Genomic DNA, 1,153,433 nt, shown 5'->3' on the forward strand with positions numbered 1-1,153,433 from the left:
ATCGCCAGCCGTGGGCAGGGATTGCCGTTTTGCTTGTTTTTGTTTTGGAGAATGCCAAGCGTAACGTGCAGCATTTTAATAAACTAAAAATAATAATTTTAATTTGGGGGCTGTTTTTTAATCAGCGTCTGGATGATTTCTGGCAATGCGTTTCATTCTTTTAATATAGAAGCTGCCATGGGAGGGGTGGGGTGTTTTTTTAAAAAAACCCTTAAAGGTGGCTAATAAATATTTTGGATAAATAACTGAACAAGCTAAGCAGAGATTGCAAACAGTGGTGTGGAAAATGGTAGTGTTTACTGAGGTGGTCAACCCTTGACTGGGCTATATTAATTCAGGAGGCGGGTGTGGTTTCACATAACTGAATGTCTCTCCTTAAACATTTTTAGAAAGCCCTTAACACAGAGCACTGGAGTTCCGTCGTACCTGACATATTCATTTCCTACGTGGGTTTTCTAAAATAGTCAGCTCAGCCACTTCTTGCAGTCTGAAGGGGTGCAGTCTTGGCCCAGGCTGTCTGAGAACTAGGCCTTATTTGGTTTGGCCTTAAGTACCAGTTTTAAAAAAGAAATTAAAGAAAATCAGATATCCTGGAAATCAGGATATCTGTTAGAGAAGTCTTGCCTCAGCCCAGACAAAGGTTTTGGGTGTTAAGCTCTGGTTCCTCAAGGATGAGAAACCTTCCATGTGATGAGAAATTATCTTTGAATGTTCCAGGACTGAGCAGAATGGTGAGCAATGTGAACTTGCTTAGGGCAGTGATCTCTCTTGGGGAGAGAGCCTCGCTCCTTTCTTGACCAAGAAAAAGAAGAAAAGCAAAAGTCCCGTTTACCTACCTGGATTCAAATCCCAGCTTCAGCCATAAAGCGCTGTTATAAGAATTTTAAGGTCCCAAATATAAAATAAGCGTTCATAAATGTACAGGCAAACACATACATAAGTATATATAAACCATGTGTCTGAAATAGTACAGGAGGTAAAGGTAAAGGTACCCCTGCCCGTACGGGCCAGTCTTGACAGACTCTGGGGTTGTGCGCCCATCTCACTTAAGAGGCCAGGGGCCAGCGCTGTCCGGAGACACTTCCGGGTCACGTGGCCAGCGTGACATCGCTGCTCTGGCGAGCCAGAGTCGCACACGGAAACGCCGTTTACCTTCCCGCTGGTAAGCGGTCCCTATTTATCTACTTGCACCCGGAGGTGCTTTCGAACTGCTAGGTTGGCAGGCGCTGGGACCGAGCAGCGGGAGCGCACCCCGCCGCAGGGATTCGAACCGCCGACCTTTCGATCGGCAAGCCCTAGGCGCTGAGGCTTTAACCCACAGCGCCACCTGCGTCCCTAGTACAGGAGAGCAATCCTGAAACCATTTTGACTCTCCCAGTGACCTCAAATATTTCTCTGCAAGGAGGAAGGAAATGGGAAAGCCTTGTATTTTGCTTACCTGTCTTTAGGACGTATTTGAGTACGAATAGGGTGAGCCAGTGACCCGGATTCAAGTATTTACCATCACAAAAGAATGGCCAAGCTGCCCAGGTAAAGCAATCAGTGACCATTAACAGATACCCTGGCAAACAGGATTTCTGCTGTCGACCGCCTCCTGTGATGTATTTCTGCTGTAGACCACCTCCTTCTGTGATGTATGTATGATGTTTAGCAGGCTGGCCTTGGGCTGCTACAGGGTGGGCAATTTCAAGAGGGTTGCACACCATTGTTCTGGGTTCCTCCTCGCTCCTGCATGTGGTGAGTGGGGACCCTGTTGCAACGGTTTAATAAAGATCAAGCTTACTAGCTGCTGTGTTTCTCAGTATTCTCTGGTTGGCCTCTGTTGTTTTCTCCTACCAATAGGGAACCCACTTTAGGACTCTTGGATATCCTATAAGGGAAAAGGAGCTGTTTTTTTCCTATAACAGCGCAATTGGCGAATTTGAGTCAATCACGCTCTCTCAGCCTAACCAATCTCATAGGGTTGTTGTAGGAATAAAGGAGGGTAGTCCTGTCCACCGACACCCCAGCCTTGCTCCTTTGTGGTAAGGTGGGATATAAATGTAATTAGTTGTTGGCCTCTGTCTCAGGAGACCGTGGAGGAGTGCGCCTTTGGGGGTGAAGTCAAACCATTGGAGAGTTAACAGTGCCTGTTGTGGCTGCGGAGAGAGACTGACATGGGACAGACATGTTTTATTGCAGCTGGGGCAGGATGAAGATGTCTGGTTGTGCTGCTGTACAGGCAACCCACGATTTGCACAGGGATTGCGTTTGTCCCCTGTGTGCGCATAAGCCCACCCCATCCTGCCCCCCATTACTCTCCTCTTCAAGGTCTAAAATGACCCACACGTCAGTGGCCCCGTGTCAATTGAACATGCATGAAAGGGTTGCCGCCAGTAGTAATAGTAATAGTAATAGTAATAGTAATAGTAATACAAAATAAAAAAATTCCTTCCAGTAGCACCTTAAAAATGGCTTACATTTCTTGTAAAGTAGCTGTTCTATTACAAAGAATTTCAGAAATAGACTGAAAAGAGAAGCTGCTGAATTGCAACTTATTACCAAACTTAAAACCATGGAGAGACCTGGTCTGAACAGAGACATTGGATTCTTATCTCATTATACATGACAAAGCCATTTTTCACCTTTTCACCCCTTGCTTTTTCCTGTAAGACCTATTGCAGTCGTTAAGAGTCGTCACCAGGCTCATCACAGCTATCTGCCAATCACCCAATCCCACCACCCTTCTGAGTAATACCCCTCCCCACCTTCTCACTATATAGAAGGGTCTGGTGACTTCTGTTTCAGTGTATCTGAAGAAGTGTGCATGCACACGAAAGCTCACACCAAGAACTAACTTAGTTGGTCTTTGAGGTGCTACTGGAAGGAATTTTTTTATTTTGTTTTGACTATGGCAGACCAACACGGCTACCTATCTGTAACTAGTAATAGTAATAGTAATAGTAATAGTAATAGTAATAGCAGCAGTTTGATCAGATATTATCCAGAGTTTGCAACTAACTGCAGTGTGGAGGTGCCCGGTGACTGTGGCAGATAACCAGCCACAGATCGAAATGAGCAGGATTGTGCAAGCTCTAACCCTAAAGCATGACGCACGTGGGATATATAAGTGTTCTTTATTCCTACAGCGAGAAGAGTTCTGTGAAGCCCAAGTTCCAATGGAAGAGTCGGAATGTATTGATTAATTAAACAACTTTCTAAAGTATTCCCACGCCGTAATAGAAATCTGGAAGAATTTCAGCAGTTCCTCCAAGATCACATGGACTTATGAGAGACAAGAAAAACCTAAGTGAGGCTTCCAGAACCAGGAAGGAAATCAAAGTGTGTGCCAGTCAGATGGGAGGAGTGATCCCTGACCAGGGAGGTGCCATTAATGGAATGGCAGATGTCTTAAACAGGTAAATTGATCTATTTGATTGTGTCATCTCTGAACCAGAAGGGAGAAACCAACTGCAAGTCACACACAGAATAGGTTGTTTAGGTTCCAGAGAATTCCTACTTCCGAGTTTCTTATTTTACTCACCCACTAAAAACACCCCCTCCACTTTTTGCAGCCCTACCTAGGAATGTGGTTTGTTTAAATGACTTGAACAAAATGTGAAAGTGCTAGAAACCAACAGTTTAGCATCTCCTGGTAATCCTGTTTTTGTGCTGTCAGTTCTGGGTCTGCAAAATTCAAATTCTGCTGCACCAAGCAAATGGAATGGATCACTTGGCGTAATCATAACAGCAAGCCTACGTCTGTGTACTCAGAAGTGAGTTCCATAAAGTTCAACAGACTTTACTCCCAGGTAAGTAGGTGAGGAAGCCGATTTCTGGTTTTTGTTTTTTTTTAGTTGGACCATTTATTTCGCAAAATGTAACAGAAACACAGAATTAAACGAAAGTGCCCAAGCTACTCAGTGTCATTCCTAGCAGTGCAACTCCCTCCAGTTCCCCACATGCTCTCAAGGGAAACCACCCCACAGGCAGCCTCAGTTTCCCCAGGAGCCGGCCAGCCCCCCTCTTGGAGGAAAAGGTCTACCCTACACTCTCGGCTGGTGAGGAGGGGCAGAGGACCCTGGAGAGAAGAGCAGGACGTGGATTCAGCAGCAACAGGACCCTCTCCTCCTCCTCTGCTGGCTATAGGAAAGAGGAGGAGGAGGAGGAAGGGGGATTCTGCCTATTTGGCCGGTCTCTCCAGGGTCCTTTTGCACCGCACACTTTGCACACACAACAACTTGGTCCGTGCAGGTGCCATAGCAAAGGCACACATGATCATGGTTCTTCTAGGCTCAGGGGATCAGGCTCACGGCTATGTCCACATTTTGCTCCTTCAGGGGGAGAAATCAACACAGTGCATGAAAATCTTTAGCAACCTCCCCACCTGCCAACGTGCTTCCCAGCAGTTAAGTGACTTCTCCAAACCTTCCCTTTCCTTCCACACCCCTCTCTCACTTCAGAGCCTTCTGTTCTGCAGTGCTTGGAAGGCTGAACGCCCAGTCTTCAAAGATTCACCGATATGAATGATTAGGAGAGAAACTAGAAAGGCGGCGGCTGTACCAAAGACAATTTGCACCAGAATTTTAAGTAATTATATAAACCTTGGGATATACTGATTTTGATCACTGTACAAAGATCCTACGAGAACACGGAAGTTTCAAAGTTCATTCCAGGCCTCTGGAAATTCTGGTGGACAAGTCCTGAAGATGTTTCTTGACCTTGTAGCCCAGCTCCTTGGTCTTCTCCTCCAACATGGCGGTCTTCTCCTTGTTGCGGCTGAGATGCTCCTCGTCTCCCATCCCTTCGATGTGCCTCATCTTCTGGTGCGAAATCTCCAGCTGCTTCTGGTAATGGTGGTGCTTCTCCACCTTCGCTTCAAAGTGTTTGAGCTCTTCCCGAAGTGATTCCAGCTCTTTCTCTGTGAAATTGGTGGATTTCGCCAGATCCCACAAGTCAATCACTCGGGGCTCCTCAAATTCGCTCGAGTCGTCATAGCCCTGGTGGGTGACCCTGCGCAGCCGCTCAAAGCCCTGGTTGATGCTGTGCAGCTTCTCCTTGAGCTCAGAGTGCTTCTGGTGCAGCAGGTCGTGCTTGCGGGGAACCTCCTCCTCTTCCAGGCCAGAGATCATGTTCTTGTGGATGTCTTCTGTCCGACTGACGGTCTCCAGCAGGATGTTGTAGTCCTGGACTTTCTCTTTGTGGTGCCTGAACTCCCTCCACAGCTTGTCCAGCTCTTCCTCGGTGAACTTCCCTGAAGTTTTGGCCTTGTTCCAGAGCTTCTCCAGCCGGGGATCATCGAGCACATCGTTCTCCAGGCTGCCTTTGATGTAGTTTGTGTCTCCCAGCTGCGCGTCTTTCTTCCCATCCATCCCATACTTGGCCAGAATCACATTTAGATTGCGCCTGAGCTTGGCTTCCTTCTCTCCGTCCTCGTCCAGCCCTTCGGCCTTCAGTTTCTTCCAGCTCAGCTCATCCTTCTCCTGAATTTTTAGATCACTGTGTAGCTCTGCCAATTTAACAGCAGAGAGGTGGAGCCGCTGCGCCTTCGCCCACACCTGGCTCAGCTTGACCAGGCGGAATTCCGCGGGGGGCGCCGCCGCCTTCTCCGCCGCCGCCGCCTTGGCCTCCTCGTTGGCCTCCCGCGAGTACTTGCCTCCCGCCGCCGCCTGCACGGCCAGCGCCGCCGCCGCCGCCAGGAAGACCCGATTTCTGGTTTTGATACTTGCGCAAAAGGCACAGAACCTGAATGCCCCAAGCCCTGGAACTGTCATTCCACCTCTTCTCTGATTTCTGCAGGTATTGCTTGCTAGATGGTGTGTGTGTGTAAATCTCTAACTTTTGTATGGGTGGAACCCATTTTCCTGACCCCTGTTGCCTCTGGCCTTCCCACCACTGGTGTGCACCCCCCCCCAGCCAATTATGCAGGAGGGGATGTGACCTTAGACTAAAAAAGACACCTCAATCACAACCAACACCAAGCCCTGCCTAAGATGTCATTACCAAGGCTAACTCCCACCCAAAGAGAAGTATTGCTTTGGCGCTTGTCTTCGGTTATTTCAGCAGCTGATCTGTTGGTACTATGCTTGGGAAATAGTTAATAAATCCTTAAAAGCAGGGGCAGTAGCAACTGTTTTGGGTCCTGAACACTCCTGCTCAAGTTGCAGAAAACAGTGCAGTAAAAGGAGACAGAGATAATGGCTGCAATTAAAGGTAAAGGTAAAAGACCCCTGACAGTTAAGTCCAGTCGCGAACGACTCTGGCGTTGTGGCGCTCATCTCGCTTTACTGGCAGAAGGAGCCGACGTTTGTCCACAGACAGTTTTTTCCAGGTCATGTGGCCAGCATGACTAAGCCGCTTCTGGTGGAACCAGAGCAGCGCACAGAAACACTGTTTACCTTCCCGCTGGAGTGGTACCTATTTATCTACTTGCACTTTGACGTGCTTTCGAACTGCTAGGTTGGCAGGAGCTGGGACCGAACAATGGGAGCTCACCCCGTTGCAGGGATTCGAACCGCCGACCTTCTGATCGGCATGCCCTAGGCTCAGTGGTTTACAGCATAGTGCCACCCACGTCCTGTATGGCTGCAATCAGCCATGCAAAATAAGACAATAAAAATGCACCGGCACTAACTAGCGGTTCTCAACCTGTGGGTCACCAGTTGTTGTTGGACTACAACTCCCATTATCCCTGAGCTCTGGCCTTGTTGCTAGGGGTGATGGGAGTTGTAGGCTGTGTACTTTGGTAGGAAATACCACCCATAACATGGGTTTAGACAGATGGGTGTCAGGACGGAGAATTTCCATTCACCATGTCCATTAAAGGGACTATTATTAAGACAACTCTTTGGAAGAAGCCACCAACCATGATCTGACCTAGCGACAAAACAAAAGAATCTGAAGAGGACCAGAAAGCTCTTAGAACAGGGTGACGTACGTGCATCTCTGGCCAACAAGGGGTGTCTAAGGTGGAGGGAGGATGCCAGGAAAAAGAGACTTTTTTCTTCCAAAGATGTCCCTGCACTCTGGTTTCCCACTCACTAGCCCCCACCACCACTGAAACAGTGACGAGACTCAGTAAGAGCCAGAAACCAGATACATCAAAAACTGTGGTCATGTTGCATTTTGGTCAGTGCGAAACAGACAGGAAGAGGGGACAGCTGGGGACACAGTAGGTTAATGGGGGAGATCCCACGTGGCTCCTCATCGCAGTAGTGACCACTTGATCTGTTCCTTTGCTGACTGCAGCACCTGCAGACGGAAGTTGAAGGATTCAGATTTTTTTCAGCCTGCAGGATTCGGTTGAAACACACTCTCCACTAACCCAACCCTTTTGTGGTTAACAGGAAACACCTTGGTGGCAAATGCCTTAAATACTATCTGGAAAAGGATTCGTACTGCATGCACACATACAAACATTGCCACCACCAGCCACAGCTGTACATCACTAAAAATGCATATTCCCCTGTGACACTTCTGGAAAGGGGCTGAGCGACTTGCTTTTTCCAAAATGCAATGCCTGATATCTAAAAGCACTGGGGGCATTTCCTATGCACTGCACTTAAGCTCAGCCCTTTCACCAGCCAAGATTCTGCTTAGGCTCCCTTTGGCTTGTGAGATTTAATCAACAGGTCTCCATACTTATTTCTATAGCCATAAGGACTAAGAAGATTGGGTTGCTGTTCTTTCTTTTTTTGGCAGGCAAGAATATCAGCATATTAAATTCTGCATCAGACGCCAAAAACGTATTTGTGGGATGCAATAGGCAGACGTCTACTCCTAGCATGCCTCCTCAATTATTATTTATTTTACTTCATAAAATTTATATACCGTTTGATTGTAAAAATCTCAAGGTGATTATTAGTGTTCATCTGGCAACAAGGATAAAAAGATGAACACCAAAATAGGCCAGAATCATACCACATTATGATCAAATCAAGATCCAAATGCAAGGGTAAACAGAAATGTTTTTGGCTGGCACATCAAGTTAAACAAAGTTGGTGCAATATCCCAGAAGCTTCAGGGAAAAGGGGAGGGGGAGGAGACATGTAGAAAAAGTGGTACCAGCAGCATTTAATGAAAGGTACCCAGTGAGATCTAGGCAGAAGACTTACCTGTGACACTGTCTGCTCTGTAAGAGGGACATCCTCTCCCTGAAATACAAAGAGGGGAAACCACAAATTCAATGGTGTGCAGAAATAATAAAGCAATTGAAAGCAGGCCTGACTGCAGGATGCTGTATACAGACTTTCAGCCTGATACAGCAAGGCTCTTCTAGATCTACTGACTCCTGAAAGGAGATCCCACTCCTCTCTACTACATATCTGCTCTTGAGTTCTCAGCTCCTACCCAGGAGTTATGCATTGCTCAGAAATCTACCGCCCAATGTCACTTAGTCTAACCACTAACCAGATTACCAGCAGCAGCCTCCTCTTCCTTCCCCCCATCAACCTATCGTATTTTTCGCTCCATAAGACGCACCTGACCATAAGACGCACCTAGTTTTTAGAGGGGGAAAGCAAGAAAAAAAAATTATGCGTAGAGCATGCAAGCAGCTCTCGCTGTTCTTGCTTTAAAGAAAGCAAAGTGAGAGCCGCTTACATGGCTTCTCTCCCGCTTTGGGCAGCTCTCACTTTGCTTGCCCATCCCTCCTCCCACCTCGCTGTAAAAGAGGAGGAGGAGACACTTGTTTGCTTTACAGTGAGGCAGGAGGAGGGATGGGCAAGCAAAGTGAGAGCTGCCCAAAGCAGGACAGAAGCCATGAAAACGGCTCTCGCTTTGCTCGCTCCCGTCCGTCCCTCCTCCTGCTTCGCTGAGAAGCCAGCAGAGCAAGAGCCGCTCAGCGCTCCCTTTAAAGAGCCGCGCCAAGCCTGTGTGTGGCTCTTGCTGGCTTTTCCGGGATGTAGGGAAGGGACGGAGGGCAGCCCGTCTGCCCTTTCTCCCACCTCAGGGAAAAGCCAGCAAGAGCCGAACACAGGCTCGGCGCCACTCTTTAAAGGGAGCGCTGAGCAGAGCCTCCTGCCTGCATTTGCTCCATAAGACACACACACTTCCTCCTCTACTTTTTAGGAGGAAAAAGGGCGTCTTATGGAGCGAAAAATACGGTATGCAATTTGGCTTAAAAATATATTTTATTAGATTTCAAATATGTTAAGGGGGGGGGAAGAAAACAACATATACCAAAAAAAAAAAAAAAACCCACACCCATCTCCCCAACTCTGCAATTGGTTGATTTCTTTTGTCATAAAATGGGTTCTGTGCCCTTCAGCGGGGACAGAGGTCAGCAGAGAGGTCATGCCTACTGAAGAGGCATTCAAGGAAGAAGAGGAGAGATGGGTTTCACTTACCCGCACAGCAACTCTATGTAGTACCTGCTGGGGGTCACTCTCAAGAATCACCCTGTAAGAGATGAAGAAGCAATCACTCACTCAGCTGGGCTACGGTCCAAGGGCAGGGCAGGAGCAATAGAAGAGTCATGCAAATGCAAGGGCCACCATTAAGAATGCACATTCTGTCAACGCACGCACACACATACACACATGTATCAGAGCCTGAAAAGAGCTGCGAGAAATCAAGAAGTTTAGCGTAGTTGCTGGACTTACCCGCCATCCACAATTTCATCCACTGCCAGGAAAAGGCCCTCCATGTTTTCCATAAGTGCTCGCTTCTCCACATTCTTCCTACAGAAGGACAAACCAGATTCTGCTCAGTTGAGAAGCTGAGCGTCTAGGTCTCATCTTACCACGCGGGGCATCTCACAACCTAGCTCACTGTCAGAGCCTTAGGCCCCTTACTCAGACGTGCCCCACATTTAAAAGCTTTGCTGTGCAATCGCAAGGACGATGAAGGGGCTGGGTGAGATGCAATGAGGCTTTAAAAGGGATTTGGGCAAATTCCTGGAGGATAATGAACCACAAGTGGGGAGACTGCCGTTACACTCATGTGTTGCTTGAGAGTTCCCCCAGGCATCTGGTTGCACATCTGGCTGTGAGAACAAGATGCTGAACTAGATGGGATTTTGGACTGATCCAGCAGGGCTCTAATGACTAGCAACTTGATGATAATCTCAGGATTCTTTAATTCTGCCCCGGATACCAGGGCCTGTACCCTGAACCATGGGACACACAAAACCATACCCAAAGGCCTTCCTTTAAATGGGGCATGAGCATACACATGTATTATGCACCACCACCACCACCACCCACACAAAGAAATTGCAATTCTACAGTAATAAAAGCCGTATTCCAGAACCTAAATAAATATGGACAAGTATGTATTTAATACAGGAGCAGGGGGGTTGGAGCTCCCTCCCAGCTCAGATTAGAAAGGCCCTCTCCCCAATTGAGCTTCAGTTGTCTGACCAAGACCTTTCCTTTTAAGTAGACATTTTAAGGAATTTTTCTGTTTTTAAGACTACTTGTAATTGATTTTATCCATTGTATGCTTCTAGTAATTTTTATGTACGCCACTTACGAGATGTCGGCAATTAATTATCTTCAACAAATAAATATATACTATAGTTAAGGCAAGCAGTGCAATCATCTATTCATTGCCATGAATATATTCCACTTCTGCTTAGACGTGGGTTAGGAAGCCAGAAGATGTGATGTGTATGTAAGGTTTTAGTTCGCCTCTAGCAGCTTCTAACCACCCCAATACTTCCCTTCTAAAGAACAAAAGCCACAATTTTTAGAGGCTTGATTCTGTGCTTTTACTGTGACACAACAGACACGCCTAGCACATCATCTTTATTATTGATGAAAAAGGAAAAAGGCACGACAGGACCCATATCCTGCACATCTGCCTCTGCCAAGGAAACCTTCCCTCTCTACTCACATGTGGCTGCCAGCTGGACCCTTTTATATGCTCTTATCCCAGCTTACACACCTTCCTGAATAACCCATAACTGAGGTTGCAATCCTAAACTCACTTATATGTGGGAGTATATCCCACCGAACTTCAATGGGCCTTTTTAATCTGTTGAAGACAAGTCTTCATTATTCTGAGTCCAATTATAAATAACTATTTACATCATAAAACATGATGAGATGATACTATGAGGCAGCAGCTAAATGTGTTGCCCAAATTAAATTGCCCAGGGAAAATGTATTGGTCTGTAAGTGCTGGTGCCAGCCTTTATTTCTGGGTAAACATGCACGGTATAGCACTAGGGGTCACTTAATCCATTTTGGAGACAGGAGGCTGAAAATAGACTTTCAATTGATTTTATTGTGACTTAAAACATCCGGAGGTTGGGGGTGGAATCCAAACAATGAAGTACTTTTTTTTTCTTCACTTCCAACACATTAAAAAATTAGGAAGCGCTTTTGTTCTCAGTGGTGTAAAAGGTAAAGGTAAAGGTACCCCTGCCCGTACGGGCCAGTCTTGACAGACTCTGGGGTTGTGCGTCCATCTCACTTAAGAGGCCAGGGGCCAGCGCTGTCCAGAGACACTTCCAGGTCACGTGGCCAGCGTGACATAGCTGCATCTGGCGAGCCAGAGCCGCACACGGAAACGCCATTTACCTTCCCGCTGGTAAGCGGTCCCTATTTATCTACTTGCACCCGGAGGTGCTTTCGAACTGCTAGGTTGGCAGGCGCTGGGACCGAGCAGCGGGAGCGCACCCCGCCGCAGGGATTCGAACCGCCGACCTTTCAATCGGCAAGCCCTAGGCGCTGAGGCTTTAACCCACAGCGCCACCTGCGTCCCTCTCAGTGGTGTACCCAACCCCAAAATGAATGCATTTGAGGCACAAAAAGAATTCCCACATTTCACCCTGTGCAACCATCTCAGCTACTACCAGAAAGCAGATTCTTACCGCAGCATCTGACTGAGTGAGTCGAAGAGACAGTTCAGCACAGCCATTAGCATTAGCTGCAAAGGAGAAGACAAAAGTTTCAGAGCAAAGGAACCACACACACATGCACACAATCCATGCAATCGCATACACAAGTGGCTCAAGGCAAAGCTGGCTTTGGAGCAATTTGGGGGGTAATTCCTACAGGGCAATAGCATGGCACTGATTGCCAGCACCCCCACCCACCCCAAGGACATAGAAATCCAGGCTCTTCTTGCTCTGTTGAAGGCATCCCTCTTAAAGCAGGGCTATGAAATCCATGCCCTCAATATTCTCTACAACTCCCATCAACCTCTCACTATCAGCCATGCTGGCTGTAGCTGATGTTAGGTAGAGTCACACAACAATTGAAGAACCACACATTCCCCACCTCTGCCTTCAAAGACTCCTGTGAGACTGTCAACTATTTTCAGGGAGGGTGGAGGAGTTCAACAAATCTCCCTCGCCTCAGCACCGCAGTAGCAATCAGCGTTGCAAGCATGCTTTGTACTAGAGAAGAAGCCAAGGATCTCAAACAGCCCAAAGATCATGACCGACATAACCTTCAGCAGGGAAGCCAGGATAGTCAAACCCACCCATGAATCATTTCTGCAGAAAAGCCTCTTTGCCACTTAAGTATATGCACACCTCATTTTCATAGGAGCTGCCGATGACGTAGAAATACAGGTCAATGCTGCTCTTGTAAACAACTGTCAGTCCCTCTAGGAGAGCAATCTCACCTAGGCGGAGAGAGAGAGAAAAGGAATAAAATAACAAAAATAATAAGAGCTAGAAGAGAACATGAAGACTACAAGAAAAGCAGCACTCTTCGAATTTTTCTCAATAGCTGCTAAGCAAGAAAGCAACATCCAGAGTCCTCACAAAATCTTTGGGCAAGTTTGCACCGCTATAGGAAGATCTACCTGATTCAGGAGAGGGGGGTTGCTGTTTAAATTGGACTACAGTCTTTTAACTGGCAGCACTTGCTGCATAGTGCAGACACCGCCAGCAATCATGGCCACATGCAGCACACATTTACACAAACAAGGTGCACTCTGCCAAACATCCAAGTGCAGAATCCGCTGACTGAATTGCGCTAGCTCAGCTGCACAAGCACAAATAGAACAGCTTCTTTATGAGAAGGAAAACTGAATGAAATGTCTTCTTTCAAGTGTTATCGCTGCTGCTTATGGCCTCCATGCACTCTGGAAGAGGCTGGAGGAGACTGAATTCGACTGGAATGTCGTTTCTTAATTTAGAATAGAGTCAGTTTTCCCCTGATGAAGAACATTTATATTCAAAATACATTGGGGTATGTCAAAGATCTGCTTCTTTATCAATCTTTCTTGTACTGTCATTTTGATTTCTCATCACATACTAGTGTAGATGCTGCTCTCCAATCAAAGCAAAGCCACTATAATCATGGTTATACACCCATGGAGCAGCCAAACAGCTGCGGAGCAGGTAAAACTTTTGCCACCTCCCTGCTCTGCATTTGCTGCTGCTGTCTTTGCAAGAGAGGAGAACTGCTGGACTACCCCTGGAGGAGGACTCGCATCAATATTCACCCACTCCAACCTCTGGGTGGAGTGGGGAGTATTTTAAAAACCAGATAGACAAACAAAGAAAGCCATGTAGATGTGTCTGAGTCTTCTGGGTGAAGGATTCCAGGGGGAGCCCTGTTTTAAATATGCATGTATATACAGTGGTACCTTGGGTTAAGTACTTAATTCATTCCGGAGGTCTGTTCTTAACTTGAAACTGTTCTTAACCTGAAGCACCACTTTAGCTAATGGGGCCTCCTGCTGCCGCTGCACCACTGCTGCATGATTTCTGTTCTCATCCTGAAGCAAAGTTCTTAACCCGAGGTACTATTTCTGGGTTAGCGGAGTCTGTAACCTGAAGCGTCTGTAACCCGAAGTACCACTGTATTGCAGTCCCAGGTGCCTTCTCCCATCATGCTCCCCAGCGGAACCTACTATCTGTCCGGTGAGTTTTGTTGAAAATATTCTTCTCAAAGGCCTTCTGCTCCTTGACAGTGGGGTAGGTGTCATCATAGTACTGCAGGGGAAAAGAAAGTATGCTTGTTACATGAGAGGCAGGCGACCCAAACCACTTGTCAGGGTCAACTGCTGCTCATGCGAGCTGCACAAACATGACACTCAAACATTTATTTATTAAGCTTTATATTTTGTAAAGTTGTCTGTGCCTTTGAACAACTCCTAAGAGATCCCCTACAATACAAGAACGGCTAAGGAATATTTGGGAAATCTTTTTAGTGACAAAACTATGAAAGAAGAGCAATAAGCAACAAAAAGGCAATATTTATATAAATTTTATCTCCCTTTAGAGGGAATAAAATAATGACCAGATAGTACTATACAATTCTTTTTCACCAATATGATCTTTCGCTCTTACCACCTAATTTTTGCGAAAGCATTCAAAAATCTAATTCTTTATCCTTCCACTTAACTTAAGCTCTTAAAGCACAGGAAAATGCTATCATGAGGCAATCCAATGGGACTACGTAAGTGACAAACCAGAGGCTCTCTCTGAGCTATATAAAATATACATATAGTAACGAAATTTTGTGTGATGGTTCCTGAGATCAAGGAGCAGGTTTTTGTCTATGTTTGGATACAAACTGGACACTGTTTTGAATAAAAATAGCAGAATGAACCTTTCAAAATTGCACTGGGTTTTGGGCGCTTCTTAGAATTCCTGAGCAGCACTGAGCGCAAGGCTCCTAGTCTGCCACACACACACAACACAAGTAATAGTGTTAGTTTCCCATCATAACAGCTCTCACAGAAAAGGCTAAAATGCAGGACACTTTCCTATTTTATACAGCGGCAGAGGCAGAAGCAGAGTCCTCTGGTGAGTGTGTGGCTCAGCGGGGATTTTAACCCAGGTCCCACAGCCTCCCCCCCAAAAAAAAAGTGGATTATGTCACCTGAAGGAGCATCTCCACCCCCATCGTTCTGCCCAGACACTGAGGTTCAGCGCTGAGGGCCTTCTGGTGGTTCCCTCGCTGCGAGAAGCCAAGTTACAGGGAACCAGGCAGAGGGCCTTCTCGGTTGTGGTGCCCGCCCTGTGGAACTCCCTCCCACCAGATGTCAAAGAGATAAACAACTATCTGACTTTTAGAAGACATCTGAAGGCAGCCCTGGGCGGTTTCCAACAAAATATTAAAATACAATAGTATGTTAAACATTAAAAGCTTCCCTAAACAGGGCTGCCTTCCTGCAAGGAAGATTTTGCCCAAATAAATGGAGCCTCCAGATGCTGTTGGACTACTCCCATCAGCCAGCAGGGCCAATGGACAAGACGAGATGGATGCTGGACATCTGGAGGGTCACAGGTTCTCCACACTCCCGCGTAAAGGAGTGCCAGGTATCAGAACACACCGGATAGGCGTCTACTAGCAAGAGTTAAGATAGATCACATGCTGCCTCAATGAGCACGGGTGACTGGACTAATGTCCTTCTTGTTCAGAAAGCAGGGGCTCAGTTAACAGTCCATAAGAGCTCCCCAGTTCTCAATGACAACTCTGCCAGGCTGCTTTGCTCAGGCCCCTTACAGCCTTGTACCTTCCCGCTCCTTCCAGATCCCCCTGAAAACTTACCTTGGCAAACAGACGGTCTCCATCGTTGTCCAAGATCAGGATGGCTTTCACAGTGTAGAGAGATGGCTCCTGCAAAGGAAAGCACAATGTCTCAGGTCCATTCAAACAACACCATGTGCTGCTTCCTCCGACCGCAGCCTGACTGCTGACCTACCCAGGGGTAGGACTACAGCTTCTGATGGGTGGCCCTAAGAGCTGTTACAAGAAGGAGGGCTGTGCATATACTATGCTCCTCCATACCAATTCCTCCAGGCTGGCAGCAGTGTTTGAAATTAGGCAGGCGCCAGGCTTGTTTTGCTACTGGTGCAGGTCCAATTGCAACTACGTGGAGATTTCTGTGTGCCAAGCTGGCAGGAGCAAACCTCTGCTTTGCTCCATAGTTAATACCATTTTCATTTTCACTGTGTGTGTGCTTCCTTCTTGCATACTGAAACAAGTGAATTGTTGCAAGAGCAAGCTATAGTCAAGCAATTTAATTGAGATCATAGAATTGTAGTGTTGGAAGAGATCCCAAGGGTCATTAAGTCCAACCCCTTGGTGAATAAACATTCCATTGTGGCGTCCGCAACCTAGACTGAAGGTGCCATTTGGCACGTAGCTTATATACCTGAATTTTTAACACTGCAGAGCTTGTAACACACTCAGTGGTTCCCATGTCTGACAATATTGAAGGCAACCACACTACACCAAACAGCAGCTCACAATGAGCTCCAGATCAGGTATCAGCTTGTCAGGACTAGGACCATAGTCTAGGACCTAGATAGCCCAAAATGCAGAGCAAATGTCACATCCCTATCCCAAGGTAAAGGAGAGATTAAGAATGTGTTGTATGTAAAAGGAGAAAATGGAGGCCACCTCCCTGCCATGTCTGCGGCTGAATGAGATTCTGCGGCTTAGTGCTTACAAGGAGGGCATGCTTGGGGCAAGAGAAAGGACCAGAAAGAGATGCAGCTCCTCCGTGCTGGACGCTTGAAAGCTCTCGAGACAAAGTTCTGTGATGCACTGACTTCCACATAGCCACAGTCGGAGTGTATAACAGAACTTCACCTCAAGTGCTGCAACAGGAGCTGCAGGCTCATCTATGGAGTAGACTCTGGCAGGCGGATCCACCACTCCACAGAAACTCTACGTCTGGCCACCCCATTCCAAACAACTGACTGAGACAGCACTACGCATGACTTTTCTCAAATTTTGAGACAGCCATAGGAACAGAAGGTTCTCTTATCTCTGAATCACCTAGACAGGACCCATCATAAGAGCAGCCAGCCATCATTCTACTGGAGAACAGCCTGGGTCTAATGCAGAGCTTTTCATACAACGGTCTGAAGGATCCAGGGATTCCTCAGAGATCAGTAATGGCAACCAAGCATTCCTGAATGACAGCTCACCCACCACTACCTAAATTATCTACTAACTTTCAGACCTGCTCTAGGGTGCACTTTCAGTTCATGCAATGGTGAAGCCCAACAGGACTGGCCAGCACTCTGCACAGAACTGAGTGAACACCTTAAAACTCTTCCCAGAATCATTTGCAAGAAGCAAGAGCTCTTTGGTGACCAATACTGAAACACGTTACCCAGCAGGTGAGTCCATTTGAAGAGGGATCTGTGAAGCTAGACAGCATGAAAACCACTGCTCTCAAGGTCTCCATTTTACAAAGGGGGTCTCACTGTTCCAACAGAAATTGCATGCCTCACACCATAAAACGGAAGAGAAGAAAACAGACCAGGTCTTCCTCTCTCTCTCTGACATGCATACACACACAGAGTGGCTCATCCATTATCATGTGGATGAGCAATAATGTAGACAAATTTAGAATCTCCTTCTGTTGCCTTCGTCCTTATTCGCACACGTACATACATAAATTTGCCTGGCAAACTTTGCAGGCAGGCAGATGTGCAGAGGGAAATTTCCTACTCTCCTATCATATTTCACCAGTCCCCTGGGCAATGGCTGTTTTACAGCACAAATCCTTGCTTTGCAGTAAGAATAAGGGGGTCTAAACTCCCCCCCCCCATGAAGGCCTGTGAAAATTGTAAGTGCAACATGTCAATGCCCCAAAGCTAAGCAGACAATTTGCTATACAAATACTGTCAGAGGAATACCCCCATCCCTGACCTAGATTGAATGAAGCCACAGATGAGATGGGCAAAAGTAAGAATAGATGCTTACCATACAAGCATCAGAGGAGAATTTATACATCTCTTTGCCAGAGAGACAAGCTTCTACTGGAGAGGTAGCTAATAAACACACATTTTAAATCTATAATGAGCGCTGACTGGAAGGCCAGAAGCGGCATAAATTCCTCTCTGGAGGCTTCCAGTTCAAGCCACGGGCTGCCTCGAGCAATCAACCATTAAAACAAGACGTTAAGAGTTACTGCACAGTTTATTCTGATCATTTAATTCTGAAGTTTCAATAAATTAAACTTCAATCAATTAAACTAGGTGTGCAACGGCCCAGATGGTCAGCACGATAGCAGCAGCATTGCCATAAAGATTTTACAGCTGCCAGGACCTCGCGGAAGGGGAGCATTTGGCAAGGGAGAGGAGACGACAAGAAATATGTCCGTGCTGGGTTTTATCTGCAAGAGGCAATTGGGAGAGCCACGGGGAGGAGGCAGGGCTATTCCCATCGAGGGAATGCACAGCTCGCAAGCCAAGCCAAGGCATTTCCTCCAAAGAGAGAAAGCATATTGCAAGGGTGCTGCTACCCCAAATCACACCACACCAAACCTAGCAATAGCCACGTGCTGCACAGCAAAATGGCATCCGGTGTCTTTGCCAATGCAGTTGTGCTGCTGAACTTAAAAATAAATTCAAATCCCAAATCCTCTCCTCAGCAGGTGATGGCACTGGCAGGTTTTTTTTAAACTGGATATCCCAGTTGCAGTTCATTGGCGTCAGAAAAGGTTTTGCCTTTTGCCCTCCAGATGCTGTGGAACAACCAACTCCCATCACCCCTGACAACGCTGATGGGAACTGGAGGACCACAGGTTCCTCAACCCAGAGTCAGCATATCTCCCACTCCTCCAAGAGCTTCGCAAACAAATGACTTCTCCACCCCCCGCCCAAAAAAAGACTGAGGATGGAGTTTGCTTCACATTCAGGATCTAATCAATCACCAAAATCAGGGATGAGGAGTTTTCTCCCAATTGACTCCAATCTTCTGTATAGTTTTTATTTGAAGGGAGGAGTGGGCTGGGGAGGTAAGAAAACTATTTTAGCTACAGTGTTCAAAAGGCAATTTGATGTACTGTGCCTTGCAGCTGAGTCCAAAGTCAGCCCCACTGAGTTAGGCTTGCTTCAAATTAAGTGTGCATAGCACATGCTACAAAATGCAGCGCTTCCTATAAGTGGATGGTTCTCACCACATAGATCAAGGGTCAGCAAACTTTTTCCGCAGGGGGCCGGTCCACTGTCCGTCAGACCTTGGGCAGGGGGACGATGAAGGCTGGCTCCAGAGAGGGGCTGCTTAAAATGGTGTTCAGCCAACAAAGCCCAGCCGTTCCTCCTCTAGGCAGGGTGGGGAGAAGCCAGGGGGAGGGAGGGAAGAGGCAGCGCCACCACAGTGTGTGGGGGGGGGGTTAAAAATGGCGCAGCCCGAATGATCAGAATCCCCACACCGATCCACATGGCGATTCCCGGACCATCCATGGGCCGGATCTAGAAGGCAATTGGGCCAGATCTGGCCCCCAGGCCGTAGTTTGCTGACCCATGACATAGATTCACAATAGCCCCAACTAGCAACACAGAGACACTGTATGAGCCTGCTATTTAAGCCCCCTCTACTGCACTAAAAAAAAAAAAAGCCCATGTAAAGTTAGTCAGGTTTCCTCTTGTGCAACACAAAACTGTATGGGCAGTCCTTTTAAAATGGGCCAAGGTCTTCAGATTCTGGCCTATTTTCACTAAAGTGTCAAACCTGTGTCTGTGCTGTACAGTTTCAGACCAAAGGTGCAGACCCCACCTGACTAAATATTCCTGTTGTTGTTGTTGTTTAGTCGTTTAGTCGTGTCCGACTCTTCGTGACCCCATGGACCAGAGAACGCCAGGCACTCCTGTCCTCCACTGCCCCCCGCAGCTTGGTCAGACTCATGCTGGTAACCTCGAAAACACTATCTAACCATCTCGTCCTCTGTCGCCCCCTTCTCCTTGTGCCCTCCATCTTTCCCAACATCAGGGTCTTCTCCAGGGAGTCTTCTCTTCTCATGAGGTGGCCAAAGTACTGGAGCCTCAGCTTCACAATCTGTCCTTCCAGTGAGCACTCAGGGCTGATTTCCTTCAGAATGGAGAGGCTTGATCTTCTTGCAGTCCATGGGACTCTCAAGAGTCTCCTCCAGCACCATAATTCAAAAGCATCAATTCTTCGGTGATCAGCCTTCTTTATGGTCCAGCTCTCACTTCCATACATCACTACTGGGAAAACCATAGCTTTAACTATACGGACCTTTGTTGGCAAGGTGATGTCTCTACTTCTCAAGATGCTGTCTAGGCCTGTCATTGCCCTTCTCCCAAGAAGCAGGCGTCTTTTAATTTCGTGGCTGCTGTCACCATCTGCAGTGATCATGGAGCCCAAGAAAGTAAAATCTCTCACTGCCTCCATTTCTTCCCCTTCTATTTGCCAGGAGGTGATGGGACCAGTAGCCATGATCTTCGTTTTTTTGATGTTGAGCTTCAGACCATATTTTGCACTCTCCTCTTTCACCCTCAATAAAAGGTTCTTTAATTCCTCCTCACTTTCTGCCATCAAGGTTGTGTCATCTGCATATCTGAGGTTGTTGATATTTCTTCTGGCAATCTTAATTCCGGCTAGGGATTCATCCAGCCCAGCCTTTCGCATGATGAATTCTGCATATAAGTTAAATAAGCAGGGAGACAAAATGCAGCCTTGTCGTACTCCTTTCCCAATTTTGAACCAGTCAGTTGTTCCATATCCAGTTCTAACTGTAGCTTCTTGTCCCACATAGAGATTTCTCAGGAGACAGATGAGGTGATCAGGCACTCCCATTTCTTTAAGAACTTGCCATAGTTTGCCATGGTCGACACAGTCAAAGGCTTTTGCGTAGTCAATGAAGCAGAAGTAAATGTCTTTCTGGAACTCTCTAGCTTTCTCCATAATCCAGCGCATGTTTGCAATTTGGTCTCTGGTTCCTCTGCCTCTTCTAAATCCAGCTTGCACTTCTGGGAGTTCTTGGTCCACATACTGCTTGAGCCTTCCTTGTAGAATTTTAAGCATAACCTTGCTAGCGTGAGAAATTAGTGCAATTGTGCGATAGTTGGAGCATTCTTTGGCACTGCCCTTCTTTGGGATTGGGATGTAGACTGATCTTCTCCAATCTTCTGGGCACTGCTGAGTTTTCCAAACTTGCTGGCATATTGAGTGTAGCACCTTAACAGCATCATCTTTTAAAATTTTAAATAGTTCAGCTGGAATACCATCACTTCCACTGGCCTTGTTATTTGCAGTGCTTTCTAAGGCCCATTTGACTTCACTCTCCAGGATGTCTGGCTCAAGGTCAGCAACCACACTACCTGGGGTATATGAGACATCCGTTTCTTTCTGGTATAATTCCTCTGTGTATTCTTGCCACCTCTTCTTGATGTCTTCTGCTTCTGTTAGGTCCTTTCCACTTTTGTCCTTTATTATGGAAATCTTTGTACGAAATGTTCCTTTCATATCTCCAATTTTCTTGAACAGATCTCTGGTTCTTCCCATTCTATTGCTTTCCTCTATTTCTTTGCATTGCTTGTTTAAGAAGGTCTTCTTGTCTCTCCTTGCTATTCTTTGGAAATCTGCATTCAATTTCCTGTATGTTTCACGATCTCCCTTGCATTTTGCTTGCCTTCTCTCCCCCGCTATTTGTAAGGCCTCATTGGACAGCCACTTTGCTTTCTTGCATTTCCTTTTCATTGGGATGGTTTTCGTTGCTGCCTCCTGTATAATGTTACGAGCCTCCATCCATAGTTCTTCAGGCACTCTGTCCACCAAATCTAAATCCTTAAACCTGTTCCTCACTTCCACTGTGTATTCATAAGGGATTTGACTTAGATTGTATCTTACCGGCCCAGTGGTTTTTCCTACTTTCTTCAGTTTAAGCTTGAATTTTGCTATAAGAAGCTGATGATCTGAGCCACAGTCAGCTCCAGGTCTTGTTTTTGCTGACTGTATAGAGCTTCTCCATCTTTGGCTGCAGAGAATATAATCAATCTGATTTCGATGCTGCCCATCTGGTGATGTCCATGTGTAGAGTCGTCTCTTGTGTTGTTGGAAAAGCGTGTTTGTGATGACCAGCTTGTTCTCTTGACAGAACTCTATTAGCCTTTGCCCTGCTTCGTTTTGATCTCCAAGGCCAAACTTGCCAGTTGTTCCTTTTATCTCTTGACTCCCTACTTTAGCATTCCAATCTCCTATAATGAGAAGAACATCCTTCTTTGGTGTCACTTCTATAAGGTGTTGTAAGTCTTCATAGAATTGGTCAATTTCAGTTTCTTCAGCACCAATAGTTGGTGCATAAACTTGGATTACTGTGATGTTAAAAGGTCTGCCTTGGATTCGTATTGAGATCATTCTATCATTTTTGAGATTGCATCCCAGTACAGCTTTTGCCACTCTTTTGTTGACTATGAGGGCCACTCCATTTCTTTTACGGGTTTCTTGCCCACAGTAGTAGATATGATGGTCATCCGAACTGAATTCACCCATTCCCGTCCATTTTAGTTCACTGATGCCCAGGATGTCAATATTTATTCTTGCCATCTCATTTTTGACCACCTCCAACTTACCCATGTTCATGGTTCTTACATTCCAGGTTCCTATGCAATATTTTTCTTTACAGCATTGGACTTTCCTTTCGCTTCCAGGCATATCCGCAACTGAGCGTCCTTTCGGCTTTGGCCCAGCCGCTTCATCAGCTCTGGATCTACTTGTACTTGCCCTCCGCTCTTCCCCAGTAGCATGTTGGACGCCTTCCGACCTGAGGGGCTCATCTTCCAGCGTCATAACTTTTATATGCCTGTTGTCTTTGTCCATGGAGTTTTCTTGGCAGGGATACTGGAGTGGCTTGCCGGTTCCTCCTCCAGGTGGATCACGTTTGGTCAAAACTCTCCACTATGACCTGTTCATCTTGAGTGCCCTGCTCGGCATAGTTCATAGCTTCTCTGAGTTCTTCAAGCCCCTTCGCCACGGCAAGGCAGTGATCCATGAAGGGGAAATATTCCTACAGCCACACAAAAATTCCTTCCTCATAATAAAGCCGAGATGACCAGGTGAATAGTTGTACAGCAAAGCCTTTCCCCCAACATCTATTATTATAATTATTTATATATTGATTTTTTTTATTTAACAGAATGTATATATTACTTGATTGTAATAAAACCTCGAAGCAATTTACATAAAAAAACACATTAAAATGATCAGTAAAAACAATTAAAAACATTTTATAGCAGCAAAAGTTTAAAGCATGTCAACAGCTACATATCTGCATAGGCTCACCTAAATAAAAATGTTCTAGGTGCTGAAAAGAGTGCAGGGGAGGTCAATAGGCAGGGAGTTCCAAAGTGTAGGTGCTGCCTATATTGCTCAATTTCTCACCACTGCAGAACAAGTACTATGTGGCACCTGAACAACACTAGTTTTGGTTTTCCACCATACTAATTTCCGATCAGCAAGGACCTTTTTTTCATGAGGAAGCTTTTGTGTGCAGTCTGAAGTGGAATACTCCACTCACTAACTACCTCAGTGAGAACTAGGACAAGACTTTTTGCAGGCCCAATCTAAACTTCAGTATAGATACAACTAGCTCTCTGACCACTCTAGGACAATGTCTCAGCATAATGCGTTTTCTGGAGTCTAGAAAAGCAGGGGATTTGGATTTGTGATGCTGTGGGTTTCCTGTGTAACTCGGGGAAGTTACTGCTTCAATCGTGGCCAATCATGTGGCCTAACAGATGTTACTGGACTCCAGTTTCCATCAGGCAATGTGGCCAACAGTTGAGGGTGATGGGAATGGTAGTCCAACATCGTCCAGAAAGCTGCAGATTCCTCAGCCCTGTTAAACTGGAATCAGCTATAACAATCCTCGATTCTCTTCACATATTTTTGTGAGGATGAACCAAATTAGGGGGTCTTAAGGATTGTGGCAAAGGGACACGGGTGCTTGCCAATCAGAAGGTCGGCGGTTCAAATCCCCACGACAGGGTGAGCTCCCCTTGCTAGGTCCCTGCTCCTGCCAACCTAGCAGTTCGAAAGCACGGGAAGGTAAATGGCATTTCCATGTGCTGCTCTGGTTCGCCAGAAGCGGCTTAGTCATGCTGGCCACATGACCCGGAAGCTGTACACCAGCTCCCTCGGCCAGTAAAGCGAGATGAGTGCCACAACCCCAGAGTCGTCCCTTTACCTTTAAGGATTGTGGCACGCAAGGGTGAGCAGAAACAAAAATTAATAAAAATGTTAAATTTGAATGGCGGCCCTCAGCTAAACAGCAGAAGGAAACAAATTCTCATGGGGGCAAATGTTGTTTATTTGTGCTTCATTTCTGTTTGTTGCATTAGTTCAGCTCAGTCATCCAACATTCAGGACTACAACTCCCATCACCCCCTGACCATTGGCCACACTGACTAGGGATTTTGGAAACTGGAGTTCAAGAACCTCTGGAGGGTACAGTTGGGAAAGACTGCACTAGGTGCATTGCCTTTCCTCCAAGGAGCTTAATTCACAATACATGGATGTCAGGGAACTGCCATCAGTACTGCAGGGGGAGAGCAAAAGCCAGAGGGATTCCAGAGAGCGTCCAAGGATCGGGAGGAGCAGCCCATCTTCTGGGGAAGAGAATCAGCGTAGCACCAGTGGAGAAGGGGGGCAGCTGGGGGAAGTGGCGACGCGGTCTCATGACTCCTATTGTTCAGCCCGGACACTGAGATCCAGTGCCGAGGGCCTTCTGTCAGTTCCCTCATTGCGAGAAGTGAGGTTACAGGGAACCAGACAGAGGGCCTTCTTGGTAGTGGTGCCCACCCTGTGGAACACCCTCCCTTCAGATGTGAAGGAAAAAAGCAGCTATCCTATCTTTAAAAGACATCTGAAGGCAGCCCTGTTTAGGGAAGTTTTTAATATTTAATGCTGTACTGTTTTTAACATTTGATTGGGAGCCGCCCAGAGTGGCTGGGGAAACTCAGCCAGACGGCGGGGTATAAATAATAAATTATTATTATTATTATTATTATTATTATTATTATTATTATCATCACATTACGTAACATCATAGCCTCTTATTTTATCTCTTTGGCTCAACTGAGCCTAGTGACTTCCCTCCTTCCCGTCTACAGTGGTACCTCGGGTTAAGTACTTAATTTGTTCTGGAGGTCTGTTCTTAACCTGAAACTGTTCTTAACCTGAAGCACCACTTTAGCTAATGGGGCCTCCCGCTGCCGCTGCATGATTTCTGTTCTTATCCTGAAGCAAAGTTCTTAACCTGAAGCACTATTTCTGGGTTAGCGGAATCTGTAACCTGAAGCGTATGTAACCCGAGGTACCACTGTAATGGTTTACAAAATTAAACTTTGCATCGTTACATTTCATTTTGTTTCTTACACACACAGACAAATATATATATATATACATACATATGTACATATATAGATACACACACACATATATATAGATAGATAGATATATATATATACATACACAGAGAGAGAGAGAAAGGAAGTAAGTTCTTTTTTCTTTTACTAGGGCACAGAATGGGAACGAGCGTTTCACCCCTGCCTTTCCTATCAATCCCCACAGTAGAATTTCACAATAAAATGGACTAAATAGTCCTTTGCCTGCAGTTGAATCCGTTTGCTCTACACCTTCAGGAGACAGGACAGCAGGGGCAGCTCTGCTGTCTGCCATACGGGCCGGCCCAGCCTCTTGGAGGCCCCCGCCAGGTAGCTGGGCCTGGGCCCCGCCCGAAGAACCGAGCCCGAGCCTCAGGAGGCCCCAGCCGAAACCTGCCAGCCGCCTGCCCGTCTCCATAGCAACGGGCGCCCCCCCCCCCAGCAATTCCCCCTCGCCCCTTCGGCTCCTACCAGGATCAGCGCCTCCATCTTGGTCGCCCCGGTGCCGACGTGGAGCATCAGCCGCGTCTGCCAACGGCATTGGCTGGCCCCGCGCCAATCTTTTCCCCAGAGCCCGCCCCCTCCCTCCAACTCGGCCGCTCATTGGCTTGTGCTCGCTTTCCTCGGCTAACCTGCCCGTCCCGCCTCCCTACCTTTTTCATGTCCAGCGAGTCGGCGAGTTTCTAGGGAGAGGGCGTGGCTCACCTCGAAACCCCGCCTCTTGCCCGCGATTCGACAAAAGGGCTGTCGGTCACTTTGCCGGAAGAATGGGAGAGTTCCCATGGTGAACAAGGAAGCGGCTGGAGTGCTCCGTTGCTGAGCAACGATTGGACCAGCCATCGTCATGTGACCGGATAAAGCGCGATTGTTTCCTGAAAATTAGATTCGATGAGGGTTCTTTCCGGGTATTGGCTAACGCGGAGCGTGATTGATTGATGGGAGAATTGTTGCCATGGTGACTGCAGGCTGTGCGAGTCCCTGAGATCCTAACTGTGGCATAGTGATCCATGATATTTATCTGGGGGTGGTGTGAGGAGGTCAAAAAAGTGATCAAGCAGTCAGGCTTCTTCAGGGCTTACCCTCCAACATTTCTCCAATGAAAATAGGGACGGCTTATTATTATTATTATTATTATTATTATTATACCCCACCCATCTGACTGGGTTGTCCCAGCCACCCTGAATGGCTTCCAACGTATATAAAAACATAATAGGAAATTAAACATTAAATAATTTCCCTATACGGAGCTGCCTTCCGATAATAATAATAATAATAATAATAATAATTTATTTATACCCTGCCCACTCTGGGCTGCTCCCAACAGAATATTAAAAACACAATAAAGCATCAAACATTAAAATATTCCCTAAAGAGGGCTCCCTTCAGGTGTCTTCTAAAAGCAAGATAGTTGTTTATTGCCTTGATATCTGATGGGACAGCATCTTAAAAAGCAGAGACATCACGTTGCCAACAAATGTCCGTCTAGTTAAAGCTATGGTTTTCCCAGTAGTGATGTATGGAAGTGAGAGCTGGACCATAAAGAAGGCTGATTGCCAAAGAATTGATGCTTTTGAATTATGGTGCTGGAGGAGACTCTTGAGAGTCCCATGGACTGCAAGAAGATCAAACCTATCCATTCTTAAGGAAGTCAGCCCTGAGTGCTCACTGGAAGGACAGATCCTGAAGCTGAGGCTCCAATACTTTGGCCACTTCATGCAAAGAGAAGAGTACCTGGAAAAGACCCTGATGTTGGGAAAGATGGAGGGCACAAGGAGAAGGGGACGACAGAGGACGAGATGGTTGGACAGTGTTCTCGAAGTTACCAGCATGAGTTTGACCAAACTGCGGGAGGCAGTGGAAGACAGGAGTGCCTGGCGTGCTCTGGTCCATGGGGTCACGAAGAGATTATTCGTGTCCGACTCTTCGTGATTCCAGCTTCGTAATTCAAAAGCATCAATTCTTCGGTGATCAGCCTTCTTTATGGTCCAGCTCTCACTTCCATACATCACTACTGGGAAAACCATAGCTTTAACTATACGGACGTTTGTTGGCAAGGTGATGTCTCTGCTTTTTAAGATGCTGTGTAGGTTTGTCATTGCTTTTCTCCCAAGAAGCAGGCGTCTTTTAAACGTGTGGGGTAAAGACTGCAATTCTTTGTGCGCTTGCATAGGCATAAGCCCCATTTAACACAGTGTGACTTACTTCTACGCAAACACCCACCATGTTACATGTCTGTTCTCTTGCTAGGAAACACTGCTCAAGTTGACGGGAACAGCAGCTTACCCGTGAGCAACATACAGTTATTGTGCAATGAACCCACACTAGAAATGGCGACAGCAGGAATCCCTCCTGAACCAAGGTAACTGACTTGGGTGTTAAGCAGTAATAAAACTGCAAAGTGTTGATAAAGCCACTGTTTCTTTTCAGAGGAGGAGGATAAGGAGAGAATCAGAACAGGTGGAATCCACACAACTTTTCTCCCAGCAGAGAAGCAACTATGACAGCAGGGACCCCTTCTAAACCAAAGTAAGACATATTTCAGTTTAGTTGGGTCCTTCACAAGGGAAGAGGATGGAGAAAAAAAATCAGAACTTGGCATACCCCTGGGACCTCACTAGCCACATTCTGTGACTTCCCAGCAGCCCTGCCAGGTCCAGTGGGCACCAACCACCAGTGATTACACAAGATACCAAAGCATGTCACATTTCTGCTTTCTGTAAACTGTTCACTGGCTAAAATGTGCATTATATATCCATTTTGTCTTCTGAACAGCACTGACAGCATTCATTCACAGGCCCAGTATACCTGAAGGAGCGTCTCCACCCCCATCGTTCTGCCCGGACGCTGAGGTCCAGCACCGAGGGCCTTCTGGCGATTCCCTCATTGCGAGAAGCAAAGCTACAGGGAACCAGGCAGAGGGCCTTCTCAGTAGTGGCAGCCGCCCTGTGGAATGTCCTCCCATCAGATGACAAAGAGATAAACAACTACCTGACAAATTTTTTTTTTCAGAAGACATCTTAAGGCAGCCCTGTTCAGGGAAGTTTTTAATGTGTGACATCTTAGTGTATTTTTGGTCTTTGTGGAACCCAGCCAGATGGGCGGGGTACAAATAATAAATTATTATTATTATTATTATTATTACACATGCAAATAGTGAGAGATGGGCTTGGGGCCATTTCTCCTGCAATGTGTGAAAATGCCCTAAAACCTGAGCTAGGCATTCTGCTCCCTGCCACCACTGTCACCTCCTGCCACTTTTTAAAGGGCTTTAGTTCAAATACCAAACAGGCCAAACCCTTCTTGCCCTACAAATCCGAAGCTTAGCAGCTGTCTCCACAGGAGCCACTGCAAGAAATCAACCACCAGAGGGCAGACAGCTTTAACTTCAGAGAGAAAGCCCCATGAGCTATCCCTGGATTCCTGGAAATGCCATTGCAACAACAGCAGCAGTAAAAAGGGATTTTTAGTGCCAGCCTGATTCAGAGCTTAATTTTAGTCTTCATGCACTCACTAGAATTCTTCAGAAGAGAGAAATAAGCAGGAGAAACTCAACCCCTCCTCTCACCCCTGCTGCCATTTACGGGCACTTCAATCGGGCAACCCTTTCCCTGTAAAAACAAAACAAAACACCAGTGTTGAGGCAATTCTGACTGACCTCTCCCTTTTCCCAGAAGACCTCCTGCACCCCATTGTTGTCGCTGCTCACAGAAAGAGAAGGCAAGAAAAACTTGTGAAAGGCTCAGCAATTTTACCCCAGTTTTGCACAAAAACTGTAAAGCTATTACAGGGATGTGAGAAGGAAATACTTACCAATTTCTTGTTTTGGTTACATTGATGGCCTTTCTTCCCCTCAGCTCTGAAGTCCTGCTACAGTTTGAAGGCAAACAAAAGGTCAGGTGCAATGAGAAATTGCTTGTCAATTTTACTCAATTCTGATTTAATTTCTGCCTTTACGTTGCAGCAGCATAATTCTAACCAGGTCTGCTCAGAAGTGTTTTGAATTGAATGAAACTTAGTCCCAGGTAACTGGGGTTAGGTTACAATTGGAGCCTTAAGAGCTCAATACCATTTCTGTGCTAGGAGCTCCATAGCAGAATGACTCCATTTTTAAAGAGCTAATGGTGAGAGTAGCAGCCAGGTAATGGAGGGAGGTGAGATTATATACCAGCCCTAAGAGCATCATAAGCTTTAATTCAAGTTGCAGATGGGCCATAACTCAGCATAAGAGCATCTGCTTTGCAAAGGTCCCAAAGTCAATCTGCAGGTAGTGTTTGGAATGTCTCCTGCCTGAAACCCTGGGAACTTGTTGCCAGCCCTTGTGAACAATCCCAGGCTGGAAGGAACAATAGTCTGACTCAATTTAAAGCAGCTTTCCAATGAGTTCCTTTGGGATAGATGTGACACGGGAAGCACACACACTATACATTTAAAGAACATGACTTCTCCCAAAGCATATTGGGAACTGCAGTTTGTTGAGAGTGCTAGGAATTGTGGCTCTGTGAGGAGTAAACTATAATTTTCAAGATTCTTTGAGATGTGGGAAATGTACTTTAAATTAATGGTGCTGTAGTCTAAACCACTGAGCCTCTTGGGCTTGCCGATCAGAAGATCGGCAGTTCAAATCACCATGAAAGAGTGAGCTCCCGTTGCTCAGTCCCAGCTCCTGCCAACCTAGCAGTTCAAAAGCACACCCAAAAGTGCAAGTAGATAGATAGGTACTGCTCTGGCGGGAAGGTAAACGGTGTTTCCGTGTGCTGCTCTGGTTTCGGTGTTCCATTGTGCCAGAAGCAGCTTAGTCATGATGGCCACGTGATCCAGAAAAACTGTCTGTGGGCAAACACCGGCTCCCTTGACCTGTAAAGCGAAATGAGTGCCGCAACCCCAGAGTCGTTCACGACTGGACTTAACTGTCAGGGGTCCTTTACCTTTACCTTTTACACAGCCAAGCTGTTGCAGGAAAAGCAATAACAGACTTGTGTGTTACTTTAAAAGTCAGCAGAGTTACTATGGCATAAGCTTCCATAAGCCCATGTCATTCACAGAGCTCTACTCCTCAAAAGATTTTCCCCAATCTGTTAATCTTTAAGATATTGTTAGGTGAGACAGTAGCGCTACGTTAGCTTGCATATGTACATTGGAAACTCTCAAGATTGCTACAAACCAGCAGTTAGAAACCTCACACAGTGAAGCCATCTGAGGAAAGAACAGGACTGCTATGGTTTGGGAGAAACTTAATCTAGCTTTTTAGAAATAATTGAGTTAGCAAATAAGGACAGTACTTGACAAAAATGTACGGCATATGGTTGAGGCACCTGCAGAATTGGCTTCATCTTCACTGAAAGAGGATGTTGTGGGGAGCGGAGGAGCCACTGGGCCAAGTGCAAGCCAGGACAAGCAGCTTTGCCAATAGTGCCACTAGATTGCAAAATGGAAGAAGTTCGGTGGGGTCGATTGCACAATGAGTTAGAAAAATAAGACTGTTGCTCCCACTTAACAACCAATAATGGTGTGGCTGCTGGTGTTTCTCATGCTTTTTACAGTGAGGAAATACCCAAGCTTCTGGAAAGTGTTGCTCTAGCATCTGGCCATGCTTAGATTTTAGCACACACTCAAAAAACATAAGCCCAACTGGAAGATCCCAGGGTAATTCCAAGTATACAAGAAAAAACATTAACAAAGGGAGCATAGATGTCTGGAAGAACTTTTGCAGGGGAAGTTGCAAAGTAAAACAACAAAGGTGGGGAGCAGGCTAGTTTATTGCACAAACAATAGTCTCTGTACATTTTGCCACATATCTTTATTTCTGTAAATCCTAGAAACTTGGGGCTCATCCATACTTGTTTATTGTGGGTAGTAAGTTTCCTGTGACGCGGGTGGCGCTGTGGGTTAAACCACAGAGCCTAGGACTTGCCGATCAGAAGGTCGGCAGTTCGAATCCCTGTGACGGGGTGAGCTCCCATTGCTCAGTCCCTGCCCCTGCCAACCTAGCAGTTCGAAAGCACATCAAAGTGCAAGTAGATAAATAGGTACCGCTCCGGCGGGAAGGTAAAAGGCGTTTCCGTGCGCTGCTCTGGTTCACCAGAAGCAGCTTACTCATGCTGGCCACATGACCCGGAAGCTGTACGCTGGCTTCCTCGGCCAGTAAAGCGAGATGAGCGCCACAACCCCAGAGTTGGCCACGACTGGACCTAATGGTCAGGGGTCCTTTTACCTTTTAAGTTTCCTGTACATTAATTCTCCATTGTCCATATGGCATTCTCCTCCAAATCGCTGCCTTCCCTCACTTTCTCCACCCTCGATCCTGATTTTCTCAAACTCTCTCCTTTTCAGAGTATCTCTGGTACAAGAAAATCCAGACCGAGGAAAGGGAAAGCAGTGATTTGGAAGTGAACATCATATGGTCAACTGAGAATCAATGGAGATGCAGGACTAGCTTATGAAACAACAATATGAACGAACCCTTATTCTTTTTTAAAAAATCAAAGCTGGGAAGCGGGGGCATTGCAGTCTATTGTGGGGGGGCGGGAATGACTCTTCCTACTTGAATCTCCATGAAAGGGCTGCTTCCACTCTGGTCATTTACTGTGGAATAGCTGCATTTTATTTTTTTGACTTTTTATAGGGTATCTGCATGACATCATGAACGAAACATCCCCTTCTCATGTTTTCCCTCTTCAGCTTCCAGCCCCTCCTCCACCCCAAGATATCAACAGATCCAACCTTTTGTTTTTAAAGCTCAATAGAATAGTTGTGCATTTTTGTCAGGTTTAGATATCATCTCTTGTTGCTATTCTCACTAATTCTGGCCCGTAGACATTCTTCTCTATGGTTCACCTCTCTTCTCTAGCCATAATTCCTAACTCTTCCCTTTCCAAATAGCATAGCCTTTATATCAGTTTCTCCCGCCCTAGTTAAATTGCAGTGGTGGGAGGAATCATGTGATGTACTTAACCCTTTCCCTACACAGTGGTCCCATTGAAAATACAGTGGTACCTCTGGTTAAGAACTTAATTCGTTCCGGAGGTCCGTTCTTAACCTGAAGCTGTTCTTAACCTGAAGCACCACTTTAGCTAATGGGGCCTCCTGCTGCCGCCGCGCCGCCGGAGCACAATTTCTGTTCTCATCCTGAAGCAAAGTTCTTAACCTGAAGCACTATTTCTGGGTTAGCAGAGTCTGTAACCTGAAGCGTATGTAACCTGAAGCGTATGTAACCCGAGGTACCACTGTAACTCAGTTGTCTGCATGGCTGATACTAATGGTGAATAAATAATTATTCGTCTGTTCATTAGTCAGTTCATGTTCCCCAGTTTTATTGCTGATTTCCCTTTCTTTTTCCCACTCAGCCATGAAGCTCACTGGATGACCTTGGACCAGTCACCATCTCTTAGCCTAACCTACCTCACAGGGCTGTTGTGAGGATGAAATGGGGAAGAGAACCATGCACTCCACCTTGGGATCATTGGAAGATAAAGGTGGTATATAAATATGAGAAATAAAATAATAATATAGCACTGTATTATACTGCCGTGTGGAACAACTCTCAAAATGCCAGCTGATTATGGGGGATGAATCTCTTGGTGCTAAAGGGCCCCAGCATGAAATTGGGGGAATGATGATCTCATACCTGCTCCTCTGCTGTGGCGTCATTCTTGCTCTTGCTCCTGTGCACTTCACACACACACACACAGAGAGAGAGAGAGAGAGAGAGAGAGAGAGAGAGAGAGAGCTCAATGAGGACTGAAGATGCTCAGTCAACACATTAACGTACTGGAAAACACCAAAAACTTTATACACCAAATATGTACAGTGGTACCTCGGGTTACATACACTTCAGGTTACCTACGCTTCAGGTTACAGACTCCGCTAACCCAGAAATAGTACCTCGGGTTAAGAACTTTGCTTCAGGATGAGAACAGAAATCGTGCTCCGGTGGCACGGCAGCAGCAGGAGGCCCCATTAGCTAAAGTGGTGCTTCAGGTTAAGAACATTTTCAGGTTAAGAATGGACCTCCGGAACAAATTAAGTACTTAACCCGAGGTACCACTGTACTGAGAATTTACAATTGCTTTCATTCCCCCCGCCCAACATGCTACTCAGGAGCTTAGCCTTTTATAAAATGTTTTCTTTTGATCCCTCTGGTTTGCACTCACCCCAAAAAACATCCAGTCATACGTTGAATCCCGAACGCCCTGGTACTCAGACGTTTTGCCTTCCGAATGCTGCAAACCTGGAAGTGAGTGTTCTGGTTTGCGAACATTCTTTGGAACCCGAACATCTGACAAGGCTTCTGCGGCTTCCAATTGGCTGCAGGAGCTTCCTGCAGCCAATCAGAAGCCGTGGTTTGGTTTCCAAATGCTTTGGAAGTCGAAACGGACTTCTGGAACGGATTCCATTCGACCTCCAAGGTATGACTTGTTGGGGGGGGGGGAGGGAAATCTAGGTGCAAGGCTGCTCAGTCACCCAGCTCGTCGGGCAGAGCCCGCAGGTCCCTACGGAATAAAGGAAGGAGTCCAGCCAACCGGAGCAAATAGCTGTAGACCAAAGTTTATTGCGCAATAGGTTCAAAAAGCAAATTTTGAACCCCGAGGATGGGGTGACAAAGACTTTTAAAACTTTCCCACCACATCCCAGAATACAGTTCGAAGGGGAGGGGTTAACCTTGGCAAACATGTCCCGACAAGTCCTTGGTAAAAGATTAGCATAAACAGACATGGCAGGGCAAGACTCAGGTATAAGATTAGCATAGACAAATATGTCTTAAGTACCCACCACCCAAAAGAACGTGGGACGCAGGTGGCGCTGTGGGTTAAAGCCTCAGCGCCTAGGACTTGCCGATCGAAAGGTCGGCGGTTCGAATCCCTGCGGCGGGGTGCACTCCCGCTGCTCGGTCCCAGCGCCTGCCAACCTAGCAGTTCGAAAGCACCTCCGGGTGCAAGTAGATAAATAGGGACCGCTTACCAGCGGGAAGGTAAACGGCGTTTCCGTGTGCGGCTCTGGCTCGCCAGAGCAGCGATGTCACGCTGGCCACGTGACCCGGAAGTGTCTCCGGACAGCGCTGGCCCCTGGCCTCTTAAGTGAGATGGGCGCACAACCCCAGAGTCTGTCAAGACTGGCCCGTACGGGCAGGGGTACCTTTACCTTTACCTTACCCAAAAGAACAATAGAAGTTCCTTTGCATGTCTGGAGCCTGAGGCGAGTCAGGTGATGAGATTTGGCTTCCTTTGGCTAACAATGAGCCCAGCAATTGTCACCCCTGAGAACTTCCTGGGGTCCTTTGGAAGGGGAAAATAGCTTTGGAATGGTGGGAACTGGGAAAGGAGATGATTTTATATTATTTTTAAAGCTAGGTGACTTCCCTGAGCTGTCAAGTTGGAAGGATATATTCAGGCATAATATTTGTAATATTTAACTTTAAAGATGTGGGCCCCCCCCCTGTAATTTCCGTAACAGACTGTACAAGCATATTTACAATTGCCTGACTGTGTGCTTTGGCACATTTCTTGGGCAGGGGAAAAAATATCAACATACCCGCACAGCTATCTGCATACAGGACTTTATTGATATAATAAAATGAACAAATGAGGAGGCAGGGACAAAAAAAGTGGAGCCACCTACTGATAGGAACAGGAAAGACCTAGCTTGCTTCTCATATCCAAATTCAATTATGTGTCGGAGTGGACTGTGCTGGTCTAATTTGAATATGGGGTTGGGGAGTGGATTAAAAGCTAAATAATGCTCAAATATGGACAAGCCCATAAAATCCAAATCCTACATTGGATTCCCACCCCATACAATTTGCAGTCACATGATGAAGAATAGTTTGGATTTGATATCCCGCTTTATTACTACCTGAAGGAGTCTCAAAGCGGCTAACATTTTCCTTTCCCTTCCTACCCCACAACCAACACTCTGTGAGGTGAGTGGGGCTGAGCATGAATGAGGGAACTGATGATAATGGTGATTATATTATTATCGTCATCTCTCTTTCTTTTTTTTTTATACATATTTATTAAAGTTTTTTGAGTACAAATGCATAAACAATAAACAACATTACTTATATCATAACATAATTTCGTCACTTCTTTGGACTCCCTCACGTCTCCCGCTCGCACTTACATCATTACAAAAAAATTTTTCCAAGCAAGTAACTCTCTTGTTTGCAATCTTATCTCCGCTCATTTAAATAAAAACCTAGCAATTCCCCAAAAAGTTTGTATTTTCCTTAATCTCACTTATCGTCAAATTCAGATCTAATTCAGTGGTGGGCAATTATTTATGATCTAGCATCCTTCTTAACATTCAACCAAATTACAATATTTTTGTAAGTAAATCTTGAATTTCCTCCAGTCTTCCTCAACCCTCTCCTGTCCCAGGTCTATCTCTTTCTCATTTTTAAGCCACACCTGCTAAGTTTCTGTGTGCCGTGCACAGAAACAGCAGAGAGAGTAAACCAGTAGCGTCTCTAAGTGCCTTGCTTAGAAGCTGCTTTCAAGCAACTGAATGAGAAAGTGAAAGTAAAACTTACTTCCAGAGTGCAGGCATGTTTCGTCAGGTCACTGGATTTGCCTGGTTTTAAGAAAACGGGATTGGTACGTACAATGAGCCGCGACGATATATTTTATCTTTTATGTTAGAGATAAAAGCAAGACCCTACTCCCGGGGGGGCCTGCCTGGTGTTAGCCTGTGTGCACTTTGGATCCTGCAGTTCGATTGAACCCAGATGGCAGAAAGTGCAGAGTCCTCTGTTTCTGAGCGGGGCCTCACCTTCTTGAAGGATGAGTTGCTGGACATTACAATCCTGAAGCTATCTGGCGCAGACGACGCCCCGCTATATCACGTCCATCAGAAGAACGGCGTGCCGATCTGCGACAACTTTCTGCTGGGATGCTGCTATTTGCAGGAGAAGTGCCCTTGCCATCACACCCCATTCCCCTACCACTGGCAGTGGCGCCGCCAAAAAGACAAAGTGTGGCTTAGTTTCAGTTTCTCAGCTCAGCATCATCTGGAGAAGCTCTACTGTAATCAGGAAGTCCCCACGGCGCAACTGAGGGACAGGTAAGGTCCATAACATCTTTCTCCTTTCAGCTTTCAGTCGGAAAGAGCCCCAGGGCCAGGTTCAACTCCCGAACGTACTTGCGATCCCTGGGTTCTGCCCCAGAACTTGTGAAGCAAGTGATAAAAGGGAATGCCTGTCCTTAAGGGCTCACTAAGAAATCAGCCTTGTTTCCTTCACATCCCTCATTATGGGGCAGGGATTATGGTAAGGGCTGGTTGAAATCCTGACATCCATACAGTGGTACCTCGGGTTAAGTACTTAATTCGTTCTGGAGGTCTGTTCTTAAACTGAAACTGTTCTTAACCTGAAGCACCACTTTAGCTAATGGGGCCTCCCGCTGCTGCTGCACGATTTCTGTTCTCATCCTAAAGCAAAGTTCTTAACCTGAAGCACTGTTTCTGGGTTAGCGGAGTCTGTAAACTGAAGCGTATGTAACCTGCAGCGTATGTAACCTGAGGTACCACTGTACTTGTAAAATTTAGGTGTCTCAGGGGTTTTCAAAGTGTGTTCCAGGGAAACAGCACTTCAAACACTTTTCAGTGGTTTCTTGAAAAAGGAAAGTTGCCTGTCACAACCATTTGTGTGCCTTCTGGACACAATTTAGGCTTGTATGGATGTTTAGCTGGACACAATTTAGACTTGTATGGATGTTTAGCCGTCCAGAATCCCTGAAGGATCACGTACCTCCATATCCGCCTGCCACTACATCAGAGTCTGTTTTTCGGGTGCACCTAGATATGGTAGGTAGAGAGGGTGCCACTACACTTTTGAAGCACATCTCCCCTCTCAGAGAACTCTGGGTGCTGTAGTTTTTTAAAGGCTGTTGGGAATTGTAACTCTCTGACTGGTAAACTACAGTGCCCAGAATTCTTTGCAGAAAAGATTGAGCTTTGAATGTGCTTCAGAGATATAATGTTCATGTTTCCCTAGTGGCACTAATAGTGACATCCTGTCTCTAGGGAAGTTCACCTGATGCAGAATTTCTAGATTTTTTTCTGTAAGCTAAAGACCTTTTACAGTATTTCTCCAGTCCTTTTACAGAACATTTAGCTCTCAATTGTGTGTTTTGATTCTGCCTTTAACTGCCGTTTTTTATTTGTATTTTGTTGTAATAACCTTGTTTAATCTCATCTGGTGTATTAGTAGTGCCAGTGTGAATCAGTCATAAAGGTTCAAGAGGCAGCACATAGCATTAAGTGTGGGACAGCTTCCAAACAGACTGGCATGAGAAATGCATCTCCTATGGAAATATAGACAACTGGACCAGATAGGAGGAGCTTTTTCTTTTCTTTTCTTTTTTTGGTAGGGTCAGAGCCAGATAACTATGTATAGCCCCCAAAGCTGTTGACTTTATAATATGCGTCGAAAAGGTAGGGACACCTGCAGTGTATGGGTCTTGCATGGACAGATCACAGAAGAAATAGGAAAGATCCCAGTAGACAACTTTGCTGTCATTGAGTGTGTGGTACAGAATAGGTTTCAGCAAGGAGGTGAAGCTACACCAAGGCAAGGTACATGTTGCACATGTACTATAGTGAAGACTTGTTGGCATCCGTCAGCGTGACTGAAGACAGTGCGTAGGGCACAGTACCGTGGCATTATCTCATACCACAGAATTCACACTTGCTAAGAATCATCAACGGGAATGTATATTTAGGTGAGTATTTTCTAAGAAGTGGAGCTCTGATTGAGCTTGTGAATAAGGGTTAATAACTTTTTAGCAACTCTTCTACAGTGGTGCCTCGCAAGACGAAATTAATCCATTCCGTGAGGCTCTTCGTCTAGCGGTTTTTTCGTCTTGCGAAGCAAGCCCATTGACAGCTTAGCGGATTAGCGCTATTAGCGGTTTAGCAGCTTTTAGCGATCAGTTGTTAAGCGGCTTATCAGCGGATCAGCTGATAAGCGGCTTAGCGGCTTAGGAAAAGGGGGGGAAAGGGAAAAAAAAACCGCAGGAACTCGCAAGACATTTTCATCTTGCGAAGCAAGCCCATAGGGAAATTCATTTTGCGAAGCGCCTCCAAAACGGAAAACCCTTTCATCTAGCAGGTTTTCCGTCTTAAGAGGCGTTCGTCTTGCGGGGCACCACTGTACTAGCTTTTACAGCAGTTTGATACGAAGGTGTTGTTTTTTTAAACTAGATGAAGATACTTATATAAAAAATACCATTACCCATGCGGTGAAAAGCTTCACCAGCTGTTTTCAGTAAATCAAGTTAAAGGCGAAAGAGCAAAGCCAGGCATTCCCTTCCTGTCAGTTGGCAACCGTAGATCCTCGCCCTCTGGTGATGGTTACCTTCCTTCCCTTACAGGAAGGGCAACGTGTATTTCTTAAACTTTAACACTATGGCTCTCTCACCGATACTGCTGTATGACCAAGTAAGGCGACTGTCCAACAGCAGCAGCCCTGATTGCAGTCCCTACCTCTTTACAGAGTGGAAGGTTTACTACAATGAAAGTGACCATTGGCTGGAATACGATGAGGTAAGAGGATCCAGAGATTTAAAAAAAAAAATGATTATGGAGCCATCTCATTGTTTGGTTTCCTTCTATCACCCTCTAAAATTAACTGGGAGGGAAACAGGCACACTTAAGTCCTGTTGAAATCAGCCAGATTTGGGGTACTTCAATTACTGTGCAATTTCATGACAAACCTAGAAAAATCGTTTTCAAAATGATGGCTTCAAATAGGGCTATGCAAGCTCCACTGTATTGTGCCTAGCTGGGAGGATAGTCAACAAGTTGGGCAGGTGTGTTTCATAAAGGGCTTTCCTATGATTTTCCTTACAGTAATTGTGTGCATGGGGCGCGGGTGGTGCTATGGGTTAAACCACAGAGCCTAGGGCTTGCCGATCAGAAGGTCAGCGGTTTGAATCCCCGCGGTGGGGTGAGCTCCTGTTGCTCGGTCCCTGCTCCTGCCAACCTAGCAGTTCGAAAGCACATCAAAGTGCAAGTAGATAAATAGGTACCACTCTGGAGGGAAGGTAAACGGTGTTTCCGTGCGCTGCTCTGGTTCTCCGGAAGCGGCTTAGTCATGCTGGCCACATGACCTGGAAGCTGTATGCTGGCTCCCTCGGCCAATAAAGCGAGATGAGCACTGCAACCCTAGAGTCGGTTACGACTGGACCTAATGGTCAGGGGTCCCTTTATCTTTAATTGTGTGCATTGCATTAATGTGATGTGAGAAAACCCCAAGAGTTGGCCTCAGGGTCTAGCATAGTCATGCTAATAAGAACCTTTGGTGTGCCTGGATAGTGTTTCTCAAATGGTGGGTCAGGGCAGGAGGACCTCGGACCGCTTTCATGTGGGCCTCAGTGCCACAACCCGCCTTGTCCCCTAGCTGTGTCATAACATTTTGGTTGGGCCAACGTCAGCACCAGCAACTGAGTAAAAGTGGCCCGGAGACAGAACATTTCTGAAGAGTTCCCTCTCCCGAGGGGAAAAGAGCCAGAGGAGGTATCGAAAGAAATTGCAAAGTGAGATAAAAGGTTAATATTAATTATTATTACATTAATTGGAAAGAGAAAGGAATAAGAGAGGAAAGCTGTCTAGGAGGAAGAAGTGACTGAAAGGAGCAAGGGGGAGGGATGAAAGAAACCAACAGAAAGGTCTGTGTATAAGGTACAAGTTGTTTGTGAGAGGAGAATGGGAGAAGACATTACAGGAGATGGGCGAAAATACCACATTTTTTGCTCTATAAGACTCGCTTTCCCCCTCCTAAACAGTAAGGGGAAATGTGTGTGCGTCTTATGGAGCGAATGCAGGCTGTGCAGCTATCCCAGAAGCCAGAACAGCAAGAGGGATCATTGCTTTCGCTGCGCAGGGATCCCTCTTGTTGTTCTGGCTTCTGAGATTCAGAATTTATTTTTTCTTGTTTTCCTCCTCCAAAAACTAGGTGTGTCTTATGGTCTGGTGCATCTTATACAGCGAAAAATGCGGTACATTGAGAGGCATGTAGGGATGAGAAGGGGGGGGAATATAAAAGAAAAAAAGTCTTCTCCAATTAGAGCTTCTCTGGATCAGCAACTTCCACCTGTAAAAGGGAGGCTGATTCACATTTGCCTCCAGAGCAAATGTCTGAATTTGGTTTGAGGAAAGCCAAGTGAGGGAACTCCTTGCTGCAAGGAAAATGCTGTGGCAAAAGAACTTCACAATTTCCAAAAAAATTGTTGTTGTTCTCATCCGTCTGTCTCAAGAGACAATGGAGGGTGAAGTCAAACCGCTAGGTTAGCAACACAGAAGAGACATCCTCAAGGCTCAAGACTGGCTAGTGTGTGTGGAGGTCTTGATGCCAAGCCCCTTCTCTCTTGGCCTCACTGATACTGTGAAAGCAGAGCAAGACGTTTGGCACCAACTTGACTGCGGGAGTTGCTGGAAAGAAGGTCTTAGGAACTGCGCTCTGGATTTGTGTAGGGCTTCCATAGAAAGTGAAGTTAGCAATTGCCAGCTGATTATTCAAAACTCTGCATCTACCTGTCGCCATTCTGTGACGGGCTTTTCCTCTGTGCCACGATTTTGTGTCTGGTGGGCCTCGGTTATTTTCAGCCACCTCAGGTGGGCCCCAAGCGTAGAAAGTTTGAAAAAACACCTGTTCTGGAGGATGGGAGGAATTCTGGTGTTTTCTCTCCATAGCCTATTGCACAGGAACTCGTCGCTGCTTTCGAGCGGGGCATGTGGAACCATGCCTTCCGTGTGCAAGATCAAATCTACAATGTAGACCTCAAACAGTTTATCCAGCGCAACGTAAAGATGGGCTTCACCCGTGACATCACGTTCCGACCCGTCTGGCGCTCAGCTGACATTACCGTGCGCTGCTTGCGGTGAGTTTGGACCCAGATCTTCCTCCTCAGAGTTTCTGGACCGAAGAGCACATGTCTAATCCTTCTGCAGAACACTGTATATTTTTGTGTAAGGATGTTGCCGATGTGCAAGTTAACTAGTGAAGAACTTAGAGTTCTGATTGTAACTTAAAAAAAAAAAAACTTAACCCCTGAAGAAATTTAAGAAAATGGTATAGTAGTAGGAACTTAGTACAGGCAGGGCATTTTTTCAGCCCAAACTCACCAGAACTCAGTTCCATTACCTCTCAGATGGGCGCCTTGCCATTATAAGAGAACAAGGGAGGCAGTTGTGGTGATTCTGACACTGAGTTACATGTACTGAGTTACAGGTACCTTTTTAAAGGGTACGCGGGTGGCGCTGTGGTCTAAACCACTGAGCCTCTTGGGCTTGCCGATCAGAAGGTCGGCGGTTTGAATCCCTGCAGCAGGGTGAGCTCCTGTTGCTCTGTTCCGGCTCCTGCCAACCTAGCAGTTCAAAAGCATGCCAGTGCAAGTAGATAAATAGGTACCACTGCGGCATAAAGGTAAATGGTGTTTCCATGCTCTCTGGCTTCCGTCGCGGTGTTTCGTTGTGCCAGAAGAGGTTTAGTCATCCTGACCCCATGACCTGGAAAGGTGTCTGTGGACAAACGCCGGTTCCCTCGGCCTGAAAGCAAGATGAGCGCCGCAACCCCATAGTTGCCTTTGACCAAGGGTCCTTTACTTTTTACCTTTTATCTTTTTAAAACAGGAGTGAGGAACCTTGGGCCCAGGAGCTGATTGCAGCCTTCTAAGCTTCTCTGACTAGGCTTTGAAACTCTTCCTAAACTGTGCTCCTCAGCAGCCCTGCTCTGTGTTTTGCTTGACTGGAATGTGTCCTTGAAGTGTGATCATGCTTTTTGCTTGCCTGGCTGGAGAGGGGTATCTGTGTTTGTTTGTGTGTGTAAACCTGACTTCTGCATAGCTAGAATGTAGCTCCCAGTACAAAAGTAAGAGCCACAACTGTTGCTCTGCTCAATTTTGCCTCTGACCCCGTCCACCACTGTGCGGCCCCCAGAGGGTCTTTTAAGAGGGAATATGGCCTTCGGCTTGAAAAAGGTTCCCCACCAGCGTTTTAAAGTGTGTATTGTGGGGAGCAGGGTTGTCCTGATTTCAGTGTGTGTTTGGACTGCACAGTCTCACTAGTATGTAAGACTCATACTAGTGAGACCCATACTTGGTTTGGGCAAACGGAAGATGGGTGTGGGGTGCATGTCTAGATTTTGGAGTGCAGCCATGTATTGGATAAGTTACACGACATTAAAAGTAGATAATACATACATCTGACTTGTAATGTGCTAAGGAGCTTTGTGATGCTGGTGAAGCCACCAGCAGTGATTGGTTGAGTGGCCCTAATGTTGCAGGAGGAGTGGGGCAGCCAGAGAGTAGGGAGGGGCTGAGGGAGATAGAAGGCTTGGTGGAGCTAGATAAGCGGTTGGAAGAGGGCGTTGGTGTAGGAAAATGCTAAGCAAGTGGCAAACTGGGAGAGAGAAAGGGCAGAGGTGAGAGAGATACACAAAGCCAAGATTTCTTGACCCCTGAGGAAGTTCCCCAGTTCATTGCTTCAAAACCAATCAAATGTTTGGGGTGACTTAATCAGTGCAGAGGTTCCCAGTTAGCTAAATACTATGGACCCCGTTGTTTTTCAAAAACCAAGCCATGGACTCCCTTCTTATGAAAATTCTGGTATCTCTATGGTAGTTTTTGTTATGTGAATGCTGCCACAGGCAGGTCACAAGGACCCCCGATTGGGAACCACTGAGTTAGTGCAATTCATGATGTTGAATGTGTCAGTGTTTGTGTCAGTGAGATCAGCTGGTCAATAATAAGTTTGCACAGTCACCTCTCTCTCTCCCTCTCCCTCTCTCTCTCTTCCACCCCTCTATTAAAATATAGGCAGAACCAGAGGCAGTTGATCCTGTTTCTTTGTCCTTTTTCTCTTCCAGGTCGCTTGCTCCACCCCTGACCACTTTGGCTCTCGCAGGAGAAGACCCTCTGGATTTGTTCTGTGGGCCTTATCCTGCGGCCTGCGTCCCTCCACCTCAAGGGGGCTCTTCTTTCACAATGGCAGAAGTGACTCTGTCAGAAGTAGCCCATCAGATGGTGAGGAAGCTGTTCCATGCCAAGTTGCCCGAGGATCAGGCGTTGGTGCTGGCTATCTACCGCATACGCAATGACCAACTCTGGGATATGTATATGAGGTGAGGAGCCTAGTATACACACCACATACAGTAATGCTTTCCTAGTGCTGGCCAGTGGGTTTGGTTTGCCTCATATAGCAGGAGTTGCTAATACAGTGGTGCCTCGCAAGACGAAATTAATTCGTTCCGCAAGCTTTTTCTTCTTGCGAAGCACGGTTTCCCATAGGAATGCATTGAAAATCAATCAATGCGTTCCTATGGAAACCGCCTTCAGACCAGGTCCGGGGACAGTCTGTCCCCCGACCTCTTCTGAAGGCTGGGTGGGGGGGGGGACAAGGGCTTTTCTTCCCACCGCCAGCCTTCAGAAGGCTGTTCTGAAGGCTGGCGGTGGGAAGAAAAGCCCTTCTCCCCACCTCCCGCCCCGCAAGCTCCGGGGAAAGGAGGGCTTTGCTTCCGACCCCCAGCATTTTAAAAGCCCCCGGGACAGCGGAGGTCTTCTGAAGGCAGGCGGTGGGCGAAAGTCTTTGCTCCCCCACCGCCTGCCTTCAAAAGCCGTCCGGGATAGCGGAGAAACGCGCTGCGCTTCTCCGCTATCCCGGGAAGGCAGGCGGGGGGGAGCAAAGACTTTTGCCCCCCGCCGGCCTTCAGAAGAGGTCCAGGACCTCTTCTGAAGGCCGGCGGTGGGCGAAAGTCTTTGCTCCCCACCGCCAGCATTTAAAAGAGGTCCCTGGAGATTTCCCTATGGGCTTTCTTCTTGCGAAGCAAGCCCATAGGGAAATTCGTCTTGCGGAACGACTCAAAAACGGAAAACTCTTTCGTCTTGCGAGTTTTTCGTTTTGCGAGGCGTTCGTCTTGCGAGGCACCACTGTATGGTGCAATGGTCCCCTTGAAGTCTTCCCTTGGAACCCACAAACCCTCTGAGCCCCCTCCCTCAGGGGACTGACTTGTAAATCAGCCAGTGCTTCTTCCTTCCATGGGGACTGACTGGTCTTGGCCTGGCATCTGTTCCTCTGTGATATATTTTTATGACACCGCGGTGTATAGACCATTTTTATTAATAAATAATTAAAATAAAATAAAACAATCCACTTTCTTTTTCTCTCTCTTTCCCATCAGCCAGAAGAGGCTCATGTTCCAGGTACGCTCAGCAAAGGAGCATCCCTCAGTGGAGAGACATCTCTTTCACGGCACAGCTGCATCTCGGATCAAGTCTATTTGCATAGGCAACTTCAACCCTGACCTGGCAGGATCAGTCCATGGCGCAGTTTTTGGCCGGGGTGTTTACTTTGCTAGGGATGCCTCCTACTCAAACACCTACGCCTTAGCAGCCAAGAACAATGTGCGTCACATGTTCCTGGCCAAAGTGCTGACTGGCCGCTGGTGGAGAGGCCACTCATGTTTAAGGCAAACTCCCCCCCATTTTGACTCCTGCACAGATTGTGTCCGTGACCCACACATTTTTGTCATCTTCAGAAGCTGCCAGTGCTACCCCTACTTCCTGATTCGCTACAAGGAAGTGAAGACACCTGTAGCTGTGGATATGTGAGAAGGGCCACTCCTCCTCTACATCTCTTCTGCTGCGATGGTCCGTACTTTGGGTCAGAAGTACATGACTCAATAAGGCTAGTTTTTCCTTTACTGTATTTACAACATGCAGCTGAAGCCCTTGTTGGGTGGGTGAGGGAGTATTTTAAACCCTTGACCTCTGGTGTATCTTTAATCAAACATGCCTCCACAGCAGAAGAAGAGTTTGGATTTGATATCCCGCTTTATCACTACCCTAAGGAGTCTGAAAGCGGCTAACAATCTCCTTTCCCTTCCTCCCCCACAACAAACACTCTGTGAGGTGAGTGGGGCTGAGAGACTTCAGAGAAGTGTGACTGGCCCAAGGTCACCCAGCAGCTGCATGTGGAGGAGCGGGGACGCGAATCTGGTTTCCCAGATTACAAGACTACCGCTCTTAACCACTACACCACACTGGGACATTGTAGGATCAAATCAGAAACTGGGACATCTTCTGCAAATCTGGGACTGTCCCTGGAAAATAGGGACACGTCGAGGGTCTGCAGTAGCAGCCACCACAGCCACATGATGAGAACCTAGCTACCTTAGCAGCAGTGGAGTTGCTGCTAGTTTAATCATCTGCCTTGGAGCGTGAGGTTGAACGAGATCTTCCTGTTGGCTGTTCCAGCTCTGCAGTTTAGCCTGCACTGTTCCCCAAGCTTGGCAGATAACAAGGACTCTCAAAGCGGCTAACACTTTCCCTTCCTCCCCCACAACAAACACTCTGTGAGGTGAGTGGGGCTGAGAGACTTCAGAGAAGTGTGACTAGCCCAAGGTCACCCAGCAGCTGCATGTGGAGGAGCGGGGAAGCGAACCCGGTTCACCAGATTACGAGTCCATTGCTCTGAACCACTACACCACACTGGCTCCAGCAGGTGGTAACACATGATTTGACTGACCATAACGTGTGCCTTAGCTCTTGGAGAGGAAACAAAAAAACTGGGTTGGGGAACAAGTGACCTCGCAGGTATTGCTGGACCTCAAGTCCCATCAGCCTCAGGCAGCATGGCCAATGGTCAGGGTTGATGAGAGCTGGAGTCCCAACAACATCAGGAGGGTCACAGTAAGACCTTGCTTGAGTTTGCACAGCCAACACCATGCCAGGTTTTCTTTCCTTCACCATTAGGAAAATTGTGTTTCAAAGACTGGTCATATCTAAACAGTTGATGACTCTGCTAGGCATTGCCTATTCAGACCCCATGAGCCTTAATGTGAAATTGTTATTATCAGTGCTTTTTTCCCTGGGGGTACTTCAAGAGTACGCAGTACTGACATCTGTGGTACTTACTGTAACAACTTCGTGGTGACTGCCAGCACAATTTTTTCTTAAAGCACTTATTATTATTATTATTATTATTATTATTATTATTATTATTTGTCCCAGAAATCTGATGCACTTTACGCTTCTTTAAACTGAATTGCATTTGCCATTTTATGGCCCATACACTCCGTTTGGACTTGAGGCGAGCCCAAGATGCCATTGTGTAAAATGTGGAATTTGAACACTAATATATTGGCCCATACACTCCGTTTGGACTTGAGGCGAGCCCAAGATGCCAGTGTGTAAAATGTGGAATTTGAACGCTAATATATTTGTATCTTCTCTTGTGCCTTTTTTCTGATGTCATTCAAGTTTTTTGTCCCAAAGATAACTTGAGATGAGCCAAAGATGCCAATGTTTTAAATGTGTAATTTGTCCAATGTTTATATGTTTTTATCTTGAAAATACAGACACAAATCATGTATTGATCAGTATTATCTTTTTATCGCACTACCACCAGCCCACTTCCCTAAATCTCCCTGCTGCTATTGATGTCCTCTCAGGCTCCTCCACACAGCCTGTTTATTCAGCGTCCATCCTGATTTGCATGAAGAGGTTAGATTATATCTCCTCTTTGTTAAGCAGTTGGTCTGATTTATTTATTTTTTTGCAGAGAGATTATACGTAAAATATAAAGAGAGATTATAAAACGTAAGATAAGGTAAAGGTAAAGGTACCCCTGCCCGTACGGGCCAGTCTTGACAGACTCTGGGGTTGTGCGCCCATCTCACTTAAGAGGCCAGGGGCCAGCGCTGTCCGGAGACACTTCCGGGTCACGTGGCCAGCGTGACATCGCTGCTCTGGCGAGCCAGAGCCGCACACGGAAACGCCGTTTACCTTCCCGCTGGTAAGCGGTCCCTATTTATCTACTTGCACCCAGAGGTGCTTTCGAACTGCTAGGTTGGCAGGCGCTGGGACCGAGCAGCAGGAGCGCACCCCGCCGCAGGGATTCGAACCACCGACCTTTCGATCGGCAAGCCCTAGGCGCTGAGGCTTTAACCCACAGCGCCACCTGTGCCCCGGGTTAGGGGGCACAAATTACTTGCCTTGCTGTACAACCCACGCTATGCCGCTGGTGTGTGTGGGGGGGTGAGCTTTAACTGCTGAATAGCTGCCTGTCACCCAGCTGTCCACGTCATGTATTTGTACTCAATAAACTGCATCCTGCAGCAAAGCCCACAGAATAGGGTGGACAATCATAAATAACTTTAATACATAAGAGGGTTATGGAGTAAAAGACCACCTCAGACTGCAGCTTGCAATGCAGAACCAAAAGCACAGTCCCCAAGACCTAACATTCTGATACGGCAAGCCAGGAAGGCCAGTACACCACACAATCCAAGCTGCTTGGAATTTCTCCTGTCCTTTATGGCTGAAAAAAGATCTTAATTTGTTTTTGTGGCCGGAAGGCTAAAGTGGAAATTGTTCTGGCTTAATTAATTCCAAATATAATGATGCGTTGGAGGGAACGCAGGTGGCGCTGTGGGTTAAAGCCTCAGCGCCTAGGACTTGCCGATCGAAAGGTCGGCGGTTCGAATCCCTGCGGCGGGGTGCGCTCCCGCTGCTTGGTCCCAGCGCCTGCCAACCTAGCAGTTCGAAAGCACCTCCGGGTGCAAGTAGATAAATAGGGACCGCTTACCAGCGGGAAGGTAAACGGCGTTTCCGTGTGCGGCTCTGGCTCGCCAGAGCAGCGATGTCACGCTGGCCACGTGACCCGGAAGTGTCTCCGGACAGCGCTGGCCCCTGGCCTCTTAAGTGAGATGGGCGCACAACCCCAGAGTCTGTCAAGACTGGCCCGTACGGGCAGGGGTACCTTTACCTTTACCTATAATGATGCGTTCTGCTCCTATGCTATGCTTTTATACGCATAAAAGCATTCAGTCATTTGCATAAAAATAGCATCCTAGTACAGTTGACTTGGGTGGCGCTGTGATCTAAACCACAGAGCCTAGGGCTTGCTGATTGGAAGGTCGGCGGTTCGAATCCCTGTGACGGGTTGAGCTCCTGTTGTTCAGTCCTAGTTCCTGCCCACCTAGCAGTTCGAAAGCACGTCAAAGTGCAAGTAGATAAATAGCGTTTCCGTGTGCTGCTCTGGTTCGCCAGAAGCGGCTTAGTCATGCTGGCCACATGACCCGGAAGCTGTGCGCCGGCTCCCTCGGCCAATAAAGCGAGATGAGCGCCACAACCCCAGAGTCATTCGCGACTAGACCTTTACCTTTACCTATAGTTGCCACTTAGAATCATTGCCCATCTCTACACTTGATGATGGAAAGTGGGGAAGTTTGCTCTTCCAAGTAGCTCTCTAGCTACTCTTCCCCAACTTGGTGCTCTCAGGATGTTGCTGGACTACAACTCTCATCAGCCCCATGGTCAGGGATGATGAGAGTTGTAGTCCAAAACTTCCAGAGGGTTCCAGGTTAGCACAACTATAGTCGAGTTTCCAAACGAATAGGCATTTGGTAAGTTAAACTTTTAAAACTTTTTTGGGGGGTTTTGGATTTTGGGTTGGGGTGTTTGGAATTCAAGGACTTGGTTCTGGATTTGAATTTCTGTGTGGTGGGTGGCTGGGTGCTTTTGAATTTTTTGGATGTGAAGCACTGGTTTTTTTTGTGTGTGTGAGTTTACGAAGGTAGGAGCTGTGCTGCCATGGGACCCAAGAAGACTGCTGCTGCAGAGGCCGGCGAGAGGAAGAAGGAGAAGGTGACACTGGAAATGAAGAAGGAGATCATCCGGAAGCACGACGGTGGAATGCGTGTGACAGACCTCGCCAGGGAGTATGGGAGGAATCCATCGACCATTGGGACCATCCTGAAGATGAGGGAGAAGATCCTGGCGACTGATGCAGCCAAGGGAGTCACCAGGATCGCGAAGAACCGCCCAGCTGTTCTGGAGGAGTTGGAGAAGTTGCTGCTCATCTTGTTAGAAGCAGCGTGCAGGGGACACAGTGACTGAGGCCGTCATTTGTGAGAAGGCCAAGGCCTTGCACGCAGACCTCGTCTGGGAACAGCCAGGAACCTCAGGCGAGCCAGAAGTCTTCAAGGCAAGCAGAGGTTGGTTTGATGGGTTCAAGGCAAGATCTGGAATCCACAGCGTGGTCAGGCATGGAGAGGCTGCCAGTTCTGATGTTCCTGCGACTGAAGACTTTGCAGCGGAGTTCCTGGAGGTTGTGAAGACGGAGGGCTACGTTCCACAGCAGGTCTTCAACTGCGACGAGACCGGGCTGTTTTGGAAGAGGATGCCCAAAAGGACTTTCATCACACAGGAGGAGGCCAAGTTGCCTGGCCACAAGCCCATGAAGGACCGTCTGACCCTGCTCTTCTGTGCCAACGCAAGCGGCGACCTGAAGATCAAGCCCCTGCTGGTGTACCACTCGGAGAACCCACGGGCCTTCAAGAAACACAAGGTCGACAAGGAGCAGCTGAGTGTCATGTGGCGATCCAACAGTAAGGCTTGGGTCACACGTGTGCTGTTTGTGGACTGGGTCAATCTTGCTTTTGGCCCTGCTGTCAAACAGTACCTGCTGGACAACGACCTGCCGCTGAAGGCTTTGCTTCTGATGGACAATGCTCCTGCTCATCCTAAAGGCCTTGAGTTGGACTTGTTGGAGGAGTTCAGCTTCATCAACATCATGTTCCTGCCGCCTAACACCACGCCACTGCTCCAGCCGATGGATCAGCAGGTCATCGCCAATTTCAAAAAACTCTACACCAAGGAGCTTTTCAGGTGATGCTTCGAGGTGACTGATTGCACCACCATCACCCTGCGGGAATTCTGGAAGGACCACTTCGACATCATCACCTGCTTGAAGATGATCACCACGGCCTGGAACGGGATCAGCCAGAGAAATTTGAATTGCGCTTGGCGCAGCCTGTGGCCGGACTGTGTGGCACCAAGTGACTCTGATGCACCAGAGTCAACAGTGGTGCAGGACATTGTTTCCTTGGGGAGGACCATGGGCCTGGAGGTCACAGAGGAGGACATCAGCAAGCTGGTGGAGGAGCACGACCACGAGCTGACCACCCAGGAGCTGGTCGAACTGCAGGCAGAGGCTGCGCAGGAGCAGGCCTCGCTGGAAGAGGAGGAAGCAACTGAGGAACGGCTGTCCTCCAAAGACCTGAGGGACATTTGCCTGAAGTGGAAGGATGTGCAGGCTTTTGCACAGCGGCACCACCCTGACAAGGACCTGGCACATGACCTTGTGAACACTTTTGATATGAGGGTCATGTCGCCTTTCAGGGAGGTGCTGAAAAGGCGGATGAAGCAGCAGACCATGGACAGGTACTTCAGCAAGAAGCAAAGAGTGGAAGAGGAACCTTCTTCGAGTTGTCCCCCAGAGTCTTAGAAAATGTACTGTACACTTTGTTGATTTTTAAATGTTTTTCTGTCATGTTTAGAAACTTAATTTATTGCTCCTTCAATTTTTGAAATGCTCTTTACAGTATGTGTGACTTTAAAGAGCAGTTAATAAACTCTTTTTGTACCAAATTTGGCTTTGTTTGGCTTTTTTTGACCATAAAGGTAAAGGTAAAGGTACCCCTGCCCGTACGGGCCAGTCTTGACAGACTCTGGGGTTGTGCGCCCATCTCACTTAAGAGGCCAGGGGCCAGCGCTGTCCGGAGACACTTCCGGGTCACGTGGCCAGCGTGACATCGCTGCTCTGGCCAGAGCCAGAGCCAGAGCCGCACACGGAAACGCCGTTTACCTTCCCGCCGGTAAGCGGTCCCTATTTATCTACTTGCACCCGGAGGTGCTTTCGAACTGCTAGGTTGGCAGGCGCTGGGACCGAGCAGCGGGAGCGCACCCCGCCGCAGGGATTCGAACCGCCGACCTTTCGATCGGCAAGCCCTAGGCGCTGAGGCTTTAACCCACAGCGCCACCTGCGTCCCCTTTTTTGACCATAGGAACGCATTAATTGAATTTCAATGCATTCCTATGGGATTTCGTGCTTTGGAAGACGAAAAATTCGCTAGACAAAAAAACTCGCAGAACGAATTAATTTCATCTTGCGAGGCACCACTGTATAGGGGGGATCAAATTTTGGCAGGGCACAGGGTACCACTAAAATTTTAAAGCTCTGCCACTGCTCTAGATACTGCTGAGCTACAACTCCCAGCAAGCATGGCTATTGGCCAGGGATGGTGGGAATTCTAGTTCAGCAACATTTGGAGTGCCAAAGGTTCTCCACACCTGATGTAGGTTGTTCTTCAGCTAACCTGCTAATGTTTAGGCTTTAAAGATGATCACCAACTCTTTAAATATGGCACAGAATCACCCTGGTAACTGGTGTAGCCAGCAAGCAATAGGCAGTATTTTAGCCTTGTAAATGTCTAGTACGTCTTGGGAGACAGTCTGAGCTCTGCACACCCTCTCACCCCGGCTCATTTTGCTTTGGGTTTGCTGATAAGGTTGCCAGGGTCACACCATTCCAGGGAACCTCCCAGGGAGGAGGAGCAGGAAAAACATATAACAGCCTAGTGTGCTCTTGCTCTTTCAACAACGGCATTCTCTGCAGTAATCAACCCAAGTCACTTTTTAAATGACAAGCAAAGTTGGGTAATTTTAGACGAGGGAGACAACAGTCTTACAGAGGGGCCATTCTTTGGCTGGAAAGATGTAGTGCTTCACTTACATCAAAATGTGGTGTGCCAACTCTGCTGTGCTTGGAGGGGCTCCCTCCTGGTCGTCCTGCTGAGATGGGGCACTTGAGAGCACTACATGGTGTGAATAAGCGCCAGCCTCTGCCAGTATCTGCAGAACCCACTGCTGTTAAAAGCACAGGGGCGGAGACCAACAACAAAGTTGGCAGTGCTAGACAAAAAGTCTTCAAGGATTGTGTAGGTGTCTGGGGTCTTAGGGCAAGGGTGAGGAACTGAATGCAGGGGGAGGGATTCAAGTATTTTCTCAAGGACTCTGTTCTGTTGGATTCTCAGCCAAAGGGAGCAGCGAGGAAGCCAATGAATTCTAGCACTTAGAAAAAACCGAGGAGCAGGATTGTCAGCTCCAGATCCTACGTGGGTTCGTACAACTTTACAAGTTGAACAGAAAGGATTTTTGCTTCTTGTTGTTTTAGTATGGCCTCTGAAGATGGTTTGGAAATTCAGCTAGTGCAGAATTCAACGGCCAGGTTGCCCACCAGAGCAAGACAGTTTTAGCATATTACACTGATCCTGGTCTGACTGCACTGGCTAACAGTTAGTTTCCGGGCCCAATTCAAAGTGCTATAAAGCCTTAAACGGCACAGGACCGCAATACCTCAAGGACCGCCTCTTTCCATATGAACCTACACAGACCCTGAGATGACCTTCTGAGGCGCTCCTTTGTGTGCTTCCTCCTCGAGAGGTCCGGAGGGTGGCAATATGAAAACAGGCCTTCACTGTAGTGGTTCCCCGTCTGTGGAATGCTCTCCCTAGGGAAGTTCGCCTGTCGCCTTCATTATGCACCTTTAGGCGCCAGTCAAAAATGTTCCTTTTTAACCAGGCCTTTGGTTGACCTGATTTGCATCCTATGCCCTTTTAAAATGTGTTTTTGTGGGGGGGGGGCGACTATTGGGTTGTTGTTTTTCTTTTTATCATGTATTTTGTGGTTTTATGTCTTGATTTTATTCTGTGAACCGCCCTGAGACCTCCGGGTATAGGGCGGTATATAAATTCAATAAATACCGTATTTTTCGCTCTATAAGATGCACCAGACCACAAGACGCACCTAGTTTTTGGAGGAGGAAAACAAGAAAAAAAATATTCTGAATCTCAGAAGCCAGAACAGCAAGAGGGATCGCTGCGCAGCAAAAGCAGCAATCCCTCTTGCTGTTCTGGCTTCTGGGATAGCTGCGCAGCCTGCATTCGCTCCATAAGACACACACACTTTCCCCCTTACTTTTTAGGAGAGAAAAAGTGAGTCTTATAGAGCAAAAAATACGGTAAATAAATGGCTTCTGCTCTCGTGCTTAATGCAGTGGTGGCAGAAGCTACTCTATCTGGCATAATGTCCCCCTTTCCGTGCAGTTCAGAAAGCTGCAAATGCCATATTTCAGGAACAGAGCTGCCAACCCTAGGAAAGAATTAGGAGCTGGCCACTCACAACCATGTCTACTCAGAAGTAAGTCTCACTGATTTATTTAGTTATTGTTTTGTGGACTTACTCCCAAGTTAAGTATGCATAGGACTATAGCCCTAAGGATTTTTTTCTGTTTCTGCTGCAAGGACATGTATACATGTTGATGGGTGAGGGTCTCTATCCCTAGCCCCTCCTGGCACCTCTGCCCCCAGAGCATCATGATGCGGTGAGGATATTCAGCTGGGTCTGTCTCTGGGGGATCCTGACTGTTGGTGGGGGGAAGCGTCTGGCTTAGGAATAACTGCCGCAGAAGCCTGTCAACCAGTTGCACAGGAAGTTAGGAAGGCGGATGCCTTGTGAGGAGCTGATAACTCAACACAAGGCTCCTTCCTGGCCCTGCCAGCTGCCTCCTCCCCTCCTCCCCTTCTGGTTTCATAATATCCCACAGACTGTGGGGAGTGGCCTTGGCAGATAGAGGCTTCAGAGAAGGTTAGATTGGGGCCCTTTCCAATTGCCGTTCTGGACTTCTGTGTCCCCCTTAAGGCCCTGTTCGCTTAAGGCTGTTCACACATTACATTCAACATGTGTGCTGATCTGTACGCACATGCTGTTTCGTCACACATAACATGCAGCGTCTAATTCTGATGCCCTTCAAACCCAACATGCATACAGTCTGTGTGCAAATAACATGTTGCTAGAAGGGACTGGACTGATTTTGGCTCCATTTGTTGCATGAACACACCAACAACTAAGTAATGCCTTTTAGCAGGGGGAAGGTACTCATCACCCCGAACCAAAACAGCCCACCATGCCACGCTGGGAGACAAGGGATATGTTCACATTCGCGAAGGTCATCCACTCTCCCCACCGTGTTTCAAGCCCCATTTGCACAATGTTGTTCACACCAGAGAGGGGGCAGAGATCTCGTCACCCAACTCACATGGCCTTTTTGGGTTCCCTGCCCCTTACAACCCGCCCAGAACTCCTTTTCATGAAGCTATCTTTGCCTGCACACTTATCTGCACATGTGCAACGGCTGTCACAAATGTTCATTCCATTCTGAAGCATGAAGTGAATATTGCTTAAGTTTGCTTGGACTGAAACTGGTGGGGGAGACTGCGTCCAACAGCAATATTTGTTAAGAAGCTGCAGAATCAATAGAGATTGTGGCTAACGTCACATGAAGATAACTTCAAAAACCAGCAGTGGGAGTGTCAATGCGAACATACCCGGAATGTTCACACTGGAAAGCCAAGTCTCTCCCTTCATTCAGCTGCTTTAAGGCACTGGATTGAATCTTACAGGGGAAGGGTTGCAAGCAAGCCTACATAGGTGGCAACCACTTGATAGCCATGCCTACAATATTCTTTCAAATACCGGCTTCTTGCTGCCTTCAGAATCAATGGGCAGCCAAAATAATCTTGCCTCTGGAATTTCCCTGTGAAGTGCAACAGGATTGCAATACACACAGCTCTCGTGACAGTGACATCCTTCTCTGTCTCTCTGCCCAAATTCTTGTGTTGCATGCAAAGACGCCTACAGGGAATATCCAGAAATAGATCCAGCCCCTGGGGAACTTTTTGTGTGTTTTTTTTAAGTTGTCCATATGGCAGAAAGAGACAGGAGGAGCCACAGAAACCACAGTAACGACCTTCCTGCGCTGGGCAGTGTTGTGGGATGTTACTGTGGTTGCTAGTGCAGGGTGGGAAAAGGACCTTGAGCAGGATAAATGCATCCCTTCCTAGGCCATGTTTTGGCTATCCACCCCCCCCCCCAACAGACACACTTGGCCAGCTTCTGTTCCCCATTCATGGCAAGCTGCAGACATTTTACTGCAGCAATTCTACCCGGGTCGTACAATTTCCCCACATTGTGATGGCATCCTGCTTTGTAAACATGCAGCCCAACAAAAGGAGGCAGCTTCTGGAACAGGTTTTATCCATCTGGGTGGCTGCCGTCAGAGTTGCCCTATAGCAGGAGTGGGGCCAGAGAGGGCTACATTTCCTTATGGGGGTCATGTTCCAGTGATGGGCAGGACCAGATGGAAAAGCAGGTGGGACAGTGGAGGTGACTCTTCCCTTTGGATGTGGCTGCACTTCAGCCACGCAAAAGTCAGAGGGTTCTACGGACACCCATTCGCTTCTCCAGTCTCAATCCAGGAAAGCGAGAGCCTTTGCCGCAGTTAGAGGGTACATTTCAGCCAGGCCAGAAGCACTAGAGGAGGTTGCAGAGTCGGGCCAGGGGATGGTGTGAGCTTTAGAGAGTGTTGACACCCAAAATACTGGGCGAAGTGCCTTCAGCCCCCAGGCCTGAGGTTCTCTCCCCCTGCCTCTTTATATTATGTGGCATAATGTGATCAATCCAAGCAAACCATGCTTTAAAACAGTGGTTTTTTGAGCCATCTAAAAAGGATTGGATTGCACACATCATTTGTAGGTATTTGGGAAGTGGGTCAGATATTCAGCTATAGCCACACAGTCAGAAGTGCCCACAATTCTGGGCATGCTTACTAGGGAGACGGTCCCACTGAACACAATACTTTATAGTTTTGTGTAAGGGTGCTTCCAGATGGGGTCCTTATGTTGCAAACAGGTTGTTGAAATACGTTTGTTTCTGTTCACTGTGGGCTAAAGGGAGTCTCATGCTTTTCGGACAGGAGCAACATCTATCTCCATTTGTTGTTGTTTCTTGAAAAAAAAATATGTACGTATAGAGTGGTGTTGCACAAGACTAGCATTTAGCTCTACCAAAATCCTGAAAAAGAGGTCTTGCACAAGCTCTTCAAAGTCCCCGTATATGTACTGCAATTAAGAAATTCTCCGCATGGCGTGAGACCTCGAGAGAACAACTCCTCCAAACTGTTGTTTGTTGAAATTCCGATGTGCTACTGGAAAAAGGCACGCTGCTGTCCTTTGGGCTGCCGGGAACAAAAATAGGTACATCAAAGAGCAAATGGAAGTCAATGTGTGCTGATGTACAGACCACCCAGCGGAACATCACTGCTCATGTGACAAACTGTGCACCCCCCAAAAAAATATGCTAATGACCTTCTAAGCCGGCAATTGATACAGATGTATGACCGGTTCTTTTAACTTAATTAATTTAACATGTGACTATGTTTGGCAGCAAAGCGGGATGCGGGTGGCACTGTGGGTTAAACCACAGAGCCTAGGACTTACCGATCAGAAGGTCGGCGGTTCAAATCCCCTCAACGGGGTGAGCTCCAGTTGCTCGGTCCCTGCTCCTGCCAACCTAGCAGTTCGAAAGCACATCAAAGTGCAAGTAGATAAATAGGTACCGCTCCGGCGGGAAGGTAAATGGCGTTTCTGTGTGCTGCTCTGGTTCGCCAGACGCGGCTTAGTCATGCTGGCCACATGACCCAGAAGCTGTACACCGGCTCCCTCAGCCAGTAAAGCAAGATGAGCGCTGCAACCCCAGAGTTGGTCACGACTGGACCTAATGGTCAGGGGTCCCTTTACCTTTACCTTTATGTTTGGCAGCACAGGGTGGGAAAAGGACCTTGAGCAGGAGAAATGCATCCCATCCTAGGTTTTATTTCGGCTGCCCATTCCCGCCCCCAAACACACACACTCTGCCACCTTCCGTTCCCCGACCATGGCAAACTAAAGATATTTTACTGCAGCGATTCTGCCTGGGTCATACAATTTCCCTACATTGTGATGGCATCCTGCTTTGTAAACATGCAACCCGACAAAAGGAGGCAGCTTACGGAATGGGTTTTATCCGTCTGAGTGGCTGCCATGAGAGTTGCCCTATAGCAAGAGTAAAAGGTAAAGGGACCCCTGACCATTAGGTCCAGTCGTGGCCGACTCTGGGGTTGCGGCGCTCATCTCACTTTATTGGCCGAGGGAGCCGGCGTACAGCTTCTGGGTCATGACCAAGCCGCTTCTGGCGAACCAGAGCAGTGCACGGAAATGCTGTTTACCTTCCCGCTGGAGCGGTACCTATTTATCTACTTGCACTTTGACGTGCTTTCGAACTGCTAGGTTGGCAGGAGCAGGGACTGAGCAACGGGAGTCCTAAGCTCTGTGGTTTAACCCACAGTGCCACCCGCATCCCTCTGTAGCAAGAGTGGGGAACATTTATTAGCCAGAGCGGGCCATGTTTCCTCATGGACAACCTTCTGGGTTTCCGTGGTGGGCAGGGGAGGTGGGACAACTGCAGGTGGAACTCTCAACCGACTTTTAAAATAATATTAAGCAAATAGAACAGAAAGTGGGCAGCAGCAGTGTTGTAGGGAGAGGCATGACCAGGTTGGAAGCATATTGTCTGGCCATCCAAGCATCCACCTGCTACAAGAGGGGCTCCCTCCCCATGGAGCGATCCCACTCCTGAGTGGGGAAACAAAGACCTCTTTTATTACCCCCAGTAAACATTCCGGATGTTTACAGGCACAGGCCTATTAAAGGCACAGGCATCTTTTCCATGCCCTAGCGTGGGTAGGTAAACTAAGGTCTGGGGGCCGGATCCGGCCCAATCGCCTTCTAAATCCAGCTTGCGGTCAGTCTGGGAATCAGCGTGTTTTTTGTGTCATTTTGTTTAAAATGCATCTCTGGGTTATTTGTGGGGCATAGGAATTCGTTCATTTTTTTTTTTTTTTCAAAATATAGTCCGCCGTCCGCCCCCCGCAAGGTCTGAGGGACAGTGGACTGGCCCCCTGATGAAAAAGTTTGCTTACCCCTGAGAGGTTTCCAGTGAGCAGAACAACAGGCAGAGTCCCTTCTATGCCAAGACACATGCACAGAAGGCCACATGTATTGGCCACAAACATCAAGGCAAGAAACCACAAGCCTTAACTTGTGGGAAGTGTGTAACAGTAGATGTCCACAGCTGGATCATGTTTCAGGGCATCATTTTATTTTATTTTATTTTATTTTATTTTTATTTTTTGCTATAATTTTGTTTATTGCATTTATAGAACACATTTTCCTCCAAGTCACTCCAAATGGTGTAGGCGGTTCTCGTCCTCCTCGTTTTCTTCCCACAACAACCCTGGCAGGGAGGTTAGACTGAGAGGCAGTGACTGGTCCATTCTACTAGCTCTGCTCTTCAGCCTTGAATGACAGCTAGACAGGCCGGAATGAAGCAGGTGAAGCTTTTATGCACGTGGAGGTAAGAGCTGGGGAGGGCTGCACCTGTTTGATTTCTGCCTGTCGGGATGCTATGAAAAGGCAGAGGATCCAGTCTTGCAGAAATTGTAGATTTATTTATTTATTTATTTATTTATTTAATTTGTACACCGCCCTTCATCCGCAGATCTCAGGGTGGTTCGCAACATAGAATTACAATATGAAAATGACAAAATACATAGTAAAAAAAACAAAAAACCAGCAACGAACCAATAATCTCCCCTGCCACAACACATTTAAAAGGGCATCAGATGTCAATCAGCCAAATGCCTGGTTGAAGAGGAATGTTTTTGCCTGGTGTGTACCCTCCAATATTCCTCCAATGACCTCCCATTCCATAATGATAATTTTACTATTTATACCCCACACATCTTATTGGGTTGCCCCAGTACTCTGGGCAGCTTCCAATACTGTATATATATAAAACAATTCAAAGAAGAACTTCTACAAAACAAAGAGAAACTTTTGTCTAAAATGTATAATCTGTTATTAGAATGGAAAACAAAAGACAAGCTTGTTAAGGCCTCAATGACACACTGAGCAATAGATATAGGACACAATATAGATATTAACCTCTAGGACAAACTCTGGGAAAGTGACTTGAAATTTACAGCATGTTATTCTTTGAAGGACAACTGCCTGGAAATGATTCACAGACTTGATAAGATGTACAAGACAGAATCAGATAAGCCCTGGAGATGCAAAGAGGCAGAAGGAACATTCCTTCATATGTGGTAGACATGTAAAAGGGTAAAAGAGTATTGGGAAATGATCTATAATGAATTGAAAAAATGTTTAAAAGTACTTCCCCTCCCAAAACAGAGTCCTCTGCTGGCGTCTAATGATGGCACCAGCCGAACCTCCCTGGGGAGAGCATTCCATAAATGGGGAGCGACTGTAGAAAAGGCCGGTTCTCATGTTGCTACCGTCCAGACCTTTTTCGAAGGAGGCGCTAATTAATTTCAAAACTAAACCCTAATGGAGAGAGAGAGAGAGAGAGAGAGAGAGAATCTGACAGGAGGAGGAGTTGTCAGGAGCATATTTTGTATGGAACTCTTGAGAGGGATGTTCATTTATTTTTATTTTTTAAGTTTTTATATATTTTTTATTAAAGATTTCTTAGTTTACAAAAATACGTGCATTGTTTCTTTTTTCAAGTTTATGAGAGCATGGAACATAGTGAGCAAGAGAGAATGATATGTGCAAGACAGTGAGAATGACATGGAACTGGGTGGGTATGTCTCCACTATTACTGTAATCTAGTGCACTGTCATGGTTTCCCTCAAGAAACCCTGGGAATGTATAAAACATGTAACAAGTGTTGGAAATGTAAAGAAAAGGAAGGGTCGTTTTATCATATGTGGTGGGAATGTAAGAAGGTGAAGGGCTTCTGGGAAATGATATACAATGAGTTGAAAAAGATGTTTAAATATACATTTGTGAAGAAACCAGAAGCTTTTCTGTTAGGAATTACAGGAAGAGAAATTAACAAAAGTGATTATAAACTTTTTCAATATGCAGTGACTGCGGCAAGAATCCTAATGGCCCAAAAATGGAAACAAGAGGAACTACCGACATTGGAAGAGTGGAGGCTGAAACTAACGGACTTTGCAGAATTAGATAAAATGACTGGAAAAATTAGATACCAGAAAGATCACAAGTTCACTCAGGACTGGAAAAAGTTTACGATTTATCTGGAAAATATTTGTGATGAACAGACAACGCTAGTTGGATTTAAGGAGGCTTTGTGATGAGAAAGGGTATTGTAAAGAGAAAATGAGATGTAAGGATATTAAAACTGGCAATATATTATAAAGGAAATGCGGAACAAATATAAAAACATGAGGATTGTGGGAGGAGCTGGTGGAAGCCAAAAACTTGTAAATTGTTGAATATGGTTATGTTTGAACAATTTGTAAAAAAAAAATCTTTAAAAAATTAATAATAAATATAAAAAAAAGAAACCCTGGGAACCGTAACCCCATGACAGGATTAAGACGTTCACCCAGGAATGCTTAGCATTGCCACAAAACGACCATTCTCAAGAAACCCCAAGAACACTTAAAGCCTGGAAAAAAATAATTCCTCGGGTTTGTAGCATAGCCACAACCTCTGATTCTCTTTGTGTGTTTCTTAAATGACGGCCTTGTATCTGAAATGTAACCTCTCCTCACGCCCAGGACAATCTTGCAGTGTGTCCCTGTGGAGTGTTTGTCATGACAAGCATTGTCACGCTGCGTCCAGTTATTCCTTGCAGGTGGGAACACTTAGGTTGTGTCACAGCATGAGTGTGACCTGCACACTCGGGACCAGTGGAAGACATTCCGCCGCCTGAGGCAAAGGACAAGATGGCGCCTCACCACCTCCACCAATTCCATATACAGAAACCGACAAGAAGCAACAGAGATCACCCGCCACTATACTTGGGTGCAGCAGGCTAGTTTAGGGGGCGCAGGGCAGGCCGTGTGACACACGTCAATCCATCTTCTCCCAGCCCCTCATTATCTGCCGCCTGAAGCAGCTGCCTAACCCCACCTAACGACAAAGCCGGCCCTGTGCAGTGTATTGAAGCGCAGTCTTGCGTGTACTCTGCTTGTCTTCCCTCATTTTATTCCTTTCTCTGGCATCCCTGTTCATTTATATCTGTTTGCAGTGTATGTTTCTGCCTGGGTAGCCTCAGAGCGGCAGATACCCTCTCTCTCATTTTCTTCCTTCGTGGTGTGTGTGTGTGTGTGTGTGTGTGTGTGTGTTTGTGGTGTTCTGTGGACTCTCTTCCTTCGAGCTCTGTAAGTGCAGATAGGAGACGGCTCTGTGGCCTTTCTTGGAAAGGCAGGGTGCAACACAAGGTTTTGTGGGAGGGAAGAAAACCCTTGAGCCATCGCCGCACCGGCCCTGTGGTTTCCCTGCCCCTTGCACAGGGGCGGCTCCTGTTATGTAATATCAGCAGCCCCCAGTGAGGCGAGGCGGAACACACACTGTACAGCTCTGGCCACCTGGAGTCTGTGGGACCGACTGCTGCAGCGATGGAAGCTCCTTGAGGGCCTTTTTCGAGCAGCCCTAGCCCGTCAAGGGAAAACGGCACCCACCCACCGCTTGGAAAACTGGGGGGTCCTTTCTCCTGCACATCCCAGAGGAGACCCTCTTTTCCCCCCTTTCTGCTTCCTCGTCCACCCTCTCTGGCTGCACACCTGGCCCAGGCAGCTAGGAATTCCAGCAGGTAAGGAGCCATGCCGCCACTGCCTCAAAGGGTACCATTGTTTGCAGCCCCCTCTAGCAAGGCGGGGGCTATTTGTCTCCTTGGTTGCGTGGCCAGGTGAGAGCGAGGGGTGAAGGCTGTAGCAGGAGCAAGAAGAGGGGGCAGGATCTCAAACCGAGCCGCTCTTCCTACAGAAGCCCCCCCCCCCTTTCTCAAATGAATGTTAGAAATTCTAGGGCCAGCCATTTCCCTGGCCCATGGGGTAGACAGGCATCACCTTCAAAACTCTCCCTCTACCCACCCCCAGAAAACTCTGGTTCCTGACAGAAGTCCCTCAAGCTCTCTGCATGTCAGGTCCTTCGCTATTTTGGGCAGGTAGCTTTTTCAGAAGGACTTAACTCATACAACATGGGCTCCAGGGACTTTTTTGTGTTTGTGTCTCATGATGAGGAGCAAAGAAGCTTCTTTCCCTCAGCTGACCATATCCAGTGTTGAAGTTGCAGGTCCGTTTATGGGGTGTTTTGATCAGGAACCTTAATGGCTTGTTCCCGTTGAGTCTCTTTTTTTCTGAGCAACTGTGTCTCATTTTGCAAGGGAAAATGTAATTATTTCCTGAACCCCCGGGGTGGAAGGTAGCAGAACATTTGTACATACAAATGACGCACACCAAGGTCACATTTGCACCATGCTCTTAAAGCACTATTGCACCTCTTTAATGGTTGCACAGAATCCTGGGAACTGTAGTTTGTTAAGGGTTCTATTCTCAAAGAGCTACTGTTCCCAGCAACCTTAAGAAACTACAGTTTCCAGTATTCCCTGCGGCTTTGAATATATGGTCTGACTGTGGCATTAGGCTGCAGCATTCTCCTGTGGGGCAGAGAGGTAATTTTAGACTCTGGGTTATGATGTTAAATGGCTGTGTGTACTGTATTTGCTTGCTGCAAAATATTTGTAAACTAGACTTTGCTTGCTGCAGTTGTTGGTGCACACACACACACACACACACACACACACACAGACCCTGCACCTGTTCATTCTGCACGGGCATTTTTGAAGTGTGCAGGTTCACTTGCAAACAGGCCACCAACAAGCAGCCTTGTGCACAAACACAACTCAGCAATACAGAACCACACAGATGAAGAGAAACATCCTTCACCTATTCCAGGTCTTGTGCGTGTACATTTGTGTTGCAAGCCAACACAACCAGCCTGTGTGAGGATGAAAGAAAGCGGCTGTCACAGCCGTTATAACAGCGGGGGTGGGAAGTTGGGCATTTGCAAAAGGAAACATCCCCATACCTCTTGAGCTGGGCTATGCAATTGCTTCATGCATGCTTGTGAAGGCATTTCCCCCCATATTATAATGCAAGATGACCTGTGGGAATCCTGGAGTAAGCACAAACCTTTGGGTCCATGATAGATGGAAGTTGTTTAGGGAGGTGTGTAGCCGGCCAACTCTCTCTGGAATGAGCCACCCGGGGTTAATTTGAATCCAGGGCTGAGGTGCAGGTATTGGATTTGGGTGTTGTGGCTCAGGGTCCCTCCAGACTGATGTTTTATTTGGTGTGTTTTCTTGCAGCATGTTCCTGACACAATAACAGGGTGTTGGTGGTGGTCTTATTCTGCTTTATTAGCTGTGATTTTCTTATTTATTTCACAATATTTACTGCTTGATTGCCATAAAGCATCAAAGCGGTTTAGAAAAAAGGAATAAATTTAAAAATAAGTGGAAAAACCAGTTAAAAACAACTATTTAAACCACTCAAAAATAATAGAAATCAACAAGCTAAAAAAACCACAATTAAAACACGTGCCAGCTAGCCTTTTCTAAACAAAAACATTTTTTTTAGCAAAGAGAACAGTGAAGGCTGCTGCCTGATGTCAATAGAAAAGGAGATCCATGATGCTTTCCCAGTGCTATTGCTGTTTGGAGGGGCTATCGTGCACTAAAAGTGAGGCAACCCGATCCCTCAGATTTTTGTGGTATGAAAAGTTATGGGATTTCAGCGCATGTACTGGTGGGAAATGAAGCAGTATAACTGCCCAAAGACTTTTGCAAGAGCAAATAGTATTGAAGGTGGGGTTGTGTCTGACAGCCCTGACAGCAGCACGAACACAAATCATCACAAACGCCCTATAGAAAATATGTCTCTTGAGTCTGGGAATGCGTGAGGTACATGAGCCAGAGCAATGTAGTGGAGCGCTGGATTTGTGTGTGAGATTCAAAGCCTTGCTTAGCTATGAAGTCCCGTGGGTTACCTTAACCAAGTTAGTTTGAATAACGTTGACTAGAGAGATAGAGAGATGGTAGTGTTTGTTTGCATGGCGGAGAGAAAGACACAAATACGCACAGAGAAAGAGAGAGAGGGAGAGGGAGAAAGAATGAGAGAGGCTTATATATAGTGCTTTTTTTCTACAAAAAAAATGTTTAGGGGTACTCTCATTTTGACTCACTTTATAGTTCAAATCGGGGGAAATAAATACAGATTCACAAAATGTTTAGGGGTATGCATCCCGCTGTGTCCCCGGCCCCCCAGAAAAAAGCACTGCTTGTATACATAAATGTATATTAAATTGTTTGGTTTGTATCATTGCCCTTTTGCCTCTGCTGAAGAAGTTATTTCTTATTTCAGAAACCTGCAAAACTTATTTATCCAGAGGCAGCAGCAGCAAGCCAAAAGGAACATTTGTGTGCATTGCATAAAGCAAAACCTCTCTCAAACCGCTTTCAACCCTCCTAAAAATTGTAGCTTGGCTCCTGGCAGTATGGTCCTGGCAAGTCGCAAGGAGGATTTTACCAGTACCCTTCTCAGGCTAACAGATGTGTTGATGTTATGCTAAAAGGCCACCCTAAGCTCCTTGGAAGATGGCAGGAGTAAAAAGGAGTGCCTTTGAGCATGTTTAGAGTGCCTTCCATGCGCTCCCAACCCCTCATCTGCAGTTTGGGATAAGGGCTTCCAGAGCAAAGGGACTTTCAGGATGTCTTTTGGTTTTAGCTCCGACAGGTCCTATTTTACATGTTAAGTGTACAGGGGATTGGGGCTCGGACCTTGTTTATTTCCCCTTTATGGTTTGTGATGGTGCATTAATCTACATGATCCAAACTGTCTAGTCAACCTGCTTGCCGGAGGTGTCATTGTGTAATAGGAATGTGACTGTGTGTGTGTGTGTGTGTGTGTGTGGAGGTCCCTCTGTTAACATGGAAGTTTTAACTTGACTGTCTTGCAGATCTGATCTGCTTCTTTCTCCTGAGCAGGCTTCTTCTGTTGTTGTTTTTTAAAAAAATAATATTTATTAAGATTTTGGAAATTACAAAAATAAAAAATAAAAAATTAAACATACAAAAACAGAAACAAAAACAAAAACACTACATAAAACATTAAATTAACAAAACAAAACAAAAACGATTAAAAACACTTCCAATCTTTTCGATCTTAACTTTCATACACTTGTTTCATTGACTTCCTCAACACCTCCCTTTTTGTATTCCACTTCAATTAACTATTTCAGCAAATCCTTTCCATCTTCATCTATTTTCTGTCTTATAGTTAATTTTAACATATTGTAACCTAGTTTTTTCCCTTTTAATGCATTAACAATCTATCTGTACCTAGTTCCTTCTAACATTTCTGCCAAAGCCATATACAGTAGCTTCATTCCACCTTTTTTCTAAAGCTCCTTAATTTTACAGTATTTCTGTAAATAATCTTTAATTTTTTTCCAATCTTCTTCCACCGACTCTTCTCCCTGGTCTCGGATTCTGCCAGTCATTTCCGCCAGTTCCATATAGTCCATCAACTTCATCTGCCATTCTTCCCGAGTGGGTAAATCTTGTGTCTTCCAGTACCTCGCGATGAGTATTCTTGCTGCTGTTGTGGCTTCTTCTGATCTTCGTGTACCTTATCACTCCTCTCTGCCATGCTGTGTCCTCCTGTGTTGTGCGCAGTGGCGTCTGTCAATAGCACCACAAATTACTCCCTGCCCAATCTGTGTTGGTGGAGATGGGCAGCACACACACACTACCTGGGTGGTATGGTGGTATGGGAACATTCCAAAATGTGTGTGTGTTTCTCTGTGCATGTATATTCCACATAGAAATATGAATAACACACGTGTGTGTTCATGTATGCATGTACACATGTTCTAGTCTAATGCCCTCTCCTGGATAGAACCAGAAGTCTTTGCGTTATATCTGCTTTCTGTTGTAAATGATTTTTATTGGTTTTACATATAATCACATTACGTAACATTGTACCCTCTTATTTTAACTCTTTGGCTCAACTGAGCCTAAGGACTTCCCTCCCTCCCGTCTGTTGGTTTACAAAATTAAACTTTACATCTTTACATTTCTCTTCATTTCCTATCCTTGTTATAAAAGGTAAAGGGACCCCTGACCATTAGGTCCAGTTGTGGCCGACTCTGGGGTTGCGGCGCTCATCTCACTTTATTGGCCGAGGGAGCCGGCATACCGCTTCCAGGTCATGTGGCCAGCATGACTAAGCCGCTTCTGGCGAGCCAGAGCAGCGCACGGAAATGCTGTTTACCTTCCCGCTGGAGTGGTACCTATTTATCTACTTGCACTTTGACAGGCTTTCGAACGGCTAGGTTGGCAGGAGCAGGGACCGAGCAACAGAAGCTCACCCCGTTGCGGGGATTCGAACCGCTGACCTTCTGATCAGCCAGTCCTAGGCTCTGTGGTTTAACCCACAGCACCACCTGCGTCCCATCCTTGTTATATCATTACCTAAAATATTATATTACTCAACCTGAACAGGTAGCAATTTCATCTTACAAATCTTCAGATAATCCTGCTAATGGTGTTAATTGCTTACAGTTGTCCTTCCAATATAATATAAATTTGTTCCTGTCCTTTTGGAATGCTTGGTCTCGCTGGTTCCGGATTCTTCCCGTCACTTTCGCCAGTTCTGCAAAATCCATCCACTTCATCTGCCACTCTTCTTTTGTTGGTAACTCCTGTTGTTTCCATCTTTGGGCTAACTAAATTCTTGCCACAGTTGTTGCATATAAGAACAATTCTTTATCTTGTCTCAGTAGCTCTCTACCCACTATACCCAATAAGAAAGCTTCTGGTTTTTTTAACAAAAGTGTTTTTAAACATTTTCTTTAACTCATTATATATCATTTCCCAGAAAATTGTTACCTCTTTACATGTCCACCACATGTGGTGAAAAGTACCATCCTTTTCCTTACATTTCCTTACAGTTCATTTTTGTTCTATACATTTTAGCCAGTGTTATAGCTGCGTTCTGGACCACAGAACTCTCTGCGCTGCTTCGCTTTCTGCCCTGGCGACAGAGTGGGAGTCATTCCCTCCTATCAATGTGTGGGTCCTATATGTAACTGTGGGTACGTATGCATCAAGCACACACATGTCATTCAGATCTTACACACCTGGGGCCATTGTAAGCAGGTTCCACCTGAATAAAGGCTCTGCATGTGTGTCTAGGACAGGGGTGGAGATCTCAGAACTCTTCTCAGGCCACAAGTCCACTCTCTGTGCCACTCATGGCCACGGCTTTCCACCGCAGATGTTTTGGCCTGGCTGGAAAGTATCCTTGATCTCTGATGGTGCCTTTTGCCTGTCCAGATGGAAGATAGAGAGTGTTGTTTGAGTGTGTATCTGCAAACTAGCCTACTGTACAAAGGTAAAAATTACATGCATGGCTCCACCTACTTTTGCCTATGGCTCCGCCTACCATTCTGGAATGATGTGGCCCCTGAAAGGCTTCACAGAAGGGAATGCGGCCCTCGGTATTGTCTCTCCAGGGTCTCAAGCCAGGAGATGTTTTCCCCATCACCTATAACCAGAGCCTGCTAACACGACTCTGGTTGTTGCTGGACTCTCTCCAGTTCCCATCAGCCTCAGTTGTCATGTGCAGTAGTCAGAGATGATGGGAGGTGTAGTTCAGCAGCAGTTGGAAGGACCACAGGTCTCCCACCTGTTTAAACTGCAGACATTGGGGATTGAGTCTGGCAGCTCAGACATGCAAAGCATGGGTTTATGACAGAGCCAGGCCAATTTCCAAACGCCTGGTGTGGCTGGTACACCACCCTCTGAGAAGTGAAAGGGAAGTCTTGCCCCATTCGGGGGATCTTTGGTTGGGCCAGAGATGAGCTTGTTTAGAATGGAGAAGCCTTGCTTAGCATGAGAGCCGCATTCTGTCCTGGGTAAAGCTATGTACCAGTGATCGGCCAGAAGCAAAAATGGGCAGAGCAAGTAGTGTAAATCGTCTTTCTACCGGCTGATTTTCAGCCATGCAAAAGCCAGAGGTTTCAACATACACCCACACCCCTCTGTCTTCCTTCCAGACAAGTGTGAGGCATGATCGCAGTTCAGTAACATATTCCAGCCAGGCAGAAATACATGGCGTGTGAAGCAGAGGGGGGCTTGGGGAGAGGGGTAGTAGACTGAGGAGAGCCAGTGTGGTGTAGTGGTTAAGAGCGGTAGACTCGTAATCTGGTGAACTGAGTTTGATTCCCTGCTCCTCCACATGCAGCTGCTGGGTGACCTTGGGCTAATCACACTTCTCTGAAGTCTCTCAGCCCCACTCACCTCACAGAGTGTTTGTTGTGGGAGAGGAAGGGAAAGGAGCCGCTTTGAGACTCCTTAGGGTAGTGATAAAGCGGGATATCAAATCCAAACTCTTCTTCTTCTTCCTGAGAGTTGGAGAAAGAGACTTGTAGGGCTACATCTGAACCTTAGAAGACCAAAGGTTCCTCACACCTGGTTTAATCCAACCCTTAAAAAACCAACTCTAATGTAGGGAACAAGCAGCACACCATGTGATAATGAATGCCACAAGTCAGCAAGAACTAAGAACCACCTTACTGAGTCTAGCTTCACGTCATTGTCAAAAGATTCTGGTAGACACATAACACAATTGCTCATCCCCTGTTGTTTGGGCCCAGGATCTGGTGTTCAGAGGTATTCTGCATCTGCATTTGGTGATTCCATTTTGCACCCATAATGCTGGCAGTTTTTGCTTCCTCCATCGCCTCTTCGTTTTCCTAACTTGCCAGATTACCGTATTTTTCGCTCTATAAGACGCACCAGACCACAAGACACACCTAGTTTTTGGAGGAGGAAAACAAGAAAAAAAAATATTCTGAATCCCAGAAGCCAGAACAGCAAGAGGGATCACTGCGCAGTGAAAGCAGCAATCCCTCTTGCTGTTCTGGCTTCTGGGATAGCTGTGCAGCCTGCATTCGCTCCATAAGACGCACACACACTTCCCCTTACTTTTTAGGAGGGAAAAAGTGAGTCTTACAGAGCAAAAAATATGGTACCTATTCTTAGGATGGGAGAAACGAATTGGGGATTTTGTAGTTTAGAAATCCCGCTGAAGCCTTGCTCATATTAATATATTTTCTCTCCCCCGTCACCACCATCGGCCTCAGAAGACTTGAGGTGTCTCAGGAGCTCTGGGTGTGGGGGTTTTTTCCCCTCTTCTTCTTCTTCTTATGCAACATCCCAGCAGAGGATCGGAAATTGCAGGGCCAGTCTCTGTCGAAATGTGCACGGGAAAAGCAAAGGGCGAGAGGCGATAGCAGACCACAGAGAGAGGTTCCGGGGTGGGGTAGGCGGGAGGAAGAGAGCAGAGCAGTTTCAGATCCTTGGGGCCTCCCACAATAACAGTACTTTGCCTATGAGTGCATCACACACCAGAAATGTCCCCAGGGAGAAGGAGCGTACCACAGTTACATTGGAGAGCATGGCCAGAGCGATGGATGGCTCAAATCAACGAAGGATGGGGGCATCACAAATGCAACGCACACATATACAGAGGCTACTGGGCTTGAAGACTCCAGCCTAGTGGTTCTCAACCTGTGGGTCCCCAGATGTTCTTGGACTACAACTCCCATCATCCCTGAGCTCTGGCCTTGCTAGCTAGGGGTGATGGGAGTTGTAGTTCAACAACATCTGGGGACCCACAGGTTGAGAAAGGCTGCAAATCTAGCCTGAGATGTGTAGTGGACAAGCACAGATGTCTTTTCCATTGTGCTTTCATGAAGATTTGTGCTTACGATGGTGCTGGGGTGGCTACCATTGACCCCACTTCCGATACTGTTTACACCTGCAAAAGTTTTGGGGCGAGCGTACTGCTTCACCTCCAATCAGTGCAATCCCATGACATCCCCCTGAAATCTTGGAACTTTTAACAATGAGAGATTCATTCTACTCCAAACAAAATAAAAAAATTCCTTCCAGTAGCACCTTAAAGACCAACTAAGTTAGTTCTTGGTATGAGCTTTCGTGTGCATGCACACTTCTTCAGATACACAGTGTATCTGAAGAAGTGTGCATGCACACGAAAGCTCATACCAAGAACTAACTTAGTTGGTCTTTAAGGTGCTACTGGAAGGAATTTTTTTATTTTGTTTTGACTATGGCAGACCAACACGGCTACCTATCTGTAACTCATTCTACTCCATATTTCTAAATTTCTTTTTACCTCAAGCCAAAAAAAATTTCATAGTTATTTTTAAATAGGTTTATATTTCTTGATGTTAACCAAATCTTGGAACTTTTCATACCACATATATTCTTGGCAGTGGGGAGGGAGGGGTTGGAAGAGCAATATTTCAGATAACAGTTGTTTTGAAAAAGATGCCCAAATCCCTGCACTCCAATCACATGAGTAGACTGTGGTTTTTAATAGTTCTGCCTAATCCCTCTCCCTCCTGCTGTTGGCAAGGAAATGGAATTTTTAAAAGCCTTACATAGCATAAGGTGCATTAGCCAGATGGGCGAGGTGGAAATAATGAAATTATCATTAAATTATTATTAACTGATTGCAGTCACGGGGTGCAATTTTACTACAGTGCAATGGGTGGTCCCAAACTAGGCTAAATTTCTGTTTTTGACTGACTGACTCCAGCTACGAAAGCTGACGATGCTGAACGCTCCCTTGAGCTGGGATATTGTTTAGGGCAGGCTTCTTCAACCTCAGACCTCCAGATGTTTTGAGAGTTCCCATCATCCCTGACCACTGGTCCTGCTAGCTAGGCCAAAAACATCTGGAGGGCTGAGGTTGAGGAAACCTGGTTAGGGGGTTGTGCTGCTGCTATGTATACTTTTTTTGTATCTTTATTTTCAGATACTATGATTTGTATAGAGGTCGTTCAGTTGGGTTGTGTACTTTCTGATGTGTTTTATTTCATGGTTTATGACTACTTTTGCTATGTTTGTAATTATGTAAATCTTTTCGCATTGTAAGCCGCTTTGAGCATGGTTTTAACTATGGAAAGGCGGCCTACAAATAAGACGATGATTATTGTTATGTACCGAAGTTCTCACCCTGGGCCAGCAGGGGGATACTGTAGATAGTTCAGGTCCACATATGCAAATAAGGGATCGAAAGTGACGTTCAGTGATTGGATAGTTACAGAAAGTTGTTACAGTTACGTTGTACTGGAGCTCTATATAAGCAGGCTGACTGAACCCTTCAGTTCAGTTCTGTTCTGACCTGTGAATAAACAAGAGCTGTTTGGAGAATCGCTGTGTCATCTGAGATGTTCACCCACAACTTAACAATTATTGTTCCACTTTTGTTGTGCTATAGAGCATGGGCGCTCCTCCAAATGGCAATAATGTGGTAACACTGGAAAATCATCACCTGACATATAATAAAGGAGAAGGATTTGTAGGTGGTTCAGGATAACTCCAGCGATGATGAACTATTATTGTGTCAGCAGCATGTTGCAGTCCAAAGGGGACCCTTGGGCTATTTTCTACTCTGTTCTGATTGGCAATGGCTCTCCAGAATCTCAGGCAGAGGAAGGACTTCACCATCACCCGCTGCTGTTGCTGTTGTTGTTTCTCAACTTGAGATGCCAGCAGTTGAACTTGGAATTTTCTGCATGTAAAGCACATGCTCCATGTTCTTCAGCCTTGAGCCCATCAGCAGCACTCATCCTAGCCAATGGGCAAGGATTATAGGAGTTGTAATCCAACAGCATGCAACTACATCATGCAACACTGCTCTGGACTACCTCCCCTCCCCAAACTTATTTTCACAGAGCTTCTCTCACAGCCCCTCCCTGGACCTATTTTTTTTTACTGCGCATTCATGATGATTTGTTCTCATGATGCTATTGGAGCAGTCACATGCAATCTGTCAGGCTTCAGGGAATCAGCTTCCTCCCCCATGGCAGTAGATAAGCAGAACAAAGGAAAAGGAGTCTTCTTACCAGTTAGAAACTTTAATAATCACAGTGAGAGAACAAAGAAGAACATCTCCTAGAAATGGCGGTGCTCCCAATTAAGGATGACACTCCCTTCCGTCCCTATTAATCTACGTCACTTGTACATCTTGTAATCTGAGCTTGTACCCTCTGTGCTTTCTGTGCTGCCACTTTCTGAGATCTCTGTGATTTTGGAGAAGGGGTGTGAATGCTGTCCAGAGACTGTGAATCTGTTAACCCGCTCTCTTTCAGTGTTTATTCTCTCAGCTGTTCCCCATCCAGTATTTCCCAGCTTCTTCCTTCTGATCTCTGTCCCTCTGCAAACCGCTGTTCCAAACCTATACTGTCCTCCTGCTCCTGGGAAAATTCATGATCCGGAGCGGGAGGCTCCCACCATTCCTCCTCAGTGTAGCCCTCCTCAGTCCCTGACACAATCTTGCTTTCAATACAGTTTGTGCCTGTAAACGTTTTGGGGATGTCACATTGTTTCACTTGCAATCTGTGTATATCCCATAGCTTCCTGCTGAAACCCCATCACTTTTTCTACCACAAACGCTCTGGTTTATTTTTGTCCCGCTTTTGTTGCACTATAGCCCCCCTTGGACAGCACTAACGTTGTAGCATTGGGGAATCATCACAGAGCAAACTAAAGCAGAACAAATCTATGGCCGATGCACTATTATTGTATCAAGAACATGTTGCAGAATACAGCCACAATTATAAAAAAAACCAGTCTGGAGGGGCCCTCAAAGGCCTGGTTTAACAGTCATTATTTCTTCCCAGAGAATGCTGGGAGTATTGTAGTTGTTGGTGATCTCTAACCAAAAATGTGCAGAAAGCTTTGACCCCCAAGACCCTTTGGAGGCGAAGACTGGTGGTTGTTGGTACAATGGTTGCCAAAACAGCAAAATGTCCTGTGGCAGGGCTCTAAGGATAGCCTTGGGAATTTTATTGCGGTGGTATTAGTGTTTGTGAGCCAGCACTCATGGAAGCTTTTTATGCCACAATATTCAAAGACTTCAAAGGGCCACAGGAATCTTTTCATAGAATTGTGTTGTTGTTTAGTCGTGCCCGACTCTTCGTGACCCCATGGACCAGAGCACGCCAGGCACTCCTGTCTTCCATTGCCTCCTGCGATTTGGTCAAACTCATGTTAGTAGCTCATAGAATTGTAGAATCATAGAATTGTAGAGTTGGAAGGGACCACAAGAGTCATCAGTGCCTGCAATGCCAGAATCTTTCTTCCCATGTGGGGCTCAAACCCACAACCCTGAGATTAAAGAGGCCCGTGCTCTCCTGACTGAGCTGTCCAGGAGTCCTTTATAATGAAGGCTCCATTTTTTCCTGACAACAGACTACATAGCTATTCCTCTGCGATTTGTCACAGTAGTAACATGAAAGTTGTGGCTATGCCTCCATAGATAAGCCAGTCTACCAGCTTCATTCGGTACGCCAGCTGAGACCCTACCTGCCCACGCACTGTCTTGCCAGAGTGGTTCATGGACTGGTTATCTCCTGCTTGGAGTACTGCAACACACTCTACATAGGGCTACCTTGGGAGGTGACTTGGAAACTACATCTAATCCAGAACGTGGCTGCCAGGCTAGTGACTAGGAGCAGCCTCTGGGACCGTAGAACACTGGTCCTAAAGGATCTTCACTGGCTCCCAGTACATTTCTGAGCACAATTCAAAGTGTTGGTGCTGACCTTTAAAGCCCGAAACAGCTTTGGCCCTGAAGGAGCATCTTCACCCCCATCGTTCAGCTCGTACACTGAGATTTCAGTTCCGAGGAGGGCCTTCTGGCAGTTCCCTCACTGCGAGAAGTGAGGTTACAGGGAACCAGGCAGAGGGCCTTCTCGGTAGTGGCACCCACCCTGTGGAATGCCCTCCCATCAGATGTCAAGGAAATAAACAACCATTTGACTTTTAGAAGACATCTGAAGGCAGCCCTGTTCAGGGAGGATTTTAATGTTTGATGTTGTATTGTGTTTTAATTTGTTGGAAGCCGCCCAGAGTGGCCGGGGGAACCCAGTCAGATAGGTGGCGTAAAAATAAATAAATAATGATGATTATGATCTTGACAGTGGATGGGTTTAATGGTCGCACTGTCTTCTAGGCAACCAGCTAGGGGCCACGCGTCAGACCGGTGTGTAAGGATAGAGGGGAAAGTGGGGAGAGCAATTAATATGAATTCTACCTTTATACGGGTGGCGCTGTGGGTTAAAGCACAGAGCCTAGGACTTGCCGATCAGAAGGTCGGCGGTTCGAATCCCCACGACAGGGTGAGCTCCCGTTTCTCGGTCCCTGCTCCTGCCAACCTAGCAGTTCGAAAGCTGTATGCCTGCTCCCTCGGCCAATAAAGCGAGATGAGCGCCGCAACCCCAGAGTCGGTCACGACTGGACCTAATGGTCAGGGGTCCCTTTACCTTTACTTACCTTTATACAGTAGGCTACTTTCTATGCATTGCCAGCGTTCAAGGACAATTCCAGCCAGGCAAAAACATGCAAAGTAAGACTGGTTGGAGGGTGTGGCCTGTGGAGAGTCCCAAGGGCCAGAGAGCTAGGACTAGAGGGCCACATATGGCTCTGAGGTTTCCCATCCCTGCTTTAGCACACAGGTTTTCTCAGTCCTCTCAAAGATGCCAGCTAGCTAGACAATGCTCAATGACTTCCCCAATTCAGCCACCTGGCAAGCGGAAGTGAACACAGCATGCGGCTGCCTAAGAGGTTTCTGCTGTCCCTGCGTGTGCCTTCCTTAGAGGAGCAATTTCAAATCCTTGGATGAGCAGGAAGTACTGACACGGTCCCACTCTGTATTTTATCTTTCTTGGCATATGCTTCCCCTCCCAGCTTCCTGCAGAAATATAGATAGGTTTGTAATCCACCAGGCTCTGGAGTGGGCAACAACATTTTGAAACAGTAGGCTCAATCCAGCAAAAGTTAGTCGTGGCTAAGTGTGGTTTTCGACTAAGGTCTGGGAATCAGCAAGTTTTTACATGGGTAGAGTGTGTCCTTTTATTTAAAATGCACCTCTAGGTTATTTGTGGGGCCTGCCTGGTGTTTTTACATGAGTACAATGTGTGCTTTTATTTAAAATGCATCTTTGGGTTATTTGTGGGGCACAGGAATTTGTTCATTTTCCCCCCAAAATACAGTCTGGCCCCCCACAAGGTCTGAGGGACAGTGGACTGGCCCCCTGCTGAAAAAGTTTGCTGATCCCTGACTTAGAGGCTCGCCCCAAAGAGAGCCAACATGCCTAACTTTCCCTCCCATTCCCCCCCCCCCTCCACCCAATTTTAATCTCTTCCTGGAATGAATGGCAATTTCCAAGCAGGCTGCTAATTTGTACGATCTACAAGGGGTATCCATTGAATTCATTTGAGGCTGGTTTGAAGGGCTGTGAGGGTGTGTGAAGAGCTGTCCTGCCCAAGTCCGGTTTGAAGATCGAGAAAGGAGAGGGGCCTTGAAATTGCCCATCAACACTGTGCACCCTCTCATTTACATCCAGCACACTTCCACCACTGCTATGGGAAACGATAGTGCGCATGGTGCTAGCCACAAATTATATCTATCTTCTCATTTCTTAGATAATACTGGATGTCTCCCTAAACCAGCTTCGAACCGAATGGGGGAAAAGAAAGACCTAACTGCATTTCAAGCTGGTAATTTCATGGCCTAGGACCCTTGTAGCTACGGGACCGCCTCTCCCGGTATGCCCCACGGAGAGCCTCAAGGTCCATAAATAGCAACACCCTAGTGGTCCTGGGCCCTAAGGAAGTTAGATTAGCTTCAACCAGAGCCAGGGCCTTTTCAACACTGGCTCCAGCCTGGTGGAACGCTCTGCCTCATGAGACCAGGGCCCTGCAGGATCTGATTTCTTTCCGCAGGGCCTGTAAGACAGAGTTGTTCCGCCTGGCCTTTGGCTTGGAGCCAATTTGATTCCCTCCCCCTCTTTCTTTTTTCTTTTGCCTTTCTCCTCCTGCGATGAGGCTGCATTTTAATGTTTCAATATTTTAATTGTTGTATTTTAATCTTGTTTTTAAGTTGTATTCATTCAACTTGTTTTTATTATTGCTTGTTAGCGGCCCTGAGGCTGGCCTTGGCTGGGGAGGGCGGGGTATAAATAAAAATTATTATTATTAATGTGTACACAGCCTTTGTGCTTGGGCAGCAGAGGGAGCAGCGGCAAAAGCTACCTGGCCACAGCCTTGCCCGCTACGGTGTGATATATTGTAGCTGGGGTTGTGTTTTTATGGCTCAAAAGGGGAGAAGAGGCCTGGGAACGCAGGACTGTGCATATTCCATGTGCAAAAACAGGGACGAATGTTGCAAAATTCATTCTTTTGTTAATCAAGGGGAGTGGTACATTTCCACCCTTAACCACAGGAAATCTTATTCAACAGCTCCTCAGGCTTCTGATGAAATTTCGCCCACTTATTTTTAAGCATACTTTTGCAACCATAAGGTCTAGTAACTTAGTGTGTTTTTTTGGAGGGGGGGGGGAAGCTTGGTACAGTACTGAGATTCTCGGAAATCCAGTAGCCAAAGAAGCATTCCTGGGCTTTCTCGGTGTGCAGTTCCCTGGAATCACAGAATATACAGTGGTACCTCGGGTTACATACGCTTCAGGTTACAAACGCTTCAGGTTACAGACTCTGCTAACCCAGAAATAGTACCTCAGGTTAAGAACTTTGCTTCAGTATGAGAACAGAAAACGTGCGGCGGCAGTGGGAGGCCCCATTAGCTAAAGTGGTAAAAGGTAAAGGTAAAGGGACCCCTGACCATTAGGTCCAGTTGTGACTGACTCTGGGGTTGCGGCGCTCATCTCGCTTTATTGGCCGAGGGAGCAGGCGTACAGCTTCCAGGTCATGTGGCCAGCAGGACTAAGCCGCTTCTGGCAAACCAGAGCAGCGCACGGAAACACCGTTTACCTTCCCGCTGGAGTGGTACCTATTTATCTACTTGCACTTAGACGTGCTTTGAACTGCTAGGTTGGCAGGAGCAGGGACCACGCAACGGGAGCTCACCCCATCACGGGGATTCGAACCTGCTAGGTTGGCAGGAGCAGGGACCGCCGAGCAACGGGAGCTCACCCCATTGCAGGGATTCGAACCAGTGACCTTTTGATCGGTAAGCCTTAGGCTCTGTGGTTTAACCCACAGCGCCACCTGCGTCCCAGCTAAAGTGGTACCTCTGGTTAAGAACAGTTTCAGATTAAGAACGGACCTCCAGAATGAATTAAGTTCTTAACCCGAGGTACCACTGTACATAGACATGGCAGAGAATATGGTTCAGCTGGGGATCCCTGTGCTTAAAGCAAGATTCTTCTTCTGTGGCGGTTGCCTCGCCATACCCCAGAAACAGCTGCATTCCATTGTTATCAGCCTTTGATGGTAATCATGGAAGAAGCAAGAACTCCCAATGATCCTCTTTCATTCAGGGCTGGCACCCAGTCAGAAGGGCTGCTGCTGGTGCAATCCAGACACAGCCAATCTGCTTCTCCAGATTGCCTTTGCGGGGTCATAAATCAACTCTGACAGCATCGCGGGCACATGCGCAATGAGCAGGCAGGTACTTTGTCATCTTGGAAGCCGCTGCAGGAGCAGAGCAGTGTGGGCTGTGGAATCTTAACACTTTATGGGGTGGTATCTTTGAGGCTGCTTTCTACTTTTGCAGGGACATAGAAAAGCGGCCTCAGGACTAACCCAAGCAGTCTGTTTCTCAAGCGTTCATCCTTATTTGCTTGCACAAAGCTTAGGTGGATTATTATATGCGGCCTTCGCTGAGCATTTATCCTGATTTGTTTGCATGGTGATCATACAACATGGGTAGGCAAACCAAGGTCCGGGGACCAGATCTGGCCCAATCTCCTTCTAAATCCGGCCCGCGGACAGTCCAGGAATCAGCGTGTTTTTACATGAGTAGAATGTGTCCTTTTATTTAAAATGCATCTCTGGGTTATTTGTGGGGCCTGCCTGGTGTTTTTACATGAGCAGAATGTGTGCTTTTATTTAAAATGCATCTCTGGGTTATATGTGAGCATAGGAATTCTTTCATTCCCCCCCCCCCCAAAAAAAAATATATTCTGGCCACCTACAAGGTCTGAGGGACAGTGGACCGGCCCCCTGCTGAAAAAGCTTGCTGACCCCTGTCTCAGTCAGTTTTATTGCACATAGCCAAAGGCTGCTGCAATGTACACAGAATTATTTGACAATTAAAAGAAAATATACTGAATTGATAAAAAAAAAAGACTTAAAACTGACCCCTGTCACAATGAGCATTTATCCTGCATTCACCCATATTTGCTTGTGGTGCATTTACCTGTCTTTCTATTAATCATTTGTTTCCTGCGTTTCCACACTTCCTTTGTGCAAAAATCCAGTTTTGATGCCTCTGAACACCAGGTGCTGTGGACCAATAAGAGGGTGTGTGTGTGGATGGATGGCTTTCGTTCTCCTGCCCTGCTTGTGGACTTCTCTAAGTTGTATCAGGCTGGCCGCAGCTCCAATTTTTTACCTGCCCTTCAACATCAGGTCCTTCGACGGGTTTCAACAATTTAAACCACAATATCAAAAGCAGCTAAAATTAAATTCAAGTCACAAGAATAGGCAAGTTGAGGGACCAGCCCAAGCAAGGGACTGAACCCAGGTCTTCACCAACCAAAGCCCAGCAATCTTAAAGAGGATGGCAGGGCCCGACAGAATTTGGGTCTGTTCCAGCAGTGTTCTTAGGTGCACAATGATGTATTTGGTTGTCGTTGCATAATAGGCTTGTCAGCTGCCTTGAGTACCATAATGTAGAAAGGCAGTACAGTGGTACCTCAGGTTAAGTACTTAATTTGTTCCGGAGGTCCCTTCTTAACCTGAAACTGTTCTTAACCTGAAGCACCACTTTAGCTGATGGAGCCTCCTGCTGCCGCCGGAGCACGATTTCTGTTCTTAACCCGAGGTACTATTTCTGGGTTAGTGGAGTCTGTAACCTGAAGCGTATGTAACCTGAGGTACCACTGTATACAAATTAAAAAACTAACATGAAAAATCCAGTCTCCTAGGCAAGAAAGGAAGGAAGGAAGGAAGGAAGGAAGGAAGGAAGGAAGGAAGGAAGGAAGGAAAAAGCAGTGGGAAGACAAATCTTGCCCTGCCCTATCCCACCAAATTCCCAGAAACATTCTCTCTTTAACCTGCTCTTTAACCTCCCTGCGGGACGCAGGTGGCGCTGTGGGTTAAAGCCTCAGCGCCTAGGGCTTGCCGATCGAAAGGTCGGCGGTTCGAATCCCTGCGGCGGGGTGCGCTCCCGCTGCTCGGTCCCAGCGCCTGCCAACCTAGCAGTTCGAAAGCACCTCCGGGTGCAAGTAGATAAATAGGGGCCGCTTACCAGCGGGAAGGTAAACAGCGTTTCCGTGTGCGGCTCTGGCTCGCCAGAGCAGCGATGTCACGCTGGCCACGTGACCCGGAAGTGTCTCCGGACAGCGCTGGCCCCTGGCCTCTTAAGTGAGATGGGCGCACAACCCCAGAGTCTGTCAAGACTGGCCCGTACGGGCAGGGATACCTTTACCTTTACCTTTAACCTCCCTGCAGGGGAGAAACTAGGCTTTATTTCACCTGAGTCGAAGACTCAGTTTGGCAAAAGCAAAAACAGAAAAGCCACACACACACACACACAGAGAGAGAGAGAGAGAGAGAGCCAGCCCTCAATGGCACCCCTCTGGAGGCTACACCCAGGGCAAAAAATGATGGCTCTGCCTCCCTGTATTGATCTCTGCCCACTCTCTTCTAGGCCTGCTGCCTTACCAGTCCACAGAGCCCCCAAACCCCAACCCTTCTCTCCAGGGCAAGCGCTCTGTGGCTTATAAGAAGGCTGTTTATCTTTCCCTTGCAGAAGCAGAGTTGGGCACCCTCGTGGCTTCATGAATGTCTAATCCAGGCGGCTGCACGCTGCAGATTCACAGAGCCAGCTCTGAGGTAAGAACCAGTGGGGAGCAGGGGGAGTTTTATCAAGGACCAGATGGGCAGTCCCACCCATGCCAAGCTGAGACTAAGACATGGCGCGGGGTGTGTGTGTGTGTGTGGAAGGTTTATAGGAAATAGACCCCAAAACACAGGTTCCTGTCTACCACTAACCTTGCTGGCTGCTACCCCAAGTCCCCGGAAAATGTTGGTGCTTCCAAAAACTATAGAGCCGTGTTCACATCTGATTCAGTCCATTTTCATCTGTCATTTTCATTGCCCAGGTTCATTACATGTTTCCCATATACAGTGGTACCTCGGGTTAAGTACTTAATTCGTTCCATAGGTCCGTTCTTAACCTGAAACTGTTCTTAACCTGAAGCACCACTTTAGCTAATGGGGCCTCCCGCTGCTGCCGTGCGATTTCTGTTCTCGTCCTGAAGCAAAGTTCTTAACCTGACGTAATATTTCTGGGTTAGCGGAGTCTGTAACCTGAAGTGTATGTAACCTGAAGCATATGTAACCTGAGGTACCACTGTAGTGGCATTTTTCTTCTGGGTAGGAGGTGTGGGTTGAGGTTTTATTTCAGGTTCCCTCCCCCCATCTCTGAAACAAAAGCTGATTATTATTTTTACCTGTTGTAGTTATGTACAGTAGTACCTCAGGTTACATACGCTTCAGGTTCCAGACTCCACTAACCCAGAAATAGTACCTCGGGTTAAGAACTTTGCTTCAGGATGAGAACAGAAATCGTGCTCCGGCAGCAGGAGGCCCCATTAGCTAAAGTGGTGCTTCAGGTTAAGAACAGTTTCAGGTTAAGAACAGACCTCCAGAACGAATTAAGTACTTAACCCAAGGTACCACTGTACACTGAAATAGATTTGATGCGTAACTGAGTGGTTCTCCAATGTTCACCTTTCAGATACTGCTGACACGTCAATGTACCTGCCAAGGAACATCCTTAAATAGTTGCAAAGGATTCTGGGAAATGTGCTAAGGCATGCACTCGGTTCACATTGCCTTGATGTGCAGATAGGTCATTTTAGATGTGGACTTCATGGTCTTTTACCTCTGCTCCCCTTTTCAGAAGGCCTTGCTTCATTTAGGCTGCTTCCAAACAGCTGTATGTTGTGGGATGACGTGACACTGTTGGAGCCCATTGGAAAAGCATAGGCCTCACATGAGGAAGGTCCAAGGTCAGTCTGTAGATAGGGCTGGGAGAGACCCTGGTCTGAAACCCTGGAGAGCTGCTGACAGTCTGTGTAGGCAGTATGGATGAAATATACTCAGAGTCGAGAGTGGATTTCATGCTCTTTATTCAGCTCATAGTAGTGAGGAATGGAAGTTCCCCCACAATATCTGCTTTATATACATTATTTACACAATGGGCTGCATGTGATTGGCTAATTCCGGGATTCTCCTGTAGGCCAATCAGGTTGTGGATTCACTTCCACCTGGGGCTGGATTGGGTGGCTCCTGCGGACCAATCATACTGCTGCATTGTTCTAGGACCAATCAGACTGCTCCATTCTGAATCCTATTGTTCTAGGACCAATCAGACAGGTCCTAGAACAATAGGATCCAAAATGTAGCAATCAGACTGCTGCATTTTGGATCCTATTCAACTCAGTACATAACAATGGAGCTAGATAGACCAACGTCTTCTTCCTATGAAAGATTCACAATGGTTGAGTTCCACCTGACCCTGTTTTCTCTTTTTGCATTGCAGAACTTTGCTGCCACGGCTAATTTTGGGGGGACCCAGCTGGAGCAGAGGCTGGGCAGGGCCCGGCCTGACAAAATGCCCCCTTTCCCACCCCAGCAAGGATGGGCTCGGGGAACCTTCCTCCCCTTGTACAATCCCCTGGCAGGGGGGGAGCTTGGCCCCCAGGGAGAAATGGAGCTTACCTGGCAAGAAATCCTCTCCATCTCAGAACTGCAGGTAATTTGAAATGTGAAAAACTTTATTGTCACTTGTACAACTTGTATACAGTGAGATTACACAAGTACCCCCCACTCAGCTCTCTTAGTCTTAATTCCCCTCGTTTACTGACACACACACACCAAACCCGAAATTCAGTTGCCCTGTTGTTATCTTTTCATTCAGCAGCCTAACAGCCCACAGATAGAAGCTGTTCTTTATCCTGTTGGTGCGACTAATCATGCTTCTATATCTTCTGCCTGAGGGCAGGAGATCAAGAAAGTGCCGGCCAGGGTGTGAATCATCCCTGGGAATTTTCCTCACTCTCCTGAGGCAACGTTCTTCTGCTGTTTCATCCAGCAGATTCACGGGACAGTCCATAATATCTTATGCTGTATTCACCACCCTCTGTAGACACTTCCTATCAGATGATGTCAAACCAGCGTATCACACCGTGATACTTTCTGTTGTTGACCGGTAGAAGGAGATCATCAAATGTTGATTGACATCATTCTTCCGCAATACTCTGAGGAGATGGAGTCTCTGTTGGGCTTTCTTAACCACCTGGGTTGTATTTATTTTCCAAGTAAGGTCTTCACTGAGATAAACTCCTAGGAATTTAAAGGAAGAGACTTTCTCCACACAGCCCTCCCTGATGTACAGCGGGGCTAGTTCTCCTCTCTTCCTCCAAAAGTCCAACACCATCTCCTTTGTCTCGCTGATATTAAGGTGCGAGTTGTTCCCTAGGCACCATGTAGATATTTTTTGCACCTCCCCTCTATACGCTGATTCGTCTCCACCTGTTATTAAACCCATTATGGTGGTGTCATCTGCAAACTTAATAATTGCAGTAGACAGGTCAGATGATACACAAGGTATCAGGTAATGTGTATCAGATAAGCAGGCATGTTGCAGTTGAGATCGGGAACAACTTTATGGAGATGATAGCATGGAGTTACTTAAACTGGCCAAGGCAGCAGCTAAGAGAAGGTTTTCGCTGCAATTAGCAATTGGTGGGGATTGGAAGCGAACAAGAGGGGAGATGAAGAAAGGGCATGTGGTTACTGCACGAAGAACTCTCTGTCCCACTGCTATTCCCAGAAAGTAATTGTCTCTCCAACTGAAGAACAAGTGCTGGATCTCAGCCTTCACCCTGCTTATGTTTTGACTGGAACTCCTATCAGTCCCAATGCTGATAGGGTCTGTAATCAAAACATTCAGAGCCCACCAGCCCATCAGAAAGCTCCCTATGCAGCCACACTGCTTTCTTTAGCTGCCGCCTCCTTCAATTTCTTGTCGTAATGGTTTGCAACTGTGCCTTCAATATCTCACCTTTTAAGAAACTCCCATCCATCTTAATCTCTCTGAGTATTTCTGACTAGGGGATCTCACTTGGTAGTTCCTTAAGATTTAAAAAATCTGTTTTCTTAAAATCCAGAGTTTGTGCATCCGACTACACTCAGCTTTCCCCTCCCTTTGCATAATGGATCCCAGTATATCACTTCCACCCAAGCTTCTCACTACATAGGTGAGGATCAGGTCCAAGATAGTCAATCCTCTTGTTGCTTTTTCCACCTTCTGGGAAATGAAATTTTCAGCAAGGCAATTGTGAAATTTGTTGGACCTTACATTTTTTTTGGCAGAGTTCGAGTCCCGACGGATTGCAGGGTAGCTGAAGTCTCCCATGACTACTATATCTCTGAATGTTTGGTAATCTGCTATAATAAGACGTCATCCCATGTTTTGTCTGGCTTTGGAGGTTTATAGCAGACTCCCACACTGAAGATACTGTTGTTTGCCTCTCTCATAATTTTTACCCAAATAAGAGAGTAAGGCAAATGTTCAAACAGAATACCGAAAAACAAAAAGAACCCAGTCACTCCAAATTTTGACGAATTCTAACCTATTTACTAACACCGCAGTGTTCTCAGTCTACTTATGAATAAGCAGTGAGGGTGGTCAGTTTCCCAGTGAGTGGTCAAGGTCTGTACCCCTGATGATGGGACGGGACAATGCTGCATAGGACAGCCTCTTTTTTTTTTAAAGGACTCCCCCCCCAATTTTCTATTGATTTTTACAGTTTACATTTATATTCAAATAATAATCATAATCATACATACAAAGGATTCCCTTGGACTTCCCTCTGCCCCTCCATGAGTTCCGTCAACATTCCTTTTTTCAACTAGTAGCACCTTAGGTAAAGGTAAAGGGACTCCTGACCATTAGGTCCAGTTATGGACGACTCTGGGGTTGCGGCGCTCATCTCACTTTATTGGCCGAGGGAGCTTCCGGGTCATGTGGCCAGCATGACTAAGCCGCTTCTGGCGAACCAGAGCAGCGCACGGAAACGCCGTTTACCTTCCCGCCAGAGTGGTACCTATTTATCTACTTGCACTTTGACGTGCTTTTGAACTGCTAGGTTGGCAGGAGCAGGGACCGAGCAACGGGAGCTCACCCTTTTGCGAGGATTTGAACTGCTGACCTTCTGATCGGCAAGCCCTAGGCTCTGTGGTTTAACCCACAGCACCTTAGAGACCAACTAAGTTTGTTCTTGGTATGAGCTTTTAGTATCTGAAGAAGTGTGTATGCACACGAAAGCTCATACCAAGAACAAACTTAGTTGGTCTCTAAGGTGCTACTAGACAATTTTTTAAATTTTTAATATATATTTCTACTGCGCCAGACCAACACGGCTACCACCTGAATCTTTTTTCAACTGCATCTTATAAAATTCTCCTTTTTCTTAAAAATCCCTGTTTTCCCATAGTTCTTGTTTCGTTACAAGTGTTGTTACAATCCTACCAAAGTTTTTAGTTGTTTACAGTGTTCTCCAAGATAAATTATACATTTTTCCCATTCCTTAGTAAAATTTCTATTTTCTTGATTTCTGGTCATTTTCACCATTTTGACGTAATCCGTCATCTTTATCAGCCATTCTTCTCTGGTTGTGACTTTGTCTTCCTTCCATCTCTGGGCCAGAGAAGTTTGTAAAGGACTCTCTGAGCCCGGATTGGATTTGGTGACACCTGGCTCCTTCTGACCAATGAGAGCCAATGTCACATTTCTCAGCTGAACATGGGAAAGCTTTCAGAAGACTTGGAAAGGTGACAGACATTCACTGGCACAGAGGGAGATGGGCCATCTCCAATGTAAATCAAACCTTGAGTCCCCCCTCCCAACACCTTTCACTGCTAGACACCTTAAATATTGTCCTGTGAATTGGAATAACTGGCAAGCAAGTGAGCAAGGATTTCTTGACAGATACAACCCACATCAATTGCTATTACTTATGCTAAGGTATATGCACCAGAGTAAAAAAAGGTAAAGGACCCTTGACAGCTAAGTCCAGTCTCAACGACTCTGGGGTTGCAGCGTTCATCTCGCTTTACTGGCCAAGGGAGCCAGAGTTTGTCCGCAGAGAGTTTTTCCAGGTCATGTGGCCAGCATGACTAAGTCGCTTCTGGCGAAACCAGAGCAGTGCACGGAAATGCCGTTTACCTTCCCGCCGGCGTGGTACCTATTTATCTACTTGCACTTTGACGTGCTTTACAACTGCTAGGTTGGCAGGAGCAGGGACCGAACAACAGGAGCTCACCCCATTGCGGGGATTTGAACCAGCGACCTTCCGAGTGGCAAGCCCAAAGCTCAGTGGTTTAGACCACAGCGCCACCTGCGTCCCCTATGCACCAGAGTAAGACATGCTAAAACTTCCTGGTGTAGTCAGGTATTATAATGTAAACCTATAGGCAGTTCCTCCAAGGTGCAAGACAGGGGAACCAGATGTCCTAGATCCTGCAGCAATCAATCATAGTCTGATGCAGTTCTTCAAGGTTCCAACAGGCGAAGTGGGGTGACGTTCAGGATTTTCCTCTGCACTCTCAATGCTGTGCTGCTCATTTATCTTATGTCAGAGACAACAAAGGAGATATGTGCCTTTTATTTCTCCGACTTCCCCATACCTCCCTTTTACTGCATCCTTAATTTTTAACCTTTTTTTTAGCAATTCTCCAATAATTATGAAATTATACAGGATTATGAAATTATACATGTTGTATATGTTTTTGTTTGTGTATGTGAATGTGTTGTTTGTTTTTATTTGTGTTGGAAAACCAATAAAAATCATTTTAAAAAAAACCAAAACAAAAAAACAAAGGAGATATGTGCACAACTCACCTACAATAGGGGGGTGATCATACTGGCTTACCTTAACAGGCAGTTGTGCTACTTGAGAGACAGTAGTGAAAGTACTGTGAACATTTTGCAAGCCCCCCACCAGTGTTCAAGTTCTGTGACATAACAGTGGACAGAGATGGGATTGGCTGCTGATGTCACAATAGCCCTTAACTACGCATTGAGTGATGCTTTTCCTTTGCTGCAGTTTTAAGGTTACCAGATTATTTTCAATGAATCCGGGGATACTTTTCAACTTCAATGGATTTTGTATGAGGACTGGTTTGTAAATCCGGGGACTGTCCCCGGGAAACGGGGATGTCTGGTCACCTTATTTACGAGGTTGTGGCATTTGGGCAAGGGCAGCCTCCCCTCCCCCCCAGGCTCCTTCCCATCCCTCTCGGCTTCCTGTTTCTTTCTCCCGCTCAGGCTAGCAAAGAGCTTTAGAAGGAGATGGAAGCACTGTCATCTGCAGCATTAGTATTAGAGATTATAAAACTAGCAAGTGAAACCACCAATGAATATCTGCAGTGTATCCTTGCCCCATGGGATGCGGGTGGTGCTGTGGGTTAAACCACAGAGCCTAGGACTTGCCAATCGGAAGGTCGGTGGTTCAAATCCCCGCAACGGGGTGAGCTCCCATTGCACGGTCCCTGCTCCTGCCAACCTAGCAGTTCAAAAGCGCATCAAAGTTCAAGGAGATAAATAGGTACCATTCCGGCGAGAAGGTAAACAGCGTTTCCGTGCGCTGCTCTGGTTCTCCAGAAGCGGCTTAGTTATGCTGGCCACATGACCCAGAAGCTGTATGCCGGCTCCCTCGGCCAATAAAGCGAGATGAGCGCTGCAACCCCAGTCGGACACGACTGGACCTAATGGTCAGGGGTCCCTTTACCTTTACCTTTACCTCCTAAAAGAACTCCAGCCATTCCCTTCAAGGAGGGCATTCCACTATATTCTTCCTCCTCCTTTTCCATTACTCATCCCTGCTGCTGGGGGGAGCTGCCTTCCTTTTATCATTATTTGTCCTTTTGCAAAACCTCAGAAGAATGCAAGATTGAAACCCTCCCATGTCTTGCATGAGCGTGACAGCCCAGCTCCTAAACACTGCTTCCAGGGAGAAAATCAACAGGGTGTCCAACTTTTTCATTCCTTTTTTTTTTATTGCTAAGGAAACTTTTTGCTGAAGCAATGATGGCAGCCCTCTCTGCATTTGCCTGGGAATAGGTCTCCTCGACCTCCGCGGAGTTTCCTTCAGAGCAAACGTGCAAAAGGAGCTGTTAGGGAGAGGAAGGAGGAACATGCAGTACCCTAGACAGCGCTGCATCTCTGCATGGGGGTTTAGGTTCTCCATGGAGGCGTGGACCAAGTCAGTGGCAGAGTGGCAGGCATCCATTGCGCACAGTTGCCTCCTTCATGGTGACTCTCCCAACACTGCCCCATTCAGCACCTGACCCTGGGGAGATGCAAGGTGGGGAGGAACGGTGCACAATGCGGGATCTGTCTGATGAGATGAATCGCCCTTTTGTTCTTAGGGGGAATGCTATCAACCCATCCGTCTCCGCCAGGTAGGCACCTGCGCAGGGGCTCCTTCGCTCCTCTTCTTCCGCCCCTGCATAGCGTGCTATGCCGCAGAAGGCCGTGCCAATGAGTAGGTGAGGGTTGTGACTGAGGGATGCTCAGACTGGAACACCACCTATTTAGTCATCAAAGAGCAACGTGCTGGGTAAATAGATGGCTGGGGAGAGCAAATTGTTAGGAGAAAGCTGCTACCTACGGAGGCCTCTGTTGGAAAAGGAACCGGAAGGTGTAGGTGGAATCGAATGAGTTAAACCGAGAGGGGGGACAGGAGTTCATTTGCATCGAAGTTGGAACTTAAGGGATCAGCAGTCGGGAAACAGCTTAGAACAAGAGGCAGAATTCCTGGGTTCTAAGTTTTGCTTTCTAAATCTCTGGATAATGGGTAGGCAAACTAAGGCCTGGGGGCCGGATCCGGCCCAATCACCTTCTAAATCCAGCGAACGGTCCAGGAATCAGCGTGTTTTTACATAAGTAGAATGTGTCTGTTTCCTTTTATTTAAAATGCATCTCTGGGTTATTTGTGGGGCATAGGAATTCATTCATCCCCCCCAAAAAATATAGTCCAGCCCCCCACAATGTCTGGGGGACAATGGATCGGCCCCCTGCTGAAAATGTTTGCTGACCCCTGCTCTGGATCTTGATTGGTGTCTCCCTCCTCCTAAGCCCCAGCTATGACTCTATGCCCTTTTATGCAGGGAAATCTGTGTGAACTTTTAAGCCTGTGCTCAGCACCTCTCTCTCACCCCTGCAGGGCCTTGAGATGCCAGCTGAAAGCTGCTATGACCCTGCCTTATGCGGCCATGCACAACCAGTAGTGCCACCTCCCAGCTATGGGCCGTGCACAGAGATGGGGGACTGTTCGATTTCCTACAGCCATCCTGCTCCACCATACGAGCGCCCCTTCCCAGAAACTCTGCCAGGCCCTTGCACTGTCTACAGCTACACCGGCATGCTGATCTCGTCCTCCCTTGAGCCTCCTGGACCTGCCATTCTGGGTGAATGTAAAGGGGCACCAGGGATGGTGCTGGAGAGGGACTTGGCCAGTTGCTATGGGCCACAAGGCCCTTGCAAGCCCCAAGAGGACTTGGAATCAGACTCTGGCTTGTCCCTTAACTACAGCGATGCAGAGTCCCTAGAAGCAGAGGGGCTGGAGAGGGCAGAGTATGCACCACTGTACCCCATGGACCATGCACCACCCTACCCAATGTTGCCCCCTGTGCCAGAGTTGCCCTGCGCCAACCCACCCCTGGAACATTCTTTGGAGAAAGGGCGGAGCCCACGTGGGGAGCTGGTGGGCAGTCGGGATGAGCGGCGGGCCCTTGCCATGAACATCCCCTTCCCAGTCGAGAAGATCATCAACCTGCCGGTGGACGACTTCAACGAGCTGGTGACACGCTTCCCGCTGAGCGAGCCTCAGCTGGCTCTGATCAGAGACATCCGCCGGCGCGGCAAGAACAAAGTGGCGGCTCAGAATTGCCGCAAGCGCAAGCTAGAGACCCTGGTTCACTTGGAGCGGGAGCTGGAGGAACTGAGCTGCGAGCGGCAGCGGCTGCTACGGGACCGAGGAGAGTTTAACAGGACCCTGGCGCTCACCAAGCAAAAGTTGGGGGCTCTCTACCACCAAGTCTTTTGCATGTTGCGTGATGAAGCTGGCAACACTTACTCCCCTGAAGAGTATGTGCTGCAACTCGCTGCAGATGGCGGAGTCTTCCTGGTACCGCGAAATAACCAGCCAGACAACCCCATTGACTGAACAGAGCAGATTCTGGCGGGAGGAATTGCAGGGATTGAATAGACCCAAGATAAGCAACCCTGCACTGTTTTCAAGGAGACTCAAGGAGCCTCCACCTCAGGCTTTGAAGCTACCCAAATAGAGGAGCACGGTCTATTGCAAGCCACATGGCAAATGAACGCATATACATGTTTGTAACTGAACAAATGCCATTGCTTCTGAACTTAAAAGTGCTTATGACTGTATCTAGGCCGTTCTTTAAATACACAACCGATTTACAGAACGGGGAGAGGGAAACAGCTCTGGGAGCTTGAAGGCAACTAGAATCTATCCAAAGAACTATTGACCTAGCCAAACTAATCACTTTTGTTAGCTTGACATTATTTGCTTCATCCACACACCATTTCTAAGGTTAGTCTTTCCCAGAGATTGTTTACTGAAGGCAGTACAGTTGTACCTTGGATCTCAAACAGCTTAGTTGCTGAATGTTTCGGCTCCCAAACAATTGAAAACTGGGAGTCTTCCGGTTTTTGGAAGCCAAATGTCCAGCGCAGCTTCCAGTTGGCTGCAGGACTCCCAGAAGGCATTGTTTGGCAACCAGGCTACGACTGTATTCCCAGACCATTATGGCAGGGAGTGGGGAAGCCCAAGCCAGGGACCAACCAAATCTTCCTCCAAGCCTCTTTATATGGCCCTCTGAAAATTATGCACGGCCTTGTGCTTTATACCTCAAGTGCTGCCTCAGTGAAACATGCCCAAGAATTCTTGCTTACCTGAGTGGAAAGGTTGGACTAATGACCCTTGGGCCCCTTCCAACACTTAAAATTCTATTATTCTACTGTGCAAAAGCAAACTTGCATTCACTGTTCCTCCTACTTTTGCCCCTGCCCCCACCCACCCGCTGGCATGCAGCACCAAGACTGAAAAAAGATCTGTATGGTGGTGTTAGATCTGTCTCCTAACAAAAGGTCTAGCAACTCGTTTAATTCTGATCAGAATTGTATTTGTGGCAAGGAAAAGGAACACTGCATGTTCTCAGGTATTTCTGTAAAAGGGGGCGTTATGGGCAGGGTTAGTGCTTGCTACACATTGCTATGAGGGCTCAACACATATCAACAGTACCTACAGATTTCTCCACCCACCCTGCCTTCCTGGTCTTGGAAACTACAAGGTCTCTAGAACAGTGAGGGGAAACGTAAGGTCTTCCAGATGATGGACTTCAGCTCACAACAAGCTCAGGAAGCAAGCCCAATGGCCACTGATGTTGGGAACTGGGAGTCTAGCACAGAGGGCCTGTTTCTTAAATTTACTCTAGAGGGCCAAATGAATTGGCACTAGTGGAGTTGAATCCAGTGTTTCTCAAAAGGGGTTGACATACCCTCCAGTGCAGAATATTAAGATCAGGGGTAGGGGAGTGCTTCCAAAATGTAAGTGGAAAAAATAGGAGCCACTTTTACCAGGAAAACCCACTGTTTACTGTTGAACCAGAACAAACATCAATCCACAGAAAATCCAACTGATATTTGTTCCGATTCAGTGGTGAACAGGTTTTCCTGCAGAAAGTGTAAAGACACACACACAAAAAACCCCAGACCTGTGCGTAGAAATTACGAGACAAAAGTGAGTGAACCCTTCCACAAAAAAACTGCATGAAGGAACCAAAATGGTTCTATTACCCGTGCTCTGCTAGAATAAATTATGCAAGCCTATTTGACACGCGGGGCACGCGGGTGGCGCTGTGGGTAAAAGCCTCAGCGCCTAGGGCTTGCCGATCGAAAGGTCGGCGGTTCGAATCCCCGCGGCGGGGTGCGCTCCCGCTGCTCGGTCCCAGCGCCTGCCAACCTAGCAGTTCGAAAGCACCCCCGGGTGCAAGTAGATAAAAAGGGACCACTTACTGGTGGGAAGGTAAACGGCGTTTCCGTGTGCTGCGCTGGCTCGCCAGATGCAGCTTTGTCACACTGGCCACGTGACCCGGAAGTGTCTCCGGACAGCGCTGGCCCCCAGCCTCTTGAGTGAGATGGGCGCACAACCCCAGAGTCTGTCAAGACTGGCCCGTACGGGCAGGGGTACCTTTACCTTTACCTATTTGACTAAGGCTCAGGAAAGAGCAGAGGCTTTTAAGACCCAGGTGCTGCCCTGGGATCTTACTGTCGCTTCCAGATTGTCAAGGCGCAGTACAAAATTGTTTTAAGCCAACTACATATTACAAACCTGAGTTTTAGCAGGGAGGCTAGCTTGTGACTCAAGAAGTTTGAAGCCTCTGTAAATGCTACAACAGCTTATGGGACAGGCTTGCACTAGCTCTGGCAGACTGCCCATTGCTCTTTACCCATGGAAATCGACAATATAATGTGGTCTCTTAAAATGCATGCTGCTTTCCAGAATTACAGGCCACCTGCATCCCCCAGAATAAGTGCACCAGGGTGTTGGGCAGAACACGCTTGTGCAGGAGAAGACTGTGGCATCAAAGTACATCTGGCCTGCAAAGCAGCATGGCCACTCATAATGTGTAAATAAGTTGCACTTAAATCTTTCTACAGAATAAACTTGTTTGGTTAAATCGTGCCTCATGTTGCATTTCCCTTTGCATTGTAGCATCAGTATTTTAAGTCATTTTGGTTTTGTGCATCAAAGGTTTGTGGGGCGGTTGTGTTTTACAAACCCGAACGAGCTGGCTGCTAGAGCAAATACATACACCCAGTGTATTTCAGGGAAGCAGGATGATTTCAACAAAGCTGTGTGTGCACTGTGTAAGGAGCAGAGCGCCTCAACAGAGTTATCTGTGTCCATCCCTGCTTGAAAAACGAGGCTAAGAAATGCAAATAATGCTCATTTTATTAAGATGGGGTTTTTGGCCCCAGTCATTTTATTTATGGAAGGGAGAAACTGTAGGTGTTGAGCACCTGAAATCTGAAGACATAACTGTAGGTCTACTTGAATAAATTCTGCAATGAAGTGCACAATGAAGTAGAGTTCAACCCTGTTTTTATATGAAGGCCAAGAAGGCTGTGTCAGAATATTATGGAATTCACTAGTGCCTTAGAAGTTGACAACTCTGAAAATGCAACCCAGTTGCTACAAAAAAATTACTTAACAGCTATTCACATGAATAGTTTATGTATATAGCTACCCAGTAGCCATTTAAACTTTCTTGGAAAGCTTTGTGGTACGTGAAGTTGAAGAGTCCTGCAAGAAAAGAACAAAGGATGAAACACAGGGAACATTTGAACACACATTTGTATTACTCTTCATTCCTAGATGCAGCCTAGTATTTGCCTATCAATCTAGAAATAAAACAAAATACTGGAATCCACTGAAAGTTAGCCCAGTTGATTAAGAGCAGGCATGTCCAAAGTCCGTTTTGTGGGCCTAATCCTGCCCGTCGGTCAGTTTAATCTGGCCCATGGCAGTTTATTTCCTGGGGTAAAATCCTTAAAAAAAAAACCTCAATAACTTTGGTCAGCCCTCATGGCCCTTTACTTCATCAAATCTGGCCCTCTTTGAAAAAAGTTTGGACACCACTGATTCGAGTGTGTGGTGCTCATACTGCCTCGGTTATAGGTTCATTCCGTATAGCAACTACCTGGCATATTTCTTCATTGCAGGGGGTTGCACTAGATCAGGCATAGGCAAACTCGGCACTTCAGATGTTTTAGGACTACAATTCCCATCATCCATGACCACTGGTCCTGTTAGCTAGGGATCACGGGAGTTGTAGTCCCAAAACATCTGGAGGGCTGAGTTTACCTATGCCTGGACTAGATGATCCTTGGGTCCCTTCCAACAATTCTATGATTCTATCCTACAGCTAACTATCAAGTGCTTCTTGTATTTTATTGTGCCCAGTCACTTCACCACATTCTGCCTCACCCACCTTCTTAGGATTGGTTGGTTTTACCTTTTAAACAGAAAAGGAGATTCAGGGGAATCCTAGTCCATTTGTCTTGGGAGCAGGTGTTTTAGCACTTGACAGCTCTTCTCCTATAAAAAGGAAGATGTGTTAAAATACTCAATACGACCTCACCCTATTACATTTAACAGGTACTTTGCATGGGAGTCCCCTCCCCCCAAAGTAGTCTGCATTTACTGCAGTATAGCCAGTGCATTGTGGTACTATGCTTTTATAAGTCCACAAGGCTACCCGAGGAAGAGATAAGAGGCAGTGCTTTCATTAAGTACATTTCATCACCCATGTTGTGACTAATTTTTTTTTAATAAAAAAAATGCAAGTCAATATTATGTTCTACCCATCTAATGCTTATTTTTACAGCACTGGGAAAAATTTAAGTAGCTCAACTAGTATTTACAAGGTAAACTCAGCCTCTGAGAAAAGTTTAGCAGGATAACAAAACTGTATAGGACATAAGTAAAATCTGTTCTTACCTACCAGTACAGTAATATAACCTTTCCTTCCTTCTGCGTCTGACTGCTAGTCCTAAGAGCAAGGATCCTTACTCTCGTCTGCCTCCTTCCGATGGTCACTGAGCACTTTTCTAGTCAGCAGAAGCCTGCACCTGGCTTATCTGTCCACTCGACTCAACACGCGTCTACTCTCAGCTGTGGTAGCGTCTGAGCTGGAAGCCATTCGGAGCTATGCTTGCTAGCCGTTCCTAGTAGCTCAACCATCTGCAAGCCTCCCGGATTTTGTAACGCTACTTAGTTTTCGGATCCTGGCGTGCTCTCCTCTGTTGTGGTTATGCTACCATGCCAAAACCGAGCATTACTTCGTGAATCCTGAGGTCTCGTCTCCCTCAACAGAATAAGGATCCGCCTGCTATTGCAAACTCAGCCACGTAAAAACCCATCAGGACTATCAGTTTTGCATTCTAAATTAAGCCATTCACCAGTCAAACAAAATGATATATATACAAACACCATTGCAGCTTTAGAAAAAGGTTTAAGCACACGTTAAAACTGGTCTTATTTCAACAAGAGGCTAGGATGGAAATCCTTCATAAGGTGTGCTCAGGTCTCAGTGAAGATTAACTGGACCAATATACTAGGGTTTCCCAAACTTGGGTCTCCAGCTGTTTGTGGACTACAATGCCTACCATCGTTGGCCACTGGTCCTGCTAGCTAAGGTTGATAGTTGTAATCCAAAAACAGCTGGAGACCAAATATTGGGAAAACCCGCACTATACAAACCCTCCCACCCTCCACTTTTAAGTGCAGTTTTGGCTCCACCTCACAGAATGGAAAGGTAGACCAGAAAGCAGTTTTAAGTCATTACAGCCAAGAGGCCAATATTCTACTGTCAACTGCACTGGGGAGGGAGAAATGCCTGGAACTGTTTCTTCAAAAAACAAAATACACACTATCCCCAAAATGGGCTGCAGAGTTCCAGTGCATCTAAGCCACTATGTGAGACAGAACGTATTGGCTGTCCCACTCAGATTAGAAGATATAGGAATAATGAAGTTACCAAAGTGCTTTTAGCAGACAAGTAGTTGTCTTCAATGCCCACAAGACTAAGGCCCCATCTGCACTATACCATTCAAAGCAGTACCATCCCACTTTAAGTCATTATTTTCCCCAAAGAATCCTAGGAACTGCCATTTGTTAGGGGTGCAATCCCTTAACCAAAGACCCCAGGATGCTTTGGGGGAAAGCCATGACCATTAAAGTGGCATGATGCTGCTTTAAATGTTTAATGCAGATGGGGCCTTATTTAGCTTTACTTTATTAATCCAAAGAATTTAAAAGCATTAAAGCTGACAGAAAAGAGCTGCTCTTCCTAGACAAGGGCCAGGAAACTGGAGGAGCCTTGTTGGGGAGCTGCCTCGTATACCAGTTTCACATGTGCACTGCTTTTCTTAAGGCACCAGCATTAACCAATGGCCCTATGGAGTTTTCCTGCGTTCTAACCAGGAAAGCTTTGTTTATTAACCCAGCAAGAACGTTCAGACCCATTTCTTTTGTATGCTGCAATGTTGCATCCCATCAGCACAAGTATTTCCACTTGCACAACAGAAATCCCCATCTGTTCAAGGGTTTGTGAGCAGATTTGGGTAGGAGAAGGGGAGGAGAGAGTTGTTGTTACACGTGGAAATCCTTGTACTGGTGGTTCACTTCACAGCACTATTTTAAACACAACTGCTTCCAGTAAAAAATTCTAATCAACCATAAAGACAGAGGCTACACAACTGTGGAGTCTTTACCCAGATTCTACAGCTTTTAAAAGCTTTTGCCCAACATACACAAACTAATATAATTCGGGTGTCTAGCTATTTAGTAAAGAACTCAACTTGTTTTGTTCCAATCTTCACCAGTTAACTAGGATGCTCAATGCCTTCTTAATAATTGTAGTATTTCACAGACCAACCCCAAACATTTAGCTAGGAGCAGATGAGAAGTCATATTTTACTAGCCTCATCGGTTATGGAAACAAATCCCACCCCCATTAGGAACAGGTTGCAAAAACCATTTGGACCTGGCATTAGCTCCAGTATTGGAGATTTTACAACCCTCAGCAGACTCAATCAACTAGCCCTGGCTTTAAGACTTTTAAAAGGTGTGGAATTTAAAAATACGCAGGGCTGATACTGGTAGCGTATCTGTGGCAATCCAGAACCAGCTAGATTTCACAAGTTATCACAGCATACCCCAGTATAAATATTACTACTATGAGTCCAAAGTGCCATTTCAAGGGTTCAATGGCAGGTGCTTATACTGCCATTGCAATTGTGGGCAGCATTGCTATTTGGTCTTTGTTACGGTATTATAGTAGACCTGTCAACAGGCATTGACACCCTTTAAACTAAGCCTGCACAGCAACTATGCAGCTAAAACCAGTACATATTGACTTACAGTGAAACTTAACTTATACACGGCACATTTTAAAAAAGACACATTTATTCAGCGTCATGATCAGTCTATTACAGTTAGCAATCAACAGCATGGGTGTGGAAAAAAATAATCATCTACATAAAACCCTTGTTGGAATGCTTTGCACTTTCCACAGAACACAAAAACTAAAATATCCTGTTACAGATAGTCACAAATACAGTCCTGATGTTTGCAAACAAGCGCTTGTCTAACACATGTCTTCATGAGGCAGTTCTACCCTGCCACAACTGTGTTTGGCTGAGTTCACAACTGTGGTAACCTGTAGCTTCCCTGTCACTTCTCTGGCTCTCCTCTCCTGCTAAGCTTTGTTTCCTGTTGAATAATACGGAATAAAGTTGTTAATCTAAACACATTTGAGACTCAAAGCTACAATCCAATAGCAAGCTTCTTCCCACCGACTGCCAATCCATATATTAGCTTTTAACATCTGTATTTTAGTCCAAGTAAGCTTAAACTACAATAACTTTGCTCAGCTAAATTAAGAGTTACAATTAAATTTCATCAGCACTGCATATTTCTTCAATGGTTAAAAGGAAGATTCTTACCTAGGAATTAAAACCGCCTTCCGCCGCCATAGCTACTGCCACTACCAGAGCCACCGTAGCCACCTGAAATAATCAAAGTTGCATTTTCAGAGAGGTGCATAGACTTATCCCCGCCCCCCCCCCCGCAATCCCTGTGATCAAGGAACAAAACAGAAGTTCATGCGGTTCAACTTTACTACAGTTTTAAGACGCCTACCCCCACTTCCACCATATGGCCCAGAGCTCCTGCCTCCAAAGTTTCCTCCTTTCATGGGCCCAAAGTTTGAAGACTGGTTGTTGTAACTGCCAAAGTCATTGTAGCTTCCACCTCCTCCAAAGCTGCTTCCTGTATAGAGTAAGAAGCAATGATTTTCAACAAGTTACTTGCATCTACCAAACTAGGAACAATTTGCTATCCCTGTCTATTATACCCAGCATCACATGAAGATATACATACTGCTTATCTTCTCCAGAGACAATTTTGCAAAATGCGGAATTACATTGTCTACCCTAGGTGGTCTTTTTTATTTAAGCTACTGCATTCAAAAAGCGCCTTATTAAAAAAAATAAAAATCAAAGCATAAAGATCCCCTGCTACCAACACAAAAAGTTCAGTTAACCCAAAGCAGTCTCATGTGTGCATCAAGACCTTTAAAGCTTATACTCACTGCAGTCATAAAAGGCAATACTGAACTATACAAGGATTGGCATTCATAGACTTTTTTGTATTTAGTCCTTTTGACAGGATCGTCTTTATGTCTCTTTGCCTTGAAGCATGCCAGTTAGCTCAGTTGGTTAGTCTGATACTGATAATGCCAAGATCACAGGTTTGATCTTCTTGGTGGCCACCTGCATATTCCTGCATTGCAGGGGGTTGATTACACGGCCTGAGTGTCCAATTCTGCTTCTATTATTCTAGTTGCTACTATTTTAATTAAGTGAAGATGTGCCATATGGCAACAGGTACTGAAGCAAATGTGAAATTTAATGCCAATGGAAATTGCAGAGTTTTGAGAAATTAAAGAGTAAAGTACGAGATTGGCTTCATTACTATCAGATAATGGAGGTATATAAAATGGACAAAAAAATCGGATTCCAGGTGGAAAAATCGAAACTAGAAACAGAATTGTTAGAACCTAAAACTAAGAATCTGTCTAAGATGTATAACTTGCTGTTGAAATGGAACACTCAGGATGAAACTGTGAAATCTGTTATGATTAAATGGGCACAAGACGTTGGTCACAACATTATGTTTGCTGACTGGGAACAGTTATGGAACACCGGTTTGAAATTTACGGCTTGTAATGCCTTAAGAGAGAATGTTATGAAAATGATTTATAGGTGGTACATAACTCCAGTCAAGCTTGCAAAAATTTATCATTTGCCTGATAACAAATGTTGGAAGCGTAAAGAAACCAAAGGTACATTCTTTCACCTTTGGTGGACTTGCCCAAGGATTAAGGCCTTCTGGGAAATGATATATAATGAATTGAAAAAAGTACTTAAGTACACTTTCTTGAAGAAACCAGAGGCCTTTCTTCTGGGCATGGTCGGCCAATTGGTGCCAAAGAAGGACAGAACCTTCTTTATGTATGCAACAACAGCAGCAAGAATACTGATTGCGAAACATTGGAAGACACAAGATCTACCCACTCTGGAAGAATGGCAGATGAAGATGATCGACTATATGGGACTGGCAGAAATGACCGGCAGAATTCGAGACCAGGGAAAAGAGTCGGCGGAAGAAGACTGGAGGAAATTTAAAGATTACTTGCAGAAATATTGCAAAATTAATGAATGTTAGAATGTTGTTGGACAGAAATTAAGTGGTTACCAGCTGTAAAGTAAAAGTGGAGTAATAAGCGAAAAGTTATATAAGGATTTGCTGAACTAAGATTCGAACGGGAATACAAAAGGGGGGGGTGAGAGGAGGTTCGAGAAATAAGGTAATAGAAATAAGCTTTGGAAATTATATTTGTTTTGTTTTGTTTTCTCTTTTTTGATTATGTACCTTTGTATTTTTGTATTTCTGTTTTATGTGCTAAATTGGAAAATCTAATAAATATCTATTATAAAAAAAAAGAAGAAAGAAATTTAATGCCAAGACCACACTGGGAATTTGTCAAAACCAAAGTAATGATCCGCACTGTGCATGCAGCTGATTATTTTACCACCCAAATGTAACACTTACCACCACTGCCGCCACCAAAGCCGCCACCTCCATTGTTATAGCCGTCATAGCTGCCACTGCTGCCATAACCTCTGCTTCCTCCAGAGTATCCGGGTCCACTACCTCCATAGCCTTTAAGAAAAGGACATGTTCTTGTTCACAGCATAAAGTTCTCAATTAGCATGTGTGGGGAAAAAAATTTTAAGAACTTGAAGAGGAAGGGAAGCTGGGGAAGGTATCAAAGACTACCTCCCCCCCAACCGCAGGTTTATCCATTGCCAGCTGTCATGGGGGAGGGTCCAGTTAGGCTGCTGGGTTTTGATAATTGTCTTTTGATGTTAAGTGCCTTTCAGTTTAATTTGTAAGCCACTTTGGAAAGATCTGCACAGTTGATGCAAACTTACCATCGTTGCCAAACCCATTGTAGCCATCTCCGCTGCCTCCATAGCCGCCGCCACCACCTCCGCCACTGCGACTGCCAAACCCTCCTGAGAAAGAGAACTACTGTTAGTACTGGGATCAGTTCCTTAAGATGTCGGGTGATTAAATTTTAGCTGATTTATTAAAATACAGCTATTATAAACACATTCAAAGCAGGCTATGAAGAAAACATTTTCCAACCATTTCTCTTACTATCTTTCTAGAGAAGTTAAGCAAGTTATTCCTGCAAATCCTCAACCAGAATACAGAGGTCTGGGAATTTGTCTTCTAGATGAGTTCTTATACCTTAAAAGACAGACAAACAACCAAGCTGGGGCATTGCTCCTTTATTTCTTGTAGCATGGTCGTTAAGCTGATGTTACAACCCACCTCAAATCAGGCTAAAAACTAGTAGGGATTCCTGACCAACCAGCTGAAGACCAATGTTCTGGCTGGTATACCCCTCCTGCACAAGAGATAGGTAAATATGAACATGCAACTTCCATCTATTTGAATCAATAACTAGACACTGAAATAAGGTTTCTTCTCCCATTTTAGTACAGTTGGCTTTGGGGTGGGTTATAAAACATGAGCCCTGGACAGATTCTTTGGAATAAGTATTTGAAGTCGTTGAAGCCCTCGTGTCAACATTAAATCTTGAAACTAACCAGTAAAATTGTCCTTACCACGGCCACCAAAGCTGCTGCCACGGTTGAAGTTCTCACCACTGCCAAATCCGCCTCCACGGCCACTCCCAAAGCTGCCAGAGCTACTACGACCTAACAAAAAGAAGAACAATGTTCAGCACTACAAAGAGGCACTAGAAGTCTAGGTTCATTTCAATCAAAGCCACAAAACTCACCTCTTTGGCTGGATGAGGCACTGGCCATTTCCTGCTTTGACAAGGCTTTCCTGACTTCACAGTTATGCCCGTTCACAGTATGGTATTTCTGGACTATATAAAGAAGACAAAGTGTTGTCAGTATTTCCCTTGCAACTCTAAAACTGGAAGTCAAACCAACTCAAATAATACACTTACTGACAATTTTGTCCACAGAGTCATGGTCATCAAAAGTAACAAAGGCAAACCCCCTCTTCTTGCCACTGCCACGGTCAGTCATTATTTCAATAACTTCAATTTTGCCATACTGTTCAAAGTAGTCCCTTAAGTGGTGCTCTTCTGTATCTTCTTTAATTCCCCCAACAAAGATTTTTTTTACTGTTAAGTGGGCTCCAGGCCTTTGAGAGTCCTAGAATAAGACAGGATAAATGCAATGTTAGGTTTGGATTATCAATTGTGAGCCAGTAGCTATCATTTTATTCTCCCAATCACTGCTATGCAACTCTCTGTACTGGAGAAAGCTATCATACAGAGAGCATGTTTAGGTTAAGTTGAAGACTGGTGTATATTTTACATCAAGGCTATGTGTTGTAGTTCAGAGACAGCCAACAGATGCTCTTTAGAGGTTGTGGGACTACAATTCTCATGAGTTCCAGCTGGAGAGCACCACAAGTATGCACCACTGAATTTGGGGTGGGTGGGGGAGAAGGACACTTCTAAATAAACATGAATTGCTCCACACTAAACAAATCCTAAACAAATCCAGAACCAGGAATTGACCAGAGCCACATACTGGATTACAGCATTACATGAATACCAACCAACAGAATAGTTGCTCTTATGGCCATGTAAAATATAGCAATGCACAGGGACCCTGCATACCACCAAAGACTTTCAGGATTAACTATAATGGTTGAAAAAAAACAAAAAGATGCAACAGGTTAAATATTCCATGACCTACTGGCACTGAAAGTATAGTTTTAATTACATCGTACCTTCCCTACCGTAAGCTGATTTAAATCCAATAAACCAAACACTGCACTAAAAAAGGTCATCAGTGAACTGAGAATGGTATTAATATAGTTGCTTTAACTGCAGTTCTGGATAACCAGATACATGAACACAATGTTTATGGTCTTCAGCTACACGAAACTAATACAGTGGTACCTCGGGTTAAGAACTTAATTCATTCCGGAGGTCTGTTCTTAACCTGGGTACCACTTTATCTAACGGGGCCTCCTGCTGCTGCTGCGCCGCCGCATTATTTCTGTTCTCATCCTGAAGCAAAGTTCTTAATCCAAGGCACTATTTCTGGGTTAGTTGAGTCTGTAACCTGAAGCGTCTGTAACCCAAGGTACCACTGTACAGCACTTTGGCACATTCCTCACTAGTGCAGCCGACAGCAGCTCTCACCTCTCTGGATACAGCTCTTTTTGGTTCAACAACTCTCCCATCAACTTTGTGGGGCCTGGCATTCATGGCAGCATCAACCTCTTCCACTGTTGAATAAGTGACAAATCCAAAGCCCCTGGAGCGCTTAGTGTTTGGGTCTCTCATCACCTAGGATAAAAAAGCCAAGTCAGATTATTTCACTTTGTTCTAAGGATACAATGCACATCATAGCATGCCATGGAATGCATGATTCTTACAGGAATCAAAAACATTCATTTGTCTTGGGTAATGCCATCTACAGTACCAAGTTAGAAACGTCCTCAACAAAATTAAAAGCCAATCCCCATATGAAAACTTACCACACAGTCTGTAAGAGTTCCCCATTGTTCAAAATGATTGCGAAGGCTTTCATCTGTCGTCTCGAAACTTAGGCCGCCAATGAACAGTTTGCGTAGCTGTTCAGGTTCCTTGGGGGACTGAAAAAGAGAAGAGTAGGGAAATATAGAACAAGGAAGGTGGCACTGCAGGACTCTCCCATCGAACTACAGCTTCATGTAGATAAACAAGCCTACTAATGCACAATAATCCCTGGATGAGTTAGCACACTTGTTACCCATTTCCCTGCTAGCACCCTAACTGGTATCAACATGCCAGCAAAACTTCTCAACAAGAGTAGGGGCACACTCCAATCCTGCATTTGTCACTATTTCATATAATCACTATATCCCAAATAACCAAGGACTGCCTTTTATTCTTGTTCTGACAGTACAGCTACACATTATGATGTAGTAAAGCAATAGGAAACGCATCAGCTATGTATTTTACTGCTTAATTTTCTAACACACAAGTATGCTTTCCAAGTCTTGTTGAGAATATTGCTCTTCCTTCACTTAAATCTGCCCGTCTACAAATAAACACACTTCTAACGAAGACTACAAGCTACCTATCAGAATCCATTTGTAAGAAAAGGAAAAAAAACCTAAAGGGGGCAGGAAAGCAGCATGTCTATTTTCAGCTACAGGATGGCAACATTGTAGTATTTTAGGTCTCTTGGCAGAGCCCGAAACTTTGTAGCCCTAAAATGGCCAAGATTTTCAAGCTGTTCGCTAAATAGTAGCGCCCCAAGTTCTACATACCTAGTTGGGAGTAGTGTGCTTACGGAAGGCAGGCCTCCCTACTGAATGATAAACATGCATTATGTACACGAATCCCAAGAAAATGATCACCCAAGAGACAGGGGCGAAAGCGTGAAAGACATCCACGGTTGCAAGGGAAAGTTGGCGAAAGGAGAAACTGGCGACATTTGCGCGGGGGGCGGGGTGGCGGAGAGACTGCAGACAAAGCAGGAGAGCACGTGGTCTACGCACGTCCCCATCCCCCACGCAACTCGAAGAAGGGGAACCGGAGGCCAGTGCGCAGGCGCGCGCCAATCCTCCTGCCCGCAGAGCGCAGGCGCAGCCATTCCAAGCGTCGGGGAAGAGCAGCGGCGACCGCCACGCACTGTGAAACATGGCGCCTGCCCTGGAAAGCCAGCGCGCATGCGTAGCCCGAGGGGAGGTGGGGGGGGAAAAAAGAGGCCAGGCGGCAAAGGAAGGAAGGCCGACCGGAGACTATTAGGCCTTGAAGCAGAAGGCGAGGCAAATGGCGGGGAAAGAGAGAAAACGATTCCGGGATGGGGATAAGGAATATATACATTTTTATTTTTTTTTAGACTTACTTCGTGAGGAGACATATCGCACCCGTAATCGGACGATCCCTAAAGGCAAAGGAAACATAATTCCACAAAAACAAGCCACAGGTTGAGGGTCGAAAGAATGGAACTAAACCGCCCGTAATCAGGGCTCTTACCTCAGACTTCGACATGGCGGCGGCGTTATTACAGGCAAGGCCTAGCCCGGCTTCCCCACAAAGCGACGCTGCCTCTCGCTGAAGCCGAGACGAAAAGGGGCCGAGTCACCGAGTGCGCCGCCGCCTCGCTAGTAACGCCCACACCGGCCCCATTTCATTGGGCAGGCTTCTCGGCTTCCTCGCCTCTCACTGGACAACGGCCAGATTGCTCTGCTTCCATTGGAAAGCTCTCGTAGTGACCCCACCCTTTTCACTCCGTTATCCGTACCCCTGTTGGCTTTCCGTTGGTTGGGTTTTTTGTCACTCTTCCGACTCCGACGGAATTCCCCGCCCTTTACTCCTCAAATAACCACTCGCAAGAGCTTCTCTTTCATTGGGCAGTTCGGAACGCAGGTTTCTTGCGATTGGCTGGGATCAACGGATACCCTTTTTGGGGGGGTTGGTTAGCTTTTTATTCATTCATTCTAATAGAGGCGGGAATTAAGTTGGTATTCCTGAGCGTTTTTTGTGTTGGTGGTTGGTAGGATGAAGGCGCGAGCCGGGCTGGGCTTGGGGTGCGGGAGGAAAGAGAGTTCAATACGTGCAACTTGCCTCTGAGGCGAGCCTACGCTGAAGCGCGCTGCACACCTTGCGCATGCGCCACAAAGTCTTGCTTCTGACGAATAACGGGGAGGGGAGGAAGGGAGAGGGGATAAATGCGCGCGCCTCACGCCGGCGCAGTGAGGCTGGGAAGGGGGACGGAGGGGCTGGCGCGTGCGCACTGGACGGGGTTTTTGGCGGGCGTTGCGCAGAAGCGGCGGCTGTGAGGGGTTACAAACCAGGGAGGGGGAAGTTGCTTCCGCTCCGAGCCCGCTACTTTCCCCAGGTGAGCGACCACGGGAAACAATCTTGGCGGGGCCGCGTTACCGGGAGCCAGCGGTTCCGAGGGAGGGGGGGCGTGGTTTTGGCGTGATTGGGGAGCCTGTCCGTGCTGTGAGGTACCGTTGGAAAGGGGGCGGGGCGCTGGAATCTGAGTGACAGCCTCATAGGTCGAAGGGTTGAGGCAGTTGGGAGGGTTAGACCATTGAGGGTCGGAGGGTGGAGTGGCAGCCGGTTTATCCAACGGGGAAGCCGCTTTTGCTTGTGGGGCGGGTGGTTTAGTGTAACTGTTTGATTGGCGCGGAGGATGGCCAATGGCGAGGGGCCTCGGTACTATGGCGCTTTTCTTTAGGAGTGGGAGGCTTTCCCGCCGTGAGCTTTCCCTCAGTCTCACCCACCCCAATTCATGTCTTTGACTACATATGGCCTTGCAGTATTTTGTCCCGGCCCGTAATTTTCAAAGCTGTACACCTCCGCGAACTTTTTTTAGAGAAACCTCTTTTAGTCTGCCGTCCACGTTCAGCCCATTCACGCCGGAGCAAGTCTTCGTGCCTTAGTCGCTCGAGGATAAGTGGCTGTGAGGTGCTGGAGTTTTGCCTTTCGTGTTTTCCACGCTCCTTCGCTCCCGACCCCGGAGACAGTCCAAGCCAACCAGCCTTGCACGTTCCCCTCTACTTGAGTTTCCAAAGCCCGAAATCCCAGAAACTTTCCATGAAATATAACCGCCCCCCGTTGAAGAAGACTGGAAGAAATTCAAGATTTATTTACAAAAGTATTGTAATTTGGTAGAAGGCTAAGAAGGATGCTAGATCATAAATAACTGCCTACCATTGAGTTAGATTTGAATTTGACGATAAGTGAGATGGAGGAAAATATAAAATTTTTGGAGAATTATTAGATTAAGTTAATTGAACGAAATTTAAGAATGTAAACAAGATGATAAATTGCTGGAAAAAGGTCATAATGATGTAAGTGGGAGTGGGAGATGTGAGGGAGTCCAAAGAAGTTTTGAAAAATGTGTTATGATTCATGTTATATTGTTTATCATTTTTGCATTTTGTATTTAAAAAAAATCTCAATAAATATTTATATATATATAAAAAAAGAAATATAACCGCCCCCCCCCATGGTAGATAATTCCCAACTTATTTGGTGCCCAATGTATATATAGCACAGGCAAGTTCGGGGAATTTTCGGGTATCATTGTATTGGGTTATTAATAATAATAAATAATAAATTTTTATTTATACCCTGCCCTCCCCAGCCAAGACCGGGCTCAGGGCGGCTAACAATAATAGAAACAAGTGGATTAAAATACAATTTAAAAGATTAAGTTAAAACATTAGGATGCAGCCTCTTCATAGGAGGAGAAAGGAAAAAGAAAGCGGGGGAGGGAATCAAACTTGAACTTATTAGTGCTCCGCCTTTTCCCCCTGACTGGACTCCAGGCAGTTTACAACTAAAGAACCGCTGAAAACACAGTGGGAGGAAATAGTCATTTAAAAAAATAAAATACTGTATTTTTCGCTCTATAAGACGCACCAGACCACAAGACGCACCTAGTTTTTGGAGGAGGAAAACAAGAAAAAGAATATTCTGAATCTCAGAAGCCAGAACAGCAAGAGGGATCGCTGCGCAGTGAAAGCAGCAATTCCTCTTCCTGTTCTGGCTTCTGGGATAGCTGCGCAGCCTGATTTCGCTCCATAAGACGCACACACATTTCCCCTTACTTTTTAGGAGGGAAAAAGTGAGTCTTATAGAGCAAAAAATACGGGAAACGTTGAGAATTGGGTGTTGAGTGGGAAGTCTGCAGAGGAAGGACATAGTCCATAAACCCAGGTTCACACTTCAGCAAGTTTGGGTGTTGCTATTGTGGTTGCTGTTGGAGAGTAAGGAGCGAAGGGGCCCCCTTCACATTCATTCACATTGCCCCTTCGCAGTTGTTTTGCTTATTCTGATAGCTGGTTGGACTGAAAAAAAGAGTCCTAAAATAATAATAATGATTTCTTCTTTACAAGACTTCTGTTGGTCTTTACAGCAATTCCATGTTAAGATACTATGCTTGATCCAACATGAGGGAATGAGAGTGCATACTTGGATTTGCTGGCTGCAAGCCATAGAGAATATCTTATTGTGCATAACAATTGATAAAGAAAGAAATGTCCAAATATATATGTTACCGTTTTCTCAAATAAAATCAATGTTATTCAATCCAGAGAGCTGGAGTATCTGTAGGTGTAATGGCACTTAATGCTTTGGATTACTGTCGACAGTAAGATTTGAAAATTGGCTTAGCGCTTTTTGCCCAGCTGTTTGTCCCATGAAGAAAGAAAATTAAAATCTTGCTGCACACAGTGTAGGGCTGCAATGTTCTATTGTGAAGAACAACTATAGTTTTAAATACAACCTCAGCAGATCACCGAGTCACCTTCCTACTGCTGGGTAGTTTTCTTCACACCAGGGCTGAGTCTACACAAAGGTCATTAGTGATTTGTGCAGATGATGAATTCATTATGTGTGGATCCCAAGCACAGACATGTTGTAGAATATACATTGAATTATGGGTATCTAGAACTTGAAATGGCAGCTGGGATGCTGAGGAGCTTGTAGTTGGCTCTCAGCCACACTTAGGTGGAAGCTGATTTAAATGAGGTACACAAATGCTGCACATATAGGGGTGACCCTCAGCATAGGTAGAATTTTTTCCATTCTTGCCATCTTGTTTAACTTGGCTGGAAGAAAAAAACTGAGTAATGTGAAGATGAAAGCAGCTATATCTGCTACAAATGGGTAGATAAACAATAAGCAGAGTGGTATAGAGACCTGAAGAGAAGTGACTGCTCAATGTCTTTTTTCAGTGTCTTGTCAGGTATCTAGTTGCTGTGGGTTGCTAGTCCCTGAGAAATGTTGGAAGAGAAGGCTCTAGGCTTTAAAAATAGATTCAAGATCAAAGCTGTCCACTTACTGAAATTCATTTCCTTCCTGAACAAGCTTTCATACTAATAGATACCATAACAAATAAAACATGGTTTGCAGCTAAATAATGCCTTTACATAGACAGAATCAAAACTCTTTGCTCATGTATCCCATGTACTTTTTGCATTGTATTTTTTTTCCTGCTTAGAGATAAGACAAGATAGATTTCTCTCTGTACACATGTAAGTCTATTAAGCAAAATCCATTTCCTTGACTAAAGTGGTGAAACCTATGTACATGTATTGAGAAGTAAATCCCATTGAACAAAGTGGGTGAGTAAACATGTATAAGATTAACTGCAAGTTTTCATACTTTCCATGATGCAAGGGTTAGTTACTGTGCAAAATAGTATTTCTTCCTGAGATAGAAAATAATTGCATTTCATTCATAACTTGAAACTGAACACACTGAACTGGTTCGCACCTTACACTAAACCAGAGTTCTAGAATTATGTGCACGAACAGGAAAGAGCTGCTGTGAGCCTGAGGTTTGCACACTTGCCTCTTCCCGCATGGCCAGAAGGAGGATTTGAGCAATTGCACTTTGCCTGAATATTGGCTTGTTGTGGTGACTTGATCTGGTTTATTTCAAAAACACTACTCTTGGCTGTGTCATTTGCAGTACAGTTGTACCTTGGATCCCGAACACCTTGGCACTTGGATGTTTTGGCTCCTGAACGCAGCAAACCTGGAAGTGAGTGTTTCGGTTTGCGAATGTTCTTTGGAACCCGAACATCTGACAGGGCTTCTACGGCTTTCGATTGGCTGCAGAAGCTTCCTGCAGCCAATCAAAAGCCACACTTTGGCTCCAGAACGGATTCTGTTTGACCTCCAAGGTACGACTGTATTTTTAAAAATATACATTGTTTCCCTTGTGGTTTACTGAAAAATGAAATATTTAATTCATTCTATTTGGTAGGTAGCTGTGATACTGGTTTTAGGAAGTTTAATGTGTTTCTAGTAAATGTTTAGATTTCCTTTTGAACTAGATTATATAAGACACTTGGGTCTTTAAAAAAACGAAATGGTAAAAAAAAAATCATTTAAAAAAAATCATCTAGTTTGGGGGATGAACTCTTTTTTAGCCAGACAGCAGAATAGTGATTAGCAAGTCCACCTTTGTCACCCCATGACTTGAAAAGCACTAAGCTAAACATGCAAATTGTAAATTACTTGTTAATTCTATTCTTTTCTATTCCTCCCCATTTATGAATTGCATTACTTGTACAGTGGTACCTCGGGTTAAGTACTTAATTCGTTCCGGAGGTCCGTTCCTAACCTGAAACTGTTCTTAACCTGAAGCACCACTTTAGCTAATGGGGCCTCCTGCTGCTGCTGCGCTGCCAGAGCACGATTTCTGTTCTCATTCTGAAGCAAAGTTCTTAACCCGAGGTACTATTTCTGGGTTAGCGGAGTCTGTAAACTGAAGCGTATGTAACCCAAGGTACCACTGTATACAAGGTGATACATACATGTGCATGCTTGTGTGTATGCAATATGAAAGCTAAATTTCAAGTACCTTAGAATAACAAAAAAGTAGCAGAATTTAAACATTAAAACATCTTGGGAAGATTTTCACTTATTTAAAGTTGCACCATGGGCTGCATCTACCTCTACGGCATGAGAACATGGCCTGGTTCTAGTGGCAGAGAAGATTGTGGCAGCTTCATCGTGTCAGTGGACGCAATTGGTTTTTTTCTTCCTCTCCTTCCCTCTTAAGCCCTCCTTAACCCTGATTTCCTCCAGAAGTTTTCCCAACAATCCAAAACATATTTGGGGAGCAGAGGAAAGGGAAGTCCTGCTGTGTGGGTGGAAGTTGCCATTTACCCATTCAAAATCAATGGAAGCAGGCATCTTTCATTACTGATGCTGTATGTGAGTTTATTCCACAATTGTATATCTACACATGGATACAAAAGTGGAATTTTTGCCCTCATACTAACAAGAACAATATCCAAAACTCAGGACCCGATTCCTTTTTCAAATTCTGCGCCTTCTCTGTTTGCACAGTAACTATTGTGAAAATGATAAAATCTTATGCTACAACATAGACTTTTATTTCTTAATGAATTCCCCCCCACACACATGTTAAAATAGAAGCCAATTAAGTTACAACAGGCAAATTGTCTACTATCATTTACCCTTGTATTTTCTTTTACAATATAACTTTTTTCTAGTTATTGTATATTGTCTTCCCCAGCATGCTGTCTGAGCACTTCCTGAACAAACAGACAGATCTGCTTATTAACTGTCCAGAGCAACTTGAAATATGCAACCAAACATCTGTATTCCTGATTTGCTGTACTAATAAAACCATTTTCATATCCTACCAGAAGTAATTCAGTAATTTAAGTAGTTGAACTGCAAATGACTTGTGATATTTTTAATTTAAATTAATGCATCTGTCAAAATATTAAATAAATGTTTAAGAACTTGAGCTCTCAATTGTTTTGCAGTCTAGTTCACATCTGCGTTGCTTCTTAGCAAGTTGGCTGCTGCTAGTTTGGGGGTCAGAAATGATCACTGTTTAATATTTTTTGTGGCATACTGGGTTGTTGTTAAAGGTGGTGAGACCATCAAACATCAAAGTTAAACTGGGTGTTTTGAGATAAAATTATTTGTATATGTGCTTTTGCAAAAAGGCAAAATAAATTGCTTCAGGACATTCCAGCATGGTGAATAGTGTAAGATGTGGATGCAAAACTCGCCAAATTACTCATCGGGCTCCAGCGATAGGACACTCTGTATTGTAGTCACATCATTGCCCCACATTTCTTCTTCCTCTCATTCTCTCTTGGCCTGCTTCAATCAACAGTGTGTGGGCCAAGAAATTCAAACTGCGTATTGCTAAGCACTTCAGTGGCTTCTGAGGGAAGTACAGTTGTACCTTAGAAGTCGAACGGAATCTGTTCCAGAAGTCCTTTCGACTTCTAAAACTTTTGGAAACCAAAGCTGCAGAAACCACACTAGACATTCAACTTCTGAAAATCATTCGAAAACTGGAACACTCAGTTCCAGGTTTCGATCGTTCAGAAGCCAATTTGTTTGGGAGCCAAGATGTTTGAGATCCAAGGTACGACTGTACAGCATTCATGCACACCTGTACTGAAGTCACTGAAGGATCTGGTTAAAGGCAACAGCATATTGTGGGATTGTGGGAGAAAGAACAAGCCCAATATAAACAAGAAAGCAACTTTTCTATGTGTATTTCTGATACAATATAAAAAATATACTGAACTAATATCCAATGGATTTTAAAAAATATTCTAGTGCAATACTAGCACATCAAAAACCATACTTGATACAAGAGCCTACAAAGTTATTTTTACTACATAGTTATGTGTACTACATAGTTTTTATAGGATATTTTTCTGAACTTATACTGAACAGAATATATAGATGTTTCATGCATGTACCCAAACTTTTGCAACCCCTCGTCCACCACCTCCAGCTGCTTCAAAGTAGGATTCAATGTAGTATTAATATCTGCCAATGAAAGGAAACCCCAAAAAGACAACCCCTTTTCCAACAAATGGAGAGCTTTTTACTTGCACACAGTGGTATTTAGATCCAGGCCATTATGTCTTGTTTAGCGCAAAGCAACACTTGTGTTTGAAAAGTATTTGACGCTATCCTTCAAATTTATTGGATGTGTGCTTTGTTTAAAATTTACACGATTGCATTACACAACTGATCCAAAATTATGATGGATTTCTCTCTGATCATACCAACTATGTGGGTAGGTTACCAAATTTTCAAACCTCTTTCCAGGTTCTCTTCAAAGTGAACTGAATAAAATGGATGTTATAAGAAATAGTGGGCCTTTTACCACACAGCTACATAGTGGAGTGTAGAATAGGATGGTGTTGATTTTTAAGATATTTGCATATACTAAACGCTTCAGGAAAAGCTACAGGAACAAAGAATGTTTTCTTCTACATACAGCTCTCTTCTTGTTTTTACCTTCACGATTTAGTGCTTAATCCACACCCCTGAAAAAGTATTTGCACATACAAAAGGGAGTGGCCAAAAAATCTCTCATGGGTTCTTTCCTCCAATAAAAATAAAGAATCTCTGTTACACTACCAACACCTGCTGGATACTGCAGGAAGCAGCAGCATAAAGTTCCAAAATGTTCAAATCCAGGTTTTAGAACCTAAAGTAACAGCACCTGAGATTTCCATCAAAGGATTGTGTGCAGCACTGAAACCTTTCTGCCATTCCTAGAGTTTAAAAGGCCACAATATGGTGTAATTTAGAGCTGACTTTTTATTTTGAAAATCTCCCTTTCTGCCCTCCCCGGTCACTTGGATCTCCATTATGTAAATTCATCCTGTCATATCCAGCATAAATATGCCAATCTTGTAAATTGGGAAACGGCTGGAGAGCATCTCCTCTTCTATCAACTCTTTACTTTCTAGATTTGTTCAAGATCTTTTATCTGTCTCCAGTATTTAAATATGTGCCTTTCTGGAGCGCCATAAAATAATTAAAGGACAGATTAACTTGGTGCTCACAGAAAAGCAAGACTGAAACTCACTGGCTTGACTGCAGCCATGGCCTAGGGTGTGTGAAAGGCTCTTTCCCTTGTGCACAATTGGTTTCCTGTGGTGCCAAATTGTATGCCAGTCCAGAATGTTCTCCTGATGGAGTAGCTTATTGCTGGCACAAGAGACAGTGAGTTGTATAAGTGGAATGCTGCTTATTTTTCTTTGGATATAAGTTACAATGTTCTGCTTAAAATCTTGCTGGTACAGTATAGTGACATCCTAACATCTTTTTTCCTATACCACTCCCTTTCACAACCCCTTTTCCAACAAATGGAGAGCTTTTTACTTGCACACAGTGGTATTTAGATCCAGGCCATTATGTCTTGTTTAGCGCAAAGCAACACTTGTGTTTGAAAAGTATTTGACGCTATCCTTCAAATTTATTGGATGTGTGCTTTGTTTAAAATTTACACGATTGCATTACACAACTGATCCAAAATTATGATGGATTTCTCTCTGATCATACCAACTATGTGGGTAGGTTACCAAATTTTCAAACCTCTTTCCAGGTTCTCTTCAAAGTGAACTGAATAAAATGGATGTTATAAGAAATAGTGGGCCTTTTACCACACAGCTACATAGTGGAGTGTAGAATAGGATGGTGTTGATTTTTAAGATATTTGCATATACTAAACGCTTCAGGAAAAGCTACAGGAACAAAGAATGTTTTCTTCTACATACAGCTCTCTTCTTGTTTTTACCTTCACGATTTAGTGCTTAATCCACACCCCTGAAAAAGTATTTGCACATACAAAAGGGAGTGGCCAAAAAATCTCTCATGGGTTCTTTCCTCCAATAAAAATAAAGAATCTCTGTTACACTACCAACACCTGCTGGATACTGCAGGAAGCAGCAGCATAAAGTTCCAAAATGTTCAAATCCAGGTTTTAGAACCTAAAGTAACAGCACCTGAGATTTCCATCAAAGGATTGTGTGCAGCACTGAAACCTTTCTGCCATTCCTAGAGTTTAAAAGGCCACAATATGGTGTAATTTAGAGCTGACTTTTTATTTTGAAAATCTCCCTTTCTGCCCTCCCCGGTCACTTGGATCTCCATTATGTAAATTCATCCTGTCATATCCAGCATAAATATGCCAATCTTGTAAATTGGGAAACGGCTGGAGAGCATCTCCTCTTCTATCAACTCTTTACTTTCTAGATTTGTTCAAGATCTTTTATCTGTCTCCAGTATTTAAATATGTGCCTTTCTGGAGCGCCATAAAATAATTAAAGGACAGATTAACTTGGTGCTCACAGAAAAGCAAGACTGAAACTCACTGGCTTGACTGCAGCCATGGCCTAGGGTGTGTGAAAGGCTCTTTCCCTTGTGCACAATTGGTTTCCTGTGGTGCCAAATTGTATGCCAGTCCAGAATGTTCTCCTGATGGAGTAGCTTATTGCTGGCACAAGAGACAGTGAGTTGTATAAGTGGAATGCTGCTTATTTTTCTTTGGATATAAGTTACAATGTTCTGCTTAAAATCTTGCTGGTACAGTATAGTGACATCCTAACATCTTTTTTCCTATACCACTCCCTTTCACCGGAGTGATGTCCATTCAAAAGAACTAAAAGAGACTGATTAGGTTGCAAAACAGTGGTCTAAGGTCACCCAATGTTGGAAACTGGGATTGAAAAGCTAGGACTTCTGGAACCTGGGTTTTGGACCCCCAAACAGACTGTCTAGTCACCACTGGTACCATGCTTCAGTTTGCAAAACACTCTACTCTTTATTATTATACTCCTTAACATGTTGTTTATCCTTAACATGTACTTCAAGGCTTCAAAGCACATACATTTCGGTAATCCTTGAGTGTCAGCCAGGTGCAAAAAATGGTGCAAAAAATGGAGAGTCTTTAGGCACAAAATGCACCTGGCACCCTGCTAATTTCAAACCCTGAGGCCACCCAGTGAGCCCCGTGGCCAAGGGAATTGGACCATGTCTTAATTTGGTTTCAGTTCTTTGCATGATGTGGGGTTATGCTGTGGTCATGAGAAGTTTCCTGAGGCCTAATGGATCTTTCAGTGTCTTCCAGTGGGAAACAATGGGGAAATGGCAATACTGATTCTGCATGTTTATTTGATTGGAATCTGTGTGGAAATGTACCTCCTTTTAATCCAGTATGGATGAATAGGAAACTAATACAAGTACTTTAGTATCATCCCTGAAATGGCCATGTTCATATTTTAGATGGAAAATATTTCTCAGTTTCCTGTGCTCCATAAGATGGGAAACTTGTCAAGGCAAAGTAAATGCCTCGCAAATCAGAAAAGACTACAGCAATATCTGGTTGAATTAGAAACTTCAGAGCACATCTGAGTGTGAGTATCCCCCCCCCATCCTATCTTGATACATTTGTATATATTAATACACTTTTAAAAAATTATACCAAACTTTAAAATCTTTTCATTTGTGTTTTTATCCTGCAGTTTTGTTTCAAAGAATCCATGCTACTAAAGCACCTCAATCAGAATCTTACAGGGCAGCACGAAACCACCTGAAGATCAGGTAACCTGAAAATGGAGTGAAGATGCATATTGTTGAGTGGGTTTTAAGCATCATTGCAAGATGCCAAAATAGGCGCAATGTGCTTTAAAGAGGCCGCTGTTTTACAGTAAGAAACTGACCCATTTATAACAGCCAAGGGCATAACTGCAAAAGCAAGATCTCTGTGTTTATGGCTGCTTATAGCCTTCATCAGTGCTGATTGCTTTCCTGCCAGAAGAAAATTGGGGTGCCTAATAATGATGATTTATGTACAATTGAGTCATATTCTGACACTTCATATACAAAGTTCACTCAGGTCAAAAGGTTACATTTGTACATTTTTTAGGTTTAAATAGAAACACTGATGATACTATCACAAGATGAACACTAATCAGGCACATTGATGACAACTATTCTGTAGTGCAAAGCAACTTTAGGAAATGTCTTTTTATTTATTTATTTTATTGATTGATTGATTTTATATACTGCCCTGTACCTGGAGATATAGAGGTTGATATTTGTTTCACATTAGTTTAGAAGCTGATATTCGGTTCATAAGCACTCACAGTATTCTGGGTATTTTCATATGGCACTATAACTAACCAATTAAAGAGGTAGGATGTTGGTAACTCTCTCTGAGAACTTTATGCTGAAAGCTCAGTAAATCTCTAAACAACAACAACAGTAAAACCCAGCTGGATCTATATAGTGAAAGCCTTAGAATGCTCGCACAGAGGGACTTTCCCATCCCTTCCTCTCCTCTGCAGCCCCTTTGGCTTCTGAAAAATTTCTCTGGGGTCAAGGAGTCTTCCAGAAAACTGTGGGTTGGGGTACAGGGACTGGAGTGGGGAGTGGGGATTTGACTGTTGTATAGAGGTTCTTCTGTGAGTGTCTTTACACTTGTGCTTCTCTGGATCCAACCCATAAATAGTCCTAAAATTGTTGTTTCCTTCAGTTGTGTTAAATATGCCTTATTTTTTGTTTCGTACAGTTTCTTGCAAAACAGGCTCTACGTATACTTATAACATGTATATGAGTTCCCCGTATTAATAAAATATTTTGCTGAATGTAACTGTATTCGGTGCTTTATTTTGGAAATACATTATTGACTCTTGTATTTTGGTATTTGATATGCTTCCTGGTGAAAGTATTTGGATTTGAAATAGTTCAATGGAGGTTGTCATTGAGAGCCTCCTGACACATTTAATAAAATTATTTGAATCTCAAACAGGATGCTTTTGAAAATTATATTTTGTGGGTAGCAAGGCATAAATGCTAACTTTTTTTCTCTAGCAAAAAAATACCTTTCAGAAATCTTATCACTTATGTTTCAGTTGGAGTTTTATGCCCTTGGCTTTGTCCCTTTCTTCTAACATTCCCTTTTCTGGTGTGATTTTATTGTAATCTGCTCTTCTTGTCTCTTTCCCCCATGAAGTATAGGAAACCTAGTTAAGCAAGTTAAATTTCTAGAAGCTTAGTAGCACATAGAGAACTCATTGCAGTTTAACGAATGTTCTGACACACCATACAGAAACATAGCCTCGCTCTCTTGTTACATTAATCTTGGTACTAATTCTTTCCTTGTATTTAAGTAGGCAACATTTATTACAGAATAGAGTAAAATCAACTACACCTTCAAGAGTTCATACACCTCCAGAGTGGCATGTCATTGATTGCCAGCAGTACCATTCTGTGGCTTACTTTGAACAAAGTAATATCTGCATAATAAAAACGACACAAATCAGACACAACAAATCACAACACAGAAAAACAAACAGATGAACATCTCATACTCCCATGACCCTATGTTTCTTATCTCAAAAAAGGTGGGTGGGAGACAGGCAGAGTGAAATACTAAAATTTCTGGTGGCTTGAATCATGTCCTAAATTGATGAAAATTCACTCACGTATGATGTCACACAAACGGAGCACTAACCAGCAAGGATTGGGTATACCTGGATCCATCTTTATTGATGGAGCTGTTGTTACTTTAGGTCTTGGACACGGGTGGCACTGTGGTCTAAACCTCTTGGGCTTTCTGATTGCAAGGTCAGCAGTTCGAATTCACCCAACGGGGTGAGCACCCGTTGCTCTGACCCAGCTCCTGCCAACATAGCAGTTCAAAAGCATACCAGTGTGAGTAGATAAATAGGTACCACTGCAGTAGGAAGGTAAACGGTGTTTCTGTGCGCTCTAGCACTTGTCATGGTTCTCCATGCGCCAGAAGTGGTTTTGTCATGCTGGCCACATGACCTGGAAAGCTGTCTATGGACAAATGCTGGCTCCCTTGGCCTGAAAGTGGAGACGAGCGCTGTGCCCCATAATCGAATTTGTCTGGATTTAACCATCCAGGGGCCCTTTACCTTTTACCTTTACCTTAGGTCTTGTTTACTTAACTTTGCTTTCAGTATGCATTGACTTTTTAACATCTTACCTTTCCAAGCAGTTTTTCTCTCTGGCCATCTGTGTATGTATACATTCTCAATAATTTTCACTATACTTCATACGTGAAGTAAGAGCCACTCTTGCCTACAAAAGCTCCTGACATGATAACCATTAGCTTTTATGGGTTACATCTCCTATGGGTTACATGTACCATGGCTGACACCCTGAGGTGTTTTTTGTACCATCTAGTTTAGCTCTCAGATTACCTTTAACTTCACCATTGTTGTTCCTTTCTCCAGGCTGTTATTCCAACAGCAAGTGAAGTTCTTCAGCCTCCCTTGAGTTGCAAGAGAGCTTTGCTCTGCAGCAGGGAAGAGACAGCACGTTCTTGACGAGGCAGAGAAACAGTGCATAGCTTGGGCTGTTGGCCTGTGATCAGGACAGAAGGGAACATAGTATACACCACCTCTGGCATAAGAGGACTGCACCTCCGCAGAATTTGTCTGTGCTGTGGAGACGCAACTCTTGCTTTATGACCAGTGGCTTAACATTCCCCAGAAACCCATCTATCAAATGAGACCAATACAGTGGTACCTCGGGTTAAGTACTAAATTCGTTCCAGAGGTCCGTATTTAACCTGAAACTGTTCTTAACCTGAAGCACCACTTTAGCTAATGGGGCCTCCTGCTGCCGCTGCGCCGCAGGAGCACAATTTCTTTTCTCATCCTGAAGCAAAGTTCTTAACCTGAAGCACTATTTCTGGGTTAGCAGAGTCTGTAACCTGAAGCGTATGTAACCCGAGGTGCCACTGTATAATAATCTTGTGAGCTGGACATTTCTGGGTGTGTTTTTTTAAGGTTAAGCTTGCATTTCATCAAACCATAAGAATCAAATAAAAAATGTTTTGAAAGACATAGGGCATGACACTAGTGTTTTGTGGCTTTATAAGGCGGCAGCATGTCAAATTTATAAATTGGGTGGCTGATCTTTCAAATGTTGAACTGCACCAGTGGTTTTCAAATAGTGTGCTGTGGCACCCTGGGGTGCCTTGAAAGATGGTCAGGGGTGCTATGGGCAACACTGGCCTCTGCCCCACTGTCCTTCCCTGCCTCCTCGGATTCCCTCTTGCATCTCTGCCTCCCAATGCCTTACAAACTATTTGTTGCAGCAGCCCTGGCTACAAGCTCCCCAGGCAAATGGTGCCTCTGGGTCTGACCAGGGGTTGCTTCCTAGGTCCCTGTGGGGCAGTGTGATGAGGCATCTCTCTTTGGGGCGGGGGGCCAGCTTAGAGATCAGGGGCAGAAGCTGCAGCTGCCCAAAAGACTCCCAAGGAGAGGGAAGAAGAGAGGACGCTGAGGGAACACACCGCAAGGGAGGGTGTTTGAAAAAGGATGAAAGGCTGTCAGCTCTGCCGGCAGGGGGTGACATAGCTGGGCTCCTGAGCCCCACAGGGATGCCGCAGAAAGAGTGTAGTTGGTTAAGGGAGCCGTGGACTCAAAAAGGTTGAAAGCCTCGGAGCTACACCATCATGCTGCATTTTTAAAAGGCATCTTATGCCTGAAGGTGCCATAGCACCTGATATGTCACTCAAGTGCTATCTTGCAGGATGTTGCTACTAAAACCCAGGATCTCCAGAGGGGGAACAGTGTTCTTTGTTTTTCTGCAGAAGACTAGGTCTTGCAGCACCTTAAATTTATGGGGTAAGCTTTCATGGAATAGAGTCCTTTATCAGGTACATGAAGTGTTGCCCTAAAGGTGGGTAAAGGCAAAGGTACCCCTGACCGTTAGGTCCAGTCGCGAACGACTCTGGGGTTGCGGCGCTCATCTCACTTTACTGGCTGAGGGAGCCGGCGTACAGCTTCCAGGTCATGTGGCCAGCATGATTAATCCACTTCTGGCGAACCAGAGCAGCGCACGGAAACGCCGTTTACCTTCCTGCCTATTTATCTACTTGCACTTTGATGTACTTTCAAACTGCTAGGTTGGCAGGAGCAGGGACCGAGTAACGGGAGCTCACCCCGTCGTGGGGATTCGAACCACCGACCTTCTGATCGGCAAGCCCTAGGCTCAGTGGTTAAGACCACAGCACCACCCGCATCCCACGTCCTAAAGGTAGCAAGCATTTAAAAAGTGATTGGGACACCCCTTCTCTTTATGATGAGCTAACGTGAAGACTAAGTGAAATAATTGTGCTACATATCCTCTATATATGCTAAATGTGAAGTGTATTCACATTGCTTCGTTGGTGTTAAAATATTTTTTTTCTTTTCTGTTATGCAAAGAAAATGCTGGCAAGTTTCTATAGATTCCTAGTAATTTCCCTACGTTTTGTTGTTGTTATTAGCTCAATACTGCATATTTAAAAAGAGGCAGAGGCACTAGTCCCCAGACAGGCGGCTATGGATCTATGTCTTCTAAACTACAGCAGTTTATCAGATTAAAATATGGCATTCTCTTCTTCCTTGTGAGTTGAAAATTTTTATTTCTTCTATATTATAAAACAGTGGAGCTTTTTGTTTAGGCAGGAAAAATTGCTTACAGTTAAAATCAAGCACAGGAACAATTCAGCTGGAAATAGACCTATACAGTTATTCACATGTGAAATAAAGATCTCGTGGTAGCTGCATTGCAGTAATTTCGTTGCAGTGGTCCATGTTGACCCAAATGGTTAGATAGCATTTCTGATTCCTGTGGCTTAATTGTAGGGTCTAGATCCGTTTTAGCTTTTCATCCCTCCCCACCTGTCCTTCACAGCAACAGAAGTGTGCATTTACAGAAAATGACATTTTAATCACTAATGGTGTCCATAGCTGGTATTCAGTACTTCAGCGCCCTACAGGATATTATAAAATGATGATAATCATACCTCAAATTTATGTAGTGTTTCTTGAGCATTCAAATAACTTCACCTTCCAAATTTCAGCAATCCTTATAACTGATACAGTATTTTTATCATTGCCATATTGCAGATACAGGGCTGAGAATAAGCTTGGTTCAGACATAGCTGAGCCATGGTTTGTTTAACAAACCAGAAGTTAGCAATGAGTTAACCCACAGGTGATCAAACAAAATTATGACTAGCTTGGTTTGTTTCCCAGCTGCTCTTGTCTCCAACATACCTTTGTATATGATCATGTGTATATGTATGTGTGTGTTGCTAATGTTTAATTGTTTTCAAACATTGCTTTTTAAATACATTTAAATACAGTAATCTAGTTTAGTTGTTAGCCACATTGAGTCCCTGTTTGGAAAAAAGCATGCTATAAATCAATATGCTATTTTGTAGTTTCTGGGGTGAGGTGGTCAAACTATGGTTAGGGAAATGCTGGATTCAAATGTAATATTAAGCCATAGTGAAAGTAAGCCAGGTTTGTAAGCCAGACACAAACCATGGTTTTAGATTGTGGTTTTTTTTGCAGTCGACAAACCATAGTTAACCTGCAGGGCAGGGTTTGCACATAAAACTAAGCCATGGTTTAATAAACCACAGCTTGATTTGTCTAAAGTTATCTACTAGAAGTAATGTCTGTCACTGTGCTACAGCAGCTGCCTCTCTACTCTCCCACAGTCTACACTATCATATACTTTTTCCTTCCAAACCATAAACACGCACTGGCCACAGCTCATTCTCTCAACTGCTTTCAAAGAATGCCTAGAGAAGATCTTGATGAGTAGTTATGGAGCCAGCTGCTTCATGCTCTGGGCCCTCTGGACTTTTTTGACTGCTTCTGTTGGAACAAAAGTGTTTTACCAGCTGTGTGAGCACTTTACGGACAGAGATATGGTTTGCGCTCCTTGTAACTCCTAAATTCATCAGGGTGGATTCTCAAATATCTCCTTTACCAAAGCAACATAACAACATTCAAAGGAGAATTCCTCCAGTAACTCCAGTATTTCTTGGGCTTTGACTGTTTCTAAGTAACTGATGCTTGTGTTAACCAAAAGTAGCAAGACAAGCAATTATGTGAAATATAGGGGAATGGTGTGGGAAAGATGGAGGGGTGGTTTAGACAAAGCTTCTGGGCAAAAAGATCACCTTTTGTGTCTGGTATTTATAGCCATATGCATGGAAATTGCATCAAAACGAGGTGTAAATTTCCCTTATTTATCTCAATAGAGTGTTAATGGTAAGGCTTAGTTGTCACAATTTAAATGCTAATGCTCTAAGACAGTGGCCCATCTTGAGTCACTGGAATGTGGCTGTAAATCACCTAGTGGAGACTTTGCTGTGAACTTTTGAAACTGATAGATGTAGAAGCTAAGGGTTGTGCATGAAGGTGATATTCTACTGATGTTCTTAAATTTCTTCTATAGAACAAAGACCTGTCGAGGCTTGCACAATTTTTGGTCTGAGTCTGAAGTATCTCACACTCCTTTTGTGTTAAGGAGAGGCTACCCAGATCCTAGTTTGGTAAAGTCTTTGTAAAGGAAAGCTGTCAGGCTAACATTGTACCTTAGAAACAACGAAGATGAACACCTTAAAGATGCACAAGTTAGGGCATCAGCTCAGGGTTGGAGACTAAAAATGTAAAGACATGGAAGAAAATGGTGTGGGGTTTCTCCAAAGCTAGTTCCCCCCCCCGTCCCCCCAAATTGAAAAATGGGGTGTGTGTGAAATATTTTATTTTCATTTTACACGAATAAAATATTTAAGAGCAGGTGACCATGTAGAATCATAGAATCATAGAATCATAGAGTTGGAAGAGACCACAAGGGCCATCGAGTCCAACCCCCTGCCAAGCAGGAAACACTATCAGAGCACTCCTGACATATGGTTGTCAAGCCTCTGCTTAAAGACCCTCCTCTATGTGACATCCTTTTATATATTTGAACATGGCTATCATATCACCCCTTAACCTCCTCTTCTCCAGGCTAAACATGCCCAGCTCCCTTAGCCGTTCCTCATAAGGCATCATTTCCAGGCCTTTGACCATTTTGGTTGCCCTCCTCTGGACACGTTCCAGTTTGTCCGTGTCCTTCTTGAACTGTGGTGTCCAGAACTGGACACAGCACTCCAGGTGAGGTCTGACCAGAGCAGAATACAGTGGCACTATTACTTCCCTTGATGTAGATGCTATACTCCTATTGATGCAGCCCAGAATTGCATTGGCTTTTTTAGCTGCCGCGTCACACTGTTGGCTCATGTCAAGTTTGTGGTCTACCAAGACTCCTAGATCCTTTTCACATGTACTGCTCTCAAGCCAGGTGTCACCCATCTTGTATTTGTGCCTCTCATTTTTTTTACTTTACATTTCTTAACTCCTCAAAATTATTGTTACTCTTTCAAAACAAAGAACAAAAAAACCCGGGTAACTGGAAGATTGCTATGTAAGTACAGTATCAGATCATTACAGTTCCTGTACACTGAGGACAATCAAGTCTCAAATGCAAGCGCAAAATACATTCCTGCCTCTAGGGCACACTGCCATTGTCACAAGAGAAGTTGCGTCTTCATCTTGTAACAACACAGTGGGTGGATCTGTCTCTGTCCCCTTGGCTTGTCTGGGCCTCAAGAGAACTGGGAGTAGGGGAACGTACAGAGCAACAGAAATTTGTTGCTGCTGCAAATCTGTTGGATCCAAGATTCAAAGGCAGAAATGTAAGTGATGATAGCACTGCTACTGCATTTGACTGGATTACAAAACAAGCAGAACACTTAGGACCAGATGTGCTTTCAAATGTTGCAGAATCCAGAACATCTTTAGTTACTTAGAGCAGGAATGCAGATTGGGATTCTGTCAAACCCATCCCTCCTGCAACATGGTTGCAAGCCTTTCCGCAGCACAACCTCTGACTCCTCTTGCTTCTCGCCTACTTTGTAACCCTCCATCTTTTGCAGCATGTAGAAGAAGGGGGTCTATGCTTGGAAATACACCAAATCAATAAATAAATGGACACATGAAAGGGTAGAGCAAGTCTGGGGGAACCTTTGGGCCTCCAGATGTTGCTGAACTTACAACTCCCATCAGCCCCAGCAAGCATTGTCAATGGCCAGGCATGATGGGAGCTGTAGTTCAGCAGCAGCTGGAGGGACAAAGGTTCCCCACACCTGGGGTTAAGAAACTTGTTTCAATCTGGACATACCCCCAGTTTTCAGGTCCATTATAAATCCAATGACAAATATAAACAACTGATCGTGATAGCTGGAAAAAAAAGATAATGATTGAATTTCATGTCGTATTCATTGCCTTTTGGTCCTCTCCTCCCTGCCACTCTTTTTCTCAGCTTTTTATAAATGGAATTACTAAGTGCTTTATGTCTGCTTGACACAGGAGGGCTGAAATATTTTTTCAGAAGACGTAATTTGTTTTACTTTACTGAAACTGGCAAAAGCAAAAGGGATGCTAGGTTCCTTATAGTTCAGCAGGTTGTAACACCGTTTGTAACAAAAAGTAAATTCAGCTTGTAATTATTGCCTTAATAAACTGTACTTTTAATAAACCAAAGATGATAATTTTATGGGAAACCAAATTGCAGATAATACGTTTTATGTTCCTAAAGCAACAAAGTCATTTCCAGTAAAGGGTGCTAAAAAAAGGAGTACTGCATATTTTCCCCTTTCCTCCAAAGTTTCTGTTCTTCCTGGTGGGGGTTGGTTTGGTTTTAATTTTGCATCTTTACTTGGGGCTTTACTTTGGCTGCCTCCCCCAGGCCACATTTCACTGACCCTGCTTCAGACTTTCTTTGAGTGTCTTTGGCTGGCTGGAATGTGCCCTTGAGCGCTGAATTGAAGGATAGAGAGGCATGTGTGAGTATGTGTAGAAACTAGCCCACTGTACAAAGGTAAAGATTTGTACAGAAAGCAACATGGTCCTTGGGACTGACAAAGGTCCACTCCTCCCATAAGCCTTTGTGGACTATCTTGAATTGCAGATAGATAGATAGATAGATAGATAGATAGATGATACATACATACATACATACATACATACATACATACATGGCACACACATCCATACATGGTTTTTGTAGGGGGGAGGTTTTGTTTACAATGAGTTCATAGGGAAATGACAGTGCAGCAAAGTACTTAATAGTGGCAATTCACAAAACAGTTCTTAACACAGACATCCTGACATTGGTAAGCCAATTAACATATATAATATGCTAAAAATCCTTTGCAAAAAGGATAGAGTTGAATCCTTCGAAGTGTTGTACTTCAGTGGTTTTGTGTCCCAGTTTTCCTTTGAACCTCCTTTACTCCAAGATCACTTTACAGAGTGTCCTGGGAATCTGAAATGGTCCTCCGCTGGCTTCGAATAGTGTCATTTCTACTGTCAGACTCATGGCCATTTATTATTTTGTGTGGAGGCAGGCCTGTTTTGTCCTATGTGAAATGCAGAAAGACATTGCTGCAGATGATGGCATATATCACCTTGGAAAGATGATCAGGTGAATGAATCCCTGATGTCGATGGCAGCATTAGGTTGTGCTCTAGTGTTACCAGAGTGGATGGGGGGGGGGCAGAGCTGGCAATTTGGATGTAGCACCAGGCAGAGGCGTAGGAAGGTCAGGTGGTACCCGGTGCAGAAAATTTCTTGTCACCCCCCCACACATTGATTTTTATTATTATTATTATTATTTTGCCTGCAAAAATGGTTTTACGTTATTTCATATTTTCTTCCAAAGGAATGTGGATTCTGGGCCTCTGATAACAAGTAGGCATCTATGGACATATACTTAAATCTACAGGATGGACTGTGTTTTGGCTTGTGTTATTTTATTTATATTTATTGTTTATTTATTTAATAAAATTTATTTTTAAAAACATGCAAAGTGGTTTAAAGGTAAAGGTAAAGGTACCCCTGCCCGTACGGGCCAGTCGTGTCCGACTCTAGGGTTGTGCGCCCATCTCACTTAAGAGGCCGGGGGCCAGCGCTGTCCGGAGACACTTCCAGGTCACGTGGCCAGCGTGACAAAGCTGCTCTGGCGAGCCAGCACCAGCGCAGCACACGGAAACGTCGTTTACCTTCCCGCTATAAAGCGGTACCTATTTATCTACTTGCACTTAGGGGTGCTTTTGAACTGCTAGGTGGGCAGGAGCTGGGACCGAAAGACGGGAGCTCACCCCGCCGCGGGGATTCGAACCGCCGACCATACGATTGGCAAGTCCTAGGCACTGAGGTTTTACCCACAGTGCCACCCTCTGTATGTCCGCAAAGTGGTTTACCAAAACAAAGAAACACCCACAGCAGTAAAATCAAGAAAAATGGGCTGCGTGCAGGGCAAAGGCAAAGCAAGGCCTAATCTACTCGGCCTAGTCTCATTTTCTTCACATAGGTCGACTTTCCAGGACCTGGGAAGCCCAGCAGAGGGTAGGGCAGTAGGGTGCTTCATAAAAAACTTTTTTTGTTAAGTGCCTGCTCCAAAGGTCTTATTAAACTAGGGATTATATAGCTATATCTGAAATTTCATGCATATCAGTTAATATCTTGACCCTGTTCCACTGAATTGAAATTTCAGCCTCCACGACATAGGAAAACGGCCAACTAAACAGCTATTTTCATGGAGGAGGGTCAAGATATTAACTGATATGCATGAAATTTCAGATATAGCTATATAATCCCTAGTGTAGTAAGATAAGACCTTCGAAGGAGGCATTTTTTTAAAAAAAGTTTTTTATGAACCGTCCTAGTAGGGCAGTAATTGTTCCTTGACATTATGGCACCTGGGGCGGCCCCCCGGCCCCCCTTTCCTATGCCCCTGGCACCAGGAGGTGGGGGTACTGCAGGTGTGGTGGGAAATGGGTGAAAAATGCCCTCGCTGTTCCTCTGCTGGCAGGTTCCTCTGCTGGATTCTCAGTCCTGTCTGTGAGTAGTAGAAGTCCTTCAGTTAGTGCAGGGCTGGCCAACTCCCAAGAGACTGCAATCTACTCACCAAGTTAAAAACTGGCAGTGATCTACTCCTTTTTGGGGGTTCAGGTCAAAGTTGCTGAGCTTTTTTTAGGGAGGAGGAAAGCCCAGTGATCTAGATCACAATCTACCTGTTGGACATGCCTAACCCCTAGTTAGGATCCAAATAATATATTAGTTTCTTTATCTTTTTCTTAAGGGTACCTGGTACAAAAGTTTTGGGGGTATTCTTTTCCTTCTGACAGAAATATGGGCTATTGTAGACCTTATTGATAATAAAACATAATGCTAGAGACTGGGAAGATCTGGTCTCCATCCAGAACCTTAGGAAGTTGCATATGCAGTTTTAATTCTATGACACTAGTCTTTGTTTGGGATCAGGTAGAAGAGGGTTGACTTGTGACAGAAGTCCTACAAGGCACACAACACTAGTCTTAGGTATTTCATCTCAGGATTGTGGCCAAGCCATTCATTGCAGTGGTAAATGCAGCAGAAGAACGGTCATGTGTTTTAGCAGGAAGCAGAAATAGTTTTTAATAAATTGTGAAATGAATTCTTCTATAAATTAATTTTTTTAAGTCCACATTGCACCATTTGTTCATAAACTACACTTCTGAGATTGAAGTCTGTTGGATTTTTCTGTTTGTGAACCAAGTGAGCGATAAGCAGGGTGTGTGTGTGGGAACCATTTGTATCAATTTTCTAAATTAAGTAACTGAAATTCCTATTCCACAGCAGCAAGGTTATAAGAAAGCTTTCTCTTTCTGTAAGATGTAGCTACCTCTTCTTTGGAGCTGATTTTTTTTGGGTGCCATTTAAATAACAATATATCTGCAACACTGAGCACATTTTATGATATTGTGGCACAATAACTCACACTTAAATGTCAATAGAGACACTTGAGAGAACCTACAAGGTTCAATAACTTCTGGTGTGGTTTGTTTCTCCTGTCATCGGCCATTATATTTTTTACAGCTTTTAAATTGCTACAGAGAGAAATTGCTTTGGATTATAATGGATGGTTAAGAGGCTGCCAAGGGTACCCTTGCACGGGGTGGATGAAAGTTCAATACTATTTTGGTTTTATGTGTCTAAGTTCTAGGCTATATAGCTTAAATGTAATTTGTTTGACAAATGCATTGGAGTGATACTGGAGTACAAAACTATACTGCGCATTAAAAGAGGCACTGCCAAACCCTTCATCAAATTTTTGGTAGAAGATTAAACTTCAGCCATTATCTTAGTTTTCTGAATATTTGCTTAGAACTTCTACGGGCATTGTCAGGCATGTGACTGTTTTGTGGGCTCTGTCAGGGAGTGGGCCCAAGAACTGAACTTAATACAAGCTTTTTTTCCTTTGATAATTGTTACTACAAACAAGGATACTGATTTATTGCATAGCTGTTATCCCACTGTCGATTTGTGAAGGATTGTTGACAGGATCCAAAAAGTTCATCAGGTTTCTTAAAAGCAGACTGTTAGCTTAATTAGCAGGTAACATTTGTGTAATTTAGTGAAATTGCCTTTTTATACCAGGGTAATTTCCGATATCCTTCTTTTTGTCCTTACAACAACCATGTGAGGTAGGTTAGACTGTCGGATAGTGAGTTGCCCAGGGCCATGCAATGAACTTCATGGTTGAACAGAACTTTGAACCAGACCCTCTCTATCACCAAGCTTCATATGCACTCAGCATAGTTTTGCTCAAAAGGAAACTGCAAAGTAGACTCGACTCCAAAGATTGCACTGGACAAATGAAAAATAATTTCTCTGTTCTCTCCTCCAAAAAAACAAAACAAAAACAAAACCCAATTATGGAGAGTCCTCTGATAATCTGAAGCCAATCTGGGGATATGAGAGAGGGAGAGAGAGAGAGAAGAAAACAATCCTCCCAGTTAGTAGAATGGTCTTCACACACAGTGGAATTTTTGGATCCAAAGGCTGTGGAATTCATACTTTTGATTTACAACAACTCTCTGCTTATGGGTAAGCGTCTATTTCAGTATGCCCCAAAGATTTTTATTTATTTATTTATGTAAATATTTATTTCTATACCGCTTTATATTTTTAATAAAAATCTCAAAGCGGTTTCAGCATAATAAATCAATAAAACAATAGCTGGGCGATTCCTCCCGCCTCCTCCTCTTCAGACTAAAGTTTTTTTTTTAAATAGAAACTAAAGAGATAGTAATTGAGAAATAGCAGATTTTGTTAAAAAATAACAGATTATTCTTAGATCTACATGGCATCCAGAAGCAGAAAAACTCCTGTCAGGCAAAGATTTCAGTTTGAATCTGCAGTTTTTAAATGGCCTTAATTTAATTGTCCTGTGTCTCACCAACAGAAAACCCCACTTTTTCTTTTCTGCACAGTGATTTGCCTCAAGAAAGAAAGAACTTTAGCAGATATATCACATGCATTTTCTTTGGGATGTCTAAAGCATGTTTGTAAAGATTAGCTATGTTTGTAAAGATTGAATTTGGAGAAATACAATAACGGTCATTGCAGCAACAAAATCTACCTAGAAGATACATAACTTAGAACCATTGCTTAGGAAATGGGAATGGGTGCAGAATCACGTATCTCTCTATTCTGTCCCTTCCCTTTTGTACTGAAATTTCCCTGTCTTCTCCTAACCTGGTTTGGAATTACGGTAAGTGCGCCGATTCGGCATAGCTGAAAGTTGTCTAAATACAGTGTAGAAATAAAATAAAATACGTGATCGTGTAAATGTGTAGTGTACAATGTAGGATGACTTTGGGTGAATTTGTATGAGTAGGGGTACATGATCTTTCAGCCAGGTACCGAATCCCTATGCTATGGTACATTATTAAATGCACACTGATCAAATGATTTGTAAATACAGGAAGTTTGACAAAATGGTGATCTTACTTAGTTCTAACAAAAATATTTAATTACAATGAAAATATTTAATTTAACGCTGTTGCATTTGTGCCCTGCTGGCAGGCTTCCCATAGACATTTGTTTTAACATGTTTTTAATCTTGTATTTTTAAATTTCTATAACTCACCATGAAACCTTATGGTGAGGGGCAGGTAAGTGATTGAATAGAAAATAATAATTTGTTTGGTTATTGTGGGAACAGGATTCTGAACTAGATGGGCCTTTGGCCTGAACTCCTTGGGTTCTTACTTAATTACTGCTTTTTAGCCATACTATTTTTTCTTGTTGTGTAATAGGGCTTCAGGCATTTCTTCGATATATAAACTTTCTGGTACATGGGCAGACTTAACAGAGCTTTTCTTTCAGTCCATTGGCGGGGGTTATGTTAGCGTTTAAAATTTTAAGTGTGAGACATTCGCAGGGATTGTTTTTGCATCAAATAGCACAATGTGAGTGTTGCTGGAAACATAACAAAACTTTATGGACTGGGAATGACTATAGGAAATGCATATCTTGATTATGTTTTTGTAACTAAATGTTTAAATCTTAAATGCTCTGTTATAGGGATTGCTTTACAGTATCACCAGAATATTGTAAATGCCAGCTCCATATGGCTTACAAATAACAGATGGCACTGGGGCTTATATAAAACATACGAAATTCTAATTATTATTTTCTTTTCTTCCATTATCACTTTCCATAGACGTATAGAAGACTTAGTAATAGTTGTGTTTGTGTTGCTGAATAAAGCCTAAGGTTTATGGTCTGGTCTTTCAACTGCAAGTAAAAACGCTGCTTGTAAACTTTATTTTTCTTTATCCAGGCCTCAGTGCTGTACTTGCTATTTTAGCACCAGCCTCCCCTCTTACTGGGCCAAAAGACTAGCAACAACCACATCAGTTTCCTCCAAATGTTAAGTAAAATTTGCACCCCGTAATGTTGACAAAAACACATGCATTAATAAAGAGTTTATCTATGCAGATGAAGCTGTAAGGAATGGGTGCTCTTATGTTGGATTGCACCATGTTATTGGATCTTGTTCATTTCAGTGGACTGAACCTTTTATTTATTTACTTTTAAGATTTCTTACCTGCTGCTCACCACAAGATCCCAGGGCATATAAAAACATAAAGACCATTTGTTCCTTTATCTTTATCCATGGGCGTAGCCAGGATTTTTGTTGGGGGGGGGGGGCAGAACTGATGTGATTGACCAGTTAGCTAAGTATTTCTATTGTTTTACTTTATCTAGGGGGGGCGGCTGCTCTCCCTGCTCCCCTTGGCTATGCCCATGTCTTTATCTCATGTGCTGGGGGTCTGAGGAAGTACCGTAGTTGTTTTGTCTGCCAGAGTTAATATACGTACTATTAAATGTGTTAGCATGTGCTGTAGGACTCTCTCTCTCTCCCCCCCCCCCCCAATTATTAGGTATATCCAGAGTTATAAGCTTATTCTTCTCTTAAGAATTTAGAAATAAATGTCCCTAAGATATACCACCCAGAAATCTTTCCTTAAGTCACTTTGGCTCCGGGATCCAGAAGCATCTACAGGCTTTTAAACTTAATTACAAGGGTGGTTTGGCCCTATAAAGATAATTATCCCTATCTTCTCTAAGTCACAAGGCGTGCTAACAATTGCATTCGGCCTCAGTGGGTTGGCCTGCGTCCATTTCTCAACCATTGTATGTTAGATGTTACATCTTTGTGTGCGCTTTGTGTTAGGCATACATATGGTTTGACAAGCATATTAATTTTCCTCTTTTAGGTATTTGCAGGATATTGATTATCATAGTGGTACAGTGTCATAAAATATTTCAGCTGCAGTACAGTAAATGCCAATTAAAGATTTTATCATACTTATCTTGGCATATATGTTTCAAATCATTCAAACAGACCTCCTAAAAACTGGACACCACTAATTTGTCTAACTTTACAATTTATCACAGCTACCTTTAAATTATGAAGGCATTTAGCAGTGGTTGGGCCTGTAGACTTGTTTGACATGCATAAACGAACACTGATAAGGGTGTAGAGAATGGTTATTCTCTGCCATGGGAGCATATTCACCCAGTGCTTTTCAAGCTGCACTGGCTCCCGGTGGAGTACAGGGTCAGATTTAAGGTGCTGCTTTTGACCTTTAAAGCCCTTCACGGCCTAGGACCCTCGTACCTACGGGACCAACTCTCCTGGTATGCCCCACGGAGAGTCTCAAGGTCCATAAATAACAACACCCTAGTGGTCCCAGGCCCTAAGGAAGTTAGATTGGCTTCGACCAGAGCTAGGGCCTTTTCAACTCTGGCTCCGGCCTGGTGGAACGCTCTGCCTCATGAGACCAGGGTCCTGCAGGATCTGATTTCTTTCCGCAGGGCCTGTAAGACAGAGTTGTTCCGCCTGGCCTTTGGCTCGGAGCCAATTTGATTCCCTCCCTCCCTCTCTCTCTCTCTCTCTCTCTCTTTTTTTTTCCTTTTCCTTCTCCTCCTGCGATGAGGCTACATTTTAATATTTTAATGTTCCATTATTTTAATGTTGTATTTTATTTTTGTTTTTAAGTTTGTAATCATTCATCTTGTTTTTATTATTGCTTGTAAGCCGCTCTGAGCCCAGCCTTGGCTGGGGAGGGTGGGGTATAAATAAAAAATTATTATTATTATTATTATTATTACTACTACTACTACTACTATGCTCTATGTTCTAAGTTGACAGTATCTGAGCCCTATTTTAGCCCTGAGTCAAAGGAGTGTCTTAGGGAACTTGACAGCATACTAGCACCATTGCAAGCTAAACTTCATGTTGCTGATCCTCATTAAGAAAATTGGTTGTCCCATTAGTGCAAGGACTTCTGCTTGCACAATGGGACTTCCTCTCAACCTGTTCTGGGGTTTTCCCCAGGCCTCCAGATCAGGGGACATGTGGGAAGAGGAAAGAGAAGTCATCCCATTCTTCAGGCAGAGTGAGTCCTTGCACGAATAAGACTACTTTGTTGAATGCAACCCAAGAGTTGATTGGTGTTGGTCACAATCTGAAGGCTGCTCAGCCTGCCCATGTTTTGTTGATCCCATTCCCACAGTTATTGGAATTTTGCAGTGTAGATACATTTATTTAAGGCTACTCAAACACAAAGGTTCTGTATGAACCTGTGGCACAGATTTCCCCTTCCTCTCCTCTCCACTGCTTGCACCCCCCTTCCAAATCACTCTGTCCTGTAATGTTTCAAAGCTGCAGATGGGAGAAGAGTCCAGTTGTTCAAGTGGAAGTCCATTGCGCTAGTGGACAGGCACAGTTGACTATCACGAGAAACATGAGAATTATTGCTGACAGTAGTAGTCTTATCCCTGCACTGCAAGATGATGTAGTAAGGGGGACAGAGGCCTCTATGTCCTGTCACTTAGTGTTCATTAGCTAAAATACCATGCTCTGGGTTTACAAATTATAAAACCATGGTTTAAATGTACATGGTTCTTTTTCAGTACCCACTCGCTGGAATATTTTATGGAATTGTAGCCTTCTGAAGATATACTAAACAGATCCTATTTCCAGGCAGGGAGATACTTAACTCCTTAGGTTTTGCAAGATACTATAGAGTGTAAAGCACTATTATGGTTACATACAGTGTTAACTCAGTTGGTTTTAATGTGGTCATTACTACTGCAAATGCTTCCATTGTAGAGAGACAAAGTGGCTAACAGCATGTCGTTAACATTGTGTAAAATGCTAGCATAATCTCAGCCTTGTTGGCAGTTTCGTTGATCTGTCAGATGGAGCAGAACCCCCCCCCCTTTCATTTCTTTTGCTCTCCTAGAGCTTTAGTCTCAGAAGCCATAGCAGGAATAAAGTGCATTATTTCTGTCCATTGCATGGGGAAGATGGTAGAAACCTGTTACTTTTAGATAGCTGCCTTTTGACAATAGCACAAACACTTTTTTGCATGGTGTCTTCATCCATGTGATCTTTCTCCCTATATAGGATGTTAGCTTTGCATAATCTGTATAGTACAGTGGTGCCCCGCAAGACGAATGCCTCGCAAGATGGAAAACCCGCTAGACAAAAGGGTTTTCCGTTTTGGAGGTGCTTCGCAAAATGAATTTCCTGTGGGCTTGCTTCGCAAGACGAAAATGTCTTGCGAGTTCCTGCGGGTTTTTTTCCCTTTCCCCCCCTTTTTCTAAGCCGCTAAGCCGCTTATCAGCTGATCCGCTAAGCTGCTTAACAGCTGATCTGCTAAGCCGCTTAACAGCTGATCCGCCAAGCCGCTTATCAGCTGATCCGCTAAGCCGCTAATAGCGCTAATCCGCTAAGCCGCTAATGGGCTTGCTTCGCAAGACGAAAAAACCGCAAGACGAAGAGACACGCGGAACGGATTCTTTTTGTCTTGCGAGGCACCACTGTAAATGACAACATGCCCACAACTACATACTGTTTGGGATTGTACTTGCACACATTTTGTTCAGGCTGCACTGGTTACTATGTTGCTTTTGCCCTGGGACAGGCCTGCCAGGCAGACTCCTATGGGCAAAGAATCTGTTAAAATAACCGTTTAATATGTTAGCTGTCTGACCTAAACTGACACAAGTCAGGAAATTCCAGCTAAGAAATGGGAGCCTGCTTCAACATGGAATTTCCTGGTTTCCGTCAAAATAAGTCTCTCTGTTGTTGTTGTGTTAATTCCTTTTAAAAACACATTTAATAGCCTTATAAAAATATGCACTTTCCAGGGAACTTGTAATGTGTCTCCATTTGGAAAATTATTAAGAACTTCCATTTATAAGCCCTCTTACTGTGTTTTGTTCAAGACTGCAACACCTAATTTCATGTCTGCATATGGAATGTGCAATTAATTGTGATAGGGGTGCGCATGTTTCACAATGGCAAATATTTGCAGTAGGGGTAGAGCTGTGAGGGCAACCCGTAAGTGAAAGTTAAATAAAATTTCTGCTAAGCACAGCTGGACCACACAGTGTTTATGAACTAATCATCTGCTAAATTCAGACTTGTTAAAATTGGAAGCTGTGTAATTTATAAGAGCGCAAAGCAACTGTAACTACTTTTTTTTCAGTCTTGTAACTCAAATGGTGTAATTGATTTCTCTTCCACAGACACATACCTTTTTTGGGTGGTATTAAACTTCACTCAGGGTCTGAGACCTCATAAGCCCATATTTCAAGCTGCAGTGAATTTTTATAGCCAAGTTATGAATCCCTGGAAAAATATGCCTTTTTATAACTAGCTGTGACAGAACTTTAACTACTGATCCATGAATACCAGCATGACCACAGTCCAGTTTATTGTAGCCGTAGCAGTGAGGCACTAGTGTGTTGAAAGAATCAATCCATTTCAGTTTTTCGTCATTTCAACTCTGCTTTTGAGAAGAGTTTCTCTTGTTAATGTGAGGTTTCTAAGTAATTTTATTGGCACGTTACTTGCATCACACACTCACCAGTTAAAGACTGCATACTCAGAAACGTGTCTGCAACTTTTGTTCTGTGGGTATAAATATCTTAATTTTTTACAGTGGCAATATCCAAATTTCAGATAATGTCATCAGCTTTTAACATTTCAGAAGTGGGGCTACATTTGAATGTTAAGTGGGGCTACAAGTAATGTTAAATGGGGCAGAAAAATTTAAAAATCCATCCTTTTGTTCCACAAGAGTATTTCTCATTTGTTACCCCCACCCCACCCCCAGCACAGAGGTGGCTTACATGTGGCTCTCAACATGTTGGACTCACATCTTCCATCTGCTGCAGCCAGCATGGCCAGTGTTGAGAGATAGGGGGAGTTGTAGTCCAAAAATGTCTGGAGGACCACAGGTTAGTCACACTCGAATATATTTTCCTGTTCATTTTTTTTTTTAATGTACATTTAGTAAAGGTAAAGGTAAAGGTACCCCTTCCCGTACAGGCCAGTCTTGACAGACTCTAGGGTTGTGCACTCATCTCACTCTAGAGGCCAGGAGCCAGCGCTGTCCGCAGACACTTCCGGGTCACGTGGCCAGCGTGACAAGCTGCCTCTGGCGAGCCAGCGCAGCACATGGAACGCCGTTTACCTTCCCGCTAGTAAGCGGTCCCTATTTATCTACTTGCACCCGGGGGTGCTTTCAAACTGCTAGGTTGGCAGGCGCTGGGACCGAGCAGCGGGAGCTCACCCCACCGCGGGGATTTGAACCGCCGACCTTCTGATCGGCAAGCCCTAGGCTCTGTGGTTTAACCCACAGCGCCACCAGTGTCCGTAACGTACATTTACATTATTTTAATTTGCCATTGAAACAAAATAAAGTGCCGGGCCAACTATCTTACCTTTCTTTTCAAAGTTATTTTTAATGTTAAAAAAAAAGTGTGTGTGACAAGAAGTTGCAGCAGAACAAAGTTGAGTTTCATTCTTTTCCGTTTTTCTTTTTTAAAAATTTTCTGCATCATTCCTCTTTGAAGCACCTGCTTTCTCTCCCCTCATATTCCTGAAATCCACAGCTGATAGGCACCTATGCCCCTGCCATAAGTTACTGTCCCACAAAGTGATAGATCTAATCTTCTCTTTGGAAATAGCATGCAAAATAGGGGGAATCTAGGGATACGAACCAATTTTTCTCTACATTCATGCAACTGGTGTAAGTTACAAAACATTTCCTAGATCGCAGCTTCCAGTTCTTCAGTAACAAGGCTTGTGCATTCCAGCATGGCTTATTTTATGATCCGTCCCTCCTCACATTTGGCCCTAGAGAAACATAGTAGCTGGAAGTGTCTACACCATGGGTAGGCAAACTAAGGCCCGGGGGCCGGATCCAGCCCAATCGCCTTCTAAATCCGGCCCGCAGATGGTCTGGGAATCAGCATGTTTTTACATGAGTAGAATGTGTCGTCTTATTTAAAATGCATCTCTGGGTTATTTGTGGGGCATTGGAACTCGTTCATTTTTCCCCCCTTCAAAATATAGTCCGGCCCCCCACAAGGTCTGAGGGACGGTGGACTGGCCCCCTGCTAAAAAAGTTTGCTGACCCCTGTACACTGTGCAGATTTACGCCCACTTAATCAGGAGTTTGAGCACAGGTGCTCTTTCTGTTCAGTATAGACCCAGTAGCATGATCCTAAACCTGTTTTCTCTGAGCTTTTGCCCTCCTAAATAATGTTTTAAGCCTAACGTGCCTTCCTGGTCTGAGCCAAGGTGCTTTTAGCCTTGCTGAAACAGGTATCTGCTCACTTCTACAGTATCCAACATTTGTAGTGTACATCTGTTTTGTCATTTTTAGGGTTCACTTCACAGTGGGTCCAGTGCTGAATCTGGGTTCCAAGCTGGACTCTGCCATTGCATGCACTTGTTGCATAGCCTAGTTCTAGTTTTTAGCCTTGTATCCCAGTCTGCAAAAAAATGAAACAGTTGAAGGACTGCTGTAAAGTCCAAATGAGAAGAAGAAGGTGGTAAATCATTTTCCTTGCTAAAAGCTGTATATGTGTGATAAAAATTAAAACATAGTAGCTCAAATGGAAGTTCTGCTCCTTTTTAGAAGTGACTAGCTACTGCAGGAGGAGAGAATAAATTACTATATGCTGTTGAGGGGAATTCTGTTTTGAAGCATACAGCTTACCTACCCACCAGTAGTTTCATATTCATAATGAGCACCCACGCAATTCTTTCGCTCTCTTTTTTTTTAATAAATAATCTTTATTAAAGATTTTCTTGAATTAGCTCCAGTTTGACCTGCTACACTAAGAGCTGGTATTTAACACCCTGTGAAACAATCTTATGCCATGCCTGTTTATTTATCTTGAGATAAATGCAGCCTCCTTTCTTGCTACTGAGCATCGCAATTTGTTCAGTTGGGACAATGCTTATTGACTAGTAGCAGTACGGTTGATATTTCAGGTGAATATGGGTAGGTTTGGCATAAAATGTGGCTCTGTGGAATTGTTACATTTGTATCATGCACCTTAAAAATAGCCTGGAAGAAAAGACCTAATGCTTCATTTGTTTATTCCCTTCTTCCTTTAAAATAGCTTATTTATATACTAATTGTTAGTCTCCTCTGCCCTCAGACCCCCCTTGTAGCCTTGACTGTTAGCCAGCAGACAGTGAAACATTTGAGAGATGTGCCGTTACAGAGTGGGTGATGCACTGTGAGATTTCTGGAAACAGAAGCCCGTTTTCAGTTATCGCCAATTAACGTTTCCCTTCCGATTTGCAGGAATTGGGTAGCCTTTGTGCATTAGGTGCAACTTCTGCGCTATGGGAAAGAGAAACAGGAGGACAGCAGATAGTTCGTCCTCTGAAGAGGAGGAGGAATATGTTGTGGAGAAGGTTCTAGACAGGCGTGTTGTGAAGGGTCAAGTGGAGTATCTTCTCAAGTGGAAAGGATTCTCTGAGTAAGTCCAACTTTCCTTCTGACGTGGGCTTTGAGCTTTCTTGTTAGCAGAGCTCCAGGCAGTGCTTCAAATTTAACTTTTGTTGCCCTCTTTCAAGCTTTCCTTAAAAACAAAAAAACCTTCATGGGTGGGAGCTCGCTTTCCTCACTCCAGACAAGAGTGGCGTGCATCCATTTAAATGAGTGGGTCACGAGGCGAGGGCCTGGGACCTTAAAGCGTGTTTTGGAAATCCTGGCATCTGCGTTCCCTCTCTCACTTCACAGAGTTGGTAGTTCCACTTGAGTTATTCACCAGCACTATTGTCTAAATAGTTTTCCTCCTCATGTGAGGTTTCTGATTTGGGAGGGCATTTTGATCAAATACTCTTGTGGATTGCTTTAAACTGCTGCTTTGGAAAAGGAATGTTAATCCTCTTCCCCTCCCTTCAGGGCTGTGTTGTCCAAGCACAGAATTTGGTGCTGGGTGTGAAATTTGAGTATCCCGAATATCTCTGCTATGATTTTTGATTTTTCAAAAATACAACTTTCTAGCTGTTAAGGATATTAAGATAAGCTTGAAAGTTGTCAGCAAAGGTTGTTGAATCTCAAACACCGAGGTGAGCTGAGAAGAATTTCCAGGAACCAAATCAGTAGCTTCAGCATACTTTGGCCCTCTCCACAATTACCAGAATTGAAATAGATTTATACAAAGCAAAAATATGCAAAATGCATAATTTGCACAGGGTGCAGAGCTTAAGTTAACTTAGTATGTCATTTTGATTGATTTCATATTTTTCTTAAAGCACAGCCCTTCTCATTAGTCCCAGTACAAAAGAACTGCTCTAAAAGGATTTTTGTTGATGTATGTGTTTGTATGTATATGTACCCTGGGTATTTGTCCTGGGTTCTGGCAGCCGGTTTTACGGTTCCATGAAGGACAGCCGTGATTCATTATGTAAGAGTCCAGATTTGAGGCCACGGTGTTTAAATGGATGCACACTACCTGATTCTGGGAAGGCAAGTTATCAAGCAGACACTGACACATTGCCCTGCTGTGCAGCATTTGAGAGGGTATTTCTTCATCAGCACCACATCAAAAAAGAGCACTTTGGGCTTGCAGTGATTCAGTTGTTCAAAATGATTCTGTGTCCCTTAGACCATGCTCAGTTTGAAAATATAAAAGTAAATAATTTTCAAGGGAAATAGCCTTAGATCCAGCTCACACATAATGCTAAACTGTTATTTAGTGCTATGTGGATGAGCCTCTCCGAACCTGAGCAAAGTGTTCTGCTTGTGTGCTTCTGCCTTATTTCTCCTTTTGTGGGGCTGGGAGGAGTCCTTCCGTTTAGTTTAGCTTCACTGTCAAAGAACCTTGACTTAGCATTATGTATGAACCAGGAATCCTGGCTTGCAGCTCATGGTGGTTCATTGCTAAACGAAGCCAGCCTCAAAGTATGGGCTTTTTTAACTAAGAATTGCTTTAAACTGGGATCCCTGGTTTGTATGCAACACTAAACTGAGATCCTTTGAAAGCAAAACTAAACTTGCCAAAGGTCTTCCTTCTGGTTGAAGAAGAGGTGGGGACTTGAGAGGCTAACACTTTGTTTGGGCTTGTGGAGAGTCAGCCACATAGCACTAAACTGTGGTTGAGCATTGTGTGGAATCGTAACCATTGCTTCAGTGTTTCAATATGCTTTTGCTGCAACCTGCAATCTCATATACTGGACACAAACTAACCTAGTTAGTCTAAAGTGACCTTTTCCTCTATTACCACCCAACTTTTTCCTTTTTCCTTTGTTTAAACATCAAGCCTGAAAGAGGGCTCTTTGAAATGTGAATGTTTGCTCATTTAGTTGAACCTAATAATGATATGATTAAACTGTTCCTATTTAATCTGTGTTCAGTTAGTATCTCTGGTACTGTTCTTAGAACAGCTTGTATCTAAGACAAGGCTATATTCTCAGAAATAAATCCCTTGCATTGTAGGCATTCTTGCAGCTATGGTGTATAAGGAAGCCTCCCTGTATGTAAGTGACGGTGTAATTAATTCCTTTATTACAAATATCTCTAAACGCTGCTAATGTTGTTCCTAATGTAAAAATGGGGAAATCTCTCATAGAGTATGTAACCCTTTAAATAAAAATACCTCCTAGAACCAGGGCTGGTAAGATGTTTCAAATGCAAGTGTTAGAAACCGATTTTTTTGGAAACAGTCCTGTGCGAGGGTCAAGGTGGCTGGGAAGAATAACAATTTCTTAAGCAGCTGCATTGGATTTTTAGAAATCAGGGCAATGTTGTGCTTAGAATTCTTCCCACTGCAGCTGAAACCAATCCCAAATTGCCACAGAATTCTATTTAAGCCCTCAGAGATTCAAGCAACTCTTACTCTGAGTAATTCATCATGAGGATCAGGTCTTCTGAATTGGTTTTCTAAGTGTCAGGTCTTCTCTAAAAACCTGGAACAGTTTTTTCTCCATACACAGATTTTCTTGTGCAGGGTAATTCTTCACTCAGTTCTTAATTGATGTCTGTGATTACTAAATGGGAACTTTTTCAATTTTTTCTGTTTGTTATTTTGTCCCCCATTGTTGTCTTTCTTTTACTATATCAGGGAGCATAATACTTGGGAACCTGAGAAGAACCTTGACTGCCCTGAACTGATTTCTGAGTTTATGAAAAAATACAAAAAAATGAAGGAAGGTGAGAACAAGCCTCGGGAGAAATCAGAGAGTGCCAAGCGGAAGTCAAGCCTTGCCAACAATACTGAGGACATCAAAGCCAAAAAGAAGAGAGAGGTGAGCTTTTCGCCTTGGCATTTTTCACTTCCAGAGGTTTGCCCCATCTCAGTGATTCCAGCACTGGATGTATGTGTGCATGCTGGTGGCACTCGACTTGGTAGTTTAAAATTTCATCCTAAAAAACCTTAGGATTTTAAGTTTAAAAATCAAGGACTTGAGATGTTGCGTCCCCAGAGCAAAGCTTCAGGCTGGCTGTGCTTCATTGTGCCAATTTTCATACCCCTCTCAGGGAAAACTACCCTGTAAAACAGGATGAGCTAATTGTCACCACTCATTGTAAAGAAAAGAATCGCTAAAATAATTATGGCCTTTAAAATATAATAAAGATTAACAATCAAGCAGGGAGCCTCACAGTACTATCTAGAGCAGATTAAGATCGGAAGAAATGCAATTTACTGTTTGAAGGCCTTGCTAAAGCAAAATCCTTTTTAATGCACTCTTCTAACTGTGACAGTAAACAAGCTCACAAATCAACGCAGAGAGTTGTGTGTGTGTGTTTGGGAACAGCTTGTTTTTTTGTGATTGTGTTCTGCTGAATTTTCTGTTACTTTTCTTTGGAAGGAGTAGCCTTAACATAAAAGAAACTGGGGGGGGGGGGGAAAGGGAGGGGAAGCAATTTCAAGACCCATGGTTCAGGAATCACCTGCTAAGAATGTACTGCCCAAATGGCTAACCTCTGCTGCTGTAACAGCAGGGTGCTCAGAGCAGATGTGCCACAGCAGGTAAGGAAGGGAAAGCTTGTTCTGAAGTTAGCCTCATATGAGTTCTGAAGCCAGACCCTGCACTGAGTGAGGTAGAATAGATCTTTCACAACTGCTGTGTCCTTACAGTCACAGGTCTTCCTTACCTTTGAGAGGGTCACAGAAGAATAATATTTCAAGATTACTTGGTGTTATGCTGATATTTTATTAGGTAGTTTGTTATTGAAATATTATCATGGATTGTTTAACTTGTGTTGAATTAATAGAATCTTAATAGTTTTATGGAATTGTTTTGATATTTTTGCTATTACTGCTTTTAATTTTGTGTTGGCTGCATTGGGCTTTCTACAAAAATATTAGATATTTCAATTACAGTTATGGAGGGGAGGACATAATACACCTCTCTAAGCGACTGAGAGTTTTCCAATACGTATGCAACAAGTAGATTGGGTCACAGTTTTACAACTAAAAGTTGAAATTCTGAGTGCTGCAGTATATGTGTCTGGAAAATCTTGGCAAAGAAAGAGAGTAAATGCTGTGGATATAAGGGCAGGCCAGGTGGTGGCTTTGAATGGTCACAGACGTGCTTTCTGGCCACATTCATCAGTCCATACATGTTGGTCCTTCTAGTTTGTGCTGGTCATTTGCTGCAGTTTGTACTGCAGGTTGTAATGGATACAAGGCTAATGTGGACCAGACAATCTATTGATACTCTAATAGAGAGAGAAAAGGCTACGTTTTCTTTCTCCTACTTCCATAATTCTAGCATAGTGTACAGAGAGTGCGGGTAGCTATGATCTGGATGAAACTTTAGGTGAACGTTTCAAAGTTATGTTCAGAGAAAAGCCTCTTTTGAGATAGGCAAGATAAAGCCTGTTGTATCTTTACTAGGAGTCATTACTCCATATTTCAAACCCTTATATGATTTTCACGAGGCATGCAAGCCAAAAAGAATTTGAAGGATAAATTCTTACAATTCACTTAGAAAACGCAAGCTGCCTCAGTATGATCAGGCCTGTGTATACTCTGCTGAGAAGAATCAAAATTATATGGGTTGCATCCAAAGCTCTGCTTCTGCAACTGGTCTTTCCTGTCTTCCTCTGGGCAGCCATCTGTACAATGTGAAAAGCATTTCCAAAATGTCAGAGGGACATATCAAATGTTTTGGGCTGAGTCTTTTGGGGCTGTAGTGGGAGGGGGCAATTGCAGATCTACACAGCTCACAATATTTGATATACCGGTACTCCCCTGGCTCTCTAGAGATGCTTTTCGAAGATGCAGGAGGGCAGGGAAAGACTGGCTGTGTGAGCTGCTTTCCACTCCTGTAGCTCAGGGTACAACCTATGTCCTGTGTACACAATACCAATATATTTTCCACATAATTAATTCTGCAAATGACCCAATGTGGGGCACTGAAGTTCTGCTCCCTCCGTTCTTCCCACTTCTGAGATTTCATGAGGAATTGTCCACACACTTTACTTTCTGGCTTATCTTTTTTTTTAAAAAAAATAATATTTATTTAAAATTTAAAAGGTTACAAAAAGAAAAAGAAAAAACACCAAGTTAAACAAAACCTTCACAATAAGGAAAAAAGAAAATAGAAAAAACAGAAAAATAGAAAAATAGAAACAATTTAAAAAAAAAAAGACAGAGCGAACCTTCCCATAACTTATCTTTCATTTACTTGTTTCCTTGACCTCCTCACACCTCCCTTTTTTATATTCTAGTTCGATTAGCTATTTCAGCAAATCCTTTCCATCTTTCCCAATTTTTATCCTGTAATTTATCTTAATATAATGTAACTTTACCTTTCCTCCTTTCATCCATTAACAGTCTATTTTTGCTTAATTCTTTATAATATTTCTGCTAAAGCCACATAACTTCATTCCAGCCTCCTTCTAACATTCCTTAATTTTACAATGTTTCTGTAAATAAATTTTAAATTTCTTCCAATCTTCTTCCACCGACTCTTCTCCCTGGTCTCGGATTCTGCCAGTCATTTCCGCCAGTTCCATATAGTCCATCACCTTCATCTGCCATTCTTCCCGGGTGGGTAGATCTTGTGTCTTCCAGTACTTTGCAATAAGTATTCTTGCTGCTGTTGTAGCATACACTGTCTGGCTTATCTTTGCATTCTTACATTAATTTGAGGTTCTAAGGATGATGGTTTCCGTGCCCTGCTCCATGCTTGCACACTGGGGCCTTCAAATGACAGAGCACACACCGCTCTATATATGATGTTGTAAAGACAATGCTCTTGCTGACTAAGTTACAGGTATTGGAAATACTGTGAAGGTCAAATGTATCACCTTGATTGGTTAAAGCTTAATGGCATTTCTCCCCTTCATTTTAAAATTTGCCGAATTCACTAGCCAATGCATGAGGAGACATGAGAACATGGGTTATTAAAACATCTTTATAGGGGAATGTGAACATATGAAATTTGGTATAAATGAGGATCTGTTGAGTGGCATTTTATGTCTTGTCTTTCCTTTCCTGGAGGAGAAAAATCTTCTGCAGTTCTGTGTGTTCGTTATTTTTTTATAACCTTATTTGAAGAAATGCCCTGCCCTTTACAGCTGTGTCTGTACAAAATTATGGCTAAGTCACTAGAGATTCAAACCTGCACTGCTACTGTGGGTCCTTAATGAAATCATAAGGGGTAATAAGGTCGTATATTTCATATCCAGCAGGTTATCCTTAGTGCGTTTGGATTACAGTTTTATAACCCATTATGTATTCTCCTTAAAGTTTGAGAAGTAAAACTGTCCACTGTGAAAATAAGTGGTTTGGTTCCTGCCGAAACATCCTGTCTCCTCCAGCATTTTAACATGCCACGATTCCCCTTGGACATAGTGCCTCAGGTTTTTAGGACTTGTCCATTAGGGCCAGTTGCAGACATAACACTTAACCGTAGCTAGTGGTAACCACAGTTTAGAATCCTATCAGCAGTTAAGATTTAAAGCATACAGTCAAACGACAGTCTAGGCTCTGCCTCAGCAGTCAAAATGCTCAGGTGCTGGGACCTATGAACCAGCAAAGTGTCCACCACTGATCAGACCACCATCTTTGTAGACCTCATGTTAATGGACAGTGAGTGACATTTTGGTAGCCAATGTGGGGATTATGAGGTTCTGTTGCTCTGGTAACATTTATCAAAGACAATAGCAAGTGGGGGTGCATCACAGTGGTGGTATCTTTGTTAAATGTACAAGCCAACTGCAGCTATTCTTACCACTGCCAAGAGAGGGGAACAGTGATGATGATTTCCTTGGCATTTTCTTCCCCAAAGGGGGAAAAATGTGGGACATGTTCAAAGGAGGCTGGCTAGTGTGGATTGGATACTGGTAGAAGGAGGCTGTTGCTGCATCTTTACATATCGCCTCTACTCAAGTGAGGCCTGGCTTGGGCAGATTTCTGCTGGCACTTCAATGCATTGGGACTGAATGTGTGGTGACGAGTTAAAGGACAGTGATTGCCTGTCGCGCTCTCTTGCAGTATTGCTTCCTGTCCACCTTCCTTGGGCAACCGTATTCAGAACAGAGGACAGACTACATTCCAAGGTACAAACCAGACTGGTGCTGCCCTCCTGACAGAGGCAATTGGCCTGGCAGTACCAACTTCAGCAACAGTGGCACCCAGGAGGTGGGAGAATGGTGGCAGGCAGGTAGAGGGTGTGTGTGAGTGAGTGAGTGAGTGAGTGAGTGAGTGACCGACCGACCGACCCATGGATTCACCGTCCAAGGTTTCACTTTCCCACTTGCCCACACTGCTCAAGTTTTCTCCAGTGTACCTGGCCTGGACTCAATCAGCAGTTAGCTGTGCTGAGCCGCCCTGACTGTGTGCATAGGAGGAAAGAGGGACTGTTCCTCCGCAGCTTTCAATGGTGCCCTTTGTCTCACCTGCCTTCTTCAGGAGCCCCAGATGCTCTTTGACCCTGCTCTGTTTTGCCTAACTGAGGGCAAAGCAACATCATACAAGTTAGCATTGTACCATTGGCAGGCAGATGAGCCAAGGGCATTCCCCCTTGACAACTTCTGGGCAATTCTCAGCTTTTCACCTCCTGTTCAGGTGTTTCACTTCCAATTCCTAGTACTACCCACCCAAGTACCCTTCCCCAAGTTTGTAGACCAACGTACCCTAAACAGTGGCATCTAGTATTCCCTGTAATTCAGGCCTCTCCTTCACATCCCTGTTTTTTCCTCCCAGGCATGCTTTCTTTAGAAATGTTAAGGGGTTATTTCTGCTACTCTTCTTCCTGTGGCTGTAGCAGATTATCGGCCTCCTCCACCCACAACCATAGAGGTGCTAAGACCCATAAACTGAATCAATGCTCGTGTGCCATCTAGGGACACACATGGTTGCTCTTTCCCTGTTTGCTGAGAGAGACGGGAATGGGGAAATATTAATTGTGCAAAAAATTAGCAAGAGACATAGGAATTTAAAGGGAAGTGGGTTATCTTGAAATGCTACAGGCACCTCACATTTAAGTACCTGCTAAATGAGGTGCAGGGGAAATTCCAACTACACGTATGGAATGTTTAGTTGGGAGTTGCAAGCAAACAGGAAATTAGTAGAGAATGTCAGGTGCCTGCCACTGAGCACCTTCCAACTGTTGCCTTCCCTGAGTCTGTGATGCCTTTGATAAACTCCATTCTAGGAGCAGGGTGAAGTTTCATCAAGGATCTGTGGCTCCAGGCATCTTAATCACCTTGGCAATACCTCAAGTGACACTGATTCATTCCAAAGAGTTGAGAGTGTTCATTGTCATGTTCAAAGTCTACTAGCAACAACCCCACACCCCTGGTGCTCTTTCCCATCCCCAGCAAAACACAGGATTTGTTTCGGAAGGTGTGGAGTCAGAGAAATGTTGGAACCCACAGCAATACTATTCCTTTGTCTGCAATCCTGTGGCTTCTCTTGAAGCAGGCACTAAATGGTAACTTCTTTCATTTCCTTTTCCCCATCCTGTTGGACACTTCAGATGGCTTCTGGTCCAGAACGGAGATTGTGAACTGCCACTGCATTTCTCCCTATACTGACTAGAGCAGGGATGTGAGGCCTCTGGTCCTCCAGATGTGGCTGGACTCCATCAGCCCCTGCCTTCATAGTCAATGATTCAGGGTGATGGGAGTTGTAGTCCAGCAACACCTGGAGGGCCAGAGGTTCCCCACCTGTTAGCATGAGGCTCTGTTGTAGCCTTTCTTTGCTATCTCTTAACAGCTAGATAAAGAGAGCCAGTGTGGTGTAGTGGTTAAGAGCGGTGGACTCGTAATCTGGGGAACTGGGTTTGCTTCCCCGCTCCTCATATGCAGCTGCTGGGTGACCTTGGGCCAGTCATACTTCTCTGAAGTCTCTCAGCCCCACTCACCTCACAGAGTGTTTGTTGTGGGGGAGGAAGGGAAAGGAGAATGTTAGCCGCTTTGAGACTCCTTCAGGTAGTGATAAAGTGGGATATCAAATCCAAACTCTTCTTCTAAAGGTAGTCTTTTTTCAGAGCTGGGTTTGCAGACGTTCCTGCATATTCTTGCTCACCTCCATGTCAACAAGCTCCCTGGTCTCCTTGTTTCACTACAGTGATGCTTTTGTATCGTTTAAGAAGGAATAGGTCTGATCTCTCTGTTGATAATTTTTCAGCTCTAGGTCATGGGCTGCAGCAGATGTTTTCTGGGCTCTCTGCTGGACTGCTGGGACAGACATATCAGACAGTCACAAATTGTAGGCACAGGCTGTTGCTGGTTGAGCCCAGGGGTGCCAACTTGAATAAATATTGTGGGGGCCCAGGTAAGCCCCACCCTGCATAATTGATCACATGACACAGTGCACACACACCATTTGAATGGGAATGCCCATCAACTGGGGGGGGGGATCAGCCCCTCAAATATTTTATTGTGGGAACTGAAGCCCCCATGGACCCTAGGAATTGGCTCCTATGATTGAGCCAGATTCCAGGCATGAGGTGTAGATGGAGGCTGAGTCACAGATAGAAAGAGGAAGACTGTAAATATTAGTTTGGAAAAGATCTGCTTTTTGACTTGCAGTATGTCTACTCGGCATTCCCATCTCTCTGGTGTCGTGGCCTGCGCATGCAGGGATGAAACCATAGACGCCGTGACTGCGATTAGCAATCTTGCTTTAAGTCATGCTTTCACATTTTAGTTTGCAGCTGATGAGAACCCAGATAGTAAGTCTAAGGCCATTTGTTATGTTTAATCATGGTTAAGCATCATGTCTGCACCAGCCTTGGAAGAGGCTAGAAGCTCAGTTCATAGTGCTCCCATTTTGGAAGCCAGTATGCGGCGGGGTGCGCTCCCGCTGCTCGGTCCCAGCGCCTGCCCACCTAGCAGTTCAAAAGCACCCCTAAGTGCAAGTAGATAAATAGGTACCGCTTTATAGCGGGAAGGTAAACGACGTTTCCGTGTGCTGCGCTGGTGCTGGCTCGCCAGAGCAGCTTCGTCACGCTGGCCACGTGACCTGGAAGTGTCTCCGGACAGCGCTGGCCCCTGGCCTCTTAAGTGAGATGGGCGCACAACCCCAGAGTCTGTCAAGACTGGCCCGTACGGGCAGGGGTACCTTTACCTTTACCTTTATGGTATAGTAGTGGATGAAGCATGGGATTTGGACCACAGGCTCACTAGTTGACCTTGAGCAAGTTACTCTGCTTCTCTTAGTCTAACTTACCTCTCAGAATTGTGAGGATAAAGTGAGATTGCATTGAACAGCATCTGCAGGATATAAATGTGATGAGCAAGCGGGGAGCTGGAAAGGCATTCAAACATCCATCTAGCCCCGTTCCAGAGTTTAGGATAGCTGACAACTAAACATATATATTTAAAATGTTTTAAATAATAAATCACATATAAAACACATCTTGTGAAAATCCCATATCTGTCTGACCTAGCCACTGAAGCCACATCAAAAGATGCGATTTTCAAGAGAGGAAGTTTGCAGCGGTACAGCATTATTCTTTCTTGGTATATGCTTTGGTTATCAAAGCTCAGTGCACTTATGATTATCTCTACACTAGAGCCTGTGGTGCTCTTTAAGGGAGAGGAACACAGGGAGGCCTGTGAAAAAGATGGGTCTGTGTCTATGTGTCATATAAGAGATCCTGTATCTCAGATTAAGACTCTGTTGTGTGTTCCTGGCTGCTCACAGTTTCAGCAGTGTGCTCAAAGATTAGTTGCGCTATTGGATTATTGTTGTTTTTATATTTGTTGTTAACCTTTTTTGTTTTTCTCATTTTCTTGCAAGCCACCCTAGGAGTTCTACTGAAGGGAGGCATAAAAATATTTAAATAAATAAAATAAGTGTATGAAACTTTCTGTCGTGAGGGAGATTTGATAGAGGTGGGTTGGTAGTCAGCTAAGTTTTACTTGAAGTACACTCATTGGTATTGGCGAACATGGCTAGGTTAGGTCCATTAATTTCAGTATGTCTTCTCTTAAGTAAAACTTAGATTAAAAAAATAAATGAACAAATCTCCATGTGCAGCTAGGCTGCTTGGTAAGGCAGAGTGAGACAGCACTGAGCACTGGTCTCAGTTCCAGCCCAGACTGCTTTTTAACTTAGTTGGTAATCCAAGGCAAAACTATGTTTAATGGTGGCTTGTAGCCTGTGTCTCCTCCATGGGTCTCCTCCAGTCATATGTAAGGTGGGTGGGGCATGTGATTTTAAAGCACAAAAGGGGCATGGGGAGAATGCACATGTCCTTTGTATCGAAATCTCTCTCTCTCTCTCTCACTCACACACACACACACACACACACACACAAAAAAAAAACATTCCCCTCTTTTTAAAGCCATGTGTAGCTTTGGCCCTTATATTGAGCCATCTGCTAGGGTCTTGCTAACACTGTGACTGTTTTAGAGATCACAGCAAATAACAATAGCTACTGGAGACTCAATAGTTCAAAAGGAGAACACTTTTGCTTGTTTGTTTTGGCTAGCGCACTATCCAATTACTGTTCGCACAAGAGATTCTCTTCAAGCAACAAATCTTTCCTTTAAAGCAGTTATCCTTTTCTACCAGGCTGTTGGGAGTTGTAACAGCTATGCGTAGATCTGTCATGGCCATCAGCACTTTGGGGAGTAAGAAGTTTTTTTAAAAATGCCCACATACATACCTGTTGAGTTAGATATTTGTTGTAAGGGCTCAGTAATCTTAGTGGCCAGTTTTGACTAAGCCCCCTCCCTCCAATTTTTTTTGGGGGGAATAGGGGCCCCCCTCATATGCTACAATTTCCCACACAATCATGATCTTGTTCTGGCCCTGTTACGAGTTCAATTTAAAGTGTTCTTAACTAAAGCCAGAGGTGATTGTTAGTCCAAACTGTCCTAAACCAGGAGTTTGGTCTGGATTTCTTACGCAATATGAAGAAGCTGAGAAATGAAGTGTTGTATTATATTATTACATGATTTGTGGATTCATTAGTTCCCCCCAAGGTCCCCTAGAGTTGTCGTCTGTATTCAGTCTGTATTCACACACACAGATTGATTTTAAAAAAATATATTTCCTCTTCTTCCTCTTCATTTGGCAATTGTTTTTATTTCCTCAAAAAAGTCAAGCCGCCTGCCTCTTTGTTAACTGCTTGCTCTGCCTAGCCGCATCTACCAGACAGTATGTGTGGGCAACAAATGTGTGGATCTCCCTGAGAATAGCGTGTGGCGGTGCTGCTGCTGCTGCAAAGCAGGGAGAACACGCTCGCTCCAGGCTTGCAGCAACTGAACGCTGTTACCAGCCTTCAGATGGTATGTGCAGAGGGAGCTGACCGACCCTTGTCTGGGGCCCCGGCGGTTTAAGCTCCCTCCTTGCAAACAAAAAAACAAACCAAAAAAAGCGCCCCAACTGCATGAATGGGACACACCCATTGACGGCACCGGCACAAAGACCTCGAGGACCGTGTGAGAGCCCGTAGAGGTGGTGCGCTCTGGAGCGGGGGAGGCGTAGCAGGGATGGGGAGCCTTGGAAATCACGAATGGCTGCTGCTACTGCTGCTGCAGCAGCTGCAAAGGCAAGATGACTTAATTCCCTAGATCTATCCATCGCTTTGCTAGCCCATTTTAATGGCGACTCTTTATTTCTCTTCTCTCTCTACCTCTCTCTCCCTCCCCCCTCCTTTTGGGTTTCTTTCCCCTTTCCCCCTCTCCCCAAACATTTCATAAAGAAGATATGTCAAAGAAAAGGGAGAAGAAGAAAAGATGATAAGGCCTCTTCCCTCATCTGCTAATTACCATCAAGCCATGTACCACATCTGTTTATCACCTGATTCTCGGTGCCCTTTGAAGCCCCTCTGCCTCATGGTTGAGGGAGTTTAACAAATGGCCAAAGAACGGGAGGAGGAAAGAATTGTTTTTGTAACTGTCTTTCTCTTTCTCTGTCTTTCTTTCCACCAGAGCACCGATATTGCCAGGGGCTTTGAAAGAGGATTGGAGCCGGAAAAGATCATTGGAGCCACAGACTCTTGCGGCGATTTAATGTTCCTAATGAAATGGTGAGTGTGCTTCTTTCTTTCTTTTTTTTAATATTGACTCTGTTATCTGGTTTTCCTGCTCTCGGCGGCCCTTCTTAAAGCAGCCAATAAATTACCAGAACATGTTAGGGTGAGGTGCTGTGGCGAAATGGCCCAAGGACACTTCATTCTGCTTCTCTGCTAAGGCTTTGTCTTCCCTCTGCTCTGCAAAATGCTGTACACCTGGAGCTTGTATATCATGCTTTGCAAGATACACAAGCCCCTTCCCTTCCACATCTCTGCCTCCCTCCCCGCCCCCCAAAAGAAGAAGAAATACTAGAGAGCACAGGAAATCCTTCTGGGAAGGTTTTGACTTGCCTCTTGTTTTTGCTCCTGGGCTTATCTCAGCTGGAAGCCTCTCTGGGCAGAGAGAGAGAGAGAGAGAGAGATGGCCGTGCTGCATATGCAGCAGCCCCTCCCCCACCAGCAGCCCGAAACAAAGAGCTGGGAGAGTCTGGTTTATCTGCCTGGCAGAGGTTATAGCACAGCTGTGTTCAAGGGAGCTGCTTGTTGTTCCTCAGCTCCCCTCCGCCACCCCCAGCCCCGCAAGATTTCGATACTGGGTCCTCCTCCCCTGTAGCAATGCAGCAGAGATAATAAGCCCTTGTCCTGGGCTTTGCTGTCTCTGAAGCTGGCGGGGTTGAGATGGATGGTGCCCTCTCCTCTTGAGACAGGGTGGGGGAGGGGAGCCAGCGGCACACAGCGCCTTGGAGGAGGGGGCTGGAGGGAACACAGAGACAAGGAACACGGCGAGGAGAATTGGTAGATTCACCTCTCCCTGGTTCATTCTTCCTGGTTCAGTACTCTCAGGGGTATTTCCTGGCAACCTCTTGGTCGCGGAAATACACCCCCATACCCTGTAAGGGCTACAATCCCAAACTGGAGAACTTCACCTTTGGTAAATCACCTATGTGGAACAATCCCTGTTTTTTTGTTTTGTTTTGTTTTTTTTTTAAAAAGTCATTTATATGAGGCCCAGGTCCAATGGTAGTTTGGTCCCAGGCCCAAGGAGGCAATGATTAATAGCTGATGAATATCCAATCTTGAAATTTCCAGCTCACTAGAATTCTGTAGAGCAAGGAATCTGTTCAATGAGACAAATACTTTGCAGATTAACACGATGATATTTTGTAGACGGTTTTGAATGTGCAAAGGTTATTTACAGTGCTCAGCACCATTCAGCCCTGTGAACTATTTTGCTGTGATTGCTGTTTTACAAATGGAAGCTGAGTTTAAGGGAATGTCGCTTGTCCAAGGCTTTGGTTTGAAACCTGGGCTTATAGGTACACAACCAAATCATCCCCTGGATCACATTTGCTATCATTGGGTAAATTAATTACTTCAAAAGAACTAATCTCTTTTTAGGCAGTGGGAATAATTTCGATTGCAAAATACTGCAGAAACAGATTGTGAAGTTTAACTACACTAATTTTAATTAATCTGTACTCTGCGTTGGATCACTTTTAAATCTTACCTTTGCAACTGACATCATTCAGTGGTCATTAATGAAACGTGTTTGCTATCTGGCATTTAAACGAATTCTATTGAATTAAGGTTGCAATCCTGTATCCATTTACTTGGGAATTGCATTTACTGAATTGCACTCAGTTGGGACTTACAGTGCACCTTATATCTACTCATAAATATTTTGCTATAATTACTTATTATATTTATTGCTTTTCTCAGAAAGGTAAACTCAAAGTAACTTTTGAAAACAAATATTAAAAAAAGAATAAAAAGAACCTAAAATGCTCACCAATAATATGCATAATAGAGCAGTAAATTTATCTAGATTGACAAAATGTAAAACTTGAATGATTGTTTTGTTTTGGGGATCTTGAAGCGAAGAGAAGTAGCTTATAAATTAATAAATAATGTATTGTTTAAGGAAAGGCAATTTGTCAATATTTTATTTTTCATCAGCTTAATAATAAAAAGCAAGTAAAAGTCAGGATTACCAGCTTCAGTTTCTGAGCTGTTGTGAAAACCTTTGCCTCCCAGGGCGTAACTGTTAATGTTGGGCACAGACACGAGGAAAAGCAGTCTGCAAATTTACCTTTATCAAATGTGGTGCAGGATGGAGCCAGCATAGCTGTGAAGTCTCCATAATGGCAGGCTATTGAAGTGTTCTGGTCCCAGACTGTTTAGTTGCTATAGCCTCTCACTAATACCATTGTGTATGTGTTGGGGGTGGAGGTTAACTGGTAATGAAGCCTTGAGTTGATTGCACCAGTTAATTAATTAAAAAGTTTGTAGCCCTAATCTGTGCTAGGTAGTAAATGTCATGGGATACGCAACGTCTAGCAACTTTGTAATGCCTTTGCAGAAAGCTCAGGAATTGGTGCAGGTATCACCAGAAGCTTTTAAACTCAAAGCAAGGCATAGAAAATGAGAGTGGATGGACATCCAGGCTATATTGCCCATTTCTGTTCTTGTTATTGTAGTATACCGGTCAAGCTAAATTGTCCTCTTTGTATACCCTTGCCTTACCTCTGTTTTGCCTTTGCCTATCCCTATTTTCTAAAAAAAAGATGCTAGATTACAAAGCAAGCTTACATTTCATCTCGTGGCATTGTACATTCTACTATATGATTGCTTCATCGGTTGCACGCAGTTCCCTTGAGATATTAAAATAGGGAATGCATTTTAAAATAGGAATCTCTAATATACACACAGCGCAAGTCTCCAGTCCTGCCAATAAAGAAAGAAATAAAAATCCTGGGAGTTGACCTTTTGGAGCACAACATTTTAAGCATTGTAAATAAATTGAAACAAAGTTAAGTTGAAAAAAATAACTAAAAAGTTTGCTTATAGTAGCAGTTTTCAATATGCTGTGCCATCAAACGATTGGGTGGACAAATACAGGAGCCAAATTCTATGCTTCTAGAGATCCAGGAAAAGTGGGCCCCTTTTTGTACTGTATTTAGCTCCTAGTATGTTAGGTGGAAACATTTCAAACTCGGTCTGCCATTTACCTTAGTCAACCATTTATCAGTTGCTCAACAGTAATAGTTTTCTGGGTGGTGTAAAAAAAATAAAATTAGGGATTAATCATTAATTAATTATTAATTATTAATCAATTAAATTTGCATAGGGGTGAAACAAAAAAGAAAACCATACGTCCTTTGATTTAAATCAGGGGTTTCCAACATGGCATTCCTGGGCAAACCTGTGCCCAGACAATCTTTCCTCTGCTGCAATTAGACTTGAAAGAATCATTCAATTTTAGTCAATAGTATTTCCTGCGGTGTGTGCTTGGTTGTGCTGTATGCAATCAGATGCACATTTTTAACCAGTTGGAGTATTTTTTATTGATTGATCTAACCAATTAATTGATTGAATGTAGCACTCCTACCCATAACACTACAATTCCTAGAAAGCTTGAGGGCGAGGCACTGCTCTGTTGCTTCCTCTCCCCACTTCTCATCCTTTCGATGGGAAAAGAAGTGCACAGTGTCGCTTTCTTTTGGCAACCCAGCCTTAATCTTAAAGTCACCTCTTGGAGAAGGGGTACAGCAGAGAAAATTGTGTTTGCGCCTCTCATCAATCGGAGCAGGAAAAAGGGAGAAATGCAGAGATTTCTATTGGATTATGCATTCAAACACTGGTTAGAACATCCGTGTTACTGCACTAGGATTGGGTTCAGCAACTGGAGGCACTTGAGTCAGATTGGGTACCCTGGGAGGTGCCAACCTGGCCCTCCAGTTACCAGCCTAGAGGATAAAAGGCAACTGTGGCAAAATAAATGTTTGGCAGGCATTCCTTGCTCCCTGAAAGAGTCCTCTGGAAAGCCAGTTGCTGACCAGGACATTAAGTAGTATATAATGAGAGTTGTCAGTCTTTTTTTTAAGTTGATAAACCACCTGTGCTTCAATCAATTCATTGTGATATTGGAAGAAATTAAGTTAAATTAACCATTTATGAACAAGATATTATTATTATTATTATTAGAATTTATATACTTCCCTATACTCGTCTCAGGATGGTTCAAAGACTAAAATCAAGATATAAAAAAACAAAATACATAATAAAAACAAAAACAACCTAATTAATAGGAAATGCCACCTTTCAATCTTTTTCTTCCCCTCCCCACCCAACTTTTATTCCTTTTTGTAAAAGATTCCACAACCAAAACACCTTGAAATGTAAAACAAGGATGGCTTTAATTCAGTCTCATTGATTTAAAATTGCTCCCATTAATCAACTAAAGATTTAGTTGATTCATTTATTGATTATGCCTGTCGACACTTGCAGCCTGTTATAAGTATTGCATATGTATATTTTATTTATAAATTGCTTCTTCACTAAAAAAAAGTCCCTTAGTTGACAATTAATGTATGCAGCACACACACACACCACTGGGGTTGCAGTAGCTGCCTTCCTCCTTCTCCCAGTTAATTGACAGCTTCAATGTATCTGAAGAAGTGTGCATGCACACGAAAGCTCACACCAGTAACAAACTTAGTTGGTCTCTAAGGTGCTACTGGAAGGAATTTTTTTATTTAGCTTAAATACCGTATTTTTGGGACGCAGGTGGCGCTGTGGGTTAAAGCCTCAGCGCCTAGGGCTTGCCGATCGAAAGGTCGGCAGTTCGAATCCCTGCGGCGGGGTGCGCTCCCGCTGCTCGGTCCCAGCGCCTGCCAACCTAGCAGTTCGAAAGCACCTCCGGGTGCAAGTAGATAAATAGGGACCGCTTACCAGCGGGAAGGTAAACGGCGTTTCCGTGTGCGGCTCTGGCTCGCCAGAGCAGCGATGTCACGCTGGCCACGTGACCCGGAAGTGTCTCCGGACAGCGCTGGCCCCTGGCCTCTTAAGTGAGATGGGCGCACAACCCCAGAGTCTGTCAAGACTGGCCCGTACGGGCAGGGGTACCTTTACCTTTACCTTACCGTATTTTTAGCTCTATAAGACGCACCAGACCACAAGACACACCTAGTTTTTGGAGGAGGAAAACAAGAAAAAAAATATTCTGAATCTCAGAAGCCAGCACAGCAAGAGGGATCACTGTGCAGTGAAAGCAGCAATCCCTCTTGCTGTTCTGGCTTCTGGGATAGCGGTGCAGCCTGCATTCACTCCCTAAGATGCACACACATTTCCCCTTACTTTTTAGGAGGGAAAAAGTCTTATAGAGCAAAAAATACGGTATATGTTTTCTCCTACTCTGGTGCTGCTTCCTTCAGGCAGGTTACTTGAGCCCAGGTCCCCTTTTTTCATGTACCAATCAATTGGGGGGGGGGTATGTGACTGCTTGATCAACTAGTGACGAGTCCTTCTCTTGTCGTCCTCGCTTACCTCTTCAGGAAAGACACGGATGAGGCTGACCTGGTGCTAGCGAAAGAAGCCAACGTCAAGTGCCCTCAAATTGTGATAGCGTTTTATGAAGAGAGACTGACCTGGCACGCGTACCCAGAAGACGCCGAAAGCAAAGAGCGGGAAGCAGTGAAAAGCTAAAGTGGCCAGGGTCCTCTGTCCGTCCATAGTTGTACATATCCACCCTCCTTTCCCCTCCACCCAAATGCATCCATGAAAATGTGCTTATTACTGTGCTCCACAGGAGAAATGTTGATATTGGTTGGGTTAGCCATAACATTAATGGTGTGAGTCACGTTTGGTTTCACTCCAAAAGATTGACATGGTGTGTGTGTGTGTATGTGTGTTCCTTGTTCCCCTTATCTCACAATCCCCCCAAAATCTGTTCTCACTTTGAAATCCCTCTGAGTCTCCAGGCCATTTGTCTCCCCCCCCCCCACCCTCCACCCCGGGTTCCTCACTTTCGCATCATTTTGAGAGTGAAGGGTTATTCTTTCCCATTGGCCTAAAAGAAGACTGTAAAACTGACAGGGGGTACCGGGAAGACCTATCTGACTCAGAACACTCTTTGGATTCTGAGATTACCCAAATAATTCTCAAGCCAGGACATCATGGGGCCATTTTTGTTGTTTTAGGAATTGCTGACCTTTTGCTGGAATTGGGTTCCAGGATGCTGGGTACCGATTTTCATCCTGACTCCCAATGCCAATGTCACTTTCACCAGCTCCACTCAGCCAACACTCCGTTTTCTAGCTGCAGGGCAGGAGCAGGTAATTTGGGAAGACAACCATTACAAACTAATTAGCTAGCAAGGACAATTTCCTGCTTTTTCAACCAGTCCTTTCGTGCAATCAAAATCTAGTATCCTACCACCTCTTTCCTTCTGTTTTTCATATCTTGCAGTACATGGGTAGGACTAGCAGCCCGGCCAAATTTTGTGCCATACTGGAGAGCCTTCTTTGTTGTGGCTGTTCCAAAGACAGCTGGAAATCATGGTTCCAAAATTGGATTATTTTCTGGGCTCTCTAGCTCTCTTCATATGCAGCAGGCATCTCTGGCATAATAACCTCTGCTGTGAGACGTGGGCAAACTCTTTTATTTCCACCATTTACCCCAGGTATGTTTGTTTGTTTTTTTAAAAAAGAAAATTGGCCACTTAGAGGAGCTGTCTCGTATGAGCATGCTTTCCTTTCAATCACCTGGTTATACGTAGCACACGGATCTAGATGCAAGAATTTTCTGGACAGACTTTTTTTTTTGGTCTCTCCTTGGCTGCCCCCTGAAAAGTATCCCATTTCTCTGCACCAGCAATGTGGCGGCTAAGTAATTATTCCACGCTGAGGGTGTTGGGATTGTTTAACCCTTAGAAGTCCTTTCGGCAGTTGATTTCCCCATCTTGTTCCATATGGTGAGCGGCTGGAGGACCAAGTCACAGAAAGCAGGTAGCAGTCTTCCCCTCCTTCGCGCCCTTCTCTCATGACAATGCCCATGCATGTTTTTTCACATGGAATGTCTGTATTGTATTGTGTAGTATATAGATAGGACTTTAGGGCCCTTTAGAGTTTTGACACTCACTAATAGCTTCATCTTCCCTCTTTGCAGACAGATTTTGGTGCAACTCCCGGCAATAAAAGGGAAAGCTTGACAGTATTAGCATTGATTGCTGCTGGCTTCTCACCAGCTGCGTTTTTGGATACCTAAGGACAGATAAGCATCGTACAACTTTGTAAGAGAATTGATGGGAGCGTGCAAAAGAATCAGTTTGAAGTAGGCTAGCCTTCTGCCGTGGAAGTGAAATGCCACTAGTTCTTGCATTTCCTGCTAATTTCCTTTCAGGGTCTAGGAGTTGACTCTTTTGCTCCCTGCCTGCCCCCCCCCCCCGCGCGCGCACCTCTTCTCCCAACCACTTTTGTCTTGCTTTTTATAGGGGAGAAGGGTGAGGAGTGTTTGCACCAATGCAAGTCCCAAGCCTGGCACTGTGAGGTTTCCAGCTTTGTCTTTTCCTACAGCAGACAGTCAAAGCGGTTCTGCATCATTCCATTTTGTGCCTCTGTATGCTGAGCCCTGTCACACTGTCAAGAACCGCTTCTTGCGGATGGTTTGGATATGGTGTGGTGGCAGGAGCTGACTTGGTGCTATTGCTTGTAACTCCTATGCCACTAGAGACTTGCCCATCTCCCATCTCTTCTGACTCCACCAGCATTTCTGTGTTTTGGCATCTTTTCACTCAGTCCCCAAAACACATGCATCTTGAACAGGTAGAATATAGCAGCTGCTAAGCAGGATTTGTGAGGAAAGATGGGTTTCATGCTCCACTTAAATTTGATCTGCGCCACTTTTGCACCGTGAACAAATAATCACTTGGAGAGTTCTTTGAGAAGGTTCTGATCTTCGAATATAGTTACTTTAAAGGGGGGAAAGTTCCTGTTTGTTTCCCTACACTCCTTCACAGAAAGCTTTCTTCTCTCTCCCCATCCCCCTTCCCTAGTTACAACTGTTGGAAAGGGCCAGTTGGATAATTATAATTTTTTTTGCATTGTATTCTGTAAAGATAGAAAGAACAAATGGTTTAAAATAGCCGTCTTCTTATTTTCGTTATTATTGCTTTTGTTGTTAGCCATCTGTTTGAATTAAAACAGCAGGAAAAATAAAGCTGCTGAATGACCCAAATTTTATTTATGCACCTGAAGGCATTACTGATATGAGGCTCACCATCTTGGGTGGGGGCTGTGACTCATTATAGCTTCTGCCTTCCACTTAACAATAACAACAACAACAACAACAACAACAACAACAACAACAACAACAAAAGATGGGAGGGGAGGACTGAGGAGTAGGAGTCGGGAAGAATTGCACCTGGGAAGGCAATATTGAAAGCTAGATGCCATTAATCAGCCAGCAAACAGCTCTCAGCCTCTGAAGTCCCATTTCAGTTTAGAAGCAGCACAGCCTTATGCTTTCCTAGAGGTCAGGCTGCCTTGTGTACTGACCCTTTTCCCTGGTCCTTCCAATAGGCTGTTGGACCTTCTTCTTTGCCACTAGTTATCTCCATGTGGTCTGGAGTTTGGGGAAGTGGACAAAGAAGTAAAGAGGTAGCTGGAGTCCACAGCAAGGGACCACATCTAAGCCCACCGCTGAATACAAGAAGCTTTGAACGAACTGCAGTCTACCGTTTGGAACATCTTTCCTGTGCTGCAGTTCTGCACAGCGTCAAAGCATTCCCCGCTTGCAACTGGGGCATGTGCAGGGCACACTGTGGGGGTGGAGCCATGGGTGGGGCGCACCACCAGAGCAATCCCTGCCCACTGCTACAAAGTGGGGCGCGCTCATGGCACCCTGCAAGCCCAGCATCGCTTTGTGAGACTTGCAAAAACGAGGCGGGGCTTGCGGGGTACCGCAAGCAGATGTGCGCCCTGGCCCTCCCTTCGAGCCCAGTGCTGCTTTTGCAAGCAGCGCTGGGTTCACAGGGAGGGCCAGGGCGCATGTATGTTGCAACAGCTCACAGTGGGGCATGGTGCCATGTAAAAGGTAAAGGGACCCCTGACCATTAGGTCCAGTCATGGCCGACTCTGGGGTTGCGGTGCTCATCTTGCTTTATTGGCCGAGGGAGCCGGCGTACAGCTTCCGGGTCATGTGTCCAGCATGGCTAAGCCGCTTCTGACGAACCAGAGCAGCGCACAGAAACACCGTTTACCTTCCCGCTGGAGCGGTACCTATTTATCTACTTGCATTTTGACATGCTTTCAAACTGCTAGGTTGGCAGGAGCAGGGACTGAGCAACGGGAGCTGAGGCACCCCCCAAAAAACTGTGTGCAGGTTGATGGCCCCTTCAGCTCCCCCTACTCTACATCACTGGTTCTGTGGACCAAAATCTGCAATATCGAAACTTTGAGTTTCCATATTGTGGCCGCCTTCTTTAGCTTCCCAGGCCAAGCCTCTAGCAGCAACATTGCCTGGTATGGGCCAAGGTGGGTGTGTTTAGTTCAGGTAGGGGTGGCCAGGTGCAAAACAGAACAGGGCTCCTGTCCCTTATGATAGCTGCGTAGAAGAGTGAATCGTCTGATAAATTACACCTGCTGAAATTCCCTCTTCCACACAACTGTCAAAGGTGCAGGTGCCCTGACCTCTTACAGCTGGACATCCTGCCAGTAGGGCGCAGGCTAAATAAGAGAGCCTTCCCTTCATAAGGATAATTCCCAGATCCTCTCTGTGAACGTCCCCCCTCTCCCCGCTTCTTACCCCTGTAAACCTCGCGGGAAGAGCATTGAGAGCACTAGAAGCACATATTTTCTTTATCCTCCACCCCGTTGCAGCATAAACACTATCCTTTTTGCCAGCTGCTGCTAATAGATGTTTCTATCTAGAGCTGAAAATGAGGACTTCTGGTGATTATAATCACTTGTGTGTCAGGCTAAAAAAAAAAAAAGCAAAGACATCTGTTGGGGATATTAGTAGGTATTTGATAATACCACTGTCCAATACCACTGTATTGAAACCATTTCGAGCAAAACACGCTAGCACTTCTCTTCCTTGCAAGTATATGTGCTACGATTTCTCAGTGGTGCATTTGTTGGTTTGCATGTGTGTTTTTAAATATCTACTCCCATATGCAGCTTTCCAGGGAGGAGAAAAGTTAAAATAACTAGAATGTCATTCTGTTTTTCCTCTTTCAACTTTTTAAAAAATGCACTTTTAGTCTGAGGTAGTACACAACACCCGTCACAGTTGGACATTGTATGTGGTACTTAAAGCTCCCTTGCCAAGCTAAACATACCCACAAAATGGGTCAGCTGCCTAACCTGCTAAGAGACAGAAACTGAAAATCCCTTTTAATCTTCTCAGTAGGCAGAAATGTAAGGAAGTAGACCTTAGCGAGTTTCACAATGTGAACTGATGATATGCTGCAGCACTGTTCAGAAAGACACTTCTTTTTTAAAAAAGAGAAAGCTCTTTTAAATATATCCCAAAAGCATGGCTGGATTCTTGGATACCAGCCATGTGCGCACACCCCCCCCCCCCCACCGCCACCCCAGTTCCCTCCAGTCAGCTGAACATCCTGCAAGGTGTATGGAACTTGCCAGCTGATTGAAAACATCTTAGGATCTCTAAGCCATTCATGCTGCGTTTCAGTGGCTTCTGAAATGATCCTACCTCCTCTTTGGCTCCTGGTCTCAATGTTTCAGTGGCAAAACAAAAGCATTTTGATGTTAGCTTTTTTGGTGTCTTGCATTTGGAAGTTGTGGGGAAATGTATGTCTGATGAGTTGATGGGGGAGGTTTGAATTTTAGATCTGGGCTTTTATTAGAGGTTTGTAAATGGTGTGCATGTGTGCATGTCTGTTTGGGGCTTTAAAAAACTCTAAAGATTCCCCCCCCCCGCCCGCCTTTAAATTGAGTACTTCCTGTCTGTATTCATCATGGGTTAAGTTCATGGTGAGACATTCAATTTGCAGGTGCAGTCTTCTGACGCATCTTCTTCTTAGCATGCTGTCAAGAAGTGAATTGTTATCCCAGTCGCCTAGAATAATGAAATAAAATTCAGAGAGAGAAAATTAATTTTATTTTAATTAAACTCATTAATTTTTTGATTAACGGTCTAATTTTTACCTGGGGTGGCATCTAAATCTTTCATTGGCAACGTGCACTGTAATGACACTGCCTCGTCCCCTCAGTGGGAAACAGTGAAGAAGGCAGCAGAAGGAAGGGAGAAGCCAGGCATCCACCCAGTGCGATCTGAATTTTCTTGGATCCCCCAAACTGGAGAGGCCTTCTGTTTGTGAACGAGAGCATTAGATCTTACCTGCAACTTTTGCAACAACTTTAGGCTTTGCAACTTGCTGCTTAGCTTACAGCAGAATAGCAGGCTGTGTTTTGGATATGGTCAATTCCTGTTCTCTGAAGCCTTTTGAAAAAAGCATTTGAACCATTTTGAGCTAGATCCTAAATTTATTGTGTCAGATCTGAATTTCTTGTTTATCAGAAACAAAGACCACAGGTCACAAAGAAGTGAATTTTAGCTGCACAAGAGAGACATCCAAGACAATACCTTATGTCATCATTTCAAAATCCAAAGCCAGCTCTCAAAGGAAAAGAAATCTGGTGCTTCACTGCATTTACCGTATTTTTTGCTCTATAAGACTCACTTTTTCCCTCCTAAAAAGTAAGGGGAAATGTGTGTGTGTCTTATGGAGAGAATGCAGGCTGCGCAGCTATCCCAGAAGCCAGAACAGCAAGAGGGATCACTGCTTTCGCTGCGCAGCGATCCCTCTTGCTGTTCTGGCTTCTGGGATTCAGAATATTTTTTTTCCTGTTTTCCTCCTCCAAAAACTAGGTGCGCCTTATGGTCTAGTGCGTCTTATAGAGCGAAAAATACGGTACTTTTTTCCACCTTGCCTGGATGCAGCCATCATTTGGGTGCATAAGGTTGCCTGAATCCGTTCACAACAAACTGAAGCCTGTTGTGAAGCCTTTCGGAGAGAGGCTGTAAAATTGTAGCTTTTGCTTTATAGCAAACAGTTCAGACGACATGAATACTTTGGTCGGATCCGAGCAGAAAAAAACAAGCTCAGCCACATGCAGAGTGGTTGTGTGAAAGGACCTTGAGAGTTTCCTGTGGGGCAAGGAAGTGAAGCATATCAAGGTTCAACTTGATCAGTGTTAAAAGTTCCAGTGAACGCTGGAAGGAGGCCTTACTGGGGCGATGTGTCCACTCTTCCCTTTTCACCCCAGTAATATGCTGCCGTCCACAATAAAACGTTGATTAACTTTGCAGGGGGGGTGTACATGTGAGCTTCCCTTTTGGTGACGTTTTAGCCAAGCTCTTTGATTCTCCACTAATGTATGTTACACTGTTTTTTAAAGTGCGAAAATTGATTTTTAAGCGAAGGAGCTATTTGTCGTACAGTTTGACGTGTTACAAACAAACCTCTCTCCTCTGCCCTGTGTTCCTCATCCCCACTCTTTCATACTTCTTGTATTGGTTCTAATAAATGGTTACTTTTCAGAACAGGCTCTTGTCCTTTTCTTTAGCTCCTCCGGTGTCTGCTTTTGAATCTGGTTGCTGCATCGATCGAGAAGCTGTCCTAGAGAGGAGGAGCAGAGCATTGGAGGAAACCACCAACAGCAGAAGCACAGCAGGCGTGAGCAAAATTGGCTGTTTCTCCCATCGTAGCTGAGACCTGTGGTCACTATATAATATATAATATGTAATATATAATATATAATATATTGTATATAGTATATAATATATTGTATATTGTATATTATTTGGCCCATGGTCTTCAGCTTTTTGAGAACCCATCTTTAAGGTAAAGGTAAAGGGACCCCTGACCATTAGGTCCAGTCGTGGCCGACTCTGGGGTTGCGGCGCTCATCTTGTTTTACTGCCAAGGGAGCCAGCGTACAGCTTCCGGGTCATGTGGCCAGCATGACTAAGCCGCTTCTGGCGAACCAGAGCAGCGCACGGAAACGCTGTTTACCTTCCCGCCAGAGTGGTACCTATTTATCTACTTGCACTTTGACGTGCTTTCGAACTGCTAGGTTGGCAGAAGCTGGGACCGAGCAACGGGAGCTCACCCTGTCACGGGGATTCGAACTGCGACCTTCTGATCGACATGTCCTAGGCTCTGTGGTTTAACCCACAGCACCACCTGCGTCCCTAAAGAACCCATCATTAACCTCAATATATTTAACCTTTCCCTCTCTCTGAGGCTCTGCTGCTGCTTCATTTGCAGCCTAACAAGGGGTCTTTGCTACTGTTAAGGAAAATTCCGGGTTGAGAGACTACTCAACAGCCCAGCTCGCCGGGGTACAAGTCCCCGTGGGGCCATGTGGTCAGTAAAATAAGGAAGTTCCAGCCAAGTAATTTGGAGCAAAACAGCAGTCAGTAGACTTAGATTCTTTATTGTCGCACAATAGGTTCAAACAGCAGCGAGTGAGCCCTGAGCATGGGGTGACATTGACTTTTAAAACTTTCTCACCATACAGTGGTGCCCCGCAAGACGAACACCTCACAAGACGGAAAACCCGCTAGACGAAAGGGTTTTCTGTTTTGGAGGCGCTTCGCAAAACGAATTTCCCTATGGGCTTGCTTCGCAAGACGGAAATGTCTTGCGAGTTCCTGCGGGTTTCCCCCCTTTTTTCCCCCTTTTCCTAAGCCGCTAAGCCGCTTATCAGCTGATCCGCTGATAAGCCGCTTAACAGCTGAACCGCTAATAGCGCTAATCCGCTAAGCTGTCAATGGGCTTGCTTCGCAAGACGAAAAAACCGCTATACGAAGAGCCTCACGGAACGGATTAATTTCGTCTTGCGAGGCACCACTGTATTCCAGAATACAGTTTGCACAGCATCATCAATACATCATTGCTACATCACTAAAATGTCAGAAAGGGGAGATTAGCATAGGCAGATATGTCAGGGCAACACCCAAGTATAAGATTAGCACATGCAAACATATCTTAAGTACCCACCACCCAAAGTACAATAGAACTTCCTTTGCATGTCTGGAGCCTAAGGCAAGTCTGGTGATGAGATTTGGCTTCCCTTGGCTAACTATGAGCCCAGCAATTGTCACCTCTGGGCATTTCCTGGGGTAGGAGGTGTGTATACATCTCTTCACACTTGGGGAGCATTTCCTGGGGTAGGAGGTGTGTATACATCTCTTCACACTTGGGGAGGTGGCAGGGGGAAAAGTCCTTTTTCCAAGGGCAAAATAGCAAAGGAGTTGATTTTATATGATTTTTGAAGCTAGGTATCTAGGGCACAAGGAGAAGGGGACGACAGAGGACGAGATGGTTGGACAGTGTTCTCGAAGCTACCAGCATGAGTTTGACCAAACTGCGGGAGGCAGTGGAAGACAGGAGTGCCTGGCATGCTCTGGTCCATGGGGTCACGAAGAGTCGGACACGACTAAACAACATCTTCCCTGAGCTGTCAAGTTGAAAGGATACATTCAGGCATAATATTTGTAACATTTAACAACTTTAAAGATGTCCCCCCCCCCGTAATATATATAAAATGCTGCCCTATAACATTGGTCTCTGCAGACAGCTTCCAACATAGAAATGACATATATGATAATCTAAAATAAAAACTTCCAGTGTAGCAAAGAATAAAAGCAGATAAGCATTGATTCCAGAACTTGAAAAACAGATTGATTGGTGTGTGTGTTTGTTTTATAAAAAAAGGAATGGCGGCATCAAAACCTAGAGGAAGTTCTCCATGTTAGGGCAGGGGCGTATTCCTGGCCCCAAGCCATTCAAGGGTTTAAAGATTTTTAAAAAGCTGTACTTTGAATTAAATCTGGAATGGAGGCTTCCGGTTTTTTCCACCTTCCGTTGTGGGTGTGCTTTGCGGTTTCTCCGTGTTCAGCAGCTGATAGAGGAAATTTTGGGGGGCAACACGGAGGCTATGCGACCCCCAAAAAGGGCCTGGGGGTGACCCAGAACTGACAAGGTCCAGCAGCGTTAAAGAAAAGGAACTCTCTGAAGTTCACGTCCCATCTAGGAGGCGAGGCGACAGAGCGAACCTAGATGCGAGGACACGAGCAATCCTCATCAGCAAGCCTCAAAACCCCAAATGGTAAGAACAGTGGCAAAATTTCCAACTTCCTCAATCCCCTTAACTAAGGACTAAGCAAATAAGGAGAGATTATTCAGGTCCTGTATACCTGAAGGAGCGTCTCCACCCCATCGTTCTGCCTGGACACTGAGGTCCAGCTCCGAGAGCCTTCTGGCGGTTCCCTCATTGCGAGAAGTGAAGTTACAGGGAACCAGACAGAGGGCCTTCTCGGTAGTGGCACCTGCCCTGTGGAACACCCTCCCTTCAGATGTGAAGGAAATAAGCAGCTATCCTATCTTTAAAAGACATCTGAAGGCAGCCCTGTTCAGGGAAGTTTTTAATTTTTAATGTTGTACTGTTTTTAACATTTGATTGGGAGCCGCCCAGAGTGGCTGGGGAAACTCAGCCAGATGGGCGGGGTATAAATAATAAATTATTATTATTATTAAGGAGAAGGGGGTCTGCTGGATTTATATAAAGAAAGTGAACTGCCTAGTACTTTAAAGAGACCCTGAAAGATCAGTGCATAAGGAGCAAAGATCGGGAGACTATATTTTAAATACATTGGAAATCCTTCTCATTATACTTAAATAACAACGCCGTGTGGGCCAATTCTGTAACTGGCGAGTAAGCAGAAGAGTCTCAGCCGTGGAAGAATAGCATTGCCTAGTAACATAGCACTATAGTGAGTACCATGTAGAAAACCCTGTTTTGATTCTACTTTCTGGTTGATGGTGGGAAGAAATTGCCTCATAGAATCATAGAATCATAGAGTTGGAAGAGACCACAAGGGCCATCGAGTCCAACCCCCTGCCAAGCAGGAAACACCATCAGAGCACTCCTGACATATGGTTGTCAAGCCTCTGCTTAAAGACCTCCAAAGAAGGAGACTCCACCACACTCCTTGGCAGCAAATTCCACTGTCAAACAGCTCTTACTGTCAGGAAGTTCTTCCTAATGTTTAGGTGGAATCTTCTTTCTTGTAGTTTGGAGCCATTGCTCCGTGTCCGCTTCTCTGGAGCAGCAGAAAACAACCATTCTCCCTCCTCTATGTGACATCCTTTTATATATCTGAACATGGCTATCATATCACCCCTTAACCTCCTCTTCTCCAGGCTAAACATGCCCAGCTCCCTTAGCCGTTCCTCATAAGACATCCTTTCCAGGCCTTTGACCATTTTGGTTGCCCTCCTCTGGACACGTTCCAGTTTGTCAGTGTCCTTCTTGAACTGTGGTGCCCAGAACTGGACACAGTACTCCAGGTGAGGTCTGACCAGAGTAGAATACAGTGGCACTATTACTTCCCTTGATCTAGATGCTATACTCCTATTGATGCAGCCCAGAAATGCATTGGCAATTCACCCATGGCCTCACCCATGCTAATGGACCTTGATGTGGAACCAATCCAACTAGGGGTGTGGGGGTGGATGTGTGAGCAGGGGCGTCTTACCCATAGAGGCTAGTGGCACGGGGCGCCGGGGCGCCAAGTTCTGGAGGGCACCAGGGAAGAGGCGGAGGCTGGATGCGTCGCATCCCGGCATCAGCTCGCCGCCCTCACCCACCTCCTGCATGCAGCTGTACCCAGAGCCTCTGTCTGCCATGGCCACCACGGCACGAAGTGGCCAGCTGAGCCGGGAGGTGCCACGTCCAGCATCTTCATCTTCTTCGCCGGAGGAGCCACACTCCAGCCACTGCCCACCTCCCAGTGGCGTAGCGTGGGTTGTCAGCACCCGGGGCAAGGCAAGTAATTTGCGCCCCCTAATCCTGGATTTGCGCCCCCTAACCCTATCCCTAACCCTAACCCCCAGATGTTGCGCCCGGTGCGGCCGGCACCCCCTGCACCCCCCACGCTACGCCACTGCCGCCTCCTCCAGCCCCGTCGGAAACACAGTCCTCCCTAAAAAGCTCTGGGAAACTGTGCATCCATATAAAATAAAGAAATAAAATGTGAAAGCCTGGCTTTGAACACCTGTGCGGTTTGTCCTTTCCCTCTCCCCTTGTTTAAAGTAGATAAAAATAATTTACACACAAAAAAAGCAAAAGCGTGGCTTTGAACGTATGGGGGCAACGCTTGCAGAAATCTCCAAAAGCCAGGATTGCCAGTGCTCAGGAATTGTGCTTCTTTGCCCAGCAGCTTCTCCCACTCACCAAAAAACCCAACATCTAGTAGAAGTGGAATCTAATGAACAAACGAACACAAATCAGATTCTGTCCATCACTTTCCTGTGTGACCAAGAAAGAGAAGAGTGAAAAGGTGGGACTGTGCAGATCCAAGCACACTTCGCTCCTAATGGCCGAGTTCGGAGGGAACAGGCGGTAGGTAAGTGTTATATACCGTGTTTTTCGCTCTACAAGATGCACCTAGTTTTTGGAGGAGGAAAACAAGGGAAAAAATATTCTGAATCTCAGAAGCCAGAACATTCGCTCCATAAGACGCACACACATTCCCCCTTACTTTTTAGGAGGGAAAAAGTGAGTCTTATAGAGCAAAAAATACGGTATGTAAGGACAATGTTGAGGTGGGGAATCAATTTGCCTTTACTCCTGACAGTGACAGAGGACGGCGCTCACTGACACGGATTTTCACAGCATTTTGCATGCCTGTACACACGCATGTGGGTGGCGCTGTAGGTTAAACCACAGAGCCTTGGGCTTGCCAATCGAAGGTCAGTGGTTCAAATACCTGTGACGGGGTGAGCTCCTGTTGCTCGGTCCCTGCTCCTGCCAACCTAGCAGTTCGAAAGCACGTCAAAGTGCAAGTAGATAAATAGGTACCGCTCCGGCAGGAAGGTAAACGGCATTTCCATGCGCTGCTCTGGTTTGCCAGAAGCGGCTAAGTTATGCTGGCCACATGACCCGGAAGCTGTACGCCGGCTCCCTTGGCCAGTAAAGCGAGATGAGTGCCACAACCCCAGAGTCGGCCACGATTGAACCTAATGGTCAAGGGGTCTCTTTACCTTTACCTTACAGATGTGGGATCGAGGCTGCATGTGAGAAAGTGCTTTTCCTAAACTCAGTGGTTTGAAGGCAACATGATGAGGCAACCATCTTGTTGAAGTCAAGCAGGTCTTGCTGTGATCCTTAACTGGTTGGGAAATCAAAAAAAAATTCCTTCCAGTAGCACCTTAAAGACCAACTAAGTTAGTTCTTGGAGAAGTGTGCATGCACACGAAAGCTCATACCAAGAACTAACTTAGTTGGTCTTTAAGGTGCTACTGGAAGGAATTTTTTTTGTTTTGACTATGGCAGACCAACACGGCTACCTATCTGTAACTGGTTGGGAAATGACTTGCAAACCCCATGCCTTCAGCTCTGCAGAAGAAAAGTTGGCTATAAGGTGAGAAGAAGAGACTTCCTGCCTGGATCAGAACTATGGAAGGAAAGAGAGGGCTTACACTGGCCTGGAGCAGCTTTGAAGGATGCTGCACACAGCCCCTTTACCAGTAGTGCTTAAATGCTCAGCTCAATGCACTAATAAAGTCTATTGCCACCTTTAGTTCCTGGAAGGAGAAGTGGGAGCAAAAGGGGTTCTCTGAGCTTTTCCTCTAGTGCCACCCGGTGTCCAAAGTGGTACTCTGCAATGCAGACAACACTTCAGTAGCCATTGCTTCTCTGGTCAAGCCTCTTATTATGCAAAGAATGGGATGCACCCAACCTTTACGATGCAAAACCAAATATACAATGGTTCATTATGCAAAGGAGGTGGTGAAAAATTATGGAAAATGCACAAGGATGTAAGATTGGGAGAAAGGAGAAAATGCAGCGTAAGAATTTTCTAACATCTCCCCTCCAAAAATAATAATTAAGGGCTCTTTAATAATAAGATAAAAAATCTCCAGAAATGTATTACCTAGATTAAAAGTAGATTATAAAATTATCTAAAATAGACTATAAATCAAATTTGAGCAGAATCTACAGATAATAAGTGACACTAGTAAGCCAGCTTGTCTTGTGTTTTTGGGTCAGATCCCCATTTTATTTTAAGTATTCACATACTGTTTACCACCAAGTTCTCAGGGTGAATTACGATGAGAGCAAAAGCCAATTAAGAACACATACAATAAAACAGAATCAGTAGTGAAACATATAGTGAAATCAATATAAAAAGGTGGACGGAAAGTAAATTATAGCCGGAACAAATTGAAATCGTTGGGGAAATTTTAAAAAGGTATTTTTGCCTGCTGCTTAAATGACATCAAAAATATGTCTCAGTCAAGCCTCACTGGGGAGGGCATTTCATTGCCAAGGAGCCACCGCTGAAAAGACACCGCACCAAATATTTAAAACACTCTTCTGCCACTTCAACAGTCATGGAGAATCCGGGGAAGTGTATTTTGTGAATGTGCTGGGAATTGTAGCTCTGTGGGGTGAGCACCCTTAGCAAAATGCACTTCCTAGGATTATTTGGGGGAAGCCATGACTGTTGAAGTGGTATCAGAGTGCTTTAAATGTATAGTTTTATTTAGCTCTATTGTGTGATTTAACTTTTTTTTTTTTAAAGGCAGTCTAAAAAGTGCTTTTGTGCCAATTGTAAGGTTAGCAAAATAAAGAAACAACGTACACGTTTCTGTTAAGCAACGAACTGGAAAGGCAACATGTTTTTATTAAAAAAAAGAGTTTTGCATGAAAACAGTCCCTTGCTTAATTGTGAATGTGTGTGTGTGTGTGTTACACACATAGTAAAATATCTATCAATTAAATAGACAACACCCCCAAACCTTAAACGATTGAAACAGGCAGCAGCAGAACTTAAAATCTGATAGCAGTGGATTTGAAACCTAGAAGATACCCTAAAAAGCAGTGTTAAACAAAAAGACATTTGCTAAAAAGCAGGATGGGAGGAAGAGGGCTAATCTCATTGCTTTTCTTCAGCTTAAAGAAAGTCCAAAGGGCCATAGCTCCAGGAGCTTCATACTGTAGTAGTAGAAAAAGAAGAGTTTGGATTTGATATCCCTCTTTATCACTACCCTAAGGAGTCTCAAAGCGGCTAACATTCTCCTTTCCCTTCCTCCCCCACAACAAACACTCTGTGAGGTGAGTGGGGCTGAGAGACTTCAGAGAAGTGTGACTGGCCCAAGGTCACCCAGCAGCTGCATGTGGAGGAGCGGAGACGCGAACCCGGTTCACCAGATTACGAGTCCACCGCTCTTAACCACTACACCACACTGGCTCTCAAAATTTCATGTTGTTTCTGCCCGGTTTCAAACCGGGGACCTTTCGCGTGTTAGGCAAACGTGATAACCACTACACTACAGAAACTTAGTTCAGGGATAGCAGCCATGTGGAGCCCTCCACTTGTTGTTGTTGTTTAGTCGTGTCCGACTCTTCGTGACCCCATGGACCAGAGCACGCCAGGCACTCCTGTCTTCCACTGCCTCCCGCAGTTTGGTCAAACTCATGCTGGTAGCTTTGAGAACACTGTCCAACCATCTCATCCTCTGTCATCCCCTTCTCCTTGCGCCCTCCATCTTTCCCAACATCAGGGTCTTTTCCAGGGAGTCTTCTCTTCTCATGAGGTGGCCTCTGCTAGCACACTTGAAATGGACGGGAGCACCACGGCTTAGTTCAGATTGAGGGTATTCTGCTTTGCTTGCAGAAGGTACAGATTCAACCCATGACCGGTCAAACTAAAAACAATCCTGTCCCTGGTGGTGTGAAAGACTCTCTACCACGGGTCGGCAAACGTTTTCAGCAGGGGGCCGGTCTGCTGTCCCTCAGATTTTGTGGGGGGCCAGACTATATTTTTTTGGGGGAAATGAACGAATTCCTATGCCCCACAAATAACCCAGAGATGCATTTTAAATAAAAGCACACAGTCTACTCATGTAAAAACATGGTGATTCCCGGACCGTCCACGGGCCAGATTTAGAAGGCGATTGGGCCGGATCTGGCCCCTGGGCCTTAGTTTGCCTACCCATGCTCTTTACCTTAGAGTCACAGTTGTCAATTAGAGTGGACAATACAGACAGCTTCCTGTGTTCCTTAAAAAAAAGTTGTGCCTGTTCTATTTTTTCCTTTGGTGGAGGCTGGTCTACAGAGGCAAATGGGGCACTGCCCCGCCAATCTCAGCCAGCCCCCACCTGCTTGCTTTCCAGCTACTCAGTTTGGTCCTCCTCATCTGTCTCAGCATTACCCTTGAAGAATTCAGCAGGGAGGATGCAGGGAAAACTAGGATTTGTGGGCTTTGCCTGTCATTGGCTCTGGTTGCCCCTACATTTTGGACTCCACGCCTTCTGCTCCATCAGTCAGAATGGGCCCCAGCCACAGACCTGCCTCGACCTTGAAATGACCTTTGGATGTCCTTCTCCAGGTTCCTCTGCCTATTGGAATATGGAAGGTGGCGCCTAAAATGAAGGGCCTTTTCAGTAGTGGCACCCTGGTTATGCAATACCTTCCCAAGAGAGGCTTGCTTGGTGCTCATGCTATACTCTTTTTAGGCACCAGGTGAAGATCTTGCTCTGCCTTTTAATCACAAGTCATCTAGTGCTTCGGATATTTTTTTTCCACCAAGGTTCCTCTGCTGGGGATTATGCTGGTTTTGTAAACTGATTAAATTATTCCAGCCTCTGCGTTTTATGCCGATTCCGGTTGCATGCATCCTTTTGCAGCTGCTGAGATTTATTTTGCTTCGGTTTATTGTGAATTGGTTTGTTTTATTGAGAATGGTATTTTGTATTTTATGGCTTATGCAGACCACCCAGTATGCGCTATGCAAATGGGGCAGTATGCAAATGTATATTGCCTGTTTGTATACTTGGCTGGACAGTACACAAATGTAATCAGACTTATCAATCAATAAAAGCACTAGGTGGCAATCCATAAAAGTGACAGATCTTTCTTTGCTCCCGAACTGCTTTGCTTACATTGTCCTCAGCTTCTCGTATCGAGCATCGCATGTTATCGCCGATATTGAGGGTGATGTTGAAAGGTTGCAGTGATGGGTACCAGAATGAAGCATTTGGATTAGATCTGCTGTCCTCTGTGCACATTCACTACTGAAGTTATTCTCAAGGAAATGGGCATACAACTCCTAGAGTGTCCCTCCCGTTGCTCCTACACCTCAGAGCCCCACCATGTTCGTGTCGGAATCTGGGGGGGTCATAAGGCCAGCTGGCTGAGCCCCAGCTGGAGTGCTTCCCTTCAGCCTTGCCGCTGTGGAGATTAATCGACCTCTGCTCCGACGTGATCAGTGACTCAAGCTTGCAGACTTGAGCACACTTTACTCAGCAGTGTAAACTGCACAACAGAAGAGGCTTGAGGCTGTAGTTACATACTAAAACTACGGATTTATTATACATAAACCAGGACAAAAAAACATGTCGTCTCTCCTTGCTGTCTTTTCGGAAAGAGACCAAAAACAAAAGCAATACAGTGGTACCTCGGGTTACATACGCTTCAGGTTACATACGCTTCAGGTTACAGACTCCACTTTAGGTTAAGAACTTTGCTTCAGGATGAGAACAGAAATCGTGCTCCGGCGGCGCGGCAGCAGCAGGAGACCCCATTAGCTAAAGTGGTGCTTCAGGTTAAGAACAGTTTCAGGTTAAGAACAGACCACGAGAACGAATTAAGTTCTTAACCCGAGGTACCACTGTACACAGAGCGGAAGTTCCACTCACAGGACCCAGCAATCTGTGCTGGAATGTAAACAGACACGTGACACGCAACAATCCCATGTCTGCAACGAAAGGTGGAATGGAATCCCAACAGTTTGTGGAGACTGGGGCCCCTCTGGCTCTGGGGGTGGATCCTGCTGCTCTGGTTCCTGTGCACTGACCCCCTTGTCACCCTCCATCACCCCGTGAGTATTTCCTACACCAACCTCTCCTTCCGCATCCCCAGCTTGTGTCTCAATCCCGGCTACACACCTCGCCAGGACCCTCTTCCTCTTTTCCATTGTCCAGCCACTTCAGGACACAGATGGTCTCAGGTTCAGCCCCTGGGAAAAACCCCTGCTTGAAACCCAGAGAGTTGCTGTCTGTCAATGTTGACAATATTGACCTAGATGGGCCAATGACTTGGCTTGGTCTGAGGCAGCTTGCGATTTTTGTAGGTGGTCTAAAGACAATGGCGTCTTTGCATTTATGCACATGGTGGCCGCGACGATTTTATTAATAAAAGTTACCGAGAGCTTTAACATCAATGTAACAAGTAAATTAAAAGCGCTGCCATTTAAAGTGTCTCAAATGGCTTGAAAGCCCGGCATATTTTACACCATTCAGTTACACTGTACAACAGCAGAATCACACACACACACACATACACGTAGATATAATGTGATGAAAAAGCGAAGCAGGAAACGTAATTGGGATATAACAAACTCTTTTACTATCGGTAATATTTTATATCCTTGGTATTTATATGCTTTTAATCTACACCATAGATGCCTGGGATTTATGGCGACTTTATAGTACACAGAAACTTTATGAATTTACCGTGCATATTTATTAATTGTCAGATATTAATCAAGTTGACGTGGCTTTGTCAACAGATTGGGCTTGCTGCTCTCCAAGTGGCCACCAGGTGGCACTTGTGCCTGGAGGAAACCAGGGGATTCCTGCGGATATGCGCATGAGGCCAGGCTGAAAACTGGCTGTTCACCCACAGCCATTGTGAAGCTGCTAGTCAAGCAAGGCTCCTCGCTAGTATTGCAGGCCGTTTCTGCAATACAAGAAGGAACAAAAGTCACCCATTCTCAAGATTAGCCCCTGAGCTTAAGATATTTCTAATAAATACTGTATTCATCCTCTCTGGGCTGTGTCGATCTGACACCCCACAACCCCTGCAAAGCTATAGTGTTTTCATGTGACAGTGTTGAGACCTCTGTCTGGTGTCTACCAGGTGCCAGCAGGGGGAGACGGGCAGCGCTTTGCATGCTGATGTTCCCCCCCCAATTCAATTCCCGGGCACCTCCAGTTATAAAAGGACCAGTCAGGAAGGGTTGCTTTCAGCTCTCAGGCCTTACGTTGCCTGTTCCTGTAGTAAAGGAAGGTGGCGTAGCGTGGGGGGTGCAGGGGGGCCCGGCCGCACCGGGTGCAACATCTGGGGGTTAGGGTTAGGGGGCGCAAATCCACGGGTTAGGGGCGCAAATCCACGGTTTAGGTAAAGGTAAAGGTACCCCTGCCCGTACGGGCCAGTCTTGACAGACTCTGGGGTTGTGCGCCCATCTCACTTAAGAGGCCAGGGGCCAGCGCTGTCCGGAGACACTTCCGGGTCACGTGGCCAGCGTGACATCGCTGCTCTGGCGAGCCAGAGCCGCACACGGAAACGCCGTTTACCTTCCCGCTGGTAAGCGGTCCCTATTTATCTACTTGCACCCGGAGGTCCTTTCGAACTGCTAGGTTGGCAGGCGCTGGGACTGAGCAGCGGGAGCGCACCCCGCCGCAGGGATTCGAACCGCCGACCTTTCGATCGGCAAGCCCTAGGCGCTGAGGCTTTAACCCACAGCGCCACCTGCGTCCCGGTTTAGGGGGCGCAAATTACTTGCCTTGCCCCGGGTGCTGACAACCCACGCTACGCCACTGGTAAAGGATAATTTCCTGTGTGCAAAACTGTGTGAGCTACATGCCAGAGAGCATAGCTGTCAACTTACAGATTTGAAAATAAGGGACCAGCAGCCTCGAAAATAAGGGGCCAGCAGCCAAAATAAGGGATTTTGCTTAGCTTGTACAGAAATCCGGCACTGATGGAGCCATGCTGCTTTTGCTGCAGCTGACTGTGTTTTGCAGGGGGTTGGACTAGATGATCCTAAGGGTCTACAACTCCCACCAAAGAAGAGTGGCAGACAAGGAATGGGGAAAGTTTATAATTTAGTTGAAAAGCTATTGTAAAAAGTTACATACATTGGTAGAATTGACAGAAAACTTGTAGTAAAAATTTGAACTATGGATGGACAAATGATTTATAAAAATAGAGTTATAAAAGGGATGCCGAGGGGGAAATCACTACATTAAGATGCTGCACTGGTTGGAGGGGATGCTAAGCAGCACGTCGGGGCTGCTGTCGTCCTGGCGCGAGGAGTTCCATCGGCCCTTCCCCACCTGAGAGAGGGAGGGAGGGAGAGAGACTCTCGCCCACGCTGCCTGCGAGCCCGGCATGAGGCGGTTGTGGCGCGGCGGTGGCCGATGAAGCGCCGCTCTTCTGTGTCCCTCCCCATCCCCTCCTCTTCCTCCTCCCCCAGGCCGCCTTCTCAGCCGCCGCTGCCGCCTCCGGCTTCCCCTGGCAGCGTGGCCGAAGTCTCGCAAGAGAGGGGCTGCCTGCCTGCCCACCACCACCCGTCTCCTCACAACGCGCCCCTGAGGGGGAAAAGGGAGAGACAGAGACACGGCAGCTCGTGCGCACTTTCTCTCTCGTGGCCCTTGAGGACCCCGAGCTGCTGCTTCCCTCCCGAGCTGGGCGAGAAATTTAAGGGACATCATCAATAAGGGACAGCAGTGGGACATGGCGCTGGGATAAGGGAGTTTCCCGCCAAATAAGGGACGGTTGACAGCTATGCCAGAGAGTCCCTGGTTCAAGTGTCACCCCACACATGAGTTTGCTGGATAAATAAATGGATAGAAGTGATCTCAAGTCTGTTAGATTGGGGGTGCTTCCAGACTGTCACTGATATCGGATGGGGTTCAGTCACGTACCTGCAAATTAAGGTTGCGCCATTATAGTTGGTGGGGAGGCAACAGACCTAACTCTAAAAGAACGAACTTTTTTTCACGATCAGGAAATTGCAGGATAACACTCGCTTTGATGCAGGCACAGGCAAACTTGGTGCTCCAGATGTTTTGGGACTACAACTCCCACCCTCCCTAGCTAACAGGAGCAGTGGTCAGGGATGATGGGAATTGTAGTCTCAAAACATCTGGAGCACCAAGTTTGCCTATGCCTGCTTTGATGCAATGTCTAACCCAGCCACCCCCAACCTCGGCCCTCCAGATGTTTTGGGACTACAACTCCCATCATCCCTAGCTAACAGGGTCAGCGGTCAGGGATGATGGGAGTTGTAGTCCCAAAACATCTGGAGGGCCGAGGTTGGGGGTGCCTGGTCTAACCTCCCTACAAACAAATGAATCCCCAAGAAATAGCCAGCATCATCTAATCTCCCTGAAAAACAAATCCTGATAAGGAAGCTCCCTGGGGCAATTAAGTAGAAATGGGCTGTTACATTGTTGCTGCTGAAAATTAATATGCAGGAAATGCCACGCACTTCTTTGAGCTGGCCCAGACCAATAGACTGTGTACAGATGGGCAGAGCAAGCAGGAGTCCTGATCTGCTGCGCTAGAGGGAATTAGGATGCTTGGCGGTTGTGGGGGGGGGGATCCAGGCAGGTGTAAATGACTACAGTGGTACCTCGGGTTAAGAACTTAATTCGTTCCGGAGGTCCGTTCTTAACCTGAAATTGTTCTTAACCTGAAGTACCACTTTAGCTAATGGGGACTCCCGCCGCCGCTACACAATTTCTGTTCTCACCCTGAAGCAAAGTTCTTAACCTGAGGTGCTATTTCTGGGTTAGCGGAGTCTGTAACCTGAAGCGTCTGTAACCTGAAGCATCTGTAACCCGAGGTACCACTGTACTGGAAGCAGCCAATGTAAATTCCCAAGATGTGATGCCCAGAGGTGAAGAGGTAGTGGAACTGCGCTGGTCAGGGATCTCCTGGATCCTAACTTAGTTCCCCTTCTAGAGATGGGCCTGGCTGAGCTTGGTTCAACTACAGTGGTACCTCAGGTTAAGTACTTAATTCGTTTTGGTGGTCCGTTCTTAACCTGAAACTGTTCTTAACCTGAAGCACCACTTTATCTAATGGGGCCTCCCGCTGCTGTTCTCATCCTGAAGCAAAGTTCTTAACTCGAGGCACTATTTCTGGGTTAGCGGAGTCTGTAACCTGAAGCGTATGTAACCTGAAGTGTATGTAACCCGAGGTACCACTGTATCTGGTGATAGGCTCTCAATTCAGCCTTATCACTGCACCCCCTGTTTCCAACCCTGGCCAAAACGAGCAGCATCAGATCTCTGTTTGCGGCAGTGCTCTGTTCAGCCCTGCTGCTCCCAGCTGGGTGTTATGATTGCTCTTTAAATTAGCCCGACTTAGGTCCCATTGACGCAGGTGGCGCTGTGGGTTAAAGCCTCAGCGCCTAGGGCTTGCCGATCAAAAGGTCAGCGGTTCAAATCCCTGCGGCGGGGTGCGCTCCCGCTGCTCGGTCCCAGCGCCTGCCAACCTAGCAGTTTGAAAGCACCTCCGGGTGCAAGTAGATAAATAGGGACCGCTTACCAGCAGGAAGGTAAACAGCGTTTCCGTGTGTGGCTCTGGCTCGCCAGAGCAGCTATGTCACGCTGGCCACGTGACCCGGAAGTGTCTCCGGACAGCGCTGGCCCCTGGCCTCTTAAGCGAGATGAGCACACAACCCCAGAGTCGGACACGACTGGCCCGTACGGGCAGGGGTACCTTTACCTTTACCTTTAGGTCCCATTGAAACCAACAGGGCTCCTGTTAAGTCGTGACAAATGTGGCCCATTGATAGCAGTGCGACCTAAGTTCAACTACGTTGCTTTGTGACATAGGGATTTGTAGTGTCTATGCATCAGCAGACGTTTTCACTTAGCTATGAATCCCTGCTTTAGAGCGCTCCTCACACTTAAAGCAACCACACTGGGACTTTTGAGTATGAAAATAAGAAAGCTATGTTTATTATAGGGAGTACATGTTTGATAGAGAAGAGTTTCTGTCTAAACTGGAGATGCAGAGTCATGCTTACTATTTGATCTTTGCAGGAGAGACAGAGATCATGGAAATAATGTCTTCTTTCCCAAAGTGAGTCTTAGTACACATGGGGAAAGGACGCTAGGTGAGAGTCTAACACAGGGGTAGATAACCTAAGGCCCGGGGCCGGATCTGGCCCAATCACATTCTAAATCCGGCCTGTGGACGGTCCAGGAATCAGCATGTTTTTACATGAGTAGAATGTGTGCTTTTATTTAAAATGCATCTCTGGGTTATTTGTGGGGCCTGCCTGGTGTTTTTACTTAAGTGGAATGTGTGCTTTTATTTAAAATGCATCTCTGGGTTATTTGTGGGGCATAGGAATTTGTTCATATTTTTTTTCAAAATATAGTCTGGCCCCCCACATGGTCTAAGGGACGGTGGACCGGCCCATGGCTGAAAAAGGTTGCTGACCCCTGTTTTAACACTTTAGGAAAGGCCAACACAAGTTAGGTCAGGAAGAGTGTTTAGGAAGTTTGTCCTCTCTGGACTCACCTAAAGGTAAAGGTAAAGGTACCCCTGCCCGTACGGGCCAGTCTTGACAGACTCTGGGGTTGTGCGCCCATCTCACTTAAGAGGCCAAGGGCCAGCGCTGTCCGGAGACACTTCCGGGTCACGTGGCCAGCGTGACATCGCTGCTCTGGCGAGCCAGAGCCGCACACGGAAATGCCATTTACCTTCCCGCTGGTGAGCGGTCCCTATTTATCTACTTGCACCCGGAGGTGCTTTCGAACTGCTAGGTTGGCAGGCGCTGGGACCGAGCAGCGGGAGCGCACCCCGCCGCAGGGATTCGAACTCACCTATACAGCTGCAAATAAAATGTTTTAAGTGTGTTGTAAAGTGCATTATACAAATGCAACACTAGATGGTGATGGTGAGCTATGGCAAACTCAATGTATTATTTCATAACGTTTTTTAAAAAAAGTATTTTCACAATGTTTTTTATATGTGCCTAGATTCCACCTCTGTGCCTTCTTTCTCCTATGCAAACCCACCGGCTGAGTTGCATCCCAAAGCTTTTAACCTGTGGAAGGTGATTAATAAACAACAACTACTAACTTAGTCTGGATTCAAGTCAATCAATTCAGCTGCTTGGAGTTGTCAATTTTACCAGGTGCTCGTGGGCTACTTTGCAGTAATGGCTCCCAGTCACACCCTCACCCCAATGAATGCCTTGCTTCATTCACTGGTAGGGCAACCATGACTTCACACAACCTGTCTGATCCAGTGCAACAAGCTATTTTCATCCAAGGCAACAAGATAGTTTGAGCCAGTCCTGCTCTGAGTTATTGCAGAAATTGGCCCTAGAGCTGAAATGTATGTAGTAGAGAGAGGGATTCTGAAGTTTTGAGTTTGTTATGTGGGAAATGTGACTCAGATTTACTTTCCATTATATTTAACTTTTTATTAATTTGAATATAATTAAAGAAACACATCCCCAAGGCTGGAAAACATATAGCCCAAAGGTACATATACAACCGAGTCCACAGTATAAATCAGCAACAAGCTATTCAGCTGCAGAGGCAACAAATCAAACTCCAAATCATCATAATACTTTCTTGAGCTCCGATTCTTAAACTTTCCTGATAACATTAAGCACATACTTCTCTCAAGATTAAGGAACCAAAGGGATGTCTATCTCAAATTCTTTCCCCCTTGCAGCCACAAAGGAGAATTAGAGCAGTTATGTCTTTCTCCTAACAGTTTTGAAGCTAGACTTTGCATTACGTAGGTTGCCAAAAACATGGATTGCAAACCTCAGTTTTAAATTTAAATTTTAAATTCAGTATTCAGGGAAATAGTTGAGTTAGCGAGAGCCAACACACAGGACCAACCAGCTGGGGTGAGGAAAACGCCCCAGAATAGGGCTGCCATGCATCTGGGAAATTGTGTGTTTCTGGCATTTTCATCAAAAAAGCTCAATAACTTTCTGTGGTTTTGGGGGTTAGGCTGAATGACTGTGTTGGGTCCAGGGTCACCCAATGAACTTCAGGGGCAAGTGAGGATTTGAACCCTAGTCTTAAAAAGCAGAGACATCACCTTGCCAACAAAGGTCCATATAGTTAAAGCTATGGTTTTCCCAGTAGTGATGTATGGAAGTGAGAGCTGGACCATAAAGAAGGCTGATCGCTGAAGAATGGATGCTTTTGAATTATGGTGCTGGAGGAGACTCTTGAGAGTCCCATGGACTGCAAGAAGATCAAACCTATCCATTCTGAAGGAAATCAGCCCTGAGTGCTCACTGGAAGGACAGATCATGAAGCTGAGGCTCCAATATTTTGGCCACCTCATGAGAAGAGAAGACTCCCTGGAAAAGACCCTGATGTTGGGAAAGATGGAGGGCACAAGGAGAAGGGGAAGACAGAGGTCGAGATGGATGGACAGTGTTCTCGAAGCTACCAGCATGAGTTTGACCAAACTGCGGGAGGCAGTGGAAAACAGAAGTGCCTTGCGTGCTCTGGTCCATGGGGTCACGAAGAATCGGACACGACTAAATGACTAAACAGCAACAACTCCCAAGTCCACAACCCAACACCCTGACCTGGGGTAACCAAACTGGTGCTCTCCTGCTGTTACTGGACCATGCCTGCTCCACCAGCCCTACTCAAAATGGTTAATGGTCAGCGATGATGGGAGCTGTAGTTGAACAACATCTGGAGGGTATCACCTGCTCTAACCACTACACCCTACTGCCTGTATTGTCCAGTCCTGCTTTCTGCAACCGAACCTGGGACCTTATCATGCAAAGCAACACACACAGGCAGTTTTAGCGTAGCGAAACTGGTTTGGCTGCCCTGCAAGGGGAGGCCGCAACAGTGCTGTAGAACTGAGTGTCAGAGGTGGAGGGGGGAATTTTAGTATCGTGGAGGGCGCCGCTGAAATTTCAGACTCCAATGTCCACCACTGCCACACATCACAGGTGGCAGGAACTGCAAGACCAGCATGGACTGAGCAATTTAATTTTAAGCATAATTCCATTCTTTTGGCTACCAGCACGGACTGTGCAATTTAATTTTAAGCATAATTCCATGCTTTTGGCTACTACCTCCCACTGGTTCCAAATACCGTTTTGGTTAACTTTCTAGGTGGCCAGGGTTTTTCTTTTGCAAACCCTGAACTATAGTTCTTGGCAAAATGTAAGACAAAAGGGGCAGCAACAAAGCTGGGAGAACTGGTGGCGGACTTTGGTCACATGGCGCCCTGAGCAAGGACAAAATTGGGCATCCCCCAATAAATTATTATTTTCACAAAAATCCATTTTTTATTAATTATGATTTTGCGCCTCCTTGGCTCAGCACCCTGTTCAGGGGAACTGCCTGCACCACCCTAAATCCAGCACAGAAAGCAGACTTTGAACAGTTTCTCCCCCCGCCCCGCCCCCAACTGCCCCCTTTTGTTAAAGCTTTTAAAATCTCAAAGCCTTCTCCAGTTTCCACCGTGAGCTCCACGCAACCTTGTGCTCCTTTACGCCGCCCCCTTTCTTATCGCTTTCTCTCACTCTCACGCTCCCAGCTGAAATATGGGTAACGCTGCACACAGCTCTTGTAAAATATTATGAAGACATCTGTAGCACTGCCTGGGTTTATGATACGTGACCCTCGGTTGCTCGCAGTAAATGCACCGGCTGTGCTGGGGCGGCATCTGGGAGCTGTCAGCCGTGTGGCTTCAGGCAAATTCCTCAGGTGTTGGTCAGAAGGGGAGAAAGAGAGAGGGGTTTCTTTTCGCTCATGGGTAGATTGATCTGGGAGAGGGGAGACTATGGACCTGCCTGTCATTCACTCTGGTTCATGGTTTCACTGGCGGTCATAACAACTGCTCAGCTTGAGAGGGGAGAGAGCTGCCCTTCCGGGTCACCAATCTCTGGCATGCCAATGGGCAAAGGCGCTGTGGGTTAATCCAGTGTTTCCCAACCGTGGGCCTCCAGATGTTTTTGGCCTACAACTCCCATCATCCCTAGCTAGCAAGACCAGTGGTCAGGGATGATGGGAATTGTAGTTCAAAAACAGCTGGAGGCCCAAGGTTGGGAAACACTGGGTTAAACCACAGAGCCTAGGACTTGCTGATCAGAAGGTCGGCGGTTTGAATCCCCGCGACGGGGTGAGCTCCCGTTGCTCGGTCCCTGCTCCTGCCAACCTAGCAGTTCGAAAGCACGTCAAAGTGCAAGTAGATAAATAGGTACCGCTCCGGCGGGAAGGTAAATGGCGTTTCCGTGCGCTGCTCTGGTTCGCCAGAAGCGGCTTGGCCACATGACCCGGAAGCTGTACGCCAGCTCCCTCGGCCAATAAAGCGAGATGAGCGCCGCAACCCCAAGTCGTCCGCGACTGGACCTAATGGTCAGGGGTCCCTTTACCTTTACCTAAGCTCATTTAAATAGGATAGACACAAGCACTTCATTTGAGGCACACATAAAAATTGGCTTTTCGGAGGAAGGGCTCGTCAGGAAGCCAGTTGCAGAACTTCTTATCCATGCCAGGGCCTCAGCACGGGGAGGAATAATGAAGGCCACCTCTGAGCATGTGCAGAGTATAAAGGTAAAGGGACCCCTGACCATTAGGTCCAGTTGTGGCCGACTCTGGGGTTGCGGCGCTCATCTCGCTTTATTGGCCGAGGGAGCCGGCGTACAGCTTCCGGGTCATGTGGCCAGCCGTTTACCTTCTCGCTGGAGCGGTACCTATTTATCTCCTTACACTTTGACGTGCTTTCGAACTGCTAGGTTGGCAGGCGCAGGGACCAAGCAACGGGAGCTCACCCCGTTGCGGGGATTCGAACCGCCGACCTTCTGATCGGCAAGTCCTAGGCTCTGTGGTTTAACCCACAGCACCACCTGTGTCCCTGTGCAGAGTGTAGAGTTGCCATATTTCAAAAAGTTTTTGAGACACAAAAGTTGTTGAGCTTTTTCTGCGAAAAAGGGGGGGGGGTGTTGAGCTACCAACATGGGCTGCCATACATCCGAACATTTCAGAAATTTCCACCTGGGGGCTGAATACCAGCAGTTGTAACACACAAGCTTTGTATGCAGGTGCTAGGGCTGGGCGATATCTGCTTTTTTCAACATCGTAATATAGCAGCAGTTAATCATCGCAATACACCAATACGGTGGTACCTCGGGTTAAGAACTTAATTCGTTCTGGAGGTCTGTTCTTAACCTGAAACTGTTCTTAACCTGAAGCACCACTTCAGCTAATGGGGCCTCCCGCTGCTGCCGCGCCGCCAGAGCCCGATTTCTGTTCTCATCCTGAAGCAAAGTTCTTAACCCGAGGTACTATTTCTGAGTTAGCGGAGTCTGTAACCTGAAGCGTATGTATCCTGAAGAGTATGTAACCCGAGGTACCACTGTATATCATGGTGTCTGAAATAAGGATGGAGCTATGTAGAGGCATGTGCTGGCTTCATGGTTTTCCCCACCTTGTGATCCCATAGCCTCGCAAAACGGCAGAGTGCTGGCTTGGGGAGGGCAGTGCGAGCAGCGTGTGCAAACCTCCCCCCCGGAAAATGTGCCCTGGGGCAATGGCCCTGGCAGCCCTCCCTTCCTCCCACGCTATGCCCCTGCTAAAATGTGCATGAAAAGAAAATTCAACTTCAGTCTTACAAACTGTATGGCCATGCATCAAACATAGGAACGAAATTTCTAAAACACAGCGTTTATGATAGGAAGTTCTCTTTAAAATAGTTCAAAAATTTCAATGTTATTTGAGATGCCCCCCCCAAAAAAAACTTTGCCAAAAAAAAAAAAAAAAGCTAAACAACTTTTCTGTCCGAATTTTCACTTTTTGAAATACGGCAACCCTAGTTTATAATAGCAACAGAATGATACCTTCACATCAAGCTAATGTGACAAATAATGATAAAAATTAAGGCTAAAGACCAAACATTTTTCAACCAAGGACACTTCCTCAGTGGTCAATGAATGTTGTCACCAGAAGTTAATCATTTGGCTGATCTATATAAGGTGAGCTGATCAGTCATATGTGCAGGATTACTGTGTATAGGCTGATATAAAAGGTGGTTGTCAGGGACTCAGCGGGAGCGCAGGGAGGAGAGGAGATGGAAAGCGAGGGGGAGCAATCCGAGGGCAGCGTAGGAGAATATGACAGCAGCCCGATAGATTCCATGAGCCTCTCCAGCGAATCGGAAGATTCACAGAAGGGGGCGCCGATGGGCAGGGCAAGGGGCGACCCAAGGGGGACACCCCAGAAGCAAGGGGCCAGCGGGGACTCCCAGAGCAGCAGTTGGAAATCAGGAACAGCTTCCCCACCAGAGCGTTGTGGGGGGGAGGAGTCCCAGGTGTCAGAGCCCACATATGCACCACCAGCGAGAGAAGAGGAGTCAGGGTTGACCACGCCTCCATCGGAGAGCGAGTTAACGGTTAAGAGGAAAGTTGCAGGCTGGGCGCGCGCGCCAAGTTCAAAGGTACAGGCGAGCGGCACAGAAGGTAGCCCGGATAGGGAACCAGGTCCTAAAGCCTGCCGGAAGGAGGGGCAAGAATCGTCAGGGTCAGCGTCAGAGGAGTCCAGGAAGGATGAGACCCTAGTGGGCAGGAGGGCCCAGAGGAGAAAGGAACTTAGGAAGAGGTGGAGCAAAGCGAGAGTCTTAAACTGGTGTGGAGGGGGAGGAGACTCAGACAGGACTTCGCCGGTCTAAGGTCGGGACGTAGAGCTGCACGCTGCGGCTTTAAAATGGAGACTGAATCTCAATAAAGACTTTTGTACATAACTACAGCCTAGCGTTGGTCCTCTGTGAGCTGGGACCTGGAGGCAGCTCTGACAGTGGTCTTTTTCACAAACATCAAGAATCAGGAATTTGGAAGACGCCCTAAAAACATGTGTGATTGGGCACAGCCAAAGTTCCTTGCACTAACAGAACTACAGTAGTTTGTGGGATGCCTGCCATGTTTCTAACTTCCAGGCACTTTCTTGCTGCTTCCACCTCTTCTATTGCCCATGCAAGATTGCTGCTCCAGTCCACAAATCCTTGCATGCAGTAGCTGCCCATATGCACAGCTCTGCATATTTATCTATAGAACAGATTATCGGTACTGGTTGGGGTATGGAGAAGGTAGACACAGAAGATTTTAAAAGGATGACCAAATGCAAAAAGCTGGAAAATCACTATAGACGAGAGTGCAGGAATTGTCTGACTTGGTATAAGGCAGCTTTATATATAGGCCATTGTTGTTGTTGTTGTTGTTGTTGGTTGTTGTTGTTGTTGTTGTTGTTGTTGTTGTTGTTATTATTATCAACCTGCTGCATGTACAGAAGGTGTGCATGTTTTTACACGGAATGATTCACCCCAGGTCACAGGCTAAAAAGGTTTGCATCTAAGTTTCTTAGATCCACTTATTTTACTATAACCTGTGTGTTACTCTGGCTGCCATCCCAGCACACTGAAATATAATTACTGGCAGCAATAAAAGAGAAATGGAACATATATATTCTTTATGTACATACCAAGGGGCAACAGAAATGTGGGTGTGAATAAGGAAGCAGGCAGCCTCCTCCTTTAGTTACTGGCCAGTGTTTAGTCTCATTTCACATTTAAAGGCATGAGCAATCTCTTGAAGCAACTACAGTAATCCAGGACCAACACATATATCCTTCCAGCACAATGCAGCCATCGATTTTACAACAGCCCTTGCAATCACAGCGTTGTGCAACAGTGTAGATCTCATGGGCTGGTTGTGCATCTGACACTCAATTGTAGACCCACGGATTTGGGTGAGGGCCAGCAGACCACCATCACCAGCCCAAAACGGCCTGGCCTGCAAGAAGTGTGCAGGATCAATCCCTCCTTTCTCTCTATGTCTATGTAATAACCTGCCTCGCAGACTTCCAAGTGGCCAGAAGGTGGCGTTGCTCATTAAAGTGGAAAGCTTGAAAAAGGACAAAGGGATGCTATCTCTGCAATTGTCTGTGTCAGGGAATGAACAAGAATGAGAAGCATGGATTTCTTTCAGACAATGGCCCCATCTGCACTAGATAGTCAAAGCATCGTCATATTACTTTCAACAGTCATAGCTTCCTTCCCAAGAATCCTGGGAACCAGAGTTGCTGAGAGTCAGTAGGAGAGCGCTATTCCCCTCACAAAGCTATAATTCCCACACTGGGAAGAGGGATTGATTGTTACTCTCAGCACCCTTAAACTATAGTTCCCAGGATTCTCCGGAGGAAGTCGTGACTTTTGAATGCAGTATGATACTGCTTAATGCAGATGGGGCCAATGCTTCGAACTTTCAGGCACTGAGAATCCAGTCAAAGGGCAGTTTATCAATCATTCAAGGCTGAATTACTGCAAAGAGATCTATGTGAGACTTACCATTGAGGTTGCTCCAGAGGTCACAGCTAGTGCAAAATGCAATGACTAGGCTGTTTGTGGGGACAAACTACTGCCAGCATGCAACACCTTGTGAAATATACTCAGAGTCACAAAGTGATTTCATGCTCTTTATTCAGCTCATAGTGGTGAGGAGGAATGAATGAAAGTCCCCTCAAAGTATCTGCTTTATATACATTATTTACACAATGGGCTGCACATTATTGGCTAATTCTGGAATTCTACTGTAAGCCAATCAGGTTGTGGATTCACTTATATCTGGAGCATGATTGGGTGGTTCCTGCCAACCAATCATACTGCTGCATTGTTCTAGGACCAATCAGACTGCTGCATTCTGAATCCTATTGTTCTAGGACCAATCAGACTGCTGCAATTTGGATCCTATTGTTCTAGGACCAGTCAGACTGCTGCAGTTTGGATCCTATTCAACTCAGTGAGGCATCTAATCATAAGCCTGCATTTTTATCAAAGCTTATATTTTTGATTAAGGCCTGTATATTAAGATGAGCTTAAAGATTTTCAAATGTTTCATGCCAGGCAGAAGACCAGCTGCCTAAGAACCTTGGCAATGTTTATTCTCCTGGACAAGGGGGCCCCCTGATTTATAGCAGAAAACAATTCTCAAAGTCGTAAAAAGGGAATTACAGGCTGAGAGCCAAGGTTACACTGACCCTACATATTACAGAAGATAAAAAAAAGAGATAAACATAATTAAGAGTGGGTAAATAGTAAAATAAAACCATGTGCCTCCCATTAAACTTGAGCCATATTTTCCTAAGGTTAAAAGGCCAAGAGCATCTGGCTGGCAGAAAGGAAGAGAGTATTTTGGGAAGTCTTTTTCTAAAGTTGTTTCTTTCTTAAACTGAGATCCTTTTAAGATTTCTTTTCCTTTTAAAAGGTTATTTATGTTATGTATTAAATATATTGGCTTAAATGTAATTATGCAAAGGATTTAGAAACTAAGAAATGTTAAATCCTTATGCTAGATTCTTATTTCATATAGTTGGAAGAGATCACAGGGGCCATCAGCCACCAGCCCAGCCCCCCTGCCAAGCAGGAAACATCATTAGAGCACACATATGGTTGTCAGGCCTTTGTTTAAAGACCTCCAAGAGAAGGAGATCTTTCAATGATGATGTGAACTCAAGATCCTTGACATCTGTTTAAGATAAAAATTTAAGATTAACCATTTGTTTTGGAGGGCAATAGGGCAAGGAGGGCAAGAGGTGAGCTGGTAATTAAGGTTCCTTGTTGAGACACATGTAAGATATATTACTATTTATTTGTCATTTATAGATAGAAGAATATATAGCTTTTTGTTTCCCATAAAAGGGCAAAAGGAAATGGGTGTATCTTTTGTGATTGGTTCTAGCAAACAGCCAATAGGAATTTCAACCAGGCTGATTGGACAGAGGCAGCCACAGGAGGAGCAAGGGGGCTGGATTAAGGAAATATAAGTGCTGGCCAGAATGGCAGGAGGCCAGGCCGGAGCTTGGTAACCATATACCACTGTGCCTCTCATTTATTTGTCTGACAAATAAATTATTATTTTAATTTCTCTATTGCTGCGTTGAATATTTCATTCCAGCTAAGCGTTAACCACAAGCAGGGTGCTACATCAGTACATAACACCTTGGTTTTCAGGATTTGCACTCCCTACCCATCTTCTGCTGAGCCAAGTTCAAGGTGTTGGCAGTGGCAGAGCTTCATGCTCTGGCACTGGAGGGGGGGGCGGAGAGCAGGCGGGGGGGAGGGGCTGGCACACATCGCGGGGGTGTGGTGCCCAGCGTGGGCGGGGAGGGCAGCCACGATGGCACCCCACTGGGATTGCACTGCTGGGGGTGGTGCGTTCCCCCAGCACTCCTCTTCCTCCACCAGTGGGTGTTAGTACTAACATATAAGTCGCTATGCAGCTCAGAACCACATTAGGTGAGAGACTGCCTCATACCTAGTTCTGCAAGAGAGTTTCTCCCTCAAGGCCCTTAAATATTAGAAGCCCAGTATGCAGAAAGACACAGGTGGGGGCGCGGGTGGCGCTGTGGGTTAAACCACTGAGCCTAGGACTTGCCGATCAGAAGGTCGGCGGTTCGAATCCCTGTGACTGGGTGACCTCCCGTTGCTTGATCCCTGTTCCTGCCAACCTAGCAGTTCGAAAGCATGTCAAAGTGGAAGTATGGTAGATAAATAGGTACCACTCTGGCAGGAAGGTAAATGGCGTTTCCATGCGCTGCTCTGGTTCGCCAGAAGCGGCTTTGTCATGCTGGCCACATGCCCTGGAAGCTGTACACCGGCTCCCTCGGCCAGTAAAGCGAGATGAGCACTGCAACCCCAGAGTCAGCCACGACTGGACCTAACGGTCAGGGGTCCCTTTACCTTTATGCAGAAAGAGCCTTCAACGTGGCTGCTTCTGTTTTGTGGAACAGCATCCCTGCTGAGATAAGCCCCTATTATCTGTACTATTTGGAAACAATTGAAAACATTTTCACTCTGACAACCTTTCCCAGTTGGATGAATAGATCTCTGCCAATGAGTGTCTGCTTTGTATTGTTTTCAAACCTATCTTTAGTTGCTCCCCCCCCCATTTGAAAAAGTGTTTCCAGCTGTTTTGAAGGTATGCTTTAAAATTTCATTTCACTTTTAATTTGTATACTGCCTTTCTATATTAATATACACAGGGCAGTTTACAACAACCAACCAATTAGACAGCAAATAGCACACAAGTGATAACAATCAGATCCAATACAAACAAGTGACAATAACTTTAAAATAAGCAGCTTATATCAAATAAAGCAATATTCAATAATCCATTACTGTATAATAGTAAATAGTAAAATTAAATATCAGCAAATAATAATTAAACAATTTACACTTATCAACTTCAAGAAATAATGGTGGCGCTGTGGTCTAAACCACTAAGCCTAGGGCTTGCCGATCGGAAGGTCGGCGGTTTGAATCCCCGTGACAGGGTGAGCTCCTGTTGCTCGGTCCCAGCTCCTGCCAACCTAGCAGTTTGAAAGTACCCCAAAAAGTGCAAGTAGATAAATAGGTACTGCTCCGGCGGGAAGGTAAACGGTGTTTACATGCGCTGCTCTGGTTCGCCAGAAGCAGCTTAGTCATGCTGGCCACATGACCTGGAAAAACTGTCTGCGGGCAAACACCGGCTCCCTCGGCCAGTAAAGCGAGATGAGCACCGCAACCCCATTGTTGTTCGTGACTGGCCTTAACTGTCAGGAGTCATTTACCTTTTTATAAGCAATAAAAATAACGGCAAGTCACAATGCATAAAATTCCACAAAACATAACAAAAAAAACATGTAAAAGGATCAAATAGAGAAATAAGGACACACAACCTATATTTTGTTTTTAAAAAATATCCCTGAACTTGGCTTCTGTTTCCCCAGCTGCCTCTGCCGTTCTCAAAGTCATTGTCTGGGAAAGGCTCCTGGGGCTGAATGGTGGGGCAAGGCAGGTGGAAAAAGCCATTGCCTGATGAATGACAGAAAGACCCTCTCCCCTCGCCTAAAGACACATGCAAAAGGAGATTCGTAAAACAACAAGAACCACTTGGATGATCAGGGACTGAGCTTTGGGAGGTGCCCTTCTGTCCCAGAGACCAAGTCTCTCTATACTCAGAACAGACCATCCAGTGGAGATACAGTAGTACCTCGGGTTAAGTACTTAATTTGTTCTGGAGGTCCATTCTTAACCTGAAAGTGTTCTTAACCTGAGGTACCACTTTAGCTAATGGGGCCTCCTGATGCCGCCGCGCGATTTCTGTTCTCATCCTGAAGCAAAGTTCTTAACCCGAGGTACTATTTCTGGGTTAGCGGAGTCTGTAACCTGAAGCGTCTGTAACCCGAGGTACCACTGTACATAGAAAGATAGGGAAACAGGGAGCTGCCTTATACAAAGACCCAGTGGCGTAGCGTGGGTTGTCAGCACCCGGGGCAAGGCAAGTAATTTGCGCCCCCTAACCCATGGATTTGCGTCCCCTAACCCATGGATTTGCGCCCCCTAACCCTAACCCCCAGATGTTGCGCCCGGTGCGGCCGGCCCTCCCTGCACCCCCCACGCTTTGTTGTTGTTGTTTAGTCGTTTAGTCGTGTCCGACTCTTCGTGACCCCATGGACCAGAGAACGCCAGGCACTCCTGTCCTCCACTGCCCCCCGCAGCTTGGTCAGACTCATGCTGGTAACCTCGAAAACACTATCCAACCATCTCGTCCTCTGTCGCCCCCTTCTCCTTGTGCCCTCCATCTTTCCCAACATCAGGGTCTTCTCCAGGGAGTCTTCTCTTCTCATGAGGTGGCCAAAGTACTGGAGCCTCAGCTTCACAATCTGTCCTTCCAGTGAGCACTCAGGGCTGATTTCCTTCAGAATGGAGAGGTTTTTTATTATTTTATTAATCAGGCATCATTGAAAACAAACAAGATGAAAATAAAAAGAGCCATCCTAATACCATCAAATCTCAATAAGGGCCTGATTCCCACCACACCTCCAATATATCTCTGACCCACAGGCAATCATGTTCTGGTCTTATGTTCTTATGTTCAGGCCTCCTGCCACTGCTCTCCAACTTCAGCTCACAGCAGTAATATGGGGGCACTGGAGAAGAGGTATTTTTTATTTTGTCATCCTTGGCCAGATCTCAGTGTTTGAGAACAGGTGTTTATTCCTTCTATTCTCGCTAGTACAAACATAGCCAGACCTATAGGCCTTTGTCCCAAACCACAAAAAGCATCTCTTCCGTTATTCAGTGGGAAGGGGAATACATGCTCAGAGGCATCTGTCCTATACTATATTTTTACATGATCACAGGTTGCGTCCAATGAATGAAAATAGGTTCTAGAGTGGGGTCTCACAATCCAGGTATTTATTTGTTTTAAGATATTTATGAATTGCCCATCATCCTCAATCTCTAAGAGATTTACAGCAAAAATAAAGTACAGAGTTAACATGCGCCACAAATAAAACAGTAGAGTATGAGGAAAGTGACCAGATAAAATTAACGTACCGGAAATGCTTGCTGAAATAAAAATGTTTTCACAGCATGGCGGAATCCATACAGTGTCAGCATCCATCTCACCTGGAAGAGTATCTGTTTTGCTCACAGAAGGTCCCAGGTTCAGCCATTCACTCTCAGTTCAAACACTCAAGTCGAGCAAACAAAACCTTTGACTGCCACCTCAGGATCTTAAAAACAGCTCCATTGGATTTGACCAGTCCCAGATCCCGTTTCCTGAAGCAGTCAACCAGTTGTTTGCAGGAAGTCCATAGGTAGTGTGTGATAGAAATAGATCTCACCTATAATATACCGCCCTGCCCCCTGCATTCTGAGGAATATTACCTCTGGATATAGAGATTCTGTTTATGGCTAATATATGTTCCCATATGGTTCTTATCATCCACAGATTTATTTAAACGCCTTGTGAATCCTGCTAAGCTAAATGGATGAATGGTCTTTGCAGTGGCGTAGTGATCCCTTCATGGATCACTGCCTTGCCGTGGCGAAGGGGCTTGAATAACTCAGAGAAGCTATGAGCTATGCCGTGCAAGGCCACCCAAGATGGACAGGTCATAGTGGAGAGTTTTGACCAAACGTGATCCACCTGGAGCAGGAACCGGCAAGCCACTCCAGTATCCCTGCCAAGAAAACTCCATGGACAAAGACAACAGGCATATAAAAGTTATGACGCTGGAAGATGAGCCCCTCAGGTCGGAAGGCATCCAACATGCTACTGAGGAAGAGCGGGGGACAAGTACAAGTAGATTCAGAGCTGATGAAGTGGCTGGGCCAAAGCCGAAAGGACGCTCAGTTGCGGACATGCCTGGAAGCGAAAGGAAAGTCCAATGCTGTAAAGAAAAATATTGCATAGGAACCTGGAATGTAAGAACCATGAACCTGGGTAAGTTGGATGTGGTCAAAAGTGAGATGGCAAGAATAAATATTGACATCCTGGGCATCAGTGAACTAAAATGGACGGGAAGGGGTGAATTCAGTTTGGATGACCATCACATCTACTACTGTGGGCAAGAATCCCGTAAAAGAAATTGAGTGGCCCTCATAGTCAACAAAAGAGTGTCAAAAGCTGTACTGGGATGCAATCTCAAAAATGATAGAATGATCTCGATACGAATCCAAGGCAGACCTTTTAACATCACAGTAATCCAAGTTTATGCACCAACTACTGGTGCTGAAGAAACTGAAATTGACCAATTCTATGATGACTTACAACACCTTATAGAAATGACACCAAAGAAGGATGTTCTTCTCATTATAGGGGATTGGAATGCTAAAGTAGGGAGTCAAGAGATAAAAGGAACAACTGGCAAGTTTGGCCTTGGAGTTCAAAACGAAGCAGGGCAAAGGCTAATAGAGTTCTGCCAAGATAACAAGCTGGTCATCACAAACACTCTTTTCCAACAACACAATAGACGACTCTACACATGGGCAGCATCGAAATCAGATTGATTATATTCTCTGCAGCCAAAGATGGAGAAGCTCTATACAGTCAGCAAAAACAAGACCTGGAGCTGACTGTGCCTCAGATCATCAGCTTCTTATAGCAAAATTAAAGCTTAAACTGAAGAAAGTAGGAAAAACCACTGGGCCGGTAAGATACAATCTAAGTCAAATCCCTTATGAATACACAGTGGAAGTGAGGAACAGGTTTAAGGATTTAGATTTGGTGGACAGAGTGCCTGAAGAACTATGGATGGAGGCTCGTAACATTATACAGGAGGCAGCAACGAAAACCATCCCAATGAAAAGGAAATGCAAGAAAGCAAAGTGGCTGTCCAACGAGGCCTTACAAATAGCGGGGGAGAGAAGGCAAGCAAAATGTGAGGAAGATAGTGAAAGATACAGGAAATTGAATGCAGATTTCCAAAAAATAGCAAGGAGAGACAAGAAGGCCTTCTTAAACGAGCAATGCAAAGAAATAGAGGAAAACAATAGAATGGGAAAAACCAGAGATCTGTTCAAGAAAATTGGAGATATGAAAGGAACATTTCGTACAAATATTTCCATAATAAAAGACAAAAGTGGAAAGGACCTAACAGAAGCAGAAGACATCAAGAAGAGGTGGCAAGAATACACAGAGGAACTATACCAGAAAGAAATGGATGTCTCGTATACCCCAGGGATTGTGGTTGCTGACCTTGAGCCAGACATCCTGGAGAGTGAAGTCAAATGGGCCTTAGAAGACACTGCTAATAACAAGGCCAGTGGAAGTGATGGTATTCCAGCTGAACTATTTAAAATTTTAAAAGATGATGCTGTTAAAGTGCTACACTCAATATGCCAGCAAATTTGGAAAACTCAGCAGTGGCCAGAGGATTGGAGAAGATTAGTCTACATCCCAATCCCAAAGAAGGGAAGTGCCAAAGAATGCTCCAACTACTGCACAATTGCACTCATTTCACACGCTAGCAAGGTTATGCTTAAAATTCTACAAGGCAGGCTTAAGCAGTATGTGGACCGAGAACTCCCAGAAGGGCAAGCTGGATTTCGAAGTGGTAGAGGAACCAGAGACCAAATTGCAAACATGCGCTGGTTTATGGAAAAAGCTAGAGAGTTCCAGAAAGACACCTACTTCTGCTTCATTGACTATGCAAAAGCCTTTGACTGTGTCGACCACAGCAAACTATGGCAAGTTCTTAAAGAAATGGGAGTGCCTGATCACCTCATCTGTCTCCTGAGAAATCTCTATGTGGGAAAGAAGCTACAGTTAGAACTGGATATGGAACAACTGATTGGTTCAAAATTGGGAAAGGAGTACGGCAAGGCTGTATATTGTCTCCCTGCTTATTTAACTTATATGCAGAATTCATCATGCGAAAGGCTGGGCTGGATGAATCCCAAGCCGGAATTAAGATTGCCGGAAGAAATATCAACAACCTCGGATATGCAGATGACACAACCTTGATGGCAGAAAGTGAGGAGGAATTAAAGAACATTTTAATGAGGGTGAAAGAGGAGAGCACAAAATATGCTCTGAAGCTCAACAAAAAACGAAGATCATGGCCACTGGTCCCATCACCTCCTGGCAAATAGAAGGGGAAGAAATGGAGGCAGTGAGAGATTTTACTTTCTTGGGCTCCATGATCACTGCAGATGCTGACGGCAGCCACGAAATTAAAAGACGCCTGCTCCTTGGGAGAAAGGCGATGGCAAACCTAGACTACATCTTAAAAAGCAGAGACATCACCTTGCCAACAAAGGTCCGTATAGTAAAAGCCATGGTTTTCCCAGTAGTGATGTATGGAAGTGAGAGCTGGACCATAAAGAAGGCTGATCGCCGAAGAATGGATGCTTTTGAATTCTGGTGCTGGAGGAGACTCTTGAGAGTCCCATGGACTGCAAGAAGATCAAACGTATCCATTCTTAAGGAAATCAGCCCTGAGTGCTCACTGGAAGGACAGATCATGAAGCTGAGGCTCCAATACTTTGGCCACCTCATGAGAAGAGAAGAGGGCACAAGAAGAAGGGGACGACAGAGGACAAGATGGTTAGACAGCATTCTCGAAGCTACAAACATGAGTCTGACCAAACTGCGGGAGGCAGTGGAAGATAGGAGTGCCTGGCGTGCTCTGGTCCATGGGGTCACAAAGAGTCGGACACGACTAAACGACTAAACAACAACAACATTATCTTGTGTTAACCCCCAGAGCACATTTTCTGGAGTGGGACTGTGGCTGGAGTTTAGCATAGCTGCCATGAGAAGAAACCTTATCACAGTCCTTGTGTCACTGTGCGCCTGATATTTCCTTTTGCCTGATCGGCTCCTGTGTGGGAATGACTGCAATCCTTTCCTGATAAGGCACTGTACTGGGAGCGGGTGGGGACAATGGGTGCTACCAGACTGCTTGCTGTTTCAGGGTAGGGTTCAGTCATAGGCTGGCAAATTCAGGGTGCACATTTATAGTTGGCTGGGGAAGCAGTTTGCTCTGCAAGACCTCCCAAAGGATTGGACTTCTTGCAATAAGTGAAGTGATGGGAGGATGCAGTGGAAAGTGTGTGTGTGTGGGGGGGACACTTGCTTTGATGCAAGGTCATCTTACCTTCTCTGGGGGCATTCTGATGCCAAATTTCTAGCTTGCAGCAGTGCACTTGTGGGGGTGGGAGGCTCTGGAACATAGCTGTCAACAGTCCCTTATCTGGCGGGAAAGTCCCTTATCCCAGTGCTGTGTCCCACTGCTGTCCCTTATTGATGATGTCCCTTAAATTTCCCGGGTTTCAAAGGAAGCAGCTCCTCTCCCTGCCGGCCAGGGAGGAGGGAGGCTCCAACTGTGTTGCTTGGCTGCGTTGCTCACCCAATAAGGAGTCTAAGAACGCCTGGGGGGGTTGGAGCTTGCATGCCTTGTGCCGATCAAATTGGCTGCGTTGCCTGGGGACTTGCCTTTGCTCAGCGCTTCCCAGCGGAGAGGTGATGGTGGTTTGCCTTCCTGCATCCCCTTTGCTGGGTTGCTGCGCTGTGGGAACCACCGCCTGAGGCTTCGTTTGGCTGCTGACTGGGCTTTCTGCCTTTGGCTCGGAGGGGCTCAGAAGTTGAACATACCTGTGCTTGGAAAATCCCTTATTTTGGCTGCTGATCCCTTATTTTCGAGGCTGCTGGTCTCTTATTTTCAAATTTGTAAGTTGACAGCTATGCTCTGGAATACACATGCAGTCTTGCTTAAATTATGTGAAAATAACTGCACTGCAGGAGTACGTACCAAGTTGTTCTATGCCAAACTGGTCAGAGACCTGTATTTCCCTGGAGACATCACGCAGGAAGGAGCCTCCTCACTACTGTGGACTGGCCTCCCTCTTTTTTTGCTCTGCTCAGGCACAAAGGTCTTCTTGATTGTGAATCTGCAAAACCTTCAAGTCCTGAACTCTGTGGAAGAGAATCCCTTCCAAATCTGCAACCAAAAACGTGCATTTTGAAATATTGCCCTGATCCTGACCCAGCCTGAAAATCATCTTGAGGTAGGCCAGCTCGACAGCAGCTCCTTGCCATATTTTTTTTTTAAAGAATTCCTAGGGTATTTAGGCAAAGTAACATCCCAAACAATCCCAGTAGAATAAAGTATATTTATTAGTTAACAGTGGAGACATTCATCAAAGTATATTTATTAGGTGTCAGTGAGGACATTAATTTAACAGAGTGCAGAGCTGCACAGACCAGACTGCACTAGAGCCAAGTTTGACCTATTATTATTAATTATTATTAATTATGATTAAGCCTGGGGAGCAGTATCCATTGTAAGGTCTGACTCCAGGCACAATGATCTGATAGCTGCAGTCTTCCGTTTGCTTGAATATTGTAACATGGGGAGCACTTATAGCTCCATGCTTTCTGTGCAGACTGTCTCCAGAACTGATCCCTGGCATCTCCAGTTAAAAGTCTCCTTGGATGGGAAAGACCCTTCTCTAGCTGAGACCCTCAAGAGCTGCTGTCACTTAGTGTACTAGATCAGAGGTGGGAATCAGAGGAGGGCTAAATTGACAGGTGAGTGGGGCTGTCGGCTTGTCAATTGCCTGACCTTTGGGACATGAAAGCACAGTCTGGGGCTGTTTGAAAGCCCTTTTGCAAACAGCCCCATAGTGCTCTTTAAACCACTGGGTTTTGGAAGTTTAAAGAACAGCACAGGGATGTTTCCAAAAGGGCCATAGCGCTGTCTTTGACGGTGAGTTTTTGTTCCCAGTAGGGGAACAGGCATATGCATCCAAACTGAGCAGGAATGAACTTATTGGCTGAAGAATGTTTACTGGCTGCAGGAGTCTGCTTTGCCAGTGCAGTCCTTGTAGGGAATGAGCTGGCAAGGCAAACCCGGTTATGCTTGAACCTCACCATCTAGCTCTTCGACAGACGTCACAGCAAGTGAATGTAGTTTATTATTATTATTTATTGAATTTTTATACTGCCCTATACCCGGAGGTCTCAGGGCGGTTCATAGAGCAAAATCAAAATATAAAACCACAAAAGACATAATCAAAATAAGAACAACAACCCAATAACCCTGCAAGCTGGGGCCCGCAGACTGATCTTGGCCGATGGGCTAGAGCAGGATTTCCCACACTTGGTTCTCTAGCTGTTTTGGGATTACAACTCCCATCATCCCTAGTTAGCAGGACCAGTGGTTAGGGATGATGGGAACTGTAGTCCAAAAACAGCTAGAGACCCAAGTTTGGGACTAAAGAGTCCTCATTTCTATACCAGATGGACAAAGAGTCTGATCTGGTATAAGGCAGCTTCCTAAAACGTATATTGATTATAGGTAGAATGATAACATTAAAAACCCATCAGAATATCTGGTTGGTTGGCATCCATTTGTCTCGGAAGACAATGGAGGAGTGTGCCTGCTTTGACTGTTTTGTTGCAGCTGGGGCAGGTGAAGGTGTCTGCTTGTACTGTTGCAGATGCACCAGGGTGTTCCTTAGTAGAAATGCTATAAGAAGTTAAGCTTAAATAAGTATATTAATTTTAATGGAAATAAGATTAAAAATGTTAAGACATTTATATGATAGTAAATGGAGAAAGATGGAAAGGAATTGCTAAAACAATTAATGGAAGTGGAATACAAAGAGCGAGGTGAGAGGGGGTCGATGATATAAGGAAATGAAAGTTAGAATATGGAAAAGGTGTGGTGTATGTTTTTGGATTGTTTTGTTTAGTTCATTGTGTTGGGTGATGGGTTGAGGTTGTGTTTTGTATGGTTTGTATATTGTATTGTTTTTTCTTGCTCTTGTTATTTTTTTCTTTTTTCTTTTTTCTTTTCTCTCTTTTTCCTTTTTAAAAAGTAATAAATATTTTTTTTTTAAAAAAGGACATGTTTTGTTGCAGCTGGGGCAGGTGAAGGTGTCTGCTTATACTGTTGCAGATGCACCAGGGTGTTTCTTCTCTCTGCACTCCTCCCAGCGGTCATTCCTCCTATGGTCACTGCTATGGGTGCATGACTTGAGAGTCTGTCTCCATCAAAATATCAGGCCTTACCTAAACATTATAGGCATTACAACTCGCCATAGTGAGGAAGAGTGCAACCGAGTGCCTTGTGGAGTCTGTTGTTCAGGTGTAATGGTACCTACCTGAGAGGTGCTGAAACTGTGCGTCAGCTGAAAAAAAGCACCGATAAAATGGAGATGAGGAAGATCACTACCTCGGATTTCCTGGAAGAAAGGCTGGAATGTAAATGTAAGAAAAGAAACAGCTACAGACAGAGCTTGGTAGAAACTGGATTTTACTGGCTTTTCAGCCCACAATATTGGTTCTTGACAGAATTTGGGTTTCCTGCTTGGGCCAGCAAAATACTGGCAAGGTGCATGACACTATTCACAACCTGGACATGCATTTAAAAAGGGATGGTGAATCTGGAATAGTAGCTCCTACTGCGCATTGGCCAGGCTGTCTGTGGTTGTTGGGAGCTGGAGTTCACCAATCTATGGAGGGCAACCCGGTCCAAAACATCCCAAATGCACAAAGGCGTCAACCTGTTTAGTAGTTTTTGCCTTATAATGACAGTGTGAAGCGGTTTCCGTTCCCTAGAGCTGGCAGCAAACAGGTGTCAGGAATCTCCGTCCGTCAGCTGAGGCTCCTGGACTCTGTCCCATGCGTGTAGCTGCTTGGAGGAGCTGGCATGGCCCTAGCCTTGTTTATGATGTGCCACTGTTTAAAGTGCCTGTTTAAAGCAGTAGAATTATTAGGTCTCTCTCTCTGCGTGTGGAGCTGGCCAAAGGCACTTGAGGGCTTTAACTGGATGATGCAAAGTGATCTGTCACTGGGGTAAAGCTGTGCCAAGGCAGGCCGTTACACCAATCATTGCCTCCCTTGCAACACTGCTGTGCAAACAGCCATTTACATTAAAAGGCAATGGGGTGCTTCCCCCATTTACACAGTGGCAGTTTCCTTCGGGGATGGGAGGGAGGGCATAGAGGGGAAACCAGTCCAGATGGAAGGATGCAGACTGTGAAGACGACTGACTCATGGAGAGAGAGGCTGGCGGCAACAGCTGGAATGTTGAGTTGCCGTCTTTTTTTTAATAATAAAAAAAACCCTGTGCCTTCATCTGTAGCTACCTGACCCAGATAAATCGACCCCATGAATATTTTCCTGGTATGAAGATAAATTGGAAGGGAAAATTCTGCCTACTAAATTTCCATGTGTCAGGCAGCTGCTGGAAGCCGCTTTCTGCCTCTCAAGTTGTCAACTCCACAGAGGTGCTGTGCTTTTGACAGTTGTGTGATGTGCAGAAGTTTGAAGCTGGCATTTCACAGAATGGAAATGGGTGCGTGTGTGCATTGGGGGGGGGGGGCACACCAGTCCTGCCTACGTTTTGCTGGCTGTGCGATCAGTCTGCAGGCTGTGGGCACATGCCGGAAGCGGCTGTTTATATCCTGTAAAACAAGGTGGCTTCCTGACTGACACAAAGGATGACCAATCAGCACTGTGCACAGGCTAGCTTTTACGGGGGAAATTCCCATGAAATGCACTAAATTTCATTCTGTTCTGTTGTGGATGCAGGTTTGTTTTGGTTACTTTCCCTAAGTTTTTGGGATGGAGCAGGTGATAAATCTGCACACTTACAGGGCTGACCTATGGAAATCCAAATAATAATAATAATAATTTATTATTTATACCCCACCCATCTGGCTGGGCTTCCCCAGCCACTCTGGGCGGCTTCCAAAAAATATTAATATACTGTAATACATCAAAGTGGCACTCCTGAAATATACTCTGAGTCCTGCAGTGATTTCATGCTCTTTATTGCAGCTTGTAAAGTGATTAAATTCCCCCCAAAACCTGAAGCTTTTATATACAGTGGTACCTCGGGTTACATACTCTTCAGGATACATATGCTTCAGGTTACAGACTCCGCTAACCCAGAAATAGCACCTCAGGTTAAGAACTTTGCTTCAGGATGAGAACAGAAATCGTGCTCCGGCGGTGTGGCAGCAGCAGGAGGCCCCATTAGCTAAAATGCTGCTTCAGGTTAAGAACGGACCTCCGGAACGAATGAAGTACTTAACCCGAGGTACCACTGTACACATTATTTACACAATGACTCCCGCCTGATTGGCTGATTCTGCTTCCCTCCTGGAGCCTGATTGGTCTTCTCCTGCAGGCCAATCAGTTGTTGCATTCTATTTTTTTTTAAAATAATATTTATTAAAGTTTTAAAAGTTACAGAAAGAAAAGAAAAAGAATAAAACATAACAATACAATACAATACAAAGACAAAAATACTACATATACATAACAAAAACAAAACAAAAACAGTTTTTTAAAAAACAAACATATCCAATACTTTCAATGTTGTTAACTTTCATTTACTTGTTTCAGCGACCTCCTCACACCTCCCTTTTTTTGTATTCCACTACAATTAATAGTTTCAGCAAATCCTTTCCATCTTCCTCAATTTTCTGTCCTATCATTTATCTTAACACATTCTAACATTTTTTCCCCTTTAATCCATTTACAATCTATTGTACTTAATTCTTTATAGCATTTCTGCTAAAGCCATGTAACTTCATCCAACATCTTTCTAACAGTTGTTGCATTCTATGATCCTACTAGCCTAATAGGCTGATTAACTTCCTCTTGGAGCCTGATTGGTCTTCTCCTACAAGCCAATCAGTTGTTGCATTCTAGAATCCTACCTGCCTATTGTTCTAGGATCCAAGCTTAGTTCATAACAGCTCCATAAATCTCTTTGAGCTAATCTAAGTTCTGGGTCATGTTCACCTAACTTGGAAAACGGATCAGTGAGGTTTCCCACAGCTTACAGTGGGTACAGTGTGCTGGTATGTCAGCCTGACCCTCCCTTATTATTATTTTTTGCCTTCCCCAGTAATGTGAGGTTTGCTCACTTGAGGCTACATGGTTGCTTCCATAATAAGCTTCAACTCTAGAATTTCCACATCTTGTTCACTCACTTTTTCTTGAATCATTTGCAAAAGAGCAGTAAGAATTTCTGACTCCCAATTGTAGCAACAGCCAACAGCTTCCCCTTGAAGTTAGGCTGCTGAAATGAAGGCAGCTTCCAATTACCGTATTTTTTGCTCTATAAGACTCACTTTTTCCCTCCTAAAAAGTAAGGGGAAATGTGTGTGCGTCTTATGGAGCGAAATCAGGCTGCGCAGCTATCCCAGAAGCCAGAACAGCAAGAGGGATTGCTGCTTTCACTGCACAGCGGTCCCTCTTGCTGTTCTGGCTTCTGAGATTCAGAATATTTTTTTTCTTGTTTTCCTCCTCCAAAAACTAGGTGCGTCTTGTGGTCTGGTGCGTCTTATAGAGCAAAAAATACGGTACGTATTTATTGAGTACTCATCCCGGTTTGTTTGTTTTTTTAGAGACATTAGACAAAGTTGACTATTTAATGAGCATTAATTCTGACACACACACCCCGACTATTCAGGCACATTCAAAGACTATGCCTGCTTTATCTCTAGGAAAAGATCACCCTCCTTTTTAAGAAGGAGTGTTTAAAGGGATAAGGGGACCCTGACCATTAGGTCCAGTCGTGGCCGACTCTGGGGTTGCGGCGCTCATCTTTCTTTACTGGCCGAGGGAGCTGGCGTACAGCTTCCGGGTCATGTGGCCAGTTTCCGGGTCATGTGGCGCACGGAAATGCCGTTTACCTTCCCGCCGGAGTGGTACCTATTTATCTACTTGCACTTTGATGTGCTTTTGAACTGCTAGGTTGGCAGGAGCAGGGACTGAGCACCCCGTGGTGGAGATTTGAACCGCCGACCTTCTAATCAGCAAGTTCTAGGCTCTGTGGTTTAACCCACAGCGCCACACAGTAAACTCTGGTGTGGACAAGCCCTTTGGGAGTTGTAGGTGGTATAGAATCGCAGAAGGGACCACAAGGGACATCTAGTCCACCCCCCTGCAATGACGGAATCTCTTGCTTAACGTGGGGCTCAAACCCACAGCCCTGAGATTAAGTGTCCCGTGGTCTACCGACTGAGCTATCCCAGCAGTTGTCATCAGCCCAAAGCTTTTGTGGCTTCCTAATGCCACATGCCACTGCTGGTTACCATGGAGAGGAGGAAGAGCTTGAAGTCTGCCCAGCTTTGACAGCAAATCAGCAAATTATTGTTCCCCCGCACCAAGCGTCATCCATTTCGAGAGCTCACAAAATCTGAATTTCTGGAAGGAACAAAACAGCACCACAATCTCCACCTGTGCAGATTGCCTTGGTGCTGCTTGTCAGTCTTTGTAAAGAAGGGTGAGCAGCTTTGATGTGTGCAGTGACATTTTGGACAAATGAGCCCTATCATCATCCCCCCGCCCCCCAGCACATGTTCCACTATTTATTTTCTGCTCCAGCACCCTTTTAGCAGCATGGGTTGTTTTTAAAATTATTTTAAAATTTGTGTTTTGGTTATTTTGCCCGCATTAGCAGATGTTAAAATATTTGCGTGAGAGTTTTCGAAGCTGGGATGGGGGATATTTATTTTATATTTTGCAGTGATACCCCACCTTTTTCTCTAAGGAGCTCAAGGTGGCTTCCGTGGTCGTCGCCCCCCACATTTTACCGTCACAACAAGCCTGTGAGGTGGGTTAGGCTGGGAGACATTGACTGGCCCAAGGTCAGCCAGTGAGTTTCAAGGCCGAATGGGGATTTGAATCCAGGCCTTCTTAGTACGACACTCTAACCACTACACCACACAGTCTCTCCTGTAATATAGGAGGTCACAGGATAGTGTGACCTCAGCCCCAGCAAGCATGGTCAGTAGTAAGGGATGATGGCAGCTGGATCATCACAATATCTGATGGGCCACAGGTTCCCCATCCGTGTCTTGTATTTTAAAGGTGTCCTAAAGGTAAAGGTAAAGGGATCCCTAACCATTAGGTCCAGTTGTGACTGACTCTGGGGTTGCGACGCTCATCTCGCTTTATTGGCCGAGGGAGCTGGCGTACAGCTTGACATGTGGCCAGCATGACTAAGCCGCTTCTGGCAAACCAGAGCAGCGCACGGAAACACTGTTTACCTTCCTGCCGGAGTGGCAGTACCTGTTTATCTACTTGCACTTTGACGTGCTTTCGAAATGCTAGGTTGGCAGGAGCAGGGACCGAGCAAGGGGAGCTCACTCCATTGCGGGGATTCGAACCGCCGACCTTCCGGTCGGCAAGTCCTAGGCTCTGTGGTTTAACCCACAGCACCACCCGCATCCCTAAAGGTGTCCTAGTAGAAAGTTAAATATACAGTAGTACCTCGGGCTACATACGCTTCAGGTTACAGACTCTGCTAACCCATAAATAGTGCCTCGGGTTAAGAACTTTGCTTCAGGATGAGAACAGAAATCGTGCTCCGGCGGCACAGCAGCAGCAGGAGGCCCAATTAGCTAAAGTGGTGCTTCAGGTTAAAAACAGTTTCAGGTTAAGAACGGACCTCCGGAACGAATGAACTACTTAACCCAAGGTACCACTGTATAATAAAAAAGGCATGCTAAAAAGGGAAGTGCATTGTGTAGGTGTACCTGTTTTGCATTCCAGCTGCTTCTACTCTCTCTGTCTCTCTTCCTACCTCCCCACTCCAGAAAAAGTCCCCCGTCTAACTAGCTCCCCCAAATTGTCAACAATTAGGTTTGGCGAGAGCGAGGCCCAAAGCTGCGGTCTCTGGGAACAGCCAGGGTTTCTGTCTCAGGACCCATCTTGGAGGCTGCTAGCAAAGCTCCTTGTGCTTTTAGGATGGCAGATGTTGCCATGGCAACGCCTGCTACTTTGGAGCTGTGCCCACAAATCCTTATGCTTGCATCGTTAACTCTTACAAGCCTGCGTGTCCCAGAGCACATCAGGGTGGAAATTAGGAATAAATTTGAAGAAGAGAGCTGTTTCCTCTACTTTATGTTGCACCCGACGCTTGTAATCATAACAACGGGCATCTCCCCCCCGGCAGGTAGTTAACCTTGCAGAACCCCTGTAGAATCCTGTTGTGCTCACATCCAAGGTGCTCAAAACATGCCCTCCAGTATTTCACAGATGGAAAGAGGGACACACTCTCACACATACTTAAAGGTAAAGGGTAAAGGTACCCCTGCCCGTACGGGCCAGTCTTGACAGACTCTGGGGTTGTGCGCCCATCTCACTCAAGAGGCCAGGGGCCAGCGCTGTCCGGAGACACTTCCGGGTCACGTGGCCAGCGTGACATCGCTGCTCTGGCGAGCCAGAGCCGCACACGGAAACGCCGTTTACCTTCCCGCTGGTAAGCGGTCCCTATTTATCTACTTGCACGCGGAGGTGCTTTCGAACTGCTAGGTTGGCAGGCGCTGGGACCGAGCAGCGGGAGCGCACCCCGCCGCAGGGATTCGAACCGCCGACCTTTTGATCGGCAAGCCCTAGGCGCTGAGGCTTTAACCCACAGCGCCACCTGCGTCCCCTCACACATACTTAGAATGCCTCAAACCCAAGATCAGTGCTGGCACCCCCATTGTTAATACTATTGCCTGAAATTGTTGAATGGCATCATGCTGCTGTTTGTTCAGTCTGTAACAGACTGTAAGCCTCTGCTGGCTTCTGAAGCAAGTATGTTAGTAAACTGACCATAAGAATTTAACTTTTTTGTTTATCCTCATTTAAAAACTTTACTAACTTCTGGCCCTCCATTTGTTGCTGAACTACAACTCCCATGAATAATAATAATAATAATAATATTTATATACTGCCCTATACCCGGAGGTCTCAGGGCAATTCACAGAACAAAATCAAAATATAAAACCACAAAATATACAATCAAAATAAAAACAACCAACCCAATAGCACCCCCCCAAAACCCCCACATTTTAAAAGGGCATAGGATGTCAATCAAATTAACCAAAGACCTGGTTAAAACCCCATGCTGGCTGGGGTTGATGGGCACTGCAATCCTACAGTATTTGGAGGACAAGTTTTTCTGCCCCTGTTTTAAGCCCTCTAAGAGCTCAGTTTAAAAACAAAACACAGCAACTCAAAAGGGTTCAAGACTGCAGTCCTATATACACACTGACCTGGAAGTAAATCCCATGGAACTCAGTGGGACTTATTTCTGAGCAGAAAGGCGTAGGATTGCACTGTTCCTCCTGCACTGGGGCAGGATGTCTGTCTGGCATTTAAGCACTGTGTTTTTAAACAGCAAAATGTGATGTACAGCCAGTCCCCCATTGTGTCATCACGCTCTGTATTGCACGCTTTGGGGTAGTGTGACGTCATATAATGTGGGTCAAATGTGACTGGCCAATATAGCATTTTGGGTGCATCCCAGAGATATTTTTTTGACAGCAATAACAGCTTTGACAGCTGTGGGATGGCAGCCTCATAAAAACATAGGAAGGAAGCTGGCTTATATACTGAGTCAGACAGTTGGTCCATCTCTAGATTACCATTTTCTACACGGACTGACAGCGACTCTGTAGGGTTGCAGATGCAGGATATTCCCACCCTATGCAGGATGGAACCTGGGACATTCTGCATGCAAAGTGTGTGCTCTGCCACTCAGCCACATCCCTTCCTCAAGCAAGCAGGGAAACGGACAATGGTGATTTTGGCAGGTAAAGGTAAAGGGACCCCTGACCGTTAGGTCCAGTCGTGACCGACTCTGGGGTTGTGGCACTCATCTCGCTTTATTGGCCGAGGGAGCCGGCATACAGCTTCCGGGTCACATGGCCAGCATGACTAAGCCACTTCTGGCAAACCAGAGCAGTGCACGGAAACGCCATTTACCTTCCCGCTGGAGCGGTACCTGTTTATCTACTTGCACTTTGACGTGCTTTCAAACTGCTAGGTAGGCAGGAGCAGGGACCGAGCAACGGGAGCTCACCCTGTTGCAGGGATTCGAACCACCGACCTTCTGATCAGCAAGTCCTAGGCTCTGTGGTTTAACCCACAGTGCCACCCCCTTCCCTTTTGATTTTGGCAGGAGGAGATGCTGAATAACTGAGGACAGAATGGGGTAAAGAATGCAGTCTTTTCCCAGCAAGAATTGATGATAGAAAATGGTGCGAAGAAGCCATTTTGAGCAAATTCTTCCCCGCAGTGTATTTATAAACTTTATAAACACATTGGGGATGGGATCCCTTGAAATAAAAGCATAGTATCTTAGATTTCTTCTCTTCTTGAAATACCATACTACATCCCTGAGTAGTACAAAAATACCATGCAGCACAGAAAAATCATTCCCAGATGCCTCTACCTACCTCAGGACCAGTGTACCCTTCCTCCCCCCAACATACACACATATTACATTGGGCTAAGCAACTCAGACTCTGCACTGGCATGTTTCCAGTCGGCCTGCAAGCAGTTGTTGCCCCACTACCTGGTTTGCTTGCCAGCCATTCATCGCAGAAGGCACTAAACATCAGCGAGCAGTTTTTTAATAAGCAATTGGTATTTAACTGGCTAAAAGGTACTAAATGTCAGATCGGGGGAACTCCAAATCCATCGCAGGTTTAATGGACTAGGAATGCAATCCATTAATTGCTTCTGCTTTATGTTAATTACACTACGCCAGGATTGATGGCTGGGCTGCCCTGCCAGCCATGCTGGCAACACTGTGCGGCGCTAGGAGGTTGGTGATGGTGGGGCGATGAGGACTCAAATGTGCCAACTTGAGAGTCTCTCCCAGTACCCTGTGCAATCCCCTGTATTGAGGGTCTGTTGATCATTGCTCAGTGCCCCCCTCCCCATTTTTGTGAGAGATAGGAAGTTGAAGCTTTTCCAGAGTCGGTTTCCTTGTGATGAGAGAGTGCTGGAGGCTTTTTTTTCTTTTCTTTTCTGGAATTTTTGCAATAATCTGTTGCAGAATCTCTTGGGGTTTACAAGCTGAGCATGGGGGAGCAGGCAAGCACTGAGACAGGCACTGCTAGCCTTTAAAGCATCATTGGTTCCTCCAAAAATTGTGCAGTTTTGTGCAGAAGCCCACAAAGGGCTGCCTCTTCCCAGCCAGCGGCCAAGCTCAGACTTCTGTCTCCTTCAGCAAACCTTTGTTGTTGTTTAGTCGTTTAGTCGTGACCGACTCTTTGTGACCCCATGGACCAGAGCATGCCAGGCACTCCTGTCTTCCACTGCCTCCCGCAGTTTGGTCAAACTCATGCTGGTAGCTTCGAGAATACTGTCCAACCATCTTGTCCTCTGTCGTCCCCTTCTCCTTCTGCCCTCAGTCTTTCCCAACATCTAGAGATTGGTTATTCCTTCACCTGCCACAACAGGTGCAGTTCTTGCAAGACAAGAACTTTATTCTGGAAATGAACAACTTTCACTCTAATGGTCCACCCATTAGACAAATTTGTCCTGCCCACCCTAGAGAGGGGTAAAAAGGTAAAGGGACCCCTGACCATTAGGTCGAGTCGTGACCGACTCTGGGGTTGTGATACTCATCTCTCTTTACTGGCCGAGGGAGCTGGCGTACAGCTTCCGGGTCATGTGGCCAGCATGACTAAGCTGCTTCTGGCAAACCAGAGCAGCGCACGGAAACGCCGTTTACCTTTCCACCGGAGTGGTACCTATTTATCTACTTGCACTTTGACGTGCTTTCGAACTGCTAGGTTGGCAGGAGCAGGGACCGAGCAACGGGAGCTCACCCCGTTGCGGGGATTCGAACCGCTGACCTTCTGATCGGCAAGTCCCAGGCTCTGTGGTTTAACCCACAGCACCACCCGCATCCCTTAGAGAGGGGTAGTTTTGCTATATTCCCCCTGGGAAAGGGGTTCTGTTATTTGAAAAAGGCAGAAGAAAAGGCATACTTTGCAGGGATGGGTATCTTTGTGTGAGCAGCCATGGCTAACTGCTGTCCTGCTTCAGAGCATGTAAAGACAAGAGTGGTGGGTGAGTAGCCAAGTTCCTGGGCGCAGCTGGTACTTCAAAACAAACAAGCAGTCCTAGTTCTGCACCTGTGCTTCTTGCAGCTGCTTAAGGTACATTAATGTAGCACAGGAAGCTTTTCCTCACATGAATGAAATGATGGGAAACGTCTCATCCAGTTCAGTTTTGGTATGTTACAGCCCTGCCTCCTTGGCTGACATAGCTTAATATTTTTCCCAAGAGGGTCCTATGCTTTTAATATTTGTGCAACAAACAGAAATCCAGCAAGTGAAGCTTTTTGCATCACAGCACTGGCATGTCAGCAGACGCTTCCCTGTCTGTATTTCTACGTGGCTTTGCAATGAAGCACCTGAGGCAAAAAATACGGACTGGGCCAGTGAAATACCCAGTGATGGCAACCTGCGGTGTTGTTTGGGGGGTGGTTCTGGGGTAGCAGAGCCTCGGGTCTTTTTTCATTAGTCCCTGGATCTCCTGCCCCTTCTCCCTTTTCAACAAAATTACTATACAGTATATCTATATTAAGGGATGGGGGTGGCGCTGTGGGTTAAACCACAGAGCCTAGGACTTGCCGATCAGAAGGTCAGCGGTTTGAATCCCCGTGATGGGGTGGGCTCCCGTTGCTCAGTCCCTGCTCCTGCCAACCTAGCAGTTCAAAAGCACAAAGTGCACGTAGATAAATAGGTACCGCTCCGGCGGGAAGGTAAACGGCGTTTCCGTGCGCTGCTCTGGTTCGCCAGAAGCGGCTGAGTCATGCTGCTCACATGACCCGGAAGCTGTACGCCGGTTCCCTCAGCCGATAAAGCGAGATGAGCACCACAACCCCAGAGTCGGTCACAACTGGACCTAATGGTCAGGGGTCCCTTTACATTTTATATCTATATTATGGGTCAGCCTGGATAGCTCAGCTGGTTAGAGTGTGGTGCTGATAACACCAAGGTTGCAAGTTCAATCCCCGTATGGGACAGCTGCATATTCCTGCGTTGCAGGGGTTGGACTAGATGATCCTCAGAACCCCTTCCAACTCTACAATTCTATGATACACATTTCATTTTCAGGGCCGGTCCAGAGAAATCCCAACCTCCCACTGCCTTCATTTGTGGAGGGCCTAATCCACGTAGTGTCGTGGGCCCAGAAAATCCCCATAGCTAAGAGTAAGCCCTGATGGCTGGTTCCCACCCTACCTCAGAAAGCCAGCCTATTTTTGCATTTGTGCATACAGATTTGCCTGCGCAAACGTTACACAATTGTGTGCCACAGGCCTTTGGTCCCAAGGCTTAGATGTGCCTAGCCAACACCCCCTGGTGCCAACCTTAATGTTCCATACAGCACCTCTGATTTTTAGGAATTAAGAGCCCCTTTCCTCCATCCCTCCCACCCACTCTCTTCTCAATGCCATTTGTGCATACAGATTTGCCTGTGCAAACGTTACACAATTGTGTGCCACAGGCCTTTGGTCCCAAGGTTTAGATATGCCTAGCTAACACCCCCTTGTGCCAACCTTAATGTTCCATACAGCACCTCTGATTTTTAGGAATTAAGAGCCCCTTTCCTCCATCCCTCCCACCCACTCTCTTCTCAATGCCATTTGTGCATACAGATTTGCCTGTGCAAACGTTACACAATTGTGTGCCACAGGCCTTTGGTCCCAAGGCTTAGATGTGCCTAGCCAACGCCCCCTTGTGCCAACCTTAATGTTCCATACAGCACCTCTGATTTTTTAGGAATTAAGAGCCCCTTTCCTCCATCCCTCCCACCCACTCTCTTCTCAATGCCACATTCTTCTTGCATTCGCTCCCCCCCCCACTTTTGTTCCATCCATCCGGTTCCTGCCAGCTGGGGCCTGCTCCCCCTCCCCTGCGGCTGGTGTTTGCAGCCGCGCTCCCCGCTTTTAATCGGCACGCAGCCGAGCTCTACATATTTAACTCCCTTAATCTGCCTCCATAACTCAGTCCCACCAGCCTCCTTCATCATTTTTGTAGCCGCTCTCCCAACTGCTTCCAGTTTATCAATATCTTTCGGGTAATGAGCTGCCTTTGCACAGGAGGAGGAGGAGGAGGAGGAAGCCGAGGCAGCCTGTTGGGAGGAGTGCAAAAGGACAGAGAGAACGTGGCAGTTTCGCAGCGTGATGAACAATGCCGATTTGGTGCTTGAAAATATGATCGCGCAAGATCATGTGTCCCTTTTAGGATGCGGGTGTGATTTAGTGAACGGGCCAATGGCACCTATATATACATACATGCATGTGCAAACAGCAAATGGATTAATTAGCCTCAGGGCTTAGCCAGGGCCACTTTCGACCAAGCCTGGAATGTATGAAGTCAGAATAGATTATGGGGTCATGGAACATGTACAGAGTGCGTCACCCCTCCCCACCAAGGAAGCTACAAGCCACAGTAAGCAAAAAGAATAAGTAAGGGCGATCGTCCCAGGCAGACCAATGCCCTGCTATCACTTGTATAGAAATTAAGCACTGCTGCCCTCCTGAATCCCCACATAAAAGCTTAAGGGGTGATGGACACATTATCACTTAAAGGTCTTTGAAACAGACTCTATGCATACGGCTGCCTCCACTAGAGCAGCACTAGAGATGCACAGTTGACTAGGATTGTATGACTGCAATCCTGTGCATAATTTCATGGGAGTAAACTCCATTGAATGCAGTGGTGCTCTCTTCGGACTGCATAGGTGTTGTCTACTCTGACTGGCAACAGCTCTCCAGGATCTTGGGCAGAGAGTCTTCACCTCACCCTTTCATGAAGCTTTCTACAACAGGGCGGGTTGACCTGTGGGCACCTTTGACCCTCCAGAAGTTGTTGGACTCCAACTCCCATCGTCCTTGCCCATTGTCCATGCTGACAGGGGCTGATGGGAGTTGGAGTCAAGCCACATCTGGATGTCCATAGCTCTCCCAGGTCTGCTACATGCAGAGCATGTGCCTTATCCCTGAGCTGTGGCCCCTCCCCATAACATGGCACACTAGGCCACATCCACACCCTTTATCCGTGCCCCTTTAAAAGTCATGGCTTCCCCCAAAGAATCCTGGGAGTTGTAGTTTACCCCCTCACAGAATTATAACTTGCATTGTATTTTTGTTTATTGTACTTTCTTCTTCTTTCTTATACAGTGGACGCTCGGGTTGTGAACATGATCCGTACAGGAAGCACGTTCGCAACCTGCAGCGTCCGCAACCTGCAGCGCCGCGTCTGCGCGGGTCACAATTTAGCGCTTCTGCGCATGCACAAGCGCCAAAATCCGGAAGTAACCCGTTCCAGTACTTCCAGGTTTGGCGCAGTGCACAACCCGAAATCATGGAACCCAAAGCATGTACACATCTTTGTTTTCTCTTTCACATGCTTTCCCTTCTTTTCTTCGTATCACTTCATTTCTTTCTAATTGAAATTATTTCGATAAAATTAAATAATAATAAAAAACCTATAACTCCCAGAAACCTTAGCAAACCACATTTCTCGGGATTCTTGCAGAGGGTGGACAGCCATGCGCTTTAAATGTATAGCATGGATGCGACCATAATTTGCAAGCTGCTGTTGGTTCAGAGCGGTGGAGGCAGCTCACCATCAAGATATAATACCAGGGTTGGAAGCTCAGCAGCGGTGGGCAATATGCTACCAAGCCGGATATACAGTGGTACCTCAGGTTACATACACTTCAGGTTACATACACTTCAGGTTACACACTCCGCTAACCCAGAAATAGTGCTTCAGGTTAAGAACTTTGCTTCAGGATGAGAACAGAAATTGCGCGGTGGCGGTGTGGCGACAGCAGGAGGCCCCATTAGCTAAAGTGGTGCTTCAGGTTAAGAACAGCTTCAGGTTAAGAACGGTCCTCCAGAACGAATTAAGTACTTAACCTGAGGTACCACTGTAATTTTGACATAAAGGCCCTGCATATCTTGATGTGCACTTGACCCTTCGTAGACGCCCTGAACATTGGGGCCAGATACCTGAAGCACTGTCTTCTCCCTTCCACACCTATCCAGACTTTTGAGGTCATTGGGGGACGCCTTTCTCTCAGTGTCTCTGCTCTTTGAGCATGTGGTGGCTAGTGAGAGGGTGTTCTGAGTAGCGGCACCATCACTTGGGGTGTGCTCAGTGCTGTTTTTCTAGAAAAAGAGGTGCCAGAGCTCTCCATGAACGCCTCCCTTGTTGTCTTACAATGACAATGGCGCCCACCTGCTTTTCCGACTGAAAAAAGCCTTGGGTGTGCTTATGGGAGTTTCTACATCGGGGGAGATGGGAGATGTTCACCCCATCTCTTAATGTGCTGCTGCTTCTTGCTTGGCTGAGGTAATTTTATTGTTGTTATATTGTGTGGGCGTTTTTTGGGGTTTTTTTTTTTACATTTAATTGTATTTAAATGACATATTGTTTTATCATGTTTTTAATGTTGCCTCTGGGATTCGCTTGAAGAATGCAGAGCAGGTTATAAATAAAATTAATAAAACGTGTGTCCCTCTGAAGGTTGTACGCCAGCACACACACCCTGGCGCACCTGTATGTAAAGCAAGGAGGGGAAAGGAAGGATGCACAAAACATTGTCGTGTGATGTGTGAAGCAAGGCCTCTCGAATGTTGTGATTTACTAGTTTCATTTGATTCCTATCCCACCTTCTTCCCAAAGGCTTGCTGGAGGTAATGGGAGGGGGATGTTCAGTGGTAGAGCTCATGCTTTGCATGTATAAGAGCTCTGGTTCAACCATAGGCACCTTTGGATTTATAATATTGGAATCACAGAATTGTAGTGTTGGAAGGGACCATGAAGGTCATCTAGTCCAACCCCTGCAATGCAGGGATCTCTTGCCCCAGGTAGGGCTCGAACCCACGGCGCTGAGATTCTGAAATCTCCCACTTGTTGTTGTTTAGTCGTTTAGTCGTGTCCGACTCTTCGTGACCCCATGGACCAGAGCATGCCAGGCACTCCTGTCTTCCACTGCCACCCGCAGTTTGGTCAGACTCATGTTCGTAGCTTCGAGAACACTGTCCAACCATCTCATCCTCTTTCGTCCCCTTCTCCTTGTGCACTCCATCTTTCCCAACATCAGGGGCTTTTCCAGGGAGTCTTCTCTTCTCATGAGTATTGGAGCCTCAGCTTCAGGATCTGTCCTTCCAGTGAGCACTCAGGGCTGTTTTCCTTCAGAATGGAGAGGTTTGATCTTCTTACAGTCCATGGGACTCTCAAGAGTCTCCTCCAGCACCAGAATTCAAAACCATCAATTCTTCGGCGATCAGCCTTCTTTGTGGTCCAGCTCTCACTTCCATACATCACTACTGGGAGAACCATAGCTTTTACTATACGGACCTTTGTTGGCAAGGTGATGTCTCTACTTTTTAAGATGCTGTCTAGGTTTGTCATTGCTTTTCTCCCAAGAAGCAGGCGTCTTTTAATTTCATGGCTGCTGTCACCATCTGCAGTGATCATGGAGCACAAGAAAGTAAAATCTCCCACTAGCAGAGCTAAAAAGGCTCTAACCCCATGAGACTTTCTCTAGGCCAGTGGGGCTGGCAGTGTCCTATTCTGGGAGGCCTGGAGAGGCAGTGGGGTGTTGGAAGGACAGAGCTGTGTGTCCCAAGTAGCCTTGCCTTCTAAGCTACCCTGCTGGCTGCCCTCGGGGGTGCTGGAGGATGGTGTCTCATCACCAGGGCAAGCTAAGGTTCAACCTCCACTCTGGTTGGCTTCTGCATGTAGAACGAGCCATGTTGCTACTTGCCTTGGGCATCAAAATGTTTTGAGCTGGCCCTGCCAGGCCTGGGTAGGCAATACTGAGCTTAGCAATGGTCTGACTCAGTGTAACACAGCTTCCTTTGCTAGTGAGTAAAAAGTTAAAGCATAAAGCAAATTGCAGTAAAAAAGAAGTGGAAAATACCCAGTTAACATTACAATCACTCCACATTAACATTGCCTTGATTTTTGACTGTCAGCCCAAAGAGGTAAGTTGCATCATTAAAAGGTAAAGGTAAAGGGACCTCTGACCATTAGGTCCAGTCGTGGCCGACTCTGGGGTTGCGGCGCTCATCTCGCTTTATTGGCCGAGGGAGCCGGCGTACAGCTTCCAGGTCATGTGGCCAGCATGACTAAGCCGCTTTTGGCGATCCAGAGCAGCGCACGGAAATGGCGTTTACCTTCCCGCCAGAGCGGTACCTATTTATCTACTTGCACTTTGACGTGCTTTTGAACTGCTAGGTTGGCAGGAGCAGGGACCGAGCAACGGGAGCTCACCCAGTCGCGGGGATTCGAACCGCCAACCTTCTGATTGGCAAGTCCTAGGCTCTGTGGCTTAACCCACAGAGTCACCCGCGTCCCAAGTTGCATCATTAATCTAGACAATATTCAGGCTTTTTGAGCTTCCCAGGGCACCTAGTTGGCCCGTGTGGGAACAGGATGCTTGATCAAGGTGCCTACGGAGGGCCTGTTCAGCATTCATCCTGATTTGTTTGTACACTGCTTATGTAGCTGGTAGTTGGGCTATATCTGGCAGCCCTATAAACAGGCTGCCTTGTTTAGGGAAGTTTTATTCTGTTTTTAGTGTTTTGTTGGGAGCTGCCCAGAGTGACTGGGGAAACCTAGCTAGATAGGCAGGGTATAAATAATAAAAGTATGTATGTATGTATGAGAGTCCCATGGACTGCAAGAAGATCAAACCTCTCCATTCTGAAGGAAATCAGCCCTGAGTGCTCACTGGAAGGACAGATTGTGAAGCTGAGGCTCCAGTACTTTGGCCACCTCATGAGAAGAGAAGACTCCCTGGAGAAGACCCTGATGTTGGGAAAGATGGAGGGCACAAGGAGAAGGGGGCGACAGAGGACGAGATGGTTGGATAGTGTTTTCGAGGTTACCAGCATGAGTCTGACCAAGCTGCGGGGGGCAGTGGAGGACAGGAGTGCCTGGTGTTCTCTGGTCCATGGGGTCACGAAGAGTCGGACACGACTAAACGACTAAACAACAACAAATGTATGTATGTATGTATGTATGTATGTATGTATGTATGTATGTATTTAGGGACGCAGGTGGCGCTGTGGGTTAAAGCCTCAGCGCCTAGGACTTGCCGATCGAAAGGTTGGCGGTTCGAATCCCTGCGGCGGGGTGCGCTCCCGCTGCTCGGTCCCAGCGCCTGCCAACCTAGCAGTTCGAAAGCACCTCCGGGTGCAAGTAGATAAATAGGGACCGCTTACCAGCGGGAAGGTAAACGGCGTTTCCGTGTGCGGCTCTGGCTTGCCAGAGCAGCGATGTCACGCTGGCCACGTGACCCAGAAGTGTCTCCGGACAGCGCTGGCCCCTGGCCTCTTAAGTGAGATGGGCGCACAACCCCAGAGTCTGTCAAGACTGACCCGTACGGGCAGGGGTACCTTTACCTTTACCTTTTATGTATGTATGTATGTATTTATTATTTGTTCTCATTTGTTTATGGGGCGGGTGCATGACAATGGGCATTTGTCCTGATTTGCATGCAGGGTGTCTATACAGTTTCCTATTACTGGTGTGTGCATCCCACACTTTCTGATGCATTTGGCCATTCATTTCCAAACTCTGTATACTGTGGAATTGTTGTGCTAGGCCAACAGAGTACTTTAACCCACTTTAAATGTGCAAACTCAAAAATCTGATATGCCCTTGAATCCGTCTGCAAAATCCCGAGTCTGGCGTCAACCCCCAGATCACACGACCTGATTTAGCACGGCTCTTTCTATTCCTGTGACAGGCAGCCTAGGGACCGGCGGGTGTGCTGTCCAGAGAGTCACCTCTCTGAGTGATCTTGGTGCCTGTGACAGCACAAAGGGGAAAGAAGGTGGTTTCTTGACATGTCTGGGGCTTCAAGCAGTCAGTGGAGGGGGAGCGAAAGTGACCAGATGGTCTGTGGCAGAGTGGTGGTCCACAATGCCAAGCTCTACAGGAAGGAGTCTTGGCCAGCTTTTTACGGCATGTTGCATCCTTGTGAGAAAGTTCTCTGCCCGTAATCTCCTTGCCCTTCTTAATGTTTTCTTTGCCTTCACTCTCTTTAATAAATGGCTTCTCTGCCAGCACCCGAGCCGCGGTTTATGGCGCCGTCACCTGCGCCTGAACTCGCTGCTGTAATAAAGCAGCATTAAAGGGGGAAGCGGGTGGCATGAAGCCGTTTGTTATTTCCCCCTGCCTCTGCTGTGCGCTCAGTAACTAATGCTGCCTTGGCGTGGAAGGGAGGAATGGGAGGGGTGGGGGCCCACTGCCTCCCTCTCCTGCCCTGTAACCAGGGCAGCCCCTGGATCATGAGAGAAGCCGGATCTCTGGGGCTGGAATAAATTGCTCGGCACTGTAACATCAGCGAGGAGTTTCTCTTTGTGTGTGGCTCTAAATGTTAAATGCAATGGTGCTGCTGTTGCTGTGCTGGGGTAGGAGCAGTTGATGTCACTGCGGTGTTGCTGGGGAGATCAGGGCGGCTGTCCATGCAGCATTGCTGAGATGCTTCTGGAGGGTGTTGCCAGGGCCATCTGAAGCATATCTGGCACCGTGGTGCAAAGATCCCTCCGGCGTCCCTCCCTTTCCAGAATTGTCAACCTTTATTAGGGCTGGAGGAGGCGGGCAGCAGCTGGAGAGTGGCTCCTCTGGTGGGGAAGAGGTGGAGGCTGGCCGCGGTGCTTCCCGGCTTGGCTGGCCACTTCGTGCTGTGGTGGCCATGGCAGGCAGCACACAGAGCGAGTGAGCGGTTTGGTTTTTCCCCTTTTAGCCTTCTGGCGCCCCGCAGAATTCGGCACCTGCAGGCTAAAAGGGAAAAAACCAAGCCGATGCTCAGCCGGAGTGGCGCATGCACCCTTGCTCACTCATCGCGCTCATTCTGTGTTCCCTGGACTCTTGCCTGGCGCCCTCCAGAACTTGGCGTCCTGGCGCCCCGCGCCACTAGCCTCTATGGGTAAGACGGGCCTGGGTGTTGCTGTCATTGCACCAAGTTGCAACCATGTTCCCCAACAACGCTTATGCAGTCATTCTCAGTTCTTGCCATTTCCTTTCTCCTGCAGCCTGTTCTGAACAGCCTTTGAACCATCTCCCAGCTCTCCCTTTCTGTTGCCTGGTTTCGCTTGCATTTAAGTCTCTTTGTACGGAATGAATTTGCTTCCAAAGCATTCTAAAAAACAAACAAACCTGTTGTCTTTCTCTGTGTATATTCTTCTATCCCATTGTGCACTGTTATATGCCCATTATGAAATCTGGCCAAAGGTGAGAATGGACTACAGATCCCCTCCCCCATCACTGGGCTCATGTCCAGGCTAGACAAACAGCAGATCACATGATTAAGTTATTTATGGACAATAAACCACTTGAGACTACAGGTTGGGGATTGCAGGCTTGAATGACCTTCCAGTGTGAGTGTATTGGGGAGGGGGATATTCTTCTCTAACAGGACTGTTCTATGTGCATGGAGGTTTTGCTTTTTAATATGGGAAAAACATTCAGCCAGCAGATTCCCTGAGCCACAGTGGTAAAGTGCAGGCACAGAATACCAGATACTGAGCTGTTTGTTTAGGCCAGGAATGAATGGGGGGAAATATTTCTTTCTGAAAAAGCCATTGCTTTTGCTGATACTCCATATATTTCTCTTCCTGTTCACTGTAAAATGAACTCTGAAACATTCCAGTTCTTGTCTCACCCCACAGACCACGTGCCCCAAATCTTTTAAAACAATCTCTGTTGGGTTTTTCTCTGCATCCCTCTCCAGTTCAGGGGTTATAATGGTTTAAGGCAGGGTTAGAAAACCTTTGGTCCTCCAGATGTTGCTGAACTAGAACTCCCATCATTGCTGGCCATTTGCCCATGCTTACTGGGATTGATAGGAGTTGTAGTTCCGCAACATCTGGAGGGCCAAAAGTTTCTCACTCCTGATTTAAGGAAACCAAGCGAATATAGTGCTTTCAAGCCCAGTAGCTGCCAAGGGGTAGAGCAGTAAAACTACCTTCTAGATTATGGAGTTTATGATGGATAATGGGAAAAAGCGAGGGAAGAGGAAGAGGGGAACGTTCCGTTCCCTATCTATGAAAAGTTTTCAGTATTTAGACTTTAGAATTCTAAGCATCTGTACAGTCCCTGAATACCCTCCCCGCAAACAGCCACAACCTTGAAACAGACATTTTGCAGAAATATCAGTGAGTCTGTCATCTCTCTGGGTTCAAGGCACAATTTTGCTCTCCAAACCGTTCCCCATTTTCCTTGGTTCATCATGCGAAATGGTTAGCCCTGGGTGTTTTTCATTGGTAATGAACACTGGTAATTGCCATTTGTTTTGTGAATGTGCCGATAAGTTTTAGGGCAAATCTACACTACAAACCTGTATATTGGTTTTATTGCAGTTTTAACTGTCCTGGCTTTCTCTCGAAGAATCCTGGGAGCTGTAATTTTGGTGAAGGTGCTGAGAGATTCCTACAGACAGAGCTGTAGTTCCCCGTGTGTCCCGAGGAGCTGGAATGACTGTTAAATCAGTTTTAAGTCTGTAGTGTACATGTGCCTTTTGTTAGAAAGCCCAACAGCTTTAAACAGAACTGCAACTCACAGCATCCCTTGAGTGGGAGCCACATCTTGTTTGAAATGGGCAGAAACTAATATTGTAGGATACAGTGGTACCTCGGGTTACATACGCTTCAGGTTACGTATGCTTCAGGTTACAGACTCCACTAACCCAGAAATAGTGCTTCAGGTTAAGAACTTTGCTTCAGGATGAGAACAGAAATCGGGCTCCGGTGGCAAGGTGGCATTAGGAGGCCCCATTAGCTAAAGTGATGCTTCAGGTTAAGAACAGACCTCCGGAACAAATTAAGTACTTAACCTGAGGTACCACTGTATTTAGGTTTGAGGTGGAGAAGGTGTCCTAGTTTCTATGTTTGCTTATTAAGAGGCTGTGACAAAATTCTAGGTTGATATTGCTTATAGTTTCATTGGAGATTGGCTTCCAAAGAGATGGTGATCTCATTTCTTCCTGCAGGGACCACTCAAGTCCATGGGGGGTGGGGTGTTCTTTGTAGTCCTCTTTAGATCCCTGCTCTCAAGAGGTCACTCATTATCGCCGCTCTTCCCCATGCAGTGTGTTCAGCTGAAGTCTCCCCTGCAACCTGTGTCAAGAGTAGCAAAATCATCAGCCCAGCTGGGAACCATATTTGGACTCCTCTTTTGGAAGCGCAGGAGTGCTGGGTCAGGATGATGACCCAGCTAGCTAAGCGGTCAGTTCTTTGGCAATGAAGCATTTGGCTGGATCCTGTTGCTAGCCTAGATGAACTTGTGATCTGATCTAGCCACGTTCTTCTTAAGTCCTTACACTTAAAGGCCAGGCAGATGCAGCAGCAGAGAAGCATCTCTGTAGACAATATCAAAGTTGTCATCTCTTGCCTCGGACATCTGACATTGCTCTTCACATCTCCAGCTGAAGTGGCATAAAATACCAGCTTCTTTCTGTTGTCTGCCCCTACTGTGTCTCCAAGGTCTCCAAGTGTGCTGCCCAGCAGGTGAGGAGAAGACCCAGGAAGGAATGGGACAGAGGAGCACTGCCTGCTTTTTCTTTGCTTCAGCTGGAGATAAGCAGAATTAGTTTCCTGGCTCTGGCCCCACCTAGTGTCTGTCTCCCTAGCCAGTCATATTGGGCACACCAGCCTCTACTGCCCTTAACTAGTACAACATGCATCTCCAGAACTTTAAAGCTCCACTTCATAGGTAGCTGTGTTGCTTACCTCTGTGCAAACAGGTAAAAGTCACTGACGTCCTGGTACTGCAGCAGCTTCCTCCTATTCTTGATCAGGACAGCAATGCAAAGCAGCACTTCAAACGTGATTTCCTCCCGATCTACAGATGTGAAAGGGCCTGGCAGGGGCTCCTCACCTATTGGCAGAGAATATTGTATGCTTTCTCCAAGACTTCTTTTGGATTGTGTACCTAAACTAATTCAGGGAGCTGTTTGGGAGTGAGGCACCAGGGGAACTCAGTGATGGGAGACCTGGGGGTGGGGATGAGTTGTGGAGCAAGGTTGCGTAAAGGGGCTTTTCCTTGATAAAGTCCCCTCTGAGGAAACCAGCAACTCCCTGCTCTCCCATTAGAGCTGAAGCAAAGATTCACACAGATTCAAAATTTCGTAGCACCTTATAATTTGACTCCCTCTTAGAATTTGACTCCCATTTCGATCATTTTCTAATGTTGCCACTGAAATTGTACTGAAGGATGCATTTCACTTACCAAGACAATCTGAGGCAAGAAAATAAAAATGGTGCCAAAATGGTGCCAATTGTAGAAATAAAAACTGTAGATCATCACTTTTTTTTTTGAGTGAGTTGGTGGCTTGCAAAAATAAATAAACATTAATTAACTGACCACCTGCTGCCTTTAAATTGTATGCTGAAACCTAGTTCCCTGCTTTGTAATAGTTTATCCCAGAAACGTGCTAAGAGGAAATTGGCAAATCCACACTGTGATGAACTCCCGTCCGGAAACCAATGTCCCCACTGTGGAAGGATGTGTGGATTCAGAATTGGCCTCCACAGTCACTTATGGACTCATTGTTAAAACCGTGTTTATGGAAGACAATCTTACTCTGCTACGAGCGATCACCAACGAAGAAGAAGATCCCAGAAACACCTTTTCCTTCTCCCTAAGACATTTCTGGCCTGGTATAAATGCACAGTGAAAGGAGGCGGCAGAATGCTCACATGGCAGAATGAAGTGCACCATTCTTGTCCCCAGGTGGAGGAATCGCAGTTTATGCTACTGCTGTGCCTCCAGGGACCTGCTTCCCAAGAGCACAGGGCTCACCTTCCCTACGAGTCAGCCAGATCCAGGCTCCAAAATTCATCCTCTCAGATTCCAAGGCGCTGATCTCTAGGACCCTCACAGCATCAGAGTGGTCCAGGTCCTTCTGGAAAAGTAGCAGCAGCCACCTGACATAGAAGCACATAGAGCAGGGGTCAGCAACCTTTTTCAGCCATGGGCCGGTCCACTGTCCCTCAGACCTTGTGGGAGGCCGGACTATATTTTTTTTTGGGGGGGGGGGGAATTAATGAATTCCTATGCCCCACAAATAACCCAGAGATGCATTTTAAATAAAAGTACACATTCTACAGAGGATGAGATGGTTGGACAGTGTTCTCAAAGCTACCAGCATGGGTTTGACCAAACTGCTGGAGGCAGTGGAAGACAGACGTGCCTGGCATGCTCTGGTCCATGGGGTCACGAAGAGTCGGTCACGACTAAACAACTAAACAAACAAAACACATTCTACTCTTGTAAAAACACTCTCATTCCCAGACCGTCCATGGGCTGGATTGAGAAGGCAATTGGGCCGCATCCAGCCCCTGGGCCTTAGGTTGCCTACCCCTGAGCTGCAAGGGTTGCAAGAGGTGATGAATAAGGAAAACTGACGGTCTCAGCCTTTCATCTTACACTGACAAAAGACCACTTCTTTACAGACCCCTCTAGCAAGAGTGGAAGGCCTAGTGTAGTATATAGGGAAAGAAACACACAGATAAAGCTTTGTATTTTAAAGAGGTCTTTGCATGGGTGCTAGCTTCCATCTCTTAGAGACATAGATGCTGATTATGCAAAACTTGTGTCTGCATAATCAATTATTCAGGATGGGCTTAATTTGTATGATTTATGCAGGTCACAAAATCAAGCTCTTGTTGCAGAATTTGGTCACCTCTGCATGCTGGCTGAGAGCCATCCCTTCAGTGGGGATCTCTGCAGTTTGCTCCCTCCTCCTTGTCCAGGGTTTGTAGGGAGGTGGGTTTTTTTTTTTACCTGAGGCAAAAGAGCAGCTTGTCACTGGACACGCTCTCGATGTGGTCATACAGTTCTGGGTCCACGTGTTTCAGAAGCTCCTCACAGATTTCTGTGCAGGCAGGAGAAAGGTAAAGGTAAAGGGACCCCTGACTGTTAGGTCCAGTTGTGGCCGACTCTGGGGTTGCAGCGCTCATCTTGCTTTAGTGGCCAAGGGAGCCGGCATACAGCTTCCAGGTCATGTGGCCAGCATGACTAAGCCGCTTCTGGCAAACCAGAGCAGCGCACGGAAACGCCGTTTACCTTCCCGCCGGAGTGGTACCTATTTATCTACATGCACTTTGACGTGCTTTCAAACTGCTAGGTTGGCAGGAGCAGGGACCGCCGAGCAACGGGAGCTCACCCCGTTGCGGGGATTCGAACCACTGACCTTCTGATCGGCAAGCCCAAGGATCAGTGGTTTAACCCACAGCGCCAAAAGAATGCCTCAAATCATGCACTCAACCAACCAACCCCATGTCCCCATGCCATCTTTGCCCTCAACAAACTGCTCTCTGGAGAGGGACAAAACTGGGACAGGTGGTGACAAAGATCCTGATTTGCGAAGGTTGCCAACATGTCAAAAGAGGTGTTCTCACCTGGGGGAAACATTACATGCACATCATGAGCAATGCCTGGTAAAATGTCCAAGGCCGGTGGACTTTGCTGGGGTGGGGAGAGGAGTTTCTTTTTCTTCCCCATGACTTGCAAAAGCTGAACAAAGTAGATTCTTTAGCAAATGTATGCCCTTTGGCTTCATTCAGTTTGCAGTGTTTAGCTTTTCTTAGCACAGGATAGTCTTTTTCTTTTTAATTGCACACAGCTCTGCCTATCAATACCCTCTCTCCTTCAATCTAAGACCTAATACATGATCCCTAGCTAACAGGACCAGTGGTCAGAGATGATGGGAATTTTAGTCCCAAAACATCTGGAGGGCCGAGTTTGCCTATGCCTGACCTAATAAACATGGTCCAGCAAATAGAAGCCAGGAGACCATATACCTCCTCTCAGTGGCATAGCGTTGGGGGGGGGAGGGAGTTGAGAGGGGCAGTTGCCCTGGGTGCATTGGGGGTGCATATGCTTCCCTCTCTCTGTTGGCGGTGGGAGCAGCCTAGGCCCATGGTGAGCAGGCATAGATGGAGAGAGGCGGGCAGGGGGCAGCCTCAGCATGGCCTAGCTCGGCTCTCCTCTTTGCAGGCATCAGGGTGATTCGTCTGCCAAGAGTCATGTCAGCTGGGCGGGCTCGCCCTGTGCGTGCAGGTAGGCGGTGCAGCATGGTCCTTCTTGGCTCTGGTGGGGGGTTGCTCCATTGTCAGCTTCAGCTTGCCTGCCCGGGATGCCAGCAACCCATGCTACACCACTGCCTCTTCTCTCCCAATGTCCCTTTCCGCTGCTTAGTTAACTGCCCACTCCCATATTTCTTTTTCCCTGGCTGAAGACAGTTAAAATATCTAGAGAGGCCACAGCTAGGTTCTTCACGCATGGTGTGAGCGAGGTTTCTTCCTAATTTTGCAATTTGCATGGCAGATCTGCATTCTAACAAATGGAACATGGGGTGAGCAATGGTTGTGCCTCTTCCCCTATGCCACATGTATGTTTACCAATTCATATGTTAATTCTAAGGCATTTAAAGGGGGGGGGCAGTTGCAAAATGACACAGGCAGCATTCAGTTGGCGCTTTCCACAATCCACATTCCCTGAAAATTTTCAGAACAGTCCATTCCTCCCTAGTGCTTAAACCTGGAGAGGATAATGTATGTTTGCATCAGATGTTGTGGGGAGGTGTTTTTTCCTCTCCCTCCCCGCTCTCTCACGTGTCTTGCGGCGAACACCCATGGTGGTGAAACTCCATGCTGAACGTCTCATGTAGCCCACAAAGCACCAGAAGGCTTCAGTCTCATTTTCCAGGGTCTCCAGAAAGCGGCTGGCAAAATCATTCATGCCCTGGCAATATCCAATGTCTGCAGAGGAGGAAAGAAACCAGCAGCAGTTGGCACCCGGAATTGCCAGCCCACCTTGCAGCTATTCAGGGGGGAAACATGGCATGTGCAAAGTGTCATGCAATAAAAGGAGTAGCAATAGCTCAGAATATCACAGAATCATGAATCCTCTACTGTTCACAGAGGAGAAAAAGATATACAGTCATACCTCGGGATGAATACGCTTCAGGTTAAGCATTTTTGGGTTGCACTCTGCGGTGACCCGGAAGTAACGGAGCGCGGTACTTCTGGGTTTCGCCACTCGCGCATGCGCAGATTCTCAAAATGATGTCACGCGCATGCGCAGAAGCGGTGAAACGCGACCTGTAGACGTGCAGTTGCGTGTTACGTTCACTTCAGGATGTGAACGGGGCTCCGGAATGGATGCCGTTCGCATCCAGAGGTACCACTGTACTTGTGTAGTTGGAATCCCCAAAGATCACAATCTGAGCCCACTCCTGCAATTACCCATTGCTGACTACATCTTTGCATCCCTTTACTCTGCAACAACCCTTTTTACTCTTGCACTGCTTTAAAAGCAGAGAAAGAACCTATTGTTACAGAGGTTGTGAGCCACCCCAACCTCTGCCAAGCGGTAGCAAGATTCCAGGGGGTCCAGGCACATGCCCAGCTATTGTGTTTCTGTTGGGAAAATTGAGGCTAGTGTCATGAAGGAAATGGGGTTTATTTTACACATATTTACACCTAAAGCCTTCAATGGAGGGTTGCAGAACATTCTACCCCAAGTGTGTCTCTCATTGCTCCTCTCATAGCTTCAGCAAGTTGGGGTCCAAAGCAACAGTCAGTCATGGCTCCTGGTTTCTCGGTGCAGCTTCCTCCAGCTAGCAAGCATGGAGTTCAAGGCTTCCTGCAGCCCCTCTCGTGCCTCTGTCCCAGCCTGCCAAGGTGGTTTTGCCCTTCGTGGCTTAAATCCTGTCTACTTCCTCCTGCACCTTTAGATTTCCAAAAGGACACTTTTTCCTGTGACAACATGCTCCTGCCACTTTGGCTACCTGCCAGATCTCCTTTTGCTGTCCACTCCTAAGAGCAGGGGGGAAGGATAGCTTTTTGCATTCCCAAGGGCTGTTAATGGTTTTGTCCCTGGCTCCCTTGTTGTTTTTTCATGGCTCTGCACTTAGCTAGCCCAGCCAAGCTGTTTCGCATAAGGCTAGTTCAGGAATTTATTGCGTGGCACAGTTCTGCAGCTTGTATTCTCCCTTCATGTTCCAAATATTGTCTAAATAAAGCTAAAGGTAAAGGGATTCCTGACTATTAGGTCCAGTTGTGACCGACTCTGGGGTTGCGGCGCTCATCTCGCTTTACTGGCCGAGGGAGCCGGTGTACAGCTTCTGGGTCATGTGGCCAGCATGACTAAGCCACTTCTGGTGAATCAGAGCAGTGCACGGAAATGCCGTTTACCTTCCCACCAGAGCGGTACCTATTTATCTACGTGCACTTTGACGTGCTTTCGAACTGCTTGGTTGGCAGGAGCTGGGACTGAGCAACGGGAGCTCACCCCGTCGTGGGGATTCGAACCACCAACCTTCTGATTGGCAAGTCCCAGGCTCTGTGGTTTAACCCACAGCGCCACCTGCGTCCCATTGTCTAAATACTACCCTTTATTAATTTCTACACTTCACAGACTCTGGTACACTAGATCTATGACAGAAGTATACTATTGGCAAAATTGGTCTGGATGTCATCTTTGTGTCTGCGGTTTTATATTTTCATGATGGGATTCTGTAGAAAGCGAGGGTGCTAAGGTCACATCCATGGCATATATTTAAAGCACCATTTTAACAGCCCTGGCTCCCCCCTGCTCCAAAGAACCCTGCTAGCGTGTGTATGAATACACATGAGCGGTGGACACGCATGTGGGCTTAGACACGTGAGTCTGATGCATACAAAGTGGGTCTAGTGAGTCTTGCACATTCCTTCTTGTGCGAAAATGTACGCACTATATCTAGCACGGTCTGCACTGCTGGCTGTGGGACGTTTAGCAGAGACCTCCTGAGGGGAAGGTCTGTTCCGCCCCTGAACTGCCTTGAGAAAAGCCCTACGCCTCTTTGAGAAACAGTTTGGGTTGAAAAGGACGTGGCAAATTAAAAGCACCATATAAATGATGAATGGCAGGCCTGTAAAGTGTCAGGAATGGATAGAGGGGTGGAGGTGAATGGAGCAGGGAAGCTGGCAGGCAGACATCTGATGCCATCAAGTGAGATTCCTGGAAGTGGGTCGAGTACAGCAGTTTCCTCACCTTGGTGGAAGGCCACGTACGTGACGAGAATTTCCCGGAGGTAAAGCAGATTCACTAGTCCTTCGCGTCTGGGGAGAGAGAGAGAGAGAGAGAGAATAAATCCATACGCTAGGTATTATGGTGGTGGCCCTGATCATGAGTGTACCCCAAATTAGTTCTAAAAAGAGAGGTGAAAGCATCTGGGACAGCTTTGAGTGGCCAGTTCCTTAGATCCATTAGCTGGGATTATTCACTGGCAAGGGAAAGGCACTTGGTACATACTCAGAGGAGCGCCCCCCCGCCCAGTCAGAGCCCTAGAATTGAAGTCAATTCAATAGTGCAGTAGGAGAGCTGGGGGGGGAAATCACATCTGGCAACCAATGCGTCCCTTTGGTTTCAGATAGTACATGGGTAGCCCAGGACACAAATGTTCACAGCTCTCTAGCACAGGCATAGGCAAACTCAGCCCTCCAGATGTTTTGGGACTTCAACTCCTATCATGCCTAGCTAACAGGCCCAGTGGTCAGGGATAATGGGAATTGTAGTCTCAAAAGATCTGGAGGGCCGAGTTTGCCTATGCCTGCTCTAGCAGTTCGGTTGGCTCATTTACCAGAAGTAAGGTAAAGGGACCCCTGACCATTAGGTCCAGTCGCGGATGACTCTGGGGTTGTGGTGCTCATCTCGCTTTACTGGCCGAAGGAGCCGCCATACAGCTTCCGGGTCATGTGGCCAGCATGACTAAGCTGCTTCTGGCAAACCAGAGCAGCGCATGGAAATGCCGTTTACCTTCCCGACGGAGCGGTACCTATTTATCTACTTGCACTTTGATGTTGCTAGGTTGGCAGGAGCAGGGACTGAGCAACGGGAGCTCATTCTGGAGGTATATACTTTGTTCTGACCAAACTGTCTGATACCAGAGGTGAAATATATTGGCCTTATTTTCATCTCTCCTGCCGCACTACTGGATGTATCAACACTGTCAACAACTATTCCGGCTCTTCAAGGAGGCTTGGTGGACAGTAGCAGTGAGAATAGGGATTTCCAATGGAGAATTCTCAACACTAACCAAACTACAACCCCCAGCATTCTTTGGGGGAGGCTACGTTAAAACCTGTATATAAACGATAGAGGTTTGGAGGGTAGAGAGTATTCCCCAATTGCTGCCTCAAAGCTCTGCTGTAGTACAGGAATTACAAACAGTGGCGTAGCGTGGGGGGTGCAGAGGGGGCCAGCCGCACCGGGCGCAACATTTTTTTGGGGGGGGGGGCGCTCGCAGCTCTCTGCCCCTACCTGGCTTACTCACTCTCTCTCACTGCAGTGCTGGCTGTGCGAATCTGATCCGAGCTGCCGGGTCGCCACCCACTGTGGAGGGGGAGGGTGCCAGGTGTGCGTTGCGTTGCGGAGCGGAGAGAGAGCGAGGGAGGGACTATCTGGGGGAGGGACAGTGCAGCGGCCGCCCAGCGCAGCGCTGAGCGCGGGAGAGAACCACACCTGACCAGCCCAGGCAGCAGCAAGAAGAAGCTGGCAGCGGCGGCAGGTTAGGGGCTAGGGGTGTAAATTACTTGCCTTGCCCCGGGTTAGGGGGCGCAAATTACTTGCCTTGCCCCGGGTGCTGACAACCCACGCTACGCCGCTGATTACAAAAGATATTCAGGACCAGAGAGGGCAGGAGAAGAATGTAACTGGAAAGGGCTGGATGTGTGATAATGGAAAGCAGGGAGGAATCTAACAGTAGGTACTACAAAAAGATTGGCAAGTCTGCTTGTACAGGGCAATTTGCGTAAAAGGTATATACGTAGGTGTAGCAGGTTCTGCATGGGGATAACCTGAAACCTGATTATCTCAGGTCCAACACAGGAGTGACAATTTCTGATTGGATTTTTCAACTTAAAATTATAATAATAATAATATTTTTAAAAAAACACCCTTCGAAACAGTTCTCTCTGTGTGTGTGAGGGGGTTTCTAGTTTTGCCTGGAGGAGTGATGCTAGATTAGGGAATGCTTAACCCTTTGCCCTGCCCTGCTTTCCTGATCTAAATCCCATCCACCCACTGGTGCTAACAGCAGTGTCATGGTAGATTTAGACCAGCAAAACATCACAGGAATGGGAATGTTTAAAAACTCCTTCTACTAGCGCCATTGCTCTCTGAGCAAAAATCAGAGCTGCTTTTAAGATAAAACGAATACAGTGGTGCCCCGCAAGACGAACGCCTCGCAAGATGGAAAACCCGCTAGACGAAAGGGTTTTCCGTTTTGGAGGCGCTTCGCAAAACAAATTTCCCTATGGGCTTGCTTCGCAAGACGAAATGTCTTGCGAGTTCCTGCGGGTTTTTCCCCCTTCCCCCCTTTTCCTAAGCCGCTAAGCCGCTTATCAGCTGATCCGCTAATAAGCCGCTTATCAGCTGATCTGCTAAAAGCCGCTAAGCTGCTAATAGCACTAATCCGCTAAGCTGTCAATGGGCTTGCTTCACAAGACGAAAAAACCGCTATACGAAGAGCCTCACGGAACAGATTAATTTCGTCTTGCGAGGCACCACTGTAATGAAAAGGAGATGTGATACTGGAGATGGATGATCAGATGTTTCTTGGCCAAAAGTTTTCATTTTGAGGTGTGGTGTGGGGTTCCCCCTCCCCCCCAGATTGTGGGGAGCAGGGCACATTCTAGCTTTTGATGAATGCTGACAGCTTAGTAATGTGACCTGAGTTTTGGAGAAGTCCTATATGTCAAATTCCTCTGCTTTTACAAGCCAAATATTCCCAGGAAGAAATGTTCTGTGCACTTCTTCCTGAAGGAGAGGGCAGATTTGACCATGTTTGGGTATAATCTGTTGGGGTATTACAATATTTGACTTCAGACCTGCGCAATGCCTACCAAACTAAATGAAAACTACCAGGAATGGGCGGCAACCCTCCAGTAGATTTGATTCCTGCCTGCCTGGGTTTGCAAAAATGGATGTATGTATGTGTGAAGACAGGGCCTGGTGAGCTGATTCCAGCTTGTGGAGGAAGCGGTGGTCATAGTTTACACAGGCCTGTACATCATTCAGGAAATCCACCCTTTGAATTTTCAGAATCTGAATTTTCAAAATTTGCTGGAAGTCCCAACTTTTTGTTTTGCCTCGGCTGGGGAGGGCCAGCTTCTCACTGGAAGAATGTCCGGTGTCTGTCCGTCTGGGGTACATCGGCATCAATGTCTTGCAGCGCCTTTTGGAACTGTTGCTCGTTAATGTGCGAGAAGGGCAGGCTATGCTGACGAAAGACAGAATTGCATTGACGTTAGAGTGGGAGATGATAAGGAAGGGCTACGTAGCACACTGACGCTTGGAAGCATATTTTGTGAGTTCTCAGCTCCACCCCATGTCTGGGAACGGAGTAATTGTGTGCTGGATTAGGCCAAGAGCCAGCCTGGTCCAGGATTCTTTGGCCAGTAGATGCTTCTGAAAACCTTCTCAAGATAGAGCCCTGTACTCTATGGCCATTGTAAAAGAGGAGATAAGACATCAGGAGATCTCTTCCTTCCATCAATCCCTTCTCAAGAGTCAAGATCCATTTCCTTGAAAGTGAAAAGCAGCCATGCAGGGTGAGGGTGGATTGGGACAAGAACTCTGGGGTAAGGCGGGGCTTAATTCCTCCTTCTGCTGTTGTTTTCCTGATCTAACTGCCACCCTCCCACCTGCCACCATTTTCCAGATGTGGGAAACATACAGAGTGTAAAGGGACAAAAACACACACAACTCCGCTCCTCCCCCAGTGTCATGGCTCTGAAGTGGTTCACCTCTCCCTACAGCTGCTTTTAGCTAACAAAAACCAATCTTGCAGGACACCCACTCTGTGGATCTTACACTGTCTTGTCATCTGGTTTGGTCCTAAGAGTTAAAAACATGCATGGGGAACACCACATGTAGCATCCATTGCTGGGCTGCACCATTTCAAACTGCAGCCAGGCGTTTAAATGTTTTTCTCCACAAAGAATATAAGAATTACAATGTCTGGAAGAAGATTTGGGGTAAGTCTTTTCTTTGATGCACTGGCTTCGAATGTGCAGGCAGTGGTTTATTTTACACCACCCTTTGTTGAGAGTTAAAAGGCAGAGATTTCCAAGTCATTACAATTGCCTTTAAAAAAAAAAAGGAGGAAGGAAGGGGCGTTGGGCCTCAACACCACTTGGAAGAAATGTCCTCTGATGTGGAAGCCTCTAACTCAGTGTTTCTCAAACTTGGGTCTTCAGCTGTTTTTGGACTACAGTTCCCATCATCACTGGTCTTGCTAGCTAAGGATGATGGGGATTGTAGTCTGAAAAAGGCTGGAGACCCAAGTTTGTGAAACACTAACTCTAGGTGTCCTCTGGCTGGTAATAGTCACTTTGTGGTAACTGGAAAATCTTCACTCTGCATGTGTTTAAAACCTGAGTCTTTTTTTTAAAAAAAAGAAACAGTCTTCCCAGGGTTGTGTCACCATCATCATCATCATCATCATCATATATTTATACCCTGCCCATCTGGCCAGGTTTCCCCAGCCACTCTGGGTTGCTTCCAACAAAATATTAAAATACAGCGGTCTGTTAATAATTAAAAGCTTCCCTAAACAGGAATGCACTGAAAACAAATTTTAGGACTAAGCTTTGCCGAGCTTGAGTTAAATTACGCCTTGCTCACCAGCTCATTACCCTACCCGCCTCAACATCCTTAATTAATGTCTACTTCAAGAAAGTCAATATCTACTTCATATCTCACCTCATCAAAGATATCTGTAGGAGGACTGGCTGTTTCAGCTTCCCTCCATTGTTCGTCATGTCTCTGGATCGCCAAGGAAAGCTCCACTATAGGAGTAAGTGAAGAGTAAACAACGCATCATTTGCCAGGCGTGGTCCCTTTAGGAGGCGGAGCCCTGTTGCTCCACCCAGTGGGAGGGATGAAGCAGGGTCCAAAGCCAGCAGGCATTGGTTGTACTTACAGTCGGAATGAACCTTCATTACGGCAGCCCAGGGGAAGTGCTGTTTCCACGAGCGCTTCATCCACCGATACTGAGAGGACATTTGCTGGTCCAGCTCTTTCCTCTCTTCAGTTGTGGATTTCTCCGGGTACACCCCAAAGAGAAACTTCCAGGTGATCTTTCTCTCACTGGGATGTGTGCCTAAGAAAAGACACACATTACCCTACATTGACACCCCCCCCCCCAGTGTAGTAACACCAAACCACAGTTTTAAATGGGTCCCCATCCAGTTGAGATGCCTGATGGATAGCACTGCAGTAGTGGTGGGGCAGAATGAGAGTTGGGGTTAATCTTGTAAGCATGTGTCTAAACCTGAGAAGGAAGAGGATGCAGATTTACGGGAAGCACAGAAAAAAGTTGCTAGGGGAAAGGGTTAAGCATCCCTCCCCAATACTGCTTTTCAGCTCAAAACTGCTTTCTTCTCCACTTCCTACACAAAAATCCAGGGCTTTAGTACTAATCAAACACCCAGGAAGCTGAATTTAGTGTCCTTTCATCACATTCTCTGTGTGGTCCCCCCCCCCCCCCAGTGCTGTGCAAAAATGACCTCCCAAAATTCTCCACTGTGTTTGAAGAAAATGTGGTTTGGGGCTGAAAAAGGTTCCTCACCCCTGGGCTAAAAAGGTGAAGGTAAAGGACCCCTGACAGTTAGGTTCAGTCACAGACGACTCTGGGGTTGCGGCTTTCATCTCGTTTTACAGGCCAAGAGAGCCGGCGTTTGTCCGCAGACAGTTTTTCCTGGTCATGTAGCCAGCATGACTAAGCCTCTTCTGGCGAAACCAGAGCAGCGCACAGAAACGCCGTTTTCCTTCCTGCCGGAGTGGTACCTATTTATCTACTTGAATTTTGGGCATGCTTTCGAATTGCTAGTTTGGCAGGAGCTGGGACCGAGCAATGGGAACTCACCCCATCGCGGGGATTTGAACCGCCGACTTTCTGATTGGCAAGCCCAAGAGGCTCTGTGGCTTAGACCACAGCGCCACCCGCGACCCCTGGGGCTAAAGGATGCCAAAAACAGGCTTCCCCCTTCCTGCCCCCACCGGCATCTCCGCAGTGTATATTGTATGGCTACCTCTCTCGTATACCAGCTTGCGCATGCGGAAGACATCCAGCCGCCCATCTTTGTCAAATAAGGTGTAGATTGACTGAGAGGGCAGAGATGTGTTCTCTCTTGTGGAGCGGGAGGGAAATGCTGCGTCATCTTTGTTCCGGTGGTTCTTAGTGGGATCTTTTTGGCTACTGCCTGCTGTCTCTTCTTGGTTCTTGCTGGGGCTTGTTGTGAGCTCAGCAGAACTTATGTGTTGGCTTCTTGAGACCAGGAAAGGAAAAATAGAACATTTCAGATTTTTTTAGACTCCATTTCTGTAGGCGATCGGCTGATTCTTAGGATGAACTTAGCTGTACAGTGGTACCTCGGGTTACATACGCTTCAGGTTACATACGCTTCAGGTTACAGACTCCGCTAACCCAGAAATAGTACCTCAGGTTAAGAACTTTGCTTCAGGATGAGAACAGAAATCGCACGGCGGCAGCGGAAGGCCTCATTGGCTAAAGTGGTGCTTCAGGTTAAGAACAATTTCAGGTTAAGAACAGACCTCCGGAACGAATTAAGTACTTAACCCGAGGTACCACTGTAGTACAAAATGAAGAACTGAAACATCATGCAAATTTGAAAACTGGCTAGCCCATTCTCCAGACTGAAATGTTGTGGCATTTACCGTATTTTTCGCCCCATAGGACGCACTTTTTCCCCTCCAAAAATGAAGGGGAAAAGTGTGTGCGTCCTATGGGGCGAATGCAGGCTTTTGCTGAAGCCTGGAGTGCAAGAGGCATCGGTGCGCAACGACCCCTCTCGCTCTCCAGGCTTCAGGAAGCTATCCGCAAGCCTTGCAAGCCCAGCGGGAGTTCCCGCGGGCTCACAAGGCTTGCTGGCAGCAGCCTGCAGCCCCGGCGAGTGTCTGCAAGCCTTGCGCGCCCGGCAGGAGCTCCCGCCGAGTGCGTGAGGCTTGGGGCTCCCCGTGCTTCGGGCGAGTGTCTGCAAGCCTTTCTTCTGCCTCTAAAGTTCACAAATCAAACTGCATCCACAAGAGGGGATTTTGTGATATATAAAATAGAAATCATAAGATGTACAACCACATTTCAGTCAGTAAGGTTTGAAAATTCCTTATACAGTCGTACCTTGGAAGTCGAACAGAATCCGTTCTGGAAGTCCGTTGGACTTCCTAAATGTTTGGAAATGAAAGCGGGCTTCTGATTGGCTACAGGAAACTCCTGCAGCCAATTGGAAGCCGTGGAAACTGCGCTGGACATTTGGCTTCTGAAAATCGTTCGAAAACTGGAACGCTCACTTCTGGGGTTTGGTCGTTCGGGAGCCGATTTGTTCAGGAGCCAAGGCGTTTGAGATCCAAGGTACAACTGTATATTTATTTTCTGTACTTTGAATTGTCATGTACCTTGATAGGAACCGAAGAAACTATGAAGCTGAGTTTCTTTATACTAGACTCCTTATTTTGTACCCTCCTGTGTTTTGTTTTTTTGCTGAAACACATTTAAATTTCCTTCCTGCCTCATCAAGGACTAGACATCTATTTTAAAAGCTGAAATTATTGGAACTTTATCAAAAGTGACTTAGGATTTGCTCAGTGTCTCCTCTTTGTGCCATATGAACATCATCCATACAATCACAGCTGTGATTCACCATCTCCTTCTTCCCCCACCCTACCCCCATTTTCTTCCTTGCAGAAGCTCTGACCTTGCAAAGGATTCCAGACATGGGAACAGGGCCTTCAGGACACAATAACTGGCAGCCGTTTGAAGTAACCATTGGGTCTGATCTTCTGCAAACTGCAACAGGATTGCAATGGTCTCTCTGTGGGGCATAAGCATTTGGTTAGCTCTGATCATCAGAGACAGGGATAAGGAGCCATGTGGAAGCTGGCAGGAGCAATTCATGAATGAGAGAAGCTAGACGACAGAGAGCAAGTTTTGAGGTGACAGCATAGGAATATAAAAACGGCCGTGCAAGTTTGGACCAAAGGTCTGTATGTAACCCACAGTCGCCAGCCAGATGCTTTCAAGAGTCCTGTAATTAGAGCAGTAACTGGTGGTTGAAGGCACATTCCATCTGAAGATGGTGCCTCAAACGCTCTGGCTATCTGCTTGCTGGACCACATGGTCCCTTGGCCTGATCCAGCAGGCTTTCCTTATGCTCTTATGGCAAAGCCATATCTTCCATTCATATCTCTAACTCCCTTTTGAAGCCATTGCAGATGGTGGCCATCAGCTGCCGTCAACACATCTTGTAGCACTGAGTTCCATAAGTTAATACCACAATGAGTAAAAATAAAAGTACATTTTTTGTCTCCCAGTTTCAGAGGTTGACTCTGAGTTTCTGGCATTATAACTTACCGGATGGCTCGTAACCAGCTCCCGAGGAGCTGAGACACAAGACCTTTGGGCTCTGCGACCTTCATCCCCTGCCTCCCGGCGCCATAGGCATGGGGGCTATTCATGGATACAGGTGCACATGGCCCAGGATGCTCTCCTTGCCTGTTTACCTGCCTGCCTGGGCACCTCTGCCTGCTGACGGCATTGTGGAACCCCTGTGACCTCATAATGGCTCTTTGTGCTGCTAGACCAGTGATGGCCAAACTTGGCCCTCCAGCTGTTTTGGGACTACAACTCCCATCACCCCTAGCAAACAGGAGCAGTGCTCAGGGATGATGGGAATTATAGTCCCAAAACAGCTGGAGGGCCAAGTTTGGCCATCACTGTGCTAGACTCTGGACTCAGCTATATTGGCAAAGATAAAGCGCGTAACAGTATATACATTGTTTATGCATTGTAATGCTGTGACACCAGATGGCGCTGTGTAGTTCCATTTTTGCTAACCCGATTTCCCATACAAAGTTTGCAATGCATTTAACGGAAACTTATTTGATCTAACCTCTGTAGCCTTTCCACTTGCCCTGTTTTATAGCTGCCTGACCAAGCTTCTCGCTTGCCACCGCCTTGTTTCGTTTAAAGGGAGATGAAAAGGAGGCAAAGGGAGGAGGTGAGAAGGGATGGAGTGCGCTGGGACAAAGAGGGATCTGGGAATTGGCTAACAGAGAGACATGAGTGAGGACATGAGTGAGGAAACTCTGGCCCTCCAAATGTTGAACTACAACTCGACATCAGCTCCAGCATGTATGGCCAATGGCCAGGGATGATGGTGTATGGGCAATCTTTCTGGAAAATAATTGTAATTTCAAGGAGTTAGTTGATCTAGCATGGTCATCTCTTCCTGCCTCTGTTTACTTCCCTCTCTATCTTTTGTTAAAATTCTTTGATGGCTGAGAGCAGTCTTTAATGTATAATCTGCAGGAAGGAAGATGCAGTAGTGATGGGTCCTTTCTGACCTTCTTTGATGTAGAAGCATTGGGAAGAGGGTGATTAATGAATGACCTGCACATAGGCAGTTGGGCAAGCCATACAGGCTAGCTATCAATAATCTATAAATCAGATCTTTTTTGGGCAGAGTGCTGAGAACCTCGTGCACAGACTATCGGCCGTGGGGCTGTTCAAAAACTGAGGCTACCTGGGGGAGTCTCTTCACCACTTCTTGAGGGCTTCCCAGTGGCAAATTGAAGGGTTGCTTGGTAATGTATATATTGCTTGCTGTTTAGAATAAAACCATTAATCTTCTCACTCACTTGTGTTTGGGCGTTGTAGTTCAGCAGCATCTGGAGGGCCAAAGGTTCCCCATACCCAATCTAGGGCAAAGGTAGCCCAGATTTTAGTGGCTCAACCTTGACTGACTAGTCCCACAATGCTTCAAATAGGTGGGGGCAACTGGATTGTGATGCTGTAGCCTATGCTGCAGTTGCTCTGTTCACAATAGGCCATTCCAGCAGGTCATCTTGAGCCCATGTGCACAACTGCCCTGTTTGTCATCCCAGGGCTCTGCTTATGCTTATAGCAGGTGCTTGCTGGGGTGAACATCAGGTGAGGTTTTGCCAGTCACCACAGGACTCTTCATTATAAAGGTAAAGGGACCCCTGACCATTAGGTCCAGTCGTGGCCAACTCTGGGGTTGCGCGCTCATCTCGCTTTATTGGCCAAGGGAGCCGGCGTACAGCTTCCAGGTCATGTGGCCAGCATGACTAAGCCACTTCTGGTGAACCAGAGCAGCGCACGGAAACGCTGTTTACCTTCCCGCCGAAGCGGTACCTATTTATCTACTTGCACTTTGGCGTGCTTTTGAACTGCTAGGTTGGCAGGAGCAGGGACCGAGCAACGGGAGCTCAGCCCGTTGTGGGGATTTGAACCGCTGGCCTACTGATCGGCAAGCCCTAGGCTCTGTGGTTTAACCCACAGCGCCACCCGCATCCCTACCTCTTCATTATAGGGCAAGCCTAATGTAGGATAAGTTTCAAAACACACACGCAAGGCAAATTATCCCTTTGCCATAAGAAAGCAGAGCAGAATTGCATTAAAAAGGCCTGTTGCCAGCAAGGAGGGTCTTCTGTACAGCTCCTTGGTGTGGGTGTGTCAGTCAAGTTGCTCTCAGTGGATGAGGCGGAACATGCCTGCCTGCCTCTTGGTGGGGCACATAATAGGGGAAGATGTGCTCATGGTCTTCCAAGAGCCTGAAAGGCTGTCAGTGCGGAAGATGGAGCAGACTGCTAGAACCAGCACTGAAGCAGAATTCAGCTGAACATCCAGAGAAGCTTCCTTGTGGTAAGAAATAGCCTGCATTGTTGAAAGATGGTTGCGCTCTTAGTTTTGCGGAAGCAATAGAGCAGAGGCTGTACGGAGCCATCTGTCAACTGTGGTTGCTTCCTGCATTGCAGATTCTGCACTGAACAGAGGGTTTGGGTGAGTTCAGCGGCGTAGCGTGGGTTGTCAGCACCCGGGGCAAGGCAAGTAATTTACGCCCCCTAACCCGGGGCAAGGCAAGTAATTTGCGCCCCCTAACCCGGGGCAAGGCAAGTAATTTGCACCCCTAAGCCCTAACCTGCCGCCGCTGCCAGCTTCTTCTTGCTGCTGCCTGGGCTGGTCGGGTGTAGTTCTCTCCCGCGCTCAGCGCTGCGCTGGGCGGCCGCTGCACTGTCCCTCCCCCAGATAGTCCCTCCCTCACTCTGTCTCCGCTCCGCACCACAACGCACGCCTGGCACCCTCCCCCTCCACAGTGGGCGGCGACCCGGCAGCTCGGATCGGATTCACACAGCCAGCACTGCAGTGAGAGAGAGTGAGTGAGCCAGGTAGGGGCAGAGAGCTGCGAGTGCGAGCGCGCCCCCCCCCAATGTTGCGCCCGGTGCGGCTGGCCCCCCCTGCACCCCCCACGCTACGCTACTGGGTGAGTTGGCCTCCAACCCTGCGATTCCTCCTTACTGTTGGTGATACTTCCCCCCCCCCCATGCCTCTCCCTCTGGGTCCCATCTACAACCACCTGCCAGCGAGGGAACAAAGCATGCAGGTGTGATGGGAATTTATGGTCTTAGAGATACGGTAATGTTCATAAGTGTACCAACCAAGCACATACATAGATCAGCACAGGAAGGCCAACCTGGAACCATTTTGATTCCTAAACTGAGCAAAATGTTTTCTCTGCAAGGTCAAAGTGGCAAACCTCCCCATTGTCTCTTTCCTCACAAATCCTGTCTTAATGGCACATTTAAGATATCAAGTAACCTGCCAGAGAGGAGATAAACAATGACAGGAGAAAAACAACATTCAAATTTCTGTTTTAAGACTGCCTTTGCTGTGATGTAGGTATGATGTATCTGGGGGGTGGTCTTAGGTTACACCCCTTCTGTGACGTATGTATGATGTTTCTGGGGGTGGTCTTGATCTACAGGGTGGCAATTTCAAAAGTCTTTATAAGGCCTTGCGCGCCATTTTTCTGGGTTCCTCCTCCTCTCCTGCATGTGAGGGGAGCACCCTGTTGCAACAGATCAATAAAGATCAGGCTTACTAGCTGCTTTGCTTCTCAATATTCTCTGGCTGGACTCTGTTATTCTCTCCTACCAATAGGGAACCTACGTAAGGACTCTATATGGGCTCTTGGATACCCCATAAGGGAAAAGGGAAATTTTTGTTTACAACACGGGGATCCAGTTCCTCCTCCTCCCACCCCTTCCTCCTCTTCCTCGCTCTTCTCTCTCTCTCTCTTTTTTAAAAAAATAATATTTATTAAGAGTTTGGAAATTACAAAAAGAAAAAAGAAAAATTAAACATAACAATATAATAAAATGCAAAAACAAAAACAAAAACGCTACATAAAACATTGAGTTAACAAAACAAAACAAAAACAATTAAAAAACACTTCCAATATTTTCGATCTTAACTTTCATTCACTTGTTTCATCGACTTCCTCAACGCCTCCCTTTTTGTATTCCACTTCAATTAACTGTTTCAGCAAGTCCTTTCCATCTTCATCTGTTTTCTGTCCTATAATTAATCTTAACATATTGTAACCTAGTTTTTTCCCCTTTTAATGCATTAACAATCTATCTGTACCTAGTTCCTTCTAACATTTCTGCCAAAGCCATATAGCTTCATTCCACCTTTTTTCTAAAGCTCATTAATTTTACAATATTTCTGTAAATAATCTTTAAATTTTTTCCAATCTTCTTCCACCGACTCTTCTCCCTGGTCTCGGATTCTACCAGTCATTTCCGCCAGTTCCATATAGTCCATCAACTTCATCTGCCATTCTTCCCGGGTGGGTAAATCTTGTGTCTTCCAATACCTCGCGATGAGTATTCTTGCTGCTGTTGTTGCATACATAAAGAAAGTTCTGTCCTTCTTTGGCACCAATTGGCCGACCATGCCCAGGAGAAAGGCCTCTGGTTTCTTCAGGAAGGTATATTTAAATACCTTTTTCATTTCATTATAAATCATCTCCCAGAATGTCTTAATCCTTGGGCATGTCCACCAAAGGTGAAAGAATGTACCTTCAGCCTCATTACATTTCCAACATTTATTTTCGGGCAAGTGGTAAATTTTTGCAAGCTTGACTGGTGTTATGTACCACCTATAAATCATTTTCATTAAATTCTCTCTTAGGGCATTACATGCCGTAAATTTCATACCTGTGGTCCATAACTGTTTCCAGTCAGCCATCATAATGTTATGTCCAACATCTTGTGCCCATTTCATCATAGCAGATTTCACCGTTTCGTCCTGAGTATTCCTTCTCTTCCTCGCTCTTCTCATAGCTCGCTCCCTTGGCTGGCAAATAAGCAGCAAAAGCAAGGAGAAGGAGTAGCAAGGCCGGGCACCCCTTGGGGAAGGATCCCTGCCTGAGAGTCTTTGGAGAACTGTTGCCTGTCAGAGTAGACGATACTGGGCTAGATGGACTAGTGCCTTAATTCAAAGCAGTCATTGGTGTGGGAATGTTCTGGGGTGCAGGAGAGGATATATTGTGAGATTATATCCTAATCCAACTTGTGCTAACAAGTTCCCAAAATATCAGCAGAGTTTATAGACGTTCCCCTTTAAGTTTGCAACAGTAATGCTTGCACAGGTTTGCTAGAACCTCTATAGTAATTACTCTGGTAATTTCCCCTTTGTTCCCTCTTAAAATACAAGACACGACACAGTCTTTATAAAAGTATAAAAGAGTTTACTCACGTTCTGTTCACAATATGATCCCAGAAGGCAGACAGCTTAAAAAAGGTAAAATACACTCAGAATCTATCTTATAGGAAGATTGTACTGTCCTCTCTTGGCTGAGAGCCAAGAGGGCATGTTGCTCCTTCAGAAGATGAAGATGAGAGAGAGAGATATGGCTGCCTGCCCTGTGCTTTTATCATTTACCTGCACAGGTGAGGCCACACCCACCTCTGGTCACATGCGGAGGAAGTCCGTCCCCAGGAAGTTTACCTGCTTGCTAGACAGACATCCCTCCCCATGTTCTAACATGTACACTCTAGGAATGTTGTCATTGACTGCTCCTGTGTTTACATCCCACAATTGGGACTGCAGGGCAAAAGGTTTTCAGCTTCTCTCTCCTCCCTCCCCTCTCCTCTGTCACTGCACCACTACTTCTTCCACAATTTGCAATGCACTCCTTTTCCTTTCCAAGCTTTGTGGTTTGAGGTCACTGGTTAGATATTTGCAGAGACAATGCATTAGTTAATTCCGCATTCAGCCGCTGAGTTCATTAGTGCTTATTGCCTGGGGCAGGGGAAAGCGTGCTTCAGCAAAAGTGGGAAGCATTTTCTTGCTAGCAGATTGCTCTTTAAAAGAAGAAGTCCGTTTCCTGAGTGCATGGTTTGTGTGCATTCTTGTGGCATGTCTGTGCCAGAGTTCAGGGAAATTGCAGGGGGCATGAATGAATGTAACAAGCTAACAGGAAAGAACTGACTGGAATCCCCAGAAATTCCTGAATGGGAATTTGTGGTTGTGTCTTGAGTCGGATCACCACGGGGAAATTATTTTGGGCAAGCATGCAGAGGAGATGAACACAAATAACAGGGAAAGGCAGTAGCTCAGTGGGCAGAGCATGTGGTTTGCATACAAACTTCAGTCCCCTACATCTCCTACAACAACGTAAATGTATTTGGTGTGCAGCCTATATCTTGGGTGTAGCTGGAGGTTAAGATAAAGGTAAAGGGACCCCTGACCATTAGGTCCAGTCGTGGCCGACTCTGGGGTTGCGGCGCTCATCTCGCTTTATTGGCCGAGGGAGCCAGTGTACAGCTTCCGGGTCATGTGGCCAGCATGACTAAGCCGCTTCTGGTGAACCACAGCAGCGCACGGAAACGCCACATACCTTCCCGCCGGAGTGGTACCTATTTATCTACTTGCACTTTGACGCGCTTTCGAACTGCTAGGTTGGCAGGAGCAGGGACCGAGCAACGGGAGCTCACCCCGTTGCGGGGATTCAAACCGCCGACCTTCTGATCGGCAAGTCCTAGGCTCTGTGGTTTAAACCACAGCGCCACCCGCGTCCCAGGTTAGAAGGCGCTGGAGGTTAGAAGGTGTCATTGATGACTGAGGTGGCAGCCGTGCTCCACCCAAGACATTTTCTTGAGGTGAAATAGTTAATGGTGCTGATGTGTGAGAGAGAAAGAGTGAGAGGTGATGGTGAAGGAGGAACAGGGCCAGACCAAGAGATGCTACTCCCTAAGGCTAAGACTAGGATGCCCTTTCCCATGCAGTTTCATGTAGAGAATCTGCCTTGACTGGCAGTTCAATCTGACTTCAATACTGGTAAAGGGGACGGTGTCTGGCCCCTCACCTGAAGGCAGCCTGCTATCCCACTGGTAGAGCATTTGCCTTGCATGCTGTACATCCCAAGTTGAACCCCCAGCATCTCCAGATTGGGCTAGGAGGCACTTCTGTTTGAAAACCTGGACAGCTGCTGCCAGTCAGTGTAGACAGTACTGATTCAGATAGGCTTGTGGTCTGACTCAGCATGTGGCAGGTTCCTATGCTTTCTCAACACCTCACTACCATTCCCTGACCCAGAGGCACCTGCCTCACGATAGGCCCAGCCTTTGTAGAGTCTTACCTAGCAAGATACTGGACTACTGTAATGCAAAGTAAGTGAGGCTGCCCTTGAAGATGGTCCAGACCAGGGGTCTGCAACCTTTTTCATCCGTGGGCTGGTCCACCGTCCCTCAGACCTTGTGGTGGGCCGGACTATATTTTTTGGGAAAAAAATAAATGAACGAATTCCTATGCCCCACGAATAACCCAGAGATACATTTTAAATAAAAGGACACATTCTACTCATGTAAAAACACGCTGATTCCCAGACCGTCCATGGGCCGGATTGAGAAGGCAAATGGGCCACATTCAGCTCTGATGCCTTAGGTTGCCTATCCCTGGTCCAGACTCTGCCGGTAGAGTGCAGCTGGTAAGTGAGGCAGCCTGATAGGGCCATGTGCTGCCACAGGTCTTGAAAACGTCACGCTGGCTGCCATTGAATTACTAGGCCCAAAGCAAGGTGTTCATAATTGTTAAGTTGTGGGCGAACATAGCAGACGACACAGCGATTTCTCCAGAGCAGATCTTTACTTGCAAGCTGGACAGAACTGAACAGCAAACAGCTCAGCCGGCCTGCTTTTATAGGCAGCCGGCTGTCAACATTGTAGCAACAACAACCCAGAGTTTCCCGCCTAAAATAACTGACGTGGACCTGAGTGAAAACTATCTACAGACCTGAGTGAAAACTATATACAATATCCCCCTGCTGGCCCAGGGAGAAACTTCACTACATAACAATAATAGTGTCATATAAAGCCTTAAATGGTTTGGGACCCAAGTCCCTTAAACAGCACTTTCCTCCTATGACCCTAGAGAAGGCATCTGAAAGTAGCCCTGTATAGGGAAGTTTCTTTTTAATGTTTAATATTTTTATATGTTGGAAGCTACCACCAGTGGCTGAGGCACCCGGTCAGCTGGGCAGGGTACAAATAATAAAATTGATGTTGATGTTGATGTTGATGTTGATGATGGAATAGGATGTCCCTATTTTCATCAGAGAAAAATTGGAGGGTATGATACTGGCCCCCAGACAATTGCCAGCCAAACTCGTGGTGGGTGGAGCTAGCCTGGATTTCCACAGAGAAAGCCTCAAAACAGGCCCTTGCTTGTCACATGTCTGTGAGGGATCCTCACTTCTGTCTGTCTGTCTGATATTTCTGCCTGGCAGCGTTGCATCTTCACAGGTTCTGGTGCTCACACAAAGCCCCCAAATTCTGTGCCGCCTCACTGAGGATCCTAACCAGTTGCTTCAAAAACACGCACCCTTCCCTCCTCCTCTCCCTCTCATCCGGCACCATCCGTGGCGGCAACAGCAGCAACACAGCACTGCTACCCTCTAGCTGCCTAGCAGGTTCGTTTGGGGAGCCCAGAGCACCGCTAATTGTGCTAATTAATATGGAGCAGATGCAGCAGGAAGTGGGTGGAGGGAATATTTCAGCAGGCAGAGGCGGCTGGATTTATGAGGGAGGTAATTCCCGGCTTCCTTTGCTGTGCAGCCGCAGGGTAAAGGAGCTGCCATGTGGAGAGTAATTTAAAGACAATTTTCCTGGGTGGCAGAAGGAGGGAGGAGGGCCAGAATTGGCAGCAGGGCCACTTCTGCAGCGAGACAGTCTTAAGATGGTGGTTATCAAACTGCGTTCCGGGGAGCCCTTGATAAGATGATCCGTACAGGCGGAAAAGCTTCCCAGTGTTCGCCCACTGCTAAGAAGATTCCCTGCAGTGCTCAGTGGGAGGGAGGCTGTGGGCAACATTGGCTGTCCTGCGTTGGAGGCTGCATGCTCAGGACAAATGTGTGTGGCATTCGGCAGGCCTCACCAATAGACTGTGCGAATGCCTAAGGCTGGCACACAGTATCCGGCTTCCTGAATGCACAGGAAAGGAAAGAGGACAGTTCTTCTTCTCCTCATGACTCCTTGAATTGTTGTATAGGGGAGCGGATTTCAGCAGGTGGAGTTTGTCTCACACCGGCCGCAGCTGCTGAAATTCCAGCACTGTTAGGAAAAGGTGCAGGCAGGAGCCCCTGCCCTCTTTTGCACCTGGCCAGCATACATAAGAGGCCCAAGAGCCTCTGTTAAACAGAAAAGCTGGCAACCTTACTAGAGAGGGAGAGCAGTTGGCTCTAACAACCAAGTATTAATGCAACTTACTCTGAATATACTCAAACACTCATCAGCAAGTCCTGACTCACGTAAGTTAGTCCCTGTTAGTGCATTTGCTTCCACGCACAGAAATCTTTCTCTGGCATGGAAATTCAGAAAAGATGTACCAGTTGCACAGATGTCAACTTATTAATAGTAGTATGGCAGACTATTAAAAGCAGGGCGGTAAAGTTTTTTTAAAAAATTGGCAGCCCCATTTAGCATGACCTTCATCGCTTTTTCCCCTTCCATTTTATTTTAAAGAACAAAACTTCATGTACCTTCCTGTCAATCAAATGAAGAAACGGCCCTTCTTCAAAATTCTTTTTCAAAATCATCCCCCATAATTTTGAGATCGCCTCTTACAATGGCAAAATTGGGATGGGTACCACTTTCATTTCTCCATAGTTGTCCTAATGCCCCAGTTTGTCATCCTCACTTATCTCTCCGACATGCACACATCCTTCCCCCCGATGCCATCTTCTGGATTTTTTTTCTGGGGGGTGGGGGTGCTGCCAGTGTGCAGTTTGATCCCTTGAGGTTGAGAGAGCTTTGAGCAGCTGCTGCCCCCCACTCCTGTATAGGCATTTCAGGATGGGACCCCCCACCCTGAAGGGAACAAGAGCCAAAGGGATTTATATTGCAGCAGCTGGAGACTCATAAAACCACAGCCCACCTGCCCCACTGATCCCTAGTCTGGAACATGGGTGGGCTTGCTTGGGAAGCGGAGGCCAGAGCCTAGCATCTGTCACTGCTCAGTCTGAGCCTCTTGAACTGTGCCTGCTAAGCTCCCCACCTCCGTGCTCAGATTTATGTGGACATTCACATGGTGCCGGGTTTCTGCGGCTTTTGCTCCTACCTGGAAGTGTGATCTATTAGCAGGGAGCAGAGTTAAGCCTCTTCCCGAGGTTCCTTTCCACAGCCCTCATATATGTTTCCCACTCCCGTTCCCCAAAGCCTTTGACCACGCCGTTCTTCTTATGCCTGAAACAGCCTCCTTGCCTCCGTGATGTTTAAATTTTTTAAATGGAGCGCACATATCTGCAGAGGCCATAACAAACAATACATCATAGGAACGTAAAAGGAACCCCGCTAGGTCCCCAGAGGTCCATATCTAGCCCAGAAAGGCTAAAGGACAAGCAGCCTATTGCCTTCAAAGAGCAAAAGTAAAGATCTGCAGCAGTGGACGGATTCTCCAGAGATTAAATATATATGTAACATGCCCTGGTTTCGAAGACAGTGACAGGAGAGAGGGGGGGGGAGGACCAGTTTCTGTAATAGCTGTTTTCCAATAGTATTGTGAGCATTCTGCGGAACTTTAAAGCCCTAAAGGTTCTGTGATCTCTTAAATTAAGGAAGCTTGTAAAACAAAAGACTGTTGTTAGACACGGCTTTATCTCAGTCCCTGCCATTCTTCAAGTCCACACTTGAGTTCCAGGTGGCATTTGTTTTCACTAGATGATCAAGGCAACTGAGCATCATGCTTTGATGCAGAGTTTGAGTTTTGAATTGCATGTATCCGTTGTGAATGTTAGGGTGTTTATGTTTTCCCGGACTTTGAAAACATTAATGGACGGATTTCAGCAGCATAACCTGGGCTTTGCTTGATTCTAGTAGTCTGAATTTGGAAAAAGTGATCCACCCCTCCGTGGTTCAACATTAATTGTACGCAGTTTTAAAGCATATTTGCCTTGGTTTTTGTAAAACAAATCGGTTTCCTCTTTTTATGTTTGGTTTCTCTTTTCCATCATCATCGATTTGGGGGGACAGACACAAAGACCATGCTTGCGATTCCTGAGTTAGCCACAGGGGGGCCTCTTTGTGCTACCAATTTTGATAGATTCCTCATTGCCTGTGGGGCTGCTGCTCACCTAGGATCAAATCCCTGGGTGAAGTCGGTGCTACTGCTACTAGCAGACATGGGAGGGGATCAGATTTGCATCTCATTCTTCCCTTGATATTTGAGTCTCACCTTGGAAAGAAGATTGCGTGTCTGCTGCCCTTCTGCAAGAACAAAGGCTTGCATGTATCCACTGAAATTCTGATAGCATACTGCCAAGATTTCTTAAGTAGACTATTTTAGGCTTGCTATTGCAGCCTGCGCAGTTGGCAGAGAGATTGAGGCTGCTTAGTTCCTGCGTACAAAAAGCGAAAATCCGTCTCTGGCTTTTAGGATTTCTGCAGGCCTTGGCTTTCAAGCATATATTTGCAGCCATGAGGTTTCCAACCTGCTTCTTGTTAAAAAGGAAAGCTAAGATGCTTTGAAAGCATCCTGCAGTTTTTCTGTGCTTCCGTGCACACATCCCTGGGTAAGTGCCTCTGCACCAGAACACCTGGCTATGCTAGACTCCCTTGGCAGCATGGCTCAGGGAAGCTTCCCTGTCTCTTGACAGCCACAGGTGCAGTGGAATCTCCTTGGCCCCATGGTGGAGGGAAGTGGCTCAGCAGGTGATTTCCCCTGGTTAATTTCATGGCATTTAACGAGCTTGGCATTAGACGCAGCTCATCCATCGGTTACTGATTGCTCCCTGACTGCTAATGATCTGCTTTCATTCACTGGAAAATTTGCCCGAGAGGAGGAGGGAGCACGAAAGCATGCCGGGGGAAGCCCTGCTTGGAATAGCTCCCCACAGGAGCCTGCCACTGCTGCCAGCATCTGTCTGCCTGCACTTGCTGTTGGTACCGCGATTTGCCCAGCCATCACACTGGCCACCCAGCAAAGGGCAGGGGGATGTGAAGCACATCTGGGGGTTATTTTGGAAAAGAGACAAGGGACGCTAGGGTAGGGTGGAAAATGAAGTACAGTGGTACCTCGGGTTAAGAACTTAATTCGTTCCGGACATCCGTTCTTAACCTGAAACTGTTCTTAACCTGAAGCACCACTTTAGCTAATGGGTCCTCCCGCTGCCGTCGCGCCGCCAGAGCACGATTTCTGTTCTCATCCTGAAGCAAAGTTCTTATTTCTGGGTTAGCAGAGTCTGTAACCTGAAGCATCTGTAACCTGAACCATATGTAACCCGAGGTACCACTGTACAGTGGATTGCATGGGCCTGTACGGAGGTTTTATTTTGGTATGAGGTTGCCCACCTATCAATCACTGGGTAATGGGCAGATTGGTGTGTCTCAACCCTGCTGAGTATTGGTTGTCTGGGGAGGTGCAGAGAGCAGGATTGAACATTCCACTCATCAGCTGATGAGCAGAGAGTTCATTCCTGCTTCCCCAACAGTAAATGGACTACTGCAATGCACTCTACGTGGGGCTACTTCTGAAGGTGACCCAGAAACTGCAATTAATCCAGAATGCGGCAGCTAGACTGGTGACTGGGAGTGGCCGCCGGGACCGCATAACACCGGTCCTGAGAGATCTGCACTGGCTACCAGTACGTTTCCAAGCACAATTCAAAGTGTTGGTGCTGACCTTTAAAGCCCTAAACGGCCTCGGACCAGTATACCTGAAGGAGCATCTCCACCCCCATCGTTCAGCCCGGACACTGAGGTCCAGATCCAAGGGCCTTCTGGTGGTTCCCTCATTGCAAGGAGTGAGGTTACAGGGAACCAGACAGAGGGCCTTCTCGGCAGTGGCGCCCGCTCTGTGGAATGCCCTTCCTTCAGATGTGAAGGAAATAAGCAGCTTTCCTATCTTTAAAAGACATCTGAAGGCAGCCCTGTTCAGGGAAGTTTTTAATATTTAATGCTGTACTGTTTTTAACATTTGATTGGGAGCTGCCCAGAGTGGCTGGGGAGACTCAGCCAGATGGGCAGGGTATACCATATTTTTTTGCTCTATAAGACTCACTTTTTCCCTTCTAAAAAGTAAGGGGAAATGTGTGTGTGTCTTATGGAGCGAATGCAGGCTGTGCAGCTATCCCTGAAGCCAGAACAGCAAGAGGGATTGCTGCTTTCACTGCGCAGCGATCCCTCTTGCTCTTCTGGCTTCTGAGATTCAGAATATTTTTTTTCTAGTTTTCCTCCTCCCAAACCTAGGTGCATCTTGTGGTCTGGTGTGTCTTATAGAGTGAAAAATACGGTTAATAATAATAATAATAATAATAATAATAATAATTTCATGTTTTTACATATTTCTATGTTGCTTTCGGCCCAAGAATAAATACAAATAATCAGCACGCAGCAAATACATTCCTGGAGGACATGGTGTTTCAGCCATAAAGGCTAAGAATTGAACTTCCATGTTCAGGGGCAGTCTATAATACCTCTGATTCTCAGATGCTGGAAACAGGGGGTGTGCCTTGCATGCTAGCTTCTCAAGGACATCTGCTTGGCTGCTACTGGCAACAAAACATTGAGGCAGTTTGGGGTTTACCCAGCACGACTCTTCTATACCTTAAGCCCTTTCATCCCAGAGAGATGTGAACTATAGTTAGCAGGGTGAGATCAGAGCCACAAAGAAGACTGAGAATCAAAGGAGATGCCGTCAATGCAGGAGAAGCAAGGAAAAGTAGCGGCAGCGGCTTCCAGGTTCTGGCAACAGCCTTGCGAGATCTCATGGAACTGTCACAAGATTTCACAAGTGCTCTTGTGAGATCTTGTAGGAGCTCTTGCAAGATCTTGCCAGAACCCAGAAGCTGCAGCCATGCAACCGTGGTGAGTGTAGCAGAGGCGCAGGGCGTCACATTCCTGTTTTGCCCCAGGCGGTGAAACACGATCGGTCGCCCCTGGGTGAAATTAACTTTGCACATGCACAGAGGTGCTTGTCTCATGCTGAGTCCCGCATCACACCCTGGCCTAAGCTTATACCCTGGGAAGCACTTTTTCTAACTCATTCTGGCGTTGTAAGCAATACACATTTCAAGCTAGGTAGGCAACGACACACCCACCCACCACAGATCTCAGCTTAAAATGAACCGGAGGATTTTGTGCTGTGTCATATTTTGGTTTGCTTGTGTCTTTTCCTCAGTGCATGACCCCAAAGTTTCTCATTTGTGCCCATATTTGCATGAAAATTTGGGCAGGCAATGCTTTCATTCATTCATTCATTCATTCGTTCGTTCATTCTTTTGTTCCTCCCAAATATTTATAGTCTGCCTGTGTAGCAACAACACTGAATTCAATTTAAAACAACTATCTGATTCGTAAAACAAGGAGCAGATGAAGTCATAAATAACACCTCTCCTCTTAAAAGCGCAGAGCGGCGACCTACCTTAATAATAAGCCGCACACAAAATAATTCATAAAAGCCTGAGAAAACAGCCAGGGCTTGACCTGGAACTGCTACAAAGCCAAGGTTGGCATCAGGCGAACTTTGAAAGAAGAGGATTCCGTAACTGGGATCCCACCATAGCGAAGACCACCCCTCATTCCTGCCCTCCATGTGTGAGCCAGCACACACCGCCACTCCGGATTGTACACAGTCAGGAAGGATCTCGTACGTGAATCATATAGTTGGAAGGGTCCCTGGTGCAACCCCCTGCTCAGTGCAGAATCTGCAAAGCAGGATGCAACTATGCCATCCCTGACAGGTGGCTACCCAGCTTATATCGAAACACCTCCAGCAAAAGGAGAGCCCAAGGCAGTGTGTGTTCACTGTTGAGCACTGTTGAAAAAGCTTCTAGTCTTTTACTGAAACTTGTTTCTCTGCGGTTGTTTCTCCTCCTGCCCTCTGAAGTGATAGCGACTGATGAAAGACCTCTGTTTATTTCAGAACTTTCTTGCATGTGCAACCTCATGAGATTATGCCAACAAGGAAACAGTCAGTCCCCAGGTTGCTGCTGCCAACATTCCTAACCACTGGGCATGTTCACTGGGGCTGATAAAGAGTCCAACAACATTTGGGGGGGGCAGCTTCCCCACCCCTGCCGCAAATGCTTTACTTTACATAGCCATGTGACTTTCTGTTTGTGTCACGCTTCGCCAGTTGAATTTCTGCCTGGTGCAAGCTGCTAAATGCCCCAAAGCCTCGCCAGAAAAAAATGTCAAGCTTAACTCCCCCTCATTGATACTACTTTCCTCAGAGCTTGACATCTTTATTCGCCAGTGGATTGGGGCTGGGAAGAGGATGGAGCTTTTTGGAGCCATGAGGTGAGTGAGAGAAGGGGCTGATGTTTCATCCCCTGGGGCAAATCAACCCCTTTTGAGTTAACTGTGTGTGCAGTTTTCTTCCTAGTACAGTGGTACCTCTGGTTACAGACACTTCAGGTTACAGACTCCGCTAACCCAGAAATAGTACCTTGGGTTAAGAACTTTGCTTCAGGATGAGAACAGAAATCGTGCTCCAGCGGCACAACAGCAGCAGGAGGCCCCATTAGCTAAAGTGGTGCTTCAGGTTAAGAACAGTTTCAGGTTAAGAACAGACTTCCAGAACGAATTAAGTACTTAACCCGAGGTACCACTGTATGGTGTTGCACTGGAGAGGGTGGGGGTGGGGTATTGCATTAATTAATTTATTAATAGCATTTCTAATCCACTTAATGCTTTAAAATCTCTAAGCAGTTTGCAAAATAACATTTGGAAAGAAAAAAACAACAACCCAGTAACACAGCACAAGATTGAGGAGTAAAAACAGGAATTCGGAGATAGCAGGGCCAAATTTTATGGGTCAGGAAAAGGCTGGGCAAAAAAAAGAAAAAGAGAGAGAGATAGGACTTCACAAAGGAGTTTGAAGGAATCAGCAGATGATGCTTTGCAGATATGGCAGAGGAAAGGGAGCACTGTTTTTTGGGGAAAGAATGCCCCATTACTGCAGCATAGCGCCCCCCTGTGGTTTGGCACACCGCTGAGATTTAAGATAGCATGAAACCACTAGAGGGGAGTTCGCCTTTATGAGCTTCCCAGATCGCACAGCAGCGGCACTCAGGTGTTCTCTGGAGGCCTCTCGGTTGACCCCATGCGCTGGGTGAGATCAGAGGCATTTGGTGCCTGAGGTCTTTTAGCCACTGCCTGGCCTGTTCTTCCAGCAGCCTGCTTATTTACATGCTACACGGGTGCCATGCTAAAACGCAGGGCTAGCTCTCAGCATCTCACTGCCTTCAGAGCCATTCCTAGACCTGCATGTGGCTTTCTGCCCCCTTCCACCAAAAATGTTTCATTCTTTCCTTGCTTCCCCCACTAGAACTTGACCAAAGTGATCGTGGAATGCAAACCCCTCACCCTGTACCCTAGGGGATATAACAGGGTGCAAATCCATCATTTGCACAGACACTACTTTGCACCCCACCTAGATGGACTCGCTTTCTTGGTATCCATATAATCACCCCAAGGAAAAGCAGTGGAGGAATAAGCAGTTGCTCTGTTCCCAGTACAGTGGTACCACAGGTTAGGCACTTAATTCATTCTGGAGGTCTGTTCTTAACCTGAAACTGTTCTTAACCTGAAGCACCATCGCTTCTCGGCCTTTTGGCTAAGATCAAGTGTAGAATCTGTTCTTATCAGTTTTAACCTGAAGCACCACTTTAGCTAATGGGGCCTCCTGCTGCTGCCGCGCTGCCGGAGCACGATTTCTGTTCTCATCCTGAAGCAAAGTTCTTAACCTGGGGTAATATTTCTGAGTTAGCGGAGTCTGTAACCTGAAGCATATGTAACCTGAAGCGTATGTAACCCAAGGTACCACTGTATCTCTGGATGTACTTTTTTTTGCTAACAACGACATTAAATATAAAATTCTGATTCTCTCAAGCAAATTAACAATACTGCTTGGAATTCCGAACTGCATCATTTCCACCTGCAGGAGGAAGGGGTGAAGAAAAAGCTCTGAGTGGAGGGGCCCCCACTTTCCCTGTCCTATGGACCCCCTGAAAAACTCCACAAACCTTGCTGTACCCGGAGATTGGTGTGGAGAGTGCAGCCGAATGGGACACAGCTGTGGGCAGCCAGAGGAAGCAGCATCCACTTTGGGTTTGCCCATAAAAAGCAAGTCTAGAGTGAGAGATCAGGGTGTTTCCAGGAACTCTTCTTGTTGTGGAACTTTTGTGGATGAGTTGAGAGTTCATTGGACCCTGGGTGAGAACCCGGAAGCTGAGTGGGAGGGTGTGTCAGAAGGAAAATGAATTCATATTGATTTATATATCTATTTGTATAAGCTTTTGGGGCGGGGTGGTGTGGTGTATTTTAAATGTTTGGTGGGTATTCAGCCCCTTATATCATCAGCTGATACAGACGCGGGTGGTGCTGTGGGTTAAACCACAGAGCCCAGGAGTTGCCAATCAGAAGGTCGGAGGTTCGAATCCCCACAACAGGGTGAGCTCCCGTTGCTTGGTCCCAGCTCCTGCCCACCTAGCAGTTCGAAAGCATGTCAAAGTGCAAGTAGATAAATAGGTACCACTCCGGTGGGAAGGTAAATGGCGTTTTCGTGCGCTGCTGTGGTTCACCAGAAGCGGCTTAGTCATGCTGGCCACATGACCTGGAAGCTGTACGCCGGCTCCCTTGGCCAATAAAGTGAGATGAGCACCGCAACCCCAGAGTCGGCCACGACTGGATCTAATGGTCAGGGGTCCCTTTACCTTTACCTTTATCATCAGCTGAAATATCTCAGATTGCAGAGGTGGTAGAATCCTCTGTCCAAAACCCCATAGACCTGGAAGGCAGCAGGCTGAGCAGATACCTTTGCCCAGGGGAAGAGATGGGGTGGATGTAGGAGGAGGGTGGACGTCTGCACAGCCAAAGAAGTACTTTCCACTTTCAACAGTGGGCACGCTTGCTAAAGCAATTTGCTTGTTGCAGTTGGGGGTGGGTGTCTTGTGTTGTCTTTAAGCAGGCATTTGGTTAAATTGAAAATCCTCATTGCTGTATTAGTGGCTGTTTAGCTTTCCTGATGGGAGGCTGTTGATTTGGTCATTACTTCCTGGATTTGTTTTTTTATGGATTCTGTAATTTTCGTATATTGCTGTGTCCGGGAGCGTTCGGTAAAGCGGGGCAGAACTGAGCACCCGGTTGTGGAATTGCTGGGAGAGGGGCAAGGCGGCAGGGAGATTGGCACTGTGTGGGCATGTTGGCAGAGCCAATCTAGAGTTCAGCCTCCCAGGCACTCCCTACTCACCACTTTATTCAGGGCAAGTGGTATCACCGCTCTCTTACCCACCATTTGTATTACTTTTGTGTGTGTGTGTGTAAATTTTCCATGTTTTATTTCATTGTTCCCCAGTCTGGGACTGGATTATTAAATGAAGATGGGGGTTAAGCTGCAATCTGATACTTATCTGGAATTAAACCCCATCAAATTTAATGTGGCTCTTGGGGCAGATCCACACCATACATACACCGCACATTAAAAGCACATAAAGGTAAAGGGACCCCTGACCATTAGGTTCAGTTGTGGCCGACTCTGGGGTTGTGGCGCTCATCTCGCTTTATTGGCCGAGGGAGCCGGCGTACAGCTTCCAGGTCATGTGGCCAGCATGACTAAGCCGCTTCCAGCAAACCAGAGCAGTGCACGGAAACGCTGTTTACCTTACCGCCAGAGTGGTACCTATTTATCTACTTGCACTTTGACGTGCTTTTGAACTGCTAGGTTGGCAGGAGCAGGGACTGAGCAACAGGAGCTCACCCCGTCGCAGGGATTCGAACCGCCGACCTTCTGATCGGCAAGTCCTAGGCTCTGTGGTTTAACCCACAGCGCCACCCGCGTCCCTATTTAAAAGCACATGGGTTTCCCCAAAGAGTCATGGGAACTGTAGTTTCCCAACATAGAACTATGGTTGCCAGCCGCCTTAACAAACTACACTTCCCAGGACTCTGACAGAAGCTATGGAATTTTAAAACCCTTTAAAACTTTTGGTTGCACTGTAATTGACGTATGTCAAAATAATTTGAAAATAATATATTTTTGTAAGACAGTAAGCACATTTTTGGGGTGGGGGACCCAAATAGCGAGTGCTGGCTGATTTTCTGGGTTTTTAAAATTTGTTGCTCCCATTTTCAGCCATGATCCTTAAAACCTTGATGAAGGGGATGCAGCCTGTAAATTATGGAAATTCAATCCATGAACTGATTGCCCAGTTAAAAGCCAGACTATGAACTGATCACAGCATCTTGAATCAAACACAGTTGGTGCTTGGAGCATAAGAAACGGTTCTAGTATTGACAAAGAAACCGTGTATGGTACTAAATTTCTCAACCCAGGCTGTTCACCATCAGGACACTAGAGGGCAGTGAAGGGCTTCGCCTCTGAACTGCTGGCTCTTTGCAGTGGCAGACTCCAAAATGGCTAATAAATAAGGGAAGAATGGGACTTTGCGTATAATGTGCTCATTAATGGGGATAATTGGCATAGTTTAGAGAGGGCACCCTCATGGAGGAGGGGTGGCAGTGAGTTGTCTGCCTGCTGCTTTCCTGTGTACGTGTGTGCCATAGGCCGGGGCCAGGGGGAGTTCACAGCTGTCCCATCTGCACTTGCCACCTTTCAACTTGACATTTTCCCTTATTTTCTAACACTTGCGTGAAAGGCAGAAATTCAACAGGTGAAGATATAGGAAAGCTTTTCATGCTGGGTGCTGCTAAAGGCACAGGAGGCCTAGTTGGGAGAGAACAAAATGTACGTTTGTTATCAGCTGTCTTGTATAATATGGGATTGTCCCGTATCTCAATGTAAAACGCTATGTCCTGTATTGATCTAGTTTTGCCCTGTATTTCAAGTCCTCTCTCTCTCTCGCTCTGCCAAGTTAGGGATCTTCTTCAAATGGATGTGTTTGAAAGGCTGTGTGAAAGGTCATGTGTTTAAGCTCTGGGTAGCCAAGCAGAGACAGATTTACAAATTCATGTACAACCCCTTTACTAGGTTCCTTTAACAAGTCCCTGTTGCTGTGCCCTCAGCTGCATTTTGCTGTGCAGACGTTAGTGAGTGGCGTTTAATCTCTATGCTTAACTTGCTGCTTCCTCACTTGTGCTGTTGAAAGCACAAGAGCAGAGTTTCTCTCCCCAAGCCATCAGTTGGCAACCCATACTTTCACCACTGTGGTTTAAAGCAGCATTCATAACAATGCTAACTTTCACCTGCAACAGTTCTTGGACAGTTTAAGTAGAAAACAAATTTGGAGCATTTTTTTTTTTTTAAGTCGGGGGTAAGTTGGGGGGGAAACAGCTTTTACTGTATGCTGGTGTAATAAACGAAAATCTGCCCTTATTCCCTTATGGGGGACACAAGAGCCCTTATAGAGTCCTTTGTAGGTTCCCCATCAGTCGGAGGAAAAAACAGAGGCCAACCAGAGAATACAGTGGTACCTCGGGTTACATACGCTTCAGGTTACAGACTATTCCAGAAATAGTGCTTCAGGTTAAGAACTTTGCTTCAGGATGAGGACAGAAATCGTGATCCGGCGGTGCGGCGGCAGCAGGAGGCCCCATTAGCTAAAGTGGTGCTTCAGGTTAAGAACAGTTTCAGGTTAAGAACGGACCTACCAGAACAAATTAAGTACCTAACCTGAGGTACCACTGTATTGAGGGACGCAGGTGGCGCTGTGGGTTAAAGCCTCAGCGCCTAGGACTTGCCGATCGAAAGGTCGGCGGTTCGAATCCCTGCGGCGGGGTGCGCTCCCGCTGCTCGGTCCCAGCGCCTGCCAACCTAGCAGTTCGAAAGCACCTCCGGGTGCAAGTAGATAAATAGGGACCGCTTACCAGCGGGAAGGTAAACGGCGTTTCCGTGTGCGGCTCTGGCTCGCCAGAGCAGCGATGTCACGCTGGCCACGTGACCCGGAAGTGTCTCCGGACAGCGCTGGCCCCTGGCCTCTTAAGTGAGATGGGCGCACAACCCCAGAGTCTGTCAAGACTGGCCCGTACGGGAAGGGGTACCTTTACCTTTACCTTTACCACTGTATTGAGAAGCAAAGCAGCTTATAAGCCTGATCTTTATTGAACTGTTGCAACAGGGTGCACCCTTCACACACAGGAGAAGGAGGACCCAGAACCAAGGTGTGTCCACCATTATATAGACATTTTAAATTGCCCACCTTGGAGTCAAAGACCACCCCCAGAAACATCATACCTACATCACAGAAAGGGTGGTCTACAGCAGAAATCTGAGTTGGTTGTTTACCTCCTGTCTGGCAAGTTACCCGTTAATGTTTACTGGACTGATACCCTGGGGAGCCTGGCCAGTCTTTTGTAGAGATAAGTACTTAGTTCCTGAGCCAAGCGACAGGCTCACCCTAGCCATACACAGACATACCCTTAAGACAGGATTTGTGAAGGAAAATTGTTATGTACTGGGTTGAATAGGATCCAAACTGCAGCAGTCTGATTGGCCCTAGAACAATAGGATCCAAAAGGCAGCAGCCTGATTGGTCCTAGAACAATAGGATTCAGAATGCAGCAGTCTGATTGGTCCTAGAACAATGCAGCAGTATGATTGGTTGGCAGGAACTACCCAATCATGCTCCAGATAGAAGTGAATCCACAACCTGATTGGCTTACAGTAGAATTCCGGAATTAGCCAATCATGTGCAGCCCATTGTGTAAATAATGTATATAAAGCAGATACCTTGAGGGGACTTTCATTCATTCCTCCTCACCACTATGAGCTGAATAAAGAGCATGAAATCACTTTGCGACTCTGAGTATATTTCACTGGCGACGAAGGTGGGATCCCGCTGAGCTGACTGCCACACACAGCACCGCAGCACCGCCACCTGCCGCATCGCTGCCTCGCACCGTGTATCCAGGCTTCAGCTCCGGGACACAAGGAACTCAGAATGGCAACCAACAGCAGCTTTTCGCCGTTCAACCCAGCATCTGGAGACTGGGAAGCATACGCCTCCCGTTTCACCTTCCTCCTAGAAGCCAAAGGGGTCACCGATGAAGAAGACGCCAAGAAGAGGGCAATATTCTTCAGATACCTTGAGGGGACTTTCATTCATTCCTCCTCACCACTATGAGCTGAATAAAGAGCATGAAATCACTTTGCGACTCTGAGTATATTTCAAAAATACAATGGGGAGGCTCCTCCATTTGACCTTGCAGAGAAAACACTTGGTCAGCCTGGGAGTCAGAATGGCTCCATGGCTGCTCTCCTGTGCAGCTTCAGACATGTGGCCTCTAGATCTATGTATGTGTTTGCTTGGTACATTTATGAACCTTTATTATATACGTAAGACCTTAATTTATTTATTTCACTGGGAAGAAGCGGATGTTTTGCAAAGCTTCAGCAGAGGTTCTGAGGATCAAGGTTGATCAAGCCACAGGAGACCTTAACTCAAGGGCGGGGAATTTTGAGAACCACACCACAGCCTTGCCAGGACCACAGAACAGTGGTAGGTGGGACCTGGGCCAAAAGTGGATGGGGCAATGAAAACAAATGTTAGAACCGTAGGCTGATAATGTCTGTGCACCCCTCTCTTTGTCCCACGTCCAGGCATGATCGGAGTTCAAGGGCACATTCCAGGCAGGCAAAAACATTCAAGGAGAATGCAAAACATGGGTGTGGCTTGGGGAGGAGGCGTGGCCTGGGAGAGTTCCAAGGGCCAGGTAGAGAGGTCTGGAGGGCCGCATTCAGCTTCTGGGCCTGAGGTTCCCCATTCCTGCCTTTATTTTGCATGTCACTGGGGTGCGACTCTTGGGCAGTGACCGAAAGCTCTGGATATGCTTAAGAGGACATGTTTCTTTGCTTGTTCCCAGGCTTGGTACATTTTCAAAATCTTGTCCCCTTCCCAGCTCACATGAACCCTAGATGCAGCACAGCGGATAAAGGTAAAAGGAAGACTGTGAGACTGGACACATGTTGAATGGTTACTTGGGAGCAGTGGAAACTGCTTCTAGTTCACTTACAAACTGATGTTGTATGGGGGAAGGACCGAAGTTCCTCTCTCCTGTCGTTCGCATTGCTCCTCAAAGCCCCCCTTTGGCTCAGTCCCTTAGTCCTCAACCAAAGCATCACCAAAGTACATGCATATCCCTCACCTGATCACACTCCATCCTTTGTTTAAATTCAGACAGCATGATGAAGTACTACAGATTTAATTGTGCTCCACCTCGACCACTGAGAACTTCTGAAAGAGCACTTTTGGTGGCTCCTTCTTTCCACCAAAGCCCCTGAGGTTTGGTCATCCATTCCCAGGGACCAAGCCTTTAATGTGGCAAGCCTTTCCCTGTGGAACTCATTGCCAGCAGAAGTTTGGCAGGAGTCATCCCTGCTTTCTACAGTGGTACCTCAGGTTACAGACGCTTCAGGTTACAGACGCTTCAGGTTACAGACTCCACTAACCCTGAAATAGTGAAAACAAAATAAAAAAATTCCTTCCAGTAGCACCTTAAAGACCAACTAAGTTAGTTCTTGGTATGAGCTTTCGTGTGCATGCACAGTGCTTCAGGTTAATAACTTTGCTTCAGGATGAGAACAGAAATCGTGCTCTGGCGGCGCGGCGGCAGCGGAAGGCCCTATTAGCTAAAGTGGAGCTTCAGGTTAAGAACAGTTTCAGGTTAAGAACGGACCTCCGGAACGAATCAAGTACTTAACTCGAGGTACCACTGTATAGGTATTTTTTATTAGGTTTTACATCACAAATTTCAATTTAAACATATCATTCACCTTCACATTTAGGAAAATCAGAATCCCTTGACTTCCCACCGCCCTGGTTTCTGTTATCAATCCCTTTCTTCCTTCAGCTTATCCTATTTTCTCTAATTTGTTAGAAATATTAGTAATATTTAGAATGTGATGATTTTTTTAAAAAAAACCCAGCCTGTTTTTATAGATATGCTATTGTTTGTACGTTGGGGATGCGGGTGGCGCTGTGGTCTAAACCACAGAGCCTAGGGCTTGCCGATCAGAAGGTCGGCAGTTCGAATCCCTGTGACGGGGTGAGCTCCCGTTGTTCGGTCCCAGCTCCTGCCCACCTAGCAGTTCGAAAGCACGCCAACTGCAAGTAGATAAACAGGTACCACTCCGGCGGGAAGGTAAATGGCCTTTCTGTGCACTGCTGTGGTTCTCCAGAAGTGGCTTAGTCATGCTGGCCACATGACCCAGAAGCTGTCTGCGGACAAATGCAGGCTCCCTTGGCCTATAGAGCGAGATGAGTGCGCAACGCTAGTCGTCCGCGACTGGACCTAATGGTCAGGGGTACCTTTACCTTTATTGTTTCTACATGTGTTATGGTGGTGTGGTATTCTTATGCCATACAGTTTCTACAAAAATGTTGCTTGTAATTATTTAAATAAATAAATGGAAATGTCTAAATTAATACCGTACTTTTCTGTGTATAAGATGCCCCCATGTATTTTTGTGGACTCAAATTTAAGAGGGAGGGCGGAGATGGCACAGAGTTATTGAACTTTTTTTTGCAGAAGATTGAGTTGTTGAGCTTTTTTTTTTTTGGGGGGGGGATGGAATTACCCAGGGCTGTTCAGCTCACCTGCACGTGTCACAACATCCGTCTCTCGCCTGACCCCTCACCACCAATCGTCCACCTAATTGCCGCAGCATCAGCCAATCAACACCAGCCATTGACGCTGCAACCAAGAACATGCCCAATAACTGCTGACAGCCACGGCTGCAACCAGTTGAACGTCCACCCTATGCACTATCCATGGATAAGATGACCCCAACTTTTTAGCATAATTTTTAAAGAAAAAAACCTAGTCTTGTACATGGAAAAGTACGGTAAGTTTTGCTGGACTGCAGTGGGGGTCTGGATGAGTCCAGGATTCTTTGCAAGAATCCCAGCGATTAGCATACATTCTTTGGCAGTCCACCAGGAACCGGTCAATGGAGCCACAGGACCAATCTTCTACACATCCCTTCTGAAAATAGCAAGGGAGCGCTCTCTCTCTCTCTCTCTGCATGTATGGACCAGCAAACTGGCTCCAGGAGTAAAGGGAGGGCTTGTCCTCCTGTTAACCCTCTGTGGAGGATAACAAGAGGTGTTTATCTTGGAGGGGAAGCCAACTTGTCTGTCCTGCTGATCCTGCCACATTCCATCATCATTTCTCCTCTCCCCCGCATTGCCAATTCTTCCTAGCTGGCCCAGCACATGCATTTAGCCTCTCTCCCAAAGGCGACGGCTTTGCTCATTCCCTCCAGCCATAAATCAAGTCTCTTTCCCTGGGAGTAAGTGGGATCAGGGAGGCCAGTCTGAAGTGCTACAGCCACAGAACTCCACCTTTGCCTCAGTAAGGCCACCAGATCGCCTTGAGCACTTCTGAGCGTCGTCTTCCTTCTCTTCTGGGTGCCCGGGGAGCAAAGTCGTCTTCTCTGATCTATTTGTTTTGGAATGTGTGGCCTGCTTTTCCATACGAGTATACCAAATATTGTTTTTTAAAAATGTGCAGGAAAATTGTGATCAGATCTCTCCCCCCCCCCCATTTTTAAAAAATAGCTCTGGAGGTTTCCTGTATTGATCAGAGTAGTAATTATGGAGAGGGAATGTTTAATCCTTTCTCCTCAATTCTTGCACAGTTAAATTCAGCCCCTTCCCTGAAAGCTACTTTTAGCCTCGCTGGGGACAGCAGACTGAAATTGGGCAGGCCGACACTATACTTTTAGAGCACATCTAACGCATAATTGAAGCACACACGGCTTCCCCCAGTGAATTAGCGGAACTGTAGTTTCCCTCACATAGAGCTAATTCCAAGCAACTAGAGTGACCAGGACATGTGCTTTAAAAGTGCATTAAAGGTAAAGGGACCCCTGACCATTAGGTCCAGTCATGGCTGACTTTTGGGTTGCAGCGCTCATCTCACTTTATTGGCCGAGGGAGCCGACGTACAGCTTCCGGTTCATGTGACCGGCATGACTAAGCCGCTTCTGGCGAACCAGAGTAGTGCACGGAATTGCTGTTTACCTTCCCGCCGGAGTGGTACCTATTTATCTACTTGCACTTTGACGTGCTTTCGAACTGCTAGGTTGGTAGGAGCAGGGACGGAGCTCGCGGGGATTTGAACCGCCGACCTTCTGATCGGCAAGTCCTAGGCTCTGTGGTTTAACCCACAGTGCCGCCCGCGTCCCAAAAGTGCATCAGATGTGCTTTAAATGCTTGGTGTGGATCTGCCCAGGCTGAGCCTGTTTCCACAAAGCACTTAATCCTTACAGAGAGGTGTTGCATTTCAGGCTTGCCTGGAAGACCTGTTGCCTAACCTCAGGTGTTGATTCAGGTTTCCTGACCCCTCTACTGTACTGCACTGGCCGGGTGGGCTGCAAGAAAGAGGCTCCCTGTTCATGATCAGAGCAGAGGAGACTGTTCCATTAGGGTGAGCAGGGCCCTGCTCCACCAACCTCAGCCTGCCTTCTGCCAGCCCCTGCCTACCTGCCTGCCTTCCTACTTACAACCAGCCCAAGGGGGTGGCATAGCTTGTCAGCTTCCTCTCCTCCAGTTTTGCCCTTGTAGAACCCAGCGGGGAGGAGGATGGGGACAAAGCTGGAATTAGTTGGTGCTGCCTGACATTGGCTTCTCTGCCTTCTGCCCAGAGGGCACTAGCTGGGTCAGAGGTTGTTCTTAATCATTACTGCAGGTTTCTGCTCCGAGCCCTGACGTTCACAAGAAGTTTGGGTCTGAGCTCCACTAATCCTCTAGTCCACAAGATCAAACCCTTCAAACGCAGGTCTGGCTTCCACCTTGGTCTTGCTGCTCGTGCAGGTAGCTGCTCTGGAAGGGCCAGAAATGCGCACGGATTTGTAACGTCTATCAGGCCGCGGTCCTGCCTTGTCTGTTCTGCCGACCAGCAGCCAGCCAGCCTGCCAGACTAACTCATGCTGGACGAGCATTTGGAATCCAAGGAGGTCAGAGGCCGGCTGGTGAGAGCCATCTGCAGGGGATCAGCGACGGTGTTTACACAGGAGGCTTTGCTGGGAAGGTGTCTGGCCCGAGAGATTGGCGATGGCAGACTCCCCCAGCCAGCCATCCGGCAGAAGGCGAGAAAGCACCAACCGCCATGTCTATCAGTCAGTCTGTCTGTGTTTGGGCCAGCCATAAATTGCCAGCGAGACGGTGGGAGGGGAAGAGGCATTGCAAGGGCCCGGTTTTATGGCTGCCCTTGCTGTGCAAAAGGCATGATTGTGCTGCTGCCTTTCCCAGAGAAACAACCTTTGCTGCCATCTTTGGTCTCCTGTTGGGCTGGACCAGGCAAATCCCCCAGGGCCAGCCTGCTCAAGTATCATCATCATCATCATCATCATCATCATCATCATTTTTAATTTGTATGCCGCCTTTCTATCTTACAGTACCCAAGGCGGTTTACAAGTTGAAGAAACAAAAAAGGTACATCTTATAACAATCTAATGCAATACAAAAATGTGATAATAAAACATAACTTTAAAATAGGCAACCTCCGTCAGAAAAGTAACATTCAACAATCATTAAAGGTAAAGGTAAAGGTACCCCTGCCCGTACGGGCCAGTCTTGACAGACTCTGGGGTTGTGCGCCCATCTCACTTAAGAGGCCAGGGGCCAGCGCTGTCCGGAGACACTTCCGGGTCACGTGGCCAGCGTGACATCGCTGCTCTGGCGAGCCAGAGCCGCACACGGAAACGCCGTTTACCTTCCCCTGGTAAGCGGTCCCTATTTATCTACTTGCACCCGGAGGTGCTTTCGAACTGCTAGGTTGGCAGGCGCTGGGACCGAGCAGCGGGAGCGCACCCCGCCGCAGGGATTCGAACCGCCGAACTTTCGATCGGCAAGCCCTAGGCGCTGAGGCTTTAACCCACAGCGCCACCTGCGTCCCTATAGGCAACCTCCATCAGAAAAGTAACATTCAACATTCATTAGACTAGTATAAAATAAAAGTAACATTCGACAATCATTAGACTAGTATAAAATAATATCAACATATAAAAGTTAAACAGAAATCCACTCAACAGTTACAATAGTATCTAAACTATAATCAATAAAACAACGGCAAGCCACAGTACATAAAACAATATAATACACATTGAGAAGCAGAGGGTAGAGCAAGGCAGGTGGAAAGAGGCCTTGCCTGATGGAGTCTCTCCCCTCAGCCACCACTAGACACCTACTGGAGAGCAAGCAAAGCCTTGTGAATACTAGCCTTGCTTCTGTGCAGTGTGATCTTCTGCAATGTTAACTTAGAAACTGGCCCCACTAAGTACAATGGGATTTATCCCCAGGTCACAGGCCCTTGAAGGTGTGTAGCTATAGCCCTTTAATAATGATGCAGACGACACTGTTGGTAATGTGATCACCGGAATAATTATTATAATGATTATCTGTCAAGTGATAACCAAGTTGTATACAGACTGCTGATGATAACATGGGGATTGCCTGCTACTGGGGCTGCTCTGTACGCTGTGAGTGCCCCACCCAGCAGCTATTATTAGACCATAAAAGATGTTATCTTCACATTTTATTTGGCCAAATATCCGCAGGGGACTATAATAAGGGATTCTAATCTGGGGTTATGATTGACATATTGCTGGAGCCTGTGGGGATGGAGTGAGCTAGAAAGCAAGCAAGCAATTACATGATCCAAACATTACTTTCAGAGATAAAAATAAGAAAGCAGGCAGCCCAGTGCTATCTGCTCTGACTGGCAACAGCTCTCCAGCATTCCAACCTCATGGTACCCAAGGTCCTTTTGAGTGACGATGTAAGAAAGTCTTGCTGTTATCAAGGGGCTGCATGAGGTTCAGGCACTCAGCCTTACTCTCTTCCCTTGAGGTCATCAGTGGGCTCTGCTGCCTAGTGGGTAGAGGCCAAAGAGAGGCCAGTGTGGTGTAGTGGTTAAGAGCGGTAGTCTCGTAATCTGGGGAACCGGGTTCGCGTCTCCGCTCCTCCACATGCAGCTGCTGGGTGACCTTGGGCCAGTCACACTTCTTTGAAGTCTCTCAGCCCCACTCACCTCACAGAGTGTTTGTTGTGGAGGAGGAAGGGAAAGGAGAATGTTAGCCGCTTTGAGACTCCTTAAAGGGAGTGAAAGGCGGGATATCAAATCCAAACTCTTCTTCTTCTTCTTCTTCAGGATAAAGGCAGGAAATGCCAGCTGAATAACTCTGCCAGCCAAGGGCTAACCTGTTGCTGAAACCAGACTTATATGTGATTTTATTCTGAGAGACCTTTGAAAGTCATTTTAAGAGCCTCCCAGGGCTTTAAAGCAGGATATTAGTATTCTAAGCAAAATAAATAGAAAGAACATGAGATATTCTACTTGCAAAGTATGTGCTTTGCCAATGAGTTTCAGTCTCTTACCAGACCGGAGTAGTCATTATAGATATAATAGTACCCTTATACATGATTTGGTGGGTGGGTGGGGAAACCAGTGTCTAAAAAGGGATTTAGGTACCAGAACCTCACAATAGATATATATATATATTTAAGGGACTACAGGTGTGATTCCTAAACATTTGACTGGCAGCACAATCCTATCCATTTCAACTCGGAACCAGAAGTCTGTCCTATTGATTTCATTGATGTACTCCAGGCACGTGGGTTTAGAATTGTGGCCTAATTGCTTTAAAAATGTGTGTGTGTGGGGGGGGGGTGGTTCCTAGCCCACAGCTTGAGACCTTAAGACAGCGATTCCCATACTGTGTATCAGAGCACATCACATTAGTGTGCCTCGACTTCCGAGTGGGGCTAAGTTGTCCCTTAAACTAGGAAGCACCCACCACTCTTTGCCATTCAGGGCAGGAAGGCTGATGCAGTATTGATTCCCCCTATTTCTGACCGTAATTGACAATTTTTGTCATTCTGGAGGAGGAGTAAGGATGCACCTGGGTTCCTTGAACCATCCTCTGCTGCAGCCAACAAGTAAGGAGCAATCGCAGAAGCATCCCCTTGTCCCAGCCAGACCTGTTCCAAACATGCATTTGGTGTGGTGTGTCTGCAATGGCTTGAGGAAGGAAATGGCAAGCATATAAAGGATGAAGCAACCCCTTCACAACTCCAACCGCCTCTTTCCAAAGCTGTTTTTCCTATTGGACTTTCTATGCCTAAGATGGGCTTTTAGCGTAAAGTACCCCCCCAACACACACATATTAATTCGCAAGCAACATCCCTCCACCCCAGGGTATTTTTCTGAGCACTGTTACCATGTTATGGTGGTTACAGAAGGCATTTTTTTTATTTATAAATAATGAGACAGAAATTTCATGGTTTGCTGGCCTTTTTTACCTAACAATGGTTATATGAGTAACCAAAAATAGCAGTGCTATTTTTACAAAGCAGATAAACCTCTGACAGCAAAAAGAATTAGATCCCCAATGTCAAATATTCCCTCTTCTTGTCACGCATACAAAAAAATCAAGACTGCCATCCTGTACAGGATTAGCGGGGAGCAAGTCTCATAGAACTCAATGGCAATTACATCCGAAAAGCCAAGGGTTGCATACACATAATACATTTAAAGCACACCCTAAGGATCCTGGGAACTGTAGTTTACCCATCACAGATCTACAATTCCCAGCACCCTTAAAAAACTGTTCTTGGTTTGTGTGTGTGTGGTTTAAATGTATAGTGTGTATGCAGACATATATAGGCTTTAGTTTTTGATGCAGCTTAAGAAATTGATGTCACCTGAATCCACTTACTGGTACCTGGCAGTAACCCCAATGAGCTCAGTGGGATGTAGTTCAAGTTAGGTGTGTATAGGATTGTAATGTCTTCCTGTGTAGACAGCTAAATGTACCTCAGTGCACAGAAATGTGCAAAGAAAGACAGGCCTGAAAGATTTCTCCCATGCACATGCATTCATGCACACATACAAATGACAGTACAGTGGTACCTCGGGTTACATAGGCTTCAGGTTACATAAGGTTCAGGTTACAGACTCCGCTAACCCAGAAACAGTACCTCGGGTTAAGAACTTTGCTTCAGGATGAGAACAGAAATCGTGCAGCAGTGGCGCAGTGGCAGCAGCAGGAGGCCCCATTAGCTAAAGTGGTGCTTCAGGTTAAGAACAGTTTCAGGTTAAGAACGGACCTCCAGAACGAATTAAGTACTTAACCCGAGGTACCACTGTACTGAACATGAAAGGATGTATACTCTGCAACAGACTTCCTTCAAAATTCTGCAGCCACAATAAAAAATTAAAACTAAGCTCAATTTGCATGCACATATTTATTTTGCAAGGGACGTGGGTGGCGCTGTCGGTTAAACCACAGAGCCTAGGACTTGCCGATCAGAAGGTCGGCGGTTTGAATCCCCGCGACGGGGTGAGCTCCCATTGCTCGGTCCCTGCTCCTGCCAACCTAGCAGTTCGAAAGCACGTCAAAGTGCAAGTAGATAAATAGGTACCGCTCCAGTGGGAAGGTAAACGGCGTTTCCGTGCGCTGCTCTGGTTCGCCAAAAGCGGCTTAGTCATGCTGGCCACATGACCCGGAAGCTGTACGCCGGCTCCCTCGGTCAATAAAGCGAGATGAGCGCCGCAACCCAGAGTCGGTCACGACTGGACCTAATGGTTGGGGGTCCCTTTACCTTTAACCTTATGTTGCATACACAGGCAAAAATGCACATGCCCTTGAGGTGAATGGGTCTTCCTTGTGCACAATGGTAGCCATATTACCACATTCAATGGCGGAATCTAGGAATGATAGAAATGTTGATCTGGGGGTCACCTTGAGATGATCTTTTGCACCATCTCTCTTCTCATTCTGAGGTAGGATTACTGGAACGTAAACCACCCTTGACAGATGTTTATCTAGCCTGTTTACAAAACTCCCAAACTTGGAGTCTCCTCAGCGGTTGACCGCCTTCTTTTTTAATAGCACCCTTTTAATGTATCCTGCCCATTATAAATCTTTTCTTACTGTGAGTAAACACTCCTGGGCCCTTCCCCTTTCCTTTCTCCTAGATCCTTCTGCCGCCCCCCAGAACTCTTTATCACTTCCATTGCTGCCCTCTGAACCCTGACCAGTGTTTCTACATTGTTTTTAAAGGCTTCAGGACCCAAATGTGTATCCATTACTCTCAGTGAAGCCTCACCAGTACCAGTTAGGTCAAAATTAGGATTGTAATCTTTTCTGAAAACAATTCAGCTCTCAGCGTGTCCATCAGAACACGTGGGATAGGGCTAGGGATGCCAAGGGCCTGAGATTGCCCTGGACAATTTAGGAAACAATGGTGTAGATTACTGGCGCCCAAAATTTTATAGTGTTGAACTTGGATAGATATTTTTTGCCTTTTGTATAAGGTATGGTCACCGATACAGAATTGTCTTTGCTGCATGGATGTAACCTTTGGTGGGAGGTGAGGTTACCATGTGACTTTATAGAGTTCTTTATTCATAAATGAATCCTAGAAGTAAATCTCGCTGCATTCAATAGAATTCAATAGAATTCAATAGAATTTACTCCTGAGTGCTTCGGACTGCAGTTGCAGCACCCATTTCAAAATGTGGCTCCATATGTCCATAGGATGCTATCCACACAGGGTAGGCCCAAGGATGCATAGAAAAGCCTCCCTCAAGTAATTTTTTTTTTATAGACAAGGGCAGCTGATACATAAATTGTGCCCCTGCACATGAGAACAGAAACCCTGCTCCGGTGGCACGGCAGCAGCAGGAGGCCCTATCAGCTAAAGTGGTGCTTCAGGTTAAGAACAGTTTCAGGTTAAGAACAGACCTCCGGAACGAATTAAGTACTTAACCCGAGGTACCACTGTAATGCCAAATGCACTAATATGCTCCTGCCTCCATCTTGCAGCTTTCACATGTTGTGGACGTTAGCAACTTCCACTTGCCCTAAATGTGGCACAGAGGCGATTGCCGAAAAAAGGCCTTCCTGGGTGAGCTCTTTGCTCGACCCACCAGAGGGCACCATCCTTCAGACCAGGTTGTGGAGCCAATGAGGCAGACTGCAGATGGGGAGGCAGGCGTCAGTTGCAGAAGTACACGGGTGCATGTGAAAATTTCCCCTGCGTGGTGGAATTGTGCATTGTGTTTAAAGCATGCCAGTGTGCAAATCTATGGGTTGTTCCCTGTTTGCGTTACTCTCTGCTTGCAAACCGGGTTGACGGTGGAGATGCCTCTTTTGCTGTACAAATTGTGCTCATTCATCCCTTGGTGGATCAGACCCGTCATTTCTGCAAGGGCAGAACTGGATCCTTCCCTGGGAGAGGATATTCTAAGGTGTGTGTGTGGGGGGGGAAGTCACAAAGGAGCACCCCTCTGGGTGGGGAAAGCAGATGGGATAATTGCCTTTGGTTCAAAGGGGCTGAGGGGCTGTGGGGTTCCCTTCCAATGAGGCCTAGGAGGGGCAATTCTGTGTGAAGAGCGCCGCTGCAGATGGGGCTGAGCTCAGCGAGACAACAGGCTCACAACCAAGTGCAATAAAAGGCCAGCAGCAGGCAGCCATAAATACCTTCGCAGGAGGCCTGGCGGCGGAATGCAACTCCAGAGCAAGCTGGGTTTCCCCTCCATCTCCTGAGCCTCTCAGCCCTAGCCTGGGTGAGGCCGGCGTTGGGTGGGTGGCTGGGTGTCGGGGAGGCCAGACACTTTGTTCCTCTTCGCTCTTCAACAACAAAGTGCAGGCCCGGAGATGTTTATCTGCGGTGACTGGGCTTTGGGGGCCTCTGGGGAGCTTTGAGAATGAGGCAATTACGAGGCAGACCGTGATGGGTTTATGGTCTACTCTGGGGAGGAGGTTGGATGGGCAGGGGTGAGGGAGGGAAGAGGCCTTGCCAAATCTCTCGCATGGGAGAAAGGCTGGCCCACCAGTTTGGGGGAGAAAATACAATACAGTGGTACTTTGGGGGAGAAAATACAATACAGTGGTACATACACCTCAGGTTACAGATGCTTCAGGTTACAGACTCCGCTAAACTAGAAATACAGTGGCGCCCCGCAAGACGAACGCCTCGCAAGACGGAAAACCCGCTAGACGAAAGGGTTTTCTGTTTTGGAGGCGCTTCGCAAAACAAATTTCCCTATGGGCTTGCTTCGCAAGACGAAAATGTCTTGCGAGTTCCTGCGGGGTTTTTTCCCTCCCCCCCCCTTTTCCTAAGCCCTAAGCTGCTTATCAGCTGATCCGCTAAAAGCCGCTAAACCGCTAATAGCGCTAATCCGCTAAGCTGTCAATGGGCTTGCTTCGCAAGACGAAAAAACCGCTATACGAAGAGCCTCACGGAACGGATTAATTTCGTCTTGCGAGGCACCACTGTAGTATCTTGGGTTAAGAACTTTGCTTCAGGATGAGAACAGAAATTGTGCTCCGGTGGCACGGTGGCAGCAGGAGGCCCCATTAGCTAAAGTGGTGCTTCAGGTTAAGAACAGTTTCAGGTTAAGAACAGACTTCCAGAACGAATTAAGTACTAGGCTGACACTCTAACCACTGCACCTCACTGTCTGCTTCCGATAATGAGATGCATAAAAAGGTGCATTCAAAGGAGATCACAGATGATGTGCTTTTAATAGACAAGACGGGCCAGAGTAATGGTAAGACACATAGTTTCTAGGCAGACTGGGAAGCCAGTTTTTATTTGGGCGGTGGAATTGTATTAAATTAGTATTAATTTGGCATTGATGTGTTATACATTTGAAAAATGAATAAAAATTAATTGGCAAAATAAATAAATGTGTGTCTGCAGAAATTTCTGGTTTCCCATGCACTTGAGAAGAAGGGAGGGGCTATACATTGAAGTATATGTCAAAGCATCCCATCTCAGTGCCCTATAAGTGCATCAGCTGCTGCCATAGAGAAGTGTTGTTATATGATACTGCGGCATTTTAGGTCTTGAATTGGCTAAGGGCCAGTGATCAAACAGAGGTGGAGTTTGTGTAGAAAAGGTGAGATACTTCTGACTGAGGTGCTGTGCACCAAAGAGGCCAGTAGGGGGCGATCAGGATTATGTGACACTTTCTGTCTTTTTGCCAGGCTGGTAAAAATTTGATGTTGGTTCCCTGCAGGTTGTATATCTGTCAAACAAAGGTCCCCCAGTTGCCTTCAGCCTAGCCCACACATTTCAACTTGCAGAAAAAGATGCCTGAGCATATGGTCACTCTGGCAACAGCTCCAATTTCGCTGGGATTCTCCGGAACCGCTCTGGAACAGCAGCTGAGAAAGGAGATGGAATTACTGGCAATTCTTTAAATGAGCCATATGCTTTTAAACATATCTCTTTATATAATTTTCTTTTTATTTCGTCCTGGGTGATTTGTAATAATAATAATAATAATAATAATAATAATAATAATATCCAGCAACTGTCAGATTTAGATACTGTATTTCCTTTTCGTCATAAATATATATACAGTGGTACCTCGGGTTACATAGGCTTCAGGTTACCTAAGGTTCAGGTTACAGACTGCGCTAACCCAGAAATAGTACCTCGGGTTAAGAACTTTGCTTCAGGATGAGAACAGAAATCGTGCTCTGGCAGCGCGGCAGCAGCAGGAGGCCCCATTAGCTAAAGTGGTGCTTCAGGTTAAGAACAGTTTCAGGTTAAGAACGGACCTGCCGAACGAATTAAGTACTTAACCCGAGGTACCACTGTATAGACGTGGGACACGGGTGGCGCTGTGGGTTAAACCACAGAGCCTAGGACTTGCCGATCAGAAGGTCGGCAGTTCGAATCCCTGCGACGGGGTGAGCTCCCAATGCTCGGTCACTGCTCCTGCCAACCTAGCAGTTCAAAAGCACATCAAAGTGCAAGTAGATAAATAGGTACCGCTCCGGCGGGAAGGTAAACGGTGTTTCCGTGCGCTGCTCTGGTTCGCCAGAAGCGGCTTAGTCATGCTGGCCACATGACCTAGAAGCTGTACGCTGGCTCCCTCGGCCAATAAAGCGAGATGAGCGCCATAACCGCAAAGTCGGGCACGACTGGACCTAATGGACAGGGGTCCCTTTACCTTTTACCACTGTATAGGCAATGGTACACAATACTCAAAATAATGTGTTCCACTCAGTAGTCTTTAGTTTGTGGATCGGATTAGAGGATTTGGTGAAAGCCTATAGTCTCTCCTGTCTTGTGAAGGTGAATCCTGAAACTAAGGTTTCTAGCTAGACTGCACACACCCACACCTGGAGATTCTGTGCCAGAAAACATCTGGCTACACTTTGTGGGTCCCATGACACACCTGGTAACCCATCCACAAACACCTGGAAACTAGAAAGAAGTCCTCAGACATCTGGAACCCCCTATAGATGTCAGCCATTGGGTCTGGAAGCGTTGACTCTTCCCTGCAAAACAGATGTGGCACTCTGTGGAGCCCATCTGTCAGTCAGAAGGACGAGCAAGCAGATGTTCATCTCTGCAGATGAGATGTGGACAAGGGAGAAGTCACGATAATCCACTTTGAATTCAATCTGGAAATCCTCGGCGCTAGTGCAATATTTAATCATTAAAAGTCGTGTCTCACCTTTCCACATCTCCAGTACATTTCCAAAGTGACTCACGTCAAATATTTTTTTAAATGGAATGCAACCAACAGGCCTCAATTTGAAAGAAGCCGCAGACTAAAACACATGAGCCATATCAGCAGATAAGTGTATAGCCAGCTCCTCCAAATGTTTGTTGAAATTAGTGTCTTGGTCAGCCCTGACCAAGAGTGGGACTGTGCAGATAGGAGTTCACCTGGTTGCAAATAGCTCCCATTCATGTCTTTGGAGGTGTGTGAGTGGTTTGCAGTTGGCAACACTGTTGTGCAACACCCCCAAAGCTCTGATGGTGTCACTAAATAGGCACATGTGTTCTATGAAATGATGAGTTTGTGAATGGTTGTCTTTCGCTCTAATGGGAAAAAATATTTGGGAATTATTTTTTCTGTCTTGAGCCACGGCTGCATTTGAGTCCCTCCCCCCAAAAATAAAATATCTCCCCAGGATTGCTTTGTTAGAATTTTTATTCTGCCACGATCCTTTGACCCAACTGGAAAGCAAGTCAATGAAACAAAAATATATAACGTGTTGTATTTGCTCAGATTGTTATTTCCTAAGAGCATGCTTAAAGCAAAAGAATACCCACTTTATTTCTGCCACGTTTTAAGGCTGAACAGCAGTTTGTATCTTGGTTCCTCTGTCTTGTTTGTAGATTTTAATCTTTAATTTACAGTTGATTATGTGCAAGGCCTTATCTGGCTTGAACAGGAGTTAAGGGCTTTGCAAGGAGTTCTTCTTCCATCTTGCAAAAACTTTTTCTAATTATGGCCTGGAGGAAGTGTTTCATTTTGCTCTGCTTTCATCTTGCAGTGTTTGACCTACTGTTAGTTAAAACAGTAAGCAACCAGGAAACAGTGCTTTTGTGAAGCTGCTTAATATTGTGTTTGAGACCTGGCTCACTGTGGCAGGGCTTTAAGACGGCATGCCCATGATAGTTAAATCCATTTAGGCTTGTAGTGTAGTTAAGAGTATGCTACAAACAGGGATTTTGCTGTTCTGCTCCCAGATAAGTTGGAACCTCCAGTGACTATCACTAACAGTGTTGCATTGTCTTCCATATTATGCCAAATGGAACATCTGAGTAGCCCCATCAAGCAATATTGGTTAAAGGGTCAGTATTAACGGCTTTCTCAAATCTATAGATTCACCGTTGATACCATTTTACGCTGATCTGATCTTGGGTGACCACTTACGAATTGCAAAAATGCAGAGGATACAGATTTGCATAAAATTTGCATATACTAATTGATAGATATATGCAGGTGCAAAATTAGAAGTAATTACTGGTACTCTAATTCAGAGAGATACAATACATCTCACCATAGTGGGGAAAGACTGGGACCAAGCAACTTATGTGATTGCTCAGTCTGCTCTCTCCAGCTGTTAACGAAGTGCAAGCACTTATTTATCTTTAAGTCAGACTTGGACAAGGTAGCCTTTCAAGTACTAGAGGACTTGGTCTCTAGATTGCCCTTCAAAAAAAGGCTTGTCAAACAGAGGACTTTTCCTGCAACATTCCTTCAAGCGGAAGATTGACCTCTGTAAAGTAAGATGCACAGCCACTCTGTTACGATGTGAATGTGGTTATTTTGCAGCAGTGGACCGTCTTTTGAGGGAGTGTGGTACATGTCAAGTCAAAACAGCTTCAGATAGCACAACTCTGAGGACACAGGCAACCCCCTCCCTTGGCAGGATCGCTCCTCTAGCCAGGACTTTTCAAATATTGTATCTCAAGGGGACCCTGAACTTGTTTGCTAAGGAAGCCCCTGCATTTCAGCCTTGGGACTTCTGTGTGCTGCAAAGGATTCTGGAGCAACTTCTCAAGAGCATGCTCTGGTCATGGCTGGGGATTTGGGGTCTAGAACACACCCAACATTCCGTGGAAGCAGGGGCGGCTCATCCTGTTCTGCCGCCAGAGGTGAAACAGGTAGGTGCGCTTCCCCCTCCACCAAAAGCATCGCTCTCTGGAGTTGCATGGCCACCAATTCTCCAGTGCTGCTCCGTGGGATTCCACAGCCTGAGGCAGCTTCCTCAGCTCACCTCATGGGCAGGCTGGCCCTGCCTGGAAGTCATAGAATAATAGCATTGTAGCGTTGAAGAATTGATGCTTTTGAATTCTGGTGCTGGAGGAGACTCCTGAGAGTCCCATGGACTGCAAGAAGATCAAACCTCTCCATTCTTAAGGAAATCAGCCCTGGGTGCTCCGTGGAAGGACAGATCCTGAAGCTGAGGCTCCAATACTTTGGCCACCTCATGAGAAGACTCCCTGGAAAAGACCCTGATGTTGGGAAAGATGGAGGGCACAAGGAGAAGGGGATGACAGAGGACGAGATGGTTGGACAGTGTTCTCGAAGCTACGAACATGAGTTTGACCAAACTGCAGGAGGCAGTGGAAGACAGGAGTGCCTCCATCTTTCCCAACATCAGGGTCTTTTCCAGGGAGTCTTCTCTTCTCATGAGGTGGCCAAAGTATTGGAGTCTCAGCTTCAGGATCTGTCCTTCCAGTGAGCACTCAGGGTTGATTCAAACCATATTTTGCGCTCTCCTCTTTCACCCTCATTAAAAGGTTCTTTAATTCCTCCTCACTTTCTGCCATCAAGGTTGTGTCATCTGCATATCTGAGGTTGTTGATATTTCTTCCGGCAATCTTAATTCCGGCTAGGGATTCATCCAGCCCAGCCTTTCGCATGATGATTTCTGTATATAACTCGAGTAAATGGGTACAGGGTTGCCAGCCTCACAGGCGATCTGCTCAGAAGTCCAATGGGGCTTGCTTGCTCTCAGGTAAGCACATGTAGGATTAAGGTAAAGGTAAAGGTACCCCTGCCCGTACGGGCAAGTCTTTGACAGACTCTGGGGTTGTGCGCCCATCTCACTTAAGAGGCCAGGGGCCAGCGCTGTCCGGAGACACTTCCGGGTCACGTGGCCAGCGTGACATCGCTGCTCTGGCCAGAGCCAGAGCCAGAGCTGCACACGGAAACGCCGTTTACCTTCCCGCTGGTAAGCGGTCCCTATTTATCTACTTGCACCCGGAGGTGCTTTCGAACTGCTAGGTTGGCAGGCGCTGGGACCGAGCAGCGGGAGCGCACCCCGCCGCAGGGATTCGAACCGCCGACCTTTCGATCGGCAAGCCCTAGACGCTGAGGCTTTAACCCACAGCGCCACCTGCGTCCCTTCACATGTAGGATTACATCATCATTATTTTGGGGAACGAGGCGCCTACTTTTCAGCAACCCCATCCTCTTCCAAAAAGCGGAGTTTATCATAGGAACAACCCCCGGCCCAGGTGGTGATAAGCCTGCTGGCGCTGCTCCCGCCAGACTTCCCTATCTCAATATTGTGATCGTGCAAAAGCAGCCTGGGTCGCCGCACTCTTTTGACTGCTGAGATCTGCTTCCCCGCCCGCCCCTTTGATGTAGGGCCAAGAGTGGCTCTAATGGGAGCTGCTTAAATTTTACAGTCCCATAAACCATAATGGAGAGACACTAAACGCCCGTTTATGGGTCGGGAGCGAGGCCGGACGGGAGAGAGAACGGCCTCTTTGCTTGTGTGAAGTTTCCTTTCCGGGCTCACTCAAGCTTGCAATCAAACGTTTCCCTGGGAAATTCCTCCAGTCGCCTCAATTCCCAATGGCTGCATTTCAGCAACCTGAAATTTTGCAATCCGAATCAGGGGGTGATTCTGCTCTCCGTGTTGCAGTGCATGCGAAAGGCGATGGGAATTCTCGACACCCACCCCCATCGACGGCGGACATTTGCATAATCGAGGCGAGGTCTTATAACACTGTGCAAAAAACGTGGGAAGTGAGACCCTGTGCTCCGTTGTTCCCGTGACTGTCCAGCAGGGGGCAGCATACGCCTGGCCTGAAAAGGAACTAACTGGGACAGGAAGTTACTATATTTTGTAAGCCCGGGCTAGGAGGGTCACCTGGCTTGGGTGGGTGTGTTTGCGCATGTGCTTCTATCCCCCCCCCCCCAATTTCAGTACATTAGTATTGTGATTAGATAAGGGGTTTCTTGCAAATCCTGCTGAACTAGAAATTAATGGCAATGACAAAGACACTGGCAAAATAGCCAACTTGGAGCACGTTTACTAGGGAGAAAGCCCAATGTGAATATAATTAGGATGGCACTGCAGAGATTGGGCTTTGACTTGTTAGGGAAACAAGAAGTTGCCCTATAGCAAGTCTGGTCGTTTGTTCCATGTATAGGGTTGCCATATTTCAGAAAGTGAAAATCCAGACAGAAAAGTTGTTTTTTGCCAAAGTTGGTGGCCATCACTACATCCAGGATGAACCTGGGACTTTTTGAATGTAAAGAACATGCTCCGCTGCTGAACTGTACAGTGGTACCTCTGTTTACGTACTTAATTCGTTCCAGAGGTCCGTTCTTAACCTGAAACTGTTCTTAAACTGAAGCACCACTTTAGCTAATGGGGCCTCCCGCTGATGCCGCGCAATTTCTATTCTCATCCTGAAGCAAAGTTCTTACCCCGAGGTACTATTTCTGGCTTAGCAGAGTCTGTAACCTGAAGCGTATGTAACCTAAAGCGTATGTAACCCAAGGTACTTCTGTAGTCCCTTTCCATTTGTGTACACTCATAATAACAGATTGCGTATAAACGGAAAGGGATAATGACAATAATAATGCACTGCAAGGATTTTAACCTGAGTTTGTGTGATCACTTGGTCCCCAGCCACTCTGTCCACAGCCCCATAACTCCTGCTGGGATGTAACATCATGGGAGGGGGTTTTCCGGCTACCCCACCCCTTGGCCTATGGAAGCCTTGCAAGAAATGACTGTGAGAAACATCATGGGACAGGTGTTTCTAGGACTAAGGTAAAACAATGATGCTCCCTTGCTAATTTTGCTGTTGGTGTGCTGCATGTTGTTCATGTGATATTGTTATGTTTATAGTATCAAAGTATGGCTTTTCATATGTTATTCTATTTTTAGCTGTTTTGCTGTGTTACGAAATTGTTAATATATTACATTGTTTTGCTATGTTGTTATGAAATTGTTTTTGTAGTGTTTGTTTGAAATGCATTTCTGTTTTCTTTGCTGTAAGCTGCCTTGAGCATGATTGTGTGTGTGTGTAGAAAAATGTGTTACAAATAATATCTTCTGATGGCACACAACTGTATCTGGTGCTTGGTGCCACACTCCAGCAAAAACCCAGATGTTAATAGGTTATCAACTTTTCAAGTGGCCTCTGTAGTTTTACCTTGAATAAGCTGATCTGTAGCAATTAGCAAGAGAGGCAGGAGACGACTTTATGCTAGGAAATGTCTTGTCTGCTGATTCCTGCTGATGTTTATGGCGCTGCGCATAAGTTGGCAACCTTAGATGTGTGGGTGGTGGTGAATTCACACAGATATTTATAAGCCAATGGTTGTGAGGTGTGTAGCCAATCAGGGCTGACATTTTCAAGGGATTTTGGCACAATGCCTATGATGTTGTTTTCACATTTTGGTAGTCCATTTTTTAAAATTTCGTTCCCATAAGGCGAGGGTTAGCCCAGGACACTTCAGTCTCCATCAAGACTCTTGCATTTAGAAGTTCATTATTACCCTCTCAGCATCTTGAATGCATATGCACAATAGATCTTGGGTGTACCCAACCACACACAGGGCCTACTCATGTCAACATCTTTTACTTGGTAATTACAGGATGAGTTCGCCAACAGCTATCTTGTTATAACTGAGATCAAAATTATAGATAATGCAGCTGAAACAAATTTGCCGCAGGAACTCTCTGCCAATTTTATGTTGGTTATCCCAACAGAGGCCAAATATTAACCAGATAGTTGATCTCTGCAAGAATGTGTGAGTTTTCATTGCCTGTCTATATAGATAGCTATTCCTGAGGGTAATAGCAATTTTATAGCCTGTTATCTATTTTTGTATATATAAATCAGTTACTAGCCTGCCAAAAAAAGAAGAAAAAACAGTTAGCCTGCTATGAAGTTAGTACCCTGTGTTTGCATGCTGAGCAGTGACCATGGAAGAAGGGAAGTTCAATCTTCTCACTTGTCTGAATGAAATTCCAGGTTGCCTATGGCTATCAGGTAAAGGTAAAGGGACCCCCAACCATTAGGGCCAGTCGTGACCGACTCTGGGGTTGTTTGCTCATCTCGCTCTATAGGCCGAGGGAGCCGGCGTTTGTCTGCAGACAGCTTCCAGGTCATGTGGCCAGCATGACTAAGCCGCTTCTGGCGAACCAGAGCAGCAAACGTAAACACCGTTTACCTTCCCGCCAGAGCGGTACCTATTTATCTACTTGCCCTTTGACGTGCTTTCGAACTGCTAGGTTTGTCACCTTGTCAACAAAGGTCCGTATAGTTAAAGCTATGGTTTTCCCAGTAGTGATGTATGGAAGTGAGAGCTGGACCATAAAGAAGGCGGATCGCCAAAGAATTGATGCTTTTGAATTATAGTGCTGGAGGAGACTCTTGAGAGTCCCATGGAAGGCAAGAAGAGCAAACCTATCCATTCTTAAGGAAATCAACCCTGAGTGCTCACTGGAAGGACAGATCCTGAAGCTGAGGCTCCAAGACTTTGGCCACCTCATGAGAAGAGAAGACTCCCTGGAAAAGACCCTGATGTTGGGAAAGATGGAGGGCACAAGGAGAAGGGGAAGACAGAGGATGAGATGGATGGACAGTGTTCTTGAAGCTACCAGCATGAGATTGACCAAACTGCGGGAGGCAGTGGAAGACAGGAGTGCCTGGCGTGCTCTGGTCCATGGGGTCACGAAGAGTCGGACACGACTAAACGACTAAACAACAACAGCCTCTTCTAAAAGGAGCTGGCTCTGTTCAAAGCCCTCTCTTGAACTTTAATGCTGGATCAAAATGCTCAGCCAATGCTGCAGATGTCAGAGTAGTATTTTCGGACTGGGAAAAATAGGCATCTTGGTGACAGCAGTGAATCTCAAGGGCAGGGGGTGCAAAATTCACAGGTACTGCTTCTGGCTCCCCGTTGCTGACAGCCATCATTTCCCCCTCCAGAATGCCATAGAACAGAACAATATTTTGACGCAGGTCCGTCAAATCGTGGAGCATTCTGGGGAGACAAACACAGTGTCTAGCAACAGAGGAGCCATTCCTCCATAAATTTGTCTAATCCTCTCTTAACGCCATCCAAGTTGGTGGCCGTAACTGCATCCCCTTGGACAGATTTCCTTAGCTTAGCTATGCACTGTGCAAGACAACCTCTGAGATCAGCTACAAGTGCGCTGCTAAGTTTAATACGTGTGTGACACAAATGACTACGACAACAATGGAAAGTGATGTGTTCCAAGTCATTCATTAAGAGAGCCAGTGCAGTGTCGTGTTTAGAGTGTCTGACTAGGACCTGTGAGACCACAGTTCAAATTTCTCCTCTGCCACTAAGCTGACTGAGTGATCTTGGGTTAGTCACTGTCTCTCTGCCTTACCTACCCCACAGGGTCATTGTGTGGCTAAAATAGTGAACGGGAGAGCCATATATCGCACCTTGAGCTCACTAGAGTAAAGTCAGGACATACCATATTTTTCACTCTATAAGACGCACCGGACCACAAGACGCACCTAGTTTTTGGAGGAGGAAAACAAGGAAAAAAATATTCTGAATCTCAGAAGCCAGAACAGCAAGAGGGATCGCTGCACAGTGAAAGCAGCAATCCCTCTTGCTGTTCTGGCTTCTGGGATAGCTGTGCAGCCTGCATTCGCTCCATAAGATGCACACACATTTCCCCTTACTTTTTAGGAGGGAAAAAGCGAGTCTTATAGAGCAGAAAATATGGTAAGTAGTTAAACAAATTGCCCAGGCTTCTTCTAGATTCTATTTCTTTATTTTTCAAAATGTTCAACTTTAAAAAGCACACAAGGTCCATTTCAGCAACTCATCCTATTAAAGAACCTCAATTAAAGGAACTGCAAAACAATTCCCCAATTAAAGAAATGGCGTAAGTCTTGAAAGTTAAGAAGAAGAAAAAAAGTAAAGTTGTGATTTTCTACGATAGTAATGTTGTAATCTTTTGCATACTTGCTTGGAAGTAAGCCCCACTGGATGGACTGGTGGTTGGGGGGGGGGGGCAGATGTTAAATTCAGTTCACATTTAAAGGTGAGTCTACATAATTCACTCTTTCCAAAACACTCTGCAAACTGAAACTCAGCCATCCTTCAAAATTTGCTCTTCTCTGAATTTTGCAGTGCAGTGTTCCAGCTGAGTGAATAAAACGTGCATAAAAATGCATATATTAGTGATAACAAAATATGATAATGCATTATGTTAAGCAAAATATAAATATATAGGGAAATACGCTTTCCAAAATATGCATATTATGCAAAACTGCATACAAGCACTTGTATGGTAAGAGAAATTTGGATAAAAATGCTGCTGGAATTTCATGGGGTGTTTTTTTTTTTTTTAAAGAAATCACAAACTGACGTGGAAATGTGGAGAACTGAATTTAAGATTGGAAAATGAGAAACTGAAATAGACATATTTGCCCTACCTCTGCATAAGCCAGCATCGGACCACACTGTAAATCAGATCCTGTTCCCAACAGCTGGCTGGTAGTAACCCAAGAACTGCAAATCGAAAAGCTAGAAAATGCAAAAAGCCATTAAGAGGCTCAGGAGGTTTAAAAGGCTTAGGTGCTTGGTGGTCTTCTGTGGACATATTCCAAAAGTAGGAGTAGTAGAGCTTTGAATATCCTATAGTGCTGTTGAGATGCTTGCTTGCTTATTCATTTTTCAATCAAATAATTACCGTATTTTTCGCTCTATGAGATGCACCAGACCACAAGACGCACCTAGTTTGTGGAGGAGGAAAACAAGAAAAAAAATATTCTTGCTGTTCTGGCTTCTGGGATAGCTGCGCAGCCTGCATTCGCTCCATAAGACACACACACATTTCCCCTTACTTTTTAGGAGGGAAAAGGTGAGTCTTATAGAGCAAAAAATACGGTAATTAAAACCTCACGAGGTTTGCCCTAGAGAGGAAAATCTAGAGATGGAGCACCATCCTTGCTTTGAAATGACCCATTGTTTGGGTTTTCAGAGTCCTGAGGAGGCAGAACACAGAGCAGATCCTCACTTGGGCTTGGTTATGGTTGGCCCAAGAGATGTCCTTTGCTCAGACAAATGGCACCATCCCCAACCCCTATTCCACTTAGAGGAGCTGACGGGAGTGGCAGTCAAATCTTTCTTTGGTCATGTACATGCCATACATTTAACGCACGTGTCTCCTCTGCCAAGGAATCCTGGGAACTGTAGTTTGTTAAGGGTGCTGGGAGTTGTATCCCTGCAGGTGCTAAAGCACAGAATGAACTCAGGCTTGCTAGAGAGGTTAGAAGCAACAAAAAAGGATTTTATGAGTATGTTCGTAGCAAAAGGAAGAACAAAGAAACAGTGGGGTCACTCAGAGGAGAAGCTGGTGAAATGCAAACAGGGGACACAGAAAGGGCTGAACTCCTCAATGCCTTCTTTGCCTCAGTCTTCTTTGATAAAGAAAACAATGCCCGACCTGAAGAATTTGGAGCAAATGATTCAGCAGAGGAAACACAGCCCAGAATAACTAAGGAGATAGTACAAGAATACTTGACTAGTCTAGATGTATTCAAGTCTCCAGGGCCAGATGAACTGCATCCAAGAGTAGTAAAAGAACTGGCAGATGTGATCTCAGAACCACTGGCAGTCATCTTTGAGAATTCCTGGAGAACAGGCGAAGTCCCGGCAGACTGGAGGAGGGCAAATGTTGTCCCTATTTTCAAAAAGGGGGAAAGAGAGGACCCAAATAATTACCGCCCAGTCAGTCTGACATCAATACCAGGGAAGATTCTGGAGCAGATCATTAAGCAAACAGTCTGTGAGCACCTAGAAAGGAATACTGTGATCACCAATAGTCAGCATGGATTTCTGAAAAATAAATCATGTCAGACTAACCTGATCTCGTTTTTTGACAGAATTACAAGCCTGGTAGATGAAGGGAACGCAGTGGATGTAGCCTACCTTGATTTCAGCAAGGCATTTGACAAGGTGCCCCATGATATTCTTGTAAAGAAGCTGGTAAAATGCGGTCTTGACTATGCTACCACTCAGTGGATTTGTAACTGGCTGACTGACCGAACCCAAAGGGTGCTCATCAATGGTTCCTCTTCATCCTGGAGAAGAGTGACTAGTGGGGTGCCACAGGGTTCTGTCTTGGGCCCGGTCTTATTCAATATCTTTATCAACGACTTGGATGATGGACTCAAGGGCATCCTGATCAAATTTGCAGATGACACCAAACTGGGAGGGGTGGCTAACACCCCAGAGGACAGGATCACACTTCAAAACGACCTTGACAGATTAGAGAACTGGGCCAAAACAAACAAGATGAATTTTAACAGGGAGAAATGTAAAGTATTGCACTTGGGCAAAAAAAAATGAGAGGCACAAATACAAGATGGGTGACACCTGGCTTGAGAGCAGTACATGTGAAAAGGATCTTGGAGTCTTGGTTGACCACAAACTTGACATGAGCCAACAGTGTGACGCGGCAGCTAAAAAAGCCAATGCAATTCTGGGCTGCATCAATAGGAGTATAGCATCTAGATCAAGGGAAGTAATAGTGCCACTGTATTCTGCTCTGGTCAGACCTCACCTGGAGTACTGTGTCCAGTTCTGGGCACCACAGTTCAAGAAGGACACTGACAAACTGGAACGTGTCCGGAGGAGGGCAACCAAAATGGTCAAAGGCCTGGAAACGATGCCTTATGAAGAACGGCTAAGGGAGCTGGGCATGTTTAGCCTGGAGAAGAGGAGGTTAAGGGGTGATATGATAGCCATGTTCAAATATATAAAAGGATGTCACAGAGAGGAGGGAGAAAGGTTGTTTTCTGCTGCTCCAGAGAGCGGACACGGAGCAATGGTTCCAAACTACAAGAAAGAAGATTCCACCTAAACATTAGGAAGAACTTCCTGACAGTAAGAGCTGTTTGACAGTGGAATTTGCTGCCAAGGAGTGTGGTGGAGTCTCCTTTGGAGGTCTTTAAGCAGAGGCTTGACAACCATATGTCAGGAGTGCTCTGATGGTGTTTCCTGCTTGGCAGGGGGTTGGACTCGATGGCCCTTGTGGTCTCTTCCAACTCTATGATTCTATGATTCTATGATTCTAGGTGTGTAAACTGCAGTTCCCTAGATTCTCTGTGGGAAAGTCATGTGCTTTAAATGTATGATGGGATGGCTTCTGCTGCTGCACCTGAGGGCAGCAGGCTACCTTAGGGGATTCAAGGTCAGCTGTGAGGCACGCACAGCACTGGTACAGCTGAGGGGCTTGTGAAGAACAGCTGGGTGTATGTTTGTGCAGCCACCCCCTCCATTTGCCTAGCAAATGCTTCCTTGGTCTGTCTAATGTTAGGGCCGTCCCTTTGCCTAGTCTGTTCATATAGAGCAGCTTTTTTCAAACTCGGCCCTCCAGATATTTGGAGACTACAATTCCCATCATCCCTGACCACTGGTCCTGTTAACTAGGGGTCATGGGAGTTGTAGGCCAAAAACATCTGGAGGGCCGAGTTTGAGGAAGCCTGATACAGAAGAATGAAGTGGTAGAATGGACTGAGCCATTTCAGACTGCAGGTCAGATCCCATTTCTGGAGGCTTCCCTATGCCAATTACGTAACTCTGCAAAAAGGAAAACCAGCATAGCAGGCAAAGGACTTGGTTAGGAGATTGAACTCCCTGCTATGTTAGTATTGTATTTTCAGTGATTTTGTTGCATGGGGGAGCATTCAGAATTGGTATTCCTCACCTGTAATCTGAAGTTGCACACTGGTTCTTCCACTTCAGTCTGATGGATGTGTGGCTAAGGCTTTGCGTGGACCCTGATAAGCGGCCTGGCTTTTACAGAAGGCAGTACTCCCTAACACTATCTACTGATCTTTTGTAGAGAGCTAGGTTTCTCTATCGCACAGAAGCCCTGCTTCCTTCACCTTTGCACCTGTAATGACATGCATCCAGGAAGCTCCTCTCCACCCCCCAGTTGAGGTAGTTGTTATCTTCACCGCTTGCACATCTGTGTGCCCATCTGCTCATATGTTTCTCCAGTTCTTTATCTTATTTGTTCGTGGTTTAAAAATCATTCCGGAGTGGTGGCTTTGTGATTGACATAAAGGACAGCCATTCAGTGTTGTGTACCCTTAGTGCAGGCATCCCCAAACTCGGCCTTCCAGATGTTTTGGGACTACAATTTCCATCATCCATGACCACTGGTCCTGTTAGCTTGGGGCAATGGGAGTTGTAGTCCCAAAACATCTGGAGGGCCAAGTTTGGGGATGCCTGCCTTAGTGTATGTGTCATGTGGCTTTGTGATGGACACAAATCTTGACCAATTAGTGTCCTGCAAGTCCAACTTCTAAAAATTAGGAGAACTGATTCCCCCCCGAACTCAATTGGTGACAGTGCAGACACCAGGGAGATTTTATATGTGCCCCAAATGCAGTGAGCATGCTTTCACAGTGGGCTAATCACTAATATTATGTATCTCTGGACACACCCGCTGATACGCAGTGCTTCCTAGCTTATAACTAGAACCTTTAACCATGCTGCAAGCAAATATTGTATTTTTTGCTCTATAAGACTCACTTTTTCCCTCCTAAAAAGTAAGGGGAAATGTGTGTGCATCTTATGGAGCGAATGCAGGCTGCACAGCTATCCCGGTGCAACCCCAAGGACAGGAGCCAGAAAGCTAAAATCGGGGGAATTATGCCATTCCCACTTTTGTGCAGGAACTCAAAGCCCCTTTTGAAAAAGCACTGCCATGAGTCACATCTCCCACCCAGAGCAGAGAGGTGGCCTGAGCGGTCAATCCTCATTGCCATGAAAGGTTAACAGGAGAGGCCCAAAGGTTTGATGCAGTGTCTGCTGCTCAATATATTCATTTATGATCCGGAGAAGGTGGGGAGGAGAATGAGTAATGAGTTGGAGAAAGCTGGCGATGACACCCAATTATTTAGGGCAGCACAGCTGGCGGAAGGGCCAGGCATGCCGCTGCTCTTTGAAGACTCTGCTGGAGATACCAGCCGAAGAACCAAAACTGGGAGGGCCAAGCGATAGATGTATCTTGGTCCTGGGCTGAGAGCTCGCCAGGTAGCTGTAGGTGTGGAACAAGATCCAGCTGCTAGGAGAGAGGCTGAACGTCAATGAACTTTGACAGGGAATTGAGGCTGCTAGTCACCTGCTCTCTCCATGATGTCAGGTGACTCAACTTTAACTAGGAAGCAGATTCCAATTCTTTCCACCCTTCCTTTTCTGTCAGGCTTTAAAGCTGGGCTACTGAGGGAGAGGGACGCGGGTGGCACTGTGGGCAAAACCTCAGTGCCTAGGACTTGCCGATCGCATGGTCGGCGGTTCGAATCCCCGCGGCGGGATGAGCTCCTGACTTTCGGTCCCAGCTCCTGCCCACCTAGCAGTTCGAAAGCACCCCTAAAGTGCAAGTAGATAAATAAGTACCGCTTTCTAGCGGGAAGGTATACGGCGTTTCTGTGTGCTGCGCTGGTGCTGGCTCGCCAGAGCAGCTTCGTCACGCTGGCCACGTGACCCGGAAGTGTCTCCGGACAGCGCTGGCCCCCGGCCTCTTAAGTGAGATGGGCGCACAACCCTAGAGTCGGACACGACTGGCCCATACGGGCAGGGGTACCTTTACCTTTACCTTTTTACTGAGGGAGAGATATCCTAGAAGAAAGCAGGGAATGACTGCAACAGGGAATTCCTGAGCAGGAATTCCATAGAGAAGCCAACCCCCTGCGGGGCTTGCTGTAAGCACCTATCAGCTGATTGGCAGTTGCAGCAAGACCCGTTTGGGACAGGGGTTGGCTGTGCTGTGACGTCCTGTCTGGCATATTGTCTGCCTAAGGAATATTTTTCCTTTCATTGTCAAAGCTGTGGATACAGAGGAAGAACTTTGCGCTACCAGCTTCAATTCAAGATGGAACTACAGTGGTACCTCGGGTTACATACGCTTCAGGTTACATACGGTTCATGATAAAGACTCCGCTAACCCAGAAATAGTACCTCGGGTTAAGAACTTTGCTTCAGGATGAGAACAGAGATCGTGCTCCGGCGGCGTGGCAGCAGCGGGAGGCCCCATTAGCTAAAGTGGTGCTTCAGGTTAAGAACAGTTTCAGGTTAAGAACGGACCTCCGGAATGAATTAAGTACTTAACCCAAGGTACCACTGTATGGAACTTTTCCCCTTTTGGGGTGGGACTTGAGTCTCCCCAGCATGGGAAGTTCTGGGCCAGATGATAGGGGAGAGGGAGAGAGAGAGAGAGATGCACCAACTTTTTGATTCAATAGAAGACTCTACAGCAAACTTCATTTTAGTGGTGGTTTGAAGTTTCCAAGGCCCGCTGTCATACAGCACAAGGCGAGGGAAAGTTGGGCATGGTTTCCACAGAACACGCTGGTGGGCCAGAGACCTGGTTGAACTAATTAGGACCATGGGCTTCAGGTTCTCCACTCCCTCTGCCAGTCCACTGTGTTTCCATACTGGTCATGGAAATGGAAAGCCGACCCCCTCATCTCTGCCAGTCTGTTTGGTAGAAGGCAAGTCTTAAAAGGTAGATGGTTTTTTTGGACTTCAACTAAAGCCAGGTACAAAATACAGTGGTACCTCAGGTTAAGAACTTAATTCGTTCTGGAGGTCTGTTCTTAACCTGAAACTGTTCTTAACCTGAAGCATCAATGGGGCCTCCTGCTGCCGCTGCGCCACCGCCGCACGATTTCTGTTCTCATCCTGAAGCAATGTTCTTAACCCGATGTACTATTCCTGGGTTAGTGGAGTCTGTAACCTGAAGCATATGTAATCTGAAGTGTATGTAACCTGAGGTACCACTGTACTTATACAGTGGTACCTTGGGTTACAAACACCTCGGGTTACAAACACTTTGGGTTGCAAACTTTGCCCTGGGATGAGAACGGAAATCGCGTGGTGGCGCAGCGGCGGCAGCAGGAGGCCCCATTAGTGAAAGCGTGTCTCAGGTTAAGAACGGTTTTGGGTTAAGAACGGACCTCCGGAACGAATTGAGTTTGTAACCCGAGGTGCCACTGTAGTTGGAATTTGGACTGACCCAGCTATTTGGCAAAGTGATGCAATCACCTAAGACTACAGACGTTGGAGGGCAATAATAGTTCCTCCTCCATAGCCAGTCATCCCGAGCTCCCTGGACACCCCCCTGTGTTGGAGATCAGAGTTAAGAGTGCTACAAGCGCTGCTTTAAAGGTAAAGGTAAAGGTACCCCTGCCCGTACGGGCCAGTCTTGACAGACTCTGGGGTTGTGCGCCCATCTCACTCAAGAGGCCAGGGGCCAGCGCTGTCCGCAGACACTTCCGGGTCACGTGGCCAGCGTGACATCGCTGCTCTGGTGAGCCAGAGCCACACACGGAAACGCCGTTTACCTTCCCACCAGTGAGCGGTCCCTATTTATCTACTTGCACCCGGGGGTGCTTTCGAACTGCTAGGTTGGCAGGCGCTGGGACCGAGCAGCGGGAGCGCACCCCGCCGCGGGGATTCGAACCGCCGACCTTTCGATCGGCAAGCCCTAGGCGCTGAGGCTTTTACCCACAGCGCCCTCTCAACTAGCCTGCTACCCTCGGAGCAGTGGAGGATGCCATCTTGCTGCCAGTCCTACAAGTCAGCCTGGGTCAGCATCTGCACATGAAGTGGATGGGATTGGGGAGGCGTCAACTTGTCCTTTGCTTCAGGCAGCAACATTTCTTGAGCTGGCCTGGGCCTGGTTAGAATTATTTATTGATTAAATAACTTTATATCCTGCCCTTCTTCCTTCAGTAGGCAACAATGGAATTAAAGAACTGAATTGAGTTCTCACAGACGTCCATGCATGGGAGTAGCCAGGATTTTTTTAATGGGGGCAAGCCTTTTGTGCGTGGCGGCGGCGGGGGGGGGGGGGAGGAACCTCACTTAGCTATATATTTTTATTGATGGGGGGGGGCAGCTCCGCTTCTGGTTGCTCCAAATTTCCTTTGTCTCCGCACCTTTATTTAAGGGAAGCTGTGGGAAGTGGCATGTGAGAAACCCTTGCTGATCTACTGCAAATCACCTTGAGATCTACCAGCACATCCTGATCTGCCTCTGCCCTGCTTTAAATTTCCATCCCTTTTTTACGACTTCAGGAGCAAGCTGCATTTTAACACAGAGGTATTAGGCACGTCTAGTAAGCCCCAGAGCGGCTTTAAAATCTAATGCGGTTAACTAAGAGTGTATATTGCATAATGTGGAATCCAAATCTTCTCCACTAGGTGGCACCTTGGACCATCATCCTAAGCTAAGCAGTGCTTGCCAGGCAGATTGAGAAATGTTTGACACTGCCAAAGGTGGATGAGCAGAATTTTGGGCTGGTGAACAAGATCCTGCCCATCTGCCTGCTGGCATCTTGGAAAAGCAGCGAGATTCAAAATTCACAGAAATTTCAAAGCCTGGTTTTTGCATCTAGGAAATGCTTTACAAATGACTAAATATGTCTCTACGTTTTGCTTGTCTTCTGGCTTTTAGACACTTAAACTCAGCCTTTTCTCAGATGAAAACAAGGGAGAGATCTTGATTATTATTTATTTATTTTTTAAAAAATCTGTAGAGATAGGAAAAGGTAATGGCACATGGTCCAAATGTTGGTGGTCTCACTGAAATGCAGAGAGAAAACTGGTGAGATTGTAAGTTTTCAATGGATATGCACTTTGTCTTGCAGGAAATATATTTTGTTGTGAAGGGTGGAGCTCCAATTTCAAACTAGGCGTCCGAATTTTCCCGGTCCATTCCTCAATTCTTTCCCCCTCTAGAACCTGAGTTTTTCTAGTTGCTTCCATTTCACATGATATTGTTGTTGTTGTTGTTTAGTCATTTAGTCGTGTCCGACTCTTCGTGACCCCATGGACCAGAGCACACCAGGCACTCCTGTCTTCCACTGCCTCCCGCAGTTTGGTCAAACTCATGCTGGTAGCTTCGAGAACACTGTCCAACCATCTCGTCCTCTGTCATCCCCTTCTCCTTGTGCCCTCCATCTTTCCCAACATCAGGGTCTTTTCCAGGGAATCTTCTCTTCTCATGAGGTGGCCAAAGTATTGGAGCCTCAGCTTCAGGATCTGTCCTTTCAGTGAGCCCTCAGGGCTGATTTCCTTCAGAATGGATAGGTTTGATCTTCTTGCAGTCCATGGGACTCTCAAGAGTCCTCCAGCACCAGAATTCAAAGGCATCAATTCTTCGGTGATCAGCCTTCTTTATGGTCCAGCTCTCACTTCCATACATCACTACTGGGAAAACCATAGCTTTTATACCAGGTGTTTAAACATGCGCAAATGATGGAATTTCACCGATCAGATAAGGTTGGAGGGCAGAAGATTCATGATCGGTGTTTTCCCCCAACGCACAGTTACCAAGGCCTGTTTTGGGCAGACAGTTTTTCAAGGGTGTCAAGTCAAGAAGCATATAGACAGCAGGGCTGTCCTTATGAGCTGCTGTGAAACGAGAGATTCCCAATTCCTCCCTCACAAAGATACCGTTCCCAGGGATGAGGCAATTACTGTAAAATTAGGTATAAAGTCTGTAGTGTGGCTATATCCCAAGGCTACAATTTCAGGTGCTTCCTTGAAAGTTAACATTGCCGGGACTTACATGCTAAGCACGCTTGAGACAAGATGTCATAGATTGTTCTTAAACCTTACAGTGTTGAAGCCAAGCTACACATTGTGCTATAAAGGTAAAGGTAAAGGGACCCCTGACCATTAGGTCCAGTTGTGGCCGACTCTGGGGTTGCGGCGCTCATCTCGCTTTATTGGCCGAGGGAGCCGGCGTACAGCTTCCGGGTCATGTGGCCAGCATGACTGAGCCGCTTCTGGCGAACCAGAGGAGCGCACAAAAACGCCATTTAACTTCCTGCCAGAGTGGTACCTATTTATCTACTCGCACTTGGATGTGCTTTTGAACTGCTAGGTTGGCAGGAGCTGGGACCGAGCAACGGGAGCTCACCCCGTCGCGGGAATTCGAACCGCTGACCTTCTGATCGGCAAGTCCTAGGCTCTGTGGTTTAACCCACAGTGCCACACGCGTCCCTCTTACATTGTGCTATAGGTACTTTTAACCAATACGTTCAGAAATGGTCATGCCTGGGGCTTTTTTTCAGCCGGAACTCAGTCCTGGCAGTTCCCAGATGGGGGCCATTGCCATTATAAAAGAACAAGGGAGGCGTTCACCGTGAGTTCCAGCACCTCTCTTTCTAGAAAAATAGCACTGGTCAAGCCCCTTTCTTTGGAAAAAGCAGCTGCACAAGGAAGGGGGGTTCCAAACTGGGACCATAGCTATGGGGGAGGAGGGGATTAACCCATCTCAGTTTAAAGTGGTAATTTTCAACAGGGAAACAGTGGAGGGTGGGGGTTAATCTCCTTACACTATTTCATGGGTAGGCAAACTAAGGCCCGGGCGCCGGATCCGGCCCAATCGCCTTCTAAATCCTGCTCGCAGACAGTATGGGAATCAGTGTGTTTTTACATGAGTAGAATGTGTGCTTTTATTTAAAATGCATCTCTGGGTTATTTGTGGGGCATAGGAATTCGTTCCTTTATTTATTTTTTCAAAATATAGTCCGGCCCCCCATAAGGTCTGAGGGACAGTGGACCAGCCCCCTGCTGAAAAAGTTTGCTGACCCCTGCACTATTTCATAGCACACAGACACACCACCATGCTTTGGTTCTGAACAGTGATGCAATTTAAGTAATTTTACACTCTGGACTTAACGGTCTTACAGCTGGGCATTGGCACTCCTTAGATAGTAATGTGCATTCCTTAAAAATGTGGGAAGCTAGCAGGGTTTTGGGGGGCCTTCCTGCTCCATCTGTTGAGCAGAGCCCCGGCTTTCCACCCCAAAGTCCCACCCTGAAAGCACCAGTGCTCCTGAGTCTGTTTTGGCAGGGAGCCGCAGGCCCGCTGGTTTAAAAGCTGCTTTTAATGCAACAGAGAGTTTGTTCTCTTCCTGGGTAGGAATGCCAAAGTGTTTTAAAGTGCTTAATTTGAAGGGTGTCCAGAATTTGCAGGCGATATTCTTCAAACTGTGTGGCAGCAGCCCATTCAGTTTTGGATACAAAATGGAGAGATGAATCTCCCTCTGGGCTTTCGTCTATTGCCTGCTTGTTGAAATTGATAGAGGACAACAGATGCTCAGTTAACAGGGCCAAGATATACCTTAAGAATGTGTAATGCTTGAGACAGAATATTGCCCCTCAACCAATTGGAAGCCAAGGGGTCGGGGAAGAAATCGGGGAAGATGAAGCTAAGACACAATATGATCTATGCAAAACATTTCATATCCCTTTAATACCACTGAGAATTTGAGCTTTCTCTCCCAAAGAATCACAGAGATGGCACAACTTCCCAGGTTTTCCTGGGATGGGAATGGGGAAGAGGGACTGTTAAATCCTTTGGGGAAGTCCATAGCTGAGAGGTAAAGGTATCACATACAGAAGCTGCCATGTTCAATCCTCGACACTTAAACAGGATCAATTGGCAGATGACAGGAAAGGCTATTTCTGATACCTTGCTGGCCTGGTTTGCATGTATCACTAAGCAGTGGTTTGTTTACCAAACCCCAAGTTAACTTTGTGTTGTCCCACAGATGATCAAGTAAACCATGACTTGTTTGTCCGAAGTTATGTTTGTTTTCCAGCTTTGTAGTTTGGTGAGTGCGGGGGGGGGGGGCAGGGAGGTCAAACAAACCCTCCCATCCAGGCTATTAAGGGCGTGGAGTCTGCTGGAGCCGAGACAGTGGTTTCAGAAATTTGCTCTTTCAGCTTGCTTTGCTACCATAAAAGCTGAAAAAAAAAGTTTCTTAAAGCGTTACTAATAATGGCTACTGACCAATTCTTCAGCCATTGGCTCCTGCGTCTTGGGATGGTAGTGGCTGCACAGGGTGTGATCTTCTGAGTCTTGAAGGGTAAGGTAACAAACACATCGCCTTCCAGCCTGGGATATCCTAGAGTTGTGAGTGGCAGCTTCCTGAGAGGCACCTCTAACTACTCTTACTTCTACTGAGGTTGAGAGAACATGATCTTGCAGGAAGGATTCTGATGGCTTTTTACATGTTGATATTTGTGTGTGTGTGTTTTTTAATGAAAATATATAGTCTAGTATTTTTTTTGCAAGTTACCTTGGAATGATTTATACCCTGAAAGGTGGTGGAATATAAATACAGTGGACCCTCGGGTAACATAACTTTTGGGTTGCGAACGTGGCAAACCCAGAAATGTATACTTCTGGGTTTCGCCGTGTGCGCATGCGCAGAAGCGCTCTATCGCACCATGCGCATTTGCAGAAGCGGCGCCTCTAGATGCGGACTTTTTGCGGTATGTACAGACCCCCGGAATGAATTAAGTTCCTATCCAGAGGGTCCACTGTAATGGAAATGAAAGAAGAAAAAAGGTTGGTTGGATGGATGGATGGATGGGGGAGGGAGGGAGGGAGGGAGGGAGGGAAGGAAGGAAGGAAGGAAGGAAGGAAGGTGGGATGGAGGGTGGATGATGGGTTAACACTTCAGACTGTGGTTTGTTGGCATTAAACAAGCCATAGTTATGTCACTGGGCAGCATTTGCACTTAACATTAAGCCATGGTTTAATAAACCAGTTTTACTAAACCATAGCTTAGCATTATGTTTCAATCTGCTGAGCTCAGTGGCCAGGTGGTTTGAGCTTGTACAAGGCAGCTTCCTGTGCTCACATCGTCTGCAGTGTCGTTCCTGCAGAGAGAGCACTGAGAGAGGACGAAGTGAAACTAACAAACCTGTTCTCCTTCCCACTTCAAAAGGGCATGTATCCCTACTGGTGTTGGAGCACCAAGTAGTACATGAACAGTAACAGACTATGCAAATATTTAGCCATAGATTTGGCCGTCCAGGAGGGATTGCTGAAACCGACAAGGCTTTCCTGCGACCCTTGCAGTTTCACTGGAGATCAGGGAGAGGAACAGTGAAGGAGAGTTGGCAGTGGGTTGAGCTGGTAATGGAGAAAAGGATTTTACATACAGGTAGATAGCATCTTAAGTGGGGGTTACGTTCCTGGCCATCCTGTTATATAAGCAAGATCGTGTAAGGCCAGAACAACCCTTTGAAACCCATTTTAAGAGCATTTTTTAATTTATTTATTTTTTTGCGCTTACTGGTGAGGGACAAATGCAACTCCTAGTCCTCCTTCTCTCCCTTGCTGGATGATGCTTCAGATGATATGAGGACCCGGGGTTAACCAGTAGTCAGAAGTAGTGCTTGGCTGTGGTTCAGATCCAGAGGTGTGTTACATGCACACATCTGCTGCTGGTGGTTTATTTGTGAGGAACATGGTGATTGGCAGCAGCTGCTGCTGTCTCTTGAGCTCATCAAACATTTCATTGTGCAGTCTGAGTGTCTGTAATGCCATGGATGATCCTGAGGCTGCAAGGGGCTAAACTCTTCAATCAGTTCATTTCCGAGTACATTTCCCAGTACGTTTCCAAGCACAATTCAAAGTGTTGGTGCTGACCTTTAAAGCCCTAAACTGCCTCGGTCCAGTATATCTGAAGGAGCATCTCCACCCTCATCATTTTACCCGGACACTGAGGTCCAGCACCGAGGGCCTTCTGGCGGTTCCCTCACTGCGAGAAACCAAGTTACAGGGAACCAGGCAGAGGGCCTTCTCGGTAGTGGCACCCTCCCTGTGGAACGCCCTCCCACCAGATGTCAAAGAGAACAACAAGTACCAGACTTTTAGAAGACATCTGAAGGCAGCCCTGTTTAGGGAAGCTTTTAATGTTTGATGTATTACAGTATTTTAATATTTTTTTGGAAGCCACCCAGAGTGGCTGGGGAAGCCCAGCCAGATGGGCGGGGTATAAATAATAAATTATTATTATTATTATTATTATTATTATTATTTGCATGCTTTATGGCTTGGAAGAGTTGAGAACATTTCTGGAGGTTCCAGTTTGCTTGCCTCATGCTTTCCATCCTCATCCCTGTCCTCCCATTCTGAGCTTGAACTGACCAGTTCTTCAACAATTGATACCTCTTGACCCTAAATTAGTTCTTCCAATTCATCCTGGATGAGGTCAACAGAACCATCACCACCTACTTACCAGGCCATCTGCACAATGTCCTCAGTGGCAATGCTTGGAAATCCCTTGAAATCGTGCGCAGATTCCTTCCATAGGTCCCGCAAGCATGCATGTGATACAATAAGCAATGTTGAAGGACTTCCAGCATGCTGTGAAGTCAAGATCTATATCCGCATCCATTGCGTTGATCATCCAGGAGAAGGTGAGCATCCTTGCAGCAATGTATCACACCTTGATCCAGAGGCTGGATAAGGAAGCTCATATTAGCAGGGAGGGAGGGGAGACAACCTCACTATGTGCAAAGTGGAGCCTCTCGGGATGCCCAGGAGCATTGTCCACAAGCAGCATCTCTTTAAACTGCAGATGTTTCTCCTCTGGAATGAATCAGCTGTGGAACCAGTACAGAAATGACGAAGAAGTCACTCAGGACTTTTTGTTGGGTTGCTAAACACAGGAAGCAGATTCTTGTTCTTGCCTTTTAGGACAACACAGTAATGGCTTTATTAAGTGTCCAGCTGCATTGCACAGTCAGGCGATCCTTTGCAGCTTTGAAGCCACAGCCTTGCTTTTCAGCTTCGGCAGTTTAAGCCTGCTCAGGCATTTTCTTCCAGAAAAGCTGCGTCTCGTCTGCATTGAAGACTTGCTCTGGAATATATGCCCTGTTGTCCAGTAGCTGCTTTAGTTGCACAGGGTATTTTGTTACAGATAGGTAGCCGTGTTGGTCTGCCATAGTCAAAACAAAATAAAAAAATTCCTTCCAGTAGCACCTTAAAGAATCTGTATCTGAAGAAGTGTGCATGCACACGAAAGCTCATACCAAGAACTAACTTAGTTGGTCTTTAAGGTGCTACTGGAAGGAATTTTTTTATTTAGGGTATTTTGTCTCAGCCTCTTTGTCTGCAGATGTAGCCTCCCTGTTATCTGGACAATCTCCAGGTTGAAGCAGGTCATTCAGCTGTTAAGCCAACCTGGGATGGCTTTAAATTCTTTGACAGGCTGGTCCCCATCTGTTGCAGAAGAAGAAGAGTTTGGATTTGATATCCCGCTTTATCACTACCCTAAGGAGTCTCAAAGCGGCTAGTCTCAGAGCCCTTTGGCACAAGATACCGCCATCCACAGGAACATGTTTCTGGTTCATGTATTCCAGCCACAAGTTCAGTATCTTCTCCATCTTCACCAAAGCATTGTCCTGCATCTGGCTGGTCACCTTTGCAGTCCAGGGCAGCCAACTTCTCTTCCAGCATGGGAACCACCCTCCAGTGCTTTGGTTTTTCAGCAGCTGATGATGATGATCACAATACACTGCATTTTGAGGCCACCTCCTCCACACTCAAAACACCACCTCTGCACTCCAAATCCCGCCATTGTCTCTCCAAACCCATCTGTAGTTTCTCTGGCTTCCTCCAATCACCCTCTCCAACTGCCTCTTCCACAACCAAACATTCTCATGAAGGCAATGCACATAAAGCTGCAAGCTTTAAATAAGTCTAAGAAATGAATTACCTGTACTTGGACTGTAACCAATCATGTTGTTGTAGGATCATATCAGTCGAAGTGGGTAGCTCAGTTGGTTAGAGCATGGTGCTGATAACGCCAAGGTTGCAGGTTCGATCTCTGTGTGGGACAGCTGCATTGCAGGGGTTTGGACTAGATGACTCTCATCTAGTCATCTCAGCTCTACAATTCCATGATTGTGTGTGTGTGTTTGTGTTCAAATGCATTGAAAGAATGCCCCCATGTGTGTAGTCTGGCGCCAATACAGCTACCAGTGTAGCAGCCACATGCTCTGTAGTGTCATCCAGCTATTGACTGGCATGTGCAGTAAGGTTACCAGATTTTTTTCAAAGAATCCAGGGACACTTTTCTTTTTAAGAGGAAAACAGTTATTTAAAAAAGTTATTTTTTTAAAAAAAATAAGAAGTAATATCTTCTCTTTTGTGGTCTCTTCTGTTGCACAGCCTTCCTCTGGACTCCGGCCTGCTCTTTTGGAGTGCTAACCGCCGTGGAGTAGGCTTGGGTCGGGCCTGGGCTCAGCCATGTGTCCTTGCCCTTCTGGTGCTCTCCTACTTCTCCTCCTCAGCGGTGGTGGCAGCAGCAGCGAGGAAAGGTTGGGGCTCCCCTCTTTTTTCTCCTTCCTCTTCATCTTCCTTCTCCTTCTCCTCTCCTCTTTCTCCCTGCATCGGCTCTGGGGTTTTCCTGGCCCCAGAGCACAGCTGGGCTGTCGGCCGGGTGTCTGGGTGCTTTTGCACCTAGCAAAAGATTTGGGTCATGGGGGGTGTCAGCGGTTCCCCCAGTTGACATGCTGGGCGTCCCCGGTTCCCCCTCAGCAGTGGCAGTGCCAGCCTCAGCAACCCGGAGCCAGCCTGGTAGCGCAGTTGGCTCTGGCTGGCTTCAGGAGTTGCTCGCTGCCGTAGCACCCGCCATTTTACTTTGCTAGCTGAGGCTCCAATACTTTGGCCACCTCATGAGAAGAGAAGACTCCCTGGAAAAGACCCTGATGCTGGGAAAGATGGAGGGCACAAGGAGAAGGGGACGACAGAGGATGAGATGGTTGGACAGTGTTCTCGAAGCTACGAACATGAGTTTGACCAGACTGCGGGAGGCAGTGGAAGACAGGAGTGCCTGGCGTGCTCTGCTCCATGGAGTCATGAAGAGTTGGACACGACTAAACGACTAAACAACAAGAAAAGTGCCATTGAACCAATCATGCAACATTCATTCCCTACTAATAAATCTACTACAACACTTAAAATATAAATCCGAGGACATTAAATGAAATCCGGGGACATTCCGGGGATGGATTTTGTCCGGGGACAGATTTGTAAACCCAGGGACTGTCCCCGGGAAACAGGGACGTCTGGTAACCATAATGTGAAGGGGCTCTGTGCATGAGCCTACACATGTTCCTTGGTCATGCTCCAAGCATATGGATGGGGCACGGCCACTAGTGCCATCACTGGAACATTCTTCAGAGTTTGGGGAAGGTTTTCTGGAGCCCCCTTTTTTCCTTGCAGGGCAGCATTTGTAGGCAAGCATGTGGCATTTCTCCTGCACTAGCTGAAGATGGTGTGGTGACATTTAAATCAGGCAATACTGAATAATTTGTGAATTGAGGTAATGTGCATTAATTGAAGCTTCCTGAGTGGTGATTGAAAATGCAGGTGAGATTGCAGCCGAAGGCTTCATCCTGATGCACTTGGCAGTGCGTCCTGTTGAATACTGTGCAGTTGTGCTGTAAAAGGCTGCAGTCCTAAGCCCTGCTTCTTAGAAGTCTTATCAAATCAATAGGGCATGAGTCTGAATTAAGATTACAAGGAAAGGCTAGGTTGTTTGTTTTAAGAACTTGCAAAGTGCTGGGGTGGTTATGTTGGTGCTGTCAGTGCCCTTCCTTATGCACCCTTGTAGCACTTGTACATGTGCAAAGGGACATCATATTACAGGATTACAAACACCCCTTAAGCCTCTGGAATTCTCTTCTCCAATGGAAATTGGTCCTGTAATTAAAAGCTGAGTGAGATTTCCCAAATCTTGACGGAGGTAGACTGTGAAGACATGTCATGGGTCCCTGTTTCCCTCAAAACTAAGGCACCCCAAGGAAGCAATCTATTTCTCTGTGATCCAGGAGATGTAGGCATGGTTTTTTAAAACAATAATACAGAAATGCTATAAGTTGTATCCAGATATATGCAGTTGTGTCCAAAGGTGTTGCTCGGCTAACAGTGAGATTTCCATCAGGGTGGGAGATTTTTGGTGGTCACTACTTGCCCCTGTGGGGACGCGGGTGGCGCTGTGGGTTAAACCACAGAGCCTAGGACTTGCCGATCAGAAGGTCGGCAGTTCGAATCCCCGTGACGGGGTGAGCTCCCGTTGCTCGGTCCCTGCTCCTGCCCACCTAGCAGTTCGAAAGCACGTCAAAGTGCAAGTAGATAAATAGGTACCGCTCTGGCGGGAAGGTAAACGGCGTTTCCGTGCACTGCTCTGGTTCGCCAGAAGCGGCTTAGTCCTGCTGGCCACATAACCTGGAAGCTGTATGCCGGCTCCCTCGGCCAATAAAGCGAGATGAGCGCCCCCACCCCAGAGTCATCCATGACTGGACCTAATGGTCAGGGGTCCCTTTACCTTTACTCGCCCCCTGCAGTTCCACCCCTCTAGACCTGCAAATTTGAGGGGTGGGGACTGTAGGGGGATTGGCAAATAGCCCCAAACTGCTTCTCTCTTTCTCTTTCCTGCTGGTGCAAATGCCTGGACAGAGGTACTGGACTGCTCTTTATAAATGCACCAGTCCCCTGCCCCATGTACCCTGGGGAGCCATACATACCCTCGGAGTCATCCAACCATCTTCTGAAATGCAGAAATCTTTCTCGTCCACTGCATACAAACAGGCAGACTGCTTCTCCCTCATGAAAGCAAGTGGAACATCACTAGTTGCCTAGTTGCCACCAGCCATCAATACTTACAGTGGTGCCTCGCAAGACGAAAAGAATCCGTTCCGCAAGTCTCTTCGTCTAGCGGTTTTTTCGTCTTGCGAAACAAGCCCATTAGCGGCTTAGCGGCTTTTAGCGGCTTATCAGCGGCTTATCAGCTTAGCAGATAAGCAGGTAAGCGGCTTAGTGGCTTAGAAAAAGGGGGGGGGGGGAGGGAAAAAAAGTCGGAAAAACTCGCAAGACATTTTCGTCTTGCGAAGCAAGCCCATAGGGATATTTGTCTTGCGAAGCACCTCCAAAACGGAAAACCCTTTCGTCTAGCGGGTTTTTCATCTTGCGAGGCGTTCGTCTTGCGGGGCACCACTGTACTTCAATCAGCCTCTTCCAGCCGTCAGTGCCAGTTCCAGAACTATCTTTACCTTTCAGCCATCCAGAAGTCTAGATTGGCCTCTCTCTCTCTCTCCGCTAATTTCGGAATTTCCTTGTGACACGTTCAGCCCACCATGCCTGGCTTGGCTTGGGGCTTGTTTTGCTTCGAGTTTGGAGCCCACTTCACTTCCATGAACACCCTCCTGGACTTGGGGCCATGCCTGGATCCTAATTAATGAGCCTGACACCTGCCTGTGAGTGCCGGCTTCCCCTTAAGCTGAGACGCAGTGTTTTATGACATTCTCGGCCTGGTTTATGGTTTTGCTGCCTCGCTGTTCTCAGCAAAAGCAGTAAAACACAGGAAGGAACCAGCCTTTGGGGGGTTGCCTTACATGGCTCCCATAATTAAACAAGCACGCAAAGCCGAGAAGCACGCAGGCTTGCGTGGGGCTGGGGGGAGAGCTGTGGTACACTCAGCCATATGGTTCACATGCCAGTTGTTTGAGGGGTGGGATGAGGGGAGTGGGGAAAGGAGGAGGCGGGAGGGGAGAATATTTTGGACCCAGCTTGCGGTTGGGGCTGCCGCACTGCCTGATCGTTGCAAGATGTAGTAGCTGGACAGAGGGGTGAGATGGGTGTGTGTGTGGTGTGGTGGCGCTGTGGGTTAAAGCCTCAGCGCCTAGGGCTTGCCGATCAAAAGGTCGGCGGTTCGAATCCCTGCGGCGGGGTGCGCTCCCGCTGCTCGGTCCCAGCGCCTGCCAACCTAGCAGTTCGAAAGCACCTCCAGGTGCAAGTAGATAAATAGGGACCGCTTACCAGCGGGAAGGTAAACGGCGTTTCCGTGTGCGGCTCTGGCTCGCCAGAGCAGCGATGTCACGCTGGCCACGTGACCCGGAAGTGTCTCCGGACAGCGCTGGCCCCTGGCCTCTTAAGTGAGATGGGCGCACAACCCCAGAGTCTGTCAAGACTGGCCCGTACGGGCAGGGGTACCTTTACCTTTACCTTTATGTTAATGGACTGGCAAAGTGATAATCCGAGCAGAAGCAGAGAGGGATAATTGGATAGCTTGGTGCTCAAAGGCGTCTAAATGAAGAGGGAGGGAGGAGGAGGAAGGAGTCCTGGTTGAATAAGCTCCCTCTAAACTCCGCTCCATATTGAGCACAGGAATCACGAGCAATGTGCTATCTGGGGTAACTGTCACATTTCCCCCCATGTACTGCACCCACTCCCCCAACGCAACAGCGGCAACATCACCAGGTAAATGTGGCTTCCCCAGTTCTCTTTCCCCTTATACGTTTACAGTCACTGGATTGGAACCAACCAAGAGATGCCCAAGCTGAAACCAAGCTGTCTGTTTTGTGTTATTTGTGAAGCTGTTGTGTTCTGAAAATAAGGAGCTGCTAGTTATTTCCCACTAAACTTTGGTTTGCACAAGGTTGGACCTGGATACAGGACCCACAGACATGAGGACTAGGATCGTGCTCTTATTAAAAACAAGAAAAGGAAGATGATCCTGTGAGGTGTATTTCAAATTCCACCATGGCTACCAGCTGCACGTAAGTCACTGCCTCATTTCAGCTCCTCAAAGTTTCACAGGAATACAGACTAGACAGCGTGGCTCCATGTCTCTTCGTTTTTGCCTTTAAAAAATCTAGAAACCCTAAAGCCATATTCATGGGGAAAGAAAGATTTTGGGGGTGGGTAACTCCCAGCTGCTGTTCATCTCCTGGACACATTATTATTTGCAGTGGGAAGACGAGGGCAGGGAATGTGGGTCTGTCATCTGGGATTGATGTGTTGTTAGAGAGAAAATACCAGTTCCTCCGGGGGGGGGGGTGCATCCCTTGCTTCACCACGTGCCTCGAGTTGTCCCTTGCTTCCAGGCCAAAGAAAGGCAGAATCCACAATGGGATGACCCACAGCTACAGTGAACCAAACATTTGCCCCGGGCAACCTGTTCAAATCCTAATTAAGTCTTCAGGCTGCAGTCCTGTGTGCACTGATTCTCAAGGCAGTCCAGTTGAACTCTGCAGCAATTGTTTTGCAAGTTAACATCTTGAGGATCAGAATGCGGAATCTAATAAACAAAGTATTAGTACTGCAGCTCCCATCAGAGTGAGGGGTGGGGGGGGGGCAGGATGGCATGATATGCTGGGATGTTATGCTGCACAAGCCGCATTGAAATGAATGAAACCTCAGAGCCGGGCGGGGGGCAGGGGCTTCCTGGCAAAAGTGTGGCCAAAAGGCTCAAAATGCAGGGCAAGGCAAGGTGAGTCACACCTGTTACCCTAACCTGGATACTGCTGAACCTGGAAGCCAAAAGATTCCCACAGCTGACAGGCAAACACAATATGCTGCAGTTACAGCTTTCAATTTAGCTGAGCCTTGATTTACTAGCAGGAGGTGTTTTCAGGAGAAATACTTAGAGCCCGTTTCCCCACTCAGAAAAAGGCATGCAATATAGACCCTCTCCTTCTGCCTTACCCACAAAGTTATACAGTGGTACCTTGGGTTACATACGCTTCAGGTTACATACACTTCAGGTTACAGACTCCACTAACCCAGAAATAGTACCTCAGGTTAAGAACTTTACCTCAGGATGAGAACAGAAATCGCGCAACGGCAGCAGAGAGAGGCCCCATTAGCTAAAGTGGTGCTTCAGGTTAAGAACAGTTTCAGGTTAAGAACGGACCTCCGGAACGAATTAAGTACTTAACCTGAGGTACCACTGTATAGGGACATGACGGGGAATTGAAATGGCAGCTAGACCGAGCCACATTGTGCTGCTTGGAGCTTCTGCCTTGGGAATACTTTTTGTTTGTTTGTTTTAAAAAAGGTGGGTTCGGGGCAGGCATAATTGGTGCATGCTGCCAGGCTGCTAGGACCCTGTCCAGAAACACAGATAAGCCTCTCTTGCCATGATGAGCCTACAGCTTCTGGCGACCCGCATTGCCCATCAAATGCCCCTTCCGAATTCTCCCAGCCTCATCCATCTCCTGCCCTGCCCCTTACCCACATTGGCTCCCGGACCCCTCATTTATTTGACTTAATGGCTGTGTTTTGTCCAGCAAGTCTGTGAGCACTTGTGTTTACAAGCAGAGTGACATGGAGAAGTGGTCTCCTCGGCAGCCTGCATAGGCTCCAGAGGGAGTAAAATTAGTAGCTGGAGACAAGCATGGGGGTCCCCATCTCAGAGTTGCGAACACAGACTAGTGGATTAGAAGGGAAGAGGAAGGGCTTGCGCAGCTGCTGTGTGCCCACAGCTTTAAGGCACTGGTGTGTGAGTGTGTGTTTGTTCTCAAGGAACTGCAGTTCTTCTGGGTAACCCCTCCTCCCAATTTAAACTTTTGATAACGAGAACCTAGACTTTACAGTTTCACAGCTGATCCCCTCTAGCTGTGTTGCAGCCTTTTGACTGCACTGCCAGCAGCAGCAAGGAGGAATACAGTGGTGCCTCGCAGGACGAAATTAATTCGTTCCGCGAGTTTTTTCGTCTTGCGATTTTTTCGTCTTGCGATTTTTTCGTCTTGCGATTTTTTCGTCTTGCGATTTTTTCGTCTTGCGAAGCACGGACTTTGGAAAAGCTTCAAAAATCAGCAAAGTCTTCAAAAACCTCAAAAAAGGCTACCACACCGCGTGCTATGAGTTGCTCCTCGAAGTGAATGCACGGTTTTAAGAAAAAGGAAACAAACTTGCAAGACAAAGGAAACAAACTTGCAAGACGTTTTCATCTTGCGAAGCAAGTCCATAGGGAAATCCGTCTTGCGAAGCAACTCAAAAAACGAAAAACTCTTTCGTCTTGCGAGTTTTTCGTCTTTCGAGGCATTCGTCTTGCAAGGTACCACTGTACTCTGCCTGTGTGGTATATAGAAATGTTTGGCAACAAGTATTGGTTAGACAGTGAGGCTGTAGCAATGTGGAATCGAAGAAAGAATTGAAGGAGAAGGTAAGAGAGAAATTGGACAGAGCAGCCAGCCAAGTGTGAGGAAAGGACATAGCTGTCAACTTACAGATTTGAAAATAAGGGACCAGCAGCCTCGAAAATAAGGGATCAGCAGCCAAAATAAGGGATTTACCAAAAACAGGTATGTTCAACTTCTGAGCCCCTCCGAGCCAAAGGCAGAAAACCCAGCCAGCAGCCAAACAAAGCCTCAAGCGGTGGTTCCCACAGCGCAGCAACCCGGCAAAGGGGATGCAGCAAGGAAAACCACCATCACCTCTCCGCTGGGAAGCGCTGAGCAAAGGCGAGTCCCCAGGCAACGCGGCCGATTTGATCGGCACAAGGCATGCAAGCTCCACCTCCCAGTCGTTCTTAGACTCCTTAGTGGGTGAGTAACGCAGCCAAGCAACACAGTTGGAGCCTCCCTCCTCCCTGGCCGGCAGGGAGGGAGGGAGAGGAGCTGCTTCCTTTGAAACCCGGGAAATTTAAGGGACACCATCAATAAGGGACAGCAGTGGGACACGGCGCTGGGATAAGGGACTTTCCCGCCACATAAGGGACGGTTGACAGCTATGGGAAAGGAAGAGAGGGAGGGAGGGAGAGAACAAGAGGTGAAAGCGGCAGATGGACCAAGGGACTGGGAAAAGGAGAAATAGTGTCCAGAAAGTGGAAGTTAGATGTCAAGATGAGATAATGTCATTAGTTGCCAGTGGATTCTGCCCAACAGCATCTTGAATCTGCCTGTCATTTTGCAACTGGCCCTGCCCTTGCAGCATAATTTTGTGACTGGTGGTCCTCTGTCATTTTTAGCCCAATCAAATGAGTTCTGGGGATAGGAAATGTGAGAACTCTGGGGCTATATAAAGGGCTCGGTGGACAAGGATTGGCCTGTGGGGATCACCTGACCAAATCTCTGTTATAAGGGGGAAAAAATAGCTCCTTTTCCCTTATGGGGTTTCCAAGAGCCTGTGTAGAGTCCTTAAGTAGGTTCCCTATCCCTAACAGAGGCCAACCAGAGTATATTGAGAAGCAAGGCAGCTAGTAAGCCTGATCTTTATTAACTGTTGCAACAGGGTCCCCACTCACCACAAGCAGGAGGGACCCAGAACAATGGTGCGCAAGCCCTTATATAGACTTTTGAAACTGCCCACCCTGTAGCTCAAGACCACCCCCCAAAACATCATACATATGTCACAGAAGAAGGCGGGTCTACAGCAGAAATACATCACAGGAGAAATCCTCTTACCTGGAAACCAGTTTATGGTCACTGATTGCCCTACCTGGGCAGCCTGGCCATTCTTTTGCGATGGTTAATACTTTAATTCTTGAATAAAATACTTTAATTCCTGAATCCAGGTCACGGGCTCACCCTATTCGTACACAAATACACCCTTAAGACAGGTAAGCAAAATACAATGGAGAAGCTTTCCCATTTCCTTCCTCCTTGCAGAGAAATATTTGAGGTCACTGGGAGAGTCAAAATGGTTTCAGGATTGCTTTCTTGTACTATTTCAGACACGTGGTTTATATATACTTATGTATGTGTTTGCCTTGTATGTTTATGAATGCTTATTTTATATTTGGGACCTTAGAATTCTTATAACATCTCAGAGCTCCTTAGTCTTGCCCTCCTTGCCAAAGCATTTGTGATTGTCTGAATCAACACTTTTGCCCTTCTTTAGAGAACCCCGTTGTGAATTGGGAGTAGGAGCTAGCAGTTACTAAATGATAAGCTTAAAGGTAAGGTAAAGGTAAAGGTACCCCTGCCCATACGGGCCAGTCTTGACAGACTCTGGGGTTGTGCGCCCATCTCACTTAAGAGGCCAGGGGCCAGCGCTGTCCGGAGACACTTCCGGGTCACGTGGCCAGCGTGACATCGCTGCTCTGGCGAGCCAGAGCCACACACGTAAACGCCGTTTACCTTCCCGCTGGTAAGCGGTCCCTATTTATCTACTTGCACCTGGAGGTGCTTTCGAACTGCTAGGTTGGCAGGCGCTGGGACCGAGCAGCGGGAGCGCACCCCGCCGCAGGGATTCGAACCGCCGACCTTTCGATCGGCAAGTCCTAGGCGCTGAGGCTTTAACCCACAGCGCCACCTGCGTTGTAAACTTTCTATTAAAAAAAAGTTTTCTGCTTAAACTTTCTATTAAAAACCAACAGGTACTGTGTGCTCAAGCTGCAAAAATGCTTTTACCTGTGATCATATGTCATCATATAATAACTGTAATGATCAGAAGTCAGCCCTGAGAACTATTCTTTCCTGTTAGATAAGGGCTTCTCATGAGGTGGGACTGTGGGACATTATCCTGCTACCTTTTGATCTCTTTACACTGTCCTCTTTGATGCTCCATCTTCCTGATGCCATTGGCTGAGTATTGCAGGTATCATATAGGAAGCTGGGCGGGGGGGGGGGGCAGAAAGCCAAGGGTCTAGGGGCAACTGAGCACCTAGATACTGCTGCTCTTTCACATGACGCTCCAGTGCAAATTGATGCACTGGTTTTAGAGCTTTTTGATTAAAACCAGCATGAATATGACACTTGCTGCTTATGGCATGTGATGGGTGGTAATTATTTATTACGTCCATGCATGTAAAGCGGTGTCCGGGCCCCAGTGGGTGTTCCCATTCTGGCAGTTTTTGCCTGCGGGTGGTAGAAATCCTTCTTGCGCCAACCCAAATATCGCACCTTCTTTACTTTTGATTCATGCTTCCTTTTGTCTACAAAGGAACCTTTAGCAATGATGCTGTGTGCATGTATATAAATATATATAGGGGATGAGGGCGGTGGTGATCGGCTTTGATGATAGGAAATAAAACTGAGATTCTCTTGAGAGTCTGGAAAGCTTCCCCAGCAAAACTGGTTATGATACTTTTGTTGCTCTCAAATCACCATCTTCCTCCCCGCATTCCCCCCTGCAGCTTCAGTTGACAAAGGATCTGTCTTCACTTCCCCTCCTAAATTGTGTACAACTGCTGTTAAGCAGGTGTCAAATTCCACCCGAGAGGCTGCATCGCTGCAGGAGTGATGCGCTTAACTGGTCTGTAATGATTTAAGGACTCTTTAGCTTGATCCACAAGCCGGTTGAACTGAAATGCTTGGATTTTAAACCAAAGCACACCTATATACAGTAGTCATATATATTAAACTGTGATATCTGCGCATAGCTGCGAGCATGGGTGTACACACAGTGACGTGTGCTGCTCAGGTATCATATCAGGGCTTGGGCATGAGCTGACTCAGCTCTGAAACCTGTTTTCAGTAATGGGGCTTAGCCCTGGAACATACGAAGTTATAATTTTAAAAGAAGAAGAAGAGTTTGGATTTGATATCCCGCTTTATCACTACCCGAAGGAGTCTCAAAGCGGCTAACATTCTCCTTTCCCTTCCTCCCCCACAACAAACACTCTGTGAGGTGAGTGAGGCTGAGAGACTTCAGAGAAGTGTGACTGGCCCAAGGTCACCCAGCAGCTGCAAGTGGAGTAGCGGAGACGCGAACCCGGTTCACCAGATTACGAGTCCACCGCTCTTAACCACTACACCATGCTGGCTCTCAAAGCGGCTAAGATTCTCCTTACCCTTCCTCCCCCACAACAAATACTCTGTGAGGTGAGTGGGGCTGAGAGACTTCAGAGAAGTGTGACTAGCCCAAGGTCGCCCAGCAGCTTCATGTGGAGGAGCAGGGAAGTGAACCCGGTTCACCAGATTATGAGTCCAGCGCTCTTAACCACTACACCATGCTGGCTCTCAAAGCGGCTAAGATTCTCCTTACCCTTCCTCCCCCACAACAAATACTCTGTGAGGTGAGTGGGGCTGAGAGACTTCAGAGAAGTGTGACTAGCCCAAGGTCGCCCAGCAGCTTCATGTGGAGGAGCGGGGAAGTGAACCCGGTTCACCAGATTACGAGTCCAGCGCTCTTAACCACTACACCACACTGGCTCTCTAAAAACAGAGCTTCTCCAAGCAAGCAAGTGCAGTGTTCTCTCTTCTTGATGTGAAGTGAGCATATCATATGCCTCTAGGCCATATAGGAAGTCAGTTGTGCAGGGCATGGAAATGACAAAGTGGAATTCAGGGGCGGGGAGGAGGGGAGAGTTTTATCTCACATGTTATATTTCTGAAAGAGAAATGAGGGTACATGTCACATGAACTCTCCCGTCCCAAACATTTTCTTTTTAAAGATGTCCTCCTGATTTTCATGGAGTTAGCTTTCAAGGAACCATGTGGTATTGCTTGACTGCCCAGTTTAGAATTCATTTATGATTTCCAGGGGCTGGTGAGTGTTATCCCCCCACCCTTGTCTGGGATGTGCACACTCATCATTTCCTAGTACAGTGATACCTCGGGTTACAGACACTTCAGGTTACAGACTCCGCTAACACAGAAATAGTACCTCAGCTTAAGAACTTTGCTTCAGGAGGAGAACAGAAATTGCATGGGCGTGGCAGCAGCGGGAGGCCCCATTAGCTAAAGTGGTACCTCAGGTTAAGAATGGACCTCCAGAATAAATTAAGTTCTTAACCAGATGTACCACTGTACCATTCAACATGTACTTAGTAGCACCTAGAACATGCTCAGAAACACGCTTAAGCCACAGATTCCATTGTACCCTGACAGGTTCTTGGGGCCAGAATTCCTTTCATCTCTTTAAGTATTTCTGTTGAATCTTTTCCAAACCTGCTTGAGGCAGCTAACTCAAATGCCTAAAAATAATAAATAATAATAATTTCAAATACATTAAGAGGTCTCTGCATTTTGTTAAATAAAACAGATAAATAAATATTTCTCATTACAATAGATCAGGCATGTTCAACAGGTCGATTGCGATCTACTGGTCGATCGCAGGGTGCCCCTGGTCGATCGTGGTAGATCTTGGTACCCCCAGCTACTTAAAAAACCCTGGCCAATCCTCCAATGACAATGGGTAGATCACTGTCATTATTTTTTTTTTCATTTTTTCCCCAGGATAATCTTTATTGGTTTTTCAGTTACATCCTACACATACACATATTGTGTTACATTTTACATTTATACTTGCTCTTCAAAGCTGACTTCCCTCCTTCCTCCTTCTGGCTTTTTTTATATCACCTCTAAATTTTTCGTATTGCCTTTTTCCATTTTGTATATTGTTGTTCTTCTTCCACATTTGTCCATAAAGTGTCTGTAAACAAATAAATCCTTCTATAGATACAATTCTTGTTGTCTGTCTATGTTCATTTACAACTACTATTAGTTACATTGATCACATTGTACATTTTACTTCTTATTGTTGTTGTTGTCCAGTAAAATTCTTCGTATTTCACATTATGAGGTTTAGTCCAGTCATTATTTTTAGACAGTGGTACCTCGGGTTAAGTACTTAATTTGTTCCAAAGGTCAGTTCTTAACCTGAAACTGTTCTTAACCTGAAGCACCACTTTAGCTAATGGGGCCTCCCGCTGCTGCCACTGTGCCGCCGGAACATGATTTCTGTTCTCATCCTGAAGCAAAGTTCTTAACCTGAGGTACTATTTCTGGGTTAGCGGAGTCTGTAACCTGAAGCGTATGTAACCTGAAGCGTATGTAACCCGAGGTGCCACTGTACTGTGAGTAGATCGCAGTCTCTTGGGAATTGGATGTGCCTGCAGTAGATTATGCCTATAGGAGACCTGTCACCCTCTAGAAGTTGTTGGACTCCAACTCCCATCATCCCCAGCCAGTATAGCCAATTGCCAGGGATGATGAAAGATTTTTTTTTTAAAAAATATTTATTAAAGTTTCAAAAAAGTTACAAGAATAAAAAAAGAAAAGAAAAAGAAGCAAAAAATACAAAATACAAAAAAGTAAAAACAATTAAAAACAAATCAACCTTTCCATGTCTTGACTTTCATTTACTTGTTTCCCTGACCTCCTCGCACCTCCCTTTTTTGTATTCTAGTTCAATTAGTTATTTCAGCAAATCCTTTCCATTTTTGCTTTTATCTTAATAATTTATCTTAATATATTATAACTTTACATTCTCACCTATTAACAATCCATCTTTAAATACTCCTTTATAACATTACTGCTAAAACCACATAACTTCATTCCAACATCCTTCTAACATTCCTTAATTTTACAATGTTTCTGTAGATAGTCTTTAAATTTCTTCCAATCTTCTTCTACCGTCTCTTCTCCCAGGTCTCGGATTCTGCCAGTCATTTCCGCCAGCTCCATGTACTCCATCACCTTCATCTGCCATTCTTCCCGGGTGGGTAGATCTTGTGTCTTCCAAGACTTTGCGATGAGTATTCTTGCTTCTGTTGTGGCATACATAAAAAAAGTTCTATCCTTCTTTAACACCAATTGGCCGACCATGCCCAGGAGAAAGGCCTCTGGTTTCTTCAGGAAGGTATATTTAAATACCTTTTTCATTTCATTACAGATCATCTCCCAGAAAGCCTTAATCCTTGGGCACGTCCACCAAAGGTGAAAGAATGTACCTTCAGTCTCTTTACATTTCCAACATTTATTATCAGGCAAATGATATATTTTTGCGAACTTGACTGGTGTCATGTACCACCTGTATATCATTTTCATAATATTCTCTCTTAAGGCATTACATGCCATAAACTTCATACCTGTGGTCCATAACTGTTCCCAGTCAGCCAGCATAATGTTGTGTCCCACATCTTGTGCCCATTTTATCATAGCGGATTTCACCATTTCATCCTGAGTGTTCCATTTCAACAGCAAGTTATACTTTCTTGACAGAATGGGATGATGAAAGATTGTTGTCCAGCTACAAGGAGTTGTGGGAGCCTGAAATGTCTCCTCCCTCTAGAAGGGAGAAGGAGGAGCTGAGAGCCAAAAATTGGCAGTAGGGAAGGATCATTACAAACCTCCTTCCCACGAAAGGATGGAGAGGAAGCCACAGCTCCAAAGTTCTTTACTGCAGTTATATCGCCAGCATATGAAAGTGAGGGGAGCTCTGCTGTTTTGTGTAGGCATTTGGCAATTTGCTAGTTATATGTTGATCAGGCATTGCAGAAGCTAACATGCAGACTGCACTACCATTATTTGTCTCTTTATTTATTGGTTTGTTAGATCCACTTACATAATGCTCTTGACTGGAAAATCACAGAGCCATTCACAAATAAGAATATTAAAAGCATGATGAAACTACAAAAGCAAGCCCTTTTTAAAAGAAAATCACATTGAAGCTTAAAGCAGTGCATAGGCTGGTCTGCAAATCAAGAGCCAGTGTGGTGTAGTGGTTAAGAGCGGTAGATTCGTAATCTGGGGAACCGGGTTCGCGTCTCCGCTCCTCTACATGCAGCTGCTGGGTGACCTTGGGCTAGTCACACTTCTCTGAAGTCTCTCAGCCTCACTCACCTCACAGAGTGTTTGTTGTGGGGGAGGAAGGGAAAGGAGAATGTTAGCCGCTTTGAGACTCCTTAAAGGGAGTGAAAGGCGGGATATCAAATCCAAACTCTTCCAAACTCTTCTTCTTCCGAAGCCAATGAAACAGCAACCTCGGGAAGACCCAGAGAGACCTGAGTGAAGAACTACATCTTCAATACCTGACAGAACTGACATGCACATTCAGAAGTGTCATGTGGTACAGCCCTTCCTGGATCTCTTTTTAAAAAGTCTTTATGCATAAAAAGCTAGTCACCTTGTCAACAAAGGTCCGTATAGTTAAAGCTGTGGTTTTCCCAGTAGTGATGTATGGAAGTGAGAGCTGGACCATAAAGAAGGCGGATCGCCAAAGAATTGATGCTTTTGAATTATAGTGCTGGAGGAGACTCTTGAGAGTCCCATGGAAGGCAAGAAGAGCAAACCTATCCATTCTTAAGGAAATCAACCCTGAGTGCTCACTGGAAGGACAGATCCTGAAGCTGAGGCTCCAAGACTTTGGCCACCTCATGAGAAGAGAAGACTCCCTGGAAAAGACCCTGATGTTGGGAAAGATGGAGGGCACAAGGAGAAGGGGACGACAGAGGACGAGATGGTTGGACAGTGTTCTCGAAGCTACCAGCATGAGTTTGACCAAACTGTGGGAGGCAGTGGAAGACAGGAGTGCCTGGCGTGCTCTAATCCATGGGGTCACGAAGAGTCGGACACGACTAAACAACAACAACAAAATGCACACACTGGAATGCCAGATAGACAAGCGAAGAGAGCTAGCCCAATTGATCAGGGGTTATTGCCTTTATGCTATCACTCACCTGACGGTGCAGTTAGGTGGTTTTCCCCCTCTACGCACTGGTTTTAATGATCTTATGGCCTCCTCACTTCCTCATATGATGGCAATGTAAGCCATCCCTGCTGCATTCTGGGGCCCTCTTGCTAATTCGGCTGAGTGGGGACCTGAACAATCTGCTCCAGCCCTGATCGCATCATTGCTCCAGCAGCTTTCCCTTCAGTTTCACCCTGCAGCGGGACGCCTGCCACATCTCCTGTCTCAAAGTGTGGACCTTTTATCATTACTTTCTGAGCTTCCTTCTTCCCAGGGGCTAATGGTGGCTGCAGCAATATTGCTGTCTCAATGCAGCAAGGATTTCCTGCAGCAAGCAGCCCCCCCCTCCTTGCTCCATTCTTTAATATGCAGAATGGAAATCGCACTATAATCTTTGGGAATGCTTCACTAAGTTAAAACATGGTGGGATCTGTGAAAACACCCTAGTTCTTGAGTTTTATCCCTAAGGCGGAAAATCCCTGACATCACCACATGATGGCGCTGTCAAAGGAAACAGTTGCCGCTTGAAATTGTCAAAGGAAAGCCCACGTCAAGCCTCTAGCAGTCCCTTGGTGTGGCAAATTCTTTTCCTGAAACTCTGCTCCCTCGGATCACATAGAAAGTCTCAGTGTCAAAAGAGTGTGAGAGAAACGAACTTTGACGTCGTGGTGGGAAAGGATATGCTTTGAAAACGAGTGCCCTTCCCTTGTGAAAACTGGGAAGAGAGGACTGTGACCTATCGATTTCGAATGGCCCTCCACACACTCTGGTGTGCTGCTGTTTTATCAAAAAAGTAGCTGTGCTCTCTTGCGTAAAACTCACGCTCTCTTTCTCTCCGGTTCCAATCCTGCACGCACACGCGTACGTAATTGCACCCTGCCCTCTTCTGAGTGATAGAATGGGTGAATTGTCTCCCTTCCCTCTGCTAGGGCTCCCAAATGCAACATGAAAAACAAAGGAAACCCCCTTTTACTGATTCTCCCAACACCCTCCCTCAGTAAGAGATGTTTCCCTTCCTTCGCTCCAAGTCAGCTGCTTAGGAAAGCAGTTCAACACCACCACTTTTGCTGAAGTGAGCTCTGGAATTGGCTTCCATGGGGAATCCAATTGAGCCACACACTATCCATAGCATTCAGAACAGGGCTGGTGATCCTGTGGTCCTCTGGATGTTCCTGGATCCAGTGGCGTAGCGTGGGGGGTGCAGGGGGGGCCGGCCGCACCGGGCGCAACATCTGGGGGTTAGGGAAATCCACGGGTTAGGGGGCGCAAATCCACGGGTTAGGGGGTGCAAATCCATGGGTTAGGGGGCGCAAATTACTTGCCTTGCCCCGGGTGCTGATAACCCACGCTACGCCACTGCCTGGATCACAGCTTCCATCACCCCTAACCATTGACCATACTGGCTGGGGCTAATGGGAACTGGAATCCAACAATTCCCGGAGGGCACCAGGTGCCTCCACGTCTGCTTTAGGGCCAATTCCTTGCAACGGTGCACTGTGACTTTCTCTCATCACCAAGGCAGACACACATAGAATCATAGAACTGTAGAGCTGGAAGGGACCACAAGGGTCATGTGGAATTAGAGAGAGAGTGTTGGATTGGACTGGGGAGTTACAGGGTTGAACCCCCACTTGACAATACAGTTTCACTGGGTGGCCTTGGGCCAGGCACTATTCCTCAGCCTAGCCTACCTCACAGGATTATTGTGAGAATGGGGTTACTCTGAAGCAGCAAGTCCATACCTTAGGGGTACTTCTGCATCCATCCCTGTTGCTTCAGGCTCAAGTGGCCTTGGTGGTGCAGAGTGACTTCCATCAGCTTTGGCTGGACAGGGCTAACCTAACTTCTCTTGCCTATGCTATGGGAACCAATAGGTTAGATCAGGGGTCAGCAAGGTTTATCTTGCCTGGGCTGGATTGGTCCCGCAGAGATCCTTCCGTGGGCCGGATCATGTGCGTGCCCGCGATTTTTTGCATTGTGCGTGCACACCCACGATTATTGGTGTCTGCATCTGTGCAGACTCTATTTTCAGCACCGTGGAAGCGAGTCCCCATGCTGCGCTTTGCTGGTTTACCACAGCACGCGAGTGGGCAGCTCGGTTTGGGCGCAGCTCATGGACCAGTCAAACAACCTCCACGGGCTGCTTCTGGCCCATGGGCCTTTGGTTGCTGACCCCTGGGTTAGATTAATGCAATGTGTTATACATGGGGCTGCCATAGGAGAGGCCCTTGCCTGAAATCCCAGAGTTCAGCTGCCAGTGATTGCAATCAGTACAGTGGTACCTTGGGTTAAGTACTTAATTCATTCCAGAGGTCCGTTCCTAACCTGAAACTGTTCTTAACCTGAAGCACCACTTTAGCTAATGGGGCCTCCTCTTGTTGCTGCGCCGCCGAAGCAGAATTTCTGTTCTCATCCTGAAGCAAAGTTCTTAACGTGAGGTAATATTTCTGGGTTAGCGGAGTCTGTAACCTGAAGCGTATGTAACCTGAGGTACCACTGTACTGAACTAGATGGACCAACGAGCAGTCTGGCTCCGTATGAGGCAGCTTACTGTGTTCTCAACTTTGGGGGAAGGGCTGTAGACAGTGGAAGGGAATGTGCCTTACATGCAGAACATCCCCTGTTCAATCCCAGATTGATCTAAGAGTGTTCCCTGCCTGAAATCCTTGAGAGCCACTGCTGGGAGTACTGAGCTAAAAGCACCAATGGTTTGACTCAGTATAAGGCAGCTTCCTGTGTTCCTGTGTGAGCTGCCAATGAGCCTGGGGGAAAGAAAGTTCCACTTGTTCCAGGACCCTATGCCCCCTGGATCCTATGTTCCCATACCTCACAAGGTATATATAGTTTGAGAACTGCTGCTCCAAACTGAACATGGACTCCCATACCTTTGGAGATACAGCTTTGGTAGAAACAGATCCGAATTACAACATTGGACTAGTGAGAAATTTGCATGGAGATGGATGGGAACAGTACCATCATTATCGCTATGCATTTTTATGTTGTCATGTAGATTAATAGCAATCTCAGTTGTCCAGTGCCAACCCCTGTGTAGCAAAGCTGCACCACTCTGGCACAAGAGAGTGGCTTCAGCATACTCAGGGGATTCCCAGGATTTGCAGAAGTACAAGTTTTAGGGGGAAACTACTATTCCCCCAGGGACACGGGTGGCGCTGTGGGTTAAACCACAGAGCCTAGGACTTGCTGATCAGAAGGTCGGCGGTTCAAAATCCCTGCAATGGGGTGAGCTCCTGTTGCTCGGTCCCTGCTCCTGCCAACCTAGCAGTTTGAAAGCACGTCAAAGTGCAAGTAGATAAATAGGTACCACTCCGGCGGGAAGGTAAACGGCGTTTCCGTGCGCTGCTCTGGTTCGCCAGAAGTGGCTTAGTCATGCTGGCCACATGACCCAGAAGCTGTATGCCGGCTCCCTTGGCCAATAAAGCGAGATGAGCGCCACAACCCCAGAGTCGGCCACGACTGGACCTAATGGTCAGGGGTCCCTTTACCTTTACCTTTAATATTCTCCCAAAGAGCCTGGTGAAGACTGAGCATGTTCAGTGGCCATAGAAGCCAAATTAAGCCCTGGGAAATAATGAGGCTTGAGACTCCTCAATTCACTTAGAAGTTGCTGTCTTGGTGTATCAGAAATCAGCATGACCATCCCTTCCCCAACCTCCTATGCTAGGTTTTCTTTTTTATGTTTATTCCATTTCCATGCCAGAGGCTGTTCTGGTGCAGTTGTGGGATGAATCCTCTGGTGCTAGAACACAACCTGTTTTGGAGAGGAATGTTGTAGCGCAAGACCATGCTGCTTCTGGGTGCTACTCTAGCGCTGACGCTGCATCTGATGCCCACATGTGTAGGGCTTGTTTGTGCTCAAGAGTAAGCATGGACCAATGGTACCAAATAGTATGGGAAACAGCCTTACTAGAAAAATTAACCAATAAACTGAAACTGACATAAGGACAAACAGAAGAAGACGCCTTCACCCCGGTATGGCTCCCCTTTATCACACACACAGCCCAACAAGACAAGGACAAAAATCCACCAACAGCATACAAATCAATATGGCTAACCTGATCCAAAACACCCACCCACCCCACTCACACACGAAAACAAAAACCACCACAGCCAACCACAAATGAACAACCACACTCTAGGCCAACCCCAACCTCTCTCACCACCAAAGGAACACAAGTGAACAGCAGAGAACCTGCACAAGCAACACTGACACCAAACCCTACATACATTAAGCAAAATAGAAACATCGCCTCCCGACCCCCCCATCCCCACCCATCTCCCTGCCCTCCACCTCTTTCCCCCTTTTCTTCCTAATGTCTCAACAAATGAAACTGATTTGTAAAAATGTTACATGGGGAAAAAATACGAGAGACATCGCACACACTTTTGTAAATCAAGAAAGTCTTTAATAATAATATTAAAAAGAGTGTGTTGGGTTACACAAGATGCATAACAAATCTACACAGGTCTAAAGGTGTATTCGTCCTTCCCTTTATACACCGATGCTTTCTTTTCCATTACTTTTGCTGCCATTTTAATTTCTTTTGGTAGCCAAACGTCAGTTGTGAATAGGTAAGGAAGGGGCCTTTGTCTGTGGCATGCAGTACTCTTGAAGGAAACAAATGTTCTAGATCCATTTCAATCAGAATTCAGGTCTGGTTTTGGTACAAAAACTCCCTTCATTGCCCTGTACAATGTCCTGCAGAGGTGTTGTGCCCTTGGAAATGAGCTGTGTTGGCTCACCCCTCTCCAAAAAGGCCACCTTTGTGCCGTGGTGCGAGAAGGATGGGAAGCTTCTCCCAGCGCATTTAATCTTGCCACAACAGTGTTGACGCTTCACCACACATATGTGTCATCAATTCTGTGTTAGAGACTGATATATGAAAGCTAGGAGCTAAATGGCACCTTAAACCTAGGTTATGGGTGCAAAAACAGAATGTCTCGGCACGCTTTTTTATAACGAGAATGCAAAGCTGAAAATGAATGAATTGCAGCTAAAATATTCTATAAAAGATTAAAGGTAAAGGGACTCCTGACCATTAGGCCCAGTTGCAGACGACTCTGAGGTTGCGGCACTCATCTCGCTTTATTGGCCAAGGGAGCCGGTGTACAGCTTCCGGGTCATGTGGCCAGCATGACTAAGCCGCTTCTGGCGAAATCAGAGCAACGCTGGTTACCTTCCTGCCAGAGTGGTACCTATTTATCTACTTGCACTTTGGCGTGTTTTCGAACTGCTAGGTTGGCAGGAGCAGGGACTGAGCAACGGGAGCCCACCCCGTCACAGGGATTCAAACTGCCGACCTTCTGATCAGCAAGTCCTAGGCCCTGTGGTTTAACCCACAGCGCCACCCGCGTCCATATAAAAATTATATACAATATTTTTCAAATGGTCTAGTCTAGGGCAGGGCAATATCAGCTTTTCAACATTGCGGTGTATTGCCAGCCAAACATCTTGGTTTGGTGATAAACCGTGATGTTGAAAAAACAAGATGCATTGGCCTCTGCCTGCAAGACACCAGGTGAAATTGCTCTCACCTCGGGAACTGAGGTGGTTTCACTAAGGCTTGTGGACTGGGACAATGCAGCTTGTTTCCACTGCTCAGCTGGGGGGAGGGAAGGGAAGGTTCACCCCCCCAGCTGTGACAGCCCCAGTGGTCTTGTTGCTCTTCTGAGAGTGGGCAGAGCATCGGGGCTCCTTTAACTGCTCGCGGCGGGGAGCAGCAACAGCGCTCTCCTCAGCCGAGTAGTTTCACAGAGCCCCCATTCTTGCCACCGACTTGCGGGAGCCAGCGCCAGACTGGGGGCTCCTTTAACTGCTTGACTGAGGCAAGGGCAAGCTGCACACTCCTCAGTTGAACAGTTTAAAGATGGAGGAGGAACAAGCTGTAGTGGCATCTTCCCAATACAGCTTGTTCCTCTCTCTCTGTTTGTATGAGGGCAGAATGGGATGGCGGTTTCACTCGGCGATATATCGCTGGTGAAACCACCACCAGCGCCCGCTGGAGGAAGGAACTATTGACTCCTTCCAATGGATGCTGCTAGCAGAGGGACTTGAGACCAGCGGCTGTTTCACCAGTGATATACCGCTGAGTGAAACCGACATTGCAGTCTTCTCCTCATACCGGTCCTATTGATAGTAACCTATTGAAGTGAATGGCAAGTGGGAACCCAAGGGGAGGAGTTAGAGTTAGTGTTGTTAAGGAGTCAGTGGGGTGTTAGAGAAGAGTGAAGGAGGATAAGTCTGTGGGTTGGGATAGTTTGATGTGAGAGAGTGAGAGAAGAGGAGTCAGATAGACAGTTGGGATAATCAGTTAGAATTTATTAGGAAGGTATAGGCCGGTAAAGAAACTAAAATTAAGTAACTGATAAGAAAAATTATCTGAAACCATAAACTTGTTAATGCTTATAAAATAAATTCGTTTATTTGGTTTAATGTTAACAACTGTCTGGACTCCGTGTGTACCCGAAATAGGTTTGTGGCAGCGGGGAAGCAATCACAGTGGTGGCACAAGGATCAATAGACCGTCAAACGTCCAGGGACCCTTTGTGATCGCCACAGGTCTCTTCTCCAATCTTCAGAGAGTGGCTGGAAGTGGGGAGGCAGAAAAGGGTCCACCTTTCCTTCCACTCTGCAGTTTTAAATCTGAAATCTTAGCCGCAGTACTGTGCCCAGAGCTCAGAAACTGCTCATGCTAATGAAATTCCCTGTCACAAAATGCGCCTAGAACAATGGGAGTTTCGAACACTCCATACACTCCATAGATGGATGGGTTATCTTTGAGTGCCCCTGGGCTTGTGCCCCGGCAGGAGCTGGTTTCACCAACCCCTAGATACGCTTCTGATGACCTGTGTCAGGAGAAAGACAGGGAGTGTCATCTCTGAGTGGCTTCTGTTACCATCAGCCAAAAAGCATCCTTCTGAGGCGACTGTCTGAGCTGGGTATTAGGGTTACCACATTGTAGTGGTTTCACTCTTGCTTGGCTGAACAACTCCAGAAGGGAAGCATTACTTACTCGGTGGATTCTCCAGTATGGAGTCCCTCAGGGGCTGATTCTGTCTCCCCTGTTGCTTAACATGTCCACGAAATTGCTGAGTGGGACCATACAGAGTTTTGGAGTGCATTGTCATCAATATACTCCTTTTCATCTTCTGCAGGTGAGGCAGTGGATGTGCTGAATCAGTGCTTGGTTGCGATAAAGAACTGGAAGAGAGCCAGAAAAGTGAAGCTTAATTCAGACAAGACTGAAATGCTCTTAGTGGGTGGTTCCTCTGACCAACTGAGTGATGTGTGGCTTGTTCTAGATGAGGCCATGTAGTTGGCTCTCCTGGATCCATTGCTGACACTTGAGACACAGCTGGCCTCAGCGGTGTGGAGGGTCTTCCATCAGCTTAGGTGGGTGGTCCAGTTTCAAGCTTATCTGGATGGGGGCAACTTGACATTGGTAATCTATGCTCTAGGAACCTCAACACTGGAGTATTGCATTGTGCTTTACATGGAACTGCCTTTGAAAACCGCCCAGAAGCTTCAGTTTGTGCAGAATGTCACTGCCTGTTGACAGATCATATGACACCAATTCTGCTCCAACTGCACTGCCTGCCTGTATGCTTCTGAGCTAGTTTTGCCCTATAAAGTTCTTTATGGCTCAGGACTCAAATGTCTTGTGAAATGCTTCTCCAGATATAGATCTTCTTGTGAGGGCCTTCTCCAGGTCCCTGCTCTGAGGGTTGTGACCAAGGAGAGGACCTTTTCACTTGTGGCTCCCTGTCTGTGGAATGCTTTCCCCAATGAGGTTCACCTAGCCCCTTCATTAACATCTTTTCAGTACCAGTTAAAGACTTTTCTTTTACCCTAGACATCTGATAGACTGAGATTATGCTGTTTTGCTATTAGTATGCTGCCAAGCTATTATCCTTTGGGTTGTTTTGTTCTGCTTTTATGTGTTTATGTTTCTAATACAGTGGTACCTCGGGTTACAGACGCTTCAGGTTACAGACTCCGCTAACCCAGAAATAGTACCTCACGTTAAGAACTTTGCTTCAGGATAAGAACAGAAATCGTGCTCCGGCAGCACGGCAGCAGCGGGAGGCCCCATTAGCTAAAGTGGTGCTTCAGGTTAAGAACAATTTCAGGTTAAGAACGGACCTCCAGAACGAATTAAGTTCTTAACCCGAGGTACTACTGTATGTAACTTGTAAGTTACTTGCAGATCTTTGGGTCACAAGCAACTAATAAGTTATCATCATCGTCATCATCTCCCTCCCCCCTCTCTCTTTGCCATTTTCCCCATTGTCTGTTTTAGCTTGGAAGCTCATTGGAAGTAGATGCATGGCTATGTAGCTCCATTGTATATTGATGGCACAGTATGAATAAATTAGAAACGTATCAATGATCCACTTGTGTCTCCTTCACATTTATGAACCTCAATCCAAAAGAGAAACCACATAGAATCTTGTGGCACCTCAAAAAATTATAAATTGATTACACTGTAAACTATTCTTTGACTAGAGTGCACTTCATCAGATGCACAGAATATTATACCAGTCTGTATTTCTTGCGATACATTAACCTGACCTCACTGATAACATTTTGCCACACATATCCCTTCTCAGAGTGAGTGTGGGGTTGTGGATAGAGTCTTAGACCTAGGCCTGGATTTGAATCCCAGCTCAGCCACCAAGTTTACTGGCTCATCTTGGACCCGTCACTCTTGGTCTAATCTAGTTCACTGGGCTGTTGTCACTCATGTATGTCACTCTGAGCTCCTTGATGGAAGGATGGAGTATAAATATTATACATTGGCTAATACAAGCAAGCTGTGTGTATGCACTGGTGTATGTACACAAACACTCATTTAGATTAAAGTTTCATCACTGCGATCAATGGATTCTGCACCTGGATTGATTTATTCAAGATTTAACTTTCCCATTGTTCTCCTTAGGTTCAGTGACAGAAAATCTGGCAACCCAAGAGGGGTCTCTCTTTCTGTACATTGCTAATCTTAGCACACAGCATGTGCTCTCACTCAGCCTTTAGGAATTTCACTTGCCTTATAGGATTTGATAAAAATTAAAAATCAACAGAGCAGAGATCTCCTCAGCCAGCTCTTTTTGAACTCTTGGGTACAATTTATCCCAGCCTGCTGATTTTAAAATGTTTATTCCTGGTAGATGCTGTTTAACATCCTCCCTAGGTGCAGTTTGCAACGGAAGATGGTTCATCATCATTATGGGATATGGATGTATCACTCTGCTTCTTCCCAAATACAGAACAGAAATATTTATTGAACACTTCTGCCTTCTCTGTGCCATTAATAACAATTTTCCCCCCATCACCGTCTAGTAATGCCTCTGCATCATTGTTAGGGTTTCATTTGTTCTTGATAAAACTTTTTAAAGATCCCTTCCTATTGTCCTTAGCCCTGTCAACTCGGAGTCTTTCTCCAATACTTGTCGCTTCTCTTATTAACTTTGTACATTTCCTAATTGATAATTTATATTGATTCCTTGCCCATTCATTTCCTCATTTGCTATGCCATTTTACTTTTTTCTGAGGTTTTAACCAGAGAAAACAGTTCTGCTTTTGCTTTGAAGAAACATTTTGATCACAAAAAGGCTGATAACAGCCCCCTTACTATGTGGGTGTTTTGTTTTTTTATTGGCTACCATGTTTTCCAAGAGTATTCTAACACAATATTGGCATCAAGTAATGGCTGCATATCACCATTCATATCCATACCCATATTGTGCTATCCGTCTGTATACCCACTGTGGTCATCCGATCCTTCCTTTATTACATCTACCACTAGACAGCAGTAAGGTAAAGGTACCCCTGCCCGTACGGGCCAGTCGTGTCCGACTCTAGGGTTGTGCGCTCATCTCACTTACGAGGCCGGGAGCCAGCGCTGTCCGCAGACACTTCCGGGTCACGTGGCCAGCGTGACGAAGCTGCTCTGGCGAGCCAGTACCAGCGCAGCACACGGAAACGCCGTTTACCTTCCCGCTATAAAGCGGTACCTATTTATCTACTTGCACCTAGGGGTGCTTTCGAACTGCTAGGTGGGCAGGAGCTGGGACCGAAGGACGGGAGCTCACCCCGCCGCGGGGATTCGAACCGCCGACCATGCGATCGGCAAGTCCTAGGCACTGAGGTTTTACCCACAGCACCACCCGCATCTAGACAGCAGTAGTAGTACTTAAACTCATCCCGCATTTACTTAATATGGGCAGCATACAGAAACATACCATACTTCCAGTGGAAGAATCTCCAATTCACCCATAACTATATAGTTGAAAGGGCACATGGTTAGAAAACGTGCTCTTTTACCACCAGGGATTGTGCATATGCCAAATTAAAGAGTAACACATCTGAGTTGGTGATCTTGAACATGTTGCTATGTGCTGGCCTTGTAATATGTATTTAGTTTAACCTGATCCTACATAGCACCTAGTTTTGCCAAATCTCTCCACCCACCCATAGAGACCACCATATCCTCCTAGGAGTGGCTGTGCAGTTTCTGCCTCCACCAGTTAGTGAAAGCCACATGGGCTCCCTTTTCCCCTTCTCCACTATGTACAATTTGGATTAAATCTTAATCAGCCATGAAAGAAAATCAACAAAAGATGTAGCAGCATGTTAGTGATTAAACCACACTTTGAATGAGGAAAAATACAGCTAGGTTGAATGAAATATGAAAATACTGTTACGAAATATTTCATATAGACTCTAGCACATTGGGGTAAATAGAAAAGGAGGAAATAAGCAAGTTTGCAAAACTGATATTCTTCCCCAGGACCCCTTAAACTTGGCACAATTTTCAAGGTTGACAATTTAAACTTTTCGGTATTCATCTGAGAGTGTGATGTGGTTATAACACTTTATAAAATTTCTTAATTTCACTTGTTCCTTTATAGCCACCATCTGTGGTACTCCAGATGTTGCCAGACCACAGGTCTCATCATCCCTGCCCACTGGCCATGCTGGCTGGGGGCTGATGGAATTGAATTCCACATCTGGAGGAGTAGAAGTTCCCATTTCTGCTCTAGATACCCAGAACCTTCTGTCTTGGGTACTTTCTTGAGTCAGACCTCAAGTCTCAAGGATACCAGCGATGAAAAGCTACCCAAGCTCAGTTTAAGCCCCATTGTTTTCAATAGGATTTTCAATAGGATCTAATTTGGATTGGATGGGGGGCTTTTTTTTTTTTAGTCCCCTCCATTCCTCCCCCCACTTCTACCCCCAAGCCAGGTTAGAAACTGAAATAAAGAAGCAAAGTGAAACAAAGCAAAGTCCTGGTATACAGGATGAGGATCATCACCCAGGCGGGCATTTTGCTTGCAAACAGCCACAGCCACAAGTGGAAGCTGAAGGATGCCGTGCGCGCGCAAAGCATCCTTTCCCCGTCCCTCGCTCTCCATCCATCTCCTTGCCTACTCCACCCTTCCCATCCTCCCCCCAGCCCTGGCTCCTCTCCTGCCAAGGCTGGCCAATGCGGCCTCCCTCTCCAAAGGCCGGCCACTGTCTGCCCGCAGCAGCAGCAGCAGCAGCAGCATCCCCTCTCCCCATCACCGTGATGGAGAGACCCTTCTCCTTTCTAGCCTCGCCCTGCCTGTCTCCCTTCCAGAAACACCCCATTCCCCTCCGCGCACCCTTTCGCTGTCTGCCTGCCTGTCCCCCTCCCTCCCTCGTCTCCTTTTGTCTCTCCAGGACAGACACCGCGCTGTCTGCGAGAAACATCCTTCTCCTTCCCTCTCCCCCAACCCCCCCCCGGCTTGGCTCTCCTCCCTCCTGATGTATGAGCTGCGGAGGAAAATGTCAGGGAAGATTCTAAATTGGACACGAGCGACTGCGCGGTAGGGAGGGTGGGGCCCAGCGCGCCTAACGAGTCTTCTCCCGCCCCCCCCTCTGCTTAGAAAAGAGGGGGGAGGGAGAGGAAATGCCCCAATTCTGCATGGTGCTGGCTCATAGCTCCCCCCACCTCCACCAAGTGCCAAGCGGGGGGAAGGAGGGATCGGGCCAAAGAGGGGAGCGTGGGCGTGGATCGCCGGATAATCAAGCAAGCGGCTGCGAAGCCAAATGAGATTTTTGCAAGGTGGCGGCGAAGCGTGTTGGGGGGGGGGGGTGGAGGACGGGGGGGGGGGCAGCAGCAGCAGCAGCCCCGGGCTGCCAGCGACCGAGGCGAGCATGCGAAGAGGAGCGAGCGAGCAAGCGCCCGCCGCTGATGGATGGCGCTTTCATAACTTCCTCTGTATTAAAGTGCGGGTTCACCGCGAGGGCAGGCCCATCCATCACGCCGCTGAATGGGCCTTTGATTTGCTGAGAGCACCAGGCGCTGCGCTGGCTGTCTGCTCTGCCGGCGCGGTTAATATCTATCGCTGCAGCCGTGGGGGAGATGATGACGCGAGGAGGGAGAGGGAGGGAGGGAAGGAAGGGGGGGGGAAGGGATGGGTAGGGGGCTGGCCACGGCGGCGGCGCGGAAGGTGGCAGGAAAGATGCAAAGGCAAGGAGAGGAAGAAGGGGCTTGGCGGTGCGCGCGCGCGCCAGCGGTCCCCTTTCGGAGGGCGTGCCGCGCGGAGTTGCACACACGCAGCGCCGCCATCCCCACTTTGGAAAGCACGTGCGCATCTAGGGCAGCTTCAGGCAAACAGAGGAGAGGCGTTTGCAGCGCCAACGCCAGAAAAGCATCGTCTGTCCGCCCTACTCGGCTCACTCTGTCTCTCTGTGTGAACGATGGAAGTGCAGACATGTGTCTGCAAACGTACTAAAACCACGCGTGTCTGGGAGCCGCGGCCGTTTTGTGCAGACAAAGCGTCTCCCGTGCTTAATTTGCGGGCGCGGCGGAGGGGGGAAATGTAGGACCTCAAGTGTGGCTGCCGGCAACAAGCCCTTGACATCTAGATGCGTCCTCTTTCCCCTAAAATGCCAGATGCATGCATAGGTTTCAGTTGAACTCTCTGTAATTGTTCGGCGGTGAATGCAATGCACTCTGTACCTGCTCAAAGACATTTTCTTCCGTCCCTCATCTAGTCTCTTCAGGAGAGTGGGAATCAAGTGTATGAGAATAGATGAAAGTACCCCCCCCCCCATCTAATTAGACAGGATAATTTGTACTGTCATTTTGAAAGTGGGAGGGGGAAAACATTTAGGGGGCAAAATGTCCAGAGACACCCACAGGATGGGTTTTGTGGAGATTTCAAGGAACACATACAAAAGGTGAAAACTTCTTGGAATTGAGTCTTTTTTTTTTTTTTCTTTACAAAAAAGGACCAACACAAATTTTAGCCATGGGTTTGCCTTTTGGCAAACTACTCAGATCATGTATTTTAAGGAAGCATTTCCACATGCATGCATCTGTGGAAATTCATTCAAAAGCGACCTTGTTGGTGTAAATTATATTACATCAGTTCTGGCTCATACATTTACATATGGTCCGTGCCTGACTGATTTATGTAATGAACAAGTTTTCAGCTTCTAGTGGATTGAATGCGGTAGAGATGAGGACCCTGCAAAAATGTCCTGCCCTCACTAGCAAAGTTTGTCATCTGCATGATACCGCTGTGTATGGTTTAAGCATTAGCCAGAAGATTTTTCTAGAGTATGGCCATGGTCAGATTAGTGGTGTCCAGCTGCCCAACTGTTCCAGGACATAGATGTGCATAATACTTTCTGGATGTTAAGTAAAATAGTCCTCGAAGCTTCATAGAAAAAGATGTGGCGCAGAGGGGGTGGAGGAGAATGGTGCAAGGATTGTTGGACATAAACACAACCCTGCATTTCCCCTTGGATGCACATTGCTACACACAAATTTAGAGATGTGCCCTCTATTCAGAAAGACAGAAAAGCACAAGCCTTCTCTAACACAATGCACACCTGTCCTGCATGTAGCAGAACCTTCCACCTGCACAGTTTAGGTGAAATGCTGTGGATTTTGGCACCATTTTTTTGTAATCTGGAATTTTCCATCAGCTACATTGCTTGTTTTGCAGAGGTGGCGGTGGGAGTGAACCAGTGTTCATTTCAGAACTTTGATTTTGTTCCTCCTTCAGCACAGACAATTTGAGCTCTGTAATTACAGCACATTACATTCTTAAATTGACATGGAGCTTTTGAGCAAGGGTCTAGCTAGCCTGAAAGCTGGTTGACAGGATAAACAGCCCAGTTATCAAGAAGGCAATGTGGCAGGGTGCCATTGGTGATCTCAGATTTCAGAGTGGGGTGGTATTTTTTTTTTTGGGGGGGTGTTACGGCATGGAAAAGAAGATTCAGTAGGGTTCAAAGTCTGGCTATTCACTACCACTGCAAATGGCAATTGATTGCAAGAACATACTTCTGGGATCATGTAGGAAAAAAGTATTTAGGCATCACTGTACTTGTTTTATCAATGCACTCACCCCATCCCCATTATTTTGGTTAAAGCAATGTATGCTTGTGGCACAACAGCCTTTAAATATTCTGTGAATAAAGATAAGTGACTTCAAACACCAAGGAAGGGTGCATCTTTCCTAAATGTTGCCCCAGTGGTCTCATGAAGTTGAGAGCTTGGCAGGTTTTGAAACCTACAGAACATATGGTGGGACTTGGGAGGATTGTTACAAAGAACACCTTCCACACCACAGTTTACTGTGGATTTGGTGCTGTTCAGGCACCCAAGCTTTGTTCACATAGCACTGTCCTATTTCATACCCCCCCCCCCCGAATTTAATCCCAATGTATTCAGCATTGGTCCTTATTAATTTTTTTGTTGGATTAGCATTTTTATGTATTGTGGACAGCTAGTGTTTTAAATTTTCTTTGGTTTTAAATTCTTTTCGTGTGCTTTTTTTGTCTAGTCACTTTGAGACTTTTTACTGTAAAAAGCAACTAATACATGAAAAAAAAAATACCGTATTTTTCGCTCTATAAGACGCACCAGACCACAAGACGCACCTAGTTTTTGGAGGAGGAAAACAAGAAAAAAATATATTCTGAATCTCAGAAGCCAGAACAGCAAGAGGGATCGCTGCGCAGTGAAAGCAGCAATCCCTCTTGCTGTTCTGGCTTCTGGGATAGCTGCGCAGCCTGCATTCGCTCCATAAGACGCACACACATTTCCCCTTACTTTTTAGGAGGGAAAAAGTGAGTCTTATAGAGCAAAAAATACGGTAGTAAGAGTACAACTTCAATGTTGTACAAAGGTAATCGTTCCATCAGGGCAAGTATTTTGTCTTGCCAGACGGAACAATTCCCCTTCTCCTCCCCACCATGTGCTGTTTCAGGGTTCTCCTGACCCCCCCACCCCACCATGGGGGGTGTTTTGCAGAAGGAGAGAAGAGGAAAGCCAAGTTGCACAAGAGGAAGTCCTTGCACAGGTTTCTGCTGCTGACAGGAATGTTTAGCTGAATCTGGCCCCCCCCCAAATAATAATTTACCATTTCACTTTATTATTTTAAAATGAAGCACTTCCAGATGACCTGTTTATTGAGCATTCATCCTGATTTGTTTGAGGGGGAGGCTAGATGACACTGCGTTGAACACGGGCGGATTTATAATGGTGCAAACGTTGCACCATTGCAAGAGAGACAGAGATTTCAATGAAAAAGAAGAAACAACCCTTTAGCCCTAGTAGAAGGAAAGTTAAAAAGCAAAGTGTATAGTTTGCGTTCATTCTGATTGGACAGTGGGCAGATCCACACCATATATATATATTTACAAATTTCCAAAAATCATATAACATACTTTCTTATCTTATACAATGTTTTGGACTTCCATCAACCGCATCTGAAGATTTTTCAGTCTTTATCACTTAATCTACATTTCTTAATTTCTCTATTACTTTTAATTATCCTTAACTAATAACTCTCTTCATAATCTTCTCTGCAATACGTCACATAATCCTCCTTACAGAACTTCTTGGAGTCCTACTAGCGTAATCTGTTTATTACAATTGCTTTTCAAATAGTTCAAATATTTCCTCCAGTCCTCTGAGACTCTCTGATCCCGCAGGTTTCGGATCCTTCCTGTCATCTAATTCTGCATAGTCCATTAATTTCGTCTGCCATTTTTCTTTCATCGGTAGTTCTTCTTGTTTCCATTTCTGTGCCACATCCACACCATATATTTAATGCACATTTAACGCCCCAGAGGATCCTGTGAATTGTAGTTTGTTAATGTAACTGAGAATTGTAGCTCTATGCAGGGACAACTACACTCCCCAGGATTCTGTGGGGAGATTTGTGTGCTTTAAATGTGCATTCGTTACGCTTTAAATGCTTGGTGTGGATTTGCCCTTATTTGTGGGGAAGTTAGACACTGGGCTCATCCAGACTTCCTTTTGTGCTGTGTTTCTGGGCTTTAAAGCTCCATGTCTGAGCTTTCCCCAGGAAAACCAGAGTAAAAGGAAGTCTGGATGAGCCCAGTGCTGTGTTATCCCCACACTTTCCAGTGCATTTTCCTCCCACTTTTCTTGCTTGAGGATGCATGTTTGTTGTGCAGGATCTCCCAATCCACTGCAACTGAGATCTGAATTTGCCAGCATGCGATTGAATCCCACCCCAAAATAATGGCAGTCTGGAGGTGCCATTAGCGAATTTTCTGCATAAACAGTAAATCCAGATTCAGCTGGAAAAGTACACGGGGCGTTTTGATGAAGACGGTGCTGTGCAAGGGCTGTGCAAGACTTGTGTGCGTGAATAGCACCGAGACCGCAATGAACTGTACGTGAGCAGAGGCTAGGAAGCAGAGAACTGAGAAGGCGAGGAAGGACGGAGCAGAGGACAGGCTCAGCCACAGCGGTGTGGGCCAAGGAAGAAGGAGGGTGACAACTTAGTCTCCATTCTGAGCTGATGGGAAGACAATGAACCATAACGGGTCCATGTAGCCAATCCTGGACTCACATGGCAAGTGGTGTGCTCTGTAACAATGCGTAACAACATCACAATGCCACTGTGCCTCACAGTGGCGTAGCATGGCTTGTCAGTACCCGGGGCAAGGCAAGTAATTTGCGCCCCCTAACCCGTGGATTTGCGCCCCCTAACCCGTGGATTTGTGCCTCTTAACCCTAACCCCCAGATGTTGCACCCGGTGCGGCCAGCCCCCCTGCACCCCCCACACTACGCCACTGGTGCCTCAGGAAATAGAGAGCACATGGATGAATGTGGCCGATAAGACATCACACAGCACATGGAATGACATTGCATAATGACACATGATGTCAAGGTGGTACTGAGAGTCGAGGGCTGCCGAAGGATTCAAACAATCCACAATTTAAGGGTGGGCAGGTAGGGAGCTTTTAATTTTGGGGGGTGGGGAGGGAAAGGGACATGGCTTCATGCTAGTGAGTGAATGGCAGAGTACATTCCCCAGTGTAGAGCAGGAAGCTCGTTGGTATATTCGTTTGAATCTCTTTACTTAAGCAATCTAATCTGGCTTGTCCAGATTGGGTTTGTTCCCGGTAAATCACCTTTGTTCCCTCTTTAAAAGAATAAAGACACAACAGTCATCTATTAAAAGTAATGATAAGAAGTTTACTTACATTCAGTTCACAGTAGGTTCTCCGATGGGACGCAGGTGGCGCTGTGGGTTAAACCACTGAGACTAGGACTTGCTGATCAGAAGGTCGGTAGTTCGAATCCCTGTGACAGGGTGAGCTCCCATTGCTCGGTCCCTGCTCCTGCCAACCTAGCAGTTCGAAAGCACGTCAAAGTGCAAATAGATAAATAAGTACTGCTCCGGCAGGAAGGTAAACGGCATTTCCAGTGCGCTGCTCTGATTCGCCAGAAGCGGCTTAGTCATGCTGGCCACATGACCTGGAAGCTGTACGCCAGCTCCCTCGGCCAATAAAGCGAGATGAGCGCCACAACCCCAGAGTCGGTCACGACTGGACCTGATGGTCAGGGGTCCCTTTACCTTTACCTTTTAGGTTCCCTGAAGGCAGGCTTTAGCTTGTAAGTTACAGTGGTACCTCAGGTTACAGACACTTCAGGTTAAAGACTCCGCTAACCCAGAAGTTGTACATCAGGTTGAGAACTTTGCTTCAGGATGAGAACAGAAATCGCATGGCAGCAGCGTGGCGGCAGCAGGAGGCCCCATTAGTTAAAGTGGTACCTCAGGTTAAGAACAGTTTCAGGTTAAGAACGGACCTCCAGAACAAATTAAGTTCTTAACCCGAGGTACCACTGTACAGAAGCGAGAGTGGGTTCATCCCATGATACATCAAGATGGAATAAAACAAAGAAGGAGGGAAGATGGCTGTGTGACCAGCTCTTTTATGGGGTCTTCCAGGGTCACGCCCATCTACCTGGTCACATGCAGGGGGAGGATGCTCCCGACAAGCATGACAGGAAGTCCAGCATTAAAAATCTGCACAATTAATCCTGGCATCGAGTTAAAGCTGATTCAGTCTGCAGACTTTGTGGATTTAACATCACACCAACTTTCTTCTCCTTCCCAATTTTATTTACCATATTTTTCGCTCTATAAGATGCACCAGACCATAAGACGCACCTAGTTTTTGCAGGTGGGAAACAAGAAAAAAAATATTCTGAATCTTAGAAGCCAGAACAACAAGAGGTATCGCTGCGCAGCGAAAGCAGCGATCCCTCTTGCTGTTCTGGCTTCTGGGATAGCTGTGCAGCCTGCATTCGCTCCATAAGACGCACACACACTTCCCCTTACTTTTTAGAAGGGAAAAAGTGAGTCTTATAGAGCAAAAAATATGGTAACTTCTCATCTGATATCCTACAGGTCTGGCAGGGTTTTGAAGGGCTACACATGCCTGGAAAGCCTGTTTATTAGAAACAACATTAGAAGCTCGGTTCAAGCAGCAGGCAGTGATACTTCCTTCATAGCAGATTCAGCCAGGGGCAAAACTAGGCTTTATTTCACCTGGGTCAAAGACTGAGTTTGGCACCCCTGCCGCGCACATTTGCGCACACACATACACAGACTAAGAGACTCAGAGGCCTCCGGAGGCTTCACCTGGGGCCAAAAACCTGCTAGATCACAGCTACAGCTCTGCCTGCAACCCAGGGGCATAGGATTTATTTTAGGGGGGTCAGGTTTTATGTTGTGGGGGGCAGAACCGAGTTATGTGCAACACAATTGGTCAGTTAGTTAGTTTTTTTAATTTACTTGATTTTTTGGGGGGGCCAGCTGCCCCCTGCCCCCTCCTGGCTACACACATGCCTTCAGCTCTGAAGTACGCTTCAAGGTAAAAGTGGATTACAACCCTTGCTCCCTGGCCTGCATTGCAAACAGGAGAAAAAGCATTATATTCTCCCTCTGCATCTTTTTGCAGATTGTGAGGACAAAAGGAGTTAAAGCATGCTACTTTGTTTGCATGGCAATCCTGAGGAACAGCTCTCTGCCATGTGTCCTTCACAGGCATGTATACATAGGCAACTGTGTTTGTACACCCTGAGGCAAAAACAGGCGTTCAGAGAGGCAGACATAGACATCTTATCAGTCATGGAAATATTTGATAGGAATCCTTTTGGGAATCAAAGTGAGACTCAGGCTTTGTGCATGCTGTGTGAGTGTATGAGCGTGTGCGAGCAAGCGTAGGTGTGCGCGCATACACACACAAACCACGACAGCAAGAGTGTGTGAGCAAGCATTAGTATGCGCCCATAGCTGCCAAGGGGAAATTTTCCAGCTTAAGAATTGCAACTCTGTCCTTCACTGGGATACACGCACAGACTGCATGCCCAGGTGGCAAAGAACCACCTTTTCTCTGGATTTTTTAAAAACAGAGGTGGATAGGATCTTTTGAGCCCAGGCAAGACACTGCAAGAAGTTAAGGAAAATCTTGAATTGTGTGTTTGTAGACCACATCTTTCGGGACGCGGGTGGCACTGTGGGTTAAACCGCAGAGCCTAGGACTTGTCAATCAGAAGGTCAGCGGTTCGAATCCCCGCAACGGGATGAGCTCCCGTTGCTCGGTCTCAGCTCCTGCCAACCTAGCAGTTCGAAAGCACGTCAAAGTACGAGTAGATAAATAGGTACCGCTCTGGCGGGAAGGTAAACGGCGTTTCCGTGCGCTGCTCTGGTTCGCCAGAAGCGGCTTAGTCATGCTGGCCACATGACCCGGAAGCTGTACGCCGGCTCCCTCGGCCAATAAAGGGAGATGAGCGCCGCAACCCCAGAGTCAGCCACAACTGGACCTAATGGTCAGGGGTCCCGTTAGCTTTTTCTAGAGCACATCTTAACTCCTATATAGCCAACACAGCACCCTTGAAATCCTGTTGGACTCCAGCTCCCATCAGTCCCAGTCAGCATGGCCAATGGTTAAGGAAGATGGGAATTGTAGTCCATGTGTTGGGGGAGAGGGCAGACCATGTTTGCTACCTCTGCCTTAACTATTAACTGTTACAGACACATCCCTGGGTTTGGTAGCAACAACTTTAGGGGCAAGAGAACATAATGCCATGCCTACATAAGCTTTTTATGTGCTGACAGCTTGGGTCTTGCTGGAAGGAGGGTATGTACCATGTTGCATGGCATCCCCTCCCCACTGGAACAATATTCCCCAGTCCAGTGTACCTTGTGGGGTGATGGTGGGAAATCAGCACATCTGCCGGATGGTTTGTGGGAAGTGAGCAACATCTGGGCACTGAAACCTCTCCCCCAACCCGAGTGAACATACAACAATATGATGATGATGGTGGTGATAATACTTAACATTTCTAAAGGGCTTCCAAGTATTATACATGCTTTGATTCTGTGCAATATCTTGCTGCAGTCCTTACAACAAAGATGTAAGGAGGGTGATTCTTGGCAGCCACATCTTGCAAATTTGGGGATGGAGAAGTGAAGCTCAGAGGGAGTAGCTTCCCTAAGGCAGTCTGGTGAGCTCTTGCTAGAGGTGATAAACTAGAGGACCTTGAGCACTCCTTCTTGACAGTGTACACATGAACAGGGGGTCACCAACTTTTTAAGGTTCATGGGCACCTTTGGCTTTTTGAACAAGTGTCATGTGTGCTCCCTGTTTGGATCGCTTCCCATGGGGACAGAAAGTGTGTGCACATGCACACTTGGCTTTTCTGAGCCAGATGTGTCAAAGCTGGGTCCAGCAGAATTAGTATGAGCCTTGAAAATGATGCAGTGGCAAAAAGGAGGAAGTGGGAAAGAACGACACTCTTCCAACTTCCTCCTATGTACTTTGCAAGGAGGAGAAAGCTAACCATTTTTAAAAGAAATAAATAAAACCCTGCTTGTCATGCTCCCTTCCCAATAGCACAGGCGTCCTTTTCTCCCGTTGCTCCATGTGATGAATTCTCCCAGCTGCTTGGGCTCCTTGGTTCCATAATATGGAAGCAACTGCAGAAAGAGGCTTCAGGGCATCATTTTATTTCAGGTCGGGCTTCTTAACACTAAGAAGAGTCCTGCTGGATTAGGCCAGTAGCCCATCTGTCCCAGCACCTGCCCTAAAAATGGCTAACCAGATGTGTTTGGAAAGCCTGCAAGCCGGACATGAACACAACAGCACTCTCCCCCTCTGGCCATTTCATGCACCTGGTGACAGTGGAGGCAAGACGCATCCATCAGAGCGAAAAATCATGGATAGCCTTGCAGACCCTACAAGTGTCCCTATTTTCCAGACACAGTCCCAGATATACAGAATCCATCCCAGTTTCTGATTTTATCCCGGAATGTCCCACTTTTCCTTAGGAAGTCCCTATTTTTATCAGAGAAATGTTGGAGGGTATGGAGTTATGCAACCCTGGAGCCAAGTAGATGACGACGATGTTGTTGTTGTTTAGTCATTTAGTTGTGTCCGACTCTTTGTGACCCCATGGACCAGAGCACGCCAGGCACTCCTGTCTTCCACTGCCTCCTGCAGTTGGTCAAACTCATGCTGGTAGCTTTGAGAACACTGTCCAACCATCTCGTCCTCTGTCGTCCCCTTCTCCTTGTGCCCTCCATCTTTCCCAACATCAGGGTCTTTTCCAGGGAGTCTTCTCTTCTTATGAGGTGGCCAAAGTATTGGAGCCTCAGCTTCAGGATCTGTCCTTCCAGTGAGCCCTCAGGGCTGATTTCCTTCAGAATGGATATGTTTGATCTTCTTGCAGTCCATGGGACTCTCAAGAGTCTCCTCCAGCACCGTAATTCAAAAGCATCAATTCTTTGGCGATCAGCCTTCTTCATGGTCCAGCTCTCACTTCCATACATCACTACTGGGAAAACCATAGCTTTAACTATACGGAGCCAAGGAGATACGCACCTATAAAACCTTTTGAAGACATCTGAAGGCAGCTTTGTATAGGGAAGTTTTTAAAAAATGTTTCATGTTTCATTATGCTTTTATATATGTTGGAAGCCACCTAATTTCATCAGAGAAATGTTGGAGGTCATGGCCTTAACCTCCATGCATTTGCGTAATTCTCTCTTGAAGCCATCCAAGGTGATAGCAGTCACTGCCTCCTCTGTGAGTGCCATAGTTATTCACGGTGTGAATAAGTTCTTCCTTTAGTCCTCCTGAATCTTCCAAGAGTGGGTATTCCCCGAGTGTTATTATGACAGAGGGAGAAAACCATTTCTCTCTTTTTTAAAATATTTTTTTATTGATTTTCAATACAAATAAGCATATCATCCATATCAAAATTTTCTACAGATTATCTCTTTCCGACTTCCTTCAGCGTCTCTGCCAATCATCCATATTTAATTTTTAATTACGCATTTCCTTAATTTAGTATTGCCTTAACACCTACCCTCCCAATCAAATTTCTTTTTGACAATACTCCTCAAGTTTCACAAAGCTTCTTGAAACCCGACCAACGTTGTTTGCTCATCACATATACTTTTCAGATACTCTACAAATTTTCCCCAGTCCTCGATGAACTTTTGGTCTCGTAGATATCTAATTTTCCCAGTTAATTTGTCCAATTCTGCATAGTCTATCAGTTTCATTCTCCATTCTTCAAGTGTCGGCAACTCCTCCTGTTTCCATTTTTGGGCCAATAATATTCTTGCTGCTGTTACTGCGTATTGGAAAAGTTTGCAGTCCTTTCTGTTTATTTCATTACTTACTATTCCTAAAAGAAAAGCCTCTGGTTTCTTTACAAATGTATATTTTAACATCTTTTTCAATTCATTATATATCATCTCCCAGAAGCTTTTCACTTTCTTACATTCCCACCACATATGGTAAAATGTCCCTTCTTTTTCTTTACATTTCCAACACTTGTTACATGTCTTAAACATTTTTGCTAATTTTACCGGTGTGATATACCATCTATATACCATTTTCATAACATTTTCCTTTAACACAGTACATGCTGTACATTTTAGATTTTCCTTCCATACTTTTACCCAGTCATCAAATTGGATATTATATCCAAAATCTCTGGCCCAGTGTATCATTACCGATTTAACTTCCTCATCCTTCGTATACCATTCCAACAGCATCTTATACATTTTTGACAAAATTTTCGAGTCATTATTTATTATTTCTGTTTGAAATTTTGAGTCTTTTCCTGCATATCCACTCTCTTTTATGTCCTTTTTAAACATTTCATTAACTTGAAAATAGTGCAACCAATCATATACAGAGAAAACCATTTCTCTATCTGCTTTCTCCATGCCATGCATGATTTTATACACTGCTGTCATGCTCCCCCTCTTACCTGCCTTTGCTCTGAACTTAAAAAAAACCCCCTGAATATTGTAACCTTTCCTCATAAGGGAGTTGTTCCATCCCCTTGAGGCAGTGCAATCAGAGAGAGAAGTTGAAAGGAGTAAGAAAGGTAAGGCTGCCCTTTGATCATCTCTGGGTTTTTAAAACCCTGTCATGAATATCTCTTGCAAAACTATACAGTAGGGGTGGGAAACCTGTAGCATAGGAAGTTTCTCCTAATATTCTGTTGAAATCTGCCCTTCTGTGTGGAGGTAGGGCTCATGCAGAAGGTCCTAGTCATAATTTACCGTATTTTTTGCTCTATAAGACTCACTTTTTCCCTCCTAAAAAGTAAGGGGAAATGTGTGTGCGTCTTATGGAGCGAATGCAGGCTGTGCAGCTATCCCAGAAGCCAGAACAGCAAGAGGGATTGCTGCTTTCACTGCGCAGCGAACCCTCTTGCTGTTCTGGCTTCTGAGATTCGGAATATTTTTTTTCTTGTTTTCCTCCTCCAAAAACTAGGTGTGTCTTGTGGTCTGGTGCATCTTATAGAGCGAAAAATACGGTACATGCTTCTAGTTGTGCTTTTAGGGACGCGGGTGGCACTGTGGGTTAAACCACAGAGCCTAGGACTTGTCGATGAGAAGGTTGGCGGTTTGAATCCCTGTGACGGGGTGAGCTCCCATTGCTTGGTCCCTGCTCCTGCCAACCTAGCAGTTCGAAAGCACGTCAAAGTGCAAGTAGATTAATAGGTACCGCTCCAGCAGGAAGGTAAACGGCGTTTCCGTGCGCTGCTCTGGTTCGCCAGAAGCGGCTTAGTCATGCTGGCCACGTGACCCGGAAGCTGTACGCCGGCTCCCTCAGCCAATAAAGTGAGATGAGCGCCGCAACCCCAGAGTTGGTCACGACTGGACCTAATAGTCAAGGGTCCCTTTACCTTTAGTTGTGCCTTTGATGAGGCCAATATCCAGCTGTGGATCCTGACAGTGGCGTAGCCTGGCTTGCTGGCACCCAGGGCATGCATAAATGGAGTATAAATAGAGCCCATTGTGCCAGCCCAGCCCTCACCAGCGAAGGTGCTGGATCGAACCCTCACCAGAGAAAAAAAGGGGCTGCGCTGCCGGACCGCACAGGGGGAGCCCGGCCGGATGATGCAACCCTTGGCAGGCGAATCCCCCTGAAGCCTGCGGAGACAAGTGCTGGGCTGGGCCATTCTGAGATCTCCCCTTGCCCGTCTCCCTCCTTCCATGTCCGCTCACCGACTGGGGACTGCACCAAGCAAGAGCAAGTGAGTGCTGGCCTGGCAGCCATTCAGCAAGGGGGCCAGGGTCGCAGAAGCGAGGACAGGCTGGTCTCCGGGGCCCAGAGACCCCCAGCACCAGACAGGGAAGGATGGGGAGCCGAGGACAGTGCCTGCCAGGATGTGCCTGTCCGGGACAGGGATCACCTGGTTCATGCCCCCTCAAAATTGTGCACCTGGGGCTATGGCCCCCTGCCCCCCCACACACTATGCCCCTGGCCCTGGGACCAGTTGAAGACTAGTGATGTACAAAATACTGAGCTGGACCAAAGGCCTTGACTTGGTATAACACATTTTCCTAAGATCTAATCCTTCCCTCTGGATCTCTTCAGGGAGATGGCAGGTTATTTACAGCCAGTCTAACAAGGACAAAATCTATAGCATAGCTTGAAAAAGGCACAAAGAAGGCAAGAGGGATGCCATTGTGGTTAAGCGTCACACAGTCCCTTGTTTATTTATTACTTGCCCTCCTCCTGCAAGGTCCCAGGTGGGTCACAACATTTAAGCGCACAATTAAAAACAGTTTAAAAGAAGTTGCAATCATAACAGTGGGTGGGTCCTGAAAAGATATGTACACCTCAAGTGTCAAAAGCCAGGTCAAGGATAAAGGTCAAGTGACTTCCTTCCCCCGCCAAAACCATCTTCCAAATGACATCAAATGCAGAGATGTAGAATTATCTGCCCTTAGAAGAGGCTCATGAGAGGGACAGAAGGGCAGGACAGTAAATTACAGCACACAGGACTGAAACAGAAACCCTCCTCTGCAGATTTGGCCTCAGCGCTGCCTTTCATGATTTAAGGCATTTCTCACAGCTACCCTGCTGTCTTTTGAACCAGCCCTTTTACCTGTCCTGTCCCTTTAAAAGTCGCTGATCTGCAGCGATTAGCAGGTGGGCCCTGCTTTATCTCCCAAGCTATGGAAAGTTTCACCTATTGCTTTCTGCAAATCAAACCTCTATTAAAGGTACAGGAGCAAGTCAGGATGTTCCTTGCTTGTGTCCCAACTTTCCTGGCCAGCTGGCATTCCTGACTGACCGTTGCAGGACGGAAAACTGAAGGGAATGGAATGTCCTGCAAAAGGGCGTGTCTGTCTGTCTGAAACCCTGAATAGAAACGCTCTATACGGCAACATTTTTTGGGGTGGGAAGAGGCAGGAACGGAAAAACCCGTGCAAAATGGTCACCGCCTGTACGCTAAGACACTGCAAGAGCCTGGGCGCAAGGCGCACACCAGTATTTACTTGGCACCAATGTGGTGAGAGCTTCAGCAACACCCACTTGCAAAGGGAGGGTAAAACCACAAAGGGGAACACCCCCACAGAGAAGAAGGCGGCTGGGATTCTTGCAGCGAAGGCTGAATTAATGCGTCCGGAAAAACCACTTCTTCTGCTCTTAAGCGAGTGTGCATGCTCAGGGTCACTTATCGCCCATTCTGCTTTTGCTTTTGAAAGATCACAAGCACGCACCCTGACTTTGTAAATTGAAAGCACATCTGTGGGCCACAGGAAAACCCATATATATGCTTTGTTTTAAAGGAGAAGACCACTCTAAGGCAGTCCACCCCCACGGCTAATGTTCAAGTATGCATGCACTAAATTAAAATGCTGTAGGCTTTTACTCAGAAGAAGAAGAAGAAAGAAGAAAATCCGGCTTTACTGAAAAACAATCAGGCAATACCATGATTCCACCCTGCAACATTTATAGCACCAGGCTTAGGGGTAAAAAATAGATGTCTGGTTGGCATTTGTCAACTCACTTAGAATTGTGGAATTGTAGAGTTGAAAGGAAGGGACGCGGGTGGTGCTGTGGGTTAAACCACAGAGCCTAGGACTTGCTGATCAGAAGGTCGGCGGTTCGAATCCCACGACAGGGTGAGCTCCCATTGCTCAGTCCCTGCTCCTGCCAACCTAGCAGTTCGGAAGCACGTCAAAGTGCAAGTAGATAAATAGGTACCACTCCAGCGGGAAGGTAAATGTCCTCTGCACATGTACCAGCTTTTCAATATCCTCCTTAAATTGAGGTGCCCAGAACTGGACATGATATTGCAGGTCTGACCAAGGCAGAATAGAGTAGTACTATTGCTTCTCTTTTTTCTGGACACTATACTTCTGTTGATGCATCCTAGAATAGCATTTGTTTTTTGTTGCTGCTGTGTCACACTGTTGACTCATTTTAAGCTTGTGGTCCATGAAGACCCCTAGAGCCTTTTCACACGCACTACTAGCAAGCCTCCATCTTATATTTGTGCAGTTGCTTTTTCCTGCCTAAGTGCAGAACCCTACATTTGTCACTTTTGAAATTCATTTTGTTAGTCTGGGCAGTTCTCGAACCTGTTAAGGTCATCTTGAATCCCAGTTCTGTCTTCTGTGGCATTAGCTACCCCTCCCAGTTTGGTGTCATCTGCAAGTTTGATTAACATCCACAGATTTGGACTATAAAGAAAAGACATAAAATCCACACAGAAACATTTACTTAAACTCACTTGCTGAATGAACGCAGAGGCTGTTGAAAATAACGAAGGATTAACATCAGAATGTCTTAAGGGAATTATTGTAATATTTTGAAATGCAGTAGAACGATGAGATGATTAGGTCCCAGGTGGGGACCTCTGATCTTGTCAGCTAAAAAATAATAATTATTATTGGATAAGTTGTATAATTTGGAATATATTATTTGGTTTGATTCCTTTCCCCCTTTTTTGAAGATGGGGACATTTGCCCACAGGAAAACTTGCCTGTTCTCCAAGAATTCTCAAAGATAATAGACAGAGGCTCTGAGATTAAACGCTAAAGGCAGAGAGAATTTAAAGAAAAAGTCCCAATGAAGAAATGTTCAATGCACAAGTATGAAATGTTCAGTGTCATTTGGAATGGAGTAGCCTAGAGTTGGGCATGGATCGCAGGCTGGGATCTTGAACAGAAACACTTCTGATAGAAAGTAAGGTTCTAGCTGTGTTCTGATGTTCTTGGGAAGTTTCCTGTGCTGTCAAATGCAGCTGCCCATTCTCACTTACTGCCTCTTTTGCCTGAAACGCCACCCCCTTTGTGAAACCAACCCCCACTTCTTTCCCATGGTTCCTGTCATAGCTGTCAACTTTCAGATTTAAAAATAAGGGATCAGCAGCCTCACCTGTTCCGGGGACAGTCCACGGGATATCTAACAATCTGGGATAGCAGCGGGAAACGGCGCTGGAATAAGGGAATTTCCTGCAAAAAAAGGGAAGGTTGACACCTATGCTTCCTGTAAAACTCACCTTTTCAGAGAAGCCTGAACTTAAATGAAGCCCATGCGCTTATTGCTGCATCTGTGCACATTCACCACTCATAAAGCTAGCTTGATTGTTCAATTCCATCCTTCTCTATGCCCCCTCTTGTTAGCTTTGCACACTGTCAACATTTAGATTGACAGTGCTCTGTCTTTTTGCCTGTAATACTCTTGTGAAGTGCTATATACACAACACTAATAACTATTCCCAAATACCACTGGGTCATCCCTCAATACCACTGGGTCATCCTTGTGGGACGCAGGTGGCGCTGTGGGTTAAAGCCTCAGCGCCTAGGGCTTGCCGATCGAAAGGTCGGCGGTTCAAATCCCTGCGGCGGGGTGCGCTCCCGCTGCTCGGTCCCAGCGCCTGCCAACCTAGCAGTTCGAAAGCACCTCCGGGTGCAAGTAGATAAATAGGGACCGCTTACCAGCGGGAAGGTAAACGGCGTTTCCGTGTGCGGCTCTGGCTCGCCAGAGCAGCGATGTCACGCTGGCCACGTGACCTGGAAATGTCTCCGGACAGCGCTGGCCCCTGGCCTCTTAAGTGAGATGGGCGCACAACCCCAGAGTCTGTCAAGACTGGCCCGTACGGGCAGGGGTACCTTTACCTTTAATAACTATTCCCAAATACCACTGGGTCATCCCTCAACTATATCGGGCAAGCCTAAACACCTGGCATCTTTACATCCCTCACTTCATTCATTCATCATGAGTTGTTAATCATCTTATATGGAATGTTATATATACGGTAGCTTCAGTCGTATTCCACTGGATGGCTCAGTTGGTTAGAGTGTAGTGCTGATGACACCAAGTTTGCAGGTTCGATCCCCATAAGGAATAGTTACATATTCCTGCACTGCAGGGGGTAGGACTGGATGATCCTTGGGGTCCCTTCCAACTCCATGATTTTATGAACCCAGTTTCAAGGTGATGCACCATCTTAAGAATAAAAGGTAAAGGGACCTCTGACCATTAGGTCCAGTCATGACCGACTCTGGGGTTGCGGCGCTCATCTCGCTTTATTGGCCGAGGGAGCCGGCGTACAGCTTCCGGGTCATGCGGCCAGCATGACTAAGCCGCTTCTGGCGTACCAGAGCAATGCACAGAAACGCCATTTACCTTCCCACCAGAGCAGTACCTATTTATCTACTTGCAGTTTGACGTGCTTTCAAACTGCTAGGTTGGCAGGAGCAGGGACCGAGCAACGGGAGCTCACCCCGTCGTGGGGATTTGAACCGCCGACCTTCTGATCGGCAAATCCTAGGCTCTGTGGTTTAACCCACAGCGTCACCCGCGTCCCTGTCTTAAGAATAGTATCCACGAATTACAAAATGTAGTAGTTAAAACACAATGAAGAAATTTACTACGACTATCATATCAATAACTTATCACACAACAAATAATTTCCAGAATATTAAGGGAGAGAAATTGTCCATGCATATTAAAATCTCTTTGCAGAAAACAGCGGGAGGGGCAAAATTATCACTCCCCTAACCAGCACAGTTCCAGTGTTGCTGTTTCATGCATATCAAATACATGTGTGTACGCATACATACACCCGCGTAACATGCATAAATGCCAGCTGGCAACACTTGCCAGGAAGAGTCTGGAATATGCCGCTGAGTTGCATCAGGCCTAGCAGATGCCGGGTGTTCCTCAGGCCAATAGATGGCGCCCTCTGCACAAGGCAGCTCTTAGCGGCCAGGGAAGGTGGGGGAAGCGACTTCCACGCAGCAGCTGGAAGAAAACCTTAACCCTTTCTGTTTCTCAGCTGTGCTGGGAGCAACACAATTTTTCAGGGCTTGCAGAGCAAAGGAAAGTTAGTGGCACTAGATGCCAACCCTCCCACAGGAAGGGGAATTAGCTAGGTGGGACCCTTATCTACCTGTGCATAGCTGCACACACCTCTTGCCAAAGTTATCTGTCCTGCGGACCTCTTGAATTTAATAAATAAAAATAAAGCCATGGGAGTCTTCTCTTCTTTTGCAGCTGGGCACCCTGTCAGCAGTTGCCTTGATGAAGTTGTGCCTCTGAAGCTTAGATCTGGGAATCACTGGCCAGCCCTGGAATAGCAGGCCATGCAAGAACAATATCTGTGCCACCGCAAGCCCCTTGGAGGAAGGTTGCCATTCCATTTCCCCTTATTTCAAATGTTCAGGTGTGAGTGCCATTGTTTATACAGCCGAAACAGCTCGACCCACAAAAGGGAGATGTCGGCAGACATGGAGAAATCCTGAGATCTGCAGTAGAACAAGTATATATATTTTGGAGGAAGACAAAGCTAAATCATAAGGATGGGATAAAACCCCAACGTGGTCCAACTGAGCATGCTTAGTTGCTACAGAATGATGACTCGTCGGGATGGAATGAAGTAAGTTGGAGAGGGCATGGCTTACTGACTCGAACATGCCATGCTGCAACATTTTGTTGCAGCAGGACACCTTTGTACATGCAATTTCAGAAGCGGTATACGAACTTCTCAACTCTTAAGTGGCACTGCCAGCAGCCAAGTCATGCTGAAAAAAGAAAGTTGTGAGAAAATGAGGTGCTTTCAGGGTACTGTACTCAAGCAGTGACCCATTACATCCTGTGCTATTTAGGCAAATACACTTTGCTTATGCTCAGAGGGGCACTTTGATTTTTTCCCCACACATTCTAGAATGGAATACTTGTACTAAAAATAGATCTCAAGGGCAAAGCTCTGGCTCAGCCCGAAGCCTGAATTTTAACAGGAACGAGAAGGGCTGTCTCCAATTCTTGCATGTCATGACTGATAATGGCGAGCGTTTGTTCTCTTATTCTGTTATCTTACTGCAGGGGCTGGAGGCAGTGTGCTTCTGCAGATCAGTTGCTGGAAACTGAAGGAGGGGAGAGGCCTGTGCGTAAGCTCCTGTTTGTGGGCTTCCCATGGGCATCTAGTTGGTCACCGTGAGAAGAGGATGCTAGACTAGGTGGGCCACCGATCCAATCCACTGGGGTTATTTGAATGTTCTTGAGAACTTCACAGCGTACAGAACAGTTGCATTCATATCCAAATGCGGTGGGGAACCAGGGACCCTCCAGATGTTATTGGACTCCAAATCCTATCAACCTCAGCCAGCATGGCTGATAGTCAAGGATGTTGGGAGTTGTAGTCCAACAACATTCGGAGGGGGGCATAGCTGTCAACTGTCCCTTATTTGGCGGGAAACTCCCTTATCCTAGCGCCGTGTCCCGCTGCTGTCCCGGATTGATGATGTCCCTTAAATTCCCCAGGTTTCCGGCTCGGGAGGGAAGCAGCGGCTCAAGGTCCTCTGCTGCGAGAGCGCGCACACGAGCTGCCGCATCTCCGTCTCTCCCCTTTCCCCCTCAGGGGCGCATCGTGAGGAGACGGGTGGCGGCAGGCGGGCAGGCAGCCCCTCTCTTGCGAGACTTCTGCCGCACTGCCAGGGGAAGCTGGAGGCGGCTGAGGAGGCGGCCTGAGGAAGGAGGAAGAGGAGGGGATAGGGAAGGACGCTGAAGGGTGGCGCTTCAGCGGCTGTCACGGCGCCGCAATCGCCTCATGCCAGGCTCGTGGGCGAGAGTCTCTCTTCCTCCCTCCTTCTTTCTTGGGTGGGGAAGGGCCGATGGAACTCCTCACGCCAGGACGACGGCAGCCCCGACGTGCAAAAGCTAAGCAAAGTCCCTTATTTTGGCTGCTGATCCCTTATTTTCAAGGCTGCTGGTCCCTTATTTTCAAATCTGTAAGTTGACATGGGGGGGGCAGGTCCCCCACTTCTGATATACCACCGGCAGATCATCGCCAAAAAAGCACAAGGAGGAACACAACCTTCTCCACTCTATTCACACACCATGTATTTTCTACTAAAGTCTATTTTGTCATTATTTTGTCATCACCTCTTTATTCCACTTTTCCTCCAAGGAGCTCAAGGTAGCATATATATGTCCCTTCATTCTGTCTTCACAACAACCCTGGAAGGTAGGTTGGACTGAGATCAGAATGACTGGTCCAAGCACACTGAGTGAGCTTTGTGGCTCTATGAGAAAATTGACTCTCCCTTGTGTTATTTTTACCTCATCTAACAGCTACACCCCATATGCCAGACTTGTAACCCAGATATTGTACCACCTTTACCTTTAACAATGCATAGCCAGGGGAAGATGGGGCTCCCTGCCCAGTTCCTTCCATCACCCATCCTTCTCTCTGCAAAAATGGGGTTCTGCTTGGTTTAATAGACAAACTTGTTTCAGCCATCCTTTTACAAACACGGTGATATAAACATGTGGATTTCATAGGTCACTAGAATGCCCAAAGCATTTTTCATTCATTAGCTCACCAGTCCTTAGCACAGCCCTGCAAGGTAGGTCAGTATTATGTCGTCCCCCATTTTGCAGATGTGGAGGGTGGCAGCTACTGCAAATCCTTCAGACAGGACCAAGAACTGGACCATACATCAGTCAGCGTTCCAGTCCTTTCCTACAGCTGCGCAAAGCTGGACTGGCGTCAGCTGCTCTCAGGATGGTGTATTGATTTTTGGAAACAGTTCATTTATAACCATTGGGTAGTTGAACTTTCACCCTGTCATTTCCTCCTGATGTTTCTGGGAATTGCTGGAGAGAGGGCTTTGGGGCTTATTTAACAGGAGGTTACAGGAGCCGAGCAACAGCAAGCAAGGCATGTTGGTGGTTTAACACACACTTGCCTTCCTGGTGAGGGTTTGGCGAGGGCAGCCAGCCCAGGCAGAAGGTGGCACTGGCTACAGGCGTGGCTGGAGGAAAACTGACAAAGTGGGAGTTTAGCCACAGGCCAGCATTATTATTCTTTGCCAGTTTGGTTTAGTTTTTAGCCACAGGTGGGCTTAGCCCATGTCCGAGATTTCCATTGTTCTATACAGCTCAGCAAGTGGATGCCAAACTGAAAAATCTGCTTGCCAAATGGCAAAAGCTCTTTGCAGGCTGAGTTGAGAGATCTTAATGGGTGTTAGAAGATTTCACTTGAAGGTGCTTTGACATTTATAGATGAATTTGTATATCTATATTTAGCTGTATAAGCAGTGATGGCTGGAGCACATTGAGGCTGGTAGGGTGGAAAGCGGGGAGCTCAACAGAAGGTGAAATCAAAGACAGTGACAAGCCGTGCCACTCCCTGGGCCTGCTGTAAGTACGAAGGCAGGCAGGTGGTGGCTGGCTGAGGACAGACTGAGGCTGGTGGAGCAGTGCCCCATTTGCCCCTAATAAACTTGCCCTGCATATAATGCAATTCTCTTTAGCCCAGGGATGAGCAACTTGGGGCTCTTCAAGATGTCAGGTAAAGGTAAAGGTAAAGGTAAAGGGACCCCTGATCATTATGTCCAGTTGTGGCCGACTCTGGGGTTGCGGCGCTCATCTCGCTTTATTGGCGTACAGGTCATGTGGCCAGCATGACTAAGCCGCTTCTGGCGAACCAGAGCAGCGCACGGAAACGCCGTTTACCTTCCCGCCGGAGTGGTACCTATTTATCTACTTGCACTTTGACGTGCTTTCGAACTGCTAGGTTGGCAGGAGCAGGGACCGAGCAATGGGAGTTCACCCCGTTGCGGGGATTCGAACCTCCAACCTTCTGATTGGCAAGCCCTAGGCCCTATGGTTTAACCCACAGCACCACTCGCTGGATTGCAACCCCTCTCCACTGACAGTGCTGACTGAGGCTGATGGGAGTTGTAGTCCAACAACATCTGGAAGGCCGCAGGATCCCCATTCCTGCTCTAGGAGACACTGCGCTGAACAGAGTCCTTAAAAAAACCCCAATAAGGTTATGGAGATCTTCCAAAGCAGACCAGACAAACACCTGCCTAGGATGTTGGGACAGGGATCCTTATACTCTAGAATACAGAGTCAGAGGCATGGGATACATATAACCTGTTTGCTCTGTTCAGCCACTGTGATCCCAAGTTTTGACACAAGCTGCTGCCTTAAATGGATGCTTGGTTCCATTTAGCCCAGCTCTGCCTGTTCTGATGGGCGGCAGCTCTCCAAGATTGCAAGCAAAGGTCTTTCCTCGTGCTGTTACTGCTGAGATGCTTTTAATTAGGTGCTAGGCATCGAGTCTGTCAGACAAAGCACCTGCTCAGTGCTGGGCTAGTCTCCTTCAGCCAGATGTCCTTTCGCTCATCAGAAGGCCTGTCAGTACCTTGAGATGGCACAAGCCAGGAGGAACCGCTCTCGAGAGGCCAGCAGGGTATCTGCACCTTCAAAATATTTGTGTCTCAGAGTGACTCACAGCTCTGATCCTTTAAACACCTACTTGATGCTAGCAACCCTGCACACAAGAGGCCATTGCTGGGGAGAGGGGAGTCTGTTACGACAGAACTGATAAGGCCTGAGTGTTGACAGAAGCAATAACGAGGCCTGTCCACTTCTGCTCATTATCAGGTGGCGGCAGGGATTATTCTGGAATGCAAAGGGAGCGAAGGCAGCATGTGCAGATCAACACGCTCTTCATTCCCTGGATTCTCTCCGTTATGAGGACCTTTGGAGAATGAGAACTGCTGCGGAGTCCTGACTTGGGAATCCCATCATTTAACAATGCTAGCTGCATTCTTCACACATGAGCAGTTTGGGTGCAGTAAACATGCTTTCCTCTGTGAGATGTTCAATGCACTTTTGTTTTGCAGACTGATTAGCTGTACCTAGTATTCTGCTATGCAACTCCTCCCATCCTCCAAATGGCTTGGCGTTAGGTGCAGGTCACAAAGGATTTGCAGTCCAACAGCCTGATCCTATGGTCAGCCGTGCCCATCAAAGCCTAGGCAGAATCAGGTCCTATTATTACCATGAATTTCTTAATTGCCTTCTGAGCCACCGTCCGAAGGTGATTTACACATAAATCATAGTATTACACATGCAGGCAAAGTCCATGGAAGGAATTATGTGTCAGTTTGCATGAATGGGGTGTCAGGTCTGTGTGTACGTATGTCAGGACCAATTGCAAATTCCTGGTAGCTGAAAGATAACCAAGAAAGGTAACCTTTTAGAGCTTTCCCCAACCTGGTGCCCTCCACATGTTTTGGACTACAACTCCCATCAGCTCCTGCTGGCACATTTTGACTGCCACCAAAGGAAGCATAATCCAAAACATATGGTGGGCACCAGGTTGGCGAAGGCTGGTGCGTGTATGAGATTTCAGCCTAAGTAGAAACATGCTGGTCCTCTTTTTCACGCCCACATTCCGTTTTCCTAATGCAGTCAGGTAGATCAGTATCTGGGTTTATTTCTGAGATCATTTATGTCTGCCTGTATTTATACTCAGGTAGGTAGCCGTGCTGGTCGGATAAAGTCGAAATATATAAAAAAATTAAAAAATTGTCCAGTAGCACCAGTCCAACTAACTTTGTTCTTGGTATAAGCTTTTGTGTACGTTTTGGAGTATGGCTCCTTTGGTGTCAGTCAAAATGTGTCAAATTATCTATCTATCTATCTATCTATCTATCTATCTATATCTCGACTGTATTTATACTGTTGGACCCAAGCACTGAAGGCTACGTGGATGGAAGACACGGCCTCCAGCCTAGCCTAAACAGCGCTCATTCATTTATTGTGATAGCTGATCCCCAAAGCAGTGAACTAGGTCTCTGCACATGCTCAGATGCACCCCTGCCGTTTGCAAATTCCGGGCTCGTTCCTAGCTCCATTCATGCCTCGCTCACCTCCATTCATTCCAACCCCCCTCCTGCCTTTCGCTTCCGTAGGCGTTACATTTCCCCGGAGATCTCGCAAGCTCCTGTTTTCTTCAGGAGGATGCTGGGAGTTGCAGTGTCGAGGAGGATGGCCCCTCCTAACTGCTCGGGGTATTGCGGGAGGGGAAAGACTACAGCTCCCAGCAGCCACCGCACAGGAAATGGGAGAGGCGCGTGGCCCGAACCGAGCATTGTAGGTAAAGTAGACCGGGAGTCTGCGGAGGGGGCGGAAGGGGGGTTCATTCACTCAGCTTTCATTGGCATAATTTAGACAATATAGTGGCGGAGGTGGGGAGGTGGTGCAGATGGGATGAGAAAAAGACGACATTCGTCCTCTTGGTTTTTTAACTGTTTAAATCAAAACATTTTTGCGTTTGCACATGGCTTGCAAAGCTACTTTTCCACCTGTCGGGGTGCAAAGCGCCCCGCGGATGATGATGATGATGATGATGATGATGATGATGAAAAGCTACTTTTCCACCTGTCGGGTGATAATAATAATATGATAATAATGATGATAATAATAATAATAATAATTTATTTATACCCCGCCCATCTGGCTGGGCTTCCCCAGCCACTCTGGGCGGCTTCCATAAAAACCAAAAATACAGTAAAATATCACACGTTAAAAACTTCCCTTAAGATGTCTTCTGAATGTCAGGTAGTTGTTTATCGCTTTGACATCTGCTGGAAGGGCGTTCCACAGGGATGGTGCCACTACCGAGAAGGCCCTCTGCCTGGTTCCCTGTAGCTTTGCTTCTCGCAATGAGGGAACCGCCAGAAGGCCCTCGGCGCTGGACCTCAGCGTCCGGGCTGAATGATGGGGGTGGAGACGCTCCTTCAGGTATACTGGACCGAGGCCGTTTGGGGCTTTAAAGGTCAGCACCAACACTTTGAATTGTGCTCGGAAACGTACTGGGAGCCAATGTAGGTTTTTCAAGACCGGTGTTATGTGGTCTCGGCGACCGCCCCCAGTCACCAGTCAAGAAAGTAATGGCTAAATCACACCAAACATCCATGATAATCTAATCCGGCAGCTTTGCGACCCAACGGTAGCCAGTCCGTTGTCACAGGATGTTCACAAGCAAGGCATGATTTAGGCAGCTGCCTCCCCTGTTCTTTGTCCCCAGCGTCTGCTAATCTCAGGTATACTTCCTTTGAGCATGGAGGTTCCTTTGTTAGCAGTACAGCTTTATAGCCCCAGACTGCTGGTGTCTTTTTATTTTTGGCCACTGCGTCCTCAAATCACCCTGCAGTATCTCGCCTGAGTCTCGGAGGGTTGTCTGCTGCCAACTATTTCCTTTTGTCTTTCCCTTTTATCTGTCACCATTGTGGCTTTTATTTTATTTATTGTTGGGTTCATACCCCGGCTTTCCTCCAAGGAAAACCCATGGTTCTCCCCGTCTCCACTGTACCCTCACAACAACCCTTCGAGGTAGTCGAAACAAAATAATAGTAATAATAAATTCCTTCCAGTAGCACCTTAGAGACCAATTAAGTTTGTTATTGGTATGAGCTATCGTGTGCATGCACACTAGTTGGTCTCAAAGGTGCTACTGGAAGGAATTTATTATTATTATTTTTGTTTCGACTATGGCAGACCAACACGGCTGTTGTTGTTTAGCCGTTTAGTCATGTCCGATGCTTCGTGACCCCATGGACCAGAGCACGCCAGGCACTTATGTCTTTCACTGCCTCCCGCAGTTTGGTCAAACCCATGCTGGTAGCTTCAAGAACACTGTCCAACCATCTCGTCCTCTGTCGTCCCCTTCTCCTTGTGCCCTCCATCTTTCCCAACATCAGGGTCTTTTCCAGGGAGTCTTCTCTTCTCATGAGGTGGCCAAAGTATTGGAGCCTTAGCTTCACGATCTGTCCTTCCAGTGAGCCCTCAGGGCTGATTTCCTGCAGAATGGATAGGTTTGATCTTGCAGTCCATGGGAGTCTCAAGAGTCTCCTCCAGCACCAGAATTCATGTCCATGGAGTTTTCTTGGCAGGGATACTGGAGTGGCTTGCTGGTTCCTGCTCTAGGTGGATCACATTTGGTTAAAACTCTCCACTATGACCTGTCCGTTTTGGGTGGCCCTGCACAGCATAGCTCATAGCTTCTCTGAGTTATTCAAGCCCCTTCACCACTGCAAGGCAGTGATCCAAGAAGGGGACCAACACGGCTACCTACCTGTAACTAAACCTTTGAGGTAGGTTAGGCTATGAGGCAGTGACGGGCCCAAGCTTCCTGGTTGTCTTGGGATTCAAATTCTGTTGTCCAAGGTCTAACAGTTACACCATGCTGACTTTTATTTTTTAGAATGGCATCAGTTCAAGGCTAAGGAATGGGCAGCAGAGAGCAAGTACAGGCCAGGGAAACTGGAGGGGGCTTGCGTAGCCTTGACCCAGATGTTATGAATTGAAAGTAGCCTTGGGTGATCAGTGGCACTTCTGTATCTTTAAGGTTGCAATCTTCAGCAGGATTAAAAATGCAATTCTACCCTGCCATGTTGATGGCTGATGTGGTTGGGTGGTGTGCATTTGCCTCTCCAGTTGGCAGAGAGGGCCACCGTTGGATTGTATGTGTGTGTGTCTGCCTGCTGTACCAGCAAGTCTCTCTCTACCTAAGTGGGCAGTAACTACCAGCAGTGTAAAGCCCTGAAGCATTGTGGGGATGGAGTGGTTGCAGGCTTTGGTGCCAAGTCCCACGGATTTCCTGAAGCTGGCATGGTGAAAATTAGGGGACCGGAATGCCTTCCATTCTGTCCTGGCAAGCACAAACCGTGAAGGGCTTCAAATGTGAAGGATCTGCTTGCTCCATATATTTCATTAACTTGCTATGTTAACTGTTCTCTGACCTGTTCATCCTAAAGTCGGGCGACCCTTTCAGGTTCATGCGTAAGTCGGCCAACTTCTAAGTAGGAAAATAAGAACTTTGAGCTTAAAAATCAAAATTCTGTGTCAAGCTAACCAAACCCTGCAAGGGGAGAAGCTACGTGTTTTCAACTAATTTTTTTTTTTTTAAAGCATAATGTTCTGCATAATTAACATTGCAGTTAATTTTGCATTTGCAATTATCATGGGGAGGGGCATTGAATTTCTGCTTGTTCCTTTCTGCAAATCTTGATCAGCAGCTCCTCTGGCTTTTGAGATTTTTTTAACAAATGTTCATAGAATCATCTAGTCTAACCCCCCCCCCCTGCAATGCACATTGAACCATGAGTGCTAGAAACATGCCTTTTAAAAAATGAAGGTTGATTGGATCAGATCATATACCCATGAGAGCTAGAAGCATTAAAAAAGAAGATAAAGACTTATATTCTCATGGAGCAGAGTGCTGTGATCAATATTGTTTTTGGTCTTTTCTCACTGACAGTAGCAGTTCAACCTGAGAGTTCTGATAAAAAAAGTAAATTCCTGAAAATTCTCTATATACCCCTCTCTGGTGAAAACAGACAAGGTTGGAGAAAGCTTCTCAATTTCACCCAATACTGATTTCTTTCAACTTTCCTTTTCCTTACTTTTGGCAGAACTGCAGCAGGGAGGTTAGTGACTTATAAATGTCAGTCTTTTAAAAACTTAAAATAGCGTCTTATGCACCAGAGATGGCTTTGTGTGTGTGTGTGGTTTTTTTTTAAGGGTGGGGGTGGGGCAGGGAAAACAACCACCCCACCAGTGAAATTGTCAAAATATTTCCCCCAAAGTTATCAGTTTCACCAGAGACCAGACTGGGGGACTGGATGGTTGAAATACCATTTAAAATCCACATTCCTTCATGTCCATCAATCAGTTTTAAAAATCTGATTACAAGCACACGCACACATGCATTCCAACAGAGAGCCAGGGGTCTGGGGGTGTCGATTGTGCTGTGTGGCATGTGTGAAATTGGTCATGGATATCACAAATCTATACATTTTTTATTATAGTATACAAATATTAAGTCCCTGCTGCTATCCTTTTCATTTTAAAAACTTAACCAATGAATGGAAAATCTCAGTGGATACTGGTGCACTTGTGAGCTCTTTCTCCCTAAGTACCGTACAGAGTTGGTGTTCCTTCAGCTACAGTACATTGAACAAATACAGCTCTGGTGCTAGGTGCAAAACAGCTGCCACTTTTTTTTTAACTGGACAGAGGCCAAGTGCTTTTAAGAGCAACACAGCTGGCACAAATCCAACAGGTAAAGCTTCACCTGTCTCTGTCCCTTAAAAGAGTGGCAACTATTGATTCAGTGCCATGCTAAGTTAGTTGCCGTGCCTGTTGTGAGTTAGTGGCCAGAGGGTTGGGCTAAGACCTGGGAGGTAAAGGTAAAGGGACCCCTGACCATTAGGTCCAGTCGTGACTGACTCTGGGGTTGTGGCGCTCATCTCGCTTTATTGGCTGAGGGAACCGTCGTACAGCTTCTGGGTCATGTGGCCAGCATGACTAAGCCGCTTCTGGTGAACCACAGCAGTGCATGGAAATGCCGTTTACCTTCCCGCCGGAGCGGTACCTATTTATCTACTTGCACTTTGACGTGCTTTCAAACTGCTAGGTTGGCAGGAGCAGGGACCAAGCAACAGGAGCTCACCCTGTTATGGGGATTCGTACCACCAACCTTCTGATTGGCAAGTCCTAGGCTCTGTGGTTTAACCCACAGCGCCACCCACATCCCAAACCATGGAAACCAGGGTTCAAATCCCTTCTCAGCTGTAAAACTCACAGGGTAACCTTGTGCCCGTCGGTCAGTCAGCCAAACCTACCTCACAGGGTGGTTGTGCTGAAAGGTGGGATACAAATGGAATGAGCAAACAAACCCATTAGCACTAGGAGGGCATGTTGTGGATGATGATGACTTCAACTCTCATCATAAAAAGATGACCAAAGTGTTCTTTCTCTCCACTTCTCCGGTCCTTCCCTTCTCATCTGGAACACTGAGATTTTAAGGACGATTTTAAGAGGTCCTTCCCTTCTCATCTGGAACACTGAGAATGTAAACGTGCTCCTGTGGTGGGTATAGAAGGATCACTGGGAAGTTTTACTGTAGAAACTTGAGACCAGGACAATCCTATTCACCTGCTGAGGAAATGCAACCCCTCGAATGACCCTTTGTAGGGGAGATGCCCTCCTGCTCTCCACCCCTTCTCTCAAGCCCCTTGTTAAATGCTCAGGCATGCTGGGACGCCACTGCCTGCGAATGGGATGCTGTTAATTTGTGCTCTGGGAGCACGGAGTTTTCAGGCTGTTAACATCCGGAGCTTCGTAGATTTACACCCCATGCAGTTGGCAAGACAATTAAATCTCTCAGCAGCCGTGGCTTTTTATGAGATGACGTTCCTTCTGAGGATTTGAAATAAGGCTAAGGAGAGGGAGGGCCCCATTTTCACACATTGCCCCTCCGAGGAAAGTGTGGGGCAAGTGGGTCGCCCTTTCCTCCCAGATAATTTTTGGATTTGCTCCTTTCCCCTTTGCAGCGTTCCCCCCACCATCCAAAACGTAGCTGACTGTGATCAAGGGGGAAGCATGGACTCTTTAGGAGAGCACTGTGAGACTCTTGAATGTTCAGTTTATTGAAAGACCAAGCGCCTGGTCCGCATGGATGCTTTGGAAAACAATGTCTATGCAGAGAGGAGTTGTGCCTGCATGACCAGAAATGTACATGTGTGCCGACCTGCAGGGCATATAGGCATGATGGGAGTGTGGGTATTTGTAGCAGCATGATAGAAGGTTTCATTAGTGCAGGGCAGTGCAAAAAGCATCTTGTCCATGAGCAGGACAGGTTAGGACTTCCATTCATCAATGCAGTGCCCTGCTGTGGTCCCAACAGATCGATCAAGCCTCAGTCTCAGCACTGTATACCTTACCCTCCAACATTTCTCCAATGAAAATTGGAATACCCTATTCCATTATTATTATTATTATTATTATTATTATTATTATTATTATTATTACCCCACCCATCTGAGTGGGTTTCCCCAGCCACTATGGGCAGCTTCCATCTCATCTCATCTCATCTCATCTCATCTCATCTCATCTCATCTTATCTTATCTTATCTCATCTGTCTATCTATCTATCTATCTATCTATCTATCTATCTATCTATCTATCTCCTTCAGATGACTTCTAAAGGTTGTATAAGTTACTTATCTTTTTGGCTCAGGGGTTGCTTAACTCCATACCCTCCAATGAAAATAGGGACATCCTAAGGAAAAGTGGAGACATTCTGGGATCAAGTCAGAGACCAGGGCAGCTTCTGTAAATCTGGGACTTCCCTTGGAAAATATGGACACTTGGAGGGTCTGGTATGGTTGATCCATGGGTGAGTAATAATAATAATAATAATAATAATAATAATAATAATAATAATAATATCTTTGCTCGGCCAGTGTTCTTCAGATGGGGGGTGGATGTTCCTGCCTGCAGGTGGTGATGTGAAACAAGCAAAAGTGGGTGCAGTTTTGCAACTCTCATTGATAAGAGGCCTATTGCCAGTGGTGGGCGGTGCCCATTGAGAGTGGCAGAGCAGAAGTCAGGGAGACGAACAAGAGGTGGAGCCAGAACCAATGGCAGACGTAACCACAGCCAACAATCGGCAGAGTCAACCAACTCTAGTATTTCCCAATTCTCTTTCTTTCTGAATTCTAAGGTCACATTCATGCCATACATCTAAAGAGCTATGAGGCCACATTAAACAACCATGGCTTCCCCCAGGCTATTGTGTGAGTTGTGGTTTGTCAAGGGTGATGAGATTTGTTAGGAGGTCCCTATTCTGTTCCCAGAAGAACTCTGAGAATTGTAGCTCTTGGAAGGAACAACTTTCAGCATCCTAAACTAACTACAGATCCTAGAATTCTTTGGGGAAAACCATGAAGAGGCATGGGTAAGAGTGGCAGGGAAGTGTGTATAGTGAGTACATTCAGAAGTGAATTATGCGCCGGAGATGATGGGAAAAGCCGTGCCAACAACAGCAGAAGGGCATTAGGCATATTTCTTAAGTAATGACCTGAGCAGTGTGCCGTCAACTTGTTTGCCCCTATATATTTACTAAGTAAAGAGGGTAGATAATGTTTTCTTTTAATTGGGAAACTAAAAACTTGGGGAGGAAGGTTCAAATATTGCAGAGAGAGGCCCCTACAGAGTACACCCCTGAGTGTCTCTCAGATCATTTCCTTTTGTTGCCTCACAAAGAAACTTCCCCAAATATGTGCCGCCCCAACTGAGTGCTTGGACTGTTTGATTGGTCAGTGCTACCCTACCGCTGCTGTATGACTCCTTGCTAAAAACAATCTAGACTAGGAACGGGGCAGCTGTGTGTCACCAGATGTGGTCACACTCCATCTCCTATCAGCTCCAGCCAGCATGGCCAACAGTCAGAGGTGATGGGAATTGTAGTCCAGCAACATCTGTTGGGCCAATGGGTGCTCCATCCCTGTTCTAGATCCTGCAAAAGCTCCAAATCTGATCCTAGATTCGGTGCGGAGTGTGGCACCATGTAAAATAAAACAGTCAACTCTTAGCTTACATACCTTTGAGTTTGGGGGATGCAAATGTGGAATTATTTTGGAGGCAAAGGGGCACACAGAGCAGGAGCAAAGAGCTTGGTTTATGGCCCAGTCAATGTTCAGACTCCCAGTATTCACCTGCCAGCGAGCCCTTTGTGAGCTAATTTTCTCTCTGCTGAATTGTGGCTCTTGAGTTTTATTTTCTCTCTCTCTCTCCAAGATTGCAAGTGAGCACACGTGTGGAGGTGGTTGTCTTTCTTTAATCACAGCACAGAGCATTTATAGGTTATTTACAGTAATGTTTTGTATCTTGAGTGAATGCTTTACTAATTATGGTAATAAAAAAGGCAATAAAAGGAACATTCCCCATGGAGGAATATATTTGGAGGCCTCGCCTGGTTCACTTGTAAGCAGAGCTATGATAGAAATCGCTCATCCACTCGGTGGGGTAAGAAATAAGGCTGTTAAGGAATAGGCTGCAATGGATTGAGGTGTGACATACAGAGTTTTACCATTTACGAGGCAGGTCCCGGTACTTATAAGAGACTGGGTGGCTGGAGAAGACAAGGGAAAGCAGGCAGGTAGAGTTCGGTCTGAGTTCTGCTTCAAGGGGTAGTTGGATAGGATGGTCAACCAATTTCAGCTTGCTACTCCATGACCCCCTCCAAGTGCTTTAAACACCTGTATAGTGGGCAGAAATTCAACTGGTGATGCTATTTCTTACCATGGAGATGCAGCAATTGGGGAAAGTGATATCTGTTGCATTTCTCCCTGTTGTATGCAGATGTTGAACCATTCTTCCAGAAAAAGTTAGCAAACCTTTACCTACTTAAGATGGCTTAAATGACAAACTTTCAGCTGTATGAACAAACTGAAATTCATTCACATCATAGCAAAACCTCAGTGAAGATGCCGTTATGAAATTTCTGAAACAAAGGATATGATTCATCTTAAGGTGAAACAAAGAACTACCAGCCATTGTTACAAGGCGAGACCATATTTAATAGTTTCTGTGTTTTCACATTAGGAAATAGTTTTATTTAGTAAACTTGTGTACTGCTTTTTTGATTTTAAAAAAGCACATTTCCCCAAAGTGGTTTGTTTATAAGCCACAGGTCAGGCATAATAAAATACAATTTAACACCTTACAACATGAAAAGCCTTCAAAGCATTATTTTAAAACACTACTAAAACACTACTAAAAGTCAAGTGCTCCAGTACTAATTGAATATAATGTAAAAATATCCCGTTAAAGTAAAATGCTGAAGCCAAAATAGCTTTCGAAAAATCAATCATAGAATAATAGAGTTGGAAGAGACCACAAGGGCCATCGAGTCCAACCCCCTGCCAAGCAGGAAACACCATCAGAGCACTCCTGACATATGGTTGTCAAGCCTCTGCTTAAAGACCTCCAAAGAAGGAGACTCCACCACACTCCTTGGCAGCAAATTCCACTGTCAAACAGCTCTTACTGTCAGGAAGTTCTTCCTAACGTTTAGGTGGAATCTTCTTTCTTGTAGTTTGGATCCATTGCTCCGTGTCCGCTTCTCTGGAGCAGCAGAAAACAACCTTTCTCCCTCCTCTATGTGACATCCTTTTATATATTTGAACATGGCTATCATATCACCCCTTAACCTCCTCTTCTCCAGGCTAAACATGCCCAGCTCCCTTAGCCGTTCCTCATAAGGCATCGTTTCCAGGCCTTTGACCATTTTGGTTGCCCTCCTCTGGACACGTTCCAGTTTGTCAGTGTCCTTCTTGAACTGTGGTGTCCGGAACTGGACACAGTACTCCAGGTGAGGTCTGACCAGAGCAGAATACAGTGGCACTATTACTTCCCTTGATCTAGATGCTATACTCCTATTGATGCAGCCCAGAATTGCATTGGCTTTTTTAGCTGCTGCGTCACACTGTTGGCTCATGTCAAGTTTGTGGTCAACCAAGACTCCTAGATCCTTTCACATGTACTGCTCTCAAGCCAGGTGTCACCCATCTTGTATTTGTGCCTCTCATTTTTTTTGCCCAAGTGCAATACTTTACATTTCTCCCTGTTAAAATTCATCTTGTTTGTTTTGGCCCAGTTCTCTAATCTGTCAAGGTCGTTTTGAAGTGTGATCCTGTCCTCTGGGGTGTTAGCCACCCCTCCCAGTTTGGTGTCATCTGCAAATTTGATCAGGATGCCCTTGAGTCCATCATCCAAGTTGTTGATAAAGATGTTGAATAAGACCGGGCCCAAGGCAGAACCCTGTGGCACCCCACTAGTCACTCTTCTCCAGGATGAAGAGGAACCATTGATGAGCACCCTTTGGGTTCGGTCAGTCAGCCAGTTACAAATCCACTGAGTGGTAGCATAGTCAAGACCGCATTTTACCAGCTTCTTTACAAGAATATCATGGGGCACCTTGTCAAATGCCTTGCTGAAATCAAGGTAGGCTACATCCACTGCGTTCCCTTCATCTACCAGGGTTGTAATTCTGTCAAAAAATGAGATCAGGTTAGTCTGACATGACTTATTTTTTAGAAATCCATGCTGACTATTGGTGATCACAGCATTGCTTTCTAGGTGCTCACAGACTGTTTGCTTAATGATCTGCTCCAGAATCTTCCCTGGTATTGATGTCAGACTGACTGGGCGGTAATTATTTGGGTCCTCTCTTTTCCCCTTTTTGAAAATGGGGACAACATTTGCCCTCCTCCAGTCTGCCGGGACTTCGCCTGTTCTCCAGGAATTCTCAAATATGACTGCCGGTGGTTCTGAGATCACATCTGCCAGTTCTTTTAATACTCTTGGATGCAGTTCATCTGGCCCTGGAGACTTGACTAGACTAGCCAAGTATTCTTGTACTATCTCCTTAGTTATTATGGGCTGTGTTTCCTCTGCTGAATCATTTGCTCCAAATTCTTCAGGTTGGGCATTGTTTTCTTTATTGGAGAAGACTGAGGCAAAGAAGGCATTGAGGAGTTCAGCCCTTTCTGTGTCCCCTGTTTGCATTTCACCATCTTCTCCTCTGAGTGACCCCACTGTTTCTTTGTTCTTCCTTTTGCTACGAACATACCCATAAAAGCCTTTTTTGTTGCTTTTAACCTCTCTAGCAAGCCTGAGTTCATTCTGTGCTTTAGCTTTTCTGACTTTGTGTCTACACGTGCTGGCTATTTGTTTGAATTCCTCTTTGGTGGTTTCCCCCCTTTTCCATTTTTTGTACACATCCTTTTTTAATCTTAACTCAGTTAAAAGTTCTTTAGATAGCCACCCTGGCTTCTTTAGGCACCTTCCATGTTTCCGTCTCATTGGTATTGCCTGAAGTGCTGCTTTTACTATCTCCCTCTTAACAAACTCCCAGTCATCATGAACTCCCTTTCCTTTTAGTATTACTGCCCATGGGATCTCACCCAGCACTTCCCTAAGTTTTATGAAGTCGGCTTTCTTAAAGTAGAAATTGAGTCCTAGTATGCTTGGCTGCTCCTTTCCGCTGTATAGTAAACTTCAGAAGAGCATGATCACTCGCGCCTAATGATCCTTCCACTTCTACCCCACTAACCAGGTCATCAACATTGGTTAGGACCAGATCTAAAATGGCTGTTCCTCTTGTTGCTTCTCCCACTTTCTGGACAATGAAGTTGTCTGCAAGGCCAGTGAGGAATCTGTTTGACCTTATGCTCTTGGCTGAGTTTGACATCCAACAAATATCCGGGTAATTGAAGTCCCCCATTACTACTATCTCCCTTCCTTTTGCATGCTTGGCCATCTGTTCCAGGAAGGCATCATCTATGTCCTCCGTTTGGCTTGGGGATCTATAGTAAACTCCCACAATGAGGTCACTGTTATTCTTCTCTCCCTTAATTTTGACCCAAATGCTCTCACTTTGGCTTTGAGGTTCTAAATCTTGGATCTCTTCACAGGTATACACATCCCTGACATATAACGCCACTCCTCCTCCTTTCTTATCTGGTCTGTTTCTCTGAAATAGATTGTATCCCTCCATTATTACATTCCAATCATGGGACTTATCCCACCAGGTTTCAGTGATGCCTATTATGTCATATTTAGTTTGCTGTACCAAGAGCTCAAGCTCATCTTGTTTATTTCCCATGCTTTGCGCATTAGTGTACAGACATTGAAGTCCATTAATCATTCCCCCGTGTCTCTTATTTAAGGATTTTTTCCTCCCACCACTAGGTCTGCGTGCTGTTTGCTCCATTTGGTCTATGACATTTGGATGATCATCTTCATCAATTGATAGACTCCTACCTTCAGGAGCACTGTCTCCCTCCCCCACATTAGTCAGTTTAAAGCCCTCCTGATGAGATTTCTGAGATTTTTGGCAAAAACATTCCTCCCAACCGTTGTGAGGTGCAGCCCATCGCTTGCCAGAAGTCCATCTTCAAGAAACTGCAGTCCATGATCTAAGAATCCAAACCGTTCCTGTTTACACCATTTGCGAAGCCAGCTGTTCACTTCCACTATTTTTCCCTCTCTCCCTGGGCCACGTCGTTCAACTGGGAGGACAGATGAGATGACAATTTGTGCATTTAATTGCTTCAATTTCCTGCCCAGAGCCTCGTAGTCTCTTTTGATCTTCTGGAGGCTATTGCTTGCAGTGTCATTGGTTCCCACATGAACCAAGAGGAAGGGGTATTTGTCAGTGGGTTTTATGATTCCTTACAGTCGTTCAGTTACATCTTGGATCTTAGCCCCGGGGAGACAGCACACTTCCCGAGACATCTTGTCAGGCCCACAGATCACTGCTTCTGTTCCCCTTAGTAGGGAATCCCCTATCACCACTACACGCCTCCTCTTAGGTCTGGTCGGGGTTCTTCTGTGAGCTGTCCGTTCCAAGGTCGCCTGCACATTCCCTGAGGACTGACTTTGCTGCTCGTCTTCATATACCTGATCGACTGTAATGAGGGAGAGATCCTCAAATGGAATCTGCTCTTCGTCTTCCATGCTAGGGGAGAGGACCTCAAAGCGATTGTGTATTTCTAAACAATCAGAGTGAACCCTGGGCCTCCTACTTCTTTGAGTCACGTTTCTCCATATATCTGGCTCCTGTGTTGGTGAACTAGCCTCCTTCTTAGGGGAGTCCCTTGTCTCCTCCTTGGTGGAGACGGTGTGCTCTGTTGCTTCCAAGAAGAGCTCCAGCTCTCTAATTCTTTGGAGCGTAGCTACATGTTCCTCCAGTTGCTGGACTTTGTCTTCTAAGAGGGCAATCAACATGCAATTGCTGCAGGCCTGCAACCTTTGGCAAGATGGCAAACATTGCGCAGGAACCGCAGGCGACTGCAGCTGTTCCCTCACCCTCCATCTTGAGAACGTGTCGTTGGGCATGGCTACAGCGGTCCTCCATCATAAAAAGCGTGAAGACAGGTCAAATAACTCCCCCCCAAAAAACCTAGGTCTCCCCCAACCAATGTTTGAGACTAGCTCCCCTAAATCTAAAAGATGGATCAAACTGCGCGTGCCACTAGGCGCGTGCCGCTGCCCTGCAAGCTCTGATAAGCTCCTCCCACAGCTAATCACCTGCCTCAACAGAAACCCTGTCCCCTCTGACCTTTGCACAGGGAGAGCAGCTAATCAGCCACAAAGAAACACACACACAAGAAAACCCTTTTTGCTCCTTCTTCAGCTGCTGCCCATCATGTTTCCCTGTCTTTCAACAGAGCATTTCAGTGGGTGATAACAGTTTCATGACATGCTGCCACGTTGCTGAAGCCAAGTGTTGGGAGTGTGCTTCTAGGGGTGTCTCCTGGCTTCTCAAGAAAAGACTCAGCCAGGTGAGTGGAGTAAGAACAGAATTTATTGTATTACACGTGTGTGCAAATGCTGCAGCTATCCCTGTTTACCTGGATACTCCCTGCATTCTAATACCTGTCAGGAACATAGAAAGCTGCCTTCTACAAGGTCAGACTATTTGCCCATTATTCTATTATACTCTGGCTCTAGCAACAGTTCTTAAGCAGAGAGGCTTTTGCACAGTGTGCTACCCGAGAGCCTTTTTAAAAACGGAGATCCCAGCATTGAACACTTTGTCTGCAAAGCAAGTACTCTTGCTCTGAACTATGGTCTCTTCTTCTCCTGAACTATGGTCTCCTGCCTGTTCCAGGGAACCAGGCGGAGGGCCTTCTCAGTAGTGGCACCCTCCCTCTGGAACGCCCTCCCATCAGATGTCAAGGAAATAAACAACTACAGTGGTACCTCGGGTTACGTACTTAATTCGTTCCAGAGGTCCATTCTTAACCTGAAACTGTTCTTAACCTGAAGCACCACTTTAGCTAATGGGGCCTCATGCTGCCGCCACGCCGCTGGAGAACGATTTCTGTTCTCATCCTGAAGCAAAGTTCTTAACCCAAGGTACTATTTCTGGGTTAGCGGAGTCTGTAACCTGAAGCATATGTAACCTGAAGCATATGTAACCCGAGGTACCACTGTATCTGACTTTTAGAAGATATCTGAAGGCAGACCTGTTTAGGGGAGTTTTTAGTGTTTGATTTTTATCTTGTTTTTAATATTCTGTTGGGAGCTGCCCAAAGTGGCTGGGGAAACCCAGCCAGATGGGCAGGGTATAAACAACAACAACAACAACAACAACAATTATTATTATTCCTACTCAAACTTGCTTTGTTTTCTTGTGCAGGAATGCCCTGTTAATTTATAGTTACTAGTGTTGTCGTTCTCCAGTGTACAGATTCCTGCCCTCTTATCCAGGGTCTCTAGAAGTTTCTTATGTGAGTGGGGTGGGCAATGGAATGAATGCATCCGCTGGCTAGTGCCCATAGCCAAAAACGCACAGGCGAGAGTTGTTAAGGTACCACTCAGGGTAAAAGGTAAACGGATCCCTGACCATTAGGTCCAGTCGTGGATGACTCTGGGGTTGCGGTGCTCATCTCGCTCTATATGCCGAGGGAGCCGGCGTTTTTTCTGCAGACAGCTTCCGGGGCATGTGGCCAGCATGACTAAGCTGCTTCTGGCAAACCAGAGCAGCGCACGGTTTACCTTCTCACTGGAGCGGTACCTATTTATCTACTTGCACTTTGACGTGCTTTCAAACTGCTAGGTTGGCAGGAGCAGGGACCAAGCAACGGGAGCTCACCCCGTTGCGGGGATTCGAACCGCTGACCTTCTGATCAGGAAGCCATAGGCTCTGTGGTTTAACCCACAGCGCCACCCGCGTCCCTTAGCACTCAGGGTACAGCCTTCCATTTCACTTGTCAAAGCTGCCAAGGTCTTTATGTAGAATTTTAAGCTGATGTGCTTGTGATCCAGTGAGAAATTAGGCTGCCTCCAAAGAACGCACATACCCACCAGCAGAATGTGGAACCTAATGTATCATAGCTGTATAGCCCATATCCCATGACTCAACCATCCATTCTCCGGCCCAGGAATCAAAGAATTGTAGAGTTGAAAGAAACCCTGAGGGTCATCTAGTCCAACCCCCTGCAGTGAAGAAATCTCAACCAAAGCATCCATGGTAGATGTCCACCCAACCTCTGCTTTTCTCATTTACCAGGCAGAGCTCCGATGAACTCCTCAGAGGCTCCCGTGAGCTTTTTCGAGGGCGATGGCTTGGCCGAGCAGTTTCTTCGCATAGAGCGAGAGCAGACACTCCGCCTGAAGGAGCTCAGCTTCCTCGAGCCCATTGAGTACGTTTACAACCCCTTGGAATATGCCTGGGAGCCCCACGAAAACTACGTGCGTCGATACTGTCAGTTCCGCAAGAAGGTGCTGTTTCTTGGTATGAACCCAGGGCCTTTTGGAATGGCCCAGACTGGGGTAAGAAGGCAAGACGAGGTGGGGGGAGAGTAATTTGAGCTTGACAGGATTTGGAACTTAATCTGCATCAGGGCTTCACCTCGTAAGCTCTTATTTAAGGCTGCGGGACTCTGCCCTGGGTCACTTGTAGAAATAATAGTGAAGCGAGGGCCTTTGAACATGTTCAGAGTGCTGTTTTTATTACTTGGAGCAGTTGCAACAAGACTCCAGGCATCAGGGATTAGTGGAAAGGATATTCGGATGAGACTTCAAGGCCTAGTATGTGGATCAACTTTAACAAATAACTCAGGCCCGTCTCTTTGGCTCCCCATCAAGTCAAAAGACTAGCCAAGTTTTCAGAGGCAGAAAATCCCCATTTTGCCCTCCCTGGCACTAAAAGTACAGTGGTACCTCGGGTTAAGAACTTAATTCATTCTGGAGGTCCGTTCTTAACCTGAAACTGTTCTTAACCTGAGGTACCACTTTAGCTAATGGGGCCTCCTGCTGCCGCTGCACCGCTGAAGCACAATTTCTGTTCTCATCCTGAAGCAAAGTTCTTAACCTGAGGTACTATTTCCGGGTTAACAGAGTCTGTAACCTGAAGCGTCTGTAACATGAAGTGTCTGTAACCCGAGGTACCACTGTACAGTGATCATAATGTACCACTTGCATGATGCCTAAAATCTGTTGCCTGTGGTGAATGCCTAACTTTGCCTAAGGGTAGGGCCAGCCCCAAGTCCTCTGCCATATACACAAGGCCCATACATATTACAAATGGGATAACTGCCACCCCTGTCAGTCACATCAAGGTTTTTCTGCAGCTGACTTGGGACTGAGCTGCAGGGCAATCCTATGCACCTCTAACTGAGAAGTAAGCTCCATTGAGTTCAGAGGAGTCTCAGGTAAGAGTGTATGAAATTGGAGCCTTATACGCTGTCTGTGCAGACGTGCCCATATGAGCAATCCCAGACATCCTTGCAATGTGGTCAGTAGTGAAGGCAGGACAAACCATTGTAGCAGCTGCTTCCTTTCTTCCTGGTCTTTGCTTGCCACATTTGCAGAACACAGTTCTCTGTGCAATGGGCTGGGACTGCTCATATATCCACAAGCAAAACGATCCATTTACCACTTTTCTGGGCAACTCTTTCAGAATAAGCACATTTTGCAAGATGCTGGCCATTTCCAAACAGTACGGCAGGGATCTGCTGGTGTGGCTTGGTGTGGCGGTTTGAATCCTCGCGACGGGATGAGCTCCCGTTGTTCAGTCCCTGCTCCTGCCAACCTAGCAGTTTGAAAGCACGTTAAAGTGCAAGTAGATAAATAGGTACCACTCCGGCGGGAAGGTAAACGGCGTTTCTGTGCTCTGGCTTCACCAGTAGCAACTTAGTCATGCTGGCCACATGACCCGGAAGCTGTATGCCAGCTCCCTCGGCCAATAAAGCGAGATGAGCACCGCAACCCCAGAGTCATCCGCGACTGGACCAAACAGTCAGGGGTCCCTTTACCTTTACCTTTAAAGGACCCCTGACAATTAAGTCCAGTTGCTAACGACTCTGGGGGTTGTTTTATTGGCCGAGGGAGCCGACGTTTGTCTGCAGACAGTTTTCCCGGGTCATATGGCCAGCATGACTAAGCCGCTTCTGGCAAAACCAGAGCAGAGCATGGAAAGGCTGTTTACCTTCCCACTGGAGCGGTACCTATTTATCTACTTGCACTTTGATGTGCTTTCAAACTGCTAGGTTGGCAGGAGCTGGGACCGAGCAACGGGAGCTCACCCCGTCGTGGGGATTCGAACTGCCGACCTTCTGATCGGCAAGCCCTAGGCTCAGTGGTTTAACCCACATTCCATGAGATTGAATTACCCGCCCCTAATTGAGATCACCCCCTGCAGATTTAGGTGAGTTACTGCTTCTGGTGTGCCTTCCCATAGCAACTGCCCAAGTGGTAAAATCACAGCAAATCCACTCCCCCATGTGAAATGAAGACACTGGACACATTATTTAAGGTTAATGGGCATAAAAAGGCCACAACTTTATTGATTACAAAATTGAAAGGTATTGGCCTTAGGCATTGGCTCCTATCGACTACCCGGCATGGAGACCGGGAAGGGTTTTCCACCAGCCGTGGGAGTCCTGTTGAAGTACGCCAACTAGGATCCCACGGGTGTCACCGCTCAGGGGCATGCCGGAGGCCCTTACCTCCCTAGGTTTCGGACAAGGCAACGCCCCCCGGAGTCCTCTACCGGACTACCCTTTTTTCATTGGGGGAAGGTGATGGCGCTTCCTCCCCCCCTCATTTGCATAACAATCAACCCCCTGCCAATGCCTAACCGCCAAGGCCGCAGAAGTTGTGACGTTTGCTACGAGGTAGGCGAAAAAAACAAAAGGCTAGAAGTGCGCCAAATTGGAAAAATTCCTACCAGGCCCCTTGCGGCGACCAACCGAAGTCCATAGCAAGGTCATAGCTAGCTAAGCCTAAAGGGTGGGTGGGATGGGAAAAAACCGCTCAGCTGGAAAGGGGGAAAGAGGGCGGTCCCCGGGTGTGACTGGCCTTAAGTAGGCTAGGGCCCGCCTCCCCAGCCCGCGGATTGGCGGGCTGGGTCGAAGTCACGCCCGGGGATTCCTTATTCTCGCGGGGGCAAAAGGCCAGCCCTCGCGTGTGTGGGAGGGGGAAGCCCGCAATACCCTCTCTTCCCAAGGTAAGAAATGGCTTTCTAAAAGGGCTCTGTGTGTTGTTAAGAATGAAATGTGGCTCCCGATTTAACTAACAAAAAACAGGTAAATGTATATGACAGCAGTGCCCCACACCGAATGTAACTGAGCTGCAGAAAGGACTCTATGAATTGAAAACAGAGATGTTGTATGTATTCTTGCTATCTATGAAAATCCTTTAATAAAAACAATTTTTTTAAAAAACAGGTTGCATCCAGTGCTAGTCCTACTCAGAACAGACCCATTAAAATTAATAGACATGACTCACTGAGGTTCATTAATTTTAATGGGTCTTCTCGGAGTAGGACTAGCATTGGAGTGAAACCCAGTGCATTTTACGTGCTGCAGATTTGGGAAAAGTATGGCTTCGAGTCCAGCAGTGGCAGTGTAAGCACCTGGTATGCTAAGGGTTGTTGTTGCAAACCACAGCAGCTAGATATAGGTATAACATAAAATCACAGCGGCTCTCTAACTTGTTTGGATGGTGGGGCCTCCAGGTTGCCTGTCTGTGAAAAGGAACTCAGTGGTAGCTAGATGGTGGTGGTGGTGGGCGTTAATACAATGACCCCAGGTGAGAGCAGGGCTTCCTGGCCAGTTCTTGTGTGCGAACGAACTGCATGATTCCAGCGGAGATACTTCTCTGCTGAAGAAGTCTTCCTTGTTATCTCTCTAGTTTCCTGCACGTGGCTTGGGCCTCGTGGGTGGAGCTGGGGTGTCCTGACTTGTCCCATCGTAGCGGAGTCAACACCCAGACAAATAGCTTCGCGTCTGCTTTGATGCTGAGCCAGGAAAGGAAAGCAGTAGGGAAATTGATAGGGTGGCAAAGTGCTTGCTGCGATATTGCGAAGACCTAGCTGAAACATGCATGGGTGGGTAGGTGTAAACTGACTGATTCGCCTCCCCCCCACCCCGTGATGTTAGAAGCAGTTACCTCTACAATGTGGATGTAGACACAACTCTTCTAAAGGGCAGCAGGTGTGTGTGTAGGGGGAAAAGCTGTTTCTTTAACTTAAGCTATGATAACACAGGAATTAGTCTGGAGATCACAGTAAAACAACTGCTTCTGTTTCCTGTGGTCTGCCCACGCTGCAGACAAGCTGGTTTAATAGTCATTCCTCCTCCGTCTGAGGAATCCTAGGAATTATAACTGGGGGGGGGGTGGCTCTAGCAAAATCTTCAGCACCCTGAGACAAAGCTGCTGAAGATCAGACCATTGTTCCATCTTGCTCAGAAGTTCCCAAACTTATTTGGCCTCTCGTCCCCTTTTCAGGGGGGAAAAAAAGCACTCACTACCCCCCTGGAAATCTACCTTCTTTAAGCGAGCAAACAAAAAGATGCAGTGACAAATTTGCATTCTTTTATGTATCTGTATTTCTACATACAAGGGACGCGGGTAGCGCTGTGGGTTAAACCACAGAGCCTAGGACTTGCCGATCAGAAGGTCGGCGGTTCGAATCCCCGCCACGGGGTGAGTTCCCGTTGCTCGGTCCCTGCTCCTGCCAACCTAGCAGTTCAAAAGCACATCAAAGTGCAAGTAGATAAATAGGTACCGCTCCAGCGGGAAGGTAAATGGCGTTTCCGTGCGCTGCTCGGGTTCGCCAGAAGCGGCTTAGTCCTGCTGCCACATGACCCAGAAGCTGTATGCCGGCTCCCTCGGCCAGTAAAGCGAGATGAGTGCTGCAACCCCAGAGTCGGTCACGACTGGACCTAATGGTCAGGGGTCCCTTTACCTTACCTTATTTCTACATACCTACATCCTACAGCATGGGTAGGATGGCGGATCCAGCCCAATCGCCTTCTAAATCCGGCCCACAGACGGTCTGGGAATCAGCATATTTTTACATGAGTAGAATGTGTACTTTTATTTAAAATGCATCTCTGGGTTATTTGTCGGGCATAGGAATTCGTTTACTTTTTTTCTAAAATATAGTCCGGCCCCCCACAAGGTCTGAGGGACAGTGGACTGGCCCCCTGCTAAAAGTTTGCTGACCCCTATCCTACAGCATAGTTCTTGTAAATAAAACACCTTGAAGCTTCAAATTACAAAATTATTTACAGCTCAGTTGGTTAGAGTATGGTGTTGATAATGTCAAGGTTGCAGGTTTGATCCCCATACAGTATAGCTGCATATTCCTGCCTTGTAGCGGGTTGGACTAGATGGTCCTTAGGGTCCCTTTCAACTCTACAATTCTATGAAAACCTATAGGCGGGCCAGAGTGAAGCCTGTTAGCTCAGTCCAATCCACCGCAGTGTTGGGGCCAGTGCCACAGCCCACCTGCCGTTGGCCAAAGAGGCAGGCAAGCTGTGATCCACTTCCCAGGCCTGGGTGAAGCTGAAAAGGTTCCACTTAAGCCTGGGAAAACCCTTTGCCTGCAGCACGACCGCAGGATCCAGGAGAGGTGTTCTTGCCATGCTGCAATGGCTCAACCTTGCGGTAAGCAGCATTGCACAACAGATGAAACATGTCCTGAAAGACCTACGTTGGCTCCCAGTACGTTTCCGAGCACAATTCAAAGTGTTGGTGCTGACCTTTACAGCCCTAAATGGCCTCGGCCCAGTATACCTGAAGGAGCCTCTCCAGCCCCATCGTTCAGCCCGGACACTGAGGTCCAGTGCTGAGGGCCTTCTGGCGGTTCCCTCACTGTGAGAAGTGAGGTTACAGGGAACCAGGCAGAGGGCCTTCTTGGTGGTGGTGCCCTCCCATCAGATGTCAAGGAAATAAACAACTATCTGACTTTCAGAAGACATCTGAAGGCAGCCCTGTTTAGGAAAGTTTTTAATGTTTGATATTTTATTGCTTTTTTATTCTGTTGGGAGTAGCCCAGAGCGGCTAGGGAAACCCAGCCAGATGGGCGGGGTATTATTATTGTTGTTGTTGTTATTACTAATACTAAATTTATTATTATATTTATTATTATTATTATTTACAAATGGTTTTTCAACATTTTATTTCTTCTTTCTTTATGCTTTCACCACCCCATTATTTTTAATCAACTCCTCCCAATTGCACCCAGGGCTACTACCTCCCCCCGGGATCATTCCAGCGCCCCCCCAGGGGGCAATATCACCCACTTTAGAAACACTGGTCTAGCTACATATTATCTACGCTGACTGGCAGAGGCTCCCCAGGATGTTCGGGGAGGAGTTTTTCCTAGTTCTACCTACAGAGGCTGGGAAATTCTGCATGCTCTTTGAAAACTGAATTAAATCCCAAAGTCTTATCATTCCAGTGGAGAGACCATGCATGGCATTAGAAGCCCCATTCCGTGCTGCACACATGGTCACTTCCATTCTTATTTCCCTTTGGCCTGCCTTTTGAAAACCCAATCCATTTTGTGGCCTGTGTGAGCATTTAAATTTTATGGAGATCAGCGTCTGATAACGATAGACGGATTAGCCTCTCATCACGAAGGCTTATCCCACTCCCCTCCCCAAAGAAAAGATACTGGTAGATCCTTTTCAGTGCAGCAGCTGGGCTGAGCTGGAAAACAGGAGGAGAGGTCTGTATTTAGCTGGCCTCCCATCCAAGAAAAACTTTAATAAAAACAATTTAAAAGAGAAGAAGCCCCTGTCTCTGTTGTTCACAATTAAGGCTTGTAAAGCAAAAGGCTTTGCTGCACAGCCAGGTCCCCTGTAAGCTCATCTCACAATCCTATATATGTTTACTACACAGAAGTAAGACTCATGGGGTCAATTAAGTTTCACTCAGAGGAGTCCTGTTGAAACTAATGAACAGGACTAAGTTAGGTCCATTGATTTCAGTGTGTCTGCTCTGAGCAAAATCGAGTTGAATACCACTCATGGTATAAGATCAGTTTTTCCCAACCTTGGGTCTCCAGCTGTTTTTGGATAATACAATTCCTATCATCCTTGACCACTGGTCTTGCTAGCTAGGGATGATGGGAGTTGTAGTCCAAAAACAGCTGGAGACCCAAGGTTGGGAAAAACTGCTTAGATGAATAATGATTCCCAAAACCCCATGTCTCAGGAGACATCCATTTTTATTCATCTACCCTTGAATTTCCTACTTATTATTATTATTTATACAAGGCATAGGTACACTTGGCCCTCCAGATGTTTTGGGACTACAACTCCCATCATCCCTAGCTAATAGGATCAGTGGTCAGGGATGATGGGTGTTGTAGTCCCAAAACATCTGGAGGGCCGAGTTTGCCTATGCCTGATTTATACAGTGGTACCTCAGTTTAAGAACAGCCCTGTTTACAAACTATTTAGTTTACGAACTCCGCAAAACTGGAAGTAGGGTCTCGGTTTGCGAACTTTACCTCAGTCTAAGAACGGAAGCCAAACGGTAGAAGGGCACTGGCGACGGGAGGCCTCGTTAGGGAAAGCGCGCCTCAGTTTAAGAACGGTTTCAGTTTAAGAACGGACTTTCAGAACAGATTAAGTTCGTAAACTGAGGTACCGCTGTATATGGCTTTTCTTCCAAAATGAATCATAGAATCATAGAATCATAGAGTTGGAAGAGACCATAAGAGCCATCGAGTCCAACCCCCTGCCAAGCAGGAAACACCATCAGAGCACTCCTAGCATATGGTTGTGAAGCCTCTGCTTAAAGACCTCCAAAGAAGGAGACTCCACCACACTCCTTGGCAGCAAATTCCACTGTCAAACAGCTCTTACAGTCAGGAAGTTCTTCCTAATGTTTAGGTGGAATCTTCTTTCTTGTAGTTTGGAGCCATTGCTCCGTGTCCGCTTCTCTGGAGCAGCAGAAAACAACCTTTCTCCCTCCTCTATGTGACATCCTTTTATATATTTGAACATGGCTATCATATCACCCCTTAACCTCCTCTTCTCCAGGCTAAACATGCCGAGCTCCCTTAGCCGTTCCTCATAAGGCATCGTTTCCAGGCCTTTGACCATTTTGGTTGCCCTCCTCTGGACACGTTCCAGTTTGTCAGTGTCCTTCTTGAACTGTGGTGCCCAGAACTGGACACAGTACTCCAGGTGAGGTCTGACCAGAGCAGAATACAGTGGCTCTATTACTTCCCTTGATCTAGATGCTATACTCCTATTGATGCAGCCCAGAATCTTACAGTGGCACAAGAACATAAAAGAGTCCTGCCAGAGGAGGCCAGAGGCCTATTTAGTCCAGCATCTTCCTCTCACAGCAGCCAATTCCCTATGGGAATCTCGCTAGCAGGACCTGAACGCAACAGCTTCCCCCATTGTGATTTCCAGCAGATGTTATTCAGAAGCTTCCTGCCTCTGGCATATGTAGTCTTCACAGGCACTAATTAGACCTAGACCTCTTCTTAGGAGATCTTGAGCAGCTATGCAAGGAAATAATTGTGGTACCCCCATGGAGTAATCTGGATTCTCTCAGTGGTGAAGATCCCTAGTGGAGGTTTCGCCATGAAGAGGTCTTCTTCTTTGTCTCTGAACAGCCTCCTCAGGGACTGTGCTGAGGAGGGCTGCACTGAATGGTGGGAGCCTCCCCTTCCCCCTGCTCCTGCTCCTAAATCTTCCCAGGAGCAAGAGGTCAGTATAGATTTCGAACAGTGGTTTGCAGAGGGACATAGTTCAGAAGGCAGAAGCTGGGAAATACTGGATAGGGAACAGCTAGGAGAAGAAACACTGGAAGAGAGAGGGTTATCAGTTTCACAGTCTCTGGACAGCATTCCTGCACTCAGCCCAAGGTCAAGAAGAGCTCAGAAAGTGTCAGAACAGAAAGCACAGAGGATACAAACTCAGATTACAAGATGTAGGAGTGACGTAGATTAATAGGGATAGAAGGGAGTGTAATCCTAAATTGGGAGCACCGCCATTTCTAGGAGATGTGTTCTTTGTTCTCTTGCTGTTATTATTAAAGTTTATAACTGGTAAGATTACCCAAAGCCTTACATCTGTCTAGTCTTGGGGCTACTTGCTAAGGACGTTGTGGTTTAGCTTGTTTATTTCCCTCCTCTCTGAAATAGATTGATTTGGGGGCGCCTTTTCTGACAAATTGGGAGTCCCACAGAAATCCCAAAGTAAATGCAGATCTGTCAAATCCTATGGAGTCAGACTTTCCCCTCAGATTCTGGTTCCCATGTGATGGTTCTTGCTCCATTGCAGGTGCCCTTTGGAGAGGTGCAGCTGGTCCGAGACTGGCTCCAGGTCCATGGGCAGGTGTCCAAGCCACCAAGGGAGCATCCCAAGAGACCTATCCGGGGCCTGGAATGCCCCCAGACGGAGGTGAGCGGCGCCCGCTTCTGGGGCTTCTTCCGCTCCTTGTGCGCCGAGCCCGAGGTGTTCTTCCGCCACTCTTTCGTTCACAACCACTGCCCGCTTCTCTTTCTTAGTCACAGCGGACGCAACTTGACTCCGGCCGACCTGCCGGCCGCCAAGCGTGAACAGCTTCTGCAGGTCTGTGACGACGCTCTATGCGAAGCCGTCAAGCTCTTGGGCGTCAACATGGTGATCGGCGTGGGGCGCTTTGCTGAGCAGCGCGCCCGCAAGGCCCTGTCGGCTGCTGGGATCCCAGTGCGAGTCGAGGGGGTGATGCACCCATCGCCCCGCAACCCCCAGGCCAACAAGGGCTGGGATGCCATCATCCGAGCAAAACTGGAGGAACTCGGTGTGCTGGCTCTCCTTGTGGAATGATTGCTTGCGGAACCTCAGTTGCCCTTGGGTGACTTGGCCTCACATGCCAATCACATTGGATGTGCCAATGACTCTGGACTCATTTTTCATAGACCAGCCCAGGCTTGGGCTACGAAAGCTACTATTATATTGTTGGGTTGACACTACCATTTTTTAACACTACTCTTTTTTTGTGCTCCTGAGATATACTCATAATTCACTTCTTCAGGTTCTTCTGGAGACCCCCGTTGGGTCTTTCCTGGAATTTGGGTTTCCATTTCAACTCCACGTATTGGTGCTAAACCTCATCTGGGGTGATATCTGGCAGATCTTGTAGCAGCAGCTGCCACTCTGCTAGATGCTTCTGGCTCCTCCATGATCAAACTCAGGTTAGACATTGAAGTGGGGAGTTTTGGCCCATGGTCTTCAGTCTGGCTTTTTGCCAAACCTCAGTTCTTTGTGGGTGGAGGCATGTTAACATATTAAGATGTCTTAGTAACCATTGGCTTAACTAGCCACCGTGATGCACTCCAGATGCCTTGGACTACAATTCCCAGCATCCCTGACCATTGGCCATTTTGATTACGACTGATGGGAATCAGACTCCAACAACACCTTACAGGGTACTATGTTGGCTACTCCTGATCTAGCCCATTGGTCAAAACCTGCATTGGTCAACACCAGCACTACCTCCATACACACACATTTAAAAAATATGCATATAATGAATAGGTCCCCAAACACATGTTTGCGTTAAAGGTGGGTCCCGTGTTGGAAAAGGCTGTGGGCAACTGGTCAAGCCCCCTTTTGCTTACTCTGTGTAGTTCTCTTAAGTTCAAGACCCACCACCTGAGTGGAGATGTAGGAGAATTGCGTGCAAAATCTTCCGTATGGCGGACGTGCCGTGTCACTGAGCTACAGCCCTCAGAGTTCAGGTAAATCAAGCAGGTGGCAATCAAAGTGGCCGTCTGGTCGAGGCACTTCTGCAATGTGGGGGCTGCCTCCCCATAGCTGCTTCCCGGGCAGCTTCAACTAGGGTGTGCACCCCCAAAAGAAGTCACGGGGCCTGCTCATGGGCAGAGCATATGGAAACATTGCACACTCTCCTCTCTTTGCCAGAGCTGCTGGGCCGGAGAGGGTGGCCCAGGGATGGAGGTGCGAGGCTGGCAGCCTCTCCGCTGTGGTGGAGCTGCATGTGGCATAGCCGAGGAGAGGGGTGGCAGACGCTCCACTCCACTCCCACGTCCTGCAGCTGGGCGCGAGGAAGATGGTAGCCTCTTGTGGGGGTGCCTAGTCACTCCCCCTCCAGAAAATGCACTCGGGGGGACGGCACACCCAGCCCTCCCCACACTGCACCCCTGGACCTGCTACCATGCCACTGTCGGAATCTCCACTCGGCCAAGCTGATAAAGCTCCATTTTCCAGCCAAGTCTCCGGAATCGCCTCCGACGAATAATTAATGACCTCAAGCCTTTGATGAGGCTCCAAGGCACATTCTATTCAGCAGAGTTTCCAGCACAGGGAAGAGACGAGAGGTTTGGCTACATGCTATGTATTTCTAAGCTACGCAGAGAGCAAAGAAAAATACATCCTCTCTCTATGAAAGCAGAGAGCAACCTGAACAAAGGAACAAAAGAAACAGGAAACCACTAACGTCACATCCGTCTCTCTTCTCCCATGAGACTTCCAATAGCCTGGAATACCTGGAATGTAAACAGAGTCCTGTGACTCCAAGCAGCTGCTCAGTGGCAAACAGAAACTAACAGCCACTGGAGTACAGCATGTTTGGTCCTTGGGGGTATATAGGCATGTTAGCCAAAATCTTCGCCATGAATTCGCACCAGGGTAAGAAGCGACTGAACCCTAGGATAGATGTGGCCCATGGGGCCTCTTCTCTTTTAGTCTTAAAGGAGAACTAGGTCTGTACAAAGCAGCTTCATATGCTCATAAGTCATTTCTGGTCCAGCTGATTTAATCAGTTTGGGTTTTTTTAAATTAAAAATTGGCATTAATTTCAGCTTATTCCTTTTGGTTCCCTCCCACCTCTGTTCGGTTTCCATAACCAAACACAAAAGTGGGAACTTTTGCTTCCTGTTTATATCCAATGCTAGCAGATATTTTGAACTAGGCTGAAACCACTGTGGCTTCCCTTTGAGGACTAAGAATTGCAGGCAACTCACAGCTGCAAGGGAGAGCTCTCCCTTAAAACCAGTTGTCTGGATCTTCTGCTTAATGCTGATTGTTCACTTCTTTTGAATCCACATTGCTTCTGGTGTGTGATAAGAGAATATTCTGCATTCCATAACCTTCTCTGATGGAAAGAGAAAATATCAAAGTTGGCGCTGCCTTTGAACACTGAGCATTTATGTTTTTGTTGATTAAATTGTAAGCTACCTCACACCCCAGGAAAGGTATGCTCGTCCTTTAGCAAACTTAAGAATATGTCAGAGGGTTGTCAGTATGCAAAATTTATTAAATGTAACTTGAATTTTGGAGATAAATTCTAGAGTTTAGCTGTGTAATGTGTGAAAATGCACTGTCTTTTGTCTGTCTTGAATCTTCCATCATTAAGCTTCATTGAATGTCCACAAATTCCAGCGTAATGAGAGAAGCAGGAATGTTTTCTCTGTCAACTTCGTGCACATCATTTGTGTCTTCTGCATATATTTCATGTTCCCTCACCCCCACCTCTCCTTTTTTCTGAACTAAAAAGCCCTGAATGTTGTTGGCTTTTCTGAATTGTTCCACCTCTTTGATAATTTTAGTTCTCCGTTTCTGAATCTGCAATATCCTTTTTGAACTGAGGCGACCAGAACTGTTCATAGTATTCCAAGTGTGATTGCACCATAGATTTTCAAAAACAATTACATTTTCTGTCTCTTTCCTAATGATACCTAGTGTGGAATTTGTGGAATTTGCTTTTTTCAAAGCTGCCACTCACTGGGTTGGCATTTTCATCAAGCTGTTCACCATGACCCAAATATATCTCTCCTGGTCAGACCTCGTAAGAGGTATATGTGAAGTTGCCAAAAAAAACCCCTTTCTTTTCCCTTTATTTAAAATTTAATAATATTATGTTGTAACAATATGCAGCAAAATCTATTATATCTCATGTAAAGGGAAAAAAACAAGGAAATTACATATGAAGAGGAGAGAGAGAGACAACAAAACTCTATAATACCTTGAAGAAATTAAAAGGAAAAATATCACTTGCTTTGTTAACTCCTGAACTGTAAAAACAAGGCGCAACTCTCAATAAAAAAATATTTTCTTGATTATTTAGTAATGCATTTCTCTTGTATGGAAGTTTTTTCCTTAAGATTTGCCAAGTTTCGCTTAACCAATCAGTTATGGTAGAGGGATCTTTATTTTTCCATTTTTGTGCAATACCCTGTTTTGCTGTTGATAGCACTGCAGTAATCGGTTATAAATCGGTATTAATAACTTCAGGAAGTGAAGTTGCAATGTTTTAACCCCAGTGTGCATCACTGAATCACACTTGCCATTTTAATGTTCATTCACAGCATGAAGAAAGTGTTTTGGACCCTCTTGCAATCCCTTTTGGCTCTTTCCAGCTGGAACCCTCTGGTGTCATCAGCAAACCTGGTCATGCCTAATTCCAGGGCATTTATGAGCAAATTTCAAAACATGGTTCCAATATCAATCCTTGGAAGACGCCACTTTCTCCATTGTGAGAACTGTTCATTTATTCCTTCTCTGTTTCCTGTTCTTTAACCGGTTACATATCCAGATGATAACCTCTTTTGTTATTCCATGACAGCTAAGTTTAGTCCTAGGTGAGGGACTTTATGAAAAGCTTTTTGAAAGTCAAAGTACGTAATGCCTATCAGGTCAGGCCTATCCATATGCTTATTGACACCAATAATTCAAAAGTATGTAAGGACTTCTGGGAAAAGATTTATAATGAGTTGGAAAAAATGTTGAAAAATACATTTGTTAAGAAACCAGAAGCCTTTTTACTTAGACTAATAGGACTGGAATTGCCCAGAAAAGACGTTAGATTATTTTTGTATGCCACTACAGCGGCAAGACTGCTATTAGCTAAAAACTGGAAATCTCAAGAAATACCAACTGTAGAAGAATGGCAGATGAAGGTGTTGGACTTTTTGGAGCTGGCCGACCTGACTGGAAGAATTTGCGATCAGAAAGAAGAGGAACACCAAGAAGATTGGAAGAAATTTAAAGACTATCTAGCTAAATATTGTAATAAAAGATAATTAGAAGTCACTTGAAAGTATCAGTTAGGTTTAGGATTAGAATAAGAAGGAGTTGTAAAGAACTGTGGATTTAGACTAATAAGAAAAGAGAAGAAGATAGTAAATTGAAGGAGTTAATTTTATTAGAGGATTTTGGAAAACTTACAAGGTGATACAATGGAATTCAGTTAGGGGGGTTTGAGGAAGTCAGATAACAATGAAAGATAAAATGGGTTCTAGAAGTAATAAGTGTTTATATTTTTTTGTCTTTTAGTATTGTAATATCTTTTCTTTTGTGTGTATTATATGTTATATTTGTCATAAATGTGGGATTTTTTTTTTTGGAAAAAAAATAATAATTCAAAAGCATGTGAGAAAACATTCCCTTCATGGGGAAAAAAAACAGTACTTTTTGTTGGGGTTGGGGATAAATTCTGCACATGCTCAGAGACGTTCATGCCTGTGTACCTGAATTTCTGCAAACAAAAGCTCACCACCGGAGCAAGAAGACTAAAGGACACTCAGCTGACAGCTTCCAGGACGGCTCTCCCATTTATTCAGCAGGTGGGTTGCTCTAGATGCAGAATCCCTTCTAAATCCATTAAATACGATGCATCAGTTTCCTCTTTAAAGGAAGATGGAGGAATTCCATGTTAATGTAAAAAGCATTAAAAGATTTGCAGCTTGGAAGATTTGTAACCTGCTTCCGCTGTGCTTATGTGCGTTAGGGAGTGTAAGGAGGTGTTGGCAAGTGTCCCTCCTCCCTGGCTGCCCTGTGGCTTTGAAGTCTTTGACACGAGATGTGCATCAGATCTCCTGCACCCTCTTTCAATTTAGGGGGTATAAGCGCCTCTCTGCTGTAATCCTGTATCTTGAGATGTAATGTCGCCGATAGCCCAGTGCTGAGAGCCGCTGTGGCCGGTGTGTTCCTGCAGTTCTAAGCACTGTCAGAGCTGGTGATGGATGGCTCAGAGCCGAGTGGACAAAAGCAATCTGCGCTCCCTTGTAACTCAATCCACAGCTCCAAGAGCAGCTGTCGCTGCAGCCGCTTATCGGCTTGCTCCACTTCTGGAGGCCTGGGGAGACCAAATCGCAAAGTGCCTTCGTGCTTGTAGGGGAGGTTGAGTTTAGCACAAAAAAGACCCTCCAGGGAGCCTAGCAAAATCCACCTTGCTGCAATTGATCACAGCGGAGCACAGAATACAGCTTTTAACTTGGCGTCCGAAACTCTTTCCTTGGAATCAGGGCTTTTATATAACAACGAGTTTATAGTCCTCGTGGTTTTGGAGGAACAACCTTCTTCTTCAAAGTCCATGACACCTTTGATGAAGGCTGTTCTCCAACTGGAGCGCTCGCTGGCCAGTGTTTCCCAGTTGTCAGTGTTTATACTACATTTTAAAAGATTTGCCTTGAGAGACTCATTAAACCTCTTTTGTTGACCACCAGCATCATGCTTTCCATTTTTAAGTTCGGAATACAGTAGTTGACCACCACCTTGATAACTCAGGAGAAAACCCTAATGAGCTGTAGGAAGTTTTTTTTCTGGAATAATCATAGGTTGTACTGGAGTGGTTTCCTGGAGAAGAAAGTTAAGCCTAGTGAGAAACGTATGTGCAAAAGCTTGGCACTTTAATTTACAGCTGCTGTGAGAATGGTCTCATCCTATCTATAATGAAGCTCCATGCCTCTTGTTGCTGGTAGAAGAACCCAGTTTTGACTAAAACCTTTATTTTCAATTCCGATGGTTCCAGTACAAATAAACCCCCTTTCCCCTAAAACATTACTTTGATAACGTTCTAGATTGGATCTCATTGGCTGTCACAGCCTTCATTCTATTCATTACGAGGTATGAGAAAAATCTGGTGGAAAGGTATTTAGTTCTATCTAGCTAATTCACTCCCTGGTGGGGTTGGTTTGTGTACATGTGTATTTTTATGTGTTATTATTTTGTGCCAGGAGAAGATGCAACATCTCAGATGGACCTCATAGATATATGAGTATTGGCTATCAGCTTTGGCATTCCGCCAACTCTTGAAGACACACACCTGTAAACATAGGCATTCCCCTGATCTTGACCCAAGTCTCCTGTTTCTTTTCAATTGCTGTATTGTCATCATGTGGTTATTTTAGCATATGTTAATGATGGATGTTAATGTTTTAATGGGACTGTTTTATTGTGTACTTTCGTTATGGCTGTTTTCTATTTCAATTTCTGTATAACAGGTTTTTATACTTTGTAAACTGCTTGCGAGTTGATTCTGCCAATAAGTGGCCTATACATTTATAAATAAGAACAGTTTATTTCACCTGTTGTCATTGAGATTCTTCAAAGTGGGTTGCACAGTAAATAATGCATCACAATGCACTAAACAATTATTTTTTGGTTCCATGATTCATAATCCAGAGCTAAAAGTATCTGGTAGGGCCTCTGTCAGGATTTCAACCACCCATCCCTTGATTTAAGTCATGTGTTGTATATCTGAAGAATGTGCTTTTAAATGTCCTGTCTTGATAGCTACAGGGTTTTTCCAGAGATATTCCTCTGTTCCCCATACTCAACAGTGGGCGGTCCTCCGTGGAATATTCCTATGCTGTGTTTTCTGGTCCCCTCAGCCGCTACTTTTCTCCCCCCCCCCCAATCTTTTCCCATTCTGGGCATACGGGCAGGTATTTCTGTATTTGTGTGCCCACCCTCTTTAAAAACAAGAACAACAACACACACAGGAAGTGTGCAAGAGCAGAAGAGTGAACATTATCAGTCTCTTGTTACCATGTTTCACAATGAAGCCTTGTGGGTTGTTGTTTAAGTCAAGGAGTGTCCATTTCCATTCTGCTTTCAAAATATATGCAGAGGTTTTGCATTCCGTTTCTCTATATTCTGATAAAGAGATCTTGTGCAGAAATTCAGTATGATTAAAAAAAATGAGAAAAAAAATCCCCTGATGCATCTGCTGTGATTACAGTCTCCATGGTAACCCTTACATGAGATCTTGAGCGAGCAACTTCTCCAATTGCAGTTGTTGAAACTGAAACTTCATCAATGTTTGAGGAGCAAACTTTGACACATAGGGCAAACCACCTTCCCCTCCCAGAAGAAAAGAGCTAACAAGCTTTCACTACCAGTAGTAGCTGCATAGCAGGTTACTTCTGCATAATAGGCTTTCCATCAAATGACCTGGCATTTTGGACAACTGTGCCATTATGCAGACAGTGTGAAAAACCTGGGTGCATAAAGAACACGAATTCCACAGTAAACATCCATTATCTAGTCTATGGGTAGACAAACTAAGGCCTGGGGGCTGGATCTGGCCCAGTCGCCTTCTAAATACGGCCCGTGGACAGTCAGCGTGTTTTTACATGAGTAGAATGCGTGCTTTTATTTAAAATGCATCTCTGGGTTATTTGTGGGGCATAGGAATTCGTTCATTTTTTCCCTTCAAGATATAGTCCAACCCCCCCCCCCCAAGGTTTGAGGGACAGTGGACCGGCCCCCTGCTGAAAAAGTTTGCAGACCCCTCATCTAGTCCAACCCCTTGCAACACAGGTTTATGCATCTGTCCCAAGCTGGGATTGAACCTGCAACCTTGGCATTATCAGCACTGCACTTTAACCAACTGAGCTGCTATGGGCATCCCCACCTGTCTGAATGGTGGCCGGAGAAAGAAACAATTGTAATGGAGCCAGGAATGGACACAAGAGCTCAGGTTTGGCAGCTGGCAGGAGGTTGGTGGTTCAAGCCCACCCAGGGATGGTTGTGGGCAGGTTTCCTGCATTGCAGTGGATCGGACTAGATGACCCACAGGGTCCCTTCAAACTCTCTAGTTCTATGATGTTAAGAAGCCTAGGTGGTGGTGGTGGTGGTAGGGTTTCTCAAGCACATACCGTATTTTCCGCTCTATAAGATGCACCCGACCATAAGACGCAACTAGTTTTAGAGGAAGAGAACAAGAAAATATATATTCTCCCTCTCTGCACAGCGCCCCTTCAGCGAAGCAGCAGAAGAAATGGAGTGCAGCTCTCCCTCTCTGCGCTGCGCCTCTGCAGCGAAGTGAAGTCAGTACAGCAAGAGGGATTGCTGCGCAGCTAAAGCAGTGATGCCTCTTGCTGTTCTGGCTTCTGGGATAGCCATGCCAAGCCTCTTCAGGGCAGGGGGAGCGTTCCTCCCGTTGCCCTGAATAGGTTTCGTGCGGTTATCCCAGAAGCCAGAACAGCAAGAGAGATTGCTGCTTTCGCGATCCCTCTTGTTGTTCTGGCTTCTGGGATAGCTGCACGACCTGCATTTGCTCCATAAGACGCACACACATTTCCCCTTACTTTTTAGGAGGGAAAAAGTGTGTCTTATAGAGCGAAAAATACGGTGCGTGTGGGAGAAGTGGTGCTGTTTTAAAGAAGTAGGCTGTTCTGGGTGCCCACCCACGTGCAGTTTGTATCTTTGTGAATAAACAGATCTTGCCTTGTAACAAATAACAGGAAAAGCACACGTTCATCATGCTCTCTCTTTTCAAGGAAATGGACCCTATACAAGGCTGCCCCCCCCCCATGGCACAGGCTGGCTACATCCTGCTGCTGTGCTGAGTCCCAAGGGGCTTCTCTCCCTAGAATTTTAGGCCATTACCTCATCACTACCTCATCCCGGCTCCCCTCTCCACCCCACCTGCCCCACACAGCTTTTGATCTCCCGTGACATTAACCTGAAATTTGAGATTTCGCTCTGGAACTAACAGATGGGGGCTGAGAGCTGGAGGGGAAGCCACAGGGCTGGGGGGTGGGCGGCGAAATCAAAAGGACCCGCTACCTCTCGCAGGAGCCTGCATCAAAGATCAGCTGTATCGGATTGTCTGCGTCCCCCAGCATCTGGTGAGAATCACTTTTTGGACCAGGCAAAACCGAGTTCTAAGTGTCAAGGTGATGAAAGCATCTAATTTTCTGACCTCGTCTCTTATAATATCATCCAGTCTCGGATGCAGTAAGCCAGCCGCTCCATTTGGAGGCTTAAACGTCGCAAAAGACAGGTGGGAAGAAGGGCAAAACAAGGTTCTTTCCAATGTGACTCTCGGAAGATGCTTTCAAGTAACAGATCCCAACCTTTTCAGACACACAGAGCGCTATGCCTTTCAGGGTCCAGGACTCAGTTTCTACCACATCTGTCCATCCATCCTTCTCGTTTTCCTTCTCTCTCCCTCTCAGGCTTTTATGCTCCTTTTTCATTCCCTTACTCTCTTTCTCAATCTCTTACAAAAGGAAGGAAGGAAGGAAGGAAGGAAGGAAGGAAGGAAGGAAGGAAGGAAGGAAGGAAGGAAGGAAGGAAGGAAATAGTAGCTGTGGAGCAACTCACTGGTGGAAGATGTGTGCTTTGAACATGTGGCTGGCTACTCTCAAGCAACACTATATTCTTCCCTGCTGAAAGAAGGCCATTTGAGCCCAATATTCAGAAGCGTTGTAAAACATTCTTTTTTTATGCAGGCTTTCAGAGGGTGTGTAGTTGTAAACGGTAATCGTTACAGATGGTTTTGTTGACTTTACTGGTTTAGACTTTTATTGATTCGCACTGTATGTTTTTATTTAACTTTTATATTTTCACTGTTGATTTTTTTATTTTATTAGGGCTGTTGTAAGCCACTCAGAGCTACACTGAATTAATAATCCTAACAACAAGGAGTCCTGTGGCACATTAAAGACTGACACCTTTATGGTTAGTTATTGCTGGTCTTTAAGGTGCCATGGGACTCTTAGTTGTTCCTGCTGTGACAGACCTAACCACACAGCTATCCTTCTGTAACAACCACAGCTCAGCAGGAACAAGGGAAGTTGGTGTCGACGTTCGCCTTTTATCCCTTTTCACTTTTCATCATTCTGCAGACGGGTCTAAAAGTGTCCCACTCATTCAGAGTGAGGGCAAGAGGCATTACCCCCACTCTGAATTGAGTTTGGGGAGGTTCACATTAATAATAATAATAATAATAATAATAATAATAATAATAATAATAGAAAAGGTAAAGGTACCCCTGCCCGTACGGGCCAGTCTTGACAGACTCTGGGGTTGTGCGCCCATCTCACTTAAGAGGCCAGGGGCCAGCGCTGTCCGGAGACACTTCCGGGTCACGTGGCCAGCGTGACATCGCTGCTCTGGCGAGCCAGAGCCGCACACGGAAACGCCGTTTACCTTCCCGCTGGTAAGCGGTCCCTATTTATCTACTTGCACCCGGAGGTGCTTTCAAATTGCTAGGTTGGCAGGCGCTGGGACCGAGCAGCGGGAGCGCACCCCGCCGCAGGGATTCGAACCGCCGACCTTTCGATCGGCAAGTCCTAGGCGCTGAGGCTTTAACCCACAGCGCCACCTGCGTCCCAATAATAATAATAATAATAATAATAAATAAATGCCCTGCCTATCTGGGTGTGTAGAAACAATCATGGGGTTGAGTAGGTGGTAATATTACCAATTGTTTGAGACATAAGCCAGTGAAAACCATATACCATTTGGACCAGCGTAACAGGGCTCTCTCGTCTGGGACAACTCCTTAAACCAAAGGCCTTTCTTATTCATTAAAAGTGGTCCCACAAAGCTCTGTAATGTGGAAGTCAATGCATGTGAGAGCCTTTCTCTGTCGTGATTGGTTGTTGATGCTGCTTTATAAATATTAATGATAAAAATATTACAGTTTTTGTTTAAGAAAGGGGTATTATCAAATTTTGGTGGTGGTGCGGAAGTGACGAGGCATCAAGTGATGGACCTACTTGTGTGAAGTCACTTACCTTAAGTGGAATGTTCCTGTATGCCTCCCACTTGCCTGTTCCCTCAGTGGATATTCCAGCAAGGTAGGACACATCTCCAGATTTTTAGAGCATCGCCACCAGGTGGCTTGTGGTTTATTTATTCTTTTAATTGCAGGAGGAGATGCTGGCGCTGAGATTTTCTACTCAGCTGCACAGTGAAATTTACATACCCATTCGTTGGAAAACAGCTTGGAGAGTATCATTAGCAGGCAATGGTTCCCATAGGTTCTTCCTGGTGGAAAAGTCGTCTGCACCATTGATGCAGAGATGTTCCTAAAGGTAAACTGGCTAGGCGCATCAACACCTTTGTGTAGCACTGACCCCCTCAAATAATTTGTTTGACCCTGAAGTAATTGTCATTGATCTCCATGTTGAAGTAGACACAGCCTGCAGTTTCCCTCTGGTGGAGTTAGTTGGAGCCAAGATTGTGAGATGAGCTTCCAATGGCCTGTGGGTGGCCAACTCCCAAGAGACTGTCATCTACTTACCATATTTTTCGCTCTATAAGACGCACTTCCCCCCCTCCAAAAATTAAAGGGAAATGTGTGTGCGTCTTATGGAGCGAATGCAGGCTCCATGGCTCCATGGCTTCAGCGATAGCAACGCGAAGCCTCCGAAGCGCAGTGGAAGGCTTTGTGTTGCTTTTGCGTTGCTTTTGCTGAAGCCTGGAGAGTGAGAGGGGTTGGTGCGCACCGATCCCTCTTGCTTTCCTGGGTTTGCTTCGCTGGAGAGGCACTGCACAGCTTTCCCTCTCTGCGCAGCGCCCCTTCAGCGAAGCGGGAGGAGAAATGGAAGGGGCTCCATTCCTCCTGCCGCTTCGCTGAAGGGGTGCTGCGCAGAGAGGGAGAGATTCCCTCCCCCTTGTTCTCCCCCTCTAAAACAACGTACGTCCTATGGTCGGGTGCGTCCTATAGAGCGAAAAATACAGTACAACATTGCCTTGAGAGAGAATATTATGAAAATGATTTATAGGTGGTACATGACCCCAGTCAAGCTTGCAAAAATTTACCACTTATCAGATAATAAATGTTGGAAATGTAAAGAAAATGAAGGTACAGTCTTTCACCTCTGGTGGACATGCCCAAGGATCAAGGCTTTCTGGGAAATGATATATAATGAAATGAAAAAGGTATTTAAATATACCTTCTTGAAGAAACCAGAGGCCTTCCTCCTGGGTATGGTTAGCCATGTGGTGTTAAAGAAGGACAGAACTTTTTTTATGTATGCCACAACAGCAGCAAGGATTCTTATCGCAAAGTATTGGAAGACACCAGATCTACCCACTCTGGAAGAATGGCAGATGAAGATGACTGACTACATGGGACTGGCGGAGATGACTGGCAGAATCCGAAACCAGGAGAAAGAGACAGTGGAAGAAGATTGGAAGAAATTTAAAGATTATTTAAGCAAATATTATAATATTAATGAAGGTTAGAATTGACATGAGTTTTAAAATTTTGTGGTTTTTCAGGGGCGTTGATTAAGGAAAAAGAACAGAATTATTAAAAATAATGGGAAATAAGGGAATGGATTTGCTGATTAGATAAATGGAATTTGAATACAGAAGGGGGAGGTGTGAGGAGGTCGAGGAAATTAGGCTTAAGAAATAAGATTTGAAATTATACATGTTTCTAGTATTGTGTCTGTGTATGTTTTTATTGTTGTTTGTGTTTATATGTCTTAATTTGGAAACTTTAATAAATATCATTTAAAAAAAAACAAAAAACTGGCAGTGATCTATCCCCTTTTTGGGGATTTGGGTCAAAGTTCTTGAGGTTTTTCAGGGAGGATGTAAAATGTTGAGCTTTTTTTAGGGGAGCCACAGTTGTTCAGCTTCTTTGTGGGGAGCCAATGATCTACCAGTGATCTACCACAGATGTCCAGTGATCTACCTGTTGGACATGCCTGCATAGGTAAATACAGAGGTGAATAGGTGAAATGTAGGCCTAGTTTCAGGTGGTATACCTGTGTTTGGACTATACCGCTTCAACCTGCAGGTGATCATGATGGCTGAGTGCTCTTCCATGCAAGAATTTATTTTTTAATTTGTATGGAGCAGCATTCAGTTGAGGCATCTAATCATAAGCCTGCATTTTTATCAAAGCTTATATTTTTGATTAAGGCCTGTATATTAAGATGAGCTTAAAGATTTTCAAATGTTTCATGCCAGGCAGAAGACCAGCTGCCTAAGAACCTTGGCAATGTTTATTCTCCTGGACAAGGGGGCCCCCTGATTTATAGCAGAAAACAATTCTCAAAGTCGTAAAAAGGGAATTACAGGCTGAGAGCGAGGACACTGACCTTGCATGTTGCAAAGTACAATTAAGCTGTAAGAGTGGTTAAATTAAGAGTTGGTAAATAGTAAAATAAAACCATGTGCCTCCCATTAAACTTGAGCCATATTTTCCTAAGGTTAAAAGGCCAAGAGCATCTGGCTGGCAGAAAGGAAGAGAGTATTTTGGGAAGTCTTTTTCTAAAGTTGTTTCTTTCTTAAACTGAGATCCTTTTAAGATTTCTTTTCCTTTTAAAAGGTTATTTATGTTATGTATTAAATATATTGGCTTAAATGTAATTATGCAAAGGAATTAGAAGCTAAGAAATGTTAAATCCTTATGCTAGATTCTTATTTCATATAGTTGAAAGAGATCACAGGGGCCATCAGCCCAGCCCCCCTGCCAAGCAGGAAACATCATTAGAGCACACATATGGTTGTCAGGCCTTTGTTTAAAGACCTCCAAAAGAAGGAGATCTTTCAATGATGAAGTGAACTCAAGATCCTTGACATCTGTTTAAGATAAAAATTTAAGATTAACCATTTGTTTTGGAGGGCAATAGGGCAAGGAGGGCAAGAGGTGAGCTGGTAATTAAGGTTCCTTGTTGAGACACATGTAAGATATATTACTACTTATTTGTCATTTATAGATAGAAGAATATATAGCTTTTTGTTTCCCATAAAAGGGCAAAAGGAAATGGGTGTATCTTTTGTGATTGGTTCTAGCAAACAGCCAATAGGAATTTCAACCAGGCTGATTGGACAGAGGCAGCCACAGGAGGAGCAAGGGGGCTGGGTTAAGGAAATATAAGTGCTGGCCATAACAGCAGGAGGCCAGGCCAGAGCTTGGTAACCATATACCACTGTGCCTCTCATTTATTTGTCTGACAAATAAATTATTATTTTAATTTCTCTATTGCTGCGTTGATATTTCATTCCAGCTAAGCGTTAACCACAAGCAGGGTGCTACACAGTCACATGACCCTCCTCTCATAGTTCCTGACCCTATTTTCCAGGGACAGTCCTGGATTTACAGAAGCTGTCCTGGTTTCTGATTTGATCCCGGAATGTCACGCTTTTCCTTAGGACGTCCCTATTTTCATCAGGGAACTATTGGAGGGTATGGAGTTAATGTGACCCCAAGCCAATAAGATAAGTAACTATACTGTTTTCTGCTGCTCCAGAGAAGCGGACACGGAGCAATGGATCCAAACTACAAGAAAGAAGATTCCACCTAAACATTAGGAAGAACTTCCTGACAGTAAGAGCTGTTCGACAGTGGAATTTGCTGCCAAGGAGTGTGGTGGAGTCTCCTTCTTTGGAGGTCTTTAAGCAGAGGCTTGACAACTATATGTCAGGAGTGCTCTGATGGTGTTTCCTGCTTGGCAGGGGGTTGGACTCGATGGCCCTTGTGGTCTCTTCCAACTCTATGATTCTATGACTCTATACAGCCATTAGAAGATATCTGAAGGTGGCCCTGTATAGGGAAGTTTTTGCATGTTTAATGTTTGATTATGTTTTTATATATGTTGGAAGCCGCTCAGAGTGGCTGGGGCAACCCAGTCAGATGGGCAGGGTATAAATAATAAAATTAATGTTGTTGTTATTATTATTATGGAATAGGATGTCCCTATTTTCATTGGAGAAATGTTGGAGGATACACTTGATTGTTCAGCAATCCCACAAGACGCTCTTCACTGATAAGGGACACAGTATATTCCTCATCATGCGGGTGGCGCTGTGGGTTAAACCACAGAGCTGAGGGCTTGCCGATCAGAAGGTCGGCGGTTCGAATCCCCGTGACGGGGTCAGCTCCCATTGCTGGGTCCCTGCTCCTGCCAACCTAGCAGTTCGAAACCACGTCAAAGTGCAAGTAGATAAATAGGTACCGCTCTGGCGGGAAGGTAAACAGCGTTTTCGTGCGCTGCTCTGGTTCGCCAGAAGCGGCTTAGTCATGCTGGCCACATGACCTGGAAGCTGTACGCCGGCTCCCTCGGCCAATAAAGCGAGATGAGCGCCGCAACCCCAGAGTTGGCCACGACTGGACCTAATGGTCAGGGGTCCCTTTATCCTATACCTATATTCCACACTGCATAGGCCTGACGGTCTCCTATGCAGGAACCTGCATTTACAATATGGGATTCAACCTCACCTGATCCTCTTCGCACAATCATTTCCTTTTATGGAGAACTGGTGCTGTTGAATTCAAGCTTCCATCAGTTCCAGCAAGCATGGTCCATGGGCATGGGCTGTGTGAGTTGCAGACCACACTGGAAGTTGGACCTTGTTTTGACACTGCTAGCGGGGCACCATCTTCCATTGCATTTGAGATCAGCAGGTTGCAAGGAGGGGAGAGAGTTCAGGTCACCTGGCACACAGAGATATGTCCACCAACAGAATGAAATGGGCAGGGTCTACAGCTGCTGCTTCCATTGCGTGGCGATTCCCGCCCCGCCCCCCAGTTGGATAGAAATAAAGACACAGGACGCCATAATTTAAGGTTAATGGGCAAAAATTGGCCACAACTTTATTGATTACAGGTAAGAGCGGTATTGGCTTAAGGCATTGGTCCTATCAGACTATCCGGCACAAGACCTGGAGGGGTTAACTTCAACAGGGGGAGCCCCTGAGATGCACATCCCTAGGTGCTCCCCGCGGGGTTACCGCTCGGGGGCGCGCTTTAGGCCCTAGCCTCCATAGGTTTCGGATGAGGCAATGCCCCCCGGAATCCTTTATCGGACTACCCCATAGCATTTGGGGGAGGTGATGGCGCTCCTCCCCCCATCTCATCAGCATAATAATACCCCTACCAATGCCTAACCGCCAAAACCAAAGGTGTTGTGACGTTTTGCTACGAGGTAGGCGAAAAAACCAAATGGCTTTAAAATCAATGCCAATTAGCCAAAATGGAAAAACTCCTACCAGGCCCCTTGCGGCAACCAACCGAAGTCCATAGCAAAGTCAGATGAAACCTAGAGGGTGGGTGGGTGGGAAACTGCAGCTGGAATGAAGAAAGAAAGGGGCGTTCTCGGGCCGCGCTGACCTTAAATTACCCCAAGCCCTGCCTCTGCAGCCAGCCGATTGGCTGGCCCAGGCAATGACGCGGCCTGAGGATTCCCTAGATTGCGCGGGGCTGCAACCAGCCCCGCATGGGTGAAGGTGGGCGTGAGCCCGCACCCCCCCCCTGATGTCAGGAGAGGCTTTGCCATTCCATCTACCACCACCTCACTTTGACTAATGATAGGGCCAGCCCTGGTGGGTAGGAAGCGGCGAGAAATTTCCCTTGCACAAGCACAGAATTAGATGCAGCCCATTGCTTAGGAGACAGTCGGAGGAGATGAAATAGATTAGGAAGAGAGGCAGCCAAGAGATCAGGTTTCAGAGTAATCGGCCCTAAAACTGCAAGCGTCTGCTCAAAACAGGAGAGTTGGCCAGATCTGAGGTACCCTGGTTTTGAGATTTCAACCAGGAATCTTGAAATATACTCAGAGTTGCAAAGTGATTTCATGCTCTTTATTCAGCTCATAGTGTTGAGGAGGAATGAATCAATGTCCCCTCAAAGTATCTGCTTTATATACATTATTTACACAATGGGCTGCACATGATTGGCTAATTCTGGAATTCTACTGTAAACCAATCAGGTTGTGGATTCACTTATATCTGGAGCATGATTGGGTGGTTCCTGCCAACCAATCATACTGCTGCATTGTTCTAGGACCAATCAGACTGCTGCATTCTGAATCCTATTGTTCTAGGACCAATCAGACTGCTGCAATTTGGATCCTATTGTTCTAGGACCAATCAGACTGCTGCAGTTTGGATCCTATTCAACTCAGTACATAACAAATCTCCTGACCTACGTTTGGGGCAACCTCAGCTTGTCATAAAAGCGGTATGGAACATTGACTTTGGTCATTGGCTGGCAGTACGAAGCCTCTGGATTGGCCAGCTGGATTGTAAATTTTGTGAACCTGTCCACTTTCCTGCTCAGTGAAGTGGTACCTATTCTCTGTTGTTGCATTCAACGCTTCAGACTTGGAAGCCCATGCTGTTTCCTACAACATGGCCTGGCTCCGACAGCATGCTCCTCTCACCTCCTCCTCGAGCCACCTTGTACTTTGCCTGAACTTCCCAGCCATTGATGGGGGAGAGGGGAGCCTTCCCCCACTCTGCTTCTCTTCCCCGAGGGGTGGATGTTTAAGCAGACTGACAACCTCACCTGCAAAATGTACTAACTAGATAAATGATTGTTCTTAAGCGTTGCCTCCCATCTTTGGAAGATAATTAGAGCTTCCTGTGAAATAGAATGGCGAGGCCTGCTCACCGCAAGCTATGTTCTGTCCAGGGAAATTGCTTTCATGCAGGAGTAATTTTGCTCCGAGCTATAGGAGCCCGACAGTGATTAATTATTGCACAGCTGGGATGCTCAAGAAGGGTCCACATAGCTCTCGATGGGAGGCAGGAAGGTCCCATTAGCACCCATCAGAGTCGCTGGCACAGCCTCATTGGCAATGATGAGAATCAGTTTTCCTCAGTTATCCCATGCTGAAGTTGACCAAAATCACAAGCTCTTTTTGTGCTGTTAGGGTGCCTTGACCTTTGAAAGTCCTATCAACTGTAGATTATTATTTTTTTTATTACACAAAAGCCTGACGTCATTCATAGGAATTCTCCCCAAAGCACAGGACATCTGCATCAGGGTTAATGACTGAAAACGCATCTTCTCTGTAAAGTTTTTTCAGATGTCACCAGGTGCTGGTTTTAGGTTCTTATTCCAACAATCAAGTTGTGTCATTCGCTCATAAAGGAGGACTGAGATCAGCATACAGTGGTACCTCGGGTTACAGACACTTCAGGTTACAGACTCCGCTAACCCAGAAATAGTACCTCGGGTTAAGAACTTTGCTTCAGGATGAGAACAGAAATCGTGCTCCGGTGGCGCGGCAGCAGCAGGAGGCCCCATTAGCTAAAGTGGTGCTTCAGGTTAAGAACAGTTTCAGGTTAAGAACGGACCTCCAGAACGAATTAAGTACTTAACCCGAGGTACCACTGTATTCATAGAATGTGTGTGGTTGAGTACACACTGCGCTCAATTCTTCGCTCAAAGAATTCTCAAAACTGCAGTTTACCCCTCGCAGAACTACGACTCCCTGCACACTTAAACTACAGCTTCCAGGAATCTTTGAGGCAAATGTGCTTTAAATGTGTGGTGTGTGTGAGATGCAGCATGTGCATGAGGGTAAATGTGAGTGTGCATATAAATGCCCATTCTTGGCTGGCAAGTGAGTGGGAGAGAAAACATGGCTAGGATCTACCAATTTCAGTGGGACCAGCTTCCAGTCCGTGTTTACTGAGCCAAATGGGTCGTCCTGTATTCCATTTCATAGAGGATTGCCTTATGAACCTGGATGTCCCCAGCTCAAATCTCCCCGCTGGCAAGGAACTTGCAGAGGGCTACTCTCTCTCAGCCTCAGCCCCTCCATCTGTGACATCAATGGTAGCAATAGTGATGCGTCTGGCAGTGACTATCAAAGAGTGCCTGTATTGCACTTTGAGCACCCTACAGCAGGCTTGCAAACAGTCACTCCCCTATGGCGAGTAACATGTGTCTCCAGGTGAGTAAGCAGTTGATGTTTGTGAAACTGGAAGAGAATGGGCAGTTGGGCTACATTTTTTAAAAAAGGTGGTTGTGGGCTGGTATCTTCTGTGTATTGGCAAAGCTGCTCTCAAGCGCCATATAAATGCGAACCTATTCTTCCTTCATGTTAGATGGATGAGCATTGCGTCTGTGTTGTTTACACAAACATATTGAGGGTCTCTGAGTAAGTGTTTCCACCGTAAAGACGGAGGGTGGGGAGGAGGGGGAAATTAAACTCATAAGGCCTTGTATGTCTCAATAAATTCCCTCGTTAGGAGCAGCGAGAAGCGAGGGCTGCCTGCCCGCCGCCAGCGCTCTCAGAATTTTGATTACTCGTATGCGGCTCCCAGCGTTCCGGCTGGTGCGCTGGCCCGCAGCTACTCGTCAACCCAATTAAATAACATTTAAATGCATAACAATCCCGCCAACATCCAACGATGATGGAAATTGTCAGCTCGAAAAGTGGAGCCTGCCGCTGTCCCACGTTTTGTGCACTCAGCAATTCTGCCAGCAATTTCGCGGCGAGCAAACGCACCGCTTTATTGTTGCACTTTTGTTCTTTAGGAAACTTTTGAAGATCATTCTGCCACGGTGCTAATTAATTTGCAAAACGCTGGCACACCAGATGATTTCAGTCTCTGCATATATCCTCATCCCTCCTTCCCCACATCTCTCCTTCTCCCTCCCTCCCTCCCTCCCTCCCTCCCTCCCTCTCTCTCTCTCTCTCTCTCTCATCGACTCTCTGTTGGATCTGCCAACTCTTCTAATGCCTCTTATAATTGCAGGCTGCAATCCAGAGGGCAGCTCTCCCTTCTCACTCCCTTTTGGATCTTAATTTCTTCTTTTTTTATTATGGTCACTTTAATCCAAAAATGTCCCAAATCATTAACCTTTCCATCATGCTTTCCTAAACCATGCTATTAGGGATTTAGAACAAGCAAGATAAGCTGTGCAGGAACTGAACTGCTACAGTAAAGCAGAGTTCTGTGCAAGAGATCACCTTCGCCCTTAACACAATTTGCTCTGGGATCCCACCCATGTTTATCTGGAAATACGTAAGCTCCCTTGAACATTGTAGTACCAAACTTCTGAGTAAGTATGCTTGGGGTCACACTGTCCTACACATTTTTCAAACTATGTTCTGAATGTACAAACAGAACAAAGCAAAGGGGCCAGTCTTGTACAATACCTAAAAATAAGAAGTGTGTGTGTGTGTGTGTGTGCGCGCGCATATATTCTTAGGCATGATCTGGAGGGATGCAACCAATGGAAATTTAGCAGAACTGTCATTTAGGTACTGGTATGTTATACAGCAGGGCTCAGCAAACTTTTTCAGCACGGGGCCGGTCCGCTGTTCCTCAGACCTTGTGGGGGGCCGGGCTATATTTTGGACAAAAAAATGAATGAATTCCTAAGCCCCACAAATAACCCGGAGATGCATTTTAAATAAAACCACACATTCTACTTGATTCCCGGACCGTCTGCAGGCTGTATTTAGAAGGTGATTGGGCCGGATCTGGCCCCCGGGCCTTAGTTTGTCTACCCATGTTATATGGCAAGTTTGTCTATCCATGTTATATGGCAAGCTAGCTTCTGGGGCTAGCTGCCATTTTCATGTCCCAGCATGCCCCAAAGTGATACTTTGTCAGGGGCATTGTGGGAAATTTAAATGGCGGCTAGCCCCAGAAGCTCTGTGCTGTTCAGAGCACTGCTGCCTGCCAGGCCTCACAGGAGGGGGCTCTGCCTAGGGGGCTTACTCCAACCTAGACGTGAAGCCCTGAGGGAGATGTTTAATTTTGGTGCGGTCAGGCTTTAACTGTTGCAAGTTTAATGGAAAACTGTTGGGGAAGGAAGGTCTGTAAATATGAAGATGTTAACTACTGTCTTCCTATAAAGACAGAGAATAGTAGTAGTAGTAGTAGTAGTAGTAATAATAATAATAATAATAATTTATTTATATCCCGCATATCTGGCTGGGTTTCCCCAGCCACTCTGGGCAGCTTCCAACAAAAGATTAAAAATACATTAAAACATTAAAAAATCTCTCTGACAGCCACCGTCCTCTGATCATCTTTTAGGAACCAGCTAACACGCAGCTTTGCATTATGGGACCCCAAAGTTTGAGTCTGATGTGGTAAAACATCCATTCCTACCAGACTCCTGGGTGCCTTTCACCTACCAACTAGTCCCTGAGCCGGGACGGGGACACCAGAGGAGATTGATAAACCCAAGCAAGACATCTGCAAGGATCATTGAGCTAATTAACAACCCGGCAGAAAGAAAAATGCTCCTCGTTAGGGAGCGGCGCAGGCTTCCTTGTAAACAGGGCGTGTCGGTTACTGGGGAGGAGAGAGAAGGGGAATGGCGTCTCCCACAATCGTCCTCTGGAACAAGAGCAGAGGCTCCGCAGGGGCCTTTGACGACTGGACAGCAAGATCGGGCTAAGACTGCCCATTCATCTCAGCATCTCCTTGCCTTACCAAGGACCGGTTTCTCAGTGCATCCAGGGAAGCAGCTAGCTAGAACGGGCAACCTTTCAAATGACTTTGGTTGCTGTATTCCAGGCATAGGCAAACTTGGCCCTCTAGATGTTTTGGGACTACAACTCCCATCATCCCTAGCTAACAGGACCAGTGGTCAGGGATGATGGGAATTGTGTTAAGTTGTGGGTTGACATAGCAGACGACACAGTGATTTCTCCAAGTAGCTCTTTATTTTGTAAGCTGGAATAGAACTGACTGCAAACAGCTCAGCCGGCCTGCTTTTATAGGCAGCCGGCTGTCAACATTGTATCAACAACAGCCCAGCGTTTCCCGCCTAAAATAACTGACGTGGACCTGAGTGAAAACTATCTACAGACCTGAGTGAAAACTATATACAGTATCCCCCTGCTGGCCCAGGGTGAAACTTCACTACATAACACCCCTCCCCACCGAGATAAGGCGTTAGTTACAATCGTAATGGTTTCCTTATATACAGCACTACGCTTAATGGTTCAATTAGGCACAAAAGCATATCGATTACATTTCCCATACTTAGACCAACAGTGATACATGTCCAACAACATAGTCCTTTAAATAAGTTGGGCGCTTGGAAACTCTGCCAGACCGCCGGGGACTGGTAGCCAAGTCCGGAGGGCCACACAGTTCTTGCTGAGGCTGTGGTGCGACCCTAGGTGGCGTTGGAACCAACTCCCCTGGATCCGCTGCTGTGGGCGGAGCCTCCGCAAGTGGAGTGGTCTGAGTCTGTGGTAAGTCTGGCAGACCCTCTGAAGCGGCTTGGTTCGGCTCCACGCTGGCAGTTTGCGAGGGAGGTGTAGGTGGGGCCTCGCCATCTGTACGTGTCTCTTCTTGAGCCGCAAGCGCAGTTGGGGGCACCACGGTAGTGTCCAAGTCCCCAACCCTGCGCCTAAGCTGGTCTATGTGCCGTCGCCACAAGCGTCCGTCTTCGAGTGCCACCTGGTACGAGCGAGGTCCAGTGACTCCCACTACTGTGGCTGGCACCCAAGGAATGTCCCCACTTAGTTCCGGGCAAAGACCTGGTTTCCTGGGACAAATGACCGTGGCGCGTTGGCACAGCCTGGGGGTTCAGCCACGGCAAAGTCCGGGTGTAGCCGGTCGAGCGGTGACCTGAGGAGGCGGCCCATAAGCAGTTCAGCAGGACTCCGCCCTGTGGCCGCATGAGGGGTGATGTGTTGCCCGAAGAAGTATTCGGCGACCCGCTCATGCCAGTCTCCCCGGTCCAGCCGCGCCAGTGCCTCTTTTGCCGAGCGCACCATTCTTTCCGCTTGCCCGTTGCTGGATGGATGAAAGGGTGCCGTTAGGGCATGGCGGATGCCCAGTCCCAAAAGATACCGCTCAAACGTGCCTGACGTGAACTGCGGTCCGTTGTCAGAGACAAGGACATCAGGACACCCATGCGTTGCAAACAGGCCTCGCAGCACCCGGATGACGGCTTCGGTAGTGGTGGAGGGCATCAGGGCGACCTCCAGCCATTTGGAATAGGCGTCCACCACTACCATAAAGGTCCGGCCATGAAAGGGGCCAGCCAGATCGATGTGCACCCTCGACCAGGGTGTCTTTGGCGTCTCCCAGGTGTGTCCCTTAGCTGCCGGTGGTGCAGGCCTCAACTCTCGGCACGCTTGACAGGCGGACACCCAGGCAGTGATGGCATCGTCCATATTAGGCCACCAGACGTAACACCGAGCCAACGCCTTCATTTTGACAATTCCCGGGTGGCCAACGTGCAGAGCCTCCAGGACGCGCTGACGGAGTCTCTGGGGAATCACGACGCGGTCACCCCACAGCAGACAGCCGCGATGAGCTGAGAGTTCATGTTGTCTGGTTGCGAAGGGCTGGAACTCCAATGCAAAAGGGCCTTGTGGCCACCCCCTCCACACCCAGTTGAGCACCCGGCTGATGGTGCGATCCTGGGCAGACGTGGAGGCCACAGTGGCAGCCGATACAGGCGCTGCCGGAAGATCCTCAATCAGAAGGAGCGATGAAGCTGGAGCCGGGTCTTCCACAAATGCTGGAAGGGGGCAACGGCTGAGGGCGTCGGCATGGCCCATCGATTTCCCGGGGCGATGGATGAGCCGGTAGTGGTAGGCAGCTAGGAAAACAGTCCATCGCAGCATGCGTGGCGAGAGGACCGGTGGAGTTGGACGATCACCGGCGAGGAGGCCCAGGAGTGGCTTGTGGTCAGTGATGAGGTCAAAAGTCCTGCCATAGAGGTATTCATGGAACCTCTTCACTCCAGCCACAAGTGCCAGTGCCTCCTTGTCGAGCTGGCTGTAATTCCGTTCCGTCGGAGATAGCGTCCTGGAAAAGTAGGCGAGCGGTGCTTCTCTTCCGTCTGGAAAATGGTGACTAAGGACAGCACCGATGCCAAAAGGTGAGGCGTCGCAGGCAAGGACCAGCGGCCTGGATTCACTGTACTGTACCAGCACACTGTCTGATGAAAGGAGAGCCTTGACCGCGTTGAAGGCCGCCGTCTCCCGATGACCCCAGGCCCAAGGCGTCTTTGTGCTAAGGAGTCGGTGAAGAGGCTCAGCCACTGTGGCTTTGTGGGGCAGGAACATGTTATAAAAGTTCAGCAGCCCCAGGAACGCCTGCAACTCCGTCTTGTTCTTTGGGGTGGGGGCCTGCTGGATAGCGCGGATCTTGGATGTGGTCGGGTGAAGGCCGGAGGCATCGATAAGATAGCCCAGGAACTCTACCTGTGGAACGGCGATCTGGCACTTTTCCCTCTTTACCTTGAGCCCAGCCTCTTGGAACCTGGTCAGCACGGCACGGAGGCACTCGAACAGCTGCTGGTGTGAGTCTGCAGACACCAAGACGTCATCAAAATATGGTACCACGCCCGGAAGCCCTTGCAGGAGACGCTCCATAAGGCTTTGGAAGATGCCAGGAGCCACACTCACCCCGAACTGCAACCGGCGGCAACGGAATGCCCCCTGGTGGGTGACGATCGTCTGGGCTTCAGCAGTGGCATCATCGACGGGCAGTTGTTGATAGGCTTGGGCAAGGTCCAGCTTAGCGAAGACCTTACCCTCACCCAGGGAATGCAGCAGGTGTTGGACAACAGGAACCGGATAAGCGTGCTGCTGAAGTGCCTTGTTGATCGTGCACTTGTAGTCAGCGCAGATTCTCACTGACCCATCTGGCTTGACAGGCGTGACGATGGGGGTTTCCCACTTGGCGTGGTCAACCGGCTCCAAAACTCCTTGGGCGATCAGTTTGTCCAGTTGTTCGTCCACCTTAGCCTTGAGAGCAAAGGGAACCCGGCGTGGCTTTAGCTTGATGGGGGCGACTTGTGGATCAAGGCTAAAGGAGATGGGCGTACCTGTATATTGCCCCAAGGTGCCGTCGAAAACCTCGGCAAAGTCTTTGACCAGACCCTCAGTCTCTGCGTTAGAGGTGCAGTTGATGCCGGTGACTTCCAGGCCGAGGGCATCAAACCGGTCTAGCCATAGGAGGCTTGGCCGCTGACCTTCGACCACCACCAACCGGAGCAGGCCCAAAAAATCCTTAAAGGCAATCCGGAACCGGCCAACGCCTACCACGGGAATGTCGTTTCCCTGGTAGTCTCTCAGGTGTACGCGGTGAGAGTCGAGTTGCCTTTTGGACACTCTGGGTACCAGTCTTTTGATGGTGCTCCATGACACGATGGACAGGGCAGACCCGGTGTCGATCTCCATGTCACATGGAGCTCCTTCAATGAGCACCGTGACGTTCAGCTTGCATCGCGTAGGCGAGTCGGTTTGGCCAATCGTGGTTCCAGACGGGCAGCGAAACAACTTTCCTTGGCAGACTGGAGTGAAGACTTGGACTTGCGAGTCGATGAAGGGGGGGTGTCAGACGGAGCCGATCGGCAGACCTTAGCCATGTGGCCCCTTCTGGAACACTTCCTACAGATGGCATCTCTGAATCGACACTTGGCACGGGAATGGTTGCCTCCGCAGCCGGCACATTCCGGTTGGCCCTTGGACTTCTGTTGGAACTTCCTGCGCTCCCGCTTTGTCTGGTGCACGTCATCGTCTTCACTGGAGGATGCCTCATCACTGCTGGCCTCTTCATGATGCACCGAAACTGGCTCCCTAGCAAGACGCGGGCTGCTGGACTTGCGGATCTCCTGGGCGGAGCGTTCAGCAGCTTCTGAGGCCACAGCCTCATCAATGGCTTTCTGTAGCGTGAGGTCTGGATTGGCGAGGAGACGCCGTTGCAGATGGATGTCCCGGACCCCGCAGACGATTCGATCCATCAGGGCATCGTCTAAGTCTCGGAACTCACAGTGCATTGCAGCCTGTCGCAGGGCGGTGGTGTAGTTGTTGATTGACTCCCCCTCTGCCTGGTTCCGGTGGTAGAACGCATGGCGGGCAGCAATCTTGGACGGCTTTGGTGCGTAGTGGTTGCGGAGCTTCTCTTGGATCGTGTCCCATGGTGTTGCCTGGACTGCTTCAGGCGCAACCAATGCTCGGGCCGTCTCAAACACCTCAGGCCCACAGAGGCTGAGGAGTAGGCCCCGCTTCCGATCCTTTGATACTGCTGTCAGCTCGTTGGCTTGGAGGTAGCAGTCGAACCGAGTGAGGTAGGAGTCCCATGATTCAGAGGTTGGCGCAAACGGTGGCAGAGGCACAAGTGAAGCCATGATTCCGATGCCGGCGTGAAGGGCGATGGATGGAACACAGTGCTCTTAGCCAGAACAGTCAGCTCTGCATTGGTTCTGTCCAGTGATTTCGCTCTGTGATTTCGCTCTGTGATTCAGCTCAGTGATTCAGCTCAGTTCAGAGGCTGGCCGCATCTGGCTGTGCTCTGATGTCCATCGATCCCACCTTCGTCGCCAGTGTTAAGTTGTGGGTTGACATAGCAGACGACACAGTGATTTCTCCAAGTAGCTCTTTATTTTGTAAGCTGGAATAGAACTGACTGCAAACAGCTCAGCCGGCCTGCTTTTATAGGCAGCCGGCTGTCAACATTGTATCAACAACAGCCCAGCGTTTCCCGCCTAAAATAACTGACGTGGACCTGAGTGAAAACTATCTACAGACCTGAGTGAAAACTATATACAGTATCCCCCTGCTGGCCCAGGGTGAAACTTCACTACATAACAAATTGTAGTCCCAAAACATCTGGAGGGACGAGTTTGCCTATGCCTGCTGTACTCTCTCGCAGGAGTTTTATCTGTTAGTGTTGATCAAGCTGCTCTTAAAGGCATTGAAACAGCCACAATGCCATACCCTCCAACATTTCTCCGATGAAACTTTTGTTGTTTAGTTGTTTAGTCATGTCCGACTCTTCGTGACCCCATGGACCAGAGCACGCCAGGCACTCCTGTCTTCCACTGCCTCCCGCAGTTTGGTCAAGCTCATACTGGTAGCTTCAAGAACACTGTCCAACCATCTGGCCCTCTGTCGTCCCCTTCTCCTTGTGCCCTCCATCTTTCCCAACATCAGGGTCTTTTCCAGGGAGTCTTCTCATGAGGTGGCCAAAGTATTGGAGCCTCAGCTTCAGGATCTGTCCTTCCAGTGAGCACTCAGGGCTGATTTCCTTAAGAATGGAGAGGTTTGATCTTCTTGCAGTCCATGGGACACTCAAGAGTCTTCTCCAGCACCATAATTCAAAAGCACCAATTCTTCGGTGATCAGTCTTTTTTATGGTCCAGCTCTCACTTCCATACATCACTAGAAGAAGAAGAAGAAGAAGAGTTTGGATTTGATATACCACCTTTCACTCCCCTTAAGGAGTCTCAAAGCGGCTAACATTCTCCTTTCCCTTCCTCCCCCACAACAAACACTCTGTGAGGTGAGTGGGGCTGAGAGACTTCAGAGAAGTGTGACTGGCCCAAGGTCACCCAGCAGCTGCATGTGGAGGAGCGGAGACGCGAACCCGGTTCCCCAGATTACGAGACTACCGCTCTTAACCACTACACCACACTGGCTCTCTACTTGGAAAACCATAGCTTTAACTATACGGACCTTTGTTGGCAAGGTGATGTCTCTGCTTTTTAACAACGACAACAACAGTAATATTCATATCCCACCCATCTGACTGGGTTGCCCCAGCCACTATGGGCTGCTTGCAACATATATAAAAACATAATAAAACATTAAACATTTTTTAAAAAAACTTCCCTATACAGGGCTGCCTTTAGATGTCTTCTAAAAGTTGTATAGTTGCTTATCTCCTTGGCTTGGGGGGTCGCATAACTCCACACCATCCAACATTTCTCCAATGAAAACAGGGACGTCCTACCATACTCTCCAAAATTTCTCCGATGAAGCTAAGGAAAAATGGGACATTCTGGGGTCAAATCAGGAACTGGGATGGCTTCTATAAATCCAGGAACTGGGATGGCTTCTATAAATCCAGGACTGTCCCAGGAAAATAGGGTCACTTGGATGGTCTGCAATGCCCCCCCCCCCCATTTGTGAATTGATAATCTGACAGGAGAGACAGGCAGCCTCGGTCATTTTAACATGTTGAGTGAATCTGGAGATTTAACTACACCTTTTTTTTGCCTTTGTAAAATAGATCTCTAAGCTCAGTCTCCCTCCTTTGCAGTAACTGATAGTGGTGTAAGCCAATGTAACATGGTGTTATCGCCAGCATCATTGTTCTGCATGCTTTTTTAAAACTTCCACGAAATCCTCTCCACATGATCTTGAAACACCCTGTCTGCGTGATGTGGGGGCCTGGACTGTTTCTGAAAACCAGCAAATGCATCTCCTCCGAGAGGAGCTGAATATGGCATCAGATTAGAAACATTAGAGGAGATGAAACAAAAGATGCTTCCTGCTATTAAAAGGGAATCCTTTTAAAATGTGGTATGGGAGACATTTAATCCTGTGAATTACCAGCAATAACTGGGTAATAAAATTTAGGCTGGGCTGGAGGTAATGAAATATACCCAGATTAAATACATATGTGGAAAAACTGTGAGAAGGCACTGGGGGAAGAGTTAATTCAGCACAATTCTATACATGGTTCATCCAGAAGGAAAACCCACTGACTTCAATGACGCTTACTCCTAGGTAGGGATGTGGAGACATCCTATTCAGTTCATCAGTTCACATTTAAAGGTGAATTTATCAAATAGGCACTTTCTGAAACAATATGAAACCTGCAACACAGCCATACTTTGAAATTGGTACTTATCTGAATTTTGTTTCCCAGCCAACCAGTGTTTTTCAAAATGCATATATTTGGGAAAATATGCTTTAAAATTGAAATATAGTTGAAAATAGCATTCTATTAGGGGAAATTGCTTGCAATAATGGGTGCATGAGTCAAAACCGCATACAAAAATGTGTTTATTACAAGAAATTTCCACTAAAATGCTGATTAATTTTCATGAGGATTAGAATCATAGAATCTTATAGTTGATGACCCAAGGGTCATCTAGTCCAACCCCTGCAATGCAGGAATCTCAGCTAAAGCATCCCTGACAGATGGCCATCCAACCGTTGCTTAAAAACCTCCGAGGAAGGACAGTCCACCACCTGTCGTCGGAGTCTGTTCCACTGCTGAACAGCTCTTCCTGTTTGAAAGTTTTTCTAAACGTTTCATCGGAATCTCCTTTCTTGTAACTTGAAGCCATTGGTTCAAGTCCAATTGTTAAATTGCAAATTGCTGCAGAAATGTGGATCACCAAATCTGAGATCAGAAAAATTGGAAACTGAGAGAACTGAAATGGACAGATCCTTCCAGCCCTGCTTCTTAGCTAAGTGGATATAGGATTGTAACCTCAGTATTTTTGAAATCTGGTCGTTTTCTTAAAGGTAAAGGGACCCCTGACCATTAGGTCCAGTTGCGGACGACTCTGGGGTTGCGGTGCTTGGCCTAGGGAGCACAGAAACGCCGTTTACCTTCCCGCCAGAGTGGTACCTACTTATCTACTTGCACTTTGACGTGATTTTGAATTGCTAGGTTGGCAGGAGCAGGGACCAAGCAATGGGAGCTCACCCCGTCGTGGGGATTTGAACCGCCGACCTTCTGATCGACAAGCCCAAGAGGCTCAGTGGTTTAGACCACAGTGCCACCCGCGTCCCTCCTTTCCCTCCTATTGTTTTCTTAAATAGGGCCAAATCCACTGGAAGTCCATTGCACCAGTGGAGGTGTCTAGCACTGAAGAAGTAAGAAAAGTAAAGACAGGCGTGAAACTAGAGAGGAGCTGATCATAATGAAAAATAATTGAGAGAAAGGGAAACTGACTGACAGTTTTTGAATGGCTCTGACAAATGTGGACAGCTTTCAAAGTAATTGCTTGGCAGCTTTGGAATGTTGAAATATTGAAAGATATGCAATTTTGCAACACAGTCCCTCTTCATCTATACTCAGTCAGGGTTATGTGTCTCTGTGTTCAACAGCCCTATTCTCAGGAAAATGCACGTATAGGACTGCAGCCTTAAATGGGCCTGAACCTATATTTAGAATATGATGGAGTTGAAGAAATGTGGTGTTTACTGTGAGAAGCAAAACAAAACAAAACAAAACTGAGGGGGTGACATTTTGCTCCGATAACTGCTGCAGGCCCATTGTAGACCGGCTTTGCAAAGGTGGAGAACTTATGAATGCAAATGTATATCTTGCCCCGTCCAAAAAGGGAGGGATGGGCAACAATGAATGAAAATAGATCTGACAACAACTTGTTAAAATATACCATATAAGCCCCTCTATTGCTATTAGACAGTGTGAAATGTACTTGCCCCCTCCCCCATGCCAAGTGAATCCAAGCATCTGAAAAGTCATGGGGGTAAAACAGATTCTTGAAAGGCTGGGCTGTAATGGTGCGCTTGGAACAATTGCATCATCATCATCATCATCATCATCATCATCATCATCACCACCACGTTTAATTTGTATACCGTCTTTCTATTTTACAATACCCAAGGCGGTTTACAAGCTGAAGAAACCAAGAATGTACACCTTATAACAATCTAATGCAATACAAAAAATGTCATCATAAAACATAACATGCATGATGGCCCATGCTTGCAATGGGGCCCGACTCTTAACTTAAACAAAAAAACCCCCAAGCCTCATAATGAGAGTTATGAAGCAAAATGTGCAGGCAACTTTCTAAGCTGGGGCTTGTCAGCCTGGTGTCAAGCTGATTGGAGATTTTTTTAAAAATGCAGTGACTCAGAGACTGAAGGAAGCTGCCTTAGCTGAGCAACTCTTGGGCAAGAGTGGAAGTAGAACTGTAGATCTGACAAATCTGGGTTCCGGATGAGTCTGGAATTTAGGGATGGATGATTCTGTTTCATTTTCTCATTTTTCCAATCTTCAGTTCTCTTTAACAGTTGGCAATTATTATTTTTTAAAGTCCTCCCAAAATTTCAGCTGTGTTTTTAGTTTCATCTGTGTTTTTGTATTTTTGTGTGCATTCTTGCTTAAAAAATACACTTTTGCAAGCAAATTCCCTGATATTATAATGCATCTCTGCATTATAATATATTTCACCCATAGTATTTATTTATTTGTCTATTTATTGCAGAAAATAATTTTGTCTATAGTTTGTCTAGAGGTCTATAATCATAAAAAAACCAGTAAGCCATTTACATAAAATATAAATTTAAAATGATCAATAGAAGCCAGAATAGTTTATATATTGTCAGAGCTGCCTCTAGGTCCCAGCTCACAGAGGACCAACGCTAGGCTGTCGTAATGTACAAAAGTCTTTATTGAAGTTCAATTTCCATTTCAAAGCCGCAGCACGCAGCCCTACATCTTAAACCCTAGATCGGCGAAGTCCCGTCTGAATCTCCTCCCCTCTGACACCAGTTTAAGATCCTAGCCTTGCTCCACCTTTTCCGCTGCTCTCTTCTCCTCTGGGTCCTCCTGCCCGCTGGGGCATTCCCCTTTCTGGACTCCTCTGACGCTGAGTCGCTTAGCTCCTCCCCCTGCCTCCGGCGGGCTTTAGGACCCGGCTCCCAATCCTCATTCTCTGCTGTCCCACGCTCCTGTACATTTGAACTTGCCTCTCGCGCCAACCCAGTGACCTTCCTCCTGACCGTTACACTACTTCTGTCACTGCTTCCCTCTTCCGGGATACTGGCCGGATCTGACCCCCCCCCCCATTGTCTGACTCTCCGATGGAGGCGTGGTCAGCCCTGACTCCTCTCCTCTCCCTGCTGGGGGAGACGCTACTCCCGATACCTGTGACTCTTCCCCCCCACTATGTTCTGGTGGGGAAGCTGGTCCTGATTTCCAACTGCTGCTCTGGGAGTCCCTGCTGCCCCCTTGCTCCTGGGGCGTTCCCCTTGGGAACCCCCTACCCCTGGCCACTGGCGCCCCCTTCTGTGAATCTTCCGATTCGCTGGAGAGGCTCATGGAATCCCTCGGTCCACTGTCCTCTTCTCCTACGCTCCCCTCGGATTCTTCCATCTCCTCTCTTCCCTGTGCCTCTGCTCCTGAGCCCCTGACATATATGAATTCCTGTGTGAACTTTCCCCTAACCTGCCCATTTTTTGCACACATTACAGTCATACCTTAGATCTCAAATGCCTTGGCTCCTGAACGATTGAAACCTGGAAGTGAGTGTTCTGGTTTTCAAATGATTTTCAGAAGCCAAACGTCCGGCGCAGCTTCCGTGGCTTCCGATTTGCTGCAGGAGCTTTCTGCAGCCAATCAGAAGTCGCATTTTGGTTTCTGAACATTCTGGAAGTCGAACAGACTCCCGGAATGCATTCTGTTCGAGAACCAAGGTACGACTGTATTTGGTTGGGGGACTGCACTGAAAGAAGTTGTGGAAGCTGAAATTTTTGAATTTTGAAAAATAGCTGCGTTTTGGTTGAACCTCGTGAAAATGCCAGCCGAGTAGAATTTCTCCCCCGTCCCTCACCTAGATCCCAGATGGCGACCTCCACTTTTCTGCCAGTCTGTGGGTTTGTGTTCCCTCTTCTTGACTTCCGCCGTCCTGCCCCCTTGCTAGACTGGCTCTCTTCTCATGCTGGAGATGATTGGTGGGAATGTAAAGCCAGCAGCCGGCTGGTTAGGACACAGCGATCACTTGTGTCCCCACTATGCACGTCCGCAAGGTGTGATTTATCGCGACATGTTTGTGATTTACTCCCTGCTGTTGCTACTGTCATAAATCGCCTGTGCAAGTGGCTGGCTCTGTATCACAGTGGCCGACAGGCAGCGTAATGAACTGGCACGCATGGTGCGCTGCTCAGAATGGGCATTGTTTTCAGGGGCTGCATGCCCCATGCCTCTCCAAGACAGGATGGGTGTCGTGGGTTTGCACCCCACCCCAGCAACATTTTCTTTAGGAGGAAAACACCCCCCCCAAAAAACCCATGATCAGTCGGTTTTGCTTAACAGTCCACATGGTCACCCATCCTTTGGGATGAAAAAGGATTTATTCTCACCCTGGGTCTGATTGGTTAATTAATGATTTTAACCTGTGTTAAACCCTCCCTCTCCCCACACTCTCCAGTTTGATACCCACATAGAAAAGGCAAGATCCTCTGCACAGTGAAAGGAAATTAAAGGCTCACACATTAATAGATTCACAGGGTTTGAGGCATTGCCTGTCCCGCGGAACGAGACCGGTGATAAATCCTTGTGGGATTAGAGGCAACGTGGATCAAGAGACAACCCCACAATTGATGTGATCTTAGGTTTGGGTTGAGGGGCTGGGCGCAGGCTCGACAAGCGCTAGCCCAGAGACTGCGAATTAGCGATACCATATCGGGTTGCTGCCATTGATACTAGCAGAAGGTTTGCAAATGTACACACGATGAACAGTGATCCCTCTTCCAAGTTGCCTAGAGCACGGGCCAGCTGGCTCAAGCTGTCTGCAGCCTCTCAATCTTTTCTCAAAAACCAAAATCTGCCAGAATTCTTTCTGTAAAGGCTCGTTTCCACTTCAGCATCTGAGAATCTGGTGGCACCTTAAAAGACTAGCCAATTTATTACGGCATAAGCTTTCGGGGATTGCAGTCCATCAGACACATGAAGTGTTATCCTGAGTAGCAAGTACTGTGCCTATACAGGGATGGAAGGCAGGGCCAATAAGGAAATGCCAATAATGGTAATTTCCCCATTAACAGTAGGCATTCACCAAAAAAACAGTGGTCGACATCCTAGCATCGGTAAGCCAATTAACACAAGTAGCGTGATAAAGTTATCTGGTCCCAATTCAATCCTCAAGTGTCAAACCTTTTGTAATTTAACAGTTTCGCATTGCAGTCCCCCTTGGATGTTCCTTTGTTCAAGGTTGGTCCCCTTGAGGTCCGTTATAGAGTGTCTTGGGGAGTTGAAATGTCCCCCCATTGGCTTTTGCTTATTGCCATTTCTGATGTTACGATTTGCATGGACACTGGCCTGTCTTGTCCTATGTGGAATAATAATAATAATAATAATAATAATAATAATAATAATAATGATAATAATAATAATAATAATTTATTTATACCCCGCCCATCTGGCTGGGTTTCCCCAGCCACTCTGGGCGGCTTCTAACAAAACACTAAAATACAATAATCTATTGTTAAAAGCTTCCCTAAACAGGGCTGCCTTCTTACGTCTTCTAAAAGTTTGGTAGTTATTTTTCCCTTTGACATCTGGTGGGAGGGCGTTCCACAGAGTGGGCGCCACTACCGAGAAGGCCCTCTGCCTGGTTCCCTGTAACTTGGTTTCTTGCAGCGAGGGAACCGCCAGAAGGCCCTCAGCGCTGGACCTCAGTGTCTGGGCAGAACGATGGAGGTGGAGACGCTCCTTCAGGTATACTGGACCGAGGCCTTTTAGGGCTTTAAAGGTCAGTACCAACACTTTGAATTGTGCTCGGAAACGTACTGGGAGCCAATGTAGGTCTTTCAAGACCGGTGTTATGTGGTCTCAGCGGCCGCTCCCAGTCACCAGTCTAGCTGCCACATTCTGGATTAGTTGTAGTTTCCAGGTCAACTTCAAAGGTAGCCCCACGTAGAGCGCATTGCAGTAGTCCAAGCGAGAGATAACTAGAGCATGCACCACTCTGGCGAGACTGTGGGCAGGTAGGGTCTCAGCCTGCGTACCAGATGGAGCTGAAAAACAGCTGCCCTGGACACAGAATTGACCTGCGATTCCATGAACAGCTGTGAGTCCAGAATGACTCCCAGGCTGCGCACCTGGTCATTCAGGGGCACAGTTACCCCATTCAGGACCAGGGAGTCCTCCACACCCGCCTGCCTCCTGTCCCCCCAAAACAGTACTTCTCTCTTGTCAGGATTCAACCTCAATCTGTTAGCCGCCATCCATCCAGCTGCCAGACATTGCTGGCTTCTCTGCCTGGCTGCTGGAACTTTCCCCCCAGCCACACACCCTCTTCTAAAGCCTCACATCCTTCAGTGGTCCTCATTTGCACCGTCCCACCCCGTGAGGTTTTTGCCTGGCTGGAATAGGTCCTTGAACTCTGATTATGCCTCCTATGTGCCTGGATGGAAGGAAGAGAGGGGCGTGTGAATGTGTGGAAACCAGCCCAGTGGTGTAGCGTGGGGGGTGCAGGGGGGCCCAGCCGCACCGGGCGCAACATCTGGGGGGGGGCGCGCTCGCCGCCTCCGGAGTCGCCGAAGAGCCTCGGGCGCAGGCTGTAGCAGAGCCCCATGTCTCGCGGAACCAACGAGCTGTGCGCGCGTCCGGCCTGAAGGCGTCCGGCAGGCAGCGGCTCTCAGCGCTCGCCGCGGTCCCCGCGCGTCAGGGCCGTGGAGGGCGTGCCAGGCAGCCCCTCCTCACAGCCCCGCCGCCGCTGCTGCAGCTGCTGGGCCATGTTGCATTTTCCTCGCCTCTCTGCCCTCCTCCTCCTCCGGGCAAGCAGCGTCGTTTGGGCAGCAGCGCCAGTGGCAACTCGCCTCAGATCACCTGACACGGACCTGCCCCCGCCGCCGTGGCTACCTTACCGTAAATACCCCAGCCCAGGCAGCAGGAAGAAGAAGCTGGCAGCGGCTCTAGGTTAGGGGTGCAAATTACTTGCCTTGCCCTGGGTTAGGGGGCACAAATTACTTGCCTTGCCCCGGGTGCTGACAACCCATGCTACGCCGCTGAACCAGCCTATTGTACGAAAGTGAAAATTTACATTCACTTTTGCTTCCGACTCCACCCACCACTGGCATGTTGCCATTGGCCAGAAGGAAATGTGGCCCTAAGGTTGAAGAAGCTTGACGTAGGTAGCTTTTGGAGGAACTGATACTGCTTCTGGTTTCTGCCTAGGTGCCTGCTACTCATCCTCTGTGCTTGACATGTAAATAAACAGATTATCCCTCAAACTCTGCAAGACATCTTCTTCCTTACCCATTGTTTTCCCCATACTCCCCAGTCCAGCATCCTCCTTATCTCAAAAGTGGAAAGCAGAGCCTTGTTTGGGCAGATACAAATGTCAAAGGAGACTGCCTGCGAATCATCTTGACCACCCCTGGTAAGCCGCCCACCTTCTCCTCCTGCCTTTTAAAGCTTGCTTCACAGAAGCCCATGCAGTGTGACGGATTTCCTTGCTAGCAGCTGCTAAGTCACTCATGAGGGACGGCGCCATGTGCCATCTATTACCGGCAGAGATTTCCACCCCAATAACATTGATTCCTCGGTTTCTGGCTGCCATAACTCAGAGCCCCTATTAAACCTCCTGCTCGGAGCCCTTTGCTGCCGCTGATGGTGGGAGTCCCATGAACAGGGCTGCATTTAGGACACACTGAGAAAATAAAATAGAATTCCTGGCCCCCTGCAATCCTAATTCTGTGCCAAGAACTTCTGGATTCTGCCAGCGGCGTAGCGTGGGTTGTCAGCACCTGGGGCAAGGCAAGTAATTTGCGCCCCCTAACCCGGGGCAAGGCAAGTAATTTGCGCCCCTAACCCCTAACCCCTAACCTGCCGCCGCTGCCAGCTTCTTCTTGCTGCTGCCTGGGCTGGGGTATTTACGGTAAGGTAGCCACGGCAGCAGCGGCGGGTCCGTGTCAGGTGATCTGAGGCGAGTTGCCGCTGGCGCTGCCGCCCAAACGGCGCTGCTTGCCCGGAGGAGGAGGAGGGCAGAGAGGCGAGGAAAATGCAACATGGCCCAGCAGCTGCAGCAGCGGCGGTGGGGCTGTGAGGAGGGGCTGCCTGGCACGCCCTCCACGGCCCTGACGTGCGGGGACCGCGGCGAGCGCTGAGAGCCACTGCCTGCCGGACGCCTTCAGCCCGGACGCGCGCACAGCTCGTTGGTTCCGCGAGACATGGGGCTCTGCTACAGCCTGCGCCCGAGGCTCTTCGGCGACTCCGGAGGCGGCGAGCGCGCCCCCCCCAGATGTTGCGCCCGGTGCGGCCTGCCCCCCCTGCACCCCCCACGCTACGCCACTGGATTCTGCAACTTCTGTACGTTATGCACCTAGAGCAAGTGGGAGAAAAACTGTCTTGAGAGTGGGGCAAAGGAAAACTGGGGACAACTGGATATAAATAAATACATAATTTTGTTTGTAGGCCACCTTTCCATAGTTCACACAATGCTCAGTGGCTTACAACATAATTAATAAAAGTGGTCCTAAATGATAGATAGGACATAAAAACACACACACAACCAAATTGCACAATTTCTACATAAATCATAATAACATATAAAAGAAAGATACAGAAATCAATAACAGCACAAACCATCTTCCCAACAAATCCTACTAAGCAGTAGTCTGTTCAGCAGCCCAATCTTTTGTAGCTGGAGTCAGTCAGGGCCCCACCCTCCCAGGCAGCAGCCCAATCTTTTGTAGCTGGAGTCAGTCAGTCAGGGCCCCGCCCTCCCAGGCAAGGTGGAAAAAGACCTGCAAGGCAGGGAGCAGGTCTTTCCAAGTCTCACAGCCAAGATGCTCTCTGGCCTCTCCAGCAGCTTTTGTAGCTGGAGTCAGTCAAGGCTCCTTCCATCCAGGTCAGGAAGAAAAAAAACTGCAGGGCAGGGAGCAGGTCTTCCAGGACTCACAGCCAAATTGGATATGACTCCAGTTATTTAGTAGGGAAGGCCACAGCTCAGTGGTACACCCTCTGCTTTGCATGGAGGTCCCAGGTTCAGTTCCCGGTATCTTCAGGTAGGACTGCGAACATATCCTGTCTGAAACCTGGGAGAGCTGCTGTCAGTCAGAGTAGACAACACTGAACTAGATGGGTCAGTGGTATGACTTGCAGCTACCCTCCTCCCAAAGTCCTTTTGCATGGCACACAGCTCTGCCATCCTGATAAATAGGAGAACTCCTTGTATTTTATTTATTTATGGATCGCTGTTAAGAATCTGTGGAAGGGCATGCATTTTTAAATGTTACAGTATTCCCAGGCCATTTGTGTAGCACACTGAAATACTAAATCGGTTTTTTCCTCCCTGCCTTTTAAACCCCCCCCCCCCCCAGTTTTCAAAGATGTCCAGGTGTTAATTGCAGAGAGAAAGCCAGCCTCCCTGTTATTAAGGATCTAAATTCATGCTTCCTGTCTTGGAAGACCTGATGCAGTTTTTCTGCTGACTGCTCTGATTCTCAGGGAATCTAAAAGCAGCAGTCTCACGCCTTAAAATACAGATGGTGCAGGCCAGAGAAAAAAGTTTGTGCAGACTGGATATTGTTTGTTTCTTTTTACATTTTCCAGAATCTTTCATGCTAAAATCCAAACCAAAACAGCAGCACAAAATCTCTGCCCTGAGGAACATACAATCTAAATTTTGAGAGGCTGGAGGCAACAAAGGATTATGGGATGACACAAAGGTTATGGGGGGAGAATATGAGCAAATGCAGTTGTGTATGAAGTCCAAAGGGCAGAGCCAAAGTGTGCCCCTTAGCCAGAACAATGGATTGAGGCTACAGTCCGCGAAACTCCCCACCTCCCTAGAAATTTATGGTAGTATGATAGATATAGGATTGCCCTTGGTATGTACACTATTTCCCCCAGCTCTGCCATTGCTTCTGGTCAAACTGGCTTTGCAGGCTTCTGAAGCGCCACGAAAGCTTACAATACCTGTTTGGCCAGAGAGAATATTCTGCATTCAGCTTGCTTGTCTTGTGTGGATTTCACGACAATACTTGCAATATATGTAGCTGGTACATGTTTGTTTATTCCCCTGCTTTGCTCCATTTTTATCCCTCTCTTCCTCCAAGAATATTGAGGGCAGTGTACATTGTTCTCTGCCCCATTTTTATCTTCACAACAATCCATAGCTGTCAACTTACAGATTTGAAAATAAGGGACCAGCAGCCTCAAAAATAAGGGATCAGCAGCCAAAATAAGGAATTTTCCGAACACAGGTATGTTCAACTTCTGAGCCCCTCTGAGCCAAAGGCAGAAAACCCAGCCAGCAGCCAAACGAAGCCTCAAGCGGTGGTTCCCACAGCGCAGCAACCTGGCAAAGGGGATGCAGCAAGGAAAACCACCGTCACCTCTCCGCTGGGAAGCGCTGAGCAAAGGCCAGTCCCCAGGCAATGCAGCCGATTTGATCGGCACAAGGCATGCAAGCTCCACCCCCCAGTCGTTCTTAGACTCCTTAGTGGGTGAGCAACGCAGCCGAGCAACACAGTTGGAGCCTCCCTGCTTCATGGCTGGCAGGGAGGGAGGGAGAGGAGCTGCTTCCTTTGAAACCCGGGAAATTTAAGGGACACCATCAATAAGGGACAGCAGTGGGACACAGCGCTGGGATAAGGGACTTTCCCACCAAATAAGGGACAGTTGACCGCTATTCAACAATCCTGTGAGGTAGGGTAAGCTAAGAGATGGTGACTGGCCCAAGCTTTGTGATGGAAGGTTGGGGAGGAATCTGTAAGCTGTGTGCTTGAAGGAAGAACCGAACCTGGTCCTAGCCTAACACTCTAAACTACTATAGTGGTGCTGATGATTCTTACCAAAACAAATGCTTGGATGCTGTATCCTTCAATGTGAGGGGAATAATTATTCCTTCATAGTGGCAATAGGGAGTGATTCAGACCCTATTTTCCAGGGACAGTCCTGGATTTACAGAAGCCATCCCTGTTTTTGATTTGATCCCAGAATGTCCCGCTTTTTCCTTCGGACGTCCGTATTTTCATCGGAGAAATGTTGGAGGATTTGGAATAGGATGTCCCTGTTTTCATCGGAAAATTGTTGGAGGGTATGCATGATTTCATGGGTGATTCTAGGGGTTGTTGCCAAAACACAGATCCTCGTATAGAATTGCTCCACTAGATAGCATTCAAAATGGTTTTCCATCACCACTAGGTACTGCACACCTGCTGCATTTGGGCTGCATCGCAAAATAAAATAAAAATTGCTTGAAGACAACCCCAATTTTGCTCCAAGGAAAGCTGAATTTTGCAGATTTAGCACACATAAATTTTACACCATTTCTTCATTTCTGTTCACCACGTTGTTGTCGTTGTTGTTTAGTCGTTTAGTCGTATCCAACTTTTCGTGACCCCATGGACCAGACCACGCCAGGCACTTCTGTCTTCCACTGCCTCCTGCAGTTTGGTCAAACTCATGTTGGTAGCTTTGAGAACACTGTCCAACCCTCTCGTCCTCTGTTGTCCTCTTCTCCTTGTGCCCTCAATCTTTCCCAACATCAGGGTCTTTTCCAGGGAGTCTTCTCTTCTCATGAGGTGGCCAAAGTATTGGAGTCTCAGCTTCAGGATCTGTCCTTCCAGTGAGCACTCAGGGCTGATTTCCTTCAGAATGGATAGGTCCATGGGACTCTCAAGAGTCTCCTCCAGCACCATAATTCAAAAACATCAATTCTTCGGCGATCAGCCTTCTTTATGGTCCAGCTCTCACTTCCCTGTTCACCATAGAGTAAGCCAAAGAACTGTGCACAGCACTGAATCTATGCCCTCCTTTCCATGCCGAAAATCCTGCTTAACTTCCCTTTGGCTTATGAGATCGGCGCCCAGTAAGCTCTGCACACCTTTCAGTCTCTTACTGCAGACTTAAGGGGTAGGAACGTGCTTTTAAAAATTATAAGTCAGGCTCTTAGAATGCAGCAGTCTGCACCTGATGCTAATTTTGCTGTTTGCACAGTGTGATTATAGAATATAGCACAGCCCTGTGTGTTTTATTGACAGCATTTGTTTGTCCATTAAAAGAAATGAGATTCCAACAGACAAGCAGCATAATGTGGCTTGTTTCAGTTGTCTCACAAAGGTTACCACTTACCTATGTCAACGCAGGCCATTGCAAGAATGTTTAATTGTAGCATAAAGGTGGCACTGTTATTATAGCTCCTGTTTTATTGGCAACATAGGAGCTGGAGGCAGCCGCTTCTTGAAGTGACCACTAGAGGGCACTTTGGAGCTCAGGAATACCTTGCACAGGAAGAGGAAATGAAGGATTTCACCTGTCCTAAAGCCATACAGGTGATGGTCACAATCCCAATGAAGCTAGCTGTTTAATAGGGAGGATGCCACGCTGCCCACTCTGGCACTGTGCATCCATTTGTGGTGTGTGACATCTCTGTCAGAGTTACTTGAATTTTCAAACTCCGCTCCGATTCTCCTTCCATCCTTGGTCACTATGCGTCAAAATGGATTCCTCACTTTCCACGCTGTGTTGTTTCTGCAAAACTAAACCATGTCTACTCAAAAGTAAGTCCTAGCAAATTCAGGTTGGCTTACCCCTAGGTAAGTGATTGTGTTGTTGTTGTTGTTTGTATACCTCACTATAGGTGTAGATTTCAGGGCTGTTCACAACATAAAATCACAATATGAAAAACAGAAAATATGTAATAAAAATGAAAACAAAGACAACCCACTAACCCCCGCCCCCCAGTGGGATGGAATTCGGGCAGTTTTAAAAATTCAGATGAGTTTGGAGCAGTGCTTTTTTCTGGGGGTATTCAACGATACGCAGTATTGGAACCATTTTTTCTAGAAGAAAAGCACTGGTTTTGAGGGTATGCTTCAGAAATGGGAGCGTACAGTACAAATTATGTTTTGACAAGGCCGTTTTGACATGGTAGGAAACAGAAGAGAAGGGATTTGCATTTCTCAGATCGGGACAATGAGAACCGGGGCAGCCCTAACCAAACTCAAAAGGCAATATTTGCATTGGCTTTTGAAATATACTCAGAGTCGAGAGTGGATTTCATGCTCTTTATTCAGCTCATAGTGGTGAGGAGGAATGGAAGTTCCCCCAGAATGTCTGCTTTATATACATTATTTACACAATGGGCCCCGTGTGATTAGCTAAGTCTGGGATTCTCCTGTAGGCCAATCAGGTTGCGGATTCACTTCCACCTGGAGCTGGATTGGGTGGCTCCTGTGGACCAATCAGACTGCTGCATTCTGGACCCTATTGTTCTAGGACCAATCAGACTGCTGCATTCTGAATCTTTTGGTTTTGGAACCAATCAGAGTGCTGCATTCTGAATCCTATTGTTCTAGGACCAATCAGACTGCTCCCTTTTGGATCTATTCAACTCAGTACATAACAGCTTTCATATAAGTAACCCAGGGGTGGGGGACCCTGCCCAGACTGAGGGCCACGTTCTGTCTGGGGTAACCTTCCAGAGGCCACATGACAGTGGTGGATGAAACAATAACTGGATAATTCACCTTGTTTTATTAAATTATAAAATAACCCCCCTTCCCAAATAAACACCCCCACCTTGATAGACACCATTCAGAAATTGCCTTTAAAAGTTCATGACCAAGTGTCCATGCTTATAGGTGTTGTAATAATATCTCTTGTTTTTGGTGTAATTTCTGGATCATGGATGCAGTGCTGGGTTAGAATAATGCCGCCTTCTAACTGTTGAACAGTTATGTGTGACTCAGAAGTGTGCTCCACGTCTCACAGCCACATAAAGTAGCCTGATACGGCAACGTGTCACTTCGCCTCGTCTGCATCCCTCGCGAGGAGGAAGGGACCGGCGAGGCGAGACCCCTTGGCTGGCGTTTCCACGTGGATGCAGCACTTCATCTTGCAAGGGGAGTGCCGCCGTGTGATCGCTGGGCTTAATGAGCTATGGGGTTATTTATGGTCCTGAGCTTGGAGAATCACTGTGGATTTATCGCTGCCTTCTGTAAATATAGTGTGGCAAAACCCTCTGCAAAAAAAGGAGAGGGTTGGAGGAGAAAACCAGAGTGGAGAAGAAGGGGGAATTGAAGCCGGTTGCTGAGCGGAGCATCAGAATATGGAAGGGAAAATGCAGGGCGCCTGGTGCCACCCCCTTTCCCCAAGACAAGCTCACCTGTATGTCACCGATCTTCCTCTCTGAACACACAAGTTAATCACACACACTGACCTTTGAGAGCCACTCATTACGTTGCTGAAGAGTACGACTATAGCTGTGGCCTGTATGCAACGAATGCAAATTTGCACACACGTGTAACGTACAGGTACAGTTGTCATGGAGTCAGAATCGGCTGCGGCCTCCCTTCAAGTGAAGGGCTCATTGACTTTGCTGCATTTGTGTCTGGGTAATAGCCCTGATGTGGGACGCGGGTGGCGCTGTGGGTTAAACCACAGAGCCTAGGACTTGCCGATCAGAAGGTTGGCGGTTCAAATCCCCGCAATGGGGTGAGCTCCTGTTGCTCGGTCGCTGCTCCTGCCAACCTAGCAGTTCCAAAGCATGTCAAAGTGCAAGTAGATAAATAGGTACCGCTCCGGCGAGAAGGTAAACGGCATTTCCGTGCGCTGCTCTGGTTTGCCAGAAGAGGCTTAGTCATGCTGGCCACATGACCCGGAAGCTGTATGCCGGCTCCCTCAGCCAAAGCGAGATGAGCACAACAACCCCAGAGTCGGCCACGACTGGACCTAATGGTCAGGGGTCCCTTTACATTTACCTTAATAGCCCTGAGCTTGTGGGCAGTAGTCAACTAAAATCCTTGTACTCACAAAATGATTAGAGCTAGTACAACAGGACCTCTCTCATCTCATTGCTGGGGGTTGGAGTAAATGGCCCTCGGGGTATCTCCCTACTCTACAGTTCTATGATAACTCTCCTTCAAGCAGCCCATGCTGCCCCCAGGAATGTTCCATTGGGTTGGGGGAACCCTCAGAACAGATTGGGGAGGGCACGGGAGGAGGAGGAGAATGTGCCATTTTTCTGTTGACCAAGGAAAAGGCAGAGGCTTCATTCTCACTACTAGTCATTAGGACCTCAGTTAGACAACCCTTTCCTTTTCTTTCTATTCCTGGAGTCTGAATATGCATGTGATATGTACTGAGTTGAATAGGATCCAAAATGCAGCAGTCTGATTGGTCCTAGAACAATAGGATTCAGAATGCAGCAGTCTGATTGGTCCACAGGAGCCACCGAATCCAGCTCCAGGTGGAAGTGAATCCGCAACCTGATTGGCCTACAGGAGAATCCTGGAATTAGCCAATCCCGTGGGGCCCATTGTGTAAATAATGTATATAAAGCAGACATTCTGGGGGAACTTCCATTCCTCCTCACCACTATGAGCTGAATAAAGAGCATGAAATCCACTCTCAACTCTGAGTATATTTCAGCATGGTACCAGGTAATGCTAGTGGTCTGGAGGAGCCAGCATGGTCTAGAGAGGTTACAGCAATGGTAGGCAATTTGTGACCTTTGAAATGTTAGACTCATAGAATTGTAGACTTGGGCGGGATCCCAAGGATAATCTAGTCGAACCCCTTGCAATGCAGGAATCACAGCTAAATAATCCCTGACAAATGGCCATCCAACCTCTCTTTTAAAATTTTCAATGGAGGAGAATCCAACACCTTCTGAGATAGTCCATCTCACTGTCCATTCCAGGGATTATTTAGCGCTTATTGTAAGAAAGTTTTTAATGTTTAGTAGGAATATACTTTCTTGAAATCTGAATCCATCGGTTTGGGTCCTACCCTCTGGAGCAGCAGAAAACAATCTTGCTCCATCTTCTACCCTTTAGGTGTTTGAAGATGGGTGTGTGTCACCCCTCAGTCTTCTCTCCAGGCTAAACATGCCCAGCTCCCTTTTCCTCAAAAGGCTTAGTTTCCAGACCCTTGATCATCTCCACCACTTTGCTCCGCACACTCCTCTATTGTTGGACTTCAGTTCCCATCAGCCCCAGCCAGCATGGCAATGGTCAAGGACACAGGTAGGCAAACTAAGGCCTGGGGGCCGGATCCGGCCCAATCACCTTCTAAATCGAGCCGGCATACAGCTTCCGGGTCATGTGGCCACAGACAGTCCGGGTATCAGCATGTTTTTACATGAGTAGAATGTGTCCTTTTTAAAAAATCATCTCTGGGTTATTTGTGGGGCATAGGAATTCGTTCATTTCCCCCCTTCAAAATATAGTCTGGCCCCCCACAAGGTCTGAGGGACAGTGGACCGCCCCCCTGCTGAAAAAGTTTGCTGACCCCTGGTCAAGGATGATGGGAGTTGGAGTCCAACTGGAGGGACACAGATTCCTCATCCCTGTAGTCTCTAATAGGTTTATTAAATTCAGTGATAAAGTTTCCTAAAATACTGTCAGGGAACTGACATCGGAGCCAGAAGTGGAGGCAGGGCTCCCAAGCGATGCCGGAGAAGGGCCAAGCAGGGAGAGAGGGAACTCATCGGCGGGGGAAGGAAATCAGCGTAACACCAGGGATAAAGGGGGGCGGTTGGGGGAATCGGAGAGGGGTCTCCAGGACTCTTCGCTGGAGACCAGTGGGGAGAGCACAGGTCCTCCTCTGCCCACACCCACCCTGCGCAGAAGACTTCCGCGCAGGGAAAGTAGGCGTAGACTTGGCGTCAAAGAGCTTTTGTGCTGGAAGAAGTTTAAGAAACGCCCACTGACGGATTCTGCTAGCGACTGAACAGCCACGAAGTGAAGGGCTGTCCAGTCAGGAAAGGTTTAACCAGGCTACCTAGCCAGGTGTGGTGGCAACTTACGCACGAGCAACCGCATACATTCATTACAAATACGTATCATTAAAATCCACACCAGGTGTTTTGTTATGCATTTTAGTGGCTTTGCACTCATTGGGCCAAATAATGAGAAGGACAGCAGTGGGTTTTCTTCTGCCAGGCCCTCCCATCAGAGGTCAAGGCAATGAGCAGCTATCCTATCTTTAAAAGACATCTGAAGGCAGCCCTGTTTAGGGAAGTTTTTAATATTTGATGCTGTATTGTTTTTAACACTCGAATGGGAGCTGCCCAAAGTGGCTGGGGAAACTCAGCCAGATGGGCGGGGTATGTATGTATGTATGTATGTATGTATGTATGAATGAATAAATAAATAAATAAATATTTTGTCTGTGTATTTCATCCCTTCTGTACCTGAAAGTAAAAGTGCTGGTGTGTAATAATAATAATAATAATAATAAAATTTTTTATTTATATCCTGCCCTCCCCAGCCGAAGCTGGGCTCAGGGTGGCTAACAACAATCAAATAATCCAATATTCTAAAAACATTTCATTATAAAAATTAATTAAAATCAAATTGATGGCAACCGGTAAGCAAAATTCTGTGCAGATTGCCAGAGGAGGGAGTCAGGCTGCGCCCTGACCAAAGGCCTGTCTTGCAGGCCCTGCGGAAAGATGTCAGGTCCCGCAGGGCCCTGGTCTCTTGTGACAGAGCGTTCCACCAGATTGGAGCCGCAGCCGAGAAAGCCCTGGCTCTAGTTGAGGCCAGCCTAACCTCTCTGTGGCCTGGGATGTTCAGGATGTTTTTATTTGCAGACCGTAAGTTCCTCTGTGGGACATACCAGGAGAGGCGGTCCCGTAGGTACGAGGGTCCTAGGCCGTATAGGGCTTTAAAGGTAGGGAATGACCTGTGTCCATGTGGATGCAGAAATGCTTGCAGACTGAATAGGCATTTTTTTTTCTCCTTCCCCATCCTTGGATGGTCCTCAGCAGAGCACAGCGCAGTGCATATGCTATTTGCTCACTATAGGAGAGGACCCCCAGAGTCAGTCGTGTGCATCCACCTTTTCCTCTCCTGCACAGCCTGCACAGGTGGCTCATGATCTGCATGGATCTCTGTTCTGAATGCCATCATGCAGTGGGAAGGAAAAACAGCCAGGGCCATTGATCTTGAGTTCCAGGCTCAGTGCTGTATGTCCTAAACTGATAGAAGAACCAGATAGCAACCTCTTGCACTGTGTTCACAAAGGCAGAACATCAGCTGAACAATGAAAGGTTGATTTTGATACTTTGGCACACTCCAAAGGCTAGGGAATGGATCAGCTCACCTCACTGGAAGAATTGTTTCACAAAGACAGCCAAGTCCCTGGGATCTTTGCAGAAAGTCCACCTCCCTGAGTAATTGTCTTGTCAATTTCTTGCCTAATGGGTGACATTCAGAGGGTGTTGCTCTAAACTCATCACGCAGCCTAGCCAGCCATTTAAAGGGCAGCAGGCAAGGGGTGGGTGTGTTTGTCAAACATGCCAATGGAGGTGATGTATGTGCCCAGGAAGAAAAGTGCAGGAGAGGGCAGGACTCCTCTCTCTCTCTCTCCATCTCTCGGATGCTGAGATTGTGGAGATCAGGCCATGGCAGTCCAAAATGGGCCTGAAGTTCAAAAACCCAGGGATGAGTAATAGGTGTTCCATCCATAGGGAGATGGATGTACCCAAGGACTACACTGGACATCTATCATGTGATGCGACAGGCAACCTAACTTAAAGGTAAAGGTAAAGGGACCCCTGACCATTAGGTCCAGTTGTGACCTACTCTGGGGTTGTGGTGCTCATCTCGCTTTATTGGCCAAGGGAGCCGGCATACAGCTTCCGGGTCATGTGGCCAGCATGACTAAGCCGCTTCTGGCGAACCAGAGCAGCGCACGGAAACGCCGTTTACCTTTCCACCGAAAAATATGGCAAGTGCAGAAATAAAAAAATAAATAAGCCAGATAGGTTAAAATAGCTACATAAGCTTAGTCCACCTAAATGTAATATTGACTAGACTAGGTGATGAGTCTCCAGGGCAGGTCTAAGGCAGGGGTCTGTCTCACCATCACACAGTCCTCTTAACTGGAGATGGTACAGATGTAAGCTTGGCTCTTTCTGCATGCAAAGTGTGTGCACTTTCTCACTGAGCTGTGTTGCCCTCCCATGATATATATGGGCAAATTTCCACCTGGAGGGAAGAAGGGAAAGAGAAATTTTATCAAACACCCCTACCGCCGCCCGTGTTTCATCTTCATGTTCTTTTTCAGTGTATGGGTACGAGAAGTGGGGGTGGGAAGAGTAAATAAAAATACGATCGTGGATCTTCAATAAATATAAATAAATAAAAATATGAAGAAAAGCAGATGTAAAGCAGACTGACAAAATACACCGCCTATAAAACCTAGTTACTCATCCAAGAATGCTGAAATGATCATTGTCAGATATTTTTCTTGTTAACAAATGCTGAATGATCCTTTCACAGGTGTTGAGCACTTTGCAAATGTGATGCCCTTTAGGGAAGAGAAGCTAAATAGGAAACAACTTGCTCCGTCATAAATTACATCTTTTCCTGACAATTTCTAAGATCAGTTTCACTTAGTGTAGCCCCTTCTTTTAGGGCGGAGTGCTGTTGCCTTTTTCAGATATCGGTGAGCAGTTCAGAATTGGAACCTTATGCTTAGATAGAAGAGCTGAAATATCTTTGAGTTAGAAATTTCACAGATTAGGATTTTGAATTTTCCTGATAGATGGAATAAAGTGAGTGGTGAGTCTGAAAAACCCCAGTTTCACTTTCAACTCAGCCACCTGGACAGTAGATGGCCTTCAAAAAGATATTATTTTTCTCCAATACAGTGGTACCTTGGTTCTCAAATGTCTTGAAGCTCAAACAACTTGGAACCCAAACACTGCAAACCCGGAAGGAAGTGTTCTGGTTTGCAAACTGTTTTCAGAAGCCGAACGTGCTCTGATTTGAGTGCCACACTTCCGATTTGAGTGTTACCCTGAGGTCTGTCTGTTTCTGCTATTTATTTTGCTTTTTTGTAGCTCTTTTTTTGTTTTTGTCACTGTGTGGGACCCAGTTCAGCTACTGATTGATTGATAGTTTGACTGCAGTACATTGTTTTTTGCTTTCATTTTATGGATCAGTGGTCTCATTAGATATTAAAATTCTTGTTAAATTGCTGCTTTGGGGGTTGTTTTTTAAAGTCTGGAACGGATTAATCCATTTTGCATTACTTTCTATGGGAAAGCATGTCTTGGTTTTGGAATGCTTTGGTTTTGGAACCGACTTCCGGAATGGATTAAGTTTGAGAGCCACGTTACCACTGTATTGGGGGAAATCATACCAGCCTACCTTGAAGAGCTGTTCTGAGGATAGAAGAAGAAGAAGAAGAAGAAGAAGAAGAAGAAGAAGAAGAAGAAGAAGAAGAGTAGTTTGGATTTGATATCCTGCTTTATCACTACCTGAAGGAGTCTCAAAGCGGCTAACATTCTACTTTCCCTTCTTCCCCCACAACAAACACTCTGTGAGGTGAGTGGGGCTGAGAGGCTTCAGAGAAGTGTGACTAGCCCAAGGTCACCCAACAGCTGCATGTGGAGGAGCGGGGAAGCGAACCCCGTTCCCCAGATTACGAGACTACCGCTCTTAACCACTACACCACAGAGTGATTAAGTGTGAATCACTGTGAATGTTTGAAATAACATTGTTGTATGAAGGGCTGTCATGAAAGCCAGATTTCTGTAGTCAGTACTGCACCCGTAAAAGTTTAATCTCACAACCTCAACCCCTTCCCCACAGCTCCACAACATTTTGCAGTATTTGCAAGAACATGTGAAGAGCACTGCCAGGTTAGGGCCCACTCATTCAATTTAAGTTCCTAACAAGACTCTAGCTGTGTAGTGGTGAAAAAGCAGAGGCATAGGGTCCTTTTCCTTTTGAAGAGGAGACATGTCCACAGACAGTATGGCAATGATGCTAAATAGGCTTGCCTGGACTTGGAGGAAGTAGCCTACAACATTAACAGACTCTCCAAGTGTCCCTACTTTCTAGGGACAGTCCCAGATTTATAGACGCTGTCTCGGTTTCTGCTTTGATCCCAGAATGTCCCGCTTTCCCTTAAGACATCCCCATTTTCATCAAAGAAATGTTGGAGGGTATGGAGTTATGGCTCTGGCTCTGGCCAGAGCAGCGATGTCACGCTGGCCACGTGACCCGGAAGTGTCTCCGGACAGCGCTGGCTCCTGGCCTCTTAAGTGAGATGGGCGCACAACCCCAGAGTCTGTCAAGACTGGCCCGTACGGGCAGGGGTACCTTTACCTTTACCTTTATGGAGTTCTGCGACCCCCAAGCCAAGGAAATAACTATCTATACAACCTTCAGAAGACATCTGAAGGCAGCCCTTTATTAAGTTTATATATATGTTGGAAGCTGCTCAGAGTGATTGGGGCAACCCAGTCAGGTGGGCAGGGTATAAATAATAAAATTATTATCATTATGGAATAGGACCTCCTTATTTTCATTGGAGAAATGTTGGAGGGTATGAATTAATGGTGCTTTCAGTAGATCTCCCCCCTCCTCTTAAAACCAGGGAATCAAAGTCAAAGCTTTTATTTGTTTATTTATCCAGAGCTGTGACATCTAAATCATGAATTAAGGAGAAAAATCACAAGTGTGGTTAATTCAGAATGTAAGCGTGTGAAATAAACAATATATCCTCCGGGTAGTGGGAGCATTTGTGGGGTGTGGGTGGAGGGGAAGGAAGAAAGGAGTGTGTGTGTTTCAGATTGTCGCATCAGATATTTCATATAAAGTAAAATAAAATGAATCGTGCACAGGAATACCCTCTCCACGGTCCTCACACACAGCCACAGGCTCTTTAATGTTGGTGTGTCACTTGATTTCCTGCGGTAGTTAGTGGTCTTCCCTGACTCTGCAGCTTATAACCATTATAATAAGCAGGGCATTCTCTGCAGTCCACCCCAAGGCGAGCAGGTCCGTTCAGAAGGGCTGCCAAATTGTTAAGGGCGGGCTTCTGCCGTTGGTATAATAAGCCAAGCAACAGAGGGAGGGATGCCATGCAGCCGAGCAGGCAGAAGGATGCTGGCGATTGGAACAAGGTCATTGGCAGGTCATCTTCACAGCATCCCTACGGGTACCACTTTGTCAGCAGCCTATCAGCTTCCAGCCGCTCTCTGATTGGCCGAGAGGGAGCGCCTGATCTCGTTCTCTTTCCAGCATCTGTCAGATGAAGGTGTGATGGATGGAGCCTCCGCTACCTGCGCCCTGAGCCTGCCAGGCGCTTCTGACTGCCAGTCCTCTCTCCCATCTCCTCTCTCAAGCCCCCTCGCCTCCCCCACTACTGCTGTTATTAGTATGATCATCTCAATGCGGAGGTAGAGAAGCAGACAAAGCTGTTTGCCTTTTAGCCAGGGGTTAGATTGCTCTCTCTCTCTCTCTCTAACATTAAACACCAGTTTCATTACTTCCTCATCATCACTTGCTCATCATCATTATTAACATTTTAAAGCCCAGATGCACTTTTCCTGCACTTTATACTGCAGGCAGAAAAAAAATACTAAGTTTGCTGGTTTGCACAGGGATCTGGCACTCTTAAAAGAGAACCTCTCCATTCCCAAACACACACTTGTTCCAATCACATTTGAAGTGTACGCTTTATAAACAACACATGGGTGTACCTCTGAAAACGTAATGTGTGAATCATTCCCAGATGGGTCAGGATTGGGAAAGGGGAGGTGTAAGGAAACTTTTTGGAATCTTCTGATAACAAGGCAATGATCATATAAGAGTTGCAGATCCATAAGTTTTAGAACTCCAGCTTTTTGGGGAGGTGGTGAAAACACTGAGATGTGGGACAAAGGACTGACAGAGATTAGATCATTACATCCTGTTTCTTTTTATTTATACTGTGTTTACTATAAAAAAGCAAAAACTTATTTATCCTGCCAGACATTTGGAAGCTACTGATTGGCTCTGTTGAATTGTAAGCTTTTGATGATTATTGGGCTTTTATGTCTTTTCCTTTGCTGTATTTTATGTTTTTTCCTGCTTTGGATGGTTGTCAGAAAAAGAGTTTATAAATATTTGGAATTGAAAAAAAAACGTATGTATTAATGCATCCACATTTGGGGATTTGGAGACTGCTGTGTAAGAGGGAGATTGTGAAGAGAGGAAGCATTTTATTAGCAGCAGTTTATGAAAGGACATTTGCTCAATATTGAGGAGTGGTTTCAGCAGGAGATTTAGGAGGATATTCTCTTTTTATGAAATCCCTGTCTTTTTTTCCTTTTTTCGGTAAGTTCCTCTAGGCAGAAAGACTCTCAGAAGTGCATTTCCTTGCGAGAGACACATGAGACTTTGCACAAACTTTTTGAATTGTCTGAATCTCCTTGCAAGTCTAGGGAATGCTCTCCTGTGGTTATGTTATGAAGCTGAGATGGTTCAGTGGTGCTGTACTGCAAAAAGAGCTTTCTCAGAAGGCGATTCTCTGTTGGTATTTGGACTGCAAATGGCAGAGGCTCAGCCTCCTTTGGACTAAATTGTTACTCACAAGCAGTAGCCTTACAAAATTATCCAGGGTTACCAAATATCTCGTTTTACTGTTTCCTTTTGAAGTATAGTGCACTTTAGCACTTATTATTTTCTTACTACATTCTGTAACCAATTTAGATTCATACACTACACCCTGTGTCTCAGGATGGGTAGACACTTTTTTTTTATTACTTGTGTGAAATGATACAAATACTGAAGATGAGAAAATGAGACTTCGGGTATGTTTGTATTACCACTTCCTCCGCATCCATTGTGCTCTCTCGGCTATATTTTGAAGTCACATTCCCGTAATGTTTTGACTCCTAGATGTTTAACAATAGCTGCGTCTAAAAACCATTTCCTTTCTTCTTTCCCAAAAGTGGCTGCTGAAACTAAGAAAGCTTGGTGATGGTGGGGAACCGGAATAGGTATTTTGTGAGGAAGTACTGTGACCTAAGACTTGCCGATCAGAAGGTCGGCGGTTCGAATCCCTGCGACAGGGCAAGCTCCCATTGCTCGGTCCCTGCTCCTGCCAACCTAGCAGTTCGAAAGTACGTCAAAGTGCAAGTAGATAAATAGGTACCACTCCGGCGGGAATGTAAACGGCGTTTCTGTGTGCTGCTCTGGTTTGCCAGAAGCAGCTTAGTCATGCTGGCCATATGACCCAGAAGTTGTACACCGGCTCCCGCGGCCAATAAAGCAATATGAGCGCCATAACCCCACAGTCAGCAATGACTGGACCTATGGTCAGGGGTTCCTTTACCTTTACCTTACTGTGAGCTCAGTTTCTAGTACAGCGGACACTCGGGTTGTGAACGTGATCCGTGCAGGAGGCACATTCGCAACCCGCAGCATTCGCAACCTGCGACCCGGGCATCTGCGCATGCGTGGGTCATGATTTGGTGCTTCTGCACATGCGCAAAGCGCGATTTAGCACTTCTACACATGCACAAGCGCCAAAACCCGGAAGTAACCCGTTCTGGTACTTCCGGGTTCGGCGCGGTACGCAACCCGAAATCGCACAACCCAAAGCGTCTTTAACCCAAGGTATGAGTGTACTGAACACCTATTCCTGGACTGAGCATGTGTTCATAGGCACCATATTCCTTGAGTCTGTAGCAGTGGTGGAGGAAGGGGTGTGGGCCGCCCCGGGTGTCATCACTCAAACAGCAGCGTGGGGCTTGCGCCTGCCCACTGCCTCTCCCTCAGCCGCCCTACAGCTGAGGGGGAGGCGGTGGAGAGGCTCCACACAGTGCTCCCTGCCCTCATGGGTGGCTCACCCCGCCCCCAGCTGCAGGACGTGTTGGCCGCACTCGGCACCCAAACAGCTAGCTCCGCCGCTGGTCTGTAGGCCCCCTCCCCAAACCTGGCTCCAGTTTTGGATCCTACAGTTCTGGCAGAAAAAAAGTCGATCTTGCAGGCCTGAAGTGCGCCCACTTTAGTACATAAAGCAGCTAAGACTGCGTTCACACTAACTCCTTTGTAGCGCAGAAATAATTTTTCCCAATCTGCAATTGCTTGTGTTCATCCTCAACATGCTGCTTTCAATCTAGATCTCAGTCTGGATCTTGCCATTCACACAGGCGGGTGTGCTTACTTGATGTGCATTTGAGAACCCTCCCATTGACTAGGTTAGCTACGCCTTTTCCTCCCTGCAGATGCCACAGTAAATGATGAAGGAAGTGGTGGCTGTGTTCTTGGTGTACACCTGCCCACCATATCATTGGGCAAGTGTAGACACACACATACACCGTTGTCAGGACCACTCACACCTGTTTGCATGTTTTCAAATGAGCACACTGTAGGGTAATGCAGACTGAACCTGCAATGAGCTTTTATTTCTGGAATGGAAACAGTTTCTCCAGAATCACTTTCCAGGGCAAAAAAATATGCAGTACAGTGGTACCTCGGGTTAAGTACTTAATTCATTCCGGAGGTCCGTTCTTAACCTGAAACTGTTCTTAACCTGAAGCACCACTTTAGCTAATGTGGCCTCCTGCTGCTGCTGCGCCCCCGGAGCCTGATTTCTGTTCTTATCCTGAAGCAAAGTTCTTAACCTGAAGCACTATTTCTGGGTTAGCAGAGTGTGTAACCTGAAGCGTATGTAACCCGAGATACCACTGTAGAACTAAGTTGTGTGTGGACTACGTAAGAAAAATCCCCGACTACCCAGTTTCCATTGATTTTAGAGTAAACTGTTGTGGGTACACAGCCACAGGCTCTGTCGATCATCTCCTCCTGTGCCACAGGAATAGTGATGCTGACCTATTTTATAAGGTTGTTTTGAGGAGTACAAAGGTCACGTATGTTAAGTACACACAGCTGCTTTTTTCCACATTCACCCTGCTACCACACCTTCTGCTGCTTTATTACCTCTCCCTCTCCCTCCTCTGTTCTCTCCTCCGACCTCTTTAAATATCAGCTGTAGGCTCCACAGGATGGGAATCTGTACATGACTCATACTGCTCAGTAAAACATCATGTACACTGATAGATATCTATGTATGTGCGTGCATGTGTGTGATTTTGGAAAGATGACTGCTGGTAATGATCATTACGATTATCTATATGCTGCTACCTGTTTCTACATTGCTATAGGTCTGCAATGAAATTGTTTTGAGTGCCAGCAATGTGTTAGGCACTGTACAGAATATAGACCCTGCATTGCTGCAGTCTGCATTAAAAAGAGAAGACAGGGATGGAGTGAGGTCAATGAGTGGCAGGTTAAATGGTGGATCAGTCACTTGAATGACAATGGGGATGCATGGACAGAGCAAGGCCAAGACTGCAATCCTACACTAATTTTGTTGTTTAGTCGTGTCCGACTCTTCGTGACCCCATGGACCAGAGCACGCCAGGCACTCCTGTCTTCCGCTGCCTCCCGCAGTTTGGTCAAACTCATGCTGGTAGGTTCGAGAACACTGTCCATCCATCTCGTCCTCTGTTGTCCCCTTCTCCTTGTGCCCTCCATCTTTCCCAGCATCAGGGTCTTTTCCAGGGAGCCTTCTCTTCTCATGAGGTGGCCAAAGTCTTGGAGCCTCAGCTTCAGGCTCTGTCCTTCCAGTGAGCACTCAGGGCTGATTTCCTTCAGAATGGAGAGGTTTGATCTTCTTGCAGTCCATGGGACTCTCAAGAGTCTCCTCCAGCACCATAATTCAAAAGCATCAATTCTTTGGCGATCAGCCTTTTTTATTGTCCAGCTCTCACTTCCATACATCACTACTGGGAAAACCATAGCTTTAACTATACGGGCCCACTGAACTCAATTGCATTTCTTTTCTGAGCAGACCTGCATTGGATCACACTGTTGGGGTGGTTGCTGAAAAGGGTCCTGAGGGCCAGAAGCATGCCTTCGCTCCGCCACGCCAAAGTCCATCGAATTCCCGGTTTCAGCACCAGCCCTCACCCAACCCTCGCCTTCCCCGCCATGTCTCCGGAAGAGTTGCTGGTGATCCTCCTCTTTCTGCCTCATGTACTTTCACTGTACATGGTTAATATCCAATTATAAACCTATCACCCATTCATTTTGTTTAATGTTTTCCCGGAGCCATCTGAGCTAGTTGCCGTCACCACCTCTTGCGGTGGCGAATAAGTTAATTATGTGTTGTGTGAACAAGTGCTTCCTTTTGTCAGGAGGAATCGCACGGGGTGTGGAGCCTGATGAATGGAGAGTGGAGGCAGCCTAGGATAGGGGAGGGAGAGATTCAGAAAGCGACCTTGTTCGGAGATGAGCTTGCTGGCTGGGTACAGTGGTACCTCGGTTTACATACGCTTCAGGTTACAGACTCCGCTAACCCAGAAATAGTACCTCGGGTTAAGAACTTTGCTTGAGGATGAGACCAGAAATCGTGCTCCGGTGGTGTGGCGGCAGTGGGAGGCCTCAGTAGCTAAAGTCGTTCTTCAGGTGAAGAACAGTTTCACGTTAAGAACGGACCTCCGGAACAAATTAAGTACTTAACCCGAGGTACCACTGTGTAAAGGTAAAGGTAAAGGAACCCCTGACCATTAGGTCCAGTTGTGGCCAACTCTGGGGTTGCGGCGCTCATCTCGCTTTATTGGCCGAGGGAGCCGGCGTACAGCTTCCGGGTCATGTGGCCAGCATGACTAAGCCACTTCTGGCGAACCAGAGCAGCGCACGGAAACACTGTTTACCTTCCCGCCAGAGATATACCTATTTATCTACTTGCACTTTGACGTGATTTTGAACTGCTAGGTTGGCAGGAGCAGGGACCGAGCAACGGGAGCTCACTCCGTTGCGGGGATTCGAACCGCCGATCACCTAGGCTCTGTGGTTTAACCCACAGTGCCACCCGCGTCCCATTGCTGTCTGGGTACCTGCATGGAAAGAACACCAGAGAGGGCGGGGAGAGTTTGAAACCGAAGCGTGCTTGGCCCTGTGTCTCAACTATCATGCCATTTTCATTTTATTTTTTGCTGCTTTTGATCATTTGTGTGTGCAGGCAGAAATCCATCAGGTGAAGCAAGGAGAGGTGGGGAGCTTCACCTCCCGGATGTGCTTTGCCATGCAGCTTTTAAAAAGGCACAGGAGAGAGTAAGAAAATTGGCATCCTGTCACGAGTATCGTTGGGGGTGGGTGCACAGAATTGATGCTGCACCTGGTGGGACAGCCTTCCTCACCCCTGTGTGGTTTCTCTGTCCATCTTCTGCTTATGAGTGCTGGCCCTTGAACACTGATTGTGTGTGTGTTTGCACATGCCCCCCCTTGCATGTGTTTTATTCTGCTGGGAGGCTCATCCCAGTTTCCTGGAGAGGCTGTAGCAGTTGGAGCGAAGGCTCCCTGGCTCACAGCTGTATAAAGGAGGCAGACAGATGGGGCAGGCAAGAGCTCATCTATCATGCCACTGTCCCTAGAGTGAAATTGCCAGCATGGGTACCGTGAGCCAACCTTGATACATGCACACATGACACAGCTGTGCAGATCGGAAAGCAAGCTTTGTGCTAGCTATTGCAACCAGGATGTGGGTTTGGTTTAAAAAAAGAGAGAGAGAGGAAAAAAATCTGGCCGCATTCAACAGAATGTGTTAAGAGGAAACATCATTATTTTTTTGCATTGATTGCCCTCGAAACAAACCTACTGTCCAGTCTGTTTTGCAGCCGACTTCCGCTTGACATTTCTCCCACCAATGAAATTTCAATCCAAAATGCTAGGTCGTTTATGCCTTGCCCCCCGCCCAGTTCACGGACAATCCAATCTGTAATCCGGTTAGGGTGAAGGACTTGGATTTAAGCTGAGCTGTAGCGAGATTGATTTTAGTCAGACTAAAGTAGCTGAATTGTGGCTTGCGTCGTTGCAAGAGCGGGAGGAGGGGAATAGCTGCCATCTTGATTGTGATCAGTGCTTTGAGTATATATGGAAATAAAGTGTTAAACACAAAGCCTATTATTTTTTTGCTGAAAGTTTTTTCTTTTGCGGAGAAGAGGGGTGTGCGGTGAGGAAGGAAAAATCAAGGGTAGACACATTTTTCAAGGAATCAGCCAGGTTAACCATTGTGCAGGGCAATGCTATGCTAGTCTACTCGGAAGTAAGTCCTGTTGAGTTCAGTAGGATTTACTCCCAGCTAAGTCTTCAGCCTTCAAGGTTTACTGAGTTCATTGGAAGAGTGAAACACATGTTTCAGCTTCTCCCACTGAAATCAGCAGCGCTTACTAGATTTAATTTTGGCTAGATTATGTACATTGTATTTAAAGCACTGCAGGCAAGAACTATCAATATAGTTTCGTAGTAAATGCAAAAGAGACAATGCCATGGAGAGGAGGGGGGCGGGAAAACGAAAGAAAAATCGAAGCGATTAAAAGGACTTCCAGCTCTCTCTTCTGCAAGTGCATATAATAGTCATTCCTAATAATAATAATAATAATAATAATAATAATAATAATAATAATAATTTATTCGTACCCCGTCCATCTGGTTGGGTTTCCCCAGCCACTCTGGCAGCTTCCAACGAAACACTAAAATACAATAACCTATTAAACATTAAAAGCTTCCCTAAACAGGGCTGCCTTCAGATGTCTTCTAAAAGTCTGGTAGCTGTTTTTCTCTTTGACATCTGGTGGGAGGGCGTTCCACAGGGCAGGTGCCACTACGGAGAAGGCCCTCTGCCTGGTTCCCTGTAACTTGGCTTATTGCAGCGAGGGAACCGCCAGAAGGCCCTCGGCGCTGGACCTCAGAACGATGGAGGTGGAGACGCTCCTTCAGGTATACTGGGCCGAGGCCATTTAGGGCTTTAAAGGTCAGCACCAACACTTTGAATTGTGCTCAGAAACGTACTGGGAGCCAGTGTAGGTCTTTCAGGACCGGTGTTATGTGGTCTTGGCGGCTGCCCCCAGTCACCAGTCTAGCTGCCGCATTCTGGATTAGTTCAAAGGTAACCCCACATAGAGCACATTAAAACCCAACCATTCCATCGTCTATAAACCAGTATTATTTCAATCTTCAAATCCCGATATTACCAGTTCATTTTCTCTTTCACGCTAAAAGAAATTTCCAATCCTTAACAAATGTCAGTAAAAGGTATTCCAGCTCTTGATGCTATAGGAAGCATTTTGTTCTGTACTTCATGAAGTTGCCCCTGCACGATATGTTTGTTCCAGGCCTGTTACTCTGGGAAGTATAGAATCTGGACATGAAGGCAACAGCCCTCCCCTCTTGTCTACAACATTTGGTATGCAGAGGTATTGTGCCTCGGAACATAGAGGGTCAGTCTCCCAATTTACCTATCGTCACCATCTTTAATTAGAGAACTCAAGGCCCAGGTCAATTTTGATCAGCATCTCTTATGAGCTTCAGTGCTGTTGCACTCAGGTCCTGCTTGCAGAAGGCATTTTGTTGGCCAATCTGAGAGCAGTACTGGACTAGATGGGTCTTTGATCTGATTCTGAACAGGCTCTCAAGTCCTTAAGCTTCTGCCTCCCACCAATATTACCTCCCCCCGCCATGCCTTTCCCAGCTCCCTCCGATGGCCTCTCTTCCTTCTTCTGCCGCAGCTACCATGTGATCTTTACATGGTAGAAAATGGCCATGAAGCTCAAACTGTTGGTGGATGGAGGATTTATTATATTCAAGAGCACCGCCTGACCCGTTTCGACAAAACGTCTTCCCAAAGGGTGACTGTAAATACCAATAAACGCATCATAAAATTAATGGACAAACAACATCATCACTCAAGGAAATCATTCATAAAAAAGCAAAGTTCAAAGTGTATCAAATAAAGGACTATTATGCATATATTGATATTTACAGTTGCCCTCGAGAAAGACATTTTATTGTAGCACGTTTTGAGCAATACAGTTTTTTTTGTAATAAATTCTGTGTTACCAGTTTGAAATTCACCTCTTGTTGATGATGACGATGATGAGTCTATTTTCTTTTTCTTTTTCTTTTCCTGCTTTTGGAGGGGGGCATTTCTGGTGCTGTATCTGCATGTAAGGTAAGGTAAAGGGACCCCTGACCATTAGGTCCAGTCGTGACCGACTCTGGGGTTGCGGCGCTCATCTCGCTTTATTGGCCGAGGGAGCCGGCGTACAGCTTCCGGGTCATGTGGCCAGCATGACTAAGCCGCTTCTGGCGAACCAGAGCAGCGCACGGAAATGCCATTTACCTTCTCGCCAGAGTGGTACCTATTTATCTACTTGCACTTTGAGGTGCTTTCAAACTGCTAGGTTGGCAGGAGCAGGGACTGAGCAACGGGAGCTCACCCCGTTGCGGGGATTCGAACCGCTGACCTTCTGACTGGCAAGGCCTAGGCTCTGTGGTTTAACCCATAGCACCACCCGCGCCCCTTGTATCTGCATGTAGCAGCCATTATTAACACTCTTAATCTGGAATAACACAAAAGGAACATGGTGGCTGTAGCAAGGAAGCCAAAAGCAGGTAGGACCAGACCTAAGGGCCCCCAATGACCACTCAGAGAATGGCAGGTGATGGAAGATGGCAGCATATCTGGGCTGACATGAAGATGCCAGGGCCCACCAGAGCTTATCCTAGTCATCAGTTCAAGAGGATCCCTTGGTCTTATTTTTCAAACAGTTGGAAGCTTGCGTGTTGGGCAGATATCGATTGGGCACAGATTTGTTAACAGATACTCATTTTATTATTGTTTCCCTTAAAACAGCCTTTCTCAACCTTACGTCCCCGGATGTTATTGGACTACAGCTCCCATCATCCCTGACCACTGGTCTTGGTAGCTAAGGAAGATGGGAGTTGTAGTTTGACAACATGTGGTGCTCCAAAGGTGAGAAAAGCTACATTTTAAGGGGATTGGTTGTTGCTGTTTTTTAGACCACATAGTGGCTAGAAATATAGGGACTCCTGAAAAATAATACGTAGATTTCATGTCACCTCAAACACAGGGAGGGGATGATTGCCCCCCCCCCCAGCCTTCTTAAATGGCATTGCTGGCCATACTGCAAATGGTAGCACCATGGCTAAATGGTTGATGCAATGAAATAAAGTATTCTTTTGTTTACTTTTGAGTTTGGATATTTAAGTGCCTGTTCTCCCAGTGGCTAACCGAATGACTATGGGCAGGCCATGAGCTTGACCTATGCCCTCTCCGCAAACAATTCCATTCAACTGGTATTCATATGCATAGCAAATGTTGTCAAGATGGGTTGCGGCTGCTAAAATTCGGAGGAAGCCCACCCATCACTTGCAACAGTTCCCCCCTGTTAGCTGTGCAACTGATTGTTGATATGGCGCATGCCAGCAGATGGCGCTGCCTCACACAGCCATCCAAGTCCGTGGTGCCGGAGCAACGACTCAATATTGGGGTTCCATGCCGCTGCACTATGCATTTGGACCGTGGAGAGTCAAGCACAGTATGCTGCCTTAAACCTGGTCATGCTGCTGGCCCATCTAGTTGAATACTGCCTAAACTGACTGTCAGGGTCTCCCCAGGGTGTTGGATAGACAGAGGTTCCTGTCCCATCACATGCTTCCTGACCTTTTCTACTGGAAATGTCAAATGGGACCTTCTGCATGAATAACATGTACTCCACTACAAGCTGAGCCAGACAGGGCTTGTGTAGATGAGGGAAGTTTGGCATGCACACGTTGTCACGGTGTCCTTGAAGTTGTGGTGTGGGCACTATCTTGTCTCCAATGCTATTTAATATGGATAGGAAGCTGTTGGGAGTAGTCAAGATGTCAGCAGTATGCTGATGACCTCCAGTTTTCTCTCTGTTACATGTGAATCAGGAGAGGCCATAACATGACCTAAAACTGATGCCTGGATGGTGTGATGGGTTGGATGACGGCCAAGAAACTGAGACTAAATAAGATAGAGACTCTGTGGGTGAGAGGTCTCTGTGTGTGAGAACTGGGGAGCTTGCCTGTTCTAGATGTGATTGCACTCCTTCTGAAGGAACAGGTATGTATGTAGCTTGGGGATGCTTCTGGATGCGTTATGCCCCCAAAAGCTGAAATAGCCTCTGTGGTGATATCTGAAGAAGTGTGCATGCACACGAAAGCTCATACCAAGAACTAACTTAGTTGGTCTTTAAGGTGCTACTGGAAGGAATCTTTTTATTTTGTTTTGAAGAGAGCCAGTTTGGTGTAGTGGTTAAGAGCGGTAGTATCGTAATCTGGGGAACTGGGTTCGCGTCTCCGCTCCTCCACATGCAGCTGCTGGGTGACCTTGGGCCAGTCACACTTCTCTGAAGTCTCTCAGCCCCACTCACCTCACAGAGTGTTTGTTGTGGGGGAGGAAGGGAAAGGAGAATGTTAGCCGCTTTGAGACTCCTTAAAGGGAGTGAAAGGCGGGATATCAAATCCAAACTCTTCCTCTTCTTCTTCTTCTTCTTCTTCTTCTTCTTCTTCTTCGTGGCCGACTCTGGGGTTGCTGTGCTCATCTCGCTTTATTGGCCGAGGGAGCCGGCGTACAGCTTCCGGGTCATGTGGCCAGCATGACTAAACCGCTTCTGGTGAACCAGAGCAGTGCACAGAAACGCCGTTTACCTTCCCGCTGGAGCGGTACCTATTTATCTACTTGCACTTTGACGTGTTTTCAAACTGCTAGGTTGGCAGGAGCAGGGACTGAGCAACAGGAGATCACCCCATTGCGGGGATTCGAACCGCCGACCTTCTGATTGGCAAGTCCTAGGCTCTGTGGTTTAACCCACATCCAGAGGCTTTCCTGGATCCCAGATTCATGACACTGTGGAGACTTTCATAGAACATTCTCTCCAGGGGAGGCCTGAAATTCTTAAAACAGTTTAGAAGGAGCTTTAGAAACAAAAATATCAAATTCCCAGTAGTTTCAGCTCAGATCCCAAATAAGCACTTATATAAAATGGCTACTTTCACTTCTCTTCATTTGTACAGAATGAGGGATGAGGAGCTGTAATCTGGGGGGACAGGGATGGGAGGAAAAGCACAGTTGTTTTTGCAGTAATATACTGTTGCTGACACATACTTGTGTGCATGAAAGGGTTAATCTGAGCCCTGAGCTCAAGTTGCCAGTGGGTAGATCTTAGCAGACTCCTGGCAGACTCTGCTTCCCCCACTTTCTGTCTCTCCTGTCTCTGCGTGTCTCTCTTCCTTTAACAAGAAGGAGCTGCAGCATGTGCTAACTCTTTTACGAAAGAGTAAAGAATCACTTCCCAACCTCTCTCTCAAGCAGTCTTCACACCTCAGATTCAGTTGTCTCAAGACAGGTTCTGAAGGATCCATGAAGAATTACCTTAGAAAAACCTTTGCCAACCTGGTTCCCTCCAGGTAATGTTGAACCACAACTCCCATCACCTCCAGCCAGCATGGCTGTTGTTGAACTATATCTCTCATCCTTCCATGCCAGCATGGATGTGTTGGCTGGGGATGATGGGTGCTGTAGTCCAACAACATCTGGAGGGCACCAGTTTGGCGTAGGCTGGCTCTTAGCATGGTTTGCCATTGTGGTGCCCATGGGCACACATGTCTGCAGGGGCCTTCCCTGATGCCCACAGGGTCCCATTCCCCCTGCTGATATCAGGCTTGAAAGAAACTGTAATGGTTCTAGGGGTTGCTCATGCGTAAACCGGCACCACACCTGGCTGGGTTGCCTGAGTGAACCTTTTTCCGTCCGGACAGCCACTCGCCCGTGGCTGTCTCAATCGCTGGCAGAATCCGTCAGTGGGCGTTTCTTGAACTTCTTCCAGAAAAGAAGCTCTTTGACGCCTAGTCTCCGCCTACTCTCCCTGCGCGGAAGCCTTCTGCGCAAGGAGGGTGTGGGCAGCGGAGGACCCGTGCTCTCCCCGCTGGTCCCCGGTGAGGAGTCATGGGACCGCCTCGCCGATTCCCCCATCTGCCCCCCTTCTCCACTGGTGCTACGCTGATTTCCTTCCCCAGAAGATGGGCTGCTTCTCCCCATCCCGGGACGCTCTCTGGAATCCCTCTGGAGCCCTCTCTCCCCCTCTGGCTCCGATGGCAGTTCCCTGACAGAAACCTTCTTTAGACAATAAAAGGCTTTCCCCTCCAAGTCTAATAATGGCACAAGACCATTTCAGGGGGTTTACAGCTGGGACAGGGGGAAGAGGTTTGGTGCATGGGAGCCCAGGACAGTTTCTCTGATTTGCAAATGTGACAGGCCCTAAAAGCTTAGACCCCTGGCTTAGAGTCCCTGGGAATTCTGCCTCCCGCCCCGACAGCCAGGTGTGCCTGATGTCCTGGCCAGACCTTGCTTTGTCCTTTAGAGGAAGCCAATCTTGCAAAGGCTGTAATGATTTCCCCATCAACTGGGCAAAAGAGATCAAAAGAACCCACTTGCAGACCTGTATGAGAACACAAAAAGCCTTTGCTCCTGTTCCCTCCTTCCACTGGGCAATGCTGCTCAGAAGCCTTGTTAACCAAGGAGGAGCGAGTAGGTGAATACCTCTGATCCCAGAGCTGTGGCAGTTAGGTTTATGTTTCATCTAATGCTCTTCCATGAAACGCCTGCCCTTAGAATCAAAAGAAAGCCTTGGATAGCATCCAGCAAGCTAAGGGGCTGAAGATGGCTCAATGCCCAGATTTAGCACTCCAGCCAGAGTGTGTGTGCGTGTTCTGTTGGCAACGATTTTTATTTTATCATCAGAAACGGAGCCGAGGCAAAACAAAATCAGCACAAAAAGCCATTGCATTGTAATGTGATCGTGACCATGTTAAAGGCAATGCTCATTCCCAAAGCAGGGCTGTCTTTTGATCTGATCATTTGGGGCAGAACATTTTGTGCCAGTCTTGTTGTCCTGTGTTTGCGCATGGCCTTTGACCCTGCCAATGTGCTCCCAGTTACCGTTTTGAGAAAACACAAGCGTACGCGCCATCAAGGCTGCCTGACAGCTTGCAAATAGCCTGCAGTAAAGAGTCCTTTCCAGAAGGAAAGGAAATAAATTAAATAAAGCAAATGCCGCTTTTATGATGTTGTTTTCTTGAGCTTTGTCGATGTGGATCTTCTAAGCAAAACGGTGAAGGCATTTCTTGGGGGAAACAATAGGAGGCACCAACCCAACTTGCTGGCTGCCTGGGGCATCACAGATGATGGGCATTATTTTTCTTGAGAATACCTGCAAACAGTTGGGGCAGTACATAGGGTCTTCCTCCCAAGAACAAAGAGAGCCAGAGGAGAAATAATCACCAGATACTAACTGAAGGCAGGGCAGGATTAGGGAACAGACAACAGATCTCCAAGAGATTGGACCAGGGTGTGGCATTGATGCCTAAGCAGATCAACAGCTGTAGCCTAGCATCTTTTTGAGACACCAGCTTTCGTTGGTGGGAAACCTCAGCCACCATGGAGGTCTCTGCTCTGGCCACCAAAAGTGTGGGAAAGGGAGACTCTATCTAAAACAGTATCCCCACTAAATGGGGTATTTATGTGGGAGGAGGAAGCAGCAGCACTGGGCTAGCAATGGGCCTGATCCAGGCATCTCTACTGCACCAGCCTGGAGGGGGCATAGCAAAAAATGAGACAAAACTGCCCTGCCCTTCTCTCCTGGTCGCTGTTGAGTGGCAGGACTTTGGGTATAGTGGTGGTTCTGCCTCTCTTTTCAGCTTTGCTGCTCCAAGACTGGGAGTTAAGATTGCCTTCTAGGGCTTTAGCTAACTTACCAATTGTTATTTAAGTTGATTGGCAAAGTACAGATTCAATAGAGAATCCTGCCAGCTTGCTATGGTCGTGTGTATGTTTGTGTTTCTGCTTTTATCCAGCTCATCTTAAAAATAGTTCTCTTTTCCATCAAGCACAGTGGGAGGGAGCTAACTATGTTAGCTCCAAGGCAGGCATAGTTCAAGACCTATTTGGGGGAGCAAGACGAGGAGCAACAGGAAGGTTGGTGTGGTACAAAATGCATGGGCAGAAGCATTGGATTGGCTCTGCTGGTGCATTAGCACCATGCCAACCTACCCTCTGCCTCCCTCCTCCCTTTCTTGGATAGCAACAGTGACCCACCCACCAGGAGGCTAGCACAGTGGTTCTGCTCTCCCCACCTAGGCAAGCCACTGCTGGGTGTGTCTAAGGAACAAGGAAGCTCTGAATCCATGACACCCTGGAATACCCCATTCTTGACCCCACCATGTGTGGAGAACCAGTGGTTGGTCAGCAATGGCACAGTTTTCCATTGCCAAAATGGAAGGCTCCTACCCTCGGACCTCCCTTCTTCTCCCAAGGAGACGGTGGTTTGCAGTGTTCAGTGATCTCTCAACCACCCTTCCAGGGAGCCAAGGATTCAAGCTCATTAAAGACTGCAGCCTCACTCTTTACCATTTGCTATTCTTTAATATGTCTCAGTGGCCAGAATTCCCCTCCCCTTTCCAATTGTCTCCATTGTCTCCTCTGTCTTTGAAAAGAATGGAGTTCTAATTTCCTGGAAACCACAGCTGTAATTAATTTCCGCCCACCTTTTCGTTGATGTTTCATAAGCACAAAAGGAATGTTTCTCAGGTGCAGGAATGCATCTGCTGGATGCTGTTTCTTTTGAGGGGAAAGGGAGACTCATAAGTCAGGCTAGTAGCTGTGGCAGTCTCCCGGCTGCAGACATCGTATTGGCCAAGGAAATGGAGAAACAGAAGGAAAGCCAAAGATTACATCAGCCTAATCAGCAAAAGGGCAAAAGTGACGGGATTTCTGAACCTTGGGATTTGTTAAGATTGCTGATGCCATCATAATAATAAGTTATCTGTGCCCATGTAAACCATTATTCTGAATATTATATTTCTTAGAAAAAACTATAAACCACTTTATCAAACTATCTCTCTCTCTAAGCGGTGTACATAAAATATATACCAAATATGGGTAGAATGCACAAGACTAGATCTGACCATTTGCTCATTTGCATGCTTTAACTCATATATTAGTTGTTAAGAATTGTTCATTGCAGGTGGCGCTGTGGGTTAAAGCCTCAGCGCCTAGGGCTTGCCGATCGAAAGGTCGGCGGTTCGAATCCCTGCGGCGGGGTGCGCTCCCGCTGCTCGGTCCCAGCGCCTGCCAACCTAGCAGTTCGAAAGCACCTCCGGGTGCAAGTAGATAAATAGGGACCGCTTACCAGCGGGAAGGTAAACGGCGTTTCCGTGTGCGGCTCTGGCTCGCCAGAGCAGCGATGTCACGCTGGCCACGTGACCCGGAAGTGTCTCCGGACAGCGCTGGCCCCTGGCCTCTTGAGTGAGATGGGCGCACAACCCCAGAGTCTGTCAAGACTGGCCCATACGGGCAGGGGTACCTTTACCTTTACCTTTTATGTTTAACTGTGTTCTGATCCTCACCTCTTCTATCCATCCTTTTGCCTTGAGAGTTACTACTTTTAAGGGGGTCATTCTCCAGTACAGTGGTACCTCTGGTTATGTACTTAATTCATTCCAGAGGTCCATTCTTAACCTGAAACTGTTCTTAACCTGAAGCACCACTTTAGCTAATGGGGCCTCCCGCTACTGCTGCGCCACCACCGCGCGATTTCTGTTCTCATCCTGAAGCAAAGTTCTTAACCCGAGGTACTATTTCTGGGTGAAGCATATGTAAACTGAAGCGTATGTAACCCGAAGTACCACTGTACTGACTTCTGAACGGCTGTGTTTATGGGCCAAGAAGGTGGCTGTCACAGAGCTATGGAACTTCCATCACCTTGAGATCCTCCAAAGCCAGAACTTAAATACTTTCAGAACATATTGTTGGAAGTGTGGATGAAGGTAGCTTTCTGGGCATGGCTGCCTGTAGTAGCTGTCATAAGTGGTGGCTTACCACAGGTACTGGGAGGCTTCCTTATAGGTGATGACTTGTTAAGAGGAGAAGGGTGATTCAGGCATCACGTTTGGTTCTGATTCAAAACTTTCAGCTCTTTTATACTGTTCATTGGGTGAGTTGGGTGCAAAGCAAGTCGCTGCCCCAAAGAGCATGCCCCGTGCTGCTCTCTTGACAGCCACATGTCCCAGAAGGTCTTGGGAGTGATGTGCTGCAGCATGATGTAACATTGTTCCCAAGGAAGTGTGGACAGTGGCAGGCTGCAGAGAGAGAATTCTGTCTGCCCCCCACTTCTGCCGCCCCCAAGAAACCAGCAGGAAATCTGCCTTCATTTCCATGGGGAAATTGTTTTAGGAAATTGTCTTTGTGTCAGATTTTGTTCCAAAAAACGTTATTCCCTTTTCTTGCTCTAAATTCCCAACTCCTGCTTCAAGCGGCCAATCTCCCTGAAGGCGCCTTGTCATTTGCATTCAATGATGCCTGTCTTAGTCCACTGACCTGTTGAACCCTCTGATTGATTCCTCACTGGCTCTCCTTGGACTTTTCCTGTGCTGGATCAGCCCTAAGGTCTTCTCCAAACACTGTTTCAACCTGCCAGAGGAAAAATCACATCCATTGTTTTAGCGTGGGGCTGGAGGACCCGTTCCCTTCTCCTCTGTCTTATTGTTTTACCGCCTTCCATCCTTCCTCGCCTCCTTTCAACCCCATCCTTCCTGCAACATTTTGGCTGTCATCATGGAATTGGTGCCTCTTGTAGTTCCCATTATTATGCTCCCCTTCCTAATTTGTGTAGTCTCTGGTTGTGGTTGATAGGAACAACGTCTGCGTGGGATTTATGAACAGGGCGCTCAGCCCCCAGTCGGGCTTTGTATGTTATGTTCCCCACTGAAATTGCAGAGCCCATTCCCCCCCCCTGCAAAAAAAGAGAGAGAAATGCTTAGATTTATTTTTATATCCATTCTGCGATAGCAATGATGACCCTGGTGCAGCGTGGGATATATCCCAGGGAGTAATGACCGGCTGGGGTTAATGGTCCATGTGTGCTCCTTCGTCTATCAGATCCTCCCAGCTGGTCATTCGTTCCCGGGAAATACCTGGGCGCGTAGATCATTAGGCCTTTAATTCCACCACATTTTTCACGAGGGCGCGTTAGCTGTGCCAAAGGCCCCCGGAATAATAAGGGCGGCCTTCTGTGTCACGCTGAAGGTGCTAGAGAAACAGAGAGGCTGGGATGCACGCAGGCTGTTCCCAAAGCTCTCGTTGACTCGTGGTAGGAGCTCGGGCAAGCCGTTTGAACTCCCTGGGCCTCCGTTTCTTAGCCCCTAATACCACGATAATTCACAGGCTGCAGGGCCAGGGGGGAACCACGAGGAACGTAGAATCTGACCTCCTGAAGAGCACAAGCTGTAGATTTCATCCGGTTACTCCCACATAGACCGCTTGACACCTTGCCGCTCAGCTAGTGCAAAACCTTTGCGAAATTGGAAAGTGCATGTGTGTGTGTGGGGGGGGGGGGGGGGAGAGCGATTTTTCAGGAAATCTTCCAAGGATGTTTTGCATATTCAAGGAGTCTGTAGTTCAGTGGTTCCCAAAGTCAGTAGTATCACTCCCCCCCCGGGGGGGGGGGTTACCTAGTGGTGAGTTAAGAGGCAAGGGGGTGGCAGAATGGGATGTTGGAGGTATACATGACTGTCAGACTTTGAAAAGCTGGTGCCACTGGATACAGTTGCTTTTGGTGAATTAAGCTAAACTGGGTGTTGACTATATGTGCAATTAATTGTTACTGATTTTAATTTGAATTATAATTATTATTCCTTAGTGGGATGCGCAAACCGCTTTTCTGCATAGTGCTTTTTATAAAGTAGGATTGGGGGAACTGGGGCTTATGAGTTTATAGAACCAAGGGGGGGTAAAAGGTAAAGGGTAAAGGGACCCCTGACCATTAGGTCCAGTTGTGACCGACTCTGGGGTTGCGGTGCTCATCTCGCTTTATTGGCTGAGGGAGCCGGCATAGAGCTTCCGGGTCATGTGGCCAGCATGACTAAACCACTTCTGGTGAACCAGAGCAGTGCACGGAAACGCCGTTTACCTTCCCGCTGGAGTGGTACCTATTTATCTACTTGCACTGGTGTGCTTTCGAACTGCTAGGTTGGCAGGAGCAGGGACCGAGCAACGGGAGCTCACCTCATCATGGGGATTTGAACCACCAACCTTCTGATCGGCAAGTTGTAGGCTCTGTAGTGTAACCCGCAGCGCCACCTGCGTCTCTCTACCAAGGGGGGGAGGGGTGGCCAAAAAATGTTTAGGAACCACTGTGTGGTCCAGTAGAAGGAGAACTATACAGCCAGAGCGATTGGGATTCCATTTCCCAGCATGCAGTAGCCTCTCGGGTCCAAGTGCTAAGTGGATGGCTGCATACTTGTGTCTTTAGAAAATGCACTTCTGCCCCCATCCCACAGAAAGTCAGTAGTGACGGGGGTCCATTTATTCATTCATTTTAGAAAACCTATACCACGCATTTTCAATGCATTTGCATTTGCCTAGGGTGACGTATGGGACGCAGGTGGCGCTGTGGGTTAAAGCCTCAGCGCCTAGGACTTGCCGATCGAAAGGTCGGCGGTTCGAATCCCTGCGGCGGGGTGCGCTCCCGCTGCTCGGTCCCAGCGCCTGCCAACCTAGCAGTTCGAAAGCACCTCCGGGTGCAAGTAGATAAATAGGGACCGCTTACCAGCGGGAAGGTAAACGGCGTTTCCGTGTGCGGCTCTGGCTCGCCAGAGCGGCGATGTCACGCTGGCCACGTGACCCAGAAGTGTCTCCGGACAGCGCTGGCCCCTGGCCTCTTAAGTGAGATGGGCGCACAACCCCAGAGTCTGTCAAGACTGGCCCGTATGGGCAGGGGTACCTTTACCTTTACCTTTACCTTTAGGGTGATGAATAGCCAAACAATCCCTTAAAAGAAATAAAACAACAGTAGAAAAATGAAAACTGGCACTGTACGAAGGCATTCCCAACATTTCTCTGATGAAATAATAATAATAATAATAATAATAATAATAATAATAATAATAATAATAAATTGCCCACCCACCTGATTGGATTGCCCCAGCCACTCTGTGCAGCTTTCAACTTATATAAAAACATAATAAAAGATTAAACATGAAAAAACTTCCCTATGTGGGGCTGCCTTCAGATGGCTCGAGCGCTGAATAACTCCATACCCTCCAATATTTCTCCAATAAAAATAGGGACGTCCTAAGGAAAAGCAGGATATTCCGGGATCAGATCAGAAACTCGGGACGGCTTCTGTAAATCCAGGACTGTCCCTGGAAAATAGGGACACCTGGAGGGTCTGCGAAGGTCCACCACCTACAGATCATCTGCCTGCCATGACAGAAGCTTTTTGGAACAGGGCAGTTTCAACCAATCTGTGAAAAACAGCAGGAGAGGAAGCCCAATGTGTCTCTTGGCCTAAGGTATTCCGCAATCTGGGTGCAGCCACCAAGAGGGCCCTGTCTCTCATCCTGACTGATCACAACTCAGCTACAGGTAGAACACAGAGAAGGGACTTTCCAGTGGAACATAGGGAACAAGCAGGCTGGTGCAGGTTATCCCTCAGGTATCTCATTCTTTGAATTGTGCCTGGAACCAAATTGCCAGCCAGTGCTACTGTTGTAGAATAGGGTCATACCCACGCTATACATTGAAAGCACATGGCTTCCCTCAGGGAATCTTGGGAACTGTAGCTTCCCTTCACTACAATTCCCAGAGCCCTTAATGAAATATGGTTCCCAGGATTCTTCGAGGGAACTTTAATTGTGCAGCCTGAATATGCGATTGAATCCTACCTGACAACATCAACAGTCTCGAACCACCCTGACTGACAGTTTGCTGCCTGTTAATTGTACAGTTGTACCTTGGTTGTCGAACGCCCTGGAACTTGTACGTTTTGGCTCCTGAACGCCACAAACCTGGAAGTGATTGTTCCGGTTTGAGAACGTTCTTTTGGAAGCCGAATGTCTGACGGGGCTTCCGCACCTTCCCATTGAACCAGAAGCCACAATTTGGTTTTTGAACGTTTTGAACTTCTGGAATGGATTCCGTTCAGCTTCCAAGGTATGACTGTATTTTAAAACTTGTTTCCTGGCTTGGGCCGCAGTGCTTTCCCTCTGGCCAATGGCAGGGCTGAGCTTGGCTGAAAGACCTATTTTCAGTTACTTCCTCCCCTTCTGCTACAGCTTAAGTATCTTCCAGGGAGGCAGAAAGCAACTTTTACGGAAGCTTTTCTTGGGTTTGATTTCTGACAAGCTTTATTGGCCTCCTTAATCACGGCACCTTGAGACTCAGGGCTCCTGAAACTTTTCCACTTCGAAGATCTGCTAAGCGAAATAACCTTAAGGTTGTTATCCGGTTGACAAAAGGCAGAAGTTAAAGCCAGCCCAGGCTCTGCTCCGCATCTCCCATCAGACATTCCTCTGTATTTATTTCCACTTTTGTTTTGTTTATAAGGACCGTTCCTGGCAGGTTATAAAACATGCTATAAAACCTTTCACAGCAGTTATAAAAATCTTGGCCGGCAGCCAGCCAGAAGGACCCTCACTAAACCCACCCTGGCTGGAAGGAGAGGTGAACATGTGAGAAAAGGAAGGCCTAAGAGAGCAAAACCCATGGGCTGCCATTACTATTACTATTACTATTACTATTACTATTACTATTACTATTACTATTACTATTACTATTACTATTACTATTAATACAGTCGTAGCTTGGATCCCAAATGCCCTGGAACTCGGACATTTTGGCTCCCAATCGCCACAAACCTGGAAGTGATTGTTCCGGTTTGTGAACGTTCTTTTGGAACCTGACGTCCGACGGGGCTTCTGCGGCTTCTGATTGGCTGCAGGAGCTTCCTGACCATTAGGTCCAGTCGTGGCCGACTCTGGGGTTGCGGCGGTCGTCTCGCTTTATTGGCTGAGGGAGCCGGCATACAGCTTCCAGGTCATGTGGCCAGCATGACAAAGCCACTTCTGGCAAACCAGAGCAGCACATGGAAACACCATTTACCTTCCCGCCGGAGCGGTACCTATTTATCTACTTGCACTTTGATGTGCTTTTGAACTGCTAGGTTGGCAGGAGCAGGTACCAAGCAATGGGAGTTCACCCCGTCGCAGGGATTCGAACTGCCGACCTTCTGATCAGCAAGTCCTAGGCTCTGTGGTTTAACCCACAGATAATCCAGGATATTGTAATGACCCCTCATATAATTTACACATTTAATAATTCTTACCCAGCTACCTCACATTTCCTCCAAGCAACTCAGGGCAGTGGCAGAGCTTCATGCTCCAGCACCGGGGTGGTGGGGGTGGAGAGCCGGCGGGGGCAGGGCTGGCGTGTGTCCTGGGGGTGTGATGTGCCGCTCACAGGGGTGTGGTGCCCAGCGCTGGCAGGGGGCAGCCGCGATGGTACCCCACCGGGATCGCGCTGCTGGGGGTAGTGCGCTCCACCCCCCACTCCTCTTCCTCCGCCACTGACTCAGGGCAGTGTACATCATTCTCCCCTCTCCCAACGCTATGCTCACAACAACCCTGTGAGGTTGGGCTGAGACATGATGACTGGCACAAAGCCACCTAGGGGACTCCAGTGCCAAGTCTAGGATTCCCACAGAACACCGGAAGAGCATGCTGGATGAGGCCAGTGGCCACCCAGATGCCTGCCGGAAACCCATAAGTAGGATTCGTGAACGAGAACACCCTCCCCTCCTGTAGCTTCTAGCAACTGGTATTCCGAAGCATAACTGCCTCCGACTGTGGATGCAGAACATAGCCATCATGGATCATAGCCATCAGTAGCCCTTTCCTCTATGAATTTGTCTAATCCTCTTTTAAAGCCATCTGTTTTAAAGCCCAGTCCTAATTTGATGCTCTGTGCCATGCTTTGCGTCAAATCTCTGGCGGATGCCTTGGTCAGCAGCTGCCATGTTAGGCAAAACTTTCGTTGCATGTTATGAGACTTCCAGTGCAATTCTCTACATGTCACACAGCTTTAAAAAGGTAAAGGTAAAGGACCCCTGACAGTTAAGTCCAGTTGCGAATGACTCTGGGGTTGCGGCGCTCATCTCGCTTTACTGGCCAAGGGAGCTGATGTTTGTCCGCAGACAGTTTTTCCGGGTCATCTGTCCAGCATGACTAAGCTGCTTCTGGTGAAACCAGAGCAGGGCATGGAAATGTCGTTTACCTTCCCGCTGGAGCGATAGCTATTTATCTACTTGCACTTTGGCATACTTTCAAACTGTTAGGTTGGCAAGAGCTGGGACCAAGAAATGGGAGCTCACCCTGTCGTGGGGATTTGAACTGCCGACCTTCCGATCGGCAAGCCCTAGGCTCTGTGATTTAGACCACAGCACCACCTGCGACCCACTTCTCTAATTCTCCTTTATATCTGTGGGTGTGGCACTGAATATGATGGACTGTTGTCTTGCCTGACTAATGAACTCAATGAGAGCCAACAAACTGAAGCTCAATCCAGATATCATTGAGACACTGTTAGACCAGATGGATCCCTAGACCAGATGGATGGGAGATTGCCTGCTCTTGTTGTGTTTACACTCCCTCTAAAGGAGCAGGTATGCAGCTTAGGAGTACTCCTGGATCATTTGCTGTGGTTTGAGGCTCAGGTGCCTTCCACCAGCTTCAGCTGGTGGCCCAGGTGTCCCCCTATTTGGCAAGGGTAGCCTAACTTCTGTTGTCTATGTTCTGGTAAGCTCTAGGTTAGATTACTGCAACACATTATATGTGGGGCTGCTTCTGAAGTTGGTTCAGAAAACTCCAGCTGGTGCAGAAGTCAGAAGTCAGGTTGCTCACTGGGCCAAGATGGTTTGAGCAAGTTACACCAATCCTGATCCAGCTGCACTGGCTGTCAATTGGTTTCCCACTTCAAAGTGTTGGTTTGACCTATAAAGCCTTAAATGGCTCAGGACTGCAATACCTTAAGGACCATCTCACCCCATATGAGCCAACCTGCATGCTGTGATCATCATCTGAGCCTCTTCTTCGTGTGCCCCATCCAGGAGAGATCTGGAGAGTGGGCCTTTTCTGCAGTAGCTTCTCATTTGTGGAATTCTCACATGCAACAGAAGATACCCAACTATTTAAGGTTCAGGAACCCTGTCCTCTTCTGCATTTGACCATCCTATGCTTGGAAGCGCCTTTTTTTTAACAAAAAACCCCCAATCCTCTCAATTTTGAGAAGTTCCCTCTTTTGAAGCCAAGTGTGACTGCACTGGACTTCCTTGGCAATTGTCCACTTACACATAAATTAGTTTTGATGGCTGTCTGATGACTGTTTCTGTTCCGTTCAACAATATGGACATGTTGCACTAAGTCTTAGGCCCCACTTGGGGTTAAGTCCAGGGGCTCCTTCCGTCTGCTTGGTTTCATGGCCTGTCATTCTAGGGTGCAGTCATTTACCATCTAGAAACATTACCTCTTTCTTGTGACCTGAACACACACTTTAGTGAGGATGACTGAAGTAATCCATTTCTCAATAGGGCTTTCTTCTGTGTAGACATGTATAGGATGGGAGTTTTAGGAATGCTTCTGCAGTACAATATAACACCAAACACCAAAGTGCCTTGAGTCTTCTCAGCCATGTGCTTGCCCATGTCGAACCATTCTGCCATCGTGCATTTTTTCCATTCATGTTTCAACAAAAACCAATTCATGACTCTTGATGCATAGGACTATAATGCCTTTTGTCTCTGTCCTGACATTACTGTGTCTTATTTGCATCTTTAGGAACATGCCCAGATGCTTGTTAAAAGTGCCCTCAAACTATTTCCCCTTCCCAGATGGGTCTAGCTGCACTGAATTATCATAAGCCATTTCCCCAAATGATGCTTAAAATCTGTTTTTACTCTTCGGCTTGTGAACCAAATGATAAACACCCAAAGACTTAGAAGGAACATTTGATTTTAAAGTGAATATCCTGTGCTTTCTGTGCTGCATTAACAGTGTTCACAAGCGAATAACCACCAGTCCAAGCACTGTACCAGGTGTCACTTGTGAACATGCCCGAAGAACTGCATATATTGTCCATGGGAATGCTCTGGAATGCTGCTCTGGAATCTCTGGCTGGCTGGAAACAGACCTGGAATAAATCAAGCTGATTTGTCAAACTGGCAGGTTTGAAGCTGGAGCCCTCAATAAGATCTTGAAACTGACTAGCTTATCAATTTCACCTCTTTCAACCAGTTTGAGCTCTCCTGGTTTCTTTTAGGTGCCTTGGCTTTGAGGCTTAGGTAGGGGTGGACTTTGGGAATCTTTTATAATATGGCACCCTGTGCAAGGCCAAAATTTAGCACCCCCAAATGGATCTCAATTATGGATCTTCTCTTTCTTGCCAATTAATTTTTATTAGTTTTCCAAATTTGTAACAAATCAGTAAGAAACTACATCAAATTTAATACCATTTTTCCCCATAAGTGACTTCCCACTCTACTTCTTAGATGTGCCCATAGCTTCACCCATTGCTTCATTATATTTCATATTTCTCTCTAGTTCACATTCCATTCCTTAATAATAACCTTCAGTAGTTTCTTGCTTCTTTTTCTTTTTTTTAGAAAAAACCTTTTTCATTATCCATCAGCTGTCCATTGATCAATTCCTGCTCGTATATTTGTTTAACAATTACATTTCAAATATCAATAAGTGAGGTTACTAATCCCTTTACCATATTAAAACGTTACTTATTATTTCTTTCCCATTTTGGATCTTTTCAGTTTTGCACCCACTTGGCTTGGGTTGCTGGTGCTGGTGCTGGTCTAAGGTGGTCAGAAGGAAAAGGGGCACAGGTTTCCTGCACTTTGAATTGTTGTGTAGAAGAGGGAGTTTCAGCAGGTGTGGCTTATGCAATAACAGATGGCATAGGCACCCCCCCCCAGTTTTGCAGGCTCTACACTAGCTCCCAGTACGCTTCCGAACACAATTCAAAGTGTTGGTGTTGACCTTTAAAGCCCTACACCCTTGTGCAAATTAATTGAAACAAACAATGTAGTTTATTGTACAAAACTCACATATACATGTACAAAACTCACATATACGTACATTAGTAACGGATATGGCCTCCGCTGTTTTTAAGCAGCATTTGAACACAGTTTGGCTGGAGTCTACTAGTTTCGAACAGTCTCTGTTGATTTTCGGATCCCTGTACCACACTTGAATCAGTGCCTGAATGAGCTTCTCCATAGCCATACAGTCTGCAGCACGGAGGCGACTTTTGCATATGGCCCACAAATTCTCAATGGAATTTACGTCCGGGGAATTCCCAGGCCAATCAAATACCTGTATTTGCTGCTCTGCCATGAATATCTTCACCACTTTCGATGTATGTCAGGGGGCTAGATCTTGCTGCAATATCCCAGTACTGTCAAGATACCTCTTTTCCAGCTCTGGAATAACTCTCTTTCGTAGAACCTCAATATATTGTGACGAGCGCATCATTCCTTCTATTGGCTACAGGCTTCCAACACCATAATGATCAACTGACTTTTCGTGTTTGTTTTGAGTACAGGATTACGAGTAAGATAGAAAACATGCTTTGTTTCAATTAATTTGCACAAGGGCGTAAATGGCCTTGGTCCTGTATACCTGAAGGAGCATCACCATTGTCCAGCCCGTCCACTGAGATCTAACACTGAGGGCCTCGCAGTGAGGTGGTTCCCGCACTGTGAGACATGAAGCTACAGGGAACCAGGCAGAGGGCCTTTTCTCAGTGGCGCCCGCCCTGTGGAACACCCTCGCATCAGATTTCAAACAAATAAACCACTATTTGACTTTAAGAAGATACAGTGGTGCCTCGCAAGACGAAAATAATCTGTTCCGCGAGTCTCTTCGTCTAGCGGTTTTTTTGTCTTGCAAAGCATCCCTATTAGCGGCTTAGCGCTATTAGCGGCTTAGAAAAAGGGGGGGAAAGGGAAAAAACTCACAAGACTCGCAAGACGTTTTCGTCTTGCGAAGCAAGCCCATAGGGAAATTCGTCTTGCGAAGCGCCTCGAAAAACGGAAAACCCTTTCGTCTAGCGGGTTTTTCGTGTTGCGAGGCATTCGTCTTGAGGGGCACCACTGTATCTGAGGGTAGCCCTCTTCAGGGAAGTTTTTAATGGTTGATGTTTTATTGTGTTTTTAATATTCTGTTGGGAGCCGCCCATAGCAGCTGGGGCAGTATATTATGACTGTTGCTATGGTAGGTATGGAGAACTTTAAGCCCTCCAGAGTTTGCTGAACTACAACTCTCAACAGCCCCAGCAAGCCAATGGCCAGGGGAAATGGGAGTTGTAGTTTGGCAGCTTCTGCTGTGCTGTGGCAAGAGGGAATAAAACCCAATAAGCCAGTTACAAACCACCTTCAGGGGAGCAGCTACATATGAATTGATGGGTACAACCAGAGAGAACCTTGTCATTTTCAGAATCAACCCTGCCCCAGTTTGAGTGAGCCTTAATAGGGAAGCAGAGGGGAAATTATGTAAGATGTGAATTTATACCAGGGCTGGATTTAGGTTTTATGAGGCCCTAAGCTACTGAAGGGACACGGGTGGTGCTGTGGGTTAAACCACAGAGCCTAGGACTTGCTGATCAGAAGGTCGGCGGTTCGAATCCCCGCAACGGGGTGAGCTCCCATTGCTCAGTCTCTGCTCCTGCCAACCTAGCAGTTCAAATGCACGTCAAAGTGCAAGTAGATAAATAGGTACCGCTCCAGCGGGAAGGTAAATGGCGTTTCCATGCGCTGCTCTGGTTCGCCAGAAGTGGCTTAGTCATGCTCGCCACATGACCCAGAAGCTGTATGCCGGCTCCCTCGGCCAATAAAGTGAGATGAGTGCCGCAACCCCAGAGTCGGCCACGACTGGACCTAATGGTCAGGGGTCGCTTTACCTTTTTAAGCTACTGAAGGTAATGGAGCCCTTTATATGTGATATTTTAGGGAGCAGGCTAGCAGGCAGGGCCCATGACTTACATCATAGGAGTCTACACAACATAAAACACTGTTGCTGTATGTAGGTTTTATTTCATTTGTTTTTTATCTTATAGTTTGGAAATGTACATCCAGTTGTTTTTTTCCTTTAATTTTTTTTTGGGGCCCCCAAGGGAGTGAGGCCCCAAGCTATAGCTTGTTTAGCTTATATATAAATCCGGCACTGATTTATACCATGGCAAAATTTCCATAAGTGGGTCAGGCAAATGAAACTTTGAGAAGCTTTTGGATTTTGGGTGCTAAAACAGACCCTTTTGTATTCTGTCATGCAAAAGAATATCATTTTAATCTTGCAGTAACCTTGCCAAAGGCTTCTAAGCAGTAAGAGCTGGTTCGGATGGGGCCTAATTCTGCTTAACCTGGGTTTTGCATGACAGTGACATATGAACACACTCGTGGTATACACAGGGCCTGAGTGCCATTGAGGCAAGGAGTCAACACAGAAAATCACTGGTGCCTTTCCTTCCGCCTGACCTTTTTTAAGTGCCAAGAGAAACTCGAGTTGTAGGCATGAATATTCTACAAGGTCTGCAGCCTCAAACTCCCCAGAATTTCACTGGGAAGGACAAAGACGAGCAGCTGCAGAGACTTTGTTTCCGAAGAACTCAATTAATAAGCAATTTCTATTCACCTATCAAACCCAACGCAAGGGCAATCGGGTGATCTACTCACCGGTGATTATTGCTTCATTTAAAACACTCCTGTGCAGTAGGTTTATGGGCACATTAGATAGAGCCCCGAGGCTCCTGCTTGTTACAGATGTGGTCATCAGTGTCACAAAACGTTCATTCCTGGACCTCGCTATGGCACGGGGCAGGGCTGTGTGGTGGCTTTGGAGGGTCAAAAGGCCAAGGGTGGAAGACGGAAACAGAGTAATTACTGATGTGATGATGGCCTGCATTGATGATGGGCTCTGCGGGAAACTGGAGCTTTCACTGGCTGCCTGTTGCCTCTCGCCTGTGAGCCAGCCATTGCAATGCCACCGATTCTGTTCACAAGTTGCCCACTTCTGTGCACTGTGTGAGGGTAATAATACACCAGCACTGGTCTCATGAGTCTCCTATGGGGAATAGCTCAGCAATGCAGAATGCATCCTTTGTGTGCAGAGGGTCTCAGGCCCAAGGTCTCCCTGCTTGGTCAGGCAGAGACTTGTTTTTGCAACCTAGAAAGCTTCTGCCAGTCAGCGTAGGTGACACTGAGATGAACCAATGGTCTGACTCAGAGTATTTCCAAACGGCTGCTATTTTCAAGTGGGCGTCTGTCATATACCAGCAAATTCAGATGGCACAATTAAAGTTGATTTGGCGATGTTGTGCAACAGCCCTGCTTCCCGAAAAGATCAGATAAGGGCTTTGTAATAAGGGAAGTGACAGGGAAAAGCATGCAACAACAATTGTTTGATGCAGCGTTATAAAACCTCCTCGCAGACAGACTAGAGGAAACGCTTAGTAAAGGGTCAACAGTGTCCAACCTCCTCTGCAAACGTTGTTTGAACAGATCAGGATGGATGCTCAATAAACAGATTGTCTGGAAGCTACCTTGTGTAAAACAGTGTGCTATGCTCTTTATTTGTGTGGTTACTGTCTGTGACAGAGCCAATAGCCCCACGTGTATCAGGAGACCTCCACGAGTGTTGCTTGCATTAATTATTGCTGCAAAATATGTCCTGGCTGCTTGGCAAATACTGTTTTATTTATTTAAAGAATGGCATATGAAGTAGTGCTGTGCCAAGACCTGACCTCCAATTTCTTAAAAGTTTTTTTGCCCATGGAAGCCTTTGCTTTTCTGTGTCACTTGCAGGACACTTTATAATTTCAGTGGGTGCAGAGCTGAGTGTACAAGATGACTGATGTCCAGGTATGCGTGGCCTTTTTCTATCAAACATTTCTCTAGCGCTCTGCAGCCTCGATGCTTCCTGATCTGAAAAAAGCCCATTGGGTGAAGATACCTCATGTCGTCTTATCCCTGGACTTTTTAAAGAAAACTGGAGAAGCTGGCTACATGCACTTAAGATCTCTCACTAATTTTGTTTTACCCTTTTTTATATAAAAAAGCCGCCTTTCCACATTGATTATAGTTTAAAAAGACTTAAAGGACAACAATGAACAGCTGTCAGGTGCATGATAGGATGTTCTCAATCCTCTTGTGTTTACAAGAACATAAGAATTTAATCTCAGGGTTGTGGGTTCAAGTCCCACCTTGGGTGAAAGATTCCTGCCTTCCAGGGGGTTGAACTAAATGACCCTTGTGGCCCCTTCCAACTCCGCAATTCTTTGATTCTATGATTCTAAGAAGAACCTGGTGGATCAGGCCATTGGTCTACCTAGTTCAGCATCCAGTTCTTACAGTTGCCAACCAGATGCCTATGGGGAAACCCCAAGCACAAGAGAACTTTTTCCCTCTTGTGGTTTCCAGCAACTGGAATTCAGAAGTATTGCTGCTTCCAACCATGGAGGCAGAACATAACCACCATGGCTAGAAGTTGTCACGGTCTGGTCTACGGGCAATCAAAGTCCCGGCTGAGGATGTCGGGACCAGGGGCAGGATGGCGGGGTGGGAGCAGGAATGAGAGTCCAGAAGCCAGGGGTCTGAGGGTCGAGAAGCAAGGAGTCATGAAGCTGAGGTCCGAGGATCAGGAAGCAAGAAGCCCAAGGCAGGAAACGAGTTTGCTGTGGTAAAGAGCCAAAGGGAAATACTAACCTTATATCCCTTCGTGGCTCTTGCCATCAGGTGCAGTGAGTTACCAAGCAGCCTCACCTGTGTGGCCACGCCTTGCCTCTCCAGAACAAACTTAGGAAGGCCCCAGTCCTGCAAAGGCCTACTGGTCACAGGGCCTGGCTCCTGCATGCACTCCTGACAGAAGCTGTTGATAGCCTTCTCCTCCATGAATTTGTCTAGTCCTCTTTCAAAACTCAGCTGAGGAGGTATTAGGGCTTGTAGGAAGTGTGGACATCTGGGAAGGCTGCAGAATGCGCATCACTACAGAGGTGGATGGAAGAATCAGAAAATGGAGACTCAACAAAACCCCATGAAAGTAAGAAATGATCAACAGAAACCTGCAACCTGCCCATGAGAATTTCACTGAATTTTTCTTTCCCCTTTGATAATTTTTGGATGTAGTTTGTTTTCTCATCAATTGATGGAGAATTGCCAGGGGGTGTTTGTGTGTGTGTGCAAACTGCTGCTTACCTCCTCATCAGGACAGCACTAATATGAAGCTGCCGTGGTCTGAGTCTTATAGTTCAGTATTGCCTACTCTGGCCAGCAGTAATTCATCAAAAGTCTCACAGGCAGGGGTCGTTCTTCACCTTGAGATTTGTCCAAGTCGAGATCCCAAAGACTGAACCCGAGACATTCTATATGCAAGTCACATGCTCTGCCACTGAGCTACGGCCCCTTATTTGACAGGAGCGATGTGGCACCAGCTATTCTGAATTGGCTTGCAGAACGTAAGTGAACATTCAACGCACCAAGAGGAAACATTTTGAACTAGCTTGCATGTTGGTACCACGCAGAGAGAGATGGAAATGGCCTCTGCAAAATGGCTTTGTCTGTGTGTGCCATCATTGTTCCACACCAGCCGTTGTGCGATTCTCTGTTTTGGCATGGAGAGGTTCCAGGACAGCACCTGCCGTCTCTTAAGTGACAACAGCAGTGTGGGAAAGCTGCCGCACACTGGCTTCCTCTGTGTGACAATGGTAACTTCTTGTAGGAAAGTGCTCAGCCGCAGAATTCTGTCAAAAGACCTAGGAATTAATGGGTGGGAGCTATTTGGTGTTGATGAGAAGGTTGTTGCTGTTGCTGTTGTTGTTTTATAAAAGGATCTTCCTTCAGTCAGGAAGATGAGGAGGGATTGACAACTAAATCTCACCTATAGTTTTTTAATTGCCTCCCAAATACATGCTTGCAGATCCCTGCTGTGTTATATATGGCAGATGCATTTTAAAACATTTAAAGGCTGTGAGTATTTTTAAGCCTTGGTGGTTGTGTCTAGAGTCCAAAGTTGGTAAAAGGTAAAGGTAAAGGAACCCCTGACCATTAGGTCCAGTCGTGGCCGACTCTGGGGTTGCGGCGCTCATCTCGCTTTATTGGCCGAGGGAGCCGGTGTACAGCTTCCGGGTCATGTGGCCAGCATGACTAAGCCGCTTCTGGCGAACCAGAGCAGCGCACGGAAACGCCGTTTACCTTCCCGCCAGAGCGGTACCTATTTATCTACTTGCACTGGCGTGCTTTCAAATTGCTAGGTTGGCAGGAGCAGGGACCGAGCAACGGGAGCTCCCCCAGTCGTGGGGATTCGAACCGCTGACCTTCTGATCGGCAAGTCCTAGGCTCTGCGGTTTAACCCACAGCACCACCCGCGTCCCCCAAAGTGGGTAGCACCATCCTTTTCTCTCGCTCTCTTTTCTCTCCAAGTCTTTATTCTGTTTCTCTCTCTTTCAGTAGAGGGTGATGCGGTGGGGAAGAGGAGCTCCCTTTACCTGGCAGGTGAGCCACTGTTGGTTTCTGGGAGGGATGAGGTGGCTGCAAAGTGGTGCACTGCAAATGCGTTGGCTTATCGATTCCAGTGCTCTTGCCTTCCCCTTCCCACCGCTTTGCTTCTCCCCATCCCAGCAAACAGCAGCAACTCATAAGCACTTCCATCCTCCATTCTGTCCACTACGGCTTTCTTTCTGTTGTTGTCTTCTTCCCTGTCTTCTCCCTCTTCCATCTCCTCTTCATCTCAGCACACTGCCCAGAAGAGGGAGAAACAACTATTAACCAAAGATCTGAGCTAATCACTCACAGAGGGCTTTTGAAACCAGGCACAGGGCTTTGGCTAGAGCCAAAGGCTGCCATCCCTGAACTAAAAACCTTTCAACATGCTCCTGGGAAATGCAGCCAGAAGAAAAGGAAGTGAGGAGGTGGCATCTGTGGCTGATGGCACCAGCTGTGTGTGATGGTGACAATGGCTGATGGAGCAGGAGGAAGAGGGCCAGAGAGGCAAGTTGGACAGCAATAACCTGGGAGGAGTTTGCCTTGCACTTCAGGCTGTAGTGTGTTATCCCCTAGATCAGGCATTTCCAACTCCCAAGAGACTGTGATCTACTCCCAGTATATTTTAAAAACTGGCAGTGATCTACCCATTGTCATTGGAGGAAGGAGGAGCATATATGGGGTGGGTGAATTGCCCAGAATTTTTTAGGATGGAAGTGTTCAGAGTTGTTGAGCTTTTTTGGGGAAGATTGCACAGAGTTTTTTTAGCTTTTCCCCCCATAACTTTTTGTACACGATAAGGATCCCGTGATCTACCAGGATCAACTGGGGATCCAGGATCTACCAGGATCTACTGGTTAGACATCCCTGCCCTAGAGCAAGGTTTCCCATGCTTGGGTCTCCAGCTGTTTTTGGGCTACAACTCCCACCATCCATAGGTAGCAGGGACCAGTCAGTGGTCAGGGATGATGGGAATTGTAGTCCCAAACCAGCTGGAGACCCACGTTTGAGAGACCCTGCCTTAGAGTGATACTGGAGCATTGTCTGTGGCTTTTATAGCCATATCTGCAGCTGAGAACTGCTTCTGGTGCACCCTTTTGATGGCTTTTGAGCAGAGGAGAGCAAACTGAGGACGAAGGGCTAGATCCTATATGGAAGTAAGGAAAGGCCAGGCAACAGATCCTGGATTTCTGGGCCAGCAAGGGAAGGGAGGCCAAGAGCAATCGTTGTCTCGAGAAAGAGAAGGATTGATTGGGCCAAGTTCAAGCCTGCGTTTTAATGAAGTTGCTAATTAGGTTAATATTCTCTGGGATTTTGCTCTCTTTTTCTCGGCTCCTTTTCTTTGTCTTGATGAATTGCTCCTCGTTTTGTTCCAATGCATAAAAAAGCGGGGGGGGGGAGTGGGGAGGAAGGAAGAAGGAAGAAGGAGAAGGGAGAAAATGCCAGGAATGCAGGAGAAGGAATTTCTCTTGCATTCTCTGTGTGACTTCACACTGCATCACTGCGTGGAAGGCTTTTGGAAGTGGTTCAAGGTATGTATCATCCGCGGCGCCGCTGCCAACGACCTGCTCAAGGGTTTGTATTCCATTTCTGCTTTAAAAGGCCATTCTTTAAAACCATCACCAGCTTCCAAGGTGTTCTCAGATGCATAAAGGGAGCAGGCAATTTTTTAAAGGGCTCAATGCAGCCACCAAATGAAAGCGCCCAGCCCTCCCTCTCACTCAGACACACAAAGGGAATGTGGTGGGTGAAATGAACAGCAGTCCTTTGGAGGGATGGTTTCTTTTGCAGCAGAAACAGCTGGGGGGGGGGTCTCTGTGAAAACACAGGGAAGCGCCCTTATACCAGGACAGAGACTATTACGCTCATCTAGTTGGGTGTAGCACAGATGGGGAACTTTTGCCCTTGAGATCTTGTTGGACTCTGACTCCCATCTTGGTTGGACTCTGATTCCCATCAGTCCCAGCTAGGGATAGGGAGAAATTTGATTTAGTTTGCATTTTCAAAGGAGAACCTATCAAATCTGCCCTTTCCAATACACAAACTGAAACACAGCCACCTTTTGAAATCCGCACTCCTTTTAATTTTGCAATGCAGTTCTCCAGCCAAGTTACGTGTACAAAGATGCATATACCGGGTTAAGGTGTGCATTAAAATACACATATTAGTGGGGAAAATGGCATACAGATGTGCATTTATATTACGGGAAATTGCTTTAAAGAAATTTGTATGTTAGGCAAAAGTTGCGCATTTTTGCGTATATGTGTAGATTAGGAGAAATGAACACTGACATGCTGGTGAATTTTTGTGGGTGGGATTTTTTTTAAATCGCAAACTGATGTAGCAGTGTGGGGAACCAAAATTGGGAAAAAAATGAGAAATTGACAAGTTTGGCTGCCAGGAACCTGATCGTGGTGGGGTGGGGAATTCCTAGTCCCAGCCAGAGATGATGGGAGTTGTAGACTGGCAATATCTGGAAGGCTACAGATTCTCCCAGCCCTTCCACATAGCCTCCTCTGACAAACGTTGATTCCCTTCAAGGTCTCAAGCCTCTCCTGTCTCCTGCTATCCAAGCTGCTATCCAGTTACTGCTCTTGGCATCTTCTGAATGCAGAGCATGGGCTTTTCCTCTGAGTTATGAAGCTTAAGCACATGTACAGAAAAAAATCCTCTACACGTTGAAGGCAAGCTAGGAATACAGTGGCAAGCTCAGGCAGAGCAAAATCAGCTTTGCTGTGGCACCCAGATAGTTTTGGACTACTTTAGGCCGCTTCCGGTGTGGCAATTTATTTATCCTAAATAAGTACCATATTTTTTGCACCATAACACTCACTTTTTTCCTTCTAGAAAGTAAGGGGAAATGTCTGTGTGTGTTATGGAGTGAATGCCTGCGGGTGGCAGGGGGGATCTGCTGCAGTCGTGAGCAGAGGATCCATGGTTCCCCTTCCTTCCCTCCTCTGTGGTTACAAAGCATGGATCCACATGGATCCTCAGGATTTTTGCATTGGGCTACTCCAAACTCACTGTCAGATCACATGCCTGTGGCCACAGCATGAACCACAAAAATCACATATCCACTATTTCATTTAGAATATTTTTTTTCTGGTTTTTCTCCTCTAAAAACTACGTGCGTGTTATGGTCTGGTGCATGTTATAGAGCGAAAAATACGGTAAATAAGTAAAATCCCCAAATCTCTGTTAGGGAAATACCTTTCTTAGACTGAGAAAAGTGTTTAGGGAAGCTTTTAATGTTTAATAGGTTATTGTATTTTAGTGTTCTGTTGGAAGCCGCCCAGAGTGGCTGGGGAAACCCAGCCAGATGGGGGGTGGTGGTGTATAAATAAATTATTATTACAGTGGTACCTCGGGTTACATACGCTTTAGGTTACATACGCTTCAGGTTACAGACTCTGCTAACCCAGAAATAGTGCTTCAGGTTAAGAACTTTTCTTCAGGATGAGAACAGAAATTGTGCTCTGGTGGCGCTGCGGCAGCAGGAGGCCCCATTAGCTAAAGTGGTGCTTCAGGTTAAGAACAGTTTCAGGTTAAGAATGGACCTCCGGAACGAATTAAGTACTTAACCTGAGGTACCACTGCATCATCATCATCATCATCATCATCATTATTATTATAGCAGGCAAAAACTTTGATCTGGCACCCAAGAAGAAGGTAGTCTTGGCCTGCAGTGATGGAGAAAGCTTCATCAGTGGAATTTCTGATTTTCACACAGTTGTTTAAGGCACAAGAACCTGATTGGGGGACAGGGGAATTTAGCAATCCTTTGCCAACATTCGAGGAATCATTTCTTCCTTTGCTTTGTGTCTTCTGCAACCCTTGAAGATGGCTACTCTTAGGAAACTCCTATAAGTCAATGAAACAGCCTAAGCAAACATTCGTTTCTGGGCTGGTCCTGCTAATTGTTTAAAATTTCCATAAAATGTATGATAAGTGTAACGACCTGGTTATTACATTAAGGAGGAGGAGGGGATAGCTTGCTTGGGTTGTACAGTGTTTCCACGATCCAATCATAGCTAGTGGCTAGGAGTGGGTGACTATGTCAATTTCAGTTTCTCATTTTTCCAGTCTTGAGATCCATTTTCTAAATTTTCACATCAATTTAGTTTTTTTTGGGGGGGGGGGTGCTAATGAAAATTCATTAGCATTTTTGTGCTAATTTCTTCTAACGTGTTTTTTGCATGCAGTTGTTATTAATACACATTTTTGGTAAGTGATTTACCCAGGTATAATGCATTGTTGTATGTTATCTTAATAACCATGTATACAACTAATATACACATTCATATGCACACTTTACCACAGTATATGCATTACTGAACACATTACTTGGCTGGAGAACTACATTGCAAAGTTCACACAAGTGCAGATTTCGAAGGATAGCTCTGTTTCAGTTCGTATATTGATTTGGAAAATGAGAATTTGGTCAATTCGCCTTTAAATGCGAATTTAACTGGATTTCTAGCCCCATCCTGACTGGTGGCAGAGATTCTCTATTGATCCAGCCACTAGGGGGCGTCACAGCTCACTCCTTTCTTCAGACGCCTTCTGATTTCTTTCTTGCAGATGCTCAGTAATTTTGTTCCGTGGAAGTTTGTGTCTGAAGCAGCCAGGTTTACACTTCCCAGACTTACATGCAGCCTGGAATGCAGACTGGAGCACAGTTAATCTGACCTGACACACTCCTTTACATACTATGTTACAGTGCTCAACCTAAAAACAAATGTAGCAATATGCATATTTTAAAAGTGTATTTTCCGTTAAAGTGTGCAATAAATGTCATATATGAAGGTGAAGTTTTTTTTTTAAAATGTGAATTTTGTGAAAACACGTGTTCAAAAATAATGTATGTTTTTGTGCAGTCCCCGTCCCCCCCCCCCCACTTTTAAAATTGCAAATAGATGCAGAAATGACAGGCTTATGTCGAACGCATTTCAACCTGCTAGATACCAGATACGTACTGATCTGTCTATCCACACAGTTCCCCAAGCCTATTTTGCACACTTATTTCCTTTGTGAAACCCCTCTGCAGCAAAAGACTGCTTCTTTTAATCAGACCAGTTTTGTAGCTCTATAGCAGGGATGTCCAACACATCGATTGCGATCTACTGGTCGATCCCCTGGAGGTTTTGGTAGATCACAGTCAATCACTGGCTCCTCCATCCGGCCACGGCCCCTAGCCCTGCCCTCTAGATCACTAGAACAGAAGAAGGAGCTCTCTCTGCAAGGCTGACTGTTTCATTAGCGAACCCATGGTGAGCTACTTTTTTCATTTATTCCTTATTTCATCCTCAAAAAAGCTCAACATCTTTGACCTGAACCCCCCGCCCCAAAAAGGGGTAGATCACAAGATGATGGATTTTTCGGAGCTAGCTGACCTAACCGGAAGAGTCCGTGACCAGAAGGAGGAGGAGTATCAGGAAGAAGGGACTAAATTTAATGACTATTTAGTTAAATATGTTAATTTAAATTAATTGGAAACAGCTTGCAGATACTTAATTGGCTTAGGATTTTATATAAGTTAAGTGATGAATTAATATCTTCAATTTCAAAATGAAAAGATTTAAGGATGTTAAATGTTCAAGTTAAATTTTATAAGAAAACCGTTAAAAGGATATGCATTGAAATTCAACCAAGGGGAAGCGAGAAAGTCACTTAACAATGTTAATAAGTGTGATTTTTAATAAGGTTGTGATTTATGTTTGTTTGTCTTATTTGTTTGTTTGTTTATAATTTTCTGAAAATCAATAAAAAAAATTGAAAAAACAAAACAAAAATCACTGCCGGTTTTAAATTGTGCGAGTAGATCGTAGACTCTTGGAAGTTGGCTGTCCCTGCTCTATAGGAACATAGGAAACTGCCTTAGGCTGAATCAGACCATTGGGCCATTTAACACAGCACTGTGTACCCTGACTGCCAGCAGTTCCCCAGGGTTTTAAACAGGGAGTCTTTTCCCAGCCCTGCATGGAGGTGCTGGGGATTGAACCTGCGACAAAGCAGATGCTCCAACCCTGAGCCACGGCCCTCCTCCAATCCGTGTGTTGTTTTTGATGTGCTTAGGAACACAGCTGTAATTATAATAATTATAATAAAAAAATATTATTTATACCCTGCCCATCTGGCTGGGTTTCCCCAGCCACTCTGGGCGGCTTCCAACAAAACGCTAAAATACAATAACCTATTAAACATTAAAAGCTTCCCTAAACAGGGCTGCCTTCAGATGTCTTCTAAAAGTTTGGTAGTTGTTTTTCTCTTTGACATCTGATGGTAGGGCGTCCCACAGGGCGGGTGCCACTACCGAGAAGGCCCTCTGCCTGGTTCCCTGTAACTTGGCTTCTCTCAGTGAGGGAACAGCCAGAAGTCCCCCGGCACTGGACCTCAGTGTCTGGGCAGAACGATGGAGGTGGACACGCTCCTTCAGATATATTGGACCGAGGCCATTTAGGGCTTTAAAGGTCAGCACCAACACTTTGAATTGTGCTCAGAAACATACTGGGAGCCAGTGTAGGTCTTTCAAGACCGGTGTTTTATGGTCTCGGCGGCCGCCCCCAGTCACCAGTCTAGCTGCCGCATTCTGGATTAGTTGTAGTTTCTGGGTCACCTTCAAAGGTAGCCCCACACAGAGCGCATTGCAATAGTCCAAGGGAGAGATAAGCAGAGCATGCACCACTCTGGCAAGACAGTCCGCAGGCAGGTAGGGTCTGCATACAAGATGGAGCTGATAAACAGCTGCCCTGGACACAGAATTGACCTGTGCCTCCATGGACAGATGTGAGTCCAGAATGACGCCCAGGCTGCGCACCTGGTCCTTCAGGGGCCGCTTAGTTTGCATTAATTAGCTTGCATGCATATTTAAGTCGAGGAAGCTTGTCCCAGCATGTTCGAAATGGATGGGAAAACTCATCTCTTGGTCCCACACAGCAAGATTGTTGGGTGTTTTCACCTCCCTTTCTTCTAGCGCTCATGAGTGCCCTGCTTTGAAGAATCTCTTGCCACCCCCTTCCTTCCTACGTACTGCCTATGCTGCTGCTGGGGAAATGATATTTTAGCATATAAAGTGGCTGGGGAGGAAATGAGCTGTTGAGAAGCAAGAGGTCACTTGTCTGGGCCTGGCAAGTGGCAACAACTCGCGTCCATGATGAAAACAAGGAAGCTAAGCCAAGGAATCCCTTCCTCACTGCCGGCTGAGCTCATAAAACAACAGTCCCCTGCCCTTCAATTCAAGGCACTGTGTCCTTTGCAAAACTCACTGCAGCAAGTCCGTCCCTTTCCACCCACCTTGCTGGACTCCCCCACAATGGTGCATAATTACCAGCGATTGGTTCCCCCCCCCTCCATTGCAAGGCAGGGCAGAAGGAGGGCACGTCAAGCGCTTAGGAAATATCCACAACAAGCATGTCACCTTCAGTGAAGCTGTATATTTATTTGCTTTTTTAAAAATGAGCAATGCGTTGTGTGGATTTATTGCGCAAAATGAGATTGTGTGGGGAGCCCCAAGGCCTTTCCTCCAAACCTTGCAGTTCAGTATTTTATTACATTTGTATCCCATCGTTCTTCCAAGGAACTCAGTGTAGTGTTCCCCTTGCTATTTTATCTTCAAAACAACCCTGTGAGGCGGGTTGGGCTGTGGCATAGTTTCTAGCTTGAGGTCATCCAGTGTGTTGGGATTTGAACTCGAGTCACCACTCTCCCCATCACTGCACCACACTGGAGATCTCTGGGGATTCCCTTCCAACCCACAGTCACCGGCAGGAGTGGTCTATGGTTTCTTTCCCAGAGGCTGCGGTGTATTCATGAATTAAGGTTCAGCCATTCCATCCATCCATCCATCCATCCATCCATCCATCCATCCATCCATTCATAATATTTTCTATGAAGATAGTTCAAATGGTCCACAATGTTATCAAATTCCAGCACCGCATTAAAAACAGTTGCTAAAATGCAAAACTGATGTTATTGCAAGGAATGGGGGCAGGGCGGGGGATAAGTTGGAGAATTGCAATTCAGAAGGAGTTTCATGCTCAGACATGAAGCTCCTGGGATCTCGGGCTATTTCTAAACCTACTTCACAGTATGCTAACCCAAGACCTCTCTCATCTTTTTGCCAGTCCTACTAAAGGGCTACTCCACATGGCATTCTTCCTTTTTCTAAAAGACACAACACCCCTGCGAGGTAGGCTAGACTAACATATAGTGACCACCCCAAGCTCATCCAGTAACATTTGTGGCTGAGTAGGGAAATAAACCCACATTTAAACCATAATCTAACACAGACGTAGGCAAACCTGGCCTTCCAGATGTTTTGGGACTACAATTTGCATCATCCCTGACCACTGGTCCTGTTAGCTAGGGATGATGGGAGTTGTAGTCCCAAAACATTTGGAGGGCCGAGTTTGCCTATGCCTGTTCTAACACTCTAACCATTATTTCAGACCGGGCAAGGAAAGACGAGGACAGGTTGTCGAACTTTGTTTTTAAATCCCCTAATGTTATGAGATGAAATAGCTGCAACTTCTCCTGCCTGCCCATTCTCTGGTTCCACATCCCCTCAGTTGCCTCCCTTGACTGCTGTGTGGCATGCCTGGAAGTCCACATTCATCATAATACGCGAAAGAGAGGGTGGGTCATGGGACCACAGTATACAGGAAGGCAAGGTTTAGTTTGTAAGTTTGCTTTGCTCTACCAATTTAATAATAATAATAATAATAATAATAATAATAATAATAATAATAATAATAATAATTTATTATTTATACCCCGCCCATCTGGCTGGGCCTCCCCAGCCACTCTGGGCGGCTTCCATAGAAACCAAACATTATCACACGTTAAAAACTTCCCTGAACAGGGCTGCCTTAAGATGTCTTCTGAATGTCAGGTAGTTATTTATCGCTTTGGCATCTGCTGGAAGGGCGTTCCACAGGGCAGGTGCCACTACTGAGAAGGCCCTCTGCCTGGTTCCCTGTAGCTTTGCTTCTCGCAATGAGGGAACCGCCAGAAGGCCCTCGGCGCTGGACCTCAGCGTCCGGGCAGAACGATGGGGGTGGAGACGCTCCTTCAGGTATACTGGACCGAGGCCGTTTAGAGGTTGCTAGGGAGGACCACTGATTCCTTCTTGGGGATGGAGCAGTGAGAAACTCAGTTCACATTTAAACTGACATAATTCATACTTTCTAAAACAGTATGCAAACTGAAACGCAACCATCCTTCGAAATTTACACTTTCCTGAATTTTGCAATGCAGTTCCCCAGCGAAGTCAGGTGTCCAATTTTTTTTTATTGCATACCTTAGGTACCATGCATACCATTAGTGAAAATAGCATGCAAAAGTGCACGATATTAGAGGAAATTGCTTTGCAAAAAAAAAAAAGAGAGAGAGAGAGAGAGAGAAAGTGTATATTGGACAAAATTGCATTCAAAAGTATGTGTGTTAGGAGAAATTTGCACTAAAATGCCGATGAATTTTCATGAGGATAAAAAAAAATTCACAAACTGATGTGGAAAATGTGGAAAATGGGATTTCAGACTGGGAAAAGGAGAAACCCAAATTGATATATTCACCTATCCCTGTCCTTAAAGCCACTCTGAGCACTAAGCTAATCAATTCTGTCCCCTGGGCTGTGAGCTACCTCCCACCCCTGCTATCTAAAACCCGAGCAAGTAATTCCTTCCCATAAATAAGCAGCAAGTAGTGACCGTCCCCTGAATGCATTATTTGCAGGACATGTTTTCGGGTGCTGATAAGGGGAACATTTGCATGTACCTTTAGCAGCCAATTGCAAGGGCTCCCCATCTGTCAGGTTGATGCAGATGAGGCAATACTTGGGAAACTGGGGGTGGACTGAACAGGCGTGATTGTTGGCTGTCTGAAATGGACTGCTGGTGTGTTGGGTGGGGGAGGAAATGAAGACGCTGGTGGGGTTGCTCTTGCTTCTTCAAGTGCAGGTGCGGAGGGACAGAGAGAGAGAGAGAGAGAGAGAGAGAGAGAGAGAGAGAAGGAGAAAGAGAGGGAGGGAGCCTGGTATAAGCCAGTGGGCTGTTCCAGTCCCTTGCCTTGTGGCAGCTCAGATTAGGCTATTAATCCATCTTGTCCCACAACAGGCCCTGTGCCAGAAGTCGTCAGACCGCTGCCATGGGCCATACAAGGCCGGCTCAACTGTTAGGCAGTGTGAGACATCTGCCTCCATTGGTGACATCAAATGTTTGCAAGTGGTTTGCAAGTGGTTTGCAAAAGAGGTTTAAAGACGGTCTCAAGGCAAATCTAAAAAAAAAGTCATATAAATGCCAGCAATTCGGAAACACTTGCCTGCGAGCACTCCAATTGGAGAACAGCCATTACCAAAGGCGTCACGGGCTTTGAAGACACTCAAACTCAGGACGAAAGGGAGAAAGGTGCTAAGAGGAAGGCACTTTCACAAATCCACACCGTGATCAACTCCCACCTGGAAACCAATGTCCCCACTGTGGAAGGACGTGTGGATCCAGAATTGGCCTCCACGGTCACTTACGGACTCATTGTTAAAATCGTGTTTGTGGAAGACAATCTTACTCGGCTACAAGTGAGGCAACCCTGGAGGTTTCCATGCCAGGCATTGAAAGGTTTTGGACCAGCCCTCAAGCCCTGTGAGGCTTGTGTCATTTATGGGAAATCTCTGGTGTGGCTTGCCAACTGGAATGGTCCCCCCCTTCCCCATTTTATTTTCATGACCAACCTGTGAGCTAGGTCAGGCTGAGCAGCCCAAGGTTGTCCAGTGTGTTTGGATCTGGTCTCCTAAGTCCCAGTCCAACAGGATAACAAATGCTGCCAGCTTCCTGCTTCCATTGCCACAGTGTTTTATAGGCAGCACTTCCCTTAATTCCTTACACTGCTGTACCATCTTCCTGAACAGAAGTCTCCCATCTGTAGGTGGGAAGGACCAGCAGAGTTGGGGGATCCCAAGGTTTGCAGGGGATCCTCGGCGGAACTCCCAAAACAGCTACTTTAGGGCTGAGCAAGCTCATTGAAGGGATGCGGGTGGCGCTGTGAGTTAAACCACAGTGCCTAGGACGTGCCGATCAGAAGGTCGGCGGTTTGAATCCCCGTGACGGGGTGAGCTCCCGTTGCTCGGTCCCTGCTCCTGCCAACCTAGCAGTTCGAAAGCACATCAAAGTGCAAGTAGATTAATAGGTACCCCTCTGGCGGGAAGGTAAACGGAGTTTCCGTGCGCTGCTGTTTCGCCAGAAGCGGCTTAGTCATGCTGGCCACATGACCCGGAAGCTGTATGCTGGCTCCCTTGGCCGGCATACAGAGTCGGCCACAACTGGACCTAATGGTCAGGGGTCCCTTTACCTTTTTAAGCTCATTGAGCATGGAACACTGGCTGACTATTAATGGGGAAAGTGGAAATGGAAAACCAGGACGGTGCAGGGAGAGAAGAGATGGAACGGTGTGTCTGGAATTCTAAACAAGAGAAGGCCACGCTCCAAAATTTTATTTCAGTTCCCACATGTTGTTTCTTACCTCACCCGTATCTTCATCTCCATTCACCCCCTTTCCCCTTCCTAGCCAGCGTATGATCCAGCATTGCCTGGTAAATGAATGCTGCAATTCTATACAGAATTTAGTACCCAGGCCCACTGATTTCAATGGATGCAGGCATGCCTAACTGCATAGTTCTGAACTTGATGATTCAACGAAATAGACTCCTCTGATACTATGGAAAGACCAGCAGCCAACCAATGCATTTGGCTGTTGAAAACCATCTCTTTGGATGGGAGAGCAAACTGTTTAATGTGTGGGGTGGGGGGTGAGTTATGGCTTTCTGGAGTGATGTTCAGCAGTACAAGAAGAAAATCCCATGAAAACCATTTCAGAGAAACACTGATTAGCCAATTTAGAAGCAAGCAAAAATTACAGGGGAAACTTGCAGGTGCTGGAATCATGGTTTATTCCAGGCCCAACATTGTTCCTTGGAGGTACATTTTTAGCAGCAATTCTGAAAATCAAGGAATACTATAGCAAGGGATTCTGAAATGAAAGCGATGCAGAACATTCTCTGTCAATGGCGATCTTTGTGTTGTGGATGTTTTCGTTCTTCTGGCCAGTTTAGAACCCAGGTCCCTTGAGTTTAATTCCCTTCTTCACCTGCGTTCTCACCTAAAGCATATGGAGCCACCATATAATTTTTAATTGTAATACAGATGATCTTTCCAGGTTTTGATCTGCTTTCAGTTCATCCTTATGATTGATCAAAAGGATTAACCTCCTTTTACAGACCACCCTGGTCAGTTACGAAAGCTTACATGTAACCTGTGAGTTGCCACAAGAATGCCACAAGAACTACTTGGGGGAAGTTTTGCAAGCAGGAATCAAAACACGTGCTTGGTTTTCTTCAACATGATATTCTTTTTTTCCCAAAGTCCAAAGGTAAGTTAGCAACGTGATTTGAACCCAGGACACCCTGCAGATTCTACCTCTGCAAGGCCTTATTCCATAACTTGATGGGGAGTGATGTAATGCATTAAAATGAAATAAAAATAAATCAACAACCATGGAAGGTCTTCCCTTTTCAACAAATGGAGATTATTATTCTGGTCTGTATCTGTGAAGGATTTGAAACTGCTTATATATATTTCTTGTCAATGTTGCCGTTGTTAATCACGTTGGGATGTTTGATGGGAAGTGATTCATCATATAAACAAACAAACAAACAAACAAACAAACAAACAAACAAACAAAATGTCAAAATTCATTCTAAACCAGGAAGTTAGCCACTGAAACTCTTTTCTCCACAACCCCTCCGCCCAAAAAAACCCCAAATAGAAAACTCACTAAAGTAAGTTATTGGCGTGAATCAGAAACATCCAGTTGTCTACTTATTCCATCCTTTGTACGATTGATGGGTACAGCACCTTTTAGTTCTCCATTCTTGGAGTAATACGTTACTCCTCTTTGGGGTCACCAGATGTTCTTTTCTTTAAAGGAGCATTTCTCATGTTAAAGGGTCATCTCTTACAGCAAAGCATCATGGTTTCACAAGATGATAATGGATGCCCTTCATTCCCGCACTTCCCACCTCTCTCCGAGCATAATGGACGTCCCTCATTCCAGACACCTCAGCTCCAAAGTGCCCATGAATTTCTGAGATTTTGATCTGTCTTCACTCCTCCTCCTCCTCCTCCTCCTCCTCGGGTGAAGTGTGGAGAAGCAAAAGAGCCACTAGGAGGAGCTTTTCTGAAAAAAGTTGTGTTTCCAGTTACTGCAAATGGGAATTTCAAACAAAACACTTCTTTCCAGTGTGGCTTCCAGGATTTTCTGGGTCCTCAGGTAAGACAATTTTAGTGGTATCTCCTTAATGCAGAAGAGGGGTGGTTGGGAACTTATTCTACTTTAAGGGCCACATTCTGTCATGGGCAACTTTCCATGGACTGCATACTTGTGGTGAGTGTTGCCAGGACACCCCCCCCTTTGGTGGGCGGTCCTCTATCCAAGCAAATGACAGATATTATCATAGTTCAATGACGCATTCCAGCCAGCTAAAATCACTAAAAGTGTGTGAAGAAGTGCAAATTTTGAAAGATGGCTGTGTTTTTGTTCTCATCTTGTATCAGAAAGTGCAAATTTGGTAGCTTTGCCTTTAAATGTGATCTTGATCGAATTTCTCCCCATCCCTAGTGTGGGGCTATGCATACAGTGGTACCCTCTAGTTGCGGACATGATCCGTTCCGGAAAGTCTGCAAGTAGAGCAGCACTTCTGTGCAAGCGTGCAGCGTGATAGAGCGCTTCTGCACATGTGCAAAGTGCACAGAACACTTCTGTGCATGTGTGAAGCATGGAGAACGCTTCTGTGCATGCACACGGCAAAATCCAGAGATATACACTTCCGAGTTTGCTGCGTTCGCAAGCCGAAAAGACGCAACATGAACCTAACGCAACACGAGGTATGACTGTACTTGATATTTGCAGAATGATGGGGGGGGGGCATGAATGTATATTACCTTTCTTTCATTTCTTTTACCTGTTATTATGATTATTTTGTTATTACGCTGCCCATCATTATGCTTTTTGTTATGTTTGTATGATTATGCTCCATAAAATGTGTTCTTACTGTTGTACACAACAGTGGTACTTCAGGTTAAGTACTTAATTCGTTCCAGAGGTCTGTTCTTAACCTGAAACTGTTCTTAACCTGGTGAACCACTTCAGCTAATGGGGCTTCCTGCTGCTGCTGCGCTGCTGGAGCACGATTTCTGTTCTCACCCTGAAGCAAAGTTCTTAACCTGAGATACTATTTCTGGGTTAGCGGAGTCTGTAACCTGAAGCGTATGTAACCCGAGGTACCACTGTACTGATAATGGGGAGTATATAAATCAAATAATAATTTTAAACATTTCTCCAGTATTCTGCAGTCTCCCTGACTGCCCATGAAAAAGCTTCATGGGGGAATTATCTCTTTACATCTTCTCCTGGGCTGTAACTGAAACTTGGGAAGCTGCGGCGATGGGCTTTCAAGGACCTGAGATTGATGTCCTTCCTTTTACTCTTTTTTTTTAAAAAAAAAACACCCCTGATTTCTTTAAAGGTAAAAAGAGTTCACTTAAAAAATAAAAAATCCAAACAGCTCTCAGGTAGCCTCTTCACCTTTCCATGATGACAGACAGGAAAGCATAGCCAAGAACATCATGGGGGTTTAAAGAAGGGGGGGGGCACTTTGGGAGACTGAAGATTAATGCAGGCCACCCGAGAGCTGACTTGTAGAAAAATAACACTCGCAAAACCTATCAGCCAAGTAAACATGCCCCACCCAAGAAAATTTCCCTAAATTTCCTTTCCCCTTTGATAGTTTTCAAATGCAATGTCTTTTCTCATGCATTATTATAGTGTTTGTTATTGTGGTTATTTATTAATCACCTTCCTTGTAAATGTCTCAAGGCGATGTCCACAATCTAATAAAAGCAGCAGAAAACAGATAAAAACCGCACACAAAATAACAGCAAATGAACAAAAACAAAAAACGAAAAAAAGTGGCAACCATGGCAGAGACCTGTTCATCCAGCTGAGAGAATTTGTCAGAACAAAAATGTCTTCAGTTGTTTCTGGACAGAGCAGTTAGTGGTCGCTTTGGAAACTGTAGGGAAAACTGGAAGAAACTGGAAGTAGGCTGGAAGAAATTGTCAGTACAGGAGAAATGCCCACTTTCTCCACATTTTCCAGAAAGTTTGACATTACAGAACCTCTTGTGTCTTTAAGCGGGACATGTTGGTCTCTATTCCAGTCTTCAGATTAACAGGATGAGCGGCCACAATCCTCCTTCCCTCTCCACATGTTGCACGCCCAGATTAGCTCTCTAAAGTACAGTGGTACCTCAGGTTAAGTATTTAATTCATTCCGGAGGTCCGTTCTTAACCTGAAACTGTTCTTAACCTGAAGCACCACTTTAGCTAATGGGGCCTCCTGCTGCTGCCGCACTGCCGCAGCCCGATTTCTGTTCTTATCCTGAAGCAAAGTTCTTAACCTGAAGCACTATTTCTGGGTTAGCGGAGTGTGTAACCTGAAGCGCATGTAACCTGGGGTACCACTGTACTGATACATTTCAGTACCATATTAGTGCTAGGGATGGGTGTATCTGTCCTTTTCACTTTCTCTTATTTTTCCAAACTTAAAGTCCACTTTTCACATTTCCACAGTAGTTTCCAAATTGTTTTATCCTCAGAAAAATTAAACACACTTCAGTGTGGACTTCTCCGAATATACAGATTTTTGGATTCAGTTTTGACTTATATACAGATTTTGGCAACCAGCATCCTCCAATATAGTGCATTGCTGTGTTATTTTCACTAAGAAAGCAGTGCGTTTTGTTCAAGATCTATCTACAAAAGTATTGTAATTTGGTTGAATGCTAAGAAGGATGCTAGATCATAAATAATTGCCTACCATTGAATTAGATTTGAATTTGACGATAAGTGAGATTGAGGGAAACACAAAATTTTTGGAGACTAGATTAAACTAATTGAACAAGATTTAAGAATATAAATAAGATGCTAAATTGCTGGAAAAAATTTATAATGATGTAAGTGGGAGTGGGAGACGTGAGGGAGTCCAAAGAAGTTCTGAAAAATGTGTTATGATCCATGTTATATTGTTTATTATTTTTGCATTTGGTATTTAAAAAAAAAAATTTCAATAAATATTTATAAAAAAAAGAAAGAAAGAAAGCAGTGCGTTTTGATGCGCACGGCCCCTAACATATGCATTTCTCTGCAAGTTGATTGGTTGGAGAACTGCACTGCAAAATTTCTCCCTGATCTATATCAGCAAACACATACCACTCAAAGCTAGCTGTCAGGATTAATTTCAGGATATAACAGCAGTGTTTCTGATACAAAGCTGCAGTAACAGAGTGAGGAAGCTAATATTCTTGCCTGCCAAATACAGAACAACAGAGCAGTTGGTTCAGTGCACGTCTGACAATGGAGATAAAATGTTTGATGTGCCCAGTGCCCAGTCTAGCACTAGGTTCAGCCACTGTTCAAAGAAACCTCATGTCTGATGTTGCAGAGGCTCTGGGCTTCCTTCCCATCTCAGCCAAACTGGATTATGGGGTACGTGGCTCTCGCCTCCCTTCTCTAGTGCCCTCTGCTGCAGCAGCTGAGTTTTATCTGGTCCTTGATCTCTCAGAAGCAGGGAAACCCTTTCAATACCTGCTGCTCCAGAATAAATGGCTCTGCTATTCCTGTCTGCCAGCTGCTAAGCCTGACCAGAATCCCAAGTATGTCAGCCGAAGAGGCCTATGTCTCTGTGTCCTTCACTAGAGATTTCCTGCCCAGACTGGGGCTTGCGTACAGATGCTGAGGATAGCTTCTCCGGGGCTTAGGAGTTAGATCACAAAGTCAACAATTCCTCCAGTGCCCACACTCATTTTTGTGTGTTTGCTGCAGCCATAGTCTAGCACAGTGTTTCCCAACCTTGGGTCTCCAGCTGTTTTTGGACTACAACTCCCATCATCCCTTGCTAGCAAGACCAATGGTCAGGGGTGATGGGAATTGTAGTCCAACAGCAGCTGGAGACCCAAGGTTGGGAAACACTGGTCTAGCATACACGTTCTGCAGCCTTGGGGTCTTTTCTGAGTGCATGTGTGAAGCTGCACTTTAAGCTGTATCCTGGGCAAACCCAAACTAACTGCTATAAGTGTAGCCAGAAAGGTGCTGGCACCGCCATCATTGCATTATCATCACCATTGTAGTAGTAGTAGTAGTAGTAGTAGTATCATAGAATCATAGAATCATAGAGTTGGAAGAGACCACAAGGGCCATCGAGTCCAACCCCCTGCCAAGCAGGAAACACCATCAGAGCACTCCTGACATATGGTTGTCAAGCCTCTGCTTAAAGACCTCCAAAGAAGGAGACTCCACCACACTCCTTGGCAGCAAATTCCACTGTCAAACAGCTCTTACTGTCAGGAAGTTCTTCCTAATGTTTAGGTGGAATCTTCTTTCTTGTAGTTTGGAGCCATTGCTCTGTGTCCGCTTCTCTGGAGCGGCAGAAAACAACCTTTCTCCCTCCTCTATGTGACATCCTTTTATATATTTGAACATGGCTATCATATCACCCCTTAACCTCCTCTTCTCCAGGCTAAGGAGTAGTAGTGATCAGTGCTTTTTTCAGTCAGTGCTCAGGGGTACTCAATACCAGCACGTCTTTTTGTTGTTGTTAAAAAGTGTGGCTTCCTGTAACAACTTCATGGTGAGTCCCAGCACCTATTTTTCTAGAAAAAAAGCACTGGTAATTAGAATATGAATATGAATTTCTTTCCCACCCTTCTCTATAGGTCCCAAGCAAGTTACAGATGTGAGTACCTGTTAGCAAGAGCGTATGTTAAGTGGTGACACCCCCCCCTCAATATCTAGAGCAGGTTTGTAGTATTGAGATGCAAAAATATGTGCTTTCTATCTTTTGAAATCCAGTTTTTAAAGTTTATTTTAGTATGCTAAGCAACAAGTGCTTTGCCGCATACCTTTATGTGATTGCTTCTGTAAAGCAGTTTCCCCATAATTTGAGCTTTCTTTTTAAAAAGTGCTATAGGAAGCCATGAGGGTGCCTAACATTTGAAGGATACAGAAGCACCTCTTACTGGAGAATGGAGCTTTTGAAGGCATTGCCTTCATGTTTTCAAACAAATTTCCTAAGCAATGAGGACTTGAAATGGGATTTAAAAATTACTGCTGTGACTCTAAGCTCTGTACCAGACACAGTGTTCTAAACAAAAGTACTGGCTCATTGTATATTAGGAAAGGAAAATTACTAGCAATGCTAAACCACCCAGTTCTCCAGATTCTACTGAAAACCATGCAATAATTAATCATCAGCGTACAAGCATGATGACAGATGAACAGGGTGGAGTGGGAATCTCATCAGCATAAATGACATTTTTTAACTTCCAAATTTCTCAATTAAAAAAAAAAAGGCAAAATAGAGGGACTTGAGAAGGAATAATCTGAGGAGGCCTGGCAGCCAAAAATAAAAATACTCTCCCTATGTCCTCACAGTGCTGACCGCAAAACTCTATCAGCAAAGAGGAAACAAAAAATATTGGTTGGACAGTGGCCACTGCCTCAGGTTCATTTGCAGCGGATTTAAAATCTGGGGTTGTGAGTGTAACTGAGTTAGAAAGAACAAAGAAGATAACATCATTGTTCATGCCAAGGCAGGTTCCCCCACCCAAAAAAAAATCAGGGTAGGACGTCATCAGCAGGTCGAAGGTCAAATATTTGTTTGTTTCTTCAACCGCCGGGAAGGTTCATGAACTCGCACCTATTCAGCAAAGCCTGCTGGGAAAGCACTGGCACAAAAGGCTCCGCTCTGCTCGCTTGACAATGGAGCAGCGCGTCCTTGAAAACGTCTGTTTGTCCCGGGTTGCAAGCTAGGCCCAGTTGCCATGACAACCAACCAACTCTGGAGACACCCATCTCTCCCCCTCCCCATCACTGGGAGCATCGTGATGAAGAGGAGCCTGAAGCAGCTGCTCAAAACTGAGTTGGGTTGGGAACAGACAGATCTCTTTTCCTCACCCAAAGAATGGGTGGGGTGTTCCTTGTCAAACAGAGCTCTCATTAGGCATTTGGGAGACACAAATAAGCATTTGGATCTCTCATCCCCCTTCTAGGATGTGCAGTCTTGTTTATTCCTCTGCTTTAGAGCTCACGCTGCTGCTTCCTCCTCCCTCCTCCCTGAGGCAGAAGGCACTGTATAAACCCAGGAAAACCTGTTGCCTCCACTGATACCTCCTTCTTGTCCTCTCCAACATTGAGAATCATGCTCCTCCTACCACTCCCTCTTCCTCCTCTTCCAGCAAACTGGCCCCCTTAAAGGCCAAAGGTACCATGCACCCAACAGATGGGTCAATGCCATTGCAAAGGCAGCAAAGTGGATACAGTTCAGTCGTGTTGGGTCTGGCAAGAGAGTGGTTCGAATCCGTGTGGTAGGGTGAGCTCCCATTGCTCTGTCCCAGCTTCTGTCAACCTAGCAGTTCAAAAGCACACCAGTGCTAGTAGATAAAGAGGTACCACTGCAGCAGGAAGGTAAACAGCATTTCTGTGCGCTCTGGCACTCGTCACGGTGTCCCATTGCGCCAGAAGCGGTTTAGTCATGCTGGCCACGTGACCCAGAAAGCTGTCTGTTGACAAATGCCAGCTCCCTCGGCCTGAAAGCGAGATGAGCGCCACACCCCATAGTTGCCTTTGATTGGACCTAACGATCCAGGGGTCCTTTATCATTATATTACCTTACCTTACCTTACATTACCTTACCTTAAAGGTAAAGGGACCCCTGACCATTAGGTCCAGTCACGGACGACTCTGGGGTTGCAGTGCTCATCTCGTTTTATTGGCTGAGGGAGCTGGTGTACAGCTTCCGGGTCATGTGGCCAGTGTGACTAAGCCACTTCTGGCAAACCACAGCAGCACATGGAAACGCCGTTTACCTTCCCGCCGGAGCGGTACCTATTTATCTACTTGCACTCTTACGTGCTTTCGAACTCCTGGGTTGGCAGGAGCAGGGACCGAGCAACGGGAGCTCACCCCGTTGTGGGGATTCGAACTGCCGACCTTCTGATCGGCAAGTACTAGGCTCTGTGGTTTAACCCACAGTGCCACCAGCGTCCCTTACCTTACCTTAGCTAGATGTTAAATGGGAAAATAGGAAAACATGGCATTGTGGTTGGGCCTTATTAGGATGGGATAGGGCTAGATTGCTCTCAAGGAGACTTTGAAGACTTTATTATAAGAACTGATTGACTGTCCCCATTTGACGGTGCTGAGAGGGCACCACCCATGTGGGTCTTCGGGCATGCTGTCATAGTCCCCCACCCCCAATTTAGCTGTGGTTGTGTGCAACAACCAAGTGGCCCCAGAGGGGGATAGATACATGTTCATCTGCATCGAAAGATGTGTTCAGTGGAATCCAAATGTGCATCTTCACCGCGGCCACCAGCTGCTTGTGCAGAAGCCTGCTTCCTCATTTGACTTCCCCTCCTTGGCACCCCGTTTTTCTGGATCAGGGTAACTGCATTCAAGCCATCACTGGCCCAAGGCTCCGGCTTGCACCATGTAAAAGGGGGCTCTCTGGGAAAGTGTTAAGTTAGCATGATCGTGCACACACTCTCCTCTGCGAGGAAGGAGGGCTGAAGGGCTAAGGGCAGGGCAGGCTGGTACTCAAGGCAAAGGGCGGTGACGGAGGAGGGGGGGGAATAGAGAAGGATGCAAAATCCATTCTGCTAAGGGATGCAAGTGAACCAAGTGCAGCAATTATGAAGAAGGATTTATGTTTGCCTGCCTTTAATCGGAAACTTGGTGTCAACAAGAAAAATCTCTGCTGTCCAGAGTGCCGGCTCCCTGCTTTATCATTATTATTGTACAGAAGGTTTATTTTGAAATTTAAGGCAAAGATGGCTTTTAAATTAAATTTAACATAGGATTTGCTACTTGGAACATGATGAGGGCGAGGTGTCCTTTGGAGTCTAATGACTCCGGGGACAGCCCCCCTCACCCAACCAAATGCTGAACAGCTGGGGACTGCCTATGCCCCGCCTCCCCACCCCTCCCCATGAAATCTCCCTGGCTCTCTGTGTCCAATCTCTGTGATGGAAAGAAACTACAAATGAGCCACTTCTCTCCCCCCCCCCCTTCTGTTGCAACCAGTAAATGTCTCCCTATGTGGGAAAGTGCTGCTGGAAACAGCCATTTAATTCAGCAAAGGAAGAAGTAGGCGAAACGAGGGTTGGTTGGTTTTGCTGGCTGGCGAACTAAAAATAGGCACATTATGGGTAGACTTCCAGGACTGATTCTTGGCTTCTTCTTTTTTTACTCACCTTGTGAAAATAATTATGTGGAAGATGGCCTTGTGACTGAGCCCGCCATGTGTCCAACAAACTACGTGTTGAAGATCTGTCAGGAATATGGGGTGGAGAGAAGGAATTCAAGGTGTGCTGGGTACATTCTCAAGACACTGAAGAGGCTAGATGCATTTCGGTGGGGAGGGAGTTACAAATTTGGAGGCTGCCACAGAGAAAGCCCTCTTCTGAGCTGCCATCCTCTGTACTTCTGAGGGTGACGGAATAAAAGGGACTTTGTCTCACCATGGGGCATTTGTCTCATCCTACCACCCAAGCGCCTAGGGCTTGCCGATCGAAAGGTCGGCGGTTCGAATCCCTGCGGTGGGGTGCGCTCCCGCTGCTCGGTCCCAGCGCCTGCCAACCTAGCAGTTCGAAAGCACCTCCGGGTGCAAGTAGATAAATAGGGACCGCTTACCAGCGGGAAGGTAAACGGCGTTTCCGTGTGGGGCTCTGGCTCGCCAGAGCAGCGATGTCACGCTGGCCACGTGACCCGGAAGTGTCTCCGGACAGCGCTGGCCCCTGGCCTTTTAAGTGAGATGGGCGCACAACCCCAGAGTCTGTCAAGACTGGCCCGTACGGGCAGGGGTACCTTTACCTTACCTTTACCACCCAAGTAGTTCTTTCAGATACCCCAGGAAAGCATTCTTGTAACCTGGATCCAAATAGCAACCTGACACAGAGTCCTGTTATCTTAAGATGTACTAGGCTAAGAGAGGGCCCCTACCTCTCCCAGTATGCCCCACGGAGGACTTTAAGGTCCATAAATAGCAACACCCTAGAGGTCCCGGGCCCTAATGAAGTTAGATTAGCCTCAACCAGAGCCAGGGCCTTTTCAGCACTGGCTCTGGCCTGATGGAATGCTCTGTCTCATGAGACCAGGGCCCTGCGGGATCTGATTTTTTTCCGCAGGGCCTGTAAGACAGAGTTGTTCTGCCTGGCCTTTGGCTTAGAATCAATTTGACTCCCTCCCCCTCTCTCTTTCTTTTTTCCTTTCTCCTGTGATGAGGCTGCATTTTAATGTTTTAATGTTGTTTTTTAAGTTGTATTTCAATCAACTTGTTTTTATTATTGGTTGTTAGCTGCCCCGAGCCCGGTCTTGGCTGGGGAGGGTGAGGTATAAATACAATTTATTATTATTATTATTATTATTATTATTATTATTATTAGGTCAGGAGGCAACTGCCTTCTCTCTACCCTGCCTTGAGGGTAACCACTGTGATGCTCCCTAGATGCTGTCGGACTACAATTCTCATCAGCCCCAGCCAGCATGGCCAAAAGAATTGGATGGCACCATGTCAGCTATCCTTGATCTCCTTGAAGCACAATCTAAAGGGGCAGCGTGCCTCAGAATACCAGTTTCTGGGGAACATGTGTGGGACTGTACTATTATGCTCGTGTCTGCTTGTGGGCTCCCAAAGAGCATATGAAGGAATGGAAAGCTGACCAAGATAGGCTTTTAGTCTGATCCAGCAGGACTTTGTTTTCTTACTTTTAGCCCCAAGGTCTGCAAGAAGAGAGGGACTTCTTGTCAGGTTCTAGCAACTCTGAGCACTCAAACAGGGAAATCCCTTTTCCTTGTCAAAGTGCTGCAAAGCCGCAGCCCAAGAAGGCAGGTCCCACACTTGAATGTTGCTCAGTAGTGGCACTGAAGTACCATGCCTTAGGCCAGACATCTTTCCAGTTCTTAGTGGAGTGGAGCAGCCTAAGCAGTTAGACCTGCACTGGAATTGAATGGCTGTGATACCTGCCAGAGCAATGTCTGCATTCGTCTGGAACTGTCCTAGGTACTGAATAACCTGAGATGAGTGGCCCGCTACCTTCTACTTGCTACCTGTTGCTGTTCCATGTCAATTCTCGCAGGCTCTTGTCTGCTGCAGTCCATATGAATATGGAGCTCCTAGGGATGGACAGAATTTGTCGATTGTGATTTGTCTCCATTTCTCATTTCCCTAACCTTAAGTTCAGTTCTCCAAATTTCTGCATCTGCTAACAGATTTTATTTCTTGATTCATGAGCATTTTAGTACCTGTTCTAATATACACATTTTTGTGTGCAGTATTTTTTGTTTTTTTTAAATGATATTTATTAAAAATTTCCAGAATGTATAAGTACAATAAAAACAAAAAAACAACAGAAAAAAGATAAGAAAATATAAAAAGATAAAAAAGAAAAGAAAAATACACATCCCTTATTACATCTTTTCATTTGCCTGTTTCTTGGACCTCCTCACACCTCCCTTTTTGTATTCTAACTTAATTTGTTGTTTCAGCAAATTCTTACCATATTTCTCAATTTTTATTTAAATAATTTATCTTAACAACCTATCTCATTAATTAATTCAACATATCCTTTCCATCTTTTACCATATTCTGTTATTCAATTTACCTTAATTTATTTAACCTTATCTTACCTTAAGATTCAAAGTTTAAACCATATTTATATATAACTCCTTAAATCCTTTCTACTAAAGCCAATTAGTTCCTTTCCAGCATTTTCCCTGATATTTCGTTAATATTACACTAATTCCATGAATGAAAAGGAAAAAAAAGAAGTTTTTCCCTAATTATTATCCAACGTCCCTTCTTCCTGGTTTCGGGTTATGTCAGTCCTTTCTATACATTCCATCCAGTCCATCAATCTGGTGATCTTATATCCGAGGCCCTTAAGTCTCTTCTATGCCCCTTCTGCAGATTTTCTTGTTCTTGTTTGTAGTTGCACTCTTCCTTGTCTTTTGTTGGTTTCTTTCTTGATTTCTTCCCTTTCTCCTTGGGGAGTGGGTCTCCGAGGGATTCCAACCGGTAATAATCTCCATTTTCCTTCCTCGAGCCAGCCCATTCCCCACAGTCCCACTCCCTGTCATCATCGTTGTATTCCAAAAAGTGGTTGTCCGAAAGGTAATTGTCAACATATTTCATAGTCCCACCAGAGTTAAGAGCTTCCTTAACTCCAAACACTTCCAGGTACACTCCAAGTTCAATCTTCCAATGCAGCAACTTTTGCTCCTGCAGGACTTTGGATCTCTCCATTTGTGTTGCTTGGGGTGTGATCACAACCTCTTCCATCTTCCTCTGCCCTTGCACTTGCACTTGCCCAATCAAACCAATTTCCTGAGTTGGTCGCTGTATAATTTCTTTATCTTTGTTTCCTGTTAATTCATATTCACTGGCTATGGCAGTCATCAAGTCCAACTTCTCATTCATCAAATTCATCCTCTCGTGCAACTGCTCCAGCAAAGCATTTGTCTTGTCAAGGGCAGACACCAAAATTTCCTCCCAACACATTTCTATTCAAGGTCAAGCGGCTGGTCCCACGATCCCAATCTCGCAGCTGTAACGTCTCCAAATAAACTGCAGCAACAGTCTGACAAGCTCCCTCTAGGGGACACAATTTCTGTTTGTATCCATCTTTAAAACGTATCCAACAAAAGAAAATTACTTTCAATTTTCAAATACTTTGTTTCTTTAAAATGCAGAAAGCAGCATTGAAGTTAATTTGTTTCTCTTTTTTTTTTTTGACTATCTGTCAAAGTGCTCCACTTTCAATCAACAGTTTCTGTCCTGACACCCCGTTCCCAGGTTTGAGACGATGGAAACTTATATTCCTTTACTCTCTCTCCTGCAGGCTTAAACAGTCAAATCCCCCCCCCCTTTTCTCCTGCTTTCCAAGGGGGGGTTTATTGGTTGTAAATGCAGGAAGATTCAATCTTTAAAAACAACTTTCCAGGCTCTTAGATTGTAAGGTTTTTGCTTCAGTCTATTTACAAAAAGTGGAAGGTGGACTTCCTGTTTAAACCTTCCCGCTTCAGTGCCTAATTCAAGAATTTCTTGATCCAATTTTCCGTTTTTACTCACGGGTACTTGTTTAGAGTCCGAATGTCAACAGGAAAAAGTCAGCGCTCTCCGGCGATGGCTGTGCGGCTTCCCTCCATGAAAGTAGCAGTCGATTCGCTGCACCGCGCTGCTCACCCCACTTCGCTCCGGAGCCCCAAAAAGGGGTTTCCCCGCGAGTAGGGGAGGCGCACTTGGTGCTCTGCCGAACCCCACGTTCCCAGGCTCCTCCGCCTGGGATTTCTAGCGGGTCCCCACCTTCGCCGCGGTGGGAAGACCCAATTTCCACGGAGCCCATTCCTCCGATCGGAGGAACTCCGCCATTCGCCGATGGCGCTAACCCGGAAGTCCCTAACACACATTTTTTTTGTCAGAAATTCTTTTTAATATAATGCATTTCTGTATGTTATTTCTGCTAGTATATGCACTTTTATGCATAAAAGGTAAAAGGTAAAGGGACCCCTGACCATTAGGTCCAGTTGTGGCCAACTCTGGGGTTGTGGCACTCATCTCGCTTTATTGGCCAAGGGAGCCGGCGTACAGCTTCCGGGTCATGTGCCAGCATGACCAAGCCACTTCTGGTGAACCAGAGCAGCACACGGAAACACCATCTACCTTCCCGCCAGAGCGGTACCTATTTATCTATTTGCATTTTGACGTGCTTTCAAATTGCTATGTTGGCAGGAGCAGGGACCGAGCAACAGGAGCTCACCCTGTCGTGGGGATTCGAACAGCTGACCTTCTGATTAGCAAGTCCTAGGCACTGTGGTTTAACCTACAGCGCCACCCGCGTCCCACTTTTATGCATACTTTCCTCTAATATATACATTTTTGTACACCTCATTTGGCTGGAGAACTGCACACCAAAGTTGGGATAAGTGTGAATTTTGAAGGATACCTGTGTTTCAGTTCACCTGTCATTTCAGTGCAGATGAGGTAGGTTCCCATTAAAATGTGAACTGAATCAAACTGATGAGAGTCCACAACATCTGGAGGTCACCATATTGGCTCTAGATAATGATGAATCCAAACTCATCCTCGGACAGCCTGACGGCAAATCATGATTTATTATTGTTTCTTAAGATCATATTTCAGGCCGGTGAGAGCCAAGTCACATGACGTGGTACATAATGCTTGTCTTATGCACTCCCATAAAGAATGGAGGAGAGATGTGCACCTCTAAAAAGGGTGGTGGACACAAACCAGGGTATTAGTGGCAGCCCTGTGGATGTCCTCATGTATCCATTTTCGCAGAGGCAGGCATCTCCCCATCAGAGACCTGCCATTCACCTCAAGATGCACAGCAGAGAGGTGAAACAAACCACTTATGACTTACAGCCTGATTTGGCAAGGGAGCATAACTTCTACTTAGTGTGTGAGGTTCCAGCTTGAGCGAGACAGCAGTAGCAGAAGGCTAAGTTCCACTTAAATACCCGGTGGGATAAATGCATCCTGCATTAGATTAAATCAAATGGGCTAAAGCAGCGAAGGGAACGGGTGGACAGAAGCAGTGGAGAGCCCAGGCAGACAGATGATTCCATGCTTCAAAGGCTGTGCACTGTGCATGCCATCTAAGTAACAAATATACTCTCCCATGGATGAACATGAATTTGAAAACAGAGCAGGCTTGTTGGCCAGCCAACTTGTTGAGAACTAAGATGGATAAACTCATTGAGAAAGAAGGATGGCATTTAGCAACAAGCGCCTCTGCTCTATGAATCAAATCTAGAAGTGTGGTTCTCATGGAATGAGAAGGGCATTCCTAGGAAGACAGAGACAGTAGGCAGAAAAGGGGCTTTGTCTGTAACTCTTCCCAATGCTTTTGATTTAGCCAACTGGCAGAGGACCAGCGCAACGGGATGGTGGAATTCTAACTGTGTTGCATCCCTTTTGCTGATTAACAGTGCAAAGGTTTCCCCAACACAGGGGTGAGAAATCTCAGGCCTAGGAGCCAAATGTGGCCCTCAAGTTTTCTCTGTTTGGCTCTCAGAACTCTTCCTGGGCTGCACTTCTCCCTGTCCCTGCTTCACACCTTGAGTGTTTTTGCCTGGCTGGAATGTGTCCTTAAATTCTGATGATGCCTCCTGGCTTGTCTGAATGAGAGTGAGTAGAAACTAGCCCACTGGGCAAAGGTAAAATTACATCCACTTTTGCCTCTGGAACTACCTGCCACTGGCATGTGGCCCTCATAAAGTTACCTAGAAGGGAATGTGACCCTTGGGCTGAATGCTACCTTAAAGCATTTATCCAGTGACTTCCTCCTCGCAGCATGAATGCAATGGTTGTGTGAATCCACCCTTGGGCATCAAAGGGCCTTGGGATAGGGCTGGCTTAAGGCATTTAGTTGCCTGAGACAAAGGACAAGATGATGTCCTCTTGCCACATACCAGACTGGCAGCTGAATGCTGGTATGGGGCAACCTCCTCCACCACAACACCAGAGAACATTGGGCCAGCTTAGGGGATGCAGGGCGGGCCAAGCCCTCTACTCCCTCTTCATGCTATTTGCTGCCTGAGGCAGATGCACTCTTCCCAATGGTAGGGCCGGCCCCACTCTGATGTGAGCTGCCTCAGGTGCAGGTGCGCCTGGGGCGATAAAATTCCTGTCTGTAAAGGGTCTCTGGATCATGCTACACAAAAGCTGGTGTGGGAGTAGAGGAGTGGGGAAAGTAGCTAAAACAGGAGGTTTGCTGAGCCCCTGATGGTCCTCTGTACATGGTTGGTGGGCACACTTCATTCCTTTCATTGATTCCATTTATACCCCACCTTCTTCTCAAAGGAACTCAAGGTGGCGTACATAATTCCCTGCTCTCATTTAACCTCCACAACAACCCTGTGAGGTAGGTTAGGCTGAGAGGCAGTGGCTGGCCCAAGGTCATCCAGTGAGCTTCAGGACCAAGTGGTGATTTGAACCCTGGCATCTTCCAGGTCTTGTCCAACACCAGGCCTTCTTCTTGGTGCTACATAGCCCTGGCCCAGAGCTTCCCACATCTAACCATGTTCCCACACACCCCAGCAGCTGATTCTCGGCTTTTGTGCAACGAGTCCCCAAGAAAAGAATAGCCTTAATAAATTTATGGTACCCAATTAGCTTGGCCATTAATGAATCAGCATCTTTACGGTAACTCAGCCATTAAACATGGGCTTGAAATGGCATCCTGGCCATGGCTGTGGATCTCTTCCAGATCACGGACGTTGCGGAAGAGGGAGGAGGGAGAGCGGGCAGCGTAAAATATTAGTGGCACGGCTCCATTTTCTGCGATTAAAGGAAAGCATACATCAGGCATGGCAACATCTTGCAAGATCTATGGCCTCGCTCTTGGTGACTTTAAATTCCCTTATCTTTGATATGAGGAAATGGGGTTCGATTAAAGAGGGAGTCCGTGGGGAGCAGCCTGTGAAAGTCAGTGCCCGCTATGTAGGGGAGAGGGTTGGTCGAGGAGGGACAGTTGTGGCTACTGCAAGTTGGGCTCAAGGGGGCTGTTTGCCAGAGCTGCATCAGGGGCTGATGATGAGAGCAGTAAGAGGGGTGCTTGAAGAGGTCACAGCCTACAGCACAAATATCTTGAGTGCATAAATGGATAGAGTGAGCGCTGGTGCCGTACAGCAACCATAGGCATATTCCTGCTCTAAAAAAAATAAATTCCTGCAAGCCAAGGAAGGAATGAACTTGTGACCTTGGCCTGGTTATTTGGCTGCTAGGAGAAGTAGCTAAATGAGGTGGTTCTCAGAACACGCTAACTTCTAAAACTGGACTAGCCAGTGGTTCCTCAATTTTGGCTAACCATTTGTAATGGCTGCAAATGACTTTGTAAAAATTCAGCAACGTGCACGACAACTTCAACTTCAGCTAGGGGTGGAGGAGGGAAATTGGATTCTGTTCGCATTCAGAGGTGAACCTCACTCATTTGCACTTCTAGAAACTGAAACACAGAACCGTCCTCCGCAATTTGCACATCTCTGAATCTTGCAATGCACTTCTCCTGCCGAATCATGTGTACAGATTTGCATACACTAGGATAAAGTGTGTGTGGGAATGCATGCATTAATCAAACCGGCATTTTAAAATGTGTTCTATTGGGGAGAATTGGTTTGGAAAAATTGTCCAGAAAAGTGTGTATTTTAGGAGAAATTTGCATTAAAATGCTGATGAATTCTCACGCGGACTTTAATCCCTGCCTCAACTGATTAGTGCTACTATAATCAGGCATATGAACCAGCTGCTTAGGTCCAGAGACTGGTAGATGGGCCAACCCTTTGAGATCCCATTTTTAGGGGTGGGACATGTAGGGTCAAGCCACACTTCACATTCAACACATGGTTTGCTCTTTCGTGTGTGCACCCTCCCCTTTTAAAATAGGATCCACCAGGACTGGGGAATCAGGATCAGAGTGTATGAGGGAAAGGTGCTGACATTTATTTACTCATTTTTTAAAATTTGCCATCAGCTGCAAATTCCTAGCTTTTATACAAGAAACTCTGGCACTTAGATTAACAGCTTGGGACAAAAAACTTTCTTGAAGGAGCACCTTACCTCAACTTTGCCCACTCAACCGCTTCAATCTGCAGAAATGGGACTTGTGAAAGTGCCACATAATGTTTGCTTTGCACTCACAAGGAATCTAGTGTGGCGGCAGCACCACTGAATGCTGGAACTCCCTGCCCATTGATAGGAGGCAGTCACGAACGCTATCCTATTTTTGACACCTGCTAAAAATGTTTTCATTTAGGCATGCCTATGCAGACATGTGTGGGTTGCGGGTGGCACTGTGGTGTAAACCACTGAGCCTTGGGCTTGCCAATTGGAAGGTTCAAATTGGCGGTTCAAATCCCCGTGACAGGGTGAGCTCCCGTTGCTCGGTCCCTGCTCCTGCCAACCTAGCAGTTCAAAAGCACGTCAAAGTGCAAGTAGATAAATAGGTATCGCTCCGGTGGGAAGGTAAACGGCGTTTCCGTGCGCTGCTCTGGTTTCGCCAGAAGCGGCTTAGTCATGCTGGCCACATGACATGGAAAAACTGTCTGCGGACAAATGCCGGCTCCCTCGGCTTATAGAACGAGATGAGCACCTCAACCCCAGAGTTGTCCACGACTAAACCTAGCGGTCAGGGGACCCTTTAAAGGTAAAGGGACCCCTGACCATTAAGTCCAGTCGCGGATGACTCTGGGGTTGCAGTACAGCTTCTGGGTCATGTGGCCAGCAAACATGTGGCTGGCAAACAAGAGCAACGCACGGAAACGCCATTTACCTTCCCGCCGGAGCGGTACCTATTTATCTACCTGCACTTTGACGTGCTTTCGAACTGCTAGGTTGGCAGGAGCTGGAACCGAGCAATGGGAGCTCACCCCATCGCGGGGATTCGAACCGCCGACCTTCTGATCGGCAAGCCCTAGGCTCTGTGGTTTAACCCACAGCACCACCTGCGTCCCTCAGGGGTCCTTTTACCGTTACCTTATTGGTTATCTTAATGTAGATTTTCTATCTCATGCAAACTGCTTCAGCGTTTTGATGATTAAGCAGTGGTATATAAATGCTGTTTTCTGATTTCCTGGGCTTTAGCCTATAATCTAAACGACACTGGGTGTGGCTCTCCCAAGGATTGAGAAGCTGCTGCGGCACTTAATAAGGACATCTCCTCTAACCTGGCCTTGACACGGTAATAGAAGCTGAATGAATGTCTCTGCTGAGCTTTCCCTCTTTTTCCTTTGTGTGGTTCATCTTCTGAAGCACATGGTAGGAAGATGTCCTATGGAAATCCCAGTGCACGAGGGGTCCTTGATTTAAGCTGGTTATGACAGTTTTATGGTTCATCCTCAAGTGAGCTGAGACAGCCTCAGTAACTTTTTAGCATCACTTAAGTTCAGCCTCGCAAGTTGCATTAGAACCCTGGGTCCCAGAGGCAAATGCAGCAATTGTACAGAGTGCACTAAATCACGGTGCCACTCAGTAACTAAAAGTTCCTAATAAATAATTTTTACAGGGAATGCAGTCCATATATTACAGAGGGCTAGATGCCTACATATTTCAAGCCAATTGTCATATTTGACTAGCTCTCTTTCTGCGCAGCCTTGTCAAGACGCCAAATGACTGCTCAAATATGGGAGACCTTTTGGATTTGGCAATCATTAATTTCCCAGAGACTAAATAAGGTTGACTTTTAATGCAAAGCCGTTTGTAAGTGAACATGGCACCAGGGCTTACACGCAAAATAAACCAGCTCCCGTCGTTTTTCTTGGCGGAGGGAAACGCTCTGCTGTTAGGGAATGCAAATTCCTGTGGTTAAGACACAAGGAGGTGGGTCTTGCTAATACGCCTTGTTGAACCATCATATTCTGAGATGCAGGCACTAGGTTGAGAGTCGTGTTGGTTTACGGCCTCCTATGGTAAGCAGCACCATAAACTGTTCTAGGATGTGCAAGGTGTCACTGTCTTCAGCCTGGATGAAGCTTTAACGTTCACTCTAGGAGAGATGTGATAGCTCAATGGTAGACCACATGCTCTGTATGCAGAAGGTCCCAGCTGCAATATCTGCATCTCTGGGGATCTCAGGTTGCAGTTTGGGGTGGGGTGGGAAATGCTACCTCAGAACTCAGTGTGAGTCAGATATCTAGATGGCTCTGATTCAGAACAAAGCAATTTCATCGGTTTGTGAGAGATAGTGTACCAAACCTGCCAACTCTTCTTCTTTAAAGATTTGCTGCAGCATAGCAGCTAAGCGCGTGACTTGGGAAGCTCACCTGGTTCAAATCTCACATCAACCACAATCTCACTATTTGGCCACAATTTTCTTAGTGGACCATCAGTGTTGGTGCTGACTGTTAAAGCCCTAAATGGCCTTGGCTCACCATACCTGAAGGAGCGTCTCCACCTGCATCGTTCAGCCCAGACATGGAGGTCCAGCTCCGAGGGCCTTCTGGCGGTTCCCTCACCTGAGGTTACATGGAACCTGGTAGAGGGCCTTCTCGGTGGTGGTGCCCACCCTGTGGAATGCCCTCCCATCAGATGTCAAGGAAATAAGCAACTACCTGACTTTTAGAAGACATCTGAAGGAAGCTCTGTTTAGGGAAGTTTTTAATGTTTGATGTTTTATCGCTTAATAATAATAATAATAATAATAATAATAATAATAATAATAATATTCTGCGTGGAGCCGCCCAGAGTGGCTGGGGAAACCCAGCCAGATGGGCAGGGCATAAATAATAAATTATTATTATTATTACATACATACCAAACATTTAAAGTTCCCCCTCCCTAAAAAAGTATCATGGGAACTGTAGTTGTCAAGGGTTCTTTAGCTGTGATTCATGCACTACAAGGGGTTGGACTAGATGACCCTTGGAGTACCTTCTATAATTCTTTATTTGCTTATTGTTATATCAGATCGAACACTTAATAAATATCAGGTACAATCTAACCACACCTATAAGTTTTGTCCATGCAAATCAGGAGAAATGCTGAATAAATGAATCATCTGGAGGAGCTCTGAATGGCATGGAATGAAAGAAGAAGAAGAATCTTGTAAAAACCCAAATATCCCACAAAAATATTGGCTTTATCCTCTTCATGCCAGGTCATTCGACTATCACAGTACTCTGTGCATAGCGTCTCCCTAGGTGGCCCAACAGCTGGTGTGCAGCCAAACTGAACAGCACATTGGATTTTGCCATTGTTTAGATTTGGCCACCAGACCTGGCGTACTTGCAGCTTGCGCACTGAATGGTGACATTTTTTAATTGTTAGGCATATGTTGGGGTGTGCATGCCATGACGTCAGCACTATACTGTGAAACAGGCACCACATCTCTTTGCTCCCACTGAGCCGACAATTCAAAACAGGCAGGAAACAACAGGGTGAGGGTGGGGCGGAGAGAGAAGGGAGGAAGCATGCAGGCAGATGTCCTGACACAGCCATAAAGTTTGGCTACAGCTGGGAATGGAATAAGAAGGCGGCTGTGCAGAAAAGCCAGCTTTGAGGAGGGCTTTGGACAAATGGAAAGGGGTGGTGCATCTTCAGGGAGCTCAATGCATCAGGTCAGGTAACCCATTGCGTCCAAAAAGAGCCCCAACAGAGATTTCCCCACCTGCAGTTTGAAGTGGTACTGGCCACTTTGCCAGTTCAGGATTCTACCTCCCCATTCTGCTGTGTATGCAGAGCCTACATTAACAACCATTACAACAGCCCCACAAGGCTGTGTGGTGTTGTTTCTTTTACATCACAACAACAACAACAATTTAATATTTATAGCCTGCCCATCTGGCTGGGTCTCCCCAGCCACTCTGGGTGGCTTCCAACAGGATATTAAAAACACAATGAAACATCAAACATTAAAAACTTCCCTAAACAGATGTCTTCTAAATGTCAGATACAGTGGTACCTCTAGATACGAACGGGATCCATTCTGGAGCCCCGTTGGCATTTAGAGGTAAACATAACTAGCGACGGCACATCTGCGCATGTGCGCGTCGCTTTTTGCCGCTTCTGTGCATGCGCGTGACGTCATTTTGAGTGTCTGCGCATGTGCAAGCAGGGAAACCTGGAAGTAATGCTCTCCATTGCTTCCAGGTAGCCGAGGAGCACAACTTGAATGCGCTCAAGTCGAAGCATATTTAACCTGAGGTATGACTGTAGTTGTTTATTTACTTGACACATGATGAGAGGGCGTTCCACAGGGCGGGCGCCACTGCCGAGAAGGCCCTCTGACTGGTTCCCTGTAACCTGACTTCTCGCAGTGAGGGAACCGCCAGAAGGTAGACAGCAGGCCTTTGGCTGATTGACATCTGACGCCCTTTTCAATGTGTTGTAGAAGAAGGGGATTGTTGAGTTATCACAACACACAGTGTTGTGAACCACCCTGAAATCTGTGGGTATAGGGTGGTATACACATTGAATAACTAAAATAAAACAAATAGTTTTGTTTTGTTTGGATGTTTGGTTTTTGAGAGTGTAATAATAGCATTCATAATTTAGAGATATTCCACCCAGAATCATTGGAGAGAGTGTAATCTTTCCCTGCTTTTTGTTTGTTTGTGGGGCAGGGGGGGGTTCCTGTATTTTTGTTTCTTAGCCATGTGGGTTTCTATGGAGTTCATGCTACATACACAGAGGGCTTTTCCTCACAGCTGGCCCTCCCTGCCACAGGAGTTTAGGTCATCTTCCCCTTTAATGGTGCTCCTCTGGCAATCTTGCTTTTGTCTCTGTTGTGGCTCAGTACTGGCTTTTTGTGTTCTTGCTTTTTGCTGCTGTTTTCAGTTTTGGTAATTTGTGTCTTCATAGGTGGGGTGGACTCTAAACATCTCCACAAGATTCTTTTATCCCACCGTCACCTCTGATCAAACAGGTTTTGCAGATTTTTAACAAAGCACCATGAAATGCAGCAAAACCAGCTTTATCAAAGGTGCTATGAGATGAATATGTCTGCCGGAAGCAACCAATGCCTTTCTCAAGCCACGTCCAGCACTCCGAATCAAAATATCATCTGTCTCCAGTCTCAAAGAGTTCAACATTTCTGGCTGCATTTAACCTCATGCCCTCACATAAACTTCACTTGCCTGAGACAACAAAGGAAACATTCAAACTATTGCCTTTGGATTTTTGTTTTAACAGGTATCATCAGGTAGAAACAGAGTTGGGAGGGAGAGAGAAAAATTTGATTCAGTTTGCATTTCAAAGTGAGCCTACCTAATTTGCAGTTTCCAAAGCAATAAGCACACTGAAACATAGACAACCTTCAAAATAGGCACTTCTCTGAATTTTGCAATGTAGTTCTTTGGCCAAGTAGTGTTTACAATAATACATTTCCCAGGGTAAAGTGTTTATAAAAATGCATGTATTAGTGAAAATAACATATAAAATGCATTATATTACAGAAAATCACTTTGCAAAATTGTTTACATTAGGTAAACTTGCATGCACATCAGAAGAAATTCAGAGTTAATTAATCTCTGAATTTCTGTTACAACAAAAGAGATTCTGTTCAAGATGAGGATTTGTGTTAGAAATAACACTCTACTCTGGCTCTGCTTTGAAGGAAGGTCCACCATCCAGTTTGAGAAGCACTGGGTTACATTCAGTGCTCAAAGTGTATGAAAAAAGGAAGTGGGTTTTTTAAAAAGCAAAAAAGTAAAAAAGGACTGAGGAGTCTGTGTTCTTCCAAATGCTGATCAAGAGTCTGGAAACAAACCTTCAACTGAGGAACAGTTGAGAGAACTGGAAAAGAGGAGACTGAGAGAATACATGATAGCCATCTTCAAATACCTCAAGGACTGTCATGTTGAAGATGGAGCAAGCTTGTTTTCTCCTGCTCTGGAGGGTGGGACTCAAACCAATGGCTTCAAGTTTCAAGAAAGGAGATTCCGACTAAACATTTGGAGGAACATTCAGAAAGCAAGAGCTGTTTGACAGTGGAGCAGTCTCCCTCGGGAGGTTGTGGACTCTCTTCCTTGGAGATTTTTAAAGAGAGGCTGGATGACCATGAAGGGTGGTGGGAATGGGTGATTGGCTGATAGGTGTGGTAGACCTGTTGACGACTGTTTACCACACCTATCAACCAATCACCCATTCCCACCACCCTTCTGAGAAATACCCCTCCCCACCCTCTCACTATATATAAAGGTCTGGTGACTTCTGTTTCAGTGTATCTGAAGAAGTATGCATGCACATGAAAGTTCATACCAAGAACAAACTTAGTTGGTCTCTAAGGTGCTACTGGACAATTTTTTTAAAAAATATGTATTCCCATTCAGCAGCTGTTCACCTCTCACTAAATGGATCTGCCGCACTAGGACAACAGAGCCCTTTAATCCACTTTAATTGTGCAAACCTAAAAGTTCCGGTATGCCCTTGAATTCCTCCTGCAAAATAGTGACAGGAGACAACGCCAGACTCAGCAGTGCCCACTGAGAAGCAGGAGGGTGGCATGAGGTCTACACAAGAAGAAGCGCAAAGTCCATCCCACTTTGCCCATTAGTTACCAGTGTAAATTAATGTGCACTTAGAACCAAACGGGTGAGAATGGCCAGATGGACCTTCACTGTATATATCTTTTCTGTTAACGGAAAAGTGGAAGGAAAGATCGCTGCCTTAACTCACACCAAATGTAGATTTTCTCTCTGTGTGTGAACCAATGTATATTTATTATTATTTTATGCCTTTGGAGAAATATAGGGCCTGACCTCTCCATGCACCCCTAGCTGCAAATCTTCTGTTATGACGGAAGCCAGTGTTCCCTTGGTGCCTGCGATGCAAGATTACAGTCCATAAGTAGCCACCAATTCGTTATATGGCTTGGCATTCTTTATTTGCAAAGCTCTGTACAGAGAATAACAAATTAGACGTTGTCCTAACATGTCTGTGAGGTACCTTGAAGCTGCTTTGTACGGGGAGATGAAGGCCAAAGCAGCACAGAAAGTGAAGCTCAGGGAAAGGGGTCTTGATCCTGAAAAGAACGTGAGCTTTTAAAAGCGGGAAAATGAAAACAGTTGCCTTTTAGCTAAGAATACAGTGGTACCTCGGGTTACATACGCTTCAGGTTACATACGCTTCAGGTTACAGACTCCACTAACCCAGAAATAGTGCTTCAGGTTAAGAACTTTGCTTCAGGATGAGAACAGAAATCGTGCTCTGGCGACATGGCAGCAGCAGGAGGCCCCATTAGCTAAAGTGGTGCATCAGGTTATGAACAGTTTCAGGTTAAGAACGGACCTCCGGAACGAATTAAGTACTTAACCCGAGGTACCACTGTACTAGGGGAGCCTTGTTGGATCAGAGCTCAGTCAGAACAAGGTCTATCCAAGTCCTGCATTTTGTCTCTAACAGTGACTAACCAGATACTTTGGGGAAAGTTCACTTAAGGGCTCACCCACTCTTCTGCTTTTTTTTTTTATAATAATATTTATTCAGAATTTAAGAGTTACAAAAAGAAAAAAGAACAATACAAAATACAAAAAGGGGAATACAACAACAACAGAAAAAAGAAAAGAAAAATATATTCATTTAAAAAATAAAAAGAACTGATTAAACCTTTACATAACTTTCTTCCTTTACTTGTTTCCTTGACCTCCTCTCACCTCCCAATTTTGTATTCTAATTCAAGTCGTTATTTCAGCAAATCCTTCCAATCTTATTTTCATTTAAGTAATTTAATATAATATATTGTAATTTAACGTCCTCTCTTTCGTCAATTTCATCAACTCATTTTTACTTAGTCCTTTATATCATTTCTACCAAAACCACCTAATTTTCTTTTTCCAAGATCTTTCTAACAGTCCTTAATTTTACAATATTTTTGAAGATATACTTTAAATTTTTTCCAATCTTCTTCCACTGACTCTTCTCCTTGGTCCCAGATTCTGCCAGTCATCTCAGCCAATTTCATATAGTCCATCACTTTCGTCTGCCATTCTTCTTGGGTGGGTAATTCTTGTGTCTTCCAATACTTTGCGATGAGTATTCTTGCTGCTGTTGTAGCGTACATAAAAAAGGTTCTATCCTCCCTTTGCACCAATTGGCCGACCATGCCCAGGAGAAAGGCCTCTGGTTTCTTCTGGAAGGTATATTTAAATACCTTTTTCATTTCATTATAAATCATCTCCCAGAAGGCCTTAATCCTAGGGCACGTCCACCAAAGGTGAAAGAATGTGCCCTCAATCTCTTTGCATTTCCAACATTTATTATCGGGCAAATGGTAAATTTTTGCCAGCTTGACTGGGGTTAGGTACCACCTGTAAATCATTTTCATTATATTCTCTCTTAAGGCATTACAAGCCGTAAACTTAATACCTGTGGTCCATAACTTTTCCCAGTCAGCCATCATAATGTTGTGTCCAAAGTCTTGTGCCCATTTAATCATAACAGATTTAACCGTTTCCTCTTGTGTATTCCATTTCAACAGCAAGTTATACATTCTTGATAAATTCTTAGTTTTAGGATCTAACAATTCTGTTTCCAATTTTGATTTTTCCACCTGAAAACCAATTTTCTTATCCAAGTTATAAACCTCCCTTATTTGATAGTAGTGAAGCCAGTCTCGTACTTAGTTTTTAAACTGTCAAAGCTCTGCAGCTTTAATCTATCTCCATCCTGTTCCAAAATTTCCCAATATTTTGGCCAGTTTGTCTCCATATTAAGTTTTTTCAGAGCCTTAGCCTCCATTGGTGACAGCCACCTTGGTGTTTTACTTTCAAGCAAATCCTTATATCTCATCCAGACATTAAACAAAGCTTTCCTGACAATATGGTTTTTAAAGGCTTTGTGTGCTTTGACCTTATCATACCACAGATATGCATGCCATCCAAAAACATTATTAAAACCTTCTAAATCCAAAATGTCCGTGTTTTCAAGAAGCAGCCAATTTTTCAGCCAACAAAATCCAGCTGATTCATAATAAAGTTTAAAGTCTGGCAGGGGAAATCCACCTCTTTCTTTAGCATCAGTTAAAATCTTAAATTTTATTCGAGGTTTCTTGCCCTGCCAGACAAATCTTGAGATATCTCTCTGCCATTTGTTGAAACAGTCCATCTTGTCCAAAATTTGCAGTGTTTGAAACAAAAACAGCATCCTAGGCAATACATTCATCTTTATCACAGCAATTCGGCCCACAGTGATAACTTCCATTTTGACCATATTTCTAAATCCTTTTTCACTTCCATCCAACATTTTTCATAATTGTCTTTAAATAAATTCACATTTTTAGCAGTCATACGGACCCCTAGATATTTCACTTTCTTAACCAATATTAATCCTGTCTCCTTCTGAAACCTCTCTTTCTCAATCTCTGTTAAATTTTTCTCTAACACCTTAGTTTTCAACTTATTCTACTTAAATCCCGCCACTTGACCAAATTCTTGAATTAATTGCAATATTATTTTAGTACTAGATTCTGGCTCCTGTAATCACCCACTCTTCTGCTTGTCCTCTGATTTTTAGGCATAATTATGAGTGTGTTTCCCCCCCCCCTTTTTTTCCATTTGCTTTCCCTGGGAAAACCTGTTGTTTACTGCTAAATCAGAGCAAAACTCATTGGTTTTTCCACAGATTTGCTTTTGTAAATTCGCGAGGCAAGCTGGTGTGGATGAGCCCTAAGGCCACATTTAAAGCACTGTGATACCACTATAAAGAGTCATGGTTTCCCACAAAGAATTGTGAGAGCTAGGAGACTCTTGTCCCCCTCACAGAGCTATAGGTAAAGGTAAAGGGACCCCTGATCATTAGGTCCAGTCGTGGCCGGCTCTGGGGTTGCGACGCTCATCTCGCTTTATTGGCCGAGGGAGCCGGCGTACAGCTTCCGGGTCATGTGGCCAGCATGCCTAAGCTGCATCTGGCGAACCAGAGCAGCGCATGGAAACGGCGTTTACCTTCCCGCCAGAGCGGTACCTATTTATCTACTTGCACTTTGACGTGCTTTCGAACTGCTAGGTTGGCAGGAGCACGGACCGAGCAACAGGAGCTCACCCCATTGCCGGGATTCGAACCGCCGACCTTCTGATCGGCAAGTCCTAGCCTCTGTGGTTTAACCTACAGCGCCACCTTGCAAAGAGGCTTTGGTTGTTAAACCACTCTGGGAAACGTAGCTCTTAGATGGGCGTAGAGGACACTGAACAGAACACTTAACCTTCCATGAATTTTTCCAGTCACCTTTTAAAGCCATCCAAGTTCGTGGCCACCACTACTTCTTCGGTAGCGAATTCCACAGTTTATTTGTGAGCTGTGTGAAGATATACTTTAAAAAATCTTTCCTGAATCTCCCAAACATTCAGCTTCACTGCATGACCCCCATTGGGCTCTAGTATAATGAGACAGACAGACAGAGAGAAAGAGATTGCTGCACAGATATGGAACATACAGTCCCATTCATTTTATTCATCCGTTTTTGTTCTAGATGGGCATTAGGGCCTCTTTATACTTAGGTCTTAACTGGGAAATAAGGGTTTTTGTATTAATTGCTCAGCTTCGGGTAGGCAGTAAAGAAACATTTCTGTTTCCACTCAGCGTTTTATGGTTTTTAATAAGGGTTTGGTAACTGGTCCCCCCTTTTTCCCCTACCCTTCTTGAGGTTTTATTGCAGTGTTCTTAATTTGGCTTTGCTGTTTAAATTTGTTCTGTTATTTAATATTGTTTTAATGTGTGCTTTGTGCACTGCCTCAAGGGCCTTGTGGCTGGTCTATAAATATTTCAGCTAAATATATAAATAACTCCCCCCCGATAGTCTAGTTTACTGCACAGAGGGATTGGGGTGGGGGCTGTTTCCATACAGGGGCTCTGGCTCCTAGGGGGCAAGCCCTTTTGTGGGCCCCTTATATTTGGGGGGTAGGGGCCGGGCCCCCACTATGCTCCAAAAGCACAGAGCAGTCCAGCACAGTGCACCCTCAGCAGCCAGCTTCTCCTCCTCTTCCTACTGCAGAGGAGGGTCAAAGTACCAAGAGCAGGCGAAAGAGGAGCTGCCAGCCATTGAGCTATATGACTGCCGTGTTTGGCTCCACCCCTGGCTCCTCCCAATGTAATGACATCACACATACAATGCTGCCCCCTATTGCCTTCACAAGCTGGCGCCTCTGTTTCTATATTTTAAAAAATGGCTCCTCTCACACTGTGATCTTGACATGGTACAATACTGAATTTCGCCACCTCATTCTGCATAATCCTCAGAATGGTTTCAAGGCTCCCTTTTGATCAGAGCTACATCAGAGTACGATCCCAGCATGTTTCTGAGCACAATTAAAAGTGTTGATGCTGACCTTTAAAGCCCTAAACAGTCACGGCCCTGTATACCTGAAGGAGCATCTCCAACCCCATAGTTCTGTCTGGACAATGAGGTCCAGCTCTGAAGGCCTTCTGGCGGTTCCCTCACTGTGAGAAGCTAAGCTACAGGAAACCAGGCAGAGGGCCTTTTTGGTGGTGGCGCCCACCCTGTGGAACGCCCTCCCATCAGATGTCAAGGAAATAAACAACTATCTGACATTTAGAAGACATCTGAAAGCAGCCCTGTTTAGTTAAGTTTTTAATGTCTGATGTTTTGTCACTTATTATTATTATTATTATTATTATTATTATTATTATTAATATTCTGTTGGGAGCTGCCCAGAGTGGCAGGGGAAACCCAGCCAGATGGGCAGGGTATAAATATATTGTTGTTATTGTTGTTGTTGTTGTTGTTATTATTATTATATCACACAGAGGCTTCACGTGATCTCACGTAAACCTAGAATCCGCAGGTAGGGTTTGCGCCTGTGGAGGCTTTTCTTGGATTTTGCCGCCAGAGGTGGCTGTCTCAGTCTGCCTGATGGATGGCCTGGCTCTGGTTTTCTCCAAGCCTTACCTGGAGATTCTGTGGAATGAATCCGATACCCTCTATGTGCAGAGCAGATGGTGTGCCCCTGAGCTACAGCCCTTCTCCAGTCTTCAGAGGCAACTGTGGCTTGGAGTCTCCTGTTAATCGCAGTAACCACAATCCAATGTGCATTTATGCACATGAGCATTCCATCACAGCCTGTGACACTTCCGCTCAGAGACAAGAGGATATAGGTCCTGGATTGTGGCCTATAATTTCCACCACTCTTGAGTTTCTCACAGCATCAGGTAACACGGACGGTGTCAAGTTTCCATCCCAGGGCAGTTGCATGGTGTTTTTCTCTACAGTAACACACCTGTAGAGCTGGATAAACATTCCTGGAGTATTTGCACAGCTGTGGCAAGAACACAATCATCATAATTCAAGCAAATGTGCCCTAGCTTGGATGAAGTTTAAGGCATGCGTTTGGAAGCTAAGTTGAAGAGCAGACTGCAATGACTTCACTGTCTCATTGGTGGACAGAGAAAGCCATTCTAGGCCGGCTCCTTCCATTCCTCACACGGGGGTCTCCCGGGGAAGCTTAAGATCATGTGGGATCAAATATAATGTTTAGGCAACGGTAGTATCACAAGGATCATTTGGACCTCTACCTTTGTTATGGAAAAGCAGACATGAGACGGTAGTTAAGGTCTGAATTTCCCATTTGGCAGAGGAAATAAATATGGCTGAAACGCTTTAATAACTATGTGAGCAAAACGAAAATTCACACCAATGTTTGGCAAAAGCTCAGATGCTACAACGCTCCAGTTTTGTGGGACAATCGAGTTGTTGTTCCCAATCTGCATCTTTGCTGGAATTGTTTTTAGATGTTTTCATTGTTTTATCACACTTGGGTTTGCCATCCTTGACTCTTTGGGAACAAACAGCGGGATAAAAGGTAAAGGGACCCCTGACTGTTAAGTCCAGTCGCAAACAACTCTGGGATTGCGGCGCTCATCTTGCTTTACTGGCCGAGGAAGCCGGCGTACAGCTTCCGGGTCATGTGGGCTGCATGATTAAGCCGCTTCTGGTGAACCAGAGCAGCGCACACAAACGTCATTTACCTTCCCACCGAAGCAGTACCTATTTATCTACTTGCACTTTGACATGCTTTCGAACTGCTAGGTTGGCAGGAGCAGGGACAGAGCAACGGGAGCTCACCCCATCGCAGGGATTCGAACCGCCGACCTTCTGATTGGCAAGCCCTAGGCTCTGTGGTTTAGACCACAGCACCACCTGGGATATAAATTTGAAAAATAATGGATGGAATGCAGTGCAGTGCTACGTCTCTCCTTCCACCAGCACCAGGATTTTTCCTTGCTCTCCTTGTTCTCCCACTCTTTTTTCCCTGCGTACCCCTTAAATCTGTTCTAGGGAGTTCCCCCAACCCTCTAGAACAGACTTAGGAGGACAAAGGGCATGTCTGGGAGGAGGATGTTTAAAATAATGTTAATAAAAAAACAACAACCAGAAGTCTGGGAATTATAGGGCAAAACTACTTAAATTGTATAGATATTTATTTATGTATGCGACCACAGCGGCAAGAATGTTACTTGCCCAAAAATGGAAAGAATAAGAAGTCCCAGTAAAGAAAGAATGGATACAGAAACTTATGGAATATGCAGAAATGTTGAAACTTACCAGAAGAGTAAGAAATCAAGATAACGAACTTTTTATAATAGAAAGGAAATGGCTTATTGAATATTTACAGATAAATTGTAAACAGATAAAAACACTGGCAGAATTATTGTAATAACCTGAAGCTATATAAGAGTATATATAGAAGATAAATAAATGAGCATGTTAAGTTAATTTGGATATGCAGAAGATAGTAAAAATAAATTTAAGGAACCACAGAAAGAGGGCGAAGGAAGTCAAGTTTTAAAATGTCAAGATGAATGTAAAATCAGTGAAATATACATATTTGAAAAGTATATAATTTTTTTTAAAGAATTCACTGGCATCTCTCTCTCCCCACCCCACAATCCTCTGCTAACATCTGAGATCAAGAGACTGTAGGACAATGTACCATATTTTTCGCTCTATAGGACGCACTTTTCCCCCTCCAAAAATTAAGGGGAAATGTGTGTGCGTCCTATGGAGTGAATACCGGCCTCTTGGCTTCAGCGATAGCAATGCGAAGCCTCCGAAGCGCAGAGGGAGTGCTCCCTTCCGCACTCTGGAGGCTTCGCGTTGCTTTCGCTGAAGCCTGGAGAGCGAGAGGCATCGGTGCACACTGACCCCTCTCACTCTCCAGGCTTCAGGGATAGCCGCCTGAAGCCTTCGGAGCACAGCGCGAGTTACCGCTGTGTTCTGCAGGCTTCAGGTTCCTTTCGCTGAAGCCAGGAGAGTCTTGCTCTCCTGGCTTCAGCAAAAGGAACCCGAAGCCTGAGGAGCACAGTGGGAACTTGTGCTGCACTCGGAAGGCTTCAGGGATAGCCGTGCGCAGCCCCTCCGGTAGGGAGAGGCTGCACGCGGCTATGGCTTCTTTAGCCCCTCACAGCCTCTCCCTGCCGGAAGGGTTGCACATGGCTACGGCACAAGCGAAGAGAGCGAGCGGGATGGATCCCGCTCACTGTCTTGGCTTGCGCCATGGCCACATGTAACCCCTCTGGCAGGGAGAGGCTGCGCAAGGCTAAGGAGGAAGCCAAAAGTCTTGGCTTGTGCCATAGCCGCGCGCAACCCCTCCAGCAGGAAGAGGTTGCGTGCAGCCTGTACGCTGCTCTTTGGGGCTCTGGGGGGGGGGGGAAGAAATAAGATTTTTTTATCTTGATTTCCCCATCTAAAAACTAGGTGCGCCCTATGGTCTGGTGCGCCTTATGGAGTGAAAAATATGGCACTTGTCTTACCCCCTCTCCTAGGGGTGTGCGGTTATTTATTTTTATATATACCTGAAGTTATCAAATAGTGCTGATCCTCAGCAGAGCTGTTTGGAAAAGCCAGCTGGCCATTTCGAATGTGTTTTCCATCTCCTTGCTAGGCAGCATAGCAACCTTTTCAGCAGTGTCTGGCGTGGGATGGGAAAGCTCATAAAAGCCGTTGTCCTTGTCTCTCCCAAAATGTCAGTTCATTTGCTCATGGGAGGAGCCCACTGCTTGATTGGTTCCAGCCAAAGGAGGAGAAAACACTGACCTGAACGGATGAGACTATAAGGAGAAAAATCTCTCTCCTTGGACTAGACTCTTGGCAGCAGCCTTGGGAGTAGCACTCCTTCCCCAGCCAACCACCCTCTCCAGATGTCCGAGTCTGACTCAGCTTCCATCCACCTCAGACAGTGTGCTGGTCCCAAGGGTTAACCGTGCAGCGAGGTCCGAGTCCAGTCCGAGGTCGAGGGTGCGATATGGAGGCTGTCCATCAAAGCTGAAGTGGGGTCCAAGGCAGGGAGTCAGGTGAGATCAGGAACTCTGGCAGAAGAGCTTTTTTTCAGCCGGAATTCTCCAGAACTCAGCTCCGTCCCCTCTCAGGTGGGAGCCATTGCCATTCTAAGAGAACAAGTTCATGATGAGTTCTGGCACCTCTTTTTCTAGAAAAATAGCACTGTCTAAACTGCTTGGAATACTAATTTGGCATTAAGTGGTAGATAGATAGATAGATAGATAGATAGATAGATAGATAGATAGATGATAGATAGATGATAGATAGATAGATAGATAGATAGATAGATAGATAGATAGATGATAGATAGATGATAGATAGATAGATGATAGATAGATAGATAGATAGATAGATAGATAGATAGATAGATAGATGATAGATATAGATGATGAAAGATGAAAGATGATATAGATAGATAGATGATAGATAGATAGATAGATAGATAGATAGATAGATAGATAGATGATAGATAAAGGTAAAGGGACTCCTGACCATAAGGCCCAGTCACGGACGACTCTGGGGTTGTGGCGCTCATCTCGCTTTATTGGCCGAGGGAGCCGTCGTACAGCATGTGGCCAGCATGACTAAGCCGCTTCTGGCGAACCAGAGCAGCACACGAAAACGCCGTTTACCTTCCCACCGGAGTGGTACCTATTTATCTACTTGACATGCGTCCGAACTGCTAGGTTGGCAGAAGCAGGGACTAAACAACGGGAGCTCACCCCGTTGTGGGGATTCGAACCGCCGACCTTCTGATCGGCAAGTCCTAGGCTCTGTGGTTTAACCCACAGCGCCACCCGTGTCTGTCAGATAGATAGATAGAAAGAGACAAAAAGGCTCTTCTTGGCTAAGAATTAAGTAAGGTAAATGGTAGTCCTGTTCTCCAAAATTCCTGAGAGTGTTCTTTTTCCTCCATGATTTCTTGACATATTTGCTTTCCCCTACTCACCCAACGAATGACCAAAAAAGGAAATTTCGGCACTCCCCACTGTCTGTCTCCTGACTACTTACACGGGTGCAAAGCCTTCAAAGAAGCTCTGGATCTAGTGTGTTGCTTCCCTCTTCCCACCAGCTGTGCAGCAACGTTGCGTGTAACACTATACCAACAGAAGTATTGGATTGTGCTATCCATCTCAGATGCGAAAGTGACCATTCTGTTACCCACTCTAATTTTGCCCCTTAACGTGAACTGGAGAGTGCAGAGGTTAAGGGCATGTCCACTGAAACTGACCCTTCTCACCCCAACATGAAGTAGCCCAGCTGAGCTGTAAAGAGAGCTGCATGGGGGACAGCTATAAAATTCAGGCAGAAGGAACAAAAGTGTGGGGTATCTATGATATATCTGTGACTTTAAATGTGACTCCTTCCCTCAAAGAATCCTAGGAACTGTAGCTTTTTAAGGGCGCTGAGTTGTTAGGATATCTCTATTGGCAGTCCAGTCAACTTCTGTCTATGGGAGGGGTGCCATCTTGTCCTTTGCCTCAGACAGTAAAATGTCATGAGATGACCCTGGTGTCACAGAAGTTTCCTTCCTCCTTTTCTTTTGGTTCAGCGACTGCCTCTGCTTTGGAACACTGATTCTCATGGGAAGATGTGACCAGAAGCCTACTGTAGTATTCAGTTAGTGTTTAAGAAGTTTTTTGTGAGCCCAGTATTTGAGGGAGGAGATAGGAGGAGCGTAACAAAATATTTTCCAGGGACAGTCCCGGATTTACAGAAGCCGTCCTAGTTTCTGATTTGATCCTAGAATGTCCTGCTTTTCCTTAAAGGTAAAGGGACCCCTGACTGTTAAGTCCAGTCGCAGACAACTCTGGGGTTGCAGTGCTCATCTCGCTTTACTGGCTGAGGGAGCCGGCGTTTGTCTGCAGACAGCTTCTGGGTCATGTGGGCTGCATGATTAAGCTGCTTCTGGCGAACCAGAGCAGCGCATGGAAACTCCGTTTACCTTCCCACCAAAGCAGTACCTATTTATCTACTTGCACTTCAACATGCTTTCAAACTGCTAGGTTGGCAGGAGCAGGGACCAAGCAATGGGAGCTCACCCCGTCGTGGGGATTTGAACCGCTGACCTTCTGATCAACAAGCCCTAGGCTCTGTGGTTTAGACCACAGTGCCACCCGCGTCCACAGTGCCACAGCACTTTTCCTTAGGATGTCCATATTTTCATTGGAGACATGTTGGAAGGGATGGAATAGGATGTCCCTATTTTCACTGGAGAAATGTTGGAGTGGGCATCACCATTTTCATCAGATAAATGCTGGAGTGTGTGAAATGGAAATAAAAATTACGCTGAGAAGGTGACTGGATGTGACAAATAACAGTTTCCTTAAGAATCACAGAAATCTATTTCTCAGGGATAAGGGGGTAGATACAAAACCTGTGGTACTAACCCATACATCCAATGTCAGTCTTGATCCATATGACAGCAGTAGACCTCACTGGTGGATGCCATATTTGGGGAACACCTCTCTAAGCATCTTCAACAGGAGCTGGTGTTATGTCCAGGTTTTTTCCCCCCAGGAAAGAGCTTCCCTGGAGAGGAGCTGAAAGTGAAACGACAAATTGTAACCAGGGACTGGTACATTCCAGGTGACTCCTTTGGTGCTGGTGGTGGAACAGGAAGACCTAAACCTCATCAAGAAGGAATGTGTAAATGACTTTACAACATGCAGGAGGATTAAGGAAATGTCCAGGGATTGCTTTCAGTAAGATGATCTGAGAGACTGTGGTATGCTGCTTTGATAAACTATCAGCAGAGCCTATAGATGATCAGGGCAACCAAACAGCAGGAGAAAGAACTTGGTATCCATTCATGACTTGCAAGGACAAAGAAAGGGTCTTTCCTAGCAGTCTCTAGATTCACAATTTTAAGAGTTAGGCACCCCAAAATTCCTGCATGAAGCTCAAACTCTGTTGTAGATGGAATTTGACAATCATATCAATATGAAGATATTGACTATTGTTATTTTTATTCTTGATTGGGAGATTTTGTCTAACAAACTCACTACCCCAAAGACTGGTTTTTTTGTGATGAGGGAAGTGATGGGAAAACTGTAGTGTAACACTTGCTTTGAAGCAACAGTCTGTCTCATTTCCCTGCAAACTAATCAGAGTGAATGTTCACTAATAACCCATGTTGTCAGATCTCCCTTCAAAGTCATCAGGATGAATGCTCAATAAACAGGTCGTCTGGAAGCACCGAAAAAGGCATACAGCTTGCTTTTGATGACCCTAAAGCAACACAGTTATTCTGGTAAGGAATATTTACCCTTTTGTCTTAAAAAAAAGACCACCAGAGCAAGGAGGTATTATTACCTCTGTGTCTTCTATGAGATCATCATGGCAGAACAGTGATATAATCTTGTATCCCTGGCACACAAATATGTTGGAGAAATTAAGGAGTATTGAGGGCTTGAGAAGAAGGGCATTAAATAACCAAAGATGCAGTTTGGATTGAACCGTGGCTTGCTCAAAGTGACATCAACAACCTGTAAGAGATGTGTTTTCTCATAGGGCATTTCCAGATGACCTGATTATTGCACCCTCTCCATTATGGTAGGACCAGCCTTGATTGTGACAAGGAGTCCTAGATAGCTTTATCCTCCATGAATGTGTCTCATTTGAAAGCTGTCTTAAGTTGATGTCCACAATCACATCTCCCAAAGCATATTGATAATACTGTACTTTGTTACAGCTGGAACAGACAGATTAAAGTAAAGCAAAGCAAAGGGGTTCAAAGCATACCCATCTAAAAGAACCAAACAGATATTTATTAGGTCTGTTGTTGTTGTTTAGTCATTTAGTTGTGTCCGACTCTTCGTGACCCCATGGACCAGAGCACGCCAGTCACTCCTGTCTTCCACTGCCTCCTGCAGTTTGGTCAATCTCATGCTGGTGTTTTCTCTTCTCATAAGGTGGCCAAAGTATTGGAGCCTCAGCTTCAGGATCAGCCTTCTTTATGGTCCAGCTCTCACTTCCATACATCACTACTGGGAAAACCATAGCTTTTACTATACAGACCGATGGTTGCTGTACTACAATTCCCAGTGTCCCAGACCATTGGCTATGCTGTCTGAGGTGGATGGAAGCTGGTGTCAGACTCAGACACCAGACATCTGGTGAGGGCGCTTGGCTGAGGAAGGAGTACTACTCCCAAGGCTGCTGCCAAGAGTCTAGGACAGTGTCTAGGACAGTGTTCTCGAAGCTTCGAGAACACTGTCCAACCATCTCGTCCACTATCGTCCCCTTCTCCTTGTGCCCTCTATCTTTCCCAACATTAAGGTCTTTTCCAGGGAGTCTTCTCTTCTCACGAGGTGGCCAAAGTATTGGAGCCTCAGCTTCACGATCTGCCCTTCCAGTGAGCACTCAGTGAGCACCCTTCCAGTGAGCACTCCATTCCTTCAGAATAGGTAGGTTTGTTCTTCTTGCAGTCCATGGGACTCTCAAGAGTCTCCTCCAGCACCATAATTCAAAAGCATCAGTTCTTCGGCGATCAGCCTACTTGATGGTCCAGCTCTCACTTTCATATATCACTACTGGGAAAACCATAGCTTTAACTATACGGACCTTTGTTGGCACATTACTGGTCTATTACCACCTTGAGTATTCATGCACTCAATATAGGAGTACCATGTCCCCACAAATGGATCTCGCTTTCGTTGACCTTTAAGTACTCTCGTCTTATAGGTGAGCTTTTCAAATAAAGCCAGTATATCCCTCCCATAGACACCTTTTTGCTAAACGAAAGAGGCTCCGAAGTTATAACCTTTCCTCGTTGCCTAACCATTTTGGTTGCCCCTTTCTGCAGCTTTTCTGGCTCTACAATACCATTTTAGAGACAGGGCGATGGGAACTGCGAACAGTATTCCAAGCTTGATCACACCCTAGATTTGTACAAAGGTACTGCTATATTGTCAGGGACGCAGGTGGCGCTGTGGGTTAAAGCCTCAGCGCCTAGGGCTTGCCGATCGAAAGGTCGGCGGTTCGAATCCCTGCGGCGGGGTGCGCTCCCGCTGCTCGGTCCCAGCGCCTGCCAACCTAGCAGTTCGAAAGCACCTCCGGGTGCAAGTAGATAAATAGGGACCGCTTACCAGCGGGAAGGTAAACGGCGTTTCCGTGTGCAGCTCTGGCTCTGGCTCTGGCCAGAGCAGCGATGTCACGCTGGCCACGTGACCCGGAAGTGTCTCCGGACAGCGCTGGCCCCTGGCCTCTTAAGTGAGATGGGCGCACAACCCCAGAGTCTGTCAAGACTGGCCCGTATGGGCAGGGGTACCTTTACCTTTACCTTTTACTGCTATATTGGCAGTTTTATTCTCAGTTCCCTTACTAATGATCCATAACATGGAATTTACCTTTTTCACAGCTGCTGCACACTGGCTCAGTGTTTTCATTAGCCACTACTGATGGACTCCATTTGCCTTGCCCAGGGGTTAGCAAACTTTTTCAGCAGGGGGCCAGTCCACTGTCCCTCAGACCTTGTGGGGGGCTGGACTATATTTTTTGGGGGGAAATGAACAAATTCCTATGCTCCACAAATAACCCAGAGATGCATTTTAAATAAAAGCTCACATTCTACTCATGTAAAAACACCAGGCAGGCCCCAAAAATAACCCAGAGATGCATTTTAAATAAAAGCTCACATTCTACTCATGTAAAAACATGCTGATTCCCAGACCGTCCGCAGGCCGGATTGAGAAGGCGATTGGGCTGGATCCGGCCCCCAGGCCTTAGTTTGCCTACCCATGTCCTTGACCATTACCATTAAAAGAAAAAGGAAATCTCAAGCAGTCATGAGATGGTATCTGCTCAATGAAATAATAATAAAATCACACGACCTTCTCTAGTAAATCTGCCCTTTGCAGCAGGACAACAAAATCCACAAGAAAGGTTCACTGCCCCGGGTCCCTTGGAAAGGGTTTTTTGCTGTTCCCTCCTGATGCCCCCACAATGAACTAAGTGGAGCTCACTCAAGGAAAGTAGACAAGTTCGTGGTGTTTAAACAGGTCCACAATCTTGTGTCATCAAGACAAATCACATTCAGTGCTCAGCATCTATTTATTCTGATTATAAAATGTATCCAGATGTAGTTACTTTGCAAATACAGCATGTGCTCCATTTATTTATCTGCTCTGAACTGGCCATATGGGATTTTCTTCAGAAATTGTATTTTGTTGTTGTTTTTCGGAAGAGGCAGGAGCTGGGTGCGTTTAGCCTGGAGAAGAGAGGTATAAGAGGTGATACAATACCCATTTCCAGATATATCTGAAGAGCTGTCACATAGCCAGTGGAGCAGATTAGTTTTCCTGTTGCTCTGGAGGGCAGGGAAAAAGGCTGCTTTGAATAGTGGCGGATTCTCTTTCACTGGAAGTTTTGAAGCAGAGTCCAGATGGCAAGGGTGCTAGATTCCTTGCATTGGCAGGGGGTTGAATGATCTTTGAGGTTCTTTCTTCCTTTCTTATTACATTTCCAGCCCACACTTCCTCCCAAAGAAGCCCAGGTAGGCAAACAACCAGTGACTAAAAACACACACACACAACATATTAAAAATAACTTCAATTCAGATGCAAACTGGGAAAGATCTAGGTAGCTGTGTTGGTCTTCCGTAGTCAAAACAAAATAAAAAAAAATCCCTTCCAGTAGCACCTTAAAGGTGAAGGGACCCCTGATCATTAGGGACCATCTGGGGTTGCAGCGCTCATCTCGCTTTATTGGCCGAGGGAGCTAGTGTACAGCTTCCGGGTCATGTGGCCAGCATGACTAAGCTGCTTCTGGCGAACCAGAGCAGCGCACGGAAACGCCGTTTACCTTCCCGCCGGAGAGGTATCTATTTATCTACTTGCCCTTTGACGTGCTTTCAAACTGCTAGGCTGGCAGGAGCAGGGACCGAGCAACGGGAGCTCACTCCGTCGCGGGGATTCGAACCGCCGACCTTCTGATCGACAAGTCCTAGGCTCAGTGGTTTAACCCACAGCGCCACCTGCGTCTCTTCACCTTAGTAGCAGCTTAGAGACCAACTAAGTTTGTTATTGGTATGAGCTTTCGTGTGCATTCCCTCCAACAATTCTACAGTGAAAATAGGGATGTCCAGTGCTTTTTCTTTTTTCTTTTTAGAAAAAGAGGTGCCACCATTGGCTTTAGACCTGCCCACAGTCAGAATGTGCCCTCCAATAGGTTTATCCACTAGGGAATGCAGTTCTTGACAGAAAAAAAAGTACTGCCTGTCCCTGGCGTATAGGGTTGTGACCTAAATCATTGGCGTAAATCTCTCCCATTGGCTCAACTGCCGCACACACGCACACAATAAATTGACCAGATTTAATGTATATCTTAATGCTAGGTTCCATATTAGCTGGCAGATGGATCTGGATGCAAATCAAGTCGTTTTAAACCTCATCAATAAACCAAAAGAAAATTGAGTGATCTCTGTGTGCCTTTCATTATTGAAAATGGCCTCTCTCTCCCCTTCCCCCTCCTCCCTCACTTTCTTCAGGGCATTTTTCTGTATGCCTTCCCCACCCAACCCAACCCCACCCTTTTCAGGGCTGGATGAGCAAGAGTAGTGAAAACGCTGTTGACGTTTCGCTGCACTTTGCAGCAGCTTGCATGCTATTTATTCTCAAAAGACACCAATATATCTCCATTCATCTCCTTATCTATTTGTAACTATAAACTTACAGCACTGTCATTTTCAGTATTTATGCCATTGACTTATGATTACTTTTTTTTATTAAATAAGAAGAGCAAGGAAGAAGGAAAACACACACACACACACACACCCCACACCACCAACATTCAATCCATTTGCTAGAAACAAATCTCTCTGTACCCTCTTGTTCTCCCCCCCCACCCCCCAATAACCAAGTCACACACATCTGGTAATTTACAGTTCTTCCCTTGAAGACAGTTGGAAAAGGTTTGTTTTATACCTTTCAGTAAATAAGTGCAGAGCTAGAGTTTCTTACGATTTTTTTTTTATGTTGCTAGTCAAACATGAATGTAATTTATGAGGAGTTTAGATCCCCACCAATGTTTCAAATTGCTTTGTTGGGAAAATGATGCCTTCTGCTTCCTGTTGGCTGGCTGTGAGGTTCAAATTATCTACCAACCTCCATTCCAAGTCTCTCCAGAAAAAAACATTCCATGTGGCATCATTCCTTGCCCCCTGCTCTGCTTCATTGGTTGCCCCTTTTGGGCAGGTGGGGAAATGCTCAAGTAATGATGTCAGATCCCATGTCCTTTTCATCTAGACCAGTGGTTCCCAAACCACTTTTCAGGCCACCTTTGGTTCCATAAACTCAACCCCAGCGACCCCTAGCCTACCATGCATTATTCAGAATAGCAGTTTCCATATCTCACTAAGGAAGATAACAACACAGTATAATTCAAAACAATGCCAATTAATTGCACATTTATTCAAAAACCAATTCAAACTATTTTGTTTAATTGATTCAACAAAACGGTTGATTTTGATCCAGTGATACCAGCTTTTCAAAGTTGGATATTCACTCTCCAGTGTCTCCCCCTGCTGCCCCCTTGTCTCTAACCCCACCCCGCTGCTGGGTAATCCCACTGCCCTCCAGGGAATGGTAATGCCCACTTTGGGAACCATTGATCTACACATTACCAAGGGAATGAGTGGGTAAGTGAGTCACATGGATTGCAGGCACCCCACCTCTTCCTATAACATGTCATTTGGAGCTGAGAGACTGAGCCAAGAAATCAGTGTGCACCTTCTAAGGGGTTCACTTCATCTGAGCCTCTGCCTTGATAGCTCCGTAAAGCAGCTGCCATTATTTGTAAACTAAATAGCACTGCTGGAAGAAAGCTGTGCAAAAGGCATCTGTGATCTAGTGGCATAAACATCAAATGCCTTGAACTTGAGCTTGATGCAGAACAGAGCACCCGAAGAAAATATTCTGTCTCTGGTCCAGCATGTGGTCTGTGGCAGAGATGGCCAACAGCTGCATTCAAGAATTCAAGAGATGGCCAACAACGGCAGCAAGAATTTTATTAGCACAGAAGTGGAATTACCGACAAAGGAAGAATGGCAATTGAAGCGAATGGAATATGCGGAACTGGCCAAAATGATGGGAAGAATCCGAGAACAGTGGGACCAAAAGTTCATCAAGGACAGGACCAAATTTGTAAATTATTTGAAAGACAATTGTATTCAATCAAATACGGTGGTAGGATTGCAAGAAGCTTTGTAAGGAAAGTGTTATGTACTGAGTCAAATAGGATCCAAACTGCAGCAGTCTGATTGGTCCTAGAACAATAGGATCCAAAAGGCAGCAGTCTGATTGGTCCTAGAACAATAGGATTCAGAATGCAGCAGTCTGATTGGTCCTAGAACAATGCAGCAGTATGATTGGTTGGCAGGAACCACCCAGTCATGCTCCAGATTGAAGTGAATCCACAACCTGATTGGCTTACAGTAGAATTCCGGAATTAGCCAATCATGTGCAGCCCATTGTGTAAATAATGTATATAAAGCAGATACTTTGAGGGGACATTCATTCCTCCTCACCACTATGAGCTGAATGAAGAGCATGAAATCACTTTGCGACTCTGAGTATATTTCACTGGCGACGAAGGTGGGATCCCGCTGAGCTGACTGCCACACACAGCACCGCAGCACCGCCACCTGCCGCACCGCTGCCTCGCACCGTGTATCCAGGCTTCAGCTCCGGGACACAAGGAACTCAGAATGGCAACCGACAGCAGCTTCTCGCCGTTCAACCCAGCATCCGGAGACTGGGAAGCGTACGCCTCCCGTTTCACCTTCCTCCTAGAAGCCAAAGGGGTCACCGATGAAGAAGACGCCAAGAAGAGGGCAATATTCTTCAGCGTTTGCGGAGAGGAGACATTTGAAATCGCCCGGGCTCTCCTTGCGCCTGAAGACGTTGCTACTGTTCCATACAAAACAATAATGGAACAGCTGAAGGGGCACTTTTCGCCACAGCCCTCAGTGGTAGCTCGTCGAAATGCCTTCTATGCAAAGCGGCAAGCCCCTGGGGAAACCATAACTGGGTTTGTGACCTCTCTCCGCCAAGCCGCCCGGTTCTGCAACTTCTCAGAGCTGGAGAACATGCTTCGTGACCGCCTCGTCGGTGGCCTGAGGGATGAGAAGCTGCAATGACGCCTCTACGCTAAGAAGAACCTAACGTTCCAGGTCGCTCTGGAGGAGGCCCTGGCAACGGAAGCTGCCGAGAGGTCGACGCAAGAGGCACGGCCGAGCCAGCCATCCCAACCGAGGGTCCACCACGAAGACCTCACCGACGACTCAGGATCTGACAGGGAGGAGGTGCACCGAGTACAGCAGCGCACTCAAGCAGCCCACATACCACAGCTGCCTCGACGAGAAGGAGGGAACTGCGCAAGCTGTGGAGAAAGTCACGAGAGGAGGACCTGCCGTTTCCGCAACGCAGAGTGCAGGCAGTGCAGAAAAGTGGGACACATCGCCCGGGTGTGTCGGGCTCGGCCCACCCGATGCCAGGCATCAGATGACCAATCCAAGAACCCCAGGTCCCGGGGCCCAACGCACCAAGGCAACTCGACGGAGCTCACGGACTTCCAGGTATACCAGTTGCCCCACCCCAACGTAGAAAAAATTTATGTAGAGGTACAGATAGAGGGGGCCCCATGCCGCATGGAGCTTGACACGGGTTCAACTCTATCCATAATCTCGGCAAGGACCTTAAGGAAACTGTGTCCTACTGGGGGTCCCAAACTCAGGCCGGCCCCATTCACCCTCCGGGACTTCCAGAAACGTAAGGTCCCCACAATGGGGGTGGGGACCTTCAGGGTGCAATACCGAGGGCGGACGCGGCAACTGGACTTACTTGTGGTCAAGGGCCCCTACATTAGCCTACTGGGATTGTCATGGTTTGGACCACTGGGGCTAGCTGTCACCGGGGTGAACCACACTAGCTTACAAGTGGACGTGGACGCCATATGCAAGGAATTTCCGGGGGTTTTCGATGGGAAATTGGGACAGTATACGGGCCCCCCCATTGCTCTACAGCTTGACCCCGCAGTACGACCGGTCAGGCTCAAGGCCCGCCGGGTCCCGTTCGCCCTGAAACCCCGTATAGATGAGGAATTGGACCGGCTCATGGAGCAAGGAGTGCTGGAACCGGTGCCTAATGCCCCCTGGGAAACCCCAATCGTCACACCTGTCAAGCCTAATGGTTCAGTCCGCATCTGCGCAGACTACAAATGTACTATAAACAAGGCCCTCACGGCCCATGCATACCCAGTGCCAGTGGTCAGCCATGTCCTTGCCACCCTGGCTGGGTCGAAAATTTTTGGCAAGCTGGACTTGGCCCAAGCATATCAACAGCTGCCAGTAGATGAGGCCACAGCAGAGGCACAGACGATTGTGACGCACAGAGGAGCATTCAGGGTAAAGCGGCTGCAATTCGGTGTCAGCGTGGCACCAGGCATATTCCAGAATCTAATGGACTCTCTCCTTAAAGGGATTCCTGGCGTCACCCCCTTCTTCGATGATGTGTTGATTGCCGGGCCCACACCAGAGGAGTTTGAGGACCGCCTCCGCACCGTTCTGCACCGTTTCCAGACAGCAGGTCTCAAGGTGAAGCGGGAAAAATGTCTACTAGGAGTGCCCCAGGTGGACTTTCTGGGATTTATGGTGGACGCAGAAGGGGTCCACCCGACTGGGGACAAGGTACGGGCCATTTGTGATGCCCCAGCGCCCAAGAACAAGACTGAACTTCAGGCCTTCTTGGGACTATTGAACTTTTACCATTCCTTCCTTCCCCACAAGGCGGCGGTAGCGGAGCCCCTACACAGACTCCTGGACAAGCGGGCCCCTTGGGTGTGGGGCCAGCGCCAGGAGGCCGCATTCCAGGCAGTCAAGGACTTGCTTGTCTCAAACTCGGTCTTGGCACACTTCGACGAGAGGCTGCCGGTGGTGCTAGCATGCGACGCCTCACCCTATGGCATTGGCGCTGTCCTGGGACACCAACTCCCAGATGGAAGAGAGGTACCGGTGGCATACTTTTCCCAGACACTCAACGCAACTGAGCGGAACTACTCACAAATTGACAAGGAGGGTCTGGCAATCGTGAAGGGAGTTAAAAAATTCCATGATTTCTTGTACGGGCGGCCCTTCACCGTGGTGACTGACCACAAACCGTTGCTTGGCTTGTTTGCCCCCGAAAAGCAGACCCCCCAAGTGCTGTCTCCTCGCGTCCTCAGGTGGTCAATTTTCCTTACCAGCTACCAGTATGCACTGATTCACCGCCCTGGGAAGGCGATGGGCCATGCGGACGCCCTCAGCAGGCTGCCACTACCGGAAACAGGCCCTGACCCAGCACCTGCACAAGAGGTTATGAGCCTGGAGCTGCTTCCTGACCGCCCCATTCAGGCACAAGAAGTTGCATACCATTCCAAGAAAGATAGGGTCATCTCCCGGGTCCTGGACTGGGTGTGGAGGGGATGGCCCAGCAGCAGCCCCGGGCCAGAATTCGCCGGCTACACAACCCGCAAACATGAACTGTCGGCCCACAAGGGGTGCCTGTTATGGGGAAGCAGGGTCGTTGTTCCCCAGCCCCTCCGAAAAAGGGTCCTCACAGCCCTACACGAGACACACCCTGGGGTAGTAAGAATGAAGGCCCTTGCCAGGAGTTATGTGTGGTGGCCGGGGATTGACGGAGAGATAGAGGCCTGGGTCAAACACTGCCAGGCCTGCCAAGAATCCCGCCCAGATCCCCCAAGGGCCCCAGTCCAGTCCTGGGAGTCCGCCCGAGCACCATGGTCACGACTGCATGTGGACTTCGCTGGCCCCTTTCAGGGGAAAACATTCTTCATAGTGGTGGACTCCTACACCAAATGGCTGGAAGTCGCACTGGTACCGTCCACTTCTACGTCCGCAGCCATCCGGGTACTACGCAGGCTGTTTGCTACCCACGGGCTCCCTGACACTCTCGTCTCAGACAACGGGACTGCATTTACGTCAGGAGAATTCCAAACCTTCACAGCGCAGAACGCCATCCGCCACATCCGTTCGGCGCCATTCCACCCTGCCACCAATGGCCAAGCAGAACGCATGGTGCGGACCACCAAGGAAACCCTTCGCCGCATGACGCAAGGGGATTGGGAGTACCGCCTTGCCACATTCCTTCTAGCACAGCACAGCACCCCCAGCTCAACAACTGGCAGGAGCCCCGCTGAACTACTAATGGGTCGGCGCCTTGCAATCAGATTGGACCGCCTTCACCCCGATAGAGCTCAGGATGAGGTAGTGGTGGGGGAAGGCAGGAACCCCCGGACCTTCGAGGCCCAGGACCCAGTGTACGCAAAGAATTTTGGGGCAGGCCCTGCATGGGTACCCGCCACAGTCACCAGGGTCACTGGCCCCGTGTCGTACGAGGTGCTAACAGATGGGGGGCAATGCTGGCGCCGCCACTGCGACCAGATACGCCGACGATTCCCGGGAGAAAACCAGGAGGAGGAGGACAGGTCAGAGGAGTCCCAAGGGAACAGTGGGGCAGTGAGGCCCATAGAGCAGCAGGGGCCAGCAGGAGAGGCAGAATCAGTAAATACAGAGAGGACCCGTGAGGCTGAAAGGACACCGGAACCAGAACCACGACTGAGCGAGCCGGTTGCGCCAGACCAAACAGCCCCATCACAGCCAGCATCCTTGGAACACGAGCCAGAACCTGAACCCCGGACCAGGGAACACCCCAGGCCGCAACGCACACGTAGGCCGCCAGCGTACCTTGAGGACTATGAATGCGACCTCCCGGGCAGGACTGGAACTTAGAGGGGAGGGGTGTTATGTACTGAGTCAAATAGGATCCAAACTGCAGCAGTCTGATTGGTCCTAGAACAATAGGATCCAAAAGGCAGCAGTCTGATTGGTCCTAGAACAATAGGATTCAGAATGCAGCAGTCTGATTGGTCCTAGAACAATGCAGCAGTATGATTGGTTGGCAGGAACCACCCAGTCATGCTCCAGATTGAAGTGAATCCACAACCTGATTGGCTTACAGTAGAATTCCGGAATTAGCCAATCATGTGCAGCCCATTGTGTAAATAATGTATATAAAGCAGATACTTTGAGGGGACATTCATTCCTCCTCACCACTATGAGCTGAATGAAGAGCATGAAATCACTTTGCGACTCTGAGTATATTTCAGAAAGGTACAAAAACCACTGCAGATAAGAATGTATGATGTTTCAATGTTTTTGATTTTAAAGTAACGGTTAAATAGTGAAAATGCAGAAATTTGAAGTACAGATAGAAAATCATAAGGGAGGTTTGAAGGAAGTCAGGGCCCTAAAAAGCCAAAATGTATAATATAAGAGGAGATATTGCAATGGAAAGCATTATTGTAAAACTAATAAAAATGATATATATAAAAAAACAAAAACACAGCTGCATTCTTGGAGGCTACTCTGTTCTCCCCAGAAAAAGGATATGTCACTCTCAATGTCTTGCTGGTTGCTGCCCTAAATGCCAACCAAAATTACGGCTTCACGTATTGGCCAAAAAAGGCTTTGGAGATGCTAAAATAAGAGCCTGATGATGCAAATATGTTTGATGAAGAAGGTGCAGAGGCACTGCTCTCCTTTCCCCATATATCACCTGATCGTCTGATTGTACATCTATAGAAATACCTGATTGTTTTTAGAGTTTGCAGGAAAGGTTTTTGACTGTTTTCAAATCTTCTTTTTTCTTGTACTTTATCTCATTCTTACCTTCTTTCACACCACTTTGGAAGTCCTTCTTCCATTCTTCCCCTGTGGAAAGTTCCCCTCAAGCGACTTTCTTCCTGCCAGGTTCCTGAAGACTGCTGCAAAGAAAATACACACATGAAACTCTGCAGGAGATGAGTATTTCAGGAACACTATAGATACCAGCCACCGTGGTACCTCCATTACGAATGGGCTCCTTCCCACGCTGAATTAGGCCATTGGGTCTTTGTTGCGTGTGTTTGTGTGTAACATTTGGTTTGCCAAACTGTACAAATTGGTCTCGTTGGCTGCCTCCCCAGCATCAGGTGGTTTGATTCCCATATACATTACCAAGATGGTGAGAGACAAAAGGGGCTTAGATTGAATTTCACAGCCATAAAGAACTAAGAGTACCAACCTGAAGAGGTTCAGTCTGGATTTATCCTTCGCCTCCTAGCCCGTCTCTCTGATCTGTTTACAGTTCCTGTCACTCTCCCTGCAGCGTCAGCCTTTGTGTCCGGCACACAAATCCTTTTGCTCCTGGATTTAGGCCAGAAATAGCAACCCCTTTCTTTGATCTATAAAACACCTAGAACGTGTTTCCCTTTCTTGTTTCATATACAGAATCCCACACAGATTCAAGGGGGCAGCTTATGCTAAACAGCAGGCCCTGGGAGATCGACGTACAAATATCCACACCCATCAGTTGCCAGACTTTGGTCACAGAGACAATAGTCTGAATGATTGATCAAAGTCTGCACGTCCAAGAGCTGGTTGATAGGAAAAAGAAAGTACTTATTTACACAGCACATAAAGTGTGGAATTCATTCTCACAAGATGGACACCAGTTGGATGGCTTCCATACCCATGGCTACTACTTTCCAGCATTTCTCCGATGAAAATAGGGACGTCTTATTCAACTATTATTATTATTATTATTATTATTATTATTATTATTATACCCCACCCATCTGACTGGGTTGCCCCAGTCACTCTGGATGGCTTCCAACATATATAAAAACATAATAAATCATGAAACATTAAAAAAACTTCCCTATACAGGGCTGCCTTCAGATGTCTTCTAAAGATTGTATAGTTACTTATCTCCTTGGCTTGGGAGTTGCAGAACGCCATGCCCTCCAACATTTCTCCGATGAAAATGGGGACGTCCTAAGGAGAGAGGGGACATTCTGGGATCAAATCAGAAACCAGGACAGCTTCTGTAAATCCAGGACTGCCCCTGGAAAATAGGGACACATAGAGAGTCGGCAGGGCTGTCTTAAACATATACAGTGCCAGGGTGCAAAGATCCGTCTGGCGCCCCACCCCGGTTGCCCAATCCCAGGCAGCCAGGAGGGTGGAGCTGGCTGGCTGGCCGCTTCAGCGTCTTGCTGGCTCGGTCGCCCCCAAACTCGCGGCGCAGGGCCGCCCACAGCAGAAGAGCCCATTGTGGTGCTCCGACCAATAGGTGGGCTCTTCTCTGGACTCAACTCTCGGGCCCCGGACTTTTGGCCTGGTGCCCCTGAGAGCCCAGTGCCCGGGTGCCCTGCACCCCTAGCACCTCTGGGTAAGATGGCCCTGAGTCAGTGAATGCCAATTTCTAGGAATCACAAGTCAGAAGAGTGCTGTTGCTCTAAGCCCTTGCTTCTTGCAGGCTTCCCATAGCTGTCTAGCTGGCCTCTGTGAGAACAGGATCCTGGACTATATGGACCTTTGGCCGGATCCTGCTCTTTGAAACTTTTAGGACCCTTTACAGACCCCCTTTACAAAGAATCTTGCAGCATTCTTTAAAGGAAGCCCTGACTGTTTGAAATGACACAGTTGCAACCCTCCCTCGGACCCTCTTGTGAAACCCAGGTAAATAATAATAATAATAATATATTTACATTTCACCATAAATCTACACTTACTATTATAAATGTAAGTTGCTATTGTGGCCCAAGTGTCTTGGGTCAGCCCTGGAAAGGAGCATTCAAACATGAGTGACCCCACAACGCTATCACCTGTGCTCTGAAATAAGTCTGAGTCGCTGACTAAAAGAATTGAGAAAAATGGCTCCCACAACGATCTGACTCTCACCAGAGAAATTGGTGGGAGTTTTCCTTATGTCCTATGCTGGAGATCCAGCATCCTCACTCCCTCCCTTCTGAGGCCATGCTCCCCACTCTGCTCATAACAGCCATTGTGGCAAGAGTAACTATGAGCCTATCGAGATCATTTGAAGAATTGCTGATCTCGGCGCTTTCCGGCTGGCGTGTTTATTTTGCACAGAACTGCTGATTCTGTCAAGCTGTCCGGGAACATCTGGGCTCTGGGGGGAGATAGAAATATGACGTTGTCAGGGCTTTTCCTGTCACGCTTTGGAAACAGGCCTTTGCCCTCATCTTCCTGGAGGCATCTTATCCTTCTCAGGGTTCGTTTCTGCGTTGCTGTTTATACCGGAGAAGCTTCTCCATGGACCAGCTGAGATATGGGGTGTGGGGAGGACTCGGTGTGTCAGCGCTGTGCACATAATGGGAAAAAAGAAACAGAGCATGATGGGAAGGAGGGTGGTAGTTTCTGGGTGGGAGCAGGGAGAGGAATGGCTTATTACGACATGTGCATGGAGCGTGGAGGAATGCCAAGGGCCAAACAGCCCATCAAAAAAAGATTGTCATGCTCTCTGGCTTCAATTACCGCCCTCCCCAGCTCAGAGGAAGGCTCAGGAGGAGAGGAGACATAACCTGGGCAGCCAGGGTCCCTCACTGTCAGACTATCCAGGCCAGAGGACGATGTGGCTTAGCCTGACTCCTCAGTGTTATGTATTCAGTGGTCTGTGTTTGCCTGAGCTTGAGTCTGAACTAAGGATTCTGAGCCCCTGTGTTCTGATTCAATACGTCATATCCAATCACAGAACATTTCAGGATTTGGGCCTCTTCCATTGGCCCTTAAACTCAGAATCATGATTCGCAGCTTGGAAGTTTAGGCAGCCAATCACGTTGGGAGTGGGAGTGGCCCAGGCCTTCAGAAATGTATATAAGCAGTTGCTTTGCTCCTGTTGTCCAGTTCTGTTAGTCCAATAACAGTTATCACTGTGTCTTGACTCATGGGAACCCACCTACACTTCACTCAGACTCACATGCTGTAGGTCCTTTAGGAAAGAGAAGGCAACTCAGAGAGAGTAGGGTTAAAAGCAGGCGCTGGCCAGCCAGCCTTCATAGCATGGTACTGAGGTAACAGCTCTCCTTGAGTGAGTTCCAGCCAGTACTTGCCATAGCGAGCCTTGCTGTGCTGTGGCATTGCCAGCAGTGTCCTGATTATCAAATTTTACTTGACCATAAGCTTGGCTCTGCTTTTCTGGGTGCGACTCTGCCCTTCCAGTAAATATCTTTGTGTTTGGGGGAGGGGGTTCCTTCAGAGTCTGATGCTGCTGTCCCCCAGCACCCACCACCTGAGGTAGCTGCCTCATTTTGCCTAATGGTAGGGCAGAATAGGAATTTTAGGAGGAGAGAGGAGTTTTCTCTCTGTGGCCCTTTCTCCCCCTCCTGGGAGGTTGTGTTGCTGTTCCTTCTGAGGGTGCAGTTGCACCTGCAGAGAACGGAATAAAAATGCCACTCTATGCCTGCTTACTCAGAGGAGTGTCCTACGGAGCTTACTCTCTAGTAAGATGGGCCTTTGACTTAACCCAACAGGGCTTTTCTTATGCTCTTAGGGTTGCACTTTTAGTCGCAAAGAAGTACCTCAGCCCAGAGTCCTTACACATGAGGAGATCTCTAGGCTGCCTTTCTCAGCCGGCAGAACTACTTTGATAAAGGGTTTGCTGCAAGACTCTTTCTCAGGTGCAGAAATATAAATACCTAAAAGTGAACAGGCGAATAATAATTCATACTCTTAAATTGGCCTTTGCCAACCTCGTGCCCTCCAGATGTTCAGACTACAACTCCCATCATGTTGGTTGGGGCTGATGGGTGTTGTAGTCGGTGAAGGGTCTCTTAGATTTGGGCCAAAATCCAGAGTGTCTGTATCCTTTCAAGCTCAGTGTTAGACATATATATGTAGCAGCTGCTCCATTCAACATCACAAACTGCTTTTGAAGTAGAGATTCCATCCAGATATGCAGAACAGATTAATCTGGAGTGAGCTCTCTCACACCACACATCAGATGCAAGCTTGTGGTTTAAATGTGTGGTTAAATGGCTATCTGCAGTGGTGGGGTGGGGTCAGCTGCTGCCCTAGACACCATCCCTGCCTGTGCCAAAAGCCCACTTGAACATGATGTATGAAGATGTTTGATCAAGGAATACATAGATCTTACATCACCTCCCAGGCCCTAAAGTGGCCTTTATATTTGCTCCCCATTGGAGTATAAACAGTCTGCCAGTCCCCGTCTCCTCCCTCCCCATTACTCAGCAGCGCAGTCAGCTCCTTATCTGTGCTCAGAAGGAAGCTGAGCAAATATAAATTACTGTGGGATGAGGCTCTGGGCCTTTGGAAGGAATGTTCTGGAAAATGTTGAGTGCTCCCTGAACAGCCTCTTCGGGGCAGAGAGCCAACAAACTGAAGAGCATTGTGGAGGCGCTGAAGGAATGCAAGATGCCCGTTTTTGTCTGCAGATGGACAACCATTCTACAAATTGGTGAAATATGTGCAGTTATTCTAATCATATAGAATTGTAGAGTTGGAATGAAACCTGAGGGTCATCTAGTCCAACCCCCTACAATGCAGGAATCTCAAACAACGTAACAATAACAAGATGGCCGTCCAACCTCTGCTTAAAAACCTCCAAAGAAGGAGAGCCCACCACTTTCTGAGGGAGTCTGTTCCACTGTCAAACAGATCTTACCGTGGCCAAGGGTGATGGGAGTTTCAATCCAGCAACATCTGGAGGGCCACAGGATTCCGGCCCTTGCATTAGGACAATATACTATGGTATATATATAGAATAGGGACGTGGGTGGCGCTGTGGGTTAAACCACAGAGCCTAGGACTTGCCGATCAGAAGGTCGGTGGTTCGAATCCCCGCGATGGAGTGAGCTCCCATTGCTCGGTCCCTGCTCCTGCCACATCAAAAGCACATCAAGTGCAAGTAGATAAATAGGTACCGCTCCAGCGGGAAGGTGAACGGCATTTCCGTGTGCTGCTCTGGTTCGCCAGAAGCGGCTTAGTCATGCTGGCCACATGATCCAGAAGCTGTACGCCGGCTCCCCCGGCCAATAAAGCGAGATGAGCGCCGCAACCCCAAAGTCGGTCACGACTGGACCTAACAGTCAGGGGTCCCTTTACCTTTATATATAGAATGCAGCAACCTTCCCCAACCTGGTGCCCTCATTAGAAGGTAAGAAAAGCATCCTGTTCTTCTAGTGGCCAACCAAGTGTCTATGGGAAGCCTGCAGGAAGGAAATGAGCACAGCAGCCCTCTGCCTTCTTGTGATTCCCAGTGAGTCGCCTTCATAGGAACATTGCCTCCACATATTTTAGATACCAAATCCCATCAACTCCAATCCAAAATATTTGGAGGCTGTAGGTTGGGGAAGACTTTGGATTAGGCAGGAGTCAGCAAACTTTCTCAGCAGGGGGCCGGTCCATTGTCCCTCAGACCTTGTGGGGGGGCCCGACTATATTTTGGGGAAAGAAAAAAAATGAACGAATTCCTATGCCCCACAAATAACCCACAGATGCATCTTAAATAAAAGGACACATTCTACTCATGTAAAAACATGCTGATTCCAGGACCGTCCACGGGCTGGATTTAGAAGGCGATTGGGCTGGATCCAGCCCCCAGGCCTTAGTTTGCCTACCCATGGATTAGGTATTAGTATTTGACATGTCCCCCATAACAGGAGGTATGCGCATTTCTCCTCTGCTCAGTTGTTTGAGGTCTTGCAATATACAGTGGTACCTCGGGTTACAAACATCTCGGGTTACAAACACTTCGGGTTACAGACTCCGCTAACCTGGAAGTAGTACCTTGGATTAAGAACTTTACCTCAGGATGAGAACAGAAATTGCGTGACGGCGCTGTGGCAGCAGGAGGCCCCATTAGCTAAAGTGGTATCTCAGGTTAAGAATGGTTTCAGGTTAAGAACGGACCTCCGGAACGAATTAAGTTCGTAACCAGAGGTACCACTGTATTAACTTTGCAGCTAATACTGTCATGTTGCCACGCAAGCAGTTGTTTTCATGATGCCCAGGAGAATGGTGACCCTATTCTATGAAGGTCTCCAATCTCAGATACTGCCTGTGCCCAGACCTGCTCAACTTCTTTGGTGGACTGACTCTATAGTTACCCTGGTTCGTCTGACCTGTAATCGGCTGGTGCAAATATCTCAAGGGCTGTCACATGGAAGAGGGAAGAAGCTTATTTCCTCCTGCTCTGGAGGGAAGGACTGGATGGGGATAACACTCTACCCTGGCTCTGTTTTGAAAGATGGTCCACCACACAGTTTGAGAAGCACTGGGATACATTCAGTGCTCAAAGTGTAAGGAAAAAGGAAGTGGGTTAAAAAACAAAACAGGACTGAGGAGTCTGTGTTCTTCCAAATGCTGATCAAGAGTCTGGAAACCAAGCCTTAAACCAAGGAACAGTTGAGAGAACTGGAAAAGAGGACATTGAGAGGAGATATGATAAAAGGTAAAGGTAAAGGTACCCCTGCCCGTACGGGCCAGTCTTGACAGACTCTGGGGTTGTGCGCCCATCTCACTCAAGAGGCCGGGGGCCAGCGCTGTCCGGAGACACTTCTGGGTCACGTGGCCAGCGTGACATCGCTGCTCTGGCGAGCCAGAGCTGCACACGGAAATGCCGTTTACCTTCCCGCTGGTAAGCGGTCCCTATTTATTTACTTGCACCCGGAGGTGCTTTCGAACTGCTAGGTTGGCAGGCGCTGGGACCGAGCAGCGGGAGCGCACCCCGCCGCAGGGATTCGAACCGCCGACCTTTCGATCGGCAAGTCCTAGGCGCTGAGGCTTTAACCCACAGCGCCACCTGCGTCCCTGGAGATATGATAGCCATCTTCAAATACCTCAAGGGCTGTCACGTCAAAGATGGAGAAAGCTTGTTTTCTCCTGCTCTGGAGGGTGGGACTCAAACCAATGGCTTCAAGTTTCAAGAAAGGAGATTCCAACTAAACATACAGGAAAAAAATTCTGACAGTGGAACGGTCTCCTCAGGAGGTTGTGGAATCTCCTTCCTTGGGGGTTTTTAAGCAGAGGTTGGATGGCTATCTGCCATGGATGCTTTAGCTGAGATTCCTGCATTGCAGGGGGTTAAACTAGATGACTCTTGGGGTCCCTTCCATGAGTTTATGATTCTATGAAAATAACCCAGTCATATAAATTGATACCTGATACACACCGGCAGTGTGAAATCTCATCGGTATTCTTGTACTAAGTTTGCTTTTTTGACTTTAAATTTGGTGTGTCTGTTGATGCGCCAGTTAGAGGTGAGATGAAACTGCACACAGAGGGGGGTTTTGGGGAGGGGGGTGTTGCTTTTTTTTGCAGTGCTAAAAAATCCAGAGAGGTTTACAATAGTTTTTATGCAATAAACTAATACAATAACAGAACACTAGTCAAGCACAGAACACCAGAAATAATAAATAATTTCAGATCTGTTAACTAACTCCTACGGGTTTGTTTTCTGTTTGCATTCCTTCCCCCCTTTCTGTCAGAAATGAGAGAAATCTGTTCTGATCTACAAACCAATGAACCAGTTTATAAATGGCATCACCCAGGAACCTGCTGTAAGGAGAAACTCGAGGAAACCAGTAGGGCAAAGCCATCCCTCCAGACTCGGGTCCCTTGTTGGCACTGTGATTGCATACTATTTTTTCTCAATGGGACCTCTGTCTTGTTTGCTACACGGCAGCACTGCATTAAGATTGCACAGGCAGCTGTAAATCTGACATTTCATGACTCCTGAGTACTTGGCTTTGCAGCCTAAATAAGAGTCTTTTAATGTCGTTTTCATATATAATAATCTGCATATTTGCCTGTCTGTTGATGAGATCTTTATAGTTTCCATTAGCATAATATTTGAGCTATGCAAAATATATTCCAGCCTTTTATCTACCATGCCAAAAAGTATTAGTGTGGTAGAAAACTGATACTCGTGTGGCTGAGGAATGTGGGAGGGATCTTGAACTCAGATGCTGGCATCACGGGGTATAAGGCAAGGTAATGGCTCCTCTTTAATTCCAGTGCTAGATCTATACCTATTTTTATAGGGGACAAAAGTTTGCACTATTGCGGTTGGAGGATGGATGGCGGTTGAATCTGACAAGACAAGTACTGTTTTGGGGGGACAGGGGCGGGTGGGTGTAGGGGATTCTCTGGTCCTGAATGGGGTAACTGTGCCCCTGAAGGACCAGGTGCGCAGCCTGGGAGTCATTTTGGACTCACAGCTGTCCATGGAGGCACAGGTCAAATCTGTGTCCAGGGTGGCTATCTACCAGCTCCACCTGGTACGCAGGCTAAGACCTACCTGTCCACAGACTGTCTCGCCAGAGTGGTGCATGCTCTAGTTATCTCCCGCTTGGACTACTGCAATGCGCTCTACGTGGGGCTTTGAAGGTGACCCGGAAACTGCAATTAATCCAGAATGCGGCAGCTAGACTGGTTACTGGGAGTGGCTGCCGGGACCACATAACACCGGTCTTGAAAGACCGACATTGGCTCCCAGTACGTTTCAGAGCACGATTCAAAGTGTTGGTGCTGACCTTTAAAGCCCTAAATGGCCTCAGTCCTGTATACCTGAAGGAGCATCTCCACCCCAACTGTTCCGCCCGGACACTGAGATCCAGCACCGAGGGCCTTCTGGCTGTTCCCTCATTGCAAAAAGTGAGGTTACAGGGAACCAGACAGAGGGCCTTCTTGGTAGTGGCACCCACCCTGTGGAACACCCTCCTTTCAGATGTGAAGGAAATAAGCAGCTATCTTCTCTTTAAAAGACATCTGAAGGCAGCCCTGTTTAGGGAAGTTTTTAATATTTAATGCTGTATTGCTTTTAACACTTGATTGGGAGCCGCCCAGAGTGGCTGGGGAGACTCAGCCAGATGGGAGGGGTATATTATTATTATTATTGCCCTCCTCTCCTGCAGGCTTGTGCTCCCCACAGCAGTGGTAGCGTCATGTCCCAGGTAGACTTCCTTCTCTTAATGGCAAGCAACACAAAGAGGAAAACAACTTTTATTGGTGGTGGAGGGGAGTAGGACAAAATATTTCTCCCCTCATTCTCCCGCCCCACACCATTGGTGGGAGCTGGCAACAACAGGGGGAGTGTAGGAATAGGGCATGCTGGGAGGAAGGAGTGAGGTGTGCAGGGTGGGGTGGGGGGCAGAAAGGCTGATTTCCTGTGTTGATCTCTGGCCTCCATCACCAGCCAATGTGTGTCCTGCAAAGAAAGGAGAGAGCCTGGGGGCTGGCACAGCTTCTCAGCTTTCTCTTCCTGGGGCAGGCAAATAGGTACGGCTGGCTATGCTCCACCCACCTCTTCTCATAAATTGAACCTGGCCAGAATATAGGAGGAGTCAAGCCCTGGTGCCAATGTGACCTGGGAGGGAGAGAGGATGAAGGCGACTCTTTCTTTATGTCCATCTAGCTTCTGCTTATTAGTAGAGGTCGATGGCCGTAGAAAGTCTTTTGGGTGACTGACAGGGCTGGATTTAGGTTTGATGAGGCCCTAAGCTACTGGAGGTAATGCGGCCCTTTATATGTCCAGCTGTCCTTTGTCAACAACAAATTGTCACTGGTTTTTTTGTTGAATATATGCTGTATGGTAATTTATGGACCTAATGGGTATCGAAAGCCATTTGCAACCAGTCCATGCAGAATGTAGGCACCCTATATATAGAAATGAGCAAACCAGTGATATTTTAGGGAGCAGGCTAGCAGGCGGGGCCCATTACTTACATCATAGGAGGCTACACAACACAAAACACTGTTGCTGTATGTAGATTTTATTTTATTTGTTTTTTATCTTATATTTTGGAAATGTACATCAAGGTTTTTTCCCCCTTTACATTTTTTGGGGGCTCGCAAGAGAGTGGGGTCCTAAGCTATAGTTTCTTTAGCTTATACTTAAATTTGGCACTGGGACGTGGGTGGTGCTGTGGGTTATACCACGGAGCCTAGGACTTGCCGATCAGAAGGTCGGCGGTTCGAATCCCCGCAATGGGGTGAGCTCCCGTTGCTCGGTCCCTGCTCCTGCCAACCTAGCAGTTTGAAAGCACGTCAAAGTGCAAGTAGATAAATAGGTACCACTCCGGCGGGAAGGTAAACGGCATTTCCGTGCGCTGCTCTGGTTCACCAGAAGCGGCTTAGTAATGCTGTCCACATGACCCGGAATCTGTACGCCGGCTCCCTTGGCCAATAAAGTGAGATGAGCGCCGCAACCCCAGAGTCGGCCATGACTGGACCTAATGGTCAGGGGTCTCTTTACCTTTACCTAAATTCGGCACTGGTGACTGACAATGAGTGAAAGCGGCTGGGGGATGCAAAATCGGGTTGTCACCAAGTGGGTACTGTGGTGACAACACAACTCTCCTCTCTCGCTTATGCTGCTTCCTTGTTGGGTCAGGATGCTGTTTGCCACACCTCGTTACCCAACCTGGCACCTGGGGCATGTGCCCCTTTTTGCCCTTCCCTTGATCCACACTGTTTAATTCAGTCACTCGTTGAGAGTGCTAATCTAAATGGTTGGTTTTTGACAATCTTGTCTATGTTTTCTCAAATCAAAGTTTTCTAGATTGACAAGAATCATTTGTCAACCTATATTCAATGTGTCGTGATTCAGACTTTTAGAACCAAAAGATCAGTGGAAGCTCATAGAATTTGAAATATTTTTTTCATATTCCAAGTCTTTTAAATATAACATTTCAATTTGGGAGCATTTAGGAAACACATTGCTGTCATATAATCAGTCTATTCTTTGCCACTATCTATCTAAAGTTATTAGAGAATATTGTTCGTTCTGGCCTTAAATCATTCGATTTGGGAGCCTTGTTAATCCAGGTTAAATATTTTATATGAAGAGTTCATCTTTCTGTCCCTGCAACAGCTGGTGTGTTCAGCAAACAGTTCTTTAAATTTTGCAATGCAGTTTTCCTTCCAAGTAATGTGTGCAAAAAAAGCAGGCATAGATATATATATATTTGTGAGAACAACACACATAAATGATAAACACATTTTCTGGCCAATGAAAATATTGACATTATCCTGACAATATACTCTGTAAAGTCCTAGCAAGGATAACACAGAAAAAGGATGACATAGGCAACAGTGACTATACATAAAAATGAATTTATCTGTAGTCTCGTAGGGGCGGGGAAAGGTGGTTTTTTTGTATATAGTATGTCTATCATTGAAAAACCAATGAAATTACAAATAAATAAAGACATGATATTAGGAGGAACCACTTTGCAAAAGTGTATTACCAGGCAATGTTGCTTTGCAAAAATGTTGTCCATTAGGAGAAACCAGCACTTCTTTAAAAATTTCAAACTGAAGTGCAAATGTGGAAAACTGAATTTAAGATTGGAAAAATGAGAAACTGGGGGGGGGGGGGAATGAGAAACTGAAATGATTAGATTTGCCCATCCCTACTGATCCTTCTAGCTCAGTATTTGTCTCTGCACACATCAACCAGCAGCAACCAGTTTCAGGCAGGAGTCTTCCCTACAAGCTATTATTATTATTATTATTATTATTATTATTATTATTGCAGTCATACCTCGGGTTGTGAACGTGATATGTGCGGGAGGCACGTTTGCAACCTGCAGCGTTCACAGCCTGAAGCGCCGCATCTGCACATGTGTGTGATGTGATTCGGCACGTCTGTGCATGCGCGTGATGTCGTTTTGCGCTTCTGCGCATGCACGAGTGCCGAAACCCAGAAGTAACTCGTTCCGGTACTTCCTGGTTTGGTGCGGTCCGCAACCCAAAAACGTGCAACCGGCAGCGTTCGTAACCTGAGGTATGACTGTATTAGAATTTGTATACCGCCTTATACCAGCAGGTCTCAGGGTGGTTTGCAGAATAAAGTGATTAAACGTGAGACATTTTGCATGCCAAACATGTGCTCTACTACTGCGCTTCAGCCCTTCCAACAGAAATCAGTTGGTTGACACCAGAAAGGTATTTGACTCCAAAGTGCCTTGGAAAGAAAAGGTTAACATATGTTCTAGTGGTGAAGCAAAATATCCACTCGCTATGCCTCTCAAGGAGAAAAGTATAAAGCAATGTTTGCACAGTGTTCAACAATAAATTATGGGGAACTGAGAGGAACTGCCAGCCAATTAACTGCAAGTAATTTTCAAGCTGAAGGTAATTACTAGGCCGGAAGTTGGCCAAGCACAGGGGTTAGCAGGAATAATATTGTAATGTTTAATTCTCGTTCTCCTTCCCCCGCCCAGTGCTGTTCTTGAATCTGCATTGCATGCAGCCTTTGGTGCAGAGAGTTGCTGGTTCATCCATCCTCCAAGCTGTTCTTGCAGGATCGACGTTGTTTTCCGAACACTTGCCTTGATTTTCTCTTTTTTTTTAATGAATATTTATTAGCATTTTCAATAGCAACACAAAAACAAAAATAGACAAAAAAGAAAAAAAGACAAAAATACAAGAATACAAGAATACAAAACTTAAAAACAATTAAAAAAAACACATAAAATTTAAATTGCTTATTTTCTTTTAACTTACTTCTCAGACCTCCTCACACCTCCCCTTCTTGTATTCCAATTCAAATTATTGGCTCAGCAAATCCTTATTACTTATTTCTCAATTTTAACTTGAATACTTTATTTTAACATGTTATTATTTTGTTTTTTCTCTTTCATCCATTTCCTCAATTTATTTTTACAAAACCTTATTTTCATTTAATTTAGATCGTTTTAAAGACCAGTTGTAACTTATCCAAACTTAAGCATCAATACTTATACATCAATACTCATTCTTAAACATTTTTCCTAAAGTCGACCAAAATTCCCTTCCACGACTTTCCCAATTTTCGTACAAATAACAAAAGAAAATGAAAACAAAACAAATTATATTTATATACCCTTTGGATTTCCAAACTCCACCCACCCCTTTCCCGGTTTCAGTCCCCAGCAAATGTCCATCCGTCTCAGTATACTATTAGCCTGGAGATCTCACGTCCGAGGCTCTTAACTCTCTCTCAATTCCTCTCTGCCGGCCTTTTTGATAGTCCTTAATGTTGAACCCCAAATCTCAGAGAGGCTCCACTTGCCTTGATTTTCTCAATGGGCCAGAAAGATTTCCCTTTTTTCAAAAAATATATTTTTATTTGATTTCCAAAGAAAATAGAAATAATTAAAACAAACAGAAGAACGAAAAATAAAAAAGTAAACATACAACAATAGCAACAAAAAACAAAGCAGTACTCAATCCAAATACTTCAAGGAGTGTCTCCACCCCAATCGTTCAGCCCGGACACTGAGATCCAGCTCCAAGGGCCTTCTAGCGGTTCCCTCCCTGCGAGAAGTGAAGTTACAGGGAACCAGGCAAAGGGCCTTCTCAGTAGTGGCTTCCGCCCTGTGGAACTCCCTCCCATCAGATGTCAAAGAAACTATCTGACTTTTAGAAGACACCTGAAGGCAGTCCTGTTTAAAGAAACTACAGTGGTGCCTCACAAGACAAAAAGAATCCGTTCCGCAATTCTCTTCGTCTAGCGGTTTTTTCGTCTTGCGAAGCAAGCCCATTGACGGCTTAGCAGATTAGCGCTATTAGCGGTTTAGCGGCTTTTAGCAGCTTTTAGCGGCTTTTAGCGGCTTATCGGCTTAGCGGATAAGCAGATAAGCGGCTTAGCGGCTTAGAAAAGGGGGGGAGAAGGAAAAAAACCCGCAGGAACTCGCAAGACATTTTCATCTTGCAAAGCAAGCCCATAGGAAATTCGTTTTGCGAAGCACCTCCAAAATGGAAAACTCTTTCGTCTAGCGAGTTTTCTGTCTTGCGAGGCATTCGTCTTGCAGGGCACCACTGTATCTGATTTTTAGAAGACACCTGAAGGCAGCCCTGTTTAGAGAAGTATTAATACTGAATGAATCATTGCATTTTAATATTCTGCTGGAAGCCACCCAGAGTGGCAGGGGAAACCCAGCCAGATGGGCAGGGTATAAATAATAAATTATTATTATATTATAATAATAATGAGATTACTCTGAATCTCTTGACTTCCCCCCATCCCATCCATGGGTCCTTTCTAATTTCAACTGCATATCAATGCTTCTTCAAGTTTCCATCATCCTAAATTATCTACATAATCAATTACATTACAAGTGTATTTAAAATCCTGCTAATGCTTTGTCCTGTTTGCAATGATTTTGTATGTACATTATAAACATTTCCCATTCTTTTAAAAAATTTCTTGTCTTCTTGATTTCTGAGCTTCCCAGTTAATTTTGCCATTTCAGCATAGTCCATTAACTTGGTTTGCCATTCTTCTCTGATCGGAGCTGTCTCGTCCTTCTATCTCTGGTCTAATAGCATCCGGGCAGCCATTGTAGCATACATACATGTAGCATCCTCTGGTCTTTTGGAATCTCAGTATACCTATAATTCCTAATGAAAAAGCTTCTGGTTTTTTAATAACCATGGGGTCACGAAGAGTCGGACACGACTAAACAACAACAAATTTTAAACATTTTTTCATTTCATTATATATCATTTCCCATAATTTTTTAGTTTCATTACAGTTCCACCACATGTGGTAAAAGGTACCTTCATAAAGATTTTCCTTAAGAGCCAAGGGAATGGCCAGGCGAGCCCTTGCTCCATAAAGGCTGTGAAACAATACACTGGTTCCAAACAACACTTCGTCTATGATCTCCAGCTTACACACACACACACATAGAATCATGTAGTTGGAAGGGACCCTGAGGATCATCTAGTCCAACCTCTGCCGATACAGGAATATGCAGCTGTCCCTTATGGGGATCGAACCCGCAACCTTCGTGTTATTAGCACCATGCTCTAACCAACTAAGCTATCCAGGCTATGGACATCTGCACCCAGGTCAACAGGGGCCTTTTGTTTTCCTCACTGATTTGATTTCTATGCCTCCTTTCATTCAAATGAATCTCAAAGCCGCTTGCAAACAATAAATAACAATAACATAATAAAACGCTGCAAACATCTCATAAATCATATGAAACAATTAACGAATCATCAATAAAACAATTACAATCACAAAACACTATTAACAAAATAGTAATTAAAAAATAAGCCATATATCACATGTAAAACAAAAGTCATATTATTTGATTAACAAATCAATACAGTATTTATAAACTATAAGACAATATTAACATTAACAAAATTGCAACTTTAAAGATAAGATCAGCACTGTTAAGTTCATACACACACTGTCCCCATGATTCAGTCTTTCTCTCTATTCAGTTCATTAAAATACACATAAAATACACATAATGCCTATTGTTAAAACAGCTCAACAAGAGGCTGTGCTGGGCCATGATGGAGACAGTGGGGCTCCCAGGCCTATTACCAGTGGTAAGGTGATGTTGACTCTGGGTAGCCTGCCTAGGCACCGTTGATTAGGAGGTCTATTAAAAAGGTAAAGGGACCCCTGACCACTAGGTCCAGTCGTGGCCAACTCTGGGGTTGCGGTGCTCATCTCACTCTATGGGCCGAGGGAGCCAGCGTACAGCTTCTGGGTCATGTGGCCAGCATGACTAAGCCGCTTCTGGCGAACCAGAGCAGTGCACGGAAACACCGTTTACCTTCCCACCAGAGCGGTACCTATTTACTTGCACTTTTGATGTGCTATCAAACTGCTAGGTTGGCAGGAGCAGGGACCAAGCAATGGGAGCTCACCCCATCTCAGGGATTCGAACTGCTGACCTTCTGATCAGCAAGTCCTAGGCTCTGTGGTTTAACCCACAGCACCACCTGCATCCTTTAGGAGGTCTATTACCACTTGATTAAATCTGATACAAGCCTATTCCTTTGGAGCAGCGAGTTGTTGCTGCACTCAGTGTAGAGTCTGACCAGGAGGCAAGCTCACTGCAGAAGACACACTTTGCATGTTAGAGTTGTTGCAATGGAATCCCTGATCTAGACCAGGGACATCCCGAATGCCTTTAGGGAGGTATTTTTATATGCAATGGCTGCAGCTTGTACTTTGGTGGCAAAGGGGTGGAAGGAAGAAGAAGTCCTGATAATAACAGATTGGCATAACAAGCTACAAGAATTTGCTGAAATGGTGCAGTTGACAAATAGCCTGAGATTCAAAACAAAAATTTATGGAAAAGTGGGATAGATATATGTTCAAAAATACAGTAAAGGTTCGCTATCTATGCTAGCATTCAATTGACATTGGAGAGAGACTGAGTTGAGAAATAAGACCAAGGGTACATATTGATATAGGAATTTATTAGATAAAATGTAAAGAAATATACAGTAATAAGAGTACATTCATTTGGAAAAAAAGGAATATACAACGGGATAGACAGGAAGTCCAAAATGTTGGTATATAAATGATTATGGAATAGTTTTTTGCCCTTGTTTTTTTCCTTTTTTCCCCTTTTAGTAGATAAACTTTGTATACATGTTGAAAATTATAGTACAATAAGCCTTGTGATGTAATATGATAATGTTTACCAGTGTAACATAAGAACTTTAATAAATAAATAAAATTCAAAAAGAAAAGAAAAAAGGAATCCCTGATCTGGACCTTGTGTTGAAAATAATTCTCTCTACCACAAGAATTGTGTTTCACACCTTTATTGGATACCGACTTAAAACTACTTACATATTAATACTGTAAGAGGAAAACACAAAGTAACACATTGCTCTGAAATAGCAGGCAATGTGGTTTAGTCCTTTATGCAGTTCAGTAAACTCTCCTCTCTCTGGTCCCAGAGAGAGATTCTAAGCTTGTTCATCATTGCAGAACTTCTCTGCTGCTGCTACTGCTGTTGCTACCACTAGCCATTGCTGATGAAACGCATGCGGACTTCTCAAGTCTCAACTTCCTCCTGTGAGAGATCTGCAGCTCGGGTTTCCAGCAATGAGTCATCAGGTAGCCTAACACACTGAAATGGAAAAAAACACACCAATGTTCCGCATTCATCTAGAGTGAAACTTCTTGCTTAATGCAAACATATGTGCTTTGCAAATGCAAACTTTTACATAAGTTTTAACTTCAGTGCATACAAACATTGCATTTAATACATGTTAAACATAACTTTACCACAGCACTAAGCAAACAACAAAAATATGAGCTGGAAATGAAGAAAGTTTAAGCAGTCTTTTAAACTGATAACACAGCCCCAAATTGCAAATCCCCAAATTCTATCAACTTATTTTTTTAAATTAAAAAAAAATCTAACCTGTATTATTGCCTAAAACTGGAGCTTGGAGTAATTATAATCAAATACCCCCTCCCCTCTGCATCTCCCTCTCCTTTTGTCTGTTTACAGGCCAGTTCTAACAATGTTAAGAGCTGGGTGAGACAGGATTGACTTTTCGAAGTGGTTTGTTAGAGCTAACTCACAGGCAAAGCTGTCCCTTTCTTATCACATCATGTAGCTGAGTAGAAGAAGTTTACCCCTCATGCCAGTTGCCAAAAAAAGGGGGCAAGGTTAGTCGCCCTCCTGCACCCCTAGATCAGCCTTCACTTTGATTAAGCTGCATCCTTGTTAAGCAAAGGTTTCACAGAAAAGGTAGGCTTGGCTACCTTTTCTTATGGCTTATGGTCACAGCATGTCAAATTCTGCACAAATCTGCTTGACCCATGTACAAAACACACCACTTGGGTCTTGTCAACTGGCTCTGAGCCAAACATAGCGTCATAGCAGAAGAAGATTGCTGCCATCCAGTATAGATAGACATACCCTCCAGCTATTATGAAGACCCCTAATTTGTTCTAGAGCAGGTTGTCAGTGCAGCTCCTCTCCCTAGGGAACCGAGCGAGCAGAGGATGCTTTTATGATGCTGTGATGAAGAGTTAAGTCAATTGAGACACTAGTATTGCAATTTGAGGGCCCCGGGTGTGGAAATTTGCAAAGGCTTTAAGCTAGGGCTGGTGTTTGAAAATGTGTCAATGATTTAATACAGGCAAGTCAAACAGGACGGAATGGCTTAAAAAATAAATAAATAAATCCACAACTGCAGAACATCTGGCTGGAGGAATATGCAGAGAAGATAACACGGCGCACAACTGCTTTTAATGATCCCATTTCCTTATTGAAGCAACAGATTAAAAAGGGCCCATTGCTTTCAAATGGCGGGAGAGATGTGCAGAATACCCATCAATTCCAGGCTCTGTGTTTTAGGGTTGGGGGGGGGGAGGGTGCCAGATGTCGTGTGAGCAGGGTGGGATTGATTACGTGGTGGGAAGGAATAATTTAGCACTGGGTTTTGGAAGAAAGTGAGGCAGCCCTGGGAAGGTTTTGATGTGGTCTCTTTGGTGGTGACAGGTGGAAGGTGTCATGCATGTGGGTTTTGAAGAAGAAAGGGGAGGCTAATGTCCAGGCATACAAGCAAGGTTTTAGCAGGCATAACATTGCTCATTAAGAGTCAATCCTTTTGCATGAGAAAGTGATTGGAAGAAAGCTTAAGGGGGCAGATTTAGGGCCAGCTGCTGAGCTCCACTTTCCTTAAAAAAAGTAGTAGCTGACACAGTGGAGCATGTAGCTGCTACAATTTTATTACAATTTCAGCATTGGGAATATCATCCCATGACAGTCTCAACATCTGGAGCTTCCCAAAGCCAAATAAAGGGCTTGTTTACTTACTCACCAATTTATTTCTTTACAAAATATATCAGCTGCCTTTTCTTAGAGTGGTAGAAATTAAAAACACATGCAAATGAAACCACAACAAGCTATTCAAACACAGCATAAAGCATTGCATAAAAAAGCAAACATTTCAGCTTTAAGAACACTTATTATTATTTTTATTATTATTTTCAGGCAGCAAGGAAAAAACCATTCATGCTTATGGGACATTGCAAATGCTGGTTTGTCAGAAAATGTAGTTTAAAATGCATATGTACATATGAGAACGTGAGCTCTGGGAAGACAAATGCACATCTGTGGTGCCACCAACGAACAGGCCCCAGGTTAGGGCCGGCCTTACTATTAGACAGAGTGAGGCAGCTGCCCCACATAACTGATTATGCTTGTCATATGTATAAATTCAATTTTTAGAAACAATTACTGTAATTGAAATAGAAACACAATACACCATGGTGAGAAGACTGTGATCACATGACCTGTGTGCCTGTTCACTCTGCTGTCCTGGTGCTGTCGATGGGCAAATTCAGGGCCTCCTCTTATTCTTCCTTCCTCTGGCTGTTTGGGTGGTATTCTACTAATGAGCCCCACCAACACATTCCACTTGTGCAATGGGGCTTCCCCCTTCTGCCCACCACCCTGAAATTGACTTTTGGGGACCAGGAGAACCCCCATATCAACACACAGGGGGAGAAGAGAGGGGATTGTTCTGTCTGTCAAAATGAAATCCTTGCACAAACTATCCATTCGGCATAGTGCGACGTTGAACTCCACCCACTGATGGGAATGGACCTAACTTAGTCACTTTCATTAATTTCAGTGGTTCTGCTCTGTGTAAAACTCGGCTGAATGGCACTCTTTGTCTTGAAATGGGTCTGGGACTAGACAGCCCTTCAAACACAACAGAGGATGCTATCAAACAGAGGACCAGCCCTCACATAAAAAACCACCTTCTGTAAAGTTGGGCACATGGGCATCCTTCTGGGGTGAGATGCCATTTGCTGCTCTGTTTAGGTAGCTAAAGATATTGCATCTGCCCTGTACAACATCCACCTGAAGCAAAAATCATCCCCTGTTTAGATAACTTGTATCATTTTCAGACTTGCATGGTTTTGGGGATGCGTTTGGCGCTTGGGACATGGGTGGCGCTGTGGGTTAAACCACAGAGGCTAGGACTTGCTGATCAGAAGGTTGGCGGTTCGAATCCCCGCGACGGAGTGAGCTCCCGTTTCTCGGTCCCTGCTCCTGCCAACCTAGCAGTTCGAAAGCACGTCAAAGTGCAAGTAGATAAATAGGTACCGCTCCAGCGGGAAGATAAACGGTGTTTCAGTGCGCTGCTCTGGTTCGCCAGAAGCAGCTTAGTCATGCTGGCCACATGACCCAGAAGCTGTACGCCGGCTCCCTCGGCCAATAAAGAGAGATGAGCATCGCAACCCCAGAGTCAGTCACGACTGGACCTAATGGTCATTGGTCCCTTTACCTTTACCTTAACCTTTTCCATAATATCTGAGCAGGCTTGGCATCAGAAGCTGGCCTCCGGGGGTAGTTGCAATGGCCCAGTCCCTCTGCCAGGGCTGATTCCTGCCTTGGGTCTATGAATTTAAATTTCCCCAATGTCTTGGAGTGATGCTACCGTGGGGAGCTTGGTAGGAAATTAAAAATGAACACAAGCACCAGGTTAGCCTACAAGCCAGAGCCTCCTCAAACCTGAAGGTGGCCCTATATATATAAAAAATGTAATTTCACACCCTCCCCTGTAGGAAGATGTGCAAATCATCCATGCATAAGAAGCATAAAGCAATTCTATTATTTAAGTATGATGGAGAAACTTGGAGGTTCTGTGGTGCAGTCACAGCTATATTTGTTATGCAATATTAACATATTCAGCAAACATTTAATATGATTGTCAGAGGGCGAATCCACTGCGGGTGCTTAATATTGAAAATGGGTCACTGGCAACTTTCTTAAAACATATTAATTTCCCACAGAAATGGGAAGTCTGGATTTAATTTGGGGTGGTGGTGGTATGGGCTGGCATCTTGATGCCAATGACATCATGTGGCAACAGCCTTGTATGATTGAGGAGCACCCATCCTACGATAAACACCCGTCCCTGGGAGCACCTAGAGACAGGAGAAGATAAGCCTATTTCACATTTCCTGATTTAAACGGAACAATTTCAAAGGAAAGCTGCGGCAAGTTTAAGTAGGCTAAAATTATATCAGTGTGGGGAGGTGTCATTGACAGAGTGTTGGACTTAAGGGAAGCCTGGGTTCAATTCAATGCTTGGCAATGAAATTCACTTGCTGGCCTGGGTCTCAAGACACTATGTGTACACAGCGCCAACCCTTCCCTTGCAATGTGAAATATTCAGCCCAGCACTATTACTGCATGCTGTCTCTCTCTCTCTCTCTCTCTCTCTCTCTCTCTCTCTCTCTCTCTCTCCCTCACAGGGATGTTGTGAAGATGTAAGCCACGTAGACAGCCCTGGGCAGCTTGGAGGAAGGTTAACATACAAATGTGATAAATATAAAACAAATGTTTTTCGAGGCTTAAGGGTTATTGATGTTCGAGCAATACAAAACTCGCATTTGTCTCCCATTTTGACTGTGAACTGTACACATGATATGTTTACTGCTGTAATGTAGCCTGTCTACCTCACTCCTTATATGGGTTAATGGAAGCGTGTGGAAAGCGGCTGGTGGGTAGATGAGCTCGCCTTGGAAGGAGGCATTGAACTTGATGAATTGCTAGTCCCTTCCGTTTATGGTCCTTTATTGATATTGTTAGATTTACGATTCCATAATTGAAATTGGAATAAAAGCCGGCATCTGTAATAAACTCTTGATTTACTGTGATGGTTTGTAAATGCAATCGGTTGTGACCGGCCCATTCACAAAGTGGACTTTCTGTTGAAACCTGCGTAAGGAAACTCAAAACTCCAGATCAAAACTTTTACAATGGACACAATTCAGCCCAAGTTTAAAGCAGTTTAAAGTCTCCCTGTTTTCAGCAGGTGAGCTAGGCATTTGCTTAGCATTATGTAGATGTGCCTAACCTAGATTTAGTCTCGGGATTTGAAGAGTCTCCCATTGGCACTGCCATTTCAGGCTGGCCTTTAGGCTGTCTGGGCCCCAGGTTTGATCAGAAGTGCATGCAGGATGGGGAACCTGGGGTCCTCCCAGTGTTGCTGAACTACAGCTCCCATGATTCCTGTTTTTGGCCATGCTGCCCTGGGCTGATAAGAGTTAGAGTACAGTGGTACCTCTGGATCCAGTACTTCTGGATACATTCCCGAGCCCTGTTCGCATCCTGAGCAGAACGCAACCTGCGTCTGCGCATGCGTGGGTCACGATTTGCTGCTTCCGCGCATGCGTGTGACGTCATTTTGAGCATCTGCACATGCGTGAGCAGCGAAACCCGGAAGTAACCCGTTCCGTTACTTCTGGGTCGCCACAGAACGCAACCTGAAAATGCTCAACCTGAAGCATATTTAACCCGAGGTATGACTGTACTTTGAATTGAGCATGAACTTCTGTACAGTGGTACTTCGGGTTACATACGCTTCAGGTTACATACGCTTCAGGTTACACACTCCACTAAGCCAGAAATAGTGCTTCAGGTTAAGAACTTTGTTTCAGGATAAGAACAGAAATCGGGCTCTGGCAGCACAGCGGCAGCAGGAGGCCCCATTAGCTAAAGTGGTGCTTCCGGTTAAGAACAGTTTCAGGTTAAGTACAGACCTCTGGAATGAATTAAGTTCTTTATCAGAGGTACCACTGTATATCTTTTGATAAATATCAATAAAAATAGACCTTATAATGGTCGGGGGGGGATAGTTGTTTCCCCACCTCTGCTTTAAAACTTCCAGGTATTGAAATGAGGAAGAACAACTTACCTGTGAGAGATCTCCCAGTGGGTCACTTCTAGTTCATTTTATTAGCAGTGGGGGGTGGGGACAGCCAGGAGGGCTGGACTTCTGACACAATGCAACTCTGGGAAGTTTGGGTCACCCACTAAGTGTCAGGGCCTAAAAGCCCAATCTGGATTCAGTCTCTAGTCCGGATTAGGTTTTGGGACGCACAAGAGAGGATATATGAGAAACAGACCCAGTTATTCCACATTATTCCCTGGGGTAGGGGTTGTTGTGATGGTGAATCTGCCCATTCTTAAATATCTATCGCTAAAATCAATGGAAGTCTAAAGTGCTGACCTTTGGGAGCATTTCCACCGTGTGTCTTTGCCGTGGTGAAAAAGGGCAAAAGAGATGTATGCTCTCGACAGACTTACCAAATGAGATATATATGGAAAAGAAAAAAAAAACGGGGGAATAAAACCTCCCCAGCAAATGTTGGCAAGGCATTTATTTCTCCCTCTATTTTTTACATCTCTGTTAATTAGATAATTAATCTTTATTGGTTCCTTCTCTCCTTTATTGCACGCCTCCCACACTATCCTGCTCATTGCTTCCCCCACCGCAAACCCCCCCCCCCACACCACCACCGGTGTTTGCATCCCAGCTGCTGAGGCAATATTTTTCTAATAGAGTGTTTAAAGAGGAGATGGGGATGCGTGGAGGAGAACGGAGGGGGAGAGAGAAAGGAGACGTCTTTGAAAAATAATTTTGCTTCTGTTGCTTGCTAAAATAAGGCTGGTAGCAGGTAATAAAAAAGGGAAATCTCGCAATACAAGAGGCAATAAAGTCATCTTTTACAATAAAAATCGCTCTTTCTCTCTCCCTCTCCCTGCTCCCCTCTTTTTCCAGCTTTCTCGTTTGGGTGAGCTGCTTCTAAGCTGTGAATGTTGCCTTTCTGGAAAGAAAGAAAGAAAGAAAGAAAGAAAGAAAGAAAGAAAGAAAGAAAGGGAGAGAAAATGGAGGCCAAGCTTTCTTCTTTTTTTAAAAAAAAATATTCTTAAAACGAACCCATTACTATTCTCAGTGGCATCACCACCACTAATGAGTAACCCTCTGGTTATTCCTGTGGTATTGGGAAGTGCATTTGAATACATTAGAGATATTTGTGTGGTTAATCCTTGGCATGACTCAGGGGCTGTTTACCCTCCCTCAGATGGATTAGAGACCTGTTTGAATTGGTAAACTGCGAGAAGCTGCTGGATGCGGCCCGCTTTCCCCACCAGCCCAGCAAGAAGAGTGCAGAGAGTGCTGAGCTAGCATTACGGGGGTGATAGAAGCATGTCTCCAACTGTCTCTTTCTATTGATCCCCACCTTGCAATCTGCTGAACCGAAGCACTTTTCTCTCTCTCCAAACAAGCACACACACACATATACTACCCCCTAACCCCCCCCCCAATGAATATGCAGGCCAACTCTCTTTCACGATGTACCGGAGCTGTGATGTTATTTGCAACAGCAAAAGAACATGCCGTACAAATCTGACCCTGACACATTTCCTTTTCCTTTTAAAAAGATGCTCTTAGCGAGAGACTTTGACATTCCAAACCATCCGTCCCAAGGCAGAAGAAAGGAACTGGAAATTAGACCATGTCATATAAATCTTTATCAAATCCGAGCTGTTCGCCAGCTCAGCATGGAGATGCAATGTGGGTGGACAAGTGGTTTGATTCCAGTAAATATCAAATGGGAGACCACCTAGGTAGCCCAGATCCATCTTCATCCACTTGTGTGTGTGAGGCAAAGGCACCCTGTTGCTTGGAAGCTTAGCTTTGGAACAAGCAGCTCATCTCTAGCAGGGTTGGGGAACCTCCAGCTCACCAGGGCTAATGAGACCTTTCAGGGCTTCCCATTTGGACCACGAGGCCATTTTGCCCATGCCATGCTCATCTGTGTCACGATGACCCCAAGCCCATCAGTGACCAAGAGTTTCCAGCTAAGGTGCCAGACACAATGCAGAGCTCTGAACTTGCTGTTGGAGCTCAGGAAATAACTGAGGAACATGCATCCCCAGAAGAACCTTCCATAACTGTAGGGCAAGAGCCAGGTGGACCCTCATGGACACCTTTGCTCTGAGGGACCCAGGGCTTCCCATTGCACCTCATACCACCAGTCCTGTGGTATGGTGTGGGATCCGGCATCGGGCCAGCTGGATTTACATCTGAGCTCAGAGCATTGCTAAGGAAAAGCAGTTGGAAAATGGCCTGGAAAGAGAGGGGTGTTTGCAAAGCAAAATAAGCAAGCAGAGGAAGAATCGGACAGCAAGTGTGTTCCCTCATCCACCAGCTTACCCCTGCAAATGCCTCCCCCAGCCTCTGCATTAGCAATATGAGAAAGAAGTGAGCTGAAGAACGCTGTGTTTGTCTCCTTGCCCACCTTGGAGCTCTTGGTTCTTTTAATACAAAACTCCATGGACAAAGACAACAGGCATATAAAAGTTATGATGCTGGAAGATGAACCCCTCAGGTTGGAAGGCATCCAACATGCTACTGAGGAAGAGTGGAGGACAAGTATAAGTAGATTCAGAGCTAATGAAGTGGCTGGGCCAAAGCCGAAAGGTCGCTCAGTTGCGGATATGCCTGGAAGCGAAAGGAAAGTCCAATGCTGTAAAGAAAAATATTGGACCAAACTGCGGGAGTCAGTGGAAGACAGGAGTGCCTGGCATGCTCTGGTCCATGGGGTCACGAAGAGTCAGACACGACTAAATGACTAAACAACAAAAGCAGTTTGCCCACTCTCTGCTTCTTAATGCCGCACAACAGTACCAATTATTTTCTATCATTTTTTATATTTCAAAGCTCTCCCCATGTACTATTGCTGCAATCCTCACAACAGCTGTGTAAGGTAGGCCAGTATTATTATCTGCTAGGGCATCATGGACCCAAGGCTGGGAGAGCAGTAGCTTCCCAGAGCCCACAATTGTGGGTTTTGTGGCTGAGATGAGAATATTTGAATTCGTTGGTCCGAGAGCTGACCACTCGCCTTTTTCATGGAACTCGTTCCAGAGAGATAGCTTTTGTTTGTTTGTCTGAAAGAGCAGAACCTTGTTCTTCTTCACCTTGAAATTCTGATGGAGACCATGTGCCTGACCTCAGTGGGGGATTGTAATGTGCTATTTATAGATCCTTTCCCCTGCTCATAATGCACATGAATAATAGAACTGCTCCAAAGAGTTGCTCCAGCTCCTTAGTATTAAAAAGAGAGAGAAAAGAATCGAGCTATTTAAAAATACCAGCTCTGGGTTCCATGGAGGTTTGCTAGACAGGAATATATATACACACCAGCAGAGGTGGCACAAGTACCCACAAACTGCACTATCCCAAAACTCAGCATTGCTGAATTAAGGGTCTATCCAACACTGGGTGTTTAGTATACATATGAAACAAGTATTCTGTAACCCTTATAGAATCCTTGTACTCTAAATCCTGAAATTAGAGTACAGTCTAGCTTTACTATATGATGAACCGTTTGACTAGACCGAATCTCTGTGCTGCTGCTGACACTATTCCAGAGCATGTGAAGAGCACAAATCACCCACTCCCTAGATCACTGATCTTCAACTGGTGGGTTGAGACCCACTAATGGACTGTGCCCTGATCCAAGGTGTGTCGCAACCGGAACACTACCACCATGCAAATATATGGTAAACAATTCAGAAATAGGTCCCTAAATGCACGCTTGAGTAAAAAGTGCATCCTGGGTCTGAAAAGGTTGAAGATCCCTGGTCTAGATTTGCCCTGAGAATTGGCATGCAATCAAGCTGCAGCTGGATCTGCTTAGATCCCATGGGTTAGCTGGTAGTGGTGATAGACATATACCCAGTGAAACGCCACGCTCCTAATCTATTTAGATGACTACATAACACACAAATCCTTACTCTATTCTCTCCTCCCTTAACAAAGACTCCAGAGCTTGCCCAAACTCAAGTATACAAACCTGATCCACTTTCCTAAGGTCACCTGTGTGAAGAGAACGATATAACAATAATTGCAAAGCCATTTGCATGTTAAAGTGCTATATAAATGATTAATAATAACAATGCTGTGCTCGTTAAAGAAATCAAGGACTTTGGAGACTCAAGGTGATTTTCGGATAGCCAGAGTTTGCACAGCACTCATTGCAACCCTCGGCTTTATGTAGGTTTGTTTATTCACTTCAAGAGGGTTTATTCACTACAATTTTATCCCAGGTTGCTCAGAATGAGAAATATAGTCACACATGCAACTCAGCCTTGCAACAACCCTGTGAGGTGGACAGAGAGATAATGGCCTGTTGGCATCATAGTTGAGTGGCTAAGGTAAAGGGATCCCTGGCCATTAGGTCCAGTCGTGGCAGACTCTGGGGTTGCGGCGCTCATCTTGCTTTATTGGCCAAGGGAGCCGGCATACAGCTTCCGGGTCATGTGGCCAGCATGACTAAGCCACTTCTAGTTCACCAGAGCAACGCACGGAAAAGCTGTTTACCTTCCCGCCAGAGAGGTACCTATTTATCTACCTGCACTTTGACATGCTTTCGACTGAGCAACGGGAACTCACCCCATCGCTAGGATTCGAACCGCCGACCTTCTGATTGACAAGTCCTAGGCTCTGTGGCTTAACCCACAGCACCACCTGCGTCCCTTCTGTTGAGTGACTAAGTGGTATATAAATTCTGTTAAACAAAATAAGATAGCAACAGAGTATGGAAACTCAAAGGATAGACTGGAGGATGAAGATAGTGCCCAAACTTGGGTCTCCAGCTGTTTGTGGACTACAACTCCCATCATCCTGAGCTAGCAGGACCGGTGGTCAGGGACGATGGGAATTGTAGTCCCAAAATAGCTGGATACCCAAGTTTGGGAAACCCTGATCTAGTGCCTGGTCCGTAGTAAGGCCTTCCATTAGTTGCAGTGTTGTCATTTAGGGATGGTACAAGCAACTGACTGCCATTTCCACCCTCCTGCCTGGTTTGTACTTCAAGTCATATGAGGAAGCATTCCTTGAGAGCACCTGCATTTCTGCCCAGCTCCTCAATTCTGCACATGAATGACTGTATCCCAAAAGCACACATGCCCTTGTTTCAAAGGAGGTGATGGTTTGACCCCAGTTGATATCATTGCCATAACCTCCAATATCCTGGGAGGTAAAATCAGGATAAAACTTCCTCCCTCCCCGTACCCCACATCCCACCACAAACCAGGAGTCTTGAATTCTAGGCTTTAATAGACGGGGGGGGGGGAGGTTTCTAGTCCTCATGAATCAAGAGAAAACCTGAAAAATTGTGAAATTTAATTCATAGCCTCTCTACAGTTCTTGCCATCCCTGCTTCACGCTCCACTTCTGCCTTTATCCCTCAATATTTGGGGAGACTCTGACCTTATTGCTCAAGCCTAAAAAGAGAACTAAAAAAATCTGTACGAGAAGCCAACTTCTACCAAACAAAAGAAGATAGTGCCCTCCAAATATATAACTAAAGCTGGATAAATGGGCACACAAGCCTGTTTATAATAGATTCCAGTCTCAGAATTTTGGGATTATTTGTGCAGAATCCCAGGCACCTTGCAAATTTGTATGCAAATAGAGGGGCAGGTAGGTGGATAGGTAGGTAGATGATGGATGGCTACTGAAATAAAGATAAAGATTAGCTTTCAGTTTTGTATGGGCAGCAGTGGTAATGACTATTAATGTGTTCCAGTTAGTGGCTACTATAACACACACTCTCTCTCTCACTCTCACACACACACACACATTCACAATACAATTACATTTCATAGCCTCTTTGTCTTAAGAGTGCCAGCCTTTTTCTTTTTTTTACCCCTCTTCTAAAAGTAAAGATAATCAGATGCACGTGTTTAAATTTCTACACAGCCCCCCAAAAGGGAGGGGGAGCGCAAACTGATTTATAGGAAAAACCTTCCGCCATAAATCTTATGGCAATATATGTTTTTCAACGTGTGCTGGAGCCTCCCTCAGTGTAAACTTTTCTTCCACCTTCCCCTTAGTGTTGGAAGCAATAAAATATAATCAGGACCTGAAATCCCTCGCTTATGAAATGTTGAGTGATTTTTGTGTGTGTGGTGGTGGGGTTCTGGGGGTGACTGACGAAAAGCTCAAACAGCAGGGTAGCTTGCTGCGTTCACTCTGCTGAACATAAAACGGACCTGCTTTATAGAAACAAACAGACATTTATCTATTAATATCCTAACATATCGGTGCTGTTGGTGCTTTATGGAATAATGTAAGCAACAACAAAACAAGAGGGAACGGGAAGTTTTTTAAAGAAGGTTTCTGCCACAAGTAGCTTACAATCTAAATGTCTGTAAGACTTAAGATGCAGCAGTGGCCTTTGTTTTGCTTGGGAATGACCAGGCATGGCTCCAAGTTTCAGAGGACCTCTGGCAAAGTGCTCTTTAATGGCCCTCACCGTATTGTCTCCTCTAACCCAGTAGGAATACCAGTGGCATTGTCAGGCACTGCTGTGATCTGTGGCTTGCCTCTACTTCCAATACCCACAGTGCCCAGTGTAGCACCACTACAGGGCATTGTGGGAAATTTAAAATGGCTGATGACTTGCAGCTGCCTGCTACTTCAGTCGGGTGAGCCCAAATCTGGAGGCAGTTGCAGCTGGTGGGCTGGGATGGGCTTTTCCTCCTGACCTCTGACAGCTGCATCGCTGCTGCTTACTGGGAAGAGGAGAGAGAAGAGGCGGTAGGGAGGTCAATGCAATGTACTGTGGCACCTCGGGTTAAGAACTTAATTCATTCTGCAGGCCTGTTCTTAACCTGAAACTGTTCTTAACCTGAAGCACCACTTTAGCTAAAGGGGCCTCCCACTTCCGCCGCCCCGCCGCCACACGATTTCTGTTCTTATCCTGAAGCAAAGTGTGGTGTAGTGGTTAAGAGTGGTGGACTCGTAATCTGGTGAACCGGGTTTGCTTCCCCACTCCTCCACATGCAACTGCTGGGTGACCTTGGGCTAGTCACACTTCTCTGAAGTCTCTCAGCCTCCCGCACCTCACAGAGTGTTTGTTGTGGGGGAGGAAAGGAAAGGAGAATGTTAGCTGCTTTGAGACTCCTTTGGGTAGTGATAAAGTGGGATATCAAATCCAAACTCTTCTTCTTCTTAACCCAAGGTACTATTTCTGGGTTAGTAGAGTCTGTAACCTGAAGCGTCTGTTATCCAAGGTACCTCTGTAAATATATCGGCAGCTGTGCCAGATTGGCTCCTCCAGTGCATTTGCACTGCAACAACCCCAGTCACCTCCCTCCACAGCAGTTGGGAGGTCAGGTGAGTCTGCTACTAACTGGAGGAATGTGCAGCACTCAGCCCAGTAAACATTGTTGAAGGTAATGGTAAAGGACCCCTGGACAGTTAAGTCCAGTCAAAGAAGACTATGGAGTTCTGCTCATCTCGCTTTCAGGCCAAGGGAGCCGGCGTTTGTCCACAGACAGCTTTCCAGGTCATGTGGCCAGCATGACTAAACTGCTTCTGGTGCAACGGGACACCGTGACGGAAACCAGAGCACACGGAAACGCCGTTTACCTTCCCGCTGCAGCGGCACCTATTTATCTACTCGTACTGGTGTGCTTTCAAACTGCTAGGTTGGCAGGAGCCGGGACAGAGCAACAGGAGCTCATCCCTTCGTGGAGATTCGAACCACCAACCTTCTGATCAGCAAGCCCAAGAGGCTCAGTAGTTTAGACCACAGCGCCACCCATGTCCCAACATTGTTGAGCCCTGTTGGGGAGACAGTGTCTGGTCAGTCATCCCAGGATGTTGGGCCTGGGGATGAAAACTTTCGATAGAAAGGAAAGGTGGAGTTCAATAAAGGAGAAGCTATCTCCTCTGGGAGAGGCACCTCAGTTTTCTGCTTTAAACATGGCTGCCGGTCTGTCTTTTGTACACACTGCTGCGCCATTCACTGAGGGAGAGGAAGCAGCAAGAGTGAAGCGAGTAGGAAGAGACCATCCTACTGGGGTGTGTAAGAAAATACGGAGCATGAAATAGGGTGGGTGGACGGCTTTGGAGGCAAAGAGAATTGGAAGTTCATTGGGAGAGGAGTTCATTTTACTTCAATTAAGGTGGAGAAAATGAGAGCAATTTGGTGTTGGCTTGTTTTAATGAGGTAATGTGCTTTATAGGCTTCAAAAGTGAATGCAGAAATAATAAGAGGAAAATTAGATGTAGAGAAGTGAGCAGAAACCTAAGTGAGGAGTGAAGAACCTGAGTTTGGAGCCCAAATGGGTCTTTCTACTTGTCCCCCAGACCTGCTGCCAAGGCATACCCACTCTACCTTGGCCACACCATCATTGAATGCTTTCACCTGTCTGAAATGTGTCCTTGAACTGTGAGAAAGCTCAGATTCTCCAAGTGCTCCTTATTTCCCGGGGATAGTCTTAGATTTGCAGAAGCCCTCCTAGTTTCTGATTTGATCCTAGAATGTCCCGCTTTTCCTTAGGACGTCTCTGTTTTCACTGGAGAAATATTGGTGGGTATGGAAGAGGATGTTCCCAAGGCTTTTTTTTTCATCTGGAACTCACCGGAACTCAGTTTCAGCACCTCTCAGGTGGGTGCCATCGCCATTATAAGAGAACAAGGATGGCGTTCATGGTGAGTTCCTGCACCTCTTTTTCTAGAAAAATAGCACTGGAAGTCCCTATTTTCATTGGAGAAATGTTGGAGGGTATGAAAGCATATTGCTTGCCTAAAAGGAGGATAGAGAGTTGTGTGGTGTGTGTTTGTAGAAACGTTTGACTTTTGCTTGGCTGGAATATAACATATCGTACAAAGAGCCACTTCTGTTGCTCTGCCTTCATTATCATTGGACCTCACCTACCACTGATATATGTGGCCCCGGGAGGGATTGTCCAGAATGAAATGAGGCCCTTGGGCAGCCAAAGGTTCCCCATTCCTGGAATACGTGTTTGAATAACAGTTGTGCGGAAATCATATTGGGCAATCCCTTTTTGCAGATAGCCAGTTGCCTTGGAGAAACACAACAGCACCACAAGTCCTGGCGCCAGGGCAGGATTTAGATTTGATGAGCCCCTAAATACTTTGGCCACCTCATGAGAAGAGAAGACTCCCTGGAAAAGACCCTGATGTTGGGAAAGATGGAGGGCACAAGGAGAAGGGGACAACAGAGGACGAGATGGTTGGACAGTGTTCTCGAAGCTACAAACATGAGTCTGACCAAACTGCGGGAGACAGTGGAAGACAGGAGTGCCTGGCGTGCTCTGGTCCATGGGGTCACGAAGAGTCGGACACGACTAAACGACTAAACAACAAAAAAGCTACTGAGGGTAATGGGGCCCTTTATATGTCCAGCTGTCCTTTGTCAACAATAAATTGTCACTGTTTTTTGTGTTGAATATATGCTATATAAAATAAAACCTACATACAGCAACGGGGTTTTGTAAGCTCTTATGGTGTAAGTAATGGGCCCCGCCTGCTACCCTGCTCCCTAAAATATCACTGGTTTGCTCATTTCTATATATAGGGTGCCTACAATCTGCATGCACTGGTTGCATGCCAACATGTGCAAATGGCTTTAGATACCTATTAGGTCCATAAATTACCATATAGCACATATTCAACACAAAAAGCGGCGACAATTTGTTGTTGACAAAAGACAGCTGGACATATAAAGGGCCCCATTACCTTCAGTAGCTTAGGGCCTCATCAAACCTAAATCTGGCCCTGGTCTATTGCACTATTATTGTGCCCATGACATGTTGCAGAATGCACCAGTATGGAAGGGCCCACGAAATAATGCTGTGGGGATGAATGGAGGAAGGAGAGGAAGAGGAAGAAGAAGAAGAACTAAATGTGGAAATAGTAAGAGGGGAGAGAGGGAGAGAGGGAGAGAGGGGGGGGAGAGAGAGAGAGGAATGGGAGGCAGGAAAAAGAACAGAAAAGCTGAAATGATAAATAGAGGAGGGGGGAACGGGACAGCGAGAGAATGAGACACAAAGATGAAGGTTAAGAAAGAAGGACACAAAAAAGAGCAAGAGATTGGGAGAAAGAATGACAAAGGAAAAGAAAAATGAGAGAAGTGAGGATAAAAAGAAAGAGCAGACAAAGGAGCAGGGAATGAGATCCGAGGGGACAGAAGAGGGTGGTTTCTCCCCCTCGAGGGGCTTTCATCCTTAGATATCCTGCAGGAGCGGAGGGATTCTCCCACCCTCCCTTTCTCTTTCTTGCATTTGCTCTCTCTCTTTTTTTTATCTGAATAATTAAGTCATCTGAATTCCTATGATTTACCATTTCCAATGATAAATAGTCGTTACAGGAGTTAGCCAGTTGGCAGATCTTTAGCTTGAAGTTATAATTTGTCAAACTGCCACTAGATTCATGTTTTATGCTAATGAAGGTAGACTTATTGACTCAGGGTTAGGCAGTGACCGGGTCACCGCTGCCCCGAGGCAAGACGGAGGTCAAAAGGTCAGAGGTGAAAGGAAGAGTGGGCCTGTATGGATTTTCTGTAAGGCAGTTGTGATTTTGTAAGAAGGCCTGTCTAAATGATATCAGGAAGCAGGGAAATCTTCCACTGAAAGTGGGTGCTGTGACTTTTTTTTTTTAACAAACATGTCACAACACAGTGGTACACACTGTAGTCTTTTACTGCTTATTCCAGGTTGCATTAGCCCTCTGTCCACTTGCTAAAGTTCATCTTGAACTGCAAAAGAAACAGCTTGGTCATGGCGCTATTGTTTTTCTTTAAACTTACAGCCCTTGCTCTAAGCTATATGAGTACTTATGGTTTGTGTGTGTGCTCATGCATATGCCGGAAGAAATATCAACAAACTCAGATATGCAGATGACACAACCTTGATGGCAGAAAGTGAGGAGGAATTAAAGAACCTTTTAATGAGGGTGAAAGAGCAGAGAGCAAAATATGGTTTGAAGCTCAACATCAAAAAAACGAAGATCATGGCCACTGGGCCCATCACCTCCTGGCAAATAGAAGGGGAAGAAATGGAGGCAGCGAGATATTTTACTTTCTTGGGCTCCATGATCACTGCAGATGGTGACAGCAGCCACGAAATTAACAGACGCCTGCTTCTTGGGAGAAAAGCAATGACAAACCTAGACAGCATCTTTAAAAGCAGAGACATCACCTTGCCGACAAAGGTCCGTATAGTTAAAGCTATGGTTTTCCCAGTAGTGATGTATGGAAGTGAGAGCTGGACCATAGCTGATTGCCAAAGAATTGATGCATTTGAATTATGGTGCTGGAGGAGACTCTTGAGAGTCCCATGGACTGCAAGAAGATCAAACCTATCCATTCTGAAGGAAATCAGCCCTGAGTGCTCACTGGAAGGACAGATCCTGAAGCTGAGGCTCCAATACTTTGGCCACCTCATGAGAAGAGAAGACTCCCTGGAAAAGACCCTGATGTTGGGAAAGATGGAGGGCACAAGGAGAAGGGGACGACAGAGGACGAGATGGTTGGATAGTGTTCTCGAAGTTACCAGCATGAGTTTGACCAAACTGCGGGAGGCAGTGGAAGACAGGAGTGCCTGGCGTGCTCTGGTCCATGGGGTCACGAAGAGTCGGACATGACTAAACGACTAAACAACAACAACAACACATGCATATGCAAGCATGTACCATCAGACCCTCCAAGTGTCCCTATTTTACAGAGACAGTCCCTGATTTACAGAAGCTGTCCCGGTTTCTGATTTGATCCCAGAGTGTCCCACTTTTCCTTAGGATATCCCTACTTTCATTGGAGAAATTTTGGAGGGTATAGAGCGGGCACAAGCAAACTCGGCTCTCCAGATGTTTTGGGACTACAGCTCCCATGATCCCTAGCTAACAGGACCAGTGGTCAGGGATGATGGGAATTGTAGTCCCAAAACATCTGGAGGGCCGAGTTTGCCTATGCCTGGTATAGATTTCTATGACCCCGCCCCCCAAGCCAAGGAGATAACTATCTATACCACCTTTAGAAGACATCTAAAGGCAGCCCAGTATAGGGAAGTTTTTTTATGTTTCATGTTTTATTATGTTTTTATATATGTTGTAAGCCACCCAGAGTAGCTTGGGGAGCCCAGTCAGATGGGCGGGGTATAAATAATAAAGTTGTTGTTAAAACAAAAAAAGGTGTTGTTGTTGTTGAATAGGACATTCCTATTTTCATTGGAGAAATGTTAGAGGGTATGCACCATTGCAACAACCTTAGGTGAAAGTTGATGTGGCACCATGGCTCAGATGCTGCCAGTTCAAATCTCAGCTAAGTTAGGAACTCGCAAGGTGGTCTTAGCCCAGCCACTCTTCTCTCAGCTTCATCCCTGCCCCCTCCATGTGTAATGTAAGGGAAATAACACTGACCTGTCATACAGGTTGTTAGGTTTGTTGAGGAATATGAAGTAAGGGTGTAGGCTTCAGTGCTACATGAAATGGAATATCACCCTCATCACCGCCACCGTCAACCGATGTCTCCGATGATCCTCTGTGCAAGAACAACAGGAGCCCTCTTCAGGTGTTCGCTCAGGTGAACAAGGAAGGGCGAGAACATGCTGACAAGCCAGCCTCCTTCTGGAACATCACCTTTCCTTTATCTGAAACCCCCCCCTCTCTCTCTCTGTGTGTGCTCTCCTCTACTGATAGAGATTCCTCCTGTACTTTAGAACCCGGATGATTCAGTGTTCTAAATCACTTGGGGATCTTAGCCAATAGTGACGGGTGAAACTGCCAATTTTGATTCTTCCTAGTTTCTCATTTTTTCAGTCCTAACGCCAGTTCTTCACATTTACAGCCTGTCATTTTCTTTTTAAAGAAGGTCCTCACAAGAATTGTTTGACATTTTAGTGCATTTTTCTTCTGACACACACATTTTTAAATGAAATTTTGCTTAATATAGCTGATTTCCCCTAATATACTGCATTTTATGTTCTATTTTCTATGCATTTTGAGGCAAAGTTTTCCCTAACATGCACATTTTTGTACACAATGGTTGGAGAACTGCATTGTGAAATTCAGAGACGTACCAATTTCCAGGAATAGCTGTGTTTCGATTTACTCATTGTTTTGAGAAATGCACCTTGGATGGTTTCTAAGTAAAATGTGAACAGAAGTGATTTTCTCCTCGATCCCTAATACCCAGTGGTCTCCACTCCCCAGATCCAAATTCTCTGAAAGTCTGAACCCTGGAACAAGGTAAACAAACATTCAGCAACATGATTTCATCTGCAATATTCATTTCAGATTCACGCATGGGGTGGCGTTCTGTTTGTCTCCGATGGTTCCTTGTTTGTTTTCTGTTGCTGACAAGACCAGTAAAATTTGAACAGCTCTGTCAATCTTTCCTCAAATGATGACTTGTTTTTTGAGAGTATGAAATAGATAAATAGAAGGTTTCCCCCCAAAAAACTATTGCTGCCTCATTCACTGGTATCAGCAGAACAACAACACTTATAAAGGCTGCAACTCACAAATCACTTTCTCTTGAATACTTTTGTTGACATCAAGGGAGTTTTTAATGAGTGAATGTTTTATGGATTACAGTTTCCATGATCATATTCCTCCTAGCGCAGTTGGCCTACCGAACAATATCAACATCCAATATTTATCTTCTCAGCTGCACGCACACTTTTAAAGCACATGTCTCCCTACCCTCAAAGAATTCTGCCGCTGTAGTTTGATAAGGGTTGTTGAGCATTGTAACTCTGTGAGGGATAAACTACAGTGTCAAGCAGGGGTGGCCTATCCTGTATCACCACCTGAGGCAGAATGGGAAGGCCTTGCCCCATTGCTGAAGCCACTCCTGCCTTGGTGTGTGGCGGCTAGGGTTGCCATATTTCAAAAAGTGAAACTTGCAGTTGAGCTGAAATTAGCCAGAAACAGCGGCGTAGCGTGGGTTGTCAGCACCCGGGGCAAGGCAAGTAATTTGTGCCCCCTAACCCGGGGCAAGGCAAGTAATTTGCGCCCCTAACCCCTAACCTGCCGCTGCCAGCTTCTTCTTGTTGCTGCCTGGGCTGGGGTATTTACGGTAAGGTAGCCACGGCGGTGGCGGCGGGTCCGTGTCAGGTGATCTGAGGCGAGTTGCCGCTCGCGCTGCCGCCCAAACGATGCCGCTTGCCCAGAGGAGGAGGGCAGAGAGGCGAGGAAAATGCAACATGGCCCAGCAGCTGCAGCAGCAGCAGCGGCGGCGGGGCTGTGAGGAGGGGCTGCCTGGCGCGCCCTCCGCGGCCCTGATGCGCGGGGATCGTGGCGAGCGATGAGAGCCGCTGCCTGCTGGACACCTTCAGCCCGGACGCAGGCACAGCTCGTCGGTTCCGCGAGACATGGGACTCTGCTACAGACTGTGCCCGAGGCTCTTCGGCGACTCCGGAGGCGGTGAGCGCCCCCCCCCCGATGTTGCGCCCGGTGCGCCCGGCCCCCCTGCACCCCCCACGCTACGCCACTGGCAAGAAACTAGACTTCTGATATGGGTTGCCATATTTATGGATTTTCCCTCTGGGGTTCCACCACCCAAAGCAGTTGCCACAGCCTGCCCCATGGGTGGGCAGGCCCTGGTGCCCATAATTCTTTGAGAGGAAGATGGTGCTTCAAATGTGCTTTAAATATATAGCATGTGCTAGTATGTGCACAGCCTCCGTTCCCGTCTGAATTTTAATGTTCTGAAGTCGCATGATGCAGTTCTCCTGCTAAGGCTAAGCAACTGCCTTCCATACCCTGTAAAACCCACCTAGGAACTGTTCATAAGCAGCTCTGAACTCCTCAGAGGAAATGTGGAGAAAAAGTGTAATAAGCCAAGCATGCAGAGTACTGATCAAAGCAAGATTTTAATTTCTCCATCTGGTATCTCCCCCTCATGAATCAAACGCCAACGCCAACAGTGCACACAAATAATAAATACATAATAAACCTGTGTCATCCTTCGGATAGTCCAGGCAAATTTAGAGGTAGATATTTTGTAATCGCTTTATTAACTTCTATAAACTTATGAAAATGCAGAGCTCCACACACACCCCACCCTTCTCAGTGGACAACCTGTGTTTTTCTGCTCTGAGATTGTAGGGATAAGGCCCAAATTTTGTTCTGAGCATAGGAAAGCTCTCATCAGCATCAGCAAGCATGGCCAATGACCAGGGCTGAGGGGACTTATAGTCCACACAGGCTAACCTTACTCTAGAGGATTGGTTGGTCCATACCCACTAATGTGGCATGTGGACCGATCTAAGCTGAGTTGCAAGAGCAGCAGTGCCAACATAGAAAGATGTGGCAAAAAAGCCATAAGAAATAGATTCCCAAGTGCATGTTTGGGTTAAAGCTGGGTCCCAGATTTGGAAAATATTGAAGACGATTGCTCTGAAGAGCAGCATGAATTGTGTGTGCTGATCAGAATATACCCATCCCTTTTCCTTCCCAGCTGACCCTGAAGAACATCTTGCTTCTTTCCCTTCTTCCGAATCCAATCCTTACTTTCAGCTAATGAAATGGCCATTGTTCCCCAGTACAGGAATGGCCTCTGAGAGCATGTTTGTGAGAGTTGTGTTATCTGTTATTTGATCATTGTTATGCTGTTGGAGACTGTTAACTATTTATGGCTGAAACAAAGTATTAAAAAAAGTGGACTCCAAAAGCAACACAATCTTATCCTGTGCCTCCGCAAGTTTGCTGGCTGCTTGATAGTGAAGGACGACAGATGTCCTCTCAGCCAAGGGTTGCATACTGTGAGGAAGATCCTGGCAGTGCAAGACCTTTGCATGAAACTCACTTCCACTCATACACGCCATGCTGGGATTGCAGCCTGAATGATATTCCATATTAAGGCAAATTAAGCCAGAGCTCACTTGCAAAACTATCTTTTCAAAATCTTTGCCGCTACACACTCCTCATTCCTAAGGCAATGACTGCTCCTTGTTCTGCCAGCACTATTTATAGCACAATTACCATCACTGTCATATTTTGCAAAGTCTGTGAATGTTTCTCTTCCTCTCTGTTTAATGAGGAAGTTGTTTTATATTCGGCAAATTGGGAGAAATTCTTGCCCTGGTATGGGCAAACAGCTTTGATGTCAACCAGTTGACACTGCCTTGTGAAAGGAATCACATGCAAGGGACTTGGTTGTTTATCTATTGAATACCCTCGTGCTTAAAGGTAGGTCTATCTTGGTGATTCACAAATGTGTGTGTGGGGGAATAGGTAAAAAACGTAAAGGACCGGGGGGGGGGGCATACTGGTGGCTCAGAGAGGTCTTGGGATGGGTCTGTCTGAGTTACCTTCAGTAAGCCAATATCACAACAAGAAAAGTCCCCCCCCCCAAGTGTTTTGCTTCTGAGCCAATCCCATGAAGTGACTTATGGACCCTGTTCTAAAACTCCACCAATTGGTCCCTTAAGTTTTGTCTCAGTGAAAATGCACACGATAAGGCTAACAGGGTCAACACCTGTGTCATCCACTTGATGGAGACACAGGAGCCAACTCCCAGGGACCAAGGTCCCTTCGGGGGGGGCAATAAAATATTTGAGGGGCCCGCCCCCCAAGTTGGTGGGCATTGCCATTCAAACGGTGTGCATGCACCACACCTGGCAATCAATTATGTGGGGTGGGGCTTACATGCCCCCTGCTAGAATATCTTATTCAAGTTGGCACCCCTGACTGGAGACGTTTCTATGAAGAGGTATCCTAAGCATTCCATGGTGTGCTGCTAGAATATTTATCAATAAATATGTTACTAAACATTAATGGAAACAGATTAATGGAGCCCAAGCCTCCAATTCCCTCCAAGGAAGCGTATTCTATCCTCCATTCAGAGTCCAGCAAGCAACAGAAATTTGGTAAGAAGTGTCATCAAACTGCATAGACTATTAGATATTAAACTAAACTGTACAGAAGACACAAGATGACACTGGCCAGCTAGGTACCTAAATCAGAGCTGGGAATGAAGAATCCACTCCCTTAAAAGATCATTTTGTGTGCTAGTGCAACCCTATGCCTATCTGCTCAGATGTAAGTCCCATATAAGTGACCTGGGATTAAGCCCCGTCAAACTCAGATGGTACCCACTTATTCTGATTAGTAGGGTTGCGCTGCTAGGTAACAGGAATGTGGAGGGTAACGACCTGAGAGGAGAATGTGATTTAAAAAGAAAGAAAGATGGAAGTGTGTGATTGTGTGTGCCCGGAACTTATGTGCCTGAAAATGCCTTGTTAATGTATTTCCTGGGTTTCTTGTGTAACTGCATGCGGGCACAACTCGCTGCAAAAGAACCCTGCCGTTCATCTGAACATCAGAGTATATAAATTATTTTGGATTTTCACCAGGCTGGTCCAGTAAAAAAATAGACTGATACGCACACATCCCTACTGAATTTCACCTGACAGCCCAATGTGCTGTTTGTCATCTTTGTGATCACAGGGGAACACTGATGTCCTTCCCTATCCTTCTCTGCAAAGATCCCTTACATCCCTTGAAGGGGACTTTGGGACTTGCACAACAATGCCAAGAGGCTCAGCGAATGCCTCTTTCTTTTCTTTCCCAGTCAAAGAGGTGGAGTGATGTTGTCCTCATTGCTCCTGCTCGGGGAGGATGCTGGAGAGGCAAGATCTGATTTGTCGGAAGAGGAAGAGCCCCGCCCAGCAGCAGTTCCCCACAGGAGGCCTTCTCTCTCTCTCTTCTTCTGCTTCATCCTGCGGTTCTGGAACCAGATCTTCACTTGGGATTCATTGAGAAATAAGGCCGAGGCAATTTCCACCCGGCGGGCTCGGCTCAGGTATTTGTTGAAGTGGAATTCCTTCTCCAGCTCTGTCAGCTGCTTGGTGGTGAAGTTGGTTCTGGGAGAGGAGTGGGGAGTTGTCCCGTCTGCTGTGGTATCATGTAACTTCACTAAGGATGAAAAGAAGGAAGCATCACTCAGGGTACTGAGTTTTACTCGGAGTAGACCACTTAGTTTCAATAGTTTGTAATTTCCGAGCACAATTCAAAGTGTTGGTGCTGACCTTTAAAACCCTAAACGGCCTCGGTCTTGTATACCTGAAGGAGCGTCTCCACCCCCATTGTTCTGCCCGGACACTGAGATCCAGCTCCAAGGGCCTTCTGGCAGTTCCCTCATTGCGAGAAGTAAGGTTACAGGGAACCAGACAGAGGGCCTTCTCGGTGGTGGTGCCCACCCTGTGGAACACCCTCCCTTCAGATGTGAAGGAAATAAGTAGCTATCCTATCTTTAAAAGACATCTGAAGGCAGCCCTGTTTTCTTCCTTAAAGTTTTAAATATTTAACACTGTATTGTTTTTAATACTTGATTGGGAGCCATCTAGAGTGGCTGTGGAAACCCAGATGGGCGGGGTATAAATAATAAATTATTATTATATTATTATTATTATAATCCTATGATCATTTTGTTTATTATTGCTGCTATTATTTGCCCCAGTCCATTTTCTACTCCAAAAAAACCCACTATGGCTTGACTCCCCACCTTTATTTAGAATATTTCTAAACCCCTTTATGAAAAAGCTCTCCATGTGGCATACACATAAAACTGGAAAGAAAACACAGCTAAAACCCCCAGTCTAATGAAAGACAAATATACATAAAGCCAGCATCATTAAAAACATAAACACACAAGTGTGCATAGAACCATCATGATTAAGAATAGATAAGATCAAGAGAACTTTTTTAAAAAAACAGATAAAGGTAACTTAATTATATGTCTAAATTAAATGGCATTAAAAAAATTTAAGAGCCAGTTTGACCAGATACTAATCAGTCTGGATGCATGATAAGATCCGGTTTTTAAATAGCTTTTGCCCTGAACACCTGAAGAATCTGCAGTGCAGAAAGCTTGCAACATTTTCAATGGCTGTTGGGGCAACTTGCTGTATGGGCAGGCCTGGACTGGCTGTGCCTTGAGGTCAGAACTGGATTTGTTCAAAGGAGTAGCAGGGTGGGGTGGCGGAAGCAATACTCTCTCGCACATGTTCCTGGTGCATCTCCAAAGCTAATCAGGAAAACCCATTATGCAAACTGTGCTCAGCCATTTTCCCTCCAAGACAGGCTATGTGGTTTGGTTCATACCTACCCTCCTCTCCCAACAGGCAATCCATAGCACAGGCTTCCACAGCCAATCAGGACTGGGTCAAGCAGCTGTGCCTTTTCCCCTGGCCTAAAGCCTTGGTTGGAGTCCGTTCTTTACATGCCCATCACTTCATGCATCTAGCAACAATTTGCATGAGCGAATGAGCCACTGCTGATCAAGCAGCACAGATTGATATGTCGCATCACCACAAACACCACACATTTCAGGGAAATGACTAGAATCTGTTCAGGAAATTAGAAATCAGGTGTTGTCTAGGCTTCTTGTATACGCAGGTCTTCAGAGAAGGTTAGAAATCTGGGATAGGAAGGGATGCTGGCTTGGATATTCAAGTGCCATTCCCCATCCCTGCCAATTCTGATACTGCTCTCTCCTCTTTCTGTGTCCCATTTTACACACAACCATAGCAGCAAACCCAAGTTTTCCACTGCGCATTCACCTGGAAGCTACAGCTGAGTGCATTCAGTGCATTCACCGAGGCATTTGCCAACATGTATTGGTGGCATATTTACATATATATTACTTTGCACATTTCAGGATGCCCTTAAGACACCTTAGAAAAATGTAGTGTGTGTTTTCTACCGGGGTGGGGAAGCTGTGGTCCTCTGGAGCTTGCTAGACTCCAACTCCCATCATCCCTGGCCATCATAGGAGCCAAATCCTAGGGGCCATGGAGGCTCCGTCCCCCACAATGAAATATTTGAGGGAGCCGGGCTCCCTCAAAGTTGATGGACATTCCCATTCAAATGGGGGGGGTGTGCACTGCCTCATGTGATCAATTATGCGAGGCAGGGCTTACCTGGGCCCCCCCACAATATTTTATTCAAGTTGGCACCCCTGCTGGCCATCAGCCATGCTGGCAGGAGCAGATGGGACCTGGAGACCAAAGAGCATATGAAGGACCAAAGCTTCCCCATTCATCCTTCTTTCATCATCAAGCCACTCTCATTCTTCCTGTTGACACTGTCTCAGTTTTTCCCCTATGTCTTATACTTCCTGGAGAGTGTCTCAAAGAATTAAATGCTGTGGGGAGAGAGAGGGAGTTAGGGCAAAGTGCTGACTGGTCCCTGCTGGGACTGGTGGGATTGAAGGTGGGGAGCCCAACAGTAGTGGACCAGAGCCAATGACAGGTAGCCAATGACAACTCAACTAATTCTAGAGTTGTCCTCCCTGCTGAATTCTGCAAGGCCAGGAGGAGGGAGGTAAGTAAGAAGGCAAGCAGGCAGGCAGGTGGGGGCTGGATGAGAGTAGACTGAGCTCTAGTGGAATAGTCTCAACTGAAGATTCCAAAATGATGCACTCTAAAGAGAAGCAACCAATGCACGGTGGCAAGAAAAGCAGATCTTCAGAGGAACACAACAGGATCTTTCGGGATGGGAGGCAGGTATATATCTTTAATAAACAAATAAATAAAACCATCTTGAGTTAGAGCACATGGATACCTCAATACCATAACACTTCAATACCTCCAGGGTTGGCTCTCCCCATCTTAATTGACCTGGACCCTGCGACCATCATCTGACCCCTTCTTCATGTGCCTCTTCAAAAGCTTCTGAGGGTGGCAACACAAGAATGGCCTTATCTGGGGAATGCTCTCCCCAGGGTGGCTCGCCTGGCACCTTCATTATGTACGTATATTTTTAGGCACCAGGCAAAAATATTCCTCTTCTCCCAGGCCTTTGCCTAATTAATCAACCTATGGCCGCCAAAACTGTGTGTTGGGGGCGTTGATTTGTTTGTGCATTTTTGTGCTTTTATACTGTAAACCACCCTGTGATCCTCAAATGAAGGGTGCTATAGAAATGTAATGAAGGAAGAGGAGGAGGACTGTTCCAAGGCTACCTTCCCCAACTTGGTGCCCCCAAGATGTTGCCAAACTACACATCCCATAACCTCTGACCACATCAAAGTGCAAGTAGAAAAATAGGTACCGCTCCAGCGGGAAGGTAAACGGCGTTTCCGTGCGCTGCTCTGGTTTCGCCAGAAGCGGCTTAGTCATGCTGGCCACATGACCTGGAAGCTGTACGCCGGCTCCCTCGGCCAGTAAAGTGAGATGAGCACCGCAACCCCAGAGTCGGCCACAACTGGACCTAATGGTCAGGGGTCCCTTTACCTTTACTATCTTGAAAGTTTGGAATCTTGAGTGAAGGAATTGGGCAGAATAGTGTGTGGGCATCCCTCCCCCTCAAGAGTTGAACGGTGTTTGCTACCTGTCTTGCTTCCTACACACCAGGATCGTTGCCCTAACAGGAGCTATTAACTCGCTCAGTGCCACAACCATAACTCATCCCGGTTCTAAAGCCAAGGAAGCGTCTCTTCAGCTTGGTGGACTGTTGTTTTTTTTAAAAAAAAAACACACAAAAACAAAACCGTACTTGCCTTTCCCTCTTGTGTTAGGAGGTGTGGAATGGATGTGAGCTAAACTTCAGCTGCCTTGGGCCGAAGGAGCCAACACAACCGTTAGCCAAGCTTTGAAAGGACGAACTCACTTGAAAGGGGACAGAGTTTTGATAGATGTGGCGGGCCAGAGCAGAGGGCAATGTTTAAAGATCTGGATTATGTTTAGAAGAAAATGGCCTTCGCTTTGAAATGAAACAAAACGTCTTTTCCCCTGGCCCCGCCCCGCCCCATTTTGTCTTATGCAGCTTTCTAAATTGCAGAGACGGAACACGAATTCGACTTCTTCTAAATATGTTGGTATCTCGAGCGCCTGTATTTAATTCCCCCCACTTCCAACGCAGACATTTCTCAAGGCTTTCCTATCCTTACAAAACATAAGCTTAAAAACACACACAAAAACTGCCATTTTTATTATTTGTTTTTTCCACCTACAGAAAAATAACAAGAAGAAAAGAATCTCCTTCACGTGACTTACTTTCCCGAGCTTGGAAACAAGCGAATGCATCATTTTTTTTAAGAGTCATATTAAACACAAATAAACACGCTGGCACCATAAAGATATGCCAGTTTTTTGGATCAGGTCTCAGCCTATATTAAAAATTATACGCCCGCCACACTTTTTATTGTCTTTGTTTATCTTCCCCCGTTTCCATGATAAACAATGGGGAAAGTGTTTATATTGTTAAAGGCAGCAACAAACAAAAGGTGTGCGTTTGTTGGTGTGCATGCATATGTGTGTATGTATATATAATGATATTAAAAGCGTATTATACAGACACGGGGGACCACCAGTTCCTTGAAAGTGGAGAAGTCCTCCTCTGCTTGGAAACAGAGATATGGTCAAGATCCACAGAAGACAACAATATTTTCCCCCGCCGAGATCTCTCTACTATCAGGAATATAGGAAGCCCCGAATAGAGAACGCATCTCCAAGGCTGACAGATCTGGAAAGGCGAAGGATCGTGGCGACCTCCCCCGCTTTCCCTAAAACTTGGAGGAACTTCGGACTTCACAATGTAAACGAGCTTTAGAAAATTTCGACACAAATCAGATGTCTTTCAATGAATTACTTTGTATTCTTTCTCTTCTATTTTTTTAAAAAACCTTACCCCCCCAAAACAGCTATAGGAAATGACGGTTTTTGTCTGTATGTCCTCGTAATGGTTTTGGAAACAATTAATAAATATTCCTAATTTAAACATTAAAAAACACCCTATAAAACAAGCAAGTAAACAAGTAAACCCCACCGCCAGTCGCGAAGCAACTTAATCTTATTGCCCCACCGGAGGAGAAAAAGGAGAAGAAGAGTTGGATCTTTTCGGATCGAATTATATTCAGGAGCACAAGGAATCCTCCAGAATAAATTTCACAAGGCGAAACGAAAGAAAGTATAGTAGTTCGGGAAAGAAAATGGTTCCATTCTCTCTCTCTCTCTCTCTCTCTCTCTCTCTCTCTCTCTCTCTCTCTCTGTTTCTCTCTCTCTTTCTTTCTGTTTGTGTGTGTGTGCATTATATGCATCATTAAGAAGTTCGCACACCAAAATCTTTCTGGATGCAGGGGCACTGAAATCTGTAGCCCGTTTCTCTCCGATTTCTGGTTTCCGGGGCTCCCTTTACGCGCGCCGTTTACGGCGAAAGAGAGACGGCCAAGACGCGCGCCTATCAAAGTATCCAATCGCTCTCCGCTTTGGAGTTACAGGAAGTTTGGTCTCCCAGGTCGGAATGCGGGCGGGCGCCCTCTTTGATGGGTGGGGGATGTCGTACATTGTCCAGTTTGGTTAATGATTCCTTAATCTTGCAGCCTTTTCCCGTTCAAGGGCTTAACAACTGATCCCGGTTTGGGGCTGGGAGAGCCCTACTCCCGAGTCTACCTCCTCCGAAAGGACGAGACTGGCTACCGTGGCTCTGTTTCATTTTGGGGACATACTTCTCTTGTCTTCTCCCTCCCAGAGGGACTGTCAGAGTGTGTGCATAAATTCTATTACCTACCCACCCCAAAGATAAAATAACCGCAGAAAGGACAAACTGGTCGAGGAACGAACGAACAAGCCCCAGTCACAAAACAGCAACAAGAACGCTCAGCTCTCCAGAATCCCGTTGGGAACAACAGTTATATTAAATAAAGAAATCTCCATCCAGCACTTAGTAACTCTGCTTGACTTTAGAAACTTTCAGGCCCTGGTGATCCCACAGAAAGAAAGCGGCGCGCGGATCCAACATAGACCGTGAAAGATTTTGCTTCGGATCCCAACCTGTTGTTTGGAAGTTCAGCAGACTTTCAGAAATTTCTCCCCTCGTCCCCGAAATCCATGAGGACTATGATGAGCCTGCTATTTGGCAACAAACAAGCACTATGCACAACATTCACACAGGCATCAAGAGGTCACGTGCGTGTTAAGATCCGCTGGCGACGGCCGCGTCAAAAGAACCTAGAACTCGCATCTCCTCGTCAAGAGACAATTTCACCTATTTTTAAATGTATTTGTGTTGGGGTGGTTAAAGTTCGCCAGGCGTGGATGGTGTAGCGCTGACAGATTGAAATGGGGCAAGTTGGGGGGGGAGGGGGGCTAGGAGAGAGAAATTGATCGTTTCTGGTAATATCTGAATGGTTCCTTCTCCCACGATTTCGTGTGTCGGAAGGAGGGTTAAAATTATGCTACATTTAACGTTCCGATATCTTAAACATATTTATTTGGGAGTAACTCCTTTTTTGGGGTGGGGGAAAGTTTACCAGAAAGTTTAACTTTAGCTGCAGTCGAAACCCGTTAGTATCCATGGTGCGCTGCCGATACTTCAGTCTGTAGGTTTGCACTTTTGAGAGGTCGTTACAAAGTTTCCGCCTCTACTTTGGTGGATGTATTTTTTATTTTTTATTTTACATCTATCTATCACATTCAGAACAAAAACTGGGCATTAAAAAAAACCCCGAAATACAAATACTATTTTGAAACAATAAATTGCCAGCGTTTTCATGATCGCCAGACAGTCGATTCCTAACCAAATGCTTGCTTGAGGGCACCCATTCTGAACAATAAATAGTTTAAAATTCTCTCTGAATGGGTAACTTGAAGGGAAATTACCCCTCGCGTTATCCTTTCAAAGGGAGACCCAAGACCCCCGTTTAAAGCCAAAACGAACATACAACAAAAATCACGACAAAACGCTGTTTATTTTTTATTTAAGGATTGCTCTCTCTCTCTCTCTCTTTTTCTGGCTCTGCCTCAAATCCTTATGCTCCGAGAATGCTAAATCGCCTTCGCATTAGCCGTGAGAATAAGTTATTACAATCGCCAAACGTGAGCTGCTTAGAAATCAGACGCCCAATGGATACAGACATCTCCGCGCGTGATAGATGACTTTCTATTACCAATTTGAGGTACCTGGAGTATCCGGTGATGTTGCGCGCGCGCCAGCTACTCATCCAATTAGATCCGAGCGGGGCCTGCTCGCCAACAACTCACCTGTTCTTCTTCGGGGCGGATTCCTCTGAACTTTCATCCATTCAAAAGTTTCCATCTCTCCGCCAACCTCCCGAGGCGGACCCCTCCCCTCCCCTTGGGCTCTCCAAGAGCTGACGGGCTGAGCCAAGAGGATTTTCTCTTGGCTACCTGAGTACTGGGGGTCCATCAGCCGAGCCCCGAAGGGATGTCCTTCTGGGAAACAAGCTGGGTACACCGAGGAAGAGGAGGAAAAAGAAGAAGAAGGGGCGGGGAAGTCTCTGTCCCCATAGCTAAGTGGGTAGGGGGCACCGAGGGAGTTGCAGCTGGAAGGGGGAGAAGTCACTCCGGATCTACCTACGTCGGGCGGGCTGGGTCCAGCCCAGAGGTAATCGTGGGGTGGGCGAGGCATGCGAGAGGAGTGATGGGGCTGGTTGGCTGGGGAGTGGGGAGGAGAAGGTCCCCCTGGGAGATCCCGCCCCATCTCCTCGCCTCTGTCCCCAGAGCAGCAGCAGCGCTTCCTCTCCGGCTGTCGCTGCCTTCCAGAGAGTGTCCCCGTGAAGTGGCCACTGCCCCCTGCCCCACACACCAGCTCTAGGAAGGGGCGATCCGTCATCCTGCCTTAATGGGCTTCCCTGCCCCTTTCGCCCAGCTCGGCGTCCCCCCCACCCCCACCTTTGGACCTGCTTTCACCATGTCAAATTGGACATTTCCCTACCCTCACCGCGCACTTCCCAAGGAGGCGGGGGTGGGGTGGGGGGCTACAAGCCCTGCGCGCAGAGATTTGCTTGGGGGGGGGGCGCAGAGAATGTTGGCTGAGACAAGAAAGCCAGCTGAAATTCGATACATTGAGAGCCACGTGACGGGCGCTTGGCCAATGGCCAAGGTTCACTAAGGGGTGGGGGGAGGCACTGTTTGATGAGCTAATGGCAGCAATTTGTAACTTTCAGTCTCTCTCTGGGCAAACACACAAGAGGGATGAGAGAGAGAGAGAGAGAGAGAGAGAGAGAGAGAGAGAGAGTGTGGTGGCGCTTCTGCAACTGATCTCTCTCTGGGCTGCGAGAAATGGACGCACTCATATCTCCTCCCCATGCTGCTGGAATATCTACCGGGAAGCTAAAGGTGAGTCCATTTTTATTCCGTCTGTTGCATCTTTAGAGCGGGTTGTCTCCTAAAGGAGCATCTCCTCCCCCCCCTCTAAGTCCCCACACTCTCTCCCTCCTTCCGAAAGCGAATCTCGGTGCCATTAAGTACCCAGCCATAATACACCGTTTCATCTTAATTTAGCTGATGAAGTTTGCAATTACTTTTTGCAATGAAAATAGATGCGCAGGGTTGGATAGCTGTGCCTGCATGTGCGCGCGTGGTGGGGGGGGGTAGGGTGCGAGGAGGAGCTGAAGTAAGCGAGAGGACCGCAAACTTTGTGACATCTCTCAAAAGTGGGGTGGGGAAAAGGGAGACGGAGACACTGCGAAACACCGTTACGACTTTTTCTGCAAATAAAGCTTGCATGTGGAGGGCCTGAGAGTATCTACTTAAAAAGGGGGGGAAACACTCACCCGGATCTATTAGAATTGCAAATGAAGGTTACAAAAAAGTAAAATAAAATAAAAACCCTCCCCCAGGCACACATTTGCAATGCAACCTGTCTCTTGGAAGGGGTGTGTGTGTGTGTTGTTGTTGTTGTTGTTGTTGTTGTTTTGGTTTTACACTGGCAGATTCTCCTGTAAGTTGATTGGGTAGGATATTTCTAATTGAAATAAAAACGATTGCCTGTATTTTGAGAGGGAATCCATGGAGCGTAGAAAATGCAACAGAAGATAGGGACGGTAGAAGTATATTTAAATGCCTACTTCTAATGTACAGTTAAATTCATCTGATGAATGATGGGGGCAATAGCAGGTAGGGCCCACCCCCAATATTTTGAATGTAATAATGTTATTGGATTAAGATAGGAATCTTTGAGCTGCAGAGCCATATAGACCTGATATAAAACAGTAATAACATCTCTTAAAAATAAAAACTGGCTGTCCATGTGTTCTGTATTCCAGGCACGTTTCCTAGAGCCTACCATTCTTACTTACAAGAAGTATTCATCTAAATCACTATTAATAAGGGACAGTTACAAGTTAATTGGCATTAAAATAATTCATTTCAATTTGTTAATATTAAATGAACAGATAGCACGCTTGCTTAAAACCAACTCATGTACAGCTTTTCTTTATTGGCACGATTATGGGAGAAGAATTGCTGGAAGGTCTGGAGAAACTTATGTGGTGGTGAGTGCGTGTGGCACCTTTGATCATGTGATGACTGTAATATCAAGTGACACCCTACATATGTGAAAACTTTAAAAGCCGTCACAGATGGAACAGCACAGAGGTTTTATCCCCCCTAAAATACAGTGCTGTTTAAGGGAGGCAGTTCACATATTCAGCTACAAGTACATCAAGTAAGTAACCTAGTGTTGTTCATGTGAGCTAGACTTCAGTTTTGCCACAGAGAACTTCACAATTCAAAGGAATTCTTATACACAGAAATACACTTGAGTGTCAGGAATACATAAATGTTTAACTTCCCCATCTCAGAGCCTGCTATAAAGCTCCACCATTCATTAAAGAAGCCTCCCTCCACTGAAGAAGAAAAATGAAAGTTTCACAGTGCACATTCATGTACATCACTGTTTCTTACGTGAACTTCCTCCAGTGAAAAGGGATTTTTATTGAAGGTGATGCAGAATCTCTGTCATGGTTAGTTGCAGTCATCCAAGTGTGCTTGTGAGGATGCATCCTGACTTTGTAAAGATTTGAGCACCATGGGGAAAGCACCGGAAATTGCTTCTGTGGGCTAGTTCTCATGAGGATGCTAGTTGCTCCTTAGGTAAAGGTAAAGGGACCCCTGACCATTAGGTCCAGTCGTAGCCGACTCTGGGGTTGCGACGCTCATCTCGCTTTATTGGCCGAGGGAGCCGATGTACAGCTTCCGGGTCATGTGGCCAGCATGACTAAGCCGCTTCTGGCAAACCAGAGCAGCACACGGAAACACCGTTTACCTTCCCGCTGGAGCGGTACCTATTTATCTACTTACCCTTTGACGTGCTTTCGAACTGCTAGGTTGGCAGGAGCTGGGACCGAGCAATGGGAGCTCACCCCGCCGCAGGGATTCGAACCGCCAACCTTCTGATTGGCAAGTCCTAGGCTCTGTGGTTTAACCCACAGTGCCACATGCGTCCCTTTTAGTTGCTCCTTAACTGTACCTTAAATTGATTACCCGTGAATGTGCCATCAAAGACAGGATTTACCACTGATTTACCTAGAAGGTTCCATGGAAGTTGTGATGAGAAACCATGTGATGTAAACACGTGCTCTGTGCTTCCAGAGTGGCTATTTCACATGAAAAGTCCATTCGCTGAACGAGCTTCCTCTGTGGACCAACCCCCATGGATTGGTCTGCCTCCACTCCAGAATTCTTTCCTTCTCCAGAATCCAGTGTGAGCTTCCCAATTGTTATTATACAGCATAGTCTTCCTCTTATTTGTAGAAAATGTTCAGGTATCAAACAGTGGCAGATTTAGCTGATGAAATGTGGACTCTAATCACTACTCTGCCTTTGAGTTGCATCTCAGCCTTCATGCCTCTGCCTGTAAAATTGGAGTCACTGGGAATGAGCAGATTGGTAAACATTTGATATCTTAATCCTAGAAAATTTTTATCTCTGGTTCTACATGACCCTTTCTGATGTCCTTGAATAAGATTTGAGGAGTTCATACCAAGCTCTTAAAGTGTGCTCTCACTTTTAGATGTTTCCTTATAACTAGGAAGTCTAATCAAATTCTGAAACCCCACATCCTAGCATTGATTTTATTGGAGAGGGTGAATCTTCTGCTGTTGGAATCCATTAGGTTTCAATTCTGCCTCCCCCTCAGCTGGGTTGGTGAGGTATCCTGTTTCCCATCTGTTTATTTCTTGCAGAGCTAAACTGTGTATTATGGGATGGGGTGGTGAGGAGGGAGGGAGGGAGGAGAGCTTGATTCATACTTACAGAATTCTGCCTCTCTAATTCATTCGGCAGCATTTCTTCCACATTGCCTGTCAGCTGAAACTTGGATGCAGATGGACCTGGATTGCCTGCCATAGATGTCAGAGAGAGAGAGAGACCTGGTGGCAAATATATCAACAACAAAAAATAAGTCAACATGTGCTTCGGTCTTTTGCCTTCTGCAGATACAATCAGAGATGATGGGCCTGTCTTTTGCCAACGCACCTGCACTCTCACACACATGCAGCCACTGGATTATGCCATTGGGCTAAAGCCACAGAAAGCAACTTGTGGCATCATTCTTCGGCCTAAAGACAGGAGGTAATATGACATAGCTCTGTTCTTAGACCCAGAGCTTATCAGGCTTCGCCATGAATATTTCCCCCCTCTGCTGATGCAAATGAAGGGTTGTTGTTTTTTAAAAGAGTTTTGCTTGTTGCTTCACTGATTTGCTTGCAATGTTTATACTGTTCAGTGTTTTCTGTTTATTTATTGCTGTAACCTGCCTTGTGAGGGTTATACCTTGAAAGGTGAGATACATTGCAGTCTTTACACCTGGCATGGATAGTTGGTGCTCTTTATGCTAAGGTTGCAGGTTCAATCCCCATATGGGGCAGCTGCATATTCCTGCATTTCAAGGGGTTGGACTAGATGGTCCTCAGGGTCCCTTCCAACACTACAGTTCTATGATTCTATGGTTCTTGGACCTCTCCCCAAACTATACCCTCTTCCTCCAGGCCAGACATACACCTTTGACATTGCCACACCCCCCAAGTGTTTTTGCCTGGCTGGAATGTGTCCTTGAATTCTGATGATGTCTCTTGCTTGTCTGGTTGGAGGGGTATGTGAATGTATGTAGAAACTAGTCTACTGCACAAAGGTAAAATTTTGCTCCACCCACATTTGCCTCTGGCTCCTCCCACCACTGGAATATGGCCCCTAAGTATGTGGCCCTCAGCTGAAAAAGGTTCCTTATCCTTGCTGTAGAAATCAGTGGCCTTTCTCCAGGTAAGTGGGAATAGGGTTGCAGCCTAAAAAAAATAAAAATAAAAATATGTCCCTTACAGACTGGAATGTGACTTATTATTTGCCAGGCATGGAATGGAGGGAGGGGAAGGGTACATGATGGGGAACCACATTTTACATATATTCTTAGCAGAGTACCGGCTGGTTCTACTTCTGTGTGGATTTTCACTATACGTGTCAGGGGTGGGTGCCTCAAACAGGTCAGTAATAACTCACGTGGCATCAGTGAAGTTAGCTTTTTATTCAAAGAAGCAAACAGCTCAGGAGGCCATGCCTAGTGAGCACAGCAACTCTTCCTAGCAGATCTTGCCCCCAGTGAGGCAGTTGTGAGGACTGAAGGTCCCCACCTTCCCACAGTTGCCTCCCCCTTTCCCAGGTGCTTCCCAAGCAATCTGAGACTCCATGGATGTGCCTGTCTCTGCTCTGCCCTTTTCATACCTCTTCTGGTCCTGGGAGATCAGTGAGGAGGGGAGATCCCCTGGCTTCTTCAGCAGCCTGCCTGATGTCTGCCCCTTGGCCTCCCTCCTCTTCAGCCTCCGCTTCTGCCTCTGATTCTGGACTGCTCTCTGCCATAGACTCTCCCTGCTCACGAAACCCTGTTGCCTCTTCTCCTTCTGAAACCACCTCCACCCAGTCCGCTCCCTCCTCTCCATCTGACCACTTATCATCATCCCACCACCAATTCCTTGGCTCTGAGCCTTGTTCCCTTTGGGGGTTCCCCAACTGATGCCTCTGCATCTAGCCAGTCCATTATAATATGCTACTTTGGGTACCAATCTTTGCTATCTAGAATATAAATAACTAAGTACATACATAACATTGAAAGAGGAGCTGCCTCTGTTAAACTGGGAAGGTTGAGACATATGCCTGTGCGTATGTTGCTCAAGATTTTGCCATGCATTTAAATATTTAGTGCAATGTTTATTAAAAGGAGGGTGGGAGTAGGTCATGCCAGCTTCAGAAAATTGATGTTTTTCAATATCGGGTAATATTAACAAGATATTGCACCAGGCAGCTTCTTGTCAGCCAGCCCACAGGAGTAGTAAATGATGTATGGGAAGTTTAAAACTTGAGAGTGTTTTCTTCTTTGACCAGGCTTGGCTCCAACAGTCCATTGCCCTGTCCAATATAAGCTGTGTGCATGTTATGGCTCAGTCAGCAAAGCAGAGACCTTTTGCACAAGGAAACAATTGGCTGGATCCAAATGTTCTTTTTCTCAGATGGAATCCTTCTTTCAGAGCAAGGGACTCTTTGGATTTAACCCACTGCAAGCATATGATGCCCCAAAGATCATGCATTCTCAAGAGTCATTTGGGAACAGAAACCACTATATCACTTCTCCTTCAATCAAAATAGGAAGAGGCAATGTTAAAAAGTAGCCAAAGCCTACATCAATTTCCCCTCCCCAATGGCTTCAATTTTGCTTTCACTGGACCATTTTTGGAGGGGGGGGGATTTGCTTTATAGTGACTGAAAGGGTTACCATCCTGCATTTCTTGTGGAAATATGCAACAGATAGTAAAGGGTGGGGTGGGAAAAGAGAACTTAAAACAATTATTTGCTGCATTAAAAAAAAAAAATTCTATATATTAACCCCCCACTTTTATTCAAGGTGAATTATATGTGTATCGTTATTAATTTTATTGTATTTTATTATCCATTATATATTGCTCTGCTGAGAGCCCATTGGCCTGAGAATGCGGGAATAATAACAATAACAACAACAACAACAACAACAACAACAATAACAACAATAATTCTATAGTTAGTATGCACAGTATTTTTCCAGCTTTAGAAACATGGAACATTTATCCCCCCCCAAAAAAAAACCATCAAGAAAAAGCCCAGTTTCCACTGTGTGCAATAATAAACTTTATGCAAATTTATGTATTTATTCCATTTACTTCTATCCAGTTTTTCTTCCTGCAGACTCCCAAAGGGGCTTATGTAAATAATCGAATTAAAATAAAACCATAATGAAATGTCAGTAAAATATACAACTAAAACCAACAATCAGCTAGTCAAATGATAGAAAGATACAGGTAAACAATTTTAGCTGAATATGATATCCAGCGCAGCATTATATGTATCTAATCAGAAATTAGTCCAATTGAGCAAAAATGGGGCGTACTTTCAGCTCAGTGGGTTCAGGACTGCAGCAAAAATACTGCTTTTAGTCCATGAAGCATCAGATGAAAATGAGAAAGGTCTTCCTCTCCCTTCTCAAAAACTTGCATTGGCCTGGCCTGGCCCACAGCTCCACCGGAACCAATTTCTTTTCAGAAAAGTGCCACACTTATGGAAAAAGCCCAGGACCTACTGATCTTCCACTAATCATCTGCTGGCAAGGACAATTGCAACAGAGCCAATTATAAATAAAAGATGTCTGATTTTAATAAATATGGGTCTGTTTTCAAGATTTGCATTGTTTGTCAGTGGTCTGGGAAACAACACACTCTAAGGAGTGAAGCTGAGGTTAGAACAAAACAATGATGTACATGTCTACTCATAAGTCCTATTGACTTCAATAGGCCCAATTGGCCTTACTCCCAGGTAAGTGAGTACAGGAATATAGACCTGTATAATACTATTGTCTAATGATCCATTCAGGCATTCTGTAAAAGTACTCCAGGGCTGAAACTAATCTTCATTTCACCTGGGTCAAAGACCCAGTTTGGGGTGTGTGGGTGTGGATGTGCGTACACACACACACACACACACACACACACACACTTGTGCACACACACACAGTCTGGGAGCCTTAATGGCACCCCTCTTGGAGGCTTCACCTGGGGCAAAATACCCAACCCCCATAGCTGCAGCCCTGAGGTACTCCCCTGTTGTTGTTTTCTAGAGTGCCCCCTACCTTGCTATGGTAGAAGGTCTGAAATGGAGAAACCTGCAAATTAGAGACTCCTGGAAACCTGAGCAGGAGCAAAACCAAATGGACCCATTTGAGCTTATTTGGAAGAGGTGAGAAATTGGAAGCATTTTTGAACTCAGAAGCTGATGTACCAAGAAGACGATGGCTGGGAGTGGGATGACTTAGGGGGCCTGAGCCCAGGGTCTTTCTTGGTGGACCCCATACTTCCTGCCCTTTCCCACCCATTTTTTAAAAAATGCTTCATTCCTTTTCTTACAGGCTTTCTGAATACATTACAAAGCACAATGTGGGAAGGACCTGAGCCACCTGCCACCTCACTTTACCCAGAAGCACCACTGGAAGACCTCAAGTTGCGGATTAACCCATTTCAGATCTATAGATCTAGACATAGATTTTATCGTTTGCTTTGGCTCTGAGTGCAACCTGAATTAGGAGGTGAATAAAGGGATATGGGTGAGGTTTTCACATGCCTGAGTTGGATTTCACTGCTCACAAGATGTCTTTGAGATAGATCAGCAGCTCCCTAAATCTCCAAGTCATTCTGTGGGCTGGGGTGCCTCCCCATTTGCTATTTAAAATAAGGTGACTTCTGAATGTTTCATTTTCCTTCCACAAAGCAAAACGAAGGCCACTAGGAAAATGCTCTGTGCTTGAGGGGTTGTCCACACTTCTGCACCCCTAGAAAGCTTGTTTCCTAGTGGTTTTCTGCTTCCCTGCCACTTCCCTTAGGAACATCTGCTCTTTACTGCTGAAACTGAGCAAACATCAGTCTGCAGAAAACCCCATTGACCGTTGCTCCAATTCAGCAGTGAAGAGCAGGTTTTCCCTAGGGGAAAGTGGCCAGGTAAGAATATGTGTGGACAAGCCCTAAGTCAAAACAGAGCAGAGAGGTTGGAGAATCTTTCATTTTGACTGACAGGTCTAGGTTTTAATCACATTGAATTATTTTCTGAGGGCACTCCAACCACAGCAATTTAGGAGAGTGTTTGCTTTTTGAGTGGCGGCTGTTCTTTTGTGACCCCTGTGCAAGAAAGAGCCCTGGAAGAGCTATGGGACCCATGGAATCCTCCCCAATCATTTTCTGTTTCCTTTCAAACAATAGAAAACCAACGCTTCACTCAAATTGTTTTCATCCCGCTCTTTTTGTTATGTATTGAAGTTCTCACCCTGGGCCAGCAGGGGGATACTGTAGATAGTTTTCACTCAGGTCCACATATGCAAATAAGGGATTGAAAGTGATGTTCAGTGATTGGATAGTTACAGAAAGTTGTTACAGTTACGTTGTACTGGAGCTCTATATAAGCAGGCTTGCTGAACCCTTCAGTTCAGTTCTGTTCTGACCTGTGAATAAACAAGAGCTGTTTGGAGAATCGCTGTGTCGTCTGACACTTTTCTTTCTGGTTCATGTTAGCTTCGTTGTATTCACAAACTTCCAGGAGAGCTCCATGTAAGGTAATTCCACTCAGTTCACTTGTAGGGCTTTCTGTGTGATTGATTTGTTCCCTTTTATTTTCTGTTTTCCAACAATGCCTACTCTGTTTATTATTATTTGTCCCATTTAGTTTCTCTCATTTTTCGCAATCTTCTCTTCCAGTCCTTCCACCAACACTTGCTTGTGCTTGTTTGATGTCTTTTATTCATTTCCATTCCACCCCTCTCCAAATTTCAGTTTGCATGTTCAAAATGTCACCTTTCTGTCTTCAGTTTTGGGGTACCTATAATTTCACTACATTCAATGTATTCATATTTTCTCCCTTCCCCCTCAAAAGCTCCTCTGCCCACATTCAGCTAAACTGGATTGGCCCTGAAGTAAGCTCCAACTTTCATTGCTTACTGAGAGCTATGTAATTATTACTGTTACTCAGGACCACCTCCATCATACCACCAGTTTACAGACTGTTCACCCATAAAAAAACCTAAGGCAAGTTAAGTGATTTCTATTTTACCTATCCCTGAATGGTAAGGTTGGCCCAAGTGAGAGAACCACTGCACTTGTTATTCTGAAAGTTGGCTGGTTTCATCCCCTTGGAATGGGCAAATAAACTGCAAATTGCACCCAATTCCAGCATAAAATTGAAAGCTAGATACTTTTTATCTTTTTGAAAAAATAAACTTTAGAAGATTCCTTGAATGAAAATTCCTGCCTGAAATCTGGCCAACTTAATCCAGTTGGAGAGGCTTCTTAGCCTGCAAATTTCATTCACTTCTGTGAAAAGGGAAAAAAGCCACAGTTATTTTTAGATTCTCCATTATAATCAAATAGGGTTGGGTGAACAGAGCTTCAGATTAACAGATGTGATTCAGAGTGGCATAGGCAAACTCGGCCCTCCAGATGTTTTGGGACGACAATTCCCATCATCCCTAGCTAACAGGACCAGTGGTCAGGGATGATGGGAACTGTAATCTCAAAACATCTGGAGGGCCGAGTTTGCCTATGCCTGATTCAGACTCAAATAACAAGATGAACTGAAAAGACACAGAGCAGATCCCAAACAGATCAAGTTGCTTTTAATGCTACATATACAATATACAAGGTGAATCTTGTGGCCACCACACATCATTTGATAGATACATAGGCTTAAACATCTTTAGATGTTATGACACACACGCACACAAAATATTAATCAAATATTTGGTTATTCAGAGAAAAGCTGGTGAATTAACACCCTCAGAATTTGCATAATTTACTTAAGTCATGATGAGACAGAGTTGGGTAACAGCCATGTTTAATGTGTACAAGAATGGGGATCAGCTATTGCTTCTTCATCCCAGATTTCTAGCTGTAATCTGATGCCCGTAAGCACTCAACAGAGATTCAGGCTGCAACCCAGGTGCTGGCATGTAGGTGGTTAAGATGAAGCATGGGTCCCTCTGCACTGGCCTCTGCCTGTGGAGAGAAGCATTGCTGGTGAGGGGAGTGCCGGTGCAGTAGAAGCCCAGCTTCTACCGAAGCAACTGGGAGGCTACCATCTCCATGGGGGGACGGGGGACAGGGGCTTAGAGGAGTCTGATCCTGTCCCCTATGCTGTGTCAACCTGGAGTGGGTGCAGCAATAACCTTTGGGGAAACTGCCACCCCACCGTCTGTCTTGACTGGCAGGAGCTGACAGGGCTTATGAATTGTTGTTGTTGTATTTACACAATCTGAGTGGATTGTCCCAGCCACTCTGGACTTCGGATGCAGCAGTGACTCTACCACTTTGATAGTCCCCTGGCCAGGTTAGGAGCACTCGGCCCTTCAGTCTGTATTTCCACCTTCAGTCCAAGGTCTCAAGCCTTCTAGATCCAGCCCATTATTATTTTTGCAGGTCTCAAGCCTTCTAGATCCAGCCCATTATTATTTTTAAAACAATCTTTCCCCCATTTCATGCACCCACCTCCTGCCTTGAGTAACATCTCAAAGTTTGGCATACTCAGAAGCTTACGTACTATTTTGCTTCGGTTTGGTTTGTCTTAATAACAGAATTGATGCTTTTGAATTCTGGTGCTGGAGGAGACTCTTCAGAGTCCCATGGACTGCAAGAAGATCAAACCTATCCATTATTAAGGAAATCAGCCCTGAGTGCTCACCGGAAGGACAGATCCTGAAGCTGAGGCTCCAATACTTTGGCCACCTCATGAGAAGAGAAGACTCCCTGGAAAAGACCCTGATGTTGGGAAAGATGGAGGGCACAAGGAGAAGGGGACAACAGAGGACAAGATGGTTGGATAGTGTTCTCGAAGTTACCAGCATGAGTTTGACCAAACTGTGGGAGGCAGTGGAAGACAGGAGGGTCTGGTGTGCTCTGGTCCATGGGGTCACGAAGAGTCAGACACGACTAAATGACTAAACAACAACAACATAGGAGAAACTGACTAGGGATGGGTGAATCTGCCCATGTCCATGTTTGCCAATTTTAGTTCAGTATGCCACATTTCTTCAATGACTTGTAAGGTTTTTATTACAAAAACTGACATGAAAACACATATTTTTCTGCTCCCTGAGGAAGCCTCCAATGCCCCGGACACATCATAGGGCCGCAAAGGGGTCATGTTGGGGGTATACCATGGGAGAGAGCCAGTGTGGTGTGGTGTGGTTAAGAACAGTGGACTCGTAATCTGGGGAACCGGGTTCGCTTCCCCACTCCTCCACATGCAGCTGCTGGGTGACCAAACAACAACAACAACAATAACAGTACTGTACTGCCCAACTGTGACTTTCAGATAATTTTTCTCTTTCTCCTAAACCAACGCAGCTACCTAAAAATATTTTTTAAATTATATGCTATCTCAACCTTTTTTCTTTATTCTGCAAACCTGATGACAAGCAACAAGTCTTTCAAGGCTGCAACCCTTCCATTTGCAACTTCAAAACGACAGAAATCATTTCCTGGTGTGATTTATAAACTGCATACAACCTATTTTGTACCTGAACCATTTCCCCCTTTCCCCAGCCAACCTCAATTTCCATTAAGGTACATCTGCCTACTGCATGTGCCTGAGAACAATCTGATCTGAGATTTGCCCAAGTGGAGAAAGAGGCATGTGGTGGGTTTTTCAGTCCCCCAATGCTTCAGAAGGAAGAAGATTATGCTTTGTTTGACACGCTGGGCTCTCATTGCCTGGACAGGGCACAGAGGCCTTCAAAGATGCTGCCAGAAAATGCAATAAGAGACCAGCAATGAGGCTTCTCTTCTCCGCCCCACCCTGCTTTATCCATCTTGTGAGTTGTAAACGATTCTGTATGGGGGAAATTGGCCTAACTGGAGACAGTATTAGTATAAATATTGCTCAGGCTTTCTGTCATTTCCTTTCAATGCCGTTCTGCAGCAAATTGAGCTTCCCGCTTTAAAGCAAGAGGCGGCGGAGATTAAAATGATAGATGCTATTTAAAGTTGCTCTAACTCTAAGACGACATAAACGCTTTGCCTACCTGCAATTCTCGTCTCTTTCGGAGAGGCAGAGCTCTGAGAGATGTGGTGCAAAGGAAAACTTCTCAGAAATGCAGAAACTTGGCTGATCTCCCCAAGGAAAGTGGTGATAGTAGTGCATGTGTGATGCGCATCCTCTGACAGAGCTTCTGGATGCTTTGAGCATGAGCTCTGGCCACTTGTATGGCCAGTGCACAGCTAGATGGGCATTTTCTAGCAGCATTCCAAGTATGAGAGTGTCAGGACTGCAAAAGGGAGGAACTTGTAATGTGGGGAGTGGAATAGAGGCAAATAGGGACGTGGGTGGCGCTGTGATCTAAATCACTGAGCCTATTGGGCTTGCTGATTGTAAAGTCAGCAGTTTGAATCCATGTGGCGGGGTGAGCTCCTGTTGCTCTGTCTCAACTCCTGCCAACCTAGCAGTTCAAAAGCACACCAGTGCAAGTAGATAAATAGGTACCACTGCGGCGGGAAGGTAAACAGCATTTCCATGCGCTCTGGCTTCCGTCACGGTGATCCGTTGAGCGAGAAGCAGTTTAGCCATGCTGGCCACATGACCTGGAAAAGCTGTCTGTGGACAAATGCTGGCTCCCTCGGCCTGAAAATGGAGATGAGCGCCATACCGCATAGTTGAATTTGACTGGACTTAACCGTCCAGGGGTCCTTTACCTTTCACTTTACCGGAGGCAAGCAGCTCAATCCTGTGCATGTTTTCTTGGCATGCTAAATCCGTACTAAATCCAATTCTTTTATTTCCTGCATTTATTTATTAATTTTATTAATTGATTCAATTTATACCATGCCTTTCCTCCGAGGAGCTCAAGACAGCATACAGTGGTACCTCGGGTTAAGAACTTAATTCGTTCCAGAAGTCTGTTCTTAACCTGAAACTGCTCTTAACCTGAAGCAGCACTTTAGCTAGTGGCGCCTCCCGCGCTGCCGGAGCACGATTTCTGCTCTCATCCTGAAGCAAAGTTCTTAACCCGAGGTACTATTTCTGGGTTAGCGGAGTCTGTAACCTGAAGCGTCTGTAACCTGAAGCATCTGTAACCTGAGGTACCACTGTACTCTCCCCTATTCTAGTTTTATCATTGCCAGCGGCATAGCGTGGGTTGTCAGCACCCGGGGCAAGGCAAGTAATTTGCGCCCCTAACCCCTAACCTGCTGCCACTGCCAGCTGCTTCTTGCTGCTGCCTGGGCTGGTCGGGTGTGGTTCTCTCCCGCGCTCAGTGCTGCGCTGGGCGGCCGCTGCACTGTCCCTCCCCCAGATAGTCCCTCCCTCGCTCTCTCTCCGCTCCGCACCGCAACGCACGCCTGGCACCCTCCCCCTCCACAGTGGGCGGCGACCCGGCAGCTCGGATCGGATTCGCACAGCCAGCACTGCAGTGAGAGAGAGTGAGTGAGCCAGGTAGGGGCAGAGAGCTGCGAGTGCGAGCGCCCCCCCCCCCAATGTTGTGCCCGGTGCGGCTGGCCCCCCTGCACCACCCACGCTACGCCACTGATCATTGCAACAACCCTGTGGAGTGGTTTAATTGGAGAGCTGATGGCTGGCTTAAATTTACCAAGCAAATTTCATAGCCAAGTGGAACCTTGGTCTTTCATACATGCACCATACATTTAAAGCAACAACTTCCCTGGGAATTGTAGTTTGTTAAGGGTGCTGGGAATGGCAGCTCTGTGGGGGGGGGATCCAGTTCCCATGATTCTTTGGGAGAAGTCATGTGCTTCATTTCTGGATGCCTCAGCTTTGCAGTCTATTCCTTAGTACGCCTGCTCTCCTTCCCAGCCCTGCCTTGACCTCCTGCTGGGCACCTGCCTCTGAGTTTGGTCCCATTTTGCTGGCACTACTACACCCAGGACCCTGAGAGGTCACAGGTTTGCATAAACTTTGCACCTGCTGATTTATAATTTAGAAAATTGTAAAGTTAGAAACAATAACCTTGATTTCAAGATAAATGCAAAGCACTGATCACGGGGAGAGTGAGATTTTTAACCGATGGGTGCCATAGAGACATTTTAGAGTGCAACTCTATGTGTGTCTGCTCTGAAGACAGTTCCACTGAGTTAGGTAAAGGTAAAGGGACCCCTGACCATTAGGTCCAGTCGTGGCCGACTCTGGGGTTGCTGTGCTCATCTCGCTTTATTGGCCAAGGGAGCCGGCGTACAGCTTCCGGGTCATGTGGCCAGCATGACTAAGCCACTTCTGGCAAACCAGAGCAGCGCCTGGAAACGCCGTTTATCTTCCCGCTGGAGAGGTACCTATTTATCTACTTGCACTTTGACGTGCTTTCAAACTGCTAGGTTGGCAGGAGCAGTGACCGAGAAACGGGACCTCACCCCGTCGTGGGGATTCGAACCGCCGACCTTCTGATCGGCAAGTCCTAGGCACTGTGGTTTAACCCACAGCGCCACCCGCGTCCCTCCCTGGTAAATGTGTAAAGAATGGCTGCTTCAAACAAATAGCTAAATACACTGAGGTCCTAGGAAGGAGACATGTCTTCAGTAAGCATAAGGCTCATAGGGAAATGCATGCTTTGAAGTTAATATTTGCAAAATTCTTTGGCACTTGATGCAACTCTGCCTAGGAAGTGGCCTATTCGGTTGGTTTCTTTGCTACAGTACTATGATAAAGCCCTTGTTTACAGAAGAGAAAGTGCAACCTCTCTCCCTCTCCCTCTCTTTCTGGCACATGCAAATATGAAAGGCATGGGCAGGTGTGTGGGCTGTCAATCTACGGTCTTCGGGATTCATGGAAGCATAAACCTGCTCTCCTTGTGATGACTGTTTGAGGAGGGCCAGCTGTTTTCACATGCTTTTCACTCTGAGCAGAGAGGGGAAATCCCCCTTGGGCAGAAACTTTCTGCATGTCAGCTCAAGCTGATGATGGATTGCCCTGTGAGCTGGAGGGAAGTTGTTCAGCTGTGGGAAGAATGTGTGTGTGTGTGTGTGTGTGTGTGAGAGAGAGAGAGAGAGAGAGAGAGAGAGAGAGAGAGAGAGAGAGAGACCGCACATGTAACAAAATCCTCTTTTGCTGTAAAGTGACTGTTTCAAAATGAGGACAGGATTGTAAAAGCCAGGGGCTGACAGCAAGATGGAGCTAGTCCACTGTAAGGCAAGTTCTCTGGATAGAGAGGAAGGGAAGTGGTATGGCAGGAGAACCCAGAGGCCGGATTATTATTATTATTATTATTATTATTATTATTATTATTATTAATCTTCCAACACATATGAAAACACAATAAAACATTACACTTTTAAAAGATTCCCTATACAGGGCTGCCTTCAGATGTCTTCTAAAGGTTATATAACTACTCATCTCCTTGACACCTGATGGGAGCATGTTCCACAGGGCGGGTGCCACTACCAAGAAGGCTCCCTGTTCCCTGTAGCCGAGGGACTGGCCCCTAGAGTAGGGTTGCCAGGGACAGTCCCCGGATTTGCAAATCTGTCCCTCGACAAATTCCATCCCCAGAATGTACCCAGATTTGCAAATCTGTCCCCGGGAAATGTGGCAGCGGCAGCCTCAGCAGCCCGGAGCCAGCCTGGTAGCGCAGTTGGCTCTGGCTGGCTTCAGGAGCTGCTCGCTGCTGTGGCGCCTGCCATTTTTCCTCGCCAGAAGTCCCCATATGATGTGTATTGTGCGCATAGGATGTGTCTTGTGCGATCTCCTGCCCCCTTCCCCCTTTGTTTTGACTGATTGGGGGAGGCTCGGGAGTCGCAGGCGGGCAGCTGTTGCCCAGTTTTTAAAAAACTCTGTGCATTTATGTTTCACAGCGGACAAAAGAAGGGCTTTGCACCTTTATACAATATGCATGTGTGCTTGGGCCCAGGGTCTTTTGCTTCACCATCCCCACTACTGACTCCCTGTTGCTACTCAGCTTCCAATCAATAGATAGACAGACAGACAGACAGACAGACAGATAGATAGATAGATAGATAGATAGATAGATAGATAGATAGATAGTCAGTCAGTCCCCGGATTTATTGAAAAAAATCTGGTAACCATACCCTAGAGGGAAGTACGTGTGGCTATGCAGTCAGTGCTCCTATGGCTATGTGGATTGCCATAGTTTAGACCAGCCTTCCCTTACCTGATGCATTCCATGAGAGCTGGCCTTCTTTGCAGTGGCACCCGGTTTGCGGAATGCTCTCCCAAGGAAGGTACGTCTGGCACCTTCATTAGGCAAAAACGTTTCTCTTCAACTGAGTCCTTGGCTGATTAATATTCTACAGCCTTTTGAATGTGTTTGTGGGAGGTGGGGGGTTATTGTATTGCTCATTTTATTTTAACTGTTTATTTGTGCTTTTACCTTATAGTTGTATCTTGTAAACAGTCCTGAAATCTTATGGCAAAGGGCAGCATATAAGACAAATGAATGAATGAATGAATGATGAATGAATTGCACTGTAGTCCTTTGGGGTGTGCAGGTGGCGCTGTGGCTTAAACCACAGAGCCTAGGACTTGCCGATCAGAAGCTCGGCGGTTCGATTCCCTGTGACGGGGTGAGCTCCTGTTGCTTGGTCCCAGCTCCTGCCAACCTAGCAGTTCAAAAGCACATCAAGTGCAAGTAGATAAATAGGTACCGCTCCAGCGGGAAGGTAAACGGCGTTTCCGTGCGCTGCTCTGGTTCGCCAGAAGCAGATTTGTCATGCTGGCCACATGGCCCGGAAGCTGTACGCCAGCTCCCTCGGCCAATAAAGCAAGATGAGCGCTGCAACCCCAGAGTCAGTCACGACTGGACCTAGTGGTCAGGGGTCCCTTTACCTTTTTACCTTTGGGGTGTGAAATATTGTCACACCTTCAGGGATGGACTGGTTGGTAGCTCCAGCCTTTTGCTTTACCTGTCCTCTTCTGCCACTGTCATTGTCTTAAGTACCCCCCACATCTACGGACTCTGTCATCTGATGACTGAAATGGCCGTGTTCAGGACTCCTGTCTGCCAGCCTGACTGGAACTGGTAGCAGAGGATCAGTGGGGCTATTCATCGGGGGAGCAGATTCAATGTCAGCCATTTATAGATTGATGTTAGGTGGATATAAGCCTCCACTCTCATCATCCCCATTTCTAGTCTAACCCATGCGTTTGAAACGCATCTGGGAACTTCTATGAGAGCTCTAAGGAGTTTGGATTGAACTCTCTCAAGGGGGAAGAAAGTAGAGGAAGGTGGGCCCAGAAAGGATCCATAAAGGAGCTGTGCCAACGTTTTGGCCTTGTATAATTTTAGGTGCTGCAGGGACGAAAAAGCCCCCTTATGCTCTAAATAATTTAAGAATACAGTTTGCGATTTTGTCCACTGAGCTCCCAATGGAGTTTACATGAAGTTTGTTGGTTTCTGAAGTCTGTTGGTACCACCTTTCATAGATACTTATAATCTGTGACTTGTTCTAATTCATGGCCTTGTTCTAATTTATGGCCAGCTTCTAAGCTTTGGTCCCCCCCCCCCGAAAGCTAATATCTTGGTCTTTTGATTGTTGATTTTGAGACAATCAGTTTCCCAGTATTCTGCGAGCTTTCTTAGTGCTCTTTTGAGTCCAATGGGGGTTCTAGATAAAATTACCACATCAGGCCGTGCTCAGATGACTGCCAGGTCTTGTTGTGCCTCTTGCACAGCACACAGCAAGGGGCTTGGCAACACCTGGCAATCAGTCACTTGCAAAAGACCCCTCAAGACCCATGTATGTGGGGGAAATGGTCACATGGTGTCATGGTGGTGTTGTGTGATTGACAGGGAGTCCTCCGACCAGTTCTACCTCCTGATCTGCCTCCTTTATCTGCAGCTGCGCCCACGTTCCTCCACCCCACCCACCTAGTGGCAGAGGCACGAGTGACCTGTGGCAATAGGGTGTGATCCTTCCTTGAGATTTACTTGATAATCCCCACCAGCCTCTTGCCTCTGAACCTCGCGTTTCTTGCTTGCCTTGGAATTTGTATCTCAACACCCTTCCCGAGGGAGGAATTCATTCAGCAAGCCCTTCTGCCCCCTCCATTCCTCCTTTTTTGCATAATGCTTAATTAATCTGGTGATGGGCCCTTTAAGGAAAGAATTATATGGCCAGGAACAATAAAAAAGAGACACTGGAAAGTCTCTGACAAGCTGCTTAAATCCATTTTATGGGGCGATTAGAGCGAGAGACATCATCGTTCTGAGTGCTTTATTTTTATCCTTCCTCTGCTCCTACAAACATGTTCTTACCCCTTCCTGTCCTCATTAACAGCCGAGCAAGCATTAGATAGAGTTACCGTTTTAATGGTCCACATTGACTCGTGTGTCTCCCCACCATTCTCATTCTCTCTCTCTCTCTCTCTCTCTCTCTCTCTCTCTCTCTCTGGCTCCCCAGCCCTTGCTGTTTTGCTTCCCATGTTATGAGCCTCAGGCCGGCCAGTTGTCTGTCTTATGGTCACCGGAGTGTACTAGCAGATTGGAGACACAGCAAATAAAGTGAGGAAAAATGGAAATAGCTTCTAGCAGCAAAGGTTCCCCCCTGCCCACTAGACAGCGGGGTTGAATCTTTCTGATCAGAAGTGTTGCGCTAGCAGGATCAAAGTGAGCATATTGCAAATGAGCCTGAAAGCTCATTCAGTAGAGGTATCCAAGATTTCCCGCTATTTCATTGTTCCATTTGTCTCTGTTATTTAAAAACTTAATTTATTTCATTATATGTTTGTTATTTCATTATATGTATGTTAAGGGTGGCGCTGTGGGTAAAACCTCAGCGCCTAGGACTTGCCGATCACATGGTCGGCGGTTCGAATCCCCGCGGCGGGGTGCGCTCCTGTCGTTCGGTCCCAGCGCCTGCCAACATAGCAGTTCAAAAGCATCCCCGGGTGCAAGTAGATAAATAGTGACCGCTTACCAGCGGGAAGGTAAACAGCGTTTCCGTGTGCTGCGCTGGCTCGCCAGATGCAGCTTGTCACGCTGGCCACGTGACCCGGAAGTGTCTGCGGACAGCGCTGGCTCCCAGCCTATAGAGTGAGATGAGCCCACAACCCTAGAGTCTGGCAAGACTGGCCCGTACGGGCAGGGGTACCTTTACCTTTACCTTTATGTTTGTTAAAATAACATGCATTTTATTTCCCTTCCTTCCTTCTTTTGCTGCTGCCAGTGGAAATGGCAGTGGGAAAACTGTTAGCGACCACCTACTGGAGGCTGCCATATCATTCTCCCAAAATGCTCTGGGGTTTGCATCATTCCAGAGAGCATTCTGGGAAAATAAAATGGCAGCTGCCAGAAGGTGGTTCCTGAAACTGGCTACCGCTGAGCATAGGCGCCAGCTCCTAGGGGCTGAGGCACTTTGGACCCCCCCCCCATATTTTTAAAGGGTTAAATCCATTACAAACCCTGGGAAACTGAAGGTCCCTCAGTCTGTTTAAGCAGTGTCTTGCTGTTTGTGAGGTGCTTTGATGTCCCAGGTTTGGGACGTCAAAGCACCAAATCACCTGACATTGTGATGTCAGTAAGGATCTGTGCTGATGAATCAGAAAGGTTTGAATGCTCTGGCTTAAATGCATAAAAGTTAGCATAGGTAAGCTTAGATCATGCTGCTGTTGTCTGGATCTGGGGACAAGTATTGTCCAATCTAGCTTACAGAGTAACCTTCTGAAATGGAGTGTTTCCAGTGGATCCATTTTACACTTTCAGATTCCTGTCACCTATACCTGGTTCATATATTAACCTGCCATCCCTCATGTGGTCATGCCTATTGGAGCACATGGGGCATGTTAGGAATTACAGGGAAGTATTTCATGTGCAAGCAACTGACACCATTACATGGGAGCTCTACACATTGCTCCCACTATGTAGGTATGGGAAAGGACTGCAAGGATTGTTCAAATGGAATTGGGTGCTTTTACAACTCCCCACATGGAGACACTGCTTTATACAATTGGTTGTATCCCATGATGTTGCTCAGCTGATGGTTGAGCTGGGAGAGAGATTTGATTCAGCTTGGTAAAGAGAAACTTACTGAACCTGCACTTTTTGAAATGACGCAAGAACCAAAACACAGCTGTCCTTCAAAATTCACACTTCTCTGAATTTTGCAATGCCACCCTCCATTTGAGGAATGTGTAGGGTGACATGAACATGCATTAGTAAAAATAACAGAAAAGAATGTATCACACTAGGGGAAATTGCTTGGAAAAAATGTGTGCACTAGGCAACACAGACAGAAGGCCAGACAGAGGGCCTTTTCGGTAGTGGCGCCCACCCTGTGGAACACCCTCCCTTCAGATGTGAAGGAAATAAGCAGCTATCCTATCTTTAAAAGACATCTGAAGGCAGCCCTGTTCAGGGAAGTTTTTAATATTTAATGCTGTATTGTTTTTAACACTTGATTGGGAGCCGCCCAGAGTGGCTGGGGGAACTCAGCCAGATGGGCGAGGTATAAATAATAAATTATTATTATTATATTATTATATAAAAATGTGCATATTAAAAATGTTTTGGACTTTTCCCAAAAGAATTCTCAAACTAATATGGAAACGTGGAGAACCTATGTTAAGACTGGAAAAATGAGAAATTGAAAGAAAGTGAAATTGGCACGCTACAAAGAGAACAAAACAATAAAATTATCAGTAGAAAAGAACACATTAAAACATTCAAAAAATAAAATCAATAATCAGCTAAAAACAGGTTGAAATGCACATCGACATTCTACGTGTCTGGGAATTTTCTTCTCACCCAGCTAGCGTCTCCCTCCCTGCACTTTTTGGAGGTGTCATACATGTTTTGTTTTGTTTTATTTTATTTCGAAATGCTAGAAATCACTGTTGTGACCACCTGCATGATGCTTGTCCAACAAACTAGATAAATCCCTTCAACAGGCAGGAAGACAATTTCAAATACACTCATATATTCACAGGAAAGGTTTATATACAAAGGATTTCTTTGTATATATTCAAGATTAAATGAGGTAGAGCGAATTACGGTAGCTTTGGTTTCAAGAGCACTTTAACAGCAATATTTCAACCCACCTTTGGATGTTTATGTCACTTATATTCCACTTTTCCCAAGATAGCTCCCCTGCCACTTATGTCTTCACAATAGTAGCTCTGTGAGGTAGCAATTAGGGTCAGAGAGAGAGACATGCCCAAGGTCACACAGTGAATGTCATACCTGAGTGGGGAGTTGTACTCAGGTCTCCCTTGTCCTCCAATCACTACACCATGTTTCTTTTTGTAGCACATAAATCTGTGCTTTTGGAGTGCTTATGTACCATGTGTTGTTGTCGTTTAGTTGTTTAGTCGTGTCCGACTCTTCGTGATCCCATGGACCAGAGCATGCCAGGCACTCCTGTCTTCCACTGCCTCCCGCAGTTTAGTCAAACTCATGCTGGTAGCTTCGAGAACACTGTCCAACCATCTCATCCTCTGTCGTCCGCTTCTCCTTGTGCCCTCCATCTTTCCCAACATCAGGGTCTTTTCCAGGGAGTGTTCTCTTCTCATGAGGTGGCCAAAATATTGGCGCCTCAGCTTCACGATCTGTCCTACCAGTGAGCACTCAGGGCTGATTTCCTTCAGAATGGATCGGTTTGATCTTCTTGCAGTCCATGGGACTCTCAAGAGTCTCCTCCAGCACCATAATTCAAAAGCATCAATTCTTTGGCGATCAGCCTTCTTTATGGTCCAGCTCTCACTTCCATACATCACTACTGGGAAAACCATAGCTTTAACTATACGGACCTTTGTTGGCAAGGTGATGTCTCTGCTTTTTAAGATGCTGTCTAGGTTTGTCATTGCTTTTCTCCCAAGAAGCAGGCATTTTTTAATTTCATGGCTGCTATCACCATCTGCAGTGATCATGGAGCCCAAGAAAGTAAAATCTCTCACTGCCTCCATTTCTTCCCCTTCTGTTTGCCAGGAGGTGATGGGACCAGTGGCCATGATCTTAGGTTTTTTGATGTTGAGCTTCAGACCGTGTACATCTGCTTAAAGCATGGTCCATCATTTATGTGGGCTGCTCTGTTCTCCAGAAAGTGGTATGTTGTGGGGAAGCTAGAAGGGTATTTCTGTGAGTAATTATATTCCTCCAAGGGTGGTCAGTTCCAGTGCCGGATTTAGGTATAAGCCACACAAGCTATAGCTTAAGGCCGCATTCTCCTGGGGCCCCAAAACATATTTAAAGGGGGAAAAACACTGCATGTACATTTCCAAAATATAAGATAAAAAACAAATAAAATAAAACCTACATACAGCAACAGTGTTTTGTGTTGTGTAGGCGCCTATCGTGTAAGTAATGGCCCCTGCCTGCTAACCTGCACCCTAAAATATCACTGGTTTGCTAATTTCTATACAGTGGTACCTCTGGTTACAGATACTTCAGGTTACAGACTCCGCTAACCCAGAAATAGTACCTCAGGTTAAGAACTTTGCTTCAGGATGAGAACAGAAATCACGTGGCAGTGGCGGGAGGCCCCATTAGCTAAAGTGGTACCTCAGGTTAAGAACAGTTTCAGGTTAAGAACGGACCTCCAGAACGAATTAAGTTCTTAACCCGAGGTACCACTGTATATAGGGTGCCTACATTCTGCATGTGCAAATGGCTTTAGATACCTATTAGGTCCATAAATTACCATATAGCATATATTCAACACACAAAAAGTGACAATTATATAAAGGACCCCATTACCTTAAGCAGTTTAGGGCCTCATCAAACCTAAATCCGCACCTGGTCAGTTCTGTAATGCGGTAAGGAGAAAGCTGTGGCCCTCCAGGTCTTTTTGGACCCCAAATCCCAGCAGTACAAGCCAGCATGGTCAGTAGTCAGGGATTATGGGAGTTTTAGTCCTGGCAACATCTAGAACATTAATCTTCAACTGGTGGATTAGAATCCACTACCTCCTAATCCAAGGCAGGTAACAACTGCAGCACTACACTGAGGGGTGCCAACTAGGGGGCACCGGGGGGCCAAGCACCCTCCAAAAAATTTCAAGGAGAGGCCTGGGCCCCCTAAAAATTCTGTGGTGGCTGTGCACACATGCCGTGGGGCGTGCTGACATCACTCATGCATGCCTCAGGTCATGCTTGCATCATGTGTGCAAGCTGCAGGACATGTGCATGACATGTGGGGTGCATGAGTGACATCAGCATGTGCATGCATGCCTTGGACCCCTCAATCGCAGGGGCAAGCCGGAGCACCTACGTGCATGCCAATATATGTTTTTAAAAATAAGGAATTGGTCTCCCAAGTGCATTCTTTGGGATAAAGTTGGATTCCAGGTTAGAAAAAGGTGAAGATTACTAATCTAGAAGGCCAGAGGCCCTCTCATTCCTGCTTTGCAGTAAAAGGAATGCCATTGAGCTGTAAGAATATTGGTTGTGGTTGTTTTTTTAAAGAAAAAGCTCTTCTAAAAAGGTCATTATGTTAGCCTGTTGGGCTTGTGGCATCTTAAAGACCTCCGCTCCCTTTTTTCCTTTGAATGCAAAGAAATGAAGATATTCTAGCTTTCATTCAGGCTAGCTGTTCCTTGCCCATCATGAACACAACAAATCACAGAACCATGGTGTGTGTGTGTATGTGTGTGTGTGTGTGTGTGTGTGTGAGAGAGAGAGAGAGAGAGAGAGAGAGAGAGAGAGAGAGAGGAGAGAATATGAATGCTCAACAGCCCCTTAGTGACCTGCCTGGAATTGCTATACAGGACTCAGATGATGGCAAGTGTAACTTCATTATTACCAAACCATCCTTGACAGATGGGTCTCTAGCCTTGAGTATCTCCATTCAAGGGAGCCACCCTACCTCTGTTGGCAGCCTGCTCCATTGTCCAAACTGTTCTTAGGGTGATAAAGTTTCTCCTAATGTTCCCTTTAATGTTTCCCTGCTGCAGCATAAGCCTGCACCGCACTCTCCTCTCATTTACTAATGAGAGTAATTGGTCGTAGTCCCTTCTTTTTACAGCATCCCTTTACATATTTGCAGCCTGCAATCATGTCTCCCGCATGTCATCATTGCTCCAGTCTGAACATGCTTGGCTCTCTCGCCCTCTCTCTCCTAGGTCCTGTTTTGCAAACATTCCATCATTTTGGTTCCTCTCCTCTGAAGTCCCTCCAGGATGTCTAGGGGAAAGGGGAAAGGCAAAACAAAAACAGTAATAACTGGAACCAGGCACTGAATATCTTCTCTTATGCGGGTAAATCTGGCAAGATAAACTTACAGGTCATGCAAAACAATGCAGCCCCATTGTGACCATCCTGGGAATATCTTTCAGTTTTAGCTCTACCTCTCTTTTAAATCAGAACCAGTGAAGGCGGTGAAGGTCCTGTGTGAGTGCCTGGAGGCAGTTGGAGGATGGATGGTGGATAACAGATTGAGGTTGAATCCTGACAAGACAGAAGTACTGTTTTTGGGGGACAGGAGGTGGGCGGGTGTGGGGGACTCCCTGGTCCTGAATGGGGTAACTGTGCCCCTGAAGGACCAGGTGTGCAGCCTGGGAGTCATTTTGTACTCACAGCTGTTCATGGAGGCACAGGTCAATTCTGTGTCCAGGGCAGCTGTCTACCAGCTCCACCTGGTACGCAGGGTGAGACCCTACCTGCCCGCAGACTGTCTTGCCAGAGTGGTGCATGCTCTAGTTATCTCCCACTTGGACTACTGCAATGCACCCTGTGTGGGGCTACCTTTGAAGGTGACCCTGAAACTGCAATTAATCCAGAATGTGGCAGCTAGACTGGTGACTGGGGGCGGCCGCCGGGACCACATAACACTGGTCCTGAGAGATCTGCATTGGCTCCCAGTACGTTTCCGAGCACAATTTAAAGTGTTGGTGCTGACCTTTAAAGCCCTAAATGGCCTCAGCCCAGTATACCTGAAGGAGCATCTCCACCCCCATCGTTCAGCCCGGACACTGAGATCCAGCGCCGAGGGCATTCTGCCGGTTGCCTCATTGCGAGAAGTGAGGTTACAGGGAACCAGACAGAGGGCCTTCTCGGTAGTGGCGCCCACCCTTCAGATGTGAAGGAAATAAGCAGCTATCCTATTTTTAAAAGACATCTGAAGGCAGCCCTGTTTAGGAAAGTTTTTAATATTTAATACTGTATGGTTTTTAACACTTGATTGGGAGCCGCCCGGAGTGGCTGGGGAAACTCAGCCAGATGGGCGGGGTATAAATAAATTATTATTATTATTATTATTATTATTATTATTATTATTATAGCTGGCATTGCCAGCTCAACCCCTCCATCCTGGCCCTGGATCATCCTCACGCTCCCTTTATCACTTAAAATTGCCCCCCCCTTGCTTACATTGCAACTGAATGCACTACAATATGCAGTGCTGCTGAGACCCCACCCACTCACCATGTTAATTGGCCCAGAGGTACTTCCCTTAGCTTATATTTGTACATAAGTAGCAGATTTTGTCAGCAGATTGCAGGTGAGGCAACGGTCCAGATCCACATACAGTGTCATGGGCCTAGTAAATCCTTTTTGGCAAGCGTAAGCCCTGGCAGCAAGAACTTCTGAAAGTCTGCCTAAATTTGCATCTTCACATATAAATCAAAATATACATTTTTATGACACATCTCAGCCAGCTGGTTGGTAAAAGCGAGGCACCGGGAATGCTGTCCATTCACACAACACTTCATGCACAACTGTGTAGAACGCAAGTGCATTTGATCACGGAATGAATGAATGCTGCCACACAATTAAAACCAGCCTGGTTGAAATATTCCTATTCAACTCAGTACATAACACTGGTCTTAATGCTAGAAACCAGATGTATAGTATTGAACAGAAGGAGTACAATACAACAAAATGGGGAAAGTGAAAGGAAACCAGTTTAACCTAGGTCAAGTAAGTATTTCAATGTTCCGAGAAGGTGTGGATTTGAATTTGTCTTCCACCAAGATAAAGTGCCGATCAGCACATATAAGGGAAAGCTCTCTTTGTTTCAGAGCTAGAAAAGAATGTTTTCTTTTACAACTTAGAAAGACTGGCAAGAGAGAAGGCTGTGGACCCCAGCATTAAACTGTGTATTTCCTATGTACTCTGGAAAATGTTTTCTGTTTATTTTAGATCTGGGCAGCTTGTCATGAAGTCACTGATAGAACAAGCCCAGACAGTGACCCCAGGCTGTATTATGAGGGATGTTTTCCAAGTTTAGCAAAGAATGTTTCTTGTTTATTACTTTCCAGGATGAGCACAACACACACACATATAAAGAGAGAGAGAGAAATATTATTGTACACTTCACTGAAAGATATCCCCTTGTACTATAAAACTTCACTCTTATGACTGCCAATCAAAAGAAAAGAAAGAGGAAAGAGGAAAAGAAATCATAATCCTGTGATCCTTTTGCTATCTTCCTAAGGCTCCCTCCAAATGTCATTTTTAATGTATAAAGGTAAAGGTAAAGGGACCCCTCACAATTAGGTCCAGTTGCGGATGACTCTGGGGTTGCGGCACTCATCTCGCTTTATTGGCCGAGGGAGCCGGCATGTGGCCAGCATGACTAAGCCGCTTCTGGAGAACTAGAGCAGCTCACAGAAACGCCGTTTACCTTCCCGCCGGAGCGGAACCTATTTATCTACTTGCATTTTGACGTGCTTTCAAACTGCTAGGTTGGCAGGAGCAGGTACCGAGCAATGGGAGCTCACCCCGTCACGGGGATTCAAACCACCGATCTTCTGATCGGCAAGCCCTAGGCTCTGTGGTTTAACCCACAGTGCCTCCTGCATCCCTTTTAATGTATAAAGGTAAAGGTAAAGGTACCCCTGCCTGTTCGGGCCAGTCTTGCCAGACTCTAGGGTTGCCGCTCATCTCACTCTATAGGCCGGGAGCCAGCGCAGCACACGGAACGCCGTTTACCTTCCTGCTGGGAAGCGGTCCCTATTTATCTACTTGCGCCCGGGGGTGCTTTCGAACTGCTAGGTTGGCAGGCGCTGGGACCAAACGACGGGAGCGCACCCCGCCGCGGGGATTCGAACCGCCGACCATGCGATCGGCAAGTCCTAGGCGCTGAGGTTTTACCCACAGCGCCACCCACGTCCCTTCTTTTAATGTATATTTATAGGCAAATGTGTAGATTCAGATATCAGCAAGGGTTTGGACAAGATGACGGGGCGGGCCGCCCTGGGTGTCACTACTGGGGGCGGGTGACAAAAGGCTGGGCAGCACTCACCACGGGGCCCGCAGTGTGCCCGAGCCACACATCTCTCCTGGGAGTGACACAGTGGCTTGGGAGCCTCCAGGCTCCATGCTGCCCCAAATGGTCCACCCGCCGCCTCCCCCTCAGCTGTAGGGCAACTGAGTGGGAGGAGGCAGGCAGACTCCTCCAAGGCCTCGCGGAGCGTCCTGCCCTGGCTGAACCCACCCCATGGATGGATGGCCCCACCCCTGGGCGCAGGGCACGCACGCCACCCCAGGTACCCAATCGGCTTGCTCTGCCGCTGCCCCTTCAACTCTCTGGGCTGTATTCAGCTAAGGTATTGCACCAGTGTGCAAGAGGGCGAGAGGAGCAACTGGTCTGTCATGTGAGCAGAAATGCTTATGACGATGGAACATTTGCGTTAGTGCAGTGTTGAATTCTTCCCTGCGATTCCACATTGCTGCACTGGCCTGAACCCAAATTTAGCAGGGAGAAGTATTGCTTTAGACAGGACTGATCATTTGATTTGTGAAAGGAATGTTCTGTGCTGCTTTTGGACAAAAGTGCAGAAGGTTTAAGGCTTTTAAAAATATACCCTGTAAATGGTACAAGCCTCTGCCATCAATAATAATAATAATAATAATAATAATAATAATAATAATAATTATTTATTATTGTTTATGTCCTACCCATGTGGCTGGGTTGCCCCAGCCACTCTGGGCAGCTCCCAACACATATAAAAACTTAACAAGATATCATATATTAGAAACCTCCCAATACAGAGCTACCTTCTCAGCCAATCACCTTTCTTAAAAGAAATGTGGTGATATGCTACACTGCAAAAGGTAACCATTTATTTAAAGCAGCAGCGTTGTTATTATTCTATGCAATTAATACAAAATATAACATGCATATAAAAATTCAGTACTAGAGAATCCTCTAAGGTTGTAATATAATCCTACTATTTACGAAAAAGGTGAATATATATCAACAGTTAATAACAGAATGGATAACCCAAATTGTGTCTAACTCTTCTTCTTCTTCTTCTTCTTAATGAAAACTCATTCCATTTATTTATTAAAAAGTGGGAAAGAGAGGGTTTAACTTTATAAATACATAGAATCTTTTCCCTGTCCTGAAATTCCCAACTGTCCCTTTATGTATTGTGTTACCAGATTCCACTCATTAATAACATCTCTAAACCTCTCTCCTTTGAGCATGGCTGTTAATCTAATAGCATTTAGTTGTCCCAAAACATCTCCCTTAAAAAGGTCCATTCTGTTGGGCTTCTGATTGTTTGCTTGCTTTTATTATCTGAAATCATTCCTGTGCCTGCTGGAATTCTGAATAATGTGGGAGAAGTGGAATTCTTGGCACCATTTCAACAGTCGTTTCCAGGATGGGCTAAAGCCATATTGAAATTTCCAAGGGACCACTAAGATTTGTGCTGTCCAAGGAGGAATAAAGTACTATAAACGAAACAATTAGCAAAGGAAAAGAAAAACAAAGAAAGTAAAAAGAACAACAAAGTGAATGAAAAGGGAGGGGGTAATAACACTATCAGCTCACATTAAGGATACAAGAAATATCAGTACATGCATCTCAAATTAAACATGCAAGTCAATATAAGCCATCCAGATGTCAAACAGGTACCCACATGAGATTAATGTTTGTAGGAAATGTGTTCAAATGTAGCAAAGGTGGTGAGGGCCTCAGACCATTGCGTAATAGATGGCGGGTGTTTATCCTTCCAGCCTTGAAATATAAGTCTCCTAGTGACCATAAGAATACACTTTAAAAAGGGGGAGGGGGTCCATAGTGGAGAAAAATATATCAAGCAGGGCAATATCTACATGAACATTTCACATGTTAAGAGCTCAGTGCCTGGTGCAACTCTGCCCATGTCTTCCTTAAAGGTGTTCAATGACAATTCAGAAGCTGGATGAAGTTTTCTATTGTTCAAGGCAGTCAAAATAGCTGCACAGTTGACCTCAGTTGGCCAGCTTTCTGAGGACGGAGCTGTCTCAGCATGTCATTCCCCACTATGTCGGAGATTGTTAAAGGGCACTACCCCCCCCTTTTTTTGGGTACACGTGTGACTTGTATACACCAAGGCATCCTGTTGTGATCTGCTTCTGTATTAAAAATGAGCATATATTCACAGAACCATTGATACATATGGAGGAGGAGGAGGAGGAGGAGGAGGAGGAAGAAGAAGAAGAAGAAGAAGAAGAAGAAGAAGAAGAAGAAGAAGAAGAAGAAGAAGAGGAGGAGGAGGAGGAGGAGGAGGAGGAGTTTGGATTTGATATCCCGCTTTATCACTACCCGAAGGAGTCTCAAAGCGGCTAACATTCTCCTTTCCCTTCCTCCCCCACAACAAACACTCTGTGAGGTGAGTGGGGCTGAGAGACTTCAAAGAAGTGTGACTAGCCCAAGGTCACCCAGCAGCTGCATGTGGAGGAGCAGGGAAGCAAACCCAGTTCACCAGATTACGAGTCCACCACTCTTAACCACTACACCACAATGTCACACTCTTCCGATTGTTCCCTCAGCCCAAGCATTTCTGCTTTCCAGGTGGAACAACCCTCTTTCCTGTTCTGGGGGTTCTCCTAACTCTCCAGAGCAGATCTGGGGGAGGTGAATGGGTTGCAGGGAGGGAGAAGAGGAGAGAAAGTCCTATTGTGCTAGTGGGAGTCCTTATGCTGACATCCACTAGCACACCAAGTTAGTTAAATTTGGGCCAACACAATCCTGAATTTGGATCATTTAGGTCTGTGTTGAAATCTACTCACCATTGCACCTGCCCCCACTTGTGGACCATTTTCACTGACTTCATTTGTCCTCAGCAATGTCACCCCACATAGTTAAATCTGATTGGCTACATAGCCTAGTGAGGTCATCCTTCTCATTACATGATCCCTTACTGGCTGGGATAACTTGTGTGAATAATTTAAGTTTGATGTATTATGGTATTTTAATATTTTTTTGGAAGCCACCCAGGGTCTGGGGAGGCCCGGCCAGATGGGCGGGTATAAATAAATTATTATTTTTATTTTTATTTTTATTTTTATTTTTATTTTTATTTTATTATTATTATTATTATTATTATTATTATTATTATTATTATATTGGCAGGAGAAAAGCAGCAATCAGGGGAGAGAGGACACTGAACTAGAAGCAGGCAGAAGAAGAAAAATGGAATCAAGTGAGGGTATAAAAGGCAGATCTTCACACATGTTTTTGGGGAAAATTTCTGCCTCGCAAAATCATTACCCTTCTCTCCAAAATTAAAATATTCACCGTGCCTCTGTTGAAAGTTCAAGACAGGGTTAAAATGTTATCTGAACAGCACAATGCAGTCCCTCAACTGTGAAAGGCTGGCAATCTTAACTGTACCTCCCTTAGCTTTATTATGGGATGTACGTGTCCTAAGTGGCACCAGGTATAGAGGGTGGGGGAGGCATGAATTTCAAAAACACAGTCTGGATTTCTTGTGTTGCCCTGTGATTCAAGAACCTGGAGCTTTAAGATCTGATGCGTTATAAAACCGAGCATTTTCCATTGTACAGTACAGGCTCTGCACAGATCCTCATTGCAAAACAGAGAAGCAGAGAGGGAGGGAAATCGCCATAAATTTCCATTATTTATACAAGAAGATGGAGCGTGCTGCAGGCCCGAAAGCGCACAGTAATGCTTTTTACGTAGTGAAATAATAATATCCCTTTTGTGGCTGGAAGCCTCTCTGCTGCAATCCAGAAACCCCTCGGGGCACTTTTGTCAGCTTCCCTTTCTTATGTATTTATTTAGTGTTAGAAAGCTCAGAATGACAAACTGTGAAATATTCTGGATCTATCAAAAGTCTAAGATACTTTCCCACTTGTCTGTGTTTTATTATTATAGCAGTTCTGGAAAAAAATAAAATAAAGTGACTTGGGGAAGCATAAATGTACTGCAGCTTCCCCCCACCCTTTGTAGAAGCAATAAAACAAGCCCCCCCAACTCTCCAGCCTACTTTTGGAAGGAGCAACAGTTGCACTATTCATTGTGAAATCTGTACTGTATTCACGCCCCACCCCCCAAGCCTCCACTTGTATGCCAGAGCAATCTCTATGCAAACTTTCATTATTACTATGTTATTGATTTGCATTATTGAAAATCACAAGCTGAAAATAAAGAGGTGGGGAAGATGTCAACTTCCTAAGGTCGTATTACAAAAGTGCATTAGTCAGGAAGACATGGAAGGCAGGACCAGGGCTGTTTATGTCAATGAGTAGGTAAAGCTGCTGACGCGGGTAGCGCTATGGGTTAAACCACAGAGCCTAGGGCTTGCCGATCAGAAGGTCGGCGGTTTGAATCCCCACAACAGGGTGAGCTCCTGTTGCTCGGTCCCTGCTCCTGCCAACCTACCACATCAAAGTGCAAGTAGATAAATAGGTACAGCTCCGGCAGGAAGGTAAACGGTGTTTCCGTGCGCTGCTCTGGTTCGTCATGCTGGCCACATGACCCAGAAGCTGTACACCGGCTCCCTCGGCCAATAAAGCGAGATGAGCACTGCAATCCCAGAGTCAGTCACGACTGGACCTAATGGTCAGGGGTCCCTTTAGCTTTAGGTAAAGCTGCAATCCTCTACCCAATCATCATCATCATCACTGCTTATCAGTCACTTTTCTTTACAAACTGCAACCCAAACTTACAAAACAGCATAAAACCAAAACTGAATATAAACATAAAAGCGTATTAATACAGTGGTACCTCAGGTTACATACGCTTCAGGTTACATACGCTTCAGGCTCTGCTAACCCAGAAATACAGTGGTGCCTCGCAAGACTAAAAGAATCCGTTCTGCGAGTCTCTTCGTCTAGCGGTTTTTTCATCTTGCGAAGCAAGCCCATTGACGGCTTAGCGGATTAGCGCTATTAGTGGTTTAGTGGCTTTTAGTGGCTTTTAGCGGCTTATTGGCTTAGCGGATAAGCAGATAAGCGGCTTAGCGGCTTAGAAAAAGGGGGGGGAAGGGGGACAAACCCACAGGAACTTGCAAGACATTTTCGTCTTGCGAAGCAAGCCCATAGGAAATTCGTTTTGTGAAGCACCTCCAAAACGGAAAACTCTTTCGTCTAGCGAGTTTTCCATCTTGCGAGGCATTCGTCTTGCGGGGCATCACTGTAGTGCTACAGGTTAAGAACTGTGCTTCAGGATGAGAACAGAAATCGTGCTCCGGCGGCACAGCAGGAGGCCCCATTAGCTAAAGTGGTGCTTCAGGTTAAGAACAGTTTCAGGTTAAGAACGGACCTCCGGAACGAATTAAGTACTTAACCGGAGGTACCACTGTACATACAAAAGCCAGGTCTAACACATCTCATGGACTGAAAGAGGCCACAAACATCTAAAACCCTCCAATTTGGGGGGCAAAGGCCTGGGTAAAGAAAACATTTTTGCCTGGTGCCTAAAATTAGATAGTGATGGTATAACTTCTTAGTACATTCTGTAAGCGAGGAGCCACCACTGAAAAGGCCGATTCTTATTTTTTTAAAAAGCACTTCATGTAATAAAAGTAAAAAGTAAAAAAAAAAAGTTTTGGAATACCAAAGAATTTAATTTTACCTTCTGAAAATATCAGGTAATGCTAAATTTTTGATATATACCACACACACACACACACACACACACACATACTTGGCAATCAATTTTAATGACTTCTTTGCAATTTTAGTCACATTTCCTTGTTGTTGGCTTCAATCTTTCTCAAGAGACAATGGAGTTGCACTCCAGGGGTGAAGTCAAACCACTGCATTAGTAGCACCAAAGTGACATCCCTGGGACACAAGTTTGGGCTGCCCAGATGACAAGACCTCCCTCTCAGCCTCGCTGAGGTGGTCCAAAGGAAAGCAGATCAATACATTTGGCGCCATCTTGGTTGGTGGAAGGAGGTGTACAAGGTGACATCCAAGTGTCTTAGGGACTGCACTCTGGATTTGTGCTGGCTTTATTCCTTAGGTATTGTTCTCTCAAAGACTTCCCACAAGGCAGTAGAGGTTTAGGATCAGAGTTTTCCTTCTTACTATTAAGTAATGATTCTAAATTTTTGTCTAAAATGTATAAATTGCTGCTTGGGTGGCATTTGAAGGACGAGGATGTTAAGTCAGTTATGATTCACTGGGCCAAAGATTTTGGGTATAATATACAGCTGAGTGATTGGGTAAAATTATGGAAAGAAGGTTTAAAATTTACTGCATGCAATGCCCTAAAAGAAAATGTGGTGAAAATGATGTATAGATGGTATATTACACCTGTTAAGTTAGGGAAAATGTATAAAGTCAGTAATAAATGTTGGAAATGTAAAGAAAAAGAGGGAACATTTTATCACATGTGGTGGGAATTTAAAAAAGGTGAAATGCTTCTGGGAAATGATATATAATGAGATGAAAAAAATGTTGAAATATACATTTATAAAGAAACCAGAAGCATTTTTACTGGGCATTGTTGGGAGTGATATATAGAGAAAGGAATGTAAGCTCTTTTTATATGCAATAACAGCAGCAAGAATATTACTGGCCCAAAAATGGAAGCAAGAAGAGTTACTGACGATTGAAGAATGGAGGATGAAGTTAATGGACTATGCAGAACTAGATAAACTAACAGGAAGGATATGAAACAGGCGGGACCAGAAATTCACGGAAGACTGGAATAAATTTACGGACTATTTGAAAAGTATTTGTGAAGATCAGACGACGTTTGTAGGTTTGCAAGAAGTTTTGTGAGGAGTATTATTGGAAGTATTGCAGAAATGGAGAAGGGGAAGGATGATTTGTTAAGAGATGTAAAGGCAATATAAAGTTAAGAAATGCATAAGAAGTGGTTAAAACGGTGGATCATCAGAGGTGCTGATGGAAGTCTAAAAAGATTGTATAAGCGATAAGTTTTGTGGTACATTTTATAATTTATATGTTAAAATCAATAAAAATTATATTTAAAAAAAAGAATTTTCCTTCTTACTTCCCTCTACAGCACATGCTGAAACTGCCTTCTTGACCTTTGGACCTGCTATTGGTCTCATCTGCTCAATCCAACAGAGCCTGTTTTTGCATGCAGGGGAAATCCCTAACTCACTGAGGATTTGAGACCTCTTGGCTACCCAGTTTAGCTGGCCAGTCGAAGCCATTTCCTGGGGTGTGGCCGCTATCGCATACTGACCACTTCTAGGAGCCACAGGTGAGACCTGCATGCAGGGTTGGGACCAAAACTACCCCAGAAGGAGCACAACATGTTCCCCACTTAACACATCATGGAATTTGAAAGTTGAAAAATTCAACATGCCCTACTGGCTTATGGCAGACTGAGGATGGTGAGGCAGAGCCCCACTTGCCATACCACAGCAGCTTCTATTTGGAAACATGGTGTGATTTTGCAGGCAAAGGCAGGCAGCTCAGATGAGACGGAAGTGCTACAATGACCAATATGAGCCAACAACATCAGATCATGACCCAATTTCACTCAAAGAACTTTGGATGCTATCCATCTGCTGGAGGCATAATCTAAAATTCCATTTTCTTTTCCAGGTGGCTATCAATAATAAAGCATTGTCCCTTTTTCTCAGTTTTATGATGACTAGCAAAATGGCTATTGTTATGGCAGGTGGTAATATGTGTAGACAGGCTGCATGTATATTTCAGTATCCCCCCCCCCTTTCCCTCCGAGAAGGAGGTGATACAACTCTGAGGACTCTGGAAAACAGAGAGCTGTCATGGACGCACACTGCATGTGGCTTCTATTGGTGGAGAGGCTGAAACACTCATAGGTGGGTAGGTTTGTGTTCCTATGGAAACTCTGCTCTCCATAGGAGTGAATGGCAGGCAAAGCCAGCTCCAGGTCTGATAGTGTCTTTTGCAAAATGATCTTTTCCTACAGTGGGACACACACACACACTCCACTCCAGTCTTACCTGGTGGCAGACAGCAGCAGCAGTGCTCTAATCAATCCCAGGCACGGTCTGCCATTTTAATTTCCCAGAATGCCACCCAACATAGTATAACTCCAGGTCATTAATATTATATTTGTCTTTTGGCTTTGTAGGCAGAGTTCCTGATATGGTTAAGTGAACACACTCTGTACGCTGCAGAGAAACAGGGTTTCTCACACTTGGTTCTCCCATCATCCCAAACTAGCAGAACCAGTGGTCACAGATAATGGGAACTGTAGTCCGTGTTTGGGAAACCCTGCTCTAGAACCACTAGCCCAGGAAGAGGGATGCAATGGTTTAAAATAAACACAAGAAATACATGTTTGTGAAGTCTTCACTGCAGCAGTGGAAAACTTGTGGCCCTCCAGCACTTGCTGCACCATACAACTCCTTTAAAGCCCTAAATGGCCTGCATCCTGTATACCTGAAGGAGCATCTCCACCCCCATCGTTCAGCCTGGACACTGAGGTCCAGCTCCGAGGGCCTTCTGGTGGTTCCCTCACTGCGAGAAACCAAGTTACAGGGAACCAGGCAGAGGGCCTTCTCAGTAGTGGCACCTGCCTTGTGGAACACCCTCCCATCAGATTTCAAGGAAATAAGCAACTATCCTATTTTTAAAAGACATCTGAAGACAGCCCTGTTTAGGGAAGTTTTTAATGTTTAATGCTGTATTGTGTTTTTAATATTCGATTGGGAGCCGCCCAGAGTGGCTGGGGAAACCCAGCCAGATGAGCAGGGTATTAATAATAATAATAATAATAATAATAATAATAATAATAATAATAATGCCTGACCATTGGCCATGCTGGCTGGGGTTGATTCTGCAGTATAAGGATGGCAATTGGTTGGGGAAAGGCTGGTCCAACCAGACTAAAGCACTCCCCATTCCCTTTGATTTCAAGGACAGCCAGTGAAGCACAAGTCCATGTTATTTTATTATTCTCTATTGCTTTACCTTACACATTTCAAAAGCCATTTGCCAAATTAAGTTTTTCATTCTCTCCCATGGAAATCAATGGAACCTACAACTGCCTAGCATTTCCCACCCACTGGATGAATCTTAAAATCTTCTTTAAAACACACGCCACCCTTCCATATCCTGCTAGAGAAATAAAAATCACAGTGCAAACCCCACTGGATATATAGATTAGGTTTGCATGTAGCAACACACATGGCACGCCGCTGACTGTCCCACTGGAAAAACAAAATAAAAGAGACTTTTTGCCTATTGCAATCATCAGTCAAGAGTTACTGACAGGAGCAGAACACAGAGTTATAGCTTGCTTGGTCTGGAACATGCTTTCTTCAGAAGGACATTTGAGGAAGGAAGCCACAGAACTTGGGGAAAGGAAACCAGACTGGGCATTAGGGTTTGTTTTCTTTTTAAAATGGAGAGTGCAGGGGTATATTTAAAAAACCATTAAGCTATAACTTCAAAACCAACAGGCAGGTTATTGAAAATAAAGGCAGACACACTTCCCTGAGTTATGGTGGAAACAGGCTAAGTAGAGATCTGCTAATTTAATACAAGACCATAGTATAGTCAAGGAAACATTCTGCGGCTGGGTCACTAAGTTGAGTCAAGCGACATGTCTGGCTTTTCAACTGGGGTGTCAATGTGATCTGGATTGTAGGACATTTCTCTCTGTCTGTCTGTCTCTCTCTTCCAATATAATACAAATATTAGGGGTTGGATCTAGTATTAGTCATACTCAGAGCCCAGCAAGCCCGCTGTAATTAATGGCCACAACTTTGTTAATTCTGTTGAAATAGACAGGTTCTATTTGAAGTATAGCTTAGTTTGAGACAATCATATATCTGCACCCTTTAATGCTTCTAGAATATTCAGAATATATAGGAACTTCCTTCTCTAGTCTTCATCATGAAAATACTTGGTGTTAGAAAGATGAATTGCTGTTAGTTAGTTAGGCACGGTTTGCACACTTAAAAAATAAAAGCCGTTTAACCACCCATCCGAAGCCCTGCTGGGCTCTCGCCAGCAGGATGGAAATGAGGTTGGAGGAACACTTTTGCGCTCCTGTGTTCATTTCATGGGTTTTGTTTTTTCCTGTTAACAGTTTCCTTCCCATTCAGGGCAATGGGATGGGAATTATTGGGGGAGGTTAAGCATAAATGGCTTGCCAGTGTGGGGGCTTGTTGGAAAACCAGGGTGGTTTATTGATCCTCCGCTGCTGCACCCCTAACCCCCCTCCCCCGCCAATTACTGACCCTCCCCAGGTAGAAGAGAAGAAAAAGAGTTTGGATTTGATATCACACTTTATCGCTACCCTAAGGAGTCTCAAAGCAGCTAACAATCTCCTTTTCCCTTCCTCTGCCACAACAAACACTCTGTGAGGTGAGTGAGACTGAGAGACTTCAGAGAAGTGTGACTAGCCCAAGGTCACCCAGCAGCTGCATGTGGAGGAGTGGAGATGCGAACCTGGTTCACCAGATTACGAGTCCACTGTTCTAAACCACACCACACCACACTGGCTCTCTCCCATGGTATACCCCCAACATGACCCCTTTGTGGCCCTATGATGTGTCCGGGGCATTGGAGGCTTCCTCAGGGAGCAGGCAGAAAAATATGTGTTTTCATGTCAATTTTTGTAATAAAAACCTTACAAGTCATTGAAGAAATGTGGCATACTGAACTAAAATTGGCAAACATAGACATGGGCAGATTCACCCATCCCTAGTCAGTTTCTCCTATGTTGTTGTTGTTTAGTCATTTAGTCGTGTCTGACTCTTCGTGACCCCATGGACCAGAGCATGCCAGGCACTCCTGTCTTCCACTGCCTCCCACAGTTTGGTCAAACTCATGTTGGTAGCTTCGAGAACACTGTCCAACCATCTCGTCCTCTGTCATCCCCTTCTCCTTGTGCCCTCCATCTTTCCCAACATCAGGGCCTTTTCCAGGGAGTCTTCTCTTCTCATGAGGTGGCCAAAGTATTGGAGCCTCAGCTTCAGGATCTGTCCTTCCGGTGAGCACTCAGGGCTGATTTCCTTAAGAATGGATAGATTCAATCTTCTTTCAGTCCATGGGACTCTCAAGAGTCTCTTCCAGCACCAGAATTCCAAAGCATCAATTCTTTGGTGATCAGCCTTCTTTATGGTCCAGCTCTCACTTCCATACATCACTACTGGGAAAACCATAGCTTTAACTTTACGGACCTTTTTTGGCAAGGTGATGTCTCTGCTTTTTAAGATGCCTTTCTCTGCTTTTTAAGACAGTTTCTCCTATAACTGAGTTCTATTGCTGATGGATGTAACTCAGTTAGATCCAATTTTGTTATCCTTTTTTGCTTTTTGTTTTTTTAAAAAAAGATTGCCCTTTGACCCTAGCTGGGTTGACATCTCTCACCTGTTGCTTCCTAGGCTTCCAGCAATTACTCCCTCCAGATGAAATACACTCTGCGGGCCATGGAGACACTAATGCGGAAAAAGCCTTGCTTCTACATAGCAATTTATGAACATGTGAATTTATTGGGTGACGAAATTTATAGCCAAAGCTATTAAAAAGTGAACTTCAAAGCTCTGTAGAGAGAGGGTTTAAATCTTCAGATCAGCAACAGAATCTCTGCTCGGGCTTCGGGTTCCAGCAAATGACACGGGAAAGAATGAACCATTGGAAGACCAGACGTTTCCAACTTTCTCAATAGCAACCAAACAGATATTGGGGGAGAAGGCAGAAGAAGAGGAATTGTTTCTTAATGGGAAAAGAAAAGAAGGGTGTGTGGGTGGGTGTTTGTGCAAAGCTGAACCTGAAAAGCGTTGAATGGGATTTTATTTAAAGGACCCAGACAGTGGGCAAGATTGCAGCCAAAAAGCATAAATTGTGACTGGAACAAAATGATTTGGTAGCAGTAACGACCAGTGATAGGAAATCTTAAAAAAAAAAAAGCTCTGCTCAGAATTATGTTGTGAGGTGGAGGGGACAGAATTGGTATATTTATGACCTTGGGCGGCCAATTCATCTGGGAAAGTCTCTATAAAGACTTCCTAGTGATCATCTACAAGCACCATGACTTGTTAATGCTTATTAGCTGTGACTGCCAGATTTATGCCCAGTTCCCTTTGCTGGTTGTTAAAAGCTATGACCAGGAGAAGTTGAATTCAGGCCGTAGCTCAGAGCTCATTTCAAAGACAGAATCCCTCCTCATTTCCAATGGAATGCCATCTTTAAAAAAGCAAAACAAAACAACCAATGTGTGTGTTGTTTTTTTCAAATGGATGAGATCCTCTGCTCCTGGCTGAGATCAACTCCAAGGTTGTAAATTGTTTCGATGCCCATGGTAGAAAATCCAGATTGCACTCCGAAGAAAAACACACACACACACACACACACACATTACCATGGGGCACAATCCACCAGGATGTTCTCCCCATACAAGCCCCACTGTTCTTGTGGAACGCCCATTCATTTCAATAGGATCTGCACAGAAAAACTTGCACAGATTAACAGAAGTGTCCTAGCTCACTGGTACAACATCTGCTTTGCATGCAGAAGGTCACAGTTTCAATTCCTGGCTGGGGAAAGCCCCTGTTGCCTTGCTGTCCCTGAACTCTTAAAGCTACAAGCACATCCATGCCTAGACCCAGCAGCTCGCTCCCTTTCTACCTTCCCCAACACTGTCCCTTTCAATCAAATTCTAACTTCTGCAAACCCCTCCTTCAAGCAGTAAATTCCAACTAGAGCACACAAGCATACAGCAAAGCTTTATCAGTTGAAAGCTGTTGCCCAATTGAAATAAATTTCAGTTGATTGATTGGTTGGATGGCGGCTAACAGATTGAGGTTGAATCCTGACAAGACAGAAGTACTGTTTTTGGGGGACAGGAGGCGGGCAGGTGTGGAGGATTCCCTGGTCCTGAATGGGGTAACTGTGCCCCTGAAGGACCAGGTGCGCAGCCTGGGAGTCATTTTGGACTCACAGCTGTCCATGGAGGCGCAGGTTAACTCTGTGTCCAGGGCAGCTGTCTACCAGCTCCACCTGGTACGCAGGCTAAGACCCTACCTTCCCGCGGACTGTCTCGCCAGAGTGGTGCATGCTCTGGTTATCTCACGCTTGGACTACTGCAACGCGCTCTACGTGGGGCTACCTTTGAAGGTGACCCGGAAACTGCAATTAATCCAGAATGCGGCAGCTAGACTGGTGACTGGGAGTGGCCGCCGGGACCACATAACACCGGTTCTGAGAGATCTGCACTGGCTCCCAGTACGTTTCCGAGCACGATTCAAAGTGTTGGTGCTGACCTTTAAAGCCCTAAACGGCCTCGGTCCTGTATACCTGAAGGAGCATCTCCACCCCCATCGTTCAGCCCGGACACTGAGATCCAGCGCCGAGGGCCTTCTGGCGGTTCCCTCATTGCGAGAAGTGAGGCTACAGGGAACCAGGCAGAGGGCCTTCTCGGTAGTGGCGCCCGACCTGTGGAACGCCCTCCCATCAGATGTCAAAGAGATAAAGAATTATCTGACATTCAGAAGACATCTTAAGGCAGCCCTGTTCAGGGAAGTTTTTAATATGTAACGCTGTATTGTTTTTAACACTGATTGGGAGCCGCCCAGAGTGGCTGGGGAAACTCAGCCAGATGGGCGGGGTATAAATAATAAATTATTATTATTATTATTATTATTATTATTATTATTATTATATGCATTTTAGTGAATTAATCAATTCATTAATCAGTTAAGTCTGCATAGATTTTCATCTGCAGAAAACAATCATTCCGAGAAAAATAATAATTTGTTTTTAGATTGGACACACACATATCACATCATCCTCAAATACAAATTCTCCATTTGCTCACACTCAGGAGGGGATGACTCTTTTAAGACAGTCCTTATCATCTGCATTTTTTTACAAATAATTGTACTAAACATAATTTTAAAATAATAACAATGTACATATCTATTAATTTGGCGGGACCCATTCAGTCAATCAAAATGTCTTGCAACCAATGAATTTGACAAATTAATCAGGGAAACATTCCAGCTCCATGTGCATTGGGCTTGCATAGTTTTGGCTGGAGTAACCCCTGACCGCACTCTTGCTACTGGATAAGCTGCTGTGATGTCACAGAATGCTCATGAAGGCTAAAAGGGCTAAGCAAATGCACATCATGATTTGAAATACACAGCCTTATTTTGGCATAAAGGTCTGTATAGTTAAAGCTATGGTTTTCCCAGTAGTGATATATAGAAGTGAGAGCTGGACCATAAAGAAGGCTGATTGCTGAAGAATTGATGCTTTTGAATTATGGTGCTGGAGAAGACTCCTGAGAGTCCCATGGACTGCAAGAAGATAAAACCTCTCCATTCTGAAGGAAATCAACCCTGAGTGCTCACTGGAAGGACAGATGCTGAAGCTCCAATACTTTGGCCACCTCATGAGAAGAGAAGACTCCCTGGAAAAGGCCCTGATGTTGGGAAAGATTGAGGGCACAAGGAGAAGGGGACGACAGAGGACGAGATGGTTGGATAGTGTTCTTGAAGCTACCAGCATGAGTTTGACCAAACTGCGGGAGGAGTGCCTGGTGTGCTCTGGTCCATGGGGTTACGAAGAGTCGGACACGACTAAACCACTAAACAACAAAAAAAACAAGCCCCTTCCTCTCCAGGGCATCATTTCTACACATTTTTGTATCTAAACTTTAGAGCCTTTCATGAGTATGAAGGTGAAGATCCTCTATTTGAGGAGGCTCCCCATGAAATCTAGAACCCTGCAGCCTAAAGGGTGGGGAAAGGGCCACTCTCCATTCACAGCTCTTTCTTTATCTTCTGTCCTCTCCAGATGCCTGGTGCTGTCGCTGCCAATCCTGCCAGTGGTGGTTCATGTTGAGTGGAGGCTGTGGAAGCTCAGGCTCAGTGACCTGAGTCTGCACTTAAAGGGTTGTTGTAAAGTGTAATGCACCAAGGTACTTGATTTGGGGTCACCAGAGAGGCAGTGTCTGGGGCTGGTGTCGGGAGCAATTCACACGGCATCAGCGAAGTTAACTCTTTAGTCAAAGAAAGTGACCAGGCCTAGTGACCACAGCAATTATTTCCAATAGATCTTGCCCCAATGAGGCAGTTGTGAGTACACAGTTGCCTCCCTCAGGTCCTTCCTAAGCAATCTGAAACTTTGTCACCTTATCTTTATTTTCTCTGCCCTCTCCATACCCTTTGTGGTTCTGGGAAACTAGGGGATAGGGGAGCTGGTTGCAGCAGGAGGGGGAGACCCCCCCTGGCTTCTTCACCAGCCTGCCTGATCTCCGCCTCTTGGGCCTCCTCCTCTTCAGCATTAGCTTCTGCCTCTGATTCTGGACTGCTCTCTGCCACAGACTCTCCCTGCTCACTAAACCCCGTTGCCTCTTCTGCTTCCAATACCTGCTCTTCCCATTCTGCTCCTTCTTTTCCCTCTGACCACTAATCGTCATCCTATCACCCTGGCTCTGAGCCTTCTTCCCCTGGGGGGTTCCCCAGCTGGAGCCTCCCACTACTCCTCTACAGCCAGCCAGTCTGTGATACGCAGCTCGATCAGGCTAATTTATTTTGAGCACACAACTTCACTTTATGCAGAACTTAGAGTTGTATGTGTGTGTGTGGATATAGATATAGATGAAATAGATATAGATATAGATGATGTAGATGTAGATGTAGATGTAGATGTAGATGTAGATGTAGATGTAGATGTAGATGTAGATGTAGATGTAGATGTAGATATACACACACACAACCTTATGTATTAACCTGGAAACCAGGAATGACTGATAACCAGAGAACCTCTGTCCCCTAAATAAAGGGAAGTTGCACAGCCTTCTACCTTCCTTTCATTGTTTGATCCTTCTCTCTTCTGTCTTCCCTTTGTTCAGCAAGGAGAGGGGAGCTCTGGTGATTTTTATGAATGTCATGCTGCAGGAGCAGCTAGTGAAGCATTTCGAAATATAATTAGAAATCTAAATATGACACCGCTGTTACAGTCGGAGACCTCACCCCATAAAACACTGGGACACAGTGATTTGTGCCAGCTGGCCTGGGTGTCATGTCCCATTATATATATATATATATATATATATATATATATATATACACACACACACACACACACACACACAGCCACACATACATCCTGACTTATGCAAGAGCATGATTGCTTAAAGATTGCCCACGTGTTTTCAATTACCTCCTATTAATGTATTTACTCTTTGTATCTTTTCATCAAACTAAGGGGCTGCTTTATTTATTTATTTCGCTTGTTTGTGAGCTGCCGCCGCCGCCACTGCTGCTTCGCTAGGGATGGCTCGAGTTTAGCAAATGGCACATATTTCAATATTAAAGCCGCTTGCGATCATCACAAGCATGAAGGATGCCTCAAATAAACTCTTGCTCCACACGCAGCCATTCCTGTCTGCACCCGGGCAGTATATCTCCTGTATTTTAATTAAGTGGGTGTTCTCTCTCACTGTGCGTCGTACATTACTGGCGGTCATCTCATATGTCACCGGAGCTCAGCCATTCCTGAGAGGGACTAAATCCAACTAATAAGCAAGTGCCAGGCAGAATATCCTGAAGCCCTCTTTCCCCCTCCCCTCAACCCATAAAGTAACTTGATCCAATAACCTGTGGCAACATCAGTTGCATCTGGAAGGATCAGTAGGGTCTGGTGCCCATTGGGGCTGGTAGGGCAGAATTATATATAATAATAAAAATAATTTATTATTTATATCCCACTCATCTGGCTGGGTTTCCCCAGCCACTCTGGGCGGCTTCCAACAAAATATTAAAATACAATAGTACGTCAGACATTAAAAGCTTCCCTAAACAGGGCTGCCTTCAGAGATCTTCTAAAAGTCTAGTAGTTGTTTTCCTTTTTGACATCTGGTGGGAAGGCATTCCACAGGGTGGGTGCCACTACCAAGAAGGCCCTTTGCCTGGTTCCCTGTAACTTGGCTTCTCACAGTGAGGGAACCACCAGAAGGCCCTCGGCGCTGGACCTCAGTGTCCCGGCAGAAGGCAGGTAGCCCAAATAGCAGGTGGAGCCAGATAGCCAATGGCCGGCAGAGGCAACTCATTCTAGTTTTGTCCCCATTTTCCTCCCAGCTGAGTTCTACAAGGGCTGCATTGAGACTAAGGAGGAGGAAGAAGCTGACAGCCAGGGCCACCTCCTGGCTAGGGGCAGACTGAGGTTGGTGGGGTGACACCCCATTTGCCCCAGTGGACCAGCCTCCATTGATCCACCAGGCATGGCAGAGACAGGGTTCGCCCTGTCCTCCAAGTGCATATCTGTGCTATGCAGATATCACAGCGAACAGGAAGCCAAAGTATGCTTGGCATCAGTTGTAGTCAACTAAGTCCTAAATCCTACTCAGATTGACCCACTGAACTGAATGAACCTAAGCTAACCATGCCCATTAATTTCAATAGGTCTACTCTGAAATAGTAAAGCATCTCACTCCATATTCCCAACTTGTCCTTTCCACTCTGGTCAAAGGCCCAAGTTGAGGAGGTGGATGGAATTGGGATATGGGAAGTGTGCATAAGCAACTCATTCACCCCTAACATTTTGGTGCGGTGTCCTTGTGTACACATGGCAGAAGGAGAGGGAACCTGCGTCTCTGTTGTGCCCTACAGCAGGGATGGGGAACCTGTGACCCTTCAAATATTCTTGGACAACCAGTTCCCATCATCTCAACCAGAATGGCCAATTGTCAGGGACGATGGAGGTTGGAATCTTGTAATCCGATGGAGGCCTCTTGTAATCCAATCTCTCCCTTGAACATGGAGACATGGTACACACGTTCAGGACATAATTCTGCATTTGCAAATCAAGATGCCAGCTTGAGCCATTTTCAAAGGGAGGTGGGAAATATATCAAACGCACAGTGGTGCCATATCTCACTTGAGCACAATGAAACCTGCTATGCATGCTTACAACATCATTCTCCATTTTAATTTCAAACACCAGCTTGACTCCTGCACTTGCCTTAGCGAAGCGGGGGAGGTGGGAGGAGGAGGAGGAAGAGAGATACAAAATGAGTAGCAATGTGACATCTGAACAGTGTGGTTTAAAGGAGACAACCCAATGGGAACATCCCCTAGGCTAGCCCTGTTTAAACGAATGGAAACTGCACACAGCAGCATCCATGCACTTTTGCACACTTTCCTGGGGTCTAAGTAGCAGGGAGAAGGCCCATGCATTATGCCCCAACTCATAACAGAAGCCTGAATTATATCGCACCCATCGACTTTTAAAACTGTTCTGAGTCATATATTCTATGAGGAGTGTGTGCAAGCTGAAATATTGGATAAAAGAGTTCCCGTTAGCTCTTATGGTTTCACTCCTAACTCCATCCAGCCGACTAAAATTACAGTAAAGTGAGAAATCTCTGTATTTCCTTTTTGGTGCCCTAGTCATAAGCTGAAAATTAAGATCGAGTCTGAAAAGGGGAGCAATCTGGAGTTCTCTGTATGTATTCACAGCTGGCTTCTCATTTTTGAAACCAGGTTATGATTCTTCTTCTTCTTTTTTCTTCATTCCTCAACCCTACCCCTCGCTACCCCCTCCAAGGAAAAAAAAAGTTTCCTCATTACTACGGCGGATGGCCAAAATGGAGCAGTTAGCTAATACTTTTCTGTCCAAGTAATAAGTGTCCCCGGGAATAATGTATTAGCACCTCCGAGAAATTGACTCAGGGAACTATAAAGAAACTGTCAAAAGTTTCATCCACTTCCCAAATTTCACTCACATTTCATATTCATTATAGAGATGGAGCGCAAAGGGTCTCCAAACCACTTTGCAGGGAGCTATTGGGAGCCAGATTCAATAAGGCGGTGCTCAGACAGCCTCAAAGAAAATAAAATATTATTCAGCCACGGAAGTCCTGAAATGGTGGTGGCACTTAGGTGCCATTGCCATAACAAATGTCTTTTCTTTCTGCTCAGGCAGCGGCTAATGCAAAAGGCAGAGTCACCTGAAAGTTGTAGAGGGCATCCAAGTTTTGAGCAGAGCTACATGTGATGCTCAAGATGCAGTTGCTGTCCAAGGCAACATTCCCATCGCTAAGTGTTCCTCTTCGCCTGTAATAATTATGGGCCCACAAACAAGCTAGCAGAAATAGGATTCATAGAATCATAGAATCATAGAGTTGGAAGAGACCACAAGGGCCATCGAGTCCAACCCTCTGCCAAGCAGGAAACAACATTATACTTCTGAGCCTCTAAAACAAACTTATTGTGCAGCAACTTCTGGGCCTTTGGAACTGCCCAGATTATCATGTGACCTTACGGCAAGTCCTCATATTACCAGCTTCTTAATACCAGGGGAGTATCTCTAAATTACAAACTTTATCATTACATCACCCCATAAAACCAGTCTTGTCCATATCATTTCTCCACCCCCACCCCTCCACATCATTTGCTGCAGGTGTCAGGAACAGAGAGAGATGTAAGGGAACCATCAAAGGCCAATCTGACCAAACATCACAGCAAATGTGGCTAACTTGTGACCCTCTAGATGTTGCTGAACTACAGCTCCCATCCTCCCCAGCCAGTAGACCCAAGGGTCAAGGCTGAAGGAAACTGTTGTCTGGAGGGCAACTGATTAGCCACCCTTGCATTTTGGGGGAAGGGAGATGAACTTGACAGAGGGCTGCCATTTTTGATGGCCTCCTCATATTGATGTGTAGTTGGGTCTTCAAATGATGCGCAGGAGGCAAAACACTCTGGCAAATGACCAGGGCTAAATAGTTAGACTGAGGGTCAGTTTATGCATTAAGTAGAATCAAATGATATTTTCTTGAAAAGCACCATTTCAGTCTGAAGGAGCAGGGAAGGAGGCAGCATGCTAGAATATGACATCTGTGAGAAAAATTCTGCCTAGACATAGAAATTTAGTTGAAAGCCTGTGGTGTGTCAGACCCTCTAAGTGTCCCTATTTTCTAGGGACAGTCACGTATTTACAGAAGCCATCCTGATTTCAGATTTGATCCTGGAATGTCCTGCTTTTCCTTAGGATGTCCCTATCTTCATCAGCCCCTTCATGGATCACTGCCTTGAATAACTCCAAGAAGCAGGGCCACCCAAGACGGACAGGTCATAGCTGAGAGTTTAGACTAAATGTGATCCACCTGGAGAATCCACTGGCAATCCACTCCAGTATTTTGCCAAGAAAACTCTATGGACATAAAAAAGGAGAACCTTTGAGAAGAAAGTGAGAGTCTCCAAGGCATGCTCTGGTTCATGGGGTCACGGAGAGTCGAACACGACTAAGACGACTAAACAACAACAAAATCTTCATCAGAGAAATGTTGGAGGACAAATGGACAAATGTTGGAGGGTATGGAATAGGACGTCCCTATTTTCACTGGACAAATGTTGGAGGATATGGAATAGGACGTCCCTATTTTCATCAGAGAAATGTTGGGGGGTATGGTGTGTGTCTCAAACCTGGGCCTCCAGCACCTTAACTCCTGTGCTGCTGTCCCAAGTCAGCTCCTTCAGTCTGTTACATTTAAGACAAATGCAGAACACTTCACCCCATGATCTGGTATCTAACCTCCAGCCTGTCTGTGGCTGTTTTTCCCACCTCTGCTCTCTGGTTCTTCACTGCCTGATGTGGTGCTTGTTCTCCAGCTCATCCATGGCCACTTCTCTTGCCTCAAGTCTATCTGGCCCTCATTTACCTCCTTCTGAATTGGACCCCAGCTAGGATGCAGACCTGATACTAATGCTTTTCTTGGATTCTTTTTACCACAGGCTACCTTAAGGGATTTGCTTCTGGGTCTCTTGTGAGATCTCGCTGGAGCCCAGAACACCCAGTTGCTTTTCCTTGTTTCTCCAGTGGTGGCAGGGAGCACTCACAGTGGTGCCTCTCCTTGGATTCTACTGGCTGAGGTGGCTGCCTCAGTCCACCTCATGGGTGAGATGGCCCTACTTCTTAGATCTCAAACACTCTTTCCCCTTCTGAAGGCAACTTCAGGGCTGTAGGGAAACAGGGAAATGTGGTCTGAAAGCTGCACTGAAAAGCCCCTCTCTAGCCAGGATCATGAGGAGAAAGGAAAGAAGGTCCCAGTGCAAGGGCTGCTTCCTTGTCTTGGTCCTAAATGCAGCTTCTGCCTTGCTTCCTTTTCACAGACCCTCCAAATGTCCCTCTTTTCCAGGGACAGTCCTGGATTTACAGAAGCCACCATGGTTTCTGATTTGATCTCAGAATGTCCCACTTTTCCTTAGGACATCCACATGTTCTTCAGAGAAATGTTGGAGGGTATGGAGTTATGCAACTTCCATAGGCCAAGGAGATAAGTAACTGTACAACCTTTAGAAAATATCTGAAGGCAGCCTATATAGGGAAGTTTTTAAGGTTGAATGTTTTATTATGTTTTATTTATTATAATCATGATTATTTCTCAGTAGTGGCGCCCACCCTGTGGAACGCCCTCCCATCAGATGTCAAGGAAATAAACAACTATCTGACTTTTAGAAGACATCTGAAAGCAGCCTTGTTTAGGGAAGTTTTTAATGTTTGATCTTTTATTGTGTTTTTCATATTCTATTGGGAGCCACCCAAAGTGGCTGTGGAAACCCAGCCAGATGGGTGGGGTATAAATAAATATATTATTATAATTATTATAATTACTACTACTACTACTACTACTACTACTACTACTATATATGTTGGAAGCTGGCCAGAGTGGGTGGGGCAAACCAGTCAGATGGGTGGGTTACAACAACAACAACAATGTTATTGTTGATGGTGCTGATGTTGTTGAATAGGACGCCCGTATTTTCACCAGAGAAATGTTGGATGGTATATTTTCAGGGTCTGGAGGTCATGGTTGGCTGAGAGTAGAAAGGAGCAGGGGCAGGTTTTGAAGAAGGGACTTGGCTTTTCCTTCCCCTCCACCCACAAACATGATATTAAGGAAGGATGGGTGGTAGAAAGGCTGCGTATGCCCAAGTACCCTGTTTGTTAAGGGTGCTGGTAAGTGTAGTTCCATAGGGGTAAACTGCAGTTCCCAAGGTTCTTGAAGGGGGAGTGCTTTAAATGCACAGTGTGTATGTACCCTATTTTCTTTTATAAGCATTCATGTTTATCATCCAGTTGCAGAGACTGCTCATCCACACAACAGCTTGCCTACTTTTGGTTTTAAATTATCTAATCCCTCCTTATGGTCGCAGTAATGCTAACATGACATTATGAACGTGGTGTGGAATGACCCTTAAATCAAATCAGAAAGTTTCTCCCTTCAATGGAATGGCATCTTGCCAGATAACGCAGAACCAAAAATACATTTAGAGTAGATTGATCCGTCGTGGAAGTCAAATCTGTCCACATCTACAAACACACAAACAAACGGTGACTGTGAATTCGATGGCTATTTTCTTTTCTTTCTTTAAAAATGAAAACCAAAAAAAAAGACCCTAAAGATTATTTATGGTTTATTTTAGACACCCGATCATTTGATGCTTGTTTCATCAATTTGTCACTGTTTTTATTGTCACCAATTGCCCATAACTGGAGTGCATTTAAAACAACATTGATCTTGATATTATGGTGTCATAATATGACAGTAATAGTTGTAGTCTGCTCAGGAAGCCCAGTTGCGAAGATTGATGGCTTTCACCGTACCAATTATATTCTGTCCATCTAAGTGATAAAGAGAGCGTTGGAGGCATTCAATAGACAAATTAGATATCTTTTCCAATTATTTCTTTTATTTTATAAGGCCACGTGTTTGATTAACAACTTTTTCCTTCTCTTATTAGCCAGCCTGCACTGCACATTTTGTTCCATGTGTTTTAATTTTACAGATTTAATGAAGGATATTGGAAAACATCTGCGGAACTGACAAAGTGGTATCCTCTTCTCTTTGTGTGTGTGATTTCTTTTTATAGATCATGGGCATTTAGTTTCTTCCCTTCAGAGTTTAAAAGAAGGACAAGGATATTTTCCTTGGCTGTGGTAGACGTAAGAGAATAACACAGTCATCGTATAAAGAGACCAGGCCTGTTTCCTTCAGTACTTGCTTAGTTTTTATTTAGAGTAACAGCAAACAGCAAACACATCTGGGAAGAAACAATCGTAATGAAATTAATTTGCTACAGAGAAGCCCAGACAAATGATACAAAACCAGTCATAAGAACGTAAAAATGCATCTTTCCTCTTCTTAATAGCCATTAAATGAACATAAAATGCAATCGTAGAATTTATACAAATAAATTAACCAGCTTGGGCTAAGGAGGGGAACTTCCAGAGAGGCCATGCACTTCTTTATTTACAAACCGCCAGTCAGAAGTGGGATAAGTGCACATCTTTGCATGCTCTGAATACAGATCTATGCGTGGCTGGGATCATTTCATAGAAAGAAGACTCCACAGAAACAAAGTGCAGCCATTTACATCTCAAAAGGAAAACACACACAAATGAAGAATATGAGATTGAAAAGGTGACAGACGCCAAGCAGACAATTGGGATGCTCTTGTGTGTGTTAAGGTAGGAACACATGTTTCTGTATCTCTAAATGCACATGTCGTCTGGGATCATGGCCAACAAGTGGCCCATGAGCCACATATGGCTCCCAAAGTAATTTTATCTGGCCCTGGCTGCTCTACCATTGGTACCTAAGAAGCCAACTTTTGCCAGTTCAGATTTTTGTTCATCTAGTCCAGAACCATCTCCCTGGCTGGCTGGCTGTGGTTCTTCAGGCTCTGAAGAAGAGGTCTTAGGATCACAGAAATGGAAGGGACCTTGAGGATCATGTATTCCAACCCCTTGCAATGCAGGAATATGCAGCTGTCCCATATGAGAATCAAACTTGCAACCTTGGTATTATCAGCATCTTGTTCTAACCAACTGAATTATCCAGGCTGAGCTTCCTGAGTCTTTTCACTAGCAGTGCTAGCTATTGAAACTGGGACTTTACATGAATCTGGACCTTACATCTGCTGCTGTAGTTCCTTGCATAAGGCATGGTGAAATGTGAAAAGTCTCAGGGTCTCCTCAGAAGGAGGAGACAAAATGTGTTTGGGTTGTAGGAGATGGTCCATATGCATTAATGTTATATTGCTCTTTTGACTTTGTAGGCAACATTCCAGATATGCTTAAGTGAGTATGCCTTGTATGCTGCCTTGAGGACTATTAGTCTACGAAGCAGGATGCAAACATTTCAATTGCATAAAAGAAACAGTATCTGTGATGCCTTTACTGCTGGAATGGAAAATGTTGTTGTTGTTGTTGTTGTTGTTGTTGTTGTTGTTGTTATTACACATGACTTTCCCCAAAGAATCTGGAAACTGTAGCCCTTCAATTCCCAGCATCTGTAAGAGACTACAATTCCCAGAATTCTTGGCAGGGGGGAGTCATGTACTTTAAATATACGATATAGTCCCAGAAATGCTTTTTTTTTTTTGAAAAGTTTTTATTGTTAAAATAATTCAGCATTAATACACACATATTGTGAATATACAAGCATACAAACATACATTTCATACAATCCTTAAAAATATTCAAACATACCTACATTCAGTCCCACAGATAATTCCTTTTCCCATCACCATCCACCACCCCTCACCCCACCTTTGTGTTAGACTTCCAGTCTACTCAATTGCAATTTCTTTCCACTTCTATTACTTTCTTTCACACACCTTTAACCTAATTTCGTGCTTCTTTTTCTATTACACATTGTTATCCATCTTATTTAGTATTTCAGTATTTAAAACAGAACTTGATATTCTAATGGGAGTTCTGATTTTTCAATATGGTTTTGCAAGTATCCTTTAAACACCTTCCAATCCCTGTCTATCTTCTCTTTTGAGATCCTTCCAATTTCTCCCATTGTTTTGGATATATTGTAGTACTCCAGTAATAAAAATGCTGTATCAAATTCTTTATCTGCATGAGCAAATTGTTGTCAGTCATACTTTCTGCATATATCCATGTCCAGCATTAACACCTCACATGTTGCTACATTGGACACACATGTATTTCCCTATGGTCTACATCTTGGGTGTTAATGATACAGTGTGGGTACAAGGAAATGTGATCTTCTGAGCTTCCTGCATTTGTGCATCTCATTAGCTCCCAAGAATCCTGTGCTTGTCAGAGATCATCCTTGGCAAATGCCGTGCCACACAGAGTTGCACATATGGCGCCTATAGACTCATATCCTGTCCCCGGCACATGTGTGGCAGTACATCTGAAGCTTGGGGGGGCAGGGGGAGGGAATACACAACCTTTGATGAGATCACTTGCCCATAATGAAAGAGTAGAGATCAGGTATAGCCCTGAGGCAGGAGGTTTCACGTTCTGTCCCCTCCTCCGGTATGTGAAACTATTAGCTATTCTTGCTGCTCCACAGAGATGTCCAATCCCTCTTTGAAACTTGCTGAAACCTTTCCCTGGTTTTTGATGAATGAACTTTTAATGGAGAGGAATAGGTCGGCTTGTTTTAAGTGAAACGTTTATATGGAAGTGGATGATTTAAACAACTTTAGCTCCATTAAACAAAAAGGAAAGCTAGATCTTAAACTCTCATTTGTTTCGGAGAGTGTCTGGCCTGGGATAAACATGACATTAAGTAGCCATCTGAGCATTGCTAAAACATACATTTGCCTTCATAATAAAATGTTTTTAAGAGATAGTAATGGTTACCTTGAGAGCGGTTCACATTAGAAGCATTAAAAAGAGAGAGAGAAAAAACCCTAGTCCTGAATTCTTTCAATAACTGTCCATCACCTAACAGCAATAGCATACCACAAAATAGGAAGTGCTGTTGATCCGATTTATTTGGCAGGAACCTCTAAGTCTCATTTAAAGGCAACGGCACTGAATGTTTAAATGTGGAAATCTTAAATCTTCTTGCTTGCTTCTCTCTTGCCTCAGACCTGCTGTGTCTGCAAAAGAGCATGGACAAGGGCAGAGATTAAAGGTATTGTTGATGTCATCCACATTTAGACACTAGTTGTTGGTTCAGTTTGATACGTATTCAACTTTTTCCTTCATTTCTATCCTAAGTCCAGAAAGCGAATAATGTAAGTCAGAGGATTTGATAGCATTTCACTGCCCACAAGGGCCACCCTAGTTATTTCAATGTTGAAAACAAATCCCTAAACCAATGAATATCCTCCTGAAAAGGAATAAGGCAGGCTTCGTGCTGAATACCACACTGAAGAGCACATGGGCCCTTTGGGTTGAAGGTATTATTATTATTATTATTATTATTATTATTATTATTATTACTATTACGTAACAATATATAGACATTGCACAAAAAATGAAAATCACTCACATCCCCACAGTTCACTAAGAGAAATACAATCCTCTGGTATGCATGTATTGGTCCGACAAGCACACAATAGTTTTATTTTATTTATTTTACTCATTACATTTATGTCCCACCTTTCTTCCAAGAAGCTCAATGGTTTTTTTCCTCCCTTTTTATCCTTACAAGAAGCCTGCGAGGTAGGTTAGGATGAGAGACTGTGTTTGGCCCAAGGTCACCCATTGAGTTTCATGGCCGATTGGGGATTTGAACACCTGTCTCCCAGGTATTAGTCCAAGACTCTAACCACTATACGGTGAACTTACAAAATAGCCCGTGCAAATTTTTGTAAGTCCATATCCTATTTTGAACTTTTCAATGATGCACCTCCCTTTTTTATTGGGAGGAAGAAAGAGGAGAGAGGAGAAATGGGATTGTTTCATTGGTTCTGCTAAGAGGCCATCTCCACTGGCCTCCTGGCTCTCTGTTTTCATTCTGGCTGGTCATGACATCTTTAAGGACTGAGTTTGCTTGTTTTCTTCTTCCTTCCTTGTCCCCTCTTCCCTTTGTTCTGATGACTTTTAGACTGTAAGCCTGCTGGCATGGGTTGCCTTGTTTTCATTGATCTCATCACATTACCTAACATCCATGTTCTTAAATGCTTCCAAACATAAATGTGTGCTGAGCCATTTTCAAAGGTCAGTTCCAATGGGCTCAGAATATCTCACCCCGTTTTGCAGCCTTGGGCATTTCTTGAACCTGTAATTTCCACAGTTAAGCGTGCCTTTGGATGAGGAAATGTTTTATTTTGCCCTATTTAAATATGCCACTTCCATTTCTTCCCTCTCCCCATTGTCTAAATTCAGAGGACAGTAATTCCCAATCTATCTTACTGAAACCATAGTCAATTCTCATGGGCAGAGCAAAACATGGTGGTGATGCCCATAGGGGGAAATCCTTTTTTTAAAAAAAATAATATTTATTAAAGTTTCAAAAATTACAGAAAGAAAAAGTAAAAATACCACTTTAAACAAAAACAAAACAACACATCGCAATATATATAAAAAAAGAAAAAAAACAGAGAAATAAAACCCATTAAACAAAAACAAAAACACAAAGAAAAATACATCAGATCTCCTCATTACTAATCTTTCATTAGCTTATTTCCTTGACCTCCTCACACCTCCCTTTTTTGTATTCTAGGTCAATTATCCATTTCAGCAAATCCTTTCCCTCTTTTAAAATTTTTGTCCTGTAAATTGTCTTAATATAATGTAACTTTACTTTTCCCCCTTTCACCAATTAACAGTCAGTTATTCCCAAATCCTTTATATCATACCATAGGGGAAAATCCTAATGATATTCCCTCCCATACAGTCCCCTGATGAGACCCGGGTTCATTTGCTTGCGTCAACTGCACAGCCACAAAGAACACTGGGTGATATTGGGCTTGCCACCACCTCTCAACCTAGCATGCTTCACAGAGTTGTAAGGAAGTTAAAGAGGAAGACCTTTTATTCCATACTGAACTCCTTAGACAAACTGTGGAACAAAATTTTAATGAATAAAATAGACCCCCCCCCCAGTGAATTGTAAACTAAAGATCTGATCTGGCTGCCTCCCACTTTGCCACTCTTAATGGCACATCTTAAGTTGCCTGATGGCTAGACTACCTAGAATACAGAGAGGCAGTGGCGTAGCGTGGGGGGTGCAGGGGGGGGCCGGCCGCACTGGGCGCAACATCTGGGGGGGGTGCGCTCGCACTCGCAGCTCTCTGCCCCCTGCTAAAATCCACGGGTTAGGGGGCGCAGATTACTTGCCTTGCCCCGGGTGCTGACAACCCACGCTACGCCACTGCAGAGAGGTGAGAAGGGAACAAGGGGTGCAGGCTGGATGTGGGGGGCCACAGTCTACATGCAGCCCATGGGCCCTGGCTTAGACTCCCTCCCCTTAAATTTTCTGTTTTACAATTTAAAATTCATTATGGATCATTTCCCAATACTCTTTTACCCTGACCCTGGCCTAGACTTTCAACATGTTGCTAAACAACAACAACAACAACAACAACAACAACAACAACATAATTTTATTTTTTTCCAACCATAATATAAATTTATTTGTATCCTGCCCTCCCTGGCCTCTTCTAGAAAATGATCAGTCCTGGTCTTCTTTGGATAATCCTTCTAGGACAATGATCAAATCTGCCATGCTTTCGATACAGTAGCAGCAATATAATTTTTGCGTTTAGCATCCTTGTTTTGTTTCACCATTTGTCTGCTTTGTGGAGTGAGGTCAGGCCACCAGATCTGGGGAGCTGCACCTCTGGTGACATGGATGAAGGTTTCCCAGCCTGTCTCTGCCTTCTCTGGAAGGGACTAGCAACTGGGAGAGGGAGAGAGAGCTGAGCAAGGAGCCAAGGGCTGTGCTGTTAACAGAGCAAACGTCTCCATGAGATTTATGGCAAGGGAGAGGAACTGCCTTGCCTCCTGTGATGAATTAAAGGGAGAAAGGAAACTTCCATGATAGGCCTGCTGAAGGAATTTCCCTCTTGTCTGCCCAGAAGGGGGGACTCGAGGGGAAGGGGAGCTTAAGTTTGAGCCAGACTTCTCCAGCTGCAGATCATCATCATCATTCTCTCTCCCCCCTCCCACTTCTGAAGATGGAGGCTGCTGCTTTGCCTATAAAGTCGATCTGGCTTGAGGAAGGGGGGGCACGGCTTCTCTTGGCACCCATCCTGATTAGACTCTTCAGTGGAGGCAAATCTGTTTTGCACTTGTAAGATTTCGTGCCAGAACACTGCATTTGTGTGTGTGTGTGTGTGTGTGTGTGTGTGCAGAGAAAGGGTAGTACATCAGTGGTAGAGCATGTGTTTTGCATGCAGAAGGTCTCAGGTGCAATCCCTGGTACCTGCAGGTAGGGCTGGGAACATAAGAAGAGCCAACTGGATCAGGCCTATGGGTGATCTCAGCTCCAGCTTGCCAATCAGAAGGTTGGCTGTTCGAATCCCCGTGACGGGGTGAGCTCCCGTTGCTCAGTCCCTGCTCCTGCCAACCTAGCAGTTCAAAAGCACGTCAAAGTGCAAGTAGATAAATAGGTACCACTCCGGCGGGAAGGTAAAAGGTGTTTCCGTGCGCTGCTCTGGTTCGCCAGAAGCGGCTTAGTCATGCTGGCCATATGACCCGGAAGCTGTATGCCGGCTCCCTCAGCCAATAAAACGAGATGAGCACCGCAGCCCCAGAGTCAGTCACGACTGGACATAATGGCCAGGGGTCCCTTTACTCTTTACCTTTATCTTGGGTTACATACGCTTCAGGTTACAGACTCTGCTAACCCAGAAATAGTATGTCGGGTTAAGAACTTTGCTTCAGGATGAGAACAGAAATTGTGCAGCAGCGGCGCAGCAGCAGCAGCGGGAAACCCCATTAGCTAAAGTGGTCTTCAGGTTAAGAACAGTGTCAGGTTAAGAACAGACCTCCAGAACGAATTACGGTAAGTTCTTTACCCGAGGGACCACTGTATTTACAGGTGACGGCCATTTCATGTGGGGGCTCCATTCCCATCCCCCACACATGTTGGCAGAGCACGCATCAGTGCCCCCCGCCGTCCATTCCACCCACCTCCATTCCACCCCTGTTCTGCCCCTCTTCTGGGTCCAGGAGGACCTGCACATCAGCAATCACACATCAATTGGACATGCCTAAAATGGCCGCCATCTGCATTTATAAAATGCAGGTCTGACTCAGTATAAGGCAAGTTCCTATGCTCCCAGCAGGGTGGTTAAAGTGTAGCACAAGAACCACAGATAGTGGCTACAGAGAAATTCCCACATGGACAACCAGACAGCCCACCCACTCCCTCCATCCACATCATCATACAGCATATTTCTCATTGTTGTGCCATGAAAGGAAGAGTAGTTAGATAATGTGGAACACAAGACCATCAAAGAACAGAGTTAAGAGTCACAACCATTTTTTCTTTAACCCCTGGTTACTGCCATGTTAACTGATGTCACTGTTTAGATGCTTTTCTTTAAATACAAAAAAACCAAAATCCCCAACATTTTCTTTTCTGAAGATGAATTCCTACAGTGTTGTCTTGTTCTTGCCCCCTTAACAGATGCTAGTGTCCCCAAACATATTGTTTCCTGTTCTTGCCCTGTTCTTTTCTCAGCTCACTAATAGTTATCACCCAGCCAGTATCTTCTTGAATTCCTTGCACACTAAGATCTGCAGACAACACCAAAATCTGACTATTTGCTAAGCTCTCCCTTCCAGCAAACAGAGTATTAACTCAGTCAGTAATTAATACCAGCAGACACAGTGCTGCCAACACACTGCTTTTTAAAATACTGTTTCTTAAAGTACTGGTAAGGATGCATCCATTCATATGGTTGGCTGCTGAAAACACTCAGGAACAATATCTAGAGTGATGGTGCAGTAAAATAAAAAGTGAGCTTCCCAGTCAAAACAGTGCAGCTGAGAGGTTTTTGCATCAGACTCACCTTCCACATTGCAGTGATGCACTGATTCATTAGTAATAGATCTTTCCACCCCATTCAGTGAGATGACAGGAAACCTGATATGTACTTCCTGCTTGTGGGCATCTTTCCAGATATTGCTGTGGGGAGGATGAGAGTATATTATGGGGAATGCAGAAAAATGCATATACTGCTGCTTAGAGTTAGACCAGGGGTCAGCAAACTTTTTCAGCAGGGGGCCGGTCCACTGTCCCTCAGACCTTGTGGGGGGCCGGACTATATTTTGGAAAATAAAAATAAAAATGAATGGATTCCTATGCCCCACAAATAACCCAGAGATACATTTTAAATACTGTAAAAGCACACATTCTACTCATGTAAAAACACCAGGCAGGCCCCACAAATAACCCACAGATGCATTTTAAATAAAAGGACACATTCTACACATGTAAAAACATGCTGATTCCCAGACCGTCTGTGGGCCAGATTTAGAAGGCGATTGGGCAGGATCCGGCCCCTGGGCCTTAGTTTGCCTACCCATGAGTTAGACCAACCTTCCCCAATCTGATGCCTCCTTTGGACTATAACCCCCATCAGACCCAACCAACATGGCCAATGGTCAGGGATAATGGAAACAGTAGCACCAGATTGAGGAAGACTGGCTTAGGTAGATGAAGCGTTCATGATTTCACATTAATAAGCCCATCTTCATGGAAAGAAAAACATGGTAAGTTATTCTAGAGAGCCACTTTCTCCTAAAATGTTCCAGTCTCAGACAGTGATGAAAGTACACAATGGAGAAAACCCATCCCAATCCAGAGCCCTCAGACTTAAGCTCTATTCAAAAAATATTCTCTAGCTATGTGTGATAGTGACTCTCACTTCTCCTCTACGGATGGGATGTCGGAGATGCTCCTGCAAGCTCCATAACCTCCAGCAAGAGCTTCAGCACATGCTCTGTATGCAGAGAGTATTGGGTTCAAACCCTGGCATTTCTAGTAAAAAAAGATCATGTGATGGGAAAGACCTTTGCTTGAGACCCTGGAGAGCACTGGTCAATGCTAGGCAAGATAGACCTGGCATGAGGAACCTCTAAAAAGGGGTTCAGATGAGGCATTGCTGTCCCTGTGGAAATAGCCATTGTGGAACATTCTCTCCCCTCTTTGCTCACCATCTACCTGTTCAGGAGGGCAATGGAGATGAATGTATCAGCAGTACAGATTACCATATTTTCTATAGGATGCACTTTTTCCCCTCCAAAAATTAAGGGGAAATGTGTGTGCGTCCTATGGAGCGAATGCAGGCTCCTTGGCTTCAGCGATAGCAACGTGAAGCCTCCGAAGTGCAGAGGGAGTGCTCCCTCCATGCTCCGGAGGCTACGCGTTGCTTTCGCTGAAGCCACCTGAAGCCCCCGGAGCGCAGCATGAGTTCCCGCTGCGCTCCGAAGGCTTGCAGATAGCCGCCTGAAGCCTGGAGAGCAAGAGGAGTCGGTGCACACCGATCCCTCTTGCTCTCCAGGCTTCGCTTCGCTGGAGAGGCGCTGCACAGTTCTCCCTCTCTGCGCAGCGCCCCTTCAGCGAAGTGGGAGGAGAAATGGAAGGGGTTCCGTTTCTCCTGCCGCTTCGCTGAAGGGGCGCTGTGCAGAGAGGGGGAGGTTGTTGTTTTTTTTCCTGTTCTCCCATTCTAAAACAAGGTGCGTCCTATGGTCCGGTGCATCCTATAGAGCGAAAAATACGGTAATTGCAAGCCCTCTTTATTAAGGCATTTGTTAATCTGGGAAATGGATCCTTACCGAAAGAGACAGCAGAGGAAGAGTAATAAATTGCCTCCTTGTCACTTGTAAACAGCCTTTGCCATCCTAAACAGCTGGCCTGGGGACAAAATGCAAGGATTGGGTGTGTGAAGTCCTTCCCGTCTGCCGCATTTCCAGCAATTTGACTTGTCTGGGCCCGAACGTTTCAGTCTTTGGAAGTCACCATCACACCTCCCTTGGCTTTCCTGGATAGCTTGAGGTTGCATCATCACCACTGAAGGCACTTTCCTTGAAGAGCCCCCTCAAGAATGCTGGTTGGTTCCTTCTCTCCTCACCCTGCACACCCTCAGCGGAAAGAAAGAAGGGCTGATGACAGCCTGTTGAGTGACTTGTTTGCAAGAGATGAAATGATAGCAAGCACAGCCTCTGATGCATATGCCTCCTCTCAACGCTAGTTCCTTATGCATAAGGAAAGAGCAAACAGATAAGAAAGTTCAGAGGAACTTGAGGGTTCAGGAAGACTTGCCTGACATAACACGTGTGCAAACAAGCTTTGGAAACCACATAACTTATCCGTATAAAAATAATGCTACTATTTGCCTTTTTTATGGAGCCATCAGTTCTTAATCTACCATGGACCTACCTCATCCAACCACCTGAATAACTCAAGTTCAGAGGGCCTTTTATCTAGCTTTATTTACCATTTTGTTTCCTAGGGCAGGGGTGGGGATACCAGTTGGACTCAAGCTCCCATCAGCTCCAGGCAGCATAGCCAATGGTCTTGATGATCGGCAAGTCCCAGCATTCAAGCAGCATCTGGGGGAGGCACATTTTCTCCACCCCAGCCCTATGGATTTAGACTAGACATGAGATTGACCAGGGCATTTTTGGATTCACTAGCAGGACTGAAGCAAATGCAGAGAAAAAGATTTGAATTGTTGCATGGGAATCATGTAGGTCAAACGTTTATCAAAAAATGATGGGTAAGGTGTTGGATGACTCCCCTTTCAAAACTGTCAATCTTTCCAAGGTGCTTTAATGGGTCATCATGTCAGCCTTCCCTCAACATGGTGCCCTCCACATGTTCTGTACTACACCTCCCATCAGCCCCAGCATGGAGTTCTGTGCCCAAAGCAAAGTTGCAGCAGTCACAATGATTCTGAGTTCAAAGTCAACAGGTGTTTTTTTTAAGCAGAAGGATATTCATGAACTTTCAAGATCCATGAAATGTTCCATTTCAGCACTCAGCAGCACTAACATTTCCAAAAGGTAAAGGTAAGGGGACCCCTGACAATTAGGTCTAGTTGCGAACGACTCTGGGGTTGCGGTGCTCATCTCGTTTTACAGGCTGAGGGAGCCCGCATTTGTCCGCTTCAGCAGACAGTTTTTCTGGGTCATGCGACCAGCATGACTAAGCCACTTCTGGCAAAAGCAGAGCAGTGCATCGAAATGCCATTTACCTTCCCACCAGAGCAGTACCTATTTATCTACTTGCACTTTGATGTGCCTTCGAACTGCTAGGTTGGCAGGAGCTGGGACCGAACAATGGGAGCTCATCCCGTCTCAGGGATTCGAACTGCCGACCTTTTGATTGGCAAGCCCAAACGGCACAGTGGTTTAACCCACAGCGCCACCTTCATCCCATTTCCAAACCCTTCCATAAATCACAACAGAAGTTTGATTTGTTCCCATTTCAAAAAGATCATCTTGATTGGCTTTTTCTTACAAAGACATGGTGATAATAGCGGTTCTGGGAGAAGCAAGTTGACTTCCAGGACCTTTTATAGGAGGAATGGGAAATACTTTGTGGTTTTCCACTTGTTTTTGGACTCCAACTCCCATCATCCCTTACCATTGGTTATGCTGGCTGGGGCTGAAGAGAGTTGTGAGTACATAAGCTCTAGAAGGCCACAAGTTCCCACCACTGCTATCTTACAGTGTGAGGATCATCTACGTACCTGGATCTAAAAGGAAGAGAAGGTTGGCTTGATCTGGCAAACTGGCAGCGTCTAGATGTTTACCCTAACTCTTTGCCTTCCATATCCCCTACAGATCCTACAGTGGGAAAGTGGGATAGTAAAGATCTGAGGACCACATGTTTGATAGTGAAAACTAGTGAGGGTACAGTGGCCATTGTAGACTTGGAAATGCTTTGCTTCTCCAGCGCCTGACATTTATTGCCTTTTCTTAATTTGTTCTTAATGTGCCGGCAGTGAACACTTGTGATATATACACAGCACACTCATGAAAAACAAAGGCTAGTATCCAATGCTGATTCTGCACAGGGTATACTTGTTAAAGTTAATAGACATGACTTGGATTTGTACTTTTCAATGGGTCGATTCTGAATGGAAGTTAGCTGGATACATACAACCCAAGAGTGGTGAGATACATGCTACACCAGGGTATCAACATTATTTCAGTGGCTGGTTCATTTCATGTTTGTTTGCTTGCTTTATTTTTTCATCAGTATTAATTCCAAGGCCTACACTTATCTCAAGCAGTTGCAGCAGAAGCTACACGATACTAGTAGCAGCAGCTGTGGCTTTTGATAATGCTAGGAGTTCTCTCAGCTGTCTTTCTCAACCTTTCAAAACTATCTTCAAAAACTTAGCCTGGAAAATTTACAGACCACTTCATCTCTGTTTATAGGGCATGTGAATCAGCAAAAAAAACATCAACAGATCATACCATATAGAAATGGGGTTCCCTAACTAATGAACCTCAGACAGGCACTCTAAATATGGAATCGTAGGGCAGAACTTCATTATTTTTAGCTTAGTCAGTGCATTACATTATATCCAAGAAACATATAATTAAAATAGCCATTTATGGTGCATTCAGAAAGAGGGGAGGGCAAATTACACCCTTGAGATTACATGGGGGCAAGCACTTAGATCTTGCATTTTTTGCAAGCTGTACATTACCCACCCTTTGAGGGGGGAAAATGACTTAGTTGAATTAAAGCAGTGGGCTAATTTGTGTAAATCCAAGGGTATTTTCTTATATTTGGGTTGTTAATTGGATTGCTTTTCAACATCAATGAACCACAACTTACTTATAGCTTTTACAGCAACCTCGAACAAAAATGAAACCATCAGATGGCCCTCTCCAAAGAACTGAAAGGGTGCCCTTTCACATATCCTAATACTGTGGTACAGTATATCAATGGAGAGAGAGAGAGAGAATATCCCCACATCTTTCCACAAGCAGAGGGCTACCAAACACAGGACTGGCTTGCCAAGCTAAAAAGTGAAAAAGGCAAGATGTTTTATTAGACACCACCCTCTGGATGAAAGAGCGTCATTACATCCGCAGCATCGGGAAAAGAATCAACTGCTAAATCCTGGAAAATTGAAAGGGAAATAAACCACAAGAAAGTAACACATCATGAAGCCTTTAAGATGCAGCAACACAGAGATACCTGCCCCCCAAATCGAATGGGCCCCCAATTGTAGTCTTAAACCAAGTCAGCTGAATGAATGGTGCAAACAGATAACGATCAGATTTGGTGCCATCCAAATCATACACGGCTTCCCCCAAGGAATCCTGTGAGCTAAAGTCTACCCCTCACAGGGCTACAATTCCCAGCACCCTTTGTTGTTGTTGTTGTGTTGTTTAGTCGTTTAGTCGTGTCCGACTCTTCGTGACCCCATGGACCAGAGAACGCCAGGCACTCCTGTCCTCCACTGCCCCCCGCAGCTTGGTCAGACTCATGCTGGTAACCTCGAAAACACTATCCAACCATCTCGTCCTCTGTCGCCTCCTTCTCCTTGTGCCCTCCATCTTTCCCAACCTCAGGGTCTTCTCCAGGGAGTCTTCTCTTCTCATGAGGTGGCCAAAGTACTGGAGCCTCAGCTTCACAATCTGTCTTTCCAGTGAGCACTCAGGGCTGATTTCCTTCAAAATGGAGAGGTTTGATCTTCTTGCAGTCCATGGGACTCTCAAGAGTCTCCTCCAGCACCATAAGAGTCTCCTCCCAGCACCCTTTAACAAACTACAATTCCCAGGATTCTTTGGGGGAAAGCCACGTGCTTTAAAGGTATGGTATGGAACGAGAAGCTTCTCATACTATTCGTGTGAAACTGAATTCCACTCCCAGTGTCTACATAGAAAGAATCATGTGGTAAAACTGTTCTCCAGCCTGCAGGTGACAATTTTGTATGTTTAAATGCTCCCCCGATGGAGGGAGAACTCTTCCTTTATGCAGGGGGGGGAAAGCACCCAAGGAGACGTTTGTCAGGGGAAAGGGGGGAAACCATACTCATTTTCAACATGGAGGGAGTTTTATTTTCCCATAAGGCGACATTCATCCATGCAAGTTCCCCACTTCCCCCGAAACCTAAAGAGGTATAGTCTAAAAATAGCTTTCTGCGTTCTGCCAAATGTGTAAACTGGGTCTAAGTTCAACACTGCCTCTAACAGTCTGCACTTAAGCAAAACAATTTATTTGGCTGACCACTGGCTCCAAGCTGGCGGAAATGAATGATGCATACTGGGCAGAGGGAGAAATGATAGTTGGGATTGGCATCTTAGATTTATTCCCATCTTTCCTAACATTTTCCTTGAATAAATAAGAGACAGATTGAAGATAAATGGAATAAGTTACGGTGAAAGTCCAAAAAGAGACAAATGTCGACTCAGCACACACTTTGGGAATGGCAATGTTATTTTTCTCTCCGTATAAATGCTGGCTTTCTCAGAGATACACCAGTGAATGTTGTTGGCGTTTGACGGTTAGTTATCCAAAAAGCACTGTTTTGTTAGGCATCACCAAGGAATATCACCAGGATAAGCTCCGGCAGGTGGCCGTGTTGGTCTGATGTAGTCGAAATAAATTACTTTCGACCACGATAAACTGAATTGTTAACAATTGTCAACAATTTCCAGGAAAGTATGACCCAGCAATCTACGCATGCAGGACCCCACAACTCATCTTAATGCCAAAGTTCATTGGTGAACCCCTAGACAATTTCTTCAAAATGGGATTATTAGATGTTTTCTAGAGATTTGATTGCTTGTTTATGAGAAGCTGTTTAAATTGTTTTGGCTTTTTTAAATCATAGCAGATAGGCATCAAGTGCTGTGCCCTCTGGCCCATCATTTGAAAGATCCTATAATTTTAATAATAATAATAACAGTATTATTAATACCCTACCCATCTGGCTGGGTTTCCTATTGGCAGGTTCCGGGGACAGCCTTCTCTACTGTGCCCCTGTGTATGTGATCTGAAAAGGTCCATAGTTCAGTAGTACAGCTGCTTTGCATGCAGGTTCAATCCCCAGCATCTCCTGTTTGATCTGGGAATATTCCCTGCCTGAAACCATGGCGAGCCCCTGACTGGGCAATGTCTGAGTGAGTTGAACCAAGGGTCTGATTCAGTATAAGGAAGCTTCCTGTTTTCCCATATGATCCCATCCAGCAACATAAATTTCCTGTTTTCCCATATGATCCCACCCAGCAACATAAATTATGCCTTGCAATAAATAAATTTAAAACAAAATCCAAAGTAAAACATAGAAGGATTAAAAGGCATTTGGACTCCTCCTAAGATGTGTTGCATTTATTATTTAAAGCATTTCATTGTTGTAAGCTTGTAATTCTTTTCTAAATATTGTAAACAGGGATATAAAGAATTAAAATATGATACATACATACATACATACATACATACATCTTCTAAATAAATAAAAATTATGGAATTCACCAGAGACTGTCAACAGTTACCTCTCCTATGAGGATGTGTTTTGCCAAAATCTTAATTGCCCCTAGCTGGAGAAAATAGAACATTCCATTGATTAGAGAATGGTTACTAAATGTGGCAGGTATGGACAAGTTAAACGATGTTGTTAAAGTTTAGGGCAAACAGACAGTTGACAAATGTTCTAGAAGAAAAATTGAAGCCTTAATTGGAAGGCAGAGAAAATAAAGTTAACCCTATTATTCTCTCTGCAAGGATGGTATAAGGGTAAGTTGGAAGATGTTTATGATGCCCCATGTAAATAATATTTGGAGCTACATTAAGCAACAGTACTTTCCCTTTTTCATCTTCTGTGGATATTTTAATACAAATGGGAAACTACAAAGGCAACTTGCCGAATTGGGTCCACAGTGCTGAAAGGCTTGTCCTTGGAAATAGATACTTTCTAGAAGTGGGATCAGATCCCACTGGAAGTTGCCCTGTACAATGTGTGTGGATTAAGTCCTCAGACCATCTGCAATCTATTGCCACCTGCATCCTTTTCCATAGGGCAAAATACATGCCTCTCATAGCCAAAGAACTGAAGTATGATGCATATATAAGCTGTAAAGCGCAGTATATCCTATAGACTTATACATATTCACCCCCATTGTTGTTTTTTTGCCTTGCATTTATCCATGAGGGATCACTTTACATCCCATTTCAATCTACCTTCTTTAATCAGAAATAAGTGCAACTGATTTCCACGAGATTTGCTGCCTAGTAAGTATGTAAGTAAGTAAGGTGGCGCTGTGGGTTAAAGCCTCAGCGCCTAGGGCTTGCCGATCGAAAGGTCAGCGGTTCGAATCCCTGCGGCGGGGTGCGCTCCCGCTGCTCGGTCCCAGCGCCTGCCAACCTAGCAGTTCGAAAGCACCTCCGGGTGCAAGTAGATAAATAGGGACCGCTTACCAGCGGGAAGGTAAACGGCGTTTCCGTGTGCGGCTCTGGCTCGCCAGAGCAGCGGTGTCACGCTGGCCACGTGACCCGGAAGTGTCTCCGGACAGCGCTGGCCCCTGGCCTCTTAAGTGAGATGGGCGCACAACCCCAGAGTCTGTCAAGACTGGCCCGTATGGGCAGGGGTACCTTTACCTTTTACCTTTTAAGTATGCACAGAATTGTAACATATTCCAGACTAGCCCAGACACAAAGCAAGAAAGAGTACCTAGCATGAGCAGGTGAAGTCAGCCACAAGACAATTAGTGAACAGCACAAACAGGACTCAAAATCTACCCAAAGCAGATGGCTCTGGGTCACAAAGCAAGCCAGGCCTCAGATCAAGTGAATCCATGGCAGCCAATTTAATAGATTATGTCTTGTGATTACCATAATTCTTGTACCTTTATCAATTCATGAGCCCTCCCCCGCTAAAAAACAAAACAAAAACCATTTGTTATTCCTCAACCAAAAGGACCAGCCATCCACCTTCTCCTTTTCCCCCGCTCTCCTTCCTACCATTTAGGGATGAGTGAACCTGTCGATTGTGTTTTCTCTGTTCTCATTTTTCCACAAATTTGTGTGTGTGTGTTTCAAAAGTCCTAATGAAGAGTCATCCGCATTTTAGTGTTAATTTCTTCTACTAAACTCATTTTAAACGCAATGTTGTCCAATCCACACATTTTTTTTGCAAAGCATTTTCCTCTAATATAATATATTTTTCTATGCTATTTTCACTAATAAGTGTATGTTTTAAGCACACTGGGCCGTTATATGCATTTGTGTACATATTACAGTGGTACCTCAGGCCCCTGACACATACGCTTCAGGTTACATATGCTTCAGGTTACAGACTCGGCTAACCCAGAAATAGTGCTTCAGGTTAAGAACTTTGCTTCAGGATGAGAACAGAAATTGTGCAGCGGCGGCGCAGCAGCAGCAGCAGCAGCAGGAGGCCCCATTAGCTAAAGTGGTACCTCAGGTTAAGAACAGTTTCAGGTTAAGTACGGACCTCTGGAATGAATTAAGTACTTAACCCGAGGTACCACTGTACTTGGCTGGAGAACTGCACTGCAAAATTTGGAGAATAGCAAAATTCAACAAATGCCTGCGTTCAAGCAGGCAGGAAACCCTCCACCATGTGGCTCAGTTCCTTCCTTTGCCACCAGTAAGCACAGTCCTGCTTCTCCCTCGCTTACTAACCAATTGGAAGGAAAGAGGAAGAGGCAGAGCAGCACAACCACAAATGTGGGTGGGCAGGGGGAGAGGTATGTTCAGGGCCTTCCTCACCCCCATATTGCAGCTAAGCTGCACTGAATGAAACCCATCAGTTTCTAGACTTGACTGTCTAGAGATCTGGGTGGGCAAGTGGTATCACCTCTGTGTGGTTCCCAGCAGCTTTTCAGAACCCGATACAACAGGTTCAGGTGTATAGCACCCAGTGGCGTAGCGTGGGTTGTCAACACCCGGGGCAAGGCAAGTAATTTGCGCCCCCTAACCCATGGATTTGCGCCCCCTAACCCATGGATTTGTGCCCCCTAACCCTAACCCCCAGATGTTGCGGCCGGTGCGGCCAGCCCCCCTGCACCCCCCACGCTACGCCACTGATAGCACCTCTTGGAAGCCAGCTGTTTTCCCATCACTGTGTACAATGTACGCACATCAGACATTTTAGGAGCCCTGGGTGAGACATAAAAATAGAAGCTCCTCCAGCTCAATGCTGGAGCATTTCAGTCTCTGGTCGCTTCCCAGCATCCACGTCAGATCCCACCCAGGATACATTCACACACAGTCCCACCAGTCATCCCTTTCAGGCTGGAGTCACCAGATAGCATTCTCCCTCTGTGCTTCTCTACAGTTCCTGAGCCTGGACTCCACATCATCATAGATGATTCTGCTCTCACACACATCCCATTTCCAGCTTTGAAGCCACTCAACTCCTTCTCCCACCTCTATGCAGTGCTATTTTTCTAGGAAAGGAGGTGCTGGAACTCATTGTGACTGTCTCCCTTGTTCTCTTACAATGGCAATGGTGCCCACTTGAGAGGTGCCAGATCTGAATTCCAGTGAGTTCTGGCTGGGGGGAAACCCTGTTTCTGCTGTCGATCCATTCCTTGCCTCCCTGTAACCTAGACAGCATCCTAAAAAGCAGAGACATCACCTTGCCAACAAAGGTCCGTATAGTTAAAGCTATGGTTTTCCCAGTAGTGATGTATGGAAGTGAGAGCTGGACCATAAAGAAGGCTGATTGCCGAAGAATTGATGCTTTTGAATTATGGTGCTGGAGGAGACTCTTGAGGGTCCCATGGACTGCAAGAAGATCAAACATATCCATTCTTAAGGAAATCAGCCCTGAGTGCTCACTGGAAGGACAGATCCTGAAGCTGAGGCTCCAATACTTTGGCCACCTCATGAGAAGAGAAGACTCCCTGGAAAAGACCCTGATGTTGGGAAAGATGGAGGGCACAAGGAGAAGGGGACGACAGAGGACGAGATGGTTGGACAGTGTTCTCAAAGCTACCAGCATGAGTTTGACCAAACTGCAGGAGGCAGTGGAAGACAGGAGTGCCTGGCGTGCTCTGGTCCAGGGGGTCACGAAGAGTTGGACAAGACTAAACGACTAAACAACAACAACATCGGTAGAGTGCTAGAGCATCGTTCTTGCATGGAGGAGGTCCCAGGTTCAATCCCCAGCAACACCAGGTAGGACTGGGGATAGGTCCCTAGATGAAAACCCTGGAGAATGACTGCCATTCAGCATAGACAACACTGGGCTCGATGGAGTCTGCATATAGACATTGTGCCTTTTCATCCCATGAATTTGTCTAACCCCCTTTTTAAAGCCATTGAAGGTGGTGCAGCTCACCAGAGAGGGAAAGCGACTAACTCATGACTCAGGAAAGCGTTGCTGCCTGCTCAGGACTGTACCAAAAAAAAAGAAAGAAAAAAAAGAGGGGTTGCCAAACATCATCTGGCAGGCTGCAGCTTATGGGGCTGCATTGACTTGCTGGGTGGGTCCTAAGTTGTGCAAGCTTTACCCAGATCACCCAGCGATGCGGCTAGCCCTATGGAATGAATTACTCTCTCCCCCCTGTGCTCCAATTTCCCCTCTCTCAACCCAACATGACCTCCACTGACAGAGCCCTTCTGTCCCTCTTTATTAGAATAACAGGGTTATAATACTAACAAGTCTGTTTATTTCACTCAGTAATTAATAAGGAAAAGGCAGACGAACAACTTGCCTGCCTGTTGCTAATTAATGCAGTGTTACGAGGATGGCATTGACACGGTGGGGAGCCCGGGCGCCTGTGATGTTTAATGAATGTTATGCAACCCTTAGTGTTATTTAATTTAATAGGAGAATTAATATTGGGATGGAAAGAAATTGCCTGTGTTCTGCAGATGGGGAGAGGGATGCCACATTCATCTTGCTTTATTCAAAGCATCAGTCCACCGAGCGAACCTCTTAAAGGCTATTTGATTACACAGTAATGGGCATATGTGGCCTCGGTGGCAGTAGGCAGGAGCAAAGGCCTGGGCACCTTTGATAGCAGAACAAATGAAATACACACGTAACCCTTCACCCAGTGCAATCCGCTGATAAAGTTCCCCAGTCTTAATTCGATCTGTAAAGATTAGTCCGGCAATAAAAGGTATTGCAAGGCTGATGTCCATGGAGTCTCCCAGGGCATTTGACAAATGGCTTTATGACAGTAATAGGAGAATTAGAATGCGACATTAAAAATCCACGCTGTTTAGTTGAGCTAAACTTCACCAAAAGAACAGCGGCGGCATTGCACGACTGCTCATCCCCTTCCTCCTTGGACGTTGCAGTGAAGCTACACAGACGCTTGCTGTACGCGAGGCTGGCGTGCCAATAAATAACCAGGATTTATAAAACACTTGGCTGCCTATTTATTTATTTAGCATTGCTGTTATCGCTGTTTGCTCAGCTCCTCTGGCCTGGCACTGAGACACTGCATCTCCATACACAAAGCCAAGAGGTTTTACGGCATGCTAAATAGGTGTTCTATTGCGCCGCATATTATCCTAAGTGATGCTTGTTATTGGATGATTGTATCATTTCCACCGCCTCGTCATCACTCCAGAGCATTTATATAGTAATGATTTGACTACTCTCAGATGATATTATCTACCAAATGACTCTATTTACACCCTCGGCAGTCTGTCGCTAAACTAACTGCCCTGGGATGCAGTCGGTGTTGTTGGTCTCACAGCAGAATTGGGTGGGATAGCCCATCAGTTGGGGTTTATGCACCAACGGAATTGGGACCAGGTTTTTTGGAGGAATCCATCTGCACCGCTGTGTGAGGCGGCATCAAGATGTCAAGAAGTGCAAAGAAGGGCAGAAAGGTATTACCTCTAGTGCTTACACTACATCCCTTCATGGCAGTACCCCACACTGCTTAGTATCAATGGACCAATTCTTTCATACGTTCAGATGATTTCTCATGACTTGGGCACATGACTCTGAATGACTCAAAGCTGAATCTGTTCTAAAGGGTCCCCCAAGCCTCCAGAACAGATTTAGGGAGGGTGTGGTCCGGGAAGTCCCATTGTACAATTACAAATCCTTGCACTGACAGAATGACTTAGTTGGATACCTCCCTTACTTTATAATCCACCTTGGGCTTCATGAGAGATGGAAGACAGAATATAAATGTAAGGCAAATAAATAATAATCTCAAGTGCAGAAAGCACAAAGTGCTGTTGATGCAGTACTATCAGTTGTGAATGGTGCTCATATTCATATACAGTGGTACCTCGGGTTACGGTAAGTACTTAATTCATTCCGGAGGTCCGTACTTAACCTGAAACTGTTCTTAACCTGAAGCACCACTTTAGGTAATGGGGCCTCCTGCTGCCACCGCGCCACCGGAGCACGATTTCTGTTCTCATCCTGAAGCAAAGTTCTTAACCTGAAGCACTATTTCTGGGTTAGCGGAGTCTGTAACCTGAAGCGTCTGTAACCTGAAGCGTATGTAACCTGAGGTACCACTGTACAGTGGTACCTCTGGTCATGAACGAGATCCGTTCCGGAGGCCTGGCTGTATCCCGAAGACTTCGTAACCGGAGGACTGCTGCTGTGCACACGCGAAGTGGACTTCTGGGTTTGCCGCGTTCGCAACCTGAAGATTACATTACCCGAAGGTAACATAACCTGAGGGTCCACTGTATATAAACAACTGGATTTTCCTGCATTAAGCATGGTAGGGGAGACCAAAAAGAACAGGCTTCCATTTCCATGTTTGCTACCAGGAAAAGGAGTTGTACTTGATGATGATGCTTTTTGCATCTGAATTTATAAAATATTATTTGCACGCCACCCCAATCTTTGAGCAGTGCGAGATTCCAGGGGTTCCTGGAACTCACCCAAGGTTCATGTTTCCTTTTGGGAATGAGGCACAGTGGAGACTTTGGTGTCCTTGTGATGTGTTTATTTACACATATATACAACCTGAAGCTATGACAGAGCAGTTCATTCCATTAACACCCTAAGAGCGGCTTGTTTCTCCCATAGTTACTGCCTTTGATTCCACAGCAAACATTGTGTTCTGCCTCTCTGGCTTTTCTGTCTGCAGTTTTTTCCTCTAGGTCACATTACACACACTTTTCAACTCTAAGCTCTGACTCTGTCCTTCTCCTTACTTGCAAGCTGGAGGAGGGGCTCCACCCATTTGCCATCTGGCACAGAGTCCCTTCTCCTAATGGCTCGTCCCCTTTCCTTTGTTTTCGTAATGGCCCTTCACCCAGGCCATTGAGATGAGCAATACCTGATGAGGAAGCTAGCCTGGCTTGTATTTTAACACTTGCTAGGATTATAGGGATTAGAAGTCTGGCAACCACAACCTCATAAAAATAATTATAAAATGACCCTGGTAGTTGATTGGGGGTTCCTTAAGGGCTACTAATAGCTAACCTGGCTAGTTGTTACCAAAGTCTAGGCTAGTAACCTGTTCCTTATTTCAGGAAACAGTTCCTTGTTTAACGTTAATGTTTCATATTACTAAATAAGAAGCCATTTGTTGAAATAAGGAACAAACTTGACATGAGCCAACAGTGTGACGCGGCAGCTAAAAAAGCCAATGCAATTCTGGGCTGCATCAATAGGAGTATAGCATCTAGATCAAGGGAAGTAATAGTGCCACTGTATTCTGCTCTGGTCAGACCTCACCTGGAGTACTGTGTCCAGTTCTGGGCACCACAGTTCAAGAAGGACACTGACAAACTGGAACGTGTCCAGAGGAGGGCAACCAAAATGGTCAAAGGCCTGGAAACGATGCCTTATGAGGAACAGCTAAGGGAGCTGGGCATGTTTAGCCTGGAGAAGAGGAGGTTAAGGGGTGATATGATAGCCAAGTTCAAATATATAAAAGGATGTCACATAGAGGAGGGAGAAAGGTTGTTTTCTGCTGCTCCAGAGAAGTGGACATGGAGCAATGGATCCAAACTACAAGAAAGAAGATTCCACCTAAACATTAGGAAGAACTTCCTGACAGTAAGAGCTGTTTGACAGTGGAATTTGCTGCCAAGGAGTGTGGTGGAGTCTCCTTCTTTGGAGATCTTTAAGCAGAGGCTTGACAACCATATGTCAGGAGTGCTCTGATGGTGTTTCCTGCTTGGCAGGGGGTTGGACTCGATGGCCCTTGTGGTCTCTTCCAACTCTATGATTCTATGATTCTAGGTGGAAAGCCTATCTAAACCTCACTATGGAAGGTACCTAAAGCTACAATTAACTGACAGGTGGGAGAAGGTGGTGAAACTGGTTTGCTCATTGGGAGTAAAAGGAGATATGTATCTCCCAGGAGAACTGCAAAAGAAAGTGATGGGGAGAAAGCAATTCTACATTTTTTGCAGCCAAGTAGGCAAAAGAGATGTATTGCTACCGTCTTGGGAATAGCACTGTCCCTTTGTGTGTCTTCTTGCCCACTACCTATTTGAATTGTACGTTTGAAAATAAACCAATATTTCTAAGCACCATCAATAACCAACATCCTCTCCTCCAATGGAAATTCACCTTGCTTTAAGTGATTGGCAGGCTTGGGCAAAGTGGCCAGGTGGGTCTAGTTACACTGTAAGGCTCGCAATTCCTCACCTCCTGCTTTAGACAGTTTCTACAGTAGGTTGCTATTGGTTCCATTGTACAGACTGGGCAACTGAGGCTGAAAGCAAATGCCATGCCCACTGTTGGCTGCCTTAAAGTGGCATCTGGTTCTTCATAAAACATGAACCTTTCCCATTAGGACTCAGCCAAACCTACTCCCTTTTTTTCAGGAACATTTCCAGTAGTATTGGAAAACCCTTCTTTTTTGCATTTTTACCCTCAGTACCCCTTGAAAAAATATATCCAGTTACTTGTTCTAAAACATGCATAGACACACAGAGACATTTTGCCTCCCTTTAGCGTTCTGGCAGCAGATTGCTTTAGCCCAGGGGTCTGCAACCTTTAAGACAAAAAGAGCCACTTGGACCCGTTCCCGAAGAAAAAAAAACTGGGAGCCGCAAAACCATTGCGACATTTAAAACAAATATATCTCCGGAGCCGCGATCTGACAGCAGGTGGGAAGGTGACGTCGGGACAGTGCGTGACTAACACACGCACTGCCCCCATGCGACGTCACAGCCGGTACAGCGCCCGCCACAGTGGGAAGTGTCGGGGCGCACAATGCGCCTCCTCCCCTCGCTAATATCCGCCCCGGAGCCGCGGCAAAGGTGTAAAAGAGCCACATGCGGCTCCGGAGCCGCGGGTTGCTGACCCCTGCTTTAGCCTATCTGTGAAACACATCTTTGAGCTTGATGACAGAAGTCAACTAGGCTCAGAGCACTGCAGACACTGAGTACAATAGAGACAAAAATCAGATATATGGAACAGGGAGTAGCTTTACTCCTCTCAAGCACCAGTGGAGGCCTTTGTAGCAAGCCATTTGCAAGCTGTGGTTATAGCTTTGCCCATTAGTATTGGGGGGGGGGGGGTTTAAGGGCTGCTGAAGCATTCATTACTGAAATCCTGAGCCTGCAATGGACCAAGGATCCCTCCTGACCTTTCTATCATGCTAGATACAATTGAGTTAGTGCTGAATTTTGATTTAATTCCAGGAATGGAATTATAATTCGCTTATAGCCGACATTTTCCTGAAAATACATGCATCAGAACACTGCAGGAAGGTAGGGGTGATTGCACAAGCGATACTAACTTTGAGAAAGACATTAACAAACAGCATCACTCCCCCCAACCCTTTTAGAGATTCGACTCTGCAATAGTTGCAATTTGTTCCTGAATTATGCAAGACACGGAAGAGGGTGGTTTATGACCTCCAATTATGCCCCAGTATGCTTCAGATAGCTCACAAGCTCTCGAGTAAAACCAACAGAGAAAGAGTTGTTGGAAAGTAACACTGCATTACGTGGCACAAACCCACACGATCCTCACGTCCTACTCTCAACTCTTGACTCAAAACAGATTCCTAAGGTTCTAAGCAGCAATATAAGAAACCTGCTAAACCTGTTTGCAGAGGCAAAAGTGGGAAGAGTGTGCATGCAGGACAAGAGTTGATCCCTCTTTGGAATTGTCTCCAGCTCTCCAAGAAGAACAAGAAGCTCATCTTTGCCTGAATACTGAGAGTTCCAGCTTTAACAGAAAGATTGCCAGACCGCCAGGAAGATTTCCCATTGAAGCTGCCCAAGGAGGCCACAGGGAACTTTCAAAATGGGATGACTCAAATGTTAACTTAAGAACAGCCATCTAGTCCAGCATTCTGTTCTCACAGTGGCCATCCAGATGCCCCTTTGTGATACCATCAAACAGAACCCGAGCACAAGAGGTCTCCCTTCCTGCAGTTTCCATAAGCATTGCTGCCTCTTGGCTGTGGAGCATAGCCATCAGGGCTAGTAGCCCTTGAGAGTCTTCTCCTCCATGAATTTGTCCAATCCTCTTTTAAAGAAGAAGAAGAAGAGTTTAGATTTGATATCCCGCTTTACCACTACCCTAAGGAGTCTCAAAGCGGCTCAAAGAGCCAGTGTGGTGTAGTGGTTAAGAGCAGTAGATTCGTAATCTGGGGAACCGGGTTCGCTTCCCTGCTCCTCCACATGCAGCTGCTGGGTGACCTTGGGCCAGTCACACTTCTTTGAAGTCTCTCAGCCCCACTCACCTCACAGAGTGTTTGTTGTGGGGGAGGAAGGGAAAGGAGAATGTTGGCCGCTTTGAGACTCCTGAAGGGGAGTGATAAAACGGGATATCAAATCCAAAATCATCATCTTCTTCTTCTTCTTACATTCTCCTTTCCCTTCCTCCCCCACAACAAACACTCTGTGAGGTGAGTGAGGCTGAGAGACTCCAGAGAAGTGTGACTAGCCCAAGGTCACCCAGCAGCTGCATGTGGAGGAACAGAGACATGAACCCGGTTCACCAGATTACGAGTCTACCGCTCTTAACCACTACCACACTGGCTCACCACAAAGCCATCCAAAAAGATTAAAAGATGGGAAACAAGGAAGCAGGCCAAAGAAGCCCGACTTCATTAGGACTGTCAAATGTCATGCTATCTACAGCCATAAATCAAAATTTGACTAGGCAATCACTCACATGTGCCACATTTGAGAGTCAAAATGTTTTGAATGAGGATATGTGCAATTGCAATGGGGGCGAGGTCATTATGCCCATGTTAATTTATTTATCATGTGTTTAAATCCTACCCCTTCCTTCAAGGGGAAAATGAACTTCATCATGACAGAGGGACACAAAAAGCAAACATGGATTCCATAAGAAAAGACAAAGGGAGGTCTAATATTCCATCATTGGCAATACCTCCAATGGAAATGTCAAAAAATAGTGGGGAGCTTCAGATGTTACACAAAGCAGGAGGTGGGCAGACAAGGAGGGAATTAAGAACACAAAACCTAGATTGGATGCTTTGGCCCCATCAACATAACATCCAGCTTAATTTTTTGTATTTTTATTTTTCCTCATTCCCTGCTTCATGTTCCATCCAGCTTGATGAAGAGTTCTGGAGCACTCAAATGTTTGTCACTATTTCACAACATTTTTGTTGGTACAGTGGTACCTCAGGTTACATACGCTTCATGTAACAGACTCCACTAACCCAGAAATAGTACCTCAGGTTAAGAACTTTGCTTCAGAATGAGAACAGAAATTGTGCTCCGGTGGCGCGGTGGCAGTGGGAGACCCCATTAGCTAAAGTGGTGCTTCAGGTTAAGAACAGTTTCAGGTTAAGAACGGACCTCTGGAACAAATTAAGTACTTAACCTGAGGTACCACTGTACCCATAAAGGTATGTGCCAACTTAGAATGGTTGTGGAAGGATTCTGAACCAATGATCTCTTGGCTATATACCACAGTTTGCTGTGGCGTAAGCACAGTGATGAAGATCACAGACTGAACCCCAACCCGTGCAGTCAAATCTTACTTCAGCTGTGAACTCCCTAGGGTGGTCTCAGAGAAGATCTTATTCACTTAGGTCACACTCGCATGGCTTTCCCAAAGAATCTTGGGAACTGTGGTTTTAAGGGTACTTGGAATTGTAGCTCTGTGAGGGGCAGACTGCAGTTCACAGGATTCATTGGGGAAAGCCATGACCTTCAAATGTGCAGTGTAGCTGTGACCTTAACCTTGCCCCCCCATATATGTCACAAGACCTACTCTACAGGGCTGTTGTAAGGGTTAATACAAAGATAGCTTAAGTGAAGTAGTTTGGATGCTAAAAAAAAAAAAAAAAGCACTGGAATATTAAATGTTATTCAGATGATAATTTGCCAGTGGAAATGATATTAATGATAATGATTATGCCCCCTGCCATGAAATCCACTGCAGGTACTTTTTGCTAAGTAGTACCTAAGTAGAAAACCTTCTTCTCCATTTTGCATCTACAGTGGTACCTCGGGTTACATACACTTCAGGTTACATACGCTTCAGGTTACAGACTCCGCTAACCCAGAAATATTGCTTCAGGTTAAGAACTTTGCTTCAGGATGAGAACAGAAATTGTACTCCAGTGGCGCAGTAGCAGAAGGAGGCACCATTAGCTAAAGTGGTGCTTCAGGTTAAGAACAGTTTCAGGTTAAGTACGGACCTCCGGAACGAATTAAGTACTTAACCTGAGGTACCACTGTAGTTGCATCCAGCTCCCAGAATAGGCACATAAACCACACACCTACTTTCCCTGCCAATAGTCTAAGAAGTTGTTGATCTCACTGGAACTGTTATCAGTCTGTGCCCACGTGCAAGCCATAAATTTGGTATTCTTTCTTGAAATGCAAGATGGTATATATGTACTCCTCCTCTGCTCTTGGTTTCCTGGACTGGGTTGACAGAATATCACTGGCATCTTGAATTAATAAAAGATTTCTTATGTTAGGGAAATTCTGTTTTCCTCGGTGAAATAACCCAGAAATGTAGCCTATCATTTATAGGCTGGCCAGATGCAAAGCTGCAGAAAGACTTAATGACAACATAAGCTATGCCTGCTGAAATTACTTCTTCTGCGGAATTGTTAACGGTGCCAAAGTCATGCCCTCTTCTTTTACATATGCCCCCCCCATGTTAGATAAGACTCTAGAAAGTGGTTAAAATGACCCCAAAATAAGCACTGGAGCACTAGAAGGAACACCTCCTGGGTTAACTCACAAATGAATTTGATTAAAGGAATGCAGAATTCATTTGGTTAGTCTGCAGGTTGTTTTCTGATTTCAGATTTAATTCACTCTGGATTTTAAAGCTGCAGTTTCTTTTTTTAAGTAAGTCTGAAAGATAAGGATTGCAAAGCACGCTGTGCACCACAGATCACTATTTTTCTTGTTGTTCCTATTAAGTCTCTGATTAGTTAATTAATTAATTGAGTTCATAGTATCAGATTAACAAACAAAAGCCATTCCATTCTATTTTGAGTCCAACACAGCCAATCCCAATAATTCAAAGGTCATAATTAAGGACCTCCATCAGATCTGTCGAAAACATACGAAGATTAAAACACGTGTTTTGAAATAAGAGATTTCATCTTTTTCTCACGGTCTGCCTACTTTGATGTACATGACTTTATTTCTTTTATTATCGTGACCATCCCCTTAGAAAGCATGTGCCTTTGCAAGGTTTTTGGCAATGATTTGCGCACAGATGTGGATGAAGAAACTGGCGCACAAATGAAAATGTGTGCACACAGGTGAATTCACCATCCTACTTCAGAAACCATGCATATGCATAATATCCGGCATGTGCACCGAACTACCATTCTGAATGGAGAAATGAATGCTGCTCACACAGGAATTCCATGCATCCACATCAGAGCACGTGCCAAACTCCAGATTTCCCCGTGACATACCTAGGAGTCTGTTTTGCAAGGCTGCATTATCTTCTGAACATCTTATTTCTCACACTGAATTAGCAAACATGCCAGTCAGGCTGGCTGGAGAGGGAAAGGGTCTCCTGAGCATGTACAGAATTTATCAGGGTCAGCCCGACACAGTACAGTGGTACCTCAGGTTACATACGCTTCAGGTTACAGACTCCGCTAACCCAGAAATAGTACCCAGAAATCATACAGCGGTGGCGCAGCAGCAGCAAGAGGCCCCATTAGCTAACGTGGTGCTTCAAGTTAAGAACAGACCTCCAGAAAGAATTAAGTACCGTATTTTTTGCTCTATAAGACGCATCAAGATGCACCTAGTTTTTGGAGGAGGAAAACAAGAAAAAAAATATTCTGAATCTCAGAAGCCAGAACAGCAAGAGGGATCACTGCGCAGTGAAAGCAGCAATCCCTCTTGCTGTTCTGGCTTCTGTGATAGCTGCGCAGCCTGCATTCGCTCCATAAGACGCACACACATTTACCCTTACTTTTTAGGAGGGGAAAAGTGAGTCTTATAGAGCAAAAAATACGGTACTTAACCTGAGGTACCACTGTATAGACAGCTGCCAGGGCCATCAGAAGTGGAGGTGTCAGATGACTCTAGGAAATCCTGAAAGGCAGGGACGCAAATGCCCTTGGCTCTAAAACCTCAGAACAAGGAGCCTATGCTTCACTTGCTCTGCTTTCCCAGTTCCCAGCCTGTTCTCCTTGCACAATTCACTTAACGAAACATAAGAAGGGGTATACAGTGGTACCTCTGGTTACGTACTTAATTCGTTCCGGAGGTCCATTCTTAACCTGAAACTGTTCTTAACCTGAAGCACCACTTTAGCTAATGGGGCCTCCTGCTGCTGCTGCGCCGCTGGAGCATGATTTCTGTTCTCATCCTGAAGCAAAGTTCTTAAACCAAGGTACTATTTCTGGATTATCGGAGTCTGTAACCTGAAGCGTATGTAACCTGAAACGTATTTAGCCCGAGGTACCACTGTATAATTGGACGCGGGTGGCACTGCGGGTTAAACCACAGAGCCTAGGACTTGTCGATCAGAAGGTCGGCGGTTCGAATCCCCACGACGGGGTGAGTCCCAGCTCCTGCCAACCTAGCAGTTCGAAAGCACGTCAAAGGGTAAGTAGATAAATAGGTACCGCTCCAGCGGGAAGGTAAACGGCGTTTCCGTGCGCTGCTCTGGTTTGCCAGAAGCGGCTTAGTCGTGCTGGCCACATGACCCGGAAGCTGTACGCCGGCTCCCTCGGCCAGTAAAGCGAGATGAGCGCCACAACCCCAGAGTCGGTCACGACTGGACCTAATGGTCAGGGGTCCCATTTACCTTTACCTATACCACTGTATAATCAAGGGAAACCAAAAGCCAACTAGAAGGTTCCTTTGGCAGCAACAGGGCAACAACATTTTAATCCTGCTTTTTCCCAAAGACCTCAAGACAGTGCACATGATTCTCCCGCATTATCCTTACGACAATCCTAGGAGGGAGGTTAGGCCGACTGGCACAAACCCCCTTACAACGCACTGTTCTGCATGTTGATTCAGAAATAAACCCCATTCACTCGATGGGACTTACTCCCAGGTAAGTGAGGATAAGTGCATGTGTGGGGATTTGAGGTCAAAGTGCAACACTCTAAGCACTCTGACACTCTGACTCTCTAGACATAAAACCGAAATATAACTAAATTTTGCCTAAAGCAGCAATTGGGATTGGACCGCCCCTGCCTTTATTTCACAGTAATTCATGATTAAACTTCACATAGCAGAGATTGAGGGCTGGTGCTATAGGGTCCCTTTGCTTTCTGCTCCACTCTTTGCTCTTCTGTAAATAACAATTTAACCTCAGATTCATCCTCTGTCTGTCCAAACTCCTGCTATTTTATTTCAGATTACAATCTGGAGATGTGTGCTTATGTCAGCAAATTTACCTCTCCCCCTCTTCTAATTTCTCCTTTTATATTTCCTTTGCATTCTGCTCCCTGATATATTCTTTCTTACTTATTTTATAAATGCACTGATAGGTTCTAGCTTTCAAACCGCTAAGGGGATGGGGAAAGAGGGGGGTGGGCAAGGAATGTTTATTTTTTATTTTATTTTTTTACGTTTACCCACTTTCCAGTTTCTTGCTGGAAAGCCAAGAAAGGATAAAGTTCTTGGCCTTATTAAATATTTATCAGTTAATTACAATATGTAGATTGTGCCGGTAGGCTATTCATCTTTTGAGGGGGAGATACAATAAAATACAGTGGAAAGTTGTGTTATCGTAATTGCCTGATGCCACGGGAAAGAACCAGAGCCGCTGCAATGTGTTTTACATTTATCTGCACCGCCGCATTTTCATTTTGTGCAGCAAAGCTGCCTCCGTTGTTGTTTCACGGATACTTAATGTTTGCAACCTCGGCATTTTCTTCAGAGGTCTCCTTACAGGAAGAGAGTTGTTATCACAGCAGCCTCAGCAAAGATCTCTCTCTCTCTCTTTTCCCAATAAGAAGGGGAAGCTGGTAGACGAGAAAATTAACTCTACCTTCTCTCCTCCTTTCGGGTTCAGAGCAGAAGTTAGCAGTCAAGTCCAGGTTACACACAACACACAAACACACTCTCTCTAAAAAAAACCAACACATCCACAGGGCAGGGGCCTGATTAAGTTCTGCTTTCAGACTAAAGCATTCACACCACCATATATTTAAAGCATCTCTCACCCCCCCCCCCAGAATCCTGGAATCTGTAGTTTAGCCCTCCCAGAGCAGCAAGCTCCAGCAGCCTTAACAAACTACAGGGAGGGGAAAATATGCTTTGAATGTGTGGTGTGTACCATTCAGTCATGCAATTCCCCACTTACAGATAAAAGTGGTATAGGCCAGAATTATTATTATTTTACTAAAATTTTAAGAGCTGTTTGGGTAGACTTGAGATGGATTTGGGGGGATGGAGTCATATTCCTTCAGCCTCAGGAACATATGTCACCTCCAAGTGTCCCTATTTTCCAAGGTCAGTCCCAGATTTACAGAAGCCATCCCGGTTTCTGATTTGATCCGGAATGTCCCACTTTTCCTTAGTACATCCCTATCTTCATCAGAGAAATGTTGGAGAGTATGCCATACTCCTTAATGGACAGCCTTTCAGTGGTTGTGTGCCACTAGGGAACAGGGCCAGAGGCAATTGACGAATACCTTTGTAGAGTATACGATATTCCAGTCATGCAATAGTCAGAGCTCAGATTTCTACGCGCCCACACCCCTCCATCCTGACAAACAAGAAGAAGAAAAGAAGAGTTTGGATTTGATATCCCGCTTTATCACTACCCTAAGGAGTCTCAAAGCGGCTAACATTCTCCTTTGGTCACCCAGCAGCTGCATGTGGAAGAGCGGAGATGCGAACCTGGTTCACCAGATTACGAGTCTACTGCTCTTAACCACTACACCACACTGGCTCACCACTTGCAGTTTAAGGTAGAGGATTTCAACCTTTTTGAGTCCACAGCTCCCTTGACCAACTACATTCTTTCTGCAGCTCCCCTGTGGGGCTCAGCGGCCCAGTTATGTTACCCCTTGCCTGCAGAGCTGGCAGCCTCTCACCCTTTCTCAGACACCTTCCCTTGTGGAGTGTTCCTTCAGCCTCCTCTCCCCTCTCCAGTTGCTGACCCTGGTCTCTGAGCTGCCTCTCCCCAGACCCCAAAGAGAGGTGCCTCCTCACGCTGCCCCATAGGGACCTGGAAAGCACCTCCTGGCCAGCCCCAGAGGCACCATTCTCCTGCAGAGCTCATAGCCAGGGCTGCTGCAATAAACAGCTGTGGAAGCCTTTCGGAGGTAGAGATGTGAGATAGCATCAGAGGAGAGAGGGAAGGAAAGAGGAACAGAGGCTAGTGTTGCCCACAGCACCCATCATTCAAGATATCCCAGGGTGCCACAGCACACTGGTTGAAAACTACTGGTTTAAGGACAAAAGGCACTTGAGAATGTGAAGCAGGACCATTGAATGGTACCACTAGGAGCAGAGTCCCAAAGTCTGGGCAGGGAGGCCTGGAGGAACAGATTTGTCCCCATGCCTGAGGTTCCCCATGTTTGCCTTTAAATTTGATGCAGTTCCATTTCAGTGAAGAAATGTCCACTGAGAATCAAAGGCAGGGCAGTTGTGTCACTGTTTCTAAACTGGTTTCACACAAGAAACTTTTGAGGCTAATTGCGACTGTCAACAAATTTCAGGCTTGGCTTATGTAGTCCCATCATGAGATGGGACTGAGTCCGTATCAAGAGCCAAGGGACCCCAATTTAATAGAGTCCCTACTAGATCTGTAAGGGGCTGTGTGGAAAAGTGGAGGAAGGGTGCCCAGGTGCTGTTGAGCACTTAGACTACAATTCCCATCACTCACAGTCAGTGTAATGAATGATCAGGGATTATGAGGGTTATAGTCCAAACACATCTGGGGACCCAAGGTTATTCAATGTAGCACTCAGCAAATTGTTCCATTGGCATACAGGAAACCCCCATTTATGCACATTCAATATATGTGCGACCGCGCATACGTGCATTGCACCAAACCCAGAAGTGACCCCAAAAGTCACAAAAACATCACAAAATGGGGCAGAACTGGGCAGGGCAGAGGCAGGGCAGGGATGGCTTTGGGGCATTTTGGGCAAACAGGGCATTTGAAGGCTTTTTCAATAATGTTTCAAATATACATGATTTCACTGATGTCTCAGAACATAACCCCTAGGTAAATGGGGGGGGGGGGTTGCCTGTATTTTTTCCCCTTGCTCAATGGAACAACCTCCCCCTCACCTTCCCCCATACGTTATGGACGTTCCCCCAACCCTCTAGAGAATATTTGGGAGGTGTTGTGGGACTCGTGCAGGGGAGGAAAGCATTGTGCTTGTGCAAAAATGTAGCTGAATACCACCCAAGGCATCCCCCACCACCTCCACCCTCACCCAGTCCTCTGCAGTACTTAGTTGCAGTAGCCACTGAGACATGTGGGCCATGTTGGAAGCAGCTCAGGAGAAACCTGTGTGCTGTTTCCATCTGCTAAAGACCTTCTGGTGAAACCTGTGCTCTACTATGCCCCAATGCTCACCTTGCCCCATGCCAACAATCACCATCCACTAGGGCACAGCATGTGGGTTGCGATGCATTACAGGTGCATGAAAAACAGAAAGATGAGATTTCCAGATGAACATGGGAAGCTACCTTGTGTTGAATTAAACATGGAGTCCATCTAGCCCACTTCTACTCCAGGGATGGAAAACCTGGTGCCTATGCAGACTGCTGTTCCCATCAACCCCCATCCAGCATGAACAATGATCAGGCACAATGGGAGCTGGAGTCCAACCACATACTCATCCCTTGTCTATTTCAGTAGCTCTTCACAGTCTCTGGTGGGTGAATATCACAGAATCACAGAGTTGGAAGCGTCATCTAGTTCAACCCCCAGCAATGCAGGAATCCTGATCACAGCCATCCCTGGGTGAACTCAAACCACCAACCTTCTGGTTAACAATGGGCCAGACGCACTGACCCATTGTGACATTGGGCATCTCTCCCAACTTTGCTACCCTATATCCTTTTAACTGGAGATGCTGCAGATGAAAGCATGAGAACTTCCTCTGAGCTACGACCCCTCTCAATGACCACACAAATATTTTTAGTTATTGCACCAGATTATTTGAGAATTATGCATTACACCTTTGGGATACTTTGCCATGCAAAATACTCTTAAAACATTCCTGTAGACTGTTGCATTCCAAGATCTGTTATTCCACACTTGATAGCAAATAGAACTGAGAATATGCCAGGGTGATGATGGTGTTCTCAAATTCTCCTAGAGACAAATTGACTTGGAGGTGGGAATTGCATTTATATTATTGTAGTTCCCTGACTATGTATTCTGCAGGATTTATGCATTTAATAATACTTCTTAAAGGTGTAAAAATATTGACAGATTGATCTTTAACAACATTTCGCGAAAATTCATCCGCAGGTGAATTGGGACTGATCCCACCAAAATTAAACCTTTTTTAAAAATAGTTTAAATTGGAGAGGTTTTAACATGTGGTATAGTGGAATTTTCAGGCTGAAACCAAATTGGCTAGTAAGTGCTAAATATTGACTGAATTTTAAAGTGAAATCAGACAATGTTTGAAATTCACAGCATCACACTTGAATTTTTATATGTTTATTTTTTGTGTCTGTATTTCAAATTTGACCAAAAAAATTCATTTCAGATTTAGCACTTTCATTCTAACAGGGGCAACTGATGCTGGGACCTCAACAACTGTGTTTTTAACACACACATTAGGGTTTTCTAGATGTTCACACTAGTGAACCAAGGGCAACTTGTAGTCAGCAGGTAGTACAAGGGCAACTGTTTCATATGACCAAAGCCTCAAGCTGGGTTATCAGAAGAAACTGGTTCTTTATTTTGGCACCAAAAAAAGCACCTCCCGTTACCATGAAACAATGAACGCAGCACCATGCAAGCTGGATTCTTTTGCAAACTGGACCTTGCATCTTACCACTAAACTCTCTTGACTGATACTTGCCGTAGCAGAAGCTGCTTAAAGGAGGATAGAAGGTCTCGCTAACTTGTAGTCCAAGGAAATGGAAGAGGTTTAATGGAAGGCAGGGGCCAGTTTAGGAGGTGGGGGAGAGAAATGCACAAGCAGGCTAAGCTCCAAAGCTGCATACTAACTGGGAGATGAAAGAGCTAGAGGCCTTCTGAAGTACGTGCTGTCTTGATGATTAATGGGGGTGAGGGAAGGGTGAGGCCCAGCCCCTAGTAAACTACAAGATGGCAAAGTGATTCTAAGAACAACAGAGCAGTGTTCATGGAGAAAAGCTAGTCTGCCTACGCCAAGAAAATCTCCCGGTGCTGTTTTTAAAAAGCCTCTTTATTTCCAGTATCAAAACAGTACATTAAAATAGATGCCAAGAGCCAAGCAATCATTAAAAATAAACCATCGGTGACGTGTAACGTGCAGTGAAAACATTGCTCACTGCTGCAGCAGCGAGGTTGCGAGCTGGTTCTCCCAAGACGCATTCGCTAGCCGCGCCTGATGGCAAGACAATAGCCCTCAGAGGCAGCCATTCACTTGGCCTGGAACTACAACAAGCAGGTGATTTCAATATTGGAGCTGGATCATAGGAGGTTTTGTTTTGTTTTTTAAGATGTAGGTGTGGAATTTGAAGTGTTATCTTTTATGTTAGGCATGCATTGGGAGATGCTTATTGTCAAAGATTTAGTGCATTCTGGAGATATCGACTCTCTGCAACAGGGTTTCTTGGAGTGGACTTCCCTGATAGCTCTAGGTTCTTACCTAGGGATGGTAACACCCTGGCAAGGGATGAAAGAGGAAGGAGGAATATGCATCTTGCCTATTCTTGCTGCATTGGCACCACAGTTCTGTCAGAAAATACTTTGATGAGGCTTAGACAATAGCAACATACAGCAATGGCTTTTCAAACTATGATCTATGGTACCTGGGGTTCATCAGTGGCTCAGTGGGATTTCTCAGTCAGAAGATCAGTACTGATGGGCAAGCTTTCTTGGAGAAACAGCTTGACTACCACTGCCAATCTTCTCCTGGGCTTGACCCCTTCACAGGAGTTCCGAGTCTACTCTTGGTTCACATGGGGCCATAGTGAGGACCCACCAGTGCCAATGGGCACTAGCCACCAGGACTATTATGGTTGGTAAATGGTCATCTGTGTTTGCCTGTAGAAAGATATTGGACCTTAAAAGATCCCTGCTATTAGGGCAAGGTGTCTGCTCTTCACGCTGTGAAGTGCTAAACCTTTGGAATGGAATAGGCAAAGAACTGGACTTGGGAATATCCACACTAAGGCTGCAATTCTACACCTACTCTTCTAGGAGTAAACCCAATTGATCTCAAAAAGATTTGCTTCTGAGCTGACTTGTATGGAGTGGCAAGGTTAGTTAAAGTCTTTCACTTTGTGAAATGAATGCCTGAAAACCAGAGCAACTATGATCAGCCTGATTTCTCCCCTTTTCCAAGAGGATCATGAGGCCAATAGCTGCTGAACAACTGAGACCCACACTGCCTTCCTTTGCAATATCATTCACAAAACCCTCTTTACAAAAAGGATATTTAAAAATCCAGTGCATAGACTGCCTTAGGTTTGGTTTGAAGACAGCCTTGCTTTGAGTGAATTATCAACTTTGCAGCATCCAGCTGCAGCCCCTCCCCCACCAATGAATGTCCAGTACAGTTAAATAAGTGGGAGGTAATGGGTGGGCAGATAGGAGTGGTGGGCGGTTGGAGGGGGGTTGGGGGAGAGAAATGCTGTTGGTTGCACTTAGAGGGTTTTTTTCTTTTTTAATGAGATAATAGGACTGTAGCAATTTCCCCTGCTTGGTTTCCATGGCAGAGAGAGCCCTCACAGATGCATAAGATTTACAGGTCCCTGAGAATCTCCCTGAGGCACAGGATGTGTTGTTAAATCTGTGTAAATGGGATGTGAGTTGGACAGCCCAAGCTGGTGATGACTGGGGATTTCGGCAACACAGCTGTAGTCCAGGTTTGCAGAGGAACAGTCAGGGAAGCTGAAGAGTGAGTCAGCCTCGGGCATATTTCCCAGGTAATTTTCTTCCACTTCACTTGGACTCCCTTGCAGAACTGGAGGTCCATAATGATGACTGTCTCCTTGCAGAGAAAGGGGGCCATACTCCAAGGAGATGGACGTTAAGGGGCTGTCAAAGAGAGGGTCTGTATAACTATATACCCCTCCCTGGACCTTGCTACATGAACTTGGTGTGGCCAAATCATACTCAGCCTCCATTTGACTGAAATAGTCACTCACTTGAGGACTTTTGCTCGGGGACTTCCCAATGGTCCCCTTGACCCTGCTGTCTTTCTTATACTTCATCCTTCTGTTCTGGAACCAGATCTTGATTTGCCTCTCAGAGAGCCTCAGAAGCCGGGCCATTTCCAGCCTGCGTGGCCGGCAGAGGTATCTATTAAAATGGAACTCCTTCTCCAGTTCCACCAGCTGCGTTTGGGTGTAGGCTGTGCGCACTCTCTTGGATGAGGAGAGACTTGGTGGAGAGGAGCTGGGGTCTAAATGAAGAAAATGGAAAAAGTCAGTTCAGCTTGATCCTTAATGACTTTGCAAGGAATAGATGTATTGCCTCACAAAATCTTGTACCTGGGAGATATAATAATAATAATAATAATAATAATAATAATAATAATAATAACAACAACAACAATAATATAATGTATAGTGTACATCAGAGGTGGGGAACTTGTGGTCCTCCTGATGCTGCTGGACTACAGGTCCCCACATCTCTATCATTCTCCTTGCTGGCTGAGGCTGATGGGAGTTGGAGTCTGATGACATCTGGAAGGCCACAGATTCTCTACCCCATTGTACAAGCATGCATGTTATGTGCGGCTCAAACTCAGAGAGATGTTAGAGCTGAACCAAAACAACTCACAGATTTTGGCAAATGTGTTCAGTTGTGTTGCCCTTTTTTGGTGGTCCCACCCTCACTTCCACAAGGCACTTGGCAAGAAATCTTTGCTTATTTTACCCTCAGTGAGTGACATCACACAACCCAATCTGATTGACTGGATAGTATTGAATGTTGCATCATCCTGCTAATTGTGTAATCTGTGCCTGAGTTGGATCACTGATGTAATTCATACAAGATGGAAGAAAAGTCAGAGGGGTAAAGGTGCCACCCCCACCTCACCCCCCAAAAAAAAACTCAAGAGAAATAATGGTAACTTAATTGGAAAACGTGAGTATTTATGTTCTCCCATAATTGCTAGTTTCCACTAAAAATTGGAAACTGGAGAATATTTGGTTCAGCTCAGTAACATTCTGCATTCTTTGAAAGTCAGTTTGGAGGGTCTTGTGTTTCCATTTGCAAAGAATGGAAATGTTCTGATCCGTTTTATTCTATGCTATGCTATTATGTTTGTCTATCTCTTTGTCTCTACGCCCAGTCTATATCCTTCCTACGCTAATGGATTAATCTAAATGAAAACCTAATGTTTAATAAGACATATGGCTATTCTCATAGTACCGGGAGGTTGGGGTTGGTAAAGGACCTATAAAGAATATACTAGAGCAACTTCTAAATATATATATATATATATATATATATATATATATATATATATATATATTTCTTACTGAATTCCTCAAGTGGAAGCCTAGTTGCTCCTATTATCCCAATATAAGATGGGATATAAACATAAGCAAATAAAAAAATATAGAAGTACTTTGTAAGTTATTGTCCAGAAAATGCTCTGAAGACACATGCTGTGGTTCAACCGGTAGAGTTAAGAGTGTCTGGCCTTAAGCAGTCTCTGGACGGAAGACCACCAGAGAACCCTCCATAATGTGTGCTTAGTTCCTTGGAGGAAGGACATGGTGTAAGCTAAAGTACTGCATGTGAACACTTATTTGAAAGTGCAAGGAAAGCTATAGCCTAGATCCATGGTAGCCAATGATGTGCATTCCAGATGCTGCTGTTTGGCTACAACTCCCATCATCCCTGACCATTGCTGTCTGGGACTGGTGGGTGTCTATCAACCTCATGAGGGCACCATGTTGGCTACCATTGGATAGATGCACATTGGAATCAAGCATGGGAGATGATAGATAAAACAAGGTACCTGAAGATGGAAGGTTGCTCTTCTGCTTGCTGCTGTGTCTTGTTTCTTTCATCCAAGGGAAGACTTGTTTTGGTAAATGGCTAACATGTGCCTTGCTAGTGCCATTGGTAACCAATGGAGACTGTTGTAATTTTGAGGTCTGATCATTGGTGTTCCCTAGAGATGCCTGTTCGGTGCCTTTTTGGCCTGTTGGAGACCTTGTGGATGTTTCTGGCTCCTGGTGTACCAGTGGAGCTGGAAATTGTTGCTGACTAAAGGAATCCTTTCTAATGGGATCCAAATTGCTTTCTGAGGAATTCTGGTCATCTTCATGATGAGCTTTTTGCATTTCCTGTTCTTGTCTGACTGAAGGGGCAGGGAAGGAGACAGATACCTTGAAATGAATGTGAAAGGAATCCAGACAGAGCTCCAGTTATTACCACTGATGAAGGATCCTTCTCACACATGTGTTCCAAAAGCTAAAGAGAAACATCCGAAGTAAACATGCCCACATCTCAAAGCAAAAACATTTACCGACCATTCTGGCCTCTGTCCAGAAAAAGGAACCCACCAAAAAGAGAGAGAGCAAGAATCATGAACTTTAAACAAAGACAGTCTTTTGAGTTTCAACATGTTTAGAGTTGAAACTATTTTGCTCTCAGAAATTATCCTCCGCAAACATTGTCAAGTATACACATTTAATGTCTGTATTTGCCAGAGTTGATTTTAATATTTGACAGCATTTGACTGCTGGTACACAGTGGTTTTGGTGCTTGGTAGTATTTGATAAGTGAAACACCAAAGCAAAAATATTTAGAGAAATCTTTACCAGCGGTCACTACCGTCAGTCATAGGGATAAGATCAAATATTTGTTGTTCAATATGGACATGTCTGTGATGTTTAATACAGCTAAAAGCCCCTTAACTTAAACAAGGTGATATGGCTTCCAACAAGATCTAACGTTCAGCTTTTTATGTATGTTTTATTTATTGTATAGGCTAAGATTTATTTTTATGTATAATTTTATATATCATTTATGTTAATATGTTTCTGTTTGGTTGCCTTATTAATGAATTTGAAAACTGACACATAGTTATGTCTGATTTTATATTGTGTTTGAGAAACAGCATTATATACGTAAATAGTGGTTAGAATGATATTTAATGATTGAACAAGTGGGGCATACAACAAGATTGTATACCTGAGGGAGTGTCTCCACCCCCATCATTCAGCCCAGATGCTGAGATCCAGCACCGAGGGCCTTCTGGCGGTTCCCTCATTGTGAGAAGTGAGGTTACAGGGAGCCAGACAGAGGGCCTTCTCAGTAGTGGCACCTGCCCTGTGGAACACCCTCCCATCAGATGTCAAGGAAATAAGCAGCTATCCTATTTTTAAAAGACATCTGAAGGCAGCCCTGTTTAGGGAAGTTTTTAATATTTAATGCTGTACTGTATTGTTTTTAACACTTGATTGGGAGCCGCCCAGAGTGGCTGGGGAAACTCAGCCAGATGGGTGGGGTATAAATAAGTTGTTGTTGTTGTTGCTGCTGCTGCTGCAGTGTATTATTGCAGTGTGAAGTGCTCCAGTTCAGTGTCTCGGCCAACACACCATGCATTCTCTCAGAATGCTCCATAAAATTATTTTCCCTCCTCCAGTCTTCTGGAGCCCTCCCCAACATTATGGGTCCATTGAGCATGCTCATTCCTGAATGGGTTGTTTGGGGGCTCCTTTTCCTTAGGAGTCCCCCCCCAAAAAAAATGACCCCACTTCTGAAAACCTTGGAGTTTCCTCTGAGCATGGCATTATCGCTCTCTTGTGTATAGGTGATGCCGTTATGTCTACATAAGAATAGATGCTAGGAGAATAAGTCTTAGTATTTATTATTATATATGATAGTATTTGATAGTTGGAAGTTATGATTATATTACAGTTTAATATATGCTTATATTACAGTTTACTGTCTAAGTCAAAACAAATCAAGAGATGCCACTAAATCCACAGCTCTCATATTTGGAGATGAAGATTCCACATTCGGAGCTGAGATTCCATGAACAACATTTCACATTCTGGGGAATTTTGAATATTAATTTCAATTCCCAAGCTTGTTCTGTCACCTTAATTAATGATGGTCAAAAGCAAGCATGCTAAAATGATGCCAATGAAGAGATCAAAAAGTATAACTGGGAGAGGGGAGGGAGGACTCTTTGGTGTTTGTTGGCTTGTGCCAAGCAGCATTTGGGTGAGGGAGTATAATTGGGAGATGAGCTCCCAAACCCTTATACTAATAATAACCTTTACCCATCACCAATCCAGTGTACATGTATGTGCATATATACACCTGGATGCAGTCTTCTGCTGGGTATAAGGAGATATATCTCCTCTCACGACTGTAGTAGCCACATGTACAGATGACAACTCTATTTAAATGGGTCCTCTGTTTAAAAAGCTGTCTGGTCCAAGTGTGGTTTTAAAGGTAAAGAACCATAATAAGAACACAGTGCTGCCTGATGCTGACTATAAGGACAAATATGTTCCCTTCACTTTGGCCAGATAATCTCTCCAAAGCACAGAGGAGGTGATAGATACAATGCTAAGCCTTAGCTGTGTTGGGGTGGGGTGGGAGAGTACACAGTAGCCCTACAGCAATTCTGTATCCAGAAATCGTACAACAGGGGATAAGTATCCACTACTGTAAGAGCAATGGACATGGGTGGTAAGCAGCAAAAAAATCTCAATAGCAGTACGTAGTGCGGGGTTTCAATTATAAGCATACTTACAAAGAAGCAAGTGCTATTAAATACAGTGGGACATATTTCTGAGTCAATGTTCATCACATTGCGATGCCATTATCTTTAAATTTAAGTTACTCAGGCTGCAATCTGGTACACACTCACCTGAGAGCAAGGGCTACTGAATTCAACAGGGCTTGCTTCCAATTAGCCATGTACATTGTCACTGTATTAAAGAACCTGAGCAATTTTTTTAAAAAACTAATACAAGATAAGTATTGGTGCCAATTGCCCTAATGTTTGCCCACCACCCTTGTTTCGTTGCATTCATTTTCTGGATTGCTGGAGGTCAGGAAAAGGTTCACTTCTTACTGATTTTGATATAGTATTGCTTGCATGCTTTCCCTTATATCTCTGTATAAGCGCTAGAGCATGAGTAGGCAAACTAAGGCCCAGGGGCCGAATACGGCCCAATTGCCTTCTAAATCCAGCCCGCAGACAGTCCGGAAATTAGCGGGTTTTTTACATGAGTAGAATGTCTACTTTTTTAAAAAATGCACCTCTGGGTTATTTGTGGGGCCTGCCTGGTGTTTTTACATGAGTAGAATGTGTGCTTTTATTTAAAATGCATTTCTGGGTTATTTATGGGGCATAGGAATTTGTTCATTCCCCCCCCAATATAGTCTGCCCCCCCCCCCAAGATTTGAGGGACAGTGGACTGGCCCCCTGCTGAAAAAGTTTGCTGACCCCTGAGCTAGAGCCTACTGTTCTTTTTTAATACTGAAAAGTGGAATAATCAAGGGGGTGTATCCTAAACATTTCCTGAGCAAGTCTCTCTACGATACTGCTCTGTGGTCTCCTTTGAAATATCAAAACTTGAGTGTTGGGGAAACCTGTCTTTGAAGTTCATGCCACTTAAAGATGCCTTCCCTGCTCACCATACATTCCCCAGTCCTACCCAGAGATTTGTAAGCCTGGGTCTGAATCCCATTGAAATGCATCTTGTCACAGCTTGCAACATTGTCCACAACACCTTCTGCCAGCCCTTTGGTGATCCATCTAAAATAACCCTACACAGACAGAAAGAGTGCTGCTCATTGCTTCTGTTATTATGTTCCTCAGGAACCCTGGAATCAATTCCTTTACTCTTTCATTACTGAAGAAGTGCTGCATCTAATTTCAGTGAATGAGGGATTCACCCGAAAGCACAGGTGGGGAACCTCTAGCCCGCCATAGGTTGCTGGACTCCAACTTCCATGAACCCCTGTCTGCATGGACAGGGATGATGGGGGTTGGAGTCCAACACCATCTCAACAAATTCTCCACCCATGCCCTAAAGACTGATAGCTACCGTATTTTTTGCTCTATAAGACTCACTTTTTCCCTCCTAAAAAGTAAGGGGAAATGTGTGTGCATCTTATGGAGTGAATGCAGGATGCACAGCTATCACATAAGCCAGAACAGCAAGAGGGATTGCTGCTTTCACTGCGCAGCGATCCCTCTTGCTGTTCTGGCTTCTGAGATTCAGAATATTTTTTTTCTTGTTTTCCTCCTCCAAAAACTAGGTGCGTCTTGTAGTCTGGTGCATCTTATAGAGAGAAAAATACGGTGCTTCACATCTTACACAGGGGCTCATCCATGTTTACCAATAAGTGTACACGTGACAAAGGGATATCTCATTCGGTAGAGCATGAAATTCTTCATCCCAGGGTCAATGGTTCAAGCCCTACATTGGGCAAAAGATTTCTGCATTGCAGGGAGGTGGACAAGATTACCCTCATGGTCCCTTCCAACTCTACAATTCTATGATTTTATGAAAGAACTGTAGGCCATCATGGTTCCCTGAAGAAGATGTCTGTCTGGTACATTTGCACATGTATTTGTCACATTCACATTTTTAGATAAAGGTAAAGGGACCCCTGACCATTAGGTCCAGTTGCGGACGACTCTGGGGTTGCGGCACTCATCTCGCTTTACTAGCCGAGGGAGCCGGCATACAGCTTCTGGGTCATGTGGCCAGCATGACTAAGTCTCTTCTGGTGAACCAGAGCAGTGCACGGAAATGCCGTTTACCTTCCCGCCGGAGCGGTACCTATTTATCTACTTGTACTTCATGCTTTTGAACTGCTAGGTTGGCAGGAGCAGGGAGCGAGCAACGGGAGCTCACCCCGTCATGGGGATTCGAACCGCTGACCTTCCGATCGGCAAGCCCTAGGCTCTGTGGTTTAACCCACAGCACCACCCGCGTCCCTCTCACATTTCTAAACATATGCTCAAAACATTTTGGTGCACATCTAAAAAAATAAAAGTGAAGTGGTTTGGGGAGGCACATCATAGTACCATTGGTGACAAAAATCTGTTTAGCTTCCAATGAGGATTGGACCGTGGATTTGTGGGGAAGCAATGACTAATCAAAGGCAGGTGGTGTGTCTGTATAATCCCACTAGCATAGGAAATGCTGCATGGCAGCAGAACGGTGATTGCACTGCAGAGAGGTCTGTATTTCATAATTGCTATTGATGCCTAAGTTAGAAGTAATGGCTTGTTTCATGTAAAAAAAAAACAACAGTACTGGAATTATTTGTGGAATAAATATTTGGCTTGCCATCAATACGGTATCTATTTATATTAAATTTACCCAGTGCAAATAGGTGAAAATAAGCCAGCAGCTTTTCCTAACATTTCTTCCCCCCCCCAACTCAGTGACCTGAAGAGTAAAGGTCTATATAAGTTCCGCAGTGGGGAGTTTTTATTTAAAATGAAGCAATATTCTCCTGGAAGAGACAAGCAGAGTCTATTGGGAAAATCATTGGCCTGTAGAAATGGTGGCAGGCATACAAAAGAGCTCAGAAAGGTGTATTGGATTTAGCAAGAGCAATGGGAGCTAATGATATTAAGTTGGCTGGTAAGCTATGTGAACAGCTGTAACCTCACTGATGGAAATGAATGGGCCATCGATACGCTGTCCTCCGACAAATTCATAGGCTGTGCACTGGGGGGTGAGGGCGGGGGGTGGGGAATCTGCTGCAAAGTAACCCCAATTTTGCTCCAAGGAAAACTGTGTGCTGAAGCCTGCTTCCCTTATATTTATTTATTTTGCATAATTTATTTGATTCAAATAAAGGGGAAGGGCACAGAACTATGCAATAATACAGCCCAGATCATGATCCTATCAGCTGCCTCTCTAGCTTTCACTCAGCGTTGCTTACTCAGTTTCAGCCCTATTCACCCCAGTCATGAGGGATAGAAACATGGTTTGCTTTCTAAAATGAAAACAGAGATTCCCAGCAGGTTGTGTTCTGCGCTCAATTCTGTGCTTTTGTTAACTGGCAGAATACACACAAGTCTTGCACACAAGCTGGCTGCCTGCTGAAGTCCAAGGGCATTTTTAAAACCACAGGTGGATAAATGAGTTTACATAAACTGTGTTTTGTCCATCATCATCACAAGCAGTGTGTAAGAATCCGAGCTTTTAAAATGCCACAGGTCAACTTAATGTGTTTCGACCTATGTATATTGCATCTTAGAGGACAGGGGCTGTATTAAAGTTGTGTGTGATAGCTGATTTAAGATAGCACACTGCTTACTTATGAGGGGTGCAAAAAGCAGCTGTGACTAAGGTACCATTATAAGGACTGACAAACTTGAATCTCACTCATTACAGTTTGACTTTTGCTGGCTTGCACTAGAATGATTGCATTATGTTTACATGTGTGATATTGATATAGATAGTGCTATTTTTCTAGAAAAATAGGTGTTGGAACTCACCATGAATGCCTCCCTTGTTCTCTTATAATGGCAATGGCGCCCACCTGAGAGGTTCTAGAACTGACTTCCAGTGAGTTCTGACTGAAAAAGCCCTGGAGATTAGATAGATAGATAGATAGATAGATAGATAGATAGATAGATAGATGATAGATAGATAGATAGATAGATATAGATAGATAGATAGATAGATAGATAGATAGATAGATAGATAGATATAGATAGATAGATAGATATAGATAGATGATAGATGATAGATGATAGATAGATAGATAGATTGATAGATAGATAGATAGATAGATAGATGATAGATAGATAGATAGATAGATAGATAGATAGATAGATAGATAGATGATAGATAGAGATAGATGATAGATATAGATAGATAGATAGATAGATAGATAGATAGATAGATAGATAGATAGAGATAGATAGATAGATAGATAGATAGATAGATAGATAGATAGATGATAGATAAATATAGATGATAGATAGATAGATAGATATAGATGATAGATAGATAGATAGATAGATAGATAGATAGATAGATAGATAGATATAGACAGTGTAGCAGTTCTGGGTGAATAATATTCTCACCACAATATATTCATTAGCTATGCACTTAGGACTGGGGAGCACGTAAAAGTTGTAATCCCCTTAGTAGATATTTCAAAAACCCAACTAAGATGGTTATCATTCACTTAAAAAGAAACATGTTCTACCTATAGAAACATACAGGGAAACTATGTAGGTTTTTTCTGCCCACTATAAAGTAAACCTGCTTCCCTGTTGCAAAGTTCTGGCCAGTGAGTACAAAGTTTGTCAAGCACTTGGCGATTAAAAAAAGAAAAGTTTTATTTAAGTGTAATACTATTTTATTCAAAACATTTATAACATCAAGGCTGCAATCCTACACACCCTTATTTAGGAGTATGGCCTGCTAAACTGAATGTGGTTTACTTCTAAGTAGACATGCATGGGGGTATACTGTAAATGGCTATTATTAAGAGATATTTTAAAATTCATTGCATTGGTGTTTTTGCTGTTCCTCACTGACTTACAGGGCTCGCTGGCGAAGCCTCCCATTCCAAAATGTTGGGCAAGAAGGAGACAGGCCTGCCTGGGAGTCACACCGATTTCAAGAGAACTTAAATTCCAAGTATAATGTTAACAGGAAAACAGTGGTAGCCTTAAGGACTGTCCATCATAAAGCCAGCCATAGCTTTAAACTCTGTTCTCTCCTTGCTGTGCTGTGTTCTTTATTAGCCAATACAAAATTCCCCTTTTATCACAACTTTTCTGCCTGTTGCTCCATTGTCACATTTTATGGAAGGTACCTAAGAAGGGTTGTTGTTGTTGTTTTATTACAGTAGGTGGGACTGTTGTCACTAGCTTGAGAGGGTACAGTTTTGTTTTGCTTTGTTTTTTCTTGGTTAAAAAACAGCCAAGAAAATCTGGATCAAATCTTATTCAACCCTCCAAGCAGTAGCATGCTGATTCTGCTAAATCCTTGATACGGAGTGGGGGGGGCCTTGCCATAGGTTACTCAAGGGTATGGGACTCAAAAGTAGTCACCTTATTCTACTTAATATATCTCTTTGGTGGATCTAATAAGAAGTGCTGGGCATTTAAAAATAACATGATTCAAACTAAATTCTTTGACTCTTTCAAAAAAATCAGAATTGGATTAAAAACCAACATCCTCCCCAACCCTCACATTGCTCCTCTAAAATTAATTGTGGATGGAGCTGTTAATGATAAATATATGTAATGGCTCTGCAGTTAATCATTCTGCTATTTCTATGTCATGTCTCTCAAGTTTCAGGACAGGGAAGCAGAACTTGTAGTTCTTGAGGTCAGTAGTGCCTGGATTTGAAGCCATTAGCTATATTTATTTCTTAAAGGTCTGAGTCACATGGTCCACCCAAATCTATCTGTCCAGCAGTCTGTATTCAATACCTAGGTAGACGTCTCTGGAAGCTCAGAAGCAAGGCATGATGGCAGGTGTGGTCAACCCTTGTTGTTTGTTCCCACCTACGCAGGTGGCGCTGTGGGTTAAAGCCTCAGCGCCTAGGACTTGCCGATCGAAAGGTTGGCGGTTCGAATCCCTGCGGCGGGGTGCGCTCCCGCTGCTCGGTCCCAGCGCCTGCCAACCTAGCAGTTCGAAAGCACCTCCGGGTGCAAGTAGATAAATAGGGACCGCTTACCAGCGGGAAGGTAAACGGCGTTTCCGTGTGCGGCTCTGGCTCGCCAGATGCAGCTTTGTCACGCTGGCCACGTGACCCGGAAGTGTCTCCGGACAGCGCTGGCCCCTGGCCTCTTAAGTGAGATGGGCGCACAACCCCAGAGTCTGTCAAGACTGGCCCGTACGGGCAGGGGTACCTTTACCTTTACCTTTACTGATAGCCACAGACAGACTTCCTCTTGACATGGCAGCAACTTTTAGCTACAACACTTGCTCTCCATGAACTTGTCTAATCTTTTCTGAAAGCCAGCTGAACTAATGGCCATCGCACCATCTTGTGGCAGTGAGTTCCACATGTTAATTGGAAATTGTGGGAAGACGTAGCCCAGGACACCAAACCTCCCCTTTTCGGACCCCCTGAAACAGCTACCCTGTGGCCCTTTCCGTCAAAGAATCACCATGCTTTTGATTTCAAGGGAACACATTTTGAATCCTCTTATCCCTGCCAGAAATGTCAAGCCCCCGGTGAAATGATTGGGAAGATCCATACATCCTAATGTATGCAGCATTTTTTTCCTGCCACCCCCTTACAGAAACACACTGTTTTGAGGAAATATTTGCATTTCTGCTACTGGAAGCTGACTGGGTTTTTTTGTTTTGTTTTGTTTTGTTTTTTGCAAATTAATAGAGACAGACTAATTTTTAAAAACTAGATGACTTCATTTTAGTTGCCTTTTTGAAACTATTTCGGCGGGCGAGTTCTCTTCTTGCTTGTACGCGCACGGTCTACAACTTTTCTTTTTCGTATGTCGACTTTTGCGGGCATCTCGGACAGTTAGGTGAGGATTTAAAATAAGGCGTTGTAAATAGGGTATTATACCCACCTACGCGGCTCCTCTCCTCACGCACCGATCCAGGCCCCCATTCCATATCCTTTCTTTACACGGAGGAGTTCGTTACAGAATCCAGTTCATCTCACTTCCCTATCTCAGTACTTAGCGTGCTAACAAAACTTAGTTTAATAGGAATGGGTGGGAAATACTGTACCTATTTTTAAAAAAGAAGATATATTGTTTTAATGAAACACAGTTTTATATTAGGCTTTTACTTTGGTTTGGTTTTCCTGTTCTATTTGTTGGTGATTTTCAATTCTAGAACTTTGCCAGAAAACTGATAAGCATTTTTTTGGGGGGACGGTGGTTTAGCTTGCAAGGCTTCAATAGAACTACTCGGGGTCTTATGCATTCGCATAATCGCAAGAAGCTTTTGCTAAGAGATTGTGTGTGTGTGTGTGTGTGTGTGTGTGTGTGTGTGTGGACGCACGTGTTATCGGTATTTGGTACCGAGTCACCACAAGCATCTATCCACTCAGTCATTCCCACCCCCACCCCCCACTACAAATCTTATGGCCAACCGGGGGGGGGGATATATATAGGGCACAATCCAACGAAGTATTGAAGCTGGAAGGCTGGGTTTCTATGAGGCTAAACGCGTTTAATTCTGAACTGGGCTGTGGCCGTTCTGTTTAGGAACCTAGTTAATTTTGTTGAGATGACTGCTCCGATGCTAAACTTGGAAGTAAAAGTCCCACTGATAACTGTGCAAAAAGGGCCTTACTTCCAAGCAAATGCATGTTTTAAGGTGGTGGTGACTGACAGCTGCCCATCATTCAAATGGATTGGATGACCCAGCTATTGAGAAGCAGGCTGGATGAAACATATATCAACGGGAATTTGCATTTGGAAGTAGAGTCCTTTGAAATCAAGGCTGCAATCAAGCCTTAGATGAGTCCCGTTGGAATCCACAGGACCGTTAGTTTCCAAGCAAATGTACGGAAGGAGCCCAGCGCTAAAGTCGCAGGTTAATTTAGCTGTGGACGAAATTAAGGAAATGCCACCGAACTGATTCGCTGAAGGTTGGGGGATTTAGTTCTGGCCTGAAATTCAGGTCCATCTTATACCATTTTTCCTCTAGAGAAGTTTCAACGGGACTTGCTTGCAAACGGTTTCAAAAGTTGTTATATATCTATGTTAAAACTGCCTCCTTCTATACCCCCCAAATATGTGATTATTATAAAGGAGACTTTTTTCTTTTCTTTTTTGGGTACTGCGAGTAATTCATGCTATTTTGAACCTTGGTTTTGAAGGGGGATAACCCCCTGGTTTCTCTGCAGCATAAACCACGCGATAAAACAAAAACAGAAACAAAAAACAAAAAACAAAACAAAAACTTTCCCTCTCTGGGAAATTAGCTTGATATTATCAGTCCCATAATGCTTTATCTTGTAGACGAATATGGGCATCCCACAGTCCCATACAGTATGCAATGGGCTCCTCGTTTATCTATTTATTATTTAGCTATTTCGGTCCATTCATTTCAAGAGAATGCTGTAGGCTGGGGGGTACTTGGCAGGCAAGTCACGTTATGCAAATCTAGGCTTGATGATTCTGCAGTATCCTTTAAAAAAAAAACCCCCAAAAAACCACGCCACCACTATTGCTTGTATATTTAACGATTTTTAAGGGGGGGGGGCGTCTCAACAGCATTTAGGGTGGAAGGGTAAGGGAGGGCAGAACCAATAATGCAATATCTCCCCCCACCCACCCCAGCAGAAGAAAGGAGTCCTAATTTCTCTGAGATTTAACACGATGCGAGTTAGAACCGGCTCCTTCCATATTCGCCCCTCAGACCCCCGCCCCAATCCAGGTTAGCAACAAAGAAAGATCGGGGGGGGGAAAGGAGGGTGATGAAAGCGGTGGGGTTGGGGGTTTTTTTTGTGCTTCTAAGCCCCTCTTCTCCTTTTGTCTGAAGACCCTCGTGTGGGCGCGCTCCGTGCGTTGTTACAAATACACACACGCACATATGAAATGCAAATATTATACATTATTATATGTGCCTGTTACGCAACCCCCACGCGCACCTACACAAATATATATATATATTTATATATAGTATCTATAATCAATTAGATCCCTGATTCCTGCTCATCCAAAAGCAAATCGGGGTGTTGATTTTTTTTTTTTTTAAGGTTCAATTATAAACGATTTTGCACTAGAGAAGATGAGAGAGAGAGAGAGAGAGAGAGAGAGAGAGAGAGAGAAGCATTTGGAATAGTCACACTTGTCAAGTGAGACCATCTTTTAGCTCTCAGAAGCAGCAAATCCATGTGAACTCTGGGTGAACCAAGATTGAAGCAATAAATCATCGCTACAAAAGCCGGCTGCTGCATACGAGTTCCAGACCCCTTACCTTTAACGCTTTCACGGGCGAAGACTGAAAAGCAGAGCTACAAAAGTTCACATCTCTGCGCGTAGCCTAAACAAGGAGGGGGGGGGGACTGTGCATCTAGGGGGCTAGGCGGGGAGGGAGGCTTTTTTTAAGGGGGGAGGGGGTCGTTGTTGAAGAGTAGGGGTGGTATTGGCTTAATAGTAGCAGATTATGCTGCTTTGAGTGGTGGTTAGGAGCAGTGGGATAAGGAGGGGAGGGCTCGGTGCTCGGAAGGGAGACGGGGACGTAATCGAACGTCATTCAACAAAGACAAGGGATGAGAAAGAATCGGATGGGGAATGCGGGGCCGGGGGAGGGAGGGAGGGAGGGAGGGAGGGAGGGAGGGAGGGAGAGAAGAGGCCGATTAAGGGAAAGGAAACCGGACAACATACGTGAATCTGGGGGAGGTGGCGGAGATTGCACCATTCCCCCCCCCCATTTTTTATTTTTTATTTTTAAAAATGGAAATGCATGGATAAAATCTTGAGTGATCAATGGGCCCATTCATTTGGAGACGGTTCGCAGGGCATCAAGGCCGCCATCCTATGCGCTGGGAGCGAGCACGGGTGATTCCTGGAGGACTTCTTTCCGAGGAAACATGCCGGTGCAACACACACACACACACACACACACACACACACACACACCGGAATTGTAGAACAGTTTCGTGGGGGGTTGAATCTATGTCCGAAGAAGAGCCTGGCGGTCTGCCTCAACTCCCTTATATATCATATAGGCGATCTTGTGCATAAGTTCCCCACTCAAATAAATAATTAAATAAATAAATCCCACACACACCAAGTGACTCCCCCGTTTGAAACTAAAGCACAGCTAGGAGATTTGGGGTGAGGGTGGTGTGTGGGAGAGAAAAAGTTTCACGCACATGCAGGCGAGGCGCACACACATCTCTATAGTTGACTAATCTATTATGACAAACAATATGATGGATATAGTTTATGTTAATCGCCATGCCCTTTCCTCTAGAATTTAACTGTAAGTTAATGGACACCGGAAACTAGAATTCTACATGGCTTGCTAATGGGTTTAGGTATTAGCAAGTTCTAACGATGCATACAAATCCACTTGTCTCTGTAGGCTGTCTTAAGATTTATGGCTCTTTTGCCTTCTGTAGCTGTAAACAAGGGGGGGGGAGAGAGAGAAGAGAAAGAGAGAGAAAAGGGAAAGAAATCCCAGCCCCTGTGCAATTTAGCACCTCCAAGGAGCCGTTTCTTTCACTTTCTTCCTTTATTTAAAGAAATACCCCAGGTTGTGGGAGGGAGTTTTGACTCCGTCTGCAACTTTCCTCGCCCCCCCTCCCTACTAAAATGCTCGTCTGTTGGGCTTCATTATGTTCTTACGTTCCCCTTGCCCACGCTCCCATCAAGGGGGACAAGGGACTGAAACCCACTTAGAAAGTCATAATGGCCATAATAAAGACCCCGCTGCAAACGGGGTTTCGACTCCTACTCGACGGCGATGAAGGATGATTGTGGGTTCAGGTTCTACCGGGAGGGAGGGAAGGATGGGGTGGGGGTTAGAGAGGAAAGTTTCGGGGAGGGTGGGAAGAAAAATACCCCCCCCCTTAAAACACATAACAACAACTACTGCAACAATAACAACAAGCCGACCCTGCAAACTCTAACAAAGGAACAATGAAGCTTTGCATCTCATGGTGTCTGGGGTGGGGTGGTGGAGTTAAGAATGTAACTTTGTATGATTTAAACCGCCCCCCTCCCTTCCCGATTCATTTCTGTTGGATGTCTTCCACAGGACCCGAAACCACGAAGATCTCGCTTAGTTTGGCTGGGGAAGGAAGAGGAGGAGGAGGAGGAAGAGAAGAAGAAGAACGCCGTGTGTGTACCCAAAGGAAAAAAAATATACCGGGGTGTCTCTGTCGGAAGGTAAAATGGCCAAATACATAACGCAGTTATCTAGGTGACGGGAGAGATGCTTTGCTGAAGCCTTTTCCCGTAGCTTCAGTTTCGCGCTTGCGTCTTTTTCCAGGGTTGCAAGACGGTTCCCCAAGCCTGGTCGATCCGTTGGACAGAGGAACAAAATAAGGACGCATATATCGAAATTATTTCATTGATGAGTATATTGTTTTGTGGAATGCATTATTATTGTTATTGTTATTATTATTATTAGGATGGGCCCGGGGTGGGGAGAAGATCCAGGAAGCTCTAAAAGAAGAAGAAATTAGTAGGGAATTGATTGTGTTTGCTTCGAGACGGGTGGGAACCGCTTGCGAAGGTTTTCTCAGTCTTTGGGCTTGCTGTTGATAATCTAGCAACGGGGTGAAAACGTTCTCTCGGAAGCAGAACCCAAAGTTCGCAAGTTGATAAAGAAAAAGAAGGGGAATTAACCGGCCTGCTCCCTTCCGCAGGGTTTATTAGCCTTCCGCACTCGCGCACCAACCGTCTCCAGCAAATTTATATTTAGCCAGGCCTCTAATGTATGTTTCAGCGGCGAGAAAAACAATCAAATCCTTTTCATCGATGTGTAACTTCGCTTTAACTTGGATTTAAAACATCGTTTAGCCTCTGCTTACATTTAGAAGCGCGTGGGCGCTTTTTTTTAAAAAAAATCGCTGTTCCATCCTATCCTCACTTCCAAATTAACTTATGGGGTGTTTTTTGAGAGGGAGGGCAGAGTTATGAGGCATTTGATCAAAGCGATTTACATCGACCGGACCGCTTGACGGCATTGCCAGGATCTTATCTGAGATCTGATCTTTAATAGGACCAATGCAATATTGTTTGCGTTCCCGGATTGTTTCCTTATCATAATCGCTTATTGACAAGAAACGGAATTAGTTTTCATTTATGTTTAACACATTACTTTTTTAATTTTATTTTTTTTAAAGGGGGGAGCGTAATGATTTCTAGAGATAGTGGGATTCATGTCAGAGGAGTTCGTTTGCTAGCCAAAGTTATGTCTTTGTCACATAATGTATGCTAGATATTTGCAGGAGTGCACCACGAATACAACCTTTAATGTACTAAAGGGAAGGAAGGAAGGAGAGCGAGAGAGAGAGAGAGAAGGAAGGAAGGAAGGAAGGAAGGAAGGAAGGAAGGAAGGAAGGAAGGAAGAAAGAAAGAAAGAAAGAAAGAAAGAAAGAAAGAAAGAAAGAAAGAAAGAAAGAAACCATGCAGTCCACTTCTATGCATCTTTCCTGCCAAGAAAGTCCCACTAAGTTCAGTGGAGCTTACTGACTCCCAAGTAAGAGACTTTGCTGCCTTCCTAGATTTTTTCTTTTTTAAAAAATTCTTCATCCTTCTTCCAAGCAACTAGTTACTCTATTTTTAAGTTAAACTCAGGAGCCCAGAAACCTAACACGCTGGATTTCGAATAATGGCAAAAATTAAAATGCCCTTTGCAGCATACATTTATGTTAAAGAGAGGGGGTTTCTAAAAGCTGAGGGAGATGGTCGGTGTGGTTTTTCGATGAAATGCAAGATTATCAAAAACTGAAATGCCCTATTGGCTGATTTGCACCTGCTGATCGCAGGGATGCTGCCCGGTCTGGCGGTGCTCTGATCCAGAAAGGGACTGAAGCATAAATCGTGGAAGCAAAAGTCTCCTTTCCGAGTGTCCTAAAAGAAGGTCTAACTTTAACCTGGCACACACACACCCTTCCGCGAATCCCCGCGCCCCAACGATGTATTTAACATTTACAAACTAAGAGGGCATCTTCAAGATCACGTAAAGCAGATTAAATTATGCCTGAGTGAGTCGGACCCTACGCGCTCCCTGTGTAAAACCTTGTAAAATACCTCGCTGGGCCAGGACGATCCTAGGAAAAAAATTAAGTGGATCGTGCAAGAATGAAAGTCAGCCCACCTCAAAGAGACCACTGTGTTTTGGGAGATCCATAAAATACACTTCGTGTTTACAGATTAACGGCGCGATCCTAGGCTTGCTTACTCCGAAGTAAGTGCTGCTGTGTTCTCCTAACTTCCTTCCAGGAAAGTGGGCGTCGGACTGCAGTTGCTCTGTCTGTTTATCTATCTATCTATCTATCTATCTATCTATCTATCTATCTATCCATCCCAAAACAGAGTAAAAACAAACAATTACTGAACCAAAAATAGGCTGGTTATTCCAGTCACTTGAAACGAGCCTGCATTGCTTGGAACGCTCGCTTTGAGAATAATAAAATATTTAAAACTCCAAGTCAACCTTTTTCCTATTTATTGCCGTGTATAATTCAACATTACCGCGTATTAATAAGCCAATAATGATAATCTCTATAGGAAAAGCATGCTAGCTGGGCCGCTTTTATGGCCGCCCTTATCCTTTCTAATGACCTTTGGCTCAGCAGAGTAATAACTCATTACGGAATGAGCAATTGTCTGGAGTGCCTTAAATACCTCGCGATCTCTCTCTCTCTCTCCCTCCCCCTCTACACGCCGGACACTTCCAAGAAGAGGTACTGTGTGTGAGAGTGTATGATGGAATCGTCTTCCCTGTCTTGAGACAGCTTGGAGGGAAAGGAAGAGGAGGAAGGGCCACAAAGAGAGTCTTCTTCAGTTCTCTGTGCAGCTGTGCCATAGAAGAAGCCCCAGGACTTCTTGGTGATAAAGGTGCTGTTCACCTGGTTTTTCTGGATCTTGACATTTTATGCTCCCCTGGCTTTTTTGGCAACAGCAACTCCCAAGTAGCAGCACCCACTGTGGACAGATAAATAATTAAATACATAAATGATGCTACCATCATGACAATGGCCTATGATCAAGCCACAAAATGCCATCGTGAAGTGAGGCGCTATCCTGCAAACACACACCCATCTTCCTAGTGTATAAAATCCATATAGTAGGACAGGCCCATGTCCATGTGTGCAGAATTGTGACTCACTTCGCAATGGCGTTCTGAAGAGAGATGCGATAAAGGTCACAGGCTGTTGCGATGAAGGTAGTAGTGGTGTCGGCAGTAGAGCAGAACAACAATACTACTCCAAGCAAAATACTCTTTCTCAGTCCCGCCTTCACCTTTATTATATCATATCATGTAATCCATATTTTATATAATTTAATATAATATATAATTTAAAGCAGCAATGCTGGAATTTGAACCTGAACTCAGCCAGTCCAGTTGGAAGAGGCTGAGTCAGGCAAGGTAGCTATGCAGATGAAAGGGTTGCGTGGTGGTGCATGCAGAGATGGGATTTATTGTAAAGTTATAGGATGTACTTCATTGCCTTCCCCTCATTTGTATTGGTGTAAAAAAAACTGAACTTTTAAGGAAATTAAATCCAATTGCCTTGTAAGATATGCAAAACTGAAATTTGCTTTTCTTTTCTTTTAACTCCTTGTTGAAAGATGTTAGTCTTTTTAAAGATGAAGTATTTTAAAATTGTTTCCAATTACCGTATATTAAAGACAAATTGAAAAGCAAAACATAGTCTTAGTAGTGTTCTCTTCACCCTGCCCATCCCTTTCAGGATTTCAGATCTCAATCCTATGTGTACACACCCAAAACAGAAAGAGAGACCTAAGCTCAGGCCTTATAGATTTGCCTTAAACGCTTTGAATGCAGACATGGTTTTCCTAGGGAAATCAAAGTGATTTGCTTAGGTGAGGCCATGAGTGTCCCCCCCCCTTTTTTTTGAAAACACGTATTTTGTATAAAAACAGTAAAGAAAATAGCCCACCAACAACTGCCCACCCTCTACATATGGCTAAAGTCCTCCCCAGATAATTTTATAGGAAGTTAAATACAAGTCACCTTGCTGTGACAGAAAATCATAAACATTTTTGAATATCTGATATACATAGAAACCGATCTTGATTAAAAACCTATGCTATTCTCTCTAACCCAAATGAAAGCAAATATGAAAAACATGGGATTAATGTATGGCTAGGTGGCTATTGCCCCCATGGTATCCTGAACATCAGTGTCCCTCAGACTTGGTGACTAAAAGTATTGGTAGTGAAAGCATTGGGTGCATGGACATTTAAACTGTAAGTAATCACAATACGTAAGGCTGTAGAACATATTTACTGCTTACACAGTGCAGATGTTAAAACAGGTGCCTTAACATGCAACCCCCACACCTTATATTATTATTTTTAGTGCATGTGGAGTTAACTCTTTTGCTACTACAGTACTGGATAGGAATGGATAACAGATGCATAAACCCATAGAGGGAATAGTCAAATTGCCAGTTTATAAATAGTGGGGCAAAGGGTAGGTAGATTGTTCTTCTCAGTGAACATAGGGAGTTTTGACTCCAGCACCTAAGAAAATTTGCCTCTGTGTCATTCCAGTGTTTTCATGCAGTACAGCATTAGTCCCAGAGAATGACTGAAACAGAAGATCACTGCACATAATTCAGCTGGTGAAACTGACTAAGCTTTCAAGCATCACACTATCTTTGATCAGAAATGAGAATCAGAAAGCAAAATGAAAATGAAGTCTCACGTCCATTTTTTAGACCCTATCTAGGATCCATAGTATTTTTTTATTTTAAGGTGCAACATGGAAGAACTTTTAAGTGTACATTTATAAAAGCAATGGTTGAATTCAGCAAACATGAGTATGTCAAAGGTAAATCCATCAGGCACCTCTAATTCACTGGGGCTCTTTGGACTATATTTGGGGGCAAACTTGGGTTGCTGCTGTGTAAAGTGTGAAAGATCCCTAGTATGTAATTAAGATTCATGGAAAGCAATGCAAATATTGCCAGTGACTGGATGTTGCCAATGAACAAGAAGTTGGCAAAACAATGCAAATATTTCAAGATGCTTCAGGAAAATAATGGCTTGCCCATAAGTAATGACAATATTTCATCGACAGAGAATCTGATACACACAATACATCTGACATCTATTTGCACAAGCAATTCGGCACAATGACTTTTCATCCAGCACCTGCAGAGTGTGGCCGCACTGGCCTTGCCAGAAACTGAAACTCAGCCAGTGATTATGGGCTGCTCTCATTGTGGGCTGAGGAACAGTGAGCCAAACACAACCCAACTTGTGTGCATGATGATTCAGTTCTGTGAACTCAGCACACAGCACCAAACTTTGATATTTTCACAACTGAAGCAAAAGTTCAGAATGACATCATTAAAGAAAAAAGATTGACACATAGACATGAAGGCTGGAAGGAGGAATCTACTGGCCTAAAGCAACTACTTCATGCCTCAGTTTGGTAAAGTCAAACCTGCTAACAACTGCAGAGGCAGAAATGTAGGCTAGGATGGTCATTCTGGTGCATGGACTCTATAAGCTAGAGTGTCTTATTGGCTTCATAGTTCCTGCCAATGATTGATGTATTCTAGTATGTGTGAGATTTCAACAACTATCAAGCCTCCCAAAGACATACATCAGTAGTGTTAATGAAAGGAGGGCATACTTAAAATATACCACATGCAGAAGATGGTCGTTCAGCTGCTCTGAAATGTTCACAAAGCATAACCCACATCACAAACATCATCCCATTTCACCACCCGCTGAAGTGCTCATGCAGCCTGGTGCTGAGATCTCGCTGTTCATCCCACTGTTTTTCGAATTCAACAAGGTTGTAAATTCTATGCCAAGTTCATTACAAGTTTATTATCTTAGCTGTAGCCATAACAACAACATAATACAAGGAACAATGCACAGGATAAAGGGGGTGTACAAAAGCAGTATTGTACACATCCAGTTCACATGGCACCCTTTTGACAATGGATGACATTAAATTTTACTAAATCTTCCCTAGGTTTAGCCATCATATATAAAAAAGTAAAAACATTATGTAGGTAGACAGCTCTTAAGTATTACCCCAAAAATGCCTGTTTCAGGATGACTGACCCGTACTGAATCTTCTGCTTCATATCCAAGTGACCATCTACAGCTCCAGGTTTACTCATAAAGTACTTATATAGAATTATTCCTCATTGAGAAGGTCAGTTCTGTAGTTGAGTTCCCAGGCCAATCTTTTGAGTGATGTAAGCTCCCATCCAGGAGCCTCATCCTTTTTTTCCCCCAGTCAAGGATCCAAGGATGCAAAGGAACGTCTTGGTAGAAGTGCTGCCCTTGTGATACACATGGATGTTCCTACAACAAAATATGACCAATATCAAACATTATTTAGCCTCACCTGCATAGCTGCTATTGGGACATTTTGTCAAATACTGTCACACATCCTAAGACTGGTAGAAGGGTGCATGCAAAAAATCACACTTAAAAAAATTAGATTCATTAATGCAGAATGATTCCATGTTGGGTTTCCACACTACTGGCGACATACTCCATCCATAAACATTCAAAAAGCAGGGAGGAGAGAAACCACAACAACAATACTTTGGCAAAACAGAGCAAGAAAGTGAATTTGAGTGGGTTATAGGATAGCAAACGCACACTAAGTGATTCTGAATTAGTCTCTTCTCTGAAACTATATGCTAAAAGTTCATATTTTAGTATCCTGACAGTCATTTTCACATATAGATAAACTATATACACCAATACACATATAACCTACATCTTTGACATCCTAGGCATTTAGAAAACACACTGTAGAAGCAGATGTGTAAAAACAACAGAACTGGTAATACATAACTGTATTGATCACATCCCGCCGAGGCTAGGAAATGTCAAGAACCAATTTCTAAGGATCAACATATTCTGTTCAACTGAAGTTACTTTTAATCAAAGGGCACTGAGGCCTTTTCGTATCACACCCATGGGGAAAATACCAGCGCCTGTTGGTTCAGCAGCTTAAAGAATTGCAGTGCAGGTAAATATTTTCTGAGGCCAATAAGCAAAACAAAGGATATCTAACACTGCCCAGGATCATGTGTAATCGAACACTTTGCAAGCACCAAGGCCATTGCAACTTTATGCAGGGCACTGCTTGGTTAATACCAGCATGTTAATTTGCTAGCTTGCTATGGTCATACGTCAACCCTCTTCAAGAAACTATGGTGGCAGCATTGAAAAGTACAGGACAGGGAGCCCCTATTCATTCTGATTTATTGGTGACAAAACAAATTCATTAGGGCTCGATCATCAAAGAGCCTACATCTTAAAAAGCTGGCTAAGGTGTAGAGCTTTTAAAGGCCCACTCTGTCAAAGAGAAATGAAAGGAAATTGGCATGAAGAGAATCAGCTATTCACCCTGAGATGTGGGTTGTGTTTTCATTCTTTGCATGCTAATATCACAACTACTTGGTTTGTGGCAGAATATAAAGAAAATAACAGCACTTCTGCATTGGGAAAGCAATTCTTGTGGGTGGCTTTCAACACAGTGGTTTTCCAAGCAATGGATGCAATTCATTTCCAAGCAATGGATGCAATTCTATGGGAGCTTTGGCTTCTGTGGAAGATGGGATTGTACCCAATATCACCACAAGTTTTGTACACCTGTCTTGCCTGAAATCAACCTGAAGGTTGATTTCCCATTAAGTGTATGCCAGTACTCAGTTGGATTGACACAGGAGGACAATGTGTGTGTGTGTGTGTGTGTGTGTGTGTGTGTGTGTGTGTGCGCGCGCGCTTTGCCATATCTATAGGCTCTAAACCCCTAGAACAATAATGTAGAAAAGAGGTGTGGAATTTCAAAATAAAATGAAAATGAACTAACAAGTACCAAACATCCTCTAGTCTCATATTTTGGATTGAAAGCAGCAATTTAATGGGTGGTACATAGAAAAACACATCGTGGAGTATTGACCTTATTTTGATCCTGTTTGGTGCCATTGCTTCTCCTAGCTACTGCCGCTGCATCAATAATATCCCTTCCCCCACCTAGTTACTGCTTCTTTCTTCTTAAACACAAGCATGATTCCAGCCAATGAGAGATCACACAGCGAGTTGGAAACCATTATGATCCTGCATAGTGACACCACCAAGGGCAAATAAAGTCCATTGAGAGAGTGGGAGGGACAATATAAATGAAGTTACATTTGGTGGGGGGGATTTGTTTTATAATATTTCTACACCTCTTACCTTAAAAGAAATTTACAAAAGCAAAGTACATATTAAACCAATATCACAGACAAAGGTACAGTCAGTGCTTTTTTTTCAGGGGGGGGACACAGGGGTACGCATACCCCTAAACATTTTGTGAATCTAAGTTTGGCCTCATTGAGGGGCAGTATTTCAATATGAGTAGGAAAATGAGAGTCCCCCTAAACAGGTGTTTTTTTGGGGGGGAAGCACTGAATACGCTGAAAATTCCTCAACAAAACTGAGGCATTTTTAAACATTGCTGAATATGTTTCCAAAAAAATTAACCGTGAGTAGTTTGGCAGGTGGCGCTGTGGGTTAAAGCCTCAGCGCCTAGGGCTTGCCGATCAAAAGGTCGGCGGTTCGAATCCCTGCGGCAGGGTGCGCTCCCGCTGCTCGGTCCCAGCGCCTGCCAACCTAGCAGTTCGAAAGCACCTCCGGGTGCAAGTAGATAAATAGGGACCGCTTACCAGCGGGAAGGTAAACGGTGTTTCCGTGTGCGGCTCTGGCTCGCCAGAGCAGCGATGTCACGCTGGCCACGTGACCCGGAAGTGTTTCCGGACAGCGCTGGCCCCTGGCCTCTTAAGTGAGATGGGCGCACAACCCCAGAGTCTGTCAAGACTGGCCCGTACGGGCAGGGGTACCTTTACCTTTACCTTTTTAGTTTGGCTCAGACCTAACATCATAGGGCCAAGCGGGAAAGGGGAATTTTAGCACTTCCTGCTTCCCTAGATTCCTGATTATAATGCAGATGCAGGCTAGAAACTGACTTCACTTCCCATCAAGAACAAATATTACAAATGGCTGACTAACCAACTTGCTACATGGACACTGCAGTAAATTAATACTTGATAAATGGCCACCCATGTTCATTCCTAGGTAGAAGTTGTTCATGCACTGGATTTGAAAGATAATGGGTTTGATTCTATGGACTTCAGAGATCAGAACTCAGGTTCATCCTCACCTGTTCCCAATTTGATGCCTTCTCTGTCTACCTACCCCTTCTGGAGCCTGGGTTGCTATTGGGGGGGGGGGGGGAGAGTCCTTCTATGAACCTTGATTTATGGATACTAACATACTAATTTCAGGTAGGTAGCCATGTTGGTCTGATGCAGTCGAAATAAAAATTTAAAAAAATCTGAAGAAGTGTGCATGCACACGAAAACTTATACCAGAACAAACTTAGTTGGTCTATAAGGTGCTACTGGACAGGGTTTTTTTGTTTTTTTTAATTTTATTTTGACATATTGTACTAATGTTATTCAAGTTCAGCCTTCCCTTCATCCCATTTGCTGCTTTAACAAAACTACACACACCACTACAGAGGGTCGCCGACACAACCAGTGCAGAGTGCAGCCAGTCATAAGCCACATCTGCACTCTGCATATAAAGCACTCTCATTCCGCTTACAAGAGGCATGGCTTCCCCCAAAGAATCCTGGGAAATGTAGTTTGTTAAGGGTTCTGAGAACTTTTAGGAGATTCCTATTCTCCTCCCAGAGCCCACAATTCCCAGAATTCCCTGGGAAGAGGGATTGATTGTTAAATTACTCTGGGGGTTGTAGTTCTGTGAGGGGAGTAAAAAAAGGTAAAGGTAAAGGACACCTGACAGTTAAGTCCAGTTGCAAATGACTCTGGGGTTGCGGTGCTCATCTCACTTTACAGGCCGAGAGATCCGATGTTTGTCCCCAGACAGTTTTTCTGGATCACGTGGCCAGCATGATTAAGCCGTTTCTGGCGAAACCAGAGCAGCACATGGAAATGCCGTTTATCTTCCAACCGGAGCTGCACCTATTTATCTACTTGCACTGGTGTGCTTTCGAACTGCTAGGTGGGCAGGATCTGGGATTGAGCAACTGGAGCTCACCCCGTCATGGGGATTCGAACCGCCGACCTTCCAATTGGCAAGCCCTAGGCTCAGTGGTTTAGACCACAGCGCCACCCGCATCCCTGTTGTGAGGGGAGTAGGCATCTCTTAATAACTTTTGGCACTCTAACTACTGTTCCCAGGATTCTTTGGAAGAGGCCATGGCTGTGGTATGATACTGTTTGAAATGAATAATGTAGGTAGGACTCTAGACCTGTAGGAATGTTTGATTTCTCACTCCTGATCTATCCTTAGTTTGCAGTGAAATGAATAATCTCACTAAAATCAGTAGGGCTAACCTGGGATAAATTTCCTAAAGATCACAGCATAACATCTTAGGGTGTGTTCCCCTTCTTTAAAAAATAAATAAATCCAATTTATTTATCTTATTTTGCCTTTTTCCTCCAAGGACCTTAGAACAGTTGACATGGGCTTACTCTATTTTATTCTGGCAGCAACCCAGTGTGGGGCAGGAAAGGCTTTTCCAAGGCCACCAGCGAAACTTTCAGCTATACAGTGGTACCTCGGATTACATACGCTTCAGGTTACAGACTCTGCTAACCCAGAAATAGTACCTCGGGTTAAGAACTTTGCTTCAGGATGAGAACAGAAATCGTGCTCTGGCGGCGTGGTGGCAGTGGGAGGCCCCATTAGCTAAAGTGGTGCTTCAGGTTAAGAACAGTTTCAGGTTAAGAACGGACCTCCGGAACGAATTAAGTACTTAACCCGAGGTACCACTGTACAGTGAACTGAAATTGGGTCCTAATTCAAGCACAACTATCCACTACACCAGTATTATTATTTTTACCTTTTCAGATGTGGACTGTGTATACATTTCCATTTACTCTGCATCCATGCACTCCCATTGCTGGCTTGGGAAGTGGTGTACATATGCCATTAGCCACAATCCATTTCTTATGAAAAACTGTGTTTTGATGCATTTGTCTCCCAACCAAATTGAGAAAAAGAACGGCCTTGCTGCATTTTACATGGCAATGTGTACAACATCCACAGATTCCACCTTCGATGACGACCCAACAAGGAACCAGCTTCTAATTTAATCTGACTTGCTCCTTTCACTGAGAACATGGACATAACCCACACCATAGATCAGACCAAATTGATTCCACAGCTATTTCCCCCTTGCCATAGAAAGACAGAGATTGTAGTTCTGTATATACCATCCTTCAGAAGGTTTTTCCAAGTGGGAAAATCTCAGGCTTCTTCCGGTCAATCTGCATGACTGCTAGTAAAGGTAAAGGTACCCCTGCCCGTACGGGCCAGTCTTGACAGACTCTGGGGTTGTGCGCCCATCTCACTCAAGAGGCCAGGGGCCAGCGCTGTCCGGAGACACTTCCGGGTCACGTGGCCAGCGTGACGAAGCTGCATCTGGCGAGCCAGAGCCGCACACGGAAACGCTGTTTACCTTCCCGCTGGTAAGCGGTCCCTATTTATCTACTTGCACCTGGAGGTGCTTTCGAACTGCTAGGTTGGCAGGCGCTGGGACCGAGCAGCGGGAGCGCACCCCGCCGCAGGGATTCGAACCGCCGACCTTTCGATCGGCAAGTCCTAGGTGCTGAGGCTTTAACCCACAGCGCCACCTGCGTCTGCTACCTGCATGACTGCTAGTGTGCTGCAAAACCTCTATAAGGTAATAGATGGGACCTGCAGAAAGCAGGTCCCATTTCTGTTCAGTGTTCCAGTCAGTTAGTCAAGCCTTCTTCCAGGATATTCCATTCCACCAACACCACCTCCATTTTCAATTCCCCCGACAACAGCCAACCAGAAAGTGTACTGAGCTGTTTTTTTGGAGGAAAGGGTCCCCCTTAGATTTCTTATAAAAATGTTGTGTAGAGCTCCAAACCTTGCAGTACCCTGAAGTCTGGTGATACCTCCCACCTGTCTCAATACTGTCATTTTGGCTACATGAAGATCCACACTCATATAACTGAGTTTACTATTACTATAAGAAGCTAATGCCGATTATTAATTGCATTTACCAGTATATCTCACCTTCTTCTCCAAGGTGCTCAAGATGGTGTACACTCCTCATTGAATCCTGTGAGGTAGAGTAGGCCGAGAGGCAATGACTGGCTCAAGGTTATCCACTGAGCTTCATGACCAAGATTTGAACCCCAGTCTCCCAGGTGCTAGTCCGACTCTCTAACCACTACACCACACACTGGCTCACATAATGTGTATGTACAGGCATCTCAAACTTTAACTAGTTTAAAAGTTGTGCCCCTTCCTTCTCCCAGGGAATCTTAGAACATGTATCTTCAACCGTTTCAGACCCATTTAACCCTACTGTACCTTTGGGGATCCATTTCTTAATCTTCTACCATATATTTGCTCCTGCTATAACCCAGTTTGGATCAGGCTATGACCCACTAGTGGGTCCCGACCCACCATTTGAAGATCAGTGCCCCAAAATTATAAGAAGGGATCTCTATGAGAAGCCTCCACAAACTACAATTTGATTCTTTGTGAGCAACTTACGTCACCAAACTACAATTCCCAGGATTGTGGGAAGTCAGGGCAACAGTTAAATTGCTATAAAATAGATAAATACAGTGCAAACAGGCCCTTAGTTTTTCCTTCTCCTCCTTCCTCTCCCTGACTCTCTCATTTTCTGAAAAAAGAACAGAAAAATGTGGTGTTGCTTTTGCGTCTGATTTATCCACCTAAACATGACCAAGCTGAGGTTCGTAACAGCCCACCAATTCAAGCTCAGTGCCATAATACTATCTCTATTCTTTCTTTCTTTCTTTCCATTTGTAGAAAGGGAGAGGGGTGGAGGAGATGAGCCCCATATCTGTTACATGGCTTCTACGTTCTTTCTGCCATAGTATTCTTTTCCTTGCCTTTCCATTATATATTTTGAAGCATAAGATAAGTCTGCTGGCAGGGATGTCAAGTGCTTTAAAGTCATTTGCCAGGAAGTGGCTGCTACCATCATCTCCTTCTCCCCCCCCCACCCCACCTCTACTCCCTCCTCCCACCTAATTATACTCCATCAGAGATCTTCAACATGGGTGTTGAATTTAAGCACCTGCTTAAATTCAACCCCTTTCAACAAAGCCCTCTTAATCACTTGCTTTAACTTTGATCAAGTGATTAAATGTCACAGAGACCAGTGGGACTTAAGCAGGTGCTCCTAATGCTTTGATCACTTCAGATAGGATTACTTCCATCCTTCGAAGTACTTTTCCTGGATAGAAGCCAATGAGACTACTTGATCATGTGTTTGAGGCAATCACCTTGTAGTCATTTTTTAGTAGACTCCTACTGATTTCCCCACTCTAGACCCTATTCTTCCAGTCCCGCATTTCACCTTCTTAAACTCGTGGTCTCTTGAGCGATGGGTTTATCTGAATATGCATAGTAGATAAGCAACCAGGGCTACTTGCACAAGGAAGCTATTGCCTACTATTTATTTACTTACTATATTTCTGTCCTGCTCTTTGTCTTGCAAGATGATCCCAGAGTGAGTCACAATTGCTGGTAAAATACATAACCAACAATAAAAAATAGATTGTTGACATCTATCTGTCTCGAGAGAAAATGGAGTGCGCTTCCGGGGTGAAGTCAAACTGCTGTGTTAGCAGCACCAAAGTGACTTTCCCTATATGGAGGCCCAGAGCTGCCCAGGCGACAAGAACCCCCCTCTTGGCCTTGCTCAGGGGTCAGCAACCTTTTACAGCTGTGGGCCAGTCCACTGTCCCTTAGACCATGTGATGGGCCGGACTATTTTTTTTTTGGGGGGGGGGGAATGAACGAATTCTTATGCCCCACAAATAACCCTGAGATGCATTTTAAATAAAAGCACACATTCTACTCATGTAAAAACACATTGATTCCCGGACCGTCCGCAGGCTGGATTGAGAAGGCGATTGGGCCGCATCTGGCCCCCAGGCCTTAGGTTGCCTGCCCCTGGCCTTGCTGATGTGGTCCAAAGGAAACCAGAGCAATTTGCTTGGCACCAGCTTGGCTGCCAGAGTTGCCAGAAGGAGGCATACAAGATGCAATCTAACTGCCTTAGAGACTCCACTCCAGGTTTGTGCAGAGTTTACTTCTTAGCCTTTTCTTCTTCCAGAGATATCCTGTAAGGCAGCAGCGGTTTAGGATCAGAGTCGTCCTTCTCCAAATGGGGTACCTTCCCAGGTTGACAGGCCCCATCTGCCCCTCACTTCCCTGTACAGCACGTGCAGAAACTGCCTTCTTGACTGTTAGACCCACAATTGGTCTCAACCGCTCACTCCACCAGAGCCTGTCTTCGCATGCAAGGAACATCCCTAACTCACCAAGGGTTTGAGACCCATCAGCTACCCTGACCTAGTTTAGACGGCCAGTCAAAGCTGTTCCTGGGGTGTGGCCGCTGTCACATGCTGACAGCTTCTAGGAGCCACAGGTGAGAGCTGAGTGCAGGGTGGGGACCAAAGATGGACAATCTAGGTACCTCAGAAGGAGGATGGCATGTCCCTCACCAGAGATTCTACTCCTCCTCTAACACCCCGTAAAGGTAAAGGGTAAAGGGACCCCTGACCATTAGGTCCAGTTGTGGCCGACTCTGGGGTTGCGGCGCTCATCTCGCCTTATTGGCCGAGGGAGCTGGCGTACAGCTTCCGGGTCATGTGGCCAGCATGACTAAGCTGCTTCTGGTGAACCAGAGCAGTGCACGGAAATGCCGTTTACCTTCCCGCCGGAGTGGTACCTATTTATCTACTTGCACTTGGACGTGTTTTCGAACTGCTAGGTTGGCAGGAGCAACAGTAGCTCACCCCGTCACAGGGATTCAAACCACCGACCTTCTGATCAGCAAGTCCTAGGCTCTGTGGTTTACTCACAGCACCACCCGCGTCCCCTAACACCCCATACACCCCCCAAAAAAGATAGGCAACACAAGAAACACTAGACATAAGCGGTCAACAGGTCACCCCAAGGCCTAGGTAAATAAATACATTTTTAATTGGTAATGAAAACTTAGAAGAGTTGGCACTACTCAGTTTTGTAAAGAGAGGTCATTACAGAGTTGGGTCCTTTGTACTGAGGGTGGCCTTTCCTGCCTCACCACATATCTAATTTCAGGATGATGTGGGACCATCAAAGGACATTCCTGTCAGATCTCAGAGTACGGAAAAGTCTGTAAGGGAGAAGAGACTATTATAAGACACTTTACTTCAGCAAACCTAACTGAAAGTTGTATTCCTCTGTCTCTGTGGGCCAATTCACACATTGCATGGCAACAAATGCAGGTTTGGCACCCAGGCGACACCTGCAGCCACTACCAGCTCCCTGTCAAGTGTGCTTGTATGATCCCCATTGCGCCCACACTTTACACATTTAGGAGTACACTTGAAGCATCTCAGATATTTCTTTTAATTGGCCCAATTAATTTCAATATTTTTTTCTTCTAATTCATATTTCCCAGTGCAGTGAGTGGGACTATCCACACACCCCTAACCATTGCTCCTGGACTTGGCCAGGAAGGGGGAGAGATCACTAATTGTTGCAAATCACAAGCCAAATGGTAAAGCTGCCTCCATCTCCTTTCCTGGACCACCCTTGAATGGGGTTCAAGGAGGAGAACCCCCCTTCGATATTTACCAGGTTTGCCCAGCCCTGACACAGACAGAAATTCAAAAGGTAGGTGTCCAAACGGTAAGGCACCAGTTTAGCTTCCCCGAGCAAAGGCACAGAGTACAAAAGACAAAAAGTCCGTTTCCAAGTTTATTGAAAAAGCCACTCAAAAAGTTGCACATTTCTTAGAAGGTTACAAACAAAAAATAAAAACATTGTAAAATATAACTAGCTAAAACCATACTCACACAGCAACAATAGTTCAAAACACAGCGAGTAGTCAACAGGCGAAATACCAGGGCAAGATGTTCTGCAATTTGCATCTGAATTCCCAAATCCTTTATCCTTGAAAACCCACGTGGAGGACAGGTTAAGGACCAATCATTTCTTTAGGTCAATTACCAATTTACCAATGGCTGTATGATGAGACTATATCTTCTGATTGTCAGGAGACCGGCACAGCTGAACTTTGTTTAGACTCAGAAACCTTGAGATCAAAAGGCTGTTCCCTCTCTTCCCAGGCCTCTCATGTACCAGGCTCTCAAGTTGTATATTACTTGATAGCCTCCTGTACCTTTTTACAACCCAATCCGTACTCAGGCCCCCAGCTGCGCCGGGGTCTACAAATCAGATAACATCTCATCCTGCCTAGAGTCAAGATGTAATTGACTCACACCTCTAGAGACAGGGAGTTTTACGTTTAAAAAGACCAGATAACCATTCCCCAGAAGGCCACAGTTTTATCTCTCCCACAATGCCTCACTCCTGTGTGAACCAGCATTTGACATACTAAGATTTCCCAACTTCACTACACCCTCCCCTCTAAGATGAAATTAAAGGGTTAAGCCCCTAAATTTTATCAGTACTATTTACACAATTGAGGTAGTTCCAACCAATCTGGGGCATTTAGTACAGTCATACCTCAGGTTAAAGACGCTTCAGGTTGAGCATTTTCAGGTTGCGTTCCCTGGCGACCTGGAAGTAACGGAACAGGTTACTTCCGGGTTTCACCGCTCGCGCATGTGCAGACGCTCAAAATGACATCACGCGCATGCGCAGAAACGGCGAGTCACGGCGCACAGACGTGCAGACACACAGATGTGGGTTGGGTTCTGCTCAGGATGCAAACGGGGCTCCGGAACGGATCCCGTTCGCATCCAGAGATACCACTGTACCTCTAAAATAGCAGCTCACTCCACAGACAGGTACAAGCAGGACAGGGTGTCCGCGACTAGGTTCATTTCCCCAGGTATATGAGAAACTGTGAACTGATAGTCTTGCAGGGTCAGACTCCATCTGAGTAACTTCTGGTTAGTGTGTTTCACTCTTTCTAACCAGCACAAAGGTGAATGGTCAGTTTGGACTTCAAAATTATTCCCCCACAAGTTAGGGGTGGAGTTTGACCAAAGCCCAAACCAAAGCAAGACATTCTTTTTCAACAGTGGAATAATTCTGCTCACATGGTAGCAACTTTTTGCTCAAATACACAACTGGACGCCAGGTTCTTTCCTCATCTTGCTGAAGCTGTACACCCCCTAATCCTGTTTGGCTAGCGTCTGTCTGTACTACAAAGGGTTGGGCGCAAGCATCACCCTTGAGCTCACTAATGACTGTTTTAACATTTCAAAAGCACGCTGACACTCCTCAGTCCAGGTCAACTTAACAGGCAGTGATTTCTTACACAAATTTGTCAAAGGGGTGGCAAGGGTTGCAAAATGGTTAATAAACCTTCGATAATAATTCACTAGCCCAATAAAGGACTGCACACCCCTTTTGTCTGAGGGTGAGGCCATTTCTGTACACCCTGGACCTTGGCCTCCAGGGATTTGATATTTCCAGACCCCACCCTAAACCCCAAATAAATCACCTCTCCTTGAGCAAACTGACACTTGGAGATCTTCACCGTCAGGTTGGCTTCCTGTAGCCATGACAAAACACTCTGCGCATGCCTAAGATGCTCCCCCCAGGAATCAGAAAAGATAGCCAGATCATCTAAGTAGGCACAACAAAAATCACTCACATCTTGTATCAGAGAATTAATCAGTCGCTGGAATGCCACGGGCGCATTGCGCAATCCAAAAGGTAACACCTTGAATTGATATAGACCCACATGGGTAACGAAGGCAGATTTTTCTGACGCCTCAGAGGACAAAGGAATTTGCCAAAATCCTTTGGTCAAATCCAGGACCGTGATGAACTTTGCTCTCCCTAGCTTTTCAACCAGGGTGTCAATTCTGGGCAAGGGACAAATATCAGGGAGGGTCACAGAATTAATATGCTGATAATCCACACAAAAACAAATGGTGGAATCAGCCTTAGGGACCAAAATGAAGGGAGAAGCCCAGGCACTCTTAGTGGGCTCTATAACTCCCAAATCAAGCATTTCCCGCAATTCAGACTCGATGCTTCGGGCATGAGCTTCACTGACGCTATAAGGCCGTGATACAATAGGCGCAGCATCACCAGTGTTAAAATGGTGCTGCATCAAATGAGTTCTCCCTGGTTTAGTACTGAAAGTACGGTCAAAAGACTGTAGAACATCAAAGAGCTTCCTAGCCTGTTGTTCGGACAAGGTAGGTAAGCGTAACACATCCAAGATACAGTGGACGCTCGGGTTGCGAACATAATCTGTGCGGGATGCACGTTCGCAACCTGCAGCGTTCACAACCTGCGTCTCCACATGCGCAGGTTGCAAATTTTGGCGCTTCTGCGCATGCGTGACCGCCGAAACCTGGAAGTAACCTGTTCCAGTACTTCCAGGTTTTGGCGGTCCACAACCCGAAAAAACGCAACCTGAAGCGGCTGTAACCCAAGGTATGACTGTACTTCCAGCCTGTTTTTATTCCTGCAAGAGGTCTATAGGGGCTGTAGGCACCTCCTCTCGACCTCCAGAGATGGCCAACACAGAAAGCTCAGATTCAAGGTACCTTTTCAAAGAATTGGCGTGATATTCTCTTGATGCATCATGCAGCTCCTGGCATTCCACCAGATAGCACACAGAGCTCAACTTGGCCTTCACTGTGCCCGGCCCATGCCTTTTGACTACCAGTTTGTGGGGTCGGGTGGGTTTCAACACTGAAACCTGATCTCCCACTTCAAAACTTTTTGTCACCGCCTTCAAATCATAAAAACGTTTCTGTTCCAACCAAGCACCCTCCAAATTCTCCTTGGCAAGTTGCCAGATGTCAGACAATGTCTGCCTCAGGTTAGCAAAATACTCAGACACAGAAGGTACCTTAATCTCCTCCTCCGACCCCTCCCACTCCCTCCGGAGCATGGACAGAGGAGTATTCAAAAGTCGACCAAAAATCAACTGATTGGGCGCAAACCCTAGACTCCTTTGATAAGCATCATTGTATGCAGACACAACTAAAGGCAGATCTTGATCCCAGCTAGTCCCATGGGCCAGGGCACACTTCCGCAACATCTGCTCGAGAGTTTTCTGAACTCTTTTTATAAGCCCATTTCCCTCGTGCTGATCCACAATACTAGTGTGATGGTGGACCTTTGCCAGCTGCAAAACCTTCTGAGTTAGCTCAGCCATTACATTGGTTCCCAGATCACCCACTAGAACCTTAGGTATCCCCAAAGAACCAAAGGCCAAAACCAAAGCTTTCACAAGATTTTGGGCAGAAGTATTGGGCAAGCTTGCAGCCCAAACATATCTAGAGGCATAATCAATTATTACACAAACATACTGCTTCCCAGCACGGGTTTTCTGCAGGGGGCCCACCAAGTCTATTCCCCATTTTTCCAAAACATTTGCGTCAAGAGGTACACTCTGTAAGGTATTAGGCATGCTGTCTTTATCATTCCCTATTTTTTGACACACAATACAAGAGCGTACAAAGTTCTTTACACTTTGGTGCACATCAGGCCAGTAAAAGTACCGGCTGATGCGTTCCAGGGTCTTCTGTACCCCCAAGTGGCCTGCCAGACCATCATGATGGGCCAAGTCTAGTACCTTAGGACGCCTTGACCCAGGAACCACCAGCTGCAAAACAACGTCTTTGTCTTTGATCTTCTTTGGCCAGAACTGTCTGTACAAGAGCCCCTTTTCATACAAGAAGCGGGCGCGCCTCTTTCCTTGGGGAAGGCTCTCCACAGCGTCCCAGGAAGCTTGCAAGGAGGGATCAGATCTCTGCTCGGCTTCAAACAATCGCAAATCCCCCAACACAGCGGAAGACCCAAGATCTTCCGAAACAGCAGGGATACTTTTCCCCGGTTCCTTGGGCTGAAACGCAGACCTCCCTTTCGATCCCAGAGCCATCAGTCGACTCCCAACCGGCTGGCTTTTGTTTCCCAAATGAGGCCGGTTGAGCCTAAAAGTCTCAGCAAACTGTGCGGCTTGCTCAATAGTAGCAGGGCTTCGGTCCGCAACCAAGCATGCCAATTCCGCAGGCAAATGGCGGTTAAACTGCTCTTTGAGCATCAATTGTCTCATCTCTTTAAAGGTAGTTACATTCTCTGCTGACATCCAAAAGTCAAAATTCTGTGCCACTTTAGCAGCAACGAGGGTCAGGCTTTCAGTTGAGGCAGCTTTATCAACCTTTCGGAAAGCCCGCCTATAGTCCTCAGCCCTCAAACCATATACTTGCAAAACAAGGCGCTTATAATGTTCATAGTCCATAGCATATGATAAGGGTACCAGTCCCATTAAATCAGCCAGTTCTCCACTGACTCCACTGACTAGGGCTCTCAGAATGATCATATACAGTCTTGGGGGAACTCCCAGGTCTTGACAACTCAGTTCAAACAATGTCAGATAACTCAAAGCGTTTATGGGAGGTGTATAAGCAGGGAAGAGGCATAGATCCAAATCCCATAGGCTAAACTCACGAGTTGCGCATCTTGGGGCCACATCTCGCAGCTCCTGGTCATGGCTGTACCTCGGGGCGGGGTGATAACTCGGTGCTTGTCCCTCCAGACGCCGAGGTTCCTTCTCCCCATACACGCAAGAGGGTCCGGAGCGTGGCCCATAGTCCTCCTCCTCTTCGTACTGTTGAGCCGACATCCTAGGCTCCCAATATCCTTCTGACAAGCAGACTTTTGTTGTACTAGCCCGTCGGTAAGTAACAAGCCCACGATTCTCCTGGGGTTGACGCTCCGACTCTCGGTAGTCACCTGCAGCCACTGCACGGACCTCCCTTGGACATCTCAGCAGCTCCCTGTAATCAGGGATAATATATCTGTTTTATAAGAATAATGAAGTTTAGCTGATGTGTTAGAAAGCCTTCTAAATAGTATGTGTTCACTGTAAAACTTGTAAGCAGATCTCTGCATACATGACTGGGGTCTCATGCTGCCTGCATAGCACAACTGCAGCACCACCACAGTGTATGCCTCTTCCTAGAATCACAGATTTTTAGAGTTGGAAGGGAACCCGAGTCATCTAGTTCAACTCCCTGCAATGCAGGATACTTTTGCCCAATGTGGGGCAAGAACCAATGATCCTGAGATTAAGAGTCTCATGCTCTACCCACTGAGCTAGAAACAGATGCAGTAGTATGACTGCACTGGAAAAGGATACTTTGTACTGTACAGCTAATTTTCCCAATATGCAGCGACTAAGAGGGACCCAGTGAAAATGAAATCAGGCTACATCTGCGGAGATTCCCTCTTCTGTTATAACTAATAGTGGTTTCCTTGATTTTATCTGGCCACCCCTAGCAGTGAGTAACCATGTCACCCTCTAGGGAAGGCTCGGTGTGGTTTATTGTGGTCACACAACTGATGGTATAATGTACTGGGTCTTTGTCCATGGAGTTTTCTTGGCAAGGATACTGGAGTGGCTTGCCAGTTCCTGCTCCAGGTGGATCACGTTTAGTCAAAACACTCCACTATGACCTGTCCATCTTGGGTGGCCCTGCACAGCATAGCTCATAGTTTCTCTGAGTTATTCAAGCCCCTTCACCACGACACGGCAGTGATCCATGAAGGAGATGTATGTATGTAGTGATATATTGAAGTGAAAGCTGGACCATCAAGAAAGCTGATCGCCGAAGAATTGATGCTTTTGAATTATGGTGCTGGAGGAGACTCCTGAGAGTCCCATGGACTGCAAGAAGATCAAACCTATCCATTCTTAAGGAAATCAGCCCTGGGTGCTCACTGGAAGGACAGATCCTGAAGCTGAGGCTCCAATACTTTGGCCACCTCATGAGAAGAGAAGACTCCCTGGAAAAGACCCTGATGTTGGGAAAGATGGTGGGCACAAGGAGAAGGGGATGACAGAGGATGAGATGGTTGGACTGTGTTCTCGAAGCTACCAGCATGAGTTTGACCAAACTGCGGGAGGCAGTGGAAGACAGGAGTGCCTGGCGTGCTCTGGTCCATGGGGTCACAAAGAGTCGGACACGACTAAACGACTAAACAACAACAACAATGTAGTGGGTAGAGAAAGTGACGGGGAGGGCTGCGTTCAAATAATTGCTCTACTATGAAGGTCACTGGTTAGCTGTGTGGCAGCTACTGTCTCTCAACCTGTGAATGGCACAGGATAAAGTGGGATTAACCCCATATATTCTACACTGAGTGACTTCGAGGAAGTTCAGGGAAGTTTTTAACGTGTGATATTTTATTGTATTTTTGGTTTCTGTGGAAGCCGCCCAGAGTGGCTGGGGAGGCCCAGCCAGATGGGCGGGGTATAAATAATAAATTATTATTATTATTATGTACATAATATACAAATGCAGTCCATCCATTCAATGCCACTCTAAAAGGAACAGCCAGGTAACTGCAAAATAAAAATCATGATGTGATAGGTTGGTAGGTTGTATGAATCCCCTTTGATCTAAATGATAATCAGGTAGTGTGATCTTTTCGAATACAGCCATGCATTAGCCCTTTTGAAAACATTCCTTTAATCCAACAGAGAAAGGTAAAGATGCATTGTCAGGGAGGAGGGCCAAGCAGGTTCAAATAAGAAAGTAAGCACAAATACATGGCACTAAAATGATGCAACCATTTGGTTCATAGTGTTCAAGGGGAGGGGAGATCTCCTCTCACATCACTCAAGGCAAGCCATGCTAGTTTAAAAATGAGAGAAAGAAGGGGGGGGAGAGAGACAGAGAGAGAGAGAGAGAGAGAGAGAGAGAGAGAGAGAGAGAGAGAGAGAGAGAGAGAACGCATTATATTCCAACTAATGACCTTGATCTGTGAGTAATAACTATAGGCCATTGAATGGTTTATATCCTATCTCAGAGGTCAGCCTAAGAAATTTCAGTGGTCCATTCTGCCCTTCGTATTTCTGATTGTGTGAACAAGCCTTACAGCATTTTAAACTCTCAAGAGGTGCAGCAGCTCTTTTTCAAAGCAATAGCGTCAAAATGGCTTTGAAATAGAAAATTTGCACATCTGTTGGGAGATGATACCCAGATGCAAATTCTGAACTTCAGCCAAGAAAAAAAAAACACCATACAAAGAAGAGCCATAGTCTTTAGTGCTCTGGAAGTGTGCAGAGTTTTAGTTCTGGGTTCACAGATGTCATCATCATTGTTTGGGTTGTTTTAATCATTTGCAGGAAGAAAATGGATATCACCCCAGTCACCCAGCTTATACATCTCTGTACTATACATAATAATGCTTGTTTAACTCATTAGAGATGGGATGGGATGGGGAAGCTACAGCTCTCCAGATGTTATCAAACTCCAGTTCCCACCATCCATGAACATTGACCATACTAGCTGGGACTGCTGGAATTGGAGCTCAACAATATTTGGAGAGGTGCTTGCTTTGGCAGCACATACACTAAAATCAGAATGATACAGAGAAGATTAGCATGGCCCTTGTGCAAGGATGACACGCAAATTCATGAAGCATTCCATTTAAAATAAATAAATATTTGGAGAGCTACAGATTCAACACCCCTTATATAGGGAGTGTTCAGAAGTCTTCAGCGATTCTCATAACAGGGATGTGGGACCTCAGACCCAGGGGCCAAATGTGCACCCAGGGTTCTCTATGTGGCCCTCAGGATTCTACCATGTCCCCAGCCCCTCACTGGTCCACAAGGGAATATGACCATCAGGCTGAAAAATTCCCCCACCCATCCCTGCCTTAACATTAGACTGAACATTAGGAGAAACCTACAGTGGTACCTTGGGTTACATACACTTCAGGTTACATACACTTCAGGTTACAGACTCCGCTAACCCAGAAATAGTACCTCGGGTTAAGAACTTTGCTTCAGGATGAGAACAGAAATCATGCTCTGGCAGCGCGGCGGCGGCAGGAGGCCCCATTAGCTTAAAGTGATGCTTCAGGTTAAGAACAGTTTCAGGTTAAGAACAGACCTCCAGAACGAATTAAGTTCTTAACCCGAGGTACCACTGTACTGATAGTTAGAGCATCTTGACAATGGAAGCAATTACCAGAGGGAGGGAAGTGGCGTTGTTCTAGTGAAGGCTGGAGAGCCATCTTTTGAGGGTGCCCTGGCTCTGGATTTCCTGCATAAATCAGGAGGTTGGACTAGGTGGCCTACACAACCCATTCCAAGAATATGATTCTGCCCCTATTAGGAGTTGCTGGTATTAACCCTGCAGCACATATTTGGGCGAGGGGAGCAGGGAGAGATAGTGGATTGTCTAGAAGGCTGCCTTGGAAGCAGGGACTTCCTGGTTCATGTCACAATTCCATGCATGTCTATCCAAAAGTACCGTATTTTTCGCTCTATAAGACGCACCAGACCACAAGATGCGCCTGGTTTTTGGAGGAGGAAAACAAGAAATAAAATATTCTGAATCTTAGAAGCCAGAACAGCAAGAGGGATCGCTGTGCAGTGAAAGCTGCAATCCCTTTTGCTGTTCTGGCTTCTGGGATAGCTGCGCAGCCTGCATTCACTCCATAAGACGCACACACATTTCCCCTTACTTTTTAGGAGGGAAAAAGTGAGTCTTATAGAGCAAAAAATACGGTAAGTTCCAGTTAAGTGTACCCAGGATTGCTGCCTCACAGAGCAATCCTCCTTACCTCATGCACATTTGGAAAGGACAGAGCTCAGTGGAAAGAGCATCTGCTTTGCATTCAGAAGGTCTTGGGTTCAATTCCTGGCATCTCCAAGTGGGACTGGGGGAGAACTGTGCCTGAAACCCCAGAGAGCTGATGACAGTCCATGTGGACAGTACTGACCCCAATGGACCAGTGACCTGAGCCAGTGGAAGGCAGATTCTTCTATTTGTATGTAGATGGTGTGTAGCTGCCTCTCTGCCAGCCTCCATCAGCAAAGAGGAGCACCTCCATCTGGCAGCAGTGGTAGAGGCGCCACCTTCACCAAGATATTCTGGTAACAGGATATTTTGGGGCAAGGGACTAGTGTGTTTGGACCCAAAGACCATGGATCCCTTCAACAGTCTAATCCTTCGACGCTCAGCTACACCTTCAGCCTGGAACCGGCATAGCAAAATTAAAGGGGCAGGTGGAAAACCCACCTTCCACAACACACAAAGTGCATATCACACATATTCATTTCATTCTATTGCATATAGATTCATCACAGATAATAACACACTGATAGATAAGAACATTTTAAAAGCTTGCCAGATCAGATGGTGAACATCAATCTAGTTCCGCATTCTCTTTCCAGACCAATCAAATAACTCTGGAAGCTCACGAGGAGGGCATGAAGGTGGTGCCCATTCTCCAATGTGTATTTCAGCACCAGGTATTGTATATTGTCTGTATCCATTGAGGTTCTATCTAGGTATCGTGGCCAATAGCAATTGATACCCACCCTCTATGAACATCTCACCTTCCTTTAAAGCAGGGATTAGGAACCTGTTGGCTGTGGCTCCTATCAACCCTGACCACTGGTCATGCTGGCTGTGGCTGAGGAGGGCTAGAGTCCAACAACATCAGGAGGGCCACAGGTTCCACACCGCTGACCTAAATCATACCTTAAGGACACCTAGCTAATACCATGCAAATTGAAGGTTTCCAAGGCAACTCAGAAATATTGACCCCCAAACACATTTAAAAGGCAAAAGTAACAAGTTTTCCCAAAGAAATTCCTGTTTCTGTAGTTTCACCTCTTAGTCAACCCCCACCCACCCATATCTTAACAGACAAGGGAAAACAATTGCATTCTCTCCCACTACCTTATTTCTGAGATCATTTCCCCACTTTTCTCTAGGCCAGATGTTGTTGAGCCAGGCTCCTTAGAAGCTTATCCAAACTTCATCAATGAGAAGTTCAAAACTAATGACTACCGGATAACTTGTACACCACACTGATCCTTCCATGTAGAACAAAATTATATGGAAATGTCGGGCAGATATGGTGGCCATCTTTGCATTGCCAAAAGGGAGGACATGAATTTACACAAATTTTGCATTTACTAATGTGTGGGGTGTATATTGTGTGTGTGTGTGTGTGTGTTGAGAGAGAGAGAGAGAGAGAGAGAGAGAGAGAGAGAGAGAGAGAGGTTTAAATTTAGAAATAATTACTGTAATTGGAATAAAACTATGACATATCTCACCATAATGGGGAATATTGACCAGGTGACCTGTGTTATCCAGGTGCTAATTGCTGATGGGCAACTTCAAAGCCCCCTCTCTGATCTCCCTTCCTATTGTTCTTTAACTTTAATACAGACTCAAACTGGAAAGCCCTTCAAAGAGAGGACTCCTTCAAAGAGAGGGCTATAAAGCAGGCCACATGGCCACCCTATGGGCAGGGCAAGTCCTTGGGTGTCAGATTTTCTGGGGCAATTTGAGAATAAGAATTTGAAGATGTGCTCCAAACTGCAACCCAGAATCTTTTTCAAGATACAGTGATTCTATGACAGACATGCAGAGGTTTCACATGGAGACAATCGTGTGTAGCAACAGTTCTATGATGACAAGGATTTAGGCTCAAAAAATGCATTTCTTCCTTGGAGCAAACTACATTGAAAACAATTAGACTTATATCTGGGTAGACAATTATAGGACTGTACAGTATTGCTAGTTTTAAAAATGACTGATCTCAGTTATGCTCACCGTAATCACTGAGCTTCTCCATAGTTCTGATTGTAAACTCTGAGATAAAGACTTGTCTCCTGCTTAGCTCACCACACATACAGATAATACTCTTGCTATTTAATCAACAGTAGCAATAACACAATCATCTCTGCACTGACTTCCTTGGGAAACACTCATAATCTGATTTGAGGAGCATAGTTGACCATACTCTGTCAGCCTTTCCCACCATACCACCATCCATAATCCATCAGCCCCAGTCATCATGGCCAAGAGTCAGGAACTGCAGTTGAAAACATAGCAGTCATCTCACTTGAGGACCACAAGTTCCCTAATAGTAAACCCCTTGCTTCTGTTGTCAATAAGCACAATGCTAGATCTCACTGAGTCTCTCACTCCATGAGGAACATTGTGTACGCCCAGGATTATTGTGCATCTGTAAGCAATTCTCAGTTGTACCTTTACACTTAAAACACATTTACGAATGGTGGATGAAGAACTTCTGTGCGTGAAGCACAAATTTAGCAGGTGAAATGTTTCCATCTCACTGCATATCCACTGCTGGGAAAACCTATCCTTGCTGATCCCCTGACTGCTTGGCTGTTAATAATGTTTATGTACTACAGTCAGTGCCATCAATGGCACTCAAAGTAGCTAACAGATAATAAGGAATAAAAACCAACAGCACTTAAAAACAAGTAAAACAAAAGCACAGTCATATAAAACCTGCAAATTGGGCAGTCACATAATCAACCAGTCCCTAAGAACACAGCAATAAAGAAACAAAACAAAAATGCCTTCTCAAATGCAAAAGGTCTAAACTTGTTGTCCAAAGGAGAACCTTATACAAGCCTCACTGGGGATAGTATTCCAGGGTGTGGGTGTAACTGCAGAAAATGTCCTGCCCTGTTGGACAGGCTGTAGAACAAACCTGTCTAATTATGTGTTGGAATGCTGAAGGACTCACCTTTGGATCTTAATAAGCAGTACAGCATACACTCAAACACATCAGTGCCTTGAATTGGGCCTGAAAGCTAATGAGTGCAGCTAGGCTAAAACTGAGCATTTCCAGGGCATGCTCTGAAAGAAGATGAGACTACCACCTCACCGAAGATAAGAAGCTGTGCACCTAATGACTGCCTGAATGGGATGGGTATGAGTTTGTGCTTACAGATCTTCCCATTATGCAGTAGGCTGGGGTGAGGAAAGAAACTGGGAGAGTCTTGGGAACAGATGGAAGCAAAGAAGCCCATAAACAGCACGTGGGATGTGCAGAAAGGGGAGATTAGTGAAACCAAAGAATAAAGAGCTGTTTCCACATGTGTGTCCCATCATTTGATGATTAACTGTATGTCAGAAATGGGGTCTCACATATATAAAGCCACAGAACTTTCACATCAACTTAGATAAGATGCTTTTCAACAAAGTCAGTTCATACATTCTACTGCTGGTCATCAAACTTACAATATTTATTTTTTTGTAAAGAACTCATACGTGACATTGTATGATATGAACCATGCCAGAGTCGAATGCATGGAGGCAAGGGATGGGAGAAGAAAGAGGAATGTACCTTCCCCTGCCACCGTTTGTTAAAGCTTAACTTCCTGCTTTCTTCCTTTGTAATAGTTCAGACACTTTATGAATGACCCTAGTGTATACACATAGTAAACCTGATCAAATGGCCCTTTAAATAAATGTTTCCATCATTAACAGAAGCCTAACAGACAGAAATTTACCAGATGAAGCTTTTCCTGGCATGGAGACACAAGTAGTTAGGGCAATAAATCATCTGTTTAATTTCTGGTTTTCGGTGTTGGGCTGTTAAAGGCATAAGTGCTGGGCTAACTGGCAACCATAACCATCAGCCAAAATTCTGAAGACAAAGCACCTTCTCCTATCCTCTAATAATAGATTAAAACCAAACTCTGCATAGTAACATACATAGAGCTTTAAGGAAAACTTTATTAGAAGTTGAATGAGCCACACGGTCACTGAAAGCTGCATTTCCCTCACACCACCAGGCATGCATGTCATGTCCTGATCTTGAGATGGCTTCTGTTAGGAGGATTGGCTTTATAAAGTTTTAAGACCTGCCTGCAGTTAATTTTATCACTTGATCTATTCTGCAATATTTTTTGTATTGCAATTGCATTTTTATTGTTTATTTTGTATTTCAATGTACTCTTGCCTAGAGAACTTTGGTTATGTAGCAGCACAGAAGCATCAAGAGAAGCTTCTGCCTTCACTGACAGGACTATGGTAGCTGAATCATAGGTGATAATATCCTGTTCTCTGTGAGTCTGTTACAAGTAAATGAGGGTTATATAGTACACCAATATCAGGGACACATTGTGCCTCTGAATACTAGTGCTCTCATGTCCTGCTTGTAGCCTTCCCAAAGACATCTAGTAGGCTACTAGGAGACAGGATGCTAGAACATACCATGCATTTCAAGTACATTCTCCCACCCCCAAATCCTGGGAACTACAGTTTGTCCCTCAGAGCTCCAATTCCCAGTACCCTTAACTAACTACAGATTCCAGGGTGCTTAAAATGTATTGTGTGTACATTGTCCAAATGGGCCTTTGGTTTGTTCTAGCAGGGCTCTTCTTATAGTCCATCTCATGTGTCTCAGCATGACAACCTTGGGACATGGGAAGGGGAAAGGAAGCATTTCTTTCCCCTTTCCCCAGGGATCCATAATAATAATAATAATAATAATAATAATAATAATAATAATATATTATTATTTGTACCCCGCCCATCTGGCTGGGTCTCCCCAGCCACTCTGGGCGGCTTCCATAGTTCTGAGAGACATGTTTGGAGCACTAGTCAACAATTCTGAGTGACCTCACCAAGAAATTCTGAATTCTGAGTGACCTCACCAATTCCAAGAAATTTTGTGGGGAAGCCATGTCAAATGTTAAAATCACATAAACCCAGATCAGATAAACCCTACATTTCTGTAGCGTAGATTCAGCTGGAGTGAGGGATGTGTTTCCTTTCCTTTGGAGGAAGGAAAAACATTATGCACATCCTCTGAGAAACCTACATGTTTATTAACTAAAATATCCATGCGTTACTGAGTTTGATCCTGCCTGGGGAGCCCTAGATAAGGACTTGTTGTACCCACATTTTATTTTCTCCCGTCTGATTACTCGGACATGCTCTATGACAACACTTTGTAACTACAGGCTGGACTCTGTCCAGGCTTCCTTTTCGCGTGTGAGTGTCCCATAATAATAAGCAGCCAGGCTGCAGGGTCAATCCATAATGAAGAGTTCCCATTGGTGAAAACTGAATCGTTTAGGGCAGCAATAGAGAAAAGGGCGGCGCGGTGAGAGGAGAGAAGCGGCTCCACTAGCCAGTGACCTCTGAGTGCCCTCACTTAACGAATTCAGATAGACAAAGCCACAGACTTTTGTGTGTGTGTGTGTGTGTGTGTGTGTGGCTGCAGTACAAGTGACCTGAAGGATAACATTTAAGGAGACTGACCAGAGCTTTTACTAGTGACAGCTCAGCAGCCCAAATTAAAGAGAAAGAATGAAGTCTTGCTAAAATTTGGAGCGAAGGAAGGAACTGTTTTGAATGCATGCCTCCAAGAAAGGTTGCAGCACTGTGAAGTGTCGTATTCTGCTGGCCTTGCTCCAAGGCGTCGTTCATTCCCAACCTTTGTCCTACCACAAATCAGCAAGCCTTAGTAATCAAAACCCTATTCCGCAATGCTCAGGGGTGGAGAATGAACACAAAAGAACAGCAAGTAGAGGCGCCATTGAAGGAAAGTGATGGTCGTCCTTCCCGGCGCCCCCCTTACGTAATTCAGGCCACGTATGATTATTCTTGAAAAACACATTCCCCACCCCTCACTCCACGAAGAGGTAGCCATGTTAGCCTGCTGCGGCACCTTGCATCCGATAGCATAGATCGTGCACTCTAACCCACGAAAGCTTTTGCCATGATAAATTCGCTAGTCTTGTAAGTTGCTTCAAGACTCGTTGTGTTAACCTATATTTTCTCCCGTAGGAAAAATAAGCCTGTGTGTGTGTGTGTGTGTGTGTGTGTGTGAGAGAGAGAGAGAGAGAGAGAGAGAGAGAGACCACCTTTATCCAACACTTATGTTCTATTTTTTATGACCTATAATTAAGACCATGAAGTGACTCAAATGACAGCGGCTCCCAATCCCTCTTTGTGAACACATATGGTTGTATCGCAGCATTCATGCTCCTTCGTCTTGGATGCATCCAAGAGCCGTTGGTCCTTCCTGGGTCCTATCCCCATCCGCCCTACTCCGAAATCGCTTCCCTGGTAGAAAGGACAGGGGCTTCCAATGAAGGGCAAGCCTTTGCTGGTGTTATTGATGCCCCAAATGTAGATACAATCAATCAAAGAGCTCCACTGAAGTACATCGTGCTGTTTGGAGGAGGGGTAGCTCCTAGCGCCTTCCCCGTCCTTCCCTGCCTACACAGGCTTGCGAGATTCTGACGAAAGAAAATTGTGGCCTCTCCAGACGAGAATTCATCAGTCTGGAACGTAGCCCTCAGGTGAAACTCGTCTGCCAGCTCCACCAACCACCTCCCCCTTTTTCTTTCCTTAAAAAGGGCTTTTGGCTTTGGGGTTCCTTCCGGAGGTTAGTGGGTGGAGCTCAGCCTCAACCTACTGGGAACATGGGAGTTCCGAAGACGTTTAAGCAAGGATTTCTTTCCTCCAACACCCCAACAGGAGAGGTTCAGAAGCTCAAAGTTATCAGCCATGGATTTTCAGCGGGGAGGAGTACAAAAAAAATAATCCATGGCTAATATTAACACCCATATTTGTGAGGGAGTGCAGTTGGCTACTGACCAAGGAAAGATGGGCGCTCTGCGTTTGCCCAGGCTCCATGGCTGAGAGGCATATTCGTATGCTCCAGGGCTGAGGCCGGGAAATCCCGAAAACAGCAGCAATGCTATAGGTAGATGTTCACAATATTTTCTGTACAGTCCACTTTCTAAATATATCCAGAATAATCATTGTCTGTCTCTGTCCCTTACAGGGCAATCCTGTCTTCCAGGTAAATGTATATACCTTGGTGTGTAGTATGGCTTGCAGTGAATTTACTCCTATTTGAGTGAAACTAGAACTTCAGCCCCCTGATCTTTAATAACGTATGCATTATTTTATGGTATAGGGTTGGTTGGACTTCAGAGACTCGGCTTCTCTTTCGCCCCCTCCCCACTCCTCAGAACACTTTATGGGTTATCTTTTTGCAGTTATTTGAGCTTTCTGGGTGATTTGGTAACTCACGTCCCTTTTCTTGTTGGCATCTGATATAGTGAAAGACTTGCAAGTTTATGGAGTGGGGAAAGGATAAACTAAATAAAGAATTCAGGCCAGGTTATCTGTCAAAATAAGGAATGTTAAGTTAACGTTGCTAACATCCTGTTCTATGTTGAAGAAAGGAGAAAAATTGACAGAGAACGCCATTTTTTAGTCAATATTACAATCTGTTGTGAAATCAAGGTCGGGTGCCAGACATCAGTGTGGTCTCCGCCTGTCTCCACACAACCTCCGCCCCTCTTTTCTTCTTTTTCTAGCATCCCTCAAGTCTTTAACAGGATGAGTGAAGAGGGTGGAGTAATCTGCACTTTCCTGGCCAAAGCAAATCTTTACAGTTGTAGTCATTGCAACGTGGAGATCTGCAATCTATCTCAACACACAGAGACCTCTTATCACTTTTGGAAATTCTTAGAAAGCATGGGCTGCTGCTTTGGTTACAATAGAGTCCAGTGTTATGACAGATCCTTTTCGACTTTCTCCTACTTTTCAATGAATCGCCGGTTGGTTTTAAACGCATTTGACACACACACACACACACACACACCCCAGAAGTCATGGGATTAAAGGTAGACATCCCCTAACAAGGGAAATCGCTGTCTAAAAAAAGAGGCGGGAGCTTATTCCTATGTGAGGTAGTTGTGCGTGACACAACTGAGGCTCTACTCGGGGAGACTTGGGTTCAAATCCTGGCACAGCCACAAAATTTACAAGACTTGTCCTTTTCGAAAGCTTATTGAGTGGGCTTGTGTCAGCCTAACCTACTTGATTAGATTGGTATGAGGATCAAAGGGGCCGACCGTATACTTTGCCTTAAGCTGTGCAATTGATTAAACTAAAACTCAAAGTGAAGACTTGCCCAAGGCAACTTCCTACCCGACCAAAAATCTGAAGCTGCCCAATCTGAAGTCTTGCCCAAAGAACTTCCTACCCGACCAGAAATCTGAAGCTGCTTTATAACCTCAACCCCCTTGAGCTAACTCACAGCTCATCGGCTGACGAAACTGCAGCATCAATAGGATACCCGCGTGAGTGAAGGAGCCCTGACATATCAAACACCGCAGACAGAACTTTCAGTGGAGTCAGTCAACTGCTCCTAATTCGGAGTGGTGGTCCGTGTGTATGATAGCGAAGTAGGCCTTTTGGGGCTGCCACAAAGTGACCCTCTGTTGTTACCACACTGGTCCCAAATCCCAGCTGGACGCCACTTGCCCTTGGCGTGACCCTGCCCAGAAATCGATATGGTGTCTCAGTCCAATGGAGTTGCTTAATTCATAAGAGAAGGCAAATAATTTAGTGGACAGAATAAGGGTTTAAAGGAGTTCAGCAGTGCTAGATGACCGGTGGTCCATGTGACTAGTTCAATATTGACCAGACCTCGATTTCAACCCAGCTCTCTTCGATCAGGAGCACAAGCAGTGATATTTGGCCCAGAAGCGATATCCTTAACTGAAGAGAAAACCCGATTCCGCTTAACGTGCACCTTATCCGCAACATTATTACTAGGTTTTTCCCATGACAATCACTCAGTGGGCGGTAAGTATTGTATGGTGAAACTATCGTTACATTATTTGCATAGCCTAATACAAAGATTGCCTGATGGTGTGGGTGGGTGTGTTTATACATACAGATTGCATATATTTAGATAGGCCTCAATACATTATTAATTTCTGCCATCGGTCGACCGGTGTATTAATTTGAACAAAGTCGCATAGAGTTACATTGCAGATTTAAACCATTTTCAAACCTCTTTAAAGTTAATTCCTCAAACTAAAGGGTCCTTAGAAACGATGCTATTTGGAGAAGTTCATAGCACCTGCAGCAGTGCAGTTCCTGGGAGTCTTTGGGAGGTATCTTTGGTAAATGACTTTCAGTTTGTTAACATTTGTTATGTAGATCCTCCAATGCATGCTAAGGGATGGATGTGTTGGCCTCGACCGCGCATTTACCTGGAAGTAAGTATCCGGGCTGTCAACTGAAGTGAGATCTGAGTGTGCTCATGCTTCACATCTGAGACTGGATTCAGCAAAGCGCGTTTAAATCCCAGCCTCGTCCCGGTAGCTTTTGTATCTTATGTTACGACCAAAGAGGTGCTACTCAAAGCGCTGTAAAGCAAGCCTAACTCCTATTCAGCTCAGTGACACTTACAAACCTCCATAGGCTCTGGACGCAAGGATCCTGAAGGCACCATGTGCTATTGATTTGAATGACATGCCTTTCCACTTACTGGAGGATGTGTGCAAATCCCATTAATTTCAACGGTACATAAACTTTGCACGGGTCTGGATTGCTCGCATTGCCAATAAAATAACACTGTTTAGGTGTGCCTCATACACACTCACCTTCCCATCCAAATCTCTAAACTGTGCCGATTTAATTTATTCTAGGCAAGCTAACCGATCTTCCTATCTCAGGCTCTTCCAAACACTAGGAAGCAAGTCCCCTACTTCGGCGTAAACGTGCGAGGAATCCGGGTATTCTACTTGAAAGGCCAGCAAAATGACTGTCGTGGAATACCGTTTGGTGGTCTGTTTCCCCAGCCTTCAGCATTTGATGATCACCTCTGACTCTGTTCTGCGACCATATGCTAACGTGCAGTCTTGAGTTTTTCGAGGTAAGGTCTGCATCAGCATCCTACATGCAGGCGGCATAATTCAGGGGGCATGAATTTGAGGGTAGGGGACAAGGTTTGCTTGGGGCACTAAGGGAGTTTAACTGAAATGAATAGTTATTTCTCTTGGCTTTTATCGCTGCCCATCTTTATAGCTTGTTGACCAAAACGTTGTGGCCGAGTGGGAGAGGACGACCGCGCTCAAACTCCTGCAGAGGGAATCACCTTTCACCAAAGCAGCGAAAACTGTAAAGTCAACTCGGAGATTGCTCACGAAGGGCTCGTATTTTTCCCTTTCCTTTTTTTTTTTTAAGGACTCTCTGGCAGGTCGTCACAGAGAATCGCTGCCGGCTAATATCTGCAGCGAGTAATCCAAAAAAGATAATCCAAAAAAGACTAAAGATGAAGCAATAGCAAAAGCGGGGGGCGGAGAGAAACTGGAAGGGTTTTATAAAAAATTTTAAAAAAAAAACAGGGCGAAGGAGGGGGGTTCTCCCCATTTGGTGCGAGGAGAGTCTTCTTACACGGCTGTGCCTAAAACCAGGCCGGATCCAGCTGCAAAGGTGTCTCCAGGTCAGCAGCACCCTCTTCCTGCCCCCTCTCTCTGCCCCCTTGGCTAGAAGTATGTGGGGCTCATCCGGACAAAAGGGTCAGGGAGTCGAAGAAGGATGAATGGCTTTTGAAAGATCCAGGCGGAACACGGACAAGCTGTTTCGTAACAAACGTCAGACGTGGCTGCTTGACCTGCAGAGACTAATGGGATTTTAGGAATGAAGAAGGAGCATTTCAGGAATGCCCACCCCCCTTGTATCTTCTTGTTTCCCCCAGTCGGTCTGATCTGATAACACCCACTCTGTGTCTGTGTGGGAGGTAGTATCTTTAATGTAACAAGTTAGATTGTGGACGTGTGGTCTTCCCCGGCTTCACTGTTTAGAAGAAAGAAGACTTGCTTCCCTCCCTCTCTTTCTCTCTTGTTCTCTTCACCCAGAAAAGTCCCATACCATCTATCTATCTATATCTATATCTATATCTATATCTATATCTATATCTATATCTATATCTATATCTGTATCTGTATCTGTATCTGTATCTGTATCTGTATCTGTATCTGTATCTGTATCTGTATCTATATCTATATCTATATCTATCTATCATCTATCTATCTATCATCTCTATATCTATCTATCTATCTATCATCTATCTATCTATCATCTATCATCTATCTATCTATCTATCATCTATCTATCTATATCTATCTATATCTATCTATATCTATCTATCTATCTATATCTATCTATCTATCTATCATCTATCTATCTATCTATCTATCTATCTATCTATCTATCTCGATCGACCGATCTAAAAATATATAGATATATAAATATATAAATATATTTTTATATAAATATATAAATATATAGGGCGCGCACATAGCATAGCAATCGCACTCGCACAGGAAGGAAGGAAGAAGCATGTACAGGCCATGCGATCGCAGGCCCTGGAGCTGTGCTTGATTCAGCACACCACGCGTAGGGGAAAGGGGGGCGAGTTTCTCTCTTCCCAAACATCTGCAGCCAGACATTTGATTTTTAGAGCTCGACTCTGCCAGACGTTCCCGAGGAGTCTTGCAAGGAATTCCCTCTCCGCAAAAAACGCGAGCCAAGCCAAACCTCCGCGGAACGTCACGCGATCCTTGCAAAACGTGAAGTGGCCCAGTAAGTTTTCATAGGCACATCCTCCTGAAGTTCATGAGAACTTTTTTGGGAAGAGGTGCCTAGAGGGTGAAACCCCAGCCCATTGGATCCAAAGGCACTCTGCCCAACTGGCACTCAGGACCACTGAGGTTGAATGGCACACAGGGAATGAGGTTCAACCTGGAACCCCTGGGCACGGGAGAAAGTTAGTTCCAATGGCATTGGCTTCCTAGCAATATTTATTTTTAAGTGGGGGGGGGAGTTAAGGAGCAACTCTAGCCCATCAACACTGTGGAATTTTTGCCCTGGATTTTCTTCAAGTATGAATTGTTCTTTGCAGTCCTAGATCCAAGCAGAAGGAAAAAGATCATTGGATAGCTCAGTTGGTTAGAGCGCAGTGCTGATAACACCAAGTAGCTGGTCCTATCCCCCTATGGGACATCTGCATTGCAGGGGGTTGGGCCAGATGATCCTTTCCAACTCCATGATTCTGTGACGTGTGGAGGGGAGACCCACGCCTTTGTGGAAGGGCCTTAAGGCTAGTTCACACACCTATCACACATCATAGGACTGGTTCACTCAAAGTCTGAAACATCTGGTGTTGCCTCCTGTGTGTGAATGGGCTACTAGAGATATCACACGCCAAACAGAACTTTCCCCTTTCTCCCCAGGCTATCTTAAACACAATACGTTTCAATAGAGTCAGTTCACACTTTCACTTAACATGTATCAGAAATGCATGCTAACCAAATGTTGATATAGTAGTACATGTAGGAACCGCTTACATCTAAGAAAGTATGCCTCGGATTGTGGTGACAAGTGGTATCTATGGTTGTGATACCAGCTAGCAGTAACAGACAGGCACAATACAAAATGCATGTTTGTACCTTGCTGGCCTCTCTCAGGTAGACATACCTACTAGTGCACCTGTTTGCTCCTAGGTTAGGTTTAAGGTTTTAATATTACCGTATAAGATCCTAAGCAGCTGGAGACCAGGTTACCAATGCAGATATTCCCAGTTACAGAAATCATCATCAAAGGCCTTCCAGGTTGTGGCTCAGCCTGCAGGTGGCCATCTGGCAACAACCAGCAAGAAGGCCTGTTCTGCATGGCATCCAAACTCTGGGATGGCCTCTCTCCAGAACTAAGGCAGCCACCAACACTGATACACCAACACTGTTGGCCTGGCCATGGTCATTTCTTTGCTAAGCAACTGTAGAATGCCAGGTATTCTTCCTGACTGACTGGGCTTGATGTAAATTGCATAGGTATAGGTACACGGACATTGCCTTTTATGATACTACTGTACACCTCCTTGAAATGCTGGCCTAACAGGTGATATATGCATATTTTAATAAATGAACAAATCAATCCAATCTAAAAATCAAAAGGAAGGAAGAATCACAAACAAGTTAGGGCTCTAATCATGTACGAATTAGCTGCAGCTCCCAATTTATTTTCATTTAGCAGGTTTATGCCCTCAAATATACACCTAGACAGTAGACACACAGGCATAAATGACCTTCAGTGGAGATGCACACACATATATACAAACAGGCATCTGTACAGACACTCTGGCACAATTACATCATGTCATACAAACATATTTATACCCTTTTGAGTTTGGGCACCTATGCTATGTAGTCAACAGTACCCACACAAATAGACCATGCTCCTCCAGCAATACTGAGCACACGGATTGATACATTTAAGCAGAAATTTTTGGATCGATTTTTTAAAAATAATATGTTTCCTTGGATCCAGGCCAGGTAAGGTAGATTTGTGGTGAAAACTACTGTAAAAATGATGCAAACATACACAGGAGTGGCGACCTCTCACTTTTATCTTCTTCCCAGAGGTGGGTGGAAATAGCTTATGTGAAAAATATAGGGGAGGGTCCATTTTAAAATAATAACAGTAACTTAGAATATCTACTATCTCAATCAGGAAATGAGCTCAAGCAGGAAAAATTAGGCATTGAGTGAGTTTCACTCCAGCATTGACACCAAGCAACTTAAAATGCTTAAGTCAGGGTGGATCGTGTCCTGAGACGACCCTAACATAACGTTTGAAGAAACCCCAAATACACACGGCCTGATCCATCACGCTAAAAGTGCGGAATCCTGTCCTAAACACCGTAGAATCTCATAGGTTTCAATGCCATCTAATAACCATCTTTCAGCCTCGTGTAAGTCAAGGACCATGATCCTGCTCCATTCCAAGCAGGGAGAAGGGCTACCTCAGTGCTAACCAGACCGATTGGAACAAACGCCTGCTTAGAAGCAAATCCCACTAAGTTTAATGGGGCTTACTCCCAGGTAAAGCTGGTGTAGGAGTCCAGCCTAAGCCTCGCTGGAAAGTAAAGGGGCGGTTTTTCCACAATACTCTGCTTCAAGATCCGGATGCACGCATACCCAGTAGTAAGTTCTCTAGAAATAAATGGGGTTACTTTCCAGGAAACATGTTAAGAGGACTGAGGTGCAGAATGTCTGAAATCCGAGTTTGGGCCGGGAAACATCTATTATCCACGCTGAGGAGCGAATGCACGCAGCCATGGATACCGACAGGTAAACATACATAGACACACACCCGGCCCCACACAAATAGCACAAACCTCTTGTGATTTATCTCCCCGTGAGCTATCCTGATGCGGATCCCGAGATTATTATTTTTCTACCCATTTTAGGAAGAAGTTGTCTCGTGCCCAGCAAGATGGTTTCCAGATAGAAGAGAACTGCTTACGTTTCAGAAACGCGCCTCTGTGCTTTTTGCCCTCGGAGAATAAACATTCTCACCACCACCACCACCCGAGAACGGCCGTAATTCTTCGGGTGTGGTTGGAGAATATCTAGTGGAAGAAACCAACAAGGCGCTTTCTTAACAACAAGCCTGGAAAAGCGGGGTGGGGGTGGGAGGCTAGGGAGGGAGAACCGTGACCTTCTCCAGCGCTCCTCCATCTGGTCCAATATAAATATATAGGGCAGGAGACTCTTCAGACCGATTTGCGTTCAGTGATCGTGCTGTTCAATATGTTTATATATTGCTTTCTACATATTCTTGCTAAGATTAAAAGCGCGCGGCGTGATGCAACCTTTCTGTCGGTCCCAGAAATGTGGTGCGGCGGCGGGTAGATATTGTGTGTTTTCTGCAAACGGCGCGATCCACAATCCAGCTAAGCCGCAACATGAGGATTTTAATCAGTCAAACATTAATTACTCCTTGCCCCCCATCCACAGAAACCCCAAACCCCTCGAGCTTTGCGTTAGGTTGAGGTCTGCAATCCGAGGAAGCGAGAAACCAGGATTTAGGCTTTACTGAATTGTGGATCTGTGTGTCAAAAACTTTTATATCTATCTATCGATCTATCTATCTATACATACATACATACATACATACATACGCATGACCTTGTTCCTAACATTAAGAGCCGCGGTTAAACACCTTTGAAGTTTTATAGGGTCTCAGCGGGAGAAATCGATCCACGTTCCCTCCCCTCCTCTTGAAATCACAGAGTTTTAAAAGCGAGTAAGACGGCAACTCCTGTGCCCACTTACCCGGGAGTAAGCCTCTCTGAGTTCAGGGAGACTTACTTCTGAGTAGGCATACACAGGATTGCGCTGCAAGGTACAATTGATTGAAGGTTGAGTCCAACTGAAGTCGACGGGACTTCAGAGTAGAAGTTCCTAGTATCGGCCCCTATTTCTGTCAGGGATCGTTCCCCTATCTTTCCCCCCCCCCCTTAGTAGTTAACGTCCCATTGAGGACAAAACTTCCATAACTTTGCCCCTCCGATTTCACAGAGCAACTTTTTCTTCCGAATAAGTCTCGCTTGGAATCGCAACCTCACTTCGCTTCTTTTGCTTCTGCTGCCGGAGCGTCCCTTTCAAATTCACACACAGCCTTCCCGTCCGCCCAGCACCCCCTCCCCAATTATTCTGGAAATAAACACTGCCAGCCATTAAAGACGTGTACAAACCAAGACTCCTTTTCATCCCCAGGATCTGAACCGCTTAGCACATTTCATTCTGCTCCCCTCCGAGATAGCGCCTGCTCCACGCAGAGCCAGGGGCTAATCCAGGCAACTCCATACCCAGAGATCGCTTTCAAGAGACAGGAGGAAGATATACGGTCGCTCGCAAAGGCCCTTGCAAAGAGAGCTGTTAACTTGGCACTTTTTAAAAAAAGAAAAAAAAGAAAAAGAAAAAGCTGCTGAATAAATTTTATACAACTCTGAACAGCTTTTGGATCTGTTCCCTTTGGAAGTTTTTACGCAGAGGCAAATTCCCAAACGCAAAGCTTTAGAAAATGTAATGAAACAAAATGGAAACAAAATGCAATTGCAATCACTACTTGTGGCGGGGCGGGGTGGGGTGGGGAGAGAATCGCCTGAAAACTGCAATTTCTTAAACTGGGGAGACAAATTGGTGATGACTATCCATAGCAGGCAGGCAGATTACCATGTGTATTTTGAAGGGATCCAATCTAAATAACACAGACACACATTTCATGTGCTACGGAAGACCCACAGAATGACCTGACTGTTCCCTTGCAGTCCGACCCTATGGCTGTTCAATGTGGTTCAATAAGATTTAGGACTGAAGCCTTTAAAGAGCACGCTATAGCTATCTAATAAGCCGAATGCAACCTTAAGGGAGACCAAGGACTTGCAGAACAGCCTGAGAGGAGACTTAGACTTTCATACCCATTTTAAATAATGTCACGTTTCTCATTACAAACCATTCAGAATGGTGGATTGGTATACCCTGCCCCAAACTTCCTTGGAGGTAAGTTCCAAGGGACGCAGAGCCGGAGCCGATCCATGGTTACTCGGAAGTAAGACCCGCTGAGTTCAGTGAGGCTGGACTTACTCCCAGGTTAAGGTGTCTAGGTTTGTAGGCTTGTTTCTGCCAAGATGTTTCGAAGGAAGTCTGAGGATGCAGTCAGCCATGTCTTAAATAAAATGCGATGGATCTAGAAAGCCCAAATCTACTATAAACCAAATGGAAATGAAAACGGCAATCTTCCACACACTTGCGTGGGAGTAAGCCTGATCCGATAAAGGGGCATTTGTTGTATGCTAGAGCAGGTGTTGGGAGAATTGCAGAACTGCCCGGTCCACGCTCTCCTGTATCTAACTAGGATTCAGGGTGCAATGTCCCAATCCCAAGACCCGAAAGCTGAACAGCCTTGGAGGCGTTACATCCTCCACATTTTATTCCCAAGCAGGTCCTGCTTGCTATCAGCGGAATCAACTTTGAGGTCTACCGGGGTATTACTCTCAAGTAGAAGCAAGTGCAACCTGATCCTATCCCTGTTTACTCAGAAGAAAACCCTATCGTTCCCTCCAATGTGACCAGTGCCCCGTCCCTCAATATTCTTAGTAGTAAGTCCCAATGACTTTAGTGAAAGTGACTTTTATATAAAAGGTTCAAGAGCCAACTGTCCAGTGACTCTGTTATAACCATGCCATGTGATGGTTTTTGTTAGTTGCAGATAGAACTACTAATTAATTAAAGTAGGTCTTTCCCTTCCTTCTCTTTTTTTTAAAAATACCTATCTTTCTACAATATTACATACATACACACACACACACACACACACACACACACACACACAAATACACAAGCATTCTCAGTAATCTCAAAAGAAGGGAGGATTTTCAGGCATCTCTCCATCACGACAGACCCTGGCTAAAAGTTCTGCTTCCAGACTTTAGAGTTCTTGCCAAACAAGTAAATTAACCTGCTGCTCCAAACAATCGCCCCGAGATGATGTCGCTGCCCAACAACAAGACGCGCGTTCCCTCGTCAACCCTCTCTTTGTTCTGCTGTCCAAATTCGGGGTCGTGACCTAACTTTGAGCAGAAAAGGCAAACTCGCGAGTAAACATTTTAGGAGGGCTTCTTTAAATATTTATTAGAGGTGCCGTTCGGGAGGATTTGAGGAGGAAGTCAGGCTCGAAAGCAACTCCCCTCTAGCCCCTTGGTAGGGCCAGAGCTGAATCCGCGGGATCGGATGCCTGCTGCGTCCTTCTGGGCGGATGATAACGCCAGTGTTGGCTGGGTTGATGAAAGATGGTGGTGGAGGAGGTGTCTCTCTTTATGGACACATTTTATAAGCATGTTAAGCAAAGGGCCATAGATGGACGGATAGACAAATAGGCAGATCTGACTATATACGGTGGTTATAAATCCTTGCTCACTTTTCGAAGGCATGCATAAAGCGAAATGATTCCGACGTTTGGAAACATAAATATTCTGTTTTACTTCAGTTGTAGACATGCACATTCTACGCATACAATAATATATATATGTATATATCATGCACAAACGCTTGCACACACATATAGCAGACGACCGTGTATGTGGAGCGGCTAATAAATCCAGATTGTACATTCAGAGCGAGAGAGAAGAAGGAAAGAGTCTGCAAAAGTTGTGTTGGGCCCGAATGCTTCCAGTCTTTCGGTTCAACTGTTGAAATAATTATTTGTGACGATGCATCTTAAAGCCTAAACATTATGCTACTTATGGAACCTAAAGGCTGCCTTATTGTTATATGGAAGAGAAAAAACTGTAGTTTTTAGGGGTGCCTAGTTTGTTTGGGGCACGACACCCTTTAGCATTCGGAAATAGGCCGCGGGCGGAGGGGCTAATGGAGGCCAGGAAACGCTCTGAGGGTCGGGTGGTGTCAGTAGCGGCATCCCCACGTAGGTAAGAAACACCGGAGGGCACTGAAAAGGGGGGAGGGTAATTTGCCTTGCCCATGTTTTGGGAGAACTTGGAATCAATGCCCTCTTCACTGGTATAATATTTGGCTCTGGCAGGCTAAGAAGCCTTTAATCTAAAATTCTAGTAATCGCCCTTTTCTTATCAAAACTCTCTTGGCGAGGCTTGCTGTTGTTTTCAGCAATGCCTTTTGTCGTCAGTCACTTCGCGTCTCTCCCAAGTCAATGTGAGCCTGGCAGGCGACCACCAAAGCCCGATCAAGCATGCACAGGATACTCTGCCTTTACGATTGGTCCCATCATGGTGAAGGAGGGCGCGCAAGGATCCTAAACTCACAGGAAGTAGGTACTGCTTCGGGATCGGTCGGCTAATATCCAGAAAACTCGCCATAAATGGGTGGTGAAGGGTGAACAGAAGAATCGCCATCCCGCAACCGAATCAGACATATAGGGTTCAATCAAAGCTCAGCATTCTAGCTTCTCTAGCACCGGCGACCAGCCTGGTAACTCTGGGTACTCGGTTATAACAAGCAAGGTATAAAAAAGATGGCATATTCTTATGAGGGAGAAGTGCTAGCTGGGAGGATTTGGCAGGAGGCACCAGAATAAATGTCCACACTAAGCTGTCATCACAACACTGGCATTTCATGAAATGCCAGTGTTGTGATATTGTGTGTGTGCACGCGCGCACACACATGCATCCCCAAAGGAAAAGGAACACATTCATAAAAGAATGTGCTACTGTTCTTAAAATGGGGGAGAACCTAAATTCAAAATAATAATTATATTGGTCTCTCTCTCTTCTTCTTCTGAGTTGTCTCCCTCTTAGAAGAATTCTTCATCTGGTGCTAACAAGTAAAGGCAATGGTTTGGTTTATGAAGGCCTGCAAATGTGGGATGGGATAGAAAAGAACCCATACAAATTGCATTAACTTGTGTTTTTTCCACTGCTCATCCTCACCCCTTTAGTATCTTATTGTTTCTGGGAAGAGAGGGATGGGGAATTCGGACCTTTCATGATTTTACAGGTTTATAAGGTTTATGGACAGTGTCAAGAGGGTGGGTAGAGACTTCTTTGTTTTCCTTCTCTCATAATACTGGAACCCAGAAAAAGTGGATTTGTGTCACTTCAGGACAATCAAAAGGACGTAATATGGAACTCAGGCCTCCATAAAATGGGGGAAGGGCCACTAGATTAGGTGGGCTTTTAAAACAAGAGGATACATTCATGGGGAGGGTATGCATCAATAGCTATTGGTCACAATGTAGCTAATGTGGAAACTCCATGAACAGGAGCAGTATATTGCTGAATACAATATGCCAGTAACATAGGAAGCTGCCTTATACCATCAGACCATCAATACTTGTTCACACAAATGGGCAGGCAGTGGCTTCCTGGATTCACACAGTGGGCTTTCTCATCCCTATCTAGAGGTGCTAGGGATTGAACCTGTAGACTTCCAACTGCAAAGAATGTGCACTACCACTCAGCTATAGTCCTACACCAAATATGCTTCACAAATGTAATTTTCACAAATTTCAAACGTAATTTTGGCCTCTGGATTAGATGCATTATGGTTCAGCCCTGTTAGGCAACTCTTGGGTTCTGAACGTTCTATTGTTTGAACCACTGGATCTCTAGATCATGGATGGGCAAAGGGTAGAGATTTGTTTGATTTTCAGGGTAGCTAAGTGTGGCTTTCTGATTCTCAATATTTTAACAGTAGCAGCAACAAAATGACTTTGGCTACCTAAATTAGGTTGAAGAAAGGAGCAGGCCTTTGCGTGTCAAGACTATGATCTCAGTTGAATTCTGAAGCTGAAAACCAATTTCTAGACTCAGAATGTGTCCAGAGGCACACCTGTTCTTTAATCCTGTGTTTATTTTGCACATGGCTCTGCTAGGTAGATCTTGGAGATCAAGTTCAGAAAAGGCCAAGTAGATCTTAGGAACCTACATATGCCCACTGCTGCTCTAGACAACTCTGGTCTTGTGAGGCACTCACATGAGGCAAGTACACATAACTGGGATAGCCATAAACTGTGTTTCTCCATTACCCTGCCTAGTAGTGCCAACAATGTGTGTGTATGTGTGCATCTTTCTGCATCTGATGGACTAGGTTCTTTCAAGGTGTATGTGTCTCATTAAATAGCCCTATGCACACTGTAGCGACCTATATAAGCACTGTATTATATATTGTTTCATTGCTTTTGAAGATATATCATTCAATTAGTGGGCGCAATCCACACCAATCAAGGCGAGTTTTCCCATTGACTTCAAGGGGATGCGTTTGGTCTTGCTCATTTTTAAAAGAATGATAAATACTACTAAGCAGATGTATATTTTGGCATTTAAGCTGCAAGTTTTCCTTCCTTCCTTCTTAAAGGGTGAAAGCAGGGGAATCCAGAATAACAAGATGGAGGGTAGATTGAGAAGGAACTTCACTATGCTGAGAAAAAGTGGGGCATATATAAGCAAACACACACACACACACAAATATATACTGAAAGTGTGTGTGTGTGTGAGAGAGAGAGAGAGAGAGAGAGAGAGAGAGAGAGAGAATATAGTGGTTGAGAGAGAGAGAATGCTTCCTTTTGCATGTCTGTATTGGATCTCCTAAATAAATATCATGCTTTGTTTTCTGAAGCCTCATTCTTGCATAAATCCTCAGAGCTAATACATATGCTTTTCCACAAAGGAAACCAACCAGCATCAACATTTGGCTCTTGGTTGTTGTTAAGTACGCTTTTTTAACATATAGAAAAAGGAAAAAAGAAAACAAAGAAAGTGGCCTTTGCCAGAAATTGCTGATGCCATTAACAGAAGGGTGGTTGCTGTTTGCAAGGAAATACTAGTCTTTCACTAAAGTCCCAAAATGTTTGGTTTGGTACCTTGCCCATCAAAATAAATCAAGGCGACAGATTAGGAAGTACATAAAACTATATCTCTGGATAATGATATACGAGACCACAATAAATATAAGTTACATGTTGGAGCTGCTGGCAGTTATGGTTAGAAACCCGTAACTCATTCATTTAACCCTGGCGGAATGTTTGTCTTTTAATTACAATTAAACAGCGTACTTGAACATTTCTCTCTCTCTCTCTCTCATATGAACTGCATGGAGAGAGACAAGAGAGAGAGACAGAAAGAAAAAGAGGGAAACTAGAGAAGATAAGAGACTGGAAAAATCCTGATACATAATTTGCTAACTGGCAGCTTAGGGAGCTAAGCCACTGTACCTTATCCTATAGCACTGCGGGGGGGGGCGGGCTTGTTGAGAGGGAGAATGGAGAGGGGGGTTGTGGGGGGTTTAAGCGCACACATGTAATTGTGTCTTAAGTTGAAAACATCCCATCCAGTTTTTTAATAAGGTTTTTTTGTTTTTTTGTTTGTTTGTTTTGCAATTGCCCCTTTTCAGAGAATTACCTCTCCAAACAATATTTGAAGCCACTGGAAATAAAAGGGAATGGGGAACACAGCGTCTACACCGCCATCACCACCACCCTTGGCCTCTTGGAAGTCCCATTGCCCATCGTGGGGGGGGGAGGGAGGGAGAGAATTTTTCTAACGCATTATTTCATGGCCACCGAAGCCCCTGTGAAGTGTTTCCTCCACTGCTGCTTCCTTGCTGTTAGAAGAAGCATTGGTTTCCATCACCAAAACTTACTTTATTTATTTATTTATTTATTCACTCATCCATTAAAAAAGAAGAAATACAACTTATAATCAGTGTGACTTCATACAAACTGGGCGTCAGGGACTCACTGGAGCGCTCCCGAGCAAGTCTCTAGGCTCCAAGGAGCTTATGACACCCCCTCCACAAACATTCTCACCTTTCGCCTGACTTCTCCTTCTTCTTCTTTTGGCTCAAGAAGATAAGTGAAGAACAATAATCCGGGCATGATTTAATAGCGAAATCGATGCCATTCGAGAGGAGTAGAGGAGCCCAGCCCCTTGGTGCCATGCCCCAAGTGGGGGCAAGGAAGGAGCACAGACTTTGATATCAAGAGGCGATCCATCCATTCGGTGGAGCGGGGAGCGATTTCCTGGAAAGCCCTGCCAAGACTGGAGTCTTGACCTCCCCAGGAGACCTAGGAGCACTGAACATCAAATCCATCAGGTTTGAAAGAGGAGCCTATGGAAAGACCAACCATGCTACTGGTGGTGTGACGATAGGCTTTCTACCACCACCACCCGTTCTATCCTTCGAGGCATAGTGTGGAACAGCCAGCAACAGAGAACATTGATCCCTCACAACTTTTCTTTTTCAGTTCCTACGTGCCAGAGGAAATGTAGCTCTTTTGAGCTGTCCCTACAGAAACCATCAAGAGCGCCTGGTAGCACCTGAATAGACTAGCAGATTCCCCCACTTTACCCCTTTCCATTAAAGGAGACATTTTTTTAAAAAGAAGAAGAAGAAGAAGCAACCATCGTCGCCATCATAGCTATGCGTTTTTAAACTGCTTTAAAAGAAAAAGAAAAACTTTTAAAGGAAACTTACTTGGCGTGGGGAGCTTCGCTCTTGCCATAGGATAGCCAGCTGGGAAATCTTCCAAGCTATGGGAAGGCGGGAAAATGAGAAGGGAGGCTTGGCCGAAACTTCACCCTGCCTTCTTTTCTCTGGGGTTATTTTGGTGACAACACAATGAGATAACACGCATTGAATCTGCCCAAACCCTCACTCTCTCCCGGCCGCCCTCCCCACCCACCCGGCCTTCTATTACTATGGTAATTTAAAAAAAAAAAAGTCCAAACAGTGGCGATGCCTTTAAATGTGTGTAGGGCGCAGAGAAGGTACACGTTGGGAGACTTAAGCAGGTCACTGGGGGCTCGGAGGTCAGCCTGAGTGGCTAGAATAAAACTGCTGGCGTAGAAAAGTTGTCCTCTGGGTGAACCTACTTTCCACCACCCCCCTTTACCCGAACTTCAATAAAGTAGCTTTCAGGCTCTCAACATGGAGGCGTCAAAAAGCTTTAAAAAAAAGAATGGGGAGAGAAAGAGCAAAATGGGTGAAGAGAGACGGTGGGGCAGGCTGTATCTCATCACCTCCCCCCCCCCGTTTCTTTTGCCCCTGCTGCCTGCCTTTATAATTCATTCATAATCTCCCTACCCTAGAAGAATTGTGTCATGGCCAAGTCTAAAGGCCAAATCAGATGCTGAAGAAATCTGAATTATTAAACCAGAAACAAAAACAAAACAAAACAGGAGGGTGACAAGATTGCAGAAAGTAAACACTGAAGGAAAATAAATAAAATAAAGTTGGGGGCGAGTAGAGAACCGTGGAAAGGAATATATGGTCATATATTTAAATATGAAGTTACTGAGAGTTTGCTGGCATTTTTAACTGAATATGCAAACTATACAGTTGCAAATGTGATTGATGCCTCCTTTTCCGGGCTTCCTAGGCAGACACAGAGAATGCACGCAACACAAAGTCCTGTCATATTCATCCTGATTCTCTCATAGACACTTGGTTATAATTTATCAAGTTCTGCAGGCAGGGTGTGTGGGTGTGAAACTTAAAAAAAAAAAAAAAGTTTAGCACAGCTACACACCCACACATAGTTTACCAAGTCACTACCAGTAGAAGCCATTGTAAATTTCACACGTGTGTGTGTGTGTGTGTGTGTGTGTGTGTCAGAGTTTGAAGATCAGCTTTGCAACATATGGCCATTCAGTTGGCAGCACCATTAGTCCTAGGTTAGGATTACCCCCTCCCTTTGTTCTCTTTACCATTTATATGCACAGAGTGCTTGTGTTTGTGTGGGTGTGTAAAAACCATGGGGGGGGGGAGAGAGAGACTGGTTGCTGTTCTCTTTTATCTTGCCCCAGCAAGAGAGTAGGGAGACTAAGTCTGTATGTATAACAGAAGGGCAGATAAACAAGCAGACAGACACCTGAGAGATTTAACTTGCACCCCTATCTTATGCATGCTTACTCGGAAGTAAATCCCACTACGTTCAGTAAAGGTATTCTCTAAAATAAGTGAGTGAGATTCCTGTTTCCCCTCACTTGACCTAATGTAGTAAGGGTGAACAAGCAGGCCCAAGAGTGATAAGAAAACATTCGAAGCAATTGCTAACATACACACTCAACATTCCCCTCGCTTGCTTCGAAAAACTGGAATTGTGAAAACACTGTTAAAGGTTTATGACCAGCTATTATGTTAATGAATGGATTTATTTCATACTATGCAAAAGGAGATGGAGTTTCTTCAAAGGAATACTACTAACAGGCAGAGAAGAGTCATCCTGATTGGTTGATACCCATGACACTTGGACCATTAGCTTCTAAACTGATCTGGATTACAGCCACTATGTGTAATTCTGGCCTGCTTAAAATCAATAGAAGTTCTGCATTAACTTGAATGAGATGTAGATCGCTCCCATAATCTGTAACTTGTCAATCACTTCGTACCTCCCTGCCTCTTCCTTCTATCATGGGTGCTGAAAAGATCTGCTTGTCTTGATAACTGAGGGAGGGGGCAAGATAAAGTGACGGAACCAACTCCCCTTCAACCCCCCTGCCACTTTTCAGAACTTCTGCTTCCACCTACAGAATATAGTTGCCTGGCTGTTTACTGATACCCATAACAGGGAACTGCAATACAGCTCAACCCACAACTTAGTTCTGTGTAAGTAGTCTATTAAAGGCGCCTGAAATTTCATTGAAATCAATAGCAAATAAATTGGACTAGATCCTGCTACTTCAGACTAACTGGTTTCTAGTTTGGGGTGCTAGAATATTTATGAAATACAACCAAACAACATTAAACAAGCCTCTAAGAGAGGTATAAACGAAAGCACAGGTCAGTCACATGCTTTGCCACTTTGAGGCGAGGACAGTAAAAAAAATGAGAGTTGTAAAAGGAACTTGCTAATCTGGCTGTCTGTCTATCTACCTATCCACACATATAAGCATAGTACATACTAAAAGTTCTCACTGTGCAAACACATCTGTATTACACTCTTCCCAGCCACCCTTTCTACTTCCCTCGGGGATGTAAACAAATCCTGAATTCTCTATTATCCATCTCTATAAAATACCTACAACAGTGACAATGTTAAGCATTTATTCAACGTACTGGAATAAGGGCTTGTTAGCTATACAGGCAGTAGAAGGAGGGGTAAATAAAGCTCCAATATTTTTATTATTATTACTATTACTAAAGAAATGGATAGGAGCTCAAATACAGGAAAGGACAGATGCATTAAAAAAAAAAAAGAAACAACAGCAACACAAAGCCTGATTTCTATGGACAGGTCTTCTACTAAAATGCACATTTACACCTCCCAAGGCTAGGACTTCCTAGTAGAATCTGAGGTCAAACATGCTGTGATGTCACAGGGTACAGAGGGTGCAAGCCACAGTCCCTAAAATCAATGGGAGATTTGCCATTGACTTCAGTGACATGCACTAAGGTGCTGGTAGCCTTGTATTTAAAGAACAAAAAAAACAACCAACCCAAGCTCTTAAACTTAGCTGAGAAAGAATCCACAGCTCAAGAAATCAGTGTCACACGTTTCCACCCCCTCCCCCACGTTTTCCCTATATAGTATGAAGCAAAGAAGAAAAATAACTCACCAGACATTCCAAAGTCAAATCTGTGTCACACTCACTGGTTTTTATTGAACAAGGGGACTTTCACATATACACTGAAACTCTTTTATTGCAAGTTTACAATGTTCATGTCAAATCATGTCCAAAAAACACAAAGAACCACGACAAAACGGGGGGAAAAAATCTACCTACTGACTTTTCCTTCCAACTTTCTCGCTGGCTCGCTTCCTCTCTCTCTTCCTTTGAGTCCTTCACATTGAAATAAACCGTAAGTTTACCAGCTACTATTAGCTCCTGTGCTGTTTTTCCCCCTTGTTTTTTTAATTAAAAAAAATCTTTCTCCTACATTTATACCAAAAAAAGGAAGGAAAAAAGCCTTCAATGGTCCATTTTTTTTTGTTCTCCATTTGTAAACGCACAGAGCAAAATAACTACATTCTTCCCTTGCCTGTGTAATTATTAGCATATGCCCCGATTTTTCATCTAAAACAGAACATTGTGTTCCCCACCCCAACATACACGCACAGAGACACACAGACAGACACACACAGACACACATAGCTCATCCTTCCACTCCTTCCCTTTTTAAAAAATAAATAAAACCCTGAAAATTGCGTTTTAAAAAAACAAAACAAAACCAGCAGGTATTTCACCTGACCTCTCATGCTAATAATACATGCACCTAAAGCTTGAGATCTTTGCGGAAGACCTCATTCTTTTGTGTGTGGGTTTTTTTTTCCCCTCTCTCTTTTTTTCTTCTTAATATATTTAAGCACGGGAAAAACTACGAGGAAAAAAAAGAACCAAAATATATAGATATATATTAGATTCTATAAATAATCAGAGTCATTTTTTAATGGGGGTATTTGTTTGTTTGTTTTGCTTTTGCTTTTTTTTGTTTGTTTGTTTATAACCTTGTAATATCCTCTGCTCGTTGGTCCTGAGATGAGCTTTGCGAATGTTCTTCGCTAGCAACCGCGTTGGAAGAAGCAGGAATGGAACTGGTGGAAGAATTGGTAGGAGCCGTAGATCTCACTTTGGTATTGGGCAGCCTGTGGTCTTTTTTCCATTTCATCCGCCTGTTCTGAAACCAAATCTTGATCTGCCTCTCCGAGAGACACAGGGAGTGGGCGATTTCGATGCGCCTCCGCCTCGTCAGGTATCTATTATAGTGGAACTCTTTTTCCAATTCCAAGACCTGCTGTCTGGTGTAGGCAGTCCTGGATCGTTTGGGCTCGCCTCCATTGTAATTGGGGTTCACTGGGGGGAAAAACACCCAAAGATGAGCATGAATACAGAGACAGAGAGAAAGGCAGGGGAAGGAGAGCGGAGAGAGAGATGCACAGGGAGAGAAAGACAGATCTCCAGTGGCTCAGGGGAAAGAGAGAGGGGGAGATAGCGAGAGAAAGGGGGGGAGAGGAGAGAGGGGAGAGAGAGAAAAAAGTCATCAGCTAAATGGGTTATAAAGAACCCAAGACTTTCTCTTCTAATAAGAAGGGGTTTCCCTGGCTTGAAAAGAGCCTGAATTATTTATGCACCCCTCGCGAAGCCTTTTGGAGTTTCACACATACATAACAGAACGAACCACATGGCTGGGGCTGCCCAGACTAGCTTGGCTATAAAATTTATGGTGGGTGTAATTACCCACTCGGAGTCGTAAATCCAGCTCAATTGTGCTAACCCAAAGACTCTCGTTGAAGGCAAAGGAGGAGATGGGAAAAAGAAGGAGCGAGAGAGGGAGAAGAGTGAGTGAGTGAGAGGGGAGAGAGAGAGAGAGAGAGCTTGCAAGCATGGTGTGAAGGGGAGAAAAACACACATACTCTCTCTCTCCCTCTCTCGCACTTACACACACACACACTAGAGAGAGAGAGAGGAAGGAAGGGAGGAGAGAGAGAGAAAAGTTGCCTACCAGTACTGACGTGGATTTTTTTCATCCATGGGTAGACTATGGGTTGCTTAGTGGCCGTGCTGCTAGGATGCTCGGGGTTTTGCTGGTTGCAGGCTGGAGGGGCTGGGGCTGGCGAGGTGGCAGCGCTGGAGAGAGCCGTTTGGTCACAGAGCTGCTGTGGTTTCTCGGGGAGATGGTGGCCTCCGGGTGGTGGTCCATGGCCCCTTTGATGCGCTGGGGGGTTGCCGGGACCTTGGAGGCTGGCACAGCTGTACTGGCGCTCGGGGTAGCTGGGTCGCTGTGGAGGAGGTGGAGGGTACAATTCCTGGTGATGATGCTGAAAACTGGACTCCCTAGTCCGGCTGTAATATTCCGGACTGTGGTCTGGGATGTAATTATTTTGCGAATATTCTTCGCATGGAGGAAATTTCGGATCGATGTAGTTAGAGTCCATCAAATACGAGCTCATGATCATTAATTTCTGGAGTGGAAAATAATTTTTCTCGCTTTGTCGTTTTTCTGCTCCATAAAACCCTCCTACTAGCTGGCGACCCCGTAAAGTTAGTTTCACCATGTGACTATTTGCGCCAATCACGCCAGCCGAGCTAGTCCCCGGATAAGGAACCAAAAGCTTATTCAAAATGTATCCAATTTGTGTGTGCGCGAGTGTGTGCCTGTGCCTCTGTGTGTGTGTGTGTGCGATCTTGTTGTTGTTTGCGTGGTCCCCTTAAACTCAGAAAAAGAGGTGCGCGTGCGTATGTGTGTGTGTGAAGGGTTATCTTGCTGCCAAACAGAACGTTCTTTTCTTAAAAAGGCAACGTAAGTGAATGGAAGGATAATGGAAGGAAACTCATTTATTTGGCAGACAGATGGTGTGCAGGGAAAGCTCCTGTGTTCTTCTCCACCCCACCCCCTTTTTCAGGTACACAGCAAGTCCTCTCTTGTAGGGATCCAGTAGCTAAATGAGTCTTAATCTGGAAGAACTAGTAACATTTTCCACTGCAGATAGTGAAGCATGCTTGAAATCGTTCTGCTTGCTTCACCTTAAAGAAAAGCTGTAGGGGAAATGAGGTGCCCCCGCCTCCCTCCTTCCTCCCCCCAGGACATGGTTAGTGTCATTGTCTGCAGTACTAGTCACCCCCCACCCACCCACCCCCTACGCACAATGCAAACAACCCGAAAACTAGAAGGCAGTTCAGTATTTGTAATCCAATTGTTTGCTGAAGAGACACAAAGGAGGAGGCAGGTTACCTGGGAGGCAAGGAGATGTGGGGAGTGGGGGGGGGGAGAGAGAGAAAGAGCAGCGGGATATGCAAATCATCTTTGCGTCATTTGGAGTTCTCTAGAAATGCTCATCAACCTTTGCTTAAGGGTGATCTGCTATGGCTGCAAGAAAAGCTGCTAGTGCCTGTGAGCTGAGACAAGTAGAACTTCCAGCCAGCCAGATGGCAAGACCACCAGCCACCCAATGCTGACCATTTTGGGGGACACAAAGTTTATGAGGTGCTGGTAGTAGTGGGAAACTAGCAGATATGTGCTTTTCAGTTCTTGCCGGGTTAAATAATGTAAGGCTCGGTTTTGTTATGATTATGGAAAAGATAACACACACAAACATTCCCATCCAGTCTGGAGGCAGGTAGGTAGGTAAGAAGAAATATGGATCCTCATACAAGATTTACTGTAGCCATGATTTCCCCTTCATAGCCACGGATGAATGGGAAAGCATGTGTCTAAAGTCCATTCAGAACATTTGACTTCCTTGTGGAGCTTAGGGTGGTGGACAGAAAAAAGGGAAGGCGCTGTTAAATTCCTCCCCCCTCTCCCAATATGCCTGTATAAACAGACCCCTGGGTGGGTTAAAGGAGCTAAGCTGTGATGCAAACATTTTAAAGAGTGCAGTTATTGCAGTTAAGGGCTTTATCTATAGCTTACATTAAGAAGATGGGGCACAGAGAGTCGGATTAATCCCTTGTACTGCTTGATAACAATTATAGTTGAAAATCATAGCTTGCAGGGCATTGCAATATTTTACTTGATAACAATAAAAGTGACACATAAAGTTAACTGTTTATGTTTTATTTATTAGACTAAATGTGCCAGCGGTGTCGGAGGCTCTGGGCTGGTTGTAACAGTTTTTATGGGGCTGTAAAACGCCATAAATCAGTCACTTGAAATTGTTAGGTCTCTCTCTCTCTCTCTCTCTCTCTCTCTCTCTCCCTCTCTCTCTCTCTGGCAAGGGCTTGTGTGAGCTTGTGTTTGCGATGACTGCTGTTCCTTCTATCCAAGAAAAAAGTAGCAATGGTGGATTTTATTATCAGAAGCACGCTTTACCTTCCCTGTTATTTTAACTATTTATTCACGATCTAGCTGTAACAAAGCCCCGCCACCACACACTTTGAATCTCTTTGCCCTTCCTCAGAATGCATGTGTATTTTAAAGGAACTCAAACACACGCTCCCCTGGATAGCTGAAATCTTAATTATAACTCTAGCAGTTAAGGGGAAATCAAAGGAAGCCGGACATTAACAAGCCTCTGCGTCGTCCATATACTCCCCTAGAGACGAATTTGTGATTGAGGCGCTCACACAACTTCGATTCTACAGGGTGCATATGAACGACTGGAGAATGTGGCCTTTGTGGTACTGGGGGAAGGTGGGAAGCGTATTCCCCTCCCCCACTGATGTGTTCCAGAATGTCTTTTTTGTTTTGTTTTGGGGTTTGTTTGTTTTTCATGGATGTGGCGTGAGGGAAAGGAGAGCAGCTGTCAAGACTTCCTAAAAAGTCGTTTAACAAGCTAAGCCCTTTCCACGTAGGGCATGCATATTTCGGAGAGGATCCCTTGCTTTTATCAAGATGGGATCCACGCTTTCAAAGCTTTGGGAACCGAGCTATGGAAGACAACCTTCCACTTTTTTGATAGCTATTAACATTTATGGTTCCTATTGGATCATCATTATTATTATTAATAATAATCAATGCATTCACTAAGTAAGTGGGCAAGTCCCTCCTTGCTGCTTTATTCTGTTGCCCCCCATCTCTGTTTAAGGACCGTACATGGGTAGCTTTCAGTCCATCTATGGAGAACTGTCAACCTGTTTGCTTATGGATTGGTTCATTCCTGAAGAGGAGGAAGAAGAGGACGGTTCAGTCTAAGAATAGGGAAATGAATGTCAGAGGTATTATTTTGGCCTTTCCCCCTAGGCAAGCTTTACAACTCCTGTTCATGTTATCTCTTAAATTTAACTCTGCCCGTTCAACTCATTCTGCATAAAAAAGGAAACTGCCATTCTTATTTTATTTTACTTTGGTAGTCTAAACTGACATGCATACTTAACAGGAATAATACTGGCCAAAGCGCGTGGATAGCTGAGGCAATTTTATTTCCTTTTGCTGTTTTTCCTCAAAAATCATTGTGAACAGTCCAGAAAAATGTTGGCACGTGTCTAGTTGTTTCCAGTGGCAGAGGGATTGTACTGCTGGCTGCTGCAACTACTATTACTACTACTGAACTCTGGGCGGATTCTCAGAGTTTTTATGATACTCTGTGTGTGTGTGTGTGTGTGTGTGTGAGAGAGAGAGAGAGAGAGAGAGAGAGAGAGAGAGAGAGAGAGGTCGTGCTTGCCATAGCTACTATTTCCTCATTCCATGAGATGTATAACCGTGATTTCATTAACATGAGCTCCCCTTGCGTTGCTCTGCTGCTGTTACTACTACTGGTAAGAGTAGTAGTAGCACCAGCATTGGTTAGTATTTATACAGCCTTTTACTGATTGATTAAAGAACCTTGCATACACTCTCTCCGTAGTCTCATTGTCTCACTTAAGCTCTACTTAGCTCTCTGCAGTTAAATTCGGTGGGATTTTAAAATGCTGGACATTGGAGGGATTGGACCCATTATTAATTAATTTCAGCATAATTCAAATTATATGAGAGGGAGGGAGGGAGGGAGGGAGAAGAGGAAGATCTACAAATTGAGGGTGCAATCTTAAGCACGCTTAGTAGGAAGTAAATGCCTATAAACTCCGTGGCTCTTACTTTCCAGTGAACTCAAAAGGGACTCCTGAGTAGACTGTCTACTGTAAGAACGTGCTAGAAACTTGGAACCACCAGCTTCTTAAGTAGTTCAGCATTCCTGGTGGGTGGTGCTTTTTTATTTTCCTGGGTCATCCTAATAATCACCTAAACCTATTCGATATTTACACTTTTAATTATTTGTGTAGATGCACATGAATGAAAGGGCAGCTTTGCCATATAATCCATTAGAAGTTGAGTAACTTTCATAACAACAGAGCTTCCTTCCTTTCAAATCACACTGCAAATCGAGGAAGTATGCAAAAAGCCAGGCTGTATGCAGTTACTCGGGAGTAAGTCTCTTTGAACTCATTGACGCTTACCCCGAGTAAATGTATACACAGGATCCAGAAGCAAAATGTGAAAATAAGGCTCTCTATGTTTACGCGAAAGATTTTTGTTTTGTTTTTTAAGTACACAGGAAGTGTAGACAGGATTGCATATTTAATCATACACTTTTCTATTTTTATTTTTTTAAAAAAAATCCCCCAGTGGACTTGATTGCTCTTTCTTTATTTCACTTCATTCCTGTAGTTTATTTTCACTGACCTTCTGCTTTCCTTGTTAAAATAGGCATTAGTCCCTTAAGTTTATATTTTTCTTAAAGCTATTGGGGGGGGCATGTATTCCTCTCTTAAGTGTTTGGAAGAGTTGCCTTTTATTGTCTCTTTCAAAGAAGGCTCCAAGGACGTGTGGAAGGGGGGGAATTAGTGGGGCACAAACCTCTTTTGTCTCTCCAGTACCCCTCCCACTTCTCTCCGATTGGCCTCCGTTTCTCCCACCCGCAGAACAATGTCGGCAAAACCGGATTATTGCTATTATCATCATCATCGTCATCATCATCATCATTCTGAGTGGCAATAGCAAAGGAAAATACAACACCTCGATTAAATAATTCCTGGCCCTTAATTCCCAGCCTAGCCAAGAAGCGGGTTGCAAAGCTGGTGTGTCTATCTGGTTACCATTTTCAGGACCATTTCTGAGTACAAAGCGCCTACTTGACAGTACGGAAGAAAAATAAGTGTTCATTGTCCCCGCGGATTCATTGTGCGAGCCATTACCATACTGACCGCTTGGTAACCTACACATCTAGCCATTTGCAATCTGTGCATTGGGGGGGGGGAGTGCCTAGCCACTGAGATTTTGCTATTTCATTGTTTAGTAATCATAATAATACTAATACGAAGCCCCTTGTCACGAAAGCCACATCCTAGCTAAGGTCACACGCGTTAAATACCTCCCCCTAAAAAAAATGGGGAGACAGATAAAATGATCAGTTCATAAAAAATCGGCTGCAGGCCAACTAAAATTCACTGGGGCCATGCAGAGAGGACAGTCACACACACACACCCCGCCAGTGTTTTAGATTCGGTTTATTACTCACATATTATTATAAGGCTTTTAAATATATAGTATTAAAATAGTGCTGAGAAGGAAGGTTACTCTTGAATGAATAATAATAAATATATATATTCCCTTCTAACTAAATATCCAGATCCAAAAATGTATTTTCTGCATCGCCCACCCCCCACCCCCCGCAATTTGAAATTGGGTCGCTCCTAACTTCAGTGCGTGTATTGTAACCTCTTCTAGAAAATGTCAACATCCTCTAAGAAGTTCAAAGAGTGGATTTTAAAAGTGTGTATTAGGGGAAGGGAGTCAAAATACAGCTTTTTTTCTGGTGGAGGGGGTATATCTTTATAAAGTTGTTTTTTCTATGATACCATGAAACAATAAAAAAATTAATTACACTTTCATTTGGAAACAAAAGTTAAAAACAAAAGCATAAAGTGCCACAAAATCATTGGGTGTTCTCCCCCCCCCGTTCCCCACAATGAAAAGAGACAGGTCTAATTTATGCAAAGAAATATGCAAATGTTTAATTGATTTTTCTTTAAATCTGTTGTCACTAAAAGTAATGAGTTGGTGCAAACCGATTTGAATAACCAAAGCATGTCACCAGAAGTAAAAAAAAATAATAAAAATAAAAATACCCACAACCACATATACACACATTACCCCTTGTAGGTTCTCCCAAAAGCAAAAGCTTATAAATATTTATTCCTCCGTTTAAAACCCTTAAAAACGAACTCTTCCTGTTTGTTCGAAAAAGCACATATATGCAAACCATCTTCTCCTTCCCTCTTCCGCAAGCACCCCAACCCCCACCCAGCCCCCATTTACCCCTCCCTCCCTCTCCCAGGAATTCAATTTTCTTCAAATCTCGTTGAAAGTGGCTTTTTAAAAAGTGGACGCATTTTAATATTGCTTAGACGGCGTGACCTGAATTTCACCTCAACTGTTTGACTTGATCCAATAGGTCACTGCCAAGGAGTTATTGATGGGGAACCTCCATTGAAATTTGTCTCCTCGCAAATGGCCTTTAGATCTTCTAGCGAGTTCAATAACTAGTTATAATGTAGAAGGGAAAAAATGAAGCCCAAAGGCAAACGAATATGATGTTTCATTTTTATGCTGGAGAAATTGTTGGTTTTTCTTTTCCCTTTCCTTACACCCCCAACCCCCAACCCCATCCCACCCTTTTCACCCACTCAAAACAATAACAAAATCTGATTTGGGCGAAAGCATCGCCCCGCCCGCCTTCTCCTCCCCCCTCCCCGCTAGCCCGCTTGCTTCACCCTTTCAGCTGAAGCCAGATTCGAATCTATATTGCAAATCCATTTATTTATTTATTTATTTGGGGGGCTAACCGATGAGCCTCAGTTCATGAGAGTCCATACAATAATTTTCAGCTGGGTAGGAATCATGTTTGCTTTACTGGGGTGTTTTGTTGTTGTTAATAATAATAATAATAATAATAATAATAATAATAGACATACCTATAGCTAACAACAGACTGTATGCAGCTAAGCTTGGTGAGCGATTTTTATAAAAAATAAACATGGTACCAAATCCCTAATGACTACATATAGATTTTAAAGAAAAGGTTGAACAGTTAATCCACACGCATTAAAATGTTGATGTTAGTTTTAGCACTGGGGCGGAGTAGGATGGGGGAGAGAGACTAAAAATAAGCCAAGAAAGAAAATTGTTTAAATTTCTTTGTGTTGTATAATTTGCTGTGAATCGTTTGCATGACGGTCAATCATTAAGCAAAGCAAGCTCATACCTGCTTACTCAGAAGTAAGTCCTATTGAGTTCAATGGGAAGGCTCTCAGGTAAAATGGTATAGGATTGCGCCTAAACCTCCTTTAGGAACGAACTGTGTGCTGGTTTTTTATACAGCTTAAAATATATAGTATTTACTTTGACTCCGAATGCTGAGTTCCATAGTATGCCGGTTCTGGGGGAGGGGCCGATCCCCTCATCACTGAAGAATGAAAACCTGTGAGGGTTTTGTCTTTTGAGAACCGAGATAAGGATTTCAAAATCGTCCAATTACAGAAACACAGAGAACCCCCTCATTCCATCCCTATAAATACCGCTGATGCATATCTTATCACCCTGTTGCAGGACACGCAGAGTAGCTTATTAGGAAAACAGGAGACTTAAAAGAAGGGAAAAGGGGAAATCAGGAAAAGAGAAGGAAAACTCCTTAAATGTCCATGAGAAAATTCACGGGGGGGGGAAGCTGACATTTATTATGCGCTGCGTAAACACGTACACAAATTAGGCTGCTACTGCTGTGTACGACACTGGCAATGGCTTTCTTTAAAGAATTAGCACACCCAGATTTATAATTCCTTCCTTGGCTCAGTTATAATATTAATTGGTGGGGGGAGGCGCGGACAACTACGCTTTACAGGACCTAAGACCGGCTCAGCGAAGGAGGTGACTTTTTAAAAAGCAGAACATTTGCTACATTAAAAAAACCCCAAAAAAACCACTGGGATTGGTGGGTTGGAAAGCAGAAAGGGTCACACCGCAACCCCACACCCACTTACCCGGGAGTAAGACCCACTGAACACAGCGGGACATACTTGTGAGTAGACCTTCATAGGTTTGCGCTGTAGTGTTTTTTGCTACATTTTTAATGGATACTGAGAAATGAAAATTGAGGTTCCTTCTTCATGTGGCTGGAGAAGTCCGGAAGCTGATTCACACGGACCTGTGCTTCCTTCCCTGCCTCTCGCTGCGAAGAACTGTATCTGCACGTCTGAACTGACTTTATTGAAAACTATGTGGGTTTTTTTAAGACAATGGCAGGGGATATGAAAGCTCTGTCTGTGGTCCTTAGTCTCAGCTGATGTATGTAAATCGTCTCATGATGTTCCAGTTGTCCAGTGGTGAACACCCATGTGCAGACTCACCAGGACCTTCATGTGAAGCAGCTCTCACAGAAAGCAACTGTCTGTCTCTGGATGGACAGTACTGTAACTGGTTTCAAGGTCCATGAGGCCACCAGCTTGCTAAGGCATGCCTGGATATGGTCAGCTCTTGGATGGTTGACCACCTGGAAACCACATGTATGCCATGACCCCTTAGGTTCCATGACAGAAGAAAAGCAGGAATATGTGTGTGTGTGTGAAAATAAAATGGAAATCCACCAGCTCACCCAGTTTCTAATATAACCTTGAGTTCAATGTCTGCAGGGTCTTTTAGATGGCTATTTTTGATGCTATATGATTTCTCTTTAATGACTGTATTTTATTGGTTATATCGATCTATGAACTCTTACAGTGACGTAAAATTCATACTACAAACTTTTATCCACAAAGAGCATGAATGCTCCGTGTCACTGGGGTGGTGGCACTTCCACGTGGGAAGTGCTGTCCATGCTGTCCACAAACAGGAAGCTGTAGCAGAGTCTCCCCTTAGATACTTCTGATTAGAAAGATGTAGGAATGCCTGGGAACTGCGTGGCAACTGATACCCTTAAGCACAGAGCAATAGGATATGGTGCTGCGGGATATTATGCAGGGATAGAGGGCAATTGGCGCTGTTCACTTTCCCCCAAGTAAAGGTCAGAGAAAACATTACATCTCAATGGTCTTCGGGAAACGTGTGTAGGTGTGCACAGCCTAATTGCGGGAGACCTGCCAGATTTTGCTCCCAAGCTTGTGATGGATTGGATAGCCACCCCCCTTACTAAAAGCGTTTTTGCTTTGCTTCTTTAATGAATGCCAGTTTCCTCGCGAAAGTAGGCACTTATCTTATTCAAAGAAATAGTTGGCAACACGACTGTTTTCTATGATTTTATGCCTGCGTTTTCCAGTTTATATTCACAGGCGTGTGAATGTACACACGAGTGCCACGGGGCATGTTCTGGGATAGATTCATATATACATACACGTAGCTAAACTGTGGTGCGTGTGTACATACTGGAAAGGGCTATAGATTTTATTATATTACATATGCTTTACATGCACACTGAAAATAAATATTGTTTGGTACTTCCACAATAACGTCAACAAAAAAGCAGCAACAGAGGGTTCCAGATTTTTTAACATGGATGTGCGTAAATGAACCTCTCTCTCTCTCGTTAGAATGCATTGGGTAAGTTCCATTTTTCTAATTATTTCTGACAGTATGGACAGCAAAGGAGTGGAGAAACGGGACCCTACATTAAAATGCGTTCATGTGTGTTTTAAGGCAATCCAGGCGACTCTCGTCCACCTATTTGCAGAGGAGTAGGTTCTACTGAGTTCTATGGAAGTGCAAATATTTGGAGGACTGGATGTGTGGGAGAATCTGCTTTACAAGGGAGACATCGAGCCCATCTACAGAATGATCACTCTGGGATCCTTTTAGTCCATTAACCTTCCCCTTTCTATGTACAAGACGCCCATCCATGATCATTCCGGCTTAATTTTATCTTCTGATCGATCAGACACTGCAAACCCACCGCCACCTACCCACCCCAAAAAGCCACCAAGGAAAGATGTGGAATACATAAACAGATATTTGTGACTGCCTAGGAAGAATATTCTAATTACCTTTTAATATCAAACGCTATTTGAATTCCTTTAAAAAAAAAATAATCATGTGAGTTATATTTTGAGTCTGGGAACAATGGTGCATTATGCTTAAAGCGGAGCTTTGTTATTTGTAATGTTTATTTTCTCCCCACCAGGGTACTCTCAGTTTAATCTTTCACAGTGCAATAAACTATTATCTTAGTTAATCCCAAAGGTGAATCCATCAAAACCTTTTAATAAAACGTTTATTAGTTCCCGCAATTCAGAGAAGGCTGTAAACTGTAAGTACAGTGCAGGCGGTGGGAACTTAAGAGAAACTTAGGCTGATGTGTTGGGGGGGGGTGAGGTAATTTTTTGTTGTTAAATAAATGTAGGAGGGTCTATAACTATCTCCCAGCTGAGGCTGGCGATTATAATTCTGCAGGCTTTGTCAATTTCAGCTGTCATTAGTCAAGCCTACAGAAGCTAAAGGAGCTGTGGAGTCAGACAAGAGAAATCTCAGGAATGATATACACCACCGGGCCTCTGATACATCATTGCAGACTTGATTAAGGAAAAAGAATCAGTTGCCTTATTTGGATGGGGGAGAAGGAGAAATACTAAGCATCTTCACATTCTCATCATGTTCGCCAAATGCCATGAATACGGGCTTCTCCAAATAACAATGGCAAACCCCAACTTTAGTGGGAATCCAAAACCCTGGGATGCAGAATACCAAGATGGGTGAGGAAACAGTAATAATAGTAGTAAGTTGCGTGGAAGGATAACAGAACACAATAGCAGCTGCTACTCCTTATAACAGTCCACTTTAGTGCGTCTCCCCCATTAAAAAACAAAAAAAAACAGAATACATATATGCGTTCTCTGCAGTATGTCGGGGGATCTGATACAGCATTGTTCACACATGGCTTCTCCGCCTATAGATGACCCCTATAGAAGGCCTAGGATCCTCCACCCCTTCCAGTTAGCATCCTTGGGAGGAATTCGTTTCGACAGACCGTCGACCTACGAAACTGACGAACCCAGATGTCAAGTTTCCGAGTGTTCCATGTATTTACCAGCGATGGTCTTTTAAGTTTGAATAACAGCAGCAGCAGCAGCAGTAGCAACAGGAAACAGGACTGTTTTTATTTCCTGTAAACGAGAGTGTAAAAATACCTGTTGGAGCTCAAATCATACCCTTCTGTTACTGAGGCGATGGCATTTTAAGGAAGGAAAGAAGTGCCTTTTGTTCAAAAGCTGTTAAGAGTAGCACTCCTCAAAACATATGGAAACTGTATTTTTTACGTAAAAAAAGAAAAGAAAAAAGAAAAAGTAATTTTGCTGTTGTCGGGTCACTTAGCTTGTTTAACAGATAGATAGATAGATAGATAGATAGATAGATAGATAGATAGATAGATACAGACTAATTAGAAAGTAGTGAACGTTCATAGAAAGGGAGTGATTCCTTCCGATGCACAGCAGTCCACACACCCACTCCCATAAATCAGTAGTCCTGAGTAAAGGGGATTCCTTTCATCTCTTTGTTTTCTTCATTTACAGCGTTCTAATCAGGTGAGCTAATATACCCTCATCAACAGCCTACGCTCTTTCTCTGAGCCTATGTCCATGGAGGTTTGGCTCTCAGCATCGCGAGGCGGGTAGTTGATGTTACACACGAAGCCCCCCCCCCCCGTGTGTGTGTGTGTGTGTGTGTGTGTGAGAGAGAGAGAGAGAGAGAGAGAGGTTTTGATGGCAGTGAACCTCGGGAGGTCTCAACTCTAACGTCGTTTTGCTATTTGCCTGTCCTCACCCCCCGCACCGGCTCTCTCTTCCCCTCCAGGGTTGGGAACATCTTCGCTCCCACTGAGAAGGGGAAAGGGGAGGGGGAAAGCCTTTCCTTGTTGTGAATAATCGCAATAGGTTATATCTTCCATCTCAGTCCAGGGAAAGGGACATTTTCAAGCGATGCCTTGTGGTTGGAGATCTCTCTCTCTCTCTCTCTCTCTCTCTCTCAATCTCTCTCTCTTTTTTCTCTCTCTCTCTCCCTCCCTCCCGCGGGAAGTATTAGCCTGACCACTTGTTTTAAAGGCTCTGCTCACGGTCTCTCCGCTTTATGTGCCGTATTTAGTGCAAATAAAGTTCCCATCCAAGGTAGAGCAGGAATGCCTACAGAGCTCCTTAGCGCATCCATCTTAACTACCGAGGGTCTTAAACCTTATTATGCGTCGCCTTAAGAGAAGTCAAAACTACAAATAACTTGTCTTGAGATCCCAGGCAGGAGACACAAGTGTTTGTTTAAAGCGCGGCTGTAAAGAGGAAGATGGTGTTCCGTTCCCGTTCTGCACCAGAGCTGGGAGGGGGGGGGGTTATTGCACCCCACCCACCCCTTTGCCGCCGTCCCCCACCCCCTTCCTGGTTGCTTGTTTCATCTTTTCACAAGCACCTCTGAGAAAGGAAGGGAAAGCAAAGGGAGCTGGCAGATTGGTGGGATTTACAACCTCGAAGTCACCCATCTCTCCAGCCCCCACTTCCTGCGATTAGACAGATCAAACCGGACACCTACCTGCGTTTATGACCCACTCCCTTTCCTGAGTGGAAAAGGGTCCTGCAATAAAAGTCTAGCTTACCCATTGCTTTTATTTGAGAGGATGGGTGGGGGCTGTATATATATTATTATAGACCACCTGGTGAGGCAATGGGGTGGAAGAGAGACCACTATAATTGCATGGGTTTAAGGGAGGGGGGGCATAGCTTTCGAAATAAGGGGTCTTCTACTTGATCTTTCTCCCCCCGCCCCCGCCCCCTTTTAACCCTGCCTCTTGCAATGAAGAAGACTACAGAGAAAGTGGGGGGAGAAAGTTTCCTGCCTTGAAAAGACGGAGACAGCAAGAGGAGTGCTTTTACCACAGGCATGCAGCTGGAGAGGCTTCGCAAATCTCCTTCAAATGCTTATAGATTACATTACAGTTCATGTTACTGCAACTGTTTTATGTTCCAGACTCAAGCAAACTCTAATCCTGCCTTGTTCAGAAAATAAATAGAAAGGTCAACAGTAGTGATTCGCTTCCCCTCCCCCCTCTTCCTCCGTGTTCTACTTGCATCTTTGAATCATGAATAGGGAAAAATCTGTACTTCTCAGAAAATATCACGTAGAGACCTATTGGTAGTTGTATGGAACTATTTCTGTATACGTGTGTGTGTGTGTGTGTGTGTGTGTGTAAGGTCTAGGTGTTATCCACACATTTCTCTCTCCCTCTCCACTATTTGCCTATTACATTATACAATATTCATATAATATTAATATTAATGTTATTAGATGGCTAAATGTACGCAGACATTGCAGAAGATGTAATGAACTGGATATCGGAAGTTTGGCTACTGCAAATTATTGTTTCCATTTTCTAGACTCCAAAAAATAAAATAAAAAAACCTCAAGCAGGCATTTTAGATAGGCATATGGATGGATGGACAAATAGCTTATTAACTATCCTAATCAACCGTACACAAATTTCTCGTCTTTTGTTTGTGCTATTGAGTTTTCCTTAAGCATTAGGTTGTTCGTTTCCTTTTCCCTCGAAAGGTTATCCCTCTCTAAAACTAGAATAAACCCACCCACACAACACCACCAGCGACAGCAGAGGCAGCGACAAAAGGGCATTTAACACCATTGGGGGGGGGGTTATATGGTGCAGGGCTAATATGGGTAACTGGCAGGAAAGACAGAAATTGCAAGTCAAGCAAACCACAATCGCACACAAAATCGATAACTGGGATTTCAACTCTTGACCGAATGGAAACGCCATTTGATAGAGAAGCTCTTTCAGAACCAGATCATAAATCAATACAAGCAACAAATCAGTCAATCAATGCAATTTGCATAGACGCAAGATAGACGCTTTCTCACTTTCCTTCTTTAAAAATTATATTTATGTATGTATGTATGTATGTATGTATACACACACACATACATAAACACACGCATATATGAGAGTGACAAACAACAAATAATATATTCAACAACCCCCACACCGCACGCAGCAAGCACACACACATCACATTAAAGAGCTGTACTGAGCGAAACGAGTGAATACCAGCAGAAGCCTGGTATCAGGAATACTTTCCCAAAGACGAAAATGCCCCATCCCCCACGTCTCTGCTGAATTGCTCAACATATCACACTATTCTCAAGGAGAATATATATATTTTCCTAAACACTCTCCTACAAATTAATTAATATTCTCAATGGGTTTCTTGTTCTTTACTGTTAGCCGTTTTAAAGTGTTCTAATTTATAAGGCTCCCACGGGAGATATACAAATAGAACTCCATTCACAATATCCTCAAATGGAAACCAAGGACTAGACGGGAGAGAAGAAGAAATGGAAATAAACGGATGTTTGTGTGTTGTGAAGAATGGTCCAAACGAAAGAACTACATGAAAGTTTCCTTTCTTGATAAGGATATGAAGGCAATAAAATTCATCTAGGTACGTACTTCTTTCACGAGGTGTGTGGGGGGATAACCTTTAGGGGTCTTTTAGGCAATCGCGAGTGATCTAAAACATTGCTCCCAGCAAATATTTGCACGTCGGTGTGTTTGCAGCGCCTTAAAAGCAAATATACTTTGGCTGGAGTCCTAGGCACACACTGACCTAGGAGTAAGACCCACTGAACTCAACGGGGTTGACTTTTTGAGAAGACACGCATTGGATAGCATTGGATAGCATTGTCTGACAGCCAACTGCTGGATGTGTTCATATACAATAAAGGTGGGTACTATTGGTATGTGTTGGACATTCCCTACTCTCAACCTCGAGAATTGTTATTATTCCCATGTTTACAAACTTGAACGCGTGTATGGTCAAGGGAATGGAAGAAGGTTGTCCCAAATGCTAAAACATGAGGTTTCAACCCTGTAGCATCCTCCTCTCCAAAAGCTCGCCAGATAAACCCTGCACCTGGTCAATTTCTTTATCTTCTTACTCTTCCCGTCCATCCACCCACCCCAAAGGGCTTTCAATATAACCTGCGCTCTGAAAGGACTTTCTGATGCTTTTGGCCAAGCGCTGAGCGCCCCTCTCACTTCCTTGTTGGAACCCTCAAGGATACACATCTAGCAAGAACTCTCGGGTCTTACAAAGTGGACACAGTCCGCTGATCCCTCGCGGCCAGCTCTGCTCAGCTATTCAAACATTGATGGCTTTGGTTTTTTAAAAAAAAAATCTTATGCAATTCAACTTGCAAGGGAACGCTAGCCCTCTGCTTGCCGTCTACTCTGTGACCGACTATTAGTCGGCTTGAGGCAGTGAGATAGGGAGGGATAGGTATCTAAACAAATCAACAGCACTCTTCCATTCCGTCACCTTTCTTTTTTCTTTTTATCAAATAAGAGCAAGTCCTGGTTGAGACTCATAGCAGATAGGTAGAGAAATCGTTCCTCTTCCCATTAAAAAGCAGCGTCTAGTTCACAACAATAGCACCTGCTTCCTCCCAGAACATTCCAACTTTAATTTTATTTTTTTATATACATCACAAACTCATGCGATTTTTTTAAAAAACTGAGCTCGTTTACTATGGTGTTCAATTTTTATTCCCAGTTATTCGGAAATAATTTTAAAGAAAGTACCCATGAGTTACAAAGATTTCCAAGTGAGAGCTCCCAAGATAATCTTAATTAAATAATATTAATTAATAAAAAGTGTGATTCATAAAAATGTGTGATCTATCCTCTCTACCTGTGGCAGAACATGGTCTATCGTCATATTTCTATTCTATTAAAAAAATCCACATGGGTACACAATTTCTAAGTAAAATAAAATAAAATATCAAGCTCTGACTAATGAAGTTTGACAGAATTACTCGAGGTGATGGTGTCAGGGAAGGCGGGGTGGGGTTGGGGAGAATGGGAATGTGGCAGACGTGTGAACGTCACATCGCCTCTGTCAGTCACAACATGTTTTCTTCTGTTTGGCTTTCACACATATATATCATCACCTATATGTTATTTCCTCTTGTTGAGTGGAGGACAAGGACCACGTGATCCCATTCCGGCCATGCTCCTTGTCATTCTGGAAATAGTTTTGATTTCACAGGAGGACACAAATCTTGCAGGTACCTTTCCATCTTTCGGTAGTAGAAAGGTCAGTTTGAAAGTATCAGCCACCCTCAAATATCCATTATGGGGAAAGAAAACAAAAACCAAGAAATAGTCGAGAGAATTGATGGGGGTGGGGGACTCAAAGCTCCCTGTAATCATAACTCCTCAGAGTAATTTCCCATTCTGCAGATGAAAGACTGCTTTGTGAACGCTTCTCTGAGGTGGGGTGCTGAACTTCTCTCTCCCTTCCACCTCCTGGTGGGGGCAGAGCCATGAAGATCCATGTGTACTGCATCAGAGATCAATAATTTAAATACTGTATATATACTGTATATGAATTGACAGAACGTCTGTGGTTATAGGTAAATATATAGATATAGATCTGTTTAGTGGCAATGCCCTAATTCCCACAGGGCCAAGAAAGAAGGTATTGAGCCAGTCACCAACTCTCAGCCTAACCTTCCTCACAGGGATGTTGTGAGGGTAAAAGTGTAGGGGAGGAACATCTACGCCCCCTTGAGCTTCCTGGAGGAAAAACATGATATAAATATGATAGATAAATCCAATAGGCAGGTAGGTGGTTTGGTGGATCTCTATCTATCTGTCTGAAATCAATAATGTACAGGGCAAGTCCTTTAAAAGAGGCCCCGTGGGTACACATGTTCCACGGGGCCTCTTTTAAAGGACTCACCCTGCATAACAGGTTTCTACAATATCCAAAGATACGGAGCCTGTGGCGCTCCGGACATTGTAAGACTACAACTCCCATCATTGCCAACCACGCACTATGCTGACTGAGGATGATGGGAGTTGTAGTATAGTAGCACATGGAAAGCCAGAGGTTCTCCATCCATTTCTTAATGGCTCAAAGCAATGCTCATCAAGCCCACTATACTCTTTTCCGAACAATGGAGGCAGCACAAGCATCAAATGAGGCGCTATGATGGTCTCCTAAAGTTTGTCCTCCAGTACCTGGTATCGACGGAGGTACCCTTATAAGCCTCTGTAGAGGATCCATTTAGGAATCGTGGCTAAGTGCAATCCACAGAGTTCTTTCCAGCGTGAACTGAATTCTTATACGGAGCTGTCGAAGAGAGAAGCCACCACTACTTCTTCTGGCAGTAGCGAATGTCAGACGCCCTGTGTGAAGACCTATGAGCACGAATTAGAATCCAAGCTGATGGTATCTGTTTACTTAATGGGACCAGCATTTCTCTTCGTGGGTTTGGCAAATGAAGGCACGTTTCCAAGCCGTGGGAAAGTAAACTGTGATAAAGCCACTGATTCCAACCTAAACCTTAGGCTGACCTCTCCTAACTTTTGATTTCTCCTCCTCCTCCTCCTCCTCCTCCTCCTCCTCCTCCTCCTGCCCATCTAAGTAAGAAACTCGCTTTTCAGCACAAGCTTCCTATCAATTACCAAAAGCAAATATCTCCCCCATCCATGCTTTCCATATAATCCTTAACTGCAACGTATGGGGGAAACCTGTTTCAGGTCAAAGTGTGGGATGCCACAAAACAGCATCTTTTTTCCTCAGATAAAGTTGGACACGACTTAGCAGGACACCAGCCACCATCTTTTTTCCATCTAGCGATAAAGGGGGGATTCGCAACACTCCCAGCAGAACCATACCGAATAGCTGAATTGCCCAGTTCAACAAACGTTAAAGGAGCTCATCTGTCGCCTACGTAAGCGCCCTGGGGCAAGGCTGGATCTCCTTTGCGCAAAAGCACTATGACCTGAGACAGATTTCCAACGCTTCCGCTGTGCTTGGTTGGAGGGAATGCCAAGTCCTTTTATTTTGTTTTTAATGGGCTCACCTCAGATGGGAACCGTTTAATTATAGAGTGAACTCCCATCTTATGCTCCACATTACTGTGTTAAAGAGTGCAAAGGTACCGAACTACTACTACTACTACTATTAGTAGTAGTGTGCCTCCTACTCCCTCTCTCTCCTCCTTGTCTTACAACCTCCCCGCCCCTACCCCAACCCCGTCAGGCAGCATTTCCCTGCGTAGGTTCATGTCACAGAAGACCAACGCTCAATGGACTCCTTCCAAAGGAATTAAAGTTTGAGATATACCGTAGCATTCAACTGCTCCATGTAAATTCCTTCATTGCTTGCTTCTTTTTGTTTTATTTTTTTTATTTAAGGCTCGTTCCATTGGCTCATTAAAGATGTGTGTGGTCTTTCTCAAGGACCCTGCTTCTGGAGTGGACTTTGTCCTAAGAGGCTAGCAACCTCAGTTTGCTGCGGCCAAATAAGATGCAGTATTGCACCCAGGTGAAGGAAAGGTAAAGCGACATCTGTCAATCACCCCACTCTCATTTCAGAAAAAGAGCTGGGTGGTCAGAATGTTGAGTGTGCCCCCTGTGATTAATGTGGTCCAAACTGGTAAGGGCCAGAGGATTTTTGTAGCTTTCTACAAAGAGGAACAACCTGTTTTTCTTTCACAAGAAGGAGTCACTGCTGTTATAATGGGCCTTCCAGAACATTTGGCTTGGCTGTAGGCAGTAGGGATGGTCTTGGTTCCACTAGCTAAATACTGAGTAGGAACAGAGTGTGTGTTTACTTTAGGCCTGTGTGCATCCTCCCATTGACGTATTGGCATCCCTAAGTCTTAATAAGACAGAGAAAGTTCTAGCATGTAGATTATATGATTGCACAATATACAAGAAACAGTATGCAAGAAAAATTGAGCCCAAGTGTCCTCCTGCCTAGAAGCTCCTGCCTGGATTTTAATGTCATTTTCAGTGAATGGGACAGTAGTTCAATGGTAGGGCATTTTTCTGCACACAAAATAGCCCAGCTTAAGTTGCTGGTTATATCAGTTTAAAAACTTGGTATCAGCTCATGGATAAGACCTCTGGTGGAAGACTGCTGCTGGCTGGATTAGATGGGCCAATAATTTGACCTGGTATAAGGCAGCTTCAGTGTTCAGACCTGCCTTGTGCTAACACAAGATCACAGAACAGCCACATTAAAATACAAGAAACTTCAGACCTGTATAGTGGAAGTTACCTGGACACAAAGAGAAATGTGCTGAACACCCATAAACGATAACCTTATGGAAGCATCTTCCAACAAGAAAGAGTATTCTGGCACCTTGAGGACTTGGAGTGTCTGGCTGGCTGGATTCCATCCTTTGACCCCATGTTACCAGTACTGTAAACCCAGTCCCAATAACCTGGGTTCCAAATTCAGTGTTGCTATGAAAGCAGGGTTGCACAATGCTGAAAACCCATGTGTGGTTTTTCCATTCCTGCTCTAATGAATGCAAATCAAATCCAGTGGAACCAAGACTATAATTTAGCCCAGGAGAAATAGGTAGGGATGTGTGGGTGTGGGTGTTTGTGTGTGTGAGAGAGAGAGGGGGGGGAGGGGAAGGGAGGGGGAGGCACAGAGAAAGAATTTGTGTCTAGCCCATGTTTGAAGATTCTGTCATCAAACATTATTGTCAGTTTACTACCGGCTTAGGCCACAACGCTTTATAATTTAAATGACTGGTTTTACACATCTTTACACCCCAATAAACATGTTTACTCAGAAGTCCGTCTCCTTCATTTCAACTGGTCTCACTTTCAAATACATATCCTAGAGCTCGCAAATTTCCACGCCCCGTTAAACTGAGTGAGAGAAACTTCTGAAATATTGATTGCCCCCCTTGTTTGTTTTTTGGGTGGCCCAATAAGAATCAGGATATTTGAGGAGAGCAGAATATTGAAAGCCTTTGAAGACTGAAGAAGTGTTTAAGACTGCTGTGGAAGAATATGAAGGCTTTGGGAACTCAATGAAGTGTGTGTGTGTGTGTGTGTGTGTGTGTGTGTGTGTGTGTGTGTGTGTTTATGCCTACGTGTTTGTGAGTGTGTGTGCACTGCTACTAACTTCCTCTTTTCTGATTTCTCTCAGTCATCCTATCCAGACTGTAAGGATATACTCAGCTCTGAGGAAAGGGGAGGATCTTCTATGTTTCGTGATGAAGATCTATTGGTTAGAACACGACTGGACAGATGGTAAATCAGGATCTACGAATGGATCTCTCTCGGGATAGTTTGCAGTAGACCGGCAAGGTTTTGTTTTGGTTTTTTTTACTCCAAATGGTTTAACAATAGCAACAATTTTGTTAAAAAAAGGCTCCCCCTCCCTTAAATTAGGTGTCTGAAACGGAAGGCTTGGGAGGGAGGAACCAGGAATTAAGTCGTCTGCGAAAGGACTGTAAGATCAGTTAAGGACCTTCTGAATGCTATATCTTAGATTGAGTGTGTGCTCAAAGGCACAGTAGCACCCCTCGCCCGCATGCCAACATTCTGCATTTTGTGGATCTCGATGTTCTAGTAAAAAACAAGTAGATCCGTCCAACCTGAAGTATGCCCTCCCCTCGGTTAGAAGAACCATGAAGAAAGGAAACGCAGGCCACCATAGAACGTTTTCATCTAAGAAAAGTGTCGCCAGAAAGCCAGCGTCAGAACAGGACTGTCAATCATACTTTTGGAAAGCAGCATCTTCTCGCTCAGATCACCCCCCTTCACACCGCCCAGACTTTATTGAGGGATGTGTAGGCCTATACAAAGGACAGCTGTTCTCTTTTCGGGAAGAGCTTCAGCAACATCCTATTGGGGACCTTCCTGAGTGAAATTTGATTTTCCCACTTTCCTAGAGAAAGATGGAAGATAGAAAGGGGAGGAGAGGGAGATATTCTAGAAATGGCATTTTTTTTCTAAATGGAGAAAAGGGGACATCGTTCCGTTGTTTGTACAGGGAAATGAAGAAAAGGGTGTGCTTTCTTTTTTCATTCTCATGTGTTCAGAAGAGACTTTCTTCATTGTCCTGAAGATGTTGTTGGAAGGCGAAGAATGTCCTTCAATCGTTCTACTGAGAACCTCGGAGTGGTTGACATTTATGAAGGTCTGTCTATCTGCTACACTGCCTAAGTGGATTGTGCCGACGTCCTTTTGGGTAGCTTGTGCTCAAGCTTTCTCTGAGGCTTACAAAATGCTGCTTTCCTCTCCCCTCTGTGACCTTCCTATCATCTCACTGAACACCCTAGTCAGCTTCCCAGTTCAACTTTTGCTGATGACTGTCACCAACCCCAACCCCTAGGAAAGCAAGCGAGGCACTGGCACAAAAATACGGGATGCTTTCTGTCTGGTGTGGAGTTGCTTGGATAACTGGGCCACAATGTCATGAACCAACCAGCCAAAGAAACTTTCTAAAAGCCACAATGTAACTCCTTTTTGCCTTTAACTTGAGTGCTGTTGTTAGTCGGGGCTGAGGATCGGGAACTGTGTTAAGGATGAGTTGGATGATATCCCAACGATAGTATCTCTGTTCATTGGGCTTGACAGCAATGTGTCAGTTGCACCTGAGTTTTAAACACAGTTAGTTTGGAAGCAGATCACAAAGATCTGCTCCAGACCTACATCGCCAAATTGGTAAGGGTAAGACAGGAGCAGTAGACTTGCATTCCGTCTCTCTCTCTCTCTCTGGCCTAGGTAAATTGCAACTGGTTGCCAAACCAAATAAACCAGAAACTTCCCAGAAGGTCCATGCAGGAAGACACCATCCGAGCAAGATTTGGCCTATCAGTATGGAATTATGGAGAAGCTCCCAAAGCTATGTGGCACTCCGAGGAAACAACTGATAATCTTTCCTAGGCACCAGCTGCCATTATAAGTGAATTCCATCAATGCAATAACGGAACTGAGAAAGAACATCTTCGGGGTTAAACTGAGGACAGTGCAAGGATATATCGAATGATTATAACAGCATTTGCACAGCGCTTTTTGAGCGTGCAAGGAGCTCCACGTCACTGCTATTCCAACATCGCTGCTCTTATCCCCAGACTGCAGGTGGACTGGTAGATCTAGTGTCTTGCCTAAGGCCACTGAGGCCAAATTTCAACCGGATCATCCAGTTCACCACCAGGAAAAAAAAGATTGACTGGATAGAAAAAGCTGTCCCTTGAATCGTAGTGGCAGTTACGTTAATGAGACTCACACGCACACACGTACAAATAATGTATCCACGGACTTATGCAACGCTGATGGGACATATATTTCTCACACAACCATATACACACTCCTCTCACGGTCTACTCCAGCGTTCTCTTCCTTCCCCTCCCTTCATTTCTCCCTAGGACAAAGATCTGGCCAGACTTTCCGGCCTAGCTTCAACCTTCTTCCACTCCACCTGCCAACACCCGCGATGCGTACAGAGCAGCCAACGTCTCAGCCCAACTCCAGCGCGCATGCACTTTACCCCGCCGCCGCTGCCACCACCACACAAACTTCTTTTTTCTTCTACCCATTAAGCAAGTATTGTACCCGGGGACATTTAAGTGTATCTCTCAACCCAGCTGCAAGAAGCAGTCCAACAATTTTGACCGAAAGTTTCTGTTCAGGGGGGGGGGGACTCGAACTCCCACCACCCCATCAGATCTCGAGCGTCTTCAGAGAGGTGTAGAAAGCGGGTGGGAGAAGAAGGGAATGAATCAACCTCTGCCTAAGAAGTGTGCATGCACACGAAAGCTCATACCAAGAACTAACTTAGTTGGTCTTTAAGGTGCTACTGGAAGGAATTTTTTTTGTTTTAAGTAGAAGAAGGTTTGGGTCCTTATCTCATTTTCCACAAGCCCCGAGGAAGTCAGGAAGGGGAACAAAGGTCTGATCTTGCTTCTTGATAACCGCCACTCTCGACGTGCACTCCAGAAAGCTTCCCCACCACCACCGCCTCCATCACCCTGGAGGAAAAAGCCTTACGCTCCACACTTTCACCCCTCCCCCAACTTCGTAGCCAAGGTGCAACTGAATTCCTCTCCCCCCCCCCACACCACCCCGCACCTCCACAAGAAAGCTGAATACCGTGTTAGAAGCTGGGAGGGGATGGCGTGGGGAGAGGAGCGCAAAAAAAAAGCGGGGGAAAGAAATTAACTTACTGATCTCGCCAGGGATCCATTTGGGAAGATGTGCCTTCCCTAACAGCAGCCCAAGACGCCGTAATCCGCACTAACTGCCTTGTCCCACTGTCCCAGCATTAAACAGCTCCAGCAGCTGCGATGGTGGACAGTTAAGATTATATATGATGTAAATATATTGTGGGTATGTCAGCTCCCCCAAACCATAAAACTTAGTTTAATGACATCACGTGCTCACCGAGAGCCATTCAGGGCTTTTGCTTTGGGCTATCCACATAAATAACCTTCAAAAGTTTTAAACTACTAAATTCACTTAGAAGCAATGGGTATTTCTGCTAATGTTCTCAGGGATAGTCAAAGCCTTGGCTCAAAAAGTCTGGATTATTATTATTATTATTATTATTATTATTATTATTATTATTATTTTTCATCCTCCCTTTTAAAGCACACACGCGCGCACACACACTGGAACTTTGGGTCTGTCATTTTTTCCCCCTTCCCTCGCCCTCCCTTTCTTGTTTGGAGGCCTTTTTAAAGTCCCCACTGTGTTGACACGGATGACAGTGAAAGGTAAGCGATGTTTCATTTCCTTCTTGGCTTTGCAAGACTTCTTTAGGAACGGACTGAAAAGCAGGAGAAAGAGGAAAAGGAGGGGGGCTGTTAGATATTGAATAGCAAAAGTCAATGACAAGCCCAACAACCAAATATTAATCAGTCCTGAAAAATTACTTTTTAAAAAGACAGGGAAGAGGCCCAAATAGACCCACGTTGTTCGCTGGATAAACGCACAATTATTCACAAGGCTATATATATATATATATATGTATATATATATAACCTACTGGCTTGCGTTATGATAATGGAAAAGTTTTGAACTGCTATGTGCGTAAAGGCTTCTCTCCCCCCGCCTTAAGATAAAACAATAGAACATCTGATTTTGTTAATTCTAACCTGTCAAACCCAATTATTCCCTGGCAGACTTCCGATTAAAGGGAAAGGAAACACCACGGTTTAGGGGTGGGGTGAGCAGAGAAGACCAAATAGAACGAAACAGATGTAAAAACAACCACCTTTGGTTTCAGTGCACAACTATCAAGATCTGCCAAGTCTGTTTCGGTGCCTCAATAAACACTCCATAGATTTACACAGGGTAGCTTATTATTTTCAAACATCAAGATGACATATATACATTTAAATGCTCAGAGAATGTTCCAATATTTGTTGTTGTTGTTGTTGTTGTTTTTGCTGCTGCTGATACTCCTGGGAAGGCATACATTATTTGCAAACACAAGACAATAAGGAAGGCTCCTCTTGGATCAAACAAAAATGGAATAGAGTAAACCCCAGTGCTTTGATCTCCGTTACATGATTTGACTAATATTTGCGTAAAATCAAATCATATGACAAGTTAAGCCTGGGAAGGGGAGGGAAAGGGAACTTTCAAGTGGACTGTAAAATTGCCATAACATAAACTGTCATCGCCTTTGTGACAGTATTATTTGATCTTCTCAAAGAGGACACTAAATAATAACTACAATAATAAAATATCAATAAACTTCAGAAATAGAGCGCTATTTAAGTCAGAGGGACTGCATGAAAAGCTGGGAATCTTAGGAGGTAAAGCCAGTTTTATCCTTAAGAGCTTCCACTGTCATTAAAATAAACTTTTGTTTTCAGGTTCAGGAAATGGCTCCATTGTTTGAAATGTGTAAAGGAAATACTATAAAGGTTTATTGAGCCATTGAGGGTCTCTCCCAAGCGTTTGTACTGTAAATAGCTCCGAAAACACCTCAGGCATGACCTCCGGTGTGTGTGACTGTGTGAGAGATAGTTGGTGTGTGTCTGGTGAAACACACACATACGTGAAATATACATGCACAGTTTTATCCCTCCCAAATTTCCACAGGCCTGTACATGCATAGCCCCAAACTCCTACATTACTGAATCCAATAACACTACTATATGAAGAAGAAGACGAAGAAGAAGAAGAAGTCATAGATAGGCATAGAAGTCATCTTTAAACGCATAGAAAGAGATTACAGGTTTCAAAAGGAGTAGAGGACTATTAGCTTTCTTATATTGCACCTAAACCAGAGAAACTTTCGCAAATATCGTACTTTATAAACCACACGTTGAAGTTTTGCGCAGCCCAGGGTTAAATCCCATCATTCTCTGCCCAACTCAATCGTACTTGTTCTAGTGATCACACATACACACAGCGTATCAGAAAGACCTACTGCCTTCACAAATCGCCCAGTTCTTGCACAACTTTCACTTAATGTCGATGGAAAGTTGTCTGAAGGGAGGGGCCGAGAGCCTAGCCCGGTAATTCTGTTCTGCAGGGTTAAAAAGGCAATCTTATTTAGAAAGGTAGTCTTGCCTGCATCTGGACTATTAGATTATTGTAAACTGAAGGAAGGAATTATCAGGGAAAGAAACAAAGCGATCGTACGCAGACCTTTGGAGGACTTTGGAAGAACCCAGAACTATGTTGTTCAAACACTAGGACAGGTCAAGAATTGTTCAACAGTTCAAAAAAGAGGCATTCACTCCAGAAAGCTTGTGACGAGACCTGCAACTGAGTACACATCACCCAAAGTTCTTTTATTGGGGACGCAGCAGGGGCGACATAAGATACATAAAAGCCCAACCCATAGCCCATCCGAAGTTAAACACTAGGGTTTGACCGATTTCCACTGCAACCCTTGCTTGAAATCATTCCCCCGCCTCAATGGGGCTTACTTCCAACTTGCGTTTGAAGTAAATCTCATTGCGTTGAATGGGATTCTGAGCTTCAGTTCAGAGGCTTGTTCCATCCAAAGTTTAGCGCTTGGGAAGTCCCATCGATTTCATTGCAAGAGGTTTGTGCTAAACTCTCCCACTGAAATCGATATGACTTCACAAGTGCTGAACTTTGGATGGCTCGAGCCTCAGACTGACGGGGATTTGTTCTCGTTTTACATATTTATATATTTGAAAACAATTGACAGCAAAATAACAGTGGAAGTGCGGGTTTGGAGACAGCGCTCAAGCAAAGGCACCTCATATATGTTTTTCTCCCGCACTCCAAAATTGGCCTTAGGTGTTGATTTATTTATTATTTTAGCATTTATTCAATATGACAAAATATACTGTATATGTTCCATGGCCTTTCACATATGATATTACAACCAATAAATATATGGAATACAACATCGGGGAGAAGGAAGGGGAAGGTGAATAAAAAGGGCTACATGTAAACAAAAAGTATACATTTGTATAAGAGTTCAGCGTTGTTCTTATCGTTATTATTATTTTGCAAAGCTACATTAATTACGCAACCAATAAATACACAGGAATATTTAAGTCGGGAGAATTCACACACACACACACCCTTACCAGCCCCCACCCCAAGAGTGCTTTAATGTTTTTGCACAAATATCTCCTAGGAGAGATGGTCAAGCAGATTCGTTCATAGTCCATTCGCTTTTCATTCATATGCAAATAATACAAAAATAAGTCAACGGAGTGGAGGGGGGTTGAATAATAAAATGAAACAACCCCACCCCAGAAGGACACACCTCACAGCGAGCATATTTTTTTAAAAAACTAACAAACCAAAACAAAACACAATAACAAATCACCCCCACCACACCCCCCACGTTTCAGGTTAAGTGCATCTAGGGAACTACATTGTGTGGAAACTCACCATCCACACCAGAAGTAAACATTCTCACACACCTAGATCGTGCAGCCCGATCCTATGCACGTTTACTCGGAAGGAAGTCCCCCCACGTTCAGTGGGACTGTTTGAGAAATAAGTGCTCACAACAGGTTTGTCGCCCTCCACCGCGTTGGACACAGAGGTAAACTCCCACGCCTTTCACAACGGGATTTACTTCCAAGCCTGACGTTTAAGGATCGGGGCCTCGGGACTTTCCAAAAGTCCTGAGGATCCCCTCTTTTATGCATAACTTGGACTTGGGTTTCCTAAGCGTATTATTCTGATCTTCAGCGTAATCTTTTATAGACATAGATATAGGTTATAGATAAAAGGACCTCTCAAATGTCGCCCATTGGCTTGGTTTTCATTTGACCGACATATTTCCTCCCAATTTAAGGGGACACAGGTTAGAGTGGTGTGGTGGAAAACAAAACGAAACCCACCAACCCTCCAGCGAGCTGTACACTGAATTCTAGCTGAAAAGCTAAAGGGTCTGTTTGCATACTAATAAGAGAACGCCTTTGTCTGATAGATTTGTTAGAGTATGTAGTTCAGTCCAGTCTGCGACCCTTCCCCCCCACCCGCCCTTTTCCTCTCCCCACCTCCCAAAGAAAACTTTTCTCAAGGTAGGCTACAACAACAACAGCAACTCTTGTCAGTGTGAACTGACTTTCCCCGCCCAACCCTTGGCCCAGATTTCTACCTAGAGAGACTCTTTGCTTTTCAATTTGGAATCTTTCTTCCATTTCATCCTCCGGTTTTGAAACCATATTTTGATTTGCCTCTCATTCAAACATAGGTTGTTGGCGATCTCTATGCGCCTCCGGCGGGTGAGATATCTGTTAAAATGAAATTCTTTCTCTAGTTCCAGAGTTTGGTAGCGAGTGTAGCTGGTTCTGGAACGTTTGCCATCTGCTTCTGGAAGACAAAAGACATCGGATAAAAAAACCCGCTAAAATAATAACAATAATAATAATAATAGAAAAAGAAGAAAAAGAAGGGAGTAGGAAAGCAAAATGTATTAAAGGGGGGCGAGAGAGATTTCTTGGTTCTACCCAGAATACATTTTTAATATATTTAATAGAGGAAGGGTATTTTCCAACACTTTCTCATTAAAGTTTTGGGTTCAAGCTAAGGTTAGTCCCTAATGAAGTGTTCTCCCTTTAAACCACGAAGAAGTGTATCTATAAGAAGGGGAAAAATAGATCAAGTCGCCCATTTTCCTAGGTTAGGAAAGAGGCAAAACTTCTGACTTTATGGCATGATGTGGTAAGGTCTGAAAAAACTCCTAAGCCCCTCTCTGCTTCCTCTTAAAGAACGCGAGCCTTTCCAAGTTATTTCTCCCCCTTAAAAAAATTCTTTCCTTCTTTCCCCCCCAACAAAAAAAAATGGAATATTGCCTTTATACCCGTTTTGTTTCTATGATCCAATTATGCCGTCATAAATTTGGGCGTATATCGCCTCTAAGCCTTTTAGTGGACAGTTTTACGAGCAATTGATGCCTTAGTCGTAAAATTTACGACCCCAGGTTTTTCCCCCCTTATTATTTGCCCCGTATGGCCTATAAAACCAAGGCAAATCCTGTGAAACAAAATCGAGAAGCGAAAGTTTACCGTGGCTCATGTGTAGTTTGGTCATCCACGGATAAATTTGTGGTGGCTGCTGCTGCTGCTGCTGTTGCTGGTGGTGCTGCTGCTGTTGGTGCATGGACTGCCCGCTTTGCTGAGCTGTCTGCACCGGTTCACTCTTGATTTCCCCACTGCTCTTAGATCTATCTTCCAAAGGCGTACTGTTGTTGTTGCTGCTGGTGGTGGCTGTGGTGGTGCCACAAGCTTTCTGACTGTAAATTCCTGGGTTTAGAGAGGTCTGGTCGTCTCTGCCTAAAGTGTGCCCTGCAGATCCCATGACTGTACAGGAAGGTCGGTCGGGGTTAGGTCTGGGGGTTGAAGACATGTCCACACCGTTCAGAGAGTTGGCAGCCCCAGATGAAGGGAATGTAATGCTCAGATCCAGCCCACTGTAGCAGTACCTGGAAGGCTGAACCTCAGACACAGATCCATAATTCCCATAACTTTGCATGGAATAGGCAGGAACATTTTGATTTTGCTTATAGAACGAATTGGCTACGTAGGAACTCATGTCAGGAATTATATTTTTTTTTCCTCCCCACTCTCTCTCTCTCTCTCTCTCTCTCTCTCTCCCTCTCTCTCTCCCTCTCACACCCCTTTGATTAGGCTTGATTTGTGGCCCTTTTGAAGTTCAGGGTTTTTTGTTCTCTAAAGTGCAGAATTTATAGGTGGAGATTCTTCTTTTCTTTATTCTATGTGCGCTGCCCAAATATGGGATGTTTAAATAGAATCACGTGACGGTGTTGGCCAGTCATAAATTTGGCTTGATGACCCCAGGAGGTTATTGATGGAAGCCCGAGAAACGTATGTGATATGTTGGCATAACGAAACAAAAAAAAAAAAAAAAGGCCCCACACTCAAAACACCGAGACAATGAGACTATAGCGTCACCTGGTGCTGGGTCTGGGGTATGACGTCTCATAAAATACTACCCTTCCCTAACGCTCGAGGCTTATGGGTGTGAAACAACGCGCACAAACAGCCCCTAAGCCTTCGTTGGGATGGAAGACAAGAGCTAATTTCCCGTCCACAGCGATTCATAGGAAATTTTCAGCCCTTGATGTGGGGTGGTGTAAAATATGGCCTTGGGACGCGTCCTCGTGTAAAAACATTTCCTTCTGTGTAGGCCGGATATTCCGTGTTGTATGCACATGTGTGTGCGCGCCCGCGCAGCAGCCTTATATGAGCCTGTTCGCTTGATTCAGTGTAAACAGACGCATATTCTCAATTAATGCAATCGAGATTGCATCTGCACTGAGTGCAACCAGGGAGACAAAGTCCTGAATTCGAATTCCCTTGGTTAGCGTTACTCGGTACACCAGAGAATACATATGTAGGTGTAAGCGGGATATGCTGCAGGAAGTAAAGTCAGTGTGCTCTGTACGCTTTATGCTTTATGCACATGCATACATTGCATTGTTGACATGGATGCATATATAACTGGTCGCCTGGAACTGCTTTTATGACTAGGCGCGTGCAGCAGATTGAAACCTACGTTGTGTTAATCTTCTGTTCTTTGTATATCTCTCTGTATATGTGGAGTGCAGTATGTTTGGGAGTTGGGGTGTGTGTGCGTGTGTGTGTGTGTGTTCACTGGAGGTTATGAATCAACGCAGCCTCCCCATAAATCAGCTTTGTACCTTGGGCGAATGGATAAACATTCACCTTGTTTTTTGGTGTCTGTATGTCTGTATGTCTGTGGGCACGTGGAAGCCTCTTTAAAAAGCTTGGAGAGGGAGATATCAAGCAGGTGAGGGTATGTGCCAAGGCTCCTCTTCCTCACTGCAAATTCCTGCTTGCAAACATGAGGTTGGATCTGCCGGTTTCTCTTGAGAAATATATTCCCTTCCGCCGGGGTGTTTAGCGAAACAGTTGGAAACAGAGATTTTCCTTCCCATTTATTAAACTTTTTTTAAAGAATAGGATAAAATAAATAACATTGGAATACCTATGTGAGTTATAAATATATTATTTCATCTTTTTACCACCTCAGTTTTACGTGGTCTTTTTTTGGGGGGGGCAGCTTTAACATAAAACATAAACTTTTAATTTCAGTGGCCCTTTTAAAAGTCCTTCGCTTATGTTTGGTACTTATTTTAATGTTTAGCTCAATTATGGCAGAGGGACATTTGGAAATACGGGAGCAAATCTCTTAAATATTGTTACCTGCATTCCCGTCCTCTATGTTGCATATATTTGCATTTGAAATTTATATGATCCCTCTACTTACTACATGTGGCATATCTAAAGAGAGATGTTCTTTAAGCCTTCCAAATTTTATGGACAAGCGGGGGTAAGAAATCGTCTTGTTGGGGGTTTCCTGGTATTTTCTTTTGTTTAACGGGAACCTGATAGTTTAGTGCAAAATGTTCAAAGAGTAGCAAAGGTTCCCAAGGCAGTGAACGCCTCCAGAAGACAGGATTACTTTCTCGAACGTTTGTACCTGGTTGAAAAGATGCCTCTGAGCTAAACATAAAAGGAGAGGGCAATTCCTGAGCCTAAGCCACAATGTAATGTTGATGTGCTCATTGCAAACTAGGCTATTGTCAGTCGCGCCTTTGCGCCTTCTAAGCGTCTGCAATAAAACATAAAAATATTTCTGCCCACTACTCTGTTACCTCGAAATAAATATATATAGAGAGGGGTGCCCATTTGTAGTTTTAATTTAAAGAATAAATAAATGCATTTGTTTTTAAGCAATTATTTGGCCTGGAGAATTAGGGAATAAAATGTGTTTGAGCTTTTAACACTCTGAGAGTTGGGGTTTCATGCAGTTTTCAGGGGATGAAAGCGCGAAGTGAAACGCAGCAAGATGGGATATAGATATTCATTTATATATATATATACTTAAGGATACCTAACTGGAAGTAAATTTTATCCGCCCACCATCCTGTTTACTTCCGACTAAATATGCCGAGAGTCGTGCTGACAGGCGATCATGAATACTGGCATCTAAAAATGGAGCATTCTCACGCACGGAACCCGTGGTGGCTGATGCAAAACTCTTTCACCTGAGATCTTCCCCCAATTGAATTTCAGAAACCATCCAGTAACTTTTAAAAATAATATCCAGTTTTTATTAAATACTCAACCATAGTCCTCTGGACGTGACCTTTATACATGATGTTAGAGAGTGTAACACAAGATTTATTTATTTATTTATTTCCTCCTACTTGCTATAGAATTCCATTCACGTTTATACTGCTTGAACATTACAGTACTAAACATAAATATAAATACAGAGACCACAAATACAGCTAAAAATATTCACACAGAAACTGTCACAGTTTGTAGAATGCATAATGACCTCAGGTAGTGTTTAAATACAATTAGTTTACTCTGGAAAATGCTATATTTAGGTAGACATAGCTTGGAGGCGTGGGAGAAGGTGGGCATGGAAGGAAATATTTTCACAGGGGTAGGCAATTCAATTCCCCCCCCCCCCACTTACATCACCGCCACCACCACAATAATTATCATCGTTTTGGAAGCGAAACTGCATAGAGTGCCTTTTTGACATGGTTGATCTCAACGCAAGCAAAACTATTCTGTCTAGGGAAGTGGAGAAGGAATGGCAGATGGTGGTGGTAGTGGTGGAGGGGTTTGCATTAAATACAGTCTTTATGCAAAGGTAGATAGCTGGGCTCGGATGCAAAGGCAGAGAGGGTGGGGTTGGTGAGGTTGGAGGGGGGTCTTGATGAGCTCCTTAGGAAGAAAGTTATGAAAGTGGGTGCATCACTGCTGGAGAGATGGAGGAGATGGGGGAGGGGAGGTCTCCCACGTCCACATCTCTCTCTCTCTCTCTCCCTCTCTCTCTCTCTCTATCTCTCTCTCTCATACAACCAAATGTATAGATTGTGCCAGTGGTAACAGAGAATGGAAAGGAGAAACTGGGAGTGGGGGGCGAGAGAGAAAAAGACCGAGAGAGCGAGAAAGAGGGACCGTGTGCGAATGTGTGTGTGTGTTGGGGAGAGGGATCTGGCAGCACCGTCAGTGTTTTCAATCCTTTGGTTTCTCCTCTTCTGTTTCTTCCCTTTTCTCCTCCTTTGCGCCCAAGCTATCTGCAGCTGCTCCAGCGCCACCTCCCCCAGACAGGGTGGAACTCAAATTGCTCTCTTTTTTCCATTTCATCCTCCTGTTTTGAAACCAGATCTTGATCTGGCGTTCAGTTAGGCAAAGAGCGTTGGCTATCTCAATCCGCCTTCGCCGCGTCAAGTAGCGATTGAAATGGAACTCCTTCTCCAGCTCTAGGGTCTGGTAACGCGAGTAGATCTGACGCCCCCTCCTCCGATCTGCTCCATAGCCGACCCCTATGGATTCGGAAACGAAACAAACTAAAAACGATTAGTTAACAGATTTGAAAATAAAATGCGTAAATAAAAAAAACAGACACACAACGTAGCCCGTCAGCCAGGCTTTCCCCAACCCCACCCTCCATACTCAGTCTTCATTGTCATCCACCGACCAACTCCCCCCCCCAACCCACTGCACAATTTAATTCTGTGCCTTAGTCTTACTACCCATTAAAATCATGCAGCACACATGGAGGATGGGGGGGTGTCTAATTGAAAGCATGTTCCTATCTTATTTGCAAAGATTCAGAATGTGTTGTTTTAATTATTTCTGCAAACTTGAAAAAAAAAATCCAATTAGATTTTACTCCAATGCTGCTTTAATTACTAGGAATAGACACTCCTTCCATATATTATGAAGTCAAGCTACTTCATAAATCCCCCAGCTGTTATTGGACCTGTTATTGGACAAGACACTTTGCAATTTTTTGCCTTAATAAAAATGCCCTATCTCACCTATCAGGGAAAATACATTTTTTTTAAAAAAACAAACAAACCCCAAAACACATCACTTCTATTCTACACCTTATTTCCACCACCCCCTCCAAGGGAAAAAAAATCAGAGCTGATTGCACTTTATTATAGATATTTTACACTCTCGAAGTCTTTTAATTAGAAAGAGCATAACAAGCCATATTCGCTTGCAACAACTTAACAAATAAAAGGCCTGTAGCGGCAACTGTGAGGAAGCTATATTATTGTTTTTATGGGGCCATAAAAAGTAGCTGAGCCTGTTCTGCTAGGGAGACGGTCGTAAAGATGGTTCAGTTTATTTAATTTATCTCTGCAAGCTGTAAAACTTACCACTGTGGGAGTTCATGCGCTGCATCCACGGGTATATTTGAATGCTAGTTTTCTGTTCCTGGGATGTGCTCCTGTTTTGGTCACTTGTAAAATCCTGTGCAATGGAAGTTTGTGTATTGTGTCCCATAGAATTTTGCCTGCAGCTAGAGAGCATGTCTTTTTCTTGATAAAAGGCATTAGATCCGTAATCATATGGTCCCCGACTGGAGCTAAACACAACATTATCTTGCGGTGAATAAAAAGGAGATGAATAGATCCTGTTTTGAGCAACCGCTGCTCCATAAGTTGAAAAATGCCTTACAGGGTCATAAGCAGAGGAATTGATCGCCACGTTGGGCAGGACCTCTTGACCACTGGTGAGATGGCAAGACAACGACGGGTTTGTGAAATAGGAATTCATATCTTCCCCCCTATACCTGGCTTGTATGATTTCTTTAATATTTATTTCTGTCTCCAGTTTGTAGTCTGAACTAGATTGTTATAGGGACGGCTCCACTCCAGGACAGACAAAATGACAAAGTCAGCTGACCCGTTGTGAGCCAATAGGAAGCTAGATGTCAAGACACGGAAAAATTGCTTTTGCTTGTGTTGATTCCCCAGTTGAAACTAAGTATGCATTGAAAGTAAGTCTCGAAATTCTAAATATAAGATGGTTTGGAAGAAGAGGGGGGAAATAGTAAGTATGGTTCGGGGGAGGGAGTGGGAAAGGGATGAAGAGGGAGGGGCACAGAAAGAAAGAAAGAAAGAAAGAAAGAAAGAAAGAAAGAAAGAAAGAAAGAAAGAAAGAAAGTCTTCTTCTTTAAATTTCACAACCCAAATAGAGCTTTAGGTGTTTTTTTTTAAAAAAAAAGAAAAGGCAAATGGTTATGGAGATCAGGAATCAGGATATTTATTCTGTTGAAAATGCTTCCTTAATACCTAGCAACCAAATAGCTCAGAAATTATAGTCATAAATCTCAAGTGTGCATAAAATATTAAACCATAAATTTTCTTTTCCTCCACTAATTTACTGTTGGTCAATAAATGTGGAATCAAGTGCTTGTGCTCTTTATAATACAATCTTGAAAGCAAGGAGAGGAGACCAGGTGACAGCTGGGCAGATACTGTATCTTTTAGAGCATTCCTGTACTCTGGAATTTGAAGAACTTTGCAGGATGGTGGGTTGTTGCTATATATATATATATATATATAATCAAAATTCAGAGTCCAGGTTAGAATTGAAAAGAAGCAGCAGCAGCACATTTGTATGTTTCTCTATTGAATATTTGCTTTGTCATTTTTCAGAGCTGGAGACTGCTATGGCAATGTTTACATTTGCAATATCAACATCCCCCAAAGCATTACCTTTGCATTTGGAATGGTGTTTGCTAGAAAAAGCCCCTCGTGTTTACGTTTGCAAAAACAGAAAGAGGTAGAGAAAGGAAGAAAAAAATTTACGACTCCAGATATTTGTAGCTGATTGGAAAACTTCCCTTGAAATATTTAGTTAGATTAGAGAGTGGATTACATTCTACTCCTCTGGTGGATTTGCACCGACACACTAATTGAAATGAAGACAGCTAATCTAATTTTAATTTCAATCCAGTGCCATAAATTGTTCCTTAAAAGTAAAATATACCTGCTGATCTGTAAATATAGCAAGACTCCTACATCATTCCATTGGCTTGCTATTTAAAAATTCAATTAGGACTAAGAAACACTGGCCTTATTTCCATGGGCATGTTAGGAAGCTTTTGTTTAGTGATTTTAAAGGTAGAACCAGTCGATTTTCTGGAAAGCTTGGAATATTTCTCATTGTGTTTGGTCGTAATGAATCAATACTTCAAACATTCCTCTTTTGGATGAAGGTTTTAGTTGAGAAAGAAGGGGACCACATACCCCCCCCCTTACACACACACACCCCTGCTCTAAGTGGAACCCGGATGCCAAAGGATTTTATGATCTTTTTCCTCTGTGCAACAAAGCAAAGTAATCAATGGTAGTAATAAAACCATAAACGAGACTGCAACTGACAAAAAGAGGGCTGAAGTATTCATCTTGTATAACGTTAAGCGTTCCTTGAGTGTCAGTATGAAAAAAAATAAAGTTTCTTAAAATAAATAAATCAGGGAGCATAAAAAGAAAGCAAGAGAGTGTGTAGCTTGTTATTAAGCTTCTAGCCTGTACCCCTCCCTATTAAATGGCGTTTCCATCCTGCAGAAGTTCTCATCCCAACGTGTACACATTTAAGGCTGGTACACATGGCAAATTTACTAGCATGCCGATTTTGAAAATAGTATTTGCTTTCCTGAGGCTTCCCAGCTATTTCGCACATTATACCGGGATAATCCATAGGCAGAGAGATACAATCACTAGGAGAATGGGAGAGAGAAGAAAAGGGCCCAAACATTGCCCCAGTACACACACACTTAGAGATATACATAACAATGCAACCAATGTGTTTGTACGTGTAGGTAGGTTGGTAGGTCAGTAGATAAACAGAGACAGGCAGACAAGCAGAGCTCAGTGAAGCTCATGGTAACTGCAAGCAATTAATATCACTAGTTTTCAAAGTCATTGTGTGTGTGTGTGTGTGTGTGTGTGTGTGTGTAGGTTTCCAATGCACAATCAATCTGAACTGATAGAAGGTAGATATTTTCCTTTCTCCTTTAATGGGAGTTAGATAATACACACAAACAGAGAGAGACTCCTCCCTCCCCCCTCGTGTGTTTGTGTTTAGATTGGATAGTATCTTTAAAAATACTTCAGTGTAGATTAAGACTACATTAAAAGTAATAGAACTTCAAGGTGTGTGGGAATGAGAAAGAGAAAAAGAAGAAGACCGTCTTTCTTGGTAGGTTCGATTCACCAAAAGTATATTCATTGTTCTAGTGTTATAATAATCCTTATCTCAGACCCTTAAAATTTCTGGGATGGTAGCAAATGCAAAGGGGCTGGGGTTTGGAGGGGGGGCCTGCAGAAGTCCTAGAGAGCTGTTTTGGAGGGATCTGGTGAGTACCAAGTGATTTCGAGTGGAGAAAGTGAAGTGTTTTATTACTTTTCTAAACAGAAGAGAAGACCTAGAAGTCTGGTCGAATTATAGGGAAGAGAAAACAGCTGGCGCGAAGAAACCCAACATAGAACCTTTCTGAAGTGTTGGTTGGATGGGGAGAAAGAAGACGCTGGAAAATTTGTATATATACTAGACTCAGCGTTCTAGTAGTTACATTCCTAATATTTTAGTGTTACATATATACATATATATATGGGGAGAAGTTATTATTAAGGTTCTTATAATGTATTTGATCAAAGGAGACGACTCTTCCCTTCCCCCCCTTTTAAAAAAAGAAAACAACACAGGGAAATGTGTAGGACTTTTTCTGGTTAAATTGGTCTGCAAACAATTATGTAAACTCATCAGCAGAAGCAAGAACAGATGTTTTATTAAAACTGCTACACAGCAGTGAAAATATGCGCAGGTCCTGGAGTAGTTCTTGTATAGCAGTTGGGGTCTCTTTCCCCCCCCTCCCCGCCCCCTGGAGTTAAAGAGCTCACAGAAAGCTGCAATAACATCCATTCGCTCATAAGGCTGTTTTCTCTTTTTTGTGTTTTTACCCCCGGATTTTACCCCCACACCGAGGTTAAAGAAGAAAAATATGCTTCGTTAGAACTCTCTCTCTCTCTCTCATTCTCTCTCTCCTTTTTAATTAGCGAATTGATGAACTGATTTAGAGGAGAGCTTCAAAAATGCACACTCCACACATGTGTTTTCCATCCCCACTAATTGTGGAAAGGAAACAAGAGCTATCGTTGGCTCCCTTGCAGCCCAAGTAAAATGTTGTCAGATTCTGATCCTGTCGTATGATTCGGAATGCAAATTCGGATGCGTTTGTTTACTCGTTTGTTTGTTTGTTTGTTTGTTTCGAGAGGAGAGTGGATTTTTCTTGGGCGTTAATGGCAAGGGTTTTCATCTGAGACCGTTAATGCAAGTGGAGCAAGTGGGGGGGGGCGGGGGAGAGAGCGCTTCACAAATTCTCACCCAGTCTGTTGCCTAGGTGTAGAAAACTGCTTATTCATAAATGCAGGTTGTGTCTGGTTAGCTTTAAATATGCAACTAAAGTTGCCCTGGGTCAAATACGTTTGTTTACTGTTCATGTGTTGGATTAGCTTGCACTCTTGTCTGGAATAGTTTATTATTCCCTGATAGATTGATAAGAACTCCCCCCCCCCAAACACACACCGCTCAGCAAACACGCGCGGGCTTGTTTATAACGTGAAGTTATATCTATGTATAGACTTCCAGACTCTACAGCTATGTCCTCATTTGTGTACCATTTATAGGATGAAGAGGCAAATTGGTCTTGGATCTGTGTAGATGGAGCGTATGTGTTTCTCGTGCAACGCATGCATTTCAAAAGTAAGACAGCCACACTTGGCGATTTGCTTTTACCTTTGTTTTGTTTTTAAAATTATTTGTGTATGGAGCAGTATGGAAAACAGAAGAAAGAGAGATAAACAGAACGACATAAGCAGACAACGAGACCAGTAATTTTGCGCGCAAGAAACACGTATTTTTAAGGTGTTGTACTTAAATCCACGTGGTACCTTTAACTGGGTATCTAATTTCAGCTGATCTCACCTTATATATGTTATCTCGGCCTTTTTAGACTTGACAGTTATTGCAGGCTAGAGCTTCTTGCCTTGTAATTATTTATTTAGAGCGCTTGCACTCCAGTTATTCCTGCTCCTACAGAATAACCTTCTTAATCAAATGTTCCCTCTGCCCGTAAATAACTAAATAATAATAATGAGGATGATGATAATGAGAAGAAGACAGAAAATAAAATAAAAAAGCAGTATATGTAGCGCGTAAATGTCAAGAGTCAAATGCGCCTGACCGATGCGTTTGCATTGTTTTGAGTCGTCCTTTCTGTTACAGCAATCACATCTTGATAATCTTAACTTTCGGACTGCTAGTTTCGCTCAGAGTTTTCACCCAGTTTATGTCATGATATTACTTAAACTTTATACTAAAGTGGTTGACAAAAAAATTATAATTTTAAAATACGCAGAAAGGGAAGAGTTCGAGAAATTTACCTTCAATAGAAATAATTATTATTGTCAATAATTAGCAATAATAACAATCGGGGGTTTCTCCCTTTCTGCATTTTGTCTTGCTTTTGCCCTGCATCCTTCGAAAAAACATCCGCCCCCCTACATCTTGTCACATAAGCACCGCTTCTGCGGTTCGGCCTGCAATATTCTTGGCTGCAAGGGAGAAAAAGTGCAAGTCCTGATTTGTTTGTGGTCTTACTGCTATGGCTCCATGACTAATGAAAAAGCCGTTTATAACTTTCTGTTTTCAGGAAACTCGGGTTGCTGCCCCACGCAGCCACCCCACTCCGTATGATCTGCCGCATGTGGGGTGGGGGAGGTGAGGAAACCCATCAAACCAACAAAAAAAAGCCCAAGGGGGTATTATGTGTGTGTGTGTGTGTGTGCGTGTGTGTGCGTGTGTGTGTGTAAAAGCTGGCAACGTTTTATACTGGAAATGTCATAACCCAAATGATATTGCTGGAAAGGCATTCTAATGGCTTCAAACTGGGGTGCAGATATATGCGTTTGTAGGGTTTGGGGGTGAATGGAGGGCTCCGATTTATCTTGGAGTGGTGTTGGTGGGAATCCTGGAGAGTATCAAAACACACCTCTAAGATAGGCAAAATAACGGGTGGGAGGTGGAGAGAGGAATGGGCTCAATATCGTTTGAAATAAGTGGGGACCCGCACTTTATTAGGATTCACGTTTTTTTCTGACGTTATTAGGCATTTACGTAGACCCCGCCCTCTCCCCCAAGTCAACCTGTTGTGGACGCCTTAACTTATACACGCTGTGTTATGTGTCTCTCTTATTTATTTAGTTGTTGATAGGTTGCTGTATGTATGTATGTATGCATGTATATATAAATACACTTATTTATCTGTCTGTTTTTCTTTCATTCTAGATGTCTTGGTGGAGCCCCCCACCCCTTTCCAGCACTGGAAACCTTCCGGCCTTCTATAAACGGAACTTCACGTTGGTCAATCATTTTCAAGTAACTAAATTGCTTCTGTATCTGTCCGCACCCCACGCCCCGCACCACCACTATAGTTCTGTAAGTTAAGCCTTGGCCAATTAAAGAGTCCCCCACCCCACCCGGAATCAGGAAAGGTCCAAGGTAAGGGGGTTAGGAGGCAGCGGCGGAATCTGACAGCTTGTCCAACTTAGAAGTTATTTCGAATTCTCCTTTCCTTTATCCCTGTTTATTCCCTGTAATATTCAGTGGGATTTTTGAAACTATATGAGGTGTCCCTATGCTGACAGTACAGGAGGTAAATATATTATTGGGTGATTGGGCCAATTAAGAGTCTCTCCCCCCCTCCCTCCCCGAGTTTTCTTCTCGGCTTGCTACTGTGTAATGTCTATTACGGTCGGATAGCCCTGCAAACTTCACCAAAGGATGTTCAGTTTAGAGAACTTTTATGGTTGACTTGGATTACTCCGTTTTATGGCACGGAAATGTTCCCTACAATGAACCCCCCCCCCTCCTTCCTTTTTGACATTCAAGAGAGTTGCGGTCGTGACGTCACGTCGAGTTGTCATGGAGAATAGCTACCGGCTTAAAAATTATAAAGCGTGATATTATAGAGCAACATAAAATATGGATATAAGCAACTACTTACGCCCGCGAAGAGATTAAACAAAGAAGAATACGATTTTAATAAGTTCAGGAAGAATAATTCAATGATGAGGAATGGTTGTCATTATCTATGAGTTCTTATTTCATTTTATTGTTTGCACATGGGGGTGGGGGCGAAGGAAAAATTAATCTCAGGACGCCAGGAAAAAGAAGAAAAAGAAGGGGGAGAAGAAAATAAAATAAATAATAAGTCAGGACACAGTATTAGTTGCCTTAATGGTGTGTGTGTGTGTGTGTGTGTCTTTAAAAAGCTGATCGCTTACTATTAAGCTACATATTTGGAGAGGCAATATTTGTTGCACTTTGGGAAATGCAATCCATTTGCGTAACTTTTAATGGGGCGACAGTTTAGTATTTTTGGATCTGCTTAAATACACTCATTTTCTCTCTCTCCTCCCCGCCCCCCAGGAGTGGGGGCGGGAGTGGCGTCCTCCAGCTGACGGGCCTTATCTATTTTTATGAATGCATGAACACTGGAAGTGATTTAAAACGCAGCCTTCTCAAATGAAGGGGGGGGAGAGGGGGGAAAGAGGGAGGGAGATTGCCGCCTCAAACAGCAACAGAACAAGCCACCGAGGAACTTCCACCGAATGTCCAATTCAACCCCTCAAACAGCCTACTTCCAAATAGCTTTGAAGAGACCAAACTTTTTAAAAGTTCTAAACTGTCCAACCAGCGCAAAGGGGGGCTTGTTTACGAGGCAGCAACAGGAACGGAGGGGAGGAGACTGTCGTCGCTTGGAAGTAGTAAAAGACCTTGCGATTCCGGCCTTTATGGCACAACAGTCGTCCTCTTTCCCCCCCTCTCTTTCTCTCAAGCATTTTGACTCTCCAGTCGTGAAGTAACGTTATTATTTTTGTCTGCGCGCGTGTGTGTGCGCCGCCTTAGCTTTCTCGCACCCATCCTACAAAAGTGCGAGGGGGAGGTGGGAGAGAGAGAGAGAGAGAGAGAGAGAGAGACCAAATTGCAAAATTGTTGGCTTGCCAAGTTTCAGTCACTTGGTGGCAGTATACAAAACAAGTAAACAAAAAGAAAGCAGCAATTAAAAGAAAGGGACGGTGGGGGAGAGAAAAATAGGACCCCTATTAAAAAGTCTATGTAGAGAGAAAGGTGAGCGCGCGCATAAGCTCAGGCAATGCCCGTGATTGCTTAAATCAAGGAGAACGTGGAATGTAAAAAATTGAACCCCGCTCTGCCCGAACAACATGATAAACTAGGTAGTAAAGGTAGTAAAGTCTCATTAGTACCGGCGGAGTTTACTTTCAAGGGCTGACCACCGCCGTGGTCTTTTGCTGGAGGAAAACTCCGATCCTCTCCACGTTTCATGAAATCCACTGCAGTTAAAACCAGCAGAACGTCTTTCCTATTTACTGTACTACGTTTTAGGAAGGTCTGGCTCGTCTTATAGGCCTTTCTGTTTCGATTTAAATCCGGATCGTCTAAACTTATTACCTGCTGTTAATTTATTGGGAAAATAGGAGGCGGCCTTGCGCCAAAGTTGGGGTCACGCTAAACGCAGTTCAGCTTGTGTCTGGGGGCAAACGCACAGATCTCATCGAAATCAACGGCAGAAAATCCAGTGGGTTTTCACGGAGCTGGATTGCACTCCCTACGTTTTATTGCTTTGTGGGTTCCCTTTCTCATGACACGTTTATTTTATACAGTAAGGACAGCGGCGTGTACTGCACAACCTCACCCACAACAACTGTAAATTGCCCTGTGTTCATTAGATGAACCTCAAGAAACGCCAGTGGATCCAGTAGATCTGATCAGCAATTCCAGGAATCCAAACTGTCACGTGCTTTCTCGTTTTTTAAATCCTCTATATCCACAACTTCCCTCCACGGTACACGAACAGTTATGCAGAACAGCATATAAAATATAAACACAGAACCGACCGCGCCCCCAGATTCCCTGGCATCCGACTGAAGATAACCCCATCCTCAGGGCTGCACATTTCAATTCAACCAAATAACTCGACGTGATGCTGAAATTATGATATTTCGTTGCACTCTGCAAGAGACCGGTGTCTGCAATGTTGAACTGTACATGCAGGCACACAAACGCCCCATATCTCATATGTACGCCAGACATATAATAACATATTATATCACATATTATATATTAGACCACGTAGTCTTTTGACTCACAGGTACCATTCTTTCGTCCATCAGTGTCTCTCCCCCCTCCCCCGCATTTCCCCCTTCAAAATGTAACTTTCTCTCCCTTTTACTTCTGGGACGTGATTTTATTTTATGTTTAACCATGGCCTTAAGACCCAGTATTTTTTGTCTTTTTTAAAAAAAAAAAAAACCTGTGTAAAGTTTTTGTTTATTTCAGCCAGTCCCATTTTTACAAATAAAAATGCATCACACAAATGTATGGACACGATCCGGGGAAAGTGAGGAACGTTCAACACCTACTGGTTTCAAAGCAAGAGTTAATTAAGCACGTGCGTAAATAATCTCTCATTGTAACTCATGGAGCTTAAATACATTTGCCACTTAAGGGAAGGTCCGGAAAATATCCGCATCACCGTAGGCCCAAGACAGCCTCTCAGTTCCTCAGGCCAATACAGCGCAAAGCGTGCTAAAATATAAAACGTAGGAAGACAAGTCCCAGACGCAATTAAAATTAAAATTAAAAACCAGAAGCACATACAACAAAATCATTGAAAAGTGAAGTTCTCTCCCAACTCGCCCTACCCTTTCCATAAACAAGGTCAGGCATAGCAGCTGCTATTTTGCAGCCATACCTTATTTATTCTAAGCAACGTGGCCGCCTACTTCTGCTATTTTGTTTTATTTTTTGTTTAAAAACTTTGAACACTGATTTAAGCAATCCTAATTGTACGTATTCCCCCCAACTCCCAGCTGCTCATGCGCACACCGCCAGCCTGCCTGCTCTCTCTCCTAAATGAAATGTAAATTGGTATATATTACACGATTTCAGGGTGCATTATTACGACAGTTACTGAGGTTGTCATTAAAAAAAAAAAGTTTGACTCATTATGTTTTTTCATTCCCCACTCTCACCCCAGCTCCAGCCGCTGCTCGCCCCCCGCCCCGTTTCTCTCTTTCTATGTTGAAAAATAGGTACATAGATAGTGGTGGTTGCTTTTATTGTTGTTGATACGGTTTTGCTGCTGTAAAGAAATGTATTATTGATATTGCAGTTGTTGTAAAATTGTAATGTTCTTCGAATTGTTTTTATTATGGCACTCGTTCCCCTTAATAAATATATATGTGTGTGATTTATATTACCGTGTCACATTTGTGGTTTTCAATTTTCACATTTACTGCCCTGTTTATGACACGCACCAAGGATTAAAGCTACGTGCGGGGGCCAACGTTAACTATCACAGTATCGGATTTTGCTCCTGGATGTAGTCTCTCTCCCCCCCCCCGCCCCCTTTCCTGGACCTGTGTGTCAATAATGCCTGGGAATGTTCACTATGATCCCTATTCTATGGTGATGTTATAGATAAAAGGAGCCATTCATTTCTTCTCGTTTGGTCTGTAAAGTGCAGGGAATATAAATCAGTTTTTCTTATATTCCCTCCTTTTAGATCAGCTCCAACGTTCTGAGTTTATGAACAACGGCAATATGTCAGTTTAAAGACTAAATCAATACATTAAAATGTGTATTGTATGGGCAATCCTGGGAGAGAGGAGAGGGCGGTTGTTGCAGAAGGCTAAAGGAAACAGCACAGCAAATAACATTGGACAACAGGCAAATATCGAAAGGGATTCATATCTCTTCAACCAGCACAAAAACACCTCCTAACTCCAGAAACAACGAGAGGAGGAAAGGAGGGGGGGGGGGCGGAAACGACAACGACAGTCCGGCAACCATGTGGTTCAAATAACCATTGCCTGGTCATTATTATTTTTTTAAGGTCCTTATTGCGACCTCCTTTGCAGTCAGTAATGGAACCCACCGCATATATAAATATTCACCCAAGCTAATCGGAGGGAGGGCGTACCTTGGTTCGTTATCGCCACTCCTAAACCCATTTACCTGCAAGTAAGCCACCTGGCTTTCTTCCACACGCCCAATAGGAAGCGCATTTAGAAAGCGAGCAACGCATTCCTATGGACCACGGTGGGGTTTACTGGCCCCTCGAGGTGCGATTGCAGACTAAACTGACTGACTCCCGAGTAAACGCGCAGCCCGCACTGTCCAGCAACCGTACCCCAAACTGTATCCCCGCAACCCCATCACCCCCCACCAGAAATCCGACTCCCCAAAGCAAAATGGGAGACACAGGCGTCTAGAATGTGCGGCTCCTTCTATGCACAGACATGACATACGCACGTCCCACTTACCAGTTTTGGGCTTCTTTTGTTTACAGAACCCCCAGGAAGGCTCGTGGATGCGCTGCCTTCGCTCTTGCTTTCCTTAAGAATAAAATGGCTGGCGCGATCGGATGTATTTGATCAGATTTAACACCACCCCACAGATGTTATTTGGTTTTTTTGTGTGTGTGCCACTTTTATAAACAATAGTCATCCATTGCAGCACACATATTGCAGCAAGCAATCCAATTAGAACGCGTTTCATTAGAAGTCCCCTCAAAAAGCACCGTGCAGTGTGTGTGCTCAGTGGCAAAACGCTATCGCGGGCGAGGCCTTTTATAAACCTGGATGCAGAATGTGTTAAATATTTCATTGAGGAATCTAGCTGAAGGGCCTTACAAGCGGGAGACGAACAGGCTGCCCTTCCCAAGGATTTGAATTTCTATATGTTTATGAGCATGGGCAAAGGGGGAATGGATTTAAAATAAATTCAGTAAGGGACCTGGGTCTTTGTTCCCTTCCCCCACCCTTTTGTCGAAAGCCTCGTCGTCCGTTTTGTTATGATTTGTTTCTGATTATTATTATTATTATTATTATTATTATTATTTACTAATTGGAATGCAGTTTGCACCCACATTAACTGAGGAAAATCTCAGGAGGATATATACCCATAATCATATTGATAGGGGTATAATGCATTTTGTTGGGCCGGTGTATGTGTGTGTGTGTGTGTGTGTGTGTGTGTGTGTGTGTGTGTGTGGATTCTAGAAAGGGAAATATGTAAAAAAAATCCCACGTTCTCTGCTAACACGTTGGAAGGAAAACCTCTTCATCAACGTTATAACACAACAAACAAGCACTGGAATACACGCTCCACACCGTAAAATGTTGACACGGCACATCCAAACAATGCAGTTTATTTCTTAAACTCTTTAAACAGCCATCAAATTATATACAGAGAGAAATAAAGTCAGGATTCATGCTTTGCTAGACTGGACTGCACCTTTCCCGGAGGGGCGGGGGAGGTTTGGGACTGACACAGAGAAACACACTCTCAAATGGGGCGGACGGTCAACTCCTAAATATAGTCTTAAATATATATATAAGCTTTCCGAAGAGCCAATCGGAACCATGTGTTGGGGGGAGAGAGTGGAAAGGTAAGGCGCCTCCTGCTTCACAACAAACACAGCTAGCTCATAATTGCTCATTAAAAATGGCACTCCTGCTTGCTTGGCTACTTTTTTTGCTGTACACCAGGGGGGATCTTCCTCCCGTTTCCTGGATGAGAGCGCGCACTGCGCATGTGCTTGAAGTACTCACTGCGCTCAATTGCTCTTAAGAAAAGTTGTCACTGTTGTTTATCTCTTTTTTAAAAACAAAAACAAAATCCGCGCACACTAAAAACTTTTTAAATACTGATGATAATAATGAAATGGATTCAATGGGCCTTGGGGCCCAATCTGATGCTCGGTTCGGATACTCTCATTGACTTTAACTACTGGACTCTACGACCACAGGCGCTTTCTCGCCGCTGTGTTCCTCCCCCCACCCCCACCCCCCCCACCCCGCGAGGGCGCTTCCATCCCAGCCCTCCCGCCATCCTCCCCACCCCAGTAAAACACTGCACCATTGTAAAGGGGAGGCAGACTGCAACCGGCATCCTCTGTCTCCAGCAAACCAGACCGCAGTGACATCACCACTAGCAAACCGTTCACCCCCTCCCTCCTCCCCCGAATTAACCACATTTGCGCCGATCCTTCCTGATCATATTCTGTCATAACCAGGCTACACCCCTCTTTCCGTCTGCTTCGCGAAAACGATGCATCATTATCTTTAACACCCATCGCCATGGATCATTAGTTACACATTTTAGCCAATAAGGGAACACTTACCAGATTCTCTTTCCCCTTTCTCTCTCTCTCTCTCTCTCTCTCTTTCCTTCTCTGTCTCTCCCCTTCCTCTCTCTCTCTTCTGCCTCTTTTCTGTTCCGCTGACGCTGTGTTCAGCTCCACAGAAATATTAAAAAAGAGAAGCAAAACAAAACAAAAAAGAGTGGGGGTGGGGGGGGAGGGATAGACAGAAAATAAACCAAAAAATAAAATAGTCTTCTTCTGTATTTTTTTTTTTTTAACTTGGGGGTCAGGAGAGAAGACGGGGCTAGCATCTCTTCCCCCTCCCTCCCCCTTAAAAATAAAATAAAATAAAGGTATTTACAACTCCTTGTCCCCCTCGTCATTGCATCCTCCCAAGGAAATGTGTTGCGTTTTGCCCCTAGGGGTGGAGAATGGGAGGAGGCAACCAGCCGCGGCAGTAAACTCATTATTCCTAAAATGCCCAGAGCAACCAACAATTCCAACCCCAAAGGAAAGAAAGGGAGAAAGAAAAAAAGAAAAAAAGAAGGGAGGGAGGGAGGGGAAAGAACAGAGACAATTCGAGATTCCTTCCCCCACCCCCTCCACTACCACCACCAGAAAAAAATACTAATAATAATTAAAAGGAAAAAATACAGATACCATCGTACCCCCGTTTCACTGGCACTGCTTGGACTGTTAAAGGAAGGACTACTGCGAAAGAGTCATAAGAGAAACCACAATAAAAAGTTCACGTTCATGGATGGAGTCCACATGACTTCCTGTGGCCAATCCAACTTGTGATTCAGTCGTAAACTTTTATTGCTCAGCTGTAAATTTTCTGCAAACAACCAAGAATGCGTTGCATTTTTGTGACGAGTGCAAATGCTCTTCTCTGTCGCCATGTTTATAGAATTACTCTTTCCATATATTTACATGTGTGTATATATATGTCTGCGTGTGGATATATATATATACTCTCTCTCTCTCTCCTCTCTCTCTCACACACACACTCATTAAAATATATTCTAACCCGAATTCATTTGGAAAGATCTGACGGAGTAGGAGTAACAGCTTTGTTTTAAGCCTCTTTATTCATTTCTTTTTTTAAAAAAACAAAACCACACACACACACACACACACACACACACACACACACGAACCAGCTAATATGCGAAGGGGCGGAGACAGGGGAAGACTACAACGCTGGCGTTCATCGGGCAATGCTACTCTTTCTATTATTGCTGCTAATTTGCTTCTTGTTTCGCTTCTGGCTCTTATTTGCTTATTCAAGGGGCAACCCATATGGCCACGCTGCCACTGATTTTTCCAGTTCCCGGATTGCACCTTTAATCAAGCCAGTTCACTGGTGGAAAATGCAACGTGAATATACCATTTTTTTTAAGGCGATAAATGTGTGAGTACACACACTCACTCAGAGTCTTCCTCAGACACACGTATGTCTATGTATCGAAGAGGAGTTTATCTACAACCCCGGTCCCTTCCCTAGACCCGTGTTTAACTCCTAGCGGACCCTTTTCCCGAAAGCAAAAGGTGACTCCTTTTTGATATTTGCAAACTCCATCCTTTCCATGTCCATAACAACCACCTTTTCACTGTTCTAGAACCTAGGTATCATCTGAATCAGTCCAAGGGACTTGTCTCCCCGGTTCCAACCCCAATTCACATTCAGTGGGACCTCAAGGGTTTGGGGCTTGGTCTTAACTGGAAGATAGATCGGGGTTTTTCCCCCCTTAACTATAAATAAATCAACAAACAGCCTTCCTCCCCCCGTTTTGGTTTTTAATGGGACAATTGGTCTTCTTGGTGCACTTCAAATCTATAAAGAGAGGCTCCCGAAACTGTGACCTTTTCAAAATTAGCGGAATCTGACTTAAAATAAGGGTATACATTAAACACATCAGTCCACCCAAGGACCGGCAGAATTTCTTAATATTTGATCACAGAGTTCGACGCCCTTTTTCAGTTTCACTCTCCCAGACGCGCATTAATATTAGTATTACAAGATGGAGATTATGGGGCCATATAGTTAGAGAAAAATAATAATTCTGGGGGGAAATCTAAGAGACCGCAAAGAATAATTTTTCCTTCTTAATACGTACAGAATAAGCGATAATACAATTATAGATAGATACATGATAGAGACAGATTGGATAGATAGATAGATAGATAGATAGATAGATAGATAGATAGATAGATAGATAGATAGATAGATAGATAGATAAGTCTGGAAGATATTAGCATTGCTGTCTGAACATGCTGCCCCATAGAAGTAAGTCATAACCTTGGGGCGAAATGGAAATTGGGGTGGAGAGATATTTCGACAGCTACCTCCTGCCCTAATATCTGTCAGGCTTTACCTGCATTCCAATGGATTTTAATGGGATCGGATTGCACCCACATATAATTTTTTATTCCTCATGGCAGCTAACTTTTCTCCTCTCTCTTTTTTGTATTTCGAAAATTTTCAGGGGTGGGGAAGGGTTGTGTGGGACGCGTTTCTCCAGTCTATGTGCGAGTGCGTGTCTGTCTGGGGCGGCGGCGGCGGGGGGGGGGACTCCCGAAACCCCACATTATAGGATGTAATCCAACCGGACGGAAGGGAAATTACTTTTTTCACTTTACAAACCGCCAATAAATTTTATAACAGGTAGTTAAAAGTTACGACGAGGAAGGAACCGTCACAACAGTGGCTCTGGAGACAATGGGCTCCCCGTTTTCTCGGGAGAAAAGGGTCCATAAAGGGAACAGGAAATTTTATCTTGCAGCAAAAGCATAACCTGTTCTGCACGTTTTCGGGTGCTGCGGAGAAAGATTGGATACATTTCCTTCCCTCCCTCTCTTTTGTATCTTATTCCGCATTCCGACTCTCCTGATACTGGAGACACGTTTCACTGGTTTAGGTGTTCTGCGGATTTTACCTCGCATCGGGTTGCCAGAGGTGGAGGGGAAGCTCTATGAACTTTTCCTAGGAGGGGGGGACCCTAAATTAGTAACTTGAAATTGAGAGGGAATTATGGAAGGAAGGAAGGAAGGAAGGAAGGAAGGAAGGAAGGAAGGAAGGAGAAAGCGGGAGAGAGAGAGAGAGATAATGCGAAGAAAGATAGAGAAAGCAAAATTACTTTCCCGACTTTACCTTGGGAACTTTTTTCTTTCTTTCATTCAGGTTATTCTCAACCTCTGCCTGAAAACTTAGGCCTCCAAACTTTTGGGTACGTGTATGAAATATCATTTGTGTACATTTCCAAGTCTCGAATGGAAAAGTATTCTAAACCCCACCCACCTCCAACACATATACCCCCGCCCGCTTAATGGATGCATTATCATGTAACGGCTGCTGTGATTAGAATAATAAATTAAGAGAAAATGAGCAATATGCTCCAGTGCAGCTTTTTCGTGGATTTCTATTTTTCACAAATCACAAATGGAGATTTGAAGGAATTTTGATTGGCTAATAAAAAAAAATGCAGAATAGGATGATATTTCTTACTCCAGGCGGGTGGGTGAAACTCATTTCGGTAATATTGAAGTAATGATCATTTCCGAATCAGCCACTTTGTGAAGAGCATTATCTTCTTTCAAATTACTTCGCCTCGTAAAAATGGCCTTTTTCCTGTCTCTTTTTTGTCTCCCTTTGGAAATTATGAAGTGATTACTATATATATATATAGTAAATGTATGTCATCTAAAGATGCGACTTTGTTGTGTATTGACTATAAGCCATAATCATTTCCACCACCGCCCCACCCCAAATGTAACAGCTTTGCCTAGCAATTCCAATAATTTAACTTCTAACCCTATGATAGATAAGTATCGTTTGGGAGATTCCTTCAAATCAAACCACTTAAGAACATGGACTTAAATATGATTGATAGAGTGCAGATACAGCTCTTTTTTCTTTTCTTTTCTCTTCTTTTTTCCTTTTTGTTCTCTCTCACTGTCTTCCCCCCATCCCACGCCCTTTTAATTCCCTTATTTTGAAATTAAGTTTTCTCGCCTCTTCTTGAATCTACTTCAAATCTTTGTAAGAGTAGTTTATCCGGCCACTTCCCCTTTGGGGACAAGAGATGGGTTGGTGCGGGTTGTGCAGAGAATGATTCTCGAAAGGGAACACTACGGACTTAGTTCAGAAGATGATAAGATGCTCCCAAGCTTTGCTTCAAAATGTGTGGATCCGCCACGCTTTAAACTTCTGTAATCCGCTGTAGGAAAAGTCGCCATTATATTAGATATTACCACGAGACAACCCAACTCAGAAGATGATAGATAGATAGATAGATAGATAGATAGATGATAGATAGATAGATAGATAGATAGATATGTCTAAATCTCGCCTTAAGCCAGGTCTGGCCTTCCCTTAGTTATGATGCGTAACACAATGGACTTACCTTTCTATTCTGCAGCCTCATAAAGTCTACACAATAGCAAAGCTTTATTGTCGGTGCCTTGCAATGAGCAGGAGGAATTGATGAAGTCCACTCAAGAATACGCCATTTAATAATAATAGGCGTGTACACATCTATGCCTGGGCAAGAGCGGCGACTTGGTATTGTGGGTTTGAATTCTATCAGCTGGTGCAAAAGTCTATGCATGTGTGTAGTACTGTACACAGTCAATCAAATGGTCCTCTTCCCCCCTCCTAAACACACTCCTAACTAGAATTTTGAAAAGAATAATAGGCACCCTACATTTATCACCGCGGAAACCTGCGTTATGCTATAAAGGACGGTGCTTTTATGTTTGGAGAAGATTGTTCCCCTGGACGCAACCTGCAGTCGGCTTCTAATATTATGTCAGGTTCAACAGTTTCTTGTAGCATCCAGACAAGCACCTTCGGATAATGCACTGAATATTCCTGCATAGCCACTATCTTTTCCAGAACCCTAAACACAAATATGCAACACTCCAATGAAATAATCAAAAACGCTGAAGTAGGGATTCATGAATGCGACGTAAATAGACATCACACTGTCTTCCCCTTGTACAATTGTTTTCTGCAATGTCCAGCACCTCTCTCTCTCTCTCTCTCTCTCTCTCTCTCTCTCTCTCTCACACACACACACACACACACACACACACACACAAACACACACTTCAGTTATTTGATTATTTAAAGACTTCAGTGTTAGTTTTTGGAAGATAAGAATGTTCTCAGCCTACCAGTATCTTTTCCAGATTCAGTTTACTAAGCCAGGATGTATTTTAGGAATCTTGCAATGCCTTATCTGGGGTATCAGTGTAAACAACCTGTCCATTTTCATACCAAATGCCATTGCGGGATGAAGTCCATTTCACCGCAGGCCAGATATAATAATATTCTAGGAATACCTACTCGCCCTCTCAATATCGTGTGTGTGCCTGTATATGTGTATGCACACACACACACACACACACACACACACACACACACACAATCTCTCTGCATGTGTGAGTAAGAAAGAGAGAAAATAAACTTGTTTGCCAGTATTATTTTGTCAAGCAAAGTGTGTTTCGCGTACATTCACACAATGGAAAAATATTCAGGGTGTTCCTCCAGTTTGCTGATTGTGCTCCTGAACAAAGTATTTCTTATAAATAAATAAGTACCAGCTCATCGCAAAGCCCCCTTTTAATGTCTCCATTATGTCTCCTTCCAGTCGTTTCATAATGTAGGTATGGACAGGGACGTGAGACACACGGATTCCTTCCAGCTATTTCCGTTTTTGCACACTTTCACACACGTACACCACAAAATATTAGGTGTGAAATGGCGAACTATGACATCTTCAGTGGACAAACACTCGACCCCCCCCCCGCCCCATGAATGCCAGTGGAAGGAAGTGTGTCGCTGTTGATATGCATTAAAAACGTAAGAAGCTAAAGAAAACCATTGTTATACTTTATAGCAAAGCAAGAAGTAATATACTAGTAGAGGTAGAAATTTGGAGGCTAGCAACAGAACGCAAAGCTCAATTTAGGCGAAGGTGGGGAGTGAATCTTTGTAACGCGTCTCTTAGGTGCAGGGCGAGCCTCTATATATTTAATGGGACTTACTCCCCAGTAGGTGTCTTGAAGAGTTCAGCCTAAGAGATCTTCTCGTGTGAATTCATAGCACCAGCAGAGAACTGATGGTCATGACGGAAGGAGTTTCGCCTCCTCTCTTTGTTTACCCAGTTGCTGTCTTGATCCTTAAGTGACACCAAGTTCCACGGATCTCCGTGAGATTCCAAGCCAACGTACTTAAGGCTCTTAACCCAAGTCTGTGAACGTGTTAACGTAACGCCTCGTTTCTTTGGAAGTGAAAAGCCTGAGTCTTGGTTTTGAACTGTTAAGTAACTTGAACGTATGAATCGTCCAGTGGCTTCTGCCAAGACCTCCTGAGTCAGTGGGTGTGGATTTAAAGAACTGGCAAACTGCTTAAGAAGCCACAATCCTTTTCTTCCCCTCAATTTTTATTGTTTATTTACGTAATGACTCACGTATACAATACAAATCCACGGTCGCCAGAATTGGATTTCTGGCAGAAATTGCTACATTCAGAGTTTTGAACACGCAGAGAACGATGGCTTACATAAAACAATGACAAGTGTGTATGTTTTTGTGTGTGTGAGAGTGTGTGTGTGTAATTCGAGCATGTTGCATTAACAGATAAGTCAAGACAAATAGATAACTATACATTCAGTGCAATTTAAGTCCTAAACTACATTATAAGCACAATAAAATAATACAATACTGTGCGTTCTTATCTAGGCAGTTTCAGTTGTTGGGAATTATTTTTTTTCCAAGAGAAAATAAGCAGCAACATACGACAACAAAACCGCATTACAAATACTTTCAAAGCATGACTCCTTCTATAGGTAGTGATAAGATACATTACAATGTGTTTTTTTGTATTTTTCTTTTTTCTTTTTCATTATTATTATTATTATTATTATTTTCTGCTACTTAGTAGCTTGCATTAGGGCAATACACAACTCCTCTTTAAAATGATTCGAACAAGTTTTTTGTTTTTTATTTAAGTATGTGTAAGCCCCCACCTTGTTGCTAATAGATGATTATTGCAGGTTTCCCATTAGGTAGTATGTTAAGAATTTCGAGTGCTCACACGAGTAATATAGTAAACAACACCCAAAGAAATCATTAGGTGGTTCCGTGTCCTTCACAGCTATCCTAAGCATGTTTCCTCAAACGTAAGTTCCACTGATTTGGCTGGGGCTTCCTTCTAAGCCAAAATGCCTAATGCTATAGCTTTTTCCTGCCAAACCGCAGGGCGTATATAGGTAGACACAACATACAGATATATTCATAGATAACTAATAAGCATGTGGTGCTGTCTTCAGGCATGTGTCAAGCCTCCATCTTCCAAGAAGAAATTGTCCTTTAGTAGCTATTGATTGACACAGCTAAAAGTTAAAAATAATAAATGGACCTTGGCGTAAGAAGGGCACATAGGTAGATAGGGATGTTTGTTTGTTTTAAAGTTAAGACTAAGCATAAAGCGTTTTCATACATTCCCTCCCTCCCTCTCTTTACCTTTTATATTATTAAACTTGGGGAGGTGGTTAAACCTGGTCGAGAAGAAATAGGAGTCCTTCCTATCCCAAATAAATATATAAGATCCTTGTATTTGCTGACAAATAGAATAAAGCAAGGAACAGAAGGGGGTGGGGTCACTGCTGGTGGTGGTGATGGCGAAGAGGTCCATTCGTCTGGAAATAGATAGTGCTGGGTTTAGGACTGGATCTGTAAGTCAGTCCTGTTCTCTAGTTATTTCACTGGAAGCCGAACACAAAAAAATGTTTTTGTTTTTAAAAAGTTAAAATTATTATTATTATTATCTAAAAATGCTGCTATAAGGAAGGGGGGAACTAAGGGAAGCCCTATGACAATAAAAAGGGGGAGCTACAACTCTTTTGACAGGTAGTTACTGTTGTGTGTGAGTCTCTCCATTCTATACTCTATAAAAGCGAATGACCGTCGTAAACATCTCGATTTATCATCTGCCATAAAACGAGGACTTCAAGGAGCTGAGAGAGATCAGTCCTTGCTTTCTTCTTTTTCCTCTTCTTCTTTTTCCTCTTCCTCGTTAGTTTCCTCCTCCGTCTTCTCCTCGTCCCTGGCTCCGGGGAGTTTATCCTTGTTGTTTTCTTTCTTCCATTTCATCCTCCTGTTCTGGAACCAGATCTTGACTTGCCTCTCTGTCAGTCCCAGGGCGTGAGAGACCTCTATACGCCGCTTCCGTGTCAAATAGGGGTTGAAGAGGAACTCCTTCTCTAGCTCCAAGGTCTGATACCGGCTGTAAGTCTGCCTGCCACTGCGCCTTCCGGGAGCTGTTGAACAGGCAACAACAACAACAACAAATAACTTGTTAGGGTCTCTTCTCTTCGCTTTGATTCTGCCTTCATGTCTCCTAACGACAACAGACCACTTCCCACCCACCCACTCCCCTCGCCACTGTCTGTCTCCCACCTCCTACAGCCCCTTCTAGCATTCCAACAGTCAAATGAAAGAAAGCATATATTGAAATAAAATTACCTTAGGAATCGGAGTTCCAAGGCAGACCTCCTGCCACCCATTCCTCCCCCTCCTCCTCCCCTGTCTGTGTGCAAAATTTACTTTTGACTTCCTAGTGCAAATGCACTTTAAAAAAAAATACTTCCTCGTTTCTCGGTTTTCCTTAGTAACCCTCAGGATAGGTATTCCACTACAGTTTCTTTCAGTTTTAATTTTTTGGGGGTGGGTGGGTTGGACTCTGCTGCTGCTTTCTGTGTGTCTATTTAGGCATCCATATGCATAGCTGTAGAAACATATATACAAACGTTGAAAAGGCACTGAAAGCCAACCCAGCAACAATAATTATAGAAAAATACCACAGTGTGTATATATATCGTTATCTTTTACATACGAGATTGCTGTTGTTGTTGCTGTTGTTGTTTTTAAACAACAACAACCATCCCTCCCCTATTTTTTTATTATCGAGATTTTTATTAGAGGCTTGCCTGGAAGTCAGAATCGTCAATCATAACAATAACTTCTAATCTTCTGCTCCGTGTTATATGTCTGATCTGAAGTCTTTCTGAGACATCTTTACACAACTGTGTTTTAAAGGGGGGGGGGTTATAGCTAAAGCTGTCATTTAATTTCCCAGTTAAAAACAAACAAATGAGCCTTCATGTGTTTTGAATTAAAAAGCCTTCTGAGCCACATTCTAAGAGGCTGAAACTTGTGCTGAGAAGAGTATTAGAGAATTTTGTGGGCATTTTGGTACAGCTCCTTTCAGTAAAGTTACTTTTAATACAGCAATTTGTAGAGTCGTTACTGCTACTGCCACCATTATTATTATTATTGTTGTTGTTGTTGTTGTTGTTATCACCACCATCATCACCATCATCACCATCATCTCTAAGTGTTCTTAAGTCTTTTCCTTAAAACAAAAAATTGTGAACAAAGTTGCCCTTCAAAGTTTACACTTTAAATATTAAAGATCTCTCGAAATATTCAAATGATCTGCAGCGATATTTTATTATTATTAAAGCTCACCTTTTAGCCCAAGACGTCAAGCAGTTAGGAAAAGCTATATGACATTTTTAGAGGGGGGGGTGGGACCCAGCGTATTATCAACATGCTAATAACCTCGTGGGAGCTGTATCTTACTGCTCTCCTGGAGGCAAGCTATTTTTAAAAAAGTTTTACTTTATTGTGATTTAAACCTAGAAATCACCTTATTGCCTTTTAAAGCCAGCTACAGCTTTGTTTACTATATATATATATATATATATATATATATATATATATACCCCCTCCCGAAACAGGAAGAAGAAACATTCTTGCAACCAACCCCACTATTTATCTATCTGCCTTTGCCTGTCTCTCCAAAATACAGATTCCCCCCCGGCCCGCCCGCCCGCCCCCCCCCGTTCCCTAAAACCCTTTCTTTCTTTCTCTGCTTAAATAAAAAAGAACACATTTAAGGAGGAAGGAGAAAAAAATGGTCCTAACCGTGAGGTCTCATCCATGGGAACATGAGACTGGGAGAAGAATTTTGATTTAAATGCCCTTGTCCCTCGCTAGAGTTACTGTTGGAAGAGGATTTACAGTCGGGATATTGTACCACGGCCGCCTCTTGCTGGGCACCATAAAGCGATTGCCTGGGTAGGGCTTCGTATCCATAGAATTTAGAAGCGTCTCCGTGGCACGCCAGGGCGCAAGGATTTTGCTGGTATCCCGAGTTGGAGATGCTGGAGGTTCCGTGGTGGAAGAACTCTTGGACGTGGTGTGAAGGGTGTTGGAAGCCGGGAGCCGTGGTGCCCGGACCGTACACGAGAGCATGGCTTCTGCTTACACTTTGTGGAAATCTGCAATCGTAGTAAGTTGGTTCCAGAGACTCGCCGCCTTTGTACTTGGAGAAAAGAGGATTTACAAAGTAGGAACTCATGGCTCTCGCATGGAAGGAAGGAGGAAGCCAACCTTTTGCCACCAACCACCAGCAAAAAAAAAAAAAAAAAAAAGTCTTTAATTCTATAAAGAGATCAGTGCTAAGGACTCTCGCTCTCGCTCTCTCTGGACTCTGCAAAGTCCTGGTTAGTGGCTGGTTGTGCCTTTTTTTTTTTTTTTTTTAATGCGCGCGCTCTCTCGCTCTCTCAAAGACGTTTCATAGTGCCTGAGTGGGTATGGCTGCTTATGCCTAATGCTCTTGACTTCTCTTATATCCGTCGATAGGTAGAGCTCTCTCTCAGTTTCTCTTACTTCTTCCCTTCCCTTTAACACCACAGGCAAATTCCTCAAAATCCCGGTGGTGAGGCGCTCTCTCTCTCTCTCTCCTCTCTCTTTCTCTCTCTCTCTCTTTCGCTTGCTCTCACACGCGATCTGGATTCATCAATCCACCACACCAAGACAGGCTAGGAAGAAAATGACAAGGAAATCGGGGGGTTCGTGGGGTGACGGGGAGGTGAAATAATCAGCCCTCAGAAGGAGGATAGGGGGAAGAGAGAAAACACACACACGCACACACATACACCCTCATATCTAGTGAATGGAGCAGGGTTATGAAAGGTGCGCAGTAATACCCTTAGGTGCTCCTTCTGTCTCCCCCCCCCCCATGCTACGGAGCCTCTTCACTTATCTGAGCAAATACATGCGCCAGCGAGGTCAATTTAGGTTACTTCAACAGGTAATAGGTATAAAACGCCAACCCGGATCAATTTTGGGGGGAGGGGCAGAAATAAACACCGGATAGCTTGAGGAGGCCTTATTATGATAACAATCAAGGGGGAACCCCCCCTCCAAAACTCAACCCCCTCCCCAACTCTAGCAATGGAACTGTCCTTGTTTATGTGGCTGTCACTCTGAGGGGGTGTTATGATTAGCGGGGGGGGGGGAGAGAGCAAACCTCTCTTTTAAAACACACAGAGAGAGGCTGAGGGAAAGAACATAGGGAGCCTAGAGTATCTTAGCTGGCTATGAATGCCCTTTCTATGTATTATTGTGTGTGTGTTTGCCTTTCAAACAAATAAAGATTGTAGAAGTAATATGTTTATATTTTCTTTTTGTCTTTGGACCAATGGTTGAATCTTCCCATCTGAAAATAACTGGAAGGCGTCCCTTGAAGGAAATAAGTACAGTATCCCCTGCCCACAGGAAATGTCTCGTCCAAGTAGTTGGGAAAGTGGGGCGGAGGGAGGCAGAAGGTCCACAGGATATGAAGGTTTTTTTTTTTTGGTGTGGCAGAATGTAGGTTCTATCTACCTACCCCCGTCCCTTTCACCAAATGGTGGGTAATTGTTCGCATGTCTTATGCATGTAGTCGTATGTAGTATCCATGTATTGCAAATATCTCTCCTCCCTCCCCCCCCCCCATCTACTTTCTTCACTCCAGAGTGACCATTGGCTGAATACTTTCCGTTGGGAGGCTGCTGCACATTCTTTTTTTACGACTGCATTAAAGAACCCAGGCTATTAAACAGAAGCATAAAACCAGCAGCTTTCCCCTTCTTCTAAACTTTGCAAATTAATATTTCCTGGGCTGGTTTCTTTCTTTCTTTGCGAGGCTGGCGGAGGGGGGGGGGGGGCTTCTTAAATAAGACAAGAATCAGGCACACTTCTATAAATTAGCTGTTCCCATGGCCCTTTCATAAACTCATCAGAAACCCCCTTCTCCCCTCTCAAAATCTCTTACTGGGTTTCTCTTTCTCCCTCCCCCTCCCTTTCCCCAGAAAATGGCAAGTAAATGAATTTCAGAGGGTGGAGAAAAGCAGAATTGAGGAAATCCCAACTGTTCTAATGCGTACAAAACCGTAAAACACTCTTGGAAACAAATCCATGGACATATTTTGCCTCCCCCCACCTTTGTTAACTTATATAGCCTTACTTCTTACTTTCCTTTGTCTAATTTCAACAACAAAAGTCTGTCCCCAGGTTGTAATTTCTCCCCTCTCCCAACAAAGGCTTACTATGAGGAGGGCAAGACTTAACCAAGGCTTACCAAATAAAATAAATAGATTCTTTCTTTCTTTCCAACACATGTAACAACTGAATGGGTTAGACCTTAGCTTAATTGGCAGATACGGCTCAGAGTCAATAGGATTCTTGCTTAAGGACAGCGATCAATATTGCTTTCGAGTTTTAAAATTCCAGTGGCCAAACCTTCCCCTTATTGAAATGTGTTCAGTGTCAGGATATGTAAATTCAGGTTTTACGGTACATGTTCTTGAATATTTTTAAGCAGCTGATGGGAAGGCAGAAAGTTGGTGAAATGTTTTCCAACATCATCCACCATGCAGATCTTTTTTAAAAAATTAAAGAATGAAAAAATAGCATTTGCAACTGAACTAGGACATAAAGGAAGAAAATAGAGATGTTTGTGGTGTTCTGAAAGTTAACAGAGGAAAATGCAGCGACGAGATCGATAATCTTCACCGTAGAAAAGTATTTTGATACAATTCCGCTAGATACAGTTCTTTTATTGGAAGAAAATCATCATTTTGTCATATAAGATGCATAGAAAACGCCAAGCTTCTTGTTCATGGTGGAGTATTACATGTGTATGTGTGTGTGTGCATGCGAACTACAATATTTCATAACTAGCTTGGTATAACCGATTGTGTTGTCCATTGTGGTTCTTATCTTTATTTTCAAAACGTACTGTTCTTACTTATTCCATACACAAAGCTTCTGCTACTTAAAATGTGATCGCTTTTCTTAATTCAACTGTATCTTGACTTTAATAAAGAAAAACACATAAAATAGATTTTTCTGGCAGAGGATTGATATATTTGACAAGCTGTAGATGAACTGAATATTCCTTTTCTCACTGCGTATATGTATTGCGTCTATGATGGTGGAGAGCTATGCAAACCCAATTTCAACATTTATTTTATCTGGAAGATTCAGTTAAATAAGAAAAAGCATGTTTCTGCTCCAACCCAGAATTGACATTATTTTGCAAACCATAGCCGGGAGTCTCAGGTGAGAGGCGTTGTATATACTTATTTCTTGAGGTCTGTTTTTCTTACAATCTCTGAGAGGCCTAAAGGTGCGAACTGCAGGCTTTGTAAGTAAATCAGCTAATCGCTTCTAAGATTGAGCAACAGCGCCATCTTGCGCCAGCTCTCCCCAAGGCACGCGTCTTCAAAACATAACCTTTCAGTTACAAAAAACAAAACAAAAACAAAACAGAAATGGAGAAAGATCTCCCATCATCAATCACCGCGCTCTTTTACAACCCCCCATTCCCCTCCAGTACATGAATCCACTTAGGTCCAAAAGGAAACAAAAACGAAACAAAACCTGATTTTACATAATGTGGGGTGAATAAAAACATATCGAATGTGATGATCAAGATCTGCATCCATCATTCGGTCAATAAGGAACCGAAATCAGATTTTGGTGGTTATATATATAATCGTGTGTGTGTTGTAATAATGGCAGGACGTTTCCCCATTTTTCATGTTTCCCCCCTCCCTCCACAAACCCTAAAAATACCCATCACCATAACAACGACAACAGTGCACACACATGCGCGTGCACATGGACACACAGTCCGTACGCAAGCAAAATGCAGCAGCTTCTATCATCTCTCCTGCTAACCTCCCCCAACCTCACGCCGCTCCCTGTTTTAAAAGGCACCCCCCCCCGCATGCCCCCTATCTCTTCTTCCTCTGCCAAGGAAAGGGGGGGACTATAATGGGGGGGGTGTATGTGTGTGTGCGCGTCTGTTGTTTGTTGCTGGTAGACAAAACATTCCAATAATCCGGTTTCAAAGAGAAGAGCACCCACCTTATTTAAACCATAAAACAATTAAGGCCAGACGTCTAGCCGGTTCTGTGGTCCTGTTTTGTTCAATTCTATTCAGTGCACCCAGCAGTGAGACAAACAGAGTTGTAAAACTGGCATTTTTGGGCTGCGGAAATGTACCTATGGGTTGCTTTCAAAGCTGCTGTATCCTGTCCTTTTTGTGTCGACTACAAAGGAGACGTTTTTTAAGCTGAAGATGAGAGCACTTTCTGTTTCACACAAATATACATTACAGGATAGACAGATGATAGATAGATAGATAGATAGATAGATAGATAGATAGATAGATAGATAGATAGAGATAGAGTGTGCATAAACACAAAAATATGAAGAAATCACAGAGAAGGTTCTGCAGGAAAAAGGTGGTGTTGCTGGAATCTTGTCTTTGTTTAGAAAATAATGCGCTAACCACGCCTGGCGAAGCGACTCTTTTGGACTGGAAGCCTGGACAGCGTTTGAAAACACAAATGAACGATTTGATCTTCTCCACTGCTAAGGCTACAATCCTATGCACTTTTACTTGAGAGCAAGCGCCATTGTGTTTAGTGGGAGCTGACTTTTGAGTAAACTTGCAAAGAGCAGGACTCTATCTGACTCTGAAATGTGTGTGTGTATTTACACACATACATATATCACACACAAACACACACACACACACACCAAGCATCATCCTGGATTTTTGGCAGAAGACTTGCACATGAACTATAACTGTATTCTTCCATTTAAACCGCACACAAAGCAACTCACAAGAAAGCAATGGGAGGCGGGGAGGGGGAGAGTGGAGAACAACAGTCTTATGGAGACAAAGGAAGCATAACTTACATTCTTTTCGTCCCCATTAGCTCCAATGGGAGTTCAGCCCTGCTGAAGTCTGTCAGGGTAGGGGTGGGGTGAGGGAGGGAGGGAGAGGTGGGAGAGGGAGAGAGAAAGGTGAAAGAGACTGCATCTTTAGTAATCTTGAAAATGAGGTCTGGTGGAACTGGAAGGTTCTACAAGCATGGTGAAGGATCAAAGTTAATAAAACGGCCTCTCGGTGGGCCGCAAGTCTGTCACCAAGGCGGTGGTAAACGGAAAGAGAGAGAGAAATGAAGAGAGAGAGAGAGAGAGAGAGAGAGATTATGGAGATTGTTCCCTTTTTGTTCTCCCTCACCACAGACGCACAAATCTAAAAACAATTGCCATAGTAGTTATCGTCATTATTATCATGATTACTGCTCGGGAAGTTTAAAAAGTGGGGAAATAATAAACGGTCATCACTGGGTGGAAGGTTGGCTTTTAGCAATATTCTTGCTCCTCCTGAATTTCTGCCCCCCCCACCTCCACCCCCGGCTGTACCTTGAAGAACATCAGCGGATGAAGGCTAAAACAGATTTTGTTAGAGATTCTCTTCCGCCAATCAGGGGTTTGTTGTGTGTGTGTGTGTGTGTGTGTGTGTGTGTGTGTGTAAAAGCTCCTTTCGCCTTCGTAAGCAAGCAAGCAAATAAATAAATAAATAAATAAATAAATAAATAAATAAAGCCACAAACCGGTATCTAACGAAAGAAGCTTTGCGAAAGAAATGTTTTATGACATCAGCGGGTATAATGGCTTCCAGATTTGCATTTATTTATTTATTCGTTCGTTCGTTCCTTGAGAAGGTTGGATCCGGCTGGGCAAACCCCAAGCCGCGATTTCCCTACCCGGCCTCCCTCCCCCCCCCCCCGGCTCCCCAACGATCTGTTTATCATTAGAAAGATTAAAACAGTGCTGGACTCATTTCATTAAAGAAAGGGACCTCATAACAAGTTGTTATGCTGAGACATCTCCTGCCTCCTCATTTGTTATCCCTTGGTCTTTCATTTAGCAAGCTTTGGAAAGGACCTTCGGAAACATCCATTCGTAGGGAAGGATAAAATGGACCCTTAAAAAAAAAAAGCAAAGCAAAATGAACATCCCTTGCCTCCCCCGCCTCCATCCACCTCGTGTCACTTAACTCGTCCTTACGCAGTGCAAACAATCTGATTTTTTAACACTCACAGATTTGCCTTCTGCTAGCCTGTGGAAGTGAAGGAAAGCGTTTTGTCCAGAAACTTGTTTCTTTACAGAGGGGCTGGAAGGAGAATCTTCCAGTCCTCAACTGCACTTCCTTAATCCCTTAAAAAACAAAAAAACAAGCAAACAAAAAAAAAACTTCTTTTGGCGTAAAGTATTACCATCTCCTAATTTCCATCCTTTCCCATCTGCACTAATGCGAACAAACCATTCACTGTTGTTTTCTTGATACATTACACCCGAAAGTAATAGGATGACTGGGCCCCCAAGCAACACAGTAACGTATTTTTGGCACTTAATTGATAATCCCAAAGACTTCTAATAGTCTTGTCTCGGATAGATAACAAAAGGTAAGACTGTTGCATGGGCAAATGCCGCTCACACGTATTTAATCTCGTACATATAGTTTGATTGCCCGAGGCCATAAATTAGTACAATTAATTACCCTAGACTAAAATGTGCAGTACACACTCACTCTTACCCAAATGTCTCTTTTTATGAGCCTATCACTATATAGACATACAGATATAGATATATGGAATTGGGGGGCGGGAGGGAAGAGAGAGAGAGAAAGAGATGGGGGGGGGGGAGTATGTTGTGAGCGGAAGCTCTATTATTTTACTATCCTATCGGACTTCCTGAAAGAGGGCATTTTTCCAACAGTTTTCTCTCTCTCTCTAAGAGACTGTTAATTCCAGGGGCGTATTTTCCGAAGTTATGTCTTTGAGAATCCAAGGCAAGGTTTTCTCTACCTCCCAGCCCAGAAATCCATGTGGAAGTTTGGGGGTGGGGGGTCGGTAAGGTGTGCTTTCTCCAAGAGGGTTTAAAAGAGAATCATAATAATAAAAAAAGACACCTCGACTATCAAAGGTTGGTTTTTTTCCTCTTTTTTTGTGACGTTAGGTATATATTTACAGAGAGCTGCTCTACTATAGCAAAACATAACAGCATTACAGAACGGTTCTGTGACAATCATAGAAGACACAAATAAGTACACCAGAAACGTTCAACACGATGACAGAAACATTGTTTGAGCGATCACCCCCTCTTATTTTCCTTTCTTCTTCTTCCCCCCACCTTTCCTTTCCTTTTGTACAAAATATGCAGCCACGACGTCATGAAATAATAATAATTATTAAAAAAAACCACTGGATAAATTTAACTTACGAAATAAAATACTTTAAAAAAAATTCAAGTACTTTGTTGTTTTCTGAAAAGAAAAGAAAATGTTTATTTTTAGTCGTAGTTTTTTTTAATTTTTTTTCTTATAAAAGCACTCTTTTATGTCTTTTTGCTCCAGAATGGTTGCTGTGTTTAACTAATTCTAAACACTCATCAGCACACGGAAAAAAGTCAGAAACACTTCGAACCCCAAGGAAGACCCAGCGCCTCGGTTTCTCCATTGGCTTGGAGAGACTCGGCCAATTTCACTGCTGCTGGTCTTTACTAGTATCGGTTTTCTCCTTGTTCATTTTCTTCATTTTCATTCGCCTGTTCTGAAACCAGATTTTGACCTGGCGCTCCGTGAGATTAAGAACCCTGGCCACTTCATAACGGCGGTCCCGTGTTAGGTACATATTGAACAAAAACTCCTTTTCCAATTCCAGCGTTTGATACTTCGTGTAGGGACATCTTTTCTTCCTTGTAGAACGCGCATGAATCCAATTTGCCACGGGATTGTCTGGAAAAGAAACAGTTCGGCAGTTTAAACATATGTTTGTTTGTTTGTGTGTGTGTGTGTGTAAATAAATATCATTAACTGAAATTGGTGGACCCCACAGATCCAGGTCCATCCATTTATTCTTCTTCCGGGGGGGTTGTTTTGTTTTTTAAAAAGTCCCCTCTGTTTGGCAGCATGAGCCGATCAAATCTGAAGTGACCTTCAGGATAGTTTAAGGGCGTGTGTATTCTTTTATAGAACGTGAAGGTGCACTGCACATCAACGTTAGCGGCAATGAGACAGTTCTCAATGATTTCTGGTGGAACAACTTTGCATTCTGCTTCCGACTGTTATACTGTTTTCAGCTAAGCGATCATTGTCTCCAGCATGTTGCAGTTTAAAAGAAAAACTGGAGCAATGAGTTTAATAATAACAATAACACTATACTCCTGCACATGAACACTAGTAGGAGTAATCCAAGAACACAGTCATAAAGAGTCAAAATTCACACCACTTCACAGGCCCATAAACTCTGTTTACAACCATTACTCTCCAATCCCCTCTCTATAACCTTCCCACTGATGGAACTGCTGGCATTTTTTTAATATCTTGAGAATGCCCCAGGATAAGTCTACTGACTCCAAGAAAAATATTTTCCCCTCTCAATCCCAAAGCACCTTATTTTATACTAAACCTCCTTCTATCGTTGTTAAGGGGAAGTCATAACTTAGACTTCCTCTTTTTGTGAGATTTGGACTCAGTAAATATGCTCCTGATTCAAGGCTACTTAAACAACTACCTTAGCTGCATTCCCTCCATAGCACTGTGTATGTGTGTGTATACACACATATGCACACACAAAGCGCACATATTTCTGCCTCTGTGCTGACATGGCACAAAGACACAGAAGTTACCAGGATTAAACTGTACCAGCATTTGATCAGATTGTTAGGCCTGAAGGCTTTGTAAACACCTGGCATGGGTATGATATTGTGCTGTGTGTGCATGTGAGCGTCTCTGTGTATATGGAACACAAAAATGCACACAGAGACATCCAGAATATACACACAAATAGGTATTAATTCCTGGCATATATTTTGCATGCTGTGCCTTGACTCCTCATTGCCCAGAAACAATCACCCACACTTAAATGGCATATGGCCACTAGGAAGTGAACATTTTACTGTGCAGAAGAATTATTCCTTTTTAAACTAGGTTTCCCTAGATCTGCTCTTTTGTCAGTGTTCAAGGGCGTTTATTCTTTTACTCCTTTCCCTAGCACGGTGAACTGTATAACCCTCACCAAAAAAAAAAATGTACGTGGTCCACTGTTCTTTCTAAAGATCCCCCTCCTCCATTTATTAAATTATAGCTGGTTATGTGCACTTCTCATAGTTCAAATCTTTCGCTTTTCATAATCTGCACTCATTTTCTCCTTCTCTCCCACCACTACCAGCCAGGGCATGCTCTTTTGCCTTGGTGCAAAGATTTTATGAATCATGCCTAACGACCTCCCTTTGGAAAATAAATAAATGCATATCCCTGCTATTTTTCCCTCGCACATGCCCAAACTCTTTCGCTAGCCAGACCCCGTTCCTCGAAAAGTACGAACGAGGGAGGGCAAAGAAGGGAGGGCATGGGAGAGGTTATGAATATTTTATCAAACAAGTGGATTCTCCAAAGTGAGGAAACAAAATAATAACGATCATCATCACCCCCACCACAGAAGAGATCCCCCCCAACTCCCTTCTCCTCCCGCCCCTCTTTCCCCTAAACCAAACAAACTACAAGCTGCCCTTATGATCTTCTAAGTCAGGTTTTTAAGCCTGTCCAGTTGGAGTTTTCGAGGCAAGGATGCCAAGAATTCTAAACAGCAAGGTAATTTCTTTTTATTGAGTACTGTGCAGGAGGGCTGTAATGCCCTCCCGGTTGTAAACAAGAATGACTTCGACTTACTAGGGTCCAATTCGGTCTTTTCTTCTTTGTGTTTGTTGGAAGCGATGGCCTCAGATTCCGGGGAGGGAATAGTCTGCGGGGTTCTGTCCCTGAGATCTCCCGGGGATCCGTACATATAATCCGGATAACTACGTCCATCCACCGGTCCGCAGTCCCTGCGGCCGTGGAAGGCGTCGGGCTTAAGCCCGTAGTGCCGGCTGCTGGCTGGAAAACCTGGGAAAGAGACAGCGCCGGAGATAGGCTCCAGCCAAGTGCGCATATATCTGGTGTCAGTTCCAATGTGAGGCTGGTGGGTGTACGGGTGGTAGACCACGGACGACTGGGAATGCACGGGAGCCCACGAAGTAGTAAAAACGGCCGGTTTGGGGGCAAAGCTGCAGGATGGAAAATCTGCGCACTCCGGTACTAGTCCTGAAGGTCTAGCTGCTGCAGGGTGAGAGCCCGTAGCTGGGAACCTTGATGCCAACAGTTCTTCGCTTTCATGACTAATCAAGGAATCTACATAATAGTTGCTTATGGGACCAGAAGCCGACATTGTTCCCCCTCTTTTACATTCATAAGATTATTGTATGAACTGTATGTGTACTTTTTATCTTCTCATAGAACAATCAGGGCAGGTAATTATTTTTTCAGCCTTTCCTAGTTTGTCATTGGCTCCCAGCTCTCACGTGATTGTATTTACCCAAAAATACAGTGTAGATCAATCCGCAGGTCTTTTTTCTCCCCTTTCCCCTTCCCCTCTTACTATTTTTTTTTCTTAAATAGCGCCTATGCGTCTTGGGTTTTCATAAAACTCTTGAAATAATGCAGTTATTAGCAGCGGTTGGTTCTTACGTGCCATTAGCTGAACGGCGACTCCCTCGCTCGCCGGCTCTCTCGCTCTGCGACTTGGCTTTTCCATAGCCCTGCTATTAATGAGTCTGCAAGGTATCTGGTGTAGCAAGGTATCCCAGGAACTATTTCTTGACGCAATTTGTCTCTGTCTGGTCTCTTTGCTTCTACAGCTTGTATTCTATAATGGATACATTACATGGAATATCTTTAAAGGGGGAGGGGGTCGGTTCAAGGTCCTAGCAGAGTTGCACTGCCGGCTCACCCCCTCTTCAGCGCCAGCCCATGAATGGCTATGAGCATTATATATATATTTTTCCTTTTTTGCCTGATTGCAGGACCTTTTGTCATTTGTACTAGGAGGCATATTCGTCAGCTTATTTAGCAGCAAGAAATCTTGGGGTCATGTACTCTGACTTTAGATCTATCTAGATATAAATAGATAGCTAAATATAGACAGATAGGTATTTCTATGTATATGTATATCTATGTGTGTGTGTGTATGTGAGTGTTCATGTATTTGTAAGTTTGCGTGTGTGTATGTATATATTTATCTATGTGCGTGCGTGTGTGTGTGTGTGTATACACACACGAGATAACTATCTTCTGGGAGGAAGAAGATGACCTTGTAAAGCATGAGTGGAAAATAATAACAAAAAAGGTGTCTCTCATCTTTCTACTCTCTGAGAGGCTACATTATTCGGCAAGTAGCCGTGGATGTTTTTATGTCCTTCAATAAAAATTTTACGAGGATCATTTGATTGTTCATAAATGTGTCGTTCATTAAATAAAACTGTACGAGTAAGTTTCACTTATAAGGCATAGCTGGGAGTGAGGGACTTTTTGCATGTTCAGAGACCAAGCCAGGGTGTGAGGTGTTTTCTTTATTTTTTTTAAAGTATGGTCTGATTTCTTGGGTTTGATTGCTGTACTTATTATTTAAACAATGTCATTGGAACTTTTTAGTTTACCAAAACGTCTGCAGAACTTCACTGGAAGACGTGTTTGATATGTGCGTGTGCTTTAATAATAACCTTTGCTTGGAAGAGTGAGTAGTAGGTAAGAAAGCTTGTGTCCTTAGAAGTCTGGAAGGATGGCGCTGGTCGCTTGTTCTGGGAGAAGAAATCTGCAAAAGGATTACACACACACACACACACACACACACCCCGGGGGAAAAAACTGCAACAAGAATAGCAACATCATCAATAACATCAGCAACAACAACAACCACAACAACAAGAAGAGATGGATTTATTTATTTTTACATTGTCAAAGAGGACTCACGATTTCCCATGTAATAGCAGCAGAGGCGGCTTGGAGGTGCGGTAAATTTGCAACAAAAGGGGGGGAAGGCACAAGAAAAGTGTATGCAGGGAAGGTTATGGAGGTTCCAGGGAGAGACAGAGAGAGAGAGAAAGGCAGAGGGCAGAGAAGGAGAGATGAGGGGGTATGTGCCCCTGAGGGATGCAGTATCCATCAGTGACATTACACTCGACACAGAGTGTGCAGGTCCCCCTACACACACACACACACACACACAAACAGGAGCAGGAGTGGGTTTGTTTTAGGCACCTTGCTTGGGAAATCTGAAGAGTAGAGAGAAGGAAGGAGACACAGTCAAATCCTTGCAGAAATCTCTCCCTTTCCTCCTCCTCTCCCGTTGAAAAAAAGACTCTGGAGAAGTTGCTTGAAGGGGCTGATTAAATATTCCAGACTGCATCTTAATTCACGAGTTCTTGATCATTTGTGCACCAGCCTGCCATAGTTGATGTAGAGAAAATAGTGTTTTTTTATTTCATAAGGAGCACACTTTAAATAGAAATGTACTCGTCTCTCTCTCTCTCTCTCTCTCTCTCTCTCTGTGTGTGTGTGTGTGTGTGTGTATCCAAGAAATCCAAATTTGAAAACAGTCTTGCTGTGAAACCTGAACCAGCCATCTCCTGCCCACTATGCTCATACCGTTTTCAGCCTAGCACTTTCTTGAAGGGAAATATTCCTATAGGAGCATAATATGTCCTTTGGCCTTTCCTGAGTTCATTTTATCTGTCAATCACAAGTCTCCAGTGACTTCATTTCTCCTTATTCTGAACGTTCGGAGGAAAGCTAATACCGAGCCATCTTCTATTCCTTTCTCGAGGCGTCCTCTATGCAGAAATTAAGAAGAGGGGAGGGGAGAATATGCAGGGAAATGCGCCGAGAAGATGAAATGTTCGCTTGGGTTGCACTGAAAATATAATTTTCTTTACAAAAATAAATATTGCAAAGGAATGGTAGTTTGCTTAGACATACTCTCTCTCCCTCTCTCCCTCTCTCCCTCTCACTCACACACACACTCACACACAAATATACACTTTCTGCTCAGAGGAAAAATAATGATAGAAAGAACAACGGCGTGTCGTCGTCCCCCCAAAAAGACAGAAGATCTAACATGTAATTAACACATCAAGAATCGTGGATTATAAAAGAAAAGGGCGTGGAAAAGTAAACACGGTAGTTAACCTTAATACAAGGAAGGTCATTAAAATATTCTTGGATGGAGAATTTTAATGTTTACACAAAATGAAGCCTAACAGCCAAGGGTGTCTTTATTTATAAGGAGGACTTCAAATCACCACCACCCCCGCTTTTAAAATCAACTTTCCCCAGTGTTGCAGGTTGTTCATAGCCAATGATCCTAGTCTAGGACTTGTAGTGCAATGCCTTCCTCGTTCAAGGAGTCCTGCGCCTGGGAGTCGAACTAGAAGTCGAGGGAAGGGAGCAGTTTGTCTACAGATAAAATGAAGACATGTCCTTAATACTGAAGGATCAGATCAGTTTTTAACTGCATGCGTAACTGCAGGATATAACCAGAGACCCTCTGAAATAGACTGCTGTTTGGATACTTCTACCCCCATGGCTCTGTCTACACGGGAAAACTTAGGCTGACCTTTGTGGCGAAGAAATGATTGTTCTGAAACATTTCTCCTTTCGGAGATGGAATCCCAGCCGGAGAGGTTGATCATATAGGCATCAAAGGTATAGTTTTACCTAGAAGATTAAATTGGCTACGTTTCTACGCGTTCTGCCCAGCGTCTCAGTCTCAGCGACAGACGAGTGAGTGTCTCTATCAAAATCGTGTCCCTTTGATGGAAGACAATCAGTCCTGCAGTAATGTGGTCCACGTCTGCTTCTTCAGTCTCCTATATGACGAAAGAAGCTAACTATGGAAAGGGGGTCGCTGAATGATGATGATGATGAAAATGCATTATAGAAGTTGTACTTATATATGCAGCATGCATATATATTTATATAGTAGATATATAAAAATCCCAGGTCGTCATTTGTGATGTGAAGAGGGAGGGGGGAGTGACCCCGACTGGTGTTTTATTGATCCTCAGTACAGACCTGACACTAAAAAATCATTATATTCTAGGCTACTTCCGCCATTTTGGTAGTGTATGTTAAGGAAACTTGAAGAACTATCACCTAGCACCCCCTCCTTCTGTCCATGAATCTCTCCCCCTCTCCAGTTTTTATCTGCACATAACTGGATTACTGGAACTCAGTACGACTCCCATATCCCTCTTAAGGCCTCCGTAATGAGAATCCAGCCATCAAAGGATGGCTGCACGCCTAAAACCCCTATATAGCCCTGTTTAAATCGTTAAGTTTCCCACCAGCTTGGCTCCCCCCAACAGAAGCCCTAGCTCACTAGCTGCCTTGGCGTATCCTTCATAACTCCACGCTTCCCTTTCCATAGACCGACTCCTGGCCTAAGGCACCCAAGGTTTCAACGCCACACACACACACACACACACGGACTCCTGAGTGAGCAGCTGCTGGATTCGCACCAGGAAGCTGTGAAGAAGTGGGGCAGGCGAGCCACCGCGCAGCTTTTTATAAATAGTTCCCCATAGTGTCGCTGGCTAACCCGAGGACGAGAGGTTTGGAACAACAAACTTCCAGCGAGGGCCCTGGAATTAGCAGACCAAACACGCCACCCTTGACACGCAGACCAGCGGCGTCTCTTAAATCGCATTCCTTCGCTCCGAGTTTCCACTTGGTTCAATAAACACCGTCAAGTTCGGATTAAAAAATCCACTTTTCTCCTCTTCTTGGGAACTCCCGGCGCACCGTTTTCGCATCCCCTGCAGGCCCCCACAGCTGTAAGCTGAAGGCGTCGCAGTGTTGACAGCCCTTCATAAGCGAAAGCAAACTAAGCATAAAGTCAAGCCTTGAAGTTTCCCCATGTGGAGAGAGAGACCCCCTTTTTTTTCTCCCCTCCCTTTCCCTTCCCAAGCTTTGAAGGGCTTGCGATCCTCCGCAGGCTGGTTGGGAAGGAAGTGGCAGTGAAATCAACGAAGCTTACTTCTAAGTAGAGGCACTTCGGATCGGGGTGTGGCCTCAGTTTTGTCCTCCTGCTCCTGGAGATGATCGTTTCTGTCCTGCTTTAAAGTCACCCTCTTCCCCCTTCATCTCCCCGCCACCTTCTCGCTTAGCCTTTCCTTGCAGAGAAAATGCTGCCAATAAATATGTTGACTACATGATTCTCTTTAGCCCTAAATCCTATGTCCTCCTAAGTTAACAAATTTCTGCCACACACTACAATCGATGGTAATAATAATAATAATAATAATAAGCCTCTAACCGTGCAAAAATTAGACTTCCTTTTGATTTCTTAAATATATAAGGGTCAGGGTCGTGTGTGTCCCGCCTCAGCCTCCCCTTCCCCCCCCCCCAGTAAACTGATGGGAATTATGTATTTAACTTTATTTCCTATGGGCGTGATCTTTAAATTCAACCCCAGGGTAAAGAGCAAAGGAAGACAGAAAGAAGCAGGCCGCTCAAACTGTACATTCAATTTAAACTTACTCTGGAGGAGTTTGTACCTGTTTAATGGCCTCCCCCCCCACCCCCCCACAGCCAACCTCCTTGCTTGTTGCTAAGAATTTTGTCAGATGTTATGACTTTGGATTCCAGACTCCTTAGTGCTTGGAGGTGGAGGCAGAAGACAATAAATTCCGAAGTGCAATTAAACCTCAGGACCAATTTATGTCACTGTGTTGTGGTGTCTTTAAAAAAAAACAGGAGAGGAGAAGAAGAAGAAATGATAATAATGCAGGATCTCGAGAGTCAACAAGGGGGCAACAACATTTAAACGAGACATAAAATGGTTGGTCCCCTGAGCCATATCTTTGGGGTAACACACACACCGCCAAGAGATTTCCAAAATCCAGCGAATACAGAAAGACAGCCAGCCTAGACTCACCAAGCCCAGTGCCTGGAGAAAATAACCACAAAACCAACACCTCAACATATTTCTATACCTCCCCCACCACGATTGTCTTCCTTTCTATCGAGACAGGCTGTAATTATATCCATCACAAGGTAAAGCTACTTCCAGGATGCAAAGTTGCGTCGTCTGCTTTTGAAAGCGGCTGTCGAGGAGCTGTAGAGGAGCTGCAGAGCCGGCTAGGACTGGAAGGTGTTAGATGCACTTTAAGCAGCGAAGGCAGCATTTACAAACAAGGGCAAGTTTCAACTGAAGGCGGACGCATTCCAACCCCAAGCTGCAGCTCCACGCACAAGCTCCTTTGCTAGGCCTCCTTATACCTGCCTTCGGCACAGCAGTCTCCCCTAGGGCTGAGCAAAAAAGAACTTTCTCTTGACAAACCCACGCACACAAAGAGTCACATGCCAACAAAACATCGCACAGACACACACACACACACCACCCTCCCTTGTACTCCATGAAACAATTTGGACCGTTCTTTGGACTTTCGAGGAACTATTTAAATGAGGCAGTAATTATGCGAAAGCATACAGGGGGTGGGGAAAAAGAAAACATAACATCTAGGAGAGATTCCTTTGCATTTATCACTAGAAGGCTGTTGAGGATTAAATTATACGCACATACAAATATCAATGAAAGAGTTCCAAATCTCCATCAGACTGAAGGAATATTCGAACATGGTGAACTAAATTATCTTTACCAAACTAATGGCTCCCCCCAGTTAAAAATATACACCTCCTGTTCAATACTCCTTGTCTGTATATGCAAACATACCTATACACATATACAGAGAGCATGCATATGCACACATACTTAAAAGAAATGCAAGCATATGTGTGCAGACATTCGAATTATACACAAATATAATCCAACACAGGCAATGAGCGCAGAAAATAATTGAAATCAATAGGTGTATGTGCAGTTGCTGGATTGTGGCCAGTTAATGTGTTGTGTGGATAAATAGATACGTTGATAGATATACTAACAGATGTATTGATCTACTGATGTGGATGGGTGTATCTTTGCATCGTTCCCAGCACCTTCAAAACTCTCAGACTAAACGATTAAATTGCAAGGAACAGCAGCATGTAGGTCTAAACACAAAGACAGAAGCCTTTTGAAGTTACACCTGCTGTGAAACGCAGAATAACAGCAACATACACAAGAAAAATGAAGCGGCACTGGAAGCCCAGATTGGAAAGCTGCTAATATTTTATATGCATAACAACAAACCCCAGAAAGGACAAGCACGTTTTAGCAAACGAGCAAAACAATATTTTGTCAAGGGAGAGATGTACAGGAAACAGCACGAGGTCGTCATAATTACACATGCTCTCACATAAGAGATAAAGGAACTCGGTGCAATAATGCTTAAGTCTGTAAATTCTCCGCTTTCATCCAGATCTAATAGTATCGTTTAAAGGAGAAAAAACACAGTAGGGGAGGATTTAACTTTTATTACATTTCTTGACTTGGGTCGATTAAACATATATTACTTTAGACTTCCCTCTGTACATTGGGGTGCTGGTGGTTAAATTAAACTTCATAACTGCATGATAGATTTCCCCCCACCACCACCCTTCTTCATACTGTTATAAAATAAAAAGGGGCTGATATGAGAATTGTTAATATGGAGAGAAGGGGAAACTTTCCCGTACATAATGAATAGTGAGACCAATCAATTACCCCAGGACTATTGAGCATAATTATGGACTCTGTGATCAGGCATATTTATCTGTTGAAATACTAATTTACAGTAACAAAGCGCAAAGGATGAATCTTTGCATTTATGTATTACGTCTGCTTATTAAAACGTTTAAAGCTCAGAAGGAATGTCTGTGTGTATCCAACCTGAGGGGGATATCGAATATAGCCGCTGTCCATACCATGTTTACTTTGAGCCAAAGCCAAGCGCGTTTGCATGCTTTTAAAAAGACGGATATCTAACATAATAAACCAAGACAGTCATCTAATAAAAGCCGAAAACCAGCCTGTTTATTTATTTATGCAAGCTCCTTTGCAAGGCCACCACGTTAATTTCTCTCTTGCTTATTATAAAGCTGATTGAGCTTAAGTCGAAGGAACGTCAGATCCTCTCATCTCTCCTATAGAAAGTTTGCTAAGGAGATTGAAGCATCAAAATTAAAAAGCAGTGCAAGAACTTTGCAACGAAAGATGCGGCAAGGTGGGGGAAAGCCCTCTTTTGAAAATAAATGTTTCCTACTCGAAACTGAATTTGGGTGGAGGGATAAGCCATACGGTCTGCCATCTTGCCTCCCTAGAAAGACAACTCTGATCTTCATAACCCTTCTCCATCAAGCTTAGGGGAAACTTATATAATGACCGTACAATCAGCATATTATAAGAGAGTCATTCATTCCTTCTGAATTATTACAGAAAATGTGATGACTTTGTGTTCCTTGTTTAGGATGCTTTCTTCGCATTACTTGAGAGCCGGAGGGGGATGCCTCTCCCTTACTTCTTGGAGGATAACCCTGAACCTCATACAGAAGGATAAAACTGGAGGAATCTCAACTCAACATTCATTTTCGCAATAGATAAACAAAGCAAAGCAAAACAAAACAGCACCTTTCTCAGGGAACTGCCACCTTCGCATTGCTGATCTCAAATCAACATTTATGCTCTCCATTGGCAAAAACAACAACACACACCTTTATCTCGAAACCGTGATCTTCTCATAGCTATTCTTTTCCCTTCCAACCCTCCTTTTAAAAAAATTAATCCTTATTCCCCCCACCACCACCCCACCCCAACATCAACCACCCGCGCAACAACTTGTTAATCACATAACTGAGCAGAGTCAATGTTTTCTAGTCAACAGTTACTTAGCTTTCACAGATCTCCTCAGTTGGGTGAAAATAAAGCAGATTCTATTCCAGTCTATGTTCAGAAAGCTACAGTGTGTCTTGAGCTCTTGCAAGTGATAGCCCACCCTGGATTTTAGCATGTAAAATGGCTATTAAATTTTAAACCTGAGCTGTTTGGATTCTTAAGGAGACAGAGCGAGCCTTGGCTCCCCGTTTACTGCTTTGTTCTTCAATGCACCTTCAAGGAACATAATATGCTATAACTTATCTGATTTAATACTCAGAGTACTGGCCAGGATATGGCAAGAGGAGATTGCCATAGAAGTTACTAGGCTGTAATTTTAGCCTTCCAATCACCGTCAACGTGCCGGTTTATTGAGCGCGCACACACATATATATTAGCATCAGTCACCACACATATTCTTTGGAGATATTCTTCTCTTAGATCCTCTCAGATATCTGAAGCATTCGAAAGAACCAAAGACAGCGCATACGGAAGACACAGAAAGAACGAGAGAGAGGGGGCACCCGGAACACTCGCGGGTGACACTCGGACAACTCTCGAGGCCTTAACTTGAGCCAACTCAATAATTCGATGAGGAATTCTCAAGGAGGGACCCCGTTTTGTCCGCCTTGACAACAACGTCGGCCAGAAACAATAGCAGCCGGCAAAATTCATCTAAGTCCATAAGTAGCCGTATGTGGTTAAGGGAATTGGAGTGGGAGACTCTTGGGGAGGATGAGGGGGGGGGACTTTAGTGCGAACCTGCTTCCTTCTACCCAGTCATGCCCCCCCCTTTTGTCTCCCCCTCCCTCTTTCTATTTTTGGAATGACAAAAAATCTGCACGAAACATTTTGCTCTTTTGGATTCCCTGCGTTTCATTTCTTTCTTTATTTTTTTTTTTAAAAATGTTTCTCAGCTCTGATCTCGTTGCGTGTGAGTAACGGAGAAGGAGAAGGAGAGGGAGAAGAAGAAGAAGAAGAGAAGAAAAGGGAAAGGGACGATTGCCCTTGATGAAGACTAACTGACGTAATTAAGGCAGTTTCGTGTTGCCGAGTTAAAAGCCAACCCCAACAACATGAAACTACCTAAACCACGGATCAGCTGCATGAAAGGGCGGAAGATCCACACTCATTTCTGTCAGAAAGGAGGAAAGACAAAAAAAGGGGGGAAGGAGGGGGGGAGAGAAAGGGGGGGGGAGAGAGAAGAAATCCAAGCCCTTTGTGGGCTCTGGTGTAGTGTCACGGCTGCCTTTTCGCTCTCCAAAGTCAGGAGCCAAGCAGCGCCAGAGCCAAGCCATCATCCCCAAGAAAACATTCTTCAAATTAAGGCAACATCTTTAATCTCTTCATTAAGATCCCCCCCTTTTCCTCCCCCTTCCCCCTCCTCCCCCTCCTCCTCCCCTTTTAATAGAATCTGCAGTCAACTCTCCCTGTTAGTTGTCTGTGTCTCTGTGGTTGAAACGTTTAACTGAGGTGCTTGAAAATCCTGAATTATAGCACACTCCGCTATCCTTCACTGGCAAAGTGGCTCTGTTCTGACATTATCCATTTTCAATTGCATATGTAACTGCTATTGCAGCTTTTCCCAAGGAACGGGGAAAGGGGGGGGGCGGGAAGAGAAAATCCACAAAGGAAAGGGGGGGTGGAAGTATGCGTGCGTGTGTGTGTGTACAACATTCCGAAATACCACCAAATGTTTCAGTCTTCCACTGCCTTTAGAAGCCCATGCCAGCCAAATTCTGAAATCCAAAGGCATGTTAAAGTGAATACCCGCAAATGAAACATGCTCAGAATAGCCATAGTTCCGCCACCATATAAACAAACCAACCGAAGACCTCAGACTCTATGCTGTCTACCTCTTAGCAAGAGCCCGACTTCATCACCAGTAAGTTTTAAAAAAGAAAGAGAGAGGCGGTGGGGAGGGTGGGGTAGGGTGTTGGTGATTGTGAGGATCAAAATGGAAATCTAGGCACCACCGTTCCTCAAGCCATGCAAATTCTGCTCTGAAATGAGCTGTCACGCAGGAATAAGGAAAACTCGAACCGAAAAGACAACTCCGAAGAAACCCAACCGAACGCCCCATCCGTGCAAAAGCTCAGTCGCTTCAAAGTGGAGTTCACATCCATTCCGCCTTTGCCTTGGGTATACATACAGAAGCACAGTACCACTTGCACCTCAGACATGCATCTTAGCCAAGAAATCGTCTGTCTTACCTTTGCACGTCCTTCCACCGTGACATCCCATTCTCGGTGTTTGTTGTTGGTGATGTTCTGTGGAGAGGCTGGTGTTTTGTTTTGCTTTAATAAAAATAAAGTGTATTCCTTTTTTTTCCTTTTTTTTTAAATAGAGGGATCTCTTCCAGAGGAGGCAAAAGGAGCGTGCTTTTCCTTTAAAAAGAAAAAAAGAAAAAAAGAAGAAAAAGACCCAAAGCCATGAGGAGTCTGCATCCCAAGAATGCTGCTCTGCTTCTGACTTGCTTCCCTCCTCCACAGTCACCTTTAAATGCATCTTTTACTGCTGCAGCACATTATATTTGCAGATCATAAAATCCACCTCCAGCGCTTACCAAGACTGTCCTGACATTACTGTTTTATGACCTTGACTTATTGTGGTCACCTGGATAATATTTAAATCAACGTTATGGTCTCTCACTTATATTAAACCCGCTAGGATACTCTCCTGAAAGCCTTAAAAGGATGAGTCCTGGGGAAAAAAATACTCTACATAGAGAAATAGAAGAGGGGGGGGAGCGGGCTGCTTCTTTTGGTGCTGGGGGGGGGTCACTTTGAAAAATACCCAGTTGTACACGGTTCTAAGAAATTTATTTGGCTCCATAAAGGAAGATACATGCAAAGGATACCACATACAGAATATATTTAAATAACAGTCACAAAAGGAAAAACCCCAGACGTCGTCCCCGTCCCCCCATTATAAGATATCAATACTGCTTTATTATTTTCTTTTCTTAAATATAATGGTCGATAGTACCACCTCATTGGAAGGAGACTGCATTACTACACAATGTGAGCATGTTCTCACTGCCACTTCCATGTACAGACACATAATGCAATTCATTTTAGCCATTATCTTTATTATACAATAGGCAGGCTACACCTAGGATATGAAAAGCAAACTTTCAGACGCACCTAGTCCCCTAAACATAAAAAGGCAATAGAAATAGGTCCTTCAGTGTTTTCCCCTTTCCTTCCCTTTGTGCTGCTCGTGAATAACTTAAACATCTTAGAAGCTGTTTTTTTAAAGCAACCGCCTTACTCTTTATTTTACATAGAAACATTGATGCAATATATATATATTCTCATGCTTATACCGATGGATGCGCCTTCGCTCTACAAACTGTAAATACCCAAATCATAGAACTGCACACTAGCCTGAGGTCTTGATTATTATTATTATTATTATCTCTCTCTCTCTCTTTCTCCCCCTCCCTCCCATACGCATTGCATTTATACCCAGGGGAAAAAATTAAAAAAGAATACTGCACAAGATTTGTAATGACTCCCACCCCTGTCCCTTCCCTTTATTGAACACTTTCAAGTGAAATTAAAATTGGAAGTCAGTTCGCGAATTCGATTCTCTCTGTTCATTTTCTTGAGTTTCATCCTGCGGTTCTGAAACCAGATTTTGACTTGTCTGTCTGTTAGATTAATACTCTTGCTAATCTCCAGGCGGCGCTCACGGGTCAAGTACATATTGAATAAGAATTCTTTCTCCAGTTCCAACGTCTGGTGTTTAGTGTAAGGACATCTTTTCTTTCTTCCGCTCTTTGCTGTCAGCCAATTTCCCGTAGTGTTTTCTGCCTTTATATCCTCTGTTAAAAATAATATTATTAAATAAGTATCTGTGGAATAGCAAAGAGAGAGTCCTAGGCTTAAAACTGAATTATTATTATTATTGTAGAAAAAACAATAACAAAAAGAGCATCTTCTTTTAGTAATACAATAATCTCTATACTATACTCAAATAAATGTCTCCCTCTCCCTTGTTTATTATTTACACACGTTAGCATTCTAATTAAACCATCGCTTCAAGCTAACAGAATGTCTCTCAAAAAGCAGTGGATTAAGCCTCCCATTCACATTATTCACCTGGGCGTCAGATGCATAACACCAGATCTTAACTTACACAACGCCAGATCTTAACTTATGGTTTGAAAAACTATGCATAGTTCACTTAAGGGGTACCCTTAGTGATGCACAAATGGCGTTGAGGCTGTTTGCACTCTTCTCGGGTGTAGAGTTTTTCCACGTGTCAAACATGTCAACAGGATATAATTTTGTGAAATTATTCTGCACCTTGAGCACGCCATCAAGGCTCAACCCCCCGCCTCTTTTTTCTTTTCTTTTCTATTTTGAAAATCAACAGTAGCACTTTAATAATTGCTCGAGCAAGCTGTAGCGTTTATGCCACAACACCACGCAAGCTCAGCCCTTGACTCGAAATGGACCAGCTTATATTTAAAACGAGGCAAAACACAAAACACCATTCTGAAAATTACATTACGGGGAGAATTTTCTGTTTGTGCGTTTGTTTAACTGGCTGTGGGTGTTTTGTGCCCTCGCCCTACCCACCAATGGACTACACTCGATTTTTCTTGGACGTTAAGGCTCTGTGAAATGCATCATTTTGTTATTGGCAAAGAATAACTTTCCACACTTAAAACAAAAACGAAACCTACACTTGTTTGTTTTCCACCCCAAAATACTGTAGTGACGTTCTCTTAGTAACCCTCATGCAGGCACATACAATTTCCATAGAGGCAGCCATTGCAACACACTTCAGACGCGCATACACATACATAAACACCTCGGATTTGAATTTGGATATGCTGGAATGTTGGCAGTAGTAACACTCTAACATTTATCCAAGGTGTGAGTGTGTAAATGGAGGGGAGGTGTTTTGCAATTATAGCAGCCTACGGGTCTAATTTTTTCCCATTTCTTCATTTGCGTGTGTGCCAGATTCACACAATCACTTACTTGGAATTCTGGTCAGAACCTTGAAAGACAAATAACCTTTCCCCCAAAAAAACAACAACTCGAAGAAGCAAACCCATGTTGTGGTTGCATTGCAATGCATCTCACACATTCACCACCACTGCCATTGAACCCTGTAAATTCCTTCGAAAGCTTTCCATTTTTCTAAGCTCTACAACTCACATTTCCAAATCCCGGCTTGGGCAGGACTGATGAAACATAAGCGGAAATTAAGAGACCATTTCCAACAAAAGAAAGGGTGAAGACTTTTAAAATAATAATAGTAGTAGTAGTAATAATAGTAATATCCATATCTAAATGGCACAGTATGAAATATTGTATTCAATGGCAAATCATTCGTTCCTTCCCGCCGGGGGAAAAAAAATAGGAAAGGGAAGTTTGAAAATCTAGGCGAGACATTTCGCAGACAAATCATCATGAAAGGAAAAATGTTTTATTCTAACGCTTCTCTCATTCCAAATCAAAACGCCAGTCATGTTTATTTATTTCTGCTAATTTGACTTAGACGAAAATATAGGACTTTTGTAGCAAAGAAAACACCTTTGGCTGATACCTTTAGCGATTTCCACCCCCCATAACCTTGACTTTGCAATTTTTCTCTCTCTTCACTAAGGCAGTTGAACTGGCGGATTAAAATAATTCATTCCTCGGCGCCCCGAAAAGGAACGTGGGGGTGCATATATATATATATATATATATATATATATATATATATATATGAAATACTATATCAGGTGAGAGAAACAAGAAGGAATGGAAAGCCTGCTTCCTTTTGTGGTACCCAAGCAGGCAATGTGCGTATGCATATGTATTGATGAAGGCATACATACGTACATACATATGTATATACCACAGGTATCCATGTATGTGTCGTATGCACGTGCTTACACGGGGCTACATATAACCCGATAATACATCTCTCTTCTGCTTGTTTTCTAAGCATATTCCCCAATGCTTAAGCTCTGAGAGGATTTGAATCCGCACAGCAAAGCCAAACTCATAAAAGGCGTTGTTCTTATCTGAAACCGCTCCCAGTTGCATTTTTGGTCTACACACATTTCATTCCCTTTTTACAACAGAAGACGTTTATGTGGCCCCTCTTTCTTTCATCTTTCTTTCTCCTTAAATAAATACTTAGATCCCCTCTTTTCCAAATGGATCTAATAAAAGCCAGGCAGATCTTCGCCTTCAGGATTGTTTATTTTAAACGCACAAACCACCACCAATGTAACACACCTCATCATAACTGGAAGGCTCATTTTCCTAGAATACCTAAACTTGAAACAGATGCTCCACGCACGTAAACGCTGGGGATGAGGTGGGGAAGTTGTTTTCTGCACAAACAAGACTCTAGATGCCGGGAACCGCGGTTATCAATGAGGAATGCAGCAATGATAATGAAACTCAACAATCAAGTCCACTCTGAAGTGTTTGGCAAACCATCTCTACTGCCCATCTCTCTCTCTCCCTCCCTCCCCCCACCCACCCCCGCCGCACCTTTAACAAGCAACCCATACTTCGCAAGTAAAGAGAAAGAGATAGCAAATTGTTACCCAGGGGGAAAGAGGAAAGAAAAACGATGGAAGAACCAGAAGCATCAACCACGAAGAAAAGAAAAGGAGGGGAAAACACATACACATTTCTAGCGGAAATAGCCTTGGTAGAATTGCCTGCAAGCCCAAAAAGGCATTCGTCCATATTAAGATTATTTCACAACCTCCCTGCCACAGACTTAGTAACTTAGCAAATATAAAAACCACGACGTTGCTCGCAACTTCACCCTGAGTACATACCACCCCAAAAAAACACAATCCTCTCCAAAGAAAGGAAGAAAACACACACACAAACACACACACAGCAACATGGACTTCTAATGCATTTTTGCATTTGCACTCATTTAAATGCTTCATTTTCAACTCCGTTTATTTCGATTGTTGTTGTTGTTGTTGTTATACTACTTTTATTTAGGAAAGTGAGCAGAAAGCGTAAGCTGTTTAGAAACGACTGCATTAAAAAGGGCAGAGAGAAAAGTTAATGCATCTAATGAACCACAATGCCAGGGTCATTGCTTTCTTAATAATAATAACAACAACAACAACAACAATAATAATAGAACTAACAACTTTCACGATAAATATTGTAATTTTAAAGTCTGTTGCCTAAGGTGCAGAAGAGTCCCCTTACCTTTTGCTTCGTTGTCAGAATTGTCAGTGCTGGTGTCTGTGCATTTATTCATGTCCTTCTCAGTTTCCGACGAACTGATTTTGGCAGCGGGGAGACTTTTTTCTGTTTTAATTTCGTTGGCGGACGTGTTCTGAGGGTTATCAGACTTTGCGTTGTCAGGGAAGCTGACTTTAGCTCCTGGTTGGGACAGTGGTGGCGGTGGCGGCTGCTGCTGCTGCTGTGGTTGCTGAGGTGGTGGTGGTGGAGGTGGTGGTGGTGGAGGTGGTGGTTGTGGTGGTTGTTCAAGATGCTCACTCCTTTGGCTGAGGCTCGCCCTGGGTTCAAAACTTGCCTCAAACTCGCTTGGGTTGCTGCAGTTTGACGCCTTTTCCATGGAGGAATAACCTTGGCTGGCTCGGTAGTAGCTGGGCACGGGGACTTCATGGTCATTTAGGCAAGGTTCAGGCATCTGATTGGGGTAGAGGGTCGCCTCAGTGGCGTTTTTTGCTCTTTTGTCAGCATTGTACATGCAGCAAGCATTTTCTTCCTTGACATTGGTTGGGAAAGAGCAGGAGGGGAGTTGTCTCGCAACAGGTTGCTCGATTCGGTAAGTATTTTTGGGGTCACACCAGGTGTCTAGCTGAGAAAGGTAAGATGGATAGGTGTTGAGAGACAGGCTGGCGTTATTCACCTCGTCTCTTTTGGAAAGAGACGGGATAATTCCACAGTTCCTCATCATCCCACAGTTGAAGTCGTTCCCAGATTGCATATACATTCCTTGGTTAGAGGAATAATTCTCCCCTCTGCAGGTACCGGCTAACGAGTCCATCAAAAACGAGTTAGAAGTCACATTGTTGGGACATGACATTTTCAGAGAGGGATTTTAAAGAGGAATACTACAGCCAGGGGCTGACATCTTTTTTTTAGGGAAAAATATCAGCACCATAATTATCCACGCATTGGTCCCAACCACGTGACTGTCAGGCCAATGAGGATTGAAAATGGCCTTGATGATTCAGACGCCGGTGACGTCACCGGGGTCAAGTTGTTGAGAGAGGAGAAAACCAGCGTGGAGCAACAGCGACATCTATCAGTTTCTGAAGGGTAGAGAACCCAGGACCTTCACGTTGAACAAAGGAGAGAGACCCCCTTTTCCTCCAGTTTGTTTACCAATGAACGAACGCGTGTCTACAGCAGAGTGGGGGGGAAATAAAGGAAGCGAACGCGTAAATAGAAGCAAAGTCAAATTCAAATTAAAAGGTCAGCAAAAAAATCCACCTTCATCTCCCTCTCTTTTCTTTCATTCTTACCCTTTCTTTTTTCTCGCCTAACCCCCTTAAGATAAGTCTAATTTCTTGTGGGCAAATAATTAATCAACCCCAAACCCCAAAAGAACTCCCCTGCCATCCCTTCTCCTTATATCGAATTTCTCTTTCTTTTTCGTTCTCTCCCTCTTTCTTCCCCCCGTTCCCCACCCCAATAGCTAAACTTGAAATGCATGAAAACTGTTCCTTCAGACATATTTTTTTTCTTGTTTCAGAACTACTTTGGTAGATTCATTTTGATTTGGAAAACAAGCAAACAAACCTCGCTATATTGAATGCAATTCCCTAAAGACGTAGGTCAAAGCACCTTGAGAAATTTGAAGCAGTGTCGTTAGGGTCACTTTATATTAAGTTCAGGTGTTTTTTGCGTGAGGAACCAGCTTAATAACTGAAATGGCGACATTTTAGATTTTGTTTCATGCGAATCGTTCTTTCTAGTCTGTTATAAAATTGTTCTCTCCGTTGGTTTCTCTCTGGAGTACTTTTGTAAAAATATTTCCCCTGCAAATACTGAATGAAACGTTCTTCTCCTTTCTAACAACCCCCAAACCCGCAAACTTTCATCATTTCTGCTTTCACTGACGCAGAAGCTCTGCACAGGTTTGTTAATAAACTTCCCAAAATTGCATCAAAATAAATATCTCAATGGGAGATATCACAGAAGTATCCTCTACTCTTAGGGTGCAAGTCTGTACATTCCCCACCCCTCTTCAGGAAATTACGACAATTAAATAGAATGAAATTTTAAATTATTGGGTATTTTAGGGGTGCTTTATTCAGCAGAAAGGTTGTCCGATCAAACACGGTTTTTTATTTGATCTTATTTTCATTGATTAAACTCCAAGCAAATATCTATGTGTGTTTATTTCTTCTTAATTTCCCTACTCCAGTCTCCAGTTCAGTCTTTATGATCCAGTCTCCCTTCTCCTTCTCGCTTTCTCTCTCTCTTTTAATTTAACGATCTCAGAATAATAACTGGTATTACAGATATAAAGATATGTTGAACGAGGTGCTTTCATTGTGCTGTTTCCTTTATTAGACGTTTTCTAAACAGGCTAGCAATTAAGCCAAATTATTATTTAGTGTATATCAAATTGACTACACTGTTAGAATCCCGCTTTGACAATGATGTCTATAGTTTTGGGTGGTTGTTGGTTGTTGTTTTTTTTAAAAAAGGAATCTGACACTTTGTGGCTAAATCCATGAAAAAGAGAGGAATAGTACTAGACAATGAGAATATTAATACCAGCAATACTTATAATGGCAGCTGGGAACAGAATTAGCTAAACGGCTGGAATCTCAAGATCATTACGACGGATCTGAAACCTTTTAAAGAGTTCATAGTCATTCTCAAGGAGTGGGAGGGAAGCCTTTTCAGATAGAAGCGGAAAACGGTGAGGAAAATTGAGCCAGAAAGTTTGGTAGGGTGTGGGGTATGTGGAGAGAAGTGAGGAACTTGACCAATTTCAGTAACGTATATTTTGGTGTTTTTGTTTTAAATGCCTAAAGCCATCAGACCTTGACGACAATGTTTTCTGCAACAACTGTTTTACAATTCCACTCGGCTGTTGCTTCGGAAGGGCTTGCAGCCTGCTGGCCCCCACCTTCAAAACCAGCCCCCTCCACATCTTCAAGGGTGAGAAGTTTTAATATCTTAGGCCAAGGAAGTCTTAAACCGCATCATTCTATTTGTCTCAACCACCCCCCACCCCCACCCCCGACCGCCCCACATCCACCTCCACCCCGAAATACAGCCACGCTAAGAGCTTTTTTCCTGCACTTTAAACGCCGTTTGCTTCCTCTGGAAAGCTATTTGAGACTTTATAGCCTCTATTTGTGTTATCTGCATAGGTCTTTTTAAAACAGTTTGATAGAAATCGTTCAGTTTTATGATATCCAACGAAAATTCCACATAATATTTATAAGCAAAGAATAAAACTTTAGCATGGGAACCAATACTTCCTCATTTATAGGTGATGAAATTAAAGACCAATGCAGTTTGGCATTATATGGCTTTTTCCCCGTTCTCTCTCTCCACCCCCACCCACCCCTCCCCCACCCTTTCCTTCTTTATTTTTTTGCAGATCATGTGGCTGACTCAATATTTTTAGGCTCTGAAGCCCTACACTTCTTCATATGTGCATTTTGTGGCGGGGGGAGAGACCAACATTTGACCCCGTTTCCTTCCCTGTGAGTGAAAATGAAAATGTGTTTCCAAGTCTTTTATATCCTTATTTACTGCTGTGCATTCTTGCTGTGTGTTATATTCTCCCTTCCTCTCTCTCACACACGCATACTAGGAAGCAGGAAGAGGAAATTACAAACCGCACTGTGGTGAAACCTGTCAAATAATTTGATTTTTATCCTCTTCACAGATTCACATACCGCCAAGGAATTTTCAGTGGATGAGATGTTGTACCCATATCTCTGAAGACAAGATAGAGGGCGTTTTAAATGTGTGAAGATGATGAAGATAAAATAAAATGTTGTGGGTGGGTGGGTGTGTATACACATACACACACACACACAAATATATATATACATGTGTGTATACGTGTAAGAAAAGCTGGTGGTTTTGACTATCATTGTTTTCACTGAGGATTATTGACATATTCATACATATGTATTTTAAGGAGCGTAGGTGTCTCGGAAGTCATTTTTTAAAATGTAAAGCCATAGAGTTATTTAATTCCAGGCGTCTCTTGTGGGCTTTGACGGTCAAAGTCTTACCCAAAATAAAACAACAGTCAGAGGGAAGGGGCGAGAGATGGTCATAGTAGATGGAGGGACGTGAAGGAGAACCCGCTTCATCACAAACAGCGAAATGCATATTTCCTGACATCATTCCAGGTCTTTTGATATCTGGCGGATCTGGCGCTGAAGGAATGCTGGGGAATGTCTCCAGGAGACCGAATATTGTTTAAAGTTAAAAATAATTAGAAGTATGATAAACATGGGTCATTAATGGGGAGAGAAATAAAATCCATCAGCCTAAGTAGAACCCCCGTTGGGAAAAATGCTTTAGTCTAATTGCAGAAAATAAATACCAACAAATGCTATTAAAACTTAAAAAGGAGAAAGCCTGTGTGTGGAATAAAGACCTATAACAGCCTGCTCTGGGTTTTTACACTCCTTTGGAAATCAGGGTGGAAATGAAATATGCAATGCCTCTTATTAAAAAAAAGGAATGGAGGGGGGGAGGAAGAGGGTAAGAAAGATTGGGGTGGGTGGGAGAAATTATACATATGTGGACTTTAAGTTGGCTCACATGTGGAGTGGGGTTCGGCAGTGCCTTATTCTCTTGCTTTGTGGCTACTTCGGTATGATTTCGCGGGAGTAAAAGCCAGGAAGTGGTTTTTTAAAAAGTCAAAGAGGAGTTAAAAAAAAAAATTAGGGGATTTCTTCCTTCCTTTCTTCCCAGTGTCTGGACATATGAGGCAAACTGCAGACGGTCCTGCTATTGTCTTTGGTGTCTGATTGCTCTCTCTGTGAATGCCAAAGGCAGACAGTTCAGTTGACCCAAAAGAGGGGGTGAGGAGCCTTGAAACCCGTCTCCCTTTGCTTTCCTAGAGCTTTGCTCTGGGCTGGAGACGGAGGGCACGCGGCTGCGAGGGGTTATGGGGTGGGTGGGAAACACAAACAGGCGCGCGCACAGGCGCGCTGCCAGAGCACCACATTTCCCATAAAAATCTAAAGAATTTTTCTCCCCAAAAAAAGCAAGCAAGGAAGAAAAAAGATGCACGTGTCCAATAATTCACGTAAAAGCACATCTCAAACTTGCACATAATATTTTACCTGTTCCCTTTTCCTTCTAATTATTTAACCGTGAGTTATGCGTGGAAAGTGTCTCTTACGTCCATTGTATTTTTTAACCAACTTCCCCCCCTTAACATTTTTATAGCGAGCATTCATTTTCGCTTCTAGGAAGTATTTGGTGGCAACACTTTAATGATTACTTTAAATTTGTATTTTTTCCCCCTGCCTGGTATTATGCCCCGTGTTGTGGAGGAAATAATTCTGATTTATGGCAAAGTACACTAGAGTACAATAACAGTGATGCAAAAATAAAACCCACGCCTTTAGATGTTGGCTTAGAAACTGTAAACTATCACCACCAGAAATCTATCAAACTTTACAATCCCTCTTATACTGCTTCCTTCTTTCGGAGTAACTTAAGTCAAAGAATTATGGAATGATATTATGTTCCTTGAGGTGGTATTGAAAAGTGCTCAAGTTATTTCTACCTCCAACATAGAATCTTCAGTCACCAAAAGACCGGCCTGAGGTTGGCCACCTTTCTTTGTTTTGCATGGTGGAGACCAAAGTTGTCCAGAGTTACTTCGTGGTGTTCACACACTCCAGTGACAGTATTCAAGTTGCTGCTCCTCTCCCTCTCTCTTTCTATGTGTGTGTATACAGTTACACATACCCCCAATGCACACAGAATGCAAAAAAAAAAAGGAGTTTAAGCAATGTTAAAGATTGCATTGGGAACATCAAAGTCGCTGGGCCGCTGGCCTTATCCGTCAGGCTCTTCTTAACTAAAATCACACACTGAGAAGAGAAGCAATAATGTGAACATATTGCCTACTATTTGTTAGCATCTGATTTTTCCTGATACCGTTCCAATTTCAGCTTGAAGGGTGATATGAAAAAAGCTTTGAATTTGGGGTGTGGCGATCTGGTCCTGATAGATGAGGGGATATCTATCTTTATACCTATCTGGCTTATGAATACTTTATTATTGCAAACTACTTCGTGCAATTAGCTTGATAAGTTGACAAAGAAGCAGAGAAGGCTGAAGGGGGTCATATCATTCGAAGCTGCGTTTATTAGGAGAGAAACCATCGTACTATGCCTGGTATTTTCGAAGGATTTTCTGAGTTGAGTTAAAGTGTGGTTCAATGGTTTACAAAAATACGTGCTCCTTTACACCGCTGCTACCTCTTTTTCTAAGAAAATTTTAAAAATACAAATAAAAGAAATAGTATTTTTCCCAGGGAAGAGAACAATGTTATATTTTCAGTGGGGAAGAAAAAAGAAAAACGCGCGCAAAGAGAATTTAAGGATACACAGAGTTAGTTAATTACCTGTTTTTAAGACAAACGACAAAAGACCTGAGAAACCGCCTTTCCTCCAATGGCAGTATATAACCGGGCAGGCTATCGGATAAGATGTGCAAAAACACATTTCCCGATTATTTCGAAATATGTATTTTTTCCCTAGTTTTTCCCTCGGTGTTAAAATTTATTAATAGTGATACAGGTGTTGGAATCCTTTCTCCAAAGCGAGAAGCCGTCGGTTCAAATAAAACCTCGGCTATAAGTCCACCCAAAGTCTGTATCCTGCGTCGCTATGTTCCAAAGATCTGTGGCACGACGTGTGGATGCTATTTCATTCAATTAGTTAACAATTCAGCATAGGTGTTTTCAATAGGAAGCGATAAGTGCTTCAGGGAGTTTAGTTATATATGCAAGCGCCCACACTACCATATCCTTAGTTGTAATGTTGATATCAGCCGCAGCCGCTGCTCATTTTTTAAGGTGCAATTTCTGTGAAAAAAAACTCGATCGGCACAAGGGTATCCAATTATTTTAGCAATCGTTTGAACCGAGACATAAGGTTTACATTAAAAACGTTTGAAAAGAATGGCTGCAGATGGGTCTGTACATGTATTGCTTAGATCGGCTCTTTTAAAATGTTGTCGACTTAATTTTAACCACGTAGAGAAGCGTCTTTTTTTGTTCTGCTTTCAGTCCATAAACAACATTGATTGTTCATTTTATTATTTTATTTTTCGCCAGAATAAACATACATATACATATTTTTTTTGTACGGCTCCTATCAACAGCGTGATCAATTTTCATTCGCTGCAGCAGAGATTCGAAAGTCTTCCGAGGCTGCAAGCCACATTCTTGTGGTTTCATGTTGTAATTCGGTGGTTATCAAAAGCAGAGACGCTTAGGTCTAACATATGTTGAACATCCGTACAGTTCGCAACTTTATTAAAAGAGTATAAACGAGGCCTTAATGAGACGCCATTTTAAGGGTGGTTTTTGTGAAAAATACGGTATATAACAAGAATGATGGTGCATGATATAATGTGAAAGCCTGATCAATTTTGCTCTCAAAGTAAACTTCAGATTCATATAAGGATTATCTAAATGGGGGGATTGAAAGTATGGAGGGATGGGGGGGGGGCTATTTTTGCTTTATTCCCATCAATGCCATTTCCCAATGCAGTCACACACAAATCCATATTAAAAAAAAAAAAAATAGGCCTTATCATAGTCCACCTCCCCTTTATCCAATTTTGTGCCCATCAGATGTGCAAAGAAAGGCAGGAGACAAAATTAATCGTACATTCAATTATGCTTTTGGAGAGGAGGGGAGGGAGGTTGCTCTTAACGACCCACAAGAGTCTCTCGCCCTAGCAAAATGGGGGGTCGCGGGGGCATTTTATTTACAGGCACGCAGGCATGGCTGGTTCTCTTCGTCGGGGGCTCGGAGGTCCCTCCTGCAGAAGTTACTTGCAAGTAGAGCGGCGAAAGTCACCCCCCTCCCCGAATCCACAACCAGGCGAAGAAGACCGGCTCAAGGCGATAGGAGCTTCAAGTCTACTTGCCAAAGCCACTGCCCCTTTTCTCTCCTCCACAGACTTCTCCAGGGTCCATTGAGGCCAACTTTCCGAGCCCCAAATTCCAAACTCTTTGCGGACCTCCAGTGGTGGTGGAAAGCTTTGCCCAGGGCGATTGGTCTGGCGGCTCTTTTGCTGGGTTGCTTAACAGAATTGCTTTATTTACATGATGCCACCGGCGAGCAGGCTGCACAGTCAAGTTTATGTTTCTCAACTCCAGAACTCAGAGGAGGAGGAGTGTTCTCTGGGCTGCTGGGACCACTTGCCGAGAGGTGCGTGGGTCTGCATGCCCGTGAACAGCCATGTTCAACATACAAGCTGTAGCCTGCACAAACCACGCCAGGGACACGCAGAAATACACCCGGACGCGCACACATCTCCATCTCCCCCAGCTCTAGTGCCCACTGATGGTTGTGGTGGGGGGACCAGCTTGCACTTCGCAAACAAACAACAAACAGCAACAATAACAAAACGGGAGAACTTATTTCTTGCACTCCAATTAACATTTTAAAACAGAAGAAGTCTTGCCCAGAATCCAGTTAAAAAAACTCGTCCCTCACCTTCCTCACTCTGAGCTATATCTCCCAACAATGTCACCTCCTAGCAGCTTCCAATACGTTAAGGAGGGATTCCAGGCAGGGGGACAGGAAACAGGTTCGCTTAGCTGTGTGTTTGCACGTCACACCGAGAGGTCCTTCGCAATTAGCCTGTGTGCCATTAACGTGGCTTTACACCGAGATCCCCAGCCTATGAGGGAGAGGACCTTATCCTGATGGACCTTCCGAGCGAGAAATAAAGTTGTCTTATGCAAAGCCCCAAATGCGTGCTAGGAATTTAGAGGGAGGAGGAAAAGAAGGAGGGGGGAGAGAGAGGGAGAGAGGAGAGGGGCACTTGTAAAACTTTTATGCCAAACAAAGTTATAAAAACTTTCCATGCGTTAAGATATCAAAAGGTTTATAACAATAATAAAGCTTGAATGTGTGCTGGTGTGTGTGTTTGTGTGTGTGAGAGAGAGGGAGAGAGAGGGAGAGAGAGAGAATTCTAATATTCTAGCAATATTAAATCGCTGAGCAACTGAGTTAAATATTAAGTACCATAAACACCAGGCTTGGTTCGAAATCGGTATTTGTAATGCGTGAGTCCATATATATTCAAATGGGTGTCATATGAGTGTGTGTATGTGTGTGTGTGTGTATCCCACACCCACAAACCCACACCCACGTATCGCCGCCTGCTGCTGGACTCTTAACTCAGTAGGCGGGAACATTTAAAAAAAAAAACGAAAAAAGAATCTGAAGGCCTTTCTGATTCCGGTTTATTACAAAAGGGTTAAAGGTGATGGACTTGACTCCATTGAAGTTCAAAGACATCATATATTCACATTTTTTTGTTGTTGTTCTTGTGGATCTCTTCGTCTCTCCCCCCCCCCCAAACACAATGCAACCAACATAACGCTAGCGTATAAAGTACAGTTAGCTATTAGGCTATATTGCCGCTAGATGCCTCGACTTTGGGGAGGGAAGGGAGGCAGAAGGCTAAAAAAAATGACACCCCTGCTCCTAAATGGTACCCCCTCACTCCCCTAGCTAAATAGTCCCCTTCCAAAAGAAAAAGGAAAGACCCCGAAGAACATTAACGGGTTATCCCTACCTCGCACTGCTGCTTAATACCCTTGTAAAGTCCCACATGGTCTATAAACTTGGATTTTACAACTGGCATTCCATTTTAGCTCGAGAAAACTTTGAACTAGGCCTCCAGTTTCATTGTGTCGCAGTCCCAGCCAAAGACGTGGAAAAGGAGGTGGGATGGGGGGGGGCGGAGAGGACAGGAGAGGGGGAAAGTTAGGAGTCAGAGCGTGTGTGTGTGTGTGTGTGTGTGCAGGGGGGGGGACTGGAAGAAAGCTAAGCAAAGACACCCTTATTTGTTTACTATTTACTGCGGAAGTCTTTTTCTATGGCCAGACGGTGGTAATTAAGGAAAAATTAAGCTGTTTAGTGCTGCAGCCTTTATTACAATGTCTAGACTAGTCGCCCCCTTTGTCCAGACAACGGCCGCAGTCACGGGGTATTGACTGGACTTTCTGACCTGGCGATGTGCACCTTATTGCACCTACGTTTTAAGTTTCTCCCTAACCTTGGAAAAGTTTAGAAGTCGCCCATTAAAGAGAGGCGGGCGCCTTTCTCCCCCATCAGAAAGATGCGCCATTTTGTTTCCTCCGTATCCCCCGCGTGTGAGTGGGGTGGTTTTGGCTCCACTCCTAAGGGCTGTTTCGGACCTTCTCTGATCCACCTTGGGTTCCATGGCACTTCCCACACCCTTCTGTGCTCTGGGCACCACAAACCAAAGAATCGCCCATGACAAGGACATATTTACAGTAGACCTTGACTGTCTAATCCAAGGAAGAGGGAGGTTATAGGCCCTACATCCGTATTCGCCAGACTCTTCAGGGAACAACCGCACCACCACACACACGCACCAGGAGGAAGAAGGGAGAAAAACAGATAAATGCAAAAATAAAGCAGTTTCCATCCCGCGTATGTATATGTCTGTATGTCTGTTTATATACAAACACGCACATACCCCTATTATTATACATAATCTTTTCCCCTCATCTCTTCTAATGAGAAACATTCCTGTTAACATCACCCTTTCAGATAGCATCATGGCGAACTGGAAGATGGATCTATCAAGGAAGCTAAAGTTTCTTTTCTCTCTGCCTCTTTTCTTGCAAACGAAGCACATTTTTGTGGGTTTCCCCATCGCTGACAAATCAAACCGCAAAGGCAACATCAAAGTATTTGCATTGCAAATGGTTGCATTTAGAAGCAACCCGTGAGGAACTCACATTGCCTGTGAAGGAGAATATAATTTTGTTACTGCTTGCCCTTTAAGCTAGAGACACCTTCAGACACCAAATGTGAGTAACACGAGGATTCGTCAAGAATGAATTGGTAGATTTAGAGTAGGAGACAGACTGACCATTCAGAATTCTTATATTCTCCACCAGCACACAAAATTTTAAAAATACATTCAACTAGTGAAAGCGTCTTCCTGCGCATTTTCTTATCACTGTGAAGAAAATTACATTTATTTAACGGAGGGAGGAGTTGTACACGTAAAATTGCGCTTCTGTCCCTATGTCTGTGAGTTGAACTTGTTTTTGTTTAAGAGAAGGAATTAAGTACTTGACTTTGCATTTGTGCAGTGCAAGAGGCAAAAGGGGAGGGGGAGGTACTTTATCCTTGACATTACGAAAATTTCCGCTTCTTTTGTGTTTGCAATCAGAGATGCGCTCATTAGCAGACATCACATTAGTTGTGCTTTTTAAAAAGAAAAAGGGGGGAAAGCACGTTGCAATATTGCTCATTAAGCACCAATTTCAGCATATTGCAATATATTTCTCTTCCAGGGTGGGGTGGGGGAAAAGGGAAAAGAAATAAAAAGATTAACTACATTGGGAAAACAGACAAAGACATCTGGAGCCAAGCACAGGGCTGTATTATTGGGCCAAGAAATTCCTATAAATTTGAATGCAATGATGAAAACAATGAACTCCACAACAAATGTCTAGTTAAACGCAGAAGGTTCATATTAATTTGGCTATATCATATCGCATACGTATGTGTGTGTGTATATATATATATGTATGCATGCGTAGGTACACACACACACAATTTAACCATTTGGCCATAGGAAAGTCCATGCCACGTTGACCGCAATGAGTCTTTTAAGAGGGAAATACTAATAAAATGGTCAAATAAAATCATAATGTAGAACAGCTTGAAATGTCTTTATTTGCCACAGAATTTCACAGAGTTTCCCGGGATTCACTTCTTTACATACACAAAGATTTATTTATAATTGTGGTTGTTACTGTTGTTCTTGTTCTTGCTGCTGCAGTTTGGTCTCCCACGTCCAGGAAAGAAAGGAAAAAAAGCATTTACATACCATTTAAGAGACAGTTATTGCGAATTTATTGTAGTCCATTCCCCATTCCTCCCCCCCCCCGCCCATCCCCCACCCCTACCCTCTCTCCAGATGCAAAGAGGGGAAGAAAGAAAGAAAAAAAATCAAACCTGGGACTGCATAGAATATGAATATATAAAAGATACATGAGGGAATCAATGGAAATCACATCCTTATAGTGATACCAATTCTTGGACAGGTTATTTAAATTAGATTTCAATGAACAACAGTCCTTGGCATGTACAGCAGTGGAACCCTGATGGAGTGGAGTGCGTGTGCACGGATGAACACGTGTGGGTAGATACACACACACACACACATCTGCACGCACACTCAGACAAAGCCCTCCTCCCAACCGAAGACTTTGGGAGGTGCTTTTGCGTAGATGCATCATCAACTTGCATATCAAAATAAGGAGAAGTAGGTGCATACTGTCGTGAACACAGCACTGTAGTTTCCTCCATCGAACATAGATGATGATGATGATGATGAAGATGAACTGAACAAAACAAAACAAAACAAAACACCGATGATAAAAATAATTCCATTTCTTCAAGACTAAACGTTAAATTAAAAGTTCATACAGTATTCAAGTCCTTTCAACGTTTAGGTAATCGGGAAAAGTGTATAAACCCTGAACCAGGTCCCAAACATACAGATATAAGGAAGGACGGAGAAGGTTGAAAACTCTGAGGGTTGCTTGAAGACTCCACAGTCAAACCGTGCTTGCAACTTCCCTTCTTCATACACAGAATACTTCAACGAGCAGAGGATGTATTTTTTATTTTTTTATTTATATATATATATATAGATATGTATATATAATATACAAAAGAGGTTCACAATAAGGGATTTCCAGAGAAATACTGCAGGCGGTCTCTGCTTAGTTTTTTTTCTTTCATCCTTCTGTTCTGAAACCAAATTTTAACTTGTCGATCAGTGAGATTCAACATTCTGGACAGCTGCAGCCTTTTTTCTTTGTTTATGTAGACATTGAAGAAAAATTCTCTCTCTAGCTCTCTGATTTGGAATTTCGAATAGGGACATCGCTTCTTTCTTGTGCGGGGGGCACCTTTAGGGGGGAGGGAGGGAGAAAAATATAACCAGGAGGGAGTGAAAATAACTAAGCAAATGACACAACAGAGCCCCAATAACCGCCCCCCCCCATCACCAAGATCTCAAATGCATAGCTTCTCTCTCACACGCACCCATCTGGAAGCACATCCTACGGCCATGTGTAACATCCTAACAGACATGTGTACCACAACACAGCCATGAAGACAGCCTTTCCTGTTTCCAGCCCATGATCATTTTCCCCTGTTTTGGGGGGCTTTTCCAAAGGGATTCCTGAGTGCAATAATCAACAATAACTGCTGGGGGGAAGGAAGCCGGCGAAGCAGCTGGGAAGCATAGACGTTCAAACTGCAAATCTGCCGCCTTTCTTACAGAGTCAGCAGGAGCAACGTTAGAACTATGAGGGCTCAGAATTCTGCTCTGCATAAGTTTTTGATTATCGGGAACGCCACCCTCCAAATACATTCAGCACACACATACACACAGAGAGAGAATCAAAGCAACATATCTGAGCAGTCTAAAAAAAGGGAAGCAATGTGTTTCCCAAGGCAGCAAACAGAATTGCAAACACAACGTGTGCGCGCGCCTGTGTGGGTGTGGGTGTGTAAGTTCATGCAGGACTTAGCCTTCCATTCACCTATGAATGAAAAAATAAATAAACATCCATGATGCATTTACTTGAACAGTTGCTTCGATTTAAGGTTGTTGTTGTTGCTTTAAAAATGAAAATAAACCCACTTATATATGAATATCTAAAGGCATCTGAGTATATTAAAATATACTTAAAATGTGTGTGTGTGTGTGATAAACACATTTAATAGCAAAATAAGCATTGTCTATTTGAAAAGAAATCACCCAAAGAACTACGCCTAAGCAATGCAATTTGCAGGAAGAAAAGCAACAACAAGAGCAAGAAGAACAACACAGGATGCACTGAGGACATGAAAACGTTGCATTCCCTTTCCCCACATTCATAGCAATATAGATATATATTTGAATTTCTGCATGCATTTTCAATAAGGGAAAAAAATAACACCACCCGCCCCCCCCCGCTCGCTCGCGTGCATCTCTCAGTGCTTCCTCGCGAGGACAGGAAGCAAGAGCAGTGTTCTGCCCAATTGCCTTTTACCCTCAGAAGCCCGGGACCAAATCCTTTTAAAATGCTCATGTAAGTTCATGATCAAAGTTAATATTTGTCACCATGGTGTGCTTTTAAAATTTCACAGACTCTGAGATACTGTGTCTGCGCCTAACATCTCCATTTTTCTCAAAGAGCCTTTCCCATCGTAAAAATTCTTCTCGTTGCAAGAAAGAGCTTTGTAGGTTATAATAAAATCCTTTGAATGCTTATAAAACTCCACATAAAATTTGACCGACAAAACAGCGGGCTAGTCCCTTAACCTTTCCATTTACTGCTTTCTCTACCTACTCGAGTTGCTGGTTTTGCTCCCTTCCTTGTTGACAGAGGAGGATGAAGCTGAAGAGCCCGGGTTGGTGTTTTCTTCCTCGTCTTCCGGGTCTACGCCTTGGTCGCCGCGGGATGACAGCGCGGTGGGCTGGGAGTCGGTCTCCAGCTTGCTCTCGGTCTTCTGCAAACAGGTCTCGGGCGGGTTCTCGGTGGAGCAGTAGGCGTTTTCGAAGAACCGGTCGAAGCCTTGCGGGAGGACACTGTTTTTGTTCATGCTGGAGTAGAAGCCCGTGGACGCCGGGTGGTTGGAGCTAGGGTGGTGGTGGTGGCTGTACACGCTTTCGTTTTTCATTAGCATTTCGGTCATGGTGGAAGGCGGGAGGCAATCCCTGTGCATCAGATCTTCCGCGGAATAACACGAGGCGTAATTGCTTCTATGGTGCCATTTATTCGAGGGGTCTAGCCCGTAGGAGACCTCTCGCACTGGCTGCACTTGAGAGAGGTTAGTGGAATAAGGGTAGGAGATTTGGCGAGAGGGGGCCTGTGGCAAAAAAGATGACACAGTTGAAAATTCTGGGACGTAATAGGTGCAGCTGGGGAGGTAGAGATTGGAAGCGCAACCTGCTCGCTCTCCAAAGTCAGCACTCCGCTCTTTGCGCGACTGGGAGCAGAAGTTTCCTAGGTTCACTGAGTTAAACATCTTTCTCCTTTTCTTGCTCCTATAGATAGATGTTTTGGATCCGATGTGCAGAGGGGGAAAAATTTGGGAAGGCGAGATGACGCGCTATCCGTCTTAGTCGCTCTCTCCAGGACACGTGATCCAAAGTAGATATTGTCATATATCAGTTTGGAGCACTTAGAAGCGTAGGAGTGGTTCACTTAGGTAAGATCTCAGAGGTTCAAACGATTGGTTTTCAAACACCGCAGAAACATTATGAAAATCAATCGCAGATTTGTATTCATTTTCTTCCAGGCACACCCCTTGTAAGCATTCAAAGCTCTCTCTCTCTCTCTCTCTCTCTCTCTCTCTCTCTCTCTCTCTCTCCTATTTGGATTTTGCTTTCAGTTGTTCAGGAGGATTCAGATATGGGGTTGGGTGGGGGTAGCTCAGGGGTGGAGGAGGCGAGGGAGGGTCTAAAGGATGTGTTAACTGTAATTTTTCCTCTCTTACTTTTTTTTTAAGGGGGTTCTTTCCATGCAAGTCACATTTTAGGCATGATCAGACACATTCTTTTATTTCCCTTTTTCTTCTTCTCTTCTCTGTCTTTTTTTATTTTCTTTTCTTAAAAATGTGGATTCAACTGTTAGAAGCCCAGGGGACTGGATAAAGATTCTTCAGTAAGTTTTCAAACATTTCTCAAGGTCTTGCTCCAGGAGTCCGGAGCACAACTCCATATAGTGGGTGTGGGTGGGATCTTTGGAACAGATAGGTATATAGGGGAGCCACTGGCAAGTTTCTCACGTTTATTAATTACTTAGATGCCTATGTAGGGATCTCATGTATGCATAAGGACACCTAATCTGCCAAAGAGAATGCACACCTCCAGCAGCATATCCCAAATATGCGAGGAGCCGAATAAACTTTGAAACTTTTCTAGGGATTTAAGCCCGAACCTGAACCCTCTGAGGCATGGGCTTAATGACTTCAGAGTATTGGAATTAGGGAGGATACATCAGGACATAGGACTAATAAATATTCGAAAGGCCCCTTTAACGTTTGGTTAAATATTTATTATGTAAGAGTGGTATATTGAATATTTAATGCAGCTGTTTATTGTCAATCAATGTATGTTCACGGTGCCTTGCGACCTTTATTCTGCCAGCGAAAGAAAAGGCGGGGGGGGTGCACTGAAAAAAAATAAATAGGATTCTTATTAAAGTCATTTGTCCTTGTATTTGGTGCTCTTGGAGTCTCTCAGCGCCCACCCTGTGATTCCCTCAGATTTTTAAAGCTGGAAGAAGGAATATTTGTAAAAGGTGTCTTGTAGAACATTCCTCCTGACTTTCAGACAATTGTTAACCTAAAATGTCTTCTTTCAGAAAGCCATGCTATAAAGGCGTTTAGAGAATATTGACAGTTGATAGAGGCTGCTGGCATATCCAGTAAAGTCCCCCTAAACAAAGGATGCGTGCTTAAAACTCTCCTGTCTTTCAGATGATCTGGAGCACACATCACACAGGCTCATCAAACAGATTTTGCGCCTGAATTGACAACTTTTTCATTTGTTTTTACTTTATTTTTTAAAAAGGTCCTGTAATTGATCTGCAAAGAAATAAATAAAAATGTTTAGTTTCCACCTGATGCAAAATATCTCCAATATTTTGTTGTCTTTTTGCTCTCATCTCTGCCTTTATTTCTGTTTTTAATTCACTTTGCTCTCTTCAAAGAAGTGTGTGTGTGTGTGTGTGTGTGTGTGTGTGTGTGTAGGACCCAACAACTTTGCTTTGTTTACATAGAATCCTCCCGCCTTAATCTCCATCGCTGGCTCCAGTTTTGGACAGTTTAAAAGCCTCATAACAAAATTCACACAGCATCAGGAGGGCAAAATGACTTTACTAGTGATATCCTGTCAATTCGTGTTGCAGTAAATTAAACTCTCAGGAACAAATAACAAAGTCCAGGAACATGGCGGGCTGGTATATAAGAATATGTGGGAACTGAGGGGTTGTTGTTTTTTAACGTTATGGTTTTTGTGGTTGTGAAGCTTTTCCTTTGGGTAAGCCTTGAACAAATCCTTAAGAAGAAGAAAAATCTAGCAACTTGTGATACAAAAGGAGACGCTCTGCGATGACCTCATTTGCCCCATAATTCATTTTAATTTGGGAGGCTCTTTTTACTTTTAAAACCACCAGGTAGAGTTTAGTCAGCAGGTAGAACAGATTCCTAAGCAGTCTGCAGCGACGAAGACGCCCCAGGAAAGGAAGGGACATCTGCTGAAACCAAAAAGGGAGGATGAGATTAATGAACAGAATGACTGAAACGAAAAATGATTTTTGGTCACGGGGAGGAAACTGACTATATCGGACAGGAGATCAAAATCTTTAAAGGTCGTGTGTGACTCGGGACTGAAGTATAGCCTTAAAAACCACAGTGGGACTTTTATTGGGTGGGTTTCTTTCAAATCCAGAGTCTTTATTAAGTGATCCTACAGACAAAACCTAAAGAAAACATGGCGGCTCTTGCTCTCTCTTTCTCGTGAAGCCCTCTGATCAACCTGTCCTTTTAATTTCATACGCCTACGGGCGACGTTCTTCACTTTCGACTGTTCTGCGTCTTTGGACGTAGGATGCCTCGCCCGCAGAGGGTTCAGATAAACGCGCCTCCAGGTTCCAAACCATTCGGAGCCTCCTCACCAAATACACACCTCTGCTTATGGGGAAGAAGAGATGGGTGTGTGTTGTGTGTGAGAGAGGGGGGACAGGAGTAGTGCAAGGCTTCTGCAGGGATGGTCTGTTTTGGCTCTCTCCTTCGCTCTGCCGTTTATGAGTTAGATGCTGCTTTAGACACAAACTTTTAATTAAAGTGTCAGGGAGCCTTTAACTACCCCTTTTTACGCAGCAATATTCATGCTAACTACAAACTAATAAAAATATTGTTTACGGGGATCATTATTTTCCTCCACTCCTTCTTACCAAACACTATTTATTGAACCTGCCCGAGGTGGGGTGGGGAAAGTGAAGAAATTTGCAGTGCTGGGTGCTGTTTCGGAATGGTTCTGCAACATCTCTTGGAAAGTGAGTTGCCCCCGCCCATTCCCCCCACCTCTTCTTCTTTATTCCTTCTTTCCACTTTTCCTGGTGGGGCAGAAATTTCTCCTGTGTCTCATCCGGCTGCATTGGTGGCGAGCAGAAAGGGTCTAAAGCGGGTGGCTGTTGAAAGCATGTGGGGTATAACACACAGGATATCTCCTCTAGGTGTGCGAATAATTTATTGCTCTTAATAGGTAGATATAAGCTCAAGCGAGCCCCAGTGCCGTTGTGTTTTTTAAAGCCCGGTTTAAAGTATAGGATTTGTCGGCTTCCTGCGAAGAAGCACAGAAAAGACAGCTGTGGAGCCACAGCACTTGAATTTGAACCACCAAAGTCAATTCCCTGACTACCATAAAACAGAAGAATGAAGGCTGGAAGTCTCACATTCCTTTTGGTCTCCACTTAGAAAAAAATATATAAAAAAACACACACAAAAAACCAACAGCCCATTGAGCATAAACCGTGAGTGCTTTACTCGTTGATAGATTTCATATTCACAGCCAAGAAATACTTTTTAAAAACTTTTTTAAAAAAATTAGTTGTCTAAAAACCCTCTTTAATATATACGGGGGAGAGAGAAGAAGTAAGAAAAGGAAAAATCTTTCAAAGTAGGTGCGTTATGACAGTGTCTCCCCAAGTTGTGTGATGGTGTGACTCACTATGAAGATGCATAAGAAAGAGCAGAGCAGGCAGAGAGAACAGGATTGTGTCAATTGCCAGGCAGAGCTTCCTAGGTGTAATTAGACATATGTATATGTTCACCCGGCTGGTTGTTTGTGGCTCGCCAAGTGTACTTCAACATGGCATTGCTGTGTTAATCAGGCAATACATTCCCTTCTTCTGTTGCCGGGTCATTTGCCCGACAGAACCAAGATCACACTATAAACACATCCCAGTATTTTGTCATTGTTATTATTATTTAGGCAGAAAATTGTATCCACGTGACCAAGACTTTCTAGGAAACGTACTTTTCTGTGGGTAAAATGAACTTTGAAAGAACCTAGCTCCGATTATAGTTGTGGCGGGTTTGGCCAAAGAAATGTTCCCATCGTGGTCAGGACTCCGGTCTCTGGGTTTGTTTGTGTACATTAAGCGAATCAAGACTGAACGGTACATGATGGACAAGGCGGATTTGGGCATAACTAACAAACATTTGCCAACTAGTCTATGGACGGCAAAGATTTGTAGGTATGGTCGAAACCCGCCTTGGATTTCATATGAACTAGTTTCATCGTCCTCTTATCAGTTTGGGAGAAAAATTAACATATGTAAATCAGTGCAAATTTCGATTAACTTCATGGTCCACACCGATTAATGCTTTCATTCAGAGACCGCCATACTGGTCTCTCTTTTAGAAATGTGCAGACTATGACACAAAGACTACCTTGTAGAATATGCATAAATGTAGATATTCTAATCTAAATCTCTCTTTCCCCATCTCCCAGAATCCCAATCATAGGCACATGTACTACCCAACCCTAAAGCTTTTCTTAGGGAGAAATGGGGTCACGAAAATGTTGTTTACCTCTTGCCTTTTGGCCTTTTCTTGCCGGATTTCCCCCGAATTTCAGAATGAAGCGGACGCCCCTTAGATATTTCTACGGCCTGCAGTAAGATAGGTTCTCTATACAGGGGGTGAAGGATTACTTTTGTGAGGTTTGGGGATGGGAAGCCAACCAAACCTTTCAAGCAGCCGTTTTCGCATGCCTTCTTTGGGCCAAAGAATCCCAAACTTTTGACGCTTTAGGATTGTGACCTGTGAGTCTTCAGCGATGCAGCTCACTGGAAGCAACTCAGTCCCACTGAATCCTATGCAAGTGACTTACAAGTCAATGTGTTTGGGATCACAGCCTAGGAATGATTTTTTCCCCCGTGCAACAGCAATGCAATTACTTCCCAAGGAAAAATAAAGTACCCCGATGTATTTAAATCAAGCCAAAGGGTACTACAAACCTTCGCCAGCAAGCAGATTATCCTCGACTGCTTGTGTGTTCAGGAAATCCGGGGCCAGAGACAATAGCTACAAGTAGGAAGCTCTTGGAAAATATTATTGTCCCCCAATGGCAAAGATAAATTTAATTGGATATAAGCCAGCCTACTAAAGACGACTTCATAAGCTGCTAACGATTCAAAGCGGGGAAGCGGGGAGGGGGAGAATGTTTCAGATCTTCCACAGGCCAGGGTTGCAAGTTCAAAATCATGTGGACCCAATAAAGATAAAAGCTGATAAGCGGTATGCTTCCCAGCCACACGCAAAGTCAACAGTGAGCAGTATAGCTGCGCTGAGGGATGCCCGGACTAGATGCCCCACGCAGAATTCTCCTCTGCGCATTATTGGGGTAATATAAACCATCATAATTGGGAGGATTGCAAATGATACTTGGCATATTGCAATGAATAATAAAGTGCAGTGATTGCTCAGTAGGGTCTGATCCTGTGCACACAAGCAAGTTCGATTGAAGCCCATTGTCTACAGAGGGTTGCTTGGCTTTACTCCCAAGAAAAACGTGCATTGGGTTGCAGCCATATCAATATACATGTAAGGATCGTTAGGTCAGTTCCACTAGTTAGGAAGCTAGAAGCGAATAAAAGGAACTCTTACGCCAACATATTTGGCCGACCCTTCCAGTCCAGACACACTTGAATATATATGCTACAAAGCCAAGTTCATTGGAGTTTGCCAATGGCTTATTCCGCTTTCCAAATGAAAGGGGACCTAGTAATTCACCCAAGAAGCCAATTTTCGGTGTGTTTCAGGTTCCTTTCAAAAAGAATAGCTGCACTGGATTGTGTTCAAAAGAAAGTGGGCCATTGACCAACATAATACACAAACGTTTTAAAAGCACCCAACGTTTTAAATAATAAAATTCTACAACACGCAGAGAGTGAATAGACTTGCATAGATTTTTAAAAAATGCTTTATTGTCTGGATGAGGTTCTCGGGATGTGGATCATCAAATCCCATCTAAGGAATTTTTGTTTCACTTGAGAGTTCAGTTTTATTAGCAAATATCTCCGTATGCACGATATAACCTGTATTGTAACGGGATAGCTTCTTATTAGATTGTGTGAAGGAAGACATAGCAGCCACTGCGAGTGAGATTTTGCCAAAAGGGGTTTAACTTATATGAAACATTCTGCATTTGGTTGTGTGTATGAGCTGGATTTTTTTTAGCTTTTTAGTCTACCTTGATACCTACATTTCTTTCATTTCAGCCAGCAGGCTGCCTTGTTCCCATCAGACACACCGTGATCAAAGTGAAGTCTCAACGTTTTTACAGGGGAGGGGCGGAAAGAAACTTCAATAGCTTACCCTCCCACTCCCCGATGTAAGTCAGTAGGGCTGGAATCAACCCCAGTATCCACATTTATCAGAATAAAATGAAACAGAATGCCTGGGATAGTTGTGTGGTGACATTCGGCAAACATAGAAACCAGCTATAAGGAATGCTCATTACTTCAGAGCGCCTTTTGGCAATGCCATGAAATATCAGCCTCTTTGTTTGCATGGGGACGTGTGCGCCTGCGCAAGGCAGTCTCTCTCTCTCCCTCTCTCTCTCTCTCTCTCGTGAAATCTATGTGTCCCTCAATATATGCATATGAGAACAGTTGAAAGTAACTTGATAGTGCATCTACAGACATCAATTGTTGGAAATTCGCATGAAATGCAACTACAAACGCATGACTCTATATGTGCTTTTTGTTTTGTTTTGTTTTGAAATGTCGTGAATTATTATGTCTCATGGTTTCTAGAAATTAGCGGTAGATGAGTTACTTTCAGTGGGGTACAAGATCTAAATGATCCAGTCAAGATCCAGATCCTGTCCTTTAACAATAAAGTTGCGGGGGGGGAGTGTGCAGCAATGCATTTAACTTTCAATCGTGTGCATTCCCTTGGAAATCCTTCTTGAAATCTCAAATTATATTTCTAAAATGAGGTACTTAGTTAAAAAAAATCACTCGGAACAAAACCCAAATGCTGTTTTTCTCTGTATGCCATTCCGCTTATGAAGTCGAATAGTTCTTGTGGTCACGATCCGGCCACAGTTAAATCCCACCAATGTCACTGAGGGACATACTTTATATACACACACTACCCTGAAATTAATTTAAAAGTGACCGTCTTTGGCTGGATCGTGCCTTTGACTATTTACTTGTGTTACAGCTGTCCCCCTCCCCATTTATAAACCCTCTTTTTATTAAATACCAGACGCTTTCTTTCTTTCTTTCTTTCTTTCTTTCTTTCTTTCTTTCTTTCTTTCTCTCTCTCTCTCTCTCACTCTCTCTCTCTCTCTCTCGTCTCTCCCCCGCCCTCTCTCTTTATAGATATATACACACAGAGTGACTTACTAAACTGAAATTTAAAATATCTGTTTTCTTAGTAACTTTATATTGCTTTAGTTATTGACTTCATCCTACTAGGATTCAGAACCAGCTTGTCTGAAGTGCTGTTTGATGCTTCTATTCTCTCCCTCACGCGCACATTCCATCATTCTGCTTTCTTTATCAGACATACTCCCTTTGGGACTTCTTCAAATCTGCTATTCTGTGTCTGCATATAAATGGATATTTTTTTACAGTAAGGAGTTTAGGAACTCACATGGTCGCATTGTCCATTTCAGTAAGCTGTAGGGAGAGCAAATCCAAAATTGTGCGTCCTCTGCACGCTGGAAAAGGATGCAGATTTGTTTGGCTTTGTTCTTAAAATACCTTTAAATGCTAGCAGCGAGATACTAAATATTTTAAGCTCGGAGTTCCCGTTGACTTCAAGGATGTGCACATAAGGATGTCTCCTCATAGTGACTCGTATAGTAGGTAACGTGGCAAGTAGGCTGCTGTTTACAACAAAAATAAAGCAACGCTAATTGATAATGTGGGACTGAAAGGAAAGGACAAGTATATTCCGTGTTGATTTTTTTTTTTTTAATACAAACAGAGGCCGTCTTTTTTGAGGTGGAGTCTTGTTTACCAATTTCCTCTGCCATGCAGGGCAAACGAATGAAAAAAAAGCTCTCCCGTGCCTTCTGCGCCACGCAGAAATCCCAAAACAAATAAACAAACAGGACTGGAAGTTCAAAACGGGGAAGAACTGCTGATAGCGCTGCAAATGCACATCTGGCATTAGTCTGGGAAGAGCCACACAAGCGCGCGCGCGCACGCTGTATAGATTAGGCGGCTTTGGAAACTGTCACTGGGAAATCTGTTCATTTTCTCTAATGGACTAGGAGAAGGATTGTTGTTATATTCCTCGCCCATCCCACAACAACATCCTTGCTAAACAGCACGCACGAACGCCGGGTGTCAAGACAATATAAATGATTGGGTTTGTGTTTTTTTGTTCATATGCGTTGCGGCACTGCCGCCTCAGCTAAGTAACAACTGTATGCGCTACCGCTATGGAGGAGGGCCATAGACCCAGGCGAAATTTATAGCGGCCCCGGCGTTGCGGTTATGATTTTGCTATGATATTACTTGGGAACAAAGTCCCATTGATTCCCTTGGAAATCTACTCTCTTGCAAAGGCGTGGGGTTTTTTTGTTTGGTTTGTTGCTTTCCCTCCCTTACTCTCACCGTCCCCACCGCACTCCCACGTCGCTGCCAATACGAGAAGAAAATGGGAAGGGGGGGGTGAAGCTACTTGGATAGCCTAAAATTATGGGTTGACCTCGATGGAGATTTAATTCTCATGCTCCCCTCCACCATCTTGCGGTGGTAAGGAAGCGAACCTGCTCTTCTCCGTCTCAGCCAAAACAAGGACTCCAGCCATTTTTCATATCTTTCCTTCGAGAAGAAGACTTATCTTTCACCATAATGAGAACGGCTTTGCCACTGAGAGGGAGGGGCGCTTTCTTTTGGGGGTGGGGGGTGGGAAATAAATAAATAAATAAAGCCTCTTTATTCACCCACTAACCACCCACTTTCGCCTCTCTCTCTCTCTCTCTATTTCCTCCCTTTCCCTTCCCTTCCCCTCTCCTCCATCACCCTCCAGCCCTTATCCCAGTCGCGATATCACCTTATCGGTTCAATCTATGTAAAGACCACCCACCCACTCCCCTCTTTAACCTCCGAATCCCTGGCAGATCTCCTGTGCGCAATTAAGCCCGTTCTGGGACCTCCGACGGACAACCTGTGATATGAAAATGTCTATAATCCAGCCCTCCACAGTAGACAGGCTACTCAAGACTTTGCAGGATCTCCCCTCATTTCCGCTCTTATTAATTTCAGGCGCTCTGATCTATCCAGCCCATCCCTCCCACCTCCTCCTTTATTTAAAGATTATACGATTAAGACAAGAAAATCTAAACCCTCCTTTCCCTTCTCCCCTCCCCCCACCCATTCTCCCCCTCTCCTTACCGAGCGAACTTCATTGTTTTCTGGAGGAAACCGTAATGTTGAGACATTAAACCCTAATTGGGCTTTTCTTTATGACGTTTAATTTCCTCCATCGCAGACGTGTTTGCATCTTGCTGAAAGAGGAGTTGTTTGAAGTCTGCAATCCCGGAGGGGGGGGGGGAGAGGGAGGGGAAAAAAAAAACTTTCCAAGCAGCAGTCGTCATGCGGACTTCTGGTCTCATTCCCACATAGTCTCACCCTCCATGCACCCCCCACAGCCTTCCTCTTGATCGTTGCATTCAGATAGCCCCCCCTCCCTCAAAATAAGAATGGTGATGTAAAAGAGAGGGGAAAATGGGCCCGGGGGGGGTGTTTAAAAAGAGAGACAGAGACCCATATGTTTACTCGGGTAAGAAATGCGATGGCCATTTAGCTCTGTTGTGACAAATCCATGAAAATGGAGGACCGCCGTATACCATATAAGGTACGTAGGATGCTAACTTGACCTTCACTTTGTAATGGCGGCCCCCGCCCACCCAGACAGACTGTTGTAAACAAAAGTCATCCGACCAAAAAAAAAAAAAAAAAAAAAAAAAGATTAGCACCGGGCAGACAAGGTCTCGCAGAATTGCTAACACATTTGCTGGTTTTTAAGCTGCGGCAAACGAGGTACAATATTCTCTGAACTACAGTAGGGGACGGAGTGGGGGTGGGGGATGGAGGAGGAGGAGGAAGAAGAAGAAGGGGGGCGGGCCTCATCATTGAAGATCAACAAAGGTCTCCCCAGATCTTTAGTTTGCTGTATTAAAGGGTTGTTAAGAGGGAGTCTTCCAATGCCGGGCTTCGTTTAGATTACAGCGTCCGGAGCTGTTATTGAATGTGGCCTTGAGGTAGAGGGTGGCTGGGTGGCTGGGTGGGGGTGGCCGGCGCTTCTCTTAATGAATTTATCTGTCCAGATTCTTAAAAAAAAACAGCAATTCTTCATTACGATGACGACGAGGACGGACGATTTACGAATTCACTCTAATTTTAATGCAGGAGATCATTCAAAAAATCGCCTCTGCTTTTATTTAAATCTATAGAATGTTTTGTTTACGTCAATCTGAAATGGAAAGTGTTAAAAGAAAGCGCGAGTAGCCTTCCTTCTTTCCTTTTTAAGGAAGGCAACGAGAGTCTCCCGACTCGCCATTTCCGCAGCAGCCAAATCACAACAGTGGCAAAAAGTTTGTCAGAGTGCAGAAAATAGGTTTCGTTTTCCTTTTCGAAATGCTGTGTTTGGGCCCAGGAAAAGGCTCGGTCCGTGATTGTCAGTGCGGGGAGTTCAGCCTTGTATGGTGGTGGCGGCTGTTTGCGGGGAGGGGGGGGGGAGGGAGGAGGAATCGAGACTGTACCTGATCAAACAATATAATTTATTTAACATACCTTTTTGCTTGTCAGTTACCTAGACATAATGGAGCGCTATCGATAGACGGGTCATGGATCCCGATCCACTGCACGTATTAGGCGATCGTCTCCATTTAAGTCATTTTATTCCCCTTTAAACCAACCTAGTAATAATGGCCACCAAGTTATTGCATCTTTCACAAACTCAGAACTTTTAAAATCAGCGCCGCATACTTCACTGATGCAAGGCCGCCAGTCGTTTATATAGATGAGTAACTAGGAAAGGCACGACCAAAGACCAATTAATTTCAATGAGGAAGAATTAAGCACGTGCTTAATCGACAACAAGGGGACTTTCAAGCGCTCCACTTTGACTGGATCCTGCCCTTTCAGGAATACAGAGGAGGCAGTAAACTATAGGTTAGGCTGTTATTGTATCACTACATTCTGACGCAGATAACTGGCATAGCAAGCAGAGCATGTTTGCTTGTTTGTATCTTTATTTGTGTGTGTGTGCGCGCGCGCGCGGAGAAACACAACATTCGAATCATAAGCATGAAAAAGGGTGAACGTGTTCAAGTCTCTGTCGGCAAACACAACCACCTATTGCCCGGTCTTGGCAGGCTAATCGTCGCCTTCATTTCAAAGCTGCCCTCTCCCTTTGATTTTAGCAGCAGCTACTGGGAGGTGTGTTTTGTGGGTGTTTAAAGCCCTTCGTTTGGTGGCCCTACGTGTACCTCTGAGACGGAGTACATGCGTTCTCCTTTGTCATTTACATCCAGAGCTCTGGATTTGTTCCTTTGAATATTTATTCCTTTATTCCTATGGCTGCTTTGTATGGCCCCTCACTGGCCCAAAATTTGCACTACCACGCAAATGCATGCAGAATATGTGCAAATATTTTGCCCCCACTCAGTCAGGAATTCTCGAGGGACACAAGGGATGCCGGCAGCAGGACTTTGCTGATTGTGCAACCTTTAAAGGACAATTCGGTGGAACTCCCTCTTCAACTGCAGTAAATGGCAGAGCTCTCGCAGATTTTGATGGTGAGTCTTGGAAGGCGCTATCTGTTCGTTATTAGGACTCCCTCCTACCCCACCCTATTTCATATAATAATACTAATGATTCTTTCTTTCTCAAAACCTCACACAGCCTCATAATAGATTAATAGTTCTTCATCACAATGAGATGAATTTTCACATGCCCTTTAATTATCATCTCATCTCCAGCGAACACTGGTTTTGGAGAAGGTAAAGGGGGGTATTGGATACAACTACAAAGATGGTTCCCCCCCCCCTTGGGAAGATTAATGTTGGCTGTGATTCTTAAAAGATCTTCAGATATAGCCCAGGCTGCTTGCATAACAACAATCAACTACCACAAGGCCTTCATCACATCACTTTATTAAAGGGGGAAAGTATTTTTAGCCTGTCTGTTTCAGACCCAGCCAACCATAAACAAAGATTCTTAAATGCAAATGCGGTCTTATTTGGGTTCCAGAAAGGCAAATGAGATTTCTAACTTTTGGGCATGCCATAAAAGGAGAGTTTTTAAAGCCACCTTCACTCTTAATTATGGGAAAGCCCTAGCGTTTCCAAATATAGGAAAACGACTCAGTCCAAGTTAAGCGTCAACTTGCTTCTGAGTAAAACTGGATAGGATCCGGCTGCAAAATTTATCGCTTTCAAGTGGGAGAGATTTAAACACCTGCTTTGAGGCTGCAGTCATAGGCAGACACATTTACTTGGGAATAAGTAAATAGGGGTAGTATGAGGGAGCACATCTCTCTGAACTCTATAGAACTCCATAGCCCTTAACTCAAGCTAGAATGTGTGCACATTTCCTTTCAAATTAAGGTTATTGGGAGATACACGTAGACATAACCTCATGTTGTTGTTAGTTTGTTGGTTGGTAAGTGAGTGGTTTTCTTTAATTGATTCATCAACTCTGCTGGTTAACATAATCTCGCAGAAACAAAGCCTGGCTGTAAGAAATTCTAAGCAAACTCTTATGGCTCCTGCAAGGAATACAAATGTATCCATCTTTGTATCTTTCCTATCCTTTTCATCTTTATTATCACTCTTGTTAACAACACCAGCGAGGCTTGATACATATATCTCGTTTAAATGCAGTCAGCCATGAAGCCACTGCAGTTGGTTGCTACAGACATATTAATTAATTTATTCTCTCAACAGTAAAATATTGCTGTGTCTCCTTGCTACCAACCAAGTCATATAAAAATCAGGGTTTATTTTTTTACCCCCTCTGCAGTTCATTAGGCTTTACCTATAAGTTTCCATTTGAAATGATTTGCTTTAAAACTAATTACTCGTATTCTATTTCATTTCCCAATCCCGGAGTGTAAGATGGATTCAAAGGTGGCGTGGGTGGCATATGTTGGTAAACATTGCTAATTATTCCCACTCTGTCTTGATTGTGTATTTATGAACCCACCCATATAAAAGGGGGAGAAAATACTCAGTAAAAGGTGCGCTGGCATATTGATGATAATGGCACATGTTACTTAAAAGAGTGCAGTGTCGCTAGGGACAGTGTAAGATGATAATGTATCAGCCGAGATTTTGTTTAGCAGATTTCCACTTTGAGAATAAAATATTGGACTCACTTGCAGCACATTCCAATACACACCGACTCAGAAGTGAGCCTCTTTGAGATTAGGCAACGTGGTGCCCTCCAGGTGTGGTGGACTGCCAAAGCCTATCAGTCCAAGGCAGCATGTCCAATGGTCAGGGATGATGGGAGTTGGAGTCCAACATCTGCAGAACACCACAGTAGACTATTCATGGTGTATATAGGACTGCAGTCTCAGGGTAAGGAAGAAGAGAATGAGGACCAGAATTGCACACTGGGATGACAGCAGAAGGCCCAAGCATAGGCTAGCCCTGCCCAATGTCTACAGTGCTCCAGGTGTATTCAGAAAAGACTGTTTTGGGGCCATGGCTTCTAGGGAATTTCAGGGACCTCTGTTTGCCTAATCCAGGGGTAGGCAACCTAAGGCCCAGGGGCCAGATGCGGCCCAATCGCCTTCTCAATCTGGCTTGTGGACGGTCCAGGAATCCGTGTGTTTTTACATGAGTAGAATGTGTCCTTTTATTTAAAATGCATCTATGGGTTATTTGTGGGGCATAGGAATTCATTTATTTTCCCCCTCCAAAATATAGTCTGGCCCCCCACATGGTCTGAGGGACGGTGAACAGGCCCATGGCTGAAAAAGGTTGCTGACCTCCTGGCCCTAATCTTTGAGTAAATGCTGGCACATAGCTTCAATTGCAATCTCACTTCCAAACAAGTGGGCAGGGCAGACCACTTGCCAGGGGAGCTAGTTGATGGTTACACCTCCTGGGCTGATACACTTCCTTAATCCCAATGGCAAGGATTTGATCCTCTGTGTTTGCATTTGCTGAAGAGAAGGTATGCCCACATCAGCGCTGTTAAGGTATTTATTTACCCCTCCAGGGATATCTCTTCTGGTGTGGCTGAGGACTAGTATTGAAATAAAATCAGAAATGAGGGGAAAGTAGATGTTGCTTTCATTAAGCAGCATCTAAGAGTCCTCTCTGATGTGGTTTTAAGCTCTTCTGATGTGTTAGCCCTCTCAAATGGAAAACAATGGGTCTTAAAGTGTGTTTAACTCTGACTGGATAGGATCTATCATTATCATGATGAAGAATCCAAGAAAAGGTAACCACTTTAAAGTCCTGTTGATTACAGTAGGGTAATCAGAGTTAAACACCTGATTAACTCAAAGAGCTTTTAATTTTGAGTAGATCGTGCCCGTTTGTATAACTAACTCTACTACTCCCACATTGCACCTATATGATAGCGTACCTAGGGTGCCATTAATATAGGGTGCTATATTAATATTTACATAATGTTATGTAAGTATTCATTTTTAAGCTTCCCGTTTAAAAAGGTTGGAGAGATTAATAATGAGGTCTATAATATTTCCTCCGGAACACGCCTGGCCCCAATCTTCTGATCGCCCTTTGCTATTAGGTGTCCCGAAAGAAGATGCATTCGTAACAAAGCCTATCGTTTTTCGAAAATAGACACAGTTTGTACGTGGCAAATGGCGCCTAGTGTCATACACGAGCGAATGACCCTATATAATGGAATTTCATTTTTTTAATGCCCTTCACGACGAGATTTGTTATGTTATCTTTTTTGCTTTCTCTTCAGTCTGCGGGGTCTTTCCAAAATACCAGAAGAGCATGGGAATGTTTGCAAAACATTTTTGGCTGCAGCCGTTGACGGGATGAAAGCCAAGGCAAGGGAAGAGACAGACAGATAGCTTTGCCGCAGATTCTCCGTGAAGTCCAAGACCAAGGCTTGCTGACCCCCAAGCGAGGGACCATTTGTCAAGAGGGAAGACATCCCGTGCGCCCGGGAAACCGCGAGAAACAGTATTTCAATTGTCTTATATATGCTTCAAAATAGCACCGATTATGAATTCTCAGTAAGTAGATATGTGGCAGTCACTGCAGAGGCTAAGCTTACCGAAATATAAGATAGATACAGGGATTAGAGAGAGAGACAGACAGATGGATAAGACGGACAGACAGAAAGCGGAGGCAGGCCAACCAGTATTCCACATTTGCACATTAGCACGAGACAATGGCGTTTTAATAATTTAAAATAAAATAAAAAAATTAATCACTGGCTTGCACTTTTTTTAAAAAAATAATCCACGCTAACATTTCCCTACTTTGGTAACTTGAAGGAAATGTGTCAAATACTTGTTAGCATTGTTATCCGGATCATAAAAGCTGCCTTCTTACTTGGGAACAAGTTCCATTGGAATAACTATGCATAATGCGACATGCTGCTGCTGTTGGTGGTGGTTTAGTAAGAAGGAAAAGGACATCCTGTTAAACCGATCCTGAATTTTGGGTGGTAGTTGTGGTGGTGATGCGTGTGGAGCTTACCTGCTACTGGCGAGCAAGCAAAACACATCGCTGGGGTTTTCTTGGGACTAGCATGCATCGCTTCAGATCTATAATATATAATTACTCTTTGCACCATCTTTCTGTGCTGAACAATGACTATTATGTGCATATGTTCAGCCCCAGAGGGTAAATTATCTATTTCCCCCCGATAACACATAAAACATTTGCTCACAACCCTTTCGGTATAGAGAACACCTATAGTAAAATAATACTAATAATGATAAAGATAAAGCATTACTTGTTTTTGGATCAAGCCTATGCGCTTTTGCATATTTCCCATAATTTTGGAATAATTTGCACTGTTGAAATACAACTTAACTGGGTGTGTGCCTGTTGTTGGGGTTTCCCCCCCTTATTCTCTTGAAGGCAGAATTATTCCTTGCAATTCGGGAGATGGGGTTATACTTTCCGCTTCTTAATGAATTCATTTTAAAGCCATAGCTATGAAATACACCCCTATATAAAAAAAGCAGCAGCAGAAGCAGCAAGCAAGCTGAGGAACAATACGCACTTTTACTGCGAGCAACAATTTGTCCTAGCCACTCACTGGTAATAAATAAGTTTTATCTATTTGGGTGAGTGTTTAAGCGTCTTTGGAACCAAGCATTCCCTCTTCAAGGTGAACCGATCCACAATTTTCTACACAATTTATGCCTCTATATACAATCCAGGCTTGTTGGAGATGATCCAGAACCCTAGTCACTTCTGCGGAGCCCTTAACAGTCCTCATATGACAACCAACGTTCCGTGCACACCTCCAGTAAAAGAGGCAGAAATGATATTTGTGTGGGTACTTCTTTCGAAGAAATGAGAGTGAAAAAAGAAAAAAGAAACCTTGTGAGTGAAATCTATATCCTTTTGAAGCCAAGGGCAAGTCTCCAATTGATTTTAATGGTGGTGAATGACAGCTCTTGAAAGCACGGTGGGGAGTGATTCAGTGAGATGGGCACCCCTAAACAGATGCACTTGAAAGAAAGTCCTACAGAGATACACCAAGGTCCTCTGCGTCCTTACACAGACGTAAGCCCCACTTAGTTGAATGCAGGTTACTCCCTAGTAAAGGGTGCATAGAGACGTTATTACTACTGCTGCTGCTAGCTCTTTTGAGTACGGTAGGTCAGTGTTATTAAAGGTGAGCAAGGTGAGGTTGCCATGTTAACAGCTTGCCTAGCGCCTGCTAGGCTGTAACGCTACACAAATTTACCTGCGAGTTAATTCCATTGAACTTAATGGGGCTTACTTCTGGGTAGGCATGTAGAGAATTGAACTCTTAAGGGCCGCAGCGAGGTTTGTACCAGGGATTAGCCCTCAGCGAAACTTGCTTCCAGATAAGCACCTTAGGCTCGAATTATTGCAAGGAAAAGAACGCACATAGAGTTTTCTGTGCTAGGGGAATCAAGAGTTACCTATCTATACCTCGAGGCATCCATAGCCGCCATTATTAGCATTTAAATGAATTTGGGCCGGATTCTTAAGGGGAACAGTGTGAATATTAGAGGAATCGGTGAATGTTTAAAGGATCAGGGCCCCGTTGTCTTGCAACTTCCCATAGATCTCCATTACTCTTGATGGATCATAGAAATAGTTTCCCTTGAAATGGATATTACATCCTATAAGCTTCTGGGCTCATATCCAGCCCAGGTACTGAACTATATCGAGTTCCAAATGTAGAATGTTCACCTACAAAGGCACTATAGCCCTATGAACAAAGAAGCAACGTTTTATATCATTCGTGTCATTAAATTTTAACTCATAGCCCGCTGTTATAATTTCTTCCTGGACTTTATGAAGGATTTCCTATTAATTTCGTGCGCGCGCAAACACACACACACACACACACGCAGCTCCACCCAGTATTTTAAATGCGTGCGATGGGGTCAGAGCGGAATTCAATCGGATGCTGTTGCCGACAAATAAGAGGAGGCTGACCAAACCTTGTATGTTCACCTTTTAAATAATATTATGCACACACAATATACAAATCAATGCATCCCCCAAGATCCGTCTCTGCTACCGATACGTGTGCGAGTGTTGTTTGGTCACAATTGCAGCTCCTGCACACCACAAGCCAAACAGCCTCTCTGGCGCGTCAATATTGTGTATGTTCAGAAGGGGGCGTCGCGGGTTGGGGGGAGGAGAGAGGAGTTAGCAAACTACATCACCGATCTCTAACAATTGCCTTCGCGCAATCTCTTTCTTTCCTTAATGCACCTATACCATAAGAACACAGGACCTCTTTGCAAGGAAGTGCCTTCTTCTAATAACAGGACTAAAGAAAGCGGAGAGAATAGACTGGCATAAACTCACACCTATCCTATTCCCACTTATTAAGAGCCGAAGGCGCAAAGGATTCTACATGGGAATGAGCAGTTCTTGATCCGCTTTTTGGACATGGTCTCTCCCTCCTCCCCTTCACAATCCACTTATTGATCTTTTAAAAGGGTTTTGGCGTGCGCGCGCCTGCCGGTGTGTGTATTAATGCATTGCTCCAGCCGCCACTAAACTTTATGGTTGAACCGAAGACCTGAAAGGTGGATAAAGCCATTACATGTAAATCTTCCTTTCCAGAGGAAGATTCCACCTCTCTCTCTCTCCCTATACATACATACATACATACATACATGCATGCATGCATGCATACACCCCCATCCCCTACCACTCATACAACCTACACAATTCATGAAATTTAAATTGACTCTGTGGAATCGCTGCTATAAAGGCACCTGGCTGGATATTCAGAAGAGAGAATAAAACACGACGCCAACGGGAGGAATTAAATATGGGCTTATTGAAGAAGATCGAATCCAAGGCTCGTGAGGGTTTTTGTGCTTTGTTTTGGAGGTGGGGTATTTGTTTGTTTTTGTTTATATTACAAGAGTTGCAGATTTAAATAAAAGTGTCTCTTAATTTAAAAAAAAAAAACATCCATGTTATTTTAAATAAATAAATATCTTCCCCCTTTAATCTAGGGGAACTTTGTCTTGGCCTCAGTTGCTCCTGAAAGGGGACAAAAAGAAATAGACTGGTGACACCTCTCTTTCCCAGAGAACAAAATATCAGTAATGATTGGGTTTATAAGCAAGGCCATCAGGAGACCCCCCCCCAAAAAAAACCCTTATATTCGCATTAAACATTAACATCCCAGATTCATTTACTCTCTTATCTTCTTGGATTTTTTTTTAATTATAGGTATCATTGTGCTCCGAGGCACCCCTTACTTTACAACCTATTTTATATATCCACCTAATTATTTTTTTTAAGGGAAACATGATCTATATACCTCCAAATGTTTCATTGGCTTATTTCTGTGCGCGCGCGCTACTCTTTTACTAAGCTCTCTCGGTCCTCCAACAGTCGATAGTAAATCACCAACCAGAGGTTTGAAACATTTTATTTATTATCAGAAATCACATAATAATACATTCAATTTATTATTATTATCATTATTATTATTATCATCATTATTATTGTGAAACAACTTTTTACATGACTATATAAAGCCGGGGGAACGTGCTATGGACAGACATTTGCATAGGCCCTACATATAATAGCTTGAGGTAAGAAACATTACATATGGACTATATTGCCAACGATGCATATTTAACAACAGCAGGAAACTAGACTAGAGAATAACAAGCGAAGGACCGAGCCACAGACACCGGGAACTAACACAAGACGAACAGAATTCACACGGAATAATAATACTTCAATGCAATCTGAACGAGAATATTGCATATATTTAACTTCTTCATTTTCAAATTTTAAATTATTACTCCCCCTCCCTTTAAAAAAATCGTTGAAGTGGCAACTGAGAATCGCCTGTTATGTGCAGTTACACACCAAGGAGACCATTCTCAGGACTCAAGATTCTTGCTGGTGGGTTGTGTATTGTATTTCTAAGCGTAAAACTCCTTCGCTGTAGATAGAAATCGCTCTCGGCGCGTAAAATATTAACATCAAGACAGTCTCTTTCTCTCTGTCTGTCGCCTTCCACAGTTGTAACCGAACGCTGCGTTATAACATTGCCCCGTAAACGCTCAAAACCCTGGTAAGCCAGCCGCCAACCCCTTCCAAAACGCAACCTTTTGCCAGCGAGTGACATGTCACATCTTTTCAAGAGGAAGCGATGGTAGCAAACCAAGTACAATACTGCTAAGTCTGATTCCTCGAACATATTCCTCCTTTACCGCACAGACACAAATCTTCCCTTCTAGATTTATGCAACACACCCCATGACATTTCAGTTGGCTGAAAGTCGTTATTTTGACCGAAAATGCTGCTTCTTTCTTATTAATATTATTGAGAAAACTGGGACAAAATGGATGATGACAGCGCTACCGGCTTAAGCGGTTTCATCGGACTGCTCTGTTCAAAGGAGGCAAAGCACAGGCTGGAGACAACGGGAATGGCGTTAGACTGAAGCCTACAGTTTTCAGTTCTTCAAGGTACCTTTTTGGAGAAATAGGTAGGCGTCCTCCACATTTAGCCGCCTAACAACACAGACACCCACATGTGCTCTGTTCATTGCACATAACTGGGGGGGGGGGGGAAATATATGGATGTCTCTCACACACGCCCGCCTCCCAATCTATTGCACATAATTGTGACTGGGTACCTATTAGATTCAAAGCAACTCACAGGCAGAGACATGCCTCTTCTTTTACAAAGGTTAGAGTTTGTAAAGGGGAGGGGTGATATACCAAAAGGGTGATACTGGGATGGGGGACCTCTCAAAATTCTGGATATTGGGGGGGGGGGGTAGGGGGAAAGCGGACTAAAGACAAGGAACGATGACACAGCCATGGGAAGCAGACCTAAATATAAGGCTTGCAAGGGTGGAGAATGAGCGGGGCGGGGGACACACAGAGGCATTTTAAGGACTAGACGGCATCCTTTGCAGCTCGTAAAGGCAAAGCATTCCTGCCACCGGCCATGACCATGAACGCCGGGACGGGGAGCCACGTGGTGACAATTGAGTCTGGCCCAGGAAAACGTTGCCTTTGTCATAAAATTAATCCCCTCCGATATAAAAACGAATGAAGCAAAGCCTGTCGTAGCAAAACTCGCCGCTTAGACCGTCTTGACCCCCCTCACCCTACTTTGCTGTTGTGGCTCATTTGTCTCTTCGTCCAGTTCCCGGCCGCTCCCCCCCCACCCCGCCCAGCGGCATTTTTTTTTTTTAAAGTATGCAATTAGGAAACCAGCAGAACAGAACGAGAATAGGTTCCTGGACCCCGATGGAATAAGTACCAGGAATATCAAGGGAACTTATTCCCAAGTCAATCATTTAACGGGCTGACAGGGAGAGAGATTCCTGTCGGGTTACTTCCACGGTTGCAGCAACCCTTGTCTGCCGCCTCCCCGCGCGCCTTCCTCCCCGCATTGAGTGGGAATTTAAGGAATGGGAGTTTAAGCAATGCCCAAGCCTGGCAGAGCTATTAGGAAATCTAATGGTTGTCTGAGGCAGGAGATGACCGGCAAGGCAACCCGCTCTGCGCTTCCCCTTGCCCGCTCTGGGACTGTTCTACACCGGGGAAAGTACAAAGGGGAACCGGCGGTGGGGGTGGGAGTTAGACGGATGAATGAATGCGTTGGGCAGAAATTACCGTATATCCCCCAAAGCAGGATGCGTGCGTTTGTGTGGCTGTAGTGTGTGTGTGTGTGTGGGGGGAATAAGGCGACACCCCCCATAAATGTTCAGAGTCATCAGCTGCTGCCTATGAAAAATCAGGAATGAAAATAAGTGCGTGTGTATGTGTGTGAGAGAGAGAGAACACACACACACACACACACACACGGGAGAGAGAGAGAGAGAGAGAGAGAGAGAGAGAGAGAGAGAGAGAATTTTTGATTCTTAAGGGAGAACTGCCGTGATTAAAAATAAAAATCTAACTAAATATGAGGAAGATTAAAAGAGGGGAGGGGTGGTGGAGGTAGAGGAGAAACATCTCATTCATTTCGAAAATAGCCACCATTAAAGAAAACGTTTTTAATGCCAGACGAGAACTCTCTATCTTAGAAGGAGGGAAGCTATTAATAGCTTAATTAGCTCCAAGGGGCTGCTACTATAGTTAATGTATAAAAGGGGGCATCCCCCCACCGCCCCTCGCCACCATCTTGATCATCAATAAACACAGTAGCATAATAAGCGGGACGAAGTCTCCTTCAGTGGAGCTATTATCAAAACACAAATTGAAATTATTGTTATCCTTCTGTTCCGCTTATGGGGTTGTGGACAGAGGAGACCCATGCAGGCGGCGCGGCTGGACTAGGAACGCGAGAGGTACCGCGCAATTCTACACAGGTCTACTCTGAAGTAAGCCCCCCTGCTAAACCCCAGCATGCAAAGGAGTATAGGGTTGCAGCTGTAGCCTCTGAAAAGGTTGCTTTTTTATAATACCCTAACATGACAAATCATTCCTCACTTTATGGGGTATTGGATTAACTCGAGGTGGGTTTCTCCCCCCCTTTTTTTGGAGTTTTGCAGCCCAATCATAGGCGTTGTTTACTTGAAAGTATTCGCACTAGGTACACTGGGTCTAGGTACAGTGGGCATCCTCAGAAGCGCGCGTGTGGGCACCGCCTGCCATTGGAAAAGCCTTGGGAGTAGATGTCTACAAAATTCCATCCTCAGCTCGACTTTCCCCCAGAAGAGCATTCGAGTAAAGCACCAATATATTTCCCACCCGCCAAGCACGGGGGACAGCCAGCTGAACCTCGAAGTTTCAAATATTGGACACCCCTATTATTATCGAGATAGATACGCTGCAAACCTCTATCTAGGTACTGAACTTTTTTCCGCCCAGTGTGCCCTGAAAATAAACCCTGGCAAACATAAAACACTGGCTCGCCATTCTCCATCAGAATGGTTACGGTTGATTTAAGGTGAATGCCACATCCACTTAAGCTTTTACTCCAGAGAATGAAAAATCCCAACACACTAAACCGAGATATATATAGGACAGTGACTTTGCTTCCTGGAATGCTCTCTTGCTGAGGACCGGGTTACCGACCAAACAAAGCCAAGGCCAAGGCAATGGAGACCCTCCCTCACTCTGCCCCACACAAAACAGGGAACCCTGTTGCTTAGAGGGGAAACCCTACCTGTGAATGCTCGCACACGCGTAATAAGAGCGAGAGTGTCGGGCTCAAGACTCACATTCAGAACATACTCAACGACACTGACTGACAAATCTTGGTGAACCATACATTAGAAAAGCCACGCTGATTGATGAAGGGGGGGGGGTTCCTTTCTGCGTATTCACATTTGGTTCTTCCCTAACAGGTCCAGAAGTGGAAGAGAAGCATCCCACCCCCTCATACTCTCTCAATCACACACTTATAACGTAGACACGCCTGCTGTTGGCTGGCTTTCTTTATCTTTTTAAAGGATACTGACTTTCGTTGGTTTGTTTTGTCTCTAAAGGAAAAAATAATAATAATCTAAACTGGCTATTCAAACCAGAACAGGTAAGAGTCTCGATACCACCAGTTGTGATGAAGAAGGCCGGAGAGTCTCTGTGGGGTTTTTTTTACCCGATAGCGGACTTGTCTGAACTTTAAAAGAAGGAAAGGGCTTGCTCTCTCAGGAGGAGTCTTTTCTTTTTCATACGCCGGTTCTGGAACCAGATCTTCACCTGCTGGTCACTCAGGTTTAACCGATCTGAAAGCTCCCTCCTTCTTTGGCGAGTAATGAATTCATTGACCATAAACTCCCCTTCCAGCTCCGCTAGCTGTAGTTTAGAATAGGGTTTTCGCTTTTTCCGGGACCTTGTGTGCATCGGGTACCAGGGAGCACCTAAGAACAGCGTGATGGAAAGGAGATTTAAACACACGGAGGGGAAGAGAGATAGAGAAAGAAAGAAACGAAAAGAAAAAGGGGAGCGGGTAACGCTTTAAAAAAGGGAATGCTTCCCCCCTCCCTTTTTGACCCACACACCGCTCCTTATTTAATAATATGAGATACACGTTTCTAATGCGCAATCCAGTAAAGATGCTTTAACTTCGAAAGAAAGGAGGATGGGTGGGAAGAAGACCTTTACATCTTCGTTTTAGATTCCAAGCTCCTGGGCTCCTGTGTACCACATAAGTCATACATTGCAGGTTTTCGGAACTATTAAGATTTAAGGAGAGACCTTAAAAAGAACTAGTTAGGGTTCGTTCTCTCTCTCTCTCTCTCTCTCTCTCTCACACACACACACACACACCGCTGGACTTTTATAACCGATGGCAACTTTTGCTTATTTATCTTACAAAAAAATAAGCAACCTAAGCTAGCTCTTGCAGATCCCGAACAGCCAAAAAGTACCAGCACCACCAGCTAGAATGAATGCTAGAGTGTCTCTGTGGTTACCGTGTAAGACCTCAAGGCACCAGATGGGCTGGCATGCCTTAGGTGTCCGGTTTAGGAGATGTCAGATCTGAAGTTTAAGGACGAGGAAGCCTCTGTCTTCAGAGTCCCAAAGCCAGATTCTGCAGAGGGAATGAAACATCTCCAGCAGCCAGGGACGCTTCACAGGAGACGAGAACCAACTGGTCCTTGTTCCTGGAAGTGTTTGCTCACCAGAGGATCAGGCACATAACGGGAAGCTTTATGAGAGAGAGTTTGTTTGGGTTGGGGTTGGTTTTTTTTTTTTTTGTATTTTGGCAAATGGTGTCTCAGCATTGCGTGGATATATATACTTTTCTTTATAGAACCTTCCCGGTTTTGTATGGGGATGGGCTGGGATGGCGGGAAGGCGAGAATTGGGTTTTGAAAACCAGGGTGTTTGTTTCCCTTTTTTTAATGCAGAGCTTGGCACCATCCTTAAAATGGGTTTTTACCCAGGGTGGCTAATCTCACCGGGGACAGAAAACCCGTGGAAGTTTAGCCCTGCAGTCAGACTTCTACCAAATCTTCCAAATACAATCACACACCCTTCTACATTTCATTTCTGTTGCAAAAGCTTCACGCACCCAGTGGGAAATTGTCCTGCATGTAGCGTGCCTGTTCGGATTCGGGAGGAGGGTGGAGAGAGAGAGAGAGAGAGAGAAAGAAAGAGGCATGGAAATCTGTCTATCTGGGCCATCGCGATCTCTTTTATGGGATATTTACATGTTTATAGGCTTTTCTTTTAAAAGAAGCAGCACCTAATAAAGCACGAGGCATTTGAGTGCTACCCCTAGTGGCCTCGGCACAAATAGACATGCTTCAGTCCCAGCTGCTAATTTCATGGAATTTATAACAGCAAGAGTCGCGAGCAGACTTTTTCAAGCGAGAGAGCGCGCGCGCGTAAGAGAGAGAAATAGAGAGAGAGAACACAAAATAAGAATAAAATAAAGAAGAGGCATTGCATAAATTCGCTTTTCTTATTCGTATATATATATATATATTTCCTGGTCGCACGTTCTTACCCCCAGCGGAAAGATTGCTTCCTTGGTTGATAGGGGAAACCATTGTGGACGGCTCGCTGGTGGCGCCCTTATTGCCTTCATTGAGTAAGGAGGAGCTGGAGTCTGACTCCAAAGACTGACAAGAGGGGGGATCGTGGGGCACCGCCTCGGGAGCCGGATAGTCAAATTTGCCGAAACTGCCGCTCATTCCATTGGGGATCCCCGATTCGAGAGGCATCAAGGCATTGTCCCTAACCCTCTCTTCCCTTTTGAGGGGAGCGTTCTCGGAGCACGCCTCCCTATAGTAGCACTTGCTCTCTTCCACTCTAGCTAGGTCGCAGGCTCGGCTGAAGGAAGGGTTAATAGACACGGGGCTGCTGAGATAGGGCTGGGGGTATCCGTTGCAGGGTTCTGAGGATGCCCAGGGCAGAGAACAGACATTGTCCCTTCTTGGGTAGGAGAGAGACGGCAAGCCGGGCAGCTGTCCTCCGGAGGCTCGGAAATTGGGGAAATAGAAGGTGTCTCCCGTATGGATGTTCACCAACGGTCCCACAAACCCAGGATTAAGGAGATTATGTTCGCCCATTTCCGCGGGCCTGACCAAGAGCTTCTAGTTTATTGCTATCTGACATTAAACATAGTTAAACCTAAAGGTCCACCCTATTGGTCCGCAGGGGTCACGTGGGCGCCAACTTGCGTTGGAGAAAGGGTGCCACCCACCTTTAGCAATTTGAGACAAAACAAAACACTAAGTTCTGCCTTTCGGTTTTTTATATGCTTTTTTAAAAAATCATAAAACATTTTATAAAATAAAACAACGGGCTTTAAGCACTGGCCTGAGAAACCCAAAGCACTGTAAAAAATAAAAAATATTATCCCCCCCCCTTCACCTTAAAGAAATGACACCCTTCTCCCCCAGCTGCTTTTAGGGTCCCTTCAACAGCTGGCAAAATTAAGCAATTTTCTCATTAATTAGCTCCTTTATTAACTAAAACAGTTGAAATTTACAATATCTCTCAATAAATTACTATTAGATATTGTGTCATATAAAGTTTACAGGCTCTTTAAGGAGACGAATGAGTCTAACCGCAACAGGCTCATATTTACAGATGATAGGGCGAAAGAGTTTTTAAATCTCTTCAACATTTCCACCTTTAACAGGGCGGAGTGCGGGGGTCTTCTGCCTCTGCGCCGCCTCCCCCCCCCCAATTCTGTCTATTTATTTATTTTTTAAAAGCAATCCAACAGCCTAGCTAGGGTGAATTTGTGTGTGTGTGTTTTCTGGGGGGGTTGGTGGGTGTGCAAACATTGCCACGGCCAATTTCTGAGGGCTTTAAAAAAGGAATGATCACCCTTATGAAAATTAGATACATTAAAACAAAGGGAACTGGCGGGGGGGGGCGTCGTTTTATCCGCTCCGCTCACCTGAAATAACAGTGAGGAGGACGCGTTAGCGGACCTTCAATTAGTACCCACTCAAAGTGGGACGAATCGGTCCTTTCTAAAGCTCTGAGCTAGAGGAAGGAGGGAGGGAGGGGACCCCGAAAATAAGAGCTGGTTCTGTCTAGGAGAGAGACTGCTGGGGGCGTCCTCTTCAGAAATCCGATTTACTGTGTCAGAGAGATCTCGCTTTGAGAAAGGAACCTTAAAAGGCAATCCCGATTTAGGAATGATCAAAACTAAGCTTCGTGGAGAACAAAGGGGAGAGAGGTCATCTTATGGGAAAGGGGGGTATATATATATTTATGGGGACTGCATCCCACGCCGCCCCCCCCCCAAAAAAAGAAGATCGGAGGAATTTTCTCTGCTACCAACTTCCAAGACTACAGAATTAGACGACAAATTACCGTAAATACTCATGTATACGTAAAAACTGATTTGTCGGAGGTCTTGTCGAAGGCACCGAACCCTCGACACCCCACCCCACGTAAGCAAACCAACATGAGGAATGGACGGCTACATACCTTTATTTTTATTTTTATTTAAACAATAGCAACCTACCCCCTATATTGATGCGCAGAACCCCGGTGTTATTGAAATCCCTCGGAATACATTACCCGGGACTTCCTTTACATTAATGGCTACTCCCCCTTCTCCCGACACGCTCCGTACTTTAGCTCTGCCAGCTATGTAGGAAGGGGGGAAATCACGTGTTAATCAAATAAACACTTTTCTTTCCTAGTTCTATTAAAGGGCCAGCTCCCTAATACCCCAAATTTCCCTTCCAACATGCTCCTCATACACCTATGTGTAAGTGGGCATCCTTTTCGGGCAGATACGTACCTTAATGTGAGAGCTTTCTATCCGGCTAAACACTGTTAACCCGTCCTTACTTAAGGTTAGTACATTATTATTATTATGATTATTATTTTAAAAATTCAGGTGCAGTTCCTTGCACTTCTTTGATTTTAAATGGAGATAGTGCATATCTCTTGACGGAGTAAACCGTTTTACAGCCAGCAAGCGCATGATCGCCGCAGATCGAGTATAAATTTGGACCTCTTTTAGGGAAAAATAATAATCGTTCTTTGTTTTAATCCTTCTACCTTACATTCTCCAGCAGTCTTCGTGGCTTTGTTCTCTTATCGACACCGGAACATTAACTTTAGCCTCGCGGAGACGTTTTAATCCTTCTCTCACTCGCTCTAACAGCGAGGGGAAGAGATAACAATAGTTGTAGAGGCACCGAGGTTTTCCATCCAAGAAGACCGTATCGTTTCTATATTATGAGATAACGCCCCACCCTCTCAAGAATAAAGAGAGAGAGAGAGAAACCCAGATTATTCTCGTTGGCAGCAGGTCTCGAACCATCTTAAAACCCAAGAATAAAAACCTGGTGGTATCTCTCGGTTTGGCTGCAATCGTGTCCACCGCGAGACCTTTTCAACTCTTGTTGAATTCAGTGGGCTAGAAAGCCGGTTGACTCTGTCAAGACCGCAGCCCATAACATCAGGAAAGCAGGTTCACAGGTACACAGCGTGACACGTTGATATATTTCTGGCCGGTTTAACAATGATAAAGCTTTATTAGTATTATTTTATTTGGAAACACCGCCCCTCCTCATTGCACCCTTTGCAGCGGTTCACACTGGAATAAATGATGTCGGAGGTCCAAAGGAGGCAAGGGGGGGGGGGTGAGTCTCGGTGACGGTGTTTAAAGTCTCCAGGTTTCTGTGATAATCTATTTATTGCCAGTAAGGATGCCCATTTCGGTGGGAAAATAATGATGATGATAATAATCTGACGGTTATGATTGTCTTTTCTTTTTTTAATCCACCCCGTTTACTTGCAGCAAGAGAATGTAATTACTTTACTGCGGACCTTAAAATAAAACATTCTAAAGACTCGACTAAGGCTTCTTCATGAATAATTTATATTACTAATTTAGAAGAGGAAGGGGGATATATTCTTTTGGAGGGAATATACATATCAGACTCTTTCTTGAGGGATTCAGGGATGCGTTTTTTCCCCCAGAGGGACCCAATTCCATGCATTTCTACGTTCACATCGGATTTATTTTTTTTAAAATTACTATCACATCAAATACCCTAGACCCCCCAACCCCCCCCCCCCCAGACATACAGACATTCAGCAACAGCAGTAGCTATCGAGGAAAAAAAATTAATACTAACAGGCCTGAAATGAAGGCATAACGTTAGGGAGGAGAGAAATGTTTCGAAATTTCCCCCCATCGCCTGTCTTTTATCTAAAGGCATTTTGGATATTTCTGCAGAACCAGCGGAAAGCTCCTTTAATGATCCTTTGAAAATAGGGTGCTCACAGAAAGTCGAATCCGAGCCGAGATGGCGCTTGAGCCAGTTCAAGGTCACTGTCTAGTGTATTAAATGGGCTCTACATCTTATGCAAATGACTGTCTTGAAAGAACACCAGCTCTTGCCAGAGGAGAGAGAAAGGGAGACAGAGAGAAAAAAGACCCTCACTGCGTGGGGGGACAGCTTGCTCTTCCCGGTCGACTCTTTCCAAAGCTTTGTTCCAATGTTATCTTCAGCATTCTAAGATCTTCAATAAAGTATATATTTCTCTCTCTCTCTCTCTCTCTCTCTCTCTCTCTCTCTCTCTCTCTCTCTCTCTCACACACACACACACACACTGATTATACTCCCTATGCCCTCAACTTTTCACTTTCTTTATTTTTAGATTTCTGCTTCCAGCAGCTCTTTACCACTGCCTAAGCTTCTCCCGATTAAATCTCCCGCAAGTTCATATAGTACCATCCCATACCTGATTCCCCAAAATGTTGTTTAAAATTACATTAAAAATGGACTTAGGAAGACCTGGCAGTTGCTGCAAGAAAATACAATTGAACTTAACCTTCTAGCGGAAAATTCCTTTCCCCAACATAAAAACTATACCGCCTTCTATTTCCCCGCTTCCTTTTTAACACCCAATTGACATAGTCTCAACTTTTCTTTTGTGACTATGTTACCAGACAAAACCCAAACTCCGCCTTCAGTCCTAATTTAATTGAATAGCTTGATCACTAAAATTAAAATTAAAAAAATGAACAACACCTCAAACCATCCACTGACATCGCATGCATTTCATTCCATCCTTGAAAATGTCCTTTTTGAGACTAACAGAATATATTTATTAAGAGTAGACCTTACAAGTGGTCTCTAAAGGTTGATAAGGACCACCAATGTATATGGAAATTATTCTGTTTTAGCTATCTGAGTGTGAAAGCTTGAACAGATCAAATTGGATAGTTCTTATGAAATGCAGACGGGGAGAAAAGATGGAAGGGAGTAACAGAATGAAATAGATACAGCAAAAGAAATGCAGAAAGAGTAAATCCTTTGGAAAGCATATATAAAATTAGATTTAAAAGCGTTTTGCATGGACTTTGAAATCAAATTAGAAGTTCCATCTATAGTCTCTCTCTGTGCATTGAAGAGTTAAACGCTTATGATGCAGCTACATTTTCCCCAACACTGCCAGCAGAGGCTATCATTCTCCTGCTGGATTTATGTAAACAACCGCCTGCATCTTCAGTGAAGCAAAAGTATATCCCATAGAAGGCGAAGACAAAATAATTATAAGGGTTTCCTTTGTTTGGAGGGAAGTTTATCTACATCTGTATATCGTCCTGCCTTGCTATGCAATGTGCTTTTATGGAGCAGAGAAATCAATTCAATTCTAAATACATTGAAATAAATCTCCTTGCTCTCAATTGGGCTCACTTCCAAGCAGAAAACTTTGGATCTCAATATCCAAAAGTTTTCTCAAACTTTTGTTAAAGGGTGACAAAATAAAGCAATCTAAGGCAACTCTCTCTCTCTTATTCTCTCTCTCTCTCATAGATCTATGGATTTATGGAACATACTTCACTGGTATGGTGTGCATATCTCATCCTCTTTTATTAATAAAACAATTCTAAATGTAATTTCCTGGACTGAGGGTACGAAGGAAGGAAGATGATGAAGAGTACAGCGATTTAGCAACTTACCTCAGCTTATAGCTTGGTGTGAGAGCCAAGCTTCCCCCTCCCTCCGTACAAAACAGCAACTTTAAAAACTTTAAAAAACAACAACTTCAAGTGCAAGTGACACATGACTAGGAAATGGGAAAATGGAGGAAAGCCTTTTACTATAAAAGCCCATAGTTAAGAAGCTACTCAAAGCACTTAATACAAAGGAAAGAAAAGGCTAAACCTGGGAAGCTTCCTTTTCATGCCTTTATTGTTGGTCATTAGGCCGTCTGTCTAGACTTGAAATGACACCTTGTTTATCTGTAAACAGAAGCAAGGGACACTTTGGAGAAGATCAGCCCCTGAGTTGCTGCTAGAAGATCAAGTCCTGAGTTGTTGCAGGAAGATCAAGGCTCTAGCCTTGTTGAGTATTATGCGCGAAGCTCGTGATGTCAAGGTCAAATAGGCCGCATAGTCACGGTCAAGGCTAGCCCAGCAGTGACGTTATAGCGTTCCCAACCAACACCAACGACCAACAAACTTACTCAGCACAAGGTGGACGGTGGACGGTCCCTGTGCATTCAGGGAGAAATGGGAAGGAGAGGGGAAACAAGACCATCTTCCATGTCTGTGAAATCCAATGACAACCCCGCCTCCTAACTCCCCACCCCCAAAAGGTTGAGAATTCTGGGTGCAAATACATTAATTAGATTACAAACAGGTTTCAGGCCCACAGCACTGGTCAATTGTACTGGTAGGTTTGTCGGAGACTAGGCTTCACTTTTTACAATATATTTTCTCCTTCCTCTTCTTCCTCACCAATTCTGCCTCCCCAAAGATGGTGAAGGTTGTAGAGACACGAGTGCTTCTTTACGATCACAGGTGCCTGTTAAAGTTTAGAGAAGGAAGGAGAACAAGAGGAAGTAAACTTTATACAGCCGTGAGAAAAGGAATGGCGGAAACGGACCTAAGAGGGTACCATAACATGATGCAGAAATCTTTTGATTTCCTCGAACCCTGATCTTTAAGGTATCTCTTTTCTTAGGGGAAGAACAGAAGGGTGGATAGATGGAAGGAGACAAACAGAGACAGACAAACATATATACCCATAGAGTGGGCGCGTGTGTGCCTGAGCAGACGCTTTATTCCATGCACTTTTAGTATTTTTATAAAGTTTCTTCATTTGTGTACATTGACTCTTTAGACGTCCATATTCCCTTGATGTCAGCAGCTATGTGCCTGGTGCTGGTGATTCTGGGACGCACTTCAACGCCCTCAGAATGAATTGTTTCTGGCTTCATCCATTGATCACTTTCATACAACTCTTCTCCGGATTGCGACACTTAGGATGCGGTAGGAAGTGAGGTGAGTTCTGGTACAATTCTGCAGCAACACAATTCTGCAGCACCTTAAAAGACACTGTTTCTCAAGCCCTTCGTAGACTCCACTTCTGGAGATACTCTCAAGGGGTCACCTAAGTTGTTATATAGGTAATAAACATGGGTATATAGAGGTGCCGAGCGAGTTTTACGAAGTGGGTCTCCCAAAGCTAAGAAAACTCGAGGCTAGTCCAAGACACAACACATTTCTATGCCGATCACAGATGTACATTTAAAATTATTGGGTGTGGGTGTTTAAGTTCAGTAAATATGGGGAGAGAGCGATATAGTAGTACACAAAGATCCGATTCCCATATAGGGGGTACTATTGAATGTTATGGAAGATGCCAAGAGTCCTCTTCTGGCTGTAACATCTCGAGTTATTATGAACTCCGAAAGATCAATGAAGCCCCTTTCCAATTAGCCTGGATCGAACTGATAGAGATTCGGGTTTGAGTGAAGCAGGATGGAGAGAGTTGCCACCCCTCCAATTGCAGGGGGCTGGACCCAGGGATGCTGCCTTGTGTCCTTCTCAACTTAACCCAAAGCAAAGTGCTCAACAAGATCTGAAGAGGAGCGACTGGATCTGCCAACCTGCTAGTGTGTGAAGTTGGTAGGAGTCGCACCCCGATCTTCAACATACTTAGGTGGAAGTAAGGGTGCTTTTAAATATATCCTCGAAGTTAACATTAAAGGAAGATACGTTAATCGAAACCCACAGCATGCAAAGCCTAAGGCTGCAATCCTTTGCAAGGTTCGGAGTGAGCCACATGAAAATTCACTGGGGATTTGCTTCCGAGTAAGCACACATAGAATTGGGTTGCTTATTCCTTCAGTCAATGGGTCTGAACTCCCAGTTCATCATTCAAAAGATCATTTATTTTGGAAGGTTTTAGGGGACTAATTTCCCTTTAAATAATTTGCAGAATGAAGTGGGCACCAGTTTTAAGAAGAAAACCCGAGTCTGCAGTGGTAGACACGCTTACCTAGGAGTGAGTCCCAGTGAACTCAGTGAGTCTTACTTCTGAGTAGACATGGATAAATCAGCTTCAAGAACTCGGGCAGAATTTGATCGGCAACATTTAGTGCTGTTGCCCTACGTCCTCCTGTTAACTTGGAGGGGACGCGGATAGAAGGGCCATCTAATACGTTTGTAAACCGCTTTGATGTATTTTCTTACAATCTAGCGGTATATAATCTGTATGTAATAAAGGAAACAAAAATAAATTTCTCCAGGAGCTCAGAGAAACTACAAGAGTTTCGTATTTTGCGGGGGGCGGGGAGGAGATGTTTAAATATGGTACATTTTGCTCTCTTTCCCAATTTGAATTCTTTATTTGGCTGTTGATATTGTTTTTAGACATAAAGCGCTTTCTTTCAGACATAAGAAGAGGGAACAAGCCGAAAACAATAACCAACTCACAATATGAAGCAATCAAGTCTGTAACTTGAAAGTAACGAGCAGTTCTTATATGCACAACTGAAACTGGAATCGTTGGATTTAAACAGATACACAGTCCGATGTACAGGCCAGCTAAGCTAAAAAAAAAGGGACCTCAGTCGATATTAGTGGAAACTGAAGACAAAATGGCGTCGCTATCTCAATATCTAGGCTTAAAGGGGTTGCGAAATCAACTGCTGTACCGCCTGAACGCATGGTACTGACTACATCGCAACTTCATCCCATATAAGTATATTTAGGCTTATTGGCTTGCTCTTAATTCATCAAGTTTAGGTTGGGTCTGCAATCAATTGCTTTTGGGTTTTATCAATAGTAGATTCAGTTGCTTAGGTTAAGGGGGTCCAAAAGCATATTATTTGAAAATCAATGGGTCTTGCCTGTAAAAAAAGGGGGGGCGGGGGTACGATCTACTCTAGCTAAACACAGCATAGTTAAATCCCGTGAACTGGCATATTCCTAAAGAGAATCATTTTCAATTGGAATAAAACGGAACTTTTTGATCAATGCATTTAAGATGGAGTCGTGGGCTTGTGGGAAGAGGGAGAGGTAATGGAACTTCAGTAAGCAGCAATTCAGATACCCTTCCTATTACCCCATAGCGAGACCCTGCTATAAGAACTCTTTGTCCATGTCCAGGGGTCATAACTGACTAAACTGGGCCAGACGAGACTGAATTCCATATGAGGAGAGTCATGGTTTTCTATCTTAATCGGACTTGACTTGAACAGAGCGATATCTTTAGATCTCCCAAACTCAGGAGGGGTTCCTGCCCATATATATTTCCAGATTTTTTATTATCATTGTCAAACCCCAAATCCCAGCTGAGGTTAGGAAACTTGAACCGATCTATTTTTCACCTTCTACCTGGGTTTAAAAAACAACCGCCAAAGGACCCAACCCGGGTGAATATTTATAGTTTCTATATTTAAGACGGGAAGGGCGTGTCCAGTGCATTTCTCTTCGAAACCAGAAAGAGAAGGGGTTGTCTTAAGAGTACTTCTACACCACGTACCAAGAACATGAAGAAGGCGAAGCGGGGTGAAGGCTGGGGAAGATCTCAGAAATTTAAGAGTTCACAACAGATTGGATGAGTTGATTTCAGGGCCTATTTGATTTCGGTGGAGGGGAAATGAGAATCCACCCAGTCTTCTCCTGGCCATCTTTACTGGTTGTGAGTGTGGTGAACCTCCAGTAGACAATCCATACGCTGTTGAATATATGCAATAATTTTATAAGGTTCTGATCATTAGAGGGCATCGAAGAGTCTACTGTGCGTAGGCGGAAGGGGTCTTATGTCCTTGGGCCTAATTTACAGAAAGTTAAGCGCCTAATGCCATCATTCTGTGAATACGTCCTTGGAAATGCATTACACTGATATTGGTCAGGCTTTCCTGCTGGTAGTAAACAGAATTAGGACCTGGATGCAACAAGTCCCGTAAGATTCACATACCCCATTTAACTTACTCTGAACGGTCTTCACATAACAAAGGTTTGGGATATTAGGTACCTAATTAACCTGTCGTGCGCCCCCCCTTCTTTTTATTAACCGTCCTTTGCACTGCAGACAATGGATCACAACCCGGCAGCGTCGGGGGAGCTTGATCCACATAGAGTTTTAAGGGAATTGAAAAGTGAGCACAGCAGTACAGTACACAGGATCGTGGGCAGGAAGGGATTCTGTAGGACACGCAACATATTCAAAAAGCATCTTAGGATATCTTTAAAAGGTACTCGAATCTACCTTCCTACCTACCCGCCCGCACTTGCTGTCAGCGACGGAACACTCTCAGGACCGGTTGTACGGGACATCGGTGACTCCATAGGCACTCAGTGTATGTAAAACCAACATTGGCTTAGCCTACATCGCTTTCAAAGCGTTTGCCGCTGACAATTTTACGATGTAATTAATTGGAACAAATATTAAGGAGGGTAGGTCTTGCCTAAGGAAACAAAACTAGTAACTACTGAGAGTGGATTTAAGAGATCTTTGGATTTCCAAGGAGCTTTTTTGATCTGGTACTTCCCTCCTCACTTATTTAATATGCAAGGTTTAGCTCTAACTGAGAGCAGATGCACTTTTGGAAATCGGAACCTTTCCAGCTCGACCCTACAGGTATTTACTCAGGAATAAATCTCACCGGGTACCACGGGATTTATTCGCAAGTAAGAATATAAGAAGATTGGAGCCCTGCTCTGCTGAGCACTCTGGTTGCGATCCTATACACCCTAAACAAGGAGCAAATCTCACTGAGCTCAGTGGGACTTACTGCCGAGTAGACCGCCTGCCTCTTATTCGAAAATCAGTCCCAGAGTTTAAATAGGACGTGCTCCGGAATGAGGACGCACAGAGCTACAACAGTTCTCAGGAGACGGTAGTTGAACTCGTTGAGGCAAAGGAGACCTTTTCAAAATACTGTAGAGCTTTCTGTGGCAGGGCAAGGTCGGGTGGTTTACTGGTCCTTCAGCAAAGTAATTTCCCATAAAGATATGAAGTCAAATGCCAGATTCGCTTGCTACAGCACCTCTCAATGAGGTGCGCTGCTCCATCTTCTGCGTGTGGCTCCCTTTCCTATCTCATGTCCCAGCTATTCAGTCCGCTATTTGAAACAACCATGGAAAATCTTCTAAGCGCATCTCACAACGTATTCAATACCTCCTATGAAAAAATGTTAAAATATCCACGTTAGTTTCTCTCTCCCCCCCCCTCATTTCCCTGCAAATGTTCTCATCGCATCACCTTTATCTCAACAGATTTCAGTCGGCTGTACATGGGAGAAACAGGTTGGGATCCGTATGTGATCTACTTATAAGTCACTCATCTAAACGTGTGGGGGTTTTTTAAACTAAAAAAACAAGCCAAAAAACCCAACAAACCTGGGTTGAAAAACCAACCCAGTTTGCACTGCAAGCCTTCTCGACGCATGCTTCCCTCCTGGAGTAGTCCTATTGACAACAATGGAATTACTCTTGAGGAAGCAATGTGAGAATCTGGGTTCTCTTTTTTTTCTTTCTTTCTTGAAAAAGCCTGATTGGATTGTGGATCAGTCTGCGTAAATCTGAACCTTTCTTAAAAAATTGAGGGGTGGCGGTGATATCAACTCCCCACTTCTCCTAGTATCAAAAAAAAAAATAAGGTCAACTAGCCATATGAGTTTTCCGAGGCAAAAAAAAGGGGAGGGGGGAAGAAAGAGAGAGATTTATTTTTAAGAAATGTATTCTGCATTCAGTACATATCATTCGGACACCACATTATATACATATACAAGACATTTTTCTTCTTTAAAAAATGGATCGCTTTAACATGGAGAAAGAAGACTGACTGCTCTTTAGTGACTGATAATGGGGTGAGGGGGGACAAGAACAGAGCAACGTCGCGCACTTTCCATACTGTCGATGGAGAATAAACATTCCAGGCTTTTTGGCGGAAACAAACAAACAAACAACAACAACAACTCAACCTCAGTGAGAACATATTCCAGAAAATTAAAGGTAATAATAATAATAATTAGAGACACGATCCTCCAGCATTAAGACTTGGAAATCCCATTTATACCCAAACTTGATTCCCTGCCCCCGCTATGAAAATCAAGCCGATCTGGAAGTGGCTATATTCGGCTGGATCGTGCCCTAGGAATTACACAGCCACGGTGCCACTTCAAATTCAGAAGTGACTTCAAATTGTTGGCGTGCAATACGGTCTAATATCAGGAACACAGCAACAACAAAACATTCAGGGTAGCAGCCTTATTATTATTTTTCATTCATTTTTTTAAGGTCCACGTTTAAAAACAAACAAACAAAAGAAATCTAGGATTTCTTCGCTGGATCCGCTGTCAATACCTTCTTCACAGATATATATATATCTATTTCTATATATATATATATATTTATCTATTTAATTTTAATTATTATTATTTTTACATCATCAGAGACAGAAACAGCCAAAGAAATGGAAAATCTTTGTTCAGCTGCAAGGGGAGAGGCTTGGACTATGATACAGAGCTACAAAATAACATTCAGGATTCCAACGTAGCAAATCTACATATTTGTATGTGTGTGTTCTCCCCTCCCCTCTTTCTCCACCCCCCTCCTTGCTAAATGTGCACATTGAAAACCATATCAAAATGAATGTTTAAAAAGGGCGACCGGATTCACAGTTCGAGACGGCAATGCAGGGACAAAATAAACCGAAGATGGCGGTTTAATGCCCGCCCCCTCCGCCTTGGTGTTTTTAAATAATCAGATTATTCAAAGAGTTCGAATGCGTGTTCTTATTTATACAAATTTACCAGATAAATATTTGTATTTGTTTGTTTGTTTCTCTCCCCCTTTCTTTTTGAATTTTATCTTTTTTCCCCTCCGGAGAGATTTCTTTGTCAGGTAGCGTGAAGGTGAGGTGTCTTAGATTTGCTAACGACTTTTTTCTCTTTCACCCTGCGATTCTGAAACCAGATAGTGACCTGGCGCTCGGAAAGATTAGTGGTCGCCGAAATCCTTCTTCGCTTCTCTTTGGTAATGAACTTGCTGGCGGCGTATTCCTTTTCTAATTCTTTCAGCTGGATTTTCGTGTAGGGGACTCTTTTCTTTCGACCCCTACGGTAGCTGCTCACTTCGGGCTGGAGAGGTACCACATCTGTAAAGATGAGGAGAACAGGAAAGGGGAAAAAAGCAGGAGAGAGAGAACGTGGAAGGAGAGAGAGAGAGAGAAAGAAAGAAAGAAAGAAAGAAAGAAAGAGAGAGAGAGAGAGAGAGAGATTGAGAGAGAGAGAGAGAGGGTGTATGTTACATTAAACAGCATCTGGTAAATTAACTGGACAATGTCTGTGCCAGACATTATGGAGAGAACAGAGAGAAAAATAAGGAAAGGGAGTTTGTATGCGTGTGGGGGAAAGGATATAAATTAGAGGAAGAGGGGGAAATGTGAAGAGGAAAGACCGAGGGAAAGAAAGAGCGGGAGGTGCTGGGACTCGGATGGGCTGGCTGGCTGGCTGGCTGGCTGAGCAAAGTATTAATATATTAGCATAGGGCCGGGGGGGTGGGACTGCTACTATTCCAGGCGATATTTGTCCAGGACAGATATAAAGAAGGAGACCAAGTCACGGACCAGGCATTTCGCAAGCACAGCACCCTTAACGTTAGCTCCAAAATTAGTAAAAATTGGAGACAGAATCTAACCTTCAGCTCTTCACTCCCCTTCTAAGCATCTGGTCAATTTTAACCTGTCGTTTTAAAAGACAGATCCTCTGATAGCCTAGGCGACCTCATTAATTATGCTAGCTTGTAGGATCCGGGTAGGGGACTTGGTGAGGGGAAGCAGCCGTGTGTGTGTGTGTGAGTGCGCGCGTCTGTGTTGTTCTAGAGACGCTCCGCACTGATTGATCTATGCAACACAAGGACCATCTGCAAGCTTGAGGGACCTTGAACTAGCCTTTCCACATCCTTTGTCGCTTATGGTAGAGGCATTAAATAAAATAAAAGGGCCCAGCGGCTTTTTTGACGGTACCCAAGCTGTGGAGAAATGTTACCTACCTACTCCTGGTCCAGAACCGGCTGGGGAATCAATGAATTCTCATCACCCTTAATGCATTCAGTCTTCTCCTTAATAGCCCCTTATGCTAAGGCTGTCTATGCCAATTCTTCATGATTAACTGTAATCACTTGCGCACCAAGTCTTTCCCTTCCCATGGCTATCTTGATCTAAAGATGCAGGCTTAAGACTCGATACGAAGTAAGAGTGGTTTGCGGAATAATAATATAAACACTGAAAAAAGAGGGGATCTCTATTGAAGCAAAGCGAAAATCTCTCCAGTTACCCCAGCCGGTCTGTTCCATAACAGATATAAAATAAAGAAACAGCCTGAACTGCTTTTGAAGACACACTTCTCCGTGCGATTGCTCTTCCTTTGTTTCTAAGAAGTGTCTATATAAGCAACGTTTACTGGGAATCCTATCAAGGCCCAAGGATAGGAAAGCAAGAAAAAATTGTGGTTCATACTACTACTGAGCGCGCTGTCTCTCACACACCTCTCAATGTTTGGGAATTGGTGTATGGCGGCTTAATATTATCCGGGCTATACAAAAATGGGATCAGAATAAATAAGGAAATGGGGCGGGTTGAGGGGGGGGGAGAGAAGAGAAGTTCATTTACAACGTCTTCCACTTTCCTCCCGAGCAATAGTAACTCACGGAGCAGGTCCTTCCAACCTCAAATACATTTTAGCCAGGCGGGTGAAAGCAATCGAGATGGGGAAAGTCATCTCATGCTAGGAATCCCATGGACCTCTCTCCCCCACTCGCCGAACCCTCCCTTCAGCTTCCGCAAAGAAGTCTCAATGCCTTCTTTAAAAAAAAAAAAAAATGCGCGGGGTGGGGACTTTCCCCCTGCCATCGACCCTTCCAAGCTCTGACACCAATATGTGGCTGCAACACAGTTAAAATCTAGATAGGCCTTCTCTCCCACACTCCCTACACTCTGATTCTCTTCCCATGGAAAGGGAAAACCCATCATGCAACGCTCTGCGCAGGCATTGTTGGCAAGCCCTGTCTTATCCGATGGGGTATCCCCTCTCCAGTATTCCTAAGATAAATGTGTGTGTGTGTTCTCCTCCTAACCCCACCCCCTTATTTATTTATTTCCCCGGTTACTTTATCTTAATCTCTTCGCTCCAATCCATCCATTCGAATCATTAAGAGGGGCCTGCTTATTGATTACAAGGTGGGGACCCCAAGAGCAAAGGAGACGTCCGCTGGTCTTTCATCTTTCTCCCTCTCCCTCTCCCTCTCGCTCCCTCCCTCCCTGTTCTAAGTGGTAAGGCAATAAGATAAGCCCGGAGCACTCCCAGCTTTCAGGGTTACTCGCAGGCTGTCACTCATTCCAGATTTCTAACCAGAGGCAAAAGCAGCGCCTTATTTCTCGTTCTCTCCCCACTCGTCTTACAAGGTTCATTTGTAAGATTCATGTCACTTGACAGCTACTTCTGTAATTGCAATATGATTTACTGTACCTTTCCGAAAAGCCCAGCCTTTCTGAGTAAAGAGAAAAAGAGGGGGAGAGAGGGAGAGAGATGCTACCTCTTCCTATGTTCTGAAATTTAATTTAAAATATTCAAAGCGCGGGGGGGGGGGGAATCAAAGAAAAAGAAAGAGATCCAGGTAAGGGAGCCAACGCAGAGAGGGAAGGAGGGGCACGCACGCACATACACAGACACAGGAGTGTAGCTGCCAAACTGGCTGCGAAAGCACCCTGGAGCTCCAAGGTATGTATGTATCTGGATATGAGAACCGGCTGCTTTGTTTCACCTTCTTCCCCATACGTGCCCATGCAAGCGTCCCAAAGCCTATTTTACCTGGGCGGTTAAAGATTATAGCATATGCACGCGATCATGCCGGAGCAAAAAAGCGCAGAAGTCGATCTCAAGAGCACCCTACCTGGGAAAGGTGATTTCCAGAGATGGGTAGACTGTGATTGCTCCTTCGAGCAATAGACCTGCCCGTCCCAACCATTAGAAAGAGCCCAGTGTTGGTATCCTTCCATTGGAAGCAGCGCGTCGTGTCTTGGTTCTGGGTGGCCACTGATACCTGGAACCACTGATACGTCCAAATAACCAGGAACCGCCTGGTAGGAGCTGGCAAAGCTCGGGTAAAAAGCAAACTCTTTGGCCCTTGAGGATAGTTCTTCGCTGGGAAGGGAGCCGCTGGGCTCGGGGTATTTTTCAGCTGGGTGGTACGAACAAGGCTTCTGTTGTAAGTTCACGTTGTGGGAATGGGACAATCGGCATCCGTAGTAGCTGCCTCCAAAAGGATAGCCATAGCCCAAGGTGGCGTTGGAGGAGGCTGGTGGCGCGGGGCACTGCCTGGCGGCATCTGGAGCAGGTATATCCGTGTAGACAGAACCCTGGTGAGTCCCAATGGTGCTGGAATGACGACCCAATACCGGGTGACTGATTAAATCCCTGCAGTGGGTAGCTGGGCAGTTCCCACTTAGCCCTTCCATTGCTGGGATTTTATTCTGGTTATTTTCATTCGGGTTCTCCTCATACACGTACATGAAGGTATCCGCCCAGCGTGGATGCAAGATCAGTGAAGTCGTCATATCATGGTCTGCCCGAGCTTTTTAAAACTCGACTTCCCAAAGAGAGACACCTAATTTCCCCAACATATTGTTTACGCAGGAGCATGCGCAGAGGCAGCGGGATGGGTTCGGTTCATTAAGAAATCCGCCGGGCCACGTGACCTGTAAATAGCTCTCGCTGCAGTTAGCACGGCCATGTGACCCTCCGGCAGCCCTATCACATTGTTCCTCTTGGCTTGGGGAAGAGAGCGGCGAGCTCCCATTGGCTAGCTCTCCGCGACAGAAACAGAAATCCTTAAAGGCAAAGGGAGACACCCATTGATTGTAAAGAGCGTGGGGAAATAAATAAGGGGAATGTGGGTGTTTAAAATTTGGCCGACACAAAGAGATTGGGCTATGCCATGCTAGAATCTTTGTGCCTTCAGATATCCTCAGGATTAAATATCAAACTAATGATAGGAATAATATACTTCAGAAAATAAATTATTTTTATATATATATAAAGCCCTCTCGCTATATAGAATTGACCAGGAGCCTGGTGTCTTATATATCAATGAACCGCAGAGGGGAAGGGTAGCTGGGAGGCTGAAAGGTGAGGAAAACCTAGAAATTGTAATACCAAGGGATATGATATAAAGCGAGGTGGCAGGTAGCAGCCAGTTTATCTGATAAAGAAAAAATAGTGACTATCTGAAGAGGCGCACAACAAATGAGAGAAGCTCAAATTCCAGAAGACCAAATGACGGACTAGAGCAAGTGAGCTGGAGCTGTGGGGATTGGGGGCGCTTTTTTTTTTTTTTAATTCTTAAAATCCGCTTGCTGTCTGTCTGGCTTTCTTCTCCGTCCTCCCCCCTCCCTGCATCTTCTCTTTCTGGGAATCAAATATTGGATCTTACGGGAAGTAAGGAATCTGGACATTTATCGCCCAGGAAATTGATTTTCTCTCAGTCTGTTTCAGTCTCAAGAGTGAATGGGGAGATTAATATCTGTTTGCTAAATAAATAAATAAATAATATCAGCGGATACATTTGCTCAAAAGAATTGTGTGTATGTTTTTCTTCCAAAGTACAGTACCTTATTTTTTCACAGAAGAAGGTATGTGAAATTTTAACCCCTTGTTTGCTTAACAAAAGATCAACGCATACCTGCTCATTATAATCGCTTTAGCTTTTATTCTAATTATTAAAAATACAATTTCACACAGAAGGGACATATATGACATCTTTAACTCCTCCTTTGTTTCTTTGAGGGTTATTTCTCTATTTCTTTTTTGTTGGTGATCAGTATTCGGCTGCTTTTGGGGCATAAAAGAGGAAGAAAGAAAACCGCCCGCCACCTCGCAAGAATATAATAGATGCCTCCCAAACGTTTCGACGTTTTATGGAGTCTGTTCCTTGTATGAGTCCAACCCAATAATGCTTAATCTTTCGTGCTCAACCAACTGGGGATGTTTTAAAGGGACTGGTTGTGATTATGATATTATGTTATTAATTTTTAATACTTGAGTAGTAAATATCGCAGCAACAATGCCTACTATTGAAAGTGTGTGTGAGATATATATATAATGTTCTCAGTGTTGATTTGTGTGTGTGAAAGAAAATAAATGCAACTCACATCATAGAACGTAAACAGGATCGGAGATGGATGGGTTATAATTAAACAGATGAAATAGAAGAATAGCAGACTACTCTGCCAGAGATTGATGGCTGCGATACACACACACACACACACACACACACACAACTTTCTCGGGGACTCATGTCCCCAACATTCAGAATCCCCTCACTGGCCGTTCCTGATTAGATTCTGATCAATGCTTTTGAAATAATGTGAAATTTAACTGGAGAACATCAGGAGCACAGGCTCCTTCCACTTCCCTCCCTACCCCCACATTACAAAATATAAGTTTGACAAATCAGTGCATGAGGATGACAGTGTGTTAATGAAGCTAGAGCAAAGAATTAACAGTTCAGACTTCCGTCCCGCACACAGCTTACAGGCCAGTGCTGTGCGTGCTTACGCGGAAAAAGAAGTCTTACCGAGTTCAATACTTTCAAGCAATATGTACTTTCAAAGAAGGGTCGGTAAGCTTCAGTTCAAGTGAAGTCAATGAAATCCCATTGCAGTCCAAGCCTCAGTGGTGGTCAAGATAAGCCAAAAATCTTATGGAACTCTCACCCAACTCTACCTACCCCAAGTTGTTCTTTTCAGTTGAGAACTTCAATACAAACAACTCTATATGTGATTATAAAGGCACGTGAAAGTCCACTTGCTCTAAGACATAAGAGTATCAAATGCATGTAGTATAATGTATGTGTTAAATAAACATCAATTCACCAGTTAGAATAATCATCATCATTTGCCCATTGTTTGGGAACATGCCTATCGCGTTTGGAGTTCTCAGTATGAATTTTCCCCAAATAAATACATATATTTTTTTTTAATCCTCAAATGGCAATGTCTCTATTTGCAGCAGCATTTGCTGCCTCCAAACTCCTTAGATCTTCCCGTCATCGAACTGCCATGGTCCAAGTGGAAACTAAGACAATTCCGCCAAAACCCCCAACAAAAAACCCTGTCTAGAAAATGGCTTTCAGAAATGAAGTCTTTAGCAAACGTTTGGTTTTCTCCTGGAAACGTTCTGCCTTCTCAAATGGACTCCATGCTTTTGAAGCAACCATTGCCCGAAGTCCTTCGGCCACAGCAACCAAATCAGTCCGAAGTCCAAGGTCAAGGCAAAAGAGACAAACTGGCTCGCAATTAGTGTCTAGACAGAAAAGAATGAACTTCACATATAGTGCCTATGTGGCTGGGAAGCCCTCGAATCCAAAGGAACGGCCATTGCTAGAAACGGGGAGTTGGGAGAGAAGGGGGGTCACTTTAAATAGTTGGAGGCAAAATAAGGTTAGGGAACCCTGGATGAAATCACATTTTAAACCAGCAACAAGCAAGACGCTTCAAGTTCCTGGAGTTGATTGCAAGAGTTGGTGTCTAGAGTGGTTCACATCCCAGTGACCGGTTCTTCAGAAGATATACCTCATTAAAATATAGTGTATGTGTGTATATATATATATATATATATATATATATATATATGGGGTATATGGGCAATTGACAATATCAGCCAAGAAAGGGTGGGGATACATGCACGAAAAGCTGGACTTCTAATGTGGGTGATGGCGGTGGGGTGAGAGAGTGGCTCCAGTAACAAAGGACCCAGTTCTGTGCTTGCAGCAGCGAGGAAAACTCTTCCTAACGGAGGAGAGTGAGCGTTCCGAGGTTGCCTTACGGCAGAGGAGACACAATCTGGAAATGGACAGATTGATGGTAACCATAATAAGGGACACTACTGGGTTGTGCTTGGTTTTGAATTCGTGCAGAACAAAAACCTCATTTCTAGGATGCTTGCTTGCTTATTTATTTATTTAGGTGTGCTTCCTGAGTAAGGAGGAGAATAGTGGTAGTAGTAGTAAATAAGCAAAAGATGTCCGGTATTTATTTATTTATTTATTTATGGAATGAATGCAAGGCCATTTACAATTCCTATTTCAATGACATATAGGTTTAATTAAAATTGGGGTTTTTACAATTCCGTTTATTGTGGCACATTTGCGACAGGGAAAACGGGGAAAAAACAGGCAAAGACGAAAACTCGAGAAAATTTGCACATTTCATGCTTCGGGAAATTAACACTGGCTTTAAACTTCGGTGGAAATTGCAAAATAAATAAGGCCGGAGGAATGAATCCATCCAGCCTTTTGTAAGAAATGCAATGTGTGTGTGTGTGTGTGTTTTAAAGGAAGTGGGGGTGGGTTTGCATTTCTTAAACAGCAGGTTTATCCCACGGCCTGGCGTCCCCTTCATTTATCTGCCTTGTCTTGAGCTGCTTTTCATTTCATAAATTGCTTAGCGGTATCTCATTTAAACGGGCTGATCTTGCTAAGATACGGAGCTGTGGATTGATAGCAGGAGTCAATTCTAGTGGGTTAATTAACTTAAAAATGCATAAGGAGGCTTCTATCGCCGGGGGAAGAACACCCAGCAGATCTGTTTACTACATTTGCCATGATGCAGTATATTAAAAGGGCCCCAATGCAAAGAAAGAAAGAAAGAAAGAAAAGAAAGAAAGAAAGATAAAGAAATTTTCCTGGACTATATTAGAATCAGGTATCTGTTGTTATTGCCGATAAGGGGTACATCTCCCAACCGCCTCCCCCGTGCATGTTGTAGACATATCGACATCCTGTTTCATAATCAGAACAGTCTATGAGAACAATGCGATAAAAATATAAGTGAGAACACTGAAGAATTTTCGGTATGGAAGTCGACATATACTATGAAGTAAGTCTCACTCGGATCAATAAAGCTTACTCCCAGGTAACGATGTATAAAATTGCAGTCCCACATGCTAGTAAGACCCATGTATATGCCTGGGATCCAACTCTTTATGTGTGAAAAAAACCTGTTCAGCCGAAAACAAGTTTCATAAGAACAATAACATAAATTTCAGATTGGAAACCAGGAGGAGGAAGCAAATGCCAAATTCTTTATTAGTTTGATTGCAAAGTATATGATCTGATTTAGGAAATGAGGGCTGTATTTTTAAAATAATTAAATCAAAGCCCATCAATTGTTTGGGAACAATTGTCAATATTATACAGATCGTTCCTTGGAACTTAGGTATTATCTATTGTAGGAGACAGAAAGTCTATGAGAGCGGTAAGTTTATTTCCCCCAGTACATTATTGTTAGAGAACTTTTGTCACCTGGACGGATTTTTTCCATGCTGTATGACATTTCTGTCAAAAGTCCAGAAACCAGCCTGACCTGATTAAGACATGAATCCAATACCTTCCATTTGTAAAGTGCTAGAACCCGGTGATGCAAATTCATATATCTTCTCACCCCTACAAAAATTAGAAATAAACATGTTTCCACTAAAATATATACTGTTTATAAACAGAGTCATAGCACAATTCTATACAGTCTGATCAGAAGTAAGTCCTATTGAAGTCGGCAAGGTTTGCTCCTTTTGCAAGCATAGGATTGCAGCATTACAGTGCAATTCTAAGCAGGACTACTCAGAAGTAAGCCCCACTAAGTTCAGTTGTACCTACTCCCAGGTAAGTGGGCATAAGATTGCATCCCTAATGTATGAACTGTGGGTAATTTTTTTTTTAAAAAAGTGTAGATCTTAATTCACTACAGTGGGGACATGTAAGTATATTTTCATGCGAATTAGGGCATACAAACAGTGCGGGGGGGGATAGGAATATCTACACATGGATAGTTAAAGGGGTTCACACAGCCAACAAAGTCAATAGGAAGCTGTGGAAGTTAACATTTCATAAGCACACTAGAAGACCGGCAATCCAAAACTAGCTCCTTGGGTGCCCAGATATATTTATAACTTCCTCAACATACCCATCTGGTGTAATGATTTATTTGTAGTGCGTGTTGTTATTTCAAAGGAAACATTTTAAAACACACACAAACCATAGGTATCCTTTCCATCTTCCTGCCACTGGTGGCTTTTGTGGCATCTCTTTATTCTTCCTCGCATTTCAGCCCATTGGTGGTTCCACCACTGAATTTTCTTTGTCCATAAATAGTCTGTAATTTTGGCTTTTCGGGCCAGTTGCTCCCCACACCGCTGCAGTATCCCCATGGCAGATTCCCACAGTAATCTTTATATTAGCATTTCTAGCCCTTCCATCAACAAGGAAATCTGTTGGGTCTGCCCGTCACTCGCCACGAAAGGCCCTATAATAAATATAGGGTTGGAAGGGAATTCTCTCATTCCATCAACATGCTGGGCAAGGATCATAGATTTTGAGCCATCAAGGGAAAACAAAATGCCCCGTACGGGGATATTTTAGCATTAACTGCATATAATTCCCCCCGGAATGCAAATTTAGCCAAGAAATTGTAACTCTCCGTCTCACGTTATACAAGTACTGTACGTTCTTTCTTCTACCTCTCCCCCCTTTCCTTGCTTTGTGTGTGTATAAATATGTGTTTTCTTTGGTTTTTCAAAGACTCGTATTCTGTTTTTGTTCAAACATGTTCAGTACAAAGCTAAAGCTTTGCAAACTTCTCCGCTCCATTTTGGAGAAAATTAATGGTCATGGTTCCTTCACGGCAGAACTGAATGAATATAATTGTCCCAGGATTTTTGGATTCTCTCCAAGGTGTAGCAGAAGACTCTGAAAGTTTGTAAATCCCCCCTCGCAACGGACTGACTGCACACAGGGTTGTGTGTGGAGAATGGCAGGTCAGTGTGTGTGTTCATACGCAAAGCTATGGGAGACAATAGGCGAAGCATCCACCATCCTATTTCCCCTACAGTACTTATTTTTCCCCTATTGACCATCATGAATTCCAGCAATTTACTTCTAAGCACATTTCTAAGATGTCCTCGGAGTACATCGGCTTCAAAGAGAACGTTGACATCATAGGCAGAGACGGTTCTCCAGAAAATCCAGGCGCTGTTCCTCTGCTCCTTCCTCCACGGGTTAGGGCCCAAGGAATCGTCACCGAATGGAATTGCCTCGAGAAATGGGTTGGGATAGTCCATGTTTTTAGCCATTCCTCGGAGTGAATTTCTGCCCTCCTAGTAACATGTCACGTCCTGGAGGCCTGTAGAAGTCTAGAATTTCACAGGGGCCCAGTCTCCTGGCTCACTTGTTCATTGTTTTGCCTGGCGCTGCAATGAGAAGAGCTCTAATGATTATTACAATAAAACACGTGTTCGTGGGTGCTGAAACCAGTGCATTTATTTATCTGATGATGGTGGTGATGGTGATTATGATGATACTAATAGGACCCCTCCCTTGTCTTCCTTTGTTCCCTATCATCCTTTCTCTATCCCACCCTCTTAGAATTTTCGCAATAGAGGCGGTTCAATCTCCCTTGGCCGTCTTTTTCCCCACCCCATCCCTCAAGAAACGGCGCGTTTCTTTTCTTTTTTAAAAAAAGCATAAAACACCCTCTATTTTTCCTCGCCTTATTTTCTGAAGGGTAGCTCTTTCCTTCCTTCCTTCCTTCCTTCCTTCCTTCCTTCCTTCTTCTCTTGCTTTATTTCCTCTATCTCTTTAGGGAAGCCCTCAAACTTTTTTCCTTTCCATTCTCATTCCACTCCTTTCCTCCAGGATGAAAGTGAAGATGGTCTTGCTTCTGAATGCTAGGGATAAACAAACAAATAAATACCTCTTTCGTCGTAGGCTCTGACACATCATAACCTAATGTGACGTTCCTTCCAGCTGGCAGCGCTATGTAGTTCTTTGCAGCGACTGAATGGAGGCAGTCACAGCATGGAATACAGGAGGTCAACTATTCTCTTCATTAGAGCGTGCCCCCCTTCCTCCTAAAGGAGTATTCGCATCTTTCACCCCCACACCAATACACCCCCTCTACTCACACACGCATACTCTGTCTCCCTCTCTTCCTATAAGCATCGGTCTTAAGGACAAAAGGCTATGGGAAAATGGGGGACTTGTTCCAGAAAGAGTGTGTGTGTGTGTGTGTGTGTGTGTGTGTGTGTGTGTTCGCGCGCCCTTTATATATTCTTAGTTCCGATGACTTCTCGGTGATGATTTTACACTCTTTTTAATAGAGCACTTTACCCGTTAGGAAATGATTCAGAGGCAGACAAATAAAAATATCTCCTCCAGCTTAGTGCCCTGTCTGGTCGGAAGTCCAAGTTCATTTCCAAGTTAAAAGAGGCGGCAGCCTTTCATTCTAAAGTCACAATGAGAAGGAGGGCCCCCCGTTTGGCCTTGTTGTTTGTGTCAACAAACGGGACACCTCCGAAGGTATTTATCGCTTTGCATCGTTTGGTCGTCAATGTTCTTCAGAGGCAGCTGAAGGAAGCAAGGGAGATTTTATGTCTCTTCCTCTCTCTGGGAGTTCTCACACTTCATTTTTAAATTTAAAATAATAATAATATTATTTCCTAAATGAGAGTATTCGGAAGTCTAACAATAGAATTACCCATATCCACACCCTGAGTCACCCTGATGGCAGAATAGTTGTTGACTATGGAAAACATCTAAGGAAAAGAATATTGCGATGCAACCAGCAGGCCTCTGTGGGAAAAATCAGTGTCTTTGATTATATAAAGTTGTATTCAACAGCACTGAGGCAGGAAGGGTGTCCCATCAGGTATGTAACAATTCTTACTTTGTTTTCTTTCTTCCTCTGCCTTCCTCTTTTTAATTGCATTTATAATCTCTTTCTCCGGCTAATCTAAGGGGAAACCATGGAAGCCTCAGGCTGTGATGTTGAGCGCACCTATTTAGCACCTACCTAAACAGGAGAAGGTTGACTTGGCAATAAAGTTGGTTGGCTCCAAATAAAGAATTGGAATGCTACGCTGCGAGCCTATACACCCTTATTTGGGATTAACCCCCCTTTGAATTTAGTGAGACTTACTTCTGAGCAGCCATACATAAGATTACACTTACGCAATGGGCTTTTATATTTTATCGTTGTTGTTTTTGAGATGAGCATCAAATTTCGGCAGAAAAAAAATTATTTCCACGCAATGCCGAAATCTGGTGTTGGCAATGTAACTGCTGGAAGAGTTACTGGACGTCGTTTTGACGTCCAATGAAATGTACAGTGAATGTTGCAACTTTTTTTAAAGCCCTCAATGATCTCCCAAATATCTTTTGGGGAATGCCTGAACACCTGAGGTTTGCATATGCTAGAAGCAAAAAGTAGAACTTTTCTAGTCTCTAAAGTAAACAGGAAATGGTTTCTTGAAACTTCGCGATGCAATCCACCCCCGATTTTTTCAGATGCCCTCATATTACTAAAGTTGGCAATAAATTCCTGTTAACAACAACAACCGGACGTCCATTCGCTATATGGCCACTTGGAGCCTCCATCTCTGGAAAACCATTGCCATGATTTTTCCTGCCGCTCCAGTAGCCTTTTCGTTGTCTTGAAAGTCTTATCCTGACGACTTTCGACTGGATAGCAACAATGCCCTGCACATAAGGGGATATCTTAAATATTAAAGATAATAAACGCCCCTCACTTGTTGTATGATACCTTCGTGGACCCAGCCGACACAACACACACACACGTGTCTTTTCTTTATATGCCTACTGTGCGTTCATCTTATGTGTTTAGGGGTATATAGCTGAATAGAAGACTTTCCCCCTCAAGAACGATCATTTCTAATGGCTATATAAATTCTCCTTTTCAAAGTTAGTGTCAAAAGTCTGCCAAAGTCTGCCAGAGTCTTCCCTTGTGAGCTCTGTCTACAGTTGTTTAGTGGGATTTGCTGCAACAGGGCATTAAAACAAATTTTTATTTTACTCCCCCAACGCCTGTGCCTTTGTGCTCATGTTAAGTCATCCTCCTTGCATAACTCCATTTCATCATTGAGAACGGAAATGGACCCTTAAACCAAAGAATTGTCAGTTCCTTCCACCCACACGTACATGGCTGAGGGACCCGCCATCTTTCCTCCTTGGATACGAAGATAACTATGCATTTCTATTGTAAGCAATGAAAAAAGAATCTATGTTAACCGTAAGGAACAGAGAATCATCGACCTGTGATAATACGACAGCAGCAGTGTTGGCTTCTTGTTCCTAAAAAATGCAAGGGCAAAACCTCTCGTTTACTGCAGTACAGCAGAATCGCAGTCTTTGAGAATTACTTGGCATATTGTAATCGAAATGATATTCTGTATGTGTGTGTGCGGGAGTGAGAGATGAGCACATGCTTACTGAGAAGGAAGACCCACTGATGTTAAACTTGCTTGGGATCGCTCTGCATGTTTGTCCTGGGACGTACACTGGGCTGGTGGATTGAGTAGGCTTTCCATAATCAGCAATAATTCATGGAGGCGCGGGAAACTATAGGGCAGATAATATTAATTGCCTGATTAATTCACCGGCCCTGAAAAAGGGTGGCACACTCCGATAGCCAACACATAAACTCGAACAATGTGTGCCGAGTATACAGTTTACCCACCACGCTGCCAAGGGGTGTCACCTCTCCACGCTGCTCTGCAGCATTTATGGCCAGCTGCTGAGCTGTGCAACAGGAATGCGCCTTGTAACGTATACCACCAGAGGTATGAATTATTTACAGTCCGCATTTCCAGCAGCAATCTCACACATGTGAGATATGAAGGCTTTGAAATGGTCTCAGTACCTGGCTCAAAAGACTCCTTGCCCTAGTGCTTATCAAATGGTGATGTGTTGGTTTCCCTTAACCCACCTCTAGGAAAGGTAGTTGCTCCATTCATATTGTATGTACAGGATGGGGATTTTGACAGATTTCTGACAAATATGCCGAAGGGCTACTGCCTTGTCTTCACATGATATTGAGAAGGCTCAAAAGTCGAGGGGGAACAAACAAACAACCAGGCAGAAGGATTCTCATTCTCTTCTCTTTTGTCCACACGCTCCTGTGTGTGCTTAGGCAGACAATGATTATAGCTACATAATATGCTATCAAGTTCCTATATTGTTGTTGTTTAGTTGTTTAGTTGTGTCCGACTCTTCCTGGCCCCATGGATCAGAGCACGCCAGGCACTTCTGTTTTCCACTGCCTCCAGCAGTTTGGTCAAACTCATGTTGGTAGCTTCGAGAACACTGTCCAACCATCTCGTCCTCTGTCGTCCCCTTCTCCTTGTGCCCTCCATCTTTCCCAGCATCAGGGTCTTTTCCAGGGAGTCTTCTCTTCTCATGAGGTGGCCAAAGTATTGGAGCCTCAGCTTTACTATCTGTCCTTCCAGTGAGCACTCAGGACTGATTTCCTTCAGAATGGATAGGTTTGATCTTCTTGTAGTCCATGGGACTCTCAAGAGTCTCCTCCAGCACCATAATTCAAAAGCACCAATTCTTCGGCAACCAGCCTTCTTTATGGTCCAGCTCTCACTTCCATGCATCACTACTGGGAAAACCATAGCTTTAACTATACAAAATAGTTACATGTAATTCAAGCATACCAGTTTTATCTATTAAGTTAAACTGTTGGTTGTTGTCCATCAGTGACTAAGTTCCGGGATTCTACAGCAGATGTACGATATTAAAAAAGTTAAAGTTCTGTTTAATCTTTGAAAGTTCACCATAGCTCATTCCTCTCCTCCGCCATCTTTATACATACCTTACTTGGTCTTGTTATGCAGCTTCAGCATCTTTCTGTCCGTCCATCCATCCATCCATCCATCCATTCATCCATCCACCCACCCACCCATCCTTCCATCCATTATTCCATCCAATCAGCCTCACTGTTTGTCTTTTCCTTCCCACCTCCATTTTCTCACTTGGTTTCCAACAAACCTTTTTTAAAAACTGAGAAACTTACATCAATACTAAATCACGGTTTATTATCACAAGATTATAAAGTGTTTTACAGCGTTTTCCAATCATTTCTGTGCAGCCTAGTGGTCAATTGGGAGGTCACAAGCACCGTCGAAACAAGTTTTAAAAAGCAAACAATAAACTAGTTAGATAGATAAATAGACAGATAGAAAACACTGCCAAAGAACTGACACACACACGAGAGAGCGAGTTTGCCCTTTACACCACTCTCTTAAGCACCCTGAATTCAACCCAGAAGAAAAATTAAGCACTTTTAAAATCCTTTAGAAATTAATGAGATTCTGTGTATACTTGTAAATCCTATTTAAGTATGCTGAACTTCCTCTGAGTTGAGTTTATTTGGAGACAAGTCCCACTGAAATCGCTAGGATTAAATCCAAGTTAGAGTCGTGGGTGTAGAGCCCGAACAGGTTTATTATGGCGTGAGCTGCGATGTTGGCAACAGCCTATTTCATTTCCTTAGGAAAAGGTCATTCCGTAATGGGTGAGTTACACTTCAACCCAGCCTACACTTGGAAACAATAATTTATTGAAGCTTCCTACTCACTGAGATTCGGACTGAAAATACAAGGCTGCGATTTTCTGCACCCTGATTTATATGGAAGCCCCACTGAACTCAATGATGATTTCAGAGCAAACACAGAACTGGACTTTTTATCTCCCACTGATTCGAATGGCACTTAACAACGCTTAATTTTGTCTCCATACCATATTATTATTATTATTATTTTGTTTGTTGTTGCTATATTATTATTACTGTTGTTGTTGTTGTTGTTTTGTTATTGGTATCATTACACTAGTATCGAAGAATGAATACAATCCAGCTGAAGTTAAGCGTTTTCGGTCAAATGGTTATGAATCATTCAACCATCTCCTTCCTTCTCTTCTGCTGAAATCTAAATTTCGCTAAATTGGGACTCAACTTTGGTATTCATCGCATCCTGCTCCAATTCCATTGTGACGTGGTAATGTTTAATAGCCGATGCAGCTCGGAGCCAAAGAAATAGGAAGGCCACCAGCAACCGTTCCTTTGAATACACGGAATATTTCCTGTGATGCCTCACTGGAACGTGTACACACCCCTGCGAATCTATTTTAATTGTTGATTTCCCCGTTTAACATCTGAACAACAACGGCTAGGAGCTCCTTGTATTCTTTTAGTTTATTCATTAATTAATGTGGCAAGTTTAAGGTCCTGACATCCATTTTGTTTTGCCTCTGCGCAGTTGTTGTCAATAGATTTACTTGGTGTTTATACCCAAAAGGCAAAGTCTATCCGATCTAGTGTTTAATTGGGTTGTGTTTCGTAGTAAACAAATAAATTAAAATGTACTTAACCTTACCCATCTGTACTCTGTGCTTTCCCACCTCATCCCCCGCCCCCTTTCACTTAGGTTGTTAGTCTACTTTACTCACTAAACTGTTCCCATCGGAGTAGCGAGCAAAGATATTAGAGAGTGTCATTAAACGAATCTCCTTTTATAGAAAACATGCATTCAGTCTATGGAACTCTATTAAGGTAATAATAATACTAATAATACTAGTAAAAGACTCCCAGTGAAATAGTGGGCCTTCAGGAACAATCATCCTAAGAAGAACAATATATGCGACTCTATAATGAGTTAATATACTTCAAATATGGCAACTAATTAGAATTCAAAGACATATGAATAGGCTCGCACTATTAAAAAGTTTCCATCCTGATTGCCTCTCCCTTAGAAGCACAAAAATAGTCAGACACCGCAGGATGCCTCGTGGGAAATATTCCATATACACATTTTTGTTATGTTGACCCACAAGAAAAAGTTCACATTTAGGGCAATTCCTTTGTTAAGCCAAGTAAAATGTCACAAAATACTGTGCACGTTTCCGAGTTCTCCAGAGCTCTTCGTTAAGGCTAGATGGTAAACAAAGGAAGGAAAGGGGAGGGATTGGCAAGCGCTGCCTGGATGGGGTTCACATTTAGTCACAGTACTAAGATGAAATGTGGGAGGAGGAAGCAGGAACCCCACTGTGTAGAATTTAGAACCTAAGTAGTCATGGATCTCAGTTCCAGCCACCTATACTCTGAGGTAGGTCCTATAGAGCACAATCCCACGCAAGTCTACTCAGAAGTAAGACCCACTGAATTCCATGGGACTTATCGCCATAGACGTGTGTGCACTGTATAGAATTGCAATCTTAATTTCGAGGGTGTTTACCCGGCGCATCTGTCTGTGGGTTTCACTCCATTTATCCCCTCCTGAAAGCCAGTGTTGGCTGGGATCAATTTTTGATAAGGTGTTTTTCAGCAGGAAGTCAACGTGGCTGCTTCCAAAGAAACCCCACCATTCACTGAAACTGGGGCTTGTGAATGAACGTTCGTCAGTGGTCAACCACTGACAAACCACTGATTTAATTAAAATAGTTTAAACTTACGGTGGCATATAAAAGAACGTGTAGTTCAAAGTTTCCAAAGTTTTCAAGAGAGGACCACGATGATCCCATTTCAGGTTTTATCTATTTTCAAGATTTTTGTTAGAGCTGAATCAAGATAAAACAAGAGAAATATATTCATTCTTCCCCACCCCCTGCCGCCCAGATTGTTAGATGGATAAATTTCCCATTGTTTCGTAAGACCCAGACATAGATCTTGTCGCGTTCTGAAAGGAATAACGAGATAGTGGTGTTTCTTTGTGTTTCTATACATAGATAAATCCATTTTTATTATTTTATGTAAAGAGTGGAAATGTATGCACATATATGATCTCTTACAGGCTTGTCTTGCAGTTCTGCTGCAGAGCGATGACCTAGACTCGCAGCTTAAAGTCACTCCTTACGCAACTTGAATTTATTGATATTTCTTCTCCCCGCCCCCCTCGCTAATGTTCTGCATGCGGTACAAAATAAGCGTTTGTTATAAGCCGCTTTGTGCACAGCTTACTGCAGAAAGGCGGCATATAAATAGAGGAAATCAAGTCAATCAAACTTACTTAAATGGAAATACTGGAATTAGAAAAGTTCCAGTCGAGTAAATATGTATCCTAAACAAAGCATTCACTTCTTCAGTTGACCTGTGGAGAGAGAGAGGGCTGTGTCTCCTGCAACAAAACCGCATCTGGAACATAGCTCCTTAGAGTAGACCTTTTTAGCACACCGGAGAGCTTCTAATGGGGGAAACCAGAGGCGGGAAGGCATTGACAAACTTGCTCTCTTTAAACTGAACTTTTGCACTTGCTTTCAAGAACATTATCGGGGTGGGTTACAGGCCCCCTTGGAGACTCGCTTTCCATGCTAAATAATTAATTAACGCGCAGCTGCATCGCGGCCGGGGCGCTCCCGGCTCTTCATACGGCCTGCAAAGCTTGCTCCCAAGAAATCATTATACAACTGGGCTGCTGTTGCTTCGCTTTGGCGGGCGTCCTAGGGTCGTGTGCGAGTCATCCGACTCTTATTTTTCTCCCTCTCACTGCAAGACTTTCACGTCTCAGACAGCCGAAATTTAACAAGCATCGCTGGGGAAGAAATGGAAAGGCTATTACATCTTCCACCCCCACTTTAAAAAAAGAAAGAAAGAAAGAAAATAAAAGATGTGGGAAACGTTTAATGGGATGTATAAAGAAATTAATTGCAATTCTATGAGCACTTACTTCGGAGTAAGCTCCAATGAACTCAGCGGGAAGGACATGCACGTGAATGTATAATATGGTCGCCATGGGCAGCAAAATGAACACGCGTGTTGTTTTGCTTGCACAAACGCGATTTTTAAGGAGAGGGTGCACGTGTGTTACAGCATTTTATCCGACTGGCGATTTTTTTCTTCTTAAATCTGGACCCAGCCAACATGTACACCCGCAGGCCTCAAAGAAGGGACATCCAAGGCTTTTTTTGGAACCATCCCAAACGAAACAGTAACTTAAGCTGGAATGCTGGCGATCTGTTCCCTGGACTCAGTGCTGGACCTCTACCCTTTCTCTCTAAAAGATACCCTGGAAATTTGGGATTCCACTCACTTCTCACTGTATGAGGGAAAATCCACAGGCCATTTATCCCCGGAGCATATTGGCTTCATAAGATTTTAAGACATATCCAGGAACGTGTGTTTAGGACTGAAAGCATCGCTCAGCCGAAGGTGAAATATTTCCGCCAATACCAACCACGTCAAATCTACACCTTGAAAAATGTCCACTCCTCCTCCTCCTCCTCCTCGTTCTTCTATTTTGTCCTGCTTTAACAACAACAAAGAGACCTGCTGGCACCTGAAGGTCTAAGGAACTCATTGTGGAGTAAACTTTCTTCGTGGACCCGAGTCTACTTTATCCGAACCCTCCTCTGCTCTAGCGATGCTTTTGTCGGGAGATATTCGCTGGGGCGTTTAACGCAGCTATTCATTTAGGAGACAAGAAGGCTAAAAGATAAAGCTAAATTAAGCGTCAATTGAGTCATTAAACCTCAATCTCCAAATGTAATCAAAATGCTATCATGATTCTAGCCTAACTGATGCTCAGAAGCATTTTAAACACATCCCAGAGAAAGTTAAGTATTATTGATTTCAAAGGGGAGACTCGAACCCGCGCTTATCTCTTTTTCCCACGGGAATCAATGGGGTGTAGAAAAGCTTAACTTCGGCGGAACCGTGTGTTTTGTTTGAATAGAATGGCTACTACGGTTCTCCTAAATTTTTTTTATATATATATTCAAGTAGCCGAGATCTTTTCCAGCAAGATAGATGTCCCACTTACATATGAGTTTACTTTAAAATATATACATGGCATTTACTTAGAGGTACTTTCCATGGAAAGCAAGGATGCTTACATCCAAGGAACTGTTCTTCTCCCATCCCCCCAAAAAACGTGTTTAGGATTAGGGTGCAAAAATTCAGTACGTTCTTCTGGAGTTCCTGGAAAGTGAGGCGCGGGAGTGGGGGGGAATGTTTACAATCAGATTCCAGCAACTCAGTTCTTGTTCCCCCAGATGTATAAAACTGGAATGAACAATACTTTCCATTCCTAGAGTAGGACACGTAGGCAGTCTTGGGAGGACAGTCGACTATGATCTATGGGCATCAAAGATCAACCCGAGCGCCATCCAGCCCGAAGTTAAGGCATTGTCACGTCCATTGATTTCAGTGGGGGAGAAGGTGCGCACGCCTGTTTTATAAAGCACATACTCAACCCTCCGCTAGTGTTAGTGACACTCAAAAAGTGCCTAACATTGGCTGAATCGTGCTCCTTTTAGTAAAAAAGTAGTACGTTCTAAAATTAAAATTTGTCAAACAAGGTTAAATAAAAATAACACCAACAGCTCAGTTGGTCTAGAAGTGTAGCCATCTTTATTTTCCATCGTTTTGTAGCCAACATTTCGGGGAAAAAAGAATTCCATTAAGTAAACAAGGGAGCTGTTAATTCCGTATGTTTAGGGGAGAGTGCCTGCAATAATACTTCTCACCATCCTTTCTGATGGAAATGTCGCATCCTTGCCATCGAATTCCATTTGAAACTGAAGGATGTAAACATTTGGGACCGTATGTGCGTGGTGCTGGAAATATATATTGTAAGCAATGAGATCTGAGGGAAATGAAGTGCACAAAGTACAGGGTGGATGATAATTAGGTAACTAATTAACATACCTAAAACTCAGGATACAGTCGAGGAAATGGACTCTAGTCCACGTATGCTGATGCCATAGTATGTATATTTAAGGTGCCACAACTATCTGTTATTTTCCCTGCAAGAGACTAGCACTGCTGGAAAATTTTTCCAACAGTAGTTGTAAACTGCCCTGAGCTTTGGAGAGGCAACATGGTTAAATTAACAAATAGTGTTGGGGGGAGCAACATTTTGATTGTGTCTATTTTTGGCTTAAAAGGTAAAGGGACCCCTGACCATTAGGTCCAGTCGTGGCCGACTCTGGGGTTGTGGCGCTCATCTCGCTTTATTGGCTGAGGGAGCCGGCATACAGCTTCCGAGTCATGTGGCCAGCATGACTAAGCCGCTTCTGGCAAACCAGAGCAGCACACGGAAACGCCGTTTACCTTCCTGCCGGAGCGGTACCTATTTATCTGCTTGCACTTTGACGTGCTTTCGAACTGCTAGGCTGGCAGGAGCTGGGACCGAGCAACGGGAGCTCACCCTGTCGCGGGGATTCGAACCGCCGACCTTCTGATTGGCAAGCCCTAGGCTCTGTGGTTTAACCCACAGCACCACCCGCATCCCTTATTTTTGGCTTACTCAGAAAAAATTAAAGCAGAGAAGAACTTCAGCCAGACCACGAAGTGCTCCTTGGAATCAAGCAGTAGTTCCACCAGGAATAGGAAAATGCCTTTGACCAAGTCTAACCATTGACCTACCTAACTTAGAAATGTCTACACTTCCTGGCAGTGACTCTTCAAGGTTTCAGGCAGGGAAGCTTTCCCATTTCTATCTGGAGATGCAGGGTATTGAACCCTGGGCCTCCTGTGTGCAAAGCAGATACTCTAACACTGAGCTCTGAACCAGGGGCTGTCCAATATACTTTGCTACCTGAGGCAGATAAGATGACACCTCTCTCATCCCATGTACAAAAGGTGGCCAGACTGGAAGCTGAATCTTATAACGGAACAGCATCCTCCACTAGAATTTATCAAAATTTATCAATTTTCTCAAAAGTTTTCTTCTCCTGGAAAAAAGGCCTCCATGATTTTCCTGCCTGGAACCTCCCCCACACATTTGCACACATACACAGAATAGGAACCTCAATGGTGCCCCTCTGGAGGCTTCACCCAGGACAAAAAACCCAGGTATCCTCCCCGCCCCCCCCCGCCGCAAGCTATGGCACTGCCTCAGGGCACTTGAAAATTTCTTTAGGTTTTCAAGGTGTGTGTGGTTTTTGAACATAGGTGGCTGTGGGTGGTGCATGCCCTTTTCATTTCAGTAAATATTTTCCCTGCACTCTTCAGCCTCCTTTGGCCATGCTTCCTGATGTGAAAAAGCCCCATGGGGTGACTTTCCTCATGATGTCTTCCTCTGGGTCTTTCTTGAAGCATGTTTAAAGTTTTTTGTATGGAAGAACCCCGAGGTATGTGAAGCCACACCAACCCCTGTGGTCTGAAATAATACAGAGTAAGCATAGGATTACTATCTTCTTGAGAATTGGGCTGTCATAAGCAACATTTTGCTAGTAAAATACAATCAGAAAGGGTAAGAGGAGGATAACAGCCCACAATGTTGTGTTTGTTCATAAGACACAACACAGAATAGGTAGATTCTGATCTGTACACAAGTATATCCATTGTAGGCTTGTGACAGCAGTGACTAGGGCAAAAGTGGAAACAGGCTCTGAGACACTGCCTTTCTTTGGCATAAGTTGCACACATTAATGTATTCATATTCCAGTTCATCCTGTCCATTGCTGAATGCTAGCAGCGTAAGACTGTATCAGATACTTCTTGGTTATCATTCCCATCTTCCAAGGAGCTTCAGTAGGTGGACATAGCTTTTGTCCTCACAGCAACCCTGTGAGTGACTAGGCCAGCAAGATTAATGGATTTTCCGCCAGGGGTTCTCCAGCCCTAGTTCAGCAGTGAAATCACAGCACCACAGTGACTGGCAATGACATGTGTACAAACTATCAATCAATTATATACTTGTTTCCTTAATTTCCACAAGTAGATTAATTTATTAAAAAATCTGATATCTTCTATGGTCTTTAATGTTGCCATGAAAGATGGAGAGAGCAGGGGAGAAATGCAGGAGGAGGAGGGAGGGAGGGAGGGAGGGAGGGAGGAAGGAAGAAGAAGCAGAAGCAGAAGCAGAAGCAGCAGCAGCAGCAGAAGAAGAAGAAGAAGAAGAAGAAGAAGAAGAAGAAGAAGACGACGACGCAGTGAACAGAGGTTAGGAGGCAGGCAGGCAGGCAGATAGATGGACCAATGGAGAAGGAGGAGGAGGGGGAGGGAAGGTGGACAGGAGCAGAACATACCCCAATGGTTGTGGAGGAAGTCACTGGCAGAGCATGAAAGTGGGGGAAAAAAGCTAACTTTTTGAATTTCCGGTCCATGGTCTCTCCTGGCTTTGGAGGTGCTGATACATCTCCTTGCCAAAGCACAAGGGGCAGCGGTGGGCATTGATACACCTTCTTGCCAAGGGTGCAAGGGAGGAGGGGGTGCAGATACAATTCCTTGCCAAGGGCACAAGGGAGTCTAGGTATGCCTCTGGCTGTGAGTGCACTGACAGGATTACTCCTCCAGAGTGACTATCCTGCACTGATCTTCCTGCTGCCCTGCCCCTTTCCCTCCAGGTAAGTGGCAATAAGACAGCATCATGGTTCCACACAATCTATTCATCCTCCTTGCTGACAAATAAGAGGCATTATTGCAGTTCAAAGAGCAACTGTGGAGCAGGGACAGAGAGGAGTCTGGCCAGGGGAGAATATGTGCCATGGAGAGATTCCTGGAAGCCTGATAGAGAGGTTGGAGGTTCGTGATTTGCTCCTAGGCATGAGAATCCCTATCCCAACATATTGGTAGACTGGGACTAAGCCACATTGGTCTCAGTGGAAGACAGAAACTTATTTTCTCAGCTTCTCATTCAGTAGCATTTGGCAATCGCCTCCCACACTGTTTTGGTACAGGCGTTCATGGCTCACATCAAGATCTGTTGTTGCCTGCATATCCTACTACTAGTCAGCTATGTATATCAACTGTAGTAGTCTTCAGCTGCTCAAGAGAAGCACATTTGTTCAACATTTATACATCCTCCAAGAGGTAATTCCAAAGGAAATGAAAGCGGGAATGTCCAAAACATGTTCAGTAGGTAGTTAGTTTACCTTGTTCAGCCAGTTGGGTTGTGAATTATTTTGCAAAAAATATATGTAGATTATAAAAACTTTCAGTCTCTGTAAAATAAATTACCTGCTTGTTTTGTATTGTATTACAGTATGTCCCTTGGATCCTGTAGGATTACCTGGAAAATGCCTGGGAATGGGGCAGAGGAGGTACAATATCAGTGGCTATAGACAGAAGGAGATACTGGGAAGGGGTAAGGCCAGGCCATTTGAAGAGAAAGGGGATCTCAGCATTTAAGATCTGTTTCACCTTCTGGTCCTCTCTTCAACAGCAGTATTCTAAGCAGTAATGCCAACCTACTTTCATGCTTTAAGGAAATTTTAAGGCTGCTGCTTAGTGCCTGGTCAGTTCATAACAAACATTGCTCACCTGATCATTTTATTTCTTATCAATAATATGGGAAGTGCCATTTGGATTTTTCTTCCTCAGAAACTGCTGCATCCTCTCTTTCCTTTCCCTTATCTGCGTGTGCGGAGCAGCGGTGACTCTTTGGCTCTCTCGGCTCCATCTTGGCAACTGAGTGTGGAACTATGCAACTCTGTATTCGTGCTCAGAATCTGAACAACCTTGAGGTGTCCGGGCAAGAAACAGTAGCTCACCTTAAGGCCCACATCGAGTCCTTGGAGGGCATTGTGCCTGAGGATCAGGTGATCCTCCTTGGTGGGACCCCCCTGGAAGATGATGTGGTCATTGGGCATCAGTGACCTCACAATGCTGGAGGTTACTGCACACATGCTGGATGGTAAGGTCCATGGCTCCCTGGTTTGTGCTGGCAAAGTGAGAGGCCAGACCCCAAAGGTTGCTAGGCAAAAGAAGAAGGAGGAGGAGGAGGAGGAGATTGGCCGTGCCAAGAGGTGCATGCAATACAACCACTTCTTTCTCAACATTGTGCCAGGCTTTGGCAAGAAGAAGGGCCCCAATGCCAACTCCTAAGCAGCACCCAGTTACCTAATAAATCTGATCTTAGCTTGGGGAAAAAGAAAAAAGAAACTGCTGCATCCAGGCTTGAAGGAGATAGTTTCACATAGTTCAATTCCATTTCCTTCCACTAGGCCCCACAAGATAATGTCACACTTGGCTTATGTTGTAACAAAAGCTGTTTATTCAGCTAAGGATACAGCTTCTGTGCTGGTGGCTTTCACCTCAGGGCCTTTTGCATGGTTCCCTTGCCCTGGTTGCTACTCCAAGAGTCGGAGTCCTCATGGGGCCTGCACAATCTTGTGCCAGATTTCCTACACTTCCTTCTGCCTTCTGAGCTCTTCCACTCCCTTTCCAGCTGGGGATGCCTCTCCTCCTGCCACCGCAATTCCTGTCTTACTCCCAGCTGTTTTAAGCAAATCTCCATCAAGAATGCAAGTCATTGGCCTGAGACCTTGTCCTTTCATTTTCCAACTCTTTCCCCTCCTTCATGTTGTGCCAGCATGCTTTTCCTCTTTCTTCTCTCCAGCAGCTGGATAGCTCAGTTGGTTAGAGCATGGTGCTGATAATGCCAAGGTTGGAGGTTCAGTCACAGCTGCATATTCCTGCACTGCAGGGAGTTGGACTAGATGAACCTCGGGGTCCCTCCCATCTATACGATTCTATGTTCTATGACCACCCTCTGATCAACCCTCATCTTCTTAAATCCTGGTCTCAGAGGCTTAGTATTTCCCCTATTGTTAACCAGTTATCCTCTTAGTTAGCTTCCTTGGAGTATATGGATACTCCAAGACCAACTACACTTTATCTTTGCTCCTCTCTCACTTTCCTTTTCAGTGATCTGGTGGCTTTGATAGGAAGCTGCCTTTTACTGAGTCAAACCATTTGGTCCACCCAGCTCAGCATGGTCCATACTTGGCTGGCAGTGACTCTCCACAGTTCCAGGCTGGTGACATTACCAGCCCTACCTAGAAGAAGAGTTTGGATTTGATATCCTGCTTTATCACTACCCGAAGGAGTCTCAAAGCGGCTAACAATCTCCTTTCCCTTCCTCCCCCACAACAAACACTCTGTGAGGTGAGTGGGGCTGAGAGACTTCAAAGAAATGTGACTAGCCCAAGGTCACCCAGCAGCTGCATGTGGAGGAGAGGGGACGCGAACCTGGTTCACCAGATTACGAGTCTACCGCTCTTAACCACTACACCACACTAGAGACACTGGGAACTGGATCATGGACCTTCTGCACACAAGGCAGCTGCTCTGCCACTGAGCTCCAGCCTTCTGATTCTCTGCAGGTGCTAACAAGTTTTGGGCTATCCCTGTGACCAATATACCCCCTAACCTCCCAGTGAGACTGCTGCAACTCCCATTATCCCCACTACCAGCACTACACACTGCTTATACTGGGGATACTTCACATGTAACAAGAAACAATAACAGAGAATCTATATGCAACCCTAATTTAAGCTTGGTTTGAGAAAGCTTTTTTCTATTTAAGGGATGTATTCCTGCATGGGCAACCTCTTGGGAGGCCAGTGGTAGGAAGAACCAGAGCAAAAAGTGGGAATGTTCAGGGAGGCAGAAGAGGATATATTGTTTAATAATATTCTTAGCGACTTGCACTAGCAAGTTCTATAATTTAGCAGAGTAACATTCTCTTTTTAAACTTACACAGTGGATAACTTGTTGCCAGGCTTGCTTAAGCCTCTAAAATAAGTTTCCTGGTAATTTCCCTTTATTCCCTTCTAAAAAGAATAGACACGACACAGTCTTGTATAAAAGATATAAAATAGTTTACTCACACATTCTGTTCACAGATGGATCCCAGAAGGCAGACTTAAGTCACAAAATCTATACACTTGGAATCTATCCCATAAGGAGGTAGTTCCTTTGTCCTCTCTTGGCTGGAGGCCAAGAGAGCATCTCAGGCTAAGGAGATGTTGCTTCTTTGAGGAATGGAGTCAGAGAGAGAGAGATGGTTGCCTGCCCTGTGCTATTTTGTTACCTGCACATATAAGGTCATGCCCACCTCTGGTCACAGGTAGAGGAAGTTTGTCGCAGCCCAGGAGGAAACAGGAAGTTTATCTACTGGCTGGACAAACATCCCTCTCTAGGAATGTTGTATTTGACTGTTCTGTGTTTCACATCCCACAAGGAGTAACAGATGGACCGCATTCCAGCCACCCAAAAACCAGAGGTTTGCACCTCTCATGCATACACCTTGCCATCCCTGCAATCAAGAGACATCATTACAGTTCAGGGACACAACTGCATCCAGCAGGAGTGAGGCACAAAACATGGACTGGGAAGGATGTGCCCTGGGGAGGATCCCAATGGCCATATGGAGAGGCTTGATGGGGGTCGTATTTGGCCCCCAGGCCTGAGGTACATGCACCCATGCTTTAGGCGAATATACAAAGATTACTTTTGCATGAGTTCTTGTTATGAGTGAAGCTCTCTGCAGTGAAGATGTACAAGTTCTCCTTTTACTTAATGGCCTTGGACCAGAAAAAGAGAACTCTGAAATACTTGTGTTTCTTTTTCTTCATAACCTGTGAAGTGGTTAATTAAGAATAATTTAGTCCTTTTGAGGAAAGGACATTTCCACAAGGGACACGGTTGCATAAACACAATGTATATTTTATTGGACTTGCATCAGTTTTGATTATGTTTGATGAATGGCTTTTGACAAATGACAAATTTATACTCACATATAAAAACTGAGATTCTGAGGGAAATGTTGTGAATGTCTGAAAATAGATACACATTTTACCATTTGTCCAACATACACCATTGAATACTGATAGTTCACTGAGTTTTTGGACGTTTACAAAACATGACCAGTCCCAGACAGTAGCATGCATTTTGAACAAACTGTGTTTTGAGTTAATTGCAGTTTTTAAAAAAGCATTTTAAACTGCTTTTTCAAAGACAGCCTCATATACAATCCATGACAGTAGTGCAATGTGGAGATTCCTAAACCTCCATGACTACCAGGATGCCTCTGTTCAGAGGGAGATGTGCATCAGCTGATGAAAGGTCTTCTGAGACTGTTTGCGCCTCCAGTGTCAAAGACAGATCAAGGAGCACACCCAAACTGCAAACATTCTTCTTAGCAAGTGTCCAGTTCTGTCTAGAACAGGTTGAATGCCACGACTCCCATGTAATCCCATCTACCTATCTATCTCAAGGCTGTTAGACACCTTGTTAATGGTTTACATTTTGGATCACTATATTAAACCAGTTCTCTGCCTACAGCATCTCTCAAGGATTGTTCTTTTCAGTTTACATGACACAAAGAAGTTGATTGATCCAACTAACTGTGTTGCTTCCTAGGTACATTTTTTTAACCAGAACTTTTGTAGAAGACTTCAGATAGTGACTGTTACATTAAGGCTGCAATCCTATATACACACTTCCCCTTGGAAGTACTGTAAGCCTTGTTCAACTCAACTAGACTTACCTATTAGTAGACAAACATAGGACTGAGACGTAGGTTATTAGATATGTGTGCACCACTATCCTTCTCTTTCTGAAATATCCATATACTTTTTCAGTCCTGGTGCAACATTTTCCAAATGTCGAGGGACTAAACTGAGCAAGAAGCTGGTGGAGGACTTTTTTTTTTAACATCAGAAGAGACTCTTGTTAAACCCAGGTGATATTTTAGCTCATGAAGACAAGGAAGAAGGCCAGTGGAGAATTTTAACATTACGCTAGAGACAGGAGTAGCCAAGGACTTCACAAATTTATATTTTTGTATTGGATCTATAAAGCCAAGACAGCAGGGAATTCCAGAATGCATTGTAGGCTGGTGTCTGCTTCCAGTCTTCATAGATCCACATGGATTGGAGAAATGTGTGTTAGATTATATATATTTTTAAAAAAGAACCTCATGTCTACAAAAATATTAATGTGCACCTGAGAGACGCAGAGGAATCATTTGGCAAGCACCTGTCCAGCAAACTCTTCCCCACTCCTGTTTTTACACCTTCTAAATTTCTGATCAAGAATGTCTTCTGGCCTTGAATTCCACTTTTGTTATGAGACATGAAATAGTAAACCAATATACATATACTGTTTAGTACACATATTGATGTGTGTCTGCGAATCACACATATTTATGCAAGGACCGATATGATGTTGGGTAGTTTAGGTGACAAAATCATTTTCTGCAACTAGCAGTCTAGGAACAATTGGAGTATAAATAGGTTTTATACGGATCCAAAATCTACCATATATGTCTGGTATGGCATGATGTAATCTTTCCATGCAGTGTCCCTCAAACTGATGGATGTTTTCCAGGTGGGGAAAAGGCAATATATGTTCCAACATTGCTGACGTAAGGCTCAGTCTAGGAATGCTATGAAACAGGTGGAAACATCCATCTATTTTAGTAATTTAGGCACTTGTGCTTAAAGCTGAGTTGGCATTATCAAATAGAACTAAGCTCTTCATGTGGCTCAAACTTATATTTAGTAATAATAACTGGAGCAGTCCTACACTGGGATGTGATTAGATGTTAGGAGAGGATATATTTATTAGCTATTATCCTTCCTTCCTCATGTTTGTAAGTTCAGCAGAGTGCCATACCTTTGCAGCATTAAATGGGAAGCTTAGATTGGCTAGTTTTAGCATTTTAGTTTAAGTAAACCTGGATGCCTTAAGGCAGACTGGATTTCCCTGGTATTTCCCCCTTAAAACAATAATCACACAAACCGTCTTGTAAAATATAACAATACCTTTTCCTCACTCAGAATACTTGTTGAAGAGTAACAGAGCAGCTTTGTTCAGGGGAGCTTAAAATGGTAATTCAGTTACGAAGACATACTTAAGTCTAACTTAAGTGGAGTCTGAACATGGAGCTCAGACTTAGTAGATGCTTTTACATTGCCGGCATGGTCATGAGAGCAAGGGAGGAAGAGCAAGAGAGGAAGAGAACGTGTCCAGGAAGGTAGGAGAATATATATGGTAGCTATGCCCTACTCCTGTCAGGGCACTGTGAGAGTATCTCTCACAGAGTCTTCTCTAGGAAACTTACAGGAAACTCTGTGAGATTTAGTTCCTATCATGTGCCCATCTAGCATAATATGAATTGTTAGCTTTTTAAATCTCTGTTCTCATATCCTGAACAGCAACTCAAGGTGGCAGGTATAGTTGAAGATCCCAAAACCCAATAAATAAAAACCAGTACATGTGATTAAAAACATAGGAAATATGTTTTGGCCTTTCTCAGCAAGTAAAATTCCTTATTTTGCATTGATACTTCAATGTCTTGATATTTTACTCTTTACCATACATGTTAAAAAGTCATTTTCAATATAGTAAAAAACAAACAAACCACCTTTCCTTCTGCTGAAAAGCTTTTCATTTTGAATCCAGTGTAATATCAAATCTACTTCTACCCAGCAACCATTGGCTGCTGCTTCCCCTACATCCATCATCTCATGTCTTATTGGAAGATTGACTTTTCCTTGGAAAATGTTCTCCTTCCCCTTCTGTGCTGTCTTTCATGTCAACATGAAATACCATCTACTGTAATTCCTTTCTTCTTTGGCATCCTGTTAAACATTTTGTGGCCTGCCTAGTTTTTGCCTGATAGGCTGTCCTCTGGTCATCCACATCTCCTTGAATCAGAATATTATGTATCTACACAACAGCAAATTGCTTCAGAAAGTGATGAACATTCTCCCAAGCCATTTTTTGTTGTTGCTTACTTTTGGTTCTGTTGTGTGACCAATGCCAGATCCCCCGCCTGGTACCCTCCAGATATTTTGTACTACAACTCCCAACAGCCCAAGCCAACACAAAAGCTGGATGGGGCTGCTGGGACATGTAGTACAAAACATCTGGAAGGCACTAGGTTGGCAAGGGCTGTATTAAGCACAACTGAAGAGTTCTGAAGTTCATATTAGGGTAATTAATTTATTAGGCCAGACTGAATAGTAATAGTAGTAGTAGCAGCAGTAGTAATAGTAATAGTAATAGTAATAATAGTAATAATAGTAATAATAGTAATAATAATAATAATAATAATAATAATAATAATATATTGCATTAGCCCAGCTTTTTTTCTCCAAGGAACTCAAGGTAGTGCACATGGTTCTTCCTGCCCTAATCCCCACAACAACCCTGTGAGGTAAGTTAGGCCAGGCATGGCCAAACTTGGCCCTCCAGCTGTTTTGGGACTACAACTCCCATCATCCCTAGCTAACAGGACCAGTGGTCAGGGGTGATGGAAATTGCAGTCCCAAAACAGCTGGAGGGCCAAGTTTGGCCATGCCTGCTGGGTTAGGCTGACAGGCAATGACTGGCACAGTTCACCCAGTAACCTTCATGGCCAAGTGAATATCACAACATCAAATTTTAGTTGATTATTTTACCTTTGGCAGAAGAATAGTATATCGGATTAGAATGGTGAGGTGGTAGGCACTAGATTAAAAGATGATCCACTGGATTTCCAGGAAGAAGATACAAGAAGTGAAGAATATAAATTGCATTTCCCCCAACAATAATTTCAATCTTAGACAATTGAGCATGTTAGGCTTTGAACATTTATGGCTGACGAAGGCCATGAACGGACAAACAACCTACAGGGTCAAATCAGTTGTAGAGATAGGAAACTTGTGGCCCTCTAGATGTTGTTAGAAATAAGTTAAGAGATCCTGTGTAAGTAGAACAGATTGGGAACGGCATGAGGAAAGGGGTGAGGTGAAGAAAATATATCTCAAAAACCAGTTCTGCATTTTAATTAGTAAGGCAGGATTCCCTGGGGGCTTCCATTTAATCTAAACTCCATTTAATTCAAATGTAAAAATAATTGACAAAAATAAAGGCCTTCTATCCAACGTGAACTGAAACAGATGAGCAATAAAAACCCGCAGGTCTTTTAGGGAGTTTTCTGGGCAAGCTTCTGAGAAGGTCTAACTATCTGAGATAAATATTAGCTGGGATATTCGCCACCACCGATGGTGTATGTGCGATGCCATGTTGAGTGGCCAACGGTCTGTGCGGGCTAATAAAGGCTGGAGATCCGGTCAATTAAAGGGATGGTGAGAGTGAGTGCCCTGTGTGTACAGGCAACCACGCATTAGGTCACTGATGGTGCCTGCAATGCATTATAGACCTGAACTCAGATTTGGTAGAGAAGCTATTTTGATCTGCACGGGAAGACTCGTGGGGGGCGGGGAGCCTCAGAGCAGCCCACAATGGAGACATTTCTTTGGGGAAAGTGTAGAAAGAGGAAGACGAACGGTTGGACTCCCTTCCATGGTGGTTTACGAAGTCTGAGCAGGAGGTATGCAGCCATTTTTTGTTGTTCCAGCAGCCGCACAAACCACGGAAAGAATTCAAGAAGGGTTTTTGCTCTGCAGTTCGTCCAACCCCTTCACCCGCCCCGAGAGGCTGCGGCTTACAACCATGTCGGTAAACTGATCAGCCAAATAATATTTTGGTGGGGATGATGGGGGTATCACCATATTCTTTATTAGACGGTTGCTTTGAGTTGCTTGGCGTCTTGACTCGCGCTTTCCACCACTTGGCCACCGACCACAGTTTGTTTTGGAATGCGCTTTCCTTTCACACCCCTTTGCACACACTTCTCTGCGATATTTGCGATATTTCTCTCTTGCAACCCACCCACCCTTTTTATTAAATATAGAGAGGTCCTTTCTTTCCAGATGGTCCGGATGCAATGTTTTAGACACTTTGGCGTGGGCTTTAGTTTGAAGATTTAAAGAAAAATATAGATGGGATCAGGGATCATTGCTTGTCAAACTAAAGAAGCGTAGCAGACCCACTGAAATGAATGGACACGATTAACTTGATTTCAATGGGTTTACTTTGAACAGGACTCAACTGAACCCAATCCATTATGGCCAAGCAGGCGCAGCACATATGCGTGCGCGAATACACAGAGAGAGTGTTGAGGCACAGTCACACAGGGAGAAAAAAGAGCAGAAGTTGAACTTAATGATCGGGAGAATATAACTCCTTTCAGTAAATCTCCCGATTGCTCGTTTACTCAGTATGTTAAAACAAAACTGGGTTACAGCTAGGCGGACTGACATTCAGAAGAGATATCCTCCTCTCATTGCCTTAATACCTGTTAGTCCATTGCGGCCCTAGTAGTCATGGTGCCCAAATCTATGCACGTTTTCTCAGAAGTAAATCAGGCCGAAGACAGTGCCACTTACTTCCAAGTAAGGAACCGAGCCTTAGCTCTCTTTCTTCAGGGAATGTGCTGATAGTTATTCGGCAAATATGCCAAATGAAAGGAAAGCTGGGCTCTGCGAAAGGACAGTTTTGCGCAGCTTCATCCCTCCCAAACCTATTTACCCGGAGACAAGTCTCACTGATTTCCAAATTCCTAACGTTCAGGAAGGCATGAAACAAATCAGGATGTGCTCATCAGAATTTGTTGACCAAAACTGAAGACGTCATCCCTAAAATTTAAGGCGAGTCCTATCAAAAGTCATAACAACGTCTTTCCAAAAATTAGGTTGGTTTTGAACCTTTTGATTTGTGAGAGATTTAATCCCCCCCCCCTCTCTCTCTCTCTCTCTGTGTGTGTGTGTGTGTGTGTGTGTGTACACACCGCTCCGGCTAGTTTAGTAGAATGGCAAAGATAGTCACTATATGTTAATAAAAATAATATTTCTGTTTCGTTGCGGTCATTGTTTGCGTACCATCCTACTGTGTCTATGCGTTCTTTACAATCTATCTTGAGAATTAAAAACGTGGACTACTAGTTCGGGACACTTTAGAAGTAGCTGGATTCCCACTCACTCCTCAAAAAAACACCCCTCCAAACTCTCAACTATCCCAGGATCATGAGTCAGTCAAAATTAAATGCTTCAGATTTCTCTAGATCTCAGTGGGTCAAAGTAGTGTGTTTAGGATGGCATACAAATCCCTCCTATTGCAATCAATAGATCTTAAAAGTTCTTAACAGCGGCTGGACCCTACGCTAGGATTCCAAAGCCGTGTAAGAAATTGTATCTAATCATCTGTCTGTCTATCTATCATCTTACCTGTCTATGTACCCTCCTACCTAACCTTCCTAGCCCAACTATCGAATTATTATTAGCTGTGGATTGCGTTTTAAGAAATGTTGTTGTCTTCTTCAAATGTCTGAAAGTTGACTATGTTAGAAACCAGAATTAAAGGACTTGTTTTCCATTATTTTTCAAAGACGGTTGTTCTTAAAAGGCAACTTGGAATATGCAGAAAACCCGTTGTTAGCCAGGCTGGGTCATTTGAAAAATACAATCTCCCACCTGTTTTAATTTTTCCATTTTTCAGATTTGGGGGGCTTTTCTATCGTGTTTTAGAGCAACAACGAGAGAGGGGAGTGGTGGAAAGACAACCTAGGAAACATCGAGGCAACTCTGTTGCAGTATATGTTTTAGATTCTAGTTCTGGAGAAAGAGGATAGCATTTTAACTCTGAGAAGTCAATAAATCAATTTAAAAGAAAGTTGTGTTCCATACATTGTGTCTTCACGTTTGTAAATACACCCAGAATTGCAGTTCAGTATAATTTTTGCTTCCCCTGCCCCCCGCGCGACAAAAAATAAAATACATGAACTTGTCTTAGGAAAGAAAGCAGGAAATGATTGGACGTATTGCGATCAAAATGCTATTTGCGAGTGTATATAGTTTAAGAACAGATTTAGAGTTTTAATTCTAGAAACGGCGGGTTTTGTATAATTCAGTTCAACCTAGCAATCCTCCCATACGATAAAACACCGCATTATCGACATCTCTGATATTTCCAAGAGTTTAAGAATATCAACTGATTAATTATGCCTAAACTTTGGTATTGATTTCTGCAAGTTCATATCTAGAATACAGAGACCATTTGAATAATTTACATTGTGTTTTTAATATATAAAACGCAAATAATAAAATCTCGTAATTATAAATTCTTGAGGAGGGAGGGAATGAAGACACTAGTTTTAAAGCCCAGCATTTATAGTGTTTTGTGTTTTAAAAAAATCTGTTTGGTATTTTCATTTCGCATTAAAAACGACGATGTATTTATTCTTTTTTATGCAATTTCCAATTCAATAATAATAATAATAATAATAATAATTATAATACCCCGCCCATCTGGCTGGGTTTCCCCAGCCACTCTGGGCGACTCCCAATAGAATATTAAAAACACATAAAACATCAAACATAAAAAACTTTCCCAAACAATGTAAAAACTTTCCCACAATGTAATGTTAGCTGCAGATTTGTAGGGAAATCGTCTAATGGTTTTGGGGGGCGGGGCGGCGGCAGTTATGTCAACTAGTCTGTTCTCTGACTACAGTTTTGTTTTTTGTCAAGTGATTAATTTATTTAAATTTTATATGACTCGCCTATTAACTGGGCAGCAAAGAAAAACAAAATGTTTGAACCAAGCAAGATTGAAATCGTGCACAAGTTGGCTGAGGGTATGTGGGTGGGAACTAAGCGATTTTTAAAAATAATAAAAAAAATTGTATTCAATTTTATAGGCTTTAAAATAGGACTTTTAAAGTTTCAGCTTTCCAGCATTAAAGTTCTGCAGTGGAGAGTTTAGAATCATCATAGTGTCAGTACCAGGAGGATAACAGAATTCCTTTATGGTCAAAGTTGGGCAATTGTTTACTCCGTGAAGTGACTTCAACGGGATGATGCAATATGGGTGAAGATTGCCGCATCAAGTCAAACTCTCAAGGGAAGCCAGACATGTGGGCTCCATATTACAGGTACCTCTCTTTCTCTGGTAGTCAGCTTACTTTGGGAAAATTAAACATACCACATATGATGTACTTTAAAAGGGGGAAAAACTCATATTGATTTCTGTGGACATCAAGGTGGAGTTTATGACTAGAGCAGTCAAGTACAACATGTTCCTGTTGCCTAGAATGGACACACAGGGGAATGTGGCTCCAGACAGGGAGGACTTCCTGTCATACCTGTTCTGGAGCTTTCTCTGTCTGTGTGTGACCAGGTAGAAGGGCATGACCCTAGCTGACCAAATAAAAGAGCTGGTCATGCAACCATCTCTCTTTTGGGCTCTTACCGAGAGCCAGTGTGGTGTACTGGTTAAGAGCGGTAGTCTTGCAATTTGGGGAACCGGGTTCGCGTCTCCGCTCCTCCACATGCAGCTGCTGGGTGTCCTTGGGCTAGTCACACTTCTCTGAAGTCTCTCAGCCCCACTCACTTCACAGAGTGTTTGTTGTGGGGGAGGAAGGGAAAGGAAAATGTTAGCCGCTTTGAGACTCCTTAAAGGTACCCCTGCCCGTACGGGCCAGTTGTGTCCGACTCTAGGGTTGTGCGCCCATTTCACTTAAGAGGCCAGGAGCCAGCACTGTCCGGAGACACTTCCGGGTCACGTGGTCAGCATGACGAAGCTGCTCTGGCGAGCCAGCACCAGCGTAGCACATTGGAACGCCGCTTACCTTCCCGCTATAAAGCGGTACCTATTTATCTACTTGCACTTAGGGGTGCTTTCGAACTGCTAGGTGGGCAGGAGCTGGGACCGAAGACGGGAGCTCACCCCACTGCGGGGATTCGAACCGCCAACCATGCAATCAGCAAGCCCTAGGCACTGAGGTTTTACCCACAGCGCCACCCGCGTCCCCGACTCCTTAGGGTAGTGATAAAGTGGGATATCAAATCCAAACTACTCCTCCTCCTCCTCCTCCTCCTCCTCCTCCTCCTCCTCCTCTTCTTCTTTTCACTGTAACCACAAAATAAATGCTGCCTTCAGATTACTGCTGTGAACTGAATGTGAGTAAAACTTTATTCTTACTTTTAAAGAAGACCGTGTTGTGTTATTACTATTTTAAGAGGGAAATAAAGGGGAAACTTACCAGGAACAATCCAAACTGGATTGCTTAATTACAGGATTCTAACGAATCATCATCAACTTGCTTCCAATAAGTTGCAAAGGGAATGTGCTCTGCTATTTACTCACTAGCATGCGTGGGGAGTGATAATATCAAAACACTACCATATTTTACCCTCTATAAGATGGGGCCCATGTATAAGATGCCCCCTATTTTCGGGGACTCAGATTTAAGAAAATAGGGGGAGATATATCATTGTATAAGACGCCCCCCTAATTTTTGACATTATTTTTTAGGAGAAAAACCTAGTCTTATACATGGAAAAATACAGTATATTCTCTCCTACCTTTCTTAACATTCCCCCAATTTCAGCATGCTTATTTCCTCCTTTTAAATCAATGGTACATTAACAGAGCAACCTACACATGTCAACTCAGAAATAAACCCCACTGAGTTCAATGGGGCTTGCCGCCAAGTAAGTGGAGATAGGATCACAGTATTAATGTGATAATCTTGGACTGTTTTCACAATTGCTTGCCTCGCAGAGTGGTGTGTGAGAGTTTGGCTCTCAATGAACAGGTATATGCCTAGTCATCTACAGTTTTCCCTTTGCATGCGTGTTGTGAAGCATGATTTTCAACTGTTGTAAGCACGCTAAGTGATAAGGCAGCAATTGCAATGAGTGAAGGAATGAGTTCCACTAAAATTGAGGAAGGGTATGGTTTAGCTCTAACTAAGGCTGGGAATTCTATGTGAACATGGACAGATAAAATAAAAACAAAACCTGCTCCATTAGGCCAACCAGTTTCTTGGTTTGTAGGTTGGATGTGTGATATCTGAAGACAGGCCATTCTCCATAGTAGGTCCATAGAAATAATTGGACTTAATTTCAGTGGTCCTTCTCCGAATGCGACCTGGTTGAGTATTACTCTATGTCTGTAAGTAAACTGAGGGTTGTATTCACCCTGGTGCATTTCATCCTAAAACCACTTTCCTACAATAAGAACATTGGGATTCCATTATTTATCAGTTATCATATAGACTTCCTAACCCCTTTCTTATTCCTTCACAAATCCACCAATCTAGCCAATAAATAAGCACAACAACATGTTATTTTATGATATCTTTGATATGTGGTGTGTAGGATTTTTATTAAAAAGCGGTATACAAATATATGGAATAAATGAATGAATCCATCCAGTGGCGTAGCGTGGGGGGTGCAGGGGGGGCCGGCTGCACCGGGCGCAACATCTGGGGTTAGGGCAAATCCATGGGTTAGGGGGCGCAAATCCACGGGTTAGGGGGCGCAAATCCACGTGTTAGGGGGCGCAAATTACTTGCCTTGCCCCGGGTGCTGACAACCCACACTACGCCACTGTATCCATCCATCCATTGGCTTAACTTTCCTCCATGCAACACACATATACACTCTTGGCATGCAGGTATCCATCCATCTGAATGATGAAATATGTCTGCTTTACAAATATTCTGACTCACTTCTACCTCTAAATGAAATGTAGCTAAACCACCCAAACATCCTGTCTGCCTGGTTTGGTTTGCCATTGCTGCAGAAGAGGCCTGAATGCTTTGCTTGGGTTTGAACTCCTAATCCTTGGTCAGTGGGAAGCACTTGAATGGGGTGTGTGAAGAGGGGCACAAGGTTCAGACAGGAAAGGCACTGGCAGGGTTAAAGAACAGCTGCTCTTCCCTCCTTTAAGCCCCTACACACAGGTGATTTTGTTCATCAGGACCACCTATGCAATTTCTGGCATCATCAGCGGTGCTGTCAAGGGAAGGACTTTGGGGCAGACGTCCAGAATCAGAACCATTGTGTCCCCAAACGCACAAGGACTGCTTTACCACATTTTGGATTACTGAAGAAATGACATGGTGCACATTGCCATCTTAAAAAGTAAGACTATCAGGGCCAGAGTCTACATTTATGTAACTGCACCACCAGTTATGAGTAAAAGTATAAAAAGTAAACTTTTTCTTTTTAAATTTTCTGATTCAGTCTGGGACATAACCTTTGAAGTATCTGGGTCTTGAAATCTTGCAACCAATCTCCTCTCCAGAAAATGTGCAATGGCGCTTGGAGGGTGTCCAATATTGTTTTAGGGAAGAGGGAGGAAATTCCAGGGAAATCCGGTGGGTGTGTAGACCTACTGCCTTGAACATCATATTCATCACGTAACCCTATGGAGTTGTTGCATTGCTCCCAGCTAGTGAGGTGATGTGCAAAATACTTGCTTATTTTCTGTCTCCCAACCCCAGCATCATTTCACATAAGAAAATAGGAACCTGCCTGCCTGCCCTATACCGAATCAGACCATTGGTCCATCTAGCTCAGTATTGCATACGCTGATTGGCAGCGGCTCTCCAGGAATTCAGGAAGGGGCATTCCCAGCTCTACCTGGAGATGCCTTGGCCTGAAACTGGGATCTTCTACATGGAAAATATGTGCTCTATCACCGTTTTCAGTTCCTGCGCTCTTCTAATTTTCAGGGACTCTGGAAACCAAGCAGTGTTCAAACATTCCTTAATGGCATTATGAGAACAGCCTAATTTGACATCTTTAAGAGGAGATGACTGGCAACAACATTTATTTATTTAATTAAAAGGTGTATCCCAGTGTGGCGATCACCCAGGGTCCCCGGACATTTCACCATCTATTGATCCCTGTGCCATCACTTGATTTCTCGCTGCCATCACCCAGGCCCTACCTGGTACAATACTGAGTCCAGTCATGTTTAAATTGGAACATAAACTTCTGTTTATTTATTGCAGTTTAACAAGTGTGTGGTTTCATAAATGGCATTGGTCAATTACATTCATAGGATGCCTATCCAGACCTATAACTTCTGCTACCTGCTCTCACTCACTAAACCACATCTCAGATATTTACTTGTCCTCCTAGCTCCTAACTGTTCCTGACTCAACTTATTTCACTACACTCACTCAACCTACCCACAGACTCTATCCCAATTCACTCCCACTCCAACCAACCACCCAACTCCCAGCGAACTCCCCTTTCGCCCCTCTTAGAGCTGGTTTTATAATCCCTCTGACTCCACCCCCTGGGTTCTGATTGGGTAACTTGTTTAACTAATTCACCTCCAGCACTCTCATATGTTAATGTCATACCCAGTACCAATTACCTGACTGGCCCACATTTCCTACAGGGGGGGGAGGGGGATTATTGCAATGCTTCACCTTAATGCCATCATTATCCTTCCCCCTCCCCAGTCATATTATTATATTGTCCCATGTGCTCATTCCTTTCCTGCAAATAAGGAAGAAATGAATCAATTATTTTTCCCTGACCCTTGAACTTGTCCAGGGAAGCCCCCTCTGACTTTTTAAATAGCAGAACGGCTAACTGAATTTTGCAGTGGTTCAGGCCCATTCACACATTCTTTGCTCCCTTCACTCAGTTTCACATTTACTACAAGACTTTCCCTGTCCTTAGTTGCAGCATAAACTCATTCAAACTTCAGGAAGCTACTCAAAAGCCACAGGCTTGGAAGTAGGGCAGGGCACTTTCACTGCTCACAATCATGAGTTTTCACTTGTGTTCAGCGCCAAGGAAAAGTGAGATGAGAAAAGGTAATGGGTGATGCTATCTCACCTGTTTCAAGGCTGAGCTTTGTTGTTGAAACCAAATTACAGCCCTCAGTGAAAAGCGCCTTTGCAACTCTCTGCAATGTCTTCATGACTTCCACAAGGTTTTGAATATGCAATAAGCATCCATATTCCATACACAGGGAAAATAATAATAATAATAATAATAATAATAATAATAATAATAATAATGTATACCCTGCCCATCTGGCTGGGGAAACCCAGCAGCTTTCAACAAAACATTAAAACACAATAATTCATCAGATATTAAAAGCTTCCCTAAACAGGATTCCTTCAGATGTCTTCTAAAAGTCAGATAGTTGTTAATTTCTTTGACATCTGATGGGTGGGTGTTCCACAGGGCGGGCGCCATTACCGAGAAGGCCCTCTGCCTGGTTCCCTGTAACTTTGCTTCTTGCAGTGAGGGAACTGCCAGAAGGCCCTCGGAGCTGGACCTCAGTGTCTGGGCAGAACGATGGCCACATGACCCGGAAGCTGTCTGCAAACAAACGCCAGCTCCCTTGGCCTATAGAACGAGATGAGCGCCGCAACCCCAGAGTCATCCGCGACTGGACCTAACGGTCAGGGGTACCTTTACCTTACTCTTTATGCTGCAGTTTTTACTGAATTGCTTAAAAGAGTTAATCTTATCTGAATAAATGTCATATTTGGCTGTCTTTCTCTTGCTATGTTTGGTAGCTTTCCACAAGACATTTACAGAAGCCGCAGTGTCAAAAACAGGTTTTTATGTATAGTTACTACTATTATTTCCAACCTCAAGAAGAAATAGAGCATTCAGATCAGGGCTTGTTTGGGTTCTCTTTCCCTCCTCCCCACTTGTCCACAAGAAAGTCTTAGTTCATACAGGACTGGGAGTTGGAATATTAATCTTGGAAGTACTACCATGCCTAACTGGCACAGTTACCTGCACGTAAAAGCATTTAACATATACAATATATGTGCTTGCATTTCAATGTAGAAGCTTGTTGGGACTGACTGCCAGATAAGTGTGTATAGGAATGCAGCAAGAGTGGCTACTAGGGCAGTTTTTAGCTGGGCTTCCTTGGACTGGAACGATGCCCCTCAAATAAATGTACCTCATAGTTATTGTGCGGCATGTGGTATAGTGGTGGTATTTAGTACATTGCAGTCAAATACTGATGCCTGCCTACAATGGTACTATCAGGGTAGGACTCTGGGGCAGAAAACTAAGACCCAACCCAGCAGAATGAGCAGGTAAGCTCTGCGCTGCAGCAGGGCTGTATAACTATCTTTTGAAGCAAGCAAAGCAATGGAGGTACCCAGGGGGTGGTGAGGTGGGCCCCCACCAGGAGCGCAGGTGATGGGGGGCACGCAAATTCGGCTAAAAATATGTCCATAAATATAAATATTGATTATTGCCTCATAAGAATTGGTTTTGAATAGAGGGTGAATTGAATGGGGGGAGGCGTTGGAGGAGAGGTGGAAATAAGAGCTAATTTGTCTGTGGCTAGGGACCCGGGTAGCGCTGTGGGTTAAACCACAGAGCCTAGGACTTGGCGATAAGAAGGTTGGCGGTTCGAATCCTCGCGATGGGGTGAGCTCCCATTGCTCGGTCCCAGCTCCTGCCCACCTAGCAGTTCGAAAGCACGTCAAAGTGCAAGTAGATAAATAGGTACCGCTCTGGTGGGAAGGTAAACGGTGTTTCTGTGCACTGCTCTGGTTCACCAGAAGCGGCTTAGTCATGCTGGCCACATGACCCGGAAGCTGTATGCCGGCTCCCTCAGCCAATAAAGCGAGATGAGCGCCGCAACCCCAGAGTTGGCCACAACTGGACCTAATGGTCAGAGGTCCCTTTACCTTTACCTAGGGGCACAATCTGGACGGTTCTGCTAGGGGTGCAAGATCACCTAGCTACGGCTCTGGAGGTACCCCTGTAAGATAATTAAGTCCAGACCAGAAAATTACCTCGCTCCTTCTCTGTCAGCCTACAATAGAAACTTCTATCAGTCTTAAAATACTTAAGCCACCAATAACTCCATAAAAGAATATTGGGGATTTGTACTGTTGGGATGTGAATAGATGCTAGGAGATGATATATTTATTAGATATTACCCTTCCTTCCTCACGTTTTTGAGTTTAGCAGAGTGCATCCCTTTGCAGCTTAAAAGGGAAATTTAACTAGACTAAAATAGGATTACGTAATCCTGGATGCTTCAAGGCGGCCTGGATTTTCCTGGTATTACTCTCTTTTCTCCCCCTTAACACAATAATCACAAAATCAGTCTTGCAAAAGATAAAAAACAACATATACTCACTCAGAATACTTGTTGAAGAGTAACGGATACAGAAGCTTGGTTCAGGCTTAAAATGGTAGTTCTGTTACAAAGACATAGTTAAAAGTAAAGGGACCCCTGACCATTAAGTCCTGTCGTAACCGACTCTGGGGTTGGGGCGCTTATCTCACTTTATTGGCCAATGGAGCCGGTGTACAGCTTCCGGGTCATGTGGCCAGCATGACTAAGCTGCTTCTGGTGAACCAGAGCAGCACACAGAAACGCCGTTTACCTTCCCGCCAGAGTGGTACCTATTTATCTACTTGCACTTTGACGTGCTTCCGAACTGCTAGGTTGGCAGGAGCAGGGACCGAGCAACGGGAGCTCACCCCGTCGCAGGGATTGGAACTGCTGACCTTCTTATCGGCAAGTCCTAGGCTCTGAGGTTTAACCCACAGTGGTCTAGCTTAAAAAGGGAGTCTGAGCTTGGAGATCAGACAAGCAGATGTTCTCACATTGCTGGCAGAATGGAAGGAGATGGAAAGGTAGGGTGTGTCCAGACAGGTGGGAGAATATATATAGTGTCTCTCATGGAGTGCTCTTTATCAAGATTACAGGAAAACTCTGTGAACTTCAGCTCCTATCCTGTGCCTCTCTAGCAAAACATGAACTGTCAGTTTGACTGCACTTTAAATGCCCCACAGTACCTTGGTGAGGTTGTTGGGAGTTCTCTGCTGCAGACCACCCTCCTACAATTCCTAGAATTCATTGGATGAGGGAATGTGAAGCAAAGACTATAAGTATGGACACACTCCAAAATAGGAGAAACTTCCCACTTCCCTTTTCTCAAAACTAGAAAGCTCCCAAGTCTTTCAACACAGAGATGATTCTCCAGTACTGTACCTAGATGAGAAGTTCAGCCGCCCTGTACCACTCAGGTAGCTTTATCCTGCGCTTACGCCCATACTCTGAGAGGTCCAACGAACTGTTTTCGTCACAATGCACTCGTTGTTACAAGGCATGTATAATATACAAGCGGTACTCCAGAATCATCAAAATAAGTACAGCACGCAGCAGGTGCCTCAGTTTGTGGGACCTTGCTAACTTCGCAGGCTGAAGAAGAAGTTTCTCTTTGAAACCGGGATCAACGGGCTCCAGTCCTGTTTGCTACAGCTGCTCCGACGCTTCCAATAATTCTTGCTTCGGAGATAATGAAAATATATCATTAACGCATTGTACTTATTTTGATGATTCTGGAGTACCGCTTGTATGTACTACATGCCTTGTAATAGCGGGTACATTGAGACGAATACAATTCGTTGTACTTTGCTTGCCATATACTGTGTCTTTGTATGCTGGGCCGAACCCCTGGTTTTTCTATTTGTGTATGTTTTCATACAGCGGGTTCCTTATTTTTGTGCAATCTCTGAGAAGCGCAGGCTTTCCAGTTCCTCGGGAAAGGCGCGGAGTCAAACTTGCGCTTCACGGTTTGGGGCTTTAGGAATCTCACGCTCATAGTTAATACTTTTATATTTCCTAGTTATTTAACTTCTCCCTAGACGCCTTTCTCTCCCGCCGCCCGCCACTTCCCCAACAGAAGCTCGGTTCTTCTTCTTCTATTTTATTTTATTCCTTAGTTTGGGCTCTAATTAATTTTTTAAGTATCTTTTTATTCCTCCTCCTGCTGGGAAATGGTTCTAGTTTAGCCCTATATACTTTTCTCCCCCTCCGTTTTTTCCCCCTTTTCGCCCTATCTGGAGCGGCGGTTCAATAAATAACTTTAATGAGGATGGTTTAATTGCTTTTGGATGCGGACTGCAGACGAAACGTTTGGCTGAATTATTTCTTCGGGAGGAGAGTCTGAGTTTACTTTCCTTATCCACGCTGCCAAAACTGTCTTCATAAATACTCTCAATCTTCTCTCTCTCTCTCTCTCTCTCTCTCTCTCGATTTAAGTGACTCTGGCGTGTGTGCTTGGAGGGGGTGGGGAGATCATTGGAAAGATGCTTATCATTTTTTCTTTATTTACCATTCCCCATTCTGTTCTGGAAGACGCCTCTAACCTGAGAAATGTATTCCATTTGAAAGTTTCTTTGCTGAGCCTGAGACTCCTTAATCAAGAATCGCCCCCCCCCACCCCCGTAATGTTAATCCTCCCACCCTTTCGTCCTTTTCACTCCCTTTTCCCGCCTAATTTTAAGTTCCGCGTAAATCCAGCAAAATAAACATGTCAGCTGGGGAGACTAACAAGTCAGGCCGCCGTGAGTAACTGCCCTGCCGATCTGACAAATACGGTAGATTATGAGCCGGAGTGCGCCATCCATTTGAGAGAGACAGAGGGACTGAGTAGGGCTCCCTGTTGGCTTGGGAGAGAGAGGGTAGCTTTAAAATTGATGGCTCTGTGCGGCCCGTTATTATTAATAATAAAACGTCTCCAGCCTGGTGAGTAATCTTGAAAAGGGCTTTTTGAGTGGCGGGCTCTGAAATGAGTTACCGCTTTCCCACGGGACGCGGGCTGAATCTGGGAATTGGAGAATTCGTAGGACCGGAAGGAAGGAAGGAAGATCCTATATGTACTAAAAGCGAGCTGCCTTATCCAGTGGAGGATGGTCCATTAGGGCATGTGGGGCGCTGCCCCACCAACTTCCGTCGTCCCTCAGTCAGCCCACACCTGCCTATTTTCTCTTTTGCTGTCAACTTCCACTTCCTCAGTTTCTGTAAAACTCAAGAGCAGGCATAGGCAAACTCGGCCCCCCAGATCTTTTGGGACTACAACTCCCATCACCCCTAGCTAACAGGACCAGTGGTCAGGGATGATGGGAGTTGTAGTCCCATAACATCTGGAGGGCCGAGTTTGCCTATGCCTGCTCATGAGGGAGGAGGATGCCTAACTAGAATTAATTGGCTGTGCTCTCTGGCGCCACCTAATGGTAGGCTCCCTGTCTTCCTCCCTACCGGGTCTAATGGACACCAGCCACCATTGCAGTTATCCTAGCGTGGATTCTTATGCACCCCAAAAGGCATCATCTTTGAAGAAGAAGGAGGTGTCTGCAGGCTTAGGAGAACCCAGGGAGAACTGGCAATGCTTAGTGGGTTGGGAATGCTGACTGGCTATGGAAGGAGGTTAATGGAATGGGGTATCCCAGGAAAGGGCATGGTTGGGTGGAGCCCAGAACAGGAGTGCTCCACACAGCAACATTATGTTGCATGACTATGGAGGCCCAAATTAAGGTCTGTTGAATATCAGGGAAAGTGGGACATGGGATTGGATAGAGAGGAAGGAAGATGCATTAATGGACAAACATGGACCAAGGTAGCCTTTCAACCATTGGCGGTTTAATTGATCGGGACTAGAATATCCTGCTTTACTTAAACTAGCTAACGGAAGTTCAGGGTCTTCACCCTTGGGAGGCAATGAAAGGTTGGCATACTACCACACCATGATTTACAGGATTGCAACTAACCTTCAGTAGAAATTATTATGGCAGGCCCTTAGAGAGAGTCATTAGGTGAATGCAGCACAATTCAATAAAATCTACTCAGAACTAAGTCCCACTGAATTCAATGGGGCTTAATTCCAGTTAAGTGAGCATAGGATTTGTGGGAGGATGTGCAGGTAAATCACAAATGCATGACTATCTAGCAATGCATGATTGCTAGATAGTCATATCCTCCAAACTTCTGTGGCAGAAGGGGAACAACACAAACTTAATATTTACTTCTTCCTGTCACTAAACACTCCTTTTCTTACCTCCAGTGCAGCAGGATGTCTGTTAGCTTTCCTCCAAAGAGGACACTCAATTTTGAACTGGACTATGGACTTCTGCAAACTTTACGGATTATTGGCTGCCTGGTTTTCATCACTGTAACTGTTGAATCCCGGCAAAAGGTTTGAGGTGAGTAAACCTTATATTTTCTAGTTAATAGTCAGAGAGTTATTTCTTTGCTAAAAGAGAAACCTAAATGGGTGAAGATAATAATCTAAGTCAGCCTAAAACATCCTTGGGTATCATAATTGTTATAAAAGGTTATGCAACCTTGGCCTAATAGCTTCTCGAGAGATAAGCTGCACACAGGTGGTGATTTTAACTCTGCTGAAATAGCTATTTGCATTTTTATGCAAGTGAGAAAGGGTAAAGATAATTAATAAATAAGATATCATCTCCTACTCATCTAAGTCCATCCAACAGGATTGACCCTGGATTCCCATGACACTGAATGACAGTCAGTTGCTACTGTTTTTAAAAAGCAGATGGGAAGGAAAAAAACCCCGGAAAAGGAGAAACAAGGCGCAACTGTCCTTTTCTCTATCTGCATTTTGGTCCCAGATTAGGATGCGTTGGTTTTTTCAGGCCTTTGGAAAGGAATAATGTGAGACCTAGACAGTTGTTGGGTTTTTTGATCTTCTGATTATTTGATGCTTTGGGTTGGTTGTGGTTATATTTGTTTTATCTTTTGTTGGTTTTATGGTCCTTGTATTGATTTGTGCAATTTAATAGATGGTTGTGCACCACCCTGGGAATGTTGGGGGTCGAAGGACTGAATACAAGTGTCATTTATTCATTTATTCATTCAATTTATACCCTACCCATCCTCCCAAGCAGCCCGGGGAAGCGATAGATAGATAGATAGATCCTTCACTTTGCCGGTTACGTCAGTTCAGATGGAGGTCAGAGTACTGTGGTTCACTTCAGTATGCTGAAGGCATTGCTTTAAAAAAAAACCCAAAAAATATGACAGTGTAGTCATTAACAGTTTAAGGACCCTTGGGTCTTTTATTATTTTTTAAAGTATTGTTCAGACTGTGTCCAGGATCTGCACACCCACTGAAGGGACTTTTCACCTCTTCAGTAATACATAGAAGACTGCTGAAGTCAAACAGGTTGATCCCCATAGAGTTATGGAAGGGAGATAACTGGCTAATTCAGAAGTTGCCAACATTGTGCCCTCCAGATGTTTTGGACTACAACTCTCATCAGACCTGACCATACTGGCTGGGAGTTGATAGTCCACAGCACCTAGAGGGCACTACCAGGGCTTACCTGGGTTAATGAAAGGAACAAACGCGATCAAAAGGTTTAGCTTGGAGCCAGGCAAAATCATTCCTTTATAACCAGGGCTTTGGCTGATTAAACACTGTGTGGCTTTTTAAAGGTGTTTGTGAGAGGTGGGAGTTATTGGGTTGTTTCTTTTTCTGTCTGTTTTTATTATGTTATGTATTTTGTGTTTTCATGCTGTAAACTGCCCCCCCCCCCGTGATCTTCGGATGAAAGGCAGTACAGTGGTACCTCCGGTTACATACGCTTCAGATTACAGACTCTGCTAACTCAGAAATATTACCTCGGGTTAAGAACTTTGCTTCAGGATGAGAACAGAAATCGTGCTCCGTGGGGCAGCGGCAGTGGGAGGCCCCATTAGTTAAAGTGGTGCTTCAGGTTAAGAACAGTTTCAGGTTAAGTACGGACCTCCGGAATGAATTAAGTACTTAACCCGAGGTACCACTGTATATAAATTTAATAAAAAATAAAATAAGGGTTTGGGACATTTGCAGTGCAATCATGTCTACTCAGAAGTCCTAATTAATTCAATGGGGATTTCTCCTGGGTAAATGGGGTTAGGTTTGCAGCATGAGACTTCAGTTCTAAACATGCTTACTAGGAGGCATATTTAATACAATGAGATTTACCTTGAAGTCAATATTGTTACAAAAGTCGGGTGTTTCCCGCTCTGTCTGCCAAACAGTGGCCAGAGCCCACGGGGTTCCACGCACTCCCTCAGGGTTTGTGGTCCTTCGGAGAATTGAAGATGCGGCAGGGACTGCCGTAGCTTTAAGAAATTTTGTTTATTCACATATTCACACCTTCAGTGTGCATGAAGGGAGTCCAGATCTTACAGCACAGTCATCTTAAAAGTGGTTTGTCTCCTGCAGCAGTCCAGTCCAAGGCATCTCTCCATTCTCCTGTCCCTAAACACCAAGCCTCTTTTATTCCTTTGCATTCTAGTGGTCAGGTCTTTTGATGTTTTGAAGTACCAAAAGCTAATTTCCTCAGGAGTTCGCTGAGTTCATCAACAATTGTAGGATTAAAGACTGGTACACAATTAGGACATTTACATTGTTTAATCAACTTCACATGCTAATTGCTAATGCTCAGAAGTAGGTACACGCCTTCCAATACGCATGGATCTTGATCACATTCTCTAAGCCTGACACAGTTTTTACACATAAACATCTCACACCCCTTGCACAGCCTCCTTTCTAATACACATTGAGACGGTCTTATATCCCAGTTATACAAGTTCTAATTAAATCTTCATTTTTACTAAACCTAAACATTTAGCCACAGAGCTATCACAATATGAATAGGATAGCACTGTTGCAAGAGTCCCGATTGTCCGGGAATATAAAACTGAGTGATTGAGCGGAACTGCCTATAGAAAAACGAGGGAGAAACTCCTAGGTAGTTGTCAATGGAAGAGGGATGAGACGCCCTCCAATTGCTCTCCTACTCCCAGCATCAAATCTCAATGGGTTTGTTCTTTCCCAGTCCAGGGAATCTGTTGGGACACACAGACTTCTCCAAATAGCAGAAGGAGGCGGCGGTTTCATCGTAAAATGAGAGCCGGCTTCTGAGCCAATCGACCACTGAGTCACCCTGAGGCTTGGCTCCGGGTTGACTCTACTTGGCGAAGGAGCTCGGTTTCTTTCACTAGAACAAACAGCTCGTTCTCCAGTGCCAGCTCCCTCCGCCTGACAGCTCAGCTCTCCCTGGAGGAGACCAGGGCGCTAGTTCAGATGTCAGTCGGACCAACATTCTGCAAACTCCCAGATGAAGGAAAGAAGCATTTGTTTTGCTTATACAGTGGTACCTCGGGTTAAGTACTTAATTCGTTCCAGAGGTCCGTTCTTAACCTGAAACTGTTCTCAACCTGAAGCACCACTTTAGCTAATGGGGCCTCCTGCTGCTGCCGCGCCGCCGGAGCACGATTTCTGTTCTCATCCTGAAGCAAACTACTTAACCCGAGGTACTATTTCTGGGTTAGCGGAGTCTGTAACCCGAAGCGTATGTAACCCGAAGCGTATGTAACCCGAGGTATCACTGTATTCTTTTCCGTCCTTAGGAACCCAAGAAGCGGCCTTATACCGAATCAGACCACAGGTCCCTCTACCTCAGTATTGTCTATACACTGATCGGTGGTGACGCTTCAGGATTTTGAGCAGGGCTTTCCAGTCCAGCCTTACCCGGAGATAACCAGGCTCGAACCTGTATGCAAGGCAGTTGCTCTGCAACTCAACTACATCTCTTCCCCAAGAACCTTAGGGGAACTATGGCAATGCGAAGAGAACAAATATTTTGAAGCAATGGACTTTGTGCCTTTAATATAGTGCACAGGCCAATCTCCTTGTTTAAAGCAATAGTCACTGGTACCAGTGATTTCGTACGCCAATCAATCAATCAATCAATCAGTCAGTCAATAACCAACCAACCACATGCATTCTGATTACTCTTCAGATTCCTTTCCCTTCTTTAAATCACAACCCTATTCTTTGGGCAACTCGTTCTTTCTTTCTGTCAAGAGAAAGACAACAGAAGAAGGCAATTGTGAGGAAAGGGACTACAAATAATGTGATGGTAGTCTATTATGTGGTCACATTTAGCCCTCGTTTATGAGTACTGTACAAGCAAATTTCTGGGCTCTCTGTTTCAAAAGGATTTCATGGCGTGAGAAAATCTACCCGAAAGATGAAATAAAATAACTAAGGAGAACTTGAGCCTTTGATTTTTTATTTTCTATATTTGTTTTGGTGGGGAGACGACGCGGAGGATACGAAATAGATTTATAAAATTACGGACCGAGAGAAGCGAAGGAAATTTCTCAAGCCCCCCCCCCCCAACAAGCCCACTTTTATTAAAAGTGTGTGTTACTAGACTTCAAGCAACGCAGTGAAGTTAGTGTGTGTGTGTGTGGGGGGGGGATCTGAACTACCCAAATCAATTGTTTCTGTGGTTGATGGCTATCATTTTTAAATGGCCCTTTAAAAAACCAGTTTAAGACAAACCCATGAAGAGTAGAACTATCAGATGGCATGGCTGTTAACAATGAGGGGTACGTGTTCAGAGAGAGTTCGTATATTCCAAACAACAGGTGAAGGCGATGTATTCAAATCCTGCTTGTAGACTTCCAGGAAGCAGCTGGCTGGCTCGGGGCAACATAGAAAACTGCCTCATAGTGAGTCAGAAACTGGAGACCATTTGCATGCAGGGCAGATGTTTTAGCACGGAGCTATGGGACTTCCCTATAGGAAGAGGGTGCTCAGTGCGATAAACAGACCTCTGGTCTGTTCTAGCAAAGCGGGGGTGGGGTGGGGGAGACTTACTTGGGCTCCAAATGTGTAGCGGTGGTGGTGGGCGGGTCAAGGGGATCGAAGATCTGCTACTATTTCCGGACCTGGGTATCTGTCTCCAGCGTCCTATAGCCGCTCAGTCAACATGAAAAGGGAGCTTTCTTCCCACTCTTTGTGCTTAATGGAGCCAATCAGAGAGAAAGGAGATAAATCAGCAGTTATTCTGGGCAAGGTGTGCGCAATGAGAAGTTGTTCCATATGCTCCAAAGCTAAGCATTTAAGGAACACTGAAAACACAAGGTGCTTGTATGTCAAGAACACAAGTTCTGTACAATGGAACTTCAAGAGAACCAACATCTAGGTCACTTTGAAAAAAGTTATTGGACTACTCCGAATCATTTGCCCATGTTTGTGCACAGAAAAGAGTAGATCAGGCTGAAAGACAACTCATGGAGATCTGCACTGGCCATTGCAACGCGCCCCCAATTATCACTATATAACTGGAAGATTATTGTATAATCTTAGAAGGCTGTGAGGTTGTGTGGCTGTGACTATCATGAAATGATCCTTCACTTCTTGCTTTGCTTCATCCACTACGCCACTGCAAATATTAAAGTTTGCTGTGTCTGAGGTGCCTCTGGTTGCAGTGGTGTCTTAGACAATTTGAGATTCTGGACTTCATAGCCTTCCCCAACCACCCTTCTTGAGATAGAAATTCTTTCAAAGTGTGGTTAGCCAGCCCTGCTGCGTTGGAGGGTCCTGTTCGTTCTGCTGAGTGGGACTCTGAATTTCTACCCTCAAGTGGTGTCCTGATGGAACCATGTCTCTGCGGCGCGTGGATAGTTGGGAATGAATTTGACATGGATCAAAAATGCCAGGAGGAGTATCTCTCTCACCCCGCTGCCTTGTACAGTATAAGGCTGCAAGCCTAACCCCATTTACCTGGGAGTAATCCCTATTTAGTTCAATGGGACTTACTTCTAAGTAGACACCATCAGGTTTGCAGCCACAGACACAAACGTTCCTATTCTGGTGATACATAGGTCCGTATAGCTATAGTTTTCCCAGTAGTGATGTATGGAAGTGAGAGCTGGACCATAAAGAAGAATTGTCGCCGAAGAATTGATGCTTTTGAATTATGGTGTTGGAGGAGACTCTTGAGAGTCCCATGGACTGCAAGAAGATCAAACCTCTCCATTCTTAATGAAATCAGCCCTGAGCGCTCACTGGAAGGACAGATCGTGAAGCTGAGGCTCCAATACTTTGGCCGCCTCATGAGAAGAGAAGACTCCCTGGAAAAGACCCTGATGTTGGGAAAGAGGGAGGGCACAAGGAGAAGGGGACGACAGAGGACGAGATGGTTGGATAGTGTTCTCGAAGCTACCAGCATGAGTTTGACCAAACTGTGGGAGACGGTGGAGGACAGGAGTGCCTGGCGTGCTCTGGTCCAGGGAGTCACGAAGAGTCGGACACGACTAAACAACAACAACAGGTCTTTTGACACTGTTTGACACCCCGCCTTCCCTCAATACACACTTGCAACAGCAATACAACGCAATCTTGTTTCCAGGACGAGTTTTGCTTTCCTTCATCCAAATCGCATTGCAAACAAACTGGAAACAAAAGGGGCCTTCAAGGAAACTTAATGCCCCAAGGGAAGATCCTAGGATGGGAAGGTAGCCCACTTGGCAAAGCCGTAGGCAGCTGGAGGAGCAGGGGCCCTGCGCCAGGATTTTGCATTCTTGCCAATGGATACAGTTGTGGGAAGCCACGAGTGAAAGTATTTTATGGGATAAGACCGCTCGTTACATTCCCGTTGGGATATTGAGGCAGGAAGAGGCTTGGATCGTGTAGCTTCTTTTACCAATATTCGTATTATTATTTATTGGATGTATACCGTGCACCTTTCCGCAAAGAGCCCAGGGCGGCAGTGTACATACCAAAGGTGCCATCTCCCTGGGGCCCTGGGTGCCAGAGCACCCACAAAATTCCCCATGAAGGGGCCGGGCACCCGCAAATTTTGATGTCAGGGCCATGCACGCTGCATGGCACTCAGGGCGCCGGCCACCCACGGTTGCGGGGGCCAAGCTGGAACTCCTGATACCACCTACTTCTAGGTATATAGCAGGGGTCAGCAAACTTTTTCAGCAGGAGGCCGGTCCACTGTCCCTCAGACCTTGTGGGGGGCCGGACTATATTTTGAAAAAATAATAATGAAAGAATTCCTATGCCGCACAAATAACCCAGAGATGCATTTTAAATAAAAGCACACATTCTACTCATGTAAAAACACCAGGCAGGCCCCACAAATAACCAAGAGATGCATTTTAAATAAAAGGACACAATCTACTCATGTAAAAACACGTTGATTTCCGGACCGTCCGCGGGCCGGACTGAGAAGGCAATTGGGCCGGATTCGGCTCCAGGCCTTAGTTTCCCTACCCATGGGGGTATATAGGACTGGGACCGTGGAAGAAAAACCACTGTCTATTTGTACAGTACAGTGGTACCTCGGGTTAAGTACTTAATTCGTTCCGGAGGTCCGTTGTTAACCTGAAACTGTTCTTAACCTGAAGCACCACTTTAGCTAATGGGGCCTCCTGCTGCCGCTGCGCCTCCGCTGCACGATTTCTGTTCTCATCCTGAAGCAAAGTTCTTAACCCGAGGTAATATTTCTGGGTTAGCGGAGTCTGTAACCTGAAGCGTATGTAACCCGAGGTACCACTTTATCTTGCTGCCTGGCTAAATGCCCGCTCCGCCCGCTGAAATATCTTTTGCGTTGATAGGTACTAGCACGTCCAGAAGCTACAGGGGTAAGTAAAGAGGGGCAGAGTCCTCTATGCTTGAAACTCTTTGAAGGCTCGTATTTTTCATTAGCCACGTGCTTCAGGCTTTCCCGTTGAAGTCAATGGGAAAGTTGGGCTGGACTCGACTCCCTACGCTAGCAGGGGACGGGGAGGGTTTTACGACCCGCCAGCCTGTAGGTTATAAATAACGCGCCGTGCACGTGGTTCGAAAGAGCCCATTTCAATAAAATCCAGCGCGGTGACAAACGGTCAAGGATTAAAATGAATAATATATGCCGGGCTGTATAAAAATTACAGTCTTACAAAACCAGCCTATAAATTTAAATTTCCGCTCTAGACTAGCGTGTGTGTGTGTTTGAGCAGCTCCAAATTGTTCCTTGACAAGACCAGCCGTGGCTTAGAAGCAGGCAGTTATAGCTAAGAGAAACACACGTTTGTCCTGGGGGTGTTGCCAGGATGTCCTCATACACACATTCCTTTACGTATGAAGTGGAGTCTGGGTCATCAAGGCTTCTGCCACCGCAACTTTACCTGTTTTTAAGGTGCCGCAAGATGTGATTGCGCGGTCGCATATCACGTTTACTCAAAAGTAAATCCCATTGAGTTCAATGAAACCCACACTCAGAGAAGTGTGGGTCGTGTGCCTGGGAGTCAGTCCCGTTAAATTCAGTAGGGCTTATTTCTGAGTAGACACGTGTAGGACCCCCGATGCTCGTGTACATTTACTTAGCGTGAAGGGATGGGGAGAAGAAGAGCCACTCGTTAAACAAATGTCTGGCGACTGTCGGGTCCACTTCCGAACAGAACAGGAACTCTGCCAGAAAAAGCGGTGGGCTGGAGAGACGGAAATTTTGGCAACGGTATTCTGTTCACATCCTCCCCCGACCAAATACAATTTTGTCATTGCTTTTGACCTGTGGGAATGTTTTGCATGAAACATCCACCAGAAGACAGGTGGCTCCTGTGACGTCACAGTGCTAGTCAGGCAAGAGGATGACGCCATGTCTCGTCTGATCTTTTACCACTTACCGGAGAAGGATGAAGGAGGAGAGAGGGCTAGGCTGCAGGATGCTCTCCCGGTCCTCCATTGATTCAGAGAACCTGGACTCGTGGATGCTATGATCAAACTTTTCCTGAAAGGTTAGCTCTCCGTTGCTTTGACGATCCTTCATTTTTGGGGGTGTATGTGTGTGTAAAGCAGATTAGGAAGCTCTAAATACCTTAGCCTTTTCCTCTCCTCTCTGTTTTCTCCTCCACTCCAGACCGGATTTAGACTGTAAATTCCTCAGGGCAGGGCTCTCTCATATGCTGATGTTAATTCGTGTAATTGCATGCCTATGCTAATGAAGACTAGTTTTGAACGAGGGATCATCAGAGGGATTAAAAACTGGTCCAAGCGTGAGTTTCTCTTTTGTTTACTTGGATACTAATCCGGGTTAGTGGCTGTTGATTATGTAGCTCAGGGGGTATAGTCACCCCAGTTTAATTAACATGGAATAGAGGAGGGCCCTGATTCCGTGTATGTTGTTGTTGTTTAGTCGTTTAGTCATGTCCGACTCTTCGTGACCCCCTGGACCAGAGCACGCCAGGCACTCCTGTCTTCCACTGCCTCCCACAGTTTGGTCAAACTCATGCTGGTAGCTTCGAGAACACAGTCCAACCATCTCGTCCTCTGTCGTCCCCTTCTCCTTGTGCCCTCCATCTTTCCCAACATCAGGGTCTTTTCCAGGGAGTCTTCTCTTCTCATGAGATGGTCAAAGTTTTGGAGTCTCAGCTTCACGATCTGTCCTTCCAGTGAGCACTCAGGGCTGATTTCCTTCAGAATGGAGAGGTTTGATCTTCTTGCAGTCCATGGGACTCTCAAGAGTCTCCTCCAGCACCATAATTCAAAAGCATCAATTCTTCCGCGACCAACCTTCTTTATGGTCCAGCTCTCACTTCCATACACCACTACTGGGAAATATACATGCGTCCTAAGAATCACTGGAATACCAGTTGTTGGGAATCAAAAGTGGGGAGAGTACTATCGCCCTCATGGCCTGCTTGTGGGCTTCCTATTGTGGGCCTGCTTGTTGGCCACTGGGGGGACAGAGTACTGGACTCAGTAGGCCTGATCTAGCAGGTCTCCTCTTAGACAGATAAGAATAACCTGGAAGCAAATATCAGATTTGAGGAGCGTGCGGCTACCTGTTTGCGTTTACATACCGAAATGCAGTCGCGTTATTTTTTGCTCAATATGTCGCAGGGCTCAGGTTAGCCCCTCTCGGAGTCAAGAACGTCTTCAATCTTAGTGATTTCTTAGGCGTCAAAACCGATTAGTTGTCTTTGCAAAGACTGATTGCTGCAATAGTGAATGGTTTCTGCATAGTATCAGGGCAAGGGCTCACCCTCCCATTCTCGCTGTGTTCAGCCATCTACATCACGTCTCAACGCTCCCCCCCCAAGGGGAGTGTTCTTATACCCCTTCTCTAGCAAATTTCCGGAAGGCTCTGTGAGCCTCAGCTCCCTGATGCAAAACATGAATTGTTGGTTTGACTGCATTTTAAATATCCCACAGTAGTTAGGCTTCCCAAGAAACCATAGGCACTTTATTTTATTTTATTAATTACATTTATATACCACATTTATCTTCTAAGGATCTCCAGGTGGTGTTCACACGTGTATGTACATAACTCTATTACGTTAAGCCAGATTATTTATTGGGGACAGGTGTACCAGCTGGTGCAGGCAGACAAACACATATAACTTCAGGAATATATTCCAGATAAATGGGAATTATGTGAACTGACATCATCGTTAAAAAGCGTTGCCATTTGTTCTGTTTGTGGGGCTCTATCTGGGATAGCCCATTCACACGCATGCAAGTTGTCCTTTTCTGTTGCACGTGTGAAGGAGCTTCAGGTTTCACATCTCTCTCCAGAATGTGTCTCCCCCAATTTCCGGACTGTAGCTGTGCTTTCCAGAGCTCTCCGAGTCAAACATTTTTGACGCCACGCTTTGAGGTGGATTACATGTGCACGTTTATCACTTGATATTTCATAACTCAGTAGTTCAACTGAATACAGTGGTACCTCAGGTTACATACGCTTCAGGTTACAGACTCCGCTAACCCAGAAATAGTGCTTCAGGTTAAGAACTTTGCTTCAGGATGAGAACAGAAATTGTGTTCCGGCGGCGCGGCAGCAGCAGGAGGCCCCATTAACTAAAGTGGTACCTCAGGTTAAGAACAGTTTCAGGTTAAGAACGGACCTCAGGAACGAATTAAGTACTTAACCCGAGGTACCACTGTATGTGAATTGCTTCCTCTTAAAAAACGTTGTGTTCGAGGTAATGTGAGAAGATGGAAAACCAACTTCGGTGCTTCATTAAGGCGTTTGGAGGAAAGAAGGGATATAAATGTAATAATACATTTTTTTAAAAAAATTCTGCTGGTAATGGTAATGACGACTGTCCCAGACATGTTGCCTGCTGTTTATGGCTAGCCTCTTGTTTCAACAGCCAATGATGGCATTAAACAGGCCTGACAGGCTTGCATTCTTTCAAACTCGGTCATGTTTTTTAAAAACGACCATATAAACAATGCGTGCCATTGTTCTTAATATTTTATCTCGCACCATTGTTATATACGGCGCTTCGGAGAGTCATATAAGCAAAAGGCCAGATCTCTGCCCCGGGGGGAGATTACAGTTTAAACCGCAAGAGACTAGGAAGACTATCCGGGAAAGCAATTACACTTACTTGGGCATGTGGACTAAAGGAGTGAAGGCAAAATTTGCAGAATGTAAAATGTGCATACCAACGGGAATTTAGAAATATTTGCAGCAGGCATTCCAAATATGACTATATTCAGCTTAATTATGTTACAGTGGTACCTCGGGTTACATACGCTTCAGGTTACAGACTCTGCTAACCCAGAAATAGTACCTTGGGTAAAGAACTTTGCTTCAGGATGAGAACAGAAATCGTGCAGCGACAGCAGGAGGCCCTATTAGCTAAAGTGGTGCTTCAGGTTAAGAACAGTTTCAGGTTAAGAACGGACCTCCGGAACGAATTAAGTTCTTAACCCGAGGTACCACTGTATTCCCTGTGATTGATTAGTTTCAAATAATTATGCAATATAGTTTTAATTAATTCTGCAACTGGTTGTTTCTTCTGCCCTCTCTTCGCATAAGGAAAGCAAAACAAAAAATAGCCTCTGTCCTGCCAGATTAAACAAAAGGTGGGCTTCATTCCAGCGACGCGTGTTTCTTAATTCACCCTCCTACGGTCCACGTTCTGTTGCGGAGTCAGTAGAGGAACCTGAGTGAGGAAGGCAGGAGTTGCAAAAACAACCCCTCCTCTACTTGACATGGGAGCTAACCTGAAACAAAGACGCGCTGGAAATGAATTATTATCATGCTTTTTTCAAATTAACCACGTTGTTTCCTCATTGGAGTGGCTTTTTGTTGTTGCTGCTTGTTTTTGTTTTCCCTTTAAAAGTTCAATCTGGCATCAGGATGTCATCAATCTGCCTTATTATCGCCAGTCAATGAAATACACATTGGCTTTTATGATGTTGCTTCTGAAGCAAACTGAGATACACAAAAGCGGCGGGATTCAAGTAGCAACCAATAAAAAGTTACTGGTGCCGGGAAGCGGCAGACGGGTTGGAAGTGGGGAAGGGGAGCGGGGGGGGGGAGGGAGGGAGGAGAGACAGGGCCGGCGAAGATCTGCGGTCACTGTCTACCATCTGCGGTTCGGGTGAGGAGGAGGACGATGACGTCAGCGCCCTCTCAGCATCCTATTAATGCCTCGTTTTAAAAGGCCGGAATGCCGCCTCTAAGTCGGAAGGGGAGGTTGCCCCCTCACCCCACCGCCAGTCACGTCCCTCCCTGATACACGACAGAGATAATGAAACCCAGGACATAGGCAGCTGAGCTGCTTTACACAGAGTCAGAGCAACTGATCCATCCCGTTTAGTGTTGTCTGCACTGATTGGCAGCTGCTTTCCAGGGTTTCAGGCTGGGGGCATTCCCAGCCCCACCTGGAGAAGCCAGGGCTTGAACCTGAGACCTTCTGCACACTTTGGTGTTGAGCTGCAGCCTTTCACCACCAGCTTTATTGAGCGGACAGTTTAGAAACAACCAAGTGCACTAAGATTCTTGGGAGTGTTCTCTTATACACCCACAAAGCCCTGCCCACTACGGACAGGTGTGGTACCACAAATTCTACCAGACATCTGCATTATGAGCAGTTAAAAAAACCCCTAATCATCCTCAGCACTTGGCAGGGTAATTCAGAAGACCAAACTACCCTGGGATGAGAGAACTTGTTGTTTTATAAAAGGAAATGGTACCCCTGACCGTTAGGTCCAGTTGCGAATGACTCTGGGGTTGAGGTACTCATCTCGCTTTACTGGCCGAGGGAGCTGGCGTACAGCTTCCGGGTCATGTGGCCAGCATGACTAAGCTGCTTCTGGCGAACCAGAGCAGCGCATGGAAACGCCATTTACCTTCCCGCTGGAGTGGTACCTATTTATCTACTTGCAGTTGACATGCTTTCAAACTGCTAGGTTGGCAGGAGTAGGGACCGAGCAAAGGGAGCTCACCCCATCGCGGGGATTTGAACCACCGACCTTCCGATCAGCAAGCCCTTAGACCACAGCAGACGGGGGGGGGGGGGGACACACACCTCAGTTGGAACCCAAATGTGGCTCTCTAAGCCTCTTTCTCCCCAAGCCATATGCCTTTCACTGGCCTCCTTAAGGGCTTTTGCCTGGCTGCTAAGTGTCCTTGAGCTGTGACGTTGCCATCTCTCTGGATGAAGAGATCTCTCTAGAAAGAAACCTCTGGCTTCTGTGTGGCTTACTGTAGTAGAAAGATAAGAGTCACACCTGTCACTCTGCCCACTTTTACCTGTATGGGTTCAAACGTTTTCATGTGTTCATACGTGAACGCGTCAGACCAGAGTACCTCACTTGCAGTGACCACGAAAGCAATGAAAATACTTCTTGTTCACGGGGCCTTGTTCATACATGCATGATTGACATGAAATACATCTTGAGAGACCTTTCTCTGCTTTGGAGAGACCCAGGAGTAAGCTCCATGGATTAAGGGTGGCGCTGTGGGTTAAACCACAGAGCCTAGGACTTGCTGATCAGAAGGTCAGCGGTTCGAATCCCCACAACGGGGTGAGCTCCCGTTGTTCGGTCCCTGCTCCTGCCAACCTAGCAGTTCGAAAGCATGTCAAAGTGCAAGTAGATAAATAGGTACCACTCTGGCGGGAAGGTAAACGGCATTTCTGTGCGCTGCTCTGGTTTGCCAGAAGCAGCTTAGTCATGCTGGCCACATGACCCGGAAGCTGTACGCCAGCTCCCTCGGCCAATAAAGCGAGATGAGCGCCGCAACCCCAGAGTCGGCCACGACTGGACCTAATGGTCAGGGGTCCCTTTACCTAAGCTCCATGGAACGCAGTGGGACTTATACCTGAGCAAGCACGCGCAGGCTTGCACAGTCGGTAAGCTAGAAGCCAACCTTGTGCAGACCAGTAAAGTAGCCTATAAAGAAGCCTATATGTGAGAGAGAAATAGGAAGAGAAATAGTTGAAGGAGGGACAGCAGGGAAAAATATATGCAGATGTGAAATGTGCAGGCTTCTGTAAGAGAGATCACAAGACGAGTAGTACTGTAATAACAATTATGACTTTATTTATTTCATTTGTAAAATTATTTATATGCTGCCTTTTGGGTCCCAGCCCAATATCATAAAAGCTCAATAAATACAGTGATCTAAAGCAATCAAAATTAACAAAGGCATCATCATTAACAAATATTTAAAAGGCCAGTGAAAACATTTACAAAGACTAGTAAAAGACTTACTGCTCTCTTCAGTATGCCAGGTGCCTCACAATTCTTAGAAGAAGAAGAAGAAGAAGAAGAAGAAGAAGAAGAAGAAGAAGAAGGCGGCAACTGTGGAACAAGGAAGCCAAAATGATTTTGTTATCTAAATATGGGGCTCCATTTTCTTCTGTCTGCTCTGGGTGAATTCTGGCACAGAATCTTCAAACAAATGCTCTGGAAGAGGCCCACTGAAACACGTGCAACTCCTTAGGAGCAAACAGCTTGAAGATGATAGCCAGAATTGATAAGTAGAAGTTTGGTATAGAAATTGGGAGTAGATAGAGAGAAGACCCTCCAAGACCCTCTAGATCAGTGGTTCTCAACCTGTGAGTCCCCAGATGTTGCAGGACTACAACTCCCATCATCCCTAAGATCTGGCCTTGCTAGCTAGGGGTGATGGGAGTTGTAGTTCAACAACATCTGGGGACCCACGGGTTGAGAAAGGCTGCTCTAGATGGTCATTTAACCTGTGTTGACCTTCCTTAGGCCAAACTACTATGCTTAGGGTTGCTGACCTCATTTCCTTCTCCCTCCTTCTCCATGCCTCTCTCTTGAGGGGAAACATCAATTTTCGGATCTCTCTCCATCCAGGGGTGGCAATTTGAATAAAATATGGGGGGGGGGCAAGTAAGCCCCATGCTGCATAATCATTCAGAAGACATGGCACATGCACATTTTTTGAATGTCAATGCCCATCAACTTGGGTCCCTTGGCCCCCTCAAATATTTTATTTTACAGGCCAAAAGGACCTTGGCTGCTAGGAGTTGGCTCCTAGGTCTCCCTCCATGCTGCAAGAACAAGCAGGGCCTGTTAGCTAGAACTAGGGATCTTTCTTATCAAATATGTATTGTATGTATGTATGTATGTATGTACAGTGGTACCTTGGGTTACATACACTTCAGGTTACATATGCTTCAGGTTGCAGACTCCGCTAACCCAGAAATAGTACCTCGGGTTAAGAACTTTGCTTCAGGATGAGAACACAAATCATGTGGCGGCAGCAGGAGGCCCCATTAGCTAAAGTGGTGCTTCAGGTTAAGAACGGACCTCCAGAACGAATTAAGTACTTAACCCAAGGTACCACTGTATTGGAGAACAGCCTTTACCAAAGGTGTCATGGACCACCATGATCAACGCCCACCCAGAAACCTACGTCTTCATTCTGGAAGGCTGTGTGGATCCAGAATTGGCCTCCACAGTCACTTATGGACTCACTGTTAAGACCGTGTTCATGGAAGACAATCTTACTCGGCTACGAGTGAGTGCCAAAGAAGAAGAAAAAGATTTCTTGCAATGAATGTAGCTTTCTTATTTTCCAAACTCAGGGTCTCAGTGTGATCATACCCAGGGCAAAGTGTGCTCCTCCAGCAGGAATTTCAGTTTTCAGTTCAGCATCAGCCAGCATTTTAACTCCAAAGTCCAATATCTTATACGCCCCCACACAAGTACATACTGAAATTTTTAATCCTTAACATCATTTTGCATTCATCCAGTAACCTATACATTCCTTTCAACTGCTGCCAAGAAGCATAAAGGGTGTTCTGCTCCTACAGGGGTCAGTTATTTAGTGACAGCAAATCTCTGTGTTAGTATTAGGTAGAAGGAATAACAATGCTTCCCCTTTAAGGAAATACAGTGCTCCCCCCCCCCTTTTAGACCCCAAGGCAGGTTGGGAAATGTAGGCACAGCAATAGTCTACTTTCTTTTGGCTCTGCCAGAGAGCGGGGGAATACCTCTGGCAGTGGCCAGAGCAGGAAGAAACCTCCCTTCCTCTTTTGTAATCTAGTAGCAGTCTAGTTATGGCAAACCCAAGAAGGGCGAACTAACTTCGTCCTTACTTTTGCGTCTGGAGATTTCGCTCTCTTTGTGGATAGTATTAACAAAACTCCACAAAGCTCTCATACATAGATTTATTGAAGATAATCAAGGCACATGTAGAACTATTACTCCCATTCCACTAGGCTGTTGTATGGTTTGGAATGAAGATGGTTAGAAACTTTTTATGAAGTTCTCTGTGGAGCTCTGTAAAGATGAGGTGAGCCAATGTCCAGGGTTCAAATCCTAACTCAGCAATTGACTCAGATAAAGGGTCCTTAAGCAAGCCATTGTTCTTCTCAAAGGAGCCAGCTCCTAGGGACCAAAATCCAAGGTTCCTTCTCTCCCCTAATATTTTTTTTGAGAGGGCCAGCCCCCCCCCCCCAGTTAATGGACATTGCCATTCAAATGGTGTGTGCACACCGCATCTTGTGATCAATTATGCTGGGTGGGGCTTATCTCGGTCCCTCCAATATTTTATTCAAGTTGGCATCCCTGGTTTGTTTAGTCTTGGCTGTGAGCCACAACCCCATAACACATGTACCTGGGAGTAAGCTCTACTGAACTCAACACAGCTTATGAGGAAACATGTATGAGATTGTGCTGTCAGAGGTATTACAAACCTCCTTACAATTATTCTAATGCTTGTTGAAATCAGAAGTGAAGTGATTCAAACATTTAAAACATATTTTGTAGATGTAGAGTTTTCCTGTTATCAAAGAAGACTCTAACTGGCTTTTGAAGAATGAAATATATATTTTATCCACTGCAACGAATCAAAAAGGGGCAGGGGCAGTGGAGGTTAGGATACACCAGGGTGTATTAGCTGGAGTTACATCTCTTCTCAACAGTAAATAAAAATTAACAACACTACCCTTAAAAAAAAAGAAGAAATGTCTTCAATGCAGTTTTCTAAAGGAAGTTGGCTCTCTCTCTCTCTAGCAAAGAACATTCCTGACAAAGGAATGTTAGTGTGTGTGATAACCTGTCCCCAGATCCAGAAAGTGCTGGTGTGAATTCTAACACTACATAAAAACCTGGCGTTTCTCAGAACTCCCCATAAAACATATGTAAAAGAATTGCTACCCGCAATTCATCTGCCGCATTACAGTTTTTGCAGCCTCTAGGGATGACTCAGCAAATCTTCCTCCCTTATCTCAGTAACTGGAGCTTCAGCCGAAAACTCCAGTCTCTAGACACCGGTGTCAGCGACACCTGACGCAGCAAAATCATATACTGCCGAGTCATAAGTGATGGTCCGAGGAGTCTGAACTGAGGGCGAAATCCTGATCCATTAAATTTAGTGGGATCGCCATTAGCTTTAATGCGAGCAGGACTTCAGCCAAAGTGAATTAAAGTCAGTCGAAGGATAATGTTTTCGTTGATGCAGCACAATATTTGTGGTGTTGATCTTGTTTCCTTCCCCCACGACGAATTCATATCATCTACCAAAAGATTATAAATATTGAGTGCCGTCCTTCCCCTACCCAGCAAGCCTCAACCTTCACCGGTTCCAAATGTGTGACCCAGATGTAACCATTTCCATTTACACCTGGAGTGTTGAAGTAGACTAGTTAATTAGATACAAACTAAAGCAGAATTAAACAGCTGTAATAGCGTTATCTCACAATAAATCTCTCCCAAGAAATGATCGAGATCCAATCCCGCTGGGAATCTTGTATCTAACAAAGTATGCAAAATATGTGTCTAACTTGGTCCCCTAGTTTGGAAATAGAGACCCCCCCCCAAATAGTTTATTAGCTCAAGGAATAGGGGCAACTTAGTGGGAGCCCCAACTTGTGGGCTTCCCAGAAGCACATAGCAGGCCACTGTAGAAAAAAGTTCTATCAAGTTCAATAGAGTTCCTTGCCAAATAAGTGTGTACTGTACAGGACTGTGGCTTTAGAATACATCCTTATACATACCTACCCAGGTAAATCCGTATAGAGATGTAGCCTCAACCTGATCCAGCAGGGTTATTTTTCTTATTACCTTTATATTGACCCTGTAACGTTATAGACTCTTTAGAGTCCCATGGACTGCAAGAAGACTATACATATCCATTCTGAAGGAAATCAGCCCTGAGTGCTCACTGGAAGGACAGATCGTGAAGCTGACGCTCCAATACTTTGGCCACCTCATGAGAAGAGAAGACTCCCTGGAAAAGACCCTGATGTTGGGAAAGATGGAGGGCACAAGGAGAAGGGGACGACAGAGGACCAGATGGTTGGACAGTGTTCTCGAAGCTAGCAGCATGAGTTTGACCAAACTGCGGGAGGCAGTGGAAGACAGGAGTGCCTGGCGTGCTCTGGTTCATGGGGTCACGAAGAGTCGGACACGACTAAAAAACTAAAAAACAACAACGTTATAGAAGGTAATGTAGAAAATGGACCCAGATCTCCAGGTGCTAAGGCAGAAGGTTGATCCAGATCTGGATGATCCACTCCCAGTTGTTTAAGGATAGCAATAACAAACGGCTCTTTCCACCCCCTTTCTCCCCTAAATCAAGTTGCTGAAACAAATACAGGAGTGTGGTGCGAAAGGATTGTGAGCTCAGCGCTTGAACCAATTCCTAGGCTGAGTTTAAAAAGGCATCTTGTCCCTTAATTATGTTTCTCTTTCCCTCCCATTTCACACCTGGCTTGGGTTGGTGGATCTCGAGGTCCTGGTTAAAAAACGAAACAGATCCGTTAATACTAAAGGTTTGTCCGCACCTGCCACGCAGGGCTGTTGCACGGTTTACTCTACAGCAAGCTGAGGTCCGTGAAATGCTCTGAGCCCTAGAACTCGCTATTTAAAATTATTGAAGGATAACTAAACAGCATCGAATGTACTTTTAGATGTCGGCGCAGAATACGTACTTGTGCCTTTCTGGTTTTTGCAGCCCCGCTGCTTTCCAAAAAGCAGCCTCCGCAGAAGGAGGGAAGAATCATTTGTCCGACTCAATCGCTCTGGGGCGAAGCTTTAATCGGGGCTCAGGCACTGGCTGGAATAAGGTGAACTAGCTCTTTATTCGTCAGGTACAGAGAGCTCCACGCGCTAATCAAAGCTGTGTTGAAAGGCTCCCTTTGGAAACTACGCTTTGGGCTCAAGGACAATCTGGATTTGACGCAATGATGGATTGCAACGGCGGTCGCTTCCAAGTTTCAACGTTCAGCAGGGTTGCAAAAATTATAGTAAAAATTTTAAAAAGTTAAAAAATTAGAGGTAACCCCCCACCCCCGTCAGGAACCTTTACAAGGGAGAACCGCCACCCCGCCCCAAGAGTCATGAATTGGCTTTTAATTACTACGGGGCAGGCTGAGTTTAGAAAGCGTTTGGGGCTGTGACAAGGACGATCGCTTTTGGCCTTTGTTGCTACAGCCAAAAGAAAGGATTTATGGTGATGATTCATTTATTCTATACAGCACCTTCAAAGTACTTGGCGTTATGTAAGAAAAAGAAAAAAAAGCCGTCAGCAGTCCCGAAGAGTTATCAACCTAAACCATGAAAGTAGGGCAGGTAGGGAAGAGAAGATTGCTTTCTTCAGGAGAGACTGGTTAGGAGGAGATCCTGTCTAAGAATGCAGGGAGATTCTATTATATGGGTAACCTCTCATGTGGGTGGCTGCTTTGAGCAGGGCCCGATTTAGGTTTGATGAGGCCATAAGCTCCTGAAGGTTATGGGGCCCTTTATATGTCCACATATAAATTGTCCTTTGTCAACAACAAATTGTCACTGTTTTTTGTGTTGAACATACGCTATATGGTAATTTATGGACCTACAGTGGTACCTCGGGTTACATATGCTTCAGGTTACAGACTCCGCTAACCCAGAAATAGTACCTTGGGTTAAGAACTTTGCTTTAGGATGAGAACAGAAATCGTGCTCCGGTGGTGCGGCGGCAGCAGGAGGCCCCATTAGCTAAAGCGGTGCTTCAGGTTAAGAACAGTTTCAGGTTAAGTATGGACCTCCAGAACGAATTAAGTTCTTAACCCGAGGTACCACTGTAGTAGGTATGTAAAGCCATTTACACATAACAAAATATGTATTTTATCAAAGTAATTGTTGAACTGAAAAACAGTTAAGAAGAAGTATATTAATAGTGAAGGGACGTGGGTGGAGCTGTGGTCTAAATGACTGAGCCTCTTGGGCTTGCTGATTGGAAGGTCGCGGTTCAAATCCCTGCGACGGGGTGAGCTCCCGTTGCTTGGTCCCTGCTCCTGCTCACCTAGCAGTTCGAAAGCACGTCAGAGTGCAAGTAGATAAATAGGTACTGCTCCAGTGGGAAGGTGAACGGCATTTCTGTGTGCTGCTCTGGTTTCACCAGAAGCAGCTTAGTCATGCTGCTTAGTCATGCTGGCCACATGACCCGGAAAAACTATCTCCGGACTAACGTCGGCTCCCTTGGCCAGTAAAGCAAGATGAGTGCCGCAACCCCAGAGTTCATGAATGGACTTAACTGCTAGGGGTCCTTTAGCTTTTTTATATTAATAATGAATTGGGGGGGGGGGCAAGAGAGTGGGGCCCTAAGCTATAGCTTGTTTAGCTCATACGTAAATCCAGCACTGGCTTTGAGCTTCCTGGAGCTGTAGTTAATAATTTATTTTATTTACTATAGCACACTAGTGGCTCTCTTGTAGCAAACAGTCTGCGAAGTACTGGATTGTGGGCTTAAGCCAAAAAACCTTACAGGAAAAAGTTATGTTTGCTATATTCCCCCTTCCTCCGTGGTGACCTACCTTCCAAACTGCCATACATGGCTGCAACCAGGGGTTTAAGGATCCTTTTTGTGGGAATGGAGGTCTTGCCCTGCATTTGCAAAACTCCAAGCAGGGTGGGATCTGTCACACAGCTGGCAGGTTGGCATACATCCTGGCAGAACACAAGTGGTGCAGGCTGCTGTAGCATAAAGCAGGCATAGGCAAACTCAGCCCTCCAGATGTTTTGGGACTACAACTCCCATCATCCCTAGCTAACAGGACCAGTGGTCAGAGATGATGGGAGTTGTAGTCCCAAAACATCTGGAGGGCCGAGTTTGCCTATGCCTGGCATACAGCAAGGTTTGCTAATCTTTGCCCCTCCAGATCTTGCTGGACTCCAACTCACAACAGTGCTGACAGCAGGCCATAATGGCTAGAGCTGATAGGAGTTTATCAACATCTGGCATTTAGCCCTGCTCCCTTTCCAGGTATAAAGCAAGGCAGGTGACAGTGACCTCAGAGAAGGTGCCACAAAATATAGTATTTGTTGTTTAGTTGTTTAGTCTGACTCTTCGTGACCCCATGGACCAGAGCATGCCAGGCACTCCTGTCTTCCACTGCCTCCCGTAGTTTGGTCAAACTCATGCTGGTAGCTTCGAGAACACTGTCCAAACATCTCGCCCTCTGTCATCCCCTTCTCCTTGTGCCTCCATCTTTCCCAACATCAGGGTCTTTTCCAGGGAGTCGTCTCTTCTCATGATGTGACCAAAGTATTGGAGCCTCAGCTTCACGATCTGTCCTTCTAGTGAGCACTCAGGGCTGATTTCTTTAAGAATGGATAAGTTTGATCTTCTTGCAGTCCATGGGACTTTCAAGAGTCTCATAGTCAAGGTCATTGAACCCAGGATGACTTTCTCTTCAGAGTGATCTATGCTGTGATTTCAGAGTGATCGGCTTTGCTTTCATCTGCACAGAATGGCAGAAGGGTATATGTTGCAGTGCTGTGTATGCTTAATGTACTTGACGACACATTGCTCTTCTGGATTAATTAGTGCTACAAGTTTGCACATATATATGGCTTGGAACAGCAGAACTTTGTAAGCCTATAAAATGATTTCAACAAAGCAGGGGCGGTTTGCTTTTGCACCACTGGAACGGAATGCTTTTCTAGCCATGGGCTAGAAGTATGTACTTGCCACACAATATCCCCATGTTTCTCACTGGGAGAGGTGTCTACAAAATTGAAATTTTCTCCCATAGTTAGTGGGGTACTGCAAAGGCCGGACAAATTGCTGGTGGGAGCCAGCGCATTATGGTGGTTGGATTATTGAGACCGGGACTTGGAGGACCAGGGTTTAAATCCCCACTCAGCCATAGAGCTAACTGGGTGACCTTGGCCAGTCACTTTCTCTCAACCCAACCTACTTCACACGGTTGTTGTGAAGATAAAAGGGAGAGGGGGAAAACCATGTATGCCCCTTGGAGCTCTTTGGAGGGAATGTGGGGTATACATGTAGTAATCAGAGCAGCAGTAGTAAGTAACAACAACAGCAACTACAAATGACTTGTGGACTGCCAACAGGCTTTGCCTGACATAAAAATAAAACTGCGTAATTATCCCAGAGAATTCAAATCTCAAAACAAAAGTATTAGAAAAAATATGCAGATTCACACATTGCAAAATGTGTTTTATAAACAAAAGCAACTTTCCTTCCTCTTTGTGCTCTCTCTCTTTAAAACTGATGAGTCATTCCTCTGTTGGACAGAGAAAATAATAATAATAATAATAATAATGATGATGATGATGATGATGATGATGATTTATACCCCGTCCATCTGGCTGGGCTTCCCCAGCCACTCTGGGCAGCTTGCAACAAAATATTAAATGCATCAAACATTAAAAGTTTCCCTAATCAGGGCTGCCTTCAGATGTCTTCTAAAAGTCTGGTAGTTGTTGTTCTCTTTGACATCTGGTGGGAGGGCGTTCCACAGGGCGGGTGCCACTACCCAGAAGGCCCTCTGCCTGGTTCCCTGCAACTTGGCTCCTCACAGCAAGGGAACCGCCAGAAGGCCCTTGGCACTGGACCTCATTGTCCGGGCAGAACGATGGTGGTGGAGGCGCTCCTTCAGAAATACTGAATAAATTATTTGACTGTGAGTGTAAAACAACAATCCTGTGCTCCCCTGGAAAGTATTTGACTTGTACCCAGTGCTGTGCCAGCAGGGTTCAGCTATATCACAATGCAACTTCCATGTCTTCTTCTCCCCCCATAACCCCCAAAATCGGCTCCTGGAAGCCCTACTATCCTTCAGAGCTGATTTTGAGGGTGTAAGAGTGGGGCTGAAGGGGAAATGAAAGGAACAGGAGGTCCCAGGTTGTGTACACAAGCCTCTTGCCATGCAGCCCTTTCTATCCAATGAATTTTTATTTTTTTACCTATCAGCTTTTAATTCCCATTTTTCTTTATTTTTTTCCCTTTTTCTGGGGGAGGGAAGCACTGCATCTCCCCATAAGATGAAAGACCACATTGAAATGCAAAGCATGATGATGATTGCTATACTTTACTTTTTATATGCTAGGTGTTGCAACATTACAGACAACGTTTGAGAACCATAAATGCCCATGACTGCATCAAAAGAAAGTTACAAGGAGAAACCAATAATTATTGTTGAGAGAGAGGAAAAAAACCCCAACAGCTCAATCAGAGGAAGCAGAAGGCCAGCCAGTTCACTTTCCTCCTGTCATTTATTCCCGGTATGTTCTTCTCCCCACCCCAACAACAACAACCCTCCACCTTCCTTTCTAATAAATTACCAGCCATACTGTTAAACACTTTACTGGCAGCCTTTAAGAGCATTCTGTCCCCTCAATCCCTAATGCTGTGCTATCTGGCAAAGGTGTTTTTAAACAGTGGACACTAACAGTATTGATTTTTTTTTTTGTGAACTTGGAGATGAATGATAAAGCTGGGTAGCTGCAGTGATTTATGGCATTTGCTATATCAGGAATATGGGACGCAGGTGGCGCTGTGGGTTAAAGCCTCAGCGCCTAGGACTTGCCGATCGAAAGGTCGGCGGTTCGAATCCCTGCGGCGGGGTGCGCTCCCACTGCTCGGTCCCAGTGCCTGCCAACCTAGCAGTTCGAAAGCACCTCCGGGTGCAAGTAGATAAATAGGGACCGCTTACCAGCGGGAAGGTAAACGGCGTTTCCGTGTGCGGCTCTGGCTCGCCAGAGCAGCGATGTCACGCTGGCCACGTGACCCGGAAGTGTCTCCGGACAGCGCTGGCCCCTGGCCTCTTAAGTGAGATGGGTGCACAACCCCAGAGTCTGGCAAGACTGGCCCGTACGGGCAGGGGTACCTTTACCTTTACCTTTTATATCAGGAATGCACTTTCATATTATTCTGTTGTGGTATATACAGTCTTGGTGAACAGAAGTTATTTTACAGGCTAATGATGGTGGTGGGGATGGGGCTTCCATCAGTAAACATGGCGTTTTGTAGAGGAGCATAAGCAAGGGCAGACAAAACAATAAATAAAAGACCTACAAGTAAAACTGTGGCACTTTGACTGCAGTCAAACCCATACTTTTATCAGGAGACTCTGATACAGTGGTACCTCAGGTTAAGTACTTAATTCGTTCCGGAGGTCCATTCTTAACCTGAAACTGTTCTCAACCTGAAGCACCGCTTTAGCTAATGGGGCCTCCTGCTGCCACCGTGCCACTGGAACACGATTTCTGTTCTCATCCTGAAGCAAAGTTCTTAACCGAAACACTATTTCTGGGTTAGCAGAGTGTGTAACCTGAAGTGTATATAACCTGAAGCATATGTAACCCGAGGTACCACTGTATTTGCTCCAATAGCTTAGAACACAAGGATCTGTCTGTCTATATATATATATAAAGTTCTGTCGTATTAAGCAACGAGTAGAGTCCAGAATCTGATGAGTACTTAAATGACAAAGTGATGCAGGTAGGAAGGAATGTGTTTGATTCTTAATTACACAGAATTATGGTCTAATTCCAATGCTGAGTGAACACAATGGATTTTGCTTTGTGCTTGAAATGTAAGAGCAGTCCTGGCCTGAGTGCTCTGACTGCCAATTAGTTTCAATTCAAAGTGCTGGTTTTGACCTCTAAAGATTTAAACAGCTCAGGACCACAATACCTTAAGGATTGCCTCTCCCTATATGAAACCAACCCAAACCCCACAATCATCTTCTGAGGCCCTTCTTCATGTGTCCCCTCAAGAGGTCTGGAGAGCAGCAACATGGGAATGGGCCTGTTCTGCTATGGCTCCCTGTATGTAGAATGCTCTCATCAGGGAGGCTCATCTGGTACTTGGCTGCAGGAGTTGCCAGAAGGAGGCATAAAAAACACCATCCAACCTCCTTAGGGACTTCACCACCTTCTTGACCATTGAGCCAACCACTGGTCTTGTCCGCTCAATCCTCCTGAGCCTGTTTTTGCATGCAGAGGAAGACCCTAACTCACCAAGGGTTTGAGACCCATCCACTACTGTCACCTGGTTTATCTGGCCAGTCAAAGCCATTCCTGGGGTGAAACCACATAAACTGGCTGTCCCCCTCTTTCTCTGCCTATGTACATATACAGGTAGCCAACAGTGCAGCTAGGTCTGGATCTCAAGCAAAAGTCCAGAGTGGCAGTCAATAGGGGCAGCATCATACATCTTCTTCTTTGGCGATCACTCGTAACAGAGTAAGATTGTTTTCCATGAACATGGTCTTAACAGTGAGACTGTAAGTGACTGTGGAGGCCAATTCTGGATCCACACGTCTTTCCACAGTGGAGACATAGGTATCTGGATGGGAGTTGATCATGGTGAGGGTTTGCCAAATGTACCTTCCTCTAAAGCATGTTTCTTCCTTTCATCCTGAGTTCAAGTGTCTTCAAAGTCCATGACACCTTTGGTAAAGGATATTCTCCAATTGGAGTGCTCGCAGGCCAATGTTTCTCAGTTTTTGGTGTTTATACTACATTTTGAAAGATTTGCCTTCAGAGAGTCTTTAAACCTCTTTTGTTGACCACCAGCACCACACTTTCCATTTTAAAGTTTGGAATAGAGTAGTTACTTTGTAAGACGATAATCAGGCACCCGAACAACATGACCAGTCCAACAAATTTGATGTTGAAGAATCATTGCTTTGACACTGGTGATCTTTGCTTCTTCCAGTACACTGGCATTCATTCACCTGTCTTCCCAAATTATATGTAATTTTTTTTGGAGACACCGTTGATGGAATCTTTCAAGGAGCTGGCGATGGTATTTAGAAGTGGTCCATGTTTCACAAGCATATAGTAAGGTTGGTAGCACAATAGCTTTGTAAACAAGCATTTTGGTTTCCCTGTGAATGTCCCAGTCCTCAAACACTCTGCGCTTCAATCAAGAGAAAGCAGCATTCGCAGAACTCAAGCGGTGCTGGATTTCGGCATCAGTGTCGGCCCTTGTAGAAAGATAACTGCCCAGGTAAGAGAAGTAATCGACATTTTCCAATGTTACATCATTGAGTTGGATTTGTGGTGCTGCAGAGGGGTTGTTTTGTGCTTGTTGGTGCAGCACCTTGGTTTTTTGGATATTGAGCAATAGGCCAAGCTTTTCATAAGCTTCTGCAAATATATTTAGGATGGTTTGGAGGTCATCCTCTGAGTGTGCACACATTACGTTGTCATCAGCATACTGAAGCTCTGTGACGGAGGTTATGATACCATTACTCTTTGCTTTCAGCCTACTCAGATTAAAGAGCTTTCCATCTGTTTGATATATGATTTCTACCCTGGTGGAGAGTTTCCCTTTGACAATGTGTAGGATCATGGCCATGAAAATAATAGAGTTGAGGCGATAACACAACCCTGTTTAACACCTGATCCCACTGTGAGTGGTTCACTTTGAGAACCATTGTTATCTGTGATTGTTGCTGCCATATTATCATGGAGGAGTTGAAATCTGGGCAGCTGATTTTCAGAAGCACAGTCCACAGGGCATTATGAAGGTCAGGTCAATAAATGCCATATACAGGGGTTGGTTTTGCTTCTCTGCATTTTTCACAAGGTTCATAGGAACGTGCAAGCCCACTCACCATGACAAGGTGATGATCTAGTGAGTGAGAGCGTCATACATACTAGCTCCTGGGCTGGTGTGCATATTGCATATGCATTGGGGCTGATGGCCTGATGCCAAGTGGCACAACTGTTTAAAAACTTTTCTTTGTTTTTTAATTATAGTCAGGAGTGGTTGGCCAGGCATGTGTGCACCTAGTATTATTTTATTTATTTCTAAACGTATTTCTATACAGTTATGTAATGAAAAAAACCAGGGGCACGTAAAGCATTAAAACATAAGAACACAATTAAAAACAATGCAGAAAATCATTAAAGAGAATGGCTAATTATTTTTTGTTCCACCCTTCTGCCCAAAGCAGCCCAGAGTGGCTCAAAGGGCTACAAATGCTCATTTTATTATAATTATTTTACTTTAAAATATATTATCTTTTGTCTACAACACACTGCTGCTTCCCACCCACCCCGCCCCCACGTCAGCATGTTTAGCCTCAGGGAAGCAGAAGCAAACCCCATTTTTAAATCCCTGTAGTCTAGAGATGTTGCTATGTGTTAAGTGATTTTAACATGAGAAAGTGCACATGCTCAGGCGAATTCCTTCCTTTTTTCTTCTTCTTGAAATCAGTGATGCTCAAATGTTGGTGCAAAAACAAACGAAAGCAAATCAGGAATGCAGAAGCAGCTGTAAAATGGAATGGCGGCGGCGAGGGTGGTGGTGGTGGAGGTGGAAATAGTCTGATGAAAGTTTCCTGTGTTTTGTCATAGACAAGTGGAACCTGTATGCAGTGTTCCAGTGTGGAGTTTTCCTGTTCAGGGTTCCAGACATCGACAATCCCACCATGACATCGGGCCTGAGATTTCTGCCCTGTAACAGTCAGCCAGAATTCTGTGCTCACTGAGCATGCTCAGACCTCATTGAGCTGTTCTGGGGCTCTTCCTTTTAGGGTTCCCTCTTCCCCCCTTTTCATACCTCTGCAAACCATGGTGTTTTCTTCAGTCTGCTGATGGATGGCACTGGTGTTACTTCCCTAGAAAAAGAGGTGCCAGAACTTGCCATGGATGCCTCCCTTGTTCTCTTATAATGGCAATGGCACACACCTGAGATCTGCCAGAGCTGAGTTCTGTTGAGTTGAGGCTGAAAAAAAGTCCTGGGTGGTACTGTTCGGGCTACATGGGAATTCATAAACATGGCCAAACCGAATATTCCAGTGGCACCAATGGGAACTCCCTGCCATTGCGAACAGCAGGCACAGCAGGTGGGGTGTGATTCTGTTTGGGACAGTGGTTGGAGCAAAGGCTTAAAGCCCCTCTTACATGCCTTCTGCCATTGTTCCAACCCACTCTCCCCATTTAAGAAAGAAATCATTCTTTTTTTAAAAAAAAAAAAATTAAAGATTTTCTTGTTTTACAGAAGCATGTGTAATGTCTCTCGTATTTTTTCCATGTAACATTTTTACAAATCAGTTTCATTTGTTGAGACATTGGGGGGGGGAAGGTGTGGAGGGGGGGAAGATGGGTGGGGATGGGGTGGTCGGGTGGCAATGTTTCTATTTTGCTTAATGTATGTAGGGTTTCGTGTCAGCGTTGCTCGTGCAGGTTCTCTGCTGTTCATTTGTGTTTCTTTGGTGGTGAGAGAGGTTGGGGTTGGCCTATGGTGTGGTTGTTTGTTTGTGATTGGCTGTGATGGTCTTTGTTTTCGTGTGTGAGTGGGGTGGGTGGGTGTTTTGGATCAGGTTAGATAAATTGATTTGTATGCTGTTGGTGGATTATTGTCATTGTCTTGTTGGGCTGTGTGTGTGAGAAAGGGGAGCCATACCGGGATAAAGGCATCTTCTTCTGCTTGTCCCCATGTCAGTTTCAGTTTACTGGTTAATTTTTCTAGTAGGGCTGTTTCCCATACTATTTAGTACCATTGGTCCAAGCTTACTCCTGACAGGTCTCTCCAGTGTCTGGTTATGGTGTTTCTGGCTGCTGAAAGTAGGTGGGTTATGAGTTCTTTGTGGTGTAAATGGGCATTGTTATCTTGGAAGATGTTTAGTAGGGCCAGTTCTGGGGTGGTGTCTAATACTTGCTTAGTTATTTTACATATTTCTTGTATGGCTGTTGTCCAGAATAGTTGGATTTTGGGGCACTCCCACCACATGTGGAGGTATGTGCCTGTGGAGGTGCACCCTCTCCAGCATTTTGGTGAGGTTACTGGGCATATTAGCGCTAGTTTTCTTGGTGTTAGGTACCACCTGTAGGTGAGTTTCAGAGTGAGTTCTTTTCTTTTCGTTGATACGGATTTAAAGGGGGGTTTAGACCACATTCTGGTCCATTGAGTGGGGTTAATCTCATAGCCTATATCATTCTCCCATTTTTTTTTTTATTGTATCTATACAACATAAGAACATAGGAAGCTGCCTTCTTCTGAGTCAGACCATTGCTCCATCCTGCTTAGTAGTGCCCATACTGGCTGCAAGCAGCTGTCCAGGACTTCAGACACAGTTCTCTCCCAGCTCTGCTGGAAGAGGCCAGGGGTTGAACCTGACGCTTCTTCTGCATGCCCAGCCACCCACAGCCCTTCTCAAAGCTGCGGTACGTGACCAATTCCACATCTAAGTTTGGCCCTCAGAGTGGTTAGTAAAGAGGATGAGCATGTGGTGGTGAGCCCCATCTACCTTCACGTTGGAGCTGTGATTTCACAGGTCTGTCTGTCCCTTCCCCCCCTTCCCTCTCAAGTGGCTGCAGATCTGTGAGAGAAAATTGCACAATGCCTCCAGGAATACGATGATGTGGTAGAATGTTTGTTATATGGGTCTCACCCAAGTTTGCACGTCAGTGGCCCAAGAGATTATCCCAGGCATGAAGAGCTCTCATTATTTCTTAATATTCAGTGTCTTGATTACAGGTTGGATAATTACAGCTGCACGGCTTGCAGTTGGAGCTTGGTGGCTCAGAGACTTTCCGAAGCTGTAGTGTATGTACAGTTTCTGAAAGCAGAACAGGAATGGTGTGTGTGCGTGTCTGCGTGCTTGGTGATTCACGAAGGCCTTTCTTGCAAAGAACATAAATCATGGGAAGGATTCGTAAATCAATCCTTTCCCGAGCCCCATAGCCCACAAATGCAAAGGAGCTGATGATTGAAAAGACTGTGCTCTGTAGACAACATGTGAACTAGGAAGCTTTTTTCTTAAAAAGAAAAAGAAAAAAGGATTAAATTTAAGAGAAGGCTTGATGATCTAAAAGCACCTCACTAATCAAATGCAAACAGGGTACAAGGACAGATGTTAAAAGGAGATAGGCAAAGAGCTTCATAAACTCCTCACAGCTACCATGAAAAACATTCCCATAATGTACTAAAGCATTCCATTTTGGTCACATTTAATGCCTTCTAAGAGAAATCATGAACCTAGGCAGTGCTATTTTTCTAGAAAAAGAGATGAACACCTCCCTTGTTCTCTTATAATGGCAATGGCACATACCTGAGAGGTGCCGAAGCTGAGTTCTGGTGAGGTCCAGATGAAAAACAACAATGAACATAGGCTTGGAAAACCCAGGATGGGAAACCTCATGCTCTGGGGACAAATGAGGCCCCCCAGGCATCTCTGTCTCACTTATGAGACTCTCCTCAGGCCATATTCTGTCTCCCCAAGTGACATCCATTACCAATCTTGCTTTGCACGCTCCTTAAATGTTTCTACCTGACTGGAATGTGTCCTTGAACATAGCTCTTTATGTTTACCTGGATGGAGAACAGAGAAAGCTGTGTGTGGAGAGATTAGCCAGCTGTGCATAGGTAAAATTTGTATTCCATACCCTCCAAGTGTCCCAATTTTCCAGGGACAGTCCTGGAATTACAGAGGCCATCCCGGTTTCTGATTTGATACTGGAATGTCCTGGTTTCCCTTTTTCTTCTCCCCTACGTCTTGGAGAACAATTAAAAGTGGTGTGTGTATCTGTAGGTGCAAATACTGAATCCTGTTTATACGGAAAAAAAATACTTGCACCAAATGAAGGAAATAGTGAAGCTGGAATATGAAGCCCTTCCTATAATTCTGAAGGGAAATGTAAGCAATCTACTTTAAATTCTTTAATGGCAATGCTTCACCAGCCAGCCACCCCCCCCCAATAATATTTACTGAATTTCATACAAACACATTACTTCAATAAAACAAAAATAAGAAAAGTAATAATAAAAGAAAAAAGTGAAATAAAACAAACATAAGAAATAATGACCAGAAATACAACCATAGACACGTATACAGTAAAGAAATTAATTAATTAATTAATTAAACTTCCAACTTCATAAACATTTTACTTGACTTCCTCTAATCTCTTCCATCTGAATTTCCTTGTAACTGAATGTAGCAGTTTTCCAATATCATTATTAAAAAACAATATTCCAATTATAATCAAATTAATTAACTTTTCTTATCGTTAGCAGCCAGCCATTTTTTTAAATGAAATGTGTGGAGTGTTTATTCCTTTATTATAAATGGAACCTTACACTGTTTACTCAGAATTAAGTCCCACTATATTAAATGGTCCTTACTCCCAGGTAATTGGGTAACAACTGTGCAGCCTTTTTTTTGACTCAGAACTAAGTCCCACTGAATCAATGGGATTTGCTCTCTGGTATGTTTCTGATCATTCTCACAGTTGTTGTTGTTGTTATATTCCACCTTTTCCCCTGACGGGGACTCAAGGCAGCTTATAGCTAAAATTTTATTTCATTCCATTTATCTGTGGAAGGTGTATATGATCCATTCTCGTGCACATTTTTTTCCTGTACAACAATCCTGTGAGCACTGGCAGAGGAAGAGAAGTGCGGGGGAGCGCACCGCCCCTGGCAGCGCGATCCCGGTAGGGTGCCATCGCGGCTGCCCCCCCCCCGTCCGTGCTGGGCGCCATGCCCTGCAGGTGCCACACCCCCAGGACACACGCCACGCCCCTGCAGGCGCCACACCCCCAGGATACGCGCCACGCCCTTGCAGGCACCACACCACGCCCCCAGGATGTGCACCAGCCCCGCATCCTCCTGTTCTCCGCCTCCCCAGTGCCAGAGCATGAAGCTCCGCCACTGCCTGTGAGGTAGGTGAGGCTGAGAAGTTGTAATTGGCTCAGGGTGACTCATGTAGATTGTGTATATGATGTTTACGTGTACAGGAGATCAAATGTGGGAGAAGCTTCCCCATGTAGAATAGAATGTCCCTATTTTCATCTGAGAAATCTCAGAGGGTATGGATTGATTGCTCTATTCATTTTTGTCTCTGGTCCCCCACATGACTGGCATGTGGTTTCTGGAAAATTGCCCTAAAGGGGATGCGGTCCGTAGACTGAAAAAGGATTCCACATCCCTGACATGCATGAAAAGCCACAACAATGGCTGCATTGCAACTTTACCCTGGTGACTGTTTTATAACTCCACACTCGATTCTTCAGTCAATGAATGGTGTATAACAACTTTGGAAATACCTGGGGACTTTTAAATTCTCCAGGTGTTCTTCTAAAATTCATCACCGATTCCTCTTACAGTATCTTTCCCTTCCCTTTCCCCTGTTAAGAAAAAATGATTTCAAAGTGCATTTTAATGTACAGTAGATTATGCAACTATTTTTATGCAACTAAGAGATTGCTCCCTAATTGTTTTAATGTTGTATCTTAATCTTTTAATTGTATTTTAATCAACTTGTTTTTATTATTGGTTGTTAGCCGCCCTGAGCCCGGTCTTGGCTGGGGAGGGCGGGGTATTAAAATAAATAAATAAATAAATAAATAAATAAATAAATAAATAAATATTATTATGCACACAGCACATGCATTAAATCTAGAGTGCTGTATTGGCATTGCTCATTTTATTATGACCATTACTGATGGTATGATCTGCATGTGTGTTTAATATAGTCCTACAGAAATATAGACAATGTACATAATACAAAGTTCTGTCAACTTAATCTGATATAAAACATCAACAACTGTCTATGAGCTTGATATGTACTGCCTTGCAAATGTCCAGTCTTGTTTAAATAGATTGTAATCTCACCCTTTTCATGTATGCTAGTACCCAAACAACTTTTAAAACTCTATGAATTCATCACCATGGAATGTGAAATAATGAAGACACAAATGAAATGGATTTTTCAAAATATTAATTAATTTGCTACTGGAAGCTCTTGAGATGTGACCCAATTTATCAACCTCTATGACCACAACTGCTGCCAAATCTCCCCTGACTTTGCTCCCTTCCTGTCTGTCTTTGTGGTTTCTGGATTTCATTGTGGATGTTTCTGGATTTCATTTACCATCCGGCCAGAGACAGCATGGTCGATGGTTAGGGAGGATTAGGATCTGAAGTCACACAAATAAAAACAAACAAGAGAGAAAACTAAAACCTGCATTTAATGGAGGTATGCCATAAAAAAGAGTCAAAGACTTTTTAACTATGGAGGAACATTCAAACATACACCCATACCCACAGCTGCAGTCTGAAGGGGTATAGTACCATGTTGCATTTCTGAGACATTTGAACTGGCTTATTGTGTAGCATGAGCAAGGCTGGCTGGGTGTCACTGAAAAAAGGGGAGATTTTCTGGTGTGAGAGGAAATACACCATAATATGTCACGCTCTGGCCGGAGAGGTAAGGCAAGATAAGAGCACGATCATCAGTGTGGGACATATTGCAACTACCACTGCTGTTATTACTAACAGCACTTTACAATAAAATTAATACAACACAAATAAAATGCTACGTATACTGTAATAACCTATAAAACAAACTGTCAGCACTATTCATAAAATCAATTACATGTCAAATGAAATGCCTGGGTAAAAAGAAATGTTTCAAGGCATTTCCAAAGCGGCAGGAACCCCTAAGCAGGAAGTTTACCACTCCAGAAAAAAATAAATCAGAGAATACATTTTGTCCTGGGTTTATTATGTAGCACCCAGGGGTAGCCCAAGTTTTTTTTCACTGCCAGAGGTAAAGGGTAAGATTCGGATTTACGTATAAGCTAAACAAGCTATAGCTTAGGGCCCCACTCTCTTGGGGGCCCCCAAAAAATTGAAATGGGAAAAAACCTGGATGTACATTACCAAAATATAAGGTAAGAAACAAATAAAATAAAACCGACATACAGCAACAGTGTTTTGTGTTGTGTAGGCTCCTATGATGTAAGTAATGGGCCCTGCCTGCTAGCCTGCTCCCTAAAATATCACTGGTTTGCTCATTTCTATATATAGGGTGCCTACATTCTGCATGGACTGGTTGCAAATGGATTTAGATACCTATTAGGTCCATAAATTACCATTCAGCATATATTCAACAACAACAAAACCGTGACAATTTGTTGTTGACAAAGGACAGCTGGACATAGAAAGGGCCCCATTACCTCCAGTAGCTTAGGGCCTCATCAAACATAAATCCAGCCCTGGGTGAGAAACAAACAAACACACACACACACACACACACACACACTCCTCATACAGAAGCAAATCGAATCTTACTTCAGTCTTACTTCAATACTGGCAGCATCCTTCACTGTTTGTGAAGGAAGCAGTCTAGGCAAGGAGTCTTAGGGAAGGATGCATATGATCAATGCATCTCTGTTCTCCAGTATCTTGCTACTGCTCCCCTCTCCAAACACCCACTGCCTGAGGCAGCTGCCTCAGTCTGCCTAATGGTAGAGCTGACCCTATCAGCATCTACAGCTGAATGGTTGGGTAGCAGACAATGCGAAGGTTCATTGCCTGTCGCCCTGGAGAACTGCTGTTACTTGGGTAAATAGTCTGACCTGGAACAACGGGGCTTGTTGTGCCCTTCAGTGTCCTGTCCCCTATCCAGATCTCAAACCTTGTCTTCCTCCTGGGTTTTGAGAGAGAAGCTGGGAGAGCACTTTTAGAAACTAGACAATCTTTTCCCTCAATATTACTGAGAAAGCTCTTTCAATTCCAAACAGTTTCGACACTGAGCCAAGGAGATCTCATCCATCACTAAAGTCATTTTTGTACATGAAAAGAAACACTTAGTTAGGGGAGCTTTTGCCTGCAGGCTGAAATGGTACAGTCAAGAGAAACATGTGTATGACCTGCTGCTTACTTTTGAGAATGAGACCTTGGCTACAGCCTGGAATGAAGACATAGGGGTGAGGCCAAAGGTATAGCCTCAAACATTTCTCTGAAGAAAATAAGGATGCCCTATTCCATAATAATGATAATAGTAATAATAATAATACTCGGGGTGGCTTCCAACACATATAAAACATAATAAAACTATATAGGGCTGCCTTCAGGTGTCTTCTAAAGATTGTATAATTGCTTATCTCCTTAGCTCTAGGGTCACATAATCCCATACCCTCCAACATTTATCTGATGAAAATAGGGATGTCCTAAGGAAAAGTGGGAGCTTCTGGGATCAAATAAAAAACTGGGAGGGCTTCTGTAAATTTGGGATGTCCCTGGGAAATAGGGACACTTGGAGGGTCTACAAAGGTATCATGGAAAAGGTGGGATTGTGGGATGTGTTTGAAGGGACAGGGGAGAGAACTCACTTCAGTATACATATGTTCAGGGAGGGATTTCTACATATGTAGGGCAAAAAATGGGTAGTAACTCACTATCATGGGCAGAGGGCAACAGGAAGGAAGAGCTGGAAGAAAATGCTAGAGAAGGTTGTGAGAATGCTATAAAGCTAAGGATCAGGGTTTTGTGCTAGATGCAGAAGCAAATGCTGAGAGCGCCCTCCTCTTCTGATCCGACATTGGTAACAATTAGTATCACCCTAGATAAGGGATGGGACGCAGGTGGCGCTGTGGGTTAAACCACAGAGCCTAGGGCTTGCCGATCAGAAGGTCGGCAGTTCAAATCCCCGCGACGGGGTGAGCTCCCGTTGCTTGGTCCCTGCTCCTGCCAACCTAGCAGTTCGAAAGCATGTCAAAGTACAAGTAGATAAATAGGTACCGCTCCAGCGGGAAGGTAAACGGCGTTTCTGTGTGCTGCTCTGGTTCACCAGAAGCGGCTTAGTCATGCTGGCCACATGACCCGGAAGCTGTACGCTGGCTCCCTTGGACAATAAAGCGAGATGAGCGCCGCAACCCCAGAGTCAGCCACGACTGGACCTAATGGTGAGGGGTCCCTTTACATTTTTAGATAAGGGATGGGGTATATTTAGTCCTCTTGGATTCTAGCTCCTATCAATCTCAGCTAGCATGGCCAGTGGTCTGAGTTTGATGGGACTTGTAGTCCAGACAGCTGGAGTTCCATAGTTTCCTATACCTGTTTTAGTGCTTTGTAATAGGCGTTCCCCCTGAAATTTAAGGGAGTTGCATAAATCACCGTGTGCAAAAGGGATAAGCTTCTCACATGATGCCCATCTCCAAATTCATTGGGGAAAATCAATAAAGTGCTTCCAAACTGGAGATTAATATTGTTAAAAATGCATATATAATAAGGGTCATTGTTAAACAGATTTAGTGTGTGTATAAGACTTCTCTTTGGAAAGGGTGAATTTGGATTAAATGGAGTGGGGGCAATTTCAGACAGATTTCAGATGTTCCAAAAAAAGAACAGAAAAGAAAAGAAAAATAAGACTTGCACGCATAAGGAGAACCAATTCCACAATCATCAGAAATGCACCAAGAGTGGCAAGACTGTAAGACAGCTACTTTAACTCAGCTGTTCTCCTGTGAACGTATTGCAAGCCAAGAAGCCATAAATCTGATCCCTTTATACGCAGCTGTTTTAAATGATTTCCAGTAATCTGGAACAGTGATCCATGGCCAAACATGACTGCTATGTGCTTTTGCAAATTCAGGTAAAGCCCAGCAATGTGGCAGCAATTGAATTCATGTGCAAAGGTTTTCATCTCTCTCTAGACATAACTGGAATCTACTGTTCTCCTTTTAAAATGACACACCAAAACAAGAAAGATAGATTTTTTGCAGGTACTTTAAAACCATGCTTGGCAAACCTGTAGTACTATAAATTATCTGCTAATACAATGAAAGAATGCACCCAAGCAAGAAAGATCAATGAACATTGTCAGTCATTAAGAGGGGGAAGCTGAACATGAAACCTCTAAAAAATGTTAACACTAAATTTATCATTGTCATGTGTCTCTCTCCCTCCTCCACCATTATTTACAGAGTCTCAGAGGCTCTTTAGACAAATAGTTCACTGCGTAGTAAAATTCTTCCTTGAAAAATAAACTTCAGCGTGCAAGTGGTGGACTGCAGGATTGAATATTCCTCTGTGGAAAATAAATTATGTACATATAGAAATGTAGCATGTCAGGATGGGAAGCTAGGTTAGAAGCCTTCTCCTTGACATCTAGATTTCTAAGTGTAGGGAATTCTTCTTCTTTAGCATTTGAGAATTGTGACAGGGGCAAACTGTAGGCCCTCCAGTTCTTTAACCATGTCATTAATATAAAAATTGATCAGGAAAGGCGCCAAAATGCATCCCTGTTTGACTCCAGTAATGGTCTTAATTCTAGTGGTGAGATGGCCAGCCAGATCCACCTTTACTTGTATCGATGTGTCAGTATATAACGTTTTGATGAGAAATAACAGACAGAGGTCTATATTTGTCTTTTCCAATTTTTGCCACAATGCGTGTCTTGGGACCGTATCGAAAGCTGACTTTAGATTGATAAAAGCAACATATAATTTTTGCTTCAAATTATGGATGTATTTACATAGCAGAAAGTTCATCACAAAGCACTGGTCCAATGTGGATTTCCCTCTTTGGAAACCTGCCTGGACTTCAGATATCACCTTATTTGTATCTGCCTTTAGCATTCAGTTATGTAATTCTTCCTTTTACATATATAAAAAACCCTACCGAATTGGCCTGAATATAAGCCACACCCAAATATAAGCTGCACCTTTAAAATTGGAGGGGGGGGGGAAGAAAAAAAAATACCCGAATATAAGCCGCTCCATTTCTCGCTGCTCCTTGGCTGCATACTGGGGGGGGGGGGGCAGAAAGCTGTGCTACGTTGCCAGCAGCCTTTTCTCTTCCTCACTCTCTCCCTTCCTGGTCTTGGGGCAGAGGAGGGGGGACTACGTCCTGGGGGGGGGGCTGCTTTGCTGCGCTCCTGGCACTGTTCGCACCATGCTACTGGCTGCATAACGTAAAGTCGCGAATATAAACTGTACTTTAACCTTTCATGGTTGGAATTTGGGGGGGAAAGTGAGTCTTATATTCAGGCCAATACGGTATTTCAAATCCAAAGCAGATACCAAAATAGGATTTTAAAAATCCTGGACAAATGTCAGAGAGACAACAGAAATGGCACCATGTAATGAATAGGATTTGGGGTCGGGGTGGCATTTGATTCAGTTTGCATTTAAAGGTGGACTTAGCTAATTCACAGCTTCCAAAACTACACACAGACAGCAACACAGCAACACAGCAATCCTTCAAAATTCCCTGGCACATATTTGCACCAGCTGCTTATTTTTAAAGCCGGGAGTTCCAACACATCCCTTTAAATTTTTGTTCCATTGCCCAGCTGATCTTATGGCTGAATGAATCTCACTGATATTTTCCCTCCTGTGCAATGAAAACACTATTATTTTTAAAATTTAATTTCTTTTTTGTTTTTAAAATATTAATCCTTCTCAGAAGTAAGTCTCATTAAATTCAAGGGGGCTTATTCCCAGTGAGCGGGGTTAGGATTGCAGCTATTGCATAGGAACTACAAAACTAACTCAGGATCCTTACAGCAACTGTAGCTTCCTTGTTTTGTTTGTTTCTGCATAAAGAAACACTTGTCCTTTTATTTATTTATTTTTTCAAATTTTCAAATTAATTTTCCACATTTACAACAGAAATAACATACAAAACACACAAAAGAAAACACATAACAATACTAAAGAGAAAAAATATAAATAAAAACACTTATTACTTCTAAGACCTAATTTAACTTTCATTGTTAACTGACTTCCTCAAATCCGCCCTAATTGAATTTCATTGTATCACCTTGTAACAGTTCCCCAAAATCATATGCCTAATATAATTAACTCCTTCAATTTACTATCCTCTTTTATTGGTATTCTTATCTTTAATGCTTTACAATCCATTCTTATTCTAATCCTAATACTTTGATACTTCCAAGTAACTTTTAATTATCTTATATTACAATATTTGGCTAAATATTCCTTGAATTTCTTCCAATCTTCTTGTTACTCCTCTTCTTTCTGGTCGCGGATTCTTCCAGTCAGGTCGGCCAGCTCCAACATCTTCATCTGCCATTCTTCTATTGTTGGTATTTCTTGAGATTTCCAATTTTTAGCTAATAGCAGTCTTGCCGCTGTAGTGGCATACAAAAACAATCTAAATTTTTTGGGGGGCAATTCCAATCCTATAATTGGGACGCGGGTGGCGCTGTGGGTTAAACCACAGAGCCTAGGACTTGCCGATCAGAAGGTTGGCGGTTTGAATCCCCGCGATGGGGTGAGCTCCCGTTGCTCGGTCCCTGCTCCTGCCAACCTAGCAGTTCGAAAGCATGTCAAAGTGCAAGTAGATAAATAGGTACCGCTCCGGCGGGAAGGTAAAAACGGCGTTTCCGTGCGCTGCTCTGGTTCGCCAGAAGCGGCTTAGTCATGCTGGCCACATGACCTGGAAGCTATACACCGGCTCCCTTGGACAATAAAGCGAGATGAGCGCCGCAGCCCCAGAGTCAGTCACGACTGGACCAAATGGTCAGGGGTCCCTTTACCTTTACCTTTAATCCTATAACACTTGTCCTTTTAACCCACAAGTTTGCATAGTGTCAGCAAAACCACAAATTGCTGCTACTGTGTTTTGTAGGGAGGCCTGCCCGGTTTTCTATTAGCACTTCTGAACTTGCAAAGGTGTGAAACTTTGCACTTGCCCTCAACCACCTCACATTAGAACAGAGGTAGGGGACCTTTTTCAGCTGAAGGGCCACATAATCTTTCTATGGAACTTTCTAGGGACCATAGGGGCCATATGCCAGTGGTGGTTGAGGCCAGAGACAAGTTGGTAGAGCAACAGACAAGATGCTAACCTTTGTACTGTGGAAAAGTCATATGTTTCCACCAAGGCTGTTCAACACACACACCTTGATTTGAGTCTTCATATTTGAAGGCTGACCCGACCTGAATCTGTGCCATGAACTGCATCAGGAACCTTGCACGGTCACGTGGTCCTCTGTGTGTGTGTGTGTGTGTGTGTGTGTGTGTTCCATTGTAATATGAAAGAGTCAGTTGACAGCAATGTTGTCTCTTTTTCCCCCTGACATTTTGAGATTTGGTAAAGACAAACCCGTTTGCCTGTTGGTTCTGGGTTCTGGTGTGCTGCTACAACTGAGGAGCTGTGTATGGCTCTATGAATTCATCTTTCAGATTGTTATTTAACAATGTTACGTGCTTTTACCTGCTCTTTTGATGATGTATTGGAGCACTGTTCATATTGTGTAGTGTTTTGGTTGTTTGCTGCTCACCCTGGGATCATAATATGAAAGGTGGACTGAACATACTACAGCAGCAGCAGCAGCAGCAGCAGCAACAACAACAACAACAAATGATACTGGGCAGTTGTTGATTCCCCACCCATCCAGTACTCTGCAGGTAGTACCAGGAGAGGGCAAGTGGCTTCTTCTATGTGCTCCAATAATTGTTCTTTCTTTTTGAAATCTGTCATGAAATTCAAGGTACCCTCTGCCCATCAGCTTCTTCTGTGCTTTCCACACAATATTTTCCCCAGCAATACTATCACTGTTGCATTCTTGTGTAACTCAGAGCAGTTCAGATAACAGTGGCTGTTCCCATATTACATGAAAGGGTATAGTTACATATAGCCTGTGTGTCATTATATATAGCTTGTATATAGTTTGGGGGTGAGTATAGCTAATTACCGTATTTTTTGCTCTATAAGATGCACCAGACCACAAGATGCACCTAGTTTTTGGAGGAGGAAAACAAGAAAAAAAAAATTCTGAATCTCAGAAGCCAGAACAGCAAGAGGGATCGCTGCGCAGTGAAAGCAGCAATCCCTCTTGCTGTTCTAGCTTCTGTGATAGCTGCGCAGCCTGCATTCACTTCATAAGACACACACACATTTCCCTTTACTTTTTAGAAGGGAAAAAGTGAGTCTTATAGAGCAAAAAATATGGTATGTGATTTGTCCCAGGGTCTCCCAAATTCTGCTGCAAACACTCCCACACTAAATAATGTGAGCTGCATTTTAATTAATAATAATAATAATAATTTGCACAATGTATTCTGCCTTTTACTATATGATAACAGGGCAAGGAGTCTTAAAGAGCACCAAATTCCCACTCCTTAACTACTGCCTCATTGCCCCACTCAGTCCTCCTGCCTTCCCCCACCCCACTGCCCATTCTGAGATTTGAGTAGACACTGCCCTGTGTCTTCTAGCCTTGAAGTTGAAGACACCTTTTTTAGCAAGACGAAGTGTTAGAAACATGGTCCACAAAGGCTGGTCCAGGTGAATCACCTTTTGATCCTGTATATTTCAAAGGATGTGCTTCATTCTCATCCATCAAGGTAAATGGAACTTAAATGTTCTCTTCCTGAAGTGCTGCTGTCAGCCAGTGTTAGTAACACTGGCCTGACTCAGTAGAAGGTAACTTCCTAGGCTCCTGGCATCATCAAATTTATCACACATGTGTAAATAGACCAAGTATCATGAATTTCCACAGTGGTTTGCAGCCAGGCAAGCAGGACTTCCCAGTATGTGTTTTGAGAGCAAAACAGAAGGAAGTAATTTCTAGTTTCCTGTCTCTAATTCTGATGACTTGTCCAGCTTGATTTTTTTTCCACCAATTGTTCACTCAGTAACAAAACTGAAAACAGCACCAGGGCATTTTCAGTGTTTTGTCACTTTTGGCTTGCTCTTCAGCCATTGCACAAAATATTTTTGTGTCTATTAGTTTTCCCAGTAATTCATTTGGTGGGTATCTTGTCTTAACTTGTACTTTGACCTAATTACACAATGTGTTATATTCTGCCAACTGCAAATGAATGCTTTCTCACATTTCTTCTTGTACATTTGTTTGCAGTTTTTTTTAATGACAATTTAATAAAAGAAATGTGAGAAAGTATTCACACGACAACAACAACACATTTCGTACTTGGAGGGGAAAGTTGTGTGTCCTTTTGTCCTCTGCCCCAAAATGAGAAGTTCCTCTAGACCAGGGGTCAGCAACCTTTTTTAACTGTGGGCCGGTCCACTATCCCTCAGACCATGTGGTGGGCCGGACTATATTTTGGGGAAAAAAATAAATGAACGAATTCCTATGCCCCACAAATAACCCAGAGATGCATTTTAAATAAAAGCACACATTTTACTCATGTAAAAACACACTGATTCCCGGACCATCTGCGAGTCAGATTTAGAAGGCGATTGGGCCGGATCCAGCCCCTGGGCTTTAGTTTGCCTACCCATTCTCTAGATTCTGGATTTAAATATTTTTCAAAACTATCTGGCAATCAAAAACCCAAGGACACCCATCAGTCAATTTTTTAAATTACCAGTAGTCTTGCCACTTCACAGATTTGTCCCACCCCACTTGTGTTTAGCTGGTGCAATTGTGTATTCATGTTGTTCATTGGGTCCCAATGTCCCCACTGTGGAAGGATGTGTGGATCCAGAATTGGCCTCCACAGTCACTTACGGACTCATTGTTAAAACCGTGTTTATGGAAGGCAACCTTACTCAGCTACGAGTGATCACCAAAGTAGAAGAAGAAGACTGCATTTAAAGGATTTAGATGTAATACAGATGTCCAACCCCATCTGACGTTGATGGGTAGTAAGTTCAACCCAGGTTTCTACAGGGACTAGCTCAGGGGTCAGCAAACTGTTTCAGCAGGGGGCCGGACCACTGTCCCTCAGACCTTGTGGGCGGGGTGGACTATATTTTCACAAAGCGTGTTCTCCCTAACAGAGAGCACGTGTTGCGGTTGGGGGAACAGGCCACTGTGTCATGACTAGGCAAATTTGGGAACCCAAACCTTTAAAGGGTTAATTGGGTTGCTGGGGATTTTTGAGTGTTGCCAATTCGGAGGAGGGGTCAGAATCTATAAATATAGGAGCCAGACGCTGGGAAGTCCTCTTGGCTGTTTTGCAATGGATCACCCGCCCCCCCTCCCTTTTATAGGGTGGTTCTTTGGTTCTCTTGACCTTGCTATGCCTTTGAGCGGGGGCCTGGTAGGAATTTTGCCATTTGGTTGATTGGCTGTTGCCATTTGGTTTTTGCCTACTGCGTAGCAAATCGTCACAACTTGTAAGGTTGGTGGTTAGGCATTGGTTAATTGGTTCTTGGAGGGGTAAGTGCCTATCCCTCCAAATGATGCGGAAAGGGAATTCCGTTAAAGGAATCCAGGGGCTTGCCATTCTTTCGTCCTTGTCCGTGGTGCCGGGCTTGGGCCGTGCAAGCCCCACCGGAACATGAGGGTGAGAAGTGTTGGACTGATTCCCGGCTTCATTTCTCTCCCAATACTTGTTTCCCATGCTGGCTTCCGGTGGTGTCCGGAAGAGACCAGCTCTGTCCTTTGGGGGCAAGGACAGATAGTCAAACCAATGCCTAAGCAACCACTCACATTTTTTGTATTGAAATAAAGTTGTGGCCAAAATTATGCCAAAAACCTAAACAAAAATTGAAGTGTGAAGTGTGAATTTTTGGGGGGTGGCACTGTGGGACTCAACACGCAAATAACCCAGAGATGCATTTGAAATAAAAGGGCACATTCTACTCATGTAAAAGCACACTGATTCTAGGACTTGTCCGTGGGCTGGATTTAGAAGGCAATTGGGCCAGATCCAGCCCCCGGGCCCTAGTTTGGACTAGCTGTTCAATCAAGTTCCCCATGGAATAGCCAATTCAGTTATGTCTCTACCTTACCTTACATATGACATCAGGTATGGTGCAAGCAGCTGTGGGTGTGAAAAAACATGGGCCAATTGGGGCCCATCCCATGCCAAATTTGACTCATGGGCCACCTCCGTTCTGCAAGCTGACTTGCTATCATTTCTGCCTACATTACACATTTGTTTTATTACTCTTCAACTAAAAATGCTCTCCAAGTGACTTGGAAAAATATAGAAAACACCATTTTATTAGCAAAACCAAAACAAACTTATTAGGGGAAAAAAATCAAAACACTGATGGTGTGCCAGCTAGGAGAAAAACAGCAGGAACTTCCATTTCAGTAGCCAGGAAAAGTTTTCAGAAGAAGAAGAAAGTCTGCCAGACAGGTTTTTCTATTTTTGCTCTGCTGCTGGTTTCCAGTTTTTATGATGTTGTTATTTATATGTGCAATTTAAATGGTTATTGGATTTATATTGGTTTTATTAATTTATATTGTGTTGTAAGCTGCCCTGAGGGTTCTGGGGATCTGTCTATGGTTGGAAAGAGAAAAGGGGGGGGGGAGGGAAAGGTAAAGAGGATCTCTCTGGACAAGAAACCTTAAAAGGGTGGGTGCCAAGAAGAAAGACAAATGCCCTGTATCCCAATCAGTCAGAGCAAAACTTAAGCTTTCTGGTCTGAGAAAAGGTCCATATATTTCAAGAAAGACAAGGGAAATGCCTCGATCCCATTTTGATCACAGGATCAAGCTTTGTAAGGTTTCCCAGAAGCTTGAACGGGGCGGAACCAAATCTGAAGCTAGCATAGATGTTGATTACATCTTCTGCTGTTCTTCCATTATATTAGCTAGCTGCTAGCACAGGCTTCCTCAACCTCGGCCCTCCAGATTTTTTTGGCCTAGAACTCCCATGATCTCTAGCTAGCAGGACCAGCGGTCAGGGATGATGGGAACTGTAGTCTCGAAACATCTGGAGGGCCGAGGTTGAGAGAAGAAGAGAAGAGTTTGGATTTGATATCCCGCCTTTCACTCCCTTTAAGGAGTCTCAAAGCGGCTAACATTCTCCTTTTCCTTCCTCCCCCACAACAAACACTCTGTGAGGTGAGTGGGGCTGAGAGACTTCAGAGAAGCATGACTAGCCCAAGGTCACCCAGCAGCTGCATGTGGAGGAGCGGGGACGCGAACCCGGTTCCCCAGATTACGAGACTACCGCTCTTAACCACTACACCACACTGTGCTAGCAGGTTCCAGAGCTTCACACCACCTGCAGCTTCCAAACTGTCATCAAGAACAATCCTATGTAGAGTCAGGGCCATAGCTATGGGGTGGTGAGGTGGGGCCCCGCCAGGGGCGCAGGAGATGGAGGGGCACACAAAATGGGCTTAAAAAAAGTTCATAAATAACAATATCAATTATTGCCTAATAAGAAATGGTTTTAAACAGGGGGTGAATTGAATGGGTGGAGGGAGAGTTGAAGGAGAGGCAAAAAGAAGAGATAATTTGTCAGTGACTAGGGGGCACAATCTGGATGGTTCTGCCGGAGCGCAAGATCACCTAGCTACGGCTCTGTGTAGAGTGCAGTGCAGTAAACGGAGATAGACAAATCTGTCAGTTTCACTTTCTCTCAGTTTCTCAATTCTGCCCCCAACAATGTTAAATACAGTTCCCAACTTTTCTATAGCCATTTGCATTTAAAAAATACTCATGAAAATTAATCAAAATTTCTCTTTATACCCACTTTTTCTTAATGTGCACATTTTTGTATGCAACTTTGACTAATAAACACATTTTTGCAAGCGATTTCCTCCAATATAACACATTTTTTTATTTTCACTATTCATACATTTTAATGCATTTTACCCTAGGTTGTGCATTTTTGTACACTTCAGTTGGTGAACCAAAAAATTTGGCGGATTTTGGTGCATTTTGAAGGATAATTGTGTGTTGGTTCACGAATTGGTTCAGGAAGTGCAAAAGTGCAAATTATACTACCTAATTCATTAAAATGCTGCAGGGAGGGTAAATTTATCTCCCACCCCCAGCAGGTACCCAGTTGGGAGGTTACTGGGGTATTCTAGTGTGTTCTGGAACTGAACTGTAAGTTGGCATACATTTGAGTATTTCAACTGTGCAGTATGGTAGCTTGATTTGCTACATCAACCCACTTGAAGCTCAATCTGGGTTACCAAACCTATCTGTGAGAAGATAAGTGAATAGCAGTCACACTGCACAATTCAGGGGTAGTCACTGTGGTACCCTCTGGATATTCTTGGATTACAACTCCCCTCTCCCCTGGCCATTTGGCCACGCCAACTGCAGCTGTGGGCTGTTATTGTACAAAAGCATGTGGAGGGCACCACATTGCCTACCCCTAACATAACATAACACACCCACGCCCCACATCACATTGAGTTATACAAGTTTTTAAAACCCTGACAATTTTAAGGGGCAATTCAGTAAAATTCTTCCAGTGAGACTGCTACAGGATGAGAAATGGATTTTAAATATAGATAATAACCCCCTTGGTATCCTTTAAAACAAAGTAGAATGTGAGTTTGGCTGTGCATAGTCTTACATGCCTGAAATGGCTTTTGGAACTGGATTTACGTACCCCAGCATGGTGAGAAATGTCTCAACAGTTGCATAACCGAATGAGACAAAACCATTTTCTAAAAGCTGCTGTGTCTGCAGTGAAATCTTCCTTACCATCAGTTATCCCTGGAGAGACATCAGGCATCATCCTTGTTATGTAAAATGCAGGTCAATTGCTTGAAGAAGCAAATTTGCAAGGTGTGGAACAGGCAGGCGGAAAATGCGGGGTGGGATTTTCTTTGTCATCTCAAGGTACACCTAGTTGAAGCTGTAACCCAGGGGTCAGCAAAGTTTTTCAGCCGTGGGCTGGTCCACCGTCCCTCAGACCTTGTGGGGGGTTGGACTATATTTTGAAAAAATAATAATAAGCGAATTCCTATGCCCCACAAATAACCTAGAGTTGCATTTTAAATAAAAGGACACATTCTACTCATGTGAAAACACGCTGATTCCCTGGACTGGATTGAGAAGGCGATTGGGCCAGATCCAGCCCCTGGGCCTTGATTTGCCTACCCATGCTGTAAACTCTGAAAGATATGTGAAGTATAATGTGTGGGGAGCAAGTGTAGCTTCCACCCTGACTACTCTTAACAAAATGCATTTAGCATCTGCTGAATATTAAGTGAACTGATAGATTCTCTGGCCAAAGGGTTCACAACCTGCTTTAGCGGGGGGAGGGGACCATCCTGGAGGGAAAAACTCTGCTGGATTAGATTAAAAATCCACCCAGCAGTGGCCAGTCAAATGTTTCCAGGAACCTCAAACAGAGGACATGAAGGCAACTGATCTGCACAAGTTGTTGACCTGAGCATCTGATATTCAGAGGTAGACTACCATTAAACCTGGAGGTTTTCTTGCTTTCCTGACTGATAGCCATTGAAGTTAGCAGCCAGATAGAGATTAGGCGTTTAAGGTAGGCCAGAAAGAGGGTAAGAATTTATAAAGGGTGGCATGAGTGGGATGCGGGAAAGTTGGCGGTGGGGAGGGAGCCATGGGGAAAGGCTCGAGAAGAAGGGATTTAAAGGAGGAGAGAAGTAGCTAAAATGATGAAAGAAGGGGACTTCCGGTCGGCGCCAGCGCTTAATGGCGGCTCTCTCCCCGATCTCCGGAGAGAGGGCTGCTTCACGAGTTCGGGTCTGACCGCTACGGCGAAGCGGGGACCCCTAAAATCACAGGCGCGGAAGCCTGTGAACAAGGAGACTCGGTGGGCACCTTTTGCGCCCGCCTTTACTGCAAAAGAGCCTTTTTAAAGGCTCCGGAGGAGCATCGGGGGATCGTGCGGTGCTGAGAGTTGCTACCCAGCCCATGAAGTGAAGCCGAGTCGCCACAAGCGGAGAGCGCCGATTTCTTCCTGAAATCTGGACTGAAATTGAAATACCCATAAGTAGGATTGGGAAACCTACTGGGATTACAAAAAAAAAAAAAAAACAACGTTTGAAATTTGGCTGAAAACGGGGATGGTAAATAAAGGAAGTCTGCCCCCCCCCCCCGGTTTGCATGGCTTTTAAAGCAACGGAACTGGAAAGCTGCAATTGAAGGGAAAGTAACTTTGAACTTTTGAATTACTTAACTTTGGCATTGAACTTTAACTACCCCTCCAGCAAGCAGGAGCAGGGGGGGAAGAAAAGGAAACTTGGCTTAACCTGCGTGAGAGGAAATTTAAGTGATTAATTCCTGCTGTCTCTGACTCTGGGAACAGACTGCCTGGGTGAAGCGCTTTGACAGGAACTGTCTGATAGAACCTGCTGCAAAGCGGAGAGCTTAAATAGATACAATTTTTGGGACTTTACAGAAATAAATACTGTTGCAATTGGAAGACTGAAAGTTCCTTTCTCCAAGAGGGCTTTTTGTTTCTTTTTTTCTTCTGCTTATTGGACACAATGTATTGCTCCCTCTAGAGGGCTGAAAGGCTACAGTTGTAACATAGACTGTCAAATAAAAACAAGTCACTGGATTTTTCCACTTAAGAGCTGTTCCTGTGGGAACGACCTTGGGACATGAGTGGTCCCGCAGAAGACATAACAACAAGATCTAAGGCTAAAGCTGCACAAAAGAAAAGAGGCTCAATATCAGGCTTACTGCCAACAGGCACAGCTGGACAGGAGAAAGGAATAAACGTATTCATGGATTCAGTGACTCAAGCATTACTCAAAATAAATGAATCTTTAGAAAATTTGACTAAGCAGAGCACGGAGAATACCAAACAACTGACAGAACTTACAACAAAATTGGACTTAAATACAAAAAGCATTACATCTAACACAGAAACCATAAATAAATTGGTTCAAGAAAACGCCACAATTCGAAAAATTGCAGAAGAGGCTAAAGTTACTGCAGAAACCACACAGGAAAGTCTAATACCAGTCTGTAAGAAGTTGGACCAGCATGAGGCGGCCTTGTCTTTGTGGGAGATGCAGAGGAAAGAGAAGAATTTGAGACTTAGGCTGGTCCCTGAAAGTGAAGGGGACAACCTAGTGGACTTTCTCACAAAAGAATTATCAGAATTTTGGCAGGTAAATTCAGAGGAAGAAGATTTTAAGATAACAACCGCCTTCAGATTGGGCAGAAGGCAAGGCAGGAAGATCCCAAGGGATTGTCTGATAACTCTGAGATCTAAAGAGGAAAGAGATAAAATTTTAAATTTACATTACCAGAGAACCCTTCAGATTGGAAATGCTTCTGTTCAAATTTACAAGGACATCCCAAAATACATTCTGGAGGTAAGAACTTATTTTAAGAACCTGGTTGACCTGCTGAAGAAGAATAACATACCTTTTAGGTGGGAATTTCCACAAGGTTTGTCTTTTAACTTCAAAGGAAAAAAAGTCAAAATAAGAACAGTGCAAGATAAAGAACAATTCCTAGACAGAAACAAGGAGGACCTTGTGAAAGGAGTGCTAGACTCGACCTCTGACACAGACCTTGGAAACTTGACATTTGGACTGAAGTCACCAACGGAAGAAGAACAGCTGCAGGGAGCAGCTGGAGGTAACTAATTAATAATGTCTCTGCAATTTTTAACCTGGAACTGTAATGGACTCAACCTTCCCAGAAAAAGGCGTGAGGTCTTTCACATCTTGAAAAGAGAACAATTGGATTTGATATGTCTACAAGAAACCCACGTAACAAGGGCACACAGAAGATTACTTATAAATAAAAGATTAGGACAGGAATTTCTCTCATCAGATAAAGTTAAGAAAAGAGGAGTGGTGATCTATGGAAAGGAAAAATTGGCCCCAAAATTGATTTTTAAAGATGAACATGGAAGAATTTTGGCAATTGAGATACAAATCCAAGGAGAAAAACTCCTGATAGTTGGCATCTACGCACCAAATGAAGGGAAGGCAGAATTTTACAAGAAATTGCATGAGACATTAACGGATTATTTGGATTATAAGGTGATTTTATTAGGAGATATGAATGGCGTGGTCTCTACAAATATGGATAAAGCACAAAGACAGGTGGTCTCTAAGGACGGGAGACTACCTAAGACCTTCTTTGAAATGACTGAAAACATAGACCTGATTGACATCTGGAGAACAAGAAACCCTCTTGAGAGAGAGGGAACATTCTTTTCAGAGGCACAAATGACATGGACAAGAATAGATCAAATATGGATTACTAGTGGAATGGCTCCAAGGATAAAAAAGGTGGAAATCTGCCCAAAGACATGCTCCGACCATAACGCAGTGAAGATGGAAATGAAACTAACAACAGCTGGATCCTTCAGATGGAGAATGAATGACACCCTATTCAGAGAGGTGGAGATTTACAAAAAGGCCCAAAAAACCTTGAAGGACTACTTTGAGATAAATCTGAGGACAGAGGTCGAGAAAAGAGTGATTTGGGATGCAAGCAAGGCCGTGATGCGAGGTTTTCTGATACAACAGAACTCTCTAAAGAGAAAGAAACAAAATGAAAGGAAGGATAAGATTCTGGAAAAAATAAAAGAAGGAGAAAAGAAACTGAGGTCTAAACCAAAGTCTCATGAAATTTTGAGAGAAATTAAGTTCTATCAAATGCAATATATGGAATTGATGAACCAGGAGATAGAATGGAAAATCAAGCAAATGAGACAGAGGACATTTGAATCAGCGGACAAATGTGGGAAACTTCTAGCATGGCAATTGAAGAAGAGACAGAAATTAAATACAGTCACAAGCTTGGAGGTGGATGGAAAGAACATCTTTAAACCAAATGAGATTAGTAACTGCTTTCAGAGTTATTTCAGGAGATTATATGCACAAGGGCCGGAAAACGAAGGAGACATAGAAGATTTTCTTAAGAAATATGGATTACAAAAATTTTTGCAACAAAGTATGTTGATTTTAAATGAGAAAATAACAGATCAAGAAGTGGAGGGTGCCATTCAAAACATGCAACTAGGGAAATCTCCAGGACCAGATGGACTAACCTCCAGATATTATAAAGCATTGAAAGAATGGTTAATGCAGCCGCTTAAGGAGGTTTGTAATGAAATATTAGAGGGGAAAAAGGCACCTGAATCGTGGAAAAAAGCATTTATTACACTTATACCAAAGACTGAAACTGAAAAAAATCAGATCAAGAACTACCGCCCTATATCATTACTTAATGTGGATTACAAAATATTTGCTGACATTTTAGCAAAAAGACTGAAAAGGGTGTTAATGGAGGAGATTCATAAGGACCAGGCAGGCTTTCTCCCAGGAAGACACTTATCAGATAATGTAAGGAACATAATTGACATTATGGAACTGCTAACTGTAAATATTAATACGAAGGCAGTTCTAATCTTTGTGGACGCGGAGAAAGCCTTTGATAATATCTCTTGGAAGTTTATGAAGAAGAATCTCCATGGGATGGGGGTAGGTCAAAGGTTTGAAAATGGTATAAGTGCAATATATTCTGAACAAAAGGCTAAGCTAATTGTAAATAACGTGGTTACTGATGAACTTTCCATAGAAAAAGGGACACGGCAGGGGTGCCCAATATCCCCATTGCTTTTTATATCAGTCCTGGAGGTTTTGTTGAACATGATCAGGGGGGACCAGCTGGTAAAAGGAGTTCAGGTCGGAGCTAAACACCATAAATTGAAGGCATTTGCAGATGACCTAGTATTGACTTTACAAGAGCCAGACACTAGTACAAAAAGAGTTTTAGAGTTAATTCAATTCTTTGGTCAGGTGGCAGGATTCAAGTTGAACAAACAAAAAACTAAAGTTTTGGAAAAAAAAATTACAAATGTTGAAAGAGAGAGATTCCAAAATGAAACTGGGTTAATGGTGGCAAAGAAAGTAAAATATTTGGGGATTAACATGACATCTAAAAATGTGAATTTATTTAAAGACAATTATGATAAATGCTGGACAGAGGTAAAGAAAGATTTAGAAATATGGTCGAATCTGAAGCTTTCCTTGTTAGGCCGAATTGCAGTGATCAAAATGAATGTATTGCCCAGAATGTTATTTTTGTTTCAGACATTACAAATTGTGGATAAACTAGATTGTTTCAAGAAGTGGCAGAAAGATATATCTAAATTTATCTGGCAGGGCAAAAAGCCCAGAATAAAATTTAAGATACTTACTGATGTAAAAGAAAGAGGGGGGTTTGCCCTGCCGGATTTGAGACTGTACTATGAATCGGCAGCCTTCTGCTACTTCTTGAGAATGCAGATATTTTGGATTTGGAAAGATTTGACAATAGGTTTGGCTGGCATGCATATTTATGGTACGACAAGGTTAAAGTTCATAAGGGTTTTAAAAACCATATTGTTAGGAAAGCACTATATAATGTTTGGATTCGATATAAGGATTTGTTGGAAAATAAAACTCCTAGGTGGTTATCACCTATGGAGGCTAAGGAGGTGAAGAAACTTAACATGGAATCCAAATGGCCAAAATATTCTGAAATTTTAGAACAAGAAAGTGGTGAATTTAAACTACAGAGTTTTGAGAAATTAAAGCCCAAGGTGCGAGATTGGCTTCATTACTACCAAATAATGGAAACCTTTAAACAAGACAGGAAAATTGGCTTCCAGGTGGAGAAATCGAAACTGGAAACAGAATTGTTAGAACCCAATACTAAGAATGTATCAAGAATGTACAATTTGTTGCTGAAGTGGAATACAATAGATGAGACAGTTAAATCAGCCATGATTAAATGGGCACAGGACATTGGTCATGACATTATGTTTGCTGACTGGGAACAGTTATGGACCACCGGTATTAAATTCACGGCATGTAATGCCCTAAGAGAAAATATTATGAAAATGATTTACAGGTGGTACATGACCCCAGTCAAACTTGCGAAGATTTATCATCTGCCCAATAATAAATGTTGGAAATGTAATGAGACTGAAGGCACCTTCTTTCACCTTTGGTGGACCTGCCCAAAGATTAAAGCCTTTTGGGAAATGATTTATAATGAAATTAAGAAGGTACTTAAATGTACTTTTCATAAGAAACCAGAGGCATTTCTCTTGGGCATGGTCGGCCAATTGGTGTCAAGGAGGGACAAGATTTTTTTTTATGTACGCCACTACAGCAGCAAAGATTCTTCTAGCAAAGTATTGGAAGACACAAGAATTACCCACACTGGAAGAATGACAGACGAAAGTGATCGACTTTATGGGATTGGCAGAAATGACTGGCAGAATCCGTGACCAAGAGAAAGAGACGGTGGAGGAAGATTGGAAGAAGTTTAAAGTATATCTTAAGAACTGTTATAAAATTGAGGAATGCTAAAATGTCAAGGGGAAGGAAGATGCAGAATTACAGCTGAAATTGTTTGATGATTTAAGGTGAAACTGAGAAAGATAACAAGTCTAAATTTAATTAGCAAAAAGGGTTGCTGAAAAACTGTAAAATAAGGATGCAAAAAGGGTGAGGTATGGGGAAGTCCGAGAAAGGAGGTTTATGAAAATGAGGTTAAGAATTTATACTTGTGTGTTTGTTTGTATTTGTTGATGTTTTTATGTTGTTGTTGTTGTTTTGTTCTAAAATTGGAAAATTAATAAAAATTATTATAAAAAAAAAAAAAATGATGAAAGAAGGGGATTTCTTCCCAGGCCTAAGTAGCAGTATGGCAGGATGCACAGAATGGATGTGAGAGGGGAGGAAGGGAATGGGGAGCCTACAAGCGAGCAATCATTCACAGAGTGAGAAAGAGTGTAAGGCAGGGTTGGGGAAATCTCCAAGATGGTTCTCCAGACCCCCAACCATTAGCCATGCCAGCTGGGGCTAGTAACAGATGGATTTGAACAATATCTATATTCTAACAACATCTGGAGAGCCACAGGTTCCCCCATCATTGGTGTAAGGAAACAGAAAGGATGGCATATAATTAGGTGGAGGAACAGAGAGTGTTAGTTGAAAGTAAGGTCCAAGAATGAGCAACCCATCCTCAACCCTCTGAGAGCATTCCTGCAGAAAAATGGTATGTGATGGATGAGACATGGGAAAATCCTTCTGGCTAGTTGGCTTTCCACATCCAATAATATTTCCATTGTGTACATGCATGTTTCAGTGTTCTTTATACCTCTTTGACCCTCTCCTTAACTAAAGAAACCAGACTAGATAAGTGCAAAACAGCAAATAGTGCAGACTAGACCGTCCAAAAATAAAAGAAATCACACAAATGTGTTCAAAGTGCATAATGTATTCAGGTCCCATTTTTTTTGGATGCAGAATTCTATTTATTGATTGATGACGATGCGCAGAGTATATCAGGCTTCCTCAGCCTCGGCCCTTCAGATGTTTTGAGACTACAATTCCCATCATCCCTGACCACTGGTAGGGATCATGGGAGTTGTAGGCCAAAAACATCTGGAGGGCCAAGGTTGAGGAAGCCTGGCGGGTGCATGTGTGTGTGTGTGTGTGTGTGTGTGTGTGTATCTCACTGTAATCAAAGGTGAAAAGGTGAAAAGCCTGAAGACTACTGATGTAAGGCAAGTTGTAGAGCAGGATACTAGCCATACCCTCCAACATTTCTCTGATGAAAATAAGGACATCACATTCCATAATGATAATTTTACTATTTATAGATTGCTGCTGCCGCTTTGCCGTGCGTTTGTGGGGAGGGCTCTTCCCCCTGCTAGCCCATTCTCCACCTTGGGCCTGGGGGCGGGCCCCAGACTCCACCTCAGCATATAAGGCTCCAAGGAGGCCTCGGAACATTGCTGCTGTCGCTTTGCCGTGCGTTTCCCCCTGCAAGCCCATTCTCCACCAGGCCAGGGGGCGGGGCCCACACTCACCACTGCCGCAGCTTTGGGGACACTAGTGCTGCTGCAGCAGTTGTTTGAAGTGTTTTTATATGTTTTAAACTGTTTTTATTTTTTGCTTTGTTGTACCACCATAAGCGGTGGTTTTTATCCATGTATTTCTATTTTGTTTTGGTTTATTTTGGGTTGGGGTGGGGTGGTTGTTGAATGGGGTGGGGATTGGTTTGCTTTGGTGTACTTGTTTTTTGTTTGTTTGCTTTTATATTCTGTAAATGGAGGCGAGTATGAGGCTTGGGATTCCTACTGTGGAGGGGCGAGGGAGGTATGGCGGTGGGGGCAGATGTCATAGGCGAAGGGGATCGAGATACGGATATGCTCGTACCCCTTCCAATCTGCGCCCCATCCCGAGAGGCAAGGGTAGGGTGAGCAAGGATTACTCACCTCCGTCACTGGTGTTGTGCAATGCCAGGTCTATAGGCAACAAAACTGCCACCCTGCGAGATTTCTTCACCTCGCAGGGGGTTGACCTGGCATGTGTGACTGAGACCTGGGTGCGCGAAGGGGATACTGTTACCTTACGAGAGATGGCGCCCCCGGGTTTCTCCGTCCTCCACCAGTCGCGGACTGTGGGCCGGGGGGGAGGGGTGGCGTTATTAATCCGGGAAGATTGTTCTTTCAGGGCTCTACCATCGCCATCGATCCCCGGCATTGAATGTGTTGGCCTAGTGTGGGGCTCCGAGGTGAGCTTGGCTGTCTGGCTGGTGTACCGGCCACCTAGCGCACCAGCAGCCACCCTGTCAGGCCTGCTGGAGGCGGTGGCCGGCTGGGCCTTGGAGTTCCCTAACCTATTGGTATTGGGGAACTTCAACATCCATGCTGATGCCACTCCCTCCTCACAGGCTCTGGACCTGGTGTCTTCCATGGCGACACTAGGGCTCTCCCAGTTTGTTTCGGGCCCCACACATCAAGCAGGCCACACGCTGGATTTGATCTTTGGCGTCGGTATAGATGTGATCATGTTTCCTTCGATGAAGGTGCCATGGTCTGATCACTATGCTCTGAAAGCCAGGATTGACGTTCCACCCCCACCCTGCTTGGGTGGTGAGCCAATTTGGGCTCGCCCGCAGAGGCTGATGGACCCTGATAGATTCCGTCAAGCCTTGCGGGACCTTTCTCCCCCTGGCGACTCATTGACTGAGCTTGTTGAGGCCTGGAATACCCAGCTCCTGGCAGCCATCAATGAGATCGCACCTAAGCGCCCTCTGCGACCCCGCAGAAACCGGGCTCCCTGGTTTACCGAGGAGCTCCGGAAAATGAAGTGGAACCACAGACGGCTAGAGCAAGTATGGCGGGGTGCCCGTGATGGAGCTTCAAGAACATCTTATAGGGTTTTTATGAAAACCTACGAGATGGCAGTGAAGGCCGCTAAGAAGTCCTACTTCTCGGCCTCCATTGCATCCGCTAGCTCTCGCCCGGTGCAATTATCTAGTATAATTCGGTCTTTAACGTCCCTCGAAGGACAGCCAAATTTAAATAACAATTTGACACACAGCTGTGAGGCATTTGCGAGCTTTTTTGCGGAGAAGGTCTTGTTGCTCCGCCATGACCTCCCTGCCAATTTGGATACAATAAAGGAACTGGAGGCCCCTCGACTGTCCTCGGGTTCAGTATTGGACCACTTTGACTGGATATCCCCAGCCGATGTGGACAGACTCCTCCGAGCTGGAAAGCCCACCACTTGTCCTCTCGACCCGTGCCCGTCCTGGCTGATTAGAGCGTGTCCAGACGAGGTGCGGGCCCCCCTGGGGGATATCATCAATCTGTCCCTTGGCACCGGGACATTCCCAGGGGAACTGAAGGAGGCAGTGGTGCGCCCGCTCTTAAAGAAAACATCATTAGATCCCTTAGATCTATCCAATTACCGCCCGGTTTCGAATCTTCCATTCCTGGGTAAGGTGATTGAGAGAGCGGTTGCTGAACAGCTTGGTAGGTTTCTGGATGAAACATCGGCTCTGGATCCATTCCAGTCCGGCTTCCGCGCTGGTCATGGGACCGAGACGGTTCTGGTCGCCCTAACAGATGATCTCCGCAGGCAGCTAGATCGAGGCGGGTCGGGGCTGCTGATTCTTCTAGACCTGTCAGCAGCCTTCGACATGGTCGATCACGAACTCCTGGACCACCGCCTTGCCGACGTGGGGATCCAGGGCACAGTCCTTCAATGGCTGCGCTCGTTTCTCTCTGGTCGGGGACAGAGGGTGGCGCTTGGGGGGGAATTGTCATCCCGCCACTCCTTGGTGTGTGGTGTGCCCCAGGGTGCAATACTCTCCCCGATGCTTTTTAACATCTTTATGCGCCCCCTCGCCCAGCTTGTCCGGAGTTTTGGGCTGGGCTGCCATCAGTATGCTGATGACACCCAACTCTATCTGTTGATGGACGGCCACCCTGACTCGGCCCCAGACACACTGATCAGATGCTTGGAGGCTGTGGCTGGATGGTTACGTGGGAGCCGGTTGAAGTTAAATCCTTCGAAGACAGAGGTCCTCTGGCTGGGACGGGACGACATGGGACTGAGGGGGCAACTCCCATCTCTTGCGGGGGTGCAATTAGTGCCAGCACCGTTCGTGAAGAGTTTGGGTGTAATCTTCAATACCTCCCTCTCCATGGAGGCGCAGATTGCAGCTATAACAAAGGCGGCATTTTTTCATCTCCGCCAAGCTAAGCAGTTGGCTCCTTACCTCTCTCGCCCTGACCTAGCCACTGTGATCCACGCGACGGTCACCTCCAGACTGGATTATTGTAACTCGCTCTACGTGGGGCTGCCCTTGAGACTGACCCAGAAACTCCAGCGGGTGCAGAATGCCGCAGCGAGACTCCTTACGGGGTCTTCGCTTAGAGATCACATTCATCCGGTGCTATACCAGCTGCACTGGCTCCCGGTGGAGTACAGGATCAGGTTTAAGGTGCTGGTTTTAACCTTCAAAGCCCTATACGGCCTAGGGCCCTCGTACCTACGGGACCGCCTCTCCTGGTATGCCCCACAGAGGAACTTACGGTCTTCAAATAAAAACACCTTGAAGGTCCCAGGCCACAGAGAGGTTAGGCTGGCCTCAACTAGAGCCAGGGCTTTTTCGGCTGCGGCTCCAACCTGGTGGAACGCTCTGTCACAAGAGACAAGGGCCCTGCAGGACTTGACATCTTTCTGCAGGGCCTGCAAGACAGAGCTGTTCCACCTGGCCTTTGGTCATGGCGCAGCCTGACTCCCTCCTTTGGCAATCTTTACAAAACTTTAGTTTATGGTTGCCATCAATTTTGATTTTAATTAATTTTTATAATGTTTTATAATGTTGTACTGTTTTAGTGTTGTAAGCCGCCCTGAGCCCGGCTTCGGCTGGGGAGGGCGGGATATAAATAAAATTTATTATTATTATTATTATTATTATTATTATTATTATTGCCCACACATCTTATTGGGTTGCCCCAGCACCCTGGGCAGCTTCCAACATATATAAAAACATAATAAAACATTAGACTTTTTTTAAAAAAAACCTTCCCTATACAAGGCTGCCTTCAGATGGCTCGGAGGTTGGGTAACTCCATATACCCCCCCCAAAAAAAATTTCTATAATGAAAATAGGGACACCCTAAGGAAAAGTGGGACATTCCAGGATCAAAGAAACGGGGATGGCTTCTCTAAATCAGGGACACCCCCTGGAAAATAGGGACACTTGGTGGGTCTGCCCTCAATGGACAAAGAAAGTAATCTTTACTCTCCACGGACAAAGACCACATGCAAAAGGTTTCCCAATATAGACAGATAAAATAAACCACTGACAAAGTTCAGTGTACTAGTGATATTGCTGCCCAGTTGTCAGCACCTGTTAAATATCTAGGAGAGAAGTGGGAAGAGATTCTTCAAATGTCTTGGCTACTTTCCTAAATGACATTTTGCCGAGACAGAATTTTCCAGCAGCTCCTATAAAACTGCAAATGCCTGACCTAGGCTGGGATCCCCACATCACTTGCTGTGTAGTAAGTCAAACAAAAACAACAAGGAGTCTCATCTTGCCAGTTATTACTTTATACAGAGCAGATGCTTTTTATCAAGTTCCATTTTAATGGATGCATAGTGTCAATTCTATGAATGTTTGCTTGAGAAATCCCAGTGTGTCCAACAGGGGTTCCTTCCAGGAAATTTGAGTATAGGATTTCAACCTTGGTCAGCAATTCAAGACAAGCTTACTAGGAAACAAACCCCAATGAGCTCTACGGGATCAGTTGTTGTTGTTGTTTAGTCATTTAGTCGTGTCCGACTCTTCGTGACCCCATGGACCAGAGCACGCCAGGCACTCCTGTCTTCCACTGCCTCCCGCAGTTTGGTCAAACTCATGCTGGTAGCTTCGAGAACACTATCCAACCATCTCGTCCTCTGTCGTCCCCTTCTCCTTCTGCCCTCCATCTTTCCCAACATCAGGGTCTTTTCCAGGGAGTCTTCTCTTCTCATGAGGTGGCCAAAGTATTGGAGCCTCAGTTTCAGGATCTGTCCTTCCAGTGAGCACTCAGGGCTGATTTCCTTCAGAATGGATAGGTTTGATCTTCTTGCAGTCCATGGGACTCTCAAGAGTCTCCTACAGCACCATAATTCAAAAGCATCAATTCTTCGGCGATCAGCCTTCTTTATGGTCCAGCTCTCCCTTCCATACATCATCACTACTGGGAAAACCATAGCTTTTACTATATGGACCTTTGTTGGCAAGGTGATGTCTTCGGAGCAAACATACTTAAGATTGTACTGCAAGGTGCACACTTAACATGGGAGGAATCCCAGTGGGATCAGCAGAATTCTTTTTTGAGTAAGAATTAGTTGGATTAGATGGCAAATGTATGCTCACTTCAAAGGCAGATCTAGGGGAGCGCAACTGGTTTAGAGCTTCTGGGGCGCTACAGCAGGCACCATAGCAATAGTGTCCAACAGAAGGCAAGAGGTGTGTGGGTTGGGAAGGTGGATTTTGGTTTCACACAGGGTACCACTGGAATTTGAGTCACCAAGGTCTATCACTGCTCACTTTCTCTGGAACAAATCCCATCAAATTCAGTGGGACATTCTACTTAAGCATGTAGCATATTTGACTTCTTGACTTATAATCAACATTTAAAGATTTTTTTATCCTTCTGAGCCCTACAAATACAAAACATAATGGTGTATAATTTTTAGTTTTGGCATATGGCAGACCCCTACAATATTCTTCGCAACTGATGTATCTGCTATTACCGGTACTTTTGGCTCCAGCTCATTTTCAGAGTGCATTGCTCCACTTGCCTAATTAATTCCAGCTTGAATCAGTACAAAAGAAATTACCGGCAGTCTGGTCTACTACCAATTTTGCATTCTGCCTACATCCCTCTTCCTACTACTTCAGTACTTGATGACACATAGGGTCAACAAGAACTTGGCCCAGAGTACGTATAAACTTCATTTACACACAGCATTTATTGTTCTAATGTAACCGTTATGGCACAATCTGATAACTCATAAAACGTAACAGGTGCACAGCACGTTCTAATGTGGAGACATGTACTAAGTTACACCAGCTCCATGCAACTACTTGGCTCTCCAAATAAAGGCCCTATCAGCACTATACAGTTAAAGCAGTATAATGCCACTATAAACAGCCATGGCTTCCTTCAAAGCATTCTGGGAATTGTAGTTTGTTAAGGGTGCTGAGAGTTGTCGGGAGACCCCTCTTCCCCTCACAGTGCTACAATTTACAGAGTTCCCTGGGAAGAGGGATTGATAATGAAAACCAGGGGTCAGGAACCTTTTTCAGCCGTGGGCCAGTCCACCGTCCCTCAGAACATGTGGTGGAACAGACTATATTTTGAAAAAGAAAAGTGAAATAATTCCTATGCCCCACAAATAACCCAGAGATGCATTTTAAATAAAAGCACACATTCTACTCATGTAAAAATACACTGATTCTCAGACCGTCTGCGAGCCGGATTGAGAAGGCGATCTGGCCCCCGGGCCCCAGGTTGCCTACCCCTGGTTAAAACACTCTGTGAATGGCAGCACTGTGAATAGTTTCATATAAATTCTTTGGGTGAAAGAGGTGGCGGTGGAATCTGACCATACATGAGAAGAAGGCATAGGAAATTATAGTTTCCAAAACTGGTCTAATGACCAGACATAAAATGTATTACCCCCCCCCTTTTTTTTAAGGCTTAAAAATATCTTTCCGTTGGTAACACTTTGCTCCATTTTTAATGAATATCCCTTCCCTCCTTTGGCACAGCTTCGCTACTCCCTCTGATGCATGACTTTATTGATGGTCCCTAGCTCCGGATATGCAGGGAACATTTCTGGATTTTAAAAGCCCATGGAGATTCTGCAACATGCTTGTTTGCAAAGCTGTTTTACCACCACAAAAAGAAAACTGTACAGAACAAGAAACACAATAAAACTCAAATGTGACAAGTCGGTGGGCTTGCAATCCGTCCACTACACAGTACAGAAACCTATAATAATAACTTTCGGATTTGATAAAATACAGTGAGATGTAGGATTTGGTCTGCTGGCTTCTTTACTTCACTTTTATATATAAGCTTGCCAGGAAAGAGATTTTGCTTTCCATCTTAACCAAAATACCTTAGATATTTATGGAAAATAAAATAAAATGGGGTTTTGGAGCAGAAAAGTGTGTTGATGGTGATCACAATGCCAGTAACACCAAAAACACAACCAGCAGTACATAGTGCTTGAGTACTTTATACAAAAAACAAACCAGGTCTCTAATGCAAGGAGCTTACAATCTAACTCTAATCAGGGGGTAACAGCGAAGAGACTCTCTATGAAATGCAAGTATTAAAGGAGATGATTATGAACAAATTTATTTGCATGTACCCTGGTTTCATTTTACTTCGGGATGAAGCAGGAGTGCCAACATCAATTAATTTTTTTATTATTTTTTTTTGGGGGGGACAGGACACTAAGACTTTTTTCTGAGTAGTCATATATACAATGACACTGTAATCCTATACAGTGCATAGTATACGTACTTACCTGTCAGTAAGTCCCATTGAACTCAGTGGGTCATAATTCTGATTAAGCTCATGGGGCTAAGCCAAAGGCTTCAAAGAACAGGTGGATTTTGACCTATACAGTTGCCTAGTTTGCAGCAGCTGCAAGAAAACATAGGGTTTTATTACCTCTATGTATTGTTTATAGCTGTAGATTTGTATGATTGAGTGTTATGGCCTGCAGCTAGAACAATAAAAAGTTATATTATTGACATTTGATATAATATAGATCAATAAATTATCTATATTTGACTTATTTTCGAACCTGAACTGGGCACTTTTCAAAAGAGACTTAATGGAACTGGAGAGAAGATAGTTTTGCAAATGGGGACAACAGCCCAAGGAGAAAGGGCTTGCCAACCCCAACGGCTTCTTTTAAAAACAAAAAGAATCATATGGAAGACTTTATGGTTTGCTTGGATTCCACACCCACTTCCACAGAGCTCAGGATATTTTTAAAAACCCACTAAAACACACCACTTCAATATATCACCCTATAAAACAGAAGCGCTCATGAGACTAATGACATTAAAAGCCCAGTTTGACCCTGTGCTCCCTCCATTCCTGACTGACCTGGGGAATAAACAAACTGGCCTGCCGGCTCTTCTGCATTTAACAGCTAGCTTGATTTGCAGGAATCGGTAGGTTCATAAGCAGGGAGAAAAATCTTTATCCCCTGCTAATGTTCATTGCGGGTGGCGCTGTGGGTTAAACTACAGAGCTTAGGGCTTGCTGATCAGAAGGTCGGCGGTTCGAATCCCTGTGACGGGATGAGCTCCCGTTGCTCAATCCCTGCTCCTGCCAACCTAGCAGTTCGAAAGCACGTCAAAGTGCAAGTAGATAAATAGGTACCGCTCCAGCGGGAAGGTAAATGGTGTTTCCGTGTGCTGCTCTGGTTCGCCAGAAGCGGCTTAGTCATGCTGGCCACATGACCCGGAAGCTGTACGCCAGCTCCCTCGGCCAATAAAGCAAGATGAGCATCGCAACCCCAGAGTTGGTCACGATTGGACCTAATGGTCAGGGGTCCCTTTACCTTTACCTTTAATGTTCATTGATCAAGGTGCTGTTCCAGACACCAGTTGTTGTTGCAGTCATGTCTATCTGAGGGCTTTCCACAGGGGTACCTGCTTGACCACTGTGAGAACAGAATGCTGGTAGGATTGTTTCCCAGATGGTTTGGTACCAGTGGTCCATGTTGACTCCTAACAGGTCCCTCCAGTGTCTGGTTAGGATGCTCCTAGCTGCTGAGACCATGTGGCTTATGAGTTCTTTGTAGTGCGTCTGTACTAGGAAAACTAACCAACAAACTCAAACTAGCATGGGGACAAACAAAAGAGGACATCTTCATCCCGGTGTGCCTCTCCACAGCCCAACAAGACCACAACAGGAGCACACTGACAGCATATGAATCGATATGGCTAAGTTGACCCAACAACCTCCGCCCCCCTCACACACACAAATGAAATTCACTGCAGTCAACTATAGGCAACCAACCTTGCTCTGACTCCCCTATCTCTCTCACTGCCAACAAAAACTAATAAATGAATAGAAATAGAACCTACCTACATGACACTAACACAAAAAACTTTCATATACACTATGAAGAAGAATGGAAGTTCTCTCCCCCTGCTCTCTCCCCGCACCACTCTTCTCCCCCAACTTTGTACTGTCTATAATATTAGCGTCTCACATCGAATATGAATGATCTGTAGAAAGAACTCTATGAACTGAAAGCAGAGGTGCTGTATGTACTTTTGTTACCCAAGAAAATATTGGGTAACAAATGAATGCTGGATTGGATGGGCCTTTAGCCTGCTCCAGCATGCCTTATGTTCTTAACAGAGGCCAATAATAAAAAATTAAGATAACTGACTCCCTTATCATGCATTTATCATGCTGATTAGAGGCAGTTCTAATCTAATTCAGTTCTGATGTGGTCCCTGCTCTTCTGCATCAGTATTTGTGTAGAACAGGGATTTGTCATGCATGACTGAAATAAAAAAAAAAAGCTGATCCTGTTTCTAATCCATTTCCAGGAAAATCCTCAGAAGTCCAACTTTTGGCAAGTCTCAGAGAGTTCTGATGCACATGGACAGAGCACATGTTGTGCCTGCAAAAAGGTCTCAGTTTCAGCTATATTGTAATTTTTTAACTTGCATATCATTTTTCAAAACTGAAAGATTCTCTCAGAGCAGCTTCCCATGAGAAGGCTGATTTTATTATATACATACTGTACATATATGCATACAATAAGACAACATCAGAACCCCATCACTAAAACCACACATAACTTAGTAATAAGAAGACATCCTTCTCCAATTTGCCTGATGTTCTCTGGCTTCAATCCCAGGGATGTTCAGAAAGGAATGGGCAAATATGTCAGTTCTGTTTTTTTTCTTAGTTTTACATTTTTCTTATATTCAGCTCTCCACATTTCTGCACCAGTCTTTTTTTTTTTTTTAGTCCTCTGAAAACCCACCAGTGAATTTCTCCTAATGTATAAATGTCTGTATGCAAATTTATGTAATATACATTTTTCATTAAGCAATTTTCCTAATAGAATGCATTTTAAATGTTATTTTCACAAATATATGCATTTTTATGCATTGTTTCCCCTAGAATGTGCAATTCTGTAGACATTTCTTGGCTGGAGAACTGCCTGCAAAATTCAGAAAAGGGCAAATGAATTTTCGGTTCACATTGGAAAGTTCAAAGTACGTCTCCCCCATTCCTATCCCCATATAAGGAAAAAGTAGTTTTGTAGAAATACTGATCTAGAATTTATTCTTTTATTTGTTTAAGAGATTTCCTCCAACCTCCCCACCCCACTCATCTCTATGATGTGAATATCTTTGTAAGACAATAATAATTTTTAATAGCTGTGATTGATATGAAAAATCCCTAGTTCAGAAGGCCAGCCCTACCATTAGCCTTAGTGAAGCAACCGCCTCAGGTGGCAAATGCTTAGAGACAACAGCAGTATTCCCCTCTCCCCAATCCTCACCCATTTGACCCAGCTATTCCTCCTGCACTCTCTGCTCACTCTACTGGAAATCAAAACTGTGTGCCATATGCCTGCCATAAACCCTCTCAACTAGTCCACTGCCGTCAGGTGAAATGGAAGATACAATCGCTCTGCCAGTGTTCAGGTAGGGCTGCATATATTCAAATCCTGGGAACTTTAGTGTGCTAAGGGTGCTGAGTATTTAGCTCTGTGAGAGCGAAACTACAGTTCTCATAATTCTTTTTCTCTCTGTGTGTGTGTGTGTGTGTGTGTGCGCGCTCACACACGTACGTTTTAAAAGTATGGTTTGCATGCAGTCTGAGATTCAACTCAGCTTCTGAATATGGAATGTGGATGTGTGCCTTCTTGTCCTTTGGATCAGGAAACAATATGCATTGGGCTAGCTCTGTGAGTTGAGGCTGCGATCAGCTACACACTACATGGATAGTAAATTCTAATGGAATCCAGAAGGTAGCCTTCTACCCAAACGTGTTTGAAGATAGGTTTGCTGGTTCCCAAGAATAAAATAGGTGGAAAGTCTCAGTTGGAACGAGAGTTGAACGAAAGAATCATGGAACTGACTGGAGCCATCCCATTCTTTTGTAAAGCCAAGTTACTCCCATTTTAGGGTAAGCTTAGATGTGCAGAATGTCTAGGTGCACTTTTTTTAAGGGGACAATTACAGACTGGAGGCCTGTCTCCCCAATAAATCACCATCAAAGGTTCTCCCACGTCAGTAGAACACATGTACTTACAAGAATTATGTGTGTTTGATGCTAATAAAACCAACTCGATTTACATGTAGGCTGGCCCTTGTTCATGCAACAAGCTTGCGGGTGCCGCCAAAGTCTGTGCAGAGTGGAAAGGAAAGGAGGCTGTGGAATATCAAAAGGAAGGACCCCACCCTCCCAGGCCCACCATTCTTTGCAAGAAGAGTATGACCGGATCAGGCCCAATCAGTTCCAAAGACCACCTCTGCATGACTCTGCACACCGCTGAATTTCAGAAACACAACCTGGCGTTCCTCTGAGTCCAACTTCTGTACCTGCAACTATAATCCAAGTGTTTTTAATGACACCTTGGACTCAAGGTACCAATTAGGCATGTTGGGATAAGAACAGCCTTCAGCTGGATCAGCCTGTACAGATGAGACTACATTTTTCTGAAACAACAAACAGTCAAGAGAAAGCTTGTCTCAGTTTAGGCACCTCTTTGAACTGCCCTGGCAGTTGGTGTTGCAATATGACCGACGCAACTGGTTGGCATTTCACCCCAGCTTGTCCACCTGCTTATTCAGCAGTTTGGGGATGGTGGAACGAGAGCAGCAGAGAAAAGCAAGAATATAACTTTGGTGAAAGAGCTGGCCCCCAGATTGGCAGAAGGTTCAGCTAGATAACCCTTAGGGGTCCACTCCAACTCTATACAATTCTATGATTACATTACTTTATTTTGAATTGCCTTTTAATTTCATTCCACCAGAGTACACGGGTTTACAAATTAGCCGAAGGAAAAGTGACAAATTTCTGCCTCAAAAGCATTTCAGTCTGAAGCTTGATAACTGGGGGCAAGTTAAAGCAATTTAAAACAGGCTTCTGGTTTTTTGTGACAGAGGGAGGGAAACTTTATTATTAACATTATTCACACTTTGAATAAATCTGTAATTTGAGTGCTTTAATTTGCAAAGTGCTGGGCAGTCTTCTTTATGGTTGCCCTTGCAACAACTTTGTGAAATAGGTCCCTGTTTTTCTCATGGGTCAGATGAAAAACTGGGGCTGATAAAACCTGCTTTGCCCAAGACCACAGAGCCAATCCATTATTAATTAATTAAATTTTTATACAGTACTGCCCTTCATCCAAAAATCACAGGGCAGTGTCACAGCATAAAAATACAAAATGAAAACACAAAATACGTAATAAGACTAAACCAAAACACACAACCCACCCCCCCACACAATTATTGCATTATCCATGGCAGAGGTAGGTTTCCCATCAGCTTAGCTTTCCCAGAAACTAATTCCAGTAACTACTCAAGGAAGAATATAGCAGACGTGATGGTGGTGGTGGTGTCTCCCCCACCCCTGCCACTTCCCATTTTAAATAAGAAAAGGACATTTTAATTCCAGAGTCTTCTAGGCTGCTGTCCTCACACAACTTCCCAGGGAGGCAGCCCCAGTGAATTCAACAGCAGCCCTTAACAAACGACAGTACCCAGAATTCTTTGAGGCAAATGTGCTTCGAATGGGCTTTAAAGATAGTTTGCGCACGGAATAAGACTACACTGTTAGGCTGCGGTTCAATGCACGCTTACCAGGGAGTAAGTACCATTGAATACAGTAGGGCTTAAAGGTAAAGGTAAAGGTAAAGGTACCCCTGCCCGTAGGGGCCAGTCTTGACAGACTCTGGGGTTGTGCGCCCATCTCACTTAAGAGGCCAGGGGCCAGCGCTGTCCGGAGACACTTCCGGGTCACGTGGCCAGCGTGACATCGCTGCTCTGGCGAGCCAGAGCCGCACATGGAAACGCCGTTTACCTTCCCGCTGGTAAGCGGTCCCTATTTATCTACTTGCACCCGGAGGTGCTTTCGAACTGCTAGGTTGGCAGGCGCTGGGACCGAGCAGCGGGAGCGCACCCCGCCGCAGGGATTCGAACCGCCGACCTTTCGATCGGCAAGCCCTAGGCGCTGAGGCTTTAACCCACAGCGCCACCTGCGTCCCTACAGTAGGGCTTACTCTGCAGTAAACATGCCCAGGATTGCACTGTTAGTTCCTATTAAACACAGGCAGTAAGTCAGCAAGACTACCAAGTCATTACCAATCACCTCTTTGCTGCTTACCACCAGTAGTATAATAATGCTATAACGCTTTCCCAGAACCACTGTAGCGGTTGACGGGAAGTAACGTCACAGCAGTAGTAGCAAGTCACTGATATAATGAGCACAGTCAAAACAGGGTCGTGTAGACGGGATGCTCGCGGCAATTAAACCGCACGTGTGTATGCGTCAGCCTTTATATCCGGGTGCATAGGATGTTCCAAGCGTAGTTGAAGAAAGTGGGTCCAAAGTTTGGGCTGATAACGTTAAAAGCACTTCTTCCCACTTGGACATAGAGCTTAAGCACGGGGATGACTGATCCGTCTAGATTGAAGTGATAGCCAAACTTAGCCTTCCAGCTGTTTTGGGACTACAATTCCCATCATCCCTGACCACTGGTCCTGTTAGCTAGGGATGATGGGAGTTGTAGTCCCAAAACAGCTGGAGTTTGGCCACTCGCTTCCCGGCTTAAAAATCTATGCCTGCCTACCCCAACCCGGTGCTCTCAAATATTTTGGGTTGCTAATCAGCTTCGGGAAGTCTGACCTGTCTCGATGGTGAGGCTGCGAGCTCGGGAGGGAGCTGAATGAGTCAGTTAAGGAAGAGTTTTCTGCAGTAGCTTCTGTGAAATTAACAAGAAAGCCACAAGGCTTCCTAGCCACCCAGAAGACCCCTTAAATTGATAAATAGTCTAAGAAGAAGGTTATTCTTACAGGATTGGTGGGGTGAGTTCCCGTTCCCAAGAATTTGCCCTTTCCTATTTGAAGACCTCGGGTCTTCAGGAAAAGAAAATGGTGGGGGAGAGAGAAGCGAACTGGGGGCCCAAGTTCTTGAAAAATTGATTACCAATAAACATGGGCATAGCCAGGATTTATGTGGGGGAGCCAGGACACCCATCATGCTTTGTCTGGCTCTGTCTAGCTGATTCGGAATGAAATGTCTCAACAACAGTTCATAAAATCATAGAATAGTTAAGCTGGAAGGGACCCTATAATCTAGCCCAACCCCCTACAATGCGGTTGTCACATAAGGGTTGGTGTTATCAGTACCACCTCTAACGAAATTATTTTCTTTTGACCTCAAGTGCTGAGAAAAAACTGTCAAAGGCTTTCTACGATTTCTACTTTTAGATTAGTATTTTTATTTATTTACTTGATTTAGGGTGGGGCACCTGCCCCCCCCGCAACGCCCATGTTAATAAATCCTTTTGATTCAGATGCGGTAAGAAGGTCCAAAACTCGAGCAAAGTTGGGTTTCATTTGACCGGGGACGCGAGACGTTCTTTGCCTGCGCAATGCTTCTACCGTAGGCTGCCTCCGGGCACTTTTTAGGAAATTGTTTTTTTTCGGCAAAATCACCTGTTCGAGCCGCTTTCCTTCTCCCGCGTGCCAAGCCTCGGTATTCTGTCTCATTCGTGTGAAAAAGGATTTAAAATTCGCACACACATGCATACACACGAGAGAAAGAAGAGAGCGTGAGCGCTATGTCGGTTTTGCTTTCAATTCCCTGCAAGTCTCGCCCGCCCCAACACCTCCTCAACTAGAAAAAAACTTTGTTAGCAAATAAATAAATAAATTGCTAAATAAATAAATAAATAAATCGCACTTACCTTAAATAACAACATAAGTAGAGTTGAAATCTGATTTTTTAAATCCCGTCTAGACCTTTACAGCTATAAATGCATACATACAACGAGGGTACTATTTACTCAAAGTAAAAACGATGAAAGAGGCACGTCCTTCCCTTTAACAAGAAATGACTAGGCTATTTATTATTGTTATTTTATTATTATTGCCTATTAAAAAAATAGACGTGAGTCTGTTGGAAGACGGGGACTACTTAAAAATATACACTCGTCTGCGTCCAAAGCAAGAATCAGGGTAATTGTGTCTTGCCGTGCAATCCAGCATATTCCCATTTTCTCCCGGAATCATATTCAGAATGTGATTTTAAAAAACCAAAGCAGGCTGTTTAGGGTAGAATCCTAAACACAGTTAAAGTCAACGGGCAGATTCACACACCATACGTATACTGAAAGCACACCCGACGCACGTTCAAAGCACACGATTTGCCCTAAATTACCCTGAGAAATCTAGTTGGTTCGGAGTGCTGGGAATTATAGCTCTGTGAGAGAAAGGCTGCTGGGCTCTTTGGGGAATGTAACACCCCGATTTAGTCACATTCATTTGACATTCAATCCACACCGTTCAGGGTCACGTACACTGTCTGGCCTGGCCCCCGTCCTTACAACAACCCTGCGAGGTACAGTAGATTAGTCTGAGAGGCAGAAACTGGCTCGGAGAGCTTTATGGCCGAGTGGTGACTTTATACTTTTGGGAACTGCGGCGTTGCGAGTAATGGGTGACTCGATGGCGCGTCAGCACATATGGATTTATTTCTAAGCAAATGTGAATTAAACTAGATCATTAGCCGCTCTGAAACCTCACTTCCCCAGCTTGCATGCATGTTTTTTAAATGCAGCATGTTGTTGTTGTTTAGTCGTTTAGTCGTGTCCGACTCTTCGTGACCCCATGGACCAGAGCCAGGCACTCCTGTCTCCCACAGTCTCCCGCAGTTCGGTCAAACTCATGCTGGTTGCTTCGAGAACACTGTCCAACCATCTCGTCCTCGGTTGTCCCCTTCTCCTTGTGCCCTCCATCTTTCCCAACATCGGGGTCTTTTCCAGGGAGTCTTCTCTTCTCATGAGGCAGCCAAAGTCTTGGAGCCTCAGCTTCAGGATCTGTCCTTCCAGTGAGCACTCAGGACTGATTTCCTTCAGAATGGACATGTTTGATCTTCTTGCAGTCCATGGGACTCTCAAGAGTCTCCTCCAGCACCATAATTCAAAAGCATCAATTTTTCGGCGATCAGCCTTCTTTATGGTCCAGCTTTCACTTCCATAGATCACTACTGGGAAAACCATAGCTTTTACTATACGGACCTTTGTTGGCAAGGTGATGTCTCTGCTTTGCAGAGCATATAATGCAGCATATAAGCCCCGAATGGGGCAGTCTGCAGGTTGGGCGGCTTGCTATATGTCACGGATTGGCGACCAGTGGATCTCCAAGCCCCTGCTGTCTGGGAATGATGGGAGTCATGGGTGTGGGGTAGCGGGGGGGGGCACTCGCCTCCCCTAAATCCGGTAAATAAATAAAATACTTAACTAAAATAATAAATAACATCAATAAAAATACTTAACTAAAAGTAAAAAATAATCAGACTATTGGAAATTGAAATAGCAGATTTTTCTGAGCACTTGGGGTGAAAAGAAAGTAAAACAACTGTTGTTGAGACATTTCATTCCGGATCGGCTACCAGTGGTTCTCAACCTGTGGGTCCCCAGATGTTGTTGCACTACAACTCCCATCATCCCTGAGCTCTGGCCTTGCAAGCTAGGCGTGATGGGAGTTGTAGTTCAACAACATCTGGGGACCCACAGGTTGAGAAAGGCTGTGTTAGAGCCAGAAAGAGAATGGTGACAAGTGAGTGTCCTGTTTCCCGTAACATAAATCCTGGCTATGCCCATGATGGGAGTTGGAGTCAGTAACAGGTAGACCGGTTCCCCAGGATGTGCCTGGCGCCTGACTCTGGTCATCCAAGTTGAGTTTCTTGTCATTCGCTGCGCAGAAAGCAGAAAGAGGAGCCTCTCTGCATGGAGATTCTCTAAAGCCCGAATCTGAGCTGCCTTCCTAGGCAAAGAGAGTTCAGCCTTCAGTCACAGCCCAGAGGGAACTTGGTGTTCTTCACAGGAGGCGAGGCGGGCTGGTTTCCAGGGCCTCTTTTCCTTGCCATTTCCCAGGCTTGGAGAGGGACAGAGAGACTTGCCTTCAGTTTGACTACGCTGCGTTTTGTTTCTTTCATCGAGATTACGGGTTGTATTTTGCGCACATGCAACCCAACATCTGAGCTCCAGGGACTGGGGCGGGACAGAGCTCGACAACGATCACGTTCTCAGAAGCGGAGAAGCCAATTTAATACAAATATAATAAATAATAATAAATATTCGGCGCAATTAGGATTTATCAGATTTACTCACAGGAAGATCGAGGGCACGATGCCGGTAATGATAAGGACTGAAACTCCTCAGGGGAGATACGCCTGGCTCGTAGTCCCTTTGAGGGATTAATCCTCTTGTGGGATTTAATAGTATTGCTTTTGTGTTTAATTACTGTGTGCAAATTTAATTTTTATTGTCAACCGCGGGGGATATTTGTTAGAGAGGCATAAATGGCTATGTGGCCTGCGCGAAGCCTTGAGAGGCGGCGTTTAGGCAGTGTCCATGCTCACCGTGCGGCCCGTGGAGAGTTTGCCAGTGGTCGGTGTGGCCCTTAAACGGAAACGCTTCAGCCTCCCGCGGTCAAAGAAATAAAACTGCAAAGACTCACAGGTTTCAGTGGGGAAAGCTGAGTCGGTGCTTAGCTGGCTGCTGTTGAAGGGTCTTGATCCCTGCATTGCGGGGGGGGGGGGGGTTGGACTAAATGACCCTTGGGTCCCTTCCATTTCTACGATTCTTTGATCCTAGGACAGGAAGCCATGTCCTCCTGACGCTGCCAGACCCCAGCTCCCATCAGCCCTAGTCAGCATGGCCAATGGGAGTTGGAATCCCGCAATATATCCGGAGCGCACTGACCCTAACCACTGTATCACAACAGTGCCGGATTTACGTATAAGATAAACAAGCTATAGCTTAGGGCCCCACTCTCTTGGGGGCCCGCAAAAAATGTAAAGGAAAAAAAACTGGATGTACATTTCCCAAATTTTAGATAAAAACAAATAAAATATAACCTACATACAGCAACAGTGTTTTGTGTTGTGTAGGCTCCTATTTGTTACGTGCAAATGGCTTTAGATACCTATTAGGTCCATAAATTTCCGTATATCATATATTTAACACAAAAAACAGCGACAATTTCTTGTTGACAAAGGATAGCTGGACATATAAAGGGCCCCATGTATGGCAACGTGATTGAAAAAGCAGCGGAAACAGCTCCAGAAAATTAAAATAACTGTTTTTGGGTAGGTTCCCAAAGAAAGCTCAGCAATTTCTGGGTTTCCCAAAAAATAGCTCAACAACTTTGCGGGTGCTATATATTTGAAATCTGGCAACCCTAAGGAAGAATACCTGGGTTCAGATCCCTGCTATTAGCTATTGGTCATCCCTGTTCGAAGATAATGCTGCGTCACTGACTACCAGTTTCTGGGGAGCGGATCACGACTTGTGTCGGTGGGACGCTCTTGCCTTCCTGCCCTGCTTGGGGGATCTGCAGAGGCACCCAATTGCCACTGTGTGGAAATTAGGCTTCCTAGAATTCATAGAATCATAGAGTTGGAAGGGACCCTGAGGATCATCTAGTCCAACCCTCTGCAATGCGGGAATATGCAGTTGTCACGCAACTGTGGCATTATCAGCGGCATGCTCTAACGGTCTAACCAACGGAGCCTTGGGTGCTACTTGCTTAACTTAGATGGTCTGATTCGGAAGGGCTCACCTTAAAGTTCTCAGCTTGAGCCAGTCTCCATCTTTCAGCCTAGCCTACCTCATAGGGACGCAGGTGGCGCTGTGGGTTAAAGCCTCAGCGCCTAGGGCTTGCCGATCGAAAGGTCGGCGGTTCGAATCCCTGCGGCGGGGTGCGCTCCCGCTGCTCGGTCCCAGCGCCTGCCAACCTAGCAGTTTGAAAGCACCTCCGGGTGCAAGTAGATAAATAGGGACCGCTTACCAGCGGGAAGGTAAACGGCGTTTCCGTGTGCGGCTCTGGCTCTGGCTCTGGCTCTGGCCAGAGCAGCGATGTCACGCTGGCCACGTGACCCGGAAGTGTCTCCGGACAGCGCTGGCCCCTGGCCTCTTGAGTGAGATGGGCGCACAACCCCAGAGTCTGTCAAGACTGGCCCATACGGGCAGGGGTACCTTTACCTTTACCTTACCTCATAGGATAGGGTTGTACGTGGGCGTGGGATGCGTGTATGGAATGGCAAACCTGATAAATCTGGAACGGGTGCAGAGGAAGGGCGACCAAGATGATGAAGAGCCTGGAAGCCAAGTCTTATGAGGAGCGGTTGAGGGAGTTGGGTATTTTTAGCCTGGGAAAAAGGAGACTGAGAGGAGATGTGATAGCCACCTTCAAATATCTCAAGGGCCGTAACGTGGAAGATGGACAGGAAAAGCTGTTCGACATTGGAACAGTCTTCCTCTGTGGATTCTCCTTCATTGGAGGTGTTTAAGCAGAGGTTGGATGTCCATCTGTCATGGATGCTTTAGTTGAGATTCCTGCATCGCAGGGGGTTGGACTAGATGACCCTCGAGATCTCTTCCAACTCTACTGTTCTATGATTCTGGACTAAAGGGCAGGGGAACGATGCACAGGATGGGGTCATTTTACCGCTGAGTTGTTCGAAAGTACTTTGCGTTTGAGCTCCTTGTCTTTTTAAAGTTTTGTGTTTCAGGAGAAACGGAAGGACACTATAACTTTTATTAAGGGCCGAGTCTTACTTTCTGAATAAAAAATACTCTTACACAGGAAAAAGGCCTATATGAGTATGGCTTCCTGAATAAAATAAGTAAATAAAAAAAAAACACTGGCGGATATTTTCATTATAGATCGGGAGTTTTAAGAGCTGCTGTGTTTTTAAAGTTCTTTTTTCCTCAGATAGGGTACTGCCTTTCTGATGCTGTTTCTATTTCGGTCGTTTATTGTTTTAATTGGTTTCTCATAGGGGATCGTCTGAGCTAGTTGAACTTCAATCGCCTGGGTTATTTTTGTTCATGGAAAAGTAATAGGTATATTTAAATAAAACGCCGCCACCGGCTTTTTTGGGGGTGTTTGCGTGGTCCCTACAGTGTTTCAGCGATCATATGCAGTGATTGGGCGCACATTTTTCTAGGAAGACATCAGTTTCCCCAGTCATTTATACAACTCGCGCCTTCAGCAAATCCTCAAATTTAGCACATCCTAGAAGGCTGATCGCCGAAGAATTGATGCTTTTGAATTATGGTGCTGGAGGAGACTCTTGAGAGTCCCATGGACTGCAAGAAGATCAAACCGATCCATTCTGAAGGAAATCAGCCCTGAGTGCTCACTGGAAGGACAGATCCTGAAGCTGAGGCTCCAATACTTTGGCCACCTCATGAGAAGAGAAGATCCCTGGAAAAGACCCTGATGTTGGGAAAGATGGAGGGCACAAGGAGAAGGGGACGACAGAGGACGAGATGGTTGGACAGTGTTCTCGAAGCTAGCAGCATGAGTTTGACCAAACTGCGGGAGGCAGTGGAAGACAGGAGTGCCTGGCGTGCTCTGGTCCATGGGGTCATGAAGAATCGGACATGACTAAAGGAATAAACCACAGCAATGATGGTTCTCCTATCTACAGAGGGGAAATGGGAACAGGAGAAACCATGTATAAAAAAAATGAACATCTTTAAAAACATGTATAGTAATTAATGAAATTGGCCGGGGTTAGTTATGTGATTATGGGCCCACCCCATCCCAAGGACTGCGGGGGCGGGGTGTAACTAGTATATTATTGGACACACAAACACCCGGGTACCTTGGTTTAGTCGCGGCGGGAGTGTTTGTAAGCGGCGGAGACCATCCGATGGGGATCAGAGGAACGCGCGGAGGTGGGGGTGACGGTCGCCAGCTTTATTAGATTAAGGGCATCTCCGGTAAATAGCATAGAAAAGTCGTTGGCGCCTTCCCAAGTGTAACCCAGACAAAACGGAGACATGAAAGTCACTTAAAAACAAAACAAAACACAATTATTGAAGCTTTATGCCCACGGCTTGGATCGCTGAATAGGGGATTGTCTCCACGAACCCAAATAAGGCAGCGATCCGATGTAGGATTACGTGGGAGAAAGCCCCATTGAGCAAGTCCCATTGCTTCCAAGTAAACACGTACATGATTTTCCCATTCCAGAAACGGGAGAGGTCATGGGCGTAGCCTGGATTTATTTGCGGGTAGGGGCAGGCTTTATGTTGGGGGGGGGGGGAGGCAGAACCGAGATATCTTCAATGCAGTTGGCCAGTGAAGTAGTTCTATTTATTTACTTGAAGGCGGGGCACCCATGGGAAAGGTGTTTGCCTATTGCTGCAAAAACAAGGAAGAGTCTTGTGGCACCTTGAAGAGTAGCCCATTATATTGTGGCACAAGCTTTTCTAGACTAGATTCCTCTTTATGAAATGCACGGAATGTTATCCTGATATGCCTGGATTTCCATTTTTAAATTTCCTCGTTTAAACCACTTAGAAGCTATTTTGCGTATAAGCGGTTTATAAATGATCGTATCATTAATTACGCACACAAGCATTTATATAAAGTATAATTATGGAGAATCAGTGTGGTGTAGTAGTGGTTAGACTGTTGGAACTAGGAGCTGGGAGGGAGTCCGGGGTTCAAATCCCCACTCAGCTATGACTCTTACTTGGTAACCTTGGGCCAGTCGCTGCCTCTCAGCTTCACTCATCTCACAGGGCTGCTGTGTGGATTAAACCAGGAGGGGAGAAACATTCACGTCACCCTGAGCTCCTTGGAGGTAAAGGTGTGTGTGTGTGTAATATAATATAATATAATATAATATAATATAATATAATATAGAAAGATGATGGGGTTGTAAACAGTAAGATTAGAGGGAAATGAAATGCAGAAAGTGCAGAGACAGTGATACTTACATTATTAACGGTAATCATCTACAAGCCAATTGCTGATAACACAGACATCCTGGCATTGGTAAGCTCATTACCACATGCAGTGTATTGCTTTGTCCCAATTCAAAACGTTTTGTGGCACCTTCAAGACTAGCAAGACCTGGGGGGGCGGGGGCGGGGAAATATAAAGACTTGTGGAGCGAAGTACTGGGAGGTGAAGGGGTAAGTATATTTCCTTTCACATATATAATATTCATATTTTTTGGGGAGGAGGGATAGGGGACAATCCAGTAAAACTAGGTATTACCCCCCCACACCCCATAGTAGTTAATTATAAGCAATTGCTGAACTCTTCCATTGCAATCAACCGATTAAAACTCCCCCAACTCTGTTGGCTGTGCCTTATGTCTGCATTTAGATTTATTTTTGCAAGTCGCTTTCAGTTCATCTTTTAGGGCGAATGAAGCGACTAACAAATATAGCAAGCAAGCAAGCAAACAAACAATGAATCGGGGACAGAAAACTTGTGGTCTTCCAGATGTTGCTGCCAGACCCCCAAGACTTCAGAGGAGATGTTGACAGCCACCTTCAAACATCTCAAGGGCTTTCAAATGGAAGACGGAGCAAGCTTGTTTTCTCCTCCGGAGGCTAGGATCCGAACCAATGGATTCGGGAAAGGAAATTCCGACTAAGCACCAAGGAAGAACTTTTAGACACGAGCTCCTCCACAATGGAACAGATTCCCACGAGAGGTGGTCGATTCTCCTTCCTTGGAGGTTTTTAAGCAGAGGTTGGGTGACCACCTGCCATGGACGATCTAGTTGAGGTTCCTCTGTTGCAGGGGGTTAGACTGGATGACCCCCGGGGTCCTTTCCAATTCTACAATTCTATGACTATTGGGGCACGTTGAGGTCAGCTGGAATCCAACCTCATGGTGGGCGGGGGCACAGGGTCCCATTCCCTGTCCTACATAAGAAAGTTAGCAATGTCTAAGCAACGCGATGACCATGTACTTACGCAATAGACAATCTTCCTTCAAACCATAACAAGAACAAAATGAAATCTTTAGTCTCAAAGTCTCTGAAAATCTTTAAATGAAGCGAGGTACAGTGGTACCTCGGGTTACATACACTTCAGGTTACATACGCTTCAGGTTACAGACTCCACTAACCCGGAAATAGTACCTCGGTTTAAGAACTTTGCTTCAGGATGAGAACAGAAATCGTGCTCCGGCGATGCGGCGGCAGCAGGAGGCCCCATTAGCTAAAGTGGTGCTTCAGGTTAAGAACAGTTTCAGGTTAAGAACGGACCTCCAGAACGAATTAAGTACTTAACCCGAGGTACCACTGTATCAGACTTTGTACGATAAAAGATAAGCTGTGAAGCTTTGTGTATTCAGCAAATATGGTGTCCAAAGTCTGTTACCTCGCTTCATTTAAAGATTTTCAGAGACTTTGAGACGAAAGATTTCATTTTGTACTAGTTATGGTTTGAAGGAATTCTATAAAGATTGTCTATTGCTTATGAACATGGTCATCGTGTTGCCTAGATATTGTTGACGTTCTCTTTGCAACACAGGGGTTTGTTTGGCTACATAGGAAGGAGCACCCCAGCTCTTGCAAACGTTTCTTCCTTTTCTTTTGTATAACTTTTTACTGGATTTTGCAAAAGAAATACTGTACAGATAAAACAGGTAGTGCAAGTCAACAGACTGTGGCTGTCATGTATTCAAAGATATTTATTTTGTCTTTCCCTCCTTCTGTATTTCTCCTTCTTGAACTCTACTCTTCTACCCCTTCCCCCCACTTTTATTTCCTTATCTCTGTGCCTCTTTTTTTTTTTTAATGTGCGGCGCGGGTGGGAGCAAAGAATACTTTTGAGAAAACCAAGGCGCTTTGGGCGATGGATGAATCACTCGCGAGTCACCGCTACACGAATTCACATCCCTTCTAAAGGCGCCAGGCAATAAAGACCCAACTGTCTCATGTCAGCCACAAAACTCCCACTGACTTTATTGGGGCAGGATCGTCCCTCCACCCCGTCAATTTTATTCGCACTTTTTCAGAATTGCTCTTTCAATTTGTAAAGATACCTAAGCAAGGGTTGGGGATAAATATGCCTTAACCATTAATGTTATATCCTTCCTTTTAGAGGGAGGTGGGGTGGAAAGCTGTCTGAAAACAATGCTGCCAGAAAGCCTCTATTTAAAATTTTCACTACCACGAGACATAAGAAACCATAAGTTCTTCTGCATCCAAAGTTTATCTTCCTCCCGCCCCCCCCATTCTGCTTTAAAATTGGAGGCGATTCTTGGAAGCTTGCTGCTTTTAAATACGGCTTTTTCATTTCCCGTCGTGAAACTCATTTGCACGAAACCAGCCCTTTAAAAAAGAAAATGGCAAGGCTTCTAAAAAGGTAATTTACGGGATTTTTAAAAAATAAAAAAAAACTGCACCAACAAGAATTTAATATTTAATGCCTTTTAAAGTACCGCATTTTCCATCAGTTCTGCTTTTATTATTGAGTATAATTGAAGGGGCGGAGACAGTCCCAAAATCGAACTAAAAGTAATGGGAAAAGTGCTTAACTGTACAAATATTATGTACTTATTGGACTTACTCCCGAGTAAATATGCAAAGGAGCGGCATGGTTCGACTGTGCATATCTACTCAGGTGTGGATCCCATTCAATTCACCTTAAACCAGCAGCCCAAGCCTAGCCGTACTTACTCGGAAATGCTCCCGAAATACTTCAACTGGCTTACTTCTCAAGTAAGTGGCTAAAGGATTGCACCTCTCGCTGCTGATTTTTTTAAAAAAATCCAACCTGTATTTTAAATTGAAATTTGATGTTGCAGTGTTAATTTATTTTTATTTTGTGCATTGTTGTCTTGGTCAACCGCTTTAGAAGCTATTGCATTAAGTGGGATATAAATGGTTTAAATGAATTTGCAGACCGCTTTTTTCGCCAACGCGTTCAACGCGCTGTTACTTCTCAGAATAAAACGCACTGCACAGGTGAGAATATTCCACGCATAGATTTATATATTCCATGCATGAACACGCACACACTCCATGCATATAAACGTTCACGCGCGCGCACACACACACACACACACTTTAAAAGAAATATTCAGATTTTATCCTTTGTTCGCTGCCAGTCCCCCCAGACGAGATATTTTTGCGCGCAACAGTTGGAGATGCAAGCAGCATCCATCATCTTTAAATATATAGTCGAGGCAAGAACTGACTTGAACTCCCCCACCTTCTCTCTCATCCCCCTCACAGTACAGTTTTCTGTACTTGTTAATATTATTTCAAGGCACCAGGGTTTATTGATCTATTAAGAGAGCGCATACGCTCATTTCTTTACTCAGCCTCGTCTAGACGGAAACTTCATTTACGCCAATCTTGTCACTGCATCATTCCCATTTCCCCCTCCTTCTTCTAGCAGAGGAAAATTCACAACCACACTTTCAAAATACTTCGCAACAAGGGGAGTGGGGCGGGTCGGCTCAGGGTGGCTTTCAGGATGGCAAACTACCTGAATTTTGAAAATAAGTTCCCCTGAAACGCAGAATTCTTGCAAACTGTAAGAATCGCGCCAGTAAGGCTGCAATCTTGTACAGTATACAACTTTCCAGGGAGTAAATCTCAGTGAACTCGATAGGATTGACTTCTGATCAGACGTGTAGGATTGTGCTGACTCACGATTAAGTGTTGTAGTCATCATCATCATTATTAATAAAAAGTATAATTAACAACGGAGCTTAAGAACAATTAACAATAATTAACAGCTATATTTTCACAACAGTCATATAATCATTTTTACCTAGCGCTTTCTGAGTGCGAAAGATCGCTGAGATAATGTATGAGAAGTCTGGAGAACTTCACATGCACGATATTCGTAATTACGCCAGTCCTTCAAGGCAGGGCAGAATATGGGAGGGGAGAAGCTTGCTTAGGGCCGAAGAGGTTTGTTGCAGCGACTTAAGATCGCAGCAGAATAGGAAAATAAATATCCACGTTAGGTATATTGGGACAAGCGAGCTACGAATGGATCGAGCGAAGAATCTAAAACCCTCAAGGGGATAATCTCCATGAGACTTACTTTTCCATAAAGGTGGATGGGATCGAGTTGAACTTCTTAAACGTTTAAGGATTTCAGACAGCGTCCCTGGTTACAACTGACCTCCTGAGGGAATTCCCAACACGGATTAACCCCCGGAGTGATTTCAACACCAGGACACTTGAGCATACGCAGAGTGCCCTTCTTTCACCGCAGAGTAAACAGATGGGTCCTCATCCTCATGAGATGGCCAGCTAAGATCAGAGAGGGTGTGTAGCCTGTCAGGACAAAGGAGCCCCAGAAAGAAAAAAACCTCGAATTTTCCCTCCTCAAGTTAATCTCCCTTTCCCAAAGAGAATGAAAAGAGCAGCAGGAGAAACGGTATAGCTGCACGGCTGCCCCCCCTTTTTTACCGCGCATCAGTGCCGTGGAGACGCTTCGCCGCGGGTCTGTTCCGCGTGAAAAGCGCCTAGAGATGGAAAGGAAACCATCTCCTTGATCATAACGGGGAGCCAAAGAGATGCTCTTTAAGCGGCGCCGCTTCGTTTGAATGAGACTGCTGAGCACGCGCATCACAACTTCATCCTTGACGTGCGTACGGGGAAGCAAGACCCACTGAGATCAAGGGGGCTTATCCCCAGGTAAGTGGCTCTAGGACTGCAGTCTTAATCTCCCCCGGTGCCATCAGTGAGACTTGCAGTCCCATACTATGCACACGTAAACGGGTGCAATCCTGTTCACACTTACTTGGAGGTGAGCCTGGTTCAGTTCACAGGGACTAAAGCCCCATCTTGGGCATGAACCCCACCAAATCACGTGAAAATGGTGTACTTGAAAACAGACCCTACTGTGCTCGCTCAGTGGGGTTTACTTCTGATTAAACACTTCTAGGACCAGTCTTTAATGTCCCATTGAGTTCAATGGGCATCGTTTCCAAGTAAACGTGTTTGAAGTTGCTGCATCTTGGCCACTCTCCATTTTCTCCTCCTCCTCCTTTCCCCTGTTTCTGAAAAGTCTACTGTGAGGCATACACCACACTCTACCTGTTTATCCAGATGGGCAGGCTACCTTACAGGTGCAGTAGATAAGAACGGGGAGGAGTTTTAACTTCGTTGGTGATGCACCCCTTTATTTGCATCTAGCAGGTCCAGTCCCTGGGAGCTGAATTTAACTGAACAGATAGGAACACTGGAAGTCGCCTTACTTACACAGATCAGATCACTGGTCCATGTAGCTCAGTATCATCTATGCTGACTGCCAGTGCCTCTCCTGGCTTTCAGGTAAGAGACAATCCCAGCCTTAGGTGAAGATGCTGGATATTAAACCTGAGACCCTCTGCATGCAAAGGTAGATGCTTCGAATAATGCTGAAGGCTGCCCTAACACCTGAAGCTTCACTTTTTACTGCAGATCAATTATACTTCAATTACAGGGGCAAATAAAGTAGACAGCATTATGGATAATGGGTAGGAAAATGAAGGACAAATGGCCATCTAGTTAACATGTCATCGTTTTATTGTCTTTTTATTTCTCCTGCCTTGTCCAGAGAGCTTAGGGAGGATTAAAATCTTCCCCAAATTGCTACATAAAAACAGACAAGTCTTGTTTATCACAAGGGAAAGGAAGCAAGCATAGGATGGAATCTCAGTCACCTGACAAGAGATATCGCTGAACGCAGTGGGGTGTGCTTTTGAGTCAGCATGCATAAGATCAGGCTTGCATGGTACTTTGAAAAGCTAGCAGTCTTTCCTACGTCAGCAAACCAGGAAGGGAAAGGCGATGTATGCCAGGGGTGAAAATAGGCTTTATTTAACCCAGGTCAGGGTCAAACACCCAGGTTGGCACACATACACCCATGCACATTTGTGCACACATACATATGTGTGCACACATACACACAGCCTGGGAACCTCAGTCACTCCCCTCTGGTGGTTTCACCCTACTCCAGCATCTTGTTTGCTGCTGTGGCCAAGCAGACACCTGATCCCATCAGCACTGTCCCCAGTTGGTATCCCAGCAAATGACATTCAGGGGCAGACAGCCTCTAATCCTGGAGAGCCAGTGTGGTGTAGTGGTTAAGAGCGGTAGACTCGTAATCTGGTGAACCGGGTTCGCGTCTCCGCTCCTCCACATGCAGTTGCTGGGTGACCTTGGGCCAGTCACACTTCTTTGAAGTCTCTCAGCCCCACTCACCTCACAGATACAGATAGGTAGCCGTGTTGGTCTGCCATAGTCAAAACAAAATAAAAAAATTCCTTCCAGTAGCACCTTAAAGACCAACTAAGTTAGTTCTTGGTATGAGCTTTCGTGTGCATGCACACTTCTGTGCATGCACACAAAAGCTCATACCAAGAACTAACTTAGTTGGTCTTTAAGGTGCTACTGGAAGGAATTTTTTAATTTTGTTTTCACCTCACAGAGTGTTTGTTGTAGGGGAAGAAGGGAAAGGAGAATGTTAGCCGCTTTGAGACTCCTTAAAGGTAAAGGTAAAGGCACCCCTGCCCGTACGGGCCAGTCTTGACAGACTCTGGGGTTGTGCGCCCATCTCACTTAAGAGGCCAGGGGCCAGCGCTGTCCGGAGACACTTCCGGGTCACGTGGCCAGCGTGACATCACTGCTCTGGCCAGAGCCAGAGCCAGAGCCAGAGCCAGAGCCGCACACGGAAACGCCGTTTACCTTCCCGCTGGTAAGCGGTCCCTATTTATCTACTTGCACCCGGAGGTGCTTTCGAACTGCTAGGTTGGCAGGCGCTGGGACCGAGCAGTGGGAGCGCACCCCGCTGCAGGGATTCGAACCGCCGACCTTTCGATCGGCAAGCCCTAGGCGCTGAGGCTTTAACCCACAGCGCCACCTGCGTCCCTTGAGACTCCTTAGGGTAGTGATAAAGCGGGATATCAAATCCAAACTCTTCTTCTTCTCGTTTCATCCTTAGCAACAACAAAGATGCATTCTGCCTCCCACTCTTTAAAACTTCTACATTAATGTGTGTGTTTTTTGCCACATTTAGCCAGTGCAAACTCCCACTGTTCACTAATAGGGAACATAAAGAGCTCAATATTGATGCATGCAGATGATTTCGTGTTCATCTTTCTTTCCTGACTGGGCCTCAAAAATTTCATGAAGGTGTTCAGTGCAAACTGTAAACAGGAAGGTCTATCTATAAATTGCTCTAAGACCAAGATCATGGGTAGGCAAACTAAGGACTGGGGGCCAGATGTGGCCCAATTGCCTTCCCAGTCCAGCCTGTGGATGGTCCGGGAATCAGCGTGTTTTTACATGAGTACAATGTAAAAAAAATCCTTCCAGTAGCACCTTAAAGACCAACTAGAACTAACTTATGTATGTGTATGTGTATGTGTATGTGTATGTGTATGTGTATACATGCAATGCCATACATGCTTGCCTAATATAAAGATATATAAGTGAAATTATTAATACAATACATATACATTTATTTATGACCTACTGCTTGGTCACTCTAAGACGAAGATTATGATTTTTGACAAACACAGTCCTAGGTATAAATGGTGCTTAGATCAGCAAGCTATAGAAGAAACTCACTCATATACCTGGGTGCACTCTTTACTAAAACCCTCTCTTGGAAGTGTAATATGAAGGCAGTGGAAGTCAAAGCACAGAAAAACATAGCAGCATTGATAAAGTTCTAATACAATAAGGGAGGGTACCTGAAAAACTGCCCTAAAAAAATACTGTAGCGAAGTTCTTACTCAAATGCTCTGTGGTGTTGAAATATGAGGCTCTGATTTGAATGTCACTCAAGTTTTGAAAACTGTGCAGAATAAAATTAGTTGGAAGGTATACTCTCTGCCATCAGGAATATCAGCAGTTTTTCTTTGTATGGAATTCAAGTAGCCAACAATTAAGGCAAGAGCAGACTGCGTTCAGTTAAAGCATACTTTTAAAAAATGCCACTATGCCTATTGAGCATAACCAACTCTGGAAAGCAGCTAGTCAGTATGTTTTAGACTATTATTGTTTTCCAGAACTGAGCTCTGCTTTGACCTCAAATTAAGTGTCAATTAAGGGATTGGCTCTTCTGGAGTTGAAGGGACTTGCAACTTATCAGAAACACCAAATTTCCTCCCCTTGGTACCTACTCTTGAGAACAAATCATTTTAGAGCTAAGTTTCCTTAAGAAATGTTTCTACTGATCTGGATTTTCAAGTGATGCCCACTGCAGTCTTGGATGGCTGCTACAACAAGGTCCTATACGCAGACAGACTTTGTATTTGTTGTCAAACTCAAGTGGAAGACATCAATCACTATCTGTTAGCTTGCCCCTTATCTAGAAATCCAAGAGATCACTTTCTGGAGCCTTTGTTCACACAAGCAGGCAGGCATACTCTGGCAGAAATGGTTCACTTTTTTTGAGTGACAACAGTGCTTTTTTTCTAAAAAAATGTTTTGGGGTAATCTCATTTTGACTCAAGAAAATCACCATTGTATAGTTCAAACCGGGAAAAATAAATACAGTAAATGGACAAAGGTACGAAGATTCACAAAATGTTTAGGGGTATGCGTCCCCCCAGAAAAAAAGTACTGAGTGACAAAAATAACTTCATAATGCACTGTTATGCACTGGCTGAAAAAAAAAATCAGGAAAAAGGAGTTAGATAGAATCATTATAAATTGTTGTGGTGATTTGAAAGGTTTAATCCGAAATCAAGCTGGATTTGAGTTTGTTGGTGTCTGTTAATTTTCTCTCTCTTACATCATAGATGTTGGCAAATTGGATTTTAGAAAGGCAAAATAATATTAGGATTGAGATTGAAGATGCACAAGAGAAACTGTGCTTTAATGCGCAGGAACTTGGCAAAGTCTTTTACATTGCGGATTTTTATATTGTGGATGTATGTTCTGTATTATTTTAGTAATACTATTGCCTAATACAAGTTTGTCAGGAAAAATAACATTAGGAACTGAACCTTATAACAACCCAGTAAGGTGGGTTAGGCTAAAAGACTGTGATTAGCCCAAGGTCACCCAATGAGCTTCATGGATATATAGCCTTGTCATTGTTTCAGCACCAAAGATGTATTTGCATTTCCAGGTATTTGGGCACCACCAATGATAGTGTATTAGAATTAGACTATTAAATCTGTCATTGTAGTGTGTGTGTGTGTGTGTGTGTGTGTGTGTGTGCAGCACACATACAAATTTATATGCAGCAACATACAAATTTAAGAAACCTCATGGATACTAGCCATTAGCCTTATCTACTATGAATTTGTCCAGATCTCACTTTAAAGCCATCTAAGTTGGTCCTCCTTAGGGACACGGGTGGCGCTATAGGTTAAAACACAGAGCCTAGGACTCGCTGATCAGAAGGTCGGCGGTTTGAATCCCTGTGACGGGGTGAGCTCCTGTTGCTCGGTCCCAGCTCCTGCCAACCTAGCAGTTCGAAAGCACATCAAGGTGCAAGTAGATAAATAGGTACCGCTCCGGCAGGAAGGTAAACGCGTTTCCGTGTGCTGCTCTGGTTCGCCAGCAGCGGCTTAGTCATGCTGGCCACATGACCCGGAAGCTGTACACCAGCTCCCTCGGCCAATAAAGTGAGATGAGCGCCACAACCCCAGAGTAGGCCACAACTGGACCTAATGGTCAGGGGTCCCTTTACCTTTAAGTTGGTCCTCATCACTCATCTTTTGATAGAGAATTCAATACTTTGCACTGTGTAAAGTAGTTCCTTTTGTCTGTCCTGAATCGCCTACCATTCAGCTTTATGAGATGGGCTCTGGCTCCTAGCATTATGCGGAAGGATGGAAGTACCTGCCGATTTTGGTTCTCTCTGTTTCTCATTTTTTTCAGTCTTAAATTCAGTTCACCATGTCTTATGAGGGGTGTTTGTGTGTTAAAAAATCATTGTGAAAATCCAGTATTGGTTTGCATACTGTTTCGGAAAGAGGGAATTTATAGATTCAGCTTTAAATGCATACTGATTTGAATTTCTCCTCCATCTCTAATAGAAAGCAATAAATGAGATCTGACAGTGCCCATTTCATAGGCAGCCTAAATGACTAGGGGCCTGGCGCAACTCTTCTAGGGGAAAATGTTTGGGAACGTTTGGGTCTTTTTAATTTAGAAGGAAGGGGACACGATCAAGGTTTATATAATTATGTTTGGTGTGGCGAAAATGGATGTAATTTTTCTTTCTTTCTTAAAAGGTGGCTGTCCATCTAACTGCAGTTCAAAGCAGCTAAAAACAAGCTAAGTGTGTTAAACCATATATCCCTGGGATTTTGTGATGATTGCCCCCCCCCCCAGTTTCCCAGCTTTTTGCTAATGGGAAGGGGAGATCCTTTGGGGCATATTTTCAGATCAACCCCCACATTTGGCACAAAAGAAACAACGGAGACCGTAATCCTCAGGCTGCGCAGAAAAGTGGCGTTCTAGTAGGAAACAGGTAAAACAGGTGATGATAGAACATAAGCCCACAGGGAAAGCCAGAATATGTGTTATTCTACAGCTCATTCAGCATAGGTGAAAATCCATTCTGCCTTTCTGCCCTTCATGCGATGTTTGCTTGGAGCCAGAAAGATGTAAAGCTAGCTGCTACTAAGGCTGAAGTCCTATATGCGCACTTGCCAGGTAGTAAGAGCCATTAAAAAAAATGTTTTATTTATAAATATCAGGATATTGTCCTTGAGGTCTTAAGATATTCCCACTTACAGCTGAAAAGTTCCAAATAGTAGCATATTTCACAGGAAGCATTCAGACACTGTTATCATCATTAATATATAAAAGAAGTTTTTGCTATGTAGTTGTCCATTAGTATACCTTAATTTTTGAATATTTTTTTCAGCAGTAGTTATGGACCAGATTTGGCAGTTTGACAACATAAATCCTTATCCCTCTAAATATTTCCACTTTCTTATTGATTCGTTATTGTTTCTATGTATCTCTCTTCATTTCGGGCATCCCATATCCCCAGGAATGCTAATTAGGGGATTGGTATCAATTCTTGTTTTGTTATTAAATTGATTTCTAGGAACACCACCTCCCCAAAAGTGTCCACTGGGGACACTCTGACCACCAGAAGTGGAAATTTGTACTTTCTTCTTTTCTTTTTTTACAACCCCGGTATTTTGGGGACAGATTGAGACTAATGTGTGAGAAATCCCCCGTGTACTGTGTCACCAAAAGATTATTTTAAGAGTAGATGCTAGAATCTTTGCTGAGATTGATTTCATAAGTTGCTAGTTCCATATTCTTTCCCATTAAATAGGGTCAATAAATTAACCCAATTCCTTTTCCTAACATTTTAGTAATCCTTATTTAATTTTGCTAATGTTCTATAAATTTGAGTGACCTGTCCTTTGCCATTAAAATTATGTGCCACGATCAAGTGTTAAAATGATGTTATTTTTCTTTTTATCTGTTATCTTTACTTGCTTGTTCTCTCCTTTATTTTGCTGTAAAGGAACTAACTTGGCTAAGTTCAAATCAAGAGTACTCTTGTTCATTTAAAATTTCTTTGATTTCTTGATCCGTTTTAGGCTGGCCATTATTATGGAAATCTCTAATCCTATACAATCCCTTTACTGACCATTAAAAAAAATATTCTGGATTTTATCCTTTTTATAGAGAAGTGGATGTTTAAAAAGAGAGTAAGCAGAAACTGGATAATAATCAGCTGGTTCCAATTAGCTTTGAAAATTGTAACTGTAGTTTTTAGGAAGGGACTTTGTTCTTATTCTTATTCTTATTCTTATTCTTATTCTTATTCTTATTCTTATTCTTATTCTTATTCTTATTCTTATTCTTACCCTTTCTAGGTCCTAGGCGTCCCTACTTAGTACCTCAGTACATTTTTATAAATTTGGAATCAGACTCATTTATTCTAATCTTAGTTCAGGCGGGATAATAAATAAATTTAATGGCATGATCTGCTTTTAATTCAGGACTCATATATGGAATTAATTGAACAATAAATGTATTTTCTATACAATCAAAGGCTTTCAGAGGTATCTAAGACATCTAATTTAGAGTTAGTTTTCTTGCAATAATGAATAACGTTCAGTAATCTTCTGATCGGGTCTGCTATGAACTTATGCATCAGAAAAGTGAACTGAGCCAAGTCAATATAATGTGTTATACTTAAAGGTAAAGGTAAAGGTACCCCTGCCCGTTCGGGCCAGTCTTGACAGACTCTAGGGTTGTGCGCTCATCTCACTCTAGAGGCCGGCAGCCAGCACTGTCCGCAGGCACTTCCGGGTCACGTGGCCAGCGTGATGAAGCTGCTCTAGCGAACCGGCACCAGAGCAGCACACGGAAACACCGTTTACCTTCCCGCTATAAAGCGGTACCTATTTATCTACTTGCACTTAAGGGTGCTTTCGAACTGCTAGGTGGGCAGGAGCTGGGACCGAACGACGGGAGCTCACCCCACCGCGGGGATTCGAACCGCCGACCATGCGATCGGCAAGTCCTATCCTAGGCGCTGAGGTTTTACCCACAGCGCCACCCGCGTCCCGTGTGTTATATTGAGTTTATTTGCTAGAGTTGTATTAAAAATCTTATAATCTACATTATGTGATGTGATTGGCCTGTAGGTATCAAGCTGCCTTATATATTTGATTAAGGAATGACTATCATTTAGATTGCCTCCACGCCTCTGGGATCTGGGAACTTAACAATACTTAGCTTTCTTTGTTTAGTTGTTGTTTTGTTAATGTTGTTAATATTCTTTTATAGATTAAAATGCCATATTGATTTGTTAATCATATGATATGAGTTTTGTTGTAATTGTGATGTCATCTGCAGCTTGACAGACCGCTCTTCTTCCCAGGCTGAGAGGAAAATGGTGACAACAGGTTATTTAACTGGGACAGTGAATTTTGCAGCTGTTGTTAAAGTTGCAAAACAACGAAGCACGGGATGGAGCGATAGAGAAATTTCTGGAACAGAATTGGGATATTACCTCTGCCCAAGGCATGATGGATAACAGCAACAACCGGGGGAAAGAAAGACACAACATTTTACAAGGACAGAAAGAAACACCACAGACAGAATAATTGCCACACACAGGAAGAACAAGGATATAGTTTGAGTTCCTCACTTGTAGTTTTAGAAATCATTTAATGTGTCAACACGAATAGAAGTTATTAATATTGCAGTTGTTGTATAAGGGGTTATTATTATGCCTGGAATGTAATTGAAATTAATAAGATTTCGGGATGCAGAAATAAAGAAAATCATCAAACCATCAAATTTAGCATATGGGGCCCCACTTTACCTAAATTATATAATTCGGTTCAAATACTTCAGGTGGATAATCCTTGGGCCCATCCATCATGTCAAAATTAATTTTCTTCTGTTGTCTGTTAAGTCCAGATGGATTTATGAGTTCAAGCATTTGGGATCAGGGTAAAAACAAAACGTGTTGGCATTCACTTTACTGTAACAGATGTACATTAAATCTTTTTTTTTATTTTAAAAATATTTTATAAATTATAAATATACAATCATTAAAAAAAGAAAAAACAGATAATAAAGGAACAAGTGATAATCATTGAACGGTAGACCATATATAATCATGGAACCTCAACTGCAGTTCTGCCTGCCAGTACCTCCTATTATGCCCACAAAGGACTTTGAATTCTATAAAGTGACAGAGCTTTCTAGCAAGGCACCTTCATTGAAATCTATATACATTGTTCTATATACATTTATGCTTATTACTGAGAGTTTCAATACTGTATATATTCAGTATATAAATAAAGTGGAGGAAACGAAAGTATAAATTGATGTAAAATAATAACCTAATATTACAACATTCTTAAACATCATAATAAAATAATGACAGATTTTCTGCAAAATGTTTTCCACGTTTTCTTCCTCCTCATTTAATAGTATCAGCCAACATATAAACTATGTGTCATAATCTGCTCATCCAATCTCTTAATCATGGGGTGTGTGTGTTTCTGCCTGTCTGATTGTAATTCTGACGGCTGTTAATAAATCAGTACTGTACTTTCACCGTCCTTTCCCAGTGCCTCAGTTTTTACATTCTCCAAGCTGAATTACTTTTGGATTACATAATAATTGACACCCTGTCATTTCCTTTGTATTATATAAGATCGCTTCCCAATATTTTCTAATATTTGGACCTACAGGAACTGGAGCTGGGGTGGGGGGGGACAGGAAAGAGCGAGGGAGAGAGGAAGTAAGTGAGAGCAGATACTTTACTTTCACAGTGCAGAAATCCCAGGCCATCTCCTGTGGCAGATGTGGATGGCTCACAAGGGCTCTGCAGCTGCCACACCCTCACATCTGCATGTCAGGGAAAATATATCAGAAGAGGAGATCATGATTCATGCCAGGTTTCGTAGATCCGTTCTTAGATATATTAAACATGATATCCTTTCTTCCTCTCACCCCACGTACAGTATTTACTCAAATGTAATGCATACCTTCCCCCCCCCCCCAGATTACTGTACTTTTCCAGGTACAAGATGAACTTTTTCCTTCTTAAAAAAAAGCATGTTAAAAATTGGGGGGGGGGCTCTTATACACAGGGAGTGCATTGGGTGGGTGTAGGATCGGTTGCTGCTGCAAGCCAGAGATTGTCCTCAGCTATTTGGCGTGTTAAAAATCTTAAAAAGCATCTTAAAAAGCAGAGACATCACCTTGCCAACAAAGGTCCATATAGTTAAAGTTATGGTTTTCCCAGTAGTGATGTATGGAAGTGAGAGCTGAACCATAAAGAAGGCTGATCGCCAAAGAATTGATGCTTTTGAATTCTGGTGCTGGAGGAGACTCTTGAGAGTCCCATGGACTGCAAGAAGATCAAACCGATCCATTCTGAAGGAAATCAGCCCTGAGTGCTCACTGGAAGGACAGATCCTGAAGCTGAGACTCCAATACTTTGGCCACCTCATGAGAAGAGAAGACTCCCTGGAAAAGACCCTGATGTTGGGAAAGATGGAGGGCACAAGGAGAAGGGGACGATAGAGGATGAGATGGTTGGACAGTGTTCTCGAAGCTACCAGCATGAGTTTGACCAATCTGCGGGAGGCAGTGGAAGACAGGAGTGCCTGGCATGCTCTGGTCCATGGGGTCACAAAGAATTGGACACAACTAAATGACTAAACAACAACAACATTTGGCGTGTTATTGGTGGCTGCGGCAAGGTTTTGATTTGCTGTCGCTGAGGCAATTCGGCTGGTGATTGGTGGTTTCTGCTGGTGAGGGAACAGCTGATAGGCGGCTTTCATGGTGCACATGCGTGAGCGATTTTCAGCAATCCCCTTTAAAAAAGCTCAACAACTGTGGTCCACTCCCCCCATTTTCCAAATCTGGAGTTCCCCAAAATAGGGGGTGTCTTATACAAGGGGGCTTGCTATATACATCGTGAAAACCAGGGTGCACAATAGATTTGATGGCACATTGCATTCAAGTAAATATGGTAGTTTTTTTAAAAGAATATTTGTTGCTATGGCAATTAGATTTATACAATTTAGATCAGGGGTCAGCAAGGTTTATCTTGCCTGGGCCGGATCGGTCTCCCGCAGAGATCCCTCTGTGGGCCGGATCATGTGCGTGCCTGCGCAGATGCGATTTCTGGTGCCACGGAAGCGAGTCCCCGCGCCATGCTGTGCCGGTTTAGCGCAGTGCGCGAGCGGGCAACTCAGTTCGGGGGCAACTCGTGGGCCGGTCAAACAAGGCGCTTCCGGCCCATGGGCCTTAGGTTGCTGACCCCTGATGTAGATCATGGACTCAGCCAACATGGTCACTGGTCAGAGATGATGGGAGTTGGAGTCCAACAATCTCTGGTGAACCATAGGTTCCCCATTTCTTACTTAAATCAATAAATATTATGAGGAAGCTTTACCCATTCTGGCACTTCTTGTTGGGAAATACATCATGGACTCCCTGCTGTGACGTTGTACAGGCACTGCTAGAGGTGGGGAGTGGAAGAGGAAAAGAAATTAGAAGTGTAATGGTGATACTTTGCACTTTAGACTCGGGTTAAGAACTTAATTCGTTCTGGAGGTCTGTTCTTAACCTGAAACTGTTCTTAACCTGAAGCACCACTTTAGCTAATGGGGCCTACTGCTGCCACCGCGCCACCGGAGCACAATTTCTATTCTCATCCTGAAGCAAAGTTCTTAACCCGAGGTACTATTTCTGGGTTAGGGGAGTCTGTAACCTGAAGCGTATGTAACCTGAAGCGTATGTAACCCAAGGTACCACTGTACTACACACGTCAGGGGTAGGGTACCTGTGGCCCTCAGATGATGTTCTTTGCAATCCTGGGCAGTGTCCTGGCGAACGCAAGCAAAGTTACTTCTGAGTGAGCAGTAAAGTAGGTTTCAGTCTCTACTTTCCCCCTTTTGTCTAAAAGGATTCCCCCCTCCACCTCTTCCCCTCTTTTCTTCCTAATGTAACACTAATGTCTCAACGAATGAAACTGATCTGTAGAAAATGCAACTTGAAAAAAGAGACATTGCACATACTTTTGTCAACCAAGAAATCTTGAATAAAAATATGCTAAAAAATAAACAAAATAAAAAGAAAAGGATTTGTTTTCATAATCATGTTGAATCATAGAATCATAGAGTTGGAAGAGACCACAAGGGCCATCGAGTCCAACCCCCTGCCAAGCAGGAAACACCATCAGAGCACTCCTGACATATGGTTGTCAAGCCTCTGCTTAAAAACCTCCAAAGAAGGAGACTCCACCACACTCCTTGGCAGCAAATTCCACTGTCGAACAGCTCTTACTGTCAGGAAGTTCTTCCTAATGTTTAGGTGGAATCTTCTTTCTTGTAGTTTGGATCCATTGCTCCGTGTCCGCTTCTCTGGAGCAGCAGAAAACAACCTTTCTCCCTCCTCTATGTGACATCCTTTTATATATTTGAACATGGCTATCATATCACCCCTTAACCTCCTCTTCTCCAGGCTGTTGAAAAGCTACCCTAGTTAGTTCTTCTGGGAACAGATAATGATGACAAACAAGACAAGACCTTAAAAAACTGAAAATTCAGGGAGCAGGTAAATAATCTCTTAGCAGGCTAGGCCCTATTGCAGGCATGGGCAAACTCGGCCTTCCGGATGTTTTGAGACTACAATTCTCATCATCCCTGACCACTGGTCCTGTTAGCTAGCGATGATGGGAGTTGTACTCCCAAAACATCTGGAGGCCTGAGTTTGCCTATGCCTGCCCTATTGTAAGTCCCATGGCCTATGGCCCTGGTAGAGAGCGAAGACCTGCATATTCTTCTTAGCAGAACTCTTGAGTTTAAACACAGTCCCTTGTTCCTTCTGGTCCTGACAGGAAAGAACCCACATCAAACAAACCTGTGTGTGTAAGTTGCATGGATGGAGACCACCCACCTCCATTCATCTTTTTTCCTCCAGAGATTCAGTACCTTGCTGGAATTCACAGGCTTGCGGTTGGTTGCCATAGTCATTAAGAAGAGATGTGGGAGAGAAAGAAATCCGATGTCATGAATCAGTCTTATTGTGGCCTCCGAGTCTTAGTGTTCCAACCTGTGCTTGCGGGCTTACAAAAACGGCAGTGTCTCCTGCAGCATTCTCTGTCTGTCTGTCTGTCTGTCTGTCTGTCTGTCTGTCTGTGCAAGCAGAGGCTGTGAGCAGAAACATGGCCAGCAAGGAGCCAGGCAAACTGGAAAAGAGGTGCTGTTGTGACAAGTTGCTCGTCTTCGCTGGGCTTGTGTTTAGCTCATTTCCAGATAAGGCCCTGGGTGGGAGACAGAGGGAGGAGGGAAGAGAAAGAAAGCCCAGCAGCAGCTGACATTCCAGCAAGACTCGAGGGCTATAAATATGTGGCTTTACCACCCAAGGTCTTCCCTCTTGTTTTCGGGACGGGTGATAAAGGAGCCATTGTGCAAGGAGCGGTGGGAGATGGCCTGTGTACGGGGCACATGTGTCTCCATTGTATCAAGAGCCTCCTTGAGCTCCTCCTCCTGCTGCTATTCAGATCAATAATGGGCCTTTAACGTGGAAGGAATGTCCGTTCCATTCTCTCCCATTCATCTCATATTTCAGTTCGATTCAGTCATGCCTTGTTATTGGCCCTAAGAAGTTGAACAAGCATTTGGGCCAAAGCATCTACAACAGGCATAGGCAAACTCTGGCCCTCCAGATGTTTGGGACTACAGTTCCCATCATCCCTGACCACTAGTCCTGTTAGTTAGGGATGATGGGAATTGTAGTCCGAAACATCTGGCGGGCCGGAGTTTGCCTATGCCTGATCGACAAGGAGAGGTGCTTCCTGCATGTCTGGACATCAGTTGATTTCTCGTAGTTTGATTGCTCGGTTCTTGATTATTCTCAACCACATGCAGGAACAGCAGAGCCTCCAAGTTTCCCAATTTTCCAGGGATGTCCCTGATTTAAAGAAACCATCCTGATTTATGATTTGATCCCAGAATGTCCCCCTTTTCCTTAAAAGGTAAAGGGACTCCTGACCATTAGGTCCAGTTGTAGCCGATGCTGGGGTTGTGGTGCTCATCTTGCTTTATTGGCCAAGGGAGCCGGCGTACAGCTTTCTGGTCATGTGGCCAGCATGACTAAGCCACTTCTGGCGAACCAGAGCAGCGCACAGAAAGGCCGTTTACCTTCCCGCCGGAGCGGTACCTATTTATCTACTTGCACTTTGACGTGCTTTTGAACTGCTAGGTTGGCAGGAGCAGGGACCGAGCAATGGGAGCTCATCCCATCGCCGGGATTCGAACCACCGATCTTCTGATTGGCAAGTCCTAGGCTCTGTGGTTTAACCCACAGTGCCACCCGCATCCCTCACTTTTCCTTAGGATGTCCCTATTTTCATTTGAGAAATGTTGGAGGGTATGGAGTTATCCAACCCCCAAGCTGTCTGAAGGCAATCCTGTATAGTAGTACCTCAGGTTACAGACGCTCCAGGTTACAGATGCCGCTAACCCAGAAATAGTACCTCAGGTTAAGAACTTTGCTTCAGGATGGGAACAGAAATTGCGTGGTGGTGGCGCAGCAGCAGCAGGAGGCCCCATTAGCTAAAGTAGTATCTCAGGTTAAGAACAATTTCAGGTTAAGAACGGACCTCCAGAATGAATTAAGTTCTTAACCTGAGGTACCACTGTATAGGGAAGTTTTTAAAAAATGTTTAATGTAATAGTAATAGTAATAGTAATAGTAATAGTAATAGTAATATAGTAACAGTAACAGTAATTTATTTATACCCTTCCCATCTGGCTGGGTTTCCCCAGTCACTCTGGGTGGCTCCCAACAGAATATTAACAACACAATAAAAGATCAAACATTAAAAACTTCCCTAAACAGGGCTGCTTTCAGATGTCTTCTTAAAGTCATAGTTGTTTATTTCCTTGACATCTGAGGGGAGGGCGTTCCACAGGGCACTTGGAGGGTCTGCTGTTCCTGGATGTGGTTGAGATTTGCCCAAAAGCTGCACATGCTAATTTATCTGCACAAATTCAGATATGATTACTATAACTGAAACAGAAATACGCTATATTTCTGGTGGGGGGGAGAGAGGAGTATGATCTGTGCCTCACACCTGCTCTTTTGGCTGCCCCCCTCCCGGGGGCTGCTAAAAGTTGATGGACAATTTCAAGCACCTGCTCCTGCTCTCCTCCATTCTTAAGTTTCTGTATCTTTAAATCTTCAAATGAGAAAACATCTTCAAACAGAAGAATGCCAACTGACTGCTCTTCAAAGACAGGGCTGTCCTCTGCAAAAGTACAGTCCCTTGAAAGGGCCTTATCAGGATTCTGTCTGGATCCTCTTTGCATCCTCACTGTACATGTGACACACACACACACACACACACACACACACAGAGCCATTCAGGCGTTGGGCGAATGAGGTATCTGTCAGAGCTCTATGGTCAATGCATGCCTCTGTAGTGGGACAGTTGGCCTCATTCTCACATAGAGGTTAAGTGTTCCGTGAGGTCAACAGTCTCCAGAGCTATCCCCCAATGGATGAATTATCAGTGGTTGTCCCATAACACAAAGCCACCGCTTCACAAGTAATGCTTCATTTGTTATTTTTGTGTGTCAGTGCATTTCCTGAACCATTTCCTGCCAAGCCAGAAGAAAAGAGAGAGGCAAAACGCAGAGCCCAGGCAGAGGAATGTAACCCTGGACTATGATAATGCTTCTCGCCTGCCTGTATGCAGAACAGGTGTGTGTGTGTGTGTGTGTGTGTGTGTGTGTGTAAAATGCTGACTTTTGCATGGCTGGAGTGATGCTTACTATACAAAAGTAAGAGTCACATTTGTTGTTCCTCCCACTTTTGCCTCTGGACCCACACTGCTGCCGGTGGTGGAAGGTTCACAATCATATGAGTTTTAATCAGTTAATTAAATCTGCGGAAAATATACATATTAATATTTTGTGGGTGTGCATAAGAGCACAGTCTCTTGTTGTTTAGATTATATCTGTAAGGGAAACCCAGTCAGATGGGTGGGGCATAAATATTATTATTATCATCATCATCATCATCATTATTATTATTATTATTATTATTATTACTTCAGCAGACAGTATGTTACAAGAGGTGTTTCCCACTGTGCCAAAGAGAAGGGGAAACTCACCTCTTCTGAAATGGCATTTTGTTACCTACCTCACTGGTCCAAATACAAGCCATCCATAAATATAGGTTGCACCCCTAAAATGAGATCACATAAATCACACCTTCTCCACATAGGAGCTTGATTATTGGCTACACTGAGGTTTTATACATCCCAGTTTTTTGTGACCTACTGGTATATCCAGACCAATATGGTACAATTTGATTAAAAGGCTAATATTAAAAATATCTTTTAAAAAAATAATGTGTTGCCTAATTAATCAGAGAGCACATTTTTAGCTGATCAGTTTTTTAACAACCAAGGCTGTGATATTAACCCCATTTACCTGGGAGTAAACCCTATGGAATTCAATAGGGCTTACTTCTGATTAGGCATGGTTAGTATTGTGCTGTTAATCCAGCTAAGTAATTAACTGAAAGTTACAGCGCTACTTGTGTGTAATCAGTCCGACAGAGTGAGCTTAGCATTTACCTTCAATTTGTCCAGCTTTTGCTTCCAGCAATTATTTCCTTGCTGTGTTTTCCTCTGCCAGATTAAAGGCCTCTGAAGATAACTAATTACTGAAAAGCACGTAAAATCCGAGTCCTTACTGCAAATTACAGCCCAGTGTAAAGCTGTGAGGAATTAAAGCTAAGGTAAATCAGAACAAGGCAGGTTTAAAGCGAGCGTGAATCACAAGGGGAATTTCATCATTCTCAAGCCTCCATTTAATTAGGGGCAAGTCTGCAGCTCAGTGACAGAATGTTTTGCATTCAGAAGGTCCCCCCAGATTTAGTCTCTGGCATCTCCACATAGGTCTGGGAAAGAACTCACTGTCTGAAATCCTGACTGTGAGCCACAGTCTGTATAGACTAGGGGCAGTCATCACATACCCTCCACGTGCTGCCCAGTGTGGACCACAGTTCCCATCAGCCCTGACCACTGACCATGTTGGTTGGGGATGATGGGAGTTGGAGTCTTACCAACCTCTAGGGGGCACCCTAGTGAAGACAACACTGAGATTGTTTATAGGTAAAGGTAAAGGGACCCCTGACCATTAGGTCCAGTCGCGGACGACTCTGGGGTTGCGGCGCTCATCACGCTCTATTAGCCGAAGGAGCCAGTGTACAGCTTCCGGGTCATGTGGCCAGCATGACTAAGCCGCTTCTGGTGAACCAGAGCAGCGAAACACGGAAACGCCGTTTAACTTCCCACCGGAGCAGTACCTATTTATCTACTTGCACTTTGACATGGTTTTGAACTGCTAGGTTGGCAGGAGCAGGGACCGAGCAACGGGAGCTCACCCCGTCGCGGGGATTTGAACTGCTGACCTTCTGATCGACAAGTCCTAGGCTCTGTGGTTTAACCCACAGCGCCACCCGCGTCCGAGATTGATTATAATGTTAACTATTTAAACCAACCCGGGACGCAGGTGGCGCTGTGGGTTAAAGCCTCAGCGCCTAGGGCTTGCCGATCGAAAGGTCGGCGGTTTGAATCCCTGCGGCGGGGTGCGCTCCCGCTGCTCGGTCCCAGCGCCTGCCAACCTAGCAGTTCGAAAGCACCTCCGGGTGCAAGTAGATAAATAGGGACCGCTTACCAGCGGGAAGGTAAACGGCGTTTCCGTGTGCGGCTCTGGCTCTGGCTCTGGCCAGAGCAGCGATGTCACGCTGGCCACGTGACCCGGAAGTGTCTCCGGACAGCGCTGGCCCCTGGCCTCTTAAGTGAGATGGGCGCACAACCCCAGAGTCTGTCAAGACTGGCCCGTACGGGCAGGGGTACCTTTACCTTTACTTTATTTAAACCAACCAACCAACCAACAAACAACAGAGGTGGGGAACTTGTGGCTTTCCACATGTTGATGGAGTACAGCTCCCATCAGCTTCAGCTAGCATTGCCAGTGGTAAGCAATTATGGTAATTGTAGACCAACCAGTTCAAAAGGATGCAGGGCAGCGAATGTAAATTTCACCTGTGTGCAGTTGGCTGGTTTTGACACACATCCACATGCCACTTCTTCTAGGCAAGAAGAGGCATTATCAAAATTCAAGGACACAGCAGGGCCAGTGAAGGGTGTGGACTGCGGAAAGCTCCAAAGGCCAGAGAGGCATTCAGCCCTCATACCTGAGATTCCCTTCCCACCCCTACTGGTATAGACAATACTTAGCTAGGCAAGACCAATGGCCTGACTTTGCATTAGGGATTAAAGGTAAAGGTACCCCTGCCCATCAGGGCCAGTTGTGACCGACTCTAGGGTTGCCGCTCATCTCGCTCAAGAGGCCGGGAGCCGGCGCTGTGCGAAGACACTTCCGGGTCATGTGGCCAGCGTGACTAAGCTGCATCTGGCGAGCCAGCACCAGCGCCGCACACAGAAACACCATTTACCTTCCCGCTAGAAAGCGGTCCCTATTTATCTACTTGCACTTAGGGGTGCTTTCGAACTGCTAGGTAGGCAGGAGCTGGGACTGAATGACGGGAGCTCACCCCGCCATGGGGATTCGAACCGCCGACCTTTCGATTGGCAGGTCCTAGGCTCTGTGGTTTAACCCACAGCGCCACCCGCGTCCCATGCATTAGGGATTGGCAAGAGATTAAATCCACTTTGTGTTTAAAGGCAAACTTGCCGGATTCACAAGATGCGACCCAAAACACAGCCACCCTTTGAAATCCACACTTCTCTGAATTTTGCAGTGCAGTTTTCTAGCCATGTGTTACGAAAATGCATGTGCTACCGTAAAGTGTGCATATGCTTAGTAAAAAAAGAAGTATTCCCAAATGCATTATATTAGGGGAAGTTGCTTTACATAAAGGTATCTATTAGGCAAAACTGCATACAAAATATCTGTACAGAGGTACCTTGGGCTACATACGCTTCAGGTTACAGACTCCGCTAACCCAAAAATAGTACCTTGGGTTAAGAACTTTGCTTCAGGATGAGAACAGAAATCGCGCAGCGGTAGCGAGAGGCCCCACTAGCTAAAGTGGTGCCTCAGGTTAAGAACAGTTTCAGGTTAAGAACGGACCTCCAGAATGAATTAAGTTCTTAACCCGAGGTACCACTGTATATTAAAAGAAAATAGTAACCATCACGGGAGAGGTGCTTCCAGCTCCCCACGCCTTGCCCTTCGAAGCCTTGCAAGTGGCTGCAGAAGAGGGACTGTGAGGGGTGTTCCCAGTGCCAGATTTATGTATAAGCTAAACAAGCTATTGCTTAGGGCCCCACTCTCTTGGGGGCCCCAAAAAAATTTAAAGGAAAAAAACCCCTGGATGTACATTTCCAAAATATAAGATTAAAAAACAACAACAACCTACATACAGCAACAGTGTTCTGTGTTCTGTAGGATCCTATGATGTAAGTAATGGCCTCCGCCTGCTCCCTAAACTATCACTGGTTTGCTCATTTCTATATATAGGCTGCCTACATTCTGCATGGACTGGTTGCATTCAACACAAAAACCAGCAACAGTTTATTGTTGACAGCTGGACATACAAAGGGCCCCATTACCTTCGATAGCTTAGGGAAGGGGTAGGCAACCTAAGGCCAGATGAGGCCCAATCGCCTTCTAAATCCAGCCCGCGGACGGTCCGGGAATCAGCGTGTTTTCACATGTGTCCTTTTATTTAAAATGCATCTCTGGGTTATTTGTGGGGCCTGTCTGGTGTTTTTACATGAGTAGAATGTGTGCTTTTATTTCAAATGCATCTCTGGGTTATTTGTGGGGCATAGGAATTTGTTCATAGTATCATAGAATCATAGAGTTGGAAGAGACCACAAGGGCCATCGAGTCCAACCCCCTGCCAAGGAGGAAACACCATCAGAGCACTCCTGACATATGGTTGTCAAACCTCTGCTTAAAGACCTCCAAAGAAGGAGACTCCACCACACTCCTTGGCAGCAAATACCACTGTCGAACAGCTCTTACTGTCAGGAAGTTCTTCCTAATGTTTCGGTGGAATCTTTTTTCTTGTAGTTTGGAACCATTGCTCCGTGTCTGCTTCTCTGGAGCAGCAGAAAACAACCTTTCTCCCTCCTCTATGTGACATCCTTTTATATATTTGAACATGGCTATCATATCACCCCTTAACCTCCTCTTCTCCAGGCTAAACATGCCCAGCTCCCTTAGCCGTTCCTCATAAGGCATCGTTTCCAGGCCTTTGACCATTTTGGTTGCCCTCCTCTGGACACGTTCCAGTTTGTCAGTGTCCTTCTTGAACTGTGGTGCCCATATTTTTTTCCAAAATATAGTCCGGCCCACCACAAGATCTGAGGGACAGTGGACTGGCCCATGGCTGAAAAAGGTTGCTGACCCCTGGCTTAGGGTCTCATCAAACCTAAATCCAGTCCTGGGTGTTCCCAGGACTAAGGTGAAACTGTGAAGCTTTCTTGTTATTTTTGCTATTGGAGGCTGCATGTTTTTTTAATGCATCCTTGATGCATTTATAGTATTGACTTGTGTCTTTTTTTTTGTATGTTACTATATTTGCTATTGTTTTGCTATGTTACTCTGAAATTGTTATTATGCTATTGTTCTGCTATGTTGTGAACTGCCTTGAGATCTACGGATGAAGGTCGGTATATAAATTTAATAAATACAATTAAAATATGATGAGATTGTTTTGTAGTTCTTGTTTGAAACGCATTTCCATTTTCTCTGTTGTCAGCCGCTCTGAGTACATGTACAGAAAAGAAGCATGTGGCTAAAACGATTGAACGAATTCACACTAAAAGTCTAGTGCATTTTCACGAGAACTTAAAAAAGCCCGCACAAACTGATGCAGAAATGGGGAGAACTGAACTCGATTGAAAAAAAATGAGAAACTGAAATCGACAGTCCCCCAGCCCTACTCCTTACAAGTTATTACGATATGACTGTTCCGTTCTCAGCATTTGAGCTCCTTTTAAGCTCCAGAACTATCTCAGTCTAGTTAAACTGTGCTTGCACAATGCCTCACTTCACTTAAAATTATTAAGTACAAGCCCAGTCAATCCAACAGTGCTTTTTGCTATTGACTTCAGAGGAATCAGGACTGAAGCCAAGGGTCCCATTTGCAAATTAATATTCTATATCCTCTGTAACTGATGTCATTCAGGTACTTGATCCATTAATTATTTTATGCTGTGGAATTTAAATAATATGCATAAGTAACTCTTTTATCCAGTAGTTAACATGGGCAAAACCAAATAAAATCTCAAGTGAATATTGAACTGTGTTCAATAGGTTTTCTCTTATGTAAATTCCATGGATTTCAGCCTAGATGTTTGGAAAAGCCATCATTGGTCAGTGACAAGTTTTACATTTCTGTGTGTGTACAGTTTTAAACAGGAATTGAAATTTCCACTTTAAAAATAAAACCTGGAACTGCATCAAACCTGCCAAGCTGTTCGTGAGCAACACTGTTATCCTAACTGGCACAAACCTTGATTTGACGTCAGTCATGGCATATAATGTAGTGCATACGCAACACACTGACAAGAGTGGATGTCCACTCAGATAATTATGCAGATATTTGCAGAAGATATGAACATTTCTTGCAAAATGTTCTGCGAGTGCCAATGTTGAATATTCTTTGGTTATTCCAGTATTTGCTGCCTATTTGGCATGTGGCCTTGTCATTCAGTGATATGTAAAAGTTAGTATTCAATGTAATTGATGGTAAATCTTTGGTAAATCCAATTTGCTTGATTGTTTAAGCAATTTCTATCCTGCAGCTTCAAGGCAATGTACAACAATAAAACACCATTACACCTTAACTGCAGTTCTCTAACCAGCTAGATAATATATACAACCAGAAAGTACAAAGCCATTGGAAAGCCTCAGACGCCACTAAAAGCTGCAGCCTGAGAGAATTTGTTGTTGGAATCCAGCTCCCTTCAAGCCCCATCCAACATAATCAATGGCCAGGATGATGAGAGCTGTGTAGTCCATCAACACAGAACATACATTTAAAAAAACCACAATGGCTTCCAAAACACAGAGATAAACCCAGCCGAGAAACACCAGCAAACCAGGAGTGGCAGAAGCAAGGAAGTGTAGCAAGTTAATTGGGTGGCACCATGATTTCTAGGAAAGAGCTACACAGCCCCTTCTGTTGCTGTGGATTCCAGCTCCCATCCACCCCAGCTAGCATGGCCAATGATCAGGAATGATAGGAGTTCAGAAACCAACAACATCTGGCAGGCACCAAGTTGGAGAAGGCTGGCTTTTGTTATCAAGCTGCATTCATTAAGATGATTCAGGAGGATTTATGAAGATGAAGGGAGGAGGACTTGTTTCGCCCCCCCCAAAAAAAAATTTGTTCAATGAGAAAGAGAGAGAGAACACTAGGGAGTGAATGAGTTCAGAGGGGCCCATTCCCCGAAGACAAAAATTGCTGGCAAATTGCTTGAATGTTGATTGTTTCACTGCAGCCCTTCCCTTGCTACAAGCGATATTAGAGCAATTATGAGCACGGCTTCTGGGAGAAAGAAGGAAGGGGGAGGAGGGAAGCAACTCAACAACAACCCATGCAACTCAACCCTTCTGCAAAAAGGTGTTCTCTCTCCACACACCCCTCCCCACCAAAGTGAGTCTGTTTGGCACATCTGGTTCTCTGAGATGATACATCACACTGGCTCCAAAAGCTATAATCAGACGTTTCAGGGTGTGTAAGCTGGGCACCAGCTATGTGCTGAGATAAGCTTGCACATTCTTTTCTCTCCAGAAGGCAAAGAGGCCCAGAAAACCCCAAGGTAGGTTTGGAAGATGGTGTGTGTGTGTGTGTGTGTGTGTGTGTGTGTGGAGATCGTCAGAATGAGGAAGCCCCTTTCCATTCAAAGGCTGGGTACTTTTTCCAGCCTTCCTTCATTCCCAAGCAAAATACTTTAGAATAAATGAAAGAGAATTTGTCAGGGTTAATTCTCCTCCTCCTTCCCCCATCCTTTGGAAAAAAAAGAAAGAAGAGAGTCGTACAAGCAGTGTAAGTGTTAATGCCGTTGTCTTGAAAAGGTGATGTTTGTCAGGAATAAATCATTTCTTGCCTTTTAGCTGTGATGATAATTACATGGTGCCGTAACTATCTGCACAAACTGTCAAAGGAAATATATTGTGAGCAAAAGAAGAAAAAAAAATAGTAATAATAATAAATACCCTCCAAGCTGGCTAGCAGGGAGAGAGACGTTAAGGTGTCTCAATGCATTCAGGCACAAAAGAACTTTGTCTGGATTTATGTGGAGACAGGAGCAAAGTGGGGTTTGTTTCATGTCCTTTCTTGTCCATCAGGAGACACTTAATGCAGTTGTATAAGCTTAATGGTTTTTGGTTTTTTTAATTCAAAGGGAAATTAGAAAAGCCTCAAGGTCTGTGAAACATAGGGGTTGCTTAATCTCCCTCCCCATACCCGACAAAAATATATGGGACAAAATGCTTTTTAAAAAAATACCACGAGCTGTATGATCAACATTTCTTAGACATTTGCTGGGTTTTTTTTAAACCACCATTACCCCTGTGATTTACATCACATTTTAACTTTGAAAACACTTAACAACCCTTGTCATGTTTCCCTTCACAATGATCCTGTGAAGTAGACAAATGTCCCCCCCCCCTCATTCTACATTGCTCGGTCCCTGCTCCTGCCAACCTAGCAGTTCAAAAGCATGTCAAAGTGCAAGTAGATAAATAGGTAGCGCTCCGGCAGGAAGGTAAACGGCATTTCCATGCGCTGCTCTGGTTCGCCAGCAGCAGCTTAGTCATACTGGCCACATGACCTGGAAGCTGTACACCGGCTCCCTTAACCAATAAAGTGAGATGAGCGCCGCAACCCCAGAGTCATCCGTGACTGGACCTAATGGTCAGGGGTCCCTTTACCTTTACCCTTTATGCTCCTGAGCATTCTCACAGTTTCCATCATCGCCATCATCACTATAGCCTGCCTTTTTCCCTGACATGAACTGAAAGTAGCTTACAGCTAAAATTTTATTTCATTTTCTGTAGCTGTGGAAGGTGCTGTGCACAATTCCTTCCCTCGCATATTCTTTCCTTTACAACAATCCTGTAAGGTAGGCTCGGTGGAGAGATTGCAGTTGGCTCAAGGTGACCGGTGTAGTTGGGTATATAACGTCCATGTCTTTAGTGAGATCAAATTCCTGACATCGAATAGCATGTCCCTATCAGTGGCGTAGCGTGGGGGTGCAGGGGGGGGCGGCCGCACCGGGTGCAACATCTGGGGGTTAGGGTTAGGGGCGCAAATCCACGGGTTAGGGGGCGCAAATTACTTGCCTTGCCCCGGGTGCTGACAACCCACGCTACGCCACTGGTCCCTATGTTCATTGGAGAAATATTGGAGGGTAAGGAATCTCCACTTGTGGCTCAGGGAGCCAGGGTGTGTCATGGGGCAAGGTACACTGATATCAGGGGGAATTAGCAATCAGAGAACAGCAGACCAAAGTTTAGAATCAAACAGTCTGTGGCTTGTTAAAAAAGAGCTAGAATTCAGTGATGGCCAAACTTGGCCCTCCAGCTGTTTTGGGACTACAATTCCCATCTTCCCTGACCACTGGTCCTGTTAGCTAGGGATGATGGGAGTTGTAGTCTCAAAACAGCTGGAGGGCCAAGTTTGGCCATCACTGCGCTAGATTGATTAATATACCAGGAAGAATTATAGAAATAAAGACTCGCTCTGCAGGCAACATTCGAATTGGGCCAGTAACTTTGGAGTTAAATCTAGGAGGCGGCAGAGATGGGAGGTATCTAACACCACATATGGCGACAATAAGGCACCAGACAGGAATGCAAAGAGCTGAATGAGATTGGAGAGAGAAGCTGCATTAGAATCCGTGACTGCTGGCAACTTTCTTGGGAAACTGAGGAGCTGGAAAAGCAGAAGTGGAGGAAGAACAAGAAAACCAGAGCACATGCATTCTCTCTCCTACAGAAGGACTGGGGAATCAGCCCTGGGGGCCAAATGTGCCTCCCTCCCAAGGCCTCTCTGTTTGGTCCTCAGGGCTCTCCTCAGGCCACCCTCCCCCCCACCTCACCAGCTCTGCTCTGCACCCTCGCTGAGTGCTTAGACCAGGGGTCAGCAAACTTTTTCAGCAGGGGGCCGGTTCACTGTCCCTCAGACCTTGTTGGGGGCCGGACTATATTTTGAAAAAAATATATGAATGAATTCCTATGCCGCACAAATAACCCAGAGATGCATTTTAAATAAAAGGACACATTCTTCTCATGTAAAAACACACTGATTCCTGGACCGTCCGCAGGCTGGATTTAGAAGGCGATTGGGCCAGATCCGGCCCCCAGGCCTTAGTTTGCCTACCCCTGGCTTAAGCTGTGACCATGGCTCTGGCTTGCCTGGATGGAGGATGGAGAGATGTGGGTGTAAAATATCTTATCTTTCACATGACTGGAATGTAGCCCAGGGCACAAGGGAAAGAGTCACATCTATTGCTCTACCCACTTTTGCCCAACACTGGCTTGTGGCCCATGGAAGGTTCCTCATGAGGGAATGAGGTCTTCTGGCTTAGAAAGCTTCCTCACCTGTGTCCTGAAGGAAAATGGAAAGAAGGAATCTTCTTCTTCAAGGGGAGACGCTTGTAATCATCGGGGCCAAGTTATCTAGGTTTCCTTGGAAGATCTGTCACAGGGGAACTGGGGCAAGGGGAGCCTACAGGTTTCTTAAACTTCCTGCAGGAGAAGACCACCAGAGCCTCCTTTTCACCAAGGCTGCTGTGGAAATGGAGGGGCTGTTGAGGTGGCAACAGATCCGCCCTCCAAGGTGTGTGCAATGCATTTATTGGAGGCAGAATCTGCTGCCCCTGTGATTCTGCTGCCTGAGGCTGTCGCCTCACCTTGTCTCAGGAGTGTGTCAGCCCTGGATGGTGGTACCTCAGGCACGGGGAACTCTCCCTCAGGGCTCCAGGATAGCCAAATTATTATGTGTCTGGAATTGTTTAATCGGGTTAGAAGTCAGGCATGGCATTTTCCAGAGTTCTCACAGTTGCTTTGCATACCTAATGAGAGTATCTTGTGGATCAATCTAAATCAGCAAATACAAATGACGATCATAACCTGGGTGCCTAAGTGTTTACTTTACACTCCTTCTCAGACCTTCTAGAGATTTCTGGAGTCAATCATGCTAGCAGGGCACACTTCAAATGACAGCAAGGCTGAATTTCTTGGTAATGTTGTTGGTAATGAACTCATTCCTGGGTAGGCCCAGCCCCATCTGTCTAAACTTGGGGTGTGTATGTGTCTTTCATTCTCAGTGTGCCTGGTGCATTGCTCCAGGTGGGGATTGTTCCAGTTCCTAACCTTACAATGAATTCCCTGTACAACGAAAAGGAACATGTCAGGGAAAAAGCTATGCATGACTTCCAGAGGTTTTTCACTTCTAGTGCTAGATCTAGATGATAACATTAATTTGAAATAGGAGTGACTGTCCAATCTAGGAAAAATCAGAACTAAATTCTTTTGAACCCAATGAGATCCCCAGGTCCAAACTGCATATTTCATAGAGTTCCGTACAGCTTCAACGTTTTTAAAAGGAAAGAAGTCATTGGCTACAAGTTTGAGTAGAGAACCAGTATGTCAGGAGGAGGTGCTTAGCCCCTTAATCTGTCAACCATGCCCCCCCCCCACTTAAAATTGCTCATCCTCAGCTACTTTTCTCCCTGCAAAGTATGGGTTGATAACCATTTTGTGGACGGGAGCACATTTTGAGAGAGTGTTGGGAGCACCAGTCTTAAAATGGCTGCCATGGGTGTGCAGAAGAACACAGAATGAGGCAGAATTCATTCATACTGAAGTGAGCAGATAAGATTAATCAAAACATAACAGTAGTTGTTTGCAGACTTGCAATCTAAAAAGGGATGACACAAAGTTGTAAAAAAGGGTGTGATGAGGAGGGAAGAGGAAAGCAAGGAAAATCAGGTGCCCAATTTTAAAGTTACATCATGTCCAGCTGGAGTCCAGACAGTTCAAAGACAGGACTTCTGTGGACTTCTGAGGTCTTGCCTACAATACACCTCTTAACTGGTTTCTAGGCTTGCTTAACTGTGCTTGTGAGTAAACGATCACATGAGGACATATTGATTAACCTGCATGATGCAACTACAGTAATCATGTGACTGCATTAACTATGCATAAAATCAAGACAAAAAGTAGATTAGCCAGAAGTATTGCTGGGGTGGTTGGATAGGTTGCGACAAGATGCCATATGATGAAACTGAAATGTGCACATAGTGACTGCTCAACAATACAGTGGAGATTGCAGCGCACTGTATTCATGGCTCCTCCATGTATGATATTAAGTTGTGGGTGAACATATCAGACGACACAGCAATTCCTCAAACAGCTCTTGTTTATTCACAGACCCAGAACTTAACTGAACTGAAGGGTTCAGCCAGCCTGCTTATATAGAGCTCCACTACAACGCAACAGTAACAACTTTCTGTAACTATCTAATCACTGAACGTCACTTTCAATTACTTACTTGCATATGTGGATCTGAGTGAAAACTATCTACAGTATCCCCCTGCTGGCCCAGGGTGAGAACTCAATTACAAGGCGCTGAGGCAGGGTTTGAAAGCCCTTTCCCCCTTTATTCAACTTTTGGAGGACTACATGCCAGTATTGGCCGGGGCTAGAGAGAAATGTGGGTGATCATATGTGATGGACCTGCAGGAAGGCAAAGGCCTTTTGGAACATGCTATATAATTAAATTAAGGGGGGGGGATTAAAGTGACTTTTCCCAAGAGGCCGGAATTCTTCCTGCTGGGGATACTAGACAGTGAAATCCAAAAGGAAGTCTCGGTGCCAGTATTTATGTACGTGACTACAGCAGCAAGGATTCTCTGAGCTCAGAAATGGAAGGAGGCGAGAACACCCTCAAAGAAAGAAAAGATGATGAAAATGTTGGAATATGTAGAGCTGGCAAATGGTTCCCTCTTCCATGTGACTGTGCCCTTGAGATATTTGAAGATGGCCATCATAGCTCCTCTCCTCGTCTCCAGAATCCCTTAACTAACTGCAGTGCCAAGTCTTCTGTGAGGGAAAGAATATGTTTTGAAAACACAGTGCGTACAAATCCCTAGCTGGATACAACCCACTGTAGATAGGGCTATCAAACAGCTATATGCCCCTTTCACTCAGAGGTGTAGGAAGGGGTATGTGGTGGGAGCGGCCTACCCCTGGGTGTCATGACTGAGGGGTGTGTGGGACAAAATGGCAGGCAAGTGGGCGACACACCTCATGCCCGGCGGCAGCAGCTCTTCTCCCCCCCCCCTTTAAAAAAATTATTTAATCATTTTTTCAATACAAACAACGACCACACAAAACACATACAACAAAAACCACAATAACACTAATAACACAATTTAACAATTCAGATTTGACTACTGATATATCTATAACTTGGGGACGCAGGTGGCGCTGTGGGTTAAAGCCTCAGCGCCTAGGACTTGCCGATCGAAAGGTCGGCGGTTCGAATCCCTGCGGCGGGGTGCGCTCCCGCTGCTCGGTCCCAGCGCCTGCCAACCTAGCAGTTCGAAAGCACCTCCGGGTGCAAGTAGATAAATAGGGACCGCTTACCAGCGGGAAGGTAAACGGCGTTTCCGTGTGCGGCTCTGTCTCGCCAGAGCAGCAATGTCACGCTGGCCACGTGACCCAGAAGTGTCTCCGGACAGCGCTGGCCCCTGGCCTTTTAAGTGAGATGGGCGCACAACCCCAGAGTCTGTCAAGACTGGCCCGTACGGGCAGGGGTACCTTTACCTTTATATCTATAACTACATCTTTTTAACAATATTTCCCCACCTCTCCTCCCCCTACTTCCCAGCACTGTCCCCCTTATCGCTTAAGTATTCCCTCCAGCTTTCTTCATATTTATCCATTCTTAATTTGCGTCGACATGCAATTCATTTGAATGTAGCTAGTCTGTCCATATTGCCAATCCATGTGCTCAATGGAATCTTTTTGCGGCTCTTCCAATTCATCAAAGCAAGTTTGTTTGGGGTTTTTTTGCTTCTAATATGGCACGGTACATCCATTTATTTATTTATTTATTTATTGACCCCTTGTAATACCCCCTTGGGGACGTGGGTGACGCTGTGGGTTAAACCACAGAGCCTAGGACTTGCCAATCAGAAGGTCGGCGGTTTGAATCCCTGTGACAGGGTGAGCTCCCGTTGCTCAGTCCCTGCTCCTGCCAACCTAGCAGTTCGAAAGCATGTCAAAGTGCAAGTAGATAAATAGGTACCGCTCCTGCTTCTGAGGGAGCCAGCGTACAGCTTCCGTGCGCTGCTCTGGTTCGCCAGAAGGGGCTTAGTCATGCTGGCCACATGGCCCGGAAGCTGTACGCTGGCTCCCTCGGCCAATAAAGCGAGATGAGCGCCACAACCCCAGAGTCAGTCACGACTGGACCTAATGGTCAGGGGTCCCTTTACCTTTACCTTAATTCCCCCTTGTGCGAGGCGCACTCAGCCGCAGTAGCTCCATTGCTGGGTCATGTCTGACCTGGCTGCAGAAAGCAGGAGGAGAGTGAACAGCAGCTTCCCCACCCCTCTCCTACCCTGAACTGTGGCACGTAGGAGGGCACCCTCCGCGCCCCGCCTCCCTCGGGAGTGCGCCCGCCCTGGGCAGTGCTGGCATATGCTCTGCCGCTGCTTTCACTAGCAGAGGCTGCATGTTTCTGAATGCCAGTTGGTGGGGAGCAAGGGTATTGTCCTTGTGGGCTTCTGTGGCGATCACATAGGGTCCCCAGACATTTCACTGTCTATTGATCCCTGTGCCACCATTTTATTTCCCGCTGCCACCACCCAGGCCCTACCTGGTACAATACTGAGTTCAGTCAGGGTTAAACTGGAACATAAGCTTTTGTTTATTTATTGCAGTTTGACAAGCGTGTGGTTTCATAAACGGTATCGGTCAATTACAATCATGGGGTGACTATCCAGACTTATAACTTCCGCTACCTGCTCTCACTCACTAAACCACTTCTCAGATATTTACTTGTCTTCTTAGCCCCTAACTGTTCCTGACTCAGCTTATTTTGTCACACTCACTCAACCTACTAGCAAACTCTAGCCCAATTCACTCCAACCAACCACCCAACTCCCAACGAACTCTCTGACTCCACCCCCTGGGTCCTGATTGGGTAACGTGTTTAACTATTTCACCTCCAGCACTCTCATATGTTAACGTCACAGATTCCTAAGAGGCTTTTGGTTATCCACTGTTAGGAACAAAATCCTGGAACAGACTGGTCTGCTTCAGTCTGCTCCAATATGCATGCACACAGTGACAACATCCCATGTGTATTCTCCCTTTATTTTCTGTTGCGGACATGCCATTCTGTTATGGTTGCTAACTGACCACTTTCTTTTGTTCAGTAAACTGCTAATGAATGGACAGTAAAAATGGATTCTACGCACTGTAGTGGTGGCCAAGAGACTGATACTGATGAATTGGAAGAACAGAGATACGATTCCCCTTGATCAATGGCTTGACAACACTGGCAACATATGAACGGACAGCTTATAGATGCAGACTTTCTTTGGATAATTACAGTGATATTCAGAATGAGTTTACACAGAATATATTAGGTTATTGACAATTATATGTGTATTAGGGTAATAAGAATATACACATCTGTGTATTAATGTATGGTAATGTGACAGTATTTTTTTCTTTTTTCCAATCTCCTTCCTTCCTTCCTTCCTTCCTTCCTTCCTTCCTTCCTTCCTTCCTTCCTTCCTTCCTTCCTTCCTTTCTTTCTTTCTTTCTTTTTATAAATGAATTTTTTCTAATAAAATATTTTTTAAAATAAATGAATGGACTAAATCATTACAGAAGCCATGGAACTTCTTATCACTCAGGGAAGTGGGGAGCATGTAGCAAAGATGCATTATCCATACACACCATCTACTCCCGTACACAAAATTGCCCTTTCCTGACATTGTGCCTGCATGCATCTGATTTTTTATTATCATATGATATACCATGGTTTCTGGGTTGGGTGGTGGGGAGAGGAGAACAAAGAGTCATGACTTTCCCCAAAGAATCATGGGATCTGAAGTTTACCCCTTGCATGGCTGCAATTCCCAGCACCACCTTTAACAAATGACAATTCCCAGAATTCTTTAGGGGGAGAAGCCATAACTGTTTAAGTGGTATAAGAGTGCCTTAAATGTATGGAGTTGGTGTGACCTAACATTATGGCCTAAGCTTTTGTGGACTAATGTCAACGTCATCGGATTTATGAAGTCAGGTCAGAGGGAAGTAAATAATAATAATAATAATAATAATAATAATAATTATACCTTGCCCATCTGGTTGGGTATCCCCAGCCACTGGGAGGCTTATAGAATATATAAAACATAATAAAGCATCAAACATTAAAAAAAACCCACTTCCCGATACAGGGCTGCCTTCAGATGTCTTCTAAAAGTTTTATACTTCTTTATCTCCTTGACATCTGAAGGGAGGGTGTTCCACAGGGAGAATGCCACCACCGAGAAGGCCCTTTGCCTGGTTCCCTGTAACTTTGCTTCTTGCAGTGAGGAAACTGCTAGAAGGCTTCGAGCTGAACCTCAGTGTCTGGGCTGAACGATGGGGGTGGAGATGCTCCTTCAGGTATGCTGGGCTGAGGCTATTTAGGGCTTTAAAGGTCAGCATCAGTACTTCGAAATGTGCTCGGAAACGTACTGGGAGCCAATGTAGGTCTTTCAAAACCAGTGTTATGTGGTCTTGGCGCCCATTCCCAGTCACTAGTCTAGCTGCCGCATTTTGGATTAGTTGTACTGTAGTTTCCGGGTCATCTTCAAAGGTAGCCCCATGTAGAGCACATTGTAGTAGTCCAAGCGGGAGATAACCAGGGCATGCACCACTCTGGCGAGACATTCTGTGGACAGGTAGGGTCTCAGCCAGAGTACCGATGGAGCTGGTAAACAACTGCCCTGGACACAGAATTGACCTGTACCTCCATGGACAGTTGTGAGTCCAAAATGACTCCCAGGCTGTGCACCTGGTCCTTCAAGGGCACAGTTACCCATTCAGGACCAGGGAGTCCACCACACCTCCCCGGTCTGTGTCCCCCCACAATAGTACTTCTGTCTTGTCAGGATTCAGCCTCAAGCTGTTAGCTGCCATCCATCCTCCAACTGCCTCCGGACACTCACACAGGACTTGCACTTTCTTCACTGGTTCTGATTTAAAGGAGATGTAGAGCTGGGTATCATCTGCATACAGATGAACACCCAGCCTAAACCTCCTGATGATCTCTCCCAGAGGATTCATATAGATGTTGAAAAGCATTAGGGAGAAGATGGATCCCTGAGGCACCCCACAAGTGAGAGCCCAGAGATCTGAATACTCATCCCCCAACACCACTTTCTGGACAGGGCCCAGGAGAAAGGAGCAGACCACTGCGTAACAGTGCCCCCAGCTCCCAACTCCTCTAGACCAGTGTTCCCCAACCTTGGGCCTCCAGCTGTTTTTGGACTACAACTCCCATCATCCCTCGCTAGCAAGACCAGTGGTCAAGGATGATGGGAGTTGTAGTCCAAAAACAGCTGGAGGCCCAAGGTTGGGGAACACTGCTCTAGACAGTTCAGAAGGATGTTATGGTTGATGGTGTCAAAGGCCGCTGAGAGATCCAGCAGGACCAGGAAACAGCTTCCAGCTGTCCCTAGCCCACCGGAGATCATCGACCAGCACCACCAAGGCAGTTTCAGTCCCATGATGAAACATGCAAAGTATAAAGCAGACAGTTTATAATTAACATGCCTTTCCATTTTGCTAGACACAGAGAGGGAGACTGACTTGGCTTGCCTGCATTCATACTTCCAAAAATTCCTCCACCTTTGCTTCAGTCATGAGTCACATGATTGCCATAAGTGGCACAGATACCTCCTATTTATTAAGTAGAGCATTTTTTTTTTTTAAAAAGGCACAGGACTCAGTAATCTTTGCATGCTCACACAACTCCACATCATGCGTTTACTTGCCAGAGCAAGTGTCTGAAATAAGTGGTGAGTGACAGCCAGGCCTTTCAGTGATTGCCAGCAAAGGGTAATAGAGCTCAGGTTTTGGGCAAGGCAAAGAGGAGCTCAAGCACCAAGGGTGTGACATGTACTGGTGCTGCACAATTATCTATCCCAAATCCGTCAGAGGGCCGGCCCAATACATTTTGACACCCGAGGCAAATGACAAAATGGTGCCCCCTTCCTTGCCAGGGAAGAAGGGATGAGTGAAAATTGACACCAGGAACAAGGGAGGAATAAAGATATATATTGGGATCTGCTGTCCCTGGGGATCCTGCCACCTGAGGCGGTCACCTTGCCTTACTTCATGTGTGGGCAGGCCCTGCCTAGTTATCTGATCAAAAGCTTTCTTAGCTTCTTCTTGCACTTTTACCTTCCTACAAGTGTTCCGTGCACAACATTATAATTTCACAGTTCAGCAGTGACACCCCAGATGTAGCTGGACTAAAACTCCCATCGTTACTGACCACTTTTCAGAAGTCGGTTGTTGGGATACAACATGGAGATCTGCTGTGTAATGGTAGGGGGACATGCTTAAATGGACCACTGGGGATGCTCAAGCCCTTGGACATGCCTCAGGTAGCACCACTTTGGATCCTAGTCTGATGGGGACAGAGCCCCATCTCCTGGGTGTGACTGGGGAAGTGTGTGTGTGTGTGTGTGTGACAGACACCTGTTTGTGCATGCAGTTGTTCATCCACCAAGGGGCATGCAGGCAGAGGCGTGCTGAGTCATGCTTCTGTTTATCTATGGGCCTCTACCTGGCTTGGGGTGCCCGCTCTCTTTAATTCCACAATAATATACAATGAAATTGAAATGTGTGTGTGTGTGCATAAATTAGAACTTAAAAGGTAAATGTAAAGGTACCCCTGCCCGTACGGGCCAGTCTTGACAGACTCTGGGGTTGTGCGCCCATCTCACTTAAGAGGCCAGGGGCCAGCGCTGTCCGGAGACACTTCCGGGTTACGTGGCCAGCGTGACATCGCTGCTCTGGCGAGCCAGAGCCGCACATGGAAACGCCGTTTACCTTCCCGCTGGTAAGCGGTCCCTATTTATCTACTTGCACCCGGAGGTGCTTTCGAACTGCTAGGTTGGCAGGCGCTGGGACCGAGCAGTGGGAGCGCACCCCGCCGCAGGGATTCGAACCGCCGACCTTTCGATCGGCAAGCCCTAGGCGCTGAGGCTTTAACCCACAGCGCCACCTGCGTCCCAAAATTAGAACTTAGTCATAGGCAATTTGTATTTGGATCAAATTAAAAATAGATTAAGTTGAAATTTGCCTCAGAGATAGATAAGAATCATTCAGGGACTTCTGGTGGAGCGCGATCTGCCGCAAGCAGGGATTGCTCTGAGAGAGGATCCCGTGCTATTTCGGAGAGAAAAGGGGGTGCTACAGGGCGCAGTAGCCCCCCAAAGAAACCTCTGGTGGGTGTCCAGAGTGTCAGGTTCCCAGTGGTGCCAGAAGTTGTCCGCCCGGCCGTCAGGTAACTCCAAACAGGAGCGAAGAGAACGGCGGAGCGTGACAGTGGGCTAAGGGAAGCCATCATCTCTCCGAATAGCAAAGCCCCAAGCTTGCAAGGAAAGCACTCCGCTCTCAAAATCAAGAAATTCGGCTCTAAATTAATACAGCAGAAAGATTTTCTCCTAAGAAAGGATCTGAAGGACAAAAGAGTAACTGCAGAGTTCAGCTGTCATCTGGAATCAGCTCAGACGCAGCGTCATGCGCAAAGCGGCAAAAAGGAAAGTGAGTTGCCGCTAGCGGCTATTGTTTCTTTCTCTCTAAACTTTTTCAAAGTAACCTTTTAAGAGGTTACAGAATATCAAGGGGGTTATTTAAGTTAAGAGGGATCAGAAAGTCAACAGGGAAAAACAGTAGTTTTCGATGAAATGGAGGAGACAATAGAGGAAAAATGTTTTTCCACTTTCACTTTTAAGAACAAAGAACTGCAAACGGAAGTGGAGTTCGCCTCCATTGCAAAACTTCAAAAGAACTGTCAGGGAACTGACATCGGAGCGAGAGGTGGAGGCAAGGCTCCCGAGCGATGCAGGAGTGGGGACCAGCAGGGGGGAAGGAATTCAGTGCAACACCAGTAGAGAAGGGAGGGAGATGGAGGATTCGGAGAGGGGTCTCCAAGACTCTTCGCCCGAGACTAGTGGAGAGAGCACGGGCACGCCTCTGCCCACTCCTTCCTTGCACAGAAGAGTCCCGTGCAGGGAGAGTAGGCGGAGACTTGGCGTCAAACAGCTTCTATGCTGGAAGAGGTTCAAGAAACGCCCACTGACGGATTCTGCAAGCGACTGAATGGCCATGGAGTGAGGGCTGTGAGCCGAGGCATGGTTAGCCAGGCAATCTAGCCGAAAGTAACGGCAATTTACGCACAAGTAACCCCTTATAACCATTACAAGAACTTTAAAAGAACATAATTGGGACAGAAATCAATAACTTTTTGAGACTGGCTTCTCCCCCCCCCCTTATTAGTTTTTGTGGGTCTTTAACTGCAGAACGAAGATTGATAACTCAGCCACTAAAAGAGCTAATATATAAATTTCTTAATTAATTTGGACTGTATTTACTGCGGCGCGTTAAGAGGACCTCTAGTGGACGGAATGAGATAGAACAACTTGTTTTTTCTGCTGTTCTTTTGCTGTCATATTAGTGGATGGGACTTTTTATGGAAAACTACGCTTCCTCTTCTTTCTGTTATTTAACGAACCTTCCTCTGGGAATTTTTACAATCTGGATTTAATTTTTGAAAAAGTGGATTAATTAGTGTTCTAATCTTTGAATCCTCTCATTTATGGAATTGTGGCTCTCCTTTTTTTTCATATTCCCTTGTTTTTTGGATTAATTTTGACTCTACGCCCCTACCTCCTGCTGACCGTCTGTGGAGCATTTGGAATTATTTTGGTATTGGCTTTAATATTTTTGGAATAGACTTGGAGGATTTTATTTTAAATTTTCAATTTTGACTGGCAGATTTGGAATCCGAAATTTGGAATATCAGCTCGGTTATTAAGAGCAAGCCTTATTGGTGGATTAGCCTAATTGGTGGCAGAAGATTGGTCAACTTTGGCTCTCGCCTCAACCCCACCCCTCACCAACCCACCATTATTTGTTTTAATATATCCCCAACGGTTTTTATTTTTTGATTTCTAAATAGCTGACATTACGTTTGTTAAAAAATATTGTATTACACATTGTAAATTACAAGCTGGGAATTGGTCAAAATTTTAGGAAAATTAGAAAATTATAAAAATAGATTGGATATTCATTCAATTATAGGTTATTGGTGTACTAGGATGTATTTGGGGACAGCTGTTTGTTTTATAGTTATTGAGCTACTGGTGGATTGGAAGGTGGGTGGGGGGAAAATTCCTGTTTGATATCTATTTTTAAGATGTCATTTCCACCGAAGAAAGGAGTTGAGGGGGGGATGCCAACAGAAAGGAAAGGTTCAAAACAAGAATCAGACTTTAAGGCAGAAATTTCGAGAATGTTTGCAGAAATCAAACAAAGCGAAAAAAATTTAGAATCAAAGTTAGAACAAGTCAATAATAAGATTGGGAAAATGGACAAAAAAATGAAATGAACTGAAAGGACAAATAAAAGACGTGACTAAGAGGACACAATCTTTAGAGGAAGGAATGAAGAAGACAAAATTGGAACTGAAAGAAGCCAGACGAGAGGAGGAGAAGCTTAAAGTGGAGATACTGGAATTGAATAAATCACAAGAGGAAATGAAAGATACGATTGCTATGAATGAATTGAGACAGAGGGAAGTTAATCTGAGATTCAGATCTGTGCTGGAGACACAAGGTGAAAACATCAGAGAGAAATTAATAACAGAAATTGCACAATGGATGGAGGTTCCAACGGAAGATGTCGCAAAAACAGTACAAAGTGCATTCAGAATGAGAGTAAGAACATCCAAAGCAAGAAAATTTCCTGGAGATTGTTTAATTACTTTTAAAGACAGAGAAATGAGGAATTTGATACTACTAAAGAACAGAGAGAAGAGGCTGAATATGGATGGGAACTACATAATTACCTTTAAAGACATTCCAATAAGACTGCTGAAACGAAGAGACCCATATAAACCATTGGTCCAGAATTTGAAGAAGAATAAAATTGAATTCAGATGGGAATTCCCAGTAGGAATCTCTTTTTCTTATAGAGGGAAAAGGCACAGATTGACGAATCCAGAAGACACAGGAAAATTTCTGAGGAAGTATAAAGAACTAAGAACAGAAGAGGAAGAAGCTAAAGGTGCAGAAGGAGGTCTGGAACTGGAAGAGGAAGAAGAAGAGAATGGAAAGAAGATGGAAGAGGAAGAACAAGTAGAGAGGCTTTAAAGAAAGCATAACAAATCTATTTAATAAGAAACCATCATGGCGCTAAAGTTATGGAATTGGAACATTAATGGAATGAATGAGAAAAAAATGGAATAAAATTGAACAATTCTTAAAAAAGAAAAATCTGGACATTATATGTTTACAAGAAACTCACGTGGCAAAAAAGCACAGGAAAATTTTTACTAATAAAAGACTAGGAAATGAATTTATATCTTCAGATAAAGAGAAAAAAAGAGGAAAATAAAATCGAAGCGCAACAAATTTTTAAAGACGAAGAAGGAAGAATTATAGCAGTCTGGATCAAATGGCAAGGGGAAAATTTGATAATTGTCGGGATCTATGCACCTAATGGAAACAAGACTGATTTCTACAAATCCTTGGATGAAAAACTGTTTGAATTCATGGATCAGAAAATTATAATAATGGGAGATATGAATGGGGTAGTTTCGCTGGAAATGGACAGGTTAAGAGATGGAATATCAAAAGAAGGGAAACTACCCAAGTCTTTCTTCTCAATGATTAAAAATTGTAATTTGACGGATATCTGGAGACTTAGACATCCATTGGAGAAACAATGACATTGAATCAGTCAATGTCAAGAATAGATCAAATATGGGTATCGAACGAACTGACTCCAAGAATCCTACAAGTTGAAATAGAGCCTAAAATAATTTCAGATCACAATCCAATAAAAATGGAACTAAAAGGCTTTGAAGAAAGAACATTTAGGTGGAAAATCAACGATTATCTCCTAGACGATCAGGAAGTCGTAGGAAAAGCACAAAAGAAATTAACTGATTACTTTGTTGACAATTGCAATAAGGGTACAAAGATGAGTGTCGTATGGGATGCAAGTAAGGCTGTGATGCGTGGCTTTTTTATTCAGCAGAATTCATTGAAGAATAAAAATAGAGAAAAAAGGAAAAAGGAAATCTTAAAGCAAATAATGGACAATGAATATAAACTAATTAGAAAACCAAACAACCTTAAGATAAAACAAGAAATCAAGACTTTGCAATCACAATTTGCAATGATAATAAATAAAGAAGTTGAATGGAACATCAAAAAGTTAAGACAGAGAAATTTTGAATTTGCTAATAAATCAGGCAAATGGCTTGCATGGCAAATCAAAAAAAGAAAGGAGCATAACACAATCAACAAAATCACTGTGAATGGCGAGGAGATAGAAAATCCGAAAGAAATTAGGAAAGGATTCTTGGACTTTTATCAACAATTATATAAAAACAAAGATAAGAACAACATGAGGAAAATTGAGAGATTTTTTAAAGGGAAAAAAGGTGCAAAAGATCCTGGCAGAAAAAAGAGACCAACTGAATGCCCTAATAGAAATGGATGAAATTAAATGGGTTATAAAAGAATTGAAGAGGGGAAAGGCTCCAGGACCAGATGGATTTACATCAGGATATTACAAAGAGATTAAAGATGTTTTGATGTTACCTTTTAAAGAAGTTATGAACAATATTCTAAAGGAAAGAGACATCCCGGAAAAGTGGAAAGAAGCAGGACTCAGATTTAACTCAAGTTAAAAACTATAGGCCTATCTCATTGCTGAATACAGACTATAAAATATTTGCAGGGATCCTAGCAAGAAGAATGAAAAGGATAATATTAGAAATTATTCGTAAGGATCAAGCAGGATTCCTTCCAGGCAGACAGATGAAAGATAATGTAAGGAACATAATCAATATTTGGGAATACCTGACTGCCAGGAATGAGAAACAAGCTATACTTATGTTTGTTGATGAAGAAAAGGCCTTCGATAACATAGCATGGGACTTTATGTTGAAAAATCTGGAGATTATGGAAGTGGGAAAAGAGTTTTTTAATGGGATAAAGGCAATATATACAGAACAAAGAGCTAAGTTGATTGTGAATAATGTGACTACAGAAGATATTAAAATATCTAAAGGAACTAGGCAAGGATGTCCGCTTTCACCATTGCTGTTTATAACGGTCCTGGAGGTACTCCTCAAAGCGATCAGACAAAATAAATTAATTAAAGGGATAACAGTTGGTCAGAATGAATACAAAGTTAAAGCCTTTGCAGATGATCTGGTTTTAACGATTGAAGAACCAATAGAAAGTGCAAAAGAAGTACTAGCAGAAATGGATCAATTTGTGAAGGTGGCAGGGTTTAAATTGAATAAGAAGAAAACCAAAATAATTGCAAAAAATATGGAGCAAAGTATGATAGAAATAATGCAACAACAAACGGAATAGAAGTGGTGAAAAAGGTTAAATACCTAGGAATCTGGTTAACTCCTAAAAATATTGATTTGTTTCAGAATAATTATATACTGGTTTGGAATGGAATAAGAAAAGATCTAGAGGTGTGGGGCAGAATGAAATTATCAGTTTGGAGTAGAATTTCTACAATAAAGATGAGTGTGCTTCCAAAGATGTTATTTTTGTTTCAGACTATCCCCATAATAAAGGGGGTAATGTTTTTTAAACAGTGGCAAAGAACGATTTCAAGGTATATCTGGCAGGGCAAGAAGCCGAGAATTAAATTTAAGCTATTAACAGACGAGAAGGAAAGAGGAGGCTTTGCCCTGCCAGACCTGAAACTATATTATAAAGCAGCATGTCTTTGCTGGGTGAAAGAGTGGATAAAACTTGATAATAAAGAAGTATTGGACTTAGAAGGTTTTGATAACAGATTTGGATGGCACACGTACTTATGGTATGGGAAGATGAAAATCCATAAAGGTTTTGGGAACCACATTTTTCGGAGTGCATTAATAGAAATATGGGATAGGTATAAAAACCTATTAGAACCAAGAGTTCCACGCTGGTTATCCCCGTTAGAAGTTATGAGTGTAAAGAAAATTAATATGAGAGGTAAATGGATTACTTATGGTGAATTGACAATGAAAGAAGGAGGAAAATGGAAATTAAAACCATATGAGCAAGTTAAAGAATATGTTATTATTGGTTGCATTACTTTCAGGTTAATGAAATGTTTAAAAAAGATATGAAAGAATGTGGTTATGCAGAAAAAGACTCTAAGTTTCAGGTTGACATAATAAATAATGATTGTAAAATTCTGTCAAAAATGTATAAGATATTGTTGGAATGGCATACGAAAGACGAAGAAGTTAAGTCGGTAATGATACAATGGGCCAGGGATTTTGGTCATAATATTCAATTTGAAGATTGAGAAAAATTATGGAAAAATAACTTAAAATTCACTGCATGTACGGCATTAAAGGAAAATGTGATGAAAATGTTCTATAGATGGTATATAACACCAGTAAAATTGGCAAAAATGTTTAAGACATCTAATAAGTGTTGGAAATGTAAAGAAAAAGAGGGAACATTTTATCATATGTGGTGGGATTGCAAGAAAGTTAAAAGTTTCTGGGAGATGATATATAATGAGCTGAAAAAGATGTTAAAGTATACATTTGTAAAGAAACCAGAAGCTTTTCTTTTGGGGATTACAGGAAAAGAGATAAGAAGAAAAGACTGTAAACTTTTTCAATATGCTGCTACAGCTGCAAGGCTTTTACTGGCCCAGAAATGGAAACAAGAAGAAATACCAACGATAGAAGATTGGAGATCGAAACTGACGGACTATGTAGAATTGGACAAGCTAACTGGGAAAATCAGATATCTTAAAGACCAAAAGTTCATCAAAGACTGGGGGAAATTTGTAGAATATCTGAAAAATATATGTGATGTGCAAACAACGTTAGTGGGATTTAAAGAAGCATTGTGAAATCTAAGAGGTATTGTCAAAACAATAGATGTGGGTGGGAAGACTAAAGACAATACTAAAGGAGAAGGAATGTGTAACTAAGAGGTACAGATGGATGATTGTCAGAGAAACTGAAGGAAGTTCGAAAAGAGAGAATTTGTTTGTAAAAATTGGATAAAATTGTTTATTTGTGTTGTAAAACAATAAAAAATTATTATTATAAAAAAAGATAAGAATCATTCAGTTTCATCTAAACAAAACAAGCAGCTGCATTTTTTTTCCACTCAGCATCTTACCCAGCTAGAGAAGTTGTGTTATGCCTTCTGCAGAGGGGAGAGCTTCGGGGTCAAATGAGAGAATGGGAAGCGTCTGATCCTCTTTCTCTGATTGGCCACTGCGAGAAGAAGATGCTGGAGTAGATGGACCATTGGCTTGAATGAGTAGGGATTATTCTTAGGTGTCTACTCTCAGTCTTTAAGGTGTCCTCCCTTACCCTGTGAATAGTGAGAGGAGGGAGGACAGAAATAACAACAACAACAACAACAACAACAACAACAACAACAACAATTTATGATTTATACCCTGCATTTATACAATGTTTCTGTGCTGGGTTATGCGATTGTCCTCAAGGAAAGAAACCTTCCTCCTCTCCTCTCAGAAAAAGGATAAGGAGGAAGTGACGGCATGCTAAGAACCGGGTTCCAAACATATACACTCAACAAACAAGGCAGAAACACATCCATGTTCTTCCCCTTCCATGTATCATCCATGTCCCACCACAGCATTCCATCAGGAGAGAAAAATCTGTGCTCAAACTTGCCAAGATATGCTTCTGTCCTGGGAATTACCCATTCCTTCTGATCAGTTTCAGCTCAGGTCTGTTTCACAGCTTGTAGAGGAGGAGCAGGAGGAGGAAGAAGTAACAGTAGTACAGTGGTACCTTGGGTTACATATGCTTCAGGTTACAGACTCTTCAGGTTACAGACTCCGCTAACCCAGAAATAGTACCTTGGGTTAAGAACTTTGCTTCAGGATGAGAACAGAAATCGTGCTCTGGCGGCGTGGTGGCAGCGGGAGGCCCCATTAGCTAAAGTGGTGCTTCAGGTTAAGAACAGTTTCAGGTTAAGTATGGACCTCCGGAACGAATTAAGTACTTAACCCGAGGTACCACTGTATGTAATTCTCAAATTTCCTTTGCATGGTTGAACCTTCAAGATAAGAGAATCATTGAATTGTTACAGTTTGAAGCGGTCACAATGGTCATCTAGTCCAACCCCCTGCTATGGAGGGGGGTTTTTTTTGCCCAATGTGGGGCACAAACCCACCACCCTGAGATTAAGATTCTCATGGTCTACACACTGAACTGCAAGGATTTGTTTCAGTATAATTTGGAATTCATTGCTGTCCAACAAGCAACGCTTAGCAGCTGACAGTATCTGTCAGCAAACATGCAGCAGCAGTCAGCATTTTATTTTAATTATTTAAATGATTTGTCTGCAGTTTTTGGGGGGTTTTTTTGGAGCAAATTTGACTTCAAAATCTCAAGACGGCTCACATGCGGGGAGGGAGCAATAAATTCCACAAGTTTAAATAACAATAAAAATCAAAACAATGAAGCAGCAGCAACAACATTAAGTAAAAACCATTTAACATTAATCACCATGCCCCGCCGTAGACCGTAGTAGATTTTATATCCATTCATTTCAGGTTAGCCCATCAAGACAGGTGATTTGCAATGTCAACCATCAGTTCCAGAATTCAAATGGCAAGTTTTGGGGGTCAAATTTGGAGGTCAAAATCTGAATGTGAAAATATTGCAGAATGTTGAGTCATCCTTAAAGGGACCCCTGACCATTAGGTCCAGTCGTAGACAACTCTGGGGTTGCGGTGCTCATCTCGCTTTATTGACTGAGGGAGCTGGCGTACAGCTTCCGGGCCATGTGGCCAGCATGACTAAGCCACTTCTGGTCATCCTTAGAAGAGGCAAAAGGGAGAAGGGGCGTAGCCTATTGGTAGAGCATCTGCTTTGCGTGTAGAGTGTCTGAGTTCTAATTCCTAGCATCTCCAGGTAGGGCTGGGAGATACTTCTGTCTGAAACCCAGAAGAGTCACTGCCAGTATGTGTAGACAATGCTGAGCTACATGGACCAATGGCACCTTCCTATGTTCCTAAATCTATGGACAGGAGTAGCCAACATGGTACCCTTCATACGTTGCTGGGCCTCAGGTCTTATCTTCCCTGACCTTTGGCCATGCTGACTGGGGCTGATGAAAGCTGAAGTTCAACAACATCTACAATGGCTTGGATCCAAAGGTGTCTTGCATGCGTGGAAAGGCGCTTTCATAAGGTTGAATTTCTTCATTCTTCCCATTCCCCCATCCCACTGCTTCTCATATGCCCCTCCCCACAGTGTTCCAGAAGTTCCCTTGACCCTCAAAGAGCAGCATTTGAGAGATGCTGGGAGCTGTGAAGCAGGGGTAAGCCAGAAAGGTCCCATTGTGTGAGTGGAGTGCTTCTCTGGATTCAACTCATTATTTGCTCTTCGCCATATTTGTCCTTTTGCACTTTGAAAAGTTGCACCAAGGAAACTTTTCTGTGCTCTCTGGCCAGCTCTTACCGGTGCCATGGTTGGGCTTCCTCGTACCGCTGGGCATTAGAGTAAGGTTACCAGACGTCCCCATTTCCCGGGGACAGTCCCCGGATTTACAAATCAGTAGACATTCAAAATCCTATCATTCCTATTGAAGTTGAAAAGTGTCCCCGGATTCATTGAAAAAAATCTGGTAACCTTACATTACAGAACTCACCTTGATGACAGTCATGTAAACAGAAGATGCTCCACTTATTTAGAACCACCTCAGAGTTCTAAGTCCATGCGCCCTTCAGATGCTGTTAGAATCCAACTCCCATCAGTCCCAGTGAACATGGCAATGGTCATGGAAGATGGGAGTTATAGTCCCAACAGCCCTTGGAGAGCATTGCACTGGCTAGCCCTGTTCTAGAATTGGATTGCCTGGTGAGATCATAGAGTGTACACAACCACGACATGGTAAGAGAACATGTCGTCATATTCAGAAGTGTCCCAAGGAAATTCCAAGGTGATCCAGGGAGTTTCATCAGTTCCAGCCAACACGACCAATGGTCAGGGATGATGGAAATTGCAGCCCAACAACACTTGAAGGAGCGTCTCTACCCCCATCGTTCAGCCCAGATACTGAGGTCCAGCGCTGAGGGCCTTCTGGTGGTTCCCTCACTGCAAGAAGGGAAGTTACAGGGAACCAGGCAGAAGGCCTTCTCGGTAGTGGCGCCCGGCCTGTGGAATGCCCTCCCACCAGATGTCAAAGAAATAAACAACCATCTGATGTTTAGATGACATCTGAAGGCAGCCCTCTTTAGGGAGGTTTTAATGACTGATGTTTTAATGTATTTTTCATCTTTTGTTGGAAGCTGCCCAGAGTGGCTGGGGAAACCCAGCTGGATGGGCGGGGTATAAATTATTATTATTATTATTATTATTATTATTATTATTATTATTATCTCTGCTCTAGATTGTGAAACACTGTTTGGCATGCATGGCCATGCACAAAAGTGGAGACTCCTGCAGCAGTTTTTTGGGTTCTCAAATTTTAAGTGGCGCCCTGCATGACGCTAAAATTAAGCACCCCCCACTTCTCACGCTCTGTTCTACAGCACTGTTGTGGCACCCCGTGTGGCCTGGCTGCACAGGTCGTGCTGCCCTAAAACTCCCCCGGGGCTGCAGGTATGGATTACAGTGGTACCTCAGGTTATATACGCTTCAGGTTACAGACTCCGCTAACCCAGAAATAGTACCTCGGGTTAAGAACTTTGCTTCAGGATGAGAACAGAAAATGTGCTCCAGCGGCACAGCATCAGGAGGAGGCCCCATTAGCTAAAGTGGTGCTTCAGGTTAAGAACAGTTTCAGATTAAGAACGGACGTCCAGAAGGAATTAAGTACTTAACCCGAGGTACCACGGTATATGCCTTCCTCTGTGGTGGACACACAGCTACTGCACTCCATTACAGCCATCCTCCCTTGTGTGGCAGCTGCCAGTCCTGAATCATGAGCTGAGAAAGAGATCCCTTCCACCCTTGTCTTCACCACAGGATGCAAGGCGGGACATGACAAATACTTCGGATAGCACAGAAATATCTCCCCTTTAATTGAGCTTCTAAGTCAAGACAAACTCAGCAAGCATCTGGTGTTCTAATTAATTCCTACTCATTCACGTTGAATGGCCTTAACTCAAGAGCTGCTGGATGGAAAGAGCATACTCTGCGTAGTGCTGATGATTGATCAGTGCAGAAAAGGAGCTTCCTTTTCTTTTTCTTTAAAATATGTATATTATGAATCAAGAGCGTGAATGGCAGTAGATGGGCCACGATCAAGATATTTCTTTTCCCAAAGCTTCCTCCGTCAGCTTTTTTCATTTGCTACCTATCACTTGCCACCACATATATATGCATCTCCCTCTCTCTTTATTGCTAAAGATATTTGCATGAAATCCATTTCCTGCTGTTCCCCCCTTCCCGCTCCGAGTCATAATCCACTGTTTGTGATATTATCGTTTCCATGGCAACCATTTGAGATGCCACAGAGGGCTGTGAGGGCTTCAGATAGGAGGTTGGATAGATGCAGCTGGTGAGAAAGAAAGAAAGAAAGAAAGAAAGAAAGAAAGAAAGAAAGAAAGAAAGCTATAGAAAAGTCATATTTTTCAGCAATGAAAAATTGCTGCCATGCTTTCTGACACAGAAAGAGTAGAAAAGGGGGGATGAGCTATGCATATGTTCCTATGTCATTGTCTTATCAAATAGCAGGGAAGTACTGTATGTGTTTTATTCTGGAATGCTTTTTTTAAAAAGGCAAGGAGAGATTTGTACTTTGCACCAAGGAAAGGTAGAAATGGAGCCAATGGGTGCATCCTTCTGTGGCAGGTTTAGACAGCTCTCCTATAACATACCCTACAAGTGTCCCAGAAAAAAAAGGGAGACCCCATTTTCCCCCATGAGAGGACTGTGGCCATTTTGGGCACTGTGATATCACTCGATTTTGTGCCATGATTTTGTCCTGAAAAAGGAGTGCTTTTAAGGTGCAGGGAGAGCTCGGGGGGCGGGGGTACAGGAGAGGATTTCATTCAAAATGGTCAGATGTGGAATTGGAGAGGAAATGGCTTCTGATCTGATGCCATAGATCAGGGGTGGGGGGAATCCTATATCAAGGTTGGCCCCATTGGGCCAGATTGCGATCTGTCTCCACCCCCAAGAACCAACTGTGACTGACTGGTGGGTCAACCAATCTGTCAGTCACCTGACATTAAGACGACAGATCGAAAAAGTGGCTTGACCCACACGTATTTCAAAGCCCCTTGCACAGCACTTCCCAAGCTCTTGACAGCCAGCTAGTTGTGATAAACTTGAGAATTGCAATACGAGGGCCAGACGGTAAATGGAAGGTTCAATCCTGCTTTCTGCAATGTGCTCATGTGGAGAGCGGGAACAGGAACAAGATACGGCATCTACCGTATTTTTCGCTCTATAAGACGCACTAGACCACAAGACACACCTAGTTTTTGGAGGAGGAAAACAAGAAAAAAAAATTCTGAATCTCAGATGCCAGAACAGTAAGAGGGATCGCTGCGCAGTGAAAGCAGCAATCCCTCTTGCTGTTCTGGCTTCTGGGATAGCTGTGCAGCCTGCATTCACTCCATAAGACGCACACACATTTCCCTTTACTTTTTAGGAGGGAAAAAGTGAGTCTTATAGAGCAAAAAATACAGTATTTCTCCTGCCCCCTTCCTACCCACAAACTGATTAAACATGCAGTTGAAAGGGGGATAAGGGACATGGGCATAGTCATGATTTTTGTTGGGGGTGGAAGGGCATTGTTAGGGGTGCAGAACTGATGTGATTGGTCAGTTAGTTAAGTATTTCTATTGTTTTACTTGATCTAAGTGGGGCAGCTACCCCCTGCCCCCTGGCTATGCCCATAATAAGGGACAGGATACACTACTTCTCTCACCTCCTGTCCACATGTTTAATAGGGATGTCTCCAGCTTCGTATATCCAACTGGCTTAACTTAACTCAACTCTTTGTTGAGCCAGCATGGTGTAGTGGTTAAGAGCGGTGGACTCGTAATCTGGTGAACCAGGTTCGCTTCCCCGCTCCTCCACATGCAGCTGCTGGGTGACCTTGGGCCAGTCACACTTCTCTGAAGTCTCTCAGCCTCACTCACCTCGCAGAGTGTTTGTTGTAAGGGGAGGAAGGGAAAGGAGATTGTTAGCCGCTTAGAGGCTTCTTAAGGGGAGTGAAAGGTGGGATATCAAGTCCAAACTCTTCTTCTTCTTTGTTCTCTCTCTGTTTCTACCATGTGAACCTGACCAGTAAGGATGTCTAAGCTGGCTGCTCCAAGTTCAGATTGCATGGCTGTAGCAAGCTGTTTTTGTGTTTCTGTCCAAATAATTTAGAAACTCTAAACATTTTGAAACTAAATTAAACTTCCAGTCTTTTCTTGCTGCTGTATGGAAAAGCACCTGAATCTGACCTTTGAAGAATTTGTAAGTAAACTATTTTTAACTTACCGAATGTGTGGTCTCCTTCTATGCTAAGGGAAATGGCGAACTTTGGAAGAAACTTAGAAGGTGATATTTTAAAGATCTAACAGCCTTCTCAGTGATGGCTCCGACCTGGTGGAATGCTCTGTCCCATGAGACCAGGGACCTGCAGGATTTAACTTCCTTCTGCAGGGCCTGTAAGACAGAACTATTCCGCCTGGCTTTCAATTTGAACTTAGCCTGATCTTTTATTCCCCTTCTTTTCCCTCCCCTCCCCTTTTTATGAAGATTACCCACTCTGGGATCCCACAGCTAATTCTCCCCTGGTCTCCTCGTTGGCCCAAATAGGACTAATTTAGCCAGCTAGCCCTGGTGATCAGGGGAGAATTGTTTATTGGATGGATTTTCCCCCTAAATTGATTTTTGAATTCTGAATTTATTATTCACGTTTTATACTGTATTTTGTGCTGTTTTTTGTTGCATCAATTAAGTGTTTTAAATTTGTTGTTAGCTGCCCTGAGCCTGGTTTTCTGAACTGGGAAGGGCGGGGTATAAATAAAAAATTATATTTATATTTATATGTCCATGCTTTACTTTGCTGCACGCTTTGTGATTTTAAATCTCTGTAGAAATCATGGTTTTTGTATTTGTACTTTTTATCAATTGTATACTTTAAAAGGGGATCAGAGAAATTCATGGAGAGAAAGACTACCAGTGGCTATTAGTCATGGCAGCTATGCTCCACCTCCTCAGTCAGAATCTTTACCAATTGCTGGAACCCGCAGGAGAGCAGAGTGTTCTGTCATGCTTGCAGGCTTTCCATAGGGGCAACTGGCTGGCTCCCATGAAAACAGACTGTTGAACTAGATGTTCTTCTGCTGTGGTTTTGTGATCAAGCTGTACACTGCTCTGGGAACTTTAGCAAGTAAGTAATAAACATGATCATATAGAATACAGGATAAAATCCCATTCCCTTGTGCAAAGGGTGGAGACTGAGAACTGGCACCAGTGTTGTGGAATGTCTGCCCTGCTGAAATATGAGAGGCCCCATCAGTGTTGGCATTCCACCGACTCCTGAAGGCACACCTGTTTTGGCAAGACTTGCCCTGAACTGAACTTGTGCTTTTATTGTCTTAACTGTTTTTCATTTAAATTATTATGCTTCTTAATAGTTTGTTTTGCTGTTTATCTTAATTCAGGACACTTTAATGCCTGAACACATTTGTTATTGTGTATTTTAATTAGGGATACATTTCATAGCTGCAAATCACTTAGATGCCAGTTTGGCATACTGTATATGCCGTTGTCAAGGCAGGAGTCGGGTGCAGGGCAACAACAACATACAAGGTGCCACTGAAGTCAACTCTTTATCAATAGAAACAAAACAGCTCTGATGACCTACTAGTGAGCACAGCAACTGCCCCAATGAGGCAGTTGTGAGGACTAGAGGTCTTTGGGTTGCCTGTCTTTGCTCCGCCCTGTTCATACCTCTTCAGGTTCTGTGAGACCAGGGAGAGGGCAGCCAGTTGCAGCAGAAGTAGGAGATGCCCTGTCTGATCTTTGTCTCTTGCCCACCCCACCCCCGCTCTTCAGTCTCCACTTCTGCCTCTGATTCTAGACTGCTCTCTGCCACAGACTCTCCCTGCTCACTAAACCCTGTTACCGCTTCAGCTTTTGAAACCTCCTCCTCCCAGCTTGCTCCCTCTTCTCCCTCTGACCACCCATCATTGTCTCATCAAAACTCCCTGGCCTCTGAGCCTTCTTTCCTTGGGGCTTTAAATGATGATGAGGGGAAAAGAACCCCTATACATCACCTTGAGCAACCTGGAGAAAAGGTGGGATATAAATGCAATAGATAAATAAAATCTCCCCTCCTTTGGCTGGGACACAAATTTTCGAATGAAGGGGGGCAATAGAAACTTGAGAATTCTGGCTCCTTTCTTTAAGATGCAAAGGAACGGCCTGCTTATCTATACAAGACTTACTGTGTTCGTAGGGTAATTAGAAAGCCTATAAGAAACACTTGAGGGAATTGGGTATGTTTATCCTGGTAAAGATAGGGACGCAGGTGGCGCTGTGGTCTAAACCACAGAGCCTAGGGTTTGCCGATCAGAAGGTCAGCAGTTTGAATCCCGGTGATGGGGTGAGCTCCCGTTGCTTGCTCCCTGCTCCTGCCAACCTAGCAGTTCGGAAGCGTGTCAAAGTACAAGTAGATAAATAGGTACCGCTCCAGTGGGAAGGTAAACGGTGTTTCGGTGTGCTGCTCTACTTCGCCAGAAGTGGCTTAGTCATGCTAGCCACATGACCCGGAAGCTGTACGCCGGCTCCCTCGGCCAATAAAGCGAGATGAAAGCCGCAACCCCAGAGTTGGCCACGACTGGACCTAATGGTCAGGGGTCCCTTTATCTTTATTCTGGTAAAGAGGAGACTGAGAGGAGAAAGGATAACCATCTTCAAATAACTAAGTGGCTGTCACATGGAAGATGGAGCAAGCTTGTTTTCTCTTGCTCCAGAGGTTAGTAACCAAACCAATGGCTTCAAGTTACAAGAAAGGAGATTCTAACTAAACGTCAGGAAGACCTTTCTGACAGTAAGAGCTGTTTGACAGTGGAACCGATTCCCACAAGAGGTGGTGGACTCTCCTCCCTTAGAAGCTCTTAAGTAAAGGTCAGGTGGCCATCTGTCGTCTTGCTGAGACTCCTGCGTAGCAGGTAGTTGGATTAGATGACCCTTGGGATCCCTTCCAGTTCTAGGATTCTAGGATTTTATAAGATGGAAATGATCGGCTGTTTAATGGTTTTGATGCATGTCTGTGTGTGGCACAACAACTGTTGGAATGTAGGATTTAGCACCTCTGGTTCTTTGCTCCGGCCTGCTATAGGAACTAACAAGAATATATAAATCTCCTCAGGGTAAACTTCTGGGGAAATTGCTTTCTCAGCAGAGAAAGGAATTTTGAACAGGTTGGACTAAATGTTTGCACGCGCATCCAACCTTCTTTAGAAATGGGGAGGGAGGGAGGGAGCCCGTTACATATTTTTGCAACCGGGACGAGAATCCACATGACCCCTGCGCTTAGTCACTGGGGCACAGAGGAAATGATTTTGCTGTACATGTATCAGATTTGGGGATGGGAAAGCCTCTCTGCTTGAGAAATCTCATCCTGAGTTTTTGGTTTATTTATTTCATCTCCACTTTCCAATAAAAATGAATGAAAGAACACCAAACGGTCCATAAATATGCAACAAAGCACCAGCTGCTGCAGCACATCACAATAATAATTTTAAAATCAATAACCAAAAGGCTAGCAGCAGCAGTCAAATATTATTTAAATGCAGGAGTCAGCAAAGGCCCAGTTAAATAGAATAGACTCCACTGCTTGCAAGAAGATAGACAGTAGCAGCCGCTACTTTGCCTGCAAATAATATTCACTTAGGTCAAAAGGGGGAAAGTTGTTATTTTTGTTTTTTGTAGGACACCTACAGAGTGCCTTGGACCATGGTGGACTCTTTTCTTAAGTGCTGAACTGGGGCATAAACCAAATATTGTGGCCAGTGTCTACCCGTAACTGCCACTATCATCTCTCCATATATCCTGATTCACATTCCCTTCTGCAATCTAATTTCATCACCTCATTAGCTTCAGATGAAGGTAGGGTGTCCATGTTTCCTCCTTTATAGAGCAAAGTCCTTTATTTGAATGGGTTCCAGAGGGCAGTTCTCTATCTGAAGTCATCCTCTATATGCCGCTCTTGGTATTATATTTTGTTAACAAAATGAATGGGATTTACAGAGTTGGCTTCAAACATTGGTCGGGGACCTAGCAGAAGTGAATTTAGGGTTGCAGAGCTTTGGAGGAACCACAGGGAGTGGCACAACTGTGAAGTAGAAGGAAAGGCGAGAGGTGGAGGAGGAATTTTGTTTGTTTTTTCCCATATAATTTTTATTAATTTCTTTTTTAACACAATATTTCCAACATTACAATAAACTCTTTGCTCTGCCGAGCTCGTGACTTCCCTCCATCCCTTCAAATGGTTTTGTGTTTTCAAGTCTTTAAAACCTCAACTTCTGACCTTTGTGTCCTTATAATCAACTCTGTCTCTTTAGTCTAGAAAGTTATTAAAAAATATTATGTTTTCATTGCAGGATTTATTTCAATCCCGCTAGTGTCTTCATATTTTTTTACAATAATTATTCATATACAGTGGTACCTCGGGTTACAGACGCTTCAGGTTACAGCCTCTGCTAACCCAGAAACAGTACCTCGGGTTAAGAACTTTGCTTCAGGATGAGAACAGAAATCGTATGGTGGTGGCGTGCGGCATCGGGAGGCCCCATTAGCTAAAGTGGTACCTCAGGTTAAGAACAGTTTCAGGTTAAGAACGGACCTCTGGAACAAATTAAGTTCTTAACCAGAGGTAGCACTGTACCCAATAAATTTACTCCAGCCTCTTTGAAACTTTTGGTCGTTCTGGATTCTACCAGTCTGCTTGGCTAATTCGGCATGTTCCGTCATCTTCGCCTGCCACTCCTCCATCGTTGGCAATCCCTGCAATTTCCACTTTGGGGCTAATAAAGTTCTTGCCGCCATCGTGGCGTACATAAATAATATTTGATCTGCTTTTGTGATTTCAGGCAGGGGAGAAATTTTGGCATCGCACAGGGTACCACTAAAATATGAGACCCCAAGCCTGCCACTCCACCTAGGGTGGCCAGTGATGCGTTGTGGAAAAGAGGACATGCACCATTGCCAACAAAAAAGAGGGAGAAAAATACACAGAAAATTACATATGTTCATTTCTATCTACCGATAAGATTTTTGAAAGAGCAGCTATTAAATATAATCCATCTCACCATAGTGAGGAAGGTGGTGACGTCACCTATGTGTCTCCTCAGTCTGCTATCCAGGTGTGGCTAACTACTGATGGGCAACATCAAGGCCCCCTCCTTTTCTGATGGGGCCTCGTGGTGTAGTGGTTAAGAGCAGTGGACTCGTAATCTGGTGAACCGGGTTCAATTCCCTGCTCCTCCACAGGCAGCTGCTGGGTGACCTTGGGCTAGTCATACTTCTCTGATGTCTCTCAGCCTCACTCACCTCAAAGAGTGTTTGTTGTGGGGGAGGAAGGGAAAGGAGATTGTTAGCTTCTTTGAGACTCCTTAGGGTAGTTATAAAGTGGGATATCAAGTCCAAACTCTTCTTCTTTGAACTAGATCCGGGGCAGGTAGCTCTTCAGACAGAGGACTGTCCTCTAATAACCCATCTGAGAAGGGCATATGCCCACAGCGTGCAGTCAGTGGACTACTCTCCTAAATGTTCCCCTGGCGCTCCCTTCCCAAAACTCAGGAAACTTCTTCCTGGCTTAGGGAGGGAGACATGGTGCTCCCACGGGTCCAAGAGCCCTTCAGCCACTGCCCCAAAGCCTGCCCATCCTGTCAGAGGCCTGTTGCCTTCTTCCAGAAACCCGGGAAATTTCTGCTTAGCTTAGAAAGTGAGGAGCGATGCTTACACATGTGACGTTGTGACTCTCCCCGCTCCCAATCGCCCTTGCAAGCTGGAGCCTCTGGCCCTAATTGTTCTCCTTTGAAAAATTTCACCACACGCCACTGGCACATGCTCACCCTTCTGGGACCTCAATTGGTGTGGTATGGTACTTTCATCTCCACACATCATTATGCTGCAAGAGAGAGGATGATGCCTGCTGGAACAAGAAGGGGAGTGGGAAAGCCAACAGCCAGCACTGCAATGGAATCCTGCACCGGCCTAGATTTCTACCTCCTCCATAAAAATCACAACTCCCATTCTGAAACGGTAATCTTAACAGGAAAGCAATGAACGGTGTCAAATGGAAGTGGCTTGTGAGCCCCCTGGTGGAGAACTAGACTCCTTTGTACAGCAGTGGCAACTTTAGCTAACTGCAAGAGGAAAGAGTTGTGCCGGCCTCTCTGCCTTCAGTTGATATGTATATGGATCTGCAAATTCCCTGGTTCAAATCTCGCCTCAGCCACAAACTTCTTAGGCAACCTACTATTTCCTAGCCACCAATCCCTCCTCCCACATGTACAGTCCACAGAGACTAATACTCACCTACTTTCCTTGGTTGTTGCAAGAATTCTCTGGTGGTATTTTCCTCTATTTATTTATGATGTTTTAACCTATGTTGTAAACTGCTTTGAGTTTTGTTTAAATATAAGTCGTGTACAAGCTGACCAAGTGAATAAAAAAGTTACTAGAAAAAAATATACAGTGGTACCTCGGTTTTCGAACGTAATCCATTCTGGAAGATGGTTTGAGTTCAGAAACATTCAGGAAACCTCCATTGAAGTGCTACAAACACTCAAAAAAGTGAGTGTAGCCAGAGGGTAGGGGAGCAGTTGCCCCCCTAATTCAAGTAAATACATAAAAATACTTAACTAACTGACCACTGTGTCCCAGATAACTCGGTTCTGCCTCCCCCCCAATAAACCCTGGCTATGCCCATGGACTGCAAGAAGATCAAACATCCATTCTGAAGGAAATCAGTCCTGGGTGCTCATTGGAAGGACAGATCCTGAAGCTGAGGCTCCAATACTTTGGCCACCTCATGAGAAGAGAAGACTCCCTGGAAAAGACCCTGACGTTGGGAAAGATGGAGGGCACAAGGAGAAGGGGACGACAGAGGACGAGATGGTTGGACAGTGTTCTCGAAGCTACCAGCATGAGTTTGACCAAACTGCGGGAGGCAGTGGAAGACAGGAGTGCCTGGCGTGCTCTGGTCCATGGGGTCACGAAGAGTCGGACACGACTAAACGACTAAACAACAACAAAAGCATTAAACAAATGATAGCATCTCATATCAATGAGATAAATGAATAAAATTAAACAACCCACTGATAATTCATAATAAAGTCTAACAATAAAAAAAACAAGAACATTATCCAGAAAAAAGAATGCACCTCCAAAATGAAATCTTGAACCCCGTAACAACCAAAGCTCATCCTGACAGTTTTGTGAAAGCCTGAATAGCAGAAGTTGCCGTTGTAGCTGGAGTTGATGTTTTGCACCTGTAGACCCAACCAACCATTGTACTCTGCAGGAGAGGCTATACCGCAAGTACCATCTTATTCTATACAGTGTCAGAGTTGGGCTTTTCATGTGGTGAGACCAACCCTTTGGAAGTGCCTGTTGACGTCCATTTTCATTCCTTCTGAGCAGGAGATTTTATCTCAACTGATATCTGTACTGGATAGTTTTTACATATGAAATCGTTTTAACTGTTTTAATATACATGACTGCTTTAAATTGTTTATATATATACATTTTTAAAATTTAAAAAAAAATCTATGTTTTTTTAAGTTTAATTTAATCTGTGTTGTGAAATTGCTTCAAGATTTTTTTTTTGTAGGAAGTGCTTCATGAATATAGGGATAAACCTATTGATTCTTGCTTCTTTCTCTCTCCTTGCCCCTTATTTGCTTGCTTGTTTATCATTTGTGAAACAAATCGCTCAAAGCACCATTCCTGCTCTGCCTTACCACCCCCTTCCTTCTGTGAATCTGTCCTGCACCTATTTCTTTCAAATCCCGCTTTGTTGACTTGTATCCCTTTTCTGGTATTCCCAGATCTGATACTGGCCTCAGTTCGGTTAAAAAAATGGTCCACACCCCTCAGATTTCCAGACAGCAAACCAAAGTAAGAAACACTACAGTCCTAAAATGGCACATTGTTCTGGTTTTGCTGAAAATCCCACCCTCCTCCTCCATGAAATCAAGATGGCTTTAAAAAAAACAAAAACCCTGATAAACTACAATCTATGAATTATTCCCTCTAACCCAAACATCTGAAACTCATCAAATACAAACTTCAGATGAGCTCCCACTGGGAGCCAGCTCTCTAGGCCTTCTATGGCTTTTACAAGCCAGGCCATTGGAGGCTATATCCTCCATAGCGCAACTGAGAGGGCCACGTAAATCACACACCTTCAGTGGTCTAAACCCAGAAGTTTTCAAAACGAGTTTTATTACGTCTCCTCTAAGCTCCCTCCTCCCCTTCCACCTGATGCTCGTCGATCACTCATCGGCTCAGGTATCAAACTTTCTGGACTCCTGCTAGAATCCAATCCCTGTGTGAATCATCCGTGTAGTTTCAAACCCTCTTTTCCGGACAACACCCAAGAAACAGCTGGCCAAATGTTTGTGGTCCACACCACTCCAACAGCCATTAAAATACCCCCCCCCCGGGGAAAGAAATCTCACAAAGGGAGCTCTTTCTCTCTACCAATTGCCTCCCGCAAAACTTTTCACACCCACCCTGCCAGCCTTCCATTTTGTTCAGCCCGAGAACGCCCGCCCGGAAAATGGCTGTGAATCGGACCGCATGACTCCCGGTTTCGCACAGGATGTGGGAAACGGCTCCCCTACAGGACAGGATCTCAGCAATGAAGTTTCAAGGGAAACACCGCTGGCAGGAGTGGAAGTGGGAGGGCCTCTGCGCTAACACCCCCACAAGGCCGCGAAGCATCCCTTGACCTGAATCAAGATCGGAAGCGGGGAAAGCACAAGCTCTCCTTCATTGTAGGCAAACATGAAATACGGCGTCTCTGGGGAGCCCTGCTCAGTGTTGTCAGCCCATAAAATGGAATCTTGCAAACAACTTTTCAGTGTCCTTCCAAGACGGGTTACCGCACAGCACCATTCCTCCCAGTGTTGTAATTTAAGTGCTCCATGGGGTCCGAGTCCCTTGCTGGGATTGCCAGAGCTCTGCATGCTGCAAATAATATTCTGCTTTTTCCATCTGTGACTAGATTTATGGCCCAGCGGCAGCCCCACTCTCCGATTCAGGCCCATCTTCGAGAGTGGATGCTGGAATGCAGCTCATGTGATATTTTCCTAAACGTCCCTGTAGTGCCATGAAACCCAGTTATAAAGAAAACAAGGACATGTTTTAACAATAAAACCAATGTGCATGATCTAATTAAATGGCATAATAAAATTAGGAAATAAATGCACAAAGCATGAAAACCTGTTCCTTGAAAAGTGAATCAAATTGGCTCCTTTAAAAAAAAAGAGGAGAGAGAGAGAGAGAGAGAGAGAGAGAGAGAGAGAGAAATGTCGCTTACGTGGGAAGCTGCGGGGTCTTCGTTCATTCACCGGCACAGCAGCAGCAGCTAGCCTTGCTCATATTTTGGTTCTTCTTCCCACTGGGGGGAAATTAAAAAACCAACAGGCACAGGATGAACTTGCATGCTAGAAAAATGATTTTGCAGAGCAAGCTATATAAAGGCCTAGAAGATAAAGCAAAATGGAAGGAAGGAAGGAAGGAAGGAAGGAAGGAAGGAAGGAAGGAAGGAAGGAGGGCAGAGACTGTGGGCACATTCACGCTACAGACCTAAACTGGTTTCACAGTCAATTCCACTTCCTAGGGAACTCTGGAAATTGTAGTTCTGTGAACGTGATAGGCCTCTCCCAACAATTCCTAGCACCTATAACAAGCCACAGTTCCCAGCATTCCTTGGGGGAAACCATGCCTGTTTAAAATGGTCTACAATTTAAAGTGCTTAAAAAGCAGAGACATCAACTTGCCAACAAAGGTCCGTATAGTTAAAAGCCATGGTTTTCCCAGTAGTGATGTATGGAAGTGAGAGCTGGATCATAAAGAAAGCTGATCTCCGAAGAATCAATATTTTTGAATTCTGGTGCTGGAGGAGACTCTTGAGAGTCCCATGGACTGCAAGAAGATCCTTTCTTAAGGAAATCAGCCCTGAGTGCTCACTGGAAGGACAGATCTTGAAGCTGAGGCTCCAATACTTTGGCCACCTCATGAGAAGAGAAGACTCCCTGGAAAAGACCCTAATGTTGGGAAAGATTGAGGGCACAAAAAGAAGGGGACGACATAGGACGAGATGGTTGGACAGTGTTCTCGAAGCTACGAACATGAGTTTGACCAAACTGCGGGAGGCGGTGGAAGACAGGAGTGCGTGGTGTACTTGGTACATGGGGTCATGAAGAGTCAGACACGACTAAACGACTAAACAACAACAACACCACAATTGATATAGTGTGGATGTAAAGGTAAAGGGACCCCTGACCGTTAGGTCCAGTCATGGACGACTGTGGGGTTGCGGTGCTCATCTTGCTTTACTGGCCAAGGGAGCCAGTGTACAGTGTACATGTGGCCAGCATGACTAAGCCGCTTCTGGCGAACCAGAGCAGCGCACGGAAAGGCCGTTTACCTTCCCACCAGAGCGGTACCTATTTATCTACTTGCACTGCATGCTTTTGAACTGCTAGGTTGGCAGGAGCTGGGACCGAGCAATGGGAGCTCACCCTGTCACGGGGATTCGAACCGCCAACCTCCTGATGGGCAAGCCCAAGGTTCTGTGGTTTAACCCACAGCGCCACCTGCGTCCCCCTATAGTGTGGATGAGGCCACACTAAACATAGCTTTATCCATCTACAACAGTGGCAGAGCATTTTGACAACCTCCAAGCCTTTGTCCACACAGGTGTCCAAAGCTTTTTATTCTCCTAATTCAGGAATTTGATATTTGGGAAGTCTGGTAAGGAACTGATCTGATTCGCATCCCCCTGGCTTATAGCGCAGATCAAAACTGAGTTATGCCCTGGATTTGGCACTTCCAAATTCCAAAAATTTCCAATGCAGTTTTTGGCCAAAATATAAAAAGTTTCAAAATATGTTAACATATTTATTTTGGGGGGAGAGAAAATGCATTCGGAGGGTGTGGGAATTATTTTAAAATTAAGTTTGTTGTGGAAATGGAGTAGAATGGATATATGGGTGAACACCAATTAAATTGTCGTGGACTGGAAACAGTCCAATTCATCCACTCCTATTCTGGGGCATCTTCTCACATTCCAACAAAAAATAATACACAAGCATTCAAATGAAGTGGAAGTCCAGAACAGGCAAAGCACATGTCTTTCACTGCCAATCTACACCATCAAAATGCATGTGGTACAGTCTTCCTAGGGCTACACCACTTCAAAGTGCATGTGCAATAAATCACAATATTGAATACTCTCCCATGTAACACCATGTAAATATCCCTGGCTGTGGAAAGCCATGTGAGGAAGGAGGGTTCAAGCCCTAGCCTCCTCTTGACATATAATAATACAATCAGGGGCGTACGAAGTGGGGGGAGGAGGGGACAGGCCGCCCTGGGTGCTACTCGGGGTGTGTGTGACAAGATGGCCCCTGCCTCCCCCAGCTGTAGAGCGGCCGAGGGCGAGTACAGTCAGTATGGGCGCCACTTGTGCGGTGTCCTTACGGACTGCTGTGTGTGCGCACTCAGTACAGGATGCCGCACATGCGCAGTCCATATGGGATACTGCACATGCGCACTCCATGTGTCGCACATGTGTCACCGGGTGGTTCGCCCCGCCCGTCGGCGTCCCGTCCGGGTGCCGGAGAGGGTTCTTCCACCACTGAATATAATAATAATAATTTATTATTTATACCCCTCCCATCTGGCTGAGTCTCCCCAGCCACTCTGGGCGGCTCCTAAACGAGTGTTAAAAACAATACAGCATTAAATATTAAAAACCTCCCTAAACAGGGCTGCCATCAGAAGTCTTTTAAAAATAGGATAGCTGCTTATTTCCTTGACATCTGATTGGAGGGCGTTTCACAGCGCTGGCGCCACTACAGAGAAGGCCCTCTGTCTGGTTCCCTGTAACTTCACTTCTCACAATGAGGGAACCTCCAGAAGGCCCTCGGTGCTGGTCCTCAGTGTCTGGGCAGAACGATGGAGGTGGAGACGCTCCTTCAGGTATACAGGACTGAGGCCATTTAAAGCTTTAAAGGTCAGCACCAACACTTTGAATTGTGCTCAGAAACGTGCCGGGAGCCAACGCAGATCTCTCAGGATCGGTGTTATATGGTCCCGGCGGCCACTTCCAGTCACCAGTCTAGCTGCTGCATTCTGGATTAATTGGAGTTTCCAGGTCACCTTCAAAGGTAGCCCCATGTAGAGCGCATTACAGTAGTCCAAGCGGGAGATAACTAGAGCATGCACCACTCTAGAGCAAGACAGTCCACAGGCAGGTAGGGTCTCAGCCTGTGTTCCAGATGGAGCTGATAGACAGCCACCCTGGACACAGAATTAACCTCCATGCACAGCTGTGAGTCCAAAATGACTAGTTTTCTACATGTGGGGTATGTGTTCCAAATAGGAAGAATTCCAAGATGTAATTTCCCACTGCCATTCTAACAGTACATTTAAAGCACATGACTTTCCCCAAGGCATCCTGGGAACTGTAGTTTGTTAAGGGTGCTGGGAATGGTAGCTGTGTGAGGGGTAGGAAACGACATTTCTCAGGATTCTTGGGCGCAGGGGTTCAATGCACTTTTATATGGATGATGTGCATGCTGCCTATGAGATACAATTCCAGCAGGGTTCTACCGCTTGCTTCCTCTGAATATGGAAACTGCTTCTCTTCCAACCATTTGCATTTGAGAGGACACCCTTGAGAGAAGAAGGAAAGTCTGTTGTGTAGGAGTCAGAAAACAAACAGGAGGAGACAGTTCTAGCACCACTGCCATGTAACCTAACCTACATCTTTTGTACAGTTTCTTCATGCCGCTGGAATGTTGTAAAGTAAATGGAGCCATTGTCTAAATAAGAACACTCACAATTTCCTTCCCCCTATATGGGACTTAAAACTCAGAGGATTATTTTGGGACTCTACAGCTCTAATTCCTGCTACCAGAATCTAAGTGCTAAAGTGTTAATTAGTACCCAAACCCACTTCCCTTCTCCGTAATTTTGTTAATCTAGATTTTCAAGATAGCCTACAAAAGAGAAGCAGAAAACAAATACAGTGGTACCTCGGGTTAAGAACTTAATTCGTTCTGGAGGTCCGTTCTTAACCTGAAACTGTTCTTAACCTGAAGCACCACTTTAGCTAATGGGGCCTCCCACTGCCACCGTGCTGCTGCCGCGCGATTTCTGTTCTCATCCTGACGCAAAGTTCTTAACCGGAAGTACTATTTCTGGGTTAGCGGAGTCTGTAACCTGAAGCATCTGTAACCCGAGGATCCACTGTATAAAACAGATCAAAAACATCAGAAACAAAAGCAATTATCATAGCAACAGTAAAAATACAAAAAGCAGTAGATATAAAATCAATGGTTTACCCATGTATCTGCCCTGCAACAAGGCGGATGGCAGTACGTTGAATCTAGCAAGAGTAAACGACCGTCTATATTTAGGTATTTGTAATTTTGACAAATATGTCACTTGGGTAAACCCTCTTCCATTATCTTTCATTGCTGGATGCTTATTCATCTCGCTCACATGACGCTGAAGTTCTACATCCCAAATTCATTGCCGTATTGTTACTTTATCCTAAGGTAAAAATCATGAAACATGTTGGATGGTGTCATCTTCAGAATGTTCTCAAGGGAGGTTGGGGCAGTGTGTTTTTTTAAAGAGAGAGAGAGAGAGGTGTGTAGGGCAGGGATGTCAAACAGGTAGATCGTGATCTACTGGTAGATCACTGTGGTAGATCTGTGGTAGATCACTGGACCCTCCCCCCACCCAAAAAAGCTCAACAACTTAACAACTCTAGCTCCCTTAAGAAAGCTCAACAACTTTGGTAGATCACTGCCAGTTTTTTTTATAGTGGGAGTAGATCTCAGTCTCTTGAAAGTTGGACATGCCTGGACTAGGCCATAGGCTTCTGTTCCTGTATTCTCAGACCATTTCCTCCTGCCCCTGATACCTGGCACTGTTTCCCAAATTGTCTGCAAATGGCCACAACTCTTATAGCATACCCCTCAACTGTCTCAATTAAATTAAATTAAATTAAATTAAATTAAATTAAATTGAGACATCCCATTTTGGGGGGCCTATACTGTTGTCTCCCAGTATGTTTCCGAGCACAGTTCAAAGTGTTGGCGCTGACCTTTAAAGCCCTAAACAGCCTGGGCCCAGGATACCTGAAGGAGCGTCTCCACCCCCATTGTTCAGCCCAGATACTGAGGTCCAGCTCTGAGGGCCTTCTGGCAGTTCCCTCACTGTGAGCAGTGAGGCTACAGGAAACCAGGTAGAGGGCCTTCTCACTAATGGCACCCTCCCATCAGACGTCAAGGAAATAAACAACTATCTGACTTTTAGAAGACATCAGAAGGCAGCCCTGTTTAGGGAAGTTTTTAATGTTTGATGTTTTACTGCATTTTAAATATTTGGTTGGAAGCCACCCAGAATGGTCGGGGAAACCCAGCCAGATGGGCAGGGTATAAATAATAAATTATTATTATTATTATTGTGTGAGAATATGGTGTCCAAAAACGTGAGAGATTGCGGTCCCCAAAAGACACACGTGTTTTTGGGTGCTGTGCTCTCATGCAGGTCGTGTGACTCACATGGGAGCAGGAGCTGGAAGACGGGTATCCTGGTTTCCTGCTGCAACACACTGAAGGGTAAGTTATATCCAAAATTCCTCCCTCAACACACATCTTTTCTGAATAGCCATCAGCACAACCCCCTAGTCCCCATGACCTAATGTAACGAAAAACATATCCACACTTACCTTTTGCTGCGTTCTTTCCAGGCACAGGTTTGCACCTAAAAGCTGAGTGTCTGAGTGTGGGGTTTTCTTGCTCCATAGATTTCCCTGTGAATACCCACTCTTTAGTGCTCAATTGGAGCAAGCGTCAATTTGGATTTTCAGTGGGTTGCTGTTTGCTGTGATTGAGCTTGATTTGCTTGATTGAACCTTGCAGAGCCCAAGCACCAGGCAGAGAGGCATGGAGGGGGAAGAGGAAGAGATTATTCAGGCAGATAACTTCTCCCATATCCTCCCTTCAACACGGATACTTTTGAACGGAAGCTGTCAGGAGTAAGTGTATTGTTCAGGACCTGGAGCAGGTCTGGGTTAGGTTGGATTATGCATGGAGTGATCTGGTCTAAATCAGGGAGTGAACGTGTCCAGAGGAGGGCAACCAAAATGGTCAAAGGCCTGGAAACGATGCCTTATGAGGAACGGCTAAGGGAGCTGGGCATGTTTAGCCTGGAGAAGAGGAGGTTAAGGGGTGATATGATAGCCATGTTCAAATATATAAAAGGATGTCACATAGAGGAGGGAGAAAGGTTGTTTTCTGCTGCTCCAGAGAAGCGGACACGGAGCAATGGTTCCAAACTACAAGAAAGAAGATTCCACCGAAACATTAGGAAGAACTTCCTGACAGTAAGAGCTGTTCGACAGTGGAATTTGCTGCCAAGGAGTGTGGTGGAGTCTCCTTCTTTGGAGGTCTTTAAGCAGAGGCTTGACAACCATATGTCCGGAGTGCTCTGATGGTGTTTCCTGCTTGGCAGGGGGTTGGACTCGATGGCCCTTGTGGTCTCTTCCAACTCTATGATTCTATGATTCTATGAACGCTGGTCTGCCAAGTTCTAACCACTGCACCACACTGACTGGTATATAATAGGTTAATAATAATCATTTGGCACAGAGAATTGCCAAAGAACAGGATGTTGCAGTAGATGAGCACTGGCCTGATCCAGCAGGCTCTTCTTTAGTTTGCACGTTCAAATATTTGCTAAATAGTCCTGCTGGATTGCATTCTCAAGCTTGAGCCTGTTGTTTTCTCAGTGTGAATTACCTTTGGATTTCTATTTAGAAAACCACAATTGAAATTGCACCACTCATCTATGCCCAGAGATTGCTGTTTCCCTGTGTGCTAGAGGACCTGTTATACAGTACTTCTTCCAAAAGGGTCAGTTGTGCTTTTATGTTGTTGTTGTTTAGTCGTTTAGTCGTGTCCGACTCTTCGTGACCCCATGGACCAGAGCACGCCAGGCACTTCTGTCTTCCACTGCCTCCCGAGAACACTGTCCAACCATCTCATCCTCTGTTGTCCCCTTCTCCTTGTGCCCTCCATCTTTCCCAACATCAGGGTCTTTTCCAGGGAGTCTTCTCTTCTCATGAGGTGGCCAAAGTATTGGAGCCTCAGCTTCAGGATCTGTCCTTCCAGTGAGCACTCAGGGCTGATTTCCTTAAGAATGGAGTGGTTTGATCTTCTTGCAGTTGATGGGACTCTCAAGAGTCTCCTCCAGCACCATAATTCAAAAGCATCAATTCTTTGGCGGTCAGCCTTCTTTATGGTCCAGCTCTCAAGCACATATTGTGTTGCCTTATTGTGCACCATTCCTCTTCTTACCATGTTGTACAGCAGGGGTCAGAAAACTTTTTCAGCCGGGGGCCGGTCTACTGTCCCTTGGACCTTGTGGGGGGGGGGCGGACTATATTTTGAAAAATAAATAAAAATAATGAACAATTTTCGCCCGCCCACAAAGAGGCCTGAAGATGCTTTGCTTTACCTGTCCCAGTTGTCGTTCCAATAGCTGCAGTTGGGCTTCTCCAGCCAGCCAGGCGCTGTGGCGGGGCAGGAGACTGTGTTGGCTGGCGAAGACAGATGCAGCAGCCCTGGCGGAGGAGCCGTGGACGGAGGTAAGGGAACCAAGGCGTTGTCAGAGCTTTTTCCCACCACCTGCTGCTCCTGCTTCCCAAGAGGCACCATGGAGAAGAAGACAAGAGCCGACTGCCAACCGGTGGCCACCGCAATAACCCACCTGAACGCCGTGGGAGGAATGAAGGAGGGAGGCAGGCAGGCAGGCGGTGATGAAGAAAGCGCATGAGGAAGCGGCACAGAAAAGGGGTGTGGAGAAGGAAGGTGGACTGAGGGAGAGGGAGGAGGAGCAGGAGGAAAAAGCAGCAGCAGCCGGCAGCTGATGTCACACGCTGCTTTCACAGTGTCGCCCTGCTGACATGGGCAGGCGGGTGAGCCAACTCCGTCGACAATGTCCAGTGTGGGACAAGATTGTTCCATCCCTGAGGAGAAAAGCGCCATCGTGTGAGGGAGAGGGAAAGAACGCATGCCCTGCCGATCCATGTGGCGATTCCTGGACTGTCCACGGGCCGGATCTAGAAGGCAATTGGGCCTGATCCGGCCCGTGGTCCTTGGTTTGCCGACCCATGTTGTACAGGGTGCTCAACAACACAAGGTGATAGTTTTGCATTTGTCCAATCTATGCTTGAGACAGTTGAGCAACCAACAATCGTTATGCTTAACTTGTAGAGGTGAGGATAAGAATCACAAAATATGTCTCATACAGAGACTAGGGCCCTGCTGGACTTGACATCTTTCCGCAGGGCCTGCAAGACAGAGCTGTTACCGCCTGGCCTTTGGTTTGGACTCAGTCTGACCCTTATGTTTCCCTCCCCTTATGGCTTTGATCTATGGGCTACTTTAAAATGAGGCTGCATTTTAAACTGCATTTTAACCTGTATTTTAAATTGTTGTTGTTGTTTTTCTTATTATGTTTTTACTGTAATTTTACTGGTGTTAGCCGCCCTGAGCCCGGCTCTGGCCGGGGAGGGCAGGGTATAAATAAAATTTATTTATTTATTTATTTATTTATTTATTTATTATTATACGCTCCAAGATGTCACTGCGAAAAACTGGGGCATGCTCCTGCACAAGTCACATGACCCACACAATATTGCACTTTGAGCTCACACCCCAAAATGGGATGTCCCAATTTAATTGGGGCAGTTGAGAAGTATGATATCTCGTTCCTTCTTTTGAAGGGAGGCAAGATTAATTTATCCCGTGTGCGTGTGGACCTCAGGGTAGCTGCTTATCTATTATGCAAATGGTGTTTTTTACATGCTTGCAATAATAGGGATTCTACAACTTGCATAAGAAAAATACCCCGCTGCTTTGAGCTGCAGAGGTTTATTCTGTCTTCGACATTTAACCTGAGCAAAGCAAAGCCTGAATGTAGAATTGGACAGACGTGCACATAGGTTCCTGCAACGTGTTCTTGGTCTTCTGACGGCCCGTGACTTTGTAAGATCATTTTCAGAGCAGGGATGATTTCTGAGCAAATGACAAGTGAGCGGAAGGAGTGAGTGGATTGGCATGAGTACCCAAGAGGGCTTTGAGTCTGCGAGGCAGCCGGTTTTTAACTTTCCTCTCTGCTTTGTCCCTTTGACACTTGCAATAAAAATGGAGCATCCTCTTTCCTCCCCCTGCCCTCCCCATCTCTGCTGTTTATTTCCATCTGTCAGTCAGCCAATCAATCACTCCCACTCTGTCCCTTGGAAACATATGCATCAACTTGCATAACCCAGTGGTGTTAAATAATTAAGCTGTAGCACATAGTAAAAGCTAAAAAAAGAGAAAGATGCAAGATGCATATTACAGCTGGAGGATAAGATCATTTGGCAACATTGGAGGAGATCAAATATCTGGCATGAGCAGAAGGAGGCACAGGATGAGCTGATATCCATTGCGATGGCTAGAGCCTCTTTGGAATAGTCATTTCTCAACCTTCCTCGATGGCTTCTTCCTATGAAAGGTCAGCATTAAAGAGCTCTCTGGGTCCCCCCTCCTGTTTTCTTATGAAAGCACTTCGGATGTGAAGAAATTATTCATTTTTTAGTTTCTTTTTTTAAAAAAGGAATAAAATAACAGCAGGAATCATACTATAGTACAGTGGTACCTCGGGTTAAGTACTTAATTCGTTCCGGAGGTCCGTTCTTAATCTGAAACAGTACTTAACCTGAGGTACCACTTTAGCTAATGGGGCCTCCTGCTGCCACTGCGCTGCCGGAGCACGATTTCTGTTCTCATCCTGAAGCAAAGTTCTTAACTCAGTACTATTTCTGGGTTAGCAGTCTATAACCTGAAGCGTATGTAACCCGAGGTACCATCCATCTATCGATCCCTATTCAGGTGATGAAAAAAATGTGTGAATAAAATGGCACATAATGTGTGAATAAATACAGTGGTACCTCGGGTTACAGACACTTAAGGTTACAGACGCTTCAGGTCACAGGCTCTGCTAACCCAGAAATAGTACCTCGGGTTAAGAACTTTGCTTCAGGATAAGAACAGAAATCGTGCTCCGGCGGTGCAGCTACAGCGGGAGGCCCCATAAGCTAAAGTGGTACCTCATGTTAAGAACAGTTTCAGGGTAAGAACAGACCTCCAGAATGAATTAAGTTCTTAACCAGAGGTACCACTATATACACATATGCCCCTATCCCTCCCAGCTCCTTTCCTGGGAGTTCATGGGTAGCTACCACAATGCACTCTATGTGGGGCTACCTTTGAAGGTGACCCAGAAACTACAATTAATCCAGAAAGTGGCAACTAGACTGGTGACTGGGAGCATCTGCCGAGACCATATAACACCTGTCCTGAAAGACCTTCATTGGCTCTCAGTATGTTTTTGAGCACAATTCAAAGTGTTGGTGCTGACCTTTAAAGCCCTAAACGGCCTTGGCCCAGTATACCTGAAAGAGTGTCTCCACCCCCATTGTTCAACCCGGACATTGAGGTCCAGCTCTGAGGGCCTTCTGGTGGTTACCTCTTTGCGAGAAGTGAGGTTACAGGAAACCAGGCAGAGGGCCTTTTCGGTAATGGCGCCCGCCCTGTGGGAGGCCCTCCCATCAGATGTCAAGGAAATAAACAACTACAGTCATACCTCAGGTTGAAGTCGCTTCAGCTTGAGCATTTTCAGGTTATGCTCTGTGGCGACCCGGAAGTAACGGAACGTGTTATTTCTGGATTTCGCCACTTGTGCATGCGCAGGTGCTCAAAATGACGTCATGCACATGCTCAGAAGCGGCGAATCACAACCTGTGCACGCGCAGACACAGATTGCGTTCGCTTCAGGATGTGAACGAGGCTCCAGAATGGATCCCGTTCACATCCAGAGGTACCACTGTATCTGACTTTTAGAAGACATCTGACGCTTTTATCAAAATTTATACCCCTACAACATTATTTGGAATCCTCCCCCGAAATTCTACAAAAATACCTGCTGGAAGATTCCTCAAGCTCAATATCATATGAGGTGGCCAAATTCTGCACTTTAGCAATCAGGAAGCGTAAATCTCTTTTGCTGAATGGTACACTGCGAAGTTCCCTTGTGTAATTTTTTTTCTTTTTTTTGATGTTGTTGATTTCCTTTGTTTGATCTTGTGGTGTTCTGTGTCGCTGGCTTTTGCCACAATAAAACTAACTTGAACTTGAGAAGACATCTGAAGGCAGCCCTGTTTAGGGAAGTTTTTAATGTTTGGTGTTTTATTGTGTTTTTAATATCCTATTGGAAACCGCCCAGAGTGGTTGGGGATAGATGGACAGGGTATAAGTATTATTATTATTATTATTATTACTACTACTACTACTACTAGGGACGCGGGTGGCGCTGTGGGTAAAACCTCAGTGCCTAGGACTTGCCGATCATATGTTTGGCGGTTCGAATCCCCGCTGGGGGGTGAGCTCCCATCTTTCGGTCCCAGCTCCTGCCCACCTAGCAGTTCGAAAGCACCCCTAAGCGCAAGTAGATAAATAGGTACCGCTTTATAGCGGGAAGGTATACGGCGTTTCCGTGCGCTGCGCTGGTGCTGGCTCGCCAGAGCAGCTTCGTCACGCTGGCCATGTGACCCGGAAGAGTCTCCGGACAGCGCTGGCCCGCGGCCTCTTAAGTGAGATGGGCGCACAACACTAGAGTCGGACACGACTGGCCCGTACGGGCAGGGGTACCTTTACCTTTACCTTTACTACTACTACTGTATTATTATTATTATTTTCTACTCATCTGAGAAGCACTGAGGGAGATTCAAAGAATGTTCACCTGAGAGTGCTTAGAATCCTTCCCGTGTGTGCAGCGGCGTAGCGTGGGTTGTCAGCACCCGGGGCAAGGCAAGTAATTTGCGCCCCCTAACCCGTGGATTTGCGCCCCCTAACCCTAACCCCCAGATGTTGCGCCCGGTGTGGCCGGCCCCCCTGCACCCCCCACGCTACGCCACTGCGTGTGCGGGAATTGTGCTCAGGATACCTGACTGCAGGGAGGACTCTAAGAATTTGTGCAAAGAATTTCCCTTCAGACCTTCTGCCTTAATGTGCAAAGATTGGGGGTGGAGTCTGCAGGGATCAACACTTGAACAGGACCTCTACTCCTCCATCCATGTACTTGTTTTTTTGTATGTATAGCCCACCTTTAGCTATTACTTATTTTTGCATTTATATCTCACCTTTTCCTCCGAGGAACACAAGGTGGTACACATGGTATTTCCCCTTTCCTCATGGAATCTCCACAACAACCCTATGAGGTAGGTTAGGCTGAGAGGCAGTGACTGGCCCAAGGTCACCCACTGAGCTTCATGGTCAAGTGGAAGGTTCACCATGTCCCGTTTCACTGCTTTGTCGCTGCTGCTGCCTGTGCCACCCGCACCCCACCGTCTCCGTCTCTGGTGGAGAAGTGGTGCCAGGCAAGATCAAGCTTAAATCTCATGTGCTCTGCAGTTGTTGTTGTTTAGTCGTTTAGTCGTGTCCGACTCTTCGTGACCCCATGGACCAGAGCATGCCAGGCACTCCTGTCTTCCACTGCCTCCCGCAGGTTGGTCAAACTCATGCTGGTAGCTTCGAGAACACTGTCCAACCATCTCATCCTCTGTTGTCCCCTTCTCTTTGTGCCCTCCATCTTTCCCAACATCAGGGTCTTTTCCAGGGAGTCTTCTCTTCTCATGAGGCGGCCAAAGTACTGGAGCCTCAGCTTCAGGATCTGTCCTTCCAGTGAGCACTCAGGGCTGATTTCCTTCAGAATGGATAAGTTTGATCTTCTTGCAGTCCATGGGACTCTCAAGAGTCTCCTCCAGCACCATAATTCAAAAGCATCAATTCTTTGGCGATCAGCCTTCTTTATGGTCCAGCTCTCACTTCCATACATCACTACTGGGAAAACCATAGCTTTAACTATACGGACCTTTGTTGGCAAGGTGATGTCTCTGCTTTTTAAGCAGATCATGGATCACTGCCTTGTTGTGGTGAAGGGGCTTGAATAACTCAGAGAAGCTATGAGCTATGCCATGCAGGGCCACCCAAGACGGACAGGTCATAGTGGAGAATTTTGACCAAATGTGATCCACCTGGAGCAGGAACTGGCAAGCCACTCCAGTATCCCTGCCAAAAAAACTCCATGGACAAAGACAACAGGCATATAAAAGTGCTCTGCAGTATCTTGCGCAATTTCGGCAAGATCTTGCCGGAATCGGCACGGATGCCAGCACCCCTCCCCCACCAGCGGGAATTTGAACCCTGGTCTCCCAGCTCCTAGTCAGACACTCTTGCCACTACACTATAGTGGCTCTCTTTTCCGAGGGAGAAAATGGAACGGCAGGTAACAGAAGTGTAGAATACAGACTGGTCAAAGGAACAGCAGCAACCTCAGAAAGTGCTTCTCTGCTTCTTCTTCTGCAGCTTTCTTCAGCTGCTGGTGGAGCCTGGAAGGCGGTAGGCGAGGGAGGGCCCAGCGGCAGCTGGTCGAATGGACTAATAAGGGCATAATGCATTTTGTGTGCCAGCCCAGCACTGGGAACTGAAATTGATATGTAGAACAATAAAGGGCTATAACAACCTGTCAGGGACCTGTTTCTACAGCTCCACACTTAATAACTGAAATAAAACAATATTATTAGGTACTTGGTTACATTAAGCATCTTGATACAATGCTTATTTTTTCTTCACTGATGTGGTGACTGGCTGGGTTGCCATACCTTGGTCAGGTTAAAAAAGGGCAACCCAGGTGGTCAGGTATGAGATGATCTACATAACACCGGATAGTCTTGAGCAAACTGATTCTGGAAAAGCAGGAGGTAGGAGAAGGGTGGATCTTGTTGTTAGTTATTCCGCAGATGCTCTTATGTTCTCATGATTTTATCTTGACAACAGCCCTGCAAGGTTGGCCAGTATTACTATTTCCCTATCACAGTTAGGAAGTGAAAGCTTTAGTGTAGGCGTTGGGAACCTTTGGCCTTCCAGATGTTACTGATCTACAATTTCCACCATCCCTGGCCCATTGGATCAACATCTGTAAGGCTAAGGGTTCTCTACACCCCATTTAAGTACTAGTGGCTTGGCCAAAGCCTTCGTTCTCTAGAGGACTTTTTAGATGCCTTCCTCCCTGGACCCCATTTTTCAGACTTAAGGGCATGGCATGCATTATCATTCACAGCCTTAGTTTACATGTAGCTTAACACAGGTCAATTTATTTTGAAATCACTTTTTTATGGCTCTATTGAACTATTTGCCACATTATTTATACGTTAATGCGATGGATCCCTCCGGATATCCCACCGTCTAATAAATAATGTGACAAATCATTAAGCAAGGTGATAAAAATCAAGCCATTTAAAAATACATCAACCTGTGTTGCCTTCATGTAAAATGAGCTCCAGGGGCCTATCACAAAGATGTACACATTCAGAACTTGGCGAAACTTGGCTCATTGAGTAAAATAGACCAGAGAAGCGGATGGCATGAGCTATGGGAAGGGTTTTTTTTGGTTAAAGAAACACGATCGCATAAGGGCCGAATCCCATGGTTGACTCCCAATGCCCTGAGGTTGGAGAACATGGTTTCCTAGTGCTGGCAAAGGGTTCTGTAATGGTTCTAGGGGTTGCTTATGCATAAGTTGCCGCCACTCTTGGCTTGGTTGTCTGGTTGAACCCTTTCTGTCTGGACAGCCCTTCACTTCGTGGCTGTCTCAGTCGCTGGCAGAATCCGTCAGTTGGCGTTTTTTGAATCTCTTCCAGCAAAGAAGTTCTTTGACGCCAAGTCTCCTCCTACTCTCCCTGCGCGGAAGTCTTCTGCGCAGGGAGGAAGTGGGCAGCGGAGTACCCGTGCTCTCCCCGCTGGTTTCTGGTGAAGAGTCTTGGAGCCTCCTCTCCAAATCCCCTCTCTGCCCCCCTTCACCCCTGGTGTTACGCTGATTTCCTTCCCCAGCAGATGGGCTGCCTCTCTCCCTACTGGGACCCTCTCCGGCATCCCTCTGGAGCCTTCCCTCCACCTCCAGCTCTGATGGCAGTTCCCTGACAGGTTCATAGTGTGGTGGTGTTATATACTGTGGGGCAAGAAGCACACAGGCAGGTCTCATGTCATCTAGCCCATCTGGAGATTCTTGCAGGCACTCTTATGCAATTAATGAAGGTTCTTCCATCTTTATTTTTGTTGCTGCAGCTGCGGCATTCTGCCCTTGCTCCCAATATTAAGAAAGCTGTTTGTCCAGAGATGGAAAGGAAGGGGAAGCTGATATCTTCACCAGAGGGTGGGAAAGGTAAAGGTAAAGGACCCCTGGACAGTTAAGTCCAGTCAAAGGTGACTATGGAGTTGTGGCGCTCATCTTGCTTTCAGACAGAGGGAGGCGCTGTTTGTCCACAGACGGCTTTCCGGGTCATGTGACTAGCAGGACTAAACCGCTTCTGGTGTGACGGGAATCAGAGCACATGGAAATGCTGTTTACCTTCCCACCACAGTGGTACCTCTTTATCTACTTGCACTGGTGTGCTTTCGAACTGCTAGGTTGGCAGGAGCTGGGACACAGCACCAGGAGCTCACCCCGTTGTGGGGATTCAAACTGCTGACCTTCCAATTGGCAAGCCCAGGAGGCTCAGTGGTTTAGACCACAGCGCCACCTGCACTCGGGATGCAACAGTGCTCTCTCTGCTTGCGATTTCCGGCAACTGACATTCAGAGGCATGCTGCTTGCGACAGTGCAAGTACGGTAGAACCTAGCCGCTGTCCATTTCTTATTTTCCAAATTTTTCACTCTCCATGTTTCCATGTCACTTGGCAATCTTTTTAAAAAGTCCTCCTGAAAATTCACCAGCGTTTTACTGCAAATTTCTCCTAAATTACATGTTTGTAAAGGCATGTTTGGAGACTCAGGTCTGGATAAGTAGTAGAAGGAGATGCATTGAACAATTCATCCCAACAAAGGGATCAAAACACATTGGAAACCATTTCTGAATTACAGTTGTTCCTTGTGCTCTTGAAATGTCCCAATTATCAGTTTGGCTTTCCTCCGCTGCTTGAAATGTTCGTTGAAAAGGAACTAGTTTGAGTTCATCCCTTACCAAAACAAACTATGAGTTCACGTTCATGCAAATGAACATTTTAAGTTCATAAAAAGTTGATCCTTTCAATAAAAAATGAAAAACCAGTATTCGGAATGGTACAATCTGCTGTGTCAAAGTATAGGGCTTAAAAGTAAACAAGGGGCCACACACAAGTAATAAGATGTCTGACAGACAGACTGTTAACAAGTGAAACTTTCCCCATAGTTGTGTTTCCATACTATAAAAGGTTTCACCTGTTCAAATTGTGCCAGCCAGGCACCATCCTAAAGCCCTTTGGCTGTTGTTGGACTACAGCTCCCATAATCCCTGACCATTGGCCAGTCTGGTTGGGGCAGATGGGAGTTGGAGTCCAATACCTTGAGGACCACAGATCCCCTGCTCCTGGTTTTGAAATGAGCTATGTAAACTCTTTGTTCCAAACTTTGTTCAAGTTGTATTTACGCTGGTGATTTACTGCTGCTGGGTTTAAAAATAAATAAATCTGCTTCTTGTTTTCCATGTATGTTGTTTTATGGTGCTACTGTGTTATGTGCTCTTGTTTTAATTCCTTTTCAGCATACGAATGTGTTTTAGATTATGTTTTTCTAATTTCACGGCCTGTTATTTGAATGGTTTTAATATTGTGTGGCTTTGGCAAAGGCGACCTGAATTTTTTGAAAATAAATCAAATACTAGAAAATAACATAGCTGTCAACGTTTTCCCTTTTTTAAGGGAAACTCCCTTATTCTGAGTAGGATTCCTCACAAGAAAAGGGAAAAGTTGACAGCTATGGTAAATAACTCTGACATCTAAGGACATAACTAAAGATGTTACCAACAAACATGGAGCCACCGCTGCTCCCAGATTTGTTCTCTCAGGTAAAGTGTGGTTCAGGGATCAGCAACCTTTTTCAGCTGATGGCCAGTCCACTGTCCCTCAGACCATGTGGTGGGCCAGAATATATTTTTTGGGGGGGAAATGAAAGAATTCCTATGCCCCACAAATAACCCAGAAATGCATTTTAAATAAAAGGACACATTCTACTCATGTAAAAACACCCTGATTCCTGGACCATCTGCGGGCCGGATTGAGAAGGCGATTGGGCTGTACCTGGCCCCAGGGCCTTAGGTTGCCTACCCCTGGTGTGGTTCTGCATAAGGCAACATTTGATGTGACATAATCACTCTGTGTGTTCTCCATCCCTTGCCTCACATAACTGGCTGCTGGCACCAACCCACCTAGGTAATGCTTTGGTTAGGAACTTTACCTCTTAGTCTGGCCCTCAGGACTCTCCCCAGACCACATCCACTCCCGAGCCACACCCCTTCTCCTCTAGCCACACACATCACCAACCCTGATTTGCACTCTTGCCATGTGTTTTTGCTTATCTGAATTGTGTCAACCTTCCCTTTTTTTTGCGGGAAATTCCCTTATTCCAGCACCATTTCCTGCTGCTTCTTGCTGTTATCCTGGATTGTTAGATATCCCGTAGACTGTTCCTGGGACAGGTGAGGCTGCTGATCCCTTATTTTCAAATCTGAAAGTTGACAGCTATGGTCCTGGAGCTCTGATCATGCCTCTTCCTCATCTAGATGGAGGATGGAGAAGGGTGTGTGAGTGTGGGTAGAAACCAGCCTACCGTATTTCTATTTCTATTATTTCAATTTTTATACCACCCTTCATCAAAAGATCCCAAGGCAGTGTATAACATTAAAAACACATTACAGAACATCATTGATAAAAATGCAGTGAAAACTTAATAAGAAGCTGACTGACTGACAGCTTAATAATTAAATACAGTGGTACCTTGGGTTACATATGTTTCAGTTACATAAGCTTCAGGTTACAGACTCCACTAACCCAGAAATACTACCTCAGGTTAAAAACTTTGCTTCAGGATGAGAACAGAAATCGTGCTCTGGCGGCGCAGCAGCAGCAGCGGGAGGCCCCATTAGCTAAAGTGGTGCTTCAGGTTAAGAACAGTTTCAGGTTAAGAACAGACCTCCAGAACGAATTAAGTTCTTAACCCAAGGTACCACTATACAGTGGTACCTCGGTTTTTGAATGACTCGGAAGTCGAATGTTTCGGTTTTCAAATGCCAAAAACCCTGAAGCAACCGCTTCGGTTTTCGAACACTTTTCAGAAGTTGAAAGTGCCATACGGCTTCTGTATTGAGTTTTCCATAGTAAATGCTTCTGGAAGTAAATGCTTCGGTTTTCACACATTTTGGAAGGGTCTTCCGGAACACATTACGTTTGAAAACCGAGGTACCGCTGTAGTCATCATAATAGCTGTCCTCTCTGCCACACTTTCACAGGTTGTAGGTTATTTAAACAGCCATAGGGTAAAGACGAATGTTTTTGCCTGGTGCCTAAAGATATGTAGTGATAGCACCAGGTGAGCCTCTCTGGGGAGAACATTCCACAATCAGGGAGCCACCACAGAAAAGGCCATTTCTCTTGTTGCCACCCTCCGAACCTCTCTGGGATGGGGGGACATAGAAAAAGCCCTCAGATAACAAGTGTAGAGTCTGGGTTAGTTCATATGGGGAGAGGCAATCCTTGAGGTATTGTGGTCCTGAGCCATGTAAGGCTTTATAGGTCAACACCAGCTCTTTGAATTGGGCCTGGAAAAAAATATGAATTGGGCCTGGAAACTAATTGGCAGTCAGTGCAGTTGTGCCAGGATTGGTGCTACATGATCAAATTTATGTTCATGGCTCCATCCTATTTTCCTTCTGGCTTTACTTACCACTGCCCAGTGGCCCCCAGAACATTGCTCAGAATGGAATGTGGCCCTCAGATGAAAGAAGTTCCCCACCTCTAAGTTTGATGAACAGACAGTTATTAACCTAAACAAGGGTAGAGAGTGTAGGATATGAAACACAGAGCAGTCAAATACAACATTCATGGAATGGACATGTTTAGACAAGAAGAGGGATGTTTGTCCAGCCAGTAGATAAACTTTCTGTTTCCTCCTGTGCTGGGACAAACTTCCTCTACATGTGACCAGAGGTGGGCGTGACCTCACCTGTGCAGGTAAGAAAAGCACAGGACTGGCCACCACATCTCTCTCTTCTCCATTTTGCTTTCGTAGAAGAAGCATCAGCCCGAGATGCTTCCAGCCAAGAGAGGACAAAGGAACTATCTCCTTATGGGATAGATTACAGGTGTATATATTTTGTAACTTAAGTCTGCCTTCTGGGATCCATCTGTGAACAGAATGAGTGAGTAAACTATTTTATACTTTTATACAAGACTGTGTTGCGTCTATTCTTTTTAGGAGGGAATGAAAGGGGAATTACCAGGAAACTTACTTTAGAGGCTTAAACAAGCATGGCAAACCTATCTGCTGTGTAAGTTTAAAAAGGAGAATGTTACTCTGCTAAATTACAGAACTTGCTAACGCAGTTCGAAAGGATATAATTAAACAATATATTCTCTCCTGCCTCCCTAAACATTCCCACAGACAGCACCTCATTTTAGTACCCACCAAAATTCAAAGGTTTCCCACCTGAAAGGCCAAAGACAAAAACAGTTTCATCCCAAATCTCCCCATCACTCGAGCTGAACTTCCCTTGGGTAAAGGTAAAGGTAAAGGGACCCCTGATTTTTAGGTCCAGTCGTGACAGACTCTGGGGTTGCGGCGCTCATCTTGCTTTATTGGCCGAGGGAGCCGGCGTACAGCTTCCGGGTCATGTGGCCAGCATGACTAAGTCGCTTCTGACGAACCAGAGCAACGCACAGAAACGCTGTTTACCTTCCCACCAGAGCGGTACCTATTTATCTACTTGCACTTTGATGTGCTTTCAAACTGCTAGGCTGGCAGGAGCAGGGACTGAGCAACGGGAGCTCACCCCGTCGCGGGGATTTGAACCACCAACCTTCTGATCGGCAAGTCCTAGGCTCTGTGGTTTAACCCACAGTGCCACCCGTGTCCCTTTTCCCTTGGGTAGGAAAGTTTTAGCCCAACGCTGAAATTCCACACATGCATGGATGAATGTGGGCTGTCCTCACACTTGCAATGATCTTCCACTTCCCTCCATTTTCAGTTTTCATTAAAAGAAAAGCAAGGCATTGCCCTCTTACTTAAAGTGTGATAAGACAGAAGATGGATGGTGGGTGGGATGGAATCATGCAAGTTGTTTTTGATCCAGCTGTTTGATAAGAAATAAACCTGCTCCTGGCTTCCAAGATCCAGACTGATTATTACTGTCAAGTATTGGTCATTTAATTAAACTTCATTACAGTTATGTAATAAATGAAACAATTTTAAGCATCCCTGGCTACTCACATTTAGGTTTCCCACTGACTTACAACACTCCTTACCTCCCATAAGTTCTTTATACCTCCTTCTCTGTGTACTAACCCCACCTTGAAACATCGAGATCAGGCTGAACAGTCAGGCTTAATTAATTGGTTACATTCAGCAAATTGGCAGCAAGCATGTTAAATTATACAAATTGCAGGAGGCCAGTATTTTTTGTCATTTAATCTAATGAAATAATTTTTTGATTTATTAGATGCAGATGCCAATCATGGCAAACAGCAAATGGGAACCATTTATTTAAGACCATGAGATGGAGTCAGGTCTCTGATTTCATGGCTACAGAGTGGGACAGGCAAGGAGGAGGAGCAAGAGGTAGGGGCTGTGGCCAAAAAAAGGAGGACGTACATTGCCGAAAAAAGAGGTCAATTTGCATGTGGTAATTTATATGGAAGGACACACATTTTAAAATAAGTATAATAATTTTAAAATAAATGCAAAGCATAGTGAAGAAAACACCAAGCGACCAGTAAAACAGGTTTGAAGTCCATATTGTGATATTGGTTTCATAGATTTTGACCTGGCAATACAGTGGTACCTCGGGTTAAGTACTTAATTCGTTCCGGAGGTCCGTTCTTAACCTGAAACTGTTCTTAACCTGAAGCACCACTTTAGCTAATGGGGCCTCCTGCTGCTGCCGCACTGCCGGAGTATGATTTCTGTTCTCACCCTGAAGCAAAGTTCTTAACCCAAGGTACTATTTCTGGGTTTGCGGAGTCTGTAACCTGAAGCGTCTGTAACCTGAAGTGTATGTAACCCGAGGTACCACTGTATATCACAAATCATGAGGTGTGTGTGGGCTGGGCAATATATCACCCAAAACCAGTTTCAAGTTCATATCATGATATTAATTTAATAATTTTTGACCTGGAAATATATTGCGAATCAATCTGTCTCTGTTTCTCTCTCTTTCTCTCTCTCTGTGTGTGTGTGTGTGTGTGCGCGCGCTATGCAAAAATCACAATGAAGCCAGCCAATCCATAGCTCCATCTGCATAGCTCCATCCTTATTTCAGACGTGGTGATATATCAGTATATCAGAATGTTTAGCTGGTGATATGTCATGAACAGTGCCGGTTTTACGTATAAGCTAAACAAGCTATAGCTTACGACCCCACTCTCCTGGGAGCTCCCAAAAAAATTAAAGGAAAACAACAACACTGGATGTACATTTCAAAAAACCCTAAAACAAATAAAATAAAATATGCATGCAGAAAAAGAGTGTTTTGTGTTGTGTAGGCTCCTGTGATGTAAGTCATGGGCCCCGCCTGCTAGCCTACTCCCTAAAATGTCACATATAAAGGGCCCCATTACCTTCAGTAGCTTAGGCCCTCATCAAACCTAAATCCGGACCTGATCATGAAGTTGAAAACCAGATATCGCCCAGCCCTAGTGACCAGTTCTGCCTGCACCTTCTGCTCACCAGGTACTACTCACTGCTGGTGGGATCCCGATCTCCTTTTTTAAATGGTTCTTTATCTCTAAACCAGACTCGGACTGGATAAATAGCTCTCCAACAGAGGACACCTTCAGAGAACTGTTCTCTGATAGTCCATCAAAACAGGAGGCTGTGCTTTTCAAAGCAGGAGACCTGGCTATCCTAGCAACAGGATTCACCATGAATCATAAAGAAGTGGTGGGATATGTCACCATGTTATGTCACAATGTTACTAAAGGGGAGGCCATAAAGGCAAGCGGCCCCAGCCACTTACTTAAGCAGAAAGGTGGGGAGCTTGCATCATTTAAAAGCAAACGCTGGCATTTTAAAGGGTGTGATGAAGGGAACTATCCTAAACTTTGTGGTAAGATAGGAAGGCCTACACAATGTGACTTTGGTGTCTGATTGAGAGAAGCTGATATGGTGGTGGCGGCAGAGAGAGAGACATACAGGCTTTTTTTGGGGGGGGGGTCTCATAGTGCCGAGGGCCTTCTGGTGGTTCCCTCGCGGTGAGAAGCCAAGTTACAGGGAACCAGGAAGAGGGCCTTCTTGGTGGTGGCACCTGCCCTGTGGAACGCCCTCCCACCAGATGTCAAAGAGAAAAACAACTACCAGACTTTTAGAAGACACCTGAAGGCAGCCCTGTTTAGGGAAGCTTTTAATGTTTAATAGGTTATTGTATTTTAGTGTTTTATTGGAAGCCACCCAGAGTGGCTGGGGAAACCCGGCCAGATGGGCGGGGTATAAATAATATATTATTATTATTATTATTATTATTATTATTATTATTATTATTAAAGAAGCTGGACACAACATCTGGAATAGCTCAACTGGTAAAGCATGAGACTCTTAAGCTCAGAATTGTGGGTTCGAGCCCCACATTGGGCAAAAGATTTCCGCATTGCAGGGGGTTGGACTAGATGACCCAGCGTGGGGCTCGAACTCACGACCTTGAGATTTAAAGTCTCATGCTCTACCAACTGATGCCACCTTGTACCACTTTCAGACTGTTATAAACTTTGTTTTGTTTTGTTATGGTCTGATGAGTAGGTACGAATAAATGAATCTGAATCATCTATATGGATATTGTGGGATGTGAAACACAAGAGCAGTCAAGTACAACATTCCTAGAGTGAACATGTTTACACATGGGGATGAATGTTTGTCCAGCCAGCAGGTAAACTTCCTGTTTCCTTCTGGGCTGGGACAGACCAGTTCTGGGCACCACAGTTCAAGAAGGACACTGACAAACTGGAACGTGTCCAGAGGAGGGCAACCAAAATGGTCAAAGGCCTGGAAACGATGCCTTATGAGGAACGGCTAAGGGAGCTGGGCATGTTTAGCCTGGAGAAGAGGAGGTTAAGGGGTGATATGATAGCCATGTTCAAATATATAAAAGGATGTCACATAGAGGAGGGAGAAAGGTTGTTTTCTGCTGCTCCAGAGAAGCGGACACGGAGCAATGGTTCCAAACTACAAGAAAAAAGATTCCACCTAAACATTAGGAAGAACTTCCTGACAGTAAGAGCTGTTTGACAGTGGAATTTGCTGCCAAGGAGTGTGGTGGAGTCTCCTTCTTTGGAGGTCTTTAAGCAGAGGCTTGACAACCATATGTCAGGAGTGCTCTGATGGTGTTTCCTGCTTGGCAGGGGGTTGGACTCGATGGCCCTTGTGGTCTCTTCCAACTCTATGATTCTATGATTCTATGACTTCCTCTGCATGTGACTAGAGGTGGGTGTGGCCTCACCTGTGCAGGTAATGACAAAAGCATAGGGCGGGGCAACCATCTCTCTCTCTCTTTTGACTATATGCATCGAAGAAGCAACATCTACTTAGCCAAAGATGCTCTCTTGGCTTCCAGCCAAGTGAGGACAAAAGGACTGTTTTCTTATGAGATAGTTTCTAGGTATATGTTACTTTTCTAAGCTAAGTCTGCGTTCTGGGATCCTATTGTGAACAGAATGATGTGTGAGTAAACCTTTTTATACTTTTATAGAAGAATGTGTCGTGTCTTATCTTTTATGAGGAAATAAGGGGAAAATACCAGAACAGTTATTATAGAGGCTTTAGCGCGCCTGAGCAAACACATCCGCTGCAAGTTTAAAAAGGGGGATGTTACTCTGCTAAATTGTGAACTTGTTAACACAAGTTGGAAAGGCTATAATCGAACAATATATCCTCTCCTGCATCCCTGAACATTCCCACAGATATAACATAGGCTGGGGTCAATTTCATATGTGCCACTTTAAAAGCTTTTGAGCCTTTCTCCCTCTATTGGTGTGCATGTGTGAAAGACAGATACGCCATTTTAAATAGCCTTCTATACCAGTGATTGATGGTGATGCAGGAAAGTAAATTTACAACTGCATTTCAACTTCCCTGCACTTTTGGTGCTGCCTGCGAACAGATGTTTTCTATCTGAAGCACATTTTTTAGTTCTCCACCCAGCATTCCCCCACCTCCTCCAGAAATGTACACACTCAAGAATGGTTTCCCCCACCCCCTTCACATTTTGACCTCCACTCTCAGTACAGAAATGTCTCTTCTTTGGTTACAGTGAGCAAACAAGACTTGGTTCCCTTACAAAATCCTCCTAGGTTTCCATAGCAGTGTGCATGTCCGTGCCCTCTGCCCTGTGATATGCTTTCCACCCTTAGTTGCACTCACTTCAATTTTTGGAGCTCAACTGAGGAGCCAAACTTTGGAAAAAGAGATGGGGAAGCTGTGCTCTTCCCTGTGTTGTTGGACTCCAACTCCCATCAGTCTCAGCCAAGAGTCAGGGATGATGGGAGTTGTAGTCCAGCAACATTTGGAAGGCCACAGGTCCCCCTTCCTGGTTTCGAAACAATATTTACAGGGGAGATTTGCAGACCCAAGTGTCCCTATTTTCCAGGGACATCCCTGATTTAGAGAAGCCATCCTGGTTTCTGATTTGATCCTGGAATGTCCTGCTTGGACGTCCCTATTTTCATTGGAGAAATGCTGGAGGGTATGGTAAAGGTAAAGGACCCTTGACCGTTAGGTCCAGTGGCAGACGACTCTGGGGTTATGGCGCTCATCTCGCTTTATTGGCCGAGGGAGCCGGCATACAGCTTCCGGGTCATGTGGCCAGCACGACTAAGCCAGTTCTTGCAAACCAGAGCAGCGCAAGGAAACACCATTTACCTTCCCGCTGGAGCGGTACCTATTTATCTACTTGCACTTTGACGTGCTTTCGAACTGCTAGGTTGGCAGGAGCAGGGACCGAGCAACGAGAGCTCACCCCGTCGTGGGGATTCGAACCCCCGACCTTCTGATCGGCAAGCCCTAGGCTCTGTGGTTTAACCCACAGCGCCACCTGCATCCCTTGGAGGGTATGGTAGGATGCCCCTATTTTCACCGGAGGGTATGGAGTTATCTGACCCCCGAAGCCGTCTGAAGGCAATCCTGTAAAGTGGTACCTTGGTACTTGAATGACTTGACTCCTGAAGAAATCAGCTCTTGAACCCGCAAACCCAGAAGTAAGTGTTTTGGTTTGTGAACATTTTTCAGAAGTCGAACATCCGACACTGCTTCTGCTTGAGTGCAGGAAGCTCCTGCAGCCAACTGGAAGCCACACCTTGGTTTTCAAACATTTTGGCAATCGAACAGACTCCCGGAACAGATTAAGTTTGAGAACCAAGGTACCACTGTTTAGGGAAGGGTTTTTAAAAAATGTTTTATCATGTTTTTATATATTTCGGAAGCTGCCTAGAGTAGAGAGGCTGGGGCAACCCAGAAAGAGATGTGGGGTATAAATAGTAAAATTATCATTATGGAATGGGATGTCCCTATTTTCATTGAAGAAATGTTGGAGGGTATGGATTTGATAGGTGGGAGAAAGCTTAAGCACCCCTGCAAACTTGTCAGTTTTTGTCTGCAAATGCTACTCCCTGAATTATAAACAAAACATGACACTGAGGACCCTGCATTTCCCTTGTAGCATCATTGTACATCTCCTCCTTGAATATATTTTAAAATTATAAGTTTCCCCTATAAAACCTCTTTAGTTGACTGACCATGTTAAATTAGCAAGATTTCTCTAGAAGTCACAGTGGTACCTTGGGTTAAGTACTTAATTTGTTCCGGAGGTCGATTCTTAACCTGAAATTGTTCTTAACCTGAAGCACCACTTTAGCTAATGGGGCCTCCTGCTGCCGCCACACAATTTCTGTTCTCATCCTGAAGCAAAGTTCTTAATCCGAGGTAATATTTCTGGGTTAGCGGAGTCTGTAACCTGAAGTGTATGTAACCAGAAACATATGTAACCTGAGGTACCACTGTATTTGATTTTCCCCTTAGCATTAGTGAAAGAAGAGGCTAATGACCAAGATTAAGCAACAAAAAATTTATTTTTTGGGGTGGTTGCTTTTCTATATCTTGCAGATGTAGAGGAATCATTTCATGCAATCTAAAATGAGGCGTGGGGTAAGTGCCCCATACGCCCTCCCCAAGTAGTAAACCCTCATTTACAGCCCCATTTCCCCTGTGCTAGGATTCCACGTTCTTCAAGATGTTTCAGGAAGTATCTTACAGATAGAAGGGTTGTGCGTGTGTCCTTTTAAACTGGTGGGTGGGTAAGGAATCATTCCACAATAACATTTGCTATTCTCAAACATTTCCAATGATTCCCCATGCTGACTGTTGGTGAAGGTATTTGCATGTGTTGGCAAAGTTAGCGGAGTCTTAATTCCATGCATGTTTCTAACATTAAAACTGTATTTATCTTGGAAAGATGCAAATGTTCTGTGTACTCAGTAAACGTAAGTGACCTCCTCAGTATGGAAAAGGATTTGCAGTTCAGCAAATGTGTCAGAATAAAACAGCAACCCCTTAATGATCTATTTGGGCTTCCTAAAAGTTTCAAATAATGCAGGTACTTTCCTGGATGCCTTACCAGCTCCCCCAGTTTGCTTCTATATTTCTAAATCAATGGATAGCCAGTAAAAGTCTATATGTATCTACTCAGAAGTAACCCCTATTTTAATATTGCGTCTACTTCTTGTTTTATAAGCCGCCCAGCAAATGTGTGCAGCCAAATGAACCCAGTAAGAAATAAGCTTAACTAAATAAACGGAGTTCAATGGGAATTTCTCCCAGGAATGTTTGTATAGGACGGCTCCCATACTATCCCTTTATTTAGAAATATGAAAGCTGAGAATGGGGGAACAGATAAGGCAGACACACATACCAACGCCATTTCTCTCTGTGCGCAAGAAATATACAGTGGTATCTCGAGTTACATACGCTTCAGGTTACATATGCTTCAGGTTACACACTCCGCTAATCCAGAAATAGTGCTTCAGGTTAAGAACTTTGCTTTAGGATAAGAACAGAAATCGTGCTCCGGCGGCACAGCAGCAGCAGGTGGCCCCATTAGCTAAAGTGGTGCTTCAGGTTAAGAACAGTTTCAGGTTAAGAACAGACCTCCGGAATGAATTAAGTACTTAACCCGAGGTACCACTGTATCCTGTAAGATAGCTCCCCGTGGAATATCCTCGAATCTGTGAACGCTTGGAAGACCTGCTTATGGTGGGAACTGCAGCAGTTCAGCTCTCAGATGACTCCTTCATGCGAAATCCAGAGCAAGTTAGCTGATACTTTGCTTTTCCCCACGCCAAAAAAGGACCATTGGCAGATTTCCCACCAAATACCCATCACCATTTCCCATTTTATTTACTTATTTTGTGGTCGCCCCTGTTTTGCATGCCCCCTTCCAGTAACTCCGACAGCCAAGCTGCTGCCACACGTATTGCTCTGCTTTCCTTTGGATCACATCAGTGGGGCCGAGAGGGGGGAATCTTCTTATCTGGGCAGCCCAGAGCCTCCCTACACACTGCTCAGGCTTGCACCCCCGAGAGGTCACTTTGATGCTGCCAAAGCAGCAAAAGCAACTCAGGAGGCAGCAGTTACGAGTTAGACGCCTCTGCAGCCACAGCAGGTGCTGTGAATTGGTTTGACTTCATCACCCCTGGAGGCGCACTCCATTGTCTCTCGAGGCAGGCGGATGCCAACAATAGGTAGCTACTGCCAGTGTGGTGTAGTGGTTAAGAGCTTGTAGTCACGTAATCTGGTGAATCGCTTCCCCGCTCCTCCACATGCAGCTGCTGGGTGACCTTGGGCCAGTCACACTTCTCTGAAGTCTCTCAGCCCCACACACCTCACAGAGTGTTTGTTGTGGGGGAGGAAGGGAAAGGAGAATGTTAGCCGCTTTGAGACTCCTTAGGGTAGTGATAAAGCGGGATTTCAAATCCAAACTCTTCTCCCCTATGGTGTTCCAGAATAATGCTATTTACAGTGGTACCTCGGTATTCAAATGCCTCCGTAGCAGAACGTTTTGGAACTTGCACGCCGCTTCCATTTTGAGTTTTCCATATTGAAGCTTCCATTTTGAGGCTTCCGTTTTCAGTTTTCAAACGTTTCAGAACTCGAAAGGACTTCCGGAATGGATTACATCCGAAAACCGAGGTACCACTGTACTACCACCCTTTTGCTCTTCCTCTTTCTCTCCCCACTCCCCTAACTGTTCTCTGCTGCACCGTTGGCACTCTTATTTTCCATAAACTGCTTTATTACAATCAAGCGGTACATAAATCTTGTGAAATAACGACGTTGTGAAACAAATATTTCAAGCTCCTTGGGGCAAGGATCTGCCTTTTTGCACTGATGGTGTAACAAGGTCGCCGTTTTTCTGAACCTTAATCCGTACATGTTCACTCCTTGTGTTCTAGGTTTACAGACACTGAATGAGTGTTTGGAGAGAAAACGTAAGGAAAGCACTGTAGCTGTTTCTGGGCTGTGCCCCTTAACCTACATTGTAGGGTAATTGCGAGGTCCTGAAATGTCCTTGCACGGAAGGCTGTGCAAAAGGTGAACGTGCCAACTGGGCTGATTTCCTGAGCAAAAAAAAAAGATCTTCTCTCTTCCATTACATTTACGAGGCCGTAGGGAAATCCCCGTCAATGCACACATTATATTTCATTATGCAAATATAAAAATCTTCCGGGTTTGTTGCCTGTGAATGTTGGCAGGTATGAAGGGGATTTAAGAGAAATGAGGAAGTGGTTCTCACCAGTGAAGTATATTCTGGATTGCTTGCCACCCCTCACCCTACACTGTATTTTAAAAAACGAACCGTAAACCCACTCAGGGTTTCGAAACAGCTGCAAGAATTTGCAAGGCGTAGGCTTGTTTTGCCTCCCTGATGTTTATTCCACCATCTTGCCCTTGGGTTTTTGCTGTGAGCATTTCTTACCTAAGGTCTTGTGCAAGCATTCATTGCTTCCATGAGATGTAATTGCCTTTTGGCGTTCTGCGAGATCAGCTTTGCCAGAATGGTGTTGCAGCTCGAATCTGTGGCTCATGCGTTACTCCTCTGCGGGTTAACTGACCACCCCTTAATAAGGAATTGAATTAATTCAGATCTATATGCTAGGCAAACGTGTTCCGAGATGACTTTATTTGGAAATCAGCACAACAAAGGTAGCTGAACAGCCTGTGATATAGGTAGAAAAAAGGTACCAGAGCTATAATGATAATATAATAATAACAATTTATTATTTATACCCCGCCCATCTGTCTGAATTTCCCCAGCCACTCTGGGCAGCATCCAATCGAGTGTTAAAAACAATACAGCATTAAATATTAAAAACTTCCCTAAACAGGGCTGCCTTCAGATGTCTTTTAAAGATAGCTGCTTATTTCCTTCACATCTGAAGGGAGGGTGTTCCACAGGGTGGGCACCACCACTGAGAAGGCCCTCTGTCTGGTTCCCTGTAACCTCACTTCTCGCAATGAGGGAACTGCCAGAAGGCCCTCGGCGCTGGATCTCAGAGCCCGGGCAGAATGATGGGAGGCGGAGATGCTCCTTCAGGTATACAGGACTGAGGCCGTTTAGGGCTTCAAATGTCAGCACCAACACTTTGAATTGTGCTCGGAAACGTACTGGGAGCCAGTGCAGATGTCTCAAGACCGGTGCTATGTGGTCCGGGTGGCCACTCCCAGTCACCAGTCTAGCTGCCACATTCTGGATTAATTGCAGTTTCCAGGTCACCTTCAAAGGTAGCCCCACACAGAGTGCTTTGTAGTAGTCCAAGCGAGAGCATGCACCACTCTGGCAAGACAGTCCACAGGCAGGTGGGGTCTCAGCCTGCGTACCAGATAGAGCTGGTAGGCAGCCACCCTGGACACAGAATTGACCTGCGCCTCCATGGACAGCTGTGAGTCCAAAATGACTCCCAGGCTGAGCACCTGGTCCTTCAGGGGCACAGTTACCCCATTCAGGACCAGGGAGTCCCCCACACCCGCCCACACCCGTCCCCCAAGAACAGTACTTCTGTCTTGTCAGGATTCAACCTCAATCTGCTGGCCGCCATCCATCCTCCAACAATCCCCATTGTTGCGTTGGGAGGGGTTGTGTGTGTGCCTTTTCTGTATATTGTAATGACTGATGCAAATCCAGCTCAACTCTCCACATAAGACTGAAGGACCACACATATCTGCTATTTGGTTCCCTGAAGCACAGATTCACACAAAGCGGCAAAACGCTCTTACAGGTTATTAACAGGATTTTTTAATTTGAAGTGCATATGCAGAACAAAGGCACAGGGCGATCAGTACGCAACCTGTACACAGTAGTCAGGGTGCGCCCCTTATTATAGATTTGCAAAATAGAATACCACCTGATCTCTTGTAAGTCACCTGATTTCTTGTAAGTCACCTGATTTCTCGGAAATCGAAACTTATAATAAGTTCCTATATTACCATATAAGGTCTTGGTCTCTCCCTCCTTCCTGCAACCTCCCTCATCCTGGTGTGACAATAAATCCTTGTTCTTTATCTCTATCTGCCCAGGCTAGACATTCTAATGAGGGGCCCATTTGCAATGTAGCATTTAAGCATGTCCTTCAATAATAGAACAACTATATTGTAATATGCTCCTTCAAGACTACCCTGTGTGATCCAGTTCAGCAAAAGCCAGGACGTTCTGTACTGGGAGTGGGAGGCAAAGTTTGCTTTCATTGCAACAGCACCCCAAAGCGCAGCAATGCCATTTCCACATAGTGGTGAATGGTATCCACTATTCATACAATGGTATGTAAAAGACAGTGAAGAGGTACACACAGAAACACTCCTGGGGTGTGGCTAAGCCAGCACTCTGTGTAAACAGTAGGTAGGAGCACGAGCTGAATGTTAGAATCTTTCTTGCAACCTGATCCTCTATTCAGAAGGCACAATGATTTTATTTACGCTTCCTTTGAGATTACAGTCTTAGTTAAGTTAGAGTGTGACAAAATGAAAGTGTTGGATGTGTGCGTGCATCAGAGGTTAAGGGCCAGTCTTTCAAAATAGGCCTATCTCATTATGCTACTTATTTTTATTCTTTTTAAAACAGCTCAACAAGGTTCTAGTATTCCTGTCATCCCTGATTGGCTATACAGTGGTATCTCGGATTACATACGCTTCAGGTTACAGACTCCGCTAATTCAGAAATAGTACCTCGGGTTAAGAACTTTGCTTCAGGATGAGAACAGAAATCATGCGGAGGCGGCACGGCGGCAGCGGGAGGCCCCATTAGTTAAAGTGGTTCTTCAGGTTAAGAACAGTTTCAGGTTAAGAACTGACCTCCAGAACGAATTAAGTATTTAACCCGAGGTACCACTGTACTCGGGACGCAGGTGGCGCTGTGGGTTAAAGCCTCAGCGCCTAGGGCTTGCCGATCGAAAGGTCGGCGGTTCGAATCCCTGCGGCTGGGTGCGCTCCCGCTGCTTGGTCCCAGCGCCTGCCAACCTAGCAGTTCGAAAGCACCTCCGGGTGCAAGTAGATAAATAGGGACCGCTTACCAGCGGGAAGGTAAACGGCGTTTCCGTGTGCGGCTCTGGCTCGCCAGAGCAGCGATGTCACGCTAGCCACGTGACCCGGAAGTGTCTCCGGACAGCGCTGGCCCCTGGCCTCTTGAGTGAGATGGGCGCACAACCCCAGAGTCTGTCAAGACTGGCCCGTACGGGCAGGGGTACCTTTACCTTTACCTTTACCACTGTACTCATGGGACGCAGGTGGCGCTGTGGGTTAAAGCCTCAGCGCCTAGGACTTGCCGATCGAAAGGTCGGCGGTTCGAAAGAACGAATTAAGTATTTAACCCGAGGTACCACTGTACTCGGGACGCAGGTGGCGCTGTGGGTTAAAGCCTCAGCACCTAGGGCTTGCCGATCGAAAGGTCGGCGGTTCGAATCCCTGCGGCTGGGTGCGCTCCCGCTGCTTGGTCCCAGCGCCTGCCAACCTAGCAGTTCGAAAGCACCTCCGGGTGCAAGTAGATAAATAGGGACCGCTTACCAGCGGGAAGGTAAACGGCGTTTCCGTGTGCGGCTCTGGCTCGCCAGAGCAGCGATGTCACGCTAGCCACGTGACCCGGAAGTGTCTCCGGACAGCGCTGGCCCCTGGCCTCTTAAGTGAGATGGGCGCACAACCCCAGAGTCTGTCAAGACTGGCCCATACGGGCAGGGGTACCTTTACCTTTACCTTTACCACTGTACTGGCTGGGGCTTATGGGAGTTGGAACCCCAACACCATCTGCAGGGCCACAGGCTCCCTGATCCTAGTCAGTAATGAAATAAAACCTCAGGCACAATTTTTATTTTTGAAGGGAACCGTCCACGAAAAGCCAGCTATGAATTTGGCTCTGCTAGCAGGAGAAGGTAGCAAGGCAGGTCATTCTGTAACATTTCAGCGGCTGAAAACAGAAGGCTGTTGGGTGATAGTCTTTTTTCTTTTCTTTTTCTTTTAAAAGATATTTCATGCTGTTTGAGCAAGGTCTGAGAAAACATGCCTGCAATGAGACCTATGGCAGAAGCCACATTAAAAAAAAGAAAAAAGAAAACAAGCCCTCCAGAATATAATTTTGGAAAGCCTCAACATATTTTTGGAGGCAGGCTCAGCTCGTGGTTTTGGAATATTTGAGAACAGCCGTGCTGCAGATGAGGGTTGTTTTCATTGGGATTTGGTGGTAGCTCCAATTCTGCATTCAGTTTTAAAGCGTATGATGCTATAGGAATTCCCCATATAACCCATGACGGTATGCCTTTATATCTGCTTGCTAACCCCAACCCTCCCAAACTCCAGCATCAAATTAGAGACCAAGTGTCAAGGATATAGGAGTGCCGTAGACTCCAGAAGAGCAGAGGTGGTGTGAATTCACACTGAGAAATGTTTTGGAAAATAAATGATTGGCATGGACCCTGGGCATTTGCTAGGTGGCATTTGTTAGGTGAGATTTTAACTTTGCCATTCCCTACCTTGCAACATTCCCCCCCACATTCCCTAAAGCATGCTCAACCTCATCAGAACCATTTGGAATGTGGTAGAATTCCTGTGCATGCGGAAAATATATTCTGCATGCACAAACTGGTACATTATACAGGCGTACCTTGGATCTCGAATGCCTTGCGAGTCAAACATTTTGGCTCCCGAATGCGGCAAACCCAGAAGTGACTGTTCTGGTTTGCAAATGTTCTTTGGAACGCAAACGTCCAATGCAGCTTTTGTGGTTTCTGATTGGCTGCAGGAGCTTCCTGCTGCCATTTGGAAGCCATGCCTTGGTTTCTAAAAATTTTGGAAGTCGAACAGTCTTCCGGAACGGGTTCTGTTTGACTTCTAAGGTACCAGTGTACAGTGCATTTCTATCCCACCAAGGAGGGACGCGGGTGGCGCTGTGGGTTAAACCACAGAGCCTAGGACTTGCCGATCAGAAGGTCGGCGGTTCGAATCCCCGCGGCAGGGTGAGCTCCCATTGCTCGGTCCCTGCTCCTGCCAACCTAGCAGTTCAAAAGCACATCAAAGTGCAAGTAGATAAATAGGTACCACCCCGGCGGGAAGGTAAACGGCGTTTCTGTGCACTGCTCTGGTTCTCCAGAAGCGGCTTAGTCATGCTGGCCACATGACCCGGAAGCTGTATGCCGGCTCCCTCGGCCAATAAAGCGAGATGAGCGCCACAACCCCAGAGTTGGCCACGATTGGACCTAACGGTCAGGGGTCCCTTTACCTTTACCTTTATCCCACCAAGGAACTCAAGATAGCATACATAGCAACTCCCCGCTTTATCTCCACAACACCCCTGTGAAGTATCTTAGGCCGAGAGATAATGAATGACTCAGGGTCACCCAGTGGACTTCATGGGTGAGTGAGAATTTGAACCTGAGCAGGCTTGGTGGCCACCGTCGTCCCTTTGTTGCTGCCCCAACCTCCTCTCCAGTTGGAATACCGCTTCCACTTCCTCCAACCACATTGCAGGCGTTACCACGACTTCCTCTTCTCCTTCTCAGTGGTGTGACATCTGTGTGCCAATAGCAGGGTGGGATGACAACAGAGAGGAGATTGAGCTGTCCAACACCCATTGAGATTGGTGTGTGCTTGTGTTAGAAAGACACACAAAAACCCCACCCACTTCAATGCCCTGTCCTACATCTGTATAGTACCAGTTACTTGTCATGAAGGTCCTCTCCACACCATGCATTTAAAACACAAGGCTTCCTCACAAGAAACTTGGGAACTGTAGTTTCCCAAGGATGCTGGAATTGTAGCTCAGTGAGAGGAGACTACAGTTCCCATAATTCTTGTAGGGGGGAGCTGTGTGTTTTAAATATGCATTTAATATCTTTTAAATGTATGGTGTGGGTGTGACTCAGCTCTGCTTGCTCTCAAACACAAATCAGCCTAGGAACTCTGTGTATTACAGTAATGTTTTAACACATGATTTCTATTAGCTTTCCTGTGTCAAGGGAACGTAACTCCTGTGTCGAAAAAAGGGGTGACCTTTCTAGATCAGGGGAAGGAGAAAAGTAGCTAGTGAGATATTTTGGGTGATTTGCAGTAGATTAGCCAGGTTTCTGCTTAATGTGCACAAATTTGCAAAACATTTGTCTCTCATTAATATAATATATTTTGTGTGCCATTTTCACTAATTATGATATATGCCCATTTTCACTAATTATGACACTTCGACCTAATATACCCTAATTTTTGTACAGCTTACTTGGCTGGAGAGCTGTGTTGCAAAATTTGGAGAAGTGCCAGTTTCAAAGAATGGGTGTGTTTCGATTAGTATATTCTGCAAAGTAGGTACGTTTTCTTTTAAATGTGAACAGAATGGAATTTCTTCCCCATTCCCTAGCCCTGTGGCAGCTGAGGCAAGGCAACAGAGTGGAAAGAGCACTTGTCTAAAAGCTTCCAGAGATGTTAGGTCAGCTGAGCATCCTTGAACCTGCAGTGCACCCTGAACCAGGAATCAGGCCATAAGCCAAGGGCAGGGAATCTGTGACCCTCCACATGTGGTTGCACTCCATCTCCCATCAGCTCCAGCAAGCATAGTCAACGGCCAAGGATGATGGGAGCTGGAGTCCAGCAACATCCCTGCAAAGGGATATCAGATGGGGATAATAATAATTTATTTATACCCCGTCCATCTGGCTGGGCTTCACCAGCCACTCTAGGCGGTTTCCAACAAAATATTTAAATACATCAAACATTAAAAGCTTCCCTAAGCAGGGCTACCTTCAGATGTCTTCTAAAAGTCTGGTAGTTATTGTTCTCTTTGACATCTGGTGGGAGGGCGTTCCACAGGGCGGGTGCCACTACCAAGAAGGCCCCCTGCCTGTAACTTGGCTTCGCGCAGTGAGGGAACTGCCAGAAGGCCCTCGGCGCTGGACCTCAGTGTCCGGGCAGAACAATGGGGGTGGAGACGCTCCTTCAGATATACTGGACCAAGGCTGTTTAGGGCTTTAAAGGTCAGCACCAACACTTTGAATTGTGCTCAGACTGTGACCTAGACCTGCAAGAAACATAAGTCATAAGCCAGATTCTTAAAACCTTCCTGGGCAGATTTATCCATTGGCCAATGAAGAGACTCTTACTTATCTGTCGTCAGCCATCTTGCCTTGTCTTCACGGTCACACAACTTGACATAAACTTCATGGAGGATCAGCTACTATCCATGACGGCAATGTTGTACCTTCACTGTCAGAGGGAGTATGTCTCTGAATACCATTTGCTGGGAATCACATACCTGAACTTACCTTTTATGTGAACGGTCATCTCTCCAACAATACCCGCTTTGATATTCTTCCATGTTGCCACCCACAAAAGAAACACCTGTGTTATGTTTCAGTTTACATGCATGTTTATGTTACTACATTTGCGTTGGTACTTAATTGAAAAAAATCAATAAACAATTATTTTTTAAAAAACCCAATGAGGAGTGTGCTATTGCACTCAGGTCCTGCTCATAGGCATGTGCAGAGGGTGTGTGTGGTTGTGTTGTATGGAGTGGCAACCCAGCCCTCTCAGCTGCCTGGATCCTCCTGAGGACGAATCATGGTTGCCCACAGTTGTGACCTTTAGATAAAAAAAGCTTACAGCCATCAACGTTCAACCCTTCCCACCACGACCCACAAAATTTAGGAGATGTGGTGTTGTTGTTTAGTTGTTTAGTCGTGTCCGACTCTTTGTGACCCCATGGACCAGAGCACGCCAGGCACTCCTGTCTTCCACTGCCTCCCGCAGTTTGGTCAAACTCAGGCTGGTAGCTTCGAGAACACTGTCCAACCATCTCGTCCTCTGTCGTCCCCTTCTCCTTGTGCCCTCCATCTTTCCCAACATCATGGATTTTTCTAGGGAGTCTTCTCTTCTCATGAGGTGGCCAAAGTCTTGGAGCCTCAGCTTCAGGATCTGTCCTTCCAGTGAGCACTCAGGGCTGATTTCCTTCAGAATGGATAGGTTTGATCTTCTTGCAGTCCATGGGACTCTCAAGAATCTCCTCCAGCACCATAATTCAAAAGCATAGATTTTTCGGCGATCAGCCTTCTTTATGGTCTAGCTCTCACTTCCAGAGATGTGGTGGGTATATAGAAATCTCTCACATTTGGGCAGTCAAACCACAGAAGCCACAGAGCTGGAAAGTCAAGTTATAGTTTGATGGGGGGAAAATAATGTCCTTTATGATTGAGTATGCATTTAGCAAATGTTCACCTTAAAAATATATCTAGAAAGAAATGTGCTTTGGATGCCTCTAGCCTTGCTTGGGGGCTTCCCATAGGCATCTGTTTAGCCACAGGATGTTGGATGAGATTGGTCTTTGGCATGATTCAACAGGCTGTTCTTAACTGGGACTGAAAGTGAGCAACAACTAGCACCCGATATATTGCTTTCCGCAATATATCTTCTTACTGCTCTGATCCAGTTTCCTCCCCTTCTTCCTTTGAGCCATGCTCATGCATGTGGCATGAGCTCAGCCTAGAGGAGCAGGAAAGTCTTTCTTGTCTCTCATTTAAAATAAAATGCAAAAATTGACAGCTCACTTTATCATCTCGGTGTCTCCAGACCTTTCCCTCCCCGCCCCATATGCAAAGCAGAGAGAGGTTTGGCGGAGGACAGCCAGAGCTAACACACAATGTGCCTGCAAAAAAAAGAGAGAGTGAAGGCGTCTGCCATCAATTGCCTCCATGGATGAGAAAACAAGAAATCTGCTCTCTTGACACCAGACCTGTAGGGGAAATCGCAAAAATATACACCGCCGAGGGTTTTCTTTTCTCAAGGCTCATCCAACCGCACGTTTATGAGCAGAAAGGGACTGCTTAGAATAACACCAAGTAGCATTATAAACATGCAAACTCATAACAAGCAACCAGATGCAATTTTCGCCAGCATGTGAAAGTACCGCAATATCGTTTCCCCTTCAATACACAGAGCCAGTCTACGCAAATAATCAGCCATAAATACATACATACCCCCCAAAAAAGAAGAGTTATATACGGCCTCCTCAAGGGCAAGGCCGTTCACTATAAATGTGAAGCTCCTTGCGGAGATCACCAGGGTGGAAAGAAGACTGTCAGCCATGCTAAAACTTCTCGCGAAGATCTGTGCCAGAGGGGTGGGGGTGGGTGGGTGGGACATCCCATGTCTCCTTGCTAATCGTGGAATGAGATGGCAGCTGCTAGGAGCCTGTGCAGTTCTGACATCTGCTGGAGAGAACCAGAGCTTCCCAGCCATATGTCATAAACCCAATAAGTCTGGACACTAACGGGGAGTCGCTTTTTCCTCAAGCTCTCAACCGAGGTCACTTTTCCTGCTGTTCCCGGGGTGCTCTGTAATTCTACCATTCCACATGAAGCAAAAGCAAAACATTCTTCCCCTGGAAGAGAACCCCTGCCTGCTAAATATGTATATATGCAGATCTGAACAAATGAGCTTGTTTCACACAGTTTGAATTGCTATAACCCTGATTAGTCTTGCAGGGTTTTGTTTTTTTAAATAACAATAAAATGTAAGACCTTTTGATCTGCAGGATTTGGGATTAAAGGGAATAAGGTTTATGAAACCAGGAAGATTTGCAAGGGGGAACCAAAAGTTGTGGATAAACAATTGGGTAAAGTGAAGAGGACCCAGCCTACAGAAGGCAAAGCAATAGACATCATTACTGTAAGATTGGGGAAACTATGGTCCTTCAGATATTGTTGGACGCAATTTTCCATCAATCCCAACCAGCATGGCCAACGATCGGGGGTGTCAAGACCTATGTGGAGGGCCATAGCTTCCCCATCCCTAGCCTAAAAAGTTAAAATGGGGAGGGGGATCCATTCTGAAATACATTTGGGGGTGGCAGCTGGGGGAGTGAAAATGCACTTCAGATAGAACAGATCTGTTCATAGGAGATACAAAAAAAGACTGAAATGGAATTGGCACTGGCACTGGCAGGAAGAGGAGGAGGAGAAGAATTAATGCTATGATCTAAAGGAAAGAGCCAGTACTTTATACTGGATTTCTGTTAGCAACAAAAACCCAGAACAGAGCAGAACTTTCTGACCCAAAAGTATGTGCCATGAAAATTTGAATTTTCATGATGTTGCGTTCTGTAGCTATCGATTAAAAAGAAACTAACCAGGTTCTCACCTGGTTAAGATTGCCAGATTTAAAACTGGAGAACATTCATGCACCCTCTGTATCAGGGGTAGTCAATGGAGTGCCCTCCAGATGTTGTGGACTACAGTTCCCATGATCCCTGATCCTTGGGCATGACAGCTGGGGCTGATGGGAACTGCAATCCAGAATTTGGAGGGTGCCATATTTGCTCCCCTTGCTCTGAATTTTCCAGTGCCATAAGAGGTAAAGTGACCATGGCCTCTCCTGTCCCTCCCCTCCCCAGCACTGTCATTTACCTTCCTCTGCAGCCTGCAATAACTGATGGGGTCTTCAGGGGTGCCATGCATCAAGTTGGTGGTGCTATGTTTCTGTGTGTGTGTAGCAACTGGGAAGCAACAGGCAATGGAATCTGTGACTGCCTTGTCCCCTGATGCATTGAAAGATTTAATGGTGTATGGCTGTTTCCCAGCTTTGAAACGTATTGCCTAGAATATACACAACCTTGAATATGACATGATGAATAGATGTGGGAAGAGCCATTCAGCTCAGAGAAGTGTGGTGTTCCCAGAGAGATCCAAGGATGTTTTAAAGGCTCCAAAGAACAGGGGAAGAACATGCTCTTTGCTCTACACTGGAAAATTCTGAGATAATTCAGCCCAAGTCCTATGCCTATGGTAAGTAAAGGTAAAGGGACCCCTGACCATTAGGTCCAGTCGTGGCCGACTCTGGGGTTGCTGCGCTCATCTCGCTTTACTGGCTGAGGAGGGAGCCAGTGTACAGCTTCCGGGTCATGTGGCCAGCATGACTAAGCCGTTTCTGGCGAACCAGAGCAGCGCACGGAAACGCCATTTACCTTCCCACCAGAGTGGTACCTATTTATCTACTTGCATTTTGACGTGCTTTTGAACTGCTAGGTTGGCAGGAGCAGGGACCGAGCAACAGGAGCTCACCCCATCATGGGGACTCGAACCGTCAACCTTCTGAGCGGCAAGTCCTAGGCTCTGTGGTTTAACCCACAGCGCCACCCGTGTCCCTATGCCTATGGTAGCCAATGTGATTTTCTCTAGATGCTTTTGGACTCGAATTCCCATCAGCCTGAGCCAGCATGGGCAGTGGACAATGATGGGAACTGTAGTCTGTAATATCTGGAGGGCACCATGTTGGTGCCTCACACGGAATGCATCCCATCTCTCAAATATAGGCCATTTATCCTTTCTGTTTTGGGATTTCTTACTGCTACTGTGCAGATGAGGGGATCTACCCTGAGAGAATGGAGAGGTGTGCGTTGCAAAGCTGGGAATTGGTCCTGGAGTCTCGAACCCCTTGCCTTTCCATTGTCCCTGGGGCCACCTGCCTGGGGCAACTGTTGCTGCACATGTTTCCTTCCACAGTTTCAGTTGGTGATGCATGGAAATTGCATCTTCCTTGTCGGGAGAACATGCAGGCTTGGGCAGCGGATGAGACGAGAACGATAAAAGCTGGATATTGCTCTGGTGTAGAATCTTGGAAGTTTTTTTGTCGTATTTGAAAGATCGTTTCAAGGACGTGAGGGAGAGAGAAAATGAAATAAAAAGTGGCTGGGCGGGTGGAGGGGGGAGAAGAGAAGCAACAACAGGCGGGAAACCAGCTGTGGAACATCTGCATTGTATTACGAACATGTGGATCCCTTCAGACAAGTTGCACACTTCTGAAGGCTGCTAAATCCACCCCTTTCCAAGAGGGTGCAAACATTCACCCCACCCTATCCCAATGCAGGCGACAGCTCAGCTCTATTAAAAGCAGCCGCCGTTATAAGTAGCAGTTGAAAGGGTCTGGATGGGAATTCACCTTACTTAACACGGCTCGATTTAGACTGGGGGTTTGGCAACGCATCTCTACAAGAAACAAGTCTGTTCCCAAACTGATGGTGTAACTGTTGCTAGAAGATGAGAGGATTTGACAGTTGTCTTGTTTTTGTCTGGTTGCGCCAGAAAAAAATCACTTTTATAATCTGATTATTTAGAATAACAATGAAATGTCTTTTAGTATAGGGAAATGTCACAAAGGGAAAAGGTGCCTGTCTGTATCATAAATGGCAAAATACAATAGGATGTGCTATTTATTTGTCATTATAAGAAGGGTGTTTTGTTTTTAAGGATTGGGTCATTCTTTACCTTGGAAGATGCCAAGCAGCAGTGATTTCAACGATTCCTCAGAGAGAAATGAGATTAAACAATTGTTAGGAAGAGATGCAATGGAAAAGATAGACCTATTTGAATTAATAAGCACAACTAAAGGTTCCTTGATTTCAATAGTTCTGCTCTGTGTAGCAGTAGCATTTGGATATAACCCCTAATGTTTTTTTACCGGGTTCCCTAGGCAAAACAGCTGATGGACTGTACCATTGCAGAATAGATGCTAGGGGTGGATTATATGGCGGAATGCTCCTGATATAAAGTGTGTGGGGTTGTACATAGAGAACTAGGTATAGAAGAGAAGGGATTTTTTTTGTCTAGTTTCCTCCCTGACATTCTCCTTTTCCAAGTGTGTGTGAATGAATACTTAGTCACAGGCGAGCTCTCAGTCATGCAATCTGCCATTTGCCCCCATAGTACAGTCCAGGAAGGGAGTGAAAACAGGGCAAATCATTTGTTTAGAAATTTGCTGAATTTTGTTGTGCTCATTCTTAGCATTCAGAGATAATTCCCAATATTTGTGATGTTATCTTCTTTAAAAAAAGAAAAGAAAAGTGTGGTTTATAGGTTCAGCACCACTAATCTGACCCTAACCCTAACCCAAAATCTGAGGGATTTGAATTGCGGTTTACATAGAGGGAGCTTATTGTGTATAGTGTTTACTTAATTGAAGTAAAATTGGTTTTATATGGGTGTTTTAACTTGGAACTGTTTAAATTGTATTGTTTATGGATAAATTTTGATGTATTGTTTTCGATATGGGCCAATGGCCGTAATAAATCAAACTAACTAACTAACTCCCAATATTTGTGATGTTATCTTCTTTAAAAAAAGAAAAGAAAAGTGTGGTTTATAGGTTCAGCACCACTAATCTGACAAGCATATGGTGCCCAACCATTTATTTATCTGTAACCCACATAATTTGGCGGAATCCTGGGTCACACCTCAAAGCGTCCCCATAGATCTTTCTGAGTGCAAACTACTGGGACATTTCCCCAGGATAATGTATGGGTATATCCATACAACTTCCCCCTTCCAGACATACCACGTGGATACTTAAAACATCAGAGTAGCTTACTGTGCTATGTTAGCCCTGGATGGCAAGACACTGATCTGCTCAAAGTCCTGACGACGAGTAGTAGGTTTAAGAATTCTGAGCAAACTTCAAGCAACATGGGTTTGGCGCCCACATATCAGATTATTTATTAGTCCATAGCTGAACAGCTTGATGTGATTATCAAAACACTGTAACTTCCCACAGTCACATATTGGCTTCTGCAATAGCACCAGGAATACTCGATCTTTAATATTTAATAATACTTAGCATTTAGATAGGGCATTTCAAGTGTTCACATCCATTATGTCAATAATCTTTACAACAGCCCTTAAGGCACGAGCAGTGTTACATCTCAGCAACTCTGTGAAGTAGGTTAGAAATGAGAAAGAGTGACTGCCTTAAGCTCACCTGGTGAGCTTCATGGCTGGATGGCCTCACCAATATGTGCTAAATGCTGTATAAACTAAGCTGGTGCCCTCTCTTACCTGCCCCCCAATGGTGTTGGACTACAACTCCCATTATCCATGACAATTGGGCACACTGGTTGAGGCTGTTGGGAGTTGTAGTCCAAAAACATCTGGAGGACAGCAGTTTGGAGGTGGCTGATTTAACATTTGTGAACACCACTCCAGTCCCCCCCCCCTTTAGTCCACCACAAAAAAAATGGAGGTTATTCTGACCTGCAAAAACAACACACTCCTGCCACAGGTAAAACAAGAGCAATCAGCTCTGCCTGTCATCTCCTTTAACTCAGAGAGGATGTTAAAGGCATAAAAACTGTTGTGACTCTAGTTTCTAATCACATTTCATGTGCCCATCACTACTCACCGAATGTCCGCACATATCAGCCCTCTTCGTACATCTGGGTTGAACCTTCATGCCCTAGTATACCTGAAGGAGCATCTCCACCCCCATCGTTCTGCCTGGACACTGAGGTCCAGCGCCAATGGCCTTCTGGCAGTTCCCTCACTGCGAGAAGTGAAGCTACAGGGAACCAGGCAGAGGGCCTTCTCAGTAGTGGCACCTGCCCTGTAGAACGCCCTCCTACCAGATGTCAAAGAAAAAAACAACTACCAGACTTTTAGAAGACATCAGAAGGCAGCCCTGCTTAGGGAAGCTTTTAATGTTTAATAGACTATTGTATTTCAATATTTTGTTGCAACCTGAGTTTGGAAATAGGCCTAAGCACAAGTACTTCTCACTTTATTGATCAGCCGTGGAGGATTCTGGTAGCCTGAATAGAAAAGTGGGGTGGGAGACACAATAACCAATAAATATGATGGCTATCAATGGCAGGATCTTGTCAGTAGTGAACACACAGGATTCTCCTGAAGGAGGGGTGGAGAGTGGGCAAAAGAGAGAGAGAGGCTCAGTTGCCTTAACCACTTTTATGACCCTCTCTTGGTGTGGCAATGCAGGCAGAGAAGAAACACAGAGCGATTGTTTGGGGCCCCCAGAAAAATGCATCCCTTCTCCCAAGCTTTTCTACCCAGAAAAGGTATCCACCTCAGTCTAGTAATTATGAGGGTCATATTAAGGACCAGAGGCGGCACCCGTTGAGATGATCTCATCTGATGGAATTTTCCATTCTGACGTCAACAGACTTAGCGGCTACTGCGGGATGGGCGTGTAAAGACCTGGTGTCTCAGACCAGCCACAAATATAGAAGCGCAGAGCTGGGTGGGGCTCTGAGGGTCATCAAGTTAAACATCCTCTGTCAGGCCTGAACTGCCTTATAACAACAAAAGTTGGTTTAGCAGCCTCTTCTAAAAAGCCCTCTGAGGATATCTCACTGCTTCGACAGGCAACTCGCTCTACTGCCCAGTTGTTCTGCTCTGAGAATTTCAGATGACTTTTGTGCCATTTGATTCCCCCACCCAGCCCACACTATTGTATCCAACCCCATAGTGTTTCTTGGGGGGTCCTTAAGGAACAGACAGAAAAATTTCCTCTGTTTTCCTCAGTCTAGTTTTCTACACATAAACTGGTGTGAGTGCATTCTTCCAACAGCCTTTTAAAGCCATTCAAAAATCTGAGTATCTTCTAAGGCTGCGGTAAATATTCTTCTATTTCGATTCTTATGCTGGAGCTCTTGATTTTTCTGGGCGGTGGAGAATAAGAAATATATCCTGGAAAGCACCTCAATTGTGAAAAATGTCATACTATATGTAAATCTGTTTTTTAGTTCTATTTCCCTTATCAGTTGATGCCTAAGCAGCAGTCCCTCCACCCTCTGCAGCTTTCTGATTCTTCCTTCTTCCTTGTGGACCATCTTTGTGACCAATTAGGGATCACATAGTGATTGAGATGAAGACACGATGCTTACATAGCCAACCATAGCTGACTACAGGATTATGTCAGTGAGGGCAACTAATGTCAGTTGAGAGAGAGGGTAGTTTTTTGTGAATCAGTCATGTGGGTAGATCCAGCCAATTGGGGACCACACAGTAAATGAGATTATGTGGCCTAGTGATTACATAGTCACGGGGCAAGAGAGGGCAATTTATGCCCATAGACAAATATTTTATTACACTGAGCACCTTCATATTCACCACTTATTCATCCAAGGTTTCAATGGAAGTGTTGACTAGAACTGGAGCTACTGTGGAATACTTTCTCTTACCCCTTTGAATGATCATGGGTGCATTCATCTTATAACGTTGCCATCTAATCAATTTTTCTTCCGCGTTCACCAGGGAGAGTCTTTTCCGTTGTTTTTGTTTAGGAAAGCATTCGCTGACGATGGAGCCACTTGCTGCACAGATGCTTTTAATTTATGTAGTTGCTGGGCTTGGGAGACTGTTGACTTTATGACTTCTGTTTAAAGTGTTGATTGTTTTATATGATGATTTTATGACATTTTATGGATGTTATCATTGGTGTGTTGCTTTGGGTGTCATATGTATATATGCATTTCTATACTTTTGGGGGGTGGGGAATGGGATGTGTTAAGTTTCAATAGGCCAAATTTGATAAATATGCTGGGGTGCTGAATTTTGCATCCAGTCCAAAATTTTGCATTTTGCAAGGTGCAAACACTGTATTGGGGAGCAGAAGAAAGAGGAAGCTATTGTCCTCCTCCCCTGCTTGTTGGTTTCCTGGAAGCATCTGGGCTGGCCTCTTTGGTAAGCAGGATGCTAGAAGGGATGGGCTTTTCTTATGTTCTTGTTATTATGTTAGTGTTCCTAACAGATTCCTGCCTGTTCTCTCCTTTGCAGGGGTCCTTTCAGATGTCTTCTTTTACTGTGTGCTATGAAGACTGTGCTCATGATATTGGGGCAGTCAAGAGTGCTCACTCCTGGAGGCCATCCCTGATAGAGTGGGATTTAACAAGTCCAGATGCTGTCTGATGAAAACTCTCCTCACATCCAGAGCATTCCTTCTTTCACCCAGCTGATCTAAGCACTCAGTCCTGCAGTAGCGGGGCTGGGGGCTAAGTGAATCTGACTTGCTTTCTGTGGTGTGATTCCATCCCCTGTGTGGAAAAACAAAGGTGCGTTCCAACATCATTGACCAAGACGGCTTGCAAAAATACTCATTTTACAAGGAATTGTGTTCTTTGGCTTATCCCTCTAAGGGGCGATGCCCTCCCTGTTCTTCTCCGCCCTTTTGACATGTCTCCCAAAGAGTGAAAATGAAAAAAAACCACACCAAAAAAACACCCCATAATATTTCATCTCTGACCTTCCAGTTTGCAGCCAAGAGAGACAAAACTGCCTTCCATTTGTCTAGGCCAAGAGAACAGAACATTATAAAACCTTTTCAGACTTTTAAAAAGTTACTTTTTAACAGTCACTGTGGGTTCTCATTACGTCTTTTTTTAAACGATCAAAAAAAAAAAAAAGCCCCCCCCCCCCAATCTCACAATCTCAAGGAGGTGAAGGTAGCCATCTTTCTCTGCCGCCCAGCTCCCTTCCTTGAGATTTGGACTGCAAAAAGTCTTTAACCTCCAGATGCCATTGAGTTTCTTCCAAGTTTGTATTTATGCTGCATGTCAAGGAGTGCAGCCTCATACCTCTAGAATGACAATGTAAGATCAGTGCACAACCAGCCGAGTTCATGTGTTTGCAATTTACAGCCTTGCACTTCTTCACATCGAATTGCGTTTGCCATTTTATTGCTCGTTCACTCAGCTTGGAAAGATCCTTTTGGAACTCTTCATAATCACTTTGTTTCAACCACTCTGAACAGTCTGGTGTCTCAGAAAACGTGTCTGCCTCACTTTGCAAATCTTGCTAAGCAGTTTACAAACCACTTTTTGAGGGACACATGAACCCTCCCTTTTATGGTTTCGCCCCTAGAAATCAGCACATCTCAGACTTTGGGTACACCAAACCAAGGACCTGTGCTGGGCCCGGGGGTAACCCGTGAAACACGGTCCAGGTCCGGTCCAGAATCCAAAGGTTCCACTGGGAGACAGTCCAACAGGGACGAGGCAGGACACGAGGCAGGAAACCAGGCAAGGACAGGTGCAGGATCTCAGGCTTGCTCCCGTACCTTGGGGCGGGGCCCGACAGCCTTTTATCTTTGTTGGGGTAGCGGCTGGTCCTGATTCCCCGCCGACTCACCTCACTGTTTCACCCGAAGGCGAGCACTCCTCCTGCGAGTACTCAGGTCTCTCCTTCTCTCAGACCTCAGTCTCTGCAGCTCGGGAGACGTCATGGGTTACTAGACCCAGAGGCTGCCTCAGCCTCTCCTGACCCAACTGGTAGTAGAGCAGCTGTAAGTGAAGGCCCAGCTGGAGGCAACAAGGTAATCTGGAGCCAGGACAGGCTCAGGCCCCTGACTCGGCTCAGCTGGTTTTGTTGCAGGGGAACCTGTGCAGACTGAGACTCTTCAGGATCAGGTCCCAGACTTGGTTCAGATGATGCCTGAAGCAAAGGTTCCCGTGCAGACTGAGTCTCCTCTGGTTCCGAGTCCGAGCCCGAGTCCCAGGCCATCACAGGGCCCTCTCTTACTTATTGCCTCACCCCAGGTGTGCTTAATGTGTGAGGATGAGATTATCCTGTTTTATACTGCAGGTGGATGGTTGTAGGTGCACAGGTGAGGCTGGAGCTCGGGACTCAAAAGGCAGACTGAAGCAGCTCCTGCAGGTGGAAGAATCCCAGTGGGGTGGCATCCCACTTCTACCACCAGGGAAGCAGCAGCAACAACAAGAAGCAGGTTCCGGTGGGAGCTCACGAGATTTTGCAGAGTCCTCACATGATCTTGCAGGGCTCTATGGGAGAACTTGCTGCTGCCACTGCTGCCATGTCTCTTCCCTTCTTGGTGCCACCATGGGCACCTCCCACTCCTCATGAAGAAAAATAGCTGCAGAACTCGGTTTCTGAGTTCTGCAACCACTTTTCCCCTGGGGAGCTGTCCCTGAAACCCAAAAGCCACAGCAGCAGCCACGCGACTCTGAGAAGTGAGGCTGTGGTGGTGAGGCGGCAAGGGGGCAGCGGCACTGTACTGTTTTGCCTCAGGTGACTGGGAGCAGCCACCGAGACCACATAACACTGGACCTGAAAGACCTATATTGGCTCCCAGTATGTTTCCAGGCACAATTCAAAGTGTTGGTGCTGACCTTTAAAGCCCTAAACTGCCTCGGCCCAGTATACCTGAAGGAGCGTCTCCACCCCCATCATTCTGCCCAGACACTGAGGTCCAGGGCCGACAGCCTTCTGGCGGTTCCCTCACTGTGAGAAGCAAAGCTACAGGGATCCAGGCAGAGGGCCTTCTCAGCAGTGGCGCCCTCCCTGTGGAACGCCCTCCCATCAGACGTCAAGGAAATAAACAACTATTTGAGTTTTAGAAGACATCTGAAGGCAGCACTGTTTAGGGAAGTTTTTAATGATTGATGTTTTATTGTGTTTTTGATATTCTGTTGGGAGCCGCCCAGAGTGGCTGGGGAAACCCAGCCAGATGGGAAGGGTATAAATAATAAATTCTTCTCCTTCTCCTTCTCCTTCTCCTTCTCCTTCTCCTTCTCCTTCTCCTTCTCCTTCTCCTTTCTTCTTCTTCTTCTTCTTCTTCTTCTTCTTCTCCTTCTCCTTCTCCTTCTCCTTCTCCTTCTCCTTCTTCTCCTTCTTCTTCTTCTTGGACAGGCTGCCCCTGCTGGTGATAATTGACTGGATGTTTCATCTCCAGGAGATGTGGTCTTGGAGTGCACCAGTGAGAAAAAGCTCTCCATCCTCACCCATTTCTGGGCTGTAAATTTAGTCCTGGACTTCAGCATTGTCCTTGACATCTTACTGCCACAGACCCTGTTGCAGAATTCAGCAATCAGCCTGTTGACTGCCCCAGACATGCCAATTCTGGCATGACTGCATTGGCTGCCAATTACTTTCTGGGCCCATTTCAAAGTGCTGGTAGTGACCTCTCAAAGCCTTGTGCAGCTCGGGACCCCAACTGCTGCCTCTCCCCACATGAACCATTGCAGACCCTGTATTCATCACCCAAGATGCTTCTCTGGTTGCCTCCTCCAAGGGAGATGTAGAGGGTGGAGACACAAGAATGGGAACTCTCAGTTGTGTCTGCCACTGGCATGTGAGCACCCCAAAATGTGCCTGGAGGAGAAGGTTGTCCTCAGGCCGAAGACGTTGCCTTCCTCGCCTGCCTGCCCTATGCCGTGCTAAACTCTGTGTAGACTGTACACAATAAAAGTTGTGACCCCTCAAATGGCTTTTCCTTTGGTCAAGCCATTCCTATTCTCCCTCTCTATCCCTGTTCAGCACTGGGAGCACAAAACTGCACTGAAAGATTCTAACAATATCCAACCTCCTGTGAGCCAGCAAGCGACTGAGTGAGGCCTGTGCATCTGTGCCTAGAAGGACTCATTATCCAGACAGATATTGGGGGTGTTTAAATAGATGCTTTAACTACACTCTAATACCACAGAAGACAAACTGTTTGTTTTCAGGTTTTATCCCCTTCCGTTCCCACACTGAGGAAAGGCCCACTGTGTATGTTATTATGAACGTGATTGACAGAGTTACGGCTGGCACTGTAAAAAAGTAATTACAAATTATGAAGGAATGAATACGGTTGTTACAACATTTGAATGAGGTGCCCCAGCTATGTGTCTTGCAAAGATTTAAAGCCTTCTTCTTTATTTTCTCTATCTATCCATCCATCCATCCTTATTAATATGTACATAAAAGGTAAAGCACTAGCGTATGCTATTAAAATGGCCTTTGAAAAGAAGACCTGTCAGGGTGACACTGTGGTCTACAGTATAGGAGCTATGAATGTATGGTAGCAAAATATGGTGTTTTCTGTCTTCTGGCTGGAGAGCCAAGCAGCCAATACTCACACAAACAATTTACAGTCTTAAGACCTAGAAGAGCTATTCTTCTAAATGCCACATTTTAGGAAACTTCTTTTTTCATCTATATTTTATTAAATTTCAAATATTGTTACGCATACACTCCAATACATGATCATTTTTTCTTTTCTTTTTTCAACTTCCCACCCCATTTTCCATGTTTTTTAAAAATTATTTCTCCCCCGTGCTGCACCTTATCTTCTTTTATATCATAACAACAATACAATAATCTCTTAATTTCTTCTGTTGCTCATAGTTCAAATCCTGCTTGAGAATTCATCATACTATAGTATTTCTTTAAATAATCTGAAAAAGGCTTCTACTCTTCCACAAAGCAGTCATCATTAGGTTTTCTTATTTTTTACTGTTAGATTTGCCAGTTCTACATAGTCCACTTTACTTTTTCCAATCTTCTTTGGTGGGAGCTTCTTCTTCCTTCCATTTTTGTGCATGAAGATCCTAGCTGCTGTTGTTACATACATAAACAACTTAATCAATTAGGAAACTATTTTAGAATAACTAGCAGCCTCGTGATCAGCATTGCTTGGAAATTCAAAGTAAAAAAATCCACTCTACCATACTATGAGTCTATAATTCTATGAGTCTATGATTCCTCTACAAAAGGAAGCCAAGTTATGTGTGCATGTTGCCTCTGGTTGGATTGGGATGGATGTGTTTTTTTCTGGCTACTGAATTTAGAAACTCCGTTTGATAGTTCCCATTGAATCTTTTAAATATATACAAAGTGAGTTGTTTTTATATTTTATTGTGTCATACTATTATAAAAGCTGCTTGGACAACACCTCCCCCAAAGTGTAGAAGTAGAAAAAATTATCCTACTGTCTTTGGTTCTTCGCTTCTCAGTTATTTATCTCTGTACTCTGATTCTACCCCAAGTCCTGACTCCGAGAGAGGTAACAGTTAAAAAGAACTGTGTGGTGTTGGAAGCAACAGGGTTTATTTATATGACCTTAGGTATCAGATAACTTATCAGGGAGAGATTCCTAGGTGCTCTGTTTTGAGCTATTCTTCCTGGTTGGAAACACAGCTACAATGATTATTTTAAATTCCTAATTGCGTGTGAATACCCCCCAAACCATCCCCAAATGAAGACACAATAGACACAGATTTTAGTTTAAGGTTTTTGGCATTGAATTTTGGCCACAACTTTATTGATTACAGCATGTGAGTGGTTGCTTAGGCATTGGTTCCAGACTACCTGAACCTGCACGGTGGCAGGAACAGGACTGATACTGGGCACCACCATATGTCAGTAAGGAAAAGCATCCTGGGGGAGCGAGAACTCCTTCAATCTCACAGCTCCCCCCAGATGCTCCCAGGGGCTCTGGCGTGGCCCTAGCCCCTTGACAGGGTTTGGACAAAAGCAGGGTGAGTCCCTGGATTCCTTTAACGGAATTCCCTAGCAGCAGGAATGAAGGAGCAGGCAGAGCCAACCAAAACAACCCCTCCCCAAAACATTGAACCAAATGCCTAACCACCCATCTTACAAAGTTGTGACGATCTGCTACACGGTAGTCAAAAACCAAGTGGCACCAGCCAATCAGCCAAATGGCAAAATTCCTACCGGGCCCCTGCTCCAAAACAGACGATCCCTAGACAGCGGCGTAGCGTGGGTTGTCAGCACCCGGGGCAAGGCAAGTACCGTATTTTTCGCTCTATAACACGCACCAGACCATAACACGCACGTAGTTTTTAGAGGAGGAAAACAAGAAAAAAAATATTCTAAACGAAATAGTGGATATATGATTTTTGTGGTTCATGCTGTGGCTACAGACATGTGATCTGACAGTGAGTTTGGAGTAGCCCAATGCAAAAATCCTGAGGATCCATGTGGATCCATGCTTTGTAACCACGGAGGAGGGAAGGAAGGGGAACCATGGATCCTCTGCTCATGACTGCAGCAGATCCCCCCCGCCACCCGCAGGCATTCACTCCATAACACGCACAGACATTTCCCCTTACTTTCTAGGAGGAAAAAAGTGAGTGTTATGGTGCAAAAAATACGGTAATTTGCGCCCCCTAACCCGGGGCAAGGCAAGTAATTTGCGCCCCTAACCCCTAACCTGCCACCGCTGCCAGCTTCTTCTTGCTGCTGCCTGGTCTGGTCTGGTGTGGTTCTCTCATGTGCTCAGCGCTGTGCTGGGCGGCCGCTGCACTGTCCCTCCCCCAGATAGTCCCTCCCTCGCTCTCTCTCTGCTCCACACAGTGGGCGGCGACCCGGCAGCTCGGATCGGATTCGCACAGCCAGCACTGTGAGAGAGAGTGAGTGAGCCAGGTAGGGGCAGAGAGCTGTGAGTGCGCCCCCCAAAATGTTGCGCCCGGTGCGGCTGGCACCCCCTGCACCCCCACGCTACACCACTGCCCCTAGACAGTCATAGCAAGGCCATAAGAACAACCCTAAATATAGGGAGAGGAGGACGGGTGATCTGCTGCGTGTCGCAAGAAAGTGAAACGATGGCAGCAGCTTAAGTGTCCCCTCAGTAGCCAATAGCCAACCCAACTGACCAAATTTCTGTCCCAGCAACAGAGGGGCAACCAATGGGGCATTGTGGCCATCCAAATGGTCCCGCCCCGCAACACATGCCCTCCATGATGAAGGACCTGATTTACAGGATTCTGATATTCAAACTGGAAATAAACTCATGTATAGGTGTGCACCTTTCTGATTCTCAAATGTTGTGTATGCACATGGAAACCCAACTTCCTGACCTGGAAATGCATCCATTTCAGAGTACTGCAAAATAGGAAGATGGCTCTGGTTCCTGCTGCAGTGTCCTTTGGGGAGAAGAGAAGTCTGTGCTCCCCTACCTAATATTCTGCGGCTTTCAGACTGTGCAGCCTCAACTCAAGAAGCAACAGGCCTCTTTCAGTCTTTATGTCTGGCCAATCTACAGTAATCCTATTCATTGTATGTGTTTTATTGTGCTATAAAAAGGTGGAGACCTTTGCAGTTCAGCTTGTCAAAGATTGGGGGAGAGGGGAGGGGGAAGGAAGGAGAATCCTATTGAGATTAATGGATAGAGCAGAAAATAAAAAGCAATGAAAGCTTCGGTGTGAAAGGTATGAGTTTAGGTAAACGGCCATGCCCTTTGGAAGCAGAGAAGATGATGTTCTTGCTATTAGACACAGCACTCTCATCTCTTCTGCCCCTCAATAGCTAAAAAGAGAAGACGGGGGAGTTAGATGCCTAACTTCACAGATCTCCCAAAATTGGGAATGGAAGGTGAAGCTCCCAAGCTGGCAATATAACCTGAGATAACCAGTTCACACATGCATGTAGACAAATTGTGGGTAGGTTTTACTGGAAAGCATCAGACAAGTGCAGAAAATCCATGTGATTCCAGATAAGGTTGCAAATTGTTCATCTGGGCTACTACTACCATACTGGGCAGTTATCTTTCCACAAAGGCAGACACTGATGCCGAAATCCAGCTTCGCCTGAGCTCTGCGAGTGCAGCTTTCTCCCGATTGAAGTGCAGAGTGTTTGAGGACCAGGACATTCATGGGGAAACCAAAATGCTTGCTTACAAAGCTATTGTACTACCAACCTTACTGTATGCTTGTGAAACGTGGACCACTTGCAAACACGATCTCCAACTCCTCGAAAGATTCCATCAGCGGTATCTCCGAAAATTTTTACACATCACTTGGGAAGACAGGCAAACTAATGCCAGTGTACTGGAAGAAGCAAAGATCACCATTGTCAAAGCAATGATTCTTCAACATCAACTTCGTTGGACTGGTCATGTTGTGTGGATGTCTGATTATTGTCTTCCAAAACAACTACTCTAATCCGAACTTAAAAATGGAAAGTGTAATGCTGGTGGTCAACAAAAGAGGTTCAAAGACTCTCTCAAGGCAAATCTAAAAAAATGGAGCCCAAACACCGACAACTGGGAAACATTGGCCTACAAGCGCCCCAATTGGAGAACAGCCTTTACCAAAGGTGTAATGGGTTTTGAAGACACTCAAACTCGGGAAGAAAGGGTGAAATGTGCTAAGAGGAAGGCACGCTTGGCAAATCCACACCGTGATCAACTCCTGCCTGGAAACCTATGTCCCCACTGTGGAAGGACGTGTGGATCCAGAATTGGCCTCTGCAGTCACTTACGGACTCACTTTTAAAACCGTGTTTATGGAAGATAGTCTTACTCGGCTACGAGTGATCGCCGAAGAAGAAGAAGATTGGGCTATAACAGATGGCTACCATGATGTGTGAATGGAGGTAGGGGGAGTCAAATAGTAACGGCTGTGTGTACAGGCTGCATATGCAGGCCCCAAATCCCACAACTGGCCCTCTGCGCTGTGATCAAGCCAGTTGTAAGCCTGCTGGTGGCCCCACACATTTCCACAGAGAAGCATTAATTTGCCTGGACCAGGCCACTGTATTTTTGAGGTGACAGGAAACTTCTCCCTGTGTTGCTGGATGTGTGCTGGATGTGTTCATTTGCATGTGCAATAGGGGTGAGTTCTGAATGGCTTCCCACTTCCCAGAACATAAGCAAACAAGAGCTCAGGCCTTTTCTGAAGCTGGAGGGTTGCCAACAATCTAATGTTTTTACTTGACCATTCAGTATCAGCCAGGCCATTTATTGAATCAACATGGTATTTTGAATTGGGATTGGTTAAATTCCCACCCCTCTCATTGGCCTCACACATTGATCCTCTAGGTTCTGCCCCTTGGCAGGCCAAATTTTTATTTAAACCCCACCCATCTGACTGGGTTGCCCCAGTCACTCTGGGTGGCTTCCAACATATATTTTAAAAAACATAACAGAACATTTAACATTAAAAAAACTTCCCTATACAGAGCTGCCTTCTGATATCTTCTAAAGGTTGCATAGTTATTTATCTCCTTGACTTGAGGGTCGCATAACTCCATACCCTCCAACATTTCTAAGATGAAAATAGGGACGTCCTAAGGAAAAGCACTAAATTCTGGGATCAAATCAGAAAATAGGATGTAAATCTGCAACTCCAGGACCATCCATGGAAAATAGGGGTGCTTGGAGCGTCTAAAACATGGGTAGGCAAACTAAGGCCCCGGGCCCGGATCCGGCCCAATTGCCTTCTAAATCCGGCCCGCGGATGGTCTAGGAATCAGCGTATTTTTACATGAGTAGAATGTGTGCTTTTATTTAAAATGCATCTCTGGGTTATTTGTGGGGCATAGGAATTCGTTCAATCCCTGCCCCCTTTGAAATATAGTCCGGCCAGCCCCCTTCTGAAAAAGTTTGCTGACCCCTGGTCTAAAATATGTGCTGTCATCAGATATGTGCGGGTTTCACAGTGCTCTCCATGTAGGTTAAACCATACAAATGTGAAGCAACTAAGCCTAACCACAAAACAGACCCAGGAATTACTGACACATTTATTTTATACATTAGATTTTGCTCCCACCCACCCAATAACAATGCTGGAAATGGACCCCTCTTGTTCAGAGCATCCCACAAGGCTTGCCTTCTCAAACTGGGAATGCAACCAGAACAATCTGTGGCCTGCCCTCCTGGTCTAACCACTAGACCACACCTCTACACATTTGTAGGAGAAGAGATTTACTTCTGCTGGGCAGCTGTTCTGCTCTGAGGCCAGTTCTAATGGGGAGCAAAGAAAACTGCTCTCTCTGTCCGTTAATAGGCAAGGTTCTTGTATTAGTCAGGTTGACTGGCATTGATAACTGTGCCGTGAACCGATTTTCCCTTTTTTATTGCTCATTGTAACTCATGCCAGAGGAAAAGAGACAGAGAGCAACATATCAATAATGTACAGAGATAGGGCCCGAGCCAATTGCTCTGCATTCCTTAACAAAGGAACATCATTTTCTCATCTCTACAGGCAGCTGGCTCGCACCCAGACACCTGCAATTTGGATGGCATTATCTTCATATGCATAACTACAGGTAGTATTATTGACCATAAAACTTTCCAGCTCTTTGTTAAATGAGGGAGGGAAGAAGAGTATCAGAGATGTGTGTGTGTTGGCATTTTAATGGGAACCTACCTAATTCGCAATTCCCAAAGCAATGCACGTTCTGAAACACATAACCAACCCTCGATGTTTGCTCTTCTTTGAATTTTGCAATGCAGTTCTCTAGCCAAAATGCATCTGCCAAAAAGAAAGAAAGAGAGAAAAGCATCTGTTAGGGGAAATTGGGCCTAAAAATGCATAAATTTGTGAAAAACAAAAGCAAAAATGCATTATGCATATTGGGAACTGCTTGCAAAGGTGGGTATATTTGGCAAAATTATTTCTTTACTTGAGAGCGTTTCTAAGCTGCTTCCTTTTAAAAAAAATAAACATCCAAGCGGTATACAAAAATATCATTAAAAAGACAAGAGAGTATAATAGCAATGGCAAAACGCCATGATAAAAACAGGTGAAAAAACAGGTGAAAAGAGGAATTCAGTAACAACAGGGTCCATTCTTATGGTTAGGAAAAGCCTGGGCAAAAAGGTATGTCTTCAGTAATACACCTGAAACAACTAAAGATGATGTTTTGTGTATGGCAGACAAAAAATGGGTATATTAATTCTGGTGACCTTTTTCGTGTTCAGGCCTTTAAACCTCCACCTTAAATAAATTCAGATAAGACTCAAATTTTGGTTTGGTTTTTGGCAGAATTTAGGCTACAACTTTATTGACTGCAGCAAGTAAGTGGTTGCATAGGCTCTGGTTCGACTAGCTCCCTGCACCGTTGCAGGTAGCGCTGACCCAGGGCACCAGCATAGGTCAGCCTAGGGTGAACACCCGGATAGGCGGAAAGCCGGGAACAGGCTATGTCCACCACCCAGATGTCCCCCTGGACTCAGGCATGGGCACAACCCTCTCACAGGGTTGACCAAACCATTGAGTCCCTGGATTCCTTTAATGGAATACTCTTCACATAGGGATGGCGAGAGCGCTCCCCCATCCATATCACCTGAACCAGAGCCTATCCACAACATTACAAATTGTGGTGATTTGCTACACGGCAGGCGAAACCCAAATGGCACCAGCCAATCAGCCAAGTGGGGAAAATTCCTGCCGTGCCCCTCTCCCAAAGACAGATGACACACGATGGCATAGCAAGGTCAAGCGCACAAGCCCTAAAAATAGGGAGAGGTGGGGGAGTGTTCTAATGCACGCACCAAAAGAGGAAACTCTGGGTCATGTGCATAGGCATAAATAGGTCCCTTGAACCATTTGGACTGCATCCCATTGGCCTGATTGAACCCTGCATCGAGGGACCTACCAATCGGGTGTTGTGGCTATCCAATCGTACCCACCCACATCACAGGGTTTGGTTGCCAGGTCTCACCGCAACACGTGCCCTCTTTAAGGGAGGACCCAATTTGTGCATTAAAAAAGAGAAGCAAACTGATATTGAAATGTGGCTAAGTGAACTTTGGAAAAATTAGACAAAATTGTCAAAAATCATCCATCCCTAAAACACACACACACACACACACAAACACACACACACACACACACACACACACACACGAGTGAAAGATTCCAGCAAATGGCTTACTGTTCCCTTTCAGCCAATTTACTCTGTTTACTGCTCACTGTTGATTTCATTATGTTGCTCCCTTGCCTTTGAATCATATTAGAGAGCCTACCCATCTCAGGGGCTGAGAGCACTCTGCTAAGGCTTGTTAGATTCTTTTTAATTTCTGATAAGAGATTTTCTTCTCCAAGCACCATTAGGGGAACCCCACATGGTTGTTTACAAAAATGCTGACATCTCAAAGTATCATGTCTTTGAGCATGTGAATAGTTCCTCTTCCCCAAAAGGGAAAGACCCTATACTCAAAAAGGGGCTTAAAATCAAGGCATCCCTTGCCCCATGCTCTTAGGAGGCAGCCTGGGATGAATTGGCAAGCAGACATTTGACAGAAAGCAAAGCTCTGATTTGGGCTGTCATGGTGACTGGAAGGCCAGGGCCCAGGGGCATAGCATGGGGGGCAGGGAGATTGTGGCCCTAGATGCACAATTCTGAAGGGGTGCCAACCAGTGGTCCATGGGTGTTCAGCCACATACCTCTCAAACCCTGGAGTTTTCTGAGAGAAATGCCACTTTGAAAAGATGCAGAGACATCACCTTGCCAACAAAGGTCCGTATAGCTAAAGCTATGGTTTTCCCAGTAGTGATCTAAGGAAGTGAAAGCTGGACCATAAAGAAGACTGATCGCCAAAGAATTGATGCTTTTGAATTATGGTGCTGGAGGAGACTCCTGAGAGTCCCATGGACTGCAAGAAGATCAAACCTATCCATTCTGAAGGAAATCAGCCCTGAGTGCTCACTGGAAGGACAGATCCTGAAGCTGAGGCTCCAGTACTTTGGCCACCTCATGAGAAGAAAAGACTCCCTGGAAAAGACCCTGGTGTTGGGAAGGATGGAGGGCAGAAGGAGAAGGGGACGACAGAGGACGAGATGGTTGGACTGTGTTCTCAAAACTACCAGCATGAGTTTGACCAAACTGCAGGAGGCAGTGGAAGACAGGAGTGCCTGGCGTGCTCTGGTCCATGGGGTCACAGAGAGTCGGACATGACTAAACAACAATGCCACAACAGCAGGAAGACTGCTCCTCCCAACAGGATATTCCGACAATTGAAGAATGGCAACAGAAAGTATTGGAGTATGCGGAAATAGCAAGGCTAGCTGGAAGAATCCGACAGCAGGATGAAGAGAAATTCCAAAAAGAATGGTCCAAATTTATGGTATACTTAGAGAAAACTGTACATAAATAAAGACACTCACAGAACTGAAACAAAACTCATAACGTTTATTGCAAACATTTGGTTGGACCACAAGATGTAATGCTGTAATATAATAAGGAATGTATGTCTAAAGTATAATACAAAAATTTATTAAGGAATTTTAGACATTTATAGAATGTATATATAGTAATCATGCTTAAGTAAGAGCAATGCAGAGAAGCCAGAAGAGGGGCCACACCTTACCCAGTGCACACATTTCTGTACATGTTACTTGGTTGTGGAACTGCATTGCAAAATTCAGAGCAGTGCGAATTGCCTTGGTTCGCCTTTAATGGTGAACTGAATCCATTTTCTCTCCCACCCAAAGTTTCAAATAGACATTTCCTTACCAGGAATAATAAACCAGGGCAAAAGAAATATAACTTTTCTAAAATCGCTCAAGTGGCCAGACAAGCTGGGGAGGAGAAGGCTGGCTTCTGTGGTGGCTTCCCTGAATAAAAAGGGTGGAGCAGATCAAATTGCCAGATGGCCTTTATCTTAAATCCCCTCTTTCTAAAATAGACTATCATCATGGCTTCATAGCAGTGTAGTGAGACTGACAGTGCAAGCCTATATGTGCCTACTCAGACGTAAGCCCCATTCATTTCCACGGGGCTTACTCCCAGGTAAGTGCGGATAGGATTGCAGCCTAAACCACTTAGGTTACATGACATGGCACCTCCCATGATTTCGGCATGTTCAAGTTTCCATCGCTCTCTATGGCAGTGTAATTGCAAACGACACTGGAAGGAGGTGTTTCGTTTTTATCGTTCTTCAACTTATCATGCACTTGAAAGCTCCCTTGGTTTGTTTTTAGAAACATATGTTGATTCCCCTCCACCCCACATCTGACAAGGTGTGGGCATATCTGCTTCCATTAAGGACAATTTTGTCTTCCACTGTAGGCAGATAGAAAATGGGGTATGTGGGAGGGGAGATACATTGCTCCAGGACAAATGATGCACATCCATTTTTGGAGGGACTCCAGCTTCCATCGTTGGCCATGCTGATTCAGGATTCACAGGAGCTTGGAATCCATTGCCATGGGCCCAAAAATGGAAAACGAGTGAGGTCCCAACTAAAGAAGAAAGGCAACTTAAGCTGATGGAATATGCGCTGCTTGCGGACTTAACACATAGAACAAGAGAACAAGAAGAGCATACGTTTAGAGAAGATTGGAAAACGTTCATTGAATACATGGGGGGGAAGTTGTGTATGCTTGAAAACGTTGGCGGCATTAAGATAAATTCAACAGTGTAAATAAGTTTGGATGGATGTAATAATGGAATTGGGGACGCAGGTAGCGCTGTGGGTTAAAGCCTCAGCGCCTAGGGCTTGCCAATCGAAAGGTCGGCGGTTCGAATCCCTGCGGCGGGGTGCGCTCCCGCTGCTCGGTCCCAGCGCCTGCCAACCTAGCAGTTCGAAAGCACCTCCGGGTGCAAGTAGATAAATAGGGACCGCTTACCAGCGGGAAGGTAAACGGCGTTTCTGTGTGCGCCTCTGGCTCGCCAGAGCAGCGATGTCACGCTGGCCACGTGACCCGGAAGTGTCTCCGGACAGCGCTGGCCCCTGGCCTCTTAAGTGAGATGGGCGCACAACCCCAGAGTCTGTCAAGACTGGCCCGTATGGGCAGGGGTACCTTTACCTTTACTTTAATAATGGAATACTGAATGGTTTAGTTTTTGTAAAATATGCAGGGATTTATGATATGCAAAATGAACCATGGAAAGAGGAAAAGGGAAGTCATGGATATTTTATGGATGTTTAAATTTTAAATTGTAAAACAGAAATTTTAATTTTTTTAAAAAATATATCCATTGCCATGGATTTCAGGGCCACAGATTCAACATCCTTAGTTGAGGGGCAAAAGTGCTTCAGCTGTACTCCTACCCACACTTAGAGACTGGGATTCCCTCCGGCCAAACTCCCATGGTCATTTGGGATGTGTTGCAATAATACTTGGTTGAACAACACGGTGGCTTAATTTGAACTGCAGCTCTAAGCACATTTACTAGCAGTGAGCGTAATGAATGTAATGAGACTTACTTAAAAGTGGAAGAATAGTCAGACTGCTGGATCAAGCCACCAGCCTCCTATTCTCACAGTGGCCAACCAGATGCCTATGGGAAGCCCACAAAGCAGAATGTGAATGCAACAGCGCTCTCCCTGCTCGTGATTCCTGTGGGATAACCAGTCTCATATAACCAACCCGCTTAAATCTAATTAATGCATGAAAGGGTTAAAACCACAAAGTATTCTGTCCTGGCAGGCTTAGCTATGTCACTTCCCCTTACCTTGGGAAGAAATAATTAAGCCTTTGCTCCTTCCAGATCACCTGAGAAACTCAGTGCGTGAGGAGATTTGAGCTGGTTGTTCAGCTCAGCTGCATGGCTCTCTCCAACCATTATTGTGCTTCTGTACCAGTAATTTAGGAACTTTCACCCCTTTGTACGTTTTACTGCCTGTGCACATGCAACCACAATCATACAATGAATCTGACCTTTGGTGAGTTGGTAAGTAAATAATTTTTTAGCTTACCAAAGACATGTCATCTTTCCCTATATCTGGGGAAGAGGGAAATTTTGAAACTCTCTTGGAAGGGCAATTTTTACTCAACAGCCTATATTTCCACAGTTTTCACAGCTGAATATTTTGTGAATTTAAATCTCTGCTGGGGAGAGTACTTGCCCCAAACTTGGATCTTCGCATCCATGAATTCTCCTTTATATATTTGGTTTTTTGCACCAACAATTCCCAGCAAATGACATTCAGATGCTAACCACCTCTGACAGTGGAGGCAGAACACAGGAATTAGGTCTTGTCCCCATACTTAGGACTGTACTACACAGCTGCAGTATTAACAGGAATTATGGCTTCTTTCCTGTACCCAGCCAAACCCTATCAAGACTTCATTTGGTATAAAGAAAAGGGAGACATGAGGTCCCATTGTGCCCATGGTATATCTCTGATCACCTGGAACATCCTTTGTGTTTGGCAGAGAACACATGATGTGGCTTTGTCCAGTGATATATTCATTTTTCTCTGCAGTTGTTACTTGCATCAATTTTGTACTGGGGAAGTTCTTGATATTTGCAGATGTTCATGTACTTTTGAACTGTACACCTGTAGTCTAGGGATTAACAGCTGGATGACAAAAAGTGTGTTTTGCAACCTTATAGTTGCTCTGAGCCTGGAAGGATAAAAACCCACAGTCTATTATGCAATGGTCTTAGGACCTCACTGCCCTGGCGAGTCAAACATATTTCACATAGGTATCAATGTTGTGTGGATATCTATGTGGAAGGGTTTATATTAACCTATATGATTAATTTAGGAATCCTGTACTGATGGTAACTGTATCTGCAATGTAAACATATGGTGGTTTACTACTATTATTAGTATGATTATTGTTATTATCATTATGATATTATGATTGTAGCATTATTTGAGTGTAAGGGTATTAGGGGAGAGTCTTTCCAACTGTCAGACGGTTGAGGGAAAGGGAGCATCTTCTGGCACAGAGCTGCTTCCTTTGTTACCTTTTTTCAAAAAAAATTATTTATTTTATAACACAAATAAACAACACAAACAGAAAAACAAACAATACAAGCATTTTTGTCTTATCCTTATTTTTTCTAAACATTGTTAGGTGGGCTTCCCCAAGTCCCCCCATCTGATTTTCATTTTACCTCATCTTTAGCAGTTTACATATATCATAATTTCTAACTATTTTTTACAATACTTTAACCATAAAAATTTTCACATTTTATCACTTACAAATAGTACTATTTTAAAATACACTATCTTCTACTTCTAACCTTACAGCCTAAATCCATTTCCAAAGCTATTCTAAGATTTAAATATTGACATATTTTTTTCAAATATTCCTTAAACTTCTTCCAATCTTCTTCCACCGTCTCTTCTCTCTGGTCTCAGAGTCTCCCAGTCAGTTCGGCAAGTTCCATATAGTCCATCATCTTCATCTGCCATTCTTCTGTGGTTGGTAAAACTTGTTTCTTCCAATTCTTTGCTGGCAATATTCTCGCAGCTGTTATGGCATACAGAAAAAAAGTAACAACCTTTTTGGGGATTTCACCCCCCACTATACCAAGTAAAAAGGCTTCTGGTTTTTTAATAAATGTGTTTTTCAACACTTTTTTTCAGTTCATTATAAATCCTTTCCCAGAAATCTTTTACCTTGGGGCACATCCACCACATGTGGTAAAAGGTTCCTTCTTTTTTCTTTACATTTCCAGCATTTATTATCATGCTTCCTTTGTTACCTTAATGACCATACTCAGGCCATTGCCTCTTCAGGAAGCTAGCTTGGCTATTCCAGGAATCTGAATCCCTGCTTAGATTCTGGCACTTGCTGGATCCAGGAAACAGAAGGGTCTCAGCATATAGCCTGCCACCTCCACCCCACCCAAACGCAAAACAATACTAAGCTTTAAAGCCAGTCTCATTCTGATGGCTTCTCTTTGGGGGCCGGACAGCCAATTTCTGCAGCCCACACAGACTCAGGTCTATGCAGTTGGCAAGAACAAACATGGAGACATCAAAGGATTTGTATCTGTGCCTCCACTGCTCGCAGTTGGTGTATCCAGGAAAGAAACATCCCATGTGGTTTCTAGTTGAACACTAAAAATCTTAGCAGGGGGATCTGTCACCTGAACACCCAAACAGTCCAGCATGTTTCATCTCCACAAAGCTGAATGCAGCTACAACAGCCATGATTCCATGTAACCCGTCTGCAACTGCTGTCTTGGTTATAGTTTTGAAAGTATGTTTAATGCTGATTAGGGACACAGGTGGCACTGTGGTCTAAACCACAGAGCCTAGGGCTTGCTGATCGGAAGGTTGGCAGTTCGAATCCCTGCGATGGGGTGAGCTCCTGTGGTTCGATCCTAGCTCCTGCCCACATAGCAGTTCAAAAGCACATCAAGTGCAAGTAGATAAATAGGTACTGCTCCGGCGGGAAGGTAAATGGCGTTTCCTTGTGCTGCTCTGGTTTGCCAGAAGCAGCTTAGTCCTGCTGGCCACATGACCCAGAAGCTGTCTGCGGACAAACACTGGCTCCCTCAGCCTATAGAGCGAGATGAGCACGCAACCCTAGAGTTGTCCACAACTGGATCTAATGGTCAGGGGTACCTTTACCTTTAATGCTGATTAACGTCTATATACCACCCAAGTGCTTGCATTTCCCATGACTGCAAATCAAATGGAGAAGCTGGCATATACATTTCATTCAAAGTTAGTTCTCTCCAGCTAGCCTCTAGCCCCGTGGTTCCCAATGTGGGGCACCCCCCCCCCCAGAGGGGGGCAATTTGATTTTAAGCCTTGCAGAGTTCCTCCACGTGAATAGGAATTCACTTTTTGAATAATAAGAATTATATGTGACGGGGGGGGGGGCTTCAGGGTTTTAGAGATGCTTAGGTGGTGCATGGCCAAAAAAGGTTGGGAACCACTGATCTAGCCTCACTTTTCAAAAGACCTCTTAGTGCTTTCTGCACTGGGGAAAGCGGTTAAAGGACTGCGATTGGGCCAACTATATATGCCCCATCATGGATAAGACGCAAGGACAATGCCATTTTGAGAATATGCATCTTTGTATAAAAAAGATGACTTAAATAGAGTTAAGCATTTTGAATCCATGTGCTCCCTGATGGAGGTTCAGGATTGGGAATGGAATTTATGCCTCGATAAAGAAATACAGCAAGAGGGAAAACAAGCAGCAGAAAATTCCAGCCGGCAAGGAAGGAGACACAAAGGACTGGACTTGTCTGAGGCTCGTGGCTCAATTCTTTTGAAACTGTTATCTCTCCATCTAGTGATCAGAACATGCATAGCAGGACACCGTGAGAGCACATAGCAAAGGGATCTAGACATACCTGAATCAGTCCTAAACTGAAAAAGCCACTTTATAAATTCTGCAAAATCAAGCAGTAAAGCTTTCCCCAGATCATACCATTTCGGGCAACAGATTTTGGGAGGCTGTAAGGTGGGAGTGTTGCATGTTTGAATGTTCCACACATTAAAATAATAATAATGCATATAGAAAGCACGGGGAAGAAGAAGTATTAGGAGGCAGCACAATCAACTGAACCTGCTCTCCTGAATCTTCAGCGGTGTTGAGAAAACAGAGGGGAGGGAAAGCTCTCACCTAGGGACTGAGCCTAATAATAATAATAATAAATTTTAATTTATACCCCGCCCTTCCCGGTTTAAAAACCGGGTTCAGGGCAGCTAACAGCAAACATAAAGCATTGAGTAAAATGTGACTTAAAAACAGTATAAAACCGCATTGAATACAACATAAAATGCAGCATCAGTATCAATAAAATTCAAAAATTCAGGGGTCATTTTTTTTTGGGGGGGGGGCCAGTAGACATTGAATGATCACCAGGGCTAACTGGCCAAGTTGGTCCTACTTGGGCCAGCAAGGAGGTGTGTGAAAAGGAATTTAAATGTGGGGTCCCAGAAAGGGTTTCTTCATAGAAGAGGAAAGGGAAAAGGGAATAGAGGATCAGGCTAACTCAAATTGAAGGCGTGTTGTGAAAAAGGACGTGTTCACCCATTCAGAATGAGGGCAGAAAGAACTGCCCTCACTCTCAGCTGGCTTTGTGACATCATCACATAACCAGATCTGATTGACTGTGTGGGGTTCAAAACATGATTCCTGATTGGCTGGGATCAGACTCGTTATAAGAAAAAAGGGCCCCAAACAAGCAGCAGATGACCAGGGGAAGCATGCAGACAGGGGCAGCAGAACAGGTAAATATTTAGTATTCTCAGAGAGGAATTCAGCTCCCCATTTTACACATGTAAGTGAAACAGGCAAACATTTGGCACATTACTAATCCCACTTCACTGTTTCTAAACTTCCTGTTTATGCCTGGCACACATCTCTTTTCACATCAGGGGAGATCAGAAGCAGCAAAGGTGACTCACACTGCTTTGGTCCAATGGGAATATACCTCAGGAGGTTCAGATCAGATCTTACTGGAATTTACAAAGAATGAACTCCTCTAGCTTCCCTGTGGTTCCCCTCCTCCCCTACCTCCTGCTCCCAATTTCTAAAATGCAGGTAACAGTAACCCAGTTCACTTAATTATCATAAGGACGTTCTATGTTTAAGAATAGAACATCATTTTAAAATTTTGCTCCCTAGACTCTGAACTGGCCTGGCTTGTGATATGAACCTCAGGGATTCTGACTAGACAGGAATTACTCTTCTGACTGCTGAGCTTAGTTGAAAGCTGGATCTAAGTGAAAAGACATACTATTCACAGCACAATAGGAGAGGGTGGCACTCTGGTCTAAACCACTGAGCCTATTGGGCTTGCTGATCGGAAGGTCAGCGGTTCAAATCCATGCGACGGGGTGAGCTCCTGTTGTTCTGTCTCAGCTCTTGCCAACCTAGCAGTTCAATAACACACCAGGTACCACTGTGGCGGGAAGGTAAATAGTGTTTCCACACACTGTGGTTCCTGTCATGGTGTTCCGTCTGTGGACAAACGCCGGCTCCCTCGGCCTGAAAGCGAGATGAGCACCGCAACCCCATATTCGTCTTTGACTGGTCTTAACCGTCCAGGGGTCCTTTACCTTTACCTTTTACTCACAGCACAACAACTATCCATGCAATATCTGGGTAACTCACACTTTTCAGATCACTTTAGACATGTTGGAGTCAGCTTAAACTTAGCATGCTAAGTCATTCACATGCTTCTATCCCATCGCATCTGCAGATCATAACTCATGTCACATTTGGAAGCTTATCAAGGGTTGTGGCGAGTTGTGATGTGGAATTGTATTAAAATGACTGCATGGCTGGTTTATCAAGAGGTGAAGCCAGATTGGGCCAACTTCACACATTAAGTCTAATTCACAACAGGGTGTTGTCAGTGAACTTTCCGCTGCTCTGCATGTTTTTAAAGCAGATTGGCAGCTCCTCCTATTTTTGCAACTTTCTCCCTACTGTTGCAATCGTTCAAGAGATTATCTTAGAGATGTTGAGCAAACAATATGGCTGGAGAAGCTGCTTGTAACAAACTGAAACAATCAGAACTAGTGAGCCCAAGACCACAGCTCACCCAATAAGTTAGTTACTTGATGTGATGGGCAAAATTTTGCCCTCTCCCCTTCCACATAAAGAAATCAACTATTGCGTGGCAAGTCCCCCTCCTTCCTTGGGAAATAAAGACACAGGACACGGTATTTAAGGTTAATGGGTGAAAATGGCCACAACTTTATTGAATGCAGGAATTGAGTGGTATTGGCTTAGAAATTGATCCTATCAGCTAACCATCTTCAGCCCAATTGCATGAAGACCAGTGAGGGTTAACCACCAGGAGGGGGAGTCCTGCTGAGGTACATCAACTAGGATCTCCCCAGGGGTCACCGCTCGGAGGCGTGCCTTAGGCCCACACCTCCATAGGCTTCAGACAGGGCAACGCCCCCCTGGAATCCTTTACCGGACTACCCTTTGCTTTGGGGGAAGGTGATGGCACTTCCTCCCCCCCTCATTTGCATCACAATACCCCTACCAATGCCTAACCGCCAAGACGAAGGAAGTTGTGACGATTTGCTACGAGGTAGGCGAAAAACCAAATGGCAGCTGCCAATTCGCCAAGTGGAAAAAAATCCTGCCAGGCCCCTTGATGGCAACCAACCGAAGTCCAAAGCAAGGTCAGAGGAGTAAACTAGAGGGGCGGGCAAGGTGGGAAACCTGATCAGCTGGAGAGGCGAAGAGAGGGCAGTCCTCGGGCGCGCCAGGCATAAATAGCCCAGGCCACGCCTCCCTGACCAGCCGATTGGCTAGGCAGGGAGCTGACGCATCCGAGGATTCCCTCATTCTCGTGGGGGCTGCAAGCCAGCCCCTGCGTGCGTGGGGAGGGTGTGGGCCGCAACCCCACCTCCTCGCCATTTCGGAAGTGGCTTTGTGGCACCTCTTTTTCTAGAAAAATAGCACTGGGTGCAACCACACTTGGAATAGCAAATGCAGTTCTTGTCTCATCACTACAGTACAGGATATTGTAGCACTGGAAAAGGTTCAGAAAAGAAAAACCAAAACGATTGAGCAGTTAGAGCGACTGTGTGAGGAATGGCTGCAGCATTTGAGAGGTTTTCGTTTAGGGAAAAGATGAGGAAGAGGTGATGTGAAAAAGCCCTGGCTTTCTCTGCTAATATGACAACATCAGCATGCAAAACCGAGAAAAACCCTGGTCATTTGAATGTCTCTGCGATAGAATGTTTTGAAGAAGGGCTGCCTCTGGTAGATTTTTTTTGCTACAAAACCAGCTCCCAGCTCACACAGTCTATTGTGCACACATTCAAGTGAATGTTTCATGTTGACACTTCTAATTGAACTAATTGTGGGATAGCCAGCCTCATAAAACCAACATACAGTGGTACATTGGGTTACAAACGCTTCAGGTTATGTGTTTTCGGGTTGCGCACTACACCGAACCTGGAAGTACCGGAATGGGTTACTTCCGGGTTTCGGCGCTCGCGCATGCGCACAAATACTAAATCGTGCTTTGCGCATGCGCAGAAGCACCAAATCGCAACCCGTGCGTGTGCAGACGCGGCGCTGCAGGTTGCAAATGCTTCAGGTTGTGAACGTGCCTCCCGCACGGATCACATTCGCAACCCGAGGTTCCACTGTACTTAAGTCCAATCAATGCATAAATGAGTTAATACCATATAGTACACTGACCTGCTAGGCTTAGCTACGTCCAATTCCCCCCACCTTGGGAGAAACTAGGTAATCAAGCCCATTCTACAAGTGAGCTTTGGTATGTGAGGAGATCTGAGCTGCTCTCTTCAAACTGCATGGCTCTCACAAGCCTCTCTTGAGTTCTTGTACCAGTTGTTTAGGGACTTTCACCACTTTGTGATGTTTTACTGTCTGTGCAACTTTTGACTTGTGCATGGAAAAGCACACGAACCTGACATTTGCAGAGTTTGTAAGTAAACTAATTTTTAACTTACCAAATGTATGGGCTTTTCCTCTGCTGGGGGAAGAGGGAAATTTTGGAACTCAGAAGGGCATAGTTGAAAAGTCGAACAGCCTATATTTCCACACCTTACTTTGCTGCATATTTTGTTATTTTAAATCTCTGCTGGGGTTCTCTCACCAAAGAGTGCCTGCCCCAAACCTGAATCTTGGCAGAAAGGAATCTCCTTCCTATTTGTTTCTTTTTCACCTACGCTAACAACTGGAAAATGTGAGGCAAGCATGAATTTGGCAGCAATGTTTCTTTCCCTGAACTCTCTTCCAAAAAATGGCATAATCACTTGGAAAAAGCAGCGGGAGCAACTAAAGTGAGACTCATTCTGTTTGGTTAAACTTAACAATGGCAATTAGTAAGCAAAAGAGTTTACTAGAAGACAAAAAGAATGTGCTTTGCATGGAGTTGCTCCATATTTTGCGTTTCATGACATACAAGTAATTATAGGTTAAAATAAGTGGTTTACATCACTGCATTATTATTGTCTCTTGTTAAGTTCACATTAAGGTATGTCTGGGTGATTATTCCACTTTGCATGCTCCTTGAAAAAAACCTGAGCATTCCAGTTTATGGCCTGCCGCAAGTGGGTGGTTTGGGTACATGAAATGTGTGCTTCAGGAAGAGGGCTGTGGTTCAGTGATAGAGAATTTGCTTGGTGTGCAGAAGACCCGAGGTTCAACCCCAGCATCTGCAAACTTGGATCAGGACCATGGTGAAGGTGGAGGGAATGTAACCCTTTTCACACTGCCATTATACTAATAAAAAACAGTCTCCCCTCACCAAGAGACAAGCAATTTACAGTCACGATGCCAGCAGCAAAAGGACTGTTACAGCTTAGCTGTCTGTGAGATGACAGCGTCACTGTTGCAAGGCTTTGTTCCTATGCAACCCTGCTCTGTCTGCATTGTTGGGATGTGATTAGATGCTAGAAGATTATATAGTTAGTAGATATTATTCTTTCCACACATTTTTGAGTTCAGCAGAGTGCCATCCCTTTGCAGCTTGAAAGGGAAGCTTAGATTAGCTCACGGATAGGCAAACTAAGCAAAGGTCCGGATAGTTAAAGCTATGGTTTTCCCAGTAGTGATGTATGTGAAGTGAGAGCTGGACCATAAAGAAGGCTGATCACTGAAGAATTGATGCTTTTGAATTATGGTGCTGGAGGAGACTCTTGAGAGTCCCATGGACTGCAAGAAGATCAAACCGATCCATTCTGAAGGAAATCAGCCCTGAGTGCTCACTGGAAGGACAGATCCTGAAGCTGAGGCTCCAATACTTTGGCCACCTCATGAGAAGAGAAGACTCCCTGGAAAAGACCCTGATGTTGGGAAAGATGGAGGGCACAAGGAGAAGGGGACGGCAGAGGACGAGATGGTTGGACAGTGTTCTCAAAGCTACCAGCATAAGTTTGACCAAACTGCGGGAGGCAGTGGAAGACAGAAGTGCCTGGTGTGCTCTGGTCCATGGGGTCACGAAGAGTCAGACATGACTAAACGACTAAACAACAACAACAACAAGGCAACCTAAGGCCCGGGGGCGAGGTGCAGCCCAATTGCCTTCTCAATCCGCCCCGCAGATGGTCCAGGAATCAGCATGTTTTTACATGAGTAGAATGTGTCCTTTTATTTAAAATGCATCTCTGGGTTATTTGTGGGGCATAGGAATTTGTTCATTCCCCCCACCCCAAATATAGTCCGGCCCCCCACAAGGTCTGAGGGACAGGGGCCCATGGCTGAAAAAGGTTGCTGACCCCTGGATTAGCTTTTAGCCTTAAAAGCATCCTGGATTTTCCTGCCATTACACCCGTTTCTCTCCCTTAAAATAATAATTACACACAAACAGTCTTGTAACTAACTCAGTTCTGCCTACACTGACTGGCAGCGGTGCTCTGGGATACCAGAAAGAGATCTTTTCCCCAGCCCTACATGGGGATGCTGGGGATAGAACCAGGGACCATCTGCATGCAAAGCGTGTTCTCTACCACTGAGCCACAGCCCTTCCTAAAGGCTGTATCTCAGTAATCCATAGTCAAGCATCTCGCCTTCTCAGAGCCCTGCTGTCAGCTAGGAAAACTTGAGATGCAGATATTCTTACAGGTCCTACCTAGAGCCTCTGAGTTCAGGTCAGGCTGCTCTAGCTTCCCACAGCCCTAAGTCCCACTTCAGCTGGGTCAGGCTGAAAACCTGCAGCTACCCCATTCCTTGCAGAAGCACATTCATGTTTCGTGGTTCTCTAAAGGGTGGGGTTCAATCACAGTCCTCCTGCTTTACCCTTAAAGAGCAGCCTGAGGACACTTTGTCCATGGACAATTGCCAACTCTTGAATTATTATTATTAATTTAATAAACCCTCCGGCTTCATTTCCAGGTCCTGCCCACAGAAAATGCTTTTTTAAAAAAACATATCAAAGGGTGGAGAAACATTGTCAGATCAGGGATCCATCAGGACAGCCTTCTGAGAGTCACATGATAGTTGTGGGCGGGGCCAAAGGCAAAAGTGGGTAGGGCAGCAAATGTAATTTTTTTCATTGCACAAACATTCCTCTCCATTCTCTGTCCAAACAAGTGTCAGCATTAGAGTGCAAGGGTCATTCCAGCTAGGCAAAAGACACTAGGAGGGTGAAGCAAGGTCACTCAGAGGTGTGGTCTAATGAGATGCTGTGTGGCGTGAGACAGTTCTGAGAGCCAGAAAGAGAAATTTGGAGGGCCACATTCAGGGTCGGATTTAGGTTTGATGAGGCCCTAAGCTACTGAAGGTAATGGGGCCCTTTATATGTCCAGCTGTCCTTTGTCAACAACAAATTGCTGCTGTTCTTTGTGTTGAATATATGCTATATGGTCATTTATGGACCTAATAGGTATCTCAAGCCATTTGCACATAACAAAACAAGTACCGTATTTTATCAAAGTAATTGTTGAACTGAAATACAATTAAGAAGAAGTATATTAACAGTGAAATACAATTAAGGAAAAGTATATTAATAGTGAAATAATTATTAAGCTCTAACTTAAAATGATTTTTGTATTCATAACAAACATAATAATGCAAACACATTGGCATTTGGCAATAACAAAAGTTCCTTTAGAAACACAGTTTTCAAAGACTCATAATCTAGTCTCTAGAAACTTGCTATAACATGAAATAATAATTGTAGGTTTTATTTTATTTGTTTTTTATCTTATATTTTGGAAATGTACATCCAGTGGTTTTTTTCCCCTTTAATTTTTTTGTGGCCCCCAAGAGCGTGGGGCCATAAGCTATAGCTTGTTTAGCTTATACGTAAATCCAGCACTGGCAACATTTGTGCCTGGGGCCTGAGATACCCTATTCCTAAGGTGTATGACTATAGCACAGGCTGACAAGTACCATACCACCAAGCCATACTGTACTGATCAACACAATCTAGACTACGGCTGCAGCATAATCAGAAAGCGTGAAAAAAAACATAGAGAACAGATAAGTAAAGGGAGCCAAACCACCCACATGCCTTTTATTATCAAGGAGTAAGCATCGTTCCCCCCCCCCCCCCCCGTCCTCCTTCTTCCAAAAACAAAAACAAAACAAAAAACTTTAACAAATGGGTAACACTAAGTCTGGTCCCAAAATGATTTTTTAAAAAGCAAACTAATGTGGGGAACTAAACTTTGTTGTTGTTTAGTCGTTCAGTCGTGTCCGACTCTTCGTGACCCCATGGACCAGAGCACGCCAGGCACTCCTGTCTTCCACTGCCTCCCGCAGTTTGGTCAAACTCATGCTGGTAGCTTCGAGAACACTGTCCAACCATCTCATCCTCTGTCGTCCCCTTCTCCTTGTGCCCTCAGTCTTTCCCAACATCAGGGTCTTTTCCAGGGCCTATTCTCATGAGGTGGCCAAAGTATTGGAGCCTCAGCTTCAGGATCTGTCCTTCCAGTGAGCACTCAGGGCTGATTTCCTTCAGAATGGAGAACTGAACTTAAGATCAGAAAAATGAGGAACTGAAAGAAATTGAAACCGCCAGATACAACCATCCCTAGGCAAGATGCTGTCAGAGGGCCCATCGTCCTGTCTCCTTGGCAGGTGTGCCTCTACTGCGTTTTTGCTTGCTTTGCCCTCTAGGCCCAATAGGTACCACTTTGTGAAGAGAGAGAGAACAACTCATGCTGAAGTCACTTCTTTTCCTTGTTCCTTCACTGCTGATTTCCTTAGAGAGGGCAGGTGAACAGGCAGTAACCACAAGGAGAAGGCCTTGAGGGCTCTCTGCTGGAGTGTAGACTTCAGCTGCTGTCCAACAGTACTGACCCCTGACCCCTGTCAGCCAACTTCCTGCCCTGCTGTCCAATATATATTTTGGGAAGTGGTTTGCCCATTTCTCTACTTGTCCATTTCTTTTTTATAGGTTTGGCCACCTCTTGAGATATTGTCACCAGGCTTGGCATGGGGGTTCCTGAGGTGCAGGTAGCAGTCTTCATTGATGTTTAGATGCTGGCTACCATTTTGAACCAAGATAGTGGATCAAAATGTGACTTTGGTGTGACTCCACCTGTTTTTTGGCATAGATTCAGACACTTTTCAAGATATCGACGCCAAACCCAGCACAAGGAACCCTGAGTTGGTGGCACCAGACTTCATCACTGTTTGGACACCATTTTGAATCAACATGGCAGGCTAAAATATCACTTTGGCATGCCTTAACCTGTTATTTTTGCCATAGGCGCAGTTGCAGTGCCATATTTACGTATAAGCTAAACAAGCTATAGCTTAGGGCCCCACTCTTTTGGGGGCCCCCAAAAAAAAATTAAAGGAAGAAAAACCTGGATGTACATTTCCAAAATATAAGAAAATAACAAACAAATAAAATAAAACCTACATACAGCAACAGTGTTTTGTGTTGTGTAGGCTCCTATGATGTAAGTAATGGGCCCCACCTACTAGCCTGCTCCCCAAAATATCACATATAAAGGGCCCCATTACCTTCAGCAGCTTAGGGCCTCATCAAACCTAAATCCGGCCCTGCGCAGTTGCCTCTCAAAATATTGTCACCAAATTCAGCACAAGGTTTCCCAAGTTCTACGTTGACGTTTGGGTTCTGGGTGTCATTTTGAATCAATATGGCAGACTGAAACTTGACTTTGGCAGGTAGAAGCTGGGTCTTACATTTGTGATTGATCCCCTATGCTTTAAACGGCCTTTCTCTCTGATGGGCTTGTTTTCTTTTATTTTGAACATGAAGGAGAATTTAAAAACATGATTCTTCCCCACTATGCACACACATACCTGCAGTTTGAAGTGGCTTGGTCCATTCTACCACCTTGTGAATCTCATTCTCCTGCATGAGTAGATGACACAGCTTGGAGGTTCATTTCCTTGGGACGTTGAATGGCAGCAGAACTAACATCACCTCTGAAGGCTTCCATGAGAACCCAAACAGTTGTTGTTGTTGAGTCATTTAGTCGTGTCCGACTCTTCGTGACCCCATGGACCAGAGCATGCCAGGCACTCCTGTCTTCCACTGCCTCCCGCAGTTTGGTCAAACTCATGCTGGTAGCTTTGAGAACACTGTCCAACCATCTCATCCTCTCCTTGTGCCCTCCATCTTTCCCAACATCAGGGTCTTTTCCAGGGAGTGTTCTCTTCTCATGAGGCAGCCAAAGTACTGGAGCCTCAGCTTCAGGATCTGTCCTTCCAGTGAGCACTCAGGGCTGATTTCCTTCAGAATGGATAGGTTTGATCTTCTTGCAGTCCATGGGACTCTCAAGAATCTCCTCCAGCACCATAATTCCAAAGCATCAATTCCAGCTCTCAATTCCATACATCACTACTGGGAAAACCATAGCTTTAACTATACGGACCTTTGTTGGCAAGGTGATGTCTCTGCTTTTTAAGATGCTGTCTAGGTGTGTGATTGCTTTTCTCCCAAGAAGCAGGGATCTTTTAATTTTGTGGCTGCTGTCACCATCTGCAGTGATCATGGAGCCCAAGAAAGTAAAACCTCTCACTGCCTCCATTTCTTTGCCTTCTATTTGCCAGGAGGTGATGGGACCTGTGGCCATGATCTTCATTTTTTTTATGTTGAGCTTCAAACCATATTTTGCGCTCTCCTCTTTCACCCTCATTAAAAGGTTCTTAGACAACCTTAAAACAGCCAAAGAAAGAGTAGGACTAGGAGCAGAGGAGAAGACAAGGCCAGGCAGAGACAAAAGCACATTGTGTACAGAGCAAGATAAAACAGGCAAAGAGGAAGATGGGTGGCTGCTCTCTGCAAGTGCCATGCCAGAGCTCCACTTTTTTCAGAGGCAAAAAATCATTAACAACATTGTGGCTCATTTGGCTGCTTCCATAATCCATATTTGAGCAACAGATCAAACAGATCTTCATCACTCCCACTCCTCTCTTACACATACACACGCACACACCACGTACGTCACTGGACTTATTTAAAAGAAAGTTTAATCTTTCCATCTAAACACTCCCATCTAAGAGAAAAATTCCATTCGGATGATGAAACCTCTATAAAAGGCATTGAGCTGTTTCATCTTAATGAAAATCTAGTTATCGAAGGATGTGAGGGGAGAATATAGACATAATACTGTGGCAACCCTACAGCTCTTATGGTAGTCGGTTCAAAAGAATTATGGCCCAAATCAAGAAAGCAAAAAATGATGACCCACGCGGTCTTCAGCAGGGCCATTCTTATTTAATACAGGTATCTATTCAGGTGTGTAAGGATGGCTCTTTTCTCATCTATCTGTTTGATTTCAGTTTTTTTTGTTTTTGTCTTAAATGCTCCTAGCTCTTCTGTATGTCTCCGAGTGTGCCTGCATTGCCTTCTGTCTAAGGCTATAATAATAATAAGACTAATATTTTTTATTATTTATACCCCACCCATCTGGCTGGGCTTCCCCAGCCACTCTGGGCTGCTCCCAACAAAATATTAAAACAGAATAAAGCAACAAACATTAAAAACTTCCCTAAATAGGGTTTGCCTTCAGATGCCTTCTAAAAGTCAGATAGTTGTTTATTTCTTTGACATCTGATGGGAGGGTGTTCCACAGGGCGGGCGTCACCACCGAGAAGGCCCTCTGCCTTGTTCCCTGTAACTTCAGTTCTCGTAGTGAACCACCAGAAGGCCCTTGAAGCTAGACCTCAGTATCTGGGCTGAACGATGGGGGTTAGAACACAACCTTAAACCCATCATGTTGGCGACTGAAGGAGGGTGGGAGACTTAGGGTTTGGGATGGTTCAGAGTTGCCTTTCTGCTGGCCTCTGCTGGCAACAAGGACCACTGCTAGCGGTGGAACTCCACCACAGCAGAAGTCCTGAGCTTTTCCCCGGTGGGTGGGAACATCCCACTAGCAGTTCTCCCACTGCTGATACCCAGTGGAACACCCCAAAACATTTCAGGGTGGGGTCAGGGTGGGTTTGGTCCTTGAGCCCCTCGGCTATATCAACCTGGAACCAGCAGAGAGAAGAAAATAAAACTGTTCCCCCACCTTCTGCCCTGGTTGCCATGGCTTTGTATGCCCTCTACTACGTGCTGCCAGGGCATGTCAACATCTTGAATGGCTCAGCTGATTCCGATTCTTCTGATTCTGATTCTGATTCTGATTCTGATTCTGATTCTGATTCTGATTCTGATTCTGATTCTGATTCTGATTCTGATTCTGATTCTGATTCTGATTCTGATTCTTCTAGTGGAATGGTCTCCCTCTGGAGGTTGTGGACTCTGCTTCCTTGGAGGCTCTTAAGCAGAGGTTAGATGGTTATCTGTCATGGATGCTTTAGCTGAGATTCCTGCATTCCAGGGGGTTGGACTAGATGACCATAGAACCCCTTCCAACTATCATTGTATTTTCCCTGGGTCTTCCTCTTCCATTTGCGGCAACACAGCAAAAAGACGATGCAGATGGCCAGCACAGCAACCCCTGGCTAGCAACTTGAAGGGTATGGAAATGAGTACCCACGGGCAAAGTGGGTCATCATGACCACCTCTTCTCTCTGCCTGTTTCTCTGTGCAGCTGCTAACCCCCTTCCCACACTCACCTTGTCTCACTTCCAAGCTTTCCTCTCCAAGGATGCCTCGCCTGAGCACATCTCCCTCTCTCCACCAACACCAAAATATGAGCGTGGAGCAGAGCAATTACTGAACAACGATGCAATTGTGCTCTCTCTTGATACCTTCCGTCGCCCTCCCCTCCTCTACTCCCCTCCCCTCCTACTCTCTGCAAGGGCCACTGGGAAAATTGCACCTGGCAAGTTTATGAGTCAGTGTTATCAATTCTCTCTCCTTTCTTTTTTAATGACTGAGGATCTCCCAAGAAATGTTGCCGAGCGTCTGAAAGGCTGCCGAGCTGAAACAAGGAAAAGACAGGCGGTGCAATATTCTGCGCTGACCTCCTCCTCACAAATTCTGTAACCAGAGACCCCAAATTCTGACACTGGGGAAAAAATGGCCCAACTAGAAAAGCAGGGATTCATTTGAATGATTTATTTTGATTGCCTGGTAGTTATGAGCTACATTTTTTTTAAAAAAAATCTTCCTCCAAGGAACTCCATCCCGTACCCCTTGCCAAAACCTATATAAATGCTAAGTTTTACTAGGGTGTTTGATATGGACTAACAGAGAGTCCTGGCAGCAAGTCTAATAACGATCACAAGAGAAGGAAATAAAAAAGCTCATCAAAGCATATTTAGCAACCATCAATTAATCTATACAGCTGTGTTTAATGAACAACTGCCGGAGGCGCAGAAGATATTATCGGGGATGGGGAGGAATCAATCTGGGATACCTGTAACGAACGCTGAGAAATTTAAAGATAGGTAAGGCTCCAAAAAATTGGAGAAAGTGGTGAAAAGGGAGGCACAGGGGAAACTATTAGTGCTGTGCTGTGAATTTGGCCAAAGCCTCAATCCTGAGCCAGTTCAGGCTTGTAAGAGTTTTGGGCCTTGTTCCATATCCTCCAACATTTCTCTGATGAAAATAGGGACAATAATAATGTTATAAGGAAAAAAAAAACTGCTCCTTTTCCCTTATGGGGTATCCAAGAGCCCGTATTGAGTCCTTAAGTGGGTTCCCTGTCAGTAGGAGAAAATATCAGAGGCCAACCGGAGAATATTGAGAAGCAAAGCAGCTAGCAAGCCTGATCTTTATTAAACTGTTGCAACAGGGTTCTTACTCACCACACGCAGGAGGGAGGAGAAACCCAGAACAATGGTGCGCAAGCCCTTATATAGGATCTTGAAATAGCCCACTCTGTAGCAGCCCAAGACCAGCCTGCTAAACATCATACGTACATCACAGAAGGAGGTGGTCTACATCATAAATACCGTATTTTTCGTCCCATAGGACGCTCCGTCCCATAGGACGCACCTACTTTCTCCCTTTATTTCTACATCATAAATACCGTATTTTATTTCTACATCATAAATACCGTATTTTTCGTCCCATAGGATGCTCCGTCCCATAGGACGCACCTAATTTTTTCCTTTATTTCCCCCCCAAAACCAGGTCGGGGAACAGTGGGATGGCGGCGCTGCACCTCCCCGCTGTCCCCCGAGCTTGTGGGGCTGGCCGATGTCTGGCTTGTGGGGCTGGCCGATGCGTGCGGGGTGCCTCACCCGCCGGGCGGCAGGCTGCTATCCGCAGGGTGGGGAGCCCTGCGGGAAACTCCTGCAGGGCTCCCCATGCCGCGGATCTCTGTCCGGCGCGCGGGGCGCTCTGCTTCAGGGCGCCCCGCCCACTGGGCGGTAGGTTGCGGACATCTGCGCGAAGCGCGGGGCGTCCCGCAAAGGGCGCCCCGTGCTCCGCGCTGCCGGCTGCCGCCCGTAAGCCCTGCGTGCCGGGGGGAGTTCCCCCGGGCGCGCAAGGCTTGCGGACACCTGCGTGAAGCACGGGGCATCCTCCGGAGGGCGCCCCTTGCTCCGCGCTGCAGGCTGCCGCCCACAAGCCTTGCACGCCCGTGGGGAGTTCCCCCAGGCACGCAAGGCTTGCGGATAGCTTCCTGGAGCCTGGAGAGCGAGAGGTGTCGGTGCGCACCGACACCTCTCGCTCTCCAGGCTTCAGCGAAAGCCTGCATTCGCCCCATAGGACGCACACACATTTCCCCTTCATTTTTGGAGGGGAAAAAGTGCGTCCAATAGGGCGAAAAATACGGTACATCACAGGAGGCTGTCTACAGCAGAAAACCTGTCTGCCAGGAAACCTGTTTGTGGTCACTGATTGCCCTACCTGGGCAGCCTGGCCATTCTTTTGTGATGGTAAATACAGTGGTACCTCGGGTTACATATGCTTCAGGTTACGTACGCTTCAGGTTACAGACTCCGCTAACCCAGAAATAGTGCTTCAGGTTAAGAACTTTGCTTCAGGATGAGAACAGAAATCATGCTTCGGTGGCGCAGCAGCAGCAGGAGACCCCATTAGCTAAAGTGGTGCTTCAGGTTAAGAACAGTTTCAGGTTAAATATGGACCTACGGAATGAATTAAGTACTTAACCCGAGGTACCACTGTACTTTAATTCCTGAATCCAGGTCACGGGCTCATCCTATTCATACACAAATATGCCCTTGAGACAGGTAATCAAAAGACTATGGGAAGGCTTTCCCATTTCCTTCCGGCTTGCAGAGAAATATTTGAGGTCAATTTGGGAGAGTCAAAATGCTTTGGGAGAGTCAAAATGGCTTCAGGACTGCTTTCCTGTACGGTGGTAACTCTGGTTGCGAACGGGATCTGTTCCGGAGGCCCATTCGCAACATGTGCAGAACGCACCCTGCGTCTGCGCGTGCGGCAAGTCGCTGCTTCTGCGCATGTGTGTGATGTCATTTTGCATGTCTGCACATGCGCAAGAAGCGAAACCCAGAAGTTACCCTTTCCGGTACTTCCGGGTCGCCGTGGGACACAACCTGAAAACATTCAACCTGAAGCAAACGTAACATGAGGTATGACTATACTATTTCAGACACGTCGTTTATATCCTTATGTATGTGTTTGCCTTGTACATGTTGTTGTTGTTGTTTAGTCGTTTAGTTGTGTCCGACTCTTAGTGACCCCATGGACCAGAGCACGTCAGGAACTCCTGTCTTCCACTGCCTCCCACAGTTTGGTCAAACTCATGCTGGTAGCTTCGAGAACACTATCCAACCATCTCGTCCTCTGTCGTCCCCTTCTCCTTGTGCCCTTCATCTTTCCCAACATCAGGGTCTTTTCCAGGGAGTCTTCTCTTCTCATGAGGTGGCCAACGTATTGGAGTCTCAGCTTCAGGATCTGTCCTTCCAGTGAGCACGCCAGGCACTCCTGTCTTCCACTGCCTCCTGCAGTTTGGTCAAACTCATGCTGGCAGCTTCGAGAACACTGTCCAACCATCTCCTCCTCTGTCGTCCCCTTCTCCTTGTGCCCTCAATCTTTCCCAACATCAGGGTCTTTTCCAGGGAGTCTTCTCTTCTCATGAGGTGGCCAAAGTATTAGAGTCTCAGCTTCACGATCTGTCCTTCCAGTGAGCACTCAGGGCTGATTTCCTTCAGAATGGATAGGCTTGATCTTCTTGCAGTCTGTGGGACTCTCAAGAGTCTCCTCCAGACCAGAATTCAAAAGCATCAATTCTTCGGCGATCAGCTTTCTTTATGGTCCAGCTCTCACTTCCATACATCTCTACTGGGAAAACCATAGCTTTTACTATAAGGACCTTTGTTGGTAAGGTGATGTCTCTACTTTTTAAGATGCTGTCTAGGTTTATCATTGCTTTTCTTTATGAACATTTAATTTAGTATATATTTGAGACCTTAAATTCTTATACCAACAACTACAATATTTATTATTTATACCCCCGCTTCTCACTGAGTTGTCCCAGTCATTTCATCTCCCATAAAGGCAGAGGTGGGTGAGGGAGAGAAGGGGTGGGGCCTGTCTGTGAGGCTGCTGTAATGGTTGCAAGGGGTCGTAGGCGCTAAGAGTGGTTGTTATGTTCACTTGGCTTCAGCTTGCTTCATTCGGCTGCTGCGCTGACATCCCTGCCACAGCCTCTGAGGGCAGTGGAACTGATGTGAAATATGTTCCTGTTTTCATCTGAGGAATGTTGGAGGGTGTGCAGTGATGGCTTGAAAAGTCAAAATGAACCAATAGAGATGGATAGATTAGTCCATGTCACTTTCGCAGGATAAATTCATTGGCACATTAAGCTGTGGTTTTGTTTAATCCTCATGCAAATTTATATTAAAACACTGATACGGAAAGGGGGGGCATGCCTTCTTCACCTTCTTCTTCGCTACAATATACTCATTTATTTCTGAGTCCAATTGTCAATGTCAAAAGGGACTAAAATCTATAAAATTCATAGAAAATCAACGTGCCAATTTGCTCAGTTTCTCTAGGACTCCATGACACCTCCCCTGTCCTCCATAATCCCTCAAGCGAGGTGTCACGTACTCTCAGGAAGTCCCTAATCCTGTCAAATCACTCTCAGGAAGACCCTAATCCAGGTGGCAGACTATGCATACATGGACCATTGTCTTCTCATCACCGGTACTCAGGATGTGCTTATCTGCGCATATCTCCAGCTCTGCATATTCCCCCCTCCCTCCTCCATATGTTAATCCTGTGTAACCCAACCTCTTCTTAATGTATTCATGATGTAATTGGTGTAACCCAACCTCTTCTTAATATATTCATGATGTAACTGTGATGTATTTTGCACTGTATTCTGGGACATGGAGGGAAGTTTTAAAAGTTCATGTCACCCTTTTCTCGCTGTTCAATCTCACCTTGAACCTGTTGTGCAATAAACTTGGATCTTCTGCAGCTTGCTCCTGTCTCTGGCTGAGCTCATTTTCCTCCGCAGGGAACCACGGACTTAGTCCGACGAGCTGGGTGGCAGAGCAGCCTCGCACCCAGATTTTACCGTAACAACATAGTTTCCCTCAAAGCAATGCATTTTTTATTTTTTTAAAATAAACACACACATAAACACACAGGCAGAGGGCCTTCTCAGTAGTGGCACCTGCCCTGTGGAATGCCCTCCCATCAGATGTCAAAGAGATAAACAACTACCTGACATTTAGAAGGCAGCCCTGTTCAGGGAAGTTTTTAATGTGTGACATTTTAATGTATTTTTAATTTTTGTTGGAAGCCACCCAGAGTGGCTGGAAAAACTCATCCAGATGGGAGGGGTACAAATAAATTATTATTATTATTATTATTATTATTATTATTACTACTACTACTACTACTACTACTACTTTTTTTGAGCTGAGAATGGTGTCAGAACATTCAAGATATCCCAGTGAATTTCTGTTCTGCACATTAATGTGGAATTCACAAAGGCTGAAATCTTCGCAGAACACTAAGAATTCCAAAATATTTCCAACTTTAGATTGCCTGGATAAATGCTTTACTTGCTATCGGTAAGTGACTTCCCTGCACCCCCCTTTCCTTTTTTTTGAGGGGCACCTGTGATTTTATAGAAAGACTCTTAAATGAATGTGTCACTTATTTATTTAGAATATTTATACTTTGCTTTTCCTCCATTGTGATCCTCAATGTATACTGGCTTGTCAGCAGTATAAAAAACAGCTTGTAAAACATAATTAAACAACCATAAAAGCATAAGCAAAAACATCAATCCACAAAGAAGAATTAGATGCCGATGGAGAGAGAAAATTCAGCTAAATCTGCCTGGTCACGTCACACACATGTTTCTGACTGATGGCTTGCAATATTTTCTGAGAATAGAGCTGTTAGCAAGAACTAAGAGAGAGGCGGGAGTGCATGAGACCATATCAATTTGTAAAAAAAGCTTCTGAAATGGATGGATCGTCTATTTCCATTCTATTATAAATTGAATAATTAATTAAGTTGCACATATTTTTGATTCCATTCCATCCTATTTCCATATCTAGCAGTATTTTTAAAGCATAAAGAACCCACTTAAATATAATTAGAAAATACAGTTTCTAAGCCCATTTCTGAGCATTTCCGACATATTCTTGGTGGGGGTATTTTTGAAATATATTCATTTATTATTTTGCAGCATATAGGAACATAGCAAAATAGGAAGCTGTCTTCTAAGGAGTCTATTGGTCCATGTAGCTCAGTACTATCAACACTGACTTGCAGAAGCTCATAAGGAATTAAGATAAGAATCTTCCCCAGCCCCACCTGGAAATGTAGGGAGGAAACCTGAATCCTTCTGCATGAGAAACACACATACATCTTGGTGCATTTTTGAGCCAATAACAACATTCCAACATTTAGAGGAAAGCAATCTGTGGGTTAAACCACAGAGCTTAGGACTTGCCGATCAGAAGGTCAGCGGTTCGAATCCCCACGACAGTGTGAGCTCCCGTTGCTCGGTCCCTGCTCCTGCCAACCTAGCAGTTCAAAAGCACGCCAAAGTGCAAGTAGATAAATAGGTACTGCTCTGGCGGGAAGGTAAACGGCGTTTCCGTGCGCTGCTGTGGTTCGCCAGAAGCGGCTTAGTCATGCTGGCCACATGACCTGGAAGCTGTACGCCAGCTCCCTCGGCTAATAAAGCAAGATGAGCGCCGCAACCCCAGAGTCGGTCACAACTGGACCTAATGGTCAGGGGTCCCTTTACCTTTCAATATCCAGTTTTGCTCTGTCTTGTTCAGGATTTGACCCAAATCAAATCTTCAAACATCCCTATTTTGGAGCATTAAGTTATCAAGAGACTACTGCTTCAATGAATGGCCATGCACTATTAACACTGTATATGTGACTTCTGGATGCATTTAGTCAAGCATTTTCCAGTGTGGTTCAAACTAGAAACCTCAAGCAGGAAAATGTCACCCCGAAGAGATAAAACAGCTAATGGTTTATGGAAAGCTTTGCACACCGTACAACTTTTGTCTCTAAAGAAGGCTTGAGATGCTGCTCTCACTTGCTTGCCCAGGGCAAGTCATATTTTTCTTTTGATGGGCAAATAAAATATAATTAGTTTTTTTACATCATCATCATTATGCTAAGGGTGAGCAAGGAGATTCTGAGCTGGAAAATTCTCATGAGGGTTTTGCAATGCAGTTAATGACTCTCAGGCACTTGAGAATATGCTTCTCAGACACTCATTTATTCAAGTGTTTTTGACAGATCTATAGAACCATAGATTCTCCCCCTCCTCCAATTCCAAGAATTGCTAGGGAATGACTGTGGATTAGGATGGAAACAAGCCCACATGCCAGTGGAGCACCACAATTATTCTCCAGGATAAATGTGCATAAACGTGAAAGAGAAATTTGCATTCTTCCCTTGCCATCGTCATCATCATCTAAAAAGGTAAAGGTAAAGGACCCCTGACAGTTAAGTCCAGTTGCAAATGACTCTGGGGTTGCAGTGCTCATCTTGTCTTTCAGGCCGAGGGAGCTGGTGTTTGTCCACAGACAGTTTTTCTAGGTCATGTGGCCAGCATGACTAAGCCGCTTCTGGTGAAACCAGAGCAGCGCACAGAAACGCCGTTTACCTTCCTGCTGGAGTGGTACCTATTTATCTACTTGCACTTTGATGTGTTTTCAAACTGCTAGGTTGGCAGGAGCAGGGACTGAGCAACGGGAGCTCATCCCATCGCGGAGATTCGAACTGCCGACCTTCTGATCGGCAAGCTCAAGGCTTAATGGTTTAGACCACAGTGCCACCCACATCCCTATCATCATCTAGTGTTGCCATATTTCAAAAAGTACCGTATTTTTTGCTCTATAAGACTCACTTTTTCCCTCCTAAAAAGTAAGGGGAAATGTGTGTGCGTCTTATGGAGAGAATGCAGGCTGCGCAGCTATCCCAGAAGCCAGAACAGCAAGAGGGATTGTGGTAAAAGCCAAGTTATTGAGCTTTCCCCCCGGTAATGTCAGGGAAAATACGGACGTATGACAGCCCTATCACCATCATTTCCACATTTAGACAATACATACACCAAAATGTGTGATAAGGTAGATTTTGTAGTCATGAAAGACTATGGACTCAAAATCACCTGTAATTTATTTGGTTTTATTTGCTAATGCATTTATATCCTGCCATTTCTCCAAAGAGCTTGAGGTGACACACAGACCTCTCCTCCTCTGTATGACAACCCTGTGGGGTAGTTTAGACTGAGAGACAGTGACTGGCCAAGGTCACCCAACTTCATGGCAGAGGGGAGGATTTGAATCTGGGTCTCCTAAGTCCCAGTTCACTGTTCTAACCAGTACTCCACATTGGCCCTCAGTATACTTGGAATTACTGGGCCGTAGGCTAAACCAGCACTGATCATAACAACAATAGCACAGTTATCCACCCAGTATTCTCTACCTCCCTTTCTCCCTGCCCTCCCTCACACTATTTAAAGCCAAAGGATTTCAGCCTTTGGCATGGATACTTAATATATAATCCCCTTTCTATGTCCATTAAAGTAGTTGTTCCGTGTGCAGAAGCACCCAGTGAACTGGTGGGAGATCTGGGCACTCCCTGAAGTCTGAAATACCAGGGGATGTGGTGGGGTGCTAGTCATGACTGCTGCACCTGCTCTTCCCAAAAAGGTACCCTTGCCCATCACATGTGCCCAGCGACTTCCCAGATCTTGCTACTCCTTATTTAATTATAACCTACATACGGAGAAGACAAGACAAGCCAACTCTGTGATGATTTATCTCCTCTGCTCTGCATTTGACATGGCCTCAGAATACCCGTGACTACTTTTCATCTATTTCATTCACATCTGGCCCGGCTGCAAGTGAATTTCCTGCGCGCAAAAAAATTAGTCAGCCACCATTTTCCATCACAGGTAAATTATTCATTAAATGTGCTTTATCACCCATGAACGCAGGCACATAATAAGCATATGCTGTTGCCAACGCTTGATTGGTAATTTGGCTTTCGATCACACACATATCATGTTATTGATCATCATTTGATCCTCAGATCTTCCCGCTTCCTAGAACTGGTGACTAGTGCTGCTCTCTTCTCTCTGTGACTCACTGAACACAAAGAAATAATGTGTTTACCAACCTTCTGGCTATTCTGAGAGACCTGATGTGCAGCCCAGCTTGGATGATCCACAGGCCCCCTGAGTTCAGCAGGGCTCACACCCAAGGAAATGTACATAAGACCGCAGTCCTAGCCAAATGACCCCCGCTGCTTGTTCTCACTGGATTCAAGGTCAGTCTGACCCCAGATTTCTTTTCTTTTCTTTTCCCCAATCTTAGCTGTTTACATGGATATATTAATGAGCTTTGCAGTTGCTGCAAACTCCAGTTAAATGCATAACAGTGCTTTGGCTTATCTTGTATACAGATGCCACCAATGTAATGAACATTCCTTCCCCACAGAAGTAGCAGAGAGCCATGCTAGTAAAAGGCTGAAGCATAATTCTCATTCCACTCTTCCTAAGGCCGAGGCCTCATAAGACCTCTAGTTTCTTCTCATGCTCAAAGTACAGCCATACTAGATGTGGTATTGGCAGTGCCCGATTTATGTATAAGCTAAACAAGCTATGGGGACGCAGGTGGCGCTGTGGGTTAAAGCCTCAGCGCCTAGGGCTTGCCGATCGAAAGGTCAGCGGTTCGAATCCCTGCGGCGGGGTGCGCTCCCGCTGCTCGGTCCCAGCGCCTGCCAACCTAGCAGTTCGAAAGCACCTCCGGGTGCAAGTAGATAAATAGGGACCGCTTACCAGCGGGAAGGTAAACGGCGTTTCCGTGTGCGGCTCTGGCTCGCCAGAGCAGCGATGTCACGCTGGCCACGTGACCCGGAAGTGTCTCTGGACAGCGCTGGCCCCTGGCCTCTTAAGTGAGATGGGCGCACAACCCCAGAGTCTGTCAAGACTGGCCCGTACGGGCAGGGGTACCTTTACCTTTACCTTTAAACAAGCTATAGCTTAGGGCCCCACGCTCTTGGGGGCCCCCAAAAAAATTAAAAGGGATGGGGGAAAACCTGGATGTACATTTTCCAAAATTTTAAGTTAGAGCTTAATAATTATTTCACTATCAATATATGTCTTCTTTATTTCAGTTCATCAATTATTTTGATAAAATATGTATTTTGTTATGTGCAAATGGCTTGAGATACCTATTAGGTTGATAAATTACCATATAGCATGTATTCAGCACAAAAAACAGCAAAGATTTGTTGTTGACAAGGGACAGCTGGACATATAAAGGGCCCCATTACCTTCAGTAGCTTAGGGCCTCATCAAACTTAAATCCGGCCCCAAATGTGGCCCTCCAAATTTCTCTTTCTGGCTTTCAGAACTGTCCAACGCCAGGCCTGGGTATTGGATATTTGTTTCTAAGCTAAAAGCATCTGTGTATGTGAGGGGAGAGATTTGGATCAAGGCAGTGCTTTTTTTTCTGAGGAAAAAAAGTTTACGGATACTCTCATTTTCCTACTCATACTGAAATACTGCCCCTCAATGAGGCCAAACTTAGATTCACAAAAAGTTTAAGGGTATGCGCACCCCTGCGTCTCGCCCAGAACAAAGCACTGGATCTAGGAAGGGCTGAGTTAACACACAAATACCTTGCATCACAACTCCAGTTCTCTTTCTTTCTCTTTCTGTTTCACACACATCCTCCAGCTGCTTGGGGGTGAGGGGAGGAATAAAAAAACGTTGGCGGTGATACCAATTTGGCCCTTAGCTACATACAAGTGGAAAGCTGTGATATTCACAAATCTGGGGGGTTTTTTGTACATAGTATATTCCTTGTGCCCAGTCCACTTTCTCATGTAAAAGTTCACGTTCTCCTTACATGAAATACTCGTATAAACACTCCAAAGTTCACAAGATATCGGATACAACATTATGTTTGCTGACTGGGAGCAGTTGTGGACCACAGGTATGAAATTTACGGCATCTAATGCCGTAAGAGAGAATATTATGAAAATGATGTACAGGTGGTACATGACCCCAGTCAAGCTTGCAAAAATTTATCATCTGCCCGACAATAAATGTTGGAAATGTAAAGAAAATGAAGGTACATTCTTTCACCTTTGGTGGACGTGCCCAAGGATTAAGGCTTTCTGGGAGATGATTTATAATGAAATGAAAAAGGTATTTAAATATACTTTCTTGAAGAAACCAGAGGCCTTTCTTCTGGGCATGTTCGGCCAATTGGTGCTAAAGAAGGATAGAACTTTCTTTATGTACGCCACAGCAGCAGCAAGAATACTCATCGCAAAGCATTGGAAGACACAAGACTTACCCACCTCGGAAGAATGGCAGATGCAAGTAATGGACTATATGGAAATGGCGGAAATGACTGGCAGAATCCGAGACCAGGGAGAAGAGTTGGTGGAAGAAGATTGGAAGAAATTTAAAATCTATTTACAGAAACACTGTAAAATTTTTGAATGTTGATGACGTTGAAATGAAATGAAGTGGTTCTAGCAACAAGGTAAAATAAGAATATGCAAGAATGGATTGATATTAGATGAAAATCTGAAGCTATATTATATGAGGATAAATAATTAAGGGTAAATTAAGAGGGTATGAATTTGCTGAACCGATTTTTAAACGGAATACAAAAAAGGGAGGTGCGAGGAAGTCAGGAAAATAAGTAAATGAACGGTGAGAAATTAAAAAGAGGGATCTTTATTTTTTTAATTTTTCTTTTTCTTTTTATGTCAAACTTTGGTTTTTGTATTTTTCTTGTGTTTTTTGTTTATTGTCTTGTAACTTTTTGTTTTCATCTGTTAAAAAATTTCAATAAAATATCATTTAAAAAAATAATAATAAACACTCCAAAGTCACATCCGTTCTTCGTACAGCCTAACAGCACAACTGCAACAGCGTTACTTACTCCCTTCCCCATTGAGCCCCTTCCCATTGACAACACGCAGCCTCATTTGTCTCTAGGCTTTTTCCTACTGACAGTTTTAAAAACCCTTAAGCAAACGGAATGTCCATAAACATTCCGTAATGACTTAGCCTCTAAGTCAGTGTCTTGGGAAGCCTTATTCATGTATACTGAAGCCAAAGTTCTTGTGGTTACTAGTGACAGGGTTGTGTGTTGTTGTTTTTTTATAAAAAAACAACCACCCATAGCTATTATTTTGGGTAGTACCCAATGCCCTCATTCTGTTAGTGAAGGCATCCCCAAACTCAGCCCTCCAAATGTTTTTTGGGACTACAGTTCCCATCATCCCTGACCACCGGTCCTGTTAGCTAGGGATGATGGGAGTTGTAGTCCCAAAACATCTGGAGAGCTGAGTTTGGGGATGCCTGTGTTAGCGGAAGGATTTAGACTTGCACACTGGAAATTCCCTCTACCACACCCCCCACTGTGTGTCTTACCCACTCCCCAAATCTGCTCTGGAGGATTGGGGTAACCCCAGAACAGATTTGGGGGCACACGGGGGGGGGGGGGGAGAGAAGATGCGGTTCTGTTGAGCAACTGCAAATCCTTGAACCGACAGAATGGGTTACTTAGCTCCCCATACACCTGTATTGTATTGTATTGTATTGTATTGTATTGTATTGTATTGTATTGTATTGTATTGTGGCGCTGTGGTCTAAACCACTGAGCCTCTTGGGCTTGCTGATCAGAAGGTCAGCGGTTTGAATCCTCGCAACGGGGTGAGCTCCCTTTGCTCTGTCCCAGCTCCTGCCTACCTAGCAGTTTGAAAGCATGCTAGTGCAAGTAGATAAATAGGTACCACTCTGGCAGGAAGGTAAACAGTGTTTCTGTGCGCTCTGGTTTCCGTCATGATGTCCCGTTATACCAGAAGAGGTTTAGTCCTGCTGCCCACATGAGCCAGAAAGCTGTCTGTGGACAAATGCCAGCTCCCTCAGTCTGAAAGCGAGATGAGCGTTGCAACTCCAGAGTCACCTTTGACTGGACCTAACTGTCCAGGTGTCCTTTACCTTTACCCTTACCTTACCTTACCTTACCTTACCTTGTATTGTATTTTATTGTTTGTATTGTATTGTATTGTATTCCAGGTTAGCAGCTTACAGGAACTAGTTACATCCAGATGAATAGAGACAGCTGAATACTAGAAATTAGGAGTAAATTAGACAAGCAGAGGCTGTGGCTACTTTGCCTGCCATTGCCTAGTCACTCAAGAAGAGTAGGTAAGGAGGAGGCAAAGAAGGGGCCAGGGAGCTATAGGGCAGAACTGAGGGACCCAGCCTCAGGGGCCAAATGCAACCCTCCAGATCGATTTGGCCCTGGCCTGGGAACGCTCCCCAGACCACATCTAAAGCACATAGTGCCCCCTAACAAATCCTGAGATCCGTAGCTCCTTCGTCACAGAGCTGCAATTCCCAGCATCCTTAATAAACTATAGTTCCCATAAGTCTTTGGGGGAGGCCATGTGCACTGAATGCGCTTTCAATGTGTAGTATGAATGTGCCATTTGCTTATTTTCTGACTAGCAGAAGTAAAATACAGCATGAATATTAGGAAATACATGAAAATTTGCTTAGAATGTATGCACAACTAAACAGGTTGCAGGCTCCAGCCATCCTTGGCACAGGGTCTGGGTTGCACAGAATTTCAATTTATTTTTACGAGCACAAGTTACACATAACCCTGGATCTTTCTCTTGTCTTGATTTTCTCTCCTCTTGTCTGTATTTATTGGCATCTCAAAGGTGCTCATTACTATAGTATCTATTTGAGTATTTTAAGTTTTTTATTGTTCTATTTTATTGCCTTTTCTCCAAGTAAAATAAAAAATAAAAAAGGTAAGGGAAAAAGAAAAGAGGACAAAAAGACAAAAAGTACATCCCATGACCAGTTTGCCTGCAGGGATATGATATAAAACACAGAACAATTTGTCATTTACAACAGGAAATAAAAATGAAATATTAAAGGGACACTGCCAACTTAAAAATCATTCTCCTGTCTGAAAATGTTTTACCTGTTTTTGTAACAAGAAATACTTTGGGTGGTTTTAACCAAAGGAGACCATTGAAACAAAGAAATAGGTTTCTTCAGCTTGTTTTTGTCTAGGGTTTGACGACAGTGGGGGGGGGGGGGATTGTTGTTAATTTCTGCTGCTTCCCGCTCTCTCTTCTAAGCATTGGATCAAGCCTTCTTGCTTTAGCTTTTTCACACAGACACTGAGGAAAGAAGAGAGAAGTTAAAATTGATATTGGTAGATGTGAAAAGCACAAAACAGAGAAGTCAGGACCATCTGGAGAGCTCCAGAAGACAGTTACATATTTCAACTCCCCGTCCTGCCCTCTTAAAAAAGTGCCTCAGACAGCAAATTATCCTTGAATCCTTAAAAGAAGGAGGTGGAGTCTCCACAACAAAAGACATCAAATCCAGGAAAGTCTGCTGGAATGTAAAACGAACTTTTGCTTTTGGAACCATCCTGGCCAATGAAAGGAAGTGAATACAAATGATAACACAGTTTGAGTGATCCAGTGTGGTGGTTAGATTGTAACAAGGGTTGGGGAGAAATCATTGCTCTGGAACAAAGCTCAGTGGTGGACCTTGGGCCAAGCACTATCTCTCAACCTAAACTACCTCATGGGGTTGTTATAAGCATAAAAATGTGGCAGGGAGGACCATGGATGGTACCCAATGCTTCTACCAGATCAAGGGACTTACACTAATTGAATGAAACATACTACCTTGCAGAACCCCATAGCACAAGTGTCAGAGGGTTGAGGGGCACTTTGATCATGACCCTGAAGGCAAGAATGGAACCATAATAATACACCGCCTCCAATAGCCATACCACTGAACTGACCCATGAGGATACCATGGTCAATTATATCAAAAGCAACTGAGAGATGGAACAGAAGCAACATTTCCCCTGCCTCTCATGATAAAGGTCATCCATCAGGGTGACCATGGTTGATTCAGTTCTGAAACTAGGTCTAAACCCAGATTGTAGTGGATCTAGATAACCAATCTCATTCATGAAATACCTGCAATTACTCTACAATGACCCTCTCCGTCAGCTTTCCCAAAAAAAGTTATGTTCTATAATTATTTTACTCCATGGGTAAGCAAACTAAGGCCCAGGGCCTGGATCCGGCTCAATCGCCTTCTAAATCCAGCCCGTGGATGGTTTGGGAATCAGCGTGTTTTTACATGAGTAGAATGTGTCCTTTTATTTAAAATGCATCTCTGGGTTATTTGTGGGGCATAGGAACTCGTTCATTCTCCCCCCTCCAAAATATAGTCCGGCCCCCCACAGAGTCTGAGCGACAGTGGACCGGCCCCCTGCTGAAAAAGTTTGCTGACCCCTGTTTTGCCACTTATGAGAGCCTGAACTAATTTGGGGTTGAAAGGGTAAACCTTAATGGAGTTCTTCAAAACCATTGTAGGTTTCCTAAAATCTAATGCCCATTCTGAAGGTCATTTTAGGAAAAGGCAGTCACTATTTTGTTCTTGGTGGTTTTATGGTGACCTTATAAGATTATTTTACTTTATCATATTGTTACATTGACATTTTGTAATCCGTCTGAGGGGTTCCACCAGGGCTTAACGTGGGAAATATTTTTAAATAGAGCAAGATTGACAGATGATGGGTAGATAGATTGAATTTTGAATTATTTCTCTAGCAGCTGTCTAAATCAGTTAAATCACATTGCAAAGGCCAAGTGGCACATATGAGAATTTATGGTCTCATATAGCTCAGTGCATGTTGTCAACAGGGAACTAGTATAACTGACAAAGACAGGCAACTGTTTTGTGGTTGGAGTTCAATGGATTCTAGATAATCCAATGGAATCACTGGTAGCCATTTTAACAATGCAGCTATCACCTTTTGGCTCTATCTCCTGTCATTAAAAGGACCCAGAATTTACTCTTTTAGCCCCACACATTACTAAAAAATACTTGTCAGCCCATTGTTAGGGGAAGACCTTAACGCAGAGTCTGTGAAGCTAACTGTAAAGGCTTAATTCTAATTGTCTACATTAAAGTAGAAGGATTATCAATATGACCTTTTCAAGTGATTCACATGGAATCACTTGAAAATGGCATTTCTAGAATAATGAGGTTATTAACCCCTGATCTTGGATTCTGGAAAATGTTGATATTTCAGCCTAGACAATGAATAATTCCAGAAATTCAAACTGTAAATCTGGGTTTTAGATCAGAACTCCTAGGGTCAACACAGAGCAGATGAATGCAATCTGGGAATAGATCTCCAGATGTTTTAATTGTAAAAAAATACATAGCTTTATAGAACAAATATCAATTTTTAAAAGAAACTTTTGTGTCATGTGAAGAATGCACATTTGTTATTTCAGTGTTCAATAAAGTTTAATTTTGTCTAAACATATTAAATTTCTGCCTTCCCTAAACTGCAGGCAAGCTTTGATATGACTGCATATTCATACATTTTCATACTTCCCATTTCACCATGACTGGGGTTAAAAATCCACCCATATCTAGTATATCGCTGGAGAATCTGCATGACCCTTCTATCAGCCATTGTGTTTCAGCATTCTGCACTAATTAAATGTCCTGGATGAAGTACAAGGGAAGCCCCACATTGAGTGCATTGCAGTAATCCAGTCTGGAAGGAACCAATGCACAAACAAGATTTACTGGTCATACCAGTTGCAGCTGGTAAAAGGTTGAGGCTATCTGGGCTTCCAGTGACAAAGTCTGTGAACCTGCTCCTTGAGGGGAACAGGCAGTTGACCAATTTCTTGGGCACATGAACTATTCACAGCACCTCTGTCTTGCCAGGGTTAAAGCTCATCTTATTTTCCCTCATCCATAGCACCACTGCATCCAAACACTGCCTCAGTGTGGTTGTAGTGGTTAGGAGCAGTAGACTTGTAATCTGGTGAACTGGGTTCGCGTCTCCGCTCCTCCACATGCAGCTGCTTGGTGACCTTGGGCTAGTCACACTTCTCTGAAGTCTCTCAGCCTCACTCACCTCACAGAGTGTTTGTTGTGGGGGAAGAAGGGAAAGGAGAATGTTAGCCGCTTTGAGACTCCTTCGGGTAGTGATAAAGTGGGGTATCAAATCCAAACTCCTCCTCCTCCTCCTCCTCTTCTTCTTCTTCTTCTGGGACTGTATGGCTTTTCCCGATTCAAATATTATGGACAAATACTGATGGCACTTTGCCCCAAAATTCCTCACGACTACTTCCAGCAACTTCACATAGATATTAAATAGCATTGGAAATAAAATAGTGGGACTTTATTTTTACTTTTTAGACCTTGGGGGCCTTTAAGTTTGAAGATAATAATGGCTGGAGAAAACAAACAATTCTCATTCCACTATTTGTGTTTTGATGTTTCCTTAGTCTTAGATATATTTCATACTTCAGCACAGCAGCCTGTAACATTCTTAATACTGATTTATTTATTTAAGAGAGCCAAGGATCATTTGGATAAACTTGAATTGAACTTTGAACTGAACATGTACCAAACTAGTTCATTTTGTAAAGGGAAGAACGTGAGCTGGAATTAGTTCATTTCTGGACATGTTGAGCTAGAACTATTTCCTTTAAAAAAGGCTTTCTAAGCTCTGACACAAATATATTACATTACTTGACATAGCAAGGAGATATACAAGTACGTACATCATGAAAGCCATACCTGTCATATTTAAAATTTATAATGCCTCAGCTCAAGATCCACCCCAAAATGTTTTAGTTATGAAGATACAGCATCAGAATTTGTAGCAGCAGGCAAATGAGGGATTTTTTCCTTCAGTTCAGGACACTGAGGGATTAGTTAAATGTGCATATTGTTAAAATACTTGAATCGCTGCCTCCTGCTGCCCACAGAAGTAAATCCAGACTGAGGGCCAGGTTTATTAGCTGCTAAAATTATTGAGGATTACTATGGCTATGATAGCATCTGCAGTAACCACCAAGCTGGGCACCGTTTTAGTAGACAGTTTAAAACACCTAATAAATGGTATACAGTTTACAGGTTTTCCTTCAACCATCAATTAAACAAAGTCATCATTGTACAAAAGCTGTGGAGGGAGAGAGACTCTTCACCTGACTTCTGCACTGAAACAGAGTATGATTTTTTTGTACATCCTCAGCAATTCATAAAAAGGCATTTCATCAAAACCTGCAATAAGTTTCCATTTCCACAGCTAAAGAAGGCTGGGCGTTAGACCTTAGGGAAACTCAGGATGGTAGCGTTTATAGGAGGTGAATGTTCCACCCCTTCCTGGGTCTGATGCAGGCCCTGATCCAGGCAGGTGCTTCCATGTACAGTGGTACCTCGGGTTACAGACGCTTCAGGTTACAGATGCTTCAGGTCACAGACTCCGCTAACCCAGAAATAGTACCTCGGGTTAAGAACTTTGCTTCAGGATGAGAACAGAAATTGTGTGGCGGCGGCAGCGGGAGGCCCCATTAGCTAAAGTGGTACCTCAGGTTAAGAACAGTTTCAGGTGAAGAACAGAGCTCCGGAATGAATTGTTCTTAACCCGAGGTACCACTGTATTTCCCCCTCCTTAGTCGCCCCACACGCTCCCATCCAGGCATTTTGGTGACGCTGAAACTGGATCCTCTGCTCCAGTGGTCCTGGGGTAGATGAACGAGGGCCTGAGAGCCAGCCAAGAGCCCAGACAACCTATAACCCTATACCCCTGCTCCAGATCCAATGTCTTTTCAGTAGTGATGAAGAGAAATTCAATTCAGTTCACGTTTAAAGGCAAACTTACCTAATTCATAGAAGTGAATTTCAGGTTGGGAAAGTAAGAAACGGAGAGCACCAAAACTCTCAGATTTGTACATCCATCTTCTTCAGGATCACTGGCATTGAGCTCTCCTGCTCTCCACCACTCCTGTTCACAGAAGACTTCATGTTCCAGGTCTGAGCAGAGCTGAACTGACTGTAAGTTTTAGAAGGTAGATGGAACAGTATGTAAATGTCCATTGTGGGATGTGCCTTTAGTTAAAAGTTTCCTGTTTGGAGATCCTGTCAATTTTATTCATTCCTGTTGTGCTGAGCTGGAGAAAAGTGATGGAATAACCTCATATTTGACCCAGTTTCTGTTTCTGAGGCATGAGATAAGGTGAGGGTTTTAATTGTGACTGTCTTCTCATTATTTTATTTTCTATTATTTATGGCAAAATAGAAAATTTCATTATTTTAAAATGTGAGGGAACCAGTTATTATTACAAGCCTTTTTGCTTTGGGGGAACATGGGAAAATAAAAATACTATCCATCATGACTACACTAGCTGAGATCAGTGGAAAGCAAAAAAAAGTAGGACCTGGCAACAAGAAATGTTTAATTAACACTGAAAAGGGTCACTGCTGAATGGAATGTTTACTTGTGAGTAAGCACTGTAGATGTTTCAGAGGGGCAATGCTAGACTATATCAGCATAGTGAGCTGTGCAAAACCTCCATTTAATTACCACAGCCAATCAATTATAGAAAAGCAATGCCTCAACAGTGCTAAAGGACTTTTCTGAGGAAGTCTGTGCTTCTGGGCAGTTTGCTCATATGACACGCTGAGGGACTGTTGTAATATAAACAATTAAATGGACCCGTGTTGGTCCTAGGTATGCATCCAAAACATACTCATTTGCTTGCTCAAAAAAGAAAGAATGGCCCCCTCCTAATTTGCTGTTATTGTGAGAAACTTAAACCATGTGTCAGCAAACATTTTCAGTCCACTGTCCCTCAGACCATGTGGGGGGCCAGATTTTATTTTGAAGAAAAAATAATGAACAAATTCCTATGCCCCACAAATAACTCAGAGATGCATTTTAAATAAAAGGACACATTCTACTCATGTAAAAACACGCTGATTCCCAGACCGTCCACAGGCCAGATTTAGAAGGCGATTGGGCCGGATCCGGCCCCCGGGCCTTAGTTTGCCTACCCATGACTTAAACAGTAATCAAATCACAACAAATGCTGCTGAAAGAGTTGTTGGTGGGTTCTTTGTTTTTGCCACACAGTCCTGAATAGGTTAAAGTGGACCTGCAGATCTTGCTGAGAATCTTGAACATGTACGCCACAATACAGTGGTACCTCGGGTTACAGACGCTTCGGGTTACAGACTCCACTAACCCAGAAATAGTACCTCGGGTTAAGAACTTTGCTTCAGGATGAGAACAGAAATTGTGCTGCGGCTGCAGGAGGCCCCATTAGCTAAAGTGGTGTCTCAGGTTAAGAACTGTTTCAGGTTAAGAATGGACCTCCAGAAAGTATTAAGTTCTTAACCCGAGGTACCACTGTATGCATATATTGACATCTCTCTTTCTCTCACACACCCATACCTGAAACACGAATTCTCCCCCTGTTCTGAAAATGCTCTCCCATTCCCTTCCACAAAGCAGCTCAAAGGGTTAATTCTTGTCATGCATATAAATGCCTGATTAAAAGCTGTGCATTTATTCTCACTTACCTAATGCCAGCTTCTCAAAGGTAGGCTTATCTGCCTGGGAGAGGCCCCAGGCGATTTGCCACATGTTGTGTTTCTCGTTTGTAGGAGATTGCTATCATTTTTTAACTGTGCAACCTAAACAGAAATAAATCACCTGCCTCAGATGGAGCAGGTGAATTTATACCCACACACTCGAGAAAGGTGCATCTCCTGGCTAATGCTAAGCGTGTGGAAAATGGTTAAACTTCCTTTGTTCTTAATCCACAAATTTGCTCATTTCCCCCAAGAGGCATGTAAGGCTGGATCTGGGCACCTTTCCCAAAATTGGAATGTTTGTAACTAACACACACACACACACACACACACACACACACACACACACGTCTGTTTTCCATTTGCAATATATTTTAGGAGATATGCCTATCTTTGATCAGGACTAAGGATCAACTGGCAAATGGCTCTGGCTCCCAGAAAACTAATTTGATTGTTTGATTTACATCATGAAGTGAGCACAAGCCTGTGGGAAGCTTAATCATTTTGCTCATGCTCTCTGAATATCAAAGCAGCTTAGAGCTTAGTAATAAAACAATATCTCTTTTCGAGTGCATTCTACTACTTTACACTTGGCGACAATGTTCCTCAGATGGAAAGCGTGAAACATGGAGGAAGATTCTTCTGATGCAACAGAAGCACTTTCTCTTATTTCTGTAGCCTGATCTTCTTCTGAGGTCCTCAGACTTGTGGACAAGGCTGAGAGTTAATAGCTGGACCGATACATGCAAAACAACAGCGACAACTGCATAAACCACATAATAAAATCATCACAATCCTCCAAGCAGGGTGCTGAACTAGGCTGAAGCTTCCTTTAAGTTTTCTTTAAAAGATGAGGTGGAGCTTTCAACTCAGTGGGTTTTTGTTGTCTCTGAAAAGCAGAGGACCTCTCTTCCATGTAAGGCCTGGAAGGTGGCCACATGAGAGCGGGTCTTTTCTTCAGTGGCCCCCCATTTGTGGAATGCTCTCCCCAGGGAGGTTCATCTGGTGCCTTCATTATAGATTTTTAGGTGCCAGGTGAAAACATTCCTCTTCAACCAGGCCTTTGACTGGTTAAATGTGGTTTTTGGATGTGTGTGTGTGTGTGTGATTATTTTGTTGTTTTTGTTTTACCTGTGTACTTGTGCTTTTACGTTGTATTTTTTATCTTGTGAACTACCCTGAGATCTTGTGATAAAGGGCAGTATATAAAACAAACAAACAAACAAACAAACAATAGATGTGAGCACATTCTCCAAGAGCTATGAATCTAGTTTCCTTCACAGCAGGCTGGAGGCATACCATATTTTTCCATGTATAACATGACACCCCTTATTTTGGGGGACTCTAATTTGAGAAAAGGGACGCAGGTGGCGCTGTGGGTTAAAGCCTCAGCACCTAGGACTTGCCGATCGAAAGGTCGGCGGTTCGAATCCCTGCGGCGGGGTGCGCTCCCGCTGCTCGGTCCCAGCGACTGCCAACCTAGCAGTTCGAAAGCACCTCTGGGTGCAAGTAGATAAATAGGGACCGCTTACCAGCGGGAAGGTAAACGGCGTTTCCATGTGCGGCTCTGGCTCGCCAGAGCAGCGATGTCACGCTGGCCACGTGACCCGGAAGTGTCTCCGGACAGCGCTGGCCCCTGGCCTCTTAAGTGAGATGGGCGCACAACCCCAGAGTCTGTCAAGACTGGCCCGTACGGGCAGGGGTACCTTTACCCTTTACCTTTAATTTGAGAAAATGGGGGGAGATGGCCCAAAGTTGTTGAGCTTTTTTTTTGGGGGGGGGAATGCAGAACATCACTAACCCGACAGACAAACATGGACAATCCAAGAAGCCAACAAGCATCTGCCCACTTACAAACAGCAGCCGGGAATCGCACGCCCAATTACCGCAACAGCAGCCAATCCACAGCAGCCCTTGATCCAGCCACCAATCACCCACCAATTCACCACTGACAAGCTGCAGTTCACCGCTACAACCAATCACCCGTCCTCACTATGCACTATCTGTGTACAGTCATACCTAGGGCTACAGACAGTTCAGGTTGTGTGTTTTCAGGTTGTGCACTGCGCTGAACCCGGAAGTACCAGAACGTGTTACTTCCAGGTTTCAGCACTCACGCATGTGCAGAAGCACTAAATCACGCTTTGTGCATGCGCAGAAGCGCCAAATCGCAACCCGCACGTGCGCAGACACACACTGCGGGTTGCAAACGTGCCTCCCGCACAGATCATGTTCGCAACCCAAGCGTCCACTGTATAAGGCAACCCCAGTTTTTTAGCATTAAGATAAAGGGGAGCCCTGACCATTAGGTCCAGTCATGGCTGACTTTGGGGTTGCGGCGCTCATCTCGCTTTACTGGCCGAGGGAGCCGGCGTACAGCTTCCAGGTCATGTGGCCAGCATGACTAAGCCGCTTCTGGCGAACCAGAGCAGCACACGGAAACGCTGTTTACCTTCCGGCCGGAGCAGTACCTATTTATCTACTTGCACTTTGACATGCTTTCAAACTGCTAGGTTGGCAGGAGCAGGGACCGAGCAACAGGAGCTCACACCGTCGCGGGGATTCGAACCGCCGACCTTCTGAGTCCTAGGCTCTGTGGTTTAACCCACAGTACCACCCGCGTCCCTTTTTAGCATTAGAGTAAAAAAACCTCGTCTTATACATGGAAAAGTACGGTAACTCCCATGAAGAGATGAAACCTTATTCAAGAGAATGCAACCAGTTGGCCAAGTCATGTTGAAAAGCGCGGCGTACCCCGATCCAGACATACAGGGAGAAGACCCAAGGTGGTAAAAATCCCTGAGCTCTTTCGTACAGTTTTGTGGTGGTGTAGAAATTCTCTGAGAAACTGAAAGGAACAAGGGAGACTGGGGAGAGCCTCTTAGAATCATAAAATCATAAAATCATAGAGTTGGAAGGGCCATCGAGTGCAACCCCCTGCCAAGCAGGAAACACCATCAGAGCACTCCTGACATATGGTTGTCAAGCCTCTGCTTAAAGACCTCCAAAGAAGGAGACTCCACCACACTCCTTGGCAGCAAATTCCACTGTCAAACAGCTCTTACTGTCAGGAAGTTCTTCCTAATGTTTAGGTGGAATCTTCTTTCTTGTAGTTTGGAACCATTGCTCCATGTCCGCTTCTCTGGAGCAGCAGAAAACAACCTTTCTCCCTCCTCTATGTGACATCCTTTTATATATTTGAACATGGCTATCATATCACCCCTTAACCTCCTCTTCTCTAGGTTGTAAGATTGCAAGCCGTATTGGAAGTCTACCCTTCATTGAGTCAGCTCAAAGGCCACTATACTAATTCCAGCTCTATTTGCCAGAAAAAAAATGTCTAGTCCACAAAGGAAGACCTGGGAAAGTATATGGGGAAGGGCCATAACCCTGTGGTAGATCATCTGTTTTGTATGCAGGAAGTCCCATGTAAAACCTTTCAATGGAAGAAGTGATAGCTAATAATGGATCTGGAAGCAATGCAACTAGAACAAAGGTTGGACTCTCTTAAGTGAAGATTGGCGCTATCTTCATAAAAACAAAACAGACTATTAAAATACGGATCCTTAAGGAAGTAATTTCAGAGAGGCTCTCCTCCCCATAAAACTGAGTCACAAAGTAAGTTCTAAATTAAGGCTGCCAGAATTGACAAACGGCCCTGAAATATGGAGGCAAACAGAAGCCATGGGAGATGGCGGCGGTGGGGGGGATTATATAGATTTGCCATTGTTTCTTATTCATAGATTGAACGTAATTTCAAGGGAAGATTGAAAAATAATCAAGGCAAAAGGATTTGGATAATTACTTTGGGGCAGGGTTGGGTGTATATGTGTTGTGCTGTTTTCAGCACATAAATGCTACTTGGATAGAAAGAGGTAGAGCTGCAAAGGTTGGCAGCCAGCTGTTCAGGTCCTATACAGTAGTACCTCAGGTTAAGAACTTAATTCGTTCTGGAGGTCCGTTCTTAACTTGAAACTGTTCTTAACCTGAGGTACCACTTTAGCTAATGGGGCCTCCTGCTACCACCATGCCGCCACTGCACGATTTCTGTTCTCATCCTGAAGCAAAGTTCTTAACCCGAGGTACTATTTCTGGGTTAGCAGAGTCTGTAACCTGAAACGTCTGTAACCTGAAGCGTTTGTAACCCGAGGTACCACTGTACACATCTCATAGTGGAGTAGCCAACATGGCAACCTACAGTTGGACTACCACTCCCATTATCCCAGACCATTGGTCAACAGGGACGTCCTACCATACCCTCCAACATTTCTCCAATGAAAATAGGGATGTCCTAAGGAAAAGTGGGACACTCTGGGATCAAATCAGAAACCGGGATGGCTTCTGTAAACCTGAGACTGTCCGTGGAAAACCAGGAGACTCGGAGACTCCCTGCACCATTTATAAATCAATTCCAGCTAGCTCTATCTGTCCCTGGGATGGTCAACAACATGTTGTGGACTGCAGCTCACATCAGCACAGGCCAACATGGCCAATGGTTGGGTTCAATGGGAGATGTAGTCTGAAAACATGTTGTTGCACCCTATTCCTATGATTGCAATCTGTTTTAACTGTTTTAATATTTTAACTTTGTCTCGACTCATGATCAGCAGGCTTCCCATGGCTAATTTCCAACTATGGTTACAATTATGGTTCTGTTAAAAAAAAGATAGAAAAGGTAATTTAGCCCTAGTTTACATAATACTTTTTATTATTATTATTCTCACCTCCCTGAATGCTGGGAAGTTTAAGGAAGGTAAGCATGAAGAGCAGGCAGGCATCCAGACAGACAGTGCTATTTTTAAAATATTGCCCTTGAAACGCTCCAAGGCACCTTCTGGTCAGCCAGCTGCAAAACCTGGACTTCTGCCTCCCTGCTGCAGGCCACAGTCAAAAATATATCTTTTCTGCATCCACCCAAGCTGGTAGAGTCGGTGTTCAAGCTACAAGCCACCATCCACCCAAAGCCATCAATGCACCTTTAAGGAAGCAGCTTTGAGCACTCTCTGCCCATTAAAGTAGCCTATTTTGCTAGGAATAAGGGAGCCTAGAAAAGGCAACCTCTCCCTCTAGGTGGCCATAGCAATGGCCCTCGGAGGGCCATTTTTATTGGATTATCTGATTGAGTTGGCTGGATGACACACTTTCTTTTGCACCTCCCCCTCCCCCCCCCAGAAAAATCTGCTTCAAAGAGGACTAAGAATTCTTTTCTCATCTCGCAAATCTATTCCCCTACAGATCTAAGAGAGTTCACCCAGTAAAATAAAATCATCGGGGATTTTATCTCTTCTTAATAAAACTCTCACATGTCTACCTTACCACCTGTCCCCTCCCCCCGCCCCCCGGTCAATTCTCATGCACACAGTTTCTCCCTTTTGCATATATGTGCATCTCTCTGTGTGTGCCTATTACAGTGGTACCTCGGGTTAAGTACTTAATTTGTTCTGGAGGGCCGTACTTAACCTGAAGCACCACTTTAGCTAATGGGGCCTCCTGCTGCTGCCATGATTTCTGGAGCACAATTTCTGTTCTCATCCTGAAGCAAAGTTCTTAACCTGAAGCACTATTTCTGGGTTAGCAGAGTCTGTAACCTGAAGCGTATGTAACCTGAAGCGTATGTAACCCGAGGTACCACTGTATTAGAGTGAAGGGCTGAGAGAGGGGTGTGCGTGTGCGTGTGTGTGTGTGTGTGTAAAACACCCATGCACCAAAGATCTGATATCAGACCATCTTATCTGCCTCTTCACAATTAAAATAAAAAGGGAAATCTGCAACAATAAGGATGTGGTGTGTGGGGAAGAAACCTTACTCTATAATAAGATGTGGCTGGTGGGGAGGGTTAGCGAGAGAGTGACTAGGACAAAGGCGCCACTGTATGAGCCTTCAGACAAAGACATGTCAAGAGACAGATGTCTGTGAAGCGATCAACACTTAGTAAATCATGGGGTTCTTCTTCTTTCTTGGGAGTGGCCAAATGGAGCGGCAGGTGCAGCCCATGGAATGTCCCTATTTAACAATGACCTGAATGAAACTGACTACCTTGAGCGCAAAGACTTAAGAGTGCCAGACCCAACCCACAATGAGTGGCAAGCCATGAATCGCACCGCAGACACTGCCTTTACAGGTTGATGATTAATTTAATTTAATGTGATGTTCTGCACCCTTCTTCCAAACAAGTTTCTTAATTTGCCGGCACTTTTACTTGCTTATCTCTGGCTCAACTCCCTGCCCCACCCCCTGTGCTCTTAGCTTTTGCTTAAGAGTTAGAGTAGTGCTTCTTAAATGGGCACTGATGCCTAAAAGATATCTGAAATGAGCACTGGTGACTTTGAAGTTCGCCTGGAAGTCTCTCCACCTATCCTGCAGAGCACTGTAATTAAATTAACACCTATCTTAATGAAGGCAGTAATGAATTTTTTGTTATTAACTATCAGACCTGCATACAGCTCTCAGGGCCGGGCCTGGCCCGACCTGGCCACATGCCTACCTTCCCTGCTTGCTCATAAAGAAAAGTTGTGGGCAGATAAATCTTATAATTAAGAAAGATTCCATTGTTATAATAATTAAGAAAGATGTTTGGTTTAATGATAGTACTTTCTAACATGCATATGGAGGCAGATTTTTCCGTAATGTTATTTAGGTCTGGTTTTCACAGAGGTCGTAAACCTCTGCATAGACTGATCTTCCCAAATCTGGCACCCTTCAGATTTTGTTGGAATATAGCCTCCATCACTGCTAACCATTGGCCATACTGCCCAAAAACATCTGGAGGGCCACAGCTTGCCCACCCTAGAGGAGAGGCTGGCATGGTTGAATGCCCCTCCATACAAAAAAAATCTTCATCTTCATCATCCCTCCATGTAGAATCCTAGGGAGAACAATTCCATTTATTTTATTTTTCAAATTTTTATTTAGTTTTTTAGATTTTAAAATGCTACACACAGTTACCAAACAACCAACACAGAACAAGAATTCCAAAGAATCTCCTGAACTTTCCTCCTTCCCATTGTGGGTCCTTATATTAACCTTTTCCTCCTGCATCTTGTCTATTAATCCAAATCTTTTAATTATACCCAAAATTCAACTACAAGTGTTATTCCAATCCTACTAATAATTGTAATTGTTTACAGTGGTTTTTAAGGTAAATTGTATATTTTCCCCATTCCTTATTAAAATTTTGGTCTTCCTGAGTTCTGGTTTTGGTTGTTAGGGTGTTGGGGACCAGTGCTATTTTTCTAGAAAAAAGAGGTACCAGAACTCACCACAAACTTGTTCTCTTATAATGGCAATGGCACCCACCTGAGAGGTGCCAGAACTGAGTTCTGGAGAGCTCCAGCTGAAAAAGAAAAAAGCTCTGCTGGGAACCATAGCGTTGTCAGGAGTCTCCTAGCAACTCTCAGCACCCTTAACAAATGACAGTTCCCAGGATTCCTTGGGGGAAGTCATGGCTGTTAGAATCATAGAATCATAGAATCATAGAGTTGGAAGAGACCACAAGGGCCATTGAGTCCAACCCCCTGCCAAGCAGGAAAACACCATCAGAGCACTCCTGACATATGGTTGTCAAGCCTCTGCTTAAAGACCTCCAAAGAAGGAGACTCCACCACACTCCTTGGCAGCAAATTCCACTGTCAAACAGCTCTTACTGTGGAGTAAGAGTGCTTTAAATGTGTCCACAGACTACCCCGGTGAAACTAGCAAATATCTATCATACTAATGATAACTATGTTGGAAATGTAAAGAAAAAGAAGGTACTTTTTTCATATGTGGTGGACGTGTCCCAAGGTGAAAGACTTCTGGGAAAAGATTTATAATGAACTGAAAAAAATGTTGAAAAATACATTTATTAAGAAACCAGAAGCCTTTCTAATTGCAATACTAGGACTGGAATTGCCCAAAAAAGATGCTAGACTGTTTTTGTATGCCACTACAGTGGCAAGACTATTATTAGCCAAAAATTCGAAATCGCAAGAAATACCAACAATAGAAGAATGGCAGATGAAGATGTTGGACTTTTTGGAGCTGGCTGACCTGACTGGAAGAATCCGCGACCAGAAAGAAGAGACAACACAAGAGGATTGGAAGAAATTCAAAGAATATTTCGCTAAATATTGTAATATAAGATAAATAGAAAATCCTTGGAAGTAACAAAAAGGCTTAGGGGTAGAATAAGGATACGTGGTAGTAAATATTAAGGATTAGAATATTAATAAAGGAGAAGAGGTTAGTAAATGAAAGGAGTTAATATTATTAGAAATATGAACTCAGAGAACTGTTATAAAGGTGATATAATGAAATTCAGTTAGAGGGATTCAAGGAAGTTAGTTATCAATGTTATGAGAATTAGGTATTTGAAGAAATATTTTTTTCTGTGTTTAATTTTATTGTATTGTAGTGTGTTTTTCTTTGTTGTGTGTTTTGTTATGTCATTTTGTGATAAATGTGGAAAATCAACCAAAAAATTTGGAGGGGGGATGTGTCCACAGACTAACACATCTGGAGCGCCTCACATTGACAACTCTTGCCCTAGTGCAGTGAGACCAGAATGTTGTTATCTGCACGTTAAAACATGCAGCATGTGCTACAATTCTGCACCATTTTTCTTGCACAACCCTTCTACTTTTTTGCAACAGTGTATGGTTTGAACCCACTCACAGCAGGTTCAGACAATCAAGGGTGAAGACAGACAACAGCGGGGGGGGGGGCGTTCAGATAACCAGTAGTGTTTTGAAAGAAGGAGTGCTGTTCACAGTGTGTTCATTCCTCTGGAAAGACAGGCTTTTAAAGTTTCTGCAAAATGAGAGGAAGCACTGGGTAAGGGATGGAGAAGGAGGGAGAGGAACATCAAGGGAAGCCTGAGGAACCTCTTTCAACTCCCTTCAATACTGCCGAGTGCCTCCTCCAGGCTCCAGCCCATGATTGCATCACGAAGCATCAGGCTGTGGGGCCAAATGTAGGTTTCTCTGATTGGCCCTCAGGCCTTTCCCCAGGCCACACCCACTCTTCAGCCACACCCCCTCACACAGTGGTGGACTTTGCTAATATGGCACCCTGAGCAAGGACAACGTTTGCCCCCTAAATATTTCTTATTTTCATCATCATTGCTTTTGGTATACTTGCTTTTTTTATGGTTCTTCTCAGTAGGACCCTTGTATGAATACAAGTTAGTTATTTAGTTACCGTACGTTCCGGCACAGACACAGGTGGTGCTGTGGGTTAAAGCCTCAGCGCCTAGGACTTGCCGATCGAAAGGTCGGCGGTTCGAATCCCTGCGGCGGGGTGCGCTCCCGCTGCTTGGTCCCAGCGCCTGCCAACCTAGCAGTTCGAAAGCACCTCCGGGTGCAAGTAGATAAATAGGGACCGCTTACCAGCGGGAAGGTAAACGGCGTTTCCGTGTGCGACTCTGGCTCGCCAGAGCAGCGATGTCACGCTGGCCACGTGACCCGGAAGTGTCTCCGGACAGCGCTGGCCCCTGGCCTCTTAAGTGAGATGGGCGCACAACCCCAGAGTCTGTCAAGACTGGCCCGTATGGGCAGGGGTACCTTTACCTTTACCTTACGTTCCGGCACACAAGACAACATTTTATCCCTGGAAAATCACCCCAAATGTCGGGGGTGGTCTTATACACCGGGTATACACATTGGGAAGGAGGAGAGGGAGCCATCGCTCCTCCTCCCTCCCCCGCGGAAAGTCCTTCTGAGTGTGGCGCTCACCCGCCCGCCCGCCAACCTCGAGCTGCTGCTGCTGTGATGGCAAAGGCAGCGGAGGGGTGCGCGCTCTGCCCCTGGTGGCGCTCAAACTCTATAACTCTAAAACTCTAAAATTGAACAGCAAATGTTGGGGGTCGTCTTATACGCCCAGTAGCCTAATACGCTGGAATCTACGGTAGTTCCCTCCCTCTCTCTCGGCTCATATCCTCCTTGCATGGGGCCAAGAGGATATCCTTAAGCAGGGCTGTCTTAAGCATATCTGGTGCTGTGGTGCAAAGCTCCCTCTGCCGCCCCCGCCCCCCACTTCCCAGAGCTTTTTTAGGGAGGACGCATTGCTGGCGGGGCTGGAAGAGGCAAGCAGCGGCTGGAGGGTAGCTCCTCCAGTGGGGAAGACGCAGAGGCTGGACGTGGCACCTCCCAGCTCAGATGGCCGCTTTGTGCCATGGTGGCCATGGCAAACGGAGGCTCCGGGCACGGTGCTGCTTTAGCTCGCATGGTGGAGGTGGGCGAGGGTGGTGAGCTGATGCCAGATGTTGGTTTCTGCTCTCTTCACTGTGCAGCGAAGTGCTTGTCACGAGGCAATGTTTACATTCCAGTCAGAGTTGCTGTTGGAGTTTCTCACGGGAAAGGGAGACTGGATGTGACGTACACTGGTTTCCTGTTTTTCACTGTTCACACAGTGTTTTCTCTCCGTGCTTCAGAGGAGAGAGGATGCTTTCTCTGCTCCGGCAGAGGCAAGATGTTTTTCTGTAATCTACCAGCTTTGAAGTGTAAATAAAATAATATAGAGTATGTGGCACGTACTCCTCATCATTCCGCTGTGCTTGGGATACTGCAAATTCAACAGTGCTGCGTCCAGCCTCTGCTTCTTCCCTGGAACCCTCCAGAACTTGGCGCCCTGGCGCTCCATGCCACTAGCCTCTATGGGTAAGACGTCCCTCTCCTTCAGTCCAGAGAGGAGTGTGTGAGTTTTCATAGAAACATGTCTACGGTAGAAGTGTAACATTTGCATATGCTGCTGTGCCCGTTTTGCCTTTGGCCCCACCCACCCCTGGCATGTATCCCCTGGAAGGTTGCCCAGTTGGAAATGTGGCCCTGAATCTGAAGGTACCATCCTCCAGGCATAGGACCAGGAACGGCGGATCAGGTTGCACACATAGGCAGCAGGTGTTTGCAGCAGCACTGTGCTGAATTTTGCTCAGATTTTCTGCTGCAAAAATAGAACTACAGTGGTACCTCGGGTTACATACGCTTCAGGTTACACACTCCTCTAACCCAGAAATAGTGCTTCAGGTTAAGAACTTTGCTTCAGGATGAGAACAGAAATTGTGCTCCGGCAGCGCGGCGGCAGCAGGAGGCCCCATTAGTTAAAGTGGTGCTTCAGGTTAAGAACAGTTTCAGGTTAACTACAGACCTCCGGAACGAATAATAATAATAATAATAATAATAATAATAATAATAATAATAATTTATTATTTGTACCCCGCCCATCTGGCTGGGTTTCCCCAGCCACTCTGGGCGGCTTCCATAAAAACCAAAAATACACTAAAATATCACAGATTAAAAACTTCCCTGAACAGGGCTGCCTTAAGATGTCTTCTGAATGTCAGGTAGTTATTTATCGCTTTGACATCTGATGGGAGGGCGTTCCACAGGGCGGGCGCCACTACCGAGAAGGCCCTCTGCCTGGTTCCCTGTAGCTTTGCTTCTCGCAATGAGGGAACCGCCAGAAGGCCCTCGACGCTGGACCTCAGCGTCCGGGCTGAATGATGGGGGTGGAGACGCTCCTTCAGGTATACTGGACCGAGGCCGTTTGGGGCTTTAAAGGTCAGCACCAACACTTTGAATTGTGCTCAGAAGCGTACTGGGAGCCAATGTAGGTCTTTCAAGACCGGTGTTATGTGGTCTCGGCGGCCGCCCCCAGTCACCAGTCTAGCTGCCGCATTCTGGATTAAATGTAGTTTCCGAGTCACCTTCAAAGGTTGCCCCACGTAGAGCGCATTGCAGTAGTCCAAGCGGGAGATAACTAGAGCATGCACCACTCTGGCGAGACAGTCCGCGGGCAGGTAGGGTCTCAGCCTGCGTACCAGGTGGAGTTGGTAGACAGCTGCCCTGGATACAGAATTGACCTGTGCCTCCATGGACAGCTGTGAGTCCAAAATGACTCCCAGGCTGCGCACCTGGTCCTTCAGGGGCACAGTTACCCTATTCAGGACCAGGGAGTCCTCCACACCAGCCCGCCCCCTGTCCCCCAAAAGTACTTAACCCGAGGTACCACTGTACTCACAATGTCTTCTACCCTTTTACATATTTTTTATGCCTGTTTACAGTAACCCTCCTCCACCCCACCCCAAATAACCTCAGCTTCTTCTTGGGAAAAGATAGGATCATGTCCCAAGGCAGCCTGGACTTGAACTGGGGTGTATATCCTATTGTACATCCCACTGGAAGAAATGTCATGCGCAGGAATGCCAACCACATCCAGATGCTCATCCAGATGTGGGGGAGCACCAGCTCATCTGCCCTGACAGCAGGGACACAATGCCCCCCCTCTCTCTAGCCCCCTACCCACCCCCTGCAATCAGTTACATGTCCTTTATCTAAAGGTTGTAAATAACTGCCCAAGGGAGGGAGTGTTTTTGGGGGGGAAACCCATCTTCATTTTGGCTCAGTTTGTGCCACACCTAAATAGGCGCTGGGAGGCCCATTCACTTGACTGCAACAGTGTGTGCTTCTGTTTTGCAAGTAGGATTGAATCACAGACCAGGAAATTCAGGTTGTGCAATTACAGTGAATTTAATTCTCTTGCGCAACAAATCTGCTTTAAAAAAAATAAAAAGTAGACTTCTTGCTGTAAGGAAAGTTACAGGAAAGGGTGGGTTAAACATTGTTTGATGTGGCATTGTTACTCTAACCTCCTCCGCCCGACAAATCACAATGTATGCCCAATAATCACAAATGTCATCTAACCTCTATTCAAATTTTGTGCAACCGACGTGGGATGGATTAGTCGTTAGTCTGGAACCAACCATTGATTCAGTTGCCGTCTGACTTACCTTTTGTTCTCTGCTTAGTAGAGGCAAAACTCCCCAAACCATAGAGGGTCTACATCTGCAGTGAAATGTGTGTTAAAGGGGCTGTATCTCCTACTTTGGACTTAACTTAATAGTCCACTTGCAGCAAAGGTTAGCCACTAATGGTATAGAGGGAGTCTGCACTGAGTATGTCCAGCGCATGAAGATTGTGGTCAGACTGCAGGTGCCTTTCAGCATTTAGGGCAGGGGTCAGCAAAGTTTTTGTGGCTTATGCCGGTTCACTGAGAGCCAGTGTGGTGTAGTGGTTAAGAGTGACAGACTCATAATCTGGTGAACCGGGTTCGCTTCCCCGCTCCTCCACCTGCAGCTGCTGGGTGACCTTGGGCCAGTCACACTTCTCTGAAGTCTCTCAGCCCCACTCACCTCACAGAGTGTTTGTTGTGGGGGAGGAAGGGAAAGGAGAATGTTAGCCGCTTTGAGACTCCTTAGGGTAGTGATAAAGCGGGATATCAAATCCAAACTCTTCTTCTTCTTCACGGTCCCACGGATGCCGCAGTGGGCCAGAGTGCCCACACGCACACATGTGCAAACACTATTTCCGGCGCTCCTTCCGGCGTGGAGGAGGTGTGCCCAGCCAGATGGGTGGGGTGCAAATAATAAATTATTATTATTATTATTATTATTATTATTATTATTATTATTATTCCCATTGGCTTCAGAAGCTTCCTGCAGCCAATGGGAAGCCAGCCTGCATTGCGGAAGGCAGTCCCCGGTCTGCTCTGCGCCGGTTTAGCACGGTGCATGGGAGCCAACCGAGTGGGCAGCAGGGGTCCCCAAGTGGGCAGCGGGGGTCCATGGGCCGGTTAAACAAACCCCACGGGCCCCTTGTGGCCCATGGGCCTTAGGTTGCCGACCCCTGATTTAAGGGTTGTTTGCTTACTTCTCTGCGAGGAGACAACCAGAATTTTAGGATGAGGAATTTGATAATTATTTAATCAACATCTGGACTCCACAGAAAGCTTTTTAAGCTTGTAAACTTACCAACTGCTTTGTACAATACTTTGGAGGTCCAATCCAGACCTAGTCATGGATTTGGTGTGCCAGCACCACCTGCAACCTCCACATCGGTGTGGCCTGTCTAAATGGGGCCTCCACACGTACAAACCTATGTCTGCAAGTCAAATTCTTGTGGCCAATTCCCACATTGAGCTTGGTCCAACATCTGCACAAAAACTGTAGACTGGAGTATAAGGAGTGGGGGAGGTCTACTATGAATATTTGTTATTTTGTTATTTCATAAATTTCTATACCATCCTTCATCTGAGGATCCGAGGGCAGTTTATAATATGAAAAATTATTATTATTATTATTATTATTATTATTATTATTATTATTTAAAAAACCACTGTTCTAGTATTAAAGCCTTAGTGGAATGGAAGCTATACCTTCTCACACTGAAATCCTCAGAACCCCAAGAATTTGCTAGTAAATTTGGTTACTTATCTGCAGGGCTTTTCCCCCCAGCTGAAACTTGCCAGAACTCAGTTCTGGCACCTCTCAGGTGGGCACCATTGCCATTCTAAGAGAACGAGGGAGGTGTTTATGGTGAGTTTCAGCATCTCCTCTTCTAGAAAAAGAGTACAGTGGTACCTCGGGTTAAGAACTTAATTCATTCTGGAAGTCCTTTCTTAACCTGAAACTGTTCTTAACCTGAGGTACCACTTTAGCTAATGGGGCCTCCCACTGCCACCGCACCACCGCCGCGCGATTTCTGTTCTCATCCTGAAGCAAAGGTTGTTTTTTTTTTAAAAAAAAAATGTTTTTATTAGCAAATTTCACATAACAAATTATCAAAACATATCATATTCATTATTTCTCCCCTTTTTTCCCACCCCTTCAAACCCTCCCCCCACCGAGACTTCCCTCAGCTCCTCTATCTGATTTCTCAACACGTATTATTCTCTGCATGTTATAAAATTATACATATCCTTACATTATCTATCTACCATGTTATCAACTAATAAATTTGTGTACGTTTATTCAAAACCTGCCAAGGGGTCCAATTTATTTTGTTGTCTTTTTAGATAAATTGTAAAAAGCTCCCATTCTTCCTTAAAGTCACAGTTGTCCTTGTCCCGCAATTGGTATGTCAGTTTAGCCAGCTCTGCGTAGCTCATCAATTTTTCTTGCCACTGTTCTTTCGTTGGGATTTCCTCATTCTTCCATCCTTGTGCTATCAAGACTCTTGCCACTGTTGTAGCATACATAAATAAATTCTTTGGGGTTTTTTTTTTTGGCAGGTCTTGTCCTACAATCCCTAACAAAAATGCTGAAGCAAAGTTCTTAACCTGAGGTACTATTTCTGGGTTAGTGGAGTCTGTAACCTGAAGAGTCTGTAATCTGAAGCATCTGTAACCCGAGGTACCACTGTACTGCAGTTGTCCATCTGATTTATCCATCTGTATCTGCCCTATCTTGAACTTCATTCTCTGTCAAGGGGCTCTGTATGGCTTGTCTGGAAGCTATCCCCTTTTACCCCCACAACAACTTTGCAAGGAGGGACATGCCTCCCTGCCCTGCCGCCGCCACCCCACCTGCCCCACTGCAACCAACGCTGGTGGAGAAGCGGCCCCGAAAATTCGCTAAAAATTGGCACTGATTCCAGCATCATTTCGCCACCATTGGCAGAAGCAGTAGGGCTGGCAAGAAGCCCACGGGGTGCCACCTCAGGGTCTTCTGCCACCTGAGGCGGCTGCTTCGTGCTACCAAACGGGTGGGCAGGACCTGGAGGTGGGTTAGTTTAAGAAAGAGTGACTTATCCAAATAAACTTGGACCCGGGGAATTGAATTATAAATAAACAATAGCATATTTACAACATCACATTGTTTCCCACTTCAAAAACGAAAGAAAGGCAAGACCTCGCTTGTTCCAGGTTCATCTCCGATCCCAAACAGGCTCCACAGCTCCAGTTCAGATTAAGCCATGACAAAGATCAAATGGACAGCCAAAATGTTGACAAAACCCTTTCCATCCTAGTTTCTGATTTTATTTTATTTATTTTTAATTTTTCTTCCCCCCCCCCCCCCGCAGACCCCACTGCAGTTCCTTTTTGCTCCAAACCTTGCTTGACACACTTAGAGGATAAAAGCAATATTCTTCACAGTTAGATGCCTTGCCTGAAAACCAAAGCTATACATCTCTCTTTTGTGGGGGTGGAGGGGGGGTGGAGGTTGGGAGCAATTGCTGGGTGCCCCCTCCCTTTCTGGCTTGGATTTCAAAGGTAGCATGTGTGTGCCTTTTGCATACAAATTGCAAGCTTTTCCACTGAAATGGAAGAAATGTAGATTTCTGCCGTTGCTATAGGAACCTGCATTTGCTGCTTTCTAACTTTGCTGCCTAACGACCCATCCAAGGGAAAGACAGCACAGGATCAATTATTGATCCGCCAAAACACTCTCAGTTTTCTCCAGGAAGAACTCCGCAGGGCTAAGACACATCAGGTCAGGTGCCTGAGGTCAAATATGAAGTTGGTTTGGCATTGCAAGCAAGTCCCAGTTCTGTGCTCCATTCTTACCTTCACCTTGGGAAGTTAATGGCGGAGAGGATGAACAAACATGTTTCTCTCTGGCAATTTGGATAAGGCTTTCAGATCACCTTAAATCGGGCATAGGCAAACTCGGTCCTCCAGATGTTTTGGGACTACAACTCCCATCATCCCTGACCACTGGTCCTGTTAGCTAGGGGTGATGGGAGTTGTAGTCCCAAAACATCTGGAGGGCTGAGTTTGCCTATGCCTGCCTTAAATGCTGCACCTGTGGGAACTAGGGGTGAGGGAGTAATTCAATTCAGTTTGCATTTAAAAGTAAAGCTACATACGTATTTTTCGCTCTATAAGACGCACCAGGCCATAAGACTCACCTAGTTTTTGGAGGAGGAAAACAAGAAAAAATATATTCTGAATCTCAGAAGCCAGAACAACAAGAGGGATCACAGTGCAGCGAAAGCAGCAATCCCTCTTGCTGTTCTGGCTTCTGGGATAGCTGCGCAGCCTGCATTCACTCCATAAGACGCACACACATTTCCCCTTACTTTTTAGGAGGGAAAAAGTGAGTCTTATAGAGCAAAAAATATGGTAATTTGCACTTCCCGAACCAAAACACGAACTGGAGCACAGCCAGCCACCCTTCGAAATTCGCACTTCTCTGAATTCTGCAGTGCAGTCATGCAGCCACATGACATGTACAAAAATGGATATTGTAGGGCAAAAATGTGTTATGTGAAAATAGCATACAAAATGCATTTAAGCAGGGTAAATTGCTTTGTACAGAAATGTGTATAATTGGCAAAATCTCAGACTAGGAAGTGTATAATAATAATAATAATAATAATAATAATAATAATACTTTATTTGTACCCCGCCCATCTGGCTGGGTCTCCCCAGCCACTCTGGGTGGCTTCTAACAAAGATTAAAAATACATAAAAATGTTACACATTAAAAACTTCCCTGAGAAACTTTCACTAAAATGCTGGTGAATTTTCATGAGGATCTTTTAAAATGCAAAGGAATATAAAACTGATGTGGAAATGTGGAAAACTTAAGATTAGAAAAACAAGAAACGCAAATCAATAGGTTTACCTATCCCTAGTAGAAAAGTAGCTTTGCAAAAAGATTTGTAGAATCACTGAGCTCAGGGGAGAAGCAGGACTAGATAGAAAGGTGTCTTATACTAGGGCAGATTTGCCCACCTTTGCTGTCCATTTTGACCGACAGCAGCTCACTAAGGTCTTTCCCATCCCCATTACCTTATCCTTTGAACTGGAGGTGCCAGGGACTGACCCTAGGACCTTCTGATTGCAAAGTGTGACAATCAATACCTTCTGGGCCCAAGCACCAGTTGTGAGTGGTAGGCTTCTGGGCAACATTTTCAAGACAGCCAAGTACTAGCTGTTCAGTGCCTGTTCCAGGCCAAACTCTGCTCTCGGAAAGTCTTTAGCCTGGTTTATGTTTCTTGCTGGTGACCCAGGAACAGGGCCGGATTTAGTTTTGATGAGGCCCTAAGCTACTGAAGGCAATGGGGCCCTTTATATGTCCAGCTGTCCTTTGTCAGCAACAAATTGTCGCTGTTTTTTGGTGTTGAATATATGCCATATGGTAATTTATGGACATAATAGGTATCTAAAGGCATTTCCACATAACAAAATACAGTGGTACCTCAGGTTACATACGCTTCAGGTTACATATGCTTCAGGTTACAGACTCCGCTAACCCAGAAATAGTGCTTCAGGTTGAGAACTTTGCTTCAGGATGAGAACAGAAATCGTGCTCTGGGGGTGCGGCGGCAGCAGGAGGCCCCATTAGCTAAAGTGGTGCTTCAGGTTAAGAACAGTTTCAGGTTAAGAACGGACCATATGAATTATGTACTTAACCCGAGGTACCACTGTATGTATTTTATCAAAGTAACTGTTGAACTGTATATAGAAATGAGCAAACAAGTGATATTTTAGGGAGCAGGCAGGGCCCATTACTTACATCATAGGAGCCTGTTGTTGTTGTTATTGTTTAGTCGTTTAGTCGTGTCCGACTCTTCGTGACCCCATGGACCAGAGCATGACAGACACCCTGTCCTCCACTGCCTCCGCAGTTTGGTCAAACTCATGCTGGTAGCTTCGAGAACACTGTCCAACCTTCTCGTCCTCTGTCGTCCTCTTCTCCTTGTGCCCTCCACCTTTCCCAACATCAGGGTCTTTTCCAGGGAGTCTTCTCTTCTCATGTGGTGGCCAAAGTTTTGGAGCCTCAGGTTCAGGGTCTGTCCTTCCAGTGAGCACTCAGGGCTGATATCCTTAACAATGGAAGGTTTGATCTTCTTGCAGTTCATGGGACTCTCAAGAGTCTCCTCCAGCACCATAATTCAAAAGCATCAATTCTTCTGTGATCAGCCTCCTTTATGGTCCAGCTCTCACTTCCATAGATAACTACTGGGAAAACCATAGCTTTAACTATATGGACTTTTGTTGGCAAGGTGATGTTTCTGCTTTCTAAGTTGCTGTCTAGGTTTGTCATTGCTTTCATAGGAGCCTACACAACACAAAACACTGTTGCTGCATGTAGGTTTTATTTTATTTGTTTTTTACCGTATCTTATATTTTGGATATGTACATCCAGTTTTCCCCCTTTAATTTTTTGGGGTCCCCCAAAAAAGTGGGGCCCTAAGCTAAAGCTTGTTTAGCTTATACGTAAATCTGGCACTGCCCAGGAAGCTGTTATGGTCTGGAATGCTAGCTCTGATCCATTCAGAGGTAAAGTGAAAGAACTGTTGGAGGGGCGGCACATCTTATTTTGCCACTTGAGACCATACTTATAAGGAACAGGTAAATCTTCTTAGACCCATCCCTCAAATCCAGGCTTCTCTGTAGGGTAGTCTTTATTCCTATGTCTAAAGAATCCTGTTCTGGTTAGGGAGATGGGAACAGATAACATTCCAGTTCCATTACTCTATGGTTATCTGCTTCCAATCAATTTTCTAGCAAGATCATTTTTTTCCCTCTCTGCTTCTCCAATACCAAAAAAAAAAAAAAAAGCAATTTCACCAACAACTTTATTGATTCATCCATTCCTCTCTTCCTTCCACAGTATCAGGTTCCATGGAAACTAATTTAGAATTGATTCACAAAAGCACACATCCCTGGTAAACATTTTATCAAAATTATTAACAGAAAAATCACTTCACCCACTATATTTCATCTCTCCTGTTGCAAACCAAACCAAAATATATCTTTCAGATCAGTCTAAGAAATGAGAATAATTCCTCCAAATTATGTATCATTCACATTGCCTGGATCATAAAAAATTTAAGGGTGGATTCTCTCATTTTTAAAGTTTCTTTAAACATGAAAATGTGTCCATAGACATGTGTCCTACATAGGAATGGGCTAATATGTCAGTTTCAGTTTCTCTCAAGTTTTTATTTCCCCTGTCTCAGATATGGTCCTTCACATTTGCACATCAGTTTGTGATTTATTTCTAAGTTCTCGTGAAAATTAATCAGCGTTTTTCTTGCAAATCTTTCCTGTGCATATAGACATGTTAGACATGCAATTTTGTCTAACACACACATTTCTGCAAAGCATTTCCCCCTAATATAATGCATCAGTTATTTTCACAGGTGGAAAGTGTAGGGTAATTGGAAAGCCTGACCCAAAATCCTGATCCAAAAATAATTCTTGGTCTGTTGGCTGATGGGAGTTGTAGTCCAACAATATCAAGAGGGCATAATGTTAGCTACCCTGGCTTTATAGTGTGTGGCTTCCAGACCACTCTTACTCCACAATCTACCTTCATGGTTCCTTGGCAGCCTTTTGTCAAGCAGATTTCATATTAATAGCCCTGCATGGCTGGTAGATGTTTCCTACCTGGGACCTGATGGATAGGAAATGGTTGGAGATCTTCCTGCTATGAATACACAAGCAATCAGAGTTTAGAGGGAGTGTGTGCTGGTCCCGAGGGTTAACTGTGCAGCAAGGTCCGAGTCCAGTCCGAGGTCGAGGGTGCGGTATGGAGGCTGTCCGTCGAAGCTGAAGCAGGGTCCAAGGCAGGGAGTCAGGTGAGGTCAGGAACTCTGGCAGAAGAGCAGGACAGGGTGCAGGCAGGAACAGGCTACCAACAATGTTGCTCCCGCAACCTGGGACTGGGGCTGGCTGACTTTTATCTGCCCCAAGGCATAGGGGGCCCCCGGTCCACAGGTGACTCACCTCTCCTGGCCTGGAGGCGAGCACTTCTCCTGCAGGAACTTAGTTCCCTCTGCCTCTCTGCCCTGAGCCTCTGCAGCTCAGAAGAGGCTGGAGGGTTACCGGACCCAGAGGCAACCTCAGCTTCCCCTGACGGGGCTGAGAGTGGAGCACCTGTAGGATCACCTCAGGAGCCAGAGCAGACTCAGCTGGTGCCTGCACCTGAGGATCCAGCACAGGTGAGGACCCTTCAGGCTCAAGCCCCAGCCCCAGCTCAGCTGGTTCTGGAGGCAGGGAATCCTGTGCAGGCTGGGATTCCTAAGGTTCAGCCTCTGAGTCCGAATCCTAGGCCATCACAGAGTGACACATTTATCTAGTGGCAAAGTGGGGTGTGTGCGCTAGGGCGCCATGGCCCTGGGTGCAAAATTCTGAGGGGATGCGAGGCAACCTCCCAGATGCCAGCTTCTGTGGGGATGGGGTCCCCAGCACAGGCAGCAGAGCAGCCCAGGCCCACGGAGTGTGTGTGCGGACAGAGGAAGGTGCCCAAGGGATGTCCCCAGCACAGCATGACCTGGCACTCCTCTCTGCGGGTGTTGGGAAGACTCACCTGCCAAGGGCTGTGTCAGCCGGCCAGGCTCCCCCCTGTACAGGCAGGTAGTTTGGTAGGCAGGCAGTGTAGCGTGGCCCCACTTGTCTCTAGTGGTGGGACACTCTGGTGGTGTCAGCAGCTCGACTGCCCCGGGTGCCAGCAACCCACGCTACACTGCTGCATTTCTCCCATCCTAGCTAGGGAGGGAGCTGATAGAAGGGATGGGGAGGGGAAAGAGAGAAGAAACAGGAGCATGGGGAGAAAAACACAGAGAGAGACAGAATGGAAGACTGTATCCAATTCTGTTGTTGTTGTTGTTGTTGTTGTTGTTGTTGTTTAGTGGTTTAGTTGTGTCCGAATTTTCGTGACCCCATGGACCACAGCACGCCTGGCACTCCTGTCTTCCACTGCCTCTCTTCTCATGTGGTGGCCAAAGTATTGCAGCCTTAGCTTCAGGATCTGTCCTTCCAGTGAGCACTCAGTGCTGATTTCCTTAACAATGGATAGGTTTGATCTTCTTGCAGTCCACGGGACTCTCAAGAGTCTCTTCCAGCCATCTTCAAATATCTCAAGGGCTGTCACATGGAAGAGGGGACAAGTTTGTCTTCTCCTGCTCTGGAGGATAGAACTTGAACCAATGGCGTCAGGCTACAAGAAAAGAGATTCCAACTAAACATCAGGAAGAACTTTCTGACAGTAAGAGCTGTTCAACAGTGGAATGGTGTCCCTCATGATGCTGTGGACTCTCCTTCATTCGAGGTTTTAAAGCAAAGGTTGAATGGCCATTTGCCATGGATGCTTTAACTGAGATTCCTGCATTGCAGGGGTTGGACTAGATGACCCTGGGGGTTCCTTCTGACTCTACAGTTCTATGATTCTCTGTTAGCTGTGAGCTGCTGAATGCACCTTGTGAGTAACTGGAGGCATCTCTTTCTCAGAATCTGATGGAGCTTTGCTGCCTGAGAGGAAAAAGAGAAGAAGAAGATCCCTGCTGGATTACACTAGAGGCCCATTCAGTCCAGCATCCTGTTTTCGCAGTGGCCAACCAGATGCTTATTGGAAGCCCAAAGGCAGGATCTGAGCCCAGCAACACTCTACCCTCTTGCGATTCTCGGCAACTCGCATTCAGAGGCAAACTGCCTTTGACAGCAAAGGCAAAACACAGCCATTATGGCTAGTTGCCTCTGATATCCGCCATGAATTTGTCCATTCCTCTTTTAAAACTATCTGAGTTGGTGGCCTTCACTGAACATGCATATGCTTCTGTCAGGAGCTCAGCCTACACTCGAGTAGGACCCTGGCAGAGACACCTGCCCGACTGGCATGTTCTCTCCCTCCTGGTCAATCGTTCGGGAGCTTCAAAAGCTTTATTCAGCCTGAACAGCACAGCGACCGATGCCAACTGACACCGGCACACTTAGGGATCCGCAGAGTTTGCGCATCATGCGTAACAGACCTCAGCAACTCAGCATTTTGGCTAATCTACTTTATTTACATATAAACACACACGCAGCACTGCAACATGGCTCCCTCTCTCTCTAGCATCCGGTAGCAAAGAGCAAAAGAACAAAAGACAATAGTCCCACTTCCTGGAACACAGTAACACAAATATCCTGTTTCCATCACTTCCCACTCTGTGGAGTCAAAACATATACCGTTATGTGAAAGACAACAATCCCATCACTGCAATCATGGAGCGGGAATTCTAACAGCTTTTTGACCCTTCGTATGCTCTACTGTAACCAAACCAAATATTACAAAAAAATAAAGACTATATACCATATTTTTCCATGTATAACACCCCCCATATATAAGACTCCAAATAGAGAAAATGGGGGGAGATTGCCCAGAGTTGTTGGGCTTCCCCCCCCCTGCTACCTCGCCGAAAGCAAGCACCAATCGCCAGCCAATCACCTGCAAAAACACCGCTGACAATCGCCCGTCCCACCTCTCCACTATCCATGTATGAGGCGAGTCCAAATTTTTTCACATAATTTTTTGAAAAAAATAACCTCGTCTTATACATGGAAAAATATAGTAAGTCTCCTGTACCCTTTCCTCCCAAGGAAGCCAAATCCTGGTAATGTTGGTCCTGAAAGCTCCCACTGCTCAGGGAAGCAGCAACAAATGCGGTGGTGTAGCGTGGGTTGCCGGTGCCTGGGATTGCACAGAGGGGGGTTTGGGGAGGGAAACAGACATAGTACACATGCAAATCCAGCTGCCTAACAATGTCTGCATCACCCAGGAGATTGCAGCTGCAGAGATAATAAGAGTCATTCCATTGTCTGGAGAGATCACTTCCTGGTTTGCATGGAGAAGTTGTTTTCATAGAATCATAAAATCATAGAGTTGGAAGAGAACACAAGGGCCATCGAGTCCAACCCCCTGCCAAGCAGGAAACACCATCAGAGCACTCCTGACATATGGTTGTCAAGCCTCTGCTTAAAGACCTCCAAAGAAGGAGACTCCACCACACTCCTTGGCAGCAAATACCACTGTCAAACAGCTCTTACTGTCAGGAAGTTCTTCCTAATGTTTCGGTGGAATCTTTTTTCTTGTAGTTTGGAACCATTGCTCCGTGTCCGCTTCTCTGGAGCAGCAGAAAACAA

At 45.1% G+C, this 1,153,433-nt stretch overlaps 18 protein-coding genes, 14 long non-coding RNA genes and 2 pseudogenes across 55 annotated transcripts; 16 read left to right on the forward strand and 18 right to left on the reverse strand.

Annotated features, from left to right (window-relative positions):
• Positions 1-3,825: 3,825 nt before the first annotated feature.
• On the reverse strand, positions 3,826-5,753 carry LOC307209797 (alpha-2-macroglobulin receptor-associated protein pseudogene; annotated as a pseudogene). The gene has a single exon. The product of its transcript is annotated as an alpha-2-macroglobulin receptor-associated protein pseudogene (transcript).
• Positions 5,754-7,075: 1,322 nt separating this feature from the next.
• Positions 7,076-25,784, reverse strand: COPZ1 (COPI coat complex subunit zeta 1). Of its 2 annotated transcripts, none has more exons than XM_079966944.1 (9): positions 25,690-25,784; positions 15,441-15,509; positions 13,795-13,876; positions 12,464-12,555; positions 11,798-11,853; positions 9,582-9,659; positions 9,327-9,378; positions 8,094-8,132; positions 7,076-7,230 (listed from the first exon to the last, which is right to left on the reverse strand). In XM_079966944.1, the coding sequence occupies exons 1-9, from the start codon at positions 25,696-25,698 to the stop codon at positions 7,183-7,185; spliced, it is 525 nt and encodes a 174-aa protein (XP_079823070.1). In that variant the 5' UTR covers positions 25,699-25,784; the 3' UTR covers positions 7,076-7,182. The 2 variants fall into 2 exon arrangements, with proteins under 2 accessions (XP_079823070.1, XP_079823069.1); XM_079966943.1 differs by lacking the exon at positions 25,690-25,784 and adding an exon at positions 25,508-25,646.
• Positions 25,785-25,801: 17 nt separating this feature from the next.
• Positions 25,802-46,396, forward strand: LOC307210680 (protein mono-ADP-ribosyltransferase TIPARP-like). The gene is made up of 8 exons (XM_079966773.1): positions 25,802-30,759; positions 31,367-32,508; positions 35,742-36,091; positions 38,401-38,572; positions 40,721-40,908; positions 42,894-43,148; positions 44,205-46,114; positions 46,194-46,396. The coding sequence occupies exons 3-7, from the start codon at positions 35,757-35,759 to the stop codon at positions 44,632-44,634; spliced, it is 1,380 nt and encodes a 459-aa protein (XP_079822899.1). The 5' UTR covers positions 25,802-30,759; positions 31,367-32,508; positions 35,742-35,756; the 3' UTR covers positions 44,635-46,114; positions 46,194-46,396.
• A 14,724-nt stretch (positions 46,397-61,120) lies between these two features.
• On the forward strand, positions 61,121-89,169 carry NFE2 (nuclear factor, erythroid 2). Of its 4 annotated transcripts, none has more exons than XM_079966803.1 (4): positions 61,121-61,392; positions 79,456-79,538; positions 81,253-81,465; positions 87,944-89,169. In XM_079966803.1, the coding sequence occupies exons 2-4, from the start codon at positions 79,488-79,490 to the stop codon at positions 88,943-88,945; spliced, it is 1,266 nt and encodes a 421-aa protein (XP_079822929.1). In that variant the 5' UTR covers positions 61,121-61,392; positions 79,456-79,487; the 3' UTR covers positions 88,946-89,169. The 4 variants fall into 4 exon arrangements, with proteins under 4 accessions (XP_079822929.1, XP_079822930.1, XP_079822932.1 ...); XM_079966804.1 differs by lacking the exon at positions 61,121-61,392 and adding an exon at positions 77,859-78,002; XM_079966806.1 differs by lacking the exons at positions 61,121-61,392; positions 79,456-79,538; positions 81,253-81,465 and adding an exon at positions 85,755-85,829.
• Positions 89,170-91,741: 2,572 nt separating this feature from the next.
• HNRNPA1 (heterogeneous nuclear ribonucleoprotein A1) lies at positions 91,742-103,092 on the reverse strand. Of its 4 annotated transcripts, XR_013836084.1 has the most exons (13): positions 102,966-103,089; positions 102,835-102,873; positions 101,477-101,593; positions 101,139-101,285; positions 99,924-100,134; positions 99,747-99,839; positions 99,571-99,663; positions 98,869-98,952; positions 98,486-98,596; positions 96,512-96,640; positions 96,316-96,378; positions 92,823-92,905; positions 91,742-92,110 (listed from the first exon to the last, which is right to left on the reverse strand). XR_013836084.1 is itself a non-coding variant. In XM_079966829.1 (12 exons), exons 1-11 carry the CDS (start codon positions 102,978-102,980, stop codon positions 96,323-96,325), a joined length of 1,095 nt encoding a protein of 364 aa, XP_079822955.1. In that variant the 5' UTR covers positions 102,981-103,089; the 3' UTR covers positions 91,742-92,905; positions 96,316-96,322. The 4 variants fall into 4 exon arrangements, 3 of the variants coding, with proteins under 3 accessions (XP_079822955.1, XP_079822954.1, XP_079822956.1); XM_079966829.1 differs by having other exon boundaries at positions 91,742-92,905; XM_079966828.1 differs by lacking the exons at positions 91,742-92,110; positions 92,823-92,905 and adding an exon at positions 95,759-96,082 and having other exon boundaries at positions 102,966-103,086.
• A 567-nt stretch (positions 103,093-103,659) lies between these two features.
• CBX5 (chromobox 5) lies at positions 103,660-157,267 on the forward strand. 4 transcript variants are annotated; one of them, XM_079966939.1, is made up of 7 exons: positions 103,660-103,830; positions 113,537-113,667; positions 113,776-113,854; positions 136,140-136,317; positions 138,907-139,090; positions 149,190-149,287; positions 154,606-157,267. In XM_079966939.1, exons 4-7 carry the CDS (start codon positions 136,181-136,183, stop codon positions 154,754-154,756), a joined length of 570 nt encoding a protein of 189 aa, XP_079823065.1. In that variant the 5' UTR covers positions 103,660-103,830; positions 113,537-113,667; positions 113,776-113,854; positions 136,140-136,180; the 3' UTR covers positions 154,757-157,267. The 4 variants fall into 4 exon arrangements, with proteins under 4 accessions (XP_079823065.1, XP_079823066.1, XP_079823067.1 ...); XM_079966940.1 differs by lacking the exon at positions 113,537-113,667; XM_079966941.1 differs by lacking the exons at positions 113,537-113,667; positions 113,776-113,854 and adding an exon at positions 143,293-143,357 and having other exon boundaries at positions 154,606-154,839.
• A 59,881-nt stretch (positions 157,268-217,148) lies between these two features.
• Positions 217,149-218,143, forward strand: LOC307210817. The gene is made up of 2 exons (XR_013836148.1): positions 217,149-217,634; positions 217,862-218,143. It is a non-coding gene; the product is annotated as an uncharacterized lncRNA (long non-coding RNA).
• On the reverse strand, positions 217,922-233,615 carry LOC307210669 (uncharacterized protein). The gene is made up of 12 exons (XM_079966743.1): positions 233,426-233,615; positions 232,770-232,886; positions 231,090-231,325; positions 229,979-230,158; positions 229,759-229,844; positions 228,171-228,274; positions 225,046-225,113; positions 222,624-222,770; positions 220,792-220,882; positions 219,808-219,932; positions 218,736-218,883; positions 217,922-218,123 (listed from the first exon to the last, which is right to left on the reverse strand). The coding sequence occupies exons 1-12, from the start codon at positions 233,527-233,529 to the stop codon at positions 218,072-218,074; spliced, it is 1,458 nt and encodes a 485-aa protein (XP_079822869.1). The 5' UTR covers positions 233,530-233,615; the 3' UTR covers positions 217,922-218,071.
• Positions 233,616-316,856: 83,241 nt separating this feature from the next.
• Positions 316,857-871,143, forward strand: LOC307210810. The gene is made up of 3 exons (XR_013836141.1): positions 316,857-316,917; positions 591,901-592,053; positions 870,991-871,143. It is a non-coding gene; the product is annotated as an uncharacterized lncRNA (long non-coding RNA).
• Positions 344,898-372,528, forward strand: SMUG1 (single-strand-selective monofunctional uracil-DNA glycosylase 1). 2 transcript variants are annotated; one of them, XM_079966912.1, is made up of 4 exons: positions 344,921-344,937; positions 357,866-357,979; positions 359,713-359,975; positions 368,744-372,528. In XM_079966912.1, the coding sequence occupies exons 3-4, from the start codon at positions 359,724-359,726 to the stop codon at positions 369,269-369,271; spliced, it is 780 nt and encodes a 259-aa protein (XP_079823038.1). In that variant the 5' UTR covers positions 344,921-344,937; positions 357,866-357,979; positions 359,713-359,723; the 3' UTR covers positions 369,272-372,528. The 2 variants fall into 2 exon arrangements, with proteins under 2 accessions (XP_079823039.1, XP_079823038.1); XM_079966913.1 differs by lacking the exon at positions 357,866-357,979 and having other exon boundaries at positions 344,898-344,933.
• LOC307210809 lies at positions 369,716-376,314 on the reverse strand. Its single transcript, XR_013836140.1, has 2 exons — positions 373,848-376,314; positions 369,716-373,157 (listed from the first exon to the last, which is right to left on the reverse strand). It is a non-coding gene; the product is annotated as an uncharacterized lncRNA (long non-coding RNA).
• Positions 548,682-559,551, reverse strand: LOC307210726 (homeobox protein Hox-B1-like). The gene is made up of 2 exons (XM_079966888.1): positions 558,814-559,551; positions 548,682-551,746 (listed from the first exon to the last, which is right to left on the reverse strand). The coding sequence occupies exons 1-2, from the start codon at positions 559,403-559,405 to the stop codon at positions 551,403-551,405; spliced, it is 936 nt and encodes a 311-aa protein (XP_079823014.1). The 5' UTR covers positions 559,406-559,551; the 3' UTR covers positions 548,682-551,402.
• Positions 554,098-557,490, forward strand: LOC307210785. Its single transcript, XR_013836109.1, has 2 exons — positions 554,098-554,337; positions 557,154-557,490. It is a non-coding gene; the product is annotated as an uncharacterized lncRNA (long non-coding RNA).
• Positions 558,943-563,893, forward strand: LOC307210780. The gene is made up of 3 exons (XR_013836101.1): positions 558,943-559,086; positions 559,740-559,911; positions 562,861-563,893. It is a non-coding gene; the product is annotated as an uncharacterized lncRNA (long non-coding RNA).
• LOC307210706 (homeobox protein Hox-D3-like) lies at positions 609,666-702,856 on the reverse strand. Of its 4 annotated transcripts, XR_013836085.1 has the most exons (5): positions 622,211-622,745; positions 621,111-621,207; positions 619,192-619,610; positions 617,424-617,539; positions 609,666-612,554 (listed from the first exon to the last, which is right to left on the reverse strand). XR_013836085.1 is itself a non-coding variant. In XM_079966847.1 (3 exons), the coding sequence occupies exons 1-3, from the start codon at positions 702,707-702,709 to the stop codon at positions 646,595-646,597; spliced, it is 1,041 nt and encodes a 346-aa protein (XP_079822973.1). In that variant the 5' UTR covers positions 702,710-702,856; the 3' UTR covers positions 645,070-646,594. The 4 variants fall into 4 exon arrangements, 2 of the variants coding, with proteins under 2 accessions (XP_079822973.1, XP_079822974.1); XR_013836086.1 differs by lacking the exons at positions 619,192-619,610; positions 621,111-621,207; positions 622,211-622,745 and adding an exon at positions 647,018-647,136 and having other exon boundaries at positions 609,668-612,554; XM_079966847.1 differs by lacking the exons at positions 609,666-612,554; positions 617,424-617,539; positions 619,192-619,610; positions 621,111-621,207; positions 622,211-622,745 and adding exons at positions 645,070-647,274; positions 648,844-649,188; positions 702,694-702,856.
• On the forward strand, positions 661,566-664,859 carry LOC307210803. The gene is made up of 2 exons (XR_013836131.1): positions 661,566-662,258; positions 662,540-664,859. It is a non-coding gene; the product is annotated as an uncharacterized lncRNA (long non-coding RNA).
• On the reverse strand, positions 668,596-743,867 carry HOXC5 (homeobox C5). The gene is made up of 3 exons (XM_079966914.1): positions 743,150-743,867; positions 742,240-742,454; positions 668,596-668,811 (listed from the first exon to the last, which is right to left on the reverse strand). Exons 1-2 carry the CDS (start codon positions 743,673-743,675, stop codon positions 742,240-742,242), a joined length of 741 nt encoding a protein of 246 aa, XP_079823040.1. The 5' UTR covers positions 743,676-743,867; the 3' UTR covers positions 668,596-668,811.
• On the reverse strand, positions 713,043-762,036 carry HOXC4 (homeobox C4). 2 transcript variants are annotated; one of them, XM_079966891.1, is made up of 4 exons: positions 761,847-762,036; positions 761,226-761,339; positions 714,914-715,190; positions 713,043-714,264 (listed from the first exon to the last, which is right to left on the reverse strand). In XM_079966891.1, exons 1-4 carry the CDS (start codon positions 761,847-761,849, stop codon positions 713,912-713,914), a joined length of 747 nt encoding a protein of 248 aa, XP_079823017.1. In that variant the 5' UTR covers positions 761,850-762,036; the 3' UTR covers positions 713,043-713,911. The 2 variants fall into 2 exon arrangements, with proteins under 2 accessions (XP_079823017.1, XP_079823016.1); XM_079966890.1 differs by lacking the exons at positions 761,226-761,339; positions 761,847-762,036 and having other exon boundaries at positions 714,914-715,912.
• Positions 746,215-748,720, reverse strand: HOXC6 (homeobox C6; the record flags this gene model as incomplete). Of its 2 annotated transcripts, none has more annotated exons than XM_079966916.1 (2): positions 746,215-747,474; positions 748,321-748,720. In XM_079966916.1, the coding sequence occupies 2 exons, from the start codon at positions 748,718-748,720 to the stop codon at positions 747,164-747,166; spliced, it is 711 nt and encodes a 236-aa protein (XP_079823042.1). In that variant the 3' UTR covers positions 746,215-747,163. The 2 variants fall into 2 exon arrangements, with proteins under 2 accessions (XP_079823042.1, XP_079823041.1); XM_079966915.1 differs by having other exon boundaries at positions 746,215-747,498.
• On the forward strand, positions 749,668-758,292 carry LOC307210781. 2 transcript variants are annotated; one of them, XR_013836102.1, is made up of 3 exons: positions 749,668-751,153; positions 751,370-752,716; positions 754,301-758,292. It is a non-coding gene; the product is annotated as an uncharacterized lncRNA (long non-coding RNA). The 2 variants fall into 2 exon arrangements; XR_013836103.1 differs by having other exon boundaries at positions 751,026-751,153; positions 752,641-752,716.
• On the reverse strand, positions 767,777-772,294 carry HOXC8 (homeobox C8). Its single transcript, XM_079966917.1, has 2 exons — positions 771,183-772,294; positions 767,777-769,513 (listed from the first exon to the last, which is right to left on the reverse strand). The coding sequence occupies exons 1-2, from the start codon at positions 771,616-771,618 to the stop codon at positions 769,221-769,223; spliced, it is 729 nt and encodes a 242-aa protein (XP_079823043.1). The 5' UTR covers positions 771,619-772,294; the 3' UTR covers positions 767,777-769,220.
• HOXC9 (homeobox C9) lies at positions 778,378-783,794 on the reverse strand. 2 transcript variants are annotated; one of them, XM_079966911.1, is made up of 3 exons: positions 781,957-783,794; positions 781,123-781,335; positions 778,378-779,187 (listed from the first exon to the last, which is right to left on the reverse strand). In XM_079966911.1, exons 1-3 carry the CDS (start codon positions 782,021-782,023, stop codon positions 778,934-778,936), a joined length of 534 nt encoding a protein of 177 aa, XP_079823037.1. In that variant the 5' UTR covers positions 782,024-783,794; the 3' UTR covers positions 778,378-778,933. The 2 variants fall into 2 exon arrangements, with proteins under 2 accessions (XP_079823037.1, XP_079823036.1); XM_079966910.1 differs by lacking the exon at positions 781,957-783,794 and having other exon boundaries at positions 781,123-781,950.
• Positions 792,850-798,206, reverse strand: HOXC10 (homeobox C10). The gene is made up of 2 exons (XM_079966820.1): positions 797,257-798,206; positions 792,850-793,886 (listed from the first exon to the last, which is right to left on the reverse strand). The coding sequence occupies exons 1-2, from the start codon at positions 798,101-798,103 to the stop codon at positions 793,609-793,611; spliced, it is 1,125 nt and encodes a 374-aa protein (XP_079822946.1). The 5' UTR covers positions 798,104-798,206; the 3' UTR covers positions 792,850-793,608.
• On the forward strand, positions 798,202-801,664 carry LOC307210793. 2 transcript variants are annotated; one of them, XR_013836119.1, is made up of 4 exons: positions 798,202-798,495; positions 800,070-800,196; positions 800,645-800,750; positions 800,936-801,664. It is a non-coding gene; the product is annotated as an uncharacterized lncRNA (long non-coding RNA). The 2 variants fall into 2 exon arrangements; XR_013836120.1 differs by lacking the exon at positions 798,202-798,495 and having other exon boundaries at positions 800,061-800,196.
• Positions 809,251-812,638, reverse strand: HOXC11 (homeobox C11). The gene is made up of 2 exons (XM_079964301.1): positions 811,667-812,638; positions 809,251-810,235 (listed from the first exon to the last, which is right to left on the reverse strand). The coding sequence occupies exons 1-2, from the start codon at positions 812,343-812,345 to the stop codon at positions 810,003-810,005; spliced, it is 912 nt and encodes a 303-aa protein (XP_079820427.1). The 5' UTR covers positions 812,346-812,638; the 3' UTR covers positions 809,251-810,002.
• Positions 822,322-828,922, forward strand: LOC307209343. Its single transcript, XR_013835552.1, has 3 exons — positions 822,322-822,397; positions 827,312-827,588; positions 828,750-828,922. It is a non-coding gene; the product is annotated as an uncharacterized lncRNA (long non-coding RNA).
• Positions 831,453-838,054, reverse strand: HOXC12 (homeobox C12). The gene is made up of 2 exons (XM_079968084.1): positions 837,472-838,054; positions 831,453-835,876 (listed from the first exon to the last, which is right to left on the reverse strand). Exons 1-2 carry the CDS (start codon positions 838,034-838,036, stop codon positions 835,638-835,640), a joined length of 804 nt encoding a protein of 267 aa, XP_079824210.1. The 5' UTR covers positions 838,037-838,054; the 3' UTR covers positions 831,453-835,637.
• LOC307209317 lies at positions 843,148-846,211 on the forward strand. The gene is made up of 3 exons (XR_013835543.1): positions 843,148-843,631; positions 844,082-844,242; positions 845,638-846,211. It is a non-coding gene; the product is annotated as an uncharacterized lncRNA (long non-coding RNA).
• On the reverse strand, positions 849,021-853,891 carry HOXC13 (homeobox C13). The gene is made up of 2 exons (XM_079964255.1): positions 853,147-853,891; positions 849,021-850,351 (listed from the first exon to the last, which is right to left on the reverse strand). Exons 1-2 carry the CDS (start codon positions 853,808-853,810, stop codon positions 850,095-850,097), a joined length of 921 nt encoding a protein of 306 aa, XP_079820381.1. The 5' UTR covers positions 853,811-853,891; the 3' UTR covers positions 849,021-850,094.
• A 3,170-nt stretch (positions 871,144-874,313) lies between the features above and the next one.
• On the forward strand, positions 874,314-874,927 carry LOC307210881 (ubiquitin-like FUBI-ribosomal protein eS30 fusion protein pseudogene; annotated as a pseudogene). Its single transcript has one exon. The product of its transcript is annotated as a ubiquitin-like FUBI-ribosomal protein eS30 fusion protein pseudogene (transcript).
• Positions 874,928-893,616: 18,689 nt separating this feature from the next.
• LOC307210779 lies at positions 893,617-919,918 on the forward strand. 3 transcript variants are annotated; one of them, XR_013836098.1, is made up of 4 exons: positions 893,617-893,850; positions 896,313-896,451; positions 904,654-904,846; positions 919,661-919,918. It is a non-coding gene; the product is annotated as an uncharacterized lncRNA (long non-coding RNA). The 3 variants fall into 3 exon arrangements; XR_013836099.1 differs by having other exon boundaries at positions 904,657-904,846; XR_013836100.1 differs by lacking the exon at positions 893,617-893,850 and adding an exon at positions 894,058-894,072.
• Positions 919,919-977,536: 57,618 nt separating this feature from the next.
• Positions 977,537-985,602, forward strand: LOC307210823. Its single transcript, XR_013836156.1, has 2 exons — positions 977,537-977,660; positions 985,164-985,602. It is a non-coding gene; the product is annotated as an uncharacterized lncRNA (long non-coding RNA).
• A 46,964-nt stretch (positions 985,603-1,032,566) lies between these two features.
• Positions 1,032,567-1,034,097, reverse strand: LOC307210812. The gene is made up of 2 exons (XR_013836143.1): positions 1,033,687-1,034,097; positions 1,032,567-1,033,466 (listed from the first exon to the last, which is right to left on the reverse strand). It is a non-coding gene; the product is annotated as an uncharacterized lncRNA (long non-coding RNA).
• Positions 1,034,098-1,042,291: 8,194 nt separating this feature from the next.
• Positions 1,042,292-1,055,414, reverse strand: LOC307210790. Its single transcript, XR_013836116.1, has 2 exons — positions 1,055,264-1,055,414; positions 1,042,292-1,042,943 (listed from the first exon to the last, which is right to left on the reverse strand). It is a non-coding gene; the product is annotated as an uncharacterized lncRNA (long non-coding RNA).
• Between the last annotated feature and the right edge of the window lie 98,019 nt (positions 1,055,415-1,153,433).

This window comes from Podarcis cretensis (genome assembly GCF_951804945.1).
Source record: "Podarcis cretensis genome assembly, chromosome: 2".
NCBI classification, from domain to species: Eukaryota; Metazoa; Chordata; class Lepidosauria; order Squamata; family Lacertidae; genus Podarcis; species Podarcis cretensis.

Coding starts and splice junctions, on each gene's coding strand:
- COPZ1 (XM_079966943.1), bottom strand. CDS start 25,555: ATGCTCCACGTCGGCACCGGGGCGACCAAGATGGAGGCGCTGATCCTG. Junction 9,660..11,797: donor TCACTCAGTCAGATGCTGCG/GTAAGAATCTGC, acceptor GTCCTTCTGTAG/GAAGAATGTGGAGAAGCGAG. Junction 9,379..9,581: donor GATGAAATTGTGGATGGCGG/GTAAGTCCAGCA, acceptor CATCTCTTACAG/GGTGATTCTTGAGAGTGACC.
- LOC307210680 (XM_079966773.1), top strand. CDS start 35,757: ATGGCAGAAAGTGCAGAGTCCTCTGTTTCTGAGCGGGGCCTCACCTTC. Junction 38,573..40,720: donor ATTGGCTGGAATACGATGAG/GTAAGAGGATCC, acceptor TTCTCTCCATAG/CCTATTGCACAGGAACTCGT. Junction 40,909..42,893: donor ATTACCGTGCGCTGCTTGCG/GTGAGTTTGGAC, acceptor TTTCTCTTCCAG/GTCGCTTGCTCCACCCCTGA.
- NFE2 (XM_079966803.1), top strand. CDS start 79,488: ATGTCTAATCCAGGCGGCTGCACGCTGCAGATTCACAGAGCCAGCTCT. Junction 79,539..81,252: donor TTCACAGAGCCAGCTCTGAG/GTAAGAACCAGT, acceptor TTTGCATTGCAG/AACTTTGCTGCCACGGCTAA. Junction 81,466..87,943: donor TCTCCATCTCAGAACTGCAG/GTAATTTGAAAT, acceptor TCACCCCTGCAG/GGCCTTGAGATGCCAGCTGA.
- HNRNPA1 (XM_079966829.1), bottom strand. Junction 99,664..99,746: donor TGCCTCATCCAGCCAAAGAG/GTGAGTTTTGTG, acceptor TCTTTTTGTTAG/GTCGTAGTAGCTCTGGCAGC. Junction 98,597..98,868: donor CAATGGGTTTGGCAACGATG/GTAAGTTTGCAT, acceptor CTTTTCTTAAAG/GCTATGGAGGTAGTGGACCC.
- CBX5 (XM_079966939.1), top strand. CDS start 136,181: ATGGGAAAGAGAAACAGGAGGACAGCAGATAGTTCGTCCTCTGAAGAG. Junction 136,318..138,906: donor AAGTGGAAAGGATTCTCTGA/GTAAGTCCAACT, acceptor TTACTATATCAG/GGAGCATAATACTTGGGAAC. Junction 139,091..149,189: donor AAGCCAAAAAGAAGAGAGAG/GTGAGCTTTTCG, acceptor TCTTTCCACCAG/AGCACCGATATTGCCAGGGG.
- LOC307210669 (XM_079966743.1), bottom strand. CDS start 233,529: ATGAATAGCCCCCATGCCTATGGCGCCGGGAGGCAGGGGATGAAGGTC. Junction 222,771..225,045: donor GTACGTGGCCTTCCACCAAG/GTGAGGAAACTG, acceptor CCTCCTCTGCAG/ACATTGGATATTGCCAGGGC. Junction 220,883..222,623: donor GGGTGTTCGCCGCAAGACAC/GTGAGAGAGCGG, acceptor CTGCCTGCACAG/AAATCTGTGAGGAGCTTCTG.
- SMUG1 (XM_079966913.1), top strand. CDS start 359,724: ATGAACTCCTCAGAGGCTCCCGTGAGCTTTTTCGAGGGCGATGGCTTG. Junction 359,976..368,743: donor TTGGAATGGCCCAGACTGGG/GTAAGAAGGCAA, acceptor GCTCCATTGCAG/GTGCCCTTTGGAGAGGTGCA.
- LOC307210726 (XM_079966888.1), bottom strand. CDS start 559,405: ATGACGGATCGCCCCTTCCTAGAGCTGGTGTGTGGGGCAGGGGGCAGT. Junction 551,747..558,813: donor TCCGCCCCGAAGAAGAACAG/GTGAGTTGTTGG, acceptor TTTCATCCTTAG/TGAAGTTACATGATACCACA.
- LOC307210706 (XM_079966847.1), bottom strand. Junction 647,275..648,843: donor GAGCAACCTTCCATCTTCAG/GTACCTTGTTTT, acceptor TTCTTCATTTAG/ACCCCAGCTCCTCTCCACCA.
- HOXC4 (XM_079966890.1), bottom strand. CDS start 715,466: ATGGTGAAACTAACTTTACGGGGTCGCCAGCTAGTAGGAGGGTTTTAT. Junction 714,265..714,913: donor AAAAATCCACGTCAGTACTG/GTAGGCAACTTT, acceptor TTTTCCCCCCAG/TGAACCCCAATTACAATGGA.
- HOXC5 (XM_079966914.1), bottom strand. CDS start 743,675: ATGAGTTCCTACGTAGCCAATTCGTTCTATAAGCAAAATCAAAATGTT. Junction 742,455..743,149: donor CAAACTACACATGAGCCACG/GTAAACTTTCGC, acceptor TTTGTCTTCCAG/AAGCAGATGGCAAACGTTCC.
- HOXC8 (XM_079966917.1), bottom strand. CDS start 771,618: ATGAGTTCCTACTTTGTAAATCCTCTTTTCTCCAAGTACAAAGGCGGC. Junction 769,514..771,182: donor CCCATGGATGAGACCTCACG/GTTAGGACCATT, acceptor CCTGTTCAACAG/CTCCCGGAAGGCGCAGTGGC.
- HOXC9 (XM_079966910.1), bottom strand. CDS start 781,657: ATGTCGGCTTCTGGTCCCATAAGCAACTATTATGTAGATTCCTTGATT. Junction 779,188..781,122: donor AAAGACCGAATTGGACCCTA/GTAAGTCGAAGT, acceptor TTTCTTTTCCAG/ACAATCCCGTGGCAAATTGG.
- HOXC10 (XM_079966820.1), bottom strand. CDS start 798,103: ATGTCATGTCCCAACAATGTGACTTCTAACTCGTTTTTGATGGACTCG. Junction 793,887..797,256: donor TTCTGACAACGAAGCAAAAG/GTAAGGGGACTC, acceptor TATTTTTAACAG/AGGATATAAAGGCAGAAAAC.
- HOXC11 (XM_079964301.1), bottom strand. CDS start 812,345: ATGTTTAACTCAGTGAACCTAGGAAACTTCTGCTCCCAGTCGCGCAAA. Junction 810,236..811,666: donor GAGCAAAACCAGCAACTCGA/GTAGGTAGAGAA, acceptor TCCCCCCTAAAG/GTGCCCCCCGCACAAGAAAG.
- HOXC12 (XM_079968084.1), bottom strand. CDS start 838,036: ATGGGCGAACATAATCTCCTTAATCCTGGGTTTGTGGGACCGTTGGTG. Junction 835,877..837,471: donor AAGCAATCTTTCCGCTGGGG/GTAAGAACGTGC, acceptor CGCTGTTCTTAG/GTGCTCCCTGGTACCCGATG.
- HOXC13 (XM_079964255.1), bottom strand. CDS start 853,810: ATGACGACTTCACTGATCTTGCATCCACGCTGGGCGGATACCTTCATG. Junction 850,352..853,146: donor CTGGAAATCACCTTTCCCAG/GTAGGGTGCTCT, acceptor TCATCTTTACAG/ATGTGGTACCTCTCCAGCCC.